The sequence below is a fragment of the Homo sapiens genome, chromosome 1, assembly GCF_000001405.40.
Source record: "Homo sapiens chromosome 1, GRCh38.p14 Primary Assembly".
Lineage (NCBI taxonomy): Eukaryota > Metazoa > Chordata > Mammalia > Primates > Hominidae > Homo > Homo sapiens.
Window position 1 is genome coordinate 74,968,812 of NC_000001.11, and position 1,041,380 is coordinate 76,010,191.

The 1,041,380-nt window shown below is 37.6% G+C and overlaps 6 protein-coding genes, 2 long non-coding RNA genes, 3 other non-coding genes and 6 pseudogenes across 35 annotated transcripts, besides 28 other annotated features; 10 read left to right on the forward strand and 7 right to left on the reverse strand.

Annotated features, from left to right (window-relative positions):
- Nucleotides 18,146–18,645: an enhancer, noted in NCBI's record as "H3K4me1 hESC enhancer chr1:75452641-75453140 (GRCh37/hg19 assembly coordinates)". NCBI's record gives its function as "activates a minimal SCP1, AML or CMV promoter by ChIP-STARR-seq in primed H9 embryonic stem cells {active_cell/tissue: H9 hESC(primed)}" and the evidence as "EXISTENCE:reporter gene assay evidence [ECO:0000049][PMID:30033119]".
- Nucleotides 113,509–114,211: an enhancer, noted in NCBI's record as "H3K4me1 hESC enhancer chr1:75548004-75548706 (GRCh37/hg19 assembly coordinates)". NCBI's record gives its function as "activates a minimal SCP1, AML or CMV promoter by ChIP-STARR-seq in primed H9 embryonic stem cells {active_cell/tissue: H9 hESC(primed)}" and the evidence as "EXISTENCE:reporter gene assay evidence [ECO:0000049][PMID:30033119]".
- Nucleotides 114,212–114,914: an enhancer, noted in NCBI's record as "OCT4-NANOG-H3K4me1 hESC enhancer chr1:75548707-75549409 (GRCh37/hg19 assembly coordinates)". NCBI's record gives its function as "activates a minimal SCP1, AML or CMV promoter by ChIP-STARR-seq in naive H9 embryonic stem cells {active_cell/tissue: H9 hESC(naive)}" and the evidence as "EXISTENCE:reporter gene assay evidence [ECO:0000049][PMID:30033119]".
- Nucleotides 123,234–123,528: an enhancer, noted in NCBI's record as "tiled region #8849; HepG2 Activating non-DNase unmatched - State 3:PromF". NCBI's record gives its function as "activates a minimal TATA promoter and a strong SV40 promoter by Sharpr-MPRA in HepG2 cells {active_cell/tissue: HepG2}" and the evidence as "EXISTENCE:reporter gene assay evidence [ECO:0000049][PMID:27701403]".
- LHX8-AS1 (LHX8 antisense RNA 1) lies at nucleotides 159,035–163,765 on the reverse strand. The gene is made up of 2 exons (NR_187397.1): nucleotides 163,543–163,765; nucleotides 159,035–163,142 (listed from the first exon to the last, which is right to left on the reverse strand). It is a non-coding gene; the product is annotated as an LHX8 antisense RNA 1 (long non-coding RNA).
- LHX8 (LIM homeobox 8) lies at nucleotides 159,623–230,643 on the forward strand. 5 transcript variants are annotated; one of them, NM_001001933.1, is made up of 10 exons: nucleotides 159,623–159,797; nucleotides 161,415–161,921; nucleotides 167,792–167,878; nucleotides 168,289–168,450; nucleotides 172,174–172,295; nucleotides 174,307–174,527; nucleotides 175,034–175,137; nucleotides 179,776–179,871; nucleotides 188,082–188,265; nucleotides 192,008–192,722. In NM_001001933.1, exons 2-10 carry the CDS (start codon nucleotides 161,904–161,906, stop codon nucleotides 192,082–192,084), a joined length of 1,071 nt encoding a protein of 356 aa, NP_001001933.1. In that variant the 5' UTR covers nucleotides 159,623–159,797; nucleotides 161,415–161,903; the 3' UTR covers nucleotides 192,085–192,722. The 5 variants fall into 5 exon arrangements, with proteins under 5 accessions (NP_001001933.1, XP_016856805.1, NP_001243043.1 ...); XM_017001316.2 differs by lacking the exons at nucleotides 159,623–159,797; nucleotides 161,415–161,921; nucleotides 192,008–192,722 and adding exons at nucleotides 165,577–166,143; nucleotides 230,507–230,643; NM_001256114.2 differs by lacking the exons at nucleotides 159,623–159,797; nucleotides 161,415–161,921 and adding an exon at nucleotides 165,577–166,143.
- Nucleotides 161,419–161,619: a silencer, noted in NCBI's record as "peak288 fragment used in MPRA reporter construct". NCBI's record gives its function as "represses an SCP1 promoter by STARR-seq MPRAs in K562 erythroleukemia cells {active_cell/tissue: K562}" and the evidence as "EXISTENCE:reporter gene assay evidence [ECO:0000049][PMID:32103011]".
- Nucleotides 162,525–163,724: an enhancer, noted in NCBI's record as "CDK7 strongly-dependent group 2 enhancer chr1:75597021-75598220 (GRCh37/hg19 assembly coordinates)". NCBI's record gives its function as "activates an origin of replication core promoter dependent on BRD2, BRD4, P300/CBP, MED14 and CDK7 cofactors, with strong dependence on CDK7, by STARR-seq in HCT116 cells {active_cell/tissue: HCT116}" and the evidence as "EXISTENCE:reporter gene assay evidence [ECO:0000049][PMID:35650434]".
- Nucleotides 165,882–166,394: an enhancer, noted in NCBI's record as "H3K4me1 hESC enhancer chr1:75600378-75600890 (GRCh37/hg19 assembly coordinates)". NCBI's record gives its function as "activates a minimal SCP1, AML or CMV promoter by ChIP-STARR-seq in primed H9 embryonic stem cells {active_cell/tissue: H9 hESC(primed)}" and the evidence as "EXISTENCE:reporter gene assay evidence [ECO:0000049][PMID:30033119]".
- On the forward strand, nucleotides 214,234–214,336 carry RNU6-622P (RNA, U6 small nuclear 622, pseudogene; annotated as a pseudogene).
- A 2,674-nt stretch (nucleotides 230,644–233,317) lies between the features above and the next one.
- On the reverse strand, nucleotides 233,318–755,204 carry SLC44A5 (solute carrier family 44 member 5). 13 transcript variants are annotated; one of them, NM_001320285.2, is made up of 26 exons: nucleotides 642,229–642,303; nucleotides 572,624–572,705; nucleotides 429,544–429,610; nucleotides 427,772–427,810; nucleotides 370,771–370,819; nucleotides 342,804–342,894; nucleotides 331,801–331,874; nucleotides 306,147–306,231; nucleotides 282,399–282,483; nucleotides 274,075–274,200; nucleotides 273,190–273,250; nucleotides 269,702–269,825; nucleotides 268,176–268,259; nucleotides 265,175–265,287; nucleotides 258,915–259,046; nucleotides 253,550–253,649; nucleotides 250,989–251,081; nucleotides 250,446–250,533; nucleotides 249,679–249,941; nucleotides 249,055–249,149; nucleotides 246,943–247,046; nucleotides 245,794–245,867; nucleotides 245,108–245,178; nucleotides 244,894–244,982; nucleotides 242,657–242,741; nucleotides 233,318–235,022 (listed from the first exon to the last, which is right to left on the reverse strand). In NM_001320285.2, the coding sequence occupies exons 7-26, from the start codon at nucleotides 331,847–331,849 to the stop codon at nucleotides 234,916–234,918; spliced, it is 2,028 nt and encodes a 675-aa protein (NP_001307214.1). In that variant the 5' UTR covers nucleotides 331,850–331,874; nucleotides 342,804–342,894; nucleotides 370,771–370,819; nucleotides 427,772–427,810; nucleotides 429,544–429,610; nucleotides 572,624–572,705; nucleotides 642,229–642,303; the 3' UTR covers nucleotides 233,318–234,915. The 13 variants fall into 13 exon arrangements, with proteins under 13 accessions (NP_001307214.1, NP_001307216.1, NP_001123530.1 ...); XM_017000610.2 differs by lacking the exons at nucleotides 233,318–235,022; nucleotides 342,804–342,894; nucleotides 429,544–429,610; nucleotides 642,229–642,303 and adding exons at nucleotides 236,907–237,908; nucleotides 673,562–673,681; nucleotides 751,538–751,594; nucleotides 755,131–755,204; XM_017000609.2 differs by lacking the exons at nucleotides 233,318–235,022; nucleotides 342,804–342,894; nucleotides 429,544–429,610; nucleotides 642,229–642,303 and adding exons at nucleotides 236,907–237,908; nucleotides 673,562–673,681; nucleotides 751,538–751,594; nucleotides 754,209–754,527.
- Nucleotides 406,653–407,852: an enhancer, noted in NCBI's record as "CDK7 strongly-dependent group 2 enhancer chr1:75841149-75842348 (GRCh37/hg19 assembly coordinates)". NCBI's record gives its function as "activates an origin of replication core promoter dependent on BRD2, BRD4, P300/CBP, MED14 and CDK7 cofactors, with strong dependence on CDK7, by STARR-seq in HCT116 cells {active_cell/tissue: HCT116}" and the evidence as "EXISTENCE:reporter gene assay evidence [ECO:0000049][PMID:35650434]".
- Nucleotides 406,653–408,262: a biological region, named in NCBI's record as "CDK7 strongly-dependent group 2 enhancer GRCh37_chr1:75841149-75842348".
- Nucleotides 406,697–407,480: an enhancer, noted in NCBI's record as "NANOG-H3K27ac-H3K4me1 hESC enhancer chr1:75841193-75841976 (GRCh37/hg19 assembly coordinates)". NCBI's record gives its function as "activates a minimal SCP1, AML or CMV promoter by ChIP-STARR-seq in naive H9 embryonic stem cells {active_cell/tissue: H9 hESC(naive)}" and the evidence as "EXISTENCE:reporter gene assay evidence [ECO:0000049][PMID:30033119]".
- Nucleotides 407,481–408,262: an enhancer, noted in NCBI's record as "NANOG-H3K27ac-H3K4me1 hESC enhancer chr1:75841977-75842758 (GRCh37/hg19 assembly coordinates)". NCBI's record gives its function as "activates a minimal SCP1, AML or CMV promoter by ChIP-STARR-seq in naive H9 embryonic stem cells {active_cell/tissue: H9 hESC(naive)}" and the evidence as "EXISTENCE:reporter gene assay evidence [ECO:0000049][PMID:30033119]".
- Nucleotides 408,263–409,044: an enhancer, noted in NCBI's record as "OCT4-NANOG-H3K27ac hESC enhancer chr1:75842759-75843540 (GRCh37/hg19 assembly coordinates)". NCBI's record gives its function as "activates a minimal SCP1, AML or CMV promoter by ChIP-STARR-seq in naive H9 embryonic stem cells {active_cell/tissue: H9 hESC(naive)}" and the evidence as "EXISTENCE:reporter gene assay evidence [ECO:0000049][PMID:30033119]".
- Nucleotides 507,799–508,299: an enhancer, noted in NCBI's record as "H3K4me1 hESC enhancer chr1:75942295-75942795 (GRCh37/hg19 assembly coordinates)". NCBI's record gives its function as "activates a minimal SCP1, AML or CMV promoter by ChIP-STARR-seq in primed H9 embryonic stem cells {active_cell/tissue: H9 hESC(primed)}" and the evidence as "EXISTENCE:reporter gene assay evidence [ECO:0000049][PMID:30033119]".
- Nucleotides 545,540–545,740: a silencer, noted in NCBI's record as "peak289 fragment used in MPRA reporter construct". NCBI's record gives its function as "represses an SCP1 promoter by STARR-seq MPRAs in K562 erythroleukemia cells {active_cell/tissue: K562}" and the evidence as "EXISTENCE:reporter gene assay evidence [ECO:0000049][PMID:32103011]".
- Nucleotides 552,554–553,390, forward strand: LOC100422213 (G protein nucleolar 3 pseudogene; annotated as a pseudogene).
- RNU6-503P (RNA, U6 small nuclear 503, pseudogene) lies at nucleotides 569,204–569,308 on the reverse strand (annotated as a pseudogene).
- On the forward strand, nucleotides 613,240–613,861 carry RPL29P5 (ribosomal protein L29 pseudogene 5; annotated as a pseudogene).
- Nucleotides 647,132–647,351: a silencer, noted in NCBI's record as "silent region_995". NCBI's record gives its function as "represses an Ori minimal core promoter by ATAC-STARR-seq in GM12878 lymphoblastoid cells {active_cell/tissue: GM12878}" and the evidence as "EXISTENCE:reporter gene assay evidence [ECO:0000049][PMID:35858748]".
- Nucleotides 671,441–671,600: an enhancer, noted in NCBI's record as "active region_1202". NCBI's record gives its function as "activates an Ori minimal core promoter by ATAC-STARR-seq in GM12878 lymphoblastoid cells {active_cell/tissue: GM12878}" and the evidence as "EXISTENCE:reporter gene assay evidence [ECO:0000049][PMID:35858748]".
- Nucleotides 672,533–673,476, reverse strand: LOC100421536 (diphosphoinositol pentakisphosphate kinase 2 pseudogene; annotated as a pseudogene).
- Nucleotides 709,235–709,894: an enhancer, noted in NCBI's record as "OCT4-NANOG-H3K27ac-H3K4me1 hESC enhancer chr1:76143731-76144390 (GRCh37/hg19 assembly coordinates)". NCBI's record gives its function as "activates a minimal SCP1, AML or CMV promoter by ChIP-STARR-seq in naive and primed H9 embryonic stem cells {active_cell/tissue: H9 hESC(naive and primed)}" and the evidence as "EXISTENCE:reporter gene assay evidence [ECO:0000049][PMID:30033119]".
- Nucleotides 750,926–751,551: an enhancer, noted in NCBI's record as "OCT4-NANOG hESC enhancer chr1:76185422-76186047 (GRCh37/hg19 assembly coordinates)". NCBI's record gives its function as "activates a minimal SCP1, AML or CMV promoter by ChIP-STARR-seq in naive and primed H9 embryonic stem cells {active_cell/tissue: H9 hESC(naive and primed)}" and the evidence as "EXISTENCE:reporter gene assay evidence [ECO:0000049][PMID:30033119]".
- Nucleotides 755,284–755,373: an enhancer, noted in NCBI's record as "active region_1203". NCBI's record gives its function as "activates an Ori minimal core promoter by ATAC-STARR-seq in GM12878 lymphoblastoid cells {active_cell/tissue: GM12878}" and the evidence as "EXISTENCE:reporter gene assay evidence [ECO:0000049][PMID:35858748]".
- Nucleotides 755,744–755,793: a silencer, noted in NCBI's record as "silent region_996". NCBI's record gives its function as "represses an Ori minimal core promoter by ATAC-STARR-seq in GM12878 lymphoblastoid cells {active_cell/tissue: GM12878}" and the evidence as "EXISTENCE:reporter gene assay evidence [ECO:0000049][PMID:35858748]".
- Nucleotides 755,844–755,893: a silencer, noted in NCBI's record as "silent region_997". NCBI's record gives its function as "represses an Ori minimal core promoter by ATAC-STARR-seq in GM12878 lymphoblastoid cells {active_cell/tissue: GM12878}" and the evidence as "EXISTENCE:reporter gene assay evidence [ECO:0000049][PMID:35858748]".
- On the forward strand, nucleotides 755,898–794,868 carry ACADM (acyl-CoA dehydrogenase medium chain). 5 transcript variants are annotated; one of them, NM_001286043.2, is made up of 13 exons: nucleotides 755,898–756,006; nucleotides 759,590–759,677; nucleotides 763,833–763,930; nucleotides 764,042–764,111; nucleotides 764,240–764,338; nucleotides 764,717–764,817; nucleotides 765,980–766,060; nucleotides 771,169–771,299; nucleotides 776,995–777,103; nucleotides 780,608–780,748; nucleotides 781,640–781,735; nucleotides 792,311–792,559; nucleotides 793,881–794,868. In NM_001286043.2, the coding sequence occupies exons 1-13, from the start codon at nucleotides 755,977–755,979 to the stop codon at nucleotides 793,950–793,952; spliced, it is 1,365 nt and encodes a 454-aa protein (NP_001272972.1). In that variant the 5' UTR covers nucleotides 755,898–755,976; the 3' UTR covers nucleotides 793,953–794,868. The 5 variants fall into 5 exon arrangements, with proteins under 5 accessions (NP_001272972.1, NP_001120800.1, NP_000007.1 ...); NM_001127328.3 differs by lacking the exon at nucleotides 764,240–764,338 and having other exon boundaries at nucleotides 759,578–759,677; NM_000016.6 differs by lacking the exon at nucleotides 764,240–764,338.
- Nucleotides 756,024–756,113: an enhancer, noted in NCBI's record as "active region_1204". NCBI's record gives its function as "activates an Ori minimal core promoter by ATAC-STARR-seq in GM12878 lymphoblastoid cells {active_cell/tissue: GM12878}" and the evidence as "EXISTENCE:reporter gene assay evidence [ECO:0000049][PMID:35858748]".
- Nucleotides 773,191–776,202, reverse strand: DLSTP1 (dihydrolipoamide S-succinyltransferase pseudogene 1; annotated as a pseudogene). Its single transcript, NR_130749.1, has one exon. The product of NR_130749.1 is annotated as a dihydrolipoamide S-succinyltransferase pseudogene 1 (transcript).
- Nucleotides 776,648–776,717: an enhancer, noted in NCBI's record as "active region_1205". NCBI's record gives its function as "activates an Ori minimal core promoter by ATAC-STARR-seq in GM12878 lymphoblastoid cells {active_cell/tissue: GM12878}" and the evidence as "EXISTENCE:reporter gene assay evidence [ECO:0000049][PMID:35858748]".
- Nucleotides 795,556–795,615: an enhancer, noted in NCBI's record as "active region_1206". NCBI's record gives its function as "activates an Ori minimal core promoter by ATAC-STARR-seq in GM12878 lymphoblastoid cells {active_cell/tissue: GM12878}" and the evidence as "EXISTENCE:reporter gene assay evidence [ECO:0000049][PMID:35858748]".
- Nucleotides 816,027–816,246: an enhancer, noted in NCBI's record as "active region_1207". NCBI's record gives its function as "activates an Ori minimal core promoter by ATAC-STARR-seq in GM12878 lymphoblastoid cells {active_cell/tissue: GM12878}" and the evidence as "EXISTENCE:reporter gene assay evidence [ECO:0000049][PMID:35858748]".
- Nucleotides 817,187–817,416: an enhancer, noted in NCBI's record as "active region_1208". NCBI's record gives its function as "activates an Ori minimal core promoter by ATAC-STARR-seq in GM12878 lymphoblastoid cells {active_cell/tissue: GM12878}" and the evidence as "EXISTENCE:reporter gene assay evidence [ECO:0000049][PMID:35858748]".
- RABGGTB (Rab geranylgeranyltransferase subunit beta) lies at nucleotides 817,383–826,279 on the forward strand. Of its 2 annotated transcripts, NR_073562.1 has the most exons (11): nucleotides 817,383–817,463; nucleotides 818,686–818,793; nucleotides 820,348–820,545; nucleotides 821,141–821,246; nucleotides 821,341–821,463; nucleotides 821,635–821,706; nucleotides 822,474–822,526; nucleotides 822,650–822,760; nucleotides 823,370–823,495; nucleotides 825,273–825,422; nucleotides 825,699–826,279. NR_073562.1 is itself a non-coding variant. In NM_004582.4 (9 exons), exons 1-9 carry the CDS (start codon nucleotides 817,461–817,463, stop codon nucleotides 825,837–825,839), a joined length of 996 nt encoding a protein of 331 aa, NP_004573.2. In that variant the 5' UTR covers nucleotides 817,445–817,460; the 3' UTR covers nucleotides 825,840–826,275. The 2 variants fall into 2 exon arrangements, 1 of the variants encoding a protein (NP_004573.2); NM_004582.4 differs by lacking the exons at nucleotides 821,341–821,463; nucleotides 821,635–821,706 and having other exon boundaries at nucleotides 817,445–817,463; nucleotides 825,699–826,275.
- Nucleotides 817,477–817,536: a silencer, noted in NCBI's record as "silent region_998". NCBI's record gives its function as "represses an Ori minimal core promoter by ATAC-STARR-seq in GM12878 lymphoblastoid cells {active_cell/tissue: GM12878}" and the evidence as "EXISTENCE:reporter gene assay evidence [ECO:0000049][PMID:35858748]".
- SNORD45C (small nucleolar RNA, C/D box 45C) lies at nucleotides 818,261–818,338 on the forward strand. Its single transcript, NR_003042.1, has one exon. It is a non-coding gene; the product is annotated as a small nucleolar RNA, C/D box 45C (small nucleolar RNA).
- Nucleotides 819,078–819,161, forward strand: SNORD45A (small nucleolar RNA, C/D box 45A). Its single transcript, NR_002749.1, has one exon. It is a non-coding gene; the product is annotated as a small nucleolar RNA, C/D box 45A (small nucleolar RNA).
- On the forward strand, nucleotides 820,666–820,736 carry SNORD45B (small nucleolar RNA, C/D box 45B). The gene is given in 1 exon segment (NR_002748.1): nucleotides 820,666–820,736. It is a non-coding gene; the product is annotated as a small nucleolar RNA, C/D box 45B (small nucleolar RNA).
- On the forward strand, nucleotides 828,071–944,431 carry MSH4 (mutS homolog 4). The gene is made up of 20 exons (NM_002440.4): nucleotides 828,071–828,418; nucleotides 834,920–835,102; nucleotides 838,170–838,330; nucleotides 841,886–841,996; nucleotides 846,210–846,325; nucleotides 847,562–847,735; nucleotides 853,598–853,770; nucleotides 879,398–879,465; nucleotides 898,703–898,777; nucleotides 908,125–908,189; nucleotides 909,338–909,507; nucleotides 910,181–910,317; nucleotides 911,239–911,342; nucleotides 912,435–912,559; nucleotides 914,810–915,010; nucleotides 920,440–920,558; nucleotides 921,885–922,013; nucleotides 929,096–929,270; nucleotides 930,807–930,895; nucleotides 943,885–944,431. The coding sequence occupies exons 1-20, from the start codon at nucleotides 828,175–828,177 to the stop codon at nucleotides 944,074–944,076; spliced, it is 2,811 nt and encodes a 936-aa protein (NP_002431.2). The 5' UTR covers nucleotides 828,071–828,174; the 3' UTR covers nucleotides 944,077–944,431.
- ASB17 (ankyrin repeat and SOCS box containing 17) lies at nucleotides 950,062–963,593 on the reverse strand. Of its 3 annotated transcripts, none has more exons than NR_026546.3 (3): nucleotides 963,080–963,593; nucleotides 953,269–953,486; nucleotides 950,062–950,347 (listed from the first exon to the last, which is right to left on the reverse strand). NR_026546.3 is itself a non-coding variant. In XM_047445206.1 (3 exons), exons 1-3 carry the CDS (start codon nucleotides 963,478–963,480, stop codon nucleotides 950,141–950,143), a joined length of 654 nt encoding a protein of 217 aa, XP_047301162.1. In that variant the 5' UTR covers nucleotides 963,481–963,593; the 3' UTR covers nucleotides 950,062–950,140. The 3 variants fall into 3 exon arrangements, 2 of the variants coding, with proteins under 2 accessions (XP_047301162.1, NP_543144.1); XM_047445206.1 differs by having other exon boundaries at nucleotides 953,269–953,548; nucleotides 963,314–963,593; NM_080868.3 differs by having other exon boundaries at nucleotides 953,269–953,548.
- Nucleotides 963,594–996,105: 32,512 nt separating this feature from the next.
- LOC105378806 (uncharacterized) lies at nucleotides 996,106–1,034,135 on the reverse strand. The gene is made up of 3 exons (XR_947521.3): nucleotides 1,033,982–1,034,135; nucleotides 1,025,797–1,025,866; nucleotides 996,106–996,275 (listed from the first exon to the last, which is right to left on the reverse strand). It is a non-coding gene; the product is annotated as an uncharacterized LOC105378806 (long non-coding RNA).
- Nucleotides 1,012,893–1,012,952: an enhancer, noted in NCBI's record as "active region_1209". NCBI's record gives its function as "activates an Ori minimal core promoter by ATAC-STARR-seq in GM12878 lymphoblastoid cells {active_cell/tissue: GM12878}" and the evidence as "EXISTENCE:reporter gene assay evidence [ECO:0000049][PMID:35858748]".
- Nucleotides 1,034,136–1,041,380: the final 7,245 nt, after the last annotated feature.

Genomic DNA, 1,041,380 nt, shown 5'->3' on the forward strand with positions numbered 1-1,041,380 from the left:
GATATAATTACACATTTCCTTGAGTTCATTAGGTACCCTACAAAGGCAAAATGACTCTTAAATTCATTGTATTGTATACCTCATTATTGATTTTTATATAGAACTTTTTCTTTTTAAGTGAAAATACTGTGTTACTCTCTGGTCAACATATAAGTGGAAGGAAAGTAACTAATATTTATTGACTCACTAGGACTGGCATGTGCCACATGCCTGCATATGTACTATCTCACTTATTTTTCAGGGCACTCTGATAAAGTAAGCATTATTAATCCCCTTTTTACAAAGAAAGAGACATAAGTTTACAGAGATTAACTAGTTTGCCTAAGGTTACGTAACCAGTAAGTGTCAGAGTTCAAATTCAAACCCAGACCCTTCTGATTGCAACGTTCATACTCTTTCCTTCTATTATATCAAATTGGCAGAGGAAAACATATTAAAGCTACAAAACCAAGCATCCATCTGTCAGACTGAAAAACTTCTCCTCAAGCTTGGGATATGTCTGAGCTCGCATGTTTGTGTTTTCATTATGATAATTCCAGCAAAGGAGAAAAATGTCAATTGAGTCCAAACACCAAAATATCTTTTATTTAAAGATTTTATTTTATAATCATATGCTAAGAAATTGCTCTTCTTTCAAAGGGGTCATTTTATTATAAATGTTTATTTCCTTATGTTTTAGCTTGACTTACCTTTAGTCAGATCGATCAGAAGGAAAAACATAATTTAAAGAAAATCAGAGAAGGAATAAAAAAATACAAAGAAAAGAGAATTGGAGAGATCCTGAGCAGCATCCTGGTAAATCCACTGATGTCCACCAAGGAAGACGTAAAAAACAAACCTTTCTTGATGAATACCAGTTTCCTGGAAGTGGACAATTATGTTCTTTTCATCCAGAAAGTTACTTAGAAAAGCCAGCATGACCTTTGCTTAAATCTCCTGTGAATAAGCTCTGGAAGATGTCCATGAAAGTGTAATCCTATATGAAATTGAGCAATCCTGTAGAAATTAGATTGATTATGAATTTAAGTCTTAGGGGAAAAGGTCTTATGCTGGTAAGTGAAGCAAAGATTATCAGTACTTTCACCACTGGTATCACCTGCACATAGATATTGCACGCACCCCTGAATTAATAATTACCAGCATTGAAAACTAAAGAGAGAAGCCTTTGGTGTGACACAGGAGTGCTAGTATGTCTGTGTGTTTCTTTCTTGGAAAGAAAAAAAAATTCCCCCCCAAAAAAATGGCTCATTTTTAACTGGTCTATGTAAAACTCCCTATAATAAACACATGTTAAATTAAAGAAGAAATTATTCAGTAAAATTTATAAAGAAAAATCATTTTGATAAACTTTTGGCAGCCTCAAACTACTTTAATGATCTGATCAAAGTTCGAGCATTGGTATTGGAAATCTCTATAAGTAAAACTCTGCCAAAAGCAGATATTAGGCCATGAGCATAAATAATCAGAATTATAACCTACCAAAAAGTGGTCTATGTTACCAATCTTTACTGTGCCTCAGTCTTTCTCACCCTAAGATAGAGTTTGTAAGCAATTCCTTTCTAAAAGAAAATATTTTAAATCATATTTGTTCTATAAATAGGCAATTACCTATGTGGTTTCTTTTGAGGGATAGAGTCTATGTGTCCCAAATATCACCCTTTCTTACACACATACTGCTCTAAAACTAAGAAACTCACCAGTAATGATACTTCTTTGGTCTAAGAAATAATGTATGTTAACTGTCCATATAAATATATATCCTTTCCTTTAAGAGCATAATTTGAGGGAAATTGAGTCTATTTCAATATGGGAAAGAAAAAATTTTTAATATCCATAGAAAAAATCAGATGGCAAAATACCAGTTAAATAAGTAAAGATTCCAGAGTGCGTGACAATAGAAAGTTAAAGGTAAATTTTTCTAAAATAATAACATAATTCATCTAGCTCACCTTACTTAAGAAGATTAATGTATGCAAAGCTCTCTGAAGTCCTTGGAAAAAAAGCCACAGAAATAGAGTTCGTAATTATAGCTACATCTCCTAGTGCCTAAACAAATCTTGGTTAAAAGTCACATGAATTCATTCAGATCACCAGACAACCATTTTAGTAAACTAAAAGTAAAAACTCTCACATGCTAGTCAAGAAGCCAAAGAGTTAAATGCAACCTGCAAGGGATCTCATTCCAACCAGGATTCAACTTGGGTAGTATAAGAATCTGATTCACATATTTTTAATGGGCATCTTTCAGACATTTAAAGGAGAAAAAGATTAATAAATTATCTCCAATCCCTACTCCTAACATGCAAGGAATGAAAAGACTGCCACCTGTATAGGATTTGAGTTTCATAGGCATGTTTACTACATCAAAGCATCAAGGGACAGGCTTTGAGAGAAGACAGACAAGATCAAGAGACTTGCACATTTTAAATAAGATGTGAAAATTATGACATAAAAAAGGATCAGAACCTCTCTTTATTCATTCACAATTTTGAGGGCCCTTAAGTGAGGGCCCTTAAGTTAGGCTTAAATTTACTGTATGTCTAGGAAAAGGTTTACTGTGTAAAAGGAAATTTAAGGAGTAACAAATGTATTTCATAGAGTTTATATGGGCTCTATGAAAGCAAGGTGCTTTGAGATTCAAAGATTAAAGGCAACTGTGGAGCCTCATAAAGCATTCACATTCCCTAATGCTGTGAGAATATGAGAAACTTTCTCAGCTGTTGTCAAACAATTTTTTCCATATTTCTTCTTTTCTGGTGCTATCTGTACCAACAAAAGCAATAACACCTTACATTTAAGTTAAGCTTTAAAGATTACAAAAGGAGATATATGTTACCTTTTTTGATCCTTATATATATTCTGAAGGTAGTTATTTTTGTCTTAATGTAGATGAGGCAATTAAGATAAAAAGAAATTTAGTAATTTGCTCAAGGTTACATATAGGTAAGCAGCAGAATTAAGTGTCAAAGCCATGTCTTTGGACTCCACATCCATGACACTGTCCCCGACCAACCTAGATTTATCTACCAGGTAATGATATGGACAACCTGCTGATTTCACAAGGAAGACATTCTAGTCAGAACTGTTAAAATACTTGATTTTAGTATTAAGGCAAATTATAGTAATTTTCATCACTGATAGCACAGTGAAGGTGCAAACTACAACTCTTTTACATGATGCACACTAAGCAAATTGATTAGAGATTTCAGGTTGTTTCTGGATCTGCCTAAGTGTGGCCATCTTGCTGATGCAAGTTTTTTGTTTTTTTTTTTTAAATTTCTGGACCTGAACTTGTGAAACTGAGTTTCAGCAAATTTCAGGACGTGTTGATGCAATCCACATGTAGTGTGCATGAAACGCCTAGGCCATAGCCCCAGGGGCAGGTGGCTCCTTTGATCTTTATAGTTGTAAAGGAAACATTTGGTAATTAGACTTAAAAAGTACCCTGGAGGAAAACAGGAAGGCATTTGTACAATGAAGTGAAACTCTTCTTTTTCTGCCTGAATCTCATTCTTTCAGGAATAAGAGAGTCTGAAGGAGAATTCTGAGGATAGAAGGAACTTCAGAGGTAATTGTTAGATTGGTTCTTGCAATAACAATAAAAATAGACGTAAAAAATCAAAAATAGCTGTTTATATCAAAGCTTATAACAAAAAGCTTCTATAGTAGTATATTTCAGTCAGACTTCACTGGGTAACAAACCACCTCCAAACCTAATGGCTTTAAGAAAAAACAAAACAAAACAAACAAACAACAACAAAAAAACGCTTTATTGCTTTTCACTATTCTGAGGGTTTGGCTGGGTGGCTCCTCTGCTGACATCACCTGCACTTTGCACTTACAAGCAGCATTCACCTGGAGGGTCAGCTATGTGGTCTATATTCAAGGTAGGAAAATAGACTTCACCTGTTGATGGCAGAAGTCACATTGCATAAGTTTGTGGACACAAGAAGCTTAATTCTTGAGAGGCCATGTTTTAACAGTCTACCACACTAGGGTTTTTAACACCACCAGTACACAGAATCATCTATTCTGAAACAAAATACTAATAACAGTCTCACTCCTAGAGACTGATTTAAGTTGTGTGGGGTGAAGCTCAGTCATCAACACATTTTAAAAGCTCTCCAGGTGATGAAAATTAAGCCAGAATTAAGAACCCAGGTTTATATTTCAGTGACTGAATTTTTGCAGTTGCAGAATGAGTGAAAGTACTTCGCAGTAAGAATTTCATACAAATGTAAATGATAAAGGGTAAGATGAAATAGAAAACAGAAATAGAAGACAGAAAAGTATTGAAACAATGTGGATAAAAAAACAGGACAGAGACACTGTCTCCATCAAAACTAGCTATGAATTTCTACCAGTAATATCCTACTCAAGAGATATTGGTGATTGATGACTATACATTATATTTGTTGTTTGTTGTATTCATATGCATAGATATGCTTAAATATTTTATTATAAAATCCAGTACACAGTTCACTCATTTTGCTGTTTTAGTGTTTCTCAATTGATCCTTTGTATTTTCCTTCTAATACATGGGTTCTCAACATGGGCTGAACCGAGGAAGTTTTTTAAAGAATGCTGACTGATGCATAAGCCCAAACCCAAGAATTCTGATTTAAGTGTCCTGAAATGGGGCCCCAGTATCAATTCTTCAGGTGTTTCTATTGTGAAACCAAGCTTCAGAACTGTTGCTCTAAGACGTCATGTTAAACAAAACTTTTCAAGTATTCTTAAGGAGTGTTCAGCAATGACTCTGATAAATCAATACTATGTTCTCTCTTAGGGTTCTAAAATAGCTCTATGAGGGCAGAACCCATATCTTGTTCAACTCCATATGTCCACATCCTGGCACAATGAGTGGCATAAGACATAAACCAGCAATTGATTTATTGAATTAGCACCCCAACCTATTGTTATGTGAATTTGAGTGGTAACTGAATATGCAACAGTTTCCGGAAATACCTTGAATTCATCAAAAACTTACTGAGAAATCTACTGTTGGCAAAGAACTGTGACAGCTGCCTCATATATATATATATTCATTGTATAAATGCCAAGCCATTGGAAAAAAAATGCAATTGGCAGCTACATCCAGGGTAAACTAGTAACTGCAAAATCTTGTATTGCTTGACTACCCAAGTATTAACTGAAATAGTCATGCCCATCAGACACAGGCAGAGTTTATATAGTGAAACAACTTAAAACAGAGTTTATTAACAGCAAATATTCCTACACTCCATAGCACAGGAGTGACCTACCCAAGGACATGAGTCTCAGGCACCCCAGCCCAATGCCAAACAACTGTATTTTTTACTCTTAGTTACATTCACCTTCCACATTTGCTCTTACTTCTTACTGTGTTCCAGCATCTGTTGAACTCCTAAATCCTGTCTTAAACTTCTGTTCCCAACAATGTTTAGCCTTTGGAATTTGACTTCTCTAGTTTCAACCCTCCATCCTCTCTAGAATACAGCTTAGACTGATTCCCTGACTTTTTTTACTCTCAGTCAATATCCAGAAAATGATGCCAGTGGATATCTAGACATGAGGCACTATCCATAATGTCCCACTAGACTGTAACCCATGTAAATTTTTCCCTCATCCCCAACCCACACAGCTTCAGGTCAGGAAAAAATAGACTAAGCACTCAAGCTCAAAATCTTCATTATTTTCATGATTTATTTCCAAGCCCTCTAGTCTGCCTACTCTAGAAGGACTGGAGGAGGAAATCAGGAACCCCTTACCTTGAGTAAACAAGTTTATAGACCAGTGGTCCAAAAGTCCCAGTGTTAAGATCAAACTAGCAATATTTTGATGTACCCCTCAACAAGTAGAAGCCTAACATCCTGGTGTTTCAAGGATCAATATATTTTATATATCTAGTCTTCTGTACCACACACTGGGGCTGCCCCTTCCTGTATCAAGAGAGTATATGGACTCAGGAGATTTCATAAATCAAGTTTTCCAAACTAATATTTGGCATTCTCCTAAATAAGAGAATTAATAAATATAGGAAATGATGAATTTAGCAAAATCAAGCTGATTTATTTAGTGGAGGTCTTCTTAGAGCTTTTATATACACTGTGCCTTTCCAGCACCAGGTGGCTCCTAATGCTGCAAAATCAGTACTGATGATTTGAAGAATTCTGTGATTTCTCACTAACCATCCCAAATCTGGAGATGAGTAAACTGAATTTATATCATTTTATCTCTTTTTATATCTCATGATTGGCTGGGAAGAGAGGGTAGGAGGTACAGGTGGAGAGGGATGGATTAGAGACTGGGAAAATTGGAGAAATGTTTAGGGCTACTAAATAGAAACAAAGACTGTGGGAATTCTTACTAAATTGGGGGAGTTACCAAAGCCCTAGGTTATCTCCTCACCATATGAATAGGATATATTTGTGATAAGGTAAAGTGAATTTTGATACAGTATATTTTACAAAATCTCAGGAGAGCAAAACTTCATACAACATTGGCTGAACTCTAATCAATTCCAGAAATCTTCCGATGCACTCTAACCACAGAAAAGTGGATGGAATACAAACTACCCAGCTCAAAAATTGAGCTCAGAGGGGAAAATGAACTAAAATCAAGAAAAATTCATTAATAGCATATAAAAGCAAATAGAATGTCTAGAAAAAATGATAGCTTTGTTCAGCATAAGCAATATTTTATGCAGGTAAATGATATAACAATTATAGTTACCATACTATAGAAGTAAAACAGTAAAAACAATAAGGGTAAAGAAGTAATAATAACAAAATGGAGGTCAATAGCCTTTTCAGGAACAAATGTAACTCAGAGGGTAGGAAAAAATTCATTGAGTGCTATAGAAGAACATAATAAAATAAGAATAAAATAAGTTCTTCATCAACTTAAAAGATGAGATAAAATGGGAGATTGCAGAATAAGAAAAAAACAGCTTTTTTAGAGAACTATGAAATAAATTGGAGACTGCAAGAAAAAATAGAATTACTAAAATAGAGGGAAAGCTTGAGGTAATCAAGCAAATACAAAGGACAAAGCCAAAACATTAAAACAATTAAAGAAAATATTATAGATATGAAGGACAGGTGAAGACAACAATGAAGATATAATAAATCATTCTGAACTATATAATCTCCAAAATAAAAACCAAAATATATCCAAAGATATAATACAAGACAACGTATCAGAAATAAAGGAAAACTTAAATCTGTGTATCTAAAAGACAATATTTCAGGTGAAAATACAATGATCAACAAAAAATATACTTTAGTTGTTATTGAATTTCAAAAATAAGAAAAACTCTTCAGGAATTCCCTGCAGGAAAAAAAAAAGTCACATTAGCTTCAGACATCTCCATAGCATTGGTTGCCAAAAAATTTTTGAGCAATATCTACAAAGTTTTGAGAGACAGAAGGTATTACCTAAGAATACGATATCCAGGTAAGATATCTTTCAAGAATTAAAATAGATGCATATTTTTAAAAATAAAAAACAGAGGGAATGTAGCAGCTATAAGCTACTGTAAAAGACCCAGTCACTATCTAAATTATTAGTAGGCAAGTCAATCAAGAATTCAGGAATGAAGGAGCCATGGTAAAAGACAGAAGGCTAATTTAATGGCTATTAAACTTGGCAATGAACAAACAGTAATATATCATGCAAAAACTGAGAGAGAAAGTGTGAGCAGCATAATACAGAATATGAAAACATTTCATTTAAAACTTTTTCCATAATCTTTATTTGTAATGTTGGAGGAATTTTTTGTGAAATAATGCTGCTTATCAAGCAGAAATATGTATTTGAAGTTGAAGGGACTGCAACACATGGTTGAAATTTGAAATATGCAGCTTTTTCATGGCCCAACTCCAGGATCACCATGCATATTATAATCTCAACAACTAAATGTGGTGGCCCTGTAGTTTCACTTCAGTTTTTCTTGTATTAAATTCAAATAAGACCATACTGAATGATTTATTTATACAAGCATGACATTTACTATCAATATATTTATCAAAATATTTCTATATGCATATAATATCCCCTTATCAATAAATGTGCAAAGAAGATATCTTAATGTTTTCCTCCTCTTAAATATTATTTAATTATGTTTGGATTTAACTGTTTAATAACTAATTATATGGAGATACGTAGCAATTTATAAGTGATATTGAGTAGTCAGGAGAAACTATGGTACTGTCCTTGTCCTTTACTTTGGTGAATCTGGTTGTTTATCTGTCATTCATTTTATCCTTTTTAACATTCCACTCTGTCCATATGTGTCTGAATCCTAAAAAAAGTTCAGCCTAGATGTACTGAACATAATTTGTCCCACACACCTAATTCCTTTTCCTGGATTTAATTTCTCTCTCAGAGAGCCTGAAGAAAGCATTCCTATGTGCCATATGACCCACATCATGGCCACAGCTTATTAAACAAGGATGAACACCAGGTCCAAGACCAATTCTTTGGTTAGCCATGAATGAATGAATAATTTGAATCAATAAGAAATAGAGAATGTAGTAATTGGTGATAGCAGTTGAATTAGATCAGAGTGAGGACAGCCATGTTGCGCCATGTGAAAGATGAGTAAGAGAAAAACCTAGTTGCTAAAGAAAGGAAAGAATTAGGCACTGTTAGAGAAGAAAAAAAAATTGGCCAGGCATGGTGGCACTTGCCTGTAGTCCCAATTACCCTGGAGGCTGAAGTGGGAGGATTGCCTCAGGAAGTCAAGGCTGCAGTAAGCCATGATGGCGCCACTGTTTTCCAGCCTGGGTGACAGAGCAAGACCCTGACTTATGGCCAGGCGCGGTGGCTCAAGCCTGTAATCTCAGCACTTTGGGAGGCTGAGGTGGGCAGATCACAAGGTCAGGAGATCGAGACCATCCCGGCTAACACGGTGAAATCCCGTCTCTACTAAAAATACAAAAAAAATTAGCCGGCATGGTGGCAGGCGCCTGTAGTCCCAGCTACTAGGGAGGCTGAGGCAGGAGAATGGCGTGAACCCGGGAGGTAGAGCTTGCAGTGAGCGGAGATCGCGCCACTGCACTCCAGCCTGGGCAACAGAGTGAGACTCCGTCTTAAGAAAAAAAACAAAAACAAAAAAACCTGACTTATTTACTTACATAAATAAATAAATAAATATGAATTAGACAGTATTAGAGACCAAGGCAGTGAGAATTTGTGAGGCCAAAATTAAGAGGGAGACGCCAAGAAAAAGGAGCCTAGAATTTGAAGCCACTTTTGCCTTGAGGTAAATACTAGTACCAAATGAGAATACAGTATCTGAGAGCCTAAGAGTTTGAGAAGCTAATCAAAGCTTTCAACAATCATAATTCAGAGGCACAAAATGTAAGAGTTCAAGGAGTTCCAAGTAAGTGGGGCCATTAAAAACTTCTAGCATTTAATTAGGAATCTGAAGGGTTACTTGCTAAAGTAAAAGAAATAGAAGAACCCTCAAAAGAACTGAAGCCCAGCTTTGAATCATCTCAATCTTTACTGGAATAAGGTGATCTCCTAATTAGATTGCTTGCCAAAAGTAAAAGTAAATCCTCTCTGGAGGAAGAAAACATCATTTAAACTTAGAGAACAAATGCTCAGCACTTAAATAAAAATAACCAAGCGTACAAAAAAAAAAAAAAAAACTAAAACAAACGAGATTTGACTACAAATGAGAAGAACGAATTAACAAAAAATAGAAACACACTTATAGGGTGTCTAAATACTAGAGTTTTAGACACAAGTTGTAAATTGTTGATTAATACAGTCAAGCAATTCACTAACCAGCATTATGTCTCTTCTAAGCATTACATAGTGCTGCGATTACAGGCATGAGCCACCTGGCCTGGGCAAGAAAAAATCTTAAAGGCAGACAGGAGAAAACTTCATTACTTTAAAACAAAGCAACAGTAAGTCACACGATGTAACTTTTGATAGAAATAATGGAAGCTAGAAGGGTATGGAATAATATCTTCAAAGTGTTGAGGGGGAAACACCACTTAAAAAAAAAAAAAGAAAGAAATGTGATAACATATTATATAACAAAAGTGGAAAGTGAAATAATAAAAATGAATCAATCCAATTAATCCAAAGAAGGCAAGAGAAGAGAGGAAAATGAACATAGGAGAGGTTAAATAAATAGAAAAACAATAAGATTATAGACACTTTTTAATCCAAATATATTATTAATTACATTAAATATAAATGAATACCCCAATCAGAAAAACAAAGATTATTGAACATGAAAAAAAATCTAACAACTATGTAATGCTTAAAAGAGACATAATGCTGCTTACAAGAAATACAATTTAAATATATGCATATGGAAAGATTGAAAGTAAAAACGGGAGAAATATACCATCAAACACTAATCAAAATAAAGCTGGTTTACCTATACTAAAACTAGAAAGATTAGATATGACAGCAAAACAAACTGAGAAAAAATGATATTTCACAATGATGAAAGGGTTAATCTACCCTTTAGAATGTTAAAATTCTAAATTTTTATGTACCCAATAACATAGCCTCAAAATATATACAGCAAAATGGACCAAAAAACTACACAGAAATAGAGAAATTCATACATGACAGAGAACGTAGACCTGCACAGAAGGTTTTATGGGCCAGGCCTGGAAGTAGTGTACATTACTTCTACTCACATTCCATTAAGTTTAAGAGTTCTAAGCAGTAGTGGTTCTCATACCAAGTAGGTGATTAAGATTTAAATTTGGGGATTGAATAATTTAAAGAGAAATCAAACTCAGTTCTAGAGAAAGTGGCTAGCTGAGACCCAATGAAGAGATTAGGATCTCTAGCCTCCTGTCTAGGATTCAAGTTTAGACTTCATCTTCAGTAGAAGCAGCAAGGGGAAAGAGGACAGACTATCCCAGTACCAGAGCCATAACAAGGGTCAATTCAGCAAACTGGCCACATCTGGTGGAGGTTAAGTAGGGAACTGAAGCAAAAAGAGTTGTCCCTAACACTGTAATCACTCTCCTGGCCTTTAGACAACTTTAGAAAGGCTGAAATAGTCTCTCTTCAGGTCTTACTCTTAAGGAAGGAGAGAGAGAGAGAGACTCTAAATAGTACAAGACTATGATGGACTGTGATGAGCCTGCAAATAATTATAGATCATGAATGCGAATAGGGAAGGCAGGTCCTGATAAAAGAAGCATTTCTTTTTAGCTAAGTTCAATGTGGAGGACTCTCTCCCACAACTCAAAATCATTTTCTTCTAAGGTGGCTTTATTTCCCTTATTTTCAAATAAGGAAAAAAATTTCAAAAGTTTTTTTAACCATATCATCCCCAACTTTTCCACTGGTAGCTGAAGTCTTTTCTCTTTCCACATTATTTAACCACATCATTCCCACTCCACATAGGTTACAGAATTTGTATTAAAGCTGAGAAAGGAAGAAAAAGTCCTGGCCAGATTCTAAGCAGAAGAATAGAGAGGCTAGAGTAAAACATAGGGATTAGCCATCAGAATAGGATAGAAAGGGAAATAGCAAGTGGCCACAGGATGATTAGATCATGAAATCCTGTACTACAAAAAGGTGACAGACACCTGAGATATAAGCACATGTCATAAGCTCTAAGAATTTAGCAACTGATGGTTTATTTTGGAAGAATTAGCAGGAAGAGAAAATAATGTAAATGTGGCTGGACTTATTCCAGTAAGCCTAAGAGTCAAGAACTTTCACATACTATTTAGAAATCCATGGTTATGTGGCCAGACAATCTCAAAATGCTACATGTCAGTCATGTGAAATCTTGGATAGACTTTTATTGTGGGTAGGAAATTTAAATTCAAGCTGAACTTTCAAGAGAAAAATTTGGCTGGAATTCTTTACCCTGGAGCCAAGAAAGGAACTTCGGATTCACTAGTCACTGAGGTATTTGTCAAAAATATGAATCCATGGAATTTTAGCCCATTCTTCATATGCTAAAGGCATAGACAGAGCTTAGCTTAAGCAAAAAGGTAAGTTGAAGAGTTTGTACTTTATAGCCTACCAAATTTCCTTGTATATCTATATCCTGCTTCCCTTTCTTCTCTATCCTGGAGACACTCATGCTTCATTCCAAAGCTGAAAGCTGTAAAGGCCTGTATTTCTTCAGAGTGTCCTATATACTTAACTTCTTATCTCTGCTTTACAGGTGAAAAAGGATGCTCAAGTTGTTTAAGTTTGGATTAGCTCAACATAATACAGAGTAAAAGTGGTAGAGCTCATTTGATTTCTTTTCTTCCTTTAAACATCCACTAATTCATTTATTCATTTTCTTAACATGTATTTACAAAGAGCATGTTATGCATAAAACATCTAACTTTCGCATGGAACCTCATGACTTTTTCAATTAGGCTTTTCTTTTAATCCCCATAATAACTCTCTAAGACAGATAGGTTTCTAACATCATTTCACAGATATAGTCTTTAAGTTTCAAAGAGGTTAAGTAATTAGTCTTAAGTCACTAGGTTTATTAACTCTCAGGGCTAGGACTTGAATCTGGGTCCTCTCATGATAAATTTGGAAGAACTGCCCATTAAATAGTGCTAAAGGTGCAAAGAAGATAACATATTGTTCCCACCTTCAAAAATATCATCTAAAAACCAAAGACAGATTAAATATTAATAACTATCTAAAGCAATATAGATACTATTAAAACACAGTGCCAACTGGTAGACAATAAGTGTCAAGGATTCAGAGAGGAAAAGGATCACTGGTAACTGAGGAATCATGGCAAGTTGCATGAAAGGATCAGGCATTGAGATGGTCATTAGAAATTAAGAAGATTGTGGCTATGTGTAGTGGTTCACGCCTGTAATCCCAGCACTTTGGGAGGCTGAGGCGGGTGGATCACCTGAGGTCAGGAGTTCAAGACCAACATGGTGAAACACTGTCTCTTCTAAAAATACAAAAAAAAAAAAAAAAAAGCCAGGCATGGTGGTGCATGCCTGTAATACCAGCTACTCAGGAGGCTGAGGCAGGAGAATCACTTGAAGCCAAGAGGTGGAGGTTTCAGTGAGCCAAGATTGCATCATTGCACTCCTCCAGTCTGGGTGACAGAGCAAGACTGTCTCAAAAAAAAAAAAAAAAAAAAGAAAAGAAAAGAAAAGAAAGAAAGAAAAGAAAGAAATTAAGAAGATTTAGGTAGAAAGGGAGGAAGGGGTCTTTAGTGCTTTAATGGCATAGTGGATGATATGAATAGTAACAGAGGTAGAAATAAACACACGTGACATGTTTAAGGGACAGTAAGTTGAGTAATAATAATAATAATAGTTGCTGTTTATTGAAAGGAAACAGCTTAGTGATTAAAAGCATTGCCTCTGAAAACAGACTCCTTGGGTTTAAAACATGTTTCTGGCCCTTACTAGCTTTTAAGATAGTAAACTAATTAACTTTCCTATTTCTCAGTTTTCTCATCTGTAAAGTTGGGATAATATTACCTATTTCAGGGGGTTGTTATAAGGATTAAATGAGCTTACAAAATATGTAGAACAGTGTGCAAACACTATGTAAGTTGAGTTATGATATCGTTTGGCTCTGTGTCCCCACCCAAATCTCATCTCAAGGGAGGAAACTGGTGGGAGGTGATTGGATCATGGGGTCAGTTTCCCCTGCTGTTCTCATGATAGTGAGGGAGTTCTCACAAGGGCTGATGGTTTTAAAGTGTGGCATTTCCTCACTGTCTCTCTCCTGCAGCCATGTAAGACATGCCTTACTTCACCTTTTGCTATGATTGTAAGTTCCCTGAGGCCTCTCCAGCCATGCAGAACGGAGTGAATTAAATCTCCTTTCTTTATAACTTACCTGGTCTCAGGTAGCATCTTTATAGCAATGTGAAAATAAACTAATGCAAGTTAATTAAAAGTTCTGAAAATATTGTAAATATTCTCTACTCCAGGCATTGTACTAAGCACAATTTATTATTTCATTTAATCTTCATAATCCTATCAGGTATGTACTATTTTCCCTATGTTACTAATAAGAAAATTAGAACTACGAGAGATAAATTCCTTAAGATCACACAGCTGGTAATCTGAAAAGCTGGGTTCAAATACAAATGCAGACTGTGCTTCTAACCACTAACCTATACTTTCTGGATATAGGAAGCAGTGGGAAAACAATGAAAAGTAGGTTGAGGCCGAATTATGGAGAGCCTTGAAATCATCAGGCTAAGACGTTTAGATCTTATACTACAGGCAATGGAAAGCCACTAAAGGTTTCTGGACAGTGATGTGTTTTAGAGAGATTTATCTAGTCACAGAATTCTGAATGAATTAGAAAGTTCTGGGCCATAGGAATATCAGGGACACACAAGCATATCCAAAATCAGTTTGAAGAATGGAGAACTTCGTTGTTGTTGCTATTGTTGTTCTTTGAACTTACTCTTAAAGATTCATCCATCTCTGTGACCCCATTTAGTCCCTAAGCCATAATGTATAATAGCTTCAATACCAAATAACCATAATTAATAATAGCTTCAACACCAAATAACCAAAGGAGATGTTAAGACATCTATTGGCTGATTCCTAAACCCACCCAAACCAAACCATCGTGTACTCTTTAGCTGCATAAATACAGGTGCAGAAATTTATGTATATCTTTATTTCCTTTGTGGTGTACAACTTAAAGGTATTTAGCAACCTGAACTAGAATATGAATCAATGCGTGTAATTTCTCTGCATTTAATAGCCCTACTCATCTACCAGATGTCATCCCCAACTGTAAAGCATTGCTGGAGAAAGCCATTCAACCAGAGTTGCTACTTCTACAAGCTTATGATCTTCAGCCTCAGCTGGCATTCAAATGCTGCCAAGCAGTGTTTCTTGGCAGCTCTGATTAGATATCTCTCCTTCTCTTTCAGCAGCTATTTCAAATTTTCACCACTCTTAAGCCTTCTATATCTCTTCCTCATCCCACCATCACTGATACCTCCTACTCCACACACACGTGCTCAACAGATGACCTTTTCTGTGTTTTACTAGGAAAATAAATTTAAATGCAATGAAGTAGGAATTTCTAAGCTCCTCACTTGCCACCATCATAAATTTATATGTAAACCCACTTATTTTTATGTCTTTTCCTCTTGGAGCAGTAAAAAGAAGTCCTTCCCTATGTGCAAAGCTAATCTTTTCATCTATACTCTGGATTCCCTCCTAACTCTGTGATATCACTCAACCAATTAATTTCTCTCAATTTAAAATTTTCCATCTTCCCTCTCTACTACCTCTTTCCTTTTAGCAAATTTTCTTAGAGTTCTACTAGTTAAAAGCCTCTTTTAATCCATCTCCCCTGACATTCTTCTCCATCTCCCTCGTTCTTTCCTTTCAAAGTCTAGTTGCTTGAAAGAAGATCCTTATATTCCTTGGGCTCCTTCATCTCTTCATCTAGTCTTTTGATTTTTCTTGTTCACAGAATTGGATTGCTCATAACCCTTGGTTCATGGCACATTCATTGGTTCATCTATGGCCCACTTTTAAATATTTAGTTAGTTGATCAGAGACTGCCTGCTCTCTTCCCCCACTCTCTCCTGCCTTACACTTTCCCTTATATATTTTTCCCAAAGAACACTCTCTTAATGAATTTCATAACCTAAATTCCTATCTTGTAGTCTGCTTCTAGAAAAACTAACCAAAGATACTAAAGCTGATAGAGCAGAAAGATTAAAAAAAGAGCCTGAAACACTGGTGAAATCTTGAAACCACCGCACTAATCCTGGACTGTCTAACTCTGGGCTTCTTGTTATGTAAGAAAAATACCTTCCTATTTGGTTAAGAACCTGTAGCTGGGTTTCCTGGACTTACATGAGAGCATATCCCCAAAATCCCAAAGCTATCTTCTCAAGCCCAGATCATTCTTCTAAATTTTGGATACACAAGTCTAAGTACTTTAGTAATATCTCCATTTAGTACTTCAAACCCATCTTGCCCAAAACTGAACTTATTTTCTCTCTAAATACGCACTTTCTGTATCTCAAACAACAGTGAATGCCACCCCTAACTGTTCAATTGTCCCAAACAAAATTCCAAATTACAAACAAAACCCTATATCCCTTCTTAGCAATTCCTTCCCCACCTCTCCATATCACATTCCTCTCTATCATTGCCCCAGGTGTATTTAGGCACTAGGTCCAGTCCCATGGATTCAATCTCATAAATATATACTTCAAATACATTCTTTCCTCACCATTCCTACTGCCACTGCCTCTGCCTTACTCCAAGCCCTCAGTATTTTGCTGTTTGATAACAACCTCCTACCTGGTCTGCTTGCCTGTTATCTTTATCTTCTCCAATTCATTCCTTACCCCACTTCCATCAGATGGATTTTAGCTTGGCAGGAGACAAAAAGTATTCTTTTCTCTTCCAACAAGTATTCTTCATGGTAAAATAGGATAAATTCGAAGTGGTTATTTCCTGAAAGAGAAAGAAGAAAGAGAAAGAAGAGAACTAAATTCAACATCTTGTTTCACAGATATAGTTTAAGGATATGTACAAGAAAAGATGGGGTTCCATGAACTGCATTAGTACAGTAGAAGCAGAAACTTTGAGCCAGAAAGGCCTAGGAAATCCAACAACCCTTCTCTTCCCTACTTTTCCGCCAAATTCCCAGAGAGATAGGGAAGGACACAGGACTACAATTACTGTGTTTTGAAACTCAAGCAAATTTCATTCAAATTTCAGATGTCCTCCTACCTCTCTGATTGCTGAGCTACAAACCAAATCTGGTTTCATTTGTCTACATAAAATTTTTCAATGATTTTCCGTCACCATCAGGAAAGATGTCTTAGATTAACCCTATGATTCAGCTGCAGCAAACCACCCTGCAAACCTAGACCACTGCTATGATCTGAATATTTGTGTCCCCCCAGAATTTATATGTTGAAACTTAATCCCAATGTCATAGTATTTGGAGGTAGGATCTTTGGGAGGTGATTAGGTCATGAGGACAGAGCATTCATGAATGAGATTTGTGCCCTCATAAAATAGATCCCAGAGAGCTAGTTGTCCCCTTCCACCATGAGAGGACACAATGAGAAGGCACCATTCTCTGCAGGAAGTGGGCCCTCACTAGACACCAAATCTGCTGGTACTTTGGTCTTGAACTTCCTAGCCTCCAGAACTGTGAGAAATAAAGTTCCATTATTTATAAGCCACCCGGTCTATGACATTTTGTTATAGCAGCCAGAAAAGACTAAAACAACTACACTACTCCAGTCACACTACCTCATGCTTCCATGCCTTTTTATGTGCTGTTGCCCCTGGCTGGCATACCATTTTGTTCTACCTTTTCTTCCCTACTGATAAGTTCTATTTTTCCTAGAGATGAAGTTCAAAGCTTCTCTTGACCTATAAAGTCTAAATGCCCTTCAACTGGATTGCAATATTACTCTAGGTAAACTTCTATCAAAGCATTCCTAAAGCTATGTAATATTCCAATGGACTGGGCAGAGGGAAAAAAGCTATATAGTAATATCTGTGAAGCTGTGAACACCTTGGAGGAAGAAAGTACAATTCTGTTTTCCTCTGTGCCTCACATACAGTATGTATTCCTTCTCCAAAGCTTATTTAATGAATTTTTTTCACCATTTACTAAGGACTTACTATTATCCAGGTTCTGTACTAAGGGTTTTATATTTTTTTCAATACTCACAAAAACTCTATGAATTAGGTACTATTATTAATCTCTATTTTATAAATGATGAAAGTGATTAGAGGGAGCCAAGATGACCGAATAGGAACAGCTCCGGTCTACAGCTCCCAGCATGAACAATGCAGAAGAAGGGGGATTTCTGCATTTCCATCTGAGGTACCGGGTTCATCTCACTAGGGAGTGCCAGACAGTGGGTGCAGGACAGTGGGTGCAGCGCACCATGCATGAGCCAAAGCAGGGCGAGGCATTGCCTCACTCAGGAAGTGCAAGGGGTCAGGGAGTTCCCTTTCCTAGTCAAAGAATGGGGTGACAGACAGCACCTGGAAAATCAGGTCACTCCCACCCTAATACTGAGCTTTTCCAATGGGCTTAAAAAATGGCACACCAGGATATTATAACGCGCACCTGGCTTGGAGGGTCCTACGCCCAGAGAGTCTCACTGATTGCTAGCACAGCAGTCTGAGATCAAACTGCAAGGCAGCAGCGAGGCTGGGGGAGGGGCGCCTGCCATTGCCCAGGCTTGCTTAGGTAAACAAAGCAGCTGGGAAGCTGGAACTGGGTGGAGCCCACCACAGCTCAAGGAGGCCTGCCTTCCTCTGTAGGCTCCACCTCTGGGGGCAGGGCACAGACAAACAAAAGACAGCAGTAACCTCTGCAGACTTAAATGTCCCTGTCTGATAGCTTTGAAGAGAGTAGTGGTTCTCCCAGCACACAGCTGGAGATCTGAGAACAGGCAGACTGCCTCCTCAAGTGGGTCCCTGACCCCTGAGCAGCCTAACTGGGAGGCAACCCCCAGTAGGGGCAGACTGACACCTCACACAGCTGGGTACTCCTCTGAGACAAAACTTCCAGAGGACCAATCAGGCAGCAGCATTTGCAGTTCACGAAAATCTGCTGTTCTACAGCCACTGCTGTTCTGCAGCCACCACTGCTGATACCCAGGCAAACAGGGTCTGGAGTGGACCTCTAGCAAACTCCAACAGACCTGCAGCTGAGGGTCCTGTCTATTAGAAGGAAAACTAACAAACAGAAAGGACATCCACACCAAAAACCCATCTGTACATCACCATCATCAAAGACCAAAAGTAGATAAAATCACAAAGATGGGGAAAAAACAGAGCAGAAAAACTGGAAACTCTAAAAAGCAGAGCGCCTCTCCTCCTCCAAAGGAAAGCAGTTCCTCACCAGCAATGGAACAAAGCTGGACGGAGAATGACTTTGACGAGTTGAGAGAAGGCTTCAGACGATCAAACTACACCAAGCTACAGGAGGAAATTCAAACCAATGGCAGAGAAGTCAAAAACTTTGAAAAAAAAATTAGACAAATATATAACTAGAATAAACAATGCAGAGAAGTGCTTAAAGGAGCTGATGGAGCTGAAAGCCAAGGCTCGAGAACTACATGAAGAATGCAGAAGCCTCAGGAGCTGATGCGATCAACTGGAAGAAAGGGTATCAGTGATGGAAGATGAAGTGAATGAAATGAAGCGAGAAGGGAAGTTTAGAGAAAAAAGAATAAAAAGAAACGAAAAAAGTCTCCAAGAAATATGGGACTATGTGAAAAGACCACATCTAGTTCTGATTGGTGTACCTGAAAGTGACAGGGAGAAAGGAATCAAGTTGGAAAACACTCTGCAGGATATTATCCAGGACAACTTCACCAATCTAGCAAGGCAAGCCAACATTCAGATTCAGGAAATACAAAGAACGCCAGAAAGATACTCCTCGAGAAGAGCAACTCCAAGACACATAATTGTCAGATTCACCAAAGTTGAAATGAAGGAAAAAATGTTAAGGGCAGCCAGAGAGAAAAGGTTGGGTTGCCCACAAAGGGAAGCCCATCAGACTAAGAGCGGATCTCTCGGCAGAAACTCTACAAGCCAGAAGAGAGTGGGGGCCAATATTCAACATTCTTAAAGACAAGAATTTTCAACCCAGAATTTCATATCCAGCCAAACTAAGCTTCATAAGTGAAGGAGAAATAAAATACTTTACAGACAAGCAAATGCTGAGAGATTTTGTCACCACCAGGCCTGCCCTAAAAGAGCTCCTGAAGGAAGCGCTAAACATGTAAAGGAACAACCGGTACCAGCCGCTGCAAAATCATGCCAAATTGTAAAGACCATCGAGGCTAGGAAGAAACTGCATCAACTAACAAGCAAAATAACCAGCTAACATAATAATGACAGGATCAAATTGACACATAACAATATTAACTTTAAATGTAAGTGGACTAAATGCTCCAATTAAAAGACACAGACTGGCAAATTGGATAAAGAGTCAAGACCCATCAGTGTGCTGTATTCAGGAGAACCATCTCACGTGCAGAGACACACATAGGCTCAAAATGAAGGGATGGAGGAAAATCTACCAAGCAAATGGAAAACAAAAACAGGCAGGGGTTGCAATCCTAGTCTCTGATAAAACAGACTTTAAACCAACAAAGATCAAAAGAGACAAAGAAGGCCATTATATAATGGTAAAGGGATCAATTCAACAAGAAGAGCTAACTATCCTAAATATATATGCACCCAATACAGGAGCACCCAGATTCATAAAGCAAGTCCTGAGTGACCTACAAAGAGACTTGGACTCCCACACAATAATAATGGAAGACTTTAACACCCCACTGTCAACATTAGACAGATCAATGAGACAGAAAGTTAACATGGATACCCAGGAATTGAACTCAGCTCTGCACCAAGCGGAACTAATAGACATCTACAGAACTCTCCACCCCAAATCAACAGAATATACATTTTTTCAGCACCGCACCACACCTATTCCAAAATTGACCACATAGCTGGAAGTAAAGCTCTCCTCAGCAAATGTAAAAGAACAGAAATTATAACAAACTGTCTCTCAGGCCACAGTGCCATCAAACTAGAACTTAGAATTAAGAAACTCACTCAAAACTGCTCAACTACATGGAAACTGAACAACCTGCTCCTGCATAACTACTGGGTACATAACGAAATGAAGGCAGAAATAAAGATGTTCTTTGAAACCAACGAGAACAAAGACACAACATACCAGAATCTCTGGGACACATTCAAAGAGACAGCAGGAAAGATCCAAAATTGACACCCTAACATCACAATTAAAAGAACTAGAAAAGCAAGAGCAAACACATTCAAAAGCTAGCAGAAGGCTAGAAATAACTAAAATCAGAGCAGAACTGAAGGAAATAGAGACACAAAAAACCCTTCAAAAAAATTAATGAATCCAGGAGCTGGTTTTTTGAAAAGATCAACAAAATTGATAGACCGCTAGCAAGACTAATAAAGAAGAAAAGAGAGAAGAATCAAATAGACACAATAAAAAATGATAAAGGGGATATCACCACGGATCCCACAGAAATACAAACTACCATCAGAGAATACTACAAACACCTCTACGCAAATAAACTAGAAAATCTAGAAGAAATGGATAAATTCCTTGACACACCCTCCCAAGACTAAACTAGGAAGAAGTTGAATCTCTGAATAGACCAATAACAGGATCCGAAATTATGGCAATAATCAATAGCTTACCAACCAAAAAGAGTCCAGGACCAGATGGATTCACAGCTGAATTCTACCAGAGGTACAAGGAGGAGCTGGTACCATTCCTTCTGAAACTATTCCAATCAATAGAAAAAGAGGGAATCCTCCCTAACTCATTTTATGAGGCCAGCATCATCCTGATACTAAAGCCTGGTAGAGACACAACCAAAAAAGAGAATTTTAGACCAATATCCTTGATGAACATTGATGCAAAAATCCTCAATAAAATACTGGCAAACCGAATCCAGCAGCACATCAAAAAGCTTATCCACCATGATCAAGTGGGCTTCATCCCTGGGATGCAAGGCTGGTTCAAATCAATAAATGTAATCCAGCATATAAACAGAAGCAAAGACAAAAACCACATGATTATCTCAATAGATGCAGAAAAGGCCTTTGACAAAATTCAACAACACTTCATGCTAAAAACTCTCAATAAATTAGGTATTGATGGGACATATCTCAAAATAATAAGAGCTATCTATGACAAACCCACAGCTAATATCATACTGAATGGGCAAAAACTGGAAGCATTCCCTTTGAAAACTGGCACAAGACAGGGATGCCCTCTCTCACCACTCCTATTCAACATATTGTTGGAAGTTCTGGCCAGTGCGATCAGGCAGGAGAAGGAAATAAAGGATATTCAATTAGGAAAAGAGGAAGTCAAATTGTCCCTGTTTGCAGATGACATGATTGTATATCTAGAAAACCCCATTGTCTGAGCCCAAAATCTCCTTAAGCTGATAAGCAACTTCAGCAAAGTCTCAGGATACAAAATCAATGTACAAAAATCACAAGCATTCTTACACACCAATAACAGACAAACAGAGAGCCAAATCATGAGTGAACTCCCATTCACAATTGCTTCACAGAGAATAAAATACCTAGGAATCCAACTTACAAGGGATGTGAAGGACCTCTTCAAGGAGAACTACAAACCACTGCTCAATGAAATAAAAGAGGATACAAACAAATGGAAGAGCATTCCATGCTCATGGGTTGGAAGAATCAATATCGTGAAAATGGCCATACTGCCCAAGGTAATTTATAGATTCAATGCCATCCCCATCAAGCTACCAATGACTTCCTTCACAGAATTGGAAAAAACTACTTTAAGTTCATATGGAACCAAAAAAGAGCCTGCATCGCCAAGTCAATCCTAAGCCAAAGGAACAAAGCCAGAGGCATCATGCTACCTGAATTCAAACTATACTACAAGGCTACAGTAACCAAAACAGCATGGTACTGGTACCAAAACAGAGATATAGACCACCAATGGAACAGAACAGAGCCCTCAGAAATAATGCCAAATATCTACAACTATCTGATCTTTGACAAACCTGACAAAAACAAGCAATGGGGAAAGGAATCCCTATTTAATATATGGTGCTGGGAAAACTGGCTAGCCATATGTAGAAAGCTGAAACTGGATCCCTTCCTTACACCTTATACAGAAATGAATTCAAGATGGATTAAAGACTTAAATGTTAGACCTAAAACCATAAAAACCCTAGAATAAAACCTAGGCAATACCATTCAGGACATAGGCATGGGCAAGGACTTCATGTCTAAAACACCAAAAGCAATGGCAACAAAAGCCAAAATTGACAAATGGGATCTAATTAAACTAAAGAGCTTCTGCACAGCAAAAGAAACTACCTCAGAGTGAACAGGCAACCTACAAAATGGGAGAAAATTTTCGCAACCTACTCATCTGACAAAGGGCTAATATCCAGAATCTACAATGAACTCAAACAAATTTACAAGAAAAAAACAGACAACCCCATCAAAAAGTGGGTGAAGGATATGAACAGACACTTCTCAAAAGAAGACATTTATGCAGCCAAAAACACATGAAAAAATGCTCATTATCACTGGCCATCAGAGAAATGCAAATCAAAACCACAATGAGATACCATCTCACACCAGTTAGAATGGCGATCATTAAAAAGTCAGGAAACAACAGTTGCTGGAGAGGATGTGGAGAAATAGGAACATTTTTACACTGTTGGTGGGACTGTAAACTAGTTCAACCATTGTGGAAGTCAGTGTGGCAATTCCTCAGGGATCTAGAACTAGAAATACCATTTGACCCAGCCATCCCATTACTGGGTATATAACCAAAGGATTATAAATCATGTTGCTATAAAGACACATGCACACATATGTTTATTGCGGCACTATTCACAATAGCAAAGACTTGGAACCAACCCAAATGTCCAACAACGATAGACTGGATTAAGAAAACGTGGCACATATACACCATGGAATACTATGCAGCCATAAAAAATGATGAGTTCATGTCCTTTGTAGGGACATGGATGAAACTGGAAATCATCATTCTCAGCAAACTATCACAAGGACAGAAAACCAAACACCGCATATTCTCACTCATAGGTGGGAATTGAACAACAAGAACACATTGACACAGGAAGGGGAACAACACAGTTTGGGGACTGTTGTGGGGTGGGAGGAGGGGGAGGGATAGCATTAGGAGATATACCTAATGCTAAATGATGAGTTAATGGCTGCAGTACACCAACATAGCACATGTATACATATGCAACAAACCTGCACATTATGCACATGTACCCTAAAACTTAAAGTATAATAATAATAAAATAAAAATAAATAAATAAATAAATAAATAAATAAATAAATAAAATGATGAAAATAAGCCACATAGAGGTTTAGTGGTATATCCAAGTTCACACAGCTAGTAAGTGACTACGCATATGTCAATAATCAATATCAAGTTCAATAATAATAAACATTTATAAATGTTTTGAAGTAGAAATGGCCATATGAGAATATATACAAGTAAGCCAAAAACTATACTTATTCATTTATTCAAAAATATTTACTGAGGATATATTAAGTGTTAGATACTTTTCTAGGTGCTTAGAATACAACAATTAGCTAAAACAGTACCTGCTCTCATAAAGATTACATTCCAGTTTGTGGAGACAGACATTAAACAGGTATATAGAAATGACAGAGAGAGAGAGAGAGAGAGAGAGAGAGAGAGAGAGAGAGAGAGAGAGATATTCATTAAGTGCTATGAAGAAAAATAAAGTAGGGTAAGGAATATTAAGAATTGGAGATGGATAAATGAAGGAGGTCTGTTTCTTATGGGGTGGTAAGGGAAGGCCTTTATGATACAGTATCTTTTGAGCACAGAGATGAATGAAATGAAGAGTCTTGTAGATACCTGGAAGAAGAATATTACAGGCAGAAGACACAACATATTAAAGGCTCTGAGCAGGAAGCAAGCTGGATGTGTTTAGGGGAACAACATAGCTGCAATGGTGTAAGCAAAGAGGAGAAAGGCATCATTCAACTGTACTCTGAGTTTCTCTAAGCAAATGTCTCTGCCCTTTAAAGTAACTCTCTAAGTAAAACTAATTAAACCCCTTTTTTTGCTGTAACTCTCAATTTTTTTAAGAAAACAAAACATATTGCTTAATTTTCTTTAGGTCTGCTATGATTTTGCTCATTCTCTGGGTATGTAGGAGAGAGATAATGTTCACATCTCAACTGAAGTGTTGCATAGTTTTACTGGAGATCTGTTACTTTTCATTTATTTAAAGAAAACATATGATCATTGATGGAGAAAAGAGAAAACCCACAGAAAGTTCATTGTGGATGAAATATATGGAAAAATAAGTATAGTCACGTTAGTCTACCAATTAGGAGAGCTAGGATAAATTAAAAATAAAAATAATTGTACTAAAAGTTAAAACCAGGTAAATCTAAAACTTCAGGACCCCAAAGCTACCACTCAAAACAGCCCAATATCAACTGAAATGGATGTCCAGTCCAAAGATACATCAAAAAGTAGATGCATTCAAATAGCATTTAAGTCTAAAGCTGAGTGCTCATTTGCCAAGCAGACAGGCCATTAAAAACCTGTGGTTTTGGATGTTTTCAACTGAACTTGAATTTTCAGATGTATAAATTAGTTTACCTCCTTGGAAAGACATGATTTCCTGTTTTGAAGAGAAATGTAGCCTTCTAAAAGCTTACTTAAAAGGTTCAAAAGGCTACTTGGGCATCAAATAACTATTAAAAACAATATTTTGACTATTTAAGTGTAAACGAATCAGAAACATATGGATTAAATTTCCCTTAAATTGCACATGCACCAAACTTAAGAGTAAAAGCATGGGTGAAACCTGTTTTGGATTTCAGTGAGCCCAAAACATTTGAAAAATCATCTGAGATGATCAGTGAACTCAAAGTACAGCAGGATTCATCCTTCCTTAATTCATCCCTGTCCTATGCTTCTGGTCTTAATATAAGGAAGAGTGTAAGTACACAAATAGCTTAGAGGTAAAATGTCTAGATCTAAATTTAAATGAGATTTTAAAATAAAGAGAGAAGAAATTGTTAAAATCTTTTTGAAACCTGTATTTAAAGAGAAAGTCTTTATGGTAAAGAAAATCTGAAATATTATTTAGACTCCTTGTACAATTTATTTTTGAGTCTCTAATTAAAGATTGAATTCACATGATTCTAGGATGAATAATAAACCAACTTTTTAAACATATATTATGTTCTAGTCACTGTGCTTAGCACTGTCACATTCATTATTTCTTCATTTAATCTCACCGAAAAATAGCTTTAGGCCCCTGTTATACACAGAGGAGACAAGATATTTGTTGTTTACTCAGTCTTACTCTTTTCACCTTGAGCTATTTACAATTAACAACCTGAATCAACTAACAAAAATATTATAATTTCCTCATCAAAGTAAACTAACATTAAGAATTGAAGTCCTTAGCTACTAGTAGTAGAACTACACAGTACTGGGAGACTGCATAGAAAGTAGTTAAGAGCACATGTTTTTGGGTAGCAAGATGTTTAGTCTTTTTGTACCTAACTCCTTTGTATAATTGGAAAATACTTGTCCCATAAAATCGCTGTGAATATAAAATGGGAAGTTGTATGTAATATGCTGAAAGTAACTGCTTAATGAAAGAAAACTATTGCTTAAGAAATATGTGTATATTCACGTGCTCAATAATTATTTCTTCCAACAACCTCTCAGAGCCAGACTGTGTCACTTCCTGTAACTCTTCCTAGTATGGGCACCTCACTTCTCTCTCTAGACTCCCTAGACCTAACTCTTCACCATGCACTGAGTAGATAATTAATAATTTCCACACCTGTTGAAAAGATTGCTTGGAACTACTTCCATCACAAGTTACAACCATCCACCTTATGGACTGTATCCTGCAGGATACCGTGCTGGCTACTTGAAGATGGAGGCTACTTCAGCACGTGTCAGGCCAGAAACTACCTGTGTCAACCAGTGGGGCTTGCCATGACCCATCTCCTACTAAGTGACATATAGAGGGAGCCTCCTTTTTCCCATTAAAATCTAGCTTGTCTCCTCTACCACCAGTTTAGGGAGTTTACTGCGTTCTAAGAAGTGATCTTTCCCTGGATACCTCTTAGCTTCTTCATTCTGCTCATCCACTCCGCATAACTGAGAACTGGGTAGCTCCAAAGTTCAGATTCATTATCTCTGAAAAAATACGATAAAACATTGATATCACCCTCCCTATCAGCTACTCATGCTTTCTTATCTGGGGGCCATTCCTCTATCTCCCTGTGACCTCCAACTATTGCTCAGCAGGGAGATGGAAATAGAGTGCCTGGGAATAGTTCCCAGAACCATACTGTTACCTACAGAAAAAATACCACAGGACATTTTTCCTTGACCACTCCCTTCTCTAGCAAACACTTCCCTGTATGTCCTTTTTCTTGGGAAAAGGTCTGATTTCCCAGAATGACAGGCAGACCATGAGTCTCATAGTTCCTGTGAAGTTTTTAAACTTTTGAGTTATATCTAACCTTGTCAAATTTGCTGGTTAATCAACTTTCCATTGCCTGTCGGCAGTGAAAACCTGACCAGAAAAGATGTTCTAGCCAGCAGGGAACTGTGAGTTACTTATCTCCATGAGGTTTTAATGAGGCACATTAACTCAACCACTCTAATAAATCTGTACCTAAGGTAATTGGTTATAAATGCCTAGTGAGAGGCTGCATGTGGAGTGAAGGTGTTGAATGTTGTGTACTCACCACAGGTAAGAATTTTAAGAGGCAACTTAATGGTTTGAGAGCCATCTAATTATCATCAGGTTGTTCTTTGGTTGGTCTGCTCTTTGTTTTAAGTTTGCAGGACTAGAAACTAGCTTTAAATCAAAGCTTAAGAAGGTGAAAGTTACTGGTACTTAACAGAGAGCCCCCCCCTTCAACCACGTGCTCTCTTGCGGAGGGAGGAAGAGAAATAATGAGACACTATGCCCTTCCTACAGCTCCAGTAATATTCAATTTTGGTTCATCCGTCAAAGGCAGGGTTAAAGCTGGCAAAGTGGAAGAATTCTGAGTGCTGCTTAAACTTTCATACCCCACTACCCACAGTCTTATTATTCAGGCCAGTCTGGAACAAGGCTGCAGGATTGTTGGGTCACCGTAGAAGAGAAAAATCATTATTGGAGCTGCTGGACTAATAATAGAAGGTGACTGAGTGAAGACATAGCTCAAAGTGGTGCCAAAAATCAGAGAGACCTCAAAGCATAATATAATTGTCAAAACCCAGGGTATGTTTGTCAGACTGAGCATTGCAGAGCAGGATCTAGGTAGGAATTTATACATAATGTCCTAGTGTGTTATAACTGTGACCAAGGAATTATGTCCATATCTAACATATCTCCAGCCAATGGAGGTGGTTACAATGGACTTGTTTCTAGGGTAGACTTCTAGCCCACAAAGAGACAGATGAGATATCAGAAACTTGCAGTAGGCTGACTTCAGGAGGTAAGTTATTCATCTGAGATACCTGACTAGGGTACTAGGAAGAGTAACTAGACAAGCTACCAGGTGGGAAGTAAAGACTTCCCAAGACTCCTCTTTTTCAAACATTTCTCCCTCTTTTCCATAGCCACAACATCCCACTCAATTGCCAAAGTCAGAAACATAGGCACTATACATATTGTTTCCCTCTCCCATACCCTTCATATCCAAATCAAACACTAATCTTTTCTTCTGTACCCTTTAATGTCTTTTAAATTTCTCATTTCTTTCCATCCCCACTGTTATTACCTTAGTTCAAGACACCATCATCTATCAGTTGGATTACTATAGTGGCCTCCTAACTGTTCTTTCTGTCTCCATTTTTTACCACTACACTCCTTACAATCTATGCTCTAGACCTACCTAATTCCTTGTAGTTCCCTAAATGTGCTATGCTCCCTCTTGCTTCTGGGGTTTGCATATCTTCAGTTGGCTAAGTCTCACTCCTCCACTTCCTCAAAGAGCACTTTCCAAATTTCCAAAACTAGGCCTGGGGCTCCACCCCTTTGCTACCAAGTAGCCTATAATAAGGGCTATAAATATCATATTGTGCCTCTCTCTTCTCTTGCCTTGATCTTTTTTATCAACATTTTATTTCTAGGTCTTAGCGTACTGCCTGGACCACAATAGGTTCAATGATATTTAATTAATATTTGTGACTTGGAAGATATACTCCTGACATATCAGATTTTGAATCTAAATAATATTTTTTAAAAAAAAGAGTTAGGGAACATACTGGATCCCAGGAGTTGTGACTGTGCCTCCAGATTCTGAGTCTGAAGAATGTGACTATACTCAATGCTATGGTCTGAACATTTGTATCTCCCCCAAATTTTTTTGTTAAAATTCTAATCCCCAATGTGATGGTATTAGAAGGTAGAGCCTTCATCAGTCACCAAACCTGCCAACAGCTTGATCTTGGATTTCCCAGCCTCTAGATGTGTGAGAAATAGATCTCTGTTGTTTATAAGATATCCAGTTTATGGTATTTTGCTACAGCAGCCTGACGATACCCAAAGAAGAAACTAAGCTTCTAGCAAGTTTGGCTTAAGGAGTGGTAGAGGACCAAGATTGGTATTTCAGTGATCAAGAAGTGAATAACTGAATAAGGCAAAAGAAAAATAAAACAGTACAAAAATAAAACAAAACACCAGGCAGAGCTAACAAAACATGTATACCTATGTTACAAACCTGCACATTGTGCACATGTACTCTAGAACTTAAAGTATAAAAATAAAAAGCAAAAAGACCCCCCCACCAAAAATAAAACAAAACAAAAACAAAAAAAAAACTATACGTCCTCATCAAAATGGAGCTCTTTTAGTGGTAGGGGTGGCAGAAGACATTAACAATATTTGAAACTCTTATTCTATGTAATAATCTATTCAGACACTTCCTTTGGAGATTCCTATTTTCAGAAAAATCATCCAGTCACCCATTCCAACACTGAGTCTATACCAATATTTGTTCCAAGCTGATCATAAATTCTCCCTGCCTTCCCACCCCTACACATAAACTCTACCCACTGTAAATCAAGGTTATCAGGCACAAGTAAAACCAAGACCTAACCTTGATAACCAGTAGTAAAATGTTGCTTTGCTAGAATGTAAGTAAACCTTTTTTGCACACTCCTTTTAATATAGAAAGCTGAAAAAGTTGGAATAAAACAAGTTAAAATCAGTGATTTTACATGATAATGTGAGAACAAACTGAGGATCCTAGTACATAGTAATGTTGCATTTAGGATTAGTCAGAAAGTAAAGCTTCTTAATTCTATTTGCATTAATTAGTCAAACAAACACTTTCTGTAGAGGTATTTGACACTCTCATGTGTTGAGATTTGCCAAAATATGCTAATCATGGTCAATCCTCATGTACCATGTGAAGGCTGGGCTGCTATTCTGTGTGATTGTTCAGGTGGCTCACTACATAAAGTTGCCTAGCCAGAATGATGACTGGAGGCTACAGCCAGCCTGCTGTATGCTCAGTAAGCTTCAGGCCCTGTCATGGGGCTTGCATCACCCAGTGGACAGGGCATCTTTTTCTAATCTACACAAAGGTACCATATGGGTAGTATAGGTCCTGTTTGAAAGGGTTAAGACTCAGACACTGTCATAGCTCTCAAGTAACCCTAGAAGATACAACTTCTGAGTTATATATTTCAGAAATCCCACAGGCTCTCATCAATCTGAGAATATACCATTCTGCCCTCTAATCATCATGACTTTGAGTCTGAACTATTAAATGAACCTACTCAGCCACTGACAATGAGAATTTGTGCTTACAGTGGAGACTGCCAGACCTCTATACTATACATGAAAAAAACAAAAGCTACAAAAGTCTGTTACAGGATAGAGACAAAGCAAAATTCAGCTTTTTATTTATACCTCAGACCTGCTTGATTCCAAGTTCTTTGAGGACACTTATGTCTTTGGTTGTTAGTACTATATATCAACTCTTTGAGAACACATCTTCTCTGGGACTCAGTTGTCTTACTGACTTATGAGATCTAGTTTCAGTCTCAAGCCTGAGTCTTTCTACCCACACCCCTCCAAAGCTGACTATCCTTTCCACTAGTGATAAATATCATCCAAGGCCCAACATATAGGCCTGTATAGGAGAAGGTCTCATATGGGCCAAATGATGAAGCTGAGGCTGACAATATGGTATATTTTATGGACTCCAAAATGCTAAACTTCACAAAAGTGTTTTTCTGTTTAAGTATTATTTCATTGTTTCCCTTAAATGCCTGTTATAAATACCTAGTGAGCTCGAAAGAGTCTGTCATATCATTAACTTTATTAATAAGAACAATAACAACAAATATCTAATCTGGTAAAGACCATCAAGCTAATTTCTAGAGATCAAAGATTTATGAAACTCAGGTCCCACCCATGAGAGTTGCCCCAAAAATACTGTATTATTTCTCAAAACAGCTATCATTAAGGGAAGCCTTGGCCATAACCAGGATTCCAGAGGCACTTCAGGAGGGCAACAAGACAAAGCAGGCCTAGGCTTCAAGGTACTTGAGAGCAGGATAGTAAACTAATCCTTTAGCCCTCAGTTTTTCCTAAGGCTGGCCCCACTGCAGAGTATTCTCCCTCCCTTAGATGACTCCTTAGAAAACCCAATCTCCTCTTTACTGTCTGCAGGTCTTACCTTACCCCCAGTATCTCTCCATATTCTCCCCTAAATGCCAAATTTGGTTTCTGTGCCTGCCTTTTTAACTGAGATCATGACATTCTTCCTTAAGACCCAGAATCATTTCTTACTTTGTCTAGGATCAGCCTCTATAATCTCTTCAAGTTTTTCCAGAACTTTTTAGTAAATTAACTAAGAATTTTTTTTAGAGATGATGACTGAATATTCATATTATCACTACAGTCTTGCACTCTTTGGTGAGGCCCAGGAAGGCCTAAGTTTTCCTCCTACTTCAGCCCTGCTATCCTGACAGGTGGTCCTAGGCTGATGGTAATGTGTCTCTGGAGATCAAAATCCACATTGATATCACTTACTTTTCTTAACATCACTACTTTGGGCTGCATGATTACTGTTATCTACCTGTTGATATTATTCATCTTGCCCTTCTATGGTTCTAGTGGTCTCATAACTCAGTTACAGTTTTTGTTATTGCCTGAAAGAGGAGAATGAGAAATGAACTAGCTTTAGGGTGGATAAGTTGATGCAATCGACAGCAAAGAGAAAAGAAAGAAACAACCCAAGTCCTTGATGATTTTTTTATTGTGGTAAAAAAATAATAACACAAAATTTGCCATTTTAATCATTGTTAAGTGTTCAGTTCAGTGGCATTAATTAAATTCACAATGTTATGCAATCATTACCACTATGTATTTCCAAAACTGTCATTGCTCCAAAGAGAAACTTTGTGTCCACTAAGCAACAGCTCCCATTCCTCCTTCTCCTCAGCTTCCAGTAACCTCTAATTTACTGTCTTTATAAATCTGCCTATTCTAAATATTTCACCAAATGCAACCATACAATATTTGCTCTTTTGTGTCTGGCTATTTTACCTACATTTAGTATGTTTTCAAGGTTCATCCATGTTTAAGCACGTATAAAAATTCCTTTCTTTTTAAGGCTGAAAAATATTCCACTGTATGTATATACAGCATTTGTTTATCCATTCATCTGTTGATAAACATGTGAGTTATTTGTACCTTTTGGCTATTGTGAATAATGCTGGAATGAACATTGGCATACGAATATCTGTTTGAGTCTTTGCTTTCCCTTTTTTTTTTTTTTTTGGTTATATACCTAGGAGTGAAATTACTGGCTCATCTATGTCTAGCCTTTTAAAGAATGCCCAAACTGTTTTCCACAGCAGCTGTACCATTTACATTTCCATTAGCAATGAATGAGGATTCCAATTTCTCCACATCCTTGCCAACACTTATTTTCCTTTTATAAACATTATATATATAAAACCATCCTAGCAAGTATGAAATGTGGTATCTCATGATTTTAATAGGCCTTTTCTTAATGACTAATGATGTTCTCCATCTTTTAAGGTGCTTATTGGCTATTAGCATATCCTCTTTGAAGAAATGTTTATTCACATCCTCACCTCTATTTTAATTGGGTTGTTCATCTTTTTGTTGTTGAGTTGTAGGAATTCTTTATATAGTCTGGATAGAAACTTCTATTAGAGATGTAGTTTACAAATATTTCCTCTCATTCTGTAGGTTGTCTTTTCATTTCTTGACAATGTCGTTTTATGCACAAAAGGTTTTTTTATTTTTTGATGAGGTCCAGTTTATCTATTTTTGTTGTTCTTGCTCTTGGTTTCAGTGTCATATGTGAGAACCCATTGCCAAGTTCCATGTCATAAAGAGGACTTCCACATTTTCTTCTAAGAGTTTTATAGTTTTAGTTCACATTTAGGTCTGGGCCTGTTTGTCATGCCTATAATCCCAGCACTTTGGGAGGCCAACATGGGTGGTTTGCTTGAACTCAGGAGCTTGAGACCAGCCTGGGCCATATGGTGAAATCCCATCTCTACAAGAAATACAAAAATTCCCTGGGCTTGGTAGCACATGCCTGTAGTCCCAGCTACTAGAGAGGTCAAGGTGGTAAGATCTCCACTTGAATCCAGGAAGTGGATGTTGCAGTGAGCCAAGATTGTGCCACTGTACTCCAGCCTAGGCAACAGAGTGAGACTCTGTCTCAAAAAAGCAAAAAACAAGCAAACAAAAACACAAAAATTAATTGGCCATAGATCTATGGGTTTAATTCTAGAATCTCAACTTCATTCCTTTAGTCTACATGTCATTTTTTTTACGCTCTTGATGACTTTTGAGTTGCTGAATTAACAAACCCTGAAGTCCACTATATTCATTTTCTATTGCTATGACTTCTGGGCCTTTTGGCTAAGATCAATTGCATTTTTTATGCTGCTATCTATAAATTACAAATGGTGGCTTTAAACAAACAAAAACAATTACTATCTTACAGTTCTGGAGGTCAGAGGTTCAAAATGGGTTTTGCTGAGTTAAAATCAAGGTGTCAGCAGGGCTGCATTTCTTTCTGGAAAATCTAGGTTATCTCCCTATGTTAAGGTCAGCTGATTAGCAACCCTAATTTCATCTGCAGCCTTAATTCCCCTTTGCCATGCAACATAACATGTTCATAGATTTCTGGAAGTAGGACATGAACATCTCTGGAGAGCCATTATATTGCCTACCATAGTCACTCTAGCTCTGGACTGATAGTCATTCGATACAACAAATTTCTCTATGTTTAAAGCCTACATAATTTAAAGCTGGGACTTACTTATCCACCATAGTCTCCTAACACCACTCAGCATAATGTCTGGAATATAATCTATGCTTGATAAATACTGTTGAAAGATTCATTTATTGATACCCTCAGTGTCTACGTAGTTTAGGCAAGTATTTTTAAAACTAGATCCCACAGAGGCCTAAGCTTCCCTTGTTATGCCTTATGGACCACTTGAGGTGAGGAGGGGGAACTGCTGAGGAGGAGGTTAAGTTGGGACCAACTCCTAGCCTAGCTTCAAGCAAAGCAGTTTGCCTATACTATGTTTTTCATATTTTGATATTCTATGTTAAATTTTATTCATAAAAAGGGACTCTGCTACTAAAGAAAATTTGAAAACCTCTGGGAATAGGTCATTGACAACACAACACAATTTCAAAATGTCTGCCTCATGAAGATGTTGATTTTATAAGATAAATTGAACCAGCTCTCAAGGTGAGTTACCCTTGTAATAGGAAGGACGTGCTTCACATGGTGCCCAGCTGAAATTGGGTTGAGTAGACCTAGAGCATGAAATAGTCTCTTTACAATGCAGCATTCTAAATGTAGTTTCTCATTCAATTCCCAAATATTTATTTCCAATTAAGTAATCCCTGTGGCCCTGTAAGTTTCACAAAGCTCATTGGAATTCAGTTGGAAATGAAGAACTGCCTTTTCTAAGCTACTGAGAAAAGAAAAACAACAGTGACCACTGTTAAGTGCTTACTTACTCTGTGGCAGGCACTGTACTCAGCAATTTACACACATTATCTTTCGTGTGTATGCCGTCCTTGCCAAAGTCCTGCAAAGTACGCAGTGTCTCCACTTTGCTAATAAGAAAACTGGACTAATACACATTAAATAACCTGCCTGAGGCCACAAACCTCTTTAAGAAATCTTTCAATATTTCCCACGATATAGTTTGAATATTTGTCTCCTCCAAATCTCATGTTGAAATTTGATCCCCAATGTTGAAGGTGGGGCTTACTGGGAGGTGTTTGGGTCATGGGGGTAGAACTCTCACAAATTTCTTGGTGCCATTCTCATGGGAGTAAGATCTCACTCTTAATTCCTATTATAATACATCTGGCTGTTAATAAGATCCTAGCACCTTCCTCTCTCACTCTCCTCCTTCCCCTCCCTCTTTTCCCCTCCCTCACTCACTCCTTCTCTTGCCATGTGACACATCTGCTTCCCCTTTCCCTTCTACAGTGATTGGAAGCCTCCTGAGTTCCTTACCAGAAGCAGATGCCAGTGCCATGCTTCTTGTACAGCCTGCAGAACTGTGAGCCAAATAAACTTCTTTTCTTTATAAATTACCCAGCCTCAGGTATTCCTTTATAGTCATGCAAATGGACTAAGACACTCCCATACAGAGGTCTTGTCACTGGTAGGCTGAATTCTTTCCCTGTTCTGTATTGGTTGCAAAAAAAGAACACCCAATTAGAACAAAAAACAAGCAGGCTTTATTTCTGGCCAGAAACGAAGAAGAAGTGAGCTTACACTCTAAAGGCCACTTACCCCTGAACAATAGAAGGCATGAGGTTTTTTTGGACTGCGTATGGGGAGGGAAAGGAATGTTAGCATGTGCAGGGTGGGACCCCAGACATGCAGGCTCAATTCATAAACATACATCTTCATGCAGCCAGTGTACATAGAATGGCAGAGATTTTCTTTTTGGAGAGGGAATTCTAGCATTAAAATAAAATGTTAATAATCTAAAGACAACTAGGGGTCATCTGTTCCAGTTAGGGCCTGTTTAGGGGTCTTATCTCCCTCTTATATCTCATCAAGGGTCAGGAAGCTCTGGGGCCATCCTTGGCTGTCTGGTTTCTTTAAACAGCTGTGTCTACAAATAAATGACTAAAAAATAATAGTAAGAAAAAGAATGTTCACAGCTATTTCATCAGGCTGCTCTGGTAACAGTCTCAAAGATACCCATAAGACTAGGTGAACCATCTATCTTGCTATCCTAAAATGATCCTTTCATTTATATCATGTCCAGTGGCACTCACAGATATTCCAGATTTATAGTCATGTTTATGTGACAGTAAGTGATATGGAATGAGGCATCTGAGTAAAGACCACACCTTCACTAAGGCGTAAAATATTTGGTTGATTTTGGAATAACTGGGAAAGTACTTACTGAAATCCCCACAAAAAGTTTAATACTATGCGTAACTGAAATATAGTAAGCAGTTTTTACCAGAGGCAACTTAGCAGACGTTAACAGTCTACGCTAAGGCAGCCAAACTTGGGTTTTGGTTTGAAACCTGGCTGTGTGACCTTGGCAATTCTTAATTCTGCTAAGTTTATATGGTCTCATATGTAAAACTGGGGTGATAATAAACACTAAGAGAATAAAGCAATACTATGACAGTTGGAGGTGTTTGAAATAGTCCCAGTCACATAATAAATGCTCAATAAATATTGGCTATTAGTATAGTTGACTGATTTTAAGACTTTTGGATATGAATCTTAAATATCAATTCTCACTGCATATTAGCAATTATAATTAGTAGCAATAATAATAAATTACTAAAATAACAAAAGTTGCTCCTCTCTTTCCTGATCATCTTTTTCTCTCTACTGGAATGCTCCCTTCAGCATCAAGTCAGCTATAATATGCTTCATCTTAAAAAGCAACCCTCTTGTGCATGCTTTCCCCTAGCTATCATCCAATATTTATCCTTTCCATTAAAACAAAAATCTTCAAAATTCTGTTTATCTTGTTTATACTTACCATTTCCACTTCCTCTCCTCCATTTTTTCTTGAAACACACTGATGAGATTTTCCTTCCAATACCTCTTTGAAAACTGCTTTTGCCAAGATCACCAATCACTCCCTCATTGCCAGATCCAGTCCTCATCTTACTTGTCCTATCAGCAACATTTGATACAGTTGATCACCCCTTTCCTTTTTTCTTTTCCTTTTTTTTTTTTTTTCAGGCTGGCCTCTAACTCTTGTGCTCAAGCAATCTTCCTGCCTCAGCCTCCCAAGTGGCTGGGACCATAGTCACACACCACTTCTCCCAGCCTTTTCCCTTTACTGTGCCATAATAAGAAATAAAAGAAATAAATGTTTGTTCTTTGTCTCTTTTTCCTGAGAACAAGTTCCTAAAACCCTTGTGATATCCTAGTGACAGGGTAATAGGAGTTTCTTTTCTAATATTTGGTCTTTGTTCCGGTTCCTGACATAAGCTCCTATATCCCCTGGAATTTTCTGAGTGATAGGAGCAACTTTTGTTGTAATCTGGTGATTCTTGTTAGGCTCTTAGGTAGTTTTGGAATGAGTGCTAGCCACCAGAAAGACCAAGACATGATTAGAGGGTTGGACCTTTCTGCTTCCTCCCCTCTAACCTCAGGGGAGGAAAGGAGGGCTGAAGACTGAGTCAGTCACTAATAGTCAAGGATTAAATCACTCAGGGCTGTGTAATGAAGCCTCCATAGAACTCTTAAATGCTGGGAGTCACAAAGCTTCTGGGTCCATAAACACATCAAGGTGCTGGGAGGATGATGAGCCAGGAGAGAGTATGGAAGTCCCAGGCAATTTCCCCATTCATCCATCTCCTCTGCTTGGCTGTCCCTGAGCTGTATCTTTATAATAAACCAGTAAGCATACATAAAGAGTGTTCTTGAGTTCCGTGAGCCATTCTAGCAAATTACTGAACCTGAGGAGAGGGTCTTTGACCTCCCAATTTGTAGGTGGTTGGTCAGAAGTACAGGAGGCTGGGATTGGTGACTAGCATCTGAAGTGGGGGAGGTTGTCTTGCGGCACTGAGTATTTAACGTCTGGGGTGGCAGAATTGAACTGAATCATTGAACACCCTGTTGGCATTAGAGAGCTGGTTAGTGAGAGGAAACACCCACATATTTGGTGTCAGAAATGCTGTGAGTGAAAACAATTCCCTGTGAATATGACAGCAGTCTCTTAGTCCTTTTCAGTCTTCTCTATTGGTTCCTACTCATCTTCCGGAGCTCTTTTACTTGAATGCCCCAAGTCCAGATCCCTTTGTCCTTTAGCTGAACTCACTCTCTAGGTGATCTCATCCAGTTCCATACTTTACATACCATATACAGACTAACAGATCTTTATATATCTCTAATCCCAACTTTTCCCTTAAATCCCAGATTTGTTTATCCAACTAGATGTCTCCTTTTGGATGCCTACTAAGCATCTCAAATACAACATGGCTATAACAACCTGAACATCTGTTTTTCTGTTTCTACTTCCACCGCCATCCCCACCTCCACTCTTCCTTAACTCCATAAATGGCAACTCCATTTTCAGTTGCTCAGGTCAAAAATTTCTTTGACGCTCTCCCCCACCAATTCCCGCCACATCCAGTCCATAAGCAAGTCCTATTCATTCTACTTCAATCTGGTTTCAGTCTAGTAATTTATCCTACAATCTAGTAAGCAGCCAGAGTACCCTTCATTTTAAAATTTACATCAGATAGTGTCATGCCTCTGCTTAAAAATCCTATAATAGCTTCCCATCTGATTCAGAATAAAATCCTAGTACTTCCCGCTAGGTTACTCCACTCTAACCAGACAGATATCCTTCATGTTCCTTGAATACTCCAAGGCTTTGCACTTATTTGCCCTTTCTGCTTGGAGCATTCTTTCTACTTATTTCTATGTAACTTTCTTGCTTACTTTATTTAGGTGTTTGTTCAAATGTCACTTTGTCAGGGAAACCTTGAAATAGTCATCTCATCTTCATCAATATCTATTCCCTATGCTACTTCATTTTTCTTCAGTCACTTTTTATTTCTTTGGAGTTATTTGTGTTCCTCATTATACTATAAATTTCATGAGTATGTGGATTATGTCATTTTTTTTAATTATCCACTGCTGTAGCCTAAATGCCTAGAAGAGTACATGGCACACAGCATAAGCATCTAAAGTATTTATTGAATTAATAAATCATTTCTTAAGCTCCTACTATACACTCATTGTCTTAGTCAATCCTTACAACCACCAGAGTTAAGTGCTTGGACATTAGTGTCAGAATAACATGAGTCTGATGCTAACACTTTTACCGGTTGTAAGTTAGGCAAGTCACTTACATTCTCTAAACTTGTTTCCTCATCTGTATAACAGGAAATAATATATATTTTATGGCATTATTTTGAAGATTAAAAGGGCTAATGCATGAAAAGCTTTGAATAATACCTAAAAGTATCTGAGTATGAATATAGATAAGAAAATTAAGAATCAGAAAGGTTAAACAACCCAAAGTCAGACAGGGGTTATAAAAACAGGAGATTAAGCTAGATAACAAATATAGAGTTCTAAAGCTCAAAAACTTGTGTTTGATTATTCTCAAAGCTACATCAAGACAAGCAGCTTTTTTCCATCATTTGTTTCTATACCTAAAAAGCAGAGTGCATCCTTTGTTTTCAAGTTTTATGAGTGCCTGTGTAGGTGTCCTGTTTTCTGGAATGGGTACTATTACTTTTCTATTTTCATTTACGCACACAACAAACATATGACTAGGAACTTATAGTTTACTTAGGAACATAAGCCATGAGCTTTGGTGGCAAGAAAGAAGAACTAAGAGAGTGCTAAAGAAATTCAGACAAGAGTGTCATATCTTTATTTCTGTGTAGGTGAGAACATTCTCCTATTCCTTTCCCCAATCCTACCTCATATGGCAGTTTCTTTGTAAAGCCCTTGCTATGGAAACACAAATACGTGAGAATGACCCACATACATTAACTTTTCTCCTATGTTAAGCATTCCTGCTTACATTTCTAACTTCAATTTTTCAAAACAAAAATGCATAGATAATCTATGGGGGATAAACCATTGTAGTTACTATTCATCTCATGTGGTTTGCACACTCTTAAGTGGTGCCTCTGGGTACACCATGAAAAGAGCTTTAATTAAGAGCAAACATACTTGGGTTTTACTTATCTTGGGTCCAATAATCAGACTGGAGTTCATGAAGCGGGGAAAAAGCAGACACTTTTCCAAAGCTTTTGTCTACTTCTGCAGTTATAAAAAACAAAGCCACATATATTGTGTAAGACTATTTACAACCTCTGGAGAGAACTAATATGCAGCATTAGTGTGCATGGATATTGTCATGTGTTAAAAGAAACACACTTGCGGTGGGCTTGTAACTACAGAATTTTGGGGTTGAATTTCAGGATTTATTGGGTAAGGGAGTGATTTATAGGGATATTGATATTTTAGCATTTTCTGTTCAACATGGGAATTAGGGGATTATCCTATCCCAGGAAAAATGAAGGCAAAAGCTGTATGTCCCAACTTTAATTTTTAATAACGGTAAATTTGCAGGGTTGTCAAGAATTGGATGGTCCATTTGCCAAATCTCTGTTTTACATATGTACTTTTTTTTACCATATTATTCCTTTCAAAAGGATGTGTTGCCAAGAGTCATTCCTGTCATGGTGTTTAGTGCCAGCGCTGACCAAATAAGAAGCTGTTCATTGTTAGAAAGAACTAGTTTCAGAGGCACAGATGCTATATTAGTGTTGGAAACATTCCTGTTTGGAAGTCTTTGTGTTTCACACTGAATAAAATTGTATTATATTTACCACTGCTTCACCCAGAAACCCCTCCTCTTTTTATTTATGGTAACTTCAATGTGTTTTTTTTAAACTACATCTGGACTGCAAATATAAAAAATACATTAGTTATAAGGAGGGTTGTGACAATGAGACAAAATCCTTGCCTTTACTGCTTTCACTCAAAGGCCTGGAACTCTTGTTTATGATTCTATTTCATAAAGTTAAGCCCCTGGGCAAACGTCTCTAAGCCTCAGCATCCACATTGGAAAATTAGGAATTATATCTACCACCAAAAAATGTTGTCAGGATTTAAAGCTATAACCCTCATATACCATTTAGCACATACAGCAAAGGCAAAATAAACACCCTGTAAATGCTAAGTTGAAGGGGAGTAGAGTGCTAGTTTCAATGCTGTTCTTCCCTTTATAAACTGTGCTACTTTGGCCACTTAATTTTTCAGTTTCCTTCTCTTTAAATTGAAATGATATATTACTGATATGGTTTGGAGCTGTGTCCCCACCCAAATCTCATGTTCAATTGTAATCCCCAGTGTTGGAAGTGGGGCCTGGTGGGAAGTAATTAGATCATGGGAGCAGTTTCTCCTGAATGGATTAGCCTCATCCGCTCAGTGCTGTTCTCCTGATAGTGAGTGAATGAGTTATCGTGAGATCTGGGTGTTTAAAAGTGTATAGCACCTCCTACTTCTCTCTCTTCCTCCTGCCCTGGCCATGTAAAGGCACTGCTTCCCCTTCAACTCCACCATGATAGTAAGTTTCCTGAGGCCTGGAGAACTGTGAGGCAATGAAACCTCCTTTCTTTATAAATTACCCAATCTCAGGTATTTCTTTATAGCGATTCAAGGATGGGCTAATACAATTACCAACATAGATGTGTGATAATTAAATGTGATAAGCATCTAAAGTGCTTACCACAGTGCCTGACACATTGTAAATGTTCTATACATTTGGCCATTATTTCTAATTTATTACTTCTTGAATGCTTTAAAAATAACATATTTCAGCATATTTCAGCAAATCATCTATGAAATAAATTTATTTTCCATAAAAATGTAGATTGGCATTGGACCTGCTATAACTAAGAATTTATTATAGGCAATCATAAGTCTTAAAGTAGATAAGGTATATCCCTGAACTGATTAGATTATTTAAAAATCTTTCAGTCTGGATACCTCAATCCTAGCATGGATATATTCAGGCACTGCTGATTCAGATCCTGTTGAGAAACCTGTAGGCTCTCTGAGTTATATATGCCCCTGGAACAGGCTAGACATGCAAAGTATAAGGAGCTGTTGTCTTGCCCTCTTTGGGCTCTGCCCCATCTAGTCCAACCTCCTGAACCAGTTTCTCTGACTCCTTGATCAACACCTCTGTGGATCCCAACTTTCATGTCTCCTTCTGTTAGAGCTAGGCTTTGGGCTTTTAGTTCCTCTGGAATCCAGTTATCCTATCTTGTAGTCATTGTTGGTGTTCCTATATCCAGTTAACTCTGAATAAAAAATTAAAGATATGCACATACAAAAACCATCATTAACGCAAATACACGGAAGATACACCCACCCAGAAGATCTGATGCATGCAGTCAATGCAGTTGGAGAGAAGCCACTATGAAGATGAAGTCAGGATCACAAAACTTTCAGCACCAAAAGGGTTTCTGGTTGTTCACATGTTCACTAAAGAATATGGCATTCTGAAAGCCAAAAAAAATCTACTTTGTGATAGATTGGTGTATGAGAGCAATGCAGAAATATTTAAGTCCTAAAAATAGAGGCACTTGATTCACTAATTCATTATTTCTGCAAACATGTGGAGAAGTAAGAAGAATGGCTGGCCGGGCACGGTGGCTCACGCCTATATTCCCAGCACTTTCGGAGGCTGAGGCAGGCAGATCACGAGGTCAGGAGATCAAGACCATCCTGGCTAATATGGTGAAACCCTGTCTCTACTAAAAAATACAAAAAATTAGCCAGGCGTGGTGGTGGGCTCCTGTAGTCCCAGCTATTAGGGAGGCTGAGGCAGGAGAATGGCGTGAACCCGGGAGGCGGAGCTTGCAGTGAGCCGAGATTTCGCCACTGCACTCCAGCCTGGGTGACAAAGCAAGACTCCATCAAAAAAAAAAAAAAAAAAAAAAAGACTGGCTAATGTTTATTGAACATTTTCTATGTGTCAGACATAATTCTAAGCACTAAGAAATAACTATCATAGGAAAATAATGCTCTTAATGTCTCTAGTTCACTAAGTAAACTGAGATGCAGACAGATTAAATAATTTACCCAAAATCACATGCCTAGCACATGACAAAACCAGGTACTTTCCATGTACAAGGCACTTTGCCAGAGGGTGAGGATATAAAAATAACAAGATCTAGTCTTCGCCTTCAGGAAGATTAAACTCAAGTGAAAAGTCAGGCAAAAAGAGTAAGCTAATGAAGTAATTTCAAATAAGTACTATAAAAGGCATATAAAATGAGACGAAGAATTCTGAAGAAACTACTTTCAGTAAGGTGGTTATTATGAGCTAAATTGTGTCCCCTAAAATCCTTACATTGGACACCTAGTACCTCAGAATATGACTGTATTGCCAAAAGGGCCTTTAAAGAGTTATCTAAACTGAGGTCATATTAGTAGGGCCCTAATCTAATAACTGATGTACTTATAAGAAGAGGAGAATAGAACACAGACATAGGAAGAACCATATTAAGTATCTGAAGAAGATGACTATCTACAGGCCAAGGAGAGAGGACTTCAAAAGAAACCAAGCCTACCAACACCTTGATCTCAGACTTCTAGACTCTACAACTGTGAGAAAATAAATTACTGTTGTTTAAGCCACCCAGTCTGAGGTACTTTGTCATAGCAGCCCTAGCAAACTAACACAACAGTCAAGGGAGGCTTCTCTCTAAAGTGAGGACATTTAAAGTTAGGACTTGCAGAATAAAAATAGTAGAAGAGAGATCCAGGCAGAGAGAAAAGCAAGAGCAGAGCCCTTGAGGTGAGAATTAAAGGATTTATGCATTCTTCTGGTTTCAGGAGTCATCATAGCCCCTTCACTGAGTGATTACTGACAAAACACTTTACAATTTGGAAAGTATTTTACAGGTTTATTCTCAATTATCATAAGAGCCACATGAGAGGGGTATTAATAGCTTCATTTCACAGATAGGAACAAAGGCATCAGAGATATTAAGTGACTAGTCTAATATCACACAGTAACACAAGAGCCAGAACTTGCATCTAGTTCCCCTGATATCAGAGCCAACATTCTTTTAATTATACCAAACTTTCCTCCTAACTAAGAACATTCCAATGTTTCATAAAGGGCTGTAGGAATCTTATGTTATCATAAGAATTTTATAAGGAAAATATTGTGTCATTAGATTAAACCTTATATCATAAGGAATCTTATGGCCATATCTATGTACGGAAAGTCAGAAAGAGTTGAGAAATTATAATCAGGGTAGAGAGGTCTTCTGGACAGCTCAGCTTTTCATTTCTTCATATGCTTCATCTCCCTACTCCTATACTCTCCTCTTTTAGTCCATTGTAATGATGGTGTTATGGGTTATACTGGGTATTTTTTAAATTTGTTTTCATGAATAAGATATTTTAATTGCTTTAATTCCCCCTCCATTTTAACTGGATAGGCCCATCCATAACCTAGAAACCCAAGAATTCTCTTCAAAATGGCTTTGATTTAACTATAGCCTTTGCAAAATGGAACCTCAACAACTACCTCCAGTGCTTGCCAGCAGGGCATGAGGAAGTAATGCAGGCAAGGGAGATTTCCATATAACACATGTGTTCTAAGTACAAAATTACAATAATTAGAGATGGCAAAGACTGAGCAGTTTATCTTCAGGAAGGTCAATGAAAGATTATAAAATGTTTAGTCTAGGCCGGCTCCCATTCTTCTGAGGCCACATAAAGTGAACAAACCATATATGCCTTCTCTAGCAGACAATTATATTATCTAATCAAATGTAGTTTTAACATATTTGTACAATGTCATGACCCATAACCCTATCATATTTCACAATCAGTTTTTCCCTCTGAAGTATATGAAGATCTGAATGTATAAAAAGTCACTGATTATCTATTAAGTTATTCAACATCTATTTTAAGAGTCTGTTATGGAGAAGCACATTATTAGCATTGTGACATTTATAAAAATAATTAAGAATAAGGCTAGCCCTCAAAAATGAATGTAAAGGTCTAACAGACAGATGTCATCTATAGCTATGCCTGTAATTCAAGGAAGAATTTGGTAAATTGTGGAGAAAGCATTGAGAAATGAAAGGGAGGATCCTCATCTAATCTCGACGTTTAGGGAGCCTTTTACAGAAGAGAAAGTGCTTAAACTGGGCTATGAAAGGTAGTTAGGATTTCAACTGGTAGGATTGCAACTGGTGGAAATGATAAAGGGCTGACTTTGAGATAAAGAGAAAAAGAAATGAGCAAAAGTAAGAAAAAGTGAAGCATTTCTAGGGGACAATTTGATGAAAACTAACATGTCAGACTGGGAAGCAACTAACTCTTATTTTATAAACAATACAGAGCCACTGGAAGTGCTTAAATAGGCAATAGTCTAATGAATGCCTACCATATACAAGGCACCAAGATTGTCCTGCTACATATGAGTCTATATTTTAATTCCCACAATCCAAATACCTACAACACTCAAAAATGAGGAAACTGAGGCTTAGGAAGATTAAATACAAAATGAGTAAGGCTTTAACATCATTAGAATTATGGTCCAGGAGACATGTCTAGTAATCATGTAGCAAGAACTCCCATTTATTATCAGAAACAAGGAAAAGAGGAAAAGATGATTTAGGATCAGGATAATGACATGCTACATTTTAAGTGAGTAAAAGGCAGCGAAGTGGAGTTTTCCAAATACTAATTTTAAAAGTAAGAATGGAATTCGTAAAAGAAGTCACAGCTAGATGTGAATTTGAAAGTCATATCTACAGAGGTGATACATTAAGTCATGGGAAATACAAGATTGCAGAGAGCAAATCAAGAGAAGATATACACAAATTGAAGAGGAAGATGAAGAGAATGAAGGAAGATGAGAGTAGAACAAACACCTTGAGAAAAGCAAAAAACTATGTGGAGAATGCTGCTCCAAAGCAGTAATGAAGTCCAGGTATCATTAAAGCAAGGATTAGTGGTGAAGTGAGAGAGAGGAATAGTGACTTTCTACAGGAATACTGATAGCCTATGAACATAAAAAAACAGGAAGTGAAAACAACTAGTCAAGGGGAAAAGAAAATAGAGAGTTGTTGAACCCATCATGGATTCCAGACTGAGAAGAAGGGCAAGTGGATTCTGCTTTTCCCATTGTCTCTGGCAATCCTTAGTGTGGCTGAATTGATTGTTTTTAAAAAGCAAAGATATAGACATAGGATTATGTCATCTGCAAACAAAGATAGTTTGACTTTCTCTATTCCTATGTGAATACCCTTTATTTCTTTCTCTTGCCTGATTGCCCTGGCCAGAACTTCCAATACTATGTTGAATAGGAGTGGGCAGAGAGGGCATTCTTGTCTTGCACCAGTTTTCAAGGGGAATGCCTTCAGATTTTGCCCATTCAGTATATTGGCTATGAGTTTGTCATATATGGCTTTTATTATTTTTAAATATGTTCCTTCAATAACTAGTTTAGTAAGAGTTTTTAACAAGAAGCAATGTTGAGTTTTATCAAAAGCCTTTTCTGCATCTGTAGAGATAATCATTTGGTTTTTGTCTTTAGTTCTGTTTATTCTGATGAATCACATTTTGTCTTTAGTTCTGTTTATTCTGGTGAATCATATTTGTTGCTTTTCATCTGTTGAACTAAACTTGCATCCCCGGGATGAAGCCTACTTGATCGTGGTAGATAAGCTTTTTGATGTGTTGCTGAATTCTGTTTGCCAGTATTTTATTGAGGATTTTTGCATCAATGTTTATCAAGGGTATTGGCCTGAAGTTTTCTTCTCTTCTTGTTGTATCTCTGCTAGGTTTTGGTATGAGGATGATGCTGGCCTCATAGAACGAGTTAGGGAGGAGTCCCTCCATTTCAAATTTTTGGAATAGTTTCAGAAGGAATGATACCAGCTCCTCTTTTTACCTCTGGTAGAATTCAGCTGCAAATCTGTCTCGTCCTGGGCTTTCTTTGATAGGTAGGTAGGTTATTTATTACTGCCTCAATTTCAGAACTCATTATTGGTCTCTTCAGGGATTCAATTTCTTCCTGATTCAGTTTTGGGAGGGTGTACGTGTCCAGCAATTTATCCATCTCTTCTAGGTTTTCTAGTTTCTATGCATAGAGGTGTTTACATAGTATTCTCTGATTGTTTTTTATTATTATTATTTCTGTGATTTCTGTGTGGTCAGTAGTGATATCACCCTTATCATTTCTGATTGTGTTTATTTGATTCTTCTCTCTCTTTATTAGTTTAGCTAGTGGTCTATTTTATTAATTTTTTCTGGCCCCCCCCAAAAAAACTCCTGGATTCATTGATTTTTTTAAGGGATTTTGTGTCTCTGTCTCCTTCAGTTCATCTCTGATGTTGGCTATTTCTTGTCTTCTGCTAGTTTTGAAGTTTGTTTGCACTTAGTTCTCTAGTTCTTTTAGTTGTGATGTTATGCTGTTAACATGAGGTCTTTCTAGCTTTTTAAAATGGACATTTAGTGCTATAAATTTCCCTCTTTTAGTGCAATAAATTTCCCTCTCAACACTGTGTTAACTGTCCTAGAGACTCTGTTACATTGTATCTTTGTTCTCTTTAGTTTCAAAGAACTTCTTGGTTTCTGCCTTATTTTTATTATTTACTCAAGAATAATTCAAGAGCAGGTTGTTCAATTTCCTTGTATTAATAGTTGTGTGATTCTGAGTGAATTTCTTGTTCTTGAGTTCTAATTTGATTGTGCTGTGGTCTGAGAGGTCATGTGTTATGATTTCAGTTCTTTTGCATTGGCTGAGAAAGCTTCTGAAGCTGATAAGCAACTTTAGCAAAGTCTTAGGATACAAAATCAATGTGCAAAAATCACAAACATTCCTATACGCCAAAAACAGGCAAGCCAAGAGCCAAATCATGAATGAACTCCCATTTATAATTGCCACAAAAAGAATAAACTACCTAGGAATACAGCTAACAAAGGAAGTGAAGGATCTCTTCAAGGAGAGCTACCAACCACTGATCAAAGAAATCAGAGATAACACAAACAAATAGAAAAACATTCCATGGTCATGGATATGAAGAATCAATATCATAAAAATGGCCATACTACCCAAATCAATTTATAGAGTCAATGCTATTCTCATTAAGCTATCATTTACATTCTTCATAGAATTAGAAAAAAAGTATTTTTAAATTCATATGGAACCAAAAAAGACAATCCTAAGAAAAAAGAACAAAGCTGGAGGCATCAGGCTACCTGGCTTCAAACTATACTACAAGGATACAGTAAGCAAAACAGCATGGTACTGGCACAAAAACAGACACATAAAACAATGGAACCGAATAGAGAACAAGAAGTAAGACCACACATCTGCAACCATCTCATCTTTGACAAACCTGACAAAAACAAGCAATGAGGAATGGATTCCCTATTAAATAAATGATGTGGGGGGAAACTGGCTAGCCATATACAGAGAATTGAAACTGGACCCCTTCCCTATACCATATACAAAAATCAACTCAAGATGGATTAAAAACTTAAATGTAAAACCCAAAACTATAAAAACCCTGGAAGAAAATCTAGGCAATACCATTGAGGACATAGGCACAGGAAAAGATTACATGACGAAGATGCTAAAAGCAATTGCAACAAAAGAAAAAATTGATAAATGGGATCTAATTAAACTAAAGAACTTCTGCACAGCAAACTATCATAAGAGTGAACAGACAACCTAGAGAATGGGAGAAAATATTTGCAATCTATCCATCTGACAAAAGTCTAACATCTAGCATCTACAAGGAACTTAAAAAAAATTTACAAGAAAAAAATGAACAACTCCATTAAAAAGTGGGCAAAGGACATGAAAAGACACCTGTCGAAAGAAGACATTTATGTGGCCAAAAAACATATGAAAAAAGCTCAACATCACTGATCATTAGAGAAATGCAAATCAAAACCACAATGAGATACCATCTCATACCAGTCAGAATGGCTATTATTAAAAATCAAAAAACAACAGATGCTGGAGAGGCTGCAGAGGAAAAGGAACACTTTTACACTGTTAGTGAGAGCGTAAAGTAGTTCAACCATTGTGGAAGACAGTGTAGTGAATACTCAAAGACCTAAACGCAGAAATACCATTTGACCCAGCAATTTCATTACTGCATGTATACCCAAAGGGACATAAATCACTCTATTATAAAGATACATGCACACATATGTTCACTGCAGTACTATTCACAATAGCAAAGATATGGGACCAAAGTAAATGTCCATCAGTGATAGACTGGATAAAGAAAATGTGATACATATACACCATGGAATATTATGCAGCCATAAAAAGGAATGAGATAATGTTCTTTGCTGGGACATAGAAAGAGTTGGAAGCCATTATCCTCATCAAACTAACACAGAAACAGAAAACTAAACATCACATGTTCTCACTTATAAGTGGGAGCTGAATGATGAAAACACATGGACACGTGAGGGGGAACAACACATACTGGGGCCTGTCCTCCAACAGGTCTGGGGTGGGAGGAGGGAGAGTATCAGGAAGACTAGCTAATGGATGCTGGGCTTAATACCTAGGTGATGAGATGATCTGTGCAGCAAACCACCACGGCACATGTTTACCCATGTAACAAATCTGCACATCCTGTACCTATAACCCTAAAACTAAAATAAAAGTTGGGAAAAGAAACTAAAATAAAAGTTGAGAAAAGAAAGAGCAAATATCAAAAGTAATCAAACATTAAAAATTCAAAATAAACATCCAAACCTACTTTGTTTTCCTAAGGAACATAGGTCTATCAGCCATGACTAAAGGAATAAAATATGTACATTGTTCAATATCATTCAATTTGGCCAAATTTTCCTCCATAATTACCAGCCAAGAACCAAATTCTGACTTTACATAAGTACTACTGACCTTCCCATAAATAACTATTTTAAGAGGTATGCAGGAGATCGGCGATAAGGGAAAACTTATTGGAGAAAGTGACATTTAACGTAAGTGCTTAATAGATGTTCCTCCTCCTCCCACACATATGTATAGACAGGACCTTGAAAGCCTAAAGACATTATTTCCAAAAGGTTATTCTAGGAACAGGTGGAGGGGTTGGGGGTATGTTGCTAAAAATTTGATTATGATCCTAAGTACTTTCCCCCTGTTTATTCTCTTCTAGAATCCTAGAATTTTAAAGCTGGAAAGGGCCACAGAGATCTCAATCTAAATTTTATGAGTGAGAAAAATCAAATCCAGAGAGTGTCAGTAATATGTTTATCTATGATCACACAGCTGGAAAAGCTGGGCCAAAACTGAAACCTGTCTTATTCTTTTTCCATAAACCCAGAACCAAGCACCAAAAAAGATCTCTAGAACTGCTTTAGGTCCAGAATGATAATTATCTTTAGAGATAACACTACTCCTCTCTATCAAGGGTAGGCTAGGCCTTTCTTTGACTATAATCTTGCTACAGTTCATTCACAGTGACATTATCATCCACTCCGAACTCTTTCCTTCCTCTGTCACTTGTCCCTAAGTTTCCTGGAAAATTAGGTTGAATAACAATGATAGGAAATAATAAATGATCAATCTTTATTAATACTGATGACTATGGTCTTCAAATTATTTTATATTTTTATATACCCTAATCGTGTTCCAGGCAGTTTAGCAAATAGCATAAGTAATGCCTTGCCCTGTAACTAACATACAGGCAATGGACAATGAAAGTATTTTCCATGTAATGTTCACATATCTTTAAACTACAGAAAAGTGCAGGATCCACTTGGATTTTGAAGCCTGACACATTATGAAAGGAGACATTTCTGTCAATCGTTTGATCTCCAAGATACTTATCTCATTAAAATCCAGGATTCTTTGATGATCATATTGGCTGAATGAAAACTTACCCATGGCACTGTTAGGGAATTATTATGAGCCAAGAATGTTATTTTTTATTTTGTCTTTAAATTTTCCTTTTTGAATACGCAAAATATGTTCCTTAAAATCTTACTACTTTCATCATCTTCCTTAAGCACACATTTTAATGAGACTAGGAAAATGCTTATTTTGTTTTTGCAAAGAGAACTGAACAAATCAGGTAAAAGAACTCTAGTTTTAACTTAATTAAAGCTAAATTAAGTGTGTGCCTTTTTGCTTATTTAAATGGCTGAATGTTTTTGCTTGTGTTATTGTTCTTGGCCCACACTGATTTTCACTGCCTGTAAAGCCCAAATTTACTAGATATTTGCTAACTCTACAATTCATTCTAAGTCAGAAATACTTAGCTAAAAATATACACACAAGTCTTCTGATTTTGCATGATACATTTATTTATGGACAGTGTAGGTTCATGACTAGGAAAAAAAGAAAGAAAAAAACTTGTGTTCAAATTGGTTAATAGTTCTCCTTCCATCTTTATATAAGGGAGGCCTGAAAACTTGTTCTACTTTTTACCTCTCTCAAGAGTTATTTTAGAATAACTATTTACAAATTCCCTAGAACGAGGAAAATACAAATTTGTCTATATTCAAAGGGGATTTAAAAGATAAGACAATATTTTTGTTCATCTCTTACATGTATGCAAAATGTTCTTTCACAATTGCATAAGCTAAATAGTATTCAATAGTTATGAAAAGGTGCTCTTCACCACCCACTCCACCAGTTCCCTATTTAATTATTCATAGAAGAAATTAATTGAGTAAAAAATAATCTGCTGTTCATTTGCCTAAAATAGAAGCTACATTATCAAGAATGATGAACTATAGCTAAGAGAAAGTAAGAAATGCAAATATCCTTTATTAGTACAAAGAAAAAAGAATGCGTATTTCCTCAAAATAAAGTAGACTGTCAGCTACACCCGATACTGTGTAATTCAGGGCTGTTTGAACTTTTTGGTTCTTTTTCCTACTCTCATCCCACTTCTGGAAAGGGAACTATTCATAGTGGAGGATAAAGGTTACCTAATAAGACTATTATAGAAGGTATATAATTTACAGCCATTATATCCTACATCTATATAATTTCTATAACTGTTTAGTATAAATAGTAGAAAACACTTCAGTATGTTGGCTCTGTGTGTTTCCCCATTATACCATTTGTAAGTTACAATCATATGTTTTTAGCCTAAACTTTTCTTTGTATATGGTATTAAAATCCACAGTCAAGTCAGATCAAGTTGGGATATATTTTATGCAAGGGTCATCTAGAAGCTTAAGTATACAAAAACAACCAACCCTAAGAAGCTAACTCATATAATTATCTCTTTTGAAGCTTCCATAACTTGTTACTAGCATGCTATTTCTTATCTTAAAATTCTTGCTAAACATCACTTGTTTAGGGACAAAAAAAATCTAACACATGTTTTGTTCCGTCAGTGTATTTTTCACAGTCCCATATCTCAAAAAGAAATCTACAGCAGATGAAGCTTACGTACACTATAACAAGTCTAGCCGTGTGAAATGTGATTTGCCATCATTACATTACACATGGAAGACAAGTTGACTCCACTGTGAATTTTTCATCAGCCAAGCAAAAGACTAATTGAAAAAATAGTTCAAGTTTTAAAACTTTACTACTAATGTATGTGTTTATTAGGCATATTCTGAATAGAACTTAACTAACAGAGCATGGCCTGGCTATCAGACTTTACTGGATTGGATTATATAATGCAAAGAGAACTGCACCTGCAGTTAAAATAATTAGGTTTGAGTCCTTCTTCATTGATGTGTTGTGTGGCCTAAAGCAAGTCTCAACCTCTCTGTACCCCCATTTTCCATGTATTTTTTCATTATCAAATAAAACTAATTTGCAAATAAGTTAAAGAAGTGGAAGGCATTTGGAAAATTTGGAAGTTCCATATAAACACAGATAATTACTATTGTTGCTATCCAGGCATTCTAAGAAAAGGATTCTTAGCTTGTGTTGTAGCTATTGATTGTACACACATTTATAGGCAAATATTAATATGCTTAAATTGGGGTTAAAGGATGGAATCATGTGAATAATTGAGGATTTTGCCTTTCCTGAGACCAGTCTACACAGCGCAAAACAGGGTGGAGCATTTCTACATGGAAATCTCCACACAGCCAAACTCAAGCTAGGCTAGAAAATCTCACTATCAATTAAAAACTTCTTTAAAATCTTAAGTGTTTTTATCATTGCTTCAAGTTTCTCACTGGTTTAGGAAACCCAGCCATCATTGATCTAGTAGTTCTCATTCATTCATTCATTACTGAAAAGTTTGGCTATCATCTTCCAGCTAAACTGTAGTCATAAAACAATAACAAAAAAAGCCTAAAAATCAAAGTTTATAAAAATTGAGTAATTTCTCAGAACAAGAGAAACATCTAGAGACACTGTGTCCTCTTCTTTCTGCTCCTAACATTGTACACTTGCCAAATGTTTAAAAACTGCATCTAGTCATACTCCAATATCCAATCTATCCAGCAGAGAAAACACCTGTTGTGGCTTCAGAAATACAATAGGAAGGAAAATTAATAGATTGCCACTAGCCAGAATGTTTTAGTAGAAACAGAAAATACATTGATATACCTCTCAGAAGATACTCAACTGCTTTTCACTCCAAAATAAACCACAGTGATATCCCCATAGAGTTAGGTAGGTAATTAGGTCGGTGCAAAAGTAATTGTGGTTCTTGCCATACATAAGATTATCAGTAGAGGTTCAGTGGAACCTCTATATATTATTAAAATCCCAAAGAAGTATGCTGCCTCAAGTTCAGTGTAATATCAAGTATTGTTCCAAATTCCAAGACCAAAAGAATGCTAGAAGTAAGCTAACTAGCTTTTCATACAAAGCTAAAAAGATATTAATTAAACCACTTTTAGGACAGAAACAAAGCTTTCTGCTTCTTTTGTGTGCCACCTAACATCTAATCTGAAGATACAGAAATTTAATACATGGCTATTGTTTGACTAAAGGTACATAAGTAAGATTTCAAAAACTCTGACTTATATATTAGATTAATGTAGTCTGAAATAAACTATTCTTATTAATCAGTGACTCAGATAATAAGTGATGTGTATCCCATACAGTTAAGAACATTTATCAAATCATGAGAACATATTAGAATTTTCTGGAAGTAAATTGAACTTTTTTTCAGTGTTTCAGTAAGCCCATCAAAATATCATGGGTCTTTAAAATAAAGAAAATTTTACTGTTTGCCAAATACTATGTTAAACCATTTATATGTATTAACTAGCTTTAACCATTTTACTACTTGTGAGGAAGGCAGTATTTTCTCCATTTCACAGATGAGAAAACTAGCCACACAGCTTGTAGATGTTGAAAACAAAACCCAATTCCAGATTGGCCTACCTCCAAGACTGGTACAGTAATCTTAACCATTACACTATACTACCACACTCTCTTCTTTGGAGGCTCACAGCTCTGCATAACAAATATTATGGCTTAAAATGCACAGCAGAAAAACCCCTGCAATTGATAGAATTCTTCCAAGGTCCATGCCACCAGGGTTCAAAGACTAGCGGAACACCAAACGGAAAAAATCTCTGGTTAAATCTGGCTAAAGGAGACAAAGCCTGAAGAAGATTGCAGGGCTGCAAGTCAGAAAATGTTGATCCAATAACCTGCCTAACTGTCTATAGCTGCTAATCCTCCAGCAGGATTAGTTGACTGCAACTCTGATGGGAGGCAGTTGTTTAAGATTGCTTCTGGGTAGCCATATTTCTATTATCTCCCTTTTATGGAGGGACACCATAAACTGCACCATGCTCTAAGGTCAGAAGCAGTTCTCATAGGCTTTTCTAGCTGCTTCCTCCAGGGCAACTGGCTGAGGACACATGACTAAGGGAGTAACCTAAGTAACTTGAGCACTGGTTTAAGAGCTGGAGTTTGTTGCTTGCAAGAGTGTGTGCCCAACAGACTTCCAAAACAGATCTGCCAGCACACAGCCAGACTACCCAAATTGCTTTTCTCTGCTGTGTGGCGGTCAGGCAGAAAAGGATGGTTGCCAGCAATATACCAGCTACCACAGGTGGAATGCCCAGCAATCCTAATCTGAAGAAATATTTCAGAACTTTTATTTCACAGTTTTGTCCTTTTCTATTAGTTATGTAGGAGCCTCTTAGCTAAACCCTAACAGATGTCTCTTTAAAATGTTATTAATGCCAAACTGAAAGTGACCTTAATCTCTATAGAATTAATGTTATTTTTCCTGCAAGTGAAAGGAAAATCAAAAACAGAAGAAATTCAATTCAGAATGCTACTGCTTAAAATATTAAATACCACTACATAACATCAATGCCCTCATTAATGAAGAAAATATGTTTGTTTTTATGTTTAAACCATATGAATATATGCATATTACATAATTAGAAATAAAATGCATGTGCATATCTTTTACTTTCTTGAGCTTGGCAAATAAGAAGAAGGTGGCTTCTCTATATAAATGTTTTATTTCTTTACAATTCCTGAAAAGAATATATGTACACAAATATTTTATATGGCTACTAGACTGCAGCATTTTTACCCCAAAAAATTAAATATGGTTGCATTTAACACTACAATTCCAAGTTAAGAAATCCGTAATTATAATGTCACTAAGAAAATCATAATTTTGGGGGGGAAGATAAACTACTTTTTTATATCAATTATATGACAAAATTAGAAAAAATATACTTACCTCATTTTTTAATTGCCTATAAATATTCCCTATAACTACCCTTCAAAACATTTTTCACTCATTTATCTAGCATATTAGCTATTATGTAAAAGGCATAAAATTGGCATTTTAATTCTATTTATCCAAAAATTATTATAATTAATTCTCCCTAACAGAAATACAGTTGACCCTTGAACAACATGAGGGTTTGGGGTACTGACACTCCATGCATTCAGAAATCCACATCTAACTTTTGACTCCCCAAAACTTAACTACTAATAGCCTGCTATTGACCAAAAGCCTTACCATAACATGAACAGTCAACCCATATTTTGTATGTTATATGTACTATATACAATATTCTTAAAGTAAGCTAAAGACAATGTTATTTTAAAAATTATAAGTTAGAAAAAATATATTTACTATTCATTAAAGGGAGTAGATAATCATAAAGGACTTCATCTTCATGGTCTTCACATTGAGTAGGCTGAGGAGGGTGACAAAAAATAGGGAATGGTCTTGCTGTCTCAAGGGTGGAAGAGGCCGAAAAAGTAGAGGAGGTGGAAGAGGAGGCAGGAGAGGCAGGCACAGTTTGGTGTAATTTTTATTTTTTAAAAAATCTGCTTATAATTGGGCCCACACAGTTCAAACCTGTGTTGTACAAAGTTACAATATCCCTACTTCTATTTTCACATCTAGAATAATTTAGTTATTTTATTTTAGATATGATTCTGTAGTGTCTATGATTTCTCTAAATAAGAAAGTAGCCCCAAAGATTTCTCACAGCAGCACTAAGGGAAATATCTGCAGAGGTAAAGAAGAACATATATTTCTCCTGCCAAGAATGTCTCTACCAGGAGAGCCCTTTGATCTTAATTTAGTCTGCATCCACATTCTAGACCCTACTCTTTCTCCACATCTCTGTGAGGTAGAGATCAGCAGAATGCAATATTGCCCATGTTGTCTCTCCAGTGAGACTTCCTAGGTGTGAATATTAGCTTTGCAATTTACTAGCCAGGTAACCCTGGACAAGTTACTTGACCTTTCAAACTTCAATTTCCTTTGCTGTAAAATTTGGCTAATAAAAGTACCTACCAAATGTCAAATAATGTATACAAGGCACTTAGTAAAATTATTGACAAGTAGTAAATAGTCACTACATTTAGATTTTAGTATCATATCTATGAGATCATCCAGAGAGTTGAGGAAGGTATATTTACATTAGTGAGCAGTAGAACAGATGGCAGAAACAAGTTCTGTCACCAAGTCTAATGCTGTTTCTAATGATATACATTAAATGTCCCTGAATAATGCCATACAGAAATGAACTAAAAAAAATTATCTTCTCACAAGAAGAGAATCTGAAGTTGAATGCCAGACTTCAATAGCATTGCTAAAAAAAAGAAAAAGTGAAGAGGTTAGGAATTGGGATCCTCAGGAGGAATATATTTTTTTCATTAGTGTCAGCCAAAGTAAACAGAGAATAAGCAAGAAGATACACTTTTGGGATGGCAAAATAAGAACTTCATATAATGATAAAGTAAAGACCTCAGAAAACCCACTCCTCCTAAAAAGCAACGTGAACACTGGAAAGAATTGCCAAAATCAACCATTTTCAGAACTTTGGAAATTAACTTAAAGCTTGCAACAATCCAAGAAGTGTTTATTTTAAAAAGAAAAAAGACTGACTCTCACTGACCACTAAGCCAACTAAACAGAGATTTAAATGGCCACATACAATCAAAAAACAGACTTTACAGAATTAATACTGGAAAGTCACTTGACAAAAAGAAACAACAGCAAAAAACCCCTGAGAAGGAAGAATGTGATTTCAAAAATTGTCCCATTATATTGTCTTAAATGTCTAGTTTTGAGAAAAATATTATGAGACATGCAAAGAAAAAAGAAAGTATGGCCCATACACAGCAGGGGAAAGCAATCAATAGAAACTATGACTGAAGATATCCAGATGTTGGACATACTGGACAAAGACTTTGAACATAAATTTGTTCAAAGAACCAAAATAATACTGTCTAAAGAAGTAAAAAGAAATATGAGAATAATGCTTCACCAAAAAAAAAATACCAGTAAAAGGATAGAAATTATTTTAAAGTTGCTAATAGAAATTCTAGAGCTATAAAGTATAACTAAATTTTGCTAACCTGCCAGAAGGTCTCAACAGAAGAATGAACAGATTAGCAAAAGAATTAATCAGCAAACTTGAAAACAGGCCACCATCAATTGCTATCATTTAGTCTGAATATCAGAACAAAAATAAAAGAAAAATGAACAGAGTCTCAGAGACCTAGAGGACGACATCAAGCATACCAAGATATGCATAATGAGAGGAGAGAGATAAAGGGATTAGAAGAATATTTGAAGGAAAATAGCCAAAATTTCCCAATTTGGTGAAAAACATTAATCTATACAATAAGAAGCTCAAGAAACTCCACGCAAGATAAACTCAAAAGAATTAACACTTAGACACATCATAGTCAATATGTTGAAAACTAAAGACAAAGAGAGACTATTCAAAGCAACAAGAGGAAACAAGTTATCACATATAAGGGATCCTCAATAAAATTAGCAGCTAATTTCTCATCAGAAACCATGGAACCAAGTAACTAATAGGAGAATATATTCAAGGTGCTGGAAAAAAAAAAGTGTCAACCAAGGATTCCAAAATTATCGTTCAGAAATGAAGAAGAAATTAAAACACTCATATTTAAAAAAAACAGAAAAATGAAAACAAAAAACATAATTTGTCACTAATAAACCTTCCCTATAAGAAATACTAAAAGAAGTCATTTTAGCTAAAATAAATGGTCACTACACAATAACTCAGATCCACACAAAGAAATAAAGAGCACCAGCAAAGGTAACTGTATGCGTAAAAAAAAAAAAAAGACCATAAAAATGTTTGTAACTCTTTTCTTCTTTTATCTGATTTAACAGACAACTGCATAAAACAATAATTATGTGTTGATGAACCTAATTATATGAAATGTAATTTACATAACAGGAAATAATGCAATATTACAGCAAAGTTTTTATATACTATTGAAATTAAGTTGGCATTAATCCAAACTAGATTGTGTTAAGGTAAGATGGGAATTGTAATCCTTAGGGCAACAAGTAAGAAAATCACTCAAAAAAAAAAAAAATACAATAAAAGAAGCAATGAGAAAATTAGACTGGCATGCTATAAAATATCTATTTGACATAAAAGAAGGCACAAGTGGAAAAATAAAAAAATAAAAAGGGCCAGGTACGGTGGCTCACACCTGTAATCCCAGCACTTTGGGAGGCCGAGGCGGGCGGATCACAAGGTCAGGAGATCGAGACCATCCTGGCTAACATGGTGAAACCCTGTCTCTACTAAAGATACAAAAATTAGCTGGGCATGGTGGCAGGTGCCTGTAGTCCCAGCTACTCAGGAGGCTGAGGCAGGAGAATGGCGTGAACCCAGGAGGCAGAGCTTGCAGTAAACTGAGATTGCACCACTGCACTCCAGCCTGGGCAACAGAGCAAGACTCTGTCTCAAAACTAAATAAACAAATAAATAAATAAATAAATAAATAAAACATAAGATGTATAAAATACAAATAGTAAACTGTCAGGCATAAATCTTAATCATATATTACATTAAATATAAATTGATTAAACATCCTAATCAAAAGGCAGAAACAGGTGTAATGGTTATTTCAAAAGGATCCCAATAAATGCTGCCTAGAATTGACACACTTTAAATTCACAGACACAAATAAGTTGTATGTAAAAGAACTGAAAATGTTATACCATGCAAACAATGAACAAAAGAGAGCTGGAGTGACTAAACTAACAGCAGACAAAATACACTTTAAGATAAAAATGTGTGAATTTTATAATAATAAAATTATCAATCCACCAGGAAGACATAACAATTATAAACACATATGTACCTAACAATAGACTCTCAAAATACACAAAAGAAAAAGTCACAGAATTGATGGGAGAAATAGGTACATCAACAACAATAGTTGGGCTTCAATATACTACTTGCAAAATAAGTATAGAACAACTAGACAGAAGGTCAGCAAGGAAATAAAAGACTTGAAGATTATTAGACCTGTAAGACATCTATAGAATATGTCACTAATCAACAACAGAATGCACATTACATTCTTGTCAAGTACACATGGGACAGTCTCCAGAAGAAACCGTATGTTAGGCAATGAAACAAGTTTTAATTAATTTCAAATAATTAAATTCATACAAAGTATGTTTTCTACCACAGTACAGTGAAATTAGAAAGCAGTAACCAAAGGAAATTTGGGAAAATCACAAATACATGAAATTTAAACACACATCCTAAATATCTAATGGGTAAAAGAAGATATCAAAGGGGAAATTAGAAAATATTTTGAGATGAATAAAAACAAAAATCCAATATACCGAAACTAATGGGATGATGCAGCTAAAGCAGTGAATAAAGGGAGATTCAAAACTGCAAATACCTATAAACAAATGAAAAACTGCCCTGGTGCCGTGGCTCACACCTGTAATCCCAGCACTTTGGGAGGCCAAGGCTGATGGATCACTTGAGGTCAGGAGTTCAAGACCAGCCTGGCCAAAATGGTGAAACCCCATCTCTACCAAAAATACAAAAATTAGCCCAGGCGTGGTGGCACACACCTGGAATCTCAGCTACTTGGGAGGCTAAGACAGGAGAATCACCTGAAACCAGGAGGTGGAGGTTGCCATGAGCCGAGATCATGCCATTGCACTCCAGCCTGGGTGACAGAATGAGTGAGACTCTGCCTCAAAAAAAAAAAAAAAAAGTGAAAAACTATAAATACCTGAAAAAATGAAATAGTGACTAAAAAGGCCATAAAGAAAATCAACAAAACCAAAAATGTATTCTTTGAAAAATCAAAAATATTGATAAGCTTTTAAAACTGATCAAGGAAAGAGAAAAATTATGAAAAATCAGGCATGAAAAAGGGGACATGACTACCAACCATAAAAGAATAGAAAGGATTAAAAGGGAATACTAGAAACAACTGTATAACAACAAATTAGATAAGCTAGATAAAATGGAAAAAATCCTAGAAAGAAAAACTAGTAAAACTGACTCAAAAAGAAAAAGAAAGTCTGAATAAACCTATACTAAGTAAAGAGGCTAAATTCATAATTTTAAAAGTTCCTATAAAATAAAGCTCAGGCCTAGATAGCTTCACTGGCAAATTCTACTAAACTTTTCAAGACAATTTAATGCTACTTCTTTAAAAATTCTTTAAAGGCCAGGTGCAGTGGCTCACGCCTGTAATCCATCACTTTGGGCGGCCAAGGTGGGTGGGTCACCTGAGGTCAGGAGTTCAAGATCAGCCTGGCCGACATGCTGAAACCCCGTCTCTACTAAAAATACAAAAAGTAGCCAGGCGTGGTGGCAGGCATCTGTAATCCCAACTACTCAGGTGGCTGAGGCAGGAGAATTGCTTGAATCCAGGAGGCAGAGGTTGCAGTGAACTGAGATCACGCCATTGCACTCCAGCCTGGGGGAAAAGAGTGAGACTTCATCTCAAAAAAATAAAATTATTTAAATAAGTAAGAGCAGAAACACTTTTCAAGTTATTTTATAAGGTTAGTATTAACCTGATACCAAAACCAAAGACATCATTAGAAAAAAAAAACTACAAGCCAATATACTTTATGAATAAAGAGGCAGAATATCTTAACAAAATACTAGCAAAGAAAATCCAGCAACATGTAGAAAGGATTACATACCACAATCAAGTGGGATTTGTTTCAGGAATGCCTGTTGGTTTAACATCTGAAAATCAATCAAGGTAATGCACCATAATAATAGAATAAAGGAACAAAATTATAATCTCCATATGTACAGAAAAATGTACTTTTTGTGGGAAAAAAACACTCAACAAACTAAGAATAGATGGAAATGTTCACAATGTAATAAAGGCTATCTATTTTTTTAGAATCCACAGCTAACATCAGACTTAATCATGAAAGACAGAGTAGTTCCCACTTAAGATCAGAAATAAGTTACCAGCTTGTGTCTATAACCCCACCTACTCTGGAGACTGAGGTGGAAAGATTGCTTGAGCCTAGAGTTTGAGGCTACAGTGAGCTATGACTGTGCCGCTGCACTCTAGCCTTGGTGACAGAGTGAGACCCCATCTCTTAAAAAAATAATAAAAAGGCTGGGCACGGTGGCTCACGCCTGTAATCCCAGCACTTTGGGAGGCCGAGGCAGGCAGATCACAAGGTCAGGAGACTGAGACCATCCTGGCTAACATGGTGAAACCCCGTCTCTACTAAAAATACAAAAAATTAGCTGGGCATGGTGGCAGGCACCTGTAGTCCCAGCTACTCAGGAGGCTGAGGCAGGAAAATGGCATGAACTCAGGAGGCGGAGCTTGCAGTGAGCCGAGATCTCACCACTGCACTCCAGCCTGGGCGACAGAGCAAGACTCCGTCTCAAAAAAAATAATAAATTAATAATAATAATAATAAAAACAAAACAAGGATGTCTGCTGTTGCCACCTCTATTCAACATTGCACTGGAGGTTTAAGGCAAGGCAAGTACACAAGAAAAATAAGTAAAAGGCATGCAGGTACAAAAGGAAGAATCTATCTCTATGTGCAGATTTTTGTTACACAGAAAATTCTCAAGAATACACAACAATAACTTTTAGAATGAATAAAATATGTCATTAAGATAGAATGATACAAGATCGATATAGGAAAGCTATTGTATTTCTATACACTAGCAATGAAGAATTCAAAACTGATATTAAGAAAATTAAGAAAGTAATTCTATAAATAATAGCATCAAAAAGAATCAAATAATAATAGATTTTACTAAAGTATTGCAAGATGAGCACTGAAAACCACAAAACATAACTGAAAGAAAATCTAAATAAACGGATGGCTATTCTATGTTTCTGGATCTATATAGTTAACGTTTTTTAAGATGGTGATGCTAACTACAATGATCTACAGATCTAAAACAATTCCTATCAAAACCTCAGCTGCTTTTTTGAAAAAATTAACAAACTTACCTTAAAGTTTATTCGAAAATGCAAGGGACCCAAAGTAAACAAAACAACTTGGAAAAAAAACCAAGTTGTAGAATGTATACATCTTAATTACAAAACATACCAAAAAGCTACAGAAATCAAGACAGAATGGCACTGGCATAAGAGTCGACAATAGATTAATAGAATAGAATTTAGAGTCCAGAAATAAGTCCAAACTGTATTGTCAATTAATTTTTAACCAGAAAGAATAGTCTTCAATAAATAGTGCTGAGGCAACTGGTTATCCACATGCTAAAGAATGAATTTGACATTCTAACACACATCGTATACAAAAATTAACTCAAGATGGATGACAGAACTAAATGTAAGACCTAAATGTAAGAGCTAAAACTATAAAACTGTGAGAAGAAAACACAAAACTATATCCTCAGGACTTTGCATTAGGCATTAGTTTCCTAGACAAGAAATAATAGATAAATTAGATGAATTGAAATTTTTAAACTTTCTTGAAAGAACACTACCAAAAAGATAAAAAGACAGTCGACAGACTGAGAGAAAATATTTGTGAATTGTAAATTAGGTCAAGGACTTGTATCAAGAATATACAAAGAACCCTTACAAATCAACAACATAAAGACAAACAACCCAAGTAAAAAATAGACAAAGAATTTAAGTACACATTTCTCCAAAGAAGACAAAACAATAATCAAAAGCACATGAAAAAATGTACAACACCATTAGTCATTAGAAACACAAAAGTCAAAATCACAATGAGATAGTACTTCACGGCAACTAGAATGGCTACAATAAAAAAGACATACAGTAACAAGTACTCAAAATAATTGTGGAAATATTAGAACCCTTGTGCATTGCTGATGGAATTGTAAAATGCTTCAGCTTCTTTGGAAAAGTTTGACAATTCTTTAAAACTTTAAACATAGAGTTACTATATGACCCAGGAATTCCACTCCTAGGTAATATATCCAAAGAAATGAAAATACATGTCCACACAAAACCCTTTACATAAATGTTCATAGCCAAAAAATGGAAACAACCTAAATGCCCATCAACTAATAAATGGATAGACAATGTGGTATAGCCAAACAATGGAATATTATTCAGCAACAAAAGGAGTACATGCTATAGTACATGCTACAAAATACATGTTATAACATGATACAGCATGCAACACACATGCTACAACATGAATGAAATTTAGAAACATGTAAAGTGAAGCCAGTCACAAAATAAAGAAACCTTTGTACACTTCCATTTATATCAAATAATCAGAATAGGTTAATCCATAGAAACAACTAGATTAGTACTTGCCAATGGCTGGGGGAGGAACATAGGAAGTGACTACTAATACCCATGTGTCTTCATTCCACTTGCCAATGGCTGGGGGAGGAACATAGGAAGTGACTACTAATACCCATGTGTCTTCATTCCACTGGGTTTCTTTTTGCAGTGATAAAAATTTTCCAAATTCAATAGGGGTAATGGTTGCACAATACCATTTTAGTGAATATACTAAAAGCTACTGAATTGTTCATTTCAAGAGAGCGAATGTCATACTATGTAAATTATATATTAACAAAGCTATTACAAAAATAATAAAACAAAGAAATGCAGCTGTCATAGTAATTTATTTAAAAAATCCAATAGGCACAAATAAATGAAAAGATATTCCATGTTTATGAATTGTAAGAAATAATATTGTTAAAATGTCCATACCACCCAAAGCAATCTATAGACTCAGTGCAATTCCAATCAAAAATCCACTGGCCTTTTTCACATAAATAGAAAAAAAAATCCTAAAATTTATTTTTGACCCCAATAGCTATAGCAATCTTGAGCAAAGTGAACAAAAGCTAGAGGGATCACTTTATCTGATTTCAAAATATACTACAAAGCTAAAGTAATCAAAACAGCATGGTACTGGCATAAAAACAGACATACAGACCAATGAGCAAAATAGAATCCAGAAATAAATTCACATATTTATAATCAATTGATCTTTGGTAAAGTCAAAAACACACAATAAGAAAAGGACAATCTCTTCAATAAATGATGTTTGGAAAACAAGATATCCACATGCAGAAGAATAACATTGTACTCTTATCTCATACTACATATGAAAATAAATTCAAAATACATTAGAATTAAAGTAAGACCTGGGACTGTAAAACTACTGGAAGAAAACATAGGAGAAATGCTTCTTGACATCTGTCTGAGCAATGATTTTTTTTGATGTCACCCCAAAAACACAGGCAACAAAAGCAAAAATAAACAAATGGTATTATATCAAACTAAAGAGGTTTTGCAAAGCAAAGAAGCAAGCAGCAAAACAAAAAGGCAACCTATAGAATGGGAGAAATACTTGCAAAGCATACATTTGATAATATCCAAAAGATATAAAGAACTCAAACAATAAAATAGAAAGAAAACAAATAACCCAATTAAATCATAGGCAAAGGAATTAAGTAAACATTTCTCAAATGAATACATAGAAATGGCCAAAAGTTACATGAAAAGATGCTCAACATCACTAATCATCAAACACATGCAAATCAAAACCACAATGAGATCCCACACTTCACGCATATCAGAATTGTTACTATTAAAAATCAAATGAGGAGAGAGGGAGACCAAGATAGCAGAACAGAAAGCTCCACAGATCATCCCCGCTTCAAGGACACCAAGTTAACAACTATCTACACGGAAGAAGAAGAAAAAAAAAACACCATAAGAAGCAAAAATTAGGTGAGCACTCATAGTATCTGGTTTTAACTTCTTATCGCTGAAAGAGGCATTGAAGAGATAGAAAAAGCAGTACTGAATCACCGATGTGACCTTGCCCCCAGGCCTGGCCACAGCAGCAGGGTGCTGAGAGCATCTCTGAGCAATGTGCAGAGAGAGAGAACACAGCAATTGTGAGGCGGTGAACTTAGTGCTGCTCTGTTAGAGCAGAAAGGAAAACCAAACCAAACTCAGCTGATGCCTTGTATTAGTCCATTTTCACACTGTTATAAAGAACTACCTGAGACTGGGTAATTTATAAAGGAAAGGAGTTTAATTGACTCACAGTTCCACATGGCTAGAAGGCTGCAAAAATCTTAAAATAATGGTGGAAGGTGAAGGGAAAGCAAGACACATCTAACATGGTGCCAGGAGAGAGAGAGAGCAAGGGGGAAAGTGCCACACTTTTAAACCATCAGATCTCATGAGAACTCAGTCACTTTCACAAGAACACCATGGGGGAAAATTCACGTCCATGATCTAATCACTTCCAACCAGATCTCTCCCCTGACACATGGGGATTAAAATTCCACACGAGTTTTGGGTGGGGACACAGTCAAACCATATCACACCCACCCAGAGAGAGAGTATTTAAACCAGCCTGAGCAAGGGAGGAGTCACCAATCCCAGCGGTTCGAACTTGAGTGCCTGCAACCCTTTTGATCTCTAGGTAAACTTGAAAGGCAGTATAGGCCATAAAGACTGCAACTCTTAGGTGAGTCATAAAGATGAAATAGGCCCAGGGAGAATGGACTGGGGCTGGTGGGGGTTGGGGGGAAAAGCATGTTACATAATGAGACACCAGCTGGGGCAGCCAAGGGAGTGCAGACATCATCCCTCCCCTAATCCCAGGCTGCACAGCTTATGGCTCCAAAAGAAACACCTTCCTTCTGTTTGAACAGAGGAGAAGAGTGGGGAAGACTTTGTCTTGCAACCTGGATACCAGTGCAGCCACAGCAGGATAGGGCACCAGTCAGAGTCATGAGGCCCCCGTTCCAGGCCCTAGCTCCCAAATGACATTTCTAGACATATCCTGGGCTAGAAGGAAGCCTGCTGCCTTGAAGAAAAGAACCCATTCCTGCCAGCATTCATCACCTGCTAACTGAAGAGTCCTTGGGCCCTGAATAAGCAGCAATCATACCCAGGTACTACATCAAGGGCCTTGGGCAAGCCTCTGAGACTTGCTGGCTTCAGGTGAGATTCAGAACATTACCAGCTGTGCTGGCTATGGGACACTCCTGCTTGAGAAAAGCAGAGGGGAAAGTAAAGGAGACTTTGTCTTGCACATTATGTACCAGCATGGCTGCAGGGGTGTAGAGCAATAAGCAGGCTCTTGAGGTCCCTGATGCCAGGACCTGATGGTTGGATGACATTTCTGGACCTGCCCTTGGCCAGAAGGGAGCCCACTGTTCTGAAGGGTGAGACCCAGACCAGGCAGCATTTACCAGAAACTGACTTAAGAGACCATGAGCCCTAAGGGGACATTGGTGGGTCTGACAGTACTCCTCATGGCCAGGGGTAGTGGTGGCCACAGGGTGAAGATCCTCTGCCTTTGGAAAAGGGAGAGAAGAGTGGGAGGGACTACGTCTTGTGGTTTGAGTGCCAGCTCAGCTGCAATACAATAGGATACCAGGTAGACTTCTAAGATTTTTTACTCTAGTCCCTGACTCCTAGACAGACAGAACCTCTGGACCCACATGGGGCTTAGGGGGCCTCGTCACCCTGAAGAGAATATCCCAGGCCTAGCTGGCTTTGCCACTTGCTGATTGTAGAGCACCAGGACCTTGAAATAACATAGGTGGTAGCCAGGGAGTGGTTACAGCAGGCATTGGGTGAGACCCAGCACTGTGCTGGCTTCCCGTGTGACCCACTGCAGTCATAGTGGTAGTGGCCACAGGCTGTGCCTGAGTCACTCCGCCCTCACTTTAGGTGACTCAGAACAGAGAGAGAGAGAGACTCTGTATGTTTTGGAGAAAGTAAGGGAAGATAACAAGAATCTATGCCTGGTAATCCAGAGAATTCTCCCACATCTTATCCAAGACAATCAAGGTGGTACCTCTATAAGTCTGCAAGAACTGCGGTGTTACTGGGCTTGTTGTGCTCCCTAAATCAGAAACAGCTTAGATCACAACACCCAAGTCCTTTCAAAATATTTGAAAAGTCTTCCCAAGAAAGATGGCTACAAATAAGCCCAGACACTGGAGACAACAATAAATACCTAACTCTTCAATGCACACCACCAAAGAACATTTACTAGCTTCAATACCACCAAGGGAAACATGCCCTCACCAAGTGAAGTAAATAGGGCACCAGAGACCAATCCTGGAGAAATAGAGATATGTGACCTTTCAGACAGGGCATTCAAAATAGCTGTGTTGAGGAAACTCAAAGAAATTCAAGATAACACAGAGAAGGAATTTCAAATTATATCAGATAAATTTAACAAAAAGAAATAAAGAAAATCAATCAGAAATTCAGGAGATGAAAACTGCAATTGGTATATTAAAGAATGCATCAGGCTGGCAAGATGGCCGAATAAGAACAGCTCCAGTCTGCAGCTCCCAGGGAGACCAACATAGAAGGAGGGTGATTCCTGGATTTCCAGCTGACGTACCTGGTTCATCTCTCTGGGACTGGTTAGACAGTGGGTGCAGCCCACAGAGGGTGAGCACAAGCAGGGTGGGGCATCACCTCACCTGGGAACAGCAAGGGGCCAAGGAACTCCCTGCCTTAGCCAAGGGAAGCCATGAGGAACTATGCCATGAGGGACTGTGCTATCCAGCCCAGATACTATGCTTTTCCCAAGGATTTTGCAACCTGCTGACCAGGAGATGCCCTCCTGTGCCTACACCACCAAGGTCCTGGGTTTCAAGCACAAAACTGGGCAGCTGTTTGGGCAGGCATCAAGCTAGCTGCAGGAGTTTTTGTTTGTTGGTTTGTACCCCAGTACAATTGTTCTGGAGACAGAACCATTCATCCCTCTGTAAAGGGGGCTGAAGCCAGGGAGCCAAGTGGTCTCACTCAGCAGGTCCCACTCCCACAGAGCCCAGAAAGATAAGAATCACTGGCTTGAAATTCCCGCTGCCATCACAGCAGTCTGAAGTCCACCTGGAATGACTGAGTTGGTAGGGGGAGGTGTATCCACCATTAGTGAGGCTTGAGTAGACAGTTTTCCCCTGATGGTGCTAAGGAGGCCTGGAAGTTCAGACTGGGCTGAACTCAACACAGCGTGGCAAAGCAGCTGTGGCCAAACTGCCTCTCTAGATTCCTCTTCACTGGGCAGGGCATCTCTGAAAGAAAAGCAGCAGCCCCAGTCAAGGGCTTATAGTTAAAACTCCCATCTCCCTGGGACAGAGCACCTGGGGGAAGGGGTGACTGTGGGCACAGCTTCAGTGGACTTAAATATTCCTGCCTGCTGGCTCTGAAAAGAGAAGCAAATCCTGGCAAGGTGGATTCTCACAGCACAGCACTCGAGCTCTGCCAAGGGACAGACTACCTCATCAAGTGGGTCACTGACATCCATGCCTCCTGACAGGGAGAGATCTCCCAACAGGTGTTGACAGACACTTCATACAGGAGAGCTCCAGCTGGCATCAGGCTGGTGCCCTTCTGGGACGATGCTTCCAGAGGAAGGAGCAGGCAGCCATCTTTCCTGTTCTGCAGCCTCCACTGGTAATACCCAGGCAAATAGGGTCTGGAGTGGACCTCCAGGAAACTGCAGCAGACCTGAAGAAGAGGGACCTGATTGTAAGAAGAAAGACTAACAAACAGAAAGCAATAACATCAGCATTAACAGAAAAGACCACCACACAAAAACCCTATCCAAAGTAAATCCACAAAGATGAGGAAAATCCAGCACAAAAAATGCTGAATATTTCAAAAACCAGAATGCCTCTCCTCCTCCAAATGATCACAACTCCTCTCCAGCAAGGGCACAAAACTGGATGGAGAATGAATTTGATGAATTGACAGAAGTAGGCTTCAGAAGGTGGGTAAAAAGAAACTCCTCTAAGCTAAAGGAGCATGTTCTAACCCAATTGAAGGAAGTTAAGAACCTTGACAAAAGGATACAGGAACTGCTAACTAGAATAACCAGTTTAGAGAAGAACATAAATGACCTGATGGAGCTGAAAAACACAGAATGAGAACTTCATGAATCATGCACAACTATCAACAGCTGAATTGATCAAGTGGAAGAAAGGATATCAGAGATTGAGGATCAGCTTACTGAAATAAGGCGTGAAGACAAGATTAGAGAAAAAAAAATGAAAAGGAATGAACAAAACCTCCAAGAAATATGGGACTATGTGAAAAGACCAAACCTATATTTTATTGGTGTACCTGAAAGTAATGGGGAGAATGGAACCAAGTTGGAAAACACTCTGCAGGATATTATCCAGGAGAACTTCCCCAACCTAGCAAGACAGGTAAACATTAAAATTGAGGAAATAAGGAGAACACCGCTAAGATACTCCTTGAGAAGATCAACCCGAAGACACATAATCATCAGATTCACCAAGGTTGAAATGGAGGAAAAAATGTTAAGGACAGCCAGAGAGAAAGATCAGGTTACCTACAAAGGGAAGCCCATCAGGCTAACAGCAGATCTCTCTGCAGAAATACTATAAACCAGAAGAGAGTAGGGGCCAATATTCAACATTCTTAAAAGAATTTTCAACCCAGAATTTCATATCCAGCCAAACTAAGCTTCATAAGTGAAGGAGAAATAAAATCCTTTAAAGACAAGCAAATGCTGAGGGATTTTGTCACCACCAGTTCTGCCTTACAAGAGCTCCTGAAGGAAGCACTAAATATGGAAAAGAAAAATCAGTACCAGCCACTGCAAAAACACACCAAAATATAAAAACCAATGACACTGTGAAGAAACTGCATTAACCAATGTGCAAAATAACCAGCTAGCATCATGATGACAAAATCAAATTCACACATAACAATATTAACCTTAAGTATAAATGGGCTAAATGCTCCAATTAAAAGACACAGACTGTCAAGTTGGATAAAGAGTCAAGACCCATCAGTGTGCTGTATTCAGGAGACCCATCTCACACGCAAAGACACACATAGGCTCAAAATAAAGGGATGGAATAACATTTACCAAGCAAATGGAAAGGAAAAAAAAGGAGGTGTTGCAATCCTAGTCTCTGATAAAACAGACTTTACACCAACAAAGATCAAAAAAGACAAAGGAGGGCATTACATAATGGTAAAAAGATCAATGCAACAAGAAGAGCTAACTATCCTAAATATATATGCACCCAATAGTAGCACCCACATTAATAAAACAAGTTCTTAGAGACATAAAAAGAGACTTAGACTCCCACACAATAATACTGGGAAACTTTAACACCCCACTGTCAATATTAGATCAAAAGACCGAAAATTAAGGATATTTGAACTCAGCTCTGGACTAAGCAGACCTAATAGACATCTACAGAACTCTCCACTCCAAATCAACAGAATATACATTCTTCTCAGTACCACATAGCACTTATTCTAAAGTCGACCACATAATTGAAAGTAAAACACTCATCAGCAAATGCAAAAGAACGGAAATGATAACAAACAGTCTCTCAGACCACAATGCAATCAAATTAGAACTCTAAGAAACTCACTCAAAACTTCACAACTACATGGAAACTGAACAACCTGCTCCTGAATGACTACTGGGTAAATAATGAAATTGAGACAGAAATAACGAAATTCTTTGAAACCAATGAGAACAAAGACACAATGTATCAGAATCTCTGGGACACAGCTAAAGCAGGGTTAAGAGGGAAATTTATAGCTCTAAATGTCCACATCAGAAAGCAGAAAAGATCTGAAATCGACACCCTAACATCACAATTAAAAGAATTAGAGAAGCAAGAGCAAACAAATTCAAAAGCTAGCAGAAGACAAGTAATAACTGAGATCAGAGCAGAACTGAAGGAGATAGAGACACAAAAAACTCTTCAAAAAAATCAATGAATCCAGGATCTGGTATTTTTGATAAGATTAACAAAATAGATAGGGGCGGTTCCAAGATGGCCAAATAGGAACAGCTCCAGTCTACAGCTCCCAGCATGAGTGACGCAGAAGACGGGAGATTTCTGCATTTCCAACTGAGGTATCAGGTTCATCTCACTGGGGCTTGTTGAACAATGGGTGCAGGACAGTGGGTGCAGCCCACTGAGCATGAGCCGAAGCAGGGTGAGGCATCAACTCACCCGGGAAGCACAAGGGGTCAGGGAATTCCCTTTCCTAGCCAAGGGAAGCTGTGACATACAGCACCTGGAATATCAGGTCACTCCCACCCTAATACTGTGCTTTTCCAATGGTCTTAGCAAACGGCACACCAGGAGATTATATCCCGCGCCTGGCTCGGAGGTTCCCACGCCCACAGAGCCTCGCTCATTGCTAGCACAGCAGTCTGAGATTGAACTGCAAGGTGGCAGCGAGGCTGGGGGAGGGGAGCCTACCATTGCTGAGGCTTCAGTAGGTAAACAAAGCGGCCAGGCATCTTGAACTGGGTGGAGCCCACCACAGCTCAAGGAGGCCTGCCTGCCTCTGTACACTCCACCTCTGGGGGCAGGGCATAGCCGAACAAAAGGCAGCAGAAACCTCTGCAGACTTAAATGTCCCTGTCTGACAGCTTTGAAGAGAGTAGTGGTTCTCCCAGCATGGAGTTTGAGATCTGAGAATGGACAGACTGCCTCCTCAAGTGGGTCCCTGACCCCTGAGTAGCCTAACTGGGAGGCACCTCCCCCATAGGGGCAGACTGAAACCTCACACAGCTGGGTACCCCTCTGAGATGAAGCTTGCAGAGGAACAATCAGGGTCTGGAGTGGACCTCCAGCAAACTCCAACAGACCTGCAGCTGAGGGTCCTGACTGTTAGAAGGAAAACTAACAAACAGAAAGGACATCCACACCAAAACCCCACCTGTACGTCACTATCATCAAAGACCAAAGGTACAGAAAACCACAAAGATGGGGAAAAAACAGAGCAGAAAAGCTGAAAATTCTAAAAATCAGAGTGCCTCTCCACCTCCAAAGGAACGCATCTCCTCACCAGCAACGGAACAAAGCTGGATGGAGAATGACTTTGACAAGTTGAGAGAACTAGGCTTCAGATGATCAAACTTCTCTGAGCTAAAGGAGGAAGTTCAAACCCATCGCAAAGAAGATAAAAACCTTGAAAAAAGATAAGACAAATGGTTAACTAGAATAACTAGTATAGAGAAGTCCTTAAATGACCTGATGGAACTGAAAACCATGGCATGAGAACTACGTGACGAATGCACAAGCTTCAGTAGCTGATTCGATCAACTGGAAGAAAGGGTATCAGTGATTGAAGATCAAATGAATGAAATGAAGTGAGAAGAGTGTAGAGAAAAAAGAGTAAAAAGAAACTAACAAAGCCTCCAAGAAATATGGAACTATGTGAAAAGACCAAATCTACATCCGATTGGTGTACCTGAAAGTGATGGGGAGAATGGGACCAAGTTGGAAAACACTCTGCAGATATTATCCAGGAGAACTTTCCCAACCTAGCAAGGCAGGCCAACATTCAAATTCAGGAAATACAGAGAATGCCACAAAGATACTCCTCGAGAAGAGCAACTCCAAGACACATAATTGTCAGATTCACCAAAGTTGAAATGACGGAAAAAATGTTAAGGGCAGCCAGTGAGAAAGGTTGGGTTACCCACAAAGGGAAGCCAAACAGACTAACAGCGGATCTCTCGGCAGAAACCCTAAAAGCCAGAAGAGAGTAGGGGCCAATATTCAACATTCTTAAAGAAAAGAATTTTCAACCCAGAATTTCATATCCAGCCAAACTAAGCTTCATAAGTGAAGGAGAAATAAAATCTTTACAATAAGCAAATGCTGAGAGATTTTGTCACCACCAGGCCTGCCCTATAAGAGCTCCTGAAGGAAGCACTAAACATGGAAAGGAACAACCAGTACCAGCCACTGCAAAAACAGGCCAAATTGTAAAGACCATCGATGCTAGGAAGAAACTGCATCAACTAACGAGCAAAATAACCAGCTAACATCATAATGACAGGATCAAATTCACGCATAACAATATTAACCTTAAATGTAAATGGGCTAAATGCTCCAATTAAAAGACACAGACTGGCAAATTGGATAAAGAGTCAAGACCCATCAGTGTGCTGTATTCAGGAGACCCATCTCATGTGCAGAGACACACATAGGCTCAAAATAAAGGGATGGAGGAAGATCTACCAAGCAAATGGAAAACAAAGGCAGGGGTTGGAATCCTAGTCTCTGACAAAATAGACTTTAAGCCAACAAAGATCAAAAGAGACAAAGAAGGCCATTACATAATGGTAAAGGGATCAATTCACAAGAAGAGCTAACTATCCTAAATATATATGCACCCAAAACAGGAGCACCCAGATTCATAAAGCAAGTCCTTAGAGACCTACAAAGAGACTTAGACTCCCATGTAATAATAATGGGAGACTTTAACACCCCACTGTCAACATGAGACAGATCAACAAGACAGAAAGTTAACAAGGATATCCAGGAAATGAACTCAGCTCTGTACCAAGCGGACCTAATCGACATCTACGGAACTCTCCATCCCAAATCAACAGAATATACATTCTTCTCAGCCCCACTCACACTTATTCCAAAATTGACCACATAGTTGGAAGTAAAGCACTCCTTATACAAAAATTAACTCAAGATGAATTAAGGACTTAAACGTAAAACCTAAAACCATAAAAACTCTAGAAGAAAACCTAGGCAATACCATTCAGGAAATAGGCAGGGGCAAAGACTTCATGAATAAAACACCAAAAACAATGGCAACAAAAGCCAAATTGACAAATGGAATCTAATTAAACTAATGAGCTTCCACACAGAAAAAGAAATTATCATTAGAGTGAACTGGCAGCCTACAGAACGGGAGAAAAATTTTGCAATCTATCAATGTGACAAAGGTCTAATATCCAGAATCTACAAGGAACTTAAACAAAATTTACAAAAATAAAACAACCCCATCAAAAAGTAGGTGAAGAATATGAACAGACACTTCTCAAAATAAGACATTTATGTGGTCAACAAACATGAAAAAAACCTCATCATCACTGATCATTAGAGAAATGCAAATCAAAACCACAATGAGATACCATCTCACACCAGTTAGAATGGCGATCATTAAAAAATCAAGAAACAGCAGATACTGCAGGGGAAATGGAGAAACAGGAACGTTTTTACACTGTTGGTGGGAGTGTAAATTAGTTCAACCATTGTGGAAGACAGTGTTGTGATTCCTCCAGGATCTAGAACCAGAAATACCATTTGACCCAGTGATCCCATTACTGGGTATATACCCAAAGGATTATAAATCATTCTACTATAAAGACACAAGCACACATATGTTTATTGCAGCGCTATTCACAATAGCAAAGACTTGGAACCAACCCAAATGTTCATCAATGATAGACTGGATAAAGAAAATGTGGCACATATACACCATGGAATACTATGCAGCCATAAAAAAGAATGAGTTCATGTCCTTTGCAGGGACACAGATGAGTCTGGAAACCATCACTCTCAGCAAACTAACACAAGAACAGAAAACCAAACAATGCATGTTCTCCCTCATAGGTGAGAGTTGAACAATGAGAACACATAGACACAGGGAGGGGAACATCACACACAGGGGCCTGTCAGGGGGTAGGGGACAAGGGAAGGGAGAGCATTAAGACAAATACCTAATGCATGTGGGGCTTAAAACATAGGTGATGGGTTGATGGGTGCAGCAAACCACCATGACACATGTAAACCTATGTAACAAACCTGCATGTTCTGCACATGTATCCCAGAACTTAAAGTATAATAAAAAAATGCATCAGAGTGCTTTAATAACAGAATAGATGAAGCAGAAGGAAGAATTTGTGAGCCTGATTTAAAAACACAGAGTAAGAGCAGACAAAAGAAAAAAAGAATAAAAAACAATGGAGCATGTCTACAGATCTAGAAAACATCCTCAAAAAGGTAAATCTAAGGGTTATTGGCCTTAAAAGGAGGTAGAGAAAGAGACAGGATTAGAAAGTTTATTCAAAGGGATAATAACAGAGAACTTCCCAATCCTAAAGAAAGACATCAATATCCAAGTATGAGAAGGTTGTAGAACACCAAGCAGATTTAACCCAAGGAAAATTACCTCAAAGCATTTAATAATCAAACTCCCAAAGGTCAAGGATAAAGAAAGGATCCTAAAAGCAGCAAATAACCAATAACATACAATGGAGCTCCAATACATCCGGCAGCCGACTTTTCAGTGGAAACCTTACAGGCCAGGTGAGAGTGACATGACATACTTAGGTGCTGAAGGAAAAAACATTTACCCTGGAATAGTATATTAGGCAAGAATATCCTTCAAACATGAAGAATAAATAAATACTTCCCCAGACAAACAAAAGCTGAGGAATTTAATCAATTTGATTTAATCATTTTTGTACCTGTCTTACAAGAAATTCTAAAGGAAGTATTTCAATCAGAGAGAAAATAACATTAAGGAGCAATAAAATAATCAACTGAAGGTACAAAATTCACTGGTAATAGTAAGTACATAGCAAAACACAGCATTTTATAGCACTGTAACTGTGGTGTATAAACTACTCTTATCCTAAGTAGAAAGATTACATGAATAACCAATCAAAAATAATTACAACAAGATATAGTACAGTAAGATATAAATAAAAACAAAAAGTTAAAAAATGAAGGGACAAAGTTAAAGTAATTTCTTATTAGTTTTTTGTTTGTCTGTCTATGCAAATAGTGTTAAGTTGATAGAAGATTAAAATAATGGGTTATAAGGCAGTCTTGGTAACCTCAAACCAAAAAACATGAAATGGATACATAAAAATAAAAAGCAAGAAATTAAATCATATCTCCAGAGAAAATTACCTTCACTAAAAGAAAAACAAGAAGGAAATAAATAAGGAAGAAAAAACAAAAACAACCAGAAAACAAATAACAAAATGGCAGGAGTAAGTCCTTACTTATCAATAATAATATGGAATGTAAATGGACTAAACTCTCCAGTCAAAGTACACAGACTGGCTGAATGGATGGGGGAAAAAAAAGAAGCAATAATCTGTTGCCTTGAAGAAACACATTTCACCTCTAAAGACACACAGACTAAAAATAAAGGAATGGGATAAGATAATCCATGCCAATGGAACCAATAAAAGAGCAGGAGTCACTATACTTATATCAGACAAAATAGATTTCAAGAAAAAAAACTATCAGAAAAGACAAAGAAGGTCACTACATAATGACAAATAGGTCAATTCAGCAAGAGGATATAACAATTTTAAATACATATGTGCCCAACACTGGAGCACCCAGATACATAAAAGAAATATTAGAGCTAAAGACAGAGATAAGCCCTGATACAACTGGAAACTTCAATACCCCACTTTCAGCATTGGAGAGATCTTCCAGGCCAAAAATCAACAAAGAAATATCAGAGTTAATCTGCCCTGTAGACCAAATGGATCTAATAGATATTTACACAACATTTTATCCAAAATCTAGAGAATACACATATTTTTTCCTCAGCACATGGATCATTCTCAAGGATACACCATATTTTAGGTCACAAAGTAAGTCTGAAAACAGTCAAAAATATGAAATAATATCAAGCATCTTCTCTGACCAAAATGGAATAAAACTAGAAATTAATAAAAAGAGGAATTTTGAAACAATACAAATACATGGAAATGAAACAAAATGCTTCTAAATTACCAGTGGGTCAATGAAGAAATTAAGAAGAAAATTGAAAAATTTCTTGAAACAAGTGATAATGAAAATACAATATACCAAAACTGTGGAATACAGCAAAAGCAGTACTAAGAGGGGGGGTTATAACTATAAGCACCTACATGAAGAAAAAGAAGAAAAACTCCAAATAAACAATCTATGATGCATCTTAAGGAACTAGGAAAGCAAGAGCAAACCAAACCCAAAATTAGTAGAAGAAAAACAAATAATAAAGATCAGAACAGAGGCTGGGCGCAGTGGCACACACCTATAATCCAAATACTTTGGGAGGCCTAAGCAGTTAGATCGCTTGAACTTGAGTTCAAGACCAGTCTGGGAAACATGGTGAAACTCCATCTCTACCAAAAATATCAAAAATTACCAGGGCATGGTGGCACATGCCTATAGTCTCAGCTGCTCAAAAGGCTAAGGTGGGAGGATCACCTAAGCCCGGGAGGTTGAGGCTACAATGAGTCATGATCATGCTACTGCACTCCAGCCTGGATGACAAAAGTGAGACTCCATATTACAAAAAAAAAAAAACAAAAAAAACTCGAGCAAAAAATAAACGAATTTGAAATTCAAAAAATACAAAAGATAAATGAACAAAAAGTTGGTTTGTTGAAAGGTTAAACAAAACTGACAAACCTTTAGCCAGACTAAGAAAAAAAGAACATCCTTAGACGAAATTGACAAATTCCCAGATACATACAACCCGCTAAGGAAGAAATCCAAACCAAGAAGAAATCCAAAACCTGAACAGACTAATAACAAGTAATGAGATCAGAGCCATAATAAAAATCTCCCAGTAAAGAAAAGCCCAGGACCTGATGGTTCTGCTGTTGATTCTACCAAACATTTAAAGAAGAACTAATACCAATCCTACTCAAACTATTCCAAAAAATAGAGGAATAGGGAATACTTCTAAACTCATTCTAGGAGGCCAGTACCCTCATACCAAAACCAAAGTCACATCAAAGAAAAAGAAAACTACAGGTCAAGATCTCTAATGAATATTGATGCAAAAAAATCCTCAACAAAATACTAGAAAACCAAATTCAACAATACATTAGAAAGATCATTCATCATGACCAAGTGGGATTTATCTCTGGGATGTAAGGATGGGACAACATACACAAATCAGTCAAGATACATCATTTCAACAGAATGAAAGACAAAAACCATTTGATCACTTCAATCGATGATGAAAAAGCATTTGATAAAATCCAGCATCCCTTAATGAAAACAACCCTCAAAAAACTGGGGATAGAAGGGACATACCTCAAAATAATAAAAGCCATATACAACAGACACACAGCTAGTACACTGAATGGTGAAAAACTAAAAGCCTTTCCTCTGAGATCTGGAACGACACAAGGATGCCCATTGTCATCACTGTTATTCAACATAGTACTGGAAGTCCTATTTAGAGCAATCAGACAAAAGAAAGATATAAAAAGCATCCAAATTGGAAAGGAAGAAGTCAAATTATCCTTGTTTGCAAATGATATGATCTTATATTTGGAAAAGCCTAAAGACTTCACAAGAAAATGATTAGAACTGATAAACAAATTCAGTAAAGTTGCAGGGTACAAAATCAACCTAGAAAAATCGGTAGCATTTTTTAAAAATTTTTTCTTTTAAGTTCTAGGGTATGTGTACAGGATGTGCAGGTTTGTTACATAGGTAAACATGTGCCATGGTGGCTCGCCGCACCTATCAACCCATCACCTAGGTATTAAGCCCAACATGCATTAGCAATTTTTCCTAATGCTCTCCCACCCCTCACTCCATCCCCCGACAGGCCCCAGTGCATGTTCTCCTCCCTGTGTCCATGTGTTCTCATTGTTCAGCTACCATTTATAAGTGAGAACATGTGGTGTTTGGTTTTCTATTCCTGCATTAGTTTGCTGAGGATAATGGCTTCCAGCTCCATCCATGTTCCTGCAAAGGATATGATCTAGTTCCTTTTTATGGCTGCATAGTATTCCATGGTGTATAAGTACCAAATTTTCCTGATCCAGTCTATCATTTGTATATGTCAATAGTGAACAATGTGAAAAAGAAATTTTAAAAGTAAACCAAATTATAATAGTCACACACAAAAGTAAATCTCTAGGAATTAACCAAAGAAGTGAAATATCTCTATACTGAAAACTATAAAACACTGATAAAAGAAATTGATGAGGATATTTTTTCCAAAAAATGGAAAAATATTCCATATTCATAGATTGGAAGAATTGATACTGTTAAAATGTCCATACTACCCAAAGCAATCTACAGATTCAGTGCAATTCCTGTCAAAATACTAATGACATTTTTCACAGAAACTGAAAAACAATTCTAAAATTTATATGGAACCACCAAAAGATCCAGAATAGTCAAGTCATTCTGAGCAAAATGAAGAAAATTGAAAGAATCACATTACCTGATTTCAAAGTATGCTATAGAGCTACAGTAACCAAAACAGCATGGTGCTGGCATAAAAAACAGACACATAGACTAATGGAACAGAGTAGAGAACCCAGAAACAATTCCACACACCTACAGTGAACTCATTTTCAGCAAAGGTGCCAAAAACATACAGTAGAGAAAAGACAATCTCTTCAATAAATGGTGCTGAGAAATTGGATATCCATATGCAGAAGAATGAAACAAGACCCCTATCTATCACCATATACAAAAATCAAATCAAAATGGATTGAAGACTCAAATCTAAGTCCTCAAACCATGAAACTACTGCAAGAAAACATTGGAGAAACTCTGCAGGACATTGGTGTGGGCAAAAATTTATTGAGTAATACCCCACAAACAGAGGCAACCACAGTAAAAGTTGAAAAATTGGATCACATCAAGTTAAAAAGCCTCTGCAAAGCAAAAGATACATCAACAAAGTGAAGATAAAGCCCACAGAATGGGAGAAAATATTTGTTAACTACCCATCTGACAAGGGATTAATAACCAGAATATACAACGAGCTCAAACAACTCTATAGGAAACAAATCTAATAATCCAATCAAAAGATGGACAAAATATTTGAATAGATTTTTCTAAAAAAAAAAAAACAGAAAATGGCAAACAGGTATATTAAAAAGTACCCAAAATCATCGATTATCAGAGAAATGCAAATCAAAATTACAATGAGATATCATTTGACCCCAGTTAAAATGGCTTACATCCAGAAGACAGGCAATAACAAATGCAGGCAAGGATGTGTAGAAAAAGGGAACCCTTGTACACTGTTGGTGGGAATGTAAATTAGCACAACCGCTATGGAGGACAGTTTGGACTTTCCTCAAAAAACAAAATATTGAGCTAGTATGTGATTCCACAATCCCACTGCTGTATATATAAATAAAAGAAAGAAAATCAGTATATTAAGGAGATATCTACACTCCTGTTTGTTGCAGCACTGTTTACAATAGCTAAGATTTGGAAGCAACCTAACTATCCATCAATAGATGAATGGATGAAAAAAGAAAGGTATTACATATACACAATGGTGTGCTAGTCAGCCATAAAAAAGAATGAAATCCAGTGATTTACAACAACATGGATGGAACTGGAGATCATTATGTAAGTGAAACAAGCCAGGCTCAGAAAGACACACATAGCATGTTCTCACTTATTTGTGGGATTTAAAAATCAAAACGATGGAACTCATGGACTTAGACAGTAGAAGGATATTACTAGAGCCCAGGAAGGGTAGTGGGGAGCTATGGGGGTAGGTATTGATGGCTAATGGATACCGAAAAAATAGAAAGAATGAATAAGACCTACTATTTGATAGCACAACAGGGTGACTATAGTCAATAATAACTTTACATTTTTAAATAACTGAAAGAGTAATTGGATTGTTTGCAAATCAATGGATAAATGCTTGAAAAGATGGGTACCCCATTCTTCATGATGTGCTTATTTCACATTGCATGCCTACATGAGAAAATCTCATGTACCTCATAAATATATACACCTACCATGTACCCATAACAATCTTAAATTAAAAAATAAAATAATAAAAAAGCAGAAGATAAGTGTTAGCCAAGATGTGGAGAAAAGAGAACCCTTATATACTATTGGTGGGCATATAAATTAGTACGGCCATTATCGAAAACAGCATGGATGTTCCTAAACAAATTAAAAATAGAACTACTATATGGTCCACTAATCCTACTTCTGGATATATATCCAAATGAAATAAAATTAATATCTCTAAGAGATATGTGCCCTCTCATGTTCATTGCAGCATTATTCACAATAGCCAAGATACAGAATCAACCTAAGTGTCCAACAGATGAATGGATTAAAAAAATGCAGTGTATATATACAATGGTATATTATTCTGCCTTAAAAAAGAAGAAAATCCTGTCATCTGTAACAACATAGATGAATCTAGAGAATAATATGCTAAGGGATGTAGGCCAGGCACAGAAAGACAAATACTGCATTATCTCACTTTTATGTGTAATCTAAAAAAGTCAAATTCATAGATACAGAGAATAGAATGGTACTTGCCAGAGGCTGGGAGATGAAAGGGCTGGGGAGATGCTGAAATGGCACAACGTTTCAGTTAATCAAGATAAATAAGTTCTGGAGATCTAATGTACAGTATGGTGACTCTAGTTAATAATACTGTTTTGTATACTTGAAATTTGCTAAGAGAGTGTATCTTAAATGTTTTCACCACATACAAAAGGCAAGAACTATGTGAAGGGGTGAATATGTTAATCAGCTTCATTATGATAATCAATTCACAATAGCTACATATATCAAAACATGTTGCATACTATGAATATATACAATTTTTATTTGTCAATCATGCCTCAATAAAGCTGGGTGGGGAAAGGTAAAAGGTGGATAGGGTGTGGTTTGCCTCTAACAGTTTGAAGAAATGCCACCTTTTGTTTCCATTCTTGGCCCGCTTTAACAAACACTCATATCTATGTAAGCTGGGGTCTGACTTGTCACAAGCAGGCAGAGGAAAGGGAACAGAGGGTTTCACTTGAGTTAACTGTCAAAGCACTTTCAGCCAAAATCTCAATCATTGGGTGCACTTGACAGATTCAGAAAACAATTTCTGGATCCATCCAAAAACCTGGAACTGTTGTAAGAACAATTCATCCCCTTTATTTGTCCTAAGATAAGTTCTGAACACAAGTAAAGAAAACCAGATTGCTCTATATCAGAATAAGTAAGTAAGACTGCACTAAAAAGCAAGATTGAAGGTAGCTTAAAAATACATCCAAGTTGTCCTGAAAGCTTTCAGTGCTTCTGACAATACAACAATCACATTAGCATCTATTTTCCAGTTTATACCTATTGGAATCTCTTCTTTCAACTCTGTTGAATTTTCAACCTTTTTCTACTAGTGAGAGGCAGAAAACCTGATGGGTTTAAAACCTGGATCTACCACATAGAGGAAATCATTCCTCTACCACTAGATGAAATCTTTCAACCTCTCTGGACCTTAATTTCTTCATTCCTAAAATAAGAATTAATAAGGTCTGGTCTGTCTACCAAATGCGGTGGCATGCAAATCAATAGACGTATGTAAAATTACTCTAAATTGTAAAATTCTACATAAAACACTTAGCATAATTAATATGAGCAGTACAATTAGTTCATAGCTAAGGTGGCTTGAAAATCCCTGCGCTTGATAAACACAAGGAAGAAGAATAAGGAATTTTTGCTAATCTTGGAAGAAACAGTAGTGGAAGGGAGAGAAAAAAGCAAAGATAACCTCCTTTGGAGCTCTTTTTTACAACTGGGCCCTGGTGTGAAAATTTTCCCCACATTCAAAAATCATGTTCTTCAATTCCAAGAGTCAGAATGTTCAATTGTACATCTCTGAACTCCTTTTCAGCATCAGGCAGAACTAAATCCAAATTATTAATATAGTACTTGTTTTATTTAGAATTTCTAAATGGATGTTTTCATTTACTTGTCCAGCTAAAGTAGACTATAGGCAGTCTTAAATATATCAGTCATGCATCTTTGATTGTCTTATGTCTCACTTCACAGTAAGACATTCTGTGAAGCAGAAAATACTATGGTTGAAGGAGCATTGCATAAGCTATCTAAAAGGAGACCTGGAGCTCTAATCATAACTTGCTGTCTTGACCTTGAGCAAATCACAACCTCCTTTTGTTTGAGCTTCATTATCTATAGAACAGTGGTAATTATATCTGTCTTATATCCCTCATAGAGTAAGGGTGAAAGTCATGTGAGATTATCTGTGAAAGCAAGATATTTAAAAGATAAAAACTGTTAGGTAAATGCAAAAGAACTAGTAATGTAGGGTTTTAAATATATACATATATATACACACACACATATATAGATATATAAAATATCATTCTATATGAATTCTACCAATGCATTTTATTTCTCCTTCCAGAGCAATACAAAATAAGACATCTTCCACACGCCAGCCTTTCATTTATTTACCATTCAGACATTTATTAAACATTATATACAAGACAGATTCCTTTGTAGAAAATTGAAAAAATAAGTTCTGTATGAAGGTATCTGGATTGAAAGTGCAAATGTGCCACTACGTGACTTTGAGCAAATTGTGGACTCTCACCGTCAGTTACTTTAATAGCAAAATGGAAGTGATACTAGCCATTTTGCAAAGTTGTTGTGGCATTTCAAAGGAGATATTATATATAAAATTACCTAGCAGAGCACTAGCATATAGAACTGCTCAATAAATGAAGCTCCTGTTATTATTATTTCAGGTATATTTTCTCATGTCATTCAACCCAAGAACTCCTAATCTAGATTCCATAACCCCGTTGCAACTGCATGCAAAATTTACGTATGTATGCACAAGTGCATCTTTCTGGGAGAAGGTACATAACTTTCATCAAATTCTAAAAACAGTAAAAACAGTCACTTCAACATAATCCATAAAGGTGATATCCAGCATAGAACACAATATTCCAGGAGTTGACTTAAACAGTGGGTAAGGTTGAAGCCATTAGCCCCCGTAAAGCAGCTCCCTTCCACACTCATAGGAGACATCACAAATCAATCACTAAATTATGTTCCACTGAGACCTGAAGCAAACTAATAATGCCCCTCAAAAGATAGTTCTAGATAGACACTACCATTTTGCTAGAGGAACTTCTGAAGGTTAAACTCACTTGACCTCTTGACCTAGAACCAGCTTTTTTTCCCTTTCACTTAGCTGATTTTAAGCTGATAGTCACCTGAAACTGTTCTGTCTTTTCAAAGAATTGATATGCCATATAAACTTCCTACATCCCTCCCTCCATCTTATTACTTATTCAAATGTCAAAAGTTGGCCTCAGTCTTTTAAGATCATGTTAAATAATAATATAGTTATCCATTCACTTAATCATTTATCTAAAAAATGTTTATTGTAATGTCCTCTGTGTGCTTATCATCCACTGTGGGACTGTTAGCCAGCTCTCCAAGCTTTCAGTCATACATAAATTTGATTGATATGTTTCTGGGTCATTAATAAAAATCATATTAAAATGGTATTTATTGCAATTAATATGTAGATGTAAAACAAGATACCCACAAAATTTCTAACTTAGGCTACTTCCTGAATACAGAATTAGTAGAAATAAATATGTAATGGTTGATACTCCAATTATTAATTTATTGCCTCTAAGCTCCAAATCCATTCTTCATTACCTGCTCTGCAATAATGAAGCAGAAACCTGTAAATATTTCTTTTGCCAGCTAGCACAGTGCTAAACTTTGTCAGCAGAGGTCACTGGAGGGATACTGAAGAAGGAAAGAGTTTATGAATCTAGTTCCGGTATACTCCTCTTAGAAGGCTTCTGCACTATGAGCAACTTCTGTAGCATCCAAAGGCCAGTAGCATACATCACATCGTTGTGAATGGCTTCCCTCATTGCCCTCTAAGGTAACTTCTTCAGTGCCCAGCTCCTTAAGCAATTGAGGGTCAGCAGTGCCTGGTGGCCAGCAATGTTTGGCTTTGCAATGAAGTATGGCACCTCCCGTTGGAAGCCTTCCTATAGCATCCTTTGGGAAGCTTTGCAGCAGGTTCTGAGTCACACCACCGCTCCACGGACAGCTTTCTCAAGCACCCAGAAACTATATTATCAGCAAGTCCTGCCAGCACAACACCTCAGCAAATTCCTCCACCATTCGGTAAACTGCACCCTGTCCAACAAGATCTGGATCTCAGCCCAGAGGCATAGAGGGGCTTTTCCTTGGATGCTCTTTCTCAGCCACAGGGGTAGTGGCTGCTCTCTATGCCTGCTATTCCAGTACTGTTTAGAGATCTCTTTGTCCCATTCTAGCCAATTCCTCATTACTCCAATCCCCAGTTATAGCTAATAACTCTTTATATTAAAATTGTCCTGTTCAAATTATCATGTGATTTCAGTCTCCTGATTGGACTTTGCCTGATATAAAATTAAAATCACAACTGATCCAGGAGATAAACTGACAAAGTTGGGATTTTAGAATTGGTTTGGTCATGCACTTGGGCTTCAGCATAGTGCTGAGCTCCTTGCCAAAAGGAAATAGGATGCTATTAATTCTGACATGCAGTGGCATCAAAATTAATCAAGCTATCACTTGTCGCTTATTGTAATGAAAAACCAACTGAAGCAAATGCTTTGAAATCCAAGTGGCTCCTGCACTTGAACATTATAGCAATAATGATAATATTAAGGACTGTGACGTGGGATAGAAGCTTTTAAGTGTGACTTGAATGCCTATTTTTTAATACCGGCAAGCTCAAATCCTTTAACTCTCAGTTCAAGTCACGGCCTAAGAGCCATAAAGCTTTCATGATAGCCCTAAAAGAATCTCTAATTTCTGTAGCCATGTGGCGGATATTGTTGAAAATAAAACACAAAATATAATTGTGTGAGTTTCTGAGTTATAATAGTTGAACTGACAGTCTTGCCAAGTTTCTTACATGACAGTACTGATTAAGAAAGAATGGAATTCAGAAACTTGGGATAAGATACCCAGTTGGACCCAGATGAAACTGACAGTCTTGAAAACTCCACTATTAATACACACAACTCTGGTCCTCCCTTACCAGTGGAAGTAGCTTGCCCTCTAGTATCTAAAAATATAGCCTTCCTTTGCTTCAAAATCCTGTGATAATGTCACCTGGTGAACATATCTTGAAAGAGAACGTTTATTTTCCTTAAGACCCACCACAACCAGTTTCCATTGCCACTATATCCATAAACAGAGTTAAATGTCAGTATGCCCCAGGGATCAAGAACATACCAGGACCTAGGAAGAAATTATTAACATACACAAAACCTGCAACATTTTGCTAAAATATATGCAGAAACCATGGGAACATTTGTGGGTCTCGACATGTAGGCACCTGGGAGAAGCAAGTACTAAACCAATCTGGAGGCACACCCAAAACAAAAACATTATGGGATACCCTAAAAAAAAATTTTAAAGCCACTAAAGACTAGCTCATGATTAAATAAATATAAAATCACAAGGAAACAGTCCATAATAGGCAAGAATCAAGAGATACCAAAAAGGTATAATTAAAACCATAAGAATAGAACAAGATTCTGAAACAGATGACAAAACAAACATCTTTAAGTAACATGAAAGAAAGGATGAAAATCCTAAAACTAAAAAACTATGAAAATAGATGTTAGAAAAAGAGGCAAACAGAACTTTAAGACATGAAAAATGTCAATTAAATTTTTCAAACTTAATTAGCTATAGCTAAAGAGAGAATTCATGAAATTGAAGATAGGTCTGAGAAAATTATCCATAATGCATCAGAGATTTTTAAAAATTGAAAAACATCAAAGAGCATTTAAGAGATATGAAGGATGGAGTGAGAAGGTTCAAAGTAATCCTAATCAAAATTCCAGAAGAGGAAAATAGTAGCGAGAAGGTAACATTAAAAGATATGATAGTGGAGAATTTTCTGGTATTAATGAAATACATATATCCTCAGACTCATGAAATTCAAGATGTCTTGAGTATGATATAAATAAATAAAAAAGACACACATACTGTAATAAATCAAAAAAATCAAATAGAAACATAATATCTTAAAAAGTAGAAAAACATTATATACAGGGGAAATATTTACTGTTGATAGCCCTCTCAACAGCAGCAATATGTCAGGAGACAATGAAATAGTAACAACAAAGTGCAGAATAAAGATAACTTTCAATCTAGAATTCATCACCTAGATTTTTTTAAATCACTTTAGTAGAATAAAATAAAGATATTTTAGAAAAAAATATTAAGAGATTTAACAGAGCCTCACTGAAAGAATCACTCAAGGATGTATGTTAGGGGAAAGACTATAAGCTTAGAGGGACTGAATTAACAAAAACCATAATGTTAAAGTACTAGTAAACATGTGGGCAAATCTAAAGAAGCTTTAACCATATAAAAACAAAGACTATAACCAAAAAAGAAAAAAAAAAAGGAACATTCATTTTGGAGGTCAAAATTAAGATGGAACTCAACTATTAGGCAACAACATGTAAGGAAAGTAGGAGGGATGCATGTTAAAAATAGCTAAGAAGAGGATAAAAATATTATCTTAAGACTTTTTAAGCAAGGATGTTAAAAACATTTAAGTAATCGCTGCAAGAATAGATATAAATGTATAATTTTCAAATTAACAGAAAAAATAAGGGGAAGAAGGAAAATGGAAAAATAAAACAAGCAAGGAAAAATTATGGTGAAGTGACAATTACAAAATAAGATAGCAGAAATTAAATGAAATGTATCAATAATCACAGTAAGTATAAACATATTCAACTTGTTAGTTGAATAAATGAAACCTTTTTAAGGTTCTGTATGACATGTAGAAAATGCTGTGTTGGCGATTAGAAATCCAAATCAAGTCTCTGCAATAAATATTTGTGGCCATTTACCCAATTCCAAGACACCAGTTCACAGACCTGGAATCCCTATTTTATGGGGTAGGACATTGAGAAAGAACCCTGCAACATGGCCATAGGTATTTACTATAAATCTCTTATGAGACTTCCCCAGAGAGATTTGTGACCATATACTAAAATGATTATGCATTAGGTAAAAATAATTATTCTGGCTTTATGAGGGTTTTATAGTTGCTCTAAATTGATAACCTCTGAATACTCAATGTCAAGGTGGTATATTGTCAGAGCAGGGACTTAAATTAGATGGTGAATAGAGTCTTGCCCCAAGTATGTCCTGCAGTGAATTCAGTGGGCCCACAGATATGTCTTGTGACTATTTCCTTGGTTCACAAAACGTGTAATTACAATAGATATACCAAGCAACTCAAAGAATCTGTATTTTAGATCCCTGACCCTGGAGGAAAGATTAATGTGATAGGGCAAGCCTATTGGAAGCCCCTGGAACTGTTCCTATCCCACTTCCCAAAATAGCAAATTGAAAGCAACATTGTATCCCCATGGAGATGATTTGCAGGGATTAATGCCACCAGTGAAGTTTTGAAAGATGCAGAAGTGATGTTTTTATTATATGCCCATTTGACTCACCTTTTGCCTGGTGCCTTTGAATTACTGAAAACTTAAATAGGTGGTGAAACCCATTGTAATCGCTATTCCAATAGTATTACCTTTACTAGGTATAGCCCTCCACCCTTCTTGTGCAGCTACCGATCTCACAAATGCTATTTTCTCAATTCCAATTGCTAAAAACTATTGGAATCAGTTTACCTTCAATTGGTGTTCGTAACAGTACCCCTTAACTGTACACTTCTGGGATGTAAACTCACCTGCTACCTACCATAATATAGTCAAAAGAGAACCAAATCACCTATCTATAGACCATCCCAGTGGTCCATTACATTTAAGACATAATGTCATTTGGACCCAGTCAGCAAGAAATAGAGTACTACAGACATCTTGAGAAGACACATGAATGCCAGTGTAAAATAAACCCTATGAAAATTCAGAGACTTGCCACATTAGTGAAGTTTCTGTAGCATCTAGGAATATTCTTTCTAATGTATAAGACAAGTTTTTGAACTTTACACTTTCACACTGAAACTCTTGGGCATATCCTTGGATTTGGAGGTAATATGTATCACACTTGGTTGTGATTACCTTTACAGATCCAGGATGGGTACATGCTTCCTGGTCATGTGAAGTTTATGATTCACCAGATCCATGGTATTTGGTGTATCTGTGGAAGATAGGTATACATATATTTTATTATTCCTCATGATTCTGAGTGAAGAATTTGGATAGGGTACAACTGGAATGGCTCATTTCTGCTCTACTTTATGTCTGCTGGGGCTGGAATGTCCAAGATGTCTTTTTCACTCATATATCTGTTGCCTCAGCTGAAATGGTCCAAACAGTTATGGTAGAATGATCCAAGTGGGATCGTATGCCTGGCATCTTTGTTCTTAAAATAATCTATGTTCCTTAATTTTCTTCCATATAGTATTAAGGCCTCTCCCTCTGCATGTGACCTCTCCAACAGGGCAGCTAGAGTTCTTATGTAGCAGCTCGTTGCTCCAAAAGTACAAAAATGAAGACTCCCAAACTTTCTTATTGCTTGAACTCAGAAGCCCTACAACTTCAGCCCACATTCTAGTGGTCAAAGCAGACGCAGAGCTAGTTAATAGTCAAGGGAAAGAACTATACAAGAGTGTAAATACCAGATGGCATGGCCCATTAGGGATCAACAATACAGCAGGCTACTAATTCACCTTAAGTCCCCTAATTATTCATGTTCCTTCTACAAGTAAACTATTCTCATTCACTCCTAATACTTTCAAAATCTCATCTCATTTTAGAACTAGGCTTTGGTTTGAAGTCTAGGACCTCATCATCTAAATCAGGTCCAGGTGTGGATAAGGATCTTCTACACTGTTCTTTGTATCTGAAAACAGAAGAACTAAAGAGACAAGTTATCTTCCCCCACACATCCACACACAATGTAGAGGGAGAGATAAGGTAACAACAATAGATAGTGCTAACCAAAAAGGGAGATAAAAATGAGAGGTACAAGGCAATCACTGGTCCACAGCAATTGAGAAATCAAGTCAGAAACATGTTGCCAACTCTCCCTGCTCCACAGGCAGAGAATGTTCACTGATAAGAACCCAGATCAAATCCCTGGAAATAGTTCTCCTAAATTCTGGCACTTTGGGGTCTGGCATCCTGGTTGCATCCCTGATTCATGTCCTGTTCTATGGGTTAGCAGCCATCTAAGCCTGCTTTCTGCTCACAGGAAGTTGATGGGCAAGAGACTTCTTTTCATTTTGATTGTCTCTGTCTCTTTAATGCAAGCTGATGTAATTTTTAAAATTTTTGTGGACTTCTTGTGTATCAAATTATAAATCCATACTATTTGACAAAAAGCATGCCCCAAGAATCATTAAGACAGTCCCTCTCCAATATGGGCTAAGCATCAGGATGCTGTGGGAGAGTATCTTTAAGATTTTTAGAGCTCACAGATCTATAGTAAACAAAACAGCATGCTACTGGCATAAAAACAGACACATAGACCAATGGAACAGAATAGGGAATGGAGAAATTAATTCACATACCTCAGCCAGGCGCAGTGGCTCACATCTTTAATCCCGGCACTTTGGGAGGCCAAGGTGGGCAAATCACTTCAGCCCAGGAGTTTGAGGTGAGCCTGGGTAACATGGTGAAACCCCATATCTACAAAAAAACACAAAAATTAGCCTGGCATGGTTGTGCACACCTGTAGTCCCAGCTACTTGGGAGGCTGAGGTGGGAGGATCTCTTGAGCCTGGGAGAGCAAGGTTTCAGTATGCTGTGATCATGCCTCTGTATTCCAGCCTCTGTGACAGAGTGAGATGCTGGCTCAAAAAAAAAAATCCACACACCAACTATGAACTCATTTTTGACAAAGGTGCCAGAAACATACACTGAGGAAAAGACAGTCTCTTCAATAAATGCTGCTGGGAAAACTGGATATCCATATGCAGAAGAATAAAACAAGACCCCTATCTTTAGCCATATAAAAAAATCAAATCAAAACGATTAAAGACTTAAACTGAAGACCTCAAACCGTGAAACTACTACAAGAAAACATTGGGGAAACTCTCCAGGATATTGATCTGGGCAAAAATTTCTTATGTAATATCCCACAAGCACAGGCAACCACAATAAAAATGGGCAAATGGGATTACATCAAGTCAAAGTTCTGGACACCTAAGGAAACAATCAAAACAGTGAATAGACAACCCAGAGAATCAGAGAAAATAGTTGTCAACTACCCATCTGAGAAGGAATTAATAACCAGAATATATAAGGAGCTCAAACTCTATAGAAAAAATATAATAATCTGATTAACAAATGAGCAAAAGTTGAAACAGACATCTCTCAAAAGAAGACATAGGGCAAACATGTATATGAAAAGGTACTCAACATCATTGATCATCAGAGAAATGCAAATCAATACTACGATGAGATATCATCTGACCTCAGTTAAAATGGCTTATATCCAAAAGTCAGGCAATAACAAATGGTGGTGAGGATATGGATAAAATGGAACACTCATAAACTGTTGGTAGGAATGTAAACTATTACAATGACTATGCAGAACACTTTGGAACTTCCTCAGAAAACTAAAACTAGAGCTACTATATGATCTAGCAATGCCACCACTGGGTATATACCCAAAAGAAAGAAAATCAGTGTATAGAAGAGATGTCTGCACTCCCATGTTTGTTGCAGCACTGCTCACAATAGCAAGGATTTGGAAGCCACTTAAGTAATCATCAAGACGAATCGATAAGGAAAATGTAGTACATATAAGCAATGGAGTACTATTCAGCCATAAAGAAGAATGAGATCCTTTCATTTGCAACAACCTGAACGGAACTGGAGATTATTATGTTAAGTGAAATAAGCCAGGCACAGAAAGACAAGCTTTGTATGTTCTCACTTATTTGTGAGATGTAAAAATCAAAACAATTGAACTCATGGACATAGAGAGTAGAAGGATGATTACCAGAGGCTGGTAAAAATAACAATTGGTACAATAATAAATTAATTGTGCATTTAAAAATAACTAAAAGAGTATAATTGGAATGTTTGTAACACAAAAATGATAAATGCTTGAGACGATGGATACCCCATTCCCTATGATATCATTATTTCATATGTTATGCCTGTATCAAAACATGTCATGTATTTTTTTTAATTTTTCATTGTTATGGGTACATAGTAGGTCTAAATATTGATGGGACTCATGAGATATTTTGATATAGGCATGCAAGTGTAACAGTCACATAAGAGTAAATGAGGTATCCATCATCTCAAGCATTTATCATTTTTTGTGTGTGTTACAAACATTCCAATTATACCCTTTTAGTTATTTTTAAATGTGCAATAGATTATTGTTAACTGTAATCTCCCTGTTGTGCTATCAAATAGTAGCTCTTATTCATTCTCTCTAATTGTATGTTTATACCCATTAAGCATCCTCACTTCCCTCCCACCCTCACACTACCCTTCCTAGTCTCAAGTAATTATCATTCTGCTAGCTCCATGAGTTCAATTATTTTAATTTTTAGCTCCCAGAAATCAGTGAGAACATGCAAAGTCTGTCTTTCTGTGCCTTGCTTACTTTAACATAATTTCCTCCAGTTCCATCCATGTTGTTGCAGATGTCAGGATCTTATTATTTTATTTTATGGCTGAATAGTACTCCATTGTGTATATGTGACATTTTCTTTATCCATTTGACTGTTGATGGACACTTAGTTTGCTTCCAAATCTTGGCTATTGTTGTTTGTTTGTTTGTTTCTGGGATGGAGTCTCGCTCTGTCACCCTGGCTGGATTGCAGTGGTGCAATCTCGGCTCACTACAACCTCCGCCTCCTGGATTGAAGCAATTCTCCTGCCTCAGCCTCCCAAGGAGCTGGGATTACAGGCAGGCACCACAACGCACAACTAATTTTTGTATTTTTAGTAGAGACAGGGTTTTGCATGTTGGCCAGGCTGGTCTTGAACTCCTGACTTCAAGTGATCCACCCGCCTTGGCCTCCCAAATTGCTGTGATTACAGGTATGAGCCACACGTCTAGCCTTGGCTATTGTTAATAGTGCTATGATAAACATAGGCATGCAGATATATCTTTAATATGTTGATTTATTTTCTTTGTAGTATATACGGGGCAGTGAGATTGCTGGATCATAAGGTAGGTCTATATGTAGTTTTTCTGAGGAACATCCATACTATTCTCCATAGTGTCTGTGCTAATGTATATTCCCACCAACAGCATATGAGAATTTGCTTTTCTCCATGTCTTTGCCACAATTTGTTACTGTCTGGCTTTTGTATAAAAGTAATTTTATCTGGGGTGAGATGATAACTCATTTTAGTTTTGATCTGCATTTCTCTGATGATCAATGATGTTGAGTACCTTTTCATATACATGTTTGCCATTTCTGCATCTTCTTTTAAGAAATGTTTATTCAGATCTTTTGCCCATTTTTTATTTGGATTATTAGATATTTTCCTATAGAGTTGAGTTTCTTACAAATTCTTGTTATTAATTCCTTGTCAGATGTGTAGTTTGCATATTTATTCTCCCATTCTGTGGTTTGTCTCTTCACTTTGTTTATTGTTTCCTTTGCTGTGTGCAAAAGCTTTTTAACTTGACGTGATCTTATTTGTTCATTTTTACTGTGGTTGCCTGTGCTTGTGGTGTATTACTCAAGAATTCTTACCATAAACTAATGTCTGGATAGTTTCCCTGATGTTTTCTTGTAGGTATGTCACAGTTTGAGGTTTTCAATTTAACCCTTTAATCCATTTTAATTTTATTTTTGTCTATGGTGAAATATAGGGGTCTTGTTTCATTCTTCTACATATGGATATCCAGTTTTCCCAGCACCATTTATTGAAGAGGCTGTCCTTTGCCCAATGTATGTTCTCGGCACCTTTTCAAAAATGAGTTCACTTCAGATGTCTGGCTTTATTTCTGGGTTGTCTGTTTTGTTCCATTGGTCTATATGTCTGTTTTTATGCCAGTACCATGCTGTTTTGCTGACTATAGCTCTGCAGCATAATTTCAAGTCAAGTAATGTGATTTCTCCAATTTTCTTCATTGTGATTCCTCCAATTTTCTTCATTTTGCTCAGAATGACTTTGCCTATTCTGAGTCTTCAGTGTTTTCATATAAATTTTAAGATTTGCTTTTTTCTCTTTCTTTTTTCTATTTCTGTGAAGAACGTCATTAGTATTTTGATAGGAATTACATTGAATCTGTAGAATGCTTTGCGTAGTATGGACATTTTAACAATATTGATCATTCTAATCCATAAACATGAAATATCTTTCCATTTTTCTGTGTCCTCTTTGATTTCTTACATCAATGTTTTATAGTCCTTATTAGAGAGATCTTTCACTTCTTTGGTATGCCCTTGAAGTATGCTCCTAGGTATTTTATTTCTAGCTATTATAAATGGGATTACCTTTTTTTATTTCTTTACTTTTTAAATTATTGTGGGTACATAGTAGGCATATATATTTGTGGGGTACGTCAGATGTTTTGATACAGGCATACAACTTTAAATAATCGCATCATGGAGAATGGGGTATCCATCCCCTCAAGCATTTATCTTTTGTGTTACAAACAATCCAATTATACTCTTATAGTTATTTTTAAATGTACAATTAGGTTATTATTGACTATAGTCACCCTGTTGTGCTATCAAACAGTATGTCTTATTCATTTTTTCTAACTATTACTTTCTGTACCCATTAACCATCCCTACATCTACTCCAGCCCCCTACTAGGCTTCCCAGCCTCTGGTAAACATCCTTCTACTCTCTATGCCCATGAATTCAATTGTTTTGATTTTTAGATCCCACAATTAAGTGAGAACGTTTGGTCTTTGTCTTTCTGTGCCTCGCTTATTTCACTTAATATAATGATCTCTAGTTCCATCCCTGTTGCAAATAACAGAATCTCATTCTTTTTTTGTGGCTGAACAGTACTCCATTGTGTATATGTACCCTTTTTCTTTATCCATTCATCTACTGATGGATACTTAGGTGGCTTCCAAATCTTGGCTATTGTGAACAGTGTGGCAACAAACATGGGAGTGCAGATATCTCTTCTATACAGTGATTTTATTTCTTTTGGGTATATACCCAGTGGTGGCATTGCTGGATCATATGGTAGTCCTATTTCTAGTTTTTGAGGAAGCTCCAACATGTTCTTCATAGTGGTTATACTAATGTACATTCCTACCAACAGTGTACGAGGGTTCTCTTTTTTCTCATCATCACAATCATTGGTTATTGCCTATCTTTCTATTACATTCTTGATTTCTTTTTCAGATTGTTTGCTGTTGGCGTATAGAAATGCTACGATTTTTGTATGTTGATTTTGTATCCTGCCACTTTACTGAATTTATCAGTTCTAATCGTCTTTTGGTGGAGTCTTCAGGTTTTTTCAAATATAAGATCATATTATCTGCAAACGAGGATAATTTGACTTCTTTCTTTCCAACTTAGATGTCTTTTATTTCTCTCTTGCCTGACCGCTCTAGTTAGGACTTCAAGTACTATGTTGAATAATAGTACTGAAAATGGGCATCCTTTTCTTGTTCCAGATCTTAAAAGAAAGGTTTTCAGTTTTCCCCTATTCAGTATGATACTAGCTGTAGGTCTATCATATAAAGTTTTTATTGTGTTGAGATATGTTCCTTGTATACCAAGTTTGTTGAGGGTTTTACCATGAATGGATGTTGGATTTTATAAAACACTTTTTCAGAATCAATTGAAATGATCCTGTGGTTTTTGTTCTTCATTCTGTTGATATTATGTATCATATTGATGTATTTGTGTATGTTGAACCATCCTTGCATCCCAGGAATAAATCCCAGTTGGTCATGATGAATAATCTTTTAAATGTGTTGTTGAATTTATTTTGTTAGTATTTTGTTGAGGATTTTTGCATCAATGTTCATCAGGGATATTGGCCTGTAGCATTCTTTTTTTGATGTGTCTTTTCCTAGTTTTAATAACAGGGTGATACTCGCCTTGTAGGATGAATTTGGAAGTATTTACTTCTCTTGTATTTTTTAAAGCAATTTGAGTAGAATTGGTATAAGTTTTTTAATTGTTTGGTAAAATTCAGCAGTGAAGCCTTTGGGTTCCAGGCTTTTCGCTGCTGAGAGACATTTTATTAGGCTTCGATCTCATTACTTGCTATTGGTCTATTCAGGTTTTGGATTTCTTCATGGCTCAATCTTGATAGGTTGTATGTGTCTAGGAACTTATCTGTTTATTCTAGATTTTTCAATTTATTGGCATATAGTTGCTCATAGTAGCCTGTAATGATCCTTTGAATTTCTGTGGTATCAGTTTTATGTCTCCCTTTCCATCTCTGATTTTATTTGGACTTTCTTACTTTTTTCCTACTCTGAGTAAAGGTTTGTCAATTTTGTTTATCTGTTTTTTACAAAAATCCACTTTCAATTCATTGATCTTTTGTATTTTTTTGTTTCAATTTCATTTATTTCTGCTTTCATCTCTATTATTTATTTTCTTCCACTAATTTTGGGTTTGGTTTGCTTTTGCTTTTCTAATTATTTGAGATGCAACATTAGGTTGTTTATGTGATGTCTTTCTACTTTTTTGATGTAGAATGGTAGGAGTAAGTCCTTACTTACTATAACTACTGACTTTCTTCTGAGTACTGCTTTTGCTGTATCCCATAGGTTTTTGTATGATGTGTTTCTATTTTCATTTGTTTCAAGAAACTTTTTAATTTCTTTATTAATTTAATCATGGACCCACTCGTCATTCAGGAGTATATTGTTTGCTATGCCAATTGCCATGTGTTTGTACAGTTTCCAATCTTCCTCTCATTACTGATTTCTAGTTTTATTTTCTTGGGTCAGAGAACATACTGTATTTGACTTCAATGTTTTTTGTTTTTTTAATTTTAAGACTTGTTTTGTGGGGCCAGGCACAGTGGCTCACCCCTGTTACCCCAGCACTTTGGGAGGCTGAAGTGGGTAGATCACCTGAGGTCAGGAGTTTGAGACCAGCCTGGCCAACATAGCAAAACCCCGTCTCTACTAAAAATACAAAAATTAGCCAGGCGTGGTGGTGCGTGCCTGTAATCCCAGCTACTCGGGAGGGTAAGGCATGAGAATTGCTTGAACCTGGGAGACAGAGGCTGCAGTGAGCTGAGATCATACCACTGCACTCCTGCCTGGGAGACAGAGCGAGACTCTGTCTCAAAAAAAAAAAAAAAAACTTCTTTAGTGGCCTAAAATATGGTCTATCCTTGAGATAATCCATGTGCTGAGAAAAATATATATTCTGCAGCCACTGGATGAAATGTTCTGTAAACCTCTATTAGGTCCGTTTTGTCTATAGTGGAGATAAAGTATGATGTTTCTTAGTTGATTTTCTGTCTAGATGATCTGTCCAATGCTGAAAGTGGGGTGACAATATCTCCAGCTAGCATTGTATTGGGGTCAATCTCTCTCTTTAGCTCATAATATTTGCTTTATATACCTGGATTATCCAATGTTGGGTGCATATATACTTATAATTGTTAATTCTTCTCACGACCCCTCATCATTATATAATGACCTTCTTTGTCTCTTTCTACATTTTTGTCTCAAAATCTATCTTGTCTGATATAATTATAGCTACTGCTTTTTTTTTGGCTTCTGTTTGCTGAAATATATTTTTCCATCCCTTGATTTTCAGTTTATATGTTTCTTCATAGGTAAAGTGTATTTCTTGTAGGCAACGGATCACTGGGTCTTGGGTTTTTGTTGTTGTTTAATACCCATTTAGCTTCCTCATATCTTTCAATTGGAGAGTTTAGTCCAATTATAGCCAATGCTATTACTGATAAGTAAGGACTTACTCCTACCATTTTGTTATTGTTTTCTGGTTGTTTTGTAGTCTTCTTTCTTTCCTTCCTTCCTTCCTTCCTTCCCTCCTTCCTTCCTTCCATCCATCCTTCCTTTCTTCTCATCTACCGTTTTGAAAAGGTGATTTTCTCTGGTGATCTGTTTTAATTTCTTGATTTTTACTTTTGTGTATCTGTTGTAGGTTTTTAAATTTGAGGTTATAATGAGGCTTTCAAATAACATCTTTTACTCATTATTTTAAACTGATGAAAACTTAACACTGATTACAAAAACAAACAAATGAACTAACCAAACAAGCAGAGAGAAAATGAATAAAACCTCTACACTTTAACTTCATCCCCCCAGCTTTTTAACATATTGTTGTTTCTAATTACATCTTATTATACTGTTTAAGTCTTGAAAAGTTTAGTTATTATTTTTGATCAGCTCATCATTTAATCTTTCTACTCAAGATATGAGTAGTTTACATATCACAATTACAGTGTTAGAATATTCTGTTAGTCTATGTACTTACTATTACCAGTGAATTGTGTACCTTCAGATGATTTCTTGTTCCTTAACATCCTTTTATTTCAGATTGAAGAATTCCATTTAATATTTCTTGTAGGACAGGTCTGGTGCTGATGATATCCCTCAGGTTTTTTGTTTGTTTGTTGGTTGGTTTGTTTGTTGTTTTTTGTTTTGTTTTGGTTTTGGTTTTTTTTTTTTTTTTTTGGTCTAGGGAAGTCTTTATTTCTCCTTTGCGTTTGGAGGATATTTTTGTTGGATATACCATTCCAGGGTTAAAAGGTTTTTGCCTTCAGCACTCTAAAGATGCCTTGGCACTCTCACCCAGCCTGTAATGTTTCCACTGAAAAGTCTGCTGCCAGACATATTAGATGGAGCTCCATTGTATGTTATTTGTTTCTTTTATCCTGCTGTTTTTTTAATCCTTTCTTTATCCTTGGCTGGTAGGTGACATTTACAGTTATGCACCAGCTATGGCAGAAGCCACTGGGTACGTGCTTTATGTTTGTTTACTGGAGAGTCTCTCTGTTGTCTCAGAAGTTGGGCTAGTCTGTGGAATGCCTGGTGTCCTGAGTTCCCTGCTCATCCCCAGAGGCTGGGGGACAAAGATGGGCAGAGATGGACTGCCAAGCTCTCCCTCAGATACCCCAATGATGAGCACCAGTACCAGCGCTGATGGGGTGGCAAGGAGAGCTTATGGTGAAATTCACCAAGTTCTCCAGTGGGTGAGGGAAGAGAGGGTTGCACCAGCTCCACATTCTGGACTGGCAGGAATGCGATCTGCCTCCCTATCACCCCTCTGTCCCAAGTCTTGTGACTTTCAGTTCAGATAGACACTGTCATTTATTTCCATGCTACAGTGTAACTGAGGGCCATGAAAACACCTGTCCCATGGATTTCTGCTAACATGGCCTCAGGATGGAACCTTTTTCCTCAAGCCAAAACAGACAGCTTTGCAGCTCACCTGACTTCTACTGCAGGAACACTGCCCTTCAGTGTAGAAAGTGGGAGGGGACCACCCTTCATGGAAGCCCAGCCTTGGTGGGCACACCACTAGTAGGGATGCAACAGCCCCTAATAGCACTGGAAAGGCCATCTGCAAGTATACTTATGCAAACCGCCTGGGGGAGCAGTTACAGCTGCATCCACCACAGTGGGCAGGGGTGAGGAGGAGAGGGTCCCATCTTCATGTCTCTTCCTGAGCACCAGAGCTGCCTGTTAGTGGGCTAGAACCACACTCTTCCCCTACAGACCTCAGTGCTGTGTCCACATGTCTGCTGGAAGGAGCACAGTCACCTTCAGTTCACAAGCAGGAAACTCTCAGGCACAGGAGTGTGTGCACTCTGGTTTCCTTTGTTCCAAGGGGTACTCCTTTGGAACACTGTATTCTCCCTTCCCCTAGGAGCAGTCTGCCCTGAGAGTTAGACCTATGGGAATCCTGCATTCTTCTGAATCCCACTGGCCCTCTGTGGTTGCCACAGTCCAAGTGTGCGGTGGGGAAGGTTTGCAGGGGATCCGGTGATGCACAGACAAAAGTGCTGAGACTACATGGGCAGGATAGAATCCCAAAATGGGTGCTCACCCCGTATAATACCTGCTACTCCAGTTCGGGTCTCAGAGAAGGGCAAGTGACCCTGTGCTAGCTGGAAGCCTGCTGCTCTGCTTTCAAAAAATTCCAAAATCGCTGCCCACACCAGTGCTTGGACTCACAAGGGTAAAGGGCAGGACTCTCCAACAGTTCAGAAACTAGCAGTCTGCTGCATGGCTGAGGGGAACAAAAATACCCCCAGCTACCCTTTCTATGGGACTCCATGTTCCTCAGGGGTCAATCTCTCCCAAACTCTTGTTTCCTTCTTTTTCTGTGCCCCAGCTTTTTCCCATGGGTTCTCTGATTGGCTCTAGACATCTCCCCTCAGTATTCCACTCTGGCCATAATTATTCACCTATAACTTTGGTTCTTCTGAGGAGAACTGGTGACTGATGTGCCTAGTTAGACATGTTGAAAAAAAAAAACCTAAAATTTTAAAGAATAAAAACAAAGAAAAGTCAAATCCTTTCTTAAATACCAGCAATGAACAATACAAATTTGAAATTAAAAACACAATACTATTTACATTAACACCAAACAATTATATACTTAGGTATACATCTAAGAAAAATGTACAAGATGTATAGGAGGAAAACTCCAAATTACTGATGAAAAAAATAAAAGATGTAAATGGAGAGCCATTCCACGTACATGGATAGAAAGACTCAATACTGTCAAGATTTCAGTTCTTCTCAACTTGATATATAGATTCAACACAATCCCAATCAAAATTTTGGCAAGTTATTTTATGAATATTAACAAACAAATTCTAGAGTTTATATGGAAAGGCAAAAGATCCAAAATAGCCAACACAATATTGAAAGGGGTAGAACATGGTCAGAGGGCTAATACTACCCAACTTCAAGACTTACTGTTAAGCTACAATAATTAAGACAATGGGATACTGGTGAAAGAACAGAAAAGTAGATCAATGAAACAGAACACAGAGTCCAGAAATAGACCCAAAGAAAAATAGCCAATTACATACCTATGGGAATGGATAAAATCCAAAACGCTGACAACACCAAGTGCTAAGAATGTGGAACAACATGAACTCTCATCCATTACTTGTAGGAATGCACAATGGTACAGTCACTTTGGAAGGCAGTTTGTCAATTCCTTACAAAACTGAACACATTCTTATCATATAATCCAGCAATTGTTCTCCTTAGTATTTACCCAATTGAGTTAAAAACTTATGTCTACACTAAAACCTACATACCACCATAAAAGATAAATGGATTTTTCAAATTTAGTATACAAACACAACAGAATACTATTCAGCCATTTTTAAAAATTAAATCCTATCATGTGAGACAATATGCATGAACCTACAGGACATTATATTAAGTGAAATAAGCTAGGCACATAAGGACAAGTACTGCATGAGCTCAGTCATATGTAGAATCTATAAAAGTTGATCTTATAGAAGTAGAAAGTAGAATAGGGATTACCAGAGGCTGTGTAAGATAAGGAGAGGGAAGGATAGGGAGAAGTTGGTCAATAGGTACTATTTTACAGTTACATAGAAGGAAAAAGTTCAGATGTGCTATTACACAGTAGGGCAATATAGTTAACAATAATGTATTATAGGTTTCAAAATAGCTAGAAAAGATGCTTTTGAATGTTCTTATCACAAAGAATGGATAAATGTTTGAGATGATACATATATCAGTTACTCTGATTTGAATGTATACATGTATCAAAACATCACGCTTTACACCATAAATATGTACAATATATTGTATATATAATTGTGTATCAATTAAAAATAAAATTCAAAACTCTATACACCAATGTTTATAGCAGCTTTATTCATAGTCACCAAAACTTGTAAGCAATCAAGATGTTCTTCAATAGTGAATGGATAAACTGTGGTATATCCATGAAACAGAATATTATTCAGTGATAAAAATGAATAAGTCATAAAAAGACATGGAGGAAACTGAAATGTATATTGCTAAGTGAAAGATGTCAATCTGAAAAGATTACATACTTCATGAGTTCAAATATATGACATTCTAGAAAAGGCAAAGCTATGGAGAAAGTAAAAGGATTACTAGTTGCAAGACTTCCTAGACAAGGGAGTGAGGGATGACTAGGTATAGCACAAGGGATCTTTAATGCAGTGAAACTATCTTGTATGATACTATAATGGTGAATATATGTCATTATACATTTGTGAAACTCCATAGAATATAAAATTCAGAGTGAACCCTAATGTGAACTATGGCCTTTAGATAAAAATAATATGTCCATCTATCTATGTAGACAGATAGATATCAATAAATTACTGCAAATGCAAATTTACCACAATAATGCAAGATGCTAATAATAGGGGAAATGAGGTGGGCAGGGTGGCACGTGGTATGAGAAGTACATGGGAACTCTTTGTACTTTCTGCTCAATTTTTCTATAAACCTAAAACTGCTCTAAAAAGTAAATTCTATTAATTAAAAAGGGGATTAGAAAGAGAGCAATATGTTATGTCCTTCAGTGGAAGGTCTTAAACAGAGTAATTCTTCCTAATTTGATCTATACATTAAATTCATTACAATCAAAATTCAATTTTTTTCATGGAACTTGACAAGTTTACACTAAAATTCCTATAGAAGTGTAGAGAGCCAAAAACAACCAAAAAAACCAAAGATGGTTTTAAAGACAAGGCATAAACTGATACTTATTGACCTTGTTTCATTACTTACTAAGACGACAATAATTCTGACAATGTAGGACTTACAGGTAAGCAGACTAATAAAATAGAATGAATTAAAGGATCCATGTCTGTATTAATTTCATAAAAGATCAAAGTGACATTATAAATCAGTGGGAAAAGGGTGGACAAATAACTATCCCTATGCCACTGTCTTTTCATGTGATGGAGATCTTCAAGTCTACAGGACTGAACGTTGGGAAGGAAAGATGAATGTGAAGTGGGGAACAGCAAAAACAGCCTGGATCTCATAAGCATGAGCTGAAGCCAGTGAGGACAGACTAAAATTCCTGACAGTTCTTGTTACCTCCAATCTTGATGTACAGGCATTCTATAGAAGCTGGGGCCCTTCTTCATGGAGCTAAAACACACATACCAGACCCAGGTGCTAGAGAAGCTAAAGGAGGATCCAGGGGAAAGTAAAACAGTCACAGCCTTACTGCTGCTTCATGCCAATGAGGTGATCCAGCAAATATAGGATAAAAGTGTAGGGCTACAAAATGCCTGTTGCTTCACTTCAGCCCTCCAAATCTCACACAAGAATCTCTCTTATGGCCTACCCTAACTGAAAACATACACAAAAGTAAATCCTGGGAAATATAGTTTAGCCTAACCAAACTGACATACTATAAAGCCAGCACAATTAGGAAAAAATGTATTAATACCATCCCCGAGAAAGGACACAGACCATTGAGGAAAAGATAGATAAACGTTAACATTATAAACTCCTCTATGTCAAAAGAGACTATGAACAAAGTTAAAAGACAAGCCTCATACACCTTAAAGATAATTGAAATCTTTATAGAAATCACAAAAAGATTCATATCTAGAACATTTTAAAAGTTCCCACAATCAGTAAGAAAATTTTATGCAAATCAATAGGTAGACAATTCAGGGAATAAAAATCTATAATGGACAATGAGCAGGTGATCAACTTCACAAACGTATCAGAAAATAAAAATTAAAATAATATCCCTGAGATTGGCAAAAATGTAGTAAATTTGAAAACACCAAGTATTACTGAGGACCTAGGAAAAGGATAGTTCTTATACATTGTTATTAAAGTATATACTGGTACAGCCATGTTGAAGAGATAATTTAATAAGTTGTGTGTGTGTACATGCACATAGTAGAGAACACAGAAATTTCACTTCTAGGTGTCTTAAAAAGAAACTTGCACATGTATATGAGAAGACATTAAAGAAATATTTACTGGAATACTGTTGACAACAAAAAAGTGACATCAACCTAACTATTCTTCACTTGGGGATAAAAAACTGTTTATTTACACACTGAAATATATAGCAATTAAAATAAATTAACTGATTTTAGTGTATCAGTATGGATAAATTTCAAAAAATGTTAATAAAAAAAGTTAACAAAGTTTCAAAATGGTACATAGAGTAGGATAATGTAAAAGTCTGAGCACATATCAATAACGTGTGTGTGTGTGTGTGTGTGTGTGTGTGTGTGTGTGTGTATAAATGCATACATATTCTGGACCTATACATATGTAGTAAAAAATATATGCATAGAAAAATGCCCCAAACTCAAAATACTACTGTAGTTTCTCATGATGTGAGACAGAAAAGGAAGTGCCAGGAGAGTGGAACTTTAGCTACCTCCGTAACATTCATTCATTCATTCATTTATAAGAGGGATCTGCTAAAATTTAAAAATCTATAATCTGTGATGGCTACCTGGATGTCTGTTTTGTTATTTTCTTAATTCTATATACTTATAACATTCCATAATGTAAGACAAAACACTTTAAGAAAAAAATTAAAGGCACACATGAGAAATTTATTTCACAGTACACCTCAGAAATTTATTTCACAGTCTCATGTGTAGGGACTCCATTTAACAGTTGAAGACCTAAAAACAACTATGAGATAGATCACTTTAATTACTTACAATTAAATTCACAGAAAAAGTGATCAAGCAGACCATGTAGATGAGTTTAAATCTATACAAAGACTGGATAGGACCAAACAAATAGTTTCTAGTAACATGCAATGGACTTTGTGTCCAATCTTTGGATGTAATATCTCTTGAAGGATACATAAGAAACCAGTAATCAGTAGTCATAATTATTAAGAGAAACAGAGGAACCTAACCAGTAGTTACATCATTAAGAGAAACAGGAATGAATAAGCAGCAGTGGGAGACTTAAGTTTTCACTGTGTACCATTTTGTAATGCTGAAAGTTTTTTGACATTTGAACCTTTCCAGAGTATACAATATCATACACGTAAATTTTTAAAAGGCAATCAAATATTTTCCTCCAATTGTCTTTCTCCTTTTTCAATGTAAACGGTCCTGGAAGCAGTAACACAATGATATCTCAGGGTAAGTTAGTTTACAGATGACATTCCGTAAACTGACTTATATAGAGGACTATAATAACAGAGTGGCAAATATTTGCTACAAATGCCACTACTCACTACTCTATTGCCCGTGACAGATATTGCAAATCTATGTGGCACTTTTTCTTGCCAAACCAAAGGCTCCAGGCAGCCATTGTCAATTGATCAAAGATAGCACTCCAGATAATGTTTACTTGTCATACTTACTTCATAAGTATATACAGTAAGTATACTTGCTCTATGCCGTGAATGAACAGTAAGTAGGAAAACATGAAAGAAAAAATGCAGAAGAAATTTTGATCTTCAATGGAAAACTATGCATTGTCTGGAAGACACTATTCCGGGTTGTCCGATTTTAGTCTTTCATTGTCTTTGAGCCATTTTACAACTTTAAAATGCAGGTAATTGATAAAGATACAAATTATGTCCTTTCGGGTAGAGATTTAATAGACTTCCCTTCCCATCCTGTGGGAAAAAAACTATTTCACCCTCATTTGCATGTTTATTTCAGTATTCCTGATCTATAAATCTGCCTGTTTTACAGATTCTCTTTTAGCCAGTTATGACATTTCTCTGGTCCCTCATTGAATGAGTTAAATAAAATCTTTAACAGGTGTTCATTTTTATATTCATATGAGAGTCATTTTACTTTTCAAAAAATTTTAGAATGTTGTAGGGTAAGACAACAAAAGGAGACACATCAAAAAAGTAGGAGCAGTATCTCCTTTAGGGCACACTTTGCTTACTGTAGTATTTTACTTTACAGAAAGATTTCCTGCACTAGTATCAGAGGAATATTCTAGCAGTGCAGAAAGCTCAGGTGAACAGATTCAGGGTTTTTCTTCTTAAAATACATCAACATCTGAGCAGCCATATGGAGAATAATCAAAATAATATTCAAAATCTTTATTTTACTTTGCTCTTTTCTACAAAGTCACTGGCCCAAGTTATCTAAATACTAGTCATATTATATTCACAGACACAACCTAAAAGTAATTTCCCCCAAATAATTTGTATTCTTTTAAGATTTCTGAAAAGTTGACTTATTTCCAGCAGGTTCCTTCCAGCTCAGTTTTCACTATGCAGCTTTGTTAAATTCATTCACAGGATTCTGGAGGCAGACTGAGAACATAGGACTTTCCAACTGGGAAAGTTTATGTATGCCCTCAAATGTTGCACCCCACCCCCAGCTCCCCGCTCAAGTCACCCCACATCCAATTCAAGAGCCTTGTTACTATACCAAGAGAATAACAAAAGCCTGGTTTTGTTTGGTTTTATACCAGTATGGCAGTATGACAAAGAACTCCAGTTTCTATAAACAACAGTAACTAAGCCACAGTTTTACTGAACACTGACCTAGCTGCTTAAGGTAAGAGAGCAAAAGATAGCTCAGTTTTTAAATTAAAACCACAAACAATGTGAGTTCCTCGTTTTCACAAAGCAGGTATCTAATTAAAGCTTTTCAAGACTATTCTACTCCCCCACCCCAAACCTGCTTCCTAGAGTTACTTTTAACTGCAGTTTTCACAGAAAACAGAAAAAAGAGGAAATGATTTGTAAATACACAAAAGACTGAGCTCATCCTCAGTGACTCCCGGGCATACTCCTGGAGAAGGGCTGAGCAATTAAGGTGATTGTGGAGGTCATAATCACTGTAGCTTGCTGTGAAGTTCGTGTGAATATTTGAATATCAATGCATGTAATATATGCAGAATTAATTTTCAGAAGCCAGGCTACATTGTTTACATGGAATTGAAAATCTCACTGCCTAGCTTGTGTGTATGGAGTTCTGAATAGAGAAACAAAAGGAATGGTTAAAACCATGCTTAATGGGGTCCTGAAAACACATTTTCAAAAAGGATCAGACATGATTTTTAAAAGGTAGCAATTTCATTTCTGGGAAAAATGACTTTTTTGCCCTCTGGATCTTCTTCTTATCTCCTTTTTCTGCTACCCATTGTCAATGATGATTTGGTAGTTGCTGAAATTGTTGACCGTTCTTTTAAAAAACTAAACAAAATTTACGTGGTAGCAGGTGCTTTCACATTTTATTAGCTTCCTTTTTTAGATGATAAAATCAACCCCAGAAGAGTAAAATGACTGGTTGGCCTAAGGTCATAAATGACGGGGTTAAGATTTGAACTCATATATCCTAACTTCATTTTGTCAGACAGAACCTTAAAAGTAATTTTGTTGAAACACCTCTGATATTTTCCTTTTAAAGACATTTGTATTTAAATAATCTTATCCATTGTAATTTGGCACCACTCCAAATATGCAGGCAGCTGTGTATGATGCCAAAATTCATCTCAAGTTTATATACTAATCTTCATTTCCATTACTGTCACCCTCAAGACATTATCTCTCATCTAAACTACTGCAAAAGATTGCTAACTAGTCTCCCTTTGTCTACTCTTACCTTTCCTACTTCTTTCTTCTCTCCTTAACATAAATCAGATCATGTAATGATACTGCTAAATTCTTTCAATGATTTCCTATGGCACTGAAATAAAATTCAAATTCCTGACCATGACCTACATGACCTGATTCTTGGCCCAATCTCCAGTGTCATCCTACTTTGTACTACTCTCCCCACAACTAACTATACTGCAGCAACACTGGCCTTCTTTCTACTCAGCAAACACATCAAACCAATTCAGTGTCAGGGCCTTTGCACTTGCTATTTCAGTTTCTTGCCAATTTTTAGCTCAAACGTCACCTCTTCAGGGAAGCCTTCTTCTCTATCAGAGTCTTTTATTTTAGTTTTTTTATAATGCTTACTACTATGAAATTTACTCATTTATTTGTTATTTATTTCTTGTCTTCCTCTTCTAGGAGTCTGTTTTCTCTCTTTCACCACTGTATCTCTTGTTTATGAAAAATTCCATAACTGGGTTGAACATATGAATGTGTGAATGAATAAGGTTGTCAAAGTCCAGTTGACAGCATTACACAGATAGTTATGTGTGTTGGTTGGGGACAAACATCAAGGAGGAGATTTTTGTTCTTAACAAGGAGAGTGGCTTGTCAGGACCCTTTCAGAATTTGTTTATGCAAAAAATTTTCACAAGCAATTCCCTGAATCTCATTCATGACTCCCTACAAGGCCATGGAACACAAATTAGGAACCTCTGTTTTAGTTCTAGTATATGGTACAAGTACATTATCTTGACTTACATGATGCTGAATAATTTAACTTTTGTTTAGTTTGCTTTACTCCTCCTGCTCCATCTCTGCAATCTAAGCTCAAGCCATACTGGATTACTTTCAATTCTAGACTCTTACTAGAAATTCACCTGCCTCTAGACTTTTCTATTCCCCTACCTAGAATCTACTTTTAACTCCCACCCCTGACTTTCACCTAACTCTAATTTTTCAAATCGCTACATAGACCTCATTTTCTCTAGGAAGTCCTTCCTAATTAAGTATGAGTTTAGAGTCCTAAAAAAGGATCTCACAGTCTATTCTGTACTTGTCATATTAAAACACTTCCACAAAGTATTGTGATTGTCAGTTTACATTATTCACACGCACAGATTCTGGGAATATGTCTGTTTTATTCAACCTGGTATCAATAGTGCCTAGTATAATGCCTCACACAGAGAAGGGCCCTTATTAATATTGGGGAATTAAAACAAACTTATCTTCCTGGCCTCCCCTTTATTTTTATAAATGTTGGTATTTCATATCAGGAAGTATATATGAATTTCAATCATATTATACAGGATCTTCAAATTAGAGTTTCCAAATTTAGTCACAAATTTTGTTTCTGATTTTAAGGAGAAATTTTTCAAAGACTAATACAGTTTGTATCAAGGTTTAAATTGTGTCTTTCAAATGTTTTCAAATGGTAAAATAAAGGGTAGTAAAACAAGCAATATTTGTAGTTACAATAAAAACAGAAATTTCTCCAATGTCACATTCATGTTAATACTGAATTTGCCTGTCTGTGGAATGCTTATTGCTATTTAACAAAAACTTGAGAGGCCATGTAAATCACTCAATCAGCTTCTAAATTAAGCCAGTTTAAAGATCTTTCATGGGTAAGTTTAAATAAAACAATAATATAGCATGAATGTATACTGTGGGAAACTAATGAGCCTGATGAATTAACAGTGCGATCAGGAGGCAGAACTAGCAAGCAATTTGGGTAATAATAAATGTTGGTGCTAATCTCTTCAACTTTGCTTCCTCTGTATTTTCATAGTAGAAGGAACACTTACAAACACAAAGACTTTTGATAGTCTACCAAGAAAAGTTCCTAATAATACTTTACTCTTCCAGCACCATTCATCTCCAAAGGGCCTTAAATATATTCCCCTTTTCTCATTTCAGATATACAGGGGGACCCCAACCAAGGAATGGCTCTTTATTCAGAATTCCCAATGAGACCGTTCAAATCCTATGCAAGAGAATCATCATTTTGGAAAAACATGTGTGCCTTCTAAGACAACTCATTTTTTAGTTTATATGAGAACCAGAGATGAAATATGAATATGAGCAAAATAAGCAGAATCACAATTCAGAGAGATATGGCTTGGAAAAACAAAATAAAAGGATGTGTTTACATAAATTATAAGCATTCCAGGGCTAGGATATTATTCTTTCTCCAGTTCTGTCAACCATTTACGTAGTATTGTGTACACTTGTGGCAATACAGAATGAATAATAATAATTAATACAGTATGTTTGTTCTGAATGTCACAGACTTCTTCTCATTGGGTTCCTGCAGTGCAGTTTTTTTTTTAGTTAATTTATAATTGACCATATGTATTTCCCAATCTTCGCCTGTTAGGCATGTTTCTATACAAATCCACTAGTGATTATTTTGGACAAATATCTGCTATATCATTATTAGCAAGGCATGGACTTCAAAGAGTTCAACTTGGATAGTGTTGGAATGCTGGCCAAGAGCTTTAACCTCAAAGGGGTGTGATTTCGGTGATTTCTGGTTTCAGATGGCTCTGAAATGGAGAACAGAAATGGGGAATCGGTAGGGGAGTAAGAATAAAGAAGGGATAGCAAAATCAAGCATGAAGCCATACCAGTACCATTTAAAATACCAAAACATTAAAATTCAAAGCCATCTTTTTTTTCATCCTTCTAAGGTATTTATTTGTTGAAGGAATCAACAAATCAATGTGGAGAGTCCCTATTGAAACAGCTTTCTAACTGGCTTCCTCACAAATCTTCTTCCTTCTCCAATCTACTTTACAGACTTCTGCCAGGACAATCTATAAGTATAGTTCCAGCAATAATTTTTCTTTAATTAAAAAAAAAATCAAACTAACCACTGCCTGTACAATAACTCTTTGGCATGGATCCTAGGGTCCCTTGCAATTCAGCTGTGCTGGACTTTCTTGCCCAATCTCCTTCCACTCACCTCCACACATTCTAAGTGTCCACAATATTAATCCTCCCTACATTCTCTCAAACATCCTCTGTTGAGTTCCCAGGAACATCCCTGACTCGTCTATACTGCAGTGCCTTTTTTTTTTTTTGTTACTTACTCTATAACACTCATCCTCACTTTGTAAACCAAAAAAAAACTTTCTCATCACTCAAGGCACAGATCAAATATCATCTCCTCCATGCTAACTTTCCTTACTCTCCTCTTATTAGATGAACTAATTCCTCCTTATCACTTCTTAGTTTATGTGACAAGCCACTAACCAGTCTCCTTCAATAGACCAAATTCATGGGCAGAGATATCTCTTTCAGCCTTAGGTCAAGCACAGCAGGTGCTCAGTAAATATTTGCTTAATAAAGGTATGAATTACTACAGCTTTAAAACACTAAAATAAAATGTGAAAAGTACATTTTCTTAGCAGGCAATACAATGAAATCCCTAGCAATGCATATCACACCACTGTCCTTAGCATTTGCCTCCAAACAGAATAAAAACAATTATTGATAGAAACAGCCTATAAAGCAGATACTGGCTCAATCCCTCAACACGTTCTATATAGAGGTTACATTCTAGGTTTCATTTAGTTTGTGAAGCCCAGAAAGGGCACCCCCACCCCACCCTAGCAGTAAGCATTAATCACACTGAAAGTGCTAAATCCAGTAACCTCTAAGTGCACTTAAGTCCCACTCAAAGTTAAGGGAAATTATGTGTATACGAGAAGTAGAAGGGGAGGAGAAATAAGAAAGATGCCTTGCTATTTCATGAAAAAGTCAGGAAAAAGACCACAAAGGTTCAATTCCCGAGAAAATTGTCACCCATTTGCTGTCACTTTTTCATCTTCATAGGAATTTATTGGATTAGGAAAGACCTTTGCTACTCCACATTATCCCAAGCTCCCAGTTGCCTTTGCATTAGTTAATGTCTGCACTTCCTGGTTAATTGTGGCAGACTAGCAGCAGGCTGCACACATGTCAGATGTCATGCTCTATCAGATGAAGAGGTTCCTGCCTCAGGCTGTTTATATATGACCTACCAGGATTTCCTGCTGCATGATGAAATAATTAGGAGGCCCTGGCATGCAAGGAATAATGTTGCAAGTAAGTTGTAGCAGCGTTATATTTGAAAACAAAATTGAAACATTTGGCTTATCTGTATCAGAATCTTCCTTAGGTTTACTGTGAACATTCTATTCCTTATTTTTATAAAACTTACATTGGTGTTAATTTTAATGTTCACCGGAGAATACAATGAGTTTAGCAAGGCTTTCTTTAATGCTTGTGCTGTGATTTGAGTCAAGAGTAAACAGGGTAGGGAGAGGTCATTTTTGTTTAATTTTCTAAATAAAGTTTGTCTTTTGACTTTTATAAAAAACCAATTCTACAGACTCAACAAAGTCTGTAGAAATACAGACTTTGTAATTGGTAAAAAAGTTAGTAATATTTTCTAAATCAATTAATCCCTAAGTCTTACTGAACTCTAACTTCTTTCTCACGCAGAAAATAAGTATGCATTCTGTTTATAATAAATGTTTTGTCCATAAGAGTATATTCAAAGACTATAAGCTCTTAGCCACATATGATTCCCAAGGTACCAGGGAATCATCCTGTATACAAACGTGATTCAATATTAATAATAAAAAATCCAATAATTTCATAAATTCTATCAACACAGCTAAATCGGCTGGACAATTTAGATCAAGTTATATTAGTAGGTTTTCCACTACCATGTTATGTATCCCTCTGCCTTAGTTCTTAATACCTGTTCACATTCTTTATTAAACCACTCACCTTCCATAATAAGACTGTAAACTTCCTGAAGGCTGTCATGCATTTTTTGTATCTCCTATTCCTAGTACAGTACTTAGCACATGTAACTACTCAATAAATTTTTGTTAAACTGAATTATATAATATGAAGTGAGGAAGGGAGAACAAGTGCTTAAGGAAAAAGTAATGATGAAGTTGAATTCCTTAATTCTCCTTATCTTTTTCTGTGTTTATGTAATGCAATCTTTCCGTGTAGGTACAGTGTAATCTTTCTCCCCCTTAATCTTTCTACCCACTAATTCCTCACTGCTGCAATTCTTCTAAAAAAGCTAGTGATTCTCAAACCCCTCATCTGAATCATGGGCTTAGTATTATTTGTTTATATATAATTCCTATCATAAATTACTAAAAAAAATTAAAATCCATCCATGTTTTGTTGCTTGAGAATCATACATACAAGAAAGAGATGAGGTACATTCCTGGAAAGCCAAGGAAACACAGTTTCAGAGAAGAAGGGAAGTTTCCTATTATAGTTGTAGGAAAGTTTTAAGAAAAGCAAGATACAAGATATTTAAGAACAGCAAATGGTTTTTTCCCAAGCATCAACCCTGATCCATTAATAATAGCTACCATGTAAAGAGACAGCCTCCAGGTTCTGTGAGAAAGTACAATAATTCATTGGTGGTGTCTGTCTTGGCCTTGGAAGAAGTAACAATGTAAGTACCAACTACCTGCATCCCAGTAGTTCTTGCTAATGACCCAGAAGGCTGCAGTTATTTTAGAGGAAAAGTGGAGAACAAAGAGACGCTCAAGTAAACGAGGATCTCTGAAACACAGCGAAAGTTCAATTAGGCACCATACCCAGGTTTTGGCCTCCCACTACCTTAAGCTGCTTAATAAACATGTATTGACCACCTATAGGAGGCATACAAATAAATATAAAATTTTAATATTATGTGATTAATAACATTAAAGCCTACAAAGAATGTTAAAGGAATTCAAAGTGAAGTGACTAACCTTGGTGGTGATAAGAGTAAGGGATGCCAGGAAAGGTTTCCCAGAGAAAGAGATGGTCTGAACAAGGCTTTAAGTATAGTAGAAATTATCCAGACCAAAAAAATAAAAATAAAAATAAAATAAATAAATAAAAGAAAGGCATTCTGGGCAGCATATACAACAGCATTCAAGGAAATATCCTTAGTTCAGTTGTGCTGTTTAATTGAAGTGCATGTGTGGGATAATTAGAGATAAAGTTAGAGAAGTGGAGAACAGCTGGACCTCAAAAAACTTTGTGTGTCAACAGAGTGGAGAATTTTCAGCAGGTCAGTGGTTTTTATCTCTTTCTCACCCTGCATTGACTATACCTTCTCTATCCCTTTTCCCTCAGTGATAAACACATTGTGGTCTCTCCTTTACGACAAAAATTTTCCTTTGATCCTAAAATCTCACTGATTGTATCTTTCCTTCTCTCCCAACCAAGTAGACAAGTTTCTGAAAATAATCATCTAATTTCAGTCTCTACTTCATATTTACCACTAAGCCTACTGTAATATGTTTTCTGTCCCATTGCTCCATCTGACTCCATGAGAAAGCACCCTCAGCAAAGACTCCAATTAACTCTGTTGTCTGTTCTAACAGGCCTGGGTCTTAAGAGGACCGTTAGTGACATCTGACATGACTGATAAGCACTTCTTTGATGCCTTCTTCCTTGGCTTCCAGGACATAGTCTCTTTTGCTTTTCCTCTTACCTCTCTAGCATCCCTGAGTCTTCACTGCAAGCTCTGCCTCCTCTACAAAAATTTTAGATGCTAATATACCCCTCTTTATACATGCTACTCGTTAGTGAATTCCTTTCCATTCTTCAAGATCCAACCAAAATGCCACCGCCAAGGTAAAGCTTGCTCCTGAAGTACTTCATTTACAATTATCCCACCATATTGCACTTATGTGCATGTCAGCCTCTTCCTGTAAATGGTGAGCTCTTCAAAGGCAAAGGCCATGTATCATACAGTATCATTGTATCTACAGTCATGTGCTGACACTTGGTAAATATACTATCTTTCCTTATTGCAGAAAGGAAAGGAGGGTTAGTCAGTGGTACCCTTTGCATGAAATGTTTGGGTCTTAGAGCCCTAAAGGGTAGTAATCCCTCATGTTACAAAAAGAAATTGAGGCTCAGAATGGCAAGGTGATTGACCCAAAACCACAGAGCATACAAAGGGCAAGATTTTGAAATTCCAATTTCCTGCTATTTCATAGCTTGCCTGCTCCATTTTAAGTAAAAGATTCATACAAACTATCAAAATCAGGAAAGAATTTTAACTCAGCAGTTCTGAATTTACAAGTAACTGTATAATAGAGGGAACAAAAACAATTAGTTTGTGCAAATTTAGGTATCTTCTGTTTCTTAGGAGTGTGAAAGAGAAGAAGGATGCTAAAGATGATAAATTTCTAGAAGAAACATTCCTGTGAGTTGCAGAAGCCTTGGTAAAATGTGTTTAATCCAGTCAGGAGATCCTCAGAAATGCAAATTACCCACTTGAAATAAGAAGGCACCTATTGTTCAGCCTTGATTGCCTCTGCAGGCCTACAGGCAAGGAAAAAAATATATATTTGAAGAAGAAAGGAGTCTAAGTAAACTGCACACATAGAAGAAAAATTAAAAATGAAGCCAAACTCCAACAGGGCTTCCATTTACCATCGAAGTGAGAAGAGATTATAGAGAAAAACCATTTGTGATTCTCAATCCTTTTAACTTTGTGTTGATTTTTGTTGTCTCCTATTTTCTTATAGGTGTTGATAAATCTAAATATATATTACAGTAGTTCCCCTTATCCTAGGGAGATATGTTCCAAGACCCCTAGTGCATGTGTGGGGTAATTAGAGTGAACATGTTGGGTAATTAGAGTGTATGTGTGGGGTAATTCAAGTAATTACCTCAGTGGACGCCTGAAACCACAGATAGTAAAAAACCCAACTGCTGTCAATCAGAACATGTTTCTGTTCATGTCTTCCACAAATTTAATGTTTTTTCCATCCTAAGCAGTTATCATGCGCTACAGCCATACATTTTGCAGTTTCATGTGCAACAGCAAAACTAGCATACATTTATTTTTTCTTCTCCACAATTTCACAGATAAAAGATTCATTCTTACCACAGAACTTAGCAACCTCAGCATATAATTTTTGTCCTTACTTTTTTTTTTCTTTTCGTACTCAGTCAAGAACTTTACATTTGCACTTAAAGGAATTGAGTTACTGTTTCTCTTTGACATAACTGAATTGCCACCCACCACTACTCTTGTGCTTTGGGACCATTATTAAGTAAAATAGGGGTTACTTGAACACAAGCACTGTGATACTACAGCAGTTGATCTGATAACCAAGGAGGCTACTAAGTGACTAATAGGTGGGTAATGTCAGACAGCATGGAGACGCTAGACAAAGGGATGGCACAGGGCCTGGGCCGGATGGAACAAGTTGGCAGAAGATTTCATCATGCTACTCAGAATGTCACACAATTTAAAACTTGTGAATTATTTCTGGAATTTTCCATGTAATATTTTTAGATTGTGGTTGACCTTGGGAAACTAGATGTGGAAAGGGAATCCATGGATAAAGGGAGACTACTGCATTATATTTGTCCTGTAGAGCCCTATCTCCCCATCCATAAATGTATACAGGGAGAAAAATTAGAGATGTCTCATTAATATAAAATACTTTATGCCAACAGAATAGACTTATAACAATAGTAAAAATGATAGTTTTCACTCATTTTGACATGTTCTTCATTCAGATTTTTGTTTCTATCTTACTTCTGCAAGTTCTATTCTTTTGCCTTGGAAGAAAATATGCTGATTTTTTTTTACTTTATTCCTAACTCAATTTATCTTTGCAAGAAAAGGCTTAGTGAGCAAAAACATAAGAAAACTTTCAAAGTCTGAGTTTAAAACATAATGAATCCTTCAGAAGAAAATAAACAAGGTGCCTTTTTTTTTTCTAAAATAATTCTCATCTAACCTGTTTACCAGCTGAGAAATAAAGGCCTTATTTAAACTTGAAATTTTTTTCATCTCTTTACCCTATCTCCTTTTCATCTTTATAAACAGAAGAAAATCTAGAATTACTATACTAACAAAGGATACAGCTGAACTACACACAGGTTAAAACATTCTAAATAAAGTAGAGAATAATAAATAATAGAATAGTCAAGGGAGTTAGCATAATAAACACATGAAGAGTAACATGACATCCTACAATGTAAGATGTCTCCCATTTCTAAGTATTTTAAACTTCCTAAATGGAAAGAGAGCTTTAAAGGCATAAGCTAACATTCTATTTGCATCAAAACTAGAGAAATCATATAGTCCACTTCTTAACTAATTCTAAAATCCTCATTAAAAATAATAGTGATAGCAGTAGTAGTGGAGGCGGTCATGATAGTGGTAGTATCAACAATTACCATTCATCATTCACTGCACATATTTGCAATATGTCAATCACTATGCTAACTGCCATACACGCATTATCTCATTTAAACCTCATAACAATCCGTTTGGATAATTATCTCCACTCTACAGATGAATATTCAGGTATATTTCTGGCTACTGGTGAGCTAGCTTCTGTCAGAACATTTTTAATGTTAAAAAATTTATTACTTCCTAAGGCAGCCCTTTCTATTTTAAAATGATTGTGTTAAAAAACTTTTGTTCATATGGACCCCAAATTACCTTCATGAAACCCCCACTCGTTCACCTTAGTTCTATTTTTTAGAAGCAAAACATGTCCAATATTTTTTCCAAGTGACAACCCTTCAGATCTTTGAAGATTGCTATCATGATATCATTTGCTATAACTAACCTGGTTCAGTATCACTGCAGCTAGATCTATCACCAAAGCCAGGCCAACCAATTTACTCCTCATCTGAAAACTCAGTTTTGAGCCAAAATCTGAGAAAAAATTAGCTTCTAGACAGGAGAACTATAGAGAATACTTTATCTCACATCCTTTATCACAGCAAGTTACCCTAACGCTGGCTTTTTTCTAGTTTGTGATTTTTTCCAGTTTATGGTTAACCAGTTATCTGTTTCCTATGACAAATCCCCTGCCTTAATTTTATTCTACTCTGAATCCTTCAGTGATTTCTAATAGGAAATATAAGTCATTAGCAAACTCTACAGGGCAAATAATTTCAGGTTTCACTCTTACACTCTTTAAATAGTATCTTGTTGGTAATGCACATTGTATTTTAAAAGAATTAGAACTGAAAATGCAAATAACCAACACGTATTAGTGATTGCTACAAGCCAGGCACTATTCTAAGCACTTTACTTATATTAACTCTTTCAATCCTGACAATCCTATTAAGATTGGTACTGTTATTATCACCATTTTAATAATGAAGAAACTGAGGCATAGAAGCTGACTAACTTGTCCAAAGCAAGTCCTATGGAACCTGGAATAGAAATCCAGGAAATATGACTTAACGCTTCATCACAACATTATGCTTCCTTCCAGTAAATATTAAAGTCTTCTGGAATCTGAAAATTGTTTCCTATAGTTTGGCATGTTCCGGCAATTTCCAAAGAGCCTTCTAGATCAGCAATGTTTTTCTGGGTCATTCCACTCCTCTTTTGTGAATTAACACATCTTTCTTCTTATAAGAGTGGCCACAATACGGGCTGGGAGCAAGGATACTTTGACTCAGGAATGAGGAATCAGAAATGCAGGTTGACCAACAAGACTCAGTAAGATCCAGATTTTTGTGGGAAGTGGAGGAAGAGGGATGCGACTACTTCAAGTGATATTGAAGATATAGTTTCTTTTATATACTAATGTGGCCACCACTGCCACATTCAGCTATGCTCTGAAATGAAGACCCATTGGTCAATTATATCTATATTTGGTTCAACTTGTGTATCTTTTCAGGACTATGTACTCTCAGTTATAGTCAAAAGACTGGGTCTATTTTGCAAACTCATTGTCCTGAATATGAAAACAGAAAAAGCTAGAGTTTTGTTTGGAATGGAGCTCACATGAGTTCTATAGTCATCTTCCAAGCCAACAGTTAGAGACAGTATAGTTGTTTAACTAAAGACACTTAACCTTCTGGCCTTTTAAAATCTAAACTGAGAGGATACTAGATAAGAAAAAATCTGCCTTTCATAGTCAGCAGTTATGGAAATTAAAGAAAAGAAAAATGACTTTTTACAGGGACTTTTTGTTCATCATAGGTTAAAAAAAGGTAAAAAAATAAGGCTCATTTTTAAGATATCTCACTTTCTGCTCAAGTGCTATTTTGTGTCAAACTCAATTGTCCACACAATGTACATACATAATCTATCTGTTAGAACTCAAAAAAGAATCTTATCTATTTTGACCAACCTAATCATGACTGAATGAATGGTTCCATCATTTCAAGAGAAAATTATAGCGAGCTATCCCACATATAGGCAGTTTTAACATGAACCATTCTCTCAACCTAACTAAGCAGTGGAGATTCTTATTTTAGGATGGAATGAATCTTCCAGATCTTGGCTCTGTCTTTTTTTCTTGGCTGCCTTCTAACTATTTGTAACCTCTTGTTGGTTACTTTATCTCCCTTTACATCTTTTCCTACATTCCCACTCAACCCCAACCTCTAAAATGCAAATCTTTTTTATATGTCAGCCTCCATTTGGCAAGCTGGATTACTGATTCAGGCATTTTTCTGCTGATTTAAACAAATCGCTTATCAGTTATTTTTCTGTCCCTAAATCCCTATGCTATAATAGGGTAATATGAGGAAATGTTCATCTCTTACTATCTTTTCTAAAGTAAAACATGCCTATTTATTGCACAACTATACACACACAGCCCAAGTCCCACAACCTTCTCAACTTTACAATGAGTAATAATTTCTTTTTTCAAACAATACAAATATATCTTCACTTTGGGAAGACAGATGAAGAATTTATCCACATGTATTTCTGATGCAGGTGAAAAGACAACAAAATATACTAAGAATTTAAGAACTTTCTCCATCTTTGTCATGTGACCATTCTGAACTGTCCCAGAAAAAATGGCATTTTCACTAAACACATGTGTGTTTCAGCTCTGGATAAATGTATTCTTATAATATTTTTCATTTGCTATATCATCTTTCCAAATAGTTTCTCACAGTCTATTAGCACCTCTCTACAAATCTTAGCAGCCCACAGCCCACAAAATATTCCCAAGTATCACAGTAGTTGGTTTCATACCCAATGTATACAAGGCTTGTTCTTCAGCACTCCATCTCCTGAAAAACACAGAATAGTACAAATTCTCTGGCCTGTGAGGCAAGAATGAGGTTCACAAAAATTTGTCAAGATAAATTCATCAACTTCTACGGCAGAAAGCACACAACAGTGGAAAGTTTCAATATTCACCTTCTCAGCTTCTCTATTCCCTGGTGTACACAACCTTCTTCAGAAATGGAGCCTGCTCTATTCAGAAGAGAAGTTCTCTCTTATCTATCATTTCACTTTCTGTGGTTTCAGTTACCTGTAGTCAACTGCCATCCAAAAATCTTACAGTATTTTGAGAGAGAGAGAGATAGAAAAAAGGAGATCTTATTCACATAACTTTTGTTACAGCATATTATTATAATTGTTCTATTTTATTATTAGGTATTGTTGTTAATCTCTTACTGTGCCTAATTTCTAAATGAAACCTTATCAGCAGTATGTGCAAGAAAAAAATCATAGTATACATACAGTTCAGTGTTATTGATGGTTTCAGGCATCCACTGGGAGTCTTGGAACATATCCGGAGCAGATAAAGGGAAGACTAATCTAACCTGGAAACAATTTTTGTCTCTTTTTCAAAGAAAAAGGTGCTAGAGATACTAACTGAAAAAGCATCTGCCTTGGCTGCATAATAATCTTCTTGAGACTATGCAGGGCTTCTGCCTATAGCTGTGCAGGTTGCGTTCTGCACAAAAGTACTAAGCCAAGGGAGCAAGTGTGGCTAAAATCTGGGCTTTACATAGTTGGACAAAACCCATACCCTTAGGATGTGACTGCTGAATGGAGGTACCTTTACTAATTTGTGCAAAGGCACTAATGGGTTAGTGGTGACCCTGTAGATAAGGAGCATATCAGCTTTATGATATGGTCCCAGCATTTTGAACAACCCATGACACATAAGAGCCACAAAGTAAGCATTTGAGAGGTGAGGGGAGAGAAAGGAAATAAATAATTCTCCACAAGTAGTATCAATAAATGCAAAACTCAAGCATAGAATCTGAGAGAAGTGCTCCTTTCTTTGGCTGTAGAATGTGCACTGTTAAACCTGCAAAGTCAGAGAAAAAAGAAAAATGAGCATTATGTGTTGTTACTGTTTTTATTCATTTATTTTTAAAAATCATGACAAACATAAATTAAACTACAACCTAACTTTTAATCATCCTGACCCCCTAACAATCTAGCCAAATGTTTTTGATGCCAGGAGTATATCATAATTTTATTAAAAATAAAGAACATTTTGATGGGCAAAATATTTTGTAAACTTGCAATGCATTTCATCAAGGTACAACTGTGTACTTTCTACTTGTAACCCAATATTAAAAGAAGTAGCATGATTTTTAAGTTACGAGGGAAACAAAACTTCTGTAAGCCTATACTCAACTGTATTAGTTACCTGTGGCTGCTATAACAAATTATCACAAACTTGATGGCTTAAAACAACAGAAATTTATTCTCTTAGAGTTCTGGAGGTCAGGAGTCCAATATCAAGGTGTCAGAGGATCACACTGTCTCCAGAAGCTCTTGAAAGAATCCATTCCTTGCCTCCTCCAGCTTCTGGTGGCCGTTGGCCTTCCTCGACTTGTGGCCATATCTCTATCTGCTCTGCCTTTACATGGTCTTGTCTTCAGTGCATCTTCTCTTCCACATGTCTAATTTCCCTCTGTCTCACCCTTATAATAATATGTGATTACATTTAGGGCCCACCAAACAATTCTGGATAAATTCCTTCTCTCAAGATCTTGAATGTAATTGCATCTTTGGCTCTATTATGTAATATTCCCAGGCTCTTGGGATTAGGAAGTAAATATATCTTTTGAGGTGCCCTTTTTTGCCTGCTACACCCACATATTGTATTTTACTGTTATTATATTATCCGAATAAATATTCATATTGTTCTCATTTTTCATGGTTCTGTAAATAGATTACAATACTTTTAGGAACTCTCTTGAAACTGGAAAGATTCCTTACTTAAGACACCAGAATTTTTTATTCTAAATCTAAGTCCAAATTCAATGACAACTCTTAAGGAACATGTTTCACCTTTATATGGTGAACCTCCTATAAACATTCTGAACTAATTTTGTGCAATTCTGAAATATTTTCTTTAGATACCATAAACTGCTTTGTTACATAGTTGTAGTTGAACTGATAGTGCCAAATTACTAGACAAATAAAATATTTGACAAGTCAGCCCTTTCTCCTTTGTCAAATTTGGCTTGTATCTCAGAGAAATATAATAAGCTGAAGCAATTGGTACTTTGCAAATTGCCAAAATTATGTGCCTAAATTAGAATTTCATCAAATAATGGTGACGTGAACATCAGCTTACTATATTGACAACTATAGTGTAATGCTTTTAAATGTTTAGAATAAATTTCAATGAGAGATTATGGATAAAAAGAAGTGCTAGCTGTCCACACAGATTTAAAGAGGGCTAATAATATCATAGCTATATCTTTATGCCCAGGGAAGTTATTGTTTTTTGTTGTTTTCAGTGTACCCAGAATTGAATAAGCTCCTGAAGACTGATTTAGGCTAGCTAAACTCATCAGAGTTCTGATTCATAAAGCAACATGTTCATTTACAATGAGGAATATGGTTTTCTTCAGTGATCACGGGAATGGGTCTGTCTGTTATTCAGGGAATCCCTTTCTTCAGATCAAAATGCTCAGAGGGCTGATTTATTTATCAGAAAGTAGCATTGTTAGCAAGGAATCTAAGCAAATTGAGTTTGAAATAGTAATTTATATGAGCCATGCACAACCTCACACACATATTAAGTTTCCACACATGGTTAATATCATCTAAAACCTGATGATTCTTACTTGCCTTACATTTAGAAAGTAGTCTTACTTTCAATTTTTAGGGACTCCTCACTTTGCACCAATGTACAGTCTATAACATGGTTAATTGGGTTGCAATCAAATAATCGAATTGGGGTTTTCTAATGCCAGTATTTTGGCAGCTTTAATAATATATCTTGAGTGACTGGAGCAAGTGAGTAGATACTACTTAGAATTGACATGATAGCTAAGATCACCCCAGCTAATTACAATAAATAGCTTTAATGTAAAGTAAATCCTTCACCTTTGACAATGATTCTGTCAATTACTGCAAGCTTAATATTTTTTTTTAAAGGCTGAATCTATACTTCAAACAAACAGGTTTAGTCAATCTCAGAAAGTGTATAAATGATGCAGTAAGGAGTCCTCATCCTGAGCCAGATCTAAATCCAATGATTACCAAATGAAAAAAAAAAAAAAAAAAAAAGGAAGGATTTTGGTTTATTTTCTCTGTTTATTCAAAAAAAATTACAAAATCCTATTGTTGACTATTATAAGAATAAGCAGGCTATCCTTATCTTGTGGTCTTTTCTCAGTTCACACAATTATTTTTGCTTCTTTTCCCTGGATGTAATATGCTTTTCCTTTACATGGTTTTAAAAATGCCTTTAGGGCATTAGGGTGGTGCTAGTTCAATAAAAGGCAGTCATTGTCTAATGATACAGGACTGATTCACTAACTGTTTGCAAAATATTTTGAAATATTGGCATTAACTTTAAAAACTACAAAGTATTATTTCCCAGTGGTAATCATAACTTTGAAACGCTAAGAAAGGAACAAATCCAGCGTCTAGCAAAAAGACTTGCATGCTGAGTTGAACCATACTCATTCATACATTCACTCATTCATTCAACGAATATTTATAGGGTGCTAGGATTTTGCCAGGTACTAAGAATACAATGCTGAGAAAAAAAAATACATAGCCCCTGTCTTCATGGAGTTTACAGTCTAGTAGTAAATTCAAATTCCATCAGATCAATGTATATTTCCTAGTCATGTTCTGAGAATGCTTTTGATTCAGGATTTTTGCTCTTCAGTTCAGCTAAGTCCAGGTTCTTTTCTTACGACCAGGAAAAAATTAGGCACGCAGACACGTGGAAGGATGAGGAGGGCAGAATTTATTAAGCAAAAGGAAAGTTCTCAGCAAACAGAGGGGTCCTGCATGCAGACTTCCACCTCACAAATTGAACACCAGGTCCAGCACACCTGAGCTGAAGAGGCCAGGCTCCTCCCTTGCATAAGGCAAGAAATCCTGCTGGCTCCACCCCATTCCCCCAGTGTGTAAGTGGGCATGCCCAGGCAAGCCATAGGTAGTATCAGAAAAGGCAACATTCTATTGGTTAAAAGGCATTATTCAGAAAGAATCAATCAGGAAAGACTGGGCAGCAGAAGTTCTCCCTCTGGGTTTCAGGTTTCATCCTGGACCAGCAATCCGGTCTTTCAGCCTTCAGGCTGTTTTAGGCTTGAAGATGAGGTTTCACTGTGGGGCGGCGGGGGGGTGGGGGCATTCCCTATCTGCCTAGGCCTTTGTCTGTCTCCTGCCTATATAATTTTTACATTAGGACAATGAGGCAAATTGAAGTCGTAGATGGTAACAGTGACAGTACTGTCTACTTCTTGTAGACAGTAACAGTGAATACTGTGAATAGCCTAGATCTTGGTATACATGATATAAAGAAGACAAAATGAAAGTAGATATTTGAAGGACTGTTAGGTAGAAGCAGGAGTAGATTATTTGTTACTCTAAAAGCAGAAAGACATGGATTACAAAATGTTACATTTTGACTTAAAATTTTTTAAAACTGTAAAAAACTAGAATCACTCAACATCAGAGATATCCAAGAACAAAATAAGTATCAATCACAAATACTACAGAACAAATTACTATATTGCATGGAAGACTGTCTTGCTGATTGCCAATGTGTCTTCTGTTTATAATTTTAATATGCTAGGATCCCATGAATCTGTTTAGTTTATTTTTTTGTTTTGTTTTTTGTTTTTTTTTTAATAAATCAGCAAAAGAAAACAGTTACTAAGAAAAATAACCTTTTTGGTAATATCTGCAGTTTCCAGATAGATTATTTAGGTTATAAACCTACTCTCATTTATCTGAAAGTATCTTAACTCTACTTCACTTTGTGTAGGTTCATACAATGTGCATTAACTTAGTCTTAACATTTTTAATAGTTTCAAATTGCTTTTGAGGTTGTGTTTTCTGCATAAATTAACCTTGAACACAAAATTTTCACTCAAGGGTAGATAACTTTTCTTAGCATACCATTACATGAACAAACTAAAGTCCAATTTAATCTATTTTCTTCATTTATAATTGACCTATTCTTCACCATCTATGATTTTTTAGTAACAAATATATTTCTGAAAATTCTGAAAAGAATGTATAAACCTCATTTTCACAGCTACATCATCCTTATGTCTCAAATCCTAAGGTTATATTTCAGGGACACTACTTTCATGCTATGGAATTTTTGGTTCAATATCTTGTCAGATTCCATTATTTTCAATATATTTCTCATGGTCATTTCTGTTGTTCTACATTTTCAACAAAGGTGACATATCACTAAATAGGGCTGACCCAGGTGATCAACATGAAGTTTCAGTAATGACAATATGTAACTTTTAAGTCTAGGTCATAAAAGGCATTGCAGTTTCTACCTTGAGTTATTGGATCACTTGCTCTGGGGAAAGCCAGACAAGCAGGTCATAAGAACATTCAGTCATCTCTTTGGAGAGCCCTAGGATGTGAGGAACCAAGGCCTCTCACCAATAACATGACTAGCATAGACTAACTTGCCAGTCTCTTGTAAGAAGTGAATATGCCAGCCACAGTCAAGCCTTCAAATGACTACAGCCCAACCAACATCTTGACTACAAACTCATGATAGAGCCTGAGGCAGAACCACCAAGTTAAGCCACTCCTGAATTCTTGTCTGAGAGAAACTCTGAAAGATAATAAATGTTTATTGTTGTTTTAAGCAAATAAGTTTTGGTGGGATCTGTTTCACATCAAAAGATAACTAATATACAGCATATTTCTAACCTCACATATATTTATGCTATCATTACTTATAGAGGGAAACATATATTGCTCACTTTTTAAAGTCTATTGTATAGTGTTTTTGTTTTGGTAGTTGATTTTATTTTTTGTCTTTTTATTAATAAAATCTAAATATTTTTGAAGATCAATTACATGAGAAAATGTTCATGTTAGTGTTTAATGAAAAAAGCAAGTTACAAACTCTCTACAAAATATGAATTATTCCAAAAGGTTAATTTACATCTATGCATAATGAAACAGTTAATTACTCCCACATAACAAACTATGCCCAAATTCAGTGCTTAAAACAACACAACCATTTATTTGCTAACAGTTATGCAATATGGACTGCATTGAGTTGGGCAGCTTATCACAAGCTGACTTCAAATTCACAAGTGAGCCCCATTAATACCACATGGTAAGCTGCCCATGTGGTATTAATGGGGCTCACTTGTGAATTTGAAGTCAGCTTGTGGCTTGACTGGAACTGAAGAATCCAAGATGGTTTCATCCTGTGTCAAGTTCCTAGGCTGGTACATCTGGAATGGATGGGATTTAGCAGTCTCTCTCTCTCTCCTTGTAGTCTTTCTGCAACAAGGCCTACCTTTCTACAAGACGTCATTCTCAAATAAATTACCTCAGGCTTCTTTATATCATAACACAGGACAAAGAAAAAGCTGCAGGCTGCCTAAAGACTAGATCTAGAACTTGTACAATTCTACTTTCACCACATTTCATTAGAAAGCAAATCAGATTCACTGTGAGAGAGGCCTACTCAAGGACATGAATTCTGATAGGTATGGTTCATTGAGAACCATTCCATAACAAATTAACACACACAATGTCTGTATTTTCCAAACATTCTAAAATAAAAATGCATTGCTTGTGATTTCAATAAAACAATAATTTTAAAAATCTGATGACCATAAAGTCAATATTTTGGAAGACAGTCATTGTCACTGCTGAGGCTAGTTTTGAGGAAAATAAATCTCTGATTGCTACGGCCTCATCTGGGAACAGAGAGTTCTTTGGGTCGATGCATACTGCTTAGTTAGAGCTCTTATACCAAATTCATGTTTAATAAGTGTGTGTGATGCCAATTTTAATAATTTCTAGGGATGGAAAGCGTCAATCCAATCACTATTCTCTGTACCTTGTTTTGTCTGCAATATTTCTGGATAGATAAAAGCACAGGGGTTAGGGTAGAAAAGCTTGGGGATAATTCATATTGCTATATTTCTCAAAAGAATCATGAATAGGTCATCAGGGACAATAAGAATGTTTAAATCAATTAACTTTTATTTAAAAATGTATTACATTCAAAACCCAATCTTGGGTACCATGTGGAATGCAAAGCAATGAAAGACAAATCTTTGACTCTACTGAACATTTAAAAAGTCAATAATCAGAAAGATCTAATATGAATCTTAAAAGATTGTCCCAAAATAGCTTTGTAAAATATTTTGTTGATATAAAAATTACAAATGTAACAACCAAACTTAGCAACTACTTTTCTTTCTCAAGTGATGGAACTAATTGGACCTATGACAAAAGACCTTGCCAACAGGAAAGATGCTGGCCCCACAGTTTGTAGTGGTTACAATAATGGTACCAACCCTTGGAATAGTGGATGGAATCTTGAGCTGCCTCTGGTGATTAATATTAAGTGTCAACTGGATTGGATTAAGAGTGCAAAGTATTGTTTCTGAGTGTGTCTGTGAAGGTGTTGCAAGAGAAGATTAACATTTGAGTCAGTGGACTGGGAGAGGAAGATCCACCCTCAATGTGGGTGGGCATCATGCAATCGGCTGCCAGTGCAGCTAGAAAAAGGAGGCGAAAGAAGGTGGAATAAGCTGGTTTGCTGAGTTTTCCGGCTTTCATCTTTCTCCTGTGCTGGTTGCTTCCTGCCCTTGAACTTCAGACTCTGGGTTCTTCAGCCTTTGGATTCTTGGACTTAACAATAGTGTTAGCCAGGGACTCTCACCTTCAGCCACAGACTGAAGGCTGCACTGTTGGCTTCCCTACTTTTGAGGCTTTGGGACTGGGACTGAGCCACTACTGGCATCTTGTTCCTCAACTTGCAGAAGGCCTATTGTAGGACTTCACTGTGATCACGTGAGTCAATTCTCCTTAATAAACTCCCTTTCATATATGCATACATTCTATTCGTTCTGTCCCTTTGGAGAACCCTAACTAATACGCTGCCCTTTCTTCTTTTCCTTTTCTAGCAGACTTTTGCCTGTCCTGTGGCCCAGAAACAGCAGTTCTGAGCTACAAATCTGGTTTCAGTAGGATAGTAGCCCAGAAAGCCAGTACGGTAAGCTTGAGTACACCAACCTCCAGCTTCAAGTCTGTTCATTTACCCCAAGCCATGCACCAACCTATCTCAAGATGACTGAAGTCAACATAGCATGATCAAGAAACAAGCCTAAAACTACATGTCAGAAGTAAAGCATAAGGAGCTGATACTTTTTAATTATGAAATATCAAAAATTAAAATGCTTAATTATTAGAAATGATGTTATAATTATAAGATCATTAGAAATGACGTTATAGTAACAATAGTGGCCACCATTCATTGAATTCCTACATCTGTTTTTTATCATTCTAGCCACTATAACTACATTATCAATAATAATTCTATGAGGAAGATATTATTACAAACCCTCTCCCCTTTATACCTAAAGAAACTATTTAAGTAACTCACCCAAGGTCATAGAGTTTGGATTCCAGCCCAGGTCTCTCTGATGCCAAATCAGTATTCTTTTTACTTACAATCTATAGTACTCTCTTACTCAAATTTAAATAAATGATTCTCTCAGAAAGTAACAAATTTGATACAAACTACCATTGATTTTAGACATATAAATAAATCTGATGTTCAAAACTATTTTATTGGTTTCTTGGGCATATATATAAGTTGTTTCATCATCCTTAGAAGTTTTCTACATTTGAGAAACTAACAACATAAGTTATTGAAGTGTGCTATTTCTTGGGTCATCCTCAATATTGTACATTTTATAATAACAGCTCCCATAAGACAAAAGCATTCAATAGAAATTTATGAAATGAATGCACAAATTCTATCTTTAGCTTTTTAGTAAGCAGTGTCAACTTAGAGTGCTCCACAAATATTAGTGATTATTATAATTACCTCAATTAAAAAGTACCAAAAGAACTAATGAGGTTTGGTGAACTCCTAAAGGATTTTCTACATGTCTAAAATTTTTGAGCCTTAATTTCAAGTCTCTTATAAATATTTTTGAATTGATATTGCAGAGATTTATCTATAGACTTTTTATCTTTATTCAGAATCTATTAAAATTATAGAACTCAAATATATTTGACTTCCAAGGATACTTGAAATTCTTAGCCCAAAATAGTTTTATATTGGATTGAAATGATGTCTTTAAAAAATATATATTTATATTACAGATTTACATATTTTATTGACTAAGTGAGGAATACTGAATTCATGAGACAAACCTGGTAGAAAGTATATTTAAAGCTACTAAAATAGCTATGAAGGAGTAACTACATGAGTGGATTTCCAGGTCATAGAATCAGTTCAACTAAAATGTTACAGGAAATCTATTTCTAGCTGTCCAATTAATTAAATAGATTTAAAGACTAATACTTGATATGCCAAGGGCAGAACAAAAGCCTAGCCTAGAGGGATTGGATCCTCTTCTTTTTCTAGCCCCCTTTATTTCTAGGAGTCCATTACACCTAGATTTTGTTTGCATTTGTCTCAGTTTGCTTCATTCTGTACATTTCCAAGTCTTTTCTTGATAATAATTTTATTCCCCTGTCTGCCTTCTCCTGGCAACAGCTGACCTGGCTGCAAGCCCAAAACCTGGTAAATGACAAATCACTACCAGATGAAGCTGCAAGTTTTACATAGAGTATTTCCTTCAGGCTCAGAAACTTTGAGGCCCAATAAAATTACTGGAGTGATTCAGAATCACGGGGAGATCTATTTTTTGTGAAAATTTGTTAGGTTCTGCTAAATGATACAGCAGTAATAAAGAGTCTCATTAAAAATTTTCAAAATCAGAAAATAGAAAATAAGTTGCCAAGGGCCAGGAGAAATTATAATGGTGACTGGGAAAAAAGTTATTAAGCAAATGATTACATGACAAATTCTCTGCTTTTAAATTATTTTCCTAAGTTTTTTTAATTTAAAAATGTATTATAAAAAAGTATACATAATTTTTTATTGAAACATTAGAAACCAGACACTTCAAAGAATAAAATCACACACTCTCACCATTAAAATATTTGACTATATCCTTTTTTAAAAAGTTCTGTTACTTTTTTATTTAAATATTAAATATAGTATCGATATATAACATTCTAACGAACAAATAATAAAACTTTACTTTTAAAAACTTTATTATTATTTGGGTTTAAAGATGGGTTTTTAAGAGTATATGTACAATAATTTTTCTAGGATCTAATGCAAGCTTGTCCAACCCACAGCCTGTGGGCCGCATGCAGCCCAGGACGACTTTGAATGCGGCCCAACACAAATTTGTAAATTTTCTTAAAACACTTTTTATGAAATATTTTTGAAATTTTTTTTTTTAGCATATCAGCTATCATTAGTGTTAGTGTATTTTGTGCAGCCCAAGACAATTCCCTTTCCAATGTGGCCCAAGGAAGCCAAAAGATTGGACACCCCTGAATGAATAAAAAAACAGAAATAAAAAATTTAGTTCTATAACTAACAATAAAAACAAAACTACTTATGGGAATCACAAATAAAAGTCTCTTAATAGGCCTTTCTAATATTTTTAGAAATATTATAAAGAGGTGGAATTTTTCACCTCTTAGAGTCTTAAGAATCTACCTTCCTTAGTCCTCAGCGATAAATATCAGATTTTTTAAAATCTTACTTTATCCCACATGCCATATAACTTGTTCTGAAAAACAGTTGGAAAACTATTTCCTAAATATATGTGGTATTATTTGGGGGCAATGCTGATGACATTTAGAATGGTTATATACACAAGTAGAAAACGTACAGGGTCTACGAAATTAAAACTGAACATCTGTAAAATGCTTTGTAAAAGAATGTAAAAAGGTTATAAATCAATTTGTGGGTGTTTAAAGCAACGCATATTTGCCCTGCACTTTGCAGATTTGATTTATTCTCAGCTTAATGATGTTTACATAGGTTAAGCCTTCAGCAAAGTTCAAGGAGCCAAATTTCTCCATAATTCCCTCCCACCAAGGTATCCTCATTAAATTTTGGTATAATGGCAAGATCTTGCAATCAGAAGACCTAGGTTTTTATCCTTCGCCCCTTACTAACTATGCAAAGTTAAGAATCTTACTAAATATAATCCTCCATTTCCATATCTTTAAGAACGAAAATTTGGTAATGGCTATTTGATGGTCACTCTTTAAGCATTACTTTTAGGATCAAAATCAAAGAGATATTATATACAGGTAAAATTCCTTTTTAAACAGTAGTGCACTCCATAAGACAAGAAAATGTTATTCTTAAAACTGTCTTCTCTGGTCTGGCAATATTTATGCTGCACCTTCTCTTTCATCTTCACTCCCCCTTTGAAATGAACTAATACAAAAATTAGCCTCCTAAATCTTAGAGCTAATTCAATTATGTGATTATAAGAGACCTAGAGCACTACCTAAGAAATATTACTGCATTTCTTGGGGCAAAGATCCCAGTTCCCACAATGTTAGCTAACTTATTAGTAAATTTCCCCATGGGAATTAAGACCTTGGCAGACAAACAGTAAACTTCTGCTTACAAAAGGTTTTTGCAAACTGACCACTTTCACATTTTTCCTGAAACATCAATTTAGACAAAGCAGATGTGAATTTGAAGTGAATAAACCTTTTTACTACAGCAAGAAGAATGGGAGTTATTGACATTAAAAAGGGAGGCGGAGATATGTAAAATTGAACTCGAAAGTTTATCCTTTTATTCGTAAAAGAAAAAAATATAGAATTACTATAAAGTAACTCCCACCCCCCTACTCCTTCCCTTCCTCCCTAAAAGAGTACGCTTTGGCTGTGGGACTGACTGCTGGATGTTGTAGTGTTTTTTGTTTCTTTGTTTGTGTTGTACGTAAAAGTCTGAAGGAATTTCAGAGTCTATTAAAGTTATCACTTCTTTAACATTACACTTAAGACGAATAAGCCAAGGACTATCTTAAAGACAGAAATATCAAACCCTTATCCCCAATCTACTCTATCCATTAGAGAAAATAGGGTACATTGAGGGGGATGAACATTTTTCTTAAAGGGACAAATACTCATTCTTTTGAAACTCTTCCCAACGTAGTGTCAAAAAAATTAACTACATTGCTTTATGACGGTAACATAAAAAGAATAAAATTAAAACAATGCACGCTTTTAAAATTAGTTAAGAAAATGGCTGGGGCACCATTTTTTTCTGTCACTATTAATTATTACCCATTTTAAACTGCAAATTTGCAGTGTAATGTTCTGTTGCTCAGAAAAACAAACAAAAAATTTCTATCCCCTGACTGAGATAAACTCCCTTCATGTGGACTTTTCCGATTTGCAAAGTCGTCTTCCCAGCTTCCCTCTGTCTTTCTCCCTGGCCTGGAGCCACTCCCTGGGTAAGGGCCACCCAAGGCTGACACTGAATGAATTCCAGGCAAATTCCATAGCCAGTCGGACTTTTTTCCTCTTGTACAGAGTAGTACAGTAAATGGTTATAATAATTAAAGCAGCATCGTTGAGCTCTGAGTGCTTAAGGTTGATGACCCCCAAAAATGAAATTTCAGTGAGCTGAAGATGGAAGTAAAAGAAACTTCAAAGGATCGTGTCTAGACGACACCTTCCTGTCTCAGAGAATTGCTTGCAACGTCCACTTCGATGCAGACAAGCGAGAAGGAAAGCCTGTCAAAGTTCATTGACCATAGGTAATGATACAGGGTAATTTCTTCTGATAATGTCACCCAAAAAGGAAATTCTACAGACCAAACCGATTAAGACCTCAAGGGAAATATATGAACAAAATTGTTTTTTGTTTTTTGCTTTTGTTGGGGGGTTGTCGGGAGGAGAGTATAGTTCTGGATGGGATTTTTAAATTGATTAGGACCTTTTTTTGTAGAGGGAGAGAAAATGAAACTAAATTTTTTAAAAATACTGTGATACGTAAAAGATATGTCTTTTACAAGTTTCCATTATATATTTATGAACTCTTATATCCTTGGTTCCTTACAATCAAAAACCATGTGCCTTACCGAGAGGAACACAGCTATTTCTTTGAAAAGAAAGAAGTTGATTTGGCAACTCTAATAGTTTATATCTTACTATATGTTTCTGAAATGAGACAGAAATACATGGTTTGTGATTAGCTGAATTGATTTTATGTGAATATATATTTAGTATGAACACGTTTATAGCATACATTTATTCATGTATAAACAGTGTGACTAAAGAATAAATAGAAATTTTAGTAATTTCAAGCTGTCTTATGTGAGATATCTAGTGTTTATTATTATATTATGTTTATATTTTTATCTAAAGTGAATTTTTTAATGAAGACATAATTTTGTGTTTTAAATTATTTTATTTTCTCCATTTGTCCAAATTGCCTTTAAATTGCCTCTTAAAAAGTGTGAGTGTTTTAGCTCTTTATAATGACCACCGAGTCAGTGGGCTGATTTATCTTGAAGTACATGTGTATATTAACGAAGTGTACTTCACATTCCAAGATAATACATCTGGTGATTTATAGCCATATGAATGTGAACAGGCTGTGAAAGGCTGATCTTGCCAGCCATCCCTGGCAGGCTATATGGATGAAAATAACTCTTTGATCCTATAGCTAGCTACAAACTAGGGTAGCTAGTCAGGTGGGTCTATCTCCCTGTTTATCAGAGTGGGTCCTATATTATCCTGCATTATTTGAAAATAGGCTTTGCTGTACCCCTTTTCTCACTTAGTTTGACACCTCAGTAGGCACCCTCACTGATACTTCCATATCTCACTCTGGGATAGTGAAACACTCACTCTCTACAACTTCTATGAGATTGCAACCTTCTTCCAATGTAGTTTTCTGTAAAATAAGACTCATATGTGATAGTCATGACTATTTTTAAAAGTTGTCCATGATATTCTGGAACTTTGATTTGGTGAGAAGCATAAAACCATATCAACAGCCACATTTACCAACCCTAATTTGGTTTCCTGTTTTTCTTTAAATATGCTATTGAACAGTATGACTCAGGTATCAAAATTCTAATAACCATTAGTTATTTATTACTAATGAAATTACATGCTTCTACAGTAAAATTGCTGTAATTTAGGCTAAGAGAAAAGAGTAATTACAAACTAGGAAAAGTCTCATTTGAAACTTAAAAGCTGTTATCACTGTTATTACTTTTCAGATTATTACTTAAATTACAAGTAATATATATTCTATATTATTATTTAAGTCATACTTTTAGGACTAATACATTTTGCCTGGGAGACATCTTTAGAAAACTTGCTTATTTAAAATTTCAACACTTATGTTTTTCTGATTATGAAAGTAATTAGGGATGCATTACAAAAAAATGTGAAATGCAAAAACATTTAAAGAAGAAAATAAAAATCACTGATCACCAACATTTTGACACATTTCATTCTATTCTTGTTTTCCATATATTATTTTGCATATAGTTGAGATCATACTTTACATGACTTTTTTTTAATTATACTTTTTTAGGGTTCATGTGCACAACATGCAGGTTTGTTACATATGTATACATGGGCCATGTTGGTGTGCTGCACCCATTAACTCGTCATTTAACATTAGGTATATCTCCTAATGCTATCTCTCCCCCATCCCGACTTGTTTTTAATTATATCATAATCATCTCACTCTTCAGAAAAATTATTTTAATAACTATATAATACTCTATCCTAGAAACATATCTTAATCATGTACCTAATATGAATATCTTGCTTGCTACAAATAACTTGCTATTAATGACAACAAAAAAAGCTGTATATACTCCTTCTGCACAAAATTAGAGGCAACCAGCACAAACTTTTTTAAAGCTCCCTCCTTTCATATTTAAAAATAAACTAATGCTCTGCAGTTAGTAGTAGTGAACAAAAAGCAGCAGAGAAGAAAATACCCATGACTTTCTTCTTGTGCAACTATATTCTGTCGCATTTCCTTCCAGTCTTTTTTCTTTCATTTTAACACATTTGAAATTATTTTGCATATAGAATTTTGTATCCAGCTTTTCTTGCCTAACATATCTGAAGCACTTTCATGACATTAAAATTATTTATAGTATTTATTGTTGTTTTAGTGACTTATTAATAACTACATTAGGTTTCATCACTTGAGTAAAGTATAATTTACCCAACCACATCTCTAGGCATTTAGACAGTTTACAATTTTTTCTTATTATAAATAGGGCTGTGCCAAATCTCTTTGAGTGTAAATCTTTATGAGCATTTTATATTATTTTCTTTGCATATATTTCTTAAAAAGGGAATACAGCATTATAAACCTCTTAAAGGTTTTTTTGCTATATTGTTTTAAGCTATATCAGTTTTTACTCCCAGCAAGAATGTAAATTACTTTCACCGACACCAGCATTATCTTTTAGGCTTTGCTAATCTGATTTGTGAAAAAGGTAATTTAATTACTCTACTATTTGCATTTTACCAGATACAATGAGGTTAATTTTTTAATATATATTTCGTAGCCATTTGTAATTCTTCTTTTATAGAATGGTCATACCTTTTGTCCATTTATCTATGGGACTTACTGCTTAATGACTTGTATGAACACTTTATACAACAAGGTTATCAATTCTTGGTCACATTTGTTGCAAATGTATTACACCTTAGAACATTTATTGTTTAAATAATACACAAGACCATACTTTGTAAAATATACAAGATATGTTATTTAACATAATCATAGTTTATACAGAAATGCTACCTCAAAAAAGTCCCTGAGGCTGGGCATGGTAGCTCACGTCTGTAATAATCCCAAAACTTTGGGAGACTGGGGTGGGCAGATGACTTGAGCCCAGGTGTTTGAGACCAGCCTGCACTACATGGCAAAACACTGTCTCTACAGACAATACAAAAAAATTAGCCAGGCATGATGGCATGCACCTGTAGTCTGAGCTACTCGAAGGCTGAAGTGAGAGGATTGCTTGAGCCTGGGAGGTTGAGGCTGCAGTGAACCCTGATTGTGCCACTGCACTCCAGGCTGGGAAACAGAGTGAGATCCTGTCTTGAAAATAAATAAATAAATAAATAAATAAATAAAAGATAAAAGATAAAAAGTCCCTGAAATATTCTGAATGTTACTAAAATAATATTGCATAAATTATTCATGAGTATTCTCTCTAAAGAAAGGAAGACTCCATTTATATGATCACCAACTCTAAATTAGCAGAGTTTGAATTAATAAAGATTCTCTGAAGGTAGATTAGACACATTACCTCTCTGTCACTTTAAAGACTAGAGATGATTATAAAATGATAATGACAATTCACATTTTTTTGTTTTGTTTTCACATAGGAAATCATGTGCACATGCAGAGATCTTCCAGATTCAGACACTGCTGTAGGAATTTGTTTTTGCAGCCTATTGAGTATAAAAACATTTCCAGAAGATAAGAAACAATCAACTTCAGGTCCCCTATGACATCATTAATTATGAACGAGTACAATAAGCAAACTAGTGATAATATAATGAACATATTTTTTAAAGTGGAAAAAATTAAACCAATATGGCAAAAACTCTTCCTTTCATTACATTAATAATAGAAAATAGATTTCATAAAAAATACTATTTCATTTTAATTCACTCAAAATGATAAAAGGGGCTTGGTGCGGTGGCTCACGCCTGTAATCCCAGCACTTTGGACGCCTGAGGCAGGCAGATAGCTTAAGCCCAGGAGCTGGAGACCAGCACTGGCAACAAAGTGAGACCCCCATCTGTTTTAAAAATTAGCCCAGCATAGCAGCATGCACCTGCAGTCCCAGCTACTGGAAGGATGGGGGCGTGGCTGAGGCTGAGTTGGGAGGATCATTTGAGCCCCAGAATCAGAAGTTGCAGTGAGCTGATATTGCATCACTGCACTCCGTCCTGGGCAACAGAGCGAGACTCTGCCTCGAGATATATATATATATATATATATATATACACACATATATATACATATGTATATATATGTATATATATGTGTATATATATATATGTATATATGTATTTATCGTGATTAAACAAAACTCAAATGACAAATTGTCTTTCTAGCTCCACAAAGCCTTTTAAATACTTAATTGTGTTATATAGCTTTAAATTATTTTGTAAGTTATAAAAAGCTAATACAATTATCATTCATGCCTTTATATTTTGATGCTTTGAGGGGTTAACAAATTCTGAGTAAAAACATTCATTTAAGAAATCCAGGCTAGTTATGGTGGCTCACGCCTGTAATCTCAGCACTTTGGGAGTCCAAGGCTGGAGGATCACTTGAGTCCAGGAGTTGGAGATGAGCCTGGGCAACAGAGTAAGACCTCATCTCCACAAAAAAATAAACAAAATTAGTTGTTTTCTTCCTTTTAAAAATGTACGTTTTTTTCTACAGGATCCAACAAAGTGAAGAAACAATCTTTTATCATTTAAAAATGTAACCCATCCTGCATGTGAGATTTTGGGTGGTTTTTGTTTGTATGTTTAATATTTTAACTTTTAGTAAGTATATATACCATATTTATAGTTAGAACAAATGACACAGAATGATTTTTAATTGGCCCCAAAACATTTTTCTAGTTTGTCTTCATGGCAAAAAAAAAAAAAAAAAAAAAGTTAGTAGTCCAAAAAATTAAGCCTTGAAGTCATCATATCTACTATTATAATTAATCAAATAAGCAGTTCACATATAACAACTGTTTCTGGCTCAAAATTATACTTTTTTAAACAATTGTAATAACTAGCAATCCATGTATGGCTTTCTTTTCAAGCATTTCTGCACCATCTAAGTAGCTCATGAGCACTCTTGGTTTTTTCTCCATTCAAAGTAAGTCAAACATAAAACAAATCTACCTTGATTCACATACAAGGGCTTTGTGCCTAATGATATGGACATAATGAAACAGCTGGTACCATGTCTTTGATGAACCAAATAGAATGCAGCTAAGAAAATAAAAGTCAAGTTTCCAACTCTAAAGCACTTTTACTTTGTATAAACATAGCTCATTATTTCACATTATAAAATGTGAAAATATATCCAGTGTTGGCATAGCTTATAAAGTGCAAAAAACAAACAAACACAAAACCCAAAATAGCCTATGCTCTTCATTGTAGTGTCTTTTTAGTTTCATTGAACACATCAACTATTTCAAAATGCCTTTCTCAAGATTTTTAGGGGTTTTTTTTGGGGGGGGGCCTTGACATTGGCTTTAAACATTTTGGAACATGTTCATTTTCTTATTTGTGTTCACACAGAGGAATTCATATGAAATTAATGCCTACACTCTAATTCTAAATTTTAATGCCCAGTTGTTTAAAATAACATAATCTTAATAAATGCTCTATTTACTAATTATAATATAGTATTACATCCTATTAGACAGACATAAGTATGATTAGCAAACAATTATAAATGCTAACTACATTTATAATTATCTCATGTTAAACATTATAAAATATTATATACAATATTATATAATATGTTACTGCATAACATTATCAAACTTAATTATGATTATTTATACATATTTGGTTATGAGGAATAAAACTATAATCTAATGCCTTTTAAAACATAAACTAGCATTTCAATTTTTATTACTTTTTTAAAAAAATTATTATTCTACTTTAAGTTTTAGGGTACATGTGCATAATGTGCAGGTTAGTTACATAAGTATACATGTGCCATGCTGGTGCGCTGCACCCACTAACTCGTCATCTAGCATTAGGTATATCTCCCAATGCTATCCCTCCCCCCTCCCCCCACCCCACAACAGTCCCCAGAGTGTGATGTTCCCCTTCTTGTGTCCATGTGTTCTCATTGCTCAACTCCCACCTATGAGTGAGAATATGCGGTGTTTGGTTTTTTGTTCTTGCGATAGTTTACTGAGAATGATGATTTCCAATTTCATCCATGTCCCTACAAAGGACATGAATTCATCATTTTTTATGGCTGCATAGTATTCCATGGTGTATATGTGCCACATTTTCTTAATCCAGTCTATCATTGTTGGACATTTGGGTTGGTTCCAAGTCTTTGCTATTGTGAATAATGCTGCAATAAACATACGTGTGCATGTGTCTTTATAGCAGCATGATTTATAGTCCTTTGGGTATATACCCAGTAATGGGATGGCTGGGTCAAATGGTATTTCCAGTTCTAGATCCCTAAGGAATCGCCACACTGACTTCCACAATGGTTGAACTAGTTTACAGTCCCACCAACAGGGTAAAAGTGTTCCTATTTCTCCACATCCTCTCCAGCACCTGTTGTTTCCTGACTTTTTAATGATTGCCATTGTAACTGGTGTGAGATGGTATCTCATTGTGGTTTCGATTTGCATTTCTCTGATGGCTAGTGATGGTGAGCATTTTTTCATGTGTTTTCTGGCTGCATAAATGTCTTCTTTTGAGAAGTGTCTGTTCATGTCCTTCGCCCACTTTTTGATGGGGTTGTTTGTTTTTTTCTTGTTAATTTGTTTGAGTTCATTGTAGATTCTGGATATTAGCCCTTTGTCAGATGAGTAGGTTGCGAAAATTTTCTCCCATTTTGTAGGTTGCCTGTTCACTCTGATGGTAGTTTCTTTTGCTGTACAGAAGCTCTTTAGTTTAATTAGATACCATTTGTCAATTTTGGCTTTTGTTGCCATTGCTTTTGGTGTTTTAGACATGAAGTCCTTGCCCATGCCTATGTCCTGAATGGTATTGCCTAGGTTTTCTTCTAGGGTTTTTATGGTTTTAGGTCTAACGTTTAAGTCTTTATACCACCTTGAATTGATTTTTGTATAAGGTGTAAGGAAGGGATCCAGTTTTGGCTTTCTACATATGGCTAGCCAGTTTTCCCAGCACCCTTTATTAAATAGGGAATCCTTTCCCCATTGCTTGTTTTTGTCAGGTTTGTCAAAGATCAGATAGTTGTAGATATGCGGCGTTATTTCTGAGGGCTCTGTTCTGTTCCATTGATCTATATCTCTGTTTTGGTACCAGTACCATGCTGTTTTGGTTACTGTAGCCTTGTAGTATAGTTTGAAGTCAGGTAGTGTGATGCCTCTGGCTTTGTTCTTTTGGCTTAGGTTTGACTTGGCGATGCGGGCTCTTTTTTGGTTCCATATGAACTTTAAAGTAGTTTTTTCCAATTCTGTGAAGGAAGTCATTGGTAGCTTGATGGGGATGGCATTGAATCTGTAAATTACCTTGGGCAGTATGGCCATTTTCACGATATTGAATCTTCCTACCCATGAGCATGGAATGTTCTTCCATTTGTTTGTATCCTCTTTTATTTCGTTGATCAGTGGTTTGTAGTTCTCCTTGAAGAGGTCCTTCACATCCCTTGTAAGTTGGATTCCTAGGTATTTTATTCTCTTTGCAGCAATTGTGAATGGGAGTTCACTCATGATTTGGCTCTCTTTGTCTCTTGTTGGTGTATAAGAATGCTTGTGATTTTTGTACATTGATTTTGTATCCTGAGACTTTGCTGAAGGTGCTTATCAGCTTAAGGAGATTTTGGGCTCAGACAATGGGGTTTTCTAGATATACAATCATGTCATCTGCAAACAGGGACAATTTGACTTCCTCTTTTCCTAATTGAATACCCTTTATTCCCTTCTCCTGCCTGATTGCCCTGGCCAGAACTTCCAACACTATGTTGAATAGGAGTGGTGAGAGAGGGCATCCCTGTCTTGTGCCAGTTTTCAAAGGGAATGCTTCCAGTTTTTGCCCATTCAGTATGATATTGGCTGTGGGTTTGTCACAGATAGCTCTTATTATTTTGAAATACGTCCCATCAATACCTAATTTATTGAGAGTTTTTAGCATGAAGTGTTGTTGAATTTTGTCAAAGGCCTTTTCTGCATCTATTGAGATAATCATGTGGTTTTTGTCTTTGCTTCTGTTTATATGCTGGATTACATTTATTGATTTGCGTATATTGAACCAGCCTTGCATCCCAGGGATGAAGCCCACTTGATCATGGTGGATAAGCTTTTTGATGTGCTGCTGGATTTGGTTTGCCAGTATTTTATTGAGGATTTTTGCATCAATGTTCATCAGGGATATTGGTCTAAAATTCTCTTTTTTGGTTGTGTCTCTGCCAGGCTTTGATATCAGGATGATGCTGGCCTCATAAAATGAGTTAGGGAGGATTCCCTCTTTTTCTATTCATTGGAATAGTTTCAGAAGGAATGGTACCAGTTCCTCCTTGTGCCTCTGGTAGAATTCGGCTGTGAATCCATCTGGTCCTGGACTCTTTTTGGTTGGTAAGCTATTGATTATTGCCACAATTTCAGAGTCTGTTATTGGTCTATTCAGAGATTCAACTTCTTCCTGGTTTAGTCTTGGGAGAGTGTATGTGTCGAGGAATTTATCCATTTCTTCTAGATTTTCTCGTTTATTTGTGTAGAGGTGGTTGTAGTATTCTCTGATGGTAGTTTGTATTTCTGTGGGATCGGTGGTGATATCCCCTTTATCATTTTTATTGCATCTATTTGATTCTTCTCTCTTTTTTTCTTTATTAGTCTTGCTAGCGGTCTATCAATTTTGTTGATCCTTTCAAAAAACCAGCTCCTGGATTCATTAAGTTTTTTGAAGGGTTTTTTGTGTCTCTATTTCCTTCAGTTCTGCTCTGATTTTAGTTATTTCTTGCCTTCTGCTAGCTTTTGAATGTGTTTGCTCTTGCTTTTCTAGTTCATTTAATTGTGATGTTAGGGTGTCAATTTTAGATCTTTCCTGCTTTCTCTTGTGGGCATTTAGTGCTATAAATTTCCCTCTACACACTGCTTTGAATGTGTCCCAGAGATTCTGGTATGTTGTGTCTTTGTTTTCGTTGGTTTCAAAGAACATCTTTATTTCTGCCTTCATTTTGTTATGTACCCAGTAGTCATTCAGGAGCAGGTTGTTCAGTTTCCATGTAGTTGAGCGGTTTTGAGTGAGATTCTTAATCCTGAGTTCTAGTTTGATTGCACTGTGGTCTGAGAGATAGTTTGTTATAATTTCTGTTCTTTTACATTTGCTGAGGACAGCTTTACTTCCAAGTATGTGGTCAATTTTGGAATAGGTGTGGTGTGGTGCTGAAAAAAATGTATATTCTGTTGATTTGGGGTGGAGAGTTCTGTAGATGTCTATTAGGTCCGCTTGGTGCAGAGCTGAGTTCAATTCCTGAGTATCCTTTTTGACATTCTGTCTTGTTGTTCTGTCTAATGTTGACAGTGGGGTGTTAAAGTCTCCCATTATTATTGTGTGGGAGTCTAAGTCTCTTTGTAGGTCACTAAGGACTTGCTTTATGAATCTGGGTGCTCCTGTATTGGGTGCATATATATTTAGGATAGTTAGCTCTTCTTGTTGAATTGATCCCTTTACCATTATGTAATGGCCTTCTTTGTCTCTTTTGATCTTTGTTGGTTTAAAGTCTGTTTTATCAGAGACTAGGATTGCAACCCCTGCCTTTTTTTGTTTTCCATTTGCTTGGTAGATCTTCCTCCATCCTTTTATTTTGAGCCTATGTGTGTCTCTGCACGTGAGATGGGTTTCCTGAATACAGCACACTGATGGGTCTTGACTCTTTATCCAATTTGCCAGTCTGTGTCTTTTAATTGGAGCATTTAGTCCATTAACATTTAAAGTTAATATTGTTATGTGTGAATTTGATCCTGTCATTATGATGTTAGCTGGTTATTTTGCTCGTTTGTTGATGCAGTTTCTTCCTAGTCTCAATGGTCTTTACATTTTGGCATGATTTTGCAGTGGCTCGTACCGGTTGTTCCTTTCCATGTTTAGCGCTTCCTTCAGGAGCTCTTTTAGGGCAGGCCTGGTGGTCATAAAAATCTCTCAGCATTTGCTTGTCTGTAAAGTATTTTATTTCTCCTTCACTTATGAAGCATAGTTTGGCTGGATATGAAATTCTGGGTTGAAAATTCTTTTCTTTAAGAATGTTGAATATTGGCCCCCACTCTCTTCTGGCTTGTAGCGTTTCTGCCAAGAGATCCGCTGTTAGTTTGATGGGCTTCCCTTTGAGGGTAACCCGACCTTTCTCTCTGGCTGCCCTTAACATTTTTTCCTTCATTTCAACTTTGGTGAATCTGACAATTATGTGTCTTGGAGTTGCTTTTGTCGAGGAGTATCTTTGTGGCGTTCTCTGTATTTCCTGAATCTGAACGTTGGCCTGCCTTGCTAGATTGGGGAAGTTCTCCTGGATAATATCCTGCAGAGTGTTTTCCAACTTGGTTCCATTCTCCCCGTCACTTTCAGGTACACCAATCAGACGTAGATTTGGTCTTTTCACATAGTCCCATATTTCTTGGTGGCTTTGCTCGTTTCTTTTTATTCTTTTTTCTCTAAACTTCCCTTCTTGCTTCATTTCACTCATTTCATCTTCCATCACTGATACCTTTCTTCCAGTTGATCGCATCGGCTCCTGAGGCTTCTGCATTCTTCATGTAGTTCTCGAGCCTTGGTTTTCAGCTCCATCAGCTCCTTTAAGCACTTCTCTGTATTGGTTATTCTAGTTATACATTCTTCTAAATTTTTTTCAAAGTTTTCAACTTCTATGCCTTTGGTTTGAATGTCCTCCCATAGCTCAGAGTAATTTGGTCGTCTGAAGCCTTCTTCTCTCAGCTCATCAAAGTCATTCTCCGTCCAGCTTTGTTCCATTGCTGGTGAGGAACTGCGTTCCTTTGGAGGAGGAGAGGTGCTCTGCTTTTTAGAGTTTCAAGTTTTTCTGCTCTGTTTTTTCCCCATCTTTGTGGTTTAATCTACTTTTGTTCTTTGATGATGGTGATGTACAGATGGGTTTCTGGTGTGGATGTCCTTTCTGTTTGTTAGTTTTCCTTCTAACAGACAGGACCCTCAGCTGCAGGTCTGTTGGAGTACCCTGCCATGTGAGGTGTCAGTCTGCCCCTGCTGGGGGGGCTTCCCAGTTAGGCTGCTCAGGGGTCAGTGTCAGGGACCCATTTGAGGAGGCAGTCTGCCCGTTCTCAGATCTCCAGCTCCGTGCTGGGGGAACTACTGCTCTCTTCAAAGCTGTCAGACAGGGACATTTAAGTCTGCAGAGGTTACTGCTGTCTTTTTGTTTGTCTGTGCCCTGCCCCCAGAGGTGGAGCCTACAGAGGAAGGCAGGCCTCCTTGAGCTATGGTGGGCTCCACCCAGTTCGAGCTTCTGGGCTGCTTTGTTTACCTAAGCAAGCCTGGGCAATGGCGGGCGCCCCTCCCGCAGCCTCACTGCCGCCTTGCAGTTTGTTCTCAGACTGCTGTGCTAGCAATCAGGGAGACTCCATGGGCCTAGGACCCTCTGAGCCACGTGCGGGATATAATCTCCTGGTGCACCGTTTTTTTAAGCCCGCCGGAAAAGCGCAGTATTCGGGTGGGAGTGACCCGATTTTCCAGGTGCCGTCTGTCACCCCTTTCTTTGACTAAGAAAGGGAACTCCCTGACCCCTTGTGCTTCCAGAGTGAGGGAATGCCTCGCCCTGCTTCGACTCGCGCACGGTGCGTGCACCCACTGACCTGCGCCCACTGTCTGGCACTCCCTAGTGAGATGAACCCGGTACCTCAGATGGAAATGCAGAAATCACCCGTCTTCTGCGTCACTCACGCTGGGAGCTGTAGACTGGAGCTGTTCCTATTCGGCCATCTTGGCTCCTCTCCACAATTTTTATTACTTTTTAAAAAGCCTAAATTTAAAGACATGATTTCCTTAATACAAGACTGTTTTATATGTAGTTATCACAAAATAAATAAACTCATAATATTGACAAAGACTCTATGTCTTTAATCATTTTTTAAATTTCATTTTCACAATAAAAATATCACCCCCAAAATCACAACTTTTAGAAAGTGGTTATTTTGTTGTCCCCAGAAAATATGTACTTTGTTATCTCAGTAACAGAGGTAAATCTTCACTACCTAAATACTGTATTTTCCTCTATCATAATAGTTTGACACGGAGAATTAAGATGTTGGCAAAAAACAAAACCACTGACTCCCCTTGCTATTTTACCCTGCATAAAGACTCACTTTAAAAATCTTTTGTCAAAAATAAAAAATTAAAATGTACTGGGAACAAACTATTAAAATATATCTTCTTTATGCTCTAATCCTCATCAATTACTTTTATCAACTCATAAATTCAGGATACATTGCTAACCAATTTTCTCAAAACACCGTAATAACATTTTCCACAACACAGTTTTTTTTCTTTTTAAATCCAAATGGAATGACTATCAACCTTTCATTCATGTAATATAAATGAAATTTTGGTTATTTTCACTGTAATTTTAGACATTCATAAATCTCTACTTAGCATTTCTCTTTGGTAATTTAAGATATTTTATCAAAAATATTATTTAAAAAATTTTTTCCAAGGAAAAGAGGAGGAAAAAAAAGTCCTAAAATTAGAGATGTTTTACTTGTAATTTAAATCTTGCTGAGACTTTTGGCTTGGTGTCCTCAAAAGAAAAAAAAAGCCCCTTTACAATGGATACGATAGCAAAGCGGCCAAAAAATGTTAGACTTGAATATTAAGGGTGTGGTGTTTTACTTTATTTTCCCTTACCCTGAGATCTCTAGAAATCATTTCCAAAGATAAAATTCTGATTAAACTATAATATCTCAAGCAGATCTAACAGAAGATCCAATACAAATAATAATTGCACTTATTGCGCTTGACCCATTACATTTTACTTAAACTTTAAAGATATGATAATCCCAGCACTTTGGGAGGCTGAGGCAGGCGGATCATGAGGTCAGGAGATCTAGACCATCCTGGCCAACATAGTGAAACCACATCTCTACTAAAATACAAAAAAATTAGCCAGGCTTGGTGGCACATGCCTGTAGTCCCGGCTACTCAGGAGGCTGAGGCGGGGCAATCACTTGAACCTGGCAGGTGGAGATTGCAGAGAGCCGGGATTGCACTATTGCACTCCAGCCTGGCGACAGAGCGAGACTCCGTCTCAATATATATATATAAGTGTGTGTGTGTGTGTGTGTATATATATATATATATATGTGTGTGTGTGTGTGTATCTATATATATGTGTGTATATATATGTGTATATATGTGTATATATATGTGTGTATATATATGTGTATATATGTGTATATATATGTGTATATATGTGTATATATATGTGTATATATATATTTAATTAGCTACCTGTGCATATTTTAAATACATCAAATACAATATTTACTTGTAAATTGCTTGATTTGAAATAAAGCATTTTCCTATGCTTAAATTTTAAACTTACTTAGAGGGAAAAAAAGATACTAGAGCTCTACCCTAAAAGGATCAGCAGTGAACATGTTTAGAACTGCATGTACTGGCCTGTAACAATTTACTTTAAAAACCACCAAAGCCAGTGCAGTAACACATGCACCTGTAGTCATAGCTACTCAGGAGGATCATTTGGGCCCAGGAGCTCAAGTCCAGCCTGAGCAACACAGTGAGATTCCATTTCTAAAAGTCTGGAAAGTCTCTAGAATCACTAATATGTATGCCTTTGGTCAATTATCTATTGCCACAACAACTGACCATCGGAGAACCTAATCAGAAGAGGATACCAACTGGTAAGCTTTATATGAGCAAACCGTGAAAAGAAACTGAACCCCAGAAAAAAGGTACCATGTAGGTCCAGGAAAGATCTCTACCCTAACTGTGTGCCCTAGAGAGCCCATTCTTCATTTTAAAGGAAAATAGACTTTTCCACCTAACCTCTCCATTGAAGACTTTTCAAAACCAGAGTCTAAGCCAAAGAGAAGCAAACACCTGAAGATATAAGACATTTATTGTATAGTTTCTTAAATGCACCTCCCACCAGCAATTAAAATAGTGAACAACATCTTGATGAATGGAATACATAAGACTTAGAAAGTCTCAACCAGCAAGGCTGAAACATGACTAGTTCTGAATTTCTGGCTGGCAAATAGCCGCAGTATATAGTTATCCCCTGAATTTCATGATTTTCAAAAGCTTTCAAGTTGGAGTTTTAAGTTTCCTGTTGGTTATCTTTAGGGTAGATGAACATTTTAAGAAACTTCACAGAAATAAGAGATAACTATGCTTTACTTTAAAACCCAAATTTCCATAATTTTTTCTCTCTTTACAATATCAAAATTTATCAATATGTCAACATTACTTTTAAGTACTTTATTTCTTAAGAGCCATGGGAAAGTAATCTATGAGGAGTATTTGTCCCATGTAAACCCACAAACTGGAAAATATTATAAGCAAAACAAGTGAACAGTAACTCAATATAGAGAAAAATAGGCAATACCCTTTTTGAGAAAGCAAATTCTCAAAAATATTTAGAAGACAGTTTAAAGTTTAGCAAAAAAGAACATCTAAGCCCTTTATCAGACACTCTGAATTAAAGACTCAATTGCCCAAAATATTTTGAAAGAATATCAAATGGTAGAATTAGTGATTTGATAGTTACTTAGTAATACAAAATACTTTCTTATATATGAAAGCTTCAACTACATCATGACAAGCAAGTAAGTTTATTTATTTTTCTCTGATCTAAACTACCAGATTAGCTAGTAGCTGGAAATAATTGACAGATGTGAAAACTTCTCTGTAAAACAGTTTTCTAAATAACATATCTGTGCTGAAACTGAAATAGGTAATAAATACTTAAGATTAAGCATTCTGAGATGTGCAACTGACTCTGAAGCTAGCAACTTCTAAATAGTGTTTGTTTGCCTTTGAGGTGTTTTGGTTTTAAATTCTTTCTGTCCTGTAAACTATCAGGTTTTTTATTTTTTTATTTTTTTAAATTAAAACTACAGTCACCAGTTCCATCAGGTCATAGCCTATAGGAGGAAAGTATAATCTCTTTGTTCCATCACTATATTTTTACCTTCAGGATCTGACCATGAATTTATTTAATTATGAACAAATATTTATTGAGCACCTACAACAAATGAGATGAGAAAAATAAGAGATAAGTAAGAAGAAATATATTTTAACAGGGTTTCACCTAATAAGAAATCACTAAAATGTATCTCAATTAAAAGGTTTAAAAAGATATATGGTTAAAATATTTATCATATCTTTTGTTCTCATTTCTTTTGCTTTTTAATTATTTATTTACTTTGCTCTCAAAGTAAATAAATATTCGAGAATTTACCTATCCCTATTTTCAGGGTTGAATTAAATTCTATAATACATTCTTAAATAATCAGCTGTAGCAGTAACCTTGAAAAATAGAAATAAAGAAGCATTTTAAAATTCTTTTAAAGAATGCATAAAATTAATTCGGAGAGAAAAGATGAAAAATGATATTATTCTACATCAGATAATTGGTTCATAAATATTTTTATATTGTCATCTATTCCTATCTGTGGGAAAAACCAGTTGTAGAGTAAGTTGTTTAATGTCTATCTCAGCCAGCCATCTGCCTGTAAGCATCAAGGGATGAGGAAGGACAGGACTGGTCTGTTCTGTTTATCAGAGTGTTTCCCAAGCGCTTGCCACAGTGCTTGGCCCATAGCAGGTGCTCAATAAATATGCATTGAATGAATATCCATAGGCCATCTTTTCCATTCTCTTGCTATCAGAAGAAAGGGTCTACTGCTGCTCTGCTAATCACTCAGATTGTCTGTCTCTTTCTGTGTATAGAAACAAACAACAACAACAACAACAACAACAGTTCTGTCTATGTACTCTCCCTCCTTGGGGAAAAAGAGCTTTAGTGCCATAGCTCTAAAAATCTTTCCCCACAGAAGGGTTTTAAACTTCCTTTTCGTAAAGGCTTGGCTGTGAAGGGAAGACCAAGAATCAGCACAAATTCATTGGGAGATACATAGTTAATCTCTGCGGGTGCATAACCTTCTAGGTTAGGCAGTCTCTGACCCATTTGTTATTCAACCAGGAATTTCCATGGTTGAAGACTTCCATTATAAAGTCTTTAGAAAGTCCCAAACATTTCTAATCCCTGGGTTCCACACTATCTACCAAAATCAAATCCCCTGAATTTAGATAGGAATTACAATAGAAACCACTACCAGACTTCCTCATTATGGTCCCTAAGCGCCAATGAGCCCTTATCACTGTGACTTTCTGTTTATTCACATTTAGAATGTCCTTTACAATTCATTCTCTAGAGATTCACAACTTACCTAACATTTGCTTATTGCTCCACATTTTAAAAAAAATCTTGATACAGTATCTCTTTTGATCATCACAATGACCTCAGTACTTAGTCAAAGAAGTTATTTTCCCAATTTGCCAAATAAAAAGTAGGCATAGAAAGGTCACAAGTCTAGTAAGTATCAGAGCTGAGTCTTTTATCTCTAAGTTAAGATGTTTTAAAAAAGATGACTTAATGTACGAATCACAAACTAGTAACCTTCTTAAGTGTCTCAACACAGTTCTTTTATAAACCAAAATTAATTTAAATGTGCGTAAGCAAGCTACGTCATAGGCCCCCATGCTGTATGGTATTTTACCAAACCCTTCCCACATTCATATTACTATCTGATCATTAAAATTGTTTGCACTGTGATCCCATCAAATGGAACAGTCATTCATTCATTCATCCATCCATTTGTTCGCGAAACACAGTTGTAGTCACTATCTGAGGTACTAGGAATCAATCTTAAGTTCCATAAGACATACTCACTGACCTCAAAAAGTTTTTAGGCTAGTAAGGGAATCACATAAGCCCATCTGGACAAAAAGGGTAACAAATAGAGGAACACACAAAACGCCAGCCAAGCATAAAGGTCAAATATTTAAATCAGTATGTGAGGATCAGATCATAGAAGGTAATCTATATGGCTAGTATGTCTCCATTGCCTCTCTCACTTTGGTTTTCAAATGGCATTCCAGAGTGCAGCTTTCAAAATTTAAATTCCATGTCCTTATTAACATTCCATCATATGGAATGATAAGTTTAGATTTCACTTCAGATTAATCTCAATTCATTACAGATTCATGTTAAACACTGGTAACTACGTTTTGGAGGAAAGCTTAAGGCTATAATTCTACCATAAATTTTAAATTTTTTAAACAGATATTCAATATATAACAAAAAAGGCAGATAAGAGAGATGCCTTATTTCTGATCAACAAAAAAAATTATATTCTATTTTATAGCTAGATTATAGCCACTTCAAATGTTTTAACACCACATGGACCGCTGTTTCTAAGTACATATAGTCTTATTGTATCAAACTCAGTGAATGTGAAAAGCCACATAACCAAAATGTACCCAAAGGGAACACATCAAGTTTTCTATACATTGCCTAATACTCACTAAGCCTCTGAATGTAAAAAAACTGAATTATATTTTTTAACTATTTGTTGATTTGTGAAAGGGGCTCTGGCTCAACTACAACATAAAAAAAAGTTTGGATTTGACATCTTGGAGTTTCTACCAAAAACCCTAATCCAGTCCAAGACTGTCAAAACTGTCAAAAACAAAACTGTACTAGTTTTGTATTCGTCTTTAAACTCCTAGCCTCACGAATCAGCATGTATAGGAAAAGAACATGTAATGAAGGTGCTAATTATTCTGTTATACACCTTGAGCTGTTCTCAGTATATCAGTTAAGATACTTTTGGCTGAATTAAAAAAAAATCTAATTCAAGATAGTTTAAATCATAGAAGTAATGTTGAGATATAGTTTTAACACAGAGGCTCTGATTCTCATTCATTTTCTCAGCTTTGCCCTCTCGTTTCCCCCATGTGTCAGTTTTATCCTTGGGCCTACCCTTCCTGGACACAAGATGGCTACATTTGCTACATTCTCCCTAGTTTATGTCTAGGGAAAATAGGGACTATCCAACATCCTGAAGATCAAACAAAACTCCTAAGGATTATTTTGACTAGACAATCTTGCTTCATTCATTCTTTCAACAAGTATTGATCACCTACTCTGTGTCAAGTACATTTTTTGGCACTGGGAATACAGACTGAACAAAACAGAGTCTCTATCCTTATGGAGCTTGAGTTCTTGTAACCATTCATTAATCAATCAGTGAGACAGGATTGATTTACCTCCATTGATTTACCTCCTGGGCCTAGGATTAGGGACAATCCCAGTCAAACCACATGGCTACTACACAATACTGTGAAGAATAGAATGAATGCTGGTGTGACAACAGCAATGTTTACTACTCTTACCTATAAATATTTTGGTGATGGGTATTGATAATCAGTTAGATTAATTCATACACAGTTCTATATGAGTTGAGAAAAGATATGCATACAGAAGTGGTTTATACAGAGATAAGCTATACTTTGGGGAGAGTGGAAGTAATAATGCCTTGCAGTTGTAAAGTGGGCCACAGATCCCAGCCACATTCAGCATGATGAGACTTCTGTGCTACCCAGATGCTACTGAAATGCCAACCACCTAACAAAAATTAGCCATGCCAATGTTTTTGCCACCATAATTAGTACCAGGAAATATGTTTAAAAAACTTTTTTATAACAATATGTTTTTGGAAAGTAAAATATCATCACACTCCATACCAAGACTACAGAATGTCCTAGTTCCCATTAGTCTCTTCCATGGACACTGCCTTCATCTGTGAATTTAGTCCTGCAGATATCCACTAAGGAGACCTGAATGGGGATGGCCATTTCAATCTAAGCCCATTAAAACAACCAGAAAAAAAATGCATGTCATATTTATAGTGAGAAGTCTCTGAAATAAAGATAGAGTATATTATGTTTACAAATGACCTATCACATTACTTGTTTTTAGCTCTGCCTTACCAGAATCAGTAGTGGTGTTTACTTAACACCAAACTGTAAGGCTAAATCACTAAAAATAAGATCCCAGAGATAGGGTATTAGAAGAATCACACTCAGTGTGTCTTGCAGTGGGCATGAACTAAATAACCAAGTAACTGCCCGATTCAGTAAATATGAGTTCTCAAGGAAATCACCTCCAGCTTAAGTGAAAATGCTCATATGGAAGGCAGCACTGAAGGTAGGCTTTAAAGGTTGAAGGAAGATGCATAGAAGAATTAAGGAGACAGGTTTGGGAATTTGCAAATATTTTTATTGGTTGGAGTAAGCAGATTATCAACAGTAGCAATTAGCCAACTGTTAACAAATGTTTGAAAAATTCAGAATTGGAAGATTTAAAATAGTAACACTTGATCTTTGTAATTTCAACAATTTTGTGGAGTAGTTTTGCTTTAGGAGATGAGTGTCATTGTTTTGCTCTTATTTTCCAAGCTCTGAAAAATAACATTAAATATATGTCTTATTTTGTTAGACTTGGATTCATACTCTGAGCTGGAGTCAGTTAACTTCTCATAAGACAATATTGATTAGCTTTGAAAAAGGAACTCCTGCTAGTCTAGAGACCAGAATTCAGCTACAACTTCATTTTCACAAATAAACTATGACATGGTGGTACTCCAACAGGAATATAACCTGAAGAAAAACTTCTCTGGAAGACTGTCAGAACTAAGATTTCAAAGCTGGCTTGAGAAAAACTCCTGAAAATCTGTCAACAGAGTTTTAGTCCTAAAAGCCAGAAAGATTTTCAAAGGGTAATGATATCTTACTTTTATGACCCTTATCTCCCCAAAAGATGGGGAAACTGAGGCTCAGAAAGTTATGTGATTTCCCCACGGTCACAGAGCTAAAAACCAAAGGGGCTGAAATGAAAACACAGGTCGGTAGATTCCAACTCTAAGACCTTTCACTTCAGCATTCTGCCTTTCTAAGAAACAAGAAGTTGAGAAAAATTGAGGAAATCAGAAATAAAATATGTGACAAATGCCAGTAGAAATCAATAGCTCATATAAACAGGTCTGTGATTATGGTGAGGCAAAATGAGGAGCAATCTTCTCTATAAGAAAAGCACAACACAGACTTAGTCCAAAACCCAAGATTAAACAGAAAACAATTAAAACGGCAATGTTTCCTCGGGGTAAAAAGCATTAAATTAATTCAATCGAATAATTTATCCTTTCTCTCCTGATATTTTCCAGCAATGTATAAAGGAAGAAAATTATACGTTGATCTCTAAAATTATCAGAGATAGTAACTAAATTTAACTTTATGGTAATTCTTGTAAGTGCTAAAACATCTTAACATCTAAATTTTTTACTCTAAATTCCCAAAACTTTCCATAGACAAAAACTTTCAACTTTTTAACAAGAAAGTCTGCTAAACAGTTTATCCCCAATTTGTCTGTATGAAAAACAAACTCAGCTTTGCAGTTTGGGGATAATTAATCCCCAAAGCTAGCAAATATATGGTGGAAAAACAGCAAATACTGACTTCAGTAATATATTGCCTTGAAAGATAGTATCTGTAGAATCCTCCTTCCTCCCCTAATCATCTAAAAGTTTTCCATAATAAAAATATAAAATTATTATGTAGGAAAGTGAGAGGGAAAGGTTAGAGGAAAAGAGCTGTTCAGGTTTTAAAATCCAACAAACTAAAAAACTAGCCCCAATACTGTACCCAATCACCACTCTTTCAACAGATTCTACAACAGACCAAAGGAATAATTATGATGCAAGACTCAAAACAATCCAGCAGATGTTTTAGGAACACCAAGTTAAACCCATCCCCTCCTCATACCTGAAAAAGTACAGAAGGTATAGGTTATCTCAAGAGCCATAAATTAATTCCCGATAGCCTTGTGGGGGTAATTTGCTTTCATTCCACACAAATGACTTTAAGATTCAACTTTAAGATTTTTATAACATACACAAGGTATTGTGATCATCTGATACTTTACTAATTCATATACAAAGTATTGTGATACATTACAAAGTGTTGTGATATATATACTTTACTAATTCATATACAAAGTATTGTGATCATCTGATACTTTACTATTTTAATGCCTTTAAGATTTTTAAAACATACACAAAGTATTGGGATCATCTGATACTTTACTAATTCAAAGTCCAGGGGGTAGATAAAAATCATTAAAGAATTACAGGGATGAGCTAGTTGTATTTTTGTCAGTCTCCTTAAAAGATTGAGAATTTTCTGAGAACAAGGACCACCCATGTCTTATTCTTTGTATCCCCAGTTCCTGGTACATAGTAGGTGCTCAATACATACTTGATTAATTAAATTCACAAAGATGTATATAGTTTTCTTTTGATAATCATTGACACTCATTTGAAGATGCCTTTTTGTACTGATGTAACTGCAAAATTTTTTTAAGAAAATGAATCAAATTAATTATTCTTCCAATCCCACGTTTTATAAGAGTATAACTAAGAACTAAATATGTGTAGGAGAAGGCATTAGACCTTAAAGAGGCACATAGAAAACTCATATAGAAGTCCAGATTGACTAAATCAGGTTTATTATTTTATCCATTAGTCTAAGCAGATTAATTGGAACCAGACATGTGAAGATCCATAAGGTTTTTTAGTAACAATTACTTAAAAAGAAATTTATAGGCTACATTTCAACACATCCAAATTAACAGTTTAAGAAAAATGTAGATCCTGATAAATATTTAAAAGTGTATATAGGCAAAAATGTTATGATACTCATTCTCTTTTTATAACCATACTTATTACACAGTTAACAAGGTACTCAATTCCAAATGATTTGTATAAATAATGTCAATTATCCACATTACCATGAATATATTTTATTTAGAAATTACACCAAAACAAAAATTTGTTTTCTTAAATAAACAAACAGAATGACGATACATCCCTAAGTAGTTATTTAATAGACACACCTTAACCACAGCATCTGATTAATGAGCAATAAAAGCAGTCTGTCCAGGTAACAACTAAAAGAATGTGACAACCTGGTTTTGGTAGATCGCAAAGAAAACTTATTTGTCAATTGAAAAATACTGATCTAGGAATAAGTGGCAGAAGCTTATTAAACCAAATGTCAAGGTTGATATTTCTAGACTTATAACTAAAATATCATGAGAAATTGCCATTTTTTAAGTTTTATACTGGGGTACACATATTGGATGTAAACAAAATAGGTCAATCTATCAACCAAAGTGTTCCATTCTAGAAAAGATATTTGAAATACACAGCCAATATTTGCTTTTTCAAGCCAATTCCTGCCTTGCAGTTATTCCACTGTTAGATATAAGCTTAGCCATCAAGCATAGATGCTTGAACATTTTTTGAATTACCACAAATGGCCTTAAGGTTGTTAGCTTTTGATAATATAATGCAAAACCCCTGAGTAGCCACAAAATTAAAAAAAAATACCACTTTAGGTAGACTCAGTGCTTATTTGTGTTACATTTAATATATGCTTAATATGATCCCATTACAATGTTATTCTATTTTAAAAGTCAATTATTACACCTTTGGAATAATGTCAAAAATATAAATTCCAAGTTTAATATAATGAAGAAATACACAAATTATCAGAATTATACATTAACTCCCAATAGCCACATCCAAGTTCTGTGTGCGTGTGTGTGTGTGTGTGTGTGAGAGAGAGAGAGAGAGAGAGAATTGTTTATTTGGGTTATTTTATTTTAAAGTTTTGTTTTGTTTCCAAATATTTTTCCTGTACTGTTTTAATAGTTCCTCCCACCCAACACTTAGCTCAACTGCTTTTGACCTATGTGAATGTGTTTCTGATGTCTGCCAGTCAATACAGAAGCGTAATTTCATTAAAATATATTATATATGCTCAGGACTGAGAGAACATTATAAAATGAAGTTTGGCTAAAGTTCAACAGGGCATCAAATAGCACTGGCAAGAATTTTCTTAGATGGTGTAAAATCTTGCTAACACAACAGTGTGTGCTTAACACAGGAACAATATCAGAAACAGATGTGTTCCAAATGACCAAAGTACCAAACAGAAACAATAATCATGGAATATACATTTAAAAACAATACCCTTGCCAACTGGGAAAAAAAAAATTTAAGTGCATGTCTTTGTCAAATAAGAAATGCTACTGATATTTTTCCAGACTAAACTTGGCATACAAATATTTTCCCTTTTGCATTCTCTTATATATTGGCATTAAACTTCTATGAGGGTGGCCAAAATTAATGATATAATTATTAATACATGTTAAAAGAAACTAATCATAGGAAAAGGAAATAAGTCCTTGATTTAACCTAAGAAATTCAGAGGATCTAAGGCCTTCTATCCATCATTTGGAAGGGAAAACATTCTCAGCCCAGAAGAATCTCACAGGCGCGCGCGTAGGTAGACACACACACACACACACATACACACACACACACACACTCCTTTTACCTTTTAAAAGGGCTGTATACTCGTGCGTGGTCAGTTACATGTATTTGCCCAAGCATTACACCATAGTATTAAAAGTTCTAAGGACCAAGGGCTATGGCTGGCACAGGAACTAAAGCCAAGTAGAAGAAACTCGAATCCCCGAGGAAGCCCTCCCAGAGGCTGAAATCGCAGGCCTCCAGGGTGATGGTCAGGCCCAAGGCCCCTAGCGCCTGGCCCCTCCAGGGCTACTGCCTGCCCGCCTAGACGCCGCGCCGAGGAAGGCAGGCGGCGAAGCCACTCCGAAACGACAGCGGCCTCACCCGGCCGTATCGCTCCCTCCAGCCTTTCTTGCCGACTCGGGCATCCGGAGCCTGTCCACCTCACGGGACAGCTCAGGCACATGTCTGTTCTGACCTAGTTAGGCCTTGCCCCCGTGGCCTTGTTGTTTGTTGCTGGCTTCTGTTGTGGTTTTTCCTCTCATTTTCACAGCGTTCTGTGGGGTGCTCGAATGTGCACAGCGGGACTTCTGAAGTGTTGGACAAGAATTACCTACCTATTTACCAGTAGATACGGCTGAGGGAAGGAGGGCTTGGGCCTTGAGTCTCCTTCAGGCTCTCCTTCTCAGGAAAGAAAGGTCTTATCCTCTGGAAGACCGATCTGATTCCAGGAGAAGAATGTTACCCATGTGAAACCCAAGCCTCTGCCCTGGGGTTTCCCACGGAAAAGGATGCGAGGAGGGCGGCGGTCAAACCCACCAGGGCGAGGCGAGGAGCCTGTCTCAGGGCCTGGCCTTGGGTAGGCGTCCAGGCTCTCGGAGCCGCGGCCACCCACACCGACTTTGGATTAGTGATGAGGAAGGGCGGGGGAGAGGATCACACAGGTCCTCCACCTGCTTTCTGAACAGAGCTTGTTTCCGGGGCACCCGCTCTCGTCGCCCAGCCCTGCGCCCAAATGCGTCAGTGCCTCCCGGAGTGCACCGCGCGGTGGGGATGCTCCCAACATGCACTGGGGCTGGAGAACTGGGGCCTGAAAGCCGTGGGGACCTGCCTGACTCCAGGGCGTTTCTCTCGAGGTCGCTTTCGAAGGCAGGCGCCAGCCCAGGCCTCCGGGAGAGAGAAAGGGCCTCAACTCCCAATGGTGGCGCCCTGCGGGCCTCCGCCTCGCCTCGGGCGTTGGGGTGTTACCAAGGAAAAGCAACAATATTTATGACCAGCAGGCGATGAGAAAGTGTTCGCCCATCACGCGATCCATCTCGCTCCCCTGGCTGATTGCCATCCTGGAGACCATCCAACCACCCCCCGGTACCCCCGCCCCCATCCCAGGCCCAGGCTCCACACGTGCCTAACTCCATTTCCGCCTGACTCCATTTCCACCTAACTGACCCGGCGCAGTACTCAGGTCCCTCAAGACTCGCCGCTCCTACCCCGCCCCCAGTCCCGCCATCCTCAAGGTCTTCTAAGAGAATTCTCACTTCTATTATAATACTTCAGGAGACTGGGAGGAGCCACACAGCCAACCTGCAAGGGCGCAAAATATTCTTTACATGCAGCACAATGGTTAAGACCTTGTAATGAGTTTAGGTTCAGCCTCTGTCTCTAATTTGTCGTGAGAATGTGGGACACCTCTCTGAGCTTCAGGTTCCCCATCTGTGAGTCAGGCATAATAATACCTACTTCACAGAAGATTGTGAGGAATACATATGACAACATATGTAAAAGCCGGGCAAAGCTAAACAATACATGTTACTTCTTATAAAAGGATGCAAATTCATCTCTAGAAATACAGTCTTTTTAGGAAAAAAGTTGTCTCAGCCTGGGAGGAAGGGTGGTTTAAAGAAGCAGGAATTCTGGCTTAGTTTACTGCCTGCTTTTTTTCTGTATCCTGACCTCTAAAAGACAGATTTACATGTATTAATCCAGGTTTTTTTTTTTTAAATGCAAGAGGTTCCTCCCCACACACAATACCCCGAAACTACCGAAGCAGGGCAGAAGTATTCTGAAGGAGAGGAGGGGAAAGAAACCTTAAAAAGGCATCGTATGTATTAAAAGCTTCAAAAGAAACTGCCGCCTATTTATTTCTTCCCAAAACTTTGAGATGCAAAAACAATAATGATGCAAACTGTAAAGAGCTTAGCCACATCAGGGTGTTATTACTGAAAGTTGGAACAACCTAAAGACTCCATTTAAAATTAATAGTAATAATAATAAACACCTGTCGGAGGCCCTTCTGAGGAAGGGGGGTGGTATTTGAGGGAAATAAATGGGATTAATCACTTCTGAAACAATTTTTGCCGTGTTTCTAAGCCTACAGCAGCTATAGCTGAGTTCGCAAATCTTCTTGGTGTGTCTGCCAAGAAGACACACCAAGTCTTAAGAAACCTAGTGGTTTCTCCCTTAGCGCTGAGTAATTTCAATATCGCAAGCGCTGGTAAAACCATTCCAGTTTGCATGGTCTCTTCCAGCCCTTTTTCAGGACTTTGGAATCCCAGCCAATTCCTAGACAAGGGCCTGTTTCTGCTTGGATGGACTGTGACTGGGGAGAGACTAGGCCCAGCCACCAAGGCACCCAGGGCACACTACTGTGATCCGCTGTAGAGTGGGACCTGTCGTACTCAAGAATGAAGACTCCATCTACTGCCCTCGCGTCTCCTCCGTGTTCTTCCTCCTCTTTGTGGACTGTAAACGAAGGTGTATCTCCTTTCTAGGCCAGAGAGGATGGCGTGCAGCAGCGCCTGGCTCCAAATGACCTCAGCTCCCATTCTGACTGTCCATCTTGGGTCCTCTTTTTACCCTGAAGCAAGCCAAAACCTACATCAATGTCTGGCCATCACACACAGCATTTCCAAGTGCGCGTCCAGAGTCTGTCTATGGGGGCTTGCCCCAGGCTTGGCTTCTCCTATCCAACACATTCCTACTGGCCGCCCCTCCCCGCCCCCAGAGCCTCCTGTATAAACAGAGGCTCTGACTCAGTTGGTCTCTTAGGCACTCAGAGTAGGTTTCCCAATTTAATTGCAAACGCTGAGGTCTGAAGGACTCGCAGGAGGGAAGAACTCAAATGAAGCATAATGCCTGAGGATCCCTTGGAGGTTATAAGCTTATAAGCCTCTGTTATAAGACAAAATAGCAAAGTAATTAAAAGTCAGCCCTCCGTGTCGGATGTCTGGGTTTGAATTCTGACCTGGCTTGGTAAAATATGACTTTGGGCAAATTAAAGAAGTGAGGTTGTATATGCCACAACATCAGTGGGGCGTTTGACAAATAACAAGCCACTTGCTAATTATTATGTCAGAATTTTCATGCCCTTTCTTACCTAGCTCTTCAAGGGCTTGAAAGATGCAGGAACTGAGCAAGAAGGTACCTATGCAAAGACGTAGGAGCGCTAGAATTAAGAAGGCAGAGAAAGACATGAAACCCCCTGCGCCTGCCAGCATATACTTTCATTCAGAAAGCAATTTTTTATTGTCTAGTGCCAGGCACTGAACTAGGTTTCGGAGCGTCGTCAGAACAGCACATGGTTCCTGCATCCAGGAAGCTTGTAGAGCCTCAGGAAGAACTGCAGGGGTCGACTTTATTCAAGTTTGTGTCGGGAAAAACTATTGCTAAAGGCTTCTCCCGAGTGGTCAGTAAATGAGAAACAATAAATAGCCTTTGCACAAACTGAACCACGCAGCGCAGCCTCTGCTACTGCACACAATAACAGGAGTTCGGTCAAGGCCCAAAAGGAAAGTTCCAGAAGTGAGCGCAGACCTTTGGACCTCAGTCTGTACGGAGATCGAGTCACCGTCTATTCAATCCAGGTTTTGTTCCACTTGCTGATGATTAGACATCAAATTATGCAATCTGCAAGGAAAAGGAGAGAGAACGATTTTACCGCCGATTTAAGCGTTCTCCTTTTTCCCCTTCGTGGCCGTTTTATTCGGCACTGAAATGCTGTTTAACCTCAGCAAGAGTAGGCGTGGGAAGGTGGCGCTCTTCCCCACAGCACACCAGGCACCCCCCAGCTGCTCAGCGGAAGTGGGCAGAGGCAAGAGGCTAGCGGCTGGACCACTTGTGCTGGAGTGGTAAAGAACTATCATGAATCCATTTACTGAAAGTGTCCATTTCTGAACTCACCCTAAAGAGGACAAACACCGCAAAGTAGTTAAAAGTCAGGCATTCGCGTCGGACGTCTGGGTTTGAATTCTGCCCTGGCTTGGTAAAATAGGGCTTTGGATAAATTAAAGTAGGGTTGTGTGCCATAACGTCAGTGGGGGCATTTGACAAATAATAATCAACAGCTATGATTACTGCCATTTTCACAATATTCAGAAGGTTGTGCAAACTGACAGAAGGGTGCCAAGCATTTTTAAATGTTATAGATTAACTCTCAAATAAACCAGCGACAAAGGAGATGAAAAAGGTGTTCATTGTGCATCCTTGGGCCTAGTTGCCACGACAGAGGTGGCTACAGGCAGCTGCACTCATCTCTGGAGCCTCTGCAGCCCAGGGAGGTGCGTCTAACCTCATGACCCTCTGAACCCCTAGAAGTGGTCAACTCGCTGAAGAACATTGACCTACCCTTCACTGGGGAAATTGGGCCTTTGGTGGCTCCTCTACATCCAGACCTCTCTAGAGAGGTGAAGGAGGATGTGGTAGGAGAAACATTATGTTCACTAAGAACCTCCTGTGTGGATGAGCACTTAATTCAACATTGTGATTTTTTATGACAATTTCCAAGTGATGCCATCTTCATTTTACAAATGAGAAAGCTCAAGTGTTAAAAATTTAAATTGCTCAAAATTCCATTACATATTTTACTAACTTCAAACCTGTGCTCTTACTATAATAACACGTTGCCTACCTCTTAAACCCTGAACTCCCATGAAGGAAGGAAGGCAAGCAGGGAAGGAGGAAGGGAGAGGAGGAGGATAGGAAGGAAAGGAAGAAAACCTTGCCACAGTTACAAGAACCAGTCTCCTGTAGCAGAAATGGCATATAGAAGTTATTTAAGTTTTTAAAATTCATGGCTCAAGATTCTTGGGCCAACTTTTTTTTTGTAAAAGCATAGCTTTACGAGTTACACCGGAGGTGGAAGTGTTGCTGGGGAGAACCTTAGACACCAAAGTTGTGGGCGGTCGGCGCAGGCTTGTGTGGGGCTCATTCACCCTGGCTAACAACTTGAGCTGAGGGTTCCCTTATCAAAATGTCATCCAAGCCTGTGAATAGGAGGCTCACACAGCCCCACTTCTGCCTCTCACCTATCCCCAGAAACCGAGAAAACCATCTGGTTTTTGCACTTAGATAAAGTTTAACTTTCCTGCCACACTGGCCGAGTTGGGCTTTCAGACATCCCTGGGGAAGTGGGAAAACGGGGATGTGGAAGGGGAGGAGAAGCCTGAAGGGCCTCGGTTCCATCCTCTTTCTTGATCAGCGAACTCCAGGCTATATCTGCCCGGTTTGCCTAGGACTTGTAGGGAAACGCGGTAAAGGGAGGCGGGTAGAGAGTTGGATTCTCTCTCTCTCTCTCTGGCCACCTTGGATTTCGGCTTTTACAGAATTATGCAGGCAGAGTTCTGTAGAAAGAGGTTAGAATCAGGTTTCCATTGGTCCTGATTTGTTTATCATTCTAAACAGTAAAATGCATATAAAACCGGCACCTCCAAACCACAGGCGTGCTTAAGGCGCTATTGTCGGCTTGGAAATGTCACAATGAATAAATGGTGTGATGGACTTTAGCGTTTCGCGCCATAGCTTTTAGCCGGGAAGCTTTCCAGGCTGCCCTGCTTAATTTCGGCGTGGTTCCTAATTTTCTCTCTCCCATCCTCTCTCTTAGACTGGAAACGCTTCCCCTATTTCTTCCGTAGCGGACCGGGAGAGCTTACTGGCGCTCTGCGAACCGGCTGGAAAGAAACACCGAGTCACTCGTACAGACTCTTGGTCGCAGAACTTGGCTTTCCGCTATTGGTCCTCCAGAACCGCTTGAAACAACTGGCCCCAGCTGGCGCATCAGACCGCAGTGAGGAATGCCGCGGGGCGGGTGGCGAAGGCAGGGTCTGCCCGCCAGTGGATTCCCGGGTGTCCCGCGTGGAGCAGGCTTGCCCAGCTGGGAAGCCCATCAAACCTCAGTCTTGGCCCACAGTGGGAGAGAGACCAGTGGGTCCCAGACGGAGGCCCTCGCCCGCTTTTGGCGACCTCCACTGGCGTGAATAAAAGCACCCCTCTCTTACCCTCAGAAACTGTGGGTAGCAAGGTATAAAACGGAGTCTGGGACCGGTAAGTCCCAAGGTGAGCCCGTATACAGCTCTGCCATCTCTGAGGGGTTATGCAGATTCTGAGCAGGGTAAGTTTGTGGAAAGAACCTCTAGAAGCAATCTCCTAAAGTCTTTTTCCAGACTAATATTTATAATGGTTACACGTGATGGGCAAAAATCCAAAGACACGGTCTCCTAACCCTGAACCAAGTGTGACATCCACAGTTTCAGAGTGGTTTTAGCTGAGATTTCACCTTCAGGGATCGAAGGAGTCGCCAACCAGAATTCTGCCAGAATCCGCACCTTCTTATGATCGCGAAAGTCTCCCCATCCTCCACCGCCTCCTACAGTCCTATGGCCCACTGTACCCTTGGCGCTGGAGCCCTGGAGGTGGGCGGTGAGGGCCGCGGGCCAGGGAAAGCTCGGGTCCGCAAGAGCAGGGCTCTGTTTCTGCGCCTGCAGGCCGCCCGGGAGTCCTGGATGCGCCTCCTTTGACCACGTTTTCTCTCAGGCTCCAGCTGTGCCTCGCCCCGATCTCCACAGGTCTGACCCAGGCGAGTCCCTAGAAGGCGGGCGGGAGGAGCCGTAGCAGGGGCAGTTTCGGGAATCCGAGTTTCCGGAGATTGCCTGAGCACCGCAGAACCTCCAGGTTAAGTTCTCTCAAACGTGTGGTTACTCACCCCGAGGAGCTCAGAGGCAAAGGGTTCAATAGTCAAGTTGGTGGGGACTTTCCCTACTTAAAGTTATAATTTGCTAATTCGGATCTATTGCTTTTAAATATCGAGTTCCAGAGACCTCTGTCAATGCAGGCTTAATTTCATCCCACTGATGAAGGATGTTTATAAACGGCGCCTGCAGTGCGAGCTGAGTGTGAAAATATCAGTTTTATGCCTTTTGATAAGAATTACCGAGGCGGAAGGCTCATTAGACGATTACAAATTTCGCAGCTGCTCGCAGCCCAATTAGGCAGCTCTTCGGGTGAGTGGAAGCTGTGGGGGTCAGGGCGGGTTGATGTTCCCTCTCTCCAGCCCGGACCTCCAATCAAGGCCTGGCTCCACGGGATCTAGACCCCTTCCCTGCCCCCATCTGTTTTTAGGGAGATACACTCAAGGCTTCCCTTAAGCAGGAGAGGCACAGCCTGGGACAGGACGCACTCCGAAGTCTCTCAGGCTGTCTTTCCCATGGGCTTGCAAAAAGCCCTGTGGTCCACGGATGTTGGTAGACACCTTGGGTGGGCCTGCCGCCTCTGATTTTCAAATTTTCAATTTAGTAGGTAGGAACTGTCACGACGCAGGCGATTGCTTTTCCACCTGTGGACACATAAGATGATGTTTTTTTGATCAGAGTCTTCGTTCAAAATTGGAATCAATTGGCGTTTGGGCTAAAAACCCTCATTACTAAGACCAAACAAACAAACAAAAACTCTTTTGATTTTTAGCGCACCCCTGTAAAGTAGGAAGATAACTTTTCCGTTGCCCCAGCCGAGGATGAGCGTGGGTAAGAGGCGTGACGCGAGCTCCAGGGAACCGGGCCACCAGGAAGAAGCTATACCTTCGTACGCCCACCCCTGACAAAAGGTCAGAAGGTCGTTGGACCCCAGACCGACAGGACGATCAGCCCTGGGATTCATAGCAAACACATTCCCCTCTTCTTGCACACTCGACCCCCAGCCAAAGGCTTATACCGCCCAGGACATAGAAATTGACTCACCGCCCAGAGGCTTACAGCTCAAGGAGGGGTGCGCGCAGCTGCACCCCGGGACAGGTCAGCATCCCACAAGGCGCCTGGAGTAAAGCGAGGCCAGACCAATCTTTCACGTCTTCTGCTCCTGTCTGACGACCATTCTTCTTCCCCAAGCCCAGAAACCTCTAAAAATGAATCATTTTCTCCACTTATGCAGAGATAGACGCTCTTAGATCAAGGTTAGTATTTTGAAAACCTGACTGAGAGCCGCCTGATTAGGCGAGGGTGGGTGGAAAGACCGCATAAATGCCCGCACCCCCGCCCTGCTTCCCTAACACAGCTCCAGCTCTCTCTGGATCTCCAAATGACCCGCGCGATAAATTCTCCTCGATAGTAGCCAGACAGTACCCCAGATTCACTTTAAACCCTAACACACACACACACACACACACACACACACACTGTAATTAAATATCCAAACCGGACCTTTATGTTTAATTCCACTTTCAACGAAATCCTGCTCTATACACGACCTGATGGCGCCAATGTTCTGCACGACTCTGACTTTCCATTCGGAAGAGCGGTCTCCACAACGATGCTATTTCATGGAAAATGCATTATGTGAATTTCTCCACCACCCCCAATACCGATTTCTGCATTTGATGAAAAACACAAGTCTTTCTGGTTCCCACGCACAAGTTAGCTTTTTGAAAAGTCAGTCCACCCCAATCTTTCAATTTTCTAAGAGGGCACAGATTAATTATATCGTCCTCCTCCCTTCGCTCAGTAAATTTAAACGAGATCTCCCAGAGAGGACCGGCAGGGGGATGGCTAATATTAACTTGTGCGCAGCTGCGCGAAAAGAAAAACAATGGCGATAGGAAAATGCTCTGAAGACTCTAGTGTTTATGGGAGAAAAATGCAATGGAGGAAAAACTAAATTTGTAGTGGTAACTCGGTCCCAGACTCTTACACAGGCTCACTTCATCACAGGAAAGGCTATCTATCTCCTCCGCTAGCCGGCTGCTGACCGAGCTGGGGTCTGGGCAAGATCATTTCGCTCTTTTTCTTCTATACAAATAAGGCAAGGAGATAAGATATGTGTGTGTGCGTGTGTGTGTTTTACATATATATTTCCATCTAATTAAAGCAAAATCCTATGATTCTGTTAAAGGCCTTTAAGAAATAGACTCCTAGATCTTCTTAGTTTCAGAAGTTTAGCTTTTTAAATGGAAACAAAAATCATTTAAAAATAATCTTTTAACCAAATTTGTCTTTATACACTAAATAATGAAATAAAGTTTATACCACAAAGAGTCTGTTTAAACAAACACACCTTCCAATCTTAATCAAAATTAAGGTACCCTGAATACCTCCCTCCGCCGCTTCCCCGCCCCGCAGTCAGAACTTGAGGCAGAAGACAAGGCTGCTCGGGCTTACATTTTGTCTAGGAGATGAAAGAGCAATACTCATTAGCAACATACTTTTGTCTTTCTTGTAGCCTTGATTTCAAATCTAGTCGCAAATCATAAGCTTTTGTGTTGCTCAGATGTTCCTTCTTTATCTTAATGAGAAAACTTTTCGGAAAGGGAGCGCGAACTGCTAGATAAGTCAGCTCCCAGGCTGCCAGGAGCGGTGGCATTCCTCGGCTACACCGGACAGCTGCGAGTTTCAAGAGAATGACTAAAACTTTCAAGTCACCCAGACCTCCACTTCCCCTTCTGCTTGCTGCAGAAAGAGATGTAACCTGAATCTTTGTTTAGGTTTGGGTTGGGGAGCGAGAATTTAAAAGTTATGGCAAATGCAGACAGCAGATTTTTTAAAGTCAAGTTAACAGGACATCCCCCAATTTTTTTTTCTTTAGTACTAAACCTGAAGTCAGTTGGCGTGTTCTGATAAAGATTTTAACATGTAGAGAAGGCGGGTTTTCCTGAAAGAGGCGAAGCAATTTCTCCAGGAAAGACTTTCCCCCACACGCCCCCTTCCTTTATATTAGGTTCCACCCTCTGGAAAACAAAACTTTTTTTTTTTTCTTTTCCTGGAGGGACTCAGGAAAAGCTCAGTGCTCACTTCACTCAGAGCTCAGTGAAGCTGGGAAAGGAATTTTAAGAACGGTTCATCAGAAAGTGGTCAGGCCACAGCGGCCTCTTTGGACGAAGACACACTTGTAGCATTATCCTTCTCGGCATCAGCTTTTATTAGTGGATCGGGGCGGGGGAGGGGGGAGATCGGCAGACACGGACAGCCTCTGACCCTCTGGAGTTGGTATGTGATAAGCAGCCCTAGCAGTGCCATGTATTGGAAGAACGATCAGATGTTTGTGTGTAAACTAGTAGCAAAGGACGTGCCGGAGCTGGCAGTTCCCCCTGAGAAGGTGAGCGAGCCGACGCCTGGCCAGACCAGCTGAATCGCAGTGTCCTTGAAACTCGAGTTGTTTGGGCTCCTAAACAAGGTTCAGAAACTACCTGTAACGGCCTCATCTTCAGACCTGGCAATTTTTTTTTTTTATTACGTAGTAGCGTTAGTCAGTAATCATTGCACTCCCTCCCCAAAAGCTCACTTAACCTGAGACATGGAGACTGTAATTTGGGAGATGAAGCCTCGAGCCTAAGGCGCTCTCAGGTCCATGTGAGTCGTGCTTTTGTTCTATTTGCTGTGGTGATCGTGGCGGTCCGGGAGAGTGGGTCGGGAGGACTGGGCGGCTGTCGGGTGGAACCGGAGACCTGGCTCGTTTCGTTCGGCTGCCCGCGGACACTTGCCTGCCCTGAGGCACACCTCCCTCTGCGGGGCTCCAGAAAGGCCTCCGGGATCCCTGGGCTTGCCGGGAGAGCCATTTTACCTAAAATGCCAAAAGAAAACCGCAGGGCACAAAACGAGTCACGCGGTTTGTCTGAGTAGACTGGGGAAGCTGACAAGCTCTCACCTCACTCGGGAGGCAGGACCTGTGGGTATTTGGTGTTTTAAGTTTGAAATCATCTGCAGCCTGTCTGAGGGCCTCAGCAGGACGCGCGCGGGGCGCCCCTGACTATTTCTTTGCTCCGAAGCCGGTTGGGGACACCAGGCGAAAGCGGAGCTGTTCTGTTTAAACGCCCTTTGTGTGTGAGGACGCGGCCTCAGTGCAGCTACGCTGGGTCCCGCGTAGGGAGCGCACCCCAGAAAGGGAGGGTCTCGGCCGACGGTCCGGGAGGCCCCCAGGTTGGTATCTTGCCTGGTGCTTCCAGAGGGAGGGAGAAGGGGAGGCGAACAGTCAGAAATGCAGAAGTGCGAGCCGCTCGAGTTCGGGGTACCCACCCGCCCCCGAGCTAGAGTTTTTGGAAACGAAAGCGGTCTAAGCCCAGGGACGCTGCGTTTTCGTTTAAGAACAAAACTCCAGCAAATACTTGGAAACACTTGAGTAACGCGCGTTGTTTCTTTAAAACATTTTGTCAGAGGTTGGGTGAGTTCTTTTAATGGCACAAATTAAATTCAGCTGGATATTTTCCATTATTCTACCCGCTTTTTGCGCTGGTTAAAAATAATCCTTTAGTAGCTCAAATGTTGACTTACTGAGCAATAAGTGGCAATTTACACCTTAAAGAAACGAGTGTAAATCACTCGCCACTCTAATTGCTGTAAGTTTACGAAAGAGCTGCTGGCTCGGTTTAATCTGAAGCATTTTCATTCAAATTGTCATCGGAACAAACACCAGGCTTCTTAAATCCCGCTGTAATTAGCTTTCAAGTATCCTATTAAACCTCTTCACCTTTCGGGCTATCCTATTCAAAAAGCCCCCTTTTTAAAATATATATGTGTCTTGCTCTTTTAATTGAGGTTATTAAAGAAATCTAGTTTCTTCTCCCACCCCCTCCTCAATCCTCTTTTCTTCTCTCGCACTCCACCTCCCACTGCCCCGCACCCCCTTTAGCCCGGTGTTCCCCGCTCCGCTATGATTGACGTCTGGAAAGAAAGAGCTTTGTGAGGGGATGATTGTTATTAACTTGTTATCCCCGGCGGGGGGGCGGGGAACCGACGTGCCCGGGTGAGCGCCGGAGACCCGGAGCCCGGGGAGCGCGGGACGAGCTACCAGCGCTCGGGTGGCGGCCGCCAGCGGCCAGCGAAGGAGGCTGCGCGCCAGCCCGCCCGCGGCGCCCGGGCTCAGGCGCCGTGACGGCTGCACGCGCTGCCCCGCACTCTGAGGGCCTTCATTAGCTCGCTCCCCGCGCCGAGGCTGGGGCGGGCAGCACGCTCGGAACTTCTGATCTGTTTCTCCATACTTTCTCCCCCTCCTACTCCGCAGTGTCAGGGGCTCATGTCAGAGGAGTGCGGGCGGACTACAGCCCTGGCGGCCGGGAGGACTCGCAAAGGCGCCGGGGAAGAGGGACTGGTGAGTGCGGAGGGGCTCGCGTGCTGGCAAGACTGGCCGTGGGGAGGCGGCGCAGGACGAAGGGCCGCTGTCCCCGCGCTCCTTCCAGGGCCCAGCTGGCCCCTCCTGCAGCAGACAGAGGACGGGGCGGAGAGGGTCTGGGTGGGGTGGGAAGCTTAGCTGGCCCGCGAGGAGGGCAGGGCCGCAAGACTTCTGGGGTCCGAATAGGTCAGGGGTCGGCAGCCCCAGCGGGTGCGTAGCCAGAGCTTGGACTCGGGGAAGAGGGCGAGAATCGTGACCTCAAGAAGCTGGGGGTGGGGTGGGGTGGCCAGGGGGAAGGGAGGGGAGGCGGTGGGGGCGCCCTTGTGGGTAGGTGGGATGCGAAGGGGAGGAGGGGTCTAGAACCGCCTGCGCCTCGCGGTTTCCTGCAGGTGAGCCCCGAGGGAGCGGGGGACGAGGACTCGTGCTCCTCCTCGGCCCCGCTGTCCCCGTCGTCCTCGCCCCGGTCCATGGCCTCGGGCTCCGGCTGCCCTCCTGGCAAGTGTGTGTGCAACAGTTGCGGCCTGGAGATCGTGGACAAATACCTTCTCAAGGTAGGATAGGGCCTCGGGTGCGAGGCCCAAGGGGAGCGGGCTTAGCGTGGGAGCTCTGGGAAAAGAGTAATGTTCCTCCCACCAACCTTTCCGTTCAAGTTCTGGGTGAAGGTTGTAGGCTTTTGCAGAAAATCAGCCCAGTTTAGGGCAACTCATGCGGTGGGATAAAGTGAGAAGAAATCCCAGACTCTTCTATGTCGTTGCAAAACAGCTAATGTGTGACACATCCTGGTCTGGACGCGCCGGATGTGTGTGGATGCGCTGGAGTCAGCCACTGGCTTGTAGTGGAAGGGAAGTGGAAAAACCCTTATCCATTCTGAGACAGAAACCTGCTTAGTTATTTTTCACCCAGCCCCGAATTATTCCTTTCTTAAACATCTTTGTTCCCTCTAAACGGACTGTGGTCTCTCCACCCCAGTGACGCCCACGCCCATGACTGCTTAGAAGAATTTTAAGTTGGTATGTATTAACTGATTCCCTTTTGCAGTGTCTCTTTTGGTGAAAGCCACTGTAAAGTAGCTTAAAGGATCTTTTCTGGACAAATTTTAAAAATACAGTCCTATGTTTTTTTACAGTTACCTGAGGCTTTTCCAAAGTTAAAGTTTATAGGTCCATTTAAATAAAAACCATTTCAATATATTCCTGCTCTTATTAAGGTTTAATACTTCTAGGCCACTCAATGCTGTTGTTACATCATCTTGAGTGCTTGGGGAGAAAATGGAAATTGATATAAAGTTAGACACACACAGCCTGGGAAGAAGTGTTTCAAGTGTGGTTTGAGAGTTGATTGTCTTAATTTGTTTTACTTTTCTCTTAAAATATTGTGGGGGAATTTTGGAGTAGAAATTTTGGCAGGCCACAGTTATCCACCTCAGTGCAGATCATGGTCCCATGTGTCTTAATCAGAATATCATGGGGTTTCAACTTAAATAGCTTTTTAAAACCACTATTTAAAATAATGGTCTCTCCTACACTGAATTAGTAGCAAACCAGTTCACTTTCTATTCTCTCCCCACCCTGCTTAGGTTTTCAAAAGGATTAATTATGGAGAGTATGTGTTCAAAATTCGTGTTAGTGGGTTTCTTTAAGTTTCTACCTCAACATACAAAGCTTCTTCATCTGTAAAATGGGAATGCTACCCTATAGATAAAACCTAGAGAAAATGCCAGAAGAAGTTTTGGTAAAAAGATTTAAAAATGACTAAATTAATCTTACTTGGTGGTTGATTCTTAAAGCTGGCAAATTAACATTGGCTTTCTCTTTAAATCTGCATTCTTAAGATTCCACTTTCAATGTTTCTAAAACTGAGCATTTTGGATATTGCAAAATCATCTTTTGGGTTAAAACTAGCATCCTATTTTTAATGAGCCCTCTCAATAATTACCGTAATCTTTAAGAATGTTTCTGAGTAGACCTATGAAGGCTCTAACACTTCACAGCAGAGAAGATATAGAAGGGTTATGATGAAGTGACATTTAACACAACCTCTGAAATAGATAATAGTTTCTAGTGTTAATCTTGTATACATTTATATATTATATATCTTTGTATTGCATAAAAATCTAAGTTAAGTGAGTTACATAAAGCTTTCCTTTGTAATAGGGCAGGAGTCCTCCCAATGAAGCCTTCCATGTACAGTATTATTGTACCACTTCTTGTATTCTTTAGTGTGTAATTTCTAACTAAAGTTTGATACTATATGATTGACAAAAACTGAATTATTAACCTTTATTTTCCGTTTTGAGTACTTCCTGCAGAAAAGTTTGAGTTTAACTTGAGTCACTGATTTAAAAAAAAAAGTTAGACCTAGTATAGAAATATTATTTTAGGGTGTAACTAATATAGAAAAACACTATCTTGTGAGGCAAATAAAATGGAGTTAGAAAAGTATGACAGGAGTTAGATGCATTGATTACCTTGTCCAATAACTTCAGTGCTCTGTCCTTCGGGTAGTTTTTCTGGCTTGGTCCAAGTTGTATGTTTAGACATACACAGATTAGATTAATAGTAGGTTTATAGTCTCCAGAATCTCCTCTCTTCACCTTACTTTACTCCCTGGCAAAGAAATGGAAGATAAACAGACATTTTAGGAGGGAAGTGAACTTTGAAAAAACGTGACAACCAGGTCTGGCTTTAGGAGGGAGTAAGAGAGAGGCCATGGCTCTTCCCCTAAAGCCTAGCTTTAAAAACAAAACAAAACAAAATCCTGGGTAAGATTGAAATACAGAAGGCCCTAAACAGTGGAATTTTAAAGGAAGCCTGTTCATCTAAACTTTATACTGGTTGGTCCCATTTTAGGAAAAAAATATAAGGAAAATGCTTTTTTTATTTCCAAGGCAGTATTTAACATTGTTAATATTATTTATTCAGATTTCCTCAGATTTCTTTCTGTTTTCATTATTTTAAATATTGTCTATAGTGAGCATGTAAGTTCTAAGTTCTTGTAAAGACCAAAACTTTTTGAATGTCATCAAAATGAGACTCTCATTAATGCTTTGGAAAGAGACACATAACTGTAATTAGAAGTCAGTAAAACTTTCAGCTTCGAAGTACCTTTTATATATTGCAGAAAAACATGTTGGACCGTAGTTCTAATTCGATAGACACATAGTCTTTATTATGGAATAGTTGAGCAAAAGCCATATCTCACAGTCATTTACTTTCCTATTTTAGTCATTGGATCCATTTTTAGGGTGTAATTGGTGTTTTTGTATGTTACTGTTCTTTTACATGAAATTCAATTAAGCATAAATCAGGTTCTTGTGTCCACTTAACAAGAGCAAACTTTGGGAGCCTGCATTGCATGCAAGCCAGTTCTATCTAATACACATCTTCATACTCCAGGGCTAAAGTTGTAGCGCTTGTAATATAATGGCAACAGTTTAAAGTAAGAGTAATTATGACTTGTTCCCTGGATTGACAATATTTCATGTTCCTATTTAGAAAGTATAAAATACTGGCCTTATTAAACACCATCTTATGTTTTACTACTTGAAGTGTAAGTGGAAAACAGTGCTTGAGTGCTTTTTTAGAACCACTTATGATTAGATTTATTTTTTTCTCCTGTAGCCAAATCAGTAAGCAGTTTTACCAATATACTTTTCTACTTATTTCTATTGTTTCTGTTCAGCTGTTTAATATTAGAAGAGAACCCGGGCTTCTGCTACATCAACATTTAAATTTATCTGAGCAATTTCTGTCCTGTATAGGTAACTATCTTATAAACCTGCATTTTCACTTTCTTTATTGCTCTGTTTAGGAGGTATACAGTTTATAATTGTTTAGCCAAAAAATAGGTTGAGAGAGTATGTGTTTTGTCTTCTTTAACCACAAGGTTTCATGCTGGGAAGAACTTGGTAAAATATAACAAAAAAAACCTGTATGTAGGACTTTAAAGTAACCAAACTATTCCCTGTGTTCATAAAGATTCCATTTAAGAAAGAAAGAAAAAGCAACCTGAATTCTTCAAAGGAATAGAAAATATTATAAACACAAAATGTGGCATATATTAGTATAAATTTTTGGTTGAGGTCTAAAAGATAATATATCCAGATACATGTTTACAAAAATGACATCTTAAAAAAAAATGACATCTTTTGGATGAAAACATTCAGAGCATGTGTTAATATATTAAGGGGCCAGTTTTTTAAATTGCCCAATACACAAAACCAATGAATACTTTTCTTAAATATGATATTACAATGGCTTCTCTTCCCTTCACAGGTGAATGACCTATGCTGGCATGTCCGGTGTCTCTCCTGCAGTGTTTGCAGAACCTCCCTAGGAAGGCACACCAGCTGTTATATTAAAGACAAAGACATTTTCTGCAAACTTGATTATTTCAGGTATGCTGTGAAGCTTTTTCTTAGTAGATACTTGAATAAATTATTATGCAAAGAGACTTTTGTAATAGGCTTTTTCTTGTTCAGTTTTATTTAATGAAGCCCAGTTTTTCTTATTTAAGAGATTTCAAAATGAGGGTGCTTTCCTGTTTGAGATATAATGTGTATAAATAAGCATGTTTATCCTTTTTGGGAATTCAGTAGACAAAAGTTAATTTTAAATAATACTTTCACTTTGGGGAGTGAAAGTTTGAGGCATTACAAACAGGGAATCTTTTTTGCTGTACATAGGTATAAAGTATGAAAAACAAGATGACTTATGACAACGCCCCTGTTTGGTGGGAATGGTTAGATGAAATAAAATCATTATGGGGGAGAAAAATCAAGATTTTGTTATGCTTTTAGCAGTTTACCATAGAATGATCCCTACTTATAAACCTATAAAATTCTAAGGGTTTGTACACCATGATAAACTGTAGTATTCAGAAGAATTGATCATTCTGGTATAAATACACCAAATCTAATTCTGCCTCAAACTATTTCTTTTGTCCGATCTTCAGTTTCTGAAATTAGATGAGATATCACATTTTCTGCGTGTGATCTCTGTGTAGTTTAAATTTAAGGTTTCTTCCAAGGTATAATTCTGTATGAACAGTTGTGTAGAAATTAAAATAATTCTCAAGAATGACTTTTAAAAATTACAACATATTTTCTTTATTTACTTTTCTAAATGAAAAATGTTCATTGTAAAACGGGGAAATTAATACTATATAATAAAGGCTGTAATACTAATTTTGTACTCCATTTCAAAAAATGATTTCAAAGAGTTTAGTGATTAATTTGAATAAAAATTGCTAGGTAACTTAAAGTAATTTATGAGACCCAGAGTCTTTTATAAAATCACAGAATTTTATAATTACCAAAAAAGCATATTTCTCAGCAGGTTTACTTTTCATTACTTCAATATTGGTAATAATTTGCTTCCTCATTCACTTGGGATAGGCTAATCTTAATTTTTGGTAGTAACTTAAAGCCCTTTGAAAGGTTTGCTTTGAAAGATTTCACAAGTGAAAGTCTAGTTCTTTAGGATTTTTAAACTCCTTGCTTCATGTTATATTCTGAAATTTGTCTTTAGGATTCTATTTTTCAGAGTAACTAAAAAAACAAAGTGGTAATAGCTTTAAAGATGTATCTGTCAATAAATAGACACTGACTAATCTAGTGTGATTTGGGCATGCAGGGCCACGACTGTGATTGTGATAGGAGACATAACAAAGAGTTCCAGTCACTCAGGCTGTAAGAAGAAAAGAACTATTTACATATAGCTTTGGTATTTTAAGATTGACCTGCATTTAATGTCCAGTTAGGACTCTGAAAATTTAGAAAATATTTCCTTCCTTCTATGGATAACAATACAATAGCTTTTTCACCAAAGGAAACATTTCTGACTTTTCCTTTCTCACCCAACAGGGTGAAGAATTTCTGTTATATACATTCTTTGATAATTTCAACATTAAATATTTACATATTTTAACATCCTAAAAACTATATTTAAATCATTTTCTAATTATCTTAACTTGGTTTTAAGAAGTCATTATTTATATCTTCAGTTTTTCAGTATAAATATCTTCAGCATACTTTTGCACTTTTAGATTTTCAGTCTGGAGAGTATGTGTGTTTATCTTGATTCTTTAAGTAAATTTATAAATGCACTGATATTTGATACAACAAAAGGGATTTTAAAACTCATTTTAAAAGAAAACTTCAATCTTCTTTTAGAGGAACAGAGAAAAGGTCTTATTTTTATAAACAGCTTTGAGTTGTGACCCTATCTCATCTTGATTTCTTATTATATTGACTTTTAGAAAAATAATTGATTCTTGTTTCATTCTCACAATATTTAAATACTTAGGTTATTTCAATGGGGTAAGATAATGTGCTGGTTTAATATTCGACTGATGAATATCTCACCAGGCATTAAAATATTTACCTTCCACACCTCTATTTAATGTAGAAGGTATGGAACTCGCTGCTCTCGATGTGGGAGACACATCCATTCTACTGACTGGGTCCGGAGAGCCAAGGGGAATGTCTATCACTTGGCATGCTTTGCCTGCTTTTCCTGCAAAAGGCAACTTTCCACAGGAGAGGAGTTTGCTTTGGTGGAAGAGAAAGTCCTCTGCAGAGTACATTATGACTGCATGCTGGATAATTTAAAAAGAGAAGTAGAAAATGGTAAATATGTACTTAAATACTTTTGAGTCTTTTGAGACAGTGAATACAGGAATAAAAATAACTTTTCCTAAGGTCATCTTAATGCATTATTTTGTACAATGTATAAGTGTGGTAAAACTCATTAAGTACTCTACTGTTTGTGATGGTCTCTATTTGTTTATTTACAAGGAAAGCCATGGTGTATGTATTAGTTTTGTGCCATATTCTCAGGCAGCAGCTTTGAGTTAGGGTTTTGCTTTTCTTTTTGTAAATAGTTGTTTTCCTGTATTTGCTGGGCCTTAGATGTGTACTTCTAACTTTTTGAACTTTTCACTAAATATACAAGTCTGTAAGTGGAATATTTTTTGTACAGTATATCTGTAGTATGTTTTAAAACTTAAGGGGTTTTGCCGTCTAGAAAACATATACAGTTACACAAAAAGCCAAGAGATATAAGAAACCTGTTATTGTAAGATGGGTGTACCCATTTGAATTACCAACATATATAGTGTGTTTTTTAAATGCAGGGAATGGGATTAGTGTGGAAGGTGCCCTCCTCACAGAGCAAGATGTTAACCATCCAAAACCAGCAAAAAGAGCTCGGACCAGCTTTACAGCAGATCAGCTTCAGGTAAGCATAACAATGAATTTTTTATTTTTGAAGCCCCTCCCAACCAAAAAAACAAAAAGTAACCTCCATGCTGCCCAAAAACATTTTTATGTTTTCTAAAAAATTAGCCTATGTGTTTTATGAAAACTAATTTGGTGAATATATGAAAACATACTTATTGCCCTAAAGTGTTTGCATTTCTAGCATCATAATATAATATGAAATAGTCATTCAAGTTTTGTTTCCCTGGGGTCTATTGGTATCAACATCAAAGTGGAAACAAAGTATTTTGTCCTGACTTCCTGATTGCATCGTTCTGAACCAGGCATTTATATTACTACACATAATTGCAATGGAAGACAAAATATTTTGAGACTCTGAAGAGAGACATACATGTCCCATGTGAGTCTATGGGACGCTAATGTGTTAGTCTTTGTAACAAACTGCAATGAGTCATTTAATGAACACAATTGTACAGTTTTTGAGTAGGAAATAATTGAAAGTGCCTTAAAGTAAATAGGAAACTACTGGTTGACTACAATTGAGCAGATTCCTTTATGTTTTTAAAGGTGGTAAAGGGAGTACTTCTATAATTTGATATTAAAGTTTTATTATGTCCCCTGAAAAGGGAGGGATTTTTTTTAGCTTAGTTGCCCTAAACATGATTGTTATAAATTTGATTTATACAAATTATCAAAATAATTAAATTACTCTTTGCTTTATAAACCTATATAATGATTCCTTCTGGCATTTTTGCAGATAATGAAATCATATTTTCTAAAAGATTAATGTGGCTGAGGTATTTGTTTCATGTTAAGGAAAAGTAACATTTGTTGAACGCCTATCACACTGCTGGGTACCTTATACATAGTATCCATCTTAGCTCAGACTTTAAAGGACATTTATGCAGTGTTAACAAATGAATAAAAGTAACTTTTTCGAAAATCACGTTTAGTATTCTAAGACCTGCCAGTATTTAAGATGGATACAAGTGTTTCAGGAGATAATTTTTATTTTGAGAATGATTTAGAAAAGAAACCTTGATGTGACACACATATTCCAAGGGAACGTGGCAATGGGAAGCACTCTAGCATTAAAATCTAGATCCATTCAGAAGAATTTTCCAAATGGATGATTGTTTCAGATTTCTTAATTTAGGCATAAATTCGATTTCTTAATTTAGGCATAAAGTACATAGTCAATAAGCAAAAAATGAAAGATAAGCCAATTGAAAGAAATATCTCTGTTTGAGCCTTGCTTTCTGGGTTCTTCATTGGATTATTATGAAGATCACACAATGCCCTGTCAGAAGATGTGAGTACTTCTGAAAGACCTGGAAAAATACTCAGTCACTAAAGGTGTCTAGTTAAAATAGAATCTCTAATATAAATCTGTTTTCACAATGGTCTGTTCCCATGAAGGACTGGCTGTAATTTTAATAATTACAAGGTTGATAACTTTCATTTGATATAATAATTTATTATTAAAAATAAAATTGTGAAAATTTGAAACCACTGTAGATAGACACTTTTCTATGGGAAAATAATTACAAATACTAATTAAATAAAATGGGAATAATATTTGTGGAGGTCTTTTTATGCCAAATCCTATACCAGGCATTTATCTACTTTATCTCCTTTAACTTTTACAACAAACCTCATTCAAGAGTGCAGGAACTCCTCAAAGCAAACCACCAAGGGAGTGGTTGAGAAGAGATTTGGAACCTTCTCCTCAAACATCTGGTCTCTTCATTTTGCTTGATCTTCCAGGAGACCATGAGTGGAAGTCTGTCTTATCAAAACTCCAATTAATAGCAGCAGCAGCTAAAACAAAAGAGTGAGATTTTGAATCTTGTAGATAGCCTTATGGTTAAACATGCATAAAATATTTAAGCCTTACATTATGGTATGTAAATGTGATCTAAATCATAAGTTTTAAAAATTGTATATCAGAATTATAGGTTTTAAAAAATGAAAGCATATTACCATTTTCAGATTACTGATGAAAGCATAGGTAATATGCTTTCAAAGTATATTCTCATTCAATATTTATTAGCATTTTATCTTATGGAAGGGGTGGCTGAAACAAATGAGATACAATCTTTGTCCTAAAGTGGTTCTTTATAATTTAGGAATCTGAAATAGATATTTTAAAAAACTGAATCATTTATTTTAGCCAGACACTCTAATAAATCGGTATCCTTATTGTCAAACTCTCCTACATTTAGGAATGCTGAATATTTTCAACTAGAGCTTGAATTTGGCAAGATAATAAAATATTACATGTGACCAGTGAGTAAGTCAAGACTATCTAGTCAGTACCTGCTTTGGACAGAGGAGAGTTAAAATGGAAGGGATAAATAAGAAAATTTTCCAAAATTATTCTATAGAGATTTATGGGGAGAAAAAATAGTTTAAGACTCAGAGGATGTATTGGCAAATATATTTCAAATACCGTCCCATTTGTAGAAATGATATTTAAGAATTTCCTGCTAATATTATGGATTGCTTATTCTATGTAGAAGCACTCACTTAGTGATTATTAATATTAAACACGCCAAAGTTAGCTCCTGCTTTAGTCTGTTTTCAGATCGAGTTACTGCTATGCAGCCTCCTGACTTTTCTGGTAGATCTCCTGGCCTAAAAATGATGAGTGTCTACAGAGGCTCACTCCTTGTCCACGTTAGAAGAACTTGGAAAAGGAGTGAAGTAGGCTTCAGCAGCATTAGTGCCTAGAGAATAGTGAAACTAAGTAGAAATTAAAAGTACCTCTTTTTTCTTTTTGTGTGTGTGAGACTAATCATTGATACTATTGAAAGGAAGAACAATCAACTCATCTTACTTTTCCTTTAGAATATTTCAATTCTAAATGATCAGAGTTGTTTTGCTTTACTCTTTAATGAGAAATTACTTAACTAAATACAATTTGATTGCAGTTAAATTTGTGAATTTAAAAATGCATTTATGAAAGGCATGAAGTTTCTGTTTTGTAAATTATTAATAATGACCTTACAAAATCCCCAAATCTGTTCAACATTTTTCTATTTGAAAAATTAAAAAACAAAGACATAATTTGCTCGTTCTTTTTGGGGTTATTACATGTTCAACTGCATAGAAACATAACTCTATTTTCACAGGAAGATACCAAAGTAACACATTTGGAGTAGGAAAGAAAGAATAAAGTGAACTGAGCAAGAATAAACTTTTAAGCCAATTCTGCCCTTTTTTAAAAGCAAAAATCCATGTTCTGTTTACAGTGAGTCTGTAGATACAATATAGTTAGATGGGAAGCCAAGAATACTTAATTCTAGAAGGGTAAATTTGTAAATCTCAAAATTTGTAAACCTCAGAAGGTTTCCCAGAACAATATTGGCCTTTTTTTCTACACTGTCTTCAGATTTTCCTTACATTGCCAAGTTTTACTCTGTCAGAAACTCTTAACATACTCTCTGACAGAAAGGGAGTTTAACTCCTAGGGATACGAAAAATAAGACATTCCCCTTGATCTCAAGGAACTCACTTTCCACTATGGAGATAAACTTGAAAACAAATTATTTAGCTACCCTGTGACAAGTGCAGTGGCAGAAGATAGCATTATATGAGGAGCATAGTGGAGAATGCAATTAATTTTGCCTGCTGAAAAGAGTGAAGTCCAGCAGTGCTTGAGGTCTTTAATAGATTGGTTACCCACATCCTATGCCTGTAGACAAGCACAATCACATTGGGTGCCAAGCTCTTCTCTCTCATTCTTCATAATAATACATTTTTTACATTTTGTAATGCTTCCCTCAGTTGACTGACTTTTAGTAATAAAATTCAAGTATCTCACTTAATTCTCATAATGATTCTCTTTTCTGAAAGAATTCAAAGTTTTTGGCTTGTGCTTATATTCTGGTACTCTCTCCCACACTACTCTTCTCCCTTTATCTTTTATTATAGGTAGTCATTGGCATGTCGGCATCTTTCTGCCAGGAAATTAAATCCAAAGAGTTTTGTTTCATGTTTCACTATCTCTTAGCACTTGGCATAGTGGTTTCAATCCAAAGGCTTACATCAGAATCACCTGTAAGCTTTTAAAATATATACATGTTTAGACTCTGGTAAATTCTTATTCAGTGGACTGGTGAGTGTCTCTTTTTAGACACCTTTTTTTTTGCATAGAGCTAGTGCTCAAAACTATGATGGAGTTGTTACAATTAAGTGGAATCCTTCTGTTGATCTGTATACTATTAGGTATTAGGGGCCTTGAACATCTTTAGCTCAGGAAAGGTTGGAGACAAATGTGATATGATTTTTGTATTAAGTTTTCAAATGTTGGCAGTTTTTAACAAAATGGAAAAAACAATAAATGAAACTCTTGCTATTTGATTTGTGGGTTATAAGATTGAAAGAAAAGAAAAGGTGAGCTTATTTTTAACAGCATAGTTGAGAGAGTTTTACATTGAAATGGATTTTTTTAAAGTTCTCAGCATAGCAACTTGTGTATAAATTTACAAAATATGCATTCGTTTTCACTTACCCATATTTCCCCATACCGATTTTCAAGTAACAAAAGTATCCCATGTTCTTGTGCATGTCTTACCTCTTATGATAAAAATGCAGGAAGAAGACTGAGCTGCTTGTTTTTAGCTATTTACTACATACATGTTTTAAACAACAGGTTATGCAAGCACAATTTGCTCAGGACAACAACCCAGATGCACAGACACTCCAGAAATTGGCAGAAAGGACAGGCTTGAGCAGACGTGTGATACAGGTGATTACTTTACTTTTTTTTTTTTTTAAGGTTTTTAAAAAATAGATATTGGGTCTCCCTATGTTGCCCAGACTGATCTTGAACTCTTGAGCTTAAGTGATTCTCCCACCTCAGCCTCCCAAAGTAATGGGATTACAGGATGAGCCACTGTACCTGGCCACAGGTGATTAACTTAAAGGTCAATCAAGAGAAACAAAAAGTTCTAATTCTGGGTATTTATAAGTATGCATTGGTGTTTTTTTGTGTGTGAAGAAATGTGAAAACATTGCTTTTTCATTTTAAGTCTCTTCACATTCTAAATCAAATTTTTAAAATGTAATGATTATCCTGCTTGGGCTAGGCTACCATTTGTCAAATGAGTCTTTGCTCATGTTACTTCATTCAGTACTCACAGCAACCCTAAGATCCTCAGGCTAAACATGTTCCAAGATAAATCTTGCTCTAAGGTCAGTGTTTTTCCTACTTTTTTTATGATTGTGTGTGTGATGGCTGCTGATGGCCTTTGCCAAAGATCCAGGGAGAGGAACTGGTGTGAACAAAGCTGAAAAGTGATGAATTAGTGCAAGTTTTTTCAAATGTAGAATTTATGTTTGGAAATAGTGGGAAATGAAATTGTTGGAGTTAAAGTTGGAGAGGCCTGTGAATGCAGAGTTCTCTTATGAGCAGGTAAAAGCCATGATATGTGATTTTAGGAAGAAAGGGCTAGTCACAGCACATGGGAAGAACTGGAGTTGGGAGAGACTAGATAGAGGTAAGCAGCTTAGTTGGAAGGCTGGAATGCCCAGCAACGTAGTGTGGTTTTGTTGTTGTTGTTGTTGTTGTTTGTTTTTTGTTTGTTTGTTTCTGAAGAGACACTTTACTGGGGTAGAATTCATTTGGGAAACTTTTTGAAACAGGGTCATGGGTGGCCTAGGCTGGAGTGCAGTGACGCAATCACAGCTCACTGCAGCGACCTCCAGGTCTCAGGTGATCCTCCCACCTCAGCCTCCCAAATAACTGGGACCACAGTTGCACACCACCACGCCTGGCTAATTTTTAAATTTTTGTAGAAACAGAGTCTCACCGTGTTGCCCAGGCTGGTCTCAAATTCCTAGACTCAAGTAATCCTCCTCCCTTGGCCTCCCAAAGTGCTGGAATTATTGGCAATGAGCCACCATGCCCAGCTGAGAAACATTTTATTGAGTGAACACTGATGACAGTTGATGGATGCTAGAAAGACAAGAAAGAATTGGTAACTGCAATGGGGAAGCAGAGAGGAGTCAAAGAGTAAATGACTCTGCCAGGCTCAGTTGCTCACACCTGTAATCCCAGCATTTTGGGAGGTCAAGGCAAATATGTCACTTGAGTACAGGAGTTTGATACCAGTCTAGGCAAGATGGTGAAACCCCATCTCTACAGGAAAAAAAACAGCCAGGCATGCTAGTGTGTACCTGCAGTCCCAGCTACTTGGGAGGCTGAGGTGGGAGGGTCACCTAAGTCCAGGAGGTTGAAGCTGCAGTCAGCCATGATAGTACCACTGCACTCCAGCCTGGGTGATGGAGTAAGATCCTCTCTCAAAAAAGTCAGTGACTTATAAATTTCAAGTCAAAGTAATCTTGGGAATGGTGCCATTGACAGGAATGTGAAAGTCAAAAGAAAGCTGGATTGGAAGTTGGACCCTTTTAGCTGTGCTAATTATGCAGTGATGGTGGCAGTTAACTATGCAAACAGGTATTTGAAAGAATGAACAGGACTCAAGCAAAGAGATCTAATGCCATGAAATTAGATAAGATCCTTTAGAAAGAGATCATAGGGTATAAAAGGTGAAGAACGGGTTTCAGAGAGGAGAGCAGGGTAAGAGGTGCTATTTAAATGGGACGTAGTAACAGCCAGAGTTGAGGAAGGAGTCGGGTGGAGAAGAAGCATGGAAGCTGAAGAAGTGGGGTGAATTCAAGAACGAGATGGCCAGCTGTGTCAAGATTATCAGAGAGACCAGGGAAATGGAAAATAATTTTATTTCTTTTTTTTTTTTTTTTCGAGACAGAGTCTCTGTCACCCAGGCTGGAGTGCAGTGGTGTGATCTCGGCTCACTGGAACCTCCGCCTCCCGGGTTCAAGCAATTCTCCTGCCTCAGCCTTCTGAGTAGCTGGGATTACAGGTGCAAGCCACCATGCCTAGCTAATTTTTGTATTTTTAGTAGAGACGGGGTTTCACCATGTTGGTCAGGCTGTTCTCAAACTCTTGACCTTGTGATCCGCCCGCCTCAGCCTTCCAAAGTGACGGGATTACAGGGGTGAGCCACCGTGCCTAGCCGGAAAATAATTTTAAATAACACCGGAAGTTCAAAAAATTTAAGGAGTGAAAGCAAGTAACCATAAAAGGCAAGAGGAAACTCAGGGAGGGGAAAGGCAAATGTCTTCATTGCACATATTTTATTTTGTTTCTTAATTTGGGTGGTTGATACATGGGTACTTATTCTTCTGTAAGCCTAAAGGTTTCATAATTAACAAATCACCTGTACGAAGAAGCAGATGGAAAAGACCTGATGATACTGCAGCTTCTCTAAAGACCTAGGGTTCACAGTGTTTTAATTGACTGCAAGGTAATGAGGCTGTCTTAGGAGACAAGTTCTACCACTTCAGCACTTTCAGATATCCAGATTATTGTGCTTATTTCAGAGTGCCAAATTTTAAGAAGGGACTAATAAGCAATCTGAAAAACATACTACCTCAAAGGCTACCAGGGTTGTGAAAGATTTAGATCATGCCATAATATTAAAGGCAGCAGGGATATTTATCTGGAGATAAGGCCAGGAGATGGTAAGAGAAAGAGTAATATCCAGAGTAGGTGTCTTTAAATATTTGTGAAAGGCTTCCCTGCAACGGAATGTAGAAAAAGGCACTGGTGTTCACTCATAATGAATTTTCTCATTATTGAAAGGCTACACAAATGGCACGGACTACCAAGGAAGGTAGTGAGTTTCCTCTGCCTGGGAGAACAGTTTTCTTTGGCAGGTAGTTCCGACTCCACGGGCTAAAAGTTCCTTCTAATTTAAGACTCTGTATATTCATAACAATGATAGCTTCAGGTAAGTCAGATGCATGACTTATATCATTTTGAAGTTGGAAGCAAAGAAGAAGGAGAGTTTTCTTAGAGCTTTTCATATTTGAAGGACTAAGGAACACAGGCAGACATCTGTCATGTAATTTCCAGGCATTTAGGTTACTAGTACTATGAGCAAGTTAACTTTGTCCTAAGCCCTACCATTTGGAGAATATATTTTGAATGTTGGCTTTCAATATGTTAAGGTTGAACATTAAATATTTTTGATATGATTCCAAAGGAAAGAGTACTAGCATGCTTATGTGTTTATTATTTGTATCTATACATAGGCTCACTATATGTTGTAGCCCTTCAGAGTATTTTATAAGAATTACTGTGATCTCAAATAGTAATCATACTTTCCCTCAGCCTCCTTCCTAGCATTGGGCATAATATTTTAGAAAGGTAAGAAAAAAGAGTTTTTATTACTAGACTTCTTCTAATATGCAAACTAGGTCACCCAAAGATTAGGAGGAAACTGGTGTGATACGTGGAGAGTTTCACGTTTCCTAGTTACAAATATGCTTAGTAAGACATTTGTAATAAAGCAGACTGTCCTTATACTGAAGTCAAAGAATAAAGATGAGTGATTTTTTTCCCCACACACTGCATCCAGATACAATCACTGTTCACATACTCTTTCAGATAAGTGAATTATGATTTTTATGTTGTGCAGAGACAGAGTAAACTATTGCTATTTCTTCCAATCAGTGTACTAGGAATACCCTTCCATATTAACATCATATTTATTGCCACATATATTGAGCATAGCACAATTTATTTAGCTTCCAATTTTTCACTATTATAAAATGCTGCCATGAGCAACATTGTATATCTACCTTGCGTGCTTGTTCAATAGTTTCCTCAGGATAAATTTCTGGAAGGGAGATTGTTGAGTCCAAAGATAAAACATGCATAGGGCCTTTATACAAACATGAAATCTCTTTGCCTTTGAGAAAGTTCATACAACTTTATTCTGCCAGGAGCTACGTACAAGAGTTCCTTTTCCCCAACTCAGAAGAATCCTGAATACTGTTACTCTTTTACATCCTTTACAATTTAATAGTTAGAAAAGAAAATCTCATTGATTTTATTTCTGTTTCTTATATTATCAATGAGCTTGAACAAATTAGTTTATTTTTTCATTTTTAAGACCGTATGTTTTTAGCTCACTCTTCTGTTGGGTTATTTTCTCTATATCTTACTGATATTTATTAATCCTATCTGTCATGTTAACCTTTCACGGTTCATCAATTTCCTTTTTATTTTTTCCACACAGAACATTTATATTTCTATGTGTTTAAATCTCCCAGTCTTTTGATAGTTTTGGCCTTTTTTTTTGTTTTGTTTTTCTTTTTTTGAGATGGAGTCTCACTCTGTCACCCAGGCTGGAGTGCAGTGGCACGATCTCAGCTCACTTCAACCTCCGCCTTCCGGACTCAAGCGATTCTCCTGCATCAGCCTTCTGAGTAGCTGGGACTACAGGTGCGTGATACCACACGCAGCTAATTTTTGTATTTTTTGGTAGAGACGGGGTTTCACCATATTGGCCAGGCTGGTCTCGACTCCTGACCTCGTGATCCACCCACCTCGGCCTCCCAAAGTGCTGGGATTACAGGAGTGAGCCATCACGCCTGGCCTTTTTGTTTTGTTTTGTTTTGTTTTTTGAGATGGAGTCTTGCTCTGTTGCCCAGGCTAGAGTGCAATGGTGCAGTCTCAGCTCACTGCAACCTCTGCCTCCTGGGCTCGAGTGATTCTCCTCCTCAGCCTCTCGAGCAGCTGGGACTACAGGCACCTGCCATCATGACTGGCTAATTTTTGTATTTTTAGTAGAGATGGGGTTTCACCATGTTGGCCAGGCTGGTCTTGAACTCCTGAACTTGTGATCTGCCACCTCGGCCTCCCAAAGTGCTGGGACTACAGGTGTGAGCCACCACGCCGGGTCTAGTTTTGGCCTTTCTTATGCTTCCCTATCTAGAGAGTATTTCAATGTTGCCTTTTGTTTTCTTAAACTTTTATTGTTTCAATTATTTACGCCTAAACTTTAATTTATCTGGCTTGGTTCATGGGAGATAGGGTTTTATCTATTTTTTTCTCTCTTTCAAATGATAAACTATCAGTTTTCCCTAAATCAGTGAAACATGCTTTCCCAATAAAATAAAATCCCATCTTTGTCATATACAAAATTATTATATTTGGCTTTTTGTCTGGGCTTTCTAAAGGTTTCATTCTCTGCATTAGTATTTTGCTTTTCCATTATATCTACATGGCCTGATTTTAGCTTAGTTTATGATTTAGAAGTCAAAAAATTTAAAGTAGTTACTCAGAAAATGTTAACTCTTGTTGGAGGTTTGCAAACAAGAAGGAGGAAATTTTGTCAGTGAGGAGAGTCAAAAGGACTTATACTTGATTCTGAAGCTGGGTAGCATTCATGCCAGAAGGAATTTCCTGATGTCTGGAATCTTAAACTATATTTTGCTCTACCAGTTAGTTACATGATACTTTGTTTTTGCAAACCTCCTTCTGCTTGATTACCTGTGGATGATCTTTCCAAGAAGCTGCTTAACAAGATAGTTATTCTGCTGTTTATATTATACCTTCTTCATGTTTATTTACAAAGTTTGAGTGTTTTTTTTTTTCAATCAAAAGATGGTGTTTCTTTTGTTTTACAACTGCATAGGTTCCATTCAATATATAACTTATTGGAGACAAAAAGATACTTTGAAGAAACTCTGGGAATCATAGTGCAACATGTTTTAGGTTATATGTAGTCCTCTGGCGTATGTGTCTTCTGGGTCCCATAAGGGAAAAAGGCCGGTGGCAGTGGTTCCCCCTTACACATTGGAGAATGTTTGAGTAATGTCATCCTATTTGGGTGAGACTAGTGTTAGTAGTGACATCTATTGTTCCAGAGCCTGTGGGCAGAACTGTGGAGTTTGGGGTGTGGTCTATAGGTATCTCTGAGTCTCACTAACACTCCAGAGAACAGGGATGTGGAGGAGGCTGTGACTTCCCACTTGTCTTACTGGTGGATACCTAAGTCTTGTCCCAGAAACATTCCTTAGCTGCTACTTTTCAGCCTCCTGCTCAAGGCTATATACCCCACTAGATTATTAATTTTTTATTCTTTTAGTTTTAATCACTCTTGAGAGTATACTTTGCCAACCTTCTATTTTTGAATGCCAGGGGCAGGGTGTAGTTCTGAAGTAAGGCCAGCTTTTTCTTATAAATTCTTTGCAGCTTCCTTTTATTTCACATTAATCAGCCCTGATTGCCTTGTGCCATCAAGGCCCTACCACCAGCCTTGAACAGACTTATGCCCCTGATGTTTTCCTGGCCTCATATCCCTGATCCCAAAATGTTCTCATGCTAAGTTTTTATCCCTTCGCCTCTCTTTCCTCTCATGACAGAATTGTTTGGAGTGATGGAAAAAAAGTGATACAGTATTTTAATGAAGAAACACTCTCTTTTTTTTTTTTTTTTTTTTTTGAGACGGAGTCTCGCTCTGTCGCCCAGCCTGGAGTGCAGTGGCATGATCTTGGCTCACTGCAAGCTCCACCTCCCAGGTTCACTCCATTCTCCTGCCTCAGCCTCCCAAGTAGCTGGGACTACAGGCACCCGCCACCATGCCTGGCTAATTTTTTGTATTTTTAGTAGAGATGGAGTTTCACTGTTTTAGCCAGGATGGTCTCGATCTCCTGACCTTGTGATTCGCCCGCCTTGGCCTCCCAAAGTGCTGGGATTACAGGAGTGAGCCACTGCGCCCGGCCCATGAAGAAACACTCTCTATGGTCAAGTTTTATCACCTGTCAGGGAATTCAAACACAGGCATATTAGCTACTGGAAGCATTCTGGGCAGCCTAGACTTACTTGCCCTGACCTGGATGTAAAGCTCCACTTGCCCTGAATTTGCTTCTTTTATTTCTGCAGTAGAGTGGACAGCAGGGTGGTTAGCACTTTACATTTTGTGAACTCTCATCAGTGGATGTGTTTGTATTTAATTCTACTTAAATATTATGAGTTTTTTTCTTATTAAAGACCTGACCTTAACATGCTTCTTAGGGAATAGCCTATGTATTCACCAAGAGAAATTGAACTCAGCAGGTTAAAATCTGACTGGAATAACTGAATCAAGAGGTTTGTAGAAAGCTTTAAGTTCTCAGTAGGGATTTTAGTCATTTGAACAAGGATTTGAAATAAGTCCAGCAGGTGCCTAAGAATACATTTAGTAGTCTTTTTTTTTTTTTTTTTAAGTTCTGATTAAAAGAGCTTTTTCTGCTTTTCCTTTTGTCCTAAATACCAGTAGTAAAACCAAGGAGATTTCTCTGGAATTCTTGAGGGCCCTTCCCCACCTTTTCTGGGGAAGATGCTGTTTTAGTATAGAATTGGCTTTTATTTTTATTTTTAAAAAATCTAATGGAGTTTTTGGGGTACTTTTGTTTGGGCTTTGTTGTTGTTGTTGTTGTTGTTGTTTTGTTTTGTTTTGTTTTGTTTTTGAGACAGAGTCTTGCTATGTCGCCCAGGCTGGAGTGCAGTGGTGCAATCTGAGCTCACTGCAACCTCTGCCTCCTGGGCTCAAGTGATTCTCCTGCCTCAGCCATCCGAGTAGCTAGGATTATAGGTACCAACCACCACGGCCAGCTAGTTTTTGTATTTTTAGTAGAGACGGGGTTTTACCATGTTGGCCAGGCTGGTATTGAACCCCTCACCTCAGGTGATCTGCCTGCCTCAGCCTCCCAAAGTGCTGGAATTACAGACATGAGCCACAGCACCCAGTCAAATCCAATAGAGTTTAATAATTGCATTCAAGGGGTAACCTTAACGTTTGACCAACTCAAATTCAACAAACCAAAATCCCTTAAGCAATTGGTCCCCTTTCCTACTTAAATAGAATTGGCTTTTAGGTAAATCACCAGAGAGCTATCAACTGAGCAAGAAAAATGACCACTGTTATTTGGACTAAAATGTTTCTTTTCTGTCTATAGAACTTTTATAAAAGCTGAGTTACATTTATGCGGTGCTTGTGTGGTAGTGTGATTGAGGTTGCATTCATTTTTTAACTGAGTTGATAATGTGCTCAGAAGCTGGTGTGTAACCTACCTACTTCTGTTGCTTTTCTCCCTGCTCAGGTGTGGTTTCAGAATTGTAGAGCACGCCACAAGAAACACGTCAGTCCTAATCACTCATCCTCCACCCCAGTCACAGCAGTCCCACCCTCCAGGCTGTCTCCACCCATGTTAGAAGAAATGGCTTATTCTGCCTACGTGCCCCAAGATGGAACGATGTTAACTGCGCTGCATAGTTATATGGATGGTAGGTATCCCAACATTTAACAGCTGTCTCCCAGGCAATCAGCAACTGGTAACTTCTAATATTAGATTATTGATACAATTCACATTTTGAAATATTACCTCAGTAGTAGCTGAAAAATATTGTGGGGGGTGCAGTAGAGAGCAAAATTATCCAAACATTTTTATTTCTGTGATTACATTTTAAGGAAGAAGTTTAATACTCACTTTGCAGCTAAGATGCAAATATTAATAATGACTCAATGCTTGATCTTTACTTAGAAATTTTTTGTTTGTTTTTACCGGTAAATATTTAAATACTTTATTTCCTGTGATCAGAGCAAGTGTTCACTCAGATCTTTAGATGGGAGTTTAATAAGTTTTGTTAAAGAGTTGTTTTTTATAGAAGAAAATCATACATTTAGAAGAGTGCATACGTAATAACTATTCAGCTTGATGAATTAATAAAATGAATGTATCCATATAGATATTGCCCAAAGTAGCAGATATAATTAGCATTTCAGAAGCCTCTCTTATGTCTCCTTCCAATTATTATCCTTTTCTCCCAAAGTAACATGGCACTGATTTCTAAAACCACCCTTTAGTTTTGCCCTTTTTGAACCACACAGAATGTATTTTGTGTCTCACTTCTTTCAATTACATTGTGAGATTCACCTATATTATTGTGAGAATCTGTTATTTGTTTTCATTGTTATATAGAAATCCACTGTAGGAATATACCACAATTTATCCATTTCCTGGTTAATAGATATTTGTGTTTTTTCCAGTTTGTGCTTTTATGAATATGCTGCTATGGACTTTATTGTACATGCTTTTTGTGCACATTAATTCACATTTCTACTAGATATGTACCTGGGAGTGGGACATAAGGTCATGGGCTACACATATGCTCAACTTCAGTCATTCTGACAGATAGTTTTTCACAGTGGTTGAACCAGTTTACACCTTGACCAGCAGCAAGGTTCAAGGTGCTTCACATCCTCACCAACACTTGGTATGGTGTAACTTCCTGATATTAGCAAATTTGATGATTGTGCAGTGCAATCTTATTTTAATTTGCCTTTCCCTGATGACTGAGCATTTTTTCATCAGGTATTTGTATATTCTCTTTTGTGAAGAGCTGTACAAGTCTTTTTGTCTTTTGGCCTACTGGCTTGTCTTTATTATTTATTTAAATGGATTTGCTTAATTTCTTCATGTAATCTGCATATAAAGCTTTTTGATAATTGTATGTGCTTAGAATATTTTCTCCTACTTAGTTGCTTGGCTTTTTCTACTCTCTTAATGGAATGTTTCATTGAGCACAAGTTCCTAATTTTAATGTAGTTTATTTCATCATTTTTCCTTCATGAGCCATGCTTTTTTTGGTGACATGTGCAAGAAATTGTTTATACTCAAAGATAATGAAGATATATCTTCTATGATATCATCTAGAAACTTTGTTTTACCTTTGCTGTGTAGATTTACAATTCATTTGGAACTGAATTTTGTGTGTGGTGTGAGGTAGAAAGTGAAGCTTTTTTGTTATGTTGATGAAAATAGAAAATGTCCAGCTTCTCTGTAGAGACATATTTGCCATAAATCAAATGTCCGTATGTTGTGTCAATTTCTGTACCTTCTGTTCTATTTTATTGGTCTATTTATTTTTGTGTTGCTACTTAATCATTCTAATCATGGTAGGTCTATAATTTTTAATATATGATAATGTGTTTCTATTTTGTTGTTATTCAAGTTTGTATTGCCCATTCTTGGCCCTTTATGTTTTCATAAAATTTACCTACTTGTCTATTTCTACCCCAAAAGGGAAAACAATTAAGATTTTGATACAATCTATTACAGCAAATATATTGATCAGTTTTAGGAAATTGCCATCTTAACAGTATTTTCTTCCATACCATGAACTTTAGCATGTCTTTCCATTTGTTTAGATCATCTTTAAATCATCTCATGATTTAGACTTTTCTGTTTAGTAATCTTGCACATCTTCTGTTAAGTTTATCTCTAAGTATTTCTTTTGATTCAGTTGTAAGTGGTATTTTCTCTATAAGTAGAAATCTGGATTGGTAGTTATTTTCTTTCAGCACTTTGAAGATATGATTACCTTGTCTTCTGATTTTCATTGTTTGTTTTGCATATGGATAGCTAATTAACCTGGCCCCATTTATTGGTAAAGTCAGCTATTGACCTTCTTGCTCCTTCGAAAATAAACGTCTTTTTTCCTCAACTTTTTTCTTTGTGTTTGTCTTGAAAAAGTTTTACCATACTGTGCCTGGGTGTGCTTCTTGAATATGTAGTTTGATGTCTTTCATTATGGAAAATTCTCAGCTTTTGCCTCCTCAAATATTGTTTTTGCTCCTATGAAAAAATTTTCTTGTTTTCTTCTGAACTATTTTTCTAGTTCACTAATGCTCTCTATATCTAATATCCTGTAAAAAAATCATCCACCGACTTCTTAATTTATTATGTTTTTCAGTTTTAAGATTTCCATTTATATGCTGAAATCATCCATTTTGTCACTTTATCCTTATTTAAATTGTTATACTAAAGTTCAGGTGTGATAACTCCAATATCTGGATCTTTGGTGGGTCTATTCTGTTTTCTTAATTTTCCTCTTTATTTTCTTTCAAGTCATGTCTTGTTATTTGTCTTCTTATTTGCTATTGCATTTCAGATGTTGGGTATGAGTAACTAAAAATAATTTGAGGCTGTGGATGATATCTTTCACTAGAGAAGATTAGTTTTACCCCCCAGGTAGTCAGAATAGGGTGAAATCAACTTAATCCAATCAGGCACAAATCCTTAAGAGGGCTGGTATATTTTTGTTTTACTACTCCTTGGAGTTAGCCCTTTGGAATCACAAATGAATCCCTGTTTTGTTTTGTTTTCTGTTGTTGTTTTTAACTAGGGCTTCTCCTCTTCAGCGGGCCCTGCTCTTTAATTTTTGTTTCTCACCACTCTGCCAAAGTCTAACTTCTGAATGCTCTGCTAAACTTCTTGGCCTATCAGACATTTGTTTTGTTTTAAATTGTCACTATCCTTGCGGGAGGAAAAGCATCCTCATTTTCTTTCCCTCCACTCTGGGACTTTGTAAGTCCTCACTACTTAAGTGTCTTTCAGATGCCTTCAAACAGATTTTAAAAATTTTGTCCAGATTTCCTAGTTGGTCTCAGAGAAAGGTTTGGTTTGAAGCAACATAGCCCTTGCTGAAAGCAGAAACTTCATTTTAAGTTTTGGTTAGATAAAAAATCAGAGCCTGTACTGTTGTTGCCATTTACTTATACTAGCATTAAAATTGTGTGTGTTCACATGAAACACAGTAGTGTTGCCTGAGTCCAGTGTGTTTTGATGTATGCTTAGGGAGGAGGTAATTAAACATTAATGAAAGAAACTTGGGGAAGATCATCCTATACAAACACCTTCATGAGAAAGCTAGCAGCAGCATCTCTGAAGAGGAACCCATGTCTTTCTAGCTTCAGGGTGAAGTGCAGTGAATGGGGTATGGATGGAGGACATTAAAATGGCAAAATCTTGTGGCCCCAAATAAAGATTTGGGGGTAAAACTGTTCCTGGACTCTCACTATGCTGAATAGGTTAATGCTTCTGCTGAGGTCAGTGGAATGAGTGTAGCTTGGTGCCCTCAGCTATAATGAGTGATGAAAACAATGCCTTGGATTGTTTTTGTTTGTTTATAAATCAGTTTTATGCACCCTACAAAACTGATCCACAAATTTCTTTCTATTTTGTAGCTCATTCACCAACAACTCTTGGACTCCAGCCCTTGTTACCCCATTCAATGACACAACTGCCAATAAGTCATACCTAATTCTTTTTTCAGGGATAGACTTGATTAAGGATATAAATTTGTCATTTATTATGTATAAAATACCATTGAAAAGATATTACTGTTAATTTTTTATTTAACACCTAAAGCATTTCCAACATCACTTTGCTGCCCAGGTATGTATCTATAGTTGGCCTGCAAGACACTTTTATTAATTCTTCATTTTTTGTAAAACTTATGTTTACAAGAAGAAAACAAATCAAAACATTTTTTGTATTGTCTGGAAATAGTTCACTCTAGTGTGTATCTGTTAATTTATTTGTCATCAAAAGAGCACTTTGCCTAAAAGAAAGGACTGACAAGTGTGCAAAATGTTTACAATCTTTTGTGAAATTGTAGTTTATCATTAGTTTGTATCTGTAAGTTATTGTAATAAATATTACCTGTATTTTTTGTTATATACAACTTTATACTTTGAAGCTTGTATCTGTGAATTTGCAACTGAAATTTATTTTGCCAATGTTTTCTGAATGAACTGAATAAAGCTTCTGTTGTAGCATGCCATGCAAACACATTATTGTGTTTGTGGTTGATGAATTATGGCTGTAAATAACACTATAGTTTAATAAGCCCACCATTCTGAGTTTATTAAACATTTTCCATTCTTGTGAAAATTTCAACCAGTTTGTCCTTTTTGTGTGTTTTCAGCAGTAAGTTGACTTTAGTCTCTTTAAAATCTAACAACTAATAAGTTTAAAAAGTATTGTGTTTTGAGCTGCATTGTATGAACACATTTGAGTAGGAAACATATTATTCAAAAAAAAAAAACACAGTAAAACATTTAATTTGGCAAAAATTGTCTTTTAGGCCAGCTAATAAAATCAATGTGAAAGAGAAGGCAGAACACTTTTCAGAATGGACTTCGGAGGGTATTACAAGCCAGAAATGAAATATGGGCCATAATATATTTCTTCAGGAGTGAAAAAAGAGAACTAAAAGTTTCTAGAGCAAGAACTCTTTGCATTTTCTTCTTGGTGAATACCCTTTAGGGATGGTGATTCTGAGAGCTGAAATCTTAAACCTCAGGACTTTATCTTATGTGGCAGTGGACTTACAAATTTTTGAATTTAAAGAATTTAGTACTCACTTTTTGTCTTTTTATATGCCAGTTGGGGAAGAAAAAAGGTAATGAGAAAAAACTTTTAGAACTTAGGTTTAAGTCTGTGTTTAACTGAGCAGATTTGCATCAGGCTGAGGACTGGAAATAATAGCAGAGTATTTGTAATTTTATTCTAGTAATCATAAATACAACCAGAAAGTAATCATATGGATATAAGTAACTTATCTGCCTGAAACCAGAAGCAACAAACCTGCTTCATTATGGGAGAAAGGGGAGGGATTTTTTTTTTTTTAAACCGGCTACTCTATTTTAAATCCCTTTGTAGCCAGAAGTCAACCCATCTAATCTTGAGCCTGATGCTAATCTCTGTGGGTTTTTGTCTACCTGTCCCAGGCATGAAGTGATGAGGTCAGCTTTACCTTTACCTGATGTCTAGGAAAGCTTTTGTAGTATAGCCAAGCTCTGCACTGTTAGCAGTTTACAGCATTTCCCAGCTGACTATAATTGGCATCCCTTAGCTTGGGAGGTGGCTGATTGTGAGTATTCATTTTTATTTGCTGTCTTTTTCCTGTGCTCATCATCCTCTGACTCTGTACAGAGAGTTTTTACAAAAATATATCACCACCCTTTTTAGTTCCAAAGATGAATGCCCAAAGTTGAAGTAAAACTTCCTAACAAAGAGGCTCAAAGCTATCAAAATAGATGAGATTTATATATCCTGAATATAAAACTGTTAATCATGAAAAGAGATAGATGTGAAAGTACTAAAAATATGATATGTGATAGAAGCTTCTGACTTTGCTATCTCTAGCCAGAGATCTTATTTTTAAAACCTAATATTAGGAAAGAATTGAAGTATTTCCATGCTAGTAATATTCAGTGTTTAAGTATGTGAGCACAATACTTACTTGAAATTGAGTATGGTCAGCTTTTGTGAAGATTAGAGAAAGAAAACTCTATATTGTTGGAGTAGCAAAGATGTGGGTAACAAGTAGTTATCTCTTAGGTGTGAAGACATTCATGAGCTGTGAGAGGGTAGGATACCTTTTTTTTTTTTTTGCAATTCAAATCAAGAATCCCATTCAAACATTGAAATGGAAGTCACACTAAGTCAATACTCTTTAAGTGATTCTTTTTATTTGGACAAGGTAGTATTTAGTAGTAGTTTTACATTTGACAAATGTCATTTTTAAAATTCCACATCACTCGTTGTAAATTATAAGTACACCTGTTTTGAATATCCCATAATAAACATTGTTAGATAGAATCACAGCTCATGCTTTTAAAATTTGTTACAGTCATCTGAAAGCTGATAGCTGTAGTATTTCTTGATGTGGTATATTATGTGTATAATTACTCTACTAGCATGATTAAACTAGGTGGCATATTGGGACTTTTGTTATGGCATGGATGACTTTACCAGTTAGCAAAAGTAATGTTTCTATTTTATTATTTAGAACAGAAGTAATTTAGGTTGCAATACACTAAGTACCAAAAGTATATTAGTGTAGGAAAAATTCTCAATGGCTCCTACCGGAGGAGATAAAGAAACTGATATTAGCACTATATGATTTTTACTCTTTTGAAACACAACTAAATATTTAGATGGATCTGAGTCCAAAACAAGTTCAGGTACACTGGATGACATCTCATAAACATCTACTTGGATTCAATCAGATAGTAAGTACTATTTTGTAGCCTACATTTTCCCTTTAGTAAATATCTTTACAAGTCAAATATTACCTACAATATCATTTTAATTGATATATAGTACTATGTCCCCTCAAATTTCTTGTATTAAAACATAGTCTGCAATGTGGTGGTATTAAGAGGTAGGGCTTTTGAAAGATAACCAGGTCATGAGGGAAGAACCCTTGCAAATGGGATTAGTGCCCTTATAAAAGAGACCTAAGGGGCTTGTTTGCCCCTTTGGCCTTCAGCCATGTGAAGACACACAGGTGCCATCTATGAGGACTGGGTCCTCACCAGACAGAATCTGCTGGTGCCTTGATCTTGTTCACTACCTCCAGAACTGTGACCAATACATTTCTGTTGTTCATAAATTACCCTGTCTGATATTTTGTTATAGCAGCCTGAATGGACTAAAACATATAGTATTACACTGCTTGAATAAAACAATTTTATTAGATAAATAGGTTGTATCTAACTTTTTATTATTATGAATAGAGCCTAACATTGTGAGCACTTTCAGGATGTCCTGTTTGAGTGCCTCAGGGGTATTTTGATATGTATTCACAGCAACTTCATGAAATGGATTCTATTATCACCCTTATTTTACAAACATAGAAATTAAAAAATTGATATGTCCACTATCTTGGTGGCAAGTAACAAAGCCAGTATTTGGATTTAGCAGCTCAGTGATTCCAGATGCCATAATCTTAACCACTATGCTATACTATTACCATTTTAAATGACACTGTGAAGGCATCTTTGTGGCTACCTGCTACCTTTTAATGTATATTCTTATTTCCCCAGTGTGAATTCTTGGAAGTGGAATGGATGTGCATGCATAGGTTTAAAAGGCTCTTGAAATGCATTGATTTCCCACCAAATGTTGCACTAAATTACATCTCCACCAGCAGTGTTTGAAGTGTTTTTGGAACCCTTGTCTGTCCTGCCTAAATTGGAGTTGATAAATATTTTTTAATCTTATACTCAAAAATACAATTTTAAAAAACTTTATTTATTACTTGATATAAAATTGTAGTTTGCATTTCGGAGAACCAGTATCCTTTTTTTTTTTTTTTTTTCCAGGCAGAGCCTCGCTGTGTTCCAACTACTGGGCACAAGTGATCTTCCCAAGTAGCCAGAACTACAGATGCATGCCACCACACACCACACAAATTTTTTTTTGTAGAGACTAGGTCTTGCTATATAATATGACGCACAGGCTGGTCTCGAATTCCTGGGTTCAAGCAGTCCTCCCACCTGTCTTCCCAAAGTGCTGAGATTATAGGCATGAGCCACTACGTCCAGCCGAAAACTAGTATCTTATAAAGGGGCTAAATTTAAGCACAAGCTGCCACTTTTGTGACTTTTTTTTGCCTTTAGTTATTCTGCATATATTACTAAAGTGAGCATTCATTAGGATTTTTTCAGCTGAGGTTTCATTCACTTGATATCAAATGTTTTACTTTAGTACCTGGCACTCTATCATATTCTGTTTTCTTTGTTGCTGATTATGGTGATAACTTTATTACATGGTCCTTCATACTTTTTAAATGCGTTTCTGTATATCATCATGCTCTCATTCAACAGATGAGGGAATTGAAATTTAGGAAGCTTCAATTAACATAATTAGGCCTTTGGTTTTAATATGCAAGAATTCTCCAGGGCACCAGATTATTTTTATAAATGTATAGAGATCTTAGGAGAATAAATTAACAAATTTCCCCCAGTTCCTTGAGTTTCATAAGAAATAGACTGCCATAGGCTTAGAGGATGTGAAAACCACTGCAAGGAACTGCTTCTCCTTTTCTAAATTGTCATCAAGTACAGTACTTACCACAAAGATCTGAACTTGCTAGGGGGCTGAGAGTGGAGTTTAGGGATGGACTGTGTATGGGCACTTGTATGGGGGTATCAATGGAGGAAAAAAAGATGTTAAGAAATAAAGAATAGAAGGGGTCCTGGGGAGGTAGAAACAACATCTGTCTTGCTCTCCATTACATTCCCCAGTTCCTGCCACCAAGTAAGCACTCAGGGATTGAATGAGGGTGGTAGAAAAACAATCAGAATAAGACTCTATGTTTGAGCGTCCTAGGATAACTTCAAATTCCAAAACAGATCTTTTCAAATCCTTAAGGAAAATATTCTACCCTTCCTTTAGCAAATATCTTATATACCTGTGGCAATTTATATTCTTTTTACACCATTTAGCATGGAATGGGAGACAGCTGGATTTTGACACTTTCTCTGACACCAATTAACTGTATCCCAAGGACACTTAAGCCTCCCTGCATGCTGATTTCCTCAACAGTAAAAGGAAAGTTTTTATGAAGCAAAAGTGAGATGAATGGAAAAAAGACATGGTAAAAACATGATCCATTAATTTTGAAGGGCGGGGTTAGTGGCAGGAAATCAGGCACTCTGAGGCCGGGCAGTTGGAGGTGATGGAGCACCAGAAGTTTGGCAAGCACTGCCCTATCCCAGGCAACCCCAGGAACAAAGCACTTTGTGCATTTCTTTAAATAAAGTCAGAGGTGGAGCATCTATGCTGCTAATGAGTTACACATTCTCCAGCAAAGTGTTTTTACTCCAACCTCCCTACAAATGGAAAACATCTACTTCCTGTCTACATTAACTCCCTTCTTGATCTTAAAGAATTATTCAGTCAAGTAGAGGTGTGACCTTCTGTGATTTGGATGTAGAGAGTCTGTAAAATTTAGTTTGCAGAAATGATTTGAATGTTTTCCAAAATAATTTTCTTAAACCCAAAGGAATTATGATGCCATATTTGAAAATGGAAACCATTGTTACAAATTCAATTTCAAAATATTTACTTCCCGGAACCAGGGTGATGTCTCTAGAGAACCACTACTAGTTATTAGCTCATTTCTTTCAGATGTATTGGAATAAGTCTGTTATTTTGCCAGCATGGTTCTGAACCACAAATTTCATCTTTGGTTGAAACTCCTCCAAGCGAGACCATATGCAATTTTCCTAGTTCATCATTTGTCTTTCAGAAGACAGCATGGTGCATTTATGACAATGGTAAAAACATGTCTCAGAAGTCTTGGTGAACAAAACTAGCTTGACAGGCTCCACAGTAGAGCCTAGCACTTGCAAAGGGTCATCAATGGAACCAAGGTGGGAGAAGGATCGGGAAACTTCTAACAAAGACTTGGATCCAATCCTATAATGGGCTTCCTCTCCTGTTAGGATAGAATGAGGGCGATGAGACAGTCTACAGGAAATTCATGGGCTCAGAGGAGCATGCAGTGCTCATGTAGGGCAGGGGATAAGGTGTCGAAGTGGAGCTGAGCTGGCACAGGAGCAGGCAGGGCAAAGGCAGAGTTGCAGCCTCTGTGTGTCACTTGCCTGCTTGTGTTCTAATCTGAGAGTGGACTTCTGGCCTTTGTGAAGCATTAGTTTATTCTGCTCTGTCATGGACATCTGCAGGAATGGCATGGCAGTAGGGCTGAAGCTACATTACAGACAACATGGAGAAGTATCACAAAAACTTTCACGTCATGCTGTCTGGAGTCCTCGTTTTGCCACATCCCACCATGGTGACTGTGGGCAAGTTATTAAACTGCGCTGTGCCAGAGTTTTCTCATATGCAAAATGGACTAATAATAGCACTTTTCCCAAATGGTTATTGTGACCCTGTGATAAGATAGTACATATAAAGTACTTAGAAAAGTATCTGGTGCACAATAAACCCTGAAAGTTATCTGTATTTATTCCTTGGTAAACTAACTCCTAACACCAGAGGAAAAAAAATGCCACCATCTTTCACTAGCTTTCCCTCTCCTTTCTCCATTTCTCTTTTCCTGACTAACAATTCCTCATCATCCAGGACCAAGCTCAAATATCATCCCCTCCAGGAAGCCTGCCCTGATTGTTCCCCACACCCCACCCCAATGTGGGTGAGTTCTTTGTGTTCCCATCATTTCCTCAAAGGATATCTCTACACTTTAATAAGTTTTATTATAATTTTCCTTCCTCAGTTTTGTCTCAAGATTAGACTAGAGACCCTAGACTATTCATGTTAGGGTTTCTAGGAGCTAGCACAGGGCATTGACAGAGCAGTCTCTTGCCATGGTTAATTTACTCCATGCCAGGATCCCAGGGACAGCCTTTCCCCAGCAACTCCTCAGCCTGGGCTACACGATGGCCCATGGAAGTTCTCTGCCTCAGATGGAACTGTTTCTTGTTCTCTTCGACTAAGCAAAACAGACAGGTTGGGTCATTATCGAGTAATTCAGGCAAGAGAAGCAGCCAAACACATGTTTTTATCTGAGTTACCCAAATTGGCTGACTCCCCAGCCTGCAGTTACTGGGTAATTGCTCAATCTTCCATTTGGCTTTTACTGTGTAAATGTGGCTGCAGAGTCTTTTTATTTCTCTCGAATGGCTCCTCCCATTTTCTGTCTAATATAGGTTAAAATGTAAAGTTTTCTTTTTCCTCTGCCCGCAGTAGCTGTCTAGGCCATCAGCACACCTTGCTTCATTAGCCTTCAAAGTGGGCCAGAATGGTCGGATAGGTATCTAGTCATAGTTTTCTGTTTGTTTGTTTGTTTTAGACAGAGTTTCACTCTTGTTGCCCAGGCTGGAGTGCAATGGTGTGGTCTCGGCTCACTGCAACCTCTGCCTCCTGGGTTCAAACTACTCTCCTGCCTCAGCCTCCCAAGTAGCTGGAATTACAGGCACCCACCTCCACACTTGGCTAATTTTTACATTGTTTTTTAGTAGAGATGGGGTTTCACCATGTTTGCCAGGCTGGTCTTGAGCTCCTGATCGTAGATGATCCACCTGCCTCAGCCTCCCAAAGTGCTGGGATTACAGGCGTGAGCCACTGCACCTGGCCTGGTCATTGTTTTCAATTTGTCCTGGATAATCTGCTGTCAACCCCTCTTTTTTTTTAAAGAGAGAGGACGCACAGGAAACACATAACTCAGTCATATGTTTCACACACTGGGAGCTTTTCCTGTTCTGGCCTCAGGTGCAGGAATTCTGAAATCCCTTTCTCAGAAGCTATGACCACAGCTCACTGTAGTTTGTGGAAAGCTCACAGGGTCTGCTTTCAAGTAGTTAGAGCCTGGTTCCAATTCCAGTCCAGCCTCTTACTACCTATGTAACCGTGGGCATATCACTTACCAATTCATCATATGCTGCTTGTTTTACCCTTGAAATGTCTCTAGAATTTACCTGCTTCCCCACATCTTTGCCATTCCTACCTACTGCAAAACATCATCTCCCACCTGGACTATTAAAATACCTACACAACTTGTTCCGGGCTTCCACCCCTTTCCCCCTAAAATATGTTCAAAAAGATGTGTTTAAAACCTAAATTAGAACTTTTCTGTTGAAACCCCCCCTGTGGCTTTCCTTCATATTAAGAAGAAAATGTAACATCCTTTGTGGCCTTGAAGGGCACTTTTCATGGGGTGGCCACTTCACACCCATGCACCCCATTACTTTCTGCCTTCATCTCCTACCCTCTCCCCTACTCCCCTACTCATTCACTTGCTCTCTTGCTTCCAGTCACACTGGCCTCCCAAGCTATACGCAAGTGGGCAGGATAAAGTAGTGTTTATGAGATTTGGAATGAGACAGCTTGACTCTGCCATTTTTCTGGCTGCATGGCCTTGTTGCTTAATCTCACGGAGCCTGTTTCTCTTCTGTAAATGAGCACACCACTACCCACTTTGCAGGGTTACCCTGAGGATTAAATGAGATATTAAATATAATGCAGTTGAGCACAGTATTTGGCATATTGTCAACCCTACGTCAAGAAGTGGTGGCTACTGAAGTGAGGTGTGAATGAGGAGAGTGGGCGGTGGAGGTGGGTGGGTGCTCTGAAGTGGAAAAGGGGCTCTAGAGCTTTCCCTAGAACAGGATAACCCTTTCCCTCACAAACCGTACTCCAATTTCAAGCCCAATTTCTGCTGAAGTTCAGCTCAAGCCCTTTCTTTTGATGTTCTTAGTAGAAATATTTAAACTATCACTGAGCCATCCCAATGAACTGTTGATTTCCCCTGCATACTCACTCTGCCAGCCCACAGCTCCATTGCTCTGGTCTGGAGAAGGCCAAGCCCTTGAAAAATTTATTCCCCAGAAGCCTGATTGATCTTGATTGCCTTTCGTGGCCCTACTCCAAGTTCTCCATATCACTACTCAGCTGTGGGTCCCATTTAATAAAGGCACCACAAATGTGGAGGGGGAACTCCTGGTCTTTGCCAGTGAAACTGGCTCACTTTTCAGGCTTCATGGTGCTACCCTGGTTCCACTGTTGGATGAACACTCTAGGAGCCTGCCAGCTATGCCAGCTCTGCCAGCTCCATTTTTTCCTTTTCAGCAGATACCCCAGGTCTATGTTGCCAGAGAAATGGCCACTATGTGCTGTTTGGATTCTTACCTCTATGCTAACATGAATCCACACTGTCATGCCTGCTGAATCATTTTTCTCTGCTCAGCTGAAAACTCAAGACTTCAGTGCTTCTGGGCTACGATTTCTTTTGGACTATCGAGTACAAGAACCTGTGGATTTTAGACCAGTCACCTTGTATGGTAATTGAAATTTTAACAAGCTAAATGAGTAAGTGATATAAAATTCTGTTTAATATTAACTCTTTAACCCAGGGAGTTAGGTAAGTGCCACCCACTGGGCCTAAATCATAGCACAAAATCACTCAGTTGCTCAGTTGGCCAGCAAGTCAAGCAAAAAAGACAAAAACAAAAGCAAAAACAAACACAAAGCCAGCTTCCCTATAAACTACTTTGATCAGCTTTTTAAGCTTTCCCAAACTGACCATATTATTTAATTGTTAAGAGAACCTGTGGACCTTGGGACACAGGAACTGCAGAGTGCTTAAAAATCACTGAAACACATGAGCTATCTATTTCTTTACAAACCAATGACTAAAAAGGATAATAAGTTTTAAATCAGGCTGTAATTCAGTGGCTCTCAAATTTTAAGATACTCAAGAGTCAACTGGAGACTGGGGAGGTATTAGAAATGGTCAGTCTCAGAGATTCTGATTTGTCACATCTGGGGTAAGGATCAGAAGTCTCTGTCTCTCCTAAGCTTCCTGGAAGAATTTTGCAGCAGATGGTCAGAGATCACACTTTGAGAAACCCTGAGACTGTAGGAGGGAGTTGCTAATTCACACCATATTTGCTCTCATTAATCTACTGTTTATTTTTCTAGTGTCTGCTGTGAGCTGGGGGCTTAAAGTACACTATATTTACTCTTTACAACATTGCCGCATGGTATATTATTATCATTCCCACTTTACAGATGATACAATTGAGGCTCAGCACGGCCAAATAACTCACCTGGTGGGCTGGGATTTGAACTCAGGTCTTTAATTTCTTTTTTCACCACATATGATACAGTGAAAGTTGAGAATGAGGGAGGCAGGTGGCCTGGGAACAAGCCAACTTAAGGCACGCTCAGAGCTTAACCAGCCCTGGCAGGTCAAAAAGTTAGAATAATTAGATCTATTTTGTTTACACCAAAATTCCTTTTGTTGATTTTTTTTTAATTCCATGAAATCTTTTACCAAAATGTTATTTGGCATTATGCAGTTGCCAAAATGTGAGTTAATCATTTGAGTGAGTACACTTGGTAGCCAACATCTACATATTTTTCAAATATGCAGACATTTTGGCTAGTTACAGACATACTGACTTAAGCCTAGTTTTAAGGTAGGAAATCTGAGTCACTGAGTGACCAAGAGATGGGGCCAAATTTTTATTATTATTATTATTATTATTATTTAGTATATTTTCTCTACCTGGTGTGCTAACCTGCATGGATGCAAATGCTTCTTCCAAAATGGGAAGGGCCCAATATACTCGGTGTTGCAGGAGGTTGTTCTCACATGAGAATCACTTATCCAAAGAAGCTGACAACTGAGGATAAAGTGAATCAGTGCTAATAGGCATGTTCTCTGTGCCTCGAGAGAAGATTGACCAAGCTGCAACCATAACAAAAATGCTACTGAACTGTTCCATGCTGTTAAGATGGTGAAGGCTGGGGTGAGCAGGAAGGTAACACCAGAGGAGGGCTGCTGTTCCAGGTTTCAGACGATGACTTATAAAGTTTCTCTTGCCTTCCCTTCTTTCCACCAAAGAAGGAATGATAAACAGGGTAACAATGGCCATCTTAAAGACTGAATGGCAGAGGGAGAAGGAGCATGGTAAGTCTGTGGCTTTGCTAATGGACAGAATAGAGTGGCACAGCTCCTATACTGAATGCTTAGCCAACATCTTGGCAGAATGATTGGTGTTTGTGTAGGGCGAGAAATACTGGCCTGGAAACTTCAGGGATGTGCTGGTAGAATAATAGCAAAGAGATTTGCACAGCAGCTGCTTGTCTCATCCCTGGTTCTTGCCAAAGCTTCCCCCATCTTTCATCTCTTGAAGCACAAAAATTCCTCTCTTGCAACAATACTTCAATTCCATTTTAATATTCTTATTCATCAAATGGCATTTTACAGCCTAATTTAATGACCTTATAACACACACACTCTACTCATATCACAACTATTTGGACTGCTTCTTACAGATGTATGAGACCACTATACCAGTCCTGAGATCTTTAAACAGTCACATTTAAATACAATTTAGGAATTATTTTGCCCTCGTAAGTCTAGGCCTAATAACTATTGCCCAAATAGGAGATTTCAAAAGAGAATAGGGAAGATTTGATTGTAGCCACTGTTGAATTTGTCCATCAAAAGTCTTTTGAAGCTTCCTTTGACACAACATAACTTCTAACCATGGTGAAATGAGGAAAGACTGACTGAATAAGAAGCTTATATCTCTGCCAGTGTAAGATTTTTCCCAAACCTTATGTGTTTCATTTTATTTTCCATAATTCTGGGTATGAAATTCACATCATTTCCCTTACCAGGATATTCTGAGGTTCAGCAGGAATTTGGTTGGGACATATTTTCCTGAGCATCTGCCTGAATTCTCCTGCCTTGAATATTTTTAAATCTTCATTCTTTTAGTCATGCTCACAGACTCAGTGCCTTGCAGAATGCTGGAACAGTCTTTGGAGATCATCTTATCCAATCCCCTTATATTACTTTCTCAATCCAAATTCCTCTCCCTTCCAGCTTTTCCTTAGAAATGGAAACAAAAATAATCGTGTTTGGGCCCCCTGCCTGAATCTCCTAGGAACACCCTGGGCTCTGCTAAATGATTTGCTTGCCAGTGGAGTCTCTCTGTGAGAATACTGAACTGCTCCCAAGTCTTCATGACACTACCTGCTTGTACCTTAAAATAACTCTCAGCTGGAAACCCTAATGTCAAACTCTGAATTCTGGTATTCTGTTTCTTTTCAGCTCAGTCTCTTTCTTTTGAAGAAAGGGCTCTGTCATTAAGTGCTGATTGTGAGTATGCTCAACCTGTTCTGGGAGTCTTTTGGGAGATTCCATTTCCACTGGAGTAGGCAAGATATCTAGGAAAAAGAAACAAGAGAATATTAATATGAATACCTGACATTTAGTGAACACTTGGTATGTGTCAGGCACTGTGCTAAGAGCTTACACATGTTAACTTTCTTTAATCCTCCCTATATCCCACAAGTTAGTTATTACCATCCCTATTTCATGTTTGAGGAGACTTGAGCACAGGTCACAAAGCTTGTAAATGGCAGAGCCAGGATTTAAATCCAGGTGGTTTAGCTTCAGGATATATACTCTTTTTTTTTTTTTTTTTTTTTTTTTTTGAGACGGAATCTCGTTCTGTCGCCCAGGCTGGAGTGCAGTGGCACGATCTCGACTCACTGTAAGCTCCACCTCCGGGTTCACGCCATTCTCCTGCCTCAGCCTCCCGAGTAGCTGGGACTTCAGGCGCCCACCACCACGCCCAGCTAATTTTTTGTATTTTTAGTAGAGACGGGATTTCACCGTGTTAGCCAAGATGGTCTCGATCTCGTGACCTCGTGATCTGCCCGCCTCGGCCTCCCAAAATGCTGGGATTACAGGCGTGAGCCACCGTGCCCAGCCCAGGATATATACTGTTAATCATTATGCTATCCTATCTCCAAAAATCTAAGGTGTAAGCAAGAAACCATCTTAATTTACATGAGTTAGGGAATTAAAAAAGAAACTGATCTTTTTGATTGTCTGATGAAATAACTCGGAGACCTCATCCTAACTGCAAGTGTGTACTTCTTCTTTCCAACCATGGTAGCTTCTGGGATCCTAGCTATACAGTTTGAGCATCTCAAATCTGAAAATTCAAAATCCAAAATGCTCCAAAATCCGAAACATTTTTGCACCAAAGGAAATGCTCTTTGGAGCATTTTGGATTTTGGATTTGGCAATGCAAATATTCCAAAATCTAAAAGAAAAAAAAAAAGTCAGAAATCTGAAACGCTGCTTGTCCCAAGCATTTTGGATAAGGGATGTTCAACCTGTACTTCCTTAGTCCAAGGAGTTGGTCTTTATTACTCTGGTGCTAAAGAGAAATTACTTTCAGTTCTGTTGGAGACACTCATGATTCATTTGGCTCTTGTGCCAAAAGAATGGTGTTACTGAAACATTGGCAGCCTAGCAATTTGGTCATCTACCCTGCCCCCTATCCTGGCCATCCTGGAGTCTGGTACAACCCCTGTCTGCTGAAGAAGGGCTTTGGTGATATTAGGCCCCTGTTCCTGCCAGCTGGAAGCTCTCCAGATACAGAGAAGAGGATGCCTCTCTTCTGATATCCTCACCCTGGATATACTCAGCTATAGTCCCTCCCTACACCTGTAATTCCAGCTCTCAATAATTTTTTTATGCTGGGGTCCATAGCTTCTCTATTTTACTCATGACTACATGTGAGTGTGTGTGGACACACATGCATACACACACACACACACGCCACAGCCATTGCCCCAAGACAGGTCTGCAAGTTCTGGAGGCTAGAACCAATTCCTTCCCCTAATTCTGCCCTTTAGCCCTGAAATTTCAGCCTCAAAAGCCATCCTATTTCCTGTTTCAGAATAAATGACATTTCCTCTAGAGAAACACTCCCCCAGCCACCCCAGCAACATATTATACAAGGTAGAACATGATAAAGTGCTACAGTGCATGGTAGCAGATAGAATATATCTTCACAATTCCTGGTTTTCTTTTTTTTTCATTTTATTTTTATTTTTTATTTCTTAAATTTTTATTTTGATAATTTTGGGGAAACAGGTGATGTTTGGTTGTATGAAAAAGTGGTGATTTCGGAGATTTTGGTGCATCCATCACTCGAGCAGTGTACACTGTACCCAATGTGTGGTTTTTATCCCTCACCCCCTCCTACCCTTCCCTGGAGTCCCCAAATTCTATTATATCATTCTTACGCTTTTGCGTCCTCATAGCTTAGCTCCTGCTTATGAGTGAGAACATAAGATGTTTGGTTTTGCATTCCTGAGTTACTGCACTTAGAATAATGGTCTCCAAGTCCATCCAGGTTGCAGCAAATGTCATTATTTTATTCCTTTTTAGGGCTGAGTAGTATTCCATGGTATAGATCACATTTTCTTTATCCACTCATTGTTTGATGGGCATTAAGGCCGGTTCCATATTTTTGCAATTCAAAATTGTGCTGCTATAAACATGTGTGTGCAAATGTCTTTTTCATGTAATGAATTCTTTTTCACTGGGAAGATGCCCAGTAACGGAATTGCTGGATCAAATGGTAGATGTACTCTTAGTTCTTAAAGGAGTCTCCATACTGTTTTCCATAGTGGTTATACTAGTTCATATTCCCACCATCCAGGTGAAAGTGTTCCCTTTTCACCATATCCATGACAATATGTGTTTATTTTTGATTTTTTAATTATGACCATTTTTGCAGGAGTAAGAGGTTATTGCATTGTGGAATTTGATTTGCATTTCCCTGATAATTAGTGATATTGAATATTTTTTCCTAAGTTTGGCCATTTGTATTTCTGCTTTTGAGAATTGTATATTCATGTCCTTAGCCCACTTTTTGATGGGATTATTTTATTTTATTTTATTTTATTTATTTTTTATTATACTTTAAGTTCTAGGGTATACATGTACACAACGTGCAGGTTTGGTACATATGTATACATGTTCTGTGTTGGTTTGCTGCACCCAATAACTCTTCATTTACATTAGGTATTTCTCCTAATGCTATCCCTCCCCCATTCCATCATCCCCCAACAGGCCTGGTGTGTGATGTTCCCTGCCCTGTGTCCAAGTGTTCTCATTGTCTAGTTACCACCAATGAGTGAGAACATGCAGTGTTTGGCTTTCTGTCCTTGTGATAGTTTGCTTAGAATGATGGTTTCCAGCTTCATCCATGTAGCTACAAAGGACATGAACTCATCCTTTTTTGTGGCTGCATAGTATTCCATGGTGTATATGTGCCACATTTTCTTAATTCAGTCTAACATTGCTGGACATTTGGGTGGGTTCCAAGTCTTTGCTATTGTGAATAGTGCCACAATAAACATACATGTGCATGTGTCTTTATAGTAGCATGATTTCTAATCCTTTGGGTATATACCCAGTAATGGGATGGCTGGGTCAAATGTTATTTCTAGTTCTAGACCCTTGAGGAATCACCACACTGTCTTCCACAATGGTTTAACTAGTTTACACTCCCACCAACAGGGTAAACACATTCTTATATCTCCACATCCTCTCCAGCACCTATTGTTTCCTGACTTTTTAATGATCACTATTCTAATTGGTGTGAGATAATATCTCATTGTGGTTTTGATTTGCATTTCTCTGATGGCCAGTGATGATGAGCATTTTTTCATGTGTCTGTTGGCTGCATAAATGTCTTCTTTTGAGAAGTGTCTGTTCATATCCTTTGCCCACTTTTTGATGGGGTCCTTTGATTTTTTTCTTGTAAATTTGGGTAAGTTCTTTGTAGATTCTGGATATTAGCCCTTTGTCAGACGGGTAGATTGCAAAAATTTTCTCCCATTCTGTAGGTTGCCTGTTCACTCTGATGGTAGTTTCTTTTGCTGTGCAGATGCTCTTTAGTTTAATTAGATCCCATTTGAAACTTTGGCTTTTGTTGCCATTGCTTTTGGTGTTTTAGTCATGAAGTCCTCGCCCATGCCTATGTCCCGAATGGTATTGCCTAGGTTTTCTTCTAGGGTTTTTATGGTTTTTAGGTCTAAAATGTAAGTCTTTAATCCATCTTGAATTAATTTTTGTATAAGGTGTAAGGAAGGGATCCAGTTTCAGCTTTCTACATATGGCTAGCCAGTTTTCCTAGCACCATTTATTAAATAGGGGATCCTTCCCCCATTTCTTGTTTTTGTCAGGTTTGTCAAAGATCAGATGGTTGTAGATGTGTGGTGTTATTTCTGAGAGCTCTGTTCTGTTCCATTGGTCTATATCTCTGTTTTGGTACCAGTACCATGCTTTTTTGATCACTATAGCCTTGTAGTATAGTTTGAAGTCAGGTAGTGTGATGCCTCCAGCTTTGTTCTTTTGGCTTAGGATTGTCTTGGCAATGTGGGCTCTTTTTTGGTTCCATATGAACTTTAAAGTAGTTTTTTCCAATTCTGTGAAGAAAGTCATTGGTAGCTTGATGGGGATGGCATTGAATCTGTAAATTACCTTGGGCAGTATGGCCATTTTCACGATATTGATTCTTCCTATCCATGAGCATGGAATGTTCTTCCATTTGTTTGTGTCTTCTTTTATTTCGTTGATCAGTGGTTTGTAGTTCTCCTTGAAGAGGTCCTTCACATCCCTTGTAAGTTGGATTCCTAGGTATTTTATTCTCTTTGCAGCAATTGTGAATGGGAGTTCACTCGTGAATTGGCTCTTTGTTTGTCTATTATTGATGTATAAGAATGCTTGTGATTTTTGCACATTGATTTTGTATCCTGAGACTTTGCTGAAGTTGCTTATCAGCTTAAGGAGATTTTGGGCTGAGACGATGGGGTTTTCTAAATATACGATCATGTCATCGGCAAACAGGAACAATTTTACTTCCTCTTTTCCTAATTGAATGCCCTTTATTGCTTTCTCTTGCCTGATTGCCCTGGCCAGAACTTCTAACGCTATGTTGAATAGGAGTGGTGAGAGAGGGCATCCCTGTCTTGTGCCAGTTTTCAAAGGGAATGTTTCCAGTTTTTGCCCATTCAGTATGATACTGGCTGAGGGTTTGTCATAAATAGCTCTTATTATTTTGAGATATGTTCCATCAATACCTAGTTTATTGAGAGTTTTTAGGATGAATGGCTGTTGAATTTTGTTGAAGGCCTTTTCTGCATCTATTGAGATAATCATGTGGTTTTTGTCTTTGGTTCTGTTTATGTGATGGATTACATTTGTTGATTTGCATATGTTGAACCAGCCTTGCATCCCAGGGATGAAGCCAACTTGATCTTGATGGATAAGCTTTTTGATGTGCTGCTGGATTCAGTCTGTCAGTATTTTATTGAGGATTTTTGCACTGATGTTCATCAGGGATATTGGTCTAAAATTCTCTTTTTTTATTGTGTCTCTGCCAGGCCTTGGTATCAGTATTATACCGGCTTCATAAAATGAGTTAGGGAGGATTCCCTCTTTTTCTATGATTGGAATAGTTTAGAAGGAATGGTACCAGCTCCTTTTTGTAACTCTGGTAGAATTTGGCTGTGAATCCATCTGGTCCTGGACTTTTTTTGTTGGTAGGCTATTAATTATTGCTTCAATTTCAGAGCCTGTTATTGGTCTATTCAATGATTCAACTTCTTCCTGGTTTAGTCTTGGGGGGGTGTATGTGTCCAGGAATTTATCCATTTTTTCTAGATTTTCTAGTTTATGTGCTTAAAGGTGTTTATAGTATTCTTTGATGGTAGTTTGTATTTCTGTGGGATCAGTGGTGATATCCCCTTTATCATTTTTTATTGCATCTATTTGATTCTTCTCTCTTTTTTTCTTTATTAATCTTGCTAGAGGTCTATCAATTTGTTGATCTTTTCAAAAAAACCAGCTCCTGGATTCAGTGATTTTTTGAAGGGTTTTCTGTGTCTCTATCTCCTTCAGTTCTGCTCTGATCTTAGTTATTTCTTGCCTTCTGCTAGCTTTTGAATGTGTTTGCTCTTGCTTCTCTAGTTCTTTTAATTGTGATGTTAGGGTGTCAATTTTAGATCTTTCTTGCTTTCTCTTGTGGGCATTTAGTGCTATAAATTTCCCTGTACACACTGCTTTAAATTTCTCCCAGAGATTCTGATACATTGTGTCTTTGTTCTCATTGGTTTCAAGTAACATCTTTATTTCTGCCTTCATTTCGTTATTTACCCAGTAGTCATTCAGGAGCAGGTTGTTCAGTTTCCATGTAGTTGTGTGGTTTTGAGTGAGTTCCTTAATCCTGAGTTCTAATTTGATTGCAGTGTGGTCTGAGAGGCAGTTTGTTGTGATTTCTGTTTTTTCACATTGCTGAGGAGTGCTTTACTTCCAACTATGTGGTCAATTTTGGAATAAGTGCTATGTGGTGCTGAGAAGAATGTATATTCTGTTGATTTGGGGTGGAGAGTTCTGTAGATGTCTGTTAGGTCTACCTGGTTCAAAGTCAAGTTCAAGTCCTGGTTATCCTTGTTAACCTTCTGTCTCTTTGATCTGTCTACTATTGACAGTGGTGTGTTAAAGTCTCCCATTTTTATTGTGTGGGAGTCTAAGTCTCTTTTTAGGTCTCTAAGGACTTGCTTTATGAATCTGGGTGCTCTTGTATTGGGTGCATATATATTTAGGATAGTTAGCTCTCCTTGTTGAATTGATCCCTTTACCATTATGTAATGGCCTTCCTTGTCTCTTTTGATCTTTTTTGGTTTGAAGTCTGTTTTAAAAGAGACTAGGATTGCAACCCCTGTTGTTTTTTTTTTTTTTTTTTTTCTGCTTTCCATTTGCTTGGTAGATCTTCCTCCATCCCTTTATTTTGAGCGTATGTGTGTCTCTGCACATGAGATGGGTCTCCTGAATACAGCACTCTTGATGGGTCTTAACTCTTTATCCAATTTGCCAGTCTGTATCTTTTAATTGGGGTATTTAGCCCATTTACATTTAAGGTTAATATTGTTATGTGTGAATTTGATCCTGTCATTATGATGTCAGTTGGCTATTTTGCCCGTTAGTTGATGCAGTTTCTTCCTAGCAGCGATGGTCTTTACAATTTGGCCTGTTTTTGCAGTGGCTGGTACCGGTTGTTCCTTTCCATGTTTAGTGCTTCCTTCAGGAGCTCTTGTAAGGCAGGCCTGGTGGTGACAAAATCTCTCAGCATTTGCTTGTCTGTAAAGGATTTTATTTCTCCTTCATTTGTGAAGCTTAGTTTAGCTGGATATGAAATTCTGGATTGAAAATTCTTGTCTTTAAGAATGTTGAATATTGGCCCCTACTCTCTTCTGGCTTGTAGAGTTTCTGCCAAGAGATCAGCTGTTAGTCTGATAGCCTTCCCTTTGTGGGTAACCCGACCTTTCTCTCTGGCTGCCCTCAGCATTTTTTCCTTCATTTCAACCTTGGTGAATCTGACAATAATGTGTCTTGGGGTTGCTCTTCTCGAGGAGTATCTTTGTGGTGTTCCCTGTATTTCCTGAATTTGAATATTGGCCTGCCTTGCTAGACTGGGGAAGTTCTCCTGGATAATATCCTGAAGAGTGTTTTCCAGCTTGGTTCCATTCTCCCCGTCACTTTCAGGTACACCAATCAAACATAGGTTTGTTCTTTTCACATAGTCCCATATTTCTTGGAGGCTTTGTTCATTTCTTTTTACTCTTTTTTCTCTAAACTTCTCTTCTGACTTCATTTCATTAATTTGATCTTCAATCACTGATACCCTTTCTTCCACTTGATTGAATCAGGTACTGATGCTTTTGCATGTGTCACGTAGTTCTCATGCCATGGTTTTCAGCTCCATTAGGTCATTTAAGGTCTTCTCTACACTGTCTATTTTAGTTAGCCATTCGTCTAATCTTTTTCAAGTTTTTAGCTTGCTTGCAATGGGTTCGAACATCCTTCTTTAGCTCGGAGAAGTTTGTTATTACCGACTTTCTGAAGTCTACTTCTGTCAACTCATCAAATTAATTCTCAGTCGTGCTTTGTTCTCCTGCTGGCAAGGAGCTGCAATCCTTTGGAGTAGAAGGGGCACTCTGGTTTTTAGAATTTTCAGCTTTTCTGCTCTGGTTTCTCCCCATCTTTGTGGTTTTATCTACCTTTGGTTTTTGATGATGGTGACCTACAGATGGGGTTTTGGTGTGGATGTCCTTTTTGTTGATGTTGATGCTATTCCTTTCTGTTTGCTAGTTTTCCTTCTATCAGTCAGATCCCTCAGCTGAAAGTCTGTTGGAGTTTGCTGGAGGTCCACTCTAGACCCTGTTTGCCTGGGTATCACCAGCGTAGGTGCAAAACAGCAAATATTGCAGAACAGCAAATATTGCTGCTGATCCTTCCTCTGGAAGCTTTGTCTCAGAGGGGCACCTGGCTGTATGAGGTGTCAATCAGCCCCTACTGGGAGGTTTCTCCAAGTTAGGCTACATAGGTATCAGGGACCCACTTGAGGAGGTGGTCTGTCCATTCTCAGAGCTCAAATACCATGCTGGGAGAACCACTGCTCTCTTCAGAGCTGTCAGACAGAGATGTTTAAGTCTGTAGAAGTTTCTGCTACTTTTTGTTCAGCTATGCCCTGCCCCCAGAGGTGGAGTCTACAGAGAAAGACAGGCTTCTTGAGCTGCAGTGGGCTCCACCCAGTTCGAGCTTCCTGGCTGCTTTGTTTACTTACTCAAGCCTCAGCAATGACAGACACCCCTCCCCCAGCCAGTGTTGCCAGTTCGATCTCGGACTAGGAGTGAGCAAGGCTCCATGGGCATGGGACCCTCTGAGCCAGGCACGGGATACAATCTCCTGGTGTGCCATTTGCTAAGACCATTGGAAAAGCGCAGTGTTTAGGTGGCAGTGTCTCAATTTTCCCGGTACAGTCTGTCATGGCTTCCCTTGGCTAGGAAAGGGAAATCCCCAAACCCCTTGTACTTCTTGAGTGAGGCGATGCCCCGCCCTGCTTTGGCTGGCTCTCCAAGGGCTGCACCCACTTTCCGAGCAGTCCCAATGAGATGAACCAAATACCTCTGTTGGAAATGCAGAAATCATCTGTCTTCTGCATCGATCATACTGACAGCTGCAGACCGGAGCTGTTCCTGTTCGGCCATCTTGGAAGGGACCCCCATTTTGTTTTTTTTCTTGCTTTATTTTTTGAGTTTCTTGTAGATTCTGGATATTAGTCCTTCGTTGGGTGCATAGGTTACAAAAAATTTTCTCCCATTCTGTGTGTTGCCTGTTTACTTTGCTGATTATTTCTTTTGCTGTACAGAAGCTTTTTAGTTTAATTAGGTCCCATCCATTTATCTTTGTTTTTGTTGCATTTGTGTTTGGGTTCTTGGTCATGAATTCTTTGCCTAAGCTAACATTGAGAAAAGTTTTTCAAATGTTATCTTCTTGAATTTTTATGGTGTCAGGTCTTAGATTTAAGTCTTTGGTCCATCATCAGTTGATTTTTGTGTAACGTGAGAGATGAGGATCCAGCTTCATTCTTCTATATGTGGCTTGCCAATTATCCCAGCACCATTTGTTGAATAGGATGTCCTTTCCCCACTTTATGTTTTTGTTTGCTTTGTCAAAGATCAGTTGGCTGTAAATATTTAGCTTTATTTCTAGGTTCTGTATTCTGTTTCATTAGTCTACATGCCTATTTCCTTTTTTTTTTTTTTTTTTTTTGAGACCGAGTTTCACTCTTGTTGCCCAAGCTGGAGTGCAATGGTGCGATCTCAGCTCACCACAACCTCCACCTCCTGGGTTCAAGCAATTCTCCTGCCTCAGGCTCCCAAGTAGTTGGGATTACAGGCATGTGCCACCACACCCAGTTAACTTTGTATTTTTAGTAGAGACAGGGTTTCTCCATGTTGGTCAGGCTGGGCTCAAACTCCCAACCTCAGGTAATCTGCCCACCTCGGCCTCCCAAAGTGCTGGGATTACAGGCATGAGCCACTGCGCTCCGCCTTACATGCCTATTTTTATACCAGTACCATGCCACTTTTGTAACTATAGCCTTGTAGTATAGTTTGAAGTCCAGTAATGTTATGCCTCTAGGTTTGTTCTTTTTGCTTAGTCTTGCCTTGGCTATGTGAGATCCTTTTTGGTTCTTTTTTGGTTCCATATGAATTTTAGGATTGTTTTCATAACAAGAAATTTCCTTTAAACACGTTGGCTGATTGTACCACCATTTTTTCCTTCCTACATAAATAGAAATATTAGATGAGTGAGGTTAGGAGTACTACTGAGAATGGTTAGCTGTTCACTCCTCTTTCTTATGAGCCAGCTGCCCTTGGGGAACAGATATCTGCCTTGCTGTTATTACAAAACTTGGCTTATGTGCTCACTTTAACAGCACCTGTACTAAAATTGGAATGATACAGAGATTAGCGTGGTCCCTACACAAGGATGATATGCAATGTGTGGAGTGTTCCATATTTTTAATCATTGGCATCCCTGAAAGAGATGGGGAGGGCACAAACAACTTGAAAACTGTTCCAGGTTATCATTTATGAAAACATCGCCAACCTCTCTAGAGAAGTCAACAGTCAAATTCTGGAAATACAGAGAACCTCTGCAAGATTCTACAGAAGAAGATCACCCCCAAGACACATAATCATCAGATTTTCTAAGGTCAAAATAAAAGAAAGGAATGTTAAAGGCAGCTAGAGAGAAAGGGCAGGTCACCTACAAAGGGAACCTCATCAGGCTAACAGCAAGCTGCTCAGCGGAAACCTTACAAGCCAGAAGAGATTGAGAGCCTATATAATGTTCTTAAAAAAAAAAATCTTCAACCAAGAATTACATATCCAGCCAAACTAAGCTTTCTTAGCAAAAGAGAAATAAAATCCTTTCCCTATAAGCAAATGGTGAGGGAGTTTGTTACCACTAGACCTGCCTGACAAGAGATCTTGAAAGAAGCACTAAATATGGAAAGGAAAGACCATTACCAGCCAATACAAAAACACACTTAAGTGAACAGACCAGTGACACTATAAAGCAACCACACAAACAAGCCAGCATAATAACCACCTAACAACAGAATGACAGGATCAAATGTACACATATCCATATTAACTTTGAATATAAATGGGCTAAATGCCCCCACTTAAAAAGCACAGAGTGGTAAGGTAGATAGAAAACCAAGACCCAGCAGTATGCTGTTTTCAAAACACCCATCTCACATGCAATTACATCCATACATTCAGAGTAAAGGCATGGAGGAAAATCTTCCAAGCAAATGGAAATCAGATAAAAGCCAGATTTGCAATCCTAATTTCAGACAAAACAGATTTTAAACCACAAAGATCAAAAAAGACAAAAGAGGTCATGACAATAATGGTAAAGAGTGCAATTCAACAAGAAGACCTAACTATCCTAAATATATATGTACCCAAAACAGAAGCACCCAGATTCATAAACCAAGTTCTTAGAGACTCACGAAGATACTTAGACTCCCACACAATAATGGTGGAGACATCAACAATCCACTGACAGCATTAGGCAGAGACAGAAAATTAGCAATGATACTCAGGACCTGAACTCAACATTAAACCAAATGGATCTGATAGATCTCTACAGAATTCTCCATCCCAAAACAACAGAATATACATTCTTCTCATCGTCACCTGACACATACTGTAAAATAGACCAAATAATCAGATATAAAAGAATCCTTAGCAAATAGGAAAAAACTGAAATCATACCAAACACACTTTCAAACCATAATGCAATAAAATTAGAAATCAAGACTAAAAAAATTTATCAAAACCACACAATTACATGAAAATTAAACAACATGCTTCTGACTAACTTTGAGGTAAATAATGAAATTAAGGCAGAAATCAAGTTCTTTGAAACGAAGGAGAACAAAGATACAACATACCAGAACCTCTGGGACACAGCTAAGGTAGTGGTAAGAGGGATATTTATAGCATTAAATGTCCACACCAAAAAGTTAGAAAGATCTCAAATTCACAACTTAACATCGCAGCTAAAAGAACTAAAGAGGCAAGAGCAACCCCAAAGCTAGCAGAAAAGAAATAACACAAATCAGAGCTGAACTGGAGACCAAGACACAAAAGACCATTCAAAAGATGAATAAATCCAGCAGCTGTTTTTTTTTTTTTGGAAAATTAATAAAATAGGCCATTAGCTAAACTAATAAGAAGAGAGAGAAGATGCAAATAAAAACAATTAGAAATGGCAAAGGGGATGTTACCACTGACCCCACAGAAATAAAAATAACCATCAGAAAGTACTACAAACACCTCTATGCAAACAAACTAGAAAACCTAGAAGAGATGGTTAAATTCTTGGACACATACACCCTCCCAAGACTGAACCAGGAAGAAATTGATTCCCTGAACAAACCAATAACAAGCTTTAAAATAGAATCAGTAATAAATAGCCTACTAGCCAAAAAAAAAGCTCAGGACCAGACAGATTCAAAGCCAAATTCTACCATATGTACAAAGAAGAGCTGGTATTATTCCCACTGAAACTATTCCAAAAATTGAGGAGGAGGGACTCCTCCTCATCTCATATGAGGCCAACATCACCCTGATACCAAAACCTGGCAGAGACACAACAGAAAAAGAAGACTTCAGGTCAATATTCTTGATGAACATTGATGCAAAAATCCTCAACAAAATACTGACAAATGGAATCTAGCAGCACAGAAGAAAGCTAATCCACCAAGATCAAGTAGGCTTTATCCCTGGGATGCAAAATTGGCCCAAGATATGCAAATCAATAAATGTGATTCATCACATAAGCAGAACTGAAGGCAAAACACATATGATTACCTCAATAAACTAGGTATTAAGGGAACATACCTCAAAATAATAAGCGCCATCTATGGCAAACCCACAGCCAACATCATACTGAATGGGTAAAAGCTGGAAGTATTCCTCTTGAAAACCAGTGCAAGACAAGTATGCCCTCTCTCACCACTCCTATTCAACATAGTATTGGAAGTCCTGACCAGGAAAATGAGGCAAGAGAAAAAAACAAAGGGCATTCAAACAGGAAGAGAGTAAGTCAAATTTTTCCTGTTTGCAAACGACATAATCTTATATCTCGAAAACCCAAGAGTCTCAACCCAAAAGCTCTGTTAGCCTATAAACAACTCCAGCAAAGTTTCAGGATATAAAATTAAAGCACAAAAATTACTAGCATTCCTATACACCAATAATAGCCAAGCCAAGAGCCAAATGAAGAATGCAATCCTATTCACAATTGCCACAAAAAGAATAAAATACCTAGGAATTCAGCTAACCAGGGAGGTAAAAGATCTCTACCTTGAGAATTACAAAACAATGCTCAAAGAAATCAGAGATGACACAAATGGAAAAACATTTAATGCTCATGGATTGGAAGAATCAATATCATTAAAATGGCTGTACTGCCCAAAGCAATTTATAGATCCAATGCTACTCCTATCAGACTACCAATGACATTCTTCATAGAACTAGAAAAAAACGATTTTAACATTCATATGGAACCCAGAAAGAACTCAAACAACCAAAGCAATCCTAAGTAAGAAGAGCAAAGCTGGAGATATCACATTACCCAACTTTGAACTATATTACAGGGCCACTGTAACCAAAACAGCATAGTACTGGTACAACAACAGACACATAGACCAATGGAACAATAGAGACACCAGAAATAAGGCTGCACACCTACAACCATCTGATCTCTGACAAAGCTGACAAAAACAAGTAATGGGGAAAGGACTCCCTATTCAGTAAATGGTGCTTCTGATTTCTTGCTCCTGGTCTGCATTCAAGTTGGGGAGACATTTCCTTTATGCCCTGTATCCATGATAAAAGGCTGCAAGGAAAGTCTGTTTTAATCTCTTACTTAGGGTATAGGAGAAGGAAATGGTTTGCGAGGACATGGTGTGCCCTTGTCACAGGTGTCACCACAGCAAGGTCCTTCAAATTAATGACACAGGAGAGGATGGTTTCTGAGAACTTTGCTTGTTAGCTTCCAAGGCAGCTTTGAAAGGCCATGTAGCTGTGATTTCCTGAGTGCCAACATACATGCACTCAGGAAATACCATGCAGGGCACTTGGCACACACAATTCAAAACAATACTACCAGACAACTATTTAACAGATGAGAAAACTGAAGCATAGAAAGTTTCAGTGACTCCTTTAAGCTTGCCCAGTGAAAAAGTGGCTGACCTATGCAGAGCTGTTTTAACTTATAATTGGAAGCCCTGCTGATTAACTGCAGTAGCAGTTCTGAATTCCCAGGATCAGAGTGAAACTGCCTAGACTGGTATCTTGCTCAGAATAGACAGATGAGTGAATTAATCAATAGTTAAGATGAGTCTACCCGGTAAGCAGCCTCTTTTTGCCAGCATAACATTCTCCTAGTGAAATCTTAATGTTAAAACTCAACATACAAAAATCAAAAGCTGAGCAACTTCAGTTGACATGAAGGTGGCTGAACCAGAGCACCACTTGAGGCTTCCTTCTTATTCCCACCTAAAGTCCCCAAAGCACTGCCATAAAATTGCAAAACTTGGCCCCAGTAAAGTTTGAAAACTACCAAATGAGTCCAGCTCCCAACTCAGCATGATAGACAGTATGCTATTTATCAGAAAAAGTCCAGCATTTGGTTATAGGGTGTTAACATGGAACTCTTCCTATTTTGGTTTCTGTTGACAACAGATGCCACATTCCAAAATGACAGACCATCTTGGCTGAGAAATTATTATAAGACTTGTCCGCAGCATACAGGGTATAGAAGGTTCAAGTTGTTGGCTATTGGAAAGGGTCTTGTGAGGAAAGTATTGGGGGGGTCCCTTTCCTTCTCATCATCTCAATTCAAGGGAAAGAGGCTCTGGTGGGTTCATTTGGAGAATTTGAGTCTTGCTGCTTCTGGTTGGCAGGCATAGTGGAGCAAGGGAGGATGAGGAGAGAAAGACTTGGCCAGTTACTTTACCAGTGGAGTGGAGAAGAAATGCTGTTGTGATAGTAAGGGTCTGCACTTAAGATTGTCAGTGTGTGAAAACAAGACAGCATGGGAGTTTTCTTAGATCTTGTTCAGTGGGGTCACCTGAAGGATACTAAAGCCCCAGCAGAAAAGAAGCTGAAGGAAGATTCCTAGGGACAGAGGGGAAAGGAGAAACAGTTGGACTAGACTGCATTCACCCAGGTCAAGGAAACTACAGACAGGAGATAACCAGGAATAAGAAAGATCCCTGAGGAGCACAAAAAAGAGTCAGCTTAAACACCTGCCAGCCCCAGGGAAGGTGAGCCATTGTAGCAGCACAGTCACAGTGGCTTTCATGCCCCTTCATCTGTCCTTCCTTCCCTTCCTTCTACATGGAAGGGTCAGAAATCATGTTGAGCCAGCTATGGGAGGAGAAAAAGCATGAGGCAAAGAAATAGAGAAATCTCATACTCCCATGACATCCCTTTCATTTTAAATTACTGTTTTGTTGTTGTTGTTTTGTTTTGCTTTTTTTTTCATGTTAAGTGGCTGTAAAACTTTCATTTACCTAAAGGGCTTTTTATCCAGGGCAGGGAAAGACCACACTCAATGAGAAGATTTAAAGACAGAGTGGGAGTCAAATGTCAACTTTAGTTTGTATTTATACCCATACGTGTTGCTCATCCAACAAACAAATTTTACTTATGTTCAGATGAAATATACACCTTGTAAATTCTTTCTATAGAGTCTAGTCCAGCCTTCAGGAACTTACAGGTCAAGACTTTCTACAACAGCTCTGGGAACTTTTGAGCAAAGCTTGTCCTGTTTCTCCTGAACTACTTTTCTCCAGGCTCTTTTCTCATGGGCCACAGCTTCACAGTTCTCTCTCTTGGGCTCCCTCCCTTGGAACTGCCTGTCCTCCATACGTCTTCTTTTGTCCTTATGGAGCCCATTCCTGGGCCCAGTGCTCCCTAGGTAGAGGCACTATTCCTCTTTGGTGACTGTGAGGAGAATTCCTTAATGTTCTCCATCGGAAAATTAACCTACGTTGAAATGATAATGCTCCGAACATGTGAGGTCTTCTGAGCTTTGTTTTCCTTTCCCTCCATCATCACATTCAGATCCTGAGAACTTCCATCATGAAAACATCTATGAAAAGATCTGGGCACCAATGACTGTGTTCACAGCTTTGAGCTTTCAGCCCCACTATCAGACTTTTTTAAATCAATTCCATCTTAACACCCTCTATGGACACTGCCTGTTCTGAACTGTCTTCTGAACCTTTCCTTCTTCTCTCAAATAGGATTTTATTTTCCTCTTTACATATTTTGCATTGACTTTGGCATGCATCAGCAGTAACCAAGTAACCATTCTTGACATCTTGGCCTGCTGTTTAGAAAACCCTCCCACAAAATTTCAACAAGAACTATCCCCTAGAGATGGTATCAGATAGCATTTGCCGTTATAGACAGTCATATTGCTATTTCCCAAGATATCTTTATAGGGAACAGCTGGCTTCTGCCTGCACCATCTGACAGACAAACAGCATTATCAAAACATAAGCAGGCTGCTTCTTTCTTGGGATAAAGGAAAATAAGATAACAGTGAGTAAACAGAAAATTATGATCCTTACTTTCCCCTTGTTTTCTTGTATTTAATCAAGTCATTTTCTAAAGGGAAAGTTTGCCATCAAAATTTGGATGCAGGTTACTAGACCAGCCAAACAAACTATTAATTTATAAAAATATCATGATAAATATAATTCAAGCCTTTAAGTGAAGAGAAAGGAACTAGCAGCCCATTCTATTGATTTTAGCACACATAGCACATGCAGCTGATATGTACAATTTAATTTATGGATAGGGTGTCTAAAGATGATTTTCAGCATCATCTATTAGCTAATGAAACAAAAAAAGTCATGAAATAAAAACAGTTAAATGTTTTCTAAGTAGATTGAAATTAGAAAATATCTAATAGCCCTTTGCTGAAACTAAAATCTCATCACAGTAATATCAAATGTTAGTGATGTCATAAAAACAATAATATAAAACATACTAACTGACTTGATTTAAAATGTAGTCTATCAATCAGGAAAAAGACATCCTTTCTAAGATTGATATCTATCATTGTGTTCTCCCTCATCATACTGTAATCTCTATGAGGGCAAAGACCAGGACAGCTTTGTTAATTCTAACACTAATACTGAATATCGCCTAACACTAATACTGAATGACTATTGGCCATTTAATCAACTGTTCAATGCTATTTACTCATTCATTTTTTATTCATTAACAATTGGATTCTTTGCAAAGGCCTCGTCAAAATAAGGATAAATATGATATGGCCCCTGCCTCCAGTTGCTCACAGCCAAAGGAGAAAGACAGACTTATAAATATATTATTGTAACACAAAATGTTCAATGCTCCAGGAAATATTTGAGCTGAACACAGATGAGATAATGGCTAACTCTGCCCTGGGGAAAAAGTAAATCTTTTTAGGGTAGGATTCCTTTTAGCTGGGTCTTAACGAATGAGAGGCCAAGGAAACGATAGAGTGTAGACGGACTCTTTAACAAATAAATCTGAAAAAACTTTTTTCTTTATAACCTAAAAGTCAAGATTATTTAAATAGACTTTTTTGGGGCTTTTTATTGCCATTCAGAATCATGCAGAGTATTCTTTAATAATCAAAATTTTGCCCTATATTTTTCTTTTTGAATAAAAAGCAACAGATAGATCATTCCACTTGGCTACATGTTCATACGTTGATTACTCCTCCCAAATTTGGAAATTGATTTGAAGTGATAGTCAAGCTTGACATTTGTGTCCCACTGCTTATTTTGTTTTCACAAGATTGTTTTCTATATTATGAAATGTAAATACCATTTCTCAACCAGATATCATTTATCTTGTCCTAAATAAATAACTGCTCAAAGTAATAAAATCAAGATTCTTCAAAACAAACCATGAAAACATCATTCATACCAGACCAAAGGAGAAAAAGAAACTTAAAGATACGTGTAGTGGAATTAATTGTATTAAACCATGAAAATGTTGATCTTGTCTACATACATCTGTATATTCTGGAGCTGGAACTTTTTCTTAGAGATAAACAAAATGTTACAATGTTTAAAAATGTCTTCATAAATAAAATAATCCTCTTTGGGGAAGATAATAACCACATCTTGTGCTAATAGTAATTCTGTGTAATGTAAGATATTAGCATATTTACTTAATATTTTGTTCAAAGAGTTTGAGTTTAAAAAAAGAAAAGATTATGGTGATAGTTACATGACTCTGTTTGTTAAAATTCATAGAATATACACTTAAAAGCTTGATTTTATTGTATGTCAACCTAAAATATAAAATTTTCAAAAATTTAGAAGAAATGAAAAGATATGAGAGAGAGGAGAGGAAGAGAAGAGAATTTTGGTTTTATCATTTGGAAAACATTAAACTTTGAGCCCTTCCCCTGACACTCCTCTGGACTCCTTTCCAAAAGGCAAACACTTGGTACATTTTAAGCAGAAAAATTAAAATCGATCACCCACACAGCCAGGCCAAGAATGAAGAGCAAAAAACTTGGAATTTGACAAGAAGGAAAGGGATCCAAGACAGGAAATTGACTTGGTCAGACGTGTGGAAAATCAAGGCAACCCACAATGCCATTAATGAAGGTCCCCATAATAAGGCCTTGCCTCTGCACCCCACCCGCAGCCCCCACTCTCTCCAGCTGAGAGGATTTATTTCAGAGGAGCAGTGCCAGCGCCTTCCAAGGGAAACACGGTTGGAGCATGTTTTACCATGCAATGCTACAAAGGAGGCACAGGTGGCATGCTGGAAGCTCTTCCTCAGGATGGAGGGAGGGAGCCAACCGCAGCCAGTGTCCTTGATCCTGGTCTAAGGAAACTAAACCCCACTGAACAGAAATCTCAGCTCCAAAGCCAAAAAAGGGAAAACACAGTTAAGAGGTCTTTATTCTTCAAAACAGCAGAAGCTGTGTGTCTTTTCCTGTCTCCTGTTACTAAAACATGTTAGAGGCAAAGTTTACTAAGAAGATGGTCATTAGAAATGACCTAAAGATAATGGGACTAAAGAATATTAAAAAGGATATGAAAGTGGATTGCCATCATTGGCCAGAAGCCAGTGTTAGATCAAAATTGCACAAGGATTAGCCAAAGAGGATATAGACCAAAGCATAACCATAAACTGCCCAAAGCCAAGTATGTCTGTTAGCTCAACAGTCTGTGCACAGTTAGAATTGATTCTTGCAGAAAGTTTTATAGTTTTACATGAAAAGGAGAAAAAATATGTATAGCCAGTCTTCTAAGAAGAAAAAAAAATGTTACATATTTGAATCCTATCTCCACCACTGATGAGCCCTGTGACATTTGGTTATTTATTTGTGCCTTAATTTCTCCATCTATAAAATGGAGAATATCACTACCTATTTCATATAGTTGTTTTAAGTGATTAAATACAGTTAAGACATCTGGAACAGTGAGTGGCAGATACTAAGTGGTATGTAAATGTTAATTAATATAGTTGTCATATAATAAGCATTTCACATTAGAGTTGGTTTTGGTATGCCGATACCAAGTATATTCTGAAATAGCCCTGAAACCTGACCAAGGTCTGTAAACCATGCAGAGGCTTGTTATAAACTTCCTCAAGTTTTCCTACAGAACCATTTGCTAAGACTACCATTGATTCTTTCTGGATTTCTAGCCATATCTCCTTGAACCCAATTCCAGTAGTCCTAATTCCCAAGGCCTATTTTATCAGAATAACAGTGAAGTTCAATAAACCCTGAGTTTGCAGTCAGGTGACTTAATGTTGTTATTTCTCTACTGAGGCACCTGTCAAAATCAGTGCCCCTTCCTGGACCCTTGATTCCTCCCATCACAGAAAGGGATCAGACTGGATGACATCTATGCTTCCTTTTAGTTGTGATATTTTGTTGTTCTTTCATAACATTTTAAGTAATTTTTTTTATTTTTTACTTTTTTCATACATTGTGTCCAGGCGCTATGCTTTTGTTTGTTTGTTTGTTTTTGAGACAGAGTCTCGCTGTGTTGCCCAGGCTGGAGTGCAGTGGTGTGATCTCGGCTCACTGCAGCCTCCGTCTCCTGGGCTCAAGTGATTCTCCTGATTTAGCCTCCTGAGTAGCTGGGATTACAGATGTGCACCATCACACCAGGCTAATTTTTGTATTTTTAGTAGAGACGGGGGTTTTGCCATGTTGGCCAGGCTGGCCTTGAACTCCTGACCTCAGGTGATCTGCCTGCCTTGACCTTCCAAAATGCTGGGATTACAGGCATGAGCCACCATGCCCAGCTAGGTGATTTATTACATTTTTCATTTGAATGTCTGTTGCAGAGATACAGTGCAAGAGGACTTTATTTATGAGCTAATATGCTTTTCCAGCTGCCTTTTGGACATCTATATCTGGATACTCCCTGCAGGCTCCTTCATCTCTCTATGTGAAGTCAAATTATCACCTTTCTATCATCCCATGAGCCCAACCTGTTTCCCTCCTGAGATTCCCAAGAATAACCCCACTGTACTTTTGGTCCCTAGCTTAAAGTGTCAGCTGCCTTAGATGATCCCAGCACATTGCCTTTCCACATTTCTCTCCTGTCTCCTCTCTGCCATCTTTGAGCAGCCACTTAGGTTCAGGCTCTTCCCAGTTCTCTTTTGACCTTGCTTCTTACATCTTAATGTGCAGCAGAATCACCTGTGGATCCTATTCAAATGTAGATTCTGATTCTGTAGGTCTGGGACAGCCAGAGGTTCCACATTTCTAATATGCTCCCAGATAATGTAAAACTGCTGGTCCCCTATCACACGTTGAACAGCAAGGCACATTTACTTCTAATGAGAGCCCCAGAATCCAGAAGGTTTCCGTTTTAATCTAATTTTCGGGTTTGTATTCTAAACTATGCTTCTTTTCTTTCCTGCTAAAATATGGCTTGCATAATTCGTAGTAAATAAAATCTCTTCACAATATAACTCCAACCTGTGTTTTGCCTTAACTTCCAGAATCCCTAGCCTACATTTATCTAACTAGCTACTTTGAGGATGTATTTTTCGCTTTCTGCCTTCATGCCTTGTTGGGCTCAATTCTTTGCTTGAAGTGCCATCTTCCCCCTTTTATTTGTGTTACTCAAAATTTTATAACTCCTGAAGACCTGACACAAATACCACTTAGTCCACAAACCATGTCTATTTCCCTGAAATTCATCCTTTCCTTTAAATACTCATGGTGCTTTGCTGACTTTCTGATGATTCACATTCTGCTTTAAATTTTATATTTATACATCTGACCCCTCTCCCATCAGACCAAGGGCTGCTTAAGGGGTTGCTTCAAAGCAGGAAGAACTGTTTAGAACAATTGAACAGAAGCACTCCTTCACTAATCATTCAAATTCATATAGGCTGAAAATATGAAACAAATAAAAAACAGTTTAGACAGCTTCACACAGCATGAAACTATTAGCCATTATTGAGGGTAACTCCAACTTTTGGGGCATACCTCCTACTTTTTTATTCATTTAGCCTATATTTACTAAGTTCCACCTGTGTAAGACCCCATGATGAGGGCAGTGGCAGGACCCAAATAATAAGGCTGGCATCCTGGAGGTCCCTGCCATCTGGTTAGGGAGATAGTGAGGGGGCCACTGAGGGTGTCCACTGCAGTCTCCTGGGCTCCTGCTTGAGGCAGGGTCCTGGACCAGAGGAGCCATGAGCCTTGTCTGCAACATAATTGTTATGTTCTGAAAGCTTATGGCTCTGGAGATAACACACTTATTAGGCAAACACCGTGAGGATTTATCTAGAAATGTGCTTTCACTGTAATTCCCTGCATTTGATAGCCTCCCTTTCCAGCATTTATAGCCACCACCTGTGCTTTCATTATTCACTCTAATGTCTCTGTTTGAGGCTGATGTGCTTAATTTTCCAGTGTCTCAAAGGAAAACAGGAAGTTTCTCTCATGAACTTAAGCTTCCCATTTACTCATGAGTTACTCTCTTAAGAAATAAGCATCTTGGACACATTCATTGCCTGTGTAAGGAGGAAGATCCTTAGCCACTAGGATCAGGAAGTGTTGACATGGCATCCTTAATGCTTGTTGATGAGGTTAGATAAAGATTAGTTTATCTGCCTCTCCTAAGAAATTTCTCCTGAGAAATTACATTGTTAGAAAGCCTAAATATGTGATTCCCAAACATTCCTCTTTATAATCTGAGAATTAGGGAATCTTACAACTTGAAGGTTGTTGAGAGATTGCCGGGTTCATTCTCTCATGTTTTGCTCGGTGAGGAAACAGAGATCCATGATCATTTGCTTAGTGGAAGAGCAAGGCCTCAAACATAAGTCTTTAGAGTCTAAGCCTAAGAGGCTAAGTGGGAGAAAGAAAACTACATATCTCTATCTATATAATTTGTATCTCTCTACTTCTTTCCATATCTATCTGTCTCTCCTCTGCAATGTGTCAGGTACTGTGTTTTTGGTACTTTAGATGTCTTACCATGTTAAATTTTCACATTACCCAAATTCCCAGAGGCAGGTGTTGTCCCAGTTTTATAGATGAGAAATCTGAGTCTCTGAAAGGTGAAGTAACTTTCCCGAGAGTAGGTAGCAAGTGTATAGATTATACAACATGCCCATGCGCCCTTCCTCAAGGAAAGACTTCACCTGGTGGCCAACAGCAAGGGGTCTTGCTATTTGGTGGTATAAGAGGGAGAAAAGGAAACAGTCCTTATCCTTAGGTGAATGGATGAGGATATCTTTATTCTACCTTATGGGTTACTGACTTTTTTTCTATTCCCACCTCTGAGTCTTATTTCTCAGTCATTGTGTACTCCACACCAAGAAGCTTCCCAGCCCTCATGCCTCTTGGCTCACAACCTCTCTCTAGTATGGTATTCATTCCTGGGGCTCCCATTGTCCTCCTGCTTCAAACACTTGTTATTCTATACTTTGAGACCTAATCTATCTCCCCAGCTTCGGTCACTCATCAACAATTGCATGCTGTGCCCATCCCAATGGTGCACAAACTCAAGGGTCAAAACATGAGACTCATCTCTCTCTCCCCTCTCTCCCTCTTTCCCTCCCTTTCTCTCTCCCTCCATCATTTTGGAAGTCTCATTTTCTTCCTGATGCCTTTAATATCTTTCTTTCTTCAATTCCCTATACCTACTTTCAATATTCTTCTGAAGACAACTCAAATCCTATATTCCCCATGAAGTATTCTCTCACCTCATTTACTTATTAAAGAAGCATTTAATAAGCACCTGTTGTATGATAGAGAGCAAGGCAGATAGAGTCTGTGCCTTCATGGGACTTATAGTCTGGCGGAAGCTATAAATAACAGCAGTTGTAATGACTGCTCTGAAGAGAAAGCAATGGACAGTGACAATATACTTTTAAATCTTCCACACTGCCTTCCATTCAGAAGGATTTTAATAACGATCGAGTTGGATTTTTTTTTCCCTCAAATCTGAGGGAAGATCTGGTGGTGGCATCTGTTAGCATGCATTTGTGTCTGGTTCCTGTGAGCACTATTGTCAATATTCTGCGGTCTTTGCTGTCTGGGACACTTCAGAGGTGACTGATAATCAAGTGATCAATTCCAGGTGAGAAAAGTTCATGGAGCTGTGCTGCATGGATATTAAGTATAGTCTGAATCAAGCATCAAGCAGCTGCTTCTTTGGGGGCCAACTGGGTGGTACTGGCAGGAATTTCAATTCCCTGGAGCTTGAAAGCAATACACATGGCACTCTTTAATGTGAATCCAGCTAAAAGCTGGCTGGGGAACAAATGACAGCCAGATAGCTTGCCCTGCCATAGTCGTGAATCTTCCCTTTGAGGATTGCATTATTAGAGTTCTTTCCTCCCAAAACACTGTATTATAAACCTAATGCTTGGCTCAGTGGTTTAGGGATATATAAGAAAGCATAATAGAAAACATTCTAGATCAGCTCCTATTTCTGTTCTCAATATTAAGATAATTTTGGTATCTGTATCTGCCTAAGCTTCATATTAAGAGACGGAAAGAGATTGTTTTTTGTATTTCTTGATAGCAGCAATAGACGAGAGTTACTCATGTGCTCTGCTGTATGCTGCTCACACACATCAAATTACCCTCCTAACACATATACTTGCATGTCTTGCACATGTACAGGCACACGCTGCAGGCATAGTCCTCTAAGGCAATCAAAGCACATCAAGGGTCCTGCCTACATGTGCTTTTAAGTTCCATTAAGGACTCTTGGAGAGTGACTATTTCATAATGGCTCACACTTGATAAAACCAGTTCAAGAGCAATTTATATGCCCAAGACTAACATATGAAAAAACAACAACGCAGAACAAAAAATTGTGTGAGCAGCAAACCAAAATTATTTTTTAAAGTTTCTAATAGCAGGAAAAATTAAACAATTTTATAAAAAGGGTAAATTTAACAATTTATGAAATAATTTAATTTTAAAGTATTAATTAGGAAAACACAGAAACATTTTTTGTTAAGATTTGGCATGTTTCATATCGGAAATTTTTTGCTCCATTAACTTAACATTTACTTTTTTATATGAACTGGGAAATATACTTGTTGTTCAGATATTATCTACTTCTCTCTATCACTTAAAGTGCTAAAATTAGCATTCTAAATATATCCTGATGCTCCAAGAAACTATATTAAAAAACATAGTTGTATAGTTCCAAAAATCTCTACTTTGCTCTTTTGATTTGATTCGATTTGATTAAAATCAAAAATTTAAATTTGATTTCTCTTGACCTCACCTCCCTAAATCACAGTGATAGTTCAAGTTACATGTTATAGATGGCAAAATGATTTGCCTATCTATAGTTGTTTAAATAACATGATATAAAATGACTTCTAGCCACTTCTTTTTTCTCTCTATTGCGGTCACCAAAAGCTAATTTAGGACTCACTAAAAGAAAAGGAATATTGCTTTTAAACATGGTTTTTTCTTTGCCGATTTTATTTAAGACTGGTAAGCCATCTTGTTCTGTCTCAGAAAAACAGGAGCCTCACCTATAAGGCTGGAAATAGTCCTCTAGACAGATTTGAAGCCTGCAGTTTTCAGGGGTTTCCTGTCTACAACCCAATGTAGAGAAGCAGAATGAAAAAAGTCTTTCCACTGACCTACACAAACTCATGGAACAGGGGCTGCAGAGAAAAACCTCTATCAGATTAATCAAATGAAGATCTATGGCCTTAATTTTGAAGCCTATGATCATCCAGTTATGAAACATTAAATTTAACTGTTATTCAGTTTCCAGAATTAGAGAACAAGTAAAGATTAAGGGACTCTAGAAATGACATTCAATTTGCCAACTTCACAAATCTGGCTTAATATCAGGATTTAAGAGAAAGGTAATGGTGAGGAAGCATGAGACAGGTGAGCTGAAATCTCAGTGAAGTTCCTCTTGGGTACTCCGAAAGAGTCTGTCATCAGTGACCCAAGAATTCAAGCTATGTTAAAAAAGTCTCATATGGGATTTGGACTGAAGCTCCAGAGAAGGAGGGAAAGTCACCTATATCTTCTCATTTACTCTGGCCTGGGTGCAGGGATGGTAGTGGGAAGAGTCTTCCAGTACTGTGATGCCCTTCACTAGCTTCTCAGAGAGGCCCAAATAAACTGTCCACTAGGGTAGGAAGGGAGTGGTAAAGTCCAGGTGCTGAAAGTCCTCAGTCAAGAGAATATCACTGTTAATGACTAACAGGCATTGCCCAACTCTAGGTACCAGTCCTCAATAATGGATATGATGCTCACTCTCATGTTATCTTTTCAGCAGCACTGTGAGGAGGGGGCTTGCTTCAGTTGTCAGTTGAGGAAGCCTTTGAGCAGTTTAACACCTTGCCTGTGGTCGCAGAGTGACAGGGTGACGTTGGAAAGCTCCCCTTGGCCTGTTTCTCAAGCCTGTATTAACAGCCTCCATGCTATATCACTGGGCTCTGTCATTTGCCTTTCCTTATGCCCTAGCATGGTTCAGAACTCATACTATTGATCTGCCAGTCCATAGCACAAAACAACCTGCTGGTTCAAGTCTTCATTTTCATAATTTTTTTCCTCTTCCACCTCCATTTCCTCCCAAATACCTTATTAGAAATTCAGACTTTTGTAAGCCAGGGAAAATGAGAAAAGAGATTGAGTTGGAGGAAAGGAAATGACAGGGAAGATCTGAAAAAGAATCCATCTTGGTGTTGAGAGGAAAGAGAAAAACACAAGCTCATCATGACAGCAAAGCTTTGGCTAACATGTAAAAGCACTGTGAAAAAGAGGCAGATGTTTTTGAATACCTTAGTCATAAATCATATTGGGACATCATTCTTTTTTGTTTGTTTAGGCTAAATGCAAATAAGCATGTGATTAGTTTCATTGTAACACAGTTGGCTTCAACGCTGTTTATCAGAGGATAGAAAAATAATTTTATTTGCTTAATTATTAGCTTATGATTTGCTATTGAGTTTCTTTTTCAATAGATTTATGAATTGCGTTCAGAAGGCACCCCACTTCCTGTAACATTGCCCTCTTGGATCCCACTAGAGATTTTTGTGCTTTAGGTTCTCCAGCCTCTCCTTGGAGACCAATGCTTTTCACAACATCCTACCTTCATTTTATCCTTTCTGTGCAGACACACATGCAGCCGTGCACATTCATCTGCCTGGAAGAATGTGGAGATTCCAAGGTTATTCTAACAATGGATCAAGTTCAGGCTCCACGTTAATTTGTAAGTACAATGAAAACATCTTTCTCTTTTGATAAACTTTTCCCACCCTTGTTAACATACTGTGCTCTTTAATTGCAAAGGGACAGAAGATGAAGAAGTATCATGTTTTTGAGCCAGTGGTAGAAGGGTGTTTTACTTGCATTCACAATTTCCCCACTTGCTTAAATTATTGTGATTCATACAGTAAATACAAAAGAAAAAAAAAAGCCAAGGAGTTAAATTTAAAGAAAATAAAGCTAGTGACTTCAAATAGTAAAACTGAATTGCTTGCTTTTAAATTTGTCACATAACAGCCCCCATTCCCCCAGTGCAGAAACCATGACAAAAGATGTCGCCAGATTCTACACATTTTGGCTGCCTTTCATTCCAAGCAATTGCGAAGTTGTAAATGGGGGAAAGGGCAGTTCAGTTTGACCTGATACATTTAATAGGGTCCATGATGGTAACATCATTCTGTTGTCTAAGCTTTGAATAAATGATACTCTATGTCCATGAAGGAATGCACTTTTTTTTTTTTGACAGAGTCTCGCTCTGTCACCCAGGCTGGAGTGTAGTGGCATGATCTCAGCTCACTGCAACCTCCACCTCCCGGGTTCAAGCAATTCTCCTGCTTCAGCCTCCCAAGAAGTTGGGACTACAGGCTCGTGCCAACACGCCTGGCTAATTTTTTGTATTTTTAGTAGAGACGGGGTTCACCATGTTAGTTAGGATGGTCTCGATCTCCTGACCTCATGATCTTCCCACCTCGGTCTCCCAAAGTGTTGGAATTACAGGCGTGAGCCACCGTGCCCAGCCTCACATTTGTTTTAATGGGGGTTGTCTTTGTTTTCTTGATGATGATTGATTCACTAATAACCGGAAGTAACTCAGCTAGGTCCTGAGAGAAATGTCTTTAATGCCCATTTTAGCCCTAATATGGGAAGTAACTTCGAAGAAGTAATGTTTTATCTGCGCTCTCTGTCTCTCTCTCTCTATATATATATTTGTTTTTTTACTTACTTTATTTATTAGACCTAGATAATGAGAATTAGATTATGACACAAAGTTGTTAATATCAATGGAATGTGGATCTGCTATATTGATTTTTTCATTAATGATTTGTTGAATTGTATTCTTATAATCATATATCTATATTTTATTATAAAATAATCATTTACACACATCTAAGGTTAACATTTGCAAGAAACTGGAAAAAACGTTAAGATGTCATTTCATACACTATGGTCTGCAATAATGATTTTAGTTCAAATTTGTCCCCATATCTTTTGCCAACAAAAACTGATTTATAAAGCATGTTCCCCAATCCAGAACCAGATAATAAGGGAGATAATTACTATGCCTGGTTATAGTTTAAGAACAATTTCCTGAGGCACCACTTGTAAAAGTGAAAGAACATACATTGGAATGAGTGCTAGTCAGCTGTATACTAAAAGAAAAGTGAGAAATTGTTACACAGAGCCTGTTTTCCAATAGCAGTTTAAATAAGAACTACATTGTCCCTGACAATCCCATAGAACCTTTCATAGTGTGATTTTACTATACAGACACACTAACTCTTTTTAAGCTCTTTAGGGACATAGAAAAAACAAATTAATCATTGCACAATGGTATATCATTTATTTACCAACATAAGTGCTTCATCATTGAAAAGTAGGAGTTATTAAGACGTAAAGCAGAATTTGACTTTCTTGTGGAAACTACATTATATTTTATTTCAAATAAAAAAGAATCATTAGCTATATTAATACCATGTCTTATTGTTTTATTATCTTATTGTGTTCTTATTTTAAAAGAACACTGAAAACTGCAAGATCATTGTTTAATGTTTTCATTGAAAGAAACCCATTAAATTCTAGGGCTGGGCGCAGTGGCTCACGCCTGTAATCCCAGCACTTTGGGAGGCCAAGTCGGGCGGATCACCTGAGGTCAGGAGTTCAAGACCAGCCTTGCTAATATGGTAAAACCTCATCTCTACTAAATACAAAAATTAGCTCAGCATGGTGGTGGGTGCCTGTAGTCCCAGATACATGAGAGGCTGAGGCAGGAGAATTGCTTGAACCCGGGAGGCGGAGGTTGCAGTGAGAGGAGATGGTGCCACTGCAATCCAGTCTGGGAGACAGAGCAAGACTCTATCTCAAAAAAGAAAAAAAAAAGAAAGAAAGAAAATAAACCCATTAAATTTTAAAGAATAATTAATTTTGAAGATTTAATATATAATTCAACCTAAGAAAAGACATCAATATATTTGTTTTAAAATTTAGCTTAAGATAAATCAGTGATAGGTATGTTTAATCTTGCTTTAGGAAACTGTTAATTGGTGTTCATATTCTTTAGGGCCTCTAAATTTACACCCGCCTTGAAAATAATAACGTTTTTCTCCTATAAATTTTGACAAAATGAAATGAAGGACTGAGCAAACCTTTGGCAAATAAAAACAAAGAAAAACTGACTAATTTAGGCTGTTTGATTTTTTTTTTAAAGTATCTCATCCATTTAGCTTTGACTTATTTCCTTTGTATAAATTATCGGTTTCACTTATTTGATTTGTCAATGCACAGCTGGAGAAAAGTGGAAAATTTTAAAAATATAAATCTAGTTTAAAATAAAAAACCCACCTAGATATTTGGTATAGAGAAGATACTGTCATAGTATAGTGGGTTTTGAAAACAAAAGCTTTTCTCTTTTTCTAGATTAAAGAAACCAAAAGACAGGCAGTTATTTCTTATTTAAATCTTTATTAAAAGAAAAAAGATTTAAAACAAGTAACAACAAATTTCATTAAATATTAAACATTTTAATTATCAAAGATATTTAGACAATACGTTTCTAACATTTCTGCACAGCAGAAGCACACTGATTATAGAGCTCAGACTGTCATGTGCTCATGTGAGTTTATTTTTGGCATAAAAGTATCTAAAGTCACATTTAAACAAATGTGATAATATTTTATAAACTGATAGTAACTTACTGATGATTGATTCTCAAAGCTTTCACAAATTATCATTATATGATTGACATTCTCTTAGGGTGAATACTTTTCTGGACTCTTTCTGTAACAAACACTGAGTAACCAACTGAATTAATTTCCTTAAAAGTTAGTAGTACTGGTAAAATTATTTAAAACTGAATTGGAAATTATGTTCCTGTTTATAGTAGTACAATACAATTAACATACTGTAAGTAAACTGATTTTTTCATACCAAAAGTTAGAAAATGAAGTGGCATATATAGAACAGGCTTTGATGAAAATAAATGATCATTTAAAAGGGAGCTATTCAGTACATGACATCTGTGAGCACCCTTTCGAGGAGTAAAGTTTCCCTTTGCAATTCCTAGAAGTTTCTCTTTCTGATCTTTGTAAAACACTGAGAAATGCAGTATTATACCTATTGTATTTTCAAAGATCTACTATAGAAAACATTTCATTTTAAAACTTCTCTTTTAGTAAAAAAAAAAACAAAGAAATCCAACAAGTGTTCTTTCGGGGTTTGTTTCTTCTTGCGTGTAGTACACATTCATGAATGTCCACTAGGCGCAAGGGAAATTGTTTAGCTGCACAATGTATTCCATAATAGTGAGGATATCAAACAGAGCAAAATGACAAATGTTTTCCAATCAGTGAGCTAAGAGTGAAACAAATGCAATAAGACTTGTTTTAATCACGAAACATTGCAGGTTTTAATTTTTTAAAAAACAATGTTTGTAAACTTGCCCATAAAAGCTGGGTAATATTAAATAGCCAGTAAGGCACTTTGTCAGAGGGCTAAGTAGTAAAGGCTGGATGATTGGCAATTTGTTTAAGAGGAAACATTCTATACTTAAAGAGAGCAAACTCTCAACTGGGGCAGTCCTTTCACTGATTTACTGTCCAACGAGAGTGGGAAAAACTTTAAAATTTTTAATTTCACTTTGCTGACCAATTTTCCCTGCAGAAGAAGTCTTCTTTTAGTTGTAATTTTAAAAATATATTAGGAGCTATCAATTTAAGTAATGTATCATTTTTCAATCTAAGATTTAAAAGAATATTAACATATTCAGTAGTATTTTCAAAACATCCAAGCCACTCTTTAAAAACGAATTACAAAACAAATGATCTTAGTATAAAAATGTTTTATGTTATTAACAATTCCCTTGCGACTTCTGATGGCTTCACATAGTACAGTATAAGCTTTGGTATAAAACATGCAAATGCAAGCCAACAAGGTCGTGAATACAGTGTTGCTAAACACAAAGCACTTATGAAACAAATGTTGCACAGACACAGCAGATGGAGAAAAGGTAACACACAGCTGTAGGACGACCAGTTTGCTCTTCTACTGCTTCCTAGTTTGTGGATTTTCCTCCTGGAAAATCTTCAGCAAAGGTTGACTCACATAATAAGGTCTTGCAGTAGAACCATCATTTCTTTCTAAATCTTCCACTAGGAGGAAGAATGGTACAGAGTAAATATCAAAGCAGAACTGTAAGAGAAGTAACACCGCCATCTGCTGTATACTCGCTTTACAGCAGTTCAAAATCCTTTTGTTGTTTTTTTTTTGTTGTTGTTTTTTAAACAGCATAGTTTGGCATCAACATTATTGTAAACATAGTTATGCGAAAACAATAAGCCCTTGTGATTATGTCAGCAAGATATTATTTCATTCTGTGTAACAGGTCAGATTCTGCCAATATTGCGTGTCTCTCAGTTGCATGATTGAGAAAATAACTTTCACCTTCTTTTTTTCAATTTACTTTCTAAATTACTATATTTGCTTAAAATTGATTCTGTTTTGCCATCAATAATTTAAATAGTATAGCCTTGAAAAATAAAAATTGTGAAATTTCAGATTTCAAACACATCAACTGCAAATTTTGAGGAACATTGCCCTGGTTTTTCACAGTTTTTAGTTTAATTGCTTTGTAAGAAAATGGCTTCTAAATATCTTCTCAAAAACAATGCTCATTTTTATTCTACATATTTCAATTACACAAATAAGTAGTAAATGGAGAATATTTTTCTGACTAGATGTTAGCTCATAATATAAATTGGCAACTTGTTTATGTGTTGATTTTTATTTTATTCAAGTGATTTTTTCAACTTTTTTTTTTTAAACAGGGTTTTGCTCTGTCACCCAGGCTGGAGTGCAGTGGTGTGATCATGGCTCACTGCAGCCTCGATCTCTTGGGCTCAAGTGACCCTCACATTTCAGCCTCCCAAGTAGCTGAGACTACAGGTGTGCACCACCACACTTGGCTAACTTTTATATTTTTTATAAAGATAGATGGGGTTTCACCATGTTGCCTAGACTGGTCTGGAACTCCTAGGCTCCAGTGATCTGTCCATCTTGGACTCCCAAAGTGCTGGGATTACAGGCGTGAGACACCACACATGGCCAATTTTTCAACTTTTATGTGTATCAGAATCAACTAGAGAACTTTATAATAATTCACATCGTGGCTCACATCAAATCACAGTATATCAGAATCTCTTGGGCAGAGCACAAACATCTATAGTTATAACAAATTCTCAGGTAGAGGTCACTATTCTACTAGTCCTTTGTTGTGGCCTTTGTCTTGTTGAATAATAAAAGACTAATCTAGAAAGATAAGTTGTCATTATCTGCATTATGCTTCAAGGAGAATAAGAATGCAGAAGGCTCTTTGCCAAAATGTGAAGCCAACTGACACTTTTGAATACAATAATCTCAAGAATGTAAGCCAAGAACAAGCTGGTAGTCATTATATATTAAAAATCTTCCCTATTCATTGGCTTATTGCTATTAATTAATCTGCCACAGAGTCAGTTTAAATCTAGGTGTCTACACTTGAAGATAATTAATACGTATTTAGATCAATCTATAACACAACAATACATTTCTGACTCTTTTCTTGGATATATGAGTGATATTCAGATCAACATGTTCCTTTCTGTCAATATATAAATAATCCTTATATACAAGTTTAAGGTAAAAGCCAAGAAAATACAAATTGATTCAATGCTCCTTTTGGGGTGCATTTTTACATGGTTAACCACATCATACACATTTGCACACAGGGGATGGCTAGGCAAGATGTGTGTCTGATTCATGCTTTGTTCTGCCATTCAAAACTTACACATGACTATCAGAAACCTCAGGCGGCCAGCGGTGGCAGGTGGCAACAACTTTCCTCCTAAGCCCTGCAGAGAGAGAGTTCCTAACCCACAGTATGCCCCTCATAAAGGTATTAGATGATGGAGCGCCAACAGTATATTTCCTTAGGGTAAAATCTGAAGTGTCTTTCTTTTCTCTTTCCTCACTGAAAGGTGAGACAAAATCAAACCTTCTGTAGAACAAAGCCACACAATCTCTTTAATCTAGAAATACAGGTATACTCATGAAAAGATATAATCACTCTTCTGAAACAAATTCATATTGATTTTCTATATAGTGGGAATAAGAAATTTGGGTTAAAGACAAAAGGCATGAGTTATGTAACAATTTCAGTTTTGTTCAGAATATTTTCACCATGGACAGAGGTTCATGTTGTTGGAAATGACACTCCAGAACTCAGATTCGACTTCAATATAAACATGATTTCACTAAAACAGAATGGGCTCTGAAGGTTCCATAGTATTTTTTACCCAGTAATGCTCTCCGTAGAACCTATATAACATTAACATCTATGTTTGTTATGGACATGACTCACTGAAATATACTTCCTAGGGAACCATTAATACAAGTTTAATCACAGTTTAGAGAGTTGTCCACCAGCTTGAACAGTATAAATATAACCATAGCACCATATTTACAAATTTAGTACCATATGCTGGTTAACTATAAATCAATATTTTATGGCTAATTAATTACACATTTATAGTGTTTTCAAAAATTGCCTGAATATCCTTTACAAATATACACTTATAAAAAGAAAGGCTATTAAAGTGCTGCAATGGAAACAGCACGCTGAGTTATAAAAGTTATTAAAACACTCTCGGCTACAGATTTTAAAAAACGTTTGACATTAACATTTTGATCTTTAGCTGGGACCACTGTCTATAAAGTAGACAGCAGCTAATGTCATCAAATACCTGACACCTCAGGTAGTACCAGGTGCTGACTTCTTAGAATTAAGCACAGAAATTTCACATTACTCAAAAGCAACATTTCCAAATTACAATCAACCTAATTTACACAACTTCTACTTAAAAATGAGTGACACTGTTTGGAGCTTTTCTACTCTTTCTGCTTCTGGGGAACTAGTTGCTTCTTGATCAGAATTCCATGCAGGTTAGGGGTTACGAAGTAGGGTTTTTCTGTAGATCCATCATTTCTTTCCAGATCTTCACCTGTATATGCAGCAGCCAAAGCAGGCAAAAGCAGAAGCAGCAGAACAATTATACACATTTTTATAAATTGGAGGGTCGAACAGGGAAAAATCAGAAAAATCAGTGTTAGAAAGTCAAATATAAGACAAATTAGTGCAGTTTACTTGCTGATTCTGGGCAAGGTAAGAAACCTCAACCTCTGCCAGGAAACACTGAAACTTCCTAAATCCCTCCCACTCCCAGAGAGATGTATTTTGATACTTTAAAGGCTAAGAAGATATTCTATGTCCCTTCAAAAAAGTGTCATATTTAAATTCTGTAACTGTTCATTTCAGAAAGATATAAATTGCCAAATCCTCCGGGATGGAGCTGAATAGGAAGTATATTAATTCTGTGATAAATGTAGAATAATAATGGAATTTCAGACTTTCAAGTCACTTCTAATGGTAGTCCATACTCCGATGTTACAGACGAACACCCTGAGGCCCAGGGATATAAAACAACTCGCTGAAGTCAAAAGCTCTGAGGTAAATAGGATGAGATAGGGACCCAGCTTCTTGACACCTAGTTTTGCTCTTGTTCTACTTAACTATAAGGCACCCTGTCCTAAATTCTTGCGGTCTTCCTCAGATTGTATTTGAAAGCTAATGTCAATGTATTCTGACTCTCATAATACATTAATTTACCTTTCAGCTTTGCTTAGGCTAATATTAAATTGATGGCATGTTCACTGACCACCCACCTGCTGGCTAGTTGGGAGGAAGCACCAGAATTATGCTGACAAACAAGGATACATTTGCATGAAATTAAGCCTCCCGCAGATATATACAATTCACAGCAGATAGTAGCTATAGTCTTGGGAATGGTTGGGTCATTGGTTTAGTAGATTTCTACTAGCGCTCACAGTGACCTTCCTCACATACAAAATGAAAAGCAAAAGAGGGAACATGATAGACGCTGAACATTTTGCTTTTTTTTGTCCTTAATCCTATTTCTATACAATAGTCCCCTCTTACCCAGTTTTGCTTTCTACAATTTCACTTTCTGTGGTTTTAGTTACCCAAGGTCCAGAAATATGAAATGCAAAATTCCAGAAATAAACAACTCATTAATTTTAAATTGTGTACTATTATGAGTAGCATAATGAGACCTCAAACCGTCAAGCTCTATCCCACCCTGGCAGGGAATCCTCCCTTTATCCAGCATCACCTTGCTGTCTAGGATGCTCTTCCCTTAGTCACTTAGTAGCTTTCTCAGTTATCTGTTGCAAGATCACAGTGCTTGTGTTCAGGTAACCCTTATTTTAGTTAATAATGGCCCCAAATTGCAAGATTAGTGTTGCTGGCAATTTGGATAAGCTGTAAAATGCTTCCTTTAAGTGAAAAGGTGAAAGTTCTCGAGTTAATAAGAAATAAACTTATACTGAGGTTGCTAAGATCTACATAAGAACAAATCTTCGGTTTTTTGTTTGTTTGTTTGAGGCAAAGTCTCACTCTGTCACCTAGCCTGGAGTGCAGTGGCGTGATCTCAGCTCACTGCAGCCTCTGCCTCTCAGTTTCAAGTAGTTCTGCTGTCTCAGCCTCCAGAGTAGCTGGGATTATAGGTACCTGCCACCATGCCTGGCTAATTTTTGTATTATTTGTAGAGACAGGGTTTTGCTATGTTGGTCAGGCTGGTCTCGAACTCCTGATCTCAAGTGATCTGCCGGCCTCGGCCTCCCAAAGTGTTGGGATTACAGGCGTGAGCCACCATGCCCGGCAAAACAAATTTTTTATACGTGAAATTGTGAAGAAGAAAAAAGAATTTTAAGCTAGTTTTGTTGTATCTCAAACTGCAAAAGTTATGGCCACAGTGTATGATAAGTGCTTAGTTAGGATGGAAAAGGCATTACATTTGTGGATGGAAGACATAAACGGAAACATGTTCCAATTGACAGCAATTGGGTTTGGTACTATTAGAGAATTCTGGCATGTCCAGGGGTCTTGGAATGTAACCCCCATGGATAAGGAGAGATTACTGCTGTATATAACATATCTATCTTGTTATTACTCTTAAGGTACTGGTAAGAAGTCTGGCCTGGATCACATTAATAAGCATCTACAACTATTATTTTTTTCCCACTCTGAGATGATGAATCTCAGTACCTTGTAATAATAAAAAGATTCCATGTTTCTAAAAATGAAGTGTTTACAAATGGTTTGCATTGTAAAAATCACCAGTTTTCTGGCAGCCAAGACAATAGGAATAAATAAATAAATAAATCTACACATTCAGAATTTGGCTCAGGGCATCATTTAAGAAGAATATTTTACAAAGTGTGATGTTGCCCATAGTAACAGCTAGGGGAGGAAGAGAAACACAATTTAAGTTTCCTTGTTCTTTGTTATCACAGACAAGTGTCTCTGAAAGGAAATGATTCATGTCAACATGCAATACACTGAATCAAGCTGATGTACCTGGCTTTCAAGGAGTTGGCAATTAATAAAGATGGTGGAAAACATTTCTTACTGTCAAAATTCAAAATCAACTGCCAAACTTAAAATCCACATATTAGCCAAAACTTCCAAAGACTGGAAGCTAGTAGGTTCTAGACATTTCCTGAGACAAATTTTCATAAGTATTTTCAGCTACAAGAATGGGGAAGGTCACATAGTGATTTCCAGTTATTGCTCCCATGGTTAATGTTGGAGATGAGAGGAGAGATCTTTGAGCATTCTAGAGCCCTGCGTCCACCATGTTTTAGTGCTTGACCTTACTCGTGCTCCTTCTTCCATCCCATACCTGAACTGTTTGTTCATGTGATATTTTGTAGATAGATGGCTTTCCTTAGACCACTGAAGCACTAGGAAAACATTAAACATTTCATTTCCATTTACAACCAGAGGAAGAGCTAACTAGTACATAAAGTTCTCTTGAATTCTTTGTCCGGTTATTGAGAATTGATTTTAACAGGCTCAGAAACAAACAAACAAAAAACAAGGCCAGACTTTTTTCCAGGAGGTTTTCTTTGAATATATCTCCCTATAGTTATCGTCTCTCTTGATCCCAGTGTGAAGTTGGTGCTGTGGGTTATTCTAAAATGCAAACTGTAAATTTTATACAAGTGGATTGTTCAGTAATGGCCTGTCAGAGAGTAAATGTTCTCTGTTTCTCTTAAGGGCAATGTGCTAGAGAAATAATCTCTCAGGATGTGTAGTTGTGCAGCTAACAAGTTCTGCTCTTTTACTTACTGACTCTACTTTCTGTTGGTTTGCCAAAGAAATGGCATGGAAGGTGAAAGCCAGATTAAGCTTCTGCTAGGTACTAGGTTCTCCAGGACTTTTCAAGTGAGGTACTAATATTAAAAAAATCTTTTTTTTTTTCTCAGAGCCAGGATCTTGCTCTGTTACTCAGGCTGGAATACAGTGGCACTATCATAGCTCACTGCAGCCTTGAACTCCTGGGCCCAGGTGATCCTCCCACCTCAGCCTCCTGGGTAGCTAGGACTACAGGTGTGTGCTACCGTGCCTGGCTAATTTATTTATTTATTTATTTATTTATTTTCTAGAGATAGGGTCTCACTATGTTGCCCAGGCTGGTCTCAAGCTGGGCTTCAAGCAGTTCTCCCCATCTTGGCCTCTGAAAGCACTAAGATTACAGGTATGAGCCACAGTGCCTAGCCAAAAAAAGAAAACCCTATTTTGTGTATGGGAGTTGCATATGCAACTATAGGAGCATCATGTATAAGTCAGTGATGAAAGCTCTAAAGAAGTATTTTAACTCTATGTATCAAAATTAATCCAACTATTTCCTAGAGGCACTCCTCTCCGAATCCTATCCATTTGTCATTGTGATGCACAGTGCGAATTGGCCCTATATGTCCTTGAAACCACCTTGTCATCTTGGCTTTATCAGAATTTATAAATCCTCTCCTCAAAGAATTCCACATATCTAGTTCCCAGAGTCCTGTTACGTCTTCAGTTCTGTTAACAAAGCATGGCAGAAGCCAATCATTATTATTCACTTAAAAAATCAAGAAATGAACAAAATAATTTCATGCTAACAGTATGCCATGAAGCCTGTGCTTCATTTCAGTAGTTGACTCTTCTGTGCTTTGCAAACTCCATTCTCTTAGCTGTTAAGATTTCTTTTTAAATTTTGTATTTTTCTCTAAGCCTTGTTGAGGTATAATTTTTTTATCCAACTTTATTGAGATATAATTAATAAATAACAACTGTAAATATTTAAGGTGTGTAATGTTTTGATATATGCATATATAGTAAAATGATTGCCACAGTCAAGCTAATGAACATGTCCATAACCTCCCATAGTTATCTTTGTGTGTGTGTGGTGAGAATACTAACGAGCTTAGCAAATTTCAAGTTAACAATACAGTATTATTAACTATAGTCACCATGCTGTACATGTGAGTGCCATAATTTATTCATCCTGCATAACTGAAAGTTTGTACCCTTTGACCAACATCTCTCTATTTTACTGACCCCTCAATCTCTGGTCATCACCCCTCTACTCTGTTTCTATGAGTTTGACATTTTTAGATTCCACATGTAAGTGAGATCATGAAGTATTTGTCTTTCTGCATCTGACTTATTTCTCAGGTATTATGGTTTAAATAACATCTACTAAGCAATATCTCTTTCCAGATAAACACGTTTTGTGGTTGCAGCCAGGTAACAGCAGATCCCCAAGCCAGCTAAGGACATGGGCCTTCACCATCTCACCTTTCAGTTATCCACCGAAGGGGGAAAACACACATACTGAATACTCACAGAAGCAGATGAAAATTGTTTCAACACACATTGCATAGACGCTGAAGAACCCATGTGCAATCAGGTAAGACCCAAAAATGACTGTCTGTAAATGGATGAAGAAGAGAACCAACATGTCATTTACTTTGACCAGAAGAAGAATAATGCAGCTATAAATGAAAGCCATGATGAGAAAGTTTTGAAGTACTCTGTATGGGAAAAGAGTTCAGTATAGAGACCAAAAAGTTCAATGATAATGCTTCTGCATACTTTGTACTGAGACTTAAACAAGTTTTATTAAATTAACTGCCTTTTTTTTCCCTTTTTTGGGGGGTACTATTTTCTTTCTTCCTTCCCTTCCTTTCCCCTTTCTTTTCTTTTCTTTTCTTTTTTTTCTTTTCTTTTCCCTCCCTCCCTCCTTCCCTTCCTCCCTTCCTTCCTTCCTTTCTCTCTCTCTCTTTCTCTTTCTTCCTTTCTTCTTTCTTTCTTTTTCTTAATAAAACAGAAGTTTATTTCTCCCTCGGATAACAGTTTATAAGAGGTGTTCCAGATAACAGAACAACCCTTCTCAACACAGTGATCCAGGGACTCTTGCCACATGCCCAGCTCTTTAGAAGAAAGAGAGAACAAATTTTTGTATCAAGCAAAGAGATTTTGCCAATGATATTTTGTGTCTCTTCAATCAGTTGATGCCAGTGTTTTTATTTCTGAAATATTCTTTTGAATTCTTTTTAAACTTTTATTTTTTTAACTTTTATTTTTGGTTAAGGGGTATGTGTACAGGTTTGTCATATAAGTAAATTATGTGTCATAGGGGTTTTGTGTACAGATTATTTCATCACCCAAGTAACAAGCCTAGTATCCAATAGGTAGTTTTTCGATCTTCTCCCTCCTTCTACCCTCCACCCTCAAGTAGGTCCCAGTGTCTGCTGTTTCCCCCTTTGTGTCTATGTGTACTCAATATTTACCTACAACTTATAAGTGAGAACATGCAGCATTTGGTTTTCTCTTCCTGTTTCAGTTTGCTTAGGATAACAGCCTCCAGCTCCATCCATGTTGCTGCAAAGGACATGATCTCATTCTTTCTCACGACTGTATAGTATTCCATGGTGTATTTGTACCACATTTTCTTTATCCAGTCTATAATTGATGACCTGCTCATTTTCTTCCTGCCACCCCCAGTACTTAGCAAAAATATGTCAGTTTTAGTATCTTGTACCCAAGGCAATAAAGCGTTAGGCATTAAGAGCACATACTGCCTGGGTTTGAATCACAGCTCAGGCACTCAACAAGTGAATTATCCTTTCTGTGTCTCCTAGATAAAACTGGCAGTGGGGGAGAGGCAAATGTGAGTAATGCCAGTATTTTTGAAATGTGGGTTAAATGACTTAATATATTATGATAGATACTGCAGGGCTTCACCCAGATCTACACTGCCTCATCCATCCTCAATTGTTGGAAATCTAGGCTGCTAATGACTCAGTTGCTTCCCTTACTAACAATTGCCCTTCCTGCAGGGAATTGCCTCACCCAAAGTTATACCCTCGTGCAGGGGTCAGTTCATGACCAAAAACTGCCTGATGCAGCATACAAAGGTCCAGCCTCTTTGCCAGAATGTCCTGCAATTCTGAGGCCTCAGCTGTAACTTCGGCATGGGTCAGCTTCTCCTGCTACCTATCCTGCCCTCCTCACTTTCTTACCAATGTATCTCAGGAGACAGCTTCCTGACATACCTTCCGCATGCAATCCTCTGTCTCAGGTTATTTCCAAGGAACCCAGTCTCTAAAGTAGAATGTGGGTTGGCATAAAGTAAGACCAATAATTTTTGCTATCATTACTATTTCTACTATTCCTTTTTAAAATTGTGCTATCTCTGATAAATCACAGAATCAACAATACCCAGCTGCTACAGAATGAATTGTGTACCCCCTAAATTCATTTGCCGAAGCCCTAAGCCCCAATGTGATTTGAAGGTGGCACCTTTGGGAGGTGATTAGGTCAGGAGGATCGGATTAGTGTCCTTATAAGATAAATGAAAGAGATAATCTCTCTCTCTCTCCCCACCATGTGAGGATACAGGAGGGTGTCTCTCTGCTCACCAGGAAGAGGACCCTCACCAGAAATCAAGTTGGCTGACACCTTGATCTTGGACTTCCCAGCCTTCAGAACTGTGAGGAATAAATTTCTGTTGTTTAAGTCATCCAGTCTATAGTATTTTTATTATAGCAGCCTGTACTGACTCAGACACCAGCTCTTACCAGCAAAGGTACCCAGTAGTAATTTAAAGATGCTGGTCCTTGTGCAATCACTGGCAGTCTTTGTGTGAAGAATAGGAAGGCCAGAACACCTACATTGAAAAGGTAGAACATGTATATTATACTTTTGCAAAAGAATATAGTTTTTTGTAGTAAAGCAGTTTTTCCAAGCATCTTTTAAACTTTTTTTTTTATTATTTTCATCATGATTACTTACCTATACTTCCAGCAACTAGAAGTTTCCCCAGGAATAATACAAAGTATGTAACTTCATCTGTAACTGCAACTCTGAGTATCAGAAAAAAAGAAAGTATAATTCTGTGTTTAAAATATACTTGGTACTTGAAATTTATGGCAGTAAATTTTCATGAGTTTATTTTGGTGTGTCTTTGCTGAAATTGTATTTGGCAATTGTTTTGCAAGAAATGATGGTGGAACTCATGGATGATGTTCTGACTTATTTTTAATGTAAACAGAAGATGGCATTGTAGGGCTGTCAGGAGCCCTGCAGTGGTGGTGTCAGCCTCTCTGATTTGAAGCCTATAGACACCCTGAGTCCTGAGGATGCTGTATTGTTCTCTGATTTTGTTCACTCAGGCTCCACCAATTCTGGGAGGGGGAAAGATGATAATGTGGTTCATCTGGGGGAATTTCTTGAGCAGAGGGGATAATAAAAATGAAAAAATGCCAATGGACCTAAAGACACAGGTGGGTAATGGAAGCAACAATTCTCAGATATGAAAATAAATTAATGGTATGAGAGAGAATATTTAAATCTATCAAGTTAAAAGATAATATTCATATCCAATAATGCCACCAACACTTTAAATAACAACATGTAAAGGATGTAATGCTCAAGGTTCACTACATTGTTAAATTACATTGTGCAGCCTGATTACTTACTTCAAAACATTTCTCATCAGCAGATTGAAAGCATCTTTTGCTGACCTGCAGAAGTTTCTGCCATATATTGCAATCTGAGGAAGACAGTGGCTATTATTCTGGAGCCAGTAACATACTCTAACAAGATCAAAAGACAATCCAATGACAGGAAGGTAACCAAATTAATTCCTGTCATTTGTAGAGCTATCTCCACTCTTTTTTCTAATGTGTATTTGTGGGACACACTGTGTGTCCTCAGCTCTACACAACTCTCAGTGTCATTGACAGTCAGGTGTGCTTCCGATACTGTATGCCCTCAAACTCTGGGGGATTAGACAGCCTTAAACAGAGGCAGCTCTTTTTCCCAAATTCCAGATAATGGCTTCTGTCTTTAAAATGTTTGGGCTAGAGTTTATTGCTAAAAAGGTTAAATATTGTAGTCTCTACATAAAAAATTACTCTTAAGGAAACCCAATACCTTTCACTAAATTTGATTTATTGATGAATAGGTTTAACATAATACTCTCATTGGAGGTAAATTAATGACTGTTTGAATCTCCATAACTATTTCAATCACTTTTCCAGACCCTGTGCTACTGTGATAACAAGCAAATGTCATAAGGTTATACTGTAGCTTTCTAAAGGTTAGAAGAATTATATTTCTGGATCCCTTATGTTAAAAAAAAATATTTAGGAATTTCCATATAGCCATAGGAAACAAGTAAAACTCAGTCAAACATTGTCAATGTCCACACATTTCAACACAAGATTCATAAAAAGGATAAGACCCTTCTTTAAAATTATGTAAATTCCAGAATTAGAAAGTATTTTCTTCTCAGAGTAAAACATAGATTAAATACTCTTTCTTCCCACTAAACTATGCCAAAGACACACAAAACCATTTTTTATCCAACACACTTATAAGTTTCCAAAGTGTGTAATATTTTTTTCTCTCAAAAAAGATATTGAAGGTAATAATAAAGTATAGTTCAGATACTATCTCAACTAGGGAAGCATATCCCTGAATCATGCATTGGATTCACAGGCCTTATATCAGCATAGTGATAAATTCAACTGCATGAAGTAAAAGTACTTTAGAGAGGGCAATGTAGACACAAGGTTTGGGATTGCAAAGAAGCAGCTTAGTAAATAATAAAATAATCTACCTACCATAATATAGGCATTTCTGTTTAAAAACTTTATTGCATTTTCCAAACACCAGAAGCAGCATCTCAGGCAGCATTGTAGGAATTTAGACAATGTGTTCTGGGTACCTATGAGAAGGAGATATTTAAATCTATTAATGATTTGCAGCTGAACCTTATCAGTCAAAATAAATATAATACAACATTTAAAATGAGATTTAAAATTTTTTATTGTTATAAAATATACATAATATAAAATTTGCCATTTTAACCATTTTTAAGTGTACAGTTCAGTGGCACTGAGTAATTTATAATGTTGTACAACCATCACTGCTGTTTCCAGAACTTTAAAATCTCAAACACAAATTCTATGCCCTTCAACAGTAACTGCTCATTCCCCTATTCCCCCAGCTCTTAGTAAACTCCATTATATTTTTTGTCTGTATAAATTTGCTTCTCCTAGGTGCTTCAAATAGGAGGAATCATACAATATTTACCCTTTTGTATCTTGCTTATTTCACTTAGCATGATGTCGTCAAGGGTCATCATTTCATTCCTTTTTAAGGTTGAATAATATTTGATTGTGTGTACATAACACATTTTGTTTATTCATTTGTTAATTGGAATTTGGGTTGTTTATACCTTCTGGCTATTCTGAATAATGCTGTTATGAACAGTGATGTGCAAGTATCTGTTTGAGTTCCTTCTTTCAATTCTTTTCATGTATATCTAGATATAGGATTTCTGGGTCATATAAAATTATATTTAAAAATTTTTTAGAAGCTGCCATACTGTTTTCTACAGTGACTACATCATTTGACATTCCCTCCAGCAATACACAGGGTTCCAATTTCTCCACATTCTTACCAACACTTGTTATTTTCTGCTTTTTTCTTTGTTTTTATATATATATAATAGCCATTCTAATGTGTATGGAGTCTCATTGTGGTTTTGACTTGCATTTCCCTAATGACTAGTGATATTAAGCATCTTTTCATGTCCTCATTGGCCATTTGTATATCATTTTTGGAGAAATATCTATTCAAGTTCTTTGTCCATTTTTGAACTGGGTTGCTTATTATTTTGCTGTTGAGTTGTAGAAGTTCTTTTATGTTCTGGATATGAATTCCTTATCTGGCATATGATTTGGAAATATTTTCTTCCATCATGTGGGCTGTCTTTTCACTCTCTTGGTAGTGTTCTTTGTTGAATAAATGTTTTTAAATTTGATGAAGTTCAATTTATTTTTCTTTTGTTGCCTATGCTTTGGGTGTACTATCTAAGAAATAATCACCAAATCCAATGTCATGAAGCTTTCATCTTATGTTTTCTTCTAAGAGTTTTATAGTTTTTGTGCTTTTGTTTAGGTCTTTGATCCATTTTTAGTTAATTTTTGTATGTTAATGTAAGATAAGGTTGAACTTCATTCTTTTGCATGTGGATATCCCATTTTCCCAGCACCATTAGTTGAAAAGACTGATCTTTTCCCATTGAATGGTCTTATATGTGAGAGTTAGTTTCTGGGATTTCTGTTTTATTTTACCTCTATATGTCTGTCCTTATGCTAGTACCACACTCTTTTGATTGCTGTAGATTTATGATAAGTTTTGAAATCAGGAAGTATGAGTCTTCCAGCTTTTTTGTTCCTTTTCAAGTCTTTTTCCAATATTAGTAATAAAATATTTTAAGGTACATTCCAAGCAAAGTTTATGTGTTTGTAAACAATATATATCAGGTATGAAGATTTATGCCCGTGACACCCACATTTATATTTTAAGCCTAACCTGACCTGAACTATATACTTGGAACTGCCAACCTGACATCTCCATCATGCTTCTCAACAATAACATCTCAAAACAGAATTCTTAATCTCCTTTTTGAAATTTGTTTCTTCTGGCTTCCACAGCTTAACAAATAGGATCACACACCTTTTCTCTCTTTTATTCACCACTGTCCCTCCCCTCCCCTGACATCAACTCCTTCAGCAAGCTCTCTCTGGTTTTCCTTCAGAACAGAACGGGTCCCAAATATGCCCTTTCATCCTTACTACCCTAGTCCAAGTTATAATCATCAGGTCTCCCCCAACCCCCAACCCAATTTATTATCTTCACAAAAGTCAGGACATCTGAAATCTTACGTTTAAGACGGTGGTCCAAGTATTCTAGTACAATTTTAAACATTTGAATTAATGCAATAATTAAAGATCCAAATGCTAGGGATCCTGTGTGATATCTGCACAAAAATAAAATGAGAATAAGTTAAAACTTAATACTATTATTTAAGGGGATGCTAATTGAATAATTTTCACAAGTAAAAGGTATCTGCAGAAGGATTAACAGCAAAGAGACTTTTGCACTCTCTTATTTAGATTGATAAAAGTCTCTATAGAGGATTTTAAACCATATACATCTGTCTTACCCTTTATCAGCATAAATGACACCAATAGTCTATCATCATAAAATAGGATGTTTTTACTGCTCAATGGAGACACAGAGCCAAGTTAATCCTTGATCTTTCATTTGGTATCCTCCTCTATCTTTTTCTCTCTCTAGTAACCTATAGCATTTAGAAGGAAATTGGCTTGGGTAGGGATTGTAAAACTGGCTATGAAACCAGACAAAACCAATGGGCATCCATGAATTTTGATTCATACCTTTGATTTCATTTGTACCTTGCCACTTGAATTAATGAGCCAAGACTGAATTACAAGCACACTAAATGTAACTGACAAGATAGGTGTAGGCTTCAACTTGAAACTTACCGTATGGCTCGTCCAAATGCAGTAAAAAGTGGATATCGTGGGATGTCATCAGGTTTTTTCATGGCCCAGTAATAAGTAGCGAATGCACCAGCAAGGGCGCACTGACCTAATGCAATGACGAAGTTTATAAGCCAGAGAAAGACAAATAAGTTGTATACATGGAAGGTAGGGATGTACTGATGGTACAAGCTCTTTCCACCATAGAAAGCAAAGTTACACAGAGCCCCAGGGCAAGCTTTGGCAATTTCAGTTGTATTAAAAATCTGCATTGAGAAAAAGGAACACAAGGACATAATATTAAATATCACTCCAAGATAACAACTCCCTGTGTTTTCCTCTTCCCCTTAATTGCATATCCTGTTGTTTCTCTGTTAGCTCCTGCTCTTACTCCTCTATTTTCTGTTATATCACTTTATATAATTATCTAATGAGTGCTGGAAAGTATCCCATTTTTCATCAAATGCTCATAATCTGCACCCACTATAATTTCACATTTATCAGTGTTGTTGTTGACCATACCTACTTTCTATGGTCTTGGGTATATGGTAGGGCAGGCAAGCTCAGGAAATACAGTGCTTTCTCTCCATTCCACCCACTGTTTTCCATACTCTCCTGCTTACCTGATGCACACTCCCCACTTCAGCACATAGTTGTCCCCATCAGTGTATAGGATCTCTGCTTCGGGACAATTCCTACCACAACTACAAAATGAATTGCAGCAGAAGTCTATATTGAAGTAAGTAAATGAAAGAGTTTCTTGTACTTACCTCTGGGTCACAGGTTTGATTTTCATGTATACAATGCCCCCCTGGAGCTATGACTTTGTATACAGGTACCCCCGATGTCGCCAAGAAACTGAATAAACTCCATTAAGGATAAACCATTTGCTGGTAGATTGAAAATAAATGGACAAGAAAACAATACTGACAACTCAAAAGTGCATGAGAAATTAACTTAAAAAATGCCTAATATTTTAATAATATTCATCTATTTTTCAGGCCTAGATTAATGTAATGTGGGCCAGCTGCACTGAGTGGCCCCTTAAAAACAGTAAAATGTATAGGAGCTTTCTTGGCTTATTGCTAAGGAGCAGTATCATGTGGAGACAAAATAAAACAAATCTACAATATGAACTATTTGAGGGGAAATTCAATCGGTAGATTGAAACGTTTTTAGAGCTTGGGAAAAAAATAGTTATTTCTTAGTACATTCCTCATCTTCCCAGGGATAGAAAACACTGAACACAAACTCCTGGTTCACGAGTAGTCATGTGAACCTGAGGTTTAAAGAGGCCAATTACCAAAGGATACACTGCTGTCACGACCCAGTAGCAAATGCAGATTGAGAGCAAAATGAAAGTTAAAGCTGGATAGACTAATGTACTAGGAACATATCCAATGGCTCTGAAATAAAACAAATAGTTGAAATTCAATTGTTAAAACTAGAAATAAGCTTTAGACTGAATTGATTCTAAGAAAACTGGTAATAACCACGGACTCTTTTTTGGTGATCATTCTGGCATATTCTCAGTTGGTTTTACATTTTTATTTATTTATTTACTTTTTTTAAAAGTACGTTGAGGCATTTTTCCGATGCACATGTTAGACTCCTGCCTAAAGTCCCTCAAATTTTCCTCCCTTTGGTTACTACTGTCTGATTTGATACATTGTAATCATGGCATTTCTTCCTTTCGTTTAGATTCTTAGACTTTTAAAATTGAAGAAGACCTTGAAGATCATGTGTCACACTGAGGGAATTCCCCACTAATTCAAGAATCCCCTATACTTCTTCAGAATGTGTTCACTACCCTTCGGTGAACACATTGAGTGATGGGTACTTACTTTTACATGACATGGCTTATTCTATTTTCTTATCAAGGTATTAGAAATTTCTTCATTATCTGCCTGTTTGCAACCTATATCCTCTAACTTCTGGGGAAGAAATGACCATTTTACCATTTTTTCCACATAGCAACACTTCAGGTAATTCCTTATTCTTTTTTCTTTGGAAAATATAATGTCTATTTGCAGTTAAATGTATTTTTAAATTATAAATTTAAATTATATTTGAAAATATAATTTCTAAAATGCAATTTTGGAAAATATAATTATCAAGGATAATAATTTCTTTGATATTTTCTAATAGGACATGGCTTGTGAAATGTTCACTAACTGACTGCATCACTTCTAATGACTTCTGTTACATGATCTTTTCAGCATATGACACTGGATTAAACACAATACTGTTTCATATGGCCATTGAGAAATAAGATGAAAATCTTATCACTCCTAATGCATTGATGCTTAGATTTTTTTGTATTTGCTACCTTCCTCACCTCACTATTTAATCTATAGTGTTTTCTCTTTTCTCCATACACTGCTAAGTGAATTATTGTGTGTCCTTAGGTTTACCCTGTATTCTCACACCTATTTATTTCAGTCCTTATTACCCCCTGAGCAAACTACCAACATGTTTCAGTTTTACTGGCCCTTTAACACAAACACATATGCTCACACAAATGCACATTTAGAAGTGAAACAAGTAGAGCAAGTTACAGTGAACTGCACAATATCATACTACTTAAGAAATAAACCCAGAAAATCAGTAGTTTTCAGTGGCTAATGATAGGTTATTGTGGGAAGGAGAGAGAGTTTAACTAACTGCTTGTTAACTATTTAAACCACTGACTTCAGGTGGCACTATTATAATAAAAATAATAATACTGTAATTTTCTTCAAATAATCCTTAAAGACTGTTAAAAATAATTTGGTTCTTGGTCATTAACAATGTAGTTTCCATCACACTAAATAGAGAGCATGGGCTGTTGGCTTTATAATAATGCTTTCCCGGTTACTTCCATGCGTTATTAAAAAGTTCACAGTATTATTCTTGAATGACCTTTTGGAATAGTGTGGAAACTATAGGTGTTATTATCTCTTGGCATGAATTTTATGAAAGATTTAGTGTTTATTTTGTAACTTTTAAAAAATAAAAATGACTCTTGGTATAAAGTGTTCCTAAATTATGGGCTTTAGATATGAAATGTATAGTCTGGTGCTCCTAGAATCAATTGTCCTGTCTATTAGAAAATTATGTCACTCAGACAGAAGTGGCAATAGCATATAATTGACTTTATAGAATTATGGTGATTTAAAGTTTTGCAAATGATCTCAACCATTAATATGAACATATGACCCAGTATGAAAATAATATTACATGTAATCTAGCTAACTTTTATATAGCACTTTATCACTTACTTTCACATGTGTCATTCTCCTAACACATATTTGGTGTTCAAAAACTGCTAATACGTAGACTAAATAGGTTTTACCCTTATTCTACCCAATGATTATTGAGGTTTGGGGATATTAAAGGACTTGTTAGTGGTGATCTTTCTAATAAGTGACAGAGTGTGAACTTGAACAAGTTTTCCTGAATGGAAGATGCTTTCTTTTAAAAGTCTTCTTCTTCTTTTTTTTTTTTTTTTGAGACAGAGTTTTGCTCTTGTTGCCCAGGCTGGAGTGCAATGTCACGATCTCAGCTCACCGCAACCTCTGCCTTCCGGTTCAAGTGATTCTCCTGCCTCAGCCTCCCAAGTAGCTGGTTACAGGCATGCGCCACCACGCCCGGCTAATTTTGTATCTTTAGTAGAGACGGGGTTTCTCCATGTTGGTCAGGCTGGTCTCGAACTCCCGACCTCAGGTGACCAGCCTGCCTCGGCCTCCCAAAGTGCTGGGATTACAGGTGTGAACCACCGCGCCCAGCAAAAAGTGTTCTTAAAAGGAAAATAGGTGAGATATTTATGCAAGGGACAGTGACTGATTTTACTGACTGATACACTTTAGCTGAGTTTCTACATTAAGGGCCTTACTTGCTTCCTTCCTTCAGCAGGATAATGGCGACTCGGATTCGATTCCTGAGGAAGATCAGCATGAGGATGACAATCACTTCAATGATGCAGAGTATTATCACTTTGAACAGGAAAAAAAAAATCAGTCTGTAATACAAGTAGATACGGAAACAAACCTTCCCTGCAAATGCTAGGATTGAACTTTATGATTATTTCTGCCAATTCTGACACCTCATAATCTAAGAAGTGTTATCTCTCCAAAAATGCCAATCTTCGAAATTAACTTTCACAAAATCCTAAGAAATCTAGATTAAAGCCTTTAGCAAGGGCTTGAACATCTCTTTTGGAAAGGGTTCATCTCATCCATAAAAGCATTTCACACAACTTGTAGAACTTAGAAAATAGGAATGGAAAAAGGGAAGGGCTGCTTTAGGTAGTTCTATTTTAGATGTTTTCACCTTTAGTTCATTAAGTAAGACAATATACAGAAGACACGTTTTGAGCTGTTCACTTTCCTCATAATGCCACTTAACTGTCCTTGCTGGCTGGCAGGGCAGGTTCTTGGCTGTCCCATTATTAATTTGTGACTCTTCGCACTATGGGCACCATTGATGGAATCGGGGTGTAAACTTAACCCAACTTGGCCAATATAAGTATTAGAATTTAAACTGAGGGAACCTAGTTTAGTCAACTTGATTTATTTAGTCTTGAATTGAAATTTATAAATCTTGAATTGAAGGTTATACAAACTGCGTCAAAACCATCTTTATGTGAAATAAGTGAATCTGCAGAGAAAGAATAAAGTATAGTTGTATAAAGAAAGACAGCAAGGAGAGGAAATCTTGGGTTCTTTTTGGCTTTCATTTCCTGACTCCAAGTAAACTTTGAAGTCCAGCTACCTTTCTGCTTTTTTGAGTTTGACGAGGCACTTCTATATCCTTACAGTAAATACCATCTGCTCTGTTCTCAGCCTGTTCCCGTTTTCTTTTCTCTTCAGCTAGCTTGAACTAGTTTTTTTTAAACTTGAAGCCAAATATCATCAATTATTATATTTCCTCATTTCTAAGACATATCCTTAATTAAATAATAACTTTTTAGGAAAAGTGAAGAAACACTTCATTAAATGTTTAATAATTTTAAGATGCATCCTGATTTCAGAAGTGTTAAAAAGTAAAAGGTATGGATCTTAAAATCCAGAAACAGAATCTAAAATTGTTCAAGGAACTTAATGGAAACTTAAATTCCCACTTGTGAAAGAATCCAGTCTATAACCTCCTTGCTAGATGGTTATTTAGCTCATGCTTGAACAGTTCTGTTGATGGAGAGCTCATTATTTCATTCTATTATTATATCACTGAAATTCTGACACATCACACATCAGTTACTGTCTCCGAGTAAGCAGAAGTTCACCCAGAGGTATACGAAGATCTTAGTAATGTATCATCTCACTTCTACATCTTCCTTTAGTTATACTATGTATTTATGTTTTCATGTACATTTTATTCTCTTAAAACACCAATTTGAACCCAAAATTGTGGCATGTAACCATATTATGCTAAAATTGTTATCTTCTTTGAATGAACCTATAAAGATAATACATGTAAGAGTCACTTTATGACATTGCACCGTTAAAAAACCCTCTATATCTAACTTCTGCCTTTATAAAATTGCACCCTCAAAATAATTACATTAGAGAAATATAACTGTCTTTTGAACTTACATACAGTCATGCACTGCCTGACAATGTTTTGGTTAACAATGGACTTCATATAAAATGCCAGTCCTGTAAGATTATAATGGAGCTGAAAAATTCCTATTGCCCAGTGGCATGGTAGTGCAATGCATTACTCATGTGTTTGGAGGGATGTTGGTGTAAACAAACCAATTGTGCTGACAGTCATATAAAAGTACAGCACATACAAGTAGGTATAGCATATAATGCTTGATGCTAATAATGAATGAGTTTGTTATTGTTTTATGTATTTACTACACAATAATTTTTGTTATTTCAGAGTGTACTCCCACTACTTACTATAAAAAAAGTTATCTGTAAAATAGCTTCAGGTGGGTCTTTCAGGAATATTCCAGAAGAAGGCATAATTATAATAGGAGATGACAGCTCCATGTTTTTTATTGTCCCTGAAGACCTTCCAGTGGGACAAGATGTGGAGGTGGAAGAAAGTGATATTGATGATCCTGACCCTGTGTAGGTCTAGGATAATGTATGTATTTGTGTCTTTAAATTTTAAATTTTTTGTTTCTAATTTTTTAGATAAAATAGAGATAGGGTCTCATTCTGTTGCCCAGGCTGGTCTTGAACTCCTGGGCTCAAATGATCCTCCCACCTTGGCCTCCCAAAGTGCTAGGATTATAGGCATGAGCCACCACACCTGGCCTGTGCCTCCATTTTTAACAAAACATATTGGAAGTAAAAAAAAAAAAAACTTTAAAAATAGAAAAAGCTTTTAGAATTAGAATGTAAAGAAAGAAGATGTTTTTGTACAGCTGTTTGTATACGTGTGATTATAAAAGAGTCAAAAATTAAAGCTAAATGTTATTATAAAAGTCAAAAAGTTAAAAAAATTAAAAATTTATAAAGTAAAAGTTATAGTAAGCTTAGGTTAATTATTGAAGGAAGTTTTTAATAAATTTATTGTAGCCTACATGTACAGTGCTTATAAAGTCTACAGTAGTGTACAGTAATTCTTTTCACATTCACTCACCACTCACTTACTGACACCCAGAACAACTTCCAGTCCTGCAAGCTCCATTCATGGTAAACACTCTCCACACGGGTACCATTTTAAAAAATCTTTTATGCCATATCTTTACTGTATCTTTCTTATGTTTAGATATACAAACTCCTGCCATTGTATTACAATTTCCTACAGTATTCAGCAGAGTAACATGCTGTATGGGTTTGTAGACTAGGAGCAATAGGCCATTACGTGTAGCCTAAGAGTGTAGTAGGCTATACCATCTAGGTTTGCATAAGGATACTCTATGATGTTTACACAATGAAAAAATTGCCTAACAATGCATTTCTCAGAACGTATTTCTCTCATTAAGCAACACATGACTATCCTATATCCCCTCTTTTGTTTGAATAAGAGTAAATAATATAAATATATTCGATGCCCTATAGAGTCATTAGTATAACTGTAACTTAACAAAGGATGAGACTGGCACCTGGGGGCTAAGAGATATACACGAATTCATAGTTAGTTAATAGCAGAGATGTGAATAGAACCATCTCCGAACACAAAATAGAACTCATAAAATTACAATTTTGGTATTTATAACTCTGCCTACTTTCAGTGTTTGTGTTAATGAGTGTAATTTCACATATATGCTTTTGTTTTTGGTACCTAGAATTCTGTCCAAACACAGAGCAAGTAATCAATTAAAATCTGAAAAGTGAGTTATGAAAGCGGAGGCTTATTTATCAGTATTCCTAGACTTGAAAATTCTATTAAGCTCTGTATTTTCCTAAAGGTACATCTCTTTACTTTTCCAATGGCAGATTCTGATCTCCTCAATGGCGTTTGTGTGGAAGGGTCTTATGAGACAGCCGGGGGTGGGCACAGAACCCGTAACTAAGATCCATCCAAGAGTAAAACTAGAAGTTTCAATACATAATGGGTGACATTTGTCACCTTTAGAAATAATAGACAACAGTAAGCAGGTTGCTGAAGAGATGTGGAATCATTTAAATTCAGGAAAAATGATGAGGATGCAATTCCCTGATCCTGATGAGGACGGCTGATTTTTGCAGTTAAAAAGGAAAAGGTATAAATGAAACAATTCCATAACATATTTGGAAAAAAGATGTCAGAGAAGGATATTAGTCTGCATGAGAGCTAGAAATGAGAAGCCAAACAGTAAGAAGTTGGAGTTTGATACAGTATTTTTTTTTTTAAGAGAAAAACTAAATGCGGTGGAGAAGGAATCTGGGAGGGACATCTGTGCTGCTCAGCTAGGTCATCAAGGTTGGCATCATCTGAGGAAAGCATCTCCCACCGCTGTCTGAGCCCCTTTGCTAAAATAGCTTCTGATTGGTAATCTTGCTTTCCAGGTGCTCTGATCCCAGGAAGGTAGTGTCCTATATGGAAAATGTCTGCACTTTGGTCACCAGGAGACTATCCTAATGATGTAAACAAATGTAGGGTGCTTTGGTGACTTAACATGAGCTTGTCCTTGAAAGCCTGAGTATCCTTGAATGAAGTGGCAAAGTCAAGTTTTCAAATTGATGGGAATGGGACGCATGCCTGTAATCATGATGCCCCACCAAGATATTGCTCCCTTCTGAGGTTCTTTCTGGGCTTCTTACCAGGCTTCCTTGAATGTGTCTTGTCTGGCTCTCTAACTTCAAGAATATAAAGATGATTTTTTTTTAAAGCAACATGTAGTTAGAGATTATTTTGAAAATCTTGATTAAAGAACACAAATCTTACAAGGAGTATTACAATAACACCATTCTAGGAATATAAGATTAAAACCATCACTAAAATCATCCTGCTTAAAAAATTTTGTTACATTTAAATAAATATTTACATTTGTTAATATTAAAAAATATCCTTAAGAAATTAAAAACCTTGAAGAAACACTTCAAAAATGCAAATTTATTTTCAGATACTTATTACTCATAATTCCTATAAGTGGTTTAAATGTTTTGTTATGAAAAATTGTTGCTTGTTTTTCCTTTTCCTTTTTCTTTTTTAAAAACAAGTTTCAGGCTGGGCACGGTGGCTCACGCCAGCACGGTGGCTCATGCCAGCATGTTAGAAGGCTGAGGTGGGAGGATCACTTGAGCCCAGAAATTCAAGACCAGGCTAGGCAACATAGGGAGACCCCATCTCTACAAAAAATTAAAAAATTAGCCAGGCATGGTGGCACACATCTGTGGTCCTAGCTACTTGGGAGGCTGAGGTGGTAGAATTGCTTGAGTTTGGGAGGTCAAGGGTGAAGTTAGCCATGATTGTGCCACTGCACTCCAGCCTGGGTGATAGAGCAAGATCCTATCTCAGAAAATTAAATACATAAATAAATAAATAAATAAAAAGTTTGAAAAATCAAGCATTTGTTTCTTTTTAAACATCTTTCTTAGACCTCAGGTTAATGCCTATAAATGTCTACAACCAAACAATTTTAATTTGAAGGCAAATGGCTTGAGGTCCTTGTAAGGTAGCATTTTCTTAGATTATACAATAAATTTTCCTCAATGACTTTTCCACTTACTGTAGTTAGAGGATTATAGACACATTACTTTTTATGACACTAGTGATAAATACATTTAACAGGTTATACCAACCCAAGTTTTCCTTTAGGCAAAAAGATATTTTCTCATTATTACAATTTTAATGAAACCAGTTTTTAAAATACTCACTAAATGTGAACCATGTTTGTTGCAGTTCAAAGTACATGCTTATGTTAGTCTGAATCCCGATGTCATAGATAGTTAATACAGAACTTGGGCGTTCCTGAAGATTGGTGTACTGCTGGTAACAGTGCCATATTCCTTGAAAAAGAAAGAAAAACAGAATAATATAAAATATGATTTTCTGAAATAGGAGCTATATGTGCTCATCATACATATCTATATGAAACTGATCAGCATGGTAATTTCTGCAAAGGCAAGACACATATTTACACAGCAAATATTTTATTTGGATCCAATAGTCTAAACATGCTACTGTATTTGATATAAATGTTTTCAGTATTTGTCTTGATAATTATGGCAACATCTGGCTTTAAATGTCCTTTTGACTAGAAATGACCTTAATGTCCATCAGTAAGACATCATGATATATTTGTTCAGTAGAAAGATGCGTCAAAAACTCCTCCTAAGGTTTATACCTAATACGAATTTATGATTATCCATTTATTTATTTATCCTTGCAATTCTATGATTTTTGAGGTTATTTTAATAGATGTAACAAGTTTAGGGTTGGCATATTTTTAGTGAACTAAATCATTTTTATCCATAACATTGTCATTCTAAAATCTGTTTTGTCTGATATTATGTCTTCTTCCACTTTCTTTTGTTATTGATTGCTAGTATATTCTTTCCATCCCTTCACTTGCAAATGTTCTGTTTCCTTACATGTTGTATAACTTTTATAAATAATTTATAGCTCCAATTTGTATGTGTATATTTTAATCTGACCTGACAATCTCTGTATTCTAATTGGTGAGTTTAACATATTTATACTTTATATACTGATATATTTATATTTGTTTCTATGTTCTTAATTTTGCTTTTCGTATTCTACTTTGTGTCTATACTTCTTTTCTTCCAATTCTTGTCTTTTAAAAATTGATGATTTTTTGTTTGTTTACTTATATTCCATTTTTCTTCTCTACTCTTTTTGAGCAATCTACTCTATTTTTATAATAGATTACCTTGAAAATCTGTTCTTTTTTTAATAAGCCTAGAGTCAATATGTTAACAAGGAAATACAAGACCTTAGTTACTCAATAATCACCCACTCTAATTATTGCTCAATAATTTTGTTATGTACATTTTAAATAAATTAGTTAGCATGTAGGTAAAGCTAAACAAATTTTGCCTGCATAAAATAATAATTTTAGTGTCCAATGTCTAAAGCAATTATTATTTTATGCAGGCAAAGTTTGTTTAGCTTTACCTAAAAGCTTACTAATTTATATTCTTTGCTCACTATGTTTTCTTTTTTTTATTTTTTATTTTTGTATTACATCTCATATATTTCTGTGGAATCATTCTCCTTCTTCTGTCTCTCATAGCTGCATTCAATCCATCAGGAAATACAGCTATTATACAAATAAAAGCATGTATGGCCACCCTCAAGAGTTTCTCTCATTTGGCATATAAATTTCTGCAATCATCTCCTTACTGGTCTCGTTGCTTCCACTCTTGCCTCACCATGGTCTATTCTCAACACAGGGACTAGGGCAATCATTATATCTCATCTCTTTGCTACCCAAAGCCCTACATTGCCTCCCTGTTTCATTCAGAGTAAAAGCTTAGGTTTTATAATAATCTGTAAGGCTCTGCCCCCTTCATAAATTCTATGACCTCATCTCCTACTATTTTTTCCTTTACTCAGTACACCCATCCACACCAAGCTCTCAGCCACTTCTTCAACACACTCTTATGTTATAAGGCCTTTGCTCCAGCTGTACCCACTGTCTGGAACTTTTCCTTCATCTTAACTGTCTAACTCCATTGCTTCCAAGTGTTTTCTTAGATATTTTCCCCAAAAGAGCCCTCCTGCTAATACTGCCATTTTCACTCCTTGCCCTACCATGGCATTCTCAATCTCCCCTTACCTGCTCTACCTTTTCTTTTTTCCATAGCAATAACCACCTTCTAAGATATATATTACTTAGGCTATGAGCATCATGAGAGTAAGAACCTTAGTCTGTTCCTTTACTGTTGTACATCAAGAGTCTAAAATAGTGTCTGTACACAGCAGCTGTTCAATTGATATTTGTTGAATAAACAGAATAATGTATGACTAGATGTGGATTTCTCTTCCTTTACTCTCCTTAGTATAATGAGGGCTTCCTATATCTATGGATCCATGGTTTCATCGGTTCTAGAAAATTCTCAGCCAAGAGCTTTCAAATATGGTTGATATATGTTAGGCCTTTCTCAACCTATTTTCTATTTCTTTGAACCACACAATCATATTTTTGTCCCCTTGTTACATTCTGCTATATTTTTGGTAATTACTTCAGATTCATATTTCAGTTCATTAATTCTCTATTTTGCTGTTTAGCTTATCAATTAGTTTTTAATCTAACATTTTTATTTTGAAAAGTTCTATATGGCTCTTCTTCATGTATGCCTGGACGTTTTTGTTGATTTTTATTTTTGTTGCCCAAGCCTTTAATAAATGATACTCCATGTCCATGAATGAATGAATTCACTTTTTTTTTTTTGAGACAGAGTCTCGCTCTGTCACCCAGGCTGGAGTGCAGTGGCACAATCTCAGCTCACTGCAACCTCCGCCTCCTGAGTTCAAGCAATTCTCGTGCCTCAGCCTCCCGAGTAGCTGGGACTACAGGTGTGTGCTACCATGCCCAGCTAATTTTTATATTTTTTTTAGCAGAGACGGGGTTTCACCATGTTGGCCAGGATGGTCTCAATCTCTTGACCTTGCGATCCACCTGCCTTAGCTTCCCAAAGTGCTGGGATTACAGGTGTGAGCCACTGTACCTGGCTGTGATTCTATCTTTAATTCTTTAAACCTTTCATGCATGGTTATTTCATGTTCTATATCTTTCTTTCTTGATTTGTTTTTGTCTTTTGAGACAGAGTCTTATTCTGTTGCCCAGGCTGGAGTGCAGTGGCATGATCTCGGTTCACTGCAACCTCCTCCTCCCAGATTCAAGCAATTCTCCCACCTCAGTCTCCCAAGTAGCTGGGACTACAGGTATGCACCATCATGCCCAGCTAATTTTTGTATTTTTAGTAGAGACAGGGTTTCACCACGTTAGCCAGGTTGGCCTCCCACTCCTCACCTCAAGTGATTGGCCGCCTCGGCCTCCCACAGTGCTAGGATTATAGGAGTGAGCCACTGCAGCCAGCTACATGTTCTATATCTATTAATTCCCATATTTGAATTCTTGGAGACCTCAATCTCATGTTTATAGTATCCACTGATTTTCACACAGAACTGTTTTCTTGCAGGTCAGGTAGTCTCGGACTTTATTGATCTGAATCTGTGAAAACCTGGTGATGTTAATTGAGGAAACTTTCATCTAGAGGAGATTTACATTTGTTTATTTTGGCAGTCAAAGGGTACTAACAAACTGGGGTCATTTTAGACATTTCTAGGATGCCAGACTTACTCCAGGAGTTTCAGGTATGATCCCCTGTTCTGCTGCCAACTCAGGTCTAAGTCTCCCGATCCCAGCACTGCTATGGGTTACCCAGTGCTTCCTGCTTGGTTCCCCGCTTTGATTTTAGCTCATGAGTTATTTTTTTCATTTGGAGGAGATTTCCTTTATTTCCTAAAGTTTATCAAAACAATGTATTATATAAAACAATACAGCGCAATCCTCTTTTTAATGTCACGATTTCATAGCAAGAAGGCCCTTCAGACAGTTTACTTTCCTCCTACTAGTGAATGTGAAAGTCTAGACAATATTTTCCAATTTCTCTTTCTTTGCTTTCTCTCTCTTGTCCTAGATTTTTAAAAATTATGATCTCTGGACTTCAAGTCCTCTTTCCTCAATAATATTCCTGAATAACAATAATATCAGCAACAACAAAAATAGACATTATTTATTGAACATTTACTATATGCTAGCAAAATCTAAGTACTTTATAAGCATTATTTTGTTTAGTAGTCACATATTCCTGTTATATGATTGAGAAACCTATGAATTAAAGAAAACTGTATGCTTGCAGAGGATCATACAGTTAATATGTGATGAATCTGGGATCGTGCCTTTTTCATACCTTAAATAGATGCTCATAAACCAAAGTGTTATATGTCTTCTCCTGTATACCTCTTAACCTGTTCTGGCCAATGAGAATTGTTCCATTGCTGTTCATAAACACTTGCCCACAAACAGTCTGGCTTTTTCTCTGCTCAGTATGACACATCCACATTGTTATTTGCTCTAGTAAATGGGCTGCTGTCAGTAGGAAATTTCAGTAGAAAAAATTGGTTTCTCATGATATGTAGAAAGTCAATTGTCCAGGATAGTAGCAGAGGTCAGTTACATGTAGTCTTATTTTCTGACACTCCTCAACCTAACTGGACCTTTCCTCCCTCAGTAAATTACTGTCAAGCTTACTTCCTACACCATTAATTTTTGGGTTAATACTATCTAGGGAGTCAATAGGGAGCGAAAATTAAGTTGTTTTACCTGCACTTTTTATATGTTGACCATGTTTCTCCTTTTTGCCATTGTCAAAACTGCACTACAGCCAATCTCAGATTTTTCTTGCTACTTAAGACATCAGTTAAGTCAATAGCAGACTTTACTGCCCTTTCCTTCCTGATGACAATGCAAGAGTGATTGAATCACAAGCCCAGACTCTCCAGTGGCAAAGGGCAGAGTTTATTTTAAGCTCCAAGCAGGAACACAAAAACAAGATGTTTAAACAACTTTTTTTTTTGCAGTTTCTGATTAGGGCATGAAAGTTCTTGTGTTCCTGGACCAGACTGATCCACCTCTTATTTGTTACCTGGCTGTGCTCAATAAGAAGCTCAGGTGGGATGCAAGAGGAGCCGTACAGCAGGAGCAGATAGGGAACACCTGAGAAGTCCAAATGATTTACTAAAAACTCATTGGAGATAATGAGGAGGGTAATAACAATAACCCAATGCATACTGATTGTCAGCTGTGTTCCAGGTACTGCTCTAAGAGCTTTATATTCATTGTCTCATTTAATCCTTAAGATCCTCTGAGATGAAGATACCATTATTATGCTGATATTATAGACGAGAATACCAGGTCTTTTAACCACCAACAAACTTCCAAAGTTACCCAGTTGTATGTTATGGAGCTGGATTAGAACACAGGCTAACTATACAACCTGCAGATTCAACTGCATTCTTATATGTGCAAAGCTCTTCTTCATTGAATGACAGAAATAAGAGATTGTTATTTTTGATGTCTACTACCATAAAACTGTTGTCAGTCCAAATGGTGCCGTAGGGGAAATCATTCTTTTAAATAGAAACATCTCAAACATTCATATAATATATTGGCTCATACCTTTTTTAGAAGACTGAAAGGAAGCTTCCACAGGTGGTATATACTGTTCCACGTGAGACACTTTAATTCATATGTAGAGCTCACATTATACCTGATATGTATTGTTTTGGGGGGATCAAGTTTGTGATTAGATTTCAACCTTGATTTTAAAAATTGTATTTGTATAAATTTATGGGGTACGCATATAATTGTGTTATATGTATATATTGCATAGTGGCTCTTAGTGTATCCATCACCTGAATGACATGCATTGTATCCATTAAATAATTTTTCATTATCCACCCCCTTCCAGTCGTCAACCCTTCCACGTTCCCACTGTCTATTACTCCACACTCTACGTCCACGTGTACTCATTATTTAGCTCCCACACATTATTTAGCTCCCACACATTATTTAGCTCCCACAGACAGTACTGTAATTCTCCATACAAAAGTGTAATTCGGAATACTTGCCTCTAGAGGGCAATGCTTCATTGTGGAGTACCAATTATTAAACGGTGTGACAGCACCTGGATTAAACGTACTAAGTTGAAAGAGAAAAATAGATCACACTTCTGTAACTTTTCGGACCTGGCCTTTGATCGGATAGAAACGTTAAAGAAATAAAAGAAGTTGTCTGAAATGTTTTTCATTAATCTAAAAGGATTTCTTTTTACCTCCTTCTTAGTATCCATGAGGCAGGAGACCAAAGGCTGGTAGGGAAAAGAGTAAAATGTTCTGACAGCATTTTTTCCCCAAAGATACAGGAAGAAAAAGTTACAGAGACAATATATGCAAAATGAAATATTTTTTCTAAGTTTAAAGCTTTTTTGAGGGTAAAGAATAATTAGATCCACTGAAAACAAATGCTTTCTGGTAACTGATAACAGCGATTGAAAATAAAAGGATTATTCTGATATTTGATAATTTGAAGAGGAGTGATACCTACCATAACCTATAATTCCAATCACACCAATCATGAAGACCCAGAAGAGGCATCCAGCTATGAACCTCAGAAGTATCAAAAATATCCAACTAAGGACCATGGCAATCGTCAGGCCACTAGAAAAAACCCACAACAAACACAGTGGTCAAGTGTGCTAAACACAGCATATTACAAACATCAAGACAAAACTTTTTTTCTATTCAAAATTATTCTTAAATTCTTTTATTTTACCTGGCTATAGAAACATTAATAATGTTAAAAAGTGTAAACAATGATTTCCATTAAGACTTTCATATGAAAGAATAGGATCATCAGGGACTTTATACAGAACTCATCTTCATGTACCTGGGTAAACTGAAGTCTAGTATCAGTCATTGTTCAAGGAAAAATACAATTTCTCCAACTACAATTTTGATTTATTGGAGACAGTTGCCATGTCTTATTTTTTCCCTTCCTACCTATCTACTAGGTCATAAATTGTGAAATGTATTCATGATGAATTTGTTCTGTTCCATTTACTTAGTGACTGGTGGAAATCTTCTATAATATGGCTATCTAGAAGTAAGAGAATCATTTTGGGGCAGAAAGATAAGAAAAATAACTGGCCATCCCCGGAGCCCATAATGCTGTAGTCATTATCACTATGGTCTAATTATCTCTAGGAGTTTGTGATGCCTTATGTCATCCAGACTTCTATTCCAGCTCCCCAGTGATCTGTGGGCCATTATTTGGAATCATGATAAGGCTTCTGTGTCTCCAGGGACATGTGACTTTATCAAGCAATTAACAGCACGACTATCTTCTGTCAGCTTTAATTTCTTCTTAGAGCTTGACTGAACTACTAGAGAAGCTTCTTTTCCTCCCATATATCCAGGTTAAGGTCACATTGGAGTCTTCTAATGTAATTTCCTCAAAGAGAACTCATTAAGATCGGAAAGTTGGCTGACTGTTCTATTAAGAACTGATATGTCTGGTGCTATCTGTAAGTTTCCAAACATAGCAACAGACAGAGTGTAGTACATTTATTAAGTTATTGTCTCAAGTGTTATCTTTTTATTATAAAAAATCTCAATAATTACTGTCACTGGATAGATGACAACACAGTATTGAAGTATCATGGTCTTGCAAAGCCTGCGCTTTTAACTTGAGAAGTCATTCCCTCTTAAAATCACGGACACTTTAATGCTTAAATATTCAATATGATTGAAAGATTATTCCATGGCCTAGCCCAAGGGAAGTATTCAGAAATGTCAGAGGAAAAAAAACAAAAAATACAGCTATTTTAAGCGTATCAATACTTTAGATTTATATTTATAAAATAAATAAGAGCAGAAGAATTGAAAATAAAGGGAGATGTTCATGTTTTACTCTTATGAGTGGTGCCTGGGTGGAGAGGGTTTCATTGTGTGTTTTGGGGGTGAGGTAGGCAGGATAATCTATCATAATGTACACTTGTTCAGGTAGGTGTGAAAAAGCCAAATGAAGAAGAAGCGTGGAAATTATCTAGTGACATTTGGGTCTGACAATAGGAGAATCAATTTAAATACTGTCGAGAATAGACTACAATCTCTGCTGGAGATAAATCCTAACATACTAACAGTAATTACTGTAATTGTTTAGGACAAAGCATCAAAATGAGTAAAATCTCATAAAGTGATCTAATTTTACAGCTCTAAACACCACACACTAGTATCTCACACAAAATACAACTTAGACTTTATTATGCATCATATAGTTACATGCATCTATCTTGCTCCACTAGTGTTTTTCGTACTCTTCCCTGAACCACATTTTTTTTGTGCTGCTACATTCAAGGACCCATATAGAAGTTAGGAAAACAAAGATGAGTTAGACATAGTTACTATTGTAAAAAGTTCATACTTTATCAGAGGGAAAGGGCCAGGTAAATAAAACACAGAATGGTAGGTGCTATATGGAAGATAAGTATGTGTGTGTATTTATAGGTGTGTAAACACACACATGTACACACATGATGGGTATGAGGAACACATAAGAAGAAGTAAGTAATTACATCTGGGGAAGATAATAAAGGTTATAAATGATACTAAAGCTGATTTTTAAAAAGGAGGTGCAGTTGTCCAGGACTCAGTACCAGGAAAGGAAACAGAATGTGCAAATTTACAGGATTTGATAGTCTAGGGATGGGCACATTATTTGATATGTTTAGAATATAGTGTTAACCAAGAAACTTGGGTGGAGATGAATCTGAGAAACTAAATTGGGCTAGGTTTTAAAGGGCCTTAGAAGTAACTGAAAAAGTTTTAATTTTAGTCTTTGACCATTAGGGAACCATGGGAGCTTTTAAGCACTGGAGGGTGACAAAAGAGCCAGACAGTAATGACAGTCTTAAATGGGTCACACATTTACCCATTCCAGTCCAGTGACTACATTTCCTTAACTTTCTAGGAATGCAACTCTTATGCCTGAAAATGTTACATCTCCTCCTCCTTGTTATCTATACATATATATTTATGTATCGCATATGTAGCTATGTAGCTTTCATAACTACAATGACTTCTGGTTATGATGAATACCAATCATTACGTGGAAGGGATGTGTTGAAAAATAGGAACGATCCTTTTAAAGTCAAGGGAGGGACGAATTAGAAAAAAGAATCTGAGAAACAATCCTGCCTCCACAGTAGCATGTGATGAGAAGCACACGAGTATTACAGATACAGAAGTCCTGCAGATATTGCTCCATGTGACTTGAAGTATATATTCATAGGTACTTTTATTAGTACTTTAGTGAATAAAATTAAAATTTACACTCTGCCAACAGTGGGCATATTTCCAAATATCTTTTCCCTGTCTCACCTCACCTGAAAAAGAAAATGGCAGGAACTGACATCTGAGTGAAATTTGTTATGCCACCAGTACATTTCTTTTATTCATGAATAAAAATATAAAATTTGAAGAAAGAGTTCTACAAAGATAAAATCAGAATGGGGCTGGAGAAGAAACATCTATGTGTTTTCACTTACATGAGAATCCAATACCAAGTTCTTGCATAGTCTTCAAACACTTTCAATCCAAGTGACTTTGCATCAAGAAGTTTATTGATACCACTGCATTGAAAGAAGGGAAAAAATCAATTATTTTTTGATGACCACTAAACAGAAATGTTCTTTTTATGATAAAAGGGATTCTGCAAGGTGCTGTTGAAAGCATGTTTTCAGAAACCATCTATCAGTAGTGACTGTTTTCCTAGCCACAATAATACATAAAATGTCACTTCAGTAAACCTGCAAAGGTAGCTATAGCTGCACGCAGAGAGAACATGGTTTTCAAGAACGGTGAACAAATCCTTTTCCACTGTATGCAACATTCCCTCAATATTGCAGAAACCTCACTGTAAGAAATGAATTTAAATGATAAGATTAGCTTTTAATTTGCAAAACCCATAGTCAAGAATGAACATGATCTTTAATTCCTCTTCCTAATCCTGACAGTAAGGCATGATGGAACACATACTAGAAATTTCACAATCATCACTGTCCAATTTGAGGAATTATCAAAGTGAACACATTTATGTAACTACAACATTGTCAACCCCTTCTTCATGTGCCCCAATTGCAACACCTCTCCCTTCCTCAAAGTAACCACTATTCTGACTTTTGTGATAATTCCTAAGTTTTCTTTTTCATTTTACTAATTATATATGCATCACAGGGAAATAAATTTAACTCTGCTTGTTTTTGACTTTTATATCAAAGAAATCATATTTGTATCATTATTTTGAGACTTCTTTTACACAGATTTATATTTCTGAAAATCATGCAAGCTGCTATTGTATTCTAAATCTGCAGGAACTACACTGTACTAATTATACTCCTAAAGTCTTTTAAGATAAATAAATTTTTAGAATATCTTTTTTATCTATAATTCAACAACTGAGCAATGCAGCGATATGCTGTACACATTTATGTTTGTGCACATGTGTGTATGCGTGCACACAGGGAAATATATTTTCCAGTAACATGGAGCACCATGTGTGTAGAGCCAAGGGACGTGGGGAATTTACTGCATTATACTTAGTACATAGAAATTTGATATGCCACCAATACATTTCTTTATGTCACACTTCTATACCTGTTGATAATGAAAGATTTAACCATTTTGAAAAGCATCATTATTCTTTCTTTCTTTTATTTTCCTTTTTTTTTTTTTAAATCCCAGCTAGTCAGGAGGCTGGGGAAGGAGAATTGCTTGAACCGGGAAGGTGGAGGTTGCAGTGAGCTGAGATATGGCCCCACTGCTCTGCAGCCTGGGCAACAGAAAAAAGCATCATTATTCTTTCTAAATGATTCTGGGTTCTCCCTTACATGTTCTTCTTAATGAATATGTATCAAGCTCTTCAATTCACAGTAACACGTATATTTCATATATATATATATATATATATATATATGTGATTATTTTCCTATAACCCTTAACCCAATAGGCGCTTTAGTCTCGAGTGCAATAACAAAATGCATCAAACTGAAAATTAGAATGTAAACACACATACTTTGCAGCAATCCCGAGTTCTACAACACTTCTTGTCCCTCCATTTCCATCTTGAAACATCATCTTACTTCCTATTGTTAAAGTGCCATTTTTGGTAGAGAAGTCAGGGAAACATCTCTGGAGAACTGTAAAAATAAATTAAAATTATTGTAATCACTTTTCTATTTCTTCTTTAATGATGTCCTCCCTTTCTTAAGCTTTCTGTTATATATAATCAAATTCTTGCTAGGCATGCAAATTGCTCAATATAGATAGCTCATTGCCTGTTACTTGATGATATGATTTTCTAATGGTCCTAAGACTAGAAAGCAAATATGATCACACTCTGAAACTACATTCTAAACTTGATTATTTTACATCTGGTATATTCATCAAGTCATCATAAATAAAATGTACATCACAGGTTTTAAAAGAGTAACAATGATACATACCATTCATGGTAAGCACATTTTAGTAGAAAGGCCACATTAACTTGTATGACTGGATGAGTTTAGTTTTACTATTAAAAATACATATTAGGAACTACTTGAGTAAAACTTTGAAAATTGGGGATCAGTGAATAATACCTTGGCAAATAAGAACCAGCTCAAATTTTAGGCTACTAAAACAACTAAATTTTTGTCTGTGAATTCTTAACAATTTGTCTCCCAGCTTTTTCATTTACAACAGTTTTTTAGTGGAGCTGAAAATGGAAATTCTGAAACTATCAAAAGAGGCCTACACTTTGTAGACTGGTATGATTTCTAAGAAAAGTAAAATCACTGTTCAATCTTCTATGTTCTTATTTTGATTGGAGTCTTTGCCTCTTTACACATTTATTTCTAAAAATATTTTAAAACCACAATTTTAAAGGAAGAAATAAGGAAAATCAGAAATGGATCATTTTCATATTTTTTTTTCTTATAAGAAGCATCACTGAATTGCACAGTTTCATATGTAGTTTAAACCTGAAGATATTAAAGCAGTTGAGCTGGGGAAAGAAGAAATAGGTCTCTTTAAAGCCTTTCCCGACTTTCCTGGCTTAAAAGGATTTTCTTGTCTGCTCACCTCTAGCCTCTGCTGCACTTAGGACGTGGCTGATTCCTTTACCTGCCCCACCTTTCTACTGCTCTTCCCTTCCTTTCTGTGGCAAATTTGACACAGTAGCCTTTACCAGCTGCTTCTACACCCTCAGTTTAATCAGAGTTTTGGCCCCACCACTTCATGGAAATTATCCTCCCAGTGATCCCAATGACCTCTGAATTGTCAAAACCTCCAGATATGTTTTAGTCTTCATCCTGCTTAAACCCATTACCTAGCACAAGGCTTGGCACACTGTAGAAATCAGTCAATATTTGCTGATGAATGAGTTAACTTTTTCGAGCCTTTGACATGGTAGATACATACTCCTTGGCATATTGAAACTCTCTTTTCTTGGCTTCCATGGTCAGTTTCTCTCATGTCCTCCCATATTTCTGTGCACTCTTTCCCTTTCTACTTCTTAAATACAAGTGTTCCTATCTAGAGGGTCCCTTGACCTTATTTCATATATTTTTTTCTGGATAATCTCATGCAATCTGTTAGCTTTCATTACTAAATGTGTTCATTACATATTTGGAAAGTGGATAAAATATTAAAAAAATTAGTCCTTCCACCTACAGTGTACTATATTAACATTTTAGGGAATTTCTTTCCAGTCTTTCTTCTACAGTAAATATTTTTTGAGAGTCAAAATCACACAAGACATGCAATGTTTTCCCTTGTTTACTTGTTTTAACCTTACTTATTTCCTTTTATGAGCTCTTTAATGAACAAATTTTATTATCTGCATACTATTCCATTGAGTGCTATTTAATCTTATATTAGGAGGAACACAAGTTGATTACAACATATAATGTCTTTCTCACTAGACTGTGAGGGACTACGCCTTATTCATTTTTGTATCCCCAAGGTATACTTTATCCTGTGTACTTAGCCAAAGTGTACTTGTAAGGGCAGAGACTATGTCTTATACCTTTATACCTATTATATCTTTTGTTACTAATGATTTATATTTATCCTTTTGCATAAAAATTTATAACATTGATTTTGGCTATGGACATTTGTTGCTGAGAGCTTCCTGGTAAGTGCTGTTGCTGTGGGACCTACATCTTTGCTTCAAGGTCTTTTATGACCCAGGGAAGAGTGATGGAAGTATGTAAGACATGTTTGGTGGTAGCTACTTCAGTGGGTATTTGACTGTCTACTCAAACTAATGACTAATGCCTTTCCTCCTTTTTAAGAGAAATATATACATTGTAAGAAAGTGAATAAATAGAAAAAAGAAAGAAGAGTGAAATTTCCCACAGTTTTGCCACTCCCAAAATGACTACTTAATGTTTTGGTATATTTCGTTCCAATCTTTTTCTTTGAAGAGGTTTTCTTGTGGTTATTTATTTGTTTGTTTTAATTTATACATGTTTATCATTATAAGGATAGTAACAGTTTGAATTTTATTTAACATTATAACATATACATGCATGTTATTCTAATAGTTATATTTAATAATTCTAAAATATTTCATTTAGTGAATACATTATAATTTAAATATTCTCGGTCTTGGATAGTAGAGTATTTCTTTCTTTTTTCTTTTTGACACTTTAAATGTGATGGACATTTTAATGTAAAGCTTTTTTTTGTAATTAGGATTATATCCATAAGAAAGAAAACTCAGTGATTATTTCATTTTCTTCTTTTTCTTTTTATTTTTTTAGAGACAGTGTTTCACTCTGTTGCCAAGGTTGTGTACAGTGGTACAATCATAGCTAACTACAGGCTTCAACTCCTGGGCTCAAGTGATCCTCCCTTCTTGACCTCCCAAGTAGCTGGGATTACAAGTGCACATTGCCATGTCTCACTAATTTCTTTTTAAAATTTTTGTAGAGACAGGGTTTCACTATGTTGCTGAGGTTGGTCTCAAACTCAAGCAATCCTCCCACCTTGGCCTCCCAAAGTGCTGGGATTACAGGCATGAGCCCCTATGCCTGGCCTCATTTTGTCCACAGTATACAGTTCATAATTTTAAAGAAATAAAATATTGACTAATTCCAAATATATATAAATATTTCAAGTGATAAAGACAAGTATATGTCCTCCCCCTACTCCTCAGGCAATTTCTGAACAAACTTTTCAGCTAAAATCAGGAGTGGGTGTATATGAGCATATCTGTGTGTGTGTTTATGCGTGCTTCCAAAGCACCAAATGATCAATCTGACTGAGCTTTCAACATTCAATCTTTTTCTTGTATGTTTACAAAGGAAAATTCAAAAATTCAGAGTTCCAGTGAAAATGTACCTGGCTGGAGCCAAGAGATGAGCTCTACTTTTGACTTTCCTGCTAATCAACTCTGGGACTTTAGGCAGTCAGAGGACCATTCTTGGCCTCAGTCTCATCAATTGTGAAATACGGGAACTTAATTAAGTAGCATTTTGGTAGATCCTATGTTTCTAAGGTAAAATAGTTGCCACTTACAAGGTTTGCTGGGAAAAATCGCTGTTGGACAATCATCATCCAGTAAAAGCTGTGTGAGAGACTAAAATAGAAGGAAGAACGTTAACATTTCAAAGGCCATGTGATGATTACTTTATACTGAATCTAAATATGTCCTTTAAAAAATTTAACTCCATAATAATCTCCTTATTTCAAATTACTTCTACTAATAATATTAATTGTAAGATTATCACACACACAATCTTGCTTGACATTCTTAACTGTCCTAACTGTAATTCAATCGGACCAACAATAATAAAACCAGATCATCTGAAAACAAGGAACACCTTTGGAGGTGTGTGTCTTTGTCTTAGCCATATCCTGAGTCTCTGATTTTTTTGTGGGTTTTTTTTTCTAGAAAAACAACATCTTCTCTAATTTAGAAACCATTCATATTATTTAACATTGTGATGATTTAGAATTCTCTTACGTATCTCAAACCTAGGTAAGGGTTGGGGTTTTTTAAATGAGTTGTTATCAAACTGGGCTTGGAAATAAAATTCTACTTGTTACTAAGTTGCTATGGGGCTTCATCACCACATTAACGAAATGGTGATTGCAAATGACATTAACTCCTAGTTCTAGAGTAAAAGTCTATCCAAGTAGAGAATTTATTAGTGTCGGGGAATAGTAGAAGCTAATTAACCAGACATAACAGTCTTTCATGACACCCCAAATCTACAAAATGATGTGCTATAACTGGTGTGCATGCACACCCAGTACACATGCATTTCTGTTTCAATGAAATTGTATCTAATCATTTCCTAGAAGATTTGGGAGCTTGTTCAGTAACAAATTCTCACGTTACACTTGAGATTGAAAAAAAAAGTTAAATTGTTCTCTTGCTTTAAGCTTAAACACACATACCTTCACAGGCTTAGCAGTGGTCTTACAGAACTGACGGTAGTCTTCCCAGTAGCTTTTGTCTTTTGTGTACAAAAGTTGCATTTCCACATAGGTTAAAAATTTTTCTGGGCACTTGGAGACACAGATCTGTGAACGAACAAAGTGATGAGAACTGAACTGAGTTGAACAAACCCAGGAACTACCTATAAAGCTAGACTTCTAAATTATCCACCATAACAAAAAGCAATGCACTGTTTTCCATCTAAGAAACCTAAATCAATTTCCTTGCTCTCTCTCTTTTTCTTTCTTTTTTATTTTTTTAGAGACAGTGGCATGACCATGGCTCACTGCAGCCTCAACCTTTCTGGGCTCAAGTGTCCTCCCACTTCAGCCCTTTGAGTAGCTGAGACTACAGGCAAACACCACCATGCCCAGCTAATTTTTGTATTTTTTGCAGAGTCGGGGTTTTGCCATGTTTCCCAGGCTGGTCTCAAACTCCTGAGCTCAAGTGATCCACCCATCTCAGCCTCCCAAAGTGCTAGGATTACAGGTGTAAGCCACTGAACCTGGTCTAAATCAATTTTCTAGTCTTATTGTAAAAAATGAAATTTCATGTACTAGTTACCAATCTCTATTCTTTGCTCTTTGATATTGATGTTATGTTAAAACAAGATACCATACAGTGATAGACTTATTTTTAATTTTTGATTTTGAGATAATTGTAAATCAACATGTAGTTGTGAGGAATAATAGGGATTTCACATACCTTTCACTCTGTTTTCCTCAATGGTAAGAACTTTCATAACCATAACACAATATCATAAGCAGGAAATTAATATTGTTACTGGTATAGTTTGGTTATTTGTCCCCACATACCTCATGTTGAAATTTGATCCCCAGTGTTGGAGATGGGGCCTAATGGGAGGTGTTTGGGTTCATAGATGCAGCAGCACCCTGTTCTTATAGTTCAGGGAAGCATCTGTCCTGTTAATGGGGTGTTCATGAGGGCAGATCCTCCTTGTTCTTGTGATGATGAGTAGCTTCTTAATCTATTAATTCCCTCAAGAGTTGGTTGTTAGAAAGAGCCTGGCACCTCCCTCATCCTCTCTCTTGCTTCCTCACTAGCCATGTAATTTCTGCACATGCCAGCTCCTCTTTGCCTTCTGGTATGAGTGGAAAGCAGAAAGCTGAAGCCCTCAACAGAAGCAATGCTGGCTCCATGTTTCTTGTACAGCCTGCAGAACCATAAGCAAACAAACCTCTTTTCTTTATAAATTACCCAGCGTCAGGTATTCCTTTTGTAGCAACACTAAGCAGAGTAAGACAGTTAGAAGACACTAACCTTACTCAGAGCTCACCCGTTTTATATTCACTTGTTTCTGTGTGCCTGTGTATGTGCGTAGTTCTATGCCATTTTATCAGACATGTGGTTGTGTGATCACTACCACAGGACAGAGATGGACTTTTAATAAAACACTTTATGATTTTACAGTATAATTTAAGATTAATATTGCTTGTGTAGTCAATGCATATTCAGGGTTAAAATCTTCCTTCCTTTCCTAAATATGAATAAAATGATGATTTAAAATTCTCTGAATATTGAACACCTATGACACTAATAATTATTAGTGCCCGTGAATTCTCAAACACAATTCTCAAAATGTAACTGGGGTTTTATCACCATAAGAAACTAACAAATCAAGGCTATTTGGCACAATCAATCATCATTATGGTCTTTTACCAATACCATCTAAATGTGGACAGAGAGGTCATCTTTGCAATTATTTTACATTAATAAACTTTGGGGGCCTATCAGTGCCAAGCCAGATCACCATGCTACTTCACGAAGCCACCACAGAGTGACTGAAATCCAATTAGTAACTCCACAGAGGGAAGGCAGAATCAGAGGAGATACACTATTGGTTTTGCTTTTTTTTACAATAAAAAACAAAAGTCAGATGAAGCCATGTGAGCTGCAGCTAACCCTTTCAAGTCTCTCCATCACCTTTAGTTCCTTCTTCTGAAATCTTTCTCAGCCCTGACTTGCTCCATCTCCCTACTCTGGTAATTATTCTCATTGGCCAAATTGTAGCTCAACTCATTGGCAGTTAGGTAAAAACACTGCTGCTTAGCTGACATCTCCTTTCCATCTTTTGGGTTATGTACCTGCTGTACACAAAGGCATTTGGTGTGGACCCTACAGCTAAGTTAGCAGGAGAATAACAAAATGTATAGGCCTCTCTCACAGTTAATATTTTCTTGAAGCAATAGCAGTTCAATTCCCTCTAGAAATTTTGGCAGGGCAAACAACTCATCTCCACATCCACACCTCCACATGTATTTCCTCTTTCTTAGTCTCTCATCCACACGTGTGCATGCACACACACAATGACATTTGCATATTCATGTACCTTCAGAGAAAATATTAGTGGCTTCATAGGTATCTTTCTAAGAAAGCTGAAGAACAATTTAGGGACATTCACAGCATGCAACACACCCACATCTTTTAGAAGGTTAAGATGATTATCAATGCAAATGTCAAAAGTTCATTCTGATTGGAGCCAAGCTGAATAAACCATTAACATATTAGGAGATACTTGACAGACATTTAGACTTCAACAATTGACTCATGTAACTTTGAAAGACAACTGAACTACTTCTATTGAATACACTTAAATGGATTTATAAGTGAGTACTGAAAGAACTAATGCTTTCACAGGCTTTAAATGATGGTAGGTACTTCTGAATTGAGACCATGATGATTCTGTATTTATAAAGCACACACAAACAATGTATACTACACATAGAAAAGTGCTGTGTATGCAACACATAAAAGAAAGTAATTAAAATAGTAAAACGTAGTTTGTTAAGGAGAATCACATCAAATCTCATTCTAGACACAAATGAGCTGTTAAAAAACAATACAACTGCACTTTACTTTCTCCCTCTATCAGACCAATTTGTTCACTTCAAATAGGGTGCAGATTAGTAGTAATCAACATATAATTAGCCAAAATGAAGGTCACATTGAGATTGGATGTTCTAATTGATCACAGTCTGTCCTTTAAGTGCTTGTGACACATGTCTGGACCATGCCAGCAGTTAACAAAAACATCGTGCATAGAAATATGGCTCAGATCAGTAGATGCACCGTCTGGAAGACTAAATGCAAGTCTTCATTATTAGCAGTCAATAATGACTCAGCTAATAAGAGCTAATTCTGACTCAGTTCTGATTCTCTGTGCACCACAAAGGGCACTTTGCATAAAGCTCTGTATTACCATTTCTATCTTTAATTCAGATAGTCTTAACACTCAGTTACAAATTGGAATTTGGTGGCTGGGAGAGTGAATTACATTGAAGGTTAAAACACCACATTTGTTATGAAGAAAAGATGATCTAGTAACTCATTTATGAAACAAGAAAAAAGCATAATATGCAAGTATATTTTGTTTTATCATAGGAATGATAGATTTGTAGAGTACAGTGGAAAAATTCTTAACTAGAAGTAGGAAGATATTCATTCTCTCATTCATTCAGTCATTTGTTCATTCATTTAATAAATATTTACTGATCCCCTACTCTGAGCCTGTTCCAGGCACTGAGGACAGAAATAGTAGTGAACAACACATAAAAATCCTTGCCCTCAAGCAATTTGTCTTCCAGTAGTGGTAGTGGGAGACATATAAGAAATAATAAATAAGTAAAATGTTTGTCATAAGATGGTAATAAATAGTAGTAAATAAGATGGTATAAGATGATAAATAAATAAGGCTGGAAAGGAGGCTACAGAGAGAGAAAGGAGTGGCTGCGTGGGATTCTAATTTTGAAGAGGTAGTCAAAGAAGCCTCACTAAGAAGGTAACATTTGCAGAAATTCTTGGACAGGATGAGCAATCAAGACATACAGTCATCTGGAAAAATAATTCTCTAGGTAGGGAGAACAGCAAAGTCTAAGTCTCTAAGGCAGGAGAGTTCCTGGATCCTTTCAAGTATTAGTACAACAAATGGCCAGTGTGACCCAAGTGTAGTGAGAAAAGGGAGTAGAATAGGATATGTGGTCAGAGAGTGGGTCAGACAGTGAAGGATCTTACAGGTCATTGTTAGGACCTTGGCTTTTCATATAAGTAACTTGGGAAGCTATTGGGGCATTTAAGCAAAGAAGAGACATAATCAGACTTATATTTAACAGGACCACACTGGTTACTGGGTGGAAAAGAGACTGCAAAGGATAAGGGGGCAAGGACAGAAACAGAAAGACCAGTCAGGAGATCCTTGAACTAATCTAAAAAAGAGGTGATGGCTCCTTGAACTAGGGAAGAGGTGGTGAGAAATAGTTTGGCTCAGGGTACATTTTGGAGGGAGACCTAAGGAGAGCTCAAACATGGGTATGAGAGAGAGAGAAATCAAGGATAAGGTAGAAATCAAGGTATTTGGAGCTGGCATTAATTGAGACAGGGAATACATTGGGGTGGGGAACAATTTTAGGGATAAAGTCAGAGATTAGGAATTCAGTTGTGGACATGTTAAATTTGAGATGCCAACCAAATATTCATGTAGAAATATCACATGGGTGGTTGGATAGAAAGGTCTGGAACTCAAGGAGCAGATTTATTTGGAGATGTAAATTTGAGAAGTCAGCAAGTAGATGGTGTTAAACCCAATGGACTAGGTGAGATCATCAAAAAAGTAAATACAGACTTAGAAAAGGACCAAGCTTCTTGTGGGAGGGAAATGCAGTGTTTAAAAGATGTTAGAAAGATTAAGATAACTCATCAAAGGAGACTGATAGGGAGTAGACAGAGAGTTGGGAGGAAATATAGAAGAATGTTGTGCCCTGGAAGCCAGGTGAAAAAGGTATTTTAAGGAGGTGGGATTGATTAAATACTGTTGTTAGATCAAGTAAATGTGGATTTAATACTAACCATTAGCTTAATAATGTTGAGGTCGATGGTATTGTTTAGGGGAAATTGAAGTAGGGATAAAAGCTTGGATGAGAGTGAGAGGAAAGGATTTAGATAGATAAATGTGGACTATTCTTTTGAGGAGTTTTGAAAAAAAATAAAAGAGGCACAGAGATATGGACCAGTAGCTGGAGGGGGATGTGGGATCAAGGGAAAAATTTTTTAAGATTAAAGAAATAACAGTAGTGAACAAAACAGATAAAAATCCTTGTCCTTAAGCAATTTGTCTTCTAGTAGGGTGAGACAGGAACCAAATGACAGATAAGTAAAATGTTTGTTGTAAGATGGTAATAAGTGGTAATGAATAAGATGGTATAAGATGGTAAGTAAAAAAGGATAGAAAGGATACTAGAGACAGAGAGGAATGGCTGGGTGGAATTATAGTTTTGAATAAGTATTCAAGGAAGCCTCACTAAGAAGGTAACATTTGCAGAAATACTTGAAGAGGATGAATGATCAAGCCATAGCTTTGTATATTGATGGAGATAATTTAGTAGAGAAGGAAAAAATGATAATAAAAAAACATTTCAAAGTGATGTGCTTAATTATGCAAGAGGATGAGATTTAATACACAAATGGATGGGCTGGTCTTAGAAGCACAGGCAGTTCACCCATGGGGAATTAGAGGGAAGGCAGAATGAGTATATGACATAGACGAAGATAGGCAGGCAAACGGATGTCAGAGAGGGAGATTTTAACAGTTGTCTTCTGAATGCTTGTACTTGCTCAGTGAGACAGGAAGCAAAGTTAGAAGCTGGCATGGAGATTGGGAAAGAGATCTTGGAAGTTCCAGGTGAGAAGAAAAGGTGTGAAATTCTATAGCAGTAGGCTATAGAATGGACAACGGTCTGTAGTATGGTTGAGAGACAGCATTAACGGCCCACTTGAAGTTAGGTCCTGAATTTAAATGGTTGTTGTATGTTTTTCTCCAAGAACACACAGCTGCCTGGATTCAGGCATGGAGTAGGCTGAAAGCTACCTTTATAGTCAGGTTTTGCCAGGGACTTACAACTAAGTGAAAGGGGACAATGGAATTGAGAATGTTTATACAGGAGTGATTTCACTGAGAGACTGTGGAATCTAAGTCAGGTAAGGAGAGAGATGCAAACCTGAGGGAGCTGAGCAATACTTTGGATGGGTTAGGATCAGTGGTTTGCAGGTCCCAGTAAGGTAAAAGAATTATTGGAGTTGCAATGTCAGAGGAATCAAGATGATCAGAGAAATTGAGATTACAAAGGGTAGCAATTATTAATACTGGAAAGGTCAAGGGTTTGCCCTTGGGGACGTGGGTAGAAGTGGTCACAGAACTAAGATACCAACATCCCAAGTGGGCTTTAGTCTCAGCAGAAGTAAGATTTCAAAAGTCTTTGAGGGAGATGAGGAAGCAAAAAAATAAAGCAGATTTACAAACTAATCCTAGGGACTAGCTTTGGGTATAGTTACCGGCACATGGAACCAAGAAGAAGCAAAAAAGTCAGAAGTCTATTAAGTTTCTGAGGTAATTGTAATGCTAGAAAAAATCATGAGGTAGCCTTAAAAAGCCTTTCACTGTTAAAATAATATTTGTGATATGAAACTTGCACAACTGGAAGTGAGCTTCAAAGCAATATGGGCCTCAAGACAGCACACTTTCCAGTGCTCAGCAATGGTGTGGCCTGGAGGTTAAAGGACAGAAAATCACCTCCCAGGTGGCCAAGCAAACGGCTATAGGAAGCAATGGACAGGGAAATCTTCTCAGAGAACGCAATCCAGGTGAAATAAAAGACTGTTCTCCATTGCCACAATCCAGAAACTGCTGTGTATTTATCACTCCTTTTCTAAATGAGAGTTTGTAATTCTAATTTTTCTGTCCATGTTACCATTGTACATGTAGTGTCAAGACTTGATAAAGAGAACTATACATCATCTATAGATTCTGGACTTTGAGTTAAAAACAGTACTACATGGGATTCTGGGTTCTCCTTTGGGAAGAAGAAGTGTGTTCTGGAGGCCAGAGAGGTAGACTATAGAAGACACACTTAACTATTCATTGAGGTTTGTGTCTCTTGTTCCATTTGTTCCATGGTATAGAAAAGGCAGCTCAGCTCATAGCTACATTGCTCAATTCCTTTCTCCTTGAATCTGGGTGTGACCTATCTTTTTTGTGGGATTAGAAACATATAAATTTCTTTTTTAAAAACTTTTATTTTAAGTTCAGAGGTACATGTGCAGGTTTGTTACATAGGTAAACTTGTGTCATGGAGTTTTGTTGAACAGATTATTTCATTACCCAGGTATTAAGCTTAGTATCCATTCGTTGTTTTCCCTGATCTTCTTTCTCCTCCCACCCTTCACCTTCTGATAGGCCCCCATGCCTGTTGTTCCCCTCTTTGTGTCCATATGTTCTCATCATTTAGCTGTCACTTATAAGTGAGAACACGTGGCATTTGGTTTTCTGTTCCTGTTTTAGTTTTCTAAAGATAATGACCACCAGCTCCATCCATGTCTCTGCGAGGGACGTGACCTTGTTCTTTTTTATGGCTGCATAGTATTCCATGGTGTATATGTACCACATTTTCTTTATCCAATCTATCATTGATGGGCATTTAGATTGATTCCATATCTTTGCTATTGTGAATAGTGCTGCAGTGAACATACATGTGCATGCATCATTTTAGTAGAATGATTTATATTCCCTTGGGTATATACCCAATAATGGGATTGCTGGGTCAAATGGTATTTCTGTCTTTAGGTCTTTGAGGGATGCGACCACTTATAACCAGTTTGTGTCTGTGGCATATGAGTGGAAATGCAATGTGTGAAACTTCTTATCCAAGGCTTTTAAGAGCAGGATGTTTTATTCATCCTCACTGTGTCCTTTTCATTGCTGGATGCATATGATGGGGAGGATTTAAGGAACAGCAGAGCCACCCTTAAGTGCTTAAGCCACCCTTAAGATGGAAGGAGCCTAGAGGAGAGTACCTACTGACCACAGACACCTGCCTTTTACTGTTATATGGTCAAAAAATAAATGTTATTGTGTGAAGTCACTGAAAAACGTGGTTTGTTAGTTATAGTAGCTAGCTTTACTTTTCCTAATACAATGTTGATCTTGATAAAAACTCCATTTCTCTGGGCTGCACATATTTATTTATAAAAGTAAGTGGTTGGACAAGACAATCATCGAGCTTCCTAAGTGATTCTAAAATGATTAATTTCTGCTTAGTTTTGATTGTATATAAACAAATATAAGCTCATACTTATATCTTCCCATCGTCTAGAAATTCATAATGAACCCCCTGCCCACGCACACACACAGAGAACTCAAATGGAATTTCTCAATTCTTTTATCCAAGAATGTTCAGAACGGCTGACACTACCAGTGAGGCACCTTTTGCCTTACCTGTGTGGTAGGGCACTGTAGGTTTAGCAACACGGAGGGACTGGTACAGCGTAACAGGTTAAAGTAAAACAAAATGGTCTTGTTCCTGTTAAGAAAGAAAACATAATCTTTTTAGTGACCATGGAAATGTTCCATATCATTTCAGACCCTGAACACTTTTTATAAATAACCTTTAAAAATTGGTTTCATTATCTACAGAGGCTGAAATATATTCTCCCTCTCCCTTAGGTACCTAACCTTTAAAGTATCTTTTTTTTTAATAGTAAAATGTTGAAACAATCAAACTATCCATCAACAGGAGATTGCTTAAATAGATTTGTATACCCATAAGGTAGAACATTACATTGCCATTGAAAATAATGCTAAAGAACTAATTTAATGGATGGTGAAATTTACAATATGTCAATTTTAGGAAGCAGGTTACTAAAGAGTATTAACATATGGTTTGATTTTAATTTTATTAAAAACAAATATAACATGAAGAAACATTATTACATCTGAATGTTGGGATTATATTGCTTAGTTTATTTTTTGTGCTTTTATGGATTTCATAAAATAAATATACATTACTTTGGTAATCTGAAAAAACATAAATGAATTAAGTGATACTTTCTCTCTGCTGAAAATTATAGCCAGTGGCAGAGTAACGAAGCAGGTTGATATTCATTATCATTAGCTTTGAGTGGTATATTACTCTGCCATTTAGCAAGCCACAGTTCTCTTTTGAATCTCAATTTTCTCATCAGTAAAATGAAGATAATACTATTCCTACCTACTTCACAGAGTGTTGGGAGGGCCTAAGATAATGCGTAGTGGACTTAAGACAAGTGGTTGCCCAACTTCAGCATGCACAAGGAAAACCCGAAGTGTTTGTTCAACATTTTGATTCCCAACTCTTTCCCAACCCTTGAGAGTCCAAATGTCTAGATATTGGGCCCAGGAATTAGTATGTTTTCCCCTAAGCTCCCCAGTGGATTCAGAGAGAGTGTTCTGTAAACCATATCTTAAGAAACACAGCTCTAAATATTCAGGAAGAATGTTTCTTAACTCTTTGTCAACTCCCCAGTAAATTAATGTGACTACATGCATAGCACAAAATGTAATGGGCTATTGAGCAATATTTTTCCTACCACTCAAAATCAGTAAGTAGGATCCAAATCTAAGGATAAAGAAAGTCTTCCACAAGAAATTGGGGATAGATCCTTTAATCACTTCTACCTGCTTCCTACACCTGTCTACATAAGCCAATATTGTGGGGAGGGAGGTGGATCAGAGACAGTGGAGTCGGCAGGATACAACCAATGATTGCAGTTAATAGAACTCTCCCTACAATCCTCACTGAGGAGAGGACTAGTTGTTTCTTCCAAATTCCAAGTTATAGAGGGTTCTAAGAGAATCTCTCATAGAGACTGAAGATGCAGTAAGAGGGGTAGACCAACATCTCATTTTTCAATTGAATGTCTCTTATGTGGCAGACCTGCTAGTCAGCCTTCCATGCCCATTTGAGCAGGGAGAAATGAGACCCAAAGAGACCACAAGAGAATTGAAAAAAAGTCAATGAGGCAGAAAGAGGGCAGCAGTAAAACAGCCCATCATAATAGGATATGGAGTCAATAAACGGACTTGAGCCTCCCTGGTGGTACCTCACCTGACATTAAGAGACTGTGGAGGTGAATCACCAGGGATGGAGCTGAAAGGGTTTGGAGGAGGGCAAACCAAAGCTGATGACTTACATGAAAGAACTATTCAGTGAGGACTCCCCCAGAAAATGTCCACCTGCACCCCATGAGAGAGCCAGCCCTTGGATGCCTGCCCCAGTGAGTGTTGATGGCTGGTCAGTTATGTCCGAGCCACAGTGACAACAACAACAGCAAAGTAAGTGCACAGAAATATTCCAGTTGCTTTTTCTTTAGTAAGAAGGGGCAGTAGCTAGGAAAGTAACACATCATCCCTTTTCTTCTCTTTCCATCCCTCACAGCATAATGAATAAGCTAGAACCAGAAAGGAAGAGAGGAGACAAGTAATAGCAGGCCAGGCCCTCTCTCTCACTCCAAGTTCTTTGGCAGAGTCAAACCTGAGCTTGGGGATTGGAAGAAATGAAACTGAAATCTTAAATTGGACTACATTGAACTTTTAACAACAGAAAGTGTCTGAAAACTATGTAATCTGCCTGAAATATCAAAGTGAGAAGGGAAATCTGAAAAAGCATTTTTAAAGGCAATGATATGAGAAAAATAAACCCATTCTATGTTTGTATTCCACTAAATTCAAATGGCTGAAGAAGCTGTTTATAAATTAATACACAATATGTACAAGGCTACTACTTTGAGATCTACAAGTGCTAACTTGGCTATTTCACCACCCAGTCAACTACATCATCCACACAGTCTCACAGTGCATGTGATTCAAATTTGTACTTGAGCAAATGAATAAATTATACATATCTTGGATCACTGGGGTCCCTTGGGAGTATTTAAAACTGTGAATGGTAAATCAGTAAGTGCCAAGAGTTTGCCATAGGTAAAATTGATTTATAAACTGCAAACTGCTATGTAAACTCAAGTTATTCACCAGATTATATTATCCTCAAGGGTAAGGTTTATACCTTATTCATCTTTACATCCTACCTTGCCAGAACTTAACCTCATACTTGGCCCACTCTAGACACTTATCAGATGTTTTGGAATGAATGAGACCAATTCCATAATGTTTTTGAAAATATTTATCTCAAAGTTTTTTCAAGTAAGTCTTAGAATCATCATTAGTATTTCAGCACAAATCTATAGTCATTCTATCACAGTCACTGATATTCTCAAATTTCAGGGGACCACAACTTTTTTTTTTTTTAGACGGTTTCTCACTCTTGTCGCCCAGGCTGGAGTGCAGTGGCGCAATCTCTGCTCACTGCGACCTCTGCCTCCAGGGTTCAAGCAATTCTCCTGCCTCGGCCTTCTGAGTAGATGGGATTACAGGCACCTACCACCATGCCCAGCTAATTTTTGTCCTTTTAGTGGAGACGTGGTTTCGGCATGTTGGCCAGGCTGGTCTCAAACTCCTGACCTCAGGTGATCTGCCTGCATCGGCCTCCCAAAGTGCTGGGATTACAGGCATGTGCCAGCGCACCCGGCCAGACCTCAGATTTTTTAGGTGCAAAGTAGATGGTGGTGGTTGCAGCTGAGCAATTCTGTAGAAGTAATTGAGGAAGTAACTCATAATTTAACTTAAATTATATTTCCATCAAGAAACAAAATAGAAACAATAGCAAACTACTAGTTCCAGGTGATGTATCAGGCACTTAAGCCTATCTCTCTTCTTTCCTGAGACTCATCGGAATAAAATAATAAAAGTACCAATAAATGAATAAACCTCGCCACACAAGCTAAGAATGTGGAGGATGTGATTTGATCACAATTTTACAGGAGAGTTCAGCAATATTTGGAATACGGGATGCATATTGAAGTGTGCTGAACAATGAATGCACATACAGGGGTACAGGGAGGGTGGGACAGAATTTGCCTGTTAGAAATCATGAAACATGCTAGACTGAGTTGAGAGTGAGAAATGTAGCCAAAGCAGAGAGATTAATCGAAAGTTTCTTTACAGATTTTCAGTGCAAATCAGAACCGCTGTGTTTCTCCCAGACCTCTATGCTTAGAATACCAGCATCCAGAAAATAGCTGATGAGCTAAAACTAAAATTGCAAAAAAAAATCTCATAATGTTTTAAGAAAGTTTATGATTTTGTGTTGGGCTGCACTGAATGCCATGCTGGGCCACGTGGAGCCCATGACCTGTGGGTTGCACAAGCTTGTTCTATGGCGTTTTGAAAGCCAGTGCCTGACATCCAGCTTTCCACCAATTCATGCTGTAATGGAATATGACAGTCAACACAGCCCTGTCACCCCACATGGTGCAGAGGCCTCCTTGGTAAGATGACTGACTAACACAGCAGCAAAGCAAATCCACCCAAACCACCCAGTCCTTTTTTCTTTAGTAATAGATAATTATGTAGCATCAGGCATATATGAGGAATCAAAACATAAAAGAGAAAAACTAAACAAACAAACAAAAATTAAATTATTAAAATAATTAAGGGCATAGGAGGGAACTTTAAAACCTCTAATATATTCAGAGAAATTTAAGCAGATTATTCACAAAATAAAAATGTGATGTTATTGTAAAAGAATAATTGGAGAACAAGAAAGGCTTATAAAGATTAAAATATAATTGCCAAAACAAAAAAAAATCAAAAGAAGAGATGGAAAAAATTAAGAAATTCTAAAATACAGAACAAAAAGTCAGAGATGAAAAATAGAAGGAAAAAAAGGAGAGGCACTGAGACGAATCCAGGTATGACCAATAGTTCCAGAAAGACAACTGAAAAAATGGAAGGGATAAAAATCGCAAAGAAATAACAGAAGAAAATTGTCCAGAGCTGATGAGAGTCATAGTTCTTCAGGATTAAAGGACTTACTAAGGACTCAAAGAAAGAATTAAACAGGCCTCTATCAAATTGTGAGATTTCAGAACACTAAGAATAAAGAAATGATTTTAAGTACTTTCTAAAAGGAAAATACTTATCATGATGTATGTGAATTCTACTGGCATTAGACATTCTGGATAACAAAAATGATGGAGCAATGTCTTCACATTTCTGAAAAGAATTGTTTTTCAATCTACACTTCTATAGCTATACCATCAATCAAATATAAAAAGAGAAAAGAAAAGATGAAGAGACAAAGAAGACATTTATAGGAACTCAGCAAGTTTACTTCTTATGCTTTCTTTTTTTAGGAAGGTAATTGAGAATATTCTCCATGAAAACAGGTGGGTCAACAGAAAGAGAGGCAGCCTTGGGATATAGGAAACAATAAATTCACATACTTACGCTAAAAATTATTATTTATATGAAATTAAAAAGTTAACTGGGCATTCTGTGCTTTTGTTTCATAAATCTGTTAACTCTAGAAAAAGACAATTTAACAAGGTAGAGAAGCCCCAGAATTAAAGCTATGCAATAGGCCTACAATTTACCAGGTCCTGAGTAAAGCAAAAGGACAGCAGCTCTGCAAGGTAGACCTTCAGGGAAAAGGGGCCCCTGAAAAATAGTATGATTGAGATGGCAGAAAAGCACATTGTTCTGATGAAGGCTATCCAAGAAAAACCTTGTGGGTAAACAAAACATTATGTTAGAAAGTCACTATGTTGAAGCAAACTAAAATGTGAGATGATCCTATGCTGCTAATGAAGTGTGAGATTTGGCTTTGATATCAAGGACATGGTACAAATAAGAAAGTAATGGCCTGACAGTGAATACAGTTTGTAGAGTTATGACAAAGCAGAAGTTTTTAAAATCATTTTCAAATTCTGGAACCAACCTACCAATACATCATGCAAGATTCTGTTGAAGTTCCAGAACTGAACATAAATGGTGACAAATCTGATCATGTAAAATGGTATTTATAGAAAGTATTTCCAGAAAGTAAAAGGTGAAAGGGAACGAAAAGATGGACAGAAGGGTAGGGGTGATAATATCCTCTTACATAAAGATGAGCTGAGACACTGACAAAAGTTAGCAGAACAAGAAGTAGAGGTATTGCATACTATTTAAAGTCATAAAAGTAACCACAAGGCAATCCAAAAGTAGTAATTTAACTACCAAACATGGGTGAAGGGGATCAGTAAGATAATGTATATGAGTTAGAAATATTCATTTCCCATAGCAGACTGTCAGTGGATATTATCTAAACTTAATAAGCACAAAATAAAATAAGCTTATTATTTAAAGTTCTGTAAAAACCAACTGCCAGAAGAACTAAAACCAGAGAGAGAAGAGATTGTCCCAGTGAAAGGAAAGTGTGGGTGAAAAGTCCTAGAATGAGAGACCATTGCTTTTATTATAAACTCTTCATTACTATTTTGTTTGTTTTCACATGCATATATTATTTTGATTCAAATTTTAAACATTAAACAAATTGTGTGTGGATACTGGTAGTAAGTTCAATCAAAGAGATTTGTGAGATATTTTTGCCATTTTGTCAGAGGTCAGTGAATTGAAAACTAAGTTGCTATTGCTTCACATAGATGCTGAATTGGATGCAAGGCTTAAAAGGGAGGGACTTCAAAATGGCTGATGAGAAGCATATAGTACCCACTTGCACTACAAAGAAGAACCAAAATAACAAGTAGATAATCACACTTTGAATAGATCACCTAAGCAAGAATGCCAGAATTCAACAGCCAAAGTGAACAGGAAACAGCTAAGGCATGGAAAAAGAGTGAAGAGAGGCAGCATGCTCAGCCAGGATCAGCTGGGAACCTAGAGAGGCTTTCCGATGCAGGAAAAGGGTGAGAGACCCCTAGTGGTCCACATTCCCAACACAAACTCCTGCAATTCTAGCCATGGGTGAGCCCCTTGACCCACTCAGGCACTGAGACTAACATAGGAAATTGCCTGGAGACTGCATAACAGCATTGCTCCAAAGAGAAAGCTTCTACTGGGTCTCACACCCCTCCCTGAGGTCTAAGAAGAAACAGCAAGGTGGCTGGCAAGATGGCTAAATAGGAACAGCTCTGGTCTGCAGCTCCCAGCGAGAACTACTCAGAAAAAGGGTGATTTCTGCATTTCCAACTGAGGTAACCAGTACATCTCAGTGGGACTAGTTGGACAGTGGGTGTAGCCCAGGGAGGGCGAGCCAAAGCAGGGTGGGTTGTCACCTCACCCAGGAAGCATAAGGGGTCAGGGAACTCCCTCTCCTAGCCTAAGGAAATAGCCATTAGGGACTGTATCATGCACTCTGGCCCAGATTTTGAGCTTTTCCCACGGTCTTCGCAACCCGCAGACCAGAAGATTCACTCCAGGGCCCACTCCACCAGGGCCCTGGGTTTCCAGCACAAAACTGGGTGGCCATTTGGGCAGACACCAAGCTAGTCACAGTTTTTTTTCATACCCCAGTGGCGCCTGGAATGCCAGTGAGACAGAACTGTTCACTCCCCTAGAAAGGGGGCTGAAGCCAGGGAACCAAGTGGTCTGGCTTGGCAGTTCCCACAACCACGGAGACCAGAAAGCTAAGATCCACTGGCTTGAAACTCTCACTTTGAGCACAGCAGTCTGAGCTCGACCTGGGATGCTTGAGCTTCGTCAGGGAAGGGGTGTCTGCCATTGCTGTGGCTTGAGTAGGTGGTTTTACAAAGTCGTTGGGAAGTTGGAACTGGGTGGAGCTCACCACAGCTCAGCAAGGCCACTGCTGCCAGACTGCCTCTCCAGATTTCCTCCTCTCTGGGCAGGGCATCTCTGAAAAAAAGGCAGCAGCCCCAGTCAGGGACTTACAGATAAAACCCCCAACTCCCTGGGACAGAGCACCTGGAGGAAGGGGCGGTCGGGGGTCCAGCTTCAGCAGACTTAAAAGTCCCTGCTGGCAGCTCTGAAGAGAGCAGCAGATCTCCCAGCACAGCGTTTGAGCTCCAATAAGGGACAGACTGCCTTCTCAAGTGGGTCCCTGACCCCTGGGTATCTTGACTGGGAGACACCTCCCAGTAGGCGCCAATAGACACCTCATACAGGAGAGCTCTGGCTGGCATCTGGCAGGTGCCCCTCTGGGACGAAGCTTCCAGAGGAAGGAACAGGCAGCAATCTTGGCCATTCTGCGATTCTGCCAGTGACACCCAGGCAAACAGGGTCTGGAGTGGACCTCCAGTAAACTCCAGCAGACCTGCAGCAGAGGGGCCTTACTGTTAGAAGGAAAGCTAACAAACAGAAAAGAACAGTATCAACAGCAACAAAAAGGACATCTACTCAGAGACCCCAGCCAAAGGTCACTGACTTTAAAGACCAAAGGTAGATAAATCCATGAAGATGGGGGGAAATCAGCACAAAAAGGCTGAAAATTCCAAAAACCAGAATGCATCTTCTCCTGCAAAGGATCACAACTCCTCGCCAGCAAGGCAACAAAACTGGACAGAGAATGAGTTTGACAAATTGACAGAATTAGGCTTCAGAAGATGGGTAATGACAAACTCCTCTGAGCTAAAGGAGCATGTTCTAACCCAATGCAAGGAAGCTAAGAACCTTGAGAAAAGGTTAGATGAATTGCTAACTTTAATAACCAGTATAGAGAAGAACATAAATGACCTGATGGAGCTGAAAAACACAGCACAAGAATTTCGCAAAGCATACACAAGTATCAATAGCAGAATCGATCAAGTGGAAGAAAGAATGTCAGAGATTGAAGATCAACTCAATGAAATAAAGTGAGAAGACAAGATTAGAGAAAAAAGAGTGAAGAGAAATGAACAAAGCCTCCAAGAAATATGGGACTATGTGAAAAGACCAAATATATGTTTGATTGGTGTACCTGAAAGTGACAGGGAGAATGGAACCAAGTTGGAAAACACTCTTTGGGATATTAGCCAGGAGAACTTCCCCAGTCTAGCAAGGCAGGCCAATATTCAAATTCAGGAAATACAGAAAACACCACAAAGATATTCCTTGAGAAGAGCAACCACAAGACACACAATCATCAGATTCACCAAGGTTGAAATAAAGGAAAAAATATTAAGGGCAGCCAGAGAGAAAGGTCAGGTTACCCACAACGGGAAGCCCATCAGACAAACAGCAGATCTCTTAGCAGAAACCCTAGAGGCCAGAAGAGAATGGGGGCCAATATTCAACATTCTTAAAGAAAAGAATTTTCAACCCAGAATTTCATATCCAGCCAAACTAAGCTTCATAAGTGAAGGAGAAATAAAATCTTTACAATAAGCAAATGCTGAGAGATTTTGTCACCACCAGGCCTGCCCTAAAAGAGCTCCTGAAGGAAGCGCTAAACATGGAAAGGAACAACCAGTACCAGCCACTGCAAAAACAGGCCAAATTGTAAAGACCATCGATGCTAGGAAGAAACTGCATCAACTAACGAGCAAAATAACCAGCTGGCATCATAATGGCAGGATCAAATTCACATATAACAATATTAACCTTAAATGTAAATGGGCTAACTGCCCCAATTAAAAGACAGACTGGCAAATTGGATAAAAAGTCAACACCCATTGGTGTGCTATATTCAGGAGACCCATTTCACATGCAAAGACACACATAGGCTCAAAATAAAGGGATGGAGGAATATTTACTAAGCAAATGGAAAGCAAAAAAGCAGGGGTTGCAATCCTAGTCTCTGATAAAACAGACTTTAAACGAACAAAGATCAAAAGAGACAAAGAAGGGCATTACATACTGGTAAAGGGGTCAATGCAACAAGAAGCAGTAACCATCCTAAATATATATGCACCCAATACAGGAACACCCAGATTATAAAACAAGTTATTAGAGACCTACAAAGAGGCTTAGACTCCCACACAATAATAGTGGGAGACTTTAACACCCCACTGTCAATAGTAAACAGATCAATGAGACAGAATGTTAACAAGGATATCCGGGACCTGAACTCAGCTCTGCAACAAGCAGACCTAATAGACATCTACAAAACTCTCCACTCCATATCAGCAGAATATACATTCTTCTCAGCACCACATTACACTTATTCTAAAATTGACCACATAACTGGAAGTAAAACACTCCTCAGCAAATGCAAAAGAACAGAAATCATAACAAACAGTCTCTCAGACCACAGTGCAATCAAATTAGAACTCAGGACTAAGAAACTCACTCAAAACTGCAGAAGTACATGGAAAGTAGACAACATGCTCCTGAATGACTACTGGGTAAATATTGAAATGAAGGCAGAAATATAGATGTTCTTTGAAACCAATGAGAACAAAGACACACCATACCAGAATCTCTGGGACACATTTAAAGCAGTCTGTAGAGGGACATTTATAGCACCAAATGCCCACAAGATAAAGCAGGAAAGATCTAAAATCGACACTAACATCACATTTAAAAGAACTAGAGAAGCAAGAGCAAACAAATTCAAAAGCTAGCAGAAAGCAAGAAATTACTAAGATCAGAGCAGAACGGAAGGGCACAGAGACACAAAAAACTCTTCAAAAAATCAATGAATCCAGGATCTGGTTTTTTGAAATGATGAACAAAATAGTCAGCTAGCGAGAGTAATAAAGAAGAAAAGAGAGAAGAATCAAATAGACCCAATAAAAAATGATAAAGGGGATATCACCACCGATCCCACAGAAATACAAACTACCACCAGAGAATACTGTAAACACCTCTACTCAAAGAAACTAGAAAATCTAGAAGAAATGGATAACTTCCTGGACACATACACCCTCCCAAGACTAAACCAGGGAGAAGTTGAATCCTGGAATAGACCAGTAACAAGTTCTGAAATTGAGGCAGCAATTAATAGCCTACCAACTAAGAAAAGTCCAGGACCAGATGGATTCACAGCCAAATTCCACCAGAGGTACAAAGAAGAACTGGTACCACTCCTTCTGAAACTATTTCAAACAATAGAAAAAGAGGGAATCCTCCCTAAATCATTTTATGAAGCCAGCATCATCCTAATGCCAAAACCTGGCAGAGACACAACAACAGAAATTTCAGGCCAATATCCCTGATGAACATGGATGCGAAAATCCTCAATAAAATACTGGCAAACTGAGTCCTGCAGCACATCAAAAAGCTTATCCACCACGAGCAAGTCAGCTTCATCCCAGGGATGCAAAACAATAAATGTAATCCATCGCATAACAACCAATGACCAAAAACCACATGATTATCTCAATAGATGAAGAAAAGGCCTTCGACAAAATTCAACAGCCCTTCATGCTAAAAATTCTCTTTAAACTAGGTATTGATGGAACGTATCTCAAAATAAGAGCTATTCATGACAAACCCACAGCCAGTATCATACTGAAAGGGCAAAAACTGGAAACAATCCCTTTGAAAACCGGCACAACACAAGGATGCCCTCTCTCACCACTCCTTCACAGTATTAGAAGTTCTGGCCAGGGCAATCAAGAAAGAGAAATAAACAATGGGTATTCAAGTATGAAAAGAGGAAGTCAAATTGTCTCTGTTTGCAGATGACATGATTGTATATTTAGAAAACCCCATCATCTCAGCCCCAAATCTTCTTAAGCTGATAAACAACTTCAGCAAAGTCTCAGGATACAAAATCAATGTGCAAAAAGCACAAGCATTCCTATACACCAAGAACAAATAGAGAGCAAAACTATCAGTGAACTCCCATTCACAATTGCTACAAAGAGAATAAAATACCTAGGAATCCAACTTACAAGGGATGTGAAGCATCTCTTCGAGGAGAACTACAAACCACTGTTCAAGGAAGTAAGAGAGGACATAAACAAATGGAAAAATATTTCATGCTTATGGATAGGAAGAAACAATATTGTGAAAATGCCATATTTCCCAAAGTAATTTATAGATTCAATGCTATCCCCATCAAGCTACCACTGACTTTCTTCATAGAATTGGAAAAAACTACTTAAAAGTTCATATGGAACCAAAAAAGAGCCCGCATTGCCAAGACAATCCTAAGCCAAAAGAACAAAGCTGGAGGCATCACACTACCTGACTTCAAACTATACTACAAGGCTACAGTAATAAAAACAGCATGGTACTAGTACCAAAACAGATATATAGACCAATGGAACAGAACAAAGGCCTCAGAAATAACGTCACATATCTACAACCATCTGATCTTTGACAAACCTGACAAAAACAAGCAATCTGGAAAGAATTCCCAATTTAATAAATGGTGTTGGGAAAACTGGCTAGCCATATGCAGAAAGCTGAAACTGGATCCCTTCTTTACCTTATACAAAAAGTAACTCAATATGGATTAACGACTTAAAAATAAGACCTTAAACCATAAAAAACCCTAGACAAAAACTTAGGCAATACCATTTAGGACATAGGCATAGGCAAGGACTTCATGACTAAAACATGAAAGCAATGGCAACAAAAGCCAAAATTGACAAATGGGGTCTAATTAAACTAAAGAACTTTGGCACAGCAAAAGAAATTAACATCAGAGTGAACAAGCAACCGACAGAATGGGAGAAAATTTTTGCAATCTACCCATCTGACAAATGGCTAATATCCAGAATCTACAAATAACTTAAACAAATTTACAAGATAAAAACAAACAACACCATCAAAAAGTGGCTGAAGGATATGAACAGACACTTCTTAGAAGAAGACATTTATGCAGCCAACAAACATATGAAAAAAAGCTCATCATCACTGGTCATTAGACAAATAAAATCAAAACCACAATGAGATACCATCTCATGCCAGTTAGAATGATGGTCATTAAAAAGTCAGGAAACAACAGATGCTGGAGAGGATGTGGAGAAATAGGAATGCTTTTACACTGTTGGTAGGAGTGTAAATTAGTTCAACCCTTGTGGAAGGCAGTGTGGTGATTCCTCAAGGATCTAGAACTAGAAATACCATTTGACCCAGCAATCCCATTACTGGGTATATACCCAAAGGATTATAAATCATTCTACTATAAAGACACATACACACGTATGTTTATTGCAGCACTGTTCACAGTAACAAAGACTTGGAACCCACCCAAATGCCCATCAGTGATAGACTGGATAAAGAAAATGTAGTACATATACACCATGGACTACTATGCAGCCATAAAAAAGGATGAGCTCATGTCCTTTGTGTGGACATGGATGAAGCTGGAAACCATCATTCTCAGCAAACTAAAACAAGAACAGAAAACCAAACATAGCATGTTCTCACTCATAAGTGGGAGTTGAACAATGAGCACACATGGACACAGGGAGGGGAACATCACACACTGGGGCCTGTTGGGGGGTTGCGGCTTAGGGGAGGGATAGCATTAGGAGAAATACCTAGTGTAGACGACAGGTTGATAGGTACAGCAAACCACCATGGCACGTGTATACCTATGTAACAAACCTGCATGTTCTGCACATGTATCCCATCACTTAAAGTATTTAAAAAAAAAAAAAAAAAAAGGAATAGCAAGGCACCATTTTCAGAGCCTGGAACCTACTGTACTGCATCCTGTCCTAGGGCTCAACAACCCTTGTGTCTCCACATCCCTGGAGCCCCATTGACATCCCCTACCTGCAGCCATGTGCTGCTGCTGGCTGCTCTCACCAAGGCCAAAGTGCAAGCCATTGGCATTGATCCCCATGTGCCCAGTGGCAGGGCTGCCACACGTTTACAGTTCCCTGAGAAAGATTATTCTGTTTGCAGCTGCCACTCAAGGACAACTTGTGTGATTATAAAAAATTAAAATCATATCAAGTTTCTTCTTAGACCACAATAGAATACAATTAGAAATCAATAATGAGAAGAGCTTGGGAAACTATAAATAAATGGAAATTAAATAACATGCTTCTGAATGACCGTTAGGTCAAGAAAGAAATTAGGAGGAAATTTAAAATTTTTTTCAAACAAAGGAAAACCAAAACACAATGTATCAAAACTGATGGAATAGAGAAAAAGCAGTGCTAAGAGGAAAATTTATGGCAGTAATGACCTACATCATAAAAGTACGAAGACAATCTAACAATGCACCTCAAGGAACTAGAAAAGCAAGAACAAACCAACACAAAATTAGTAGAAGTAAATAAATAAAAATGAGAAGAGAACAAAATAGAGATTAAAAAACAATGGAAACAATTAACAAAACAAAGTTTTTATTGAAAAAAATAAAACTGATAAACTGCTAGCTAGGCTAACCAAGAAAAAAAGAGAGAAGACCCAAATAAATAAAATCAAAAATAAAAGAGGAGACATTACAACTGATACCACAGAAATGAAAAACGCTATCAGAGACTGTTATGAAAAACTGTACACCAACAAACTAGAAAAATGGATAAATTCATGGACACATATAACCTACCAAGGTTGAATCAAGAAATAGAAAAACCAAACAGACCAATAACAAATAATGAGATTGGATCAGTGATACAAAGTTTCCAAACAAAGAAAAGTTCAGGACCAGATGGTTTCACTGCTGAATTTTACCAGACTTACAGAGAAGAATTAAAACCACTTCTCTTCAAACTATTCCAGAAAATTGGAGAGGAGATAATTCTTTATAAGTCATTCTGTGAGGCCAGCATTACTTTGATACCAAAACCAAACAAGGACATAAAAACAAACAAACAAAAAAACACTATGGGGCAATATCCCTGATAAACATAGATGCAAAAATTCTCAACAGAATACTAGCAAACTGAAAGCATATGCAACTGGGGCAGGGGCTGGGGAGTGAAGAGAGGCTGGTTAATGGGTTAATGGTTAATGGGTACAAACATAGAATTAGATAGAAGGAATACATTTTAATGTTCCATAGCATGGAAAGATGACTATAGGTAGCAACAATGTACTGTACATTTCAAAGCAGCTAGGAGATGGGACTTGAAATGTTCTTAACACATAGAAATGATAAATACTTAGGTGATGAATACACTAAATACCCTGACTTGAATATTACACATTTTATGCATGTAACAAAATATCACATGCACCCCATAGATAGGTACAAATATTACATATTACATATCAGTTTTAAAAAATCTTAAATAGAAGAGCATTGTCCTCTTAATCTTTCTTGTTTCCTTATCTTAACCTCATGGGGCCAGGTATTTCAGTCTTGGTAATGGTGCTACATCAGACAATGTTCAAAGTAATTTCGGCACAACCTTTACAAGCTGAAGTTTTTGTAGTAGCCAGTAGGTGGCATCAAAAATCAATCACGTTCTCTTTTTTTGTGGAAATCTCAAAGAAAAGGTCTGTACCTAAGTGTCATGAGCAACTTTCCCAGAGCTCAAGAGGCAGAGAAAGTTACACACAACAACAAAGCACTCCGTTTTCCTTTGAAGTCGCTGTTTCATCTCTTTGGACACCGTAAAAACCCCTGGTGTTTCTCCTAGAGTCTTTTTGGTTAGATAAAGCACAAAAGGCCAAAAGCCACATCTCAAATATCACACCACCTCTAAACATGGACTTTAGGCTCGGTTATTAAGGAATGTCTTCCAGAGTTGGGAATCAAAGGATTGCTTAAATACATCATGACAATTGTTAAAGTCTAACAGGTAAGTTTCCCCATTTTAGAGCTGCCTAAATTTCTTACACATCCTAACATAGATGCATTTCATTTTGGCATAGAAATACACACACACACACACACACACACACACACACACATTTATTTGTGGTGTTTAAAACATGTAATGATACTTTTACAAGCTATGCTATGTTTAAGATTTTTAGGCCTGGGTTAAACAAGTAAAATGGAAAGCCAAGTTCACTGCAACTGTCTGTGTGTAACCTAAACAGCTTAAGACTTAGGGTTAGAATGTGCTACCTTTGCCATTTAATAGACAGTTGAACCTTAACAAGTATTTTAACCTTTCTGAATTTTAGTTTTCTAAATTTCCAAATAATAGTAATAATAGTCAGACTCACTTAGCAGTGTTGTTGAGGACCTGATCAGATCTTTAAGCTGACCTCCACTTTGGGAGCAAATCATTCTTATCTGTGTTACCCCTTTTTTCTCATTCATTTAACAATGAATTTACTGAGCACATATTGTAATGCCAGACAATGCTGTAGGTTCTGAAGATATGACAGTGAAAAAGACAGAGAATGGCCCTGATCTCAAAGAACTTTGGGCCCAGCCCGGGAAGATAAATGAAGCTAACCAATTAATAACCAGGATAAATTCAGGCAGTGATAAGTATCTAAGACAGTAAATCAAGATCTTGTGCCAGAGACTAGGAAGAGGAATGGTGACGGTGCGTGCGGCTGCTTCAGATGAGATTGTCAGCACTATATTTTAGACTTAAAATAGCACACTGCGCCGAACACAATAGATCGAATCCATAGCTTTCTTGACTTTATCTCTGAAGACCAAGAGACTCTTGAAGAAGAAATCTGTGCCTTATTTGCTCTAGTATATTGCATAGTGACTGGCCCATTGGAGGACCTCAACAACATGAAAGTGCTTTTAGAAGGCCAATGCATGCTTCTCCTACATGACTGTTCTCTCATTTAATTTTTGCTTCATTATCAGGAAATAAAGACTGAGGTAGGTTGTGTTCCATGCCATGGGTCAATGCTAGAGGTAAAGTCAGAATTTGACTCCAGGGTACATATTCTTTTGAGAAAATGTTTATCTGGTTTTTTTTTCTTTTAAAGGGGCTTTAATTATGAAGACAATCTATTGTCTCAGCATATTTACTTCTTTTTTAAATTATTTAATTTTGGAAAATTCGGTAGGAATATAAAAGTGATACACATTTTTGGTAGAAACTTGCAATGCACATAAACATACAAGAAAATAAAAATACTCAATTTTCTGTCATGATTCTATAAGGATATCTGCCATTATATTTATTTTTATTTTTATTTTTTTAAATTCAAACAAGGTCTGGCTCTGTTGCCCAGGCTGGAGTGCAGTGGTGCAATCTCAGTTCACTGCAACCTCCACCTCCTGGGCTCAAGCCATCCTCCCATCTCAGCCTCCTGATAGCTGGGACTACAGGCACTCCATCATGCTCAGCTAATTTTTTAAAATTTTTTTATTTTTATTTTTATTTTTTTGTAGGGACAGGCTTTCACCATGTTGCCCAGGCCAGTCTTGAACTTCTGGGCTCAAGTGATTGGCTCGCCTCGGCTTCCCAAAGGGCTAGGATTACAGGCATGAGCCACCCTAGCTGGCCTAATTTTTAAATGAAAAAAAGCTTAATATTTTTCTGCATACATGCTTATTGTGAACCATTGAAACAGCTCAAGAAGGTATAAGGAAGCAGCAAGAATGTTCTTTTTAAAATGTTAAATGGATTCGGTCACTCTTGTTGGAACACCTTTCTATGTCCTTCTCTGCACTTATAAATAATCCAAATACTTTATCAGAGTCCATAGGACACAGAAAATATGACTTCTACCTGTTTCTCAGACATCTCCTCATTCCACCACCCTCTTTATCGGCTACGTTTTGGCCTCTTGGCTTCCTTCTAGTGCTAGTCCTGGTGTATCATAGGGTCACTCATGCCTCAGGACCTTTGCACTTATTGCCTCTGGCTTGAGTGCTCTTCCCAGGGCTTTTGAAAGGCTGGTGTCTTCCTGGTCTTCACATCTCAGTTCAGAAGTCACCTCCTCATGAGAGTGCTTCCCTCACCCCGTAACCACAAGGTAACTACCTCCCATTGCACACCAGTCATTCTCTGTTAGGCCATCTGCTTTGTTTTTTTTCTTCATAGCATTGATCACTATTTGAAGCTATCTTGTTATTTACATTTTTATTGAGAATCTCCCTTTAACTTAAACGTAGGCTTCATGAGGGCAGGTAGCTTGTTCATTTGTTTTTACTATAACCTCAGCCTTTAGAAAACTGTCTGGGATATAATAGGGGCTCAGAAATATGAGAATGAAAATAAAAATATAATCCCATAATTGAAAATAATTACTGTAAGCATATGTATATCCGTTCAGACTTTTTTCTTGCATATGTTTTCATATATGTGAATATAGAGTATACAAGTGTACAAACATACCAACAAAATGAAATTATACTACACATGCCATTTTAATAACTTCATTTCTTGAATTAACAATATATCATGAGCACATTTCCTTGCCAATAAATATATCTCTACCCAATAATTAATGATTAAATGGTATTTTATAATTGACTATACCGTAATTCATTTAATCAATCTCCTATTGAGAAACATTTAGGTTGTTTCCATTTTATTATTACTATTACATAGTGCCTATAACGTTAGGAAATCTATGCAAATTTCCACTAGATGAGTTTCTAGGATGAAAACTGCTGAATCAAAAAGAACCTATATGTTTGATAAATATTTTATAAAATCTGATAAATATCAAATTACACTACTGCCAGTAGAAAATGAGGCGATTTTTTCTCCTCACTCTGGCCAACACCGGAAATTTTAATATTTTAAAATTTACTTGACAACCTATAAGACAAAAATAATATTTTAATTAATTTGCAATTCTTTTTTTAACTGTAGTTGAACTATATTTCTATCATTATTGGCCATTATATTATTTCCTGTTTATGACTTTTACCTACTTTCATATAGGATGATCTTTTTTTCTTTTTGATTTTGAAGAACAGCTCATATAAAAAAGGTGTTGATACATTTGGTCAGATATATATGTTGAAAATATTTGTTTTTCCTAGATTTCCATTTATCTTTCAACTTTGTTTCCAATGAGTTAAGGTGTATTTATGTGTTGAAATTCTTCAAAATTTCTATTTTCTGCTTTTGGTGTTATCTTTAGAAAAGTTTTCTTAACCCCATAATTCTATAAATATACCCTTGCATTTTCTTCTGTTACTTCTATGGTTTTATATTTTATATACAAAATCATCAATGCTTTAGTGTTTATTTTGGTATAAGATATGAGATAAACATCCAATTTTATTTTATTTTTATGAATGGTATTTCAGTTAATTCAATACTATTTATTTAATAATCATCTTTCTGCTACTGACTTGAAATCCATCTTTATCACATTCAAAATTTATATTTTTAATAGGATTTCTTTCTGTCTGGTTTTATGATAGTTTCACATTGTTATAATAATGTTACTATCATGATATATTTACTCCAATATTTTCCCTTGATACCATTTGATATGGTTTGGCTGTATCCCCACCTAAATGTCATCTTGAATTATAGCTCCCATAATTCCCACATGTTGTGGGAGGGAACCCGTGGGAGATAATTGAATGGTGGGGGCAGTTTCTCCCATGCAGTTCTGTTAGTGAATAAGTCTCACAAGAGCTGATGGTTTCATAAGGGGAAACCCCTTTCACTTGGTTCTCATTCTGTCTTGTCTGCCACCGTGTAAGACGTGCCTTTTGCCTTCTGCCATGATTGTGAGGCCTCCCCAACCACGTGGAACTGTGAGTCCATTAAGCCCCTTTTTCTTTACATATTACCCAGTCTCAGGTATGTCTTTATCACCAGTGTGAAAATGGACTAATACACCATTTTATACAATAAAACTTATGCTTAAAAAACTTTTAATATTGACTAAAATCTTGCATTTTTGTAAATATTTTACTGCTGAAAGTCCAAATATAATTTAGAGTAACTTATTAAAATTTTAAATTAATACACATTTATCATAAGAATTAAAACAATCATGAGACTTAAAAATGTACATTAGAGCAGGTTACAGGATTCAGAAACAAATATATAAATTTATTATTTAGTAATTGTTTTAGAAATCAGAGAGGAAATGGGTATATTATTCAACAAACGATTCTGAAATAATTAACTCAACAATTTGGGAAAATAGTTTGATTTCCACTTCAGTCTATATACAAAAATAAATTTCTAGGGAATTAGAAATTTAAATATAAGAAGGAAGCCATCAAAATACTAGAGAAATATTGGAGAATGTTATTTTCAGGGCGAGGAAGGCAATGATAACCCAGACCCCAGAAACTGTAAGGGAAAATCAACAGAATCAACTGTTGAACATATATACATGATTTTCAGTGGTTCCATTCTATTTCATTAAATTGATGGGCCATAATTTACTATCATTCACATATTGTTGAGTATCTGTGTAGTTTCCAATATATTATTATTTTGAATAATACTTTAATGAACATGTTTGTATTAAGCGAAGCCTATCTTTGAAAGATCATTATGTACTGAAATTTGTGCTGTCACATTTTTGTTTGACATAAGTGGATCATTGGCTTATGTCTGGAAAACTTCTTGTTACAAATGCCCTTTTAAAAACAAACTGTCTTAAAGAACTAGAGATTGAGAGATTTGTATGGTTTCTTTTACCACTTGGTGCTCTCTTTGTCCTTCACAGTGTGAAGGTTGCAAAGGTTTTGTGGGCAATGTCTAGAATTTTCTGAGTTACTGAAGTTAAAAGAATTACCTCCCTGGATCAAAATTTAGCCCAGTCATCTCTAACAGGCAATGAGGAGTCAACTAGTCCCCTATAAATTTACCCTGACATGATTAGGAATTTGCCCCTCTCCTTAAATTTCTGGGTTTTCTTGATTGTGATAATTCTACTTCATGAATTTTGTTAACCATTTTCTGAATCTGTCTTTTTTCTTTTCTTATTTACATTTAAAAATTATTTTTAAAAATGTTAATAGTTTTTTGGGTACAGATGATTTTTGGTTCCATGGATGAATTCTTAGGTGGTGAATTCTGAGATTTTAGCGCACCCATCTCTTGAGCAGTATATACTGTATGCAATGTGTTTTCTTTTATCCCTCACCTCCTCATAGTCTCCCCCTCCTCGAGTCCCCTAAGTCCATTATATCACTCTGCATGTTTTGTGTGTGTGTGTGTGTGTGTGTGTGTCCTCATAGCTTAGCTCTCACTTATAAGTAAGAACACACAGTATTTGGCTTTCTATTCCTGAGTTACTTCACTTAGAATAATGGCTTCCAGCTCCATTCAAGTTGCTACAAAAGGCATTATTTCATTCCTTTTTATGGCTGAGTAGTATTCCATGGTGTGTATATACAACATTTTCTTTATCCACTTGTTGGCTGAGGGGCACTTACGTTGGTTCCATATCCTTGCAATTGTGAACTGTGCTGCTGTAAACATGTGTGTGCCTGTGTCTTTTTTACATAATGACTTCCTTTCCTTTGGGTAGATACCCAGTAATGGGATTGCTGAATCAAATGGTAGACCTACCTTTAGTTCTTTAAGGAAACCCCATACTGTTTTCCATACTGGTTGTACTAATTTACATTCCCACCAGCTATGTAAAAATGTTCCCTTTTCACCACATACATGCCAACATCTATTGTTTTTTGACTTTTAATTATGGCCATTCTTGCAGTAGTAAGGTGGAATCTCATTATGGTTTTAATTTGCATTTCCCTGATGATTAGTGTGTTGGGCATTTTTTCATATGTTTGTTGGCTATTTGTATATCTTCTGTTGAGAAATGTCTATTCATGTCCTTAGCCCACTTTTGATGGGATTGTTTGTATTTTTCTTGCTGATTTGTTTGAGTTACTTGTAGATTATGGACACTAGTCCTTTGTCAGATGCATAGTTTGCAAATACTTTCTCCCACTCTTTGAGTTGTCTATTTACTCTGCTTATTTATTTTGCTGAGCAGAAGCTTTTTAGTTTAATTTGGTCCCATTTCTTTTTTTTTTTTTTAGACTTGTAATATTTTATTTCTCACAAGATAGATATTGTATCATGACCAGTTTGCTTTTATTTTTTTTTTATTTTTGTTTTTGTTGCTTTGCTTTTGGATCTTAGTCATGAATTCTTTGCCTAAATCAATGTCCAGAAGAGTTTTTCCAATGTTTTTTTCTAGAAGTTTTATGGTTTCAGGTCCTAGATTTAAGTCTGATCCATCTTGAGTTGATTTTTGTATTAAGTGAGAGATGAGGATCCAGTTTCATTATTCTACATGTGGCTTGCCAGTTTTCCTAGCACCATTTATTGAACAGGATGTCCTTTCCCCAATTTACGTTTTGTATGCTTTGTCAAAGATCAGTTGGGTGTTAAGTATTTGGCTTTACTTCTGGGTTCTCTATTCTTTTCCATTGGTCTATGTGCCTATTTTTATATCAGTACCATGCTGTTTTGGTGACTATGGCCTTAAAGTACAGTTTGAAGTCAGGTAATGAGATGTCTCCAGATTTGTTCTTGCTTAGTCTTGCTTTGGCTATGTGGGCTCTTTTTTTATTCCGTATGAATTTTAGGATTGTTTTTTTCTAGTTCTGTGAGGAATCCTGGTGGATGAGAATTGCACTGAATTTGTAGATTGCTTTTGGCAGTATGGTCATTTTCACAATATTAATTCTATCCATCCATGAGCATAGGATGGGTTTCCATTTCTCTGTGTCATCTAGGATTTCTTTCAGCAGTGTTTCGTAGTTTTCCTTGTAGAGATCTTTCACCTTGTTGGTTAAGTGTGTTCCTAGGTATTTTATTTTATTTTTTGCAGATGTTGTGAAAGGAATTGAGTTCTTGATTTGATTCTCAGCTTGGTCACTGTTGATGGAGAGCAGTGCTACTAATTTGTGTACATTGATTTTGTAACCCGAGCCTTTAGTGAATTCATTTATCGGGTCTAGGAGCCTTTTGGATGAGTCTTTAGTTTTCTAGCTATGTGATCATATCATCAGCAAACAGTGACAGTTTGACTTCCTCTTTTCCAACTTGCCCTTTATTTCTTTTTTTGTCTGGTTGCTCTGACTAGGACTTCCAGTGCTATGTTGAATAGAAGTGTTGCATGTAGACATCCTTGTCTTTTTCCAGTTCTCAGGGGGAATGCTTTCAACTTTTCCCCATTTAGTATGATCTTGGCTGTGGGTTTGTTACAGATGCCTTTTATTACTTTGAGGTAAGTCCCTTCTATTCCTTTTTGTTGAGGGCTCTCATCAGAAAGCAATGCTAGATTTTATCAAATGCTTTTTCTGCATCTATTGAGATTGATCACACAATTTTTGTTTTTAATTCTGTGTATGTGATGTATCACATTTATTAACTTGCATATGTTAAACCATCCCTACATCCCTGGTATGAAACTCACTTGATCCTGATGTATTATCCTATTGATGTCCTGTTGGATTCAGTTAGCTAGTATTTTGTTAAGAATTTTTGCATCTATGTTCATTAAGGATATTGGTCTGTAGGTTTCATTTTTGTTATGTTCTTTCCTGGTTTTAATATTAGGGTGATACGGGCTTCCTAGAATGATATAGGAGGAGCCCCTCTTTCTCTATCTTTCGGAATAGTTTTAGTAGGATCGGTACCAATTCTTTGAATATCTGGTAAAATTCAGGTGTGAATTCATCTGATTTTGGACTTTTTTGTTGTCAATTTTTAAAATTACTGAGCATCTATTCTTAAAATCTGTATATCTCTTGGAATAATATGCTCCATAGTTACAAGTGGGCAGCATAGACAACATAACTGAAGTGTCCTCAGCTATGTTTTTTGTTGTTGTTCTTGGAAGTCAGGGGTGTGGTTGCTTTGGGGTTTTTTTTTTAACCATCTAGAGCCAGCTTTTATAGAAACTGGATTGGTTTTGAAGAACCAAAAGATCCAGCAACCACCCCAGGTTTCCACAGAGAAATGGACCAGTGAGAGAAGAGGGAAGGTTTTCTAAAAATATGAGATTTATGGGGGGCTGCTTGTGTGTGTGGTTTATTTTCTTAGATTAGAAAAATAGACAATGTGCTTTCAGAAATGAAAACTTCTGTTATGATTACCATTAGAAAGAAATTTGATGGAACATTCTTCCTTGTTTGTTTCAGCTACCCAGGGACATTGCCCACAGCAGCCAGGTTGCTTGGAAAAGGATACCAAACATTGAAGACCTTCTGGGTGTGCCCCTTACTTCGAAAGGTGGAATGATTTATCAGTAGACACTGTGACAAAAATAATCTTAACAATTGGACTGTCTAGCTTTGTAGCAGCTACTCATACCTCAGTCTTCTAATAGCCCATTTATAAGGCATTTTAAAATATAGCTTCTGATAAAATCATTGGTCCAATCTATTCATTATAATTATATTTTTATAACTAGAGTCTTCATGCATTCTAATAAAATGCTGCATAACACTGACATCATGTCTTAAGACATATAATATAAAACTTCCCAACTGCTTATAGCTATCTGTTAGAAAAAAGGGAGGGAAGGCTTCCTTTATGAATTTAAATCTTCTTAAGAAGTCTGGTAGGATTACTGTAAAAGTGATATCTAGGTTCCAGTTTAGACAGTAAAATCACACAAAGCAAAGGTGGCCATACTCACTCATTGGGAGTGCCCTTCTGGCCACAAAAGTGGCCCTGGCTGTCTGTAGGATAGGCTGCTCTTCTGGGGTCCCCATGTACCCAGGCTGCAGGAACAAGAAAGGACAAATATGCTATCAGCAAAAGCCAGCTAAAGGCAGTTTGATTTGAGATATTAGAATGCACCACTGCAACACACTAACCTCTCCCCTCAGTCACAGAAGATTATTGATTTTCTTCAAAGAGTAATTTCTTAATGAAAAGTAAAATAAAATATGGATGAACCAGTCAGAAAGCACATTTCTCTTATTCTCTCAGGATTCAGCTGGGTTGTAGCCAAAACATGAGGTAATGCACTTAGAAAATGACATTTATTAAAATGTGAATTAGAGGGCACATTATAAAAGCTCAGTTGGCTAGAAGTCACTTTTTCTAGGGTTCAAAACTAAATGACTTCATAGCAGACCTAATACATTTACAGTAAATAATATGATGTAATACTTTTGGGTTATGCATAGGTGAAAACCATTAAAAAATTCAAAGGGATGAAACTATAATGCCCAATTCAAATTTACTAGTTCTTTATGATTTCATGTGACATTATAAAGGCAAACAATAGCAACTGCAGAGGCAATATGTAATAAAGACTTACCCTAAGTTCTGTCTGATAATCTCAGAGCTTAATAGAAGTATCAAGTGATCTCAAACTTCATGAAAACTAAGGACTTGATTTTCTATGAAGACAATGGGCTCAAACACATTACCCTTATTTTTTAAGAATTATAAACTTAACTTGATAGCTAGACCATAGGACCACAGAGAGTAACGTATATTAGGTCAATTAGGAAATGCTTTCTAATTTTAGCTGAATATTTCTAACTTCTCCAATTTGACTAATACAGTTCCTAAAAATCTGGGAAATGTGCTTGGGTCATCTAATGCTTGCCTCTGAATATGGAAACATATCTCTTTGTCCTTTGCTTCCTTTAACATTTGCCCAGCTATCTCCCTCCCCACATTTATTGGATTTGACATTTCATGTTATAATTCAATCACTCTTATGTATATGGCCTGTGTGACTTGGGAAGATAAAAAAATCAATTCTGTATGAGAATTTCAATATGGAAGAAAATTTTTTCTCAATATTTTTTCTCAATCTAAGCCTGTCTTTTTAGTATCTAGCACTCACAAAAGTCCCCTTTGTCTAATTCTTTCTCCAATGTCATAGAGGCCAAATTGGTTTCATCTTCTAATACCTTCTTATTAAATCTGACTCATTCGGGTAGCTCTCAGCTGCCGTATCTTCCCGTCTCTATTTCCCAGAATAAAAAAGTGGACTACAAATAAGGCATTTAAATAACAAAGTGTTCAATGTGCGATGTCTCCAGACCCCGTATCATTACATTCTGCTTCTATACCTTAGTTTGTCATGTTTTGGCTAAATCTAAGAAAGAGCTTTATTTTACCTATTTTTCTGTAATGTTTTTAAAGCTTTATTCTAAAATGCCTTATTCTTTTTTTTGTATACAATTATTAATTCAGAAATGAGCACCCGAAGCATTTAGATTGTTAGATTTTCCCTGAGTGAGTCACTTAATTATTTTGAGTCCTGACTTTCTAATTTGTTACTACAAAATGAGTATAATAATACCTAATCCCACAAGAATGTTGAGAATATAAAAGAAGATAATGAAAATAGAGTGACTAACATGGTGCTTGGCATACAATATGGACTCAGTAATCTTAGTTCTTGTCTTATTTGGGTTTCCCCAAAAGCAAAATCTAAGACAAGAGCTTTGATGCAGGTGGTTTATCTGGGAGGTGATTCCAGGAAGCTTAAATAGGTATAAGGGAGATGAGACGGAAGGGAGCAAAGCCAATCAAGTGCATGTTAATGAGTGGAATACTGTTGCGGGCAGCTGGGGCTCCATCCCTCTGGGGAACTTCTGCAGAGCCGTGTGGAACATGTCTGTCAGTAGGAATTGTAAAACTGCCCACCACAGCTGCAAAACAACTCAGGTGGGTCAAGGGGAAGCAGGGTCAGGTATCCGCAGCATCTGCTATTGTTTTCTTTCCCTCTTTCATCATCAATTAATTAAGTAAAGGATTTACTAAATGATCATGATGTGTCCCATACTAGAAGTTATACCAATGTGAATTTATGTTAGAGTTCTCAAGAAATACACGAAAAGGGGAGAATAAGGTTTGTAGAAGGTTTAGAGAACAGGTGAGACTTGAGAAAGACTTTAAAAAATAATTAGGATTTGGACATGTGGCTGGAAGTAGGGAAGGATTTATAGATTGAGGAAATAGTATAATAATAAGATCTTTCATTTATTAATTGCTCACAATGTGACAGCTGTTGTGCTAACTTGATTACACCCATTGTCTCAGCTGAGTCTTATAGCATGCCTAAAAGGTAGGTATTACTTTCACCTGAATGGTATAGATAGCTGCAGCTCAGAGTTTAATTTATCACTCAAAATCACACAGCTTTAAGTGAGATAGACAAGGTATGAACTCAGGTGTGTTGCTTGCTTTCTATTGCCTGTGGTTTTAACCACCAAACTAGAAAGGCGATAATGCTTTCTGCAAAAGGATAAAGGAGGAATGAGCTTGTTAACAGGGGGAAAACAAGGACATCAGCTAAATAAAGATCAGCAAAATGTTCATAATGTAGGAAAAGAGATGACAGGCAATTTTGGAGCTTTTGCCATTTGGAGAGAAAAGCTTCTACTTGTGGCAGGGGGAGAAGGAGCATATCTGATTGGGGGGGATCTGAGTGTCTGGGGATAAAGGAGAGAGAGATGAAGATGGAAGTGTCAAGAGAAGAATACTTCTTCTTGACTTTCTGGTTTTGAACTGTGGCAGGTGGTTGTGTTTACTGAGCTGCTGCTACACCTCTCCACACAGCCTCTGGCACAGAAGTTGTGCTGCAGATGGTCTGTGTTTGAGCTGAAACATAAAGACTTTGAGCTGAAAGCTACAAAAAAGAGGAAAAAAAGGAGATGGGCAGCAGCCATCATTTTGTCCCTATTAATAAATTAAGGAGCTTCTGACATTTTACTCCCTTTCTTGGAATTTTTCTATTCATGGAACATCCAAAACTATGCTGTCCAATATGGTAGCCACTACCCATGTGTCTATTCAGCACTTGAAATGGCTTCTCCAAATTGGGACATACTGTAAGTGCAAAATACACATCATATTTTAAAGACATTATAAACAACAACAAAGAAGAATATCTTAATTTTTATATTGGTTACATTTGAAATATTTTGTTATATTTAAGTAAATAAAATATATTAAGTTATTATTAAAATTATTTTCACCTGTTTCCCTTTATGCTCTTAAATGTAGCTATCAGAAAATTTAAACTTACACATATAATTCACTTTATATTTCTCCTGGACAGATCTGTTCTAGTAGAAAGAACAGTGTCAAGGGCTTCTTTAAGGTGATTATGAGTGCCATAACATCACCAGTTTGTATGACAGTCATTCTCAAGCACATCATACCCAACACATCCTTTTTATAATAGTTAACAATGCTCCTTGTACAATCTTGAAATAATAGTCACAGATAATATATCTCAGCCAAACTCATAATTTCCTTTAAAAAGGCAATAAAATATCCTATGTAATATGAATGAGAAATAATAAAAAGTAATTTATAATTAAATAGTATGCACATCAATATGCAAATGCTCAAATGTGACTAAACTGGAAGAGATGTGAGTAGTCAAGTGCTTACACCTACAGGTAGAATCACTGTGAATGTAGCAGCTTTAAGTGCAGGAGGAAATATGTATATTGAATAGGAAAATCAAATACAACAAGTGGTGTGTTTTTAATAATATAATTTTCCTAAATGAACAAATTTTAGCAAATTCTAACAACAAAAAAGTAGAATCTTCTCTCAAATTCCCTTGGTACTTATTGCAATCATGCAAAATAACTTTTATTACTTTATTTTATTTTATATTGTTATTGATATATTATAGTTGCACATATTTTTAGGGTACACATGATGTTTTGATACATGTATACAAGGTTTAATGATCAAATCAGGATAATTGGAATATCTATCACCTCAAACCTTTTTCTTTGTGTTGGGAACACTACAATTCTTGTCTTCAAGCTATTTTGAAATACACAATAAATTATTGTTAACTACAGTTTCCCCACTGTACTGTCAGATACTAAAATTTATTCCTTTGAATGGCATATTTGTACTCATTAACCAACTTCTCTTCATCTCTCCCTCCCTCATTCCCTTTCCAGCCCCTGCTAACCACCATTCTACTCTGTACCTCCATGAGATCCACTTTTTTAAGTTTTTGTAATGTTAGAACAGAATTTCTAGATTCAAATATGTGAAAACAAGTTTTCACCTACATCAGTGGGACATGGGAAAGTCAAGCAGAAAGTGAGGTGTAGGAGTAAGCCACCTTGAAGGCACATCCTCCACCCTAACTCAAGCCTTCAGTTGACTGCAGCTTTGGCTTACATCATAACCACAACTTCATGAAGAACCTGGACCCAGAACCACCCAACCAAGCTGTGCCTACATTCCTAACCATGGAAATTGTGAAATAAGAAATATTTGTTTTTTAAGTTGCCAAGTTTGAGTGTAGTTTACAATGCAGCAATAGATAATGAATTATTATATAGTTTTGAAAAAACCTTTTTTTTGTTCTTCAGAATTTATCTTATAGCTTTTTTACCCTTTGGCTTATATTTTGAATTAATGTATAGTATCCCCAAACAGTTTCCTTTTTTTACAACTTATAAAGTGTATGTTTGTATGTATGTATACATGTATGTATGTATTTTTATTTCAGGGTTTTGGGAGAAGAGGTGGTGTTTCATTACATGGATAAGTCCTTTAGTGGTGATTTCTGAGATTTTGGTGCACCTGAGCAGTGTACATTCTACCCAATGTGTAGTATTTTGTCTCTCAACCCCTCCCACTTTTTCCCTAGAGTCTTCGAAGTACATTGTATCATTTGTATGCTTTTGCATCCTCATAGCTTAGCTTCCATCTATAAGCGAGAATATACGATGTTTGGTTTTGCATTCCTGAGTTACTTCACTTTGAATGATGGTCTCCAGTTCCATCCAGGTTGCTGCAAATTACATTATTTCATTCCTTGTTATGGCTGAGTAGTATTCCATTGTGTGTGTGTGTGTGTGTGTATATATATATATATTGTATATATTATATATTGTATATATAATATATATTGTATATATTATATATTGTATATATAATATATATTGTATATATTATATATTGTATATATAATATATATTGTATATATTATATATTGTATATATAATATATATTGTATATATTATATATTGTATATATAATATATATTGTATATATTATATATTGTATATATAATATATATATTGTATATATTATATATTGTATATATAATATATATATTGTATATATTATATATTGTATATATAATATATATATTGTATATATTATATATAGTATATATTATATATAGTATATATAATATATAATTGTATATATTATATATATTATATATATATATAAAAAAACACCTTTTCTTTATTCACTCATTGATTGATGGGCACTAGGGCTAATTCCATATGATATGGTCTGGCCTTGTGTCCCCACTAAAATCTCATCTTGAATTGTTATCCAAATTATAATCCTCACGTGTTGGAAGAGGGATCTCGTGGGAGGTGATTAGATCATGAGGGTGGTTCTACCATGCTGTTCTCATGATAGTGAGTGAGTTCTCATGAGATCTGATGGTTTTATAAGGGACATTTCCCCCCTTCACCATGCATTTCTCCTTCCTGCCTCCATGTGAAGAAAGATGTGTTTGCTTCTCCTTCTGCCATGATTGTAAATTTCCTGAGACCTCCCCAGTCATGCTGAATTGTGAATCAATTAAACCTCTTTCCTTTGTAAATTACACAGTCTCAGGTGTGTCTTTATTAGCAGCATGAGAACAGAATAATACAATAAATTGGTACAGGAATGGGGTGCTGCTATAAAGACACCCAAAAATGTGGAAGTTACTTTGGAACTGTGTAGTAGGCAGAGGTTGGAGCAGTTTGGAGGGCTCAGAAGAAGACAGGAAAATGTGGGACAGTTTGGAACTTCCTAGAGACTTGGAGGGCTCAGAAGACAGGTAGAGGTGGGAAAGTTTGGAACAACTTAGAGACTTGTTGAATAGCTTTGACCAAAATGCTGATAGTGATATGGACAATGAAGTCCAGGCTGAGATGATCTCAGATGGAGATGAGGAACTTCTTGGGAACTGGAACAAAAGTGACTCTTGCTATGCTTTAGCAAGGAGAATGGCAGCATTTTGCCCCTGCCCTAGAGATCTGTGGAACTTTGAACTTGAGAGAGATGATTTAGGGTATCTGGTGGAAGAAATTTCTAAGCAGCAAAACGTTCAAGAGGATGTGGAGCATAAAAGTTTGGAAAATTTGCAGCCCAACAATGTGACAGAAAAGAAAAACCCATTTTCTGGGGAGAAATTCAAGCCTGCTGCAGAAATTTGTCTAAGTATCAAGCAGCCAGATGTTAACCACCAAGATAAAGGGGAAAATGTCTCCAGGGCATGTCAAAGACTTGAAAGGCAGCCCCTCTGATCACAGGCTCAGAACCTAAGAGGGGAAATTGTTTCCTGGGCTGGTGCCAGGCCCCCCCCCCCCCCCGCTGCATTTAGCCTAGGGACTTGGTGCCCCACATCCCAGCCACTCTAGCTGTGGCTGAAAGGGGCCAGGGTATAGCTCAGCCCATTGCTTCATAGGGTGAAAGTCCCGAGCCTTGGCAACTTCCATATGGTGTTGGTCCTGTGGGTGCACAGAAGACAAGAATTGAGGTTTGGGAACCTTCACCTAGATTTCAGAGGATGTATGGAAATGCCTGTATGTCCAGGCAGAAGTTTGCTTTGGAGGTGGAAACCTCATGGAGAACCTCTGCTAGGGCAGTGCAGAAGGGAAATATAAAGTCAGAACCTCCACTGGGGCATTGCCTAGTGCAGCTGTTAGAAGAGGCCCACCATCCTCTAGATCCCAGAATGGTAGGTTCACCAACAGCTTGCATGATGCAACTGGAAAAGCCACAGACACTCAATGCCAGCCAGTGACAACAGCTGGAAAGGGGGCTGTACTCTGCCAAGTCACAGGGGTGGAGCTGCCTATGACCAAGGGAGCCCACCTCTTGCATTAGCGTGACCTGGATGTGAGACATAGAATCAAAGAAAATCGTTTCAAAACTTTAAGGTTTAATGACTGCCCTATTGGATTACAGACTTGCATGGGGCCTATAGCCCCTTTGTTTTGGCCAATTTCTCCCATTTGGAATGGGTGTATTAACCCAATGCCTGTATCCCTATTATATCTAGGAAGTAATTAACTTGCTTTTGATTTAACAGGTTCACAGGCAGAAGGAACTTGCCTTGTCTCAGATGAGACTTTGGACTTGGACTTTTGGGTTAATGATGAAATGAGTTAAGACTTTAAGGAACTGTTGGGAAGGCATAATTGTGTATTGAAATATGAGAAGCATGTGAGATTTGGAAGGGGCCAGGGGTGGAATAATATGGTCTGGTTCTGTGTTCCCACCAAAATTTCATCTTGAATTATAATCTGAGTGTAATCCCCACGTGTTGGGAGTGGAGCTTCATGGAAGGTCACTAGATCATGGGTGCAGTTTCGCCGTGCTGTTCTTGTGATAGTGAACAGCAAGTGAACCATACAGATCATGAGATCTAATGGTTTTATAAGGGGCTTTTCCCCCTTTGCTCTGCACTTCTTCTTCCTGCCACCATGTGAAGAAGGATGTGTTTGCTTCCCCTTCCACCATGATTGTAAGTTTCCTGAGGTCTCCCCAGCCATGCTGAACTGTGAGTTAATTAAACCACTTCCCTTTATAAATTACCCAGTCTTGGGTATGTTTTTATTAGCAGTGTGAGAATGGGCTAATACACCATATTTTTGCATTTGCGAATCGGGTGACGGTAAACATGCGTGTGCAAGTATCTTTTTCGTATAATGATTTCTTTTTCTCTGGGTAGATACCCAGTAGAGGGACTGCTGGATCAAATGGCAGATCTACTTTTAGTTCTTTAAGGAATCTCCACACTGTTTTCCATAGTGGTAGTACTAGTTTACATTCCCACCAGCAGTGTAAAATATTCCCTTTTCATCACATCTACATCAGCATCTATTTTTTTTTTATTATGGCCATTCTTGCAGGAGTAAGGTGGTATTGTGTTGTAGTTTTGATTTGCATTACCCTGGTAATTAGTGATCTTGAGCATTCTTTCATGTGTTTGTTGGCCATTTGTATATCTTCTTTTGAGAATTGTCTATTCATGTCCTTTGCCCACTTTTTGATCAGATTCTTTGGTGTTTTTCTTTCTGATTTGTTTGAGTTTTTTGTGGATTCTGGATATTAGTCCTTTGTCAGACACATATTTTGTGAAGAGTTTCTCCAACTCTGTGTGTTGTCTGTTTACTCTGCTGATTATTTCTTTTTCTGTGCAGAAGCTTTTTAGTTAAGTCCCATCAATTTATCTTTGTTTTTTTGTCACATTTGCTTGTGGGTTCTTGGTCATGAACTTTTTGTCTAAGCCAATGTCCAGAAGAGTTTTTCTGATGTTATATTCTAGAATTTTTATGGTTTCAGGTCTTAGATTTAAATCTTTGATTCATCTTCAGTTGATTTTTGTATAAGGTGAGAGATGAAGATCCAGTTTTATTCTTCTACATGTGGCTTACCAATTATCCCAGCACCATTTGTTGAGCAGGATTTCCTTTCCCTACTTTTTTTTTTGTTTGCTTTGTCGAAGATCAGTTGGCTGTAAGTATTTGGCTTTATTTCTGGGTTTTCTATTCTGCCCCATTGGGCTATGTGCCTATTTTTATAGCAGTACAATGCTGTTTTGGTGACTATGGCCTTATAGTATAGTTTGAAGTTGGGTGATGTGATCTGTGATCCCTTCAGATTTGTTCTTTTTGCTTACTCTTGCTTTGGTTATGCAGGCTCCTTTTTGATTCCATATGAATTTTAAGATTGTTTTTTCGACTTCTGTGAAGAATAATGGTATTTTGATGTGAAATGGCCTAATCTGTACATTGTTTTCAGCAGTATGGTCATTTTCACAATATTGATTCTACCCACCCATGGGCATGGTATGTGTTTCCATTTGTTTCTGTCATCTATGATTTCTTTCAGCAGTGTTTTGTAGTTTTCTGTGTAGCGATGTGTCACCTCCTTGGTTTGGTATATTCCTAAGTATTTTGTTTTTGTTTTGCAGTTATTATAAAAGGGATTGAGTTCTTGATTTGATTCTCAGTTTGGTCACTTTGTGTATAGCAGTGCTACTAATTTGTGTACATTGATTTTGTATCCTGAAACTTTCTTTATTTATACTGAATTTATTTATCAGTTCTAGCAGCTTTTTGGATGAGTCTTTAGGGTTTTCTAGGTAGACAATCATATCATTGGTGAACAATGACAGTTTGACTTCCTCTTTACTGATTTGAATGCCCTTTATTATTAATGTTGTCTGGTTACTCTGGCTAGGACTTCTAGTACTACATTGAATAGAAGTGTTGAAAGCAAGCATCCTTGTCTTGTTTCAGTTCTCAGGGGGAATGGTTTAAACTTTTCCCAGTTTAGTATAATGTTGGCTGTGCGTTTTTCATAAATGGCTTTTATTACCTTAAGGTGTGTCCCTTATATGCCAATTTTGCTGAGGGCCTTAATACTAAAGGAATGCTGAATTTTATCAAATGCTTTTCCTGTGTCTATTGAGATGATCATACAATTTTTGTTTTTAAATCTGTTTATGTGATGTATCACATTTATTGACTTGCATATGTTAAATCATCCCTGAATCTCTGGTATGAAACCCATTTGATCATAATGTATTATTGTTTTGATGTGCTGTTGGATTCAGTTAGTCAGTGTTTTGTTGAGGATTTTTGCATCTGTGTTCATCAGGAATATTGGTCTATAGATTTTTTGTGTGTGTTATGTTCTTTCCCAGTTTTGGCATTAGGGTGATACTGGCTTCATAAAACGATTTAGAAGGTTCCCTCTTTATCTTTTGGAATAGTGTCTATAGGATTGGTACAACTTTTTCTTTGAATGTCTGATAGATTCATCTGTGAATCTGTCTGGTCCTGGACTTTTTTGTTGTTGGCAATTTTAAAATTATCATTTCAATCTTGTTGGTCTGTTCAGAGTTTCTATTTCTTCCTGGTTTAATCTAGGAGGGTTGTATATTTCCAGGAATTTATCCATCTCCTCTAGGTTTTCTAGTTTGTGCATATACAGGTGTTCATCGTAGCCTTAAATAATCTTTTGTATTTCTGTGATATTGGTTGTAATTCTCCCATTTTGTTTCTAATTGGATCTTCTCTCTTCTTGATTAATCTCACTAATGGTCTATCAATTTTGTTTATCTTTTCAAAGAACCAGCATTTTGTTTCATTTATCATTTTTTTTGTGTTTCAATTTTATTTAGTTCTTCTCTGATGTTATTTCTTTTCTTCTACTGGGTTTGGGTTTGGTTTGTTCTTGTTTCTCTGGTTCCTTGAGGTGTGACTTAGGTTGTCTATTTGTGCTCTTTCAGACTTTTTGATGTCAGCATTTAATGCTATGAAGAGTCATCTTAGCACCACTTTTGCTGTATCCCAGAGGTTTCATTAGGTTGTGTCACTATTTTCGTACAGTTCAAATAATTTTTTAAATTTCTATCTTGATTTTATTGTTGACCCAATAATAATTCAGGAGCAGGTTATTTAATTTCCATGTATTTGCATGGTTTTGAGAGTTCCTTTATGAGTTCATTTCTGATTTTATTCTACTGTGGTTTGAGGGAGTACTAGATATAATTTTGATTTTCTTAAATTTATTGAGACTTGTTTTGTGGCCTATCGTATGGTCTATCTTGGAGAATGTTCCATGTGCTGTGGAATAGAACATATATTCTGCAGTTGTTGGGTAGAATTTTCTGTAAATATCTGTTGAGTCCATTTGTTCTAGGATATAGTTTAAGTCCATTGTTGCTTTTTGACTTTTTGTCTTGATGACCTGTTTCGTGCTGTCAGTGGAGGGTTGAAATCCCCCACTATTATTATGTTGCCATCTAATTCATTTCTCAGGTCTAGTAGTAATAGTTTTATAAATTAGGGAGCTCTAGAGTTAGGTGCATACATATTTAGAATTGTGATATTTTCCTGTTGGACTAGTTCTTTTATCATTATATAATATCCCTCTTTGTCTTTTTAAACTGTGGTCACTTTAATGTCTGTTTTATTTGATATAAGAATAGCTACTCTTGCTTGATTTTGGTGTTCATTTTCATGGAATATCTTTTTCCACCCCTTTACCTTAAGTTCATGTGAGTCCTTATCTGTCAGGTGAGTCTCTTGAAGATAGCAGATAGTTCGTTCGTGAATTCTTGTCCATTCCGCCAATCCAAATCTTTTAAGTGGAGCATTTACATCATTTACATTCAATGTTAGTATTGAAAAGTGAGGTACTATTCTATTCATCATGATAGTTGTTGCCTAAATACCTTGATTTTTTTCATTGTGTTATTGTTTTATAGGTCCGTTGAGATTTATGCTTTAAGGAGGTGCTATTTTGGTGTATTTTGAGGATTCGTTTCAAGATTTAGAGCTCCTTTGAGCAGTTCTTGTCATGCTGGCTTGGTAGTGAGAAATTCTCTCAGCACTTATTTGTCTGAAAAAGCTTGTATCTTTTTTTTTCATTTATGAAACTTGGTTTTGCTGGTTTTGTTTAAGGAGCCTAAAGATAGGACTCCAATCCTTTCTAGCTTGCAGGGTTTCTGCTGAGGAATCTCCTGTTAATATGATAGGTTTTCCTTTATAGGTTACCTGATGCTTTTGCCTCACAGCTCTTGAAATTCTTTCCTTTGTCTTGACTTTAGATAACCTGATGTATATGATGATCTTTTTGTGATGAATTTCCCGGTTGTTCTTTGAGCTTCCTGTATTCAGATGTCTATATCTCTAGCAAGGGCAGGGAAGTTTTCCTCGATTAGTCCCTCAAATATGTTATCCAAACTTTTAGATTTCTCTTCTTCCTTGTGAACACAAATTATTCTTAAATTTGGTTGTTTATCATAATCCCAAACTTTTTGGAGGCTTTGTTTTTTTTTAATTATTTTTCTGTCTTTGTTGGATTGGGTTAATATGAAAGCCTTGTCTTTGAGCTCTGAAGCTCTTTCTTCTACTTTTTCAATTCTGCTGTTGAGAATTTCCAGGTATTTTGTATTTCTCTAAGTGTGTTCTTCATTTCCAGAAGTTGTGATTGTTTTTTATTTATGCTGTCTATTTCTCTGGAGATTTTTCTGTTCATATTCTGTAACTTTTTTTCATTTCTGTAAGTTGGTATTCACCTTTCTCTGGTGCCTTCTTGAGAAGCTTAATAATTGACCTTCTGAATTCTTTTTTTTTTTTTTTTTTTTTTTGGCAATTCAAAGACTTGGTTTGGATCCATTGCTGGTGAGTTAGTGTGATCTTTTGGGGGTACTAAAAAACCTTGTTTTGTCATATTACTAGAATTGTTTTTCTGGTTCCTTCTCATTTGGGTAGACTATGTCAGGGGGAAGATCTGGGGCTCAAGGGCCGCTGTTCAGATTATTTTATCTCACAGGGTGCTTCCTTGATGTGGTGCTCTTCTCCTTCCCCAAGGGATGGGGCATCCTGAGAGCCAAACTGCAGTAGGTGTTATTTCTCTTCTGAGTCTAGCCACCCAGTGGAACTAAAGGGCTGTGCGCTGCTACTGGGGAGTGTCTATGAACAGTTCTGTGATGTGATCCATCTTTAGGTGTCTCAGCCGTGAATACCAGCACCTACTCTGGCAGAGGTAGTAAGGGAGTGAAGTGTACTCTGTGAGGGTCCTTGGTTGTAGATTTATTTACTGCCCTTATTTTGTGTTGGCCTCCAGCCAGGAGGTGATGCTTTCAAGACAGCATGTATAGGAAGGATACAAGCTTGCTCTAGGGTTGTGTGGATAAGTATTCAGGTTTCTCAGGAGCTGGATGGGGCCATGGAGCTTCCAAGAGGTTGTGTCCTTTGTCTTCAAAGGTTTTCGGCTGTCTCACAGAGCCTCAGCAGCAAGCCCAAAAAAAACTTTTATATTTGAAGGAAATAATTTCACCATCTTTCTTTTTTCAAATTAAATATTCATAATAATTAGGAAACATCTTTTCTATTTAATTTATTATGTGTTAAGCTTATAGCTACACTTTCTAGGATTTTGGTATTTTTCAGTCCTCACTGTATGATTTAACACATGGAATCCTAAACTTGATTTAAAATATTCCTTAAGACCTAAACTATTACACAGTATCTGACATCTATTTACCTTAGTTCTTAAAGTAAACATGAAAAACTTTATGTTAAAATTCCAGTCTAGAATATGATCAAACTCCTTTTCATTCATTCATTCATACTGAATTGTCAATTGTCACATTTCTATTTATTTGGTCATGAATGAATGAATGATATAGGCACACATAAACTCTGAAGATATAGAGATGAATACATCTCATATTTAGTATAATACTATTTCTCAACACATTCTTCCTAGAGAAACTATATATGATACTGATTGGCAGTGCAGAGGGAAGACAGGTTCTGAAGATTGTTAGTGTATTCTCTTAAGCTCAACCAAGTCATCGCCTTAATTTCAGCTGCTCTTCAAGTTGTTGTCTCTATGCTAGAACAAATCAAAACAGCCTCTGTCACTTTGGATGCAGCACTAGATCAAACAAATGCTTTCTCCTTTTTCCGATAAGTGGATAACCTTCAGGGCATTTGCTTTTACCTGGTAAGGACAGTACTGCATCTTCACTTTCTTCCCTCAAGGTTATATGACCTTCTAGCTCTTTGCCACAATTTAGGCTACAGGGTTTTGATAATATCCTTATTCCACAGGATGCCACACAGATTTCCTTATATTCATAGCATCATGCTGATAAGATCTGGGGAATAGTGGTTAGCATATAATCTTGATGCCTTATAAAGACACACGTGTGCTAATGGATAGGAGAAAAATATGACAATACAGGAGTCTTCCACCTCATTAAAGTTCCTGAGGGGTCCAGTAGTTATATCTTCTCCATAATTAAAGATAAGTTACTGCGTCTTACATTTTCTGCTATTAAAAGGGGTGCAATACTTATTAGTTGTCAGATTTGAGTAGAGCTCAGAGAAATAAAATACTTTTCAGATAATCCAGGCTGCTTTACAAAGAGGTGTGTCACTGGGTCTAAAATACCTGTCAGAGAACAAGATAGTTTATGGGGCCTGTGGCAAATCTCTATTAGAGAGTCACAGTAGAGGTCTCTAGGGTGTTGAAGAAAATCCATGTTTTTTTCAGAAAATAACTATTCTTCTTTTGAGAAATAGCCCCTTGGCCCTGAATGAACACCCAATGACATGAGCTTCCCATCATAATGTTTAAAGGGTACTATTTGGTCCATCAAGCCTAGAGGTGGTTGTGCCCAGAAGTACTCCATTCCCAATGGATATGACATTCCTACAACGCTTCAGAAGGTCATAAAGCTCAAGAAAGTTACATAAGAAGAATTCTTACAATAGTAATATATTAACTTCTGATGCCAATAGGCATGTGTTAAAGAAACACATACATGAAAAAGTCCCTTTGATCATGGAAATTTAATCATGGAAAGGTACCTTTGATCAACTGACTGAAGAAAAAAAATTAAACCAGATTTATAGACGGCTGTGGAGGATCTCTTAGCATTGACTAGGGTAAATTTTTCTGGTTGTCTACTTTGACCGAAAGAGTAGAAGATCTGAATCATTTAATCTATTCATAGATAGAGGCCAATGATTTGGCTACATTGTCATGGACTACAAAAGAAAAATATTAGACAATCAATGGCCAGGAAGTTTGAGAAATAACTACAAGGGTTGACCTCTAAATGGACCCAGAATTTGAAGATACGTTTGTCTCACGTAGCTGCTTAGTGAAGCCCCTTCTGTAGAGGTAGTTTTCAATAATCAAGATGGAAACCACTCATTCAATGATTTTGTAATAAAGTAACCATGATAACAGGGATGAAGATTATGTGTGGGTTTTGATAACATGGACTTGTACTCACAAAAGATGACCTGGCTTCTAACAATGTGTACGCAACAAATTTATCAGCATAGATGACCAACACTGAACCCCATTCACCCAGAAGTAGCTGGCATAATGGAACAGTAGAATAACCCCCTGATGAGCCAGTTATATCCCCTTGTAGGAAACAATGCCCTTCGAGGCTGGGGAGCTGTTTTCTGGAGCATGGCAGGATCCTAGCAGAAGACAGATGTTAAACTCATATAGAATAATTGAGTAGAGTTTAATAAAGAAGATATTTATAAAGGTATGAACAGCGTGAAGGGAAATAAGCAGGAGTTGATGTAGAACCCAGAGATTGGCACCAATAGGGAGCAGTTTCCACCCCTAGGCCTGAAGAGGCCCAGAAGAAGTAACCCAAACCCAGGAGAAGAAGCTGAATGGAGAGAGCTCACTGACAGCACTGACAGGAGCAGGAGCCTTAGAGAGGTGTAGCCAAACTGTTGTGACCCATCAGCAAGAGAGTCAAAGGAAGAAATTCTACAAACTCATGCTCCTACCCTCCAATCTCACAAAATTGGAAGCCAGAGGACAAGAGAGCCACTTGCTGTAACCCATAAATGCCAGATTCCCAGGGGACAGAGCAGGATGAGGAGAATAAGGAAAAGATTTGGAGGGGAAAATGAAAAACGCCCAGCCCATATTCTGAACAAGTGACCAGCCTATTAAAGAGTGGGACTTCAGATATATACAGCAAGACATTCAGCACTTCATTTAAAAAATATATAAGGTTTTCAGACTTTCTTTAATCAGAATTTACTGCTACATGAAACAGCAATAGCAAAGAGCAAGAAGATACACCCAAATTTCAAGGTCTATGAATTGGAAGGAGAGTAGGATGTAAAAGATGGGACAAAGCATATCCTTAAAACAGGTTTGCAGAAAATAGACACAGAATTGAAGAAAACAGAAAAACAACCAAATTACCAAGAAATGAAAGTAGGCTTTTTATAACACCTGTGGGTTTTTTTTGTTTGTTTGCATTTGACTTTTTGCTGATTACTTTAATACACTTATGTTTCTGATTATTCTAAGTCAATGCTAGACCACCACTATTCAAGATTTTATTTAAGATTTTGATTCACATTAGAAGATAGGTTTTTCATTTTCATTTTAAAGGTAAGGAAGTATTTGAAATAATGAGGACGAGAGTTTATGGGTTTTTTTCCTTCATTCATTGTACAAATAATTTCTTCGTTCATTCTACAAATATTGTTTAAAGTGCTTCCTCTGTGTCAGCACCAACCTAGAACCTGGGAATATAATGGTCCTTGCTCTCCCAAAGCCTACAGTCTGTTGGGAGAAATAGATTTTAATGAATTAACTGCACAAATAAATGTAAAATTCCAATTCTGACACGTGCTACAAAGGAATCATGAATAACATGATTCACAGAGGCAGATGATCACATGACGGAGGTCAGGGATGATGTTTCTGAAGAAGTGATTCAGGAGCTGAGACCTCAAAAACGAATAGAGGCCCAAAAGGCTTCCAGCAGATGAACAACATGGACAAAGGGCCTGTGAGGGGTGGGAGTGTGATGGGTACTGAGGACAGAAAGGAGACCAGTGTGGTGCTTACACAGAAAGCAGGGTAGGCCGGGCACGTTGGCTCACACCTGTAATCCCAGCACTTTGGGAGGCCAAGGCGGGTGGATCACGAGTTCAGGAGATCGAGACCATCCTGGCTAACATGGTGAAACCCCGTTTCTACTAAAAAATACAAAAAATTAGCCAGGCGTGGTGGCGGGCACCTGTAGTCCCAGCTACTTGGGAGGCTGAGGCAGGAGAATGGCGTGAACCCGGGAAGTGGAGCTTGCAGTGAGCCGAGATCGCGCCACTGCACTCCAGCCTGGGTGACAGAGCGAGACTCTGTCTCAAAAAAAAAAAAAGAAAAGAAAAGAAAGCAGGGTAAAGCGTAATTTCAGATATGGATGGAGAGTTAGCATCTTAGGATTTTCTATGATGAACTACAGGGAGATTTTTTTTAGTTGTTAGTGTCAGCTGTGAATTCCCTGGTAAAGGTTCTGTTCAGGCAGGTCCTTATCTTCCTATTCAAATTTTCCTGGACGAGGTCTAGGCCACCCCCTATTCAGTGTTTCTGGTCTTGTCTTTACTTGCTTAACTGTGCTTCTATAATTAGCCACATCTTCTTGCTTTATATGAAGCAGCTCTCATGGTTCCTAAAAATCGATACAATGTATTGTATCTGAAAATGTTACATGTAATACTCATTAACATCTACTAGTAAATAACACTTTTTTGGGAGACCCATGAAATCCTTTGAGGTTTTTCTGGCCAAAGAATGAAATATTGCCTACAATAATTTTATTTACTCCATAGTACAAACATTAACTGAAGGAAAGAAAACCAACTATTTAGGTGTGGATTATGATAAAGAATACACTCCCCTTTTTAGTCTATACAAAATAGAGACTAATTTTTTTAATTACTGAAGATTGACAATGGCACTGCAGCAAAGTGACCCATATCAGTCTCAGAGGGGCAAGACTGAAGATAATAGATTGTTGATGATCTTTGCAGAAGAATACCTGCCTTTCATTTATCCCCCAAACTGTTCTTGGATACTCGCTGTTTTAAGCCCAACTCAGTGTGGAATTAGAGGAGGCAGGAGGTGAAGGAGGAAGAGAAAAGTATTAGTTGAAGATCATGGGGTTCTGGTCTACCCCTCTCTCTGTAACTTTCATTACTTATTCCTCATTTATTGTTTTTATTAAATAAAATACAGTATAGTGTAGTGTTCAAGAGCACAGGCTCTAGAATTAAATTACTTGGGTTACGTTGGTGAATAAAACCAACACAAATCTGGTTCAATCATCTTTTTTCTTCATTATCTCACTGTTTTAGAATAACTTTAAAACACCACTTTAAGTGAAGCTGACTCACGTTTGTGCAGGTGCACATGTGCTTCATGTGTGCATAAAACAGAAAGAGAAGAGAGAAGAGAAATTATTTGTAAAAGAATTCTATTAGGGAAATTCATAGCAGATAACCAAAGATTGGCAAGAGATGGTGAAAAATTTATTCAGGCAAATTATCTTTTCACTCATATCGAGGAAATGCATGTTTCTGAAGTACCAGGAGCGAGTATTATGATCTAACATTATCTCTCATTTTCAAACATTTGCAAAGCATGTTCTTGTTGTGCTCTAGGGTTGAGTCAGGAGTTGCAGCCATTTAAAAGCCCTCTGTCAAGGAGAAAATGTGATTAGACCAACTGCTTGCACCGACACTTAAAAATTAACTGCATATCTGTTTGGGGCAGGGGAGGCATTCCCTAAACACTTGCTGGTTGGGAATGTTGGCTTTCGAATCATTACTTTGTATCCCTTAAAGGTACATTTTAACTGTTTTAATATGTGAGGAACAGGCCGGCCAAATTGTGCTTATGGCTTTTTAACACAAGCAATTTACAAATGCAATGAAGCAGATAATAGGACACATGATACCAAATTTGAAAATCTGTGTTGATGACACCGCTGCTATAGAAACATTTTTGGAAGCAGTCCTGTATCTTGTTGCTTAGATAAGAAAAATGTTGTTTGTCATTTCACAGGTGGCCTCTTCTACCCAATGGTGAGTTTAGGGTCATGTCCTTGAGCACAAATCAATCCCTCTCATGATAACAATACTCCACTTAAAATCATCTACCATGAATGCACTCAACAAAGTAAACAGTAAAAAACTCACTCAATACTAAAATATCTGCTCAAGTAACAGTGAAAACTAAATGCTTTCTTTTTAAAATGAAGACTTCCAAAATAAAAGGAAGTATATAGGTTTGTAATTTAATTTGTAAATATTTATATATTTGTAAAAAATGCAAAAGGACATTTAATACTAATTCTGGTTATAAATACAATGATAACATTTTTCATTAAGAAAAGGTTCCTGGAACAATTTAAAAAACAATAGAACTGGAATTTCTAAAAATTCTTACTTTTTAATTGGGAGATATGATTTTACTTGGCTAAAACAATGTTTCCAAGCTGTGATCTGATAGGTTCACTTATTTCCAAAAGTAGATTAACAGCACAATGTAATTTCCAGTTATACTCATTGCCAATTGCCAGTTTCCTCTTGCAATGAATATTGTGGTCACACCACCAAGTTCCCAAATTAGAACAACAGGATGCCTAGTGAGGTACAGATGGTTATTATAAAAAAGACAAGAGATAAGTGTTGAGGAGATGTGGAGAAAAAAGGAATTCTTGTACACTGTTAGTAGGAATGTAAATTAGTATAGCCATTACGAATGATAGCATGGAGGTCACTCAAAAAATTAAAAATAGAATTATCATATGATCCAGCAATCCCACATCTGGGTATTTACCCAAAAGATTTGAACTCAGTATGTTGAAGAGATATCTGTACTCCCATGTTCATTGCAGCATTATTCACAATAGCCAAGATTTGGAATCAATTTAAGTATCGATCAATAGTTGAATGGATTAAGAAATTATAGTGTATGTGTGCTTGTGTATGTGTGTGTGTATGTATACATACATACACATATACACACAAAATGGAATATTTTCAAGCCTTAAAAAAGAAGAAAATCCTGCCAAGTTGTGACAGCATGAGTGAACCTAGAGGACATTATGCTAAGTGAAATAAACAAGACATAGAAGAAAAGTATTGCGTGATCTCCTTTATATGTGAAATCTAAAATACTCCAACTCATAGAAGCAGAGAGCAGAACGGTAGGTGCCAGGATCTGGGGGTGTGGGAGAAATTAGGAGATAATGGATAAAAAGTAAGAACTTTCAGTTATAAGATGAATAAGTTCTAGAGATCTGATTTACAGCATTAACTACAGTTAATGATGTATTTTATTCTTGAAATTTGCTAAGAGAATATATCTTAACTGTTCTTTCCAAACTAAAACTCACTTACAAACAAAAGTAACTACGTGAGGTGATATATCTGTTAGCCTGACTGTGGAGATCATTACACAAGATATACATATACTAAAATACCAGGTTGTACACCTTAAATATATACTTTTTAAAATGTGTCAATCATAGCTCATAAAGCTAAAAAATTAAATTAAATTAAAAATGTATATTTATGTGTTTATTAGTAAGAGAAACTGTTCACTGCTTCTTTGTATGGACAGAATGAAAAAGTCATCTTGGAATTATCTTTGTTCTTCAGAAGGTCACTTGAGTGACTTCTCTTAGTTATGAAAATATGCTTTCTTCCTTCCTCATGTTTATTGGGATAGAGGAAGACTAACTTGCTTTAAGAGAAGGAAGAGATAAGACCTCAAACTTTTCTCCCTGAGATTTTAATTTAGGATAGATCAGATTGACTCTGAACTAGGTTTGCTGGACAAAAAGGATAAAAATACCCTCAAAGGGAACTTACTATGGAGGAAGAGACTGGGCTGGGGTCCTAGGCTTAAAAGCAGGGCCTAAGAGTAAGGGCTGGTTCTGATCAACCAAGAAGCCAGTTTGGATGCAGCCATTCTGACCCTTGTCATGCTTTGGGAACCAATGTTTGAATATTGGTGAAAGACTTAAAAAGCAGTAGTCTTGGATTGGGAGCCACTACAGTAGTGGGAAGATTAAGATGAGCAATGGACTATGAAATGTACTAAATGGCACAACCAAAATGTCAGATCTCCAGAACAATACAAAGTCTCTACACCTAGGAACTGGAAATCAGATTGCTCCCTCCTTGGTGTTTTGGGAAAGTTTAGTCAGGAAAGAGTGTGATGTGCTAGATTTCCTTAAGTAATAAATGAAAAAATAGATGTGACTGTATTATTGCCCCAAAACAATAAACATATAGTTTAATATCAAAAATGATGAGGTAAATTTTGACTACTTTATTATTAACTATTTTGTTTATTCTCTACCTTATTCTACGAAGGATTAAGGCTGAATATGAAAATTTAGCCTTATGCAATTATGTAAACTTCTTTCTTTCTCTACTTGGTATTTTCAGTTCCACTGTCTCCAGTCTCCAGTCAAGCCATGATGCCATTCCTTTAATCCTTTGTACTGATCTATAAATTATCTGCATGTCAAGGCTCTTTACTGCTGTGCTTTGGCTTGGTTCATTTCTCTATTAAAGAAGCAATCACAAGCCTGACCGTATTCAAGGGGAAAGGATTGCAGATCCTACTTCTCAATGGGAAAAATGACAAAGAATTTGCAGCCATGTATTAAGGCTACCATTGTCCACCCTCTAGCCAGTTTTTTTTTCTTTTTTTTTTTTTTTAATATTCCCTCCAAATGTAAATACACTTATCTTCTCTCAAGATCCCCAGAAGCTTCATCCAATTACCTCATCAGGCTCTGGCTTAAGGTCTAGATCTCATCACCTAAGTCAGGTCCAAGTGTGGACAAGGCTCAGCAGGGTTAGCTACTTTCCTGAGGACAATTTTTTTTAGCTAGATCATTGAATTCATTAGGTACATTTCCTGCATCCCTCATTACCACAGCAACAGTGACGCCAGACTTTTCACCACTACATAGCGAGGTGCCCTGCCCCCCTGCTTCCAATCACATCTTTCTCATTTTCTTTCAAACTCACCGACAGCCTCCTCAAAACTCACGGGGTTTCTGAACACCACCTGGTCTCAAAACCAATGCCTGTATTGTAGGTTTTGTTAAGCCAGGATCCCACTTCCAGGTACCAAATTTTGTTCTGCTTATCTATTGTTGCACTCCCAAACTCACTGGCTTAATATAATAAATTTTTATTTTGCTCATGATTTGGGGTGTCAGGAATTTGGGGAAAGGCTTAATTCTCCCTTGGGATCTCTCATACAGTCAGGTGTTGACTGGGGCTTCAGAAAACCCAACTGGGCTGATAGTGGACACTAATTATCCCTGGGAGCCCAGCTGAGCCTGTTGGCCAGGACTCCTCCACGTAGCTGCTACACATAGCTTGAGTTTCTTACAGCATGGTGACAGAGTTCTGGTCTTGTTTGCATTAACTTTCTTGTTAACTTTTTACTTTCTCAGCTACTAGAGATAATTACCCCTGGGAAAGGTTAAAAAAAGCAAAACCAAAACAAACTTTGGATCCTAATTTCAAGCACTTCCTAAGTAAATACAGTAATGAACTAAATCACCCAAAGAGTAATCAATTTAAAAAGAAAACAAATTAAAATTATTTATTTACTTATTTATTTTTGAGACAAAGTCTGGCTCTATCACCCAGGCTGGGGTGCAGTGGCATAATCTTGGCTCACTGCAACATCTGCCTCCCAGGCTCCAGCCATCCTCCCAACTCAGCCTCCCGAGTAGCTGAGACTACAGGAGCACACCATGACACCTGGCTAATTTTTGTATTTCTCGTAGGGACAGGATTTTGCCATGTTGCCCAGGCTGGTCCCAAACTCATGAGCTCAAGCTATCAGCCAGCCTTGGCCTCCATAAATGCTGGGGTTATAGGCATGAGCCACTGCCACCACACCTGGCCATAAAAATTTATTGAATGTTAAAATTGTGCTATTATATTGTATACTTAATGATAGCAATAAGTATAGGAAAGAATAATTTGCATAATAAATATTCCTATTTTTTTTCTAATTAGTACAATAATTGAATAGTAACCATCACCAAAGTAGGACAAAGAAGGGCTATTACCATAAAGGTTAGTTTGATCTTTCAAGATTTGATTACTTCTACCCAGACGCCACTTCATCCACTTGAACAAAGGTTCTGTTGTTCATCAATCAAATGTTAAGTGTCTCTGTTGCACTGAAGTATTACCCTAGCTGGCCATATTCCACATAAAGGGCAAAGAACAGTTTCTCTCAGCAGATTTTGTAAAAAAACAAAACAAAACAAAAACAACAACAACAACAACAAAAATGTCTCTTCCATGGAAACACTTCTTTATGAAAAGATCATGGATGAAAGATAAGTCTACAAAGGCACTAATCTAATATAGTTGGCAAAAGACACCAAAATAACTGTAACACATCAGTGAAACTGACAGCATCATATTTGCTCAAATGAAGGTATATATTCTTTCATGGTAAAAAATCCTTAACACTTCTAGTAACCTCTGCCATAGTTTCCCCTCATGCTTCTTTTAGTCCAACATTAGATATAATCAAAGAATTAAGTTTATCTTGAAATGAAGTCAGTAAGGCTATATATAGTTCAGGGATTAAAAAAAAGGTATATATATTTTGTAAACTTTGTGAGTCACTAATTTTAATCAGTGGCACTGGGATTAATCTGGAGACATCACTGAATTAATTTACTACTCAACACAGTTTTTTATTGAGTAACATTTATCTGCCAATTTCCTTATGTGAATTAAGACATTTACAAACTGAATTTGGGGTTCTGGGAAAAAAAGGCAAATTTCTTATCTTGCTCCAGAGAAAATAATGGCATACACTCCTCTGTTTTGTCTACGGAAGAGTGGCAGTGGGTTTTCCCACTCTATATAAGGACACAAAGCATTTTTCTGTGGACTACATTAGACTGGCTTCGAGATACAGAGGAGAGACCTATTTGATGAAGGAATAAGGCCTCCTAGTGGAAAGATTCTGGTCACAGGATGAGATCTTTGTGAAGTTCCTGTGTGCAGTCAAACTTTAATAGACCAAATTATGGGTTGCCATGGAAATAATATTGTAAATTATATTGAAAAGAAATTTATTAAAATTCAGAACAACTCAGTTATACAATGGTAGCAAACAAACTACTACCCAGAACTGTTATGCAGCATTATTGGTACAGTTAGGTATTATTTCATTTACTCCTCACAACAGCCCTGAAAGGCAGGTAATGTTTCCACACTTTCCAGATAAGAAAACTGAGGTTGAGTAAGTAACCCAAGACCATCAAAAAATGCTGAAACTCTAGATGTGCCTGATTCCAAATCTTTCACTTATGTAACACATTTCAATTCTATGATGAAAAGTAAAAACAAACAAAAAATTACACAGATAAGAAAGATGTGTCCCAAAGTGAGAGAAACCAAAATTCTATATTTTGTGTAAGAAAATTTATTTTATTATAATATTTACTCTAGAGATTACATATTGTACTACAACTTCATTAATGTTTAGAAGTTAAAACACTTTAAGAAATAATGAAAGAATGTTCTGAAGTTCTTAGAAGAATATATTTAGCTTTGTGATTTATGCTCCTTTATTTTTCTCTCCCTCCCTATTTTCCTGTCTTAATTTTTTGAATTCTCTAATTCTGTGTAGCTTTTGCATGGCAATATTGAGATTATCTTTTGGAAATGACTTTCAGTTGGTGTTCTCAAAGTATTTCTCTTATTGGAAGATAAAACTGAAGAGCAGGGAAAAATGTTTTTCATTGTTCTCCAGTTAGGATATAACTTTCTTTCTGCTAATACATTCTATCCACATTGACTCCATGCCATTAATTATTGGTACTAGCTAATATCTGACTTTCACAACTTTCACCCTAATAATAACATATTAAAGTTTCCTAAGTCAGAATTTAAGGGACAGAACCTATGTCTCTGGGGAAAAAGAAGTTTGATCCATTCATATACAATTGTGAAACCTTCTTACAGAAAATATTCACACTAGTCCCTTTGGTAGTTGTTTAAAAAAAATCCAAATGGGCCAGGCACAGTAGCTCATGCCTGTAATCCCAGCACTTTGGGAGGCCGAGGGGGGCAGATCATGAGGTCAGGAGATCAAGACCATCCTGGCCAACATGGTGAAACCTTGTCTCTACTAAAAAAAAAAAATACAAAAATTAGCTGGGCATGGTAGTGCATGCCTGTAATCCCAGCTACTCGGGAGGCTGAGACAGGAGAATCATTTGAACCAGGGAGTTGGAGGTTGCAGTGAGCTGAGATTGCGCCGCTGCACTCCAGCCTGGGAACACAGTGAGACTCTGTCTCAAAAAAAAAAAAAAAAAAAAAAAAAAATTTCAAATAAAGAGTCTCCATACTTCTCTTATTTTCACTTTCATAGAAAAATCTTTAACCTAACAATAAATAACAGAGTATATCTTTGCTAGCTATCACTTGGGCAAAGAGACTAGAACTTTTTGTATGTCAATGAATTATCTGGTGAAATTCGTAATAATTGTTCCTTCTTTTTAATTTGCTTATAAAAAGAAAAGTTTATATATTTAGTATTACCTAAAAAGATCTAGGCCCTAGTTCTTATTAGCAAAGAACAACATGAACATAATTAGTTGCTTATTAGAATTTCAAAAGTAACAATGATTAAAAAGAAACCACAAACTTTTCTCTTTCTGCTTTATAATTGTATTTACTTAAGTAATTTGGGCTTGCCTTTGACTAAACTGTTTTATGTTCATTTTTTATTGTCTGCTACCCGATAAATCCTGGTGAGGCACATTTCCTCCAGGAAAGACAACAGTCAATAATAGGAAGGCTTTTGGAAGACAATAATTAATTTTTTATATGTGACACTGACTTAGTTATTCCATTAGCAAGTGTTAAATATTTTCTATACCTGTATTTACTCACCCACAAGTCCTAAAACAATGTAGCCAATAATACACAGTAGGAAGATCATACAGCACAGAACATCTGTACAACTCCTAAAGACAAAAAAAGAAATAAATAATTAAAAGAGGTCCCAAATGACTTCCTGTTTCCTGCACAAAATGAAGGAAGAGAGAAAAAGATAGTAATAGTGAGATGTTATTTCATAATTGCATATTTTATTCAATAATTTTGAAAGGTAGATCAGATGTATTTCTGCAAAGACATTAGCAGCCGTGGAGGGGCCATAGTTCCATGATTAATGAATATCCCTCAGAACTCTTAGTATTTGTTCTCTCTTATTTATTTGTAAAATATTTTTAAAGATTAGAGTATGCCAACATCAGATAGCCATTTTTTATTTGAAATTGTAATATAAGCTATTTGATTTTATGATTTTCTTCTTCATGCCTCCTTCACACATGGTATAAAATAGCCATTTCCCACCCTCTTCTTCTTCATTTTCTTCATACACATTATAGGGGTACTATTATTAGATAAAGGATTGACTACATTAACTTTCTATGGAGAACTGAGTTGTAACTATTCCAGGAACAAGGTATATAAAGCATTAAAAATAAAATGCCTCAAAAGTATAAGTTTTCTAGCTATTTCTGTAAGCTACACATTGTAAATGTAGGTTTAGAGGAAATCTGACTCACAGAGAGTCAGTGATTTGCTAAAGGTCAGAAGCCCAGCCAGGATCCAGCAGGGATACTCAAGGTTTTCAACTAAAGTATTTTCTATTCCCAATATTACATCTTGTTCAGCTTATAAGTGGTTTGGAAGGTCAAAGGTATGGCTTGAAAGTGAGCAGCAATACTGTCATTCTTTATTTGAAACTTAATGAGGACTCCGTTAGTAAAGAAAAAGATCAGCTCATTTGACAGAATTAAAAGTTGCACATGAGAATTTTCATAGTAAAAGTTATTGATCTTGAGGGCATACAGATATGCCCTAATCTTTTAGCACAGGCAGGTTGAAGTTACACACTTATTTTTTGAAGTGGTAAGTAATGAATAATAATGGCACAGTAACAAACACACATTGATAAAGCCTGTTATACTTGTATTACTTTCAGAAACATAACCTTGAGAGATTCCTAAGAATATCTTTAGGCTATTATGGGTAGTAAAGTGAGTTCGCTTACTTAAGGTACGTGAAAGAGGTTCTTAAAGAAGGGGGCAAATATCTAGATCTCCAACGCCAAACCTTTTTCACTTATGAGTTATGTTAATATGATTGTAATTTTCTGCAAGGTTTTAAAATAGCTACATCTAAAATCAATTACACACATTCCTGTAATTCTTTACCTTGGAATAGGAAATGGATCTTTCATAGAGAAAGTTAACTGGTGGGCAAACCAGCAACAAACTGTCATTTGTTTAAATCTAGTTTCAACCCAGGAATTTTTAATTTCATTTGAATTTAAGAATTATGAGAATAATAACAAGAGAAGAAAGCAGGTGCTCTAGTTTTTTTGTTTTTTTTTTTTTTTTTTTTTTTTGGTTAACAACCATTGTAAGCAAAAACACGCTTGGGTGTGAGCAGGGTATCTGTTTCACCTGCATTCTTACGTATCCTTCTTAATATTAGATTCTCAGTCTGTCAGAGCAGTTGTTACATACCTCAACACCGAATAGAAAATGCATACAGGTAAGAAACTCAGAGAGAAAAAACTAGAGCATAGATGTGCTTTAATTAGAAATCTTGCATTTTTCAAAGCCCTGGTGTGTAATCATAACTACCAGGAAGCTGGAGAGAGGGATATAATCAGAAGCACCAGCCAGGGTGGCCTGCCATCCCGTCCTTATATATCTATAATGTTATATGTTTGTATCATTTCTAATAATACATAATATAACACATACAGTAGTCTCCCCTTATTCGCAAGGGAGGCATTCTAAGACCCCTAGTGAATGCCTGAACTGCGGATGGCCCCAAACCCTGTATTTTGTTTTTTCCTATACATGCAGACCTATGATAAAGTTTACTTTATAAATTAAGCACAATGAAGAAGTTAACAATAACTAATAATAAAATAGAAAAATTATAACAATATGCCGCATCACTACTCCTGTGCTTTGGAGCCATTATAAAGTAAAATCAGGGTTACTTGAACACAAGCACTGCGATACTGAGACAGTTGATCTGACAAGCAAGATGGCTAGCAAGTGGCAAAAGGGCAGGCAGGTTAGGTGGCCTGGATAACGTGGATACAGTGGACAAAGAGATGATTCACATGCTGGGTGGGACAGAGTTTGATGGCATGAGATTTTATCCTGCTATTCAGAACAGTGGGCAATTTAAGACATAAATTATTTATTTCTATAATTTTCTATTTCATATTTTCTGTGCATCACGGATGGCCACAGATGACCTCGGATAACTGAAACCTCAGAAAGCAAAACTTCAAATAAGGGAGAACAACTGTATTCATAATGACTCTATGTTACATACTATTATAAGGTTTTGTATTTATAATGCTACATAGTCAATGCAAGTAGAGGTAAACATCTAGGAAGATCAATGAAAGAAACTTAACAGTTTCAAAGAACAGAGCACAAGGACAGAAGCAGAAGCGGATCCCAAATGGAAGGTTTTTGTTTGTTTGTTTGTTTTTTGAGCCGGAGTCTTGCTCTGTCACCCAGGCTGGAGTGCAGTGGCGCAATCTCAGCTCACTGCAACCTCCGACTCCCTGGTTCAAGCAATTCTCCTGCCTCAGCCTCCCAAGCAACTGGAACTACAGGCATATGCCACCATGCCCGGCTAATTTTTGTATTTTTAGTAGAGACAGGGTTTCACCATATTGGCCAGGCTGGTTTCGAACTCCTGACCTCGTGATCCACCCACCTTGGCCTCCCAAAATGCTGGGATTACGGGCGTGAGCCACCGCACCCGGCGGAAGTTTTTTAAAAAGTAAAACCAACACTCTTTCACTACTTGCACTAATGAATTAGCATCAGTTGGTGTTTTGGTTCTATATAGGGTTTTACACTATAATTTATTTTTTATTCTTTGGTGCCAAGGAAACACTAAAGCATCAGGAACTACCCTGTCCCCACCCAACTATTTCCCCAGCAGTCTCTCACCACAATGGGACAGCATTTCTCAATAATTCACACCTTAAGGTGTTTGGAGATTCTATTCTGGGGCCAGGGAAAATAATATATTAAAGTCTGCTGGGAGAGGGGAGGGATAGCATTAGAAGATATACCTAATGTAAATGACGAGTTAATGGGTGCAGCACACCAACATGGCGCATGTATACATATGTAACAAACCTGCAGGTTGTGCACATGTACCCTAGAACTTAAAGTATAATAATTAAAAAAATATATCTCAGTAGAAGATCTAATTACATAGTGATTGCTTTATCCCTTAAACAAAACAAATTTGTATGGAATGCTTACTATATGCATACAAATAAAGGATATAAATATCCAAAAAAAAAAGTCTGCTTTGTTTTTCTGGTACACTGCTTTAGAGAAATGGCAGACCATACCCTATGGCCAGACTGGTTAATTTTGTCTTACTTAACCAGAGAAGGTGGTTGAACAAAAACCAAGAACTCAAATCTCCCCAGTAGTAGACATTAGTATTTCTAAATTTGTTTCTGTAGCAACTTGATTCACTTTATTGTTTTAGAAAAATTTTTAAATAGGTGTGTGTGTGTGTGTGTGTGTGTGTGTGTGTACTTTCAGGTAATTATAATTACCTGCTATTTTTTCCATTAATTTATCTGCTTCTCTCCCTTTCCTCAGATATATTCTCTCTAAAAATATAATTAGTGCTTAGAAAGTTACCGGAAAATTGAATGTGAACAAATCAAAATATAGCTTGGGCACCATTTTGTGAGTCAAGGAAAGTAGCAGAAACTCAATTCAAATGTGTTAGACGTTGTAGTGCCTTATCATTGTTTCTTTATTTTGATTTCAGAGCATCTGTCACAATCCTAAATGTTCTATAGGAAATGAGTTCTTTTTTTAAGAAAAAATAAGGTTTTAATTGGGATAGTTCTCAGAACTCTTTAGACAGCTATTGAGATAACTGGGTGATCTAAGCTCATGGCTGAAAATTATTCTGAATCATATTCTAGCTACAGGCTTGTCATAACTGGACTTTTTCCTTAGGTGGATTCATTTTTACTTTCACAGCAAGCACTATGAACCATTGTACTAAGTTAAAAATGGGTTGCTTCCCACTGGGTCCCAGAAAGAAGACAGAAAGAATAGTTACAGAGACAGTTGCCCAACTCTCTCCCTCACCCTCCCTCCAAATCAAAGTCCCGCTTTCTCAAAACAAGCTGCCCACACCCCCATTTATCACAGAGCCACTCAAAACTTTACTCAGATTGTGTTTCTCTGGCATAAAAGTGTTTTCAAAAGTTAAACTACAGAACTACTATTGCTACCTTATATCTATTTTCCAAATTAAAAGAATAAGAATAGGATTCCAATTACATGTGCATGTGCAGACTTCCCTTTCCTCCTACCTCTAATCCACAAATATTGTATGCCTATAATCACCCAGACTTAAAGTGTTGGGAGTTGTCTTTGACTTTCCCTTTTTGTTAGCTTATCTTTTATATTCAATTGACAAGTTCTCTTGACTCCTTTTCTCTGATGTGTCTTTCATCCACCCCTTTCTTTCTATTGATGTTGCCTGGACTTAGTCCAGGGTTTTTAATCCTCTCTTCAGACTATTGCCGTGGTCTCTTAATTGGGATTTTGCAAGTAGTTTCTGCCTGATCCAATTCGGTCTGCACATCACTGATATTACTGATATGTGATGAGTCAGTTTACTGTTTAAAAAATTGCAGGACCTCTCCATTACCTATTTAATAGTTTTCAAATATCTTCACTTCATGTTTAAGGACCAAGATCAATCCTAATTCAAGCCCCAGGCTACCTTTCTAGCTGTATCTCCCATTATTCCTTCTTAATGTGTTTTAACCAATTTGGACTTTTTCACACAATGATACACAGCCCTTGGGCACACTCAGAGCTCTCTGCTCATAGCACCTCTAGACTCCCCCTCCTGGGATAACCATATGTCCCAATTTGCATGGGATAGCCAGGGTTTACACCTCTTTCCCTAGAATAACCGTTAACAATGTTTCCATTTACTCTCAAAAAAGCTCCAGTGTGGATCGCCACATTCTATACTAAAATCCTATCCTTCAAGTCAGCTGAAATGTCACCTCCTTCTTGAAGTTTTCAACTAGAAGAGCTCTCTCTAATCCCCGTAGACCTAGGGAACTTTTGTTTGTATCTTTAAGGCAACTATATTTAATCTATTATAGCCTAGATCAAGGGCAGCAAACTACAGTGTATGGGCCAAATCTGGTTTGCTGTCTGTTTTTGTACAGCCTGTGAGCTAAGAATAGTTTTTACAATTTCTAAACAATTTTTTAAAAATCAAAGGAATAATATTTTGTAACCTAGAAACGTTATGTAAAATTCAAACTTGCATTCATAAGTAAAGATTTTTGGAAAACAGCAATACTAATATATGTATATCGTCTAAGGCTACTTTCTTTTGCTACAATGGCTTAGTAGTTGCATTAGATACCATCTGGCCTGCAAAACCTAAAATATTTACCACCTGGACATTTATAGAAAAAGTTTACTGACCTCTGACCTAGACCATAAAGTCCTCTATTGCAGCATTTAGCAGAGTCTTGCATGCTACAGACATGCAACAATCTATGTCCCGTGAATTATTAGTGAGATGCACCCTTCACTGACAGTCTAATGCATCATAAACAGGGCCTGGTAAAAATCAAAATGCTGTGTTTCAAATTTCAGATCTTTTTTATTTTTTGTAGTGAATATGTTGCTTAGAGATTCAAATTTTTGGTCAAGCTTAAACATGCTATCTGGACATTGCTATCTCCAGTAAAATAAATCACTAAAAAACAAATGCAAACAAAAAAAAAACCAATTAGATTTAATTTAGAGGTAATAAGAGAGTTTTGTTTGATAAGTGCATATTTTGGTTTCACACTAGCTCTTATTCTCCAACAACTGTCATTTTGCTTCCTTTTCAGGGACAGCTTTCTACTCTCATCCAGAAACTGATTCATTTACTGGTTTCCTTTCTTTTTTTTTTTTTTTTTTTGAGACGGAGTCTTGCTCTGTGGCCCAGGCGGGAGTGCAGTGGAGCAATCTCGGCTCACTGCAAGCTCCGCCTCCCGGGTTCACGCCATTCTCCTGCCTCAGCCTCCCGAGTAGCTGGGACTACAGGCGCCCGCCATCACGCCCGGCTAATTTTTTTTGTATTTTTTTAGTAGAGACGGGGTTTCACCGTGTTAGCCAGGATGGTCTCGATCTCCTGACCTCGTGATCCACCCGCCTCGGCCTCCCAAAGTGCTGGGATTACAAGCGTGAGCCACCGCGCCCGGCCGGTTTCCTTTCTTTGTGGCAGATGAAATTCCAATGATATCAACCATCCTGAAAGGTCATTAATATCAAGCATTAGAGTGAGAACAGAAGTCCTAAAAGTCATTATTCTCTGACAGATCATCCGTTTGTGCCTAATGAATCAGTTTAGGGACTGTCCACTGCCTGTGATTCCAGTCGGATGCTCACCTCTCATTTGAAAATTGTTGGTGTCACCTGGGTACATCTGTCTACAACATGGCTGCATTTATAACCCAAAGTCTAGAAGCATTGGTCCTCTGTGGTTCTGTTGGCACCTGAATGATGCCATTCAGTCATCTGTTACTGCTCTGATTCTTACCACAAAAGTCTGTCCCAGGAAGCAGAATGAATGCTTCACTTCCCACAGGCTTTATTAGAGGATAATGCACTTTGGGGCCATCTTTCAAGCTTCACTGAGATACGTTTGGCAAACTGCAGACCATGCTGTGAATTAGATCATCTGAGTTGCTACTAGTCAGTGTCAGCTGGACTCTATTTTGAAGTATTTAGGAGTAGAGATCCATGTAAGTTAAAAATATTTTCCCTTTTTTCCCCTACTTCTCACGAATAATAGAGAATCTGGTGATTTTTGAGAGGGACATCCTCTAAGAGCTTGCGTTTGAAAGCATTAATTGTATCCACCCCCTTGGTTCCAGTTTCTCTTCTTCCCACATACATTGTCTGACAGTTCTTTGTTGTTCTGTTCCCCAATCCACAGCTTGAGGTTATGCCGCACACCATTCTTTGTGTATGTGAGAGCTGAGATTTTATTAGAAGGCAAGTTACACTGGCTGTTTCTATAAGAGGTTAAAGATTATCTTGAAGAATTTCGCTCTGTTACTGAAATCAGAAACCTCATAGAAAGGCACAAATGAGCTTTTAATTACATGAACCTGTATTTTCAGGTGTTTGATATTAATACAAGTTTTTTAAGCGCCCTAAAAAATTTTAAAGATGACTTTAAATTTACATTTACCTTTGAAGATAATCCTGGCATCCAACCATTGAGAAAGAAGTGTTGGTTTTGTAGGATTATTATTTTTAACACATTTTAAACTGTTGTTTAAAAACAAAATGTACCAAATGACTCAATACCCTATGAAAAAACAGTATAATATTGATAATATCTTTCAAATGTATTAGGTTATATAAGATAACATTTAAGTATTGTAGCTGCTTTAGTTAGTTCTTCTGAGTAATTAGATCTTAAAAGCTTCTCTATCTTCTGATTAGTCTTCTATTCTAAACTGCTTGCATTTGGGTTTCCATTGCCTTGAGAGAATAGCTTTAACTGGCTGTGATTTATATTTTCATTTGTAAAGAGAATTGAAACCTGATTTTTTTTTTTTTACAAAGAGGAGTTTAAGTGATGCCTGTATAAAAGTGTCTTTTGTTTGAAAGGGGGCAAGATAAGACAAAATTGGTTTTACGATGTAATTATCATGTGTGTAAAACTTGTATAATATTCAGTAATCTGTCAGTAGGTGGAAACCACTCTGCAAATGCTAATAAAGTGAAAGCGAGATCACAGTTACTGCTTATATTACAGGTGGGGCATTGTAGACCAAAGGCACTACACAGCAGGGTGCAAAGAGACCTAGCTCTAGATAGCTTTGGGACATTAGTCCAAAGTCATCAACAAAGGTTGAAGGGAATTCATATCTGTTTGGAACACTTTTTAATCTTTTTGGAATAAGTTAGAATCTATGTAGACACAGAGTAGTGCTAAAAAATGTTTGTTAAAACAATGAATGAACTTCCGGAAATTCTCATTCAGCTATTAAAATAGAAAACTGCATGTCTCCTAATAATCATATGATAATCTTTTTTAGTAATTAAAAGCATACACATTAAAGTGAGGAGATTACTATTTGTCACCTCAAATTTTAATAAGTAAATAAAAAATATTGCCTGATGATGATAGGGGACTTAGAAAATTGCAAGCCCTTTGACCCAGTAATTTTCTTTTTAGTAATTTATACCATGGGCATAATTATAGATGTAGTAAAAATTTATTTATAAAGATTGAAAACACTGCACTGTTTATAATAAAGAAAAGTTGAAAACAACTTTTAGAACAATATTTAATTATATGAAAAAATGTTTTAGGCTGGCATAGCGGCTCATGCCTGTAATTCCAACACTTTGGGAAGCTAAGTTGGGGGGATTACTTAAAGCTAGGAGTTTGAAACCAGCCTGGGCAACACAGTGAGACCTGGTCTCCATAAAACATTTTAAAAATCAGCTGCATGTGGTGGCATGTGCCTATAGTCTCAGCTTCTTGGGAACTTGAGCTCACGAGTTCACTGTTGGAGTGAGCTATGAATGTGCCACTGCACTCCATCCTAGGAAACAGAGCGAGACCATTGCCTCTAAAAAAAATTTTTCAAATAATTTTTAAAAATAATAAAAAGGAAAACAAGATTTCTCTATTATAAGCATATTTTACTTATTGGTTTTGGCAATTATTTCAGTCCTCAAAGAAAAGCAGTAAATACAACATGCCATATTTGACATAAATAACAGCAAACATTATACAAGTATGCTATTGGTAAACTTTAGTATGAATGGGAGGTTTGCACAGATTTTGGAAAGAAAATTAACAAATCTGTGAAATAGTATAATAAGGAATAGTTATTGCCCTGGGTTGTCCATAGCAAAGAAGCATAGGCATTCGGTACATACCTATTGAATGGATCAATGAAAATATTATCTGAACATTAGACAATATTTTGTAGACATTTTAAAAAACACATAAAATGCTGTATCTCTCCTGTTCTCAAAGTGTTCAGCAAAATGGGAAACTCCAACCATTGTAATGGAAATTTGAATCATTTGGTTAGAGCCCAAAGTAGTACGAAAATTCTTTTTTGTGAATATTTGCCAACCTATTTTATCTACAGGCTGGTTATACTATAACACAGCATTACTAGTAACAATAGGGTCATTATTATTAGCAAAAGTAAAAGACAAACTTTGTAGAGGTTTTAAGATAAAACTAAATATTCCCTAAATGTTTATTTGAAATTATAATCTCCATGTAATAAAGTTTAAATTTGTACCTAGGTGATGTATCTGTTAAGAATTTGCTTGGCTGAAAATACCAGGAAACTTAAAGCCAGAAATGTGGTTTAAATTTCAAGGAATTTATTTGTTAAATACAACAGGAAGTGCTGCAGTTGGCAGTCCTGAGCTGGGGTGGTGCATCATCCAGGGATGCCATTAGGGACTTGACTCATTTCATCCTTCCACCCCTCTCATTCTTAGCTTGTAGACATTTGTCTTCATGTTTATGCCTCATGTCACAAGTTGACTGCTGCACTCAAGACACCTGAATCTCTTCAAAGAGTCTTTGTTTTTTTATTTAGGGAAGAAAGTCCCTCCTGGCAGTCTTTCTCTTTAGCTCATTGGCTATTCCTGTGTCTCATGACCATCCCTACCTGGAAGGTGCTTTAAAAAAGTGTTTTGCTTTTCAGCTTCTCTACTAGCGGACACAAGAGAAAATATGATTTGGAATGCATGTTGAGTGAGACAAATTACAGAATATATCACAGCTACTACTGAGATTTATTTTAAACAATTACAAAAAATAAGATTTTCCCATTCTAATAATTTCAAGTCAACCCAAATGGATTGTGCAAATAATATGGGCTTTTTGCAACTATTATTAAATACTAAATAGAAATATAAAACTGAATATTATATATTTTCACAGAATTCAAGTAAGTTAAACTGAGATTTGTTTCCCAGCAAAACCATGTTCTAGAGCTGATATCAGTAACAGCAAAATAGCAAGTAGTTAGATTTTAACTCTGAATAATTTTATATCTTATATTCAATTGTTTATATAATTCTTGACATTCATATTCAGTGAAATGGAATTTTAAATTTAAATTTAGCCATAGTAAATATATACATTTACAGTTGTCATTACATTGAGTATTAAAATATAAATTTTTAAAGTTAATATATATGCATATATATTTAAATCATTAGACATAAAATGTATCACAAACTGTACTAGTCTCTTTCATTTTAACATAAGATATTCAAAATAGCATCTTTTTTTTTTTTCTTTTTGAGATGGAGTCTCTCTCTGTCACCCAAGTTGGAGTGCATTGGCACGATCTCGGCTCACTGCAACCTCCGTTTCCCAGGTTCAAGCGATTCTCCTGCCTCAGCCTCCCGAGTAGCTGGGATTACAGGCACTCACCACCACACCTGGCTAATTTTTGTATTTTTAGTAGAGACGGGGTTTCACCATGTTGGCCACGCTGGTCTCGAACTCCTGACTTCAGGTGATCTGCTGGGCTTGGCCTCCCAAAGTGCTGGGATTACAGGCGTGAGCCACCGCATCCAGCCCTCAAAATAGCATCTTAATGTTGGGAATGAGTCATTAGGCAATCTATACTTAATTTTGTCCAGAGTGGTCTCAGTTCTCTTACAACAAAGCACTACAATTCAACTTACATAACAGGTACCAGCTCCTACTAATATCCTCTTTTCTGCCATTCTGAAATATGGCCTTCAAAGACTCTAATTTCATGATTAATGAGGTACCTATTTTGTGCCGGATACTGTGGCAGATGCTATGAAACGTTGGTGAACCACACAGATGAGATGCTTTCTCTCACGGAGTTCCCAGTTTAGTCTGGGGAACAGATAATAAATAAGTAACGATCAATCAATAAAATGATGACAGATTGTGTAACTGCTAGGGAAAAAAACATGATTCTATGAGGGAAAATATTAAGGATGGCCTGCATATAGAGGGTTCATAAGGAAGGGGTCTCTGAAGTGGTTGTAGGACTTGTATTTCAGGCAGAAGAAACAGCAAATGCAAAGGCCCTGAGGGCAGGTGAGACCAGGGTATGTCCTGGGAGCTGACAGATAGCCAGTGATATGGTTTGGCTGTGTCCCCAACCCAAACTTCATCTTGAATTGTAGTTCCCACAATTCCCACATGTTGATGAGGGGGGCTGGTGGGAGATAGTTGAATCATGGGGGCAGTTTCCCCCATACTGTCCTCATGGTAATGAGTAAGTCTCATGAGATCTGATGGTTTTATAAGGGGAAACCCCTTTCACTTGGCTCTCATTCTCTTTCTTCCCTGCCACCATGTAAGATGTGACTTACTCCTCCTTGCCTTCCACCATGATTGTGAAGCCTCCCCAGCTATGTGGAACGGAGTCAATTAAACCTCTTTCCTTCATAATTCCCCAGTCTCGGGTATGTCTTTATTAATAGCATGAGAACAGACTAATACAGCCAGTGTGGATGCAACAGGGGAGAAAGGGATAGAGCAGCTGCTATAGTTTGAATGTGTCCCCCAAGGTTCATGTGTTGGAAACTTAATCTCCAATGCAACAGTTCTGAGAGGTGAGATCTTTGAGAGGTGATTAGTTTCTGCCCTGATGAATGGAGTCTCAGGAGTGAGTTCTATATCTGGGGCGGGGATGGGGGGTGTTACAGAAGCGAGTTTGGTTCTTTCCTGTCCTTCTTCTGTGGCATATGTGATGCCTTCTGTCATGTTTTGATGTAGCCCCTCGATCTTGGACTTCCCACACTCCAGAACTATGTGCCAAACAAATTTCTATTCTATTATATATTAATATATAATAATATGTATAATCTATTCATTATTATATATATAGCAGCACAAAACATGCTAGGGCAACAGCACAACAGGTGGTTGGTACAATTAAGTGACTGAATAGCCCTCAGTGTGGAGGAGCGTGGACTTTTCTGTCAGGGGAGTTCACTCGCAACATTTCATATGTTAAAGGACTTGACAGTTCATGACTCACCTTGAAATATACTATCTCATTTGGATGATTACAAGTTGTAAAGTTGATATGAGAGCTGTTATTAATACATCACTTTACAAATTAAGTCACTCCTGATTACAATTTCAGTTCATTTTCTATTGGAAGTTCTTGAATAGGGGGAGTAATAAAACAAAAGTTCTATCTCAGTTAGATTTATCTTGACCAGGATGCAGAATGAATTGGGATGAAGTGTGTGGTGAATGCGGTGTGGTAGCAACACAGAAGAGAATGAAACCAGGGCCAGTTCTGTTTCATCTTCATCATCAGCCTCCCACACATGTCTGTTTTCCCGGGTACCAGGAATACTGTGAAAATAAATGTCAGAGCATGGGAGAGTTTTCAGCTCCAAAAAGATGCCTCATGGGTTGAAATGGATATGAATGGATTTCTCTCTAACGGTTTTTAACACAGAGGGAAGAAACGATGGTTATGGATCATTTCAGCACCAGATCCTATATTTGTCTCTCTGACAGTTTTCAAAGTAAACTATTTCACTTTTTTATTACATCAACTTGATAAAAGCATATTTTCTCTAAGTTCTTGGAGATCAAAGATCATATTTTTCAGTTTTCTGCTGTGAATGTAGTTAGCTGGCATCTGTCTTTTCTGTAATGGACATAAGGGGTTGTTGCTGTATTGTTGGCTTTAGTCCCTGAGGATCAAAAAAGAGCTGGCCTTGACTGCTCCTGGATGTGGACTGTCCATTATGAACAATACACATGACAACTTACTGAACTGTGTTGTTTCTAGGTCTTGTCAACTGTATTTAAGGGAGCAAAGACAGAGTAAAAGCAAGGAGGGAAAGAGGATAAAAGTGACATCTAGAAGCAAGACAAAACCAAGATAGAAATAAGCTGAAAAGGGATTTAAAGAAGAAAGAAAATGAGAGGAAGCAGTAGGGCTCCTGATGAAAATCCGAAGTTATTAAAGATTGAGAAAGAAAAAGGCAAAAGAGAATAAATCAGAAAAACAAGATCAAGAAAAATGCAGAAAACTATTTGTGGTTATATGGAAAGGAAAATAAAAGTTGTACAGTGAAGGAAGCTTGCTAACATCTGTTTGAATCTGGAGAAAATATAAAAGCAGATACATATCCTAGTGTAAAAGTAGTAGCTTATGTGCATGAGAAAGCAGATAATAAGGTGAATGATGATATTAATTTCCCTTAAATGTATTTAATTTCTCTATTTTTACTTTATAGTTTAAATAATCCTAACAGTCAGATACACTAGAGAAAAGTTTAAAGACGTTGGTCTTTATTGTTCTCCTCCTTTAAACATTTACAGTTTATTCCTTTCTAATACAACAACTGTTTGTCAGCTACCAAAAAGCCACTTAACAGACTCATGCATCTCTTTGTCTCCCCCTTTACTAGACTTAGAGAATTTACCTCAACTCAGTGTCTGTGCAGCCTGGTCCCGGTACGGTAACAGAACGACCTGTAATCCAATGCTATCTTGCATGGACAATAAAAAACACGCCAGCATCATCTTTCATATTTTGATGTAAAAAGCATGTGAAATCTATGTTTTATTATTAAAAGCTCCAAGACTTGCAGACTTTCACATTTGCTTCATCTTTCAGTTACTGGAAAAATGTGCCAAAGTGTGTGGAGAAGCAGTCTATCTTTAGACTTTCATTGATGCTAGGGTTGCAGTAGTGGCAATAACAATAGGTGAGATACAACTTAAAGACTTAAGAAGGCCATAGTGAAATATGCCCAGCACATAAAGAATTTCAATTTACCTTAAGTAATGCAAGTATTTAGAATGGTAACTGGGACTCCTAGGCTCTATTCTCAGGAGATCAGCATCAAATAACTCTGAACCATCCCTGATTCTTGATCATCACTTTTATTGAGCTCAATGCTTTTCAGAATTTAGATCTATCAAATTTGATTTTAAATTTGGGCAGCAAATTAATATGATTGCTTTGTTTTAGTTAGTGTTCACTAAGAGTTTTCCTAGAAGAATAAAGTATTAATTTTAGGTAGTTGAACTGCAGATTTTAGTCATTCTGTCTCATCATGCTGCAAAGAGAAAGGAAGAATATACTAGAATACAGTCTCTTATCTGGGCTTGAGCCTTAAGGCAAAGATTTGCCTTGAGAATCACAATCTGGGAATTTAGATTCTATCTACAATTAACACCTGGCAAGTCTCTCAACTCCCCACTTACCACCACAAAGCAATTGTTTCTATCCACAACAGAGCTGCAGGATTATTTATGCAGTATTTGTAAAGCACGTAGAACTCCTCATAGAAAAAGTTGAGTTAGGAGTATATGTCCATTTATGTGTGTTTTAAAAAGAAGAAAGGGAAACAGAAAACTGAAACTTTGACATGGATTGGATTATAAATTATTACCATCATTATTTATACATCTATATACAAAAGCTTAAAAATAAAAAGCTTTAGGGCACAAATAAGTTTGCACCAGTCTATAAAGTCTTTGGTTTTCTAACCTCTAAGGTCTAAATTATCCCAATAATATTTAATATTGGTTAATTTTACTAGGCAGAACACCACAATATATGGTATAATTTTAGTATGCCCCCAAACATGAATTTCCCAGGAAATCATAATTATTAGCACTCCATCCTTGTAATCATCCCGTCTGGTCTTCTAGAAAAACCCTCTCACATGCACTGTCTTTCATCTCTTCTGCTCCTCCTCAATCTTCCTTGTGGACTGTTCTGTCTCTACCTGTGTCTTAATGTTTGCCTAAACCTCAGGGCTTTCTCATGATCTTCTAATTCTATCTGTTAATCTAAAGTAATCTCATCTATACCATAGTTTCCAAGACTTTAGCCATGATAATAACCCTAACCTTTCTCCTGAGTGCCAGCTTACTTTTAAATTTTCAAATGTTCCAAATCGAACTTACTACTTCTCTGTGAGGTCCCAGATTTTCTCTCTTCTCCTTAACTATCTCTGCCCGCCGCTCACTCTTTCATCCAAGCTAAAAATTCTGCCATTCTTGACTCTTCTCTCTTATCCTCCACATTTAGTTGTCTGACAAGCCCTGCTGATTCTCCATCCTACAATGTTCTGTTTCTTTCCCTCCAATCTCATTGCTACTTTCTAGGTTGAAGCCTCATCATCTCTTATATCTGGAGTGATAGCACAGCCTCCAGACAGCGTCTTGCCCTTTTTGGCCCCTAATCCACATTTTATACAATACATAACTTGACATATAAATCCACTAGTCAAAACATTTTGAGACTTTCAATTGCTTACAAAATAAAATCCAGATTTCTTAGTCTGGCCCTTGCTAAGCTGCTCAAAATTACTTTTTATCTTCCGTCCACTCTCACATACAACCTTTGCATTCCCAAAATCTTAGTGGCTTTTTATCTTGATGAACCATATGCATTTGATGTATTTTACCTGTTTTTGACATTTAAAAATGGCAATTTCATATGGCTCAACTAATAATGGCTATCTGCCTTGAAAGCTCTCTCACCCTTAAAACTTGTTAAAACATCATCAACACCCAGCTTAAATGTTACCACCTCTGTGAAGCCAGCTTAAATGTTACCACCTCTGTGAAGCAATCATTTGCCACACTAGGTTAAAGAGCAGTTCCCTCTTTGATGCTCCCTTACCTCTGGCATAACACTGTGTTCTAATTATTTGTACCTACTTGTCTCTATCATTTGAATACGGGAAACTTCAGGGTAGAACTTGGAACTTAATTAACTCTATATCTTTACTTCTATAATCAGTAGTTAATAAATATTTGTTAGATAAATGAATGGACTTCTTTCGAATTTGTTATACAAAGGAGCTGGTAAAATTTTTGGTTAAAAGTAGAAGGAGGGTTAGTATTCTGATTTAACATATTTTACAATGCTTCTTTTCTCATTTTATATCACCTTCTCCCTTTGCTTCTTACTGGGTAATGTATTTGTTCTTACCAGATGGATTTAATATGGCTATGAAAGAAATGCTTATTCACTACCAGGGCACATGGCCACAGTAAGTCTTGATGTGCATATATAACCCACATGAATGCAAATGTGTAAGGTTGAGCCAGCAAAATCCCAGAAGGCAGCAAACAAGATTAGGCAGCAATCAGAGGGCAAATCATTTCTAGGCAATATCAGATTGTTTTTGATAACATTTGAACCAAAATTCTTTTCAAAAGGAAAATCCCAAGAACAATAGAAATAGAAGAGATGAAGTTTGTAGAAAACTTCAAGTGAGCACTTAGGATATTGCATATTTTAAAAGTACGATTTTAAACCAAGAGACTATGTATGTTCCAATCTTTCAATCATCTCTGATACCAGGAAAGTGTCATTTAACATGGACTGATCTAGGTGCAGACAAGAGGTGCAAGATCACAGCAGGTCAGTGAAAGACGCAGCATCAGGGCCACAGCCGGACTTAGACTTAAGAAGGACTTAAACCAGGACCGAGGCTCTGCCTCAGCCAGTTTCCCCACACATGAGTGAGAAGGGAATAGGAATTTTTAATGCCAGAGACATAGTGTTCTGATTCCTACATATTACTGGTTGCTGGAATAGATAAAAATTAGTTAGAAAATTAAATGTAGCAAATTCCTTAGTTGGGTTCAGTCGCTTATTCTCAATGTTTTTGTGGTTTCATGAAATCCCTTTCACACACAATTAAAGACAGGTTCTTAAGAAAGATACACAATTTAAAAGCACTATTCTGGTGGGTGGGCAGAGTGAACATCCTAGATGTCTTAACCAACTCAGGCTGCTATAACAAAATACCATAGGCTAGTTGGTTTAAATAACAGCCATTTGTTTCTGACAGTTCTGGGGGCTGTGAAGTCTGAGATCAGTGTGCCTGCATGGTCAGGTTCTGGTGAGGGGCTTCTTTTCTGATTTACAGCTGCTTCCTTCTTGCTCCATCCTCACATCACAGAGAAAGAGCACTAGCTCTCTGGTTTCTTCTTATAAGGTCACTAATCCCATCAGTAGGACCCACCCTTATGGCCTTCTCTAAACCTAAGTACCTCCAAAGGCCCCACCTCCAAATACGATCACCTTGGGGATTAAGGCTCCAACATACAAATTCTGGGGGACACAAACCTTCAGTCCATTACACCAGGTAAGTAGCATTTCTCCTAGTGTAGTCAGAATAGAACCTACTCTCATTTGGGTGTGCCATCCCTCTTGCATACAGTAAACCTCTTTTAAAAGATACAGTTGAAGTTGGTCATTTAAATCTGCTCTATAGGGCTGAGCTCAGTGGCTCATGCCTGTAATTCCAGCAACTTGGGAGGCCAAGGTGGGAGGATCACTTGAGGCCATAGTTTCAAAATCAGTCTGGGCAACACAGTGAGACCTTCGTCTCTACACAAATAAAAACATTAGTCACACAGGGTCACGCACACCTGTAGTCCTAGCTACTTGGGAGGCTGAGGTGGGAGGATTGCTTGAGTTGAAGCGTTCGAGGCTACAGTGAGTGATGATTGTGCCATTGCACTCCAGCCTGGGCAAAATCCCATCTCTTGAAAGAAAGAAAGAAAGAAAGAAAGAAAGAAAGAAAGAAAGAAAGAAAGAAAGAAAGAAAGAAATCTGCTGTATAGATGTATAGATAAAAGTGAAATATTAAGTATTTTACTTTTGTTAGTATATTTTTAATTTTAAGCCAGATGATCTGCTTTATTTTATGCAAAAGCACAGATCAGTAAGTCAGATAAAAATGCAGTTCTATGACAAGTTCATATAGGAACTTGAGGATTCATGTCCTTGAATCTTGGGATAAACAAAATCTCAGAAGAGGCAAAAGAATGACACATAAGCCAGGTTAACTTACATTGTCCTCTGGCTTTCAATGTGGAAGCATTACCCTTGGATAGCTCTTGAATAATCTACTCTAAGCTTCATTTTTGCCAGCACAACTCTTTGTGGCTGCCTTGTTCTGTGGTCTCTTTGGTACTTTTGGCAGCTGTCTTCTATGGAGAACTGAGCACCAGAATAAAATGAAGGGCAAAGCCCTGCTTCCTGTCCTTCAACACCAGTATTTAAAGTTAATCTAGCATTCTTCATTTCAAATATGCAGTTCAAATATCACTCCCAACCCCCCCTGCCAACGCACATCTCCCCAGCTCATATTTTCAAGGCCTTTCTGGATCTGCAAATATGTAAATCTTCAGAGATATGTGCTTAGTTCTCCAAAGCACATCAAGACTATTAAATAATAAGGCCCCAATAAAAATCTAGCTATGCTGACATTTAGATGACAAGCTGGTAAACAGTACATTATGTTGATTTTTATTTAGCTCCATATGATTCTGTAAAGACTTTTGTGTGCTTTGCGATACATTAATATTTGTACAAAAGAAAAGTACAATCTTTCCTTCCTTTCCCTACCCCCAATCCCTGGGCAAAAACATTCTCTCTGAATATATGACTAGCTTACAGGAAATAGCATTTGTTGTAGATGCCATATCAATTCAGATGGTAGAAAAATTTATAAACATAATCCCAGGATAATAGGTTGAATTTGTTATAAAACTTTTGAAGTTTGATTTTATTTGCAGCATGGACCTCAATAATAGATAGCTCTCAATCTGTTTATTCCCAGAAGTGATACTGAAAGGTGAACAATTCTTAACTTTATTAAAATGTTTTTATTATAGATATATTTATATCATTATCAGTTGTTCTAAAGACAGTGAAAGAAAAAGATCTTAAGTCCAAGACCCAAGTTCTGCCTTTTTTTCTCCTGAACTATATTCTGTAAACCCCACAAGAGGCAAGACTATGACGGCATTTCTGCCTTTCTACTATCATCATTCTGGCGAGGAGAACAGACAAAAATATGTGTGTTTAACTATAATGAAGGGTTATAGTTTGGATTGTCTTAGCATGGATCACAGGGAATAGAATGTATAATGATCATATATCATGAGTAGCTCAGCAGAAGGCTTTCAAAATATAACAGATAAAATAAAAATGTATCCTAGAAGAGGAAAAAAATAGACTTAAGTAAAGGAAACAGAGGATAAAATACCTAACTGTTGAAAATGCTGTGAAATATTCTTATTTCATTTTCCTAAGTTTGTTAAATGCTTGGCTTTTGTACGTGAATTGGAAAATCTGTTCTCTACTTCCCCAGTCTCCTACTCTGCACCATCTTCACTCTGATCCTTTTCAAATCTTACAGACCTTCCTAGCCTAAAGAAGAGATAATTACTCAAAAACATAAAAATGTGTTTATTATACATAATTCAAATATTCTGGGAAGTCAAGAATGTAGGACGTCTAAGCTTATAGTGTAATATGGTTTACACAGAAGCGTACATTTAAATTTAGTAAAAGCTACCTACCAGCTGCCTCAAAGAAAACCAGATCTTTGAAAAAATAATAGAGAATGGTATCAAACTATATCTGACTAGGCAAAAAAGAAAATCCATAAAAGCAATCAAAGAAATTTATGAAAGGAAAAATGAACAACAAAAGATAAGGAAGTTGATCATAGAAATCCTAGAAATAAAAAATATTTTGAAAGGGGGATTTTATAATTAATTTGCCCTGTAGCAAATATTAGAGCTATGTGATAGATGTTTAAATACAACACACCATTTATTTGCAAAAAAACCAAATGCCTATGTATTGTACTCTAAAAGGCTTAGCATAACGAAAAGAAAAAACCAAAGATATATACATATTGTGCCTTGTAAGTTAAGGGAGGTCAAGTTCATTCTATATGCCTAAGGATATAAGTTTGTCATTAAGTTATAGTCCAAAGGGTTGAATATTAATGGTTGCTACCTTTCCTTAATGGGAGGATTATTTTGAATGACATATATTTGTCAAATAATAAGGATCATTTAATTATATGTATGTCCTCCTAACTGCTTAACATTAAAGAGGTACGTGACCTAAATCATAGTTTTGGTTAGATAACTTTGTACCTGAGGTTCCCTTCCTGTCCAATTACCAAGCAAGCTTTTCAAATGCACTGAAAGATTTAATTCATAAAGCCCTTAAGAGCCTTCTGGTAAAAGGTTGAAGCAGCACAAATAAGCTACTGATACATGACCGTGTTTCAGAAAATCATGCCAGGACTCTAAGCAAGTGTGCTTATTTATCATTGTTGAATTGCTACAGTAAGGCAAAAAAAATTCCCGAGCAATATGAATATATTTATTATAAATATGTAGGAGAAAATGCAAATTACACTTTAGTATCATAATATTAAGATGTTTATTTATAACTTTATGACATTAGAGAAAGCATTTGTTGCTCAGAAATCTTTGTCTATATATAACTACAGGTCTCTAATTTTATGAGAGAAAGGTTACTTGCCTATATTTATTGGCATTTTGTCAGTTCCAAAGCTGCTTCCACATTTTTAGGTATTTATTATAGCAGCAATCCACTTCTCAGTACCAATTTATTTCTCTTAGCTCAGGCTGCTATTAACAAACACCACAGACTGAATGGCTTAAACAACAGAAATTTATTTATCACAGTGCTGGAGGCTTGGAAATCAAAGATCAAGGTGCCAGCCAATCTGGTTCCTTATGAGGGCCCTCTTCCTGATTTCTAGATGAATGCCTTCTTGCTGTATTGTTATATGGCAGAGAGAGAGAGAGAGAGAGAGAGAGAGAGATCATCCCTATTGTCTCTTCTTACAAGGGCACTAATCCCATTCCTGAGGTCACCACCCTTGTGATTTAATCACATCCCAAAGGCCTTTACCTCCAAGCACCATCACACTGAGGATTGGGGTTTCAACACGTATATTTTGGGGGACACAAACATTCAGTTTATAGCAGAGATTCATCAAAATATAATGAAGCAGATAAAATATTCAACAATCCATTCATAGTGCCTGATTTATAAGTTTATTTCCACATGTATTTTAAAAATCATGCTTTATATAAATGATAATTTAGTATTAGCGACTTTTTCCTTTTAAATTTCACCAAAAAATATTTGATTCATCTTTAACACCCATGTCTTTGTCATTACTAGGTTTCTTAGTCCAATTGTTCAGAGTATGTCAGTTTCAATTCTAAATTGTCTGAGATGCAAACTTTTTTGAATCCATTGATGAACTTCCATGGGAAATTCAATTCCAAACTTCCCATTTGTTATCTCCACAATGTAACTACTTCTTGCATTGCTTTAAAAATTGATCTTTAAAAGGATTGTTTACAGGCCAGGTGTGGTGGCTCACGTCTGGAATTCCAGCACTTCGGGAGGCTGAGGCAGGATTACTTGAGGTCAGGAGTTTGAGACCAGCCTGGCCAAAATGGCAAAACTCCATCTCTACAAAAAAATATAAAAATTAGCCTGGTGTGGTGGCACATGCCTGTAGTCCCAGCTACTCTGGAGGTTGAGGCAGGAGAATGGCTTGAACCCAGAAGGTGGAGGTTGCAGTGAGCTGAGATTGTGCCCCTGTACTGCAGTCTGGGCAACAGAGCGAGACTCCATCTCAAAAAAAGAGCATGGTTTACAATGACATCCAATATTGCTACAGCCAAAAGTAACCAATACATCCTTATTATTTGCTCCCTCTTTTTAAAAAAAAAAAATCTCATTTCATCTGATGGTCTGTAATGATTTCAAATTAGCACGGTGATCATTATATGCTGGTGTGTCTTCCCCCAAATATTAATTAACTCTTCTAGATAAAGGAATTGAGAGAAAACTCAGTAATTTAGGAGACATTCTTAGGACTCCAGAAGTACTCAGCAACCAGAGGACATTAGACATTTGACATAATTTTGAGGCAAATCTTGGATTTAGAACCAGTCTCAACTTCCATTATCCTTTTCCTCCACCCATGGGATAGATACGGATTTCCTTTCACTCTCAGCTTGCTTCCTCACTCAGCAAAAACAAACAAACAAACAAACAAACAAAACACTGCACGGACAGATGTACTTGAAAATGATTTTGGAGAAATACAGGAGAAAGAACTCTACACTCATAACCTAGACCTGGATTCCAACCTTGTCTTTGCCACCAAGTCACCAGGTAATTGTGACTAAGCTTTTTCATGTTTTTAGCACTCTGTTTCTCATCCGAAAATAGGAGACTGAACCAAATAAACTCTAATGTTCTTTTTTTATTATTATTATACTTTAAGTTTTAGGGTACATGTGCACATTGTGCAGGTTAGTTACATATGTATACATGTGCCATGCTGGTGCGCTGCACCCACTAACTCGTCATCTAGCATTAGGTATATCTCCCAATGCTATCCCTCCCGCCTCCCCCCACCCCACAACAGTCCCCAGAGTGTGATGTTCCCCTTCCTGTGTCCATGTGTTCTCATTGTTCAATTCCCACCTATGAGTGAGAATATGCGGTGTTTGGTTTTTTGTTCTTGCGATAGTTTACTGAGAATGATGATTTCCAATTTCATCCATGTCCCTACAAAGGACATGAACTCATCATTTTTTATGGCTGCATAGTGTTCCATGGTGTATATGTGCCACATTTTCTTAATCCAGTCTATCATTGTTGGACATTTGGGTTGGTTCCAAGTCTTTGCTATTGTGAGTAATGCCGCAATAAACATACGTGTGCATGTGTCTTTATAGCAGCATGATTTATAGTCCTTTGGGTATATACCCAGTAATGGGATGGCTGGGTCAAATGGTATTACCAGTTCTAGATCCCTGAGGAATCGCCACACTGACTTCCACAATGGCTTCCACAATGGTTGAACTAGTTTACAGTCCCACCAACAGTGTAAAAGTGTTCCTATTCTTTGCAAAGTAAATGAATCATTATTATAATTCTATTTCAACAAAAGTATTAAATGATACTAATTCTTTTAAATTCTATGGTTGAATGTAATGAGTAATTAAATATGTTTCGCTAATTCTTCCTATTTCTACTTCTGCTACCTTAGGTTTTGGCTTTACAGCTCAGTTGCTTAACATGTTAACATCTATGTTTATCTCTAAAGTTTATCTCTAAAGTCTTTTTAAAGAATCAACTAAGCTTATTTTGGGTTAAAAAATGGCTATTGAGCTCATTCAGCATACTAGTATTTCAAAGCAACCAACAACTGCCATTTCCATTACCTACTTTTCATGTTAGGCTAAGAAGAGTAAAATTTACTGATGTTTTTCTAACCCCAGCTTCCCTACTGTGCACAATGAATAGTTAAGCAGAACATTTTCATTTCTAACTCTAGCCGTGAAGATTTCCCACCACTGTGACACAGAAGGATGCACACTTAAAGACAATACATTTATTTAGTGGATATGAACGTCTTTTGACTAGAAAAAGAAATAACAATCATCTGCAGTACTTTAAATAGCAAACATCTGTTTTTCCCAACATACTTCAAACACTTTGAATTTCCTGATTAGTTGTTATATGAGAACTGTATTTCTGAAAGACATAATGAGGCAGTTTAGAGATGAGCTTAAATGATCTTCAAAGCAAAGTGAAGAAAAATGCTCATGCTCTGGGTAAGGATGGTTAAGCCAGATCCACCATAACAGGAACAAATAAGAAATAATTCTTTCAACTATTTGCATTTAAACTGAAAGTTCTATTAAGTATTGCAAGCAAAGGAGGATGATATAAATGAGCAAAGCATAGAGAAATGAAAATATAGCACTATGGTCTTATATCATAGCAACAAAATCCATGATGCTATTAAAGCAATCTGTGCTTGACTAAGCTAAACATAAAAATATTTGAAGTAATGACATGAAGCATTTTTGTGAGTATTACACAAGTGCATGCGTACATCATGAGGTAGGTTCAAGAAGTGTATGTACAAACACATTTATGGGCAATTGCTCCAGTCTGAAGGCTGCAAGTTTATTGTGGCCACATCAGCCCTTCCTCAGGAATTTGTAGCATAAAATGAAGAGGATCATCTATTTTTTCTCACAAAATTTTCTAAAAAGTGCATTGTGTCAATATTTCCAGGTGACATTTGTTTTATTTTTAACCCATAATTTTTATCTGCTCCATGGTTTTAAAAATGTTTTTACTGAGAAGATAAATATCGCAAGTCAAATACCAAAGAATAACAACAACAAGGAAAAGAAATATAGACCCAATGAACAATGAAAGTTAAAGTGCTCTCACTATTTTTTAATCAAGCAAATATTTAGTGAGCATTTATTATATACCAGGTCTTGTACTAGGGGATGAGGATCTAGAAACAAAAGCTTTAAGGAACTCACAATCTACTCATGGATAAAAATACACAAACAAGTAAACAAAAAATTCTCAACACAACCAGGGTAATAAATGGAGTGTATAATGCATAAAGCACTCGAAGAGCACAGACAAGAGGGGAACTGATTCTGCCATGGAGTAACTGAGGCTGAGTTGAAGAGGGAACATGTGGACTTGACCTTCACATGTGAGTAAAAGACAGAAGAGGGCACTGAGGACACCATTTTTCAACTTGTATGAATAACAATAAAATTTTAAGAATCTGATACATTTATTTTTCTCAAGACCTTTCTTTAAACACCTATTGTTGCCCTATAGGTACTGATGGATTAATTTCCCAGAAATATTGTTAGGTTAAAAAAACACAATTATAGCATGTTATTATTTATATGAAAAAAGGGAGATTTTTATATATACATATATACAGTATACAGTAGTCTTGCCTTATCCACAGTTTCGCTTTCCAAGGTTTCAGTTACTCTGGGTCAACTGTAGTTAGAAAATTGGCAAGTACAGTATAATAAGGTATTTTGAGAGACAATGAGAGAGAGAGATTCCAGTAACTTTTTTTACAGTACATTGTTATAATTGTTGTATTTTATTATTAGTTACTGTTGTTAACCTCTTCTTGTGCTTAATTTATAAATCAAACTTCATCATAGGTATGTATGTATAGGAAAATGCATAGCATATGTTTCAAGCATCCACTGAGGGTCGTGTGCATGCATGCGTGTGTGTGTGTGTGTGTGTAGAGTATCCCTTATCCAAAATGCTTGAGACCACAAGTGTTTCAAATTTCAGATTTGGGAATATTTGCAATGTACATAATGAGATATTTTGGGGGTGCAACCGAAGTCCAAACATGAAATTCATTTATGTTTCATATACACCTTATACATATAGCCTGAAGATAATTTTATACATATTTTAAATAATAAATGTAACCATCACATGAGGTCAGGAGTACAATTTTCTACTTGTGATGTCATGTCAGTGCTCAAAAAGTTTCAGATTTTGAAGCATTTTTTATTTTAAATTTTCAGATAGTGATGTGCTCTCTCTCTCCGTGTGTGTGTGTGTGTGTGTGTGTGTGTGTATAATATTTTATATACATATAAAATATTATGTATTTCATATATATGTATATATACATAAAACCTGCCAGAGATGAAACACTGCTCAGGAAAGTATTCCATATTCTGAATTAAGACACCTTGCTTCTATTCTTACTGCTTTTTTTTTTTTTCTCATTTGGAATACTTTGTCCTTTTCCTGCAAAATACTCATCTTGCCCACCTTTCAAGGCTCAGTTCTAAAGCTTTCTCCTACATTAAATCTTATCTTTAAAATATAACTGGGCTGTCTCTTCTATGACTGAAAGTCCTATTTTGCTCTTCCAATCACAGTTTAGTAATTAACAGCTCTCCAAGGTTGTATGAGCTAGTTTTAACCCCCCAATTGTATTGCAAATGATATAGGTGGTATATAAGGTTAAGGAAGTAGACATGGTCTACTAACCTGGAGTTAGAATCAATAAACAGCACACCAACATTATAATAACCTAGTTTAGGAAAACCAAGAGTGTTTAACAAATTCATAAATTCAGCACTTATATTATGTACAAGCATTGTATTATGTACAAACATTTTGGGGAGGAAGTTGATGGCAGTGGGATAGGAAATCAAACCTCTTCCAGAAAGAGATGGAGTTTCATTTCCTCTTTTATTGAACAGTAGAAAATTAAATTATGGATAATCCATATGGAGAAGATGGCTTGTATGGTTGCAACTTTAGCTCCAAAATCTTAAAAAACAAGTGATATCAAATGCAAAACTGTAGAAGAACAGAATTTTCTCCACCTATTGTAAGGGATAAACTCGCCTATCTACAGAAAAGGAAACTATAAAATGCTAATACATATTACAATGGAGCATTTTCAGGAAGAAAACATTAAGAAATAAGGTACATGTAAATCAACTATGGTATGAACTTTTTTACTTTAAACTTTGAGTTAATGATATTTTCCTTCAGTTTTCACCATTGTTTCTAAGCTTTATTTTTTTTTTTTTACTGTCTGATAGTAAGCATCCTATGATGAATAAACAACAAATTACCAAAAACATGAGATTAGTAATGATTATGAGGAACACAACTTTGCCAACATGAAGAAATTGTTTCCTGAAGACATTCAGTAAATAAATAGAAGGAGACTTCAATCAGAAATAAACTCACAGTGTGATCTGAATTCAAAAGTCCAGAGAATGTAAACTGATGTCTATGCTGGTAAATCATGAAACACAATATCCTGAATACAGTTCAACAAGCAACTGAAATCTAAATGACAATATGATATGTGTTGGGAAGTTTAAATCTAATTTTATCATGTTTAGACTTAAAAAATATGCAGCTGTGAGGTTTGTCCTCACTTTTACAATTTGGGTTTATAAGGCTAGCAGTGAAAAGCTATTCCTTTTCTTCTAGACACTATATAGGAAATTTGGGTAAGCTCATACCAAGTAAAGAATCATGCTGGAGTGATGGCTTCGATTACCAAAATAGAGAGGCATCTCAAGTAACGCTTAGCTGACAGGTGCATACACTATTTATATCCTAATCCCTTATTTAACCAACCCAACAAAATAATCATTACAAAACTAATATGTGAGTAGAAAAAGATCTAAATTAAATACCAATACCCAGATAAAATTTAATATATTTCCCCATTAATTCTTCCTCACAGGTCTAACTAGAAAATGACCTTGGTATGGAAATCCTGCATAGTCATTACATTAAGAAAGGCATGTTAGTGCGTAAAGAGGACTCTTCCAGTCTTTGCCTTTATGCCTCCTGATAAGCTCTTTCTTTGCCCAGGTTCTCTGCACTACTATTTAGATCTGGTAACCTGGCTCCACACTGTTAGTTTCTGAAGGACTGAGAAATCCCATAATGCGATGCTGCTACTAGGATCGTCCCTAGGGTCCTAGTTCACCATCTCCAGGCTGGTTACATGGTAGGTGGTGCCACGCCCCAGGGCCCCAGTCCACAGAAACTACCAGCTGCTTTCCATCCCTGCTGGCTTCCCAACCAAGCCTACCCACTGGTCTTCTGTCCATCTGAGCACAAACTGCCTTTAATTTTTTAATAGAAAAATAATCTATTTTCCCACTCTCTTGCCAAAAGAATGTACACTTAAATATATAGATTGATTGAGAGCAAATAAAAACAAATCCATTTAGCAGCAAGACAGCCTGGGCAGAACAATATTTGAAAAATATAGCTAATATATTCTTCTGACACAGGTATGTTGGTCTGACACAGGAATACGGTAAGACAGATAATATTAGTTTCTCTAAAAAGAGGAGATATGGGTCAGTTACAAACATTTTAGTTGTAACCACAGGAAAGGTGAAGGGTCAGGTGAATTTGGGTTGAATGAAATATCAAGATACTGTTATCTAAGAATAGGAGATAGAAAAAGAAACTGGACACCATGTATGGGCTACCTCCCCTATGCCCCCAGCTGCCAATTCATTAGGCAGCTGTGTTCTATGGCAACTACGACTTCTAAGAGCTTCTGGTGCTGCAGGTTCACTCTCTGGCATTATCTCCTGAAAGCAGGGTATTAGATGATCATATGGCCCTCCTTAATTCCCTAACAAAGCTCCCTGGGAAAAAATAGTCTCAAATCCTCATCATGGCTTTCAAACCTCTCTACAATCCCACATGATCTATTCAGCTTCGTTGCCAAAGTGTCTTCCATCCTAGTCTCTGTTCAGCCCCTCTGGGGTACAATGGGATATACTATGCTCACGTGCTGTGATCCGCATGAAAAAGCTCCACCCTGGTTTCCTTTTAAGGAAAGACTGGCTGCCCAGCAGTGAGGAGTGTGGTATGCAGACAGCCTCCTGTCTCCAGACAATATCTGCCAGAGCCTCAGAGCCACTTGAAAATGGAGGGTGTGAGGAGAAAGAGGATCAAAAAACTACCTATTGGATACTATTCTTATTACCTGGGCGATGAAATAATCTGTACAGCAAACCCCTGTATCACACAGTTTATCTATATAACAACCTTCGCATGTACCCTTGAACCTAAAGGAAGAGTTAAAAATAAGTAAATAAAGATGTGGTCATTTCAGAGTTACTCTAGACTCCTCCCTGCTGGATAGCTGAGGCTTTGTTGGACCTAGCAGTTTGAAAACTTCCTCCCTCTTGCTTCCTTTCCCTTCTTTTCACAGACGCTGATCACTAGAAAAGAGCCTGCACCGCAGACTACATCTCAGCATCTGACCCCAAGAACCCAATCTGCAACACATACCTCCATGAATCCAATTCTCTTTTCCATTCTTGTGTATCTGTTAAATCATTCTCCTCCTCCAGGGTCTAACTCAATGATACCTCCAAGAAACATTTCTTGATTTTTTTTTTTTAGTCAATAATAATTATTCATTTTACTCTGTTCCCCGAGTTATGCTTATACTTCTATTTAGCAAGTCATTCATTTTTAAATGTATTAACATTAGTGGTTGAAATTTTAAGTTTATTGGGAGCATAGTCTGTGTCTTATTCAATTCTGCATACTCCACTAGAATGAAGGAATAAACTAATGCACAATCTGGAATCCTCCTTAACCTCTTTTTTCCTTTTCCATAAAAACTGAAATGAAATTCCGCCAATATTTCATCTCTGATATTTTACACATATGCCGAGGCCCCTTCACTTTTCAGCCATATGTTTTATTTAGGCTCTAGTTTTTGGTCTAGCCAAGCAAATCTACTTTGTATGGTACATGCCTACTCCTATTTTTAAGCCATTGCAAGAGATAATATCTACCTCCTTTGCCAATATGATCCTTCCTTCAAAATACTGCCGAAGATTCTCCTACTACGTGAAGCATTCCAGGGTACTGTCACCCAGCTTCAGTCACCTCAAGATCTCCTGGTTCATGTAATTTAGGTATCTAATATATGCCCACAAATCATTGTTCTTCATCACTTTTAAGTACCAATTTTTATGTTCCCTTAAGTCTTTCCTACGCTAGAATAATATTCTGTGTGGCAAATGAAATATATATATATACACACACACACACACACACACACACACACACACATGCATATACGTATATGCATATATATACGTATATATGCATATATATACGTATATGCATATATATATATTCTAGATTAATAATATATGAGGCTTCACTTCCCCATTCCCAAAATGTGTGCTGCATATTTTCTCTGCCCTCTCCAACACTCAACACTCCAGCCCTGGGCCTTCCACCACCACCACTGCCACCCCACCATCACCACTGCCACCACCCCCGTGATGGCCTTACCTCATAATTTATTGAGAAAATAAAAGCAACCAGCAAGACTACCTCTTCTTTTCATTACCAAAACTATTGACACTCCAACATCTGTAACATATTCCTTGCTTACTATCTTGCAACTATGGTTCAAAGTCCCTGCTTCCATTGTAGGCAAGACTCTCCAATTGTGTTCTGGACTCTGTCTTTAGGACTTTGTCTCCATAATTTCTTCTTTATCTTGTGTCATCAGTGGCCTTCTAGATAATGTCTAGCACCACACACCACCATGTTCTAGTGTCTCCCATCTTCAGAAAGCTCTTCTTTGGCCCCAGATTCCTCTCATCCTCCAGGAAAACTTACTGAAAGTGTTGTCTTTATTGCCTCTGGTAGCCATCTCTACTAGATTCACCTCACAATCTCTAATGAACTCTTCTTAGTCACACTTTAGTGGCCACTGCTGCTGAGCTTGCTCTTGATGAAGTCACTAATGACTCATACTGCCAAATCCAATGATCATTTCTCAATTTTTATCTTGTTTGACCTCTCAAGGTAATCAACATACTGGGCCACTTTAAAAACCACAACAGAACAAAAACCCAAACTCTTCTTGTAAAACTTTCTCTCTTTTTTTTTTTTTTTTTGGCTTCTACAACATCTGATTCTCCTGCCTTTTCTCCAACTCACTGGGTGTTCTTCCATGTCCTGTACTGATTCTTCCACCTCTGCTTGATCTCCAAATGCTTTTGAGTCTGGAGTGTTGTTCTTGGGCCTCTCCTCCATCCTCCTAAGTGTTCTCATCCAGAAGCTCAGCTTTAAGTCTTATCTGTAGGCAGACAACTCCCAATTCTTGATCACCAGCCCTCATTTTATTCTTCACTGAGCTCCAGACTCACGCATGGCATTCACAGGCTGATATCTATTTAGTATCTCAAATTTAACACAGGCAAAACAGAAGTCTTAACCTCTCTAATCTTTTCATCTGTACTATAGGGGAGCATCATCCTCCTGGTAGTTCAAGTCACAAATCTAACAATTACTCTTGACTCATTTTTTCTCTTGCTTTTCACATCCAATCCCATCAGTAAGTGCTGCTCCCTCTACCACCAAAGCATATCTTGAGTCTATACAAGTCTCTCTATTTCCACTATCACTACCCTCTTCGAAGTGACTGACTCCTTCACTTATACAACTGCAAAAGCTTCCTGTGAATCTCCTTGCTTCTGATTTTGGACACTTAAATTCTCCACAGAGCAGTCAGGATGAGTTTTAAAAACAGATTAGCTCACTCTGTTACTAAAACCCTCACATGACTTTTCCACTGCACTCACTGTAAACATGCTTAGCTTGCAGAGCATCTCCTACCCACCCACTACCTAAGTCCCGCTCCCATCCACCTTGCTGCACTCACACGGGCCTCTCTGCTCCCTGCACTAAGTGTATTCCTGCCTTAGGGACTCTTCATTTTGCCTCCTCTATCTAACATGTTATATCCTCAGACTCTGCCTGACTTACTCCTCTTATCATTCAAGTCTCATTTCAATTGTCACCTCCATAAAGAGATCTTCCTTCATCACCAAATCTAAATTAACACTTCCCCTCCCCTACAAAGGCCCTGTTACATCACTCTGTTTTACTCTCTTCCTCTTACTTATGTTCATTTCTCAGATGTTTTCTGCCCTATTTCTTCCCTCTTCCAAGAAGACAGCCACCTTATCTATATTGCTCATCACAGTATCTCTAGTGCCTAGAAGACATGGGGCATGTAATAGATGCCCATGAATGCACATAAAAGATGCTCTATGAAAAATGCCTCTTGTAATTTAAAACTAAGAAAAATCCTTATATACTGAATAATTGGTATATTTTCTTCCAGTAAAAAGAACTGTATAATCCACTATGTTTTTCTTTTTATATTGACATGTAGGAAGCCCACTGATAAATTTAATTTCAATATCAGCTACTGTATTAGTCTTGAGTCAAAAATTTCTTTAGGGACTTTGAATTTCTATTTTCATTTTAATAATTCTAATGCATCCAGATGTTTTAAGTCATTTCACTTAAGATCCTTTCTAGAAAGAGGCATATAGGTATATAAGTAAATAGAAATGAAAGCTTGAATGTTCTATAGTTGTCCTTTTTTTCTTTATACACAAAAGAGTATACTAAACAAATTGGTAGGTGTCACAATACTGAAAATAACTATTATTATAGAAGGTGGAAAATCTGTCTGAAATTTAGTAAAATCATTTAGTTTACCTGAAGCATTGGAGGGGTGGTAAGTTCACTATCATGAAAAGATTCAAGGAAAGAATGAAGAGCCACTTATTAGGGATGTTGAAGAAGGGGTTCATTCATATAAAGAAGTTGGATTAAGTGACCTCAAAGTCCTTTCCAATCCTGAGATTCACTGACTCTGTGATTCAACTCTTGATGCCAAATCACAAAATAAAAAGTTCAGCTTTAGACCTTAGTGATAGCATATAATGCACTATGTGGACACACACCACACATTCTTATAAATTCTAAAGTGTTGTTATCAAGTAGACATCTCAAATCATTGTGACAACACTGTGCTGTCTTCTAAATGTATGCCGTTCTCATATTTGCTTCTTGTTGAATTAATTGGTATGCTTTTTCTAATTGTATAGGAGACTTAAATATACGAAGGTGGGGCTCATTATCATAGAAAATTATGATTGAAAACCTATAGAAAAAAAGAACACAAAATTTAAAAAAAAAGTAGGTCCTGTGTTGTAAAAATGTCTGCAAGAGGTTACAAACCATTTTGATTTGTAAAATAGTTTGGAATAAAAAACCTATGTCCATAGCACTTCCTTTGAAAACTTTTTTATAAAGTCTCAAATGTAGAAGGAAATGAAGAGAAATAAAAGTAAATAATTGCCCCAAATGGCTAATTCTTCAGAATGCAAATGTGAATTGAAGATGTGCTCTAAATCTGGCATTTACATTCTTCATTCGGAATGGAGCAAATGGCCTAATGTGATTAATTATTTATTAGCGTGACTCTTTTCCACAGAAAGATATAGGTTAACACTCATCTTTAATATTTGTGGCCTCTTTTATTCCTCAATATATGAGCTTGTTCTTTTTTCTATTTTTTTTTTTTTTGCACTTTAAAATGTCACCGTCTACAAGTTATTCCTGATAATTACGCAAATAACCTAAAAACTCTGTAGGCACCTTTAAATCAAGAGATTTTTTAAAAAGTATTAATTAACTATGCTTTCTATGTGCCAGGCACTGTGCTATGTGCTAGAAACACAAAGACAAACTAAAGAAAGTTTCTCCCCAACAAAGTTTGAAGTTCAGTAGGAGAGGCAGATAATAAAGAGATTAATGTGATCAGTGAAATTAATAGTTATTGATGAGGGCTCTGGAAAAAGGAGAGTGTGTCTAGTACTGATAGGAGTAAGAAGAATGTAGAAAAAATTCAAAGCAGAGGTGACCCTTGCACTCATACTTGAAGACATTCCAAGAAGAGCCAATAGTACACATCAAAGTATGAGAGCCTGAGAACACTTATCCTTTCATTGTAGTCACACTTGAGTTCTTTCCATTCCTCAAACATTCTAAACTTGTGTCCATCTCAGGGACTTTGCATTTGTTATCTTCTGCCTGAATGCTTTGACCCTAGATCTTTGCATGGCTGGCTCCCTCTTGTCATCCAACTCTTACCTGCCATCTGCCCAAGAGCCCTTAACAACAGCCCAGTTCCCCATTCACTCTCAACCATATCATTTGATTGTATTTATGTTACAGTATTTATCACTATTGAAAGTAGCTTTATTCATTTCTTTGCTTTATATAATTGATGTCCTATCTAGAATCTCAGGTCTATGAGAAGCCAGAAGCTTGTCTGTTTTGTTCATCAGTGTGTCTTCTGAGCTGAGAAAAGTCTCTGGTATATAATGCATATTTGCTGAATGCATAAATAAACTATCATCTTGGCCTCAAAATTAAGGATGGACTCAATCCTGAAAAAGACAGAATTCTGGCAGGACAGAGTTGGTTAGAAGGAAAGCAAGACAGCATTTAAAAGACGATTTCAGTAACTCAGCTAAGAGATTATTAAAGCCTCAACTCAGGCAGTTGTCCTGGGAAAGCAGAGTTCTAAGAGGTAAAAAGAAGACAAAATCTGCAAGGTTTTAGGACTATTATATATTCAGGGTAGAAGCAAGAATCTAGCACTATTGTGTTTAACAACTAGTTTGATTGTAGTTACATTCACCAAGGGAGGAAACACCATGAGAAGGAGCAAGAAGGGTATAAAGGGCAAAGGAGCTCATGAGTTTAGGCTCTAAAATGTTGAGTTTAGGATGCCCATGGCACATCCAGGTAGAACTATCAAGTAGAAAGTCAGAAATATAAATATATTTCTGAGGCTTTTTGAAATACTGATATATTTCTTTTAACTAAAACACCTATATAAAGGGGACATTTTGAAAGAACATTAAAGTCTAGTGGAAAATTCTCTCTTCTGAAAAATATCCTCTGATCACCCCTGGAGTGAATTGCAGGCACTCTTCCTTGGTGCTCCAAGAGTAGTCTGTGCACTTATAATACCACGTTGTAGTTAGTTGCTTGCTTGGCTGACTCTTCAGTTAAGCCATGAGCTCCACTACATACAGCTGTACATTGCAGACCTGTGAGTAACAGTTTTGATCATGTCACACCAGTCCACCGGTACTAATTTCTCCAATGAGTTCCCACTGCCTAAGAATCAGCTCCAAATGCTTTAGCATGGTATTCAAAGCCCTACATAATTTTGTCCTAACATATCTGCCTAAACAATCTCACTCTGCGTTCTCTAAATGCTTGAATAAACTCTCTGCTGAGCCAAACCAGTTATGTACATTTCTGCAGGGTCTGAATATTGATTCTGTCATGCCCTAGAATTACTCCAACTCAGGGATGATGACTGGCACTGACAAAGCTCACAAGAGACTGATGTCTAAAATCAGAATGCCAATGAAATAATTTACATTGAGAAATTTAACTGCTGAGCCGAACTGATGTTCATGTTGCCCTGACCAGTTCATTCCTCCCTGTAGGCAAACTACATGAAAAACCTAATTATCAAAAGGTTGCTTGATGAGTGTGGAGTCAGAACAAGGGGAATTGCATGAATAGAATATCTGATGGCATCCATCTCTGCTAGCCTGTGGTCAAGAGAGCAGGATCCTTACATAGGATCCTCTCATCAATTTGACTTGGTGCCCTAATCTGGAGAGTTCTTGGATGGACAGAGTTGTTTGATCATCATTTGTACTTCTCTTTAGATATGTTAATAGATTGAATAAATGTATCATCAAGCCTTGCTGGACTAGAAGCCTTACAGGTCTCATTATGGTGACTATCTACATCTGTGCTTTAATTATGTGTTAATTTCTAGTTTAACTCTTAGAAAACAGTGCTATTTTCCAAATTCCTAAGTTTGGAAAAGTGCCTCCCATAAATTAGTAGTCTTCTTTGCTCTGTGGCCCTGCCCAGGAATCAGCACCTCTGACACCAGCCTCAGAGTGCCCGTCCTTCCCTGAAATCCTGCAGCAGCCTTTGCTGTGGACCACACATTTGGTGCACAGCCCATGTTACTTGTGCTTGCTCTTTAGCTTTTCATATGCTTGTGGGGTCTTGTCATCTGGTGTGTAATTTCCCTTGGAGGACAGAGGTGTGCATTCAATATTTGTGTGAGTAATTAATGATGAGGTCTAGATTTTCATTTTTTTCTTAGTATACCACTGGTTATAGCACCTATTCCTTGGACAGCGTTCTGTTTGTAAAATGTATGGTTATTATTATTATTATTTTTTGAGACAGAGTCTTTCTCTGTCACCCAGGCTGGAGTGCAGTGGCATGATCTCAACTCACTGCAACCTCTGCCTCCTGGGTTCAAGCGATTCTCCTGCCTCAGCCTCCTGAATGTGAGATTAAAGGCACGCACCACCACACCCGGCTACTTTTGATATTTTTAGTGGAGACGGGGTTTCACCATGTTGGCCAGGCTGGTTTCCAACTTCTGGCCTCAACTGATCTGCCGGCCTCAGCCTCCCAAAGTTCTGGGATTACAGGCATGATCCACCGTGCCCGGCCAGAATATGATTATTTCTTTCACAGCTATGCTTGACAATGTCAGCATTATTTAAAATTGCATCCTTTTTTCAGGATAGTTTACGTATTTAAAACAAAAGGAAACAAACTCCATCTCTAAAACCCGAGATGATAATATGTGGCCTTTATTACAGGATGCCAACTGTAGCAATTTGGACTTTATTTTCCTAGACTTGGATCACAGGTCAAGCAAATGGTCATACAACATTTTAATGACTTTGACCTAATATAAAAAGAGAGAGATAAACAGAATAGGCTGAACTTTTTGTATGAGGACCTGTAAATCTTTGACCTCCCTTGACACAGCATACTTGGATCCACACCATATGCAGTGTCATGCCCCCTGTAGACATGTTATAAAAACTAATTGACTTGAAAAATAGTATGAGGTGTATTCCATGAGACCTAGTAATGCAAATAGCGCAGAGAACTCTGCTACTACTTTCCTGTTAGCAGAGTATCTTATTTAGGAATATAAACCCAATATCACACCATTGGCATCTGAAAATGGTTGAGGGTTCAGATAGCATCTTAGCAAGAACTTTAAATATAGACTTAGAAGTCCTGAAGTTTAAACCCATAAGTGAAGCTTCACTTACATATGCTGACTGTTTTGTCTCAAGTGTAATAATGCTATGGCCGTTACTCAGCCCCTTTTGAAGTTCATCCTTGTATTTATCCCTGGATTCTATGTCACACTGCTTCCTTCCCATTCTTGTTTTCTTTCCTTCACTCCTTAAATAAATGTGTATAGTACCCCTTACTCTATCAGAAGAATTATGCTAGTTGGTAATAATACAAAGATGAGATGTTCTCTTCCTCAAAAATAAGTGGGCTTATCAGTAGGCTTCCTACAAGGCAGTACAGGAAGAGAAACAGTGGATTACATGGTTCTTACCTAACAGAAGAAAGCATACCAATTCTCCATCAAATAAAATTTAGTTAGGTCTACATTATGAGATGAATTTCTCATGTAGCATCTTATCGGAGAGCTTTCATTTCTTAGTTTTCTATGTGTATTCAATTCCAATGTCTAATGCCAAGGATAATGCTGAATATCTTTTTCACTAATCAATCATTTTTTGATTCTGTTGAATATCAGGGAGAAATCTTGGGGCCTGAAGATCTATTTTGTGAAAAGGGCCTGGGGAAACACCTTAAACTATCAAAATCATCTTCTCTTGGTTATTGGACAATAGCTCTCATACACCCAGTTCTTGGTAGATGGGAACAAATGAGACACTGAGTTCACCTCTCCTATGCATGACCATCATCCCTTCGCCTTTTCTCAAAACAAATTCAGTTGGGTGGTGACTAGGCACAAAATGCTGCCCTTGTGAACTGAGAGAAGAAAGCAGAACATAGTGGACTGACAAGCAGAGAATGCTGTAAGAGTCTGTCTGAATATCCAATAACATTTGGGATTTTTCAGGAGAGCTTCATGATGTAAGCACAAGGTGTTATTAAAGCCAGTCCTGCTGCTAAAGGCAATGTGGAGAATTGGGGGCTTCTTATTTGCTCCTTAAACACCCCAGTTATTTTCCCGGTAAGGACAGTATAGAACCCTGCTGTCTGAAAAAGTTACAAATAGGCCAACTATGTCTTCCTGTATTTATGCCTCCCTGGTTTTACAATGCTTTCCTCCATTCTTGGATTGAAGGCAGAGGAAGGTCTGCCCACAGAATGACCAGCTCACCTTTGAAGGTCTTTGTGGTGCCGGAGGCATCACAAAAGGCCCCAGGTAAAAATAAATTACTTTCCTCACAGTGATTATCACAGTCGTTTAGACTTTACCTGAACTACACGGTTCCGTCATTAAATTCTACATAATGGAAGACAGGAGATCTCACCTCTTTTACTACACCTAAAACCAGCCAGGCATAATTCTGCTCTCTTATCTATGGCCTAGAAAGACACACCTGTAATCTGTATTTCCTCTTTCTAAATGTGTCAGCCTATTTATTATAATTATTATTACTGTTGAATCTGATTTATACCTAAAGTTCCCTTGAAGCCAACAGGCTACATTCAATGCTTACAAATAAGTTATTGTAAAATGGATGTAATCATAGTAAAAGTAGCCACTACACTGAATGAGGCTGTTTGTATACTAGACAACAAAATGTATTCATGGTGTTACCATGGAGAGAATGGAGAGGTTTTGGACTCATTTTAAAGAAGGTGCCTTTATTCTAAGTATACCTTTAAATGAGTAACCTGAAACAAATGACTTGTTTTTTTACAAAATTAGAACAAACTGAATATACGTCTCTTTAAAGCTGGGCTATTACAGGGACATAACAGTAAATGCTAACGTACATACTGATGGTTGGCACGTGCAAATGAGCATGCTGATCGCTAGTTCACATCACGGTTCATTATGACATACAACTGACAGAAATCAAAGTTAAGCAAAAAACAGCCACCAACTGCACAGTCTTCCCTCCATATGTAGACATTTTACCTCACAATCCCCTTTGTTATTAGCAAAAAGCTTGCAAATAGAGGCTAAAATAAATAATAAGAGGACTATGAATTACTGGCTAATTTTAAAATGGCACAGAACCTTGGAGAGGGCAGGAAGCACCAGCTGAGATGAGTACATATTTCCCTAGAGCATTTTAAACTATCTTAAAGTGCACACGATGCATTGGTGAATGACTGCCTCTGAGAAAGCACTCTGATCTTGGAAGCTGAGCAGCACAAATACTTGGCTTGGAAGAAGTTGGCATGGCAACTCTGCATTTGCAATGGTGAGTCCCAGAGTAAACAGGTGCATAAAACAACTACTTGAATGAGTTTGCTTCTCTACAAAGTGGTTAAATCTCATAAAGCATTTTTTTTCACTTCTCTTTTTGAAAAGTACAAACACTTAGTTTAATAATGTAAGGCAGTTCATTTGCTAATGGGAGAAGATATTCATGACTCATGGAAAGATTTATTCTCTGTACTTTCCCTGTGTAAATAAGGTGACATTTAGGCAGAAATATATCATTTTCCCCTCACAGTAGACACAATTCTCCACTGACTGGAAAACAGTACCTCCCCCATCCCCCAAAGCTTTCTGTGTATGTTTAAAAAAGCATATTCCCCAAAAAATAATTGCTTACCTGTTGGCAACAGGCCCCTTGAAATCTGGGTCATATGTCCTTGGATCACCTGCATTTAAAACAAAGACATTTTAAGCATATAAGCCAGCAAATAAATTAATATAAAATATTAATGAAGAAATATCTACATATTGGTTAGTCCACTGCTCAGTGCAGTGATGAATTCATACTTTGGTTTGATGAAACATAAGTATGTCTTGGTTACAGTTGTCAATTCTTTCTCCTATCTCCAGCTTAGAAGGAGGACTGGGAAGAGTGGTTAAGGAACATATTCCATATACCCAGTGAATGTATCCTCCCACCATACTGAGTACCAACATTAAAGATTGTATCCAGGGTAGCAAAACTTGAAGACTTTATGGTCTGCAAAACAATTTTACCATCTTCCATCACCAAGTGTTGCTGAGGACTTGTGAGGTGCACATTTCAATATGAGATGCCTCCTTATCCCAGCTCTCCCATTCCTCTCAGTAGATTAGAGTTTCCTTCGAGAAGTTCAAATACTAGGTACTGTTGGTCTCTATCATGTTGGCTGTATGGTACATAAAAATTAATGTTCTATTATAAAAACATTTTTATTGCAGTTTTTTCAATCTACTGGCAGACTTCATGCCATCTGGGAAGGTGCCCTTGTCACTTTACTGCATTATGATTGTGATATATTACCCTTTTCTTTAAACAGTGAAAGTACATATGGAATGGCTTTTTTCTCCCTACATGTACTGTGTGGGCAGACCCAGTAACAAATTATGTAAAGTCATTGCTGGCCAAGGGTGTGCATTTTGCAATCCCCGACTTCTTGACTCTTCCCCTACAACCTAAGCACTCCCACCTGTTCCTCTAGGGATTTGTCCCTATAAAAAGGTCTGGTCCTGAATAAAAGATAAAATTTTCCTGTTTGAGACAGTTGATTTGTACTTCAGTGCCAAGTTCTCTAGCACACTGTCTGCTTCTCTTTTTTGGACAGCTTATCTGAATCTGCCTCACTGCAACAGATAATATTAAAAGTGTTTAAGTCTACTTTATCTGAGAACTGACCATCCCTCTGTCCCCCAATCCACAGGAGTAGGTCTTTAGTAGTGACATTTCTTCTTTGTGCCTGTTTTCTGGCCATGGCCAACTGGATCTGGTTCAGATATTGGATCCAAGCTGGGCCAGTCAGATTCTCAATCCCAGGAATTTAGAATTAGAATGGACAACGAGTTATTCTCAGTAGAAGACTGGAACTGCAAAATATAAACCTCGCAAACAAGAGAAGCAGAGAAATCTGGCTTTCAGAAAGAAGTTATTGAAGTAAATGTTCAAAGAGAAACAGAGACAATGGTCCTAATGGCATTTATCTTGTGGTCTAGTTCCTACCTGAAGCCCAGCGTTGAGTTTCATGAGATACCTTATAGTCTTAAACTGCATTCCCTTTTCTCACTTTTAACTAGTTCAAATTGGTTATATGTAACAAAAGAGCCAAAGAGTCCTATTAATAATTCGTTCTCTCTTGGCTTACATTTTAACTATTTATTTTAACAACATTTTTTGGATCCTTGCCATGAACACTGGTGTGAGGATATGAAGAGGAATTTTTCAGACTAAGTCTGCCTTTATGAATCTCATACTTGAATAAGAAATATAAGCTCGAGAGGGCCGGACATGGGTGGCTCACACCTATAATCCTAGCACTTTGAAAAGCCAAGGCTGGTGGACTGCTTGAGGCCAGGAGTTCCAGAGCAGCCTGGGTAACCTGGCAAAACCTCAGATTAGCTGGGCGTGATGGTGCACACCTGTAGTCCTAGCTATTCCAAAGGCTGAGGCATGAGAATCCCTTGAACCCAGGAGGCGGACGTTGCAGTGAGCTGAGATTGTGGCACTGTACTCCAGCTTGGGCGAGAGAGCAAGACAGATGAGAGAAAGAAAAGAAAGAGAAAGGAAGGAAAGGAAGAGAAAAGAAAGAAAAAGAAAGAAGGAACGAGAGAGAAGAAGGAAGGAAGGAAGGAAAAAAGGAAGGAAAGAAAACATAAGCTGGAAACATCATTTCAACACTGTGTGGTAAGAGCTGTGATAGAGAATGCTGTGGGGCACAGGGCGGGTCACGAATGAACAGGCTTCACAGGCTCCTAACACTCAGCTCTGGCTTCATTTTCTGCTCATGCTCTGACCCTGTGCTCTTTGACTTGAATCTTTCACTCTGATGTTGAACAGTAATATTTGCATCATTCCTGGTTCTAGATTTCAGTTCCCTAATCTGTCTGAATAGCTGAAATAGCTCAAAAACTTTTAGGGGTACAAGATTCCAACAATCCCCCATATCAAATATTCTAATTCCATAGATCTGAGGAATGGGCCTGAGAATCTGTATTTTTAGATGACCCACTAACTGACTCTGATGCACAGACAGATTTGGGAACCATTAATCTATTTGATTTTAGTCTCAATTTAATAAGTACATCCCAGTTTACACACTGTCATTATGTCTAGTTCTACTTAACAGACCAACCTAATGGAGAAAATGAGGAGAAAAGCAGGTCATCATGATGTGTATGAGTTTTGGGAGACACTACCATTAGATGTGAGGAGCCAGTGAAAGAGTTTTAGGAAGAGACACAGACATTCAAGAAAGTCAAATAATTTCAAGAAAAAGGAAAGATCATAAACTCTATAAAATTTATTCTTATTTGTACCAGGGACTACCGTAAGTTCTTTACATGTAGGTCTGCCATCTTGCACAATTCCACATAGAACGCAATGTGAATTGTACTTCTCTGAGCACTGCAATGCAATAGCCCTAGTGTATTTATTATGTCATTTAATGTTTCTAAAAATTCATGCCATTTCAATGTAATAAAATATGCCATTATTATTATTCTATTTTACAAATGAGGAAGTTGGGGTACAGAAAGGTGAGATAATTTTCCCTAGCTCACTCAGCTAACAAGAGGCGGAGGTGGCATTGGAAGGCAGACTGTCCAACTCCAAACAAAGCCTGTGTTGAACCATTTAGCAGTAAGTTACTCACTGGTCATTTTAAAGTAATCCCACAGATGAGTAAGGAGAAGACAGGTTTAAAGGGGTTAACAACTTCTATTGATTTTGTAATTATTTGCTGTTTACATTAAAGGTAGGCAAAACCAGCTTAAAAGTATTTAGGCTGGCTTCCAATCTTCCTGTGATTTGTACCTCACCAAGTGAGAAAGTGGATTGCAGTGTAAATGAAATGCCATTGTCGAATCTGCCTGAAAAGCTGACATTTTCTGATTGTAAATACTGGCTGCTTTATTTTTCAGTTGAAAATACACCAAAACCAGTCAGATGATAAGATTGAGCTGATTCTGTATAGTAATGACAGCTGGAAAGTGATTACTTCACCCTGCCCCCATGTGCTGTCAGAATTTGTATTGTCATGCAAATTTTTTATATCCTGCAAATCAATAGAGGGCAGTGCTTTTATAGGGGCCCTCACGTACTCTAATTGCGTCTCTGGAATAAATAGACTGAAGGGCCAGCTAAATGAAAAAAGCCACAGTGGTTCGCTGTCATGTGGCTTAGCTCCTTGAATGCAATTCATATTTCTCACTTAAAGACAAAAAACCCTAAAATTATATAATATTTTATAAGCTTCTTAAGTCATTTGACTTTCTGATCACCAAGTTTATTGTCTTGCAACAGTAAATTTAGAATCATTGAAAAACATTTATAAAAGACAGCTACACATTTGTTGTGGTGGTTAACAGTTGGTATTGCAGCCATACAATGCAATTTCCAAACCAGAAATAATTCATGAAGATTAAGGAAAATAGTTCAGGTAACTAATTCAATTCATAGGGGCAGATTTCACATGGCTCCATTGAAAGCAAATGGCAAGATAAAGCAGCCAGTGATGCTTAGAAAGACTCTTTTCTTTAAAAGTAATCTGTTTCTCAAAGAAAATGACAATATAACTACCATTGATAAGCTATAAAAAGTAAAAATCCAAAACATTTGATTTTATTCCTGCAGGAATATTCTCCTTCTGAGAACCTAATATTAATTCAGAGAGCAAAAAAGGAACTCAGGTGGGATGAATACATGTTCTAGAACTTAAAAGAGACCTACTGTGAGTAAGCAGGTCAGATTACTTTCCAGTGAACATGGAAAAATGGAGCAGTACAAAATTAAGACTTTAATATACAACAATAGCCAGCAGAGAAATGTGAATACTTAAGTACGTGTTTTGTTTTATTTTTAAAACATGCTTTATAGTATGTCTATAAAAGAGGGCCTGTCATTTCATTCAAAGAAAGGGTTCTGTTTTCCTCTAAGTCCCACCAAATAATAAGGAATCATGTTCTTAGCCATTTCTTACAGGATGATGTTCCCACTTCTTAGCCCAACACACATGGCTTTTTACGATATGGCTCATCTCACCAGTCTTATTTCTTATAATGCCCCTCTTTTAACTTGATCTTATGCAATTCTGTACTATGTATGGTTCCCCCCTTTTCATATTCATATTCTGTTCCCTCTGAGCAATGTGACTTTCTCCTCCTTATTCCCTTGGTGATGGCTAAAGGAGGCCTACACTTCCCCTCACAAACTTCCTACTGATTCTCAAGAAGGACAAGAACAAAGACATTCTACTGGCCACTGTGCCAAAGTGGGCCAAAGTGAATTCCACCCACTTTGACAGGAGAAGAATCCTGAGAACTTTCAAAGAATTCCATTCCAAAGCAGCTAATTCCATTAATCTCTGAGACACAGTACTTCCATTTGCATTGTTGAGCTTAGGACACTATAATACAGGTTATCTGTTTTCATGTTGTGGTAGACAGAATAATGGCCTCCCAAAGATGTTCACATCCTAATCCCTGGACCCTGTAAATGTTACCTAATATAAGGAAAGGGATTTTGCAGATGTGAATAAATTAAGGACCATGAAATGGTGAGATTAGCCTGGTTTATCTGGGTGAGCCCAATGTGATCACAAGGGTACTTCTATAGGGAAAAGGGAGGCAGATGAGTCAAAGAAGGAAATGTGACAACAGAAACAAGGTTGGAAAGATGCAATGTTAGAAAAACTCAACTGGCTATTTCTGGCTTTAAAGATGTAAGAGAGTCATTAGCCAAGGAATACAGAAGCTTCTAGAACCTGGAAAAAGTAAGAAAATGGATCTCCCCTGGACATCCTGCTAATCCCTTGATTTTAGCTCATTGAGATGTATTTTGGACTTCTAACATCTAGAATCGTAAGATAATAAATTTGTGTTTTTCTAAGCCACACTTAGAATTGTGTGGTAATTCATTACCACAGCAATAGGAAGCTAATACACATGGCTATTTATCCTACTGGATTACTACATAGTTTCTCTAGGGCAGAAATGAGATCTTGGTTATTTCTCTGTTCCTGTTACCTACATTAGTGCCTGTTGTACACATAGCAGGCATTCAGTAAATATTTACAAGATAAGTTTTAAAAGAATGTCAATGTAATTTTGATATCTTATATATTTAATTTAGATTATGAAAATACAACTAAAGGATCAATCTTGGCAGTCACCAGCAAATCACTTTAGATAAATTTCAACTTAGATTAAAGGAAGTTAATAGACTCCTAGAAGTGCACCGATGTGAAAAATTACTCCCCTTATCACCAACACTAATTCAGTATCTGATTGTAATGTCAAGGCAAGTAGAAGCTGACAAAGGAAGTAAGGGAGAAAGTATCCCATATTGGTGAATAAAAACTGGGTATCAAATTAACTGGTATAAAATGTTATTTCTACCATCTATAAGCAGTATGATCTTGGGAGAATTACTTTTTGCCCCTCTAACCTTCCATTTTTTCATCCATAAAATGATAGATAATGGAGGGAAAAAAAGTTGGGAAACAATTTCTACCTTCAGAGGGGACCAACTAATATGGGAAACAGTAAAATGTAAATTACCCACATAACTAAAGCGATCAGTGTAGAATCAGTACAAACCAACTTGTTGAATTGACACGTTGGCTACAAATAATACCAATAATTCTAGAAGGATTTCAGTGACTAAGCTGGGTGTGATGGTTATGGAATAACTTTTAGAAGGAGAGAAATTTTAACCATACTTAGAGGAAAGAATGTGTCATGTGTGAAAGCTAGACAACAGCACATACTTAGCTGTAACAAAGAGCTATGCCTAGGGAACAAGACATGACAGCAGTTAGAGGAATTAAGCACATTACCAGGAGTTGGAGAAGGACTTACACCACCCCCAAAGTCTTCTAAATAAGCAACATAATTGTTATGTGTTTATATATTTGATGCAGAGGAAATAAGAAAGTTAAGGCAGATGAATCAATGAGGAAATGGCTGTTGTATTTCAGACATAAGATGGTAGATGCCTGGCTGAGGCTGTAGCTGTGAGAGAGGATGAGGTAATTCAGGAAGCATTACAGAGGAATACATTTGTTGGGGGTGAAAGAAAGGGCATGGTACCCTACATCATCACCTAATGATGACAACGCCTCATGCAGAAAATGATGAGCATTCCCAAAACTCATCTCAGGCAGAAACATGACCCCACATTGGACATGGCATGATTAATGGAAATGCAAATGAGATTCCTTCAGCACTGATTTCAAACCAAACAATACAGTGGTATCATGACCTATGATGGTTGTTTTTCCTCCCAGTCTGAGTAACTTCCTAAATAAGAGATGATGAATCACCTTATATTCTACCAAGAATGTCAAATCTCCTGTTTTAAGAAACATTTTCCAAATCACTAGGATGTTTTTTAAGTAGTTTGCATCATCATTTGAAATAATTTGCTCTATATGAACACAAATCATAAACAATTCAGTTATAACCTTAGAAGTAACAACTAAAAGAAGCACCTCAAAAGAAAAAATATATAAAGCACTCAGGCTGCCTCTTAACAGACTGATTTTATAGGCAGTGCTGAAGAATGGACGTTTAGGGGGCATTTGAAATGCACTTTTGAAAAACTGATTTTTCTTGATTAGTGTGACAAAGCAGTGAATTTGTGCTATAGAACAGCCATGAATTATTGGATAATCACACATCATCTCAGAATAAATAAATTCTGAATCAATAGTGATTTAAAAAGAAAGTCTGGAAGCAAACAAGAACATGAATTGAGCTTGAAGGTTATCAACTTGGGTTTTCTAACATTTCTTTCTAGCTATATTTGTATTTTATTGCTCAACATGAATCACTCAAAAAAAAAGACCTATGAAATACTCTAATTACATTGAAACAATTCCTTATTTTCCTCTAGTTTCAAAGGTTATGCAATTCATTATCATGCCAGGCCCTTTTCCCCTACCTTCTAAAAAAAATAACAACTTCACAATTAAAGATGGAAAACGAACAGCATACGCATTCGCCCTAAATATAAAACAAGTGACTTCATCTTGCTTTTCTGAGTGCGGAGTTCAGGCAGCGGCACAGTAAATGAATAAAGATTGGGGAAAATGATAATTTTCATCATTAAATAAATATAAGAATTAAGTTCTTCTGTAAGAAGGGGAAAATTGTCTTTAAAGTTATAGCCAAGTAAAAGACTTTCTATTAAACTTAAGAATAAATACCACTAAAGAAAAACAGCAAGAGTTTGTCAGTTTATCACAAGTGCCTAAAGCAGTTTGGTAGCTAGTGATAACATCTCTCCTGCTTCCTCATATCACCCACAGGTTATTGATGAGAATAAAATTAAACTGCTTATCAACTCTGACTTTTGCCACAACTCAAGAAGATAGACGTTAATAATCACTGGGAAAACATCCCTATTCCTGGGCCTAAAGTGTAGGAAAGAAAACATGTTTTAGTGCACAATTTCTACCCACAATACATCATGATCTAACAAATAAAAACTACAGGTGGAGTATTCTATTAGAATCTGTATCACATGGATGCTTCTATTTACAGGGTAATTGAGCAAAAATGGTGGTAAACTACGATCTCTCACCAATGGGTCAGGCCAGTCACTTAGAACTATAAACAGGAGAAACAGCAGACAACAGAGATACATACAACCTATTGTATTATCCATTATAAGCTGTTATTGAGAGAGAGAGAAAGAGACAGAGAGAGAGGAGAGATCTTCTTTCCCAGGGCTAAGGGAGTGGTGGTGAGTGTGTGTGTGTGTGTGTGTGTGTTACAGATTAAGATAATCATAAGAAATAGATGCCTAGAGCTGATCTCACCCTCTTTTGGAGTTGTATCTCCTTGGCTAAAGTCAAAGATACAATAGCCTGGATTTTATATACTTGTAAATTCTGTGGACCATATGTGAGGCAGAAATGTCGATGAAATTTTTTTCTCACAAAATGGATTTTTTGTAAAGAGACTGAACATATTGTGAACTAATTGTCAAAAGAAAACCTTGGGATTATTTCTGTTATATTCTGCATAGATTTGGAAGAGAGAGTGAAAGACTAGAGAAGGAAAACCTAGCATTTAAGAAAATGGATTTGCCTCATATTCTTCCATGATGCCAGTAGTAGAAAACTGTGAGGATAAATCTGCAAGGAAAAACTATACCTGCTAGCTTCAATTCCAAAAGTATTGTAGGCTCCCTTCTCTCTCTCTCTCTCTCCTCTCTCTCTCTTTCTCTCTCTCTCTCTCTGTCAAAGCAACTAAAAATTTGAGATATAAAGCTTAAAGAATATCTTAAAAGCACTATAAAATTGACAAAATAGTGGAAAAATATCAGGCCAAAATACAGGAAAAGGGAGAATCCAGAGAAAGAAAGACAGTACTAAAGCTATTATAGCCTCAAAGATATTTATCAACTTAGCAAATTCCATGAGCAAGGGGGCCAGAAGACATAACCTAGAGGCTGTTCAAGATGAGGGCTCAAATAGACTGTCCCTCCATACAGTTGGAACTTTAGAGAGCTATCCCTCAGATTAAATCCACCATAGCCTTAAGAATGGTGGCACTAAGCGAAAAGATGAGGAAAAACACCTCATTTGAATTTGCAGTGTATGTGAAGTAATCAAACTCTATTCCACCTGTAGGTGCTCCTAGAAAACTGACAGATTAATAACAACAAAAGACCTCTGTTGGAATGTACTTTTATTCTATGTGTTCTCATAATAGTTTTCCAAAGAAAATAGGCAGCTCACACAAAAAAAGCTACATCAGGAAACAAGACACCAAGAAAGAACTAGATCATTAGCAAACAGAAATAGATATATGAAGTCTTCAGATATTTAAATTATTAGTCCTAGTTTATAAAACAACTATGTTTACTGTTTTTTAGAAATAAAAGACAAACTTGTAGATAAATGTGAAGAACTATAAAGTTACCTAGTAGATTTGAAAATGAAGCAAATTGAATCAAGAAACGAAAGTCACAGCAAATGAAATGTAAAACTCGGTAGATAAATTTGACATCAGATTAGACACAGCTGAAGAGACAATTAGCAAACTAGAAAGTAAGTCAACATAAATTATTTAGAATGTAGCATAGAGAAATAAAGAGATGAAAAATATTAAAAAATAATTGCTGGGCCAGCTGTGGTGGCTCACACCTGTAATCCCAGCACTTTGGGAGGCCAAGGCGTGTGGATCACCAGAGGTCAGGAGTTCTAGACATGGTGAAACCTCATCTCTACTTAAAATATATAAAAAATTAGCCAGTGTGGCAGTGCACACCTGTAGTCCCAGCGGCTTGGGAGGCCGAGGCAGGAGGATTGCTTGAGCCCAGGATGCAGAGGTTGCAGTAAGCTGAGATTGTGCCACTGCACTCCAGCCTGGGAAACAGAGCGAGACTCCATCTCAAAAACAAACAAAAAAAAAGTAGTTGTTACACTGAGGATGGAATGTGAGGATGGAATGCGATGTTCTAACAGATATCAAATCAGATTTCCAGAAATAGGGAATAGAGATATAGAGATGATGGAGACAGGCAATGAAACAAAATAGCCACCAACATAGAATTCTATATCTGGTGAAAATATGTTCAAAAGAAAGGGTGAAATAAAGACACTTTCAGGCAAAACAAATGAGAGTTTGCCCCAGCAGGCCCTCACTAAAATATATTGTGTAATGAGAGAAGAAAAAGTAAGCCAGATCAAAGACTTTTGATGAAAGAAGAAATGCAGAGTGAAGAACTATGGAGAAAGGAGAATGATCACTTATTATTTAAAGCAATAATTAATAAAGTCTTGTGGGGTTAAATAAAATGAGAAAATTATGGCAATAATATAATACAATCCAAAAATTGAAATATTATGGACTTTGGTATTATTTAAAAAAAGGGTAAAATATGAATGCATTTTAAACTTTTATAAGTATGCAGGCTGCAATTTTAAAAGAGTAGAATCAGCATACATTACTTCCAGACTAGTAGAGGAAGGAAAATAGAATAAGAAATTTGGTCCATCTATAATCAGGTAAGAAAGAAAAGGAAAATAAACATAGACCAGTCTGGGAAATAAGAAAGCACAACATAAGATGATATATACTGTTATGGACTGAATGTTTATGCCCTCCCAAAGTTTATATGTTGAAGTCCTACCGCGCCCCCCCCAACTCCAGCCCAACTATGATGTTATTTGGAAGTAAGGGCCTTTGAGGGTGGTAGGTTTAGATAGAATCATGAGAGAGGGGTTCCCATGATTAGATTAGAGTTCTTATAAGAAGAGGAAAGGAGACCAGTGGTCTCCCTTTGCCGTGTGAGGACACAGCAAGGGGATGTCTGTCTACCAGCCATCTATAAATCAGGAAGAGGGCACTCAACCAGAATCACAAATCAGGAAGAGGGCACTCAACCAGAATCAAATCAGCCCACACCCTGATCTTCAACTTTTCATCTCCAGAACTGTGAGAAATAAATGTGTACTGTTTGAGCCACCCAGTCTATACAGTATTATGTTATAGCAGCCTGAGTAGGCTAAGAAATATACAAGCTCAAGTTTATTTACAATTACATTCAACAGAAAGGGACAAAATATGCCTGTAAAAGATAAAAGTGTCACACTAGATAAAAAACAAAATCCAACTATATGCTATATGTATATACAAAAAACAAGGATAGAAAAAGGTTGAAACAGACTGGGCCTGGTGGCTCACGCCTGTAATCCCAACACTTTCGGAGGCCAAGGCGGGAGGATCACAAGGTCAGGAGTTCAAGACCAGCCTGGCCAACATGGTGAAACCCTGTCTTTACTAAAGACACAAAAAATGAGCCAGGCATGGTAGCATGCACCTGTAATCCCAGCTACTTGGGAGGCTGAGAAAGGAGAATCGCTTTAACCCAGGAGGTGAAGGTTGCAGTGAACCAAGATTGTGCCATTGCACTTCAGCCTGCGTGACAGGGTGAGACTCCATCTCAAAAAAAAAAAAAAAAAAGACAGAAAGAAAAAGGTTGAAACAAAAGGATGGAAGAAGATAAAGCATGTGAATTTTAACCGAAAGGAATGAGTTGAAGTTGATCTCTAGAAATCGAAATTATAGTAAAATATATTACTATTAGGTTGGTGCAAAAGTAATTGTGGTTTTGCCATTGAAAGTACAGCAAAACTCGCAATTACTTTTGCACCAACCTATAGCAATAAAGAGGGTCATTTCATAATAATAAAGGTTCAGTTAACTAGGAAGATGTAACAATTTTAGTTACATGCACTTCATAACAAAATTCAAAATGTGAATGTTTAGAACCACAAGGAGAAAGAGACATAATCATGGTAAAGATTGTAACACATTTTCTCAGTAATTTATCCAATATTTTGATCAAAGAGACAAAAATCATCAGTAAGTGTACACTCTGTTCAATAAATGGTGGTAGGACGATGGATATCTATAAAGAAAAAAAATAATAAACTTGGACATTACCTTATATCAGGCACAAAAATCAATCTCAGATAGAAAAGCCTGAAGTGAAAGGGTAAAATTATAAAGTCATTATGACCTCAGAGAGAGGATTTATTAAGCAGTGCACAAAAAGAACTAGTTATAAAGTGAGTCTATTTGTAGAGAGACAGATATAAGGTATTTTTACGTTATTGGAAGCATCAGGCTTTCTTCCTTCTATTACACTGGTATCAGTAAATGAGTTCTAATGTAAGGGAAAGCATTGCCACACTTGGCAAGATAATGTGCTTTGATGTACCCGACTCTACAAAGATGTTCTTGAGGATGGAACTAGAGTGGTTGTACTGAGAGTGGTTTAGAAATCCTGGCCACTTTAAGAGTCTTCCATTCCAGTCTTTGAGATTCTAACTGTCGCCCCACCCCCCCAAACCATCCCCCAAAAGCACTCATCATAATGAATAACACACTTTACCAAAAAAAAAAAAAAAAAAAAAAAGAGAGAGAGAGAGAAAGGAAAAGAAAAAGAAAAGAAATTTTAGTCATGGAAAGGCTCAATAAAGAGAGGGATAACATTGAATTACTAATATCTAGAATATGTAAAAAATCCCCCTTTTTTAAGCACTTTAAATCAAAAGAACCTTGAAGCAAAACTGGAATCTGTTCTACTATTTTTGAAAAACAGGATTTCTTTGGAGTACTGATAAAAGACTAAGAAGGTTCTTATACCCCATAAGTTATCTACCTAAGGAAGGAAAAAACAAAGATAAATTCTGTGTTTTAAGATACTTTCTGTGCTTTATGTTGTCTTCTTTGTCTCTTTTTTTTCTTCAACTTTTATCTTAAGTTTCAAGGTATATGTGCAGGATGTGTAGGTTTGTTACATAGGTCAAAGTGTGCCGTGGTGGTTTGCTGCACAGATCAACCCATCACCCGGGTATTAAGTCCAGCATCCCTTAGCTATTTCTCCTGACATTCTCCCCCACCGCCAGTCCCCCAACAGGCCCAAGTGTGTGTTGTTCCCCCCGATGTGTCCATGTGTTCTCATTGGAGAACTTCTGTTTTTTGTTTTTTTTTTAAAGACAAAACTTTATAAAAACATGAGCAAGAGACTTGGATAGGAACTTCAGAGAAGAAAATCCAAATGGTCAATAAATAATGAAATCATATTCAATCTCATTAGCAATTAGGAAGATATACATTAAAACCACAGAGAAATTATTATATACCCCCCAAAGATGCATAAAAATTGAAAAGCTTGATAATATGATGTCTTGACAAAGATATGGAGTCTTATACACTGCTAGTGAGAATAAAAATTGGTAGAAGTGTTTTCAAAAAGTTTGGCATGATCTGACCCTATAAAAGAACAATTTCAGTCCTAAATATATACCCCATACTACGTGTATGTGCATTAAGATACATGGATAATACGGTTCATGGCAGCAGCATTTGTAATAGCCAAAAATTTAAAACAATCTAACGTTTTTGAAAAGTAGAGAAGACAAATAATGACATAGTCGTACAATAGGATACTAAACAGTTACTTCTTTGCTAAAGTAATCACTGTCTAGAATTTCATGATCATCATTTATTTGCTTTTCTTGTAGTTTACTATTTCTTATACATTCCTAAATAATATAATTTGTCTATTTTTGGCTTTATATAGATGGAATCAGATGATACGTGCTTTTTGCTCTTATCCTTATGTTTGTTAGATTCATATGGCCATATGTATGTTCTCTCTCACTCTTTCTAAGACATACCCACACACTCACTCACAAAACAGAAGAAAATGAAAGGTTACATTTTTCCAAACAAGAAATCCAAAACATGTTAGCAATATTACTTCAAAGACTCAAGTAATCCAAGTTCAGAGACTGAGACAGTCCATTCAGTGAGCCAACTGAGCATCTGCTATCATTTTGATTACAGCTGGAAATCTGTGTAACTTTAGCAAGTCACTTCTCTAACTCAAGATATAATAATTTTTTGACTATCTATTAGTCCTCACACAGGTTTTGTTTATTGTCAGCCATCCCTACTCGAATTTAAGAGAGTCAACTTTAAGAGGGCAGGAACTTTGTCTGTTTTGTTCATTACTGTATGCCCCACCACTCAGAACAGTGGTTCTGGATCATAGTAGATGCTGATTAAATATTTGCTATGAACAAATAATGAAATTTATCTTAGAGCTGTCTTTTTAAAAAATTATTTGTTCTGCTACTTTTTATTCACTCTCCACACAGGCTGATGCCAGTTAGGCTTTTCATAATGCTGCTCATGCAACCATTGGCTAGAATGCATCATAAAACTGACTTAAGAAGTGTTCTGCTTTCACATTTTAAAAGTCTAAACAGCCAGCCGGATTTCCAACTTACTTTCTGCAGAGAGATAATGATGACAAAGTCACAAGGCAGGATTAATATGTACACTTCTAAGCAATTTCTAGTCACTTGGTTGCTTCAGTTATATTTCTGCCAGTAGTCATTCCCTCCTGCTAAGGCAGCTAAGGAGGGGTGGCACCTCCAGCTTTCGGTTCAAAAACAGTAATATGGGGTAAGGTAGAACCTATTCTCAACACTTTCCAAGGATTCTTCTTCCACATTGTATTCACTTGAAGGCCTGCAAATTAACACATGACCTTTCACTCACTACTGATTTTTTAAATGAATGAAATGTTTTAGAATCCAAATATAAGTTAGCAGAGGGATTTTAGAACAAAGTTTCTATTTCTAAAGAACATATACAGGTTATATGTGTGGAATCACTATAGATGTCTGTTTCTCTAACCATAAATTCCCTTGATCATCCTAGTGCCACAGGAAAGTCTCTTAGAGGACTGAGGCTGAACCCTTTAAAGCTGTGTGCAGGTGGGTGTTCTAGGCATTCTGCAGATAATTCAGGTTATTTCATTTCCAATCATTCCCCAAACTTCTTGATTGGTGGAATACTTGAATTAAAATATCTGGAAGTATTGGGAGAAAAGCTGTGTTGGGAGAGAAGCTGAGGCAGGGCTTACATATCCCATAGACTTGCTGGCTCCCAGCTTCTAGCACTCCCATTATCTCAAGCAGCCATATGTTTCTCATTCACTTGATACACTGTTTCCTTTCAACCCCCACATCCTCACTACCTGTTTCTTTGTTTGAGCACCAATAAAAAGCGTGGGCTCCCAGAGCTTGGGGCCTTTGCAGCCTCCACACTCACGATGGCCCCCTGGTCCCAATTTCTCTCTCAAACTGTCTTTTTCTCATTCCTTTGACTCCGCCGGACTTCGTCACCCCCACGACCTGGTGTTGGGTCTGATCACTCCGACACAGAAAAGCTTACAAAAATCAAAGTATCATCCAGTGGCCCAATCAACTTTCGAGCTCTTAAGTAAAACCTCCTAGGTCTTCTTTTTCTCCCAGGAATTTTCCAGAATTTCTGAGGTATCTATTTTTGACTCAGATCTTTTAGGTAGCCCTATGTTCTCAAGAAGAAAGGAGCTCCGGGCTTCTTTTCTGTGCCACAGTGGATTCTGACACATGGGATTCTGACACCAATCCAAGGAGGGTCCACTACCTTCTTCTACTTAGGTCAACATTAAAATTGAGAAATATTACTTCATTATGTCATAATGTATATCTGTTTCTCGATGTCCACTTTCCCACCACTGTGTGTTATCAGTTACCGTCATAAATGAGAGGTTGGTAAGATGTGCTTATTTATTTAGTAATATACATTTAGTCAAAACTTTTAAAGTATGGAATTCTCTGTGTTTAACCAACAAAAATTTCCCATACACATTCTTATTAAAGAAAATTTTACAAAGAAATAAAACCAAGGTTGATGCACATGAAGACATAAAGAGCTCTTAACTAATTTAAAAAATACTGTATAAAAATTATAAACTGTATTTTGTGCTAGGAACAAAAGATATAGTAGAAAGAGCTAATCAAGATACAAAAAGTTTATATTCTAACACTATGTTTTTGACTCAATATGTAACCTTGAAAAAATCATTTTGCTTTCTTATGTCTCAGTTTCTGTTAAAGGAAGAATATAATCCATACACTACCTATATCACAACTGGAAAAGTCAAATGAGATCATGATGTGAAATTATTTACGATATTTCCATTAATGTGAGAAAGTACTGTGATTATTACTGTTACATATTAAGTGACATGTGAAATGTCTGACAAAGAGGTCCTCAATAAAAATTAGAGTTATGCATCACATAATGATGCTTCAGTCAATGATGAATCACATACATGAAGGTAGTCCTCCAAGAAAATAATGGAGCTGAAAATTTCCTATTACCTAGTGACTTAATAGCCATTGTAACTTCATAGCACAAAGCATTACTCATGATTGTGATGTTGGTGTAAACAATACTATGCTGTCAGTTGTATAAAAGTATCACACATACAATTATTTACAGCCACGATACTTGATGATAATAAATGACTATGTTACTTGTTTATGTATTTACTATACTGTATTTATTTTTTAAAAAAACCCAGTAAATTGTAAAACAGTCTCAGGCAGGTCCTTCAAGAGGTATTCTGGGCCTCTTGAAGTCAGTGGCTCATGTCTGTAATCCCAGCACTTTGGGAAGCGGAGGTGGGCAGATCATCTGAGGTCAGGAGTTTCAGACCAGCCTCATCAACATGGTGAAACCCCATCTCTACAAAAAAATACAGAAATTAGCTGGACATGGTGGCGGGCACCTGTAACCCCAGCTACTCAGGAGGCTGAGGCATGAGAATTGCTTGAACTCAGGAGGCACAGGTTGCAGTGAGCTGAGATAGTGCTACTGCACTCCAGCCTGGTGACAAAGCAAGACTGCCTCAAAAAAAAAAAAAAAAAAAAAAAGAGATATTCTAGAAGAAGGCCTTGTTAGCATAGGAGATGACAGCTCCGTGCATGTTATTGCTTCTGAAGACCTCCCAGTGGGATAAGATGTGGAGGTGGAAGACAGTGATATTGGTAATCCTGACCCTGTGTAGGCCTAGGCTAACATGTATGTTTGTGTCTCTGTTTTTAACAAAAAGTTTAAAAATTAAAAAATATAAAAATAGGAAAAAGTTCATAGAATAAGGATATAAAGAAAGAAAATTTTTTTGTACAGCTATTTATGTTTTAACCTATTATTACAAGACTCAAAAAGCTTAAATGATTTAAATTTTAAAGTAAAAAAGTTACAGAAAGTTAAGGTTAATTTATTATATATTATACATTTTTAATAAATTTAGTGTAAACTAAATACACAGTAATATACAGTAGTATCCTAATATACAGTAATGTCCTAGGCCTTCACCTCACTTACCATTCACTCACTGACTCACTCAAAGCAACTTCCAGGAAGTCTTGAAAATTAATTGTAAGTGCCGTATTTACAGGTGTGCCATTTTAAATCTTTTATACTGCAGTTTTACTGTACCTTTTCTATATTTAGATATGTTTAGGTACAGAAATACTTGCCATTGTGTTACAATTGCCTACAGTATTCAGTACAATAACATGCTGTACAGATTTGTAGCCTATGAGCAGTAGATTATACCATATGGCCTAGGTGTGTAGTAGGCTATACCATCTAGATTTGTCTACGTACATGCTATGATGTTTGCACAACAACAAAATTGCCTAACAATGCATTTCTCAGAACATATTCCCATCCTTAAGTGGCACATCGTTGCATTTCCTATCTTTTTTCTCAACTCTTCTCCTAAGAACTGAAATCAATTTTAATTCCCACATCCATGCCATCCAATCCATCTTCAGTTATCTTACTTGCAGGAATTTAGAGAAAGAAAAGAATTAACGTTATGCCTTTTCTTGGCCTTAGTTGCTGGTGTCTTTCCAACCTCTAAAAGAACCAAGAGCACTTCCTGTATATCGTCACTAAAAGCTCTTGAACTTGGAGGCTCAGGCAGCCTGTGATACTATTCATTGATAGAGAGCCCTTAAAATGTGAACGTGTCCTGACCAAAAACTTCCATCTAAGTTCATTTCAACCTCTGAAAAGGTTTCTCTGAGCACTGAGTAGAATTGAAATTTCACTGAGTGCTTTCTCTGTAAGGCCCTATCAGAGACACAAAGATGGATAAGAAACAACTCCTCTTGTGAAGCAGAAATACACAAATGTACAAAGACTGTAACACAAGAAGTCAAAGAGTGCTTAAAGAGGAAACACAAAGGCCCTGGAAAATGTGAGGGAAAGACAGCTCATATTTAGCTGTGAAACCAAGAAAAGCCTCATGTAAGGAGGTGGTCTGCAAGCTGGACTTTGAAAGAGGGTTAAGAAAATGGGCCCAGTGGGTGGAGGAAGGAAAACTTGGGATAGAAAATCCTGTGTGTCAAGGAAATAGTGAACCATGAGGAGAGAAATGGATAATTATGGTCATAGTTTAAATTAAACACTTACTCAAATCAGCTAGTTTTCTTTCTTACTAATTTAACTTTAACCTTGCTCTCAAATCTCATTACAAAAAGATAAGCATGCGTCAAAGAGTTATATGTCACACATCACTTCCAGAAAACCCGTTCCAGAACTTTAGAAATGTTAGAAAACAACTTGCCTTTAAAATTTAACATGGTTTTTGCACTAGTCTGTTTCTAGTTCTGTGCTTCTTCAATGTCACTTACACACACACACACACACACACACATACAATACACACAACATAGTCCTGCATACTATTGCTTAGGAAAGATTTTTACTACATTAGCTACTTTATTTCCTGCCAGAAACCGTATCTGATTCATTGTTTAAGTACTAAATAAAAATATAAAGAGAAGAACAGAACAGAAAATTGGTAAGTTTGAACAGTCAGGTTTTTCCAGTAGATACCTCAGGAAAAAATACTTGAAATAATGTAAATCAACATACAGTGAATACATGGGGCACAGGGGAAAACTGTTATGAATTAAAGATGTTTGATAAGTGTGCATGCCATATTTGGTATATTTAACCTTTAGCTATTGTTGTGCTAGTGCTATACTTTATATATTTAAGACTCAATTTGGTATGTTAGTCAAAGTTTTGCATTGCATTATTTTTTAAAACTTTTTTCTAGCTTTATCAATGTATAACTGGAAAATAAAAATTACATATATTTAAGGTATATAATGTGATGATTTGATATACATTGTGAAATAACTACTACAATCATACTAATTAAATCTAGCATCTCACATAGTTACCATTTTGTGTGTGTGGTGAGAACACTTAAGGTATATTCCTTTAGCAAATTTCAAATATATAGTATAGTATTATTAACTGTAGTCACCATGCAGTACTTTATACCCCCAAAATTTATTTTTTGTAATTGAATAATTTTTTATTAACATTATTTTTAACCAACAAATCATAATGGTGTACATTCGTGAATGGGATATGATGTGATGGTTCAATACATGTATACAATGTAGAATGATTCAATCAAGCTGATAAACATATCCCTTATGCTTGTTATCATACTTTGTGGTAAGACATTTGAAATTTAACCTATTTTGAGATATACAATGTATTATTGACTTAGTCACCCTGCTGTGCTATAGATCTCAAAATCCTATTCTTCCTAAGTGAAACTTTATAACCACTGACCAACAATTTCCCATTCCCTCCCTTCCCTCCCCTCCCCCTGCAACCTCTGGTAACTACCATTCTACTCTCTCTTTTATGAGTTTGACATTTTGAGATTGCCCATGTAAGTGAGATCTTGCAGTATTTGTCTTTTTGTGCCTAGGCATATTTCACTTATAATGCCCTCCAGGCGGCTCCATGTTTTTGCAAATGACAGAATTTTCTTTTCTTTTTTTTTTTAAGGTGGAATAGTATGCTATTATGTATATATGCCATTTTCTTTTCTTTTTTTTTTTTTTTTTTTCTTGAGACAGGGTCTCACTCTGTCACTCAGGCTGGAGTACGGTGGCGTGATGTCAGTTCACTGCAGCCTCCACCTCCTGATCTCAAGCCATCCTTCCTCCTCAGTCTCCCAAGTAGCTGGAACTACAGGGGCATGCCACCACGCTGGCTAATTTTTGTATTTTTTTTTTTTTTAAGAGACAGAGTTTCACCATATTGCCCAGGCTGATCTGGAACTCCTGGGCTCAAGCAATCCACCCACCTTGGTCTCCCAAAGTGCTGGGATTACAGGCCTGAGCCACCATGCCCAGCTATACCACATTTTCTTTATCCATTAATCTGTTGATGGACACTTAGGCTGATTCCTTATCATGGCTGTTATGAATACTACTGCAGTGAAATATGGGACTGTTGATAACTCTATAACATATTGATTTCAATTCCTTTGGATATATACTCAGAAATAGGATTGCTGGATCATGTGGTAATTCTATTTTTGGTTTTTTGGGGAACTTCCATACCATTTTCCCATAATGACTGCACCAATTTACATTCTCACCAACGGTGCACAGGGTTTGCTTTTCTCTACATCCTCACCAACACTTGTTATCTTTCATATTTTCAATAATAGCCAACAGGTATAAAGTGATACCTCACTGTGATTTTAATTTTGCATTTCCCTAGTGATTAGTAATATTGAGCATTTATTCACATCCTGTCAGTCATTTATATATCTTTTTTTGAGAAATGTCTGTTCAGGTCCTTTCCCTATGTTTTAATTGAGTTACTTGTTTCCTTGCTACTGAGTTGTTTGAGCCTCTTATGTATTTTGGACATAAATTTCTTATCAGATGTATGGTTTGAAAATAAGTTTTCCCACTCGCAAATTGTCTGCCTTTTCACTTTGTTAATTACTTCCTTTACTGTTCAAAAGCTTTTTATTTGATGCAATCTCATTTGTCCATTTTTGCTTTTGTTGGCTATATTTTTGGGTTCATATCAAAAAAATCCATGACCAGACAAGTGTCATGGAAATTTTCTTCTGTTTTGTTCTAGTAGTTTTATAGTTTCAGGTATATATTTAATTCTTTTGTCCATTTTAAGCTGAATATTTATTTTATTTCATAGACGGGGGTCTCACTTTGTTGTCCAGGCTGGTTTTGAACTCCTGGCTTCAAGTGATCCTCCCACCTTGGCCTCTCAAAGTGCTGGGATTAGAGGTGTGAGCCACTGCACCTGGCCAGTTGTTTTTTGTATATGATGTGAGATAATAATTCAATTTAATTCTTCTACATTTGGATATCCAGTTTTCCCAACACTACTTATCAAAGAAACTATCTTTTTTTCCCATTGAGTGTTCTTAGCACCTTTGTTGAAAATCACTTGAATGTAAATGTGTGAGTTTTATTTGTAGGTTCTCTGTCCCGTGCCATTGTTAAACGTGTCTGTTTTTAATGCCAGTGTCATGCTATTTTGATTACAACTACTTTATAATATATTATGAAATCAGGGGGTGCAATGTCTTTGGCTTTGTTCCTTTTGCTCAAGACTGTTTTGGCTCTTCAGGGTTTATGTGGTTCCATAAAATTTAACAATTGTTTATCTCTATTTGTGAAAAATGCCATTGAAATTTTGATAGGGATTGCACTGAATGTGTAGAGCACTTTGCATAGTATGAACATTTTAACAATATTAATTCTTCCATTCCATGAACACAAGATATCTTTCCATTTATTTGTGTTTTCTTTAATTTTTGGCATCAGTGTTTACAGTTTTTGGTATACAAATATTTCCCCTACATGATTAAATTTACACCTAAGTATCTTATTTTTTGTTGCTAGTATAAATGAGATTTTTTTCTTCATTTCCTTTTGAAATAGTTTGTTATTTGTGTATAGAGGTGCTAATGATTTTTCGTGTTGAGTTTGTATCCTACAACTTTTCTGAATTCATTTACCAGTTTAACAGTTTTTTGGTGGAATCTTTACAGATTCCTATCTTATGTATATAAGATCATGTCATTAGCAAGCAGACAATTTCACGTCTTCTTTTCCTATTAGGATGCCTTTTATTTCTTTCTGTTGCTTAATTGCTTGGTCTAGGACTTCTAGAGTTATGTTGAAAAGAAGTCATAAGAGTGAGCATTCTTATTTTATCCCTGATCTTAGAGGAAAAGCTTTCAAGTTTTCACTGTTGAAAACTTCACAGTATGTTAGTTTCACTATTGAAACTTTCACAGTATGTTAGCTGTGGGCTTATGATATACAGCCTTTATTGTGTTGAGGCACATTTCCTCTATACCTAATCTGTTGAGAGTTTTTATCATAATAGGGTGTTAAATTTTGTCAAACGCTTTTGTGCATCTATTGAGATAATCATTTAGTTTTTGTGCTTCATTCTGCTAATGTAGGGTATCACAATTTTTTATTTGCATATGTTGAATCATCCTTGTATCCCAAAGATAAATCCCACTTGATCATGATGCATAATTGTTTTGATGTATTGTTGAATTCAATTTGCTAGTATTTTGTTGAGAATTTTTGCATTTATGTTTATCAGAGATAATGGCCTGTAATTTTCTTTTTCTGAGGTGTCCTTGTCTGGCTTTTTATCAGGTTAATGCTGGCCTTGTAAAATGAGTTTGGAGGTATTCCATTCACTTCAATTTTTTGAAACAGTTTGTGAAGAATCAGTATTAGTTTTTCTTATTTTATCCCTGATCTTAGAGGAAGACATTTTGTTACTGATTAAATCTCCTTACTTATTATCGATCTATTCAGATTTTTTATTTATTCTTGATTCAGTCTTGGTAGATTGTATGTGTCTAGGAATTTATTTCTTTTAGGTTATCCAATTTGTTGACATATAATTATTCATAGCAGTTTCTTATGATCCTTTGTGTTTCTGTGGTTATCAGTTATAATGTTCTCTTTTCATGTTTGATTTTATTTATTTGAGGCTTCTCTCTTTTTTAATCTAGCTAAGGTTTTGTTGACTTGTTTTTTTAAAAAAATGTTCGTTTCATTGATTTTTTTTCTATTGTTTTTCTAGTCTCGCATTTATTTATGCTGTGATCTTCATTATTTTCTTCCTTCTACTAACTTGAGGCTTATTTTGTTCTTCTTTTCCTACTTTTGTGAAGTCAGATGTTAGATTGTTTATTTGAACTCTCTTCTTTTTGGATATAGGCATTTATTGCTATGAATTTCCCTTTTAGAACTGTTTCTGGGGCATCCCATAAGTTTCTATACATTGTTTTCATTTTCGTTTGTATCAAGGCATTTCTTGACTTCCTTTTTTATTTCTTCTTGACTATTGATAATCAATTACCCATTGGTTATTCATGAGCATGTTGTTTAATTTCCACATATTTTATATTTTCTGAAATTCATTCTTTTATGATTTCTAGTTTTGTACCACTGTGAACAGAAAAGATACTTATGATTTCACTCCTCTTAAATGTAAGACCTGTTTTGTGACCTAAAATATGACCTATCTTGGAGAATGTTTAATATGCCCTTGAGAAGAGTATGTATCCTAATCCTGTTGGACTGCATGTTCTTTAGACATGTTAGGTCCATTTGATCTAAAGTGTAAGGGGGGTGAGTATAAGTCCACGCGAGTATAAGTACAAGTCCAGTGTTTTCTTTTTGATGTTCTATCTAGATGATTTGTCCATTGTTGAAAGTGGCATATTGAAGTCCCATAATATTATTGTATTGCAGTCTATATTTCCCTCAGTTCATTTAATTGCTTTATATATTTAGGTTGGGTGCATATATATTTACAATTTGCATATCCTCTCGATAAATTGGCCTTTTAATCATATCTTTGTCTCTTTTTAAAGTTTGTAACTTTAAGTCTATTTTGCCTGATATAAACATAGCTACCCCTGCTCTCATTTGGTTTCCATTTGCATGGATATCTTTTTCTATCTTTTCACTTTTCACTCTATGTATCTCTTTACTAGTAAAGTAAGTCTCTTGTAGGCAGTATAGAGTTGGGTCTTATTTTTTTAACCCAACCAGTCATTCTGTCTTTTGATTGGATAATTTAATCTATTTACATTCAAGGAATTATTAATAGGTAAGGATGTATTATTGCCATTTTAAAGTTATTTTTGGTTGTTTTGTAGATTCTTTGTTTCTTTCTTGTCTTTTTTGTGGTTTGGTGGTTTTCTGTGGTGGTATGCTTTGAATCTTTTCTTTCTGTTTTGTGAAACTACTTTAGGTTTTTAATTTGTGGTTACCATGAAACTTATATAAAATATTTTATATTTAGGCTGTTTTAATCTGACATCTTAATTCTAATTGCATACAAAAATTCTATATTTATACTCACCTCCTTATATTTTATGATATTGACTTCAAAATGTACACCTTTTTGTGATTTGTATTTCTCAACAATTTATTGTACCTGTAGTTGTTGTTAATAGTTTTGTGTTTTACCTCTCATATTAGAGATAAAATTGCTTTCCACATCACCCTTACAATATCAGAATATTTGGAATATAATTATGTATTACTTATTTGATTGACTTTTGTACTTTCATGTGTTTTATGTTGTTAATTAGCAGTCTTTCATATTAGCTTAAAGAACTTTCCCTAGAAATTCCTATTAAGAAGGCTTAGTGGTGATTAATTTTCTTAGTTTTTGTTTGCCTGGGAAAGGTTTTGTGTTCCTCATTCCTGAAGGACAGCTTTACCAGATAAAGCATCCTTACTTGGCAGTTATTTCCCCCCAGTACTTTGAATATTCATCCTACTTCTCCTTGTCTGCAGCGCTTTTGCTAAGAAATCTGCTGACAGATGTATTGGGACTTACTTGTATGTGGCATATCTTTTGTATTTTGCTGCTTTCAGAATTACTGTCATTGATTTTTGAAGATTTTATTATGATGTGTCTTGGTGAGTTTCTCTTTGGTTTGTATTTGATTGCAGAGATCTAAGCTTTTGTATTAGACCATTCTTGCATTGCTATAAAGAAATACCTGAGACTGGGTAATTTATAAAGAAAAGAATTTACCATTATTGCAGGCTGTACAGGAATCATGCTGCTGGCATCTGCTCAGCTTCTGGGGAGGCCTCAGGAAACTTAAAACCATGGTGGAAGGTGAAGGTGCAACAGGAACATCACATGGCCAGAGCAAGAGCAAGAGAGAGTAAGGGCTTGTTGCTACACACTTTTAAATGACAAGATCTCATGAGAAATCACTCACTATCATGAGGACAGTAACAAGAGGGATGATGCTAAACCATTCACGAGATATGCCCCATGATCCAATCATCTCCCACCAGGCCCCACCTCCAACATTGGAAATTATAATTAAAACATGAGATTTTGGTGGGAACACAGATCCCAACCATATCAGCTTCCTATACCTGGATGGTGGTGTTTTCCCAAGATTTGAGAAATTTTCACTCAATAGTTCCTTAAAAATGCTTTGTTGGCCTTTTCTCTCTCTTCTCCTTCTAAACACCTACTACGCAAAGTTTAGTTCTCTTGATGGTTTCCCGTAACTCCCACAGGCCTTCTTCATTCTTTTTTATTCTTTTCTCTTTTTGTTCCTTTGACTGGATAATTTCCAATATCCTGTCATGGAGCTCACTGATTCTTTATTATGATTTAGGAAGCCTGCTACTGAAGTTTTCTACTAAATATTTTTGTTCACTTATTGTATTTTTATTTCTAGGATTTTTCTTATTTATAATTATTTCTATTTTTGTCAAACTTATTTTGTTCATGAATTGTGGCTTTTGATTGGATAATTTAATCTATTTACATTTAAAGTTGACAAGTTAGGACTTTCAAAAAGTTGCCATTTTGTTCATTGTTTTATGAAGGTTATGTGGTTCCGTTGTCCTTTGTTTCCTTCTTCTCTTGCTATCATTTTTTTTACATTTGAATAACACAGGATTTCTTTTATTTTTATTTTTTAACTTGTATTTTAAGTTCAGGGGTACATGTGCAGGATGTGCAGGTTTGTTACATAGGCAAATGTGTGTCAAGGGGGTTGGCTGTACAGATTATTTCATCGGCCAGGTGTTAAGCCTAGTATCCATTAGTTATTTTTCCTGATATTCTCCTTCCTCCAACCCTCTGCCCTCTGGTAGGCCCCAGTGTATATTGTTCTCCTCTATGTGTCTAAGTGTTCTTATCATTTAGCTCCAACTTATAAATAAGAACACATGGTATTTGGTTTTCTGTTCCTGCATTAGTTTGCTAAGGATGATGGCCTCCAGCTCCATCCATGTTTCCTCAAGGATCTAGAGACAGAAATGCCACTCAACCCAGAAATCCCATTACTGGGTATATACCCAAAGGAATATAAATCATTCTATTATAAAGACACACGTATATTTATGTTCATCGCAGCACTATTCACAATAACAAAGACATGGAATCAACCTAAATGCCCATCAATGATAGACTGGATAAAGAAAATATGGTACATATACTCCATGGAATACTATGCAGCCATAAAAAATGAGTTCTTGTTCTTTTTATTTGTAGTTTGTTAATATTTTCTAGCAGTATACTTTGTTCTGTTCTCATTCTATTTTATTTATCTGCTAGAGGTTTTTTTCCTCTGTTGTTACCAGGGGGGTTAAATGTATATCTTATAGTTATAACAGTCTATTTTAAGCTGATAGCAACTTCAATTACATATAAATCTCTATACTTCTACTTCACTACTCTCACCTGTATGCTATTGATATCACACTTTATATTTTCTGTGAATGAATATACAATATAAAAGATATAACTATTCTTTCACAAATATTATGGCTATAGTTATTTCTAATACCTTAGTCTTTTTTCTTTTATACTAGAGTCAAAAGTGATTTACACACCACCATTAAAGTATTAGAATATTCTGAATTTGCCTTTACCAGTTAGTTTTATACTTTCATGTGTTTTCATATTTTTACTTAATATCATTTCATTTTAACTTGAAGAACTCCTTTTAATGTTTCTTGTAAGGCAGACCTAGTGGTGATGAAGTCCCTCAGCTTTTGTTTGTTTGAGAATGTCTTCATCTCTCCCTTTCTGAAGGAAAACTTCTCTAGGTGTAGCATTTTTGGAGCCTTTTTTTCAGCCTTTTGAATATATAATCCCATACTCTCCTAGCCTGCAAGATTTCTGTTAAGAAACCCATTGGCAGCCTCATTAAAGTTCTCTTGTGTGTGATGAGTCATTTTTCTCTTGCTGCTTTCACAGTACTCCTTTTGTCTGACTTTTGACAATTTGATTAGAATATTCAAGAATATTCAGAAATTATTTTAGTTGACCTTTCTTGGGGACCTTTAAGCTTTATGAATTTGTAGTCCCATATTGCTGTCAAGATTTGGGACGTTTTCAGCCATTATTTATTTAAACAAGCTTCCTTCCCTTTTCTCTCATTTCTTGTTATGAAATTCTTATAATGAATTTATTTGTTTGTTTTATGATGTACCATAGGCGCTGTATGCTTTTTTCACTCTTTTTCATTCTTTTTTCTTTTTGTTCCTCTAACCAGGTAATTTCAAATGAGCTATATTTGAGTTTGCTGATTCTTCTGCATGACTGAGTCTGCTGTTTATGCTCTCTATTAAATTTTTCAGTTCTGTCATTGTATTTTTTAGCTCCTAGATTTCTGTTTGGTTATTTTTATAGTTTCTGTTTCTTATTAAACTTCTCATTGTGTTAATGCTCTGTTTTTGTTATTTTTAAATAATTATCTATCTATGTTATCTTACATCCCATTGAGCCATTTTAAGATGATTATTTTGAATTCTTTGTCAGATAATTTGTAGATCATCATTTCTTTGATGTCAGTTACTAGAGCTTTGCTAGTTTCCTTAGGCAGTGTCATGTTTGCTTAATTGTTTGTAATCCAGGTAGCCTTGCATTGGTAGCTGAGCACTGGAAGAGATAAAGACCTCTTTCAGTCTTTACAACCACTTTCAGCAAGTAAATACCTTCTCCTGTTAGGTCCCCAGGATAATGGGATTGCCTCTGGAATTTCAGTTCAGTGAGGTTGAAGCTGGGTCACATAGTTCTTGCTGGGTCCACAGTGGGATCTGTGATTGGTAAGTCTGTTGTCAGGGGGCTTAGGTAGGCATATCTCCTATGGGGTCCCTAAGCAGATGAGACTGTCTCTGATACCTTGGTCAGTAAAGTTGTCATCGAGACAAGGATCATATGCTTCAGGATCCACAGTTGGATCTGCAGAAGGTGGGCCTATTAACAGGTTTGTGGACAGGTGTGGCTCCTGCTGGGTCATTCCTGTTGCATTATTCATCAGACAGGACTGCTCCTGGATCATGGCTCAGAGGACCTGGAGTTGGGTCACATACTGCTTCAGAGTCCACAGTCAGGACCAGTGTCAGCAGGCCTGTTACCTGAAGCAGGGACAGATGTGGTTCCTCGTGCGTCCCTTGGTGGATGGTGCTGGTGGCAAGACTAAGGCCAAATGGGGCTGTAGCAGAGTCCATAGGGGGATGGAGCTGTTTCCAGGTTTGTAGCCAAGGTCACCATCAGTGAGCCTGCCACCTGGGCACAGGCCTGCCTTCTCAAAACAGCTGTCATCAGTCTTAGGGTCTACCAGAGCTTACAATCACTTACTTGGATCCCATAGCTCCCACAAAGGCATTTTTTTCCCATAAATGGCTGAGAAATTATTGTTGGAGTTGGGAGAATATGAAAGGAGACCTCCCATGCCACCAAATCGCTGACGTCACCCCTGTGTTGCATTTTTATACCACATTCTCTATGGTTAAGGAATACATTGATTGTTTTTGGAAAAGAGCACTTAACAGTTTCTAAACATTTAACAAATAGCTAATGATTTTTTGTCAATATTTATTGAGGCTGGCCTCACATCACTAGGCCAGGTATTAGAAGAGAATATCAATATTACTGAGAAATTTGCTTTAATCAGAGTTATCTAACAAAGCAACCAATTAAAAAAACACTCATAAATATCACATTTTACAAGATGATCTGATCAATCAGTACAAAGTTCTTATCATAATCACAGAATTGAGTAATTACAGTTGTTCCTTGATGTCCACAGGGGATTGTTTCTAGAACCTTTCCCTTATAACAAAATCCACAGACGCTTAAGTCTGCAGTTGACTCTGCAAAACGCATGAATACAAAAAGTCTGCCCTCTATATCTGTGGGTTCTGCATCCCACAAATACTGTATTTTTGATCCACAGTTGGCTAAATCTGCAGGTGCAGAACCCGTAAACACCAAAGGTTGACTGTATTTGTTAAGTAAATACTTACCTAATACACTTTGGCTTTGACTTAGGTGGCATTAACTCAATATTTCTAGAAGATATGTTTATAAAGTCTACTTTAATAGGTACCTTCAGATCATAACAATAAAATTGATTTTGCTCTCTCTGTCTCTTTAAAATGTGCATGCACACACACACACACACACACACACACACCACACTCAAATTGGTATTCTGAATGCTCCAAATCAAATCTTGGTGTTCTGAAATATATCCTAAGAAATGTCTATTATTGTCAAGGGGAACTCCTTCATGATGCATACGCAACTATGAGAATGTTCTGCATGTTTACTGTTTTCACTTCTGTCATGATCTATTCAAGAAGGAAGTTTATGTATAAAACATTAAGTGTACTAACCAATTAAATACATATTAAAATGTATCAACATCATTAAAGTCCAACAAAAATTTTCCTAGCAGGTATACATCTCTCTTATTTTTCTGGTTTTGTGGAAGACATCCAAAGAAAGCAAAAAGTGATTCGTTCTCTCTTTCTCACATTTTTTTTTTTTTAAAGACAGGTTCTCACTCTGTCACTCAGGCTGAAATATAGTGCCATAATCCATAACTCACTGCAGCCTCCAATTCCTGGGCTCAGGGAATCTTCCTGCCTCAGCCTCCTGAGTAGCTATGACTACTGGTGCACACCACTACACTTGGCTATTTTTTTTTTTAATTTTTTGAAGAGACAGGGTTTTGTTTTGTTGCCCAGGGTGGTCTCGAAATTGTGGCCTCAAGCTATCCTCCTTCCTCAGCCTCACAAAGTGCTGGGATTACAGGTGTGAGCCACTGCTCCTGGCTTCTTCTTACTATTTACATACTTTCATACAAAATAAATAATCTACTCCATATAGTATCAGAGAAATTTAAAAATAATGCTATCTACTGCATTTTTATTTTTAAGGATGATTAGTACTTTTACGAGTTCCTGAGGTGAGGAGAAGAAAGAATGCATGTTCTTTTCAGTGCAATGACAAAATTGAGATGATAGCCGTGATTCATGAGAGATACATACATTCCATAAAAATGTCATGATAGAAATTTCATTTTGATAGAGTATTATTATTTAATTTGGGGAAAAATGTAAATGTCTCCAAATAGAGGTTGATTCTTATTTTCATAGCAATACTTTTGGCACACAGTTAAGTGTTTATTTAAAATAAAAAATCATAATTTATTAAATCTATTTTTACATTTTCTATTAAATGTGGTTCTTTCATTTCTTCAATATAAAAATAAAAACTTTTTTAATAACTGAAGATGTTAGTTAAGTTTATAAGGAAAGAAAAAGTAAAACTTCACCAAAAGAATAAAAAACAAAGATGAAACAGTTCAATCAATTACCAGGTTTCCAGCTGGAAGTTTTCCCATTGCTTGGCCTTGAAACTTACTGCTTACAGCTCATCTTCTCTAGCACCAATCATGGATTACCATGTATGCAATCCAGTTTTCTCAGAAGGTTCTACGCCATCAAGATACCATTCATTTATGTTTGAAAATAAAATTATTTGAATAGGTTAGGCTTTTACACTAAGAGTAGTTCTGACTGAACTAAGAACTTTATTCAATGAATAGGAAAATTATGTTCCTCATCCTCCATCCTCTGGCTTTAAGCCAGGCCTGGAACCTGGCAAAGAATGTCAAGCATCTAAAGCTAATATTCTAGACTTTGGTTCTAGGAGGAAATAAATAATTTCTGGGTTTTTTGTTCCCATATGCTGTAACATAAACTTATACCTATTACATAGAAAAATAACTATTTTAGAAAGAAGAATATCAATTTAATAATTTGTTTATTGAAATTTTTCCAGTTAAAATAATTTTTTCCACTTCAAACTGCTTTATAACTTCTTTCATCTCCTTAACTACTGAGACAGACTCAGCCTTGGGTAGCATAGTGATCAGAATATTTCCAACCACAGTTTCTTATTGCAAAGACGCCCAGTAGTGTGTGTATACAAATACCTGGAGGTGACCTCTTCCAGGCAATTTACATAGGATAAGTATTTTGGACCGCTCAGTGAACTACAAAGTCAATCTCAAAGGCTGTAGAGAGAAGATGGAAGTAACAAAATTCCTGGAGCATAAACCAGAGCATTCCTAGCAGATATTATATACTGGTTGTACTCAAAACATTCCACAAAAACTCACAAGTGTATGATGTCCTGCAGAATCAAACAGGAAACTGAGTATCACCAAAGAGGGTAACTTTGATACGGGATCAGAGTGGGTATATGGTAGGCTAATGAGAAGAGTCAGGGGTGTCAGAGAGATGGAGAAAATCAGCAACAGGAGAAAAATGTAATTTCCTGCTGTAAGTAGTTGTAAAACTGAGCATTTAGTAAATTTCTACTTATTGCAGTTTGTCCCTACAAACTCTTTAATAATATGATCAGTTTTACTGGTTGCATGAAACAACGTACATGTGCTACAGGGAAGATCTAAACTAAGAGGCATATTAAGAAAGAGGAGTGAGGAGAAGGATTGGGACAATGCTCTCATCTCATACAGAGAAAACTCCTCAGTTTTCCTGTTGGGTTTGGTAGGTACAAAGCAAATAAAGGGGCTGGACTCCAGTTTTATCACATACTTCAAACTTCATGCTCCATCTCTCCATCTCTTTACGTGCAGCAAGGATGTGTCAATGGGAAATTATACATTCACCCCATTTGCGAAGGCAGGGAATCAAAATTTATTTTTAATTAAAAACAAGATATAAAGTATTTTTAAAATAGAAAACTTCATGCAGTTTGTGTTCAATTGTTACTGTGTTTATCTGCACAAGTTACTTAACTTCTCTATGCCTCAGTTTCCTCATCTATAAAATAGGAGAAATAGAACCATCCTCAAAGGGGTTTTAGATACATTGAGTTAGCATATGTAAAGCAGTAAGAATAGTGTCCAACTCACAGTAAGTGCTGTAAACTATTTTTATTGTTATTTTTGTAGTCACATCAACATATCCAAAGACCCAAGTAGCTTTCTACAGAGCATAATATTCAGCCTTTCCTGATTATCAAGAAAATTAAGAAAATGAAAAATTAAAAAATCAAAAAATGAAAAACAGTGGAGAAATAAAATCAGATCCATCCCAGAGTAGCCACTTTATCTGTTTTTAATAATTTGAAAGAGACAGAGAGTCTAAATTATTTCCAGCTAATCAATAAAAGATATATTCATTTGTATTACTTTAGACTAACCTACGAAAAGCTAAAATGAAGGCCCACCTATTTAAAAGTGTGAGATTATATATTTTTTTATTTAGTTCAACCTTCTAAAGGCTGTTTTTCACACAGGTGAGGAACAGTTGATTGCAATACTTTGTGCTAAGAGGTAGTTCATCCTGCCAGAAAGAAAAAGCCAGGTTGGATTGACAAGGTATATAAAAGCTCCAAGGTAGCTGGGCGCAGTGGCTCAAGCCCGTAATCCCAGCACTTTGGGAGGCCGAGGCGGGCAGATCACTTAAGGGCAGGAGTTCAAGACCAGCCTGGTCAATTTGGTGAAACCCCGTCCCTACTAAAAATACAAACATTAGCCGGGCATGTTGGCACATGCCTGTAATTCCAGCTACTTGGGAAGCTGACACAGGAGAATTGCTTGAACCTGGGAGGCAGAAGCTGCAGTGAGCCAAGATCATGCCACAGCACTCTAAACTGGGTGACAGAGTGAGACTCTGTCTCAAAAAAAAAAAAAAAAAAAACCTTCAGGGTAAGGAAAGAGCTTTTTCCCAGTGAGTCAGAGATCAAATGCATGTAAAATGTTTTACCTAAATAAAAAATTTGCCCTTTTTCCTTAAATTTACACTTACTTTTCCCCAGATGCCTAACTCTGGCTAACACTTACATGCAGATTGAGAGGAAAAAATAAAGAGTAATTAAGATTACAGGAGAATATTTTAATCCTGGCATTCTGACACTGAGGATATTCAACATAAAATACAACTTTACCCAAGCAAAACAAGATTAGGAGGAAATCATCATGACAAAATAAAACTAGCAATTCTAAAGACATGTACATATAGTGAAGTGAATTTTTTCTTTGTAAAAGTTAGTTGAACAATGGTCAAAATGGGTTAAAGAATCACATATTGTTAGTAAACCAGAAAACTGCAAAAATTGACCTTGGAAGAAATGAAACCTTCAGAGAAGTTATTAACAGAAAATAGAATTGACATTAGCTAAACTTTTCATGGTAATGTTTACTGACCAAAAATTGATAAAAGAATTATATCTTCCTTTAAAATTTGACATTGGAAAATTGTATTAGGGAGAAATAATGACCACAGAAATATTTAATGAAATAGCTTTGGTTGTTCAAACAATGTAGATAAAACATAATCACTAAATCAAATCTTTGTTTTTAAATTGACATTCAGTCCAATGAAGTTTAGTAGAATAAAAAAGAATAAAACCATAGTTTAACACTGCTATACAAAAAATTAAGGAATCAAACTCATAGATTTTACTTCAAAAAATGTAAGAACTCCTTATTGACCTGAATTCATTGATGATCGTATAAATCTGAATATTGGTATTTAGAAGCAGAGTCAAAATATCCTCAGGTCAACATTTAAATTAGGTCAAAGTGTCAGAATCAAGAAAAAGATCTAGAAGATGGCTGACTAGATGCAGCTGGGAAAGGCCTCCCTCACTAACAGAAACCAAAATGTAGAGTAAACCATTATACTTTGAAAAAATATTTTGAGAGAAAACACCAAAAATCGATAGGGAGGTGACAGACATTGTGGCTAAAGAGGGAGGAAACTGGGAAGCCTGCATGGAGTCACCGAGCACCAAGACCAGCTCCTGGCCCTCAACAGGTCCTAAGGAAGGGGTGAGTAAAGGAACTCCAAGGCACCACACCCCAAATACAACCCTCTGGGATCCTAGAGACAAGAGATCCCATTACCCCCACAGACATTTGAATTGGCAGGAGGAACTTCTTAGAGACCAGACAGAGGCAGAGATTGAACCTGCATAGAACCCTGAAGGTTTCAAGGTGGCACGTGGTGCAGCAGCAACTAAACGTGACTTCAGGCATTTATCCCAGAAGGCTCTCTATCTTGCTCTGAGTGACTGTAGCTCCTGCTGACTGTTCGGCCAGGAGAGAGCAAGGCTGCCTTTCCTGCAGGAGCAGGGCACATCTGATCCACACGCTGCCTTGTCCACCAGTCCCTCCTAAGACAACCTGCCTGGCTACTCCTGCAGGAGGTTGCCCACAGCACAGCCTCTACTGCCCCACCTGAGTGTTTTGCCAGCTGTCTGGGAGGAGTTAAACTCCCCCAGCACAGCTGGCACTCAACCCTGAGGGTTCAGAGGACAAAACTACTGGCCGAGTCCCTACCCCCCAGGATTCAAGCACACTACCCAGGGGCATCAAGCTGAGATCTGTGGCCTGAGCTCAGGTTGGGGAGGAGCCCCCACTCTCAGAACACTGAGGGAGTGTGGCCTGTGCTCATGTGGTGGCATGGGAGCTGGTCATCCCTCCCTCCACCAGACCAGTCCAGAAAGGGTGTAGCCTGTTAGCTGCAGCTTCTGCCCCAAGGAGCCCTGCAGCCTAGAACATTTTGGAACAGCAAGTGACCTGAATGCAGAAGGCTTGGGACAAGTCTAGCTGGTTGGGCCTGTTCTTACGCAGGCATCAGAGGGAGACCCAGTAGAAGGGGTGCAAGCTGAGCAGGTCCCACAATCATCCTCTGGGCTAAAATCCCTGGCCACAGTCAACACACAAGCTGAATACCTGTGGTACCACCACTCTCCCTCAGGATCCTCCACTCTTGACCCACTGAATCACCAGACTACCTGCAGACATACCTCACAACCTCCTTGGACTCTGCCAGGCTTAGAGGACCAGTAGGTCTCCAGGGAATTGTGGGTCTCCTGGTGACCTAACACTTGGCACAGACCACACCTAAGAAGGTGTGGAGAAGGTAGCCCACCAAAGCCCCACTTGATGCTAAGGAAATGCAGGCGTGATGCCAGTAACTGCAGGGTACTCCACTAAGGCCTGTAGACAAACTTGGTGAGGAAGTCATCTTTTGCCCCCCATTCCCCTCCCCAGGGCACCGCTGCACATGCACTGAAACACACAAGAGGCATGTGGCTAAGAGCCTATCTGCCAGCCCTGACTCTTAAGCACTATCTACTGGATTGCAACCTGAATCACACCGGGAAGCAAAAATACATCCCTTCAGCGCTCAATGCCTGGAGACCCATGCAGGAAAGGATCCACAACTGAGGAACTCTACACAGCCTTGGCCCTCTAAAAGCACATAGAAATGAAGCCAGTACTATACACAACATACACCACAGTCAAACACAAAAATTATTATAAAAACAAAAAGTCCCATCCAAATGACGGCAATTTCAAAAAGAAATACTGGCCCCCTCATATGAGAAGCAATCAGTGCAAGAACTCTAGCAATTTAAAAAGTCAGAGTGTTTCCTTACCTCTAAAGGATTGCACTATCTCTCCAGCAATGGATCCTAACCAGATTGAAATGTCTGAAACAACTGACATAGAATTCAGAATATGGATGGCCAAGAAAGCTCAACGAGATTCAAGAGAAAATTAAAACCCAATCCAAGAAAACTCAAAAAATGATCCAAGTATCGAAAGACAACAGAGCCATTTTAAGTAAGAACCAAACTCAACTTCTGGAATTGAAAATTTCACTATAGAAATTTCAAAATACAGCTGAAAGTCTTAATAACAGATTAGACCAAGCTGAGGAAAGAATTTCAGAGCTTGAAGATCAGTCTTCCAAATCAACTCAGTCAGACAAAAACAAATAAAAAAGAATAATTTAAAAATAGACAAACCCTCTAGAGACTATACGTGTGACTCACTGGCATGTCTGAGAGAGAAGAGAGAGTAAGCAACTTGGAAAACATATCTGAGGATACAATCCACAACAATTTCCCCAATTTTGCGAAAGAAGTTGACATGTAAGTTCAAGAAATTCAGAGAATCTTTGTGAGACATTATACAAGGTGACCTTCCTCAAGACACATAATCATCAGAATTTTCAAAGTCAACAAGAAAAGAAATCTTAAAGGCAACTGTAGAAAAGGGTCATATCACTTTTCTATCACTGTTCACAAAGGGAACCCCATCAGGTGAACAGTGGACTTCTCAGCAGAAACCTTACAAGCCAGAATAGACCTGGAGGCCTATTTTTAGCATTCTTGAAGTAAAGAAATACCAACCAAGTATTTTGTATCTCACCAAACTAATTTTCATAACAGAAGGAGAAAGACAATTTTTCCCGAACAAGCAATCACTAAGAAAATTCATTACCACTGAATCGTGGAGGAGCCAAGATGGCCGAATAGGAACAGCTCCTGTCTACAGCTCCCAGCGTGAGTGACACAGAAGATGGGTGATTTCTGCATTTCCATCTGAGGTACCGGGTTCATCTCACTTGGGAGTGCCAGGCAGTGGGCGCAGGTCAGTGGGTGTGTGCACCGTGTGCGAGCCGAAGCAGGGCGAGGCATTGCCTCACTTGGGAAGTGCAAGGGGTCAGGGAGTTCCCTTTCCAAGTCAAAGAAAGGGGTGACGGACGCACCTGGAAAATTGGGTCACTCCCACCCAAATACTGCGCTTTTCCGACCGGCTTAAAAAACGGCGCACGACGAGATTATATCCCACACCTGGCTCAGAGGGTCCTACGCCCATGGAGTCTCGCTGATTGCTAGCACAGCAGTCTGAGATCAAACTGCAAGGCGGCAGCGAGGCTGGGGGAGGGGCGCCCGCCATTGCCCAGGCTTGCCTAGGTAAACAAAGCAGCCAGGAAGCTCCAACTGGGTGGAGCCCACCACAGCTCAAGGAGGCCTGCCTGCCTCTGTAGGCTCCACCCCTGGGGGCAGGGCACAGACAAACAAAAAGACAGCAGTAACCTCTGCAGACTTAAATGTCCCTGTCTGACAGCTTTGAAGAGAGCAGTGGTTCTCCCAGCACGCAGCTGGAGATCTGAGAACGGGCAGACTGCCTCCTCAAGAGGGTCCCTAAACCCCGAGCAGCCTAACTGGGAGGCACCCCCCAGCAGGGGCACACTGACACCTCACACGGCAGGGTACTCCAACAGACCTGCAGCTGAGGGTCCTGTCTGTTAGAAGGAAAACTAACAAACAGAAAGGACATCCACACCAAAAACCCATCTGTACATCACCATCATCAAAGACCAAAAGTAGATAAAACCACAAAGATGGGGAAAAAACAGAGCAGAAAAACTGGAAACTCTAAAAAGCAGAGCGCCTCTCCTCCAAAGGAACGCAGTTCCTCACCAGCAATGGAACAAAGCTGGATGGAGAATGACTTTGACAAGCTGAGAGCAGAAGGCTTCAGACGATCAAATTACTCTGAGCTACGGGAGGACATTCAAACCAAAGGCAAAGAAGTTGAAAACTTTGAAAAAAATTTAGAAGAATGTAAAACTAGAATAACCAATACAGAGAAGTGCTTAAAGGAGCTGATGGAGCTGAAAACCAAGGCTCGAGAACTACGTGAAGAATGAAGAAGCCTCAGGAGTCGATGCTATCAACTGGAAGAAAGGGTATCAGCAATGGAATGTGGGGAAAAGCAAGAGAGATCAGATTGTTACTGTGTCTGTGTAGAAAGAAGTAGACATAGGAGACTCCATTTTGTTATGTACTAAGAAAAATTCTTCTGCCTTGAGATTCTGTTAATCTATAACCTTACCCCCAACCCCGTGCTCTCTGAAACGTGTGCTGTGTCAACTCAGAGTTAAATGGATTAAGGGCGGTGCAAGATGTGCTTTGTTAAACAGATGCTTGAAGGCAGCATGCTCCTTAAGAGTCATCACCACTCCCTAATCTCAAGTACCCAGGGACACAAAAACTGCGGAAGGCCGCAGGGACCTCTGCCTAGGAAAGCCAGGTATTGTCCAAGGTTTCTCCCCATGTGATAGTCTGAAATATGGCCTCGTGGGAAGGGAAAGACCTGACCATCCCCCAGCCCGACACCCGTAAAGGGTCTGTGCTGAGGAGGATTAGTAAAAGAGGAAGGAATGCCTCTTGCAGTTGAGACAAGAGGAAGGCATCTGTCTCCTGCCTGTCCCTGGGCAATGGAATGTCTCGGTATAAAACCCGATTGTATGCTCCATCTACTGAGATAGGGAAAAACTGCCTTAGGGCTGGAGGTGGGACCTGCGGGCAGCAATACTGCTTTGTAAAGCATTGAGATGTTTATGTGTATGCATATCTAAAAGCACAGCACTTAATCCTTTACATTGTCTATGATGCAAAGACCTTTGTTCACGTGTTTGTCTGCTGACCCTCTCCCCACAATTGTCTTGTGACCCTGACACATCCCCCTCTTCGAGAAACACCCACAAATGATGAATAAATACTAAGGGAACTCAGAGGCTGGCGGGATCCTCCATATGCTGAACGCTGGTTCCCCGGTTCCCCTTATTTCTTTCTCTATACTTTGTCTCTGTGTCTTTTTCTTTTCCAAATCTCTCGTCCCACCTTACGAGAAACACCCACAGGTGTGTAGGGGCAACCCACCCCTACATCTGGTGCCCAACGTGGAGGCTTTTCTCTAGGGTGAAGGTACGCTCGAGCGTGGTCATTGAGGACAAGTCGACGAGAGATCCCAAGTACGTCTACAGTCAGCCTTACAGTAAGCTTGTGCGCTCGGAAGAAGCTAGGGTGATAATAGGGCAAACTAAAAGTAAAATTAAAAGTAAATATGCCTCTTATCTCAGCTTTATTAAAATTCTTTTAAAAAGAGGGGGAGTTAAAGTATCTACAAAAAATCTAATCAAGCTATTTCAAATAATAGAACAATTTTGCCCATGGTTTCCAGAACAAGGAACTTTAGATCTAAAAGATTGGAAAAGAATTGGTAAGGAACTAAAACAAGCAGGTAGGAAGGGTAATATCATTCCACTTACAGTATGGAATGATTGGGCCATTATTAAAGCAGCTTTAGAACCATTTCAAACAGAAGAAGATAGCATTTCAGTTTCTGATGCCCCTGGAAGCTGTTTAATAGATTGTAATGAAAAGACAAGGAAAAAATCCCAGAAAGAAACGGAAAGTTTACATTGCAAATATGTAGCAGAGCCGGTAATGGCTCAGTCAACGCAAAATGTTGACTATAATCAATTACAGGAGGTGATATATCCTGAAACGTTAAAATTAGAAGGAAAAGGTCCAGAATTAATGGGGCCATCAGAGTCTAAACCACGAGGCACAAGTCCTCTTCCAGCAGGTCAGGTGCCCGTAAGATTACAACCTCAAACGCAGGTTAAAGAAAATAAGACCCAACCGCCAGTAGCTTATCAATACTGGCCGCCGGCTGAACTTCAGTATCGGCCACCCCCAGAAAGTCAGTATGGATATCCAGGAATGCCCCCAGCACCACAGGGCAGGGCGCCATACCCTCAGCTGCCCACTAGGAGACTTAATCCTATGGCACCACCTAGTAGACAGGGTAGTGAATTACATGAAATTATTGATAAATCAAGAAAGGAAGGAGATACTGAGGCATGGCAATTCCCAGTAACGTTAGAACCAATGCCACCTGGAGAAGGAGCCCAAGAGGGAGAGCCTCCCACAGTTGAGGCCAGATACAAGTCTTTTTCGATAAAAATGCTAAAAGATATGAAAGAGGGAGTAAAACAGTATGGACCCAACTCTCCTTATATGAGGACATTATTAGATTCCATTGCTCATGGACATAGACTCATTCCTTATGATTGGGAGATTCTGGCAAAATCGTCTCTCTCACCCTCTCAATTTTTACAATTTAAGACTTGGTGGATTGATGGGGTACAAGAACAGGTCCGAAGAAATAGGGCTGCCAATCCTCCAGTTAACATAGATGCAGATCAACTATTAGGAATAGGTCAAAATTGGAGTACTATTAGTCAACAAGCATTAATGCAAAATGAGGCCATTGAACAAGTTAGAGCTATCTGCCTTAGAGCCTGGGAAAAAATCCAAGACCCAGGAAGTACCTGCCCCTCATTTAATACAGTAAGACAAGGTTCAAAAGAGCCCTATCCTGATTTTGTGGCAAGGCTCCAAGATGTTGCTCAAAAGTCAATTGCCGATGAAAAAGCCCGTAAGGTCATAGTGGAGTTGATGGCATATGAAAACGCCAATCCTGAGTGTCAATCAGCCATTAAGCCATTAAAAGGAAAGGTTCCTGCAGGATCAGATGTAATCTCAGAATATGTAAAAGCCTGTGATGGAATCGGAGGAGCTATGCATAAAGCTATGCTTATGGCTCAAGCAATAACAGGAGTTGTTTTAGGAGGGCAAGTTAGAACATTTGGAAGAAAATGTTATAATTGTGGTCAAATTGGTCACTTAAAAAAGAATTGCCCAGTCTTAAATAAACAGAATATAACTATTCAACCAACTACAACAGGTAGAGAGCCACCTGACTTATGTCCAAGATGTAAAAAAGGAAAACATTGGGCTAGTCAATGTCGTTCTAAATTTGATAAAAATGGGCAACCATTGTCGGGAAATGAGCAAAGGGGCCAGCCTCAGGCCCCACAACAAACTGGGGCATTCCCAATTCAGCCATTTGTTCCTCAGGGTTTTCAGGGACAACAACCCCCACTGTCCCAAGTGTTTCAGGGAATAAGCCAGTTACCACAATACAACAATTGTCCCCCGCCACAAGCGGCAGTGCAGCAGTAGATTTATGTACTATACAAGCAGTCTCTCTGCTTCCAGGGGAGCCCCCACAAAAAATCCCCACAGGGGTATATGGCCCCCTGCCTGAGGGGACTGTAGGACTAATCTTGGGAAGATCAAGTCTAAATCTAAAAGGAGTTCAAATTCATACTAGTGTGGTTGATTCAGACTATAAAGGTGAAATTCAATTGGTTATTAGCTCTTCAATTCCTTGGAGTGCCAGTCCAGGAGACAGGATTGCTCAATTATTACTCCTGCCATATATTAAGGATGGAAATAGTGAAATAAAAAGAATAGGAGGGCTTGTAAGCACTGATCCAACAGGAAAGGCTGCATATTGGGCAAGTCAGGTCTCAGAGAACAGACCTGTGTGTAAGGCCATTATTCAAGGAAAACTAATTTGGTGGAAAGATAATAAAAATAAGACATGGGAAATAGGTAAGGTGATAACGTGGGGGAGAGGTTTTGCTTGTGTTTCACCAGGAGAAAATCAGCTTCCTGTTTGGATACCCACTAGACATTTGAAGTTCTACAATGAACCCATCGGAGATGCAAAGAAAAGGGCCTCCACGGAGATGGTAACACCAGTCACATGGATGGATAATCCTATAGAAGTATATGTTAATGATAGTGAATGGGTACCTGGCCCCACAGATGATCGCTGCCCTGCCAAACCTGAGGAAGAAGGGATGATGATAAATATTTCCATTGGGTATCGTTATCCTCCTATTTGCCTAGGGAGAGCACCAGGATGTTTAATGGCTGCAGTCCAAAATTGGTTGGTGGAAGTACCTACTGTCAGTCCCATCAGTAGATTCACTTATCACATGGTAAGCGGGATGTCACTCAGGCCACGGGTAAATTATTTACAAGACTTTCCTTATCAAAGATCATTAAAATTTAGACCTAAAGGGAAACCTTGCCCCAAGGAAATTCCCAAAGAATCAAAAAATACAGAAGTTTTAGTTTGGGAAGAATGTGTGGCCAATAGTGCGGTGATATTACAAAACAATGAATTCGGAACTATTATAGATTGGGCACCTCGAGGTCAATTCTACCACAATTGCTCAGGACAAACTCAGTCGTGTCCAAGTGCACAAGTGAGTCCAGCTGTTGATAGCGACTTAACAGAAAGTTTAGACAAACATAAGCATAAAAAATTGCAGTCTTTCTACCCTTGGGAATGGGGAGAAAAAGGAATCTCTACCCCAAGACCAAAAATAGTAAGTCCTGTTTCTGGTCCTGAACATCCAGAATTATGGAGGCTTACTGTGGCCTCACACCACATTAGAATTTGGTCTGGAAATCAAACTTTAGAAACAAGAGATCGTAAGCCATTTTATACTGTCGACCTAAATTCCAGTCTAACAGTTCCTTTACAAAGTTGCGTAAAGCCCCCTTATATGCTAGTTGTAGGAAATATAGTTATTAAACCAGACTCCCAGACTATAACCTGTGAAAATTGTAGATTGCTTACTTGCATTGATTCAACTTTTAATTGGCAACACCGTATTCTGCTGGTGAGAGCAAGAGAGGGCGTGTGGATCCCTGTGTCCATGGACCGACCGTGGGAGGCCTCACCATCCGTCCATATTTTGACTGAAGTATTAAAAGGTGTTTTAAATAGATCCAAAAGATTCATTTTTACTTTAATTGCAGTGATTATGGGATTAATTGCAGTCACAGCTACGGCTGCTGTAGCAGGAGTTGCATTGCATTCTTCTGTTCAGTCAGTAAACTTTGTTAATGATTGGCAAAATAATTCTACAAGATTGTGGAATTCACAATCTAGTATTGATCAAAAATTGGCAAATCAAATTAATGATCTTAGACAAACTGTCATTTGGATGGGAGACAGACTCATGAGCTTAGAACATCGTTTCCAGTTACAATGTGACTGGAATACGTCAGATTTTTGTATTACACCCCAAATTTATAATGAGTCTGAGCATCACTGGGACATGGTTAGACGCCATCTACAGGGAAGAGAAGATAATCTCACTTTAGACATTTCCAAATTAAAAGAACAAATTTTCGAAGCATCAAAAGCCCATTTAAATTTGGTGCCAGGAACTGAGGCAATTGCAGGAGTTGCTGATGGCCTCGCAAATCTTAACCCTGTCACTTGGGTTAAGACCATTGGAAGTACTACAATTATAAATCTCATATTAATCCTTGTGTGCCTGTTTTGTCTGTTGTTAGTCTGCAGGTGTACCCAACAGCTCCGAAGAGACAGCGACCATCGAGAACGGGCCATGATGACGATGGCGGTTTTGTCGAAAAGAAAAGGGGGAAATGTGGGGAAAAGCAAGAGAGATCAGATTGTTACTGTGTCTGTGTAGAAAGAAGTAGACATAGGAGACTCCATTTTGTTATGTACTAAGAAAAATTCTTCTGCCTTGAGATTCTGTTAATCTATAACCTTACCCCCAACCCCGTGCTCTCTGAAACGTGTGCTGTGTCAACTCAGAGTTAAATGGATTAAGGGCGGTGCAAGATGTGCTTTGTTAAACAGATGCTTGAAGGCAGCATGCTCCTTAAGAGTCATCACCACTCCCTAATCTCAAGTACCCAGGGACACAAAAACTGCGGAAGGCCGCAGGGACCTCTGCCTAGGAAAGCCAGGTATTGTCCAAGGTTTCTCCCCATGTGATAGTCTGAAATATGGCCTCGTGGGAAGGGAAAGACCTGACCATCCCCCAGCCCGACACCCGTAAAGGGTCTGTGCTGAGGAGGATTAGTAAAAGAGGAAGGAATGCCTCTTGCAGTTGAGACAAGAGGAAGGCATCTGTCTCCTGCCTGTCCCTGGGCAATGGAATGTCTCGGTATAAAACCCGATTGTATGCTCCATCTACTGAGATAGGGAAAAACTGCCTTAGGGCTGGAGGTGGGACCTGCGGGCAGCAATACTGCTTTGTAAAGCATTGAGATGTTTATGTGTATGCATATCTAAAAGCACAGCACTTAATCCTTTACATTGTCTATGATGCAAAGACCTTTGTTCACGTGTTTGTCTGCTGACCCTCTCCCCACAATTGTCTTGTGACCCTGACACATCCCCCTCTTCGAGAAACACCCACAAATGATGAATAAATACTAAGGGAACTCAGAGGCTGGCGGGATCCTCCATATGCTGAACGCTGGTTCCCCGGTTCCCCTTATTTCTTTCTCTATACTTTGTCTCTGTGTCTTTTTCTTTTCCAAATCTCTCGTCCCACCTTACGAGAAACACCCACAGGTGTGTAGGGGCAACCCACCCCTACAATGGAAGATGAAATGAATGAAATGAAGCGAGAAGGGAAGTTTAGAGAAAAAAGAATAAAAAGAAATGAGCAAAGCCTCCAAGAAATATGGGACTATGTGAAAAGACCAAATCTACGTCTGATTGGTGTACCTGAAAGTGACGGGGAGAATGGAACCAAGTTGGAAAATACTCTGCAGGATATTATCCAGGAGAACTTCCCCAATCTAGCAAGGCAGGCCAACATTCAGATTCAGGAAATACGGAGAACGCCACAGAGATACTCCTCGAGAACAGCAACTCCAAGACACATAATTGTCAGATTCACCAAAGTTGAAATGAAGGAAAAAATGTTAAGGGCAGCCAGAGAGAAAGGTCGGGTTACCCTCAAAGGGAAGCCCATCAGACTAACAGCAGATCTCTCAGCAGAAACCCTACAAGCCAGGAGAGAGTGGGGGCCAATATTCAACATTCTTAAAGAAAAGAATTGTCAACCCAGAATTTCATATCCAGCCAAACTAAGCTTCATAAGCGAAGGAGAAATAAAATACTTTACAGACAAGCAAATGCTGAGAGATTTTGTCACCACCAGGCCTGCCCTAAAAGAGCTCCTGAAGGAAGCACTAAACATGGAAAGGAACTACCGGTACCAGCCGCTGCAAAATCATGCCAAAATGTAAAGACCATCTAGACTAGGAAGAAACTGCATGAACTAACGAGCAAAATAACCAGCTAACATCATAATGACAGGATCTAATTCACACATAACAATATTAACTTTACATGTAAATGGACTAAATGCTCCAATGGAAAGACACAGACTGGCAAATTGGATAAAGAGTCAAGACCCATCAGTGTGCTGTATTCAGGAAACCCATCTCACGTGCAGAGACACACATAGGCTCAAAATAAAAGGATGGAGGAAGATCTACCAAGCAAATGGAAAACAAAAAAAGGCAGGGGTTGCAATCCTAGTCTCTGATAAAACAGACTTCAAACCAACAAAGATCAAAAGAGACAAAGAAGGCCATTACATAATGGTAAAGGGATCAATTCAACAAGAAGAGCTAACTATCCTAAATATATATGCACCCAATACAGGAGCACCCAGATTCATAAAGCAAGTCCTGAGTGACCTACAAAGAGACTTAGACTCCCACACATTAATAATGGGAGACTTTAACACCCCACTGTCAACATTAGACAGATCAATGAGACAGAAAGTCAACAAGGATACCCAGGAATTGAACTCAGCTCTGCACCAAGCGGACCTAATAGACATCTACAGAACTCTCCACCCCAAATCAACAGAATATACATTTTTTTCAGCACCACACCACACCTATTCCAAAATTGACCACATACTTGGAAGTAAAGCTCTCCTCAGCAAATGTAAAAGAACAGAGATTATAACAAACTATCTCTCATACCACAGTGCAATCAAACTAGAACTCAGGATTAAGAATCTCACTCAAAACCACTCAACTACATGGAAACTGAACAACCTGCTCCTGAATGACTACTGGGTACATAATGAAATGAAGGCAGAAATAAAGATGTTCTTTGAAACCAATGAGAACAAAGACACAACATACCAGAATCTCTGGGACACATTCAAAGCAGCGTGTAGAGGGAAATACATAGCACTAAATGCCCACAAGAGAAAGCAGGAAAGATCCAAAATTGACACCCTAACATCACAATTAAAAGAACTAGAAAAGCAAGAGCAAACACATTCAAAAGCTAGCAGAAGGCAAGAAATAACTAAAATCAGAGCAGAACTGAAGGAAACAGAGACACAAAAAACCCTTCAAAAAATTAATGAATCCAGGAGCTGGTTTTTTGAAAGGATCAACAAAATTGATAGACCGCTAGCAAGACTAATAAAGAAAAAAAGAGAGAAGAATCAAATAGACACAATAAAAAATGATAAAGGGGATATCGCCACCAATCCCACAGAAATACAAACTACCATCAGAGAATACTACAAATATCTCTACGCAAATAAACTAGAAAATCTAGAAGAAATGGATAAATTCCTCGACACATACACTCTCCCAAGACTAAACCAGGAAGAAGTTGAATCTCTGAATAGACCAATAACAGGCTCTGAAATTGTGGCAATAATCAATAGCTTACCGACCAAAAAGAATCCAGGACCAGATGGATTCACAGCCAAATTCTACCAGAGGTATAAGGATGAGCTGCTACCATTCCTTCTGAAATTATTCCAATCAATAGAAAAAGAGGGACTCCTCCCTAACTCATTTTATGAAGCCAGCATCATTCTGATACCAAAGCCGGGCAGAGACACCACCAAAAAAGAGAATTTTAGACCAATATCCTTGATGAACATTGATGCAAAAATCCTCAATAAAATACTGGCAAAACGAATCCAGCAGCACATCCAAAAGCTTATCCACCATGATCAAATCGGCTTCATCCCTGGGATGCAAGGCTGGTTCAATATACGCAAATCAATAAATGTAATCCAGCATATAAACAGAACCAAAGACAAAAACCACATGATTATCTCAATAGATGCAGAAAAAGCCTTTGACAAAATTCAACAACCCCTCATGCTAAAAACTCTCAATAAATTAGGCATTGATGGGACGTATTTCAAAATAATAAGAGCTATCTATGACAAACCCACAGCCAATATCATACTGAATGGGCAAAAACTGGAAGCATTCCCTTTGAAAACTGGCACAAGACAGGGATGCCCTCTCTCACCACTCCTATTCAACATAGTGTTGGAAGTTTTGGCCAGGGCAATTAGGCAGGAGAAGGAAATAAAGGGTATTCAATTAGGAAAAGAGGAAGTCAAATTGTCCCTGTTTGCAGATGACATGATTGTATATCTAGAAAACCCCATTGTCTCAGCCGAAAATCTCCTTAAGCTGATAAGCAACTTCAGCAAAGTCTCAGGATACAAAATCAATGTGCAAAAATCACAAGCATTCCTATACACCAACAACAGACAAACAGAGAGCCAAATCATGAGTGAAATCCCATTCACAATTGCTTCAAAGAGAATAAAATACCTAGGAATCCAACTTACAAGGGATGTGAAGGACGTCTTCAAGGAGAACTACAAACCGCTGCTCAAGGAAATAAAAGAGAATACAAACAAATGGAAGAACATTCCATGCTCATGGGTAGGAAAAGTCAATATCGTGAAAATGGCCATACTGTCCAAGGTAATTTACAGATTCAATGCCATCCCTATCAAGCTACCAATGACTTTCTTCACAGAATTGGAAAAAACTACTTTAAAGTTCATATGGAACCAAAAAAGAGCCCGCATCGCCAAGGCAATCCTAAGCCAAAAGAACAAAGCTGGAGGCATCACACTACCTGACTTCAAACTATACTACAAGGCTACAGTAAGCAAAACAGCATGGTACTGGTACCAAAACAGAGATATAGATCAATGGAACAGAACAGAACCCTCAGAAATAACGCCGCATATCTACAACTATCTGATCTTTGACAAACCTGAAAAAAACAAGCAATGGGGAAAGGATTCCCTATTTAATAAATGGTGCTGGGAAAACTGGCTAGCCATATGTAGAAAGCTGAAACTGGATCCCTTCCTTACACCTTATACAAAAATCAATTCAAGATGGATTAAAGACTTACAAGTTAGACCTAAAACCATAAAAATCCTAGAAGAAAACCTAGGCATTACCATTCAGGACATAGGCTTGTGCAAGGACTTCATGTCTAAAATACCAAAAGCAACGGCAACAAAAGCCAAAATTGACAAATGGGATCTAATTAAACTAAAGTGCTTCTGCGCAGCAAAAGAAACTACCATCAGAGTGAACAGGCAACCTACAAAATGGGAGAAAATTTTCGCAACCTACTCATCTGACAAAGGGCTAATATCCAGAATCTACAATGAACTCAAACAAATTTACAAGAAAAAAACAAACAACCCCATCAAAAAGTGGGCGAAGGACATGAACAGACACTTCTCAAAAGAAGACATTTATGCAGCCAAAAAACACATGAAAAAATGCTCATCATCACTGGCCATCAGAGAAATGCAAATCAAAACCACAATGAGATACCATCTCACACCAGTTAGAATGGCAATCATTAAAAAGTCAGGAAACAACAGGTGCTGGAGAGGATGTGGAGAAATAGGAACACTTTTACACTGTTGGTGGGACTGTAAACTAGTTCAACCATTGTGGAAGTCAGTGTGGCGATTCCTCGGGGATCTAGAACTAGAAATACCATTTGACCCAGCCATCCCATTACTGGGTATATACCCAAAGGACTATAAATCATGCTGCTATAAAGACACATGCACACGTATGTTTATTGCGGCATTATTCACAATAGCAAAGACTTGGAACCAACCCAAATGTCCAACAATGATAGACTGGATTAAGAAAATGTGGCACATATACACCATGGAATACTATGCAGCCATAAAAAATGATGAATTCATGTCCTTTGTAGGGACATGGATGAAATTGGAAATCATCATTCTCAGTAAACTATCGCAAGAACAAAAAACCAAACACCACATATTCTCACTCATAGGTGGGAATTGAACAATGAGATCACCTGGACACAGGAAGGGGAATATCACACTCTGGTGACTGTTGTGGGGTGGGGGGAGGGGGGAGGGATAGCATTGGGAGATATACCTAATGCTAGATGACGAGTTAGTGGGTGCAGCGCACCAGCATGGCACATGTATACATATGTAACTAACCTGCACAATGTGCACATGTACCCTAAAACTTAAAGTGTAATAAATAAATAAATAAATAAATAAATCCAAAAAAAAACAGTATTAAAAAAAAAAAAAGAAAATTCATTACCACTAGACCAGTTTTATAAGAGACACTTAAAGGAGTTCTAAATGTGGAAATAAAAGAATAATACTTGCTACCACAAAAACACATAAGTACATAGTCCACAGAACCTATAAAAAATAACTACACAATTGAGACTACAAAGTATCCAGCTAACAACTACACAATTGAGACTACAAAGTATCCAGCTAACAACATCACAACAGGATCAAAACCTCACATATCGTCCATGTGCAGTGGCTCATGCCTGTAATTCCAGCACTTTGGGAGGCCGAGGCGGGTGGATCACGAGGTCAGGAGATCAAGACCATCCTGGCTAACGTGGTGAAACCCTGTCTCTACTAATAATACAAAAATTAGCCAGGCGTGGTGGCGGGCGCCTGTGGTCCCAGCAACTTGGGAGGCTGAGGCAGGAGAATGGCATGAACCCGGGAGGCAGAGCTTGCAGTGAGCCGAGATCGCTCCACTGCACTCCAGCCTGGGCAACAGAGCGAGACTCCGTCTAAAAAAAAAAAAAACAAACAAAAACTCACATATCAATATTAACCTTGAATATAAGTGGCCTAAACACCCCACTAAAAGGCATAGAGTGGCAAATTGGATTTTTCTTTTAAAAAAAAGACCCAACCTTTCTCTGTCTTCAAGAGACACATATCATGTGTAACAACACCTATAGGCTCATTGCTCCTGAATGACTTTTGGGATAGAAAAAGGTCTATCAAATAAACAGGAAATGAAAAAGAGCAGGAGTGGCTATTCTTGTATGAGATAAAACAGGATTTAAACTCACAACAGAAAAAAAGACAAAAAAAGGGTATTACATAATGATAAAGCGTTCATTTAAACAAAAAAGACATATTTGCCCTAAATATATACGCACTCAACACTGGAGCACTCAGATTCATAAAACAGGTACTTCTACACCTATGGAAAGACTTAAACATCCAATAATAATGGAGAACCTCAATACCCTAACTAAGAGTGTTAGATCATCAAGGCAGAAAACTAACAAAGAAATTCTGGACTAAATTCAATTCTTGACCAACCGGACCTAAAAGACATCTACAAGATACTACCCAACAACCACAGAATATACATTCTTCTCATGTGCATATGGAATATAGTCTAAGATCAACCACATTCTTGGCCATAAAACAAGTCTCAATAAATTTTAAAAAACTGAAATCACACTAGACATATTCTCAGACCACAGTGGAATAAAAATATATATCAACGCCAAGAGGATTTCTCAAAACCACACAACTACATGAAAAGTAAGCTCCTGAATGACTTTTGGGTAACCAACAAAATTAATGAAATAAAAAAATTCTTTGAAATAAATGAAAAGAGAGACACAACATAGCAAAATCTCTGGGATGCAGCAAAAGCAGTGTTAAGAGGAAAGTTTATAGCACTACATACCTATATTGAGAAGTTAGAAAAATCTCAAATTAACAATCTAATATCACACTTAGAGGAACTAGAAAAACAAGAACAAACTAATCCCAAAGCTGGCAGAAGAAAATAAATTACTAAAATCAGAAGAGAACTAATTGACATTGAGATGCCAAAATTCATTAAAAAGGATCAACAAAACAAAAAATTGGTTCTTTGAAAGGAGAAACAAATAACGCCAATAGACTACTAGCTAGATTAAAAAAGAAAAAAAGAGAGACAATTCAAATGAGCACAATGCCAACGACAATGGTGACATTACAACCAATCCCATAGAAATACAAAAGATCCTCAGAGACAACTATGAATACATCTATCTAAACAAACTAAAAAATCTAGAGGAAATGGGTAAATTCATAGTCTCCCAAGATTTAATCAGGAAGAAACTGAAACACTGAACAGGCCAATAATGAATTCTGAAATAGAGCCAGTAACAAAAAATGTACCAACCAAAAAAAGCCCTGTAGCAGACAAACTCAGAGCCAAATTCTACCAGGTGTATAAAGAAGAGCTGGTACCAATCTTACTGAAACTATTCCAAAAAATCAAGGAGAGGAGACTCCTCCCTAATTCATTCTACAAAACCAGCATCATTCTGATACCAAAATCTGGCAAAGACACAAGAAACAAAGAAAACTCCAGGCCAATACCCTTGATGAACTTAGACACAAAAATCCTTAACAAAAAAAAAAAAAAAATGAGCAAATCAAATCCAGCAGCACATCAATAAGCTAATTCATCCTATCAATTAAGATTTATTCCTGGGATGCAAGGTTGGTTCAACATACATGAATCAATAAATGTGACTCATCACATCAACAGAATTAAAAACAAAGACCATATGATCATCTCAATAGATGCAAAGAAAGCTTTTGATAAAATCCAATATCCCTTCATAATAAAAACTCTCAGTTTTTTAAAAATCTTCAAATGTCTAACAAAACTAAGCATTAAAGAAGCATACCTCAAAATAATGAGCAATTTATGAAAAACCTGTAGCCAACATCATACTAAAAGAGCAAAAACTGGAAGCATTTCCCTTGAGGAACTAGAACAAGACAAGGATCCTCACTCTCACCACTCCTATTCAGTATAGTACTGGAAGTCCTAGCTAGTGCAATCAGGTGAGAGAACAAAACAAAACGGATCTAAATAGGAAAAGAATATGTAAAATTGTCCATCTCCACTGAAGATAGAACTCGATACAAAGAAAACTCTAAAGACTCTCTTGAAAGACTCCTAAACATAATAAATGACTTCAGTAAAGTTTTAGGATACAAAATCAATGTAAAAATCTAGTAGCATTTCTGTACAGCAGTAACATTCAAGCTGATAGCCAAATCAAAAATACAATCCCATTTACAATAGCCAAAAATAAAATAAAATACCTAGGAATACATTTAACCAATGGTGTAAAATAGAGAACTACAAGGAGAACTACCAAACACTGCTGAAAGAAATCATAGATGACACAATCAAATGAAAAAATGAAAAAATATTCCTTGCACATAGATTGGAAGAATCAATATTGTTTAAATGGCCATACTGCCCAAAGCAATATACAGATTCAACATTATGCCTATCAAACCACCAACACCATTTTTTGCAGAATTAGAAAAAACTAATCTAAAATTTATATAAAACCAAAAAAGAGCCCAAATAGCCAAAGCATCCTAAACAAAAAGAACAAAGTTGGCATCACATTACCCAACTTCAGACATCACATTACCTAATTTCAAACTATACTATAAGGCTACAGTAATCAAAACAGCATGGTACTGACATAAAAACAGACGTATAGACCCATGGAATAGAATAGAGAACTCAGAAATAAAGCTGCACTCCTACAACCAACTGACTTTCAACAAAGCCAACAATAATAAGCAATAAGGAAAGGACTCCCTGTTTAATAAATGGTGTTGTGGTAGCTGGCTATCCATATGCAAAAGAAAGAAACTAGACCTCCTACCTATCACCATATACAAAACTTAACTCGTGATGGATTGAATATTTAAATGTAAGACCTCAAACTATAAGAATACTAGAACACCACCTAGGAAATAACCTTCTAGACATTGGTCTTGGCAAAGAATTTAGAACTAAGTCCACAAAAGCAATTTTAACAACAACGACAAAAAAATTAAGCCAGGCACAGTGGCTCACACCTGTAATCCCAGCACTTTGGGAGGCCAAGATGGGTGGATTGCTTGAGTCTGGAAGTTTGAGACCAGCCTGGGCAACATAGTGAGACCCCCATCTCTACAAAAAGCATAGAAATTAGCCAGGCATCGTGGCACATAGTCCCAACTACTCAGAAGGCCAAGATGGAAGGATTACTGGAGCCTAGGAAGGTCTATGCTGCAGTGAGCCATGATCACGCCACTGTACTTCAGCCTGAGGGACAGAATGGGAACCTGTCTCAAAAAAAAAAATTGACAAGTGGGACCTAATTAAACTGAAGAGCTTCTGCACAGCAAGAGAAACTATCAACAGGTAAAGAGACAACTGACATAATGGGATAAAATATTAATAGCAAACTATGCACCCAACAAAGGTCTAATATCCAGAATCTATAAGGAACTTAACCAAACAAGTAAAAAACAATTCCATTAAAAGGTGGACAAGATACTTCAAAAAGAAGATATACAAGTGGCCAAGAAACAAACGAAAAAAATGCTTCACATCATGCATCATCAGAGAAATGCAAATCAAAACCACAAAGCAATACCATCTCACACCAGTGAGAGTGGTAATTATAAAAAAGTTAAAAAATAACAGATGTTGGTGAGTACACAGAGAAAAAGGAACTCTTTATGCTGTTGGTAGGAATGTAAATGAGTTCAGTCACTGTGGAAAGCAGTTTGGAGATTTCTCAAAGAAGCAAAAATAGAACTACTGCTCAACCTAGCAATCCCATTGCTTGGTATATATCCAAAGGAAAAGAAATTGTTCTACCAAAAAGACACCTGCACTTGTATGTTTATTGCACCAGGATTCACAATAGCAAAGATATGGAATCAAACTAGGTGCCCATCAACAGTGGAATGGATAAAGAAACTGTGGTACATATACACCAGGGAATACTATGCAGCCACAAAAAGAGAGAAATTATGTCCTTTGAAGCAACATGGATGTAGGTGGAGGCCATCATCCTAAGTTAATTGATGCAGAAATAGAAAGCCAAACACTGCATATTTTCCCGTATAAGTGGGAGCTAAACATTGGGTACATACAGACATAAACATGGGAACAATAGACACTAGGGACTATAAGATGGGAGTGAGGATGGGGACAAGGGTTGAAAATCAACCTATTGGGTACTCTGCTCACTATTTGGGTGACAGATTCTACCTCAATAGTTCTATCCCAAACCCTCACGTCATGCAATATACTCTTGTAACAAGCCTGCACATGTGCCCTCTGAATCTAAAATAAAATTTGAAATTCAAAGAATAAGATAGAAAAATATCTAAACACTGTTTTCATTGTCTCGCATGTCATGCAGATCTTTGCCTAAAAAAGCTGGAAAGCCATCTCAACTTTCTTTGATTTGGCTAAGGAAGTGTTATTTGAAGGATTATTATGAAACAAGTATTGATACCTCATTTAAAAAGACTCTCTGTATACATACACATATGCCCATACATATGTATACATATGACAATGTAATCATGTTTTATGTTATTACAAAGGGTTAAAAACTCTTCTTTATCCTGTATACTTTAAAGTAATATATGTTTATGTTAGGTTATAAATAAAGATTTTGACATGTCAGAATCAAATTGGTAGGGGCAAAGTAGCCAATATCCAAAATGGCATACTGTACTTTAGGCTAATATATTTGCTTTTGTGGTTTGATAATTATGTACTATAAATTAGATAAAATGTGATAAATGAAAAAAGTAATATTGACTCATTAGAATTGTGCTTTGAGCATTTTAAATAGCAGTTGGTTATTTATTTGCTCACTTCACAACTTGATTTTGAAAATAGGAACTGTAATTATAAACAGATTTGTCTGATTATTTTGTGGAGAATAGACCAGAGTAGGGTAATAGCTGCAGATAAAAATGAGTTAGGAGGTAATGGTAGGTATCTAACTGAGAAATAACAGTTGTTTGAATGAAGCAATTTAGTGGAGATGGTGAGTGGTGATGCCCTTATTAGAGAAAGGAAGGTAGACACAAGAGCAGATTTGGTGGGGTATAAAGTCAAATAAATAAGTCCAGGGCAAGAAAGAGCAATCAGGGCTAGAGATGTAAATCTAGGACTTAACAGCACATTCATGGTATTTAAAACTATGGGATCAGATACAATTACCTAGAAAAGTCAGAGAAAATGCATCCTGGGGGCTCTCCAACACCCAGACTTTAAGTGTGAGCGACTGGCCAGAGAAGGAGAGATCAGAGAGTCAGGAGGAAACCCAGGAGAGTGTGGTATCTTGGAAGCAGAAGAGGAAAGTTTAAAAAAGTAGAGTGGCTGAGCATGCTAAATGCTGCTGAGAGAGAGTAAGGTGAGGAAAAGAATTCTGTAATGGAAGAGCAAGATACAAGTCTGTGGAAATGATAAAAAACTGTTTCATGAAGTAATGCAGATACAACTCCAGTTGGAGTGGGTTAATGAGAGAATAGGAGAAAAGTGGAGTCAATGCCTATAAACAATTCTTTTGAGTTTTAGCGTGATGAAAGGGTTAATTGATCATTTTTTTTAAATAAATTTCAGGCGGCTGTATTAAGGCATATTTACATGTAGGCAAGAGAGAGAGGGGATAATTGCAAGAGCAAAGTCTTTGAAGAGGCAATGCTGATAGAGGTACTATGAGCCTTGGAAAGGATGAGGTCAACCCTTCCCTGTAACAGAAGAGGAAGTGAAACGAGCCACTGGCTTTGGTGGGCCTCAGCTTCTTTGGAACACAAGGCTGTTGAAGAATGTGTCCTATGGGTTAACACCAATAACACTCCAGTTCTCCCAAGCTTACCCCCATTGTTAGCACAGTTAAGCTTTCTTTAATATCAGGCTCTTAAAAAGAAGTGTAAATGTGGAGTGAATGAACCAAAAAGAAAAGACAAAAATGCCATCATCCACCCAATTGAAATCCAAGGCCTGTTTATCCACTCACCCCTGAATACTGAGTGCACCCCAGATCTTAGGATCTGGGAGTGTTTCCCTCTGCTGAGATGCACTTTTAGTGGATGCAAAACCAACAGTTCCTCCTGGGCCATGACTCAGCAGAGTTATCCCAGTAATACCTTGTCTGGGAGAATGGAAATGGCATAGTACAATATCCTATATTGAACCTTTCCTCTTTCTTTTACTTCTGTCCATTCAAGCAGAAGCAGCACTCAGTGGTACTTCTCTCCTTGGGCTACTTTATATCAGAAGTGGAGTGTTTTTCCTCATTAGCTTATTTATCTCATAAACCTTGTGAGAAAGATGAGGGCTTTATTTTAGGCCTAATTACTTTATTCCAAGTGAGAAGACAAGGTATATGAATAAAAACATAACTCAGATCATACTGAGCAAAAAACATTATTTTGACCCATGATACATTTTGAGGCAGAATGATTCAGACTTCTGATGGCACAAAAAAGACTTGACCTCTACTTTGTTTTAAGGTAGGAAAAAACCATCTGCTGATACATTTTTTACCTTTTTATTTCAACCCCTGAGATTAAAAAATTACAAATGGAAATTTACAAAATAGCCTCTACAAAAGTTTCTATTACCTACCTTTCTACCTTATATGATCATATATGATTAAGTAACAAAATCTATATGAAGGAATTTTGAAACTGTAAAATGCTATCTAAGTGTGAGAACAAACAGCAGCATCTAAGTAGGTAAAATTAAAGTACATGAGAGTCAATAAATGGGTTTTGAGAAAAGAGGCAGGAAAGTACATGTATGATCATATTTTCTTATACATTTATTTAATCGACAAACAATAATTGTGTATATTTATGGGTTGCAATGTGATGTTTTGCTCTATGTATATATACATTGTAGAAAGATTAAGTTAAGCTAATTAACATATCCATCACCTTGCTATGGTGATCACCGTTAATAATAATGTATTGCATATTTTAAAATTGCTAATAGAATGGACTTTTAACATTCTCACCACATATATAATAATCTTTTATTTGAAGATTGGGGATCCAAGTAATGTTGGAAGTCACCGAGTAAAAGTACTTATTTATATACCTCAGGGGCAATGAGATTGCACAAAGGAAGAGAAATTCTTGAAGCCAGTGCTGCTGAAATTTTTGTTTGCACATGAATCACCTGAGAATCTTCTGAAGGTGCAGATTCTGATTCAATAAGTCTGGGATGGGACTTGAGATGCTGAATTTCCAACTCCCAGGTCCTACTCATGCTGCTGGTCTACAGACCACACTTTGAGTAGCAAGAATCAACTCTATGGGGCTGACTAAGGAGAGAGCCGGCTGTCGGAAAAAGAAGACTGAATAATACACACATAGTGTCATGAAAGCTGGAGAGTGAAGGTGTTTATTGGAGAGAGAGATTTGAACAAGACTCATGTGTCAAAGTCACAAACTGAGCTGAAAGGAAGGAAAGAAGACAAGATGTGTCAGGTGAGCTGGGGTGATAAAGCATCAGTAGCTGCATGATGTTTTTCCTGGGAAATTCATTTACAACTCCAAAAAGAGGGAACCCTTTCAGGAAGGAGAAACAGACAGTTGAAAGAAGAATCCAAAAAAAGCTTCAGTCAGCAATTATTCTTTACCAAACAAATATTTCGCTATTCCTAGATTTTAAAAGAATCACATATTTCTCAATGGATAGACTGTCATGAAAGATTCTTAGCACTTAATACTCAGACTATGACTTACCAAAGTCCTCTTCCTCAGAGGGAGTATCTGCTGGTTTTTCTAGGAAAAAGCACAAAAGGCAAAAAAAATATTTGTAGGGGCTGATGACTCTGAGGTTCTATACACATCTCTCCTTATCCTAAAAAATCTTAGTCTTTAGACTAACACACAAAATAACATAAGGCAGTTGGACTGGTTGAAGTAATTCTTTATACACAAAGCTGCCAATAATGAGCATTTATTCTTAAGAAGTTACCAAAAAAATAATTCATGAAGGTGCTGGAGGTAAGAGGTTTGGGGATGATGAAATAAAGCTGTTAATTCTTCCATTTGCATCTATGACTTGTATAATGTAGGTGATATGTAGAGACTTGAAAAATTCATTACTAAGAAATGAGGCATTTTGTTTACTTTCATTTTCTGTTCCTGCTTTAAACTTCAGAAGACACATTAGTCATGAAAAACTTAATATGCATTAAATACCTTTTATTACATGCAGAATAGCCAGTGTAGCCTAGGGAAAAGAGATATATTTTGAATTCAGCAGTCCCACCTTAATCACACTACGTGTGGCCTTTAGCTTTAACAGAAACTCCCATGTGATAACTATGAATGACTCTATTCAATTTGGAAGGTACAAATTATGGTAATTTTGGGGAATGGGGAGGTGGCACGTGCCATAATGAACAATAACAGCATCCTAATGCTTCAAGTGTCACATATGTTAAACAAAAACACTAATGCTTTCTATGAACACCCCATTCTCTGGTGCTTTATCAGACTTGCCAACTCATTAATTAGAGCTATTGAAAAGAATTCCGTCTATAGACCTCATGGGCAGAGATTACAATGCTTGGTTTCCCCATTGATTTTTCATCAATCGGACTAACAGTAGCAAATCATTGAGAGTCAGAGTTGGGGTAAAGATTCCAGGGAAAGCGAACATTTGTAAATTGTGTTCCTTTGGGAAAAATAATAATAACGATAATTAAAATAGTAACCAACTTTTGAACACTTACTATGCACCAGGTGCCATGTTTCATTTATGTTATCTCATTTAATATTCACAACAAGCCTTGCAGTAGTTACAATAATCGGTTCACTTCTAAAAATGAGAATCCAAGGTTCCCAGAGGCAACGTGAACTTTTGGGTCTAATCTTTGTTTAAAGTCACACTGCTAGTAAGTGGGGAACCTGGAATTCAAACTTAGGTCTGTGTGCTCCAGAGTCCATTTGTAATCAATATAACTACTAGCCTCCAGTAATGTCAAATGTATGAGAAAAATAAAGATTACTCATAACATTTTCAGGATATTCCCCACCACCACACACACACCTTTAAAACTAGCAATGCTGACCCACATTCATTAGGATGGTAAGCATTATTAGGGACATACAGGTTTCACACTTACCATTTAAAAAGCTAAATGAAGTGCCCAAAATATAAAATGGCCATCCCTTGCTGATTTTCTTAAAATAGTATGTACGTGCAAGGATTGGCACCTGAGAGGTAGAATAAAATGAATAAAATGTCAAGATACAATACGGACTACCTTTTTCCTGTTCCTGGGCCCTAAATGACTGAGTTTGCCTTTAATGTTCCGAATACATTTTTAAAAAACAACAAAATTCGAGGTTCATGGTTATCTTAAAAGGTTACATGTCATAGCTTTTTGTATCATGCACTTCTAATCACATTTTAGCTTATATAATAACAGTGGTCAGCCTCTGCCTCCAGCCCTCTACTCCAATTTTCTCCAGCTCCCTCAGCTATATAAACTAGTAAATTTCACCTGCAGACCCAGTCCCATTTGGAATCAGTGCCGGGTATAGCAGGAAGCATGTCAGTAATCTCAGACCCTGCCAATGAGAGGAGAAGGGAACTGGTAGTTACTATAATGTAGGTGTTTCACAGATGAAGTTAAATCCTCTTAACAACCATACACTGTATCATATACCCCATTTTACACTTGAGAATACTGAAACTAGGCTGGTGAAAATATTTGACCAACGTTGTACCTTGTCATTGGTTAAGGAACAAACAAAGCAAACAAAGAAAGCAGGATCTAGGTGGTCTCCATCTCCCAGGCTAAATTCCATACAGTATAGTTTTGACTCCTCTTTCTCAATTTTGCATAATGAATCAAAAAAAGCAAAGTTCATATTTTGGCATGATCAGTTTACAAGATGGTTGAGCCTGCTTTCTGTAACAGCTTATGTCTTTTTCAAAACTTGTTTAGGAGAACATTCGTATCTTATGTAGGCTGCCTTCTGGTGTCTGCGTAAGATACCAAAGCCATACTATTTTGACCTTGACAACAACTGGGAAGACTGGAATCTAGTGTGAGAGAAGTTCTTGGACATTCACCCTGCCTGCTTATATCTAGTATAGTAAATTTAGAATGAAGTTTCAGACTAGGAGCCAAAAGAGTCATACTTTCCAGTTTTATTGCTGGGCCTTTTACCACACTTCATTCCCTTTTGTCTTTCTTGCTTGGAAGGTCTGTTCAGGGGGATGAGAACTGGTAGGAGATGGAGGTGGAGGAGGGGGTAGCAATGAGTGGAACGCATTGATGTGAGTCCTGCTCCTATTGTGTCATCCTGAGACCTTATTAAAAAGAAGCAAGACCCTAGACCCATAATCAAGCACAGCATCACTAATGATGGGTCAACCGGATGTTGTTTCTCCTGATGTAAGGCAATAGAGTTTATACGGCATACCTAGCTAGTATGTATTCTGGCTGAAAATACCCAACAGGAGCCACCACCAATGATTTATATTTAATCTAACCTACACATAAGAAATAAAGAAGATAAATAAACTAAATGAAATCACTGGAAAGGAACTAAACAAATCCAGAAAGTGAGATATTCTCGAGGGCAATAGGTCAGTGTCAGAGGAAAAGGGGAGTGTGCTAATCAGAAGAGACTTCAGGGACATAGCTACCAGATGCAAGGTCTGGCCCTGGATTAGACCCTGATTTGGACAGAATGTGGTAAATACAGTGTTGGGGGACAATTGGGGCAATCTGAATTAGAATGAATATTAGCTAAATTTAACATTTGTTGTAATGGAAAGATGGAAAATCTTAACAGAAAAAAAGCAGGTAGCAAAAAGCATGTAAAAGCAAAATCTCATTATTGTAAAAAAATTGTATATCTGGAAGGAAATATAAGAACGGTTTTATCAGTGGTGATTAAAATATGTTGCTTTATTTAGTTAAATTTTACTTTGATGTTTTCTTTGACTTTCTGTAATGCATGTAAAACTGCTTTTATAAGCAATCTACAGATCTTTTTACAAAAAAATACCTGCACTCATATGTTTATTGCAGAACTGTTCGAAATACCAAAGTTATTGAATCAACCTAAGTGTTCACCAACAGTAGGTTAGATAAAGAAAATGTGGTACATACACAACCATGGAATACTAAGCCGCTGTTAAAAAGAATGAAATCATGTCCATAGCAGCAACGTGGGTGAAGCTGGAGGCCATTATCCAAAGTGAATCAGCACAGAAACCGAAAATCAAGCACCACATTTTCTCACTTACAAGTGGGAGCTAAACCAAGGGAATATGTAGACATAAAGATGAAAACAATAGACATTCATGACTCTAAGAAAGGAGAGGAAAGGATGGGGATACAAGGGTTGACAAACAACATATTAGGTACTATGTTCACTATATTTGGGTGATGGGTTCCATAAAAGTCCAAACCCCAGCATTATGCAATATACTCACATAACAAACCTGCACATGTATCCCTGAATCTGTAATTGTATAAAACCTGCTCTTACAGTAATAAAAATTATTTTAATTAAAAATAGTTACTTTGAAATGGAAGTGCATGGGTCCTTCTCACAGAGCCTATTTTTTAGTACTCAGAATACATAACTAGTAGGTAGAATCTTCAGGAATCAAACCCAAAGGTTACGCATTTTTAAGTACGACCTTTACTTCTATTCACTCTTTGGGCTTCAGGTGCCAGGGATGAGTCCCTGCACTCATTTAACATTTGAGTTGCTCTAGCATTCTTGTCACTGTCAGCAGCTTTCCCTCACCCCCTGTGTTGGGCTCATCAATGTGAAAGTCTGGGCTTCTGCCTTAGTTGCTTTGCCCAGGGCTCCATTCCCCTTTCCTGAGCCCACCTGCTTGGCTTTGGCCTGAGGTCCTACCTTGCTTCTGCCAACCCTGAAGACTGAATCCCACTCTTAGAGCTCCAAATCTCTGACTTGACTATGTCTGTGAGTAGAGAGAAGGCTCAGTGCCATGATGCTGCCATTTATCTGAATTTCCAGCATCTTCTCATGGCAAGGACTGCCACTGCTGTGCCCTGCTTGCCAAATTGGATTCTTTTTGATTGCTGTTGTCTGTCCAAACTATGCCTGATCTTGGCATGCCTATTATACTGCAATAGACAAGGCAACTGCTCTTGTAAGGTGAGCCTCTGAAGCTGGCTTCATTTCCTACTCTGTCCTGGCTTCCACCCTCATTCTACTCACTGGCTTTTGCTATAGAGCCCTGAAGTCCGGAAGCCCAAGACAGAGCTGATGCCAAGTCTGCATCATTTGAGAAAGAGGCTGGTTATAAACTCACTACTTAGGGCAAGAAATGGAACCAGGGTAAGAGGACAACCATGTCCAGAGGCTTATTATTTCCTTCCTTTAATTTATTCACTCATTTAACAAACATTTACTGAACTCTAACTGGATATCAAATTCTATGCTGGGCACTGGAACTACATAGGTGAACAAGAGAATCTCTGTCCTCATGGAGTTTTTTATAATGCATCAGGATGATAGATCTTAAGCAAATCAGCATACCAATCATTATTTGCTTGCAAATGTGACATGATAGATGCTGTGAAGAATAAATACAAGGTGTGAAGACAGCATTTAATCTGGAATTTAAAGGATGAGTAAGAGTTTGTATGATGGTTGGCAGCCTCAGCAAAAGGCAAGCATGGCCAGAGATCCTATGATGGGAAGGAGCTTGGCATCTATGAGGAACTGAAACAAGGCCAACATGTAGCTGGAGGACACTGGGCGAGGGGCTGGGTGGTGTGAGCTGGGGCTAGAGAAGTGGGATGGGAAGGAGAATGAACACATTTGACTGTCATATAGAAGGCCCCAGCTGCTCCCCATCTAGATGCCCTTGTAAACATATATACTGCAGCACGGAGGTTTGAGATGGACCTGAGGCTGCTGAGTATCACCTGTAACCTTCTGTGTTCTCAAAAAAAATTTGCTGCTGAGTCCAAAAAGTAACAGTATTCTGGGCATCATGGTTGGGCACTGGAAACAAAACAAAACTCATTATCCTGTGCATCAGTATCCTGTTTTGCAATTCTAGCAGACAAAATTTCAAGAAAAATGTAGTGGAGTTAGAGACGGCCCAGAGAAAGGCAACAGAGAAAGGGCTAAAAAATGTGATCCACACATGAAGCACCTCACCAAGAGTGAAGAAAGTTGATAGTTAAGATGACCAAAGTCTACAAAATCATAAAGCTATAGAATGGTTACAGGGGAGAGAAAGTTGAACACAACATTTTGATAGTTAGAAATAGTATGTGTGTGTTTTGAAATGTATAAGATTTGAAAACTCATAGCCTGAAAAAAACACATTTTGGACAAATGAGATAATGTTCTGTTTTCTGTATAGTCACAGGGGAGTCCAAGAGGCCTGGCCCAGTACTGCCTCTCACTCACTATGGCTTTGGGGTAAAGAAGGATCCTGAGTTTGTCTCCTTCTCTGTAAAATGGGATGGAGCTTTTTCACGGGGTTTTTTAAGAAACAGATGACATTTGAAATGTTCACTACAAGAGGTGGCTGGCAAGATGGCCAAATAGAAACAGCTCTGGTCTGTGGCTTCCAGCAAGATCAACGCAGAAGGCAGGTGATTTCTGCATTTTGAACTGAGGTACCCTGCTCATCTCATAGGGACTGGTTAGACAATGGGTGTAGCCCACAGAGGATGAGCTGAAGTAGGGTGAGGCATCACCTCACCTGTGAAGCACAAGGGGTTAGGGAACTCCCTCCCCTAGCTGAGAGAAGCCATGAGGGACTGTCCCAAGAGGAACGGTGCATTCTGGCCCAGATACTACACTTTTCCCATGGTCTTCACAACCCACAGATTAGGAGGTTCCCTCAGGTGCCTACACCACCACACCACCAGGGCCCTGGGTTCCAAGCAGAAAACTAGGCGCTGTTTGGGCAGACACTCAGCTCAGCTGCAGGAGTTTTTTTCATACCCCAGTGGTGCCTGGAATGCCAGTGAGACAGAACCATTTACTCCCCTGGAAAGGGTGCTGAAGCCAGGGAGCCAAGTGGTCTAGCTCAGTGGATCCCACACACATTAAGACCAGCAAGCTAAGATCCACTAGCTCGAAATTCTCGCTGACAGCACAGCAGTCTGAAGTCAACCTGGGACACTTGAGGTTGATGGGGGGAGGGACGTCCACCATTACTGAGGGCTCAGAAGAAGGTTTTCCCCTCACAGTGTAAACAAAGCTGTTGAGAAGTTCGAACTGGGTGGAGCCCACCACAGCACTGCAAAGACACTGTAGCCAGACTGCCTCTCTAGATTCCAACTCTCTGGGCAGGGCATCTCTGAAAGAAAGGCAGCAGCCCCAGTCAGGGGCTTATAGATAAAATGCCCATCTCCCTGGGACAGAGCACCTGGGAGAAGAGGCAGCTGCGGGCGCAGCTTCAGCAGACTTAAATGTTCCTGCCTGCTGGCTCTGAAGAGAGCAGCAAATCTCCCAGCACAGGGCTCGATCTCTGCTAAGGGACAGACTGCCTCCTCAAGTGGGCCCCTGACCCCTGTGCCTCCTGACTGGGAGATACCTCCCAGCAGGGGTCGACAGACACCTAATAGAAGAGAGCTCTGGCTGGCATCTGGCTGGTGCCCCTCTGGGACGAAGCTTCCAGAGGAAGAAACAGGCAGCAATCTTTGCTATTCTGCAGCCTCCTCTGGTGATACCCAGGAAAACAGGGTCTGGAGTGGACCTCCAGCAAACTCCAGCAGACCTGCAGCAGAGGAGCTTCACTGTTAGAAGGAAAACTAACAAACAGAAAAGAATAGCATTAACATCAACAAAAAGGATGCCCACACAAAAACCCATCTGAAGGTCGCCAACATCAAAGACCAAAGATACATAAATCCACAAAGATGAGGAAAAACCAGCACAAAACGGCTGAAAATTACAAATACCACAATGCCTCTTCTCCTCCACAGGATCACAACTCCTCACCAGCAAGGGAACAAAACTGGACAGAGAATGAGTTTGACAAATTGACAGAAGTAGGCTTCAGAAGGTGGGTAATAACAAACTCCTCCGAGCTAAAGCAGCATGTTCTAACCCAATGCAAGGGAACTAAGAACCTTGCAAAAAAGTTAGAGGAATTGCTAACTAGAATAACCGCTTTAGGGAAGAATATAAATGACATGATGGAGCTGCAAAACACAGCACAAGAACTTTGTGAAGCATACACAAGTATCAATAGCTGAACTGATCAAGCAGAAGAAAGGATATCAGAGACTGAAGATCAACTTAATGTAATGAAGCATGAAGACAAGATTAGAGACAAAAGAATGAAGAGGAATGAACAAAGCCTCCAAGAAATATGGGACTATGTGAAAAGACCAACCTACGTTTGATTGGTGTATCTGAAAGTGACCAGGAGAATGGAACCACGTTGGAAAACACTTTTCAGGCTATTATCCAGGAGAAGTCCCCAACCTAGCAAGAAAGGCCAACATGCAAATTCAGGAAATACAGAGAACACCACAAAGATACTCCTCGAGGAGAGCAACCCAAAGACACATAATCATCAGATTCAACAAGGTTAAAATGAAGGAAAAAATGTTAGGGGCAGCCAGAGCAAAAGGTCAGGTTACCCACAAAGGTAAGCCCATCAGACTAACAGTGGATCTCTCTGCAGAAACCCTACAGCCAGAAGAGAGTGGGAGCAAATATTCAACATTCTTAAAGAAAAGAATTTTCAACCCAGAATTTAATATCCAGCCAAACTTAGCTTCATAAGAAAAGGAGAAATAAAACCCTTTACAGACAAGCAAATGCTGAGAAGTTTTGTCACCACCAGGACTGCCTTACAAGAGTTCCTGAAGGAAGCACTAAATATGGAAAGGAAAAACCAGTACCAGCTACTGCAAAAACATACCAATTGTAAAGACCATTGACATTATGAAGACACTACATCAACTAATGGGCAAAATAACTAGCTAGCATCAAAATGACAGGATCAAATTCACACATAACAATATTAACCTTCAATGTAAATGAGTTAAATGCCCCAATTTAAAGACACAGACTGGCAAATTGGATAAAGAGTCAAGACCCATTAGTGTGCTATATTCAGGAGACCCATCTCACGTGCAAAGGCACACACAGGCTCAAAATAAAGGAATGGAGGAAGATTTATGAAGCAAATGGAAAGCAAAAAGAAGCAAGGGTTGCAATCCTACTCTCTGATAAAACAGACTTTCAACAAACAGAGAATAGAAGAGACAAAGAAGGGCATTACATACTGGTAAAGGGATCAATGCAACAAGAAGAGCTCACTATCCTAAATATATATGCACCCAATACAGGAGCACCCAGATTCATAAGATTCATAAAGCAAGTTCTTAGAGACCTACAAAGAGACTTAGACCCCCACACAATAATCTTGGGAGACTCTAACACCCCACTGTCAATATTAAACAGATCAATGAGACAGAAAATTAACAATGATATTCAGGACTTGAACTCAGCTCTGGACCAAGTGGACCTAAAATACATCTGTAGAACTCTCCACCCCAAATCAACAGAATATACATTCTTCACAGCACTACGTTGCACTTATTCTAAAATTGACCACATAATTGGAAGTAAATCACTCCTCAGCAAATGCAAAAGAATGGAAATCATAACAAACCATCTCTCAGACCACAGTGCAATCAAAATAGAACTCAGGATTAAGAAACTCACTCAAAACCATACAACTACATGAAAACTGAACAACCTGCTCCTGAATGACTACTGGGTAAACAGCAAAATTAAGGCAGAAATAATGAAGTTCTTTGAAACCAATGAGAACAAAGAGAAAATGTACCCAAATCTGTGGGACACAGCTAAAGCAGTGTTTAGAGGGAAATTCATAGCACCAAGTGCCCACAGGAGAAAGAAGGAAAGATCTAAAATCAGCACCCTAACATCACAATTAAACGAACTAGAGAAGCAAGAGCAAACAAATTCAAAAGCTAGCAGAAGACAAGAAATAACTAAGATCAGAGCAGAACTGAAGGCGATAGAGATAAAAAAAAAAAAAACCCTTTAAAAAATCAATGAATCCAGGAGCTGGTTTTTGAAAAGATCAACAAAATAGATAGACCGCTAGCAAGACTAATAAAGAAAAAAAGAAAGAAGAATTAAATAGATGCAATAAAAAATGATAGAGGGGATATCACCACCGATTCCACAGAAATACAAACTATTGTTAGAGAATACTGTAAACACCTCTACACAAATAAACTAGAAAATCCAGAAGAAATGGATAAATTCCTGGACACATACAACCTCCCAAGACTAAACCAAGAAGAAGTTAAGTCCCTTAATAGACCAATAACAAGTTCGGAAGTTGAGGCAATAATTAATAGCCTACCAACCAAAAAAAGCCCAAGACCAGATAGATTCACAGCCAAATTCTACCAGAGGTACAAAGAAGAGCTGGTACCATTCCTTCTGAAATTCTTCCAAACTATGGAAATAGAGGGAATCCTCTGTAACTCATTTTATGAGACCAGCATCATCCTAATACCAAAACCTGGCAGTGACACAACAGAAAAAGAAAATTTCAGGCCAGTATCCTGATGAACATCGATGTGAAAATCCTCAATAAAATACTGGCAAACCAAATCCGGCAGCACATCAAAAAGCTTATCCACAACAATCAAGTCGGCTTTATCCCTGGGATGTAAGGCTGGTTCAACATATGCAAATCAATAAACATAAACCATCACATAAATGGAACCAATGACAAAAAGCACACGATTATCTTAATAGATGCAGAAAAGGCCTTCAACAAAATTCAACAGCCCTTCATGCTAAAAACTCTCAATAAACTAGGTATTGATGGAACGTATCTCAAAATAAGAGCTATTTACGACAAACCCACAGGCAATATCATACTGAATGGGCAAAAGCTGGAAGCATTCCCTTTGAAAACCAGCACAAGACAAGGATGCCCTCTCTTACCACTCCTATTCAACATAGTATTAGAAGTTCTGGCCAGGGCAATCAGGCAAGAGAAAGAAATAAAGGGTATTCAAATAGGAAGAGAAGAAGTCAAATTGTCTCTGCTTGTAGATGACATGATTGTATATTTAGAAAACCCTATCGCCTCAGCCCAAAATCTCCTTAAGCTGATAAGCAACTTCAGGAAAGTCTCAGGATACAAAATCAATGTGCAAAAATAACAAGCATGCCTATACACCAATAACAGACAAACAGAGAGCCCAATCGTGAGTGAACTCCAATTCACAATTGCTGCTAAGAGAATAAAATACCTAGGAATCCAACTTACAAAGGATGTGAAGGACCTCTTCAAAGAGAACTACAAACCACTGCTCAAGGAAACAAGAGAGGACACAAACAAATGGAAGAACATTCCATGCTCATGGATAGGAAGAATCAATATCATGAAAATGGCCATACTGCCCAAAGTAATTTATAGATTCAATGCCATCCCCATCAAGCTACCATTGACTTTCTTCACAGAATTAGAAAAAAACTAACTCAAATTTCATATGGAACCAAAAAAGAGCCCATATAGCCAAGACAATCCTAAACAAAAAGAACAAAGCTGGAGGCATCACGCTACCTGACTTCAAACTATACTACAAGGCTACAGTAACCAAAACAGCATGGTACTGGTACCAGAACAGATATATGGACCAATGGAACAGAACAGAGGTCTCAGAAATAATGCCACACATCTACAACCATCTGATCTTTGACAAACCTGACAAAAACAAGCAATGGGGAAAGGATTCCCTATTTAATAAATGATGTTGAGAAAACTGGCTAGCCATATGCAGAAAAGTGAAATTTGACCCCTTCTTTATACCTTATACGAAAATTAACTCAAGATGGATTAAAGTCTTAAATGTAATACCTAAGACCATAAAAATCCTAGAAGAAAACCTAGGCAATACCATTCAGGACATAGGCATGGGCAAAGGCTTCATGACTAAAACACCAAAAGCAATGCCAACAAAAGCCAAAATTGACAAATGAGATCTAATCAAACTAAAGAGTTTCTGCACAGCAAAAGAAACTATCATCAGCGTGAACACACAACCTACAGAATGGGAGAAAATTTTTGCAATCTATCCATCTGACAAAGGGCTAATATCCAGAATCTACAAGAAACTTACACAAATTTAGAAGAAAAACAACAAATAACCCCATCAAAAAGTGGGTGAAGGATATGAACAGACACTTCTCAGAAAAAGACATTTATGTGGCCTACAAACATATGAAAAAAAGCTCATTGTCGCTGGTCATTAGAGAAATGCAAATTAAAACCACAATGAGATACCATTTCACACTGGATAGAATGGTGATCATTAAAAAGTCAGGAAACACAGATGCTAGAGAGGATGTGGAGAAATAAGAATGTTTTTACACTGTTGGTGGGAGTGTAAATTAGTTCAACCATTGTGGAAGACAGTGTGGTGATTCCTCAAGAATCTAGAATCAGAAATACCAATTTGACCCAGCAATCCTATTACTGGGTATATACCCAAAGGATTACAACTCATTCTACTATAAAGACACATGCACACATATGTTTATTGCAGCACTATTCACAACAGCAAAGACTTGGAACCAACCCAAATGCCCATCAATGATAGACTAGATAAAGAAAATGTGGCACATATATACCATGGAATGCAGCCATAAAAAAGAATGAGTTCATGTCTTTTGCAGGGACATGGATGAAGCTGGAAACCATCATTCTCAGCAAACTAACACAGGAACAGAAAACCAAACACCACATGTTCTCACTCATAAGTGGGAGTTGAACAGTGAGAACACATGGACACAGGGAGGGGAACATCACACACTGGGGCCTGTCGGGGGCTGGGGGGCTAGGGGAGGGATAGCATTAGGAGAAATACCTAATGTAGATGATGGGTTGATGGGTGCAGCAAACCACCATGGCACATGTATACCTATGTAACAAACCTGCACGTTTTGCACATGTATCCCAGAACTTAAAGTATAATAATAATAATATTCACTACACAGGTACTGTCACTTAATAGGTACTTGTTGAATGTTAATGCCTTTCCTTACAGACCAAAGAAGTTCTGAAAGATGGTGCTATATGAAAATAAAATAGGGGGATGAAAATAAAAGGTGATTGATCCAACTATGCATCCATAAGAAAGAATGAAATCACATCCTTTGCAGCAACATGGATGCAGCTGGAGGCCATTATCCTAAGTGAATAAACGCACAAAATACCACATCTTCGCTTATAAATGGACGCTTAACAATGAGTCCACATGGACATAAAGATGGGAACAATAGACACTGGAGACTCTAAAAGATGGGGGCAAGGTTTGATAAATAACCTGTTGGGTCCTGTGCTCACTACAGGAAGTCCATGAGTCCTTCTCACATAGCCTATTGTTTAGTACCCTGAATATATAACTGGGTATGTGTTTTCTGGGTGAGTACACCTACAGAATGTATTGGGTAATGAGTTCAATAGAGGCCTAAAGCCCAGAATTAGTCAATATATCCATGTAACAAACCTGCACGTGTACTCCTTGAATCTAATTTTTTTTAAAAAAGAAAGGTGATTGATTCAGAAGAGACAGGGTCTTGTTGTTTCTAGTGCTACCCTGTTAGAACAGAGTGAGTGTTCAAAAAGAGAGAAAGGCAACAGAGAAAGGGCCAGAAAATGGCCCTACAATACTTCAGTCCAGATAGCAAAGAGAATAATATTTAGAGAGTTTTGGTTGAATAAATGAAAATAATACAAATATATTTAATTGTTTATTATTTAAAATAATTTAGAATAATTATTTTTAAAATTATTGATATTTCAGGAAATAGCCTGAACTATGAAGCAAACATTTGCACCTCAAAATATACCCAATGGTATCACTTCCCAAAACACAATGCTACTACAGATGGTCATTGATAATTATGTAGGGCAGGAGTCTCCCAATGCCTCTTTAAGAATCATGCCCAAGGCAGCTTCAGCCCAAGGTTGTTTCAGAACTTATTCTCTTGATTGTCTAGTAGCTTTTGCCACTTCAGTTAACATCCTACATGACATACATACATACATATATACTTGCAATACACACAAGCATACATTTTCCAGGATTCCTCAGCTCACATTTTTCACCTGTTCCTACCTCTCAATGCTCTCAAAATTAACCTATTCTTATTCCAATAATTCAGATATAATGTGTCTTACTTTTAAATCCTCTTACCAGGTGTCTTTAATACTATAGTGTGAATTATAGAGAGTATATGTTATATATGTTACACATTTCAGAGTGAAATTGCCCATATTTGTATTAACTACATTTTAAAAGATGTCCCAAAGCAGAGAAATATAACGCACAAATTTCTTGCAGAAATTGTGGCATCAGATGACGGGTGGCAGGCAAAGGAGGTAAAGAAAAGGATAGACTTGGCCATAATTATGCCATTTCTGAATTATTCATGCAATTAATTACCTGCCATGCCTATTTATAAGGCAAGTCATGGGTTCCAACATATACTATCGCATCTTTTCATTTGTGATAAAAAAAAAATAGAAGCCAATCTCTATGCCCAACAAAAGATTAAGGGTTCATTGAATGAAGAAGACCCATGTGGTATCAACTCAAGTGAAGTCATCTTAAATAAACCCATGTTTCTAGGAGATCATATCTTTTGTCTAGAATTAGAACTGTCTTTTGAATAAAGAAAGGTCCAGCCTCTTTCCTTATCAGCCTTTATAATATGCCATAATGGTGTGTGGCAGGGGAGCTGAGAAAAGGAAAGGTAGAAATTGGGTGGAAGATAGAATCTAATGGCCACATACAAAGTCACAAGCTTCAAAACGGTTCTCAACAGTTGGTGACAAACTGGTATAACTGATTTTTTGCTTTGTTTTGGGGGAGGGAGTTTGTAGAAATCGTGCTTATTACACTTATTTACATTTTAAATGAAAATAGATTTGTATTGTTTTCATTCATTCACCCAAAATTTCTTGAGCAGCTGCTCTGTGCTAACGGTGTGACACTAAGGCCACAAAGAAATAGTGAGACCCTGTCTCTGCCCTTGAATAGTTTGCAGTCCAGTGAGAATGAGAATTTTGTCATATCTCTTGAGGTAGTGATAGTGCATGGGGTGTAATCATAGTAAGACATGGGGAAAAATTAAAACGTGATGATCAAAGTATAGTGTGGAAGTTACCAGCTTTGGGGATTCAAACTGGACTACTGGCATAATGATGTACTTATTTTTCAATGCTAGAAACATAGTCGATGTCCGAGTTTTATCTAGGTCCTTGGGACTAGAGAGCAGATTAGATAAAAAACAGTATTCATCATTCCCTACTCATTTCAATGTATCAATTTAAGCACATTTAGAGAGTTGAGAAGGAAGAAAGGGGTCTCAAGTCCAATGAGGCAGGAAAAGCTAAATATGCCCCATGAAGTAGGCTATGCAAATTTGTCTAGTGTCAATGTACTAGTCAATTCTCCAAACTTCAAGAGATATCTGAAGGTTATGTAATCTTCACATATTTTCACCTGCCTTTGGAGAATGCATAATTACGTTTCCCCCTCTAAAGGTCAGAAGCAAAACAATATCAATACTTCAGCCCAGATAGTATATAAAGAGAAAAAATAGTGTGCAAGTTGAAAGAGCATGAAGTACCAACTATTTGATATATTGGAGATAGGGAAAGGAATAAACAGCCACAAAAGGGGAAATAGAGGGATTCTTTATTTCACAATTGTCAACCCATAACAGAGCCAAATCACCACGTACAGAGAGAACAAAACCATGATCCTCAATGAAAAATAAACTCTAGTATGCCTGGATCAGGGATTGGGGATAATGGTAATAGAGAGAAGGAGAGGAAAATATATATAGGGACAGATTGTTCTATATGCACAGATACACTTTTAATAGGACTTCTCTTTTCTGGAATCATTTTTTCATCTTTATCCTTAACAGCTGTCACAGCACAATGATATTTTGTTGTTGTTGTTTTGTCATGGAGGTTTAGAAAATGTGCCAAAATACCACTGTTAGTTCAGTGTAGCCCATATCCATAGATAACAATGTTCTCTGTTGAATGACAATTCGCTATGATTTATAAATTTTGTAAGACCTTTCATCTTGAACTCCAAATGAGTTGAGAATGACAGTTTTCAGCCTACTTTTAGTATCTAATTAAACCAAGCAGATTTTATTCAGTAGAATTTGATGAGGAAAAAACAGGAAGAAAATATAGCACTTCACAATACTGTTCATGCAGAGACATAGTATTATTTTCTTAAATATAATAACATTGTTATTTCTAATCATCTTTAAATGCAAGGACTATATCTTTTTTAATCTTTGTATCTCCAGCGTATAACACAGTGCCAGGCACATCTAAGTATTCAAAAATTTTGTTGTTGAATAAATAAAAGCATGGATTTCAGTGATTTGGTGGCGGGAGATAAGTTCCATCACAACATAGAACAAGGAGGAACAATTTGTGACCAAGTGCTTCTATAACTACATCCTGGGCCCATTTCAACCATTTTAATCATATCACTCTATGCATTGAGCTTAGATCGAACCTCAGAATCCTTCTCAATACAGCAGACCAGGAAGTTACACTTTATTAAATAAAATTTGCATTTGGAGTAAAATTTCTTTCCTATAACTACAATAGAGGTCTCCATCAGGCAGACCACGAACAGGAGGTGTATTTCCAAAATTTCTTCTCTGGTATCAACATGCATACAACAGTCCTCTCTCATCCACAGTTTTGCTTTCTGTAATTTCAGTTACCTGTCATCAGCTGAGTTTAAAAAATATTAAACAGAAAGTTTCAGAAATAAACAAGTCATCCGTTTTAAATTGTATACTGTTCTGAGTAGTGTGATAAAACCTCACGCTGCCCTGTTCCTTCTTGCCCAGAAGGTGAATCATCCCTTTGTCCAGCATCTCCATGCTATCTATGCAACCCACTCATTAGTCATCATCATCATCTGCTCCTGACATCCAGCCATTGATACTGCCATGGCTCAATGATCCAGGATCACCCAAAGCAGATGATCTTCCCTCTGACATACCATCAGAAGGTCAATAGTAGCCTAATGCTACATCACAATACCAACATCCTTTGCCTCATTTTATGTAATCGTATAGCCATTTTATTATCTCACACCATCACAAGAAGAAGGGTGAGTATAGTACAATATGGTATTTTGAGGAAGAGAGGCCATATTCACATAACTTTTATTATGCTATGTTATTACAATTGTCCTATTTATTAGCTATTTTTAATCTCTTACTGTGCCTAATTTATGAATTAAACTTTATCATAGGTGTATATAGAAAAAATAGAGTATATATAGGTTTTGGTACTTGCTATGATTTCAGGCATCCACTTGGGGTCTTGGAATATATCCCTCAAAGATAAATGACCCTTGTATATTCATAATTCAAATACTTAACATATCCATAAACAAGCATATTTTAGAGTTTGCTATTCTGTCTTCTTCTTCCTCTCTTACAAGTCACCATTTACATCTATAATTCTTGAGCCAACCACAGGACCAACATAAGAAACTTTTGCTAGTATCCTTGTTATAAATAAAATTAATTTGTGAATTTGTAGTATTATATTATTTATAAGATTTGATACCAGTTTTTCTATTATCTGGGATCTCATATATTTATTTATGACTGTCTAGAATTTTACTGAATCACTAGTACTTCACAATGTGAGGTGCTCAATAAATATTTGCTAACAGGATTATAAAATTTTCAGGTTGTACAACTTCCTTTCTCTCTACCATAGACACTCTCTGCATGTCCTGAACTCCACAGAATAGCCCACAATAGATCTGTTATCCACAAATTTCACTCTAGCCAAGTCTTTGGGCTAATGTTACCTAGGTCCAATGGCACAGTTTTAAGAAATCACTGATAATTCTGAGAATACTCTGTTCCTCTATGCCAAAAAGCCATATGGCTAGGGATAAATACAGTCCCAGGCAGTCCACATGAAGTGAAAGCTATATTCTCCCTAGCTTTCCACCACATGTGGCCAGTCTTGCTTTTCTTCCCTTGGCTGTTGTCTTACTGTATTCCTTATGTTCAATCCCTAATACTATCCATTTTGCATACGGACAATGGAGCCCAGCAATCAAAAGGGAACCGTAATTTTTTCACCATTTTTCTATCAGTTTTTTTTCTTCCAGAGCTAGATCTTGAGTCATTACTCTCTCACCCTGCTTGCATTTAACCTAAATTCACAGAGTTGCCAAAAACATCCTGTGCTCAAAATGTCCATGTTTTACCTAATTGTCCTTGATCTCCACTACTCCTTCCTAAATCATATTCTTCCCGACCACTGACTTGGTCAAGATCAAATTTGAATTGTTATAACACCTTGGGCTTTATATATACACATATATACATACATACATACATACATACATACATACATATCCACATACACACACACACACACACACACACACACACACATATATCTTTTCCTCTTGTGAAGAGAGAGATGCACCAGCAAACCTTTCAAAGATTCTTTTAATCCAAAAATATTTACAGAGTATCTACATTCTTAAAAACACTATGCTAGGCACCAGAGTTAGTAAGAAATAAGAGAGACATAGGCTCTGCTCTCATGGAGCTTAAGAGAAGGACATAACCAACTATTTATACAGTAAATTGTTGAATTAAAGTTGTGTTTAGGTGTCATTAAAAAAGAGGCTTTAAGTGCTATAAATGTGTAAAGCAAGTAAACTTGACTTTGTGAGTCAAGGAAGGCTTGCAGTAAGTGTGGAAAGACAGGCAGGAGTTAAATAGGCAAAAGGTTAGAAGGATGAGTGCTCAAGGCAAAGGGAACAGCACATGTGAAGCCTATGAGGAAGGAGAAAGCATGCATATTAAAGGATCTAATAAAAGTCTAGCATAATTGAAAAGAAGAAAAAGAACCAAAATGACAGTGGAAGAGAAAAGGCAGAGACAATAGTAAGAAGACTTTATGTGGGGCCTTGTAGGCTAGAATTTTTATCTTTACTGTGACATCAGTGGGAAGCCATTGAAGAGTTCTAAGCATGAAAAAAATTGTATTTCTTTCAAAGACTATTCTGGCTGCAGTGTGGAGAATGATGAGAAGGAAATAAGGATGATGCAAAGAGACCAGTCAGGGGAGTGGAACAGTATTCTAGGTGAGAGATGATTATATCTTGGATAAGGAAATGCCAAAGGAGATGGGGAGAAATACATAAACACAAATGATATTTGACGGGTAAAAGTGACATAATTTGATATAGTTTGGCTGTGTGTCCCCACCCAAATCTCACCTTGCAGCTCCCATAATTCCCACGTGTTGTGGGAGGGACCTGGTGGGAGATGACTGAATCATGGGGACAGGTCTTTCCTATGCTGTTCTCATGATAGTGAGTGGGACTGACGAGATCTGATGGGTTTAAAAATGGGAGTTTCTCTGCACAATTTCTCTTTGCCTGCTGCCATCCATGTAGGATGTGATTTGCTCTTCCTTATCTTCTGCTATGATTGTGAGCCTTCCTCAGCCATGTGGAACTAAGTCTAATCAAACCTCCATGTTTTGTAAATTGCCCAGTCTCAGGTATGTCTTTATCACAAGTGTGAAAACAGACTAATACAGTAAATTGATATCAGTAGAGTGGGGCGCTGCTGAAAAGATACCCAAAAATGTGAAAGCAACTTTGGAATTGGGTAACAGGCAGAGGTTGAAACAGTTTAGAGGGCTCAGAGGAAGCAGGAAAATGTGGGACAGTTTGGAACTTCCTAGAGATTTGTTGAATGGCTCTGACAAAAATGCTGATAGTGATATGAACAATAACATCCAGGCTGAAGTGGTCTCAGATGGAAATGAGGAACTTGTTGGGAACTAGAGTAAAGGTGACTCTTGCTATGTTTTAGCAAAGAGACTGGTGGCATTTTGTCCCTGGCCTAGAGATTTATGGAACTTTGAACTTGAGAGTGATGATTTAGGGTACCTGGTGGAAGAAATTTATAAGCAGGAAAGTATTCAAGAGGTGACTTGGGTGCTGTTAAAGGCATTCAGTTTCATAAGGGAAGCAGAGCATAAAAGTTCAGAAAATGTGCAGCCTGACAATGCAATAGAAAAGAACATTCCATTTTCTGAGTAGAATCCAAGCCAGCTGCAGAAATTAGCATAAGTAATGAGGAGCTGAATGTTAATCCCCAAGACAATGGGGAAAATGTCACCAGGGCATGTCAGAAGTCTTCATGGCAGCCCCTCTTATCACAGGCCCAGAGGCCTAGGATGAAAAAGTTGTTTCATGGGCTACACCCAGGGTCTCCCTACTGTGTGCAGCCTAGGGACTTGTTGCTCTGTGTCCCAGCTGCTTTCACCATGGCTGAAAGGGGCCAATGTAGAGTTCAGACTGTGGCTTCAGAGGATGCAAGCCCCAAACCTCTGAGCATACAAATGGTGTTGAGCCTGCCAGTGCACAGAAGTCAAGAACTGGGGCTTGGGAATCTCTGCCTAGATTTCAAAGATGTATGGAAATGCCTGGATGCCCAGGCAGAAGTTTGCTGCATGGGTGGGGCCCTCATGGAGAACCTCTGCTAGAGCAGTGTGAAAGGGAAATGTAGGATTGGAGTCCCCACACAGAATCCCTACTGGGGCACCACCTAGCGGAGCTGTGAGAAGTGGGCCACCATCCTCCAGACCCCAGAATGATAGGTCCACCAACAGCTTGCACTGTGTGCCTGAAAAAGCTGCAGACACTCGACACCAGCCCATGAAAGCAGCCGGGAAGAAGGCTGTACCCTGAAAAGCCACAGGGGCAGAGCTGCCTAAGACCATGGGAACCCACCTCTTGCATCAGCATGACCTGGATGTGAGACATGGAGTCAAAGGAGATAGTTTTGGAGCTTTAAAATTTGACTACCCTGTTGGATTTTGGACTTGCATGGGGCCTGTAGCCCCTTTGTTTTGGCCAATTTCTCCCATTTGGAATGACTGTATTTATCCAATGCCTGTACCCCCATTGTATCTAGGAAGTAACTTACTTGCTTTTGATTTTACAGGCTCATAGGCAGAAGGGATTTGCCTTGTCACCAAGATGAGACTTTGGACTGTGGAACTTTTGAGTTGAAACGAGTTGAGACCTTGGGGAACTGTTGGGAGGGCATGATTGGTTTTGAAATGTGAAGCTACGAGATTTGGGAAGGGCCAAAACGATATGATTTGGCTCTGTGTCCCCACTCTAATCTCATCTTGTAGCTCCTATAATTCCCATGTGTTATGGGAGGAACCTGGTGGGAGACAATAGAATCATGGGGACAGGTTTTTCCCCTGCTGTTTTCATAATAGTAAATGGGACTCACGAGATCTGATGGTTTTAAAAATGAGAGTCTCTCTGCACAAGCTCTCTTTGCCTGCCACCATCCATGTAAGATGTGACTTGGTCCTCCTTGCCTTCTGCCATGATCGTGAGGCTTCTACAGCCACATGGAACTGTAAGTCCAAATAAACTTCTTTCTTTTGTAAATTACCCAGTCTCAGATATGTCTTTATCAGCAGTGTGAAAACAGACTAATACAGAATTTAACCACAGTTTATGGGGAGGGGAAAGAGAAGTTCATGATGATGTTTATGTTTATGGACTAAATAACTATGTCTAATCAAATGGTTGTGCCAGCCACTGGCAAAAGAAACAGAAGTCATGGAATGAGTTTGGAAGACTGATGATTAATTTATTTCTGGACATAGGTGAGATCTCCAGATGAAAGTGTCCTGTGTCATGTTGACGTTGGATACATGGGTCTGGAATCCAGAGGAATCATCAGGATTAAAAACATACGTTTGAAAGACAATCTACAGGCAAGGGTAAGAATGGCTAAAGAAAGAGTTCTAACAAGAAGGGCAGAGAGCCAAAGAGCCAAGGCTAAAATCTTAAATCCATACTGAAAAGGATGGGAGGAAGGTTATGAACCAACAAAGGAGACTAAGAGGCATGTGGAAAACTGTTGTGCATTTCTCAAAATCAGCAATCAGAATGTTTTGTAGTAACTAAAAAGCAATAGGAAAATGAAACATCTTCTGTGCTATGTGTTTTAAAAGATTGTAGCAACTAATAGTCACAAGCACAAAAACACTCAGGAAATGACATTGCCTTTTGCTTTTACCCCTCACACCAAACTTCATGTGGCACTAAAAATACAGAAATAAAGAAGCTGTGACATTTAGATATTTTCTTATAATTGTATGTTTTCTTATAATGATTCTTGTTGCTTGCGTTCTGTGCCCTGCACTGTGTAATGATGCAGAGCATGGAATCCAAGCAACAATGCAGTGCTCCATTACCTAGTTTACACAACAATTAGTCAACAGACATTTGTTGAATGTCTACTATCTGCCAGAGCCTAGGAATACAAGAACGTACAAAATAGATACAATTTTGGAGCTTATCATCTACCAGGCAGATGAACAATTAGAAATAAGCTTACAAAGAAAACGTAACTAGTAATTAGGTTCAGTATTTGTAAATGAAATCTACAGGATGCTATGGCAGAATATAACAGGGAAACCTATTTTGTTTACATGGGAAGTGTTCAGGGGGTAAAAAATCACTCTGAGTAAGTGGCATTCAAGCCTATGTCTAAAAGATGAGTAATAGGTCCCTAAGAGAAAATGGGGAAAGCATTCCAGGCAGAGACAAGAGCATGCATGGTAGGTCTGAGGAATAAAAGGATTTAGCCAGTATTACTGGAGGGTTTGAATGGAGGAAAGAGTAGTAAAAGATGCACTTACAAAGGAAAGGCAGGACCAGATCATGCAGGGCCTCTGTGCCTGGAAAAGGATTTGGGATGTTATCCTAAATGCAATAGATTTGCTCACAAGATCATATATTCCTATTTGTATTTTGAAAAGATCAGTTATTTTTTAAATTTTTGAATTGATTAAAAGTAAAGCAGGAGAAACTTCTGCTTCTAACTGTGAAGAATTAATTGCTGTCCTGCTATAAATAACTAGAAAACCAGAAAAAAAATAAAATACAACAGTTTTCAAGGCAAAGGACTGTAATGCCTAAGGGAAGGGGAGCAAGCTAGGTTCACCTTCTAGTAGTCCCAGATTATTGCCTGGAAGTAGTGTCCAGGCCAAGGCTCAGAGAAGGGAACCAAAATAGAGTGCAATGATTTCAGCAAGTTGAGGAGACAGAGATCAGAGTTTGAACAGGTAGAAGCCTAAAATTTGTGGGCAAAATATCAAGAATCTAATGCTATTAAGTGATCAAATACATACAATAAGAATCCCCAAAGCAGGAGAAGGGCAGAAAAATATTTGAAAAAATAATGGATAATTTTTTTTTAAATTGGAATAAAATGATAAACACACAAAGCCAAGAATTTCATCAAACCCCAGGCAGGATAAACATGAAGTCAACCACACCAAGGAACAATATAATCAAATTGATGAAAAACAGCAAAACAGAAAGTAAAATCTTAAAAGTAGCCAGAGAAAGACATATATACAGAGAAAGAAAGATAAGAATGAATGACGGTAGACTGCTCATCAGAAAACTAAGACAATGAATGACATCTTTAAAGTGCTAAAGAGAGAGAAAAAAAAAAAGGACTGTTCGTGTGAAATTCTGTACCAGGAAAAAAAAACTTTCAAAAATGAAGATGAAATAAAGACTTATTTCAGAACAGCAAAAAGTGAGAGAATTCATTATCAGATCTATATGGTAATGTTAAAATAAGTTCTCTGTCAGAAAGAGAATCATACCAGATAGAAAGTTGAATCTACACAAAGGAATTAAGAGCATCAGAAATGATAAATACATAGGTAAATATAAATACAATTTTGTCAGTTTTAATCTCTTCAAATCCTAATAGGCTATTTAAAGCAAAAACAATATAAATGTATTGTGAAGTTTATAACACATTTAATTTAAATGTGCAACAATAATTAGATCCAGGACAGGAGATTCTTATACTATACATGGAGTGGTATAATATTACTTGAATGTAAACTGGTAAGTTAAAGACGTGTCTGCTGTGAACCCTAGAGCAACCATTGCTATGGTGTGAATTTTGTGTCCTGCTAAAATTCATATGTTAAAATCTTAACTCCCAAGATGATGGAATTAGGAGATAAGGCCTTTGGGAGGTGATAGTTCATGGGGGCAGAGCCTTCATGAATGAGATTAGTGTCCTTCTAAGAGAGGCCCAGGAGAAATGGCTCATCCCTTCTACCCTATGAAAACACAGTGAGAAGACCTATCTATAAACGAGGAAACAGGCCCTCACCAGACACCAAATCTGTTGGTGCCTTAATCTTAGACTTCTCAGCCTCCAGAACTGTGAGAACTAAATTTCTGTTGTTTATAAGCTACCCAGTCTATGGTAGTTTGTTAACAGCAGCCCAAGTGGACTAAGACAATTGGTAAAAAATAAAACAAAGTATAGCTATTAAATTATTGGTGTAGATAAAGTACAATAATAAAAAATGCTCATTCAAAAAGAAGGAAAGAAAAGAGGAACAAAGGAACGCAGAACAGATAGGACAAATTAATGAATGAACAGCAAGATGCTGGGTTTGAAACCCAACTCCACTGATAATTAGATTAAAAGTAAATTGTCTAAATACTAATTAAAAGGCAGAGCTTGTAAATTTACATAAATTTTGAAAAAGCAAGAAACAACTATCTGCTGTTCATAGAAACACAAATTCTGGGACTGACTATTCAATATAAATTCCTCAATTTCTTAGGTTTTGAGTGCTTTGAGTAGAGCCTATATGTTTTCAGATTATTGTGGAATGTAAAGTTTTCTTCACTCAATAAGAGAAATACTTTTTTGTTGATACATTGACCACATTATTTTCTTAATAATTACGATAACTCAATAATTGTAGAGACTGGTTTATAAAAAAAATTTTCATATCAAAGGCCAAAATTACTTTACTTTCATCTATTACTCTCTGTCAAGTGAAAACGTTTATGTCCCACAGTTAAGAGTATCTCTCAAAATACCAAGGCCTTAGAAGTTTCTTTCCTGATACTTCCATACTTGATAATGGCTATAGAATAAATAGCCATTAGAACACAGATGTCACAAAAATGAAAATAGCAAGCATTTAGACACCTAGGAAATAATCTCTTTGGAATATAATATAACTACTGTTTCAGAGGGGGAAATAGTTGTGTCTTTCTCACAGGATTGTTTTCAAATATATTATAATATGGTCCACTTCAAATTTTGCCCTTTCAAAGCACAACAATTATTTACCATAAAATAGCTTGAAAAATGGGAACAATTTTATACATACTGTTAGTATGTATAAAAATATACCTAAAATCATGTTATATTATTTTAATTAACATAGATAGAATGTGACATCTACAGCCAATCTAGGACTAGGAACCCTGCAGGTGCTAAAAAGCCACCATTATTTTAAAGACACCCTATTTCGCCTGAAGACTGCAAACTTGAGGAGGAATAAAAGGAGTTGTTGCTTTTTCTATACAGAGAAAGATACTGACTAGTTAGAGATTTTTATGTAGGCCATAAGCCATATGTGCAAAAAAATGAATAAATGGCAGCCCAGTTAATCCTCTTATTTTATTTTTTCTTTCAACATGAAGGGATTGTCAATGACCCACTGCACTGTGGTGTGCTATGGCTCATTTTGCTGAATGCATAGAGACACTGTTTCAGAATTGTCCTCAATGGTGCCCTAATAGTCTGAGAAATTTGCTAAGGCTTTCCTCTTCTTTCATTAAGATCACCATTTTGCATACAGCTCTCAAAGAGCTAATTGCTGGCTGTTCGTTTTATATATGTCACTAGCTCATTGCTGCACTGCTAAGGGGAAAAACACATAATAGAGGAAGGAGAAACATGTAGGTGGAAAAAAGCTTTTGTTATATAATACAAACTTACAATTCATAAAAGCTTATGGAATAAGGTGAAAATTTTATTCACCAGAAATCTTTAGAAGAAATCTGTTACTTTTTTGAAAAAAAAAAAAAGTACTTTGGTGAAGTGTTTGAAGTGTGGTCCATATATCAAGAATTGTCCTGGGACTGCTATTCATGTGACAAGGAGAGGAATTTGAGGAGTGGGCTGTGATTGTATAAAATGGTCATACTTGTGACCCCTCTCAGATATTCAATAAAATTACTGAACTCAAGAAATACTTGTTAAAACCACTGGTGTGTGTGTGTGTGCACGTGTGCTTAAGAGGCTGTGCTTTTTCACCCAGACTGATGTGATGTAAAATTTGGACATGAAATGCCCTTTGAAAAAGGCACACATGGAAAAGCAAACGCCCTTTCTGGAGTGAATACTAATGAGCATTGAAGCCTCCAGGTTAGAGTCATCTAATAGTTCTTCTAAGAGATATGATTTCTATCAGGCTAGTTATGGACACATCTGGACATTTCACTAGGCTGCAAGATCATAGGAGGCCGGAAGAGACTCTTATTCATAGCCTTATCCAGTTTCCCAGAGTGCATAGCACAGTGTTTTGGACTTACAAGTCCGCAGTGAATAATTGGCAACAAATAAATGAAAACATAATTGCCTTATGATGAGCTAGTTTTGTTTCACCTCAAAATATTTGTGTAGATAAAAACTTAGAAAGTAAACTTTAGTTTATTTAGTTTAGGTAAATAATCGGTATCCTGCACCAACTGATACCATACACAACAGTAGCGATTACAGATGTTTTGACTGAGGGACATATTTATATTACCAATAGAAATGGGAATGTCAAAAATAGGGATTTGGAATGTGCAGCAAGTTTTACATGTTAAGAAGCTCCTAGAATACTTGGCAGTTGCAAAAAACCTTGATTGCATGAAGGAACCCTTATCTGTTCCGTTTGCTGTCAAGAAAACTGGCCCAGAGGGGTTATGTGAATCTTTCCAGGAGGACCAATGGTTAAATGGCCAAACTGGAACTTGGGCCTAGATTTTGACTCTAGGTCTATTGCACTTTCCACTACCCATAGCTGCTTTCTATTAGGTTGGTGCTAATAGTAGAGACTCAGACTTAACAGAAGCCAGACCTCTTCTCTTCCTGTTGTCTTTATGTGCTAATTTGAAACAAACAAACAAAAAATAAAATAGTAAAGTCTTCCATTTTCTCTGCTCTCAAAATTCCCAAGGCTTAAGCTAGTTCCATTTATTGACATTAAATCCTGATTCATCTCTCAAATGCCTTTGTTGCAAGGATTGGAAGAAAAGCATTCTCTGGGGTAGGCAGTGTTATTTTGGTTGCCTGAAAAAGAACAGAAAGCTATAGTACTCTCTACGGAATGAATACCTATAGCAATTTCTCACACATATGGCAATTTCATACATACACCGTGAAACAACGCTTAGCAACCTGCTTAGTAAGGTCAAGCTTCCTCAGCAAACAATGAAATATAAACATATCATACTGCAGTTTCCTATGGCTGGTGAAATTAGATTAGATGGTTGTCTGCTCGTTATATGAATCTTCTATCAACTCAGCTGTAGCCAACAGAAATATTGATCTAACACAGAACAAGAAAGCTGATATCTTTAAACTATTGCTTGGCCCTTGGTTATTTCCCCTAAAGTATATATTTTTATCAATGTATTTTTATTTTGACCTTAAATTCCTAACTAGAGTCTATGATTTAAGGATTTTAAGAAATGAAGCTTTCGCATCATATTTTGCTATTTTACTATCGTTCTATTAAAGATTGGAGAAGCAGAAAAGTTAAATGTTTGCTACGTTAATATGTGCCTGGCTCTATTTGCCTTGCGTCTTTTGGAAATTGCGAGCAGCTCCATACTCCCTGCTCCCAGGACGCACTTATCTGTTTACTAGCTGTCAAAGTAAATTTATAGTACTGAGTGACACCATTAGATGGCCTGGGACAGGCCTTGCTGAGCACACACAGATACACTTGCATACCCATTAAGTTGAAATTTTGCCAAGAACCTATTAACCCATCCTAATCAACTGCTGTTTTCCATTTAAAACACCATTAGTTTCCTATGGTTTGTTGCTCAGGGTATAAGCAGAAAAGACACCATCAAGTGGTTAGAAAGGGTGTTGCTTTGCTGGATGCCCCTATGCCTCCGGAGAATTTGAATTTGGCATTAGTATGTATCACTTTCTTTCCACCGCTGGAATTAATCATGCATTCCAAATATTTAGGACTACCTCACAGAACACAGGATTTTAATACAGTTCATTGCTTAAAGATTGTGGATAATTAATTTGTGCTCAGCCTGCAGAGGCTTTTGTTTCTAAAGAGGACTGTATAATATAATTGTAACCATATAGAACCGATGACTCTCAGTCTAAAGCTATACGTTAATAGATTAACAAAGATCTGCCTACACACCCCACCCCCTTGAGCTTCCTCTCCAAGTTTTTAAAGTTTTCTCTAAGGTAGTTTTGTTTGTTTGTTTGTTTGTTTTGTTTTTTGAGATGGAGTCTCGCTCTGTCACCCAGGCTGGAGTGCAGTGGCATGATCTCAGCTCACTGCAACCTCCACTTCCCAGGTTCAAGCAATTCTCCAGCCTCAGCTTCCCAAGTAGTTGGGACTACAGGCACGTGCCACTGCGCCTGGCTAATTTTTCTATTTTTAGTAGAGCCAGGTTTCACCACGTTGACCAGGCTGGTCTTGAACTCCTGACCTCAAGTGATCTGCCCGCCTCGGCCTCTCTAAAGTAGTTTTAAATACCTGATACATTATCATAACTTCTAATAATAAAGTCCCTTGTAAGAGCAAGAGTTCTAATAATAGTGAAATGACAAGTCAGCCAAAAAATGATGTCTGATTTTGTGAGGTTTGCTTTGGGATTGGACACCTAAGAAGATGAAAGATGAAATATCAAAATGTCAAGAGTTTTTTTTTCAAACAATGCATTCTCTGCAATCAAATTGCAAGGAACAGGATTTACGTTACAGTATCTCAATATAATTTCTTCTTATAAAGAACATGAAAAGTGAAGAATTTAGTGAGCCAACTGTATTCCCCAACTCATCAAATAACAAAAACATATACAAACAATTCATTTGAAAAGTTCAAGCAATTCAGAAAAAATACTAAATACATTTCCCAACAATAGGAACACTTTGGTGGTAGGAAGCATTTAAAATAATAGCACTGCTCCATTAGGTTCATTTAAAAAATAAATATTTCACCTTCTTTTTCCAGGTTGTTAAAATGTTATCTTCATTTATTGTAGCTCTTTAAGCACAAGTTGTTCAAAAGTTAACACTAAACAGGAAATTTAATGTACTAACCAGGTAGAAGGTGAAACAAGAGGTACAGCAAAAGGAGCCAAGTATTGTGCAAGTGCAGCCCCAGTGTGGGGAATAACAAAGCCATGGTCTTTGCATATTCCTACAGGTACTCAGCACTATGTTAGGCACATGTTAGGAACTTAATTAAGCATTGGGTGGTTGATTAACTGAGTGATAAAAGATTTATGAATAGTAAAGAGCTTTGTAAAATGGAACAATTAAAATCAGAGAGAAAGGCCAAAACTAATTGTGTGAAAGTGGCAGATGGTCGATAAAGCTGTGAAGTCCCGAAGTCTGTAAACTTGCAGAAGCATTGCATTTTAGAGGAACACTGTCAGCAATCAAGGGACCACAGCCTAGTGGAAAAGAAAGAGGCTGCACAGACGATTATCTTCTTGAGAACCCAAAGGCTGTCAAATAGACAGGCCAACTTAATTAAGAAACTTATTTTAGATGTACCAAGTGTGTCCTAGTCAATCTACTAGAGAGTAAAGACCATGGGTAGTGGCAGCCCCTACATGGATTCCTCCAGTAATAACAATGCTGTATTCTGAATTATTTGGAGAGGTCAAGTTAGGTCCCCCTTGAACATGCCATGCTATGGGCCCTTCTTAGCCGCAGAACTCACGGTTCTACCAACACTGCAGAACATCAGAATCGCCTTGCACAGAAAATACCAGAGGGAGGCTACTCCAGGACAGGTTTAGCCGTCAGCACTCTCAAACAATCCAGCCCTCCCTTCCTCCCTTTCAGTGCCCTTTTTCTCAGGTGAGAAAGGTAACATTTTAAAACGCTTTTTCTTCAGGTGAGTTTTCTCATGCTTTCACCTCCATCTGGTTTTATTTGTCTCTAGAGAATGATGCCTGAGGGTTCAAAGGAAGTGAAGGTGTCAGAGGTGTTACAGGATTTACCCAAGGATGTCCAATACACTAAAACCTACTGACCACATTTCTGCCAAAAAAAGAAACGCTGAAAAATGAACAATGAAAGATTGTGAGAAATAGTTGATTAAGATAGGGTTACACAGGGGAGGAGAGGAACTAGGTAGGTTCTTACAAAATTTAGAAGCCAAGCCAAACCGTAGCAGGATTTAGTTAATTTACGGTGGGAAAATATGATTCTGAAAGTCATTCCTGATCTCTCCTAACACAAAATCATTCCAGGTGTTCTTTTAGGAAGTAGTTAGTTGTTTAAATATTAGAAATGGTTATTGCTGAAATTGGCAGTGAGTCCAACTGTTTCCAAGCACCAGTTCCATAATCAGAATCCCTAAGGATGGAGCTCAGGCACATGTCCTCTTTAAAAGCTACAGTTAATATGAAAGAAAGCAACACAATAGACAAGGAAACAAGGATATGGTTTCCCGACTAATCACACAAAATGACACTGCAGAAAGACACATCTAACCAGTTACAGTGAACATTTGTCTTCCTAAAAAAATTATTTTGGCTGTTCAGAATCTGAATGCCCTTTCTAGATTTGGATAATTCTCCATATGTGAAGAAGTAAGAGTCTACCTCCCACTGTAAAACTTAAAAAGGAGGCTGACTCACTTTCCTAAGCTCTTTGGTAACTAGAGCATGGGCACCTGCCTTAGGCCTGGCCAAACAGCTGAAGCCACTCACGACTTTGAATGTGGATCCAGGGCACAAAGAAGCAGGGAGAGAAGAGAATCTATTCTAGCGGCACTGATAGCAGCAGCGGTATGGAGCTTCCAGGTGCAGTGGCAGCATCCTTGCCAGCGGGACAAGCTGCAGCGTCCATCTTTCAGCGCTGGTGCAGCGGCGCTTCGCCAGATGGGTGCTCATGATATTGGCTGTGTTTCTAGGATCCCAGCACCACTTGGTTCTGCCTCTTTTTGGGGCTCATTTTCCAGCATCCCCAGCAGCCCTGCCGGCTACTCAGGTTCCATTTAATAAATCCATTTGCTGCTTAAGACAACCAGGGTCAGATCCTGCTGCTTGTCCCCCATCACCTTGACTTGATGCATGAGGCTTGCAGAATTGTTCAGGGGACCCCTCTACACCACAGCGAGATTCTCTCAGCTTGGTTTTGCATCCTCATTATTTCTCATCATTAAAAGTTAACAGCCCTACATGCTACCTTCATTAATTTTTGGGCAAATATGTTTTAAAGTCAGATTGCATTTTGATTTCTATAAATAAGCTATCATTTATTTCTCCTAAACAAATCAGTCTAAATTAGAGCTTGCCATAGGGATACCAGTCATGCATTGAAATTCCAAAGCATACCAAAATAGAAAAATGCCTGCTATAATAAATGTCCTCAGGATTGGGCCACTTCTATTTCTGTAGGCTTACAAAATACTAGCAACAATTATATTTCACACCTCTGATATGCCTGTACACTCAGAATTTTCCTAGAAAATGTGCCATTAATTAATCATGTCTCAAGGAAATCACATTATTTATGACTGATACAGATATAACAATACAGTTTAGTGGTTAAGAGCATGGACTCTGCAGCCAGACTGCCTAGGATTAAATCCCAGGCTGTGATGGGATTTTGGATGAGTTAGTTAATCTTTTGTGCCTCTATTTCTTATCTTTAAAATGAGAATAATAAAAATGTCGTTGTGAGGATTAGATATTTTACACATAAAATGATTAAGACAGTACCTAACCCTTATTAAAAAGCCATTGAAATGTTTGTTTTTATTATATTCTCAAATTGTGCCTACTCAGGAATGCATGACAGTCATGTGTATGATTAGTCAAATAAAATTCTCTTTCCCTATAGCACATGGTGCTTCTTATCTTCCTTGTGGTTGGATGGAGCCATGTTTCTAGGTCTGGCCAATGAACCAGTCACATACATTAGTGTATTTAACAGGCAGTGTGAGATTCTCCAGAGTGCTCACTTCCCTCGAGTACGGCAAGGAGGAATGTTTGATATGGTGGAGACTGGAGGGCTGGAGTGAATAAAATTAGCAGAGTTCCTTTGCTGCCCTGAGATGGGTATGTTACATGAGCAAGAAATAAACCTCTGTTGTTTTAAGCAACTGACATTTTGGGGGAGTGTTGTTACTAAAGCATAATGTAGTGTATCCTGACTAATGCAGAAAGCATGGCAATTATCTGGATATTTCAATTAAATAATATTTCCTATTCAAGTGACTAGCATCCTCAGAAATACCTAGAGTGGGATAATACCAGTAAAGAATAAAATTATTTTTCCATTATAGGCAATCATCCTGCTTACTGCCTCTGTATTTGTCCATCAATTATCCTTGTTAGCAACTCAAGGACAGGGAGTACGTCCTATTAATTTTTGAATCTCAGAATTTAGCACAGTGCTTGATATACCAGTTGGAACTCATGAAATGTCTGCTAACTCAAATGAAGCTTTAGAGTGCAAATGTGATCCGATCAGATGTTCTCATTGTGGAAGTTGCTAATCCATGACTTTGGAAGCTAAATTAGCTTCACCAAGAGGGCACTATTTAGCATAATAAACTAAACCTGACAGGCATCCCCAGTACAAGCACCAATTTAGAAAGATTTGTTTAGGAAAAAATACACATACAGGATACACATACCACCTGTGTAATTCTGTCATTCCAGTGTCTGATTTTACTTTGGCTTATACTCATAAGAGTATGGCAAAGTAGAGTTGTCAAGAATCTGAGAGATTGTCTACGCAATACCCCATGTTAAATATAACAAAATTGAGGCCCAGGAGCAATAAATATAATAACTGGTGTCAGGCACAAAGCTAGTTAGTGCCAGAAGTAAGAGTCTTAGTTTTTTTGTCTTTCCACAATACCAAATAGTTTAAAGAGCATACACCATATAGGTGGTCACTAAATACATTATTTTGCATGCAGTTATAAGCAGTGTTTTAACACTGGTTAAATATCAGCATCCTCCCTGTAGGTTTTAAAGAGGACATGTGCCTGAGCTCCATCCTTAGGGATTCTGATTATGGAACTGGTGCTTGGCAACAGTTGAACTCACTGCCAATTTCAGCAATAACCATTTCTAATATTTAAACAACTAACTACTTCCTAAAAGAATACCTGGAATGTTTTTGTGTTAGGAGAGATCAGGAAAATAGGAATCATCATCAGCCTAAAGCTACGTTAATGTGCCCCTCTAGGTAGCAGTACTGAATGAATGTGTGCCACATTCTAAGTTATTCGACTTGTGCTACAAGTTCTTGTTGGAGGAATATATTCTAACAAACCAAGAAACAGGCTCCAGGGTCAGTATATCTGGATCCTCACTATCATGAACTAGCTTTGTGTTAAGACTATGTACAAAAGTAAGAGTAGAAAGCCATCTTTCTTGGGCAAGTGAGGGCTATGATGTCTAAGCACTGATCCATTCAAAGAATATTTGTGGGCATAAGTGTTGGTCTGTTTACGTTGCTATAAAGGAATACCCGAGACTAATTTATAAAGAAAATGAGGTTTATTTTGGCTCACAGCTCTGCAGGCTGTATAAGAAGCATGGTGCCAGCATCTGCTTCTGGTGAGAGCCCCAGGAAATTTCCAGTCATGGTGGAAGATGAAGGGGAACATGTGTCACATGGCAAGAGAGAGTGAGAGATCAAGCAAGGGGTGGGTTTATGCCACACATGCCAGATCTCGTGTGAACTCAGAGTGAGAACTCACTCATTACTGCAAGGATGGCACCATGCTATTCATGAGGGAGCTCCAAATGCCTCCCATCAGGCCCCACCACTAACACTGGGGATTACATTTCAACATGAGATTTGAAGGGACAAACATCCAAACCATATCAACATCTATTGTGCTGGGAGCTAAGGATACAAATTCCAAAATAGATAAAATCATGGCCCTCATGGAGCTTGCTGTCTCACAGAGCTTTCTAATATAAACGTACCCATAGGAATAGTCAGGTGAGCAGTTTGGAGCAAAGTCATTGCTGTGGTCTGAATGTGTCCCCCAACATTTATGTGTTGGAAACTTAATCCTCAGTGCAGCAGTGTTGGGAGATGGGACCTTCTGGGAAGTGTTTAGGCTCTGCCTTTATGAATGGATTATTACCATTATAAAAGGGCTTAATGAAGTGAGCTTGGTCCTTTTTCTTCCCTTTCCATCCCTTTTACCACATGAGGACACAGCATTCCTCCCCTCTGGAAGATGTAGCAACAAGGTGCCATCTTGGAAGCAGAGACCAGTCACTCACTAGATACAGAACCTGCTCATTCCTTGATCTTGAGCTCCCAGCCTCCAGAACTGTGAAAAATAAATTTCTATTGTTTAAAAACTACCCAGTCTGTGGTATTTTGTTATAGAAGCGCAAATGGACTAAGACAATCATGTACAATAGCATTTGCTGATCCTGAAACAGTATGATGTGGAGAAAAATGCATATGTTTCCTTACTGATCACTGTTAGTGGGAATGGTGAGAGATGAGAGATAACAGCTCTGGAAGGGCTGTCATTGATGTGCCAAGAAACTTAGACTTTATCATATAGGTCAGGTCCTCAGACTTTAATATGAAGGCCTGAATCTTGTTTAAAATGCAAGTATGTGGACACCATCCCCAGAGAATCTGACTCAATAGGTTGGAATGGAGCTCCTTGGGTCTGCCTTTTTAACCAGCACATCAGGAAATCTCACCCAGGTGGTTAGAAACTCTGCTGTAGATAAGCAAGATAGTCTCAAGGGCAGCAATACATTTTAGAAAGATCACTGGCCTTGAGCTCAGGCCTCTGGGCTCCAACCAGATTCAGCTCACTCTCTACTATTCCCCACCACCTCTCTTGTAACTTTGCCCAAGCACACAATTTCATTTAAACATCCAGCATTAAAACATACCAACAACAGAATAAACAGCAGCAGCAATGGACACTACAATAAAGCGATGAATCTTTACCAGTGATTAAGAACTGGTTTTATCATACACCTGTACAGTTATGTGAGGGGAGGATGGAGACATAATTGAGAATTCCATGGGAAAAAAAATCCAAACCGTTTTATTGAACTGGAAAAATCTCTCCAGTCAAAAGAGCCAATCCAATACTTGAAGTAAACACCGGCTTTAAAAAACAATGCACTTGAATATATTAGTTTCTGGGCCTCAATATATTATCAAGGAAGAAACAAAGCAAATACTTAGGGAGTCAATAAAGTCATTAAAGATTCTGATCACTTCTATAAACCCTCAGTGGTTCCCCTCCCCGCAAGCTATCATGATTACTATTCAGACCAATGAACTGTGTTTCTAACCATTAGAAAATCAGCAGCTTATTGTGGCATACTGTGTGTGGGATTGATTGGGTTACACTACTTTAAATGAATGTGAGATATGAAATCATTATTTCAATATTGTTTAAAAATTAATTAGAACTTTTCAGAATTGTTTTAGAATGTCAAGGTTTAATTAACTTATTTATTTAACAGACTCATATGTGACCTTCTTTGCAGAGAGCCTGTGGATTTCTTCAGCATTTAATAGTCTAGTGGCGAGGAGGAGTGGGTTTTTGTTTTTTATTGGAGAGCTGAAATACACTCATTGTCTTTTTATCACTTTAATAGTTCTTTGTGTTGCAGGTAAAGCATTATTAATTCATGTCCAATGAGAAATATACAAGGTTTTTGACGACATAGCAAAAACTAAGCAATAAAAACAATCATCCGAGGAGAAGGGGAGGAATAGGTCAGTCCTTTAGATGAAAACAGGTAATTCAAGTAAATGCTCAAAAGTATAATTTGCGTATTTCCTAGTAGTCAGAAAGTAATGTCTCTGTATCAAAGTTCATTCCTTTGCCAAGGGAGGAGAGGAGTATTATTTCACAGTGTCGAATTTTAGTGCATTCTTCAGTTCATTTTATTCTTGCCTATGTGTAGACAGTCTCCACTTAGAATATGTGAATGTCAAGCCAGTTCATGTCAATAATGAAAATAGGATTCCCTTGTGACTCCTCCCCCTTCATTTTTGTAGCAATTTGCATTAAATCAAAGTTAAGTTATCTTGTCAACTTTGATCTCTCCTCAATTGCTCTAAATCCTCTAAGAAATCCATTTCCCAGGCTGCCTGGTGAACCTTCCTAAAATGAATCTTTATTAAACAATACCTTTGCAGCCAAAGGAGTTTCTACACAAATTGAATCGAAGTATGAATATTCTTCACCAGAAACCAAGCTTCTTTTATCCCACTATGAGGCTGTTTCAACTAGCCCCTGCAAACATTTTCTGCAACTCACACAGGGGGAAACAGTCATCTTTACATCACAAAGTAAACAAAGGGTCTCTTCTGCAAGACTAGTACATGCTCTAAACACTGTCATATTTTTTATGAATAAAAGCATAATAGTTTCTTCAGCTCTCAAAAATGTTTAAATATTATGTGTATCATTATACATTCAGAGGCTGACACTGCTATTATTTTACATGATCACCAATTGATGCCAATAGGAATCATTTCCAGAGACTGGTTATAATGGTCTACATGGCAAGTAAATTATTGCTTGAGAGACTATTTTTGCTGTGTGACTACACTACTGAAAATTATACCCAGCTTCATTTTGTAATATTGTCTTAAATGGCTAGGTGGAGTCTTAGTACTGTAGCTCAAAATACATTTCAAATGATGTTTAGAGATCTCTGTTCACCTGAAAAAAAAATGCGAGGGTCCATTCCAAAGAAAAATTCTATTATTATGCTGTGTCATAAACAATTATCACAGACAATAACAAGCCACAAAGAAAGCCACTTGTTAGTGTGGATTTAAACTGAGAGTTCTGAATATACAGCCCCAAATCAACCACACCCTTTTCCCCACCCACCCTAACATCTTCTGGACCAAAGCAAATCTCTCTACCTGTGCTTGGAGTTTATCCCTTCCTACCTGTTGGGAACTTGGTTCTATTATTTATTTTTCATTTTTGTAGCCTCAGTCTCTCCCTCTGCACTGCCTCTTTTTCTTCTGCTATAGTTTTATCTTTCCCACCAAAAATAATGTTTCCTTGACCCTGATTTCTCCTCTATATAACTATCTCATGTCTCCCCCTTCTCCTCACTTCACAAATGAGAAGCAAATGCTCAATAAATATTTATGGATTAAATGGGTAAAGAGAAATCTATTTCCCTATTGCTTCATCTCACACTTACTCCTCATTCCACTGCAATAGATAGAAACTACTGAGCCCATTCCTCTACCACAGCTGGTCTCCAGAGGTGGCCAATAACTTTCTCATTAAAAAGTTCCCTGAGCTCTTTACCCTTCATTCTAGCTGACCTCTACACAGCATTTGATATTGCTAACCAGCCCTCATTAGGAATACTCTCTCTTTCTTGAATTTTCTTATAATATCCTAAGTCAATTATATCACCAGTTCTTTGAAAACTCACTGATGGCACATGTTTTTCTAACCCTCTCCTCCTTTTTGCTCTACACTATTCCAATGGGAGATCTCACCCACAGACAAAATTTCAACTACCTTCTCTGGCAGCCTCTTCCAAATTTATAATCTTAGTTCTCTTTTTCTTTCTTCATCTCTTAGATCTGTCTTTCTAAATTCCTTTTGTACCTCTCCTGATAGAAAATCATGTTGGCACCTCAAACTAAACAGATCTGAAACAGAATTCAATCTGCTCTTTCTCTGTATTTGTTTGTTTTCACACTGCTGATAAAGATGTACCCGAGACTGGGTCATTTATAAACGAAAGAGGTTTAATTGATTCACAGTTCCACATGGCTGAGGAGGCTTCACAGTCATGGCAGAAGAGTAAGGGAAGTCTTACATGGCAGCAGGCAAGACAGAATGAGAACCAAGTGAAATGGGAAGCCCCTTATAAAACCATCAGCTCTCATGAGACTTATTCACTGCCCCGAGAATAGTATGGGAAAAACCACGCCCATGATTAAATTATCTCCAACTGGGCCCCTCCCGCAACACATGGGAATTATGGGAGCTACAATTCAAGATGAAATTCGGATGGAGACACAGCCAAACCACATCACCCTCTCATCTCTAAGCCCTCCTTTCCTCTGTGTTCTCACCTTAGCCGAATAACAGCACCATCCTCCTGGTTACATAGTTAGAAACTTGAGTGATTTTTAAGGAGGCTCCCATTTCCCTTACCTGCAGCTTCCACTCAGTGTCAACAACTCTTGATACTTTTTTGAAATGTCTCTTGAGTTTGCCTCATACTTTTCCATTTTCCTTGCTATTGTCCTAGCTTAAATTTTTAGAATTTCTCAATGGGACAATTACAGAAGCTATTAACTGATCTCTCTGCCTCCAATCTCATCCGTTCCCAACCCATTTTTTCATATTAATAGACTAAGTTCTCTGAGAGTAGAAATGTCTTAGTCACCTTCATATTCCTCTGCACAACTGCTCAATACATATTTGTGGAAATGAACTCCCACTGCCAGCAATTATCTTCCTAAAATACAAATCTGTTCCTATAAATTCACTGCCTCCAAATCTTCAATGACTCTTGCTGCAGAATAAAGGGAAAACTCCTTCATGTGACACTCAGTCTGCTGTGGCCGGGTCCTAACCTACTGTTTTGCCTGATCTCCCTCCCACCTCACGCCTCCCACCTATCTGCCACTCCAGCCACTATTTAGTCTTTCCACTTATTTCTAGAATCCACTCTGTATTACTCCATCCATGGTTTGGTGTGCCTGTTTTGCATCCCTGCCTATTGAAATCCTACTCAACTTTTAAGGTCAAACTACAATTTCACCTTCTCCATAAATTTTTCTCCAAGTCTTCCTGTAAGGAGTAATTGCTTCCCTCTCATGTACCCTGGCACTTTGTACTTCCACATGGCCCACACTGTGCTATGCCCCATATTACAGTTAGGTATGGATACGTGTTTCCTTAACCAGCCTCACACACACTCTGTAAGGACATCTTAAATCCCCCACTATGCTTAGGCCAGTGCCTCACAATAGAAAGATTCAATAAAGGATTACTAAAGTCACTTAATAACTCTTCTTTCATCTCATTTTACAAGAGCCCAGTTTAGTAATTTTAGTACTTTCCTCTCTGTTACTGCCATATTTGGTCCAAAATACTTAGATGTATTCTGTTCACCCAGGCTACCTCCATCCCCAAAAGCACTCTTTGTACAAGGTACTAGAGTTTCAGTTAACTGAAATATATATGTCAATTAACTGAAATACGTTAATACCTATTAACTAAAATCTACATGTAAGATAAATGCTATCTGTGTGGTTTTAACATGGAAATTAAGAATCCTGTCAATAAATCTTACGTTTTAAATCATTAATCTTTTACATCAGCATCACTCTTGGCCCTTGGGGGGAAAAAGGAGCCTTCTTTTCTAAGGTTGTTCATTCCAGGGATGCTTCCATGATCTCTGATTCCAGATTTTTATACACCAAAAGGATACTCCAAGAGTGACTATTCTCCACACCTCATATAATGACTTCTCTTCTTCCCACACAACTGTGGAAAGAAAGACTCCACTGTGGAGCTGTGGAGACAAAGACCTACTTCACTCCTCTAGGTCAGGTAAAGCTGGCTCATTCCTATAGGAGCAAACTCACACATGATGTCCTTTTATTGGTTTATGAGAACCCAAGACTCAAACTTAAGATTGTAACAACTGAATTCTATACTGCTTACCTCATAAAAAATAAAAAGATCATCAGCAATGTTATCAGCATTCTTTCAAAGACATCTTTAAAACCCATGTCTTTGTATTTTGCTCTCCACCTTTTGCACCATCACCACCACCACACACACATACACACACATATACACACACATACACATGCTCACAAAACTACTACAACCTGATCTAAAAAACATTTCACCTGTTAACTTCAGGGAGATTACATTAGAAGTTATAATCGCAAATAAGAGTAGCCATTAAAAATAAATTTAAAAACATAAATGAAGACACACTAGTTTACAAAATTATATTTGTACATGGCACTGAGTTTTAACAAATTTGTATTTTATTTCCTGACTATAAAGTATCTACTTATCATGATAAAAGAGTAAATTGGTTTTCAAGATGTAAACATCTTTATCTTTACCATAAAGAATCATCTAAATTATGTGTGTGTGTAAAACCCTCAGTTTGGTTAGTTCACAGGGAGTAGCAGCTAATGTTCATAATTATCACGATGAATTTAAGTAATAGGGTAAATGTGGCTTCCTTCTGTATTATACATTTTTTTAGGTTTCACAACTTCTATACATGTCACAATTATAATACTCTTTTTCTATCACTGATTATTTAAAGTTCTATTTCTTTCTAAAGAAACTTTCAATTGGTAACACAATAGTAAATATTCATGTATGTAAAAATATCTAAACAGAAAAGGTACAGTAAAAATACACTATAAAAGATTAAAAATTGTATACCTGTATAGAGCACTTACCATGAATGGAGGGTGCAGGTATGGGAGATGCTTTGGGTGAGTCAGTGAGTGAGTGCTGAGTAAATGTGAAGGCCTAGGACATTACTGTACACTACTGTAGACTATACAACCACTCAACATTTGGGCTACACAAAATTTATACACAAATATTTTTCTTTCTTCAACGATAATTAACCTTAGCTTACTAATTTCTTTAGCTTAGGAACTTTTTTAATATTTTAAATGTTTTGACTATTTTGTAGTAACATTTAGCTTAAAACAAAAGCACAATATACAGTTATAAAAAAAGTCTGTTTTCTTTTTGTCCTTAGTCTTTAGCTTTCTTCTATTTTTAAATTTTTTATTGCTTTTTTAAAACTTTTTAAACTTTTTTGTTAAAAGCTAAGACATAAACACACATATTAGCCTAGGCCAACACGAGGTTAGGATCGTCAGTATCACTGTCTTGTACCATGGTCTTGACCCACTGGAAGGTCTTCAGGGGCAATAACACACATGGAGCTGTCATCTTCTATGATAACAAGGCCATCTTCTGGAATACCTCCTAAAGGACCTGCCTGAGGCTGTTTTACAGTTTACTTTTTTAAAAAATAAGTAGAATAAGTACACTCTAAAATAATAATGAAAAGTATAGTATAGGAAATATATAAATACATAAATCAGTTACACAGTCATTTATTACCATTATCAAGTATTCTGTACTGTCCATAGTTGTATGTGCTATATTTTTATACAGCTGACAGGGCAATCGTTTTGTTTACAATAGCATCAACTCAACTACAATATTACAATGGCTATGATATCACTAGGTGATAGGAATTTTTCAGTTCTTTTGTAATATTATGGGACTATCACTGTATATGCAGTCTTTCATTAACTGAAATATCATTATGCAGCACATGACTGTACATGCAGCTCCTCACTTTTCATATAAAGAATGAGCCAGTGACATCATTTGCCTCTATCCTGACTTAAAGGACTTATAAGACAAACAAAATTTTATCCTGAATTCTGATGTCTGTATTTAGTCTTTAACAGTATTTACTGGAAGAACTTGTCTTTGTGGGAATTGTAGAATTTCATGAAGAGTGGCTTCAGTTATTGTTAATGAAATAACAGAGTTGTCCAAGGTGAAGAAGGGCCTATGGGGCATCACAGCGATGATAAAGCAGGATGGTACAAAAACACCAGAATGATTAGCATCATCTCCAACACTCTCACTGGTATTGATAGGTGGGCAATAGTTTTGTAAGCTTCTGAAAATTTACCAGAGCCAGCAAGAAAGCAATAATTTTTCTCTGACCCCTTTATTTCTGAGGAGAGATTGTTAAAAGAGCATCAGCTTCCCTGTTGAAAGACTGAGTTAGCTAAGGGGAGAGATAAATTTTGTGTGAGTATAGTGGGTTTCCAATAATGCACATTTCTTTTGATCTATTGTTAGTACTGTATTTGTCCTTTTGGATTCCTGAACTGTGTGATGCAGTGATTTTGAGTAGGATTAGCCCCCAGAGTGAGCCACTGTTAAGAACTACTTAGCCGTCTTCTTATTCACTCTAATAAAAAAGAAACATCTCAGAAAATCAAGCAATTCAAAGCCCAGCTACTCAACAGGTTATGTGAAAGAATGTTAAAGTTTTCATTCAAGAAATGGGGAGAAATCATGCTAAGATATTAAGAGAAATGAAGGCTAGTCATTGGATTCAGCAATCTGGAAGTTATTGATGACCTTGACAAGTGTAGTTTTACGACATGAAATCATGGGGAAGAAAGCCTGATTGGAGTGGTTTTCAGACAGAATGACGGTTTCCAGAAATGGCAAACTAGAGTTTCTGAAAGAGACCCTTCTGCAATAAACCAAGTATATCATGAATAAAACATTCTGCTTTAAAGAACTGCTGGGTTTGCAGAAACTAAGAACAATATCCAAGCATCTCTATAACCACCACCAAAACACAGCACAACATAGAACAAATCCAGGAGCTGAAACCTAAGTAGGGAGCACTGTGCAGTACTAAATGAGAAGAGGAAGTGGGGTATGTGCAAGGCAAACAATTGCTGACCTCATCACAACTAACTAAGACTAAGCTTTAGGCAGCTGCAAGACAGGGAAGCTGAACCTCAGATTCTCAAATTAGTCCAGATACCTCAAAGAGGCTACAATGGTCCAGGTTGATAGGATCCTAGGCTCTGAACAAAAAAGCCTGGGACTCTTTCTGAAGAAAAGCATCCCAATTTAGGCCCATAGCACTCTCAATAATTAAGGTATAACAAATATAAACTTTCAATTAAAAAATCACCTAACACACCATAAGCAAAAACAAACCGAAACAAATGATAGATTTAGATCTCTTCAAAGACTTCAGATATTGAAATTAACAGCAAAAAAATAAAGTCAAAGTCTTTTAGGATAAAGACTATCTATGAAAATACCAAAGAAATAATACATGAAAGCACAAAATAAGCAAGCAATATGCTATGGTTTAAATGTTCCCCCAAAGTTCATGTATTGACAACTTGACGATCCCCAGTGCTTCAGCACTGGAAGGTGGGGCCTAATGGGAGGTGTTTGGATCCTGGAGTCACAGCCTTCATTAATGAATTAATGCCATGATCTTGGGGGCAGATTTGTTATTGTGGGAGTGGATTCCATATAAAAGAATGAGTTCAGACCCCTTTACTCTCTCTTGCCCTTTCTTTGCTCATCTGCCATGGGATGACACAGCAAGAAGGCACTTGCCAGATGCCAGCCCCTCAGTCTTAGGTTTCTCCACCTTTGGAGCCATGAGCCAATAAATTTCTGTTTATATAAGTTGACTAGTCTGTGGTAACATGTGGTAAAAAAAATGACCAAGGAGATTTGAAAAGTAACTAACAAAACTTTTATAAATTAAAAACATTATTGTTGATATTAAAAACTCAATGGATCTAGGCAAAATGGTGCATGCCTGTAATCCAAGCTACTCAGGAGGCTGAGGCAGGAGGATCACTTGAGCCCAGGAGTTTAAGATCAACTGGGGCAACATAGTGAGACCCTGTCTCTAAGGGGAAAAAAATCTCAATGGTTGAAATAACAACATTTTAGCAAAGCTGAAGATAGAATCAGTGACTAGAAGACAGAAATAAATAGATAATCCACAATGCAGCTCAGAAAAACACAATATGTAATATTAAAGTGATATAAAAGAAACAAAGAGTAGATTTAAAAGATCTAACAATCCTCTATGCAAAGTCCAGAAAGAGAAAATGGAGAAAAGGCAATACTGGAAAAGGTAATGGCAGAGAATCTCAAATTGATAAAAGACATGAATCCAAAGACACAAGAGACACAATATCTACAAACAGGACAAAGAAAAAATATCCATTCTAAGACACACTATAATAAAAACTGAAGAAGTATACATAATGAGAAAATCTTAAGCCAGTCAGAAAGCAAGCTAATATTATCTAAAGATTGACAGCACACTTTTGAACAGAAAAAAATGGAAGCCAAGAAGACAGGGGGAAAATAACATTAAGAAGTACTGAAAAAAAGTGACATAAAATTGTACATGTCTTTATTCATTCACATTTATTTAGATGCCACTATGTGTCAGAAACAGAAAAAAATTGCCTTCATGTAACTTACATTGTAGTGGTGGGAACAGATAATGAAAATGTAATTAAATATGTCAGATACAATGGTGCAAATAGAATAGAAAAGGGAATAGTAGTACCAAGAAAAAGGAGAATTTGCAATTTTTAAAATCATTGTGGTTTGAGAAGTTCTCACTGATCAAGTGACATTTGGACAAAGACCTGAGGGAAGTTGGAAAGAAAGTTAAAAAGATAGTTATGAAGAAGGCATTAAGGAAAAGATGGCAAATTCAAAGGCCATGTGGTAGCTCCAGGACATGGCTGAGGAAAAGCAAGAATGCCAGTGTGGCCATAGCAGTGGGAGTGACAGTGAGAGCAGCAGGAAACAAGGTTGGAGAGATAACAAAGCTAGGGTAAAGGATACCACTGAGACCTTCCAGGTGACTACGAAGATTTTTCCATTTTACTCTGAGTGAAATGAAAAGCTATTAGAGGGTTTTGATCAGAGCCATCTCGTGATCTCTTTTACATTTGTAAAGAATGACTTGAATGAGATTATAAGATGGAAAGAGAAGCAAGGAAACCAGCTGGGAAACTATTGCAATAATCTAGATTATGGTAAACACGGTGCCATGTACAAGGGTGGTAGTGTGCTTTAAGGAAAACTCTTTCAAGAATGAGGGCAAGAAAAAAACATTTTCACATAAGTGATAACTCAATTTACCAGCAATAGTACTTCACTGAAGGAATTTCAGAAAGCAAAGAAATCATCTCTGAAGAAAACTCGAAATTTAAGAAAGTATGGCAGGCAATGATATTGGGAGGTTATAATACAAATATTAATATTAAATAATATATTACTAATATAATTAAATAATGATAATGACAATAATGCATAATTTCTTGGGTTCCAAATAAAAAATGATAGAATTAAAATTCTGCAAAATAGCATACATAACACAAGAAGGTTAATTACAGCACAAATGTTCTGGAATCCTTGAATTGTTAAAGAGGAGGAATAAGATTTTAAATTATTTTAAATTAAGCATCTGTGGTAAGCTTACAAGGATAACTGGAACAATAGAAATAGTGCATGACTTTCAAACCAGTAGAGCAATGTTTCTCAAGGGAAGTGTAAATGACAATTTGTGCAGGACAATTATTCATTAGACAAAACTATTCTGCCATTTATGCAACATATTCAGCATTCCTGAACTCTGCTCTCCAAATGCAAGTAGCACCCACTTCAGTCATTGTGATAATCTAAAAACACCACAGATTTCCAAATGTTTGCAGGGAGAGTACTGTATCACCTTTACATGAGAACCACTGAAGTTCATGGAGAAAACAAATTAATATAAAAGTTTAGCCACACTCAAAATAAAAAGCAAGATTTAAAAAAAGTCAAGGAAAAAAAAAACAAATAGAGAGGCCAAAGGTGAAAAAACAGTATATAACTAATTATAATAATAAACATAATTGAATTAAATTTGCTGGAGTATTGGTTGAATTAAAAAAATATATTACCCAATTACATAATTACATTGTGTACAAGTAACACTTCTAAAACTTAAGAACACAGAAAGATTTTTTTAAGCATTAGAATACAGCATGGTCTTCTCTGCTGCTGGATTTTAACATTTTTTAAATGTTAAAAAATTCAAGTGTTTTTAAATATTAGCCAGAAGAAAGTTAGATTATATTATTAGATATATTACAAGATGTATATACTATTAGATAGTGTATATTAGGAGATTTTGACATGCTTTAATTATTGCCAGGTCAAGGACACAAAACCACAAGTAATGTATAAGTGATTTGAACAACTCAATTAGCAAGTTTGAAGATGTGTGTCCATATATTCCTACATATATTTCTATACCTAAAATGGGTGAACACATATTCTTCTTTTATAAGAATGATCATTTAACTAATTTCTTGGTTGAGTGATAATGTGCCAAAGAATATTACAGACACTTGACAGGCATTAACTAATTCAGTTAATTCTCATAAAACTGCCAAGAGATAGCTTTGTAAGGACAAAGTTTAAATCTGACCCTTTGTAATTCGGCTCTAGTGCCCATGTGTTTAACCCATATAAAACATTTTCTGAAGGAATATTTTCACAACATAATACTTAGAAATTTTCACAAATTTAACAAATTTATAGCTGCTAAAGGAAAAAAAATAATGAACCTTGTTAAAGATGGTAAAGGAAGACTATTCAGGAGACTACTGCAATCGGGCTTTGCGGTAGGGAAAAGAGATTGAACTCAACTCCCTGACAAAAAGTGTCTTCTTAACCTTGAGTCAGGTTCCTCTGAGACCTCTTCTTGACTAGGCCCTGATCTTAGGTTCTGCCCTTTGTCTGCTTATTCCAATTTTAGCAACCATCCTGTTGTGTTACTTTAGTAAGAATTCCCCTCCCTCAATATCTAATCAGATGCCTCATTCTCCACCCTTGATATCTTCTTCAGGAAGAATACTTTCAAGTCAGCCATTACAAAATCTCCCTTGCCCTGATGTTTTCCTCTTAGTAATTTTCTTTCCACTGACTCCCACCATGATCCTTGGCTATCAAATCCCATTTGTCCTTCTTGTATTCAGAGTTCAGCGAAGACTCTTTCACTTACTGCAAGACCCCTCTGCAGCCATCGCTTCCCCCTACTGCAAAACCCTATTGCAATAATCCCCTTCTTGAATAAAGTTTCTTGACCATCTTTAACAAGTGCCTAAATAATTTTCAACACAGTCCACATGCTCTTGATGCAATACTGTTCATTTAGAAGTCAATAACAAGAATAACAGAAAAGGATAATTTTAAACTCCATAAGTTGGATATTTAAAGCAAACATGCATACTTCCACATACTTCTAAATAACTCATGGGCCAAAGAAGAAATCATAACAAAACCTTTTCAAAAATCTTGGAATTGATTAATAAACTATTGCATACTGAAACTTGTGGGAAGCTGTGAAAGCAATACTTTGAGGGGAACATTAAGTTAATCATAAAAAATTACCATTTTTGGTAATTCAATAGCAGCCAAATATCAGCAATTTCCTATGGTTTAAGCTAAACCTGTAGCCTTACATGCTTATATTAGAAAATAAGAAATGCTGAAAATTAATGAGTACAGCTTTGAACTTAAGAAGTCAGAAAACAATAGAATAAACTCAAAGAAAATAGAAAAAAGTAAATAAATTTAAAATTAAAAATAAGCAAAGCAGAAAAAATCCTGCCTCAGAAAGACTAAAAGCTTTGAGAAAACTCATTGATTGATACATAAAAAAAGAAAACACAAATAAATGGATATTGAATATGAAAGGGGTGTATAACTACAAACATAGGAATGTTTAAAGATAAAAACATGAACAACTTTATGCCAATATTTATAAACTTATAAAAATGTATAAATTCATAGAAAAATATAACTGACCAAAACTTACTCAATAGGAAGCCTGAATTATAACTATTGAAGCATTTAAATGACAATGCAAAATCCATATTTTTTTAAAGACCTATATTATTTTATAGGCAAGGTCTACCAAAGTTGTGAGGAACATATCTCAATATTCAAAATGTTCCAAAGAACAAAATAAAAAGAAAATATTCCCAAACTCCCATTTTATTATCTAGTATAATCTTAATCCCAAAAGCAAACAAAATTACTGTTTATTAAAGGAAAACTTCAGCCTTTCCCAATCATAAACATAGATACAAAAATTCCAAATTAATTTTTTAAGAAAATCTAACAATATAAGAAAAACGTGGTAAGAAATGAAAAGACCATTTAAAAATAGAAAAATTTATAAATGTTATTTTCACAGTAAATGATTTTTAAAAACCATATGATCATCTGAATGGATATTGTCAAAGAACAATTATACATATGGCATCATTTTACCCAGAGTTTTACTGTAAAGAGAAGAAAATAAATAGTGCTGATGGCCAGGCATGGTGGCTCATGCCTGTAATCCCAGCTCTTTGGGAGGCTGAGGTGGGCGGATCACCTGAGTTCAGGAGTTTGAGACCAGCCTGGCCAACATGGTGAAACCCTACCTCTACTAAAAATACAAAAATTAGCTGGGCATGGTGACGCATAGCTGTAATCCCAGGTGCTTGAGAGGCTGAGGCAGGAGAATCACTTGAACCTGGAAGGTGGAGGTTGCAGTGAGCTGAGATTGCTCCACTGCACTCTAGCATGAGTGACAAAACAAAACTCTGTCAAAAAAAAAAAAAAGAAAGAAAGAAGGAGGGAAGGAAGGAAGGGAGGGAGGGAGGGAGGAAAGAAGGAAGGGAAGAAGGAAGGAAGGAGAGAAAGAGAAAGAGAGAGAGAGAAAGAAAGACAGAGAAAGAAAGAAAGAAAGAAAAAGAAAAAAAGAAAGAGAAAGAAAGAAGAAAGAAAGAAAGAAAGAAAGAAAAAGAAAAGAAAGTGCTGAAGATCGAAGGAGACATAGGAATAAGGAAAAATTTTATTGTTATTTTTGCTTTGTTTTTTTTTTAAGATGGGAGATAATACAGCATATTTGTATGCTAATAGAGATGATACAAGCAACATGGTAGTGATAGATGCAGCAAGAGATAGCAGGATGATTATAAGAACAGAGTTCTTGTACCAGAAAGAGGAAATCAGATCCCATGCATAAGGGGAGGGTTCCATCCTACAGTGGAGCAGAGGCAGTCCACTTGTTTTAGCAGATGGGAAGGCAGATTAGACACAGATGATATACTTGTGATGGGAAGATCATGAAGTACTCTTCTGAGCCACTCTGTTTTCTCTGTGAAGTACAAAGCAGGGTCAAAAGCTAATGGTGAGATTGGGTTAGGTAGAGGAGAGAATGATGGAGATTGAGGAGAAAGAAGAAGGTGGGAAATAATTAACCGTGAGAGTAGGAGAGTATATTGAACAAGAAAATGTAATGAGACATCCTCTCTCTTGATGTAAATTCTCTTGGTATTTCCTCATCTCACTGATATGGTTTGGATATTTGTCCACTCCAAATCTCATGCTGAAATGTGATCCTCAATATTAGAGGTGGGCCTAGTGGGTGATGTATGGGTCATGGGAGTGGATCCCTCATGAATGGGTTGCTGCCCTCTCCACGGTAATGAGTGAATTCTCACTCTATTAGTTCACGTGAGAGCGGGTTGTTTAACATGCCTGGTATCTCTCTTGCTCCTTCTCTTGCCATGTGACACGCCTGCTCCCCTTGTGTCTTCTGCCATGAGTAAAGGCATCCTTAGGCCTCACCAGAAGCCAAGCAGATGCTGGTGCCATCTTTGTACAGCCTGTAGAACCATGAGCTAAATAAATCTCCTTTTAAATTACTCAGCCTCAGATATTTTTTGTGGTAACACAAATGGACTAATATGCTCACTGTCCAATCCTTACTATATAAAATATATATAATATTATACACACAATATAATATATGTATATATTACGTAATATATACATATATATGTATAAATTATATATATAATCCTTTCCTGGATTTTTCTCCTCTTCCTGACCTCTAAATATTGGAGTGCCTGAACTCAGTCCTCAGATATCTTCTTTTCATTATGTTTCTGTGTGAGCTCACCTACTCCCAGGGCTTTAAATACCATCAACATGGTAAGGACTCATAAATTTGTATTTACATCTTCTTCCTCTGCCAGGAGCTCCAGACCTTTCTCTCCAACTGCCCATGTGGCATCTATGCTTGGATAGCTAAAAAGCACCTCAAGTTCAACATGTCCAAAACAAACTTTTTATTTTTCTCTCCAACCTGTTTCCATTCAGTCTTCGACAGTTCAGTAAATGACACCACCATTCATCAAGTTGCTCGGGGAAGAAACTTAGCTTTCCCCTTGATTTCTGTTTCTCTTGTACCTCACATCCAATCCATCAGCAACTCATATGAGCTCTACCTCCAAAACAAACTCCAAATTGAATTCCTCTCACCACCTCCACCACTACTACTCTAAGCTACCAGCATCTCTTCTCAACATCGTTGCAGTAGTTTCTCTGACCCCCCATTAGTTCTACTCCCAGTCCTGGTTCATTCTCTACATGCAGTGGAGTGATCTTTTAAAAACGGATCAAGTCACATAGTCTCTTGTTCAAAACTTTCCATTTTTTTATAGCATTTTGTACAAAGTCCAGTCTTCACTGTGATCTACCCGGCCCTACATGATCTGGCCTTGGCTGCCTCTCTAATCATATCTCCCCCTCACTCAATCTACTTCAGCCATACCAGTAGTTTTACTGTTTCTAGCAGATGTCAAGCTCATCCTACTTCAGGGTCTTTGTATCTGTTTTGAATGGTACCCCAGAAATGTTGAGATTACTCACTCTTTTGAGTCTCTGCCTAAATATCACCTCTTCGAGCTTACATTTTTATCCAAAAAAAACCCTGTCTTCTTTATCTCTCCCTCTTTATTATGCTTTATTTTTCTTGATTGCATGGATGTTATTTTGTTTTAGATATTTTGTAAATCTCCTCCATTAGAAAGAAGGTCCTATAAAGGCAGAGATTGCCTTGTCACCACTGTGAACTGTGAATAGTGCCTGGCTATACACACACACACACACACACACACACATACACACACACAATGGTTGAATGTATTCAAGCCCATTTCAATTGGCTTTGGAAATCATGACTAAATTCTCTCTTTCTATTTGGTAAATCTGTCTTTTAACTAATTTTGTTTGCATTATGTTTATTAACATATGGATCCTGTACCCTCTAAAATCTGCTTGCTTCCTAGTAGAATAGTTATTTCTTAAACTGACTTTCCCATCTTTAAAATAACACTGAAAATTTTGGGAATTAAGTACCGACAGAGATCACTATTTAGATGCAATCATTCATTCATCAGCATCATTTCAAATACATTGTATTATTCTTTAATTTGATCATGAACTTCCATTTGCCATAAGAAAGCACAGGCCTGTGGAAGGTACCCGGTGCTGATGTCAGAACACTCAGAGTGGATGCCTTACTTAGTCTCTGATTAGTATAGAAACCTACGAAAGCTTTTGTTAATCAATGATTCCACCACTTCATGTGTTAAACAGGAACAGCTGCCCTAATATGCTTTCAAAGAATTATCTATGAATAAGTATAAAGGAGTTGAAGTGTTGGGAGAGAAGGTATAAAATATTTTCTATTAAGATCATTGCAGGAATTACTGAGGTCTTTCACTGATTTCTATCTCTTTAAACTTATAGGAAAAGCTCATAAAATTTCAAGTGAGGTTAATATGGATTTTGTAAAGTAAGGATAATTTTTATTAAAATAATCACTTATTTTACCTACTTCTAGCTTCTAATACTTTGTTAATAATTAAGTCTCTGGATAAATAATATAGAAAGTGTTTTGATAGAAATATTTTAAAATAATCTTTGAGATATCATGGAAAACAAGAGATGCTAAAAATCTGCATTTGATGGCTGTTTTAATTTTTGAAAGGAAAGAGGGTTTATTCTGAATACTGAGTCTGGATTCTATTTCAAATAAAATCAACTGTATTAAGTGTAGAGCATGTAAACCCTTCTTAAAATTGAAAGTGATGATTTCTAGAGGCTCTCATAGGTGAACTAAAAACTAAACTCACACAAAAATACCCTAATTTTTTCTTTTCTTTTTTCTCTCCTCCTCTTTATTAATTTTTTGCCTTATTTGCACCTTGTTTGTTGAATTAGATTGATAGGCTAGTTCATAGTTATAGAAACAAATATATCTAGGTTTCAGTAAGTCAGTTTTGTTTTTCATTATACCTTAATGGTTTAGTAAATATAAGCAAATGATAGCACAGTTAGATAAAATTATAATTCCCAAAGCTTAATTTTGTAAAAAAGAATGAGTCTGTGACAACCCAAGGAATGAAAAAGTTTTAAAACATTTTTATTAACTACTCAAATTAAATATAAAATAATATTCAATTAAATATATAAAAGACCAAAAGCTGAAAAAGATTATGAATGTTTTCCATCTCAGTGAATGGCATCACCATTTATCCAGTTCAGTCCTCTCCACCATCTGAAACAATTTGGCTAAGTTGCTGTAACAAAGGAATCCAAAAAATGCTCTATCACAAATAAAAAATGCAAAATGAGTAGAACAAAGGCAGTGGGGAGGCTCTGCTCCACAAGACTATTCAAGAATCTGGGCTTTGTCTATCTTGTCCTAATGTTCAAGTCTGCATAGATGGAAACATGATCATCAGCAAGGTGTCCATGTCCCAGCCCATGGGAAGGCACTTAGAGTCCAGGGCAAGCAACTTTGTATTTTAGGAGGGGGCCCGAATGTTGGCCCAAATTTAGTTCACGATCATATGTAACTGAAAGACAACTTGACAAAAGAAGACGTTAGCTAGGTGGTCACCTGTGCAGCTCAAACTCAGAGTGACGTAGGTGGCACTATCTCTAAATGGAAGAAAGGAATAATAGATACTGGGGTATTTAATGGTTTCTGCTACACACATCCTAAATCTAATCCATCACTGAGGTAAATCTATTTGCCTCCTAGACATTTCACAAAAGCACACATTTCCCTCCATTTCCACTGCCACAGACCTTGTCTGAGATATGATCACCTCTCACCTGTTTTGCTACAATAACCTCCTGACTAGTCTCCCTACCTTTACATTAGCCTTTGCTCCCAAAACAATTGTCTTCATTACAGCCAAAAGGCTCATTTTGAAATGTAAATCTAACCATGTCATAACTCTGAATAAAAATTTTCAATTGCTTATCATTATTCTTAGGAATCCTTGACAAGAACTCTAAAGTCCTACAGATTTGACTCTCCTTTCCTCTAGTCTCACCTCTCACTATTCTCCTCTCTCCACTCCACTCCCACTCAGTACTGCAATCACATTTGCCTTCTCTTTCTCAACCACAGCATGCTCTCTCCCACCACTAAGATTCTGAATGTGTTCATCCCTCTGACAAGAATATTCTCTTCCATTTGCCTCACTGACTTATACATCAGTTCTCCACTCCCAACTGCTTTCTCAGAGAAAGCATCCCTGAGCCAGACATTGTCAAATCCCCTGTAATACATTGTCATAGCTCCCTGCAATTTTGTCAGTGTTGGTAATGATACATTTATTTTTGTGATTATTTGAGCTGGGGAAGTCTGCAGCTTTAATTTTGGCTTGTTGCTTTCAATTATGTCTTGCCACATTGGTTGTGTTCTCTTCTCTGGGTGCTTGTCTCCTTCCAGCTTTAGACATTCATGAGACTGGTCTGGCTTACAGTGAAGAACCTCAAATTACAAATCCTGATAATATTAGCTTCCCTTTTTGTTCCTTTACCCATTCTCACCTCTAGCAATCTCCCTCAGGTAAGAATCTAGGTTACAGTTACCAAGATAGTTAGCCTATGTGGCTCCCCTTTTTGCCCCACTCTCTTGGGGTTTTAAGAGTGGAACTTGGACTTTGCGGGAATCTTCCTCACTTCTCCTACAGCTCTCCCATGCCCCTATAACTATTTTCTTCAATTGAAAGTTCATTAAATGGGCCTTTCAGAACTGTGACATATATGTTTATAGAAATCTATTTAACCCAAGATCTAAGACGAGTGGTTTTTTTTCCCCAAGATAGAGGATAAGAGGCTTTTAGTGTGCCTCAGCCACTTGAAAATATCATGGTGGCTCACGCCTGTAATCCTAGCACTTTGGGAGGCCGAGAAGGGCGGATCACAAGGTCAAGAGACCAAGACCATCCTGGCCAACATGGTGAAACTTCGTCTCTACTAAAAATACAAAAATTAGCTGGGCATGCTGGCGCATGCCTGTAGTACCAGCTACTCAGGAGGCTGAGGCAGGAGAATCTCTTGAATCAGGGAGGCAGAGGTTGCAGTAAGCCAAGATCATGCCACTGCACTCCAGCCTGGTGACAGAGCAAGACTCTATCTCAAAAAAAAAAATTAATCGCAGGATAATGCATAATGATCAACTTTGTGAGCTTTATTTAATTCAAGAAGAAAAATGAAAATCCACTTGAATCATGTAGGACACCCCAGATCCCAGGGAGGTGAACACGAGCAAACTTCCCCCGTGACACCAATTTGCTGATAAAAGCGAGTGAAGCTCCAGTACTTGAGAGAGGCAGAGAGCCTCCCTCTGTGACTCATCTTTCCACTGAGGATCTGATCAACCAAGGTCAAGGGGGAGCACTGTGTTTCTCCCAAGCCCTGGAGCTAAGTTGGGGAGAGGCTTCCTGATACTGTGAGGGAAAGGCGCCAGGAAAAGCTGTAGACATTTTCCCAGACCCAGGGTTGAGAGCTAGATGTCATTTTTAATCTGGTCACATACAAAATCAGCCATTCTTTGGCCACCTGGCAGCATTGCCATGTAGGCACTTTAGTCTCAGGCCAGAGATTGGAGAACCTGCTCTGGATCAGGGTAAGGGCTTACATAGCAAGAACTGTGGAACACACCTCAGTAGTAGGTGCTGGAATTTTGCTCCCTACCCCCCAACTGCAATCCTGGGGCAGAAGAAAAGCTGCTACTGCTGCAGTTTCCTCTGGCTGGCAAGACTTGTAGCCACAGCCAGCTTGAAGACATGAAACGGGTCTATGTACGCTATTGCTGGGTACCCCAGTCTGCTACCCTGAGGTTGTGATGAAGTGGGGCCCTCTCCACCCCATGCCCAGGCAGATTTCCAGGGACTTGGAGCACCTGCTCACCTGGATCAGCAGCCTGAGCTACACCACTCTTCCTGTGCAAAGATCCTAGTACAGGAAGGCCCTCCCTCCTTCATGCATGGGCAGAACTCCAGGTATTTGGGGCATCCACTCAACTGGTCCAGCCTCCTGAGCCACCCCACCTTTCCTGACTTAGAGTGTGTTACAGCAAGGCCTTCTCTGTTCCACATCCAAGCAGGTCTTTAGGCATCTGGAGCATCCACTGTCTTGGATTAGGAGTTCAGCTCACCCCACAACCCCAGGCAAGGAAGTTGGAGCCAAGGAGGTTTCCCAGCTGCATGCTTAGGCACACCTCTAAGCACTTGGTAGCTACCCACTGGATTCTCCCTTGGGACTGGTGCTTGTGCCTGCCAGCAGGCGACTTCTAGGTGGGCCATCTTGGTCTTGCCCATCATGGCCTCCACTGCCCACCAGAGCTGAGCAGGGAGCTCAGACCACTATGCATTCCATGAATTGGCCCATTATCTGAGGCAACAAAGAGCTTTTGCTAGTAAATAAGGATCAAGTAAGTACCCAGACATGTTAGCCGCAGCCAATTCTTACCTATAAGCACAATCTATGGGCTTGTAGGTTGAACTGCACAGCCCAATATAATACCTGCCAAAAAAATGTGCATAAGGCTATAGAAGCAAAACCAAAGAACCCTACCCAGCATTCTCTACCATCGTACTCCCTAGGAAGGGAAGGGATAGGAAAATGAACAAAAAAATAATAATATTATACAAAAAGAAAAAAATAAAAAATCCTACCAGCATGAAAACAATGACAAAAATTAAAACTAATAGCATCTCCAGATGAGAAGCAACCAGCTGAAGAATTCTGGCACCATGGAAAATCTGAAGGTAGTGTCATCATTAAAAGATTGCATTCTGTCTTCTGAAATTGAAAAACTCACTTAAGGAATTTCAAAATATAAGTGAAAACTATATTGAGAGACTAGACCAAGAAAAAGAAATAATTATTTCAGAACTTGAAGACTGATCTTTCTAACTAAATCAGTCAGACAAAATTTTTTTAAAAAAAATTTTAAAAAGTAAACAAAGTCTTCAAAAAATATGGGATTATTTAAAGCAACCAAACCTATGAATTATTGGCATTCCAGAAAGAAGGAGAAAAAGTAAACAACCTTGAAAACACTTGATCTTAGCCAAAAGGCCAAGAAGCGATACAACCTGGAAAACATATTTGAGGAAATAATTTATAAATATTTCCCTACTCTGCTAGAGAGGGAGGCATCCAGATACAAGAAATCCAGAGAACACCAGTAAGATACTATACAAAACAAACCCCACAAAGGTATATAGTCACCAGACTGTCAAAGGTCAATGCTAAAGAAAAAATCTTAAAGGCAGCTAGAGAAAAAGGTCAGATCACATACAAAGGTAACTCCGTCAGTCTAACGGTGGACTTTTCAGCAGAAACCTTACAAGCCAGGAGAGATTGAGGGCCTATTTTCAGTGTTCTTAAAGATGAGAAATTCTGACCAAGAATTTCATATCCTGCCAAACTACGCTTAATAAACAAAGGAGAAATAAAATCTTTTCCAGACAAGCAAGCACTAAGGGAATTTGCTATCACTAGATCAGTCTTACAAGAGATCCTTAAGAGAGCTCTAAACATGGAAATGACAGAATGATACTTGCTACCACAAACACACACTTAAGTACAGAGCCCACAGACCCTGTAAAGCCCCCACACAATAGAAAGTAAAAAGCAACCAGCTAACAACTTCATAATAGGATCAAAACCTCACATATCAATATTAATCTTAAATGTAAATAGTCTAAATTCCTCAGTTAAAAGGCAAAGAGTGGCAAGTTGAATAAGTAAACCAGACACATCTGTCTATTACCTTCAAGAGACCTATCTCACTTGTAATGACACCCATAGGCTCTAAGTAAAGGGTTGGAGAAAGATTTATCATCCAAATGAAAAAAGAGCAGAGGTCACTACACTTACATCCGATAAAACAGACTTTAAACTAGCAACAAACAAGGGCAAAGGGGGGCATTACAAAATTATTAGGGATTCAACTCAACAAGAAGATGTAACTATCCTAAATCTATATGCACCCAAGATTGGAGCACACAGAATCATAAAACAAGTACTTCTAGACCTATGAAAAGACTTAAACAGCCACATAATAGTGAGGGACTTCAGCTTCCCACCAAAAACACTATTCAGACCATCAAGGCAGAAAACTAACAAAGAAATTCTAGACTAAAAGTTCAACACTTCACCAATTAGACCTAATAGTCATCTACAGAATACTCCATCTAGCAACCACAGAATATATATTCTTCTCATTTGCACACAGAAATTAATCCAAGACGGACCACATTCTTGATCATAAAGCAGTCTCAATAAATTTTCAAAAACTGAACTCATACTTTATCTCAGACCATAGTGGAATAAAAATATAAATCAATACCAAGAAGATCTCTCAAAACCACACAATTACATAGAAATTAAACAACTTGCTGTTCAATAACTTCTAGGTAAGCAATTAAAGTAATGGAGAAATCAATAAATTCTTTGAAATAAAATGAAAACAGAGACACAACATAACCAAATGTCTGGGATGCAACAAAAGTAGTGTTAAGAGGAAAGTTTACAGTACTAAACACCTACATCAAAAAGTTAGAAAGATCTCAAATTAATAATCTAACATCACATCTAGAGGAACTAGAAAAACAAGAACAAATTAACCCCAAACCTAACGGAAGAAAAGAAATAACTAAAATCAGAGAATAACTAATTGAAATTGAGACCCAATTGAGACCCTTTGAAATTGATACAAAGGATCAATGAAACCAAAAGTTGCTTATTTGAAAGGATACCCAAGATCAATAGACCACTAGCTAGATGAACAAAGAAAAATAGAGTGAGGATACAAACGAGCTCAATCACCAGCGACAATGATGACATTACAGCCAATCCCATAGAAATACAAAAGACCCTCAGAGACTATTCTGAATACCTTTATGCACAGAAACTAGAAAATCTAGAGGAAATGTATAAATGCCTTGAAACACACATTCTCCCAAGATTGAATCAGGAAAAAATTGAAATCCTGAACAGATCAATATCAAGTGCTGAAATCGAATCAGTAATGAAATAGCTACCAATGAAAAGAAGCCCTAGGCAAGATGAACTCACAGCCAAATTCTATCAGACATACAAAGAGGAGCTGCTACCAATTCTACTGAAACTATCCCATAAAATTGAGGGAGAGGGACTCTTCCCTAACTCATTCAATGAAGCCATCCTCACCCTGATCCCAATGTGTGTGAGGACACAACGAAAAAAGAAAACTATAGGCCAATATTCCTGATTAACACAGATATAAAAATCCTCAACAAAACACTAGCAACATGAATCCAGCATCACATTAAAAAATGTAATTCTCCATGATCAAGTGGGCTTCATTTTTGGTATACAAGTTGGTTCAACATGCGCAAATCAATAAATGTGATTCATCTTATAAACAGAATTAAAAATAAAAATAACATATGGTCATCTCAATAAATGCAGAAAAAGCTTTGATGAAATCCAACCTCACTTTATGATTAAAACCCTTAAGAAACAAGGCATTCGAGGAACATATCTCAAAATAATAAGAGCCATCTATGAAAACCCACAGCCAACATCATACTGAATAGGCAAAAGCTGGAAACATTCCCCTTGAGAACTGAAAGAGACAAAGATGCCCACTTTTACCACTCCTAGTCAAAATAGAACTAGAAGTGCTAGCCAGAGCAATCAGATAAGAGAAATAAATAAAAAGTATCCAAATAGGAGAAGTCAAACTCTCTCCCCACAGATAATATAATTCTATACCTAGAAAACCCTAAAGAATCCCCCAAAAGGCTCCTAGACCTGATAAACAACTTCAGTAAAATTTCAGGATACAAAATAAATGTACAAAAATCAGTACCATTTCTATACATCAAAAATATTCAAGCTGAGAGCCAAATCAGGAACATAATTTTAATTAAAATAATAGCACAAAAATATTTAGAAATGCATCCAACCATGGTGGTTAAAGATCTCTACAAGGAGAGCTACAAAACACTGCTAAAGAAATCATAGAGATATGATGCAAAAACATTCCATGCTCATGGATTGAAAGAATAAATATCATTAAAATGAACATACTGCCCAAAGCAATCTACAGATTCAATGCTATTCCTATCACACTATCATCTTCACAGAAATAGAAAAAAACTATTCTAAAATTCATATGGAACACAAAAAGAGCCCAAATAGCCCAGACAATTCTAAGCAAAAAGAACAAAGTCAGAAGCATCACATTACCAAACTTCAAACTATATTATAAGGTTGTAGTAACCAAAACAGCATGGTACAAAAACAGACACATGGATCAATAGAACAGAATAGAGAACTCAGAAATAAAGCCACATACCTAAAGCCATATGATCTTCAGCAAGTCAACAAAAATAAACAATGCGGAAAGGACTCTCTATTCAATATATGGTGCTGGGATAGCTGGCTAGCCATGTGCAGAAGAGTGAAACTGGACTCCTACATATCACCATAGACAAAATTTAACTCAAAATGGATTAAATATTTAAATATAATACCTCAAACTATAAGAATCCTAGAAGAAAATTCAGACAAAACAATTCTGGACATTGGCCTTGAGATAAAATTTATGACTAAATCCTCAATAGCAATTGCAACAAAAGCAAAAATTAACAAGTGAGAACTAATTAAACTAAAGCACTTCTTCACACCAAAAGATACTATCAACAAGGTAAACAGGACAGCCTACAGAATCAGAGAAAATATTTGCAAACTACACATCCAACAAAATTCTAATATTCAGAATCAATAACTAACTTAACAAGCAAAAAACAAATAACCCCATTGAAAAGTAGGCAAAAGACATGAACAAACACTTCTCAAAATAAGACATACAAGAGGCCAACAAATATATGAAAAGATTGTCAACATCACTAAGCATCAGAGAAATCCAAATCAAAACCGTAATGAGATACTATCTCATACCAGTCAGAATGGCTACTATTACAAAGTCAAAAAAACAGTGGATGTTGGTGAGACTACAGAGAAAGGGAATGTTTAAACACTCTTGGTAGGAATGTAAATTAGTCCAGCCACTGTGGAAAGCAGTTTGGAGATTTCTCCAATAACTTAAAACAGAACTATCCTTTGATCCAGCAATCTCATTACCTGAGTACTTATCCAAAAGAAAATAAACCATTCTACCAAAAAGACACATGTACTTCCCTGTTCACTGCAGCATATTAATAACAACAAAGACATGAAATCAACCCAGATACCCATCAACAATGGATTGGACAAGGAAAATGGGTACATATATACCGTGGAATACTACAGTCATAAAAAGAATGAAATCATGTCCTTTGCAGCAACATGGAAGCAGCTGGAGGCCATTATCCTAAATGAATTAACACACGAACAGAAAACCAAACACTGCATGTTCTCACAAGTGGGAACTAAACATTAGGTACTCATGGACATAAAGACTGCAACAGTCAACATTGGGTACTACTAAAGTAGGGAGAAAAAAGGGAAGTAAGAGTTGAAAAACTATTGGGCATTATGCTCAGTACCTGGGTGACAGGATCACATTTGTACTCCAAACCTTAACATCACACAAAATACCCAGGTAACAAGCCTGCACTTGTAGACCCTGAATCAAAAATAAAAGTTGAAAAAATAAGCTATTTTGGCTCCCAATTAGTCTTACATATTTGATCCAAATTTCACTACATTTGGCTGATAGTCTTAATAATTGTATTTCTGTTCTGTTTTCACTTGGAGTTTTCTTCCTTAGGTTTTTATTCTTTGGGGATTTGTGAGAGAATGAGGGCTTTTTGTTTGTTTTATTGTTTTTAAGAATTTCTAAAAGGAAAGTAGCATTAAAATGCCTTTATTCCACCATCTTTAACTAGAACTATCTGTAGCCATGAGTAAATGTTAATATACTAGAAAGTTGTGCCTGCTTATTCTGTGGCTTCACACTCCCAAGAGAATGCTTGCCACAGTTATAAGAAGCACCTTATAGTGTATTTAAATAACATCTTCTCCAAATAAAGCAGAGAATATTACCAAAAGAAAACTATCTACGGACATCCCCAATAGGTCCACACATTTTCTGATGGGAGAAACAGCCTGTTATAACACACAGGAGGAAAATAATATCGATTCCCCAAGCCCATGAGGAAGCACAGATCTAAGATTATAGAACTGCAAAGGCTTTCTGTTTGCTAAGCCTCTTGCCCGTGACTACTTTTATTCAAATACTATGTAGGTAAGCATATAGCACATAGTGATAGGAATATACAAGGTTCTCAAAATTTTAATTCTTTCTTTCGCCTGTTAATGCAGTAATAAAAATGTTTCTTTTAAAGAAAGAAAAGCTTTATCAAGTGCCTACCGTATGCTTGGGACAGTGATAGACACCAGAAGTCCCAAGTGGAGGAGAAAGACAAGTAAACCCAAAAAGACAATTAGCATAAATAGTATTGCAATCACAGAAGATGCTTTAAAAAAACAGAAATGAACCTTCTGATCTATCCTAACATCATGGGAAAGAAAAACAGAGCCTTCCAAAAGGAAGACATGCTTAAGTCAAGCTGCAGTCTTAAAGAATAATAATAACTAACCCCACAGAGAAACAGGGGAAAAAGTATTCCAGGCTGTGGAAGAACATCATCCTATAAGCTCTCTGGAAGCTAGGTTGTGCAATATTCAAGGCATTATAAAAAGTTCACCGAGGCCAGGTGCAGTGGCTCACTCTTGTAATCTCAGCACTTTGGGAGGCCGAGGTGGGTGGATCACTTGAGGTCAAGCGTTTGAGAACAGCCTGGCCAACATGATGAAACCCCATGTCTACTCAAAATACAAAAACTAGCCGGGCATGGAGGCGCATGCCTGTAATCCAGCTACTAGGGAGGCTGAGGCAGGAAAATAGCTTGAACCCGCGAGGCGGAGGTTGCAGTGAACTGAGATTGCACCACTGCACTCCAGCCTGGGCAACAGAGTGAGACTCCATCTCAAAAAAAAAAAAAAGTTCACTGAGGTGGAACAACGGAGGGAGAAACAAGTGGAAGTAAATGTGGTTGGAGAAAAATCAGGACCACATTCCTTGTAGCATGTGTCAAACCCTGAGGATACAAAGACTAAGACACAGTCCTTACCCTCAATAAGTTTACAATCTTGTAAATGAGCCCAGCACATAAACAGAGAATTTCAATATTGTATGATAAGCTAAGTCATAGTGAATGACACTAACTTACCCCAGAAGTCAGGAAAGATGAATCCTAGCCAAGCCTTAAAGAATGAGAACAAGATAACCAGAGGATGGTGAAACAGAAGTTAGAAAAAGTATTTCCAGTAAATATTTTTACAAGTGCAGGCTTGGAGGTGATAAATGGCATGTTGTGTGAGATCTCACCCAAACATAAGTAGTTCAGTGTTTCTGGGGGCATAAAGCATGAAGAAATGGTTTGGTCATGAGACTAAAGTGAAAGGAATGAGCTGACTATTGAAGGGGAATTAACATCCTGCTAAGAATCTTGAGCTGTATCCTACAGATAATATAGAATTACTGAAGAGTTTCAATTAGGAAAAAACATACAGTTTAGGCTGATCACTCATGATAGGTTTGAGGGAAACAGTCCTGGAGGATTGAAGGACAATCAGAAATGCTATTACAATAGCCCAATAAAGAGACTGTGATAATTTGATCAAAGGTTGTTACATTACAGAAGGATAGAGTGATGGAGATAAACTTGAGAAAAAAATTACAGAGACAAAATCAGAAGAATGTATTCATTGGGAATATGTAAAAAATGAAGGGAAAAGGAATCAAGGATACTATCTACCTTTCACAAAAACTAAGGAAGGGAATATCTCTTATACTTTGCTTAATTTATAGTATATTTATTAATATTAGTCTATAATCTTAATGAAGGAAAGAACTATGTTATTTGCTTTTCCAGTGCCTAACCCAATGCCTTCACAAAGTGTGCACTTAATAAACATATGAAGAATTAATGAGAAAAAGCAAGGAACTGGTGGAAAAAATGAGTTTGTTTTTGAATATAATGAGTTTGAAGATGCCTGTGGAATTTCCATACAAAAATAATACGGATCTAGAGTTCAAGAAAGAGGTTCAAGTAAGAGATAGAGAATTGAACCCCATCAGAATAACTAAAGCCAGAAGAATGGATGAGCTCAGAGAGTGAAAAAAGATATTGGTGAGGGATAGTGCCCCGGAGAAATCACTTTAATAAAAGTTTCATTCTTTTTGGCCCAAGGATAGAGAAAGATAATTTATCCAGATGAAGATTCAAGAGTCACAAGGACGTCTGCTCTAATCCAAGCACAAGGAAGAACCATCTCTCCTCTAATAGTCACTATAAAGCTATTGCCTGTCTTACGAAATTGACATCCCATGGAAAGAAAAAATAATAGCCTTTATTTATTTAGTATTTAGTATTTACAAAGTTCCGTTTTTAAGTATAATTTACATACAGTAAAAATTTATCCATTTTTTGGACATTCAGTTCTGAGCCTTGACAAATGTACATAGCTATGTAGCCACCAACATCATCAACATATAAAGCACTTTCATCCTCCAAAACTTTTTATATGATCCTTTGTAGAGGATCCCCTTCTATTCCCAGCACCTGACAACCACTCGCAGATGTTTGTTCATTTGGTGAGGTGCAAGAAAGGTATGGTAATTATTATCACCCTCCCTTTCCCGAGAAGGAAATACAGTAGCTTTCAGAGTTATGTGACTTGCCCAAGTAACATAGTTAGCACCTGAGCCCTGGGGTTCTAATTCTAAATGGAATATCTTTCCTTTGAAACCCAGAATGTCATCTTATCAGCACACAATTATTAGAATTCATGGCATGTAATGCAGGCCAATAGTCATAGTCTGTAAAGCATCTAGAATCTTTCAAATGTTCAACCAATATAATGGTAATTGTAACTTAAAAACATATTACTTTTATTATCATTATTTAGATAGGGTCTCACTATGTTGCCCAGGCTGGCCTTAAACTCCTGGGCTCAAGAAATCCTCCTGCTGCAGTTGGAACTACAGGAGGCACGTGAATCTTATACAAAGCAGTGCTTAAGCAATGCCCTGAAAACCAGGAAGAAGAAGTAGGAAATAATTCTTGGAGAGTTGGTTTTAAAACTGGATTGTTCAGGTAGCAGGTGTTCCTGAGAGTAAGGGCGACTATATTAAAATTAATGGCTATATACACATCGAACATAAACTATACAAATCTGCCTCACTATATATACATTCTCTGCACTGTTCTCTCCACATGAATGAGCTCTGCTGTAGGAGCTCTTGAACTCTGGAACTCTGAGGACAAATGGAGTTTATAATGTTATGATAATGAGAAGCCCTATTTTAAAAGGAATCATTATTAAAGTACTCTGCTTTAATTTGGCATTGCCTTCCTACTTCCGCCCAACTTTATTTGGAATGAATTGAAATTTCTAACCTACTACCAGTACAGAAACTATGTGATTAAGACAATAAATATTTCACAAAATGTAAACTCAACTTTTGGGGCTTTAAACATCTGCTCTAAAGATAAAATGTTTACAGATGCACAGTCATGGACAAAGTGAAACCTTTCTCCCAAAAACGTTTTATGAAACTGGAAGATATAAGCCCATTTACAAACAAAGTTGGTGTATTGCTAAACCTACTGTGTAGATTTAAACTAATTCACATGTAATGTTGGTCATTTATATGGGTCTTTATGCAGCTGTGGGACAATCTCAGAGTCTTTTTGACTACTTTAGATAAAATTATTCAATGAGACTAAAACTCAACATTCAAGATTCCAATAAAAGGGATCTAGACATTGGAATTGAAATATCCCCCAAATCTCTACTGATATTATTGCTATTTTTATTGCCAATATTCTCAATAGGAATAATCTCATGTCAACATTTAACCAATCTTTTCTCCATTTATCTTTTCTACCCTAGAAATGCAAGACAGGTAAGAAAATCACTTACATCCAACTACCTTCTAGTTGGATAATTGTTCACTTTTAGTCAGGAATTTGAATGGTTTTCCATTCTTACATAATTCATCTCCATTAAAATCAGTCTGACATCCTTGCAAATTTATCCACAATATGGGGAGAGTTTTACAGATGTATATCACCATAATATTAATGATAGTGAAAAAAAAAATGGAAGCAACCCAATGTCCGAGAAAAAGAAAATGGTTAAATAAAGGCTGGTATATTGATTAAACAAAATGTCATGCACCATTTACAAGAATGTTTACAAAGATTATATAGCAACACAAAAAATGCTTTTGGCATACAAAGTCTTCACATAAACCAAAAGAGATCTCTTCTCTGATGATCAAATTAATTCCACAGATAATCGAGCACATTACTACTATACATCAGGTATGAAAATAGTTTTAAAATTGTTCCCTAACCATTTTCATCTCTGACAATTTTCACATGCACCTTTCTCCCTGTAAGATAATATTATTTAGGTCACAACCTTCACACACGTGTTATCTTAATTGAATCCTTATAAAATCCAAAGAGGTAAATAATATTATTAGTTCACTGGAGTAACTATTAATATTATTATGAGTGGTGTGTCTCAGGACATTAGATATATTTAATTGTGTTTTGAGGATCCCATTTGTCCAAGTCAACCAAGTCACCAAATTTTGCTAGCCACGGTGACTAAATAGCTCTTTCCTAGCAAAAGAAAACATAAAATTCTCATTATTGAGTTACTGTCTAGGCCAGCACTGTCCAATAAAAATACAAAGCAAACCCTTGGATAGCATTTCTGAAACTGCTCTCGGCCAGAGGAGTGCCTACTACCCTAAAGAGTGAGTCCAAGGCCAGGCAGCATTCACAATAAGCTGACTAAAAAGCCCTTGGGCCTTAGGGGGAACATTGGTAGTAATCTGCCAGTACTCCTCATGGCCTGGAGTGGTGGTGGGTATGGGATAAGACTCCTCTGCCTTTGGAAAGGGGAGGGAAAAATGGAAAGTACAATAGAACATCAGATGGCCTTTTAAGGTTTTTGACTCTAGTTCCTGGCTCCCAAACAACACCTATGGACCCTCCTGGGTCCTGGAGAAAATCACAATCCTGCAGGGAAGGACGCAGGCCTGGCTGACTTTGCCACCTGCTGACTGTAGAGCCCTATGGCACTGAGCAAACATAGGCCATAGCCAGGGAGTAGTTAAGCAGGCCTTGGGCAAGACCCAGTGCTGTGCTGGCTTCAGGTCTGACCCAGGACATTCCTAGCGGTAGTAGCCAAAGGGTGCTTATGTCACTCCACCCCCATCTCCAGTTGACTCAGAACAAAGATATAAACTCTGTTTGTTTGGGAGAAAGTAAGGGAAGAGAACAAGAGTCTGCCTGGTAATCCAAAGAATTCTCCCAGTGCTTGTCCAAGAACATCAAGGTGGCACCTCTACACGTCTGCAAGAACCACAGTGTTACTGGACTTTGGGTACCCCCTAAAACAAATACAGCTTAGATCACAACACTTACGTCTTTTAGAATACCTGGAAAGCCCTCCCAAGAAAGACTGGTACAAGAAAGCCCACACTGAGAAGACTAGAATAAATACTTAACTCTTCAATGCCCAGACACAGATGAACATCTGCAAGAATGAAGACAATCCATGAAAACACAACATCACCAAATGAACTAAATAACGCATCAGGGACCAGTCCTGGAGAAACAGATATGCGACCTTTCAGACAAAGAATTCAAAAGCTGTTTTGAGGAAATGCAATGAAATTCAAGATAACGCAGAGAAGGAATTCAAAATGCTATCAGAAAAAATTTAACAAAGAGATTGAAATAATTAAAAAGAATCAAGCAGAAATTCTGGAGCTGAAAAGTGCAATTGACATACTGAAGGATGCATCACAGTCTTTTAATAACAGAAATGATCAAGCAGAAGAATGAATTAGTGAGCTTGAAGACAGGCTATTTGAAAATACATAGAAGAGACAAAAGAAAACAGAATTTTTTTAAAAAAATGAAGCACACCTGCGATATCTAGAAAATAGCTTCAAGAGGGCAAATCTAATAGTTATTGGCTTTAAAGAGAAGGTAGAGAAAGGAATAGGAGTAGAAAGTTTATTCAAAGGGAAAATGACAGAGAACTTCCCAAACCTGGAGAAAGATATCAATATTCAAGGACAAGAAGGTTATAGAACATCAAGCAGATTTAACCCAAAGAAGTCTGTCTCAAGGCATTTAACAATCAAATTCCCAAAGATCAAGGATTAATAAAAAAAGATCCTGGCTGGGCACGGTGGCTCACGCCTGTAATCCCAGTACTTTGGAAGGCCGAGGCAGGCGGATCACAAGGTCAGGAGATCGAGACCATCTTGGCTAACACGGTGAAACCCCGTCTCTACTAAAAATACAAAAATTAGCTGGGCGCGGTGGCAGGCGCCTGTAGTCCCAGCTACTCGGGAGGCTGAGGCAGGAGAATGGCGTGAACCTGGGAGGCGGAGCTTGCAGTGAGCCGAGATTGTGCCACTGCACTCCAGCCTGGGCTAAAGAGCGGGACTCTGTCTCAAAAAAAAAAAAAAAAAAAAAAAGATCCTAAAAGCAACAACAGAAAAGAAACAAATAACGTACAATGGAGCTCCAATATGTCGGGCAGCAGATTTTTCAGTGGAAATCTTACAGGCCAGGAAAGAGTGCATGATATATTTAAAGCAATAAAGGAAAAAATTTTTACCCTAGAATAGTATATATCTGGTGAAAATATCCTTCAAACATAAAGGAGAAATAAAGACTTCCCCAGACAAACAAAAGCTGAGGGATTTCATCAATACTAGACTCATCCTGCAAGAAATGTTAAAGGGAGTACTTCACTTAGAAAGAAAGGAATGTTAATTAGTAATAAGAAATCATCTGAAGTTACAAAACTCACTGGTAATAGTAAGTACACAGAAAAACACAGAATATTACAACACTGTAACTGTGGTGTGTAAACTACTGTTATCCTAAGTAGAAAGCCTAAACAATGAACCAAACAAAAACAATAACAACTTTTTGAGACATAGCACAATAAGATATAAATAGAAACAAGAGGCCGGGCGCAGTGGCTCATGCCTGTAATCCCAGCACTTTGAGAGGCCAAGGCAGGAGGTTTATGAGGTCAGGAAATCAAGATCATCCTGGCTAACATGGTGAAATCCCATCTCTACTAAAAGCACAAAAAATTAGCTGGGCATGGTGGCATGCACCTGTAGTCCTAGCTACTCGGGAGGCTGAGGCAGGAGAATCACTTGAACCTGGAAGGTGGAGGTTGCAGTGAACCGAGATTGCACCACTGCACTCCAGCCTGGGCGACAGAGTGAGACTCTGTCTCAAAAAAAAAAAAAAAAAAAAAAGCAAGAAAGAAGAAAAAGGTAAAAAGCAGGAGGACAAAGCTAAGGCATAGAGTCTTTATTTGTTTTCTTTTTGCTTGTTTGTTTATGAAACAGTGTTGGTATCAGCTTAAAATATGAGTTATAAGATAGTATTTGCAAGCCTCATGGTAACCTCAAACCAGAAAACATACAATGGATACACAAAAAATAAGCAAGAAATTAAATCACATCACCAGAGAAAATCGCCTTCATTAAAAGGAAGGAAAGGGAAGAAAAGACCACAAAACAAGCAGAAAACATAGAACAAAATGACAGAAGTCCTTATTTATTAATAATAACGTTGAATGTAAATGGACTAAACTCTTCAGTCAAAATATACTGACTGAATGGATGGGAAAAAAAAGAAGTAATAACCTGTTGCCTACAAAAAATACACACATAAACTGAAAATAAAGGGATGGGAAAAGATATCCCATGCTATTGGAAACCAAAAGACAGCAGGAGTCACTATGCTTGTATCAGACAAAATAGATTTCAAGACAAAAACTATATGAAGAGACAAAGGTCTCTGTATAATGATAAAGGAGTCAATTCAGCTAGAGAATATAACAATTTTAAATATATATGCACCCAACACTGGAGCACCCAGATACATAAAGCAAATATTATTACAGCTAAAGAAAGAGAGAGGCCCCAGTACAATATACAATAATAGCTGGAAACTTTAACACCTCACTTTCAGCCTTGGACAGATATTCTAGACAGAAAATCAACAAAGAAACATCATACTTCATCTGCACTATAGACCAAATGGATCTAATAGATATTTACAGAACATTTTATCCAAGAGCTACAGAATACACATTTTTTGTTCATCAGCACATGGATCATTCTCAATGACAGACCTTATGTTAGGTCACAAAACTAGTCTTAAAATATTTTTAAATGAAATAATATCAGTCATCTTCTCTGTACACAATGGAATAAAACTAGAAATCAACAACAAGAAGAATCTTGGAAACTATACAAATGCATGGAAATTAAACAATATGCTCCTGGATATGGGTCAATGAAGACATTAAGAAGGAAATTGGGCCAATGAAGAAATTAAGAACACTGAAAATTTCTTGAAACGAATGATAATGGAAACAACATGCCAAAACCTATGGGATATAGCAAAAGCAGTACTCATACATACCTACCCAAAAAAAGAAGAAAAACTTCAAACAACCTAACAATGCATCTTAAAGAACTAGAAAGGCAAGAGCAAACCAAAACCAAAATTAGTAGACGAAAAGAAATAATAAAAATCAGAGCAGAAATAAAGGAAATTGAGATGAAGAAAACAATACAAAAGATCAATAAAACAAAAAGTTGGTTTTAAAAAACATAAACAAAATAGACAAACCTTTATCCAGACTAAGAAAAAAAGAGAGAAGACCCAAATAAATAAAATCAGAAATGAAAAAGGAGATATTACAACTGATACTGAAGAAATTCAAAAGATCCTTAGTGGCTACTATGAGCAACTATATGCCAATAAATTAAAAAATCTAGAAGAAATGGACAAACTCCTAGACACATGCAAACTACCAAGATTGAACCAGGAAAAAATCCAAAACCTGAATAGACCAATAACAAGTAACAAGATTGAAGCTGTTATAAAGTCTTCCAGTAAAGAAAAGACCAGCACCCAATGGCTTCACTGCTGAATTCTACAAACATTCAAAGAAAAGCTAATATCGATTTTCCTCAAACTATTCCAAAATTAGAGGATGAGAGCATACTTCCAAACTCATTCTACGAGGCCAGTATTACTCTTATATCCAAATCAGAAAAAGAGACATCAAAAAAAGGAAACTACATGCCAATATCTCTGATGAATATTGACACAAATATCTTCAACAAAATACTAGCAAACCAAATTCAACAATACATTTAAAAGGCCATTTGTCATGACCAAATGGGATTTATCCCTGAGATGCAAGGATGGTTCAACATACGTAAGCCAATCCATGTGATATATCATATTAACAGAATGAAGGACAAAACCCATATGATCATTTCAATTGATGCTGAAAAAGCATTTGATAAATTTCAACATCCTTCATGATAAAAATCCTCAAACAACTAGAAATAGAAAGAACACACTGGCCGGGTGTGGTGGCTCATGCCTGTAATCCCAGCACTTTGGCAGGCCGAGGTGGGCGGATCACGAGGTCAGGAGTTTGAGACCAGCCTGGCCAACATAGTGAAACCCTGTCTCTACTAAAAATACAAAAAGTTAGCTGGGCGTGGTGGCAGGTGCCTGTAATCCCAGCTACTTGGGGGGCCAAAGCAGGAGAATTGCTTGAACCTGGAAGGTGGAGGTGGCAGTGAGCCGAGATTGTGCCACTGCACTCCAGCCTGGGTGACAGTTCAAGATGCCATCTTAAAAAAAAAAAAAAAAAAAAAAAGAAGGAACATACCTCAATAGAATAAAAGCCATATATAACAGATTCATAGCTATTATCATACTGAATGGGGAAAAACTGAAAGCCTTTCCTCTAAGATCTGGAACATGCCAAGGATACCCACTTTCACCACTGTTATTCAACATAGTACTGAAATTCCTAGTTAGAGCAATGAGACAAAGAAATAAAGAGCATCCAAATTGGAAAGGAAGAAGTCAAATTGTCCTATTTGCAGATGATATGATTTTGTATTTGGAAAAACCTACACTGCACAAAAAACTATTAGAATTGATCAACAAATTCAGTAAAGTTGCAAGATACAAAATCAACGTACGAAAATCGGTAACATTTCTATATGCCAATAATAAACAATCTGAAAAAAGAAATTTAAAAAGTAATCCCATGTACAATAGCCACAAATTAAACTAAATACCTAGGAATGAACTAAAGAACTGAAAGACCTCTATAATGAAAACTATGAAACACTGATGAAAGAAATTTAAGAGGACACCAAGAAATAGATAAATATTCCAGGTTCATATACTGAAAGAATCAATGTTGTTAAAATGTCCATACTACCCAAAGCAAGCTACAGATTCAATTCAATCACTATCAAAATACCAATGATATTCTCCACAGAAATAGAAAAAACAATCCTAAAATTTATATGGAACCACAGAGGACCCAGAATAACCAAAGCTATCCCAAGCAAAAAGAACAAAATTGAAGAAATCAAATTACCTAATTGCAAATTATACTATGGAGCTATAGAAACCAAAAACAGCTTGATAGTGACATAGAAACAGACACATAGACCAATGGAACAGAATAGAGAACACAGAAATAAATCTACACACCTACAGTGAACTCATTTTCAATAAAGGTGCCAAGAACATACACTGAGGAAAAGACAGTCTCTTCGATAAATGATGCTGGGAAAACAGGTTATCTATATGCAGAAGAACGAAAGTAGATGCCTATCTCTCGCCATATACAAAAACTAAATCAAAATGGATTGAAGGTGTAAATCTAAGACTTCAATCTATGAAATTACTAAAAGAAAACTTCAGGGAAACTCTCCAGGACATTGTTCTGGGCAAGAATTTCTTGAGTAATACCCCACAAGTGCAGGCAATCAAAGCAAAAATGGACAAATGAGATAACATTAAGTTAAAAAGTTCTGCACAACAAAGAAACAATCAACAAAGTGAAGAGACAACTCACAAAATGGGAGAAAATATTTGCAAACAACCATACGACAAGAGATTCATAACCAGAATACATAAGGAACTCAACTCTATAGGAAAAAAATCTAATAATCCAATCAAAAGATGAACAAAAGATTTGAATAGACATTTCTCAAAAAAAAGGCATACAAAAGGCATATAACAAGGTTTTCAACACCATTGATTATCAGAGGAATGCAAGTCAAACTACAATAAGATATCATCTCATCCCGGTTAAAATGGCTTATGTCCAAAAGACAGGCAAAAACAAATGCTGGAAAGGAGAGGAGAAAAGGGAACTTTCATACACTGTTGGTGGGAATGTAAATCAGTGCAACTACTATGGAGAACAGTTTTGAGATTCCTCAAAAAATTAAAACTAGAGATACTATATGATCCAGGAATCCTACTGCTGGGTATACACCCAAAAGAAAAAAGATCAGTGTATCAAAGAGATATCTGCATTCCCATGTTTGTTGTAGCGCTCTTCACGATAGCCAAAATTTGGAAGCAACCTAAGTGTTCATCAACAAATGAGTAAATAAAGAAAACATCATATTATACACCATGTAGTACTATTCAGCCATAGAAAAGAACTAGAGCCTGTCATATGCAACAACATGGATGAAATTGGAGGTCATTATGCTAAGTGAAATAAGCCAGGCACAGAAAGACAAACATTCCATGTTCTCACTTATTTGTGGAAACTAAAAATCAAAATAATTGAACTCATGTTGATAGAGAGGAGAAGGATGGTTACCACAGGCTGGGAAAGGCAGCAATGGGGTTTGGGGGATGTGGGGATGGTTAATGGGTACAAAAAAAATAGAAAGAATGAATTAGACTTAGTATTTGACAGCACAACAGGGTGACTATAGTCAATGATAATTTAATTGTACATGTAAAAATAACAAGAAGAGCATAATTTGATTATTAGTGACCCAAGAGATAAATGTTTGAGGGGATGGATACACCCATTTTACATGATGTGATTATTATACATTGCATACCTGCATCAAAATATCTCATGTACCTCATAAATATATACACCTGCTATGTACCCACAAAAATTAAAATGAAAAATTAAAAATGTATATATATTGCATGCCAGGTATGCAAGTTTTAATTTTTTAGTAGCTGCATTAAAAAGGTAAAAAGAAACAGATGAAATTAATTTTAATAATGCCTTTTACTCAACCCAATATATTCAGATTATCATTTCAACATGTAATCAATATAAATTCATTTATTTGAGATAAAAATGAGATATTTTGAATCCTTTTTGTTTTAACCAAGTCTTTGAAGGCTGGTCTGTATTTTACATTTACAGCTCATCTCAATTCAGACTAGCCACATTTCAGGTGCTCAATAGCTTCATGTGAAAAGAGGCTACCATCTTGGACAGCACAGTTGAAGACTAACTGATTGATAAAAGAATGTTGAAAATACTTATGAAAGGTAAATGATGACATAATAAGCGTGAGCTGTAACACCATGTGCCACTTAAGAAGACAATAATACCATTTATATAATTTAGATGCAGATTTTACTAGCATTCCCAGAAAAAAAAAAGTGTAGTGAATTTCTTCTTCTTTCCTTTTGGCAATATCATTCTGAAACCAGTGTGTGTAGAACTTAGGGGAAAAAATCACTAAAATGGTACGGCGTATAATGGAATAAAAATATTATGCCATTGGGATAAGGTGTCCTGGCTTTGAGACAAAAAGTAGAGTCAGACTGAGCACAGTGGCTTATGCCTGTAATTCCAGCCTTCTGGGAGGTGAGGCAGAAGGATTGCTTGAGACCAACGGGAGACATAGCAAGACGCTGTCTGAACGATAAGTAAATATTATCTGGGCATGGTGGTGTATGCCTGTAGTCCTAGCTACTCAGGAAGCTGAGGTGGGAGGATCATTTAAGCCCAGGAATTCGAGGTTACAGTGAGCTATAATCACACCACTGCACTCCAGCCTGGGCGACAGAGAGAGACCTTGTGAAGAAAAAAAAAAAAAAAAAAAAAAAAGTAGAGTCAACGTATCCTGACTCCCATAATAAAAAATTGCAGTTCAAAGGGAGGAGGGCTTCACGGATGACTTGCATATTTCCTAAGCTCCTAAAACATTCTTTAGAGGCAAGTATTTATCACCAACCTTTCTATTTGACAGCATATTAAAGATATTCCTACAGTTTTGGTGTTTCTGTAAGAGCAACTAAGGAATAACCCTGGAAAGATAAGAGCTTTTCATAACAACCAAGCTTTCAAACCAATCAATCCTCAAGACAATACTTTTTAAAAAAATTGAATGAAGTCTACACGTGAAGCTAAAAGCTTTGGTTTTCAAGAACCCTAGGGCTATACTTTAAAACAGCAGTAAAAAACATACTCAAAGATGGAAGAGAATGAGCACTCAAGAGAAACCAAGTGAATGTACAGTTGTGCCCTACCTTATAAATGTTCCTCACGTACTGCCACAGCTAAAATTAGGTCCCCACGTTTGAAATAATCCTTCCACAAAAGGTAGTTTATGTTGTATGAGCTCTTCTGTAACATAACGGTAGAATTTATAGTCTAGTGAGGACTACTACAGCCAAGTAAATAGGCATCTAAATTATTATATAGTGTGAAGACTACCAAGATAGGGAAGGTATAATGGAAGCACGCAGGAGGGGCCATAACCCAGACGTGAGGGGGAGGGAATGTTACTGGCGTCAGCTTCCTGAAGAAAGTGAAGTCTAAGCTAAACCTACACCATGAGTAGGTGTTAGCCTAGTGAAAGGAATTTGAAGCAGAGGAAATGGAATGTCCAAGGCCAGAGAGAAGCGTGACCTGGCATGGCATGTCGAAAAACTGAGATAAGTATGGTGGGAGGGTTGGGAGGGGCTGTCCAGGTGGAGAGATGTGGGTAAGGAGTTAAATAAGAGTGCCATCCTGCCATCCCTTTTAAGCTACGAGTATGGACTTGTTCTCTAGAACAATGGATAGCTACCAGAGGCATCTGAGTAACTGTTTCTGCTTTGACTCCCTACCTTTGGTGGGTTTCTAACTCCTCAATTACATGAAAATTCTAAAACTAAAGCATTTTGCAAGTATTTTGGGGGTAAATGAAAAAGCTAACAAAACACAACTATCTTCAAATATAATGCAGAGAGGGAAAAATAGAGGGCTCAGACAAATTTATTCCCTGGACTTGGAAAGTTAGTATTTTCTCAGTGATTCGTTGAAGATCTATTTTTTAACCTTTTTTTTACGGCCTGGCTGTGTTTCTTTGGAGTTTCATAAAATTAATGGCTTGTAACATCTCATTACTGGGCAAGTCTAAGGGCACCTTTCTCATCATTGCTTGAATTTCTGCCTTGAAGGGAATCCCCAGGATGGGAATTTTCCTGCGAGATGGATTGCTGTTTCATTTGAAGCCTTCCTTTCAACAAGGAAAAATTTCAAATCCCTCTCCATCTAATACATAAGCTTGTGTGCATGAAAACACACACACACACACACACACACACGTACACACACACACACCCATGAATTAAATCAGAACCAGGACAAAAGAAAAGGAGGGAGGAATGACATAAGCAGCTTCCAAAGCACTGCCTCTACCTGATCATAGCCTTTTATCTCAATCATGGCAGGGGGAAAGCCCATGCCCTCAATCAAGCAAAAGATCTCAAGAGAATGCGGGCAGAGCTCATGTCTCTTCTCCAAATATGATTTTTTTTCTATTTTTCCTTTGCTAATGTGTTCAAAGTATTTCCTCTCTCTGGCATTCCACTGCCCTCTATTTCTTAATTTTCTTCTACTGACTCCAGACTGGCAGCTTTTTCTTAGCTCAGTCTCTAAACCCTTTGTGTAGTTTCTTATGGGCATTTACTCTTATTCTACCTATGCCTAGAGAAGATCAAATAAGCTAGTTTGTATCCTCTGTCCAAAACTTCTGCACATTCCTAAGGACCATGAACAAGGAACCACTAAGGCTTTTTTTTCTCTGATCTATATTTATAATGCCACTTCCTGGTTATTTTTATTTTCCAGACCCATAATCTGTTTTGTGGCAAGCCATGGAAGGAACTCTCAGGTTTCTCATGTCTCTCTAAGCAGGATTTGGCAATACTAGATATTGTATTTTAGTAGGATTTTGGCTAGTGTTCAGGACAATAGGCAGAGCATATCCCCCTGGGTTTAAAAAAAAAAAAAAAACTACTGGGGCCTGGGTGTTTATTCTTCTTCTCTCAAGCCACTGGGAATAGAGCTTTCAAACAAGACCAAAGAAAAATATGAGAATAAAAAGGCTTCATGGAAAAAATAAGGTATCTTTAGGGTGAGTCATGCAGGGGAAAGTGTGCCGAGCACCTGTCAGTAGTACCTTTCTGATTCAGTCATGAGTATCAACTTAATTCTTTCTTTTGAGAAGAAAGCCAAGGTATTTTGAAATGCATAGCTGTTTAGATGTGGTACCCATTCTGCAAAGTTAATAACATCTTTGAGGGTTCATTAATCTCAACAAGCCTGAAAAAAAATAAATTTTCATGTTCTTGCTCTCCTACTATCATTCTTACAGTTCTTTTACATAAATAATTGGTTATGGTTCAAATTAAAATAACTTTGACAATTATTAAGCAAGCTAGGAGTGTTTTGAGCTTGCGCTGTGAAGTGAGATATCAGCGCCCCAGGGTGCCTCAAGACCATGTGTTATCTTATGATAACATTCAACTCACTTTTTTCTAGGCTTATAAAATACAAGTTTTTCATTTAGCAGCTGAAATGACTGTGCTCTCTTTAGATAATATTCCCTCACTGAAAGGTTAGTCTCAATAGAATTTTTATGATTAAAGCACAAATGTGGTATTTATGAGGACTAGGATTTGTGTTTCTGGCAACCCGAGTGTCCTCAAAAGCATTGCAGCCCTGTCCTCATTTCACAAGTCCTATAATGTTTTGCAGACCACCGTGTCCTCTATACTTAAATCCTTCTCATAGACTAACAAGTGGCAAGCCTTCACTCTTACACATATTATAATCTTTGTGGGATGCACTAAAGACTTCTGTGTGATGAATTGTCATCTCCCTCAACCTCAAAGGTAACTGGCTATAAAACTGTTTTATGTTGCTAGTATTCCTAGTCCTCGTGTAAAAATACTAGCTGTAATTCAGTGTTGGCAATGTGGTATTATTCATAAAGCATTCAGACTGTACAGTTTTAGAATGTCATCGGAACTTCCTGATTGAATTACAATCTAGCATTCAGCTAAGTGTCCTTTTTTATGCATGAAAATTACTCACAAGCATTTCCCAACATCTCCAGGGCCTACATGGGAGTTCCAGAGGGAGCAACACTTTGCATAATCCTTCAAAAATATCTTCAGGGACATTCAAGAACCAAGAATTGGATAAAGCTTTTAAAATCAATGCTGGTTATAAAAGAAAAAAAACATAGCTTACAAGATGAAAATGTGTTGATGATTTTCCAAAGAGGAAGAGGAAGCCTCTGAAAATATGACTCAACTTCACTTGCTGGTTTCCAAAGCAAATTCTAAGTTGATGACATGGATTTAGCCCAACTGTGTCAGACAATTTTTGGTGAGGTAGGCGATGGGGTTTTGTTTGTTTCTTGCAGAATTTGGGGGTACTTGATTTGCGCTGTTCTTTGCTAAAAACACTTATCTGCCCCACTCAAAATCCATTCACACATAGATGTTTTCTTATTCACATTTCTATGTTTAATTTCAAGAGATAATACTTTTACAGATGACTTTCCCTATTGTATCAGCTTCTCTAATTCTAGCACTATAATCAGCATCTTATTTTACAAGTGCTTTTTCTTGACTCTAGCCTTATTTTTTATGTTCTTTCCATAATTTTATAAATTCCCTTTCTTTATAAATAAGAAAATAATTTTTTCCTCTGTTGTGGCCTTTTCCAACTTTGTCCAATAGCAAATTTGTCCAGCCTAGCTGGTGGCAGTATATTTAGTACTAAGTAATATAATGAATCTTCTAAATATGAGCTCTGTGGCTCTGTAGTGTGGTGGTGTCATAGAATATCAGAGATATTTTAGTCCTGATTCAATACCTGCACATACATGACATATAGACATAACATTGTTTTATGCCTGTAGACTTGCTTTGTTTCTTCAAAAATATATGTTAATAAAAATGTGAGCAGATTTGCTGCTTCATTGAATATTTAACACTGCTTCATTAAATTAGTTCACTGTCAATAACAGATTTCATTCTAAGATTCAAGGCAGGAGATGGGGAATGGCAACAATCTGAAAAATAAAAAAAGAAGGAACTTCTAAGAATATTTAGATTTCTTTGTCATACAGTCTGCACCTTCTGTCAATTCCTAGGCACTTACTGTCGATAGTAAATTTGTCCAGTCTAAACTTACTAGATTCATTCTGTTTTATTATTAAATAAAGTCATTTAACACTGCATACTAAAGCTAAATTAAACATGTTCCCAGGATAATTATCTCTATATATACTTACATTCATTCACGAGAACACTACTTTCAATCTTATAATACTAATGCTTTCAAATTCACACCTCAATGCCAATATTCTCCTCTGACTTTAACATTTTCTGGATTGATAATCAATATAGTGGAGTTATTGTCATTCATAAAATTAAGATATAGGTCATTAGCTAATCTTGATAGTAAGACATTTACGTGTAATGTTACACAAGGATGTTTTGTTTTGTTATTGCCAATTAGTAGTCCAAGTTAATTGGAAGTTTTCTTTGTGGGGCATAGAATTATGTGGCTCAAACACATTTTCAAAATGACAATACAAGACAGAGTCATAATTAGTAAAATTTTATACCCCAAATTTCTCTTATTTCAATACATATTTAATTATGATGTGAGTGGGCTTCCTTTAAAAACAATCCAGAAAATTCTACTTAGGCTAACTTTATAATAAACAATATAACTGCTCTTTTCATATAATTTGTTTCAAAAAGCATATGTTAGTAACTGGAATTTTCAAGTAATTCTGAATTCTTCCAAAGCACAGGTCTACTAAAATGGCCCTACTAAGACCTCTGGTAAGAGAGCAGCAACAATTCAACTGCCTGAATGAAATGCCAAATGGCATAAAGTAAAATCGTTGTGTGTCGCCCCTGAGTTATTCACACATCAGCAGGAAGTGAAATGAGGAGCCTGAATTCCATGTCCTTTACCACTTGCCCTCTGTGGCATTTATGAAAGAACCCCTCATAAGGAAAAATAACATCAATAATGATGATCTTACGCCTCATCTCTTAAATATTCACAGCTCAGCAAAAGCCTAATAAGAAGAGTGGCCTTTATGTCCTCTTTCTAGATGTCCTTCCAATATCATTTGAGGAAACCTTGTAAAAGACAAATAACAATCATGATAGAAAATTTATTTCGAAAGAAGGAAAGGAATGATGAGGAAGGTATTTGATAGAAATTTCAGTAGATGAGCTTTGATATTACCTCTTGTTTTGCTACTCCTCTTGGGAAGAACCAACCCTCAATTAGCGATTGAGTTTAAACTCCTCTGAACAAGTATTATTTCTCTGATTACTCAGAAAGATCTATTTTCTTCCGATATTTTATTATTACTTGTCCAGCCAGAATTCCAAACCAACATTCCTTCTAAAATATCTCCTTGCTCCTCTTTTCATTCTGCCAGTTTCACCAGCTTACTTTCATTCCCATTTCCCACTATTTTAACTGCCACTCTAATATATATGTCTCACTTATAACCCTCAGCCATCTCCAAACCTTTCAGAGAATACCCATAATGGAAACATTACAGGATTAGGAATTAGGGCTCAGAATATCTCAGCTCTAATCAGAGAAGCAATATAGTATATGTGTTTAAGAGTGAGGGCTAAAGAGATTAAATAAATAGATCCTACTCCCAGCTTTACCACTTACTAATTATGTGATGGTGGTGAACTTATTTAACCTCCCTGGGCCAATTTCTTCATCTGTAAAATGGAGATAAAAACAACATATATCTCAGTGGCTGGGTGTGGTGGTTCATGCCTGTAATCCCAGCACTTCGGGAAGCCGAGGTGGGCGGATCATGAGGTCAGGAGTTAAAGACCAGCCTGACCAATATGGTGAAGCTCTGTCTCTACTAAAAATACAAAAATTAGCTGGGAATGGTGGTGCGCACCTGTAATCCCAACTACTCAGGAGGCTGAGGCATGAGAATCGCTTGAACCCGGGAGGCAGAGGTTGCAGTGAGCTGAGATCAGGCCACTGCACTCCAGCCTGGGAGACAGAAAGAGATTCTGTATCAAAAAAAAAAGTATATATATATATATAGAAAGTTATCAAGATTAACAAGGTAGAGCATTTAGAATTCTACCTACTAACTGGGGAGCAGCCAAGATGGTAGCATAGGAACAGCTCTGGTCTACAGCTCCCAGCGTGAGTGACGCAGAAGATGGGTGATTTCTGCATTTCTATCTGAGGTACCGGGTTCATCTCACTAGGGAGTGCCAGACAGTGGGCGCAGGACAGTGGGTGCAGCGCACCGTGCACGAGCCGAAGCAGGGCGAGGCATTGCCTCACTCGGGAAGTGCAAGGGGTCAGGGAGTTCTCTTTCCTAGTCAAAGAAAGGGGTGACAGACGGCACCTGGAAAATCAGGTCACTCCCACCTGAATACTGCGCTTTTCCGACAGGCTTAAAAAACAGTGCACCAGGAGATTATATCCCACACCTGGCTCGGAGGGTCCTACGCCCACGGAGTCTCGCTGATTGCTAGCACAGCAGTCTGAGATCAAACTGCAAGGCGGCAGCAAGGCTGCGGGAGGGGCGCCCGCCATTACCCAGGCTTGCTTAGGTAGACAAAGCAGCAGGGAAGCTCGAACTGGGTGGAGCCCACCACAGCTCAAGGAGGCCTGCCTGCCTCTGTAGGCTCCACCTCTGGGGGCAGGGCACAGACAAACAAAAAGACAGCAGTAACCTCTGCAGACTTAAATGTTCCTGTCTGACAGCTTTGAAGAGAGCAGTGCTTCTCCCAGCACACAGCTGGAGATCTGAGAATGGGCAGACTGTCTCCTCAAGTGGGTCCCTGACCCCTGACCCCTGAGCAGCCTAACTGGGAGGCACCCCCCAGCAGGGGCAGACTGACACCTCACAGGACCCGGTACTCCTCTGAGACAAAACTTCCAGAGAAACGATCAGACAGCAGCGTTCGCGGTTCATGAAAATCTGCTGTTCTGCAGCCACCGCTGCTGGTACCCAGGCAAACAGGGTCTGGAGTGGACCCCTAGCAAACTCCAACAGGCCTGCAGCTGAGGGTCCTGTCTGTTAGAAGGAAAACTAACAAACAGAAAGGACATCCACGCCAAAAACCCATCTGTACATTACCATCATCAAAGACTAAAAGTAGATAAAACCACAAAGACGGGGGAAAAAACAGAGCAGAAAAACTGGAAACTCTAAGAAGCAGAGCGCCTCTCCTCCTCCAAAGGAACGCAGTTCCTCACCAGCAACGGAACAAAGCTGTACGGAGAATGACTTTGACGAGTTGAGAGAAGGCTTCAGATGATCAAACTACTCCGAGTTACAGGAGTAAATTCAAACCAAAGGCAAAGAAGTTAAAACCTTTGAAAAAAATTTAGATGAATGCATAACTAGAATAACCAATACAGAGAAGTGCTTAAAGGAGCTGATGGAGCTGAAAACCAAGGCTCGAGAACTACGTGAAGAATGCAGAAGCCTCAGGAGCCGATGTGATCAACTGGAAGAAAGGGTATCAGTGATGGAAGATGAAAAGAATGAAATGAAACGAGAAGGGAAGTTTAGAGAAAAGAGAATAAAAAGAAACGAACAAAGCCTCCAAGAAATATGGGACTATGTGAAAAGACCAAATCTACGTCTGACTGGTGTACCTGAAAGTGACGGGGAGAATGGAACCAAGTTGGAAAACACTCTGCAGGATATTATCCAGGAGAACTTCCCCAATCTAGCAAGGCAGGCCAACATTCAGATTCAGGAAATACAGAGAACGCCACAAAGATACTCCTCGAGAACAGCAACTCCAAGACACATAATTGTCAGATTCACCAAAGTTGAAATGAAGGAAAAAATGTTAAGGGCAGCCAGAGAGAAAGGTCGGGTTACCCACAAAGGGAAGCCCATCAGACTAACAGCGGATCTCCCGGCAGAAACTCTACAAGCCAGAAGAGAGTATGGGCCAATATTCAACATTCTTAAAGAAAAGAATTGTCAACCCAGAATTTCATATCCAGCCAAACTAAGCTTCATAAGTGAAGGAGAAATAAAATCCTTTACAGACAAGCAAATGCTGAGAGATTTTGTCACCACCAGGCCTGCCCTAAAAGAGCTCCTGAAGGAAGCACTAAACATGGAAAGGAACAACCAGTACCAGCCACTGCAAAATCATGCCAAATTGTAAAGACCATCGAGGCTAGGAAGAAACTGCATGAACTAACGAGCAAAATAACCAGCTAACATCATAATGACAGGATCAAATTCACAATAACAATATTAACTTTAAATGTAAATGGACTAAATGCTCCAATGGAAAGACACAGACTGGCAAATTGGATAAAGAGTCAAGACCCATCAGTGTGCTGTATTCAGGAAACCCATCTCACATGCAGAGACACACATAGGCTCAAAATAAAAGGATGGAGGAAGATCTACCAAGCAAATGGAAAACAAAAAAAGGCAGGGGTTGCAATCCTAGTCTCTGATAAAACAGACTTCAAACCAACAAAGATCAAAAGAGACAAAGAAGGCCATTACATAATGGTAAAGGGATCAATTCAACAAGAAGAGCTAACTATCCTAAATATATATGCACCCAATACAGGAGCCCCCAGATTCATAAAGCAAGTCCTAAGTGACCTACAAAGAGATTTAGACTCCCACACAATAATAATGGAGACTTTAACACCCCACTGTCAACATTAGACAGATCAATGAGACAGAAAGTTAACAAGGATACCCAGGAATTGAACTCAGCTCTGCACCAAGAGGACCTAATAGACATCTACAGAACTCTCCACCCCAAATCAACAGAATATACATTTGTTTCAGCACCACACCACACCTATTCCAAAATTGACCGCATACTTGGAAGTAAAGCTGTCCTCAGCAAATGTAAAAGAACAGAAATTATAAGAAACTATCTCTCAGACCACAGTGCAATCAAACTAGAACTCAGGATTAAGAATCTCACTCAAAACCGCTCAACTACATGGAAACTGAACAACCTGCTCCTGAATGACTACTGGGTACATAACGAAATGAAGGCAGAAATAAAGATGTTCTTTGAAACCAATGAGAACAAAGACACAACATACCAGAATGTCTGGGACATATTCAAAGCAGTGTGTAGCGGGAAACTTATAGCACTAAATGCCCACAAGAGAAAGCAGGAAAGATCTAAAACTGACACCCTAACATCACAATTAAAAGAACTAGAAAAGCAAGAGCAAACACATTCAAAAACTAGCAGAAGGCAAGAAATAACTAAAATCAGAGCAGAACTGAAGGAAATAGAGACACAAAAAACCCTTCAAAAATTAATGAATCCAGGAGCTGGTTTTTTGAAAGGATCAACAAAATTGATAGACCGCTAGCAAGACTAATGAAGAAGAAAAGAGAGAAGAATCAAATAGATGCAATAAAAAATGATAAAGGGGATATCACCACTGATCCCACAGAAATACAAACTACCATCAGAGAATACTACAAACACCTCTACGCAAATGAACTAGAAAATCTAGAAGAAATGGATAAATTCCTTGACACATACACCCTCCCAAGACTAAACCAGGAAGAAGTTGAATCTCTGAATAGACCAATAACAGGCTCTGAAATTGTGGCAATAATCAATAGCTTACCAACCAAAAAGAGTCCAGGACCAGATGGATTCACAGCCGAATTCTACCAGAGGTACAAGGAGGAACTGGTATCATTCCTTCTGAAACTATTCCAATCAATAGAAAAAGAGGGAATCCTCCCTAACTCATTTGAGGAGGCCAGCATCATCCTGATACCAAAGCCGGGCAGAGACACAACCAAAAAAAGAGAATTTTAGACCAATATCCTTGATGAACATTGATGCAAAAATCCTCAATAAAATACTGGCAAACCGAATCTGGCAGCACATCAAAAAGCTTATCCACCATGATCAAGTGGGCTTCATCCCTGGGATGCAAGGCTGGTTCAATATATGCAAATCAATAAATGTAATCCAGCATATAAACAGAACCAATGACAAAAACCACATGATTATCTCAATAGATGCAGAAAAGGCCTTTGACAAAATTCAACAATACTTCATGCTAAAAACTCTCAGTAAATTAGGTATTGATGGGACATATCTCAAAATAATAAGAGCTATCTATGACAAACCCACAGCCAATATCATACTGAATGGGAAAAAACTGGAAGCATTCCCTTTGAAAACTGGCACAAGACAGGGATGCTCTTTCTCACCACCCCTATTTAACATAGTGTTGGAAGTTCTGGCCAGGGCAATTAGGCAGGAGAAGGAAATAAAGGGTATTCGATTAGGAAAAGAGGAAGTCAAATTGTCCCTGTTTGCAGATGACATGATTGCATATCTAGAAAACCCCATTGTCTCAGCCCAAAATCTTCTTAAGCTGATAAGCAACTTCAGCAAAATCTCAGGATACAAAATCAATGTGCAAAAATCACAAGCATTCTTATACACCAATAACAGACAAACGGAGAGCCAAATCATGAGTGAACTCCCATTCGCAATTGCTTCAAAGAGAATAAAATACCTAGGAATCCACCTTACAAGGGATGTGAAGGACCTCTTCAAGGAGAACTACAAACCACTGCTCAATGAAATAAAAGAGGATACAAACAAATGGAAGAACATTCCATGCTCATTGGTAGAAAGAATCAACATTGTGAAAATGGTCATACTGCCCAAGGTAATATATAGATTCAATGCCATCCCCATCAAGCTACCAATGACTTTCTTCACAGAATTGGAAAAAACTACTTTAAAGTTCATATGGAACCAAAAAAGAGCCCTCATCGTCAAGTCAATCCTAAGCGAAAAGAACAAAGCTGGAGGCATCACACTACCTGACTTCAAACTATACTACAAGGCTACAGTAACCAAAACAGCATGGTACTGGTACCAAAACAGAGATATAGATCAATGGAACAGAACAGAGCCCTCAGAAGTAACGCCACATATCTACAACTATCTGATCTTTGGCAAACCTGAGAAAAACAAGCAATGGGGAAAGGATTCCCTGTTTAATAAATGTTGCTGGGAAAACTGGCTAGCCATATGTAGAAAGCTGAAACTGGATCCCTTCCTTATGCCTTATACAAAAATTAATTCAAGATGGATTAAAGACTTAAATGTTAGACCTAAAACCATAAAACCCCTAGAAGAAAACCTAGGCATTACCATTCAGGACATAGGCATGGGCAAGGACTTCATATCTAAAACACCAAAAGCAATGGCAACAAAAGCCAAAATTGACAAATGGGATCTAGTTAAACTCAAGAGCTTCTGCACAGCAAAAGAAACTACCATCAGACTGAACAGGCAACCTACAAAATGGGAGAAAATTTTCACAACCTACTCATCTGACAAAGGGCTAATATCCAGAATCTACAATGAGCTCAAACAAATTTACAAGAAAAAAACAAACGACCCCATCAAAAGGTGGGCGAAGGACATGAACAGACACTTCTCAAAAGAAGACATTTATGCAGCCAACAGACACATGAAAAAATGCTCACCATCACTGGCCATCAGAGAAATGCAAATCAAAACCACAGTGAGATACCATCTCACATCAGTTACAATGGCAACCATGAAAAAGTCAGGAAACAACAGGTGCTGGAGAAGATGTGGAGAAATAGGAACACTTTTACACTATTGGTGGGAGTGTAAACTAGTTCAACCATTGTGGAAGTTAGTGTGGCGATTCCTCAGGGATCTAGAACTTGAAATTTCTAGATTTTGACTAGAATTTGACCCAGCCATCCCATTACTGGGTATATACCCAAAGGACTATAAATCATGCTGCTGTAAAGACACATGCACACGTATGTTTATTGTGGCACTATTCACAATAGCAAAGACTTGGAACCAACCCAAATGTCCAACAATGATAGACTGGATTAAGAAAATGTGGCACATATACACCATGGAATACTATGCAGCCATAAAAAATGATGAGTTCATGTCCTTTCTAGGGACATGGATGAAATTGGAAATCATCATTCTCAGTAAACTATCACAAGGATAAAAAACCAAACACCACATGTTCTCACTCATAGGTGGGAACTGAACAATGAGAACACATGGACACAGGAAGGGGAACATCACACTCTAGGGACTGTTGTGGGGTGGGGGGACGGGGGAGGGATAGCATTAGGAGATATACCTAATGCTAAATGACGAGTTAATGGGTGTAGCACACCAGCATGGCACATGTGTACATATGCAACTAACCTGCACATTGTGCACATGTACCCTAAAACTTAAAGTATAATAATAATAAAATAAAAAATAAAAAAAAAGAATTCTACCTATTAACCAAAATACTGAATACACATTGGCTATTTGTATTAGTGTGTGTGTGAGTTTGTGCATGTGTATATGGCACACACTATATTAGCTGCAACAGTCTCTGATGTTTCAGTTTCCTTGTCTGAAAAATAGAAGTTTAGATTGGACCATCACTAAAATTCCTTCTTGCTCCGAAATATCAGGAACATGAGTCTAATACAAATCTTCTATTTTTTGAATTCTAAGACTTTAATAGCAATCTGTTATTTAACTTGTATAGCAGATGAAATGGAAGATCATAAAACAAATAAATAGCAAAGCCTCTGTCCTTAAGAGTCTTAAAATATTTTGTTTTAAAAAGTAAAGATAAGTTTCAATTTGTTCCCTCAGATATATATCATTTTCTTCCTGTATTACTTGATAAGGTTTTCAGGAAAATATAAAACACTAAGGAAATTTACTTATAGGATAAATGTTATGATAAACTATGAAATAAAATAAAGTCACATGATACGTTAAGTTTACCAACCAAATAAATTTGAAAATTGAATAAATAACATTTATGGTAAAAATACAATAAATTACACTTTTATTCACATTCAATTAATATTTACTGAGCTGCTTCTATTTGCTGAGCGTAACAATAAATTAGAAAAGGCTTTAGTGTAAACATTTAGAGAGGAAAGGAGACAGGAAATGGCTTGCCACCTCAGGACAAAGGGAAAACTGCGTTGGCCAAAACTGGCCTGAGGGAAACAGAAGTGCTACCTCAGATGGAGATTAATCAATCTGAAATTAAGAGAAAAAGATCCTTAGATGTGGTAAAGAGGTGAGCAAAGCTTTGTTTTAAAAATCCAGATATCATTTTTATTACTGGTGTTATTAAAATCAAAGTTCTAAACCTCAAAAAAAGCTTAAAAACATTTGGTTCCCTAAAGCCACAAATAGTCTCATAGAACATAGCATAATTTAGGTATTAAAAAGTCCTCATTATTTGAAACAAGATAAAACAGAGATGTGCTCTAGCTAGGATTTAGAAAATATGTTAAGGAAAATCCAAATGGGGGCAAAAATGAGACCCTCGAATAAAAGAGTTGCTGAAACATTTAGAGAAGTAGATTTCCCCTTCTTTTTAATGAAATAAGAAAATAAGAAATTATTCTTTATTTAAATATTTGTTTACAATTTGTTAATTTCAACTACATTTCAAAAAATGTTAATTATGTTACTTTAAAAAATAAATTTTAAACGAGGGTATTGGACTAGATGATCTCTAAGAAATTTTCTGTGTTAGTCCATTTTCATACTGCTATAAAGAGCTACCTAATACTGGGTAATTTATAAGGAAAAGAGGTTTAATTGAATCACAGTTCCATATGGCTGGGGAGGCATCAGGAAAATTACAATCATGGCAGAAGGCGAAGGGGAAGCAAGGCACATCTTACATGGTGGCAGGAGAGATAAAGGGAGAGTGAGGTGGGAAGTGCCACACTTCAAAACCATCAGCTCTCATGAGAACTCACTCACTATCATGAGAACAGCAAGGGAGAAATCCACCCCCATGATCCAATTATCTCCCACCAGGCCCCTCCTCCAACATGTGGGAATTACAATTCAAAATGAGATTTGGGAGGGGACACAGAGCCAAGCCATATCATTCTGTCCCTGGCCCCTCCAAAATCTCATGTCCTTTTCACATTTCAATATCAATCATGCCTTCCCAACAGTCCCCCAAAGTCTTAACTCATTCCAGCATTAACTCAAAAGTCCAAGTTCTGAGACAAGGCAAGTCCCTTCCACCTATAAGCCTGTAAAATCAAAAACAAGTTAGTTACTTCCAAGATGCAATGGGGGTACAGGCATTGGGTAAATGTTTCCATTCCAAATGGGAGAAATTGGCCAAAACAAAGAGGCCACAGGCCCCATGCCAATCTGAAACCCAGTGGGGCAGTCATTAAATCTTAAAGCTCTAAAATGATCTTCTTTGACTCCATGCCTCATATCCAGCACACACTGATGCAAGAGGTGGGTTCCTACAGCCTCAGACAGCTCCACTTCTGTGACTCTGCAGTGTACAGTCCCTGTGGCTGCTTTCACTAGCTGGCATTGAGTGCCTGTGGCTTTTCCAGGTGCACAGTGCAAGCCGTTGGTGTATCTACCATTCTAGGGTCTGGAGGATGGTGGCCCTCTTCTTACAGCTCCCCTAGGCAACATTGCCCTCTGCATTGCCCTCCCCTCTGCATTGCCCTAATGAAGGTTCTCCACAAGGGTTCCACCCCAGCAGCAGACTTCTGTCTGGACATCTAGGTGTTTCCATACATCCTTTGAAAGCTAGGTGGAGGCTCCCAAAGCTCAACTCTTGCCTTCTGCACAACTGTAAGCCCAACACCACGTGAAAGCTGCACAGGTTTGGGGCTTGCACCTTCTGAAGCAACAGCCCAAGCTGTTCCTTGGCCCCTTTTAGCCACAACTGGAGCTGGACCAGCCAGGACACAGGGCACCATGTCCAGAGGTTTCACAGAGCAGCAAGGCCATGGGCCTGGCCCACAAAACCACTTTTTCCTCCCAGGCCTCCAGGCCTGTGATAGGAGGCTATGCCATGTAGATCTCTGAAATGCCCTGGAGACATTTTCCCCATTGTCTTGGCTATTAGTATTTGGCTTTTCTTTACTTATGCAAATTCTAACAGCAAGCAGCTTAAATTTCTTCCCATAAAATGGGTTTTTCTTTTTTCTCATCACACAATCAAGCTGCACATTTTCCAAACTTTTACGCTCTACTTCCCTTTTAAACATAAGCTCTAATTTCAGACAATCTCTTTGTGAACACACATGATTGTATGCTTCAGAAAAAGCTGGAATGCTTTGCTGCTTAGAAATTTCTTCTGTCAGACACCCTAAGTCATCTCTTTGAATTCAAAGTTCCATGTCTAGGATCTCTAGGGCAGGGGCAAAATGCTGCTAATCTCTTTGCTAAAGCATAGGAAGAGTGACCTTTGCTCCAGTTCCTGGTAAGTTTCTCCTCTTCATCTGAGACTACCCCAGCCTGGGCTTCATTGTTCATATCACTATCAGCATTTTGGTCACAATCATTCAACTAGTCTCTAGGAAGTTCCAAACTTCCCCACATATTCCTTTCTTCTTCTGAGCCCTCCAAACTGTTCCAACCTCTGCCTGCTTCCCAGTTCCAAAGTCACTTCCACATTTTCAGGTATCTTTATAGCAGTGCCCCAAACTCCCAGTACCAATTTTTCCATATTAGTCCTTTTTCACACTGTGACAAAGAACTACCTGAGAGTGGGTAATTTATAAAGAAAATAGGTTTAATTGCCTCACAGTTCCACATGGCTGGGGAGGCCTCAGGAAACTTACAATCATGGCGGAAGGTGAAGGGGAAGCAAGGCACACTTTACATAGTGGCAGGAGAGATGGTCAGGGGCAGGAAGTACCACACTTTAAAACCATCAGTTCTCATGAGAACTCACTTACTATCGTAAGAACAGCAAGGGAGAAATCCACTCCATGATCCAATCATCTCCCACCAGGCCTCTCTTCCAACATGTGGAGATTACAATTCAACCTGAGATTTGGGTGGGAATGCAGAGCCAAACCATACCAGTTTCTATTTCTAAAGTTACATAAACTTATTTAGTAATAAAATAATAATATGAAAATACTAAAACAACAATATGACAACATTTTCAAATATGGTATTTCTCCTACAAAGGAAACTTTACAAGGCTCTATTCAAGACAGCAAATCAAATGCCTGTTGCTAAGAGAATCTGAGAATATTTGTCATTCTGTCCTTGATATAGACAAGAAAATTATTTCACACCTAAGTTAATGAAGTAAGTCTCCAAGATAACTTCTGTTTGAAAAAAATGCAGGATGGGCATATGTCTGTGTGTGTAGAGGGAGTGATATTGAATAATTAATTTTTGTTTTGTTCTGTTTTTAAATGAAAATAAATAGATCTTAAGCTGAATTGAACAGATATCAAATGTTTTACTCTTATTCTATTAATTTTCCAAAATTCAGAGAAAAGAAGCACAAACAAAAGAAATGATTTATCTTTAAAGAAGGTAACTATTGACTTAAAGTCAAAAGTTTTGATTGGTTTAGAGTCGATCAGCCTTTTTGAAAAGCAGAAACTTTTTAACTGTTAAAAAAACTTTATTTTGGGATAAATGTTTCCCTTCCAAATGGGAGAAATTGGCCAAAACAAAGAGGCCACAGGCCCCATGCCAGTCTGAAACCCAGTGGGGCAGTCATTAAATCTTAAAGCTCTAAAATGATCTTCTTTGACTCCATGCCTCACATCCAGCACACACCGATGCAAGAGGTGGGTTCCTACAATAGAAAAAAGCTTTCATTTTCTTTCTGTTCTGAATCCTACTGTTCTTGATATTGTATTATTTCAATAACATTCATAGAGAGGCCTTAATTACTTAGCTCTGTTATGCTTCCCAAATATATCATGGAAATTAGACAGTGGTTGAATTTAGGTCATGTGAAGGATTATTTTCTACATGGGTAGAAGATAGGAAATACTTTAATTGATATTTTATTGTAAATGTGCAGTGACTAATGTACAATAATAGGGATTCTGGAGACCTAGGATTAGGTTCTGGTCTTGACACCAGGATCATTCATTCAGTCATCAAATACTTAATAAATATCTATTAATAGTATCTATTATGTGTCCTTGCTCCTATGGAGTTTTCAGTCTCTGAGAGATAGGAATGAAGGGACAACAGACAATAAACAGATACATAATTATAAGTTGCAACAAGTAAAGAGAAGTAAATAACAATGCATAAAGAGAGAGAATAACAGGAAGAGGAACTCTTATGGAGTAGTGAAAAACTGGCAACTCAGAAGTGATGATACTTGGCTGAAACCTGATATATAAAATGAATCTAGCCTTGCAAATAGGGCAAAAATAGCTCCAGGCAGAGGAAACCACATCTATAGTAGCTCCGAGACAAGATAGAGTTTGGCACTTTCAAACAATTACAGAAAAGTGTGCATCACACATACTGCATAGAAAATGTCTTATCTAAGACCAGTTAATTGTTCGGGGTCTAAAGAAATAATCTGAATGGGCTACTACAGAGTTGACTCAGAGCTCAATGGACTGTGATCATTTCTATGAACCCTCTGAGGGCAAGGTACTCTACGTTGAGATGATTTTTGGCCAAGTCTAAAATATGGTCATCTGTCACTTAACATCATGAATCACTTCTGAGAAATGTGTCATTAGGGGATTCCATCATTGTGTGAATGTCATAGAGTATACTTACAAAAACCTATATGAGATCGCCTACTACCCACCTAGGCTACACTATATAGCCCAGGGGTCCCCAGTCCCCAGGTCACAGATGGTACCAGTCCATGGCCTGTTAGGAACTGAGCTGCACAGTGAGGGGTGAGCAGCAGGTGAGCCAGTGAAGCTTCATCTGTATTTATAGCTGTTCCCCATTTCTCACATTACCACCTGAGCTCTGCCTCCTGTCAGATTGGCAGTGGCATTAGATTCCCATAGGAGTGCAAACCCTATTGTGAACTGCACATGCAGGGGATCTACGTTGTATGCTTCTTATGAGAATCTAATGCCTGATGATCTGTTGCTGTCTCCCATCACCCCCAGATGGGACTGTCTGGTTGCAGGAAAATAAGCTCAGGCCTCCCACTGATTCTACATGATGATGAGTTCTATAATTATTTCATTATATGTTACAATGTAAAAATAGAAATGAAATGCCAAATGAATATAATGTGCTTGGATCATCCCAAAACCATTCCCCTCCCAAAGTCCGTGGAAAAATTGTCTCCCAAGAAACCAGTCCCTGGTACCAAAAAGGTTGGGGACCACTGGTATAGCCCATTGCTTCTAGGTAAACCAGTACAACATATTGCTGTACTGAACACTGTAGGTAATTGGAACACAATGCTAAGTATTTGTGTATCTAAACATAGAAAAGGTAAAGTAAAAACAACGTAGTATAATATTAGGGGATCACCATTGCATACGTGGTCCACATTTGACCAAAATGTCATCATGCAGTACACGATTGTAAAATTAACAAAGTACTGAGTTAATTTGTGTCTGAATTTTAAAATGACTGTCCAAATAATCCGGATTTTCAAAAAATCAACTGCCATCATTCATATTTAGTCTTCTGGAGTCACTCAATTGTGCATTAATGTGTTGGCAGTAACTAGAAATACTTGAACTTTAATTATTTTTTTAAAAAATCATTTATTTCCCTAAGATGAAATCTGTCATGTGATAATCAGATGTATGTGACATTTTTCTGTAGTTATAGCAATAATTTATATGTTCTGTGGTGAAATAACCTGATGACATATATACAACTTGCTAAAAAGTGTACAAGTCAAATGTCTAAGAAATAATTTAATTTTTTGAGACTGAGTTTCGATCTTGTTGCCCAGGCTGGAGTGCAATGGCGTGATCTTGGCTCACTGCAAACTCTGCCTCCCAGGTTCAAGCAATTCTCCTGCCTCAGCCTCCCAAGTAGCTGGGATTACAGGCATACACCACCATGCCTGGCTAATTTTGTATTTTTAGTGGAGATAGGGTTTCTCCATGTTGGTCAGGCTCGTCTCAAACTCCCAACCTCAGGTGATCTGCCTGCCTCAGCCTCCCAAAGTGTTGGGATTACAGGCCTGAAGTCAATTTTAATACTATGATAGCTGTTCTCCAATCCAAAATAAAAGTACCCTTTCCTTACTAAAAATAAGCCCAGAATTTATACATGAATTTAGAGAGTAATTATTTTAAAAAAAACATAAATTCATGTGTGTGAGGAGAGGAGGAGTCAGAAAGCTTTAATGAACTGAAAATAAAAATATTCAGAATTTTTGCTCCTTAACTCTTGCTTCACTAACAAAAGTGTGTCTAGAACCAAAATAGTTAGATGAAAAAGAAAAACATAGAGCCAGCTCTCAGATATTCTGTCTTTACGCTCACCCTGTAACCATGGAATACAGGATGCAAGGTCAATAACTAGGTTTTTCATTTGTTTGTTTGTTTGGTTGGTTGTTTTTAAGACAGGAAATTTTCAGGCGTAAGTCCTTAAAAAATCAGAAGCAGCACTAAACAGTTATCTATGTTTTAGCAGGTAGAAGCTTTAGATGGAATGGCCTGCCTTTGTTAGCACAGTGAGTCTCCATCATATCTTAGGTGATGGCATGAATGAAATAACAAATGGAGTACATTGGCAAGTCAAGAACACAAAAGACAACTTAAAAAAATTTGCCAAAGATACTGACAAAAAATAAGTAGATTTTAATATTCAAGGAAGGATATTTACAACCAATAACAACTTAGGTCTCCAACTATTTTAACAGTAGATGTACTCACTTTTAATAGTAAGCAAAATAAATAATTTGTACCTACTAAATTAGGAATATTAATCCTTTACTCAGCTTCATTACACACTAACCCATATAAAGAGTTAACAAAAAACAAGAGGTGATATTATTATATGTTCAATACGCTTAGGTATTTGATCTCCAATAAGGACACTAAAATTCACACTAATTAGAATTTCAGCTCCACATGAAGATGTTAAATTGTAAAATTAAAAAAAAATAAAGTTAATAAAACATCAGAAAAATAGTGAGTCAACAATGTCTCTCTAATATTTGTCTATTATTTTAATAAATAATCTATTCTTCCTATAAATCACTACATAAAACCTATAATAGCTCTGATGTTCTCATATCTCAGCCTAAGGAGGAATGAATAATGCATTGGATATCTAGCGATATGAAGAATCATTATCATTTACAGCAATTACTGACATAAATAAACAGAATGCTACATTTAACCACTGGTAGATATTAATGGATTCGTTCATTTAAAATTGCTTATGTCTTTAACAAAGGCATTTAGGATATCTTTGTGAATTAAGTGATTTTCTTTGCTCACCTACAAATGGCTTCTTTTTTCTAGGCTTTCCATAAAAAACACACTGGGACAATAGCTTTTTTAATTAATAAGGTTGGTCTCTCTATAGAAGAAATATTTATAATTTATGAAAAGAGCATCTTTCTTTACACTGTTTTATGACACATTATTGATCAATATCTGAAGAATAATTATTGAGACAGTTACTCAAAACCTTCTACACTCTCATTGTCTTTATCCATGTAATCTTGCCACTATTGTTCATTGAAGAGAGAAAAGTTTGTAAAAGATGCTTTGAAATATTGTTAGAGTTTTGTTCTCTCCAAAAACTAAAATATGTGTCTCCACATGCTCATTCAAGTTTGTATGTATGGATAGCACAGAATAGAAAGATTAATTCTATCTCCAGTGGTCAGGGAGAGACACATTCAAGAACAGTGTAATTCTTTACATGGGTTAGTGCATACAGAAGCTGAGTAAAGAATTGATATTCCTAATTTAGTAGGTACGACTTACTTATTCTGCTTATTATTAAAGGCAAGTAAATCTACTTTTTTAAAAAAAAAAAGTGATCTAAGTTATTTGTTCTTAACACTTGCTTCATATCAAATTTCCTTTTCTTCCTTGCTGGAAGAGCCTAGATTTTGTGCAGTATATACCCTCCTCTTTTACCACTCCAAAGTAAATACTTTTAATTCAAAGCCATCGTAGTAACCCCATTCCCCTCTCCAGGGATTGGCTTAGTCAGGGTTTGTGACCTAACCCTGGCAAATGAGCTATGAGGGGAAGTCTCCTGGGGCTTCTGGGTATAGTTTCTCTACTCTGAAAAAGACACATGGAAAAGATAGATCCTTTTCAGCAGGAAATTATTGTGACTGGTTGTGATACCATCTTGCCACCATCAGATAAACAGCTTGAGGTCGAAGTTGATATGCTGAGGATCAAAGAATTTTGAGACAGCAAGAATCTAGGATCTCAGTGATGTCACTAAGATGTGAATTAACCAATCCAGGAAACTCTAGGTTTCATGATACATTTCCTTATTGTTTAAGTTACGTGAGTTGAAGATTTCCTGTTACTTATAGTTGGAAGATTAAAATTAATTGAATACACAGAAGAAGGGGAGCAGTATACATATAAGAAACAGGATGTATAAAATCACAAAGGTGAGATAAAATATTGGATAAAAATAAATGAATGAGTGCACTTTTGATTTTCTAAGGAGCTTCCTGGCTCATGATGCTTTATTTTTCCCAAAACCATATACAGCTGTCCTGGGAAAATGTGTAGGTAAGTGTCACAGAGTTTAATAAACTCATACACTTGTGCATACATACACACACAAGCACGCACGCACGCACACACACACACACACACAGTATTATGCAGGTTTTTGGTAACATCACAGGATCTGCAGGAAAATATCAAGCTGTGTGGGAACATCAGTTGCTTGTTTCTAAAGAAAGGTTATTTTGTCTTAGAAAGAGGGACTTGATTTTAAAACATTTTTTATGATTGCAACAAGTGGACAGAATATGGGGTTTTCATTTCTTCCATTTTTTATTCTACCTTTTGTTCTACTTGGTGATACCTTGAGAAGCAGTGGAATTTATTTTAGTGACTTCAAGGTGTTAAAAAGTATCCTGAAATAGCCTGTGGCTGACTGAACACAATGGGTATGTTACCTGTTTTAATGAAAACAGGGATGTGCCGGGCCCTGCAGTTCATCTCTCTGTGGAGAGGATTTTGGCCTGCTTTGCTCTTTTGCCTTATCCCTGAAGTATCACATTTCAAAACATGATGAGGAGGTTGGTATGCCAATCCAAATTTTTTCTCTTGAAATGCACATCATGTGTAACATTTCAAAGGTCATTCTCTAGACTTTGTGCTTTTAAATTACAATAACAGGAAAATGAAATGAAAGCAACTAGCCTGTCAAAACTTTAGTAGCATAACAGAAACATTTTCTGAGAATATCCAGGAAGTTTTATTCAAGAAGACATTTATTTATTGAATGTCCACTATTTGCCCAGTGGCTATGACAATATCTGGCAAAAAGGAAGCACTCAATAAATATTAGTAGAATGAATGTATGATTGAATTAATGAATAAATAAAGATTAAAAAATGAAAAGGACACAGTCCTTTACCACAGAGATTATAGTCTAATAAGGAAGATATACACTGCTATAACTGTGAGGCAAGGTAATAAATTCTATAAAATACAACATGCTAAGAAAGCACATAAAACTTTATTAAATACACATAGATAAGACTAAGGAAGTGCCATAAAGGCAAAGATAAAGATATATTGCTAGAACAAGCTTAGAATTAAAGAAGGGCCATGTTCTTAGTCTCTGGGAAAGAGGGAAAAAGGTATTATGATTATTGCTTTTATTTACTCAGCACGTCTTCTCCCTTCCTTTGGTAACAAATTCTACCCCTTGGCCTGACCACAGTGCTACCATATTAAACAAACTAGATCAATGATGTTACTCATCTATTTGGGCACAGGAGATTGGGCAAGGAATGGGCAAATGTCCAAAGTTGGAACAAAAACTTTTCCTTGGAATTTTCTACCTGAAGGTAAGAAGGTAGTATCCTTCCTTTAGCTGGTTACAAAGCCCTTCATATAAAATCCTAGAAGTGACAAAGACCATGACCTCATCATGTGAAGAGTCCTGAATGCATTAGAAGAAAAGTCAAAATGCAGAGAAGTGAAAAAAGTATTATGGAATCATCTAGTTCCCTGATTCCAGACACATTCAGCGTCATGTTTGCCCTTTACAATTAGTTGAGTTAATAAAGCCCCTAATTTTTTTAAGCTACTTTGCAGATTTCTGACCCCTGAAACTAAAAGAACAATGACATACATAAAGAATGCCAGAGAATTTCAAGCCTTTGGTTGCGTCTGATGACTTTTTTCTCCATAATTGAAAGTAGATGGTATTTAACCTTTACATGTCCAAGCCAGATATCGAACAATACAAATGTACAATTATATACCAGTGAATACATGTGTATCATCAATATATGTGTAATCTAACAATATAGCCTGAAAATACAATATGCAAGAACAAACAGAATTGCAAGAAGAAATAGATAAATCAGCAACAAGCAGCAAATCTATTAGAGAAGAAACAGAGATTAGCCATGGGACAACACTAATTAGATTTTACAATGGAATTATCAGCCACAGTAGAGACTGAAAACACAATGTAATAATATCTTCAAAATCCTGAGGGGAAAAAAATAGCTTTTAATAAAAAAACTATACCTAGCTAAACTGTCATCAGGAATAAAGATATATTTTCAGATATATAATGACTTACAGAATATAAAACAAACCATCTCAGTAAGGATGTCAGCAAGATGACAGAATAGGAGGCACAGGATTCTCCCTCCACCCACAGACACACCAAATAAACAACTACACATGGATCAGTTTCATCTGAGAAAAATCCAGAAGCTTGTTTATAGACTCCTGTACACAAAGTGACTGAGGAAATTCTCACTTCAAAGCAGCATCTGCCTGAGGTTCTGGCTTTTAACTAGCTTGTGCTGGAAGCTGATGAGGTAAGCAATCTCTAGTCCTCTGGAAGCATAAAGGGGAATGTGGGCAATTCCTATGGCTTCTCTCACTGCTATGGTTTGAATGTTTGTCCTCTCCAAAACTCACATTGAAATTAACAAGTGGAACCTTTGAGAGGTGATTAGGTCATCGGGGCAATGCCATTATCAAAGGGTGAGTGTGGCCCCATTTTGTCTCTTTGCCTTTCTGTTTTCTGCCATGTGGTGACACAGCAGGAATGCCTTTGCCAGATGCTAGTGCCTTTATCTTGAACTTCCCAGCCTCCAGAACTGTGAGAAAATAAATTTCTGATCATTATAAATTACCCAGTCTCAGCTATTCTGTTATAGCAACACACAATTGACTGAGACATTACCCCCGGCCTCCTCCAATGATAAAATCAAACCCCCAACTTCTCCCTGGAAGAACCTGGACCACACATGTAGCACCCAACTCTTATAGCTAGTACCCAAGGAATTAACTCCAAACTTGCATATCTCTGGAAGTTGAGAATCTAGCATCAAAGTCACTGGCTCCTGGAGCTGATGAGACAGGCAATCACTAATGCCCTGGGAATTTAAACAGGCATGTGGCATGCCCAGAGCTCCTTCTCTGGGAATAAAACCAAGCCTCCAACTTCTCCCTAGGAGTTGGCCTACCTGTCTAGTATCCCAACTTTTCTGGTCGTTACCTGAGAAGCTGGTCTCTAGCCACCTTTATCTGACAGCTGATGGGGCCTGGCATTCACTAGACCCCTGAGAGTGACAGAGAGCAAAGAAGTGATTTGAAAGAGCATTCAGTCAGAATGAGCACACAGAAATTTTCCACAGCTCTCCTCTCTGGCTCAGTGAAGACTGAGAGGGGAATAAACCCCAGCTTCCAGCTTCTCCATGAAGAGAAAAGGAATTGGATCATACATCTAATACTCCAACTTTTCTAGCTGCTACTCTAGGGAATGGATCCTATCTCACTGTCTCAGAGCACTGATGAAACTTGGTAAACTTCAGTCTTCCGAGACCATTGAGAAAAAAGATGGCTCTTTGCAGCACATAATTTGAGAGGCACCCAGAATCTCTGAAGACTGGGAGAGATGGCTGTCTTACCTAATGCACAGAAACCAACTAGGAAAATGAGGAAACGGAAATATGTGACAAACAGAAGAACAAGATACTTGACCTAATGAAATTGAGATATGTAATTTGCCTGTTGGAGTTAAAAATAACCATCATAGGCCAGGCGCAGTGGCTCATGCCTATAATCCCAGCACTTTGGGAGGCTGAGGCGGGTGGATCATGAGGTCAGGAGATTGAGATCATCCTGGCTAACATGGTGAAACCCTGTCTCTACTGAAAATACAAAAAATTAGCCAGGTGTGGTGGCGGGCACCTGTAGTCCTAGCTACTTGGGAGGCTGAGGCAGGAGAATGGCGTGAACCCAGGAGGCAGAGTTTGCAGTGAGCCGAGATTGCGCCACTGCACTCCAGCCCGGGTGACAGAGAGAGACTCCATCTCAAAAAAACAAAGAAACAAACAAAAAGTCATAAAGATGCTCAATGAGATAAGGAGAATAATGTATGAACAAAGTGAGAATTCCAGCAAAGAAACAGAAAACAGAAAAGTACCAGGTATCATAGAGCTGAATAATACAATAACTGAAAAATTTCAATACAAGGGCTCAACAGCAGACTAGATAAGGAGAAGAAAGGTTCAGCAAACTCAAAGACAAGTATCGGAAATCCTTCAGTCAAAAAAGCAAAAAGAAAAAAATGAAAAAGAGTGAAGACAGCTTAAGGTAATTGTAAAACACCATCAGAGGCAATCTCTGTAAAAATGCAATCTCCACAAAAAATTTAATTTTTAAAATTTTTAGTTTTTGTGGGTATATAGGATGTGTATATACTTAAGGGGTACATAAGATGTTTTGATACAGGTATGCAGTATGAAATAATCACATCATGGAGAATGGGGTTTCCATCCCCTCAAGCATTTATCTTTTGTGCTACAAACAATCAAATTACACTCTTTTAGTTATTTTTAAATATACAATTATTCATTATTAACTATAGTCACCCTGTTGTGTGATCAAATACTAGATCTCATTCATCCTTTTTTTTGGTAATCCCTATCAAATTTTTAAAAGCAATTTTCACAGAAATGAAATCCTAAAATTTGTACAGAACCACAAACAACCCCAAATAGCCCAAACAATCTTGAGAAAGAAGAACAAAGTTGACAACATCACACTTTCTGATTTCAAATTATACTACAAAGCTATCCTAATCAAAACAAGATGATACTAGTATAAAATCAGACACACAGACCAGTGGAACAGAATAAGAGAGCCCAGAAAGAAACCCACAAATAAATTGTCAAATAATAATTGACAAGGGTACCAAGAACAGACAATGGGGAAAAGACAGTCTCTTCAATAAATGGTGTTGGAAAAACTGGATATCCATATGCAAAGAAAAGAAAAATGGAATTGGACCCTTATCTTACAATATACACAAAAATCAACTCAAAATGGATTAAAGACTTAAACCTGAGACTTGAAACTGTAAAACTTCTAAGAGAAAACATAGGGAACAAGCTCTATGATGTTGGTCTTGATGAAGATTTTTTTTTGCATATGACATCACAAGCACACAAGGAAACAGACAACAACAACAAAAAAAAAAACAATAAAAGTGGGACTACATCATGCTAAAAACAAACTTCTGCAAAGCAAAGGAAACGATAAGATGAAAAGGCAACCTACAAAATGAAAGAAAATATTCCAAACCATATATCTAATAAAGAGTTAATATCCAAAATATATAAGAAACTCATAGAACTTAATAGCAAAAATACAAATAGCCCAATTAAAAATATGGGCAAAGGACTTAAATAAAAATTTTTCCAAGGAAGACATAGAGTTTGCCACTAAGTATGTAAAAAGATGGTTAATATCACTAATCATCAGGGAAATGCACATCAAAACCACAATGAGATATCACTTCACACCTATTAGAATGGTTATTATCAAAAAGACAAAAAATAAGTGTTTATGAGAATGTGAGGAAAAGGGAACTCTTGCACAGTTATCAATGAGAATGTAATTTGATATAGTCATTATGGAAAACAGTATGGAAGCTCCTCAAAAAATTAAAGGAAGTACTGCTATATATACGATCCAGCAATCCCATTTCTGAGTACATATCCAAAGGCAATGATATCAATATGTCAACGACATATCTGTGCTCCCATGTTCATTGCAGCATTATTCACAATATCCAAAATATGGGAACAACCTAAGTGTCTATAGACTGATGAATGGGAAAAAAAATTGCCGTGTGTGTGTGTGGGTGTTTTATTCAGACTTTTATAAAGAAGGAAATCCTGCCATTTGTTACAATGTAAATGAAGTTGGAGGACATCATGTTAAGTGAAATAAATCAGACACACAAAGAAAGTTACTGCATAATCTCACTTATTTGTGGAATCTAAAAAAGTCAAATTCATAGAAGAAGAGAGTACAATGGTGATTTCCTGGAGTGTGGGGGGAGTGGTAGGTGGAGATGCTGGGCAAATGGAACAGTGTGTCATTATGTAGAATAAATAAGTTGTAGAGATCTAATGTACAGCATGAGGACTATAGTTAATAGTACCGTAAGACATATGTGAAATTTCCTAAGAGATTAGATCTTAGGTGTTCTTACCATACACACACAAAATGGTAACTCTGTGAAGAGATGGATACGTTAATTCTATATTCAGTTTGTAGTAATCAGTTTCTTTTGTATATGTATATCAAAACAATACATTGTGTACCTTAAATATATACATTTCAATTTAAAAAATGTTTAATTCCATAAGAAAAATAATTACTTAAGAATATACTTCATCTGGAAAGAAAATAAACTCAGAGGTCAGGTGTGGCTCACAAGAAACAATACCACAGAAATTGATTTTTTGAGTACTGCTGGATTTAATTGCTAATGACTACAAAATTAGTAACATATTTCATGTGTTTAAAAATGCAAAACCGAATTTCTACACAACAAGATAAGGAGGATGCTAATCAGTGGATATTTAAAGCATGCCAAGGTTTTCATCATGTTGAGGAGGAGGATAAGAATACAACTTGAAAATTGCTAGAAAAAGATCATTATGTATACATTAAGACTTTTTCAAAATTAAGATTATGTATACAATAAGACTTCTATTTCTGACAGTATATTACACTAAATAACCTGAAATTTGCCATTCATTCACTCATTCATTCAATATTTCTTAAAACCTGGTTTTAGGTCTATGTTTCCCAGTAGGTCAGATATAATGGTGCATGTACACTGCACCTGCTCAGTGTAAACTTTCCCTTTCCCACATATCTAATCTTAAATATATCCAAGCCAAGGAACCAACAATAAACCTTCATAACAAAACTACTGGAGTAGCAGCACAACCTTCCTAAAATTTGATATTACTTCAGTCCATTTAATCATAATTTCCTTTTTACAAATTCTAACCTTATGTTGCATTCTTTAAAATGCATAGGAAAATATGGTACTCATTCAACTGTCTTAATCTATTTTCTTTAACATAATAGCAATTTTTAGATTTGATTATAACATCTGCATGCTAATCCAGTTTTTTTTAACTTAAGTCTTCAAAAATATTTTCTATTTAATAATACAATGAAAGCTATGCAGTCTTTCTCTTTCTCACTAAAGTCAGACATACTTAGTGAAAGAAAAGTACACATTATCATCAAAATCATGTTTTTTAAATCAGCAGGCATGTAAATTTTTCATGAAATGAATTTAATCCAGTTGCAAATATGGATTATTTTCAAGATGAGAGAACTCATAGATCATAAGTACACTTCCTCTCTCAAATGATAGAATTGTATGCAATATATTGAAAGTCAAGTTTTTGCTATCAGCAAATATACTCAAAACAGGTTTACCTAGTGTTTTGTCTATAGTCATATGCCATGTAACGATGTTTTGGCCAACAACAAACCACATATATGAAGGAGGTCCCATAAGATTCTAATACCATATTTTTACTGTGCCTTTTCTATGTTTAGCTAAATGAATACTTACCACAGTGTCCTAGTTAGCTGCAGTATTCAAAACAGTAGCATGCTGTGTAGGTTGGTAGCATAGGAGCAATAAGCTATACCATATAGCTTAGGTGTGAAGTAGGTTATAACATCTAGGTTTGTGTAAAAATACTCTAAGGCAGTGTTCCCCAACCTTTTTGGCACCGGGGACCTGATTTTGTGGAAGACAATTTTTCCATGGATGGGGGCCGGAAGGGAGTGGTTTGGTAGTTTCAGGATGAAACTGTGCCACCTCAGATCATCAGGCATTAGATTATCATAAGGTGCACACAACATAGATCCCTCGCACGTGCAGTTCACAACAGGGTTTGTGCTCCTATGAGAATCTAATGCCACCTCTGATCTTGACAGGAGGCAGAACTCAGGCAGTAATGCCTGCTTGCCTGCCACTCACCTCCTGCTGTGTGGCCCAGTTTCTAACAGGCCACATACCAGTACTGGTCCATGGTTCGGGGGTTGGGGAACCCTGCTCTAAGGTGTTCACCCAATTATGAAGTTACCTAGCAAACAACGCATTTCTCAGAACATATCCCCATTATTAAACAATGCATAACTGTATTTATAAATATATTTTGTATACTCAAATAAGGCACAGGAACTTTTAGCTGGAGCTAGTTACCTCTTTGACTACCCTATCTCTTTCTCTTCTTATTTCAGGGCAGGAATATTTTTCAATACTGTATCATTTCATGTGAACACACTCAGTTCTTTGTCAAATGTACAGATGCAGCTAGTGTAAATATGCTCATTACCCACTATGGCAGAGAATAGCTGTCCGCCAACTCATTATCCCTTCTCCTGGGCACACAGCTCTACTGCACTTTCTAGCCTCCTTTGTAGTTAGGTGTGGGTATGCTAACTTAGTTCTAGGTAACAAAATGTGGACAGAAGTGATAGGCATTATTACTAGACCCTGCCCATAAACCCCTCCCATCCACTATCTGGCTGTCAATGCCCACGTGATGTTGAAAGCCACCTGCTAAAGATGGCATACCAATGAAGGCCAAGATGTCCAAATGGCCATGTGTAGCACAGTCCTCCTAAACCTGATTTCTACCATCCCTAACACACAAGTATACCATTGTGAACCCAATATTGCTATTATGTGAGCCGGAAATAAACTACTATGTTAAACCATGGCAATTTTAAGGTTTATTTAATAAGAGCAACTATTCTATCACAATCAATACTGAAAGTCATGCATCAAAATGGACTACTGCTATGAGAAAAATCTAAAATATGTGTCACTTGTGGCCAGGCAGTAAATAATAAGAAATTAATGTCTGAGGATCGAAAGATGGAGATTCTTGGCATGCAGTGGCAAAGCATTTGGTAAAACTATTGCCTGCAAAAACTGGAAGATAAACAAAAGTAATATTTACCATCACTTTATCTACCTTCTGCCAGTACACCCTTGGAAGCCATATGTTTAAAATGGAGGCTCCATAAAATTGAAGGAACATAGATGCTTGAGTCACTGCTTGTAGGAGAGGCCAACCCTGTCAATTATATACAAGATATTTTTTAACTTTATATGAAATGGAAATAAACTTTACAATATTAGAACCATTACACATTTTAGGTATTTTTGTTACAGTAGATATTTTGACTGATACAAACACTCTGAGGTTCCTTTGTAAAATTGAAGCAAATCACTTCTGCTCTTCAGTACAATTATTGGTAACAACAGAGAAAGTTACTTTGGTGAAAGAACCTTGAAAACTTCAAATCAATGAGCATTTCACTTCAAAGTCAGTATTGCGGGTAAGGATTAAAAGCATGAGTAAAGGGTTCCAAGGAGTCTAGTCTTGAATGCCAACTCTCTCATTTTCTAGTTGTATGGCCTTGAACAAATCGATGTATCATCTTGAAACCTCTTTGTTCTCATGCATAAATTGAGGATAACTTGCCCTAATTTGTAGGGTTGCCATAACAATATTACAATATACACAATATGCTTAAGGCAAAGTCACGCATTTAATAAAGTGCTCAGTTGATTCTTTCCTCATCCTATCGTATTTTCAGAGTACTAAATGAACCTTAGAAAACTAGTAGTTTGTATTGATATATAAGATCACTTCAGAAGAGAAGATTTAATTTAGTAAAAAACTCCATCCAACTCCAATGAACATTAATAAAAAAACATAATAAAGGCATAATACAAGTACAGATTAATAGGGTCAGGGAGAGACAAAGAGCCAGTCTTCCCAGCACATTTCAGTAAAAGCCTCTCCAGGAATTATTTCCCTCCTATATCTTGATTCCTCTATACCTCCTCAATCTCACTCTCCTTTGCCAAGTGCTGAAAGCCTAAAAGACAGTGACAAAATAGATAATAAATCAGATATTTCTTTGTCAACAGAGATTGTTACTACATTCCCATAATTTGCACAAAACTAAAGATAGCAGATCTTGCTACTTTTTCAAGGTAATCTCACATTATTAAGGGGAGCATTCCAGTAAGCATAACTGATAATGATAGCAATACTTTTATGTTTGCTAAGCATTCTATAAAGTTCAAAGCATTTTCAAATCCACTTTCTCATTATATTGAAAGAAACATGATCAAGTAAACCTTGCAGTCATGAATTTCATGGGCCAAGGAGAGTTTATGTTGGTTTTGTCAGTCTCCGGTAAACTGCCATATCACCCCAAAGGACATCTGAAATAGTTTACACTCCAGGTTCTTACACAGAGGCTTCTTGCTGAGTAATTATGCTTATCTGATGAATTGTTATCTGAATCAAAAGCTTCAGGCATAGAGAAATGACAGATGCCAATGAATAATGCCAAAGCCAAATGCTTAATAAAACAGCGTTATACAGCAAAATAATTAACTTCCATAGTTCTTTTTAAAAACCTGCTTTCTGTCTAGGCACACATGTGCTAAAAATGAATCTAACAAGTTCAAGTCACACATACAAAGCTGATAATTCAAATACAATGAGAATAAAATTACTGAAGTTCTTTGTGATGAAACAATGCATAAGATAGATTCAAGCCCTAAAAGCAAGTGTAAAAATCAGCACATGGTACCCAGTGACGTGCCAACAATAGTTTTGTTAACAAAAGCAACAGAAGAAAGGCCGCAATTTTGATGCACCAAGTAAATGGTCAAATTCTGTACTACACACACATGCACACTCACAGGCACGCACAACATGCACATACACACACATGAAGCTTCTCTGAGTACAGAGCTACTTGTTTCAAAGTCAGTGACAGTTCTGTGCCTGATAGACCTTGTTTTCCTGCAGAGGAGGGCACAGATTTAGCTGAATAAGACTAAACACTGATCAAAGGACAGAAAAACATTTTTGCCTGTATATCTGGCAGCATGTTTTTAGCCAGCAGCGTTTTACCTTAACATGGCCTCATGGGAAGTCTGAACTCACAAGAAATTAGTCATTTACAGTGCCAACTACAGTATGGACCCTCAATTAATAATCATGCATGAAGAAAATAAAGATATATTTCAAGATCTCTACTTTCTTTTTTATTTGTTTATTTTTTTATTATTATACTTTAAGTTCTAGGGTACATGTGCACAACGTGCAGGTTTGTTACATATGTATACATGTGCCATGTTGGTGTGCTGCACCCATTAACTGGTCATTTAGCATTAGGTATATCTCCTAATGCTATCCCTCCCCCCTCCCCCTACTCCACAACAGTACCCACTTTCTTAAAATAAAAATTTATATTCTTTTCACCTATAAATGGACTTAGAAAAATTAATATTACAAAAATGGCTCAAATAGGATTTTAGCATATTTTTTGAATAAGTCCCAGTATTGTAATGTAATAGGCCTCGCACTGGGAACTTAAGAGTGGGGGCTCCGCCTTGCTGAGCTAGCAATTTGCTCTGCCATGCCTCAAACCACTCAACCGCTCATGAGCCTTAATTTCCTTATCTGACTCACATTTTCCTTGCTTACGTCACAGAGTTATTCTGAGAATTAAATAAGATAAACATACTCTGACAATTAGAGTGTTACATGAACAAAAGGTACTATTGTCATTATGTTTTATTCGAAGTAATACAGCCACAGGAATCTTTACAAAAATACACAGATATTCCTGTATAGTTTCACTTTACCTCAACTCTTTCTCAAATCTTCTCTCAAGTCAGGCCAATTAACACTTCTCCTGGATAGTGTTAATACATATTAATAATTTATAGTTGTGGAGTCACTATCTCAGTACTTGAATCACATTCTCTTCAAAAAATGCACTAACTCTGGTTTGGCTCTGTGTCCCCAACCATATGTTACGGTGGGAGGTGACTGGATCATGGGGTCAGATTTCCCCTTTCTTTTTTTGTGATAGCCAGTGAGTTCTCACGAGATCCGGTTATTTAAAAGTGTGTAACACTTCCCCCTTTGCTCTCTCTCTCCTGCAGCCATGCGAAGACATGCTTGCTTCCTCTTCACCCTTCTGCCATGATTTTAAGTTTCCTGAGGCGTCCCCAGTCATGCCTCCTATACAGCCTGTGGAACTATGTGTCAATTAAACCTCTTTTCTTTATAAATTACCTAGTCTCAGGTAGTTCTTTATAGCAGTGTGAGAAAGCACTAACACACTCTTATAAACCTCTCAAGTAATATGTGCTGTAATCAAATTGTCCATTGGTAAATCAAGTTCCCACACATGCTGAAAGAATTATTGGCCTGTCATAATACTTAGGTTGCAATGAGAGAAAAAGATTGTGTCTACATAAACGGCCATGGAACTACTCTGACAATAATACTCGGTCAGGCTAATCCAACATGGAATATGCTCTGAGTCACCAAAAGTGAAAGCTGGAAAACCAGGTCTGTAGTGTATCCTGCCACTATATGTGTAGGCTGAATATGCAAAGACCTGAGGAAATGTAGGATATTTTTAAAGAGAGATTTTTTTTGTCTACATTTTGCTGCTTAGTTATGTTTTGTATTTTGCCCCTAAACAGTGAGGGGATTTTTTTTACTAATCTTTATCATTTTTTCCACTTTTAAAGATTCATTTTTGTAACTTTTATGAGATAATCAAACTACACAAGTATTTTTATAACTCTAAATCGGCAAAGTAACTCGATACATGCTTGTGTGTCATAAAGTTATCTTAAAATAATTAATATACAGTATTTCCATTTTCCCCAAGGTTATCCTTATTCCACAAATGAGAAATTCTCACATTTGTAATTTTACTTTTGGTCATTAAAAAACAGGGAAAAGCAAGCACTGCTGTTAAAATAATAGTTACCTTTAGGGGAAGTGGTAGTAATTGGGAAGGGGCATTAAAGGGATTCTGGGGGACCAATAACATATATTTCTTAATGTTTGTGGTAGTTACATGGATCTGTTTATTTTGCAATAATTCATCAAGCTGCTATCATATAATGATGTGTATATTTTTCTTTGTATGTATGTCAATAAAAAACATTAAAAATTGCATAGAACATAGGAATATTGAAAATTTATACCTCAATCACTATGCTAACCCCATATTTATGAAATTTTCAGTTTTACAGATAAAATGTAGACACAACCATAGATATATACCTTTTCTTTTCTTTTTGTTTCTACTAAAAAATATAAATCTTTTATATAAAGGACCAAGTAAAGGATGTCAATACTGGAAACTAATTTGAAATCTGTACATGTAAAATCATTGTGGAAGCCTGTCATTAAAGTTCTAAATTAGGGCAAAATCATTATCTTCTTTGCCTCAGTATACAAAAGTTTTCTGTAACTAGGGAAATACCGCTCTATCCCCCAGTTTGTCAGTGTAAATAATTATTTCCCTTTTTTATAATTTCAACTTTTATTTTAGATTCAAGGGATACATACATAGGTTTGTTACATGGGTATATTGCATGATACTCATGTTTGCGTTATGAATGATCCCATCATCCAAATAGTGAGCACAGTACCCAATAGAGTGGTTTTTCAGCTCTTTCCTCTTCCCCCTCTCCCCTCTCTAGTAGTCTTCAGTGTCTATTTTTCCCATCTTTGTGTCCATAGGTACCCAATGTTTAGCTGTCAGTGAGAATCACAATATTTTGGTTTTTGTTCCTTCATCATTTCATTTAGGATGATGACCTAGAGCTGCACCCATGTTGCTGCAAAGGACATGATTTTGTTCTTTTTATGGCTGCATAGTATTCCATGGTATTTCACAGTATATGGAAAATATTTTCTTTATTCACATTTTCTGTATTCAATCCACTGATAATGGGCACCTAGTTTGATTCCATGTCTTTGCTACTGTGAATAGTGCTGTGATGAACAAATGAGTGCATGTGTCCTTTTGGTAGAATGATTTGTTTTTCTTTGGGATACTAATGGGATAGCTGGAATAAATTGTAGTTCCGTTTTAAGTTCTTTGAGAAGTCTCCAAACTGCTTTCCACAGTGGCTGAACTAATTTACTTTTCCACCAACAGTATATAAGTCTTCCCTTTTCTCTGCAGCCTCACCATCATCTGTTATTTTTGGTCTTTTCAATAAGTCATTCTGACTAGTGTGAGATGGTATTTCATTATGGGTTTGATTTTCATGCCTCTGATGATTAACGGTATGGAGCATTTATTCATACTTTTTTCGCTGTTTGAATGTCTTCTTTTCAGAAGTGTCTGCTCATGTCCTTTGCCCACTTTTTAATGGGGTTATCTGGGTTTTGCTTGTTGAGTTCTATAAGATACTTTTGGATTTCAGATATTGGACCTTTGTTGGATGCATAGTTGCAAATATTTTCTCCTATTCTGTGTGTTGTTGTTTAATTTGTTGATAGTTTCTTTTGTTGTGCAAAATCTATTTAGTTTAGCTAGGTCTCACTTGTTTTTTGTTTTATTGAAATTACTTTTGAGGAAAGACTTAGTCATAAACTATTTGCCAAGACTAGTGTCCAAAATGGCATTTCCTAGAATTTTTTCTAGGTTTTTTATAGTTTGAGGTTTACATCTAAATATTTAATCCATCTCACATTAATTTTTGTATATGGTTCAAGGTAGGGGTCTAGTTTCATTCTTCTGCATATGGCCAGCAAACTATCCCAGTACCATTTATTGAATAGGAAGTCCTTTCCCCATTGCTTATTTTTGTTGATTTTGTTGAAGACCAGACAGTTGTAGGTGTGTGGGTTTATTTCTGGGTTCTCTCTTCTGTTCCATTGGTCTGTATGTCTGTTTTTGTACCAGTACGATGTTGTTTTGGTTACTGTAGATTTATAATATCATTTGAAGTTGGATCATGTGATGCCTCAAGCTTTGTTCTTTTTGCTTAGGATTACTTTGGCTATTCAGGTTCCTTTTTGGTTCTATGTGAACTTTAGAATAGTTTGTTTCTAATTCTATGAAAAATGATGTTGATTGATAAGAACAGGCTTGAATCTATAGATTGCTTTGGGTAGTATTGCTATTTTAATTATATTAATTTTTCCAATTGACGAGCATGGAATGTATTTCCATTTGTGTCATCTGTTATTTCATTCAGCAGTGTTTCGTAGTTCTTGGAGAGCTCCGTCACCTCCATGATTGGATGTACTCCTTGGTATTTTATATATTTTTGTGGCTTTTGTAAATGGGATTATATTCTTGGTTTGACTCTCAGCTTGAATGTTATTGGTGTAGAAATCCTACAGATTTTTTACATTGATTTTGTATGCTGACACTTTACTGAAGTTGTTTATCAGGTTTTTGGTGGAGTCTTTTGGGTTTTCTAGGTATATAATCATATTGTCAGTAAAGAGAGATAATTTGACTTATTTTCCTATTTGGATCCCTTTAATTTATTTCTCTTACCTGATTGCTCTGTCTAGGACTTTCTGTGCTATGTTGAAGAGGAGTAGGAATCCTTGTCTGGTTCCTATTCCTATTCTTTTTTTTTTTTTTTTTTTTTTTTTGAGACTGTGTCTCACTGCCCAGGCTGGAATGCAGTGGCTTGATCTTGGCTCACTGTAATCTCTGCCTCCCAGGCTAAGTGATCTTCCCACCTCAACCTTCCAAGTAGAATGGAACCACAGGCACAATGCCCAGCTAATTTTTGCATTTTTTGTAGAGATGGGGTTTTACCATGTCACTAAGTCTGATAGTTCCTATTCTTAAAGAGGATGCTTCCAACTTTTGCCCATTCAGTATGATGTTGGCAATGGGTTTATCACAGATGGTGCTAATTATTTTGAGATACATTCTTTCAATGCCTAGTTTGTTGAGAGTTTTTATCGTGAAAGGATGTTAGATTTTATTTAAAGCTTTCTCTGCATCTATTGAGATGATTGTATGGTTGTTGCTTTTATTTCCATTTGTGTGGTTGATCACATTCATTGATTTGCATATGTTGAACTGACCTTGCATCCCAGGAATGAAGCCTACGTGATCGTGACAAATTAACTTTTTGATGTGCTACTGGATTTGGTTTGCTAGCATTTTGTTGAGAATTTTTTTGTGTCTATGTTTATTAGGGGTACTGACCTGTGGTTTTATTTTTTCATTGTGTCTTTGCCAGGTTTTGGTACTATGGCGAGGCTGGCTTTATAGAATCAGTTAGGGAGAAGTCCCTCCTCCTCGATTTTTTAAATGGTTTCAGTAGAATTGGTACCAGCTCTTCTCTGTACCTATGGTAGAATTCAGCTGTGAGTCTGTCTGGTCCAGGACTTTTGGGGAGTTGGTAGGTTTTTTATGACTGATTCCATTTCAGAACTCAATATTGGTTTGTTCAAGGTATCACATTTGTCCTGATTCAATCTTGAGAAGTTGTGTGTTTCTAAGAATTTAACCATTTTCTGTATACTTTTTAGTTTGTGTGAATAGAGTACCCACTCAACATTGGAACACCCAGATTCACAAAACAAGTACTTCTAGGCCTACAAAAAGACTTAGATAGTCACACAATAATAGTGGGAGACTTCAACATCCCACTGACAGTGTTAGATAGACCATCAAGACAGAAAGCTAACAAGAAAATTCTGGACTTAAATTTAACACTTCATCAATTGGATATCTACAGAATATTCCATCCATCAACCATGGAATAAACATTCTTCTCATCTACACATGAAACATACCCTAAAATTGACCACATGCTCAGCCATAAAGTAAGTCTCAATAAATTTAAAAAAAATCATACCAATCATACTCTTGGACCATAGTAGAATAAAAATAGAAATCAATACCAAAATACTACACCATTATATGGAAATTAAACAACTTGCTCCTGAATACTTTTGGGGAAACAATAAAATTAAGGCAGAAACAACAAAAATTCTTTGGAATAAATGAAAACAGAGACATGTCATCCCAAAATTTCTAGGATGTAGCAAAAGCAATGGTAAGAGGAAAGCTTATCACACTAAACACCTACATCAAAATTTAGAAAAATCTCAAATTAACATTCTAACATCATACCTAGAGGAACCAGAACAACAAGGACAAACTAACCCCAATGCTAGCAGAAGAAAATAAGTAACTAAAATCAAAGTACAACTGAACAGTATTGAGACACAAAAATCCATATAATTAATAAAATCAAAAGTTGGTTCTTTAAAAGGATAAACATGTTTGATAGACTGGTAACTAGATGAAGAAGGAAAAAAAAGAGAGGATCCAAATAAGCACAATCAGAAATGAACAAGATGACATTACAACCAATCCCACAGAAATACAAAAGATTCTCAGAGACTATTATGAACATCTCTATGCAAACAAACTAAAAAATCTAGATGAAATGGAGACTTCCTTCTTTATGTAAGAAAAGGTTACAAATAGAATGGGAATAAATGAAATATTCTTAGTATATTAATATGAGAGAATAATTTAGGGAATCTAGGGAAGAGAGTGAAAAAATGCTAAATCATTTGACCTATGCCACACCTTTGAGATGTTGACCCACAGTGGGTTTTTCTAGACCTTCTGAAGAAGGCTATGTAAATTATTTTTCTAGAATTAAAAGGAAATACACGTCATGATGACAATGACAAAGCTGGGAACCAGTGAAAGTACATGGAATTTGGATTTGGGTTAGGGGAATGGAAATGACTTGGACAGACTGGCATGGGCCTTCAGAAGCAGTTGATTTTTCTCAGGCATATCCACAGACCATGCCCCACACCTCGTGCTTCACACTGAGATAAAAACTACTATGAAGGAATATCTATAAATATCTTTGCTAACAGAAAACTCAAGACTTGGGAAAGTAAGGTTTCATTTTTTTATTCAAACTGAAAGCTTGAGTTTGGGATGAGAAAAGAGTAAGAGAAATGAATGATTATGAGATTATGCAGTGTGATTCGTATTTCTGAAACTGTTTGATATCAAAAACATAAATTTTTTAGTTGGGACAAACACTCATCTTTTGAGAACTAGAAGACTCAATATGTTTGCCCACAAATTCACAACTTTGATCGGAAAGGCTTTAAATAGGAAATGAAAGTGGTAAAATAAAAATGTTTGGTTAAAACAATGAAAATAGAATGGTTACTTTGGAGGACATGAGATACTGGAAGAAGACTCACAATGGAAAAGATACCCAGTAATTTATAGGAGAAAACTATTTGTAAAGAGGAGGCAGATATAAGAGTTATGATGTAAGTTATCTATCCTCCAAAGCACCATGGTTCATAAATTTAAGAACTAACACAAGGAAGTAAATGGAATTTTATTTATTGAATGCTAACTATGTGCTAAGCCCTGTGTTACAGAGACAAAATACAGTGCCTGAGAACCTCAGTCCCTAAGACCCACAGTCTAGTGAATGACGCAGATTATAGGGCTTACAATTAAAGTATAGTATTTTAAATACTGGTAAAGATTCATATGGATTTCTATGTGTAGTAGTCTGTTCTCATGATGCTAATAAAAACATACCCGAGACTGGGTAATTTATAAAGGAAAGAGTTTAATTGACTCACAGTTCCACATGACTGGGGAGGTCTCACAATCATGATGGAGGACAAAGGAGAAGCAAGACACATCTTACATGGCAGCAAGAAAGAGCATGTGCAGGGAAACTCCCCTTTATAAAACCATCAGATCTCATGAGACTTATTCACTATCATGGGAACAGCATGGGAAAGACCCACCTCCATGATTCAATTACCTCCCACTGGGTCCCTCCCATGAGACATGAGAATTATGGGAGCTACAATTCAAGGTGAGATTTGGGTGGGGACACAGCCAAACAATATCACTATAAAATCTGAGATGAGGGACATCTAACGCACACCAGACAGTCATGAAAAAACTAAAAGTAAGTAGACCTTGAAGAGTCCTAAAATGCAGCAGAAAGTCCAAGGATGTTCTAGGAAAATAAGAAAAATACTGTATTTCTCAAATTTGATAAGATAAATTTCCAACTAGATTTAAGAGATAAAAATTTATATGCCAGTGAAAAGAAATCAAGATTGAAGACAGAGCAGTGATATGGGTACAAAAATTGAAAAAGACAAAAGGAGAGAGAAAGAGACATGAGACTTATTCAGGTCATGTACTATAGGCTATTTGGCCAGTTGGGGAATATGAATATCGCATTCCTGATACATTTTAAAGGCAAACAGGAAATGAAAACTCAAATTTACTGAACATCACTATGGAGCTACAAGACTATGCTAAACAAATTCACATATACTGCCTCAAGATATAAAAATTATGGGAAACCTTAAATAGCCAGGCATTCTGTGGAAGTCTATTTGCTAAATTCAGTGCATCTCATAAATTCTTAATGTGCCTTGATAAAAGTCCCTGTTTGAGAAGTTAGAAGAAAAAAATAAAGATATCTAATCTCTGAACCCAATTCTGATCAACAACAACAACAAAAATAGTTAAAGAAAAATGGTAGGCCGGGCGCTGTGGCTCACGCCTGTAATCCCAGCACTTTGGGAGGCCGAGGCAGGTGGATGACGAGGTTAGGAGATCGAGACCATCCTGGCTAACACGGTGAAACCCAGTCTCTACTAAAAGTACAGAAAAATTAGCTGGGCGTGGTGGCAGGAGCCTGTAGTCCCAGCTACTCGGGAGGCTGAGGCAGGAGAATGACGTGAACCTGGGAGGCGGAGCTTGCAGCGAGCTGAGATCGCGCAACTGCACTCCAGCCTGGGCGACGGAGCGAGACTCCGTCTCAGAAAAAAAGAAAAGAAAAAGAAAAGAAAAAATGGCACAAACCTTGGGAAAAATTCAAAATGTTGCCTTAGATCTTGCTATAGTCAGGAACAGAAATGCTAAATGTAGTCAGACTTGTATTCTAAATATAGTTAGATTTGTTATTGGACATTACTTTCTGAACTTTTCAAGTATAGGGACTTCTTTTAAATGTCAAACATGTTTCATAGACTTTTACACGGTAATTATATCAGTTAATTAAAAATATACATAAAGGCTATGGATGGGCAGGGGTATTGAATAAACACAGCTACGATAAAAGCACATGTGATTTTTAGAATCTGCTTGAAATTTTTATCCAAAAAAACTACAAATGCAGAATAATATAAAATCAGCCTAGCAGAGTATTTCTTATTTAAAAAATATCATCTATTAAATTTATTTTAATATATTCCCAGTACAATTTCACCAGCATTATTTTTACAAGGGATTAACAAAGTGATATAACTAATGCACTTTTATGAAAGTCACTCTTAAAAGATGGGATGCCTGTTTTTGCCAGTAAGAAGTGGACAATTTCTCAGTTTGGGGATGTGCATTACATCTTTAAGGCTAGCCTGGGGTCATTTAATAAATTATCTTTCCAAGCACTAAATAGCTGCTAGCTTCAAAGAGTTAGTGAACCCCTTAAAAAGCAAATGATTTATTTCTTTCTCGCCATTAGGGTCAAGCCAGACTATTCATTAATCCTCTTCCCATTCAAGTGAGGCATTAAAGAAACTCATATTATAATCTCAACTACATAGCTAGGACATTAAGTCCAGAAGGGCTTACTGACTGCAGAAGGCCACGAAAAGTTATGTGGAGGGCTGTGACAGGAACTCATTAGCTTCTGAGTCCTGTGCTAAGTCCACAGAGCAATCAAGTTGATGTGCTATAGCTTGGCCTCAATAAATGAAAATGTGCTCATGTAAATAAGCACAGCCCACGTAAAAAATAAAAGCGTTGAGATACGGATTTCTCCCTAAATATATAATCTACTTTAAGGAATTATTTTATAAATGAAAAATAAAAATTGACTCAAAATTTATTTACAAGCAGATTTTCAACATCTAAGATGACTGACTGCAGTTCAATAAAGAGTACTAAAACCAGAAATCCCTTTCATGTAATATTAAAAGAATCAAGTTTACTCCGAGCCGAAGGCCCAAAAGATGGCAGTCTGCATCTGGGTTTAGACTAAGCAAAATTAATCCCATTTTAACTAGAATGACTGACTATGCCTTCACCTCTGTAGATTACTTTCTTGAGTTTTTTTTAGCATTTTCTGAATCCAATTTTTAGTTAGTGTCTGAAGTTGATTTAGATAAGCATATTAACAGCTGAAACTTTTATCCAACAATCATTCAACAATGATTTGGTGTCAGACACAGTGTATTGATGTTAAAGTATGTGAGCAAAACAAACAAGTTCCTACTCTCATGAAGCTAATGAGAGAGACAACATAATATGCACACAAGTAGATATTGGATGTAGTACTATGAAGCGTAGTGATCATAAGAGTATATTGGAGGTAATACACGTAGTACCCATTGTAATGGAGTAGGAGTAGAGGAGAAGGCAGTTGGTAAGATTCTCCTGAGGAAGGCTGATGCAGAGCTAACTAGCCAAAGAGGGATGGGAAAGAAATAGCTATGGAATCATATCCCATATTTACATTTCCCACAGATATTTTATGCCATGAGTTTCACTTTGTTGTGTGTTTGCTAACCATGCCTACTTCATTATTATTACTAATTTACTTGGGCTGATCATAGTATTCGGGACTTTTTCATCCATTATCTTAATTCTATTTGATTCTCACAATGACTCTATCAATTAAGAAGGATGATACTGTTAGGTTCATTTCACATATGAGAACCTTGAGCCTGAGATAAAATACTTGCTCAATGTCATATGGTTAGTAAATAGCAAATCCAGAATTGGAAGTCAAATCTTCTGTCCAGTGCAACTGAAGAGAGACTTGAATCTCAACTACACAGACAAGATTAAACAGAAGGGATAAGTCCAATAGTGGCTTATACAGACAGCCAACATTTATAATTGAGGCAAAGCTCATGTGGAGTCTGAATTAAATGAACTGGCATAACACATTCCACAAATCCACTTGCCGGTATACACTATTTTAATGGAGGAATCATGTTTATTACAATGCAGTCACTTGGCTTCTCAAATTCATAGTTAGATATTTTATTCATAGAGTTTAAAATCTGAGCATTTGTAAAGTGCAGCTTTGTCCATAGCTTTACCAATTGGTACTAGATAATTGGATGGAATAAACTGCCCTATAACATAAAAGCTTAAGAACAAAACCAGCTTGATTTGTAGAATATATCAGAGGGCTAATACTAAATTTGAAGCTTATCTCAAATGGAAGATACAAACAAAAATATGTTTTTCTTTTTTACATCTAAAACAACTCTAGTTAGATTTAAATTCCTAGTTAAACTTGCCAGCCACTCACTTGGAAATGAATGCTATGCACCAATCTTGATTGGTACACAGCTAGAGGTAGACAAGGAGTTCCAATCCAACATACAAAAGGGAGCCTTTGAAGAGAAAATTATACTTTTCCTATTGGCTCTTCTCTTCATTGTATGATGAGTATATTGAATCTTATTCTAATTTTAAATCAATGCTATATAAAGGACTGCCATATTATCATTGTCTATTTGAATTACAGCTCTGTTGCACAGCCTGGAGTGCAGTGGCACAATCATAGTTCACTGCAGCCTTGAACTACTGGGCTCAAGCAATCCTCCTGCCTCAGCCTCCCAAGTAGCTAGTAGTACAGGCATCACACCTGGCTACCACAGCTGGCTAATTTAAAAAAAATTTTTTTTTGTAGAGCTGGAGTCTCTCTATAGTGCCCAGGTTTGTCCTGAACTCTTGGCCTCAAGCAATTCGCCCTCTTCATCCTCCGAAAGCACTGGCGTTACTGGAGTGGGCCATGAGCACCCAGTCCCCTTGTCACTATTAATATAAAAAAGAACTCTGTACTGGTTGGCTCTTGTTTAATGTCTCTTCTTCACATTTGTTTGAACCAAAAATTATGAGCTAAGACTTGATAGCTGTATACTTTAAATCCACCTTCTGAGCCTCTCAAAGCTGATCTATATTCTTATATACTTATCTTTCAGCCAACATTTGTCTGTCACACCAAAATTCTGAGAGTGACAACAATTTGTAAAAATGTGTTACATTTCCAGATGAGTCAGTGCGGTCATCATGTGAAGTACTCAGATACTCTACAGGCCCCAAAGGAAATGCTAACATGGCATCCAAGTGAAAAACAGAGACATAACAGACACTGAATGGGCATGATTCATTTCTTTTTGGACTCCTTCCCTCTAATCTGAGAATCTCTCTTTCACCAAAATAAATTTTATTTGGAACACATTATTTGGTACTTCATTAAGTAATTAGTGTCTTTAAACACACATCATAGGAAAACACATGGGTTGCACCAGCTAAGCAGTTCATTTTAGACTATGCAAAGGCAACAACAGACTTTTGATTTAAATATTAAATTATGAATAAAAGTGAATTGTTAGAGTCAAAAGAACTACACTGATCTATAAGTACAAACCCAGACCATATTTCCAGTACAATTTTGGGGTACCTGTTAAGACTGAAAAGAAAATATGATGTTTTGCTACAGAAACTGTAATTTTATCTTCTCTGAGTATCTGTCTTTCAGGTACATGGACCCTATGGATGGAGATCAACTGATAAAATAGACATAAATAAAATCAGAAAAGGTTTTTTAATCCAAGTAATTTTATTGAACTATATTAGGATCTCATAGTTAGACTGTATGCACAATACATCTCGGCAATATTAATTGCAGCATAACTTGAAAACCACAGTATTAATGCAGTTCAGCTTATCATTCTCTTACTCTTCACTTTTTGTGTGTTGTTTCACTATTTTCTCCGTTTTTGGTTATTGTAAATGTTTATTTTATTGTAAATTGACAACTTATAATTGTATAAATTTATGGGGTACAAATGATGTTATTATTTATGAATGTCATGTGGAATAACTAAATCAAGCTAGCTAACATATTCATCACGTCAAATACTTAATGTTTTTGTGGTAAGAACATTTGAACTTTACTCTTAGCAATTTTGAAATATACAATATTCTATTATCAACTATATTCACAATGCTGCATGATAGATGTCAAAAAAAAAAGCAAGCATATTTCTCTTGTCTGAAATTTTGTACCTTTAACCATTATCTTCCCATTCCCCACACACCTCAGCCTCTGTAACCACCATTCTACCTTCCGCTTCTGTTAGTTCAACTGTTTTAGATTCCACATGTAGGTAAGAATGTGAGATATTTTTCTTTCTGTGCCTGACTTATTTCACTCAGCACGATGTTCTCCAATTCCATCAATGTTGTTGCAGATGACAGAATTTCTATCTTCTTTAAGGCTGAACACTTATTTCATTTTTTTAATCCATTCATCTGTTGATGGACATTTAGTCTGATTCCATAACTGGTCATTGTCAGTAATTCTGCAATGAACGTGGGAGTGCAGACATCTCTTCAACAAACTGATTTCAAATATTGGGGGTTCATACCCAGAGATAGGATTGCTGGATCATATGGTAGTTCTATTTTTAGCTTGCTGAAGAACCTCTATAGAATTTTATATAATGGCTTTACATTCCCATCACAGTGTACAAGGGTTTTTTTTTTTCCCCATCCTTGCCAACACTGCTATCTTTTGTGTTTTTGATAACAGCCATTCTGACAGGTGTGAGATAATATATCATTGTGGTTTTAATTTGCTTTTCTCTAGTGATTAGCAATGTCGAGTATTAAAAAAACTTTTTAAATAATTGAAAGGGGCTTAAGAAATTATTCAGTTCAGTTTTCCAATTATAATAGAGCCACTATAAAAAATTCTTGGTTATTTCAAAAATCGTATATCAATCTGAAATCATCTATCTTTGCAGAAATACCATTCTTTCTAGATTTAAGATGTGAGTTTCCAAATTCCTTATCTAAAGCCTGAGTTCCCATAGATAATAAACACAGGCCGGGCGCGGTGGCTCACGCCTGTAATCCCAGCACTTTGGGAGGCCCAGGCGGGTGGATCACGAGGTCAGGAGATAGAGACCATCCTGGCTAACAAGGTGAAACCCTGTCTCTACTAAAAATACAAAAAATTAGCCGGGCGTGGTGGTGGCGGGCGCCTGTAGTCCCAGCTACTCAGGAGGCTGAGGCAGGAGAATGGCGTGAACCTGGGAGGCGGAGCTTGCAGTGAGCGGAGATCGCACCACTGCACTCCAGCCTGGGGGACAGAGCAAGATTCCGTCTTACTAAAAAAAATTAAAAATAAAAAAAATAAGCTACACTCAGACTGTGGATTACATGAGGTCAAGGTTTAAGACTTTGTTCATTTATATTAAGGGAATAAATAAATGAACTGATGGGAGAATGAATCTAAGTTCTATGTTAGATTATGACCAGGGTAGGCACCGTGCATGCTGATTCACCTACAGGTTCCCAGCATCCAGCACAATGCATGGCACACAGTCGCCCAACAAGTTTTGTCAAATAAGCTCTTTGACCATCTCTTCCTGCAAGCTGGGGTAAGAACTTTTAAATAACGATTTTTTGTCATATGGTGTATTTAAATTTTAAAATCTATCATTTAAAATCTATTTCAAAGTGGCTCTTAGCTGCTGCATCCTAGAGTATCTCCCATTATAAGTCTCTAAAATTATCAATTCTGTTCATGGGAAGAATTGCATGTGGCTCTCTAAATAATCATACTTCTATAACTAGCCTATTTTTAGAGGTCTTCCTTCAAAACAATGATGAATCTCTGGACTTAAGGTAGGGAACTTCTTAATAGGAGCAATATGTTGAGAAATTTCCTCTTCAGTTTGTCCTTCTTTAAAGTGAATCTACATTTGGAGCTGTTGTTTCATCAAGGATCAATAGCTGCTCTGTTCATTTCAATGTTTTCTTTCAGTCTCAATCCTTTTCTTTTAATTTGTCTGCCCTTTCCGAGACTATATAGAATGTGTGAGACGCTCCTGCACAAATTCAGGATCACAAATGAGGAGAGCTAAGGTGAAACACATATTAAATAAACACACAGTGAGAGGGAGGGAGAGAGAGAGAAAGAGAGGCAGCAGAGAACACCAAGGCACAATAGATTGAAAAGGGGGACAGCTATACCACTGAATTTAAAAAAAGACCTTGTGACCCAAAAAAAGTCAGTGACAAAAAAAAACTTTATGACCTAAAAAAAAGGAGTGGAGGTGGATCAAACAGCCCCAAAAAAACAAAAGCGGGAAAGCAAAAGGCGGGAAGAAAATGGCAAAACACAAAGGGTAGGAGAAAAGCAAGAGGCCGACAAGAGAGGATTTATGTTTGGATGTCTTTGACCCCGGGGGAGACAGCTGACAATAAGATCTGACTGCATGCAACAGGAAGGATTTCACATAAATAGAGGACATGTCATGCAAAAAGCAGAAGAAGCAAAAGGCTTGAAAAAGAAAAGTAGAAAGCAAATAAACTCATAAACATCAAAGAAAAAATATTTCTTGAACATCAACGATTCTATCATCAGCATCTCTAAGAGTTTTCAACAGTAACTTTCCTGTCCCTGTCTTATTGACAATCTCTCCAGGCTCTTCTGAGAATAGTTAGAAAGTGCTTTGGAGGCCAGAGAGGGCCAAGAAATCCCCTCAGAGCTCTTTTTGGCCATCCTTTCTACTGGATTTCTCTGAGATTTCCCAAATGTCTTAAGTCAATGGCAGTGAGAGTAGTTATTAAACAAGGAATGCTGTGAACACCTTTATCTTCAGAAGCCATAAATCTTAGGTCCTGATTCTAGAGGGATCTTAAAGCTACATATATATTCGAAGGAATTAATTGGCAAATATTGGCCATAAGTTCATTTGCTTCCACATGTAAGCTTTTTTCTACTTTAAACCTCAGGATGAATGTCATTTATGAGCAGTTTAAATTCGAGGAAATATTCAAATTTCCAATAAACTTGGTATATCCATCCAGCAGAAAATTATGAAGTCATTAAAAATAGCAGTCTCAAAGAACTAATAAATGAGAGAATATTCATGATATAGTTTTAAGAATACAGTTCCAATTATTTATAATACATATAAATAGGCATATATTGAATAATTTCTTTAGAGAAAATTAAATTAAGTCCCCATTGTATACTACGAGCAGTCTGTATTTATCATTTGTAGCACTCGCTGTGATGGTTATTACTTATTTCCTCAATAACCCGTAAGCTGTTTGTCTTGTGTATCTGGCATGCCCAGTGCCCAGCACTGTAGTTGATCCATACTGAGTACTCAATAGATGTTGCTAAGCAAATTAATGAGAGAAATAAACAAATAAATAGAAAAAAATCTGAAAAGCAACATACGATATAATTAAACTTGTTTTCTTTGGAGTAATGTCATTAGAAGTCGTTTTAATTTTCTTCTTTGAACATTCTATCTGTTAAAAACTTCTAAAATTAGAATAACTTCCATAATCACAAAAAGTTATTAGTAAAAGAATCCAGTCCCAAAGAGCACATATTGTATGATTCCATACATGTGAGATGTCCAGACTAGGAAAATCAACAGAGAGAGTCAGATTAGTAGTTGCCTAGGGCTGGGGGCTGGGTGTGACAGGGACAGGGAGTGAATGCTAACGAGATTTCTTGTTGGCATGACAAAAATGTCCTAAAATTAAATGCTGGTGATGGTTTCACAACTCTGTATATACATTCAAAAGCACTGAACTGCATACTTTAAATGGGAGAATTTTGTGAAATGTAAATTATATCTCAATAAAGCCGTTTAGAATACTTTAAAGTTATTAGTAAAAATAAATCATTACTAGCTCTTATTTTTTCATTTGAACCCACAAACAGGGCTTTGGTGTTATAACTCTGAATATCTCTCTAAAAATTAACTTTTTCATCCTAATTTCTCAACAAAGGGCAATAGACAAGTTTCGCACAAAGTGTGAGCGCTTTCAGGAGAGATATTTCTTAGTTGATAAGGTAGGTTACCTTAAGATGAATTTTTCTGGGCTTAAAACATTATTGGCGAGGTGTGGTGGCTCACGCCTGTAATCCCAACACTTTGAGAGGCTGAGGAGGGAAAATAACTTGAGATCAGGAGTTCGAGACCACCCTGGCCAACATGGCAAAACCTCGTCTCTGCTAAAAATGCAAAAATTAGCCGGGCATGGCGGCACATGCCTGTAATCCCAGCGACTTGGGAGGCTGAGGCAGGAGAATTGCTTGAACCCGGGAAGCAGAGGTTGCAGTGAGCCAAGATCACACCCCTGCACTCCAGCCTGGGCAACAGAGCTAGACTCCGTCTCAAAAAAAAAAAAATTATTATTTGCATCATGCACACACATATACACACAATTCTCAATAACAAAACACAGGAAACCTATTATGTTTGAAAAATATGCAATATTCCACAAATAATAGCTCAGCAGACTAAAGCCATTACTACCTTTCTTCCTTTAGTGAACATCTCTATCATCTCCTAAAGAATATATCTTATCATTTAACAACAACTCTCTAACAACTTTGCTCTGAGTCAACTAAATTCCTCATAATGTCTTTCACAAGAGGGAGGTAGGGTTGTCTCTTAGAAAGTAAGACATCTCTTTGGATTGCTGAAAGCAAGCTCCTTGGCCAATGGCCATTTCCCTTTAGAGTTTACAGTGTGGAATAATCTTGAGACAGCTGATGTAGGACCAGCTCAATCATGGAGAAAAGTGGTCGGGACTGAAATGGCATAGTCACTGAAATCATAAAGGTCATTTTTTAAAAACATACCATGATGGAGACAGAAACCCATTTTTATCACACTCTGAACTGACTTTAAGTTTCAATCTCTTAAGCAAAGGCTGTCTTTGTTTTTGTCATCACACAATGTCCTATAAATTGTGAGCACTAGGTTAAATGATTATATTTTAAGGGATAATAATATAATATTGTTATGATGAAACACTCTTGAAATTGGAGTGGCATGCCCAGAGTGATGTTGCAATCCAGCTACCTGAGAGACAGAGGTGGGAGGATTGCTTGAGCCCAGGAGTTCAAGACCAGCCTGGGCAACATAGTTAAACCATGTCTCTAAAAATTGTTTTTAAATTGGGATGGGCAGGCCAATCCCAAACTCACTTAAACATACCCAATTTAAGAAGACTTTTAAACTTCAAATTTTGAAATTGTTCTTTGACAATTATGCATGCTAATAATGGGCTTCCCTATTACCTAAAGCCAAATAAATGGATGAATGGGGGCATGAACAGAAGGATGGACAGACAGTAGATATAGATGAAAGAATAGACAGGGATAATTGAAAGAAAGAATGAGAAAGAGGAGGGGAAAGGTGGGTAAGAAGGGAGGAAAGGAGGGAGACAATGAGAATTTCAACTGGGAATGATAAACTATAAGAAGTCAGTTTAGAAGAAATAATAATTTTGGTCTGAAAGACTCGCAAAATGAAGTAGAATTAAGAGGCATAAGTTAAAATAGCATCATGATAGCTAAAGAAAATCATTTCCACCACTTTAGAGTATGCTTGTAAGAAAATAGAGTACAGTGGGGCAGTGGGCAGGGGGAGATTGTACTGTTTTTAACAATACACTATTTTTCAATTATCCATAATTTACTGAAAAATAAATTCCAACTCTGTCCTATTTTAGACAACACTGTCATATGTTCAAGTTTGCTTTGACAGGGAGAAAGGTCAAGGGTTTTTTTTAAATATGACTCAGCAATATATTCCTGAGGTCAGTTGTCCTGACACAGGGTAGCAGGGGTTGAAACACAGTAACACTTAACTCGTTAACAGAAAAGCTCTCATAAGCTCAAAATGGGATGTACATACAGCAATAAACTCTGTTCAACCTTACACAAGGACACAAAAGTGAAAAACAAAAACAGGGGTAGCATTCAAATTTCAAACAGCATAGTGGGCCCACTGAAATATCACATTGAAGTTGAGGGAAGTCAACCACATGATCATACTTTTAAATACTATTCACAGATGGACTAGTTTAAAATGCAGTCAAAACAAGAAAAAGTCTAAAAGCAGGGAAATAGTGTAACGTCTGGGACGACATAAGCATTGGGATGAAGTGCAGACAGCACAGAGGTAGGCGTCAAGGATCTTCTGTCATTCTTAATTCTATAAAAAAAATCACAACTTCTTCAGGTTTCATTTTCTCTTCTGAAATGTGAATATCTGTCTGACTTGCCTCTTGAGATCATTTTATAGTGATTAAAGAGCTAATATTTGTGAAAACAGTTTAAAAACCATAGAGTACTACAAAACATAAAGGAGAATTTGAATTTAAAAACAGGTTAAGATAATGGAGGCTCCCAGTGTCATCTGGTCCCAGGCTGATGCTTGACAGGTAAAACTGGAATTTGCTGCCCCAAACTATAGTAATTCTCCGGAATTTTTTGCTTTGCTTGTGCAGAGAAAAGGAATACACCAAAAAGGTAGAAGCTCAAATATAGGAGGTGCTGCCGTACTGCTGTGGTCTGAGTGAATAGGTGCCCCTTTAAGTTACAAATGTCACTTGCCTACATCCTGGACTCCTCCACATTCTAATGAGAGTATTGGGACAGACATCACATGAGGCTTAATCTGGAAGAACTAGAAAAAAAACAATGCACGCAGTGTACAAGTCATCAGGGGCCCTCGTTTAGCCAGCAGCATCCTTTTCTGGTCTTTGGGTTTCACAAAATAATAGAGGAAAAAGACATACTCTGAAGAAATCCCAAAACAGGAAGAGAAGGAGCAGGAGGAGAGGAAGCACAACACTCACAGTGCCCAGGAAAGTGGTGATGGTGAAGAAGTTGTTTAAAAGAGCTCAGATATCTCCCCTGCAAAAGCAACTGCCTGAGGAGTCTACAGCAGGTGAATAGTTTTCAAGGTCTTTTAATTTGGATAAAATGACCAAAGAGGAGGAGGATGCTTGTGACTTTAGTACAAACGACATGTAACAGAACCTGGTTTCTTAATGTTTTGAGCAAACTGCTGGAGTGTTCTATGTGTATAATGCACCAGTGTGTTATGGCATGACGTAAACTGTATAAATTTTGTAAATATGTATCATAATATATTCATGAAAACAATCAGGACTTTTTTTTAAAAAAAAAAAAAGAATAAGTTAAGAATAATTGAGAAATCCCTGTATTTGGGATCCAGGTCACTTTTTTCTTTCCTGGTGTAATGTTTTCAAGGGGAAAAGTGATTCAGACATCTTATCTCTCTGCTTTTCCTTTCAAGAGTCTGCCCTGCCAGATTCTTTTTCCCACCCCCTCATCTCTCAGGCATCAACTGGCAGTGCTGGTGGATTAACTCCAGCACAAGAATGTGTGAAAGTTGCTCTTCCCAGTCTGGTCCTCTCCCGACTCTTTAGTCATATGCATAATGGCTTAGAACCTGTCCCCAAACAACCTTGAACTAAACTAGATATGCAGCGCTCTACTTCTGGAGCTTGAAGGACTTTCTTATTATGAACGAACAGCTTTTGAAACAGAAGGAAATGAGAGGGACCAACATTTCTTTCTGTGACTTAAATTGTACTTGCTTCATTTTGGGATGCCTTGGAGTCTGTTCACATCCTGTTCTTTTCTTCTAAGTGTGAGTTCTCAACATAAGGGAAAGCAGAGAGGGCAGCTCTTGAAGGTAGAAAGAAGGAAAGATACTCTGTCTCACTTCATTTGATTCCCCTTAGAGTTCTGCAAAGACTCATTAGCAGAGGGCTAAGATAACCCTAGTACAAGTGCAGCTAGAAATGAATGCATATTTAGCACCTACTATGTGCCAGGACCTAAGTTGCATGTTTCTATTCATTGATTCTACACAACCATACCCCATTTACAAATGATAAAACATAAGAACTACCATGGTAGTTCCCAAATGATTGCCAAGAACTCACTGAAGAGAAAATGCTTCTTTTCCTACTGCTTGCCTGTTTAGCAATGACTAGTGCATGAGAGTAGTACTTACCTGTGCCCTTCAGGTAGCATGTGGATATGACTCTGGGGACAGACAAGCCTAGTTTTAAATTCCTATTGGGTCACTTTTGTTCATATAATCTTGAGCAAGAAATATCTACCATTTCTGTTATGTTAGATCCCCCAGGCTGGAGTGCAGTTGTGTGATCTCAGCCCACTGCAACCTCCACCTCCCACGTTCAAGCCATTCTCCTGCCTCAGCCTCCCCAGTAGCTGGGATTACAGGCACCTAACACCACGCCCAGCTAATTTTTTTTTTTTTTGTATTTTTAATAGAGATGGAGTTTTGCCATGTTGGCCAGGCCAGTCTTGAACTCCTGACCTCAGTTGATCCACCCGCCTCGGCCTCCCAAAGTGTTGGGATTACAGGCGTGAGCCACCATCCCCAGCCTAAACAATTCTTACAACAAAAACACAACAACTTAAGACAAATAAGCTAGATGTGAAGGATGTTGCTGCTATTATTCCTGCACATTTTCCTAAACCAGTGGTTCACGCTTGAGGCAATTTTGCCCCACAGGGGACATTTGACAATATCTGGAGTTGTTGTTGATTGCTACGCCGGAGAGTGGCAATGCTACTGGCATCTAAGAAACAGAGGCCAAGGTTGCTGCTAAATCATACTACAATGCAGACAGCCCTCTTAAAAACAAAGAATTTTCTGGGCCAAAATATTAATAGTGGCAATGTTGAGAAACCCTTCTCCAAGGGAATAAAGTAGGCAAAGTTGAAATCAGATAAATCTGTTAAGACCAATTGATGACATTCTACTTATTTAACAGAAATACAAGTGACATGGTTTGGCTCTATGTTTCCACCCACATCTCAGGTTGAATTATAATCTGCAGTGTTTGAGAAAGGACCACGTGGGAGGTGATTGGATCCTGGGAACAGATCTCTTCTTTGCTGTTCTCATGATAGTGAGTGAGTTCTCACAAGATCTGGTTGTTTAAAAGTGTGTGGCACTTCCCCCTTAGCTCTCTCTCTTCTGCTGCCATGTGAAGATGTGCTTGCTTCCCCTTCACCCTTACACCATGATTGTAAGTTCCCTGAGGCCTCCCCAGACGTGTCTCCTGTACAGCCTATGGAACTATAAGACAATTAAACCTCTTTTCTTTATAAATTACCCAGTCGCAGGTAGTTCTTTATAGCAGTGTGAGAATGAACTAATACAACATGAGGGTGAATTCACCCTCATGAATGCACCCAAAAATTTTCATAAGAGCAAATAGATTGGAAAATTCAAAACAGCTACTTGTCAATTGTAGATTAAGTGATTACAGGAAAGGTAACCATACAATTTGTTTCCCAAACTTGTATGATATGAGGAGTAAAGGAGGGTATTTTATTAATTTTTCAGGATAATGGTCATATATCAGGATTTCTCTGGGCAAACAAGGTTATATGGTTCCCTGGTTATAAGAGAATGCGAAAATAAAGTATGTCACATTGTTGTTATGGAATGATATGTAGTCAGCAAAAATATTTTAAAGGATATTTAACAACATTGTAAAGTGTTAATAATGTATTTTATATATCCAGCCCTTTATAAGGCTAGATATATTTATGAATCAAATTTTATAATATATATCCTTATCTGTATTGAAAAAAGAATGGAAAGATATAGTACATAGCATTTTTAACATTAGTTCACTGGCTGTTGAAATTACAGCTGATGATTTTGGTTTTTCTCTATATTCAAAATTGCCTATAATTTTTTTAAATTATAAATATATCCTGCTTCTTTAAGAAGAAATGTAATTCAGTCCCAGTTGATGAGGCAAAGTTATTCTTCACAGAACAATGTCAGCTACTAAATATAGAAAAAATGATATAAATTAGAAAAATCACACTTTTTATACCTCCCAATGAAATAATTATTTCAGGCAAAGATCGTCAATGCATTTTAAAATATTTAGGTGAAAGATTGTTGAGATACTCACAAGGTGCTAAGGTATTAACCAACAAGTTAGTTGCTAATTGTAAAGTGAAAAATAAACCTTCACAATGAAGAGATTTGGTGATGACCATACCAACAAAGTGATCAAATTTAACATCATTTTAGTGAAAAACCTGGCATTATATGCCTTCTGTTGTGATGTAACATGAAATAAGAATATCACTTATGGAATATCCTAGCCAAAAATGTTTAATTTAAATCTAATTAAGCCATTAGACCCATTTTAGTTTATAAGAAATCCAAAGAGTATAAGAACAAGGAGAACCACAGCATGCAGAAGAAATCAGACAAATCCAGAATGTGGGACAATACAACTGTCCTGCCATGTCTTCAAAAAGTAAATGCTATAAAAAAGAAATAAAGGGATTTTGAGATTAAAAGACACTAGAGAAATGTAACATGAATACAATCTGTGAACTTTGTTTGAAAAAAAGAGAGAGAATGAGAGAGATAAATGTCATCTTTAGATAATTGGGGAAATTTGAATATAAATTGAATATAAATTGGTTATATTATCATGTGTGTGGGTATAATATGAATATAAAATTGTCTTAGATATGATGATGGCATTGCAGTTATATGAAATATTATGGTAAATATTATGTCTGCAACATATTTTCAAGGTGTTCGGAAAAAAGTTCACATACTTACAAATAGCTATACAAAGTAAATATGGCAAAACATGAATAACCGCTGAACGAAGGTAATGAGTATACAAGCGTTCATATTGTACTATTCTTTCAATCTTTCTGTATATTTAGAAAATGTTTAAAGTTAATGGAAAAATATCCAAAAAGGTACGTTTAATGTAATATATTTGAAGCAGTGTGATTACATTTAAAGCAGCATAATTAGTAGTCCCAGAGTTAACCTTTGTCTTTGTAGGTTACATGGAAATGGTGAACCTACAGCCATTCCCTTATTCTGCACACCACTTCAGGCCAGCTTTTCCAGTTTCACTTCTATGGGTCTCGTCACTTCCTGTGATATATTTCAGTTTCCGTCCCCTCCACCACAGACAGTACCACCTTCTTCTACCTCCTCCATCTTTGAGGGTCCTTATCTCCCCAGGAACAATGGAAATAGAGCACAGAATCAGTAACTAACTTCCTTCTAGTGGCAAAAACAGTTAATGTCAAATTAATTACTCCCAGGTACTCCCCTACTTTTCCCAGGCTACCTCACAGTTAGGTTGGGGTCATGTAACTGGCTCAGAGGGAAAAGGCCGGTTCCAGGCCAAGACAGCTATGAGCTATGCAGCCACTTCCATCTTTGTCTACCCTTATCGCAGAGGCCCTTAGTGTGGCTGCAAAATGAAGGAAGATCCCCCATTCATATTAGACTGTGATATGAACAAGAAATACATGTCTGTTGTGCTAAAGCCACTGAGATTTCAGGGTTTGTCTGTTACAACAGCTAGTCAGAATTTCTTAGTTTCTAAATCTTTCTGAGAGGCTAACAGGAAACCCCTCTACTACTGCATCCAGTTTACCCTTTCTTTGAATATTGCCTTTAATATGCAATTAAGAAAAAACTATTGGTGTTCCCTTAGGAAATTTTATCTCCCACAATTTTCAGAGTAAACAATGCGCATTCTTCCAAATCTCTACTTAACATAACAACAAGCACATTTGACCATTTCCTCAAAAAGAAAAGAAAAAAGGCTGGGTGCGGTGGCTCACACCTGTAATCCCAGCATTTGGGAGGCTGAGGTGGGCGGATCACCTGAGGTCAGGAGTTCGAGACCAGCCTGGGCAACATGGTGAAACTCTGCCTCTACTAAAAATGCAAAAAACTAGCCGGGCATGGTGGCATGCACCTGTAATCCCAGCTACTCAGGAAGCTGAGGCAGGAGAATCGCTTGAAGCTGGGAGGCAGAGGCTGCAGTGAGCCGAGATTGCACCACTGCACTCCAGCCTCGGTGGCAGAGCAAGACACTGTCGCAAAAAAAAAGAAAAAAAAAAGAAAAGAAAAGAAAAAGAAAAGGAAAGAAAAAAAGAGAAGGAAGGAAGGGAGTGAAGGAGGGAGGAAGACAGAGAGAGAGAGAAAAAGTGAGAGAGAAGGAAAGAGAGAGAAAGTTAGAAAGGGAGAAAGGGAGAAAGAGAGAAAGAGAGACAGAAAGGAAGGGAGGGAGGGAGGGAGGAGAGATTGCTTAATAGGTTAGGAAGTTCTTTTGCCAGGACTTCTACATATCCTCCTGTATGGGTCAGATGTGTCACACCCAGACACACAGAAAGCCAAAAAAGCATTAAAATGGGCTACAATTTGGTGACTTGGGAACAAAAACATAAAAACATAATATTTTCTTAGAAAGGATTTCTAAGCCTAAAAATGAATTATTGCCTTGGACAATGACAGCATTAATCCTGGAAGAAAACATATCTGGCTGGCTCTGTATGAGAATTCAGATTTCTTGATTTCTTTACCACCTATTGATTGGCAACATTTCCAATGAACAATTTTACTTATTTCATTTTAAATTGATTTCTCTTTTTAGCAAGACTTTGCTTTTTGAGAGCACTGAGGCAAAAAAAAAAAATCATTTAATTTTACTTTTTGAAATCAATGTCTACAAGACCCTTCCAGTCAATGGATTACCCTTGCTATCCATTAGACACCTTTCTAGGCTGTTCACTGACCTTTTGTATCACATATACGATTGCAGCACTTTTAGTCTTACATGAAATGTTTTTGTCATTTTCCCCCTTTGCTCTTTCTGTCACTTTTAAGTTCTGAACTTCACTCTGTAATTGCTCAGCTTCTCTTTTAAACTTGACATGCATTATGTGTCTTTTGTGCCCTTAATTACATTTTGTACTTTGGGGTTCAACTGTGTTGGTCTTTTCTAATCCTACTATATTGATTGCTATACAACAAGCCTCCTTCCCTCTGGGAACACTATTTATCTTTAAGCTATTTTTTTTCCAGTTCTGAGAACCACTAAATTTCTTTCTACTGCTCTTTCCAGGAAATCTCAGACTATCCTGTTGTGATGCCAAGATCTATTCACTAGAAACATAATTACTTCTCTTTCAACATGAGCTCTCTATAGGCATATTTGAAAAAGAAACCAAAGTGACAAAATGTAGAAAAGATACATGTGTCAAGAACAGACAAGACATTTCAGAATATTCAGGAAGCAAAAAATATATATTTTATAAAATTATGAGAAGGAGAAAAAAAGGATGGTTTCTTAAAGAAATATAATATGGGAAACATTGAGTTAAAGCACAGTATAAACACATGGATTTTACGAAATTAAGAGTATACAACTTTAACGTCTAGTGCACCAAACACAAAAGCACTAGCTGTGAAGAATGTTATCATTTGTCAAATGCAGGCAAACATCTTCTTCTATGAAAACATGTGCGACAGTCTCCTCATTTGTCCCACTCTACCCAGTATTATTTCCCTCCAACTTTCTCCAGAATGCAGCCAGAGTCCTTACCATAAAATGCATCTTTAATCATTTCTCTGCTGGAAAAGCTTTTAATGACTCTCCATTCTAGAATAAAGCCCAAATGCCTATAAAACCCTAACTATCTGGACCCTATTTACTTTTCTTTCTTCATTTCTAGCCACTTCCCTTTCTTCCCAAAAGCTGTATGTTCCAAACAAAATGTTCTTATGGTTTTCCTCTGGACCTTTGTATACACTGGTTTCTCAGAATGCTCTTTCCTGCCCCAACTCCTCTTGGTCTGTCTATTGCTTATTCATCTTTCATGTAAATGCCTCTTCTTACCTGACTCAAGTAAAAATTAAGCAACTCGCTTCTGTGTATTATTATAGTTCATTGTATTTCTCCTATCATAACACATAACTCACTGTTACATTATCTTGTTTACTTACCTGCAACCCACTTTATTCAGCAAGCAATAGGATGGTAATGACAAATATTTATCATTTTTGCCAATATCCCAGCACCCGGCACTGTACCTAGCACCTGATGAAGACTGATAAATGCTTTGTTGGATGGATGTCGTACAAATATTTAGTAACCCAAGGTCTAATTTTAACCTCTGGTTGCAATTCTTGTTGAAAATCTCTCCAAAATAAGAACTGGCAACCCTTAGCATGTGCATTAAAAATGGCTCATTAGCAGGATACCTTTGGGATATGGGACAGTTGATGCCTCTATTATCTCTTTCCTACTAACCATAAGGGCTTGTAGTGATAAAAGATGCCCATCATGTTCAAAATTCAGCAGTTGGGGTTCTCTTAGCACCCACACAGTCCATCTTCACCTGTTTAGAGGTACTCATTTAGCCACCAAAACCTTCCAGGTTCTACTCTACAGAAGAATCAGGGTGGCCCAGTAAATGCCATCTCCCACAATTTTTAGCCTGACAATAGGATGGATTAAGCATTTTAGAAGGAAAAGTACTCCTTCCAAAGGCAGTCAGCCTCTTTCTATTGTGTAATGAATCAGTCTACTTTTCTGTCTTAGTAAATCTAGTACAATAAGAAAAATTGCATCTCTTTGGAATGACTAAGCAGCTTATAAGATCTCAGAGTCCTCATCTTAGAAATAGTATCCTGGGAACTTTAGATTTAGAGATAGAGAAAAGTGGCTCAAAGCTGTACTAATCCCCTCTAGAAGTCTCTGAAATAAAAAACTACTTAATTCAAAATATTCTGCTTGATTTTAAAAACTTCATTCCCTCCTTTTCAAAATTTCTCCTGCAAGGGCAGGAAATTCAACCAGTGGAGGGTACAGTAAAGGGAAACTGTATTGAATCAGATTTGGAATATTTACATATTGAAGTTTATGCTCCAAAGTATCAAATTTAGTGACTCAGGAGAAAACTTCCTTTAAAAATTATGTGAATATCATTAAGTACTACCTTGATTTTGCAAGAAATAACATCTTTTTTTTGAGACGGAGTCTTGCTCTGTGGCCCAGGCTGGAGTGCAAAAGGTAATAAGAAATAAAGAAAGCCTTTGAGCATTTGGAGGAACAAATTCAAAGAAAAATAGTTTTCATTGTTTTTTATTATTATTAACAGAAAAGGGAAAAACATGAAAATTATCTGGCTTACTGCCCAAACTAAGGGCATCACTAAGAAAGTATTTTCACTCCTCTTAATATCAAGAGTATAAAAATTCTGCTACCAAAAATAAAAACAAAGTGAAGCTTCATGTCCAGGAGAGTGGAGGTACAGCAAAATGCTACCCAAACTATTGGTAATTTATTAGTAAGTGTAATTTAAAATCAAATGCTTTTTGAGTTATAGAATGTGGAATAATCAACCTTTCAGGGTTCAAATGGGCCACAGATTTTCAAAAAGGACATCAATAGAAATAAACTGTAGAAAAGCTATTTGGACTGTCCTAAATCTAAAATAGCCCTAGTTCCCAAATATGTCTGTTCATGTGCTTCTTTTTATGCCTGACTACAAATTTGCTGACAGATGTTGTGTCTCTTAATAGTCAAATTTTGATATTTCTTCTTTGTTTACCCACTAATTGCTCTCAGTACTACCTCCCGACTTTACTTTTACCAAAAACTAAACTTGGGTACTTTACGAGTGACCCTGACATTTTCTAGTAGCTCCTTATTTCCTCAGATGCCAAAACCAGCAACTAATTCTTGAATATTTTTTCCATACCTGACAGAGCCTGCAATCCCATCCTATGACTTTCCAAATAAATACAGTTCAGCCATCAAAGTGAGTCAGAAGTAGGTCACATACCTGGACCAGTGATGGAAAGGTTGGGCATTTGAACAGAAAATTAATGAATATTAAAGTGAGGAAGTTTAATGGATATTAAAGTTAGAAAGTGTAAGGTGCTTTCCTGCCCAGAGATTAGAAAACCTGACAAGTCTAGAACTCTAATAACCACAAATGGCCTATTGCAGCTTTATCAAGATGCGCTCCACAGGACAATAACATGGGAAGATGCCCCCCAGATTGCCTTTCATGAGCAATAAATGTAGAAGCAGCTACACAACACAGCTTTTCTCTTGGAGATTCAGAAAGCGCATTAGCATATTAAAAGATTTTTTAAAGCCTGTCCATAAATAGACCTATTTATCTCTGTTTAATCTGATATTTAATCTGCTTTCTGCCAAACATTTTTAAAAATTATTTTTAATTTGTATACATTTATCTTGTAAAATATATTGCCAAACTTTTTTGACCACTGAATACCTATTAAGATCTCAGAGAACTGGTATCCCAAGAAATATGCTTGAGAAAAAGCTGACCTGCTCAGTCATTCATATATGCTGCTGCTTCTTGATCACCTAGGGCTACCCTATAAGGTCAGGCATTGACCATTTGATGTCCTAAAGCTGTGTTTCTTAAACTTCTACATGCATATGAGTCACTGGGGATCTTGTAAAAACATAGATTCTGATTCAGTAGGTCTAAGGTGGGCTCTGAGAGTTGGGGTTTCTAACAAGCCTCCAGTTGATGCCAATGCTGCTGGTCCGTGTCACACTTTGACAAAGCTCTACAGGGACCTGGCAATGGGAAAATATTCATATCTCCAATCTCTTTATCTTACCATCCTTAGTAACAAATCTTCCTAAAATACTGCTTTCATTATGTCACTTTGCTGGTCAAAACTTTCAGTGCTTCCCTCTTCTCTTCCACATTAGTCATTCAATGATAGACATTTATTAAACCTTTATTGTGTGGTAAATAGATTAAGAAAGCCTCTGTCCCTATATACTCAAGAAAGAGGTGGGTAAGAAACAAGGCACAGAATGCTGGGAGCCAAAACAGTAGAGAATAGCTAATTTCAGTAATTTGAACGTGCTACATGACTAGACCAATAATTCCCAAAGTGTGTTGCCCAAACCATCAATGGAAACCATCAGCATCACCTGGAAACTTGTTAGAATGCAAATTCTCAGGGCTCATCCTAGACCTACTTAATCAAAAACTTCAGAAGTGGGGTCTAGAAATCTGAGTTTTAACAAGCTCTCCAGGTGGTTGAAAACCACTGGATTAGACAATCAGTAAGTTTCTCTCCAGCTCTAAAATTCTATCATTTTGACTGCTGATACCTCTTTCAATGATTTTTGTTATCCAGACTTTTATAAACTAAAAGCATACTCTCGGGAATTAACTTCCGGGATTTAAAATCCACCTCTTACACTTAATTGCTGTTTACACTTGCACGTTACTTCAGTTGTCTAATGCTTCAGATTATCATCTATAAAATGAGGGCAATAATAGTTCCTATTTTCATACGGTTGTTCTGAAAATTAAATAAACTATAATAAGTAGCCAACCAGGCAAGATGCCTGGCATGTGGTGCTTCAGATCATAACACAGTCATTACCCTCTTAATAAGGCCTTCTTTGGCCACTCTATCCAAAATTGCCACCCACCCCTACCATTTCCTTGTCCCCTTCCCTGCTTTATTTTTCTCCTTTGCAGTTATTATTCTCTAACATACTACATATTTAAATTGTTGCTTTCTTTACTATCATTTTCCACTAGAATGTAAGAGCTATAAAACTGCCAAAGATTTTTGTCCATTTTGCTAAGAGCTGTATCCCCAGTGTTCAGTATAGAGTTTGGCACATTATAAGCACTCAAAACATATTGGTTGGGGCTGGGTGTGGTGGCTCATGCCTGTAATCCCAGCACTTTGGGAGGCCAAGGTGGGCAGATAGCCTGAGCTCAAGAGTTCGAGACAAGCCTGGGCAACATAGCAAAAACCCATCTCTACCAAAAATACAAATTAATATATATAGGTTGGATGAATAAGTGAATAAATGTTAACTATTATTGATATTTATCTTATTACTAATAATTAGCAATCTAAACTTTCCTTATTGAAACAGTTTCTACTTCTTGTTCATCGCCACAAATTGCACTTATGTCCCATTCCATGCTCTACTCAAATTATGCCCCATTTCTAAGATGCCCTTCTGCCTAAATTCAGCCCATTGTAGACCCTGCTCAAGTTCTGCCTTTTCCTTTAAAGTTCTCTGATGACTGAATGACTCTGATGATTCTGGCTCTATAGCTCTCTGAATGTCTACATTGTTTACTATCTGTGCCATACAATTTAGCACTTAATTATCTTAATCTAGTGTCAGTAGAATGAGTAACTTTTAAGGAATTTACTGAAAGAGTCTGTGTCATTCATGCAATAAATATTCCATGAAAAATTGGAGGAACGAGGCCCCAACGGAAACAATAGAAAACCTTATCATTAATTATCCATGTTGTCCTTAAATAATAAAAATAGCACTTTACATTTTACAAATAACCCATTAAGGCTGTTGGAATCAAAATGGAGTCCCTTATGTTTAAAAAAATATCTGACAAATAGAGCCAGGGAAGGCAACGAAAAGAAGGCTCTCACACTTGTATACCTGATTACAAAACTTATCACAAAAGACTGCAAATACCAAAACCTTGCAGGAAGGCCACTGCACCCTTGTGTCCAACCTCAGACTGACGTTATCCATGTTATTATATGTCTTTGTACCCAAAGATAACCATTTCAATAAAATTATGTAATACTCCTCATTTTTTCTGTAAAAACTCTTTGTCTTCCTTTACCTATCTGAATACACACATAGTTTACTATGCACATTTCCCCATTGCAATACCCTATTCTTGAATATTTTCTTTTAGAGAGCTTCTCTGTGACTTAAGTTGACACACTTTTTAACATATCATCCTAATTTTGATTAGATGATCTCAAAGACTATGTATCCTTGGTCTCAAATTTTCGAAACGTCTTTAGGTAAATTATGAAGAGACCATTTCCTGAACTGTAAAACATAAGAATAAATTGCAAAAGTCATAAAAAAAGCAGATAATTACCCAAGAAGTTGTCAAGTTCAGGGATGGAAAATAAGTGGCTCTTTTGCCCTGAGTCCTCCTGCCAACTGGATCTGCAAAAGGTTTCACCATCATCCCCATGCAGTACTCGAGACAGGCATTATCAATTGATCAGAGCTGGCAGAAAAGGGGACACCTATTTGCCATGCTATCTTACTCTAACCATTCTGCTTTTAAATGTAAAGGAAACAGATATTTAAAATTTTAAAGTGATTTACCTTTTGCAAATCACCTGTTAAAGTCGTCGGAATCAAAATGGAGTCACTTATGTAAAAAAGAAAAAAAAAATAAAGCCGGGCTCCATTTGTCCAGGTACATACATGGTCATACATGGTGACAGAACCAAGACCTAAGCCAGCCTCCTGATTCTGTCCAGGGCTCTCTGCCCCTCCTACTCCATTTCTGAAATTCAGTACCTACATTTTCATTCTAAAGCAATCAAAACATAAGAAGCAAACCTTTGACAGAGAGTTTTCATACTAATGCTCATTAATATAATGCTGAAATGAAAAATGACAGCTTCAAGTCAAGTGACAGACAGGGTTGGTTAGCCTGTTATTTTTCAGTTCAGTTTATTTACCTAAACCTAGAATGTGTCATGACTGGAAATAGACAAAACAGATTATTCTAATTCCACTGTCCTAGAAAAAGAAAAGGAAAATAGTCCTCATTAATAGGAACTGGGCTCAAATCCAGTCCTGAAATAACTTCCATTACTGAATCAACTTTTTAAAGGTGACTTTTCGTTTATTAATGGCAAAGCATTTTAAGCATAGCTTTAATTACTCAGTTTAAATTATAGGCAGACATACAGAATTGGAAAAATAAGAAAAAGAGGTGAGAGAGAGATAAACATCTACTTTAATATAATGACCATTCCCTTACTATGGAAATTATGCCCACATTATAATTTTTCTGGAGCCTCTCTCTGAATCACAGCTTCTAAATATTAAAATCACCTCTATAATGCAGTTGGAATAAAAACTGACTTGTCAAATTGTACCTAGTCAATTGATAATTCTATCTTGATTAACTCTCATTTTTTAGGCTTACTATAATTGAAGCTGCTTTTTTTTTTTTTTTTTTAAAGAAAAATCATCATCTAACACAGAAAATGCTTCTGGCACAATCTGCTTACCTAAGGAAACCAGGATAACAGGCAGTTCTGTTACTTCACAGAGTTAATCCATTTTAGCACCTATGTTACTTAGTTACAAGGTACCAGCAGTTGGTCCTATAGTTTGTCCTTTCGCCCTGAGAAGGTGAGCCTGATACATATTTGAAGGAAGAAGGAGGAAAGCAGCAAGTACACAGAATCACTTCTCAGCACGCACCCTGCCACCACCCTGGGAGAAATGCTGAATCCGCAGCTGAAGTTCAGGGTCTGTGCTGCCCCTCCTCCATGCAAAAGGGCAAGTCAGTTCTAGGGTTCTTCCATCGTGTGGAAACAATGCCAAAGGCCCTCAGAAAAATCCAGCCACAAAGCTGGAGTGATTCTCACCTTAGCCCCCTAAGTTAGCCCAAAGATCACTGGTGTACCATGAATTGGGGTCAAAGCAAGAATGTCACCAAGAGTTCTGGCCATATCCCACCATGCTAGCCTGGGCATGGTACCTTTAGACAAACAGGGTAGCCAGGACAAATTTTGACTTCTAGAAAGTAGACTAGTATTTCCTAAAGAATGGTGCAGGAAACACTGGAGAACTCTACTCTCTAGCCTAGTCATTACAAAAAATCAGAGATGGCTTCCCCTGTATCACATTACTGAATGAGTTTTTCAGGCAATAGATTTAATCATCTGGAAAAGAGTACAAGTACCCCAACTCACTCAGCAGAAACATTTTTAGTAGTTGGCATCTAAGACACCATTCACAATTACTGGAAACCCTATAAAACACTACCACTTTCATAATAAAAACCCAAGGCCAGGAGCGGTGGTCCATGCCTGTAATCTCAACACTTTGGGAGGCGGAGGCGGGAGGATTGTTTGAGCCCAGGAATTTGTGAGCAGCCTGGGCAACATAGCAAGACTTCGTCTCTTGAAAAAAAAAAAAAAAAAATCCTTGAGAAATGGCTATATGCTTGCTAAATCCGAAACAGTAGGTAGAAAATAAGTTTAAGAGTAGAAAGGACTTGATAGGGAATTACAGTTTGGTCACTGCTCAGCTCTGTAACCTTGAGTGAAATTACTTCCTATCTCTCAGTCTAACTTTTCTCTTTTTAAAAATAATCATAATAAAACTAATTTCCCAGCAGAGTCCTGAGGATTACATAAAAAACACGGAAAAAGTGTCTTCATAAAAATGCCTGGCCCGGCCAGACGCGGTGGCTCACGCCTGTAATCCCAGCCCTTTGGGAGGCCGAGGCGGGTGGATCACGAGGTCAGGAGATCGAGACCATCCTGGCTAACACAGTGAAACCCCGTCTCTACTAAAAATACAAAAAAAATTGGCTGGGCATGGTGGCGGGCGCCTGTAGTCCCAGCTACTCCGGAGGCTGAGGTAGGAGAATGGCATGAACCCGGGAAGCGAAGCTTGCAGTGAGCCGAGATCGCGCCACTGCACTCCAGCCTGGGCGACAGAGCAAGACTCCATCTCAAAAAAAAAAAAAAAAGAAAAGAAAAGAAAGAAAAAAAAAGCCTGGCCCATGATAAAAAATAAATAAATAAATAATTATTATTTTCTTCTCCCATTTTCTTTTTACTAGCAAAGAAAATATCTAGGCCGGGCGCGGTGGCTCACGCCTGTAATCCCAGCACTTTGGGAGGCCGAGGCGGGCGGATCACGAGGTCAGGAGATCGAGACCATCCCGGCTAAAACGGTGAAACCCCGTCTCTACTAAAAATACAAAAAATTAGCCGGGCGTAGTGGCGGGCGCCTGTAGTCCCAGCTACTTGGGAGGCTGAGGCAGGAGAATGGCGTGAACCCGGGAGGCGGAGCTTGCAGTGAGCCGAGATCCCGCCACTGCACTCCAGCCTGGGCGACAGAGCGAGACTCCATCTCAAAAAAAAAAAAAAAAAAAAAAAAAAAAATATATATCTATGCCAAATGATTCTGAATATGTATATAGCTTAAAAACTTAAGTAACATGCCAGTGTCTTATCTATGAAACTGTTGTTTGTATTGGTAATTTGAAGCAACTACTATTTATGTATGTAATTATATGTGAAATTTGAATGAATTATAACTCTGGGCAATCATCTAGTTGAACAATTCAAATTGGTACCATAATCTGGATCTCCTTTTCCAGAAATACATTGCAACTTTATTTCTCTTCTAATCAATCTCATTATGATGGAAGAGAAAGAGGGAAAATCTATCCCTCATCAGTTGAATAATAGCAATGTGTTATGGCTTCTTTTCTACTGAGTCCATTTCTTTTGTGTTAGATAACATGTATCTCTCAAAGTATTTTTGCTTATCTGTCTTCTAGAGCCTGCTTATGCATCTTATATTGCAAATATATCATTCTGTTCAGTTTTAGAAGCAAGTATGTACAATTCTGAAAAAGGAGGAGAGAAAGAAATGCATGTTTGATGCATCTAAGAGAACAGGCAGAAACAGCCTATGGCCAAGGACAACAGCAGGCTTGTCCATCTGCCCATCATCAAACTGAACTGTGTCCACTAGTTATCAGCAGGGGGTGGCCAGTGGGCATCACACTAAAATAGAATTTCTGCCATTGGGAATACAAGGTGAGGAGGGAAGAAATTGTTTCAGAATCCATTTCTGCTTTGGCATGATGTATATAAAGAATTGTTGCTTGTTTCTTACACATAAATATAAAACTTCTTTCATTCTTTTTTTTCATTTATTAAACATTTTCTGGATGCGTTTTAGGATCTAGGCACTGTGCTGGCCACTAGGAATATAAAGAATAATTTCTTTCTTTAGCGATTCTGTTTTCTGAGGGGGACAGAGAAGTAAACAAATAATTATAATACAGTAAGATGACAGCTAATATACATACAATGTGCTATTGGAACCCAAAGAAAGAAGTAATTAACTATGCAAAAATATAGCAGGTTTACAAATTTGTGAGGCATCTTTGCAAGAGGCTATGCTAATCTTCTCTGTAATATTCCAGTGTTGATACCAACAGGAATGAGACCACTACAGGAGTGAGACCAACCACAGAAGTAGAATAGAACATCCAAGAATAAACAGATGGATCTTGATGAGTTATGCTTATCTTAGGGTAGGAGAAAAAAGTGTTTATTGTCTTTATCTTCATTTGTTACAGTCTTTTTTATGTGTGTGTATGTTTATGATATAATTTTTAACCTTAGTAATAGCATCTAAATGTCTCAACCTCTGTATTCTATATCAGTATGCTTGAGGGTATGACCACTGGAAAACACAGATATAGATATGATATAAATGTAGATATAGATGCAGATTGTAAAATAGATTTAGATAGCTTCTTGTCTCTGGAAATACTACTTACAATATATTTTTTAAATTTTACAATAAAGCATTGTCTTTTAGGTAATTTCCTAACAGAAAAGTGAAGATAAGGCATAGCATTTATTGGCACTTAGCAAAATTAAGATGTTAATACAAATACAACCTTAGTGTGCTTTTAGACATACTATAAAGGCTTCTTTTCGATTACAGAAATGAAGAAGGAACGAATTGAGGCACTCCAATTTCAGCTAAAGTAGAAAGTGTGGGTAAACTGTCAGCTTACTGTTTAAATGTCTGTTGGCTTTGTTACTAGCACACTAATTTGGAAACAAAATTCACATCGGTTTCCAATAAAATTTATTGTTCCTCTTTGAGGCAATTTTTTGTGCTAATTTACCCAAGTCTCATCTTGGGTGTCCCAGGCATTCCTCTGTGCTGTTCCTGAAACCATACATTGGCCTGGAGCTATTTGAGTAATAATATTGGTGTTCCCCCTCCATGCCCCAGTCACAGGAGCCAGTGGCACATTCTGAAAGGTATCCAAGACATTTGCTTGCCCCAGGAGCACCATGGTTTTAAGCATCAGGCTTAGCCAGGGTCTAAGTCTGCTTTGAAGAACCCACTCCAAAGAGTAACAGCTGTCACTTTGCCTGTCTCTGTCCTGGTGGACACCAAAACTTAAATAGTCTATCCCCTGACGAATTCAAGAGAATATAGTCACATTGTTATTATTATCCATCAATTGTACAAGACATAAAAAGTCCTAAACTTACCTCTAATCTCTACTTTAGTCAGATAATTGACTTTTTTCACATATCAAAATTTCATTTGTACCTTACCTACATGTAATGAAAACCACAATGCCTGTGGATATAGCTTAATGTTTTTATTCTTTCCACTTGTCAACTCTGTATAAGTAATTTGAGGTCACTGTTCTCAATGTGTTTCTCTTTTAATAATATCTAGCACAGCTTCACAGGCAACTTTATTTTAAATGAATGTTTTCTATTGATAGTGGTGGTGCTAGAGGTGTTGCCAGCTTTTCTGTTCCACTCCAACAAGTATCCAAGTGTTGTCCTATGAGTGAATAAAGTTTTGCCAAGATCTACGTTATTTTCTATGCCTTTTATTACAAATTTCTAGCCAACATAATTTTTCATTCCCTGCGTATGTAAAAACTGCAAAAAAAAAATGGAATTTAAAAATAAAAAGTAAATGTCCTTACGCAGTAATGGCTCAAGCCTTGAGTAATGGCTCAAGCCCAAGGAATCTGACTCATAAATGCTACGGAGAAAGTCATTCATTAACTTAAGGTCAAAGACATGCAAGCTACTTGACAATAAATGGAGGCCAACAGAAACATTAATTAGTGGAAATGTTTAAAAAGTAGACGTCACTGTGAAAGCAATGGCTTATTTCTGATGATGAAAGGTGTGATATCTCTTCTAGGTTATTTATTAACAATAGCCAATATTCAGAAAAAAAGAGATAAATGAGCAACATAGAAAAGGACTAGGTAACACCCAACTTATGAGCAGCTTCAAAACTCCAAGAGCATGCCAGTTGTATAGTTTTAAGAAAGTATTTTCCCTTACGGTATTGTTAGACATGGTAGAAACACTTTGCTTTCAGCTCACATAAGCCAATCTAAATATAATGTAGTTGAAATATAATATTGCCCTGGTAATTCTATATTAAATTCACCTAACCCTTTGTAACACACTTCTGAATTTCTATCTGTGAATAATAATGAAAAAACACCATTTATTGAGCATATATGTACTACTTCTCAGGCACTGTGCCAATTTAATCCTTACCTCAGTCTGTAAGATAATTATTATTGTTATTTTTTACAGATGCGCAAACAAATCTAAAATTCTAAAACAATCTGCTATAGGCGAGAGTATGTTAATAATGCTGTATGTATGCATAAGAGAAAATGTCCTCTAAGTCTGTCGTTCTCCAGTTTTCATACTTAATAAACAAGAAGCAATCCACAGTCAAAGGGCAGAGGCTCTGGACACAGAATTCCCTGTAACATGTTCACAAGATCAGATAAATGCCTCTGTCAGTGACTGTCCATATAGTACAATGTATTTGCAGCCTTGAGGAACATGTGTAGATTCAAACATATTCTGGGTTCCTCTTTTAAGAATCTTGTTAGACAGACCTTTAGATCTTATTTTTAATAACTCTTAATCTTTTTTATATACTCAGCCAAAGATCAAAGCTGCTGCTTAACTTTAAGCTATACATTCTGTATTTTCTACTTTAACTTGTACTTATGCCACATTTTTTTTTCATAGCAAGAGATAGATTTACCTTCACGAAGGAATACAATTTGCCCTTAAGGAAATGGTATTCATTTTCAATAAACATTTGGTAAGTAACTACTTTTTCAAAAGTCAAAGACTAAGTCCGAAGAAGGTAAAAAGATGGATAAGACCTAACCTATGCCTGTAAGGGGCTTAAAATCTAACTATGGGGACAGAAACTGAATCAGGGCTAAGTTTGAAGTAAAGCCTCACACTCCCTCTCCAAAGAACAATTTCTGACACAGTATTGTTTCTCTAAGGAGCAAGCTCTAACTTTGTCTCAATACGAGAAAGGGGGCTAAACAATAATTGTCTAGGATAAACTGTTAAAACTAAAAGATTCTGGTTCTACCAATAACTCTGAGGGAGAGGGGGCAACGCTGGAGAAAGGGAACAGTTTCAGAATTGACATAAGTGTGCCTGAGGATGTTCCTTTACAAACCACATACCCCCAGCTTGCCATGTTCCCAAGAATCACTGCTATAGGGAGTCCAGGTATAGAAAGGAAGACGTCATGCGTCTCAGAATCTTGAGACAGGCAAAGACGGAGAACCACAAGGTCTAACATGCTGTAGTTTTCCAGGTGCAGCTTCCAGTGACAACATAGTATATACTCATTTTTCTATTTGTCCTTATTTAATATTAAATAAAAAAGAATATTTGGCACAAAAGTCCAGATCAAGAGGAACTTAATTCAAGTAGGTGATTACCTGTGTCATTCATTGAGATAAAAGGCTGTCTCTTCAGAAGTAGGCCTGAATCACTGCAAACTTGAGTTGCTTAGAAAAGAGTCTGTGATAAAAACAAGTATGAAGATAGTTACCTAAAGCAAATTATTTTTACTCATTAACAACTAACCTTTTGGGAATGCTCTCATAACTTACTATAATTTACTCTCCCCAAAAACTCAGAGAATTAGCCTAATTCTCTTCTACACATAAAATACCGCAGATATTTTCTCTCTTTGGAGAAGCAGCCTTTCTCCTTTTTACCAAAATGAAATTCTTAGTGCCACAGCTTCCTAAATCTATTTCAGTCCTTATATTTATCTTTTATCTATTTTCACACTTCACGTTCCCCCTGTAAAATGCACCCCTAACCAGTTGATATTCTATCTTATCTTCCATCCTCATGCACCATTTAGCATTTACATTTATGTTTTATGTTTTGCTGCCACACTGATTACCAAATGGTGGTGGATGACATTTTTGTTTTGAGTTCAGCATTTTGTTTCTGTTTTAGTTTTAGGGCGAGGGGTTTTTTAAATGGTATTATATGGCATTTAAAATTATATGGCATATCACTCTATAAAAATTTAAGTTAAAGAAAAGCCTTTTTCCAAATGAAGGGGAAAAGCTATTCAATTTTACCACATAGAAACCACTGCTAAAATTTTGGTATTTTTCCTTGCAGCATTTTTTTCTATGTATGTTTTTTAACTTTTCATTTTGAAATAATTTCAGACTTACAGAAAAGCTGCAGAAATATACAGAGAGTTACCATGTACCCTTCACCCAGCTTCTACCATTAATATGTTAATGACTTCCATAACCATAGTATAGTTGCCTAGATCTTCTATGTATATTTTGACAAGGTTGAATTTATATTTTTTGTTCATTGCTTTTTTTGCATTTAATATGATAGCATAAGCATTTATATTAAGTTCTTCAAAAATATTTTAATGTCCAAGTAATGTCATACTACATAAATGAATATTTTAATTAATTATTTCCATACTGTTGGATATTGAGATTGTGATTTTTTCTATTATTAAAAACTCTCATCAACATGTTATCATTTTTTAAGTATCTACTAATTTTATGGGTCAAAAAGGTAGTCTCTCATTTTAAATTGCTTTTTTGTAGTTATTATTGAAGGTGAACATTTTAAATGCTTACAGTTTTTATTTCATCTTTTGTAAACTGTTTATTCAGGCCCTTTTCCTTGTACTGATTGGTGTCTGAATGTATTACTTACAAAGTTATGTAAAGCTTACATATTTAAGATTAAGCTTTTGACTCAAAGATTACAAAGTGTTTTATTGTTTTGTATTCACCTTTTGATTATTTTGTTTTTATTGCAATAATCCAAAATAATTTTGCTGACTGAAAACAACATATCTCTTTTATAGTTGTAATTTGTAATTAAATAACTTTTCTATAAAGTAAAACTTCCTTCCATTCTTCAACTCAGTATTTCTCAAACTAAGATCTATCAACCACTAGTTATCTGAACATGTGACTCTTGGGAATGATAGGAATTTCCTTCCTTAAAAGAGTCTATATATTATTCAAGTTTGACAATTACTGCAAAAGGTACAAAAGTCAAAGGAGGAATTCCATGTTTAATAAGATGCCATGCATACACAATAAAAACACTTTATCAAAGGATCAGTTAGTATTGTATGTTTTCTAGTGTTAATTATTTTATACTATTTTAATGTCTTATAAATACTCATAACTGACAACTAATTTCTTTTGTGTTGTTACAAGCTGAACATCAAAAAGCTGTATTTCACTTCTACAATACTAAATTGCTTAAAAGTCCCAAGGCACCCCTAGCTCTTATGTCAACTACCTCTGCTCCCTTTGCCTGGAGTACTCTCTCACTCCATTCCTCCACCTCAATCAAGTGGAAAGCTTGTGTGCCTCATTGTCATTCCTCTCCACCAAACCATCCCGCAAAAATATCTGAGTTGTTGTATTCTCTGCTAACTTTTTCTCCATGTTTACTTTCACCGCTGCATTATCCTGGCATTTTGTTATGTAGCTGTTGCCCCTCGCAACTGTCAGAGACTGTTCTCGATATTAAATTATCATCGCTGTAATTCCAGTGAGGCTAGAAAAGTTCCTATATATATATATAAATAAATATATATATATATACACACACACATATATATACGTATATATACACATATATATACACATATATACACACATATATACACACATATATATACACATATATATACATATATATATATAATTGGAACTTCTTTAATGTTTATAAAATGAATTATCCATATAAGGTAGCAATCATCTGGGAGAGTTCTAAGAAGCCCAACCTTGTTTGCTAAATTGTACTGACAAATAATACTGCAAGTTCATCTTCCAGCTCTGCAATCAGTTGTCTCATGGGATCCACACTTCATTTTGGCAATGTCAAATGCTTTCTATTCTGTGATGAGTGACTCAAGCCAAAGATAACATCTTTGCTCAGGCAGGTGATTAATAATCACTCTTTATAAAGACTTTTTATATTGAAATAATTTCAAACTTACAGAAGAGTTGGAAAATGCTATGGTTTGAAAGTTTTCCCCTCTCAAACTTATGGTGAAATTTAATTGCCATTGTAACAATATTAAGAAGTGGGATCTTTAAGAGGTGATTAGGCCATGAGGGCTCTGCTGTTATGAATGAATTAATGCTGTTATCAAGGGCGTCGGTTGCTTATAAAAGGATGAGTTTGGCCCGATTTGTTGCTTACTTTCTCCCCCTCTCTTTGCCCTTCCACCATGTGATGCCTTCTGCCATTATGATACAGCAAGAAAGTCCTCACCAAATGCAGCCTCTCGATCTTAGACTTCCCAGCCTTTAGAACTATAAGCCACTATGTTTCTGTTTATTATAAATTACCCAATCTGTGGTATTCTGTTACAGCAGCACAAAACAGACTAAGACAGAAGAATGAAACAAAGAACTGTTGTATATTCTTTAACCATACTCCTCAATTGTTACCATTTTGCCACTTTTGATTTCTCTTTCTGTGTGCATGTGCACACACACACACACACACACACAACAAAATACTTTTGCTGAACCATTTAAGAGTTACTTGCAGATTATGTCCCTTTATCTCTAAATACTTCAGTGTTCATTTCCCAATAAAGAATGTTCTCATAAATTAACACAGTATATTTATCAAATCCAAGAATTTAACATTTACGCAATACTGTTATCCAATATACAGCCTATATTCATTTTCCTCTAATTGTCCCAATAATGTCCTTTACAGAATTTTTTTCTCTGATCCAGATTCAAGATCACACATTACATGTAGTTGGCATGTCTGTTAATCTCCTTCATCTGGGACACTTCACATTTTGTTTTTCATGACATCGAAATTATTCAGAAGTACCAAGGGATTTTTTTTTATACCTTAAGTTCTGGGGTACATGTGCAGTTTTGTTACATAGGTGTATACACGTGCCATGGTGGTTTGCTGCACCCATCAACCTGTAATCTACATTAGGTATTTCTCCTAATGCTATCCGTCCCCTAGCCCCCCACCCTCCAAAAGGCCCTGGTGTGTGACGTTCCCCTCCCTGTGTCCATGTGTCCTCATTGTTCAACTCCCACTTATGAGTGGGAACATGCAGTGTTTGGTTTTCCGTTCTTGTGATAGTTTGCTGAGAATGATGGTTTCCAGTTTCATCCATGTCTCTGCAAAGGACACGATCTCATCCTTTTTAATGGCTGCATGGTATTCCATGGTGTATCTGTGCCACATTTCCTTTATCCAGTCTATCGTTGATAGACATTTGGGTTGGTTACAAGTCTTTGCTATTGTGAATAGTGCCACAATAAACATACGTGTTCATGTGTCTTTATAGTAGAATGACTTATAATCCTTTGGGTATATACCCAGTAATGGGATTGCTGGGTCAAATGGTATTTCTAGTTCTAGATCACCAAGAGATTATTTTAAAGAATGTCCCTTTGGTTCTGTATGATGTTTCCACTTGGTTAGATTCAGATTATGCTTTTTCAGCAGGAATACTGCATAAACATTGTTGTACATTTCTCAGTATAACATGTCAGGGATCATACCTCAATTTATCTCATCATTGGTGATGTTAACTTTGACTACTCAGTAAGGCGGCATTGGTCAGGCTTCTCCACTTTTCATTCTGTAATTAATAAGTAACCTCCAGGGAGATACTTTGATGAAATGTAAATATCCTGTTCCTCTTCAAACCTTTAGCTTATTGATTATTCTTCTGAATAAATCATTTTATAATGATTGCAAAATGTTGATCTTCTACCTTTACTATTTCTTCTACATTTATTAGTTAATTAACCATTCTTTTTTCTTTTCTTTTTTTTTTTTTCTTTGAGTCAGGGTCTTGTTCTGTCACCCAGGCTGCTGGATTGCAGCAGCACAAGCATGGCTCACTGAAACCTCAACCTCCTCGGCTCAAGTGATTCGTCCCAACTCAACCTCCCAAGTAGCTGGGATGATGGGTGTGTGCCACCACACCAAGCTAATTTTTTTTGCCCAGATGGGGTCTCCCTATGTTACCCAAGATGGTCTTGAACTCCTGGGCTCAAGTGATCCTCCCACCTCAGCTTCCCAAAGTGCTGGGGTTACAACTCCTAGCCAAGGTGCCCAGCCCATTCTTTTTTTGAAAGTTCTTCTCCTTAGTTTGTATTTTTATTCTTCATAAGACTGTTCAAATTCAAAATTTTTTTTTTTTTTTTTTTTTTTTTTTGAGACGGAGTCTCGCTCTGTCGCCCAGGTCGGACTGCGGACTGCAGTGGCGCAATCTCGGCTCACTGCAAGCTCCGCTTCCCAGGTTCACGCCATTCTCCTGCCTCAGCCTCCCGAGTAGCTGGGACTACAGGCGCCCGCCACCGCGCCCGGCTAATTTTTTGTATTTTTTTTTAGTAGAGACGGGGTTTCACCCTGTTAGCCAGGATGGTCTCGATCTCCCGACCTCATGATCCACCCGCCTCGGCCTCCCAAAGTGCTGGGATTACAGGCGTGAGCCACCGCGCCCGGCCCAAATTCAAAATTTTTAAAAGTGGTATCTTTAAACCTATTTTTAAATTTTAATCGCATTTTTCTTTAATTTTTACATTTCCAATGTAACATGTTAAGGACACCTACAGCCGACATTCTATGTTACTCAACCATTTTCTACTTTGTAAAACTTTGAAACTTCTAAGTCTTGCCACAAACTTCTAACTAAAATCGAAGACTAGCTCTGTCTTGTTCCAATGCTCCTTAATCAGTCCTCGAAAATGTCTAACTCCTACCTAGGAATCTGGTGATTATATTAAGGGTCTTCAGAAGGTTCATGGAAAGTGTGTATTATGAAAAAAAGAACCATGCATGGATTTTAAAAACTTTGCACCAAAATAAACTCATACTAACTTGTTATAAAAATGTCTGAAGAGGATCTAGTTTGAGATGCTAAGACATCACTTTGAAAATACCCCTTATCACAGCAACATGAATTCTGCTAAAATTGAAGCAAGAACAAACATTAAATTTATGGTAAAGTTTGGATGAAAGAATAATGAAATCATTCATGTTTTATGAAAAGTTTATAGGAATGGCCCAAAGAAATCAGCAGTTTACAAATGGATAACTCATTTTAAGAGTTAACTCATTTTAAAAAGGGATAAGACCACACTGAAGATGAAACCTGTGCAGGAGACCATCCACATCAATTTCCAAGGAAAAAAATTCAACTTTATTATGTCCTAATTGAAGAAAACCAAGGATTAACAGCACAAACAATAGCCAACACCATAGCCATCTGCATTGGTTCAGCTTACACAATTCTGTCTGAAAAATTATAGATGAGCAAACTTTCCACTCAATGGGTGCCAAAACTATTGCACCCAGATCAGCCACAGAAAAGAGCAGAACTCTCAATGGAAATTTTAAATAAGTGGAACTGAGATCCTGAAGCATTTCTTCAAAGAATTGTAACAGGAGATGAAACTTAGCTGTGATTCTAAAGACAAAGCACAATTACAGTAATGGCTACCAAGAGGTGTAAGTGGTCCAGTCAAAGCAAAAGTGTCCTGGTCAAGAGAGAACATCATGGCAACAGTTTTTGGGGATGCTCAAGACATTTTGCTTTTTGAGTCTTTGTTGGACCAAAGAACAATAACATCTACTTATCATGAGAATGTTTTTGAGAAAGCAAGCCAAAGCTTTAGCAAAAACAAACAAACAAACAAAACACCCAGGTAAGCTTCACCATAGTCTTTCTCCACTATAAAAATGCACCTGCTCATTCCTCTTAAGAAACAAGGGCAATTTTGCAAGAGTTTCAATGGGAAGTCATTAGACATCCACCTTACAGTCCTGATTTGGCGCCTTCTAACTTCTTTTTGTTTCTTAGTCTTAAAAAATCTGTAAAAGAAACCCATTTTTCTTCAGTTAATAGTCTAAAGTCTGCATTGACTGAATTAAATTCCCAGAACCCTCAGTTTTTTAGGGATGGGCTAAATGGCTGGTATCATCACAAGTGTCTTGAATTTGATGGAGCTTATGTTTAAAAATTAACCTTATACTTTTTATTTTAATACTTTATTTCCATTTTCCACATAAAAATTTATTTTCATAAAATCCAGATTCTGCACAATATTTTTCCATGAACTTTTTGAAGTCTCCTCACATCTCTAGTTTTAGACAGACCAAGTCTCATTTTTATTATGTTTCATTACACAGTGGAGATTAAGGAGGACTTAGTCTAATCTTTTAATTTAGAGACCAGTTTCCTTCTCTTCAACTAGTTCAATTCTGTGTTCAGACAAGAATCAAAATAAAATCCTCAGAAAATGGATCGATCTAATAGTTTCAGTGAAAAAATACTTTAGATGCTAACTTTATGAAATTTAATGATCTTTTAACTTTATGAAATTTAATGATCTTTAAAAATGTGTTTACCATTAAGCAACCACTATACTAAATAATAATTTAAGCAATTTTGCTACTAAATATTACTAATTTTTTTTTATTTCTGAAGCTCTCTTTCTAGACTGCAGATTAAGAGCTATTGGTCCCAAATATGCGGTTTTCCCAAGTCAAGTAACCATGTCAAGAAATGCCATTCTGTCTAAAAGGGGCTAAAAAGGACTCAAAGAATACACATAACACATCTCGCATCTGTGAAGACTGTTTACTAATGAGATCATCAAGAAACAGCCAACATCAATTGTTTAGAGTGAAAATTTGAAACTTGGAAACTGTGGCATAGAGCCTCATAGATTTTCATAGCTGGAAAGGACCTTGGTGGTCATATTCAGCCCAAAGCTCCCACTTTGTAGATGAAGAAATTGATACAAAGAGACATGTCATAATTTGACCACAGCCAATTCATGTCAAAGTAAATAAGGATAAAATGTTAATTAAGAGACAAACAGGAGGTTGGTAATTTGAAGAGTCTAAGTTCATTAGTGTTTCTATAACACAATTTAGGGTTTGTCAAGTCCAGTCTGGTTTCCCATATCTTCCATCTTTCCTATCCCAAAAGCTATGGCTATAATCTCAGCCAGGTTTCTGGAAACAATCCTCGTTGAAGACAGATGAGATTTAAGGAAATCTAGTCAACATCTGCAGAATTGATATCAAATTAAACATGTTCTTTTTTTACCTAAGCTCTGATTTTATTTCCAGAGGTTTTGCTTTGACTCTTTGACCAAATTCCCTTCTTGAATACAGTTTGGGTAACTAGACACTGAGATTGGCATTGTTCTCTGTTCTTGAGTTCCAGTCTTGGATAGCTGCCTAGTAAAATACTAAGGCTAGGACTGTATGTTGTTCTTACCAAGCTCTGCTTCTTCCTACAGAAAGAAAAGTTAACCACAAATCTCAGACCAATTGGCCTGCTCCATCATTTAATGATGCAGCTGCCTACATCTTCAAATATTCATGAAACTAAAAATTCTCCACCGCCCCACTCTTCCTTCTTCTTAGTACACCTCTATCACGATGTATTGGATTACTCTATCTCATTTTCAATACCTGTGACCTTTCTCATTTTATTCATTTATTCAACAAACATTTATGGAGTGTCTCTTGTATGTCAAATATTGTGCTAAGCATAGGTGCAGATGGTAGGAATGAAAAATAGTTATACTTTAATTCCTGACCTTAAGGGATTTACAGTCTTGTGACGGCAACAGATTGTAAATGGTACACAGATAAAACCGTGTACTTACAAGGTGAGAAAAGCATCAGGAAGGAAACACAGAATTACCCAGTTTAGTCAGGGAAAAGTTTTCTGGAGAAGTAACATTATATCTGGAGATTTGAAGGATAAAAATGAACTAGCTTGCGAAGCAGTGGAAAAAGTATTTCAGACAAGGAACCAGCAGATGTGAACATCCTGTAAAGGCTCGGGAAATTGGGGAAAGTAAACAGAGATCAGTATGGCTGGAATATATTGAGGGAAGAGGAAAGCTGATTAAATGAGAAAAGAGAAGCAGATTGTACAAACCCTTGTGGGCCATGGGAAAGCATTTTAATTAAAATATAATTGTAATGAGAGGTCATGTTTTTAAGTGAAGAAAAAAACATAGTTTTCATTTTTAAAAGATTATTCTGCTGAGTTGAAAACAGGCATTCAAACAAAGACATGTATACAAATGTTCATAGCAACATTTTTCATAAGAACCAAAAAGTGGAAACAACCCAAATGTCTATCAACTGATGAACAGATAAACAAAATGCTAAATAACCATGTAATGAAATATTATTTGGCCATAAAAAGGAATGAACATCATGGGTTAACCTTGAAAACATGCTAAGTGAAAGAAGCCAGACACAAAAAGCCAGAAATACATGATTCCATTTAAATGAAATGTCCAGAATAGGTGAATTCATAGAGACAGAAATAGATTAGTGGCTTCCAGGGGCTGGAGGATGGGCATGGGATGTGACTGCTTAATGGATGAGGGTTTCTTTTGGGGGTGAGGAAGATGTCCTGCAATTAGACACCAGTGATGCTTGCAAAACATTGTGAATGTATTGAAAGCCACTTCATTGTACACTTCTAAAATGGCAAACATGATAAATTTTACATTATGAAAATTTTACCTTAATAAAAAAAAAAGATCATTATTTGAACAATAGACTACTTTGCAAGAGAGAGGGGCTAGCTGCTGAGGGAGTAATCTCCATACATGGACAAAAGCAGTAACAGCAGAGACCAAGAAATGGGGAAGATCCACTGTAAATTTCACAGGATTTGATGATGTCAGTAACTGAATCAGGGAGAAGGAAGCAGAGAGGAAGGAAGACATCCAGAATTACTCAGAAGCTTCTGAATGAAAGAAGAACATGTTTCAAGAGGAAATGAAGGGCTTAGCTTTGGACTCATTAACCTTGAGATGCCCATGACCCAGTCTAGGATATCCTATGCTAAGACACTTCCACACTTTAGAATATTACTTTAACTTTTCTAAACTTCACTTTTCTCATCTACAAAATAGAAATATTAATAGTGTCTATCTAAGATAATTGTTGTTAGAAAGAAGTTAGGTAATTGATGTAAAGTTTTTAGCACAGTTCTTAACACACAGTAGACCCTCAATCACTATTAGAGATTATTATTGTTGTTATAATCTTTGTTTTAATTACTATACTTATTCCGTATGCTGATTCTCTGTTCCCACTTTCAGCTTCTGCAGATGCTTAGCCCACCCAAAAGGGCTGGTTTTGAATGAAGTTTCAAGCCCTCCCAATTTGCTCCATTTTACTGCAGCTAATGAGTCCATAACTAGTCATAATCTCAGATATATTGACAGGGAGGGACCTGTCTGGTTGAAAATAATATTCATATTCCTTAGCCAGGCAAGTATATTCCTATGGTGGAGAAGGCACACTGAGCTCCAATAACCGTATGACAATTTTACTTTTAAAAGCATCCAACTCACTTTCTTCTAATTTTATGCTTTCTTGGGATCCTCCTATCCTTAATTTTATTTCCCCAAGCTTTCTCTCCCACAGGGATTAAAATGTGCTGACAAGCTGACAGGAGTATTCCAGTCTACTTGGCAGTTAACTTCCTCATAGAGACGTCTAAATTGATGTTCTGGTTTATAATCAGACTCTTGTAAGTTTGGTCAGAAGGGATCAATTTGCCTGGGTCTGTTAACCTCTAGGTGTCCACATAATAACCCAGTTTCTGAACCTGAAAGCTGCATATCAGAACCTGGGCAATGAAAAGCCAACAAGAAATGACACATACACTGTATCACCAGGCTAGAAACAGCCACTCAGACGTCACAATACAATTTTGTACAGAATTGTGAATATTAAGGAGTTAATGTATATTAAAGTGCCTGGCACATGTTAGACTCTCGGTCAACATGAGTTTATTTTTTATTTTTTAAATCATATGCAACTCACAAGGGAAAAGAATCCAAGTCTGAAAAATTTCAGATGAACTGAAATGATCCTACACTTTTTGTGCTCCATCTCAGTCAATCCCTAATTTTCCTTTCTCTGAAAAATTTCTTTTTTAGTGTTTTCTCATTTGGGCAGCTGCCTTTTGCAATTGGCTGTCTCCATAGTTCATCACTCAATAATGCTTAAAGAAAGTATTAGTGCAAATGAAAGTGCTATCTGAGAATAATCGTATATATTCTGAGGAATAATTAGCTCACAAACCCTGTGATCTTGGGCAAGCCACTTAACCTTTCTACATGTCTGTGTCTCATTAGTCAGCAAACGTGCCTCACCAGCCCATCCTATAATGTCTCTTAGTGTCCTTTCCATCCCTAGTATCTGTAAACTATATTCACTACTAAATTCTCAGCACTTAGCACCCATAGGTGCTATTGACATATATGTTGAATGATTGAATGTATGTATTTTAGGCCTATATTTGGTTCACAAATCTCATAAATAAGCCCCATTTTTACAATAAAGAAAAGGAAAATCAGTCACTAACTTGCTTTACACAAAAGTTTAAAAGTTCTAAGCCTTAAAAAATATAACGGCAAAAAAATATATAGGCTGAAATTTGAAAACAGACTCTCATATAGGCATTCTATATGCCAACCTCAACATCATATAAACATATATGAATGAATGAATGTATCTATCGATTGATCAAAACTTGTTGAATTTTTTAAAGCATAAATTGTATGGCTGGTTTTTTTTTTTTTTTCATTTGGGCCCTTTTTCCCACCTCTGAATGCCCAGAGAGCATTGTTCACAATAACTAATTTAACAAATCTATCCTTTTGGAGTGTCTGTTGCTTTAAAGAAATGATGACACTCTTCAACACTGATTAGAATCACAGTACCTAAGAGAAGCTCTTTTATTTTTTGGTGGCATACTTTCTAGAAATTATCTTTGGCTTTTTAGCTCAACTAATTCACATTTGTGGCTACAAAACAATTATAAATGATAACTTTTCCATGCTTTCACCTTTGTTAATAAACGGTTTAAAGAATGAGGGAGGTTTTTTTAAATTCCATTTTAATCTATCGTTCCTGACATTTAACAGAAATCAGGACACCAGTTCAAAAATTACGTACCAAGTCAAAAATGAAAAACTTGAGCTTGCAGAAAAAGTTGTGTTGTCTTTTCTAACAAACTTCACATTTTCCAAAAAAGAAGTAGACTATATTTCTGATTTCTTATTTTGTTCTTCATTTACTCACCATGACTACGGCATGAATACAATTATGTATATTTTCTATACTACAGTTTCTCTCAGTTCAATTAGTTCAGTTTCACAAGTATTATTGACTACCTATTGGGAGCCAGCCACTATGCTAGGTTCTAAGGAGTACAAGAGTAATAAGACATATTTTCTAACTCTCATGAAGTTCACATATTACTAAATTTTTTCATTGTTTTTTCAATATCTCAGCTGCCACAACCATTTTAATCAAATAATTTTACTTTTGCCAGTTTTATATTTTGAGGTTTAATATATAACTGCTTTAATATTTTTGAAAAATTACTGGTCTGAGGGAAGCTAGAAAAATTTAAGTAATTACAATACATCATCATTCAGGTAATAATAAAAGCATTGTCTTACCCTGGGTTCCCCAGAATACCAAGCCTAAGACACAAAAAATGTAACTTAAGGTCCAGAGCTAGGGAATGGGGGAGAAGGGAGGAAAGAAAGGTATGTCAATAAAAGATTCCATGTTGAGTTGACTGGTCACCCATACAGATGGCTGGATATTCAGTCTTACAGGACACCTTAATAACCTCTTAGAGAAAGAAAGTATGAAGTATTTATTCATTACTGTTGCCTTCTATTGATCAAGGGTGGTCCCCCAATTATTCAACTCCCCATCATTTCTAGGTTGCACATGCATGGAATACTGAGCAAAATCTCAGGGATGTTTTATTCCCTACTGCTTCACTACCAGTAAGGAATCCTTGTGGAGCAGGAGGAGGAGGAGGAGGAGGAGGAGGAGGAGCTAGGGGTAAATTGCACCAGCCTGAAGCAGGGCACTGTCAGGTTGCTCCCCCATGAAACTGGGCGGCACTTTCATAGAAATGGTCACCACAGCCACAGCTGGGATAAGAGTTGAGGCCAACGAAATTTGAAGCCGTGTGTAAGAAGCATTTGATAAAAGTGTATGTAAGGCACAAAAGTAGAACTGAATAGAGAGTGATTAATTCTGTCTGCAGATAAAGGGATCAGAAACTTCACAAACAATTCCTCAGAAAAATTATTAAAAGTAATTGAAGTATCAGGCTGGGTGCAGTGGCTCATGCCTGTAATCCCAGTGCTTTGAGAGGCCAAGGCAGGCGAATCATTTGAGGTCAGGAGTTTGAGACCAGTCTGGCTAACATGGTAAAACTTCATCTCTACAAAAATTAGCCAGGCATGGTGATGTGTGCCTGTAGTCCCAGCTACTCAGGAGTCTGAACCATGAGAATTGCTTGAACCCAGGAAACAGAGGTTGCGGTGAGCCAAGATCACATCACTCATTGCACTCCAGCCTGAGCAACAGAGTGTGACTCTGTCAAAAAAAAAAAAAAAAAATGTAATTGAAGTGTCAGATGCCAAAAGGGGATTAGTAGTCCAGACAGAAGGAACAATACATATGACACAGATGTTTGAAACAACAAGATACATTTGAAGAAATGAAAGAAAATTAGTACCTGTATTCCTGGAGTTGAAGAAACAGTAGATGTGGTTAAAGATGTAAACAGAGCCCAAAACATAATGGATTTGATAAGCCATGTTAGGAGTTTAAATTTAGTACCAGAAAAAAATGGACAGTCATTTGAGTGGTTTTAAACAAAAATATAAATTTAGGGTAGGGTGTAAATAGAATTATACTAATAAATATTATTATGGAAGTAGGAAATACAAAAAAATAAGATACTGCCTTTAAATAGATTCAGTTATGTTAAGGATACATATTATTAGCTCTAGAGTAAACACCAAAACACAATAATAAAAGGTATATCTAAGAAGCTAATAGAGAAAATAAAATGGAACACACACATACAAATTCAACCAGCTCATAAGAAGGCAGAAAAAAGAAAGAGAGAAAAAAATAGAAAGACAGAATGAAAACAAATAAAGACAGTACACTTAACGCCAACATTTCAACAATTACATTAAATGTAAATGGACTAGACACTCCAATTAAAAGTCAAATAAATGCAACATGGTTGAACCTCACAGATATTGTGCCACATGAAAGAAATTGGACACAAACAAGTACATACTAAATAATGTTAATTTATATAAAAGTTTAAATCAGACAAAACCACTTTATATTGATAAAAATCAGATCAGTGGTTGCCTGAAAAACTCGTTAGTGCAAGATATTGACTTCAAAGATGTAAGAATGAGCTTTTTAGGGAGATGAAAATGTTCTATATCTTAATTGGTTTGGTGGCTCTACAAATGTATATGTTTCTCAAAGTCATTGACCTGTACACTTTGAATATGTAGGTTTTACTGTATATAATTTATACCTAAACAAAATTGACTAAAAAAAAGAGCAAACAAACATCTCTCAAGTTCCTGACTTGAATGAATAAGTGGTGATGATGGTGAGAGTAGAGGAGAAACAGAATGTTTTGGCCTCACATTATAGGTTTGTTTACATGGAGTGCCCGTTCAAAGCCAAGCCATTATGCTAGGGGCTGGAAGAGCAAGGATAAATAAGACACAATTCCAATTTGTGTCTCTTATTTATAATAAGACACAATACCAATTTGAAGGGTAGTCACAAAGTCTAATGCAGAATATATGAAAACAACTTTGTTTACTACACTATGGGAAATGTTCCACTAGACTTATGGACAAAGTGCTGTGGAAGACAGATACTTCATGTAATAAAATATTAAAAATTCTCCATCGTTAGATGAAAAACAAATATTTGTATATCCACACAGTAGAATGTTATCCAGCAATTAAAAGAAGCAAAATATTAAACTTGCAACAACATAGATGAATCTCAAAGTAATAGTGTTGAGTGAAAGAAGCCAGACTTACCTTCCCCCAAAAAAGTACACATTATATATTTCCATTTGTAGAAAACTCTAGAAAATAAAAACTAATCTATAGTGATAGAAAGCATATGAGTGATGGTGTAGAAGGAGGAGGGGATGGAGAGTGATGGAAAGGAAGGATTACAAAGGAGAATGAAGAAGTCATCAGAGGTGATGATATAGTTATTATTTTTATTGTGATCATGATGTGAAACTTTTTCTGACCCCTCTTCCTCCAAGCAAAATTAGTCACATTGTATTTTGTTCTACTGTGCCCTATGTTTGTTTCATGGGTAATACATACGTCAAAACTTACTAAACTAATCTAAATATGTGCAGTTTACTGTAGCCAATTATACCTCAACAAAACTATCTTAAAAACACTGAAAACAATCTTGGAAGATGAAAGAGATATATTATGTTATAGCTGCACTGAGTAGCATATGATCTACATTAAAATCTAAATTTCTAACATTAAATATAATAAAGAAAATATTCAAGTTGGAATAATGATATTGGCAAGCCCCCACTGAGTGTTTACTCTGAGACAGGCACTTTGTTAAGTCACTCACTTGCATCTTTTCATTTCATCCCTGCAACAACCCTATGAAGTAGGTACTATTAACATTTTCAAATAATAAAAGAGGAAACTGAGGACATAGAGTTAGAAGTGTGTTCACCTGTGAGTAACAGAAAAACCAACTTCAGGGCATAAACAAACAATGGCTGTTATTCTTCAAAAAGTAAAAAAGGGGATTGGAGATAGGCAATTCAGGTCTGTTTTACCTACTAAGTAATTTGGACAAGGACGGGTAGGCTGTTTCTTTTGCTGTCCCCACCCCCACGCACAGTGTACTACCTTCCTCATAGTTATATGATCGCTGCTATATCTTCTGGAATCACAGGACTCCAGGTAAAATAAATAAAGAAAGACGGGTGATGAGTACACTAATAGCCAAGACTTCACCACTACACAATATATATGAAAAAGTGAAGAGAAAGAAGACATAAGGGTCATACTGGCTGAATCCCCTAGCTTCCTCAGGGGTTTTACCCAGCAGGCTTTTGCCTATTTGTCATTGGCCAGAACTGTGTTACATGGTCACCCCTAACTGGAAGATGGCTAGGAAGAAGGTGATTGTAGATAGAAGCCAGAGCAGCAAATTAGTAATTTCTGCCATTGCTACTAAGAGATGGAGTGAGAATTTGGTCTAGCCTTATTCCCCAGGCCTGTGCTATTAACCATAATGTTATACGAATAAAGTTCTCCATAAATTCTCCCCAAAGCCATCTTAATATGCCAAGCAAAAAGAAAAAATTTCATCCAGAGAAACATGGATTTGACACAGTGTAAGTGCATAGGGAGCATGTAGATGACTTTTTAGAGTAGCATTATTTTCTTATCTAATGCAGGCAACATTGAAAATGTGGGAGAGAAAGGAAGGAGTGAATACACAGAAGAAAGGTGGGCAATGGTGACCTATAACTTAATTTCACATATTTTCCATCTAATAGCTCTGTCTCTTCTGTGGCCTTGTGATAGAGCACCAGTTCCTGAATGTCTCATCTAGAAAGTTCTCTGGTGCTTTGTCAGGGTAATTTTCCACATTCTACAAGTGTTATCTGGGTATAAACAGGAGGCAAGGTAGTTTTTAAAACAGAAAACAAAAATTATATGGTTCATATTTAGAAGACATAAATATTTTCAAACCACTGGCTATTCAAGTCATTTCCACTATGAGATTAAGCCTATACACATTTACACTGTAGTATACTTAGTGTCTGTCCAGTATTTTGGTCAATTAGAATTTATGTAATTTATTTGCTCAATGATCCAATAGATAGAAAAAGCATTTTGTCAAGTATAAAATATTATGTGAGTGTTAATGGCTATTTATGACTATATTAGAATATAGTTTTTGGTCAGTGAGTTGAATATTGGTTAAGAATCCACTTTTTCAATCTAAATTATTAAAGATTGATTATATATTAGCACATTCCAAAAACATACGGAGAAATCCACAGCCATTTATTGAGCATATACTATGAGTCACACATTGTACTGGGTTCAGAAATAAAGCATAGTAACTATACTATAAAAGATCACAATCTAATGATGACAATTTGATAACTGCTACAGTAAATTTATGTAATTGGCACAACAAATGTCCTTCTGATTTCTCTTCCCTCTGCATTTTTAACTTTTATTTTATCTTTGGATGTAACTGCAAGGTAGTTGATCAAGATGATAAAGTAATAGCAAGAACACTGTAGAGTTTACACCTGAGAGATTTAGAAACATACTCTCTAAATTTTTTATTATTTGATAAAATGTAAAACAAATTTTCAAGTTACTTGCTAGGACAAAACATTGCCAAAGATCAAGTGTGTTGGTTATGGAGACGTGTCAATAATTTTCTGCTGGAGATTCAAACTGCAGCCTAGAAACTAGCACAGCCATCACGCTGTACTAAAATTGACAGACGTGAGTATTCAAGCACAGTTCACTGCTTTTTGTCATCTACATGCATAGCAAGTACACACCGTTGATTTGCCATTCCACTCAGAGAAGAGGAAAAACTCCACACTACCTTAATATGGCTGTAGGTTGGTTAGCTGCTTTTTAAGAAGAAAAAGTTTGAAGATCATATTCAAGAAAATCCCCAAACTTTTATACAGAACTACAGGAAATGAACGATGCATCATTTTCTTTATCAACAACAACTTTGCGATATTTTGATGTAGGCCCTGAGACTTCAATATTGAGTCATTATTATAAAAACAACACTTTCCGACCTGAGAAAAACATATTTATGTAGAATTAAACTCATTCAAAGAGAAGGAAAGTGCAGAGTGATCTTGGTCACACATTCTTTTCCTCAGAATCAAAACAGGTAAAATAACTTATTATAATTATTAAATAAAAGTCATAAGCTTACTGATGAGACTCAAACAAGATTCCAAAAGGTCTCAGACAGTAGCCAACACTAAATGCTTCTTGACCATCTGCCACATTTCAGGCACTGTGGTAGAAGTGCAGCTATTGACTTGCTCACAAGAAGCCTGTTATCTACTAAGAAAAGTCTTATTAACATGAAACCATGAAACAATAAGAGTATATATTCTTAAAGTGTTAAGTGGAAATGTACAAACTATTAGAAACTACAGTTTGTATATCTATATATACACATATGGAAATGATATATATGTAATTGTTAAAGTACTTTATATATATATATAAACAGTTCCTAATAGGTACTCAGTGTCTGGCTCAGTCAAGCGTAATAGGAAATCATGATGAGCAGTAAAGGAAAAAGAAGCAGAACTGGAATAGGGTGTTAAATGATTTACAGAATACAAACAAGAGGAAAGCAGAACAGCCTAAATGCTAGGAACTGCACAAGCAAAAGCACAGATCTGGAAATGCACCATGACTGAGGGAATTGGCTGGGACATAAAAAGGAAAGCTCTGGCTATCATGGTCAGTTAGCACCAAATATTGGATCTGATAATATCGGATAGTTCACTTGGAAGCACTGAGTAGTATATTGAGAACTTTGCATTTCACCTAGTGAGCAACAGGCAAAGGCAGTATCTGAACTGGGATGACATTTCATTCAAGATTTTTATATGCACTGTTCACAGTACAGAGTATATGCTTCTTGCATACACATTCAAATGTTTATCACATGACATCAAAAGCATAAGCAACAAAAGAAAAACTATATAACTTGGACTTCACTAAAAATTTTTAAATTTTGTGCTCCAAATGATACAATCCGAAAAGTGAAAAGACAACCCATAGAATGTGAGAAAATACTTGCAAGTCATATATCTAAAAAGAGACTTGTATCCAGAATATATAAAGAAGTTTATAACTTGACAATAAAAAAGACAAATAGCCAAGTAAAACATGGGCAAAGGATTGGAAGAGACATTTATCCAAAGAATATATACACATGGCCAATAGCACATGCATAGATGTTTATCATTAGTCATTGGAGAAATGCAAGTCAAAAACCACACTGAGATATCACTTTACAGCCACTGGAATGGCTATAATCAAAAAGATTTAGGCAGTAACAACTGTTGGTAAGGATGTGAAGAAATTGGAACCCTCATACATTGCTGATGGGGATGTAATGTGATTCAGACATTTTGGAAAGCAGTTTCACAGTTTCTCAAAAAGGTAGAACTACCATATGATACAACAATTCCACTCCTAAGTATATACCCAAGAGAAATGAAAATATATATCCATAGAAAAACTTGTACAAATATGTTTGTAGCTACGTTAACAATAGATGTACTGTGGAAATAACCCAATGTCCATCAAGAAATGAATGAAAAACAAAATGTGGTATATTTTCATACAATGGAATAATATTTAGCCACTAAAAGTCTGAATAAAGTATCCAAAATAGGCAAACCTATAGAGACAGAAAGTAGATAAGTGGTTGTCTAGGATTGGCAGGAGGTTGGAGGAATGGAGAGTGACTGCTAATGAGTTTTGGGTTTCTTTTAGGGGAGACAAAATCTTCTAAAATTATATTCTGGTGATAGTTGCACAACTCTGTGAATATCATAAAAGAAAAATGAAATTGGACACTGTAAATAGTTGACTGGTATAGCATGGGAATTATATAAAGCAGTTTTTACAAAAGTACACTTTAAAAATTGCCTGGTTTCTAATTGTCCCAGTAAAGTTTTGTCTGTGGCAGATTTGGTCCTTTGCCTCCCTGTGCCCCAAGACTCAGCCAGTGCCTCCAGAGATGGAAGAAGCTCAGTTTCTACTCACTGAAACAGGCTTGTCCCTGAAAAAGATGTTTATTAATCACCTATTACGAATCACCTACTATATCTGCAAATCAGTTGACATTTTACTCAGATTTCTAATTTAGTTACCTTTTAAAGGTATGTTTTCAGTATATACCAATAAATACCAATAAATACATTAACTATGTTGATAACAAATTATGTACCTCATCCTATTTAGCTACATCTGATGTAAAAGTCCTAATAATAAGGTTAAAAACTACCTCTGATTAAAACTACTTCTCGCCAAGACTCCCATTCATGTGTCCACAGGGTAATTCAACACTTTGCCAGCTATTTAGTTGTGGCTTCTTAAAGGAAACAAGATGTCAGTCTCTATTTTCATGGATCACTTTTATCTGAAATCTTTTCTCTGCATGATACAAATTTACTAGAATCATAATCTGTCCTTTGTAATATGTCAAAAAGTGGAGAAATCAATTATGTGTAATTATACATGGAGTCTCCCAGTATACTTTCAGAGCTTATTATTAGTAAATTTCATGACAAAAGAAGGACAAGAATAGAAATATTTCATTACAAAGAAACGAGGATAAGGTAGTTGTTTTTTCAAATTACTCTTACCCTGACTTTTTTTCATAGTATTTAATACCCACTGGCATACTTTACATGCATTTGTCATTTTACTTTTATTATTGTCTGTCTCTTCCCAGAGGAGTACAAGTACTATGAGGAAAGGAACTTTGGTATTTTTCACTCCTATGTCACTAACACCTATAACATTCAATACTGTAGGTCCTCAATATTTCAATATCATAGGTATTCAATAAACACTGAATGCATTTAACATTTAGGAAGCATTGGAAGAGTCCTACAATTGCTGGCTGAATAAAATTAAAAGGAAAATAAAATGCTTTTACATTTTAACTATTTTATCTCACAAAATCTCTCCAACATCCTGATAACCCTATCTCTACTGTTTGCAGAATAAGAGTTGGCATTTTCAACTTGGTCAGCAAACATGTTTGAGGTTATCATTCACTGTTAAACTATGGTTATTTTAAATTCATTGTGTATTATTATTGTAATTTACCATAGAGTGACAGTTATAATCTGATTTGCATTGGAATAAGCAAAATGAGAAAATTTTATTTGAAGATGCAGTTGTACTTTTTATCAAGCCATCATTAATGTAATATTTTTTGTTATAAGAACACAATTTTGGGAGGGAGGGAGGAGGTAAAGGAGAAGAAAAGATAACTATTGGGTTCTGGGCTTAATACTTTGGTGATAAAATAATATGTACAAAAAAAATCCTGTGACACATGTATACTTATGTAACAAACTTTCACATGTATCTCCAAACCTGAAATAAAAGTTAAAAAATAAATTTAAAAAATTAAAAGAAACACAATTTTAGGATATTTTGATAAAATTTTGATGAACTCCTTCTTGGAGGTAGTCATATAAGAAATACTAGTATTTCCCAGATTTTTTATTATTTGAATTTTTTTCTACCCCAGATCCATCAGCACTCCTCTATGGAAAATGTTTTTAATTCTTAGACTTCTTTCATTTTGTTTTTAGAAATAAACCCAAAAACTATATCACCAGGTTTTCTACAATTTTCTTATTATTTTTGTAAGTGAGAATTTTAAAGAAATTGCTAAGATAATATAATTTTTAGGCCAGGTGCAGTGGTTTACACCTGTAATCATACCACTTTGGGAGGCTGAGGTAGGCAGATCGTTTGAGCCCAGGAGTTCAAGGCCAGCCTGGGCAACATGGAGAACCCCTATCTCTATAAGAGTTACAAAAATTAGCCGAGTATGGTGACCTGCACCTGTACTCCTAGCTACTCGGGGGGAGGATTGCTTAAGCCCGGAGATGGAGTCTGCAGTGAGACATGATGGCTCCACCGCACTTCAGCCCAGGTAACAGAGTGAGACGACTCTGTCACAAAAAAATATATATAATTTTCGTCTCTTAAGTCTTGAGTAATTTTTCCTTAATCCTTACCTTATGCCAATTCAGGATCTGTATCCTCTCACAGTCTCTCTTTCAAATGGGTGATCACTTATCTTTCTTAGTGGTCTATTATTTTTTGCTCCTATACTCTGTTCTAGCTGTCATGATACCATAGTAATCCTCAATATGTGAAACAACTCAAGAAACAGTTCAAGGAAAAACACTGACATTTTTACAAAAACACTTGTATATTACACTTCAAAAGTTTTGGTCTGCTTGAGGTTAGTTTGTGTTTCTTTCAGCTACTGAAATGTTTCTTACCTTTTCTCTTTGATACGCAATCATTACATTCTGTGGATTTTAAATATAGATTACATATATCTTAATATCATCATAATGTAGTTTTATACAAGAACTCTTTATAAAAGTATGGATATAAAAGAATCCCTCCTTTGGTAGGAAAATAAAAGAATTTGGGATGTAAATTGAGTTTCACAGAAAATCTCAAGAATAGTTTTGTTTTAGTGGGAAATGTAAAACTAAATTAAGCAGTTACAGAGATTAACAGCTCAGGACCCATTTCCTTACTAGCATATTAACACTGAAGAAAAGTATCAGAAGATGATGAAAAGATAAGGGTAGATATTTTTTTTTCAAATGAGTAAATGTGTCACACCTAAACAAGAAAGGGTCTTATTCAGAAACCATTCTGTAAAACATGTACTTTGTCTGCTCTACATACTCTGCATGCCAAAATCTTGGCTGAAATTTTCTACTGTATCATCCCAGTTGAGATATTATATTTAATGCCATTTAGAAAAATTATTTTTACATATTATTTTTAAATAATAGTAAAAAAATTCAGAATGACTAAATGAATACCTTAAAATAAATTATACAGATAGCTAAACAAATAATTTAGAACATGGTTTTCTATACTGTTCTAGAGGAACTTACAAGTCTCCTATAAAAGACAAGCCAAGACCGTGGTCTTGGTATCAAATGTAAATGAAATTGTTATATTTATAAGACCGCATTATCCTAAACCACATAATAAGTGCAAATAACATAGTTGTTCTATTGCATTATATATTGAGGCATTTGACTCCATCAGTTTTCAAACAGGTGTCTGAAAATCACACAAAAAGCTTATGATTTCCAGCTCTGTCTTAAAGCAAATCGTAAGAACTGTCTTCAAAAAGTTATATTGGAAAAGATTCATATTAGCAATAGAGAATATAGGGTAAAAACTGAATTATACTGTTGAAATTTAAAATCTGTAGCCTCTAGCATGTAGGAAAAAAGAAAAAAGAAAACTGGTGTATTACCCCTCTCTACATATTTAGATGGTGACAATTCTTGCCATCAATGACATCAAAACACATTTTCACCAAATACATCAGAACACTGTACAAATACACACTGGCTCCTTGTCACAAGTTGCAATATGCTGATCAATATCAAATGGGCTAGACTGACCTGTGAAAACAAAAACTACTGTAATCTACTGTGCTAAACCCAAAGAAGCAGTTTACAGGAAAATTAGAATTGTTTCTTCATTGGGAGAATTAATTTCAAATTAAGCATTCTTAATTTATGTCGAAGTGATCCACTGGGGTAAAGAAAGAGCAAATTTGATTTTCAAGCATTAACATCACTATCAAAAGCTTATCAATTTGGGTATCATGATTTTGAGAATGAATCACCTTCCTCTCATAAGTCCCCCAAAAGGATTTTTTTTGCAATCGTTTTTATTTTTCTACTCAGAGAAAAGCTTTGTAATTAATTTTACATAATCACCAAATAGAATGAATAATCTGGCTCTTTACCTGAGAAGTTAGGACCCATGATCTTTAACTCCATGGCTTCTGCAACCCTGATTTATTTATTTACTTTTTTTTTAATTTTTATTTATTTATTTATTTATTTATTTATTTTTCGAGATGGAGTCTCACTCTGTCGCCCAGGCTGGAGTGCAGTGGCACCATATCGGCTCACTGCAAGCTCAGCCTCCTGGGCTCACGCCATTCTCCTGTCTAAGCCTCCCAAGTAGCTGGGACTACAGGTGACCGCCACCACCAGGCCCAGCTAATTTTTTGTATTTTTAGCAGAGATGGGGTTTCCCCGTGTTAGCCAGGATGGTCTCGATCTCCTGACCTCATGATCCACCCACCTCGGCCTCCCAAAATGCTGGGATTACAGGCGTGAGCCACTGCGCCCGGCCTATTTTTATTTTTATTTTTAAGTCCTGGGGTACATGTGCAGGATGTGCAGGTTTGTTACACAGATAAACATGTGCCATGGTAGAATTTTAATATCTGCAAATGACCTAGAACCATTAATGTTGAGAATCAGAAAATAAATGATTAGAAATAATCTATAAGTTGTTGACCATTACAAACATTTATCTGAAGTCTCTTCCCCAGGTTAAACATTAATGAGGTTGCCTGCCCCAAAACCATCACTATGCCAGCCTACTTTTCCCGACCATAACTGGTGAAGGAGTCTTCAATCTATTTTCATCGGAATATTCTCACATTAAATTATGCTGAAAACAAAAGCATTCGCCTTATTGGAAGGATGCAAAACACTGATTAGTTCATCCTCAAAATGTTTAACAAGATCTCAGCAGGAGACAAAGAGAAGTCTAGAGAGAACAATCAAGCTCTTGGTAAAACGAAAAATTCAGCTAGCCTCACAAAACTGCCACTAATGCACAAAGTTATAACAGCAGCAGTTAATTATGGCCAATGCTGTATCCTCACGTATGGTAACAAAATTTATAACTAAAATGTATCTATATCAGAGTCTTTTGTAGAAGTGGGATAATTCTGTAAAGGGGTCCTTGGCAGAACTATTCTTCTAAATGGCCATAGCCATTTCCATTTTTGCCACACATATTTCTTTCTCCTTCACTCCAGGCAGTAATGTAGAACAGGTGAGCAGTCTTTGGTATCAGAGCCAGGTTCAAGTCCTAGTTTTTCACTTACTCATTTTGCAAATCATTTTACCTCTGATCCTCAATTCCCTTCTCTCTAAAATGAGGGTAATAATTCCTGCCTCCAGGAGCCATTATGAGAATTAAATAGTACAATTTATGCAAAGTGTCTGACACTGAAAAGCTACCAAATAAATACAAAATGCTTTTTTACCTGGTATGGATAGACCTTTATAGGTAATGAAGTAGCATCTGAAATACAAATTTTTAAAATCCTAGTTGGCATCCAAAACTTATTAATATTGAAGGTGTTATTTTTCACACTGATGTATTATTCAAATGTTAAAAAAGAAAAAGGAAAACACTGCTGTCTTTAAATAGCATACATTTCACTTCAGGCTATCTGTTTATAACAATGAACCAGGAACATTATGCAGTAATAAGGCAGTTCTGAAATCAATGTTGGAGGCTGTGAGAACCAGGAGGAAATGGAATGCCACAGCACCAGAGGTTATTGAGACTCAGTGCCCAATGATTAAAGCACAACTCATATAAAATTAAAAAGAAGACAAATTATTCTAGTACTAGCTATTTATGATAAAAATACACGTGTGGCACCACCTCAAGCCAGTTTATAACAACTAAAATTCTATGAGATTTAGAAATCATTTTGATAGAATGAAATTATCAATACTAATAAAAATATCTATCTTTCAAAAGAATAAGAATGAGTCTGTGAAATAAAAGGCCAGTTCCAGCTGCAGTTAAAGCAGAATATGTGTTATTTTTGTTACAGCAATTTTAAGCATTCCTTCAAAAATACCACACAGGCCCAAAGCTTCAGTACCAGTATGAAATAAATCATGCTGCTAAAAGGTAAATATTTTTATTATCTCTAACAACTTTGTGTTAAAACCATTGTGAAAATGCAGCTAGATTCTTTAAAAATCACTCTCAAACATGTATATGCATTTGAATGATGTGTAAATTATGTTACTAAGTTGGTTTTATACAATGCAGAGCACAGCAGAAAAGAAAAAGATTTCACTCAAAAAGTTGAACTGACAATGCATTTATCTGGCTACAGCCAATGAAAGATTTCAGCACAAACGTAAATAAATGGTCTTTACATGCTCTAAAAGTAATAAAAATAACACCTTATGTTTATTTAATATTGAAAACATTTGAAGCCCCTCACTTAATCTTAACAATTCTGTAGCATACGTATTATCAGTATCTGTTTTACTGTTAAGACAACTAAGGCAAAAAGAGGTTAATCAACCTGTCCAAGATCAGAACTGTAAGTGGAAAATCTGGATTTCATTGTCTGACTATGGATCCCCCACTTTTATCTGTTACATTATGTTACTCCATCTCTGCTTCGTATTTTCCTAATCCAGTAGTGGATAGCAACGTTGACTAGAGGCAAGGGTGGGTGCTCAACCTATATGATCTCTTTCAGCCTCCATAGCCTAATGATCATGTGATCTTAGAAGTGGATTATTTCAGACAGAGCCATACTGCTTCTGCAGGTGTTTGGGTATCCCTGGTTTCCTCAGGGATAACTTTTTGCACTTTTTCCAAAACTAAATCTGAAACAGAAAAGAGAGCTACTTTCCTATGTACAGCTCCCCCACATAGATGACAACCTCAGAATTCACCCAGAAGATAGACGTCCTGTCCTGGCATTAGAACCTTTTGCATAATTTGCTAAGCAGAACTGTCTGACAGTAGCCAAACAGTAATATGCAAATTATATTACTATAGATTATGAGCAATGACATCATTGTTAAAAGAACAGTGAGAAAGAAGAAAGATGAGATTAGAGTATATGAAAGCTTCAGAGTAATTGCTAATTCCAAAGCCATAAAAAGCAAAATTCATATAGGATGGCCTGGTTCAATATTGTTGGATAACAAAAGAAAGGAAATGGACCTCAGGGTAAATTACTAATAGGCAAAAATGTAGATAACTAGAAGTGTGTGATACCACTTCTACCAGTCACTAACAGAGGAGACAGTGAGAGTTGGCCTTTCACGGATGTATGAAATAAAGCAAATGCTTAAGATTTAGGGTCTGAAAAAGCAAGTAATATGCTAGAATCATTCTAAATACGATTTAATAAGGCTAGGAAGGGGAACAAAGGCCAGTTACGAGATTATTTAAGCTTTTCAATTCCTGAGATTGTTGTTTTCTGAATTAACTTTTTTCCACACTGATATTCAAGGAAGGAGAAAAATAGAACACAGACTACTTATTATTGGAAGAGCAATTTCTCTGAAATAGTAGCTCGTAACTTCTTAATGTGTAGCTATTGCTACCCCATGGCTGCAATAATGAGCACAGACTTCTCGGCATATAGTTAAATACATTATTAGTGACTTTCCCCACTAATAATGCTAACTTATGTATTGGTGCCTAAGAAATTGGCAATGTAGGAAAGCAGTAGATTTTGTTTTGTACTTTTTTTCCATGCAAGAAGTCTTCACATGGAAATCAGCAAAACAACTGTTGTGACTATAGCAGTAAATTAGTTTAAATAGAAACTGTAACGTATAATTTGTGGGCACTAAAAGTCTTTCAGTTACACTCAAGGATTTATTATCAATAAAGAATGATTACTTTCTATTTTTTAAATGTTTCCCATTAAAAATCCATTAGGAAACTGGTACCAAAAAAAAATCAGGATAAACCCAACACATAACCTCCAACAGATTTATACAATTCTTCACCAACTCTTTGGAAGGACATAGATGGTTAGAAATAGTGAGAGGATAAATAGAAGATGAAGCAGAGCTCCGGCCAATAAGCTACCTAGCTAACCTCAATTCTGACTGGCCCAGATACAGGAAACAGGCCTTTTTTTCTTTCTTATTCCCTCTATTATCCTCCCCACTTTGAGAGATTTCTCAGAGAATGAACTTGTCCTTTGAATTTTTCCTTGCTTTTCTATTTTCCATACCTCTATCTGTTTTTTCTGCCTTTGGCAATTCAGATTCTTCTTCCATATTTCTCAAAGTGGCCCTCTGATTCTTAATCCTACGATCCACCACAATGATGCAGACTGAAAAATTACCACATCCCTGCAATAGCGTCTTCCTTACCTACATCATTCTATTCCTCACAAGAATAGAACATCCTAAAGCACAACGTTTTCTCATAAAGATGCTTTCAATTTCCCTTCACAGAGGAATCTAATGGCTCCCATTTGCTTCCACATCAAATCCAAATTCCTGATTATATGAATCATTTATCACCAATCTCCATCAATATTTATATGAGCATCTCCTTACAATTTTAATTAATCCTGTGTACATGTCTGGGTTTTTGTATGTACTTACACTTGCTTCACATAATGTTGCCTTCCCTCACTTAGGCAGGTAAGGCTTCTCCTGAGTGAACCATTCCTCTTCACATGCCACCTGAAAAGGGACTGTGCTTATTCTGTTTCTTCCCTAGGAACGTCCAGCCCCATCACTTTATCTTCAAATTGACTTCCCTTTTACCCAACTCAAATGTCACCTCCTCCTGAATTCATCCCTAACCACCCATCTTCAAATAACCTTTCATGACTTTAAGCCCAATGACACATTCATCTCTACCTTTTTTTTTTTTTTTTTTTTGAGACAGGGTCTCTGTTTGTTGCCCAGGCTGGAGTGCAGCAGCATAATCATGGCTCACTGCAGCTTCTACCTCCCAGGCTCAGGTGATCCTCCCACCTCAGCTTCCCAAGTAGCTTGGGACTACAGGTGCATGCCAACATGTCCAGCTAATTTTTGTATTTTTTGTAGAGACAAGATTTCACCTCGTTGCCCAGGCTGGTCTCGAACTCATGGGCTCAAGTTATCTGCCCTCATAGGCCTCACAAAGTGCTGGGATTATAGGTGTGAGCCACGAAGGCTGCCCTCAACTTTTCTTAACAACACTTAAAACATTCTATTGAATGAATTATCTGTTCAGTAGAACACAAGTTCCTTGCAGGTAGAATTCACGTATAACTCATTATTCTACTCTCCATGAATAATACCTGGCTAACGGTAAATGCTCAAAATAATATCAGTTAATAGGATTCAGATTCAATATAATGAAAGAAGTACTTAGTTGTCTGCTCTTCCATCTAATATTTCATTGAAATTGTAATAAAGAACAAATTTAACCCATGGTATCTCCATTTGAGTTGCTCAGAAGCAGACCTTGAGATAAGGATTCTATACCACAAGCAATTTATATGAGAGGTAATGCCAGGAAACACTAATACAGGAGAGGAAAAGTGAGATATGAAATGCAGGAGATTCAATAAAGGGCTCACTATCAACAGATCATTTGGCACCTGGTGCTTAATTCAGCTAAGCAACTCGGAAGCCAGAGTAGAACATGCAACTCAAAGTTATCCCAACAGAAGGAAAAAGAAGCTGAGGTGTTTGTTCACCAATTCCTACTAGTCATTTGTTGAAGGCTGATGGGAGGGGACATTCTCTGGCTCCACCAGACTGCTCATGGACAGGTAGAGCAAGCTCTACATCCAGACAGGACCTTCAGGCTAAGAGCTACAGGTGCTGGCATTGAAAAATGGGATGGGTGCTGAAAAACGGGGAGCAATGACAGGATGTAAGTAACTAACAGAATCTACTACAAACAATAACAGAAAGAAGGAAGGGGCCCACAAGTGGATGTGAATTTGAAAGACAAAATACTGATGGAAGATTTATGACTGAGAAGTGAACGAAACACAGAAATACACAGAAGAAATCAAAATACACAAAGAGAAAGGCTAAACCTCAGGAATGGTGGTAGGTGAAAGAGGAGGGTTCAATCTATTTTATGGAATCCCCATCTAGATAGGATTGAGACTCAGAAGTTGACAGTGAAACATGAGGCTGAAGAGGGAGGGACTGATGCAAGTCTGTTTTGCAGAGACTGGTATACTATATCCCAACACCTATTTTTGCAGTTTTTGTGGTTTTAAAGCATTGTTTATAAAATGAGAATTTGTGCCAGAAACTATATGTAGTTTGCAATGCCTAAATTTTTACTATCTGGCTTTCACAGAAAAAAATTTGCTGACCCCTGGTTTATGGAATAGAAAGCACACATACTAGCCCTTTCCCACCCCTGGAAGTAAGACTGCCTAAAACCAGGCACTTAACACTGAACGAAAAAAATGTGGGCTATCTTCTCTGATCATACTAGAAAAAAATAAGACAGTACGTTAATGTGCTAATTAAAGCCCTCCTCATCCTAGTAATTAGGGATTCTCAGGCTTAATGATCAGTGCCCTAGTCATGAAGCAAAAGGCAGAGGATGCCGGTCAAGAAACATCTCCCGTACCCAGAGCCCCCAGTCAGTTTCATTCTTCCAGATGGACAGCCCACCCAAATCACTAAATGTTTGACTAAAGCCAGCAATATGAAAGAGAAAGATATAAACTAGTAGAAAAATGGCTCCACCACAAGCGCTAATAATCCAGAGGATTTAAGAGTGCTTTTGAAACCCTCAAAATAATATTCTCAGAGACATTCCCAAAAATGTTGACTCTGCAAACAGGAAAAATATATTATGAAAAAACATAGGTGAATAAGAAAATGATCTTAGATTAAAACATATAATTTAAGAGAAGTCTTACAAGACAAAACCAGGGAAGTCTCCCAAGACATAGAACAGTAAGGACAAAGAAACAGAAAATATAGACTAAAGAAACACAGAGGATATATCCAGAATGATCAATATTGACTAATAAATATTGAGAAAGTACATAGAGGGGAGATGATTAGCAAAAAATAAATACAGACATCCCCTGACTTTCAATAGGTCAACTTAATTTTTTTACTTTGCCATGCTGTGAAAGTGATATACATTCAGTAGAAATCATCCCTCAAGTACCCATATAACCATTCTGGTTTTCACTTTTAGCACAGTATTCAAAAAAAAACATGAGATATTCAATACTTTTTTATAAAATAAGCTTTGTATTATATGGTGTTGCCCAACTGTAGGCTAATGTAAGTGTTCTGAGCACCTTTAAGATAGGCTAAGCCAAACTATGATGTTTGGTAGGTTAGGTGTATTAAATGCCTTTTTGACTTAGGTGTATTAAATGCCTTTTTGACTTACGACATTTTCAACTTAAAGTGGGTTTATTAGGACATAACTCCACTAAGTTAAGGAGCATCTGTATAAGAGAAAATAGTAAATAAGTAAATAAAGTTGTTCAGTTGAAAACAAAGATAAAGAAAAGATCTTAAAAACTTCCAGAGATTAAAAAAAGCAAAGTAATCAACAAATGAATTAGAATTAGTCTGATATCAGATTTCTTATCAGCAAAACTAAGTGCTAGAAGACAGTGAATTTATGCTTTCAAAGTTCTGAAAAAAATGATCTTCAACCAAGAAATATATGTCCAGCCAAATGACTTGATCAATTAAGTGTGAAAGTAGAATAAAGATCTTTGTGGTTTGCAAGATCTCATTCATTTTATCTCCTGTGTACCCTTCCTTAGGAAGTTAACTTAAGGATGTAAGCCATAAAGAAAACATAAGATCCAAGTAACAGGGTGATGTCCATGGAACAGTGAAAGTAAGTCTCACAATGACAGCTTTGGAATGACCCTAGAGAGTAACCAGGGCAGACTAGACCCAGTGGATATAGCATTCCAGGAGGCAGGTCTTCAGAGGAAAAAAGGAACTGAATGGATTCAGAACTATGAAAAGGGTAAGGATATGATAAACTCTATTAGTGAAGTGTTCAAGCAGATAATTCATTGGGATTTGAAGCTAGAATATTCTCCCCTGAGTGGCAGAGAAGTCCTATATAAAACCTATTGAGAAAGAAGTATAACTTCCATAGACCAATAGAGAAGGAAATATATTACTAACGCACTGTGCCTAGCTCTGCAGACATATTATATTTATCTTGTCATTTTAGAGGGAATATTGTTTATTGGCTTAGAACACTGAGAAGTACCAAGGTAAAAAGAAGTGGAAGAAAGACTGGGAGTTATAATGTGTTTGTCTTACAAAGTGGAGAGTTCAGAGGTACTGTCCATTGTCAATGAAATAAGAAATACAGATTTGATTATATTTTTGAAGTACCAAAGTTAATCTGTAGGAAAACAGACTATTGATATGATCATATGTGGAAAAAGAGGAATGGGGAAGTAAAGAGTAATATAAATAAATTCAGGCTTAAGCATATCAAGAAGAAAATATGGCCAGGCGCAGTGGCTCACCCATGTAATACCAGCACTTTGGGAGGCTAAGGCAGGCAGATCGCCTGAGATCAGGAGTTTGAGACCAGCCTGGCTAACTTGGCAAAACCCCGTCTCTACTAATAATACAAAAATTAGCTGGGCATAGTGGCATGCACCTGTAGTTCCAACTACTAGGGAGGCTGAGGCAGGGGAATTGCTTAAACCCGGGAGGCGGAGGTTGCAGTGAGCTTAGATTGCACCACCGCGCTCCAGCCTGAGCTGAGCGACAGAGCAAGGCTCCATCTCAAAAAAAAAAAAAAAAAAAAAAAAAAAGGAAATAGTATATAAAGGTACTAAAGCAAGAAATAATGATACATATTAATTAGAAATATAGATATAACAATCCCAGCTACTCAGGAGGCTGGGGCAGGAGAATCGCTTGAACCCGGGAGGCAGAGGTTGCAGTGAGCAGACATTGCACCACTGAACTCCAGACTGTGTGACAGAGGGAGACTCCATCTCAAAAAAAAAGAAAGAAGTATAGATATAACTGCCAGAAGAATCAAAACAAAAACAGTTAAACGTTGGCCACCTCTGGGGGTAGGGAAGGGTGTGGCTAAGGATTGCAGTTTTTTATTCTAAATTCTTCTGTATTGTTTGATATTTTTAACCACATAAATTTGTTATTTAAATAAAATTGCATGTTTATCAATGCACAGATAAATGAAAATATTCCTTAGAGTGTCTCCCTCACAAGTAATACAAAATGAATATGTTTAACCGTTGCTGGGTATCGTCCTGACTACTAAAAGTGACAATGATTATACACAGGGAGCGTAACCCAACCCCATATAAGCTCTATTGCCACAAACTATGCCGATTTATTGTATGAAACAAGTAGAAGCTACTCCAGTAAGTATCAGGTAAATTGTCACAATAATAATTTATTTAATATGGTATACAACTCAAATAAGAAAGCCAGAAAAAAAAAAGATATTTTTCCTCCTCCTATGGGAGTTTTTGTTGTTTTAAGAAACATGTACAATGTTTTGGCCACACTGAGGTTCAGAAATAGCACTTGCATCTTCTACCCGAATATATTTATGGCAAAGATAATTATGCACCCCATGCACTGATGCACTCAATGCATCAGCAAATATGGCAAATCTGAAGACTGTCAGCGAAAGTCTCAACTTCTTGTAGTCTCAGCTGAATAACCTTCATGAGGTAGCATTTGGAAAAATATTTTTTTAAAAAGTGAAGAAAGCAAAATGCATCAAAGTCAACACCTTGAATTGCACCTGGAAGCAAATTGTGGAACTAGAGGACAAAAATATAATGTTCCCCCTGTGGCTTATCCTATTAAGAAATAAGCCTTCACTCATTTTCTGAGTTGCATTTTCAAAAGCTGCTACAAGTAGACTGCATTGCAGTAATATAGTTTTAAGAAAGCAATGTGGACAGAGAGTCCACATTGATATTATTTAGTAAATGATCTAAACCATGCTATTTGGCTTTGGTGCACCTGACTTAAGCAAGAATGACCTAATAGCAAATCATTAACTGTCACTAAATTTGGGATGTTATCTTCTGTGACACCTAAAATTCATGCAGTTTTAAACAGATACATCTTGATAAAATATTGACAATAATAAATATCTCTGATACTTAACTATAAGCCAGCAGTGCTGATAAAGCAAACTGCCTAATGATATAAAAGCAGAAGCAGGTCTGGCTCTTAGGCAAAACTGTGGAGCAAGCAGCTCTCAGCGACCCACCTCATTTGGAGCTCCACTCCTACCAGCACCCTATAGACCAAGCCCTGCCCTCTACAGTATCACCCAGGTATTATTTCTACTTTACCATATACATCTCTCCTATATGTGATTCTGTCCTCTCTTTGGTCCAGTCATTAGAAGTATTAAGACCATATTGTGGGAATCTAAGTAATATGAGAAAATTATTTCAACAATAAAAGGTACATAAGGGAGAAGACTGAGTATCCATTTATGGACTTTTGTATGCAACATGCTTAAGAACTAACAGGAGTAAAACACAAAAGGGCTGGCCAGGTCAGCTTGGTCTGTAAGGGAATAACAGCAGTACACATTCTACTGGGAAAATAAACAAGGACAATGAAGAATGAGAGAAGCCTTAGGATGACTCTGGAAATCAAGGTCCAGTGAAGAGGGGTACTATCACTCCTATTTTCTAGAGGAAACATATAGGATATCAAAATGCTTACTAAAGTTGAGTCAAGCAGAAAACCCAAAAATCATTTTCTTTCCCTAAAATGACTTAATTTCTAGATGCTCCACATTTTTAATAGATAATCAAGTTTCTTAACTCTGTCACACATACTTTCGATGCAGCCTAATATTAAATTCCCTCAACTGATTATATTGTTTCACCAGATGCTTCCCCCACATGTGTCATTATTTGTAAGTATGAACTAAAATGATTTCAGACTTTAACACTTTAGTTTAATCATGGGGTAATACAGGGTACAATGTAGAAAGGAAAAAATTTAGCATTTTATAATGTACTTATTCTGATGGGACCAACCACCAAGTGACAAATGAATCATATTATTGACTATGCACTACATTTGTATTGATTTGGTGAATGTATTGCTGAATAGTTAATGGTATGTCAGCCATTCACTTACAAATACATATTTCTAAGGCTGTCATACCAAGATATAAAATATTTCCTAGGAGCTGGTAGGAAATTTAGCGCAGATCATGCATAATTCTTTAAAAACTGTGTTTTTTTAACTCCACAATTGTTTGGACAAGTTATTTAGAGTAGTCCACACTTACACTATCCTACTTAATACAGAGGGTATATATTTCTATTGTAATAACTTGTTTTGCTGAGTTATATAGTGCACAATGCAACCCAAAAAATCTGAGCTGACCTTGTGTGGCTAGATTAATTGACAAAAGAATACCTAAACAGCTGCTGTGTGGTGAGTTAACCATAAGCACATTGGACAAAATGGAAATGTAGGATACACGAAGCCTGAACAATGTCATTAACTATGGACTCCTAGGAAAGTAGAATGTTGGGTCAACCAACATTCAGAAAGTAACCAGGAATGGCAAGAACTTTTTGAAAGCTAAAATGTTGGAGAGCTTGTGACTAAGAGGCATAAATACAAACAGCACCAGAAATGTAGTAGCCAAAATGAGAACGGTTGTCACAAGCTATTAAGAGCTATGTAGTACAGAAAACTGCCACCCTAGCTAGACAGATGTGAAAAACAGCTCTCTAGAGTAAAGGTGGGGGCGGGGAGTGGGAGAGAGAGAGAGAAATAGAGATGAATGGGATGTCTATTACAGTAAAATAAAAATATTTTTATAAAAGAAATAGAGATGAGAGATAGATAGAGATAGATGGAGAAATGAAGATGGAGATGAAGTTGGAGATGGAGATAGAGATAGAGACAGAGAGAAACCAAAATACTTAAGGTTTTATAAATGTTCCTTTTTTTTTTTCTTTGCTTTTTGAGAGGAAGTCTTGCTCTTTTGCCCAGGCTGGAGTGCAATGGCGCGATCTCCACTCACTGCAAGCTCCACCTCCCGGGTTCGCACCATTCTCCTGCCTCAGCCTCCGAGTAGCTGGGACTACAGGCGCCCGCCACCACGCCCGGCTAATTTTTTTGTATTTTTTTTTAGTAGAGACGGGGTTTCACCGTGTTAGCCAGGATGGTCTCGATCTCCTGACCTCGTGATCCGTCCACTGTGGCCTCCCAAACTGCTGGGATTACAGGCGTTGAGCCACCGCACCTGGCCTAAATGTTCCTTTAAAAAGAGCCATTTTAATCTAAGCTATCGCAAGTCCTAGATCTGATGGGTGGTAGAGTTTTCCATATTATAAGTCTATATGATTCAACACAACTATACTCATTTCTGAAATCCTTAGACGCAGATCTCATGGTGCTTAGAAGCAGGGGCTGTGATGTCAGACTGCCCAGGCTTGAATGCTGCCTCTGTTACTTGCTGATGAATAAAGAGAAGTTAACCTTTCTAAACTGTTACTTTGTTTGCACAATCAGGACAATACTGGGAATTACCTCACAGAGGTGTAGTGAAGATTTACCTCTTCTTGGATGTCTAATGGGCATCTCAAATCCAAAATGTCCAAAACTGAATTCTTGATCTTCCTTTCCTGAACCTGTTTCTTCCACTGTCTTCCCAATGCTTTTCCCATGATTCAGAGCAAAGCCCTGCATCTCATTGACTCTTCTCTTTCAGACACCATATCCTGTTGGCTCTATCTTCAAAATATATCCAGAATTCAAAACTTCTCTCCACACTCCACCCCTACCCTGATCCAAGTACCATAATCCTTGCTTGGGCTATTTCAACAGCATCCTACTTGACCTCCTCTTCTAACTCTTGCCCCCACAGTCTATTCTCAACATAGTAGTTAGAGGAATCCTGTTAAAATGTCTTTTCTCAAACCATTCATTAACTTTGCATATTTCTCAGAATAAAAGCCCAAGTCTACAAAATCAGGCCCTTTATTAACTTTCTGACCTCATCTCTGGTTGCTCTCCTCCTGGCCATGAGCATCTCTGCTTCTGAAACAAACATGCGAAGCATGCTCCCGCCTCAGAGCCTTCGCACTTATTCCCTCTTTCTGGGCCTTTCTTCTTCCAGACATCCAGATGTCTTTACCAGCGATTTCAGATCTTTGCTCAAATGTCACAGTCTCGGTGAGCCCTTCCCTAAATACCTTCTTAAAATGAAAGACCACCACATTCATACATCATACTCCCCTTCTTCCGTTTATGCCTTTATTTCCCCTCATAAAACTCACCACCATATAACACACTATATGTTTTATTTATTAATTTTAATTATTTTGTGTCTTCTCCCCCTAAAATATAAATTCTCTGAGAGCAGAGCTACTTCTCTGTTTGATTCCTCATTGTATATCCCCATATCCTATTGTGTACCTATTCTGGGACATTACTGAGTTCAATAAGTTAATAAGTACAAAACACCTAAAAATGTGTGACACATACTAAGTGTACAATAAATGTTAGTTGTTGTTTACTCAGGATATTCATTTATGTAATTTCTCCTAGTTTTTAAGTCTTCCCAATATATACTGTGATTATAAATTACATTAGCTTCAAAACAGTTTGTTTCTTAATGTTTCACTTTTGTCTTTAATATGAAATTAATCTAACATTAAAAACTCATGACTATCAAGCTCCAAAGACATTCTCTAAAGATGATCTGCTAAAAACTAGTTTTTAATAGCTTTTAAATAAATATTTTATACTCCTTAAACAATCCATAAATACAGTTTCTATATTTTTCCCAAGTAAATTTTGAGTAAGAAGAATTATAAAAATTAGTGATATATAATTTATATATGGTTCTGTATTCATTTTTTATGATTCCTTAAAAGTTTCAAGCTAATTGAGTTTAAATAAATAGTTAAAATAATTTCACTCAAGCTCTGTGATTAATAACTGAAATAGCACAAAAAAACATCTAACACACCAATATTTTTCTCTTGTCATTCTCTTTACCTTCTTAAATTCCAAAGATAGACAAATAGATGATTGATAGAGATAGACAGATGATTGATAGATAGATAGATAGACATAAAATAGAATACTATTCAGTCTTATAAAAAGAAGGAAATCCTAATAAAACTGAAGTGCAGTGTGCTAAGTGAAGTAAGCCCAGCATAGAAAAACAAATATTGTGACCTCATTTATATGTGGAATCTAAAACAGTCAAATTTGCAGAAACAGAGCATAGAATGGTGGTTGACAGGGGCTGTGGGGGCAGGTGCAGGGATGGGGAGATGTTGGTCAAAGGGTGCAAAGTTTCAGTTAGACAGGATAAACAAGTTCCAGAGCTTTATTGTACAACATAGTAAAACATAGTTAATAATAATGTATTGATACTAGAAAATTGCTGATATAGTAGATCTTAAATACTTTCACCACAAACAATATGTGAGGTGACAGATATGTTATCAGGCTTGATTTAATCATTTTTCAATGGATATATATATAAAATATGCTGTACACTGAAAATACATACAATTTTTATTTGTCACTTACAAAATCATCTGTATTGCTAAATTCAGCATTTAAAATATGAAAATATTAGCATACATAATCTACCATATGTACTAAAATGGAACATATATTATAAATATTCAAATCAATAATAGTAATATGGATTAAAAGCTGGTATCTTTGAGTTCTAAATGCTCATTATTAACCTAATAATTAAAATCCACAGTTTAAATTGCTGAAAGTAGAGGTTTCAGTCAGGAAATGAACTCTGAACTATGACCATTAATTAAACAGGAAAAGGAGTTAGTTATAATCTGGGAAAATGTGCCATTTGGATGACTACTGAAGGCATTGCAGAATTAAAGGAAATGCCTTTGACTAATCAGCTGAACTTGACCAGAACACATAAATTTAAGTCAGTTATCTGGGCATGGAGGCAAACATCTATAGTCCCAGCTACTTGGGAGACTGATGCAGGAGGATCGCTTGAACTGAGGAATTCAAGGCTGCAGTGAGCTGTGATCACACGACTGCACTCCAACCTGTGTGACAGAGCAAGACTGTCTCCATAAATAAATAAGTAAATAAATAAACAAAATGTAAGTCAGGAGCTTAGAATAAGTTATAGGTCCCTAAGCAAAATATTTCAAGAGGACTCTCATTCACTTCCCTACACTAATATATTCCTTTTCAGTATGAATTCTAAATGGATAGCCTTTTTGCTTGAACCCAATGCATTTAAAAGACCCCTTTCCTACTAATTACACCTCTTGCAGGAGTCATATGAAATATATTAAGATCTAGGAATGTTTTTGAATTGATAATGAAAAAAGGTTTCTCAATAGATAAGGTTTAGAGAAGACAGAATATATAGAAGAACAAATCTGAAATGATTCTATAGATTTTCCTTTAACAAAGAGAGAGGATTTGGAGAAGACAAAATTCAACTATCTACACACACACACACACAAACTAGTCAGCCTATCTGAACCTGCCAACCAGGAGATTTTTTAAAAAAGTAATTCAGGAAGATAACACAAATGGTCAGCATTTAAGATCTCAGATCAAATTTTTGGATGTTTTTAATAATTCAGCATGTAAGGAGCAAGCATAGTATTTTCCATGCATATTTTTACTAGTTGGAAATTGTTAACTATCCAGTGAGCATGTCTCTGTGGAAGGACTCACACTGCATAAAATCTATTGATAAAATATTAACAGCAGAGAGTCTTTCATTTAAGCACTTCTCAAAATAAAAAATAAAAAAAGACTACCTACAGCATAGAATAAAAATATTATATTTTTAGCATCAAAAGATAGAAATCTAATTCCCAGATATAATATTAGTTACAAATAAACAAAAAATAAAAATAAAAAAGCAAAACTTTAAGTTGTAGGATTTACGAACTTAGCCAAGCAGTAAAACATGCAGCATTCTGAAAAATGAATTACCACGGGGTGGGTGTCCCATATGACTAGCTCTAAAATGTGTGGTTTGAGAGTCAGGTGCAAATATTTGTGCTGTCTTATGTTGTCTCAACCACAAGGTCCATAGCTGCTTGTTCATGGTAGGAAGATAAACTAAGTACCACATACAAACAAGTTTGTTAGCAGAAAGGGCCATAACACTCCAAAGTTGGTTCTTCTGAAGAATTCATAGGAACAAAACAGAATAATGAGTTAGGGCCCAGCGCAGTGGCTCACACCTGTAATCCCAGCACTTTAGGGGCTGAGGAGGGTGGATCACTTGAGACCAGGAGTTCGAGACCAGCCTGGCCAACATGGCACAACCCTGTCTCTGCTAAAAATACAAAAATTAGCTGGACATGGTGGCCACACCTGTAGTCCCAGCTACTCAGAAGGCTGAGGCAGGAGAATCAGTAGAACCTGGGAGGCAGAGGTCGCAGTGAGCTGAGATCAAGCCACTGCACTCCAGCCTGAGCAACAGAGCAAGACTCTGTCTCAAAAAAAAAAACAAAGAAAAAGAAAAACAAAGAAAGGAAAGGAAAGAGGGCCCATATGTTTAGCATAATGCACAGGGAATATTTTTTTAAAAAATCAAAACCTACAAGATGGAATTAGTGCCTGTGGAGAAGAAAGATACTTTCTTTCTCAGATACCTACTATCCATAAAGCCTAGCTATAAACACAAGTCAGAAAGTCAGAAATATCTTAAGGCAATAAAATTTTTAAAAACAAATTATGTTACTCCATTTTGTCCATTTAAAAGGCAGACAAGCCAGACCCTGAAGGCTGATGAAAATAGCCAAATTCAACATATAATGACATCAATGATTTAATCCTTTCATTACCAAGAGTATCAAAGACCATTCACATTAGTAGACAAAATCTTAAAAAACTGGAGGTGGACCTAGAATTTATATTATACTATATGATCAAGCTGTTTCCAAAAACCAAAGCTCATTGTCTAAAAATTGAACATGGAGCCTGTTAAAATTGTTCCTTGTGAGTCTTGGTTGAAAGAAATGGTGGAGGTAACTAAATGAACTGGCTTATACTCAAAAGGCTTAAGCCATTATGGTCCACTAGGTAAAATATATAAAAATGCCAAATAGTTAATGTCACTATTAGGACCAACAATTGTTGGTTAAAGCTGCATTGTCAGCAATGAAGAATGTAATTTTAGAAATATAATGAAAACTCTTCTATGATAATTCATAAAAATAATGTATATGGAATAAGATGATGTGGGAAAGGGGTACAGTATTCCAAAATAACACTTGATCCCAGGTAGTACTGTTTGATATTTCTTCCCACAAATCCTCAGTGTTGGAGGTGGGGCCTAATGGGAAGTGTCTGGGTCATGGCTGTAGATCCTTCATGAATGACTTGGTGCTGTCATCACAGAAATCAGTGAATCCTCACTCTTAATTCCCTTGAGAACTGTTTTTAAAAGAGCCTAGCACCTGCCTCTCCCCTCTCTCTTGCTTCCTATTTCACCATGTGATTTCTGAACACAGCAGCTCCTCTTTGCTTTCCACTGTGACTGGAGGCAGTCTGAGTCCTCGCCAAAAACAGAGGCTGATGCCATGCTTCTTGTACAGCCTGCTGTGAGCCAGGTAAACCTCTTTCTTTAAAAATTACCCAGCCTCGGGTGTTCTTTTACAGTAATGCAAACAGACCAAGATATCCAGTTATATACAAAAGGATACTGAGCTTTCACTTCCAGGCGCTTCAGGAGCCACGGGTTACAGTGCAGACATGGCCAAGTCCAAGAACCACACCACACACAACTGGTCCCGAATATGGCACAGAAATTGCCTCAAGAAACCCCAATCACAAAGATACGAATCTCTTAAGGGGTGGACCCCAAGTTCCTGAGGAACATGCGCTTTGCCAAGAAGCACAACAAGAAGGGCCTAAAGAAGATGCAGGCCAACAATGCCAAGGCCATGAGTGCACGTGCAAAGGCTATCAAGGCCCTGGTAAAGCCCAAGGAAGTTAAGCCCAAGATCCCAAAGGGTGTCAGCCACAAGCTCCATCGACTTGCCCACATTGCCCACTCCAAGCTTGGGAAGCATGATCATGCCCACATTGCCAAAGGGCTCAGGCTGTGTGGGCCAAAGGCCAAGACCAAGGATCAAACCAAGGCCCAGCCTGCAGCTCCAGCTTCAATTCCAGCTCAGGCTCCCAAAGGCGCCCAGGCCACTACAAAGGGTTCAAAGTAGAGATCTCCATCTGCCAATATGAGGACAGAAGGACTGGTGTGACCCGCCCTGCACTGCCGTCTGCATAGGGCTGGTGTCCTCCTGTGCTATTTGCACAAATAAATCTGAGGGTAACACTCCTCCCCTACCCCCACAAAAAAGTATAGATTTTTAAAGTCTGAAGGTATCAAGGAAACTTTCTAATTTAGCCTCTTATTTAAATGAAGCCTTTCACTACAGTGATTTTCTAAGTTTATAATTCAGAAAACAGAATCCTCTCCCATCATTTCCTTTTCTCTACAATTTATCTGCTAAGGAATCTGGGCCCTTCATTATTAATTATTGCATGAGCTGGACTCAGTAGCAATCAGGAAACAGCTTCATTTTTCTCCCATCACTGCATTCAGACATTCTGTCAGGTCTCCCCTCCTCTAGCCTTGACAGTGTCTCTTTCAGATTTCTTTTCATGATAACAATTTTGTCATCCAGTATTAAAAAGTTCAGTCTTGTCTAACTCAAAGCATTAATCTAATACTTGATTTGGAACGTCCCCTCCTGTCAGCTCAGGAATGACTCAGTGTGAGGGGAAGAGAAGCTGTGAGAAGACATAGGGGAGGACTCTGTTCTGGTTTTTTATACTCCTTTCTTCTCTCCCTATCCCACCCTCAACCTTGCCCTTTCCATTTCTGAATCCTGGGAGATGGCAGGGATCAAAAAAGGAGCTAATTTATAACTCTCATTTGACTATCAGATGCCCTCTGTCATAGCAGCCTTCCAAATATTGGATCTCATTAAGTACATTTGCAGATTCTTGGGAGACTCTCAACAAGTTCCTATGCCCTACATGTTTCCTACAATAGACAATGAGCTCTTTATCTGACCGCTCAGAATCACCTGCATCCCTCAGCTTTGCCCCAGTAGACAGCCCTCTTAGGGTCCTCTTGACTCACAGGAAGTACAATGAACGTGCAGCTTGACAAACTGCTGACTCCTTCCTTGTTGCCCCACAGTCAAGGGCAGCTCTACTTTGTTTTCTATCCTTTGTCTTTTCCAGAAAAGAAGCAGAGACCTATTATTATCACACTTTGCTTCAAATTATGGAGAGTCACATGTCAGTTTCTCTCAAGAAAAAACTCACTTTCTGCTCAGCTAGATGCAAAGGGAAACCCCACTAATTTTTGCAATTTGGCAAACATCCAGCCAGGGACAGAGATGACACTCTACCATTTTGTAGATGACCATAACCTCTATATGCAGTACTCTTGGGGCTTCCCAACATGTGATTTGGTGGTGAGGGAAGCATCTGCCTCCCTTCCCTCTAAAAAAAGTCTGAATAGGCCAAAGGCAGATCACAGACCAGTTGGTGGTCCGGCCAATTTTCAGTAATTCCTATGGGGCTGGGTCAGCACCAATCTCTGAAGTATGGAGGAGATTGTCACTCAATGTCCCAAGCTTTGAGGTCTCAAATTCTAAGACAAGAGGACATCTCCCATTCCACATGTTCTTATAGATTCAAAGTGGCTTTTTAATAAAGTGTCTTAAATGAAAATTTATCTTTCTGAATTGCCACCCAACTAACTGGGGAGGAGAGATCCAAAGTAAAGGGCTTAAGGGCCTCACTCCAAATGGCTCTGTCCCTTTACAGTGAAACTGTCCTTTTGAGCTTCTGTAGTCTAGTCTATGTGGAAATGGTGTAAGGCAAAGGTAATTAAAAGGTTCATGAAAGTAAGAGCAGTGCAGCACTATCCTAACTGCATTCTTCCTGGTGTGAATAAATTAATCTGTTTCAGTCACTGCACTGGCAAACTAGTCTAGGTACCGTATCACATTAGAATATAAAAACCCTTACACAGTAAAAGTGGTAAATGTATTCTGAATTAACAATGAATTAGGACACTGTCAGTATTTCTACTAGCTAATTAGAAAAGCTAGAGTCCTCATATTTGGAAGACGGATTCACTGACACTTTCTTTAGGATTTAGGAACATAAAATCAAGCCATAAATACTGTGTTTGCTTTTGGGGGTTTTGTGGGGGTTTTTTTGGGATTTTTGTTTGTTTAGTATTTTTGAGACTGAGTTTCGCTCTGTCACCCAGGCTGGAGTGCAGTGGTGAGATCTCAGTTCACTGCAAGTTCAAGCGATTCTCATGCCTCAGCATTCCAGTTCAAGCGATTCTCATGCCTCAGCCTCCCAAGTAGCATGTGCCACAATGCCTGGCTAATTTTTGTGTTTTCAGTAGAGAAGGGGTTTCACCACGTTGTCCAGGCTGGTCTTGGATTCCTGGGCTCAAGCAATCCACCTACCTCAGCCTCCCAAAGTGCTGGGATTACAGGTGTGAGCCACCATGCCCAGTGGGGTTTTTACAATTTCTAAGTAAATTTAATGATCAGGAAGATAATTAATCCTGCAAATAACACATAACTTATCTTTCTTATTCTAATTTTATACATAAATATGTGATTAAGTAGTGGTTCAAAAAAGCTAAACTCCATAGCCAGAAAGTCAGAAAGCCTGGTTCCACACTCAACCCTGGGACTTCCTGGTTGTATAATTTTGGACAAATCACTTCATCTCACTCAGCCTTGGTTTTCTAATTTGTAAAACAGCAATGATTTAAGAAAATTTGAAAGGTTGTTATGTTTTGTAAAGGGACTGCAAATCACTTTGTAAATATTAGTTTTCTCTCTCTTTAAAAACACACTTTTTTCTGGTAGATCACATAAACTGAATTTATCTGAATAATTAGGAGCATAGTCTTTAAAGTCAGACAGACTCATTAATCATCCAATGCCAGTAAGTATTTGCTGAATAAATAAATGGAATACTTTTTCAGTTTTATACTATATCAAAAACCATAGTCAAATTATGCATCCTCTCGAAGCCTCAATATTCATGTATGTAAAATATACAAAAAGAATACCCACTTCAGTGATTCTCAATCACAGTACATATTAAAAACCAAACAGTTTCTGATTCAGTAGGTCTGAGGCAAGACCTGGACAATTGCATTTAAACTTCATGAGTATTTGGAAACTGGCCCACAGCTGAGAACCACTATGCTCCCTCTGAGGGCTGTTGTGAGGATTAAATGAGACAATGTCTGAAGGCATTTCATGTATTAGCACATGTTTAATACATATAAATATATAGATTATACCCTTCTTTTTTAACACCATTTTATACATATTTATTCAGTAAATTATATAATACATTTAAGAATTAATAAGTGAATTATTAAAGCATTGGTTCTCAAACTTCAGCATGATTCTAATGGGGGACTCATAAAATACAAATTGACAGACCCCACCCTCAGAGCTTCTTCTGACTCAGTAGCTCTGAGAGGAAGTTCAAGAATTGCCTTTCCAACAAGTTCCCAAGTGATGCTGCTCCAGGGATGACACTTTGAGAACCACTACCTAACAAAAACTTTAATCATATTTGTGATGGCTCATTTTACAGGTCAACTTGACTGGTCCACAGAGTGCCCAGACACTTGGTTAAACATTATTCTGGATGTATCTATGAGGGTGTTTCTGGATGAGATTAACATTCAAATCTGTAGCCAAAGTTAAGCAGATTGTCCTGCCTAATATGGGTGGGCATCATCCAATCCTTTAGAGGCCTGAATAGAACAAAAAGGAGAAGTAAGGGAGAATCTGCTTTCTCTGCTTGTTTTTGAGCTGGGATGTCAGTCTTCTGCATTTAGACTGTAACTATACCACCAGCCTCTCTTCTGGGTCTCCAATTTGCAGACAGTAGATAGGGGATTTCTCAGTCTCCAAAACAGAAGAGCCAATGCCTTATAAATCTCTTTCTGTATGTATATATGTGTGTGTGTGTGTGTTTGTGTGTATCTGCCTGTGTGTGTCCTACTGATTCTGTTTCTCTGGCGAACCCTAATACAATATTTAAGAAATTATATATATATATATAAAATTTAAAATGACAGGCAGAAAATACAATTTCAAAATGCTATATTTTAGATGTCTGGAGTTTGATTTTTTTTTTTGTTTGGTGACTTGAAATGTAGTCTCATATGATTACTCCTTTCTCAACAAGGCCTTAACTGACACCTGTCTTCTAGGATGAATGGGAAGACTACACCTTTGCAGGTCCACTATACCATATATTGACTTAAGATATATGATTGCACTTAACAGCCTTGAATTGAAATGGACTAATAGGGCATTACTTGCTATCTTTAATAGAAAGCAAAGTCCTTGAAGGCAGAAATCAGATCATAGTTATTATCTATGTACCCCAAGGGCCTAGCACGGTGCCTGCAGACAGTCAATAAAATGCTTAGTGAATGCATGAAATAGAGTAAATTACTCCACTCAATTTGGAATAGAGTAAGTTTTGTGATTTTTTTTTTAAGTCTTATGATAACTCCATGGGAAACTCTAGACGTAGATAGAGTTATCTCTCAGCTCTTTTATCAAAGCAGTGGTTCTCAAAATGCAGAGCTGGGGCAGGCTGGTGCCCCCTAGAAGACATTTGGCTATGTCAGAGACATTTTTGTATGTCACAACTGAAGAGGGTCCTAAAAACATCTAGTGAATGAAAGTCAAGGATGCTGCTAAACATCCTACAATGCCCAGGACAGCCACCGACAACAAAATGTTCGGCCTAAAATGTCAAAGGTGTCTAGGTTGGGAAATTCAGCATTAGAGGAATGCAGCTGAGCTAATTAAGCAAGGGTCCTAACCCTTCTCCCATCACCCTCCTAAACAAAATTTGGCCTTAAATAAAAGCATATCAATAGCAGCAACTTACACATGTATAACAATTTGTTTTACAGATAACATTTTGCAACCTGAGGCTCAAGGTCACAAGGGCTCAAGTTAGTGGTTGATTAGCAGTAAAATGTATTCTTACCCTGAGCCAAACACTCTTAAACACTTTCTTCTTAACTCCTGGCCAGTTCATTCATCATTTAATGTGAACCTCGTCAGTAGCTACTTAATCACTGCTTTCTCATGTTACCTCCATTTCTGAGCCTAGACAAGATCACCTGTGTCAAGAGATACCTTTCCTCCAGTTGTTGTTTTGGTAATAAATTTTTTTGATTTTCTTTAATTCAGTTATGTGGCTTAGCTCTTTTTCACATTAGGCCTCTTTCAAAGTATATATTAAGTCTAATATTGGTTTAAAACATTTTGCAATAAAGCCTGATTGAAAGATAATGAAATGGCAACTTTCACAGTCAAGAGCAGGACAAACAACCAGTTGTGACCTTCCCTTTTTCCTTTTCAGTTGGGCCCTAAATTGCATTCCAAAGACCCTGCTCCTGGAACAGCCTTCTGCAATCAACACAACCTCTTGGAGGTTTTACTGCGTCTGGCACTCGCAGGTTCCCCTGCTCTCACTCTCTCTCTCTCTGTTTCCTTGCTGTGAAAAACGTGTTGACCATCAGGCATATGGCAGAATAATTGGATTTCAGGCAAGCCAATGTGAGAAACCAGAAGGCAAATCTGGTCATTTGTGGGTATACACAGGACAAAGAAAAAGGAGTGTAGAGAAACAGAGGCTGTCCTGGAGGTAAGCTGAGGCTGAAAGTAGTTTACTCGATAAAGCCCTGTTGCTGTAAGACAAAGAAAACTTTGACTATGTTGCAGCACTCTCGTATCCAAAAAAGTGGAGTTAGGAGAAGGAAAGAAAGAAGGGATGAAGGAAGGAAGGAGGGAGGGAGGGAAGGAAGGAGTGAAGGAGGGAAGGAGGGGGGAGGAAGGGAGGTGGGGAGGAAGGTGACAGGGAGAAAGAAAGGGATGGAGTAAAGAAGGGGAAATGGAATGAGCATTTATTGAATACCCACTATATATAACTTTGCTATTTGTTATGTCATTTAATCCTCACCATAGTCTGTAAGGTAGGTAATATAGTCTCCATTTTTTTCAGATAAGGAGAGTGAAGTTGAAAGGTTAAGTCATGTGCCCAAAATCACAGAGCTGAGATTGGAACACATATCTGCCCGATCCGAAAGTTCGGAAAAAAAAAGAAAATGGTTAGGTTCTGGGAAAATGTGGGGTTTTTTCTCCCCATCCCCAGAGATAGATGTTTTTTAAAATTTTTTAAAACATATTAAGAAAAATCATTTGGGGAACATTGTACCCGGCATGATAGAAAACTGAATTGAGATATGGGATTGTTCTTCCTGAAATAAAGATATCTGGTTCCTATACTTACTTCATACTGGTTTTTTTAAAAAGCAGATAATATTTTTTACATTTATTTCTTCCACAAATAATTGGAAACACTAAGTGAAAGGCACTGTGCTAGTCACCATTGAAGGTATAACTGTGAACAAGGCATGAAATTTACAGTCTAGTAGAGAAGAAAAGTAAACATGCAATTATGATAGAGTTTGATAAATATTATAACAAGTGAAACCTCAGGGAGTTATGGGAACAAGTTAATATTGACAAAGAGAAATGCCAGAGTTTCAGGTTGAGGCTTAAGGCATGAGTAAGCAAAGTGAAAACCCCTTTCTTCCACAAAAGAAGTTAGAAGTCAACGTTAAGTTTGGAGGAACTGCATTCACGCGCACCCTCTCTCTTTCTCTCTCTCTCTCTCTCAAACAATACTCTAATTCTAGACAATAAAAGAAAGACCTCTGCCACCTAATCTGCCATGTCATTCATTAAAACAGAGCTAATTCCATAACATGTGGTAAAAAGCAGCATTGGACTAAAAGCCAGATCTGAATTTTCATCTAGGCTTGCCAGAGTGCTGGCTATGTGACTGTGGGAAAGTAAGTTTAACTTCCCTGATCCTAAGTTTCCTTATCTGCTAAGGGAGTTAAGCTAAACCATTTTTAAGTCTCTCCCATTTTTAATACTCTCTGTAGTTCTAACTCTAATGACTACTCAACGACATAGTGTAGCTTGCAATCAGAAATTTGTTTGATAAACTGTCTTAGAACTTTAGACTTTTGAATATTTATGGAGAGAGAGAGCAAGATGGTATAATGGAAAGCTCTACCCATCGTCCTGCCAGCAAGAATATCCAATTAACAACTATCTACACAGGGAAAATACCCTTATAAGAACCAAGAACCAAAGTCAGGCGAGCATACATAGTATCTGGTTTTACCTTCATATCACAGAAAGTGGCACTAAAGAGATAGAAAAAACGGTCCTGAATCACCAATGCCACCCTGCCCCCACCTCTGGCAGCAGCTGTGTGGTAGTGAGAGCATCTCTGTGTGCTCGGGGAGAGAGAACACAGCAATTGGGAGGCATTGAACTCAGTGATGTTCTGTGAGAGCAGAAAGGAAAACCCAGATCAAACTCAGCTGATGCCCCCTGCAGAGAGAGCATTTAAACTAGCCCTAGCCAGAGGGGAATTGTCCATCTCAGCAGTCTGAACTTGAGTGCCTGGAAACCTCACCACCTAGCGCCAAAGTGGTCTTCGTCTCTAAGTAAATGTGAAAGGCAGTCTAGGCCATAAGGAGTGCAACTCCACAACCTGTAGGCAAGTCCTAGGGATGAAATAGGCCCAGAGACAGTGGATTAGGGGGGCACACGACGTACTGAGACACCAGCTGGGGTAACCAAGGGAGTGCTGGCATCACCCTTCCCCTAACCCCTGACTGCTCAGCTCTGGGCTCAAAAAGAGACCCCTTCCTTCTGCTTGAGGACAGAAGAGAGAAGACTCAGGAGGATTTTGTCTTGCATCTTGGATACCAGCTTAGCCACAGCAGGATAGGTCAGCATCATGAAGCTCTGTTCTAGGCCCTAGCTGACAGATGACAATTCTAGACATACCCTGGGCCAGAAGGTAATCTGCTGCCTTAATGGAAAAAATCCAGTCTTGCCAGCATTCATCACCTGCTAGCTACCTAAATAACCAGTAGCAATACCCAGGTACTACATCAAGGGCCTTGGTAAGCCTCTGAGACTTGCTGGCTTCAAGTACCAACACTGCCACAGAGGCATACAGCACCAGTGAGCTCTTGGGGTCCCCAATTCCAGGACTTGACTCTTGGACAGCATTTCTGAACCTGCCCTGGGGCAGAGAGGAGCCCAGTGCCCTGAGGGGAGTCTAGTCTCAGGCTAAACAGCATTCACACAAGCTGACTTAAGAGTCCGTGGGCCTTAAGGGAACATGGCTGATAGTCTGGCAGTAGTCCTCATGGCCAGGGGTGGTGGTGGCTATGGGGTGAGGTTCCTCTGCCTTTGGAAAAGGGAAAGAAAGAGTGGGAAGGACTACATCTTGCAGTTTGAGTGCCAGGTCAACAACAATAAATAGAAAATCAGATAGATTCCTAAGGTTTTTGATTCTAGTGCCTGACTCCCAGATAGCACTTCTGAACCCACCTGGAGCTTAGGGGACCCCGCTACCCTGAAGGGAAGGAGACAGGCTTTGCCACCTGCTGGTTTTAGAGCCCCAGGGCCTTGAGTGAAGATAGGCAGTAGCCAGGGAGTAGTTACAGCAGGACTTTGGCGAGACCCTGCACTGGGCTGGCATCAGGACTCACTCAGAGCAGTCATACTGGTGGTGGCCACAGGAGCTTTAGGTGGCTCAGAACAGAGAGAGACTGTATGTTTGGGAGAAAGTAGGGGAAATAAACAAGAGTCTCTGCCTGGTAATCCAGAGAATTCTCCTGAATCTTATCCAAGACTAACAATGTTGTACCTCTATGAGTCTGCAAGAACCACAGCATTACTGGCCTTCGGGTGCCCCCTAAGGTGGGAGAAAGTGAGAGAAATCACCTTCACTAAAAGGAAGACAAGAAGGAAGAAAACACCATAAAACAATAGGAAAACAAATAACAAATGGCACGCGTAAGTTCTTACTTAACAATAACATTAAATGTAAATAGACTAAACTCTCCAATCAAAAAACATAGAGTGGTTAAACCCACTTGATCACGGTGGAGTATCTTTTTGATATGCTGTTGGATTTGATTACCTAGTATTTTGTTAATAATTTTTGCATCTATGTTCATCAGGGATATTGTTCTGTAGTTTTCTTTTTTGTTATGTCTTTTTTTGGTTTTGGTATTATGGTGATAACAAAGAAAAGTCAAAAATAGAAAACTACAGGCCAATATCTCTGGTGAATATTGATGCAAAATACTCAGCAAAATACTAGCAAACCAAACTCAACAATACACTAGAAAGATCGTTTATAATGACCAAGTGGGATTTACCCCTGGGATGCAAGAATGGTTCAACATATGCAAATCAAGCAACATGATACATCATATCAACAGAATGAAGGATAAAAATCATATGATAATTTCAATTGATGCTGAAAAAGCATTTTATAACAGTCAACATCCTTTCATGATAAAAAAAAAACCTCCAAAAACTGGTGATAGAAGGAACACAACTCAACAGAATAAAAGCCACATATGACAGATCCACAGCTAGTGTCTACTGAATAGGGAAAAACCAAAAGCCTTTCCTCTAAGATATGGGACATGACAAGGATGCCCACTGTCAACACTGTTATTCAACATAGTACTGGAAGTCCTAGCTAGAACAATCAGACAAGAGAAAAATATAAAGGGCATCCAAATTGGAAAGGAAGAAGTCAAATTATCCTTGTTTGCAGATGATATGATCTTATATTTGGATAAACCTAAAGACTCTATTAGAAAACTATTAGAGCTGATAAATTCAGTAAAGTTGCAGGATACAAAATTAACATAAAAAATCAGTAACATTTCTATATGCTAACAGTGAACAATGCAAAAAAAAATTTAAAAAGTAATCCCATTATAATAGCCACACATAAAATTAAATACTTAGGATTTAACCAAAGAAATGTAAGATCTCTAAAATTAAAACTATAAAATACTGATGAAGGAAATTAAAGAGGACACCAAAAAATTGAAAAATATGAATATTGTTAAAATGTCCATACTATGCAAAGCAATCTACAGATTCAATGCAATCCCTATCAAAGTAACAATGACATTCTTCACATAAATAGAAAAAACAATCCTAAAATTTATATGAAACCACAGAAGGCCCAGAATAGCCAAAGCTATCCCAAGCAAAAATAACAAAACTAGAGGAATCACATTACCTGATTTCAAATTATATTACAGAGCTACAGTAAGTAAAACAGCATGATACTGGCATAAAAGCAGACACATAGAGTAACGGAACAGAATAGAGAACCCAGAAAGAAATCTACACACCCACAGTGAACTCATTTTCAACAAAGGTGCAAAGAATATATACTGGGGGAAAGAGATTCTCCTCAACAAATGGTGCTGGGAAAAATGGATATCTATATACAGAAGAATGAAATTAGACCCCTGTCTCTCACCATACACACAAATCAAATCAAAATGGATTAAAGAAATCTAAGACCTCAAACTATGAAACTACTATAAGAAAACATTAGGAAAACTCTCCAGGACATTGGTCTAGGCAAAAATTTCTTGAGCAATATCCCACAAGCACAAGCAACCAAAGTAAACATGAACAAATGGGATCATATTAAGTTTAAAAGTTTCTGCACAGCAAAGGATACAATCAACAAAGTAAAGAGACATCCCACAGAATGGGAGAAAATATTTGCAAGCTACCCCTCTGACAAGGGATTAATAACCAGAATACACAAGGAACTCAACACTAAAGGAAAATGTCTATTAATCCAATCAAAACATGGTCAAAAGATTTGAATTGACATTTCTCAAAAGACACAAAAATGGCAAACAGGCATATGAAAAGTTACTCAAAACCATTGCTTATCAGAGAAATACAAATCAAAACTAAAATGAGATATCATCTCACCCCAGTTAAAATGACTTACATCCAAAAGACAGGCAATAACAAATGTTGGCATGGATGTGGAGAAAAGGGAACCCTTGTACACTTTTGGTGGGAATGTAAATTAGTACAACCACAAAGAAGAACAGTTTGGAGGTTCCTCAAAAAACTAAAAGTTGAGCTACTATATGATCCAGCAATCCCACTGCTAGATATATACCCAAAAGAAAGGAAATCAGTATATCAAAGAGATATATGCACTCTTATGTTTGTTGCAGCATTGTTTACAATAGCTAAGATTTGGAAGCAACCTAAGTATCCATCAACACATGAATAGATAAAGAAAATGTGGGACATATACACAATGGAGTACTATTCAGCCATAAAAAAGGATGAGATCCTGTCATTTGCAACAATGCAGATGGAACTCGGGATTATTATGTTAAGCGAAATAAGCAGGCACAGAAAGACGAGTGTCACATGTTCTCACTTATTCATGGGATCTAAAAATCAAAACAATTGAACTCATGGAGATAGAGAGTAGGAGTTACCAAAGGCTGAGAAGGGTAGTCAGGGGATGGAGGGAAGAGGGGATAGTTAATGGGTACAAAAAATAGAGGGAAGTGGGGATAGTTAATAGGTACAAAAAATAGAATTAATAAGACATACTATTTGATAGCACAACAGGGTGACTATACATTTTAAAATAAGACAAAATGTAATAGGATTGTTTGCAACTCAGTGGATAAATGCTTGAGAAGATGAATACCCTATTCTTCATGATGTGCTTATTTCACATTGCATGCCTATAATAAGACATCTCACATACCCCATAAATATATACACCTACTGTGTACCCACAGGAATTAAAAATAAATAAAACACTTAAGATCTTTACATTGAGACTATCTCCAGTTGCGTCATTTAAAAATTATACTGAGCCCAAGTCACATGAATTTTACAACCAATATTAAACAAGGTAAGAAAAACTGACATCATAAATGGAGATATATCAGCTTTTGAAAAATCCCAAAATGAAGTTCTGAAGGGAAAAAAAAGAACATGTTTAAATATAGCACGACAGTATTCTAAGCCGGATCCAAATGTCATTAGTGTCTCCAAATGAAATGTTAAAAGATTGAATTACCCCATTTTGTATTATATTATCTGACTGCTTATACAGTAGAAAAATAGTAAGACTAAAAAAATTAGAAAAGCTGAATTTTGGTCTTAATATTATTTTATTCATAGGTCAGCATTTTTTAAACTATCAGTATGTCAACTGTAAAATGGCATTCAAAATTATAATGAAATCGTCAAGTGATATGTAAATTGATAATAAGCAACAGAAATGCTATGCTTTCTTATCTTTATAAATAAGAAAATTAATATTTTCAAATTTTCTCTGCCTTTTGAAAATTAATTAGCTAACATTTATGAAGTTTTTATACCTTGGAAGAAAACTAATGATGTAACAGAAAAAGGCAGAGGGAAGATGGTACCTTTTTTTTTTATCATTTTAGTAAAAAAGAAAGATTATTAAACTAACAATGTTAACCAGTAACAACCTGAAAATAAAGTCAATATTTATTTTTTCATAAACAATTAGTGAGGGTAGATAAAGTCAATATTTCAGTGTATATTTTGCCCCTGATTTCAGTAAAACATATAAGGCTGAAAACAAATTATAAATTCATTTTAAAACCCTTAAAATTATATTTGGTATTACAACTCTGAAGTTTTTAGTGTGACCATTTTCAATAAATTACTTTTTGTTAACCAAGACTAACCCAAAATAAGAAAATAATTATATCAAAAGAAGAAAGAAAGGGAGGTAGGGAGGTAGAAAGGGAAGAAAATATACCTCTTCTAGTGCTTCAGAAATAATTCTAGAGTAACAAGTTTTAAAGATTCCAAATGTGGAAAAGTCACCTATTAAGTATTAACTAAAGACTAACTCCAGGTTGACAGTGATGTATTCTCTGGAAAAGACTTTGCCTAAGGGCAGCTTTTCACACTTTATTCACACACACAACCCATTCCATTGTCTATATTTTTAAATCAGAAATTTTCCTGCCCAAAGCATACCAGATTTCAATATTTCAAAAACATCTCAAAGGCCCTGACCCATAAATTATTTATTCCCTGTGGATCATGGAACCAACTTTTTCACTACAATTAAAAAAAAACTTTTGATGAGTTAGATAGTTCCCTATTTGAAACCTGAAAGAAATGAAAACCATAATAGTTAATTGATTATCCAGAAATAGATTCATGATATTGATTATTCAGGCATGATCTGAAAATTCTTACTACTACAGAAAGAAGCAATATCCACTCTGAACTATGTCTGTAAATTTCAGCTCACTGGCTGGCACCAGGACTCTTCCATTCACTTGCATAATTTTTAAAAAAACTGCATCTTAAAACTCATTCATATGTTCATTTAACAAATAATTATTAAACACTTTCTAAGTGCTAGGCACCAATAGAAAGATTTACTAGTCTCTATTTTCAAGAAGTTTATGGCTTAATTTTATATTCATGTATAAACTTACCAGCATTAAAGGAAGAATAGGACAGAAAGAAAAATGAATGATATTTGAAATATAAGCCTTAAAAGTTCCTGTTAAAAAGAGATAATTTAGCATCACATTCATTTGTACCTTTTCCCTTAGAACTCAAGCTAATATTACATATCTGACCTATTGACTAGCTTTCTGAGAATTTCTAACATCATTCAAAAAGAACACTATTAAGATTTACAGCTAATATCAAATCTTCTAATAACCAATTGGTACAAGTCCCTGAATATATTAATAGCAAATTCACTTTTTCTTTTTCTTTCATGGGCCCACACTTAACCTTTAGGCTCAGATGATACTGAGTTTCTTCAAACTAAAGTGATAGTTCAACATAGTAGACACATGCACACACACACACACACACACACACAATGTAATGTTCACGAGAGAAAATTGAATCCCTGAACAGACCAATAATGAGCTCTGAAATTGAGGCAGTAATAAATAGCCTACCAACCAAAAAAAAGTTGAAGTTGCACCAGACAGATTCACAGCTGAATTCTACCAGATGTACAAAGAAGAGCTGGTACCATTCCCACTGAAACTATTCCACAAAATTGAGGGAGGGAGAGTGACTCCTCTCTAACTCATTTTATGAGGCCAACATCATCCTGATACCAAAACCCTGCAGAAATAAACCAGAAAAAGAAAACTTCAGGCCAATATCCTTCATGAACATCCATGCAAAAATCCTCAGCAAAATACGGTCAAACCAGATCCAACGCACATCAAAAAGCTTATCCACCATGATCAAGTAGGTTTTATCCCTGGGATGCAAGATTGCTTCAACATATGCAAATCAATAGTGATTCATCACATAAACAGAACTAAAAACAAAAACCACATGATTATCTCAATAGATGCAGAAAGGGCTTTTGATAAAATTCAACATCCACTCATGTTAAAAACTCTCAATAAACTAGGTAGTGAAGGACCCTACCTCAAAACAATAAGAGCCATATACAACAAACCCACAGTCAGCATTATACTGAATGGACAAAAGCTGGAAGCATTCTCTTTGAAAACCAGCACAGGACAAGGATGCCCTCTCTCACCACTCCTATTTAACATAGTATTAGAAGTCCTGGCCAGGGAAATCAGGCAAGAGAAAGAAACAAAGGCATTCAAGACCAGCCTGGGCAACATGGCAAACCCCTATCTCTATGAAAAACATACAAAAATTAGCTGGACATGGTGGCGCTTGCCTGTAGTCCCAGCTACTTGGGAGGCTGAAGTGGGAGGATGGCTTGAGCCTGGGAGGTGGAGGTTGCACTGAGCCAAGATCATGCCACTGCACTCCAGCCTGGGCAATAGAGCCAGACTTTGTCTCAAAAAAAAAAAAAAAAGCCACAAAAAGAACAAAATACCAAGGAATAAACCTAACGGGGGGTGAAAGAGCTCTACAAGTAGAACTACAAAACACTGCTCAAAGAAATCACAGATAATGCAAAAAAATGGAAAAATATCCCATGCCCATGGACAGAAAGAATCAATATTGTTAAAATGGCCATGCTGCCCAAAGCAACTTATAAATTCAATGCTAATCCTATTAAACTAACATTGATATTCTTCACTGAAATAGAAAAAAATTTCAAAATTCATATAGAACCAAAAAAGAGCCTGAATAGCCAAGGCAATCATACACAAAAAGAGTAAAGCTGGAGGCATCATGCTACCCAACTTCAAACTATACTATAGGGCTGCAGTAACTAAAACACCATGGTACTGTTACAAAAACAGACACATAGACCAATGGAACAGAATAGAGAACCTAGAAATAAGACTCCACACCTACAACTGTCTGATCTTCAGCAAACCTGACAAAAACAAGCAATGGAGAAAGTATTCCCTAAATGGTGCTGGGATAACTGGCTAGCCATATGCAGAAGATTGAAACTGGACCTCTTTCTTACACCACATACAAAAATTAACTCAAGATGGATTAAAGACTTAAATATAAAACCTAAAAGTATAAAGTCCAGAAAGACAATGAGGGCATTACCATTCAGAATATAGACACGGGCAAAGATTTCATGATGAAGTTGTTAAAAGCAATTGCAACAAAAGAAAAAAATTGACAAATGGGATCTGATTAAACTAAAGAGCTTCTGCACAGCAAAAGAAACTACCAACAGAGTAAAAAGAAAACCTAGAGAATGGGAGAAAATTTTTGCAACTATGCATCCAACAAAGGTCTAATATCCAGCATCTATAAGGAACTTAAACAAATGTACAAGAAAAAAAAACCCATAAAAAAGTAGGCAAATGGTATGAACAGACACTTTTCAAAAGAAGACATACATGCACCCAACAATCATATGAGAAAAAGCTCAGTATCACTGATCATTAGAGAAATGCAAATAAAAACTACAATCTCACACCAGTCAGAATGGCTATTATTAAGAAGCCAAAAAAAAACAGATGCTGGCAAGTTGTGGAGAAAAAGGAACATTTACACACCATTGGTAGGAGTGTAAATTAGTTCAACCATTGTGGAAGACATTGTGGCAATGCCTCAAAGAGCTAAAAAGAGAAATAACATTTGACCCAGCAATCCCATTACTGGGTATAAACCCAAAGGAATATAAATTGTTCTATTATAAAGACACATGTACACGTATGTTCACTGCAGCACTATTCACAATAGCAAAGACATGGAATCAACCTAAATTCCCATCAATGATAAACTGAATAAAGAAAATGTGGTACATATACACCATGGAATACTATGCAGCTATGAAAATGAAAAAGATCATGTCCTTTGCAGGGACATGAATGGAGCTGGAGGCCATCATCCTTAGCAAACTAACACAGGGACAGAAAACCAAATACTGAGTGTTCTCACTTACAAGTGGGAGCTAAATGATGAGAGCACATGGACACATAGAGGGAAACAACACATACTGGGGCCTATTGAAGAGTGGAAGGTGGGAGGAGGGAGAGGATCAGGAAAAGTAACTAGTGGGTACTAGGCTTAACACCTGGGTGATGAAATAACCTGTACAACAAACCCCCATGACACAAGTTCACCTATGTAACAAACCTGCACATGTACCCCAAGCTTAAAATAAAAATTAAAAAAGACTATTCATAAACAAATATATATATAATGTTGTTTAGACTATTACATTTCCACAGAAAACTCAGTTAATTATGCCAGTTATGCTAAATTAATGCAATTGAATATTACCAAACCATTTAAAATAAAATTATGAAAATATATAAAAATATAGAGAAATGTTTGATTCATTCAATAAATGTTCATTTAGTATCTGTGATATGTCCAAAATTACACTTGACATTTTGGATTAAAGGATAAATTGCGCACAATCAAAATGCTCGCATTGCTCACAGCCTAGTAATGGGTATCTAGGAAGGGACAAAAAGATTGGGAGCAACGCTAAGAAAGAGATGACAGTTTCTAGACAACTAGCTTGGAAATAGAGCACTGTTTTTTCAAGCATCAATGTACAGGCTGGCTGGCCTAAAACTAACTGATAGCGCATCAACAGAACAATTGGAGACAGAAGTGGACCAGAGCGACACTCTAACCTGGGATGTTAAGCCACTGACTGATTTGCGGTCAGGTTTTTGGTTCCTTTTGCTTCAGTGCAGAAGTAGGGCTGAAGACCCACATGAAGATTGAGAAAGGAGATGGATGTGTAGAGTCTACATTTAAATTGATATAAGAGCACTAACAGAGGTATATGAAAGATGTTATGGGAGCAATGAGAAAGAAGTGCTTAATTTGAAGGTGGTAGTCAGAGAAGATGGGAAATTTTACAGAGAAGTTGACATTTGTGCTTAATCTTGGAAAAAAATAGAAATTTTCAGAATTATACATGTGCACACACACACATACAAACCATCCAAAACAATAACATCATGAAGGCAGAGAAGCATAAAAGAATGTGTATGGCCCCCAGTATTTAGTGTGGTCGGATCATTAAGAATTAGGGTGAATGTGGGAAGTGGTGGGAAATGAACCTGGAAGGGTAATCATAGGTCAGATTCTAGACTTGGATGGTTTGCTACAGAATTTTGATTTTGTCTTGTGTAGCCAATGAAAAGCCATTATTGGATTTTAGGGATGTGAAATGACCAGATTTGTCTTTCAGGAGTGTCATAAGTGCAGGAGTTTCTTAATTGCAGTAGAGTAAAAAATAAATTGGAGGAAAGCTAGGTCGAAAGCAAGGAGACCCCTTAGTGCAGAGGTGGTCTAATCCATATTAGAAATGATAACACTGACTCAGATCTGTGGCAGCAGAGATAGAGAAAAGTAGATACTTAGGATCAAGAGTAGTGACTGACTTTATCAGTTTGAGCAGAGCCTGGAAAGAGGATGTGAGAGGGAATATGGAGTCAAGGACTCTTAGCTTGTGCAAGCAGACAGATAAAGATGTCATTATATAAAAGTACAACCATGAAAATTATATATGAACCAAGACTAGATGGTAAACTACAAAAATAAAGGAAAAAAAGTTGAGTTAGAACAGTAGGACCACTTGTTTTCCAAAACTTTTTCAATGTCATACTCTATGTCTGAAATTGTTTGGGGTTACATCTAGTTTTAAATATTAACTCTGTAAATCATTAGTTTTATAATTTTGAGCAGGTTGTTTAACCTCTGTGAATTGTCTCATCCAAATATTTATTTATTTATTTATTAATCTTGTTTCAAAAAATATTTTAAGTAGTTTATAAAAATAAATACAATTCAGCAAAACAAAGTACAGTCATGTGCCACATAATGACATTTTAGTCAATGACAGACCACATACAGAATAGTGGTCCCATAAGATTATGATATTGTATTTTTACTGTACCATTTTTATGTTAAGATATACAAATATTTACCATTGTGTTATGATTGTCTAGAGTATTTAATACAGTGGTGTTCTGTGCAGATATATAGCCTAGGAGTGGAGCAATAGGCTATACCATATAGCCTATCTATGTGTATAACTAGATATGGCTACACCATCTAGGTTTCTATAAGTACATTCTACAATGTTTGCATGACAAAATTACCTAATGACACATTTATTAGAATGTAGCCCCATACTTAAGCAATGCATGACTGTGTATAAAGAGAGACAGTGAGAAGAAAGAGTAAGAATATGAGAAACAAAATGAATCAAGTGCATGACTTATGATGACATAACCTTGAGCAAGAAGTGAGCTCAACATTAGTTCTGAGACTTCCTGTCTACCCATAGTGGAAAACACAATGAGTTCCATGAGTGACATTGTTCATTTTGGCTAGCGACATTTCAGAGAAATTTATCCATGAGATCCTCATAATACAGATTCTAAAAACAGTGATCAGCACAAGAAATAACATCCCTTGAGTTCATGTCATTTGCAGGGACATGGATGACACTGGAAACCATCATTCTCAGCAAACTAACACAAGAACAAAAAAACAAACACCGCATGTTCTCACTCATAAGTGGGAGTTGATCAATGAGAACACATGGACACAGGGAGGGGAACATCAAACACTGGGGCTTGTCGGGGGCTGGGGGGCTGGGGGGCTAGAGGAGGGACAGCATTAGGAGAAATACCTAATGTAAATGACGGGTTGATGGGTGCAGTAAACCACTATGGCATGTGTACACCTATGCAACAAACCTGCACATTCTGCACATGTACCCCACAACTTAAAGTATAATAAAAAAGAGAGAGAAATAACATCCTTGAACTTAATACAATGTCAAGTTTCTCAATGCCAGCCAATATTATAACAGGTAAGCACAAATCAGCAAAAGCACTTCTGCAGGGACCAAAATAACACAAGCTGGGTAAAGAGCTATCTCAAGGTCTGACTGATTCCAGGAAAAAAATTTAGCATATCTAAAGCAATGAAAATCTTGCATCTTTATTTAGAAAATCTCTCACAAATTTCCCTTCCATAAAGATCACTCAACGACATCATCTAACCACCTTCCCACCCCGAGTTGTTTTCCTAATGATTCCTGAGACATTGGTCTGACAATGACAGTTCTCAAAATTCTCAGCCTCAAAACAAACAAAAACTCAATTTTCAGAAATACAAGATGCAGCATAAAAACTCATTAAATAGGGCCAACTGAAGGAAGTCTGAACTTGTGAAAATTCTGAATATTCAAAAGTTATTCCAGTCCTTTAATACAAGCAATTGGCTAAAGAAACTACTCATTAGACTTCCTCAAAGATTTGCTTTAGTAAATGATTATTTCTAATTAGTATACTTTTCTACCATTTACTGCTGTTAAAAATTTGAAAATGGGTTGTTTTCCCAAATAGGTTAAATAGGTTAAATGCCTCTCTTGACCTCGGTCAACTTATTTATAATCTATTATTTGCCTACGCTTCATTATACCTAAGGTATTTATTCAGGCAGTGAGAGTTTACAGAAGTTAAAACATAGGGAGCCTTGGTCTTAGAATTAGTCAAGTGAAGGCTATGTCCTTCTTTTGTCTTAGTAATGTTTCCATAAATCATTAAATACAAGTTGGTGTGTAGGAAGTGTGATAATTATTCAATGCAGTTTTCATAAAGTTCAAAAAATAATATGTATTAACGTAAGACTTTCTGAGTGGTTAAGGATTGTGGAGGGGTGTATTCCAAAGCTGTGCTTTATAATTTCAAGCCTATCATACCTCATACAGTTAAGATATCCCTGGACACATCTATTTATGATTAAACATTTTTTAAAGAGCAATAATGGTCCTCCTTTAGTCACCAATACTCTTTCAGTAAAGCAAAGGTGTTAAATCAGCAGAATCAATGTCATTGCCATGAGTAAAGAATGTGATGACATTCTTGTGCAACCAAACAAAAGTGTGATAAGAGGCTGAGATAAATAAGAAAAATGTGTTTTTCACTTCGAAAAAAAGTATTTCAAAGTGAAAGGTGCTGTTAATACTAGTTTGTGAAGCATAAATGCCCAGTAAGTAGCTTTTACCTTTTTTGTTAAATTTTATGACTTTGGATATTTTTAAACTTGTACGTACAAATGTATATAATCATAGGCTAAGCTTAAAATAAGTTTTGACTTTCCTGTAAGGCAAATCTAGAGTAGTAATACATTTTTAATAAAATGTAAATTTATTTATGTATATTTAATTTGGGTTTGAGAGTTTTTCAACATTTATTTTAGATTCAGGGGGTACATATACACATTGTTACCTGGTTATATTGTGTAATGATAAGGTTTGGAGTACAGTTGATCCTGTCACCTAGGTACTGAGCATAGTACCCCACAGTTCATTTGTCAACCCTTTCCCCCAACCTCCCTCTCCACTCTAGCAGTCCCAGTATCAATTGTTGCCATCTTTATGTCTATTAGTACCTGTTGTTTAGCTCCCACTTATAAGCGAGAACATGTGGTATCTGATTTTCTGATACTGCATTAATCCATTTAGGATAATGGCTTCTAACTGCATCCATGTTGCTGCAAAGGAAATGATTTTGTTCTTTTTTTGGCTATATAGTATTCCATAGTGTATTTGTACCTTTTTTTTTTTCATCCAATTCACTGTTGATGGGCACCTAGGTTGATTCCATGTCTTTGCTATTGTGAATAGTGCTGCAATTAACATGCGGGTGCATGTGTCTTTCTGGTAGAATAATTTGTTTTTTGAGGATATATGCCCAGTAGTGGGATTGCTGGGTCAAGTGGTAGTTCTGTTTTAAGCTCTCTGAGAGACCTCCAAACTGCTTTCCACAGTGACTGAACTAATTTACATTCCCAACAGTGTATATATGCTTATAAGCATTCCCATTTCTCTGCAGCCTCACCCAAATATTTTTAAATTTTAATAATAGTTATTCTGACTTATATGAGATGGTATCTCGTGATTTTTGATTTGCCTTTCTCTGGTAATTAGTGATGTGGAGCATTTTTTCATGTTTTTTTTTTTTTTTTTGCTGCTTGTATGTCTTCTTTTTTTTAATTGTATGTCTTCTTTTGAGAACTGTCCATTCATGTCTTTCTTTTGCCTATTTTTAATGGGGTTATTGGTGTTTTACTTGTTCAATTGTTTAAGTTCCTTATAGATTCTAGATATTAGACCTCTGTCAGATGCACAGTTTGTGAATATTTTCTCCCACTCTGTAGGTTGTCTGTTTACTCTGTTGATAGTTTCTTTTGTTGTGCAAAAGCTACTCAGTTTAATTAGGTCTCACTTGCAATTTTTGCTTTTGTTGTCATTGCTTTTGAGGACTTAGTCATAAATTTTTCCCAAAGTCAATGTCCAGAATGGTGTTTCCTATGTTTTCTTCTAAGATTCTTATAGTTTGAAGTCTTACATTTAATTCTCTGATCCATCTTGAGTTAATTTTTCCATATCAAACAAGGTAGGGGTCCAGTTTCATTCTTCTGCATATGGATAGCCAGTTATCCCAGCACCATTTATTGAGTAGAGAGTCCTTTCCCCATTGCTGATTTTGGTTTACTTTGTTGAAGGTCAGCTGGCTATAGGAATGCAGCTTTATTTCTGGGTTCTTTCTTCTGTTCCATTGGTCTATGTGTCTGTTTTTGTACCAGTACCATGCTGTTTTGCTTACTGTAGCCTTACAATATAGTTTGAAGCCAGGTAATGTGATGCTTCTGGCTTTGTTCTTTTTTCTTGGGATTACTTTGCCTATTTGGGCTCTTTATTACTTTATTACTTCCATATGAATTTTAGAATAGTTTTTTCTGATTCTGTGAAAAATGCCATTGGTAGCTTCATAGAAATAGCATTGAATCTGTAGATTGCTTTGGGGAGTTTGACCATTTTATTATTCTTCCAATCCATGATCATGGAATGTTTTTCCATTTGTTTCTGTCATCTATGATTTATTTCAGCAGCGTTTTGTAGTTTTCTTTGTAGAGACCTTTTACTTCCTTGGTTAGAGGTGAAACCAAGGGGTGTGTGTGTATGTGTGTGTGTACTGTAAATTAGGCTATGTTCTTCATTTGGCTCTCAGCTTGAACATTATTGGTGTAAAGATATGGTACTGATTTTTGTACATTGATTTTGTATCCTGACACTTTACTGAAGTCATTTTTCAGTTCCAAAAGTCTTTGGCAGTCTTTAGGGATTCCTAGGAGAGATAGTTTGACTTCTTCTTTTCCTATTTGGATGCCTTTTCTTTCTTTCTCTTGCCTGATTGCTCTGGCTTGCACTTCCGGTACTGTGTTCAACAGGAGTGGGAAGAGTGGGCATCCTTGTCTTGTTCCAGTTCTCAAGGGGGATGCTTCCTAAAATGTCAATTTGAAAGCCTGATTTTTGTCTTTGACTTTGAACACTGAAAGACAATCCAGAGAACTAGCAAATTTACATTTAAAAACCTGCCTTTTAAGTTTTTAAAAACTATGAATTTAAAATTGCTTCTTTTAAAATTGGGTTTTAAATTTTTGATTCTACAAGAAAATTTTCATTCAACAAGCACTTAGGACCTGTTCTGAGTTTCTTCAGAGCCTTTCTTAAAAGATAAGGCACATATTGAAGGTAGAGTTATTAAGAATGAGAAGGTGGAGAAAAAATAAAAATAAATAAATAAACAATGCAGCTCTCATCCAAAATCCTAATGGCCCAAAAAAGCTACAAAAAAAGATGCCTGAGAGGCCACCCCTCCTTTCATATTAAAAAGCTATAGTGATTTGTAGAGTCAGAGCTTAACAAATCACCCTATTCTTCATCCTTTCCTTCACTAAGTTGTCAGACAGATGCAGAATAGAAATCAGCAATGTGAAATTGTGGTTTCTCAACTGAATGAGGAATTTTTCACCATGACTTTAATGTTCCTCTGTCATGGGCCCTAATGGGAAACTACCAAAAGTTATAAAATTCGATTATACTATGGGAATCCACAGAAGGGGGTAAAGAGAAAGCAAAGGCAAAAAAGAAATGTCTTTATTTTGAACCCTAATCATTTATTTAAAAGCTGTGTCTCATCTAAACACAGAACAATGGGATAGGGAAAGCTCCTGCTTCCGGATCCCTTTTTCAGAAGCAGCTTCCTAGCTTCTCTCTGGAAGAAAGGAAAGATGATAGGGCTAGCCCATAGCTTCTCAGCCTTGGCAACATTGACAATTTGCACTAGGTAATCTTTTGTTGTGAGGAGGTACATTATAGAATGTTAGTAGCATCCCTGGTCTCTACCCACTGGATGCCACCAGCGCCACTCCAGTCATGACAATCAAAATATCTCCAGACACTGTAAAATTGCCCCTGGTTGAGAAGCATTAGGCTAGTTCCCGCACAATTTTTTTTTTTAATTTTTCTTTAGTTCTTTAAGATCCTTTCAAGTGAGGGAATGGACTGCCACAGTCAGCAACAAGATGACTGGCAAACTCTTGTCTTCTGGAAACTTTTTCCTACTATGGCATATTTTATTATTTTGTCAGAAAATCCATTTCTATACCTCTCTTAATACTCCATTTAATATTTCTTAAAGATAATACATTTAAAGACGTAAAAGAAGATAAAAGAGAAACATCCTTAGAACTAGGCAACATAAGACCATTCTACATTAATTCATCTTACCTCCATAGGAAACTGTCATAAAAAGCACCCAAAATTTAAAATAGTAAAAGAGAGGTTAAAACCCACCTCAATACACAGATAGTAACAAACAACAAGGAATAAAACCCACTATTATTCTTCCATCTTAAAAAAGCAAATCTTTTTTCAACTCCACAACTCCCATCCCCAGCCATATCATTTCTTTGCTCCCTTTAAAGCAAAACCCTTCAAAACAGTTAACTGTGCTGTCTTTAATTTTCCTCCTCTTCATTCTCTCTTAACCCACTTCACTCAAAGCATCATTGCCACCACTTCACCTGGGCTGTCTTTGACTTTCATATTAATTAATTAAGGTCTTCAATGACTTTCATATTAATAAATACAATGGCCATTTCTCAACCCTGATCTTACCTGACCTATGGGCAGCGTTTGACACTGTTGATTATCATTTTCCTCCTTGATACACTTTCTTCCTTGGTTCCAAGACCCCACACCCACTTCTTAGTCACCAGTTGCTCTTTCTCAATCTCCTTTACTGACTCCTCCCCTTCTCACTTATCTCTTAATAATGGAGCAGCCCTGGGCTCAGATCATTTCTCTCAATCTATACTCAATTCCCAGTGAGTCTTCCAGTCTGTGATCTTAAATACCACCAATGTTCTGATGAATTCCAAATTCATATGATCAGCCCAAGCCTCTCTCCAAGACTCCAGACTTACATATCCAGCTTCCTACTTGTCATCTTCACTTGTATATCAAATAAATATTTCAAACCCAAATGTGTCCAAAACTAAACTTCTGATCCTTCCCCATAAACTTGCCCCTTCTACAATCTTCAAATAGTAGTTGATGCCAAGTCCACCTTCTCTTAGTTGTTTAGGTCAAAAACTGTGCATTAATCCATCACTCCTTTCTTTCTCTCACATGAAACATCCTGTTAGTTTTTAAAATTATATAAGTTCTACCTTAAAAATATATTCAGTATCCTTCCATTTCTCATGTTCACCACTGCTTCTACCCTGATAGATGCCACTATCATCTCTCAACTGAATTATTTTTTATAAGCAACTTTTTATTTTAAAATATTAATTGACAAATAAAGACTGTATGTATTCAAAGTGTACAACATGATGATTTGGTATATGTACACGTTGTATAATAAATAATTATTACAACCAAATTTAATAACACATCTGACATAGTTTGGGCTGTGTCCCCACCCAAATCTCATCTTGAATTGTAACTCCCATAATTCCCACATGTCATGGGAGGGACCCAGTGGGAGGTAATTGAATCATGGGGGTGGGTCTTTGCCATGCTGTTTTCATGATAGTAAGTCTCATGAGATCTGATGGTTTTATAAAGGGGAGTTCCCCTGTACATGCTATCTTGCATGCTGCCATGTAAGATGTGACTTTGTTCCTCATTCACCTTCTGCCATGATGGTGAGGCCTCACCAGCCATGTGGAACTGTGAGTCAATTAAACCTCTTTCCTTTATAAGTTACCCAATCTTGGGTATGTCTTCATTAGCAGCATGAAAACAAACTAATACAATATCCATCACTATCTATGCTGTATATTATGTCCCCAGAACTTGTCTTATAACTGTAAGTTTGTACTGTTTGACTAGTATCTCCTCACTTCTCCCACTCCCCCAGCCTTTGGCAACCACCATTCTACTCACTGCTTCTATGAGTTCAATAATTTTGGATTCCACATATAAGTGAGATCATACAGTATTTTTCTTTTTGTGCCTGGTTGATTTCACTTAGTATAAAGTCCTCCAGGTTTATCCATGTTGTTGTAAGTCAATAGCAAAAACAAAACAAAACAAAACAAAAAACAAAAAAAAACAAATAACCCAACTTAAAAATAGGCAAAGGAACTGAAAATATATTTTTCCAGAGAAAAAGATATGGAATCAACCTACGTGTCTATCCACAGATGAATGGATAAACAAAATGTGAGGGGTATGTGTGTGTGTGTGTGTGTGTTGTGTGTGTACACAATGGAGTATTATTCAGCCACCAGAAGAAGAAAATTTTTAAAGAGTTATTGCAAAAGATTCCTTACTAGTCTTCTAGTTTCTCATTACCCCTACATATTGGCTCGATATTCTCAACACAGTCGCCGTAGCAATTATTTTAAAATGTAAGTCAGATCATATTTTTCCTCTGTTCAAAATCTGAACTGGTGCCACATTTCCCCAGAGTAAAAACCAAAGTCTTAAAACTTTCTAAAAAGTTTAATATAATTTAGTCTTCCCTCATCTTTCTGACTTCATTTTCTATTTCTATCCCCCTTACTAATTCCACTTGGTCTTCTTTCTGTTAGTCAAACATACCAGGTATATTTTCACTGTAGGGTCTTTGCTCTGGCTTTTCCTTCCTTCTGGAAGTCTCCTCCCCTTCCACTGCTTCATGTCCTTCAATATTACCTCGTCAATTGGTCCTACCCTAACCACCCTATTAATACTTGCAGCTGGCCCACCATCATCCCATGATTAGCAATCCAAATCCCCCTTACTATGCTCATTTTTTTTTCTTTCTGTCATGGCACTTTTCAATTTTTAATATCAACAATGTATTCATGCTTATTATTCATTGTTTGTCTTCCCTATGTATAGTGTAAACCTCATGAAGAATTCATTTTGTTCCCTGATTTATCCCAAGCATGCTTAGAATAGTGCCCAGTACATAGTAAGCGATTGATTAACACTTATTGAATGAATAGAGAACTACATGAACGAATAAAATAGATTAATATCCTACTCTCAAGTAGAAGAGACGGCAACCTTCCTTTCTTAAATCCTCTTTCTCAGTCTCCTATTTATACCTCAAAGGACTAACTGGGCTGGGAGGAGGAAGGGATTCTTTGGTAAGGAGGAATAGATAAATACAGCTGGAAAGGTTTTTATTTGAATATTTTAGGGTTTCATTTCTTTGGGTTTTTTCTTTTTTAATTGGCAAGTAAAAATTTATATATTTATGGTGTGAAACCTGATGTTTTGATATATATACACATTGTGGAATGGCTAAATCAAGCTATTTAACATATTCATTACCTTACATTCTTATTTTTGATGGTGAGAATAAAAGATTGTAGATTTTAAGAAACTTTCTATCTTCTTAGTTTGGAGGACTGTGAAATCTTGTGCTGTTGGGAGATTTTAGGGCTTTTGTATTCTCTTTATCACTCTGATTTTTGGTTCGGTAGTGCTTCAATTTGGAAAGTATCTTCTAAACTAAATGAACTAGAGGAGCCAGGAATCAGTACTCAAAAAAGCAGAGGAGAAAGCAAGCTGCTACAAGAAACTCAAGGGAAACAAGAAAAGAGAACTTCAGGGTTTCAGCCCAATTCACTAAATAGGAAAGAGGGCTAAGATTCAAGATCAGTGTTGGAACTAGTAACAAATATTACATTTCATGATAGAGGTGCAAAAATAATGAACCACAGGTATATTCATGATCTAATGTTATGTAACCTATTACCCCCAAATTTTAGTGGTTTAAGACAAGAGTAAGCATTTATTATATCTTATGGTTTCTGTGATTCAGGAATCCAGAAGCAGCTTGATTGGATAGCTCTGGGTCGGGGCTATCATGAAATTCAGTCAGATGTTGGCTGAAGCTACAGTCATCTGAAGGCTTGACTTGGTTGCAGGGTCTGTTCCCAAGATAGATCACTCACATAACTAGCAAGTTGTTGCTATTAGCAGGAGGCCTCAGTTCTTCCCACACAGAGCTAAGATTCAAGACTTCTATGCAAGTCAAGAAATACACACACACACACACACACACACACACACACACACACATAGTGAAGTCTGAATATAAATTAGGAACTGAGCTCTTCTTCTCTCTCCATAGGTATATACATATACATACATATACCTATATACACATAGATATCCTGGAGAATTATTTAGAGAGAGCAATATTTCTACATCAGCTCCCTAGGCCAAGTAAGGTGACCCAATGGACTTCACTTTTCTAAAAAGTGCAGTTATACTTATGTATCTTCTCTTACTATTCATCAAAATACCGACAATATTTTGGGCTGAAATGTTAATAATATCTGTATGAACCTCTGCTTCAAAAAATAATCCAAGGGATCCTTGAGTATTTTTAAAACATGGCATCTGGTTTCCCCAAAATGAGCAACATAAGAAAGCAAAGAATACAAAAGAACAAGGCAGAAGCCATAGTGTATGTCTTTATGATGTAGTTTTCTGCTGTACAGTACTGATCACATGGTCAGCTGTGATTCATTTTGGAAGGGGAGTATGAACAGGTGTGAATACCAGTAGGTAAGGATTCCTAGAGATGTTATCAACATCTCAGCCCGAAATATTGTCGATATTTTGGTGAATATTAAGAGAAGATACATAAGTGTAACTGGACTTTTTAGAAAAGTGAAGTCCATTGGGTCACCTTACTTGGCCTAGGGAGCTGATGTAAAAATACTACTCTCTTTAAATAATCCCCCAGGATATCTATATATATACACACACACACACGGAGAGGAAGTGCTCAGTTCCTAATTTATATTCAGACTTCACTATATATATGTGTGTGTGTGTGTGTATTTCTTGAGTTGTATAGAATACGTACTTATGAATAACAAACTTGACCAATTTTCCTACAGACATAGACTTCTTGCATTTAGCAGTATCACTCACCTCTTACTCCATCATTTCTTCAATAACTCCATCAACACTGAACCTTCTAACTCTAACATGCTACGATTCACTACTGTGAAAAAAAAGCTGATGTCATAAACACATTGTGTTCCAGTATCACTAAGGGCCATACCCCATTCTTAGGTAATCCCTGAGGTCCTACTAGCCTTGCTAGCCTCAAAGGAGTCACTTGGAGTATAAAGAGGGGGAGGAGACTGAACAAAGTCCTGGAGCTATAGTATATTTTTTCATTGTTAATCCTTGGCAAAGAAGTAGGTAGTTTGGAGGTGGAAGTAGGCCATGATTACCTTTAAAATAATCTACTATTATTTGTGTCTTTCCTGAATATCATAGCACCTTCTTGTCACAAATGCTTAGGGGAAAGAAAATCATCCAATATACCCCATATCCCACTTACCAACATCTCTACAGTAAAATGAGACCCAAGAGCATGATTTCCTTAACTAGCTATCAAGCAACTACCTCCAACAAACAGCAGTTATCATTAATATGTTCATGCTATTTTCATTTGTGAGGTCTGTAATCCATCAGAACAACCTGACAGTGATTAAGTAAAATCAAAGAGACTTTGTAAACATCTGTGTGCTTTTATTGTTACAAATGCTTCATTATAAAAAGATCAGTCAAAAGCATAAAAGTACCCTGGTTTAAACTTTTTCTGTGTTTGAATGAGAATGTTTCTCTTGGAACATGCTCATATCAGGCTTCCACTTGGCAAAATCACGAATTGGCTGATGTTGTTTTAGAGGCTTTCTCATGTCCCCTTCCAAACATCACTCTTCTCCTTCTGTGGACCCCTTTCTGTTATCTAGGAGCCCCTCATGCTGCCTTCCACATTCTGCCTACTGCACAGTCATGTTCTGGACCCCTCAGAATCCCCCTCTACCATTACAATATGTTTTTCCTAAGACTTACTTGCATTGAAAGGCTTGCCAGGGAAGTGACTAATCTTATCATCTTGTACTAAATGTTAAATTAATCCTCATTCTCTCTAGAATTGTTTTCTAAGCAGGGATTCCTAGAGATGCTATCAATATCTCAGCCTGAAATTGCATAGGTATTCTGGTGAATAGCAAGAGAAAATAACGTGAGTATAACTGGACCTTTTAGAAAAGTGAAGTCTATTAGGTCACCTTAGTTGGCCTAGGGAGTTGATGTAGGAATGCTCCTCTCCCTGAAATAATCTTCCAGGAGAGGAATGTATCCCCAAATAGCAAGTGAATATCCAATGGCTTCTCATTGCACTTAAACTCTATATTCCTTTTTATGACCAAAAAGGCCTGGCTTCTCCCTAACTGTCTCTTCCTTACACATTACACCTCTTCCTTTTGTATGTGAATGTGCCAAGCTACCACCTCATTTCTACCTTAAGGCCTGAAGTGTTATGTTCCAGTTCTTGGCATGCAAATTACTCTTCATCACTTGTTTCCCGACACAAATGCCACCTTTCCAGACAATCTAAAGTAACCTCAAAATCATTTGCTCGCACATCACTTTGTTTTATTTCTCCTGGTATTAATCACTATGTGAAATTTTCTGGTTCATATTATTTGTCACCTGCTTCTTCCAGGCCTCCTCTTACTTCATTGTCTATCATGTTCATTACCGTATCCCTAGTGTTTTGCACAGAATCTGGTACATATTCAGTGCTCAATAAATATGTGCTAAATGAATAAATGAATAAATTAACCTAAACATAAGTTTTACACTTAAGTAATTGAGCAAGAAGTCTTTGTTGTACTAATATTGGAAAAGGCAGGGGTGGGGGTGGTGACGTGATTATAACCAATGTAACCAGCTTGCATTTATAAGACTTGTATTGATTATGAACTATAGCATTTTTTCGTTAAAAACATTATCAATATTGGATTGTAAAAGATTCCATTGGCCTTTCTGAAAGACTGTCCTTTTGATGAGATGTCACAAATGAATGCTAATGTCCCTTGAGAAATCCTGCCAACAGATCTTATTCTTCTATCAATGTTAAGAAACTGCATTTCTCTTTGGCCAATTTCTAGGCTTATGGATAGTCTCTCTTGCTAGGACTTCAGAAGCCAATGAGCAACTTGCCTGTCACAAGATCCGACGAATGATCTCTCCCTGCATGCGGTGTAGCTAAGCAGAGAAGCAGCTCTTGTAAGAGAATAACCAACACAGCATGGAATATTGCTAAATCTACAGTGTTTTATCCAGCAAAGTTCACCCCAGTAGCCTGCCCCTGCCAATAAAGCCTAGAAATTTTTCCTACCAGGCAGTCCCAGTTTAGTTGGTTGTAGCTTAGAAGCAGACATCTGAGAGCAGTTCAGCAAGCCTGCAGTCAGATGCTTTTGTAGAGCTCTCCTCTTAAAAGGCAAAATTGAGGCAAGTCAATAGATTACAACTTTCTGGGTTTGCTTCTGTCATCTATCAAATATCACAATTCATCCTGCTTCGCTAAAGTGAAACTCCAAGGATTTGTTTTTAAAGGTGTCCTTCTTTCTGTGAAATACTAAATGAACTTGTTTTAAAAAACAAGAACAACTCAACACAAGTTGATAGGAGCTAAGTAACATAACTTTTCCTTTAAGAAAAACATGTAGCATGAGAAAACCTTATTTTTAAAGTACTACATAAAATTTATTGAGACCACATGTCGTAAGAAAGCTTGATTATTAATCCTTCCAGAGAAACTGTTAACACTTAACTGCTATTCTTCAATTATTTCACTATCAAATTAAACTTATTCAAGAAAATACAAATGATTCCATACTGACCTACAAAACAAAAACTTTTTGGTGTTTTGAGGGGACGGAAGAATAAAGGGGAGGTGTCTTTTTCATCAAATCTCTTATATGAGCTCATTTCATCAATCTAATTGTATCTTTTTGTGCTTCTGCCAAGATTATTAATTTCAAGGGTAAGATTTTCTCTGGCTACCATGTACTGTAAAACTGTAAAATTTTTTCCACTCTTCATGGACCATTTACAATCTGCAAGGTTTGGGGTGGGAATGAAATGTATTTCTGCCAATGGATAGCCACATCAGCAGTGCTGAAAACCAATCCTTCTGTTTCACTCATCGTGCCATATGGCTCCATAAAAAAGGAGCGAACCAAAAGTGTAGCTCATACGCCTTGTCAATCTGGGCTTAGACTAATTATTTGATATTATGATAAAGAGAGGAATCTGTTTGTAGGTGAATATATTCTCTCTTCTTTCTTTACTCGTGTATCTCTATACCCATGCGCTAATTTATGGAGGGGGGGAATCAGAGGTTTAAAGCCCCTCTAATTTTACAGGAGCTATAATATTTTAAGAAAAGGCATTGCAATAAAATTGTCATACATAGGTTATAATTTTTAACAACAAAAAGTCCCAGGTGTTTTCATAGTAATGTCTTCTTAAGAATTAAGGATCATGATTTTAAACGCTTTCCAGTAAGTGCTTTGAGTACTCCGGAGCAATTAAAAAGCAAGCTGACGCGCCAAGATAAAGTTGTGTCCCCCTAGTGACCTCTAGAGCGGAGCTAAGCTCCCACAAGCCAGACTTGGGAGGAAAAGCAAAAAGCACGCCAAAGCCTGAGCGCTGCTGTAGTCCAAGCCAATGTATTCAGTAATACCCTTCACCCCTCAGTTCTCATCTGAGTTCCTGTCCTTTTTTATATAACCCCAAAGGCTCAGTAAGTCGCTGCCTCCCAGGTCATTGGGCCCATTGTGTTGAAATCCAACTTCGAACGACGCCCCTTCCTTGCCACCATCCTCAGGTCCAGTTCCCCCGCGCACAGCCTTCCTCACCGCGCATGGTGTCGAGCCCACTTCCACCTCTCTGCAGTGCTGCAGACAACCTCTAGGGCTCTGCGAGTCCCCCAGCGAGAGCTAGGGAGCCGACAAGCTGCGACCTCTGCGAGTCCGCGCTGCGGGAGCGGGTGGCTTGCACCTGCTCCCCGCGCGCCGGCTCTGCGACCCCTAGGCAAGACGCAGCCCAGGAGGCTCCCTCCCGAGTCGCGCCCCGGACCACGCCGCAATGCCTCGTCACCCCAGCAACAAGCTCTTCCTTGTCCTCCCCGCCATCGCTTCTCTCCGCGAACTTTCCAACTTTGGAAGCCCGGGTTCCAAAGGAGCAACAGGGAGACTGCTTAGCCGGAGCCACTGCCCGTCTCGACAGGTTGGGGAGCAGGAAGTAGCCTGCAGGGACTCGGCCGGTAGCAAGTCCCCTTGACCGCAGGGAAAAGGAGAGGCAGCCAGCTCCAATCTCCTCCTGAGGATGGAGGTTGGGGAAATGGATGCAGAACTTGTCACCCTAGGGACGAAGGGGCGGAGGGAGGGGGGATTGGAAGAAAAGAATAGAAGAGACCATGAAAAACTCTCTCTCTCTCTTACACACACACACACATACATACACACACACACACACACACACACACACACACACACACACACGAGAGGGAGAGAGAGAGAGATTCCGGAAAAGACAAGATGCTAGGAGCCCAGTCGCTTCTCTCCCCACTGCCCAGAGGCTAGGAGGTGCAACAGATAGATACCCAAGCTCGCCGAGTAGCAAAGGGGTGGGGTGAGAGAGGAGTCTCCAGGTTTCCCCAGGTTGCAAAAGGGGCACAAACTCCTGTCAGTGTCCCCGGAGGCCAGGGGAGGTGCAGCGGCGCCGCGGTTTCCCCCACCCCCTCCCCGGACACGGCAAACTCTTCCCCGGCAGGAGCCTTCCACTTGGCCGCGCCTGGATGTAAACAGGCCGGCCCGAGGGGCAGAGGGCGGGTGAGAGAGGGGAGGCGGCGAGGGGAGGAGGGAGCGGGACTCACCCTTGATGCTGGGGGGCTTTCTCTTCTTGGCCATCTTCTGTCCCCTTCCCTCCCCCGGACCCCCCACGCGCTTCCTCCGGCTGCCGCGCAGCTCCCAGGCGAGCCCTCGCCGCGGCTCTCAGCTCAGCGAGCTCTTTGTTGCTGTGATGGCATCTGCGAGCAGCAGCGGCGGCCGGGCTGCGCGCTCAGCTCGGCTCGGCTCGGCTGGGGCGGGCGCCGCCGCCCCTCTGCTCTCGGCCGCGCCGCTGGCCCCCCTCTTGCGCTGCTGTGGACGCGGTGGCTGCTGCGGCGGCGGCGGCTGCTGTGCTGCTCCTGCTGCTGGAGGGGGCAGCGCTGGGTCCCCTGAGCGCCCGCCCAGCGCTGACCTCCCCCTTCTCCACACCCTCCCTCCCCCACGCCCCCACCCCCGGTGTCCCGTCTGAGCCGCCAGCCCCCATCCAACCGGCTACCGCGCCGTCATCCAGCAGCCTCTACTGGAAAGACAACGGTGGCGGCGGCGGGGAGCTGCTGGGGGGCGCGGAGAGACCGCGGCCATCTGGGGCCGGGAAGGAGAAAGCCAGGCAGAGTCTGATGGAGTCTGCCTCCGGCCTGCCTTCCTCTGGGCCTTCGAAGCCCCCTCTCAAAAGGCCAGGACGCGCTGGGCCCAAGAAAGACACCCGTCTTCACAGGCCAACCAGAACTCTGGCCACCTGCGGGAGGACGGCACTGTCCCTTGCGACCCGGCCCAGGAGCCGTCCTCCTCCACAGCCTCCTCGAGGATAGCGAGCCCGAATTCCACGCGGGCGATGAGCCCCGAAGCGCGCGGTTGCCTCTGCCCCTCCCGAACCGAGAAGGAAAGAGGGGAGAGGGAAACAGGAGTCTGATGGAGGGGAGAGAAATGGAATTCCAGAGGCAGCCCACGGGCAGACACCTGCAAGAATGGCTGTGTTCTGGCCCTGAAGTTCTTAATAGTGAGGGCCCAGGATAGTTCCCTTGGGGCTGTGGGAAAAGAGGGAAGTTCACGCTCTCAGATGTTGGAGGAATTGGAAGCCGGAGGTGTGATTTCTTGGCCTCCAGCAGAAACTTGGTTACAGTGGCCACGTTCTTTCTCTCTCTGATTGGGGGTTTGCTTTGGAAAGTTCTCATGTTCCTGGAGGAGCTGTCCTCCCCTCGCGTGCTGATAAGGGATGAAAAGAAGTTCTGCTGGCGTCCCAGAACTGCAAGGGCAGGCGAAAGTTTAAGAATATAAAGGAGTATCGGACCTTAAAAAGAAACGCTTAAAGGGTAGGGTAGGGAGAGGTTACCAGGGTGTGCCACTGTGGGAAGAGGCTACAATATCGAATTTTTTTTATATGCTGCAGCTGAGATTGCCGCCGAAACGCACTTCCTAATTCGCAGTGACCTTCTTAACACTTCTCCTTTCCTCCTCCTAGGTTAGTACAGTTCCCAGCCCAATCTGATTGTCTAAACATTCAGTGAGTTAATTCAATATCTCCACCCAGAAGTTGCCCCAGTACTAGTGTGGTGCGGCAAAAAGAACAGTGAAGTCAAAAACCCCAATTGTGAATTCTGGCCCTGTAACTTCGTAGCTCTGAGAATTTGGACAAGTCACTCAATCTCTCTGCTCTTCTGTTTTCTGATATGTGCGATATCATCTCAAAAATTTCTTCCAGCTCCTGAGATATTAGTGACAAAATCATCACAAGTTATTTTTTCAGCCCTTCTAAATATAGCTTCATATAATGTAATATATTGAAGTAAATAATCTAGAAACATGTGAAATGACCAATTCCTCTCACAATGAAGATGTGCATCAGAAATAAAAAACAAAGAACATGTTTCTTTTAATAAGCAAAATAGACCCATTCTCAGACTTATGATCAGAAATAAGACTGACTCAAAGTTTTCCTCTTCCAAACAGCTGCCTCTTATTTAATTAAAAACTACTCTTCTAGGTCTTCAAATGTTTACTGTGTATAATATTAGACTTTGTAAATATTTCAGTCCATTTTATGTGCTCATATTTTATCACCAACTACTAATTATTGCCTATATTAGAATAATGTTTTTCTGTTTATTCATTACTTTCACATACTTTATTTCATTTAATCATGACCACACCCATGAGTTGAAAAGCAGGTCCTGTCTTCTAGGTTTTACAGACGGTGAAATGGGATTCGTGGAGGTATGATAACTTGCCCACAGCTTCGGTGTAACTCTTTTAACTCAATACCCAGCTCTCTCCACAACACTAGCTGCCTATGTGAAATAGAATATTTCTGCTTCAGACCAGGAATGGTTTCCTTTTTCTAATTTATTCCTTCCACAATGTCAGTACTATTCTCAACAGAGGAGACTCAAATTTAGTTGACTAGTTAGGACTATTTTTGGTACATGGATGTGATTAATATGCTTTTACACTGTTAGCACTTCAAAGTGTCCTTACATGCATTATCTCAATTAAGGTCATGACAATCACATAAGATCATCAAAAGAGGTTTATTCAGCCCTGCTGAACAGATGAGGAAACTGAGACCAAAAGACATTAAGGCCACAACTACCCAGGCCCTGGATTTCCAGGCCAAGTGTTTCCCCTATAGCCCACACTGTGTGTTTTTGTTCAAGGGTTGCAATTAGAATGACTGCAGGGAACAGTAAGACAGAATACATGACACCATCAGTATAAATATACAGTCATGCATTGCTTAACAACAGAAATACATTCTGAGAAATGTGTCTTTAGGTGATTTCATCCTTGTGCAAACACCATAAAGTATACTTAAACAAACATACATGGTATAGCCTACTATACACTTAGGCTATGTGGTATAATCCATTGCTCCTCAGCTACAAACCTGTGTAAGATGTTACTATACTGAATATTATAGGCAATTGTAAAACAATGCTAAGTATTTGTGTATCCAAACATATCCAAACATAGAAAAGGTGCCATAAAAGGCTGGGCATGGTGGCTCAGCCTGTAATCCTAGCACTTTGGGAGGCTGAGATGGGTGGACCACCTGTGGTCAGGAGTTCACGACCAGCCTGGCCAACATGGTGAAACCCCATCTCCACAAAAAATACAAAAATTAGCTGGGTGTGGTGGCAGGTACCTGTAATCCCAGTTACTTGGGAGGCTGAGACAGGAGAATCGCTTGAACCTGGGATGTGGAGGTTGCAGTGAGCCGAGACTGCACCATTGCACTCCAGTCTGGGCAACAAGAGCGAAACTCTGTCTCAAAAAAAAAGGGGGGGGGGAAGGAAAGAAGGAAGGAAGGAAGAAGGGGAGGGAGGAAGGGAGAGCGGGAAGGAGGCAGGGAGTGAGACAGGGAGTGAGACAGGGAGGATGGAAGGAAGGAAGGAAGGGAGAAGGAAGGAAGAAAGGGACGGAGAGCAGGAGGGAGGGAGGGAGGAAGGGAGGAAGGAACAAAGGAAGGAAGAAAGAAAAGGTGCTGTAAAAATGCAGTATTATGAATTTATGGGACCACTGTCATATATTCAGTCCATCATTGACTGAAATATCATTATGCAGTGCGTTGCTGTATAGATGTACTTGACCAAGGGAAGGGGACTGTAGAGAACTGAGAGGGTGTGTACCACTAGTCAGCTGCAGGATGCCTTGTGGGAATGAAAACGTCGGGGCTGTAAGAATTCTGATTTTTCAGGAGTCAGAAATCCAAATTTTCTGGTGAAATATTCTTTTTGATGTTGATTAATACATTAAAAAAACAAAAACACAAACACAAAAAAGGGTAGGCCTAACAGAACACATCTGCCAATAATATGTAGACTATGAGCTATGTGTCCATGTGTCTGTTTTTAAATTTCATCAATTGCTTTTAACCTCCAAACAGCAAGGGCTGAACCAAATCCTTGAGTATGGTTCTAATTCTGATGGCATCTAATGTCCCTAGAATTAGAGATTACCAAGGCCTTGGGTGCAATTAATTATGATTTATAAAAATGATTTGTGTGATAGGTGTTTCTAAATTTCTGGCTATTCTTTTTATTATTATTATACTTTAAGTTCTGGGATACATGTGCAGAATGTGCAGGTTTGTTACATAGGTATTCACGTGCCATGGTGGTTTGCTGCATCCATCAACCCATCATCTACATTAGGTATTTATCGTAATCCTATCCCTCCCCTAGTCCCCCACTCACTGACAGACCCCAGTGTGTGATGTTCCTCTCCCCGTGTCCGTGTGTTCTTATTGTTCAACTCCCACTTATGATTGACAACATGTGGTGTTTGGTTTTCTGCTCCTGTGTTAGTTTGCTGAGAATGATGGTTTCCAGCTTCATCCATGTCCCTCCAAAGGATATGAACTCACCCTTTTTTATGGCTGCACAGTATTCCATGGTGTATATGTGCCACATTTTCTTTATCCAGTCTATCACTGTTGGGCCTTTGGGTTGGTTCCAAGTCTTTGCTATCGTGAACAGTGCTGCAATAAACATACATGTGCATGTGTCTTTATAGTAGAATGATTTGTAATCCTTTGGGTATATACCCAGTAATAGGATTGCTGGGTCAAATTGGTATTTCTGATTCTAGATCCTTGAGGAATCACCACACTGTCTTCCACAATGGTTGAACTAATTTACACTCCCACCAACAGTGTAAAAGTGTTCCTATTTCTCCGCATCCTCTCCAGCATCTGTTATTTCCTTTTTAATGATCACCATTCTAACTGGCGTGAGCTGGTATCTCGTTGTGGTTTTGATTTGCATTTGTCTAATAACCAGTGATGATGAGCATTTTTTCATATGTTTCCTGGCCACACAAATGTCTTCTTTCAAGAAGTGCCTGTTCATATCCTTTGCCCACTTTTTGATAGGGTTGTTTGTTTTTTTCTTGTAGATTTATTTAAATTCTTTGTAGATTCTGGATATTAGCCCTTTGTCAGATGGATAGATAGCAAAAATTTTCTCCCATTCTGCAGGTTGCCTTTGCACTCTGATGATAGTTTCTTTTGCTGTGCAGAAGCCCTTTAGTTTACTTAGATCCCATTTGTCAATTTTGGCTTTTGTTGCCACCATTGTTTTTGATGTTTTAGTCATGAAATCTTTGCCCATGCCTATGTCCTGAATGGTACTGCCTACATTTTTTTCTAGGGTTTTCATGGTTTTAGGTCTTACATTTAAGTCTTTAATCCATCTTGAGTTAATTTTTGTATAAGGTAGAAGGAAGGGGTCCAGTTTCAGTTTTCTGTATATGGATAGAATTTCTGGCTATTCTTGAAGCCATCAATGAGAATGATCACAGTAAATGAAATACTTTTTAAGTCACATGTGGTTCTTCTGGGCACAGAGACACACATTTTTCCTGATAGTGATGACAAGGTTCTGACAATGAAGATGATGACAAGGACAAAACTGGCCTCATCTCTATTTCCCTTAAAGGATAGTTCTGAATGAACCCTTTTGAAAAATAGACACAGAACTGAAATGGTAACATTAGTTACATGTCGTATAATCATTATTCTTAGATTTTTCTAGCCATGCCAAGACTACACATAAAGTAAGAAATAGTCAGAATGAGGAAAGGAATACATGTTCCTACGTGGAAGTATTAAGTAAGCTCAACAGGAATAATGAACTTATACAAATTATACTAAAGACAAAAATGAAAATGTAATTCATAGTACACAAAGCATGATTGCCATGAATGTATGTTAGTGCAATTGCAGTGAAAAGGTTGAAAAATATGACCCACAGAAGAGTATTTTTGACTGAAATATTTTACATTGAATACCTGTGCATAAATTAACTACCGTAGTTTAGAGAAAAATAAAAAGAAATAACAAATGTCCCACCAATTTTAATAATATTGTAACATCGAAGGATGTCAAATGATCCAAACTTGCTCCACTGTTGAAAAACCACATTGTATTTTAAATTTTTACACACAAAAAAATCATAATATTCACCTCAGCTGAGGTTTTTAGGGACTGTACAATTCTGTGACTGGAAAGGTTAAAATAGAAATAATAGTTGAAAGAGAATGAGATTAGCCAGCTAGTCCATTTTTTAAAAAATTTGTTTCTGGCACTTACAGACTCAATTAACATATGAAGGGGCGGAGAAACTGAGGTTGGCTTCCTACCCCATGCCACACACCATTATGTACACATGAGACTTAAATAACACTTCTTCCCTTTCTTGTGACTGACACAGATACTTACTATAATAAAATTTCACCTGAATTAAACAGAAGGTCTTAGGGTGAGACCCTGTAGAATTTTTAATCTCTTTACTCCATTCTGATTATCACATTGATGATCCTTAACTCAGAAAACATGCAATTTCATTTATGTGTGTTTGAATTGGGCAGAAAGATATGAAATTCAGAAACATCATTGAAGGGCTTAAATGCAAATTCTGAGTTTCTTAGATAAAACCTTCACAAAGAGAGTCCTCCTCACCCCACCCCCAACACTTTACTGCTTTCAAAGTACCCATAACACTACTATTACTACTAGCAATTAAAAATATTGTGCTCAATCTGTGCAGAGGAAAATTTTGTTAATTTTGCCAAGTTCAATTTGCCAACTGTCATCGAACCTCTAGAATTGCATTCCTCTAGAAGGAGTTAATTAATAGGGCACTTCTTTGTACTCACAGTGAAGTGTCTGCTTATTGCAGTTCAACTCCACAGAAACCCCCCCAAAAAAAATAAAGAAAAAAAGAAAGCATTTGGGATGGCCAAGAAATCTTAAAGCTAGTTATCTAATCATATAACCCAGAAATTTCACCAAGAGAAATGGCACAGACCTGGCTTGAGTGAGACAGAGTATGAATGGAAGGACACTGTCAGACATTACATAGAGATAGTTGTGTATAATCCACCGTTAAACTCTCAAGGTTTTCTGAAAAATACATAAACAACTAGAATTGGTTTCTTTAATACTCCAGTTGGCCTGCTCAAGGACAGAATTTTCTATATTACTCCTGCCAGCTTCCAATTAATCAATTTACCTCCAAAGTGTTCTTAAGTTGTCCCATTATAATTTGTTTATAACTTTGGTCCTTGGCTCAGTTTACCAACTCATTCCCTCATATATGAGTGAATCATTTGCATAAAAAACAAATGGCATACCAATTAACTAAATGCTTCTGACATATTTTTGACAATGAACCAAATTGTATTTTTCCTTGTCTTCTCTTTTCTACTTCTCTTAATGCAGTAACTATCAAACATTTATTCAACAAATATGCATTGAGTAAAACTATATGCCAGTCGTTCTTTTAAGTGATTGGTTATATAATGGAGAAATAAAACAGCATAGTTCATACATTCATAGTATTTACAGTTTTACAAGGGAGATAGAATTAACCAAATAAATAGATAATTACAAATTGTTACAAGTTCTATGAGAAGAAAAACAAAAAACATAGTGCTATAGGAGAGGGCAACATATAGCATAATTTAGATTGAGAGTGTCAAGGAAGATTCCTCTAAGAATGTGATGTTTAAAAAGAGAAATGAATGACAGAAATGAACTAGGCAAAAAGTAGGGAAAAGACTGCTCCAGGCAGGGAAAACAGCATGCTGAAAGGCCCAGGTAGGAAATTCAAGATCAGAGCAGTAATTTCTAAATTCCAAACTGACCAAGCATCCCACCAATTTTTTAAAAATTTCTCACACTTCTTCAACTACATTTATCTGGTTACTTTTATATTGTGTATACTATTGTACTGATATATTATATATTATAAAACATACACAAAAATTTGAAAGTCTCAAAGGATAAGGTTTTTTTTTAAAATGGACCATCTTGGACACTTTCAACTTCAGAACCTCCTGAATGAGATGAACTGAAGGACCAATGTGGCTGAAGCTTAGGACATGATAATATTAAGCAGAGAAATGGTATAATATAATTTACACTTAAAAGTACCAGCCTGGTTCTTGTATAGGTAATTGGAATAAGCCCTATAAACTAATGATATAGCTATAGAACTGGTTGAGAGTTAAATTTGCACACCACACCTCAGTTGTGCTCTGGAGCCCGTCATTGAGTTGGGGACTGATACTGAAACTTTCCATTTAAAAGTAATTCAAGAACCTACAAGCAATGTACTCCATAGCCATGAGCACAGATGACACCCACATCTTGGTTTCTAAATACCATCATTCACTAAAAGAAACAGGGATCCTTGGAAAAATGACTCCAGGTCTGCAGCAGGGAAAGTACCAGGTAAACCTGGAACATATTGATGTGTCAGAAAACACAAAAGAACTCAGACTAATTAGATCATGTTAAAAGGACAAAGGAGCCAGCTTGAAGTGGTTGTCTACTGATCAAACATATGAAGAGCTGAGCCCCAAAAAGATTAACTATGATAATGTATTCTAATACATTGAATAAAATAAAATGTGTAAGTCCATAGTGATAGTCAAAAGAGAAAATATTAACTAAATATTAACTATTTTTAGAAGAATATGAGCTAATAAATGTAGAAGAAATGATAGAATTACAAAGTCATCATTTTGCAATGCCCAATGTAATAACTATGAAATCAACAGATGCCAGAATCATTGGATAAAAGGTTGTTGGGAACATGATATGCATATGGTCTCAAAATATTGCCTCATATGTTAGTCATTAATTTTTTTTTCAGAGTGCTAAGGCTTTATTACAAATGGAGTTTACACTAGAGGGGCTCTTCTCCAATCTTTCTTCTGTACCCTCTTCTCTCCCAAAGATATCTCTCTAGGGGAGGTCAGTAGGCCATTAGAGAAGAGGAAATCTGGAGAATGAAAAAGAGCACTGCTCTTGCCAAAGTCCTCTGAAACAACCACTGAGTCCTTCTGGCTCCAGTTGAGAATCTGGACCTTGAAAATGAGAGCTAAACTTCTTCCACTAGAAGAGGATGATCACTGATGCTGCGGGTCCTCTGAGACTTAGCAATATCTTCTCTCTGAACCTCAATTTTGAGTTGCCCACTCACAGCCATCACTATGATGTTCCTTTGAACACAGACCTCTACTGAAACCAGCTCTGCTGTGACTTATGGCAAGTATATGAATGCTTTTTTCTAAATTACCCTTTATATCTCCTCAGGGTCACTAAAGAACCCTAGATCTCTTCCATAACGTGCACCAGTCACTGTTCGGCCACCATTTTTATTCTACTGTGTCACCTCACATTGACACAGGGCTTCTCTCAGAGACTTCCAACCTCTCAGCTACTGATGTTCCAAAGTTCCCGCAAAAACTATGAACCCACTGAGTCGCACTGTGAGTAAAGGGCACTGCATCATCTCTCACTTACTTGTCTCCCACACACACCCCTTAACTCCTCCCCTAGGACTTTCTACTTTTCATATGGTGGGACTTCCCTTGTATCATCTCCTCCATGCCTTCTACATTATGACTTGTTGTAATATTCTATTTCCAAAGAGCTAAATTTTCCTTTTGGTTTATAAAGGGCTACTTTTGGAACTTAGAAACCAGAAACTATTTCCTCCTTTCAAAAATCCTGGATTTCATGACAATTGTCTCACAAAGGGCTCAAGAAAATTGGCCTTGCAATTCAAAAACTGAAGAAAGATCCCTTTTCTCTAGGTGGATTATGCCTTTCCAGAAGTAACAAATGCCACTAATTCAAGGCGTAATTAGCCACTGGGCAAAGCATTTATTAGGAATTAAATATTCATTGGTTTCGCAGGCCAAAAATACTATCTTCACTAGGGTTACCAAAGCATATTCAATCGGAAAATCTGAATTCTGGTTGCAACTTGTCAAATGATACACTTTGTGACTTTTGACAACTCCCATAATAAAAAATAATAGGATCAGCAATTTTTGAGCCCCTATTTGGGCCAGTGAAGCTGGACTATCAGTGATACTGCGTCTCTTATTTATTTATTTTCTGGTACTCCTGTCTATTTATTTCTGGTAGTCTAGTCCCCCAGTTACCATCCTAAATCTTCACCATACCCCTGTAGTTTCTGACTCCAGCCTTCCAATGTAAGAAACCATAAGCTTCTGTAGTTTAAATTGCTGTTGTGTTTACTGATATTTGCAGTCACTTTCCTAACTGGTGCACCAGGTGGGTCTGGGTGCAGTTTGTAGATATGGTGGCAAGAAGTTAAGAAAGCTTCTGTGCGCTTCTAGTTTCTCTTTGAAGTAGGGCATATAGTTATCTGCTGAGTTTGAGGAAGTATGTTGTGGGGAAGAACATCTGAGAAAACCGGAAATGATTTTACATGCCTACTGTGGAGAACAGGGGAAAGGAATAATTAAGAAAACATTGAAAGAATCTTAGTCACTATTAGGGTCAAGATGCTGTTAAAGGCAATGGATTTATTTAGAGCAGAATCAAGCCTGAAATCATTTTATTTTGCTCCGTCAATGTAAAGGACCAGAGAAGGTCAGTGATCAGATTCATCTAGATGTGTGTTTTGTAACAAGGATTTGAGAGAAGGAGAACAGGGCACAGAGTTTAAGAGATTCATAAGAAACAAGAAGTAGTGTGTTATGGAATCCAGCCAGAATTAACAAAGATGTGAGGAAGGGAGGAGGCTGACCATCTCTCTCTCTCCTGCTAATATACCTGCAATGGTGTTCCATTGCTCATAGAAAAACAGTTCAAACACTCAAGATGCCTACACAGGAATGATCTGACTCATGACTCTTTCCAGCCTACTCTTGTGTTGCTCTTGCCGTTGTTCTCTATACTCAAGCCATGCACACAGAGGGCTGCAAGAAAATAAGCCAAATATATAATTTTTGATGAATTCTATTTGCTTTCTTTTCCATGTACATCCTCTCAGCCTGCCTTTTCTAGCCAAATCTTTATTGCTTCCCTGGGCTTATTTTTCATTAGCTCAGTCCCTTCTCTCTGTTCTAGCAACGCCACTTTTAACTTTAATTCTTTTAATTTCTTCTCCTTGAAACTTAATTGATCTCCCTGACTCCATTCTTTCACCTCTCTAATCCATCTTCACATTGATGCCTTGGTTATCTTCACATTACTCTGAGCAAAGCATATTATGCTTCTGTTCTTAAAGCTTTTATAGTACAGCATGAGCTTCCTATGTCATGTAAAGTTCTCCGCTACCTGGCACCAGTTCACCTTCCCAGCCTCCTCTCTTCTACTCTCTGCCCTCAACATTCTATGTTCTAGGCACACTGGATTCTTTATAATTCCTTAAATATGCCACATATGTTCATATGGGTTTGTTTTCAATCACATTGTTTTTTCACTTCCCATCTCCATCTTTTAAAGTCCTAGTCATCCCTTGAGTCATAAATGGTACTCATTTTCTGAGAAGTAATGGTTCCCTTTGTGTATTACCGTAACATGTCGGTTATACCTTTATCATTAAGATTTATTTCATTTACATTATATCTTGATTATCTGTGTGGATGTCTGTCTCTGTCAAACTAGAAGGTCTGTTTGGGTTGAGATTTTGTCTTAGTCATTATAATAGGAACTTAGTTCCTAGTTCAGTGGTAAGTAATCCTTAACAAGAGCAGTAGGGGATAGGGTTGCAATAGTATTTTGGGATCAGATTAGGGAGCCCCTGAATGTCAAGTTACAATGAAGAAAGGGACTAAGAGTGGTGGCTCTCCTGTAATTCTAGCACTTTAGGAGGCCAAGGTGGGAGGATCATTTGAGGCCAGGAGTTCAAGACCCAGCCTAGGCAACATAGCGAGACCTTGTCTGTACAAAAAAATTTTTTTTTAAATATCCAGGCACGGTGGCACACACCTGTAGTCCCAGCTACTTAGAAGGCTGTGGCAGGAGGATTGCTTGAAACCAGGAGTACGAAGCTAGAGTGAATTATGATCATGTCACCCACTCCAGCCTGACCAACAGAGCAAGACCACATCTCTATTAAAAATAAAAATTAAAGAAGAAGGGAAATTCGTATATAATAGATATTTAATAAATACTTTTTAATTGAAGAGCTGTTAATAACCCAAATCTCTTTTTTTTCTTCATTTGACAGATTCTAAGTTTTCCCATTTGCACAGGAAAGGAAACTCTTCCTTTATTCTTTGGAATATTATTAATTGATTCATTCATTCAGCTTTTCTTGAGCATCTAGTATGAGTTGAAAGAGAATTTATAGTCCATCTAATTCAGTTTTCTCAGTTTAAACCTAAGGAAACTGAGGCCCAGCAAGTTGAAATGATTTAACATAGGTCTTACAGCTAGTACGTGGCGAAATAAATGACTAGAAGCTAGTCTGTGCCTTGCCTTCTAACCCACAGCTTCCTAATTTTACAAAATTCTTACAAGTTTGAGTAGGTGATAGGCAGAGTGATGGCACCCTAGAAACCTATGCAGAAAAAGATTCTAATTACCAAATTCAAAACTTTAGGATATGAAAGAAGTTTCCCTCTGCCTCAGGCTCTCATTGCTTTATATCTGATTTTATAAAACCTTCCCAATTTGTTTCACTGCTTTCATAGTTCCCTCTCTGCAAATTGATTTCACATATCTGTATCAGACCACATGCTAGTTCCCAAACCTAAAATGAATGTTTCATTTCATCAGTCACCTATTTAAAAATCCTGTCTACTTTTCATTGATTACAGAATAGAATATTGATTACAGGGTAAAAGACAGGTCTAGATTCAAATCATGCCTCTACCTTGCCTCTTTCTTCCATAAGCTGTGTTTCAAGCAAATCACTTAAACATTATGACCTTTAATTTCTACAACTGACAAATGGCAATAAGAGAGTTTAAGGTTTCGATATTGGATTTCAGCCAAATATTTAAAAATATCCTTCCCATATAACTTAATTATATGAATAGCAAATGGGAAAAACTAAAGCAGCAAAAAAAGTAAATAGCATTCAAACAAGAGAAAGGTTCATGTCATAACATTCAAAAAATTGTAGCCATCAAAGAAAGACACAAAGAAGTTTTCAAGAATTTACAGAATAAAGCTTAGAACAGTATGGCAAACCTCTTAATGTCATCCTCCAAACAAGCACTTTGTAGGGAAGGTGAGCAAACAAAACTCTGAAAAGTATAACCACCTACTCCTACACTATAACATGGGAAAGGTAGCTTTAGATGAAATATGAGTAACCCTTAGAGGAGACAAAGAATTTTGCAAGGGGGGAAAAGTCCCATCTCAACTAGTTGCATGTTCTACCAGAAAAGGGAACTATTGGAAATCTCCCTTTTGGCATCTTCCAGCTGGGTGAAAAAGGAGAGGATGATGGCAGAACAATCATAAACACCCATAGTTAATTATCTCCAACAATAAATAGTGATATAGCAGAAAGGAAGAAAAAAATAGAAAATAATTAGGACAAGAGTCTCTAAGGGAGGGAAAGTGGAGAAGAAGCATGTGTAGTGCCTGAAGGGAAGTAACCTACATGTACTTCCTATGTTGTTTATTTTTTTCCCAGAAGATAAGAGAGAGGAGCTTGGGAGGAAGAGAAATTGCTACTGGGGAGAAATGGGCAAATATGGAAAGGGAAACATAAAACAAGCTAATGACATTGAAATAGAGAACTCAACAAACAAAACCAAATTCCAGATTACTTTCTTTAAAGCAAACAAAGAATCTGGGCTCCATGTTGATTAGAAGAAATAATCCAAAGCCCAAGAATACTTCTCAGTGTAATGAATATAAACTCCAATAGATTAAGATTTTAGCACAGAAAACATTTACTAAAATTTCAGAAGAGAGTAGAGTGTGGATCCTCCTCCAACTGTACACAGCCACAGTTGAGCTCTTTCTTCCTCCTTGAATCTAAGGTAATAGAAAAGCAAGTGGAATTCACTCACACTATAGCACAGCGAAGAGAAGGCCTAAACAAAACTGCTGTATTTTAAAAGATAAAAAGAAGGGACACAATAACTTTGCAAACACATTATCAGCAAAAATAAATACATATGAGAAAGAAGGATACAAATACAGATGAAAAACCATGCTGGAAGTAAGCAGAACTTCACAAAGAAATAATTTCCAGCCAGTGCTTCATGATATAAAAGTTAATGAGAACATAAAATCAATTTTTAAAGAAATGAGGTGTAAAACAGTATTGAAGATGAAAGGGAAGAACGCAAAGCTGAGAAAACAAACTGAGAACCACACAACACCATTAAAAGCAAGTTAGAAAGCACAAGATATATCTCCATTGAATATAATTTCAAACTCAAAACTCAAATTTAAATTTCTTCTATCCCCAGCCTATGTAAGTAGGAGTTAAATTAGCTTTTCTTTTTCTAGCTCCATCCCCCCAATTTGCTAGTCATTGTTTCTGATATCTGTGGGGAGGAGGGTAAGAGTTGGGGAAATGCAGCACAGCTTTTGTGACAGCTACAGTTGTAATCTACCCGCAGGGCCCTCTGGGTGGCAGAAATACAATAGCTGACTCTGTAGGGTGCCTTTGTGGGTTTCTCATCAATCCCAGGCAATTGGCTTGTCTGCCTCTTTTCTGTCTGCCTGCTGGATTTCTGGGGTCCACCTCTCAGTTCCTGTCCTTCAGGCAAGTACTCTTGGTTACAATCATTTCCATAGGGTCCTTATCAAGTCTCAGAAACATTCACCATTAGCCTGCCACATGAAGAAGTACAGCTCAGTCACAAAGCAGCCACCTGCGTGTTCAGCCGCCAGACTGGGCAGTTCCAGCTACAGCATCTCAGCTTTAGAATATTCACTGGTAAGATGCTCAAGTTCCTGGAGACATGCAAAAGCTTTCCAAGTGGTCCTCTAGAAAAGCCTCTCCTTAACCTTAGGAGAGAGGATTCTGCATCTACCACATTCTGCCTTTTTTCACTATTATTATTATTATTATTACTATTACTGGGCTATCTGACTGGTCCAAATTCAAGGACAGGTGAAAAGACAACTTGGCTTCTACAGAAGGTTGTTTTTACCTGTTTACTCCCAAAGAGTAAATAAACCGTCATTGATAAAAATAAAATAAGAAGAGATCAGTGGATGCAACTCCCCATGCTTTAAGTGTATTTCACAGAAGCTCACCTGAGGTTCAGAGGAATTGGCAACTGCCCAATTTTCCAGGTCAGAGAAAGACATGGACTCGCTGTCTTTCAGGTCCCCAACTATGTCAATACTCAGAAACAACTTAGAACACCAACAGAAGGCATTAAGTCGCCTATCCGGGGAGCCATATTCTTCAGGGTCTGAAATTCTTGCTGTGCCAGCACTGAGGCAATTTCCACTTCTCCGAGCATGCTCTGCAGTGTCTATTTAGGGTATTTGTACCATCAAAAAATACATCCACTTCTCCATCAGAGGCTGGTACTTAAGGTGGGTGAAATGTAAAACACTGTCAATTTCTCACCAAATAAATCTCTTTCTCTTCAACCTCAACTTCTTATGTAGACTAGAGAGGAGTGAATCACTGCAGCTGGCAGAACTAGTTTAGAACCTTGACCTTTGAAAGTTCAACATGAATGGTCTGGTTCCTCTCTTTAGAATGGGAAACATATTGTTTTGTTGTTAACTTTTCCAACAGTGCATCTTGTTGTCTACCATATCCTTTCTTGTATTATTACTGCTAGGGTATCTGTGACTTCCCTAAGACAGAGACAATATCACTCCTTTTTTTGGAGACAGGGTCTCACTCTGTCACTTAGACTGGAGTGCAGCAGCCTAATCTCATCTCACTGCAACCTCCACCTCCTGGGCTCAAGCCATCCTCTCACTTCTGTCTCCCAAGTAGCTGGGACTATAGGCATGCACAACCACACCTGGCTAATTTTTTTTTTTTTTTTTTTTTTTTTGAGACAGAGTTTTGCTCTGTCACCCAGGCTGGAGTGCAATGTCGCAATCTCAGCTCACTGTAAACTCTGCCTCCCGATTCTCCTGCCTCAGCCTCCCGAGTAGCTGGGATTACAGGCACACTCCACTGCGCCCAGCTAATTTTTGTATTTTTAGTAGAGACGGCGTTTCACCATGTTGGCCAGGCCAGTCTTGAACTCCTGACCTCAGGTGATCCACCTGCCTTGGCCCCCCAAAGCGCTGGGATTACAGACATGAGCCACTGCGCCCAGCCAATTTTTGTATTTTTTGTAGAGTTTTTGCCATGTTGCCCAGGCTGGCCTCAAGCTCCTGAGCTCAAACAATCTGCCAGCCTTGGCCTCCCAAAGTGCTGGATTACATGGATGAGCCACCCTGCCTGGACAGTATCACTCATCCTTATTTTCTCTGCAGTGCCTGGAGTCACTGACGACAAATCATAAGCACTTGGGAAATTTAATTTTAAGGAGAAGCCAACTTTTCCCTTCCTGTGCACATATTACCCACCCTTCAGTCCTGGATAAGGCTACCTTTTCCATGAAGAATTCCCTTCTATTTCAGCCCCATTATTTTCTCCGTGTCTCTGAACTCTGAAACTTTGTTCATATGATGCTTATGTCATCATGTAAATTTTTCTTTACCTTGCCTCTTCAGTACAGACTTGAGCTCTTTATGGATCATCTTATACTTACTTCTTTAGAGACATTCTTATAAAATATTCAATAAATATTGAAACAAATGCTGTGCTAACTCAGATAAAAAAATCATCTCAGCTATATGTATTTCAGAAGGAGCTACTTCTTTTTTTTTTTGCTTGTGTTGTGTAACATTAAACTAAAAATAATTCAAACAAGGATCATCCTGAAATGTTAGAGCAAGAGAGAACTTTAGAGATGATCAGTTCCACACAGTTTACTCCATTGTAATGAAGTGGCATCTTACAAATGCTGCCTCCCTTCACCCTCTGCTGACCATTCTAGAAACTGCACCTTTTAAAATCTCATTGCAGAATGACTATCATTCCTGTTTTTCCATGCTCCTGAAATTGTTTTTCAAGAGTCAGGTTTAAATGTGTTCTATATAATGGCACTTGTTCACGCTCCAGAAAAACTAAGACTCTATTACCCACAGGGAATATTTGAGCACTTGAGTTCTAGAGCCAAATTGCTTATGTTCATAAGTTAGTCCTTCTGCTTCTGGCTCAGACAAGTTACCTAACATCTCTGCTGATCAGTTTCTGATCTAAAAAATAAAAACAACAATAATAATGGTGATCTTTAAAAGTTGCTGTGAGGCTAAATCAATTAGTGTCTGCAAAACACTTAAAACAGTTCCCGAAAACAGCAAGCCCTCATTATTATTTGGTGGTGCTGGTAGTAGTTGTGATTAATAACTTTTATACCAATGACAAATATTTCTTGTTTGTTCATTTTAGCAGGCTAAACTGGAAAAGCTATACACACACTCTGATCTATTCATCTTTAAATCCCTAGTATTCAGCATGGTGTCTGGGACATAGTAATTACTCAACAAATGTTTGTTGAATAAAGTTTATAAATAATATGATTACTTAAAATGCAAGCTCTTTGTTCTTTTGGCTTAGGATTGGCTTGGCGATGCGGGCTCTTTTTTGGTTCCATATGAACTTTAAAGTAGTTTTTTCCAATTCTGTGAAGAAAGGCATTCGTAGCTTGATGGGGATGGCATTGCATCTATAAATTACCTTGGGCAGTATGGCCATTTTCACGACATTGATTCTTCCTACCCATGAGCATGGAATGTTCTTCCATTTCTTTGTATCCTCTTTTATTTCATTGAGCAGTGGTTTGTAGTTCTCCTTGAAGAGGTCCTTCATGTCCCTTGTAAAGTGGATTCCTAGGTATTTTATTCTCTTTGAAGCAATTGCGAATGGGAGTTTACTCATGATTTGGCTCTCTGTATGTCTGTTATTGGTGTATAAGAATGCTTGTGATTTTTGCACATTGATTTTGTATCCTGAGACTTTGCTGAAGTTGCCTATCAGCTTAAGGAGATTTTGGGCTGAGACAATGGGGTTTTCTAGATATACAATCATGTCATCTGCAAACAGGGACAATTTGACTTCCTCTTTTCCTAATTGAATACCCTTTATTTCCTTCTCCTGCCTAATTGCCCTGGCCAGAACTTCCAACACTATGTTGAATAGGAGTGGTGAGAGAGGGCATCCCTGTCTTGTGCCAGTTTTCAAAGGGAATGCTTCCAGTCTTTGCCCATTCAGTATGATATTGGCTGTGGGTTTGTCACAGATAGCTCTTATTATTTTGAGATATGTCCCATCAATACCTAATTTATTGAGAGTTCTTAGCATGAAGCATTGTTGAATTTTGTCAAAGGCCTTTTCTGCATCTATTGAGATAATCATGTGGTTTTTGTCTTTGGTTCTGTTTATATGCTGGATTACATTTATTGATTTGCGTATATTGAACCAGCCTTGCATCCCAGGGATGAAGCCCAGTTGATCATGGTGGATAAGCTTTTTGATGTGCTGCTGGATTCGCTTTGCCAGTATTTTATGGAGTATTTTTGCATCAATGTTCATCAAGGATATTGGTCTAAAATTCTCTTTTTTGGTTGTGTCTCTGCCCGGCTTTGGTATCAGGATGATGCTGGCCTCCTCAAATGAGTTAGGGAGGATTCCCTCTTTTTCTATTGATTGGAATAGTTTCAGAAGGAATGGTACCAGTTCCTCCTTGTACCTCTGGTAGAATTCGGCTGTGAATCCAACTGGTCCTGGACTCTTTTTGGTTGGTAAGCTATTAAGCTGGAGGCATCACGCTACCTGACTTCAAACTATACTACAAGGCTACAGTAACCAAAACAGCATGGTACTGGTACCAAAACAGAGATATAGATCAATGGAACAGAACAGAGCCCTCAGAAATAACGCCGCATATCTACAACTATCTGATCTTTGACAAACCTGAGAAAAACAAGCAATGGGGAAAGGATTCCCTATTTAATAAATGGTGCTGGGAAAACTGGCTAGACATATGTAGAAAGCTGAAACTGGATCCCTTCCTTACACCTTATACAAAAATGAATTCAAGATGGATTAAAGACTTAAATGTTAGACCTAAAACCATAAAAACCCTAGAAGAAAACCTAGGCATTACCATTCAGGACATAGGCATGGGCAAGGACTTCATGTCTAAAACACCAAAAGCAATGGCAACAAAAGACAAAATTGATAAATGGGATCTAATTAAAGAGCTTCTGCACAGCAAAAGAAACTACCATCAGAGTGAACAGGCAACCTACAAAGTGGGAGAAAATTTTCGCAACTTACTCATCTGACAAAGGGCTAATATCTAGAATCTACAATGAACTCAAACACATTTACAAGAAAAAAACAAACAACCCCATCAAAAAGTGGGCGAAGGATATGAACAGACATTTCTCAAAAGAAGACATTTATGCAGCCAACAGACACATGAAAAAATGCTCACCATCACTGGCCATCAGAGAAATGCAAATCAAAACCACAATGAGATACCATCTCACACTAGTTAGAATGGCAATCATTAAAAAGTCAGGAAACAACAGGTGCTGGAGAGGATGTGGAGAAATAGGAACACTTTTACACTGTTGGTGGGACTGTAAACTAGTTCAACCATTGTGGAAGTCAGTGTGGCGATTCCTCGGGGATCTAGAACTAGAAATACCATTTGACCCAGCCATCCCATTACTGGGTATATACCCAAAGGACTATAAATCATGATGCTATAAAGACACATGCACACGTATGTTTATTGTGGCACTATTCACAATAGCAAAGACTTGAAATCAACCCAAATGTCCAACAATGATAGACTGGATTAAGAAAATGTGGCACATATACACCATGGAATACTATGCAGCCATAAAAAATGATGAGTTCATGTCCTTTGTAGGGACATGGATGAAATTGGAAATCATTCTCAGTAAACTATTGCAAGGACAAATAACCAAACACCGCATGTTCTCACTCATAGGTGGGAATTGAACAATGAGAACACATGGACACAGGAAGGGGAACATCACACTCTGGGGACTGTTGTGGGGTGGGGGGAGGGGGGGAGGAATAGCATTAGGAGATACACCTAATGCTAAATGACGAGTTAATGGGTGCATCACACCAGCATGGCACATGTATACATATGTAACTAACCTGCACATTGTGCACATGTACCCTAAAACTTAAAGTATAATAATAATAAAAAAAAAATGCAAGCTCTGATTTACACTCAGTCCAAATCTTGACTCTGCCATTTAATAGGTATGAAACTTAACTTTGGGGAGGGATTATTTATGTATTTATTTTTAACTTGTTTAAATTTATGGGGTACAAGTGTAAATTTGTTACATTCATAGATCGTGTAATTGTAACGTCAAGGCTTCAGGGTATCCATCACCTGAATAACATACATTTTCCCCATTAAGTAATTCCTCATCATGCACCCCTGCCACACCCACCCATTCACCCCTCGGAGTCTCCTTTGCCTATCATTTCACTCTCTACATCCATGTTTACACATTTTTTAGCTTCCACGTATGAGTGAGAACATGCGATGTTAGGCTTTTTGTGTCTGGCTTGTGAAACTTAACTTTTCTGAACTGTTATCATATATATAAAATGATGGTGATTACAGCTCACACTTCCTAAGACTGTTATAAGAATTAAGATATTATATACAAGAAAAGCACTTACAATAAGATCTGGCACAGAGTAAACAATAAGTAAATGTTAGATAATATTATTTATAAAGATTTCCCAAAGTAATATTTATAAAGTATAAGCAGACTTGTAAGAGCATCTGACATACCTGAGTTTGAATTCTGACTCTACCATTTGCTAGATATAGGGATTTAAACATGATACTTAGCCTGTAAACCCAAAATCCTGATTTAGAATTCAGATAATACTACTTCCTTTCTGTTTTAAGAAGTAAATGAAATGGAGTGTATAAAACAACACTGTGCCTGAGGAACTGCAATCATTTAATAAATGACTAGTTTTGTTTTGCTGATGTAGTTCTTGTTTTTATTATTAGCTTTGCCAATAAGGAATTTTAATCCAGATAAGAAACAAAGAAATAAATAACTACAGTATAATGCAAGTAAATGTCATGGAAATAATAAAGTTAACAAATGCTTTGACAGTTTATGAGTAGGAATGATCAGTGTGAGCTGCAGTAATAAAGAATACTTTCTGAAACAGATAACATTTCTATAAAAGAAAATAGAGAATAGGTAGATATCCCAGGCAAAAAGAAGTATGACCTCAGGAAAGGTAAACCAAAGCACAAAAGCAGGAAGAACAAGGCTTATTTGAGCAGTAGAGAAAATGGGCACAATTAGTAGATTTATTATAAAGATATTCATCAAATTATTAATCCAGACCTGCACTGACCAATATGGTAATCATTAGCTGTATGTGACTAAAGAGTTCTCGAAATATGGCTAGCATAACTAAGGGACTGAATTTTTAATTTAACATAATTTTAACTAATTTAGATTTAGAAACTGAAACAGTTCATAGGAGCCAGCAACTCCATTCCTCAGTATATATTCAAAATAATTAAAAACAAAAACTCACACCAATACTTGCACAAAAATGTTCATTGCAGCACTATTCACAGTAGCCAAAAGGTGGAAACAACCCAAACATCCATCAATATATGAGTGGATAAGCAAAATGTGGTCTATACATGCTATGGGATATAATTCAGCCATAAAAAGAAATGATCCTGATACATGCCACAACACTGATGAACCTCAAAAAACATTATACTAAGTGAAATAAGCCAGACCCAAAAGGACAAAAATTGCACTTACATTAAGTATCTAGAATAGTCAAAGTCATAGAGAGAAGAAGTAGCGTAGAGGTTACCAGGGGCTAGTGGAAGTGAGGAATGGAGAGTTATTGCTTAATGGGTACAGAGTTTCTGTCTGGGTGATGAAGAGTGTTTGGAAATAATGGTATGGTTGTACAACACTGTGAATTTAGTTAATGACACTGAATTGCAACTGAAAAATGTTTAAAATGACAATATTTTTGGTGATATATATTTTATTACATTAAGAAATTAAGCAGAGTAAAATATTTTTCTGATAAACATATCTTCATTGTATTTAAAGTTTATCAATTCCGGGTCAAACTGGGGGAGTGGAGAAGACAAATTAAAAAATATTTTATTGGGAAAATTTATAAGAATTGAAACATGGGAATACCCACTATACACAGACATGCCTTTAAAAGGACTATCCATGAGATCCCCTTAAATTAGCCTCTTCCAAAAAGATATTAAAATAGTGCTTGAAATTTTAATTCAAAAGTATAGTGAATTTCTTTCCCTCTATTACCTAGTACCTCACTGATATAAATCCGCCTATGCAGTTGACATAGTTTTGCCAAATTATTGTATATTCTCTTGACCTTCCTTCTTAAAATATTTATTATAATTGTGTAATAATAGCTAACATTTACATGGCAATTGTTGTATTAACTCTTTTAATCCTCATGACATCTCTATGCAGTAAATATGATACAAAATAAAAAGACTTAAATAATATGACATCATTTATTGTCTTATTATAATATTAGAAGCTAATAGTACGATTAAAGCAAGTTTCATGTTTCAAGTATAGTGACTCTGATGGCCATCACTGCTCCAAAATCACACAAGTGAAACATAGAAGCATTTGTATGATTTAACATAGTAAGTAGAATCTAGTTTTAATAGCTATTTTATAACCTGAAATGTATTTATTCTTATAATAACAAACACAGTGTTAATATGTATTAAAGTTGTAGGATCTTAATATCAAAACAAAATGAAATAAAACCTGCAAGGAATCAGGAAAAGTTCAACACTGTCCCATGAGGATTTATAGTGAGGAAAGTGGTGCAGTCTAGGTTTAACTAAGGTAGGAAAGCCAACGAAAGAGCCCAGGCTGTGTTACACAGAGACAGCAATTGAATATACTCCACAGCTGAAATCATAAAGTTTCTCAAGCAACCCATTAATAATTAAATTTGCTTTCTCTGATAAATCTTGTCAGCCTGCTCCAAGGAAAACGGTCCTTCTTTCTTTGTAGTTTTCAGCCAATCAACTTGCCCATGGACAAAAAACAAAATTCATTATTTTTATGACTATACATAGCTTTCCACTATGTATATTTACCACATTTTCTTTATCCATTCCTTCATTTTCGACACTTAGATTCATTCCAATATCTTGGCTGTTGTGAATAGTGCTGCAATAAACATCAGAATGTAGATATCTTCTGCCAATTGCAACAATATGAATGAACCTGGAGGACACTGTGTTAAGTGAAATAAGCCAGGCACAGGAGCACAATTATCACATAATCTCACACGTATGTGGAATCTAAACAAGTTGATTCATGTAACTGGAGAGTAGATGAGTGATTTCCACGGGCTGAGGTGGATGGGGGGAAGAGAGTTGGAAAGATGTTGGTCAAAGGATATGCAATTTCAGTTAGATGAGAGGAATAACTTCAAGAGATCTATCATACAACATGGTTATAGTTAATAACAATATACTGTATTCTTGAAAAATGCTAAGATAGTGGATGTTAAGTGTTCTCACCACAAAATGATAACTATGTGAGGTAATGCATACGTTAATCAGCTAGATTAGGTGAATCCACAATGTATGTATACATCAAAACATACTGTGATAAACACATGTAATTTTATCTGTCAATTTAAAACAAAACAAAACAAAATTATTGTTCTACCAGTCTATAGTTCATGTTTTAATAAAGCCTTCTTTACTTTTGTTCCATGATAATCAACCTATGCTTGATACAGGGAAAATACTACCTCTCTCAAATCTAAGTAAACTCAGCTCAGTTTCTAGCCAAACTAAATACCTCTAAATTATTCTTTGACTGTTATTCCGATAAGCCTCTGAGCCCTTAGAAGCATGCAGCCTAAGAAAGTTTTTCATCCAGACCCACCGTGTTCTGTCTTGCCTTTGCTCACTTCCCCAGTGCATGCCATTATACAGGGATCAAACTCATGGGCTTTTACATGCTAAACCTGGCTCTTAGCCATGTGTGTTTTTGTTCACAGTTGCAGTTGAATTAATGTTGGGAAATTGTTTTCTATGGTCTCTGACAAGTTACAGGTAACTGGGAATCTGCTTGGCCCTTTATCTTTGTTTAGTTGTTTGTCTGACTGTCATAGAAATTCTGATATCTCCTGATATCTCTTAACCAGATGATGAGATAAGGGGGTAGTCAGATTTGGCTGGCCTCAGCCTTGGGGTTGAGGAATTGCCCTTGTCACATCTGCTTGATTTGTTAACTTTTCCAACCATTGAAAGAAACTTCATGTTGTTTGTCTTATGATCTATAATTGCTTTGGTCAGTTATTTTTAGGTCGTTGTACTGAAAGGGGGAAAAGGCCTTTTACTTTCCTTAGAAAATAAAGATATGTAAGTTACTTGTTACTGTGTGGCAAACCACCCCAAAACACAGTGCCTTGAAACAGCAACAGTTTCGCCAAATTTTTGTTGAGTTTCTTCTGCTGATCTTGCCAAGCCTAACTCATGTGTTTGTAGTCATCCCTGTATTCAGCTGGGGCTGGATGATATCATACAACTTCTCTTACATGTCTACAGTCTCAGCTTGGATGGTTGGACCAGCTAAGCCAGCTGGGTCTCTCTCTATGAGGTCTTTCATCCTGGCTTCTTCACATGGTGGCAGAAGTGCTCCAAGAGAGCAAGCCCCAGTGCACACATGCTTATCAAGCCTTTGCTTGCTGTATATCTGCTGATATCTTGTTGGCTGGAGCAAGTCAATGGTCAAGCCCAGAGTAAATGTGACAGGGACTACACAAGCATATGGAGACAGAGAAGTGTGATTCATTGGGAAACCATCACAGAAGGAAGCTTGTCTTTATAATAGTCTGTTTATAATGGTAGTTCTTTCTGTACCTGTGAGTGATTCTACCTCTCATTCTCTCTCTCTCTCTGGGGGAAATTTTGAATATTAATTGATCATAACAATCTATCATTTGTGCATGCTATAGAAATATCCAGTTCAAACAGACCTTCATAGGAAGAAGATGCATGCAAATATTAAAACCAGTTTTTCATGGATCATGAAGTAGAGTTGTGCCTTCTGAAAGAGCTTTGCTTGGTTTGTATTACAATTGTATGCAGGCTCGAATGTCCTTAAAATGGGAATAATTGCTTCTGGCTTGTCTGGGGCTTCATGGCCTTCTGAGGAAACTAAAGGATTCAGAGTACATGAATTTTTTATTCTTTCCTCTTGGAAAATATTAATAAATAAAAAAGTCCCACGGAAATAGTCACAAATGAGCCAAGTGAAGATGTGAGGAAGAACTTCATGTGAACTATGACAAAATATTATAAAATCTTACAGTAGAACCCATAAGTTGATCATGTCTGAACAAGTCTTCCCCAAAAAGGACATAATAAAATACAAAGAAAGGCAACTTTAGACTCTCCCAGAGTTCTTTCCTTGCCCAGAGATATGACAAGATACTTCTGCTGAGTATGAAACATTTTCTAAACAAATGGCATATTTGTGTCTATTACTTTTTTATTTTTAAATATTTTATTATATTTGAATAAAATTTGTCTCCATCATAATCTTACATGTTTAAAGCATTTAAGAACACTTTTGTTAAGAAAGAGTCCATAGGCTTCAGACTGCCAAAGATGTTGGTGGTGCAAAACATGAGGAATCTCTTAACATTAGTATCGTCTCCGGGCATAAACTCTTCATGTGTATATGAGCTTGATTTTTGTACATTGCTTTGTGGAGAATAAGCACTACTTCTACTGCCAATCTTTCTAAAGAGTCTTTGACTTCCACTGCCAGCAGAAGTTGGGTAATAAATGTAAACATTGTGATCTTCTGCACTGACTGGCTTTTCTACAAATGGCTTTTGAAAAACTTCCTCATTTACTTCTACATGATCTTCCCCTTCAATCAGATTACATTCTTTGGGATTATTTGGGTCACGGTTCAAAATTGCATAACAAGGAAGTAAAATAACTTCAGCTTGAAGAATACTATATACCTCTCTCCAATCTTGTATGAGATACTGCATATTCAAGTCATTGATTACAAATGGATTCCTGAGTTTTGCATAGGCAACCACTTTGTCCAGTGGAAATCCTTTAGAGTGCAAAGAAAAAAGACAATCACATAAAGGCCAGTTTTCCACTGGTTCCCTCAAAATAACCTCCTCTTCAAATACCACTACTGTGATATATTTAAATAAGGAGACCCATTCAAGAATTTCCTTCATTGGTTTGGATTTGGATTTCTTTGCCATGGAACATATTCCAACCACAATCTGCCTTTCTGGTGGAGAATCATCTTCCTCCTCATCATCTTCATCTGCATGGTGGAAGAAATGTTGATAATTTCCAGGATTTATTTCTGTGTCTTCTGGTCCAATGAAGAATCTGGGGGCTTCACTAATTTTTTATTTTATTTGATGTAGATATAATTGAAGTGATATATATTAAAACTGCCTGTAAATAAATAGCATCAGAAGAAAGCATTCTCCTTATGTTAGCTGACACACAGGTCTGTGACAGCTTGTTTCTGCTTATACAATCACTTGATATTATGATGACTTTTGGCAAATGCTCTTTTGTTCTTAGATACCATTGCTTCATTGTTGATATCAAAGTTGTTGTTGCAATTCAAAATACAAAGACAGTGAGGCTACTGCTTTCTTGAGTTGATACAGCAATCTTTTTACCTGCCACGAATATGGTCATCACGTGAGCAGCTGTGAGATGGTCAAGCCCATTCAGGTCTAGGTTTCCCCCTTTCATTCTGGAGGCAGGGCTGAAGTGTTCGTCAAGATTTGTGTCTATGTCTGAAAAAAAATGTAATTTAATTATAAAGTCTCATGGTTAAACGAATTCCTATTCTGATTGACTTATAGAGACGAATAAGAAATTCAATAATCTTCAGGAAGAAGAGAGAAAAATTTATATCCTAATGTTTTAAGTGTGCTGACCATTTATAAAAGCTTGAGAGGCTTGCTGAAGCCATAACTCAATAAAACAAGAAGGAGAAGTATGAGGAGGAGGAGGAGGAGCTTACTATAAATTAAATTAATGGCCTTGGTTGCAAAGTCTCAAGAGGCAGAAAAATATAAGTAGTTATCAGTTTGGAAAACAGTGGGGGTAGGGGAGAATTCTAAGAGAACAGTACTTTTAAACAAAAATTGGAAAGTTTTAATATTTGGTAAATACAGAAAAAATTGTAAACAAATAAGTTTAGGTTATATTTCTATCAAGGCGAATCACTGGACAAATTAAATTGGTTTGGTAATTTGGCTTTAAAAATAGCTACATGTCTTCCCCTGATTTCATCACAGTGTGAAAAATGTTGGCATATTATTTTCTCATGAGAAACTTAATTAATTCTGATTTGCTAGATTTCCTATACTGATTTTTACTTCCATTAACTGTTAAAAATTATAAAATTATCATTCAACCATCTTTGGAAAGATTTGCTCTTGTGAGCTTCAGATAATACCATAAATCATATAGATCTAGTAACTTTACTTATACTACCTATATCAAATTTTAAATATCATATTTGTCTGATGAACTGTTTTAAGATCAAAAAGGATTGTGTTTCTCTTTAATGTCAACCTCAAACAATTTCCAAAATCTCTGGCTGACTTCAAGACCCCAGACTATTGTTAAACTAATTAATTTCATTAAAGTAGTCTTTGGTTATCTGGATATTTTCTAAGTAGAACTAAATTCATAAATATAGAATATAAAAACAAGCAAATATCGTTTAATTATATGTATATATCTTATTCATTTACATTCTAGATTGTCCATTAGTTAACATGATAGAAAAAAGATGTGTAAATACCTTTAGGTCATTGGTTTGGCTGTGTCCCCACTGAAATCTCATCTTGAATTATAGCTCCCATAATCACCATGTGTCATAGGAGGGGCCCAGTGAGAGGTAATTGAATCATGGGGGCAGGTTTTTCCCATGCTGTTCTCAGGATAGTAAATAAGTCTCACAAGATCCCATTGTTTTATAAAAAGGCAGTTCCCCTGCATGTGCTCCCTGGCCTGCGGCCAAGTAAGACATGGTTTTGCTTTTCCTTAGCCTTCCATCATGATTGTGAGGCCTCCTCAGCCATGTGGGACTGTGAGTCCATTAAACCTCTTTTCTTTATAAATTACCCAGTCTTAGATATGTCTTTATTAGCAGCATAAGAACAGACTGAAACAGTAATGTGAGTATACATGGTCATTTTTTCTACTTCATAAAATATAGAAAAGATATAGAAGCGTGTTCACAGAACATTAACAATCTTCACTGGAGTTCATTCAGGGCTAAAACACTTGTCTATGATAGACAGTTCTCAGTTATCTACATCCTAATTGTTCTGTGACTGTGCCCATTCACTAGTTAGTTGCTTTTGTTAAAAGATGTAAATAAAATAATGATATATTCATTACAAAGCAATAAATATGCAAGATAATGGACATGTTTTATCCATTTGTCTATCAAGGGAACTGGTAAAATTTTACTAAGATAGTAAAAAAAATTTAGCATATGCATTGTTTTATGTATTAATAAGGCAAGTGTATTTTGAAGCTACAGTCAAGAGTTTTAAATGTGTCATTTAACCATATGTGCATTTATGTATATTTAAAAATATACATACAAAGGTGTAATAAATTAGTAAACAAAAGATATAAATAATAAACAAGGGATCATTCAGAGAAACAATTGGCCTATAAGTATAGTTTCAGTGCCTTTGTCATACTATTGAATGACTTTTTAACAAAAGTTCACCTCTAAAAAAGCTAATGTTTCTAACAATTATTCTAACTTGCTTTTACTATTTTTACTATTATAGTGGAAAAAAGATTTATTTCTTCACCCATCACAGGGTTCATGGCTGATACACCTGTAACAAAATACAAATTAACAACAAAAAAAAGCCTAACAAATTTATTCAATATAAGTCTTTATATATATATATTTTTTTTTAATTATACTTTAAGTTCTAGAGTACATGTGCACAACGTGCAGGTTTGTTACATATGTATACATGTGCCATGTTGGTGTGCTGCACCTATTAACTCATCATTTACATTAGGTATATCTCCTAATGCTATCCCTCCCACCTCCCCCCACCCCACAACAGGCCCCAGTGTGTGATGTTCCCCTTCCTGTGTCCAAGTGTTATTGTTCAATTCCCACCTATGAGTGAGAACATGCGGTGTTTGGTTTTTTGTCCTTGCTGAGAATGATGGTTTCCAGCTTCATCCATGTCCCTCCAAAGGACATGAACTCATCCTTTTTAATGGCTGCATAGTATTCTATGGTGTATATATGCCACATTTTCTTAATCCAGTGTATCATTGTTGGACATTTGGGTTGGTTCCAAGTCTTTGCTATTGTGAATAGTGCCACAATAAACATATGTGTGCATGTGTCTTTATAGCATCATGATTTATAATCCTTTGGGTATATACCCAGTAATAGGATGGCTGGGTCAAATGGTATTTCTAGTTCTAGATCCCTGAGGAATCGCCACACTGTCTTCCACAATGGTTGAACTAGTTTACAGTCCCACCAACAGTGTAAAAGTGTTCCTGTTTCTCCACATCCTCTCCAGCACCTGTTGTTTCATGATTTTTTAATGATCGCCATTCTAACTGGTGTAAGGTGGTATCTCATTGTGGTTTTGATTTGCATTTCTCTGATGGCCAGTGATGATGAGCATTTTTTCATGTGTCTTTTGGCTGCATAAATGTCTTCTTTTGAGAAGTGTCTGTTCATATCCTTCGCCCACTTGTTGATGGGGTTGTTTGTTTTTTTCTTGTAAATTTGTTTGAGTTCATTGTAGATTCTGGATATTAGCCGTTTGTCAGATGAGTAGATTGCAAAAATTTTCTCCCATTCTGTAGGTTGCCTGTTCAGTCTGATGGTAGTTTCTTTTGCTGTGCAGAAGCTCTTTAGTTTAATTGGATCCCATTTGTCAATTTTGGCTTTTGTTGCCATTGCTGTTGGTGTTTTAGACATGAAGTCCTTGCCCATGCCTATGTCCTGAATGGATGGTATTGCCTAGGTTTTCTTCTAGTGTTTTTATGGTTTTAGGTTCTAACAATTAAGTCTTTAATCCATCTTGAATTCATTTTTGTATAAGGTGTAAGGAAGGAACCAGTTTCAGCTTTCTGCATATGGCTAGCCAGTATTCCCAACACCATTTGTTAAATAGGGAACCCTTTCCCCATTTCTTGTTTTGGTCAGGTTTCTCAAAGATCAGATAGTTGTAGATGTGTGTTATTATTTCTGAGGACTCCGTTCTGTTCCATTGGTCCATATATCTGTTCTGGTACCAGTACCATGCTGTTTTGGTTACTGTAGCTTTGTAGTATAGTTTGAAGTCAGGTAGCATGATGCCTCCAGCTTTGTTCTTTTGGCTTAGGATTGACTTGGCAATATGGGCTCTTTTTTGGTTCCATATGAACTTTAAAGTAGTTTTTTCCAATTCTGTGAAGAAAGTCGTTGGTAGCTTGATGGGGATGGCATTGAATCTATAAATTACCTTGGGCAGTATGGCCATTTTCACGAAATTGATTCTTCCTATCCATGAGCATGGAATGTTCTTCCATTTGTTTGTATCCTCTTTTATTTCATTGAGCAGTGGTTTGTAGTTCTCCTTGAAGAGGTCCTTCACATCCTTTGTAAGTTGTATTCCTAGGTATTTTATTCTCTTTGAAGCAATTGTGAATGGGAGTTCACTCATGATTTCAATAAGTCTTAACGTGACATGAGAACCTTCAGAAATGAAGGCCCAAAGAAATAGGGAAGCCTGTGTATTTCTATGGACAGTTGATATGGCCTGGCTCTGTGTCCCCACCCAAATCTCATATTGAATTGCAACCCAAATTGTAATCCCCACATGTTGCAGGAGGGACATCATGGGAGGTAATTAGAACAAGGGGGTGGTCCCTGCATGCTCTTCTCATGATAGTGAGAGAGTTCTCACGAGATCTGATGGTTTTATAAGGGGCTTTTTCCCCTTTTGCTTGGCACTTCTCCTTCCTTGCCACCATGTGAAGAAGAAGTAAAGGCCATTCTTTCTATGCTTTAGCAAAGAGACTGGCTGCATTTTGCCCATGCCCTAGAGATCTGTGGAACTTTGAACTTGAGAGAGATAATTTAGGGTAGCTGGCAGAAGAAATTTCTAAGTGGCAAAGTGTTCAAGAGGTGACAGAGCATAAAAGCTCGGAAAATTTGCAGGCTGACAATGCAAAAGAAAAGAAAAATCCATTTTCTGATGAGAAATTCAAGCCAGATGCAGACATTTGCATAAGTAATGAGGAGCCCAATGTTAATCCCCCAGATAATGGGGAAAATGTCTATAGGGCATGTCAGAGGTCTTCACAGTAATCCCTCCCATCACAGGCCTGGAGGCCTACGAAGAAAAATGGTTTCTTGGGCCAGGCCCAAGGCTTTGCTGCTTTGTGCAGGCTTGGGACTTGGTGCCCTGCATCTCAGCCATGGCTAAAAGGGGCCAACATATAGCCCAGGCCATTGCTTCAGAACGTTCAAGCCCCAAGCCTTGGCCACTTGCAATGTGGTGTTGGGCCTGCAGGTACAAAGAAGTCAAGAATTGAGGTTTGGGAACCTCCACCTAAATTTCAGAGGATGTATGGAAATGCCTGGATGTCCAGGCAGAAGTTTGCTGCAGGGCAGAGCCCTCATGGAAAATCTCTGCCACAGCACTGCAGAAGGGAAATGTGGGGTCAGAGCCCCAATATAGAGTCCCCACTGGGGCACTGACTACTGGAGCTGTGAGAAGAAGGCCACCACCCTCCAGACCCCAAAATGGTAGATCCACTGACAGCTTGCACCGTGCACCTGGAAAAGCCACAGATACTTAATACCAGCCCATGAAAACAGCCAAGAAGGGGGCTGTACCATGCAAAGCCACAGAGGCAGAGCTGCTCAAGGCCATGGGAGCCCACCTCTTGCATCAGCATGACCTGTATTTGAGACATGGAGTCAAAGGAGATCATTTTGGAGCTTTAAGATTTGACTGTCCCACTGGATTGCAGACTTGTGTGAGGCCTATAGCCCCTTTGCTTTGGCCAATTTCTCCCTTTTGGAATGGGAGCATTTACCCAATGCCCATACTCCCATTGTACCTTGGAAGTAACTAACTCGCTTTTGATTTTACAGGCTCCTAAGTGGAAGAGACTTGCCTTGTCTCAGATGATACTTTGGACTTGGACTTTTGGGTTAATGCTAAAATGAGTTAAGTCTTTGGGTAACTTTTTGGAAGGCATAATTTTGTTTTGAAACGTGAGAAAGACAAGATTTGGGATGAGCCAGGAGTGGAATGATATGGTCTGGCTCTGTTTCCCCACCCAAATCTCATCTTGAATTGTAATCCAAATTATAATCCCCATTTGTTGGGGAAGGGATCACATGGGAAGCAATTAGATCATGGGAACAATTCCATTCTGTTCTTTAAATAGTGAATGAGTTATGAGATCTGATAGTTTTTTAAGGGGCTTTTTCCCACTTTGCTTGGCACTTCTCTTTTCTGTTACCATGTGAAGAAGGACATGTTTGTTTCCCCTTCCATGATGTTTAAAAGTTTCCTAAGGCCTCCACAGCCATGCAGAACTGTGAGTCAATTAAATCTTTTTCCTTTATAAATTACCCAGTTTTGGACAGTTCTTAATAGCAGCATGAGAATGAACTAATACAACAGTCATGCAGTATGATTAAAATACAAAGAATATAATCTAATGATAATAAACTGGAAGTAACTTAGCAAGGCTGTTTACTGAGACCCTTCTCAGTGTTTCTGTATAATGTTCCTTCCCTTCAGGTATAGGGCAGGACACTTGGCATATGATAGTCCTCAGGGGAGGAAGAAGGGAAGGTCAGAGAGTGACCTTCCTAGATTGTATGGCCTGCTTTAGGAAAGAAGGGAGAGGTGAGAGTGGCCTTCATGCTTCTGATGTTTTTTCCAAATGCCAAGGTGCCCTATTTTGGGGTAGTGTCTCCCAATCCCTGTCACTCTAAACCAGGGGTTTTAGGAAATCTGAAGATACAGTTCAGGGAATCCTGAACTTTGATGGGAAAAAAAAGGATTTTTTTGACATCCTGACTAAAACTTAACATTATGAGCATGGGCAAACAAATAAATAAATACCACTGTAATATTAGTAGTGCCTATGATTTTGTCTCAAATGGGAATTATGGATATTTTATAATATATTACAGCTGTTGCAGAGGTTGAAATATATTTTAGATTCATGTTATTTTGAAATTACAATAATTTTTAGATCACAAGCTATATCAAATGTGATTGCAGTCTTTTTGTCAATAGATGCTCTTGTGATGTAGCTGGGAAACTATTGGGTAACTAACTCTGTGCCTAGTAGTTGTTCAGCAGCAAAATGGTAATGTTGCATGTCTTTACAATGATGACCCAGAAATCCCTATCTATAATTGACTGTTGATTAACGACACAAAGGGAGAAGCATCATTTTCATTCTCCGTTAGTATTTTGCAAATCTGGGCAGTTCAAATGAGAAATCTTGTCTTAATCCCTAAGGCAACATGGCCTTTTGAAACACAAATAGGTGTACTGGCTACTTGAATAGACCAGACAAGTTTAAATACATTTAACAGTTGAGGTCACTCCTGAAGTGTTATTTCTATTTATTACTTAAAATAAATATAGATAATGGATTGGACAGTGATACAAGTCATGTATGGTGTTGAAGTTCTGTGAATAGCTAGAAGAAAGGTGTTAAAAGTGTTGGTCTGCCTTCCATTCACTTCCTTCAAGAAATGGAAAGGGAATGGGGATCCTTGGGAAAAATTTAAGAACCAGGAGACCTGATCTAATCTCTTTGTCAACTGTATTTCTAGGTCTATTAAATAGACTAATAATATTCACTAGAAGAAAGATAATTTATCTCTGAAAAATCTTTAGCAGAATGGTCATGGCCAAGGTCTTCAGTAAATAGAATCAGGATCTATGTCTTCTTGAAGAATGTCTCATAAGCTATGTAACTCTCTAAGATATAAAATATCTTAGATATAAAATAGGATGCTTCATGGTTTAAACACTATGCCTGAGAAATCCCACAAAACTCACTTAGGAATCTCACCTATTCTGGAGCAGAGGTGTATGCCTGTACTGAAAAGCAAGGACCTAGTGACCTGCTCTCAATGCCTCAGAATCTCTCTGCTTCTTCTGAACCTCTGGATTGCCTGTAGCCTTGAAAGTATTTAATAAGTCTTGATACTGGGTAATATCTCTTACTTGTTTAAGCCTGATTTATAATAACAATCCACTCTTGTGTGTTAGCTCAGCAGCAGAGATTCTTTCTTTTATATTGCCTTGTGTATTCTCTCTCTCTCTCTCATTATTATTTTTATACTTTAGGGAGTATGAGTACAGCTTTGTTACATGGATATAATGCATAGTGGTGAAGTCTGGGCTATTAGTTTTACCATCACCCATTAGCGTACATTGTACCCATAGGTAATTTCTCCTCCCTCAGCCCTCTTCCCAGCCTCCCAGTTTCTCTCTTTTTCTAAACATCATCTGTATTATTAAGCAAAAACATGCACATGCAGCGTGTTGTACAAATGGTGTTCATGAGTCATTATTCTTAATACTACAAATTTTATAAGTAACTTTGTGCAAAAGTAAATAACATCAGAACTGAAAACCTTTATTTTGGGAAGGCACAAAATGCCACAAGATGACACATAAAACAATTGCCAAATTCCAGAAGGATATTTTAATATAATTAGTTTTCTTTGAAATTCTATGCATTTATCTAAGCTTTAAAACATATTTTTGTTAGAAATGGTGTAGACTTCATCAATCTGCCACAGGGTCCATGATAAAAAATGTTTAGAATTTCTGCTCTGAACCAAGTCTAATTATTTCTTGCCTTTAGGCATATATGCCCTATATATAAGTCTTATTAGAATGACAGCTCCTCAGACAAATCTTCAGGCTGGAGTGCAGTGACACAATCACAGTTCACTGTAGCCTTGATCTGGGCTCAAGCGATTCTCCCACCTCAGCCTCCTAAGTAACTGGGACCATAGGCATGTGCCACCACACCCAGCTAATTTTTTTGTTTTGTTGAGACTGATCTGAAACTCCTGGGCTCAAGCAGTCCTCTCACTTCAGCCTTCTGAAGTGTTGAGATTATGGGTGTGAGGCACTTCACCCAGCCTAGATATTGCTTTTACCGAATTCAGGCCACAAATTCAAAATAATAAAACTGCTCAGATGTCCTTTATACCCAGACTGTCTTTGATACTTCCCAGATGACCACTGATAAACCCAAATTTGTTCCATCACCCTATAAAAAAGAATGTTGAAATAAATCAATGTTTGATATTTGCCATAATTTAATTGGCTTAACTGCTCTAAGTAAATAAATTGAATGACCTAGAACCTTTTCCTTGGGAGCCAAATGTCAAGAAGTCATTTACCATTCTTAAACATATAAGCCCTGACTTGGGTATTCCTAACTATGCTAAATTGTGTACCTAAAAGCATGGTTGTAGTTTAGGGGTACTCCTTCAAAAACGAGGAACTCATAACAAGCACATTGCTTATCTTAGTATTTCTCTTGACCCTGTAGCTAAGAATTATCTGCCTTGTTTATACCCTACAGCAGAGGCAGCTAATTTAGTTGAAGTCTCTACAGACATTGTTCTAGGTCTACTTCTCACCCACGAGTCCATTGTGTAGTAGAAGACTTTTTACTCCAAAACAATACTCGCACTCTGGGAGGCCAAGGCAGGTGGATCATGAGGTCAGAAGATCGAGACCATCCTGGCTAACACGGTGAAACCTCCTCTCTACTAAAAAATACAAAAAATTAGCTGGGCGTGGTGGTGGGTGTCTGTAGTCCCAGCTACTCGGGAGGCTGAGGCAGGAGAATGGCGTGAACCCGGGAGGTGGAGCTTGCAGTGAGTCAAGATCGCGCCATTGCACTCCAGCCTGGGCGACAGAGCGAGACTCTGTCTCAAAAAAAAAAAAAAAAAAAAAAATCCAATACTCAACTCTTCTTGGCCAGCCACATTACTGATTATAAAATTATTTGATTATCTGCTTCCCTCCTTGTTACAGTAGATAGGCAGACCTGAGCAGGGCAGGAGAGGCCCCACACACACACACGCACACGTGGAACGTCAGGCGACCATCAGGTTGTGATCGGGCAGTTGTTAACTATCTCTCTAAAATAATAATTGGTCACAGCCAGCTTCAGAGAAAGGCAGACTCCCAATAGATAGAAAACCCTGAAACAAGTGATCAGCTTCCCAGTGAGATCTCAGGAGTTGGGCAAGGGGGCTCAAGCATGCTTATTAAGAGGCAAAATGGTGGAGTTTAACTGGTAGATAACCTTCCTCTGGGAACATTCAACTGGTAAGAAAAAAATGCCTCAAGTGAGCACGTGCACAATTTCAATAAACACACTGTACATGCAGCCCCTCCCAAGTGCTGGCAGGCCACTGCACTTGTAGACAGCTCACCCCAAGGGAAGAATCAGGGAATAAGGAATGGAAGATCCTGGATGTACACCAACATATAAAACCCTAAGTCAAATGTCAAACTGCACTTGAGTCTCTCAAGTTGCCTACTTGGCCCTCTTCCAAGTGTACTTTACATAAACTTTCGCTTCTGCTCTAAAACTTGCCTCAGTCTCTCACTCTGCCTTATGCTCCCAGTTAAATTCTTTCTTCTGAGAAGGCAAGAATTGAGGTTGCTGCAGACTTGTGTGGATTTGCTGCTGCTAACATCATAAATATCAAATTCTGTTCCAATCTAAATCCAGCTACAAGCCAGGCACAGTGGTTCACAACTGTGAAAATCCCAACACTTTGGGAGGCCAAGGTGGGCAGATTGCTTGAGACCAGGAGTTCAAGATCAGCCTGGGCAGCATAGCAAGACCCTATCACTACAAGATTTTACAAATTAGCTAAGCATGTTGGTATACACCTATAATCGTAGCTACTCAGGAGGCTGAGGCAGAAGGATGGCTTGTGCCCAGGAGTATGAGGTTGCAGTGAGCTATGATCACACCACTACACTTCAGCCTGGGAGACACAGTGAGACCCTGTCTCTCAAAAAAGAACAAAAACAAAAAAACAGTCCCACAACCTTATTTTTCCTTCTTGACAAAAGTAAATTCTATGCTAACAGTTATTCAAAAATCTAAGCATGCAATATCCTGACTCTCCTTATATTCCCCTGGACAATTCTGATATGAAATTCAAATTCTTGTTAATGGCTCATTACTTAAAATTTATAAAAGTATATGTTGTACTGGATATGCTATGCCATCTGACCATTCTGTGATTGAAACTTCCTCTTTATATCATAGCTCATTCTACTCAGATGACTGAGTTAATAGCTCAAACCATGACAGCTTGTTAAAGGTTTAATGTTAATATCTATGCAAATAAACATGCCTTCAAGTTTTTTATGATTATGAAAGGACATTGAAACAAACTCAGAAACTCACTCAAAAATGAAAAACAGGCCGGGCGCACTGTAATTCCAGCACTTTGGGAGGCTGAAGCAGGTGGTTCACCAGAGGTCAGGAGTGTGAGACCAGCCTGGCCAACATGGTGAAACCTCATCGCTACTAAAAATACAAAAATTAGCTGGGTATGGTGGCACATGCCTATAATCCCAGCTACTCGGGAGGCTGATGCAGGAGAATCACTTGAATCCGGGAGGCAGAGGTTGTAGTGAGCCAAGATTGCCCCACTGCACTCAAGCCTGGGCGACAGAGAGACTCAAACTAAAAAAGAAAAAGAAAATAATGACTCATGAGAGCCAATCCAACATCTGAAGGGAATCTCTGTCATTAAGACTGAAACACGCATATAATTTTTTTAAGCTAAAGGAGATAATCTAAGCAATTACTCTGCAAAATCAACAGCCCACACTGATTTAACCACTATTTAGCATCTAAAAGATAGTTGCACAGTCTGATATAAAGAACTCAGAAGGACTAATTCAAATATAACAATTATTCTATCTCTACAGAAGAGAAAAAGATATTGGTTATTTCAGACCTGTCTCATGCATAGCAAGCTGGACTTTAGCATTTCAAAGAAGGCAACTTGGTGGTGCCTAAGTCAATTGTCAGAACTTTTGTTCTCATGTCACATGAAAGCACCTACAATGGCAGGACAGATTGGAACAAATGTTACAAAAATATTGGTGAAGATGATTTTACCTGACAGCTTCAGCTAGTAACAAAGCCTTGCCTTATTTGTAATTGTAACCCAAAAAACAACTATAAAGGTAGGGTAAAGCTCTGACCAACTCAAGGACTATCTAACCATTTAGAAATGGATAGCATTCAGGTGCCTAAATTGAAAACCTAGACGTTTCATCTATAATTTTCTGGTTAAATTATATTTTCTTTTGCCAAATGATTTGACCCTTAATTGTTACAATAAAAATATTTATAGGTTTTACTTTCTCCACATGAGGAATACATTTAATGACCTCTAATGATAAAGGAATTCACTTTACAGGTGAAATACTTAAGGAATTATAAAAGGTTCTCGCTTTAAAACAGAAACTTATTTGTCTATATAGTCCTTAAAGTTCTAGAAAGATAAAATAAACTAACATTACTTTAAATTAAAATTGTTCAATGTTTCAGAAGAAAGCACATTCTAAATTGTCAGATGCTGTCAAAAACAAATATAGTCACAATCATATGCTCAATTGATGCATGTTGCACATTCCAAGCACACCATCAAGCACAACCCTGGATGATACACAATCTGGAGGCTGGGTACAATAGAAAGATACCAACAAAAGTTAGCCCTAGAAACATGATAAAAGGGTCATTAAGGTACTTTTAACCAGAAATACTGCTCTTTAAAATGAAGGGAATATGCCTGTGGATTCATGATTTTAGGTGTAAATGAGCAAAGAATCTCACAAACTAAACTCGCAGTTCTATTGAAAATCTAACCCTGAAGCCCATTAAAAGACCTCCAGAAAGAGATGACTTCCATAGACAGCTGCCCCATAATACATGGGCAAAAATAAAGACTACATCAGCATAAACAGCTTCCCCCCAAAACTTTTCCCATCAAGGTAGAATAAAAGACAATTTTATTATTAATACTCTTTCTCTTTCTATTTGCAATACTCGTTTCTTTCTATTGCTCGAAAGTACTGGACTGCTAAAAATGGTCACCTTACTCTTCTGTTCCCTTCTTTCAACTGCCTTCTTTCCTATAAGCCCCTTTGAGCTCCTTAATTTGCCTTTCTCAAATAATTATAATGCCTCCAATCTTTTCAAATTTGGGTTCGTCATCTGGCCTTATATCCCTCTAATAAAGATTAATCCAGATTAAAAGATTAAACTAAATCTTAACTGGAGTCTAAGCTCCCCCAAATTAGCTAATGCTTCTGTTATCTTATAGAGCATCAAATAAACTCAGAAGTTGGGGATTTAAATGACTAATGACAAAAGTTATGTAGCTTCAGGTACTATGCTTATTACCTGGGTGACAAAATAATCTGTTCACCAATCCCCCATGACACACAATGTACCTGTGTAACAACCCTGCACATGTACCCTGACCTAAATAAAAGTTAAAAAATAAATAAATAAAGCTATGCAGCACCAGGAAGAATTCTTCAGGTGCCCAGGAAGGGAGTATTTAGGCTAGCCCTGGGGCAGAGGGGAATCTGATGTCTAGCAAGAGGAAAGTGGGTCCTGACTGGCTTCACTACCAGCTTCCTAAAGTGGCCTTGGTCCCCAGATACATTTCAGCTGCATCCAGGCCATAGTAACTGTGGTCTTCATGCAAGCTCTCGTACTACACTGATCTTAGAATCTGTGTGCTAGGGGTACAACCCAGCATGAAACCAGCTTTGGCAGCCATGGGAGTGCCTGTGTTGCCAGCACTCCCAACTCTGGGCAATGCAGCACAGAGAGACACTCCTTCCAACTGGGGAAGAAAAGGGAAGAGTACAAGAAATTTTGTCTTGCAACCAGGTACCAGCCCAGTCACAGTAAAGCACAGCATTGGGCAGAATCCCAAAGCCCCTGATTCTGAGCCACTGTTCCATACATCCCTTTGGGCCAGGCCAGAAGGGAAAGAGAGGTAGAAAAAAATATATTAGAAAGTTTATTCAAAGAAATAGTAACAGAGAACTTTCAACTTAGAGAAAGATATAAATATCCAGGTATAAGAAGGTCAAAGAATACAAAGAAGATTCAAACCAAATAAGACTACCCCAAGGCATGTAATAATCAAGCTCCAAAGGTCAAAATTAAAGGGAAATCCTTAAAGCAGCAAGAGAAAAAAAGCAAATAACATATAAAGGAGTTCCTATACATCTGGCAACAGACTGCTCAGTGGAAATTTTATAGGCCAAGAGAAAGTGGAATGACATCTTCAAAGTGCTGAAGGGAAAAACTTCCAACTGAGTATACTGTATCCAGCAAAGTTATTCTTCAAACATGAAGACAAAATAAAGACTTTCTCAGGCAAACAAAAGCTAGGAGAATTAATCACCACCAGACCTGTCTTACAAGAAATGGTAAAGGCAGTTCTTTATTCTGAAAGAAATAGACACTTACATGTAGCAAGAAATAATCTGAAGGCATAAAATTCGCTGGTAAAAGTAAGTACACACACAAATTTGGAATACTCCAATACTGTAATTGTGGTGTATAAAGCACTCAGATATTTAGTATAAAGACTGAAAAGCAAATCAACCAACGATAATAACTACAACAATTTGTTGAGATAGGCTATATAAAAAGACATAAATTCAGAAAACATAAAGTCAAAAAGTAGAGGAATGAAGTTAAAGTACAGAGTGTTATAATTTTTTCTCTGCTTAATTGTTTATTTTATTCATGATTAAAGTTGCCATCAGTTTAAAATAATTTCTAATAACTATAAGATTTTTTTGTAAGCCCCATGGTAATCACAAAGCAAAAACATTTAATAGACACATTAAAAACAAACAGCAGAGAAATTAAAACATACTGCCAGAGAAAATCACTTATTTACTAAGGAATACAGTAAGAAAAAAGAAAGGAGGAGAGAAATTCTAAAACAACTAAAATACAAGTAACAAAATGGTAGTAGTAAATCTTTACCTATCCATAATAACATGAACTAAATTCTCCAATTGAAAGATATATTACCAGGCATGGTGGCTCATGCCTGTAATCCCAGCACTTTGGGAGGACAAGGCAGGCAGATCACCTGAGATCAGGAGTTCGAGACCAGCCTGGCCAACATGGTGAAACCCCATCTCTACTAAAAATACAAAAATTAGCTGGGCATGGTGGTGCACACCTGTAGTCCCAGGTACTCTGTAGGCTGAGGTGGAAGGATCACTTGTGTCCAGGAGGTGTAGGTTGCAGTGAGCTGAGATCAAGTCACTGCACTCCAGCCTGCGTGACAGAATGAGACTCTTTCTCAAAAAATAAAAATAAAAGACATAGAATGACTTAATAAATTTTAGAAAAAGATCCAACTATATGCTGCCTACAAGAAACTCACTTCACATATAAAGACACAGAGAATGAAAGTGAAGAGGGCCAGATGAGGTGGTTCATACATGTAATACCAGCACTTTTGGAGATGAAGGTTGGTTGATCACTTGAGCTCAGGAGTTTGAAACCAGTCTGGGCAACATGGTGAAACTGCGTCACTACAAAAAATACAAAAATTAGCCAGGTATAGTGGCACATGTCTGTAGACCCAGCTACTAGGTAGGCTGAGGTGGGAGAATCACTTGAGCCAGGAGCTGGAGGTTGCAGTGAGCTGGGCTCACACCATTGCACTCCAGCCTGAGTGACTGAGCAAGACTCTTTCTTAAAAAAAAAAAAAAAAGTGATGGGTTTAAAAGGATATTCCATAAAAAGGGAAATTTTTAAAAAGCAAGAATAGCTATATTTACATCAGATAAAATAGATTTCAAGTCAAAAACTGCAAAGAGAGACAAAGAAGGCCACCATCTAATAATTAAGGGGTCAATTCAGTAAGAAAATATAAAAATTATAAATATATATGCCCCCAACATTGGAGCACTGAAACAAATAAAGTAAACATTAATAGATCAAAAGGAAGAAGTAGACTGCAATACAACAATAGTAAAGGACTTCACTGTCCCTCTATTATACCACTCTGTTATTATCCCTCTATTAGTAGCAATAGACAGGTCATTGAAACAGAAAATCAACAAAGAAACATCAGAATTAAGCTACAGTCTAGATCAAATGAACTCAACTGACATTTACAGAACATTTCATGCAAACTGTTGCATAATACACATAATACACATTCTTCTCATTGGACATGGAACATTCTCCAAAATCACCACATGCTAGGCCACAAACAAATCTTATGGTTTTTGTTGTTGTTGTCGTTGTTGTTTTGAGACAGGGTCTTTCTCTGTCACCTAGACCAACACAGCTCACTGCAGCCTCGACCTCTGAGCTCAACTGATCCTCCCAACTCAGCCTCAAAGGTAGCTGGGACTACAAGCACATGCCACTATACCTGGCTAATTTTTCTATTTTTTTTGTAGAGATGGGGTTTCACCATGTTGCCCGAGCTGGTCTTGAACTCCTTGGCTCAAGCAATCCTCCCACCTCAGCCTACCAAGTAGCTGGGACTATAGGTGTGAACTACTACACTCAGCCTGGTAAACAAATCTTAACAAATTCAAAAAAAATCAACATTATATTAAGTATCTTTTCTGACCACAATTAAATAAAACTAGAAATCAATAACAAAAGGAATTTTGGAAACTTCATAAATACATGGAAAGTAAATAATGTGCTCCTGGACAACAAATGGGTCAATGAAGAAATTAAGAAAGCAATTACAACATTTCTTGAGACAAATGAAAATGAAAATACAACATATCAAAACCTAAGAGATAAAGCAAAAGCAGTTTTAAGAGGAAAGTTTATAACAATAAACACCTACATCAAACAAGTGGAAAGTTGTTAAGTAAACAACCTAATGATGCACATCAAAGAACTAGAAAAGCAAGAACAAACAAACCCAAAATTAGTAGAAGAAAAGAAATAATAAATGACAGAGCAGAAATAAATGAAATTGAGACTCAAAAACAATACAAAAGATCAGAAAAGGAAAATTTGGTTTTCTGAAAAGATAAATAAAATTTTAAAACCTTTATTTAGACTAACAAAAACTAAAGAGACAAGACTCAAAGAAATAAAATCAGAAATGAAAAAGGAAATATTACAACTGATACCACAGACATATAAAGGATCATTAGAAACTATTATAAACATCTATATGCCAATAAATTGGAAAACCTAGAAGAAATGCACAAATCCCTGGACACAGACAACCTAACAAGATTAAATCATGAAGATATAAAAGATCTGAACAGACCAATAATATGTAACAAGATAGAACAGTAATAAAGAGTTTCCCATCAAAGAAAAGTCCAGGACCTGATGGCTTCACTGCTGAATTCTACCACATGCTAAAGAAAACTAATATTGATTCTACTCAAAAAGAGGAAGAAATACTTCCAAACTCATTCTATGAAGCCAGCATTACTCTCATATCAAAACCAAACAAAGATTTTTTTAAAAAAGAGAGAGAAAGAGAGAAAAGGAAAGAAGAAAAGAGAGAAAAAAAGAAAGAAAGAAGGAAAGAAAGAAAGAAAAAGGAAAGAAAGAAAGAAAAAGAAGGAAAGAAAGAAAGAGGGAGGGTGGGAGGGAGGGAGGGAGGGAAGGAAGGAAGGAAGGAAGGAAGGAAGGAAGGAAGGAAGGAAGGAAGGCAGGCAGGCAGGCAGGCAGGCAGGCAGGCAGGCAGGGAAAACTAGGCCAGGCACTTTGGGAGGCCAAGGCAGAATTGCTTGAGCCCAGGAGTTGGAGACCAGCCTTGGCAACATTGCAAGACCCCATCTCTACCAAAAAAAAAAAAAAAAAAAAAAGTTAACTGAGCCTGGTAGCACGTACCTGTAGTCCCAGCTACTCAGAAGCCGAGGTAGGAGGATTGCTTGAGCCTGGGAAGTTGAGGCTGGTGACAGAGTGAGACCCTGTCTCAAAAAAAGAAAAGAAAACTACAGACCAATAATTCCGATGAACATAGATACAAAAATCCTCAACAAAATACTAGCAAACCAAATGTAATAATACATTAAAAGAATCATTCATTATCATCAAATGGGATTCATCCCACAATGCAAGAACACACATGCAAATCAATAAATGTAATATATCAGATTAATAGAATCAAAGCACCTTGGAGGCCAAGGCAGGCAGATCGCTTGAGGCTAGGAGTTAGAGACCAGCCTGGGAAACACGGTGAAGCCCTGTCTGTACTAATATTACAAAAATTAGCCTGGTGTGGTGGTGCATGCCTATAATCCCAGCTACTCAGGAGGCTGAGGTATGAGAATTGCTTGAACCCAGGAGGCAAATGTTGCAGTGAGCTGAGATTGTGCTACTGCACTCTATCTAGCCTGGGCAACAGAGCAAGATTCTGTCAGAAAAAAAAGAATCAAGAACAAAAACAAAATGATCATTTCAGTACATTCCAAAAATTATTATATAAAATTCAGTATCTTTTCATGATGAAAACATTTGACAAACTGGATATAGAAGGAACATATCTCAAAAAAATAAAGACCATTTATGACAAACCCACAGCTAGCATAATACTGACCGGGAAAAAATTGAAAGCCCTTCCTCTAATACCTGGAATAAGACAAGGATGCTCACTTTCATTAAACATAGTAGTAGAAGTCATAGCCAGAGCAATTAGACAAAAGAAAAGACTAAAGGGCATCCAACTTGGAAAGAAAGAAGTCAAATTGTCCTCATTTGCAGATGACATAATTTTTATATTTAGGAAAACTTAAAGATGTTAGCAAAAAACTAGTAGAACTGATAAACAAATTCAGTAAAGTTGCAGGATATAAAAACAACATACAAAAATCAGTAGCATTCCAGCCAACAATCTGAAAAAGTAATCAAGAAAGCAAGCCCATTTACAATAGCTATGAAATATAGATTGCATGGGAATAAATTTAAGCAAAGAAGCAAAAGAATGCTACAATGAAAACTATAAAACACTGATGAAAGAGATTAAAGAAGACATCAAAAAATGGAAAAATATCTCATGCTCATGGATTGGAAGAATTATTATGGTTAAAATGACCATATTGTTGTTAAAATGTCCATACTTTGTAGACCCAAAGAAATCTGCAGATTTAATGCTATCCTTATCAAAATACCAATGACATTCTCCACAGAAATAGAAAAACAATCCTAAAATCTGTATGGAATCACAAAAGATCCTGAATAGCCAAAGCAATTCTGAGCACAAAGAACAAAGCTGGAGGTACTATATTACCTGACTTCAAAATATACTACAAAAGCGTAGTAACCAAAACAGCTTAGTACTTGCATACAAACAGACACACAGACTAATGGAACAGAATTGAAAACACAGAAATAAATCCACACATTTATAGCTAACTTATTTTTGACAAAGGCACCAAAAATATACACTGGGAAAATGAGAGTCTCTTCAATAAATGGTGCTGAGAAATTGGATATCCATATGTAGAATGAAACTAGAACTCTATTTCTCATATATACAAAAATTAAATCAAAATGGATTAAAGACTGAAATGTATGACCTAAAACTATGAAACTACTGCAAGTAAAAAAAAAAAAAAAAAAAAAAAAAAAACACCATGGAAATGCTTTAGCACATTTGTCCAGGCAAAGATTTTTGGGGTAAGACTTCAAAAGCACAGGCAACAAAAGCAAAAATTGACAAATGGGATCACATCTACCTAAAAAGCTTCAGTACAGCAAAGGAAAAAATCAGCACAGTCAACAGACAACCTACAGAATGGGAGAAAATGTTTGCAAACTATCTATCTGACAAGAAATTAATAAAAGACTATATAAGGAACTCAAACAACTCAACCAAAAAAATCCAATTAAAAAAACAAAACATTTGAATAGCCATTTCTCAAAAGGAGACATACAAATGTTCAACAGGTATATTTTAAAATGCTAAACATCACTAATAGTCAGGAAAATGCAAATCAAAATCACAATGAGATATCACCTCATCCCAGTTAAAACGGCTTTTATTCAAAGGACAGAAAATAACAGATGATGGTAAGGTTACAGAGGAAGGGGAATGCTCGTGCATGGTTGGTAGAAATGTAAATTAGTATAGCCACTATGGAAAGCAGTATGGAGGTTCCTCAAAGAAACAAAAATAGAACAAACATATAATCCAGCAGTCCCACTACTGGGTATGTATCCAAAAAAAAGGAAATCAGTATATTGAAGAGACATCTGCACTCTCATATTTATAGCACCACTATTCAAATAGCCATGATATGGAATCAACCTAAGTGTCCATCAATAGATAAACTGATAATGAAAATATGGTATATATATACAATGGAATCAATTTTATTCAGTCATAAAAAAGAATGAAATCCTGTCATTTGCAGCAACATGAATTGAAGTGGGGGACATTATGTTAAGTGAAATAAGATAGGCACTAAAAGACACATATTGTGTGTTCTTACTTATATTTGGGAACTAAAAATATTGATCTCACAGAGGCAGTGAATAGAATGGTGGTTACCAAAGGCTGAAAAGGAGAGTGGAGAGGGAGCTGGAGTATGAAGAGGGGTTGGATAATAGGTACAAAAGTACAGCTAGATAAGAGGAATAAGTTCTAGGGCTCAATAGCATGATAGAATGACTATAATTAATGATAATTTACTGTATATTTTTAAATAGCTAGAAGAGAAGATATGGAATGCTCCCAACACAAAGAAATTATAAATGTTTGAAGTGATAGATATCCCAATTACACTGATTTTATCATTACATATTGTATGCATGTATCAAAATATCACATGGTCCCCATAAATATGTATAATTACTGTTTGTGTATAAATTTTAAAAATTAGATATATGTATGTAATACCCATCCAGGGTTTTTGCCTTTCACAATTAGAACAATTAAATTTAGATAGTGTTTGATATAACCAGTTAATAATGATGTGTTTGTATTCTCTCAATGTGTACCTCAGGACTATTCTTTCTGTGTACTTATTATATGGCCCTTCAGTGCTTACCATATCAAAATGTGATATTTTCACATCCTTTCATATAGTCATTTGGCCTTTCAATGTATTCAAAACAAACTCTCCAGCTGCTCTTATTTATTTAAGATCCCAAGTTGAAAGTTACTAGGATGTATCCAAAACACAAGATTTCACCTGTTTATACAAAGATTAGTTCCCAAAGTAATACATGATTCAATACATAGTCAGTTTATACCTGACTATGACCAAATAGCACACAAAAGAGCTCAAGCTTTAGAAGCCAAAAGACTAGCATGTACTTATTAACTAGATAATAGAGTTACTCTCTACTTCTACTGACCAGTTACTATGGATTGAATGTTTGTGTCCCCTCAAAATCCATGTTGAAATCTTAACCCTCAATGTGATGGTGTGAGAAGATGGGCTTTTGGAAGGTAATTAGCTCATGAGATTGGAGCTTTCATAAATGGGATTTATGCCCTTATGAAAGGGACCTCAGCATTCTTTTGTTCCATCATGTGAGAATACAAAGACAAGTCACTGCCTGAAACACATACAGGACCCCTAACAGAATCCAAATATACTGGCACTCTGATCTCAGATCTCCAGAACTGTGAACAATAAGTGCTTGTTCTTTAAGCCATTCAGACTGTGGTAATTTGTTGTAGCAGCCAAACAGACTAAGACACCATTTCAAGAAAGGATCTGCCTCAGAAACTATTATGAACACTTCTGTGCACACATACTAGAAAATCTAGAGGAAATGGATAAGTTCCTAGACATACACAATCTCCTTGAAACACTGAACAAACCAATATCAAGTTCCAAAATTAAATCAGTAATAAAAAACTTACCAGCCAAAAATAGTCCCAGACCAGATGGACTCACAGCTGAATACTACCACACATACAAAGAAGAGCTGGTACCAATTCTACTGAAACTATTCTTAAAAATAGAAACTATTCTTAAAATAGAGGATCAACTCTTCCCTAACATATCCTATGAAGCCAGTACCACCTTGATACCAAAGTCTGGCACAGACCCAATGATAAAAGAAAACTACTGGCCAATATCCCTGATGAACATAGATCCAAAAACCCTCGACAAAATACCAGCAAACTGAATCCAGTGGCATATCAAAAACTTAATTCACCATGATCAAGTCGGGTTCATTCCTGGGATGCAAGTCGGTTCAACATACACAAATCAATACACATGATTCACCACTTAAGAGGAATCAAAACCAAAAAATATCTGATTATTTCAATAGACACAGAAAAAGATTTTGATAAAATCCAACATCCCTTCATGATAAAAAACCTCAACAAACTAGATATCAAAAGAATATACCTCAGTAAGAGCCACCTATGACAAATCCACCCACCACCAACATCTTACTGAATAGGCAAAAACTGGGAGCATTCCCCTTGAGAAGAGAACTGGAATAAGACAAGGATGCCCACTCGCATTACACCTATTCAACATAGTACTGGAATACTTTGCCAGAGCAATCAGGCAAGAAAAAGAAATAAAAGGCATCTAAATAGGAAAAGAAAAAGTCAAATTATCTCTCTTCACTGATGATACAATTCTACACCTAGAAAACTCTAAAGACTAAACCAAAAGGCTCCTGGAACTAATAAAAGACTTCAGTAAAGTTTCAGGATACAAAATCAATGTACAAAAATCAGTAGGATTCAATAACATTCAAGTTGAGAGCCAAATCAAGAATGCAATTCCATTTACAATGGCCACAAAAAATAAAATAAAATAAAATATCTAGGAATACAGATAACCAAGGAGGTGAAAGATTTCTATAAAGAGAACTACAAAACACGATTAGAAGAAATCACAGCCTGTAATCCCAGCACTTTGGGAGGCCGAGGCAAGTGGACCACAAGGTCAGGAGATCGAGACTATCCTGGCTAACGTGGTGAAACCCCATCTCTACTAAAAATACAAAAAATTAGCCGGGTGTGGTGGTGGGCGCCTGTAGTCCCAGCTACTCAGGAGGCTGAGGCAGGAGAATGGTGTGAACCTGGGAGGCTGAGCTTGCAGTGAGCAGAGATTGCACCACTGCACTCCAGGCTGGGAGACAGAGCAAGATTCCGTCTCAAAAAAAAGAAAAAAAAAAAAAAAAGAAATCACAGAAGATCACAGAAAAATGGAAAAACATTATACGTTTATAGATGGGAAGAATCAATATTATTAAAATGGCCATACTGCCCAAAGCAATCAACAGATTCAATGCTATTTCGATCAAGCTACCAACATCATTTTTCACAGATCTAGAAAGAACTATTTTAAAATTCATAAGGAAACAAACAAAAAAAAGAACTCAAATAGTCAAAGCAATCTTAAGAAAAAAGAACAAAGTCAGAAGCACCATCTTCAAACTGTACTATAAGGCTACAATAACCAAAATAGCACGTTACTGGTACAAAAACAGACACATAGGCCAATTGAACAGACTGGAGGACCAGAAATAAAGCCACACACCTATAGTCACTTGATCTTAAACAAAGTCAACAAAAATAAGCAGTAGGGAAAGAACTCTCTATTCAATAAATGATGCTACGTTAACTGTCCAGCCATATGCAGAAGAAAGAAACTGGACTCTTACATTTCATCATATGCAAAGATTAACTCAAGATGGATGAAATATTTAAATGTAAGATCTCAAACTATAAAAATCCTAGAAGAAAACTTAGGGAACACTATTCTGGACATCAGCCTGGGGAAAGAATTTATAACTAAGTTTTCAGAAGCAATTGCAACAAAAATAAAAGTTGAAAAGCAGAGCCTAATTAAAAGACCTTCTGCACAGCAAAAGAAACTAACAGAGTAAATGGAAAACCTATAGAATGGGATAAAATATTCGCAAACTATACATCCCACAAACTACTCATCCTAGAACTATGCATTCTAATATCTGGAACCTATAAAGAACTAAAACAATTCAACAAGCAAAAATAAATAACCCCATTTAGAAATGGGGAAAAGACATGAACAGACATTTCTGAAAAGAGGATATATGAGCAGTCAACAAATACACTAAAAAATGCTCAACATCGCTAATGATCAGAGAAATGCACATCAAAACCACAATGAGATACCATCTCATACCAGTCAGAATGGCTACTATTAAAATGTCAAAAAAACAAGAGATGCTGTTGAGGCTACAGAAAAAAAGGGAATGCTTATATACTGTTGATAGGAGTATTAATTGCTTCAGCCACTGTGGAAAGCAATTTGGAGATTTCTCAAATAACTTAAAATGGAACTACCATTCAAACCAGCAATCCCATTACTTGGTATATATCCAAAAGAAAATAAATTATTCTACCAAAAAGACACATGCACTCACATGTTCATTGCAGCACTATCACAATAGCAAAGACATGTAATCAACCTAAGTGCCCATCCATGGTGGATTGCATAAAAAAAATGTGGTATAAAAAATATGAATTACCATCAGAGAATACTATAAACACCTCTACACAAATAAACTAGAAAATCTAGAAGAAATGGATAAATTCCTGGACACATACACCCTCCCAAATTCAGGTATTTGACTTCCCAGAAAGAAGTCAAATCCCTGAATAGACCAATAACATGTTCTGAAATTGAAGCAGTAATTAGTAGCCTACCAACTAAAAAAAGTCCAGGACCAGATGGATTCACAGCCAAGTTCTACCAGAGGTACAAAGAGGAGCTGGTACCACTCCTTCTGAAATTATTCCAAACAATAGAAAAAGAGGGAATCCTCCATAACTTATTTTATGAGGCCAGCATCATCCTGATACCAAAACTGGGCAGAGACACAACAAAAAAATAAAATTTCAGGCCAATATCACTGATGAACATCGATGTGAAAATCCTCAATAAAATACTGGAAAACTGAATCCAGCAGCCCATCAAAAATCTTGTCCACGATCAAGTCAGCTTCATACCTGGCATGCAAGGCTGGTTCAACATACACAAGTCAATAAATGTGATCCATCACATAAACAGAACCCATGACAGAAACCACATTATTATCTCAATAGATGCAGAAAAGGCATTCAACAAAATTCAACATCCCTTCATGCTAAAAACTCTCAATAAACTAGGTATTGATGGAACGTATCTCAAAATAATAAGAGCTATTTATGACAAACCCACAGCCAGTATCATACTGAATGGACAAAAGCTGGAAGCATTCCCTCTGAAAACCGGCACAAGACAAGGATGCCATCTCTCACCACTGCTATTCAAGATAGTATTGGAAGTTCTGGCCAGGGCAATCTGGCAAGAGAAAGAAAGTATTCAAATAGGAAGAGAGGAAGTCAAATTGTCTCTGTTTGCAGATGACATGATTGTATATTTAGAAAACCCCATCATCTCAGCCCAAAATCTCCTTAAACTGATAAGCAACTTCAGCAAAGTCTCAAGATACAAAATCAATGCGTGAAAATCACACGCATTCCTATACACCAAGAACAAACAGAGAGCCAAATCATGAGTGAACTCCCATTCACAATTGCTACTAAGAGAATAAAATACCTAGGAATCCAACATACAAGAGATGTGAAGGACTTCTTCAAGGAGAACTACAAACCACTGCTCAACGAAATAAGAGAGGACACAAACAAAATAGAAAAATATTGCATTCTCATGGATAGGAAGAATCAATATCATGAAAATGGCCATACTGCCCAAAGTAATTTATAGATTCAATGCTATCCCCATCAAGCTACCATTAACTTTCTTCACAGAATTGGAAAAAAATACTTTAAACTTCATATGGAACCAGAAAACAAAAACAAAAACAAAAACAACACAATCTAGTACTAACCCTATTTTACAGGATACTGAGACACAGATATGTATAGAATATCTGAAAGAATACACAAGAAACTGGTGATGGTAGCTGCTTTGGGGAAATGGAATGAAGTGCCGAACTAAGAGGAGGACTTATTTTCTCTGCTGTATTGTTCAAATTTTTTTGCCATGTGAACATACTATTGAATGGCTGTCACAAAGAAAAACTGATTAAACAGATGGAAAAACCCAGCAGTCACTGTCAAAAGACATAACATTTCTTTTTATTCGAAGAATATGGAAACACATGAAGATGTTTTCACAAAGCAGAAGATAGCAAGCATGCTCCCAGACTGGGGTCTCTTAGAAAGCCTGAATTTTCACCTGGAAGCATTCTGGTTGTCTCTTATTTTATATAACTAATTTATTCACTTCCAAATAATTTGCCATTTGTGAAACTTTAAATCCTCTAAGAGTGTCTATTGCCATGTTTCTGCTAAACACATTGCTATCTCATTAAGACAACAACGGAATTACCTATTAAAAATTATAAATTTTTAAACAAGTTATATCACTCCAGGTATAAGATAATAGGTTTTACTGTGGAAGTGGCACTGGGCTAATAAAAAATAGGTAACTATCAACTTGTTATAATTATATTCCTTGGGGAGGATTACTTAAAAAGAATGTCCTGGATCCTAGGAGCCTTTTTTTTTTTTTTTTTTTTTTTTTTGGTAAATAAGATCTCACTGTCACCCAGGCTGAAGTGCAGTGGCATAATCACGGCTCACATGCAACCTCGACCTCCTGGGCTCAAGCAATCCTCCAGCCTTAGCCTCCCGAGTAGCTAGGATTACAGGTATATGACACCATGCCCGGTTAATTTTTTGAGAAGGAGTTTCACCATGTTCCCCAGGCTGGTCAGCTGGTCTCCAGCTCCTGGGTTCAAGTGATCTGCCTGCCTTGGCCTCCCAAAGTGCTGTGATTACAAGCCTGAGCCACCACACCCGGCCCTGGGAGCTTTTCAATAGTATTTTCTGAAACGCTTGTTTATCTTTCTGTGGTTAAAGGAACATTTGACTGTGTGAAGAAAACAGACCAATTGGCTGGGCACAGTGGCTCACGCCTGCAATCCCAGCACTTTGGGAGGCTGAGGCAGGCAGATCACCTGAGGTCAGGAGTTCAAGACCAGCCTGGCCAACATGGCAAAACCCCATCTCTATTAAAAATACAAAAACTAGCTGGGTGTGGTACAACGCACCTGTAATCCCAGCTACTCGGGAGGCTGGGGCAGGAGAATCACTAGAATCCAGGAGGTGGAGGTTGCAGTGAGCCAAGAGTAAGCCAAGATCACGCCACCGAACTACAGTCTAGGTGACAGAGTAAGACTCCAACAAAAGAAGAAGTGAGAAGAAGAAGAAGAGGAAGAGGAAGCAGACCAATAGAAAGGTATCTGGTCTTGAGACACAATCTTTTCAATTAAACTTCCTATTCATTTGTCCATCTGTCTATTTTTCTTGAGTTCTTTTTTCTTTTCTTTGTACCCAGATGAGCTCATTTTCTTGAGTTGTTACATAGCTGGAAGATAAAAAAAATTCTGCCAATCAAATGATGCTTCCTTAAATCTCATCTCTGCTGATGTTCTAGTCTTTAAGCTTGACCCAGTCCCATTCCTGAATTCCAAGCCTGACATGTGGATTCCCTATACCCAAGGTCACTGTACTGATTCCCTGCTTATGGTCTACTCCCTCTACATCTAGTCTCCATTCTGGCTTGACACTCCCAAACAAACTTTAGTCAAAGGCCTGCTCTTCCTGGGACAGCCCCTAGAGTGTATTACCTTTAGCCAGTGTATAGTCTCACCCAGTGGAGGACACAAATAAGATCTCATGTCAAACCATCACTACTGTCCCAACTTAGGAGGTGGGTAGCCGAGATTGATAAGGAGTTCTTTAATCTCTGGGAATGAAACACTTTAAAAATCTTATTACTTTTAATAACGAACATTCCCCTAACTCTTGTTGTCAGAATTCTGACGCCACTATAAGTTCTCCCTTACGTTCTTCCCATCCCCACCACACATACACACACAAACACACATGCACGCACAAAAAAAAACACCAGACACATACAAACCCATGTATTTAAATAAATAAAATACTTGAGCAATTTCTTCACAGTCTTGAGGACAGAAATTGAGTCTCAAACATACCAGGAGCTTTACTAAATTCTCTATATACATCTTTCACCTTCATAGATGAATGAAAGGGTTTCTGCCAACACTTCAGTAAATTATAAAAGCCAAATATCTCTGTTTTGAGGGTTGAATTATTAGGGGAAAAACAAATATGGAACCTATTTAAAAATGTATAACATGAGAGAAGGATAGCACTTACTATACAAATTAGAATTAGACATAATCCCCAGCCTGAAGGAGCTCAAGAGTTGAGCAAATAGAATTAATGATACAAATTACAAGACTTCTAAAATACAAAAAGAGAAGATAAAGAGATCAAAAAGATAGAAGATATGATAATGAATACAGAAAATAGTCATATTTCTAACCTTTTGAACCTGTAAATAACAGAAAACTCTAAAGGACAAAGGAAAATAAAGTAAGCAAAGGTAATAATCAATGATACCTAAAAGAAAACCTTCCCAATTTAAGAAGTTATTTGATCCCAGAGTTGAGATATTCCTACATGTAAGGAAAAATTAATAAATATATTATGATGACTTTTAAAGCTCAAAAGTAAAGAAAGACTCTAAAAAATTCTAGACAACACAAAATGAAATTACATACAACAGAATGAAAGGGAATTTGCCTTCTTTTTTGCAATTCTAAATGCTAGAAACAATAGAATTAAAACTAGGTCTAAATCTCCCATGAAAAACTAAAGTTATTTTGTTTTTATATTTGACAATTATATAAATATGCTTAATAATGTTTTGAAATTTGTAATGGCTTAAAGTGGAATTTAAAATAGACTGTCCCAACTTCTAGATCACTGGAGAAGAAGGTGGGTAAACCAATCTATATATAGGAGAAAATACAGAATTGGGGAAGAAGAAGAGTGTGCTGAACAATTCAGAAAAGATAGCTGTCATTATATTCTTTCTGACAAGGAGTAAGATAGAAACCACACCCCCTCTTCAAAGAGGGTTCTTGTGACTATACTTTGAAATTCATGACCTGATTATCCCAATAATAGGGACAGTTGTCTTACTGGAGTTTTAAATGCCAGACATATGGTGAGGAATTGTGTTAAAATATATCTGGGATTTGTTTTAATTGGGTATGATAAGACATGCACACACAGAAACAGAAATGACCGTCATGAAGAAAGAAGTTTATACTCACACATCCTTAGAAACAGGAAGCACTGCACGTAACATAGGGAAGCACCAAGGTCACTCAGGAGACAAAGGCGTAAGGAGAAAGCATGGACCAAAGACTTTCCTATGGTTTTTACAAGAAGGAATGAGTAAGGTAAGGTAGGCAGATTTAGGAGTGGTTTGTTTGAATAACTTAGTGGGCTCTGGGGTATAGGAATTCCCCCATTGCCTGGAACCTGGCCCTGAGGTGATCTTAGGGGATGGGGCTTAACCTGTGGGAGCTCCATAAAAGAAGCAGTTGGTGTGCGTGGACTCTGGATTTACTCATTTTCACATAAAAACAGTATTCACAGGAGAGTAATTTGCTAGCTCTAGAAATTAGCTAACCATAGGAGGAGCAGTCTCTTCAAAATTAGCAAGGCCCTCAGATGTCAAAACATCATAAAATACAGAAAATAGAAAAATGCTAATATACGCATCCAGGAGTTAGAGAAGCAGAGAGACTCACTGAGAGAAACCAGTAAGTAAAATTCATAAATAAATAGATGCCATGAGGAAATAGAACCATAAAAAAGCAGAAAATCATAAAACTATAAGTTCTCTGAGAACAGTAATTGCCTCCATCTTATTCACAGTTCAATATCTCCAGCAACTTTGACATTGTTTTAATAAAGGTATTGAATTAATGACTGGATCACTCGCTTTAAAAATCAAACAATACTAGAGAAAACAAGGGCAAAGAGAATTGATAGTGATGAGTGCAGTAGAAAGAGAGTCACTTAGAAAGGGCGAAGCTCTCAAGCACAGAAACAGACATTAGCTGCTGAAAGGACAATAGAAAAAGCTGATCTCGAACCAAGCTGTATTCTGATACAGGCTGAAGTTTTCTGAAATGGCTGTAGAGGAACTGAAACTATTTCTTTTTATTTTCACATGGATTCTTAAAATAATTCTTATTAATAATACCTAATATGCGTTAATGGAAGACTAACCATAACCTTACATCATACAGAAAGTTCCAACTTGGAGGACGTAGAGCAACATGGCCTTCTAGAAACCTCCAGTGATCATTTCCACCACAGCAACACCAAACTGACCAACTATCCACCCAAAAAAGCACCTTCATAAGAACCAAAATCAGGTGAGCAATCATAGTGCCTGCTTTTTGTTTCTTTGTTTGTTTGCCATGCAAACCAACAACTTGCAACAGTATCTGCTTTTAACATGTCAGAAAAGAGGCGCTGAAAAAGGCAAGTACCAAATACAGGCTTGAATTGCCTATGCCACCCTTCCCCCATCCCCTGGAGTTAGCCACATGTCACAGAGGGAAAAATCTGTGTACTTTGGGGAGGGAAAGCACAGTGATTGTAAGATTTGCATTGGAATTCAGTGCCGCACTGTCACAGTGGAAAGCAACAAGGGGCAAAACTCAGCCTGGGCCCACAGAGAAAGCATTTAGACCAGCCCTAGCCAGAGGTGAATTATCCATCCCAACAGCAAGAACCTGAGATCCAGAGAGTCCCACCACCATGGGCTAAAGTGCTCTGGGGTGCTTAATAAATTTGAAAGACAGTCTAGGCCACAAGGACAGCAATTCCTGGGCAAGTCCTGGTCCTGTGCTGGTCTTGGAGTCAGTATACTTGAAGTGCATGCAACCTAGTGAGACAGCAACCAGGGCAGCCAAAGGAGTGCTTGCATGACCCCTCCCCAAAACCTAGGCAGCACCAATTGCAGCTCTGGGAGAGATTCCTTTTCTCTGCTTGAGAAGAAGAGAAGGGACAGTAAAGAGAACTTTGTCTTGTAACTTGATACCACCTCAGCCGCAGTAGAATAGGGCAACAGGCAGAGTCCTGAGGCACCCATTCTAGGCCCTAGCTCCAGGATGACATTCATAGACATGCCCTGGGCCAGAAGGAAACTCATTGCCTTGAAGGGAAGGACTCAGTCCTGGCAAGATTAATAACCAGCTGACTTGAGAGCCCTTCAGCCCTGACTAGTCAGCAGTAGCCCAGTAGTACTCACCATGGGCCTTGGGTGAGACTCAGAGCTCTGCCGGCTTCAGGTATGACTCAGCACATTCCTAGCTATGGTGGTTTTGAGAAAAGACTCCTGCTTGAGGAAAGAGCAAGGAAGAGTAATGGGACTTTATCTTGTAGCTTGGTTACCAGCTCAGCCACAGTGGGGTAGAGCACCAACTGGGCTCTTGGGGTCTCTGATTCCAGGACTTGGATCCTGGATGGCTTTTCTAAACCTGCCCTGTGCCAGAGGGGAGCCCACTGCCCTGAAGGGAGAGACTGAAGAGGTCTTGGGCCTTGAGTGAATATTGGCAGTAGCTAGGCTGTACTTGCTGTGGGTCGGGGGTGTGATGACCACAAGGAAAACTCTGCTTGAGGAAGGGGGAGGAAAGACTGGGAAAGACTTTCTCTTGTGGCTTGGGTTCCAACTCACTGTAGTAGAATAGACCACCAGGTAGATTTCAAAAGTTCCTGACTTCAGACCCTAGCTCCCAGACAGCATCACTGGACCTACTAGGGGAAGGGGGGAGCTCACTGCCCTGAAGGGAAAGACACAAGCCTGACTAGATTCTCCACATGCTAACTGAAGAGCCCTTAGGCCTTGAGTGAACATAGGTGGTAGGTAGGGAGTGGTCACAGTGGGCTTTGGGCAAGACCCAGTGCTGTGTTGGCTTCAGGCCTGACCCAGCATAACCCCAGTGCTGGCGACCACAAGAGTGCTTGTGCCATCCTTCCCCAAGCTCCTAGGAGCTCAGAACAGAGAGACTCTGCTTGTTTAGGGAAAGATAAGAGAGGAGAACAAGAGTCTGCCTAGTAATCCAGGGAATTCTCCTGGATCTTACCTAAGATCACCAGGGTAGTACCCCTATGAGTCTGCAAGAGCCATTGTTTCACTGAGCTTGGGGTCTCATAATGCAGATATGACCCGAGAGATTTTCATCACAACACTTAAGTCCCTTTGAATACCTGGAAAGCCTTCTGAAGGAGGACAGGTACAAACAGACTGCAAAGACTATAATAAATACCTAACTCTTTAATGCCCAGACACCAATGAACATCTAAAAGCATCAAGACCAGCAAAACATGACCTCACCAAACAAACTAAAGAAGACACCAGGCACCAGTCACAGAGAGAGAGAGATATATGACCTTCCAGACAGAGAATTCAAAAGAGCTGTTTTGAGGAAGCTCAAAGACATTCAAGATAACACAGAGAAGGAATTCAGATTCCTATCAGAAAAATTTAACAAAGAGATTGGAATAATTAAAAAGAATCAAGTAGACATTCTGAGGTGAAAAATGCAATTGACTACTAAAGAATGCATCAGTCTCTTAATAGCAGAATTGATCAAGCAAAAAAAAAGAATTAGTGAGCTTGAAGATAAGCTATTTGAAAATACACAGAGGAGACAAAAGAAAAAAGGATTTTTTTTTTTGGAGATGAAATTTTGCTCTTGTCGCCCAGGCTGGAGTGCAATGGCACGATCTCAGCTCACTGCAACCTATGCCTCCCGTGTTCAAGCGATTATCCTGCCTCAGCCTCCTGAGTAGCTGGGATTACAGGCATCTGCCACCATGCCCAGCTAATTTTTGTATTTTTAGTAGAGACAGGGTTTCATCATGTTGGTGAGACTGGTTTCGAACTCCTGAGCTCGGGTGATCCCCCCCAACCTCAGCCTCCCATAATGCTGGGATTACAGGCATGAGCCACCTCACCCAGCCAGAAAAAATAATTTTAAAAAATGAAGTGCACCTACAGGATCTAGAAAATAGCCTCAAAAGGGCAAAACTAAGAGTTATTGGCCTTAAAGAGGAGATAGAGAAAGGGATAGGAGTAGAAAGTTTATTCAATTTTAATTTTCTGCATATGGCTAGCCAGTTCTCCCAGCACCATTTATTAAATAGAGAATCCATTCTCCATTGCTTGTTTTTGTCAGGTTTGTCGAATATCAGATGGTTGTAGATGTGCAGTCTTATTTCTGAGTTCTGTATTCTGTTTCATTGATCTATGTGTCTGTTTTTGTACTAGTACCATGCTCTTTGGTTACTGTAGAGCCTTGTGGTAGTTTGAAGTCAGGTAGCATGATGCCTTCAGCTTTGTTCTTTTTGCTTAGGACTCTGTCTTGGCCACCCAGGCTCTTTTCTGGTTTCATACGAATTTTAAAATATTTTTTTCTAATCCTGTGAAGAATGTCAACAGTAGTTTAATAGAAATAGCATTAAATCTATAAATTATTTTGGGCAGTATGGCCACTTTCACAATATTCATACTTCCTGTCCATGAGTATGGAATGTTTTTTCATTTGTTGTGTCTTCTCTGATTTCCTTTAGCAGTGGTTCATAGTTCTTCTTGAACAGGTCCTTTACTTCCCTCATTAGCTGTATTCCTAGGTGTTTTATTCTCTTTGTAGCAATTGTGAGTGGGAGTTTTTTTCACGATTTGGCTCTCTGCTCATCTGTTGTTGGTATATAGGAATGCTTAAGCTTTTTGCACATTGATTTTGTATCCTGAGACTTTGTTGAAGTTGCTTATCAGCTTAAGAAGCTTTTGGACTGAGACGATCACTCCCTTACACCTTATATAAAAATTAACTCAAGATGGATTAAAGACTTAAATATAAAATCAAAAACTATAAAAACCCTAGAAGAATATCTAGGCAATAACATTCAGGACATAGCCATGGGCAAAGATTTCATGACAAAAACATCAGAAGCAACTGCAACAAAAGCAAAAATTGACAAATGGGATCTAATTAAACTAAAGAGCTTCTGCAGAGCAAAAGAAACTATCATCAGAGTGAACAGACAACCTATAGAATGAGAGAAAATTTTTGCAATCTATCCATCTAACAAAGGTCTAATATCCAGAATCTACAAGGAACTTAAATAAATTTGTAAGAAAAAACAACCCCATTAAAAGTGGGCAAAGGACATGAACAGATGCTTTTCAAAACAAGACATACATGTGGCTAACAAACATATGAAAAAAAGCTCAACATCACTGATCATTAGAGAAATGCAATTCAAAACTGCAATGAGATATCATCTCATGCCAGTCAGAATGGCAATTATTAAAAAGTCAAGAAACATATGTTGGCGAGGCTGCAGAGCAATAGAAATGCTTTTACATTGTTGGTGGGAATGTAAATTAGTTCAACTATTCTGGAAGACAGTGTGGCAATTCCTCAAAGAACTAGAACTGGAAATACCGTTTGATGCAGCAATCCCATTACTGGCTACATACCCAAAGGAACAGAAATTTTTCTATTATAAAAATACATGCACACATATGTTCATTGCAGCACTATTCACAATCACAAAGACACAGAATGAACCCAAATGCCCATCAATGATAGACTCAATAAAGAAAATGTGGTACATATAGACCATGAAATACTATGCAGATGCAGCCATAAAAAGGAACAAGATCATGTCCTTTGCAGTGACATGGATGGAGCTGGAAGCCATTATTCTCAGCAAACTAAAGCAGGAACAGAAAACCAAACACTGCATGTTCCCACTTATCAGTGGGAGCTGAACATAGAAACATAGGGTGGAGAATAACACACACTGGGGCTTGTTGGGAAAAAATGTTGGAAGGGGGAGCATTAGGAAAAATAGCTAATGCATACTGGGCTTTATAACAGGAGATAGATTGATAGGTGCAGCAAATCACCATGGTACACATTTACTTAGGTAACAAACCTGCACATCCTGCACATATACCCTGGAACTTAAAATTTTATTTAAAGGTATAGTAACAAAACTTCCAAAACCTAGAGAAAGATATCAATATCCAAGTACAAGAAGGTTATAGAACACCAAGCAGATTTAACCAAAAGAAGAGTACCTCAAGACATTTAATAATCAAACTCCCAAACGTCAAGGATAAAGAAAGGATTCTAAAAGCAGAAAGAGAAAAGAAACAAGTAATATAAAATGGAGTATTTCTGGCAGCAGACTTTTCAGTGTAAACCTTACAGGCCAGGAGAGAGTGGCATGACATATTTAAAGTGCTGGGAAAAAAAGTTTATCCTAGAACATTATATTCGGTGAACATGAAGGAGAATTAAGGACTTTCCCAGATAAACATAAGCTGAGGGATTTCATCAACACCAGATCTCTCCTAAAAGAAATGTTAAAGACAGTTCTTCAATCAGAAAGAAAAGGACATTAATGAGCAATAAAAAATCATCTAAACATACAAAACTCACTGGTAACAGTAAATACAGAAAAAAAACAGCTAAATAACACTGTAATTGTGATATGTAAACTACTTGAGTAGAAGGGCTAAAAGTTTAACCTATCAAAAATAATAACTACAAAAACTTTTCAAGACATAGATAGTATAATAAGATAAATGGAAACAACAAAAAGAAAAAGTGTTGAGTTTTGTTTTCTCTTTGCTTGTTTATTAATTTGTTTAAGCAATCAGTGATAAGTTGTTATCAGTTTAAAATAATGGCTTATACTATTTGTAAGCCTCATGGTAACCTCAAATTTAAAAACATAAAACAGATACACAAAGAATTTTAAAAAGCAATATGTTAAAACATATCATCAGATAAAAACACCTTCACTAAAAGGAAGACAGAAAGGAAAGGAAGAAGAAAGAAAATGCCACAAAACAACTGGAAAACTAATAACAAAATGGTAGGAGTAAGTCCTTAATTATCAATAATAACTGAAAGTGGAACAAACTCTCCAATAAAAAAACGTAGAGTAACTAAATGCATAAAAAAAACAAGACCCAGTGCAATCATCTGTTACCTATAAAAAACACATTTCCAAGGGAGGAACCAAGATGGCCGAATAGGAACAGCTCCGGTCTACAGCTCCCAGCCTGAGCGACGCAGAAGATGGGTGATTTCTGCATTTCCATCTGAGGTACCGGGTTCATCTCACTAGGGAGTGCCAGACAGTGGGCGCAGGTCAGTGGGTGCACGCACCGTGCACGAGCCGAAGCAGGGCGAGGCATTGCCTCACTTGGGAAGTGCAAGGGGTCAGGGAGTTCCCTTTCCTAATCAAAGAAAGGGGTGATGGACGGCACCAGGAAAATTGGGTCACTCCCACCCAAATACTGCGCTTTTCCAAAGGGCTTAGAAAACGGCGCACCACGAGATTATATCCTGCACCTGGCTCGGAGGGTCCTACCCCACGGAGTCTCACTGATTGCTAGCACAGCAGTCTGAGATCAAACTGCAAGGCTGAAGCGAGGCTGGGGGAGGGGCGCCCACCAATGCCCAGGCTTGCTTAGGTAAACAAAGCAGCAGGGAAGCTCGAACTGGGTGGAGCCCACCACAGCTCAAGGAGGCCTGCCTGCCTCTGTAGGCTCCACCTCTGGGGGCAGGGCACAGACAAACAAAAACACAGCAGTAACCTCTGCAGACTTAAATGTCCCTGTCTGACAGCTTTGAAGAGAGCAGTGGTTCTCCCAGTACGCAGCTGGAGATCTGAGAACGGGCAGATTGCCTCCTCAAGTGGGTCCCTGACCCCTGACACCCGAGCAGCCTAACTGGGAGGCACCCTCCAGCAGGGGCACACTGACACCTCACACTGCAGGGTACTCCAACAGACCTGCAGCTGACGGTCCTGTCTGTTAGAAGGAAAACTAACAAACAGAAAGGACATCCACACCAAAAACCCATCTGTACATCACCATCATCAAAGACCAAAAGTAGATAAAACCACAAAGATGGGGAAAAAACAGAACAGAAAAACTGGAAACTCTAAAAATCAGAGCGCCTCTCCTCCTCCAAAGGAACGCAGCTCCTCACCAGCAATGGAACAAAGCTGCACGGAGAATGACTTTGACGAGCTGAGAGAAGAAGGCTTCAGACGATCAAATTACCCTGAGCTATGGGAGGACATTCAAACCAAAGGTAAAGAAGTTGAAAACTTTGAAAAAAATTTAGAAGAATGTATAACTAGAATAATCAATACAGAGAAGTGCGTAAAGGAGCTGATGGAGCTGAAAACGAAGGCTCGAGAACTACGTGAAGAATGCAGAAGCCTCAGGAGCCGATGCTATCAACTGGAAGACAGGGTATCAGCGATGGAAGATGAAATGAATGAAATGAAGCGAGAAGGGAAGTTTAGAGAAAAAAGAATAAAAAGAAAGGAACAAAGCCTCCAAGAAATATGGGACTATGTGAAAAGACCAAATCTACATCTGATTGGTGTACCTGAAAGTGATGGGGAGAACGGAACCAAGTTGGAAAACACTCTGCAGGATATTATCCAGGAGAATTTCCCCAATCTAGCAAGGCAGGCCAACGTTCAGATTCAGAAAACACAGAGAACGCCACAAAGATACTCCTCGAGAAGAGCAACTCCAAGACATGCAATTGTCAGATTCACCAAAGTTGAAATGAAGGAAAAAATGTTAAGGGCAGCCAGAGAGAAAGGTCGGGTTACCCTCAAAGGGAAGCCCATCAGACTAACAGCGGATCTCTCAACAGAACCCCTACAAGCCAGAAGAGAGTGGGGGCCAATATTCAACATTCTTAAAGAAAAGAATTTTCAACCCAGAATTTCATATCCAGCCAAACTAAGCTTCATAAGTGAAGGAGAAATAAAATACTTTACAGACAAGCAAATGCTGAGAGATTTTGTCACCACCAGGCCTGCCCTAAAAGAGCTCCTGAAGGAAGCGCTAAACATGGAAAGGAACAACTGGTACCAGCCGCTGCAAAATCATGCCAAAATGTAAAGACCATCGAGACTAGGAAGAAACTGCATCAACTAACAAGCAAAATAACCAGCTAACATCATAATGACAGGATCAAATTCACACATAACACTATTAACTTTAAATGTAAATGGACTAAATGCTCCAAGTAAAAGACACAGACTGGCAAATTGGATAAAGAGTCAAGACCCATCAGTGTGCTGTATTCAGGAAACCCATCTCACGTGCAGAGACACATATAGGCTCAAAATAAAAGGATGGAGGAAGATCTACCAAGCAAATGGAAAACAAAAGAAGGCAGGGGTTGCAATCCTAGTCTCTGATAAAAAAGACTTTAAACCAACAAAGATCAAAGAGACAAAGAAGGCCATTACATAATGGTAAAGGGATCAATTCAACAAGAAGAGCTAACTATCCTAAATATACATGCACCCAATACAGGAGCACCCAGATTCATAAAGCAAGTCTTGAGTGACCTACAAAGAGACTTAGACTCCCACACATAAATAATGGGAGGCTTTAACACCCCACTGTCAACATTAGACAGATCAACGAGACAGAAAGTCAACAAGGATACCCAGGAATTGAACTCAGCTCTGCACCAAGCGGACCTAATAGACATCTACAGAACTCTCCACCCCAAATCAACAGAATATACATTTTTTTCAGCACCACACCACACCTATTCCAAAATTGACCACATACTTGGAAGTAAAGCTCTCCTCAGCAAATGTAAAGAACAGAAATTATAACAAACTATCTCTCAGACCACAGTGCAATCAAACTACAACTCAGGATTAAGAATCTCACTCAAAACTGCTCAACTACATGGAAACTGAACAACCTGCTCCTGAATGACTACTGGGTACATAATGAAATGAAGGCAGAAATAAAGATGTTCTTTGAAACCAACGAAAACAAAGACACAACATACCAGAATCTCTGGGACGCATTCAAAGCAGTGTGTAGAGGGAAATTTATAGCACTAAATGCCCACAAGAGAAAGCAGGAAAGATCCAAAATTGACACCCTAACATCACAATTAAAAGAACTAGAAAAGCAAGAGCAAACACATTCAAAAGCTAGCAGAAGGCAAGACCTAACTAAAATCAGAGCAGAACTGAAGGAAATAGAGACACAAAAAACCCTTCAAAAAATTAATGAATCCAGGAGCTGGTTTTTTGAAAGGATCAACAAAATTGATAGACGGCTAGCAAGACTAATAAAGAAAAAAAGAGAGAAGAATCAAATAGACGCAATAAAAAATGATAAAGGGGATATCACCACCGAACCCACAGAAATACAAACTACCATCAGAGAATACTACAAACACCTCTACGCAAATAAACTAGAAAATCTAGAAGAAATGGATAAATTCCTTGACACATACACTCTCCCAAGACTAAACCAGGAAGAAGTTGAATCTCTGAATAGACCAATAACAGGATCTGAAATTGTGGAAATAATCAATAGCTTACCAACCAAAAAGAGTCCAGGACCAGATGGATTCACAGCCGAATTCTACCAGAGGTACAAGGAGGAACTGGTACCTTCTGAAACTATTCCAATCAATAGAAAAAGAGGTAATCCTCCCTAACTCAGTTTATGAGGCCAGCATCATTCTGATACCAAAGCCGGGCAGAGACACAACCAAAAAAGAGAATTTTAGACCAATATTCTTGATGAACATTGATGCACAAATCCTCAATAAAATACTGGCAAACCGAATCCAGCAGCACATCAAAAAGCTTATCCACCATGATCAAGTGGGCTTCATCCCTGGGATGCAAGGCTGGTTCAATATATGCAAATCAATAAATGTAATCCAGCATATAAACAGAGCCAAAGACAAAAACCACATGATTATCTCAATAGATGCAGAAAAGGCCTTTGACAAAATTCAACAACTCTTCATGCTAAAAACTCTCAATAAATTAGGTATTGATGGGACATATTTCAAAATAATAAGAGCTATCTATGACAAACCCACGGCCAATATCATACTGAATGGGCAAAAACTGGAAGCATTCCCTTTGAAAACTGGCACAAGACAGGGATGCCCTCTCTCACCACTCCTATTCAACATAGTGTTGGAAGTTCTGGCCAGGGCAATTAGGCAGGAGAAGGAAATAAAGGGTATTCAATTAGGAAAAGAGGAAGTCAAATTGTCCCTGTTTGCAGATGACATGATTGCATATCTAGAAAACCCCACTGTCTCAGCCCAAACTCTCCTTAAGCTGATAAGCAACTTCAGCAAAGTCTCAGGATACAAAATCAATGTGCAAAAATCACAAGCATTCCTATACACCAACAACAGACAAACAGCCAAATCATGAGTGAACTCCCATTCATAATTGCTTCAAAGAGAATAAAATACCTAGGAATCCAACTTACAAAGGATGTGAAGGACCTCTTCAAGGAGAACTACAAACCGCTGCTGAAGGAAATAAAAGAGGATACAAATAAATGGAAGAACATTCCATGCTCATGGGTAGGAAGAATCAATATCGTGAAAATGGCCATACTGCCCAAGGTAATTTACGGATTCAATGCCATCTCCATCAAGCTACGAATGCCTTTCTTCACAGAATTGGAAAAAACTACTTTAAAGTTCATATGGAACCAAAAAAGAGCCCGCATTGCCAAGTCAATCCTCAGCCAAAAGAACAAAGCTGGAGGCATCACACTACCTGACTTCAAACTATACTACAAGGCTACAGTAACCAAAACAGCATGGTACTGGTACCAAAACAGAGATATAGATCAATGGAACAGAACAGAGCCCTCAGAAATAATGCCACATATCTACAACTATCTGATCTTTGACAAACCTGAGAAAAACAAGCAATGGGGAAAGGATTCCCTATTTAATAAATGGTGCTGAGAAATCTGGCTAGACATATGTAGAAAGCTGAAACTGGATCCCTTCCTTACACCTTATACAAAAATCAATTCAAGATGGATTAGAGACTTAAACGTTAGACCTAAAACCATAAAAACCCTAGAAGAAAACCTAGGCAATACCATTCAGGACATAGGCATGGGCAAGGACTTCATGTCTAAAACACCAAAAGCAATGGCAACAAAAGCCAAAATTGACAAATGGGATCTAATTAAACTAAAGAGCTTCTGCACAGCAAAAGAAACTACCATCAGACTGAACAGGCAACCTACAAAATGGGAGAAAATTTTCGCAACCTACTCATCTGTCAAAGGGCTAATATCCAGAATCTACAATGAACTCAAACAAATTAACAAGAAAAAAACAAACAACCCCATCAAAAAGTGGGCGAAGGACATGAATAGACACTTCTCAAAAGAAGACATTTATGCAGCCAAAAAACACATGAAAAAATGCTCACCATCACTGGCCATCAGAGAAATGCAAATCAAAACCACAATGAGATACCATCTCACACCAGTTAGAATGGCAATCAATAAAAAGTCAGGAAACAACAGGTGCTGGAGAGGATGTGGAGAAATAGGAACACTTTTACACTGTTGGTGGGACTGTAAACTAGTTCAACCATTGTGGAAGTCAGTGTGGCGATTCCTCTGGGATCTAGAACTAGAAATACCATTTGACCCAGCCATCCCATGACTGGGTATATACCCAAAGGACTATAAATCATGCTGCTATAAAGACACATGCATACGTATGTTTATTGCGGCATTATTCACAATAGCAAAGACTTGGAACTAACCCAAATGTCCAACAATGATAGACTGGATTAAGAAAATGTGGCACATATACACCATGGAATACTATGCAGCCATAAAAAATGATGAGTTCATGTCCTTTGTAGGGACATGGATGAAATTGGAAATCATCATTCTCAGTAAACTATCACAAGAACAAAAAACCAAACACCGCATATTCTCACTCATAGGTGGGTATTGAAAAATGAGATCACATGGAAACAGGAAGGGGAACATCACTCTCTGGGGACTGTTGTGAGGTGGCGGAAGGGGGGAGGGATAGCATTGGGAGATATACCTAATGCTAGATGACGAGTTAGTGGGTGCAGCGCACCAGCATGGCACATGTATACGTATGTAACTAACCTGCACAATGTGCACGTGTACCCTAAAACTTAAAGTATAATAACAAATAAATAAATAAATAAATAAATAAGACTTGGAAAAGAAATAAGACAGGAAAAAAAGAAGAAACACATTTCCTCTATAAAGACATGTATAGATTGAAAATAAAGGGATGGAAAAAGATATTCCATGCAAACAGAAAACAAAAAAGAGCGGAAGTAGCCATATTTATAGAAGACAAAATTGATGTATTAGTTCGTTTTCATGCTTCTAATAAAGACATATGTGAGACTGGGAAATTTATAAAGGAAAGAGGTTTAATAGACTCAGTTCCACATGGCTGGGAAGACCTCACAATTATGGTGGAACGAAAAGGAAAAGCAAAGGTACATCTTACATGGTGGCAAGCAAGAGAGAAGCGTAGGGGAACACTCATTTATAAAACCATCAGATCTCCTGAGACTTATTCATTACCATGAGAACAGTATGGGGGAAACTGCCCATGTGATTCAATTATCTCCACCTGGCCCCACCCTTGACACATGGGGATTATTACAATTCAAAGTGAGATTTGGGTAGGGACATGGAGCCAAACCATATTATTGCATCCTTGGCCCCTCCAAAATCTCATGTACTCACATTTCAAAGCCAATTATGCCTTCCCAACAGTCTCCCAAAGTTTTAACTCATTTCAGTATGAACTCAAAAGTCCAAGTCCAAAGTCTCATCTGAAACAAGGCAAGTTCCTTATACCTAGGAGCCCATGAAATCAAAGCAAGTTAGTTATTTCCTAGATACAATGGGGATACAAGCATTAGCTAAATTGGAGAAATTGGCCAATTTCAAAGTGGAGAAATTGGCCAAAATAAAGGAGCTACAGGCCCCATGCAAGTCCAAAATCCAGCAGGGTATTCAAATCTTAAAGCTCTGAAATGATTTCCTTTAACTCCATGTCTCACATCCATGTCACACTGACATAAGAGGTGGGTTCCCATGGTCTTGGGCAGCTCCGCCCCTGTGGCTCTGCAGAGTACAGACACTCCTGGCTTCTTTCACAGGCTGGTGTTGAGTGTCTGCAGGTTTTCCAGGTGCATGGTGCAAGCTGTCAGTGGTTCTACCATTCCGGAGTCTGAAGGATGGTGGCCCTCTTCTCATAGCTCCATCATTAGGCAGTGCCCCAGTGGGGATTCTGTGTGGGGCTCTGACCCCACATTTCACTTCCACACTGACCTAGAAGAGGTTCTCCGTGAGAGCTCTGCCCCTGCAGCAAACCTCTGCCTAGACATCCAGGCATTTCCATACATCCTCTGAAATCGAGGCAGAGCTTCCCAAACCTCAATTCTCAACTTCTGTGCACTGGCAGGCCCAAGACCACATGTAAGCCACCAAGGCTTGGGGCTTGTACTCTCTGAATCAATGGCCTAAGCTGTACCTTGGCCCCTTTTAGCCATGGCAGGGATGCAGGGCACCAAGTCCCAAGACTGCACAAAGCCACAAAGCACTGGGCCTAGCCCACAAAACCATTTTTTTTTCCTGGGCCTCCTGACTTGGGATAAGAGGGGCTGCTGTGAAGACCTTGGACATGCCCTGGAAACATTTTCCCCATTGTCTTGATGATTAGCATTTGGATCCTCATTACTTATGCAAATTTCTGCAGCCAGCTTGAATTTCTCCTCAGAAAATGGGTTTTTCTTTTATATTGCATAATCACGCTGCAAATTTTCTGAACTTTTCTGCTCTGCTTCCCTTTTAAATATAAGTTTCAATTCCAAACCATATCTTTGTGAATACATAAAACTGAATGGTATTAAGAGCACTTTTGACCAGTTCCCAAGAAGTTCCTTATCTTCATCTGAGACCACCTCAGCCTGGACTTCATGGTCCATATCACTGTCAGCATCTTGGTCAAAGCCATTCAACAAGTCTCTAGGCAGTTCGAAACTTGCTCACATCTTCCTGTCTTCTGAGCCCTTCGAGTCTCTGGGAAGTTCCAAACTTTCCCACACTTTTCTTTCTTCTTCTGAGCCCTTCAAACTGTTCCAACATCTGTCTGTTACCCAGTTCCAAAGGTTGTTTCCATATTTTTGGGTATCCTTATAGCAGCACTCCACTCTTCTGTGGTACCAATTTACTGTATTAGTCCATTCTCACACAGCTAATAAAGGCATACATGAGACTGGGTAATTTATAAAGGAAAGAGGTTTAATTGACTCACAGTTCCACATGGCTGGAGAAGTCTCACCATGACTTACAATCATGGTAGAAGGGGAAGCAAACATGTTCTTTACACATGGTGGCAGGAGAGGGAAGTGCTGAGTGAAGGGGGAAGAAAGCCCCTTTAAAACCAACAGATCTCATGAAAACCCATTCACTATCACAAAAACAGCATGAGGGTAACCACCCCCATGGTTCAATTACCTCTCACCAGGTCCCTCCCATGACACATGGAGATTATGGGAACTACTATTCAAGGTGAGATTTGGGTGGGGACACAGCCAAACCATATCAGAGGTGAACAAAATAATGCCTTTTGTAGCCATTTGCACACGTGTGTGTATATGAAGATTTCAGAGGGTAAGAAACATCACAAAGAATAATAAAACAAGCTGTGAAGATGGAATATTAGGAGTAAGTGGGGAATGCTAAAAAATAAAAAATAGTCATGGAAGCCCTCCTTAATAAGATGAGATTTTCACAGAGATGTAGATGAAGTGAGAGAATGAAACACCTCAACATCTTGAAGTAGAGCCTGTTGGCAAAGGTCAATAAGTACGGAAGCCCTAAAGCAGGAGTGTTTTTGGCCTTTTGAGAAACAGCAAGGAGGCCATAAATGATGGGAAGAATCGTAAGGAATGAGGTCAAAGAGGTAAGAAGGAGTCAGATGTTGCAGGATCACAGCGATTATTGAAGGGACTTTGGTTTTGCTTTTAGTAAGGTGAGAAGTAATTCAAGAATTTTCAGCAGAAAAGTGAAATGTATTATTTGCATTTTAAAAGGATAACTCTAGTGAAGTAGGAAATCAGGAAATTGGAAGCTATTACAACACATCCCTACAAGGGAAGAGATGATGGTTGCTAGGAGAAGGGATTACTGTGGATAGCTACCATGTGGACAGATTCAGGATATATTTGGATAGTACAGTCAACAGGATTTGCTGAACGTGGATGTATTTGGACAATAGAGTAAATTGGACTTGCTGATGTATGGATTGTGATATGAGAGGAAGGAAAAGGTCAAGGATGATTCCAAGGTTGTTTAATCTGAACAATGTGGTAAATACTAATGCTTTTTGACACAAGAATAATACAGAGTGGTCGCAGAAGAATAGAGAATTCCAGGCAGGAATTTTGCATAACTAGCAAAAGGAAACTTTTGAAAGAGCTACATAAGCTAGGGTCTGAAAAACAGGATGTGTGCCAACCTAAGACTGACTGAACCCAGATTGGGTCCAATCTGGTGCTAAATTTGACCTAGGTTTCACCTAGGACCTCATTACACACTCATTAACATACTAAATCACACACCCACCAGCACCATGACAGTTACAGGAATAACCATATCTCATGTGAAAGTGAATGGCTCCACAGTGCTGAAAAATCTTCACCTTTTTTCCAGAAATCTTTTTTTCATACAGAGTCTCACTCTGTCACACAGGCTGGAGTGCAGTGGCACAATCTCCACTCACTTCAACCTCCACCTCCTGGGTTCATGCCATTCTCCTGCCTCAGCCTCCCAAGTAGCTGGGATTACAGGCGCCCACCAACACGCCTGGCTAATTTTTGTATTTTTAGTAGAGACGGGGTTTCACCATGTTGGCCAGGCTAGTCTTGAACTCCTGACCTCAGGTGATCTGCCCACCTCAGCCTCCCAAAGTGCTGGGATTACAGGCATGAGCCACCACATGCAGCCTTTTCCAGAAATCTTTATGAATATTTCACCACTTAGATAAAGAAACCTATAAGAATAGAAGCCTCAAATTTCATTGGATGTGAATTTCTCCCCAGGACACTCTCACTTCCCTTTCTTGTGTACTTTTTGCTTTGGAATAAATCTCTGTACTTTCACTATTTTCCAACTCTTCCTTGAATTCCTTCTTGCAATCGTGTCAAGATCCTGGACACCAGCAGGAGTCAAAGTCCTATGGGCATTTGGGGAGCTCCCCTAGCCCACTAGTATCACCTTTATGGTCATCCAGCCAAGAGACTTGTCATCCCCATTTTAGGACTAGCAGCAGTTGTTATGTCTCACTTTGACCTCAGTCAAAGTCTTCTCATTCCCTGAAGTTATTGCTAATTTCTTCCTTGTTCCTCAGAGCTGACTACAGCTTGAATCCCCTCAGTCATAGTGCCTCTGCTCTCTCTGACTAGAGAGCAAACCTTGTTTGCCCTGATGAGTGACAAATGGAGGTGGAAAGGTTTCAACCTACACCAAGTAGTTCTGAGATGCCACAGTCTTTCCTGACAGGAGGCTAATGAAGGCAGTAGGCTAAAGTCTCATACTATGCAGTGCTTGGCTAGCCTCCTAGGAGCACTATAACTTTTCCCAGGAAGAGTCTTCCATTTTCTCAAGGAACCAGTTGTGGCAAGACACTGACCCCAGTTGGGAACTATTTTCTCTTTCCCATCTTTCTTTAAACCTTGCTTTTGCAATTTTTCTCTTCTGTGCTTCTTCCTCATACTTCACACAAAAGCTCAGTATACTTTTTGGACACAGCAAGATAGGCCTCTTAGATATTGCCCTCTGGAATGCCAAATCCAGGCCTATGGTTCTTAAGATGTCCTTTCGAGGTCCTTCTTTATTGGCCATGCTGAATCATCTCTATTCCCAAGTTTTACTTGATAATAAATGTTCAGATAGATATTGCATGCTCACTGCTTTCAAATTAGACCTGCAGCTCATCCTACTTGACCTCAAAAGCCCTCCCATTTTCAAAGCCTCGGGGGCTGTGAACACCTGAGCAATGCTAGGGCTCCAGGGAAACACCTGGATGCCAAACACATGCTCAGCCAGTGATCATCTCTTTAAAAGACAAAAATAATTTCCCATACAAGTGTCAGTATCCCCTCAAACCAGAAGCCAGGCAAGGACTCCAATCTCTAATTGAGAAGTTTTTGAAACATGGCCTCATGGTTCCATGTCAGTCTCCTTGTAATACTCCTATCTTCTCTGTTCAAAAACTAAATGAAGAATTTCATCTAGTTCAAGACTTATGAGCCATTAATGAGGCTGTAATTCCCTCACATCCTATGGTGCTAACCCTTATACCATACCTATCCAAATACTGAGAGACACCAATTGGTTTACTCTATTAGATCTTAAGAATGCTTTCTTTTGTATTCCTTTGCACCCTGACTCTCAGTATTTGCTTTTTGAGAGGACTAATCCTGAAACTAATATTACCCAGAAGTACACCTGGATGGTACTGCCTCAGAGCTTTAGGAATAGCCCTTACTAGTTTGAAAATGACTTGGCATGAGTATTAAGGGACCTAGAGCTAGAAAATTGAGCCATATTCCAATACGGGGATGACATCCTTGTATGCAGTCCACTAAAGAGGACTCAGATAAGAATCCCATTCAAGTCCTAAACTTCCTGGGAGAAAGGGGGTATCAGGTTTCTCCATCCAAGGCCCAGATTTCCAAACTGGAAGTAAAATATCTGGGGTACATCCCAAGCCTAGGAAACCAGATCTTGTCTGTTGAGTGAAAGGAGGCTGTCTTAAAGGGGGGAACTCCACAAATGAAGAAGCAACTCTGAACTTTTCTAGGTATGGCAGGATTATACAGGATTTGGATCCCAGGTTTTGGGCTCATTACTAAGCCATTGTACGAGGCCCTAACAAGACCAGACCATGAACCACTCAAATAGTCAGGGAAATAACAAGAAGCTTTATCTTCTAGCTGAAGAAAGAGGGGTTTGCACAGAAATAAACCACACCTGATGTTCTTATATTAACATTTCAGGATTAATTGAACTGCAAGTTTGAAAGATTTACCAACAGGCTACCTGGCTACATAATTTCAATAACCCCACCACTCAAACCATCTGAGACTCTGTCAAAGGATACCTACCAAGTGTGATCTGGTTCCTACATTTCCTGGGACATTTAATAGCTACCTTATTACTACTAATCTTTGGTCCTTGCTTGTTTAGCCTCCTTGTAAAGTTTGTGTCTTCTAGGTTGCAACAGTTCCATGTCAAAATTTTGGTCATGCAAGGATTTCAACCAATCCCTGCCTCAGATTCAGACTCTCCTGATGAATCACCCTTGGGACCCTTAGACCAGGCAGCTGGAGACTCCCATTCCCTTTCCAGGCAGGGCCAACACCCCTAATCAGCAGGAAGTAGAAATAGAAGACTAACCTCCTCCCTCATCAACACTTAAGAATAAGGAATGGTGTTTTAGTCCATCCTCACACTGCTATAAAGATACTACTGGAGACTGGGTAATTTATAAAGAAAGGACGTTTAACTGACTCACAGTTCTGCATGACTGGTGAGGCCTCAGGAAACTTACAATCATGGCAGAAGGTGAAGGCGAAACAAGGCATGTCTTACATGGTGGCAGGCAAGAGAGACAGAGGCAGGGAAGTGCCAAATACTTGTAAAACCATCAGATCTCATGAGAACTCCCCCCAATATCACAAGAACAGCATGGGAGAAACTGCCCCCATGATCCACCAGGTCTCTCCTTTAACACACGGGGATTATAATTTGAGATGAGACTTGGGTGGGGACCCAGAGCCAAACTATATCAGATGGAAATCTCTGAGAGGGGAAAATGAGACAAGAATAATACAAGGTGGCTGCAGAACAATAGAATAATCCAAGCAGGAGTTTCACATGACTAGCTAAAGGAAGATGTCAAAATAGCTGTATATGCTAGGGGTTAAGACCCTGAAAAACCATAGTGTTGGCCAAGCTGGGTAAGACTGACTAGACTCAACATAGTGCTAGATTTGATCTAGGTTTTACCTAGGACCTCATTATACACTCATTAACATACTAAATCACACATCCACCAAGGCCATGACACTTCCAGGAACACCCATATCTGGTGTAAAAATGTGTGGGACCATAGTGCTGAGAAATCTTCACTTTTTTCCAGGAATTTTCATGAATATTCCACCCATTGGTTAAAGAAAGCCATAGGCCAGTTGCAATGGCTCATGCCAGTAATCCCAGCACTTTGGGAGGCTGCAGCAGGCAGATCACTTGAGATCAGGAGTTCAAGACCAGCCTGGGTGACATGGTGAAACCTTGTCTCTAATTTTTTTAAAAAAAGAAGAAAATAAAGGAAAAAAAAAAGAAACCCATAAAGGTGGAGGCCCCAAACCCTGTCAGGTGTGACTCTCTTGAATACACATGCACCCCCCCCTTTCTTGAGTGTGTACTTTTCGCTTTCAGTAAATCTGCATTCTTTCACTATTTTCCAACTTGTTCTTGAATTCTTTCTTGCAACAGTGTCAAGAGCCTGAACACCAGCCAGGGTCAAGGTCCCACCAGCATTTGGGAACCTCCCCTAGCCTGAGAGGAAAACTCAAAATTTAGTTTTGTATTTGTTAAATTTGACAGGTCTTTTAGCCATCTAAAGGAAAATGATAGCAATGAGATTTTTGAGTCTAAAGCTCAGAGGAGGGGTCAAGGCTGGTAATATAAATTCTGGAGTTGCTAGCATAAAAATGGTATTTAATACCACTGTACTAGATAAAATCATCTAGAAAATGAATATAGAGCAAAGACAAGCTACAGAGTGAAATCAGTTTCCCTGGAAGCAGAGCTTGAGACAAGGATTAGAGGCACTTGATTTATTGAGAAGTCTCTCCTCAAGAAAAACTTGTAAGGCCACGAGGGAAACAAAATGAAAAAGGGGGAAAATCTGAGTAACAATATGGTCTCAGATAAAATATGGCCTTCTCCTAATCCTTGGTTGGGGCATGGGTGGCTTAGAGCCTCTGGGAGCTAAGTTGACCCACCCTGAGGCAAGGAAGATGGGAGGCTAAGAAATACAAGATCAAGGTGCAAACCAATTCAGTGCCTGATGAGGGCCCTTTTCCTGGCTTGCAGATAGCTGCCTTCTTTCATGTCTTTACATGGCAGAGAGAGAAAGATCTGGTCTTTCTTCCTCTCTTTATAAAGATACTAATCTCATCATGGGGGCCTCACTCTCATGATCTTATCTAAACCTAATTATTTCCCAAAGGCCTCACCTCCAAATAGCATCACAATGGAGGTTAGGGTTTCAATATATAAATTTGGAGTGGGGGGACACATCAGTACATAGCATGCTTCATTGTCTCATTATACTTTACTTACAAAACACAAATTTAGATATAAAATTATTAAGTGTGCAACTACAGTGTTGAATGCCAGTGAAGTTGATCCTGCTAATGGGAATGATCCAGCAGACTGGGAAAACCACAAGTAAAAAACACAGAGAGAGAACAATTCAGAAGTAAAGTGTTTGCATAGATGAGAAAAGATGGGATTCTTTTTTTTTTTTTTTTTTTTTTTTCTGAGACAGAGTCTCGCTCTGTTGCCCAGGCTGGAATGCAGTGGCACGAACTTGGCTCACTGCAACCTCCACCTCCTGGGCTCAAGTGATTCTCCTGCCTCAGCCTCCCAAGTAGCTGGGAATTTGGGCATGTGCCAACATGCCCAGCTAATTTTTTTTGTATTTTTAATAAAGACGGGGTTTCACCATGTTAGCCAGGATGGTCTCAATCTCCTGACCTTGTGATCCGCCCGCCTCAGCCTCCCAAAGTGCTGGGATTACAGGCATGAGCCACCGCAGCCGGCCCGAGGATGGGATTCTATGCAGAAGTAGAAGGGTTGACCTTAAATAGGAGCATTAATGGTTTATTTCATGTAATAGGAGAGGAAGCAGAGTGTATCTGTACATGTGCTGGTAAATTGTTTGATGTGGTTATGAGAGCAGGAGATAGTCCTCTTCTTATTGCTTCTGTTTACTCATTGGTATTAGAACATTATTATCTAAAAAGGAAAGGAATGGGAAAAACGAGAGAAGGGAGAGAAAAATATGTAGGTAGGTTTGAAAAGAGAAAAAGTATGTAATATTCATCTAGGAATGTTTATGAAGCAGGTAAATATAGTAAGATTTCTAGAACCCTCATGAGGGTTGGTCAATTTGAAATGAGACCAGTCAGTCTTTAGCCACATCTCCCCTGGGAACAGATGCAGAGTAGTCAACAAGTTAGATGTAAGTGTGATGGAATTCTGCCAGCTGAGAATAGTGAAGGAAAAAGGGGCAAGACTGTTGAAGGTATATGCAAAGGAATGATTATAGTAATGAAACATGAAATCTAAATCATTCAAGGAGCAGAAGTGAGGACATGAAGGGGTAAATAGAGTAAAGATAGTAGGGCAATGGATTGGAGATCCTAGTGGCCTCAAAGAATTGCTGAGGTTGGGGTATCAAAGACTGAATTGGAAAGATAATTACAGTGAAATGATCAAATGGAGGCTGGACAGTTAGTCAGGAATTCTAGAGTTCTGGCTGTGCCATGTGAATTCATTCAGTTCTAGGGAAGTTTGGTGCCATCTGATAGCAGTTTTCAGTATTGGCCTAAATATTGGGTTATATTCTGGCCTCTGGCTTGCTTAGACTTTCAGAAAGCAGAAATTATCCAGGAATTTCCCATTTACCTTGGCACCCATTTCAGCAGCCCCGGTTAGGATTTGGGGGAACAAACCCACTGCCTCCTAGTTTTTCAAAGAGTTATCTGCTGTTTGTTCACCTGGCCTTACTTTATTGTCTCTATCCCCTACCCCATAGAAGATAGCTCATATACATTTGCGAATGGGTACTGAGTAAAAGACCAGAGGCAACAGTCAATTAGATAATCTCTAGATTCAAGTTACTGAAGCGTTTCTTATCGCAAGGCAGTATTGTATTTTAAGTCACAAGCCTGATAAAAATGGTACGGAAGAGTTCTGAGAACTGCATACTGGAGCCCACCAATGTTTACAGGTTCAGGAGATAAGGAGAAACTAGCAAAGGAAAAAGACATAGAGACCAGTGAGGTAGGAGAAAATCTAAGGAAGTGGGATATCCTGAAAACCAAGTGAAGAAAGTGACTCCAGAAGGAGGAAGTGATCAGCTATGTCAAATTGTGCTGCTAGGTCTAGTAAGATGAAGAATAAGAACTAACCATTGGTTTTAGCAAGATAAAAAGTAATTTTGATAGAGTTGTGGAGCAAAAGCCTGAATGGGGAGGGTTTAAGAGAGAATGGGAAGATGAGAACTGGAGGCATTAGGTCCATACAGTGTAAGTCTTGAGTTTTGCTGTGAAGAGCAATGAAATGGGATGATAGTTAGGAGAGGAAATGGAGTTGAGTTTTTTTAAAGATGAGAGTGATAATATCACATTTATAAACAGATGGAAATGACCAAGCAGAAAGGCAAACGTTGATGTAGAAGAGGAAAATAAGAATTACTAAAGTAATACCTTTGAGTAGGCAAGAAGGAATGGATTCTGTGAGACATATAAGTGGAAGATTTGGCCTTATGTCAGAAAAATGGACTGTTATCTACAAATAACGGCAGGTAAGCAGAGTATAAAGGTGTAGATCCTAGTAGGTAGAAAGAGGTGGTAATGAGAGTTTGTGCACATTCTATTCTGATTGCTTCAATTTTTCTTTTCTTTAGAATCTCCTGAGTTATACAACTTGTGGAAGGGAGCCATTGGTACATGTTAATTTCCATTTTTTTAATCAAGAATCTGTTTTCTTCCTAGCATTTATCACTATTTTTAAAAAACATGCCTATTTCTCCTTGTTGTTACATGTAAATCCTATTGGAATGGTAACTCTTGAGCAAGAATACTGTGTTTTTTCACTGCTATGTCCCCGTTAGATTAAGATGTGGGACATAGGTACCTTACCTCATAAGGTAAGAAAATGTCACTCTAATATTAAAATAAATTAGATGTTACATAGAAAAACTGTAGAAATATTTACTAATAGAAACAATGCTCATTAAAATCTATGTAAATGTGTAATTGATAGAAATTGCACTGTCTTTAAAGTTGTATCAAGAAGTTTAATATACCTATCATGTCTCATTGGGAAACTACCAATTTAAATGAATACATGAAAAATATAGTATGGAAATTTTTATCATTCTAAGTCGTTCAAAATGGAAGGTTGTATAATAGCTTTTGTGGAGTTGGTTAAAAGCGAAGTTGGTTGGGACGCTCAGCATTTGACATATTACTTGGCATACAAGTGGAGCAAAACAACTATTTTCATTCCAAATAATTTGATGACAATATTTTTACCAAAAAGAATTGTTAACCAGTTTCTAGAAGAACTTCTGATTAATCAGACAGAACTATTACAAGGGTAAAAAAGGCAATTGATTAGACTACTAACTTTTTGGGATCAGCTCTTTTTTACACTTAATTTATGTCACCAAATTTAATTTCATGAGTGGATATAACCACCATCTCTGTGCAGATGATCATTAGAAATTACAGTAGCAGACATTCTGCCCACTGAAATTTATGATTGGCATTGGAATTTACAAACTAGTTCCTGTTGACTTTGGCTAACAGAGATCAGTGCCCTAAAATCAGATGCTTCTAGGTAAATTTACAAAATCAGGTTTCTAAATCTGTAAAACTAAATATATCAGATAACGCCAAGTAGACTTTTATTTGTGAATGGTGTCTCCTGGAGCTGTTTAATGTGACATCCCAACTAGAAGATAAACTAACTCCTGGAGGTCCAATTATTACATAACAGTTACTTTACAAAATGACCACGTTTGACTTCTGATAGCCTAGGAATTTAGCATCTGTTAATGAGCTAGAACTGAAAGGCAGTTATCAACACTTTAAGGAGCATACATCCCCAATTCCTAGGACAATACTTAAGGAGGAAAACAAAAGACTTAGTAGTTTACTAAATTTGTAGGGAAACAAATAAGGTATGTTGTCAGCAAATAAGATTATGAATACTATTTAATATATAGTATTTATATATGTATATAAAAATATATGACTTATATATGTATATAAAATATATATTGTTTACATATAATTTATATATAAATAAAATAGTATTCATGATACTATGTATACTGTATGAATTAAATATATATTATTTATATATAAATTAAATAGTATTCATAACATATATATAAACCTGATACTGAAAGGAATTTCAAAGTTAATTTCCTGACATTAGAGAATGGGGAACACTACTGAGTGAAGCTGGGAAAGTCTTACACTAATAGGAAACTAGCCTTTTTTTTTTAATGGCAGCACAGCTGAAGGACACACTTAAATGTTACTCATATTCCACATTGGTATTTGCATCAGTCAGGATATGTTAGATTATACTGCAGTAACCAAGAACTCCAAATGTTGGTGGCTTTAGATAATACAAGTTTATTTCTTACTCAGGATAGAGTCAGATGAGGGTCCTGATTTACATATTCTCACTCCGGGACTTAGGCTAATAGCCACAAGGTGGAACACTGCTTATTGTTGTGGCATACGGGATATGGTGCACTTGTCTTAAAGGCCTCTGTCCAAAGGTGACATGTGTCACTTCTTACATTTCATTGGCCAAAGCAATTTACAAGTCACACGACCACACTCCTAAGGAGTAAGAAAGTACAATTTTATCATATGTTCAAAGGAAGAGAACTAGAATATTTGTTAAAAGACTTTATGACTATCATGATAGGAAAAAGGAGATTCATAAAGGATAGGAATAGGAAGCATTACATTAAGACATAAATTGGAAGAGAAGTTGCTAGTGATTCAGTAACTAAAATTGAGAAAAGGTAAATAAATATTGAGGATTGGAGTCATCAAATCAAGTACCAACAATACAGTCAGCCAAGAGGTGGGAAATATGTCGACTCTCTTAGACTCAGAAGGTGAACATCGGCCAGGTGCGGTGGCTCACGCCTGTAATCCCAGCACTTTGGGAGGCCGAGGCGGGGAGACCACGAGGTCAGGAGATCGAGACCATCCTGGCTAACATGGTGAAACCCCGTCTCTACTAAAAATTGAAAGAAAAAAAAAATTAGCCAGGCGTGGTTGTGGATGCCTATAGTCCCAGCTACTCGGGAGGCTGAGGCAGCAGAATGGCTCAAACCTGGGAGATGGAGCTAGCAGTGAGCCGAGATCCAGACTGGGCAACAGAGCGAGACTCTGTCTCAGAAAAAAAAAAAAGGTGAACATGAGAGTCACGGAGTTTTGTGTTTTATGCGATCAGGAGTGGGCCAGAGTTCTGAAAATGAGAGACGAAAAGGAAGTTAGGACTTTTTAGAGTGATGTAAATATTCTCTATTTTGACTGTGATGGTGTATGCATTTGTCAAAGCTCATCAAAATATGAGCCTTATTGAATATAAATTATATCTCAATAAAGTTGATTATTTAAAAAGTAGTTAAGGGAGCCAGACATGGTGGCTCACACCTATAGTCTCAGTACTTTGGGAGGCTGAGTAAGAGGACTGCTTGAGGTCAGGAGTTCAAGGCCAGCCTAGTCAATATAGCAACACTCTGTCTTCACAAAAATTGTTTTTTAAAGTAGTTAAGAGACTTAACATTTGTTGAAAATCTATTTTTGTGACAAAGGCCATGCTAGACATTTAAATATATTTCAATTAAAGCCCACAAGAATCTGACAAGTTCATAGGATGTAAGGCTCAGAAGAGTTCAGTAATTTGTTTAAGAACATATAATCAGAAGGTATAAGAATCAAGATATCAATCCAAGTATTATTGACTTCTAAGCTTGTGCACAAAGTTAATGCAAGAAAATAGAAAAGTAGGCCAGGTGCAGTGGCTCAAACCTGTAATCCTAGCACTTTGGGAAGCCGGGGCTGGTGGATCACTTGAACTTAGGAGTTCGAGACCAGCCTGAGCAACACGGCGAAACTGTCTCTACAAAAAATACAAAAATTAGGGGGAGAAGCCAAGATGGCCGAATAGGGACAGCTCCAGTCTACAGCTCCCAGCGTGAGTGACGCAGAAGACGGGCGATTTCTGCATTTCCATCTGAGGTACCGGGTTCATCTCACTAGGGAGTGCCAGAGAGTGGGCGCAGGTCAGTGGGTGCATGCACCGTGCGTGAGCTGAAGCAGGGCGAGGCATTGCCTCACTCAGGAAGCGCAAGGGGTCACGGAGTTCCCTTTCCTAGTCAAAGAAAGGAGTGACAGATGGCACCTGGAAAATCGGGTCACTCCCAACCGAATACTGTGCTTTTCCAACGGGCTTAAAAAACCATGCACCAGGAGATTATATCCTGCACATGGCTTGGAGGGTCCTATGCCCACGGAGTCTCACTGATTGCTAGCACAGCAGTCTGAGATCAAACTGCAAGGTGGCAGTGAGGCTGGGAGAGGGGTGTCCGCCATTGCCCAGGCTTGCTTAGGTAAACAAAGCAGCTTGGAAGCTCAAATTGGGTGGAGCCCACCACAGCTCAAGGAGGCCTGCCTGCCTCTGTAGGTTCCACCTCTGGGGGCAGGGCACAGACAAACAAAAACACAGCAGTAACCTCTGCAGACTTAAATGTCCCTGTCTGACAGCTTTGAAGAGAGCAGTGGTTCTCCCAGTACGCAGCTGGAGATCTGAGAATGGACAGACTGCCTCCTCAAGTGGGTCCCTGACCCCTGATCCCCGAGCAGCCTAACTGGGAGGCAATCCCCAGCAGGGGCAGACTGACACCTCACACGGCCAGGTACTCCAACAGACCTGCAACTGAGGGTCCTGTCTGTTAGAAGGAAAACTAACAAACAGAAAGGGTATCCACACCAAAAACCCATCTGTACATCACCATCATCAAAGACCAAAACTAGATAAAACCACAAAGATGCGGAAAAAACAGAGCAGAAAAACTGGAAACTCTAAAAAGCAGAGCGTCTCTCCTCCTCCAAAGGAACGCAGTTCCTCACCAGCAATGGAACAAAGCTGGATGGAGAATGACTTGGACGAGCTGAGAGAAGAAGGCTTCAGACGATCAAATTACTCCGAGCTACAGGAGGACACTCAAACCAAAGGCAAAGAAGTTGAAAACTTTGAAAAAAATTTAGAAGAATGTATAACTAGAATAATCAATATAGAGAAGTGCTTAAAGGAGCTGATGGAGCTGAAAACCAAGACTCGAGAACTACGTGAAGAATGCAGAAGCCTCAGGAGCCAATGCTATCAACTGGAAGACAGGGTATCAGCGATGGAAGATGAAATGAATGAAATGAAGCGAGAAGGGAAGTTTAGAGAAAAAAGAATAAAAAGAAAGGAACAAAGCCTCCAAGAAATATGGGACTATGTGAAAAGACCAAATCTACATCTGATTGGTGTACCTGAAAGTGACGGGGAGAATGGAACCAAGTTGGAAAACACTCTGAAGGATATTATCCAGGAGAACTTCCCCAATCTAGCAAGGCAGGCCAACGTTCAGATTCAGGAAATACAGAGAACACCACAAAGATACTCCTCGAGAAGAGCAACTCCACGACACATAATTGTCAGATTCACCAAAGTTGAAATGAAGGAAAAAATGTTAAGGGCAGCCAGAGAGAAAGGTCGGGTTACCCTCAAAGGGAAGCCCATCAGACTAACAGCGGATCTCTCGGCAGAAACTCTACAAGCCAGAAGAATTGGGGGCCAATATTCAACATTCGTAAAGAAAAGAATTTTCAACCCAGAATTTCATATCCAGCCAAACTAAGCTTCATAAGTGAAGGAGAAATAAAGTACTTTACAGACAAGCAAATGCTGAGAGATTTCGTCACCACCCGGCCTGCCCTAAAAAAGGTGCTGAAGGAAGCGCTAAACATGGAAAGGAACAACTGGTACCAGCCGCTGCAAAATCATGCCAAAATGTAAACACCATCGAGACTAGGAAGAAACTGCACCAATTAACGAAAAAAAAAAAAAACACAGCTAACATCATAATGACAGGACCAAATTCACACATAACAATATTAACCTTAAATGTAAATGAGCTAAATGCTCCAATTAAAAGACACAGACTGGCAAATTGGATAGAGTCAAGACCCATCAGTGTGCTATATTCAGGAAATCCATCTCACGTGCAGAGACACACATAGGCTCAAAATAAAGAGATGGAGGAAGATCTACCAAGCAAATGGAAAACAAAAAAAGGCAGGGGTTGCAATCCTAGTCTCTGATAAAACAGACTTTTAACCAACAAAGATCAAAAGAGACAAAGAAGGCCATTACATAATGGTAAAGGGATCAATTCAACAAGAAGAGCTAACTATCCTAAATATATATGCACCCAATACAGGAGCACCCAGATTCATAAAGCAAGTCCTGAGTGACCTACAAAGAGACTTAGACTCCCACACATTAATAATGGGAGACTTTAACACCCCGCTGTCAACATTAGACAGATCAATGAGACAGAAAGTTAACAAGGATATCCAGGAATTGAACTCAGCTCTGCACCAAGCAGACCTAATAGACATCTACAGAAATCTCCACCCCGAATCAACAGAATATACATTCTTTTCAGCACCACACCACACCTATTCCAAAATTGACCACATACTTGGAAGTAAAGCACCCCTCAGCAAATATAGAAGATCAGAAATTAAAATAAACTGTCTCTCAGACCACAGTGCAATCAAACTAGAACTCAGGATTAAGAAACTCACTCAAAACCGCTCAACTACATGGAAACTGAACAACCTGCTCCTGAATGACTACTGGGTACATAACGAAATGAAGGCAGAAATAAAGATGTTCTTTGAAACCAATGAGAACAAAGACACAACATACCAGAATCTCTGGGACACATTGAAAGCAGTGTGTAGAGGGAAATTTATAGCACTAAATGCCCACAAGAGAAAGCAGGAAAGATCTAAAATTGACACTCTAACATCACAATTAAAAGAACTAGAGAAGCAAGAGCAAACACATTCAAAAGCTAGCAGAAGGCAAGAAATATCTAAGATCAGAGGAGAACTGAAGGAAATAGAGACACAAAAAACCCTTCAAAAAATCAATGAATCCAGAGGCTGGTTTTTTGAAAAGATCAACAAAATTGATAGACTGCTAGCAAGACTAATAAAGAAGAAAAGAGAGAAGAATCAAATACATGCAATAAAAAATGATAAAGGGGACATGTCCACCAATCACACAGAAATACAAACTACCATCAGAGAATACTATAAACACCTCTATGCAAATAAACTGGAAAATCTAAAAGAAATAGATAAATTCCTGGAGACATACAGCCTCCCAAGACTAAACCAGGAAGAAGTTGAATCTCTGAATAGACCAATAACAGGCTCTGAAATAGAGGCAATAATTAATAGCTTACCAAACAAAAGAAGTCCAGGACCAGATGGATTCACAGCCAAATTCTACCAGAGGTACAAGGAGGAACTGGTACCATTCCTTCTGAAACTATTCCAATCAACAGAAAAAGAGGGAATCCTCCCTAACTCATTTTATGAGCCCAGCATCATCCTGATACCAAAGCCTGGCAGAGACACACAAAAAAAGAGAATTTTAGAGCAATATCCCTGATGAACATCGATGCAAAAATCCTCAATAAAATACTGGCAAACCAAATCCAGCAGCACATCAAAAACCTTGTCCACCATGATCGAATGGGCTTCATCCCTGGGATGTGAGGCTGGTTCAACATACGCAAATCAATAAACATAATCCAGCATATAAACAGAACCAACAACAAAAACCATATGATTATCTCAATAGATGCAGAAAAGGCCTTTGACAAAATTCAACAACACTTCATGCTAAAAACTCTCAATAAATGAGGTATTGATGGGATGTATCTCAAAATAATAAGAGCTATCTATGACAAACCCACAGCCAATATCATACTGAATGGGCAAAAACTGGAAGCATTCCCTTTGAAAACTGGCACAAGACAGGGATGTCCTCTCTCACCACTCCTGTTCAACATAGTGTTGGAAGTTCTGGCCAGGGCAATCAGGCAGGAGAAATAAATAAAGGGCATTCAATTAGGAAAAGAGGAAGTCAAATTGTTCCTGTTTGCCGATGACATGATTGTATATCTAGAAAACCCCATCATCTCAGCCCAAAATCTCCTTAAGCTAATAAGCAACTTCAGCAAAGTCTCAGGATACAAAATCAATGTGCAAAAATCACAAGCATTCTTATATACCAACAACAGACAAACAGAGAGCCAAATCATGAGTGAACTCCCATTCACAATTGCTTCAAAGAGAATGAAATACCTAGGAATCCAACCTACAAGGGACATGAAGGACCTCTTCAAGGAGAACTACAAACCACTGCTCAATGAAATAAAAGAGGATACAAACAAATGGAAGAACATTCCATGCTCATGGGTAGGAAGAATCAATATTGTGAAAATGGCCATACTGCCCAAGGTAATTTATAGATTCAATGCCATCCCCAACAAGCTACCAATGACTTTCTTCACAGAATTGGAAAAAAACTACTTTAAAGTTCATATGGAACCAAAAAAGAGCCCGCATTGCCAAGTCAATCCTCAGCCAAAAGAACAAAGCTGGAGGCATCATGCTACCTGACTTCAAACTATACTACAAGGCTACAATAACGAAAACAGCATGGTACTGGTATCAAAACAGAGATATAGATCAATGGAACAGAACAGAGCCCTCAGAAATAATGCCACATATCTACAACCATCTGATCTTTGACAAACCTGATAAAAACAAGAAATGGGGAAAGGATTCCCTATTTAATAAATGGTGCTGGGAAAACTGGCTAGCCATATGTAGAAAGCTGAAACTGGATCCCTTCCTTACACCTTATACAAAAATTAATTCAAGATGGATTAAAGACTTAAATGTTAGACCTAAAACCATAAAAACCCTAGAAGAAAACCCAGGCAATACCATTCAGGACATAGGCATGGGCGAGGACTTCATGTCTAAAACACCAGAAGCAATGGCAACAAAAGCCAAAATTGACAAATGGGATCTAATTAAACTAAAGAGCTTCTGCACAGCAAAAGAAACTACCATCAGACTGAACAGGCCACCTACAGAATGGGAGAAAATTTTTGCAATCTACTCATCTGACAAAGGGCTAATATCCAGAATCTACAATGAACTCCAACAAATTTACGAGAAAAAAACAAACAACCCCATCAAAAAGTGGGCAAAGGATATGAACAGACACCTCTCAAAAGAAGACATTTATGCAGCCAAAAGACACATGAAAAAATGCGCATCATCACTGGCCATCAGAGAAATACAAATCAAAACCACAATGAGATACCACCTCACACCAGTTAGAATGGCAATCATTAAAAAGTCAGGAAACAACAGGTGCTGGAGAGGATGTGGAGAAATAGGAACACTTTTACACTGTTGGTGGGACTGTAAACTAGTTCAACCATTGTGGAAGTCAGTGTGGCGATTCCTCAGGGATCTAGAACTAGAAATACCATTTGACCCAGCCATCCCATTACTGGGTATATACCCAAAGGATTATAAATCATGCTGCTATGAAGACACATGCACACATATGTTTATTGTGGCACTATTCACAATAGCAAAGACTTGGAACCAACCCAAATGTCCAACGATGATAGACTGGATTAAGAAAATGTGGCACATATACACCATGGAATACTATGCAGACATAAAAAAGGATGAGTTCATGTCCTTTGTACGGACACGGATGAAGCTGGAAACCATCATTCTCAGCAAAATATCACAAGGAGAAAAAAACCAAACACCGCATGTTCTCACTCATAGGTGGGAATTGAACAATAAGAACACATGGACACAGGAAGGGGAACATCGCACAGCGGGGCCTGTTGTGGGGTGGGGCGAGGGGGGAGGGATAGCTTTAGGAGATATACCTAATGTTAAGTGATGAGTTAATGTGTGCAGCACACCAACATGTCACATGTATACATATGCAACTAACCTGCACATTGTGCTCATGTACCCTAAAACTTAAAGTATAATAAAAAAAAAAAAAGAATCTGAAAATGCACTCCTCAGAGAGTGTGTCAGAAGGCATACAGCACGTTCTCTGTTCAGATGTCCTCTGGAGGTCAGGTGCCACGCCTGTTCAGTACCAGACCTTGTCTACTCAAAGGAAGCTTTTTGCATCTGCAGGGAAGCCCATACAAAGCTATAGTGTAGTATTGTCTTTACATGAATCAACAAATTAGCAAAATAAAGGAATCAAAGAAAAAAAAAACCTCCAGGCCAAGCATGGTGGCTCATGCCTGTAGTCCCCACATTTTGGGACGCTGAGGCAGAAAGATTGCTTGAGCCCAGGAGTTCAAGGCCAGCCTGGGCAACATGGTGGGACCCTGTCTCTAATTAGTTAATTAATTAATAATTAAAAATAAACTTGGAAAACAAAACCAGGGAGAAACTAATGAATCAATGTGTTACACCTGCATATACTGAACAAAAGTATAAACCAAGTATATCTCAAAATAAAACCCAGCCCTAAAAGCTCTTTCTGGAAAGTAACAAATTCTATACAACCATAGGATTATTAGGTATAAGGTATAAAAATCAGGATATTAATATAGTCAATTGTTATGCCCATAGGCTTCTGAGAATTCATTTAAACATACATTATCAGTGATTACTCAATATAAGCTCTCTTTAACAACAGGAAAATAAAGCTCGGCAGAACATGATGGCTCATACCTGTAATCCTAGCACTTTGGGAGGCTGACGGGGGAGGACTGCTTGAGCCCAGGAGTTCAAGTACAGCCTATGCAAAATACCGATACCTCAGCTCAAACAGACAAAGATTCTTATGTTCTGGTTAGTTTGGGTTTCTTTATTCAAAGCAATAAAATTTGTAATTTTCTCCCTAAAAAATCTGCACCTATTTCATTACATTTCCTCTTAGTTATGGTTTCAATGCTGTTGTGAATAATATTTTCTTTTCCATTATGTTTTGCAGTGGTTATTACTGGTTTGTATAAAAAGTATTGATTTTATATGTTGATCTTGAAGCATAGTGTACTACCTTGCATGTGGTAAGAGACCAATAACTGTTTAATATTATTTCTATGTAGACAATGATATCATCTACAAATAATGACAGTGTTATCTTTCTTTTTTCTAATTCCCAAATTTCTTATTTCTATTTCTTCTTACATTACATAGTCGGGGATCTCCAGCACTAAACAACAGAATTAACAGCATCTTGTTTCTAACTTAAATGGAAATGCATTGTTTGATAGTTACTACAGGTTTTGGTTCTCTCTAACAGGTAACTTAGCTAGTTTTCCTAGTTTGCTGAGATTCTTGTATCATGTATCATGAATAAACATGATAATCATCTGGTTTATTCATGTTTATCTACATCAGCTGAGATAATCATATGTCCCCCCATTAATCAGATAATATACCTACTATGTGCCCACAAAAGTAAGTAAATAAAAATCAGATATATAGCATAACATTAATGAATTTTTGGATGTTGGATCATTTTTGCACTACAGAGATAAATCCTACTTAGTCATGATATGTTCACATTGCTAACTTTAGTTTGCTTGTCCAATCATAAGAGTGATCAACACACAACACCTTTTTCTTATACTCCCCTTTCTAGTTTTAGTATCAAGTTTATACTATCTTAATAAAAATGAGTTGCATTGCTGTCTTTTTCTATTGTCTGAATTAGTTTATATATGATAAGACTCACCTATTTCTTGAAAGAACGAATCTATAAAACCATCCAGAGCTTGAGGCAGTGTGGTTGGAGGGTGGTTGATAGTTTATTCAGGTTTACACTTTCCTCTTGATACAATTTTCATGATTTACATATTTCTAGAAAGTATCTGCTTTATTACTATACTCACAAAACTTTTCGTGCATTCTCTGATTTTTTTAAATATTCACTAAATCTATAGTTATCCCTTTTTATTATAATACTGTTTATACATTTTCTCATCTTTTCCTCAGTCTCGCTAGAGGTATATCTATTTTATTAAATAACCAGCTGTGTTTTTGTTTGTTTGTTTGTTTGAGACAGAGTCTTGCTCTGTTGCCCAGACTGGAATGCAGTGGTGCAATCTCGGCTCACAGCAACCTCCACCCTGCACCGGGTTCAAGTGATTCTCTAGCCTCAGCCTCCCAGGTAGCTTGGATTACAGGTGCACCACCACGCCGGACTAATTTTTGTATTTTTAGTAGAGATGGGTTTTGCCATGATGGCCAGGCTGGTCTCAAACTTCTGGCCTCAAGTAATCCTCCTGCCTTGGCCTCCCAAATTGCTAGGATTACAGGTGTGAGCCACCATGCCCAGCCTCATCAGCTTTTGACTTTGTTAATTCCATTACTTATTTTCTGCTACATTAATAGCGGGATCTTTTGTTCCTTCCTTGTACTTTATTCAGGTTTACTCTGGTTGGTTCATTGCTTTTTAAAAATCTTTCTGAGCTAAGTATTTCACTGTTTTTTGATTTTTGAAAAAGATGTGTTCAAGGTAATAAATTTCCCCTAAGTCCACTAATTCTAATATGTGGTTTTTTATTAAAGAGTTCAAAATATTTTGTTTTGATTTCTTCTTTAACTTACAAATCACTGGAGTTCATTTCTAAGTTTCCAAATGCATGGAAACTTGTTATTAGAGAACACAGTATGTTATATAATATTAGTTCAAAAAAATTTGATGAGGTTCTTCTTTTGACCTCAAATATAATTTTTGCAAATATTCCATGTATACTTCAATTTAAAAATTATTTTCTCTATTTACTCTGCACAGATGTATATTTTATCACCCTTACTAATTTTGTTGTTAATCTATATTATTAATGTTTTCTTACTGAGGTACTGATTTCTGAGAGTATTACATTAAAATTACCTAGTGTGATTGTAAATTTGTCATTTTTTCAATATATCTGTTATTTTTGCTCTTTATGGGCCCTGCTTCTGTTATTAAACACAAATATTTTCCATCTCTTTATTTTCAATGTTTCTGTATTGTTTTGCCTTGTGATTCTTGCAAGCAACATAGCTGATCATTTTTTAGAAGGCAATTTTGTGATGAGTGATGTTTATCTGATTTCTGTCATATTATCCCATGTGTCCTGTTTACCAATTCATTTTTCTTTTTTTCATTTTGGATTGATACATTTTCCTGTTTCTTTTGCTTCCAAACTGCTACTGTAGTGTCCACAGCAGCTAACATATGTGAAATATTTCTCATGATTGGTAATTTTATAAGCCTCTCACTCTCCCTCAATTGCAGCTTTACTGAAGGATGACTGATTGTATCTCTAAAATACCTTCTAAGACCCATTAAAGAAACTTCATGCTTGCTACCTAGTTTGTATGTTGAGGAAGACCATTCCAGATATACTTACAAATTTTGGTGAGAATCTGTTTAGTCTTTTTCACATGATATGGTAACAGAAAATTGACCATATTTTAATATGTATATGTAAAGAATAATATGTATATAATAATGGAACTATTTAAAATCTAGTTAACAACAAATTAATAAATGCCAGGTCTGTCCCATAGACCCTGGCTGACAGATGAAATGAGTACTCAGACACAGGTATGCAGTTTAAGAGCAGCTAGGTGACTGCCTGGCTCTAGTGGCCAAAGAGCAGTCTCAAGAAGCTGGAGCTGCTTGTTTTTATTCAGTGCAGGCACAATGCCAAAAACCTGGAGTCAACACAACCTGTAGGTAATTCACATTTTTTTCCCTCCTTTCTGAGAACTTCATGTGCAGATGATCAAACGTCAGTTCCTGGTCAACATAAGTAAACAAGCCTGTTTAAGATTAATTACCCCACACTCCCTTGTACCTACTCCTTGACCTCTGACTCAGGGTTATAGAACAGCTGCCTTCAGCTATTCTCCCCCAGGGCTCTGCAGAACCTTCTGACCTTTGAGAAGGTTTGCGTCCTTTCCCTATAGTTTTTCCCACTACTCTGACGGATCCCCCACAAATAAAAGGTATTCTGCTTTACTTGATAATCTTATTTTTTATAATTTCTATGAAAACCCTATCCTCTTGTCATTGTTTTGAAACCTCAAAAGTATTCCTTGTAAAGGGTTTCCAAATATATGACCTGGAGAACAAAACAGAAAAATCAAAAGAAAGACAGTACTCCAGGGGAAAAATATCAAATTTGGATAAATTGATTAATACAGTAAAAGTCCAACATGACTATTAATCAAAACATGCAAATTAAAATGTTACAAATTTTCATCTATTAACTTGTCAAAGATGAAAAAATAAGGAAAGTTGGGAAGAAATTGCTATTGATTAAATTAGGTAACTTGTATGGTATTTGACATGTAGTTGGCACATAGTAATTATTTAATAAATACTACTAAATGTATTATTGCTCTTAATATTATAATTTTATTTGACAAGGCTAGTGGGAATGTTAACTGGTAAAATATTTCTAGAGATTATATCAAAATCCTTAAAAATGTTTATTCTCAGCTGGGTGCGGTGGCTCACACCTGTAATCCCAGCACTTTGGGAGGCCAAGGTGGGCAGATACCTGAGGTCAGGAGTTTGAGACCAGCCTGGCAACATGGGGAAACCCCATCTCTACTGAAAATACAAAAAAAAAAAAGCTGGGCATGTGGCATGCGCCTGTTATCCCAGCTAATCAGGAGGCTGAGACAGGAGAATCGCTTGAACCCATGAGGTGGAGGTTTCAGTGAGCCAAGATGGCGCCACTGCACTCCAGCCTGTGTGACAGAGCAAGACTCCGTCTCAAAAAAAAAAAAAAAAAAAAAAAAAAAGTTTATTCTCTTTGACCCAGGAAGTATGTGAATTTCAGGATTATGTGCCAAAGAAATAACTGGATAAGTACACAGTGATACAAGTTCAATGACGGTTATTTCACCACTGCTTAAAAAAGTAAAAATATTAGTCTATACATTCAACAATATGAAATTGGAAAACTAAATTCTGATATTTAGTATATAGTTTGTGAAAACATTAAAAACGATGGCAATTATGTCTTTATGGGGGAAATGTTCATGATTACTATATTTTCAAAAGGCAAATATAAAATTATACATATAATAAAACTCAACCTTTCCTCCAGAAAAACCTCAACTTTGTAAAAATAAGATTATAAATATATGTCTGTATTCTATGCACTAAATTATACAAGCTATATATCAAATATTAACATAATTTATTTTTGTATTTATCTTAATTTGTGGGGTTTTAAAATAATTAGCCGGTACTTATAATCTTATGAATCAATCTTATTTTAAAAATAAGTCAGTTTAAACCCACTGTGGCAATTTTGCTATCTTTCCTGTCCCACTCTCCTCCTTGTTCTTGTTCTTAGCTATTTTGGCTATGTTAAACTTGCCTTTGTTAATCCCGGATACTGATGAGTTGTTGCTGTGCTATGATTTTGACCTCCCAATAACTCAACCACTTATGATCTTAATCTCAGAGTTGTAACTTGATTCTCCTGGTTGAAACTTTCCTGGTTCCAGTCCATGACTCTTTAACCTATAACCAAATATACACGGCTCCCTTTAGCCTATAACCAAATGTATGCAAGTCCCTCAGTATAAACTGATACTTCCAGTTCAACATCAGATTAAGAGTACATGCTGAGATTTCAAATACTTAGAAATCTATTTTAATTTTTTGAAAAGCATATAAGTAGAAAAACACAATAACTAGACCTATAGGAAGGCGGTATTATTACATACTGATACTCATTGTTATGAAAAACTGTTAAATCATTATTATGAAATCTTATTACAGACCGATCCTGGTTCAAAATACTCACATCGCCAAGAATTTTTAACTATCTGAAGCTCAAGTCTTTGAAGTATGATAGTGGGGAGAATGAGTAATGGCTTATTCAGGTTTTTTCTTTCTTGATGTAATTATGGTAATTTCTACAGTTACGGAAAAGCATGTTTTGTTTGTTTCCAAATTTATTAACAAAACTTTTCATAGCACTCTTGTGGTTTTTAAAAATCTCTCCTAAATCTGTAGCTATTCCTTCTATAAATTCTAAAACTGTTTAAACATTGTATCTTTTATCAGTCTTGCTAGAGGCACGCCTATTTTTAGTTTTTTTTCTCAAAAATCAGTTTTTAATTTTGTTGATTCCACTGTTTGTTTTCTACTACACTAATTCCTGTTCTTGTACACAAATGCTTATAGCAGCTTTATTTGTAATACTCATAAACTAGAAACAACCTAAATATCCATCAATGAATTCTGGTATATCCAACAAAATGCTACTCGCAGAAAAGGAACAATTAGTGATACTCAAACATGAATGAATCTTAAAATTATGGTAAATAAGTAAGCCAAAAAAGGTACATACTGTATGATTCCATTTATATAAAATTCTAGAAAATGCAAATTCATCTACAGTGACAGAAGCAGATCAGTGGATGCCTGGGAACAGGAATGAAGGAAGGATAAAAAAGGGGCATGAGGAAATTCTGGGGTGATGGAAATACTTGTCATCTTGATTGTGGTGATGGTTTCACAGGTGTATACATATATCAAAACTCATTCAAGTTGTTCAAGTTGTACAATTTAAATATGTAGAGTTAATTGTACATCAGTTATACCTTAAGAGAGCTGTTGGCCAGGTACGGTAGCTCATGCCTGTAATCCCAGCACTTTGGGAGTCTGAGGCAGGAAGACTGCTTGAACCCAGGAGTTTGAGATGAGCCTGGGCAACATGGTGAGACCCCATCTCTACAAAAACTTTAAAAATTAAAAAATTAGCCAGAAGTGGTAGCATATGCCCATAGTCCCAGCTACTTGGGAGGCTGAGGTGAGAGAATCACTTGAGCCCAGGAGGTCAAGGTTGCAGTGAGCTGTGATCCCACCTCTGCACTCCAGCCTGGGTAACAGAGAGAGACCCTACCTAAAAAAAAAAAAAAAAAAAAAAAAAGGAAAAAATAAGCAGTTAAATAAAATCTAAAAAGCATAGAGATAGATGAGTACACAAAGCACAGAATCTTTGTAACTAGGCACAATTTAGCTTGATTAGCATAGCTCCCTATAAAAAGGGAAATGGTTCCTTGGTTCTTATGGTTGCAACAAAGATCTGCTCAGGCTATTTTAAGAGGTTTTACTGTGAAGATACAGCTAGACTCTTATGCTACTCCAAGAACAAAGTGCCAAAGTATAATACGGTCTAGTGACAGCTGAAACCAGAAGGCAGGTCTTAGAAACAACTAATATAATCATCTCTATTTGAAGATGTGAAGTTTTTATTTTCCTGTCTCTCCTGGTAATTTTATTTTTCTTTACTCATTTTCTCTCTACCCATTGGCTTCCCCTGTTCCTAGTTTCTGTTTCTCTATAACTTTAGCTTGCACATGACAATCATGAGCTATTGGTGAACTTTCAGTTGCCCACAACCAACATCTCTGCTTCTATGACTTAAATTCCCAAGACAGCCAATCTGATTGACTAAATTCATCATTTTGTGCCAGGCTATTGGTAAAATCCTGACTGGCTCATGAATTGACTTCTGTTAGGTCAGACTGCATAGGCCTTGACCCAAACAGCCATAGGCCAGGGGCAGCAAGGTCACTGATAGTTCAGAACACAGCTGCTTGGGGAGCACAAGAGCTACACAGGGCAAATTCCCATAGAAGCAGATATAAAGACAACAGCCAGTTCTTGACATCTCTAGTAGACTCACTTTATGCTGAAATTATGTCATCAACCAAGTGACCTACACATAGCTTGTGGGCCTCTTGTTGGTCGTATCAACTGAAGAAAAAAATAAATCAAACTTTTAAAAAATAGTTTTATTCAGAAATCTTACTGAGGACTGTAGACCATAGACTACAGCATGGGAGCTGTTCTGTCAGACTGCTTCAGCACAATATTTCAGCTCATGGCTAATAAATAGGTAGCAGGAGTTTAGTATGTGAAAAATCATACCAAAGTTTGGGTACAGTAGTACATCTGATTTATCCCATCAGATGCTATCTTATGTGCAGGAAAAGTCAAGGACAAGGGTCATTTTTCTTTCAAGGAATATAGTGACTCAGGCAAGAGATGTGGGGGTACGGTGATGTGTTCTATCTTGTTTGTCCTCAAAGCATCCCTCTGTCTCAGAATCAGAGACTTTGTGAAATCATGCTGGCAAGCAGAAATGAGCAAGTATGACTTCTTATCTTTGCTACTTTGTCTCTCAGGCATCTCCTTATATGACCATCTTATTCTGACTCTGGCCAACACAAGAGTTCCATTAATATTGCTGTTTGGTCTCAGATATTTCCAGTTTCTTTTCAAATCCCTCCAGGTATAGTCCTCTCACTCTAGTTCTGGATTATGCTCTATTCTTTGGCTCTCAAAGGATTTTGGCATTTGAAGGTGGCATTTACTAAGCACAGTGTGTCTGATCTGACCATATAAGCATTCTCTTTGTCTTTCTATTGGTTTCCAAGACCTAGGAAATCCTACTCTTGCCCCTAACTTGTTTCTCTCTGTTTTCTGGCTGGAAGAATGTACACTACATGGTAAAGACTGGTTTTACCCTTTGGTAAATCTCAGCTCCTTCACCTATTATGGTCCAAATTAGAATCTGAGTTTACTATCTGATCTTATTTGGGAAAACTGATAATTTCATATTTCTGAGTCTGCAAAGTTAAAAAGGTCTATCTGTGGTTCCAAGGTGACATACCTCCTAAGGGCCACCTAAAAATGAATATACAGATTAATCTTTCAAATGTAAAAGAAAGAAGTCATTAAGAGAGAAAACCTCAGTAAGTATTAGTTCCTGGGATCTAAGCCAAGTAGCTACATCTAGTGCCTGAAGTAGGATCAACAATTTTTAAGCATGACTTTTGCTCTATAAACAGAAGTGTCAATGAATGTAAAACTGGCTTTTCATTGGCAAGGCTGACAAAGCCTTAAGTAACACCAGAGGCTTGGCAGTGGTATAATCATAAATTACTTTTGTATGATATAACTTTTTATAAAAACATAATGTAATGTGCCCAGTTCTATTACTATTGCTACAGAAGACAAAACAAGCATTTGAGAAAAAAAAAAAAAAAAATGGAAAAGAAAAAAAAAATCAGGTACCAAAAAATGCTGTCGTTTAAAAAAAATTAGTTTTATAATTACAATTCAATCATCTTTTTTTCTATTTATCTGAGGGAAAAAAATATGAATGCTACCAAGAGTTTTGCACTTGGCTCAAACTCACCTTCTCTCAAACTACTGTCATAATTCTTAATAATTTCAATATTCACAAAGATGATCCCTCCAGCAACATGGCCTCTCAGTTCTCTGGCTTCCCTTCCTACAGTAATCCTGCTATGTACTTCAAAAGCTCACTCCACGATGACAACCTAGACCTTGACTTTACTATAACTGCTCCTGTTCCGCCTAACCACTACCCTCTATCATTTCAGCTCATTCTCTCCAATCTTCCAGTTCCATTAACTTTTCAAACTCACTAGGCATGCCAATGTATTGAACCTATTACCTCTGTATTTTTATTCACCCCTCACATCCTTACTTCTCAAGTGTAAAGAAATAGGAGACAGTGTATATTGATATAATAATTTTATACTCTTTCCTCAAACTTCCAACATTTCCTCATTCTCTGCTAATGACCTTATTTCCTATTTCATTGAGAAATAGGAACAATCAGAAGAAAGTCTCCAACTATTTCCTCCATAATGTCTACCAATCTATGGGCATCTAAACTCATATACTCTTACTTTCCTTTCTGCATGAAGGTCTTCTCCTCAGGAATATATGACTACATATAAGATTTTGTATTTAACTCCAAAGGATTCTCAGATCCATTTTAAGTTTATTCTGGAACTGCAGGTTAAGAACCACTAACCTGGAGAACTAAAGATGGCCTATCAATTATATCATATGCCCATGGGTTAGGGAGAGATGCGGTGGAGGCCAAAGCAACTTTATCTTTGGTGCTACTTTGCAATGATGACTTCTGACTCACCCTATTTCTGAGAACACCTGTAAGATTTATATTGTATCTATTGTCCCTTGTGTAAGGACACATAATTAAAGTAAGTCCTGCCCTTAGGTCAAAATGATCTTGATGTTATTATATTTAAATTGTGCTATACGTCTCTCTGAGTCACTCTTTCCTTATGGTATATAAGCCCTAGGTCTGGGGAAAATGGCACTGAGATCCGACACTTTGTTGCCCAAGCTGAAGTGTGGTGGCACAAACACAGCTGAATGCAACCTTAACCTCCCGGGCTCGAGCAATCTTCCTGCCTCAGCTTCTCAAGTAGCTGCGTGTACAGGTGTGTGCCACCACACAAAGGAAATTTTTTACTTTTTGTAGAGATGGGATCTCACTATGTTGTCCAGGCTGGTCTCAAACTCCTGGGCTTAAGCCTCCTGCCTTGGCCTCCCAAAGTGCTGAGATTATAACTATAGGTGTGAGACACTGTTCTCAACCTTGATGAACATATATGCAAAAATCCTCAACAAAATGTTAGTAAACCAAATCCAGCAGCACATCAAAAAGCTAATCCACCAGGATCAAGTAGGCTTTATCCCTGGGATAAAAGGTTGGTTCAACATATGCAAATCAGTAAATGTGATTCATCACACAAACAGAACTAAAGATAAAAACCACATGATCATCTCAGTAGATACAGAAAAGTCTTGATAAAAGTCAACATTCCGTCATGTTAAAAACCCTCAACTAACTAGGTACTGAAGTGATGGCTCAAAACAATAAGAGTCATCTATGACAAACCCACAGCCAACACCATACTGAAGAGACAAGGATGCCCACTCTTACCACTCCTATTCAACACAGTACTAGAATTCCTAGCCAGGGCAATCAGGCAAGGGAAAGAAATAAAAGGCACCCAAGTAGAAAGAGAGGAAGTCAAGATGTTGGAAGTCAGCAACATCTCTGTTTGCAGACAATGTAATTCTATACCTATAAAATCCCACAGTCTCTGCCCAAAAGCTCCTAAGTCTGATAAACCACTTCAGCAAAATTTCAATGTACAAAAATCAGTAGTATTTTCTTTTTTTTGAGACGGAGTCTCACTCTGTCACCCAGGCTGGAGTGCAGTGGCGCGATCTCAGCTCACTGCAACCTCCACCTCCTGGGTTCAAGCAATTCTGCCTCAGCCTCCTGAGTAGCTGGGATTACAGGCATGTGCCACCACACCCAGCTAATTTTTGTATTTTTAGTAGAGACAAGGTTTCACCATGCTGGCCAGGCTGGTCTCAAACTCCTGACCTCAGGTGATCCACTCGCCTCAGCATCCCAAAGTGCTGGGATTACAGGTGTGAGCCACTGCACCCAGCAAAAATCAGCAGCATTTCTATACACCAACAATGTTCAAGCTGACAGCCAAATCAAGAATGCAGTCCAATTCACAACAGGCACAAAAAGAACAAAATACCTAGAAATATAGCTAACCAGGGAGGTGGAAGATCTCTACGAGAATTACAAAACACTGCTCAAAGAAATCACACACAACACAGAAAAATAGAAAAACATTCCATGCTCATGGATAGGAAGAATCAATATTGTTAGAATGACTATACTTCCCAAAGCAATTTACAGATTCAATGCTATTCCTGTCAAACTACCAATGGCATTCTTCACAGAGTTTAAAAAAACAATATTTTAAAATGTATGTGAACCAAAAAGGAGCCCAAATAGCCAGGGCAACCCTAAGCAAAAAGAACAAAGCTAGAGACATCATGCTACCCAAATTCAAACTATACTACAAGGCTACAGTAACCAAAACGGCATAGTACTGGTACAAAAACAGACGTAAAGACCAATGGAATAGAATAGAGAGCCCAGAAGTAAAGCTGCACACCTACAACCATCTGATCTTCAACAAAGTCAACAAAAACAAGCGATGCGGATAAGACTCCCTATTCAATAAATGGTGTTGAGGTAACTGGCTACCCATATGCAGAAAATTAAAACTGGATGCCTTCTTTATATCATATACAAAAATTAACTTAAGGTGGAGTAAAGCCATAAATGTAAAAGCTAAAACTATAAAAACTCTGGAACATAACCTAGGAAATACCATTCTGGACACAAGCCCTGGCAAAGATTTCATGACAAAGACGACAAAAACAATTGCAACAAAAATGAAAATTGACAAATAGGACCCAATTAAAGTAACGAGCTTCTGAACAGCAAAATAAACCATCAACAAAGTAAGCAGACAAACTACAGAATGGTAGAAAGTATTTGCAAACAAAGATCTAATATAAAATATTTGCAATGAAGGTCAATATCTAGAATCTATAAGGAATTTAAATAAATTAACAAGCAAAAAGCAAACAATTCCGTTAAAAAGTAAGCAAAAGACATGAACAGATACTTTTGAAAAGAAGAGAGACACGTGGCCAACAAGCATATGAAAAAATGTTCATCATCAGTAATCAATAGAGAAATGCAAATCAAAACCACAATGAGATACCATCTCACACCAGTCAGAATCTCTATCATTAAAAAGCCAAAACATAACAGATGCTGGCAAGGTTGTGGAGAAAAGGGAACACTGGCCTGGCACATTGGTTCACACCTGTAATCCCACTACTTTGGGAGGCCGAGGTGGAGGATTGCTTGAGTCCCAGAGTTAGAGACCAGCCTGGGCAACATAAAGAGATCCCACTTCTACAAAAAATTAGCCAGGCACGGTGGCCTGTGCCTGTAGTCCCAGCCACTTGGGAGGCTGAGGAAGGAAGATGGTTTGGGCTGGGGAGGTCGAGGCTGAAGTGAGCCATGATCACGCCGCTGCACTCCAGCCCAAGTGACAGAGTGACACTCTGTCTCAAAAAAAGGAAAAACAAAAAGAAAAGGGAATGCTTATACACTGCTGATGGCAATGTAAATTAGTTCAGCCACTGTGGAAAGCAATGTGGCGATTTCTCAAAGAACTCAATACAGAATTACCAGAAATCCCATTACTGGGCATACACCCAAAGGAATATACATCATTCTACCATAAAGACACACGCATATGTATGTTTATCGCAGCATTATTCACAACAGAAAAGACACGGAGTCAACCTAAATGCCCATCAACTATAGACTGGATAAAGAAAATATGGTGGCCGGGCATGCTGGCTCATGCCTGTAATCCTAGCACTTTAGGAGGCTGAGGTGGGCAGATTGCCTGAGCTCAGGAGTTCAAGACCAGCCTGGGCAACAGGGTGAAACCCCATCTCTACTAAAATACAAAAAAAATTAGCTGGGCGTCGTGGCATGTGCCTATAGTCCCAGCTACTTGGGAGGCTGAGGCAGGAGAATCGTTTGAACCCGGGAGGCAGAAGTTGCAGTGAGCCGAGATCGCGCCACTGCACTCCAGCCTGGGCAACAGAGCAAGACTCCATCTCCAAAAAAAAATAAAATAAAAAAATAAAATATGGTACATATATACCATGGAATACTCTACAGCCATGAAAAGAAATAAGATCATGTCATTTGCAGCAACACAGATGGCACTCAAGGTCATTATTCTAAGCGCATTTACACAGGAACAGAAAACGAAATATTGGCCCAGCGCTGTGGCTCATGCCTGTAATCCCAGCTACTCCGTAGGCTGAGGCATGAGAATCACTTGAATCTCGGAGACGGAGGTTGCAGTGAGCTGAGATTGGGCCACTGCACTCCAGTCTGGGAGAGAGAGTGAGACCCTGTCTCAAAAAAAAAAAAAAGGAAAAGAAAAGAAAAAATATCAGAAGTTCTCACTCATAAGTAGGATCTGAACATTGAGAGTACACATGGACACAAAGAAGGAAACAACAGACACTGGGGCTACTTGAGGGTGGAGGGTAGGAAGAGGGAGATCAAAAAACTACCTATTGGGTACTACGCTTATTATCTGGGTGACAAAATAATCTGTGCACCAAACCTGTGACATGCAGTTTACCTATATAATAAACCTGCACACGTACCTCTGAACCTAAAATAATTTTTTTAAAAAAATAAGGTGAATTTAAAAATATGTATATTGATGGGGGTGAAACTTAGAGAAAAATTAGAGTCATGGGACTCATCCCAGCAAGGTGGGAATCTTCAAATGGTTATTAAGAAATGGAATGAATAAAATGGAAATTGATGGGGTTAAAACAAAGGTCTTAATACAACACTGCCAAAAGTTCGGTGGACCAAAGGGAGCCCCTGCTGGTCCCTCAACATTAAAGGGCCAATTTTCTGTATTTGCCCGATTGGAGAAATCGTAAAAGAGAAAGCTGACCAACAATTGCCTGAGGTAATGTTGAGGTGGTTAATGAAGATATACAAAGTTCCTTGGCTCAATTCCCTACTGGGAACACAAAGTGTTTTTCACCAGAGGCTTTTTTACAAAATGATCTTGGGTGGAGAAGAAAAGTTTCTGGGGCTAGAACACAAAAATGTAAAGATTGATAGGATTATGAAAGTTAAAAAGTTTGTAAATAAACTTTATATAAAGTTGTGACACCTTTACTTAAATGTTTCATGAAAACGGACATTGTATCTGACCAGAGCATGTTTCTCCTACTTAGTACTGCAAACTAGAAGGCATTTCTAGTAATGGTAAATCTGCCATTTAAGCAATATTAACTGGACATGCTAAATGGGAGCCAGTAAATTGCTCAAGCCCTCAGAGGGTAGAGTAGAAGATGGAGTGCTGGTAGGGATGAAACCTCCACTTGATAGCCCTTTGTGGAGTGTTTACTAGGGGTCATAGCAAAGGCCTGTGAGCACCTCCCAACAACCACTACTGGGACTGTGGACTACAGAATTTCTACTTGAGAGGCATTTCTGCCTTGGAATGGGACATTAACAGAAGCTATCCCTATGACTGGAGGACATAAAATGATCTTGACACCTAAAATACACATGCTGTCTGGAGTGATGTCAGAGAAACACTCTAACGGGGATAGCAGTGCCCAGAAGAGTACATAATAAAATGGGAATGGATCTTGCTACCTGAGGAGTGCAAAGAGGATATACTCATGAGCTGCGAGCCTCTTTCTCTCCTAGGACTGATCCTGGAACTGGTGAGGAGTTGCTGGATACCATAGTACCTGACAAACAGCTCTAACCTAAGAGTTGCTTGGCTTGTGGATGGCAGTTCCAAGGTCATCAGGCAACATCCTGTTTGGAAGGCATTACTCTGATTGAAGAAGAGTCAAGAAAACTTTTTTGTTTTGAGCTCTTTATAACTTATAATGATTAAGTGTATTTTTGTAAGCAAAATTTGTCCTTCTCTCTATATGAGTTCTCCCAAATTTGAAAACTATTTGTGTTATTTTATGGCAATATAGTTATGTACATATGTTCAATATGAATGTTTTCTTTTGTAATAGGACACAATTGGAGACACATTATTTTACCAAGGCTTTGACTGGAATGGTCTATTTTCAGACATGATCAATCTGCTTGGGGAATTGAAGTTGACTGCAGAGAGCCAATAAAAAGCCCATGGAAAGACTGGTTCCCTAAGAAGTTTCCTGACCCGTGGTAAGTAATGAATGTCACTTTCTAACAGGATCAGAAATCTCAAGATATTTTGAGACCTCAAGAAGAGAGAAATTTGTACAGGTATTATAAATGCAGTCTAATGGTGAATCCTTGGCTTTGCTTCTGGCGTTGAGGCTTTAAAACACTGGAATAAAAAATTCTGATAGTTCTAGCAAAGCCAACTTAAAAGGAGCCTATATGGCTGATCACTATTCCTGCTACAATTTATTCAAATAACCAGGCCAATATAATGAGACAAATTTATTTTGCAAATAAATTGGTCCTAGTATAATTTATCCTTGGTAGAAATAAGAAAACTGGAGAAAAAAAAATCTTAGATTCTAGCCCTGACCACTGCTTTTGAGTTTTTATAATTTGCCTATAATTTGGACTAAATCCTGAATTATTTCCTGGCTACAAGAAGTCTCTAAAAAGGAACTTGGTTTTAATTTTCTTCATGATGCTTTTAGTTGGCTGCTTACTCGAATAGGCTCCTTTCATTTTTGTTCTGGCATACAAATTCTCTTCTGATTGTAATCCTTGTGTGGATTGTATTTCTACTATTCAAATTATTGATGCTATGTATCTTTTGTTGTTTTACTTCCGAGAAAACTAAAGTCATAGTATTCTGAAGACTAGAGAAATTCAACGAAGCCTGTCAATCTCCCTTGTTTGAAATCCCAAGGAGTATGTTGGCAATGAGAAACCAATATGGCCCAGTGGGATTTCAAAGGCTCTGGGACCATTGCAAAAAAGAAGGGTGCGTGAGACTCTACACATGAATTAGTGGAATGTGGAGGACAAAGCAACGCCACCTAGGATGTTAATCCACCATGTGGACTTCCCCTGTTCTGGGAAGGCTTCTAAGATTTCCCCTCTCTCTATTGTTTCTTGTGTAAAAGCATGTACTTACTGTAAATCCTGCCCTTAGATCAAGACAACTTTGATGTTATTGTATTTCAATTGTCCTACATGTCCCTTCTGAGTCACCCTTTCCCTGTGGTATACAACCCCTGGGTCTGAGGGGTAATGGCACTGGGATCCACCATCTTGTCTCACTGCCGCCTGAGATGCAGACAGGGCTTCTGTTTTTAAGTCTCCATTAAATGTTTCTTTTTGAGAAACGTTAATGTGTCAGCCTCTTTCTTTAGCCTCTCAGCTTCCTTAGACTTTGGAGCGTAGGTCTGTATAGTCCTGCTTACCTTGAAATAGATGGGTTAGGGAGAAGGAACACCAGGGAGACGTTCGAATTATTTCACCTAAAAATGTAGAGAAGTTTTGTGAAACAGTGCTTAATTAATAAAAAGGTATTTCTTGAGAGATGGTTCTATTCCTACTACTGGCAAAAATGTAGATGAAAGATTGTTTGGCATGATGCCAAATATTACCCTATAAATTACTTCCTAATTGCAAAGGGAAAACTATAACTTTACCATAGAAAGAACTGTCTGTCAATAATCAAATGATCAAATAGCATTGTCAACAAAGAGTCAAACTTTGTAAAATATTTGAAGAGATTTATTCCGAGCCAAATATGAGTGATCATGGCCCACGACACAGTCCTTGGGAGATCCTGAGAACATGTGCTCAGGGTGGTTGGGGTGCAGGTTGGTTTTATATATTTTAGGGAAATATGAGACTTCAATCAAATACATTTAAGAAATACATTGGTTCAGTTCAGAAAGACAGGACAACTTGAAGCAGGGGTGGAGCTGGGGGGGTAGGCGGGGGGAGGTTCCAGGTTATAGGCAGATTTAAACATTTTCTGGCTGACACTTGGTTAAGTTTATCTAAAGACCTGGAACCAACAGAAAGGAAATGTCTGGGTTAAGATTAAAGGATTGTGGAGACCAAAGTTCTTATTGTGCAAAGGAAGCCTTCAGGTGAGAACAGAAAAGCATTCTGTTATCTCTCTCCTTCAGAGAGAAGAGATTGTAAATGTTTCTTATCAGACTTAAGGTCTGTGTTGATGTTAACATCACTGAGGTATAAAGAGGCATGTCCAACCCCCACTTCCCATCATGGCCTGAAGTAGTCTTTCAGGTTAAATTTAAATTTTAGAGTGCCCTAGCCTACGAGAAAGTCCATTCAGATAGTTGGGGGGAATTTAGAATTTTGTTTTTGGTTTACAGCAAGCTTGTCCAACCTGCTGCCCACAGACCACATGCAACCCACAGGCCACATGCAGCTCAGGACAGCTTTGCATGCAGCCCAACATAAATTTGTAAGCTTTCTTAAAACGTTATGAAATTTTCTTGCGTTTTTGTTTTGGTTTGTAGCTTATCAGTTAACATTAGTGTTAGTGTATTTTATGTATAGCCCAAGACAATTCTTTTTCTTCCAGTGTGGCCCAGGGAAGCCAAAAGATTGGACACTGCTGGCTTACACCATCACCAATAGTGGGACAAATCTGATATTAAATGCCTCCTAATGTAATACAATATTAACTACACAGTATGACCTTTGAAGTATCCTTATCCAATGTTTAATCTGAACTCCTCAAGCCTCTGGTAACTTGCAACTGATAGGAAATACAAAATCTAGAGGTACAAAATAAATAAAATCGGACAATCCAGCATTAGGGCATTCTTCATGACAACTGCTTGGTATCTTAAATTTGTTTAAAAAGACAGTTATTATTGGGAAAAATGAATTAGATTAAAAGCTTTAGATTAAAAGAAGCCAAAGAAAGTTAAAGCCCAACTTCAATGGGCAATCATTCATAGGATCCTGGTTCAAAAACAAACTATTTACAAAAGGTATTCTGGAGACAACTGGACAACTGGAGAAATGTAAATATTCTCTGGACCTTAAATAATAGTAGCGAATAATTGTTAATTTTCATTGATGTGATAAAGGTTTTATAGGAAATGGTTATATAGGAAAATGTCCTTGTAGGAGACATATAGCTAAAGTATTCTGAACTGAAGTGTCTTATCTACAACCTACAGATCTGAGAAAAATAAAACCAACAACCAAAACACACACACATAGGTACACATATAAATATATAAATAAATATGGAAAAATATTTGAATCTAGGTGATAATGATATTGAGAAGAAATTACTCAGGCCGATAGTACGAGTATGGGAGTCCTCAGTGTAAAAAGTGAAGTAGAGGTTCCTCTTCAAATGGACTTTCCTTTCCGTCTAATTAGGAATAAACAGTAACTTCTCTTAAAAGCAAAATTTATTCAAAGAACTGTGCTAACATATTGGAGGCCGAAACAATGAGGTTCGTGATCAACTCAGTATATCACTGGAGGCTATATGAGTAAGCAGCAAACTGTTTCTCATAAATGCAGAACGTTGGCGAACTGACAAACTGCGTATGCCACCCAGGAGGACTGCTGAGGGTAGTTACGATCTAGGCACAAATGTTTCTTATGATTAGGCATAATTGAAGCCTGTCAGTAACAATATGAACCTGTGATCAATTAAGCAGCTGACCAATCGTTACCACCTCCTCCCTGCTCCTGTTACCCAAAAAATAGGAAGGGCTGTGGAAGCTCTGTGGCTGCCTTTGCTCACGAGAAGCAGGGAGCTCTCTTCTTCTTCCCCTGGCCCTTTCCTTAAAACAGTTCCTTTTGTCTTAAGTTATCATTTCTACGTTCGTCCCTTCATTTGATCTCACAATGATGGTCTCAAGCAGTAACAGTAGTAACTGCTGTAACGATGGTCTCAAGTAGTAACCGTGGCAGTTGGCCACACTAACATTCTTTGATATCTGTTGGCCGTAATAAAGAAATCAATGTACTTTGTGCTCTTAGCTGCCACATTTTAGCCTAGATATTTGCCCTGGCATGCTTATACTGGTCCAAGGAAGCATTAGGCCATAGCCTGTTTTCTTCCTTATCTGGAGGTGTTTTTACCTTTCTCAGCATTCCACAAGTTGCTTCCTCCTTCCTTTGTTCTCCTCTGTCTTTGCCTCTTTTGGAAAGTTCTAAGTTGCTAGCCAATCAGGACAAGTACAGAGGTCCCCTTCCAGCCAATGGAAACCGGACACGGTAGTAGGGTGCACGTGTCAGGTTATAAATGACCCTGTCTCCTTTATGCGTGTGTGCTCTCGTGGCAAGACTACTAGCGAGCGGCAACCTTTCTGCAGAAAGTAAACTAGCCTTGCTAAGAGCTCCTTTGTCTCAGTGTTGATTTTTGCAACACTGAGCGCCCGTTCCCAACATCAGTAAGGCTTTTCTTTTTAATGAAAAGCAGCCCCAAATCCTTTTCTAAGAGCAGCCTGTGAAGTCGAGCTGCAGGCACAGACAAACAAGGGGGTAGCTTGCTTGGGTGAATGGTGGCAGGAACTACCGACTAGACATGTTTAAGATGAGGGCTCCATCTTCGCTTCTCTGCCAGCCACGTGTACAGTAAGAAGGGGTTACAATAGGCATATGGGTGATTTTGTGCTTTTCGTTCATCTTTTCTGTGTTTAAAATGTTCAGAATAAGAAATTGGAACAAAGGAGACATGAATAGACAATTCCTAATCATCTTTAAGAGTCCGCTTTGTGTTTTACTTACCACCACCACTTTGAAGGCTTTCTTGCCTATACCAGGACAAACTCAGCTCTTTATCCCTTTTCCGAATTTTCCTGGTACTTTCACTTTGAATATAGCGCTTAATTAACATTCTGCCTTGTACCTAGGACTAACACACTATAAATTCCCAGAAGACAAAGTAGGGGAATACAATAACAGGATATAGAATTTTAACAGCTAAATTAGATGAATTTATGGGTGACCTTTATTGGGCAAAAGAAAATGTTAAGTTAGTATAAGATTTAGTATAAGCTACCATCTCAAAACTCAGGGTCTCACTGGAAGAGAAAGTGACTCCAGGTAGAATTCCTCAGGGAGACATTCACTTCCATCATTCGCTGAACCAGGAGCTTTGGACAGCCTCGGATTGCACCCGCATATCCAAGGACACCACATCAGCGGACAAGTCATAAACAGCCTTGGGAATACGCGGAAAGGTCAAATTTACCTAAACAATTAAATTCTCTTTTAAATTTTAAGGAAACACAAGTATGCTTTCGCTTTAGGTAGGGCATTTGAGAGCAAAATGTACTAATACTTTGAATCCGCCAAGCAGACACGATCTGGGTTTGACCGTTCTCTCCGGGTAAAGGTGAAGGCTGACCACGGGGGCCGCTCTCCCTCCAGGCCCCAGCCACGCCCTCTAACCCAGGTTCCCGTCCTGCACCGCGCCGCAAGTCCCCCCACCGTTCAGCGCAACCGGGCCCTCCCAGCCCCGCCGCCGTCCCCCTCCCCCGCCCTGGCTCTCTTTCCGCGCTGCGGTCAGCCTCGGCGTCCCACAGAGAGGGCCAGAGGTGGAAACGCAGAAAACCAAACCAGGACTATCAGAGATTGCCCGGAGAGGGGATGCGACCCCTCCCCAGGTCGCAGCGACGGCGCACGCAAGGGTCACGGAGCATGCGTTGGCTACCCGGCGCCGGGGACCGCTGCCACCCCGCCTAGCGCAGCGCCCCGTCCTTCCGCAGCCCAACCGCCTCTTCCCGCCCCGCCCCATCCCGCCCACGGGCTCCAGTGGGCGGGACCAGAGGAGTCCCGCGTTCGGGGAGTATGTCAAGGCCGTGACCCGTGTATTATTGTCCGAGTGGCCGGAACGGGAGCCAACATGGCAGCGGGGTTCGGGCGATGCTGCAGGGTGAGAGGGAGCCCAGCGGTGCGGTGGGGCTGGAACATGGGTATTGTGGTGTCGGAGCAGGGGGCCCTGGGCCAAAAATAGGTGCGGCCGGGAGGAGTGGGAAGTCGGGCTGAGGAAGGAGCCAGCCTAGGGGCCCCCAACCTGCTTTCACGCCTCCTACCACCGGACGGAACGTAGCCTAGCGTTTCATTTTCCGTATCCTCCCGTCAGGCGACCCCGTTATAGCCGGCATCCTCTCTTTAGAATATCGTTTTTCTTTCTCTGGTAAACCCTCCAAATATTTACCGCGGGAATCCCACCTTTTTCCAAAGTGACCCCGTCTCTGTGTCAGAACCACGGGAAAAAGAAAAATGGAGCAGCTACTCCTTGAAATACTTAATGTTTAATAAGCTTTTCGTTGTAACGTTTCCACGTTGCTTACGGGAAAAAAAAAAGTAAAAAAAAAACCTGCAGAATTTTATGTGAACTTGTGTGTATATTCTAGTATTGGATCTTAATAGATTCTAAATAAGTTTGTCACTAGATGAATTTTGGTATCTTAAATATTCTTGATATGTTCACACCACTGCCATTTAGATGTCACTTAAAATTAAGTTAAAGTTATGTCTTGGACCAAAAAAGCTGCGGTTTTAGAATAATCCTAAAGAATTGCTGCCCATGTTTTGCTGGTGTTATGCAAGTTAATGTGCAGTGAAGGCAGAAATTGGGAGATTTCAGCTATTTTTAACTCCTACACCAGAAAAGCAGATTTCTCAACCTCCAAGGAAGGATCTAAAAAAAACCTGATATAGAAAACTTACACCCTTTTTCTCTTCTTTAACCCATAAAACTGACACTCTTATATTCCCAAGAAATGCACAAAAGTGTTCAATTCTAGTGGTGCTGTTTCGATATTTGGAATTTCATTGTTCTAGACAGAGAGCCCGAAGTAATAAAACCAATAGTTATATAGCATTAGGCTTTCAAAACATTATCGTACTTTAATCGTCCGAAAATACGCAGTGAGATTAGTCCCATTTTTTGGTTTTGAACGGAAGCTATAAGCAGTTTGTAAACCTGTCTACGGCCACAAATATGGTTGTGGAACCTAGATTCACATTCAGCAATTATAACTCCAGATCCCGTGCTGTTTCTGTTTTCTATTTGCAAACCACCTCTCTAATTAACTGGCTAACTTTGTTATGTAATTAACAGGTTGATGGGCATTGTATTCTGGTAATAGCAACCTTTGCACTTTGTTCTATGTAACATATTTTCCTGAACAGTCACATGTGAAGTGACTTTTTCCCTATTTAAATTCCCTCGGTTGGCCAGGTGCGGCGGCTCACGGTTGTGATCCTAGCACCTTGGGAGGCCTCGGCGGGTTGATCACTTAAGGCCAGGAGTTCGAGACCAGCCTGGCCAAAGCAGGGAAACCCTGTCTTTACTAAAAATAGGAAAAATTAGCTGGGCATGGTAGCATATGCCTGTAATCCCAGGAGGCTGAGTCTGCAGTGAGCGGAGATCTCTCCACCGCACTCTAGCCTGGGTGACAGAGGGAGACTCTGTCAAAAAAAAAAAAAAGTCCCTCAGTAGACCATTTAACCTGGTTTGAGTTCTGACTTTTGTGCATGGTATTTAAAAACGCATTTATAATAGAGTCAGGTTTTTTGTTCTGATTTTTGTGGAATGTTTTCCTTTGTTATGGAACCTAGTGACCAATTAGGATACTAACAGAAAGATCAGTATAGCAAGGTGGTTAATAGCATGCGCTCTTGATAGTAAATGTTAGAATCCTGGTTGCACTAATAGTAGAGTGACTTTGCCTAATTTAGTTGACTTTCTGAGCCTTCGTTTCTTCACATGCGAAAGTGGAATAAAAGTAATGGCTTAATCCTAGACTTGACCTGGGATTCAGTGAATTAACCTGTGTAACGCGACTGTAAATCAGAGTAGATTTGGTCTGTGACTGCTGGACAATAAGCACCAGAGAAACTGTTTCACTTTTTTTTTTTTTTTTTTTTTTGAGACGGAGTCTTGCTCTGTCACCCAGGCTGGAATGCAATGGTGCAGTCTAGGCTCACTGCAACCTCCGCCTTCCGGGTTCAAGCGATTCTCCTGCCTCAGCGTCCCGAGTAGCTGGGACTACAGGTGCGTGCCACCACACCTGGCTAATTTTTGTATTTTTAGTAGAAATGGGGTTTCACCATGTTGGTCAGGCTGGTCTCAAACCCCTGACCTCGTGATCCGCCCACCTCAGCCTCCCAAAGTGCTGGGATTACACGCATGAGCCACCCCACCTGGCACTGTTTCACTTTCAAAATAAAATTAATGAAGATGCAAAGAAAATGCGAGTTTTCATACTCTGTATGTTTTTATTACTGTAGTATGAGGTATGTTATTTGGAAAGCACTGTTTCAATTACAAATATTTGACACTCTTAATTATATTGTCACCTTACATGTAGGAATTCGTCTTTTATAAGTTGAAATTGTCATCTACAAAGACAGTTTCTTTTTACGGATTTTGAAAAACATAAGAATTTAAATAAAGAAACTTTAGTATATTCTTCAGCTGCTCTTTTCTCTTAGTATCTAAGCTTGTTAAAATTGCTGGATAGTTCAATTAAAATCTTTTACAGTGAAAATTGTGTAATTTTGACTGTCCTGAAACCTTTACTCAAGAACACCATTGTGGTTCCCAGTTTGGCAGCTTTAATAAATGCAAATTTTTACTTTTGTATCCATTAAACTGTCATGAATATAAAAATGGGTTGCAAAACAATAATATATGTATATTTGATTGTTTGTTTCTTTATATGTTCCTTTGAAGAAATATGACTATATTTCAGATCCTAAGACAAGTAGTGTATTAGTAGTTTAGAAGAGGGATGGCAAACGTGTTTGTAAAGGAACGGATAGTACATGTTTTTGGCTTTGTGAACCAGATGGTCTCTGTGGTAACTACTTAGATCTGCTGTGAAAGCGGCAATAGACAGCATGATGTGGCTGCACTGGTTTGGTGACTCCTTGCTCAGAACATTGTAAGAATCCCTGTAGACAGCAGAAAATACAGAACATGGTTTTATGCTAATTTGTTTTGTTAGAGTGGGGTATCCTAAAAAATGAGATCCTCTGAGGGGAAGGTTTCCAGAGGCATGCATGGGAGGCTCACAGTGACAGGGTATCAAAGTTGATGGACTAGGCAACTCTTGAACACAGTATGTTCACTTCCAGCCTATCGTTCTCCCCACCCCAACTCTCCAACCATTAATGTCCTAGGAGCTTGTAAGATACCCAGAATAGTGGTCCTACATCTACTACTACCCTTGACTGTTGTTTGTCCTAAACCCTCCACTTCAGTAGTATAAATACCACTGACTTTATTTTCATTACTTTTTAAAAACATCTCCTCTGTAATAGGAATTTATATAACTGATAATTGGCTTATTTAAATTATGATTGAAGGCATTTAAATAGTGATGACTTTAAAAACTATGAGTATGGTCAAACCAGTTGCTGTACTCACTTATGATTATCAGTAGTCTCTTATCTGATTAATGTTTAACTTATCAAATTTATTTTAATAAAAGTGTTCTTTACAGGTCCTGAGAAGTATTTCTCGTTTTCATTGGAGATCACAGCATACAAAAGCCAATCGACAACGTGAACCAGGATTAGGATTTAGTTTTGGTATATGTTCGGTTCTATCTTTTGACTTTAAACTTATACATATGAAGCTTTATATGTTTTGTTTGGAATATGTTTGTAAATAAACTTAATAATGTCTTTCAATGAGTAGAACCAGTCCACTGTCCACAGATAATTTACAATAACTCACACTCCATTCTTCCTGATCTCATTTTCTTCCTCAGTATACTACACTGTACATTAGATCTGTTTTAGCAGCATACATACACTTAAATTCCTTCCTTTTTTTCTGAGTGTTTAGCCCAAAATAAATGAGATTTACTGATATATATGAATAGTCTTCAACTTACATATCTGAATGCCACAAATACATTTTAAAAACACTTGTTAGATTACAATTCTAGGTGCCTGGTAATAAGCTAAAGCTTGTTTTTGCTATAATATATCCAAATTGCAATTTTGGTACTATTAGATGAAGTTCTCACTCCTGGGACCAGGGAGCCATGATTTTTTTTCCTCTGCCCTCTATAAAATGAAAACTACACACAAAAAATTTGAAATAATATCTATCTTTGGCATTCTTGGCCTTCTAAAGTGCTTCTTCAAAATTTTTATTTTTTCTCTAGTTAAAAACCATTTACTCAATTTATTTGGTCTCAGAAAATAGTTAAAGGCAGCTGCGATAACTCACAGCTAGGTACAAATGACAATCTCAAAGCTCTCCAGAGTTATTTTTTTTATTATTTGTTGTGTTTTTTAAAGATTTTTCCCTTTTCTTTATAAAGGTTTTTTTTTTTCTTACCAGAATTTAATGAAATTTTTCTTTTCTTTTTCTTTCTTTCTTTTTTCTTTTTTTTTTTTTTTTTAAGATGAGGTTTCATTGTCTCATTATGTTGCCCAGGCCGATCTTGAACTCCTAGGCTCAAGCAGTCCTCTTATTTCAGCCTCCCAAAGTGCTGGGATTATAGGCATGAGCTACTGCACCCAGACCAAATGAAAAGTTTCTGTGTTTTTTTTTTTTTTCCTGTGACTTCTAGCCAAAGACTGGATGAAAATTTTCTCTTTTCTTTTTTTTGAGACAGAGTCTCACTCTGTCACCCAGGCTGGTGTGCAAGTGGCTCACTGCAACCTCTACCTCCCAGGATCAAGCGATTCTCCTGCCCCAGCCTCCTGAGTAGCTGGGACTACAGGTGTGGGTCATCATGCCTGGCTAATTTCTATATTTTTAGTAGGGATGGGGTTTTGCCACGTTGGCCAGGCTGGTCTCGAACAGCTGAAGACAAGTGATCCACCCACCTCTGCCTCCCAAAGTGCTGGGATTACAGGCATGAACCACTGTGCCCAACCTAAATGAAAATTTTTTTTCTTTTCTCTTTCTGTAGCCAAAGACTAAATGAAAGTTTTCAAGCACTGTGAGGATAGCCATTTGGGATGGTGGATTTTTTTTTTTTTTTTTTTTTTTTTTTGAGACTGAGTCTTGCTCTGTTGCTCAGGCTGGATTGCAGTAGCTCCATCTGGGCTCATTGCAACCTCTGCCTCCTGGGTTCAAGCGATTCTCCTGCCTCAGCCACCCAAGTAGCTGAGATTACAGGTGTGGGCCACCATACCTGGCTAATTTTTATATTATTAGTAGATATGAGGTTTCGCCATGTTGGCAACGCTGGTCTCGAACTCCTGGCCTCAAGTGATCCACCCGTCTTGTCCTCCCAAAGTGGGATTATGGGCATTAGCCAGCATGCCCAGCCAGGGTAGTGGATCATACTGAGATAATTAGCATTAATTTGGTATGATTGCTTGTCACTTTAAATTTCTCTCTCAGTAGTAAGAGACTTGCAGGAGAAATCTATGGTGGTTCACTGAGTGACAGAGGATGAGTTAGATATAATTGTTTGGGAGGGAGATTGTGAAGTTCAATACGGGTCTATTCCTTGAACCAGTTGCATCTGGTTCTTTATCTGTAAAGTGGAAATAATATCTATAACACAGAATTTCTATGAAGATTAAATTATATGCTGTATTTAAAGCCCCTAGCACTTAGTGACTGGATCAAAGTAGTTTCTCAATAAATAATACATAATACATACTTGTCATTTTTCCTTTTTTTTTTTTTTAAGAGACAGGGTTTCACTCTGTCACCCAAGCTGGATGCAACCTTGACCTCTGGGGCTCCATGGATTCTCTCGCCTCAGCTTCCTGAGCAGTTAGGACAATAGGTCCATGTCAACCACACCTAGCTGATTTTTTAAATTTTTAAATGTTTTGTTGAGACAGGATCTTGCTATATTGCTCAGGCTGGCCCCAAACTCCTGGCCTCAAATGGTTCACCTGCCTCAGCCTCCCAAAATTCTAGAATTATAGGCATGAGCTACCGTGCCCAGACTTTCTCTACCCTCTATCTACCTGCAAGATTGCTATCAACTGGCACCAATCTTAGAAGTAAAGCTGTGATAGAGAGAACACTGGACTGAAATTCTTAAGTATACTTCTGCTAATTCATTGTGAGACTGATACTAGAATTTCCTTACTCTGCATTAGTTTATCAATAAAAAGAGAGATTTGGCTGGGCGCAGTGGCTCGGGCCTGTAATCCCAGCACTTTGGGAGGCCGAGGTGGGCGGATCACGAGGTCAGAAGATCGAGATCCTGGTGAAACCCCGTCTCTACTAAAAATACAAAAAAAAAAATTAGCCGGGCGCGGTGGCAGGCACCTGTAGTCCCAGCTGCTCAGGAGGCTGAGACAGGAGAATGGCGTGAACCCGGGAGGCGGAGCTTGCAGTGAGCCTAGATTGCGCCACTGCACTCCAGTCTGGGCGACAGAGCGAGACTCCGTCTCAAAAAAAAAAAAAAAAAAAAAAAAAAAGAGATTTGATCTTATGCTCTTCAATTCAGCACCAGAATTCAGCTTTTATGTATTGTTTCTCACATCCCCATACAAATGATTACTGTAGTCTTAAACATTCCTCTGTGCATTTGCTCTCATTTTTCTTGCTTGAAATACCCTATTATCTCTTAAATTTTACCTAATCTTTGACGTTAGATGCAACCACATTAAAACACAAGGATACCATGGATTTGAAAAGATGCAGTTAGCAATTGACTCCTCTCCTCAATCAAGCCACCATACTAATTTCATTAATTTTAAAACAATCCCTTATTTTATGTAAACAAATTGTTGGACACCATTTATTAGCATTGCAGCAGGATTTTATGTTATTATCTTTTGAAAAACCTTTCTACCACTTTTACCAGTTGCTTTGTGCTAATTTATAAGCTTGTCTGAGTTTAAAGGAGCTGTAAGCCTAGGCATGGTGTCTCATGCTTGTAATCCCAGCACTTTAGGAGACCACGGCAGGAGGATTGCTTGAGGCCACGAGTTCAAGACCAGCCTGGCATCATAGTGAGACCCTGTCTCTGTGAAAACAAAAAAAATGAAATAGATAGGGTGAGGTGGCTCCCAGCACTTTGGGAGGCCAAGATGGGAGAATCATTTGAGCCCAGGAGTTCTAGACCCATTTGGGCAACATGGCAAAACCCTGTATCTACAAAAATTACAAAAATTAGCCAGATATGGTGGCATGTGCCTGTGATCCCAGCTAGTTGAGAAGCTGTGGTGGGAAGATCATTTAAGGCCAGGAGGTCGAGGCTACAGTGAGTCGTAATTGCACCACTGCACTCCAGCCTGAGTGACAAAATGAGACTGTCTCAAAAAAAAAAAGCAAAATTATGATATTGATATTCTTATATGACACTTTGAAATAAGTTTTATTGCTTTATGTCACTGAGTGTGTTTCATCTATTTCGTTAGATTGATTCTTGTCGTCAGGGAGATGTCTTGTATATTAGTTTCACTTCAGTGTTAGCAAACATTTGATAAATTGGCTTAGGAACTAATAATAAGTTAAACGTTTTTTATATCACCAATTGGAAAAGAAAAACTCACTTGAGCTCTACAGGTTAATATCTATTACTCATTTGTAAAAGTTAAAAATCTTACCTATTTCCTTTAGCATTTGTATTGACATAGGTTTATTTATATTGTGTAGTGAACTCTTGATTAGTCAAAAAATGCACTGTAGTCTGAGTTTCTGATAATCAAGGATTTAAGTCCCCACAATAAATACACATTTCTACATACTGACTTCATAGGACATTTTTCCTTGTTATCCAGTTTTAACTTTTCTAAATAATTTTCCCTTAGAGTTCACCGAACAGCAGAAAGAATTTCAAGCTACTGCTCGTAAATTTGCCAGAGAGGAAATCATCCCAGTGGCTGCAGAATATGATAAAACTGGTGAAGTAGGTATATACATTTTAAAGAGGGAAAAATCTTTTACATTTTTTACAAGATTATGTAATCAAACTATCTGGATTTCAAAATATATTTTAACTCAGTTCTTTTTCTTCTAGTATCCAGTCCCCCTAATTAGAAGAGCCTGGGAACTTGGTTTAATGAACACACACATTCCAGAGAACTGTGGTAAGCTTTCTTTATATTTTTAATACTGGAATGCATATGAGTAAGAAAAATTGTGGAACTCTACTCAGTCATTTTTTTCAAATATTTCTTGCCATTAAATGACTTTCTACCTTTGTCTTCCTGCTCAGACTACAGTGTTTGCCCACTTTTGGAAGCTTGCACTCTATACCTAGATGCGTTTTTCCTTCTTCTAACTGGTTCCAACCTTAACTTGCACCTAAACCTTGGTAACTTCCGTTTCTAGAGTTGGTCAATTTGTTGTGTTTTATTCCTATCTTCTATATTACATTTTATTGAGTCTTTTTTGTGAACCATGATTCTTTTCCTCAGACCCAGTTTTAGAGTTGAATTGAGTTTTAACAAAATCAAGTTAGAACAGGAATACAGGTTCAAATTACAAATAGTAAAATAATTTTTTGAAAATTTTAGAGCTTTAAGAAAGTATAATTTCTTATTGTGCCAGCCAGAACACATGTAGATATTATATTGCAAATTTCCTTTTAAAACAAATTTTGGTCATATTGAAAGCAATTAAAATAGTTTACCTTTATTTCTATTGTGATGTACTACATATTACAATGTGTTGAAACATTTTGATACTGTAGGAGGTCTTGGACTTGGAACTTTTGATGCTTGTTTAATTAGTGAAGAATTGGCTTATGGATGTACAGGGGTTCAGACTGCTATTGAAGGAAATTCTTTGGGGGTAAGTGACTTAGAAAATTAACTACCTAACTCAGCTCTTGTTAATGAGATAGTTACTCCTGAAGAAGTTGGATTTTTAGAAGAAAAAAAAAGGAAAGTCAGTTACTACTAGGTAAGGTTAGTGGGTACACACAGTTTTCTTTAAAGAGGAACACAAGATTCAGCAGTGAAGCCTGGAGTTCTGATTTCGAGGCTTGATAACTCTGGCCTTGTCTCTAGTACTCGGAGTTCTGACTGTCCTTTGGAGGAAACTGTATACTTTGGCTGCAGCTTCAGTGGCAATTCTTAGGTAAAGCCAAGGGCTAAATCCAGAATTCAGGAGCAGGATTGGGATGGTTTGCTGCCACTATGGCAGTACTGAAATTTAGCAAGCAATTCTTTTTTTTCTCACTCTGTCGCCCAGGCTGGAGTGTAGTAGCGCGATCTTGGCTCACTGCAACCTGCACCTCCTGGGTTCAAGCAATTCTCCTGCCTCAGCCTCCTGAGTAGCTGGGATTACAAGTGCGCACCACCACGCCCAGCTAATTTTTGTATTTTTTTTTTTTTTTTTTTTTGAGACGGAGTCTCACTCTGTTGCCCAGGCTGGAGTGCAGTGGCGCGATCTCAGCTCACTGCAAGCTCCGCCTCCCAGGTTCACGCCATTCTCCTGTCTCAGCCTCCCAAGTAACTGGGACTACAGGCGCCCGCCACCATGCCCGGCTAATTTTTTTTTTTTTTTTTTGTATTTTTAGTAGAGACGGGGTGTCACCCTGTTGGCCAGGATGGTCTCTATCTCTTGACCTCGTAATCCGCCCACCTCGGCCTCCCAAAGTGCTGGGATTACAGGCGTGAGCCACTGCGCCCGGCCTAACAAGCAATTCTTAGGCCTGATCATACATACTGTGTCACATATTCTAAACATAATTTTTTATTAGTGCATTTCACTATAGTAGATTTTCACAGATTATAATGCCACAGGTCCTACATATAACCTAATTTTATGAAAATACTTAGATTAGCAGATTTATTTCCTCATTCTAACTTAGAGGCAAGGTATAGGCCAGTTCTTTGGACTTACCTGTTAGGTGAAAAATAGTTATTTTTTCATTTTGAATTATAGCATCTCTGAATTTACATATCCAATAAAAATGACTTGATTTTTTAATGTCAATTTTCTTCGGTAGCAAATGCCTATTATTATTGCTGGAAATGATCAACAAAAGAAGAAGTATTTGGGGAGAATGACTGAGGAGCCATTGATGTGTGTGAGTATGTGTAACTGCCGCTTTATTTCACACTTAAGAAGGGAACAAAGGTGCTATTTCTCCTTTTCAGTCTATATGTATATATTGGGATATTTAGCATTGAAACAAAACTTAGCAACATATTATTACAATGATGTGTCAAGGATGCCAAGAAAGTATCATAATAGGCCGAGGGCAATGGCTCGCACCTGTAATCCCAGCACTTTGGGAGGCGGAGGCGGGCAGATTACTTGAGGTTAGGAGTTCACAGCCTGGCTAACGTGGTGAAACCCCATCTCTACTGAAAATACAAAAATTAACCAGGCGTGATGGCGCCTGCCTATAATCCCAGCTGCTCAGGAGGCTGAGGCATAAGAATCGCTTGAACCCGAAAAGTGGAAGATGCAGTGAGCAGAGATCACACCACTGCACTGCTACCTGGGCGACAGAGTGAGTGAGACCCTGTCTCAAAAAAAAAAAAAAAAAAAAGGTGTCATCATAATTTTGTTGCTTATTTCCAGGAGAAGAGAGATCTACTTGTGATGTTTTTGGGATGTCAAAAAGTGTCATAATAATCCTCTTACTTCAGGAGAGAGAGCTCTATTTAGTGGAGCATTCTACACTTTAAGAACTGAGTCATTGTGTCAGGAAGTTCAGATTGAATGTAGGGCAATGTGTGTTTGAACTAGTAGTGTTTTGAATTAGTAAAAAATTAATGTTGGCTGGTCGTGGTGGCTCACGCCTGTAATCCCAGCACTTTGAGAGTCTGAGGCAGGTGGATCACCTGAGGTTAGGAGTTCGAGACCAGCCTAGCCAAAATGGAGAAACCCCATCTCTACTAAAAATACAAAAATTAGCTGGATGTGGTGGCGCTTGCCAGCTACTTGGGAGGCTGAGGCATGAGAATCTCTTGAACCTGGGAGGCAGAGGTTGCTGAGTAAAGATGGCGGCACTGCACTCCAGCCTGGGCAACAGAGTGAGACTCTGTCTCAAAAAAAAAAAAAAGCAATTAATGTGGGCTGGGCATAGTGGCTCACACCTGTAATGTCAGCACTTTGAGAGGCTAAGGCAGGAGAACTGCTTGAGCCCGGGAGTTCAAGACCAGCCTGGGTAACACAGTGAGACCCTGTCTCTAAATAAATAAATAAATGAATAAATAAATAAAAATTAATGTGAACCTGTAACTGAAGAAATAGCAACTTATTTGTTGAATGACTGAATGACTTGGGAAGAATAGTTGTAGAGTTTATTTAAACCTCTGAAAGCAACTCAACAAATTTTTAAATTAGATTTTTTTAACAAGATAAATACACACACAGACATACACACACACACACACACACACACACACACACGCTCTATTCTGAAACTGTTGTTTACCTAAGGATTTTTACTTCTTGTTTACTCAAACATATTTCAATCTAAGGTGTGGTTGTTATACTGAAATACAGTAGATGTATTAGTTTTGAGCTAATGATGAGAATTCATCTTAAAGAACAGAAAATAATATTTGAAAATAAATGTTTTTTATTTCAGATACCTAAAATTTCAAGCAAACTGTTTAATAAAGGAATTTGTACATATTTGCTAGGAAATTTGCAATTTTTTTTAACAATTGAGAGGTTAGCTAAACATTCTCACTATTGTCTATAAGAACTGTGTGAAACGTCTAGATTGTTCTCCTGTAGCATATACAGTCAGCTCTCCATATCCATGAGGGAATAGTTTAGGACAGGTTGCCCTCCATATCAAAATTTTTGGTTGCCAAGTCTGTTATACAAAATGTACAGTTAGCCCTTTGTATCTGTGGGTTTTGCTCCACAGTTGGTTAAATTCCAAAATTCGTGGATGCCAAAGGCAAACTTTTAAAAAATTAAAATTTTATAACTTTTCTAATTATAAAATACTGAGTATAGAAAATTTAGAAATGTTTTAAGTAGAACAAAAATATCTGTAATCCCTCAGATATGGAGTTAATTAGTATTACTTCCTTATTGTAGTGCCTACCACATTTTTAAATATGTAATTGTGTTTTTAACAGTTAGCCCCCATTATATACATGTAGTTTTATGTACATCTTTATTTAACAACATGAACATTTTCTTATGCCTTCCTTCTTTTTACATGCTGTAACAATACTGCATAATTTGCTATCTAATGGATATGCTATAAATTGTTTCACTTTTCTGTACTGTTGAATGTTTAAACTCCTTGGGTTTTTACTTTGGAAAATAATGTTATGGTAAAAAATAATACAGAAAAAAAATAAATAAAAATGATCAAATAAGAAGCCAAGAACAGGCCAGGCATGGTGGCTCATGCCTGTAATCTTAACACTTTGGGAAGCCAAGGCAGGAGGATCGCTTGAGGCCAGGAGTTCAAGACCAGCCTGGACAACGTTGAGAGACTGCCACCACACACACACACAAATATATATATATATATATATATATATATATATATATATATATATATATGAAACCAAAAAGAAGAAAAGAAGACAAAAACAACTCTGAGGAACCAGTAGTGACAAGCCATTTTGTATAGAAAAAAACAGGCTCATTTACTTCACAGGCTCTAAAAACTTCACTGTATTATGAAACAGACAGATGTCTAATAGCATATTTCAGGGAAAAAAATACCTTAAAGGTGGTTAAAACAAAATTTTGGTACTTAAAAGGGGCATCTTTTATGGACAACTCCTTAATTTGTCATGATGCTGAATACATCAAATCTCCAGGTAGCAGAGTAATCTAGTTCAGTTAACTTGAGTGACACCTGAATCCCCTCTACAGAATCCCTGTCAAAAGACCATCTGGCTGACATGTTTTTATACCTCAGGTGCCTGGGAATCAACACCTTCTGAAACAGCATCATTTGCGAGCATCTGTTATCATTAGAAAAATATTTTGGATTACATAATGCTTAAGCACAGAACCTGTCATTTTTTTTTTTATAATTTTACCAGTTCATACTGTAATAGGTGTTCAATAAATGTTAGAGTGATTTCACTGTACTTTTCTTTGGCTATATTGCCCTTCAGATGTTTGAGTATAGTTATATTTATTTATTTATTTATTTTTTGAGACGGAGTCTCGCTCTGTTGCCCAGGTCGGAGTGCAGTGGTGTGATCTTGGCCCACTGCAACCTCTGCCTCCCAGGTTCAAGCGATTCTCCTGCCTCAGCCTCCCAAGCAGCTGGGACTACAGGTGCGTGCCACCACGCCTGCCTAATTTTTTGTATGTTTAGTAGAGACAAGATTTCACTGTGTTAGCCAGGATGGTCTCTATCTCCTGACCTCATGATCTGCCCACCTTGGCCTCCCAATGTGCTGGAATTACAGGTGTGAGCCACCATGCCCAGCCAAGTATTGTTATTATTTTTTTTTTCTGAAATGGAGTCTCGCTCTGTTGCCTAGGCTGGAGTGCAGTGGCACCATCTCGGCTCACTGCAACCTCCACCTCCCAGGTTCAAGCAATTCTTCCTCAGCCTCCCAAGTAGCTGGGATTACAGGCGCCCGCCACCAAGCCTGGCTAAGTTTTTGTATTTTTAGTAGAGACAGGGTTTCACCATGTTGGCCAGGCTGGTCTCGAACTCCTAACCTCAGGTGACCCACCTGCCTCGGCCTCCCAAAGTGCTGGGATTACAAACCTGAAGCCTCAGCCACCACGCCCGGCCCTAAGTAATCATTTCTAGTGCCCCTATATATGCTTACTACTTTGAATTAAAATGTATATAGTTTCTTTCTTTTTTGTTGTATATTTTTAAAAAATAAATTGACATGGGTTCTCGGCATGTTGACCAGGCTGGTCTTGAACTCCTGGTCTCAAGCGATCCTCCCATCTCAGCCTCACAAAATGCTAGGATTACAGGTGGGGGGCCACCATGCTCGGCCCAGTTTCTTTCTTCTTTGGACTGTAAGTACCTTAAGGGCAAGTAACTTGTTTCTTTAGTATCCACAGTACCGGCCACTCTTGAATTAACTTGCACTAACACTTGCCTTCTACCACCCCCTTTTATCCATTACTGCTTGTGTCTTGTCACTCCTCTGTTTAAGAGCTCTAAGAGGCTCCCCTGTTTCTACCAGATAAAATTTTAAATTTGTAATGTGATATAAAAGATTCTCGTCGACCATTTCCTTCCTTTCTTTCCAGACTCATGTCTTACCATTCCCTTACATGCACAGAATTTACATACTGTGGAACTCTGGTACTTTCAGCATTAGAAACACTGGGTAACTCTGTTTCTTATCTTAGTGTCATAGCATATGCCATTACTTGTACCTGGAATGCATATTCTTCCTCTTTTTCCCTCCTCGCAAAGAAGCCATTTTCCTTTTTGAGACTTAATTTAAACATCCTCTGCCCTGGGAAACTAGTTTCTCAAGCCCCTTGTCTGACTTTCACACATAGAGTTGCAGTATAGTTATTTATCTTCACTGTTACATTGTGAAAATCTCTAGGACTGAATGTCTTTTACCTCTGGTTTCCCCATATCCTAATTTACATCGTGGTACATAGTAGATATTCAATACATGTTTGCATGAATGAATACATGTGAAATTGAATTTAATGAACTTGTTTAAAGCTATCTAACATTTTCACTTTTTATTAAATATATGATTTGTTGATATACCTATGCCTAATTTGAATTATATATTAAGTGTTTTTAGGCCAGGCACTGTGGCTCATACCTGTAGTCCCAGCACTTTGGGAGGCTGAGGCAGAGGATTGCCTGAGCCCAGGAGGTTGAGACCAGCCTAGGCAACACAGTGAGATGCCATGTCTACAAAAAATTTAAAATTAGCTGGGCATGGTGATGTGTGCTTGCAGTCTCAGCTATTATACACGGGAGGCTGAGGCGGGAGGATTTCCTGAGTCCAGGAAGCCAAGACTGCATTGAGCCTCTGCATTCCAGCCTGGGCAAGAGAGTGAGACCCTGTCTCTTACAAACAAAACAGAAAAGTTTTTACATTTGAGTGGTTTCTTTGATTTTGTAAGAACATTTTAATTTTAGATATTTAAAAATATTTAAAATACAGCTTAAAAAATAAAACAATCCTGTTTCCAAACAGTCAAAATTTAATCACTAACATTTAATTTCATTTCTCTTGTTTTTATATATTCAAGGCTTATTGTGTAACAGAACCTGGAGCAGGCTCTGATGTAGCTGGTATAAAGACCAAAGCAGAAAAGAAAGGAGATGAGTATATTATTAATGGTCAGAAGATGTGGATAACCAACGGAGGAAAAGCTAATTGGTATGTTGTTCAAAACATCTTTGTATATTTTTTCTTAATTGTTTTATCTTCAAATCTCTCTTTCTTTCTGTATATTTTTAAACCACTACAGTTAAGGTATGTTTGTGGAACTGGAAGGCCTAAAGGAGATTATAAACAGTTCAGTGATTTTCAAAAACTAATTTTAAGCCCCTGCACTGTTTTTTCAAATTAACTCTCAGAAGTTTAATGTGTAAAATAAAATACAAATGCGTGCTCTGTTTGAATCTGATTAGGAAGGCTAGCACTCTGTCTACTTGGCTTATTATCTCCACTCCTCATCTCCTATACCAGCCGCTCCTTGGAATCCCTAAAACCCTAAGGAAAAAGGAGAACCTTTGGTATAGTGCCTGTCTCCAGATGTCAGAAATAAACAGAGTCAGTCTTAAAACAGGTTATCTATTAGAGAAGACAGAATTTGACTTTAATAAAATCTGAAATTTTCTAATATATGGTCAAAAAATATGAAGTTCAACAAAGGATCAAAAATAATTTGTATAAATATAAAATACTAAAAAAAAACACTCGATTATTTGTTGATAAAAGATGAGGAAAGTTCAATAACTGTTAAGTTCAATAAGAATCAATAGTATGAGCCTTTAAAAAGCCAATGTAATTTTAAGCCAAAGTAATAGAAGTACAGCATCAAATAGAGAAAAAATGGTGACAGTTCTGGGCAACACATTTTAAAACATGTATTGAAAAACTTGACTAAATCTAGAAGCATGTAAGTATCTTGCATTAGGAGGAGCCTACAAAACATGTTCTGAAAAGCAAAGCCTTGGTTATTTTGGAAGAATCTTGAAGTTTTTCAAATATTATTACACAGAAAGATGATCAGGCTTATATGTTTACTTCAGGATGCCAGCTTAGAATTAATGAGTGAAAGTTAGAAAAATGTAGAATTTAGCTTAACATAAGGACAGGCTTTCTATCAGCAGTGCTGTTAAGTTGTCATGGGAAATACTGTATTTACCCATCACTACAAGTATATAGAGAGTTTCTAGAATAACTTTTTATTGATTGGAATAATGTACTAAATGACCTGTCTCTCTTTGTAAAAAATTCAGATTCAATATATTTGTGTGCCATATACTACAGTTTTCTAGCAAATAAAACATCATTTTTTTTCAGAGTGAGCCTACTAAAAAGTTACTTAGATTAAACATATCAGTCAATTCCTTATGAGCATCCTAAATATATTCAGTATTATGGAGTGCTATATCTTTACCTTTAACCAATTCCTGGTAATATCAGCAACTAATAAAAAGTGAAGAAACTATTAAAATTTAACAAGTTGAGAGAAATCTAACAATGCAGTTTGAAGTTTTCGTAATTTTAAAAACGGATTAGCCAGGTGCAATCACTCACGTCTACAATCCCAGCAGTTTTGGAGGCTGAGGCAGGAGGATTGCTTGAGCCCAGGGGTTCAAGACCAGCTTGGGCAACATAACGAGACCCCATCTTTACAAAATTAAAACAAAAAGAAAGAACTGATTACAACTGTTCACTGTTCATATAGTAAGGCAAATTAGGTAATATATGAAACCAGATAACAATTTTTACGATTTTGTTACTATTATTAAATAAAACTATAGAATGAGTGGTAATGTATTGGTTTTAACCAAAGAAAATAAGTTTGTGTTGTTTAGGGAAGAATATACCTTTTTAAAAGAATTTTTCGTGTACCAGGATATATAGAACATGAATTAGACAGATGCTTGGATATTTGCATTTTTTTCTTATGTTGCACTTCAAGATCTTTCTGAGAAATTCTTCTGTAGGAAAAAATCAGCAAATATTCATAATAACTCAGCTATAACAAAAACACTGACTTGCTGCATAAAGAAACAGTAGTTGGAACATATGGATCTCCATTTTATTTATTTATTTTTTTGAGAACATCTGCCCTTTAATTTGCATTTAAAATCAGTTTCTTTAAATACTTTAGTTACAAGTTCTGAATAGTGAAGACAGAGTAGTAGATGCTGCAGGCACTCAGTATTGGCTCCCACCCCTTCCCCCCTCCCCACCCCCAGGCCTCACTTCTTGGCTCAAGATACAAAAAGGCACTCTCTACTGGCCCTAGTGTCAAATGTCAGCAGCCTCAGGCCTGGATGCAGTTGGATACAAAGCCATGAATCCCAGTAGCTCCAAGGAATTCCAATGATTGTGCCCAGATCCACCGGCAACACATCTTAGAAATGACCTCATCCATTACACCACTATCTACTAACACCCTCAGGGTGGTTTCCTACCCCAGTCCACGTCCTCCAAATCTGTGTCCTGCAGAGGAAGAGACAAGGCCCCACTATAACGCAGGAAGGAACAAGAACTGCCTCCTCAGCCCACGGGCTTACAGCAACTTACTTGAAAAGCTCAAGGCAATCTGAGTCTAGAGGAGACCTCCCTTCCCTAATCTCTACCAGGCTCTGGCCCTTCTTCGGGACTACGCTTGGTTCCACTGCCATGATGTGCTAGAATCTGCTCTAAGTAAGAACAAGGTGCTAGAATGAGGCCCAGCAACCAGGAAAGGGTTGCTACAGCCCCAGCTGTGTGAGATTGTGCCAAGATGAGTCTTCTTGGTGTGAGCCTATGATGGAGAGCGTGAGGGCAGACCTGGGCTCTCCTTCTATGATGATTACAACACGTGACCTCAGGGAACCTCTGCTCTCTCCTCCCATTCACACACCCAGATCCCCTGGCCTGTGCTTCCTGGTAGAGGTAGAAGAGGCATCTTGAAGTCAATGACAATGGAGAATGAAGGTGCCATTGAAGAAGGAAAGCAGCACCTCTTTGCCTGTGTTCAATCCCTCCATACAAGTGGAATCGAGAATGTGCACAGCCAGGACAGAGGCTGCTCTGAGCTTGGGAGGCACAGCATCCTCCTAGATGTCTCTGCAGAACAAACTTTCAAAAGATAGGAACTTAATCACATGGTCCTCGGGGGTTTCTCTATAGTATACCAGCACTAGGGAGAAGCAAAATCATCTTTGCAGAGAGCTGATGGAAGAAAGGCAGGAATATGAATGAGCATCCATTAAGGCTCTCTCTCTCAAGCCTAAGGAATTAAGATATTCGAGGGTATGAGACAGGTGCAGAGAGGGAGAGAGCCAGGCAGGAACACCAAGAAAAAAGCTGTGACTGCTGGTTACATAGTGCTCTGCTTCCTTGCTTGAGGCCAACAGCATGTGCCTGTCACCAGGCTAACCTGGGACCCATGAGGGGACAGGGAGAAGACTGGTTTTCAGTTCCTGCATGATCAATTTGTAGGGTGTGTGGGTTCCTCCTAAAGATCAAAGAGGAGGACTCTGGGATCCTCTACCGCTGCCTTGATTTTGCGGAGGAAAGTCACAGCCTCTCTGCCATCAATCAGCCGGTGATCATAGGTCAGTGCCACGTACATCATGGGCTGCACCTCTACCTTGCCTCCTATAGCCACTGGCTTGTCAAAGATGCCATGCATCCCCAGGATGGCAGACAGGGGGGTTGATAATGGGTGTTCAAAGAGTGAGCCAAAAACACCTCCATTGCTAATGGTGAAGGTACCACCATCCATATCTTCAATGGCAAATTCATTCTTTCGGGCCTTCTCTCCCAGTTCAGTGATGGTCTGTTCAATATCTGCATAATTCATAGCTTCCACATTCCTGATGACTGGAACCACCAGACCCTGTGGGGTGGCCACTGCAACACTGATGTCAATATAATCCCTATATACCACCTCTTTGGTTATATCATCAATCACTGCGTTTACAACAGGCTGTTCCTGCAAGGCAAAGGCTGAGGCCTTCACAGATGCCGACATGAAGCCTAGTTTGAGGTTATGTTTCTTCAAAAAAGCCTCTTTGTGCCGAGCCCTCATCTTCTGGATGTTACTCACATCAATCTCATTAAAAATTGTCAGCATTGGCACATGTATTCTGGGCCTCCTTCAGACGCTGAGCAATGCACTGCCGCATCCTGTTCATTTTCTCCTGATGTTCTGAATGCAGACCTTTGCCAGCTCCTGGCTCAGCTAGTGGTGGGACAGCAGTGGGTTTTACTGCAGACACAGGTTTGCTAGAAGGAGGTTGTGAGGGCGAGGGCACTGGTGGCATCGAGTGGGTATGGGTGCTGCATGGGGAGGAACTGCCGCTGCTATAGGTTCTGCTTTTGGGGCTGCAGCAGCAGGAGCTTCAGCCGGCTTGGCCTTAGCAGGAGCAGCACCAGTTTTCCTGAGTGTGAAAAGCGGAGTGCCTCCTTCGACTTTTCCCCCATCAGGTACGAAAAGAGCTTCAATCATGCCATTTGCTGGTGATGGAACCTGCACCAATGTCTTGTCAGTTTCAATCTCACAAACCACTTCATCTTCTGCAACTGTGTCTCCAACAGCTTTCTCCCACCTGACATCTCCCTCTGTGACAGGTTCTGCAAACGCTGGGGTTTTGACTGTAACCAAGTCATACTTGCATACAGTTGTAGTTCTGAAGAAGCGAACACTGAAGACACTGTTGTTAATGACAACCTTCCTGCTGTTAGGGTAACCTGGTCCCTGGCATAAGGAGACCCCAGGCAGGGAATGTCTCCCTAGAGGGCAGTTCCCCTTCTGGAAGGCAGAGAGCGAGTGGCTGAACGCCCGGGACACAGTGGGACCGGGACAGCATCACGGCGGCCGGGTCTCCGTTTTATATTATTCCTTTTCACAGGCAGCTCTATTTGCCCTCCTTTTCAAGATAGCATGCCCCTTAAAGAATAAAATTAGTTTTGGGAAAGAAAAAGTGCCAGTTTCAACAGGCATAGACTGTCTTGTTGTAATAATAATACTATACCAGGAATTTTTACTTGCAACTCATATTACTAAAAGAAAGTTAAATAGCATACTATAGTCCCTCCTTATCCTTGCAGGATACATTCCAGGACCCCTAATGGATGCCTGAAACCTCAGAAATACCAAACCCTGTATATACTATGTTTTTTTCCTACACATATATACTTATTATAAAGTTTAATCTATAAAGTGGGCCCAGCAAGAGATTAACAACAACTAATAAAATAGAACTATAACAATGTATTGTAATAAGTTATGTAAATGTAGGCCAGGCATGGTGGCTCACACCTGTAATCCCAGCACTTTAGAAGGCCCACGTGGGAAGATCCCTTGAGTCCAAGAGTTTGAGACCAGCCTGGGAAAGGTAGTGAGACTTCATCCCTACAAAAAATAAACAAAAAATTAGCTAGGCATGGTGGCACATGCCCATAGTACCAGTGACTCAGAAGAGGTGGAAGGATGGCTTGAGCTGGGGAAGTCGAGACTGCAGTGAGCCAAGATCATGCCACTGTACTCCAGCCTGCGCAACAGAGTGAGATCTTGTCTAAAAAAAAAAAGTTATGTAAATGTCCTCTTTGTCTTTCAAAATATCATATATACTGTACTGCGGGTAACTGAAACCACAGAAAGTGAAACCCCATGGAATGGGGGAGGGCCTACTGTGTTATTAAGACATAGACCTCAAATACTAGCTCTTCCATATACTAGGTACGTGACTAGGCAAGTTTTTAAACCTGATTATTTATTTCCTCATTTGTAAAATGTAGGTAATAATAATTGGGATTGTTAAGAGAATTAACTGAGAGAGCAATCACCATGTGTTATTTGCCGATATTATCACCATTATCCGGTATGTGTATCTCTTAGGTATTTTTTATTGGCACGTTCTGATCCAGATCCTAAAGCTCCTGCTAATAAAGCCTTTACTGGATTCATTGTGGAAGCAGATACCCCAGGAATTCAGATTGGGAGAAAGGTAAAGTATTTATTAATGATTAGGGCCCCAAATATTATTTTAATTATAAATTGCAAAATTACTTAACTTTCCTTTAATAAAAACATTTGTTTGTATTAAGTTGGAGTAAAAATAAAGCTATGTTTTGATGATATTAGATCAAATAGTCTATATACTACTGAAGATTTTGTGAACAGTCATTTCAAGTCATTTTGAAAGAGTAGTACCAACCTGTGGAGAAGGCTAATAACAGCTGTGAGGAATAATGAAGTAAAATCAAGCTATCATTTATATTACCTGACCAATAATAAGAATTCTGGATATTTCAAGGGACTTTCCCACTCTTTTCCCCATTGGATCCTCACAGCAACCTTTTGGTAGGATAAGTGGCATTATGCCCATTTTACAGATAAAAACAATGTGACATAACTGAGATTTTACTAGGTCATACAACACTAAGAAAAAAGTCTATGCCTGAAAAGAGTGTAGAAAATAGCAAATAGCCTTGAATATGGAAAGGCAAGAAAATCTTACTTAAATAAGAAAAGGTAATTTAACATATTTGAAAAGGTTTGTATTCTGAATATGTGGAGATAAATTTGGCATTTAAAGTAGACTAAAGAGAAAAGAGTTTAAAATTTTATAAATCACAATTTAAAATTATAAATTTTATAAAGAAGGAAAGAAATGAAGTCAATAAAGTAATTTTTTTTTTTTTTTTTTGAGACAGCGTCTCGCTCTGTTGCCCAGGCTGGAGTGCAGTGGCAGGATCTCAGCTCACTGCAACCTCTGCCTCCTGGGCTCAAACAATCATCCCACCTCAGCCTCCTGAGTGGCTAGGATTATTGGCATGCACCACCACACCTGGCTAATTTTTGTATTTTTTGTAGAGACAGGGTTGTGCTGTGTTGCCCAGGCTGGTCTCAGACTCCTGGGCTCAAGCAATCCTCCCACCTTGGCCCCCTAAAGTGCTGGGATTACAGGCATGAGCCACTGCGCCCAACCAAAGTCCCAAAGTTAGAGGCAGAGTTGAAATCAATATGAAGGTATCCTAGGACCTTACCCAGTATAGTTTCTGATACTGTATTGTGCTATATTTTCAATCAGATATTAAAGGTAGACTGCACTTGACAAAACAGATGATACTGTTGTATGTAACAAAATATAAGAATTAAAAATTATTGTGCTTTTCCCAAGAAATTGTTTTTTATTTGTATAACAGATCATGTTTCTGTCTTAGGGATAGTTGCTAGCAAACTTGGCCAAATGTATGGCCCATCTTTAGAAAGTATAAAGGACCTAACAGCTTATACTTTTTTTAGTAGTAAACTCACTCCTGATTTTATCTTGCTATTTCTAGTTTTTTTCTTTGCCTAATTTTCTCACTTAAAAAAAAATCTACTTCAATAAATATTTATGTAGTGCATACTATATACAGTATTCTATCTATTAGGGATACAGTATGGATCAAAATAGACAAAAATCCCTGGCCTTAGGTAAATTACTTTCTGGTGAGTGATAGAGATAATTATATTGTGTATATTTAAGCCTCCTTAAATCTTTATTGAAACAAATGGATATTTACAAATTTGTGAAATTTAATGTTTTCAGGCCAGGTTTGGTGGTTCATGACTGTAATCCTAGCACTTTGGGAGGTTGAGGTGGGAGAACTATTTGAACCCAGGAGTTCAGGACCAGCCTGGGCAACATATTGAGACTTTACCTCTACAAAAAAATTTGAAAATTAGCCAGTGGCAGTGGCGCACACCTGTAGTCCCAGCTACTTGGAAGGCTGAAGTGGGAGGATCACCTAAGCCCAGGAAGTCAAGGCTGCAGTGAGCCATGCTCCTGTTGCTGTCTGTACTGCAGCCTGGATGACAGAGTGAGACCTAATGTTTTCAAATCTTTTGTGTTTTAGAAATTATATGGTTTGAGATGAGCCCAGGAAGCATTTTGGTTTTAAATGTTGTGGGGTTTGGGATAAATCTGGTAGGGTGTTTTCTCATTATATATGCATGGTGGTCCAAGATTCTAGTTTATTAACTTTTAAAGACAAAATAAAGGGATGTTGGCTTCTTTCTAGGTCAAACTATCGTTATTATTTCTTCAAACTCAGAAGCAGACTATTAAAACCAGCAAATTAAAGGGTTAGTTTATAGCTCTTTGTTTCCATTGCTCCTGTTTCTTATTCTGCTTATTAAACATGAGATCAAGTTTTTTTCCTTATTAAGAGTTATGTCTGCAACTTCCTCTCATGATTTAGCATAACACTAATAGTCATATACAAAGAGAAAGAGAAATAAAAAATAAAGCAAATGTATCAAAATGTTAACAATTGGTGAATCTATTATAGATGAAGGGTGTATAAGTACTTACATGCCTGTTACAACTCCTCCATTGGTTTGAAAATTTTTAAAACAAAAAGTTGAGGGAATGTAGCTAGTTTAGTAGTTTCTTATAAAGTCAAACATACACTTATCACATAACCAGTGCCCTTAAATAAATACCCAAGAGAAATGAAAATAAAGACCTATATACAAATGTTTATTGTAATTTTATTAATGATTGCTAAAAAGGAGGGGAGTATCCGTCAACTAGTGAAAAGATAATGGATATATGGTACATCCAAGAGTGGGATACTACTTAGCAGTAAAATAAATGAATTATTGATCATGCAGCAACATGGATGAATCTCAGAAGCACTATACTAAGTGAAAAGTCAGACACAGAAAGCGGACTTTATTATTTCACTTAAATGACATTCTGGAAAAGGAAAGACTACGCGGAGAGAAATCACACAGTGGTTGCCAGGGGATAAGTGTAGAATAAGGAAATTGACTATAAAGGGAGAACAAGGTAACTTTTTGGGGTTCTAAAGTACTCTGTATCTTGAGCATGGTGGTGGTTACACACATATACATTTGTCAGAGCTATTAGAAATGTATACATAAAAATGGTGACTTTTCTACATGTAAATTATACCTCAGTAAACCTAATTTTAACAGAGTCAAAGGAAAACAAAATCAATTTTTATTCAGTAGATTATTTTACTAGCTCTATTAAGATTAAAGGTCTCAAATCAGATTGTGTTTACTAAATGTTTTTTCTGACATGGTAAAATAGATAGCTTTCAAACATATAATGAGATTTGTCTTTGTTGATAAGATGTACTTGTAGACCTTTAGACTAGTGTTGGTTTCAAAATTTGTGAAACATTGTTTTAGATTATGGTTGGCAAATTTTTTTGTAAAGATCCAAATTATAAATATTTCAGGCTTTGCAGGCCATATCTCTGTCACAACTACTCAGTTCTGCCATTGTAGCAAGAAAGTAACTGTAGATGATATATGAACAAATAGGCGTGACTGTATTCCAATCAGGCTTTCTTTGCAAAACAGGCATTGCAGACTACAGTTTGTTGATCCCTGTTTTAGGTAATTGCAGAAAGTCATGAAACAGTGATTAAAGCAAAAATTGATGCTGGCTCAAAAAAAATTCCTTAAAATATATCAATTTTCTTATTAGGAATTAAACATGGGCCAGCGATGTTCAGATACTAGAGGAATTGTCTTCGAAGATGTGAAAGTGCCTAAAGAAAATGTTTTAATTGGTGACGGAGCTGGTTTCAAAGTTGCAATGGGAGCTTTTGATAAAACCAGACCTGTAGTAAGTAATATGGGTTCATAATCTTTATAGGATCTTTTATTTATTACATTAAATAAGTATTTTTACTTTAAAATTGTATGTTCAGTGTGTTTCTCTTTTTAATATCTGCTTATTTTATTAAGGATATAGGAAAAATACTGTTACTTTTCTTTCTTTTTTTTTTTTTTTTTTTGAGACAGAGTCTCACTCTGTCACCAGGATGGAGTGCAGTGGTGCAATCTCAGCTCATTGCAACCTTCACGTCCTGGGTTCAAGAGATTCTCCTGCCTTAGCCTCATGAGTAGCTGGGACTACAGGTGCACACCACTCTGCCCAGCTAATTTTTGTATTTTTAGTAGAGATGGGGTTTCATGATGTTGGCCAGGATGGTCTCGATCTCTTGACCTCGTGATCTGCCTACCTCGGCCTCCCAAAGTGCTGGGATTACAGGCGTGAGCCACCGCGCCTGACCATATTGTTACTTTTCTTAATTTTTTAAATAATTCTTCAAGTTTTCTTACTATACATTATAGAAATTATTTTAGCAACTGCAAAATTACTGTAGTTGGTGCTAGATTTAGAGAGGCAGTCCACCCTAAATATGATCATCCTGTTAATATGTACTCATTTTCTGTTTTTACTCATTAAGAACATTTCCCCTAGTAAGATTTCTCTTGTTAAACAAAAGCAATGACTTTTTTCTAGAGTATGATACTATGCCTAACAAATGCCTCTTACTACCTTTAATTAACAAATAATATAAACTTACGTGCCTATTCCCTGTTCCCCACCAGTTTCTTGTTGCTGTACATCACCTTCTCTTTGTACACTCCCTAACATAGACACTTAGGCAGATATTGTGTGTTTTAAAGATAACATGAACTTTTGCTTTATAATATCTTAAAATACTAGGTAGCTGCTGGTGCTGTTGGATTAGCACAAAGAGCTTTGGATGAAGCTACCAAGTATGCCCTGGAAAGGAAAACTTTCGGAAAGCTACTTGTAGAGGTAATTTTAATACTGCTTGCTTTGTTCAAATGTAAAGACACTCATTTTCATTTAATATTTAGAAATGATTTTTAAACCACAAACTAATCAATTTCTACTTTGATAGCAAGAAGATAATGTGGTTTTATCAAGATGAGTTTCAAAGACATTTCTTTTTAGAGTGTGCCACTATTGGTTACTTCTGAACCTGACACTGTGCTATGCATTTTTTTTTTTTTTTGAGATGGAGTCTCGCTCTGTTGCTCAGGCTAGAGTGCAGTGGCACAATCTCGGTTCACCACAGTCTCCGCCTCCCGAGTTCGAGTAATTCTCCTGCCTCAGCCTCCCAAGTAGTGGGAACTACAGGTGCGCACCACTATGCCTGGCTAATTTTTGTATTTTTAGTAGAGATGGGGTTTCACTATGTTGGCCAGGCTGGTCTCGATCTGCCCGCCTCAGCCTCCCATAGTGCTGGGATTACAGGCATGAGCCACTGGGCCCGGCCTTGTGCTATGCATTTTAAATATATTTTCTAGCCGGGCGCGGTGGATCACGCCTGTAATCCCAGCACTTTGGGAGGCTGAGGCGGGCGGATCATGAGGTCAGGAGATCAAGACCATCCTGGCTAACACGGTGAAACCCCGTCTCTACTAAAAATACAAAAATTAGCCGAGCATGGTGGTGGGCGCCTGTAGTCCCAGCTACTCGGGAGGCTGAGGCAGGAGGATGGCGTGAACCCAGGAGGCAGAGCTTGCAGTGAGCCAAGATCACGCCACTGCACTCCAGCCTGGGCGACAGAGTGAGACTCCGTCTCAAAAAAGAAAATATATATATATTTTCTGATTCTCTCAGTAACCCTTTTTTGGGTGGTGTTATCTCTTTTAAGGATCAAGAAACTGAAGCTCAGAGGTATTAAATGATTTGTCCAAGGCCACACAATTTATAAGTCACAGATCCAGGATCCTTGCTTTTTTTTTTTTGCGGGGGGTGGGAGACAAAGTCTTGCTCTGTCGTCCAAGCTGAAGTACAGTGGCATGATCTGGGCTCACTGAAACCCCCACCTCCTGTGTTCAAGTGATTCTCCTGCCTCAGCCTCCCGAGTCGCTGGGACTACAGGCACACACCACCACACCCAGCAAATTTTGATATTTTTAGTAGAGATGGGGTTCCCTTATGTTGGCCAGGCTGGTGTTGAACTCCTGGCCTCAAGTGATCTGCCTGCCTCGGCCTCCCAAAGTGCTAGGATTACAGGCCTGAACCACTGCGCCTGGCCTATGTTATACTCTTAATTCTTGTTACTTCCCATGTCCTCTTGAGTATCAGATAATTTTAGTACTATAAAGAGTCGTGTCTTCCATGAATTTCCAGGGTAATTCTTAACTCTTACCCCTTTAAATATTGATGCTCCCCCATTATCTGTATTCTTTCCTGCAACTCACTATGAGTTGTATAGTGAACCTCCTATTTCTCTTTTTTTTTTTTTTTGAGACAGGGTCTTGGTTGCCCAAATGCGAGTGCAATGGTGCAGTCATGGCTTATTGCAGCCTCTTGGGATCAAGCAATCCTCCCACCTCAGCCTCCTAAATAACTGGAACTATAGGGGCACACTACCATGCCTGCCTAATTTTTTTATTTTTGTAGAGATGAGGTCTCACTATGTTGCCCAGACTGGTCTCAAACACCTGAGCTCAAGCAATCTTTCCACCTCAGCCCCCCATGAGCCTCCTATTCCTATCTCCATTTGTCAGTGGTTCTCAAACTATTTGTGGTGAAAGACCAGTTTGTTTTAATTTCCAGTTAATGTGGACCATTATTTTTGTAAAATATAAGAATGTCACAACAATGTTAAATTGCTGTAAAAGTGTCTAAATGCTTATTCTCATCTTCTGTACCATCAACCAGTAACAGTTTGTGAATTGGCACTGTGGACAAACTTGGATTAGCACTGCTCTGTGTCCCTTAACCTTAGTTTCATAATGTATCTTTCTACACTATATTCTAGATAATTTTTTCAGATCTGCTTTCTAGTTCTCTTATCTTGTGCCTAATCTATTTAATCTGTTGATTTTTTATTAATGACTACTTTTCATTTCCAGAAGTTATATTTGGTTTTTTCCATTATACCTTCTGTTCAACATCATACCGCCTTTTCCTTTTTTCTCATTAATCATGTAAAAATTCTTCATTTATAATCAATTTCAGATTTTTTTGTTATCTTCAATTCTTTGGGTGCTAATCTTTCAAGGTGTATTGTGTCTTCTAACTCTTTTATGGTCAATTATTTTGCTTTTATTTTTTATTTGTAAACAACTTACCTGCAGGAAGTACTCTATTTCTCAGAGCATTATGGAAGCATTTTAGAAATTGGCTTTTGTACTTTTTTGGCACTTTTGTTAGGTACTCCAGAGATTTCACCATTCTAAGAGCTGTTATTTTACATTAATTTCTTGACTTGGAGAATCCTGTATCACAGAGCTCGTACATTGATCTCACACATTAAGAAACTCCGTACATTCCAGTCTGGGCAACAGTGTGAGACCCTGTCTCAAAACAACAACAATAACAAAAGTCCTTTTTTTTCTTGTTCTTTTTTTAACCCTCCTGGGCAAGAGATCAGCTTCTTTGTGGCCCTCCTATGCTGATGAGCCCAGACTTTTAATTGCCCCTTTGGAAAGCAAAGCTTTTACATGCAGTGATTCTCAGTTTTAGCCCCTTAGATTGTTCATGCTCACATCGAAATCTCCTGTTCTTATGTGTTTCTTAAAACTCTGGTTCCTATCCTGCTGAGCCCAAATCTGAGTCTGATTTTTCTTTTCCTCCATGTTATCTCTTCTCAGGATTTAAATTCCTTTTTAGAGGCACTTAGAGATTTCTGTTTCTTTCCTATGAGCTTTTTTTTTTTCTTAACCAAGTATTTCTTTGTTAACTCCTTCATGTTGCCAGAACTACATATGTACATTTTACTAAATGTTAGTTTATCTTATTCATAAACAAATTTCAACCTAATGCTTTTCAGTGAAGATCTGTCATCGTCTTCCAGGTCCTCCTTACCCAAGTATCTGATGATAACTGTATTTTTGGCTTTCAACTCAATATAGAATCTTCTCCTTTTATGTTCTCTTTCTTATAAATTCTAAAGATTTTTTTCTTATTAAATATTGAAAAATCTTAGTTTTTCCTTACTGCTTAACTCAAAATAGTCTTTTATCATTTGATTTCTACTGAAGATTTGCTTATCTTTTAAGCACTCTGCAAAATGCTGATAGCTTCTTTTTTTTTTTTTTTTTTTGAGACAGGGTCTCACTCTATTGCCCAGGCTGGAGTGCAATGGTGTGATCTCAGCTCACTGCAACCACTGCCTCCTGGCTTAAGTGATCCTCCTACCTTAGCCTCCTGAGTAGCTGGAACTATAGGTGTGAGCCACCATGCTCAGCTTTTTTTTTTTTTTTTTGTAGAAATGGGGTTTTGCCATGTTACCTAGGCTGGTCTCGAACTCCTGAGCTTGAGTAATCCGCCCATCTTGGTCTCCCAAAGTGCTGGGATTACAGGCATGAGTGACTGCGCCTGGCCTAGTTTTTCATTTTTAATTGGTAGGTACAGTGATATGACACTGTAATTCCTTGTCACTCCTTTGCTAGGTGTCTCTCAACCCATTTGTGTGCCCTTTGAAACTTCAGTTTTTTGTTTTTTTTTTTTTTTTGAGACGGAGTCTTACTCTGTTGCCCAGGCTGGAGTGCAGTGGTGCGATCTCTGCTCCCTGCAACCTCTGCCCCCGGGGTTCAAGTGATTCTCCTGCCTCAGCCTCCCGAGTAGCTGGGTTTACAGGTGCCCGCAACTGCACCCGGCTAATTTTCTTTTGTACTTTTAGTAGAGATGAGGTTTCACCATCTTGGCCAGGCTGGTCTTAAACTCCTGACCTTGTGATCCACCCACCTTGGCCTCCCAGTGTTGGGATTACAGGCGTGAGCCACCGTGTCCAGCCACTTGTCTTTCAGTCTGTGTACTCTATGTATAGCATTATGAATGAAAAGGGTCAGGTTATTCTTGGAATCCACAATTAAATAATTGTTTAGCCATTTCATGTGTGGTATTAGAAAATATACAATGATCTGCCCAAGGGTTCCAAGATGGCTGAATAGGAACAACTCCAGTCTACAGGTCCCAGCATGAGTGACACAGAAGACGGGTGATTTCTGCATTTCCAGCTGAGGTACCGGGTTCATCTCACTGGGATTTGTCGTACAGTGGGCGCAGCCCACAGAGCATGAGCCGAAGCAGGGCAGGTCATCACCTCACCCAGGAAGCGCAAGGGGTCGGGGAATTCCCTTTCCTAGCTAAGGGAAACTGTGACAGATGGTACCTGGAAAACTAGGACACTCCCACCCTAATACTGCGCTTTTCCAACAGTCTTAGCAAACAACACACCAGGAGATTATATCCTGCGCCTGGCTTGGAGGGTCCCACACCCATGGAACCTCACCCACTGCTAGCACAGCAGTCTGAGATGAAACTACAAGGCGGCAGCAAGGCTCAGGGAGGGGCATCCGCCATTGCTGAGGCTTGAGTAGGTAAACAAAGTGGCCGGGAAGCTCGAACTGGGTGGAGCCCACTGCAGCTCAAGGAGGCCTGCTTGTTGCTGTAGACTCCCCTCTGGGGGCAGGGCATAGCTGAACAAAAGGCAGCAGAAACTTCTGCAGACTTAAACCTCCCTGTCTGAAAGCTTTGAAGAGAGTAGTGGTCCTCCCAGAATGGAGTTTGAGATCTGAGAACAGACAGACTGCCTCCTCAAGTGGGTCCCTGACCCCTGAGTAGCCTAACTGGGAGAGACCTCCCAGTAGGGGCCGATTGACACCTCATACGTCCGGGTGCCCCTCTGAGACGAAGCTTCCAGAGGAACAATCAGGCAGCAATGTTTGTCATTCTGCAATATTTGCAGTTCTGCAGCCTCTGCTGGTGATACCCAGGCAAAGAGGGTCTGGAGTGGACCTCCAGCAAACTCCAACAGACCTGCAGCTGAGGGTCCTGACTGATAGAAGGAAAACTAACAAACAGAAAGGACATTCACACCAAAACCGCATCTGTACGTCACCATCACCAAAGACCAAAGGTAGATAAACCCACAAAGATGGGGAGAAACCAGAGCAGAAAAGCTGAAAATTCTACAAATCAAGAGTGCCTCTTCTCCTCCAAAGGAATGCAGCTCCTCGCCAGCAACGGAAGAAAGCTGGATGGAGAATGACGAGTTGAGAGAAGAAGGCTTCAGATGATTGGTAATAACAAACTTCTCCGAGCTAAAGGAGGATACTGGCAAACTGAATCCAGCAGCACATCAAAAAGCTTATCCACCACGATCAAGTCAGCTTTCTCCCTGGGATGCAAGGCTGATTCAACATACCTTGAATCAATAAATGTAATCCATCACATACAGAACCAACGACAAAAACTTATGATTATCTCAATAGATGCAGAAAAGGCCTTCAGCAAAATTCAACAGTTCTTCATGCTAAAAACTCAATAAACTAGGTATTGATGGAATGTATCTCAAAATAATAGCTATTTATGACAAACCCACAGCCAATATCATACTGAATGGGCAAAATCTGGAAGAATTCCCTTTGAAAACTGGCACAAGACAGGGATACCTTCTCTCACCACTCCTCTTCAACATAGTGTTGGAAGCTCTGGCCAGGGCAGTCAGGCAAGAGAAGGAAATAAAGGGTATTCAGTTAGGAAAAGAGGAAGTCAAATTGTCCCTGTTTGCACATGTCATGATTGTTTATTTAGAAAACCCCATCATATCATCCCAAAATCTCCTTAAGCAGATAAGCAACTTCAGCAAAGTCTCTGGATACAAAATCAATGTGCAAAAATCACAAGCATTCCTATACACCAACAACACACAGAGAGCCAAATCATGAGTGAACTCCCATTCACAATTGCTTCAAAGAGAATAAAATACCTAGGAATACAACTTACAAGGGATGTGAAGGACCTCTTCAAGGAGAACCACAAACCACCACTCAATGAAATAAAAGAGGACACAAACAAGTGGAAGAACATTCCATGCTCATGGGTAGGAAGAATCAATATCGTGAAAATGGCCATATTGCCCAAGGTAATTTATAGATTCAGTGCCATCCCCTTCAAGCTACCAATGACTTTCTTCACAGAATTGGAAAAAACTACTTTAAAGTTCATATGGAACCAAAAAAGCCCACATTGCCCAGACAATCCTAAGCCAAAACAACAAAGATGGATGCATCATGCTACCTGACTTCAAACTATACTACAAGGCTACAGTAACCAAAACAGCATGGTACTGGTACCAAAACAGATATATAGACAAATGGAACAGAATAGAGCCCTTGGAAATAATACCACATGTCTACAACCATCTGATCTTTGACAAACCTGACAAACACAAGAAATGGGGGAAGGATTCCCTATTTAATAAATGGTGCTGGGAAAACTGGCTAGCCATATGTAGAAAGCTGAAACTGGATCCCTTCCTTACCTTATATAAAAATTAATTCAAGATGGATTAAAGACTTAAATGTTAGACCTAAAACCATAAGAACCCTAGAAGAAAACCTAGGCAGTACCATTCAGGACATAGACATGGGCAAGGACTTCATGTCTAAAACACCAGAAGCAATGGAAACAAAAGCCAAAATTGACAATTGGGATCTAATTAAACTCAAGAGTTTCTGCACAGCAAAAGAAACTACCATCAGAGTGAACAGGCAACCTACAGAATGGGAGAAAATTTTTATAATCTACCCATCTGACAAAGGGCTAATATCCAGAATCTACAATGAACTCAAACAAATTTACAAGAAAAAAATCAACCCTATCAAAAAGTGGGTGAAGGATATGAACAGACACTTCTCAAAAGAAGACATTTATGCATCCAACAGACACATGAAAAAATGCTCATCATCACTGGCCATCAGAGAAATGCAAATCAAAACCACAATGAGATACCATCTCATATCATTTAGAATGGCAATCATTAAAAAGTCAGGAAACAACAGGTGCTGGAGAGGATGTGGAGAAATAGGAATACTTTTACACTGTTGGTGGGACTGTAAACTAGTTCAACCATTGTGGAAGACAGTGTGGCAATTTCTCAAGGATCTAGAACTAGAAATGCCATTTGACCCAGCAATCCCATTGCTGGGTATATACCCAAAGGATTATAAATCATGCTGCTATAAAGACTTCTATGACCAAAGATGTAGGAGGATTTCCCACCCACACCAAGCAACAGACACTAGCTGGGTATCCTCCAACTTAGTTCTGACACTACCTACCCAGAGATAGCATCAGATCCCACAGGCTTAGTCTCACAAGACTGCCCCTTCTTTTCCCCTAGTTGCAAGTCCTGGACTCCAGAACTTCTGGCTGACTGGCTTCAAGTTGGGGTTCCCATGACCTCATCTGTGAATTCCAGTAATTTGCTAAAGCAGCTCACAGAACTCAGGGAAACACATTTACCAGTTTATTAGGAAGGATATCTAATTTTTTTACTTTTTTTTTAATTATTATTTTTTTCATACAGAGTCTCCCTCTTGTTGCCCAGGCTGGAGTGTAATGGCGTAATCTTGGCTCACTGCAACCTCTGCCTCCTGGGTTCAATTGATTCTCCTCCCTCAGCCTCCCACATAGCTGGGATTACAGGCACCTGCCACCATGCCTGGCCTTTTTTTGTTTGTTTGTTTTTTAAGTAGAGACAGGGTTTCATCATGTTGGCCAGGCTGGTCTCAAACTCCTGACCTCAGGTGATCCACCCACCTTGGCGTCCCAAAGTGCTGGGATTACAGGTGTGAGCCACCACGCCCAGCCAGGAAGGATATTTTAAAGGATACAGATGAAGAGATGTGCAGGGTAAGGTATGAGGGAAGATGCATATGGCTTCCATGCTCTCCCTGGGAATCTCACCCTGTAGGAACCTCTGGAAGCTCTCCAAACCCTGTCCTCTTGAGAGGTGAAGCCAGCTGGACTTCCTGGGTCGAGTGGGGACTTGGAGGACTTGTCTGTCTAGCTAGATGATTGTAAACACACCAATCAGCACTCTGTAAAAATGCACTAATCAGCACTCTCTGTCTAGCTAAAGGATTGTAAACACACCAATCAGTGCTCTGTAAAAATGCACCAATCAGTGCTGTGTCTAGCTAAAGGATTGTAAACTCACCAATCAGCACTGTGTAAAAATGCACGAATCAGCGCTCTGTGTCTAGCTAAAGGATTGTAAATGCACCAGTCAGCACTCTGTAAAATGGACCAACCAGCACTCTGTAAAATGGACCAATCAGCAGGATATGGGTGGGGACAAATAAGGGAATAAAAACTGGCCACCCCAGCCTGCAGCGGCAACCTGCTTTGGTCCCTTTCCACGCTGTGGAAGCTTTGTTCTTTTGCTCTTCACAATAAATCTTGCTGCTGCTTACTCTTTGGGTCCACACCACCTTTAAGAGCTGTAACACTTGCCACGGAGGTCCGCGGCTTCATTCCTGAAGTCAGCAAGACCACGAACCCACTGGAAGGAAGAAACTCTGGACACATCTGAAGGAACAAACTCCAGACACACCATCTTTAAGAGCTGTAACACCGCGAAGGTCTGTGGCTTCATTCTTGAAGTCAGCAAGACCAAGAACCCACTGGAAGGAACCAACTCTGGACACACTCTTGGGTGTTCATGGAGGCTTCATTACATAGGCATGATTAATTAAACCATTGGTCATTGATGATTTAACTTGACTTGTAGCCCCTCTCCCCTCCCTGGAGGTTGTAGGGTTGGGGCTGAAACTCCCAACCCTCTAATCCTGCCATCGTCTTTCCAGTGACCAGCACCACGCTGAACCTAGCAGACAAAAGACAGCACGTTGGAGATCCCAAGGAATTTAGGAGTTGTATGCCAGGGAACAGGAACATATTTCCATCCTATAACATATCTTGGCCATATAACTAACTCATAGAGCACTTACTATCCCTTATTGAAAGTATTTGTTTTATGTCTTCTATTTAATTCTGAGCCTCTAGAGTCTAAGAAGCATCTTTTAGTTGTCCTTTCCTCTGTCTTGGTATCTGATACAGTGCCACATTATTTTTCTCTATCTGTAGCAACTTTCTTTTTTTTTTTTTTTTTTTTTTGAGACAGAGTTTTGCTTTTGTTGCCCAGGCTGGAGTGCAATGGTGTGATCTTGGCTCACCACAACCTCCACCTCCCAGGTTTAAGCGATTCTTCTGCCTCAGCCTCCTGAGTAGCTGGTATTACAAGCATGTGCCACCATGCCTGGCTAATTTTGTATTTTTAGTAGAGACGGGGTTTATCCATGTTGGTCAGGCTCGTCTCAAACTCCCAACCTCAGGTGATCTGCCCGCCTCGGCCTCTCAAAGTGCTGGGATTACAGGTGTAAGCCACTGTGCCCAGCCAGCAATTTCTTCTAGAAAGTCCCAGCAGAGGCTGGGTATGGTGAATCACACCTGTAATCCTAGCATTTTGGGAGGCCGAGGTGGGTGGATCCCTTGAGCCCAGGAGTTTGAGAACAGCCTGGAACAGCCTGGGCAACATAGGGAGGGACCTCATCTCTATTTAAAAAGAAAAAAAAGAGGCCGAGTGCGGTGGCTCACACCTGTAATCCTAGCACTTTGGGAGGCTGAGGCGGGTGGATCACCTGCGATCAGGAGTTTGAGCAGCCTGGCCAACATGGTGAAACCCTGTCTCTACTAAAAATACAAAAAAAAAAAAAAAAAAAGCCTGGTGTGGTGGCACACGCCCAGCTACTCGGGAGGCTGAGGCAGGAAAATCGCTTGAACCTGGGGGGCAGAGGTTGCAGTGAGCCGATAACGCACCACTTCACCCCAGCCTGGGCAAAAGAGTGAAACTTTGTCTCAGAAAAAAAAAAAGAAAAGTCCCAGCTACTTTGGGGGCTGAGGCGGGAGGGTCGTTGAGGCTGCAGTGATCTGAGATCATGCCATTGCATTCCAGCCTGGAAAACAAAGTGAGACCCTGTCTCAAAAAAAAAAAAAAAAAAAAAAAAAAAAAAAAAAAATCAGGCAAACTGAAATTGAAGGACATTTTACATAAAATAACCAATCAACATTCTTCAGAAGTGCAAAGACGTAAAAGATAAGGAAGGATTGAGGAATTATAATAGCCTGGGAAAGAATAAGAAGAAATAACTAAATTCAACGTATAATGGTGGAAAAAGAACATTAGTAGAAAACTTGACCAGATTTGAGTAAGGCTTATAGTTTAGTTGTTAATACTATACCAGTGTTAATGTCCTGTTCTCGATCATGGCACTATGGTTTGGTAATATGTTAACATTAGAGGAAGCTGGGTGTAACTTCTATAAACCTAAAATTCGTTAATGAAAAGTTTAAAAAATAAAAAGGTCAGGCACAGTGGCTCACGCCTGTAATCTCAGCACTTTGAGAGGCCTAAGTAGGAGGATTGCTTGAGGCCAGGAGTTGCAGACCAGCCTGGGCAACATAGCAAGACCCCGTCACTATAAAAATGAAAAAGCCCCAGGAAAAAACTTTTAAGTTTTCTCAATAAATATCCTTTAATTTTTTTCTTTTTAATTCTAGCACCAAGCAATATCATTTATGCTGGCTGAAATGGCAATGAAAGTTGAACTAGCTAGAATGAGTTACCAGAGAGCAGCTTGGGAGGTTGATTCTGGTCGTCGAAATACCTATTATGCTTCTATTGCAAAGGCATTTGCTGGAGATATTGCAAATCAGTTAGCTACTGATGCTGTGCAGATACTTGGAGGCAATGGATTTAATACAGAATATCCTGTAGAAAAACTAATGAGGGATGCCAAAATCTATCAGGTAAGGTTAAAGATGATTTTTTTGGTTTGCAAGGAGAGAGAATATTCATAAATGACAACGTGGATTTCTGATTATTTAGAAATTTTATGTCCCTAGTAGCAATAAATGACTGTCATATATGGCTGTGAGCCAGTTTTTGGAATTAATTAATAGAAAGAAGAATGTTATTTGTGATTAAGTATAAGTCTGAAGAGAGAATAGGCTAAAAAAAATGGTACAGACATGTGTATTACGTTTGGATTAGATTTCTTTGAGTTTTAACAGATTGGCTAATTGTAACCCAAACTTTTCTCTCCAAAAAGTATGCATGTCATTTAAAATTAATTATTTTGATTTGAATCTTGCCTGACAACTATTTAATTTATTGTAACTATACTTGGAGTCAAAAACCAACATCAGGAGACAGTGATGTAGATTAATTCCAAATTAAATTGGTAGTCAAAAAAACTTAGGAGGAATTCAGTAAAAGGAAATATAAATGTGCATGTTCTCTACATGTGGCTTAAGTAATTACTTAATAATTACCACATTCTTGCTCCTCAGTATCTCTTCCCTTGTTCCCCCTACACCTAGCAAATTATTTGACTCATCCAGTCATTGGAAATACTGAGTTCGAATCAAAATGCTGGAGTGAGAAGGAATGTTACACGTAGTGCAGCCTCTCCATGTAGACATGAAAAAACTGAGGTCCAGAATTTGTGCCTTATCCAAAGTCACAGGTTTATGTGGTGATACTCTTCCTCTCCTAGAGCCTTTAATTATAATTATTACTATTATTATCATCAACAGTTTAGCTTTTCTCTGCCATCTGAGAAGATGAACTAACGAATGGCTAAAGTTAGAAGTTTAGAATGGAAATAAGGTCTGACTCTTGAAATCCTTCCAGCATCTTTTTCTTTAGCAACTCTGTTCCACAGGCAGTGGGAGAAAAAAAAAAAATTAAGGGTAAGAATAAAAGACTGAAGGAGACAGCTAGCTAAGAACAGTTCAGAAAATTAGACAAATATTTTGGCCACATTAAACTTTAGTTTTCCCAAACTTTCTGAAATGTAAATATCTTTTCTTTTTTTATATTTTGAAGACTCTTCTCCAAAATTTTGATAAATGGCTTTTTATAATAACTTAACCAATCTTTAGAGAATTCCATATTTTCAGACTTTCACAAAATCAGGTTTTGGAATCTGTAGAGGCTACAGACCCTATATATGGTTTGATTCGGTTTTATATTACAACACAGCTTATGCTACTGTCTAAAATGTTGAATAAATCAAAGTATTTATGTACTAAAGATATTTAACCTACACTTATATTTTTCTTGCAGATTTATGAAGGTACTTCACAAATTCAAAGACTTATTGTAGCCCGTGAACACATTGACAAGTACAAAAATTAAAAAAATTACTGTAGAAATATTGAATAACTAGAACACAAGCCACTGTTTCAGCTCCAGAAAAAAGAAAGGGCTTTAACGTTTTTTCCAGTGAAAACAAATCCTCTTATATTAAATCTAAGCAACTGCTTATTATAGTAGTTTATACTTTTGCTTAACTCTGTTATGTCTCTTAAGCAGGTTTGGTTTTTATTAAAATGATGTGTTTTCTTTAGTACCACTTTACTTGAATTACATTAACCTAGAAAACTACATAGGTTATTTTGATCTCTTAAGATTAATGTAGCAGAAATTTCTTGGAATTTTATTTTTGTAATGACAGAAAAGTGGGCTTAGAAAGTATTCAAGATGTTACAAAATTTACATTTAGAAAATATTGTAGTATTTGAATACTGTCAACTTGACAGTAACTTTGTAGACTTAATGGTATTATTAAAGTTCTTTTTATTGCAGTTTGGAAAGCATTTGTGAAACTTTCTGTTTGGCACAGAAACAGTCAAAATTTTGACATTCATATTCTCCTATTTTACAGCTACAAGAACTTTCTTGAAAATCTTATTTAATTCTGAGCCCATATTTCACTTACCTTATTTAAAATAAATCAATAAAGCTTGCCTTAAATTATTTTTATATGACTGTTGGTCTCTAGGTAGCCTTTGGTCTATTGTACACAATCTCATTTCATATGTTTGCATTTTGGCAAAGAACTTAATAAAATTGTTCAGTGCTTATTATCATATCTTTCTGTATTTTTTCCAGGAAATTTCATTACTTCGTGTAATAGTGTATATTTCTTGTATTTACTATGATGAAAAAAGGTCGTTTTAATTTTGAATTGAATAAAGTTACCTGTTCATTTTTTATTAGATATTTTAAAGACTTCAGAAAATATAAATATGAAATAATTTAAGAACCCAAATCTCTGAATTTAATATTTCTTTGTAATTCTAAATATCGAATACTGCTAAACTGTGTTATACTAAATGGAGTGCTTTCTGACATCACATCTCATTCTCTAGTTCTTTGACATCAACTGTGTCCTACATTTTAATTCTGTTCTGACACTATGCAGCAGAGTTAGGGTCAACCCCATAAGGCTGCCCTCACTTCAGAGGCCAGTCACAAGTCCTGACTCCCCAAGCTACCCATACTCTGTCCAACATGGCTACAAATTCAGGTATTCCCATGACCCTGCCCTCAGGGTCGATAATTTGCCAGAATAGCTCACAGAACTCAGGAAAACACTTAACTTACATTTACCTGTTTATATCAGAAAGGGTACAACTAGGAACAATTAATGAAGAGGTGCATAGGGAAAGGTATGGAGGGAGAAGGGAGGTGCAGAGCTTCCATGCCTTCTTCCAGCATATTACCTTCCCTGCATGTCTCTGTATTCCTCAACGTGGAAGCTCCCCAGCTCAAATTCAATAGTTTCCATGGAGCTCAATCTCCAGTCCTCCACTCCTCCCCAGAGGACCAAGGTGAAAGCTGGAAGCTCCCAACTGTATTAGTCTCCTAGGGCTGTCATAAAAAATACACTGGAGACTTGGTAGCTTAAATAAATTTATTTTCTCACAGTTCTGGAAGCTAGAATTTCAAGATCAAGGTGCCATTTGGGTTGTTTCTAGTGAGGCCTCTCTTCCTGCCTTATAGACTGCCACCTTCTGTGTCCTTACATGTCCTCTTCTCTGTGCATCATGAAGGGTTGGGTTAGGGGGAGCTCTTGTGTCTTTTTCTCCTCTTCTAAGGACACTAGCCCTGTGAGATTAGAGTCCTATCCTCATGACCTTAATTAACTCCCTAAAAGATCCTATCTTCAAGTACAGTCACATTGGGAGTTAAGGCTTCAACATAGGAATTTTGGAGGGACACAACTCAGTCCATAACATCACCCTCTAATTACTTAGTCCTTCTGGTGACCAGATTCCTCCTGAGATTATCTAGGGGCCCCACCCTAAGTCATCTCATGCCAAATTCAGGTATGATTGAAAAGGTTTATAAGGAATAACAGAAGATAACTCCAAGAACTCAAGAAATTCCAAGGGTTTTAGGAGCTCTGTGCCAGGAACAAAGACCTGGGAACAAAGACCAAATAAATTTCTTATACCACATTAAATTACCAAAATAATCGAATTTCTTACAAATATAAAATATTTAAATGACATTTCCTTCATGCTCAATGATGAAATTTTATTTAAATGATACAACTTGAGATTGGTAAGGAGATTTAGAGAATTCTTAATTGGGTATTATGTAGAAATGAGAAGTTAAATAGAATGTATATATTTCAAATGCAAATTTGAATTTGCAGTACAGAGGCCCAACCATTTCTAAACATAAAGCTTCTAGACATGGGCTGGGCATGGTGGCTCGTGCCTATAATCCCAACACTTTGGGAGGTTCTGAGGTGGGAGGATCACTGAGGGCAGGAATTTGAGGCTTCAGTGAACTGTGATGGCACCATTTATACTCCATCCTGGGTGACAGAGTGAGACCCTAAAAAGAAAAAAAAGGTCCAGGCAAGGTGGCTCATGCCTGTAATCCCAGCACTTTGGGATGCCGAGGCGGGCAGATCACAAGGTCAGGAGTTTGAGACCAGCCTGGCCAACATAATGAAACCCGGTCTCTACTAAAAATACAAAAAATTAGCCGGGCGTGGTGGTGAGCACCTGTAATTCGAGCTACTTAGGAGGTGAGGCAGGAGAAACGCTTGAACCCGGGAGGCCGAGGTTGCAGTGAGCTGAGATTATGCCATTGCACTCCAGCCTGGGCAACAGGAGCGAAACTCCATCAAAAAAAAGGAAAGAGAGAAGGGAGGAAGGAAGGGAGGGAGGGAGGAAGGAAGGGAGGGAAAAGAAAAGGTTTCTATACCAGATATAAATGTACTCCAAAAGAAGGGAGGGAGGGAGGGAGGAAGGAAGGAAGGAAAGAGAAAAGAAAAGGTTTCTATACAAGATATAAATGTACTCCAAAGCCTTATGATGAGAATATTATAGAATCCTTGCTAATAAATATTAAGCACTTATGTAATTTTGCATCAGTTAAGCCTTTTTAGTCACAAGTAAATGAATTTAAGCTTCTTTAAGCAAATATGTATTTTAAGTATGTGGAAATGACTCATAGGTCTGAAAGGGAGGAATGAAGTCAGTCTCAGGAAGGGACTAAAACTAGAATAGTCAGTCCTCAGGAATCCATGAAATATATATAGTCTTTTGCTAACTCTCTACTTCTGTCATTTTATTCATTGTTGCTCTATAGTCTAACTTTCTCTGCTTCTTTGATCCCACAATAGAATCAGACTTCACGGTAGCATATTTATATTTTGGATTGACCACCACATTTATAAGCTTGCTGACTAGGGCCATTACAAGAAGGAGGGTAGGTACAGTCATGGACTACAAACATGACTATTAGTTGCCCCCATCAGTGAATTGATGGTTCCTAGAGAAAGCACAGTTTTACATGTGATCTAGTAGGTTTACCAGAATTTTAATGAATGTTTAAGGAATCTACCAGAGTCATCAATTTGCATAGAGGGAGAAGAATTATTCAGTGACTCCTCTGGATTAAAAAAAAAATGGTTGTTGATATGGCTTCTAGAATTACAGCCATTAATTTGAATATATTATCAAATAGTACAAAGGGTCTTTGGAGATTAAAGATTAAATTCCACAGGCAACAGTGTTTTTTCTTTTCTTAATATGTGAAAGACTGTATTTAACTCATTGGATGAGGGAACTAGTACAAAGTTAAAACTGGTATAAGGGAGAATTTAAAGAGCAGATAGAGGCAGTAATAAATGCTTAAAAGAATTTGCTAGGCTGGGCGTGGTGGCTCACGCCTGTAATTCCAGCACTTTGGGAGGCCAAGGCGGGCAGATCACCTGAGATGGGGAGTTCGAAACCAGCCTGACCAACATGGAGAAACCCTGTCTCTACTAAAAATACAAAATTAGCTAGGCATGGTGGCACATGCCTGCAATCCCAGCTACTCGGGAGGCTGAGGCAGGAGAATCACTTGAACCTGGGAGGCAGAGGTTGCAGTGAGCTGAGATCGTGCCATTGCACTCCAGCCTGGGCAACAAGAGTGAAACTCTGTCTAAAAAAAAAAAAAAAAAAAAGAATTTGCTAGTAGATTGACCATATCCTATAGGGCAGGGGTCCCCAACCCCCAGGCCACAAACCAGTAGCAGTCTCTGGGCCATTAGGAACTGTGCTGCACAGCAGGAGGTGTGTGTTGGGCGAGCAAGCATTACTGCCTGAGCTCCACCTCCTGTCAAATCAGTGGCAACATTAGATTCTCATAGGAGCACGAACCCTATTGTGAACTGCACACATGAGGGATCTAGGTTTCGTGCTCCTATGAGAATCTAATGCCTAATGATCTGAGAACATTTTTATCCCCAAACCATCTCCCCTTGCACCCCCCACTGTGTCTGTGGAAAAATTATCTTCCACAAAACCGGTCCCTGGTGCCAAAAAGGTTGGGGATCACTGGTATAGGGCAATAAACCTAATGGGACCATCTTTTCTACAGAGCAGAAATTAGTTGTAGTTAAGGTTCAGTTGCATTACTTTCCTTTTTTTTTTTTTTTTTTTTTACAATTTAACATCTACATTTACAATTGTATAACAGTCTGTCCAATAAAAAGACAATGGTACATATCCCATCAGATAATATGCAGAGGATCCATTAGATAGTACCTAGCACACCACTAAAGGGACGCCCAATAATTTATTGTATCCTTTTTCAAGGCTTTGACAGTGTTTCTTAACAGTCTCTTACTTTTCATCAAAAGGAATCTGCCACAAGTATTCCTGATCAGTAAAAAGCAAATTTCATTAGGTTTATGTGGATTATTTGCCTAGGTACAGCAAGAGTGTTCGTTAGTCATGTAGATCTCCTCAAATTTACTTTGCAAATCCAGAACCATACAGTACTGAACAAATTACTAAGGCCACAGGATTAACTTCTGTCTGAAATTTTTCATCAGAGACCTCAAATCGGACTTTTAAAAGCTTCTATAGCTTGACATCCCAAGGCTGGGGAATCAAATCCAAGAAACTCTCCACTAGATTTCTCCTGTAGTACCTAAGAGCTTGGGTGAATCTCTCTCCTTAACATCTTCAGAATTTGCTAGGGTTCCTGGCCTGCCGAGCATTGCTCTTCCTTACCACTTACAAACATTTAAGCCAGGCACTTTTCCAGTGTTATTGAGACAGCTTTGTAGGTATTGACTCTACATATAAAGTCAACTTGTTTTTAATAACGGGCTTCTCATAACTGATTAAATTAGAATTATTTTCAAAAAGGACACTCTAGGTATGGCCCTCATGACCTAATCAGTTATCCTGGTAAAAAGGAGGTCAGATTCCTTTTGAATACTGCTGTGAAATAAAAGGAAATTCAGCACATTCCTGAATTCTGAGGGCTTAGGATCACATGCCATTTAAAAATGTCAGAGCTGGGCCCTGTGGTTTATACCTGTAACCCCAGCACTTTGGGAGACTGAGGTGGGAGGATTGCTTAAGCCCAGGAGTTCAAGACTAGCCTGGGCAAGATGGTGAGACCTCATCTCTACAAAAAATTAGAAAATTAGCTAGGTGTGGAGATGCACATCTGTGGTCCCAGCTACACAGGGGGCTGAGTCAGGAAGATCCCTTGCGCCTAGGAGGCTGAGGCTGCAATGATCCATGTTCAAACCACTACACTCCAGCCTGGGTGACAGAGCAAGACCTTGTTGCAAAAAAAAAAAAAAGAAAATTTCAGTTTACAAAAGCGGAGTACACTAAATTGGAGTCAATAGCTTATGAAGAATTTTAAAGGGCTTCCTCATATACCATAAAAATAGAACACTACATCAACAATATTCCAATAAATAAATAACCATGATTAAACTTCTCTCATCAGTTCATTCAGTCCTGTGTAATTATGCTGCTGGAAATTGGGTTGGTGGACTGCTTTCATGAATCAGTCTGTTTCCAGAAGAGAGTCCTAGAAATGCAGACTCAGTTCACTGCTATGGCTTGAAAGTTGTCTAAGCTATGTCTGCTCAGAAGCCTGTACCCATGACTCTATTTTTTGAAGAATTTATCAGTAGTCCAAAGCACCTGGTTCTTTCCATGAGGCTCTAAGACTGCCCTTTCTTGAAAACACAAATTTGGCTTCTAGTTTATAGCAGAGCCCTTGAGCAAGCATCAGAGTAGCACAGAAACTCTGTGTACATGGCCAAAGCTAAATGGTGTTTGATAAGGTTTGGCTCTGTGTCCCCGCCCAAATCTCATCTTGAATTGTAATCCTGGGGGTGATTTCCCCCATGATAGTCTCATGATAGTGAGTTCCCACAAGATCTGACAGTTTTATAAGGGGCTCTTCCCCCTTCGCTTTCTTCTCTTTCCTGCCACCATGTGAAGAAGGTCTTGTTTCCCCTTCACCTTCCAACATCATTGAAAGTCTCCTGAGGCCTCCCCAGCCGTGGAACTGTGAGTCAATTAAGCCTCTTTCCTTTATAAATTACCCAGTCTCAGGTATTTCTTTATAGCTGTGTGAAAATGGACTAATACAGTGTTAATTTATTCAATATCAGAAAGAAAGAATACAATTCTTTGTTATAGCATAGCTGCTACATTTCTTTGAAGGGGGATCATTTTTATTTGAATAAATGTAATAGAATATTCAGTGAAAAGTAATCCTTTCTTAAAGGATTGGGTGGTAGACAGAATTTAAGAAAGGATTACTTTTCACTGAATACTTTTCTGTTAGGCAGCTGCTTTTTGAAATTCTGTGCATTCACAGATATATATTTTTTCCTTTGTTTCCCACATAAATAGCATACTATATGGTTTGTTGCTTTCTTTTTATGTCTGTTTTCACTTGGTATATTTTTAAGACCTTTCCATATGTGTAGAGCTTCTTCATTCTCTTTAATAGCTGTATAATGAATATACCATAGTTTATTTAACCTTTTGATGGTCAATTAACTTTGTTTGTTTGTTTGTTTGTTTGATTTTTGAGATGCAGTCTTGCTCTGTCACCCAGGCTGAAGTGCAGTGGTGTGATCTCGGATCTCAGCTCACTGCAACCTCTGCCTCCTGAGTTCACCCTATTCTCCTGTCTCAGCCTCTCGAGTAGCCGGGATTATAAGCATGTACCACCATGCCCAGCTAATTTTTGTATTTTTTTAGTAGATACGGGGTTTTGCCATGTTGGTCAGACTGGTCTCAAACTCCTGACCTCAGGTGATCTGCCTGCCTCAGCCTCCCAAAGTGCTGGGATTACAGGCATGAGCCACTGGGCCCGACCAATTAAAATTTTTTAAATCTTTTGCTATTACAAAGACTGCTCCTGTGGTTATTCTTGCACATAAGTCACTTCACAACCAAGGGGGTATATTCGTAGGATAAATACCTAGGAATAGAATTTTCAAATGTAGTTCAAGAATTGGGCTGGGGGCGGTGGCTCACATTTGTAATTCCAGCACTTTGGGAGGCTGAGGCGGGAGGATGGAGGATTGCTTGGACGCAGGAGTTTAAGACCAGCCTGGGCAACACAGGGAGACCCTGCTTCTTAAAAAAAAAAAAAAAATAGCTGGGCATGTTGAGGCACACCTTTGGTCCCAGCTACTCTGGAGACTGAGCTGAGAGGATGATCTCTTGAGCCCAGGAGGATGAGTCTGCAGTGAGTCCTGATCCCACTACTGCATTCCAGCCTGGAGAACAGAGTGAGACCCTGTCTCAAAAATAATAATAATAAAAATTAAAAATGAATTGTTAGAATATATACTTCCTACATATATTTCTATTTTGCTTACCACTGTACCCCCAGAACTTAGAATAATATTGGCGTATTCTAGGCATTCAATACATACTAGTTGAATGAATTTATACAGCAGGAAGTTAGGTTTGTTTTTCATTCCTTCGGTAGTTATTAACAATCTGAATAATGTTACTTTTTGGGTCTGATGCTTATATGATTCTTATTTCAAGCATTGCCTTTCCCAGGATATCAGATCAATCCCTGTCTCCCTCTGTTGTCCCCTCTACCACAACTCTCTCCCATCTGATTTACAGGCACCTTTTCCATAGCATACTAAGCTTGCCTTTGTCAGAGAATTTGTCACAGATTATTTACCAACTGTCTTTCCCACTAGGCTCCTTCAGGGCAGATGCATTTCTTAGAGGGCCAGCTACATAGCACATGCTTAATACTTACTGCTTATGTTTATGTAATGTAAATTCAGACGATTATCACTCTCTGGCTCTTGTCAGAGCAAATGCAAATGTTCTCCAGAGAAAAACACCTTCCAATTAGGCCTTAATATGAGCTGACAACCAAAAATCTTCAAAATAAATAAAGAACCAATCAGCATGAAAAAAAGTCAACTGAAAATTAAAAGTAACACATTTGGGACCTTGATATGGTTTGGATCTTTGTCCCTACCCAAATCTCATGTTCAACTGTAATCCCAGTGTTGGAGGTGGGGCCTGGTGGGAGGTGATTGGATCATGGGAATGGTTTCTAATGGTTTAACACCATCCCCCCGAACACTGTCCTTGTGATAATGAGTGAGTTTTCGCATGAGATCTGGTTGTTTAAAATTGTGTGGTGCTTCCACCCCACACCTTTTCCTCCTGCTCTGGCCATGTAAGACTTGCCTGCTTCCCCTTCACCTTCTGCCGTGATTGTAAGTTTTCTGAGGCCTCTCCAGCTGTGCTTCCTACATAGCTTGCCAAACCATGAGCCAATTAAACCTATTTTCTTTATCAGTTATCCAGTCTAAGGTATTTCTTTATATCAATGAGACAACAGACTAACACAGACCTCAAGACTCCAGATATTAGAATGATCAGATAAACAGTACAGTTGGCCATACTCTGTTTCCGTGGGTTCAGCATCTGTGGATTCAACCAACCTCAGATGAGAAATACTCAGGGGAAAAAAAAATTCCACAAAGTTCCAAAAAGCAAAACTTGAATTTGCCACATGCAAGTAGTACCTTGAATCCACACAAATAGAGTGATATGTAGGCATCTTATTAGATATTATAAGTAATCTAGAAATGATTTAAAGTATATGGGAGAATGTGCATAAGTTATATGCAAATACTATCCTGTTTTATACAAAGGACTTGAGCATCCTTGGAGTTTGGTATCTGCAGGGGTTCCTGGAACCAGTACCCCCTGCAGATACCAAGAGAAAACTGTATACAGTAACTCAACGTGAAAGATGTAAAGAAATTCGAAAAATCACACAATGGAAAACAATAGGAATCTATAAAAACAAAAAGGTAGATCTGAAAAATAATCAAATGGAATCTGAAATAGTATTTCTCAAGTTTTAACATGCATAGGAATCCTTGGGGAGCTTACCAAAATGCAGAATGCGATTTGGTAGGTCTAGGATGTGACTCAGACTCTGCCTTTATAATAGCTCTCAGAGTGATTTTGATGCTGCTAGCCCATGGATTTTAAGTAGGAAAAGAATACTAGCTTATAGATAGGAATAAATTATCCAGGATGCATCACAGGAAGACAAAAAGGTGAAAAATACAAGAGGTTAAGAAATGAGAAGGATGCAACAACAAAGTGTAACATGTCAGTCAGGTTCAGTGGCTCACTCCTGTAATCCCATCACTTTGGGAGGCTGAGGCAGGCAGATGACTTGAGGTCAGGAGTTCGAGACCAGCCTGGCCAACATGGTGAAACCCTGTCTCTACTGAAAATACCAAAAAATTAGCCAGGCGTGGTGGTGCATGCCTGTAATCCCAGCTATTCAGGAGGCTGAGGCAGGAGAATCACTTGAACACATGAGGTGGAGGTTGCAGTGAGCCGAGATCGCACCACTGCACTCCAGCCTGGGCGACAGAGAGACTCCATCTCAAAAAAAAAAAAAAAAAAAAAAAAAAAGGAAGTCTAACGTGTCAACTAAAGTCCCAGAAAGGGAGAATGTTAAAAGAGAGAAGGCCCACTCTACATTTGCAGGACCTGGAGCAAACTCGCAAGTGCACACCCACATACCATATAAGATACATTTAACAGTTAAAAGTTAATACCCAAGCTAATCCACAGTTAAATAAAATATGCTCTGGGTGGGGCATGGTGGCTCACATCTGTAATCCCAACACTTTGGGAGGCCAAGGTGGGTGGATTGCTTGAGGCTAGGAATTCGAAAACAGCCCGGGCAACATACTGAGATCCCCTGTCTCTACAAAACAAACACACACGCAAATTAGCCAGGCATGGTGGCACATACCTGTAGTCCTAGCTACTTGGGAGGCTGAGGTGGGAGGATCACTTGAGCCTGTGAGGTAGAGGCTGCAGTGAGCTGTGATCGCACCACTGCACTCCAGCTTTGGAAACAGAGCAAGACCCTGTTTAAAAAAAAAAAAAAAGGGCTGGGTGCAGTGGCTCATGCCTGTAATCGCAGCAGGTTGGGAGGCCAAGGTGGGCATATCACAAGGTCAGGAGTTCGAGACCAACCTGGCCAACATGGTGAAACCCTGTCTCTACTAAAAATACGAAAATACAAAAATTAGCCAGGCGTGGTGGCAGGCACCTGTAGTCCCAGCTACTCAGGAGGCTGAGGCAAGAGAATCACTTGAACCTGGGAGGGGGAAGTTGCAGTGAACCGAGATAGTGCCATTGCACTCCAGCCTGGGCAACAAGAGCAAGACTCTGTCTCAAAAAAAAAAAAAAAAAAAAAAGAAGAAGAAAAAAAATGTTCTGGCAAGGCACAGTGACTCAGGCCTGTAATTCCAGCACTTTGGGAGGCCAAGAAGAGAGGATTGCTTGCATCTAGGAGTTCAAGATCAGCCTGGGCAACATAGTAAAACCCCATGTCTACAAAAAATAAAAAATTAGCTGGACATGCTGGCATGCACCTGTATTCTCAGCTACTTAGGGGGCTGAGGTGGGAGGATCACTTGAGCCCAAAAGGTCCAGGCTGCATTGAGTGGTGATTGTGCCATTGTACTCAGCCTGGGGACAGAGTGAGACCCTGTCTCAAAAGTCTATCTATCTGTCTATCTATCTATCTCTATATTCTGTCCTCCAGTTTTCATAATTATACCTTGATGACAACCCAGAATGCCAGGTTCAAATTTAGCCAGCTTGAACTTCTTAGAGTCATGTGCTAGAAAATTACAGATTAGGAAAAGATATCTCTTGGCCTGTTCCTTTCCTTATACCACTTCAGGGTCTTGCATCACAGTGCATTTTGTACCTATGCTTGTGGACATCCTAACCTAGACATCCAAGCTCCCTTCATACCCTGCTTACATCAATGCCTGGGCAACTCCTTGGGACATGTGGTGCACATACCAGCAAATGATCTGCCCTTTAAGGGAAGGACCCAGGGAAGATACCCAAGTCGAATTTGGAAGGGGTGTATGGGGCCATTTGGGTAGAAAAAGGCAGGGAGGGTGACCTGAAATACCATCTAATGGTGGCGAGGCTGATTCTGGGTGGGCATGTCCACTTGATTCCAGGGACTCCTTGCTGCATGTAAAGGTATGTGGCTATAGGAGGACCAGAGCAGGACCTGCCCTCTAAACATGGGCCACCAATCCACCTTACCTGTGTCTAGGAATGGTATTGTAATAGATCATGCTAGAAAATTTTTAGGAGTGATACATTCTCAAATACAGGAAGTTCATCAAATACCAGGTAAAAGAAGTAAAAGTAAATCCACAATTAGAGGCATCTTCATGAAACTGCACAAAACAGAAGACCAAGGAAAGATCTTAAAAGCAGCAAAAGAGAATTACCCACAAAGTAACAATTAGATTGACAAATTGACAGATATCTTCTCTTTTTCCTTTTTATGTGTGTCTTAAAAAAAAAAAAAATATATATATATATATATATATATATATATATATATATATATAGTTAACAGTCCTGTGTGTGGAGGGTTGACTTTCAGTAGATCACAGCGAGGGAGCTGCTCTGCTCCAGAAGCAGTTCCTCCAAGAATGGTTTAGCACCAGGGACCACACAAATGAGCATTGCCTTATGGGCAAGTGGGCTGTGATATGGTTGGCTTTCTGTCCCCACCCAAATCTCATCTTGAATTATAATATCCAGGTGTTCAGGGAGAGACCTGGTAGGAACTGATTGGATTAAAGAGGTGGTTTTCCTCATGTTGTTCTGATAGTGAGTTGTCACGATATCTGATGATTTTATAAGTGTTTGACATTTCCTCCTACACAACACTCTTCTCTCTCCTGCTGCCTCGTGAAGAAGATGCCTACTTCCCCTTCATCTTCTGCCATGATTGTAAGTTTCCTGAGGCCTCCTAGGCATGCAGAACTGTGAGTCAATTGGACTTATTTCCTTTATAAATTGCCCAGTCTCAGGTACTTTTTTTGTTTTTGTTTTTGTTTTGAGACAGAGTCTCACTGTGTCACCCAGGCTGGAGTGCAGTGGTGTGAGCTCAGATCACTGCAACCTCGACTTCCTGGTTTCAAGCGATTCACCTGCCTCAGCCTCCCTGGTAGCTGGGATTACAGGCACCCGCCACCATGCCTGGCTAATTTTTGTATTTTTAGTAGAGACAAGGTTTCACCATGTTGGCCAGGCTGGTCTTGAACTCCTAACCTCAAGTGATCTGCCCTCCTTCCCAAAGTGGTGGGATTACAGGTTTGAGCCACCGTACCCAGTCTAGAATCTTTAACCCACAAAGTTCTTTGAAGAGTCATCTGTGTGAAATAAAGCCATTTTCAGATAAACAAACTAACAGTTTTCTACCAACAGAAAATCTAGTGAAGTAAAATCATTAAGGAAGAGAAGATCTCTCCAGAAGGACAGTGTGCTATGCAAAAGGAAAGCGTGCTATGCAAAAGGAAATAGTTAAATGAATTGTAACTATTGGGTAAAAAGTTTGCCTATATTAGGCTGGGCGCAGTGGCTCATGCCTGTAATCCCAGCACCTTGGGAGGCCAATGTGGGCGGATCACAAGGTCAGGAGATTGAGACCATCCTGGCTAACACAGTGAAACCCCGTCTCTACTAAAAATAAAAAAAATCATCTGGGCGTGGTGGCGGGCTCCTGTACTCCCAGCTACTCTGGAGGCTGAGACAGGAGAATGGCATGAACCCAGGAGGTGGAGCTTGCAGTGAGCCGAGATCACACCACTGCAATCCAGCCTGGGTGACAGAGCAAGACTCTGTCTCAAAACAAACAAACAAATAAAAATTGCCTATATTAGATGATGATAAGATAGTATTTATGAAGTTAACAAAAAAACATAACTAAAATATGAGAACAAGTCCAAGGAGGTTGAAACATTTGAAATGTCCTAAGGTTCTTGTACTGTTGGGAGAGAGGGTTAGGATATTAACTATACACATTTTTAATTATGCAAAGTAAATTTCAAAATAGCCACTAAATTATTGGAATTCATAACTTCTAAACCAGAAGAAAAGAAAAAATAGAATAAGAAAAAATTAAGACACTTTTTTTTAAAGGCAAGAAAGGCCAAAACAATAAAAAACCATAGGAAAAGTGGAACAGATAGGAAGAAAAAATTTGGATGATAGAAACAAGCCCAAAATAAACAAATAATTACATGTAAATGAACTGAGGTTACTGGTTAATGATAGACCAAAAAGTCAGCCATATTTCATTTACAAGACACACTAAAACATAAGAGCACAGAAAGGTTAAAGATAAAAAGTTGAAAAAAAACTCTTAGAGGTAACTATTAACTAAAATAAATTTGTGGAAATTAACATTTAACAAAGACTTTTCAAGATAAAATGCCTTATTAGGGCTAGATATGGTCATCATTTAATGATAAAAGGGTACGCCTTGGACAATAGCTGTCTGTTGCCTATAATCCCAGCACTTTGGGAGGCTGAGGTTGGAGGATCTCTTGAACCCAGGAGTTCAAGAGCAGCCTGGGCAATAAGCGAGACCTTGTGCTTATAAATAATTAAAAAATTAGCTGGGGGTGGTGGTGCACTCCTGTGGTCACAGCTACTTGGAGGCTGAGGTGGGAGAATCTCTTGAGCCCAGGCAGTTGAGCCTGCAGCTAGCGGAGATCCAGCCTGTGTGACAGAGCAAGACCCCATTAAAAAAAAAAAAGAAATTGGCCAGGCATGGTGGTGCATCATGCTGTAGTCCCAGCTACTAAGGAGGCTGACATGGGAGAATCACTTGAGCCCAGGAGTTCCAGGTTACAATGAGCTATCATCCGGCCACTGCTCGCTAGCCTGAGTGACAGAGCAAACCCTGTTTCCTTTCCCTTTTTTTTAATTCCCTACAAATGAACAATAACAAAACAAAAGGCTCAACTCAACAGAACTAGATAATTTTAAATTTACATGCAGGCCAGTGTGGTAATGGCCTGTAATCCCAACACTTTAGGAGGCCGAGGCAGGAGAATTGCTTGAGTCCAGGTGTTGGAGACCACCCTGGCCAACATAGCAAGACCTCATCTCTAAAAAAGAAAAAAGTAAAAACAAACAAACAAAAAAAACTTAAACACATTTAATAAAGTATCCCAAACTATAAATGGGAAAAATGAACAGAATTACAGGAAGAAATGAAGAAATCCATCATCATAGTACATTTAATACTGTTTCTCCCTCTCAATTATTGATAGCCAACACGTGTCAGTATGTCAGGAATACTTCTCCAAATCCTTACTTAAAGCAATCAATTTTAAGAGCACAAGGTGCCAATATTTTCTAATGAGTGTTCAAAAATGCTGGTGCAGTATGAAAGACAATGCACAAACCAAAACAGCTGTAGTACACACAGCATATCCGAATTCTGTGGAAAGCTAGTAAAAGGCATACAGGCGTTTCTTTTTTGAAAGTAACTTCCAGCCGTTCCAAGACAGCCGAATAGGAATAGCTCTGGTCTGCATCTCCCAGTGTGATCCATGCAGAAGACGGGTGATTTCTGCATTTCCAACTGAGGTACATGGTTCATCTGAGTGGGACTGCTTGGACAGTGGGTGCAGCCCATGGAGGGTGAGCTGAAGCAAGGTGGGTGGGGCATCGCCTCACCAAGGAAGCGCAAGGGGTTGGGGGATTTCCCTTTCCTAGCAAAGGGAAGCTGTGACAGACTGCACCTGGAAAAATGGGACACTCCCACCCAAATACCAGGCTTTTCCAATGGTCTTAGCAAACAGCACATCAGGAGATTATATCCCGTGCCTGGCTTGGCAGGTCCCATGCCCATGGAGCCTTGCTCACTGCTAGTGCAGCAGCCTGAGATGAACCTGAGAGGCAGCAGCCTGGCAGGGGAAAGGGCATCTGCCATTGCTGAGGCTTGAGTAGGTAAACAAAGCGGCCTAAAAAGCTCGAACTGGACGGAGCCCACTGCAGCTCAGCAAGGCCTGCTGCCTTTGTAGACTCCACCTCTGAGGGCAGGGCATAGCTGAACAAAAGGCAGCAGAAACTTCTGCAGACTTAAACATCCCTGTCTGACAGCTCTGAAGAGAGCAGTGGTTCTCACAGCACGGAGTTTGAGCTCTGAGAATGGACAGACTGCCTCCTCAAGCAGGTCCCTGACCCCCGTGTAGCCTAACTGGGAGAGACCTCCCAGTAGGGGCTGACTGACACCTCATATAGGTGGGTATCCCTCTGGGATGAAGCTTCCACAGGAAGGATCAGGCAGTAATATTTGCTGTTCTGCAATATTTGCGGTTCTGCAGCCTCCGCTGGTGATACCCAGGAAAACAGAGTCTGGAGTGGACCTCCAGCAAACTCCAACAGACCTGCAGCTGAGGGACCTGACTGTTAGAAGGAAAACTAACAAACAGAAAGGAATAGCATCAACATCAACAAAAAGGACATACACACCAAAACCCCATCTGTAGGTCACCAACATCAAAGACCAAAGGTAGATAAAACCACAAAGATGGGGAGAAACCAGAGCAGAAAATCTGAAAATTCTAAAAATCAGAGCGTCTCTTTTCTGAAGGATCACAGCTCCTTGCCAGCAACAGAACAAAGTTGGATGGAGAATGACTTTCACAAGCTGACAGAAGTAGGCTTCAGAAGGTTGGGAATAACAAACTTCTCTGAACTAAAAGAGGATGTTTGAACCCATCAGAAGGAAGCTAAAAACCTTGAAAAAAGATTAGACAAATGACTAACTAAAATAAACAGTGTAGAGAAGACCTTAAATGACCTGATGGAGCTGAAAACCATGCCACGAGAACTATGTGAGGCATGCACAAACTTAAATAGCCGATTCGATCAAGTGGAAGAAAGCGTATTAGTGATTGAAGATCAAATTAATGAAATAAAGCGAGAAAAGAAGTTTAGAGAAAAAAGAGTAAAAAGAAACAAACAAAGCCTCCAAGAAATATGGGACTATGTGAAAAGACCAAATCTACGTTTGATTAGTATACCTGAAAATCACGGGGAGAATGGAACCAAGTTGGAAAACACTCTTCAGGATATTATCCAGGAGAACTTCCCCAACCTAGCAAGGCAGGCCAACATTCAAATTCAGGAAATACAGAGAACACCAGAAGGATACTCCTCAAGAAGAGCAACTCCAAAACACATAATTGTCAGATTCACCAAGGTTGAAATGAAGGAAAAAATGTTAAGGGCAACCAGAGAGAAAGGTCAGGTTACCCACAAAGGGAAGCCCATCAGACTAACAGTGGATCTCCCAGCAGAAACTCTACAAGCCAGAAGAGAGTGGGGGCCAATATTCAACATTCTTAAAGAAAAGAATTTTCAACCCAGAATTTCATATCCAGCCAAACTAAGCTTCATAAGTGAAGGAGAAATAAAATCCTTTACAGACAAGCAAATGCTGAGAGATTCTGTCACCACAAGGCCTGCCTTACAAGAGCTCCTGAAGAAAGCACTAAACATGGAAAGGAACAACCAGTACCAACCACTGCAAAAACCTGCCAAATTGTAAAGAACATCAATGCTAGGAAGAAACGGCATTAACTAACAGGCAAGATAAACAGCTAACATCATAATGACAGGATCAAATTCACACATAACAATATTAGCCTTAAACGTAAATAGGCTAAATGCCCCAATTAAAAGACACAGACTGGTAAATTGGATAAAGAGTCAAAACCCATCAGTGTGCTGTATTCAGGAGACCCATCTCACACATAGGCTCAAAATAAAGCGATGGAGGAAGATCTACCAAGCAAATGGAAAGCAAAAAAAAGCATGCGTTACAATCCTAGTCACTGATAAAACAGACTTTAAACCAACAGACATCAAGAGAGACAAAGAAGGCCATTCAATGGTAAAGGGATCTATTCAATAAGAAGAGCTAACTATCCTAAATATAAGTGCACCCAACACAGGAGCACCCAGATTCATAAAGCAAGTCTTTAAAGAACTACAAAGAGACTTAGACTCCCACACAATAATAATGGGAGACTTTAACACCCCATTGTAAACATTTAGACAGATCAACGAGACAGAAGGTTAACAAGGATATCCAGGACTTGAACTCAGCTCTGCACCAAGCAGACCTAATAGACATCTACAGAACTCTCCACCCCAAATCAACAGAATATACATTCTTCGCTGGTACCACATCACACTTATTCCAAAACTGACCACATAGTTGGAAGTAAAGCACTCGTCAGCAAATGTGAATGAACAGAAATCACAACAAACTGCCTCTCAGACCACAGTGCAATCAAATTAGAACTCAGGATTAAGAAACTCACTCAAAACCACACAACTACGTGGAAACTGAACATCCTGCTCCTGAATGACTACTAGGTAAATAACGAAATGAAGGCAGAAATAAAGATGTTCTTTGAAACCAATGAGAACAAAGACACAATGTACCAAATTCTCTGGGAAACATTTAAAGCAGTGTGTAGAGGGAAATTTATAGCACTAAATGCCCACAGGAGGAAGCAGGAAAGATCTAAAATCGACACCCTAATGTCACAATTAAAAGAACTAGAGAAGCAAGATCAAACACAGTCAAAAGCTAGCATAAGGCAAGAAATAACTAAGATCACAGCAGAACTGAAGGAGATAGAGACCCAAAACACCCTCCAAAAAAAATCGATGAATCCAGGAGCTGTTTTTTTGAAAACATCAACAAAATTGATAGACCACTAGCAAGACTAATAAAGAAGAAAAGAGAGAAGAATCAAATAGATGCAATTAAAAAAGATGAAGTGGATATCACCACCGATCCCACAAAAATACAAACTACCATCAGAGAATACTATAAACACCTCTACGCAAATAAACTAGAAAATCTAGAAGAAATGGATAAATTCCTGGACATATACAGCCTTCCAAGACTAAACCAGGAAGAAGTTGAATATCTGAATAGACCAATAACAGGCTCTGAAATTAAGGCAATAATTAACAGCCTACCAACCAAAAAAAGTCCAGGACCAGTTGGATTCACAGCCGAATTCTACCAGAGGTACAAAGAGGAGCTGGTGCCATTCCTTCTGAAACTATTCCAAACAATAGAAAAAGAAGGAATCCTCAACTGATTTTATGAGGGCAGCATCATCCTGATACCAAAGCCTGGCAGACACACAACAAAAAGAGAATTTTAGACCAATTTCCTTGATGAACATGGATGAAAAATCCTCAATAAAATACTGGCAAACCGAATCCAGCAACACATCAAAAAGGTTATCCACCACGATCTAATAGGCTTTATCCCTGGGATGCAAGTCTTGAATCAATAAATGTAATCCATCACATAAACAGAACCAAGGACATAAACTCATGATTATCTCAATAGATGCAGAAAAGGCCTTCGGCAAAATTCAACAGCCCTTCATGCTAAAAACTCTCAATAAACTAGGTATTGATGGAATGTATCTCAAAATAATAAGAGCTATCTATGACAAACCCACAGCCAATATCATACTGAATGGGCAAAAACTGGAAGCATTCCCTTTGAGAACTGGCACAAGACAGGGATGCCATCACTCACCACTCCTATTTAACATAGCGTTGGAAGTTCTGGCCAGGGCAATCAGGCAGGAGAAGGACATAAAGGGTATTCAATTAGGAAAAGAGGAAGTCAAATTGTCCCTGTTTGCAGATGACATGATTGTATATTTAGAAAACCCCATCGTCTCAGCCCAAAATCTCCTTAAGCTGATAAGCAACTTCAGCAAAGTCTCAGGATACAAAATCAATGTGCAAAAATCACAAGCATTCCTAAACACCAATAACAGACAAACAGAGAGCCAACTTATGAGTGAACTCCCATTCACAATTGCTTCAAAGAGAATAAAATACCTAGAATCCAACTTACAAGGGATGTGAAGGACCTCTTCAAGGAGAACCACAAACCACTGCTCAATGAAATAAAAGAGGATACAAACAAATGGAAGAACATTCCATGCTCATGGGTAGGAAGAATCAATATCATGAAAATGGCCATACTGCCCAAGGTAATTTATAGATTCAATGCCATCCCCATCAAGCTACTAATGACTTTCTTCACAGAACTGGAAAAAACTACTTTAAAGTTCATATGGAACCAAAAAAGAGCCCACATTGCCAAGTCAATCTTGAGCCAAAAGAACAAAGCTGCAGGCATCATGCTACCTGACTTCAAACTATACTACAAGGCTACGGTAACCAAAACAGCATGGTACTGGTACCAAAACAGAAATATAGACCAATGGAACAGAACAGAGCCCTCAGAAATAATGCCACATATCTACAACTATCTGATCTTTGACAAACCTGACAAAAACAAGCAATGGGGAAAGGATTCCCTATTTAATAAATGGTGCTAGGAAAACTGGCTAGATATATGTAGAAAGCTGAAAGTGGATCCCTTCCTTACACCTTATACAAAAATGAATTCAAGATGGATTAAAGACTTAAATGTTAGACCTAAAACCATAAAAACCCTAGAAGAAAACCTAGGTAATACTATTCAGGACATAGGCATGGGCAAGGACTTCATGTCTAAAACACCAAAAGCAATGGCAGCAAAAGCCAAAATTGACAAATGGGATCTAATTAAACTCAAGAGCTTCTGCACAGCAAAAGAAACTACCATCACAGTGAACAGGCAACCTACAGAATGGGACAAAATTTTTGCAACCTACTCGACAAAATGTTTGCAACCTACTCATCTGACAAAGGGCTAATATCCAGAATCTACAATGAACTCAAACAAATTTACAAGAAAAAAACAACCCCATCAAAAAGTGGGCAAAGGATATGAACAGACACTTCTCAAAAGAAGACATTTATGCAGCCAAAAAACACATGAAAAAATGCTCATCATCACTGGCCATCAGAGAAATGCAAATCAAAACCATAACGAGATACCATCTCACACCAGTTAGAATGGCAATCATTAAAAAGTCAGGAAACAACAGGTGCTGGAGAGGATGTGGAGAAATAGGAACACTTTTACTGTTGGTGGGACTGTAAACTAGTTCAACCATTGTGGAAGTCAGTGTGGCAATTCCTCAGGGATCTAGAACTAGAAATACCATTTGACCCAGGCATCCTATTACTAGGTATATACACAAAGGATTATAAATCATGATGGTATAAAGACACATGCACACGTATGTTTATTGCGGCACTATTCACAATAGCAAAGACTTGGAACCAACCCAAATGTCCAACAATGATAGACTGGATTAAGAAAATGTGGCACATATACACCATGGAATACTATGCAGCCATAAGAAAGGATGAGTTCATGTCCTTTGTAGGGACATGGATGAAGCTGGAAACCATCATTCTGAGCAAACTATCGCAAGGACAAAAAACCAAACACCCCATGTTCTCACTCATAGGTGGGAATTGAACAATGAGAACACAGGGACACACGAAGGGGAACATCACACACCGGGGACGGTTGTGGGGTCGGGGGAAGGGGGATGGATAGCATTAGGTGATATACCTAATGCTAAATGACGAGTTAATGGGTGCAGCACACCAACATGGCACATGTATACATATGTAACAAACCTGCACGTTGTGCACATGTACCGTAAAACTTAAATAATAATAAAAAAAATCAAAATAAAATAGAAGTTGAAGAAAAGGAAGAAAAACAAAGTCAGGAAACAACAGAAGCTGGATAAGATGTGGAGAAATAGGAACACTTTTACATTGTTGGTGGGAGTGTAAAGTAGTTCAACCACTGTGGAAGACAGTGTTGTGATTCCTCAAGGATCTAGAACTAGAAATAGCATTTGACCCAGTGATCCCATTACGGGGTATATACCCAAAGATTATAAACACACATGCACACGTATGTTTATTGGGCACTATTCACAATAGCAAAGACTTGGATCCAACTCAAATGTCATCAACGATAGAGTGGATTAAGAAAATGTGGCACATATACACCATGGAATACTATGCAACCATAAAAAAGGATGAGTTCATGTCCTTTGTGGGGTCATGGATGAAGCTGGAAACCATTATTCTGAGCAAAGTATCACAAGGATAGAAAACCAAACACCGCATATTCTCACTCATAGGTGGGAATTGAAGAATGAGAATACCTGGACACAGGGCAGGGAACATCACACACAGGGGCCTGTCATGGTGTTGGGGGAGGGGGGAAGGATAGCATTAGGAGAAATACCTAATTTAAATGATGAGTTAATGGGTGCAGCAATCCAACCTGGCACATGTATATCCATGTAACAAACCTACACGTTGTACACATGTACCCTAGAACTTACAGTATAATTTTTTTAAAAAAAGTAACTTCCAATATTTTTACTATTAGCACTCTCCGAAGAAGTGTTTGTGGTGGCGGTGGTGGTGGTGGGGAGGGTGGCCTGTGTGTGTGGCGAGGAGAGGGGGCGGGTACAGGGCTGGACCTTGAGATAGATAAGGCAAACAGGAAGGAAATGTGAACATTTCATTAATATTCATTTAAAAAATATTCATTGAACACTTACTACGTGTAAGCAGGCACTCTACTAATTAACAGCCATTTCAGATTTTCAGAGTGCAAAGGGCCTCAAGAACAAATGATTTATTTTTTTGAGACATGGTCTCGTTCTGTCTCACACCCTGCAGTGCAGTGGCATTATCACCGCTCACTGTAGCCTCCACCCCCTGCCCCACAGCTCAAGTAATTCTCTCACCTCAGCTTCCCCAGTAGCTGAAACCACAGGCTTGGGCAACCACGTCTGGCTCATATTTTTATTATTTGTAGAGACGGGGGTCTTGCAACATTGCCCAGGCTGGTCTGGATCTCCTGGAACCGCCTTTGCAAAATTATAACTGAGGAAATTATGGCAGTGAAAGAAATCAGACCTAACGGATTCCATCTTGCTTCTAACTTTTGTTTTTGAGACTAGTCTCGCTCTGTCGCCCAGGGTGGAGTGCAGTGGCGTGATCTCTGCTCACTGCAAGCTCCGCCTCCCGGGTTTAAGCCATTCTCCTGCCTCAACCTCAGGAGTAGATGGGACTACAGGCGCCCACCCCCACGCCCGGCTAATTTTTTGTATTTGTAGTAGAGACGGGGTTTTAGCCAGGATGGTCTCGATCCCCTGACCTCGTGATCCGCCCGCCTTGGCCTCCCAAAGTGCTGGGATTACAGGCGTGAGCCACCGGCCGCTTCTAACTTTTAAGCTGTCCTTCTTCATTCCTGAGCCTAGGCTGAACCAATTTAGGGAGGAATTCAGTTTATGGTTTGACTCTGAAACAAAATTGATAATATCCCTTTCCCAAAAAGACCGCTTTTTTGCCTGGGGACCAGTCTGCCTTTGCAGAACCAACAGATTAGCTACAAGATTAGAAATTACAGTTTAGAGGTCATGCAGCCTCTGGCTCCAAGTTTCTGAACCTCCCCAAATTGCTCCTGGGGATAACATCACTATTGTAAAACCTAAGATAAGTTCTTGAGATATTTTGCAGACCCTGCTCTCCATGGATCAGTTGAAACCACCCAGATTGGTAATTTGGCTCAACCAGTTCTGCCATCCTACCCAGGAACAGAAAACAGCAAGAAAAACTCACGTCTACCCACTATGAGTCCATCTCCAACCTGACCCATCAGCACTCCCTACTTCCCAAGCCCCTAATCGCCGAATTATCTTTAAAAACTCTGAATACTGCTTGGGGAGACTCCATTGCAAGTCCCCTGTCTTGATAAATGGGCTATCGGTCAGCAGCAGGCAAAGTGAACCACAATATTGGGTGGTTACACTCCTAGGATCAAGCAATCCTGCTGTCCGGCTTCCCAAAGTGCTGGGATTACAGGCGTAAGCCACCGCGTCCAGCTAGAACAAATGATTTCTTAAAAGCAACTCAGATATTTAAATATTATTTAAAACTGTTTCTAGACAAATCGGAGTGACTATGGGACAAGCATATGGTCGCAGGACTTTGGACGCAGGCAGTGAGGACACCTATGAGCGATCAGTGGGGTCCTACGGCAGCCGTGGAACTGCTCTGCCTTGCAGGCGAAAGTGTGGTCAGCTATATCGGAGCGCGATGGGGGCCTGAGAGGCGCATCTGCGCAGGCGCCCGGCTCCTAAGTCTACCCAGGAACTGACCCTGCTCTCTCCTTTCCCTGTTAGACATGGTAAGTGTGAGTTTAGCGCTGCTGTCCGGATGGGTTGGTAGCAGACAGGGTGGAGTAGGGTTAAGCACACTGGTCACCTTAGGATTGGTTTCCTGGTGCTGGAGAATGGTTAGGACACAGGCCTTGGAAGGTTTTTTGAGTGTGAAATATTACTCAGCGTTTTCTGCAGACCTCGCGGGCAATGCCGCTTCTAATTTTATCCAGGCCTTCTTCTGTAGGGAGGGCCTGTTAAGAGTTGAGCAGCCCGATTTCTGAACCCCTCTAAAAAGCTGTGGCTGATTGGTGGCTTTTTTTTTTCTTGGAGAGGGGGTGTCAAAGATTTCTTTAAAATCGTTAGTGATGTGGTCTCGCTTTAAGATTTTTAATGGGATCAGAAGAAAATTCGGTACTTAATCACTTCCGGTAATCTTCATGACCTGTTATAGTGACTGCAGTGTACTCTCAATGAGGAAGATATAGATACGAAAAGAACTAGAGCCGCATCACATGGGGACTTCTGCAAATACAGAGACTCGGATTAAAGGTGGAGAAGATGGAGCTAAAGGAACTGCTTATTTAATACATTTGAACAACTTTTGGGGTACTTAGAAGGTGCTTTGAAACCTGCATTTGATTAAGCAAGAATTCGCTTGCAAGTTAAGGGTTAGATTTTTTTATTTTTTAAAAATATGCTTTCTGCCACATGTAAACCGTAAGTTGTCCTGAAATGATAAGCTTTGATATTCTATGGTGTTTATTTTTTACTTATCTTTTTGAATGAAAAGTGAACAACAAGAAATGCTGGTGGTAATTTTTTGGGTCAATGATGAGTTGGCATGTATTCTGAATCTAAAGTTGATTATTACTACTTTAGCTCTAGAATTACTCTGAGACCTGAAAATTACCTGAATCGTGACTAAGACGAAGCCTGAATGATTTAAGTTCTTTTTTGTTGGATACAATTTGTTGTTGTTGTTGTTGTTTTGGTTTTGTTTTTGAGTCGGTCTCCGGTCGCCCAGGATGGAGTGCAGTGACACAACCTCAGTTCACTGCAGCCTTAATTTCCCTGGCTCAAGCGATCTTCTACCTCAGCCTCCCTAGTTAGTTACAATTTTTAAATGGAACGTTTTCCTATTACAAGATGAAATCAAGTGAAAATTGAGATGTATGTTGAATCTATGCTGTGGGGCAGAAGAACGTTGTAGAGGTAAACATTGATGAGATTACCACTTTATTTTGAAAGGGCACTCCACAGAAGGATGTTATTATCAAGTCAGATGCACCGGACACTTTGTTATTGGAGAAACATGCAGATTATATCGCATCCTATGGCTCAAAGAAAGATGATTATGTATGTATAATTTTTTTATGTTGGAAAGTTTATTTTAAAGAAGTGTGACAGTCATAAGCAGTGAGACAGTATTTATGTCTTAAAATGGCATCCAACTCCATGCAGAGAACTGAGGATGTGCTGTGCCTTTGAACTTCAGTTAAGTGTGCTTTGGACGTCTGAGGCTGTGGGCTTATTAGAATCTCAGTTTTTACCTATACTGAGAGGGCTTGCCAGACAAAGTAGATGAGGGTTTGAGGTACAAAACGGGTTTCTCTTTTTGTAGTTAGGGGTAATACTTTCAAGGTCAATGATGTGTTGGCATGTATTATCTGAATCTATTGCTGATGTGTAATAACACTTTAGCTCTAGAATTACTCTGAGACCTTGAAAAAGTTTTACCTTAAATTTTTAAATTTCGAGGAAAACTCTGGGACAATCTTAGCAAAAAGTAGTAAACAACTTAGTTAAGAGTAAATGTTTTTCCCTGTAGTATCCAAACTCAGTTGTCTTAGTCTACCGATTTGTGGGATATATGGTATGTATTAATTTTTTACTTAAGTGTTAGGTTCCCATAACCTTGAAAATACTCTATTAGCAATCATGGAGTTAAGGCCATATGGATGGGGCTGGACTCGTTTCTGCCTTTATCTGCTATCTATCTTTATGCCCTGAATTTGGGTTAGTAGCAAACTAAGATGCACCACCTGTTAAAAAAACTTCTTTTTTTCCTTTTGAGAGCTATAACCTCACTTTGTTGCCCAGACTGGAGGACAGCGGTGCGATCTGGGCTCACTGCAGCCTCCATCTCCTGGGTTTAAGTGAGCCACCTGAATAGCTGGGATTACAGGCACATTCCACCATGCCCAGCTAGTTTTTGTATTTTTCGTAGAGACTGAGTTTTGCTATGTTGGCCAGAGTGGTCTCAAACTCCTGACCTCAAGTGATCTGCCTGCCCCAGCTTTCCAAAGTGCTGGGATTACAGGCAGGAGCCACCACCCAGCCACAAAACTTCTTAAAATATAATGCATTGTTGAGTGTGGGAAAAATTTGTTTCTGGAATCCTAATACTAATTTTCATGTATCATTGATTAGCCACTGTTTTATCTGGGCTTAAACATCTTTGGCATGTTTAGGGCATTTTGATTTTTCATGTAGTTATATAATTTACTAATAGATAATAGGTTTTGTACAGAGTCCACATTAAAATAGATGTCTGATAAATATGGTATAGGTACTCGGAAAGAAATACTCTCCCTGAACTTCACTGATGAAAAAGGTAGATGTTTTTCTGTCTCTGGCTCATGGGAGAAACTAAAGCACTGTTTGTATTGTCAGCCATAGATTAACTAATCCTGTGCTTCTCAGATAATTGTTTTTTTCTGATAATAGTTGTGTCTGAAGATGGCTTCTAACATTGAGCAGCACAGATTTTAAACTCACTACTGATCAGTGCTGTTAAGGTCAGGAGAGGTAAAAATAGCAGCATGGCTAATGAGTTACCTTTGTGTTTAATCTCTTTATAACTTGTTACCAGTTCAAATGACAGATTTAAGAAATTGTGTATTATTTTAGGAATACTGTATGTCTGAGTATTTGAGAATGAGTGGCATCTATTGGGGTCTGACAGTAATGGATCTCATGGGACAACTTCATCGCATGAATAGAGAAGAGATTCTGGCATTTATTAAGTCTTGCCAACATGAATGTGGTGGAATAAGTGCTAGTATCGGACATGATCCTCATCTTTTATACACTCTTAGTGCTGTCCAGGTAAATACTAATCAAAATTGCAACGATCTTGATAGTATGTTCTCTTACTTCAGAGTTGGAAATTGAAACTGTATCAGGATTTGGTCAAAAAGTTTTGTTACAAGTGAAGCTGTCCTACAAGGTCAATGATGTAATGGCATGTATTAGCTGAATCTAAAGTTGATGTGAGTTCTAAAATTACACTGAGACCTTGGAGGGTAAAATTTTTATCTTCAGTATGTGTAAATACTGTAAAATAGCTAAATGGAGCTATTTGATTTTGATATTAGTGAACATCTACCTGGTGGTTTAAAGTCTTTCTGGTACTACTGGGTGCTGAGATGGGAAGATCAGGACTTTGTGTGGATGTGAGTTAGTATACTTGAGTATCTTGGAATGCCAAGTTAAAATTTATATGTAGAAAATTATACTTTAAAGATTTGAGTTTTCTTGATACTATCTAATTTTATTCAATAACAGGAGAGTCTGCATATTTGAGAAAAGGTTATATACACAGAGACAAAAGGATGTGCTTGACAACTTAAAAAGAGTTGAGCATAAGATCATTAGAATAAACCTGAAAGGGACATTTACCTAATACTTGTCTTTATTGCAGATTCTTACGCTGTATGACAGTATTAATGTTATTGACGTAAATAAAGTTGTGGAATATGTTAAAGGTCTACAGAAAGAAGATGGTTCTTTTGCTGGAGATATTTGGGGTAATGTCAGATTTAGTCCATTCTACCCAAAATACCAATATTAAAATGTACTGGTTTTGCTAGTAACCAGTTTATAAGTTTTTCATCTTTTCAGGTCCCACTAAGCAGCTGGTCTAACTGGAGTTAATGGTCTGCTGGAACTTCCAGCATGCACTGTGGTAGTTATATCAGCATATACAGGAGCACTGGAACAGAGGGGGCCAGTCTAAAAGATAAGGTAGGTGGAATTTTTTTCCCCAATATTTGGTGGCTTTGTAAAGTTTTTTAAAAACTACTTGCTGGAAAGGGAAAAATATTTAAAAAAAAAAACTTTACAAACTTGCTGAATATTTGAGTGGAGGGAGGGAATAGAATTTTATTTGATAAACGTAGATAATCTCTGCTTTAGGGATGAACACAGTGCAGGCCAGAGAGACCAGCTGCTTCATGGGATGTGAAAAATCTACTTTTATAAAGTAGGGTAAGTTTATTTCATTATTAGAAATGGACTAATACTTTGGGTTCTATTAGTTTTCTTCTCTTTGGTTTTCTTCTCTTTCTGGGCTTTCTTTAAGCAGCTTAAGATAATTTGCTGTTACTTTTTTGTGGCAGGGTCTTGGCTCTGTCCAGGTTGGAGTGCAGTATTTTGGGAGACAGTTGCTGGGGCTGGAGAGCTCTGTTGCCCAGGCTGGAGTGCAGTGGTGCAATCTTGGCTCACTGCAACCTCCACCTCCCAAGCTCAAGCAATTCTCCTGCCTCAGCTTACAGAGTAGCTGAGATGTGCACCACAACACCTGGCTGGTTTTTGTGTTTTTAGTAGAGATGGGGTCCCCTGGCCTCATGTGATCCTCCTGCCTCGGCCACCAAAAGTGCTGGGATTTCAGGCCTGAGCCACAATGCCCAGCCCCACCTAATTTTTTTTAAAAAGTTTTTTGTAGAGATGGGGTCCCATTATGTTGCCTCGGCTAGTCTCAAACTCCTAGGCTCAAGTGATTCTCCCACCTCAGCCTCCCAAAATGTTGGAATTATAGGCAAGAGCTACTGTGCCTGGTCAATTTGCTGTTATTTTTGACAAAGGAATTTTCTTGGGAAGTAAAGGCACTTCAGATTTAGCTTTCCTCCTGACTACCCTAAAGTGAAAGTTAAGCTTGAACTCAATTTAAAGTGGTAGTTGTGCAGTGTTTGTTTTTAGATGACTCATGTATGATTTGGTAACACCTGCCTTGATTTGATCTATTTTTATTGTAGGAGAAATTGACACAAGATTCTCTTTTTGTGCGGTGGCAACTTTGGCTTTGTTGGTAAGCTTTGAATATTTGATTGAAATGATTAAAGTTCATGAATACTCTGGAATTTTTTTTTTTTTTGAGTCTGATCTGCTGAATACTCTGGAATTTAACAGGCATCTTTTTTTTTGTTTGTAGGGGAAGCTTGATGCTATTAATGTGGAAAAGGCAATCGAATTTGTTTTATCCTGTATGAACTTTGACGGTGGATTTGGTTGCAGACCAGGTTCTGAATCCCATGCTGGGCAGGTAATTTATGAATACAGATGAAAATGTATTGTCATTTTGGAAGCCAGTGTAGTAAAATAAGAAAATTGGTTATTTCAGTGTTTGTCAAATACACATAAAGTTAATTCGACTGTAATAGGGCATCTTACATAAGAATTGCTTAATTGCTATCATTACTTTGCTTTATATACTATATACCTTTCTCTGTCGGTGGATTCGTCTGACCTAAGCAAACATAAGTGGGTTTATAAGCACCAAAACACTTTTGTTTTCCATTAATTTTTCACTAACCATACAGATAAAAAAAAAAACAACACATTTTTCTTTCTTTCCTAAGATAAATTATGAACCTCTTTTCTTGTGCCAGAGAACACTGAATATGTGAATGGATGGCTGTGAAATACTAGCCATGAAGAAATTTTGACAATAATATTTCAGTGCAGAATTGCATACTAGTAATAGTATGCTTGGATTTTTTCAGATATGTGGTATTAATACATGTTTGGAATTTTAAGTGTCAGATCAAGAAGAAAAACTTAAGATATAAAGTGGTGTTTTAATAATTTGAGTTTTATCACTTTTAATGTCAAGAAATTATTATACACATAAACTTTATGTCTGTAATTTTAGATCTATTGTTGCACAGGATTTCTGGCAATTACAAGTCAGTTGCATCAAGTAAATTCTGATTTACTTGGCTGGTGGCTTTGTGAACGACAATTACCCTCAGGCGGGCTCAATGGAAGGCCGGAGAAGGTATTGTTTGATAAGCCATATTCTGCTAGCTTTAGAACCTTGAGTGAATGCTGCTGCTTTGTCTTGCCTGTTTCTATATTGTAAATTGGCCATGAGCTTATTTATTACCTTTCCCTGTTGTGAATTTTCAGTAATATATCCTACTAAAAGACTCCCCTTGACAAAGTAGACCCCCATGAGTTGAAATACTCATTGATCCTAATGTCCATTTCCAGACAGTCTTGTACAGGAATCTCCATGTTTAAGGACAGTTGATTTTGGCAAATTGGATTTTTTAAAAATTAGACTACAGAATTTTTGTTTGCAATCTTCTTATTTAAGGAATACCCAGATAATTTGGTTTGGAGAGAAGATTATTAAATTTTCCTCCACATAATAGGTCTCTCTTATCAGGTCTGTAAGGGACAAATAGTGAATACTCATTTGCAACTATGTAATTGTCCTGTAGAGCAAGTGCAGCCATAAGTGGTAAGAAATGAATGAGTATGGCTGTGTTCCAATTACAATTATTATGGATGGATATACTTGTATTTCCTATGTCAGATGGAATCTTGCTCTGTTGCCCAGGCTGGAGTGCAGTGACGCCATCTTGATTCACTGCAACCTCCGCCTCCCAGGTTCAAGCAGTTCTGCCTCAGCCTCCCAAGTAGCTGGGACTACAGGCGCACGGCTAATTTTTGTATTTTTATTAGAGACGGGGTTTCACCATATTGGCCAGGCTGGTCTCAAACTCCTGACCTCGTGATCTGCCTGCATCAACCTCCCAAAGTGCTGGGATTGTAGGCGTGAGCCACCGTGCCTGACCCAGGACTATATTTAAATGATTTATAAATGTAAAAACTATTCCTACACTATAGATTTGACTCAAGGATTGTAGCTTGCTGTGCCCCTGCCCTCTGAATGGGACGTGGTGGTACAGTAGCTGGGATTACAGTCATACACCACCACGCCCATCCAATTTTGTATTTTTAGTAGAGATGGGGTATCACCATGTTCATCAGGCTGATCTTGAACTCCTGACCTCAGGTGATCTACCCGCCTCAACCTCCCAAAGTGCTGGGATTACAGGCGTGAGCCACTGTGCTCGGCCTGTATTTTTATTTTTAAACCTTAGTATTTCTGAATAACAACGGGTAGAGAAACACCCGCAGTAGCTGTCTACAATAGAGTGAAATAAAAAGCCTGAGGAACTGTCAACAGAAAAATGGGTGGCCGTGGGGAGCACCGGGACCTGCACTTGCACACAATCTAGGGCAGCTTCTAATGAGTCTATGAGTTACTCAGGGATCTCATTAAAATGAGATCAGCCTTGAGTGGGGTTTTCTTTATAGACTTCTGTCACCATATTTTGAAGAGCAAGGGTTTAGTTGATTTTAAGCAGGTGTGTACCCCCCTGGACAGTGCTTGTAGAAAAACAGAACTATACCCATGGATTTCATGATTATACTGCTAGCTTCTTGGTTAAGGGGCTGAGTTAGGCATTCATTGCAGATAGAAACAAAGCAGATGCATGCTTATCAGTGAGTACTGAGATATTTAGCATGGTTACCTATGAATTGAAGTTTGGTCTCTTCTTACCCATTAATTGATTATCTTTCATTCTAAGCAAGTATTTCATACCCTGCATATCAGTATATCCCTGGATTTCGTCCTTCCACATGGTTTGACACTTTGAACATCAGATTACCTAAGAGTGAGACTTAACCCACTTTTAAATTGTTCTCAAAATTAGGGAAATAAAAGAGAATGAAATTGTGGCAACTTTTTTCCCTCCTAGTTACCAGATGTATGCTACTCATGGTGGGTCCTGGCTTCCCTAAAGATAATTGGAAGACTTCATTGGATTGATAGAGAGAAACTGCGTAATTTCATTTTAGCATGTCAAGATGAAGAAACGGGGGGATTTGCAGACAGGCCAGGAGATATGGCAAGTAATATTTCTGACATATTTCTATAAATTATTTCAGCGTTTGCATTACTTCATGGTTCCATGGATTTCCAGGGTGGCATTCCGAGTGTTGCTTTGAAAGCAGTTTTTTTTTCTATTTATTGTAGAGTGTATGAAGGATATAGAACAATCTTACAGAAATTTCTTGTCGCTTGTTGCTAACAAAATTAGTATATGGTAAAGGTCAGGTATTCATAATTTGAAGTTAAAGAAGTTTTCATTTTGTGATCTGTATATAAATTCTTTTTTAAATAGGTGGATCCTTTTCATACCTTATTTGGAATTGCTGGATTGTCACTTTTGGGAGAAGAACAGATTAAACCTGTTAATCCTGTCTTTTGCATGCCTGAAGAAGTGCTTCAGAGAGTGAATGTTCAGCCTGAGCTAGTGAGCTAGATTCATTGAATTGAAAGTTGCATAGTATAGTTTTGCCATTTTAACATTTCTGTATTTGAAGTGCTTATCGAATCTAAAAGTGACTACTGTTAATATTTTGTATATTGTGTTAAATTAATTTTAATAAATTATATAATTATACATATTGTAAAATAAAGACCGGTATTTTATTTTCTGCTTTTTATTCTGAAGTCCTGTTATTCTGACTACAGTTCTTTGTGTATACTTCTGTGTCTGTTATGTTCAATAACTGAGCTAACATAAAATAACTCTAGGTTTCTACTTGATTTTTCCCCCATGTATACCTTTCATCTGTTCTATAGCAAGTTGATGTAAATTGGTTTGTCAACAAGAATGTTAACTGATGAAAGTGGATAGAACCCATACATGAATTAAATGATGCACAAAATAAATGGCTGTTGAAATTTGGAAATGATTGATAGGTTTGAATATGGTTATTCTGAATTGGTCACAGACTTAGGTTAAATGGCAATCTACCATCTTAAAATGGGGTTGTGATTCGGACTGTCCTTTTTTTTTTTTTTTTTTTTTTTTTTTTTAGCATTTTATATATCAGAATTACCCAAAGAAGGAGTTGTCTTCAAATAAGGAAACACTAACGGGTAAGTTGATGGTCACCACAGTATTTTTTTGCACCTGTCTTTTTCTTAAAAAGCTAAAATGGGTACAATCACTCTTTTTTATTTTTTTGTGACAGAATCTCTGTTGCCCAGGCTGGAGCGCAGCAGCACGATCTCAGCTTAACTGCAACCTCCGTCTGCCGGGTTTAAGCAATTCAGCCGCAGCCTCTCGAGTAGCTGGGACTACAGCCGCACACCACCATGCCCGGCTAATTTTTATGTTACTTTAGTACAGACAGGGTTTCACCATGCTGAGGAGCTGGAGACCAGCCTGACCTTGTGATCCACCCACCTCGGCCTCCCAAAGTGCTGGGATTACAGGCGTGAGCCACCACGCCTGGCCTAAAATGAGTACAATCACTCTAGGGGTTTACAGTTTTGGTGAAAGTGAGGTATTCTCTATTTTTAAATTTTATTTTTTAGAGACAGGGTCTTCCTTTCTTCCCCAGGCTGGGGCATAGTAGTGCAATCACAGCTCACTGTAACCTTAAACTCCTGGGCTCAAGCAGTCCTTCCACCTCAGCCTCCTGAGTACCAGGGTCTACAGGTACCTGCCACCATGCCCACTATGCCCAGCTGATTTCTTAATTTTGGGGACAGGCACTGTCTTCCCCAGGCTGGTCTCCGGAGGTGAAGTAATCCTCTGGCCTCAGTCTCCCAAAGTACTGGGATTACAGGGAGGAGCCATCGTGCCCGATCTGAAAATAAGGTTTTTTGATGGAAATTGAGATTTTTCTCAAGTATGTTTGGAATGCCCTGTGCAATAATCATTCCAAGAACAGAGATGTTCTTAAGGACTGTTGTCACTGCATGTGGGTAAACCGCTGTGCATAACTGGTTTATTGAGATACTCAACAGTGGCAGGATTTCAGTAGTGGTGTAAATTAATGTCTTCTAATAGCTTCTGTATGGCAGTATCCAGATAATTTCGTCATGTTTAATCCATGGATCTCTGGTAAGTTGGTACTATTGGCCTTATTTAAGGAATTTTCTAAAGGTCACCACTGCAAAGCTGGAGTTTGAACTTCTAGTGTGCCATTAACTGATTTATATGTTAGAAACCACAGTACTAGAAATTGGTAGATGGGGAATTGTTAACTGAGAGATCTTACCCAGTCAGTCTTTCCCTGTTTCCTACTCTACTATGCACACAGCCATGTGCATACTATCTTTTGATAATATAACTATCTTTCCTATATTTGGTCACAAGATCAACCTTAGGTGGGTTATGCTGTGTGAGCATTACACGTTCTCATTGTGTCAAAGGCACTGGGTGTACTGTGTTGGGTGGTTTCTACATTTAAAGATAAGCTAGTGTGCTTGGACGTGTGGGAAATGCATGTAACATTTGCAATAAGGGAGATTGGGTGCTGTGAGAATAATGGGGCTAACAAATCGGGTGGTCATTGATGGGCCTTGCAGAGTTCTGGTCAGTCTGATACCTGCAGGCTGAGGATGTTCCAGTGAGGTTCATGTGGAAAGTGATGGGTTTGGGAATGGCTGGAAGCAGGGTCATAGACCTGAAGTACGTGAATCCATGTGGAAAGCTGAGCCTGCCTGCGCCTGCGCAGTGCAGCTTAGTGCGTCGGCGCGCAGTTCTCCCGCCCGTTTCAGCGGCGCAGCTTCTGTAGTTGGGCTACTGGAGGGGTCGCTCAGAAACCTCATACTTCTCGGGTCAGGGAAGGTTTGGGAGGATGCTGAGGCCTGAGATCTCATCAACCTCGCCTTCTGCCCCGGCGGTTTCCCCGTCGTCGGGAGAAACCCGCTCACCTCAGGGTCCCCGCTACAATTTCGGACTCCAGGAGACTCCACAGAGCCGCCCTTCGGTCCAGGTGGTCTCTGCATCCACCTGTCCTGGCACGTCAGGAGCTGCGGGCGACCGGAGCAGCAGCAGCAGCAGCCTTCCCTGCCCCGCGCCAAACTCCCGGCCAGCTCAAGGCAAGGAGTGATTGGGTGGAGGAGTCTCCTTGAGGCTAGAGGCCGGCAGTTCATGGAGGCTCGGGGGCACGTGGGTGGTGGTTACCACAGTGAAGTTGTGATTTGGTTGGGGCGTGAGATCTGAGTGCCCTGGGAATTTGGTGAGTCTGGGTGATTAGAAGCCTTGACTTTTCAAATTGGTTCTATTGCAAGACCTTGACTGTGGATGGCTCAGTTCTGAGAAAGGCTGAAGTATCCCATATAACGTCCCTCACAGTGTCTGACAAATGACAGTTTGTGCGTGAGTTTGCTGATAGAAGTTGTGAGCTGATCTTTGGCTGCTGAATTTAATTCTCCAAATCCTGCTAAGGTGGGATAAAATAGATTAAATTGAACATTTCATCTAATTCAGGGAAAATAATATGTTTAGTATTAAAAGAGTGGGCTGGGCGGTGGCTGACGCCTGTAATCCCAGCACTTTGGGAAACCAGGGTGGGCGGATCACTTGAGGCCGGGAGTTCCACACCAGCCTGGCCAACATGGTGAACCTCCCACCCCCATCCCCTATCTCTACTAAAAGTACAAAAATTATCTGGGTGTGGTGGCACGTGACTGTGGTCCCAGCTACTCAGGAGGTTGAGGTGGGAGGATGGCGAGTCCGGGAGGTCGAGGCTGCCGTGAGCTGAGATTGCGCCACTGCATTTCAGCCTGGGTGACACAGTGAGACCCTGACTCAAAACAAACAAACAAAAAAGATGCATGTCCTTCAAATCATTTATTATTTTGTTAGTCTCTATTCATGACAAAGCATCACCATTTTTCACACACGATTGCAACACAATGGTAAAGTAACAAATACCAAATCCAATGGTCATTTTTCAGTTCATCTCATGTGACCTTTCTGCTGTATTTAATGTTCTTAATTTCTTTATTTTTAGAAACAGAGTCTCGCTATGCTGCCCATGCTGGTCTCAAACTCCTGGTCTCAAGTGCTCCTGCCTCGGTCTGCCCAAGCATTGGGATTACAGGCATGAGCCACTGCTGCCTGGCCTATGTTTAATGTTCTTGACTGGTCTTCTCTTAAACTCTTTTAATTTGGCTTCCTTGATTCCACTTGCCCCTGTTTTTCTGCTACCTCCCAGAGAATTGCTGTGCCCACCTTTGTTCCCAAATTATGGGCATGTCATTAAAGCTTTTTTTCCTAGGCCACTTCTACCTAGATGTGACTATCTCCACAGCTCAGATCTCATCTACACTCCAGACTTACTTCAGACTGTCTTCTGAAGTTTTTATTGATGGACTAATGGATACCTCAGGCTGACTATATGATTAATTAAATTCCTCTCTGCACTTTTTTTTTTTTTTTGAGACAGAGTCTTGCTCTGTTGCCCAGGCTGGAGTGCAGTGGCATGGTCATGACTCACTGCAGCCTCAAATTCCTGGGCTCAAGCGATCCTCCCACCTCAGCCTCCCGAGTAGCTGGGACCAAGGCATGTGCCCCTACAGATGGCTAATTTAAAAAATTTTTTTGTAGAGACAGTGTTTTCCTACGTTGCCCAGCCTGGTCTCGAACTTCTAGGCTCAAGCGATCCTCCTACCTCAGCCTCCCAAAATGCTGGGATTACAGGTGTGAGCCACTGCACCTAGCCCTCAAACTCTTAAGTGTTCTTCCATCCTTGTAGCTTACTTACTGTACCACCAGAGTTATGTGGAAAATGATCTTATCATGTCCCTTGCCACTTAAATCAGTAGACCTGTATCTGCAGGTAAAAGATCAAACTCTCTAGAAGGATAGCCAAAGCAATTGGGATCGGTTTCTAATCTTTACAGATTTATCCCTCATCATTTAATATTTACCCTGCTTTCTAACAAAACTGAGCTACTTGCAATTCCTTTAAAGCAACATGAATGTTCACATTGTCAGTCTAATCCCTCTCTTCATCAGATGCTTGGTCACCCACTTATTTATCAGTAATGATAACATTCACTAATTTATATGCACCTACTTTGTTCTGGCTTCTTACTAGGCAGACGGTATCTTTGATCCTCACAATAATTTTGCAGAGTAGATTTTTTTTTTGTTCCTGTTTTACAGATAGAACCAAGGCCCAAATAGGCGAACAAAGGTTCAAATTATGTTAGCAGCTGGGGATAATAATCTGTGCTCTCAATGAACTTAAGGTTCAGTAGAGAAGACAGACTTAAAAATCAACAAATACACATTTAAGAAATAACTGTATTTGAGGTATTTATAATTTTTGAGGTAGGTATAATTAAAGTATGGGGACAAAAGTGGGAAAAGACATTTCACAGAGTAAGTGCACCTTGAACTGGTCTTCAAGAATAAGTAGGAAGAAGAATGCCAGCCAAAGGGAAACAGCTGGAGCGCATTCTTGAGAAAAACACGTGCAAAGGCACAGAAGAATCATGTAAAACTGCTAATAATTTTGCTTGGCTAGAGCAGGAGAGTGATCTAGGTAGATAAACTTGAATGTAGATATAGTTGTGAGAATTAGATCTGGGAGACAAATTTAACCCAGAGACCCCCCATATTCAACACCAGGTCTCTGGTTTTGGTGACTGGATAGATGGTAGTAGTATTTTCTGATTCTGGGAATTTTGTAGGCAAAGCAAATTTTAGAGGGAAGATGATGAGCTCTGTTATGGACATGCTGAGTGTGAAAAGCCTGTGGGATATCCATATATTTATATTAAGATAATTGAATATAGGAAACTAGAGCTAAGAAGAGAGAAACTTGAGGGAAATATGGATTTGAAAGTTACCAGTATGTTGGGACCACAGCAGAGAATATGAAGACTATATAGCAAAATAGAGGTCAAGGAAGTAGGAGGAGAATTAAGACAAGTGAATGAGTTTCAAGAAAGGGTATATAGTCTAAAAGTAGTCTGAGAACAAGAAACAGCCCTCTCCATCTCCAGTTTCCGCATCTCCAGTTTCTGGCAACCACTCTCTTCCTTAGCTCCCTAAAGCCTAGAAATGCTAATGGAGCACATTTTATGCTGGTTCTACACACGTCTTTATGATAGCACCCCTACACCCTGTCCACACCTTTGTAAATATTCTCTTTATCAAATTATCCCAGTTTGAGTATATCATTGATTCCTGCTGGAACCCATATAATGAAGTTATATTTTACCCTATGGTGAGTATGGGGAGACACATAGGAATTGTAAGAAAGAGAGATACTGATCAGATTTGCTTTTCAGAAAGATTATTGGTGATGATTCGAAGAATAGATTAGAGAGGTGTAATACTGGAAGCAAGGAGAAGAAGAAGTAGGAAACTTGCACAAGGACCAAAGAAGATACAGGCTTAAAATGGGCTGGGAGGAGTAGAGAGGGATTTAAATTTTAGTGATGTTAAAAAAAAAGAATTCTAGCACTCAGTCACTGAGTGTTAGGGTTGATGAAGGAAGAATTGAGAATGTCTCCTAAGCTTATGACTTGAGTGACAAGGGACAAGCTGGTACAATTAACCATACTGGTAATAAAGAATTAATTTTGAGGGAAAGATAGAGTTCACTTTTGGACATTTAGAATGCTGGGAAGATACCTAAAGGTTTATGCCCAAGAGATAGATATAGTGACCTGGAGCTACATTGTCTGATAGAATATTCTGTGATAATAGAAACGTTTCATACTTATGCTGTCCGATGTGGTAACTAGTAGCCGTATGTGGCTTTTGAGCATTTGAAAATGTTGCTAGTGTGACTGAGGAACAGAATTTAAATTGTATTTAATTTTGATTTAGTTAAATACTCACATATGCTGCTTTATTGAACAATGCAGGTATAGAGCTGAGAACGGTTTTTGCACTTTTGAAGGATTAAAGAATCAAGAATATTTTGTGATATTAAAATTATATGAAATTTAGAATTCAATATGTAGAAATAAAGCCATTTTTAATTGAAACATAGCCATTCTCATTTATTTATGTATTATCTATGACTGCTTTTCTATGATAGTGTCAGAGCTGAGTAATTGTGACAGTGATTATATGGCCCACAAAAGCCTAAAATATTTGCCATCTGGTCCTTTATTTAAAAGTTTATGGGCTGGGCATGATGGCTCATGCCTATAATCCCAGCACTTTGGGAGGCTGAGGTGGGCAGATCACCTGAGGCCAGGAGTTCATGACCAGTCTGGCCAACATGACAAAACCCTGTCTCTATTAAAAATACAAAAAAAAAATAGCCAGGTGTGGTGGGCATGCCTATAATGCCAGCTGCTTGGGAGGCTGAGGCAGGAGGATTGCTTGAACCTGGGAGGCAGAGGCTGCAGTGAGCTGAGATTGCGCCATTGCACTCTAGCCTGGGCAACAAGAGTGAAACTCCATCTCAAAAAAAAAAAAAAAAAGTTTATGCTGAGGCATGGTGGCTTATGCTTGTAATCTCAGTGCTTTGGGAGGCTGAAGTGGGAGGATTGCTTGAGGCCAGGTGTTTGAGATCAGCCTGGGCAATGTAGCAAGACCCTGTCTCTATAAAAAAAAAATTAGCTGTGTGTGGTGAGGTGCACCTATAGTCCATAGTTACTCAAGAGGCTGAAGCAGGAGGTTACTTGAGCCCATGAGCTTGAGGCTGCAGTGAGCTGTGATCACACTACTGCACTCCAGTCTGGGCGACAAAGAGAGACCTTGTCTTTATAAGACAGTAAAATAGACTGGGCATGGTGGCTCCCGATTATAATCCCAGCATTTTGGGAGGCTGAGATGGGAAGATCACTTGAGCCCAGGAGTTTGAGACCAGCCTGGGCAACATGGCAAAACCCCATCTCTACAAAAATACAAAAAATTAGCCTGGCATGGTGGCATGAGCCTATAGTCCCAGCTACTCGGGAGGGTGAGGTAGGAGGATTGCTTGAGCCCAGGAGTTCAAGGCTGCATTTAGCCAAGATCACACCACTGAATTCCAGCCTAAGCTACAGAACGAGAGTCTCACATACAGACAAAAAGGAAAAATTAAAAGTTTAGCAACCCCTGGTTTACAGTTTAAGGAGTCGTTACAGCTATATACGAAGGCTTGAGAGTTGTCAGAAAATAGATGTTAATAGAAACAAAGAGGAGAGATGAGATGCCTGGAGATGCATAATGTTGATTTGTGAGGGAAAGCTTAAAAGTATGAAGCCCTGGAGGCCAACAGTTAAGAAGCAGAGGAAAAAGGAGATGGCAAAGGAAACTAAAAGTGGTTTAAAGAGAATTCAAGATAGAGAGTTGTGGAAATCAAAGAGAATAGGTGAACAGAGCCCAAACATTTTAAAATTTTTTTAGAACTTCTATGTGCCAAGAGGCTATGCTAGGTTGTTTATGTACATTATTTAAAAATTTTATGACAATCCTGTAAAATAGGTAATAGCTTACATCAGTAGATAAGTACCTAAATAAGGAACTGAAGCCAATTGAGTCTAAAATGCCATTTGCATAGGGGAGAGAAATTCAATGAAGAAATTAACAGAAGAAGGTTAAAAGAGGTCTAATAATTATTATACAAATGAAACATATGTCTTAGTCTGTATTCTGTTGCTTTTAAAAGAATACTTGAAACTGGGTGATTATCAAGAAAGAAAACATATTTCTTGGAAGTCTGGAGGCTGGGAAGTCCAAGGTCAAAGGAGGCACATTTAGTGAGGGTCTTTGTGCTGGTGGAGTCTCTGTAGAGTCCTGTAGTGGTACAGGGCATCACATGGAGAGGGAGCTGAGCATGGTAGCTCAGGTCTCTCATCCTCTTCTTATAAAACCACCAGTCCTACTCTCGTGATAACCCATTAACCTATTAAATCATGAATGGATTAATTCATTCATGAAGGCAGAGCCCTCATGCCCCATCACCTCTTAAAGGCCCCACCTCTGTCCTGCCACACTTCACTGGGGATTAAATTTCAATGTAAGTTTCAGAGGGGACAGATATTCATACCTTAGCAACACATCTGGTATATTTGAAGATTAAAGGGTAATTTATGATTTTAGCCAGAGTAGTTGCAGTGAACTTGTAGAGGCAAAAGCTATATTAGCATATTTTTGTATATTTATCAATAATGTCATTAATTTTGTTATAATCTGTTTATTTTCAAAAATCATTTTCACATGAAATTTTATAGAAAGTGAACATAGTGGTTGGGTGCGGTGACTCAGGCCTCTAATCCCAGCACTTTGGGAGGCCGAGGCAGGCAGATCATGAGGTCAGGAATTCGAGACCAGCCCAGCCAACATGGTGAAACCCCATCTCTACTAAAAATACAAAAATTCACCAGGCGTGGTGGCGGGTGCCTGTAATCCCAGCTACTCGGGAGGCTGAGGCAGGAGGATCACTTGAACTTGGGAGGTGGACGTTGCAGTGAGCCGAGATCATGCCACTACGCTCCAGCCTGGGCGACAAGAGCAAGACTCTGTCTCAAAAAAGAAAAAAAGAAAAAAAAGGAAAGTGAACATGGTATAAATTATAATGACTAATACATCATTGCATAATTCAAATCTTTAAGAATTGACTGTTAATTTTTCAAATTTAGGTTCATACTTTGGAAACAAAAGAGCTTATGCAGAAAACACAGTTGCATCAAATTTTACTTTTGGTGCAAGCTCATCTTCTGCACGAGATACTAATTATCCTCAAACACTTAAAACTCCATTGTCTACTGGAAATCCTCAGAGATCAGGTTATAAGAGCTGGACACCACAAGTGGGATATTCAGGTAAAATAAGTGGAAGATTAACCTAGATGATGTTTTGAAACTTAAAAGTTTTATAAATTATAAATTAGGGTTATTAAGTTCATTTGAATTTATCTATAACTGATATGAATGAAAAATAAATACATTAGTTTACCTCTATCCATAATTTGAGTCTAGATTAATAAGGCAACATAGTTTCTGAAATTGTTTGTTAATAAATGTAAGTCTACATTATTTTAACCATTCTGACAAAAAAACACACAAGAAAGAGAAACCTCTCCCTTTTATACATGATGGCATTTAAATCTAAAAGTTGACCCTGATATTACTAGTGAGTGGTTTTTTTATACTTAAATTTTAATTTTTATCTAAATCTATGAGATTTTCTTGAAGAGTAGATAGATAAAATAGGTTTTCATGTATAACAGTTTTCTAAGGTATATACAACAGAATTTCTTGGTTACAGGGTAAGTTATGTAAATGCATATATTTATAAGATAATGACAAATTATTTTTTAAAGTAGTTCTACCAAAGTATAAATGGTAGTTAAGTTTATATTAGATCTACAGAAGTCAGTTTTAGCTCTGTAGTAGAATATGACCTTCCTTTTTTTTTTTTTTTTTTTTTAATTTTTTGAGACAGAATCTCACTGTGTCGCCCAGGCTGGAATGCAGTGGTGTGATCTCGACTCACTGCAATGTCTGCTTTCCGGGTTCAAGTGATTCTTCTGCCTCAGCCTCCTGAGTAGCTGGGACTACAGGTGCTTGCTACCACGCCCGGCTAATTTTTGTATTTTTAGTAGAGATGGGGTTTCACCATACTGGCCAGGCTGGTCTCGAACTCCTGACCTCATGATCCACCCACCTTGGCTCCCAAAGTGCTGGGATTACAGGCATGAGCCACTGTGCCTGGCTGACCTTTTTATTTACTTTTATTTTTATTTTTATTTGTTTGAGATGGAGCCTTGCTCTGTCGCCCAGGCTGGAATGCAGTGGCACAACTTGGCTCACTGTAACCTCTGCCTCCTGGATTCAAGCAATTTTCCTGCCTCAGCCTCCCGAGTAGCTGAGATTACAGGCATGCACCACCACGCCTGGCTAATTTTGTATTTTTAGTAGAGACAGGGTTTTACCATATTGGCCAGGCTGGTCTTGAACTCCTAACCTCATGATCCGCCCACCTTGGCCTCCTAAAGTGCTGGGATTACAGGTGTGAGCCACCGCACCCAGCCCTGACCTGTTTATTTTTAAGTAGAAAATAAATACCAAGTTCCAGTGGAAATTCAATAGACATATAAAAGACATCTCTAAGGTTCTAAAAATACATTTATGCTGTTATCTCTCTGTTGTAAATAACATAATAATGAGCATCCTAATACATAAAGCTTTTTTCTGAGTCTCTTATTATTTCCTTAAAACACACCCTTAGAAGTCAAATTACTGAAACATAGGGAAATTACCTTTTTTATTTTTTTTAATTACCATTTTTTGTTTTTTTTTTTTTTTGGTTTTTGAGACGAAGCCTTGTTCTATTGCCCAGGCTGGAGTGCAGTGGCACCATCTCGGCTCATTGCAACATCCACTTCCTGGGTTCAAGTGATTCTCCTGCCTCGGCCTCCCGAGTAGCTGGGATTACAGGCATGCATCACCATGCTCAGCCAATTTTTTTTTTTTAGTAGAGATGGGGTTTCGCCATGTTGGCCAGGCTGGTCTCGAACTCCTGGCCACAAGTGATCCTCCCACCTTAGCCTCACAAAGTGCTAGGATTACAGTTATGAGCCACTGCGCCTGGCCAAAATTACCAGTTTTTAAGAATCTCAGATATATTGCCAAGTTTCTTTTGAGAACTGGACTAATTTTTAATTCCATCAATAGTGTATAAGGTAAGCCAATCTTACTCTATCCTCATCATTACTAACTTCTAAAATTTATTATGATTATTGGCTAATTTAGTAATCATCATCATCATCATAAGATTATTATTAAATTAGCCAATAATCATTATCATAATAAATTGTATTGGTTAATTTATTGGTTATTATGGTATGCTCTTATTAACAATGTGTAAGAGTCCACTTCAACATTTGATATTGTTAGACTCAATATTTTCCAACCTAACAGTTGTAAAATACTACCTGAGTTTTTTATTTTCTGAGTTTGCATTTTCCTGATTACTAGTGAGATTATCTTTTTCTGTACTTTTGGGCTATATATCTTTAATAATGGTCTGTGAAATTAATGTTCATGTCTTTTACTCATTTTTCTTTAGGCTTATTTTTCTGGATTTGTAGCAATACTTTATATATTCTGAGTAATAAATATTTTGATGACTTTTCTGTTTGGTTTTTTTTTTTTTTTTTTTTTTTTTTTTTTGAGAAGGAGTCTCGCTCTGTAGCCCAGGCTAGAGTGCAGTGGCGCGATCCCGGCTCACTGCAAGCTCCGCCTCCCGGGTTCACGCCATTCTCCTGCCTCAGCCTCTCGAGTAGCTGGGACCACAGGCACCTGCCACCACGCCTGGCTAATTTTTTGTATTTTTAGTAGACATGGGGTTTCACCGTGTTAGCCAGGATGGTCTCGATTTCCTGGCCTTGTGATCCGCCCACCTCGGCCTCCCAAAGTGCTGGGATTACAGGCATGAGCCACCGCGCCCGGCCTTTTCTGTTAGTTTCTATGTTTCTAGTTCTTTTTTAACTCTGATGGGTCATTATGTCTAGCTGTGTGCCAATATCACACCATCTTTAGCTTTATAATAAGTCTTGATATTTTGTAGGACAGCCTTGCCACCTGTACCCTCCACAAGCCACCTTACTCTTCTTTAGAGGAGTCTTGATTCTTCTTGGCCCTTTGCTCTTCCATGTAAATTTTGGGCCAATTTTTCAAGCTCCACCAAAAAACATATTGAGGTTTTGATTGAAATTATAGTTGTACTGAACCAATAGATCCTTTAGGGAGAATTGAAATAAGAGGCTAACTGATATCTACAGATTGCATTATTTTGTCCTCTTGATTAAGAATTTCCTAGTTTTTTTTAAAAAAAGAAATGATTATTATCAATGTTTATATCTTTTCTTTATTTAAAAATTTACAGCTTCATCCTCATCTGCGATTTCTGCACACTCCCCATCAGTTATTGTAGCTGTTGTAGAAGGGAGAGGACTTGCCAGAGGTGAAATAGGAATGGCAAGTATTGATTTAAAAAACCCCCAAATTATACTATCCCAGTTTGCAGACAACACAACATATGCAAAGGTAAGTATTAATAATTCTAGAAAATGGTTGCTCTGTTAGGCAGTATCTAGAGTTTAAAGTCAGTGCCTTCCCAATTTGTTTACTTTTTGGTAGAATAAAGGTTATTCATTATTATGTCAATGTAAATACTCTGAATTAAAATAAAACTGTGTTATATCTGATTTTTATTTTTTAAATATATTTTGTCCAAAAAGAGTGTGTTTTACTGTTATTTAAATAAGCTATTGTTAGTATTAGTTTCTAAAATTAACATCTTCAAATTAATAATTTCTGGATTTATTCCAAAGGTAATATATGTGATAATGTGGTACTGATCATAATCCTTAAAGACACAATCCCAAATGCCATAATCCCGATGTTCAAATCTTGAAAGATCAAAATCCTTAATGTTGAAATCCTGAAAGCTTAATTCTAGGGAAGGGATTAATGCGTTTTTGGTTGTACACAAGATAGTTGCATCATGTTAGATGCATCATATTAGGCAATACTACTACCTTATTATTTTATTTGGAAATTAGGTATGGTTTAAGGAGATGCATAGGGGTGCCAAATTGGCAAGGGATAGACTTGTGGATTTAAGTATAGGTGACAACTTGACTGTATTAAAAAAATACCTAGTAAAGCATTATTTGGGCTGTGTCTGTGAGGTTGCTTCCAGAGGAGATGAGTGGGTGAGTCTGAGTGGACTAGGCGGTGAAAATCTGCCCTTAGTGTTGGTGGGCACCTTGCAGTTGACCAGGGCCCAGAGAGAGCAAATACAGAAATTGCATTTGTCTCTCTCTAAGAGCTGGGACAGACTCTTCTGCTGCTGCCTTGGACATCAGAAATTTGACTCCACAGAAGTTCGTTATCACAACATTGACTGTGTGTAAGCATTGTGCATATACATTAAAATGTTGAAATTTTTTTGATAAATGAAGACATGTCCTTTTTGTACATCATTTATTTGTGAAAGATAAAATTTATTTCTTGAAATCTTAGCTCTTCAGGCAACTGTGTATGTGGTGACCCATAGAAGTTTTTGATCTATCTCATCAAAAGACTTAGGTTGTCCCTGGTGGTATTTCAGATGACCATATTTATGAAGCTTGGTGCAGACAATTACCAACCATAGTGATATGCATTTATACATTTTGCTTTTTGACTAATTTCTAATTTTTGACTAATTTTTTTGTGAATACAATTTGTCTGCTCATAACTGTTATTATACCTGTGTGACTGTCATTAGTACACTTAAGTGTTCATGCTTGCAAAAAAGTTATTATTGCCTATTTTATTGTGTAAAGTGGCCTATGAAGTGTACTGTTCTGTTTTTATATGTTTCTCAAATAAATCCCCTTTTAAAAATGCAAATCAATGTCTTAAAATTGTTTTTGAAGTTATTTCTTCCAGAACTGTGTTTTTGGGATTTTGGTCTTTTGGTATTGGGGTTCTGGGGATTTTTAGACTTTAAGGATTTTGCTCTTTTGGGATTTTGACATTCAGGATTATGGCATTTGAGATTGTGTCTTTCAGGATTATGGCCCAAACCCATGATAATGCTAACTCCAGAGAGTTATTTCTACTGAACTGTATTTGAATTTTATTTTTTCAGAGGTAAAGAAAACTAGTATCTTAGATCAGTCAGAATTTAGCCTCTTAATTTCTTGCCTTCACTTCTTATTTTGCCTTCATTTTATATCACTCATCATTCATTTGGGCCACTCGCCTATTGTCATGGGAATTTGCATGATCTATCAGGTAGAGATAGTTTACTCCTAATTTCTATGTTATTTAACTCAATTATTATTTTATTTTATTTTTAAAAGGTCTTGCTCTTTTGCCTAGGCTGAAGTGCAGTAGCATGATCGTGACTCACTGCAGCCTCCCACCTCAGCCTCTTGAGTAGCAGGGACCACAGGCATGCACCACCACATAGAGCTGATTTTTAAATTTTTTTTGTATAGATGGGGTCTTGCTCTGTTACCCAAGCTAGTCTCAAATTCCTTAGACTCGAGTGATCCTGCCCCCTCAGAAGTTGAATTGCCCCTCGGGTTCCCAAAGTGCTAGAATTATAGGCATGAGCCATCGAGCCTAGTTAATTATTATTTTGAAGATGTGATCTAGTGTTTTATTTCAAGTGTTTCATTATTTTTTAATTCTCTTCCTTTAGTCCCTCTTTATGGTCCTCCAGTGTGTAGACTTCCCTTTCCTAATAATTAATTTTTTATTATACCTAACAACCTTAATGATACTAGTATTGCATACTAACTTCATCTGTAGGTATTTTATACATTTTTACAATTTCAAAAGAGTAGGAAAAAAGTTTTTAAAAAAAAGGAATGTTAGACAAATTGAGAATTTCTGTGTTTGGAATAGTTCTAAGAAATACACCTTATTTTATGAAAAGCTAAGCCATAAGGCAGATGTTTCTCATCTGTGTTTATGTACTTTTCAACAGTTAATCTGTACCAGTGTGGCCATACTGATTGTATTGCCATAGTTACCCTTTTTTTTTTTTTTTTTTTTTGAGACAATGTCTCACTTTGTTGCCCAGGTTGCCAGGTTGGAGTGCAGTGGCACAATCTTGACTCACTGCGACCTCTGCCTTCCGGGTTCAAGCAATTCTCCTGCCTCAGCCTGCCTCAGCCTCCCAAGTAGCTGGGATTACATGTGCACACCACCAAGCCTGGCTAATTTTTGTATTTTTAGTAGAGACAGGGTTTCACCATGTTGGCCAAGCTGGTTGTGAACTCCTGACCTCAAGTGATGCAGTCGCCTTGGCCTCCCAAAGTGCTGAGATTACAGGCGTGAGCCACCTCCCCTGGCCCATAGTTACCCTTATTGGATGTATTTACATTTTTCACAGAGTATTTGGATAAAATACTAAGTATAAGAATTTATTTAAAAACAATTTTATTTTGGGAATATATATTTGATAAGTTCAAATTAATTTTTGAACTTAAGGCTGTTAGAAACTATTGTGAGTAAAATATAGCCTATTTTATGACAGTATTTTATGTTAGTAGTTATATAGGAGATATATGTTCAATATACTACCATTAGAAATATATATACATATATATTTTATTGTTATTGGTGGTGGTGGTGTTTGTTTGTCTGTTTTTGAGACAGATTTTCCCTCTGCCACCTAGACTGGCGTGCAAAGGTGCCTGGTGTGATCTCAGCTCACTGCAACCTTTGCCCCCTGGGCTCAAACTATTCTCATGCCTCAGCCTCCTGAGTAGCTGGGATTACAGGCATGCACCACCATGCTCGGGTAATTTTTGTATTTTTTTTTTTTTTTTTTTTTTAGTAGAGACAGGGTTTCACCATGTTGGCCAGGTGGGTCTCGAACTCCTGGCCTCAAGTGATCTGCCCACCTCAGCCTCCCAAAGTGCTGGGATTACAGGTGTGAACCCACCTGGCTAGAAACATATTTTAATTGAAATATATCATTAGGACAGTTATAATTTTGTGTATCTATGAATTAATTTTAAATACTTATCTCAGAAAAATATGAAACTTTTATTTCCTAAGCTTTATTTAAGAAATTGTTTATTCAAATGATTTCAGGTGATCACTAAACTTAAAATTTTATCACCTTTGGAAATAATAATGTCAAATACTGCTTGTGCTGTGGGGAATTCCACCAAGTTGTTCACTCTGATCACAGAAAATTTCAAGGTAAGTGATGTTTACTGTTTGTAACATTCAAGATCTAATCACTTATTTATTTATTTGTTATTTATTATTTATTTATTTTTTTGAGACAGAGTTTCACTCTGTCACCCAGGCTGGAGTGAAAGGGCGTGATCTCGGCTTACTGCAACCTCCAGCTCCCGAGTTCGAGTGATTCTCCTGCCTCAGCCTCCCAAGTAGCTGGGACTACAGGCGTGTGTTACCACACCCAGCTAATTTTTGTATTTTTAGTAGAAATGGGGTTTCACCATGTTGGCCAGGCTAGTTTCAAACTCCTGACCTCAAGTGATCGATCTGCCTTGGCCTCCCAAAGTGCTGGGATTACAGGCATGAGTGAGTCACTGTGCCCGGCCCTAATCACTTTATTTAAAATTTACTTAATAATATCATTATAAAGAACAATAATTTTAGTAACTTTATATTTAGTGTCCTAAAGTAGTCACTAAATACAAATCCTAATCTAAGGGACTGTTAATACAGATAATAAAAATGATAGGGAATTTACTTATTTGATTTGGCACCCTGATCTACTTTAAACAAAAGAAAACATGTTTTAGGTAATAAGGAAGTTTCTCAGATATACAAGGGGCAGACCCATAGAGAAAGCATAAGTTTCCCTTACATGTATTTTCCTGGAAACTACTTATTGTGCTGTCAGACTGGTTGAAATTGAAGTTCTTAGGGGATAGCAGCTATCAGCAAGTACCTTTTTCTATAGGGAATTTAATTTGTATTACAGAATTGTTTCAGCTTCCCCTGATAACATGTACTGCCTTCCAGTTAGCCTGCTACTCTAGTGTCTATCTGTAGGACTGTAGTGGGTAAGCACTGTGGAACCTTATCCAACAAGAATGGGGGCTGTGGCTCCAAACCAAGTAGACAGCATTGCAGTTGGAATAATTCCTTAGGAATGCAAATTATTTTCAGAATATACTATATTTTGTTATGTTTTTAGACTTATCTTTTACTTTAACACATTTGGAACCAAGCTGAGGTTTGGAGTCCAATGAGTTCCTTTCCTGTTCCTAATATATTCAGCATCTGCAGTCATATAAGATTTGTCATGGTGCTCTTGGATTTCCTGTATAGATGAGCTGCCTTTGACTCATTGCCAGAGATAGTCCCTATTCTAAATCTATTGTCTCTATTAGACGAATCACTTTATCTGTTCTTTTTCATTTATAACTTTATACTTCTTTTCATTATGCCTATTTATCCATACCTTTCCAACTTTCATGTTTTGTTGTTGTTGTTGTTGTTGTGATTAGGCCTTATAATTCTTTTGGTTATAAATAAGAGAAATCTAATGTAAACTACCTTATGCAAAAAAGGAAATGTATTGGCTTATGTAACTGGGAAGTCAATGGTTGAATAGATCCTGTTCCTACTGTCAAAGGTAAACAAAGCCAAACACTAGCTAAATATTTTAATCAGTAATATGCTGTTGCAACAGAGAAAAGAGTCCAGTGTGGACTGAATTGAACTTCGGTTTATACTGGGCATTTTAATGGGAGACTAAGGGAATAAGGAGGAGTAAGCACAAGCTCAGTAGAGTCAGGGAAGTGAAAAATTATTATAACAAAAAGTAAGACCAGGTGCGGTGGCTCATGCCTGTAATCCCAGCACTTTCAGAGGCCGAGGAGGGTGGATCACAAGGTCAGGAGATCGAGACCATCCTGGCTAACATGGTGAAACCCCATCTCTACTAAAAATACAAAAAAATTAGCCAGGCCTGGTGGCACGCGCCTGTAGTCCCAGCTACTCGGGAAGCTGAGGCAGGAGAATCGCTTGAACCTGGGAGGCAGAGGTTGCAGCGAGCCGAGATTGTGCCATTGCACTGCAGCCTGGGCAACAGAGCAAGACTCCATCTCAAAAGAACAACAACAAAAAATCTGGGTTTGCTAACTGGCACTTACCAAAGTTAGGCTCCTATTCTCCCACAGAGGATAGGAGACAGGGACCCTATTTTTAGGTGTTAAGTGGAATAAACAGTAAATTTTTTTTGGCAGCCTGAGTTTTCTTAGGCTGGCACTTTATGAGAGGCTAAGGTCATCCTAGGGATGTGGCTTTGAGCAGTTAGAAACAATGTTAGTGTTTCGTTCAAGTCTTTATAGGCCAGTTGGAGGCTTAGTTGAGAAGAAGGCTTATAGTAGCCCAGGTAGAGTTTGGTCAAAGAGAGCATCTTTATCACTACTCTCATTCCCCATATCATCCTTTTTCTACTGCAGATAGTTTACTTCTATGAGATTTAAGAAGATGATTGCTAATGGCTCAAGGCTGATGTCATCTCAGCTTAGCTAACCCAGAGGGAAAATAATTTCTTTATTCCAGTGTCCATGTATGAATTCCAGGGAAGGATGCTGACTGATTCCGCTTTGTTCAGTTTCTCACACGTTAGAGTAATCACTATTTCTGGGGGTAGATACACTATAATTGACTAATCCTTTTGCTGTGAGACACAGAATACTATGATAGCTAGGCCTTCCAGAATCACATGGAATGGGGGATAAGTCCTCCAAAGGCAAAAACAACATAATTTCAGTGCATTTGAATAGTAAGGCAGTATAGCATAGTGCTTAAGAATAGAGAAGTCAGATTGTCCCGGTTTCAGATCTTGACTCTACGTGACCTACTGCAAGACACTTAACTTCTTGGAGCTTCAGTTTTTTTCATCAGTAAATTAGGGACAATAGGAGATACCAACCTCCTAGAAAATTGATATTTTATATAGGGTAATCAGAGATGGCCTCATTGATAAGGTTACATTTGGGCAAAGTTCTGAATGGAGTGAGGGAGCAAGCCATGGAGGTATTTGAGGTAAAAGTATTCTAAGCAGAGGGAAAATTCGATATTTTTATTATCATTATTACTATTATGACTACACTTACCATAAGAAGACCTTCATTAGCCAGGTGTAGTGACATGTGCCTGTAGTCCCAGGTACTTGGGAGGCCAGGGTGGGAGGATCACTTGAGCCCAGTAGTTCAAATCTAGCTTGGGCAACATAGTGAGACCCCTCTCTTAAGAAAAAAAAACAGACCTGCATTAAATCAAAAGCAATATGAAGTATAAGGAAAATGGACTTCAAAGAAATCTAAATTTGAGTCTCAGCTTTGGCACAGATCAACTGTATAATATCAGAAAAGTTACTTGACTTTTCAGAATTTTATTTATATGAAAACCGGAGTTAATAAGATATGTCCCTACTTGGTCATGATATTTTTTCATTCTTAACAGCGCTTACATAGTCTATTGATATAATATTACCTTTTCTTAACCATCAGTTTTATTCAAAGGAGGTAAACCTTTTACTTAACAACTTGATGCTTTTTAAAAGTTCCATTATCAACCGGGTGCTGATGTCTCACACTGGTAATTCCAGCACTTTGGGAGGCCAATGTGGGAGAATCACTTGAGCCCAGGAGTTTGACACCAGCCTGGGCAGCATAGTGAGAACTTATCTCTGCTCAAAAAAAAAAAAAAAAAAAAAAAATTAGCCAGATGTAATGGTGTGTGCCTGTAGTCCCAGCTACTCAGGAGGATGAAGCAAGCAGATTGCTTGTACCCTGGAGTTCAAATTTGTAGTGAGCTATGATCATGCCGCTGTATTCCAGCCTGGGCAACAGAGTGAGACCCTGTCTCAAAAAGATTATAATTTTCTCTTTGTTCTAAATAAATTCAATTCACTTTATGTAAATAGTATATCATAGATAGGTAGAATTGGTGTTTTCATCTTTTCACCTGGGGCATTATAAGAATCTACCCTTTCTCAATTATGATAGACTATGGAAAGATGAATATAAAACTGTGAAAGGTTATTTCTATACAAAAGATTACTAAAAGGCATAGATTTTAGTACAATCTATACAAAAGATTACTAAAAGGCAAAAGATTACTAAAAGGCAAAGATTACTAAAGGCAATAAAAAATAAACTGTCATGTTTATTTTTTATTATTGTATCTAACATATTCCATTAAATCTCATAAGAGTAAGGTCTAATAAGAGATACAAACTACTATAATTCACTTAGCAAGAATAATCATTCTTTTTATAGAAATAACTAAGAAAAGTTCTTATTTAAATGTTGAAATTTTTATACAATATTTAAGCCACTTACCTAGCATGTGTTTAAGAAAGCAGTTTTGGGCAAGCGCATGGCACTTCAAACTTTATTTTGAAATTAAAACTTCTTTTCAGAATGTTAATTTCACTACTATCCAAAGGAAATACTTCAATGAAACAAAAGGATTAGAGTACATTGAACAGTTATGCATAGCAGAATTCAGCACTGTCCTAATGGAGGTTCAGTCCAAGTAAGTTATATATTTATTTATTTTTTTACTAGCCCACAGCTACCAATATCATATCAAGTAAGTTATAACTTAAGGAAAGTAAATAAATCTCCAGTGTGAGTTCCACAAGGGCAGGGACTTTTGTCTGTTTTGTTCTCTGCTGCATTCCTACCACCTGGAAAATTACCTGGTTCATAATACATAGTAATTATTGAAATAGTGAAATAGTTGACTAAAATTTATACACAAGGCATATATTGCTAACTTAATTTATATAGAATTTCTCCAAATTAGTCATAAGCTATTGACCTAATGGTTGCTACTCACTTTACTTTGGAGTGAAAAGCTCAAGTAGCTACAGTAAACTGGAAATGTGAGGGCATAGGAGTAAAACACAGGTAAAGCTGTGTTCCTGTTTCTTTCTGTCTTTACTCCTAACAGATTCAGCATGAGACAGAGAATGGTATTTTTGGAACACATATTTCCTAGAACATACGAAATAGATACTTTCTTTGAGTCAGGTTGGATTACCTGTTTACTCAGTTAATAACAATCATTATTCTCACTGAGATCATAACATACTTCTCTGTACATTGAGATCTGATTCTACCGTTAAAGTACCGGATTTTTCCAGGCTGGGCACAGTGACTCATGCCTGAAATCCCAGCACTTCGGGAGGCCAAGGAGTTTGAGACCAGCCTCAGCAACATGGCAAAACCCCATCTCTACCAAAAATACAAAAATTACCTGGGTGTGGTGGTGCATGACTGTCATCCTAGCTACTTGGGAGGCTGAGGCAGGAGTATTGCTTGAGCCTGGGAGGTGGAGGTTGCAGTGAGCCGAGATCACACCACTGTACCCCAGCCTGGTTGACAGAGCTAGACCCTGTCTCAAAATAAATAAATAAATAAAGTATCAGACTTTCCTAACATTATTTGAATACTTAGAATGGTACATCAAAAATTGATGCAAATTACCTTTGATTGAATGTTACCTCCTAACACAGGATTTATCGGAATTTAAAGTCCCTTAAGTGTCAGACTTGAACTTGAAATTAATACTTGAAATTATTTATTTTCATTCATTTTTATGATTTAGAGGTTATTTACCTAGTTTTCAAAAATATGAAATACCTGGTGTACCTTTTCCTTTTGAGTTTAAGCAATGCTATGCAAATATTTATAATTTTTCTTAAGGGGAAATAGATAATTTTTTATATTAAAGACTTATAGTGATGTATTATTGGTCATCTTTTAGGTATTACTGCCTTGCAGCTGTTGCAGCTTTGTTAAAATATGTTGAATTTATTCAAAATTCAGTTTATGCACCAAAATCACTGAAGATTTGTTTCCAGGGTAGTGAACAGACAGCCATGATAGATTCATCATCAGCCCAAAACCTTGAATTGTTAATTAATAATCAAGACTATAGGTAAGATCATCCATTTTATTTGTATAAAATATATCGGTATATATATATTTTTCTATTAATGGTAACTTTAAAGTTCTTTTTTTCTTTTTTAAATTTTGAGATGGAGTTTTGCTCTTGTTGCCCAGGCTGGAGTGCAGTGGTGCGATCTCAGCTCACTGCAACCTCTGCCTTCCAGGTTCAAGCAATTCTTCTGTCTCAGCCTCCCAAGTAGTTGGGACTACAGGCATGTGCCACCATGCCTAGCTAATTTTTCTATTTTTAATAGAGACAGGGTTTCACCATATTGGCCAGGCTGGTCTCAAATTCTGGATCTCAAATTATCCACCTGCCTCAGCCTCCCAAAGTGCTGGGATTACAGCCGTGAGCTACTGCTCTCAGCCTAAACTTCTTTGAATTATTTGATGGAGAATTTTATTTAAGAGGTAGGTTCTTGCTATTTTGTCCAGGCTGGTCTCAAACTCCTGGGCTCAAATGATTGTCCTGCCTCAGCCTCCAAGTAGCTGAAACTATGGGCACAAACTGCCATGCCCAGCTAATGGTGGAGAAATATTAAGTAAGCATGTTTTAAATCATTGTACTGTTTTTGCTGAACTGGTCAGATGTTTCACCAAAATCAAGTTTTAAAAAGATATTTGTACTAAATAACAAAAAACAACCCAGTTCAGAACTGGGTAAAGGAACTTAATAGACATTTTCACAAAGAAGGTAAACAAATGGCCAGTAAGTACCAGAAAAGATGCTCAACTTTACTAGTCATTAGGGAACTACAAATCAAAACCGCAGTTAGATACCACTTCACATCCATTAGGTTATAGGTTAAAATTACTCTGTCTTTGACTTTCTATGATATCCTATGTTATCATGGCATAGAAAGTCAATGACCAAGCCTGGTAGTTATTACAAAGTGTTTTATATTCAGTTTTACCTTGTCATGTTTCACACTTTATCATTGTCAAACATTGTTTGACTTCCTGCTATATATTAGGGATACAGATACTTAAATGATAGAATATCTGATCTCCAGGAGTTAGTATTATAGTTGAAAGGAACAATTGAAAAGTCTTTTCACAGACTTAAATGAAAGAATCCTCAGGTTAAAAGATGGATATTCTACGTACTGAACTATCTGAATAGCTCCAATGCTTCCATAGGCTTGCTGCCTGTTCAGTGCAGTATTACATCCATTGATTTCTATAACAAATGGGAGGTTTATGTGTGCCCCTTACCTCCTTTTAGAAATAAGTTCTCAAAAAAAAAAAATGTACATGTGATGGGAGACACCCCCCCTCCCCCTAGCCAGTTGATATGAGTAGTTCCCTACAAATTAGTTTAAATGGGTATGACAGAAATCTGGTAGAATGATGACTAAATCTTAAAAGTCATTCTTGTTTCCTCTCCTTTCACACCTCAGATTTGATCCATCAGAAAATCCTCTTGATCTAGCCTTCAGAGTATATACCAGTTCTGGATCACTTGTCACCATTTCCAAGGCTACTACCCTAACCCAAACCTCTATCATCTTTAGCATAGACTACTATAATAGCCTCCTAGCTTTTCTTTCTGCCCTCTTCTTACCTTCCTATAGTTTATTCTCAACATATTAATAGTAGTCATACTGTGATATCCTTTTAATCCAGAAATCAGATCTTGTAACTCTTCTGCTGAAAACCTTCCAGTGGCTCTCCTTACATTTACAATAGAATCCAGACTCTTTGGCCTATAAGGACTTCTATGTCCTGGCCTCTATCAACTTCTTCATTCATCTCTCTCTATTCTTACCCCCACTTGCAAAGCTCCACTAACCTTGATCTTCTTTTTTGTTCTGGAGCCAGACTTCCTGGGCTTAAATTGCTGCTATGCTACTTACTTGGAAATCTTGGACAAGTTACCTAATTTCCTTGTTCTTAAGTTACTTCTGTTGTAAAATGATGTGGCCAATAATAGTGCCTATCTCATAACATGGTTATTAGAATTAAACAAGTTAATACTTTTAAAATGCTTAGAACAATTGTGGGTACATACTAAGTATCATTTTATGTTAGCTGTCCTCATTATTGTTGTCATGATTCCCATCCCATCGTCATCTTTGCATTGCTGCCTTCTTTTTTAATCATTCAGTTCTCAACTCTACTATCAAATTCATAGGGAAGTCTTTCTTAATCAACCTAACTAAAGCAACCACCCTGGTCCTTCTCTGTATATTCCGTTTTTTTTGTTTGTTTGTTTTTTGTTTTGAGATGGAGTCTCACTCTGTTGACCAGGCTGGAGTGCAGTGGTGCAATCTTGGCTCACTGCAAGCTCTGCCTCCAGGGTTCACGCCATTCTCCTGCCTCAGCCTCCCAAGTAGCTGGGACTACAGGCACCCACCACCATGCCCAGCTAATTTTTTTTTTGTATTTTTAGTAGGGACGGGGTCTCACTGTGTTAGCCAGGACGGTCTCGATCTCCTGACCTCATGATCCACCCGCCTCGGCCTCCTAAAGTGCTGGGATTACGGGTGTAAGCCACCGTGCCCGGCCTGTTTTTGTTTTTTTTAGCTGTTTCTGTACCTAAAATTATTTTCTTGATATGATTATGTGTTTATTGTTTTTATTGTTTATTTCCCCTCGCTCTTTGTCTTGTCTTCAGTCACGGCCAGTAAACTGACAAAAGTTATTGTCAATGGCTAAGTGCGGTGGCTCATGCCTGTAATCCCAGCACCCTGGGCAGGCCAACGTGGGTGGATCACTTGAGGCCAGGAGTTTGAGACCAGCCTGGTCGCCATGGTGAAACCCTGTCTTTACCAAAAATACAAAATTTAGCCAGCATAGTGGCACACCTGTAATCCCAGCTACTCAGGAGGCTGAGGCATGAGAATCACTTGAACCCTGGAGGCAGAGGTAGCAGTGAGCCTAGATAGTGCTGCTGTACTCCAGCCTGCGCAACAGAGCAAGACTCTGTCTAAATAAATAAATAAATAAAAAGTTATTGGCAATCGCCATTAGGCTGTAAGGTCTGTGAAGACAGGAATCATGTCCGTCTTATATGCCCAGTGTTTAGCATAGAGTTTTGAATACCATAAGGGCTCAAAAAGTATTTGTTAAATATTAAAATGAATCAGATTTTTTACATGTATTATATGAAGTTGTCTAATAAATAGTCCAACTAAATGAATTTTTTTGTTTCTTTGTTTTTGTTTGTTTTAGACAGAGTCTCACTTTGTAGCCCAGGCTGGAGTGCAGTGGCGCAATCTCGGCTCACTGCAACCTCCGCCTCCCGGGTTCAAGTGATTCTTATGGCTCAGCCTCCTGAGAAGCTGGGATTACAGGTGCCTGCCACTATACCTGGCTAATTTTTGTATTTTTTTTTCAGTAGAGATGGGGTTTCACCATGTTGGCCAGGCTGGTCTTGAACTCCTAACCTCAAGTGATCCACCTGCCTCTGCCTCCCAAAGTGCTGGGAATACAGGCATGCGCCACCTTGACTGACCAGCATTCTTTAGAATAGCTCATTTCTTTATAAATCACCTAGGAATTATGAAATTGTCTTGTACTTGTCATCAGAACAAGATCATTATAGTAAATATTTATTTTAACAATATAAAAGCCCCTCCACCCTTAAGGATATATTATTAATATCTTGCTATTATGGATGGAATAAATAGACTAGAAAACTTTATATTAGTGTGAATATTGTAACTGATCTATAAAAGAAGTCATAAAGTGCAAGGAGATTCTATTCATCCTTGTTAAAGTGTAGTTCATTGACCAATAGCATATATGGGAGCTTGTTCAAAATATATCCTCATAAAATGAGTTAGGGAGGATTCCCTCTTTTTCTGTTGATTGGAATAGTTTCAGAAGGAATGGTACCAGCTCCTCCTTGTATCTCTGGTAGAATTTGGCTGTGAATCCATCTGGTCCTGGACATTTTTTGGTTGGTAAGCTATTAATTATTGCCTCAATTTCAGAGCCTGTTATTGGTCTATTCAGAGATTCAACTTCTTCCTGGTTTAGTCTTGGGAGGGTGTATGTCTCCAGGAATTTATCCATTTCTTCTAGATTTTCTAGTTTATTTGCATAGAGGTGTTTATAGTATTCTCTGATGGTAGTTTGTATTTCTGTGGGATCAGTGGTGATATCCCCTTTATCATTTTTTATTGCATCTATTTGATTCTTCTCTCTTTTCTTCTTTATTAGTCTTGCTAGTGGTCTATCAATTTTGTTTATCTTTTCAAAAAACCAGCTCCTGGATTCACAACAAAGATCAAAAGAGACAAAGAAGGCCATTACATAATGGTAAAGGGATCAATTCAACAAGAAGAGCTAACTATCCTAAATATATATGCACCCAATACAGGAGCACCCAGATTCATAAAGCAAGTACTTAGAGACCTACAAAGAGACTTAGACTCCCACACAATAATAATGGGAGACTTTAACACCCCACTGTCAACATTAGACAGATCAACGAGACAGAAAGTTAACAAGGATATCCAGGAACTGAACTCAGCTCTGCACCAAGCGGACGTAATAGACATCTACAGAACTCTCCACCCCAAATCAACAGAATATACATTCTTTTCAGCACCACACCACACCTATTCCAAAATTGACCACATAGCTGGAAGTAAAGCACTCCTCAGCAAATGTAAAAGAACAGAAATTATAACAAACTGTCTCTCAGACCACAGTGCAATCAAACTGGAACTCAGGATTAAGAAACTCACTCAAAACCGCTCAACTACATAGAAACTGAACAACCTGCTCCTGAATGACTACTGGGTACATAACGAAATGAAGGCAGAAATAAAGATGTTCTTTGAAACCAACGAGAACAAAGACACAACATACCAGAATCTCTGGGACACATTCAAAGCAGTGTGTAGAGGGAAATTTATAGCACTAAATGCCCACAAGAGAAAGCAGGAAAGATCTAAAATTGACACCCTAACATCACAATTAAAAGAACTAGAGAAGCAAGAGCAAACACATTCAAAAGCTAGCGGAATGCAAAAAATAACTAAGATCAGAGCAGAAATGAAGGAAATAGAGACACAAAAATCCCTTCAAAAAATCAAAATATATCTAAAAACTTTTTTTGCGACAAGATCTCACTCTGTCTCCACACTGGAATACAGTGGTGCAAGTATGGTTCACTGCAGCCTTGACCTCCTGGGCTCAAGCAATCCTCCCATCTCAGCCTCCTGACTAACTGGGACTAAAGGCCTGTGCCACCCTGTCCAGTTAATTTTTAGTTTTTTGTAGACTCGGGGTCTCACTATGTTGTCCATGCTGGTCTTGAACTCCCGAGTTCAAGTATTCCTCCTGCCTTGGCCTCCCAGAGTGTTGTTGAGATTATAGGTGTGAGCAACCGTGCGTGGCCCAAAATGTAGAACCTCATGCTTTTTATTAGACCTACTGAATTAGAAATTTATGTAATTGTATGCACAGTAAAGTTTAAGAATCATTGCTGGCCAGGCGCGGTGGCTCACGCCTGTAATCCCAGCACTTTGGGAGGCCAAGGCAGGCGGATCACAAGGTCAGGAGATGGAGACCATCCTGGCTAACAAGGTGAAACCCCGTCTCTACTAAAAATACAAAAATACAAAAAATTAGCTGGGCGTGGTGGCGGGCGCCTGTAGTCCCAGCTACTCAGGAAGCTGAGGCAGGAGAATGGCGTGAACCTTGGAGGCGGAGCTTACAGTGAGCCGAGATCGCGCCACTGTACTCCATACTGGGAGAGAGAGCGAGACTCTGTTTCAAAAAAAAAAAAAAAAAAGAATCATTGCTGTAGATTATAGGATTATTTAATTACAAAGTGAAATGAAATTTTCTTGCGTTTTTCTTTGTATTCTTACTGACATTTCTTGTGTTTTGAAAGGAATAATCACACTCTCTTTGGTGTTCTAAATTATACTAAGACTCCTGGAGGGAGTAGACGACTTCGTTCTAATATATTAGAGCCTCTAGTTGATATTGAAACCATTAACATGAGATTAGATTGTGTTCAAGAACTACTTCAAGATGAGGAACTATTTTTTGGACTTCAATCAGGTAAATCAATATTATTTAATATTATAAATACAAATTATTGAAAAATACAGTTGGCTTAGTTATTTTTCCATGTTTCTGAAAGACAAGTAGTGAAGGTGTTAATTCTTGTATTCTTTTATGGAAAATATTTTCCTGAAATTTTCTACTGAGTCCTGTAGTAAATAATTTCAGGGGTACATTATGTAATGTATTTTGATTTCCTGTATGCTTTTCTTTTCCATTTTTTTCTGTTTTTTTTTGTTGTTGTTTTTGTTGTTGTTGTTCATAGATACTTTACATTCTTTTTCTCCATGGTAATCCTCAAAGATGGGAAGATTTGTTCAGACTACGTAATTATCAACGGATAGGATATATTAGTTTCCTAGGCTGCTCTAAAAACTAGTACCTACTCCATGGTTTAAAACAACAGAAAGTTTTTGTCTTACAGTTCTGGAAGCTAGAAACTTAAAATAAGGTGTCAGAAAAGCCATGCTCCCTCTGAAACCTATAGGGGAGAATCCTTTGCCCCTTTCTAGCTTTTGGTGGTCGCTGTCAGTCCATGATGGGCCTTGGCTCACAGGTTTGTCATTGCAATCTCTGCTTCTATTGTCATATGGTTTTCTCCCTGCGTGTCTTCACATTGTCGTCTTATAAAGACACTAGTCGTATTGTATTAAGACCTACCTTAATAACCTCACATTAGCTTGATTACATTTGCAAAGATGCAATTTCCAAATAAGGTCACACTAACAGATACCCGGAGTTAAGACTTCACAGTATCATTTGGGGGTCACAATTCAACCCATAACATGGGATAAGAAAATTGCCCTTGCCTCAGGGTCTGTTTCTGGAGAACTCACCCTAACACAGTCACCAACAGGCATATTGCTAATTTTTTTTTTCTTTACTTTAAATTCTGGAATACATGTGCTGAAATGTGCTGAACATGCAGGTTTGTCACATAGGTATACATGTGCCATGGTAGTTTGCTGCACCTATCAACCCATCATCTAGGTTTTAAGCCTTGCATGCATTGGGGATTTGTCCTAATGCTCTCCCTCCCCTTTCCCTCCACCCACTGACAGGCCCCAGTGTGTGATGTTCCCCTCCCTGTGCCCATGTGTTCTCATTGTTCAACTCCCACTTATGAGTGAAAACATGCAGTGTTTGGTTTTCTGTTCCTGCATTAGTTTGCTGAGGATGACGGTTCCCAGCTTCATCCATGTCCCTGCAGAGGTCATGAACTCATTCTTTTTAATGGCTGCATAGTATTCCATGGTGTATATGTGCCACATTTTCTTTATCCAGTCTATCATTGATGGGCATTTGGGTTGGTTCCAAGCCTTTGCTATTGTAAATAGTGCTGCAGTAAACATACATGTGCATGTGTCTTTATAGTAGAAAGATTTATAATTTTTTTGGTATATACTCAGTAATGGGATTGCTGGGTCAAATGATATTTCTGGTTCTAGATCCTTGAGGAATCGCCACACTGTCTTCCACAATGGTTGAACTAATTTAGACTCCCACCGACAGTGTAAAGTGTTCCTATTTCTCCACATCCTCTCCAGCATCTGTTGTTTCCTTACTTTTTAATGATCGACATTCTAACTGGCTTGAGCTGGTATCTCATTGTGGTTTTGATTTGCATTTCTCTAATGACCAGTGATGATGAGCTTTTTTTCATATGTTTGATGGCCGCACAAATGTCTTCTTTTGAGAAGTGTCTGTTCATATCCTCTGCCCACTTTTTGATGGGGTTGTTTTTTTCTTGTAAATGTTTTTAAGTTCCTTGTGGATTCTGGATTTTAGAGCTTTGTCAGATGGGTAGATTGTAAAAATTTTCTCCCATTCTGTAGGTTGCCTTTTCACTCTGATGATAGTTTCTTTTGCTGAGCAGAAGCGCTTTAGTTTAATTGATCCCACTTGTCAATTTTGGCTTTTGTTGCCATTGCTTTTGGTGTTGTAGTCATGAAGTCTTTGCCTATGCCTATATCCTGAATGGTATTGCCTAGGTTTTCTTCTAGGGTTTGTATGGTTTTAGGTCTTACATTTAAGTCTTTAATCCATCTTGAGTTAATTTTTGTATAAGGTGTAAGGAAGGGATCCAGTTTCAGCTTTCTGCATATGTCTAGCCAGTTTTCCTAGCACCGTTTATTAAACAGGGAATCCTTTCCCCATTGCTTGCTTTTGTTAGGTTTGTCAAACATATGTGGTGTTATTTCTCAGGTCTCTGTTCTGTTCCATTGGTCTATATATCTGTTTTGGTACCAGTACCATACCGTTTTAGTTACTGTAGCCTTGTAGTAGTTTGAAGTCAGGTAGCATAATACCTTCAGCTTTGTTTTTTTTTTTTTTTGCTTAGGATTGTTTTGGCTATATGATCTCTTTTTTCATTCCATATGAAATTTAAAGTATTTTTTTTTCTAGTTCTGTGAAGAAAGTCAATGGTAGCTAAATGGGAATAACATTGAATCTATAAATTACTTTGGGCAGTATGGCCATTTTCACAATATTGATTCCTCCTATCTGTGAGCATGGAATGTTTTTCCATTTGTTTGTGTCCTCTCTTATTTCCTTGAGTTCTTTTTGTAGTTCTCATTGAAGAGGTCCTTCACTTCCCTTGTAAGTTGTATTCCTAGGTGTTTTATTTTCTTCGTAGCGGTTGTGAATGGGAGTTCACTCATGATTTGGCTCTCTGCTTGTCTATTATTGGTGTATAGGAATGCTTGTGATTTTTGCACATTAATTTTGTGTCCTGAGATTTTGCTGAAGTTGTTTATCAGTTTAAGGAGTTTTTGGGCTGAGACGATGGGGTTTTCTAAATATATAATCATGTCATCTGCAAACAGAGACAATTTGACTTTCTCTCTTCCTATATGAATACCCTTTATTTCTTTCTCTTGCCTGATTGCCCTGGCCAGAACTTCCAATACTATGTTGAATAGGAGTGGTGAGAAAGGACATCCTTGTCTTGTGCCGGTTTTCAAAGGGAATGCTTCCAGTTTTTGCCCATTCAATATGATATTGGCTGTGGGTTTGTCATAAATAGCTCTTACTATTTTGAGATATGTTCCATCAATACCTAGTTTATTGACAGTTTTTTAGTATGAAGGGTGTTGAATTTTATCGAAGGCCTTTTCTGCATGTATTGAGATAATCATGTGGTTTTTGTCATTGGTTCTGTTTATGTGACAGATTACATTTAGTGATTTGCATATGTTGAACTAGCCTTCCATCCCAGGGATAAAGCCAACTTGATTGTGGTGGATAAGCTTTTTGATGTGCTGCTGGATTCGGTTTGCCAGTATTTTACTGAGGATTTTCACATCAATGTTCATCAGGGATATTGGCCTGAAATTTTCTTTTTTTGTTGTGTCTGTACCAGGTTTTGGAATCAGGATGATACTGCCCTCATAAAATGAGTTAGAGAGGAGTCCCTCTTATTCTATTGTTTGAAATAGTTTCAAAAGGAATGGTACCAGCTCCTCCTTGTACCTCTGGTAGAATTCGGCTGTGAATCCATCTGGTCCTGAGCTTTTTTTGGTTGGTGGGCTATTAATTACTCCCTCAATTTCAGAACTTGTTATTGGTCTAGTCACAGATTCAACTTCTTCCTGGTTTAGTCTTGGGAGGGTGTATGTGTCCAGGAATTTATCCATTTCTTCTAGATTTTCTAGTTTATTTGTGTAGAGGTGTTTATAGTATTCTCTGATGTTAGTTTGTATTTCTGTGGGATCAGTGGTGATATCCCCTTTATCATTTCTTATTGTGTCTATTTGATTCTTCTCCCTTTTCTTCTTTATTAGTCTGCATAGTGGTCTATTTTGTTAATCTTTTCAAAAAACCAGCTCCCCGGTTCATGGAGTTTTCGAAGGGTTTTTCATGTCTCTGTCTCCTTCAGTTCTGCTCTGATCTTAGTTATTTCTTGTCTTCTTCTAGCTTTTGAATTTGTTTGCTCTTGCTTCTCTAATTCTTTTAATTGTGATGTTAGGGTGTCGATTTGAGATCTTTTCCACTCTCTGATGTGGGCATTTAGTGCTATAAATTTCCCTCTTAACCCTGGTTTAGCTGTGTCCCAGAGATTCTGGTACATTGTCTCTTTGTTTTCATTGGTTTCAAAGTACTTCTTTGTTTCTGACTTAATTTTGTTATTTACCCAGTAGTCATTCAGGAGGAGGTTGTTTACTTTCCATGCAGTTGTGCAGTTTTGAGTGAGTTTCTTAATCCTGAGTTCTAATTTGATTGCACTGTGGTCTGAGAGACTGTTATGAATTCCATTCTGTTCCATTTGCTGAAGAGTGTTTTACTTACAATTATGTGGTCGATTTTAGAATAAGTGCTATGTGGTGCTGAGAAGAATGTATATTCTGTTGATTTGGGGTAGAGAGTTCTATAGATGTCTATTAGGTCCACTTGGTTCAGAGCTGGGTTCAAGTCTTGAATATCCTTGTTAATTTTCTGTCTCATTATTGTCAGATTCGCCAAGGTTGAAACAAAAGGAAAAAATGTTAAGGGAAGCCAGAGAGAAAGGTCAGGTTATTTACAAAGGGAAGCCCATGAGACTAACAGCGGATCTCTGTGCAGAAACCCTACAAGCAAGAAGAGAGTGGGGGCCAATATTCAATATTCTTAAAGAAAAGAATTTTTAACCCAGAATTTCATCCAGCCAAACTTAATTTCATAAGTGAAGGAGAAATAAAATCCTTTACAGACAAGCAAATGCTGAGGGATTTTGTCACCATCAGGCCTGCCTTGCAAGAACTCCTGAAGGAAGCATTAAATATGGAAAGGAAAAACCAGTACCAGCCACTGTAAAAATACACCATAATATAAACACCAACAACACAGTGAAGAAACTGCATCAACTAATGTGCAAAATAACCAGCTAGCATCATGATGATAGGATCAAATTCACACATAACAATATTAACCTTAAATGTAAATGGGCTAAATGCCCCAATTAAAAGACACAGACTGACAAATTGGATAATGAGTCAAGACCCATCAGTGTGCTGTATTCAGGAGACCCATCTCACATGCAAAGACACACATAGGCTCAAAATAAAGGGATGGAGGAATATTTACCAAGAAAATGGAAAGCAAAAAAAAAAAAAAAGTAAAGTAAAAAGCAGAGATTGCAATCCTAGTCTCTGATAAAATGGACTTTAAACCAACAAAGATCAAAAGAGACAAAGAAGGGCATTATATAATGGTAAAGGGATCAATACAACAAGAAGAGCTAACTATCCTAAATATACATGCACCCAATACAGGAGCACCCAGATTCATAAAAGAAGTTCTTAGAGACCTACAAGGAGACTTAGACCCCCACACAATAATAGTGGGAGACTTTAATACCCACTGTCCATATTGTTAAATTTAATGGGCACATTAGTTCCCTTATTTGAATAAGAAAATTGCCCTGGGCAAAGTACATCAACAGATGCTTCTCAAAAGAAAGACATACAAGTGACCAATAAACATATGAAAAAATGCTCAATGTCACTAATCCTCAGAAAAGTACAAATCAAAACCACAATGAGATGCCATCTCACACCAGTTGGAATAGCTATTATTAAAAAGTCAAAAAATAACAGATGTTGGCAAGTCTGCAGAGAGAAGGAAATGCTCATACATTGTTCTTAGGATTGTAAATTAGTTCAGCCTCTGTGGAAAGCAGTTTGGAGATTTCTCAGAGAACTAAAAATAGAATTACCATTCAACCCAGCAATCCCATTACTGGATATATACCCAAACATAAATAAATTGTTCTCCCAAAAAGACACCTGCACTCACATGTTTATTGCAACATTATTCACGGCAGCAAAGACATGGAATGAACCCAGGTGCCCATCAACAGTGGACTGGGTGAAGAAAATTTGGTACATATACACCTTGGAATACTATGCTGTTATAAAAAGAATGAAATCATGTTCTTTTTGGCAGCATGGATGTAGCTGGAGGCCATTATTCTAAGTGAATGAACGCAGAAACAGAAAACCAAATACTGCATGTTCTTACTTATATGTGGGAGCTAAACATTGGGTACACATGGGGATATAAAGATGGGAACAATAGCTATTGGGGACTCCAAAAGGGGAGAGGAATGGGGCAAGGGTTCAAAACTATTGGGTACTATGTTTACTATCTGAGTGCTGGATTCAATCAAAGCCCAAACTTCAGCATCAAACAATGTATCTATGCAACAAACCTGCACATGTACCCTGTAAATCCAAAATAATTTTTTTTAAAAAGGAAAAGAGAGGAGGTTCCAAGATGGCCAAATAGGAACAGCTCCAGTCTGCAGCTCCCAGCATGAGCAACACAGAAGACGGGTGATTTCTGCATTTCCAACTGAGGTGCTGGGTTCATCTCACTGGGGCTTGTCAGACAGTGGGTACAGCCCATGGAGCAGGGCAGGACATTGCCTCACCTGGGAAGCACAAGGGTTCAGAGAATTCCCTTTCCCAGCAAAGGGAAGCCATGACAGACAGTACCTGGAAAATTGGGACACTCCCACCCTAATACTGCGCTTTTCCAATGGCCTTAGCAAACAGCACACCAGGAGATTATATCCCGCACCTGGCTTGGAGGGTCCCACGTCCATGGAGCCTCGCTCACTGCTAGCACAGCAGTCTGAGATCGAACTGCAAGGTGGCAGCGAGGCTGGGGGATGGGCATCTGGCTTTGCTGAGGCTTGAGTAGGTAAACAAAGCGGCCAGGAAGCTCAAACTGGGTGGAGCCCACCGCAGCTCAAGGAGGCCTGCCTTGCCTCTGTAGACTCCACCTCTAGGGGCAGGGCATAGCTGAACAAAAGGCAGCAGAAACTTCTGCAGACTTAAACATCCCTGTCTGACAGCTTTGAAGAGACTGGTGGTTCTCCCAGCATGGAGTTTGAGATCTGAGAATGGACAGACTGCCTCCCCAAGTGGGGCCATGACCCCCAAGTAGCCTAACTGGGAGGCATCTCCCAGTAGGGGCCGACTGACACCTCATACAGCTGGATGCCCCTCTGAGACAAAGCTTCCAGAGGAAGAATCAGGCAGCAACATCTGCCGTTCTGCAATATTTGCTGTTCCGCAGCCTCTGCTGGTGATACCCAGGCAAACAGGGTCTGGATAGGACCTCCAGCAAACACCAACAGACCTGCAGCTGAGGGTCCTGACTGATAGAAGGAAAACTAACAAACAGAAAGGACATCCACACCAAAACACCATCTGTACACCACCATCATCAAAGACCAAAGGTAGACAAAGCCACAAAGATGGGGAGAAACCAGAGCAGAAAAGCTGAAAATTCTAAAAATCAGAGCACCTTTTCTCCTCCAAAGGAACGCAGCTCCTTGCCAGCAACGGAACAAAGCTGGAAGGAGAATGACATTGATGAGAGAATAAGGCTTCAGACGATCGGTAATAGCAGACTTCTCCAAGCTAAAGGAGGATGGTCGAACCCATAACAAAGAAGCTAAAAACTTTGAAAAAAGATGAGACATATGGCTAACTAGAACAAACATTGTAGAGAAGTCCTTAAGTGACCTGATGGAGCTGAAAACCGTGGCACGAGAACTTCTTGATGCGTGCACAAGCTTCAGTAGCTGATTTGATCAAGTGGAAGAAAGGCTATCAGTGATTGAAGATCAAATGAATGAAATGAAGCAAAAAGACAAGTTTAGAGAAAAAAGGGTAAAAAAAACCGAACAAAGCCTACAAGAAATGTGGCACTATGTGAAAAAACCAAATCTACATCTCATTGGTGTACCTAAAAGTGACGGGGAGAATGGAACCAAGTTGGAAAACACTCTTCAGGATATTATCCAGGAGAACTTCCCCAGCCTAGCAAGGCAGGCCAACAATTCAAATTCAGGAAATACAGAGAACGCCGCAAAGATACTCCTCAAGAAGAGCAATTCCAAGACACATAATTGTCAGATTCACCAAAGTTGAAATGAAGGAAAAAATGTTAAGGGCAACCAGAGAGAAAGGTCAGGTTACCCACAAAGGGAAGCCCATCAGACTAACAGCGGATCTCCCAGCAGAAACTCTACAAGCCAGAAGAGAGTGGAGGCCAATATTCAACATTCTTAAAGAAAAGAATTTTCAACCCAGAATTTCATATCCAGCCAAACTAAGCTTCATAAGTGAAGGAGAAATAAAATCCTTTAAGACAAACAAATGCTGAGAGATTCTGTCACCACCAGGCCTGCCTTACAAGAGCTCCTGAAGAAAGCACTAAACATGGAAAGGAACAACCAGTACCAGCCACTGCAAAAACATGCCAAATTGCAAAGACCATCAATGCTAGAAAGAAACTTCACCAACTGACGAGCAAAATCACCAGCTAACATCATAATGACAGGATCAAATTCACACGTAACCATATTAACCTTAAATGTAAATGGGCTAAATGCTCCAATTAAAAGACACAGACTGGCAAGTTGGATAAAGAGTCAAGACCCATCAATGTGCTGTATTCAGGAGACCCATCTCACTTGCAGAGACACACATAGGCTCACAATAAAGGGATGGAGGAAGGTGTACCAAGCAAATGGAAAACAAAAAAAGCAGGGGTTGCAATCCTAGTCTCTGATAAAACAGATTTTAAACCAACAAAGATCAAAAGAGACAAAGAAGGCCATTACATAATGGTAAAGGGGTCAATTCAACAAGGAGAGCTAACTCTCCTAAATATATATGCACCCAAAACAGGAGCACCCAGATTCATAAAGCAAGTGCTTAGAGACCTACAAAGAGACTTAGACTCCCACACAATAATAGTCGGAGACTTTAATACCCCACTGTCAACATTAGACAGATCGAGACACAAACTTAACAAGGATATCCAGGAATTGAACTCAGCTCTGCACCAAGTGGACCTAACAGACATCTACAGAACTCTCCACCCCAAAGCAGCAGAATATACATTTTCTCAGCACCACATCACACTTATTCCAAAATTGGCCACATAGTTGGAAGTACAGCACTCCTCAGCAAATGTAAAAGAACACAAATTATAACAAACTGTCTCTCAGACCACAGTGCAATCAAACTAGAACTGAGGATTAAGAAACACACTCAAAACCGTTAAACTACATGGAAACTGAACAACCTGCTCCTGAATGACTACTGGGTACATAATGAAATGAAGGCAGAAATAAAGATGTTCTTTGAAACCAATGAGAACAAAGACAAAACATACCAGAATCTCTGGCACACATTTAAAGCAGTGTGTAGAGGGAAGTTTATAGCACTAAATGCCCACAAGAGAAAGCAGGAAAGATCTAAAATTGACACCCTAACATCACAATTAAAAGAACTAGAGAAGCAGGAGCAAACCCATTCAAAAGCTAGCAGAAGATAAGAAATAACTAAGATCAGAGCAGAACTGAAGGACATAGAGACACAAAAAACCCTTCAAAAAATCAATGAATCAAGGAGCTGGTTTTTTGAAAAGATCAACAAAATTGATAGACCACTAGCAAGATTAATAAAGAAGAAAAGAGAGAAGAATCAAATAGATGCAATAAAAAATGATAAAGTGGATATTACCACCAATTCCACAGGAATGCAAACTACCAGCAGAGAATACTATAAACACCTCTATGCAAATAAACTAGAAAATCTAGAAGAAATGGATAAATTCCCGGAGACATACACCCTCCCAAGACTAAACCAGGAAGAAGTTGAATCTCTGAATAGACCAATAACAGGCTCTGAAATTAAGGCAATAAATAATAGCCTACCAACCAAAAAAGTCCAGGACCATATGGATTCACAGCCGAATTCTACCAGAGTTACAAGGAGGAGCTGGTACCATTCCCTCTGAAATTATTCTGATCAATAGAAAAAGAGGGAATCCTCCCTAACTCATTTTATGAGGCTGGCAACATCCTGATACCAAAGCCTGGCAGAGACACAATAAAAAAAGAGAATTTTAGACCAATATCCCTGATGAACATCGATGCAAAAATCCTCAATAAAGTACTGGCAAACCGAATCCAGCAGCTCATCAAAAAGCTTATCCACCACGATCAAGGCGGCTTTCTCCCTGGGATGCAAGGGTGGTTCAACATACTTTGAAGCAATATACGTAATCCATCACATAAACAGAACCAAAGGCAAAAACTCATGATTATCTCAATAGAGGCAGAAAAGGCCTTCAGCAAAATTCCACAGCCCTTCATGCTAAAAACTCTCAATAAACTAGATATTGATGGAACGTATCTCAAAATAATAATAGCTATTTATGACACACCCACAGCCAATATCATACTGAATGGGCAAAAACTGGAAGCATTCCCTTGAAACCTGGCACAAGACAGGGATGCCCTCTCTCACCACTCCTATTCAACATAGTGTTGGCAGTTCTGGTCAGGGCAAGCAGGCAAAAGAAAGAAATAAAGGGTATTCAATTAGGAAAAGAGGAAGTCAAATTGTCCCTGTTTGCAGATGTCATGATTGTTTACTTAGAAAAACCCATCGTCTCAGCCCAAAATCTCCTTAAGCTGATAAGCAACTTCAGCAAAGTCTCTGGACACAAAATCAATGTGCAAAAATCACAAGCACTCCTAAACACCAATAACAGACATACAGAGAGCCAACTCATGAGTGAACTCCCATTCACAGTTGCTTCAAAGAGAATAAAATACCTAGGAATCCAACTTATAAGGGATGTGAAGGATGTCTTCCAGTAGAACTACAAACCACTGCTCAACGAAATAAAAGAGGACACAAACAAATGGAAGCACATTCCATGCTCATGGATAGGAAGAATCAATATTGTGAAAATTGCCATACTGCCCAAGGTATTTTATATATTCAGTGCCATCCCCTTCAAGCTACGAATGACTTTCTTCACAGAATTGGAAAAAACTACTTTAAAGTTCACATGGAACCAAAAAAGAGCTCGCATTAACTGGACAATCCTAAACCAAAAGAACAAAGATGGAGGCATCACGCTACATGACTTCAAACTACACTACAAGCCTACAGTAACCAAAACAGCATGGCACTGGTACCAAAACATATATAGACCAATGGAACAGAGTAGAGCCCTCAGAAATAATACCACACATCTACAACCATCTAATCTTTGACAAACCTGACAAAAACAAGAAATGAGGAAAGGATTCCCTATTTAATAAATGGTGCTGGGAAAACTGGCTAGCCATACGTAGAAACCTGAAACTGGATCCCTTCCTTACACCTTATACAAAAATTAATTCAACATGGATTAAAGACGCAAATGTTAGACCTAAAACCTTAAGAACCCTAGAAGAAAACCTAAGCAATACCATTCAGGTCATAGGCATGGGCAAGGACTTCATGACTAAAACACCAAAAGCAATGGCAACAAAAGCCAAAACTGACAAATAGGATCTAATTAAACTAAAGAGATTCTGCACAGCAAAAGAAACTATCATCAGAGTGAACAGGCAACCTACAGAATGGGAGAAAATTTTACAATCTACCCATCTGACAAAGCGCTAATATCCAGAATCTACAAAGAACTTAAACAAATGTACAAGAAAAAATCAACCCCATCAAAAAGTGGGCAAAGGATATGAACAGACACTTCGCAAAAGAAGACATTTATGCATCCAACAGACACATGAAAAAGTACTCCTTATCACTGGCCATCAGAGAAATGCAAATCAAAACCACAATGAGATACCATCTCACATCAGTTAGAATGGCAATCATTAAAAAGTCAGGAAATAACAAGTGCTGGAGAGGATGTGGAGAAATAAGAATGCTTTTACACTGTTGGTGGGACTGTAAACTAGTTCAACCATTGTGGAAGACAGTGTGGTGATTCCTCAAGGATCTAGAACTAGAAATACCATTTGACCGAGCCATCCCATTACTGGGCATATACCCAAAGGATTGTAAATCATGCTGCTATAAAGACACATGCACACATATGTTTATTGTGGCACTATTCACAGTAGCAAAGACTTGGAACTAACCCAGGTGTCCAACAATGATAGACTGGATTAAGAAAATGTAGCGCATATACACCATGGACTACTATGCAGCCATAACAAAGGATGAGTTCATGTCCTTTGTAGGTACATGGATGAAGCTGGAAACCATCATTCAGAGCAAACTATCACAAGGACAGAAAACCAAACACCGCATGTTCTCACTCATAGGTGGGAAGTGAACAATGAGAACACTTGGACACGGGATAAGGAACCACACACCAGGGTCTGTCGTGGGGTCAGGGGATGGGGGAGGGATAGCATTAGGAGATATTTGTAAATGAGGAGTTAACGGGTGCAGCACACCAACATGGCACATGTATACATATGTAACAAACCTGCACGTTGTGCACATGTACCCTAGAACTTAAAGTATAATAATAATAACAAATGAAGTGAAAAATAAAAAGGAAAAGAAAGTTGCCTTTGCAACCTGGCTGTTTGTCCACTGGCATGGTGGTGCAGTTTTATTCTTAAATCTGTAGTTGGAAGGATAGTTTATATGTACTACTCTTTGTCCAGTATTTGGTTGCTTTCAGCTTGGTCTGTCTTCCATACCTCCACTTGCCTGACTACCCTAGCTTGTGTTCTGGTAGTCTAAATGAAAGTGGTGCATTCAAATCTAGAAGGCATTTACTACCTGAGTAGGTTTTCTTCAGTCCAATTCCAAATACCTTTAATTAGCGTAATTCCTTCAAAATTCTGGTATTATATTGACTGTGACTCTGCCTGTCCAATGTTGTCCAGTATATTCTTTTTTAAATATGTATATTCCTGTGTATTTAGTATTGGGAAAGGCAGAAAGAGGCCATTTTTAACTATCCTTTTCTTGTTAATAGCAACATCTTGTTGGTCTACCTATACCTGCCATTTAGTGTAATACGTAAGTGCCAAGAATATGAAAAGTCATTTAATCATGTTACATTGGTCAAGCTCCAACCATTGATACCTTTTTAAACTTTCTGCTACCAAATATGCATTTATACTTATCTACTTTTCACTCCCTTTGTTTAAGCCAGAAGTGGTATTCTCTAGCTAATTCCTCCATCTGTTCCCTGGATCCCATCCTTGCACTTATCTCCTGTATCTTCATTATTTTTCTCTCCATGGCCTTCTTCTAAGAGGATTTAAACTTCCTCATGTCTCTCCTATCTTTGTAAAAACTCTCCCTGGACTTCATCTTTTCTAGCTACCACTATATCACTTCTCTATTCACAGCCAAACCTGTTGAAAAACAAATTTCCTATGCTCACTATCTTCTCTTCATCACTATGTCTCAATGTGCTGCAATCTTATTTCTGTGCCCAGTACTGTGCTGAGACTGCTCTTGTCAAGGTCACTGGAGCAGATCTTGTTGGTTCTCTGTACAGATTGTCTTGGATCCCTTTTACCTTTCGGAGTTCACCTTTTGCTGGTCTGCGTGCCTAGTGGCCCACACCTGGACTCTTTTTCTATGCCTACCTTCAGGCTGTTAGAGCGCTTTGTTCTTAAACACAGAGTACCCAAAATGCCTGGTAGCCCTTAAATGACTGTATGGTGTGAAGATATGAAAGCCTAGCTCTTTCACATTGATTTGGCAAAAACCTGAATATAACTTAAACTCCAGAATTTCTTTGCAAGATTAGTTGAAGTTACCTTCCACACAACTTTGCCTGAAATCACACTGTTGGTTGGCTTGGTTTCCCTTCTCTGTCCTTTTCTCACTGCTCTACTGGTTTCTTCTGGAAGCAGATTCTTTTTCTCTTTTTCTTTCTTTTTCTTTTTTTTTTTTTTGAGACAAGGTCTCATTCTGTTGCCTAGGCTGGAGTGTGGTGGTGCGATTTCAGCTCACTGCAACCTCTACCTCCTGGGTTCAAGCAATCCTCGCACCTCAGCCTCCCAAGTAGCTGATACTATAGGCCTCTGCCACCATACTTAGCTAATTTTTATGTTTTTGGTAGACACGGGATTTCACTATGTTGCCCAGGCTTGGAAGCACATTCTTAATAAATTACTGGCACATAAATCCTTGCCTCAGTGTCTGTTTCTGGAGAACCCAACCTAACACAGTCAACAACAGGCATATTGTTAAATGTAATGGACACGTTAGTTCTCTTATTTGAATAAGAGAAATGTCCACAATTTATTTGATACTGCTGAATATCTGTCATTATTGAATTACTGCCTTTCTTTGTTTCTGTGATTACACAACCTCCTGATCTTCTTCCTCTGTCTTTGTGGTTTCCTTCTGAGTCTTTTAAATATACTTCTCTTCCTTTGCTTATTTCCTAAATGCTATGGCTCTTCAAAGATATGTTCTGGGTTGTCCTTTTATCCTGAATTTCCTTATTGTATGACTTACCCAGTTTCATGGTTTTATGACTATTATTCACATATTCATGACTTCCAAATTTACATCTCATGCCTAAATATCTCTCCAGAACTTTGGACTCAAATATCTTATTGCCTTCTGAGCATTTGCTGTGATCTACATGTTGTGCTTCTCCAAAATTCATATGTTGAAGTCCTCACCTTCAAGGTGATAGTATTAGGACGTGGGGCCTTTAGGGGGTGGTTACACAAGGGTAGCCAGAGACCTCATGAATGGGATCAGTGCCCTTATAAGAGAAGCTCAAGGGAGACTCCTTGCCCCTTCTACCATGTGAAGATACAGCGAGAAGGTACCATCTATGAGTCAGAAAGTGGGCTCTTACCGGACACTGAATCTGCCCAGCAGAAAATAAATTTCTCTTGTTTATAAGCCACTCAGCTTGTGGTAATTTTTTATAGCAGCTTGAATGGAATAAGAGCATTTGTTAGGTGTTCCTCAATCACCTGAAACTTAATGTACCCAAATTGTGCCCTTTTTTTTTTTTTTTTTTTTGAGACGGAGTCTTGCTGTCACCTACCCTGGAGTGCAATGGTGCAATCTCAGCTCACTACAACCTCTGCCTCCCAGGTTCAAGTGATTCTCTTGCCTCAGCCTCCCGAGTAGCTGAGAATATAGGCACCCACCACCACACCCGACTAATTTTTGTATTTTTAGTAGAGATGGGATTTTCTCCATGTTGGCCAGGCTGGTCTCAAACTCCTGACCTCAGGTGATCCACCAGCCTCGGCCTCCCAATGTGCTGGGATTACAGGCGTGAACCACTGTGCCCGGCCGCCATCTTCTTTTCTAAATCAGTTCTTCCTGGTTTCAGTGAATAGCTCCACATCCACCCTCTTTATGCAAGCTAGATACATGAAAGTCATTCTTAACTCTTACCTTCCTTCCAATCAGTCATCAAATCTGCCATGTCTCCTTGCTATATACCTCTTGGATGTATCTGCTTCTTCTATCCCCATGGCTGCCACTCCAGCCCAGGATACCTTAATTCTCTCATCTCATTTCTTATAAGAGCCTCCTATTTGGTCACCCTTCTCCAACCTTGCTGTTTCTAGCCTTTTCTCTACATTGTTGCCTGAGTGATCTTTTGAAAACATAAATCTGAGACTATCACTCTGTATTCATTTCTTAATGTTGATATAAAACATCACCACAAATTTAGGGGCTTAAAACAACACGAATGTATTATCTCACAGTTCTGGAGGTCTGAAATCAGTTTCACTGGGCTAAAATCAGTATGTCAGCAGGTCTACATTTTTCCAAAGGCTCTGGAGGGGGAGTCCATTTCCTTGCTCTTTCTACTTTCTAGAGGCCGCCTACATTTCTTGGCTCTTAGCCCTTCCTCTATCTTTAAAGCCAGAAGTAGATCATTTTCCCTTCCTCTGACTTCTGCTTTTGTACTTATATCTTCTCTCTCTGACACTGATCCTCCTGCCACCCTCTTGTAAGGACTCTTAAGATTACACTGGGGCCAAGAGACAATCCAGGATAATCTCTCCATCTCAAGACCCTTAATTTAATCCCAACTAGAAACTTCCTTTTATCAGTTAACATATTCACAAATTCCAGAAATTAGGAAGCAGATCTCTTTGGGGGTCTGGGGGAGGGTGGTGGTTACCATACTCATCTGCATAAAATCCTTCAATCTTTTCTCTTTAGATTCTCTTCTCACAACTTTTAGATTAAAATGCAAACTTTTCTATATAGCTGTTTTCCTGTAATCTCCCACAGCATCTCTTGATACTCTTCACTCTCCATTTTCTCTTCTAGTCTAAATGAACTTCTTTAAGTTACTTAAACATATCTGCTGTCATTTTCTGGCTTTGGAACGCTGTAATTTTTGCCTAGAATACCTCTTCCTCCTTCCCTGCAACCCCTTCTCCCAGGCTTCTCTAGCTAACTGCAGTTCATCTTTTATCATTCCAGTTTAGATGTGACTTTTGCTACAGGCCTTTCTAATTCCGCAAGTCAGTGTTAGGCATCTTTAATACATGTTTCCTGTAGTATCTTGTTATGATGACACTTATTTTTCTTTTTGTAAATGCATGTTTTGTTTGATAATTCTTATATAAGGCTAGGACATAACAGTTTAACATATTTGTTAAACTATTGATTTGTTGTTGAATCTGTTGAAATTGTATTCTGTTATTCCCAAGACAATACTGTTTGTATGATAAAATTTTGATGATAAACTTGGATTTTTTTAAACTTTAATTTTGATATATTTTAAGTTTTTAAATTCCTTATGACTGAAAATTTCAAAGTGATATCTATAAATAAACATTTCTCTGTTTTCTATATCTTTTTCTTTTCTTTTTTTTGAGACAGAGTTTCACTCTGTCACCCAGGCTGGAGTGCAGTGGCACAATCTTGGCTCACTGCAACCTCTGCCTCCTGGGTTCAAGCAATTCTCCAGCCTCAGCCTCCCAAGTAGCTGGGATTACAGGCGCCCACCACCATGCCTGGCTAATTTTTGTATTTTTAATAGAGATGGCGTTTCACCATGTTGGCCAGGCTGGTCTCAAACTCCTGACCTCAAGTGATCCACCTGCCTTGACCTCCCAAAGTGTTGGGATTACAGGTATATGCCATGTTTTCTATGTCTTAATGGTTTGTAATTTATCTTAACACACAATAAAGTAGAGCAGCAGGGCATAGGGCAGAGTGGGAGGGTAATTTTTACAGTTTATTAAAATATAAGAATCTCATGTCTAAAACACCAAAAGCAATGGCAACAAAAGCCAAAATTGACAAATGGGATCTAATTAAACTAAAGAGCTTCTGCACAGCAAAAGAAACTACCATCAGAGTGAACAGGCAACCTACAAAATGGGAGAAAATTTTTGCAACCTACTCATCTGACAAAGGGCTAATATCCAGAATCTACAATGAACTCCAACAAATTTACAAGAAAAAAACAAACAACCCCATCAAAAAGTGGGTGAAGGACATGAACAGACACTTCTCAAAAGAAGACATTTATGCAGCCAAAAAACACATGAAAAAATGCTCACCATCACTGGCCATCAGAGAAATGCAAATCAAAACCACAATGAGATACCATCTCACACCAGTTAGAATGGCAATCATTAAAAAGTCAGGAAACAACAGGTGCTGGAGAGGATGTGGAGAAACAGGAACACTTTTACACTGTTGGTGGGACTGTAAACTAGTTCAACCCTTGCAGAAGTCAATGTGGCGATTCCTCAGGGATCTAGAACTAGAAATACCATTTGACCCAGCCATCCCATTACTGGGTATATACCCAAAGGACTATAAATCATGCTGCTATAAAGACACATGCACACGTATGTTTATTGCGGCACTATTCACAATAGCAAAGACTTGGAACCAACCCAAATGTCCAACAATGATAGACTGGATTAAGAAAATGTGGCACATATACACCACGGAATACTGTGCAGCCATAAAAAATGATGAGTTCATGTCCTTTGTAGGGACATGGATGAAATTGGAAATCATCATTCTCAGTAAACTATCACAAGAACAAAAAACCAAACACTGCATATTCTCACTCATAGGTGGGAATTGAACAATGAGAACACATGGACACAGGAAGGGGAACATCACACTCTGGGGATTGTTGTGGGGTGGGGGAGGGGGGAGGGATAGCTTTAGGAGATATACCTAATGCTAAATGATGAGTTAATGGGTGCAGCACACCAGCATGGTACATGTATACATATGTAACTAACCTGCACATTGTGCACATGTACCCTAAAACTTAAAGTATAATAATAATAAAATAAAAAATAAAATAAAATAAAATATAAGAATCTAAACCTTTTAAAAAAAACCCATTACCTCCTTTATTATAGGCATTCTATAAGTGTTAGGGATAAAAAGATGAGGAACATTAAGCTATATCTGTCCTCAAGGACCTCACATCCATGTTCGGGCAACAGAACTCTAATTAAATAATTTTGATGCAATGTGATACATGCAATAACAATTGAGTAGTTCATGGGAACACAGAGAAGGGAGTTGGGATAAAGACAGAATCCAGATGGGATTTGCAGGAATAATATTTCAGCTTTGTCTTAAAAGAAGGAGTAGGATTTTAGCAACAGGAGAATCCTAGCAGTGATATTCGAGATGAAGGGAACATGCCTGTGCAAGGTATGTTGATGTCCATAGCAGTAATGCAGATGTTTTTTGGATATAGTGGTTAGGATAAGGATCTGGTATGCACGCCATTGGCTATGATCTTGACCAGTCATTTCCTTCCCTCCCTCCCTCCCTCCCTCCCGCTTTCTCTTCTTTTTTTTTGTTCTCTCTCTCTTTCTTTCACAGGGTCTCACTCTGTCACCCAGACTATAGTGCAGTGGCACTATCATATCTTACTATAACAAACCTCTGGGTTCAAGTGATCCTTTTGCTGCAGCCTCTTGAGAAGCTATGTCTACAGGCCTGCACCACCATGCCTGGCTAATTTTTACATTTTTTGTAGAGCCAGGGTCTTGCTCTGTTGCCCAGGCTGAACTTGAACTCCTGACTTCAAGCAATCCTCTCATCTCAACCTCCCAAAGTGCTGGGATTGCAGGCACAAGTCACTGTGCCTGGCTGTACTTAGGTTGATATAAAAGAGCTTGCTGTATTTAAGGATTGGCCAGTAGTTATTTATGACTTAAAGCCTTGGGGAATGGCAGGAAATGAGGATTGAGACTAGACTATGAAGGGCCTTTTTATAATGCTAAGGAGTTTAATTTTTTTCCTTCAGGCAATATGGAGCTGACATTCTGAACCTAGAGAGTACTGATCAAATCCTATTTTAGAAACATTCTGGTTGTAGTGATAGATTTGGGGAAAGGAAGAAGGAGGAGTCTGGAAAGAGAAAGAGCAATATAAATGAGGGCTAAAGGGAGTCTGACTAATAGAATCACATGTAAAATGTCATAATAGTATTGTGCCATATTGCACATAATGAAGAATATAACCGCAATATATTCAGCCTATTCTAATTTTTTAAACTATTGGCGAAAAGAGCCAAACTCTGTAAAATATTTGAAGAGATTTATTTTGAGCCAAATATGAGTGACCATGGCCCATGAACACAGCCCTCAGGAGGTCCTGAGAACATGTGCCCAAGATAGTCGGAGTACAGCTTGGTTTTGTATATTTTAGGGAGGCATGAGACATCAATCAAATACATTTAAGAAGTACAATGGTTTGGTTCAGAAAGGCAGGACAACTCAAAGCAGGCGGTGGGACTTCCAGACTGTAGGTAAATTTAAACATTTTCTAGTTGACAATTGGTTGAGTTTATCTGAAGACCTGGGAATGTTCAGGTTAAGATAAAGGATTATGGGGACCAAGTTTTATTGTGTAGAGGAATCTCTCAGATAGCAGACTTCAGAGAGATAGCAGGTTGTAAAATGTTTCTCACTGGACCTGAAAGGATGCCTGGCTCTTAGTTGATTATCTTCTGGATCTGGAAAGAAAGGAAGGAAAACTGTGGGCAGCAAGCCACCCAGGCCCCAAGGAAAGAGACCGAGGACAGGAGCTGTTCCAGTATAGTAAAATATAAAACAAGAATAGTTATACCAGATATAGATCTTAGATATGATTATATATGAATATCATTAATCATTAGTTTGTAGCAATTACTCTTTATTCCAATATTATAATAATCCTCACTCCATAATCATACCCTAGGAAAAACCAGGCCATACAGAGATAGGAGCTGAGGAGACACAGTGAGAAGTGACCAGAAGACAAGAGTGCGAGCCTTCTGTTATGCCCGGACAGGGCCACCAGAGGGCTCCTTGGTCTAGTGGTAATGCCAGCGTCTGGGAGGACGCCCGTTGCCAGGCGGACCTTGGTCTAGCGGTAGCATAAGTGTCAAGGGAAAACACCCGCTACTTAGCAGACCGGGAAAGGGAGTCTCCCTTTCCCCAGGGGAGTTTAGAGAAGACTCTACTCCTCCACCTCTTGTGGAGGGCCTGACATTAGTCAGGCTCGTCCACAGTTATCCGGAGGCCTAACAGTCTCACTGTGATGCTGTGCTTCAGTGGTCACACTCCTAGTCTGCCTTCGTGTTCCATCCTGTACACCTGGCTCTGCCTTCTAGATAGCAGTAATAAATTAGTGAAAGTACTAAAAGTCTCTGATATGCAGAAATAATGGCATAAGCTGTCCTTCTCTTTGTCTCCTCTCTCTCTCTGCCTCGGCTGCCAGGCAGGGAAGGGCCACCTGTCCAGTGGACACGTGACCCACGTGACCTTACCTATCATTGGAGATGACTCACACTCTTTACCCTGCCCCTTTTGCTTTGTATCCAATAAATAACAGCGCAGCCAGACATTCGGGGCCACTACCGGTCTCCGTGCATTGGTCATAGTGGTCCCCTGGCCCAGCTGCCTTTTCTTTTATCTCTTTGTCTTGTGTCTTTATTTCTACACTCTCTCGTTGCTGCACACGGGGAGAAACTCACCCACCCTGTGGGGCTGGACCCTACAGAAAACGAAGGGGTAAGGGGATTCTCTATAGAATGTGAATTATTCCCACAAGAGACTTTGCAGGGCAATTTCAAGGCATGGCAAGGACATATATTTTGGGGTTAAATATTGTATTCCTTGTTTCATAATGTTATGCCAGAGTCAGATTGAAAAGCAAATCACAATATGCAGGGTCAAATAAAACCCATCTCATGAGAATCTATGGTTTGTAGGGCATAACTCCCTAGACCCCTTAGGTAGGAATTTGGGCCAGATACAAAATCAGAGCTTAGGCCTCAAAACAGTTTTAACATAATGAATTACCATAGAAACAGAAAATTAGAAAGGGGACAGTTCTAGAGGTAGGCAAACTGAAAACTATCAAAAGACACCTGACAGTTTGAACAGGTAGCAGGTAAAATAAACATTTTCTTATTTTGTGGGTTTCTTTTTTTTTTTGAGATGGAGTTTCACCCTTGCTGCCCAGGCTGGAATGCAATGGAGTGATCTCGGCTCACTGTAACCTCCGCCTCCCGGGTTCAAGCGATTCTCCTGCCTCAGCCTCCCGAGTAGCGGGGATTACAGGCATGCACCACCATGCCTGGCTAATTTTGTAGTTTTAGTAGAGATGGGGTTTCTCCATGTTGGTCTGGCTGGTCTCGAACTCCTGACCTCAGGTGATCCACCTGCCTCGGCCTCCCAAAGTGCTGGGATTACAGGCGTAAGCCACCACGCCCGGCTCTTATTTTGTGTTTTAAGGGATAACAGCATGACACCACTTTGAGAGTGTTAATAAGTCTACACAAAAACTTTTAATGTTATATATTACTATGATAATAACCATGAGTCATTAAGAAATAGTTATCATTGTTCACTGTATTTCAAGTATGGGGAAATAAGTACATTTTAAAACAATCTCTATGTTAAATGGTTAAAGTTTATTACTTATTTATATTTATTTTTATTAATTTTTTTGAGACAGAGTCTGACTCTGTTGCCCAGGCTGGAGTGCAGTGGCACAATCTTGGCTCACTGCAACTTCTATCTCCCTGGCTCAAGCCATCCTCCCACCTCAGCCTCCTGAGTAGCTGGGACTACAGGTGGGCACCATCCCACATGGCTGATTGTTGTATTTTTTGTAGAGACAGGGTCTCACTGTGTTGCCAAGGCTGGTCTCAAACTCCTAAGCTCAAGTGATCTCCTGCCTTGGCCTCCCAAAGTGCTGGGATTATAGGTGTAAGCCACCACACCTGGGCTGAAATGGTTAAAAGTTTTTTAAAAAAATACCTGGGGATATTTAAAAGGGATAGTTTACAATTTTCTATAAATTTATTTTTGTAGAACACTGTAAGCTGGAAAATAAATTGAGAAGAATAAAATAAGTTTTTGAGTGGTGGTACATGCAAGACACTTTACACATTGCCATAGTCTATTTGTGTTGCAGTAATAAAATACCTGAGACTAGGTAATTTATAAAGAACAGTGATTTATTTCTTACAGTTCTGAAGGCTGGGATCTGCAAGGTTAAGGGACCTGTATCTGGTGAGGGCCTTCTTGATGCATCATCCCACGCCAAAAGGCAGAAGGACAAGAGAGCACACATACAAGAGAGAGAGGAAGGGGAGCAAACTCATCCTTTTATCCAGAATTTACTTCCAGAACAAGTAACCCACTTCTGTGATAATGGCATTAATCCATTCATGAGGGCAGAGCCCTCTTCACCTAATCACCCTTTAAAGGTCCCACCTCTCAACAAGGTTGCACTGAGATTAAGTTTCTAATGCATGAACTTTGGGGACACATTCAAACCATAGCACTCTGCTCCTGGCTCCCTCAAATTCATGTCCTTCTCACATGCAAAATACATTCATTTCATCCCAATAGGCCTAAAGTCTTAACTTGTTTCAACACTTACTCAAAAGTCCAGAATCTCATCTGAATCAGATATGTGAGACTCAAGGCATGATTCCTCCTGAGGCAAATTCCCCACCAGCTATGAGCCTATGAAATTAAAAAAGTTATCTACATCCAAAATGTTGGGACAGGCATAGGATAAACATTCCCATTACAAAAGGGAGAAATAGGCAATAAGAAAGGAGTAACAGGCCCAAGGAAATCAGTTCAAACCTCACAAGGAAAACAACAGTAAGTCTTAAGAAGAAGAATCTTCTTTGACTCCATATCCCACATCAGGGGCACAGTGGGGAAGAAGTAGGGCTCTCAAGGCCTCAGGCAGCGTCAGGGCTTAGTCCACTCAGCAGCTCTCATGGTTTGCAGTCTCATGCCCATGGCTTTCTCAGATTGGAGTTACATGCTTGTGCCCCCTATAGTTCTGTGGTCTCAGGGTGGGGAGGTAGGGGGTGATTACCCACTCCCATGGCTTTACTAGGCATTGCCCTAGTGGGGACTCTGTGAATGATGGCCTCTATCCTATGGCTCCACCAGGCATAGTGGGGGCTTTCTGTGGTAGGTTCTCTGTGGTGGCTCTGCCCCATGATAAGTCTCTGCCTGGGCCCCAGGCTGTCCTCAACATCCTTTGAAATTTAGGCAGAAGCCACCATGGCTTCATACCTATTGTATTCTGTGTGCCTGCAGAATTAGCACCATGTGGACACTGCCAAGATACACAGCTTATACCTTCTGGAGCAGTGGGTTGAGCTGCAGCTGGGCTCACCTGAGCTACAGTTGTGGTGGCTGAGAGGTGCTATGCCAGAATTAAGGAAGCAGAGTTCCAAGGTGCTGCAGGGCAGCAAATGCTGAGGTCTCACAAGCACCTTGCTGGAAACCTTGCCCTCAAGGTCCTAGCTTCCCTAGATCTCTGAAATGTTTTTGGGGTCATTCTCATTGTTTTCATGAATAGAACCTGGCTTCTTTCTATACTAATATTTTTAGCAATCACTTGACCACACCCTTAGTATTCTCCCCCAAACATACATTTTATGTGGCCAGGCTAAGAGTTTTCATAATTTGTTTATTCTGCTTCTTTTTAAATTATAAATGTCATCTTTAAAGTATTTCTCCCTTCTCTCATTTTACTGTAAGTGACTGAAAGAAGCTATGCAACATCTTGAATGCTTTACTGCCTAGGTAGCTCTTCTGCCAGATATCCTAGTTCATTCCTCTTAAGTTCTGCCTTCCACAATATCCTAGGACATGGATACAGTTCTGCCAAGTTCTTTTCAACTGTAACAAGGATGGCCTTTACTCCAGTTTCCAAGATTTTGTTTTTCAGTTCCACCTGAGTCCTCATCAGAATGGCCTTTACTTTCCATATTTCTACCAATGTTCTGATCATGACCACTTAAGTAGTCTTTACAACATTCCAGACTTTCCTTACATTTCTTTCCTTTTTCTGAGCCTTCACTAGAATTGCCCTTAATGTTCTTCTGTTCATGGCAATCTGGGCTTTTTCTAACCTGCTCCTCCAAATTCTTCCAACCTCTACCCATTCCTATTACCCAATTCCTAACCTGCTTCCACATTTTCAGGTATTTGTTATAGCAACAACCCCAGTCTTGGTACCAATTTTCTATCTTAGTTTGTTTTGTGCTGCTATAACAGAATATCTGAGACTGAGTAATTTATAAAGGACAGAGATTTATTTCTTACAGTTCTGGAGGTGGGGAAGATCAAAGTCAAGTGGCTCACATCTGGTGAGGGCCTTCCTGCTGCATCATAACATGGTGGAAGGGCAAGAGAGCATGCATGCATATGAGAGGAAGGGAGCTGAACTCATCCTTTTATCAAGAACCCACTCTCATGATAATAGCACTAATTCACTCACAGAGGCAGAGCCCTCATGACCTAACCATCTCTTAAAGATCCTACCTCTCAAGACAGTTGCATTGGGGATCAAGTTTCCAACACATGAACGTTGGGGATCATATTCAAACCGTAGCACAAGTATTACCTCACTTAATTCTCACAACACACCTGGGAGGTAGATGTTATCAGCATTTAAAAGATGAGAACAGCTATTGTTTAGAGAAGTTAGGTAACTCTTGGGAAGTTATGTGGTTAGTGGTTGAACTATACTTTTAAACTAAGGATCTTTTAAATATCATGAAGAAAAGTAGAGATCAAAAAGATGAGAAGAAAATTATGATAGACAATATCAAAACCAGAGAAGTAGAGTTTCAAGAATGAGGGTAAGTCGTGTTGCTATAATAGAATACCTGAGGCTGGGTAATTTACGAAGAAACGAGTTTATTTGGGTCACAATTCCAGTGACTGGAAAGTCCAAGAGTATGGCATTGGCATCTACTCAGCCTCTGGTCAGGGCTTTCATGATGCATCATAACATGGAGGATGGTCAAGGAGGAAATAGACATATGCTAAGAGCAAAATGAGGGGCATCCTCACTTTCTAACAACCTGTTCTTGTGTGGGAACTAGTCCCTTTCTGTGTAAACTAATCCAGTTTTATTAAGGGGTTAACTCACTCATCACGGTAGGAATGGCACTAAGCTGCCCATGAGAGTGGAGCCTCTGTGACCCAAATGTTTTCCACTAGACTCCACCTATTAAATGTTTTATCTCCCAACATCGCCACACTAGGAATTAAGGTTTCAACATGAGTTTTGGTGGGGACAGGCAAATCATAGCAGAAGGGATGGTTAGCAGCATTAAATTTTGAGGTGAGATTGAGTAATCAAAATTAACAAAAGAGCATTAGAATTTAGTTATATTCATTTTACATGTAAGATAGTTAAAGAAGACAAAAAGTAATATTTGTAGGTAGAACTGTTCTATTTTATTCTTTGAGGATAATATTTTACATAGTCAATATTTTGAACTGTACCATAAAGTTTAAATACTCACATTTGTTTGTTTGTTTCAGTTATATCAAGATTTCTTGATACAGAGCAGCTTCTTTCTGTTTTAGTCCAAATTCCAAAGCAAGACACGGTATGTTTTTGTATACATTTTGTATTATATTATTATACATTATTTGATGGAACTTGTCTTAATGTAATGTAACAATTGGAAAATATCAAAATGTTTTGGGAAAGTCCTTCATTATTGATATCTGGAGTATTTTATGCCACTGTAGAGGAAACTTTTTTCCTAATGTATTATCCTGTATGTTATAGTGAAATTTAAAATTTCAGCCCGGCATGGTGGCTCATGCCTATAATCCCAACACTTTGGGAGGTCAAGGCAGTTCAAGACAAGCCTGGGCAAGAAAGTGAGACCCCATCTCTACAAAGGATCAAAAAATTAGCTGGGCATGCTGTTGCATGCTTGTAGTCCCAGCTCCTGGGGAGGCTGAGGTGGGAGGATAACTTAAGCCTTGGGAGGTCAAGGCTGCAGTGAGCTGTGTTCGCATCACTGCACTCCAGCCTGGGTAACATAGTGAGGCCTTGTCACAAAAAAAAATTGCTTTTTAGATAGTTGAGGAATTGGCCTATTTTCACTGATCAAATATTAAGGAGTTATATATAATTTTCAAAAGACTTAGACTATAATAATATTTGCCTAATAACTAACTAACTAAAATATATTAGAGCTAAAGATTCTTCTTAAAAGTGATCATTATGTGAAGTTTGATTAGTCTTCAAATATTATTATTATTATTTTTGAGATGGAGTCTCACTCTGTCACCAAGGCTGGAGTGCAGTGGTGCGATTTTGGCTCACTGCAACCTCTGTCTCTCAGGTTCAAGTGATTCTCTTGCCTCAGCCTCCCAAGTAGCTGGGATTACAGGCATGCACTACCATGCCTGGCTAATTTTTGTATTTTTAGTAGAGATGGGGTTTCACCATGTTGGCCAGGCTGATCTCGAACTCCTGACCTCAAGTGATCTGCCCACCTCGGCCTCCCAAAGTACTGGGATTGCAGGTGTGAGCCACCATGCTTGGCCAAGTCTTTAAATATTCTTAACCTTTAAGAATGAAACAACACATTTTCTGGATATTTTTCCAATTTAAATAGTGCTTATGGGTATATTCTGCAAAGAAAGTAATAATAGCTTTCATTCTTCCATTTAAGATGAACTGAAGAATATTTACTATAATGAAATACAGGTATATTTTTGCCCATATGCATAAAAAGAAAAGTCTTGCACATCAATAAAATTTAATTTACAATTTGATGACATTTGTAAATCCATTGAAAGCTAATCTATATTTGGGAAGCCTTTTTGTATTATAAAGAAAATACTCTTAAGGTTCATTTATAATAAAATCATCACTAGATTGAAAAGCTTTAGCTGTTGGGCAGGCACAGAACTGAGTTTCCTTAAATAATTGAAGCTGCTTATACTTCAATGTATACAAATGGGAAGTAACCTAAAACAACTGATGTTTGGAATTAAATTAGCAGCCCTCATAAAATAAGTTTGGAAGTAGCCCTTCCTCTTTAATTTTCTGGTAGAGTTTACATAGAACTGGTATTATTTCTTCCTTACATATTTGGTAGAATTTACAAATGAAGCCATTAAAGCCTGGAATTTTTTTGGTAGGAAGGTTTTTAACTATAAATTCCACTTATTAAATAGGCATAGTGCTCTTCAGGTTATCTGTTTCTTCTTGAACAAGCTTTGGTACCTTGTGTCTTTTAAAGAATTTTTCATTTCACCCAACTTTTCAATGTATCAGCATAAACTATCTCATAATATCCTCCTTATATCTGTAAAATTGGCAGTGATACACTCTCTCATTCCTGATACTGATAATTTTAATATGTTCTCTGTTTTTCTTAATCAGCCTGGCTAGATATTATCAATTTTATTGGTATTCTCAAGGAGCCAACTTTCTATTTCATTGGTTTCTCTTTTTTGCTCCTGTTCTTTATTTCACTGATTTCTGGTTTTATCACTCTTCTGCTTACTCTGTGCCTACTGTTCTTTTTTGAGGTTGTAAAGGAGGAAGCTGAGGTCATTGATTTGAGAACTTTTTTCCTTCTAATATAAGCATTTTAGTACTATAAATTTCTCTCTGAGTAATGCTTTAGCTGTATTCCACAATTTTAGATATGTTGTGATTTCTTTTTCTTTCAAAAAGGTCAAAACACTTTCTAATTTCTTTTTAAACATTCTTTGATGTATGGGTTTTTAGAGGTATGTTATTTTATTTCCAGTATTTGGGGACTTTCCAAATATCTTTTTGTTATTGGTTTCTAATTTAATTCCCAATGATCAGAGACCATGTATTATATAATATAGATCCTTTTAGCTTTATTGACTTTTTTTATGGCCCAAAATAGAGTTAATCTTGGTAAATGTTCCATGTGAACTTGAAAACAATGTGTATTTTGCTGTTGTTGGTTGGAGCGTTCCATAAATGTCACTTTGTTCAAGTTGTGTGGTAGTGTTCTTCAAATCTCCTATATCCTTATGGTGTTTTACGTTTTTTTGTTTTGTTTTGTTTTGTTTTTCTATTTGTTCTATCAGTTATTAAGAAAGGAGTGTCAAAATCTCCAAATGTAATTGTGGATTTGTCTATTTTTCCTTTCAGTTTTATCAGTTTTTATCTAATGTATTTGGAATCTTTGTTATTAGATTCATAAACATTTAAGATTGCTATATCCTCTATAAATTGAGCCTGTTGTCATTATGAAATGATGCTTTTTTATCCCTAGTAGTATTTTTTGCTATGAAATCTACTGCATCTAATATTAATATAGCCACTCCAGCTTTCTTTTGGTTAGTGTTGCCATGGCATATCTTTACCATCCTTTTGCTTTTAACTTATTTTTGTCTTTATATTTAAAGAAGGTTTTTTGTAGGTGACATATAGTTAAGTCTTAACTTTTTGCATACAATCAGAGAATACCTTACTTTTAATTGAGGTATTTATTACATTTACACTTAATAAGATTATTGATATGTTTTTATTTAAATCTGCCATCGTTTTTTTTTTCATTTTTCTCATCTGTTTGCTCCCTTGTTTCTTTTTTTCTGCCTTCTTTTGTATTTTTTTATGATTCCATCTCATTTCCTTTGTTGGCTTATTAGATATAACTCATTGCCTTCATTAGCTTAATTATTGACTTAGGGTTTATAGACTACATCTTTAGCTGAATTCAGTCCATTTTTGTTTATTTTTTATTTTATTTTTTGGGACAGAGTCTTGCTCTGTCACCCAGGCTGGAGTGCAGTGGCGCCATCTCGGCTCACTGCCACCTCTGTCTCCCGGCTTCAAGTGATTCTTGTGCCTCAGCCTCCCTAGTAGCTGGGACTACAGGCATGCCACCATGCCATGCTAACTTTGGTATTTTTAGTACAGATGGGGTTTTGCCATGTTGGCCAGGCTGGTCTCAAACTCCTAACCTCAAGCGATCCACCTGCCTAGGCCTTCCAAAATGTTGGGATTATAGGTGTGAACCATCGGACACAGCCTCAGACCACTTTAAATAATATTATAATACTTTACATATGATATAAGAGCCTTGCACTAGTATACCATCATTTCCCTCTTCCCTACCATTATGCTATTATTGTAACATGTTTAACTTCTACATATATTTCACAATTCATTTTTAAAAATAAGACAGCTTTATTGAGATGTAATTACATAGATTACAATTCACACATTCAAAGCCTACAATTTAATTGTCTTTAATGCATTCACAGAGTTGTACAACCATCACCACAGTCAATTTTAGAACATTTTAATCATTCCCAGAAGCAATCCTGCAACCACTAGCAATAACTTCCCATTCCTTCTAACCCCCGTTTCCCCAGCCTTAGACAACCAGTAATCTATTGTCTGTCTCTACAGATTTGCCTATCCTGGACATTTTATATAAATGGAACATTTTAGTATGTACAGGTAGTCTTTTGTGACTGGATTTTTAACTTAGCATAACGTTTTCAAGTTTCATGTTGTAGCATTTATCAATACTTTATTCTTTGTATTGACAAATAATATTCCATTGTATGGATATAACACATTTGGTTTATCAGTTTATCAGTTGATGGCTATTTAGGTTGTTTTCACTTTTGACTATTATGAATAATGCTATGAATATTTGTGTGCAGGTTTTTCTAGGGACATACATTTTTCATTTGTCTTGATATATACCTAGGAATGGAATTGCTGGGTCATGTGATAACTCTATGTTTAATAATTTGAGGAACTGCTGGATTGTTTTGCAAAGTGACTTTATCATTTTAGGTATCCACCAGCAGTGTTTGAGGGTTCTGATTTCTCCACATCCTTGTCAAGACTTGTTATTATCTTAATTTTTGATTCTGGTGAGCCTGTCGGGTGTCTCATGGTTTTGGTATACATTTCCATGATGACTGACAATGTCGAGCATCTTTTTACATGCTTATTGGCCATTTGTATCTTCCTTGGAGAAATATTTATTAATATTATTTGCCCATTTTAAATTGGGTTGTTTGTATTTTTATTACTGAGTTGTGAGAGTTCTTTATATATTTTGGATACCAATCCCTTATTGGATATATGATTTGCAGATATTTTCTCCCATTCTGTGGGTTGTCTTTTCACTTTCTTGATTATATGCATGTTAATCCCCGATCAAAAAAATGAATACTTAACTCTCTTTTCTTCCTTATCTCCCATAAACATGGATACTTACATCCTTGCTTTTCATCACCCAGTATGATTATAACAGTTTTAGTTAGATCAAAATTATTATGAAAATTATTACGTTATACAGAGCTGAGCCTGCGTGACTTTTTGTGGGCTTTTCCCCAGAAATTAGTAACTATTTTTCTTTGTTTGTTTGTTTGTTTGTTTGTTTGAGACAGAGTTTCACTCTGTCACCCAGGCTGGAATGCAGTGGTGTAATCTCGGCTCACTGCAACCTCCACCTCCCAGGTTCAAGTGATTCTCCTACTTCAGCCTCCCAAGTAGCTGGGATTACAGGCACCCGCCACCATGCCCAGCTAATTTTTGTATTTTTAGTAGAAACGGGGTTTCACCATGTTGGTCAGGATGGCCTCAAACTCCTGACCTCAAGTGATCTGCCTGCCTCAGCCTCCCAAAGTACTGGGGTTACAGGCGTGAACCACCACACCTGGCCTGATTTTTTTTATTGTTAGATTCAGGTTACATAACATTGGCAGAAATACCACAGAAGTGATGATGCGTTCTTCTCATTGCATCTTCTTATATGGCACACAATTTTGATTTGTCTCATTATGATGATAAGTTTGTATACTTGGTTGAGATGGTGTAAAATTGCTGCACAATTATGATTCCCCCATTTAATTAATAAGTATTTTGTGGGGAGGTAGCTTGAAACCATGTAAATATTTTGCTCTTCTTTCAATTTATCCAACTTTCAATTTATGTATGTATGTATTTAATCCATATGGACTGATGATTTTATATTCAATTGGTTATAGTCTATTACTGTCAATATTTATTTTGATTCTCACATTGTCTCAGATTTGACATGTGCAAGCCTCTTCTAATTTGCTTCTATGCTCTTTGGAAATGCATCCACAATTCTTTGAGAACTTTATCATTTTCTGCCTCAAGAAAATGAGCCAGGCTTATCTTGTACTTTCCTTGGTAGCCTTTGAATCAACTATTTCTCCCAGGAGTCCTGGTTCATTTTAGTAAGGAATGGTATTAGAAATCAAGATTTGAGCACCAGGTGTACTTATTGCTATTGGGGTATCACCATTCTAAAACCCTCTCATGGCTAGGGCATAAGTGTGTGTGTGTATATATATATATATGCATAAATATATAGATATTGACCTCTATATTTATTTCTGTATTTATCTATACAATAGAAAATCATACGTTCATACCAATACTTCCAATTTCAATTTACAGTCACAGGGTTCATACTAGTTTTCTCTCTTTCCATATTAGTAACTCTCTTCTCTGTCAATGAAAAACCTGATGAGAAATCCTATTATCCAATGAGAAGTCTTCATTATTCTTAATATATTAATATATTTGATATATTCAGGAGGAATACCAATCTCCTACTACTGCTGCTCCCTCCCCCATGCAGATACCATCTTCACTCTGCCTATGCTGTAGTACTCCCTGCTGAACTGTCTTCCTATGCTGAAATCCTTCTCACCTCTCTCAGGCTCAAGCTGCCCTTCTACGCAGAGGAGGCTTTCTTCAGCCTACTTGGGATCCAAAACCTGTGTCAGGGTTTCCCTCTTCTCTTGCATGAATAACCTCCTGTTGTTCATATTCAGGCTCATATACCCTTGCTAGGTAGACCTTCAGTTTAAATGGCTTCCTTGTCCTCCTGTGCTATACCACCCGTCCGTCCTCTCCCTGCTCTGGCTTTGCCACCCCCACACCAACGATGCTCTCTTCTTCCTATTTGGGCCCTAACAACTGATACTACATCACATTGTTCATATTAAAATGATTTTTCAGTATATATGGAGGGTTCTTCACTTTATTTTTGAATATGTTGCTAGCCTAACCTTTTTTTCTTTGCATTTGTTTAACAGTGTTGTTGGAATCAGTAAATGTTTTAGGATTTTCAGAGACTTAAACATGAATAATCAATATAAATAAAAACAAAGTACCACAGTTAATGTTTATGATATTTTGCCAGATGTCACTGCTTTGGATGATATTTTTGAATGAAAAATATCTTAAATACTTAACAGTTTTTACTTATGAATAGCATATTTTACATAGAAAAATGCAATGCAGTTTAATAGAACAGGAAATGGCCACTTTATATAGATAATTAGTATTTGTATTAGTTTTTTTTTTTCTTTCTTTTTTGAGACAGAGTCTCACTCTGTTATCTAAGCTGGAGTGCAGTGGTGTGATCATAGTTTACTTTAGCCTTGACCTCCCTGGCTTGTGCAATCTTCCTACCTCAGCCGCCTGAGTAGCCAAGACCACAGGCATGCGCTACCACACCCAACTAATTTTTAAGTTTTTTGTAGAGATGGGGAATTGTCTTTTTGCCCAGGCTTGTCTTGAACTCCTGGGCTCAAGCAATCCTCCTATCTTGGCCTCCTGAAGTGCTGAGTTTATGGGTGTGAGTCACTGTGCCTGGCCTGTATTAGTTTTCTAAGGCTGTGTAACAAAACACTATGAATTGCACATCCTAAAATAATAGAAATTTATTGTCTTACAGATTTAGAGGCTAATAATCTGAAATCAAGGTGTTTTAGGGCCATGCTCTCTCTGCGAAACCTGTAGGGGAATCCTTTCTTGCCTCTTCCTAGCTTTTGGTGATTTGTTTACAATTATTGCCATTTCTTGGCTTGAATCTTCATAACGCCAATCTGTGTTTCCTCGTCAAATGGTGGTGTCCCTGTGTTTCCACGTGTTCACAACGCCAATCTGTGTTTCCTCTTCAAATGGTGGTGTCCCTGTGTTTCCATGTGTTCACATGGCTGTCTTTGTATGACATCAATATTATTGGACTAGGGGCCTACCCCACTCCAGTATTACATCATTGTAACAATTACTAACCTCTGGAATGACCCTATTTCCAAATAAGATCACATTTTGAGGTACTGAGGGTTAGAACTTCAACAGAATTTTTTTGGAGGGAACACAATTCAACCTTTAACAGTGTATAAGTGAAGGCTATGTTTCTATTTTACTATAGGAAAGAATTAATCATCAGATTATACCTGACAGCAATCTCTTTATTGTCAATTTATGTAACATATAGTATTATGCAATCACACAGTTTCATACAGTGTCACTAGTTATAGGAATTAGTAATATACATCTTTTTGCACTAGACAATTTCTGGTTAAATTAGGAAAAAAATATCACTTTGACCAACTAGTTTTCTGAGAAATATCTGTGAATAGCTTGCCTGCTTCTATACTCAGTTTGACTATCAGATTTTAGAAAAGTCTTCTGGTCTAGGTTTAAGGTAATTCAGTAAGCTAAGAATCTGGAACCTTTTTTTCTGTTCAGAAAAAAAAATTATAATTAGCGCCATAAGGTTTTAAAGGGTCAATGTTACTTCCCATCCTTTTTTCTTTCTTTCTTTCTTTTTTTATGTATATTTTAGGTTCTGGGTTACATGTGCAGAACGTGCAGTTTTGTTACATAGGTATACACGTGCCATGGTGGTTTGCTGCACCTATCAACCCATCACCTACATTAGGTATTTTTCCTAATGTTATCGCTCCCCTAGCCCTCCACCCCCGACAGGCCCCGGTGTGTGGTGTTCCCCTCCCTGTGTCCGTGTGTTCTCGTTGTTCAACTCCCACTTATGAGTGAGAACATGCGGTGTTTGGTTTTCTAATCTTGTGATAGTTTGCTGAGAATAATGGTTTCCAGCTTCATCCATGTCCCTGCAAAGCACATGAACTCATCCTTTTTTATGGCTGCACAGTATTCCATGGTGTATATGTGCCACAATTTCTTAATCCAGTCTATCACTGATGGACATGTGAGTTGGTTCCAAGTCTTTGCTATTGTGAATAGTGCTGCAATAAACATACATGTACATGTGTCTTTATCGTAGAATGATTTATAATCTTTTGGGTATATGCCCAGTAATGGGATTGCTGGGTCAAATGGTATTTCCAGTTCTAGATCCTTGAGGAATCATCACACTGTCTTCCACAATGGTTGAACTAATTTACACTCCCACCAACAGTGTAAAAGGGATCCTATTTCTCCACATCCTCTCCAGCATCTGTTGTTTCCTGACTTTTTAATGATCGCCATTCTAACTGGCATGTGATGGTATCTAGTTGTGGTTTTGATTTGCATTTCTCTAATGACCAGGGATGATAAGCATTTTTTCATATGTCTGTTGGCTGCATAAATGTCTTCTTTTGAGAATTGTCTGTTCATATCCTTTGCCCATTTTTTGATGGGGTTGTTTGCTTTTTTCTTGTAAATTTCTTTAAGTTATTTCTAGATTCTGGATGTTAGCCTTTTGTCGGATGGATAGATTGCAAAAATTTTCTCCCATTCTGTAAGTTGCCTATTCACTCTGATGATAGTTTCTTTCACTGTGCAGAAGCTCTTTAGTTTAATTAGGTCCCACTTGTCAATTTTGGCTTTTGTTGCCATTGCTTTTGGTGTTTTAGACATGAAGTCTTTGCCCATGCCTATGTCCTGATGGTATTGCCCAGGTTTTCTTCTAGGGTTTTTATGGTTTTAGGTCTAACATTTAAGTATTTGATCCATCTTGAGTTTATTTTTGTATAAGGTGTAACGAAGGGGTCTAGTTTCAGTTTTCTGCATATGGCTAACCAGTTTTCCCAGCACCATTTATTAAATAGGGAATCTTTTCCCCATTGCTTGTATGTCTCAGGTTTGTCAAAGATCAGATGGTCGTACATGTGTGGTGTTATTTCTGAGGCCTCCGTTCTGTTCCGTTGGTCTATATATCTGTTTTGGTACCAGTACCATGCTGTTTTGGTTACTGTAGCCTTGTAGTACAGCTTGAAGTCAGGTACCGTGATGCTTTGTTTAATCTTGGCTATGCGGGCCCTTTTTTGGTTCCATATGAACTTTAAAATAATTTTTCCAATTCTGTGAAGAAAGTCAGTGGTAGCTTGATGGGGATGGCCTTGAATCTATAAATTACTTTGGGCAGTATGGCTTTTTTCACGATATTGATTCTTCTTATCCATGAGCATGGAATATTTTTCCATTTGTTTGTGTCCTGTCTTATTTCTTTGAGCAGTGGTTTGTAGCTCTCCTTGAAGAGGTCCTTCACATCCCTTGTAAGTTGGATTCCTAGGTATTTTATTCTCTTAGTAGCAATAGTGAATGGGAGTTCACTCATGATTTGGCTCTCTGTTTATCTGTTATTGGTGTATAGGCATGCTTGTGATTTTGCACATTGATTTTGTGTCCAGAGAATTTGCTGAAGTTGCTTATCAGCTTAAGAAGATTTTGAGCTGAGACAATGGGGTTTTCTAAATATACAATCATGTCATCTGCAAACAGAGACAATTTGACTTCCTCTCTTCCTATTCAAATACCCTTTATTTCTTTCTCTTGCCTGATTGCCCTGGCCAGAACTTCCAATACTATGTTGAATAGGAGTGGTGAGAAAGGGCATCCTTGTCTTGTGCCAGTTTTCAAAGGGAATGCTTCCAGTTTTTGCCCATTCAGTATGATATTGGCTGTAGATTTGTCATTAATAGCTCTTATTATGTTGAGATACATTCCATTGATACCCACTTTATTGAGAGTTTTTAGCATGAAATGCTGTTGAATTTTCTGAAGGCCTTTTCTGCATCTATTCAGATAATCATGTGGTTTTTGTCGTTGGTTCTGTTTTTGTGATGGATTATGTTTATTGATTTTGTGTATGTTGAACCAGACTCGCATCCCAGGGATGAAGCCGACTTGATTGTGGTGGATAAGCTTTTTGATGTGCTGCTGGATTCGGTTTGCCAGTATTTTATTGCGGATTCTCACATTGATGTTCATCAGGGATGTTAGCCTAAAATTCTCTTTTTTTCTTGTGTCTCTGCCAGGATTTGGTATCAGGATGATGCTGGCCTCATAAAATGAGTTAAAGAGAATTCCCTCTTTTTCTATTGATCGGAATATTTCAGAAGGAATGGTCCCAGCTCCTCTTTGTACCTCTGGTAGAATTTGGCTATGAATCCATCTGGTCCTGGACTTTTTTGGTTGCTAGGCTATTAATTATTGCCTCAATTTCAGAACCTGTTATTGGTCTATTCAGAGATTTACCTTCTTCCTGGTTTAGTCTTAGAAAGGTGTATGTGTCCAGGAATTTATCCATTTCTTCTAGATTTTCTAGTTTATTTGCATAGAGGTGTTTATAGTATTCTCTATGGTAGTTTGAATTTCTGTGGGATCGATGGTGATATCCACTTTATCATTTTTTATTGCGTCTATTTGATTCTTCTCTCTTTTATTCTTTATTAGTCTTGCTATTGGGCTATCTCTTTTGTTGATCTTTTAAAAAACCAGCTCCTGGATTCATTCATTTTTTGAAGGGTTTTTTGTGTCTCTATTTCCTTTAGTTCTGCTCTGATTTTAGTTATTTCTTATCTTCTGCTACTTTTGAATTTGTTTGCTCTTGACTGTCTAGTTCTTTTAATTGTGATGTTAGGGTTTCAATTTTAGATCTTCCCTGCTTTCTCCTGTGGGCATTTAGTGGTATAAATTTCCCTCTACACACTGCTTTAAATGTGTCCCAGAGATTCTGGTACGTTGTGTCTTTGTTCTCACTGGTTTCGAAGAACATCTTTATTTCTCCCTTCATTTTGTTATTTACTGAGTAGTCATTCAGGAGCAGGTTGTTCAGTTTCCATGTAGTTGTGTGGTTTTGAGTGAGTCTCTTAATCCTGACTTCTAATTTATTGCACTGTGGTCTGAGAGGCAGTTTGTTGTGATTTCTATTCTTATACATTTGCTGAGGAGTGTTTTACTTCCAATTATGTGGTTGATTTTAGAATTAGTGTGATATGGTGCTGAGAAGAATGTATATTCTGTTTATTTGGGGTGGAGAGTTCTGTAGATTTCTATTAGGTCCACTTGGTTCAGAGTTGAGTTGAAGTCCTGGATATCCTTGTTAATTTTCTGTCTCATTGATCTGTCTAATATTGACAGTGGTGTGTTAACGTCTCCCATTATTACTGTGCAGGAGTCTAAGTCTCTTTGTAGATCTCTAAGAACTTGCTTTATGAATCTGGGTGCTCCTGTATTGGGTGTGTATATATTTAGGACAGTTAGCTCTTCTTGTTGAATTGATCCCTTTACCAATATGTAATGGCCTTCTTTGTCCTTTTTTATCTTTGTTGGTTTCAAGTCTGCTTTATCAGAGACTAGGATTGCAACCCCTGCTTTTTTTTTTGCTTTCCATTTGCTTAGTAGATCTTCCTCCATCCCTTTATTTTGAGCCTTGTGTGTCTTTGCATGTGTGATGGGTCTCCTGAATACAGCATGCTGATGGGTCTTCACTGTTTATCCAACTTGCCAGTATGTGTCTTTTAATTGGAGCATTTATCCCATTTACATTTAAGGTTAATATTGTTATATCTGAATTTGATCCTGTCATCATGATGCTAGCTGGTCATTTCTCCCATTAATTTATGCAGTTTTTCCATAGCATTGATGGTCTTTACAATTTGGCATGTGTTTGCAGTGGTTGGTACTGGTTATTCCTATCCATGTTTAGTGCTTCCTGCAGGAGCTCTTGTAAGGCAGGCCTGGTGGTGACAAAAATCTCTCAGCATTTGCTTCTCGCTAAAGGATTTTATTTCTCCTTCACTTATGAATCTTAGTTTGGCTGGATATGAAATTATGGGTTGAAAATTCTTTTCTTTAAGAATGTTGAATATTGGCCCCCACTGTCTTCTGGCTTGTAGGGTTTCTGCCGAGAGATCCGCTGTTAGTCTGATGGGCTTCCCTTTGTGGGTAACCTGACCTTTCTCTGGCTGCCCTTAACATTTTTTCCTTCATTTCAACCTTGGTGAATCTGCCAATTATGTGTCTTGGGGTTGCTCTTCTTGAGGAGTATCTTTGTGATGTTCTCTGTATTTCTTGAATTTGAATGTTGGCCTGTCTTGCTAGGTTGGGGAAGTTCTCCTGGATAATATCCTGAAGAGTGTTTTCTAACTTGGGGCCATTCTCCCAGTCACTTTCAGGTACACCAATCAAATGTAGATTTGGTCTTTTCACCTAGTCCCATATTTCTTGGAGGCTTTGTTTGTTTCTTTTCACTCTTTTTTCTCTAATCTTGTCTTCTCTCTTTATTTCATTAATCTGATCTTCAGTCACTGATATCCTTTCTTCACTTGATCGAATCAGCTATTGAAACTTGTGTATGCTTCAGGAAGTTCTCATATTGTGCTTTTCAACTCCATCAGGACATTTAAGCTCTTCTCTACATGGTTATTCTAGTTAGCCATTCATCTAACCTTTTTTTCAAGGTTTTTAGCTTCCTTTTGATGGGTTAGAACCTGCTCCTTTAGCTTGGAGAAGTTTGTTATTACCGACCTTCTGAAGCCTACTTCTGTCAAGTCGTCAAACTCATTCTGCATCCAGTTTTGTTCCCTTGCTGGTGAGGAGTTGTGTTCCTTTGGAGGAGAAAAGGTGTTCTGGTTTTTGGTATTTTCAGCCTTTCTGCTCTGGCTTCTCCCCATCTTCATGGTTTTATCTACCTTTGTCCTTTGATGTTGGTAACCTACGGATGGGGTTTTGTGTGGATGTCCTTTTTGTTGATTTTGATGCCACTCCTTTCTGTTTGTTAGTTTTCTTTCTAACAGACAGGCCACTCAGCTGCAGGTCTGTTGGAGTTTGCTGGAAGTCCACTCCAGACCCTGTTTGCCTGGATATCACCAGCAGAGGCTGCAGAACAGCAAATATTGCTGCCTGATCCTTCCTCTGGAAGCTTCGTCCCAGAGGGGCAACCGCCTGTATGCGGTGTCTGTTGGCCCCTACTGGGAGGTGTCTCCAAGTCAGGCTACACAGGGATCAGGGACCCACTTGAGGAGGCAGTCTCTCTGTTATTGGGGCTCAAACACCATGCTGGGAGAACCACTGCTCTCTTCAGAGCTGTTATGCAGGGACGTTTAAGTCTGGAGAAGCTGCCTGCTGCCTTTTTTTCAGATATGCCCTGCCCCCAGAGGTGGAATCTAGAGAGGCAGTAGGCCTTGCTGAGCTGCAGTGGGCTCCACCTAGCTCGAGCTTCCCTGCCACTTTGTTTACACTGTGTGTATAGAACCACCTACTCAAGCCTCAGCAATGGCGGACGCCCCTCCCCCTGCCAAGCTCCCACATCCCAGGTTGATCTCAGACTGCTGAGCTACCAGGGAGGAGGTCTCTGTGGGCGTGGAACCTGCTGAGCCAGGCACGGAAGGGGATCTCCTGGTCTGCCAGTTGTGAAGACCGTGGGAAAAGTGCAGTATTTGGGCAAGAGTGCTCCTCCAGGTACAGTCACTCACAACTTCCCTTGGCTAGGAAAGAGAAATCCCCCCACCCCTTGTGCTTTCCGGGTGAGGTGATGCCCTGCCCTGTTTCGGCTCACCCTCCGTGGGCTGTACCCACTGTCCAAGCAGTCCCAGTGAGATGAATCAGGTACCTCAGTTGGAAATGCAGTAATCACCCATCTTCTGCGTCAATCTCGCTGGAAGCTGTAGACTGGAGCTCTTCCTATTTGGCCATCTTGGAAGCGTGGTCCACTTCCCATCCTTTAAACTAAGGAAAACTTTAGTTTTGGGAGAATCAGTCAGAATTGTAAATCTTTTTCTCACCATTGTGTTTCTGTCCTTTGTGGAGGCTTTTTGTTAAGACTGTACAGATCAGATTTAGTAACCTTTAGGGAAACTTAAGCAATATATTTAACTTTATGCATGATTCATGGCCTTCATTATTTCTTATAATGTTTCTCAGTTATCATTTTTTTAACCATCTGAAAATTTGTTTTGAAGGGCTCTTTTCTCATTTAATATAAGCACAAATCTCTTAATTGAATACAGTATTTACTAAGTTCAGACTTGTGCTGGTTAAACTGAATGATTTGCTAAAACTTGTGAATGAACTAAATGCTTTCAGAAAATTTTCAGTAAGAAATTGTTTGCCTAAGATGAGTTCTTATTCTTTCTTTTTAAGAATATTGATTCCTAGAAAATGCATGTTTCTGACCATAAGTGTTCACTAAAAATAAAGCTTAAATTTCTTATCTTAACACAATTTTCTTTCTGTACAGTATCTATAACCATAGCACTTAATGTATTGCACTAAGAATATTTGTGTTTTCCACTACAAATGCTTAAAATACTTTCCCCAACATTTGAAAAATTTATATTAAAGATATTTTTCTAATTTTTATCATGAGTTTTTTGCATCATTTTGAATAACTTTTTTTCAAATGATTTCAGACTGCCATATAGAGTATCTGAAGTATATGATTCCTTCTTTGATTTATTCTATGATTCATTTTAGTAAGTATTATGATAAGTGCTAAAATATAATAAGAATTACAGCTCTGATCCAAAAGAATTTATACTCCAATGTTATATTTGGGTAAAAATAAAATAAGCAATTACAGCATAGTATTATCTAGAACTGCAAGGGATCTGAGATTCTACCCTAGTTGCAAACTAACTAGTTAGCCTGCCATAGTTTCATAGATGCTGACAGAAGGCACAAGACGCTTGGGTCAAAGAGAAATATAAACATGCTATTATCGCTTCATTAAAAAAATATAAAATGGCTTTTTTTGCTTGTTTTTACTTCCCCCTCTACTTTTCTTCTGTTTCTCTGTAAAGCAATATTTTTTGGAAGGATTATCTGTAACTGATGTATCTAATTATGCTTCTTTTCTCTCCAAACCCATTCCAAACAAATCTTCGCCTCACCACTCCACTGGGAGGATTATCTGTAATTTGTGTATCTAATTATGCTCCTTTTCTCAAAGCCACCAATTATTTCCATATTGCTATATCCAGTGGTTAATGGCAGTGCTCATCATGCTTGACCTAGCAGCAAAATTTGACTCAGATGAACACACTCATTTCTCATTTTCTTCTTTTGCCTTCTGTAAGAGTATTCTTTTCTTTCTACCTTCCTGTTTATTATTATTTTTAGCCTTTTCTTAAAGTAATGAGAAATAATATACAATACAGAAAACTGTACAAAATAAAAATGTAATGTTACATTGATTTATCACAAAGTGAACATTCATGTAACAACCACTCACGTAAAGAAATAGTTATCACCAATACCTCAAAAATTCCCCTTCTTCTCCTTCCCATCCATTATTTTCTACCTGTCTCCAAAAAGAAACGACTTTTAGTAATCATTTCCTTTTCTTTGTAATTTAGTTTGACTTGATCTATTAAAAACTTTATATATAAAGGGATTATTCAATGCATATTTTTTGTGCCTGACTTCTTCAAGTCAACATTTTATTTGTGAGATTTAACCATGTTGTTTCATTCAGCTTTAGCTCATTTATTTTCACTGCTATATGATATTCCACTGTATATTAATATGCCATTATTTATCCATTTCATAATTGCTGAACTTTTGAGTTGCTGACAGTTTTTGCAATCAGAAATAATACTGCTAAACAATCTTGTACCCATCTCTTAATGTAATTGTACATATGTTTTTATTTGGTATATAGTTAGGAGTGGAATTGCTGGGTCATGTGGTATGCATATATTCAACTTTGGTAGATAATGCCAAAATGTTTTTCAAAATGATTTATCCATTTATCCTCCCATCAGCATATGAGAACTCCAGTTTTTCTTCCCCAAACCTGATATTACTGGTTTTAAAATTTTAGCCGTAGCATTTTAATAAACGTGGTTTTAATTTGTGTTTTCCTATTAATGAGGTTGAACATCCTTTCATATGTATATTGACCATTTGAATATCTTCTTTTGTGAAAGTCTTGCTTGAGATTCTTACTCATTTTTCTATTTGGTTTATCTGCTTTTGTGATTTGTATAGCTTCTTTTCACATATTAGATATAAGCCCTTTTTTGGTTATGTGTGTTACAAACATTTCTTCCCATTTTGTAGTTTAATTTGCACTGAACATTGTGGGATAGATGCTGTTGGTATGCTACCCACATTGCCTTGGTATTCACTTTTGTGCAGGAAGACTTCTTGCTTGAAGCAGCTGAGACTCTGCTTTCTGAAGAATTTCTCTGGCCATAAGAGAGGCTGGAGGGTATTAGGGAATTGATGCCCTGGCAACAGCTCTTAACCAACACTGAATAGGAGTTGATGAATAAATACCCCATTTTCCTTACCTCTGGAGATAGCTTCTGAAACTTACTCTATTCCATCTCTCAGATGTCTCCATCTGAGAGATGGAGACAAATTGGTTACTTGATCATTAATGTCTCCTGTACAGGTATCCTTTCCTTCTCTGTCTTACTTCCCCACTCCCTTGCTTGTTTTTGCTGGAATTACTTTTTAAAATAAATTATTTGCTCTCAAATTCTAGTTTCTCAGAGTTGGCTTTTGGAGAACCTATCTTGAGTTAGTAATATCTTTTGATAAATAGAAATTCATAATTTAAATGGATCTAGTTTATCAGTTTTTTTTCCCTTCATAGTTAGTGTTTGCTCTGTCCTGCATAAGAAGTCTTTACCTACTCTAATATCTTGATTGTACCCATGGAATTTTAATTTTAATTTATGAAGATGATTGAATGATAACATGGAGACACTAATGCTATTGTTTATTACGTATAGTTCCCAAGAGGAGAGGGCATGTCAGGCAGGACCACCTGGGGAAGTACTAGGGTTGGTCGAGAGGCAGAAGGAGCAAGGAGAAACATGGGCAAAAATGCCAGGAAGTTGCTAGGTAGGGAAGTCACCTGTTGGGCAGGAAGTAAAACACAGATGTTGAAGTTTGTGATTGGAGAGTTTGTAATATGATTTTCACATGCCTGCAAAAGCCAGACTGCAAGGGAGATGTAAACAACTTTAGCTATTAGTTTCACCGTGTGATTAATGGATGCCAAATCATCAATTACAAAATCTATAAAAGTTAATTAGAACACACAAGGCCATGAAGATATTCTTCTTTATTAATTCCAGATATTTTATTGTTTTACCTTTTATACTTAGATATACAATCCATCTGGAATTAATTTTTGTGTGTAGGTTGAGGGAAGGGCCATGTTTCTTTTCTTCCCATATGGATTCATAATTCTACTGGTACTATTTACGGAAAAGACTCTCCTTTCCCCACTGTTCCGCAGTCAACCTTTGTCATAAATCGAGTGCCCATATATATGTTTAGGTCTATTTCTAGACTCTTTATTCTGTTCCATTGGACTCTGTTTTTACGTCAATACCATCATTTCTTAATTACTGTAATTTTATTAGAAGTTGACATTCATTCATTAGTTAGTCTTTCCATCTTCTTCTTCTTCAGTGGTGTGTTAGCTATTTTTGGAATTATCCCCCTGCCCTTTTTTGAGACAGGGTTTCACTTTGTCACCCAGGCTGGTGTGATCACTGCTTACTGCAGGCTCAACCTCCTGGGCTCAAGTGATCCTCCCACCTCAGCCTCTATGTAGCTGGACCACAGACATGTGCCACCACACCCAGCTAATTTCTTAACTTTTTTTTTGTAGAGGCAGAGTTTTGCCATGTTGCCCAGGCTGGTCTCAAACTCTTGAGCTCAAGTGATCCTCCTACCTCAGACTCCCAAAATGCTGGGATTACCGACATAAGCCATTGCACCTAGCATGAATTATTCTTCTTTAGTGATAGTGATGATAGTTGTTTTCTGTTTAGTGAATTTTATTTATTTTTAATCTTCCAGTTAGTTTCAGAGATCCATTGTAAGAGAACATGACATAACCCATTTGGGGCTAACAACATTTATTATGGCATTTTTTCTAAATTGATGCATATGGTCACAGAACAGTCCAGGTATTGTGCAGTGGGGCTATAGACCACGGTACCTCAAAAAGAAACATCTGGCTAGGCATGGTGGCTCATGCCTGTAATCCCAGAACTTTGGGAGGCCGAGATGGCTGGATCATCTGAGGTCAGGAGTTCGAGACCAGCCTAGCCAACATGGTGAAACCCCATCTCTATTAAAAAAAAAAAAGAAACATCTTCATATCAAGTACATTATGTCATAATTGTAGTCCTAAAACTCTACTTCATCTGTCAGTATTGGTAAATTAGTCCAGGCACAGGATCATTCCTCATTCCTCCAGGTTTGGTAACACTGCCCAATTCTAGAGTGCAATTTAATTTATATAAAATTTATTAATAAAATTTGGAATGTTGATATTGCTTTATTTTGGCAAACTATAATTCCTAGTGGAATTATGAAAAGTTTTACTTGAACAAACAGGAACCAATGAGGGAAATCAGTGTTGTTCTATAACTATCTGGGAGGTTTGGATTCAGCCTTTTAAAATATCATCTATCTACAAATACTCTTTGTGCCTTTTTCAGTTAATCTTAGTCTCTTGGTGCTGCTCAGGATTGGACTGCATCTCCTTTTGCTATTCAGTTTAAATTGAACCCAAGAGATTGAAATAGAAATGAAAATTGGATACAAAGAGATGAACTCTTCTCATTTCCAGACTTTTGGGAAACCGGTGTGCTAGGTTAATTATGGTGGGTCAATAATTTTGTATCATTCTTTAGGCTTGCATTGCGGCTAGGCTGATATATAAAAATATATGGGATATGGAAAGAGTAAGAATGTTCAAGAGGAAAACCCATTGTTCTATTAAATATTTATGGTGTCCATCCAAATTTGGGTTTTTATCTTAACAGGTCAATGCTGCTGAATCAAAGATAACAAATTTAATATACTTAAAACATACCTTGGAACTTGTGGATCCTTTAAAGGTAATTTATGTGTGTGTATCGTACAAAACATGTCCAGCATTATTTTTTAACTTTTTGTTGGAAAAAAATTTCAAACTCGGAAAATTGCAAGAATAACATGGCGAATTTCCCATATTTTTTTTCTTTGTACATACTTTACATACACATACACATTGTTAGCCTTATTATGCTTACTGAACCATTTAAGAATAAATTGCAGCACCTAAGTACTAAGGTACTAAGTACTTAGGAGACTAAAGTCTCCCAACAAAAAGATGTTCTCTTATATAATCATAATATTATTATCAAATTCAGAATAATTAATACTGATGCAATACTATTTTATAATATGTATCCCATACTCAAATTTTTAAAATTGTTCTAATAATGTTCTTTATAGCATTTTTTTCCTGATATAGGGTCCAATCCAGGATCATATCTTATATTTAATGTCATGTTTTTTAAAACTCCTTTGAAGTGGAGAAGTTTCTCAGCCTTTGTTCATGATACTGACATTTTGAAGCATAAGGGTCAACTTTTTAAGTAGAATTTCCTCAATTTATGTGATTGCTTTCTCCTGATTAAATTCATCTGTGCATATTTGGCCTTAATACTCTATGATGTATCCTTTTTAGTGCATCACATCAAGAGGCACATAATGCCATTTCCTCATTCTTGGTGATATTAACTGATCAATTTCTTCACCATAAATTCAGATTTTCTTTTGTAATTAATAAGTTATTAATCTATGGAGAGTTATTTTGAGAATGTGTAAATAACCCAATCCTCATCAAACTTCCACCCATTGATTGTAGAATTAATTGATGGCTCTTACCTGAAGTAATTATTACTCTGATGGTTACAAGATGATTATTTTCTCATTAACTTTTAAATACTACACTGTGTAAAACTTGTTTTTATTGAAGTGATAAAGGGAACTGCTTTTGAAAAAGAAATAATGAAAAATATGGAATAACTTTGTTATAGAGATTATTCTAATAAATATTAACATGGTTTGGCTGTGTCTCCACCCAAATCTCACCTTAAATTGTAAGAATCCCCACATTTCAAGGGCGGGGACTGGTGGAGATAATTGAATCATGGGGGTGGTTTCTCCCATACTGTTCTTTTGGTAGTGAATAAGTCTCACAAGGTCTGATGGTTTTATAAAGCAGAGTTCCCCTGCACATGTTCTTCTTGCCTACCGGCATGTAAGATGTAACTTTGCTCCTGATTTACCTTCTGCCATGATTGTGAGGCCTCCCCAGCCATGTGGAACTGTGAGTCAATTAAACCTTTTTCCTTTATAAATTTCCCAGTCTTGGGTATGTCTTTATTAGCAGCTGAGAACAGACTGATACAGTAAATTTTACCAGTAGAGTGGGGTGCTGCTGTAAAGGTACCTGAAAATATGGAAGTAACTTTGGAACTGGGTAACAGGCAGAGGCTGGAACAGTTCGGAGGGCTCAGAAGACAGGAAGTTGTAGGAAAGTCTGAAACTTCCTAGAGACTTGCTGAATGGCTTTGACCAAAATGCTGATAGTTATAGGGATAGTAAGGTCCAGGCTGAGGTGGTCTCAGATGGAGATGAGGGATTTTTGGGAACTGGAATAAAGGTCACTCTTGCTATGCAAAGAGACTGGCAGCATTTTCCCCTGCCCTGGAGATCTGTGGAACTTTGAACTTGAGAGAGAGGGTATCCAGGGGGAAGAAATTCCTAAGCAGTGAAGCATTCAAGAGGAAGCAGAGTATAAAAGTTTGGAAAATTTGCAGCCTGAGGATACAGTAGAAAAGAAAATCCCATTTTCTGGGGAGAAATTCAAACCAGCTGAAGAAATTCGCATAAGTAACAAGGAGGCAAAAGTTAATAATCACCAAGACAATGGGGAAAATGTCTCCAGGTCATGTCAGAGACCTTTATGGCAGCCCCTTCCATTACAGGCCCAGAGATCTAGGAGGAAAAAATGGTTTTCTGGCCCCGCTTGCTCTGTGCAGCCTAGGGACTTGGTGCTCTGCGTCGCAGTTGCTCCAGCTATGGCTAAAAGTGGCCAACACACAGCTCGGGCCATGGCTTCAGAGGGTGCAGGCCTCAAGCCTTGGCAGCCTCCATGTGGTGTTGAGCCTGCAGGTGCACAGAAGTCAAGAATAGTTTGGGAGCCTCCACCTAGATTTCAGAGGATGTACGGAAATGCCTGGATGTCCAGGCAGAAGTCTTCTTCAGGGACGGGACCCTCATGGAGAGCCTCTGTTAGGACAGTGCAGAAGGAAAATGGGCAAAAGCCCCCACACAGAGTCCCCACTTGGGCATTGCCTAGTGGATCTGTGAGAAGAGGGCCACTGTCCTCCAGACTCCAGAATGGTAGATCCACCGACAGATTGCACCATGCACCTGGAAAAGCCACAGACACTCAACACCAGCCTTAAAAGCAGCTGCAGGGTTCAGGGGGCTGTACCCTGCAAAGGCACAAGGGTGGAGCTGCTCAAGGCTATGGGAGTTCACTTCTTGCATCAGTGTGACCTGTATGTGAGACATGGAGTCGAAGGAGATCATTTTGGAGCTTTTAGGTTTGACTGTCCCACTGGATTTTGGACTTGCGTGGGGCCTGTAGCCCCTCCATTTTGGCCATTTTCTCCCATTTGGAATGGGTGTATTTACCCAATGCCTGTACCCCAATTGTATCTAGGAAGTAACTAACTTGCTTTCCAGTTTTATAGGCTCATAGGCAGAAGGGACTTGCCTTGTCTCAGATGAGATTTGGACTGTGGACTTTTGAGTTAATGCTGAAATGAGTTAAGACTTTGGGAGACTCTTTGGAAGGAATGATTGGTTTTGAAATGTGAAGACATGAGATTTGGCAGGGGCTAGGGGCAGAATTATATGGTTTGGCTGTTTCCCTACCCAAAACTCACCTTGAGTTGTAATAATCCCCACATGTCAAAGGCAGGGCCAGGTGGAGGTAATTGAATCATAGGGCAGTTTCCCCCATGTTCTCCTGGTAGTGAATAAGTCTCACGAGATCTGATGGTTGTTTAAAGGGGAGTTCCCCTGCACATGTTCTTCTTGCCTGCTGCCATGTAAAACATGACTTTGCTCCTTATTCACCTTCTGCCATGATTGTGAGGCCTCCCCAGCCATGTGGAATTGTGAGTCAATTAAACCTTTTTCCTTTATAAATTACCCAGTCTTGGGTATGTCTTTCTTAGCAGCATGAGAAAGGACTAATACAAATATGTATAGTTAAAGTAATGTGGCAAAAGACTTCAAAAATGTTTTCACCTTTCTTGTAATGAAATAAATGGAATAAATCACCAGAAAAATATTGAGAGATTTCATGAAACACAAATTTTAAACTTTGGTATGTCAAAAGCAAAGTAAAAGGCAAAGGTAGGAAAAATTTATAACAAATGACAGTTTATTAGTCTGTTTTCATACTGCTATAAAGAACTACCAAAGACTGGGAAATTCATAAAGGAAACAGATTTAATTGACTCACAGTTCAGTATGGCTGGGTAGGCCTCAGGAAATGTACAATCATGGCAGAAGGAGAAGGGGAAACAAGGCACCTTTGTTACAAGGCAGCAGGAAAGAGAAGGAATGCAGGAGGAACTATCACACACTTATAAAACGATCAGATCTGATGAGAACTCACTCACCATCATGAGAACAGCATGAGGGAAACTGCCCACATTATTCAATTACCTCCATCTGGTCTCTCCCTGGAAAAGTGAGGATTATGGGAATTCTAGGGATTATAATTTATGATGAGATTTGGGTGGGGAGACAAACCCTAACTGTATCAGACAGACAAAATACTAATTTCTGTCATCATAAAACTCATGTAATTTCATAGGAAAATATTGAAATGCCAATGGAAATATGGAAAATGACCCAAAGAAGGAAATCAAGGTGATTAATAAATGGTACCAAAAATGTTAACCTCATCATTAATCAAAGCAATACCAATTAAAACCATAGTTCTTATCTGTCAAAGAAGCAGACATTTTCATTTATCTTAAAGGATGTAACTCATTTCTAATTAGAGATCTATGAGACAGACAACTTATTAAACAGCTGGTAAAAATACAGATTTCACATACTTTACAAGGAATTGTGCTGGAAATGTTTGCAACATCTATTTTTTGATCCTGTAACACTACTTCTAGAGATTTGTCTGAAAGAACTTTTCAGAAACATTGGCCAATATTTATGTCCAACAATGGTCATTACAGTATTATTTATTTATATCAGTGAGAAATTATAAGTAGAGTAGAACTGCAGTAATTACAGGAAGAGACTATTTGCTTTCCATAGACTGGAATATTATGAATTATTAAACATTTTTGCCTTGAAAAGTTTTTTATATGTATGATATAGTATCAGTTGAGCATCCCTAACCCAAAAGTTAAAAATTTTAGATGCTCCAGATTCTGAAACTTTTTAAGTACCAATGTGATGTCACAAGTGGAAAATTTTACATCTTGACCTTATGTAATGTGTTGCAGTCAAAATGCAGGTAGTCAACACAGTTTATTCAGCATCCTAAAGGGAAAAAAGACCCTCCCAGCTATCTTCATCTGTAATATATCTTTCCTGTGCATTCCCAGATTCTTCTATGCAAACATTCCCACAAAGGGTAACACAATGACACAGCTACAGGTCAGATGTGCCAATGGCAAGTTTCCATGATGCTCCACATAGGGCCAAGACTGATGTGCATTACTGTTTTTTTGCTTATTGCCTGCTTTGTCTAGTGGTTAAGATAACAAAAACAAAAAACAAAACAAAGAAAATGTCAGAAAGGCCTGCAGTAACAGTGATAAGAAAAAGAGGAATCACTTACGTTTATATGTAACACAGAAAGTCAAGCTATTGGAGAAACTGGATAATGGTGTAAGTGTCAAAGGTCTTAAAGAAGCCTGTGCTGTTAGAATGACTGCCAGATATGACCTAAAGAAACAAACGGATAAACTGTTGCAGTTCTATGCTGAAAGTGATGAACAGAAGCTAATGAAAAATAGAAAAACACTGCATAACATTTTAAAAAAAAGAAAGAAAGAATGGATCCATCTGCCTTGCAGTGAACACATGCCACTTAATGGTATACTGATCATGAAACAAGTGAAGATGTTATCACAATGAAATGAAAATTGAAGGGAACTGTCAATATTCAACAGGCTGGTTGCAGAAATTTAAGAAGAAAATAACATTAAATTTTTAAAGATTTATAGTGATTGAGCATCTGCTGATCATGAAGCATTGGAGAAATTCATTGATGAGTTTGCCAAGGTCATTGCTGATGAAAATCTGATGCCAGAACAAATCGATAATGCTGATTAAACATCATTGTTTTGACATTATTGCCTCAGAAAGACACTGACTACAGCTGATGAAGCAGCCCCTGTGGGAATTAAGGATGCCAAGGACAGAAAACAACTATGCTGGGCTGTGCTAGTGCAGCAGACACACGTAAGTGTAAACGTGCTGTGATAGGTAAAACCTTGTGTCTTTGCTGTTTTCAAGGAGTGAATTTCTTACCAGTTTATTATTATGCTAACAAAGAGGCCTGAATCACCAGGGACATTTTTTTTCCAATTGGTCTCACAAACATTTTACACCAGCAGCTCATGCTCACTGCAGGGAATCTGGATTGGATGATGATTGAAATATTTTGTTATTCCTTGACATCTCTTCTGTTAATCCTCCAGCTGCAATTTTCATCAAAAATAATGTTTATGCCATATATTTTCACCTAAATGTGACTTCATTAATTCAGCCATGTGACTGTGACAAGAGTATCCTTAGATCAATGAAGAGTAAATACAAAAACACTTTTTAAAAATTTTTTAATTTTTATTTTAGTTTTGGGGGTACATGTGCATGTTTGTTATGTGGGTAAACTTGTGTCTTGGAGGTTATGTTGTACAGATTATTTCACCACCGAGTTACTAAGCCTAGTACCCAATAGTTATTTTTTCTCCTCCTCTTCCTCCTCCCAACCTCCACCCTCAAGCAAACGCCAGTATCTGTTGTTCCTGTCTTTGTGTCCATGAGTTCTCATCGTTTAACTCCCACTTTTAAGTGAAAACATGGGGTATTTGATTTTCCGTTCCTGTGTTAATTTGCTAAGGATAATGGCCTCCAGCTCCATCCATGTCCCTGCAAAAGACATGATCTTGTTTTTATATATATATATATAACTGCATAGTATTCCATGATGTATATAAACCACATTTTCTTTATCCAATCTGTCACTCACGGGTATTTGGTTGATTCCATGTCTTTGCTATATTGTGAACAGTGCTGCAGTGAACATTCGTGTGCATTTGTCTTTATGGTAAAATGATTTATATTCCTCTGCATATATACCCAGCAATGGGATTGTTGGGTCGAATGGTATCTCTGTTTTCAGCTCTTTGAGGAATTGCCACACTGCTTTCCACAATGGTTGAGCTAATTTACATTCATACACCAACAGTGTATAAATGTTCTTCTTTCTCTACAAGCTCACCAGCATCCGTTGTTTTTTGACTTTTTAATAATAGCCATTCTGACTGGTGTGAGATGGTATCTCATTGTGGCTTTGATTCACATTTCTCTAATGATCAGTGATATTGAGCTTTTTTTTCATATGTTTGTTGTCCACATGTATGTCTTTAGAAAAGTGTCTGTTTTGCTTACTTTTTAATGAAGTTGTTTTATTCTTGTAAATTTAAAAACACTTTCTTGAACAGCGTGCTAGCATCAGTGAACAGAAGCATAGATGTGGAAGTTTTTTTAGAGTTGCAGTCTTGCTCTGTGCCCAGGCTGGAGTACAGTGGCACGATCATTGCACACCGCACCCTTGAACTTCTAGGCTCAAGTAATCCTCCAACCTTTCCTGAGTAGCTGGGAGTACAGGCATATGTCACTATGCCCAGATAATTTTTTAAAATTTTATAGACAGGGGTCTCGCTATGTTACGCAGGCTGGTCTTGAACTCCTGGGCTCAAGCAATCCACCTGCCTCATCCTCCTGAGTCACTGGGATTACAGGTGTGAGTCACCACACCTGACAATGGAAGGTTTTTGAAAGGAGTTTAGTATGAAGAATGCCATATATGCTGTTGCCAGTGCTTGGAACATAGTTACTAAAGACGTGGTTGTGCATGCCTGGCACAACTTCTGGCCTGTGATGCTGTTCAATGATGATGATAAAACAAGGTGGTGACTTTGTAGGATTCCATATGTCAAGTGAGAAAAAATTATGTCTGACATCCTAAAATATGCAAAATGCATACTTTCAGAGTCTGTCAGTAAGCTGGAAGAACTGGGTGTTAAAGTTTGTATTTATTTATTTATTATTTGAGATGGGGTCTCACTCTGTCACCCAGGCTGGAGTGCAGTGGTGCAATCTCAGCTCACTGCAACGTTTGCCTCCCAGGCTCAAGCCATCCTCCCACCTCAGCCTCCTGAGTAGCTGGGACCACAGGCACGCACCACCATGCCCAGCTAATTGTTTGTCTTTTTGATAGAGACGGGGTTTCGCCATGTTGGCCACACTGGTATCGAACTCCTGAGCTCAAGCAATTTGTCCGCCTTAGCCCCTCGAAGTGGTGGGATTACAGGTGTGAGCCATGGCGCCAGGCCAATTGACATTTTTAACATCAATAATGAGGCCCCAGCTGTTCATTAATCAATGGATGATGAAATAGACAAAATGGTTCTGATTCAAGGTGATCATGACAGTAATGACGATGAAGATGATGTTGTAACACTGCAGAAAAAACGCCTACAGATATGGTAAAAATGTGTGATGGGCTTATTGAAGATCTACAGTTTTTGTTAAGCAAAATAAAATTCCTATTTTTACTGTATAAGAATGGAGCAGCACACATTCATAACAGAACAAGAAATCATGTCAATTATAAAATCAAAGAGAAATTTCTATGACAAAAACCATTATTAATGAAGCAGATGACTCTAGAGGAAACATTTCTAAAAGCGGGCCAGCAAAATGCCTCCGTATCCTTAGAATACCCACTTCCTGGTCCCTTAACTGTTTCTGATGTTTCATCTCACTTAGAAAAATAAAATACAGCTTACAGTAACCTCTTAATCAAAATATAGCATTATAGGTGGATACTGGAAATTATTAGTTGTTGCTGTCATTTAAGAGCTGATGCAGGTACTCTGGGGGTGCTACCGTGCTGTTAGCCTGAACACATTTTTTCACTATATTAATGGTATGTCAGGTTTTTTTTTTACTGTTAAGTACTTATGGGTAAATAAGTGTTAAAAAATGATTGCTTATTGGTAGCATATAAATTCAGAGTTGGGAATGATAGTGATGCCAAACAATCACAAATTGTCCACCTAAGTGCCTGAAATAGTGACACCTTTGCTTTCTGGTGTTTCCATGTACATAGACTTCTATGTGCAAAATTATTTAAAGTGTTGTATAAAATTACCTCAGGCTATGTGTATAAGGTGTACATGAAACATAAATGAATTTCATGTTTAGACTCAGGTTTAATCTCCAGGATATCTCATTATGTACATATGCAAATATTCCAAAATCTGAAAAAAATCCAGAATCTGGAACTTCTGATCCCAAGCATTTTGGGTAAGAAATACTCAACCTGGATTAAGTCGGGGTTGGGGAAGGAGCACACAATGATATAAAATTATTTATTTTAGATACTGACAGGAAATATAATATTTAGAATGTTTATCTTTGGACAATAGTAGATTTAATTTTTTTCTTTCAATTTTGGTGAATTTTTTAGTTTTTATCTGTCTGTGCATATTATTTTCTGTTCATAAGCAAAAAAAGTTATCACCATTGCTTCATATCAAATTTAAAAAAGGAGATAATGGCCAGGCTAAATATGCTTTCTCTTCTTCTTTTCTGTTTATTTAGTTAGTGACCCCCTCATAGTTTTCATTAAGCAAAATAAAATCCCTATTTTTACTATATAAGAATTGAGAAATTGCTCTATTTATGAATATACAAAGCACTTTTTTGGTCTAATGTATATCTAACCTAAATTTTGGAATTATATGTAGAGTACTCTAAATGTACAACAGTAGTTGTTTAAGTACCTATATATGTAAGTTGTCGGGTGTTAACAATTAGTAGAGAGGCAAGAAAAATAAAATTTATAATAAGCAGTGGATGGCACTAATTAGCCATGTACTCTTTATTTGGAAAAAGGGAAAGATACAGTCTATCCTCAGCTAGATAGCTACAAATATATTTTATGAGTATATAAATGAGGAAATGAAGAAAGCACTTGGTAAACTATAAAGTATTAAACAACTGTAAAATGATATGTTTGAATGATCTTGTAATTGATTATCCTTAACTTTTTTATTTTATTCTTTAATAGATTGCTATGAAGAACTGTAACACACCTTTATTAAGAGCTTACTATGGTTCCTTGGAAGACAAGAGGTCTTTGTCACTCAACCGTTAATAAAAAATAAGATTATTCTCTTCTTCCTGATCATAACTGATTTTAAAGACTCTAATTGTATTCTATGGAACAATTACTTGAGTTTTGGTTAACAGAATCTTTAACCTATTCATCAAAATTCTAATTGTACATTTCACATTATAAGTAGAATAAATAGGGTAACAACACATTGATTATTTGTGTTAAAGGACAATTAGAATAGCATGAAAACTTGAAATCCAAGCACAATTTTAATATTTCCTTTTAAAGCCATTCTCCATGGAAAGACTTGCAAATAATAAAAATATATTTCTTTATTTTGTTAAATCATGAAGGGTCTAATGTAACAAAAAATAGTAGATATAAATATTGAATACAATCTAAATGCTGTTTAATTTTAACAGTATTAAATTATTAGCAGTAGTTGTGGACTGAAGAACTACTGGTTCAATCCAGACCTTGGTTCTGAACTGAAAAGATTTGTGATACTTAAGAACTATTATTCTATTAATTGAAGATTTATCCCGTGTGAGGCCACACATTGAAGTTAATAATAAAACTGGCTTAATTACAAATAAAATATAGAATGGAATGAAGGAAAAGTTGAGGAAAATATGTGTTACCAGATTTCTGGTTTGCATAATCACTGAACTTTACCACTGGTAATTGTGAGGTTCCTGTTACGCTGTCTACATATGTGTTTAGTGTCTCTTGCCTCTACCGAAGGCAGGGATCATATGTTATTCTTCTCTGAATCTCTTCACCTAGCACAGTGCTTGATACATGGTGTACATTGATGTTTATTGAGTGAATGAGCATGAAGCCACAATTTTTATGACAGTTCTTTAGAGATGTATTTTGTACCCACAGGCACATCAGTATATGTAATTTGTGAGCTCTATTAGCAGATGTAGAATTGTTTTTGGGGTCCTGATGCTGTTTTAGACTAGTCCTGACTGATGAAACAGTTTAAATATGAAATAGTCACAGCTCTAACTTAAGTAAATTTAAATATTTGTTGCTTAATTAGTTATTTCAAAATAACTTTCAACAAAAATTTGCTATCATCAATTGTGATTCAAATTATAAATTAAAATAACTCTTTGACTTATTGCCTATAATGTTTTTCTTTTGGCCTTAATATTAGGTTTGGAATCATACTTGAAAAGATTAAAACAGTAATTAATGATGATGCAAGATACATGAAAGGATGCCTAAACATGAGGACTCAGAAGTGCTATGCAGTGAGGTCTAACATAAATGAATTTCTTGACATAGCAAGAAGAACATACACAGAGATTGTAGATGACATAGCAGGTAATTTCTTTATTTGATAATGTTTTTTGTAGGGATAAAACAGCCTTTTCAGGACATGCTGTCCTTTTTTGCTGCTGATGACTAGCCATACATATTTTAAATTTATTTTTCGTTACCAAAACATAAGGTTAGCATGTAGTGCCATTTAAGGAAACAGCATATGTGGCAGCCTTCATACTAAACTCCTTTTGAAAACCTTCCATTGCCAAGTGCAATAGCTCATGCCTATAATCCCAGCACTTTGGGAGGCCAAGGAGGGCTGATAGCTTGAGTCCAGGAGTTTGAGGCTAGCCTTGGCAACATAGCTAGTCTTTTGTAGAGACAAGACGTTGTCTCTACAAAAACTGAGAAAATTTGCCAGGCATGGTGATGTATGCCTGTAGTCCCAGCTACTCCGGAGGCTGAGGTAGGAGGATCACTTGGATCACTTGAGCCCAGGAGGTCGAGACTGCAGTAAGTTATGATTGTGCCACTGTGCTCAGCCTGGGCGACAGAGTGAGATCTGTCTTGAAAAAAAAAAAAAATTATTAGAGTTTGAAAGAGCAACAAGACCTCCTATTTATGTATAAAATAAGAATTTAAAAACCATGTGACTCTTTAAAACAGAGTGATTTTTCTCATTAAAATTTATTCATTTTGTTTTGTTTTTGTTTTTCTTGTTTCTGGTCACCAGGAATGATATCACAACTTGGAGAAAAATATAGTCTACCTTTAAGGACAAGTTTTAGCTCTGCTCGAGGATTTTTCATCCAGATGACTACAGATTGTATAGCCCTACCTAGTGATCAACTTCCTTCAGAATTTATTAAGGTTCATTTTAGAGTGGTTAGGAAATTAGTGTTTCTGATTTTATAGAATTACATCTACATATTTTTGGGACTTCTTGAGTTTTGCAAGCCAAATTTCTGAATGTTCTGTATCTTCTCCTATTCCTACCCACCCACCTAACTAATGTACTAATCTAAGAGTGATTTAGATGCTTTTGCAGAAATACCAAACTCAGTGTTTTCCACAGTTCTGGGAGCTTGGTGTAAGAAAAAAAGGAAAATGAAGAAAGAACATCCAAAAGCTGTTTATGATAAAAGAAATTAGGAAAATACCACACCATTTGCCTGTTAAAGGTTTAAAAAGTCCTGAAGTAAATAAATCTACTTAACTTTTAAAAATCTAATATTTCCAAACCTTTGTACCACAGGAATAATTTTTCCTATATAGCTCCTTTACAATATACCAGTTTGGGAAAGTCTAACCCACTCTAATCTTTGTTCTATCTGCTTAGGGGGTACTTTTTGATAAGAACAAACCATTTAGCTTTCAGGCTTTTAGAGCTTGAGTACGATTAGAGATTGAGTTGAGGTTCAGATATAGGACAAGGGCTGCGACAGGGGTCAGAGATGGAGTGAGGATCACTGATGTCCATCATGCGTGTTACTTGGTAATAAGATGTAGTGTTTTTAACATTTTAAGACCTATCAGAGTAGTCATCCCAGATGAACTAGGTCAAAATATCCTGCTTTTTAAAAATGAATGTATGGGTTAAAAAATTTGGCTTTATCCTTTGAAGTGATCTACCTCTTACATTTCACAAATATTATTTAGAACTTTCTTTGTGATACCATATCTCAAAGAGTAAAATGATTAACCTAAATACCCATATTTCTGTTGTTTAAAATCTTACATTTCATAGTAGTGTGCATTTATCTTGACATTTGTTTTTTAATCTCCAAGCAGATTTCTAAAGTGAAAAATTCTTACAGCTTTACATCAGCAGATTTAATTAAAATGAATGAAAGATGCCAAGAATCTTTGAGAGAAATCTATCACATGACTTATATGTAAGAGCATTTGAAGTATTTGAATATTGAATTAAATTGGTTTAATTTGAGAAACTGTTACAATTGTATTAGTTTAATTTTTATCTAATTACAGACAATTGTAGAATTATGCATGTTAGCAAAGGAAGTCTGTCTTTGTGATTAGAATCACTGAGCCTCACAGAAGCTTCGGGGAAGATCTAATTGCAAACAAATACTTTTATAATTGATATTTCTGTAATGTGCATTCTACCATGATGTAGAACTTGGCACATCAGGGGCTTACCTGGGCTTCGTTCAGTTTATTATTTTCCTATGGTCTGTAAGTCCTCAGCTTCTTATACCTTGATATTAATAATTCAATAGCAATATCACAATAGTGTCAGTTCTTTTGCTGGTCATGAAATAGTAGCAATACAGCCAGAAAGAAGAAGTAGAAGATTTAGAACACTTATTAGGCTGAAGTAATAAAGAGAAAGGTTGGGCTTTCAAGACAATTTCAAGGCATGTACCACCAACATTTTAATATATAGTAAGTTTTGGGTACATATTTATCTTTGCAAGAGAAAAACTTTTTGCACTATATCACAGTATAACTCTGCCTTATAAAAACTTAAATAATTATATTATTCAGATATTGTGTCTGTGTGCATGTGTGTGAGTGAGAGAACAAGAACGAGAGAGAAAGAAAAAATGGATGAGAGAGAAAATGCATATAGTTTTTGTGTTGAACTTAACATTTGCAAATTCACAAAGTGATTAGCAAATGGGATCTTTCCAAGTATAATGAGGGCTTGATTTGACCTATATCAAATATTCTTAATAATAAAAACTTATTTTATTAATATCATATAAAAGCAGTTATTTCAAAAATGTTATGTTAATACACAAGAAGATAGATTCTTTGCCACTAAGTAGCTGTGATCTTGAGCAAAAACTTCAATTTCCTCATCTCTAAAATGAGACAGATGAACAATAGGCTTTATCTATAGTGTATAACTCAGATGTGAATATTATTTTACTTCAGGCAATGAATTTAATATTATTTTACGATTACAATGTATGTCCCTTTTGAAAAAACATTATTACATGTCTTACCAAACGTGTTTTCAGGATAGTGTGCAAACTGCTTAGTGAGATTTATGAACATATTCATTGCTTATATAAACTATCTGACACTGTGTCAATGCTGGATATGCTACTGTCATTTGCTCATGCCTGCACTCTTTCTGACTATGGTAAGTTGCTTTCTTTGGAATAAACATATTGCATAGTTAAATTTGTATTCGATTCAAACAATTTGATATAATAGTTATGACATTTAAAATTTTTAACTTGAAATAGAGTCTCTTGCCTCTGGTCCTAGACTAAGACACAAAATAAAGAAAGTGAGATTACCCTTAAAATTTTTTTTGAAGTAAAAATTATTCTCTCAGAAATTGGCAAACCAAAAAGAAAAAATTGCAAGAAACTAAAGATTCCCCAAATAAGAAAGACTGTAAGAGCTGTCTCCTTGGTAAAAATGACAGTGATCTAAATTTATAAAGTTCAAATCTGAATACTTATTAGAAGCAGCGTGATAAACGTTAATAGAGAGAAATGCATCTCCAGAGTGAGCATTTTAATCCACTAGCTCTTTAGATGTGAACATACCAAAATTAGGAATTATGTAATTTATTTTTATATCCCAAGTCTATAAAAAGGCCATGAATATAAATGTTAAGTAATTTTCTCATGTTAAATGAATACTTCGAGTTAGTGCTTTGACATTTCTTATCTAACTTACCAGTAATAACCATACTCCAGTATGCAAATTTACTGGACTAGTATGTGATAATTATGGTTGAATAATTGTAGACTTCATTACATTAAAAACATTGAAATTTCTAATGTAAATCAGCAGTAAAATTTCTAAAATGTTATGTTAATTTACTTTTATGGGATGTATCTTAAGATTTTTTCATATTTCTTATGGAAATATTAACTTTTTCTATTGGTATTTTATAGGCCAAAACTTTTCAAACTTTTATATCTCCTTTGCATCAAAACTCTACTTTAGGGGTCAGATATTCCAATGGTAGTTTTGTTTTTAAACTATTAAGAGATTTAGTCTTGCTTCATTTTAGTTTGAGAAGGATCATTCTGAAACTCCATATCTATAAATAATGAATTTTTGAAAATACTTAAAATTTTTTTTCTAACCTCACTTTTATGATGAATGTTTTCAAGTTTATGCATTTTAGATAAAGGTATGGAACATTTTGGTTTTCACATATGCTTTCACCCTCTTCCTCCTCCCCCCACTTCAGGTGGTATCCATAGAGACCTGATCCTTATTTATTTCTATAGATTAGCAGATTATTTGTGTTGATCTTCTCTATTCTCATTCTCTGAAATTTCCTTTTATACAAAATTTCTCCATGGGCTTAGAAAGAATTATTTTTATATTTGATTTTATTCTATAATCATACCTCAACTTATGAGCTAGGTGTTTGAAACCAGCCTGGGCAACATAGCTAGACCTCATTTCTAAAAAAAAAAAAAAAAAAAAAAAAAATCGGTGAGAAGTGGTGGCAGGTGCCTGTACTCCCAGCTTCTTGAAAGGCTGAGGCAGGCAGGAGGATGGCTTGAGCCCAGGAGTTTGAGGCTGCAATAAGCTATGATTTTGCCACCGTATTCCAGCCTGGGTGATAGACCAAGACCCTGTCTCTAATAAATACATAAATAAATGCTAAGCGTACCAAATTTGAAATAATATTAAAGTAGGGAAGTAGTGTTTAAGGTAGAGTAAGTAAATATGCAACTCTGTATTACCAGTAACCAACTATGATTTTTAAAGTACAATCAATGAGTACTTGGTTCTTTTTTATTTTTATTTTTATTTTTTTTTGAGACAGAGACTCACTTTGTCAGCCAGGCTGGAGTGCAGTGGCACAATCTCAGCTCACTGCAGTCTTCACCTCCCAGGCTCAAGAGATCCTCCTATCTCAACCCCACAAGTAGCTGGGACTACAGGCATGAGCCATTACACCTGGCTAATTTTTTTTTTTTTTTTGTAGAGATAGGGTTTGACCATGTTGCCTAGGCTGGTCTTGAACTCCTGAGCTCAAGCAATCAAGCAATCTGCCCTCCTCCGCCTCCCAAATGCTGGGATTACCAGCATGAGCCATCACGCCTGGTCTGCTTGGTTCTTTTTAATCTACAAAAAGCTGAAAATTTTATAAACTATTTTGGAGCTCAGGACAGTGGTAAAGAACTAAATTCTAGAGTTCTCTAGAAGTGAATAAAAGTTGTGATAGTGATTAGAGTGTGTCCATTATAATTTAGAAGAATTTGGGTGGGGATTTGGGATAATATAGTACCTTAATGTTATTATTCCAAATTGACCAGTGTGAAAATCACTAAGATATAGACAATACATACACACTACAAAATCTTTAGACACAAATATATTAATCTTTAAAAACCATTCTATTTTTTTTCTTAAGTTCGACCAGAATTTACTGATACTTTAGCAATCAAACAGGGATGGCATCCTATTCTTGAAAAAATATCTGCGGAAAAACCTATTGCCAACAATACCTATGTTACAGAAGGGAGTAATTTTTTGATCATAACTGGACCAAACATGAGTGGAAAATCCACATATTTAAAACAGATTGCTCTTTGTCAGATTATGGCCCAGATTGGTAAGTTATGGCTTTATTTATAATGACCAGTTTTACACTCTTTTCAGAATGCTTTGTGCCTAATTTTTTTAGGGCCATGTGCCTAATTAACCCAAGAACAGTTTGGAGCAGATTCTGTTACCTAAAAGTATAACAGTGTGTCTGTTGTGTAAACTATAACTTTACTATTTGATATTTATTAAGCTCCATCCAATTTCAATTGCATTGCACTAAAATTTTTTTGGGATACTACAGAATTGGGAACATTCTTACTATAACTATTAAAGTTGCATCAAATATTACTAAATTGAATCATGCAATTATTTCTGGTTCAAAAACAAAGTTTGTTGTGAGAAAAAGTGAAATGAGTAGGTTAAGCTGTTGCCTTTAATAATCCATGTGAGTTTTTTCCAAAATTATTAAATATAATATTGAGCAGAGAAACATTTCCCTTAACTTGAGGGGTACCAATAACTTGGCCATAGCAGTTGATATATTATACATACACATGTGCATACATGCATCTAAATGGCTGTCACTGACCCAACATTGTTACCTATTTCTTAATATGGAGGCCCAGCTTAACTCCTAATTCTGAAAACTGGGTTTCCTTGAGAACTATATGAATCAGAGATGAGATACTTGGCCAAAATGAAGTGGTTCTTAAGCAGGGTTGGTTTTGATCCCTTACCTCCCAACTCCCAGAATTTGGCAATATCTGGAAAAATTTTTGGTTGTCACAGCTGAGGGGAGTGTAGAGTCCAGGAATGCTGTTAAACATCCTACAATGCACAGAACAGCTCTTCCTCTCCACGCTCCCCTGCTTTCCTCACCCCACCATACACACACACATAAGAAAGATTTATTGAGCCCAAGATACTAGTAGTGTCATGGGTGAGAAACCTTGGTCTAATGTAATGAATTGTAAGGAGAACAAAGCAATAATAATATTGGTGATACAGTATAAATTCACCCTTAGTACTGGGACAATCAGAGACAAATGAGTTAATGAAGAGTAAATATTTTATTGATTTTGTAGGTTTATTGGAATTAAAAGGACATTTTAGCTAATTTCCTTCGCCTTATAAGAATACTGTCTGATTCATGTAAGACATAATACTTCGATTTGAATTAGCTATGAGGAGCTAATATATATGTATATATGTATATGTATGTATGTATATATATGTGTATATATATGTGTGTGTGTATGTGTGTATATATATATATGTGTGTGTGTGTGTGTGTGTGTGTGTGTGTATATATATATATATACCAGCCAGGAGGCTTCTGTAATAATCTAGATAAGAAAGGTTGAGAAACTTTTTGATGGAGGTTAAGAGAGCAGAGAAAATACAAACATATACCACTTAATAATATACGCTATGTGTATATATATAGGGTATATATATACCTTCTATATATAATATAAATATATATATTATATACATTATATATATAAAATATGTATATAATACCGTATATATACTACGTAGTATATATAGACTCACACTGGGGGTGTGTGTGTGTGTGTGTGTGTGTATATATATATATATAAAGGTATGTAACATTTTGGTTTTCACATATACTTTCACCCTTTTCCTCCACCTCCCACCTCAGTTGGTATCCTGAGTGTGTATATACATATATATATATATATGTATATATACACACACACACACAAACACTGGGTACATATATATATACATATAACCTTCACATTTATTTCACATTTATATAATGAAGGTAATATATATGTATATGTAAAGTATTATATGTATTATATGTATATGTATTATATATTACATATGTATTATATATAATATATATTATATATTATTATATATTATATATTATATATTATTATTTATATAATGTATTATATATTATATAGTATATATAGTATATATAATGTATTATATATTATATAGTATATATAGTATATATAATGTATTATATATAGTATATATAATGTATTATATAGTATATATACTATATAATGTATTACATATTATGTATAGTATATGTAATGTATTATATATTATATAGTATATGTAATGTATTATATGTATTATATAGTATATATTATATATGATGTATTATTTAGTATATATAATATATATGATGTATTATATAACATATATAATATATATGATGTATTATATAGCATGTATAGTATATATGATGTATTATATAGCATGTATAGTATATATGATGTATTATATATAGCATGTATAGTATATATGATGTATTATATATAGCATGTATAGTATATATGATGTATTATATATAGCATGTATAGTATATATGATGTATTATATATAGCATGTATAGTATATATGATGTATTATATATAGCATGTATAGTATATATGATGTATTATATATAGCATGTATAGTATATATGATGTATTATATATAGCATGTATAGTATATATGATGTATTATATATAGCATGTATAGTATATATGATGTATTATATATAGCATGTATAGTATATATGATGTATTATATATAGCATGTATAGTATATATGATGTATTATATATTATATATGGTATATATGATGTATTATATATTATATATGGTATATATGATGTATTATATATTATATATGGTATATATGATGTATTATATATTATATATAATATATATGATGTATTATATATTATATATAATATATATGATGTATTATATATGATGTATTATATATAATATATATGATGTATTATATATATTATTATCTATTATATACGATGTATTATATGCAAGTTATTATGTATAATATATAATGTATTATATATTATATAATGTATAATATATAAATATATAAATATATAATTATGTATAAATATAGAAATATATACATTATACATTATATACATTATAATGTATAATATATAAATATATTATATATAAATGTATACATTATATATAAATATATTATATACATTATATATAAAATATGTATATAGTTATTATACCTTATATATACTAAACAGTATATATATATACTCACACTGGTACATATATATATATATTATATATATATATATATTACCTTCACATTTATTTCACATTTATTCTCCTAGAAACTCCATAAGAAAGTTGTATTTGAAATCTAAGTTCTGCTCTCTGAGGGCAGGACCCATGTCTGTTTATTTACCCTAACACATAGAAGGGCTTCAATAAATAGGTATTGAATTTCTATAAAATGAGGAAAGTCAGGCTCAAAGACTTGCCCAAGATCACCCAGTATAAATCCTTTACCTTAGTCTTCCCCACTTGCCCCATTATGCCGTTTGACTCTGTGTCTCCACCCAAATCTCACCTTGAATTGTAATCCCACGTGTCAAGGGAGGGACCTGGTCGGAGGTGATTAGATCATGGGGGGCGGTTTCCCCAATGTTGTTCTTGTGATAGTGAATTCTCACAAGATCTGATGGTTTAAAAGTGTTTGGCAGTTCCCACCTTGCTCTCTCCCTCTCCTGCTCGCATATGAGGACGGTCCTTGCTTTCTATTTGCCTTCCGTCATGATTGTAAGTTTCCTGAAGCCTCCCCAGCCATGCAGAATTGTGAGTTAATTAAACCTCTTTTGTTTATAAATTACTCAGTCTCAGGGATTTTATAGCAGGGTGAAGCAGCAGACTAATACACCCCAGTAGCTAATATTGAGTGTTCACTATGCCCATCACTGCTGTATATACCTTGCATGATAATACGCATTTCACGTTTATCTGCCTGGAAACTGGAAGTGTTATCTGGTTAACACTCATAAAAATATGATAAAGATTATTAACTCCATGTTATAGATGAGTAAGTCAAAGTATTGAGAAGGAATTTGTCCAAGATTATATAGTTTGTAAGAGGCAGCACAAGGATTCAAACCCATGCAGCCTGACAAATAATCTTTGCCCTAAATTAGCAAATTGTCCCCACCCTTCTCCAGAATCTTAAGAAGGTAGCAGGTCATTCCTGTTTTCTTGGAAATGGACAGTTTGTTTATGTTTTTGTTTTTGTTTTTAGCCAGAAAGTTCTGATTCAAATTCTGGCTCTATCACTTCATTATTTATTTTCAGCAAACATTTATCATGAGATTATGTGTCAGAAGCCACTCTAGGTTCATAATTCATCCTTTTAGGAAAACAAGCAAAAAAATAGAGTAGAATGGGGGAGATACATCTTTCTAGTTTTTATAATTTATTGGGTTATTTTGAAAATTAGGAAGAGTGGATATAAAATATCTAGTATGTCGAATGGTATAGGTGCCGTTATTATAATTACTACTGTTATGATTATTACTTTTATTTTCATTAATATTAATCTGACTTTTGGTTTCTTTTCTTGCTACTCCTTATTCCTCAGAGTTAAGCCCTATTCTTTACCCTTTTTTTGTTTTTAATCTTGGAGTAATCTGGCTTTGGTTTTTTTGCTGCTATTATTTCACCATTTTACCTATACAGAATTCTGTATATGTGGTACGTTTCCCTTTCAACTATTTGTATATTTTATCTTCTTATAATGTTAGAATGCATTTTAGATTTTATTCTATATTGAGACTGGTGCATTAATCAGATTGATTTGTTTTCAAAAAACGAATATTTTAGATGAGTTAGCACAATAACTTCTTGGGCAGAAACAGTCTTGTGGGTGAAAATTCACCTTTTTTTTCTTTTTATTAAATGTTTTGCTTTTATTTTGCTTCTGAATGTTTCTCCATGTTTGTAATCACAGATATTTCTTTATATCTTTTTATAATGATTTTATTAACTTCAGCTTTATAGGCATTTTCTTCAGATTTTCATATTTCTTTTTTTAATTTATTTTATTTTTGACATAATAATTGCACGCATTTAAGAGATACATAGTGATGTTTGAATACATACCATGTATAATGATTAGATCAGTGTAACTGGCATATTATATTCATAAGCTTTATAAGCATTCCCTTCATATTTTAATATTTTGAATGTTATCATTCAAGTAAGTTATTTAAAATTTTTATTGTGTTTATAACTGTCTGTTTGTTATGTACTTGAACATTTACTGCCTTATTTGAACTTCTGGATAACTTTGTACAGTAGGTAGGGCAACTTTTTTTTTTTTTTTTTTTGAGACGGAGTCTCATTCTGTCGCCCAGGCTGGAATGCAGTGGCGCGATCTCGGCTCACTGCAGGCTCCGCCTCCCGGGTTCACGCCATTCTCCTGCCTCAGCCTCCCGAGTAGTTGGGACCACAGTTTCCCCGCAACACGCCCGGCTAGGACTGGGAAAGTTTAAGTGCTGTCTAAGCTTTTATAATAAGGGATAGAACTGGGGTCATGTCTTCTAATGCCATATCTAGTGTTCTTTCTACCATATAATCCTTGTAAATAATCTGAGAAGTACAAAATGTTATTAGTAATTATATTTTATAAACACATTTCAGTTTATCTTGACCTTATATTTTACAGGATCATATGTTCCAGCAGAATATTCTTCCTTTAGAATTGCTAAACAGATTTTTACAAGAATTAGTACTGATGATGATATCGAAACAAATTCATCAACATTTATGAAAGAAATGAAAGAGGTACCCAAACAAAACTTTTCTTATGTTAAAAACATTAAATTCTCTCACTAATGGCCAGTTATCACATAAAATATTTTTATACTAAAATATGCAGATGTTGCTTATACCCTTTTCTAAGAGCCAGAGGGCAGTCAAAGACAGCCTCCTAATTTCTGTTTTATGTGGAAATGGAAGACAATGTTTAAGTGAAAATATAATTTTAAGAGAAAGAGCTAGCATTATTAAGTAATAAAAGTGTGCCTAAATGTTTTTATAGGAAATACGTAAAAGACTTCAGAAAATGATAACTGGTTCAGTACCATTTTGCATAGTATTTATTGTTCTTCATAGGCTTGATTTTAAAACAAAAGATTACTGTGTTAGAAGGGTTTCAAAAATCATCCTCTTCTTTGTTCTCATAGAATTTTCACTCCCTGTACCAAAGTATCACCTATTTCTGATTGAGCAAACGTCAAGTAGGCTTTAGAACTGAAGGAATTAAGTGTAACTCTTGGGATATCTGTATTATGAATTTAGGATCACTGTTTAGTTGGAAAATTTTCTTCAAGTAGATAGGTGGTGACTAAAGTTATCATTTGTCCCATGATTTATATAATTATTTATTGTGTATTGAATATCTATAATAGATCGTAGCAATATATTAGGCACTTAAGGTATATTTTTAAATGGTCCTAGCACTCAAAAAGCTTAGTCTCATAGAAAGGTAAAATGTCCATCAAAGTTACTATTGTGTCATAATATAATAAAGATAAAATTCTATTTTTGAGAAAGAGGTTAATAATCTTCAGTGGAAAAGAGCACTTCTGTCAATTTAAGTCTTAGTCTCCATTGGTCATGGATTTAAATTTATTTGTTAAACCAAGAATCAAGACTTAGGTATTTTTTCTTAAATTTTTCTTTACTTCATCTTTACAGGGTATAGAGTAATACTTAAATAAATTTGAGAGATGGTTTTGGATACTTTATAGCAGTAATTGATTAGTCATTTGTGGAGAAGAAAATGACCATCTTTGTGCTTAGTTTAAACATTTAATTTATTGCATTTTTTCACTGTATCTAAAGCATCAATATTTTAGATAATGGTTATTTACTCTGTTGTCTCATATACATATGCATATGTCTATTTATGTACACATCAGCTATTCTACTGGAATTATTAGTCATGAGATTTTTAGAAAAGAAAACTATTATTTTCTGCTCAGCAGGATGTCTCTAAGAATACATTTCAGATGAACTTATAAAGAGACTGGGTTTCTCCTCATTTTTTCCTGTGATATTGACAGCTGTTTGGTTACAATGAATAAATATTAAAATTATATATTTCAGATAGCATATATTCTACATAATGCTAATGACAAATCGCTCATATTAATTGATGAACTTGGCAGAGGTACTAATACGGAAGAAGGTATTGGCATTTGTTATGCTGTTTGTGAATATCTACTGAGCTTAAAGGTATTCTTTTATTTTAAGTATATTGATTTTGAGTCCTTCTTTATGTATCCTTTTATTATTATTGAATTTTATGGACACCCACAAATAGCTTTTAAAACAATTTAGATAGTAAACACATATCATCGCATTTATATTTTTGTTCCTTCATTTCCAATGAAAGTGGGAATCATTAGTTTGATAACCATGATATAGATAAGGAAAAGATGAAATCAAGAAATTCAAATAATGCAAAATTAGTCAGTTGGCTTTAATTTCATCAAATTCAGTAGCAAAATATGAAGGTCTTTCAGTAATTGCCTCCATGTGCAATGATGTTGACTATGATGTTACAACAGGAAGGAAAGCACTAGGCAACTCAGGTAACTTTACAGAAAATCTATTTTACCTACCTAAGTAAATTTTATTCCTTTAAAGAAAGTAGTTTTTCACAAATCAACTATGTAAAACATTGATTTTTGCTCTATTAAATTAATTTATAAAATATCTTTTTAAATGGTCACTCACAATATATACAGATATGAACAAAACTGAAATAAAAATACTTTTTCTTATTTAAGATACCTTAAAATGTCCCTAAGATGAAGTTATTTACCTTAAATGAAAGTCCATAATGATTTATTTATTTTTATTATATTTATTTATTTTTTGAGACAGGGTCTCACTCTGTTGCCCATGCTGGAGTGCAGTGGCGCAATCTTGGCTCACTGCAACTTCCACCTTTCAGGCTCCAGCAATCCTCCTGCCGCAGCCTCCTGAGTAGCTGGGACTGCAGGCATGCACCATCATGCTTAGCTAATTTTTGTATTTTTAGCTGTGACGGGGTTTCACCATGTTACCCAGGCTGGTCTTGAACTCCTGGGCTCAAGTGATCCACTCACTTCAGCCTCCCAAAGTGCTGTGATTGCAGGCTGAGCCGTCATGCCCAGCTCGTAATGATTTATTATATAGAATGAGAAAAATCTATTTTATGCTTAAAAGTATGTGATAAATCAAAAGTAATGGTAATAAATAATATTAGTCTTTGTAATTTTGAATGTGTCAGTTTCAATTTCTCATATAAATAAAGTGCATATATTACTTAAGATTAAAAGCTAATTAGTGCCTCTGATGGTTAATTTTACATGTCAGTTTGACTGGGCCACAGAGTGCCCAGACATTTGGTCAAACATTGTTCTGGATATGTCTGTGAGGGTGTTTCTGGATGAGATTAGAATTGGTAAACTGAGTAAAGCAGATTGCCCTACCTAATGTGGGTGGGTCCCACTCAATAAATGCAAGCCTGAATAGAACAAAAAGCCTTCCAATGAGTAAGAGGAAACTCCTCCTTCCTGGCTGCCTTCAGTATGGAAGATCTGTTCTTTACTACCTTCAGACTCAAACTGAAACATTGGCTTTTTCTGGGTCTGGAACCTGCCAGCTTTGGACTGGAGTTGTACCATTGGCTCTCCTGGACCTATAGCTAGCCCATTTTAGACCTTGGTACTTGTTAGCCTTCATAAATCACATGAGCCAGTTTCTTATGATGAATCTCTTCACACGCACACACATACACACTCTCTCTCTCTCTCTCTTTCTCTCTCTCACTCTCACTCCTGCCCCACCCCCTCTCTATTGGTCCTCTTTCTCTGGAGAACCCTAATACAAATCTTGGTTCTGGTATGATCTGACAATAGTGGTAAGTAAAATATCACTATCGTATACTCTTAATCAACTGCTTGTAAGCAGCAGAGATCCAGGTGATTTTATATATGATACTTCCAAACATTTTTGGCAAACTAATGAATATAATGAAATTGGCTGGTTGCTCCTAGTGTCACTAGACAAAGTTGGGAAAGCAAAGGATGAACTCAAGGATTCAAATTGCCAGCTCGGGCCCCCACCCAAGGGACTTCCAGTCACTGCCCATCACATACTTGGTGAGGGCCTGCCTGTCACTACCAGGAAGAACCAGGCATCACATGTGTCCCTAGATCACAGCAGGGGGGCTGTAAGAAGGGCAGGGTTTCTTAACCTGGGATCCATGGATCCCTGGGCTGCATGAATCTGAAAACTTGAGTTCAGAAGCCTCAACTTAGATGGGAAAAAAGCCTCTTTATGGTCACTAACTTCTACTCGAAATTGAGCCTTTTCTTCCAGGTGAATGCAGGCAAACAAGCACACCAGGGTTAGCAGGAACTGTGTTTTCCCTAGCTAGAAACCACAGGTGTTTTCCAATTCTGTGACAGTGGCTGTAGACACCAGGAAATGTGCATCACTTCCTCACTGCTTCCAAAAGCAGGACTTAATTAGCCTTGCTGCTATTTAATGCATTATTTAATGTGTTAACTTAGAAGCATGTGTGTTACTTTTTAACTAAAACATTTTAAATAACAAAAAAGCACCAAATTGCCAGCTCATTGCTGCATAAATGACTTGAAAGCACCTAAATGTGCCCTGAAGGAAATCCTTATCTCCTATAGTCACAGGGTTGAGATTGCTGAAAATCAAACCCAGAATCTCATCCTATGCCAGAATTACAACACAAGTTGAACTCCCAGCTTTATAGGGTATCTCCTGTTAAAGTGAGGGCATTAGTTGGGAAGGAATGGGAGACTACCAGTTGGAATAGGAATGTGTAGGGAGACACTGATGAACCTGGGGACATTTAGGCCCTAAATTCTGATGAGTTGTCTTTGCCAGTAGAAGAGACCACTTCACCGCATCTGAGGGGATTAACCTAGCATTACCTGAGGAAACTGTAATGGCATCCCAGCCAATGCTGAGTCTCCTCAAGTCGCACTTCCACCACATTTCTTTGCCTCTAGACCTATAACTAGATCTCTAAAGGTGAGGTACAAAATGTGACTATAAGGAGATACATTGCACTCTGAAAGAACTACTTGAATTTTCTACTTTATACAGACAGAAATCCATGGAACATGCATGGGAATGTATTCTAAGGGTGTGGGATAAGGGTGGAAGGAACATAAAGTTGGATTAGGCTGAAGTTTTTGATATGGGCTTACTAAGCCAGGTGTGCATTTAATGTTGCAACTCAAAGAGTTAGAAAGCGATCTAACAGTTTGATTGACTGGCTGAAAAACAGACCAAAAGTTGGCCCACCATGAATGAGTTGCCTTGGTTTAATGCAGGGATTCAAAGCTTAGGGAGGTTGGAATGTTAGAGTGGGTTTGTCATTTAAGATCACTTACCCATCCTGGAAGAGTCCAAATGACATACCTTTTACCATGACTATGAGAAATAAATTTGTGAGAGGAGCCCTGGCAGCCTTGAAGAGCTCTGTTGTCACTCTTCTATATAGGACAGACATTACGGCCCACCATAAGGCCTTTACTGCAGGCACTGAATTGGGAAACCCAAATGCAATAGGAATAATTGGATCCCAGGGTGGTAGGGGCCAAGTTGTGGCACTCAGCCACCAAGGACAAGGTGGAAAAGTTACTGTAATGGGAAGCAGAGTTAAAGCAGCAATCAGAATAATCTGACTTACATAGACCTATGGCTTTGGATAGGAGGGCTACTAAATTCTGACTTGATCTGAATAAGCATAAAAGTTCTAGGTTGAGGTTTTATGCATGAGATCAGCAACAGGAGCCTGCAGTCACCAAGACTGACCTGGCTATAGCCATTACTGCATGCCCAGTCTGTCGGCAGCAGAGACGAACATTGAGTCCCCTTTATGGTACCATTCCCTGGTAGCAGATTGATTACATTGTACCACCTCCATTATATTCATATTGGAACAGACACTTATTCTGGACATCAGTTTGCCTTCTGTATGTGTAATGTTTCTGCCAAAACTAACATCCATGGACTTAAAGAATATCTTATCTGCCATTATGGTATTCCACACAGCATTTCTTCTGATCAAGGAACTTACTTCACAGCAAATGCAGTGCTGCAAAGGGCCTGTGCTCATGGAATTCACTGTTTTGACTGTGTTTACCAACCATCTTGAAGTAGTTGGCTTGATAGACTGGTGGACTAGTCTTTTAAGGACTCAATTACAACACCAGCTAAGTGGCAATACCTTTCAGGACTAGGGAAAGGTTTTCCAGAAGGCTGTATATGCTTTGAATCAGCTTCCAATATATGATGCTGTTTCTCCCATTGCCAGGATTCATGGGTCCAGCAATCAAGAAGTGGAAATGGAAGTGGCATCACTCACCATTACCCCTAGTAACTCAAGGGCAAAATATCTGCTTCCAGTTTCTATAACCTTGCTCTGCTGACATAGAGGTCTTAATTCCAAAAGGAGTATGCTTCCACCAAGAGACATAGTGATAACTTTTTGACCTGGAAGTTGAGACTCCTGCCCAGCCACTTTGGCTGTCTTATGCCTCTGAATCAACAGGCAAAGAAGGGAGGTATTGTGTTGGCTGAAGTGATTGATCCTGATTAGCAAAGGGAAATTGGACTACTACTCCACAATGCAATAAAGAAAGAATATGTCTGCAATACAGAAGATTCCTTAGGGTATCTCCGTTCTGTCATGCTCTGTGTTAAAGGTCTGTGGAAAACTACAACCCAACCCAGGCAGGACTATGAATGGCCAAGACCTTTCAGGAATGAAGATTTGGTTCACCCCACTAGTTAAAGAGCTCTGACTAGCTAGGGCTTGCTGAAGCCAAAGGAAATACAGAATAGGTAGTAAAAGGAAAAGGTAGTTGTAATTACCAACTACAACTCTCTTACCAGTTACAGAAATAAGGACTGTCTGTAATTGTCATGATTATTTCCACCTCATTTGGTATGATTTTTTTGGTGTGTATATATATACATATATTAAACAAATATTTTATTTCTTCTTATTCTCTTATAATGTAACATAAGATGTGTTGACTTCACGTCATATTATTTAAGTATTGCCAATTTCACATTATAGTATTTAAGTTATGAGATATCAAGAAGAATGAACATCACTCAGTGACGTTACCTCCTTTTCTGGAAAAGGGGTTAGTGCTTTCTCAGTTGTGCTGAAGACAGTTGTATCATATTAGAGGGAAGTATGACCTAATTATTGTCTTCATTTGTAGATTAAGTGTGGTATAAGGAGATGCCTATGGATGCCAAGTTTACAAGGGGTGGATTTGTGTTGAATAGTTTTATGTGTCAACTTGGCAAGGTCATGGGGTGCCCAGACATTTGGTCAAACATTCTGGGTTTATCTGTAAGGGCATTTCTGGATGAGATTAGTAGACTGAATGAAGCATATTGCCTTCCCTAGGGTGGATGGGTCCCATCCAATAAATTGAAAGCCTGAATAGAAGAAAAAGGCTGATCCTTCTAAGAATAAGAGAGAACTTACTGCCTTCAATCTGAAATACTGAAAGACTAAATTGCCTTCAGACTCAAACTGAAACATTGGCTCTTTCTAAGTCTACAGCTTGCAGGCATTTGGACTGGAGTTATTCCATCAACTCTCTTGGGTCTCCAGCTTGCTGACTGTAGATTTTTGATCTTGCCAGCCTCCATAATTGCATGAGCCAATTCCATATAATAAATCTCTTTACACACATACAACACACACACACACACACACACACACACACACACACACACACACACACCCTATTGGTCTCTTTCTCTGGAGAACCCCATCTAATACAGTATCTGTTTTCTTTTTTTTAATTTTTTTTTGAGATGGAGTTTTACTCTTTTTGCCCAGGCTGGAGTGCAGTGGCATGATCTCAGCTCACTGCAACTTCCACCTCACAGGTTCAAGCATACAGTATCTGTTTCCAAAGTATTCTACAATAGTTTAAAATAGTGTTTTTAGTATTACTTTACAATATTATTTTCTAGTATAAATAATTTAATAAAAATGTAATATTGCTACTTATTTTAAATTTAATTATTATTTTCTAACACAGTATCCTTAGTGCCTAGCACAATTCTTGCAACAGATAGGGTCTGAATAATTATTTGCTAAATTGAATTAACCTGAAATAGAGTCTACAAAGTTCCTCTAATAGATTGGTTTGGCATATAACTTTTAAGGACATTATTGTTATTGAATATAGTCTCTACCTTTTAAATAGCTTACTGTGTTCTAAATATTTCCTGTAGCTTTATAAATTTGGTTTTGTTTTATACTCCTTTTGATTTGTTGAGTAGGTATTTAAGAATTTTCATTTTTCTGTCATATACAAAATTATTCCTTCCCTTGCTTTTCACTTTCCATAGTTGATAGCCATTTTGCCAATCAATTATTTTTACTGTCTTAATATTTAAATTTCCACTGAACACCTACCTAATTTGTCACTCATAATGTCTTAAAACGTAACTGGTTATTCAGATCTCTATCTGCCTTAGTAAATTCTGGGCTGGAAATCTTGTGCTGGCTGTAAGTCACTTGAACCACTTTCATCAAAATCACCTAAAGTACTTACAGAAAATGCCATTTCCTGGGGCGCCACATTAGAACTATTGGTTGACAATTTTTCAGGGGATATGTACCAAGAATTTGCATGTTTAACAGGCTCTCTAAGGGATTACTAATGTTTGAGAGCCATTATCTTAATCAGTGTTCTCAATCTTTCTTTTTCCTCTACCAGTACCTAACCCAAACACAATGAAGTCTAAAAACTAAAAACTTTTGGAATTTGACATACCTAAGACAATCTCTTGATTCCACTGCCAAAACCTACTTACAACTAGGGAGGCTACTTTTATAGTTAAGTTTTTTAAAAATTGAGGAAAATATTATTTTTTTTGCATGTGAGTTACCTTCCTAATAAATGATTACTTCAATTCATAGCTTTGTTTCTGGTAAACTTCATCTTTTCAATATCTTCAGATATATTTTTTAGGATTTTATTTTCAGTTTTGTTCTCTTTCCCATAATGTGGCATACACGTCTGTGCACAAACATAATAAACATATCTTCTTCATTTAATATAAAATCTCAAAACATTTTAAAATGGATTGATAATGTTAGCCTCCAAATTATTAGTTTTATTCCTACATCTCTGCCAAGCTACTTAGAAAATTAAACTAAAATTTTATGTTCACATAGTTAAAATAGAATTTTCTAGTTAATTTTTAAAGTACTAATATTCATTGTCTGTTATATATTCCAGGCATTTACACTGTTTGCTACACATTTCCTGGAACTATGCCATATTGATGCCCTGTATCCTAATGTAGAAAACATGCATTTTGAAGTTCAACATGTAAAGAATACCTCAAGAAATAAAGAAGCAATTTTGTATACCTACAAACTTTCTAAGGGACTCACAGAAGAGAAAAATTATGGTACTGCATATAGAAATTATACCTATACATTCAAATACTATATATTCTCCTAAGACAAACTTTCATCTCTTCTTTACTTGGCTGTTAATCTAAGGAAATTTTCTCATTCTTTTGAGTGCTTATATTCTCTTAGATTGTATTTTCTATGTCAAGCTCATTGTATCTATATCTAGATATAGATATATAAATCTTTTTAAATTTTTATAAGCCAGTAACTATGTAAAAATACAGTGACAACTGAAAACCCTAGAAGTATTAGTTTCCTTAGAAAATGTAATTTATCTTATATTTGCAAGTTATATAATGAATTGAAAATTATATATTTTCTACACAATCTTTCAGTAGCAGGGTCCTTCCTCTGTTTTTCTTCAGGTTCTGGGTACTTGAAAATTAAATCTAAAATCTTAAATCTTAAAAGAGAATGTATTACCAAACCATATTTTTTTTTTTTTTTTGAGACAAAGTCTCACTCTGTCGCCCAGGCTGGAATGCAGTGGCACTATCTCTGCTCACTGCAACCTCCACCTCCCAAGCTCAAGTGATTCTTCTGCCTCAGCCTCCCGAGTAGCTGGGACTACAGGCGTGCACCACCATGCCCAGCTAGATATTCTTCAACTTGATTAGATACTTTCTATTTAAATCATTAAGTCTCACAGATTCAGAGAATTTTCAATTGGTCTGTACATACAAGTTTCAAAAATTATTTTAGCTATGGATATGACCCTTTGAGGGAAAAAAACCATCTTTGTTTTGCTATTTGAAATGGGAAATCAACTGGATTACTTATTTATATCAGATGTTTAAAATTTATGAGCCTCAATTTCATGATCTATGACATGGGAATAATTTTTTATATATGTAGAGTTGCAAAGATTCAATTAATTATCAAATGTGAGCTGTGTGGCACACTGCTTAGCAATTACTAACGTCTCAATAAATTTTGATGTTGCTTCTATTTCTAAAGCAATAAATACAGTAAGCTATTGGTGTACAGTAGAAAGCCATATGGCATTTATACAATAAAATTAAGCTCTAAAAACATGAGAATTATAATTGATCCTTTGAATTTGCATATAGATTACTCACCAACTGTTACATCTTCTGAGAAATTCCTGTCTCATTGATTTAGGTGGGTGAATGTTTAGCTGTAGTGTTATCCCTGTGACTAGCTATTATCTTCCCCTGCAAAACTCATATGCCTTTTGACCTTCTGTTAACCAACTATATTTGCAAATGGAATTTCAATATTATTATTTTCTAACTATCTCTTTTGTTCCTGATATCTCAGAGCTATATTGAGAGGTAACTGATATTCTAATTTGCCCTATGTGTCTTGGATAAGTAATTAAATCTAATAATTGGCAAGTTGTCATCCAGAATTTTAGAAAGCTTAATTCTGAGAATTATTGAGTAGTTCAGAAGTGCCTCTAGAAGGGAAGTTTAAATCTGTGACTAAAAGATTAATACTAGTTAAAAGAAGCATAAAAATGCCAGCAGTAACAATATTGAAGCCAAATTTAAAACAAATAATTCTAGGATTAAAAGCTGCAGAGGTGTCATCACTTCCACCATCAATTGTCTTGGATGCCAAGGAAATCACAACTCAAATTACGAGACAAATTTTGGTAAGAAACTTTGTTCTTATTTGTTCTTCAAATTAAAAAAAATACTTTTAGTGTAGATTTTTATTATGACCTTTGATCTAAATATATAATAATTAATATAATAATTAAAATATTTAAAATTAAAACCTAATTTCTAAACAAAGAAAATTAATTTTACTTCTTAAAACTCTTTTGGTTTGGTCTATTATAATCCTCGCAGCAAATCAGCTAACAAGCTAGGAGATAAAAATTAAACAGTTTAGTTTATAAAATAATTATTGCTATACTAACTTTATGATGAGGAAATAAATCTATTTTAAGTGGACATTAAAAATGAAAATCACTATGCACAATATTTGTATAATTATATATTTTTTATAGTTTTCAAAGCTTTTCTACTCATCATATGTAAGCCTCATAACTCTTCATGAAGTAATTAGGTCTTTATAGTAAAAGATTAAAAAAGGATTACTTCTACTCTTAATTTTACAGGTTCACAGAGGTTAAGTGATTTGTTAGGAAGCAGTAGGTTCAACACTAAACTCACATCTGTTGACTCAAAATTTGGAAAATTTTGGTTGCTTTATATAAGTGTTTTTGGTTTTGGGGTTTTGTTTGTTTGTTTGTTTGTTTAAGATGGAGTTTTGCTCTTGTCATCCAGGCTGGAGTGCAATGGCATGATCTCGGCTCACTGCAACCTCCGCCTCCTGGGTTTAAGCGATTCTCCTGTCTCAGTCTCCTGAGTAGCTGGGATTACAAGCGCCCACCACCACACCCGGCTAATTTTTTTTTGTATTTTTCGTAGAGGTGGGGGTTTCGCCATGTTGGCCAGGTTGGTCTCGAACTCCTGACCTCAGGTGATCCACCAACCTCGGGCTCCCAAAGTGCTGGGATTACAGGTGTGAGCAACCGCTCCCAGCTGCTTTACAGTGTTTTAAAAATGCAATGTGTTCAGTAAACTGACCTAGGTGCAGTGTGATATTTTCTTCAATAACAATTTTCTGTGTCCCTCACTCTTTCTTAACCTGTCTTCCATTTTTAATTCCTCTCTCCTTTAAGTTCCTCTACTGTCTCTGTGACTTCACTTGCCTAATTATCTATTTGAATCTCTTAGTCAGAAATTTTAACTGTTCTGTACTCTGAAGAAGCTCTTATTACCTAACTCTTTAGAGTTCATCTTACCACATTTCAATTATGGACCACCTCTCTACTAGCCTTCTAGTAGGCTTTGATTCTCCTAATGAAGTTTGAAAAATATTCGAAACAAGCTATTTTTATCCACTGCAAATTCATATATTCTGATTTTAGTTGAATATTTTACTGGATAATTGTGATTTTTTTCTTTTTTTAATTGATAATAGTTGTACATATTTTGGGGCTACATGTGATATTTTGATACTTGCATGCAATGTGTAATGATCAAATCAGGGTAGTTGGGATAGCCATCACCCCAAACATTTATCTTTACTTCATGTTGAAAACATTGCAATTCTTATCTTCTAGCTATTTTGAACTATACGACACATATTAACTATAGTCACCCTACTGAACTATCGTACACTAGACTATTTCTTCAATCTAACTGTATTTTTGTACGCATTAACCAACCTGTATTCATCTCCTTCCTCCTCCAAACCCTTCCTAACCTCTAGTAACCATCAATGAGCTCTTCACCTCCATGAGATCAACTCTTTTAGCTCAGGCATATGAGTGAGAACATGTGGTATTTGTCTTTCTGTGCCTGGTTTATTTCATTTAGCATAGTGATTCTTTATCCATGTTGCTACAAATGCAAGGATTTCATTTCTTTCTTTTTTGGCTGAATAATATTCCATTGTGTATATTTACCACATTTTCTTTATCCATTCATCTGTTAATGGACACTTAGGTTGATCCATATCTTGGCTATTGTGAATAGTGCTGCAATAAACGTGGGAATATAGACATCTCTTTGATATACTTATTTTCTTTCTTTTGGATAGATGCCCAGCAGTAGGACTGCTGGATCATATGATAGTGCTATTTTTAGTCTTTTGAGAACCCTCCATGCTATTTTTCATAGTGGCAATACTAATTTACATTCCCATCAACAGTGTATGTGCATTCCCCTTTCTCTATCCTCACCAGCATTTGTTAATTGTCTGTCTTTTGGATAAAAGCTATCTTAACTAGGTGAGATGATATCTCATTGTGGTTTTGATATATATTTCCTTAATGACTGGTGATGTTGAACATTTTTTCATATACCTGTTGGCTATATGTTTGTTTTGTTTTTTAATCTTTTATTTCACTTATGTTGTTCCCTCTGCTAAGAATTTAATTCCTCTTCCTCCATCTACCTCATCCATATAATTTTTATTTAACATTTTTACCTAGCTCAGATGTGAACTTCCCCAAGAAACTTCCCTGAATTTTTTTCCAGTGGAGCAATGTACTCATTTCTTGTTCTTAAAGGCCCCTTTTCACAACAACTATGATGTAGTTGCAATAATATATCCACATTGCCTATTTTTTGTTTATTTTTATTTTACTTTATTTTAGATTGAGGGGGTACATGTGCTTGCTTGTTACATAGGTATATTGCATACTGCTGTGAGTTGGGCTCCTAGTGTACCCAATAGCCAGATAGTGAACATTGTAACCAATAGGTAATTTTTAACCCTTGCCACCTCCTACCTTCCCCCTTTTGTCCCCAGTGACAGTTATTTCCATCTTTATGTCCATGTGTACCCATTGTTTAGCTCTCACTTATAAGTGAGAACATGCAGTATTTGGTTTTCTATTTCTGAGTTAGTTCATTTAGGATAATGGCCTCCAACTCCATCTATGTTGTGTAAAGGACATGATTTCATTCTTGTTTATGGCTATTAGTATTCCATGGTTTTCTTTATGCAGTCAACTATTGGTGGGTGTTTAGGTTGGTTCTATGACTTTGCTATTGTGAATAGTGCTGTGATGAACTAGGTACAGGTGTTATATATGTGTATGTATATATATATATATATATATATATATATATATATATATATATATATATATATATATATATAGTTCTTTTAGTTCTTTGAGAAATCTCCGTAAGGTTGAACTAATTTACATTCCCACCACCTGTTGGCTATTTGTATGTCTTCTTTTGAGAAACATCTATTCAGATGTTTTGCCAATGTTTTAATTGGGTTTATTTGGTGGGATTTTTTTGCTATTGAGTTGAGTTACTTAGATGTTTTGGTTATTATTTCTTTGTTATTATTTTGCTTAATTTGGTTGTCAGAAGGAGAGCTTGAAAATATTTCCTCCCCTTCTGTAGGCTGTCTCTTCACTTTGTTAATTTTTTTTTTTGCTATGCAGAAGCTTTTTAACATAATGTAATTATATAAGTGTATTTTTGCTTTTATTGCCTGCACATTTGAGGTTTTACCCAAAAAGTCTTTGCCCACATTAATATCCTAAAGCATTTCCCAATGTTTTCTTCAAGTAGTTTCATAGTTTCAGGTCTTACATTTAAGTCTTTAATTCATTTTGATTAGATTTTTATATATGGTAAGAAATATGAGTCTGGCTTCATTCTTCTATATATAGTTATCTATTTTTCCCAGCACTATTTATTGAAGAGACTGTCTTCTTGGTATCTTGTTGAAAATGAGTTGGCTGTAAATGCTTGGACTTATTTCTGGGTTCTCTGTTCTGTTCAATTTTTTGATGTGTCTGTATTTATGCCAGGACTCTGTTGTTTTGGTTACTATGGCTTTGTAGTATATTTTAAAGTCAGATAGCATGATGTTTCTAGGTTTGTTCTTTTTGTTCAGGGTTGCTTTGACTATTTGAAGTATTTTGTGGTTCCATATAAATTTTAGGATTTTTTTCCACTTCTGTGAAGAATGTCTGTTATTTTGATAGGGATTGTATTGAATCTATAGATTACATTGAATAGTATTGACATTTTAGCAGTATTTATTCTTCCAATCAATGAACACATTTATAGCAATATTTATTCTTCCAGTCCATAAATGGGATTTCTTCTTGTATTTTTTTCAGTTTGTTCACTATTGACGTATACAAATGTCACTGATTTTTATATTTTTGGTGGAGTCTTTAGGGTTTTCTAAGTATAATATGTCATCTGTAAAAAGGATATTTTGACTTCTTCCTTTCCAGTTTGGATGCCTTTTGTTTCTTTCTCTTGCTTAATTGCTCTGGCTAGGACATCCAGTACTATGTTGAATAAAAGTGGTGAAAGTGGGTGTCCCTGTTTTGTTCCAGAAGTTAGAGGAAAGACTTTCCATTTTTACTCCCATAGTATTATTTAGTTGTGGGTTTGTAATGTATGTCCTTTATTGTTTTGAGGTGTGTTCCTTCTACACCCAGTTTGTTGAGACGTTTTGTCATAAAGGAATGTTGAATTTTGTCAAATACTTTTTCGGCATCTATTGAAAAGATCACATGGTTTTTGTCCTTGATTCTGTTAATATGACATATCATATTTATTGATTTGCATATGTTTTATCATTCTGGCATCCCTGGGATGAATTCCGTGTAATCATGGTGAATGATCTTTTCAGTGTGTTGTTGTATTTGGTTTGCTAGTATTTGGTTGGGTTCTTAATTTATGTTTAACAGGAATATTGGCCTGTAGTTTTCTTTATTTGTTGTTTCATAGTCTGGTTTTGATATCAGGGTAATACTAGCCTCATAGAATGAGTTTGGAAGTGTTCCCTCCTCTGTAATTAATTGAAATAATTTGATTAGACTTGCTATTCATTCTTCTTTAAAAATATCTGGTATAATGCAGCAGTGAAGTCATCAGGTACTGGCTTTTCTTCTTTTTCTTTTTCTTTCTTTTTTTTTTGACAGGATCTTGTTCTGTTGCCTGGACTGGAGTGTGGTGGTGCAATCCCAGCCCACTGCTTACTTGACCTCCTAGCTCAAGTAATCCTCTTACCTCAGCCTCCCAAATAGCTGAGACCACAGGTACACACCACCACATCTGGCTAATTTTTATTTATTTACTGTTTTGCAGAGATGGGGGTCTCCCTATACTGTGGGGTTTTCTTTGAAGGGAGATTTTTTATTATTACTTCAATCTCATTATTCATTATAGGTCTATTCTTGTTTTCTATTTCTTCATGCTTCAATCTTGGTAAGTTGTATGTCTCCAGAAATTTCTTTCTTTCTTTTAAGTTTTCCAATTTGTTGGCATATAGTTGTTTACAATAGTCTCTAATGATCCTTTGTATTTCTGTGGTATCAATTGTTATGTCTCCTTTTTCATTTCTGATTTTATTTGGGTCTTCTCTCTTTTTAGTTGGTCTAGTAAAGATTTGTTTGTCTTTTGTATTTATTTTAGTTTCAACTTCATTTATTTCTGCTTTGATCTCTATTATTTCTTTTCTTCTACCAATTTTAGGTTTGGCTTGTTGTTTTTGCTTTCCTAGCTTTGAGAAGTACCACGTTAGGTTGTTGTTGTTTTTTTTTAAATGTTTCTACTTTTTTGTTGTAGGTGTTTATTGCTATAAACGTTTCTCTTAGCAATATGTTGCTGTATGTCATAGATTTTAGTATGTCATGTATTTTTTTCAAGAATTTTTAAATTTTTCTTTTTAATGTCGTTATTGACCCATTGATTGTTCAGGGGCATGTTGTTTATTTTCCATGTATTTATATATATAGTTTCCAAAAGTTCATTCTGTTATTGATTTCTAGTTTTATTCCATTGTGGAATAAAATATACTTCATAGGGTTTCGACATTTTTGAATTTATTGACACTTGTTTTGTGGCCTAATGTATTGTTTATCCTGGAGACTGTTTCATGTGATGATGAGAAGAATTTGTATTCTGCAGCAGTTGGATGAAATGTTCTGCAAATGTCAGTGAGGTCCAGGCAGTCTAGAGTGTAGTTTAACTTCAGTGTTTAATTGTTGATTTTCTGTTTGGATGATCTGGCCATTACTGAGAATGGAATGTTGAAGACCCCTACTAGTATTGTATTGCAGTCTATATTTCTCTTTATATCTATGAATTTTTGCTTTACATATTTGGATGGTCCACTGTTGGGTGAATATATATTTATAATTGTTATGTCCTCTTGCTGAATTGACCCCTTTATTATTATAGAATAACATTCTTTGTCTCTTTTTACAGTCTTTGACTTGAAGTCTATCTTATCTGATATAAACATAGCTACTCCTGCTCTTTTTTGGTTTTTATTTATCTGGAATATCTTCTTCCATCCCTTTACTTTTAGTCTAGTATGACTTTGTAGGTGAAGTGAGTTTCTAGTTAGCATCATACAGTTAGATCTTATTTTATTTCTTTTATTTTTTTTGAGGCAGAGTTTTGCTCTGTCACCCAGGCTGGAGTACAGTGGCTTGATCTCAGTTCACTGCAACCTCCACCTCCCAGGTTCAAGCGATTCTTCTGCCTCAGCCTCCCAAGTAGCTGGGATTACAGGCACCCGCCTGTACACCCAGCTAATTTTTGTATTTCTAATAGAGACAGGGTTTCACCATGTTGTCCATGCTGGTCTTGAACTCCTGTTTTTTTAAGTCTTGTTTTTTTAATCCATTTAGACACTCTTATGTCTTTTAATTGGAGAATTTAGGACATTTACATTCAATACTATTACTGATAAAGACTTACTGCTACCATTTTGTTACTTGTTATCTGGTTGTTTTGTAAGTGCTCTCTTTCTTCCTTTTTGATTAAGTAATTTTTTCTGGTAGTATGTTTTAATTCATTGCTTTATATTTTTAATATATATAATATATATACAATATTATATATATTATATATAATATATACATATTATATATTATATATATATAATATATAATATGTATATATTATATATAATATATATAATATATAATATATTATATATTATATAAATTTAAATATATATATTTTAATTTATGATTTTCATGAGGCTTATAAAATATTTTATAGCTATAACACTTTATTTTAAACAGATAACTACTTAGTTTTGACCATAGAGAGAAGAAAGTAACAAACAATGGAAAAACTGAAACACTCCGTACTTTAACTTCATTCCCCTGACATTTTGATTTTTTCTTGTCTCAATTTACACCTTCTTATATTGTCTATTTCTTTAAAGGTGTCTGTAGTTACTATTTTCATAAACGTGTCTTTTTTTTTTTCTTTTTTTTTTGAGATTGAGTCTCACTCTCTTGCCCAGGCTGCAGTGCAGTGGCGCGATCTTGGCTCACTGCAAGCTCTGCCTCCTGGGTTCGCACCATTCTCCTGCCTCAGCCTCCTGAGTAGCTGGGACTACAGGCGCCCACCACCACGCCCAGCTAATAAATGTGTCTTATAGTCTTTATGTTAGAGATATGAGTAGATTACACATCACATTTATAGTATTAGAGTATTCTGAATTTATGTACTTACATTTAAACTTCAAGTTTGTTTGTTTGTTTGTCTTTTGCATGTTAGCATTCTTTCCTTTCAGATTTAAGAGCTCCCTTTAACATTTCTTATAATATGGGTCTAGTAATGATGCATTTCCTCAGCTTTTGTTTGTCTAGAAAAGACTTTTTCTCTCCTTCATGTTTGAAGGAAAGTTTTGCTAGGTATAGTATTCTCAGTTTGCAGTTTTTTTCCCTTCAGCACTTTGAATCTGTTATTCCACTCCCTCCTGATCTATATGGTTTTTGTTGAGAAGTCTGTTGCCAGATGAATTGGAGCTGCTTTATATGTTATTTGCTTCTTTTCTCTTGCTGCTTTTAGGATTCTCTTTGTCCTTGACCTTTGAGAGTTTGATTATTATATCATTTGGCTTGTCTTATTTGGGATGAATATATTTGGTGTTCTGTGACCTCTTGTACCTAGATATTAACATATTTCTCTAGGTTTAGTAGGTTTTCCATTTTATTCCTTTAAATAGGCATTCTACTCTTTGCTCTTTCTCAATTCTCTCTTGAACACCAGTGAATCTTAGATTTGCTCTTCCACGGTGTATCTCTCTCTCTCTCTCTCTCTCTCTATACATATATATATATATATATATATATATATATGTATAAAATCTTTCAGGCTGTCTTTATTCCTTTCATTCTGTTTTTTTTTCCCTCTGACTATATCTTGGCTTACTGCAACCTCCGCTTCTTGGATTCAAGTATTTCTTGTGCCTCAGCTACCCAAGTAGCTGGAATTACAGGCATGTGCCACCGTGCCTGTCTAATTTTTTTAGTGAGACGGGGTTTCACCATGTTGGCCAGGCTGGTCTCTAACTCCTAGGCTGAAGTGATCTGCCTGCCTCAGTCTCCCAGAGTGCTGGTATTATAGGCATGAGCCACTGTGCCTGGCTAATCTCACTGATTCTTTCTTCTGCTTGATCTATTTCTTTTTTGGAGAGCCTCTGTAGTTTTTTTAAGTTCAACAAATGTATTTCTCAGTTCCAGGGTTTCAAATCTGTTTGCCATTTGATTTTTAAAAACTTTCATCTGTTTTTTTTTTTTTTTGAGACAGAGTCTGGCTCTGTCACCCAGGCTGGAGTGCAGTGGTGTGATCTCAGCTCACTGCAACCTCTGCCTCCTGGGTTCAAGAAATTCTGCTGCCTCAGCCTCCTGTGTAGCTGGGATTACAGGTGTGCACCACCATGCCTGGCTAATTTTTGTATTTTTAGTAGAAATGGAGTTTCACTGTGTTGGCCATGCTGGTCTCAAACTCCTGACCTCAAATGATCTGCCCACCTTGGCCTTCCAAAGTATTGGGATTACAGGCGTGAGCCAATGTGCCCGGCCAAACTTTAATCTCTTTATTAAATTTCTCTGATAAATTTATCAGTTGCTTTTTCTGTGCTGTTTTAGAGTTCATGAATTTTCTTAAAACTGCTATTTTGAATTCTTGATCTTAGAGCTCACGTATCACCATCTCACCACGATGTTGATCACCAGCTCCTTGCTTTGTTCATTTGGGGAGATCATAGTTTCCTGTTTGCTCTTGTTCCTTGTGGATATATATCTATGTTTTTGCAATGAAGGATCAGTTTATCTTCAGTGTCTCGCTTGTTGGACTTTCTAGGTTGTATGTTTGCTTAGAAGTTCTTTGCAATTGTCTGTGATTCCCCTTAATCCTAGATTGCTGCCTCATTTTCAGCACTAGATGGCACCTTAAGCCCAGAATTTCCTCAGCTCTGGCAAATGTTTGCAGTACTACACATCTCAGATGGTAGGGTTCTTAGAGGGGATACCTCAGCTGTGTGGAAAGGCTGGCTAGGGGTTTATACCCAGATGACCTGTGGCATCTGCTTCCTCTAGCATGGTGCTGCTGTACATCCACACTGATTTGGTGTCTCCTTCGACTGAAATGAGGAGTAGTTTTACAGGCTGGAGTTTCTAATTCCACTCCCCTTTTTGTCTCTAGCTGCCCTCAGGCGGTTTTCTCCCTCCAGGCACTAGTGGTGCTTCCTGTGGGTTTAGGCAGGAATGATTTTTCTGCAAGGGAACCCAGGATGGTGGGGAAGCTGGCTATCCACCTCAATCTCACTTTTTCCAGAGTAGAACAAATGAGATTGGGAGGAATTTTCTGTGCATGATGCCTGGCAGATTGGGGCACGGACATTGCAGATAGAGAACTTTCTTTCTTTTTATAGTCTGCTCAGAGTTTTTCACTTCTCTGTCTCCCAACTATCATTTCAGCCTCAGATTTGGCTTCTAAAATGTTGCTGGTGTTAATCTGTGCTCCAGATATTTGCTTTTGGTTCTCTGTGGGGAGAGCAAAGGCAGACTGCTTCTACTCTGCCATTTTGTTGATATCCAGAATTGTATTTTTTTTTTTTTAGTATATACTTTAAGTTCTGGGATACACGTGCAGAACGTGCAGGTTTGTTACATAGGTTTACATGTGCCATGGTGGTTTGCTGCACCCATCAACCCGTCATCTAGGTTTTAAGTCCCGCATGCATTAGATATTTGTCCTAATGCTATCCCTCCCTTTGCCTCCCACCCCCTCCCCCCGCTGACAGGCCATGGTATGTGATGAGAATTGTATTTTTTTCTTTTTATTTATTATTTAGCTTCTTTTACGATAACTCTTTTGAAACAGTTTCACTCTTCCTGTACTCTCAATCACTTCACTTTCTACAGATAATCTGCCTCCTACTTTTTAACAAATTTGAGGTCATCTTGATGAGTTCTTGAACCTCCCCTCCTTCAAAATTTTGTTTTGAATATTTCTGTTTTTCTTCCATCTCTCTTCCATCTTATCTCAGAGGAAGAGACTGACTTTCAGACAGAAGGTTAACTATTCTACCTTTTAAAAAAATCTCCACTAAGTTATTATTACTTCTCAGTTCCCTTTATTCTCTTTTGCATCTTTAATATTTTCGTCACAGGCTTTTCCTTTTTCTAAGAGTATGCTTAGATTTCTCCCCTAAAATTCTGCCTGTTTACTCTACTTTTCAAACTATTATTTCATTTTCTTTTTACTGCAAACTTATCAAAAGTAACCCATGCTTGCTTCTTTCATTTCTCATGTTTAAACTGAGTCTTATTGTCATCACTCTCCCCAAAGTTTTCTCTTAAATACCAACTAATTATAAAATCCTTTGTCCTTCTTTTCACTTCTGATCTTCCATGATCTCTCTATGGCACTTGACACTACCCTTGTTTTCTCTTTTCTTAATTCTGCCCTCTCTTGGCTATGTGGAATTATTCTCTCCTGGATATTTTCATTCTCCTACCTGTTTGATTATTTCTTCTGTCCCTTCTTCACTAGTACTTTTTCTTTTCTTTTTTTTTCTTTTTTTTGAAACAAGGTCTCACTGTGTTGCCCAGCCTGGTTTTTAACAAATTCCTGGGCTCAAGCATTCCACCCGCCTCTTCCTCCCAAAGTGCTGGGATTACAGGCATGAACCACCGCACCCAGCCATCATCATTACTTTTTCTTATTCCACTTACTAAATATAAAAGTTTCTAAGATTTTTGCCCTTGTTTCTTTTCTTTCTAAAATCTGCACTTGGTGATCTCATCTTTTCTCACAGCGTCCATCATCATTTCTGTTCAACTCTGAATCTATATATTTTTCTCCATATTTCTCCTACATATCTTAATCTATGTTTAAAAGCCAAAGTTAAATTTATCATCTTCTAAAAAAAACTCTTATCTCTTCACCTTTAAGTCTCCCAGTGACTCACCAAAGTCATATATGGATCATTCCTCTTAATCACCTGTCATTAGGACTATGCAGTAAGTTCTCTCTCTCTCTCAATCTATTTATATACACTTCTACCAGATTGTCTCCTAATGCATAGTTTTTATTATGTAGTTTGCCTACTCAGAAACTTTTAATGATTTATTACAAAGTAAAGTTGAACTCCTTTGTCTAGTGTAAAAAGTCCTCTGTAATTCTCAAAATATATTTTAGAATTACCTGCATTAGAATTGCCTGAGATACAGGGTACCATACTAGATTGTCAAGGATCTTCTGTGGCTCAGGGATTTGCCTTCTTAACCAGTTTTTACGTGATTGTAAAGCTTATTGGCTTCTGCTTCATGATTTTCCTTTGTTTTCTACACCTCCCTTACATAATATCACTCGGTTTCACGTAATCTACATTTCTGCAATTTCAATCTTGTAAATTAAATTACTTGTCATTACTACATTGAATTACTTGCCATTTCATCATATTGACCTGATTGTGTACCATGCTTTCAAATGTACCTGCTCTAACTGTTTCCTCTGTGGAATACCCCCTCTTCTAGGCTGTTTTATCTATCAGGATTAATTTCAATACTCCATCCTATTCAAGCTTTTCTTGGCCTGAGCTGGAAGTGAGTTTCCCTTCCTCTGAGTATTTTATGGCTGTTTTATGGGACTTTTCTTAATTATTATAATCAGTTGCTTACAACAAGCCTTTTGTTTTTTTAACCATTAAGACTGTAAGCTCCTTGAGTTCTGTTATCATGTGAGGTTTACATTTTTGTATCCCCCATAGATATATAAACGTAAGCTTAGAGGCCTGGAACATAGATGATAGTAGATATTCAATAACTTTCTTAAAATAATAGACTAATTGGTAATTGATCTGTGTACCAAATAGATAGATGGGTGAATATATGGTAATCTTATTCTACCTCATAAAATCTTACTCATTTTTCCTATAGTGAAAAGTAAAAAAAAATCTGGAGTTGCTTGCTATTATGAGTTGAAGGGATTATATTTCAGGGAAACTCACTAAGACTTTCCATAAAAAGTTAAGATTAAAAATGCTGATTTCTCTATCTAGTTCAGGCAAAGAGGTGAAATAAGAATTTTCTAGGTATATTTGCAGTCCTGAAGTTCTATTCAAGACCAAGCATCTAAAGGACTTCTACATTCCTGTTTTACATATTATTTCTTGGGTATCCCGAAGTTTAGTTTATTAAAAATTAAGGCATGATTTTAAATAGCTATTCATATTATTTATTTTTAAAATGTAATTTACCCCTCAGGCAGTATTTTCTCTTAGGCTCCAGCAGTTTCTATATATGTACTCTCTTTAGGGGCAAGCAATTTTCTGATGACCCATTCTGTGTACCAGTTTATCTGTTGGGGAATTAAAGTAGGAGATAGCAGAGTAGTACTCTTTGGCATCATTTAAAAGTATATTACCACATAGCAATGAACAATGCTGTTTTCCCATACCTTTTTAATGGGAAAGTGTTTGTAGAGTCTATCTCTGGTGGATTTTCTATTACTTTTCGGTATTATGTTGAGAAATCTGACCTATTTAGCATAATTTTTTTCATTGAAAAGTGATTTCAAGAACATAAGATCTGTGATAAAGTAACAAATACTCAGAATAAATTATGTTCTTTCAAATACAATATTTCTTTTATTTCTTCTTGTATATTCTTTCCTTGTTGGAGGAAACTGATTTGTTCAAAGGAATTAGTTAACCCTTGAGTTCCATATGTCTATGGAAGGAGATAGAATATTGCCAACATGTGGTTTAAATAAAAATTATGGTATTTGTGTATATATATATATATTTTTTTTTTTTCAATGACAGCAAAACCAAAGGAGTACCCCTGAGATGGAAAGACAGAGAGCTGTGTACCATCTAGCCACTAGGCTTGTTCAAACTGCTCGAAACTCTCAATTGGATCCAGACAGTTTACGAATATATTTAAGTAACCTCAAGAAGAAGTACAAAGAAGATTTTCCCAGGACTGAACAAGTTCCAGAAAAGACTGAAGAATAATCACAATTCTAATGTAATAATATATCTTAATTCAAGGAACCTAGAATTTATTTTTCTCCTTAGAGATAAGGAAAATAACATTTGCCAAATTTCATATTTTAATTGAAAATTACATTATATTAACATCACAATTGTCATCTATATATTCTATATGAAAAATATTTATTATAACTTAACAAATGAGAACTACTTAAAGGAATGGTTTTTATGTTAGGAGAAAATACAATACACCACTTTTTTCTCACAAAAATTCACATTATTAAGACCTAAGTTCATTTATACTTACAAGTTATAGTTTAAAATATTATTGTAAATACCCTAGTTTAATAAACACCTTTCTTTTTAGGTCTGGAAACTTTTTTGAGCTTTTCTTTTACATTCTATTCTGAAGTAATAATGCCCTATAACTCAACAATTTATTAATCAGTACCCCCACTTCCAACACTGGAGGGTTCTGAAGTTCATCAGAGTAATTTTGGAATCACGCTGCTAAGTGAGTAATCTCAGCATAAAGGCCTAACATAGACAAGTTATTCTTTTCTTGGGCAACTAAGTGTCTGGAATTCAAGCTATACATTTGAAACATTTATTTAGTAAGCTACAGTATTCATAATAATTTGACCCACCAATATTATTCACAGACCACTTAGGGCCATATTTTATTCTATAACATTTAATATTAATGTTTGTTGACTTTATTAAACACTCAGCATTCTAAGTAAATATTAGTAGCCAAGTATATTGAAAAAGTTATAATTTAAATGGCACACATATTATTTTGGAAAAGTAAATATAAATTATTTTTTGTTTTACATTCAATTCAATATATATTAAATGTCTTGTTAGATTACTTATATTCCTTATTGTCATGTTTTAGAAAAAATATCACAATATTTATATTTGACTATTAGCTATGTTTTAATTCACAGCCTCTGAAATGAATTACATTTTGTGTGGTCATTTCTTTTTCTTTATATTTTTTCTTTTTGAGACAGAGTCTCGCTCTTGTTCCCCAGACTGGAGTGCAATGGCGTGATATCGACTCCCTGCAACCTCTACTTCCCAGCTTCAAGCGATTCTACTGCCTTAGCCTCCTGAGTCGCTGGGACTACAAGCGCCCACCACCACGCCTGGCTAATTTTTGTATTTTTGGTAGAGACGGGGTTTCATAATGTTGGCCAGGCTAGTCTCGAACTCCTGACCTCAGGTGATCCGCCTGCCTCGGCCTCCCAAAGTGCTGGGATTACAGATGTGAGCCACTGTGCCTGGCCTTATGTGGTCATTTCTAAAGGCAGTTAGGTAATTTAGGCTTGTGGCAAATTTCAAGAAGACACTGAGGAGGAAAAGGGCATGGCAGATTGTTTGGGGTGGCAGGAAAAAAAGAGAGGAAAGCAATAAAAGGTAGAAAGGGAGTAGGCAGTGGGGAAAAAAACAGGCAAGCAGAGACGAGTGCAACATATCAAATATGCTGAATATCATTTCATCAAATACATTAACTTCTTTTTAGATGTAACCTCAATGTTAGATTCCACCCGACTTTTAAGAAATTTTTCATCAATTAAAGCTTTTGATGCAAAAACTGCAGCCAAATGATTAATGTCTTTTATTTTAGAATTGAGATACTGATATAAAAACAGGTTTATATCTTCTTAAAATTAAATTACTTTTTCTTATACCATTTTGTGTGTAGCAGAAACATACAAAAAACCAAATCAAATAAAGATATAATTATTATGTCATGGTACTACAGAATGAAGGTGAATACTAGGGAGATAATCCATTTCTTAATTTTAAGATCTATTTGCTCTACTCTTTTGTTCCTCTTTGCCTTTGCCTTTTTCTAATATTATAGATCATTATCTCATAATCCAGTCTTTCAAGGTAAATGCTCATAATGTGTTAGCAAACTCCTTTAATTTCCACCACAAAGCCATTATTTTAGCCTGTTCCACCTTTCTCCTCATAGAATAAAATCCTACATAAGATAGTCTTTTTCAAGTTTAGGGGTAAAATATGGGGGGGTGGGGATGGAGAAGAAACACAGCTTATTCTCATGCCTAGGAAGTAATGCATTTATTTTTACATTTACATTCAATAAAATTAATTTTTTTGGTGTACAGTCCTGTGAATTTTAGTACATTTATGGATTCACATAACCACCAGCAAAATCAGGATAGAGAACCCTCCCATCATTCCAAAAGACTTCCTTAGTGCTGTTCCTTTGTAGTCAAATCTTTCCCTGACCCTTAACTTTAACCCAGCAATCACAGGCCTGTTTTCTTTCCCTATAGTTTTATTTTTTCCCAGAATGTCCAACAAATGGAATCCATATAGCATGTAACCTTTTGAGACTGGCTTCTTTTGCATAATGCTTTTGAAATGTATACATGTTGCTGTGCCTTTTTATTGCTGACAAGTATTTCATTGTTTATATGTGCCAGAGTTTGTTGTCCTTTCATTCACTGAGGGACATTTGGGTTTTTAGTTCTTAGCGATTATGAATAAAGCTACCATAAACCTTCCTATACAAGGTTTTTTGGGAGCATAAGTTTTCATTTATCTAGATTAAATAGGAGTAAAATAGCTGTGTCATACGTTAAGTGTATGTTTTATTTCATAAGAAGCTGCCAGACTTTTCCAGAGTGACTATATCACTTTTCATTCTCATCAGCTATGTGTGAGTTCCAGTTGCTCCTCATGTTCACTAGTACTTAGTATTGTCAGCTTTCTTTTCTTTTTTCAGTTGAGCCATTTTAATAGGTGTGCAGTGAGTAATGCTTTTTAAACAAATTTTAAAGCTATTCTGATAATTTTTTTAACCAGAAGTGATGTTTTATTTCTTTTTTCTATTTTTAACTGCTTTTAGCCTCTCTGATAGCACATTTTAAAATCTGTTCCTTCAAGCAAAAGTTTTAGAGTAAGTATTACTTTTAGAAAGCTATAAAACAAATCTAATTCAGTAAATATTTTCTATGGACCAGGCAACATATTAGGTGTTAGAGGTACAAGAGATAGGGCATTTGACTTGAGAACCTTGGGTGTAATAAAGAGAAAAAAGCACATATATTAGGATTGGAGCATCATGTGATAAGTGCCATAATAGAGGAATGTTTAAGGCAATGGAACCAACCGTATGTAACCTTTGTCGGTCAAAGGGAATTTAGAGGATAAAATATATTGGGTTTTAAGGAAGGAAAAGGCATTTTAGATAGATCAGCATATGTGTAAGTAAAGATATGTGAAACAGTGAGCAGCTTAGTTTAACTAGAGGATACAGTGCATATGAGAGAGTGAAGCTAGGTGCTTTCTATCAGTTTCTCCTATAAACCACTGTAGAGTTTTAAGGCATGTTTGCCCTTGGGGGATTGGCAAGGGATGGTGGTAGTAGTAATGGTGGTATAACATAATTAGATTTGCATCTTAATAAGATCATCTGGGTGTTAGCATGAATGATTTTGAAATGGGCAGTTGAAACCAGAGTCAAGGAGACCAAATAGTTTAAGAGACTATTTTAGTAGAGTTGATGAGGGTTAAAGGTAGAAATGATGGGAACAGGACAGATGCGTGTGGGAGGAGAGAAGAGTTGAGTGGGCAGAGTGGCTGATGAGGGAGAGAAGACATTGATTTGAAAGATATCATGTCTTTTGAGGGAATATAGTTGGAGCTGGAGGTCATTATCCTCAGCAAATTAATGCAGGAACAGAAAACCAAACACCGCATGTTCTCACTTATAGTGGGAGCTAAATGATGAGAACACATGGACACATGGAGGGGAACAACACACACCAGGGCCTGGCAGAGGGTGGAGATGGAAGAGGGAGAGCATCAGGAAGAACAGCTAATGGATGCTGGTCTTAATACCTAGGTGATGGGATGACCTGTGCAGCAAACCACCATGGCACACATTTACCTGTGTAACAAACCTGCACATCTTGGACATGTACCCCTGAACTTAAAAAAAAAAGACAAAAAATGTTTTAAATGTGAAAACAACAAAAAAGATATGTTCGAGTGCTTACCCTCAGTACCTCAGAATGTGATGTTGTTTGGAAATAAGATTACTGCAAATGTAATCAGATAAGATATGACAGATGTCTTTATAAGACCACATGAAGACAGAGGGGAACACCATATGAAGACAAAGGATTGAAGTAGTGCAGCTACAAGCCAAGGAAGGGAAACCACCAGAAGCTAGAATGAGGTAAGGAAGAATTCTTGTAAAAGCTTCAAAGAGAGGAGGGCCCTGGTGACACCTTGATTTTGGACTCATGGGATTCACAACTGTGAGATGAGAAAGTACGCAGTGTGTGGCACTTTGTTATGGCAACTCTAGGAAACTAATACAGAAGGGAAGAGTTCAGTAAGATTCTGGGTGGTGATGGATTTATCATGTTGAGAAATATGGAAGTAATCAGAATTCCAGTAGGAAGAAGTTCCTGAAACTTAGATGCTGCTTATTTCCCACCCTTTAGAATAGGTATGAGCCACAGTCAATAAAAGTGAAGACTAGACCAAATTTGTTAATCTTTCTTAGAGTTGAAGACATATGAAGAGAATGATGGAAGAAAAGGATGAAAATTAGAGAATAAATGTCAAAAGATTTGCTGAGGTATTTGGCCAGACAAATCACTTCATCTGGATCACCAATCTAGTGTTTCTTTATGTGCTAGACTAAAGGTAGCTTTTAGGCTTTCTTTATATTAACTTATTTTTAACCAAAATATATAACTATTTACATGTTTCTAGTAAAGGAAATATTCATATGAATAGCCTGTCTATAATATATACTTCTATATTTATGAGCTTAAAATATGCTGAGTTATAATTAAACATTTTAATAAAGTGTATAAGTAAGCATTTCTATAATTCAATCCTATAATGTATTTTTACTTCACCTAAATGAAAGTAGAGGGAAAGAAAAAGCAAGTAATCTGGTTGGATTGCTCCATGTCTTTGCTACTTTACTATTTACATTCTGTTCTTTAGACACTGTAATAATAATATTCACACAGTTTATGTTAGTACAGAACCAGAGTGAACACTCTTTCTATAAATTGTCACACTTTGATAGTACTCAGACTGTGAGTGGACAGTGGAAACTGCTACTGTCTGCCATAATTTACTAAGACAGGCCCTAAAATATATAGTGATAAGGTGGGAACAGGTGCTCATTGTCAAAAACTGTGAAGAGTCTGACATTTTTACCCTAATTGCAAGCAAGCAGTTTAGCCTGCCATAGCTTCATGCTTACTGTCAGAAGACAAGAGACTCCTGGGTTAGAAACAAAGGACTTTATTACTAATGGCATTAGCAAGTAGCATAAGATTGATGCTTGTGTCGATTCCACTTAGATCCACCCTCCAAGATATGGAGTGGTCCAAGTAGATGTGGACACAGTAGATTTGTGTCACAGCTGAGGAGCTCTGAGCTTGGGAAATTCCAATCTTTTATAATGAGTTTCCAGCAAACTTGCTCAACCTTTGCCTGAGAAACACATTGCTTTTTTATACTAGACAATAAACAAACCTGCTCTCTGCTCCAAAGGAAGACACTATCTCTATCTCCCAAACTGCTCGCTATACAAACATTCTTGAAAAGCTAGCCCATAATAAATGGAAATTAGTGCCTCTGCTCCTGACAGGAAAAACACGAGAGAGATCCATAGAGAACTGTCTTCCAAGTCTCATGTTTGCATATAGTTATAGAGAAAAAAGTCTAGTACTTAGAAAATAGCCAAAAAATTGTCTGAGAAAACTCTACTTTTTAAGATAAGTTTCGTCGTGATGAAAGAACATGCAGATTGAACTGATATTTTCATTTTGATGTAATTTGGATGAAAATAGTTCATTTCACTTTGTGTAAAATGCATATAATTTATTCCATTGTATAGAAGTAATGGGCAGAGTCATGTATTGATTAAAGTGATCCAATTAAGATGTTGTGTGAAAATATATTTTCTAAATGAATGTTTAATGCAATAAAAACTTACATGAAGTGAATTTTTATTAACTTCTAAGCCATACATTGGTAAGCATTGTTAAGGAACTTAGGACACTGACGTATGTTAGATTTCTAAATTCAGATAGTTTTGTAGACGAGCAGGAATTAGAAGTGAAAATATTCCATCTGGGAGCATATTGTTGGTTAATAGTTGATTCCTGATGGTTAGTCTGCAAAGATGTAATAGTTCACATGGATCTTTGTATCTTGTTGAAGGAATGTAATCAAACCAATTTGAAATAATTGGATGTCTTCCTAAACTCAGCTGTGTCTGAAGAAAAGCAAAATATTTTACTTTTGTAATGTTTTGTAATTTGGATTAGTCCAAATTATTAAAACTTATTTTTAATTTAAATTTAGAAAATAGACCATAAATTTATAAAACCCTTATAACTTTTTTCCAAAGCATTTTTACTTGAGGCAAGTATTTTATTCCCATTTTTTTCCACAGGGATAAACTTCAAATAATCTATATGTCTAAGGACACAAGGCAACAGTTTTTTTTTTTATTATTATACTTTAAGTTTTAGGGTACATGTGCACAATGTGCAGGTTAGTTACATATGTATACATGTGCCATGCTGGTGTGCTGCACCCATTAACTCGTCATTTAGCATTAGGTATATCTCCTAAAGCTATCCCTCCCCTCTCCCCCTACCCCACAACAGTACCTAGAGTGTGATGTTCCCCTTCCTGTGTCCATGTGTTCTCATTGTTCAGTTCCCACCTATGAGTGACAATATGCGGTGTTTGGTTTTTTGTTCTTGCGATAGTTTACTGAGAATGATGATTTCCAATTTCATCCATGTCCCTACAAAGGGCATGAACTCATCCTTTTTTATGGCTGCATAGTATTCCATGGTGTATATGTGCCACATTTTCTTAATCCAGTCTATCATTGTTGGACATTTGGGTTGGTTCCAAGTCTTTGCTATTGTGAATAGTGCTGCAATAAACATATGTGTGCATGTGTCTTTATAGCAGCATGATTTATAGTCCTTTGGGTATATACCCAGTAATGGGATGGCTGGGTCAAATGGTATTTCTAGATCTAGATCCGAACAAGTTTTTAATTTTAGTTGGATTGTACTTTTATTTTATCAACTTCTTCCTGAAGAGTAGTAACGGTCAACTTAGCCATATAGAATTATCTGGGAGACTGTAAAAAATACCAGTGCTCAGGCCCTACTCCACAAATTCTGATTCAACTGGTCTGGGGTTGGACACAGACAACCTAAGTCCTAAAAGTTTCCCAGGTGATATCAACCATTGTAGAGTAAAGCTTCATACACAAGAAGGCCTGACACAGGCCTGTCCAAATGAAAAGATGTCTTTTAAAGGTCTAGAAAGGCATCTTTTAAAATATTTAATCTTACGGATCAAATGTTAATAGATTGACTTAGGAGGAAAAAACATTGCTGTATTACAGAAATATTCTCCACTAGAACATATACTCCACAGGCTACATGATACTATTGTTTATCTATTACTTGTATAATGCATTCATTATTCAATTATTTAACTATTAAAGAGTATATGCTTAGCATTGTGATAGGTGCTTGGGATAATTTGCTAGGGTAGGTAAAATAGACACATCCTCTGTGCTTACAAGACTCACGGTGTAGAGGTAGAAATATCTAAACATATATTTACAATAAAATATATGTGCTGCGATAGGGAAAACTACTGGGAAGTGTGGAAATGCAGAACAGAGGTATTTAAAGTGTTCTTTAAGCAGTTTTAATGCTATTCTTTATCTTCCTGCTCAATGCTATTTTACTTTATTAAACTGCAATTGATTGGAACCCAGCTATAAATTTTTTGCCACTTAGGCAGATGATTTTGGTCAACTAACTCACTCTGTCCTAGTGCTTTTCTTTTCTTTTCTTTTCTTTTCTTTTTTTGGAGACGGAGTCCCGCTCTTTCGCCCAGGCCAGAGTGCAGTGGTGCGATCTCTGCTCACTGCAAGCTCCGCCTCCTGGGTTCATGCCATTCTCCTGCCTCAGCCTCCCGAGTAGCTGGGACTACAGGCGCCCGCCACCATGCCCAGCTAAATTTTTGTATTTTTAGTAGAGACGGGGTTTCACCTTGTTAGCCAGGATGGTCTCGATCTCCTGACCTCGTGATCCGCCCGCCTCGGCCTCCCAAAGTGCTGGGATTACAGGCGTGAGCCACTGCGCCCGGCCTGTCCTAGTGCTTTTCTACTAGTGTTGTATCTCAGGAATAGCATTCATGGAACTGGTTGAGAATTGATATGTTCTGTAACAATTATGCAGAATTAATACTGGACCAAGGACAAGCAAGTTTCTGAAAATGCAAAAAAAAAATTTGTTTTAAAAATGGGCTGCCAAAATAATTTGATAAATTTGCTTTGCTTATAGTTGGCTCAGACATTCATATTCACTGCTGAGGCACTGAAGAAAAAAAAACAGTGGAGTTATATCTCTTATGAGTTTATTTCTGAAGTCACACCCTTAAAGATTAGGGGAACTACTGGATTCCTTGTTAATTTGATTGGTTTAAATTTATAGGGGTAGCTTTCTCTCTATTAAACGGACTTCTTTCTTGCTACTAATGGGCATGATTCAATTTGATGATGACACTTGCAGTTCATTTTGACAGGGTACCCTGTATGCTGTTAATTGTTTTCTCTAAATTTGATTTATTCCAGAAACTTTGTAAAGAAGGTCTCCACATTTCTGAGGGATAGATATTTTCACTTGAACAAATATTTTAAGCCTTTATTTATATTTTTATAATGCTTGACGTTGCTTTGAGAACTTGAATGGAAAAAATCTGTTTTTTGACATATGATTGTATTTGTGGGGAGAAATGTAACCCTTATTTTGAAATATTCTGTTGGAAAGGAAGTCTGTTAAATTTTTTGATTTTGTTTTTAAAGGACAGAGACATCTTAAACAGTTTTAAAAATATAATTAGGATATAATATATATCTACTTAATACTAAAATGAACTATACATATAACTTAAAATTCTTTCATATTTCTAAAAACATAAGAAGTAAAGGACTGTTTGAGATTTTCCCTATTATTTTTATTAATAGGCATATACTCAATGATCTGTCACTGGACATATTCTATAAATTAAAAATTAACTGTATTCTTTCCTTTACAGTTGAATCTTAAGATTCACTAATATTTGAGCCCATTTTTTTTAAAGTAGTTTTCTTACCTTTATTTCCTTGACTGAAATGACAGAAAGCACTCTGGAACATAGTACCAAACATGTTTTGGCATCTTCATGGATGTCAGCCAATTCACGATCAACCATTACTCTTACTCTCGAAGGGTAGAGTACTATTGTTAAGACAATGTTGATAGGGTTTTTTTCTCTTTCTAAGATTCCATATTGCAGTAGTATTTTGAAGATATTAGACTGTCTTGTCTGAGCTACATAAAAGAGAGGTGTGATGCCACTTAATGGGCTTGGACAGTATACTGGTGTGAAAGTTCTGTGAATTAAACAAAACAAAAACTCATTGGATATAGAATTAAGAAATGTGACAAACACTTTATCTTGCTAGTAATGGGAAAATAATAGTTTAAATGTTAAATGTCTTAAATGTAACTTTATATGTTTCTTTTTTTTTTTTTTTTTTTTTTTTTGAGATGGAGTTTCCCTCTTGTTGCTCAGGCTGGAGTGCAAAGGCACGATCTCTGCTCACTGCGACCTCTGCCTCCTGGGTTCAAGTGATTCTCCTGCCTCAGCCTCCCGAGTAGCTGGGATTACAGGCATGTGCCACCACACCTGGCTAATTTTGTATTTTTAGTAGAGAAGGGGTTTCTCCATGTTGGTCAGTCTAGTCTCAAACTCCCAACCTCAGGTGACCTACCTGCCTCAGCCTCCTAGAGTGCTGGGATTACAGGCGTGAGCCACTGCACCCAGCCTATATATTTCTTAAAAGGAGTTTTCCACTCTATGAATCTAGACTAAACTGAAGGTTAAAAGAAAACTCCTACCAAACACTTAAACCCCATTTACATTGTAAAAATAAAAAAAAACAATTTATAATATATGTAAAGTGTTTACTTTTAGTCATAGCAATTCTAGTTGAGAAATCTGTACTGCTTAGGACAGTATTACAAAACTGATGTAGCTCTGGAAATAATAAAATGGAAAAGGAGGACAGAACTTTTTGATTTAACTTTATTAATAGAAAGAATTATGTGATCATTTGCATATCTTTTTGTTTTTGTTCTTCTTGATCATGTACCAGACATGAACTTGAATTGAGTTTGGAAATTAGGAAAGGAATAAATACAACTATCTTAATTCTATGTTTTTCACTTTAATAAAATTAGAGTTGGTTGGGCTTAGGAAATGTAAATTATAGTGAGAACCATATCAGGTCCCTCAAGGGCAGAATTTTTCTTCTTGAGTAAAATTTTGAAATCTAGGGAAATCTTGTTTTCCCTAGAGTGTCACATGATGGCTAGACTTAAAAATTTCTCTTCCCTTATGACAGAAATGAAAACTTTATTTTTTTAAATGGTATATACTTCTTGCAGTTGTTTCATTTAATAGACTTTTATGCTGTTATTTTGGTCAGAGTAAATATTGTTGTGGTGTCCTTGACCACAGGAGATTTTCTATTAGCAAGCCATAATTTTGCCAAGTAATATGGTTTTTAGGCTAATGAAAGAGAAATTTTATTAATGATTTTTGTCTGTGGAATTCTCTTGACTGGCCTAATAAAATACTGCAGGACAGCACACAAAGTATAAATACTGGTTTTAGGCAACTACTCAGAGCAAGGAAAGACTTATGCAAAAAGGGGAACTTTAAGACTGCATATATAGTACTTAGGTAAAATGGGAGGCAGCATGGTATAAACAATAGAGACAAGTGTTCTAGGTTCTAAGTTTTAGCTCTTTGAATTGGCTGTGTGATTTTGAGCAAGTTGGCCTCTTTACATCTGTTTCCACAAGCATTTATGTACTCATCTGCTTATTCCTTCATTACCTAATTTATTTAATACTTGCTTGCCTAGAGTGTACTGAGAAGTAGATACACAGAGATAAAAGATATAGTTCTTGACTATTATAATCTAGTAAGGAAAACACAAGAAATTGCATAAATACAATACAAGGTGATAATCACAATGATAGAAGCATGCTCAGGGTACTATAGAAGCACTGAGGAGGGGTACTTAACTCTATCTGAAATAGTCATTTCCTATAGGTTATCCAGAAACTACGATTTGAAAGATTAGTAGATGTTTTCCAATAAAAAGATTCAAAAGAATGTTTTAGGCACAAGCATAAACCAGCATTGGAGGATTGCTATAGCAGAACTAGCTATAGAAGATAAATGTTTTATAATAGATGAGCTTTTTTCAAACTATTTTTGAAGAATCTGACAAAACTAAGAAAAAAGAGTTTTTCTGGTTGATGTCCTAGAGCCCTTACCCCCTGCTGGATCTTTGTTCAGGTCTCCAAAAAGTATAGTTGGAAAGTCACTGGACCAACTAGTTTATCTGCAAAGCTTCACCAAACGCTGACATGCCAGGATTTTGTAATTTAAAAAATAGTGAATTGTAGTGCAAAGTAGCATTTTAGAAATCAAGATGTAGTTTTTTGTCATAACTCTGTCACTGGCACTATACATACATATATGTATATATATACACACACATACACATATAGAAAGAGAAAGGATATATATGTTTGTATATACATATGAATATGGATATGTATTATTTCCTGTATCTCTCGTGGAATCATCTCCAGACCAATAATGTCATGGGCATATTATCTTTTTTACAAATACTTCCAACGCATGGAGAACTTCTAAACTACATTTCTTTCTACATTACCTATCATTGGTATGCAGTTTCCCAAACCACCACTGCATCCAGGTCTTTCACATTTCTTTACTTTGTATATGTTCTTCTCCCCTGCCTTTTTTTTTCAATTCTGCAATAAGTCTAACTCATCTTTATGAGACCTTATCTAATAAACTGTTTTGTGAACTCTTCTTTGATTACCCTGATATATCTCATACTCCTCAGGGCACTTTGTACCTACCTACATTAAATTTGTATCTTTTGGAAAACTTATTTAACACCTCTAAACTTTCATTTTCTCTTCTTCAAAATAAATGGATAAGCAAAACAATCTACAAAAGTGGAAGCCTCTAAAAGATAGTAATTTCATCTTAGTTCACTATTGCATATTTAAGTGCCTAGAACAATGTTTGGCCCATATTACGCACTCAAATATTTGTTAATTGAACTTTTTTTACTGAAAATTTTGACTATATATATGTCATAGTAAAAAATTCCCTGAGTTTATCCTGTAGCTTTCAGGTCTAACAAGATTTTTGTTGATATGTAATCACTTAAACTTTTCAAAGGCAGTTTAATGTATTCATCTTGCTTGTTCTTAAGAAAATATTTGACTTAAGAACCTTATAAGTATGGGAATTCTGGAGACTCAGGGGGCAAAATATACCATAAGTGGTCATTATTAAGATTTAGAGATATTTGTTGATTCTAAGATATTAAGATTGACATTACCTTTAGAAGATAATGAATACTGAAAAATGTTGAAAACATGACTAAAACCCAAATAGGTTTAAAATGAGATTTAAAAGTCTAATCTGTACCCAAATGACATATGATTAATCCTCATGTTTAAAGAGTATGTTACTGTAAACCAGAATTTGCTTAATCTGTACTGACAGTTAATTATAGCAGTACTTATATGGATGAAGTGCAGCAAGCAAAGCAAGAATTAGTTTTTAAATGTGAGGTTAATGAACTGAACTCTTGGTATCTGAAAACCTGTCATAATGCTTATGAAATGGGGCATAATATTTCCATACAGACATGCAGAGAATTATTCAGTTTTTTAGCTATAATTATTTCTAATTTTTTTCCCTTCTCATTCTCCTTCAATTTCTAGCTGAAAAATTTGATAGATGCTTCTCCAGAATAATTTTACATGTGTGATATTTCACACAGTTGACTTTCTTAAAACTATGTTTTCCTTTTACTCAGTTGGGCTAGTCTCTCCAAGTTACCCATTCATCTCTTTGGCTATTTCTCCTCAACTGTCTTTCACTGGCTCCTCTTCCTCTGCCCTCAACATCTAAGTAAGTATGCATGGCCTTTAGACCAATTTTATTTGGCTATTCCCAGGCAATTTCATTTATGACCATAACTTCAATTCCTGTCCATTTATTTATTTCAACAAATACTGAATGCATACTATATGCCAGGAACTGTTTTAGGTGCTTGGGATATATCAGGAAACAAAATAAAGATCCTTACTATCTTGCTTATATTATAGTGAACGATTAACAACAATGTAGGATGAACACAGTAAACAAGCAAATTTTATGTTAGCAGGTGATGAGTGCTTGGAAAAAAGAATAAGTAGAGCAGAATAAGAAGTATGGATATGCTGTGGGCTGGTACGGTCAGGGCATTTTTAAATATTAAATAAGATGATGGAAGAGTACATTATTGAAAGATGACATTTGAACAAAGACCAGAAGGAGGTGCGGAAGTTAACCATTTGGATATTTCAGGGCCCTATGGCGGGAGACTGTGCCTGGAGTGATGAAGGAAGAATAACGGAACCAGCGCGGCTGAAAAGAGGACAGAGGTAATGGGATGCCACATTATTTAGAGCCTTATGGATCACTGTAAGAACTTCACCTTTTACTCTAAACCAAAAGGACAAGCCATTGGAGGTTTTGAGTAGAAGAGTAGTGTGATCTGCCCTTTGTTGAGAATTTGTTATAGAAGGAAGGAAATCACTTAGCTTGGAACATAGTAGTGGAGACAGCCAGATGCTGTACATTATTTGCAGGTAGAACCAACAGATCCCAATATAGACGTGAGATGTAAGAGAAACATTAAGGATGGCACTGTTTATCTAGCCACGTATTGCACATCTCTACCTCGATATCCATTAGGCAGTGCAAACTCATATGTCTAAAACTGATTTTATAGGTTTTTTAAAATATTTTATCTCGATAAGCTTGTATGACCATTTTGGTGGGCTGAATAATGGCCCCTCAGTATGGCAAATAGGATTTTGCAGATATGATTAAGATCTTGAGGTGGGAAATTAACTAGGTGTGCCCAGTGTAATTGCAAGAGTCCTTATAAGTGCAGAGAATGTTGGAAGCAGAGTCAATGAATAAGATATGATGATATTACAGTGCTAGCTTTGAAGATGAAGAGGCTATCAGCCAAGGAATGTAGATGGCCTCTGAAAGCTGGCAAAGGCAAGAAAACAGATTCTTCCCTAGAGCCTCCGTAAGGCACTGGACCTACTAACAATTTGATTTAGCTCTATAAGACTCATTTTGGACTTTTGAACTCCAGAACTATAAGAACTAAACTATAAATTTGTGTTGTTTTAAGCCACTAAGTTTGTGGTAATTTGTTGCAGCAGCAACAGGAAACTAATACAACTTTCGACCACTCTCAAAATTTAGAAATCTGAAGATTAACTCTTTCTTCTCTTAGATCCTCCAATTCTGATCACTTACCGTGTCTTGTAATTCTGTCTAAAAATCTCTCTCCTTTCTCCCACTGCTACTGTTTTAGTTTAAGTTCTCATAATTTGCCTGGACAGTTGTAGTATCAAAGGGTGAACAGAGGTTGGGAGGGATGTTGGTAGAAGAGAATTAGTTCTCCCCTCAAAACTATTATAAATACACATGTAAACTAAGTACATGTACTATGCATGCTATGCAAATTCAGCCTCAGGGACCTTCTCTAACCACCCCCCTTTAAAAAAATTAGATCACTTTCCCCCCAACTCTTCCCACATAGAACATTGTACTTGGAGTGCTTGAGTAGTCTACTAACTGGTTTCCCTGCCCTAGCTGCAGCCTGTTTTCCCAAAATCCAATCTTCAAATGGGGCTGATAAATCTTTTTAATTGTACAAGTTGATTGACCTTCACTGGCCAGGCATTACCCATGGTGTAAATTTCATGTTCCTCACTCTGGCCTACAAAGTCCTTCATTCTTTCAATTCCAGTCTTCATTTCTCTTACTACATGATTCCTATCTCACTCTCTAGCTATTACTAAACTGCTTGTAGTCATTGGATACAACAATGTTGTTTGTATCTCCCTTAGTTTCAGTAATCCTCCTTCTATCTAGATTACATGTCTTCAAGGGAAAGAAAGAAGAAACTCTTTGTTATCTTTTAAAAATCAGTTTAAGACATCACCTATTCTATTGAGCCTTCTCAGATACCTACTCCTCCCTAATGGTGTTAACAATTTCCTTCTCTGCTCTCTCTACCTGTGCATGCTTCTATTTTTGTACCTAGAGTGTGGCTATAATTGCTGTTTAAATTTATGCCTCACTTACTAGTATATGAGCTCTCTAAAATCAGGAAATGTGTCTACTTTGTTTTTGTATCCCCAATAAATAACATAGTGTCTGGCACTTAAAAAATGCTTAATATTTATTATTGTTATTTGAATGGAATGACATCTCTCTTTAGCCACCTACAATCTGTCACACTGTGGCATTTAGATGTTTTTTGCAGATTTGTGGTGAAAATGAACAAACTTAAGTTTCTTCCCCTCGTTAATTCTATCTCCTCTCCTCCAGGGAGATATAATAGGGAAATTATCAAATTAGAGTCTAAACAAGGGAGGATGACCAAAGAATGATGTTGTCGAAGTAAAGAACAACAGATAATAGGAAATTTGGGGTATTCATTATGAGGACATAATAGATGTGTTCAAATACTTGAGAAGTTTTCTTTTAGAAAAGAGAGTTAGCAGACTGATCTTTATAGCTACTTGGGCAGGGTTGGAGAAATGCAAGACTTCAGTGCAGTACAGGAAAGAAGAATCAAATAAAGCTGCTTCAAAATTCACTTACTCATTCAACAAAATCTTGATTGAGCAGTTGCTACGTATCTGACATAGTTCTACACACTCTATCCGTGAGGATAGATAGTGAGCAAACCAATGAAAAAGGAACAACAGTAAATAAACAGGTCAGTGATCAGCAGGTGCAGAGAATTAAAGTAAACTACTGTAATGACTGAGTGGCTTCTTTAGATTGTGTGAGTAGGAAAGGCCTCTTTGAGAAGATGGTATTTATACTGTGACCTAGCTGATGAGGAGGAAGGTCCAATTGAATAAATTTTCAGGCAGAGGGAACAGTATTATGAGGCCTTATGGCAGGAATGAACTTGAAGATGTTCAAGAAACAGAAAGGTCTTTGTGGCTGGAATATAGTGTTCAAAAGGGAGAGTAATACAAGATGGGGTTTGGGAGAAATACAGAGGGACCTTTCATGTAGGGTTTTTATTTTTTTTTATTTATTTATTTATTTTTTTTTATTTTTTTGAGACGGATTCTCGCTCTGTCGCCCAGGTTGGAGTGCAGTGGCGCGACCTCAGCTCATTGCAAGCTCTGCCTTCCGGGTTCACGCCATTCTCCTGCCTCAGCCTCCCGAGTAGCTGGGACTACAGGCGCCCGCCACTGCGCCCAGCTAATTTTTTTTTTTTTGTATTTTTAGTAGAGACAGGGTTTCACCATGGTCTCGATCTCCTGACCTCGTGATCCGCCCGCCTCAGCCTCCCAAAGTGCTGGGATTACAGGCGTGAGCCATCGTGCCCAGCTTCATGTAGGGTTTTTAAAAAAGGGGTATTGTTTGAATGTTATACCCCTTGTATAAAATCACTGTAGTGGAAAAACTGGAGGATTTTAACTATGGTTGATATGAGCCATTTTGTATTTTTAAAAGGTCACTCAGGCTTCTGAGTCAATAACAGATTATAGGAGTTGAGAGGGAAGAGTGGAAGCTGAATGACTCTTTAAGAGTCTATTGCAGTTTTCTATGCAAGAGGTGATGGTGAGTTCACCTAGATTTGAAACGAAAGAGATGAAAGGAGATGAAAAGAAAAAGAAATGATTGGGATATGTTTTGGAGATAACAGGACTTACTGATGTGTTGAAGCAAAGGAAAGAATCAAGAATAAATCCTAGATTTCTGCCTTTAGCCACATGGTAGAGAAACAGGTGCTGTTAATCGGGGGTTGGGGGGAATTCTGGGGAAGGAGAAGGTTGGCAGAGAGGGGGGGTGAGTTAGATCAGTATTCCGCTTTGTTTCTATTCAGTTTGAGATGCCATGTGGCAATGTCAATTAACTAAATATAGAAGGGAGTTCAGAGCTCAGAGGCAAAGTCAACACTGGGGATAAAGATTTTGAGAGTCATTGGCATATACATCATATTTAAAGTCATATGACTATATATTTATATATTATATATATTCAAATATTTAGCTATATATAACCAGTTGTATTTATTTAGTTATATAACTATTATATGACTAGTTATATTTATATATTTATATAACTAGTTATATTTATATTTAGTTATATATATAAAACATATATAACTATATATAACATGTATATATATAACTACATATAAATATAAATATATGTAAATATAAATATAAATATATATATATATATAACACTAGGAAAAACAAGGACCCCAAGGCAAAGGAACGGTTTACCTAAGGAAATAGTTAACTCACTACTTCTAGAATTGTTTAAGAAGAGACCAGTGAGCATCGACCAGTTGCTGTCCAGGGTAAAGGTCTGCTAATGAATTCTCAGGCTCCATACAAATATAAAATTCTATGATTCTGAGAGGTCTAAGTGATGTTGCGATCAGTAGAACTGGCCTGTAATGGGTTTTACCTTGTGGATGCATCTAAGTTGAAATTGATTAATTTTAAACCTGTCTTAAGACAGTTGTTAATGGCACCCTATCATGTTCCACTGTGTTTCTCTTTGTTTCATTTTCTGTCCAGCTTTCTCCTCTCTGCTTCCATTTTTAATTTTTAAAAATTTATTCTCTCTCCCTCTGTTTGCCTCAATTTTTCTTTCCCGTGGACCTTCCAGGGCTGTAGACAGGCACTATTTAGCCCAGCTAGTGACAGTCAGCTTTAGAAGATTTGCTGATCTCTGCTGTAGTTACAAATATAATGGTTACTTAAAACACAAAGTACCATTTGGTAGTTTTGTTTATTGTTGTTTCCAAACTACAGCTATCAGTTCATGTACTTTAGTAATCATTAAGTAATGAAATCCAGTGGTTCTCCGATACCATAGGATGCACAATCAAGAAAAAACTCTGCTTTAGGCAGAATCTAAATTGGTTTAGTCTTTAACTGATCTTGTCCATTTTGTTTTTCATTGCATACATGCATTTATATTGCACCTAGTACAGACTTGCATACATAGTAATGTGATTAATAAATATTTTGCTGAATGAATGAACACATGAATGTTTTATTCAGATGAATATCTAAAACGAAAGAATAAATTAAAGTTAGTGCAAACTAGGTAACTTTAAATTCTATATTATGGACTCTAAAAAGAGGATACATTGGAGATTTGATTTTCATAAGATCCTCAGTAGTATGCATTAGGTAGATTGACATGTGAACACTATAAAAATTTGGTTCTATTATCGATAGCATCAGGTACTTGACCTTCATTGTGCTCAAATTTGGAGAATTTGGAGTCTAATTTATAAATGTTTAACACACAAATAGGGAACTATTGTGTTTAATAAGTATTACTATGTGAAGATGTGTGCATGTTCCCAATTGTACTTTGAAAGTCAGCTTATAAACATATATAAATATAAAACCATAGGATTCGCAGAAATAGGAGATCATAGTATTACACAACATAGTGTCTTTGTTTAGTTAGAGAAACATGTTGTTTAGCACTAACATGTAAGCTGTGTAGAGCAGAATCACTAATGATTTATTGGTACATAATAATTTACATATAAATAAAAATGGAATACATAATAAAAGAGTGAAGGAGTGAACACGTGGTCAAGCAATTAGGTGAGAATTCCTTACTTCACATATAGCCACTATACATGTGAGTTTTAGAAAAAAGAAGCACTCTACTCTCGTAAAGATAAATTTTCTTGTTCTATAGTGAAAACATATGAAATTATTACCTCCATATCAGTGCCAGGTTACAACTTCTGTCTTGAACATAGTCTTTTGTCTTCTTGAGAAGCAATTCCACAAAGTCAGGATTACCTTTTCTGGCAAAAACCCAGTACAGAATTGTATTCACACATATTTCAGTGAAGTCGAGGTTAAAACTTACTTCAAAACGGTATCCTGATTTTTCCACAAATGCAATGTAATCTGTGAGTAGTGCGTCAAAACCATCCAAGTCCACATACCTCAGAATTTTTGCCAGTGATCTGTAAATCCTTGGTTCGTAACAGTGATATCCCCACTGACCCAAAAACTGTAGGGAGGGTCTTTTAACAATTTTGTCAAGGAGATTGCAGAATATATTGCTTCTTGGACAAGAAGTCTTACCACATAATTTAGTAGATTTACTCATTGTTACTTATAGCAGCACTGTAGAAATAAAATCAGAGGTAAGCATACTGTAATCCTCCAGTTACATATTTTGACAATGTGGCAGGCTTTACTCCACAAACAGAAGTGCCCTTTAAACTGTAACCAGAAAAAATAAATATTACCATAAAGTACTGGATGACATCACAATAGGTGGAGATTCCTCCACAATAGGTAGAGGTCACCAGCATAGGTCAGAGGGGATATTGTATGTAACTGGTGACATTTGAAAGAGACATATTGGACAGAAATGACATACGTGAAAGCTAAGATACAATATATTTAATTTTCTAAGAATTCAGTTCAAGGTAGTCTGCCTGGTTTCTCAAGTTCTGCATGTTTCTTCAGTAGACTAAATAATGGTAATAAATACATTGATTATCCTTTGTAGGCTATTATGTAAGCAGACAATGATTGCTAGAGTGAATAAATTCAAGTGTTGTTCTCATGTTCTGCATGAATACTGTATGCTCTCACTTAATCCTCATTGATTATTTCCCCTATCTTGTAGTTGAGGAAATTGAGGCTTACACAGATAATTTTTTTGTTGTTTGAGACAGGGTCTCACCCTGTCACCCAGGCTGGAGTGCAGTGGTACGATCATGGCTCACTGCGGCCTTGACCTCCTGGGCTCAAGCTTTCTCTCACCTCAACTTCCCAAACAACTGGGACTACAGGCATGCACCGCCATGCCTGGCTAATTTTTGTATTTTTTATAGAAACAGAGTTATGCCATGTTGGCCAGGCTGGTCTTGAACTCCCGAGCTCAAGTGATCTCCCTGCCTCAGCCTCCCAAAGTGCTAGGATTACAGGCTTGAGGCACTGTGCCTGACTGAAGCTTACATAGGTTAAGTAACCTGCCAATATATTCATTCCCAAAGAGAAAGAATGTCATACAATATTAACCAAAATTTAAAGACTTTGTTTTAGATTTTTGTTGTTGAGACAGTGTCTTACTCTTTTGCCTTGGCTGGAGTGCAATGGTGCGATCTCGGCTTACTACAACCTCCACCTCCCAGGTTCAAGCAATTCTCCTGCCTCAGCCTCCTGAGTAGCTGGGATTACAGGTGCACACCACCACGCCCGGATAATTTTTGTATTTTAGTAGAGACAGGGTTTCACCATGTTGGCCAGGCTGGCCTCGAACTCCTGACCTCATGATCCGCCTGCCTTGACCTCCCAAAGTGTTGAGATTTCAGGCGTGAGCCACTGCATCTGACCTTTTTTTAGAATTTTAAATTTTACAGAAATTATTCCTCTATAAACCAGGCAGAATGTATACAATTTGAACATTAAAGGTACTTCAAGCTTGATATGGTGTCCTTGCCCCACTACAATAAAGGGGAAAGATGTTATGGTTGTTTTTATCATTATTCTGTAGTTAATGTTTCAGCCACCTTTTTATACTATTCACAGAGTGATCAGTCTTAACAACCTTGGATGTATGTATTAGCGTTTTTAAAGGTAATTAAATATATTCTTTTTCCTTTGGCATATTTTTATTTAAATCATGTGAATGATGTCTCTTTAGTAAGAAAAAATTATTACTTTAGATTTACTATAATATACATCTACTAATATTGCATTTTATTTTGTAAACTCTAAACTGTCTTTTCCCAGCTGGACAACCTAATTAAACTAACTACATATTGTCATCTTTCTGAAAACCAAGTTTTGTCATTTTCTTTCACTTTTTCTGTTTTACTTTTTTTGCCTCAAAAAATATTTTTTAAATTAAATTATTTTACTGATTTCTTAATACAATACATAAAACTTATAAAAAATTGAAACACTATAGAGCCAGCAACAATTCCTCCCTGAGATAATCATCCTAGCAGTTTTATGTATAGCCTTTCAAATGCTTTTGCTTATGTGTGTATAAAATTTTCTTTTTTTAAAAGAATACAGAGACCTAATCTGAAAAAAATTTGTCATTCTTATACAAATAGGATACATTACACATATCTTGCTCTATGAGTTACTTTTTATTTCTATAACAACGTAGTATTATTACCTTTGTATGACCATATATGGTCATACATGCTAACTCTATGTCCTACTTGTTACATATCCGGTACTATTTTAAATGCTTTATATATTAACTCCTTTAATTCTTACTTCACAGATAAGGAAGCTGAGATGTAGAGCTGAAGTGTCTTGCCCAAGATCATTTGTCTAGTAAGTGATAAAGCTGGAATTTGAACCCAAAGAGAATAGGGCTAGAGGCTTTCTCTCTACTCTCCCCTGGTTCTCCAAAGTGAGCTACCTTTCCATTTCTATGGCTAGTTTATGAAATACAGTCATGAAACAAGAGCTCTACAATTATATGTCAAAAAGCAGAAGATAGATAGTAGGTTAATCCTGCTTTTGGAAAAAAGTGTTCAGAATATACATTAAAGTAATACTAACGTAAATCTGTGGACATGAAAAACTGAGTGATTTTTTCTCATTTTTCTTTGTACTTTCTTGATAATTTGAATATCAGTGTGTATTTTTTGATTATGAGAAACAAGTCATGCTCACTTTGAAAATAATAACTACAACATAGTAAGTCAAAGCTGTTGCTGCATTAGTTCTTTAAAATTTTTAAAACATTGGCCGGGCACAGTGGCTCACGCCTGTAATCCTAGCATTTTGGGAGGCCAAGACGGGCCTCGAACTTGAGGTCAGCAGTTCGAGAACAGCCTGGCCAACATGATGAAACCCTGTCTCTATTAAAAATACAAAAGAATTAGCCAGGTGTGGTGGTATGTGCCTGTAATCCCAGCTACGTGGGAGGCTGAGGCAGGAGAATTGCTTGAACCCTGGATGCAGAGGTTGCTGTGAGCCAAGATCGTGCCATTGCACTCCAGCCTGGGTGACAGAGTGAGTAAGACTCTGTTTTAAAAATATATATATTTTTAAAGTTATTTTCACTGCTAATGTAAACATAAAAAATATATATAGTAGACAACCTAGTAATTAATAACACTAGCTAACATGTATTGAGTTCTTGAGTACTTACATTGTACTAGGTGGGTGCTTTATATGCTTTTTTTCTCTTTTAATCATCATAATTTTTTTTTATTTTACCCATTTTATGGTTGAGGAATCTAAGGTTTAGATTGGTTAAGCCACTTGCCCAAGGTCATACAGCTAGTGAGTGGCAGTGATTTGAACCAAAGCTGAATCCACAGTTCATGTTCTTTGCGTTCAGCTGCCTTCAAACTTTGGTATAGCTATAACATCTGCGCTAGAGTACATCTTACACATTTTATATTTGTAGAAAGCTCTCAATAAAATAATTAGAAGTCTAATGGCACTGAAATATATTCCATGCTTTAATAAATGTCCTGACTTAAAGAAAGAAAAATGTTACATACATGTTTCTTACATTATATGCTAATAATTGAGAAATAATAAGTTTCAACTAAATATCTTACCTGGTCTTTTCAGTACTTAAGATTGCATAACCTAAACATAGATTGAATGTTGGCCTTTATGTGTTGTAAGTAGGCCAAAAGCTATATAGGTCCCAAATGCTGCCTGAAATTTCTACTCACTTATTCTTTTAGATTAGGGCATTTCAGACCTAGGTGTTATAGTTGAAATCATTATTACTAACTAATGCTTGAAGTAATTTGTTTTTATTGTATTCCTAAGCCTATGACCTGGCTCAACCCAGCTACAAGTTGTTAATAAGAGGGAAGCATATCAGGAAAATCTGAGTGCAATGGTTTAGGAATTGGGAAAGTATAAAAGGTATAGCACAACAGCACTAGACAACTGAGGTAGTCACCTACCTAAGGAGAGATGCCAAGGACAAGTTGGCCAGCTAAACACTTTCTCCAGAAATGGGATTTATAGGTAAGTCATACATGAGTGACATGTTTGTATAGTCTCAGCAAACTACAAAACAAATGTCAGTAGATAAGAATGACTTTGATGGATTCAGTAGTACAGTTGTTACATAATTATATAAAATAAAGCTTGTAAAAGTTCTATTCTATCTACTCTATAAAGTTTATACAGATTGAGCATCCCTAATCTGAAAATCCAAAATCCAAAATGCTCCAAGATTTGAAACTTTTGTGGCTCTGATATGACATCAGAAGTGGAAAATTCCACACCTGACATGTTTGCTTTCTGATGATTCAATGTACACAAACTTCATTTCATGCATAAAATTATTTTAATATTGTATAAATTTATCTTTAGGCTATGTATATAAAATGTATACGGAACATAAATGAATTTCATGTTTAAACTTGGATCTCATTCCCAAGATATCTCATTGTGTATATGTATGCAAAAATTCCAAAATTTGAAACAAATTCAAAATCTGAAACACTCTGGTCCCAAGCATTTTGGATCGGGATACTCAGCCTGTATTAGCCCTTTTACCAGGCTTTGCCATTCTTACTACCATTCATTTCTAGTATTGATTCATGTATTTAAAAGAAAACACTAAGCAAAAATATATTTGAGAGAAGAGGAATTTCCTGATTTTTGAAGTATGGGTAGGATCAGTGTGTATTTCCAAAGGCAGAGTGTCCATGTCCATGCCCATGTACATATTATACGATGCCTTGAATATATTTTAATAACTCAGTGTCAGCTTTACAAAATATCTTAAGATACATGGCAAATTGGATTTTTACTGTTCTATTCATGAATTGAGATAACCCTCAGGAAATACTTAGACTCATAATTTTGGTTCCCTTAGAACTTTGGCTTGCACAGAGCTACAATTGGTAGACTTGTCTCCACCTCACAATATATACTCAAATTTATAACACAATCTTTAAACTTAATTTTAACTCAGTCTTTGAGTTAGGCTATTTTAAGACATAGCCTTGTCCAACTTTTATGTGAGTTTTCCTTGGGACCATGTCTACCCCTCAGGCTAGTCAGTTGTGGCTGAAAAAGTCAGAAACCACAAAATATCTAGTATTACAGTTAAATTTTAAAAATAAACACACAGGTGACTCATAATGAGCATATTGGAAATACGATTACTTGCAGAAAATCCTAAGAACATATGTGAAATTTTAACCCTTTAAAAACAAAATCAAAGGTCTAATCTTTTTAATTTATACTTAAAAGTCTCACCATGCTAGATGTCCTAGGATTATGAATACCTAAAAGCTATTAACAGATTCTTTTATTGTTTGTCACTCTTCTATTGAGCTATGCAAGGTTCTTTGAGATAAACACATTTAAGGTAGAAAATATCATCAGAAGTACATTAAAATCCAGATTTCACTTTATGTGTGGAAATCATGTGGTATTTTACCCAAGTAAGAATGTAAAGTTCTTACCTTCTCTCTTCCTCAGGAGAATATCACCTCTGCCACTTAGGTGTCATTTTTCCCCTTATCTTGTATTGTGATCAAAGAAACACATAACGTAAAATCTCCCCTCTTAACAAACTTTTAAGTGTAAGCAAATATCTAGAACTTTTTCATTTTTGCATGACAAAAACTGTATGCTTATTGATTAGAAACTCCCCATTCCTCCATCCCCACAGCCCCTGGCAATCATCATTTTACTTTCTGCTTTGTTAAGTTTGACTGCTTTAGCTACCTCCCATAAGTGGAATCATGCAGCATTTCTTCTTCTCTGACTGGCTTATGTCACTTAGCATAATGTCCTCAAGGTTCTTTTATGTTGTGGCATATGGCAGGATTTACTTCTTTTATAAGGCTGAATAATATTCTGTTGTATGTATGTGGCACATTTTCTTTATCCATTCATCTGTAGGTGGATATTTAGGTTGTTTCCACCTCTTGACTGTCGTAGATAATGCTGCCACAAACATGGGAGTGGAAATATCTCGTTGAGATCCTCTTTTCAATTCTTTTATATAAATACCCAGAAGTGGAACTGCTGGATCATATGGTACTACTCTTTTTAATTTTTTGAATCAATCATTTTAAATCAATCAATGATTTTAAGTGTTAAAATTACCCCTCTATTTGAATAATCATTTTACCATCCTGTTCTATTTTAATATATGAATCTTCAGTTTGAGTATTGCATCATATAGATAGAGATTTAGAATCTATTCAGTCAAAGGAAGCTTGTGATATAAATTTTAATTCTTTCATCAATCATCGCGCCCAGCCCTCCTTACTGTTTTCTGTGATGGCTGCACAATTTTACATTTCTACCAACAGTGCACAAAGGCTTCAGTTTCTTTACATCCTCAGCAACGTTTGTTGTTTCCTGTTTGTTTTTTGTGTTTTGTTTTGTTTTTTATATAATGGCCCATCATAACAGGTATGAGGTGATAGCTCATTGTGGTTTTGAGCCTCTTAACTGATTTCTGGATATCTAACAAAGATGAAGCATGTAACATAGTAATCAGTATTTTAGGGAATTCAAGCATAAAATTATTAGAATCTAGCACTCAACCAGTGGTCAATTGACAGCTGACCTTTGAGAGACAGAAAGATCTAAGGGACAAAATAATTATACATTTCTATAGCTTATCCTAACATTTCTGCACTCTTAGATTATCACGAATTAGTTTCCAGATATTTTGTTAAGCCACTGTCATGTGGCTCCTTTTAATAATGGACACTACCTGTATAGTCAATTTTTAAATGAGATATAATGTACATTCTATAAAATTCACTCTTTTAAAGTATAATGAGCAAAGTTTCAACCAGAGTTTTATAAAAATCTCCAATTTTTTTTTTCTTTTGCGATACAGTCTTGCTCTTTCACCCAGGCTGGAGTGCAGTGGCATGATCTTGGTTTACTGCAACCTTTGCCTCCCGGGTTCAAGAGATTCTCCTGTCTCAGCCTCCTGAGTAGCTGAGACTACAGGCGTGTGCCACCACGCCCAGTGAATTTTTGCACCATGTTGGCCAGATTGGTTTCCAACTCCTGACTTCAGGCGATCCACCCACCTCGGCCCCCTAAAATTCTGGGATTACAAGCATGAGCCATCATGCCCAGCCAAAAATCTCCAGACTTTTAAATTAACGTGTCTTCTATTATTTGATTCCCTTCCATCTCCTAGAAAAAAAGGGTTTGATATTTATTAATAATTCAATGAAGGCATTTCTGTAATCAGCTTAGACAACATTACCCAAGTACATATTTTGCAATAAAACTGAGTAACTTGAAAATATTGGCAGTTGTCAAGAATTACTTTGGCACTCAGAACATTTTTTATAGCTTCTATGCTCCTGTGTCAGTAACACAATTGATTTTAAGTGTTAAAATTATCCCTCTACTTGAATAATCATTTTACCATCCTGTTCTATTTTAATGTATGAATCTTCAGTTTGAGCATTGCATCATATAGATAGAGATTTAGAATCTATTCAGTCAAAGGAAGCTTGTGATATGAATTTTAATTCTTTCATCCATCATCATTCTGCTTTAGGTTTTAAACTTTGTAAATTGGCTTTTACAATCAGTTTACATATATATGTGTGTGTGTATAGATGTACAGTCATGCATCACTTAACAATGGGGACAGATTCTGAGAAATGCATTGTTAGGTTGTTTCATTGTTGTATGAATATCATACAGTATACTTACAAAAACCTCAATGGTTTAGCCTACTATACACCTAAGCTATATGGTATAGCTTATTGCTCCAAGGCTACAAACCTGTACAGCATGCTAAATAGCGTGGGCAATTATAACACAATGGTAAATGTTTTTGTATCTAAACATAGAAAAGACACAGTAAAAACAGTATAAAAGGGCGAGGTGCGGTGGCTCATGCCTGTAATCCCAGCACTTTGGGAGGCTGAGGCGGGTGGATCACGAGGCCAGAAGATCGAGACCATCCTGACTAACATGGTGAAACCCCCTCTCTACTAAAACTACAAAAAATTAGCCAGGTGTGTTGGTGGGCGCCTGTAGTCCCAGCTACTGGGGAGGCTGAGGCAGGAGAATGACGTGAACCCTGGAGGCGGAGCTTGCAGTGAGCCAACATTGCTCCACTGCACTCCAGCCTGGGCGACAGAGCGAGACTCCATCTCAAAAAAAAAAAAAACAAAAAAAGTATAAAAGATTTTTTTAAATGGTATACCTGTTAAGGCACTTACCATGAATGGAGCTTGCAGGACAGAAATTTGCTTTGGGTGGGACAATCAGTCAGTTGCGAGTGAATATGAAGACCTAGGACATAATTGTACAATATTGCAGACTTTATAAACACTGTACAAATTAATTGTACTAAATTTATTTAAAATTTTCTTTTCTTCAGTAATAAATTCATCTTAATATAACTTTAAAAAATAAAAGAAAATTTTGTGGATACATAGTAGGTGTATATATTTATGGGGTACCTAATATGTTTTGATACAGGCATGCAATGTGAAATAAACACGTCATAGAGAATGATGCTCAATGTGAAATAAGCACATCATGGAGTATTCATTCCCTCAAGCATTAATCTTTTGAGTTACAAACAATCCAATTACATTTTTAAGTTATTTAAAAATATACAATTATTATTGACTATAGTCACTTTATTCTACTATCAAATAGTAGGTCTTATTCATTCTTTCTATGGTTTTGCACCCATTAACCATACCCACCTCCCCACCAACCACCCCACTGCCATTCCCAGCTTCTGGTAACCATCCTTCCACTCTCTGTGTCCATGAGTTCAGTTGATTTGATTTTTTAGTTCTCACAAATAAGTGTGAACATGTGATGTTTGTCTTTCTTTGCCTGGCTTATTTCACATAACATGATGATCTCCAGTTCCATACGTGTTGCAAATAACTGGATCTCATTCTTTTTATGGCTGCATAGTACTCCATTGTGTATATGTGCAACATTTTCTTTATCCATTCACCTATTAATGGACACACCTGTTTCCAAATCTTAGCTATTGTAAACAGTGGTGCAATAAACCTGGGATTGCAGATATCTCTTTAGTATACTGATTTCCTTTCTTTTTTTTTGTTATTAATATACTCTAAGTTCTAGGGTGCATGTGCACAATGTGCAGGTTTATTACATATGTATACACATGCCATGTTGGTGTGCTGCACCCATTAACTCGTCATTTATGTTAGGTATATCTCCTAATGCTATCCCTCCCCCAGCCTCCCACCAAAGGACAGGCCCCAGTATGTGATGTTCCCCTTCCTTTATCCAAGTGTTCTCATTGTTCATTTCCCACCTATGAGTGAGAACATGCAGTGTTTGGTTTTCTGTCCTTGCAATAGTTTGCTGAGAATGATGGTTTCCAGCTTCATCCATGTCCCTACAAAGGACATGAACTTATCCTTTTTTATGGCTGCATTATATTCCATGGTGTATATGTGCCACGTTTTCTTAATCCAGTCTATCATTGATGGACATTTGGGTGGGTTCCAAGTCTTTGCTATTGTGAATAGTGCCGCAATAAACATACATGTGCATGTGTCTTTATAGCAGCATGTTTTATAATCCTTTGGGTATATACCCAGTAATGGGATGGCAGGGTCAAAAGGTGTTTAAAGTTCTAGATCCTTGAGGAATCGCCACACTATCTTCCACAATGGTCGAACTAGTTTACAGTCCCACCAACAGTGTAAAAAGTGTTCCTATTTCTCCTCATCTTCTCCAGCACCTGTTGTTTCCTGACTTTTTAATGATTGCCATTCTAACAGGTGTAAGATGGTATCTCATTGTGGTTTTGATTTGCATTTCTCTGATGGCCAGTGATGATGAGCATTTTTTCATGTGTCTGTTGGCTGTATAAATGTCTTCTTTTGAGAAGTGTCTGTTCATATCCTTTGCCCACTTTTTGCTGGGGTTGTTTGTTATTTTCTTGTAAATTTGTTTGAGTTCTTTGTAGATTCTGGATATTAGCCCTTTGTCAGATGAGTAGATTGCAAAAATTTTCTCCCATTCTGTAGGTTGCCTGTTCACTGTGATGGTAGTTTCTTTTGCTGTGCAGAAGCTCTTTAGTTTAATTAGATCCCATTTGTCTATTTTGGCTTTTGTTGCCATTGCTTTTGGTGTTTTAGACATGAAGTCCTTGCCCATGCATATGTCCTGAATGGCATTGCCTAGGTTTTCTTCTAGGGTTTTTATGGTTTTAGGTCTAACATTTAAGTCTATAATACATCTTGAATTAATTTTTGTATAAGGCGTAAGGAAGGGATCCAGTTTCAGCTTTCTACATATGGCTAGCCAGTTTTCCCAGCACCGTTTATTAAATAGGGAATCCTTTCCCCATTTCTTGTTTTTGTCAGGTTTGTCAAAGATCAGATGGTTGTAGATGTGTGGTGTTATTTCTGAGGCCTCTATTCTGTTCCATTTGTCTATATCTCTGTTTTGCTACCAGTACCATGCTGCTTTGGTTACTATAGCCTTGTAGTATAGTTTGAAGTCAGGTAGCGTGATGCCTCCAGCTTTGTTCTTTTGGCTTAGGATTGACTTGGAAATGCAGGCCCTTTTTTGGTTCCATATGAACTTTAAAGTAGTTTTTTCCAATTCTGTGAAGAAAGTCATTGGTAGCTTGAAGGGGATGGCATTGAATCTATAAATTACCTTGGGCAGTGTGGCCATTTTCATGATACTGATTCTTCCTATCCATGAGCATGGAATGTTCTTCCATTGTGTTTTCTTTTATTTCATTGAGCAGTGGTTTGTAGTTCTCCTTGAAGAGGTCCTTCACATCCTTTGTAAGTTGGATTCCTAGGTATTTTATTCTCTTTGAAGCAATTGTGAATTGGAGTTCACTCATGATTTGGCTCTCTGTTTGTCTGTTATTGGTGTATAAGAATGCTTGTGATTTTTGCACATTGATTTTGTATCCTGAGACCTTGCTGAAGTTGCTTATCAGCTTAAGGAAATTTTGGGCTGAGACAATGGGGTTTTCTAAATATACAGTCATGTCGTCTGCAAACAGGAACAATTTGACTTCCTCTTTTCCAAATTGTCTGATGCTAGGGCCAAAGGGCAGGCCACAGGCTGCAACTGCCTCCAGCAGTGAAGCCACTGTGCACTTTCACGTGCCCAGATAGAGTTTCCTGCCTATGGCTGTTACTGCTGTGGACTGCTGCATGTGGACTAAAGCATGTGTGGAACACAAGCTGCCACTACTGGAGATACAGTGCAAGTCAAGCATGGGCTGATGCCGTTAGGGCTGAAGTACGAGTGAAGCAGTTTCCCACTTTCCTGTGTACAGCTGATGCCACTGAAAGCAACCCTGGCCTCCTTAGTTTCAAGGCTGTAGTGCATCCCTGAGTACTCTGCCAGGGGCCTGGGGAATCACCCCACCCCTGCCCACCACAATCAGTGTCTGTACACACCATTCAGAGGCCTGAAGACAAGTCTGCCTTGCATAGCTTCACACCGTACCCCTCAGTGTTAGAGCACACAGTCTTGGGGCCTGGGAAATTATACAGCCTGGGCCACCACTGTTGGTACCTGAGTACTTCTCTAGAGGTGTTGAGGTTGGACCCACCCACCCTGCTGCTACCATCACAGCTGGAACTTATCTTCATGTGTCATTTGCGAGCCTGGAAACTTCCTGCCCAGCTCATTGCAGTCACCATTAAGACCAGTGTGCACCACTTGGGATGCAGAGGGTTTTCCTGCCACTGCTGCCACCATTGCTTGTTCCATGCCTGCTACCCAGAGACCTGAGAACCTATCCATTTGTTTGGCCCACTCCTGCCACCACTGGCATCTGAGCAAGATGCCTATAGGTCTGAGAATCAGCCTGGCTGGACCTGCTATTACTGGTGCCAGCATACACCACACTGGGGCACCAAAGGCAGACATGCTCAACCCACTGCTGCCATCACTGGGACCTGAAGACTGGCCCACCTGGTATTCCCATTCCCAGCAAAACTTCATCACAGCCTCTACTAATAGCCACACTCTAAGCCATCAAGGAAATCAGACTCAACTAATACTGTTTACAGCCAAAGAATCATACCAAGACTACAGTACTGCAGGAACCCAGAATTATAGCCAAAGTGCCCTACCCAGCACTACAGATACATCATCAGGAAAAGGTCCTCCCCTACAAAAGCAAATTCAAAAAATTGGAAGAAGCAACCATTAGACCAGTTGCACAGATATCAATATAAGGACACAGAAAACGTTAAAAAGCAAGTAAATGTGACACCTCCAAAGGAACGCAAGAATTCTCCAGCAACAAATTCCAGTCAAAAATAAATTTTCAAACTCTCAGAAAAATTCAAAATATTTATTTTTAAGGAAGCTCAGTGGAATACAAGAGAATGCTGAAAAACAATAAGAAAAACAATTCAAGATATGAATAAGAAATTTATCAAAGAGATAGATATCATAAAAAAGAGCCAAACAGAAATTCTGTAAATAAAGGACTCATGAATGAAATACAAAATACATTTGAAAGCATCCACAATAGACTCGATCAAGCAAAAGAAAAATCTCAAACTTGAAGACAGGTGTTTTGAAATAACTCAGTCAAATAAAAATAAAGAAAAAAAAAGAATGGCCAAAGACTTCCTGACATATGGAAGTCTGTAAAGTGGCCAGTTAGTCAAAATTTTGGAGTCCCAGAAGGCAAAGAGAAAAACAAAAGGGATAGAAAACCTATTTAAGCCAGGTGTGGTGGCTCACACCTGTAATCCCAGCACTTTGGGGGGCAAAGGTGGGTGGACTGCTTGAGCCCAGGAGTTTGAGACCAACCTGGGCAACATGGAAAAACCCTATCTCTAAAAAAAAAAGTTAGCTGGGCTTGGTGGCACACACCTGTAGTCCCAGCTACTCAGAAGGCCAAGATGGGAGGATTGCTTGAGCCTAGGAGGTGTAGGTTGCAGTGAGTCAAGATCACATCACTGTACTGCAGCCTGGGTGACAGAGTGAGACCCTGTCTCAAAGAAAAAATAAATAAAAAAGAAAAAGAAAATGTATTTAATTAAGTAATAGATGAAAACTTCCCAAATGTAGCAAGGGATTTAGACATGCAGATACAGGTTGCTCTGAGATTCTCCACTGCACATTATAGCCAAAATGTCTAAAGTCAAAACAAAGAGAGAATGCTAAAACAGCAAGAGAAAAGCGTCTAGTCACCTATGAAGGAACCCCCATCAGACTAACAGTAGATTTCTCAGCAGAAATCTTACAGACCAGGAGAAAATAGAATCATATATTCAAAATACTGAAAAAAACTTCTGCCAGTCACAGATACTATACTCAGCAAAGTTAGCCTTCATAAATGAAGGAGAAATAAAGTCTTCTCTAGACAAGCAAAAGCAGAGGGAATTCATCACCACTACACAAGAACTACAAGAAATGCCTAAGGAATCCTACACCTGGAAGTGAAAGCATAATATCTATCATCATGGAAGCACATGAAAATATAAAACCTACTCATAGAGCAAACACACAAACAGGGAAGAGAAAAGACTCAAATGTTGCCACTATATAAAACCACCAAACCACAACAATAAATAGTGAGAGAGAGAGAGAATATACAAAACAATCAGAAATCAATTAATAACATGGCAGAAATAAGCCACCACATATCAATAATAACCTTGAATGTAAACAGATTAAACTTTCCATTTAGAAAATATAGGCTGGCTGAGTGGATAATAAAACATGACCCGACTGTATGCTGCCTACAAGGAAATCATTTCATCTGTAAAAATACATAAAGACTGAAAGTAAAGGGATGGAAAAGATTTTCCATGCAAATGGAAACCAAAGCAAGCACAAGTAGCTATACTTATATCAGATAAAACAGACTGTCAAAACAGTAAAAAGAGACAAAATGGGTCATTATATAATGATAAAGGGATTAATTCTACAAGAGGATATAATAATTATAAACATATATGCACCCAACACTGGGGCACCCAGACATATAAAGCAAATCTTATTAGATTTAAAGGGAGAGATAGACTTCAATAAAATAAAATTGGAGACTTCAACACCTGACTCTCAGCATTAGACAGATCATCTAGGCAGACAATTAACAAAGAAACATTAGATTTAAATTGCACATTAGACTAAATGGCCTGACAGACTTTTACAGAACATTTCATCCAGCAGCTACAGAACATACATTCTCCTCATCAGTACATCAAACGTTCTCCAAGATAGAGCATATATTAGCACACAAAACAAGTCTCAACAAATTTTAAATGACTAAAATCATATTAACTATCTTCTTAGACCACATTGGAATAAAACTAGAAATCAATAACAAGACAAACAATGATAAAAGAAATCATAGAGAATGCAAACAAATGGAAAGACATCCCATGCTCATGGGTCAAAAGAACTAATATTAAAAGGACCATACTACTCAAAGCAATCTAAAAATTCAATGCAATCCCTATCAAAACACCAATTTCATTTTTCACAGAATTAAAAAAACACTCCTAAAATTTGTATGAAACAACAACAAAAAAGCCCAGATAGCCAAAGCAATCCTGAACCAAAAGAACAAAGCTGGAGGCATCACACTACCTGACTTCAAAATATATTACAAGGGTATGGTAACCAAAACAGCATGGTATTGGTATAAAAACAGACACATAGATGAATGGAACAGAATAGATAATCTAGAAATATATCCATATATTTATAGCCAGCTGATTTATCTTCCTTCCTTCCTTCCTTCCTTCCTTCCTTCCTTCCTTCCTTCCTTCCTTCTTCCACAGGGTCTCACTCTGTCACCTAGGCTGGAGTGCAGTGGTGTGATCTTGGCTCACTGCAACCTCCACCTCCTGGGTTCAAGTGATTCTCCCAGCTTAGCCTCCCAAGTAGCTGGAATTACAGGTGTGAGCCACCATGCCTGGCTAATGTTTTAGTATTTTTAGTAGAGATGGGGTTTTGCCATGTTGCCCAGGCTGGTCTTGAACTTCTGGCCTCAAGTGATCCACCTGTCTTGGCTTCCCAATCAACTGATTTTAAATTAAAGCTATAAGAACATACATCAGGAAAAGGACTCCTTCTTCAATAAATGATGCTGGGGAAATTGGATATCCATATGCAGAAAAATGAAACCAGACTCCTATCTTTTGCTGTATACAAAAATAAACTCAAGACAGATGAAAGACTTAAATATAAGACCTGAAACTACAAAACTACTAGAAGAAAACATAGCGTAATCACTTCAGGACATTAGTATAGGCAAAGATCTCATGGCTAAAAGATCAAAAGTGCAGACAAAAAAACAAACAAAAAAAAAACCAAAACAAGAAAAACTGATAGAACTATATTAAGATATTAAGCTAAAAATCTTCTGCACAGCAAAGACAGTAAACAGAGTAAAGGGACAACCTGTTGATTGGGAGAAAATATTTTTAAACTATTGATTTGACAAGGAAGTTAATATCTGAATATACAAGAAACTCAAAACAACAATTAAAAAATGAATTCAATTAAAAAGTGGGAAAAGGATGCAAATGGACATTTCCCAAAAGAAGATATAAAAATGGCCAACAGCTGTGTGTGGAAATTTTTAACATCACTAACCATCAGGGAAATGCAAATCAAAACCACAGTAAGATAGCATGTTATCCTAGTTGTAGAATGGCTACTATTAAAAAGATAAAACATTATTATGTTATAGATGCTGGCAAAGATGGAGAGAAAAGGGAACTCTCACATACTGCTGGTGGTATGTAAATTAGGACAGCCACTATGAAAAACATTATGGAAATTTATTTTAAAAGTCTAAAAATAAAACTCCCATTGATCAGCAATCTCACTATTGGATATTTATCCAAAGGAAAAGAAATCAGTATGTCAAAGTGATACCTGCACTCCCATGTTTATTGCAGCACTATTCACAATAGCAAAGATGTAATCAGACTAAGTGTCCATCAATGGATGAATGGTTAAAGAAAATGTGATATATATACATACTTGAATACTATTTGGCCATAAAAAATAATGAAATTATATCATTTGCAGCAATTTGTATGGAACTCAAGGTCATTAGGTCAAGTGAAATTAGCCAAGCACAAAAAGACAAATGTCACATGTTATCAATCATATATAGAAGCTAAAAAAGTTCATCTATGGAGGCAGAGAATAGAATGATAGATACCAGAGGTGGGAAGGATGTGTGGGTGGAGTGGAGAGGGGATGAAGAGAGGTTAGTCAATCAGTACCAACGCAGTTAATAGAAGATATAAATTCTAATGTTCGATTGCAGAGTAGGGTGACTATAGTTAGCAACAATGTATCAATAGTTAGAAAAGAGGATTTGAAATGTTCTCAGCACACAGACATGATAAATACTGAAGGTGATGGATACCCCAAATACCCTTACTTGATCATTTCACATTCCATGCATGTAACAGATACTCACATGTACCCCATATACATGTAAAATATTATTTATCAATTTAAAAATTCTTTTGATTCCCTTTTGAGAAGGGAAGGAGAAGGCCAGAGAGTGACCTTCCTAGCTTTTATGGCCTGTTTCAGGGAGAAGGGAATGGGGAAGGTGAGAGTAAGTAGTCTTCCTGCTTCTGCTGTTTTCTCAAATGCCTAAGTGCTATATTTTGGGAACACTATCAGTGCTAGAAAAATTTATGGTAAAAAGGTATTACTGGCCTAACCAGGAATGTTTTGTGGATCTTTAGCTGGATCAACCCAATATATGTTTTTCTTAATGTAAAAAGTAAAGTAGAGGTTCCTTTTCAAAGACTTTCCTCCCCATTTAATTAGGAATAAATAGTAACTTCTCTTAGAAGCAAAGTTTATTCAAAGACCTGTGCTAACCTTCTTAAGTATCTGCTAGCCATGATAAAGAAATCAATGTACTTTATGTTCTTAACTCCCACAATTTAGCCTAAATATTTGCCCTGGCATGCTTATACTGGTCCAAGCAAACATTAGGTCATATAGCCTGTTCCTCTTTCTTATTTGAAGGTGTTTTTACCTTTTTCAGCATTCCACAAGTTACTTCCTCCTTCCTTTGTTCTCCTCTGCCTTTGCCTCTTTTAAAAAGCTCCAAGTTGCTAGCCAGTCGGGACAAATACAGAATGTGAGGTCTTTTTCCAGCCAATGGAAACCGGACACAGCAGTAGGGTGGATGCGTCAGTTTATAAATGACCCTGTCTCCTTTGTTTGATGTACTCTCATGGCAAAACTGCTGGCGAGTATACCCTTTCTGCAGGAAGTAAAAATGGCCTTGCTGAGTAAATTAAATTTACGTTCAAGTGCTATTTCTTTACAGCACCAGGGAACAAGCATTTCAAACACTTAATCTCCTCAAATTCCTTTTACCAGAGAGCTCCTTCTTTTAAAACTTTTTTTTATGAGATGGCTTTACTTGCTTTCACAGATTTATACTTCTAGACTTTAAAAAACTGTTTTCTTGTCCTCATCAGATAATCATTAACTACAAATTTTCATTGTTGCCAACTAAAACAATTACTGAATTGTCTCTACATTTTTATCACATTAATTCATATATACACTGATATTATATCAAATTATATCACTTATTAGGTAGCTTTATAGGCTTTTTATTTTTTCAGAGAAAAGTTGGTATTATATAAGGGTAAAATTAGTAGGCTGTTATGTATCCGTGAACCATTATTCCCAATGTTAAATAATACTAAAATTATTTTCCTTTAGATGAAAAGAGATGACTTCAGTGACTTTTATAATTCAGTGTGAAGCTAGCTTGAAGCTAGCTTTAAATGCAACTCAATGTGATGTGCCTGCCTGAGGCAACTGACATTTCAGATTGTGATTCTTTTCACCCCCAAAGCAAGAAGGTCTGCTCTTTTCTGTAGTTAGAGCTATTTTAATGAAGTTAATTTAAGAGGTCAGAATCCAACTTGTGACTTCTCAGATTCTTTCATTTGCATTACAAATCATTTAAGGGAAAAAGGAGCAACTGACTAAAATATATTGGAGAAGGACTAGAGTAAAACATTATTAATGTGAACTGTTATTTTTAAAAATCTGATCATCTAGACAGAGGTAATGAAAGCCATCGGACGAAATGCTTTACAATGGAAATCAGTAAGAGTTCATTGGGGAGATTAAACTATTCACTAGAACAGAATTTTTAATCACTCTCAGTATCTGAGAATACCAGTTACATAATGCCCAAATCACATTATGAACAATGCCTTCCTGTTTTTCAGGCCAGGAGGAAAAAGAAGTGAGTCTTTATCATTTGGTTTTGTGCATCATTCTGTTGGTTAGCATAACTACGTGAATAGATGCTGGAAACCAAATACAGTAAGTCTTCATTTCATGTCCTTGATAAGGCTCTTGGAAACCTATGCAACTTTAGAAGAAACTACTTATAACAAAACCAATTTTACCATAGACTGATATATATATATATAAAGAGTTACGTTTCTAAGACACATTTCCGATCACAAAAACATACAATTTTTTTATGTTTTGATCTCCTGGGCTCAAGTGATCCTCCCAACTCAGCCTCCTAAGTAACCAAGATTACAGTTGTGCACCACCATGCCCAGCTAATTTTTAACTTTTTCTTTTTTGTAGAGATGGGGTCTCTCTCTGTTTTCCAGGCTAATCTCAAACTCCTGGCCTCCCAAAGTGCTGGGATTACAGGCATGGGCCAGCATATCGAGCCACTAAACTTTTAAATAAAGACACAAAACACTTTTAATATTAAGCATGGAAATACATGTGAACTATTCATACATTTAGGATTAATAAACACAAGCAAGATAATTATTTACCCAGTTTTTGGTGAATCAGTAAGTGATGGCAGTCATGGTTATTAAATCAAGAAACATCTCCTACTATCATGCAGTTCAAAAACTAACTGACAAACAGGGTGGGTGCTCTGTGCACTTTCATAGCTCATCATTTATTGTCATATGTCGGTATGATTACCACCTACTTTATGAATTTTTATTTGACAATAATTTGTATTCATTCATTCATTTTTCAACTTGCTTATTAGAGTTCAGGGTCTTGGGTGGCCAGAGCCTATCCTGGCAGCTCAGGGCACAAGGTGGGAGCCAATCCTGACAGGATGTCTTTCCATCACAGGGCGCACTTACCCCCACACTCATTCAGACTGACATCATTTAAATGCACCAATTCCACACACATGCACAGCTTTGGGATGTGGGAAGAAATTAGAGTGCCCAGAGAATACCCATGCAAACATGGGGAGAATGTGCAAACTTCACACAGACAGTGGCCCCAGCTTGGAATTGATTTTTTTTCTCATCAGTGTTATAACAAAATGATGTTGAATGAACCATTATTCAAAGGTCTGCCATACCAATATTTATTGACTATCTAGGCAGTGTCTTGCAGAGGATATAAAGTAAAATCAATGTGTGGTATACTTTCTTAAAGCTAATTTTAGTTTAAAAATAAAATATTTTGTCAAATGAAAAGATTATTTTGTTGTGGAATATCACTGAATTTTGTCAGTTGTCATTTCAGTGCTTAAATGGGTATTGATCATGTATGTGAATTTCTAACAATTTTCTTGTACACAAATGGAGGAACAAAAGCTTACTCTCTGTTGCAAAACAGCAAGTAAGCAAACAAAACCACAAGCCAATAACTAACAGACATGCATATCTGCAGCTCCTGTCAGCTCCCTGATAAGATGAAAAGGAGTGAGAGATTTTTAGTGGTAGAGGTTTTTTTGTTTTGTTTTGTTTTGTTTTGTTTTGTTTTGTTTTGTTTTTATCTACTTAAGTTTGGGTAAGTCTATAATACTATGGGTATGTATTCATGGACAAATGATCATTCTCTTGATAATGAAAAGGACTGAATATCAGCTGTGGAGGGAAATAGAAAGACAACAATGGACCCAAGCCACGCAAGTTTTAAGTTTGTAAATACTGTACATCTCTTTTCTTGTTCCAGAATTTCATTACATTTGTATTTCTCTGGGAGGTGGTATACAATTTTATAATCAAGAGGGACAAGATAGAATCTTTTCTGCCTCCTGCTGTGGTTGCTCAGTTGTGGTTTTAATTGTTGCACCAGCAGGAAAATATATGGCTTTAATTCTAAAGGATTAAGAAGACTTGAGCAATATATGTATGCAGAAGATAGAGGCTGGTGCTCTTACTTAGGAAAACTAGTCAACCTTAACACACTCAGTAAGCAAGTTAATGAACTCCATTGGTAAAAGATAAATGAAAAGTGACATTTCTTTCCTTCTTTACTATATGGTTAGTTATTTTTATTATCCTATATAATAGGCATGATTTATATAAATAGCATTAGTCTCTAATAGTGAAATGAGCATTGTATATAGAATGAGATGAACTGGGTTTAAACATAACACTATGGTTAATTAAACGTATAATTGTATCCAAAATTACACATTTAAACTCCCTGGGTCTTTAGTTTTCTCTTTTGGAAAGTGAATATATTATAGCACATAATTTCTAAATTCGCCAGCTCATCTCTAAATTATCTAATATCTAGTCCGGATTCAACTTTCCCCAAGTGTCCTAAGATGTGTCTTTAGAGTTTTTGTAAAAATATAAAACCAATAGAAATTCACAAATTGCATTTAATTTTTTGTCTTTTTGGATTTTGAAACAGTTTTCAAACTCCTCTCATAATATTGACTCCATGATGATTATGGAATATCCTACATTCTGAATTTGTCTAATTGTTTCCTCATACTGAGATTTAACTTCTTTCTTTATCTGTTATACTTTCTTTCTTCTTTCTTTTTTTATTTTGTTTTTTGAGACGGAGTCTCACTCTGTCGCCCAGGCTGCTGTCACCCAGGCTGGAGTGCAGTGGCAGCAATTATGGCTCATTACAACCTCTGCCCCTCGGGTTCAAGTGATCCTCCTGTTCCCGGACCAAACTGAGGGTTGGGCTGCTATTTCTTGCGGCCCAATAACAAGATGCAGATGAACTGGGGAGGAAGAGAGTTTTTATTTCTGTAACCAGCTACAGGGAGAAGGCCTGGAAATTATCACCAGACCAACTGAAAATTACAAAGTTTTCCAGAGCTTATATACCTTATAAGCTATATGTCTACATGTAAGTGTGCATTAAATCTAAAGACATAAGTGATTAACTTCTTTTAATCTATCTATAACTAAGGTCTGGGTCCTGAAGACCTTCTTCTGGAGCCTCTGTAAGTTTACTTAATCTAAATGGGTCTAGGTGCTGGGGTGATTACCTTTATCTTGTCTCCTGCTAAATCATAAAGGTTTGGGACATTCCTTTAGACCCCAATAAACTTGTTTGTGGAGGCCTGGGGAGTTTCTTCAGACCCCCAATAAAACTTCTTTAATCCTAAAAGGGTTCTGTCAGGAATTCCTTTGTTATCTTGTCATGCTTCAAGGCCCAGGAAAAGCCTAAGCAAAACTCTTGGCGGGCTCTTTGTTACATTCCAGTTTGTAAAAGGGCACTGGCTCAATCACCTTTTAATGTTTAACTTAGCTACTCAGTCAGTGCTGGGACAGTTGCAATGGAAGCCTGAATTAATGAGAACTGGCCTGCCACACTCCGTCCTCAGCCTCCCAGGTAGCTGGGACTACAGGCATGCATCACCACTTCTGGCTGATGTTTGTATTTTTAGTAGAGATGGGGTTTCACAATGTTGGCCAGGCTGGTCTTGAACTCCTGACCTGAAGTGATCTGCCCGCCTCGGCGTCCCAAAGTGCTGGGATTACAGGCGTGAGACACCATGCCTGGCGTTATCTGTTATATTTTTTGTAATCTAACTTCATTAAATTCAGTGTAGCATTTTTTTACAAGATTACTTCATAGGTTATATTGAAGTATTATTTTGCATCATACCAGAAGTTACATGACATCATACTGTCCCAGCATTAGTGAAGCAAAGTTTGATCCTTCTTTAAGGTAGTGACTACCAGATCACTCCATTTTTTTTCCATCCAACTCATATATTTTATACTTCCTTGACTTTCAATGTCATTTCAGGACATTTTATTACTGTACTCTTGGATTTCCTAAACATACATTCATCCTATCAGTAGCTGCTGGCTAAGTCTTCTAATCATTTTCATTACCTCCTTGGAGCAGGTATTCCCATTTGCCTATTAGTATCTAAAATCCTTACCCTCTTGTGGTAGTCCCCCAACACCTTATATTTTGTGGTCTCTTACCAAGCCCCTTTCTACTCCAACTAAATTAATTTGCTTTTTGTCTTCTTCACGTGGTCTTTTCATTCTCACCTCTGCCTTCAATATCTGACTGCTTCCTCTGTAATCCCCCCTGCGACTGCCCTGGCTTGTTTATCACCTCCTTTATGATTTATCCCAAACCACTAAAATCATTCTCAATATTCAGTTTTTCCTAGTGGTCAAATATTCAGTTTATGGCATATACTTTTATAATTTTCAATAATGTTTCTTTCAACTGGAAGTAATAAGTTTTCAATATAAGGATTATATTGATTCAAAGTTATAGTAATTGAAAAAGTTGAAATAAGATTAAAACATGTGATAAAATTGTTTAAAGAATAAGTTTTTTGTTTTTATCTCCATAGCCACCATCTCTTACATAAGAATATGAGTCAGCATAATGATGATGAATGAAAGTACTGTTCTTTATAAAGTCAAGGAAGCCACCTTGTGAGACTAGGCTATCATTCAGCAGTGTTGTGAATTTTCCTTTCTAATTTCAGGTTAGGTGTGATTTTTATGTGGCCTATATTTCTGGATTTGGGCAGTTTGTTCCAGATGGAACTTTTATGACTATGGTTTGCTAGGAAATACTGCTGGGCTTGCAGATCATTCATTCACTGATAAACTGAATTGACTTTCCCATGTACTTAAGTCAGTTTATCAGTGTGATGTGAGAGAAAACTGGATTTGGAGTCAGGACAGGGGTTTAAGTACTGTCTCTGCTACTTACCTTATGTGTGACCTTGAGCAAATTCTTTAACCTATTTGAATTTTACCTTACTGCAAAACAAAAAACAGTATCTTACCATGACTACTTCATTATGTTGTTGCAAAACACAAATTAGGTATTGTGAAAAATCCCTTGTGATTTATAAAGTGCCATCAAAATACACAGGGTGATTATTTATGTTTTTCAACTTAATAAGGTGATTAATAGCTTCTTTTTGGGAAAAATTTCTATTTCAAAATAATAAAATATTTGTTTTTGTAAAGTGGGAAAGATAGATTTAATTGGGATTTTTAAAAAGCAATATGGTTGAAAATAAAGAGAAAGAAGGTAACTCATTTTTATCTGAATTCCCTTTTGCCATATATTTCACTCATTTTCTCTGGTATCTTTATTCCTTCTACATTATAACATTGTGTGTTTTTGTTTGTTTTTTGTTTTGTTTTGGTTTTGAAAGTTATGCAGCAACATCTTGCTAATTTTTTAAAAATACTGATCTACCTCCTAGTTTTAGGGCTAGCTTTACCCAGTTGAACAAACTTCTCTACCCTTTACATCCTTTTTTTCTGACATTTTTGCTGTAAATCATGTTCAATCAGTTAATTACGTGATCAATATTTATGGCATACGTATTACTAAAAATTCATTCTGTTATTAATGTAAAAATTTTAAAATGCATAATACCTTTCCTGGATTCCATTTATTTGGATAATCAACTGTACTAATCACCTACTATATTCGTGGTATATTCTCAAGAAGACTTCATGTGAGTCTGAGAGACAAATATAGAAAGATCTTAACAATAAAGTTATTGGTATGGAAATGAGAAATAAAGAAGAGTTTATAGAGAACAGATCATTTATAAATTGTTCCAAGTGGAGAACCTATTCATTGTAAAGTGTGGTAACTTTCAGTTATACCAGGTGCTGATTTTTATTTAGAGAATATTTAGGAATCATATTGTGAGGCTATTTGGGAAGGGGATTCATGATCTATTGGTGTGTAACAAATTACCCTAAATATGTAGTGGAAGTCACACTCTCTCTCTCGCCACATTTTATTGATTAGAAGTCACTAAGTTCAGCCTACATACAAAGAAAAGAGAATTAAATAATTCATTAGTACATTTTATACTTTCCATGCAACTGCAGGTAATATTGTCACTAAACTTTCTGCCTCAACATAATGAGGAGCCCCTCTTCTCCAGTTTCCAATAATGTTTTTTCTTATTTTTCTTTAAGTCCTCACCAGTAGCCTCCTCAAAGGTCATTAGGATTCTGCTTACACTCTCCTCAAAGTCCTTTCAGCTTCCTCTCAGTTCTTGGTTCTGAAACTTCTCCCACACTTCAGGTTTTTATTACAGCATAGTACCATTTTCTGTGCTAAAATCTTCATTGGTTATCTATTGCTGTATAACAAATTGCCCAAAATGTAGTAGGTTAAAACAATAACAAACATTTGTTATCTTCACAATTTCTGTGGGTTAGGAATCCAAGAGTGGCTTAGCTAGGCATTTCTGCCTCAGTGTTCCTCTTGAGGTTGCAGTGAAGATGTTGGCCAGACTTAAACTCATGTGAAGGCCTGATGGAGGTGGGAGAATCTGTTTTCAAGGTTGCTGCCGAGTATTGGTGAGAGGCTTCAGTTTCTTCCAACGTGGCTGCTTGAATGTCCTCAGGACATGATAGCTGACCTCATCCAAAGCAGCCAATCCAAGAAAGCAAGGTGGAAGTGACAATGTCTTTTATGACCTAGTATTAGAAGTTACAAACCATCACTTCTGCCACATTCTATTCATTAGGAGAAAGTAATTAAGTCCAATGCACAAAGGGAGGGGAATTTGGCTTCTCTTTTTGAAATAAGAAGTGCCAGAGAATTTGCAGACACATTTTAAAACCACATAATCTAGATCCTGCTCTTGTCCAGTAACCCCTCCAAAAAGATCTCCAAGAGAATGTGCACACACACACACACACACACATATGAGGAAGCAAGACAAAGCTGGAATTTGACCCCAAACTCCAACAGCATATAACTCCAGGTCTACAGAGAATTATTTTACTGAAGCTAGATTGGTCTGAACCAACATAAAAGCAGGCCAGAAGGATCTTATGTGTTCTTCTTCTCCAAAGCTAACCATGCCAGGAGGGGAAAAGTGGAAGGAGCACCTGTGGGAGAAGACAAGAGAGCAGACATGCAGAGCACATTTTCTTTAATGCCTAGAGTTGCTTGCCTCAGGTTTCTCCAAATAGGGTAGTAGCTCCAGGGCTTCTTTTGTGGAAAGAAGGAAAAAGGGAAACATAGATGATGGAATTTTCTTAGGGCAGCTGTAGTGTTCTTATCACTCCAGGCCTATGAATGAAAAGAGAAGAGGAATGGCCCTACATATGCATTCTGTGATGTTTGATTAACAAAGAGACTCTACTCAGTAACACAGTGGTCAGTATCATGTCCTGAAAACTTACCAGATCATAGCAGCAGATGTCTTCTATTTCAAAGCACAATAACCTGGGAGCTAGGATTCGAATTACCTCAGTTTTTCATTTTTATCCTGTTAATCTAGTTGGCTTAACCGTAATAATAATGGTCAATTTATGGTGTGATTGTGGCTCTTGTGAGGAAAAGATCAGCAGCGCATTGAATAAGTCCCATTGATTCCATTTGTGGGACTCCTTCAGAAATCTTTCCTACTACAGCAATTGAGATCTAATATAAGGGCAGTCCAGGCCTTGAGTCCCTTTATGTATGTCCCTTGATGTTGCCTCTAGAAGTTTCTGAAATAGATTAAGCCTGGAGACCAAGTTTATCCCATGATTACCATTCGCACTGTGCTCACTTCATTCTTCAAGGAAGCCTTTTATTCATTCCTGCCACCTAAATGATGTTCAACTGCATTGGCCAATAAAACAGGGTAATTAAAATGAATGTGATTCTAAAGCAAAGCCCAAAACACAGTTACACATCATAAAAATGCTCCAAATTTTTTGTCACCATATTAAATTTTAGAAATCTCTTCTCATAATCAATTACTATTTCCACATTCCAGAGTGATTCTCGAACTCTGAGTGATGGTTCTCCTAAGACTTCCAGCTCTTCCTAGGGTGACAGATGGAGGCAGGTGGAAAATCATTGCCTTTCCTACACTCTCTTCCACCATCAGGAAATTGGTAAAAGTGGATAAAAGACTAAGTGTCAAACTGTCTCTCCTTCTCTAACCCTCGTTTTTACTTCTTTTCTTTTCTAGCTCGTTCTAAACAGGTAAAGGAAGGGTTGTTATCAAATAGATTCTGCTGGAAGACCACAATGTAGCAAAGCATGTGATGGAAAATCTAGCACTGATAGACTCATTAACTCTGAAAGGTGAAGGAAATACCTTGTTCTTAGCAATGAAGTGTTACCACAGTACTTGACACAATCCTGTTGGATTAATACAAATGATTTATGTGACCCATCTAGATTCCTGTGCATGTCACTGAAGGTCTTCTTTAATACAAGCCCTATCTACTACTTCTGTGTTCCTCCCCTGACCTGTCCATTGCTTGGGTCATGAGAAGCCACTGTCTTTTCCCCACACATCCTGTTGTTTCTATGCTCTGGTTTGTTTTTATATGCTTTCCTGCTCCCTAGGATTGCTCTTCCTTCCCCTTCTTTTTCCCCATCGTCACGACCATGCTGTTCTTCACTCCATCCTTAACTTCCAGATTGAGCAGACCACTTCTTCCTCGCATCCTCATTAAACTCTGGACTCCACATTGAACAGTACCCCTAGATTGTGATCTCGTTGAGAGCAGAGAGTACCTCTGAGTCTCACTGACCTTTCTGTGTCTAGTACCAAGCACAGTGCCTGGCAAAAATAAGTGTATAATACATAGTGATCTGAATTGAGGTTCTGAAGGGAATTTACTGTATTCAATTTGTTCATCACTCTGTAAGGATCCCTAAATCTACTATTCTATTTTTACTTGGTGGATGCATTTTGGGAACCAATCATTGAAAACAACTTACATTATGTTTTCTCTGCATTCTCTGATTGCATGCCTTTTGTAAGAATATTTTATAGACAGTACTTCTCCTGTCACTCTTATGATGTGGGTTAACATCACTGTATTGAATGAATAGCTTATTTATTGAGCTGCTGGTTTTCTCATAGACTCTTTCTTTTAGAAAAATACAGCTTTGACAGATAAAGGACCTAGAATATCTATATAAAAGAAAAAAGAAAAGATATACTTGCCGTCTAAATTCCTGACACTGTAATAAGCCAACTTTTTTTTTTTTTTTTTTTTTTTTTTTTTTTTTTTTGAGATGGAGTCTCGCTCTGTCGCCCAGGCTGGAGTGCAGTGGCGGGATCTCGGCTCACTGCAAGCTCCGCCTCCCGGGTTCACGCCATTCTCCTGCCTCAGCCTCCCAAGTAGCTGGGACTACAGGCGCCCGCCACTACGCCCGGCTAATTTTTTGTATTTTTAGTAGAGACGGGGTTTCACCGTTTTAGCCGGGATGGTCTCGATCTCCTGACCTCGTGATCCGCCCGCCTCGGCCTCCCAAAGTGCTGGGATTACAGGGCCAACTTTGATAACATTGATTTCATAACTAACCCAAGATAGATCTTGAAATCACTCAATCTATAGTTTCTTTAAAGCAAATAATTCAGCCAACAAAGGCACGTGAAATGAATGATAAGCAAGGATCATCAATACTATGATATTTATTCCACGTCTTAAGTCCAAGAGAATAACGCTGGGATACTTTCATTCCATAAAGAAGCCAAAACAATTTATGTATTGTGACTATTATGAGAAAGGCAAATTGCATTGCAGTTTGTGCTACTATGTGCTAGGTGGTGTACTTGGTAAATATTTTATTACTTCATTTAGACCTTACTACACTATTGTATGAATCAGGCTTCTCCAGGGAAAAGGGACCAATAAGATGTATCTATCTACATATCTTATTATACATACATACATATATACACACATACATATACACATATATGAAGAGATTTACTAAAAGGAACTGATCCATATGATTATGGAGGCTGGCAAGTCTCAAGTCTGCAGGTGGTCAGTAGGCCATAGACTCAAGACAACCAATGGTGTAGTTCCAGTCTAAAGGCTGACAAACTTGAGACCCAGGAATAACCAATGTTTCAGTTCAAGTCCAAAGCAGGGAAAAAGCCAATGTGCATGTCAAAGGCAGTCAGGCAAGAGAAATTCTATCTTACTTGGGGAATGGTCATCCTTTTTGTTCTATTCAGGCCTTCAACTGATTGAATGGGGTCCACCCACATTAGGGTGGGCAATCTCGTTTACTCAGTCTACCAATTTTAATTTTATCCAAATACATCCTCCAAGAAACACCCAGAATAATGTTTGACCAAATATCTGGGCACCCAAGGCCCAGTCAAGTTACCACATAAAATCAACCATCGTCACACCTTAGTATAAGTTCCACGACTATCCCTGCTTTTTAAATGAGAAACAGTGAGAGGTGCTGTAACTTCCTTGTCACATACAACTGGTAAACGGCAGAAACTTGTTGCGGGAAGTCAGGGACCCCAAATGGAGGGACCGGCTGAAGCCATGGTGGAAGAACATAAATTGTGAAGATTTCATGGACATTTATTAGATCTCCAAATTAATACTTTTATAATTTCTTACGCCTGTCTTTACTGTAATCTCTGAACATAAATTGTGAAGATTTCATGGACACTTATCACTTCCCCAGTCAATATGCTTGTGATTTCCTATGCCTGTCTTTACTTTAATCTCTTAATCCCACCATTTTCGTAAGCTGAGGAGGATGTATGTCGCCTCAGGACCCTGTGATGATTGCGTTAACTGCACAAATTGTTTGTAGAGCATGTGTGTTTGAACAATATGAAATCTGGGCACCTTGAAAAAAGAACAGGATAACAGCAACGTTCAGGGAAGAAGAGAGATAACCTTAAACTCTTACCGCCAGTGAGCTGGGTGGAACAGAGCCATATTTCTCTTCTTTCAAAAGCAAATGGGAGAAATATTGCTGAATTCTTTTTCTCAGCAAGGAACATCCCTGAGAAAGAGAATGCCTCCCTGAGGGTAGGCCTCTAAAATGGCCCCCTTGGGTGCGGCCATCTTCTATGGTCAAAACTGTAGGGATGAAATAAGCCCCAGTCTCCCATATCGCTCCCAGGCTTATTAGGATGAGAAAATTCCCACCTAATAAATTTTGGTCAGACTGGTTGTCTGCTCTCAAACCCTGTCTCCTGATAAGATGTTATCAATGACAATGCGTGCCAAAACTTCATTAGCAATTTTAGTTTCGCCCCAGTCCTGTGGTCCTGTGATCTCGCCCTACCTCCATTTGCCTTGTGATATATTCTATTACCTTGTGAAGCATGTGATCTCTGTGACCCACACCCTATTCGTACACTCCCTCCCCTTTGAAAATCACTAATAAAAACGTGCTGGTTTTGTGGCTTGTGGGGTGTCACGGAACCTACAGACATGTGATGTCTCCCCCGGACACCCAGCTTTAAAATTTCTCTCTTTTGTACTCTGTCCCTTTATTTCTCAAACCGGCCGATGCTTAGGGAAAATAGAAAAGAACCTACGTGAAATCGGGGGCAGGTTCCCCTGATAGAAACTCTGTTCCAACCCAGGTCTGACTGACCAAAGCACAGTGTTTAAAAAGAGCGTTTAGACAGAACTGGGGTTTTTGTGAGAATTACATTTTTTAAAAAATGAACCACGAAAGAATGTATCATTGTGATTGGCACACAAGCTCATTATAGCTAATATTATTATTAGCATTAAAAGCATTATTATTAATTTGTTAATATTATATAAACCTTTGTATCCTTAGAATAGTTGATAGTGAGAATGCCAAAATGGACCTTAAATGAAAATATATGTGACCAATATTTTGTTTGATCATTATTAATCTCTATTCTTTTTCTTGCTTTTGTGATATAAAGATAAAAAATTGTGAGTCACTGACAATTAATTCCTCCAACATATCTTCTTGTAAAGATAATATTACCTTTGGCAGAGATATATCTCATTCCTGCTGATGTCATTAGAAAATGACAAGGTCAACCAAAATGAGAAATTGACAGCGTTCTTCTCTTTCCAGTTTTTAATAAGTATTGTCAAAAGAAATAATAATCAGATTTGAACTTGTTTGTCCTTGAAGTGCCTTTTTCTAAAGGCCTCCTAGGAAATCTGTTGTAAGATCAAAAGCAGTTGGGAAAAAGTAAAAATCACTATGTACACTTCCTTACTCTATTCTATGTGATAGAAATAAAATACTTATTCACTGTCAGTGACCTGGGCACTAGGATATTTGCATTCTTTTTTCCTAGAGTGTAAAAGAATGTTGGTAAAGGGAGCTCTGATACATTAATAAGCCATATGTTCTAATGTGTAAATAAAATACAGACTTTTAGGGAATAAATGGTGTTTTCAGACCTTCAGCCTCCTTTTTAGAGCAAGACTTCAGGCAAAATTGTAAAATTAGTTATATATATATATATATATTTATATATATATATTTATATATATATTTATATATATATTTATATATATATTTATATATATATATTTATATATATATTTATATATATATATTTATATATATATTTATATATATATTTATATATATAAATATATATATATTTATATATATAAATATATATATATATTTCTTCTTCTTCTTCTTCTGCTATTGAGTCTCCTATATTCCGTCACCCTCAGGAACCAAAATCTTCATGTTCTTTCATCTTCACATTTTGTGTTCTCAGCAAAGGATGTGGTATCACCTTTGAGATACCATGACTTATAAGAATTATTGTATTCCTTCCACAAATCCCCTTTATAATTTAACAAGCTTTGTAATTTAAAAAGTCTTAATTTTAGGCATCAATGGGATTGAGGAGGCATTTGCTAAAATTAGAGAAAAGTTCCTGGAGTTGCTGAAATCACAACGTATAGAAAACAGGCTCTTTCTCTGCTTTTCCTAGACATTAAGGCCAGCCTGCTTGTTTCTCATTTTCTATCTAACACAGGCTCTCCATTTCAGCCACATGGATCACAGTACTAATCACCCTTACCTGATTTATATTAGTGGTTTCTTTATCTAGAAACCACTAGTACTGAAGAAGCTAGTAGTACAGAAGAAACTAGTGGATTCTTCTGTATCAATGCTATTGTCTTCACTCAAAATGCCTTCCACTCCTCTCTAGGGCAATCCATGACCCTTACCTCATCTGAGCCCAATTTAATCCAAATTCTCCTCTCTCTAACACAAACAGTTTAATCAAGAAATGAACCATCCTCCAAAGAAACAACTATAACAGAGTATAATGTAACATATACAACAGTAGCCATTTGTGCATGGGCTGGTGATAGATTCTTGTCCCAACCCCTAAAGAGCTTATCTTCTTATAAGGGATACAGAAAAAATAATATAGTGAGGAGGATTCAATAGGAGCAAATGGCCCAGGGTATAATAGGAACATAGAGGAGGGATACCCATGTGTGAGGGTGCATTGTTGTTGGTTGGGTAGCCCTTAGAAACTGCATTGTCTTGTTTCTCTAACTTTGCTAAGTAGCCAATGCATCATAGTTATAAAAGATAATATTTTATTCTAATAGGACCAATTAAAATATATGTCATAAACAATCTTTCCTGCAAAGGCAGTAGTGGTCAGATCCATGAGCTCCATTAGATCTTGTTATCTCTTACTCTCAGCATCTCACGCTTAATAACAAAGAGGCTGCTGGTTCATATGCATCCCAGCTTCCCACTCCCTGGTGTGCAAAGGTGCTCACTGAAGTGAAGTCCTCACAGCCATACCAACAAGCAGTGTTTGACATGTGGTTGCCTGCAGAAGCAGCCAGATGAAGGGTATTTAAATTTCTAAGGCACTAGGAGATTATAGAGAGCAATGATTAGGAATTGGCTTGCTTACTGGGCTCCGTGGCTCACTCCTGTAATCCCAGCCTGACCAACATGGAGAAACCCCATTTCTACTAAAAATACAAAATTAGCCAGGTGCGGTGGTGCATGCCTGTAATCCCAGCCACTCAGGAGGCTGAGGCAGGAGAATCACTTGAACCGGGAGGCAGAGGTTGTGGTGAGCTGAGATTGCGTCATTGCACTCCAGCCTAGGCAATAAGAGTAAGACTCCATCTTAAAAAAAAAAAAAAAAAAGAAGTGGCCTGCTTAGTTTTGAGTTTATCACTTACCAACAGTTTGACATGGGAAAGAGGATTAAACTCTTCATGGCTTGATTTTCTTATCTATAAAATGGATAGTACTACCTGATAGGATTGATATGAGAAGGAAATGAGATAAAGTTCTTCACATTGCACCTAACTTAGCATATTAGTTTCCTAAGCCTGCCGTAAAAAATCAGCATAACTAGGTGGTTTAAAACAACAGAAATTTGCCGGGCATGGTGACTCATGCCTATAATCCCAGCACTTTGGGAGGCCGAGGTGGGTGGATCACTTGAGGTCAGGAATTCTAGAACAGCCTGGCCAACATGGTGAAACCCTGTCTCTACTAAAAGTACAAAAATCAGCCGGGCGTGGTGGCGCATGCATGTAATCCCAGCTACTTGGGAGACTGAGGAGAGAGGATCGCTTGAACCCAGGAAGCAGAGGTTACAGTGAGCTCAGATTACACCACTGCACTCCAGCCTGGCTGACAGAGTAAGACTCCATCTCAAATAAATAATAATAATTTTAAAAACCCAGAAATTCATTGTCTCACAGTTCTAGAGGCTAGAATTCAGAAATCAGGCTGTCAGCAGGGCCATGCTTCCTCTGAAGGCTCTAGTGAAGAGTCTTTCCTTGCCTCTGTCAGCATCTGGTGGTTGCTGGCATTCCTACATTTGTGGACACATCTCTCCAACTTCTGTCTCTGTCATTATGTGGCTCTCCTTGTGTGTCTGTCAGTGGCTTCACATGGTCTTCTTTTAAAAACACCAGCTGCTTAGAGAAGACAAAGGATAACCTGGATAAAAAAACAAAAAGCACACTTAAGGATATACAAGGAAAGCACAAAACAGATTGTCTGGAATTGAAAACATAATTTACAAATGAAACATCAGTAGATGAAGAAAGAAGAACATAGTTCCTGTCTAGAGCTATGTACTGATCTGAGACATCAGATTTCTCAAGACACAGAGCAAATATTTACATTCAAAAAATGAAATCATGATGGAAAAGAGAACAGACTTAGAGAAAATATCTGTGGAGCCTAAAATGGAAAAAATAGAAATTCCAATTAAAGAAAAAGCAACAGATGGATGAGAGAGCTGAAAAAAGGCCTGACCACTGTTTGAAAGTGCATACTACATTTTAGGAAAGACTGAAAGGAAAAGACTTAACTAGGCATATCCTCATAAAATTCCTGAATTCCAGGATAAAGAGAAAACCTCACAAAATTCCAGGCAGAAAGAAAAAGTGGTTATGAAGGCAAAACAATCAGACTGTCTTTGAATTTCAGCAATACTTGAAGTGGTAGAATAACATCCACAGATGACTTAGAAAAAAGGACTAAAACCTATTATCCAATACAGAGGCAATATATAATTCATGGGTCATGCAAAAGGAAAAATGTTTTGGGCTATGCTCTACCTAAGGAAAATATGTGAGAAAGGACACCAAGCAAAGAAGTTGGAACAGAGACTTAAATATAAGGGAAGATGAAGAAGAGAGGAAACTATGTTTAGAAATAAGAAAGGAAGCTTAACTGAAGATATAAAAGAAGCCGTAGATACAATGATACAATATAGAGAATACTATGTGCAACTTTTTAACAATAAATTTGAATACCTAGAGGAAATAGATGTTTTCCTAGTAAAATGCAAATCAAAGTTGGCATAAGAAGAAATAGAGAACTTGATAGGTCAATTCATGTAGCAGACATTGAAAGTATAAAAAAGATCACTATTTAAGAAGGACAGCAGAATCAGAAAGTTTCTCAGCTGAATGTTATCTAACTTTTAAAAGAACAGTTAATTCTAGTGTTTTGTAAAACTATTTCATATATAGAAAAAGATGAGAAGTAGCCAGATTCATTTTATAAACCCAATTCATTTTATGAGTTCAGCATTAATATGTAAGGTTGACAAATAGTGAAAAAAAAGGAAATTATAGCCAACTCCAATTATGAATATAGAGGTTGCCAATATGAGGGTTAGGAAGAGAAGGATAAGGAACTTTGAGAGTATGAAATCCTGAAAATAATAGTAGTTTCTTTCTGCTCTTCATCAGTCAGAACTAGATTTGCTAGCGATATATGACAGAATAGCCAAAATTACAGTGGCTTAAATGTGACAATTTTAACTTTCCATTTCATAAAAAAAAAGTCAAGAGCCAGGTTGTCCATGGCTAATACACTGACTCTTCAAAGTTATCAGGAACCCAGGCATTGTCTAGCTCTTTTATCATCACTAGACTTCATTCTCCTAGTCCAAGGTGGCTGCTGGAGCTCCAACACTCACACCCATCTGCAGCAGCAGTATAGAGAAAGGGATACAGGAAAAAGTTACAAAAGGCACATACCAATTATATTTTAATGTGGGTTACCTGAAATTGCCAGTCAGCACTGCTGCTTATAGCTTACTGGTAAGAATTTAGTCTATTTGCTACATCTAGTTGCAAAGAATTCTGGGAGTATGTGTTCATTTGCTATTTTTAATCACCTTGGCCATATGCACCATTACAAATCAGAGATTCTGTGACATAGGAAGTGGGAGAGATCAGATATTGAAATCCAGAACTAGCTACCTCTGTTCCATGTTTCCTGGGACAAAAGCAACTCCCTGTCTGTAGGAGAGAAGTACCTTAAAGTAGGCAGTGTTGAAGAATGGCTTCCCTTCCATGTTGTTCCTTTAAGATGCCAATGCTCATAAAAAGGAGGTTGCCTCCCAACTCACATCCTAAATAGCATAGTCCAAAGGGCAATCCATCTCCACATAGATGCCAAAAAGGCATTTCAAACTGACATTTATAAAATAGAGCACTTACCTCTATTGGCACCCCTGCCCAAACCTATTTCTTCTCCAGTATCAGCTCTCATACAATACCATCACCTGGCCAAGTGCTCAAACCAAAAACATTGAAGTCATTTTTTATTCCACTCTTGTCTTCTCTACTCCCCTACCCCCTTACCTTCATTGCATTAGTTCTACCTCCAAAATCTAACCCAAGCCTACCCACTGCTCTCCATTACCACGAATTCCAACCCTCATCCAAGCAACCATCAACTCTTGCCTTGTTGCCGAAATATCCTACCTGGTCTCATTTCCAACCTCAGCAACTAATGATCTGTTCTCCACATTGGAGACTGAATGATATTTTTACAATCCTTTTTTATTTGATATTTAAAAATTAAAATGGTAATTTTATTTCATCAGATGAAACAACACAATCCAGATGTACATAAAGACAAATCTAGTCATCTTCCCTCTACCCACACCCCTCTGAGGTCACTTATTAACCCCCTGGCTTGTCTTTTTCCTCATCAATCTCTTTTTACACATGAACTTATACACACAAACAGATACATGGATTTTACTTATGTTTTCTGAAAAACAGTGCTCATTGTTCATCTTATTAGCTTGTATTTTTATTTTTTATGTACATTGTATCATAATGTACAATGTATCATAATGACATTTGAGGAGGGGGGTCTCTTATTTTCAACAGGGAGAGTTAAGCCTCTTTTAACTTGTATTTGCCCAGTTGGTATAGTCTGAGCTAAGTAAGTGGCTGAACTAGGAATTAGAAACCACTGGGCTAGCAGTCTGCCACATCATCTCTTAAGCAAGCTATAGGTAAATAGGAAAATGTCAACCACATTCAAATAACTTTTCTGAACCCGAGGGACATCCTTTAGAAATGCCACTGTATTTAAGCAGCTAACTTGTGTGCATGCTCATGGTTGTCTAAGTGCTCACCCTAAAGGTTGTGCCAACTTACATTCCCATCAGTATTTTGTGTTGCCCTTTTCCTGCCATCCCTGTTAAGTTTGGGTGAAAGTGATCTATCCCTTTTAATAAATTACTCTTGTTTAAAAAGATAAGGAGCTGAGGACTGCCTACCTCATTAGCGGAGTGCAGAGGAAACAGTTGAAGACATATTTTTAGACTGTCAGACTTCATCTTAGCAGTTTAATAAAACAACAACTGAAAAATCTACCTGCTGACATGACTTTCGTTCACAGTTGAGGTCGGGAAGCCATAACTGGTTTGAATAGATTTCTGTTTTATTTGAACAACTTGGTTATTCCATATTGGAATTCACTGGTAGGTCATATGCTGATAAACCATTTTACAAACTTTAAAAATGATTGCTGATCTAGATTAGAAAAGAAGTCGATTTGGAAATGCTATGAAAACCATCGGTGAGAAATACTCTGTGTCAGCTTTCAGATAAGCATGACTGTCCATGAGCTCCCTGGTCATTTAGGGAAGCTGAGCTATTGCCTATGAAGGTTTCTGTGCAGGGTCTATGGCGAAGTGAGCTGAAAGCTCTATATGGTTGAATGAACTGAAGAGCAGAATGTCCATTGGCTACATGTCCCAGGATCATCTGCAATGTCTGGGTTTCCACTTGGCCACACAGAAAATGGGTTGCTTATAAATTATTGTTTTAGTGTCAGCAAATAAAGTTATCATGAGTCATACTTTCTTTCCTTTTATACTGGATAGAATTTCACTTTTTAAAAGATCTTTGCATAGTGTATTTCTTAGTTGTTGTTTTTTTTCAGTGAATGCTGGAAGCTTAGAATTGAAACAGACTCCCTCTATTTAGCCTTTTTTTTTTTTTAACATTTCCAATTTCTTGTTGTATTTCATGAGAGTCCTAATATCCTAATCTAGTCACACTACAGTGGTTTTCATTTATAGGATAAAATTGCACCCACAGCATCAAATTAAACTTTTTAAATTAAATCAGTGGTTAAAAAATTAACCCTGTGAACAATAAACATGTATATTTTCTATATATATATATAAAATAACTAACATGTATTTAAAAAATTATAGTTTGCAATGCCTCTCTATGCATATTTTAATCAACCCTTATGCCAATTCTGTGAAGTTGGTGTTGTTGTCCTCCCTATTTTGCAAATAAGAGTTGGGTTACAGGAAGAATAAGTGACTTGCCCAAGTCACACACCAATAACTGGTGGAAGTAGAACTCATACCCATTTTTTCAGATTCTAAGTCCTATAGCTTGTCTCCTCCTTAGAAGTAGCGGTATTGATTCATTCACTATTTATTTACTCAAAAATGTTTAACAAACTTAACAAAAACAGTGTGGGCACTGAGTTGGCTCTTAAAACACAGGAAATAATAGGACACAGTCCCTGCTTTGATGAGCTTGTAGTCAAATAGGGGAAGGCAGTCAAGTAAACAGGAAGTGACAACACAGGATGGTCCATGCTTTGTTAGGGAAACTACAGGGAATAATGGGAGCCGTAGAGAGGCACCTAACACAGTGGGGCAGAGGGAATGATGGGGTGGTCAGCAAAAGCTTTCTGGAAGAGGTGATGTCTAAGATGAGACAATAGATAAGAACTTGTGGTGCAAAATGGAGAAGAATATTCTGGGCTGATTGAGCAGCATGTGCAAAAGCCCTGAGGCAGGACAAATCATGCTTTGGAAGGGAAGTGCTTAATAGGTCAGCATGACTCAAATGCCGAGTGAGGATGAGAGTCATAAGACAGTTAAGGGAAAGCTGAGCAAGCTGGGCCTTGAGACGATGTTAAGGAAAGCCCTTGCAGATCTGCAAGCTGGAGAGTAATGTGTTGGCTATACTAACTTGTATTAGTCTGCTCAGGCTACCATGACAAAATACCATAGGCTGAGTGGCTTAAACAACAGAAGTTTATTTTCTCACAGTTCTGGAGGTTAGAAGTCTAAGATCAAAGTGCCATCAGGTTTGGGATCTGGTGTTGCAGCTCTTCCTAGCATGTATATTGCCACTGTCTCACTATCCTCACATGATCTTTTCTTTGTGTGTGTGCACAGAGAGATCTCTGAGAGCTCTTCCTTTTCTTATAAGGACCCCCATCCTATCTGTTTATGGATCCAGCCTTATGTTCTCATTTAATCTTAATTACCTTCATGAAGGCCCTATTCTAAATACAGTCACATTGAGGGTTAGGGCTTCAACAAATAAATTGTAGGGATCAAAATCCAGTGTATAGCACTACTTGAAGAAGGCTACTCTGGCATGAATTTGCAATGAATGGGAGAGGAAGTGAGACTAGAGTAAGGGAAGGCAGATAGGAGATGATAGTAATAAAAGAGGTGATGGATGACAGTGGCCTGTACTGATGCCCGGTAACTACATCTCATCACCCAAGTATCTGTGGCAATTTCATTTGGTGAACAAAAGGCAAACCTGCCTGAGCACTGTCTAAGGCTAGCAATGCGAAAAAAGGACTCCAGGCTCCTAAACTACCCCAACAACAACCACAGAGCCCCCAGTAATGCAAATTTTTCTCAGTTGGCTGCCAGGTAATTTGCCACATCTTTGAATTGGTTTATAGTTTACCTTCTCCAGATACACAGAAACTTCTTCCTTGATGATATTTTTTCCCTGCTTAGTCAAAAGCATGCAACTGACATGCAGTAGACATCATAGCCATTCTGACTGGTATATGTGATAGAGTTGTAGTTATCTGAGAATTAGACAGATACTGATTCATGTCATGTTTCATGTATTAGATTCTCATCTAATCAAAACATTGCAAAAACATCATCTCCTAAATATGAAATTACTCAGTGAATAAATCATAACAGGAAGCTTTCAGGCAAGCCATATTTAGGAAATGAAATTTAAGTAGGAGAAATTACAAAAGGGATAGGGCAAACAATTGCAGTTCTGAAAATAATCATTTACACTCTCCTAGTACTTGGTGTTGGAGAAGCAATGTGGCTAATAGAAGAGAAATGCAAATTGAGAGAGTCTACTCAATTAAGCAGGATATCATCCCCTGCGATTTACAAAAAATAAAATCTAACCTCCTTAGCATGGCATACGAAGCCTTTCAGGGTCTTTCCTCACCAGGTTGTTCTGCCTTGTATTCTTTCCTCACATGTTTCCCCTTCCTGGTATATCCTTTCCTTGTTTGCCTATTGGTCAAATTCATGTTTACTTCACAAGTTTTTGCTTAAGCATGACTTCCTCTCTGACAGCTTTTCCATCTTCTGTGCTTTACCACCCACTACATTAAGTTCTCTTTCCCTGCATTTCTATTGTACCCTGTTACGCTTCCATTGCAGTACATTATGAATGCACATACAGTTAATCCTTATTATTCACAGATTCCATATTTGTGAATTTTCCTACTTGCTAAAATTTATTTGTAACCCCTAAATTGATACTTGCATCACTTTCCTAGTCATTTGTAGACACACGTATGCATAATGGCAAAAATTTTATGTCACCTGACACACATTCCCAGCTGAGATCAAATTAAGGGACACTCTGTTTTCTTCCTTTAGCTCTCATACTATGAACATATATCTATTTTGTGGTCTGTTTGGCGCCATATTGTCACATTTTTGTGCTTTTCATTGGTGATTTCCCCATCTAGAATGGCCCCCAAGGATAGTGCTGAAGTGCTGGCTAGTGCGCCTAACCGCAAAAAGTCTCTGATGTGTCTTAAAAAGAACATGTGTGTTAGGTAAGCTTCACTTAGGCACGAAGTCTAATGCTGTTGGCTAGCATTGTATTCAATGTCAGTGAATCAAAAATATGTATTAAATAAGGTATCTTTAAACAGAATGCCACATAAAACAAGGTTACATACTGATCAGTGGACAAAACAAATTTTGTGACCAGAGGTTCACAGGAACTTAACCCCATGTTTCCCCTTGGAGCAGTGGTTCAATATTTGATAATTTAGCATTTGGAATGACTTTATAGAATATGATTCTCATGAATAATGAGAATAAACTATATTCATATATTTGTGTACCTATAAAATTCCTTGAGAAATGAAACTATCACCTTTGTGTACCTAACACTAGCATTATGGTTAATATAAGCACATGGTTGGTGCTTGATATTCTTGACAATAATACCAAGGGATATTTCAAACACTGATTTCATTGGCCATTACAGGTTCTTCCTTATGCCAGTCCACCAAGAATACCTGCTTAAAGGCCAGGTAATTACAAGTCCCTTTTAAATATTAGCTTGGGCATAAGCTCCTAAGAAATTGTTAATGGTCTTAAACCTTTATTGATTTAAAGGGATTGTGGCATTACTGAGTTGGGAGTTATGTAACTCTAGGAAAAGTCAAGACATTATCTAGTATACACAGACAGAAAGAGGCTACTTAAAACAGATTTGCTAAAGCAGTGGGTTTCAATGGTAGGGCCTAGGAATTTGTATTTTTAACAAGGACCCTAGTGATTCATATGTAAGATGTTAACAAAACACCATGAGAAACAGTGCTATCAGGTGTTCCTTACCTAGTTGTCTTCTTTGGGGATACCCAAAGCGATCTTTTTTTTTTTTTTTTTGAGATGGAGTCTCACTCTGTCGCCCAGGCTGGAGTGCAGTGGCTCGATCTCAGCTCACTGCAAGCTCCACCTCCCGGGTTCACGCCATTTTCCTGTCTCAGCCTCCCGAGTAGCTGGGACTACAGGCACCCGCCACCGCACCTGGCTAATTTTTTGTATTTTTAATAGAGACGGGGTTTCACGGTGTTAGCCAGGATGGTCTCAATCTCCTGACCTCGTGATCCGCCCGCCTCGGCCTCCTAAAGTGCTGGGATTACAGGCGTGAGCCACTGTGCCTGGCCAGGGATCTTTAACTCTGGTAATTTTTCAGAGAACTAAAGCATTTTTGTGATTCCATAAATTTTAAATATTTTACCATCTCTGTGCATTTACAAATAACTCTACTGGGTCTATTTCATCTCTTTTTCACTAAGGAGCAAGTGGTAATCAGTTTGACTAAGAGTTCAGATTAATTCTACGATGTCTTTTAGTGTATTTCACTGCTCTTGGCCCATGCAGTCCACTCTGAGCTGGGATATTAGCTTCAAATTTGGGTGCTCTCTTAAGGCTAAGTTTTAGGGTAGCATCAGGATAGGCTAGGTTACACTGTGGTAACAAGCAACCCCAAAACTCTCTGTGTTTGAAAGATGAAAGTTTATTTTTTTCTAATACTACATGCTTAACTTGTGATGGCAGGGACAATGCTCATTAATGCTCATTCAGGCACCCAGGATGATGGAAGCATTATCATTTTACAACATTTCTATTTCAACATGAGGGTTCAGGGTTTGCTGTGACAGTGGAAATAAGCATGGAGGATAATGAGCTGGATCTTAAATGCACCTGCTCAGTAGTGGCACATCATTTCTGTTCTCATTCCATTGGCCAAAGCAAGCCACTGGCTATGCCTAATTCCAAGAGAACAGAGAAGTATAATCCACAGTATTCCCAAAAGGAGAGAAGAGAAATATTGGGGAATATTTGTAATTCCTACCATAATCTAATAACTAAATACTAGATTCACCTTTTCCCCCACATCCAGAATACACTCCTTACCCTTGCTCCCTGCAAGAGAGAGAACTCCAAATCCCCATGAAACACTATGAACTAAAAAGAGGTACCTCTCCCTCTCTCCCTACCTTTCCTATAGACTAGGACAGGATAATGTCAATAAATGTTCACATTCTGTGAGAGGAAGAATGGTAGACACATAACAGTAACTGGTCTGGAGCAATTCTGAAAACTCACTAGGCATGTGTTGATTTCCTACATTGGAGGTAGAGAATATTCCCTGATTTAACTCCATTCAGATCTCTAGGAGAGTCTCCCAGTCCATTAATCCCCACAGCCCTTGGCTTGGTCCTCTAGGACGTACTTTCTTCTCTATTATCATCCTTGGCCATGAAGTGTGCTTTGAGTGATGCTGCCATCTCAATATGGGTCTTCGGGCTTTGCTGTGTCAGGAGAAGTGAAGAATCATACTCTGAATTTTAAATGCTTCTGCAATAAAGTGTATTATGTCATTTTGTTGGCCAAAAACAGATGAAAACTAACTGAAATGGGTATGGGTAGCGTCATGTAATCCTCCCATGTGCTCAGGAGAGAAGAACTCAAATACATTGGTGAGCCTTGGTATTGTTTACCACACTTAGTTTCTGTTTATGCACTTACTTGCTTAAAGAGCAGAGTTCCAGCAGACAGACTAGGGCTCAGGGCTGGCTTGGCTATTTACTTTCCCTGAGAACTTAAATAAATTACTAACCTGTTAAATAAACCTCAGTTTCCTTATCTATAAAATAGAGATTATTAAGAGTACCTTCCTCCATGGGTGGCTCCAAGGATAAATGCACGTCAAGTATATAGCAAAGTGTGTGGCAAAGTAAATTCTCTCAAATGTTAGCTGTGGTGTTTACTACCCTCCTGATCACAACATTCTGTGCTGGAAAATTCTGGAAACTACATTCTTCTCACAGAATAGGTGTTCTCTGCTGTGGGGTCTATAATCTACCCCCTGCTCCCACTGGATTATTGTTGAGTGTGATGGAATAATGAAGAGGGATTTTCGTTGTTGTTGTTGTTGTTTGTTTGTTTGTTTTTCTAAGACAGAGTCTCACTTTGTAGCCCAGACTGAAGTGCAGTGGTGTGATCTGGACTCATTGCAACCTCCACCTCCTTGGTTCAAGCAATCCTCCTGCCTCAGCCTCCTGAGAAGCTGGGATTACAGGTGCCCACCCCTACACCTGGCTAATTTTTGTATTTTTAGTAGAGATGTGGTTTCACCATGTTGTTCAGGCTGGTCTCAAGCTCCTAACCTCAACTGATCTGCCAGCCTCAACCTCCCAAACTGCTGGGATTACAGGCATGATGAAGAGGCATTTTATGAGTCTTTTGTTTGGCAGGGCTTCTTTCTGCAAGCCCCCATTTTTGTAGCACCATGACACTTGCTGCACAGCATCGTTAATCATCTTCTGGCACAGTAGTTAGGGAAATTTTATTTATTCACTTCATGCCCAGCATGGGGAGGGCCAACGACTCCCTTTAAGACCATGCATTTCATTGCTTGAGTCATTGAACACAATAGGACAATATACAAAGATTTCTGAGAAAACTGAATTTCAGCAAATTCAGGATAAATTATAGGAAATCAATGAATGATAACACCGTGAGGTTAAAAAGTACTCTCTTAAAAACATGTCCTTTGAGCCTTCTGGGTACTACTAATGACATCTTTTTTTTTAATATCTTGAAGCAAGATTTCATAATAAAGAATGTTGTCTAATTCCTCTGCACCAATGGAAAAACACCTTCCTGACTCCCACAAAGCATTTGGGAAACCCATGATGTATAGGGCATTATAATTATCACTTGGAATATGAAAATGTGGGAGATTGCTTCTTGTCCTCAAGGAATTTCCAATCCAGTGGGAAGAATATAGATGGGTGAGCTGAAAATTCCATACAATGTGTTAAATACTCCAACCAAAGATTAAACAACATGAAATGGATTCTCAAACAAAAAAACAGCTTAGGTCTACCTAACTTAGGTTTACCTGCAGTGTTAAGATTTAGTTTAGTTGCCATGGCATGTGGGCTGAATTGATCATCAAAATGCAGTTGGTAATTTTGTACTGCGACGTATCTATACAGCTAAATCATGTTCAATTTATTATCTTGGGATAATAAACCAAACAGAGTTTTGGATCCTATGAGATCTTCCTTGGCCTTATTACATTTTATAACAGCAGGATAGCCTGTTACATTCATTTTGTTTGTTTATTTTTCTCCTGGCCTTGTTTGTAAAGAACTGTATATAAAATAAAATACTCCATTGATTTATACATTGGCATCTGGCCATCCATAATCAAAGACTATTCATAACCTCACCTTTCTAGTGTCACTTCCTCAGGAAACTCAGAGATAGATTGATGAATATTATCTATCAATTTGCCTTTCTTTTCATTGGAAATATAGAAATATATATTATTTTGGCATGCTGAATTTGACCTTTTCCACACCAGTGTTTTATCTGCCTGGGACAAAGGGCGTAAAAGTCAGTAAAAAGCAGGTCAGAGGAGAAGACTACCGATGAGAAAGAAAGCTTGATTCAGAAGGGCAGTAGTGGCATTCACAGTGTTTTTGAAGTACTTAAGATATTGTACTTTCTCAAGAGAAACTGTCTTCAACAAGTAAAGAAGAATGTCAGGAAATTGTATGGCTCTTGGAAATAGCTCTCCATCAAAGAGTGATGAGAGAGCTTTCTGAAAGCATGAAGCTTATGGAGTGGGGAGCCTAGGTAATACCTAGACTGTCATCTCACAGACTTTCTGAGAGTTTGGTCATTATCTCAAAATTGATAAAAGATCGTTAAATAAGGAATTAAACACAAATGTGGGCTACAGTCCAGCTGTCAAAAAGTAAGACAAATCTGACACCAGTGTCTAGTTAGACAAATGCGTAAACTAGCCCGGCTAGCCTAGGCAGAGCAGCCACATAGGGCTGTGGGGGTTGTCAGGTGCACAGCAGCACCGCACTGAAGGGAATGTTATCCACATCACAGACCTGTGCATTTATTATTTTGGGGCAGATGGCAGTAAAGTGTCTCACTCTAATAAATCCATATGCTAGAACAATGTCCTCACAGGTGTCTCATGGAGGAGACTCCTTTTCTAATTTGCACCGAGCAGTGTGTGGAGTAGCAGCACCCTGGCTCCTGCTCAAAAATAATGAGTTCAGACATTCCTCAGCATTTTTTAGTGTTTGAGTCCATTCTGGCAGGATCGTGTCACCAAAACTCATTCGTTCATTTGGCAAACAACTAATTGAACATCTGCCGCATGCCAGCTACTGTTGCGGGCACTTGGACACAAGGGAGAAGAAAACAGACAAAACTTCCTGTCCTTAGAAATCTTTCCCTCCAAAGTGAACTTTGAACTGAGGAGTAGGAGTAACAGAGGACATGGAAAGAGTGGTGCAGAGGACCACGATCAGGCTTTTAGGACAAAAGATCCTGCGTTTATTCCCAGCTCCAGAATGGTATGGCCTTGGGCAATTTGACTCTTAGACTATTTCTCTACAGAAAGGTTAATAATACTTTCCTCATTGGGCTTGTTGGAAAAGTTAAAGATAAGATTCCCGAAAAACTCTTTTCATGTGGAGCTTATGATGCAGAAAGTATACAATTGATGGTAATAATAGTTATTGTTGTAATTATTATCTAAGTGAGGATACTATCATGGACAATCCAATTCTGAAACTACTCCTGGACAGCAACATCTGCTAACTGAGGCTGCCCCGAAATGGAGGGAGGGTGTTAGAACTGGAAGTTTTATTTTATTCTGTGTAAAACTTGGTCTCTAAACCTCACTGAAGAAATCTAGGATAGCAAAAACAGGACAGACCTCATGACCTATGTGAGAAAAAAAGACTTAAAGAAATTTAAGACCCTAATAATCTCTATGGGAAATGGGTGTTGAAATGAGATTCATCTGAGATGGCAAAGCCATGCTTAGTTATGTTTCTATGTGTTTCCAGAGGGCATGAGTTTGATAGGAAAGAGAGATTCAATCAGGAGGCTGTCGCAGGTCAGCTCCAGGAGGCCAACTCTGAGACAGGGATTTGCATGCAGGAGGATTGTTGAATGTGCTACTAGGTTCAACAACTGTAGGAAGCAAGGAAAGCAGGATTGGGCAGAAGGGGAAATTAAACTGCGATGTATTGAAAGAGGCCTCACCTGAACTTATAGGAGCTCTGAAGCTGGTGGCTCTTCAGACTTAGCTAGAATTGGAAAGAGGGGGCCAGACTTTTATTCTCATTTGCCATCATTGAACTGTTAGTGCATGTAGTGTGTCCTTGAGGAGAGTGACCTTGAATGAAGTGACTCTTCGGAGGAAGGCAAATCCCACTGAGGGACTCAGCTGAGAGCTGCCAGCTGCCAACACACCCAGCAGCAGGGAAACAAATGCTGCAATCCTGGAGGGAAAGAGCTGAGCAGAGCATCTACACAGAGGTGAAGTCCACCTCCTGGGCAAACCCATCCATAAAGAATCCTGCAGACAGATGAGTTGGCGGCACTTCCTAATCTTATCCTCTTTGCGGCATATCAAAAATAATAATATGTGTACGGTGCATTGGGGTAAAAAATTAGGCTGCTTGTGGTCAGAAGGGACAGGCTCAGGGACTTCAGCTGCCTGCCACATGGCAACCAGACAGCCCTGAGGACTGAGGGGATCAAGGTTTCAGCAAACTCATTTAAATAACTTGAGCCTATGCACACTGCTTGGGAGGTGGTGAATTAAGGTCTTAAGGACAGGTTTTAGTGGGTGCAAAGATTATAGGAATCTTTTGGGAAAGGCATGTGGTCACTAGTGTATAAGAAGTAGACATAATTCCTCCTGTCACATTTGTGTAAGGTTCACTCTTTGAGTACTTTAATTGTTACAAAATCAAAGGCTAGGCTCCAACTAATGATGTCTTCACTTTGAATCTCCTCACCCCCAACAAAGGGTTTGAGACCCATGAAACCTCCCTGGGTCCAGAGACATGGATTTAGTTTCTCTGGGGCTGCCAATTACTTCAGAACCCAGAATTCAGTTCATTATTATGTAGCCTAATTGAGGTGCCCCTAAAATACATTATTGATTCTTTTCTCTTTTTTTTTTCCATCTGTGCTGCTCATTACAAAATGATGAAAGGTGGAGAGCTCTGCTATGTGCTATGGCTCATGGTCTCTGTCTGACTGCTGTTGTCCATCACATATATGCAAGCCAATGCCCTGTTGACAATTCTGTTATTAAGCAACATGTCACACATTACAGCCTAGGATTGAAAATGTGTTTTGTTTGGCCCTTGTATTAGGCCAATATTATGTTCTATAAAGAAATACCTGAGGCTGGGTAATTTATAAAGAAAATAGGCTTAACTGGCTTGTAGTTCTTCAGGCTGTATAAGCACAGCACCAACATCTGCTTGGCTTCTAGTGAGGGCCTCAGGAAGCTTACAATCATGGCAGATAGTGAAGTGGGATCAAGCATGTCACATGGCAAGACTGGAAGCAAGAGAGAGGAGAGGTTCTACATACTTTTAAACAATCAGATCTTGCATGAACTCACTCATCACCACGGGGATGACACTAGCCATTTATGAAGGATCCACCCCCCTGATCCAAACGTCTCCTACCAGGCCCCACCTCCAACACTGGAGATTACATTTCAACATGAGATTTGGAGGAAACAAATATCCTAAGCATATCAGCCCTCATAGTGTTAGTTCATAACAGTATATATTTTTTAAATGTTAGTTTCCAGCTTAAAAAGAAATTGAGAGATTTATGAAACACTCAAAGGATCTGGAAAGGCTAGGCTCTGATTTGTTCCCATGTGACAAAAATTGATCCAAGCCAACTTATGGCTATACCTTTTTTTTTTTTTTTGAGAGGGAGTCTTGCTCTGTCACCCAAGCTGGAATGCAGCGGCACGACCTCAGCTCACCACAACCTCCACCTCCCGGGTTCAAGCAATTCTCCTGCCTCAGCCTCCCAAGTAGCTGGGATTACAGGTGCGTGCCATCACACCTGGCTAATTTTTGTATTTTTAATAGAAACGAGGTTTCACCATGTTGGCCAGGCTGGTCTCGAACTCCTGACCTAAGGTGATCCACCTGCCTTGGCCTCCCAAAGTGCTGGGATTACAGGTATGAGCCACCATGCCCTGCCAGGTATACCTTCTTGAGATGGGATTTGGACTCTCTGGTTTGTCTCAGTCTCCACCATGTCCTAATCTCTCCCTACCCAATTGCTTCAGTCATTTATGTTATTTGCTGAACCCTATAAGAGTTTGATGTTTGATTTGTACAAGTTTTTGGGGGGGTGCCTCGTGAGACTTCTAATAGGCATGAAGGAAAATGGTCAACATTAGTCTTGGGGACAAAATAGGTATTGTAATCGATTAGTATGACTTTGAGTCATCAGGTTTGAAGTGCGGCCAAGGTCGTGGGAGCCTATAGGTGGTATCCACCAGGAAAGAAGACAGCCAAGCAGCAGCTGCTGATGAGGGATGGCTGTGGAAATAGTGAGGTAGGGGAACCTTCCAATGAAACTCAGCAGCAAAGACCCATAGTCAGAAATAGGTTAATAACAGGCGGCTACTGAAAAATACGGGTCAGAGAGTTCAGAGGATGAGTCAAAAAACGGGTTCCAGGAACCTAGAATAAGAGGAGGGAGTGAAACTGGAAAGATACCCGCTTGCCTATGGGGGCCAACCAAGGGTTCCCCGACTTTGGTCTTTCCTCCTTTGTGTATCAGACTCTGCCTGTGATTTCTAAGGGTACATGGGCTCAGCCTCTTGCACCCTGAGGGACTCATACAGCTGATAAACAGAAAATCACTTTATTGAAAACAAATATATTTGTTTCAGGTAGTATTCTGTTCCATTCCAGTCCAAAATACTAATATACTGACTGTTAATGACCAAAGTAATGTATTATTATTATTTTATTTATTTATTTATTTATTTATTTATTTATTTATTTATTTATTTCTGAGACGGAGTCTTGCTCTTTCACCCAGGCCGGAGTGCAGTGGCGCTATCTCGGCTCACTGCAAGCTCCGCCTCCCGGGTTCACGCCATTCTCCTGCCTCAGCCTCCCGAGTAGCTGGGACTACAGGCGCCCGCCACGACACCCGGCTAATTTTTTGTATTTTTAGTAGAGACGGGGTTTCACTGTGTTAGCCAGGATGGTCTCCATCTCCTGACCTCGTGATCCGCCCTCCTCGGCCTCCCAAAGTGCTGGGATTACAGGCGTGAGCCACCGCGCCTGGCATATTATTTATGTAAACAGTATAGGCACAAGAACAATTAAAATTTAAAATTAGGTAATACATGTTATTGGGTAACCACTGTAGACCAGCTCCAGGTAAGATAATGGATCAAACCAGCCCTCTCCCAATAGATATTACATAGTATTATTGGACTCCCCAGGAAACTTGCTGCTCTTTTTCTCCTTCTGTACAGCTCCATACCTTTCACAAGCGGGAGGAGTTTTAAGTCATGTATTAGGTACATGACTCACATGTCTTGTCTTTTGCATGAGATTTTTGAATACTCCTTGTATAACCATGGTTACACTGATCAAGCTCAGTCCCCTTCTCTGTCTCTTCTTCCCTTCCCTCTTGATCTCTCTCACTTGCCCGTCCTGCTATCTCCTTCTGCCAGCATCCACCTTATCTGCCCCTCTTACTTTTCTTGCATTTCTCTTCTTGTTGTTTTCCTGTTTCTCTGATTGACTGATAACTAGTTTCTGTTTGCTTGCTGGACTTTAGAGTTCATTCACATCCTGTGTGTGTCTCTCTCTGTTTTTGTTTCTTTGACGAGAAAAGCAGACCCTTAAGTCTCCAAGGAATTGGAGCTATAGAGGTTAGAACTCTCACTTCGGCCTGAGGACAGCTTACCCTTTCGTTCACCTTTTGTAGGGGATAGGGATCTCCCTCTTTCCTACGGTTTTGGTGGCCTTTGGCTGGAAGTTTGGAGAATTAGGCTACAGCTATCAAATTAGTTATGTTTTGAGCTGTTTTGGCTCATCATTCTTATGTGTGCACCAGCCCCAATGCCCTGTCAACAGGTGAAGCCATGGAGTCAGTAAGAGACCAGGGTGTAGGTGTCTGAGAATTATTCCAACCAGCTGGGCCAATGAGACACATAGTTTGTATAAGAATAAACAAAAGAGACAAAAATAGCTTGAGAAAGACTAGGCAGAACTGTGAAGTTACTATAGCAAGAATCTATATAGAAAGAGAAAGGAATTTTACTTTGAAGATATTTTGTGGCCATCTGAGCAGAAGCTGCTCACGTATTCCTTCCATTTGTGAACTAGAAGTGACCTTAATGACAGTTGATAGGAACAGCTCCTTATTCACAGGAATTAAATAAAGGGAAGCTGTAAGTGTTCCAAGTGCAAGCGTGTGGCTCAAATAAGCCCAGGTCTTAGCTGCCTGTGTGTTGAATGAGGTTGTATTAATATTAATTCCCAAATCTCAGTGGTTCCACACCATGCTGGATGCTTCCTTCTGCTCCTCTTCCCCTTGGACCTCAGACTCCAGGTTCTTCAGCCTTTGGACTCTGGGACTTGCACCAATGGCTTGCTGGGGGCTCTTGGGCCTTTGGCCATGGACTGAAGGCTGCACTATCAACTTCCCTAGTTTTAAGTCTTTCTGACTTTCACTGAGCCACTACTGGCTTCTCTTCCCCAGCTTGCAGACAGCCTATCGTGGGACTTGACCTTGTGATTGTGTGAGCCAATTCTCCCTAATAAACTCCCTTCCATATATACATATATTTTATTAGTTTTGCCCCTCTGGAGAACCCTGACTAATACAATGAGAATCTCCCTGCCTGGGCAGAACATTGGGCAGGCTTTTTGTATGAGTGGAGCCACTGCTTACTTCCATGGTCAAGCAGGCCTGGTCACTACACTTCTCCAAAATGGGCAGAGGTGAGTATCATTGTGCCTGGGCAGGGTAACTGGGGAGGTCTCTGAGGCTGGGTATGGAGACTAGCTGTCTAGTCACTCAAGCTAGATTAACTTCTTGTTATGCTTCTGAAGGTCACCAGTTCAGCTTTGCAGATAGGCTATGAAGTTGATGGATATCTCTGATTGGGCACCCCAGCTGGTAGGAACACAGGTATTACCAAGATCTGCATGCTAGTCACTATGACCTCTACTTCCTTTCTTTGTTCCTACTTAACCCTGGGTGGTCTAGCCATTATTGCTACCTACAGTGTATCCCATAAGGTGAGACCAGAATGAATTTCCTGGAATACATCTCAGAATGCTAGGAAAGCTGGATGACTGCCTCTAGTCCTCTTTTCTCCCTGTATAAACTGTGGGCCCAAGCCATCTTCTCAGTCTGGTGTTGTGCAGGAGGAGGGAAAGGGGTGTCATGCTCAATTTGAGGCCATTCTTTTTAAACTTTGATTTCAGTTTTCATGCAGTTATGTGAAACATGGAATCTCAGGCTTGTATTCAAGTATTGGGGTTTTCAAAAAAGTATTCTGATCTGTCGGTAGTTGCTAGTTAAACATTGGGTGGGGAAGCAATGGAGCCTAAGACCTATTCTGTTTCTTGCTGGTGTCACTAAGGAGACTTTAAATGACTTGCACTGACTATACCCTCTTCTCAGGATGTACATGAGAAAAGAATGTAATTATTTTCAAAGAATGACAAGAAAATTATATTTCTTATTTCCAATCTTTATTATTTCTTTTCCTACCATCAGCTTAGAAGTCCTTCCTTCATAAGAACAAAACAAACCAAAAAAAGAGCTTAACTTCAATCATGACATTTTTTGCAGCTGCAGCTCCTGTTCCACTTCCTTTCTTGTACTGCTGAACATCCAGATAGAGGCATTGACATGCATGGTTTCCAACTGATCACTTCCTACTCCCTTAAGGACCTCCTGTCAGGCAGGTATGGTGGTAATGAATTCCCTTAGCATTTCTTTTCCTTAAAAGGATTTTATTTCTCCTTCACTTATGAAGTTTAATTTGGCTGGATATGAAATTCTTGGTTGGAATTTATTTTCTTTAAAGATGCTGAATATAGGCCAGGCGTGGTGGCTCATGCCTGTAATCCCAGCACTTTAGGAGGCCGAGGCAGGCAGATCACGAGGTCAGGAGATGGAGACCATCCTAGCTAACACGGTGAAACCCCATCTCTACTAAAAATACAAAAAATTAGCTGGGCATGGTGGCAGGCACCTGTAGTCCCAGCTACTCAGGAGGCTGAGGCAGGAGAATGGCATGAACACAGGAGGCAGAGCTTGCGGTGAGCCGAGATTGCGCAACTGCACTCCAGCCTGGGAGACAGAGTGAGACTCCGTCAAAAAAAAAAAGATGCTGAATATAGGCTTCCAATCTCTTCTGGCTTGTGGAGTTTACTCTGAATAGTCAGCTGTCAGTCTGATGGAGCAGGTGACCTGCTCCTTCTCTTTAGCTGCCCTTAACATTTTTTTCTTTCATTTCCACCTTGGAGAATCTGATGACTTTGTATCTTGTGGATGGCCGTCTTGTTTAGTATGTCACAGGGATTCTCTGAGTTTCTTGGATTTGAATGTCAATCTCTCTAGTGAGGTTGCGGAAATTTTCATGGATAATACTTTCAAATATGCTTTCCAAGTTGCTTGTTCGCTCTTCCTCTCTTTCAAGTGTACCAATTTGTAGATTTGTTCTCTTTAAATAATCCCATATTTCTCAGAGGTTTTGTTCATTCATTATTCCTTTTTCTTTATTTTTGTCTGACTGAGTTGATGTGAAAACTGATCTTTGAGCTCTCAGATTCTTTCTTCAGCTTGGTTTATTCTGCCATTAATACTTCTGATTGTATTATGAAAATCTTATAGTGAGTTTTTCAGCTCTATCAGATCAGTTTGGTACTTTCTTTAAAATGGCTCTTTCATCTTTTAGCTCTTGTAATGTTTTACTGGATTCCTTAGATTTCTTGGATTGGTTTTCACCTTTCTCCTGAATCTCATGATCTTCATTGCCATTCTGTATGGAATTCTATGTCTGTCATTTCAGCCATTTCAACCTGGTTAAGAACCATTCCTGGGGAGCTAGCATGGTTATTTGGAAGTAAGAAGACACTGTGGCTTTTAGAGTCACCAGAGCTCTTTATATTCTCTGATGCTCTTAAGGGTTTGACTGTGGTGTAAGTTGGATTCAGTTGATTGGCTTTATTTCTGGACAATTTCAGGGGGCCAAGACTCAGCTCAGGACTCCAGTGCTGCATGCGCTAACTTTGGGAAGTTGGGACCAGGCCCATGGCTTTGTTCTCTGGCCACTTGAGGTTAAGCACCTGCTCTGCTTGAGGGGCTGAGGTATTCCTGGTCCACTGCCAACAACAGTCCAATGGGCAGGGGTGGGGGGTGCTGGCAAAAGCACTTGATTGGGATGGCAAGGTCTGCTCATGTGCATGCACTGCTAAGGCAACTGGGGGAGGTTACAGATAGGTGCATGCCGGGGTTGCGGGGGGCACTGTCTGCAGGAGCTCTCTGATGGTTTGTGGAGTCTACCAGTGAAGAAGCTATGGTAGTGGCTGCTGTGAAGTGTCCTGGTTGGGCATTGACACTGTGTTGCAAGCAGGTATGGCCAGGCAGGGACCCAGGGAAATGCTGGCAGACAGGGGGATGCTCAGATCAGACTGATCCTATCCCAAGGGCAAGATAACTCTTTTCTGTCCAAGTCCAATAGTCAAAGAAGGCCAGAGCTATCTAGAGGAGTGTGGAAACCTTGGGGATAAGTGTCCCTGGCTGTGTTCCACTGTAGCTATTCCCATGCAAAACCCTCTGGACTTCACACGAGTTGCAGTTATGTCCCTGATAAATCTCCAAGCAGCGCTTCTTGACATCTCAAATGTCCATGGGTGTTGTGGAGTCTCCTGAAGCTAAGATTCTGGAGGTCCATGGCAAGACTGGGCCACTCCATACCTATTTAACTCACCTTTTCCTCTGGAGCCACTTGGGGCTAGAAGCAAGTATTGGTGCTAGGCCAAGCTTCCTTTCTCTCTTTCTTTCTTTTCTTTTTTTTTTTTTTTGAGAAAGAAAACAGTTTTATTTTTAAAATAAATATTAAACCAGAGTGGGATGTATATCACAAGCAATCCACTAAGAGCTTGCAAAGACAGAAAGGAATCTCCTTTTATAAAGCTAAATAGGTACAACCCATTACATTCATATTTTCAAAATAAAATTGCTAACATTCTAGTATCTTTTTGAGTGGAAGTAGATTTTGCAATTTGAAATCAGGTGAGGGCTGACAAATTTCCACATTCCCCCAAGGGACAATACTGTGCCCTCTGAGGTCCATACCTAGATGTGAAATTGGTGGGTTGAAGCATGAGCTCACTTTCAACTTTGTTAGAAATAGCAGCGACTCTCCAAGTGACCCTGCTAACTTACAGAACCACTCACAGTGCATTCACGGTCCAGTTGCTCAATATCTATTATGTGAGCGAGTGTTATTAGTCATTGGGTGTTCTTTTCTAGTATTGTCTGTTAGTATTGTTTGCTTAGTTTCCATTTGAGTTGTTTATCTTTTTCTTTATCAATTTGTTCGAGACTTTTAATGTTATGATATTATGGGAACAACAGTTTTGTAGATATATGTGAGCAAAACATTTGTCTAATTTATCTTTTCATTTTTATGATATGTAATGAACTGAAAGTGCAAATTTTAATACCTTGAGTTTATTAATATTTTTCCTCATGGTTTTTGATTTTCGTGTTTTGTGTGAGAATCACAAAAACCTGTGGTCAATATATTCTAATTTTTAAAAGCTTGGGTTTTTACATTTAGGTTTTTAATCACCTGGGATTTATTTTGTTTGTAGTGTGCAGTAGGAGTATACTTTTATTTTTTCCACATTGAAAAAATTGATTATTTTAGTATGTTTTTTTTCATTTCACCAAGTTGTGATGGAATTAGCATGATTTTTTGAATACTTTATCCTTTACCCAATAACCTTTGATGCTGCATATGTCTTATATTAGGATTCTAGATATGCATGAGTCAGTTTCTGGGATCCCCATTGTTCCATTGGTCTTTTGTCTGTCTCTGGCAAATCTCACACTGTCTTAATACTGTCTTACTACAGATAGAAAATAATACTTATGTTAAATAGGACAAATAGGAAAATAATACTGATGTTAAGTAGGACAAATCCCTCAATCCTTATGATATGTAATGAACTGAAAGTGCAAATTGTAATACTTTGGGTTTATTAATAGTTTTCCTTCTTTAAAATTTTTATATTTGTTATTGGTCTTTTGTTCTCCCATATACATTTAAAAATCATATAGATAGATAGACAGATATATAGATAGATAGATATAGATATAGATATAATTTTTGAGATAGAGTCTTGCTCTGTCACCCAGGCTGGAGTGCAGTGGCGCGATCTCTGCTCACTGCAAACTCCGCCTCCTGGGTTCACGCCATTCTCCTGCCTCAGCCTCCCGAGTAGCTGGGACTACAGGCACCTGCCACCATGCCCGGCTGATTTTTTGTATTTTTAGTAGAGACGGGGTTTCACCGTGTTAGCCAGGATGGTCTTGATCTCCTGATCTCCCACCTCAGCCTCCCAAAGTGCTGGGATTACAGGCTTGAGCCTCCGCGCCTGGCCAAAAATCATAGTATTAAATCCATGAAAACTTTTGGAATCTCAGTTGAAATTACATTGGATTAATGAATGAATTTTAGAAAAATTGACATTTTTATGATATTGAGTCTTTTTATTCACAAACATTGTGTATCTTACCATTTGTTTGAGATATCTATAGTATCTTTTAATATTTACAAATTTTTCTCCATAATGGTCTTCTGCATCTTTGGTTTGAATTTATTTCTGGGTATCTTTTATATATATATATTTGTTACTATTATAACTGGTATCTTTTAAAAATACATTTTTCTGTTGATGTTTAGAAATTCAGTTAAGTTTTATATATTCATCTTCCATTCACCAAATTTTCAGGGGAAATTATTATAAATTATTAATGATTTATCAACTGTAAATAATTTATTAATTTTAAGTAATTTCTCTGTAGACCACATCATCTGATAATAAAGTATCTGATTTTAAAATTTTACTGTCCTTTTATTTCTCTTTGTCTTGCTGTATTGGTTTGAACATCCATTGCAATGTTGAATAGAAATATGATAGAGGGTGTTTTTTTTCTAGTTTCTGATTTTAAAAGAAAGACTTCTAATGTATAATGTATATCAGTGAGTATAAAGTTTGCCATAGATTTTGGTATACATTCTTTATTGTTTTAAGAAATCTTTCTTCTATTCCTAGTTTGCTAAGTTTTTTAAAATGTAACTAATGAATGTTGAATTCTATCAAATGTTTTCTTCTGCATCCATTGAGATGGTCATTTTTAAGAATCATTTTAATTGGTAAAATCATATGAATAGACTTTTTCTATCGTTAAGCCATTCTTGAACTCAGGGAATAAATCTTAATTGATTACAATAGCCTATTTATTTATCTTTTTATACACACGGGTGCATTATTAAATAAGATTTACTTATACAGTAGGTCCCCAAATAATGTTGTTTCATTCACTGTCATTTCTTTATAGCATTGATGAGAAGACAAAAAAGCTCTCTGGCTGGAGCCACTCTCTATGTGGAATTTGCATGTTCTCCCCATGCCTGCACTGATATTCTCCCACATCCCAAAGCTGTGCACAGATTTTGTAGGTGCCCTAAATGAATTGGTGTGTCTGAATGGTTCCAGTCTGAGTGAATGTGGAGGTGTGTGTGAGGGCACCTTGTGATGGAAGATTGTCTTGTCCAGGACTGGTTCCCAGAAGAAGATTCAGCCACCCATGACCCTGAACTGGAATAAGCAGGTTGGAAAATAAATGAATACACAAATATAATTTATTGTCAAATAAAAATTCATAAATGAGACCAAAATCATACAGATAAATGACAATAAGCAATGTGGTATAAAAACACTCAGCAAGCCTGCCCTATTTGCCACAGTTAGTTTTTAAATTGCATGGTAATAGGAGGTGCTCCTTACAATTTTTGCTTTGCAAACATTTATCCTGGACTTAACCCTTCACCATGACAGCTGCTAATACTCACTGATTCGCCAAATTTGGGTAAATAATGATCTTACTTGTTTTTATTACTCTTTCTTAATTGTACATGTAGCTCTCTTTTATTTCATTGTTTAATATTAGAAGTGTTTTGGGTCTTTATTTAGAAGTCTGGTAAGTTTTTGTTACCAGAAATATGCCATGGGAACTTAACTCTTGTTTATACCAATTAGCCTAAGATAATAATGAATGAAATAAGATAATAATGAAAACAATTATTGAAACAATTTATAATCGTTTTCATTATAAAACAAAAAACCAGTCCTGGACAAGACAACCTTCCATCACAAGGTGCCCTCACACACACCTCCACATTCACTCAGACTGGAACCATGATTTAAAGTCGCAGTTTCAAAGAACCTATTGACAACATTTAGTGAGGATTTGCTGTGTTATATTTAGGGTTGTCTCGATCTATCTCTCTTTCTTTTTCTTTTTTCCATATTCCAAATTGAGATTGGCAGTGAAGGCATTTTGTCTTCCACTCTCAGAGCTCTCACCAGATGAATCTCAGATCATTATCTCCAGCCCGACATTTCTCCTGAGCTCCGGTCCACACATTTTTACCTGAGTACTTCATTTTCACATGCTCAAAAAATTGTCTTCCACAAATGGCTGCTCTTTTCTTTGACTTTTTTAAACCTAAAAATTGGTTTTGAGCTCTCTTCTTTGCTATATTTCATATCTAATTAATTTCCATGGTCTGTTAGTTCTGCTATGTGACACATCTTTACTTTCTCTCTCTTCATTTCCATCCTTACTATCATAATCCAAGTCCTCATTACTATTTCCCTAGATTATTACAAGAACTATCTAACTAGTCTTTCTTGCTGCAGATTTGATTCTTAACCCCATTCTCCCATTCTAATCTACAGATTCTGCCAGGTAATCTCTAAAAAGAGTCTCTTTCATTATGTCAGTCTTAAGAGCATGCTGTGGCTCTTAGTTGTTTATGTGATACTTAAGTGCTTCCTGGTTGACATGTCTCTCCAATCATAGTTTCCATCAGTTTCCTTCAGAACCTATCTTCCAGCCACACAAGTGACTGTTCCCCAATATGTCTTAGCATTTTCAACATGTAAACTTCTCCTACATTGCCCTTACAATGTCTCTGACTCAAAATCTTAAGCTATCATAGCTCATAGCTAGTGTTTACTGAGCACGTATAATATTCTGGGTAGTGAGCCAACTGCCTAACGTACATCCTTTTCAGTGATCACCATGCTCCTGTGATGGTAAAGATTGCTGCATTGACTGAGTGCTTACATGGTCCAGGCACTGTTCTAAGTATTATTTCACTAAATTCTCACAACAACTCCATAGACAGGTGCTGTTATTATCCTTAGTTTCAAAGGAGGAAATGAGATATAGAGAGGTGAAGTAACTTTCACAGGACTATACAACCAGGAAGTTGCGGATCCAGGATTTGAATGCAAGTAGTCAGATTCTAGAACCTCCATGCTTTACCATTATGTAGGAGGAAATTGATGCTTGGAGAAGTAGAAAAACTAGTCCATCTGTGCAGGACTTCAGGGGCATTGGTTAATGACCCTATCTCTGATTCTCTTATTTCCTTTTCTAGACATTCACTTCTCCAGATCCTCCCATGTTTACTGTAAAGTCTAATTCCCATACTAAATCCTTTAATCCCCTAATACATGGCTCTGCTTTCCTAACTGAACCCTGACACACTCACAGTACTTTCCAGCTCACACATAACTTTCATAGACATGATCTCATTTATTCCAAAGCTTTCCTGGGATTCAAATTATTATTATTATTATTATTATTTATTTATTTATTTATGAGTCTCCCCGAGCAAACCCTAAGCCTCTCAAGAGTGAAGATGGTAAAAGAAGAGAGAAATGCTCTTCCTGTAGTGCCCTCAAGTCTTAAGTGAGAAAATAGATACAAAATATAGGAGTCACAGTTCATGCATTTGCCAAAGGAAAGTAATTCTGAACTTCCAGATGCTTTTGCATGAAGGTGGAGTTTTGCAAGTCTGGAGGACAGCTCCTGGAGATGAAAATAAATTCTACCACTTTACCGGAGAGTTTTATTTCCTCCATATGTTTGTACATTTTTCTTTCCTTATGTTTGTGATTCATCTGTGGCTCAAGAGATGTGTGGTGCCGGGGGATTGATGGCTGGGAGGGCTGCAGAAATGGTGTAGACAGTTACTGCAGTGATGTGATACAATTCTTGGCATTTGCACAAATATGGAGTGTTCAGACAGCCACAAAGTGGTGGAAGTAGCTCTGAGAACCCTGACTTTTACTGGGAAATCACCTGATTTTAGGTGAGGCCGGGAGATCACAGAAAAGAAGATTGATAGCAAACTTTTATAACAACTTTGGGATAGCCTTAGTTATGAGTAAACACTTTCACTACCAATCACAACATTGTTAGCTTTGATCAGGCCTTTGATGAGGCTTTCTGGTGCTTACTGTTCTCTGTCTTCTGCCTTCATGCTCCCTGGAATTTTACTGTCTCCCTCATAGGCTAGTTGAGATGTGGAAGAAATAATCTATGTAGAGCATTTGGCACATCCCCAGCTCCTCCCATGTTTGCTCGGCTCAGATACCTACTAAAGTGCCTGCTGCATAACAGACAATTTGCAGATTAATTGGAAAACCAGAAAAATACCCAGGATGCCTGACTTCTATTCTGGTACCCCTTTTACATTAACTTTTTTTTTTTTAATCAGTTATGTTACATATGCTTACTCATATATTGTCTTCATATCCCATGTGGCAAAGCAGATACATGTGTTGTAACACCTTATTGGTTAGAGACTGCCTTCCTGGTTCTACTCATTACATTCCAATCGTGGCATATCCTCTAAACTTTCTTTTCCCTTCATAAATCCTCTTTCTTTTTTTTCCCCCTCACAGTTTTCCTGAACAGGTTGACTATTAATTGTGTCTGCTTGATGTGGACACCAGGTGGCGCTGGACATCAGATTTGGAGAGGCAGTTGTCTAGGGAACCGGGCTCTGTGCCAGCGCAGGAGGCAGGCTGGCTCTCCTATTCCAGGGATGCTCATCCAGGAAGGAAAGGTTGCATGCTGGACACACTAACCTTGAAGAATTCTTCTGTCTCTCTCGTCATTTAGAAAGGAAGGAAATTGTTAATTTTTAAAAATAAGTCAAACTCGAATTTTACAAGAAAGTCCATCTCTAAACAAACCTCTACCACACCCAGCTACGAAGTAATCCAAAATTGATAGTTTCTTAATGCTCATGCAAAGCCTTCACTGAGAATGACTTTTCCATTTTCGTGGCAACAGAAAAAGGAAGCAGAACATAAGCTCTAATAAGAAAGGTAGTTACTCAGACAGGGGTAAAGGGACTCCAGGGGGAACTGAATTGAAGCCTGGAATGAGAAATATTACCATACTTCATAAATGCTAAGATGTCATTGATTTTAAGTCTCCCTGCTGCTTTATTTGCAGTAAGGAAGAAAATAGTCCTGCCAACTAAATTGAATTGTTGACTGTAAGGCCTAATCTGATTTCAGAGATATTTAAGTGGGAATAAAACTTTCTGTCTTTGTATTAAATATGGTAACTCTGAGGAGAGTATTCAGTCAGTTGCCTTCTAGTTGTCTTAGCCTCCCGCTCAACCTGTCTCTACCCTGGAGCACCTAAGAGATGGCTTGAAAACAACCGCGTTTACAGGACTTCCAGGAGAATGGTTCTTGTTCTTACTGAGAGTAAATACAGACTGCTTCCTTCCACTTCTCCTTAGAGAGTTAAATGAACCCCTGTAGTCAAAGATGACTCACTGCAGCCACTAGAACAGAGGTTGGCCAACTATGGTCCTTGGGCCAAATCTGCTCCAACACCTGTTTTTATACACTCCAGAAGTTTAGAATGGTTTTCACAGGTGAACATTTGCAATTAATTTGATAATAGGGACCATTAACTATGACTCCAATTAAGAGAAATGTTATGCCTTCTAAAAGTGTTTAATTCTTGTCATTAGTAGACTTGTATTATAAGAAATTATACTCAATTATTATTATTACATTTTGAATTTTGCCAATAATACATTTATGGAAATTTATTTTACCTCTTGTTACATATGTAGTTACATAATGTCATCAACTTTGCCACTTGGGCTGAAAAGCCTAAAATATTTACTGTCTAGCCCTTTACAGAGAAAGTTTACAGACCCCTACTCTAGACCAAAATGGAAATTATGGGTTAGTCTGTTTCAATCATCAATAAGAGTGCCAAGATACCTGAACAGAAGTCGGGCTGAATAAATCAGCTTGCTGCAAATGGCCAGACCCAATCAATAGATGTGTAATAGGAATGTGGCTACTAAGTAATGAGATTTTTAAAAACACTAGACTTCCACATATAAAATTAAAATTATAAAATTAGTGCTATTCTACCCAAAGTAGACACCTAGAGAAATTCTATGGTTATTTTAAAACTCTCAGAATGGTCTTTAAAAGTAGTTTATGAACCATGCAATGAAAATCTATTATTCATTTCTATTAGCATTTCTTGAGTATGTGCTAGGTAAAGTGAAAGACATGGATGGGGTAAAAGATGAATTACATATCGTAGCTTGAATTTTATAATCATATTTTGTTTTGACCTCAAATAATGTTTACCTGATTTCAATCACTAGATTTAACTTTAAATGACTTTGAAAAAACTTATAAAATATGCCCTCAATGTTTGAAGATGCAATTCCAACTAAAGATATTGGGCCAGACATAGTGGCTCATTCCTGTAATTTCAGTACTTTGGAAGGCTGAGGCAGGAGGATTGCTTTAGCTCAGGAGTTCAAGGTTGCAGTAAGCTATGATCACACCACTGCACTCCAGCCTGGGTGATGGAATGAGATCCTGTATTTAAACAATAAAAATAAAATATATTGATATGCTGCAATCACAAGAGAGAATTGTAATAGAATTTTAAAAGTGTCCAGAGCAGTGGCACAATTGCACAGCCTCCTAATGTGATTGGGAAGAAATACTCTCTGGAAACTCTCTAGCATGCACAAGACTTAATGTTTTTGATAAAAAGTTCATTCTGATATTTTATGATCACACTTCATATATTCACATACCACACCAGGCTATGACTTGGCAAGGAAACAATTCCTTGTTTTAGTTGGAGGAAGGGCTGTATATAAGGGAGTGGGAAAGTTGAAGCAAAACTTTAACTTTTCATAGGGGAATTCCTAGGTGCTCTCCACTTGAAAAATCATACTGCCTCAGAATTAATGGTCATGATAATTTTGAATCCCCTCTTCTTGAATCTTGGATTTACAGCTGATTTCCTTACTGAAATCTGTGTCTGATACTGCTTTCCAAGGATGCTGGACAAGTTAATTCTGTCTAATTCAGACTGCATTTCTGAAAACAGGGAGAGAGATTGAGAATGGAGAGAGGGAGTGAAGAACAGAGACACATACACAGAGAGAGCAAGAGACACAGAGACAGAGGAATTGAGAGATATTGAGAGAGATAAAACAATGTAAGACAGTCAGTGTGGTCTGCATCTGCTTAAGAGTTAGGAATTGGATTTAAAGTTGAACAAAGAAAAATGGGAGGGCCACTCAACCCTCCTATTTGTCTTATTTATGTAACAATGTAATCCTTGATATCTCTATTAATGTAACTTGACCTGACACACTCACTAGACTGATTTTATTTCTTTCAGTAATTTTCTGTTATTGGTTACTTTCAAAACTATGTCTCTGATTGGAACAAAAAGAATTGTACATCAGGGACCTCTGTAAATTCACTTTTATTTATTATCAGTTAGGATCTTATAGTCAGTGAATTTGGCTTATCGTGGCTTTAGCACAGATGGTAATGTACTTACTGGTCTCTGAAATTTCTGTTTTGGGGACATGGAGGCAGGGATCTCTAGAAGATTTCCCCCAGAGCCACATCTACAAGAAATATTGGTATAGTTATATCAAAATGTACAACTTCCTTTAAGCAACTTTTAAATTACATTTTATTAGTTATGTCCTTAAGGCTGTTTGTGCCAATCTTTCCTTTTCTTAAAAAAATCAGTTCATATTAAGTACATTCTTTTACTGTGAAGCTTATGTTAACAGATGAAAAAAGGTTTGAGGAAAGGAGAAGAGTTAGGATGTGGCATCTTTGAACTAAAGAGCGTTCCAGAAGGAGAGATGCAGTGCCAGCCAGTCTTCTAATGTTTTGGGGAACCATGATGAGATGGATTATTTTCAAGGCTGTCAAGTCTCAAGGCTTCCTTGGATTTTCAGTATGGTAGCGTAATCAAGATGGGGATATAACCTTGCTCAACCCTTGCTGTCTCTTCCACCAAAATGGCAAAAGATCACCTTCAGCTTGCTTATAAAAGACCCATGTTGAAATAACATTTGTAGTAAAGTCATGAACTCTTCTATACATTGGTCTTTCTTTTGTCTGAAGTGCATTCATGTGAATGTACAAAATCTCACCAGAAGCAGAATTCATGTCATATAGCCCCCTAAAAGAATTTTCTCCTGGGAGGGAATGCTGAGTGTTTTGTTTTGTTGTGTTTTTGACTTGTATTAAAAATATTCTGTGCATAGAGCTGTCTGGAACTGATTATTCACTGAAGACTGCTCTTTGTATGTTTTTAATGTTCATCCAGCAGATTCAGCTCTGGCTCAACAGATAAAGGATTTCATATATTTGTGCATTCAAAATATTTTAATTATTAGAAAATGAAGAGAGTTGAAATGTCTTTTTAAAATTCAGATGCCTGTCTGTTGTTTTTAAAGTCTTCGATACTTTGCTTTTTAACTTCTGCATAGGGTCTGCATGATGTGCCCTGTATCCACATGGTGCATATGATAGCAGCCCCTGTGAATGGATAGCAGTGAGCATAAATATAACTGGGATTACCCCTTGAAGCATTCCTCTGTAATAATGTAAAGAAATATGATTCTAATGGATCTGACACTTCTTAGATAAGGTATTTATACTTAAATCTGCACACACAAGCTTCAGGTGACACCTGCAAATGTTAACAGCTGTAAGAGAGATAGGGCTGGAAATAGAGTGGTGGTCATGATTGCCAACTTAGAACGTAAGATTACAATTTATTCTTTTGTAAACTTTCCAGAACCTATCCTATTTAAACCTTTTCCCTAGTATCACTGGGTACAAGAAAGAGCTTCATAGTGCTTTGGGTTTCTTCCTCACTCATATTCTATGGACTACAGAACAGCTTTCAATTCAATACTCAAAAACTATTGTTTTTGTGTGTGTGTGTGTGTGTGTGTGTGTGTGTGTGTGTGTGTGTGATCTATCGACTACATAGAATCTGCAGACACTGTTCTAACTACTTTTGATGTATTAATTTTTAATCCCAACCACCCAATGAGGTGTATTATATATTTTATTTTTTTTCCAAAGAGATAGCTACTAAACACCTAGCTCTACACTAGCTAGTAATCATACTAATAGGTAATCATACTACCTATTGATTTATTTCCTCCAGGTTTCCTATTTTACCTTTAAACAAAAGTAATCTGGCAAGGAATCTTTGGTTTCACTAAGGGCTAGGAGGGGAGACTGGGCAGTGGTTATCCTGGCGTCTCTGAAGTGTCATCCTCTTCCCAGTCTTATTAGTCATGCATACTGGCATGGTGGAGAGTTCCTGGAAGACTTTCACAGAGTCATGGGCCATAGCTAACATGCTTCAAGTCAAGCATAGCATTTTCTTGATTTCTCAAGCATTTTTTGTCACACTGCCTATTATAGGGATAACACTAGATGAGGGAGATTATATTGTCTTATGAAATATGTTTTATAATATGTTTGTAATATGTTTTATTATTATTTGGATTAAAAAACAGTGGAAGTGCAAAGTGTTAGAATTTTTGGTGACATATGAACTATACATTTTATTGGGCTAGGATCAGAAGGCTGAAAGTAGTCTTAATGTAGGCCTCATCTCCATTCATGTTTATAAGGCAAAGTAATCTTATTCTTTGAGGTTCATTTGCAGATTTGAAAATCATATAGATTGGTCTTAGAAATCAATTTGCAGTGTTATTGTTTGAATATGGCATATATTGGGTTTTTCAAAGGAAATATGAAATCTTCTTAAACTCATATCAACACCCTCAGTCTGCCAGATGAGACAAACTTGGTGAAAATCAAACAACTGCTAATTTAGCAAATTGGAAAGGTAAGAGTGGAGATGGATAATCTATACTCAGAAGAACCTTTTCTCGGCAGATTTATATTTAAATAAGCCAATCAAATCGGTTGCCTTAAAGGCCACAGTCATAAGCATAATTAACCTCTCTGTGGTTGTTGGAAATTGAGAATGTTTAGTGTTCTGAAGAAATAACTGTCTTTTTCTTTTATAAGATAGTGAATTACATTATCTTTAAAGGAAAATTCTCAAAGTAAGCCTTTTGGTGATTATAAAAACCCTGTGGTTATTAATTCAGCTGAATACTTTTGAAGTCACTCTCCCTTTACATTTTGGACTTTTAGTTTTAATTCTTCCCTCCAAAATTTGCTTCTTCTCCTCTTGCCATTACCTTTGGGAAGGCAAATATTTGTCTCTTTCCAATATTAATGAGATCTTGCTTTCTCAATAACAAAGTAACTGCTGATGGATAAAACAATGAAAATATGCAATTTTTTTCCCTCAAGGTATTTAATTCACTTGCCTTTTCATCTTTGAGATTGTCAGTTCTGATAAAATTTTAGTGTAAATCAGCAAAACATTTGGCTTATTAAAAAGGGCCAAACTACAGAGAATGCTGGTCTACAGAACTTCAGAGAATCCCTGAGAGAATTCTAAGGTAGTATTTTTGGCTACAATTTATAGGATGAATGCTCTTGGAAATAGCTGTCAGGATGTTGATCTTTGGAGCTTTAATACCTTAATTTTCTTGTCATCTTATTTCCAACTTTCTTCTGCATTATTTTACCTGGACAAAATTCACCCTTCAGTCAAGACACATTTAGGATAATAGTTGTCAGGGAATCAACTTGTTTCCAGGAGGTTTTTAAAGCATTTTGATTTCTTCAACTATTCTAAATTGATATAAAATGGAGAGTTTTTCTCTCTAGCATGCAATTTATTAAAATACTATAAATTTGTCATTAAAAATGAGGAAGCCTTACCCTCTGTGGTTTTTCTTTTTTTTAATTGTATCTGACCATTGCTGAAAAGCCCATTGTATTGTATGTATTTGTTCATTTCACTATCACTCTAATAGATTGTGAGCTACTCAAGGACAAGGGTTGTGTCTTAATCACCTTTGTATTCCCAGAGCTAGTGCAGGGCTTGGCACCCAGTGGATACTAAACACATGGAAACAAATGACTGCAAGTTAAGACAAGGTCCTGGGTCATGCTTCTAATTCCCAACAAGACTGAACCAAAGGCATCCAAGAGGCGTAGTTGTAGCATATCTTATATTTTAAGAGTCTTTGAAGAAGTATGGTCAGCAAAATTGTATGCAACATGTACCATATTTACACAGTACATTTCCCAAAGTACTTACATTATCACATCTATTCTAATAATTAAGTGATATGGTATTGATCCTGGTTGGGTATTGCACATAGTAGACACTCAATAAATACCTGCTGAATGAGTGAAGGACTAAAACATTTAGCAAATAAGGGGTTTAAAACACAAATCAACTGTCACTGACTTAAGCAAGTTAACATAAGAATTTGAACTAAACTCTTAAGTTTCCTGAATTGGTAAATATATCATGTTGTCTCTTATTTCATCTCTGGCTTTACATAATAAAGTGAATACTTCCAGATACTTGTGTTTTAAAGCTTAGAACAGCTTAATTTGGGGGAAGGCCAATATGACGTAGTGTAAAATGAGAAGTATACAATATTTTTAAAAAATGAACTTTCACATCCTTCACTTGGTGATATGGTTTGGATGTCTGCCCCCTCCACATCTCATGTTGAAGAGTCATCCTCAGTGTTGGAGGTGAGGCCTGGTGTGAGGTGTTTTTGTCATGGGGGTGGATCCCTCATGAGGCACCCTTCCTGCAGTAATGAACTCTCACTGTTAGGTCATGTGAGAGCTAGTGGTTTGAAAGAGCCTGGCAGCTCTTTTGCTACCTCTCTTGCCATGTGGTATGCTGGCTCCCTCCTCACCTTCTGCCATGATTGTAAGCTTCCTGAGGTCCTCACCAGAAGCTGAGCAGATATTGGCACCATGTTTCTCATATAGCCCGCAGAACCAGGAGCCAAAATAAACCTCTTTTCCTTACAAATTACTCACCCTCACATATTATTTTATAGCAATGCAAAATGGACTAACACACTTGGTTTCCAGGATATGACATTCTGTTGGTTTTTCTCCTACCTGAGTAGCTGAGCCTTCTCAGCCTCTTAAATACCATCTATATGCTGATGACTCCTACATTCATATCTCCAGCACAGTCCTCCCTCCGAGACTACAGACTTGAACAATAAATTGTATACTTGACACCTCTACTTCAATGACTCACAGACCTCTTAAATTCACCGCATTCAAAACAGAGCTCCTGACTACCCTCCCACAACTTGTGCCACCTACAGCCTTCCCTATTTCAAAGGATCTTCATTGTTTCAGTTACTCAGCCCAAACACTTGGAGACATCCTTGACTCCTCTCTGTATCTCAAACTTAGAGAGTCTATATAATTTACTTTGAAAACAAGGTACTTTCAGAATGAAAGGAACTGCTATAACCAATTATGACCAGACAGCAACTTAAACTGGGATTGTTCAGGGCAAAATAGATTCATGTCACCCTACTCCTAACCACATCCAAGCCATCAAGAAATGTTAGCTGAACCTTTAGAAATGATCCAAAATCCACCAACTTTTCACCACTGCCAACTATTATAATCTTGCCTCATGTCACTGTTATTGTCTCTCCTGGATTCTCCAATAACTTCCTAACTGGCCTTCCTATTTCTGCCATTCTCTCATCCCGTCCAAACTCCATCCCAGGTTGGTCCTGTGTGCCTACACCTCTGTGGTAGGGCTTTTTCAATGTTTCTTCTTCCTCTCTTCTTTGCAACTATTTTAGAGTATTTTGTGTAGGTATAACAATACCATGAACTGAGTAATTTATAAAGAAAAGAATTTTATTTCCTATAGTTCTGAAGGTGAGGGGCCTATATTTGGTGAGGGCCTCCTTCCTATGTCATCCCACAGCAGAAGGCAAATGGGCAAAAGAACATGTACATAAGAGAGAAGGAAGGGGACAAACTCATCATTTATAAGGAACCCACTCCTGAAATAACTGATCTACTCCTGCCATAATGGCAATATTCCATTCATAAGGACAGAGGCTTCATGACATAATCACTTCTTAAAAGTTTCACTTCTTGCTGGGCGCAGTGGCTCATGCCTGTAATCCCAGCACTTTGGGAGGGCTGAGGCGGGTGGATCACGAGGTCAGGAGATCGAGACCATCCTGGCTAACGCGGTGAAACCCCATCTCCACTAAAAATACAAAAAATTAGCTGGGTGTTGTGGCGGGCGCCTGTAGTCCCAGCTACTCAGGAGGCTGAGGCAGGAGAATGGCATGAACCCGGGAGGTGGAGCTTGCAGTGAGCCAAGATCGTGCCACTGCAATCCAGCCTGGGAGACAGCGAGACTCTGTCTCAAAAAATAAAATAAAATAAAATTAAAAAATAAAAAATAAAACAAAAAAAAAGTTCCACTTCTCAATACTGTTGTATTGGGGATTATGTTTCCAACACATGAGCTTTGACACACACATTCAAACCATAGCATTTCACTTCTGGTCCTTCCCCAGATTTATGTTCTTCTTAGGTGCAAAATGCATTAAGTCCATCCCAATAGTCCCTAAAGTCTTAACTTGTTCTAGCATCACCTCAAAAGTCCAAAGTACAGAGTCTCATAGGAATCAGGTATGGGTGAGACTCAAAGAACAATTCATCCTGAGGCAAATTATTCTCCATCTGTGAGCCCGTGAAATTAAACAATTATATACTTCCAAAATACAATGGTGGGAAAGGCATAGGCTAGACATTCCCTTTCCAAAAGGGAGTAACAGAAAAGAAGAAATGAGAAACATGTCCCAAGTAATTCCAAAAGCCAACAGGGCTAACAACACTACATTTTAAGACTCCAGAATAATCTTTGACTCCCTGGGCCAACTTCTGGACACACTGGGGTGGGGGTTAGGCATCCACGGCCTCAGGCAGCCCTGCTCCCACAACTTTGCTGGGCTCAGCCCACTCAGAACTCTCACAGGTTGGAGTCTTATGCCTGCAGCTCTTCTAGGCTGGCTTTACACACTGGTAGCTCTACAGTTCTGGGGTCTCAGGAGTGGCTCCATTCGGCCTAGTGGGGACTCTTGGCAGTGGCCCTCCTCCCATAGCTTCACTAGGCATTGCTTTAGTGGGGACTGTCTGTGGTGATTCCACCCCTGTAACGAGCCTTTGTTATAAGCCTTCAGGCTGTCCACTACATCCTTTGAAATCCAGAGAAAGCCATGCACCAACAATTCTTGCATTCTGCATATCTGTAGAATTAGCACATGGATGTCACCAAGGCTCCCTGCTTGTGCACTCCAGAATGGAGGGTTGAGATGCACTGGGCCTGCTTGAGCCATGTTGGAGAGGCAGAGAAGTGCTACACTAGAATGTGGAGAGCAGAGACTGAGGGATCCCTGGGCAGTGAGCCCTAAGATACAGAGGGTACCTGATATGGTTTGGCTGTGTCCTCACCCAAATCTCATCTTGAATTCCCAGGTGTGTGGGAGGGACCCAGTGGGAGATGATTGAATCATGGGGTCAGGTCTTTCCTGTGCTGTTCTCATGATCGTGAATAAATCTCACAAGATCTGATGATTATATAAGGGGGAGTTTCCCCGCACAAGCTCTCTTTGCCTACTGCCATCCATTTAAGATGTGACTTGCTCCTCCTTGCCTTCCATCATGATGGTGAGGCTTCCCCAGCCACATGGGAACTGTAAGTCCAATTAAACCTCTTTCCTTTGTAAATTGCCCAGTCTTGGGTATGTCTCTTTCAGCAGCCTGAAAACAGACTAATATAGTACCCTAGGCCTCTCTTTTGACCTATTTTGTTCTCTTAGGGCCTAGGCCTTTGCACTCTGAGCCATGGGCACTGGTAATTTTCAAACTGCCTTCCAGGTTATTCTTCCACTGTTCTGATGAATAGCCCCAGGCTTCATTCTCCCCATAATAATCTCTTTATCAAATCGTTGCTTGGCTGCATCTTTGATTTCCTCTTCTGAAAATGTCCTTAATTTCTTACCACACAGCCAGGCTGAGAAGCCTTCAAATCCCTAATCCTGTTTCTCTTTTAATTATAAATTTTGTCTTTAAATCATTTCTCTCTTCTATTTTACTATATGCAGTTAAAAGAAGCCACACAACTCCTTTAATATTTTGCTTAGAAATTTCTTCCACTGTGTAACCTAGTTTATTGCTCTTAAAGTCCCTCTTCCATAAAGGCCTAGGACATGGAAACAATTCTGCTAAGTTCTTTGCAACTGTGTAATAAGGATGGCCTTTGCTCCAGTTTGTATTACCTTTTTCCTCAGTTCCATCTGAGACCTCATCAGAATGATCTTTGCTGTCTATAGTCTATATTTTTATCAACATTCTGTCAAGACCACTTAAGTAATATCTCAGAAGATGCAGGGTCTTGCTTCAACTCTTGTTTTCTGAGCCCTCACCAGAAGTTCCCTTAACACTTCATTCACACTTCATTCACAGCAATCTAGACATTCTCTAGCCTGCTCCTCCAAATTCTTCTAGCCTTGGCCTATTACCCAATTTCAGAGCCACTTCCACATTTGCAGGTATCTGCTATAACAACAGCCTCACTCTCAGTACCAATTTTCTATCTTAAAATAGTCTCACATCTGCCAGGCATGGTGGGCCACACTTGTAATGCTAGTACTTTGGGAGACTGAGGTGAGAAGACCATTTGAGGCTGAGATTTCAAGACCAGCCAGGGCAACATTGTGAGACCCTATCTCTACAAAAAAATTTAAAAATGTTCTCACCTCTGGCAAGGAACTTCTTGATGCATTATTCCATGGCAGACGGTGGAAGGGAAAGAGAGCACACATTGGGGCAGAGAGGAGAAACTCACCCTTTATTAGGTACACCAGTCCTGCAACAATTAACCCACTCCTACAATAATGGCATTAATTCACTCATGAGGGAGAGGCCTTGTGACCTAATCATCTCTTAAAGTCCCCACCTTTCAACACTATTGCATTGAGAGTTAAGTTTCTAAAACGTGAACTCTTTGGGGGACACACTTAAACCATAGCAGCGGCCAAGCTGTCTTGTGTTTCTGGTGCATCTTGTGTGGAAGAAAATCCCTGCCCCTCCCCCAGTGGTAGGAGACCTCAGTGGTGTAGTTCTTCTATGTCTTCCCCACAGGTGAAGGGTTTTGTTTTTTTGGTTTTTTTTAACCATTTTTTTAGGGGTGGGGGCAATGAATCTTTACATGTGCCTTGTTTGGGGGGTGGTGACAATAGGATTCACTGCTCTCCCCAGTGGTTTAAGACTTTTGCTCCATATGGGAGAAGGGACCTGGGAAGGAATTATACCCTCAGAGGGGGCTAATCCCACTCTGCACATCTGCACTACCAGGGTGGGTCCTCTCCAGGCTCCCATCTGTCCCTACTCTTCCTGTGGTGGTTTGGGGCCAAGAGCCTGCTGGAGTGCAAACTCCTCTGTGTCTAGGGCTCCCAGGGCTCTTTCCTGTCACAGTAGCCCACGCTTGGCCTTTAGCAGTGTATTAACATTTTATTTGATTTCGTCTTGCCTGGGTGCACAGTGGCTGGTGCCTCCTTTGCCTGCACTCTGCTATAGGTGTACCAGTCTGTGCATCCCACTCTTCTTGATGGGGCTTCTTTCTTCTTGGGATTTGGGTAACTTTGTAGTCTTGCCACTTCAGCTGTCTCTGTTAGGGTGAAAAAAATGCTTTTTCCATCTTTTTTACACTCAGGCAGAAGCAGAACTTGGCTCTTATTTTAATGATGTACCTTTGACCCAAATTTTCTGAAACCTCTTTTTGAGAATTCTCTTCTACATTGAATATCCCTGGTTTGTAGCACATTTTTACTCTTTAAAAGTGAATTTGCTCTTTTAGGATAGCTTGAAGTAATTTCGAAATAAGTTTGATCAATAAATGTGTAAACCTGCTGAATACTGTCGCTTTTAATAACCATAGACTTACACAAGATGAGGCTATATAGTAATAATGAGAAAGGACTGTAAGAAAGTGTGACTTAGCCCATCCAGGTTTATTTCATCTTGGAATTGCTTTGATCTGATATTGAGACAGCTGCACTGGTCATTTTGAGGAACCATAGAGGCAGGAAAAAAGGAAAGAAAAGGTGCTGGGTAAGCACTTTAGAGGGGGAAGCTCCACCCACCATCATCTACATCAACACTGCCAAACAGTCACTAAATAATTATAACAATCTGACTTTAAGCAATTGGGCACATGCCTAGCTCCCTCTCTAGAGGATGGTGTGATAGGAAAAATCAACTAAAATTTGAGGGTCATCTCTGTTACTTAAAGCTATGCAAATTCCAGCACGTCATTCAACCATCCTGAGTTTAATTTTCCCATCTAAGAAAAAAGATAAGCATAGCGCTATCCTGGGAGGGTGGCTGTGAGGCTCTATCAAAATAATGTATAGGAAGTGCTTTGTAAAGACCTAATCCAATGTTAGTTGTTAGTGATGAAGTTTTATTACTTTGTTTGTGAGAGATCTATCACTATCATAATTATTAACAATGATAAGTATTTATTATCTATTATATTACATTAAAATATGATATTATTAAAATTATTTTAATGACTGCTTAATAAGTAGAAAAAATTTACATTTTTGAAAAAGATAGTATAAGCTTACTCTTCATTAGATAGATCTGGGTCGCTAAAAAAATTCCTCTTTAAAAAATATTTTCCTTTACTCCTATATTATTTGTTAATATATTCCCTCTGGCATATCAGCCTTAAGACCGACTTTTTATGTGGTTTTATGTTTTTCCTGCATTGGGATATCTTTTATGATCAATGTTTATATTACTTTACTACAAGTGATTTTAGAGAATGTGGTAGTTTTATTATATATATTTTATTACATATATTTTTATTATATATAATATATTCTTATAAAATTTATTTAGTTTTACTTAGCTCTTATTATATCTTGTTGGAATATATGTTTTATACTGATATAAGTTGTTGCATATATATTTATTCAGATTGATTTTAATTATCTTAAGCACTTTCCATATATAAATTAATTTAGTCCTCACGACAGCCCTCTGAGGTTGGTAGTAGTATTATTTCTACTTTACAGTTGAGGAAACTGAGGTATAGAGAGGTTAAATAATTTGCCCAGGTCCTATGGCTACAGAGTGGAGAAGCTGGGTTTCACAGCTTGCTCTAAACAATGTGCCTGTAACTAGTGTGTAAACTGCCCAGGGGCTTCCCTATAGACATGGACAAAATACCTTGCCTTACAGAGGAAGATGTGATGGATTACCCAGAATTTCTCTTGGGCTTCCAGTTATAGGCAGGTACCCTTTTTTCCTCTCCTGTTTTCAAAATAGAAGTTAACAACTGCCCTCATTCTATATGGATGCCTTCTACTTTTGTATCCATCACAGGCCTGTTAGTGGATGTTCAATAGAGGCTCAATATGTGAATAAAAAGAGACTTCCAGGTGAGGCCTTCCTAACCAAGCCAGGAGTAAAGTCAGATTTTGGCAACAAATTACTATCATTTTTCTCTTTGTCCCAATCACCAGGGCCCAGGTCCTTCCTGCTCCAGAATGGGTCTCTGTTTGAGCCAGAGATGAAGGTGTGATGGGGTCAGAATGAGGTTCTCTCTTTTGATGTTAAATGAATGGGAAAATAGTGAGTTGGCTCCCTTACAAACTTAGAGGCAAATTTCAAGTCTTGACATTTTTATTATTGAGGGGTATTTCAGACTGACAGATAATAAGAGAAGGTAGGTTATGCTGACAAACAGTAACAAGATACCCATTTTTTTTGTCGAGTTTCTAAGTCAGCTTGGAAAACTATTGGCTTATCTCCTTTCAAGCCAGCTTGGACATCTGTCACAGATAGAAGAAACATGCTGTGTAATGATGCTGAATGATGCTTCTCCCTTTGGAATGTACTGTCTCATCTTGGAAAATGTCACCAGCTCTTATGCATATGGCTTCTAATCCCCCTTTTGGCTACATTTTGCAAGTTGTAACTTCAGCTGATGGTGCCGAAACTTTGGTTATCTCATCTTTAACAAATTTGTTAACAAACAGAATGATCCTGAATGACTGCCATGATCTTCGACGATGGCATTGACTTAAAAAAAATTTTCTGCAGCCCCTAATTATTAAATTATAATTTAAAAAACTCCCAAGAAGGCCTTTTTTTCTGTTTTTATTAATGAACTTTAAACTTGAAATAGGCAAGCAGCTACATTCTATGGAATTTGGCCAGTTATGTTTTATTAATGGAGGCCTGGATGACAGGCAAATGTTCCTTGACTTCTTTCCAATTGTGGTTTTGTGTAGTAGAAAGCCATCATCCAGGATCTTCCCCAAGGCTGCATCATGGTTCCCCTGGGATCCTGTACTTTCAAATTGCTGTACGTGAGATTTCACAGACATGTTTACAGTGATGATTCACTTGATATTTAATAACATGGTCTGGTATCCAGTCACATGTTTACAGTGTCTTGAACAAATATTTGGATCAAGGAATGTCCAAAAAGCAATTCTCTAAAATCTGTATTGTGAAGACCTAACAGAACAAAATATCTATAAAGTGGAACTTTTTTTCATGATGAAGCCATGAGTAGGATATAAGTAAACATCTCCCTTTTTCTTGGTAAAAGAGGATGCTGGTAATGTGCAAGCTAAGAGATTCATTGAGTTTTAAACTAACTGTCCCTAGCATTAGAAAAAGAACAGCAGGAGAAGCAAACAGCTTATATAAAATGCCCTGTTCATTTGAGGGTGAGTATTAGATTTGAAAGAATCATCATCCTTCTCCAAAAGGAGAGAGTTATAAAGGCCTAAGAACATTCCAGCAGACGTGGAAGAACTCCTCATTGTGACTGGAAGCCCCTTGGAAATCCTGTTAGATTCGTTGATTTCTGTTGCAAGCATCTGTGTGTACCCAAGCAATGCCCAAGTGTGCCTGGAGTGGGGGCCTTCTAAAGGAAATCTCTACTCATCAGATGATTCCCTTTGGGATGCTTCCAGGCCATCTCAGTCCTCTAAGGAGATGCTCTTGTGTCCAGCTCTTCCTCAGCATCTCAGAGGCTTTAAAGTATTTGGATGAACCAAGTAGATCCACATGGCAAATATCTGCTGAAGTACACATCTATACTAATAGGATAACATGAATTATGAATTGCCATTTTAAACCATGCCTGTGATAGAAGAAAATGACTGCAGTTGCAGCATCAAAGTGACAACATGCATTAACCCCCTAGAGTCACTTCCTGACCCCTCCAGATGCACCAAGGTCAGTGAAGGTTCCCATGGTCAGGAGGATAAAGAATCAACACCACCACCTGTAATGGTCACTTCAGTAGGTCGTCAACTTTAGCACATTAATTAATGTCTTCTTTCATGCAGCTGTAGGGTTGAATGAAGATCCGGCCTCTCTTTTCTAAGACAAGAACTAGAGAATATATCTTCCCACTCAGTTATTCACAAGTAAAGAGGGCATTGGTGGGGAGCAATAGTGAATCCAGATAAACTGGTACAAATAAAACAAAGAAGCTGGGACTGTTTACAGATCAGCAGTAGGAAGGCTCATCAATCAAAAGTTGTTTTGCTGTGTGGCGCTGAAGAGAATTATAGTTATATAGCTAAGACTGTAAAAGAAGTTCCAATACTGCCCTAACCTGGTGTAAGACAACAGAATCTCTGTAGTGGACACCATGATTGTCACCCCAATTTCACTCTCCCCATTGTACTCCAGCCGTAAGGTTTGAGAGCTGATCCCCAGTCAGAGTAAGCCTATCCTCTTTTCCAAAACTAGAAGTTCAGGGCAATGAGACTCAAGGAAAGATTTGCTAGAGGCTTCTGGGAAAGAATATTATTACTCTTGAGAGTTTCTGGAAGTGACTTTCTCTCTTCACGGATGTGAACAAAACAGCTGTGGTACTGATTGCTACCAGCAGCACTCCTATGTTCATGAGGAGAACCAGCCTTAGGAGCAAGTGACCTATGTGGAAAGACAGTAGATACATGGAAAAAGAACCTGAGTTCTTAACGACATTGCTGCGCACCTGGGTAAACCAATGCTGAGGCACACTGTATTTCTGGACTTTTTAGTACATGGACCAATGCCTATCCTTGTTTTCAGTTTGAGTTTGATTAATGAATCTTGCTGCTAAAAGCATCCTTACATACGCATTATTGTAGCAGACCTTTACGCAGGCACCAAGAGAAATTGTGGATCTCCCTGGTTAGGTCAACAATCAAGGGATGGCCACTCTGCCAAATTTCAATTGTAGTATGTGAGATTTCAGAGAGGGCAGTAGTACACATGGATGAATCACCTAGTGTTTAAACGTGATCTACTATTCACTCATAAGAAATGTTTCATTGTAACTAATTTCTGTTGTGGTAGGATAGGTAGTCCAGGAATCAAACCCTACTAGATGGAATTGATGATGAAGAGAGTAGCAGAAGAAGTCTAATGAGATATTACTAGTTTTAAAATATCCTAACAGGCTTACTTTCAAACAGGACTTAGAGATAAAGATCAGGATTGTGACTAGCTTGGGAGGTTTGTATGCAGTACAAGAAAATCTATACAAATTGGGGAAAAGGGCACCACTGAAATCTCTCCATTATGAAATACCACTGAGACATTAGACTCAGCTCACCTCTGTTCTGAGGCAAATAGTACCAAAATGTCATCTAATATTTAGCGGTGACATGAATTTCTGTGGTATTTCAGGCTATTTATTGCAAAAATTTATATATTTATATTTTTTCCAAACACTGGGGAGTTTCAGTAAAGGCTTCATTCTCCGCCTTCCTCCCTCTCTCTTCCCACCCTCATTTCCTTTTTCTCTCACTCTGATTCTAGGTCCTTCTCTTGTTAATCTTTCGAATCCTTGGTTCTTATTCCAGCAACAGCGTGGAGGTGGGCAATGTGCATTGACATACTTCATCTTCATTTCTTTTTATGTTCATGGGAATCTTCATAGCACATTGATCTGATGCTTTCTATAAGTCTATTATAAAATGTTGATGGGATTTTGTGGGTCTTCCTGATACTAGACAGATCTTCTGAAATTTAGTTATTCTTTTTTGGTTTGTTTACAAGATAAAAACCATCTGAGTGTCTGGGGCCCAAGGCCTAAAAACCTCAACATCAGGGAACTGTAGTAGTCACCGCTCACCATGTCCTTTTCTTCTTCTTGTCCTTGTTCTTATTTTTTCTTTTTTTCCAGCAAAAATTGGTTACTTTGCTTCTGTCACCTATTGAAAGAACTGACTCTTGATAGCAGGAATGAACCAAAGAATCTTTTGATTGTTTTAAGACAAAAAACCTTGAATGATTACAGCTAAGACTACAACAAAGTGAAAAGATTTTGCAAAGCCCAGATAAGATAACACTGAAATCAATATCACTAAACATTTTCAGTAATTCCCTCTATCACAAAGCTTTCTGTGAACCTCTCCACTGAAATAAATCCTTTTATCTTTAGTACCTCTCTCACCTTACCTGTACCTCTCTTCTAAGACTGATTTCATTCTGGTTGACTGTATAGGCTTTGGGCTGTGTTTTATTCATCTCCATATTCTGGTACCTAGTATAGAGCTAAGAGGTACATAGCACATGTTAAGTTAGCACATGACTACAAAGTTTTAGGCCTTTAGCACATGTTAAGTTAGCACACGACTACAAAGTTTTAGGCATTTAGGCCTCACTTACACAATAAATATTTACTGAGTATCTACTCAGTACCAAGCACAGTTCTGGGCACTGGGATATACTGTGATAAGTAGGACTGTCGAAGTCTCTGCCCTCATGGAGCTTTCACTCTAGTGGGAGAGACTGATAATACACAAATAATATGGAATATAATGTCAGGCAGTGAAATGGCAATGGAGAAATAAGGATAAGAGGATAAAGAGGATGGGTGGGATGAAGGTAGAGCACTATTTTGTGAGAACTCAGAGATGACAAAGGGGTAAATGAAGCCATGAAAATATCTGAGGAAGGAGCACTCTAGGCAGAGGGAATAACATGAGTGGAAGAGCAAGAAGGCCAATGTGACCAACAGGAATGCTCAGAGAGGAGGTTGAGACCAACAGAACGGGATCATATGGGATCTTGTAGGTCATACAATAGTATATTTTTAGTATGGTGGGAAACCAATGGAGGGTTTGGACA

Coding starts and splice junctions, on each gene's coding strand:
- LHX8 (XM_017001316.2), top strand. CDS start 167,804: ATGTCAGAGGAGTGCGGGCGGACTACAGCCCTGGCGGCCGGGAGGACT. Junction 167,879..168,288: donor GCGCCGGGGAAGAGGGACTG/GTGAGTGCGGAG, acceptor GGTTTCCTGCAG/GTGAGCCCCGAGGGAGCGGG. Junction 175,138..179,775: donor TTACAGCAGATCAGCTTCAG/GTAAGCATAACA, acceptor TTTAAACAACAG/GTTATGCAAGCACAATTTGC.
- ASB17 (NM_080868.3), bottom strand. CDS start 963,480: ATGAGTAAATCTACTAAATTATGTGGTAAGACTTCTTGTCCAAGAAGC. Junction 953,549..963,079: donor AACCTGGCACTGATATGGAG/GTAATAATTTCA, acceptor TTTAATTCACAG/AACTTTCACACCAGTATACT. Junction 950,348..953,268: donor TTTCAGTCAAGGAAATAAAG/GTAAGAAAACTA, acceptor GCTTTTCTTCAG/ACACAGCTGAGTTTAGGAAG.
- ACADM (NM_001286043.2), top strand. CDS start 755,977: ATGGCAGCGGGGTTCGGGCGATGCTGCAGG. Junction 759,678..763,832: donor AGGATTAGGATTTAGTTTTG/GTATATGTTCGG, acceptor ATTTTCCCTTAG/AGTTCACCGAACAGCAGAAA. Junction 771,300..776,994: donor AACGGAGGAAAAGCTAATTG/GTATGTTGTTCA, acceptor TGTATCTCTTAG/GTATTTTTTATTGGCACGTT.
- MSH4 (NM_002440.4), top strand. CDS start 828,175: ATGCTGAGGCCTGAGATCTCATCAACCTCGCCTTCTGCCCCGGCGGTT. Junction 846,326..847,561: donor CTAATGGAGGTTCAGTCCAA/GTAAGTTATATA, acceptor GTCATCTTTTAG/GTATTACTGCCTTGCAGCTG. Junction 912,560..914,809: donor CTGCACTCTTTCTGACTATG/GTAAGTTGCTTT, acceptor TTTTTTCTTAAG/TTCGACCAGAATTTACTGAT.
- SLC44A5 (XM_017000607.2), bottom strand. CDS start 647,075: ATGGCCAAGAAGAGAAAGCCCCCCAGCATCAAGG. Junction 251,082..253,549: donor CTGCTGAAGGAAGGAAGCAA/GTAAGGCCCTTA, acceptor GTTTTATTTCAG/AGCCATTGGATATGTTCCTA. Junction 247,047..249,054: donor CTTGGACCACCGTCTTAAAC/GTAAGATTTCAG, acceptor TCCTTCTCATAG/GTACCCAGAACACATTGTCT.
- RABGGTB (NM_004582.4), top strand. Junction 820,546..821,140: donor ACACTCTTAGTGCTGTCCAG/GTAAATACTAAT, acceptor TCTTTATTGCAG/ATTCTTACGCTGTATGACAG. Junction 822,527..822,649: donor TGGCAACTTTGGCTTTGTTG/GTAAGCTTTGAA, acceptor TTTTGTTTGTAG/GGGAAGCTTGATGCTATTAA.